The 1,153,433-nt window shown below is 43.6% G+C and overlaps 2 protein-coding genes, 5 long non-coding RNA genes and 1 pseudogene across 15 annotated transcripts; 2 read left to right on the top strand and 6 right to left on the bottom strand.

Moving 5' to 3' along the window:
* Window positions 1-9,281: 9,281 nt before the first annotated feature.
* KLHL25 (kelch like family member 25) lies at window positions 9,282-102,904 on the bottom strand. Of its 3 annotated transcripts, none has more exons than XM_047737872.1 (4): window positions 102,848-102,904; window positions 88,171-88,315; window positions 18,310-20,113; window positions 9,282-11,067 (listed from the first exon to the last, which is right to left on the bottom strand). In XM_047737872.1, the coding sequence occupies exons 2-3, from the start codon at window positions 88,214-88,216 to the stop codon at window positions 18,333-18,335; spliced, it is 1,827 nt and encodes a 608-aa protein (XP_047593828.1). In that variant the 5' UTR covers window positions 88,217-88,315; window positions 102,848-102,904; the 3' UTR covers window positions 9,282-11,067; window positions 18,310-18,332. The 3 variants fall into 3 exon arrangements, with proteins under 3 accessions (XP_047593828.1, XP_047593827.1, XP_047593829.1); XM_047737871.1 differs by having other exon boundaries at window positions 88,171-88,319; window positions 102,848-102,901; XM_047737873.1 differs by lacking the exons at window positions 88,171-88,315; window positions 102,848-102,904 and adding an exon at window positions 43,491-43,631.
* A 36,473-nt stretch (window positions 102,905-139,377) lies between these two features.
* On the top strand, window positions 139,378-146,190 carry LOC125105425 (uncharacterized). Its single transcript, XR_007128895.1, has 3 exons — window positions 139,378-139,463; window positions 144,000-144,134; window positions 145,942-146,190. It is a non-coding gene; the product is annotated as an uncharacterized LOC125105425 (long non-coding RNA).
* Window positions 145,484-150,199, bottom strand: LOC125105424 (uncharacterized). Its single transcript, XR_007128894.1, has 3 exons — window positions 150,065-150,199; window positions 147,580-147,609; window positions 145,484-145,772 (listed from the first exon to the last, which is right to left on the bottom strand). It is a non-coding gene; the product is annotated as an uncharacterized LOC125105424 (long non-coding RNA).
* Window positions 150,200-310,414: 160,215 nt separating this feature from the next.
* On the top strand, window positions 310,415-1,044,370 carry AGBL1 (AGBL carboxypeptidase 1). Of its 6 annotated transcripts, none has more exons than XM_047736649.1 (23): window positions 310,415-310,533; window positions 370,546-370,609; window positions 372,233-372,379; window positions 375,040-375,171; window positions 378,817-378,910; window positions 431,960-431,997; window positions 452,017-452,225; window positions 459,291-459,456; window positions 460,612-460,679; window positions 464,598-464,714; window positions 465,732-466,312; window positions 467,840-467,923; window positions 468,168-468,254; window positions 470,898-471,046; window positions 472,576-472,663; window positions 480,968-481,112; window positions 494,607-494,760; window positions 598,716-598,896; window positions 693,871-694,000; window positions 710,524-710,655; window positions 718,981-719,157; window positions 823,176-823,339; window positions 1,035,818-1,044,370. In XM_047736649.1, the coding sequence occupies exons 3-23, from the start codon at window positions 372,256-372,258 to the stop codon at window positions 1,036,026-1,036,028; spliced, it is 3,231 nt and encodes a 1,076-aa protein (XP_047592605.1). In that variant the 5' UTR covers window positions 310,415-310,533; window positions 370,546-370,609; window positions 372,233-372,255; the 3' UTR covers window positions 1,036,029-1,044,370. The 6 variants fall into 6 exon arrangements, with proteins under 6 accessions (XP_047592605.1, XP_047592606.1, XP_047592603.1 ...); XM_047736650.1 differs by lacking the exon at window positions 310,415-310,533 and adding an exon at window positions 310,907-310,947; XM_047736647.1 differs by lacking the exon at window positions 310,415-310,533 and adding an exon at window positions 310,956-311,288.
* Window positions 353,010-355,027, bottom strand: LOC125104185 (uncharacterized). Its single transcript, XR_007128606.1, has 3 exons — window positions 354,991-355,027; window positions 354,293-354,327; window positions 353,010-353,389 (listed from the first exon to the last, which is right to left on the bottom strand). It is a non-coding gene; the product is annotated as an uncharacterized LOC125104185 (long non-coding RNA).
* On the bottom strand, window positions 672,746-672,984 carry LOC125105728 (uncharacterized; annotated as a pseudogene).
* A 43,238-nt stretch (window positions 1,044,371-1,087,608) lies between the features above and the next one.
* Window positions 1,087,609-1,089,998, bottom strand: LOC125104183 (uncharacterized). Of its 2 annotated transcripts, none has more exons than XR_007128604.1 (2): window positions 1,088,686-1,089,998; window positions 1,087,609-1,087,915 (listed from the first exon to the last, which is right to left on the bottom strand). It is a non-coding gene; the product is annotated as an uncharacterized LOC125104183 (long non-coding RNA). The 2 variants fall into 2 exon arrangements; XR_007128603.1 differs by having other exon boundaries at window positions 1,088,701-1,089,998.
* A 205-nt stretch (window positions 1,089,999-1,090,203) lies between these two features.
* LOC125104184 (uncharacterized) lies at window positions 1,090,204-1,141,898 on the bottom strand. The gene is made up of 3 exons (XR_007128605.1): window positions 1,141,847-1,141,898; window positions 1,128,360-1,128,425; window positions 1,090,204-1,091,719 (listed from the first exon to the last, which is right to left on the bottom strand). It is a non-coding gene; the product is annotated as an uncharacterized LOC125104184 (long non-coding RNA).
* Between the last annotated feature and the right edge of the window lie 11,535 nt (window positions 1,141,899-1,153,433).

Below are 1,153,433 nucleotides of genomic sequence, written 5' to 3'. Positions count from 1 at the left end.
GGAGACATGAATCAGCATTTCTCCAAAGAAGACACGCAGACGGCCAGCGGACACACGAAAAGATGCTTGCTTAGCGTCACTGTCATCAAGGAAATGCAAGTCGAAACCAGAGTGAGGTATCACCTCCCACCTGTCAGAATGTCTAGAATCAAAAAGACTAAAAATAACAAGATTTGGCAAGGATGGAGAGAAAGGAAACTTCATACACTGTTGGTGGGGACATAAATCAGTTCAACCACCATAGAAAACAGTATGAAGTTTCCTCAGAAAGTTAAAAATACAACTACCGTATGACCCGGTAATCTCACTCTGGGTATTTACCCACAAAATACAAAGATGCTAATTCAAAGGGATACCTGCCCCCTGGTGTTTACAGCAGCACTACTGCCGATAGCCAAATTTCGACAGCAGCCAAGTGTCTATCAACAGATATATGGATAGGGAAAATGTGTGTGTGTGTGTGTGTGTGTGTGTGTGTGTGTGTGTGTGTGCATGTGTGTGTGTGTCTGTTTGTCTGAATATATATATATGCAGGTGTATATGCCTTCCACTGTTTATGGCTGTAATGCACTGCATATACAATGGAATATTACTCAACCATAAAAAAGAATGAAATCTTGCTGTTTGCAACATCGATGGAGCTAGAGAGTATAATGCTAATCAAAATAAGCCGAAGAAAGACAAATACCATATGATTTCACTCATATGGTAAATTTAAGAAACAAAAGAAATGCGCAAAGAGAAGAGGCGGGGGTGGGGGGGTGTCTGGCTGGCTCAGTCAGGAGACCATGTGATTCTTGAGCTGGGGACTGTGAGCTTGAGCCCCACGTTAGGGATAGAGTCTATATAAAATAGATAAAATGAAATCAAACATGAAATTAAATGAAAAATAAAATAACACAAAATAGACAAGCCAAGAAACAGACTCTTAACTATAGAGAACAAGCTGATGGTTACCAGAGGGGAGGCACGTGGCGGGGGATGGGGGAAACAGGAGGTGTGGGAATTAAGCAGTGCACTTAAAAGGTGGGGAAAACAAGAAAAAAAAATATATAAAACTGTACATTCTAAATACGTGCAGTTTAGGGGCGCCTGGGTGGCTCAGCTGGTTGAGCGTCTGACTTGGCTTCAGCTCAGGTCACGATCTCGGGGTCATGGAATCAGGCCCACATTGGGCTCTACGCTCAGCAGGGAGTCTGAGATTCTGTCTCTCCCTCTTCCCCTGCCCCTCTCCTCTCTGTCTCATAAATAAATAAATAAATCTTTTAAATAATAAAAATAAATATATATGGGCAGCTTATTATACATCTAGTATGTCTCCATATAGCTGTTTTTAAAAATCACCTATGGCGAGCGTCTGGAAAGGTGCACCGTTCACGTTATATGACCTTCTAATCTCTTTATGAACACACGCACTTTATTTTACAAAACGGGATGACCCTTCCTTTTCTCCACAGGGTGGTAGATCGTAAGCAACTTTCCAAGTCATTAAATAACGATGCTCCGTGGCCACACAGAAGTTTATGTTCGGTAATGTAGGTAACATGTTCCATTCAGGGATATCTAAGGTGAGATCACTGGGCCTTGGGGTGCTGGGCCCCCCCTTCTACCAGAAGTGGTATAGACTTCCAGGCCCGTCCCTCTCCGGTCTGACCTCCTCTTCAAGGAGCCTGGCAGGCAGCCCGAGGGAATCAGCCCCTGGCCAGCTGCTCATTCCTGGCATTCCTGCCTCCTCTCACTGGCCCTGGCTGGCACCCGGGGGCGAGTAGGTCTCGGGCAGCGGTGTTCCCTCCGAACAGGGCAGTATGGTCCTCACATAAGCCCAAAGCAACAGCCTAGTCCCAGCCCAGGGTCGGCCAGGCCCCCAGTGGTGGTCATCAAACTTCTTGGTCATGTGTCCCCTAAAGTAATTTTACATGCTCAGCTCTTCTGTTTTTAAGTAAGCTCTACACCCAACACGGGGCTCGAACTCATGACCCCGAGATCAAGAATCTCATACTGCACTGACGAGCCAGCCAGGTGCCGTCCCCCACACCGCCCCCCCCCCCCCCGCCAAGAATGATTTTGAACACTCACGACCTCTTGCATTTTTTTTAAAGGTTGCACTTTTAAGTCATCTCTGCACCCAACGTGGGGCTCAAACTCACAACCCTGAGATCAAGAGTCGTGTGCCCCTCCGACGGAGGCGGCCAGGAGCCCCCAACCTCTTGCATTTTTAACTGATCTTTAAAACGGTATCACAAACTTAATAGGTACGAAGTATAGGATTTGGGACATACTATTTACAGGCCGTACATCGATTCAGGGATGAAGATTTAAGTTGTTCAATGTACAGGAAACGTCTACCGGAACCTACTCAACCAAGCCAGCCCTTGTCGGCAAACCCACCAATCCAGAATTCATTTCCAACAGGAAAACAAAAACAAAAACAAATTTGTTTTTTAAATTTCAAGCCAGGGACAACTCTTGTTTTTGAATTATGATTCAAGCTATGAGGCGGACAGATAGGTAGGCAGGGAGGTATGTAGGATGGATGGACAGATGGACAGGCAGACACACAGACGCGGGGCCCTGCTGGGCGTGTGAGTGGGATTCTGCTTTGGTGACCTTATGCTTTGCTCTCAACCTCTCCCTCAGTGCCACCTGTTAGAGCACATCCCTTTGGCTGCCTGGAAGTTTCTACGCTGTTGGCGGTATGACAGAATGGGTCTCAAGACGGGACAGGGGTCTCTCTTGTGCCGTGCAGGGGCGACCCATGACGGAGGGTGGGAAAGGAGAGCCAGCAAGGTGGCATCCCGGGGAGAGAGCAGATGCACGGGAGCCTGGTGACTGTCCCAGCCCCCGGCCACTGCACGGCCTCCCCGGGGTCTGGAGCCAGTGCAGCGGGTACTTGCTCCCAGGGAAGATTTGCGTCCTTTCTCCATCACTGCCAGGCTGCAGGGACAAAAACCGCTCCTCGGTGGCCAGCCCTGACTTCGGCTCAGACAGGCCTGGAGAGCGCTGCTCACACCGGGGACAGCCTCGCTCTCCTGGGGGAAGACCTGCCTTGACCCGCACCGCCAGCCCCTCGATGTTTGGTGTGCCCTGTGCCAAGCGGTGTCAGACCAGAACACACCTCTTCCAGCCACAGACCCAGGCCGGGACCTGGCGGGGGCCATCCCCGCCAGCAGCTCAGGAATCACTCTTCCTGGAGGCAGTCAGCTGCCCAGAGAGGTTAAGTCTGAAAATCGGGAAGCCCAAGCAAGTCTCTCCAGACTGCACTTTCCAATGGGAGGCCAAGGTCCTGTGATGTGCTAATGATTTTTGCAGGGGGCTCGTGAACTGGACCTCCGGGGGGAAGGAGGAGGAAGCGAGGGGCGCGGAGAGAAATCTAGCCTCAGTGCTGGAATGGGCCGTGGGCCTGGGTTTCCTGGCAGCCGGGGCTAGAAGGGAAATGTGTCTTTCTAATGGGGTTTCCGGTGACCCTCCAGGAACTCTGACTTTGTCTTTCCTAGCTGATTTTTCTTCTAACAGGCACGTGCTACTCCGCTGCAACCGTATGAGCAGAGGAAATGACCATTGTGCAAGGAAGCCGAGCTACCTCTTTGTCTACCGGATTTAGTTTAAACCTTACAACAGCCAGTATGATCTGCCCCCACCCCCCTTTCATTGCAGATGAGGAATTGAACTACAGAAGCCCCCCTACAGGGAGCCCCCACCCCTGCCAGGGTTCAAGGAGGGCTGGAATCCGGGCCCCAGCTGGCCTGACCCCCCGTGCATGGGCACCACCCTGCCCTGGGCAGCCGGCAGCCTCAGCTTGTGGGGACATGACATGCTGTCCGAGGCCCACCCTGACCCGACCTGCCCCTGAGCATGGCTCAGACCCCCTGGGCTGGGACGGTGCTGGCCCATGGGGAGCCACAGTGCGGTTCACGCCACCGCCCAGCATGGTGAGCAGAGCTGAAGCCCCGAGCAGGTCCCCACGACAGGGGCCTCATAGCCCAATTCAGCAGCTTGGGCTTGGAGGTTGTCTCACTGCTCATGTTAAAATCTCATTTCTTGGGTGCCTGGGGCGCTCGATCGGTTGAGTGTCCGACTCTTAGTTTTGGCTCAGATCATGATCTTGGGGTTGTGGGATTAAGCCCCTCATCGGGCTCCGTGCTGAGGATAGAGTCTGCTTGTCCCTCTTCCTCTGCTCCTCCCCCTGCTGGCTCTCTCTCAAATTAAAACAAGGAGAGGAAAATAAAAAAACAACCCAAAACAAACAAAAAAACCCTCTTTTCTCCCCCTGAGAAGCGGGCAGGTGGAGAGCAGGGAAACCGGGCCTAGTGTCCCTTGTGTGTGACAAGGCCGGGCAGAAGCTCAGAGATGTGACACAGAGCACCAGGGTCCACTCTACGAAGCGAATGTTCTCCCGCAGTGGAAAGGAGCTCGGGCAGAGCAGGAAATCCCAGCGTGTGTTTTGTTCTGAGAGCTGCCAGCCGCCTGGGGCTCAGCTGTCACCCCAGGGGACGGGGCAGCACAGTGCCTCCCGCTCCCCTCTCTTGGCCCAGGGGGCTTGGGAGGCCACTGCTGGTGTCCACGGGGCAGCAGAGAGGGCAGATGAGAGCACGTGGGACCTCAGCACCTACTGGGGGGGAACGGCGGCCACTAGCACGGAGCCCAGTGCTTGGCACGAGGTTGGTGCTCCAGAAATTAGAGGAAGTAATTGCCCAGGAATGCAGTCCAGTCCGACCCAATTCGACCCAGTGAACCAGTTACTGAGTCTCCTCCTGCAGGGGACCGCCACCCCGGGAGCACCTACAGACAGCCTTTGTGATGAACCCCACAAGGGGATGACCAGCTTTCCCGACAGATGGGAGACCTGAAAGGTCTGGGGTTTGCCCGTGACATGCTGCTGGCAGGGAGTGGGCCCCGCCTGGGGAGAAGCTGGCCCCTGCTCCCTCCCCTGGGGCACACCTCCAGCTCAGCACCCTGCCCGACCCAACACAAGTCCCCTGGGCTCCGGGCGCCAGCAGAGGGGACATGGGTGGAGCAAGCCCCCCGTCCTGGTCAGCATGACATTCTCCTGCCTCCCGGGAACTACTCGGTCCTGGGCAAACTGGGATGCCTGGTCCCCAGACTCTCTGAACCAACCCCCAGGACTCCCTGGGGGCACGTGCGCCCGGCTCCTCCCTTGGCGCAGAGGCTCTCCATCCCACCTAGGCGGCTCACCACCGTTGCGCTCCACTCAGCTTCCCTCTGAAGGCCACCCTGGCCTCTGCGGGCCACAGTCCCAGGCCTACACAGGAAACAACACATGTTCCCCAGCAGAGAGGGCACAGATGCCTGGCTGGGCCCAGGGGCCAAGGATGCTGCCTGACGGCTGGGTGTTCGGGGCTTCCCAAGGGCCCCTGACCTCAAAAACCACTTTGGCGTGTAACGTGGCTCAAAGCATTGACCCAAGAAGGAAAACACCACCAACTAGGATGTTCTCGGAGATGGCCGGGAAGGTAGCGATGGGCGTGGGCCCACCGCTTCGGCCTGGGGCAGCTGGCCAGGGCTGCGGCCTCGGCACCAGGAAGGCTGGCCCAGAGCCACCAAGGAGAACTACACAGCGATGATGTTTGCCAGGCGTTTCCTGAGAGCCAGGTCTGCTCAGCACCTCGTGCATCAGACACTCGTGAGTCCCTAACTTGCCCAGAATGGCCCCTGCCACGGCCATACTCACCGTGTGTCCCCTTTACACACGCGGCCGATGAAGCTCCGTGCTGAAGTATGGAGACCCGAGGGACCTGGCGTCCGATGGACGGGCAGCTGGAGGGGTGAGCAGTGACCTGGGTGTGCACTAGCTTTCTCTCCTCTGCCTACAGATTCTACACCCATTTCTCACAAAGGCAGCCAGAAGTCCCGGCTTGGACGGGCACCTGGCAGTCAGGTGTGTGACTACAGAAGGATGAGGCAGAACGATGCCACCCACTGCTCTGTACCTGTCGGGGTGGGGGGGGCAGGACTCATAGCCCTAGTGTCCCCATTGTCTGGATCCGGGAACTGGGATCCTGGTCTCTGGGGACGTGCATCACAAATGTGTTCCTGGCGTTCAGGGCTCTGCCAGGTTCCGGCAGCTCTTCTCTGCCCAGGGCCCTTGGCTGGTCTCCTATCATCAGGGAGGAGGAGGAGGAGGTCGGAAATGATCCCCAGGAGCAGCTCCGCGGTCATCTGGGGGCTCTGCGGGGCCTCCGCTAGGGAAGACTCCGTGGGTGAGTGTGGCTCTCAGAGGCCTGGCCAGAGTGGCTGGCATCGGGCACCTGAACCTGTGTGTGGCTGGTGTCCTGGAGTCATGTGACCCAGGCTGGGGGGCTAGACGGCAAGCCTCCTGCCAGTGAGTCCGGACCACGAGCTTCCCCAGGGGAGCACGCGTTCCCGTGTGCAGGTGACACTTCCCCTCTAAGGACGCGGGCCAGGTTGGGTGAGGGGCCCAGCCTGCTGTGCTATGACCTCATCTTCACTGATTACATCTGCAAAGGGCCCATTTCCCAAAAGGCCACATTCTGAGGCACAGGGGATTGGTCAGGATTCCAACCTAAGAGGTAGGGACACAGTTCCCGTATATCTTAGAAACCGAATTTATAACGTTAGGTCCATGGTTCTCTTTTACTACCGTGATCCGGTGGCCAGTCTGAGAATGACTGTAATTTGGACACGATCGTGAGTTCATGATATTCCAAGATATTGACGACTGTAACGCGAAGACATCCAGTCGGTCATGGAGGCTGATCATACCAGTGAGGCGGCCGGCTCTGTTCCCAGCTGAAGAAAATGCTGCTGGTTAGAGGTTCGTGAAAATAAGGGCAGAATTCTTTCCTACTGAAGGGCATAGGCCCCTGAAATCGATCCCAAAGCCCAGGGGATTCTGGGACTCCGGATCCCAAGCCCAGACCCAGGCCTACGGTGCAACAAAGCAGGTGAGGATCCAGGACAGCCGTGCGTCCCTGCTGGAAGTGGACCCCAACCACACCTGCCTCCGGACGGGGCCCGATGCTGGCAGGGGCCTCGAGCCCAGAGGCCAGGAGGTCAGGTGGGGCCCGTTCTGGCACCGCAGCCGGAGGGGCAGGGAAGGCGGGGGGAGGCTGGCCACCTCTAAGTTGAGAAGAATGTTCCCCCCTCCCACGGGGAGAGGCTGGTGGAACGACCGTGGCTGGGACGATGCAGTTCATTTCTTACCACACGGAATACCCACCTACAGATGACCCAGAAGAACCAAAGGCTCTTTCTGAGCCCCTCGTTAAAGACGATTAATCGCTGCTTACAAGCTCCTTCTCTCCCCGCCAGAATTTATATAGCCTTGGGTGCTGAGCAGGGATGGTGGCCACAGGCCATTGGGGTCGATGATCTGGGCTGGCCCCTCACTGGCTCCTGTACCCGGGAAGGGCCTTTGGACACAGGCAGACCTGGCTAAGGAGCAGTGAGGAGGGACCACCGGACCTCCTTACTGGCCTTGGGAAATGCAGCCCCCTAGGGGGTAGCTAGCTCGTGGGGTGCTGATGGCTCTACGAGGCCCGACCACGGGAGCTCTGTGGGCCAGCTTGGGACAAGGTTCCCAGGATTTCTCACCCCATCGCTGCTGGGGCTCCCTTCCCAAAGCCCCATCCCAGACACGGTCTGGCAGCAGGGCGGGTCCAAGGAACGTGGAATTGGGTGTGCTGGCCAGTGACTGGGTGCACACCCCACCCTGGCACTGGGATGGTGGCGGCCCTTCTCTGGGCGCGTGGTGTGGTGTTTAGCGCTCCCCAGAACCTGACCTCACTTCCTCATTAACCCTGCCGCCCCCAAATCAGACGCACACAGGGGAGCACTGACCCGGCCCCTGACTCCTTCTGGCCACTGTGGCCTCCTGCCTCCCACCACCAGTGTGAGCCCTTGCACGGGGCGAGGGAGGCTTTAACCTCTAGGCCTGTTTCCTCACCAGCAGGAGGAGGACGGGAATGCCCAGCTCCTGGGGTCACGGTGCAGACCACAGGGGCAAGCAGGCAAAGCGCTGGTGAGCGGCAGCACGGGCGGGCCTCCCCGACGCAGGCACACACAGGGCCAGGTTCTTGAAGAGGCCGGAGGCTCTCTGCGTGCCCCACTTGACGAGCTCCAGAGAAGGAGGAGCAAGCCAGTGCGGACAGGCTCCTTTCAACCCCAGGACAGACGGGCAGGGGCAGAGGCTGCTCCCTGTCCTTCGGTACCCACCTCCCCTCTAGTCAGTGACCACCTGGAGTTGTGGCTGGCATGTCCAGCCTCACACGGAAGTGTGCACAACTTACATGTGCAAGTTTGGGGGCACACCCTTTAAGAGGTTTGCTGGTCCTGTCCCCTCCCCTTCCCAATGGCTGGAATGCAGATGAGACGGCAGGAACAGGGTGGCCACGTTGGGCCAGGAGATGAAGCCTTGCACGGAAGTGGCCAGGGTAAGATAGGGGGCTTGGGCCCGATCCCACGGAGCGATTCTGGCCTGGGCTCGCTCAGTCACACCGGGGCTGCATAATGAGAAATACTCCTCTGCTTACCACCTGCACCGCTGTCTACCGCAGCCTAACAGGAGGCCGCGCCCACTTCTGGTGGCCTGCGTCCAGGCCTGTGAGGGGGGCGTGCTTGCGGTCATTCCCAGGACCTGGGCAGGGGCGGGCAGCATGAGGGGCTGTGCCTGGGGGTTTGTGGAGGGGCGGGGAGGGCGTCTGCTTGGAGCTTCTCAGTGCAGCACACTTAATCACACATACAAGATCGACTCACACGTTCAAGGCCAGTTTGGGTTCTGGGGGCCTGCGTACTGCGGAGGTTCAGAGCGCGTTGGGGGTGGGGGCCACGCTGGGCTGCCCGCTCTGAGGGGTGCCCAGAGCCCACGATCCCGAAGTGGGAGTTACACTGGCTCTGGAGGGCGTGAAGGGACAGCAGGGGACACAAGCGTCAGAGGCCCCTGGGGGCAACTGTGCCGCCTCCCCCTGCCTCCCCCTGCTCACACAGAGTGCTGGCCGGGGCTCCCGCACAGACAAGCCCATTTCACTTCAAGTTCCCCGCACAGCCTTTTTCAGGAAAGCAATCTGGATTCTACGAGGGTCAAAGGCCAATTCAAAGACTTCACAGCTGGGACAGTCTGAGGAAAGGAAGCCATCTCCTCTGGGCGCCAGGGGTCCTTGGGGAGCCAGCCTCCCCCACCCCCCCCAACTCTTCAGTGGGGCAGATGCCAGGGGCAGACTTCCAGCCCTGACTGGTAGGGTGAAAGCCAAGTGTGCTGGTGCCTTCTGTCGCAACACGGGTCCCAGCCCCCAGGGAAGCACAGGTTTTCTCAGCTCTTTTATTAAGTTAGAAACAGAAGGAACACAACTCTTGGGGGAAGCACCACCACGAGGTTCGCAGTGCTGCGTGACAAGTGTGCTTGTCCCACCTCAGCCTTCCAGAAGCCGGGCCGCCCGGCAACAGCCTCCTCCACCCCCAGTTGCCCCCGCCGCGCCCTCTCCCGGGTCCAGCGCCCTGGGCTTCGCGCGGCCGAGGCTGCGCACTGGACCCGCAGAGGCCAGCCTCTGGGCCGGCAGCGTCTGCGGCCCCCGACGGACCTGGAGATGACTCGCTGCTTCCAGCGTTTCCCAAGCGGCAGCCGACGGGCCGTGGCGGGGGCTCACGGGCGGGTGAATCCAGCACCAAGAGCCCTCCCCAAGGGACGCCCGCAGGGCCAGCAGCAGCACGGAGTTCCCGCGAGGCGGCAGGGCAGGGTTCCAGACGGCGGCTGGTTTCTGATGCGGCCCTATCCACGGCGCAGCTCGCTTGGGCGCCCCAGTCCCGACCCAGCCGAGCAGCACCGAGCAAACGGCAGGCAGCTGGCAGGCGGCCGGGTCGGCCCCGGTTTGGCCCAGGCCCCATTCCGCCCCCCAAACAGTGATGCCCACGGGTGGCAAGGCTGGGCTGCAAACCCTAATACTAGGTGTGAGCTGCCCCTCCGGAACCCCAGATACTGGGGATACACGGATGAGGGACCCACTGACTTGAGACGTGGAGAAAATGACTGAAGACCTGGCAGTTCTCCTCGGGACCATTCTTGCTTTTGGGGCCCAGTGAGCAAATGGGCCAGTTGGAAGGCCCAGGTGCCAGAGGACAGCTGGTGCTGGCTGGGGGCCCGGGGTCACAGGCCCTGCTGCTATCCTGCAGGCCTGGAGGGATCTAGAGTGGGTGCCCTGGAGTAACCCTGGGGGTGCCATCTCCTATTTGCTCCCAGGCTCGGGGGCCCCGCCACATCCTGAGGGCCAGCACGGTCCTGTCAGGAGATGGGGTCACTGCCACCTCTTGGGGTGGGCTCTGAGGACAGGCAGGCTCTGAGGAGACGGGCATCCCCCAAGTCCGGTGACAGGGCCCGAGTGTCTCTGCACCAGGGCAAGGCTGGCCTGACTTGGGGGAGGGGCCCAAAACAGCTTCCTCTTTAACCCTGGGGGTCTTGGTGTCGTTCGCTAATGAAGTCTCGTGGGCACCACCGAGGTCACCCGATGGGTTTCTGCCCATTACACGTGTCCTTGATTTCCTCCTGGGCAACCTGTATTCTCAGTCCAGGTGGACCCCGTCTCCCCGAGGTGCAGGACATCCTCTGCTGGGTGACGTTACAATGACAACAGGGAGGTGGTGAGGCCAAGGCTGTGCTGTGGGCGCTGTGTGAAGGCCTCCCAGTACCGCCCATCCCAACACACCCAGGGCTCCCCCCTGCCCAGCCTCCCGTGCCCCTGAACAGGACTTGCTGAGACCAGCAACCTCAATGCTCTGCACACATGGCTTGTCCCCAAGGCTGAGGGAGTCCTGGGGTCGGTCGACGTGCCTGCGGAAGGTCCTCTCCCCTACAAACCACTGCAAAGTGGAAAAGGCCTCGGGCAGACACACGGGGCACTCGAGATGGCTTCTCTCCTCCTGTCTGAAGCTCAGGACAGCCCCCGAGACTGCTGCTCCCAGAGCTGGTGGGACCGGCTTCCGGCCACCTCAAGTGCTGCTCCGGGGCCGGGCTGAGCTTCCCACGGTGGCGGACGGGGTGAGGGCCACTCTGGGACATTGAGGGCTGCAGCCGCAGGGGTGGGGAGAGACACGCAGAGTCTGCAGAGGAGACAGAGGGAGGGAGAGAGCATGAGTCATGTGCACATGGCTCTGTCCTAACCTGGAACAAAGTGAGAACGGGGAGGCCCCACATAAGGGGCTGGAAGTGAGGCCCCAGGAGAAGGCCGGGGCGTGAGAACGCAGCTCTTCCGTTTACCAGCAGTGCAGCCCTGGGCAGTTCAGCGTCTCCCTGGGCCCTGGTTACCTCACCTGGAACGTGGCAACCATCCCCTGTCCCTCAGCCCCTCAGCTCCGTGCCCTGAGCCCCCACAACCCAGAGGCACCACACTCGGCACTGGGGAGACAGGAGGGCAAAAAGACACCAGCGACTCTATCCCGATCGTCACTGGGTGGGAGACACTGTACGCTGGTACCAGGAACTGCAGACAGCAATCACAGGCTGACAGAGGTGCCATATGTGAAAAACAAAAAAGTAGAACCAGGACTTTTTATTTTGGTGGAGGATGTGGGTGGGTGGTAATGCTTAACCTGAGACCTGAAGGAGGGACAGGAGTTTGCTAGAGGGGGTAACAGCAGTGCAGGCAGGGGGAATGGCACATGCAAAGGCCCGGGGGTGGGAAGCTGAGGTGTCTGAAAATCGACAATGAGGCCAGGAGGTGGAAACAGGGCAGGTGTAGACACGGCCAGAGAGTAGGGAGGCAGGCGCGGACGCCAGCCAGCACACTGGTCTCCACAGGTATTTACTGCGCCCTGACACGGGTGCTGGGGGCCGACGGTGGTGAAGGAGGGAGCACCTGTGGTCACCGAGCTCACACCCCAGCCTGGCTTCTCCCTCAGTGCAGCGTCTGCTCTCTCTGAGCCTCCTGTTGTCCTCTGGAAGACGAGGGATGGCTCTCAGCCTCCTGGAGAGGACGGAGTGGTCTACTGCACGAGAGAGGTTTCGTGGAGGATGTCCTTGAAGCGTATGCGATAGCCCACCTGGGCCAGCGTGGTCCATTTTAATGCCTGTCCCACCACGACAGCTCAGCATAGCGTGTGGAGATGTGGCTGTGGACATGTGTCCGGGTCAGGCGGTGACACTCGAGGTTGGAGCTGAAGGAGCAAAGGGCCAGGTGGGCTCAGAGGGGGCTCAGCTGGGTGGGGAGGAGGATGTGCTCAGGACAGCATGGCAGGGACTGCCCACTTGTCCTCCATAGGGAGCCGAACCCCTGGGGTGGGGGAGGTTCTGTACGAGGAGGTTCTCTGGAGCGTTCTCAGAGATTTCCAGGCACCCGCTTGTCCGCATACCCATTCAGCGCCGGACAGCACACTTAGTCTGGACAGCACTGGAAGTGCCACAGGATCAGGGATGGCCCTAACCAAGGAGACACGTGTGTGCCAGGGGACACGGAGGATGTCCTTCCAGCATGCTGAACTGCCCAGAGGAGTCTCTCGGGGACAGGCAGGCGGAGCGCTCCAGGAAACCTGCGCGTCCGCCAAAAGGCAAAGAGGCAAGACCATCTCTGCAGGACAATTAATGATGCTGCTCTTGATGTGACAGCTTCGGTGAGACCGAGCCTCCGCATTTGTGTCCGCTGGACAAGATCTCTGCACGTAAGGGGCTTGGAGCTACCTGCAGGTCTGCATGTACTCAGGTAACATTTAAAAATTCACACCAGCACTGGAACCTGTGGGACTTTCTTCCTTGCTCCATCACTGCCAAGGCTTCTGAAAGGTTGGCTTGAACACGGCAGGTAGTCCCCAGGGGGTCAGCAGCCCCCAGATGCCAGACAGGGCAGCCACTTTTTCCTCAGGGTGGCGGCTGGTGAAGGCCCCTCACAAGTGAGAAGCTCGGTCACAGGGCCTCTAACATCCCCAGATGCTCCAAGGTGGCCAACCCACACCTCTGGGGCCCGTCTCTGCTCCACACCCTCACGCCGCACTAGGCAGACAAGAGATTCCTCCCAAAGCAAGGCCCCACTGCTTCCCCAAGCCAAATCTCAAAGCCCCTCATGGCAAGGATGAGGGGCTGTGGGACCCTGAGCTGGGACCCTGAGTGGCCCCTCTGGACTGGCCGGGTCGCTGAAGAGGAGACAGCACCCAGACGCACTCTTGCGGCAGAGGAACTGGGGAGCCCGCCTCCTGGCTCCTGAACTCCCTCCCAGCTCACACAGCCACCCTTGGACTCGGCCACAGCTGCTCTGGTCTGAGCCACCCCAACTTGGGGCAGGTGCTTCTCCAAGGCCTAGGCACCCCCCATCTGTCTGATGGGACATGCCTTCACCTTGCAGAGTGGCGTGGTGTCTGCGGTCACCCCCACTGCCTACGCACGGCTAGCCCTGGGAAACCCCTTACGGCTCTCACGGTCCTGTGGGTCGTGGGTGAGGGGTCTGCCCCACAGGACTGCAGTGAGGGAAGGCAGCCGGCATCCTGATCCAAGGCCTGGCACACGGCCAACCCCAGTGAACCCCAGCAAGCACGGGACTGTGGGTGTGTGGACGGATGCACGGAGCTGGGGTGTTTCAAGAGGCCTCAACTCCCGCCCAGGCACCTTTCTCACGACACCAGCCCCATCTGTGTGGATCTGGGCTCTGGGATTTCCTCTCAGTGGCAATTTCTTTTAAGGCAGGACAGAATGTGCTAAGTCGCCCCTCCAGTGGCAGTGACTGAGCCCCTCGCAGGGCCTCACAGGGCCCCGCAGGGGAATGACAGGTTCAGCCTTTCCCAGAGCTGGGACTGGAGGCCCCTCCACCCCCACACCCCAAGTGGCTGGGTCCCAACAATGACCGTGGAGAGATGAGCTCCTGGTGGCCTGGACGCTTGCCCGGCATGCTGGGTGGGGGTCAGGGGAGGAAAGACGAGGGCGTTGTGCCTTTAAAGGGCTTGATGGGGGAAGGGGGACTCAGTGGGAGAGAGAAAGAGAAAAGAACATTCATGGCTAGTCTACACTTCACGGGTAACCCAGGGTAACCCAGACCCAGCTCCGGGGGCCTCCCAGCGGCCGCTGGCTGCGGTCACCCAGATACGTGGGTCTGGCTACGACTTGGGGGCTGGGGCTCGGGGCCTGGTCCTGGAGCTCCTGCAGGCATCAGGCTTCCGACACAGCCATCAGCCCTACCGCTCGGTGGTTGCCCGTGCTGGTCCCCTGCTCGGTGCCAGGGTGCGGATGGGAACAGACCAGTGTCTGGCTCTCCAGATGCCTGCAGGAGTGGGGCATGTCGGGGGCCCAAACCCCGCTCCAACCCTTCCTAACACCGTTCACCAGATGCCAACAACCTACCCTGTGTCTCAGCTGCCACCTTTGCAACAGCAGCACCTGGGACGGCTCGTTCTGAGGGGTCAATAGCACCGAGTGCGCTCACTGTAGACGGAGGCACCCACCAGGAACTCAAGGCCGGTGGCCGAGACAGGGAAAGGGCAAGGAGGAGCTGGGCGTGACTGCGGGGACGTCAGCTGGGGGCATGCTGAGGGATGCCGAGTGCAGGCGACCTCTGGTTGCTGGTTCCTGAAGTCGGAGTCGCGCAGGCTGGACAGGGGGTCAGGGACGGAGGGGCACTCCAGGCACAGAGGCAGAAAGGTCCCTGCGGGAGGGCCTGGGACAGCGGGACAGGGAGGTGGGCGCGGAGATACGGGACCCATGCTCTGGCACTGGGCCGGGGGATTCCCAGCTGGCAGTCAGGCTCAGTGGAAAGTGCCGCGGTCCACTGCGGGTGCCCACGGCAGGCAGACGGGGAGGCGCCCAGCCCGCACATCTCTGCTCTTCCGGCCCTCCATCCCCACGGACGGTGCTCGGCCTGGGCTCCTCTTGTGCCTCGTTCGGGTGCCACAGCTCAGCAGTCCCCACCCCCACACTGCTGCTGTCCCAGGCCCCGGCCTGGCCTCTGCCTCCATCTGCCGTCCGGACTCAGGGCGCCCCCTCCAGCCCCAGCCTGCAGCACTGCGGCGGCGGCCGAGCAGCCACACTGGAGGGCTACCAACCTGCCGCTGCAGCCCTACCTCCTGGGGAGAGAAGGGAGGGCCCGGCACCCCCCGGGCATCAGCTTCCTGCCCCATGCCTTGTCACAGGCGCCTCCCCAGAGAGCCCCGTTTAGGCCCCGGCCTTTGAAGAGATCTGGAGAACTCCCAGCTGTCCAAGACAGACAAGGCTGAAGGGAAGCAGGGCTAGGTGGAGCATGGGAACCCCGGGTCAACCTGCTGGACAGAATACGAGAGCGGTGGTTCCCAGGCGGACGAGGGACTGCAGGAAGGGGGCTGCTTGGCTGCAGGGCCCTCGAGGAGGAAATGGCACAGATACGGGGCAAGAGCTAAAGGACCTTCTGCTGGCGCAGGAGCTCGAGCTAAAGGACCTTCTGCTGGCGCAGGAGCTCGGGAAACCTGTGCCTAGGACACTCACACACTGTTGTGCAATCACGGCCCTGGGACGGCAGGGCCCAGGCACAGCTTCCCACGGGGATGCGGGACGGGCTCCATCTTGTGCCATGAGCCCCTCTGCACCCTGCTTCCTCCTCCCTGAAATGGGGCTGACAGTGGCACCCCCACTATGGACTGGGCCCGACTGAGGGACAAGGCAGCACTCGAACAGGCACACCCCACGTGCCTCCTAGACCCTTCCAGAAGGAGGGGCTGGCCCAGGGATGCAGAGAGACCTCCACTGCCCAACACATCCCGAAGCCGTTATTACCACCATCACCATCCTTCTGCTTCATCACCTCGTATAAAAACCGACTCTGGGGACGCCTGGGTGGCTCAGTTGGTTGGACGACTGCCTTTGGCTCAGGTCATGATCCTGGAGTCCCGGGATCGAGTCCCGCATCGGCCTCCCAGCTCCACGGGGAGTCTGCTTCTCCCTCTGACCTTCTTCTCGCTCATGATCTCTCTCACTGCCTCTCTTTCAATAAATAAATAAAAATCTTTAAAAAAAAAAAAAAAAACCAACTCTGAACAGCCCCTCACTTGACCTACACAAGTATCAGGGGTCACACAATTTCTACTCTCTACTCCAGGTGGCAACGCTGGGCTCAGGGGAGGGTCAAGCAGCCAGTGAGAGCCAGAACCAAAGAGAGATGCGTGCTTGCGTCCCCATCCCTGGGATGGGGGAAAACTCCTGGAGAAGCACAGGGCTCACGAGGTCTGCTGGCCTGCCCCCACCCCTCCCATGTGGGGTTGAACTGCTGTCCAGGGTCATGGGGAGGGCCGAGCACCAACGGGAGGAGCCCTCAGGCCCCACAGGGGACCACCCCCAAGTGCAGGAACAGGGAGGCCATGAGGAGTTGCCGCTATTCTCCTGAAGTTTATACCCAGGAGACCAACAACTGGAGCTACTTAGATTTTTCTCCCAAAGAGGGAGAGAGCAGATTAAAACAAAACAGGGCAACTGCAGAAGGGGACAAAGCTTTGGCCTTTAGGGGCCCGAAGACCCTGGACATAGGAGGGGACGTAACCTGGATGGCTTCACAGGCCAGCGCATCCCCATCAGGGCCTCGAGGCCCAGCCGACCTATCTCCGGGCCAGAGCACGTGCTTGTTGGGAGGGGCAGTCTCAGTAGCCACCACGTCAGGGAGGAAATCAGGTTTTCGGCCCAGGCTGGCTCCTGAGGGGGCTTCTGTGACCTGAACTGAAGGGGGCCGAGTCCGGGCCTGGCCTGAGGGCTGGTTTCTGGAACTGTGGCTGGTCACCAGCCCTCCCCGGTGGGAAGGGTAGCCTGCCAGGCCTCTTCTCGCGCTGCACACTGAGCCTGGGATCTCTTGCCCTGTGCCCCTGCTTCTCGTGGCCCCTGGGACCGAGGCCTCCCTGCCTCCCACCCACCCCGGGGGCCCCAGAACTCAGTCCTAAGGGCTGGGACTAAGAGCCTAGCTTCCCCAGGGCCTGACCAAGGAGGGTGGGATCAGAACATAATCCCTTCCCCGGTGCCTCCAACTCCAGTGCGCTTTCAGCTCCTACTCCTGAGCTCCCAGCTGGAGCTCATGGTGCCCTAATCCAACCTCGGTTCTGAAGCTGTCCCCGCCCCAGAGGGGCTGCAGGAGAGACCCCCTCCACCCTCAGAAGACACCTGTCTGGATAAGCTGGTCCTTCCCTCCAGCTGACTCTGTACCTGCCCTCAGGCCTTGGGTAAGTCCCTCCTGTGTCCCTCCATCCCTCCAAAGAGCCCCTGACGGTGCCCCTTAGCTCCCTGCATCTCCTGTCACCTTCCCCTTTTGGGTAAGGACCTCACATCACTAACAGCCCCAAGAACAAAGAGCAGGAGCAGAAACTTGGGCAGTCCTCTGTCGCAGTCCCTGCCCGGCCCAGGGGCCCACGGTTCACCACGATGCCCGCTCAGAGGAAGGACTGCTCGCCACCGCACGGGACGGGAGCAGCACCCTGCTGCCTCCACAGGGTGCCTGCCCCACAGCTCCAGCACGCCCCCCAGCCCTTGAACGCTCCTGTCCACCGTCCCTGTTTCTCATGGGCCCCTGGGGTGCCTTCTGCACGCCGGATGCACACGGGACTCACCTGGTCTGGGGCGTGGCGTGGGCTTTAGCACTTGTATCATGAAGAAGCCTGGCCTTTGCTCTTGGCTTCTGGGTACAGCTGTACCCAACAGACTCCTTGTTTAGGGCAGGGGTGCGGTGGGCACATCACGTGACTTTGGGTAGGGGCTTTGGGTCATGCTGTACCAGCTGGCCTGGAGTGGGAGAGGAACCCTACGGACAACCCATCGAGCCTTGTGATGGGGCCCCGAGAAGAAGTCTGGAGCTTGTGTGAGCATCCCCGGTGGGCAAAATTCTGTGTGTCCACTCGCCGATGGCGGCACAGTGACCCTGTCCGGACTGCACGGGTGGAGGGCTCTGCCCCGGTCATCTGTACTTGGCCAACCCTTCCTATAGCAGGCTGTGACCGTGACCACAACTGCCTGCAGTGCACTCTGTGAGTCCTTCCCGTGAATGCTCGCATCGGAGAGGGATCTGGGGAGGCCCTAACTCGCCGCTGTGTCAGACGTGAGGATGCCCTTGCGTGCGGGCTGCTCCTGGACTTGGCCGGCGGCCCAACCTCCATGTGGTGCTGTCAAAGACCCCCAGGGAGTCTGACGTGCAGCCGTGTCTGGGACGCACTGCACCCATCAGGTGGTGGTTCCCATTTGGCAGAGGCCTTACGCGCTCTGCTCAAGGTCAGCAGCAAGTAAGGGGCAGAGCTAGGCTTTAGCTCCGGATCTGGAACAGGCTCCCAGAGCACCCAGCTGCCTGCTGCCCCATTCAGCCCTCCCTAGCGGACACAGTATCCCTGCCCGGGAGTGGGAACAGGCCCCAGGCTGTGGGGACTCACCTGGCGGGCTCCGCAGGTGCTCCTCACGATGGCAGGTGCTTCCAGGTGCTGACAAAGGCCGTGGGGATGAGCGAGTAGGGCACGGTGGTGATGCAGTTCCACGTGTCCGAAGTGGGGTCATAGCAGTCCAGGGTCTTACACCTCTGGGTCCCGAAGTAGCCCCCCACCACATAGAGCTTGTTGCCCGAGGCCAGGGCATGGCACGACATGCGTTTGGCGGTCATGTCCCCGATCCGCGTCCACTGGTTGGTCTCGCAGTCGAAGCGGTAGGCTGAGGCGGCCGTGAACTCCGTGTCACCTCCCATGATGAAGATCTGGCTGCCCAGCACGGCGGCTGCTGTGTACCGCCAAGGCTGGGGGCACTCGGCCTTGATGGTCCACCGGTTCTCCGAGGGGTCATAGCACTGGACCTTGGACACCATGTCTCGGTGGATGCTGGTCCCCCCGAAAACGAAGAGCTTCAGCTTGGCGCTCACCACGGCGGCGTTGCTGACTCCATCCCTCAACGGGGCCACCATCGTCCACTTGTTAGCCCCGGGGTCATACTTCTCCACCTGCTTCAGGGAGACCGAAGGGGAGGCGGGGAAGACGCCTGCCAGGGAAGTGTGTCCCCCGACCACGTAGAGGCAGTTCTCCAGCTCTGCTGAGCCGTGACCGAAGCGGGCGATCAGCATGGGTGCCGCCTTGGACCACTCCTCGTGGACAGTGTCATACACCCACACGTCCTTAGAGACCCCATTCTCGGAGCCCCGGCCCCCGGTCACGTAGACCTTGCAGCCGATGGCTGAGGCGCTGAATTCCTTCCGGGGGCTGGGCAGGTCGGCCTTGGGGATGATCTCCTTGGCCTTGTGGTCCACCTGGTAGATCTTGTCGCACATGAAGGTCTGGCCCCCCAGGATCAGCAGCGTGTGGCCTGCCTTGCGCGGCCGGGCGCAGGGGCTGGTGACCACCCCGTCGTTCTGCAGGATCTTGGTCTTGCAACGGAGCGCCTCGTCTATGATGAGCCTGGTGCGCTCGTCGGCCATGAGGAGGGCCTCGCCGGAGACGGCCTCCTTCAGGCAGTCCGCCGGCAGCAGGGCCAGCCGCACGCTCCGGAGCAGCTCGGGCAGGTGGGCCTGCCTCTGCTGCAGGTCGTGCTTCACCCATTGGAGGATGGCCTCGAAGACCACGCGCTCGTCCTCCGTCTCCAGCTCGTCGCTGGAGATGAGGTCCAGCAGGGTGTCCTTGGACAGGCTGTTGAAGTCCTCGCTCTGCCGCACAGTCTCGAAGTGCAGCAGGCACATGCGCCAGGAGAACTCGTACAGCCTGCGGCACTGGTGCGCGTCCGAGAGCAGCATCATGCCCAGGCAGTTGGAGGGGAACAGGTTCTTCTCCAGGAACTCGGCGGCGGCGTCGCGCACGTCGTGGAACTGCAGCATGTCGCCGGCCTCCAGCAGCGACTCGGCGTTCTCCTCGTTGATGACGATGCGGGACGAGTAGGCGAAGTCCAGCAGCAGCTCCAGCACCTCAGGGTGCAGGTTGTCCTGGAAGTTGACCGTGTCGTCCCGGCTCTCCCGCAGGCCGTGGCTGAACATGGCCTCGAAGTAGCGGCTGGACGCGGCCAGCACGGCGCGGTGGCAGGGGAAGGCGCGGTCGCCGGCCCAGAGCGTGACATCCGTGAACATGCAGTGCTTGCGCAGCGTGTTGAGGTGGGCCAGCACGCAGTCGGGGTGGGAGGCTTTGTGGAAGAGGGTGATGTTCATGGAGCCCGTGCTGCTCCGCGACTTCCGGGTCTCGTGGACGCTGACCGACATGCTGAGCCGACCTGCCGGGGGACAAGGCCACAGGTGAGAAGGGCCAGGCCCTGGCTCCCGGCCAGACGGCCCAGGTTGCCCACCCTTCAGCCCCAGTCCTCCTCGCTCGGCTCTGTCCCTCCCCTCAGCCAGTGCTGGTGTGGGGGGTAGTGGCTGGTGTCTACCTCTCCCTTCAGAAACTGATCTTTTGGATTTCAGACCAGCTTCGGAACCAAATATCTTTGGCCTCGAAATGAACCACCTCAGGTCAGTCTGAGCTGCAGCTGCCTCCCGTGGTCAAGGGAAGAGTGGCCTTGGGCCATTCAGCAGACTTCAGGTCAGAGCAGGGCTAACTAAGTAGCATGGGCCCTGGGCCATATCCCATTCTCCAGCTGTCCTCTGGGGACACGGCTCAGCTGGGGGAGCCAGGGCTCCGAGAAGCAAGTTCGCTGCCCCACAGTGCTGGAGCCACACATCCCATGTCGGCTGTCCAGTTCCAATCCCAATTTCTACTCTCCGTGGGCCCAAGGAGACAGATTCCATCAGGGTTTTCTGTGGCAGGCTGGACACACTATGAGCCCAACGAGCCACAGACCACATGCAGAGTCTTATGTCCTCCCCCATTCCCCCAGAGAAACCTGTCCTGAGCTGGGCTCCCAGCAGCACTGGCTGAAGTCCCTCAACTCTCTTGCCCTTGGAAAATTCCCAAGAGCTGCCACTACAGCCCAAGGGCTCAGTGTAGACATGTTCTCCGGATCCAGGGTTGTCCAAGGCCTCCTGACCCAGCAAGGGTTGGGAGGCAGAGCTGGCTGACCAGTGAGTAGCTTCACCTACAAGACACCCGCTCGATTCTGAGGTCCCCAACAAGAGAGGCACAGGAAGCACCTGGGTGACAATAAGACATGCAGACTAGGAACGCTGTCCAGATTTGCCTCAGCTGAAGCCTCTGGAAAACCCGGAAGGAAAGGAGCCTCCTTAGTCCCTACAGGCAACTCCAAGGATCTTGGGCCACAGCGAGCACCTCACCTGCCCCCAACCGCCGTGCCCTCCAATGCCAGGCCAGGATTTGGGGCTCAGCGGGCTGCTCCGCATTAGCATCCTGAACCCCCCAAAGCCTGTGTTACATTCTTCCTGCTGGTAATGAGCCCCCCTCAAAAAAACCCAAACCTCTTCTTTTTCCTTTTTAATTTTCAAAAGTATATAACCCCCAACCCCCACTCAAAGTCAATTTTCTGCTTAAGTAATAATCTGGTAAAGGAAGGAAGCGATTTCATGCTTCGCTGAGACTGTAAATTAGCGTCCAAGAGCTCTGCTGTCTCCCTCACTCACTCCTCCCCCGGCAAAGAACCAGAGAAACCACAACCTGACGGGATGAGCCGCCTGGGCAAGGCCCCTGCTCCCGGGCCCAGGCAGGAAAGGGGCAGAGGCTGGGGCTGGCGGTGCTGTTCCTAGCCCCCAAGCTCCAGGCAGGTGACCTGCCAGGGACACTGCTGTGCACAGCTGCCACTGCAGGCCACCAGGCTCGAAGTTACGAGGTTAGCCCACGGGGTGGGAGGTGCAGCCAGCACAAGGGAAAGAGAGTTGGGCCCAGGTCCAGGCTGGACCAGAGGGTTCCCGTTCAGCCACCGCCCTCTCTCCCAAACCCCCATTTTCTCTTCTGTGAAACAAAGTCCCTGCTGGGACCTTGGAGTTACTCAGTTGTTGGCAGTTTTTTACAGAACATGACCTCTGAGCCTGGCCCAGGGACTGGGAGGCGCGGAGATCGAGAAGCTCCAGTGGCCCGGCCCCCCCCCCCAGAGGCCTTACTGGCAGCTCCGTACTTGGCCCAGATCCGAATTCCAGACACTGCAACACGTTTCCCCAAATCTTGCTCCCACTTTCCCAGATGCGGTCATTCATCAAGTGACTCCATCCACCCTGTCCCCACTGTGCCTGGGCGGAAGCGAAGCTATGGCCTTTGACCTGTGCACCAAGCTGGGGGGATCCTCCAAGGACCCCGATTCAGGGAATCAGGTGGAGACTCCTTATGGGTGGCTAAGTGCAGGGCGAACCAGGACTCAAAGAATGAGAAAGTGTCAAAAAGAAGGGCGAGCCCAAGTGGAGCAGCCGCGCCTGCCCCGAGGAGGAGGTCAAGTGGCAGGCTCTCCCAGGCCAATGCTGACTGAGCAGCCCAGGGCTCCAGAGCTGACTGACGTCTTGCTCAGCACCAGGAGGCCTGCCCACTGACGCAAATCCCCTGCACAGGCGGAGAGCCAGACCTGGGCGCACACACCCAAGCAGGTTCCCACCCCCAGAGAGCGGCCTGTCTGGGCACCTCTGTGCCGAGAGCAGAGGCACCTGCCTGGCTGTGGCCCCAGATTGTCCCACCTCCTTTTGGGCAGTGCCTGTTCTGAGCCAATCTTGCGGTGACAGCAGCCATCAGGCATGCACTGACGTGCCCCAGACCCTGAGGTGAGGTGATCGCATCCCAGAAGCATCATGATTCCCGGAGGTGGAGGGTCTCATTGCCCCAGTTCACAGATGAGGATGCTGAGACCCAAACGCAGGAAGGGAATCGCAGGAGCTGCAAGTCTCCGGCCGGGCCCACAGGTCCCCAGGGCTGTGCTTCAGCTCCGGGCTAGCCGGCACGGAGGACAGGCTCAGAGCTGGGGGCCCTGGGAACTACCTGCCCTGCAGAGGGCTCCTCACCTCACCCACAAAGCATCTGGAAGCCGGTCACCTCCACCATCACATGTCCGGGAGTGCACTCTGAATTTCCTCCGAACCTGCTGCCCACCCTGCCCAGGGAAATGGGCAATGGCAGCAACATGCTCCTTCTTATTCGGGCCCAACCTCCAGGGTCACCCCATCCCTCCCACCAGCAACACGTAGCCCTCAGCAAGCCCTGTGGCTCTGCCTCCTGAGTCTCAAATCTGAACCTTCTGCTCTGGACTACTGGAAACCCTCCACCTGGTTCTGCTTCTGTCCTCTATGATCTGGGTTCCCTCCAGACACCAGAGGGATCCTCACCTGGATTCCATCATGCCAAGTCACAACCCAACAAGCGGTGTCCCAACACCCTCAGAGAAGTCTCAAGTTGTCACCGTGGCTGCCAGGCCCTACATGAGTTGACCCTTCCCCACTGGCTGTCTTCTCTCCTCATATTCTGCCACTTCCCACCCTGCTCTCCCTCTCAGGCCACCCTGGACTTCTTACTGGGCCTCAGGACCTTTTCACATGCTGCTCCTTTGGCTGGAAGTCTCCCCGTTGTCACTTCTTTTCTGCATGGCTCGCTCTGTCACCTCCTCAGAGGGTAACCTGACCTCCTCATGGAGGTCACCTCCTCTCCACCCCCATCCACTTCTGCCCTCCTCACAGCACCCACCACTATGTAACATTATGCGTTTATCTGTCTCCTGTCTCCCCAGCCTGCTGCAGGTGGGGGCCATGTGTGGGGCTAACTGATGTGACCCCAATATGCAGTGCAACCTGGCACAGAGCAGCCACTCGATCTGACTGAATGAACCCCCTGCCTTTGCTCATGATGAAGTCCGGAGACATGTACAAGGCATGAAACTCACTCCAGTGGGCGTCTACTGGAGTTCAGCCGCTCTGCAGTCACAGAGAGGGAGGCTGGGATGGTGAAGGCTGTCCTGGGGGCGGGGGGCGGGGCACAACAATGGATGTGCGGGGCGGACACTCACTGGCTCCCGTCAGCACCGATGCCCTGACTGCTGTCAGAACCAGCCTCCTCTGCTCCAGGTGGTTGGGCCAGAGCACTCGGGCCTGGCTGTCCGAAGCAGCCCATCCCTGAGCCCTGGGGCTGCCTGAATGGGACCCTGGCCAGGCCGATCAGTGTGCCGTCCTCCTAGCCACCACGATGGGTCAAGGAGACTCTAGTCTATGACATTTACTGGAACTACAGGGAATGAAGCAGGTACAGACAGGACTGGAGCAGGGCAGGGGACTGGATGGTGGCCACGCTGCCCAAGACAGGCACTGCATAGAGAAGGCACAGTAGGGCCTCTTGTCCCTGCAGAGCCTGCCTCTCCCCTTCCTTTTGTCTGATGGGGGTTTCTGTCACTGGCCACTTAGAGTGCCCACCAGGACAAGGGCTCACTGAACATCAGTTTCCTGGGGCTGCGCTCCTTGCTCAGTCAGGGGTCTCTGCTGTGTGGGTCCCTCCACCCTGACCTGCAGGGGGGCCACCCCAGACATCGAGCATGGGTTTTAGGAGCTGGTTTTTCTGTGTTCACTAGCAGTTACACACACAGCCCTATGCGGGGCAGGGGATACACAGAGTACGCACGGGCTCCCGTCCAGTGGCAGGAGGGGCGGGCACTGAAGAGCGTGTGTTCAGGGCCATTTCCTTGGCTCCCTGCCTTGGGGGCCATGATAAATCAGATGATCTCACACTGTGTGCATGAGAACTCTTCTGATTACCTAAGCATCCCCCTGGGCTTTGATGGATTTAAGGCACGTGAAGTAACAGCCGTGCTCCAGCCAGCAATCCGTCACCCTGCTGAGGGGCACTGATCTCCCTCAGACAGCACCTCCGCTCCCCGCACCGAAATCCTCACCTGCACAAACGCAGTTAAAATGCACCAGATAACCACGTACCTAGCTCACTTCTCCCATCGCCCTTGGAAAGTTAACTAAATGCACAAGGAAACAGAGTAGCCAAGGGGGTGAGACCTCCAGAAGCAACTCGCCATGCTCTCCAAAGATCCCAGCCCCAGAAAGCCGAAGGCCTCCATTCTCAGGGGAAAAAATGCATCACAGATGATCAAAACTGCTGTGGGGGTGGGCACCTGGGTGGCTCAGTCGGTTGAGTGGGACTCTTGATTTTGGCTCAGGGCCTGATCTCAGGGTCCTGAGATGGAGCTCTGTGTTGGGCTCTGTGCTCAGCATGGGATCTGCTGGAGAGTCTCTCTTCCTCTGCCTCTCCCCGTCCCCCCATGCTCTCTTTAAAATATGTAAGTAAATCTTTAAAAAAAAAACAAAAACAAAAACAAAAATCCTACTGTTGGTGCCACTGTCCAGAAGGCCTGACTGCATTTGGCTGTAGCATGAACCCCCTCCCCTCCTCCCTCCACCAGCTGGGAGTGCGCAGTCCCCAAGACGAGGATGAATTCTACTGCTGTTCCCCGGAGGCCAGAGGGAGTGGGGAAGCCCAGGGCCCGGGCGGTGGGTTGTGGGTAATGTGGCTCCGACTCACTCATCAACCTTAAGCTTCCCGAGCAATTCCCATGTGCCTCGCACGTACGGGGCGTGGGAGGAGGTGACGGACAGAGACAGGCTCCTGCCCCCACGGGGCTGTGCTCTGCGGTCGGCAGTTGGGGTGGTGGAGAGGCCAGCAGTGAGGGAACAGGTCAGTGAGGAAAACAAAACAGCAGTGGGCCACAGTGACAAGACAGAGGGGTCACTTAGGCCCCTGTGAAGAGGGGACATGTGAGCTGAAGCTTCAGTGATGAGTCAGAGTCAGGGTGTGACGACAGGGAAAGGAAGGCTCTGGGTGCGGGAAAGGCGAACACAAAGGCCAGGCAGAAACAAGGCTGGTCCGCACTGAGGGAAGAGAAAAGGCCGGGACACAGTCAGCGGCAGAGCCACGCGAGGCTGGGGCAGGACCAGAGACACCCACAAACTGTGACACAGCTCCCACTGATGGGCAGGGTCCACGTCCCCTCCCTCTGCATTTGAGCGGGTTCTGTGGTGGCACTGAGGCTGACCAAATGGAGCCAAAGGGACCCTGGGCCAACCAGTGGCCCCAGACCTTCAGAGCCTGGCGGCTTCCACTCCCTGTCTCTCGCGGTGCTCACTTGAGGGGAAGCCAGACGACGTGAGCCCACCACACCACGATGCGGCGCTGGCCTACCCTGCGGGGTGGAGAGTGGCCCAGCTTCTCCCCCTCCATCTGGCCACCTGAGCCCACGTGCCAGACACACGTGCGAGGAACTCGCCTCACGCAGCCCAGCGGCAGCAGGTGGGCCCAGCCAGCTAGTCCGAACCGGGGCACCAGACACAGGACCCCCGGTGACCACAAAGGTCACCCATCACCCAACTTCAAAGCCCAAGACAAATCCTGACTGAGCACCTGCTGGATACCGGGCGAAGCTGAAGGCCATAAAACAAGATGGTGAGCTCCTACGACCTCTCCTGCCCACAGAGCACACGCCTCACACCAAGGCTAACGTGTGAGCAGGACGGGAGAGCGCCCGGGGAGAGGCAGCGGTTTCTCTGCAGACGCTTATGGTGGGATTCTGCCCCCTCTGTACAGACAACTGTGACAGAGCGGAGGGTGGAGAGGTCACAGTTCCTCAAGGCCACTGCTTAGAACGGGGCCGCTGAAGACCAGGCAGCCATTACTGTGCACTGTTGGGAAAGTTAATTCATCTCTCTGGGTCTGTTTTTTTCAACCACAGAGGGACACGGAGAACAAGTGAGAGACAATGGAGACAGTAAATGATGTGCATTTCAAGTGGCCTGGTCACGCTCCCTCCGTGGCCTGTTTCAGTAGTGCCACTTGTTACCACTGTCACTGAGCAAAGGACACAGAAGACACCCCTAAGCCTTACTCTATCCCTACCCTCTGGTCTGGCTTTTCTTTTCTTTCTTTTTTTTTTCTCTTTTTTTAAAGTATTTCAACGCCCACCATGAGACTTGAACTCATGACCCTGAGATCAAGAGTACAGAGCCAGCGTAGCGTCCTACAGAGCCAGCCAGCGTCCCTGCCCTCTGCTTTAAGGCAATTTGCACTATTATTCATTTATAAGTTGTTCGATTTTTTTAAATTATTATGTAATATTTTTACAATCAGAAAAAAACACCAAAGGTGTATGTCAAGCCGGCTAGATCTCGGTGTCTCCGGGAGCTATAAAAACGAAGGAGTTAATAAATGCTATGAAACACGGCACGGGCGCTGGGCTGTGTGATGCAACACGCTTCCCAGGCGGGGATCTCGGGGTGGCCACGTGACCCGGCAGCTCAAGTGCCCGCCTGCCCCACCCCCACGTCTGGGGACCCAAGCACCTCAGGGAGCACCCAGGGTGCAGGGGTATCCATTCTTCCATTTTTCAAGTGGAAAGCAAACTAAGCACCCTTGCAAAGCACACAGATCTAATTGTTAATTGAAAGCAAAATCACTATGACCACGGTAACTGAATTAGAGGCGAGATCATTCGAGATACAAGTGCATCATCAGACAAAGGATCCTTTCCCTAAATGCCTCTACCTCTCAAGAGTCCTTTCTTTAAAAAAATAAAACTTTATACACATTCAAAAACTTATACGTACCCTGTTTTTAATTTAAACCACAAAGGATTAGAACTATTTGTATTTTTTGCTGTGTCTCTATTTCGATTTTGTTTTCCATTTCTATTGTGAAAGATCTCAAACCTGCAGCAAAGTGGGGAGAATTGTGTAACACACACCTTCTGCTCAATGTGGTTAGTTGGCTGGATGAAACTTTGCCCCACCCCAGCCCACAGCCTCACCCCCGTTCCCCCTGCAGGGGAATGGCTTGGCCACAGGGACAGTTCTAGAACAGAGCATGGCTCAGGGAAGGGGTAAGGGTTTTGTTTCATCCAGCACTGGGTTACAACCAGGTTCCTCTTTCAGCAGTACCAACATGACCCTGCTTCAGATGGCCCACACGAAAGGGAGACGGCAGGTCAGCCTGCCCCAGAGCTCACCTCCCCACAGGGCAGAATCTCAGCCATCTCGGAGATCTCTGGCAGACCACACTGTGGGACAACCTGGTTCTCTCGCCTGCGGTTCTGAGGTCAGGACATCCAGTGCCACTGTACCCTCTCAAACATGCCAAGCTCCCCGTACGGTGTATCCCCGGTGGGTTAGTGAGTCCTAAGGCTTCCCTACACATGGTCCACCTGTCCACCTGCAGCCAAAGCCTGGAAGGGGAAGGGAGGTCCTGGGAGACCCAGAGGGTGGGCAAAGGCTTCCGTGCCTTTTCCACGTGTTTTACAGCCTTTTCACTTAATGCCCCCAAATGTTAGGCACACTTGAGGAAGGCCAGCTTCTTCGGCATCCATGACTGATAGCCAGGCTCCAGCCTACTACAGCCTCTGCTGGCCGGGAAGCCGGGGGGCTACTACTACAGTTGACAGATGCATTTGAGATGGCTGCCAACTCCACTGGTGTGGAAACGCTGCTCAGGGGAAGGGCTTGGGGCTCTTGGGGCTGCGCTGCGCTGGCTTACCCGGGGCACCAGGCTCTGCCTTCCCAGAACAGGCACAGGACAGGAGGTAAGGGGTCAAGGCTGTGCAACCCTGCTGGGAGATGAAGCAACACTTGTTGCAAAGCCTCAGCAGGGAACTCCGGCCAGGAGGGGAGCCAGACCAAATGCACGACCGGTGGGCCTCTGCTGTGCTGGGCCTCTTCCCCAGAAGCTGCGATCCCCATAACCAAGCCTGACGCGATCGGGACCGTCCACTCTAATCAGGGTGGGCTGAGTTACACTGCATCAACAAACACCCCCAAACCTCAGCGGCTTCAGAGCACGGAGGTTTGTCCCTTGCTCATGCCACACACATCACAGCTCGGTGGTGGCGGGTAGGGGAGTGTGGGAGTGTTCTTGTCATCACCGCCAGCCCCAGGGACCCCGAGGACAGAGCAGCATCATGTCATCAGTTGGTATGCCAATGGGAAAAGGGAGAGCACTGAGCACTGACAACCCCGTTCTTGGCCTGAAGACATGTAGCCCTTCTGCTCCCATCTCATCGGCCAAAACCAGGCCCGCGGCTTCACTCACTCACCCGAAGCACACTCCTGCCATCTGCCCCACCATTTCTGTCATCTGTCCACAAGCACAGGAGCTCTGGGATTCAGGGCCAGAACGGTACATCGCAGTTCTCAAGTACTTGCTACACAGCAGGCAGTGTTCTGCGCGCCTTCTGCGCTAACTCGTCCTCCTCCCTGCAGCCCACGGTACACGCACCACCTGGACCTCCCTGGCTGGACCTGGGGCAATGAGCTCCTGCCACCCTACTCTGTGCGCCCAATGTCACGAGGCTGCTTAGGGTGCAGCTCCCTCTCACTTTTTCCCAGGCACCAACAGACAGAGATCTAGGGGCCACAGCCTGGGGTTCCAGCCACCAGACACTCTCTTCTCTGTCTACCCCCTTGGAGCCACACCCTGTTAACCCGCTTCCGTGTGCCCGGGGCAGTGCCAACTTGCAGAGAATGAAGCCTCCGTGCTCCAGGATATCCAATGTGGGTAACGGACTAACTTTTCTCCTGTGCACTGCAAAGGGGCCTCCAGCCTCTAGGGTCATTTTGTGGGTCCTGTTCAGGAGAGGACACCCAGCTGAGCAAGGCCGCCTCAGGGAAAGGATCTGACAGTCTCCCATGTCTTGCCCAGCTGCTCTAAGACAATTGAAGGATTTTGCCAGCTCCGCAACCGCAAGGCTTTGTGTTTTAGGAGAAGCTATCTTCTTGCTCAGGAGAGAAGCAGACCCTCAGGAGGGACCGTCTGGGCAGCCTTATCTCTGGGCAGTCAGCACCCCGTTCTCTGCCCAGAGCCCTGTCTTCCCACAGCATGAGTTCCACAGATCAAGTGAGACAGGCCAAGAGGCACACCCAGGAGCTCAGTCATTTTTACTGAAAAGACGATCTAAGAGTGAAGCCAAAGATACAAAAGACGCAAATCCCCCAGAATTACAACCCTGAACACAGGCATTTTCCTGAGGGTTTTTCTGAGGGTGAGGGGATAGGGCAGTTATGGCTGAGGACACTGCCCTAAGGGGTGAAAATTAGTTCTTGGGGGATGAAAATCCTGGGTGTGCACTTTTTTCTTTTCTTTTCTTTTTTTTTTTTTTTAATAATTTTATTTATTTGAGAAAGAGGAAGAGAGCATGAGCAGGGGGAGGGTCAGTGGGAGAAGCAAATTCCCGCTGAGCAGGGAGCCCAATGTGGGGCTCAATTTCAGCACCCCAGGATCATGAACTGAGCCGAAGTCAGACACTCAAACAACTAAGCCACCAGGCGCCCCGCCTGTTCTTTTTATGTACAAAGCACAGATACACACACAGCACATTGACTTACAGTATATCTGGTATTAACATTTATAGGAGAAGTAAGCACAGTTGGGGAAAAAAGGCCTAAAACGGTTTTGGGGGATGATGATAAGGTTAAGAAACACTGCGGAATTGTTTTCACTTTGGCTTGTTTTTCCCTTTTATCCCCAAACAGTTTACACTGTTGCAGTTATGGAACCCTATTTTACATTGTTTTTACCTATTTACATAGTTTCCAAATTCCTATCCTTCATTCACTATTGAACAAGGCTAATTAAATGCCTGCTACTTACAGGCAATAGGATCCACAGCCTCTGGCTCCCTTATCAAACAGCCCAGTGTCTCTGTGGTTGCCAAATATAACTTTCAAGGTCTGTGAAATATACAACGACCATCCGGGTCATTCATCCAGTTTTAAAACTTTTTACCTGAAGAGTAACATTTTCGCTTATATTGAACTGCTGTATCCTCTAGGGATAAAATCTATGGAGAAGAATCACAGATGCTTGGTGTCCTTTTATCCTAAAGGTTCTGTTTACACAGGCTTAAAGTGCCCCTGCAACAAAGTGCCTTCTTACAGCTAAAGGGGATGGTGGTGTAGATAGCACCAAATTCATCAGGGCGGGACAGACAGAAGGTACCACATCCCGTTCCCCCTCAGCTCAGTGGGGGCCACCTGGACTCTCTCTGGCCCCCAAAGCTGGGAGTCTGCAAGCCCAGCTGTTTCTCCAGCTGGGAGCAATGCCAATGAAATGGACACCGCTGCTCTAATCAGAGAGGGGACAGAGAACTCCGCACTCAAGCTTACCCATCTGTTGAAATAACTTGTCTCCTCTTACTTATCCACAGTGAGACGGAGAGAAACAAAGAAGGACAGAGAGAACAGCCCGCTCCAAAGCGAACACTGCACCATGGTCTTGGGTTCCTCCCTCCTCAGAAAGACTGGCCCAGCCCTTGGCAAATGACCAGGGGTTGGGTGGGTGGGTGGGGGGGACCCGGAGGGAGATGGTCTCTTTTCCTGTCTGGTCCCTTAAAAGATTCTCAGAGCCCCACAGATGGAGCCATTAAAAGCACTCTGGCCTAGATATCATTTTCAATGAGCCACCTGCAACAACAGTTTTGGAGGGAAATGAATATGCAGACTAGAACTGGGGAAAAAAAACAACCAAAGCACCAAGAGTAAAGCACTGGCTATTTGCTCATGGTGGGTCCTTCTCCTGGTTCATTCCTCTCTAGGCTGTCAGCGTGAATGCCAAAAAGCTATCAGAATGCTCAATTCCTAATGCCCAATATATAGCTCTATCTTTCTCTTCCCACTGAGGGCCAGGAGCAGGGGAGGGTAGCTGGAGAGCAATTGAGTATGTTTCAAAATGACAAATGCTGGTGACCTCTGCCCCAGCATTTCCACACCTGGGAACCTTGCCCTCAGTCCCACTTGCACATGAACTTTTGGCTGCGAGCAAAAGGCTGGAAAATAACCGCCATATTCATAACTAAGGGTCTAGTCAAATAACACTTGGTTCGTTCATAGAGTCTAACACTACGCAGCCCTACATATATATATATATATACATATATATATATATATATATATATATGTATATATAGCAGGTGGCTTTCCACGCTACCATGAAAAGCACTGCAGATGGGAGGCTTTTACGGCTGCTAGAAACCAGACGACCTCTGTACACATGCAGACACGACACATAGCCGTGGGCATATGCAGAGACTACCTCTGGGAGGCTGTGTAAGAAACCAGTGGACAGTAGTGTCGCTGGTGGCAACGGGGGAGACGCCCACCCCTCTACACTGAATTCTGTGCCAGGTACAGTATCACTTTTTCAAAACCCTGCATGAAACTTTGTGGCAGCTGCTTTTAAATGCATTCTCTCGCTCAATCCTTAAGCCACTTCTTCAAGGTCCCAGCCATACAGATGGGCCAACGGAGGCCCAGAGAAGATTAAGAAACTGTGCACACATCTTCAGTGTTTAAAGCTATTCCGCTCCCAAGTCCCTGCTCAAAGAGCACAATGAGGGCTACTGATGAAGACAAAGAACGCTCCCGGCCACAAATGCCACAAATGCTGTGTCCAGCTGAATGGGACCTTTAAATGAAAACCCTTGATTTCTCGAGCACCCCGGTCCCATGGAGCAAACCTGCATCTTCCCTCCTGGGCTTCAGGCAAGAAGGAAGCGTGTGCAGGGGTGTCTCCCCGACAGGCTTAGTACCGCCGGAAGGGTGCCCACTGCCAAGGACAGCGGATGACCTGGAGGCAGACAAGGGCTTGCTGTCAGGCATCTCCTCCCCCACCCTACCCCCCCCACCCCACCTGGAGAATGGTCACTGTCAGTCTGGGCCTCCCTCTTGCTGCTACTGACTCATCCGTGATGTGGGACCTAATTCAGAGGCTCAGTCAGTGCCCTTGCTTCCACATTTGTCAAATGGGTGTGAACATCACCACACCCACCACAGCAGACTGAGGGGAAATTAAGGCAGAGAGCTGGGCTCAGGGCCTGGTACCCAGCTCCCAGTTCCCAGGTGCTCTGGGCAGCACCGTGCACTCAAAATGTTTGTGGTAAAATGTTTTCACTGAAGAATGCGAAGAAATCTAGCCTCACAGAAATGGGCTGTCGGAAAAGGAAGGAAACTGTAAGAGCCTTTTCAGATAATATAGGATATTCTTCTCACCAAGGCCTGCGCAGCAGTAGCCTCCTGCAGATTAGGCGGCGTAGAACCTGAGCCTGAAGCCGTGAACTTTTGTGCTCTGGGACATTCCGGTCTCCTGGCCTATCTTGCACTCTGAATGGATTTTCACCCGTGCATGCTTTGGTAACACCGTGCAATGGTCGCTCGGAACACATCAGCTCACTAAGCCATGCGCTCGGAGAGATTAGTGAAAGAGGCAAATAATACCTTGGTGTTGCCATGAAAACAGTTTTGACCTTGGGGACCCCTAGAAGAAACTCTGGGATCCTCCTAACCACACTCTGACATCACCAGGTTAGCAGAACTCCCTGACCCTCCACATTAGCCATGTTTTTGTTAAGAACTCAGAGGAAAACTATGCAAGCATGGAGAGGGTGACGGCGAGATGACCTGCCCCCGTGGGTCTCGGCATGGAGGTGTGGTCACAAGGGCCAGCACTTTCTACCCTGTGGCTGGCCGGCCTCCCCACACACCCTGGGGCCTCCCTTATTCCAGCCTGCCCTGATCCTCCTCTCATTACCAGCCACTTTCTTGCCACAGGACCCCCTCATTCTCCCCCAAAATAACAGATCTGGGTACTTTGTTCTGGGCAGGGCCTCAGACAGCAAACTACAGGGGCCACGCACGGGCGGCTGCCTTTGGGCTTTGCAGCTGATAATTCTTGGTCGCTTGAAATTACATATATGTGTATATTTATAGCCAAATACATGGTTGCCCAGAAATCGCAACTCATTCATATATACACTTTTAGCACATTGCTTGGCTACCAAGTTCCATTAAATCTTCCTTCCTGGGTTCCTTGTGTCACCAGTCCTACGCTGGAGACAAGGTAAGGCCTTCCCCACTGCACACTTGGCTGTGAGGGGCCCCTGTCCCCAATGTGTCCCCCTTCCCCCCCAGCAATCTGAGGCCAAATGCTTTGCTCCTGACCACCAGTCTCTCCTGCCCAAAAGCCTTCTGTGAGGCTTGGACATCAAGCTTTGTTTGGTCTGTCACCCACTCCAGCTTCATTGCCCACCACGGCCCGTCTCCCTGCCACCAAGCACCCAGGCACAGGCTGGCCTTTCCAGCTCTCCCTGCTGACCTTTCTGCCCTCAAGTCTCAACTCCTCCACGAGACCTCACCTCACCATCACAGCCCCTCTGGACTTGGCAGCTGGCGTGCAGACGGCCCTGCACACACGAGATGCTCAAAAAATTACCCCGATAAGAAATCTGAGCACCTACTATGTGCAGGGCTCCGTGATATGTACCGGGGACATGGCGGTGAGTAAATAGACACTTTTGTCTTGTTTCCTGCAGTTAGCGTTCTCATACCCGTTGATTCTTTGCTATAGCACTGTGGTGTTTCTTGTCTGGCACTCTTTATTCCTTCAGGTCATTGTACACTGTGCCCTTATTTTAATTTCCAACTCCTAGAGGACAGGATTCGGTGTCATTTTTGTTGCCTAGAGTATATGCAAAGCTAGTCAATGGCTGAAGGGGATGTGGATTAACCACAACATCCATTGGACTAAGACTCAGAAAGATCCAGACATCTGTCAGACCCATGGAAGAGGTTCCTGGCGTCTGCTGTATTATCTGCAACATGACTGACAGGTTTCATATTTGAATATTTTAAGTGCTAGACAGGAAAGAGCAACCCCCAACCCTCCTGTACGGTGTTCCAGAAATCACAGGAATCACACAGGAGAGGCCGACTAACGAGGCAGCAGGCTCTAAGCTCCAAATCCCAGTTCTGCTGTTTGTACCTGTATGACTGGCCCCACATACGTACACTCCCTGAGCCTCAGTCTTCTCATCTGGAAAATGGGGGCGAAAATAACGGTCCCTATGTCAAAGTACTGTCGTGGGAATTAAAGGTGAGAATCCAGGGGAAGAACTTAGTACAATGGGGCACACCAGTCACTGCATTCATGAGAGCTGCTGCTCCTCATACTGTTGTCACAGCCCCTGGTGGCATAAGCCCCGTGGTGGGAACATGCAAAGACGGCCAGTCCCCCAACCTCCAGCCTGGCCTTACTCCTGTGACCTACATGGCACGCTTGCCACATCACCCACGTGGAACCTGCAGATATAATTAATGATGGTGCTAACTGATCAGGTGACCTAGAAACAAAGAGGTTACCTGGGTGGGCCTGGCCTAATCACAGGAGCCCTTTACAAGCAGGTCACAGAAGTGGATGCCACAGATTTGCAGTAGGAGAGGATCTGATATCCCCGCTTTGGGTCTGGAGATGGAGGGGGCCATGTGGCACCAAATGTGGCAGCTTCGAGGAGCCGAGATCAGCATCCAGATGACAGCCAGAGTGGACGGGGGACCTGAGTCCTACAACCACCGGGAACTCAACTGCACCAACAACCTGAATGGCCAGGAAGCAGACTCTCCCCCAGGGCCTCAGGGTAAGAGCTCAGTCAATACCTTGACCTTGGACTTCTGGCCCAAGACCCTAAGCAGAGAACCCAGTGCAGCCAGCTCAGGCTTCTGCCCTCCAGCACTATGAGCTAATAAGCACGCACAACTGAACCACTACATTGGTGGTGATTTGTTACGCAGCAACAGGATCTAACAGAAGCCCTGCTTGGTGGCAAACCACCATGCATATGGGGAAAAGCATGCCAAGTGCTTGTTCAAAGGGCCTGGGGAACATTCACACCTTCTGTATCTTTAATCACTTCACAGGTGCTGCTTGAGAGCTGGGACTGTCTGACTCGCGTCTACTCTACCACTTAGCAGTGCAGGCATCATACAGAAGGCTCTCGATAATTTCACTGAACAAAGTGTCAGCTTCCGGGGCGCTCGGGAACGGGATGGCTTAGCTGGTTGGCTTCAGTCCCATGACAGCCGGTTAGAAGGTATTCAGGTGCAATTATCTGGGCAAAACCCGGCATGGGCCGCTTTTTGGCCTAGAGGAGAACTGCAGACACTGCCAGCGGTCAGGAGAAGCCAACTCGGCGACCAGGGGAGGTACGTGTCCACGTGCAAAGTGTCTTCCTTTTTACACACCACCCGACCACACCGTGGCCCCTGCCTCAGCCTGCGGCAGCCTCCCAGGACTCGGCTGGCCAACCAAACCCTGACATTTTGCTTGTAATTGTACCTTCCAGTAAAAAGTCCTAGTTGGAGCAGTAAAAATAGCAGCTGCGACGTCCCGCAGCACAGCTACACCAGCCCGTGTCAGGGCCTGAAAGGAAACCTGGCGATCGGGTCTCACGCTAGCTCCAGGAAACGCCTGCGAGCTGAGCTCAGGCTGGCAGCACGTGGCACCCAGCAAAGGTAGCCCCCTCAAGCCTCTCCCTGGTGAACCACCTTCAAATCAGCTCCCAAGATGCTCCTCTCGCCCCTTTCCTGAAAATCCCAACCTTCGGCATTAGGAGATGTCTGAGAAATGCACAAACCTGCCCCCACCGCCCTCTCCTCCTGCTCACTAACTGCAGAACTACAGAGAGGAGAGGCCCCCTACCAAGGCTCTTTGGGGGTCCCGTGGCCCCCTTGTGCATCTGCTCTTTATTACGCTCTCCCATGTCTGTCTACCTCCCTCTCTGTAGCCCTCTGTCCCTGGCAGCCGTCCTCACCAGGTTGGGCTGGGGGGATGACAGAAGTCTCCAGTAGGGCTTAGGTCTGAGTCATCCCCAGGGTGACAGGGCTCAGGCCAGCTAGATGCCACCCATGGAGTAGAGGGGGTGAGCTGTTAGAGTCCACTTGGGGAATGACAGGAGAGTCTGGCTAAAGTTTCCCCAGGCACCGGATTCCCGGCAGTCATGAATTCCTCCAGTGGCCCAGGATACGGGCTTCCAGCCCCCGCGTCCCCTATTGTAGGGCCTGATGCCACCCAGGAATCACATGGGAGTGGTTTTCTGAGGCCCCAGACTCCTCCTTTCCTTCTCTACCAATCTCTGGACCTTCGCCATCCTTCTGTCTCCACATCAAATACATGGGCCCTTTTGTCCATCTTTTATTTGTTATAAAGCCTCCTCTTACAAGAAAACAAACAAGAACCCCCAAAGTAATTAATATGGGAATCTGTAAAGTTCTAAGAGCCTGGCCAGCAGGTAAATAGGGGGATCAGCCTGTGATGACCAATCCCCTTTCAGAGCCTTTTTATGGGAGGGCTACAGATCTTTCTCTACCCTTCTGGCTCCTTCCTTCATTCCTGCAGGTCAGACAGGGAGAAACCTACCCACTCGGCTAGCCCTCTGACGTCTCTCTCAGGACACGTGAGGGATGCCAGGCAGATGTCCCACCTAAAGCCACCCCCGTCCCTCCCCTAGACACACCGGCTGTTCAGAAACACTCGGGTTCACTCACATGTTCTGGGCTTCAAATATCTAGCTCTCGCTAGTAAAACCCATGATGTTTGCAGAACTTTTCAGCATAAAATGAACTTTCAGGAATGTTTCCCATGTTTCACAAGCAACGCACAGTAGCCTGACAGGGGGCAGGGCAGGGACTGAAAGGGCCTCATTTCACAGATGAAGCTGCGCTGGAGGTCAGGAGACCAGTCAGAGGCAGAGCCAGCAACGGCTAAACCTCGACATTCTGGAAAAAACAAAGGTGGATGAAAACAAAGAGGAAGCCTGGATGAACTGGAATTTTTTTGTTTGTTTGTTTGCTTGTTTTAAAGGAATGATGAGATCTTTACCTACCCGCACCTGCACCCCCCATCACAGGAACTAAAAGTGAAAACGTGGATAATATCAAGAATTATCGAGTGTGGGTGAGGATGTGGGCAAATGGGCCTCCAGACACCACCGGTGGCTGAGTGGCCTGCCTGAGTCTTGGGAAAGGCATTCAGCTTTGACAATAAACATTTTAAAATCAGAAAGATGCACAATCCAGGACACACAGGACTTCATGGACTGTACGAAGGGGCGGAGGGGGAGGCGGTCAGACAGGACCTAATGTTCGGATGGAAGCCAGTGACTGGCCCACGTGGAGTGTTGTGCAGCTATAAGATGCACAGGAGTGTCACCATACACGGGGCCACAGAAGCTGTGGACAGAAACACAGAAGAAGGGTGGCCAGAAGGGGGTGCGCCAAACCGCTGACAGATACCAAGGACACGGGGGACTTTCCAGGCCATGCTGCATTTTCTCTCTCGTGCATTTATAAAGGGAATCTACTGAAGTGTTACCCAAGTTAAAGCAAACAATTAATCAGCTTAAAGGGACGCGTTTTCCTTGGCCTCCCTAGGAATCAGAAGATTATAGCGGGTACTGGCTGCCGCTATCTCTAGCCAGGTCCCCGCCTCGGCCCACGCTGTTCCCAGTCTGTACACTCACTTGTTCCCTGCCCCGAATGCCCTTCCTCAGATCTTCCCAGGGGTGCCTCCGTCCAGTCTTACAGGTCTCCGCTCAAAGGTCACCAGCCCAGAGAAGCCTTCCTTAGGCCCCCTCGGTCACCCACCTTGACCTTTTCTTCCTTATCCATGTCCAGGAGCCCTAACGGCAGCTCTATTTAGTCTACCTGGCCCCAGTTGAATAGGGGCTCCAGGATGGTGGGGACCTGGCCTTTCTTCTGCTGCATCCCAGAGCCTGGTAGAGAACAGATGGCAAAAAATATTCATTGGACCCATCTGGAATGGAGATGCAAGGGACAGTCTACTTCTTCACCTCTCCAATGGGGAGACTGAGGCACACTCTTGCCATGCCACTCACTCTTTAGCAGTACGCCACAACAACTACCTGTCTGCCTCACACAGCAGAGACTGAACTTCCAAGAAAGGACTCTCTTTGAACCTGACTTCTTTTTTCCTGGTTTCTAGTCCAGGATGGGCCATTCAGAAGGTGCCAAATGAAGGCTTGCTGCATGAATGGAACTGTATGGTTTCCCCCCCTTTTCAAAGCTGTGAACAACAGAGGCTGCACAGGTTAAAGGACTTGTTACCCAGGGTCTCACAAATCTGGTAGCACACAGCAGAACTCGAACTCTGGATGCTGGATGTAATGGCTTTCTAGAAAAAGAGCTCCTGTGTCTCTTGGCCCTCGCTCCTGGCCTGGCCACCTGTAAACCGGGCAGGCAGCTCATCCTAGAATTGAGTGAGCAAGGCTCCTCTTAGCGTAATTAGGAAATTAATTCCATTCAGCCTAGATTGATCTGTGGTCAGCCTCTCCTTAGGGGCCCAACAAGAACAGGTAGAAAATAAACAAGGCTTTTTGTTTCTATCCTATCCCTGCATCCTACTCCGACGGATCGGCTGACGGCGGAAGGTATCTTCTGGGCAGGCAGGAGTGGGTGGGAAATGACGCCCAAGGCGAACGTGGTCCTCCCTCTGGCAACAGAGATGCGGTTCTCCCGCGGCCCGGCTCAGCCCCACCTTCTTGCGGGAAGAGCAATCCAGCAGGCCTTGCAGGTGCCTCCTTGGCAAAGTCTGATGTGTAGGAGCCTCGCGTCCTCCTCCTGTCCCCTAGGCTCACTCACGATCCCTACCAATCTTGGGAGATCTGTGCCCATCTCTTCCTGGAAGTGGCCCCAGGGACACCTGTGGCCTAGATCCCAACCCATCCATTTTGGGATTGGGACAGAGGTGTCAGCCTAAGTGCTCCCACACCTGTTGTCCAGGTCCCTGCCTGGGACCAGACAGAGCAACGTTGGGAAGTAAGCCATGCATCTGCCACCTTCCTTTGGGCCCAGATTTTTTTCTTCTTTGACCCAGTCCTCTGGCGTCACTAGCCCCTCACCCATGGGCACCAGTACCTTTACACCTAGGCCCTGGACTCCAAGGCAGAGGGCAGAGGCAGGGAGCCAAGGGAGGCCTGGGAAACTGGGAAAGTCTGACTCAGTTTCCACTCACCAAGAAAGGAAAAAAAAGTGGGAGCTTGCCTACTGTATACCCTTCTAGTTCTCCAGGAGGAAAAATTAGGGCCCAGAGAGGGAAAGCAACCTGCCCAGAGCCCCACAGCACACATCGGAGGCAGAGCAGGAAGTCTAGACTTCTGATTTCTAATCTGTCCCACCACACTCCACTGGCTGCTCTCTATCTCTTCCTGCCCCAGACGGCTAGGCAAATAACTCAAGCCTATAAAATTACATGACATCAGAGGCTGTAAGGACTTCTGGGATTTTACAGCAAAACACCTAACAGAAGCATTGCACCGAAGAGCATCCACACATGTTCGAGAAGACAAGCTGGGGCCCATAGAGGTAAGGGGACCTACATGAAATCACACACACAGAGGCACAGGAGGACTCTCAGATCCCCACTTAAGCATTCGTTTTGCCAATAGGCTCCAGGAGTTCCAACTGTTGTAGGATGGGGAAGAGGTGGAGTTGGTCTTGAACCTCAGTCCCATTACAACAGTGTGGCCGGGACAGCCTGGTCCAGACTCATATACACCCCAGGGGTGCCAGAGATCACTGTGAGGAAACAGGGTGAGATTTCCCAATGAAACTGGGTTTCTCACTACTGACCCAGTGCTTTGAAGAACAGATCAATGAACCACATATGCCTACCTTTGTTCCTCCAAAGGGCATGGCCAGGGCTCAGAAGGAAAGGCTCAGCAGTGAGAAAGAACAGTGTCTCCCGGCACCAGAGGGAGGGGGAAAGGGTGGGTGGAGGTGGCTGGGGCCCAAGAGATCACAGATACATGGGCAGCATCTGAATCCAAGTCTGGTTCTTGAGCCCGAGCTGTTTTCCCCAGTCTTACGCAGAAGAGACTTAACAGGAAGCCTGCCCATCTCTGAGCTATCTTTCTGCTCCCACCATCCCCATCCCCACAGCCCGGGGACCTGGAGTCAGGCTTGCCTGCAGGTGACAGGTACCAGCTTTCGCGACCTTTTGACTGGGACAGGGGCATTGATGCTCAGAGGCCAGGTGGTCCAGGAACAAGGCTGGGACCTGCTGTGAAGGCTGCAGTGGGGTGTGGGGTTGCGGGGGAGGGGCAGGCAGACCCAGATTACGGAGGGGAAGGCCCTACTGGGATGAGGTGAGTAAAGGCTGTGGATGCATACATACTGCCCCCACCCCCTGCCCCCCCACCCCCAAGCTGTCCCAACTAAGTGCTTTCTGGCTGGGAAAATGCTTCAATAGCTCTGGCTGCCTGAGGCAATTCAATTATGAAATTTACCACATTAGATGAAAACCAGCATCTCAACCAGCCAATTCATTTGCGTCTGGCCACTCTGTTTCCTCCTGCAGGCTCTGTCCGCCCCTCCCTGGCCAGGCCACATTCACGCTGCAGGCTGGTCCGGATGGATGCGGGCTCAGACGACGGGCTGGTCTTCGGGGCCGGTGGGGTGGCTTTTCCCAGGACCCCCTGAGCAGAGAGGCTGAGCCAGAAGGCATCCATCTCCCGGAGACTCCTGGGGCTGCTGACTCCACAGTCTCAGATGAACCCCTCTCTCACCTCCCATTTGCATTCTCCCGGACCTCAACCTCCACCTGCCTTGAACTTGCAAGGCACTAGCTTCTGGGAGAAGTGCAGGTGGGTGGTGGGAGAAGGCCGCCGCCTCAGGGCTCTGCCATGCCCTTCTCACCTTCACTTTGCCAAGGCATCATCGCTTCAAAAAGCCTTTGCCACCCGTTCCCCTCAGCTCCCCTTGCTGCCTCTATCACGGGGGTACTGTACACACACCTGTGTGTCCATGAGCCAGGGCCCCACTCCACGGGCCAGCACACCCTTGTCTAGGAGCTCCCAGAGTACAGGGCCCTGATCAAGGCCCTTCCAACATAGACTCAATTAGTCAACTAACAAATGAATAAACAAATCGCTCACTGAGAAATACTCCCTCCCCAGCCCCCTGGAGCATCAGTGTGGTAGAAGGGAAGAAGCCAGCCTGATTTTGCTGCAGACCTCCAAGTCCCAGGCCTGGGTCATCTTCCTCCACCTCCTGCTCTCCTCCGCCCACACTGGGTGCCCAGAGGTTTGAGTGGCTTTTAGGGAGGAAGGGGCTGCAGAGGCTGCCTCAGATGCTGAGTGTGCAGCTCCCCCGCAGCCCCTCTCTCTGCACCACAAACATAAATCCAGCTGCAGCCCGAGCCCCAGGATGAAGGTTTCTACCATTTCTCTCTACCTCCTTCTAGCAACCTCCCTGGAGTCACTTCCTGGCAAACAGAATGACTCAAGACCAAGAGGGCTGCCAGACCCAGAAGACTGACTGACTCCATCACCCTCCTCAGGTACAGCTTGGGGACCCCAGGACCCCTGGTCTCAGAAGGATACCAAATCTGTCCGGGGTGGGATGGACCTTGTGTCCTACTCCCCACTTGCCCCCAGCCCCCAAATGCGAGTCTTTAACAACAGTCCCTAGGAATCCTAACAGCACACCCGGGCCCACTGAGCATTAGTCCCACCTATGAAGGGGGAGACGGAAGTCAGGGCATAGACTCAATTAGTCAACTGAAGTCAAGGGTCCCAAAGGACCTGATGCCACATCACTGTCACCATAGTCTGGTGTATGATAAGAATGGGGGTGAGGGGGTTGGTTGGTTCCTGCCTCCCCCCCTCTGCCCCCCCACACCCCGTTGCTCGGCAACTTCACTCTTCACATGGCCAAAGTGGAAACCAGAAGGCCCAGACACCTGGTGTTCTCCCTCCTGGCTCACCAGGGACGGCCAAAGCTCTGGGAGCCTTTCTCCTGCTCAAAGCAAGTCAGAAGGACCCAAGAGTGCCCAGCTAAAAACTGCAGGGACCTGGGTCGCCCTCCACCCCAATCCCTTTGATCGGGTTTTATAAAGACTTTTCTTTGCACAAAGAGAGTGAAAACGCACCTTGGGGACTTCGAAGCGGCGGCACAAAAAAACGTCCGCTGCCCCTAGGGGTACAGTCTATGAAAGGAAAAGCTTCTCAAGCAACTAGAGGAGGAAAAGAAGGAACCGGGGGGCGTGCCCAAATGCGGTCCAGGAGCCGGGGCAGGATGTGGGGAAGAGGACTGCCAGGCCGGAGAAGGCTCGCTCCGGACCTGCCAGGGGGGCGCCGCCTCGGTGGGCAGGTGGGTGGGACTTAGCAGCGTGTGACCACTGCCCCGCTGCTCCACAGCTCTCCACGCGGAGACGAGGGGTCCCGTCAGGCAGGGCGTGGGCGGCCGGGGGCACGGGGACGGGGGACACTGCCCTGGTTAACTCCCCCACCCGGCCCTCGCCCCCACGAGGCAGGCGGCCATCTGGCCCTCGGCGTCCAGGGCGCGGGGACTTCGCCCAGCCCGAGCGCGGAGCCCAGCCGCTCACATCCTCACACACAAGCAGCCTCCTCTTTCCAGGATCGATAGTAATTTTTTAAAAAGAGAGTCTGCGGACTCAATGAATCAACCACTCCCAAGGGAAAGAGTTGCAGCTCCCGCGCGCAACATCCATTTGCAAAACAATTCATTCCCTCGCCGGGAACTCTCGGCAGATCCCCTCGCGGATCCGCAGGCACGCGCGGGGCGGGAGCAGGCGCGGGGACTGGAGGGGAGGTGGCCGACGCCAGCCCCCTCCCACCCACCATTGTCCCCGACTCCAGCCCCCGAGACCCCGCGGCGGTCGGGGCGGTCCGGGGCCCCGAGGACGGCGCCGCGGCTGCCGGGGCACGCGGCCCCCCGGGGGCTCCCTCAGCCGGGGGTTCCCACGGCGCGGCGCGCAGGGCCCCGCACCCCCGGTCCCCACCCGGGGGAGAGGGTGACGGTGACAAGTGCCAGCCCGGAGAATGGGGCGCGCGGCTAGACCCGCCCGAGGCCGGCGTCCCCCTCCCAGCCCGGCCCGGCCCCGCCACTCACCGATGGGGGCGCCGCCGCCCGCCGCGCTCGTCACCCCGGGTCCGCCGCCGCGCTCAGAGGCCCCGCGCGAGGCTCCACAGCCCGGGCCGCCGCCGCCGCCGCCGCCGCCGCTCCCCTCCCCCGGCTCGCCACAGCCGGAGCGCGCCGCCGCTGCGGTTCAGCCCGGGCGCCGCCAACAAACTAGTTTCTCAGGCCTTCCCGCCCCGCCTTCCCGGAGAGAAGCCAATCAGAAGCGGCGCCTCTGTGACGGATGGTCGGCCGAACCCGTAGTTCAGCCCGCAGGGGGAGAAGGGGGTGGGGCGCCCGGGCCGCTCCGGCACCGCGAGGGGGCGGGGCGGGGAGAGGAAAAAGACTTTGACCAGATTCTTAAAGGGACAGGCGCCCGCCCGCCCCCGCGGCCGAAGTTTAGGAACAAAAACCCGCCGGTGTTCTAGAGCTTTCCGAAGGAGAGAACTGTGTAGATTGCAAATGCCTCTTCTGTACCGGGTGCGCGGAACCACGCGTCTACTTGTGAAAGTGTTAGGGAAGCCCTTTTGTTTTATTCTGGGTTTGTTTCAATGTTTGGGGTTTTCTGCAGCCACTAAACCCTATTAAGTACTTGGAATATGTATTTTTCAGGGTTCTTCAGCTCTCCGATCCATACCATTTCTCACTAAGTTCTTTATGTAAGCCATTCTTCAAATATTCATTCATTCGTTCATTCATTTGTCCATTCGCTAATTCACTCCACAAACGTTTGATTGACGCCTGTGCCATATGCTAATATCCCAACGGGAGCAATGGCCAATAATTTCAACTTCTTGTCTTTTAGTTTTGCATTTCATTCCAGGACCTCAGGTTACTGTGTGCCCCGCTTCTTCATCGGTAACACGGCGGGCTTAGAGGACAAGAACTCCTACGACAAGGTTAAGTGTGCAATCAATGTCTTTTTTCTCTTCGACTGAAAATCGAAAATAAGATAGGTTACTTAAGGATACGAAAAGCCCCAGTAAAGTATAGAAAGTCCCAAGTGCTATGGGGCGGGGAGAATTCCCAGGAAGCAGAGGTCACACTGATAGGAGGTCTGAGGTTTATGGAGGGGTAGGGGAGCACCCAGAAGGTTTGGAAGAGGGGGTGGGATTTTGTCTGGTGGAAGCTGGGAAGGAGAACCCCTGCCTAAAGACCTGTCTGGACAAAAGAGACTTCAGGGCGCGAGGTGACAGCAGGGAAGACATCTGGGGGAAACTGTATGGTGCAGAGAGAGAGGACAGCAGAGGAAACCAGATCTGGATTTGAATCCTGCCTCTACCCTCAGGAGCTGGAGAGGGCTGGAGGCAGATTGCTCAGGCGGCGTGTCAGATTCTTCCTGGTGAAAGGAGGATTCTAGAACTTATGGCAGGGTTACTGTAAAGATTAAATAAGAGAGCATATGGGCCTGGCACCTAGGAAGTGCTCAATATAGGTTTATGTCTCTGGAGATCTGGAGAGAGTTAAGGCAGGAGGGTTCTGGTATTTAAGAGCAGTGTTGGCCAGAAGTAAGAAGTTGGCCAAGTGTGCTGTTAAGATGCCTCCAAGGGGAAAAGGAGGCATCAAAATAATTGGCCCATTAGGGAAATGACACAGATCACATTTGTAGTTTTAGCATCCCACCAATTTTCTAGAGCTAGAGTATTTATATAATTGTTGGTTGGATGAAACTCCGCATACAAAATGGATTCCTAGCAAGCTCATAACCATTGTTTATTATTCCATTCAGGTTCTCTGAGATTATAAGTGCCAAGCATCTAAAATCGAGTCTGCATTATCATTTCCCCCCTCCTCAACTCCACGGCTTAAATTAGGTACTGGAATATATTAAAATCAAATGCCGGCAGTGGAACAAATTCAGACCAAGAACACGTGTTGAGTTATTGAATTTAGATATGATTTGTGAGGAAAAGAGGAGATGAAGCTTGCTTTGCCATCTGTCTCAGTCTTCACTCTAGACCCAGGAGCATAACCACCATCACAGTCCCTACCCCCGTGTTGTAATGACCCGCTTATGACCTGTTAGTCAACCCCACTGCACAGGAAGCTCTGGGAGAGTGGGGATTATGACATACTGAATCCTTGCTTCCTCTCACGAGTTGTCTACACAGTTTTGAAATCCTATGAACAAATCTCCTATCAGTTAGAATTAGCTTTTGCTACATGTGACAGAAAACCTAAAATAACTATGAATTTTTAAAAGACAGAAGTTTGTTTCTTGCTCATGCAAAATAAATCTGAAGTTAAGTCATCCAGAACACGGCTGGTGACTCCACAGTTATCAAGCAGTAGAAATACCCCAACCTTAATGCTTCATTTTCCAGTTGCCTCATGGTCCAAGGTGGCTGCTGGAACTCCAGCCATAACATCCACATTTCAGGGGCAGGAAGGGATAGAGCAGAAGAGCAGATGTGTTCCTCCTAACCATGTTAGCTCCATTTAAGCAGAGTGTACTGCCTCTCTAAACAGAGTCAGGGCTCTTTTACCAAGAAAGAAAAGAGGGAATAGGTTCTTCATGTCAATGGACAGTTCAGCCGACACCTTTTTCTTTTGCTCCTATTGCTGTCATCTGTCCAGTCTTCTGGTGGCTCAGAATCTAAAGTCTTAGAAATTCTGAGATACAACACAGAATGAAATGCAAACTTGTTAATAGATGATTGAACTCTTGGTTCTTCTGCCCTTGGGATGTTCCTTTTTCAGTTTCCTCTGCTGAACTCCCCCTCACTTCCCAAATGACCCCGTATTGGAGTCACCTCCAGAAGTTAAGACCTCTTCTCTACATGCATTCACACTCCAGGCGATTTCATATAGGACCCTGCCTTATGTTTGTTTAAACTCTGGCAAATTCCAAATTCATACTCCCACCCCAACTTCTCTATAACTCCTGACCCACAGGTACAGCTGCTTATTCCATGTCTCAGCTTGGATGTCTAGGAGCACCTCACCCTAACATGCCCCCACTGAGCTCCTGCTACACTACCCTGCAAAACATACCCTGCTCCTCCTGTCAATTTCCAGTGTTATGGCTGGAATGGCCCTTGTGGCTCTTATGATCGCAAGATACCCTTCAGCCACAACCATCAGGAAACTTTGAAAATGTAAATGTATTACTTGCAGAACATGGATCTTACATAGCACCTTTGGGGCCACATAGCGAGTTTCCAGGTAGAGAAAGAGAGTGCAAGCAAACATATGCCTGCAGCTCTGTGTTTATTGGGATTTAGGATGGGGGGGGGACGGCTAGGGTTTCATGGGCTCACTTTTTATTGGTAAATTCCAAACATAAAAGCTGGAATTTAAAGAGCAGGAAGAGAAAAAAGAAGTGGCCCAAATGGTCAGTTACTGAAACCAACCAAGATCTCCAAAACAAAGGAGCTTCAGTGTTGGGGGGGAGGGGGCGGCGGTGGGGAGGGGCAGCGCTGGGGGAGCGGGGTGGCCTGGCTCATATCTCCAGCTGGGATGTGGCTGCGGGTGTATTTATTCCGGATAGCCATCTTTGAAGTGGATGCCCCTGCCTTCGAAGCGGAAAAAAGAGAAAACCTGTCAGGGCTGACTCTACAGCAACTCAATCTTTTGCTCCTATAAAAAGTCTAGGTAAGACGCTCCCTTACCTACCTACAGTCCTTGACCAGTTTGAGCCAGCCAGTCACATCACATTCACGGCTGCCAGCAGGCTGCTCCAAACTACTGTCATCTCTTCCCTGGGTCATCAGAGCCTCTGTCTGGCTCATGTCTCTCCTTCTCCTCTGGCCACCCAGAGTCCGTTCTCAACACAGCAGCCAGAGGGAGCTTAAGGACAGAATGTGCTGTGGCTGTCCTCCCCTCGCAATCCTCGGATCTCAGAGTGAAGGCCGGACCCCTTATGTTGTCCTGACCTGATCTGGCCCGGACCACCTCTCCCACATCATCTCCCACCTCTCTGTCCTCCCTTGCTCTGCTCTGGAACCCCTGACCCCATTGCCAGGCCTCAGTCAGACAAGCCAAACCCATTCCCACTGCAGGGCCCCTGCCTTTGCTGGCTCTACCGGGAAAGCTCTCCCCAACCCGATGGTCACACAGTTCACCCCCCTGCTTCTTTAAGTTTCTGTTCAGATTAGTTACCTGACCACACAGGCCTACCTGACCATCTCTATAACATCCCCATATTCCCCACCCTGGGGATCCCTGGCCTTACTCCCTAGTACTTACTTCTAATGGAAATCTTATTTATATATTTATATATTGGGGAAGGTAGGGGAAAAGCAGGAAATAGCCCCAACATCTAGAAGCTGACCCTGCAGGTAGAGTTAGGCCTTGGCGTTCTCCCATTGAACACAAAGAATTTCACAGAACATTGGCATCAGACAAGGCCACTCTTGGGTCAAAACAAAAGCAAGACCACTCCATAATCATGTCTCAACACAGCAAGTAATAAGCATGTCGCAAGTCACAAAATACCAACCATCCACCTTTTCTAGTTACTATGAGTGCTGTTTATTAATTACAGCTTGGACCTTGATCTGGTCTCCTTTTTTTCAGATACGATGTATGGGGATTCCCTATCCTAATATACTCAACTCTGCTTTCTCCAGCACCCAATCTAGAGCAAAACCCTACTTCCTTGGGCCCTTCCCCAAACCACCTGCCCAATGCCTAAATCCTATGGAGGTTCTTCTAACACCCCTGTACCATGGTGAGTGGTCTGTGCCCTTATGACAAATGATGAACCCAGCTTGGTGTCTCCAGGTGTTCCCGGTTGGCAATACAAACCCACACACAGTGACGGTACACATACACACACCTGTACATTTTATCTGGCCTGGCGATTAGCTGTCTGCTTTCCCAGAGTGGAAGTTCCAGGCGGGCAGGGACCCTGGCTAGCCATTCCATTTAGAGACCTAGAACGGTGTCTGGCATGTGGTAGGCTCACAATGAATATTATTCCATGAACTCGGGGTGAATTCCCAGTACCTTCGGGTGCAGTGTCGGTCACCATTCAGCCGGTGGTTTCTGATCTCACAGTTGGATCTTCAATTTTGGGTCCAGCTCCCTAAAGACGGAACTCCTGGTCTGACGGGGCTGCCCAGGGCAGGGCTGTGGCAAGAGATGGCTCTGTCAGCTTCGGCCCCCAAGGGAGGGGCCGGGTGTCAGTGATTGCCCTTCTCAGGGAGCAGCTGGGATCAAGGTCACTAATGAGTCACTGCTTCGGCTCTGGGTGCACAAGGGAGCAGGGCAGGGCTGGGTCTGGCCAGGACGGAGGCTGCGGAGGGTGGAGGGTGTCCTGCCTTCACCTGGTGGGGAACTCTATGAGGAAGAAGTCCTTCTGAGCTGGCTGCTCCTTCCAGCCCAAGTGGTGGTGGCCGCCCTTTAGTGGTCCCCATGAAGCCCCTTCCCCAAAATGTGCTCTCCGAGTTCAATCAGAAAGTCCAACATTTAGACGCTTACTTGCTATCAAAAGCATCGTTGTGCTTCTGTGCCTTACAGGGCATACTGGCGCTATGGGAAGGCCAAGGGGTGGCCGTGGCCGTCTGTGGGTCGGGGGCTCCCACAGACACACCACGGAGGAGACTTTGAGGTCCGGGGCCCAGCTTGTGATGGCAGCCGCAGCGGAGGAGGGGACAGAACAGTGGGAGTGAGCCGCAGGAAGGAAGATAAGAGAACATCACAGAACAAACGCCTCCTTTTAGAAATGTGGGCTGTGGCCTGTCCCACTCCCTTCCTTCCCAGAAACCAGAAGGCAAAACACAGTATGGAACAATGGTTAATAAACAACCCTTGAAACGCAAAGCCGTGGGTATCGTGGGCTATCTTGGGCTATCTTTGGAGCCCCAAGTGAGAAAAAATCAGAAAGTACGCTTGTAAAAGCATGCATGTAGATGAAGACACTGTGTGAGGACATTCAGAAAAGGGACCCAGTGGTTTCCCCCGCAGGCGGCGGTGGGGAGAGGACAGGTGGTGGGGCCCGTGAGGGACAGACGTGGAGACGGTGCTGGATAGTTGGACGGTTTGATTTTTTTTTTTTTAAAGATTTTATTTATTTATTTGACAGAGAGAGAGATCACAAGTAGGCAGAGAGGCAGGCAGAGAGACGGGGGAGGCTGGTTCCCTGTTGAGCAGAGAGCCCGATGCGGGGCTCGATCCCACGACCCTGAGATCATGACCTGAGCCAAAGGCAGAAGCTTAACCCATGGAGTCACCCGGGTGCCCCGGAACGGTTTGATTTCTGAACTGTGCCATCTATTGCTTCACCAAAAAAGAATTTAAAAGCAAAGTCAGAAGCTTAAAAAATGAAATCCCATGCAGATTAGGGTGGGAAAAAGGGAAGGTTAAAGGAGGTTTGAACTCCATGTGGCCTGGAGTTTTAAAACATATAATCAGGTTTTCTCTGTATAATTAAAAATCATGCAACCTTTAATAAAGGAAGGGAGTCGGGGAGGGAGGAGAGAATGGCATTCGGAGCCAGCCAGGACTACCTGGGTTTGCTTTCTGCCTCTGCCACTTTTTGTGTGACCATGACCAGGTTATTCTGCTCTCTGAGCCTCAGTTTCTCCATCGGTAAAATAGGAATGATAATAAAAGTAATATATAGTTTCTACTTTATAGGATTCTTGAGAAGGTTAAAATAAGAAAAAACAACTTGTATAGAGCTCTTGGCCCAGAGTCTTGGACCAAATAAACCCCAAAGATATTAGCAGCAGCAGCAGCTACAACTAGATGTCTGGAGGGGCGCCTGGGGGGCTCAGTTGGTTAAGCGACTGCCTTCAGCTCAGGTCATGATCCTGGAGTCCAGGGATCAAGTCCTGCGTCAGGCTCCCTGCTAGGCAGGGAATCTGCTTCTCCCTCTGACCTTCCCCCTTCTTTCTCTCTCTCTCACATTCTCTCTCTCTCTCAAATACATAAATAAAATCTTTGAAAACAAAAACAAAACAAAAACAACTACGTGTCTGCAAAGTGCCAGGGAATGTCCCTGAGTTACTTAGCGTAAGTGTTCAATTAATTATAGTCATTATTTGGGAATATCATCCTAACTTTGGAGGTGGGCTTTGATAACTCTCTAGCTGGGGTGGGGGGGACAGGAGTCATGTACCTCTCGCTTGCCACCCCTGAAAATCTGTCCCACCCAGTTGGTTGTGGTAGTGGGGGGTGGCCTCCAGCCCCGAGGCTTTCTCCCTGGCATCCATGAAAGCTGTGAGGAAGGAGAAATATAGCCAGGACAGGACTGCAGGATGCCTGGACCTGGCTCCAGAAGAACTTCTCCAGGGAAAACGACAGTGTGCGCCTGCAATTCTGTAGCGTGCTCAAATGGGTCCATGCATAGCCGAGTAGGCATGACACCTAGGAGTTGTTTAAAGGCCAGAGGCTTTGTTCATGGATGGGTTGATTTCAAAATGTTTATCAAATGCTCAGCATGTTCTAGGCACAATGCTGGGAGATGAGCAGTTCCCGAGGGAGACAGGGCTCAGAGGTGAATAAATTATCATCTTATCCTTTAAAAGAAAACAAATCATGCCCAATGAGGCAGAAGATTCTTGAACTGCAAAATAAGACTAAGAATGTTGTAGAGATTCGGATATAATGTGGTGACAGCGCGGGGAAAGATGAGTTTGGGAGGCGTTTGCGCTGGGCCCTGCTGGGTGAGTCAAGTTTAACAGGGGCAGAGAAAGCATTCCAAGGCGAAAACAAAGAACTGGCATGGGGGGAAATCGCAGGGATAGCTTCCAGAAAAGAAGTCCTCCCCAAGGAGGACCATGGGGATCTGGGGGCATGGGGAGTGGGTGTTGCTGGGAGAGGTGAGAAGACTAAAAGGAAAAGAAATGACTGGTTCCTGGTTGTTGTCCTGCTACAGACCCTACCCAGGTCTATCCCATAATAGGCCTTCCCATCACATAAAGAACCACTTGAGCAGAGAAACTGTTAATGTTTATTCACACAAAAGGTTACAACACAGCAATGAGGTATCTTTATGTGTTAACATGGACACATCTTGAAAACAGCGGTGTTGAGTGAGAAAACCAACTTGTAAATGGATACAAAGAGTCCCATCGCATTTATGTACATTATAAAATCTTACAAAGCAATGCTCTGAACCACATGCTGTTTGCAGATCGTTGTTTATGTTGTATGCCTGTAAAAACACAATGTATGCATACATACAGGATATGCTGCAGTGTAACAAAATACTTGGGGAGCCTCCGTGATCTGGAGGGAAAATTTAGGTTGTCAAAGCTACCTCAAAGGTATGTGAAAAGCAGGGAGGGCTCGACAACAATAGAAGGGATTTTACAAGTTATTGATAAAAGGGTCAATCCTCCAGGAACAGCCTCAAAATACATGATGGAAAAACCCAAGGGCTCTGAAAGGAGAAACAGAGAAATCGGCTGTCTTGGTTAGGGACCTCAACACTCCCCTCTCTGATAGAGCAACCTACTAGGACTACCAAACACGACGTCGGCAAAGATGGAGAAGATTGGACAGCACAATGCACCAACAGGCTCTCATTCACATTCATGAAACACTCCATCTGACAACAGAGTAGATATTCTCTTTCAGGTGCCCATGAGACATTCACTAGCGCCGATAATATCTTGGACCGTGAAAGAAACGTCAACTAAAAAGAGACACTGAAATCGCACAGAGTGTGTTCTCTGACCATAATGGAAGCAAAGTAGAAATCAATAGCAGAAAGACAAATAAAATCGCTAAACATGTAGGAATTAAACAACACACTTTTAAATAATCCACGGGTCAAGAGGGAAGTCTCAAAAGAAATTTTATAAAAACAACACAACACATCACAACACAATCAACCTCAACAAGACATCTGCTAAGCCGATACAGTGTTAAAAGCCACAGAAGTTCAATGCCCTGTAAAACCTGTTGTAAACAGAGAAACCAAGGTCTTCGCAAGATGCCGTTCGGCATACATAAAAGAGGACTGATTGGTGCTGCGCCAGCGAGAAAGTGACCCAAATTTTCTCCCTTATAGAAGAAAAGCAGGAAACTTACACGCACAGCTGGCCAACAACGTTCCCTACACCCCGTTCTTCCAACATAATTTCTTCCTGACTTTCCTCCACAGTTGGCAGGCTGTCTGAGCACGATGTCTCAGATGTACACCTGAGTTTGGAAGCATTTCTCTGTGTTTTCTTTTTTCCTTTTTTAGATGCAGGACGTGGTTGAAAACCATATGCCACTGAAGCTGTTCATCACTTGGATGAGAGTGGGTCATGGGCAATGAATCATGTACACTTCTGCTATTGAAAAAGACACAGAACTGAATGTCCACAAAAGGACAACATATCCCAGCATGAGGGACGCAGTGAGAGCAGAGGAGAGAGGGGGAGATTCGTAGCACTATCTGCTGACGTTGGACATGAGAAAGAGTCTCAAGTTAATAACCCAAGTTCCTCCCTGAACAGACCAAGAGAAGAAGAGGAGAAAAAATCCACAGTAAGGAGGAGGAGGGAAGGAATACAGACAAGAGAAGAAACCAGTGCAATAGAAAATAGGGAAACTCTCTCTCTGTCAAATAAATAAATAAAATCTTAAAAAAAAAATCTGGTCCTTGGAACAAAATGAAAAAAAAAAAATTGATAAGCCGCTAGTAAGATTCACGAACAAAAAGGGAGAAGATGAAAACTACTAATAGCAAGAATGAAACAGGGGACATCACCACAGATTCTATTGATCCTTTAACATATAAGAGAGTAAAAAACTCATTTTTTTAAGTAACAAAGATCAGTGTGGCATGTTCCAGAAATAATTGAAGGAAGGAAATAGTAATCACAGAATTACAGTGCTTTTTTGAGGCTCCAGAATGATAATTTTTTAAAAAAAAAATCACAGAATCCGTGCTTATAGGGTACAGACCTGGAGTGTCCTGTGAACACAAATTAAAAAACATTTTTTTTAAAGATTTTATTTATTTATTTGACAGACAGAGATCACAAGTAGGCAGAGAGGCAGGCAGAGAGAGAGAGGTGGGCGGGGGGAAGCAAGCTTCCCGCTGAGCAGAGAGCCTGATGTGGGGCTCGATCCCAGGACCCTGGGATCATGACCCGAGCCGAAGGCAGAGGCTTTAACCCACTGAGCCACCCAGGTGCCTCTAAAAAACATTTTTAAAAAGATACTATTTTTGAGTAATATCTACACCTAATGTGGGACTTGAACTTGATACCCTGAGGTCAAGAGTCACATGCACCTCTGACTGACCCAGCCAGGCACCCTTACAAATTTTAATTAAAAAAAAAAAAAAAGGTTTTATTTATTTATTTATTTTAGAGAGAGAGCAGAGGGAGAGGGAGAATCTTTTTTTTTTTTAAGATTTTATTTATTTATTTGACAGACAGAGATCACAAGTAGGCAGAGAGGAAGGCAGAGAGAGAGGAGGAAGCAGGCTCCCCGCTGAGCAGAGAGCCCGATGCGGGACTCGATCCCAGGACACTGGGATCATGACCTGAGCTGAAGGCAGAGGCTTTAACCCGCTGAGCCACCCAGGCGCCCAAGAGGGAGAATCTTAAACAGACTCCCAGTTGAGCATGGAGCCTGATGTAGGGCTTGATCCTAAGACCCTGAGATTAGGACCTGAGCTGAAACCAAGACTTGGACACCTAACTGACCGAGCCACCCAGGCGCCCCTACAAGTTCTAATCTTTAATATTAAACAACTTCAAAATAAAAACAAATCTGAATATGGCGGTGCCATATAATACAAGGCATTGGTTAGCTGCATTCAAACTGCTTTCCATGGGGCACCTGGGTGACTCAGTCAGTTGGGCGTCTGCCTTCAGCTCAGGTCATGATCCCGGGTCTGGGATTGAGCCCCTTTTTGGGCTTCCTGCTCAGCGGGGAGTCTGCTTCTCTCCCTCCCTCCGCTGCCTCCCCGCTTATGCATGCACGGTCTCTAACAAGTCAATAAAATCTTTAAAAAAAAAAAAAAAAACCCTGCATTCCAGTCTCTGGTTCTTTTGTAACATACAATAGAGTAACAAAATCTTTCTCTTTCTTAAAATTAAGGGGACTGTAGATGTTTCACTACAAAGATAATAAGGGTATACTCTGGGCAATTATGCAGTGGTAAATTTGACAACTTAAGACAAAATGGACCATTTTCTCAAACACCACAGACTACCAAACACAACGAAGATGAAATAGACAATCTGACTCATCCTATAACCATGAGAGAAACTGAATTAATTATTTTAAAACTCCCAGAAAAAAATCTCCGGGCTCAGATAGTTTCACTGGAGAATTCTACCAAACATTTAAAGAAGAATTAATGCCAATTCCACATAATTTCTTCAGAAAATAGAAGAGAGGGGACCACCTCCCAATTTAATTTATGGGATTATTATTATTAGCCTGATGCCAAAAGCAGTACAAAACAAATAAGGACACTGCAGACCAATATCTCTCATGAACTCAGAAAAAAACTCTCCAACAAAATATTAGCAACATATACAAAGAACTAATTACACACCATGACCAAGTGGGATTTATTCCAGGTATGCAAGGTTTGTTTGACATTCAAAAATCAAACAGCGAAATTTACCATATGAACAAGCTAATAAAACAAAAATCATATTATGATATCAATTGATACATAAAAAGTATTTGACAAAATCGAACACCTATTCATAATTATTTGGAATCAAGGAGAATCACTACAACTTGACAAAGAGCACCTACAAAAATCCTACACTTCACATTAAACTTAATGGTGAAAGACTACTTTTCCTCTTAAGCTGGGAAAGAGGCAAAGATGTCTGTTCTCATCACTCTTACTCAGCACAGTACTGGAAGGTCTAGCCATTGCACACATGTAAGAAAAAATAAATTGAAGGTATACGGATTAAGGAGAAAGAAATAAAACTAGCTTTATCTATGGGTGACATGATTGTTTACATAGAAAATTCCAAAGAATCCACACAAAAGCCCTCCAAGACAAATAAATATATTTTACAAGGTTACAGGATACAAGATCAATACAGAATAATCAATTGTATATCTATACAATAACAATGAACATGCAAAAAGGGAAAATAGAAGCACGATGTCATTCATAGCCCCTCTAGTGAAGATGAACTAGCTGCCTTCTACACGTAACAAAACAGGTACTGGGTCTGCATGTTGAAAACTGCAAAATGCTGATGAAAGATATCAAAGAAGAACTATGAAAATGGAGAGATATATTATGTTTTTAGATTGTAAGACTCAATGTAGTGAAGATGTCATTTCTCTCCATATTGATGGATAGGTTTAATACAATTCTTATCAACGCACCAGCAAGGTTTTTAAAGACATTAACAAGCTTAGACTAAAATTCATATGGAAAGTCAAAGGAAGTGGATAGCCAAGACAATTTTGAAGGAGAAGGATACAAAAACTCAGTCTACCTGAGTAGACTACCTGAAAGTCTACCTTTCAAAACTTATGTAGCTACAGTATTCAAGACTGTGTGTTGAGGCTCCTGGGTGGCTCAGTCAGTTAGGTGTCTGCCTTGGGCTCGGATCCTGATTCCAGGGTCCTGGGATGGAGCCCCGCGTCAGGCTCTGAGGAGCCTGCTTCTCCCTCTCCTCCCTGCTCGTGTTCTCTCTCGCTATCTCTGTCGCTATCTCCATCTCTCTCAAATAAATACATAAAATCTTAAAAAAGAAAAGACTAAAAAAAGGCACAGGGATAGACTTACAGATTGTAGGGAATTTAGATATAGACTCACCCAAGTATGATCAACTGTTTTTTTTTTTTTAAGATTTTATTTATTTATTTGACAGAGAGAGATCACAAGTAGGCAGAGAGGCAGGCAGAGAGAGATAGGCGGGAGCAGACTCCCCGCTGAGCAGAAAGCCCGATGTGGGGTTCAATTCCAGGACCCTGGGATCATGACCTGAGCCAAAGGCAGAGGCTTTAAACCACTGAGCCACCCAGGCGCCCCTCAATCGTTTTTTGACAGAGCTGTAAAAACAATTCAATGAAGGGAGGACAGACAGGCTTTTTAACAAATGGTGTTGGAGCAATTGGACGTCCATAGGCACAAAAAAAAAAAAAAAAAAAGGAGAGAGAATCTCAATCTTTTTTTTTTTTTTTAAAGATTTATTTATTTATTTATTTGACAGAGAGAAATCACAAGTAGGCAGAGAGGCAGGCAGAGAGAGAGGAGGAAGCAGGCTCCCTGCTGAGCAGAAAGCCCGACGTGGGGCTCGAACCCAGGACCTGGGATCATGACCCGAGCCGAAGGCAGCGGCTCAACCCACTGAGCCACCCAGGCGCCCCGAGAATCTCAATCTTAATCTCACACCTTTTATAAACGTTAGCTCAAAATGCATTATAGATTTAAATGTAAGCATAAACCTGTAATCTTTTATTTTTTAAGATTTTACATATTTATTTAATTTATTTTTTAAGATTTTATTTTATTTATTTATTTTTTATTTTTTTTTAAAGATTTTATTTATTTATTTGACAGATAGAGATCACAGGCAGGCAGAGAGGCAGGCAGAGAGAGAGAGAGAGAGAGGAGGAAGCAGGCTCCCCGCTGAGCAGAGAGCCTGATACGGGGCTTGATCCCAGGACCCTGGGATCATGACCTGAGCCGAAGGCAGAGGCTTTAACCCACTGAGCCACCCAGGCGCCCCAAGATTTTATTTTTTAAGTCATCTCTACACCCAACATGAGGCTCAAACTCATGATCCTGAGATCAAGAGTCACATGCACCAACCAAAGGCTCCACCTTTGGAGCCTGTAATGTTTTTTTTTGAAAACCTGTAATGTTTTTTTTTGAAAAAATAGGCAAAAATCTGCAAAATTTAGGGCGATGCAAAGTGTTCTTAGCCTTGACACTTTCAAGCAGGATCCATGAAAGGAAAAAGTGACAAATTGGGTTTCATCAAAACCAAAAGCTTTGGTTCTGTGAAAGTCCATATGAAGAGAATGCGAAGACAAGTTGTGCACAGGGGACAACGTACTTGCAAACCCACATCCAACAAAGTACTAGTTTCTGGAATATATAAAGACGTCTCCACACTTAGCAGTCAAAGCAATGGCAAATAATCCAATTAGAAAACATGCAAAAGGGGCACCTGGGTGGCTCAGTTGGTTCAGTGGCTGCCTTCGGCTCAGGTCATGATCTCAGGGTCCTGGGATCAAGCCCCACATTGGGCTCCCTGTTCAGCAGAGAGCCTGCTTCCCTCTCTCCCTCACTATCTGCTGCTCTGCTAACTGCTCTGCTAACTCTCTCTCTCTCTGTCAAATAAATAAATAAAATCTTAAAAAAGAAAACATGCAAAAGACATGAATATTGGATTTTATGGAAGAGTATGAGATGACAAACAGGCATATGGAAAGATGTTCAACATTATTAGCCATCAGGGAAATGTAAATTAAAACCACAGTGAACTCCTGAAATTTAACATAATGTCATACGTCCACTATATCTCCAAAAATAATTTTAAAAAAGCCCACCCCCCAGTGAGCTATTACTACCCACCTATCAGAATGGCTAAAATCAAAAATAGGGTTAACACCAAATGCTGGTGAGGAAATAAAGAAACTAAAACAATCATACATTCGCTCGTGAGCTTGTGCAATGGTATCCCCACTCTGGAAAAGAGTTTGGCGTTTTTTTATAAAATTGAATATGCACTTATATAACCCAGCAATTGAGCACTTAGCCCAGCGAAATGAGAACTGATGTTCTTACAAAAACCTATATGCAGGGGCGCCTGGGTGGCTCAGTGGGTTAAGCCTCTGCTTTTGGCTCAGGTCATGGTCTCAGGGTCCTGAGATGGAGCCCTGCTTCCCTTCCTCTCTCTCTGCCTGCCTCTCTGCCTCCTTGTGATCTCTGTCTGTCAAATAAATAAATAAAAAACAAAACAAAGCAAAACAAAACAAAAAACCTATATGCAAATGTTCATAGCCATTTCATTTGTCATAGCCCCAAACTGAAAGTCACGCAGATGTCGTTCGGCAGACGAGTGGTTAGACAAACCGTGCATTATGAACAGATACCACAGACGGTACTCAGCAGTGAAAAGGAGCAAACTGTTGGTTCGTGAAACAACTTAGATGAGTAGCCAGGGATGACTTCTTCTTCTTCTTCTTTTTTTTTTTTTTTAAGATTCTCTTTTCTTTCTTAAAGATTTTTTTTTTTAAATTTTATTTATTTATTTATTTTACAGAGAGATAGAGAGAGCCAGAGGACACAAGCGGAGGGAATGGCAGAGGGAGAGGGAGAAGCAGGCTCCCTGCTGAGCAGGGAGCCCAATGAGGGACCCGATCCCAGGACCCTGGGATTATGACCTGAGTCAAAGACAGACGCCTAACCATCTGAGCCACCCAGGTGTCCTCTTTTTTTTTTTTTTTTTTTTTTTTGAGAGAGAGAGGGGGTTGGGGAGCAGAGGGAGAGAATCTTAAGCGGGATCCCCGCCCAGCACAGAGCCTGGTGTGAGGCTGATCTCACAACCCTGAGATCATGACCTGAGCTGAAACCAAGAGTTAGAGGCTTAACTGACTAAGCCACCCAGGTGCCCACGATTTTATTTTTTTTGAAAGTAATCTCTGTGGGGTGCCTAGGTAACTCAGTGGATTGGGCTTTTGTCTTTGGCTCAGGTCGTAGTCTTGGGGTCCTGTGATCAAGCCCCATATCAGGCTCTCTGCACAGCGTGGAGCCTGCTTCCCCCCTCTCTCTGCCTGCCTCTCTGCCTACTTGTGATCTCTGTCCGTCGAATAAATAAAGAAAAATCTTAAAAAAAAAAAAGTTATCTCTGCACCCAACATGGGGCTCGAACTTATAACCCCAAGATCAAGAGCTTTATGTCCCACTAACTGAGTCAGCCAGGCGCACTGCTAGGGACTTAGGCCGAGTAAAGAAAAGCCAATTCCTAAAGGTCGCACACTGTATGAAAAATGTTATTCATATAACACTTTTGAAATGAAAAAAATTTAGAAATGGAGGACATAGTCGTGATTTTTAAGGATGAGAAATGGGGAAGGGGAAGGGGTGCCAGAGGAGTGTGGGTCTGACTGTAAAAGGGCAGTGTGAAGGATTCCAGTGGTTTAGGGACTGAGTGTTGAGTAGCTTGACTGTGCTCATCAAAACCGGAACCCACACCAGTGCTAAAACTGTATAGCCTAACACACACACACACACACACACACACGCAAGTACAAGTTGAACTGGGGAAATCTGAAAAAGACTGATAAGTTATACCAAAGTCAATATCCCGGTTATGGTCTTATACCATAGTTTTGAGAATGTTAGCGTTGGAGAAAATTGGGCAAAGTAATAAAGAAGCTCTCTGTATTATTTCTTACAACTGTATGGGCATCTACAATTATCTCAGATCAACTTCAGTTTGAAGGGTCTTTAAAGTTACTGACCCTCTTACTACACCCCTCCCCCCATTAAAAGGATCCAAGTCGAAATGATTTTAGGGAACATATCATTTTCCATGCTATTTAAAGTGTTTCAGCATATATGATGAGATGGAAAACCACCCAATTCATTTTGACTCAGAGGATGTGAATAAATACTAAAGCTCCGTGTGGAAGCCCCATGTATAAAAGAGGTTTTAAAACACAAAGCGTCTTTGGTTTGGAGAATGGAGAGAGTGAGAGTGGCGTGACCTACTGGCTCTCACTACCCTCCCCCACCGCCTCCTCCCGCCCCCAGCTACACTTAGGGCCTCCATGGAAACGAAGGGCCGTGCAGCTCACTGTTGGAAAATCACTGCCTTGCAAACCCCTAATTATTGAAAATCATAGCTGTGAAAATCCCAAACAAAACACTAGCAAACTGAATTCAATTGAAAACAATTATCTGCTATCACAAGGAAGTAGCGTTTATCTCGGGAGGGTTAAAATGGCATAAAAATAGAAAATACATTAATATGATACAGCATATCGCTAAAATCAGCACGAATTCACGTGCTGAGTTTAAGAGGTTAAAAAAAAAAGAAATTCGGTAAAATTAATACTTCTCGTTAAAAAAAAAAAAAGTTGCTAATCATAGAAGGAAATTTCCTTAACCGGATAGACTATCAGGTAGGAAGCCTCAACTTTTGGAGTGTATGTGGGTAGAGGCTCCCGGTAGGGAGACCAAGTGACTTGCAACAGGGTAGTCCGGGCTTGAGACAGTTCACGGATAGGGCATCTGACTTTGGCTGGAGCAATGAAGGTAAGAAAGAAATCTGAAGTGACTCCAAGGTTCAGAGAGTGAATCAAGGAGCAATGTCAGACTCAGAAATGGAGCAGAAGAGAAGGAGCAGTTTTGGGGAGCAGCATATAAAATCCCTATTTCTTTCTGTACTTCCGTAACTCCACAGAAGGGGGCGGGAAGTGTGAGGGAAACGCTGCCTCCCTCAAGGGCATCTGTTGCTTTCTTCCTGACTCAAGGTCTTCTAACACTCCAGGGAAAGAATTTTTTTTTATCATAAGCAAAACTTTGATTAATCACATTATTCTCTAATAACTGCTAGAGATTAGGAATATGGATTCCTAAGTCCAATATGGAGTCTAAACCACTGGAAAAATCCCATGTAGAGAGTGTGGTCTTGTGTTGCTTCTCAAACAGCTTTGCCACTCTTGGCTGCCCCATCAGCAGACCGGAGTAAGTTCCATCAATAATTAGTGTTGTGATTGTCATTACCACCCTCCTCCCAGGAGTTAACAGTAATGAGAGAGTATCCAGCTTTGGGCAAAAGGAGCTTTCAAATGAAAAAGACAGAAGAAGACAGAAAGAAAAGCCCTCTTTCATTAGTCATGGAGAACACTGAGAGCTAAATATTCCAGGAAAATTTGAGGGAGTTTGGGAGGGGGAGGGTTCCAGTGGGACAGATGACAATGGACAGAAGGGCACTGATTCTTTTTTTTTTTTAAGATCTTATTTATTTATTTGACAGAGAGATCACAGGTAGGCAGAGAGGCAGGCAGAGAGAGAGGAGGAAGCAGGCTCCCCTGCCGAGCAGAGAGCCCGATGTGGGGCTCGATCCCAGGACCCTGAGATCATGACCTGAGCCGAAGGCAGAGGCTTTAACCCACTGAGCCACCCAGGCGCCCCAAGGGCACTGATTCTTAATCAGTTGCTCCTAGTCTTGGCAAGTAGAGTGTAACACCGCGTGGGAACCTTGGAAAAATCAAGTTTCCACGGAGCACGAGAAATGCCAGAAAATTTTCCCTTGCTTGAGTTTTGTTTGGACGCAGGTGGCAGATTTCGAGTGGGACTGGTGAGCAGAGAAACCGGAGTGGGAGGTGGGGGAGGATGTGTCTCCAAGGAACCGTGCCTTGTTCTCTGATATTAAAAAAAGAGGGGATAAAGAATGACAGAAGGGGTCCTCAAAGAACCTTAAAAAATATGTATTGGCATTTTTGCAGATATTTCTTGTTCTTTCCAAGGGCTTTAATTTCTGACGGGTCTCATTTAATCAACACCCTGTGAAACTCAGAAGGTGTCCTAATCTGCAGGCCCACGCTGGGAGTTCTGGAAGGCCACAGAAGACTTCAGAAGGGCACGAGTGTTCCTCATTTGAGAGAACGCACCGCCCCAAAACACACATTGAAATGCGCCCACGAGCCATGCTGACTGTAATTCATACCAAACCAAGGACGAGCTGACTACAGTTCCAATTGATTAGCTGACTAGTGTTATGTTTTATGGACGTTTAAATATGTATTTATATTGATTTTTTTTTTTTAATATTTAGAGTCCATGTGTTTCTTCTGGTTTGTAACATCCCAGTAGGTCCCTTAAAAGCTTGTCAGCTTTAGTCACTGAAACCAAAGTGCCCTGTGGGTTAAAGGCCCTGGAGTCCAACAAGCCAACCAAGACAGGCTTCTGAAGTCCCAAAGAACGTTCTGGCCGAGCGTGAGAAGTGTGCAATGTATGGGAGCAACACCACACTGAGAAGACTTATTTTCTTTTTTTAAAGATTTTATTTATGTATTTGAGAGAGAGAGCATGAGTCGGTGGGGGGTGGTGGGTAGTGGGAGAAGGAGAGGTAGACTCTCGGCTGAGCAGGGACCCCAACTTGGGGCTTGATCCCAGGACCCCGGGATCATGACCTGAGCTGAAGGCAGATGCTTAACCAACCGAGCCACCCAGGTGCCCAGAGAAGACTTATTTTAGACAAACAAAATGGGGCAGTTGACAAAGCGAGTGAAGGGTGGGAGGCAAGGTCCCGGGGCTCTGGGTATGAGGGTGGGTGATGGTACTCAAGTAGCTTCCAGCCCCCCCGCCCCAAGGAAGTTCTCCCAGATTCGTTGGAAGCCTTCTTTTCCTCAAAGTGAGCAAAAGTCTTCTCCCCTTTGACTTTGAAGTTGGAGAGCAGATTTGATTACCACCAAGTCGACATCGAAGGAAAGGGGAACCCGAGACTTTGAGTCTCCAGATCCACATTTTACAAGAGTTTGTAAAATCTCTTAACTCTTCCATTGGATTGCGGCTTCTACCTGCATGGTATCCATTTCCACTCACGGAACGCGCCTGGCTTTTCCCCAGGAGGCCTTCAGAAGCAGTCTCGTGGCATTATTTCTACCATTAATTAGTGTTCTTTGGATGGATGGGACAGGTCTTAACCACCTTTGTGATCATACCTCCCAGGGAGAGACACTAAAGTAGACAGGATCTATACCTGGAGGGGGAGAAGTGAACAACATGAACAAAGTGAAAAGGAAATGGAAAGTCACAGCTCCAGAGCCTTGAGTATTTCTGTTTTGTTTTGTTTTGTTTTGCCTTTTAAAGTAATCATCCTTGAGGTGTTTATCATACATCCATGGGCTTCAGAGCCAGACAGTGTTGGATGATTTTGATGCTGTCATAAATGGCATGTAAGATTTCATTTTTTGTCAGTGTGTTGCTCCTATCTAGAAATACAACTGATTTTTTTTTTTAAGATTTTATTTATTTATTTGACAGAGAGCAAGAGATCACAAGTAGGCAGAGAGGAAGGCCGAGAGAGAGGAAGGGAAGCAGGCTCCCTGCTGAGCAGAGAGCCCGATTCCCGGCTCAATCCCAGGATCCTGGGATCATGACCTGAGCCGAAGGCAGAGGCTTTAACCCACTGAGCCACCCAGGTGCCCCCAAACTGATTTTTAAACTGAACTTTTTCTCATGGTTCCCAATAAATTAATTTATTAATTCTAATGGTTAGTGTACAGATTCTTTTGCATTTGTAAGCATTCAATTGTATTCTCCATGAATAATAACAGCTTTATTTCTTCCTTTCCAATCCTTGTAGCTCCTTTTTCCTTCTCTTCCTTTCCTGAACTCCCTTTGACTCCAGGTACATTGTTAATAGAAATGGTGTTCATAGGCAACTTTGTTTTCTTTCCAACTTGAGGGGAAAGCATTTGAAATTTCATATTTAAATGTACTGTTTGGTGTAGGTTTTGTACATATTCTGGATCAGATCCCTCCTATGTACCATCTGGATTCTTTCTCTCAGATGTCCTGTTCTAACTGTTGCTGCTAGAAGCATCTTTTCATGGACTCTGACCACCACCACCACCACACACGCCTCGACAGCGTCTCCCTTTGTGTTCTGCTCTGTGATTCTTCTTCCCCCATGCCCGGGGGGCTTCCTGCTGATGCTGAAGGGGCAGACATCATGGGTCCCCGCTGGATGCAACCTCCAGGGCCAAGCTTTGACCGTGGACATGAGAGCCAGCGGATCAAATGTTCCCCCTTTCTCCCCTCCTGGACAGACTTTGGGGAGGAACGGATGGTCCCACAGGACAGTACACATTAAGGCGACGGCCAGCTGGCACTGGACCCTCCCTAATGGCTCTCCCCCCTTCCCTGTGTCACTCCCTCTTCCCCTCCTCCCAATCCCCCCCACCCCACCCCGGAAAAACCCTTCAGCTCCTTGGGATTGCCTCAGGTTTGGCTGTCTGGGAGGTTCAGACCGAGATAGTTGAGAACAGGTGTGACCCCTGAAAGCAGAAAGAATTTCAGAGCTACGGGGAGAGGGGAAAGCCAGGCATTTATTGCTGCAGTGGCTGGGGGACTTGGGTGCTAGGGGACAGTGATAAGTCCACCACTGTGGATGGCACTGGCTATTGGTAATGGCATGAGGGGCCTTAAAAAAGTAACTCAGGGTGGCCGGTTGTCAACTGTAGGCACGCTCTGAAGGTGACAAAGTGAGAGATGTAGCCTCCTCTAACTGCAACAGATGCTTCGGAAAATCACTTCTGTCAAATTTCGTTTGTGTCTCTGGGGCACGCGAGGTTGCTATGTTTTCTTGATGAATTGATGCTCTTACTGGAAGGAAATGTCCTGCTTGATCTCCTGTAACATTCTGTCTCTTGAAGTTCCCTTGGCCTGTTATGTTTAGGGTCACACCAGCTGGCTTATGCTTTGCTTGTGTATTATAGGTGTCTCCTCAACCTTCTTTCAACTTCTCTTCCTCTTGATGTTTATGGAGTGTTTTTTGTAAAGAACATATCGGTAGGTCTTGCTTTTTCATTGAATCTGCAGATCTCTGTTTTTTTAAGTGAGCTTTTTAAAGATTTGGTTTTAGGTAAGCATTTAGGCACAGGTGTTTTTTTTTGGCAAAGGTTTTTTTTTTTTTTTAAAGATTTTATTTATTTATTTGACAGAGATCACAAGTAGGCAGAGAGGCAGGCTGGGGTGGGGGGAGCAGGCTCCCTGCTGAGCAGAGAGCCGATGTGGGGCTCAATCCCAGGACCTTGGGATCATGACCTGAGCCAAAGGTAGAGGCTTAACCCACTAAGCCACCCAGGTGACCCTTGGCAAAAGTTTTTAAAGATTGATTTTGTTTTGGGGCATCTGGTTGGCTCAGTTGGTTAAGGATCTGAGTTAGGTTCAGGCCATGATCTCAGTGTGCTAGGATCAAGCCCCATGCCAGGGTATAGAGTCCGCTTCTCCCTCTCTCTCTCTCTGCCTCTGCCCTTGCTCCTGCTCTCTCTCTCTCTTGCCAATAAATAAATAAAATCTTCTAAAAAATTGGTTTTGTCTTATTCTTCTATTATGTAAAAAGTATAAATATATGCATTTATATTTATATTTCCTCCCTCCTTATACAAAATGTAACATACTCTAAGCACGGTTCTGTGCTTTGCTTTTTCCTCCCCTGTTAACAATGTATCATGGAGATAGACTTAGCCATCTGTAGGTGCACTTTCGTGTTTCTGCAAAGTTGCCGAGCTTTGCTTTGTTTTGAGGTCCCAATGTTTATTCAACCCATTCCTACTGATGACGTTTGGGTCCTGTCTCTCACTATTACAAATACAGTTGCAAAAACGTGAAAGACTATACCAAGAAACTGCTAGAACTGATAAATTCAGGGAAGTTGTCGGTTATAAAATCCAGCATATAGAAATCTGTTACATTTTGACACTCCAATCACGAAGCAGCAGGAAGGGAAATTAAGGAATCATTCTCATTTACAATTGCGTACAAGATGATACCTAGGAATCGACCTAAACTAAGAGGTGAAAGTCCTGTACTCCGAAAACTATAGAACTCTGATGAAAGAAATTGAAGATGACACAAACAAATGGAAAGACATTCCATGCTATACATTGGAAGAGCAAATATTGCCAAAATGTCCAGACCACCCAAACCAATCTACACATTTAATACAATCTTTATCCAAACACCAACAGCTTTTTCCACAGAACTAGAAACAAACAGTCCTAAAATTTGTATGGAACCCCAAAAGGCCCTGAATAGCTAAAGCAATTTTGAAAAAGAAAAGCAAAGCTGGACTTCAAGCTGTATTACAAAGCTGTAGTCATCAGGACAGTGTGTTACTGGCACAAGGACAGACCCACAGGCCAAAAGAACAGAAGAGAAAACTCAGAAATAAATGCACTATTATGGTATAATCTTTGACAAGACAGGAAAGAATGTCCAATGGGAAAATACAGTCTCTTCAACAAATGGTGTTGGGAAAACTACACAGCAGCAGGCAGAAGAAAGAAACTGGACCACTTTCTTACACCACACACAAAAATAAATTAAAAATGGATTAAAGACCTAAATGTGAGAACTGAAACCATAGTTTCTCCAGAAGAGAACACAGGCAGTAACTTCTTTGACATTGGCCGTAGCAACTTCCTTCTAATTATTTCTCCTGAGGCAAGGGAAACAAAAGCAAACAAAACAAAACAAAACAAAACAAACCCCAAAAAACAAAAACAAAAAAAACTATTGGGACTTCATCAAAATAAAAAACTTCTGCACAGTAAGGAAACAATCAACAAAACTAAAAGGCAACCTACTGAATAGGAGAAGATATTTGCACATGACATTTCCAGTAAAGGGTTAGTATTCAAAATAAATAAAGAACTGATACAACTTATCACCCCCAAAATGAATAATTCAGTTAAAAATGGGCAGAAGACAGGAATAGACATTTTTTTCAAAGAAGACATCCAGATGGCCGACGGACACATGGAAAGATGCTCAACATCACTTATCATCAGGGAAATACAGATCAAAACAACAATGGCCTCTCACTCACACCTGTCAGAATGGCTAAAATCAACAACACGAGAAAAACAGGTGTTGGCGAGGATGCACAGAAAGGGGAATACTCCTGCACTGTTGGTGGGAATGCAGACTGGTGCAGCCACTGTGGAAAACTGTATGGAGCTTCCTCAAAATTTTAAAAATAGAACTACCTTATGATACAGCAATTGGACTACTAGGTATTTATCCAAAGAATACAAAAATACCAATTTAAGGGGCTACATGCACCCTGATGTTTATAGCAGGATTATCGACAACAGCCAAATTATAGAAACAGCCTAAGTGCCCACCAATTGATGAATGGATAAAGATGCAGTGTGTGTGTGTGTGTGTGTGTGTGTGTGTGTGTGTGTATTATATATATTATATATATTGCATATTATATATATAAATATATATAGTATTCCATTATATACATATAATGGAATATTACTCAGCCATAAAAAGAATGAAATCTTGCCATTTGCAGCAACACTGATGGAGGCAGAGAGTATTAAGCTAAACAAAACCATCAGTCGGAGAAGAATAAATACCATATGATTTTGCGCTTATGTGGAATTTAAGAAACAAAACAAATGAGCAAAAGGGTAAAAGACACGAGAGAGGCAAACCAAGAAACAGATTCTTAACTACGGAGAACACACTGATGGTTTCCAGAGGGGAGAGGGTGGGGGGGGGATGTGAGAAAGAGTGATGGGCATTAAGGAGTGCACTTGGGATGAGCTCAGGCTGATGTGTGAGTGTGGACTCTCTATGGTATACCTAAAACTGGTATTACACTCCACGTTAAATATCTAGAGTTGAAATAAAAACTAAATACAGTTGCAGTTGCAAATAAACCAAATAGCCTTATGCTTATTTTTGCGTATGTGTCATGTGACCAGATTCGTGGAAGAGGACTTGCCCGTCAGAGGGTAGGAGCATATGCGATTCTGCTCTGTGTTGCCGAATTCCCCTTCATAGAGATGACACCCTTTTGTGTCTCATAGGTGGGGCTTCTCGAATGGAAGGCTCTGCCTCAGGGGGATCAGGAGGGCTGCTGTCTATTATCTTGGGCCCCTCAATGCCAGAACACAGAGTTCTTTCCCCTAGAACATTCAATTGCTTTAAGTTGTCTGATTGTTCGCCTGGGGGGAGTCTGTATTGCTTCCAGGCGTCTGTGTTTCCACATGTGTGTGTGTGTGTGTGAGACGTATGGTGCCCAGGGGATAGAGGCTGTGGGTCTCCTTGCTCCATCTGTAGGTCTTCTACAGTTTTCCATTCCAGCCTCACATTTCACTTCCGCCAGGCGTTTCTGAATCCCGAGTCTCTGCATGTGTCCGAAAGGCAGGCTGAGGTCCTCGTGGAGTGTGACGGCGACTGCGTCACTGCTGGGCAGGACTTCCGCTCACCCACAGGTAGTTCTGGAGTCTCCCTCCATGGGCTCACCATCTTGCAGAACCCTGCTGAAATCTTTTGTCTGCTTGCGTCCCACCTCTAATTCTCTTTCCTTTCCTTATAAGGATTTTATTTATTTGTATATGTGTGTGGGAGAGTGCACAAGCAGGGGGAGCAGCAGGCAGAGGGAGAAGCAGGCTCCTCGCTGAGCAGGGAGCCCAGCGTGGGGCTCCATCCCAGGACCCCGGGATCATGACCTGAGCAGAAGGTAGACGCTTAACCGACTGAACCACCTGGGTGCCCCTCATATTCTTTTTTCTATTGAGGGCTTCTACCTTTCAAATTAATTTGGGCCATTTTCTGGGGTTGAGGTTGGAGAGGAGATAAAGATGTCGTGTTATTCTACCTTTTTGACCCAGAAGGATGCTGGAAGGGAGTGCTAAAGCAATGGCAGGAAAGTGAGGGGAATGGTCAGGGAAGGTCAGACCTTTCTAATCATGGCTCCTCTGAGTATGTATTAAGCTCTACCTCATGGTTTTTGAGAAACATAAGTGAAAGAGTTAGCTTATTCTGAAATTGCTTTTTGCCAGATGGCATATCTTTGGCTGGGTCAGCCAGGTTCTCGATTTGTGAAGGATTAATGAACCCACTGACTTGGGGTGCCTGGTGGCTCAGTGGGTTAAGCCTCTGCCTTTGGCTCAGGTCATGATCTCAGGGTCCTGGGATCAAGCCCCGCATTGGGCTCTCTGCTCAGTGGGGAGCCTGCTTCCTCCCTCTCTCTCTGCCTGCTTCTCTGCCTACATGTGATCTCTGTCAAGTAAAAAAAAAAAAAGATGAACGAATGACTTAATTCTAGAAATAGAGCAGATCAGATGCTTAAAATTTGCAACATGCTAAAATATTGGATTCGGCCATCCTGCTTCCTGACACACATATGAGGCTTTAATTTTATTACAAAGCCATAGGACAAAAACCCCTGCAAGGCATCTACAGAATTTTCTTAGACTCTGACAATTCACTGGGACCCTTGCACAGGCCATCAGTTTTCTCAGACGCCTTGCTTCTTCTAAGACTAAGGTATGAAATGAATATTCATTATTATAGATGGGACATACCTCCCTGGCGCCATCAGTGGCCTGCCTACCATCTCTCCAGGGTCAGACTTGCATCAGGGGCTGTGCTAGGTGCTGGGAACAAGACACTTGTCATTGTCAGGGGGATCTGCAGTATGGTAGGGAAGGAAGGGGAGGTGGGCCAGCAAAGAGACAGCTTTAAAATGATGTGATGCGTGTCGTTACAGCAGAATATAGCATTGAGTCCGGGATTTAATTACCATCGCTAACAATGTTCATCTTTATATATGCTCCCTTTGACAGTGCATATATTAAAACTGAAGCAATACGGAGAAAATTGGCTGGGTTTCTGAGCAGAGATGACTTGGACACTCACGAGGCACTTGTATTTTCATGAGGCAGCCTGTGATAGCTGAAATAGGTCTGTGCTTGGTCTCCAGAGGCTGGGGTTTGACACGTTTTTCTCCCATCCAAGTACTAACCAGGTCTGACCCTGCTTAGCTTCCCAGATCAGATGAGATCGGGTGCGTTCAGGGTGATATGGCCGTAGACTTGATGTCTTTTTCTATCAAACCAGTCCATGAAGCCTCTGTGGGCCTCAGTTTCCCCCATGTTTTAAAGCAAGGGGGATGTTTGCTGCTGATGACCTTTCACGTTGAACGTCTCGTGGGGTGAATTCCAGCTTTGCTGGGTGTTGGCGTCAGCTACATGACGTACCTTTTTGGAGAACAGAGTCAGCAAGTTTAATGACAATGGGGTCATGTCGCTCTTCATTTCTGAAACCAGATAGGATGCCTTCTTTGTGGAATGCCGTCTGAAATACACATGCAGAGCAGAGAGAACACACAGCCCCAAATATTCATGGACCCGTTCAGATTACCAAGTCCGGTGTGGGCTGGGGGACCCATTCCGGGGCTGTCAAAACAGCCTGACTACTGCAAATGTGTGGATAGAGCCCCAAAGAAGTCTTTAGGAAACCTGGCGTCCAATAAGATGTAGTCACTTGAAAGGTAAAACGTACGTTTTGGTTTAAGAACATTTTTGAGGGTTGTTCAAGTTCATGCTCAGGTCTACTGGAAACTCAGAGGTGAAGCCAGGCATCTCCTACTTCAAAGTGTATGCTCTCTCTCTCTCTTTTTTTTTTTTTTAAGATTTTATTTATTTTTTTGACAGAGAAAGAGACAATGAGAGAGGGAACACAAGCAGGGGGAGTGGGAGAGGGAGAAGCAGATTTTCCACTGAGCAGGAAGCCCAGTGATGGGGCTGGATCCCAGAACCCTGGGATCATGACCTGAGCCTAAGGCAGATGCTTAACAACTGAGTCACCCAGGTGCCCCATTTTTTTTAAGATTTTATTTATTTATTTGAAAGAGAAAGAGGGAGCATATGAGTTGGGGGGAAGGGCAGAGGTAGAGGGAGAAGCAGGCTCCCCACTGAGCAGGGAGCCCAATGCAGGGCTCAATCCCAGGACCCTGAGATCATGACCTGAGCTAAAGGTAGACGCTTAACCGACTGAGCCACCCAGGCGCCCCTCAAGTTGTATGCTCTTAACTACTCCTTCAGTAGTAGTAACAATGCCTTCAGTAACAATGCCTTCAGTGGGGCTCTATTTCTTTGCTTAGTACTTTTTAAATTTTAGTAAAATACGCATAATATAAACTTTGCCACCTTAACCATTTTTAAATGTACAGTTCAGCTGTGTTGAGTGTGTTCACATTGTTGGGCAACCAATCTCCAAAACTCCTTTCATCTTGTAAGACTGAGACTTTGTATCCATTAAATAACTCCTATTCCTTTCTTCTCCTAACCCCCAGCCCCTGGCAACCATCATTCTACTTTTTGTCTCTATGAGCTTAACCACCAGTTACCTCCTGGAAGTGGTACTAGACTCTGTCTTTGGGACTGGCTTACTTCACTCAGCATAATGTCCTCAAGATTCATCCATATTGTTGCCTGCACTAGAATTTCCTTCCTTTTAAAAGATTAATAATTGTTAAAGACTGAGTGTGTCCCCTCAAAATTCGTATGTCGTTCCCCAACCCCAAGTGGGGCTGTATTCGGAGTAAGGACGTAATTAAGGTTAAATGAGGTCATGAGGGTAAGACTATGATCTCATTGGATTAGTGTCCTTTAAAAAAAATATTTATTTATTTCAGAAGACAGAGAGTGTGCATGAGCTGGGAGAAGAGTAGAGGGAGAGAAAGAGAGAAGCAGCTGCTGAATGTGGAGCCTGACGTGGGGCTTGATCTCATGACCCTGAGGTCACGATCTGAGCCCAAATCAAGAGTTGGAAGCTTAACCAGCTCAGGCTCCATGCGTGTTCGTGTACCCCACCCGCTCACGAGCACCAAGGAAAGGCCATATGAGGACATAGTGAGAAGGTAGCCTTCTGCAAGCCAGGGAGAGAGCTCTCACCAGAAACCTGTGGCTCCAGGACCATAAGAAAATAAATTAGTGTTGTGGAAGCCACCCATTCTCTGGTATTTTGTGATGGCAGCCTGAGCAGACCAGTAGAATGATACTACACTGTTTGCATCGTTTTGTTAATCTCCTCATCCACTGATGGACAGTGGGTTTCTTCCATATTGTGGCTATTGTGAATAGTGTTGCTATGAGCCTGGGCTACAGATATCTTTTTGAGGCCTTGCTTTCAGTTCTTTCTCGGGATATGCACTCAGAAGTGGCATTGCTGGGTCAGATGGTAATTCTGTGATCATGTTTTGAGGAACTGTCATAGTGTTTTCCAGAAAGCCACGCCATTTTCCATCACCACCACCACGAGAGATCCAATCCCTCCCCATTGTTGACGTTTGCTGTTTTCTGTTTGTTTGTTGGGTTTGTGTTTTTTTGTTTATTTAAAGATTTTATTTGTCAGAGACAGAGAGGGCCCAAGCAAGGAGAGTGGCAGACAGAGGGAGAAGCAGACTCCCCGCTGAGCAAGGAGCCTGGCCTGGGACTTGATCCCAGGACCCCAGGATCATGACCTGAGATGAAGGCAGACACTTAGCCAACTGAGCCACCCAGGCATCCCATGGGTTTGTGTTTTTTGATAGCAGCTATCCTACTGGGTGAGATAAGGGGCTTTCTTTTTAAGACAAAGAAACTACAGTGGTTCATAACCTTTTCCAGAGCAGAGAATCTGAGAATATGGTGAAAGCCTGCGACTTCTCCCAGGAAAATGCCCATAAACATATAATTTTGCATAAAATTTAAGTAAGTTATTCTAAGGAGCCAGGAACTTCAGCTTACAAATCCTTGACCTATCCCTAAAGTGTCTACGAAGTACCTAACAGTCTACAATACTTGCACTAGTAGTTGTCTTTTCCATTTCTTCTACATACAGGTCTCCCCTGCTCTCTGAAAGTAGGGCGTTCCTATGAAAGCTTTCGTAAGTCAAAATTTACGCCATTGCAAAGAAGCAATTACTATTAATGTATATGAAAAAAGTCTTGAGGGTTCCCAGACACAAAAAGTGACCTCTCTTAGGCTTTTCTGATACCTTAGGACACATCTTGCTAACGGATGCACAAAATCGGTCGAGATTAAGAAGAGCTGCTCACCGGCACAGTTCAAAGCTCAGGACGTTTATTTTGACATGCTGAGTGTAGTTCCGAGGGAAAGGGCTTGGGGGCGCCACTCTCCTGCTCGGTGCACACTGCCTGCATCGAGGCTCCCTACCAAACAAACACAGAACATGGTTTTTGCTTTTCACCTTTTTTTTTTTTTTAAGAGAAAATCTTGGGTTTCTTTTGGTTAGCAAAAACTGGTATCAAGGGAGATTTTTCTTAAAAATAAAGTGGCATAATGCAAACTTTTAAAAAGCAGGGGACACCTCTGTTGGGCATTTAGCACCTGCTTGGTGCTGTGCTAAATGTTTAACACATATTTTCCACCTCACAACAACCTTATGGAGCGGATAAATTATTATTCCCATTTTACAGATGAAGAAACTGAGGCTGCTCAAGTTTCCCACAGAGAGTCTGCAGAGGAGCTGGGATTCTTTGAGCTTGAAGATTCTGGGGTTATTGGGTTATTGGGGGAAATCTACAAGATCTGGATAAAGGTAGCACCCACATCAGATGCCTGGGGCTTAGCGAGCACCCTCTTGTCTTTGCCAGGAGGAGACAGATATTGCAATACTTGACCTTGCCCAAGCTTATCTACAGATGCCCAATCACGGGTCTTTGGAGACTTTCAGGAATCCCTGCCGGTCCTAAATTTTCCTGATGCCTTAACTATCCTCCTCCTAGATTCCAAGGCTGTAACCTTGTGATTCAAGGATGAGGTCAACAGAGGAAGACCTCCCAGAACTAATTCAGGATGCCAGGTATCACTGAGATATGTCAGACACAGAAGTGGAGAATAAGAGGAAAAAAACAAACAATCCGTGGGACTTCCTGTTTTACTTCTGCTGCCATGACTACCGTTCAAGGGCTCCCAGTCCTTAAGGGAAATCATGCACAGTCTATGCTGAACCCACTAAAACTTAAAGCAAAGTGCCTGAAGCCTTCCCAGGGCGACTCATTTTCTTGTGTTACTTTTTCTATACAAGTGGTAGCCATTGCTGAATCATGTTATGTTTAATCAAAAGGGGCGCTCCTTGGCCTTGGACTCGAGCGTCCGGGGTGGGGGAGGGGTGGTGGGGGGTGTCAACAAGCTTTCGGCTTCCCTGGACAGGCCAGTAGATTTCCACGAAGGCAACCTCTATGCATTGCTGTGGTTGCCCCATCTAATGGGTCTGGAGCTGTGTTTGGCCACAGAATGCCTGATGGTGTTAGGTACCAGGTGGTTTCCCCCAAGATCACTGTCCTCTGGAGATTAGACTGCACACAACCTAACACGGCAGCCCGAGTAGTTATCATGGATGTTAAAAAAAGAAGTTCCCTCACCATTTCTGATCATTAAGAACAGTGACTATCGAATGCCTCTCAGCACGTCACATGGGTTATTTGTATCCTAAATCCTTCCAACATGCTATCTTTTTGCTTTCTGGGGGCTCTTCGAAGAGCAAACCCATACAATGAACTCTGGCACTGTCTTAGGGATGGTGGGACTCTTCCCTTCTGTCCCAATGAGGATACTTGGTTTGAAAATCCTTGAAGGACAGGACACCTGGGTGGCTCAGTGGGTTAAGCCTCTGCCTTCAGCTCAGGTCATGACTCAGGGTCCTGGGATCAAGCCCCGCATCAGGCTCTCTGCTCAGGGAGCCTGCTTCCTCCCTCTCTCTCTGCCTGCCTCTCTGCCTACTTGTGATCTCTGTCTGTCAAATAAATAAATAAAATCTTAAAAGAAAATCGTTGAAGGGCAATGGTGAATGTTGATCCCAGTCCCTGTCCCTCTACACTGCCTTTTTCCCCCTCAGAGCGAGCTCCCCTTACTCCATGGGATGCTGGCATCCAGGGAGGTTTACCTCCTTCTCTTTTGAAGAGAAAAGGGAATTTCACAGTTTCTGCCTGTGTGGTTCAAGATCAGATTGTGTCTTCAACTTGGTGTGGAGGGGGTGACCAAGAGACAAATGGCCCAAGGGATGTAAATTATTCACTAATGAATATGAATTATCTGCTCACAAAGGAGGCATTTTATGGGAGGAAACTGTTGTCATTTCAGTAGGTTTTTACCACATTATCTTGACCACGTTGTAGCAGGATATTGGGGCAATTCTTGATGGAAAGGCGTCTATATTCGCTCTCAGAATTGGTCTGCGTGGAAAAGGCTGAAATTGATGATTCCTGGAGCCTGCTTGAGAAACTCCACGAAAGGAGCCTACTGGGCCACAGGAAGTGACCTAGAGTATCTTTTAAAAACGACACTGATTATGCAGGACTATACCTAGGGAATAACTTGACTTTTCTCAAAGGGCTGAAGGTGGTTCTCATTCCCATCTCAAAACGTCCCTTCAGTAACCAAAGCCCTGCACTGTTATTTATAAGCAATGTGGTTGCCAGACAGGAAAGTCTGTGGTAATGGTTCTATAGCAGAAATCGTGAAATTTGTGTATAGGGAATTTGATGAGCCGTCATCAGCTTGGGCTATTACCAACGATCCAGGAAGATGGCCAAGAAGTTGCTAAAAGTCTCTTACCTCTCAGCACATCACACAAGTTCTCCTTGTAGGAATATTAACCAGCCAGTGTCTCAAGACTTGCTTCAGCCATTTCTATGCAGATGTAGCTGAGTATTTCTAAGATCAACGTGGGTGTCTTTTGGGTGTTTCTCTACCTGTATCTATTCAGTTTTTATCGTGGGATTTTTGTCTTTGCCAGAAACAATGAAACTGGACAAAGTTGATTCACCCCTCCACTCCGATAACCTGTCTCAGGTTCCCCCCCCCGCCCCGCCCCGGGAAATGTCTGCAGAGACAAAGATGGAAGCGAGAGCACAATTTCATTTGGCCACTTCTTATATACCCCCTTTGCACAGAGCCGAATGCCATCTAATCACTATTCTAGGCTAAGGACAACAAAATTACGTACTTAAAATTGGGCAATTAGAACTTTCAGAACACTGGTGTCTATCTTCTTTGTCTTTGCTCACTCTTTCACTGGCCTTTTTTCTTTCTTTTTTTTTTTTTTTAAATTTCTGGCCTTTTTTCTTTTTTTTTTTTTTAAAGGATTTTATTTATTTATTTGGCAGACAGAGATCACAAGTAGGCAGAGAGGCAGGCAGAGAGACAGAGGGGGAAGCAGGCTCCCCGCTGAGCAGAGAGCCCGAAGCGGGGCTCGATTCCAGGACCCTGAGTCATGACCTGAGCTGAAGGCAGAGGCTTTAACCCACTGAGCCACCTAGGCGCCCCAGATTTCTAGCTTTTGAAGACTCCTTTTTGTGTTCTCCTTTTTTACCCCGTTGTTTATTGATAGATATGCATGACAACACAAAAGGACAGATTCATGTGGTCCAGGGAGGCCAGTATTTATGGAATAAGGACTTAGAGTATCTGCAGTGGACACTCATTACCCTAGAAATTCCCCTTTTATCACCCTGTCCCCCTCGACATGGCTACTTTGGGACCCGCCATCCTGGTGCAATGTCACTTTCCCTGTGGCCACCAGTGCTTGGTCTCCCAGATTTATCTCCCAAGATCAGCTGGGCCAATTAGAGTTCTTTCTCAGAGAATTCAATCTTGAAGGCAGACAGTACTACCCCTCCTTCTGGAAGTCTGATCGACAGGTGTCAAATCTGCAAGGGGTTGTCAGTTAATGTGGTATGTCGCTGTGTGGTAGCTACATTAGGGAGGACATGGGTCGTCTGTAGCCACAGGGAAAAGAGATGCCCACATCGGAAAGACAAGTAGAAGGCATCCATAGTAGTTTCCTGGGGCAGCCCTAACAAATGACCACAAACTTGGTAGCTTAAAACAACAGAAATGTATCCTCTCACAGTTGTGGAGGTGAGAAGCCTGAAACCCAGATGTTGGCAGGGCCATACTTGCCCTGAAGGCTCAAAGGGAGCATCCTTCCTTCCTTCTTGTCTAGCTTCTGGTGGCTGTTGGCCATCCTTGGCATTTCTTGCTTTGGGGACGTACCACATCAGTATTTCCACCTCTCTTGTTATGTGGCATTCTCTCCTGTGTACTTCATATCACATCTATGTCTTTCTGCATGTCTTCTTCTTTTTTTAAACGCTTATTTATTTATTTTTAGAGAGAGAGAGTGCCTGTGAGGAGGGGGAGGGGCAGAGGGAGAGAGAGAATCTTAAGCAGACTCCCTCCTGAGCGCAGAGCCTGGCTTGATCTCACCACCCAGAAGATTATGACTTGAGCCTAAACCAAGAGTTGGAGGCTTAGCTGACTGAGCCACCCAGGCGTCCCTCTCCATGTCTTCATTGAAAGCCTGCCCTGTCCAGTATGATATTGAAAGCCCACCCTGTCCAGTATGACTCCATCTCAATTTAACCAATCACATCTGCAAAGACCCTATTTCCAGATAAGGTCCCCTGAAGTTCCAGGTAGACACAAAGTTCTGGGGATACCATTAGACGCAGTACGGAGGGGGTGGTCTGGTGGCATCTGGAACCTGGATTTGAATGTGTTCAGAGGACCACATCACACTCCAGGCTTTGAGTGTTGGGAGACAGACCCATATTCTTACAATCAGTTCTCATTTGTGTGTAAGTCTGGTTCAAGTCGGGTGACTTGCAAATGCAACCAAAGGATTTTTTTAATATGTATAAAATAATACAGAATCCTGTTGTTATAATTCTATTAGTCGCCACCATAAGTGATCTTCTTCTACATGTCCCGGTGTGGGTGGGTGCCATATTTACTAACCATGGAAGCATTCTCTCTGGGGTAGCTTGAGGAAAGAAAACTACTTTTATACATTATAGAAAATGAAGCCCAGAGAGACAGGACCAAGCATATGTGGTAAAACAGGAGGGGGCCTATATGGCCAACCTCAGCTCAACTTCATAAGAAGGCCATAGGCAGGACAAGCCCAGGGGGACACCAGGCTCCAGTTCTCTTATCTAAATCTTATCTAAATTGGAAACCCATGATCGACTGACACTTATCAGGACTCAGCCCTCAGCCTGGGCTGACATGAACCCCTCTAGAAGCACAAGGCGGAGTGAAGGAGGGCAGATGCCTGTTCTGAATTAAGAGGAAAGGAGGGTGGGCGAGAAATTCATGCTGAGTGGGCAACCATCAGCGTCAGCTACACTTGGCAAACTTATGTTTCCAAAATCCCAACTGACTCGGGGGCTCTTTCCACCAGACTTTTTAGATCACTCCTAAACACCCGTCCATGTGTGGTAGGCAAAGTCTGGCAGGAAGTGCCAGAATACAGCATCCCACCCATGTTCTGATCTGCCCACTGTGGCTCTGACGTCAGTAGTGCAAAGGGCAAAAATCACCTCAGTCTTCCTGATGCTCCGTAACCCGGGAAGAGGCTTTCTGGCAGGTGGTTGGAAGAGACTCATCAAAGAACAGACATGTTCTCCTGCTCCGAGCCCGCGGACCAGGCTCCAAGACGATGCTGGCTAGTTTTCTTGGCTAGGGCCCCCTCCTCTCATGCCCTATCCCTGTAGGTCCCATAGCAAAAAATCCCGTTCGCTATCTTTTCAGCTGGGAGAAGAGTGTGAGAGGAGGTTCTGAGCAGGGCAGTTGGTTTAACCCCATAAAATCATGTATTAACAGCTAAATGCAAAAACCTGTCAAAACCGGGACGCCTGGGTGGCTCAGTCGGTTGGACGACTGCCTTCGGCTCAGGTCATGATCCCGGGGTCCCGGGATCGAGTCCCACATCGGGCTCCCAGCTCCATGGGGAGTCTGCTTCTCCCTCTGACCTTCTCCTCGCTCATGCTCTCTCTCACTGTCTCTCTCTCAAATAAATAAATAAAATCTTTAAAAAAAATTAAAAAAAAAAACAAAAAAAACCTGTCAAATCTTTGAGGTCTCCGTCTGGGTGCTATGACGACTAAATGAGCCACCAACATACCCCAAGCCTTGGTAGGTCAACTTGTGGAAAGCCATCGGGTCCTGACAGCAGGAAGTGATTCTCCATCAAACCCAGTCCTTAGAGCAGGGGGATCTCTGCTCACTTCTTCTGTGATCTGCAGGGTTGGGGCAGGAGAGTTCCTTGGTGGTGGAGGGGAGGGGGCAAGAGCAGGAAACTTGTCCCAAGCCTAGTCCCATCCTGGAGCTTTCCTGCCACCCAGAGAAGGGGAAGGAGATTTTTCCCTTTGTTAGCTCATGGAATTCGCCTAGCGGCCCACAGTGTGGGTGTTAGCACCATCAACGTACCTTTAAGGAGACTGGGGTTCAGACAGGGTGAGTTGAATATTCGGGTCACACAGCTAGTGAATGGATTCAGAACCCAACCGGGGACTCCGAGATAATCCTGTGATAGAAAACAAAGCTCAGGGGGCACCTGCAATGCTCTTTGGGTGGGCGGTTCAGTCCCTGATTCAGGGCACAGCCTGGGGGCACAACAGTGATTGGTAGCTCCTAGGGAGGGAGGAATTGCAGGGAACAGGAGGGGAACAGTCGCCCTCCCATGGCCACTGCTGGAAAAACACAAAAGGCGCACCCAAGGCTCCGTTCTCACCGGGCAAGCCCGGCGGCGGGCTGGCCTGGCAGTTGGGGGGACGGTTCTTGGGAAGTAAGAAAGCACGGGGACTGCCAGGAGGCAGACAAAGTGTTGCTTGTGGTTATCTGCAGATGCAGGCTTCCCCAGGTGGGATTCCTCGTGCAGAGATGAGACTGCACCGTGGGGTTCGGAGCACAGACCATATCCCTCCCGGAATGAGAACGTTAGGTAGAGCTGGCAGGGACTTTGGGCCAGAGAGGGTTGGCTTCCCTCCTGTCTGAGACAAACAAAGGGACTCTGGGGGCCAAATGGAAACTCAGTTCTTTTCTGGCAGGGGCCAAGGGACACCTTTAATTATGAAATTCAAGTCCAGCCCTTGATGGAAATTGCAACAAGGCCAAGCCATATGGGAATGTTTCCCAATGGAAGTGAGCATCTGCTTTCTATAAGAAATGCAAATGATGCTTAATTGCGCCTTCAGAGGGATCTGTTTCTGTCCCCAGCAGGGGTAATCCGACCTTGGTTCAGAGTCCCCAGGCCTCTACCCTCTAGACAGAAGGAGCCAAGAAAGCATATTGACTCCCAAATAGAGTGACCCCAGACCAAACAGTGCCCCCTGTTGACGGTCCATCCAGGAACCTCAGGGTACAGAAGGGCCCAAATTCCCACGGAGTTCCAGGTGTCATTTAATGTGGGCACCCCTCCCCCCACCCACACTACGGGATGCCCTCCTTTGTCGATAAGGAAACCAAAGCTCAGAAAATTCCTGTTGTTTGTCTGACATGTCAGATAGCATATGATGGCACAGAGTCCCAGCCAGAACCGGCAGTTTGAAAAGCCCCACTGTGTCCTGCTACCACTTGCTGAGTGCCTAGGTCATGTCTTTAGCGAACCTTTTCTTAGGCTGTCTGTGGCTCACGCTCCTCGGAATGCCTGAATAAAGGGGGTCTGCACGGGAAAGGGTTAATGGCTTTGTTATTCACACGTTTCCTTCCAAAAACCTGAGAGATGTCTTGCAACCGAAAGCGCTTCTGATGGGGACTGGTAAAATGAAAGGAAGGCAGACAGTTGCTTGGAGGACACAGCCATTGGCTGCAGGACGTGGAGGGACTAAGCTTCTCCACCATCATCGTCACCATCATCGTCACCAGATACAATGGTGCCTTCTTGGGTGGACTGACCTCGTTCTTCTCCGCTTCTGAGCAGCTCCGTGAGGCACCTCAGCACAGGTGCTGGGCTCCAGGGAAGTGACTTTCTCCTCTGTGCTCCCCTTCTCATCTGTGAAGCGGGTGGATAGCTCCTCATCAGTTGTCAGGAGAGTGAACGCAATCTTGCGTTTAGAATAAATAGCATCTGGTCTGTGCTAAATGCTTAAGAAACACTCCTTTTCAAAGGTCTCACCGTTAACCCCGTGCAGAGTCTGAGAACTGCCTGGAGGTGCCGGGAGGAGGGGTGGCTCCTGACCTCGCTTCTGCACCCTGAGCCACCAGACCTCACACCTTTTCTGTACATCCGGGTTCCTGCGAGATGCTGGAAAAACTGCCCGAGGTTATAGGGCCATTTCAGCCCTCTATGTGCTGCTAGGGGATCAGGGAGTGTTTCTTGCTTGTTGGATGGTAGGGGCTGAATTGTATCACCCCCAAATTCCTGTGTTGACGAGCTAATCCCCAGTGCTCAGAATGCAGCCGTGTTTGAGAAGTTGGTCTTTAAAGAGGTGGTAAAGTTACAATGAGGCCATGAAGGGTGTCCATATATGAAGAGGAAGGGACACAAGGGACCGTCCTGCAAAGGAGGACATGGCCGTCTCCAAGCCGAGGATAAGGGCCTTGGAGGAAACCGGCCCTCTGGCACTTTGATTTTGATTCTAGCCCTCAGAACCATGAGAATTAAATGTCGGTTCAAGCCACGTGGGCTGTGGTATGTCATTCTGGCAGCCCGAGCTAGGACAGACTGTGTTCCCAGTGCCTAGCGTGGAGCAGACGTTCAATAACCATGCGGAATTGGATGCATTTTCCTTTTCCACGAAGTGAAGAAGAATGCGGGGGTCCCAGGGTTTGTGACTTGTTTAAGAGAGATGTCCTTCCAGGGAGGTCTCCTGCAAACGCTCTGCAAGCTATGCTGAAGGTCCGTCCAGTGCTCCTTACACCGCAAGGGGACAGAGGAACCGAAGTCTTTCAGGAAAGGTGAGCCCGTGTGGTGGCGATGAGGCCAGATGGAGAGGAGGTAGAGAGAGGGGAAGGGGGCCAGTGTCCTCAGAGAGGGAGGCGGGAGCAGAGGCTGGGAGGATGCGTGCTCATAGCCTCCAGCTGGCTCCCAGGATGACAGGCAGAGCTGCCTGGCCAAGGTGCTCGGGGAAGCGGGGTGGTCCTTGCATGCCCCAGGTGGTGGGGGCTGGAGTGGCTAATGGCAAAGCTGGTCCTTTCCTGAGGCTTCGCTTCTCGGGCTGGAAAGGAGAGGGGCTGGCAGGCATGGGGAAGCTGTTGGCCAGATGCCCGAATGAGAATATGCTGGAAGAAGGGCCTCAGGGGCGGCTGCTCCCCACCTCACCAGCCCCATCCCACTGGCCACAGTTTGTGGGAGGAGGAATCATGGCAATGAGGTTACTCCTCCCAGAGCTGTGAAGGCTGGGCCCTCAGAATAGCATTCTCCAGAGAAAGGTTTTGGAGGTATTGGAAACCAAGGAGGGGTCGGCTAAACAGACCTCTCCCCTTGTTTGCCCTGAGGAAGAGAATATTCCCATCTTACAGATGGAACAACTGAGACTCAGAGACACTGTGACTTGTCCAGGGTCACACAGATAGGCGTGTCCACCAGGTGTGCTGGAAGTCAGGGTCTGGGCCGTGTTTTCTGAACACAAGCCAACACCGCAAGCTCTCAGAGCTGCTGGTCTGTGTTCTGATTCTCAGACCCCACCCACCTTCAGGGACTAAAACCTCCCTCAGGGTCAGGGCACACCCACCCATTCCCTACCTCCTCTGAGGTCCACTCTGGAGATCCCCTGGACTCTCTCATCACATGGGTTCTAAGCACCAAACTCCCTCCACTCCTAAAGCAGAGATTCTGTGAGCTATGGAACTCACATGCCATGGGGGCTCCTGTCCCTTGGTCTGTGACTGAAAAATAAGACCCCACTTACACTTATGCCAAAATGACAGACGTTCTAAACCACTCATCTCCCTGGGCAGGGACGTTAGCCGCCCCCGCCCTCCCCCCATCACAGTGTTTCTAGGCATCCTGGGGACCTCTCAGAGGGAGCCTCACATGTGCTCAGTGCGTCCATGGCAAGTCCACTATTTGTCCACTATTCACAGCTTTCCTGCCATTGTAACCACGAAAGGGGACCGACCGTCCCAACAATGATACATGTGCCAGTGTCTGCTGGAGCCCATACCTGAAGGGCTCCTCTGCTGATGTCCGTGTCTGGAGGACCACGGTGGTTGGCAGCATCTCACAAAGGCCCTCCCGGAGACCGCTCAAGCCCCATCTCACGGGTCTCCACACGTGCCCAGAAGGCCGGCACGGGCACAGGGGCTCTGCCGTCCTCCCATGAACCTCCAACCTCCCAGTGGCATCTGACAGTAATGGCGTTCCTCTTCCCCCTGGGTCCTAAATGCTGCCTTCTGACCCTGGCCATCAAAGCGTGTGAAGAAATATTGCTGGAATATTCTCATGTTCCACATGGGTCTTCAAGGATTTTTTTTTTTTTTTTTTGCTTGCACATTCCTATCAGTGCATTTTTAAAAAATCAACTACTCTAGTCGTCCCCCGTCCACAGTTTCGCTTTCTGTAGACTCAGCTGCTTGCAATCCACTGGAAAGAGGTGACCCTTCTTTGGACCTAGCGTCAGAAGGTCAGTGGTGGCTTCATGCTACGTCATGGCGCCTACATCACCCACCTCACTTTGTCTTGTCGGGTAGGCATTTTGTCATCTCACAGCATCACAAGAAGGGCAAAACAGTGCAATAGGGTATTTTGAGAGAGATAGAGACCACATTCACATAACTTTTATCACAATATATTGTTAAAATTATTCTATTTGATTATTAATCATTGTTCTTAATCTCTTGCTGTGCTTAATTTATAAATTACACTTTATCGTGGGTATGGGTGTATAGGGAAATCGGGATATATAGGGTTTGGTACTATCTGGGGTTTTGGACATTCCCTGGGGGTCTTGGAACGTCTCCCTGAAGATAAGGGAAGGAGTATTCTACCCCTGGATGTGCAAATCTGTTTATTCATGTATTGTATACATATAGCTCTGCACTGATGTAGGATAGATATTAAAACCAGGTACAAAGTGGAAATGTACAAGGATGATCTTTTTCATAATATAAACGCTTATGTACTTATGAGTTACGTTCATGAAAACCACATATAAAAACAGAAATGTAAGAAGAATGGATAGGATAAATGCAAAGAAGTGTTCTTATTCTCTCTGCCTCTACCCCACCTCTTGTCTTTTAAAAAAATCTTTATTTTTCACTGAGGTATAACTGACATACAACATTGTATTATTTTTAAATGTGCAACATACAGGCATTTCCTGTGGAATGATTATACATGAAGTCTAGTTAGTATCTGTTATCAGGCATAATTCTTACAATGAGAATTTTTAAGAACTATTCTCTTAGCAACTTTCAAATCCACAATGCAGTATTGTTGACAGTGGCCCTCGTTCTGGTCTTTTCTCCCCTGCTCACTCCCAGGGGCAGGCACCTCATTCCGGAAATGATACTCTTCTTCAACGTCTGTGTGTGATCCCAGGCGTCCATTCCACACACAGAATTTCACTTCCGTGTGGCTGCTATGTTGGGTGGAATGTGTCTTTCCCTTTGTTTTCACATCAGATCAGGAGACAGGCCAGAGAGGCTGAGGGACTACTTTGGGACACAGGGAGGAGGTCTGGAAGGCTGTCCATCCTAATGTTTGTCAGCCCAGCCTGCCAGGACACAAATACCTTAAACTGGGTGCTTTATTTTTTATTTTTTTTTAAAGATTTTATTTATTTATTTGACAGACAGAGATCACAAGCAGGCAGAGAGGCAGGCAGAGAGAGAGAGAGGAGGAAGCAGGCTCCCTGCGGAGCAGAGAGCCCGATGTGGGGCTCGATCCCAGGACCCTGGGATCATGACCTGAGCCGAAGGCAGAGGCTTTAACCCACTGAGCCACCCAGGTGCCCCAAACTGGGTGCTTTAAATACAGAAAGTTCTTTCCCAGAGTTCTGGAGGCTGAAGTCCAAGATCAAGGTGTGGGCGGGGCTGGTTTCCTCTTTGGCCTGCAGATGGCTTCCTTCTTGCTGTGTCCCCATGAAGTTTGCTTTTCCTCTGTGCACACACACCCCAGCTGTCTCTCATTCCCGGAAGGGGCCCACCCTATGGCCACACTTAACCTTCTTACCTCTTTAAAGGCTTTGTCTCCAAATATAAGCACGGTCAGGTACTAAGATTAGGTTTTCAACATGTGAAATCTGGGGGGAACTTAATTCAGTCGATAATCACTCTCAAACATGAGCTCTTCAAGTTGCTAGTCTGTCTGATGGCTGACCTGGAGGTGTGACCTGGGAGTGCTCCCCCAGAGGGTGCTGGTGGTGTGACCTCCCATGGGATGGCCCAGCAGAATCTCCATCCTTCCAGTGGGGGCTCCTCCATCCCTGACCCCAGGATGCTGTTCCACCAACCCCTCTGCCTGGATTATCCCACCCTCTGCTCTCAACAGCCCCCTTGCCACACACCTCCCCCCTCCACCTGCCCAAATCCTGCCTGTCCTTTCTGCAGACTCAAATGCCACCTCCTCCATGAAGCCCTCCATGAGAAGCAGGCTGAATCTGACACTAGGGTGACCAGAGGGGTTGAGGGCCCTTCAATGAGGAGGGAGTGGTGTTAAAAGCCAGTTTGCTCTTCGTTTGCCAAGCCCTGGGCCCAGGGAGCTGGGTTTGTGAAGGCAAACTCTTTCTTCTGATTTGTACCAAGGCTCTCTGGGGCTAGGAGGGTGTCACAGCCCTGCCAGAAATGACTTGTCTTTTTTTGTGTTAAGATTTTATTTATTTATTAGAGAGAGAGAGAGAGAGAGAGAGTGAGAGAGAGCATGAGGCGGGGTGGGGGTGGGTTGCAGATGGAGAAGCAGGGTCCCCGCTGAGCAGCCAGCCAGACTCAGGGCTCTATCCCAGAGCCCTGGGATCATGACCTGAGCTGAAAGCAGATGCTTAACTGACTGAGCCACCCAGGCGCCCAGAAATGACTTGTCTTTTTTCCTCATTTCCACAGAACGTCATGGCACTTCTCATGCACAATCCTGTATTATACATATTTTTACATTGAATCTTCGCCTTCCTAGAGATGAGTTCTGAGTGTGCCAGATTCTATCTTCCCTTCTTTCAGTTTCTTCCTGGTGTCCACTCAGTCCTTTGTCATTCCTTCGTTCCATATAAATACCCCTGACACTCAGCAGAGTAAATTCAACTGCAGTTTGTTGACTGAAATGTGTGAGTGAGACGTCCCCTCTGCCTCCACATCCTCCGTATCTTCCCGTGTCCTGTCCCCTCAGTCCTTCCTGCTCTTTTGGTCTGTTTCCAGAATTAGACCCCCCTTTGGAGCTAGCCTCAGCTGTGGGTGGCCAGGCGGCCTCTGGTGTGAGCACAGGGCGCCATACCCAAGGTCTCAGCCTTTTTATGACCCGCAAGTGCCTTCTTTGCTGAAGGCCACCCACCCTCATTCTCCAGGGGCTTTCTCTGCGCCGCTCCACACTCCTCTCCCACTGGAGGACAATCAGTTTGACCAGGCAACGTAGACAGAGCCCCCACATCCCAATGCTCCCTCAAAGTAGTGGGCAGAAACTTCTGGCAACCAGGGCCGTGCTTTGAAGAAAGGAAGTGGGCAGAGAGGTAGGCACTGGGCATGGATCAGACCCCAGCTTTTCCAGTGTGGGAGAGGGGTGCTAGGAATGCCTCAGCTGATAGCTCCTGGGAGAACAACACTATTGTGCTCTGATGGAGAGGTGGGTCAAAGCCAGAAAATCCCCACAAAACCAAGCAAGTAAGTGCATTGACTTTCTTCAGGCTGCGGCAACGGGAGAATACCCCAGATCCGAAGATTTGAGTATCTCATGAGGCGAGGTAGTTTTGCCTTCAACTTTTCTAGGGAGGAGCAGGTAAGTTACGGATGGAGTGATTTTAGAGTCGGGCTGTTTCTGTGATCAGGGCTGGTCTCAGTCATCAGGACAGGGAGTGTTTCCTCTCCCTGTCTAGCTAGTTTTGGGGGACAGTAGTTCTGCCAGTCACTGATGGCACAAAGAACAGAAGGCTGGAGGGACAGGGTCCAGCCGGGTCACAGGGAATGTGGGGTTCGTCTGTGAGTCCATGGGAGTCATGAGGAAGAGGGAACAGCCTGTCTTCTCTGTCATATGGGAAAGGCCCGTTCTTTGGGGCAAGCTGTTTTCCAGAACACAAATGAATGGGAAGATTTCAGGATATGCCAGCTTGGGAGAATTTCTTCACTGTGTCTGTTTGCTGGGAGAACGCGGCTCAAGGAAAGTTCAGTGTTGTCCAGTTCTCCCCATGATCTTGTCTGATAAGTATTACCAAGAGTCAAGATCTTGGTAAGATGGAGAGTCTTATGCTGTACCGACTGAGCCAGCCAGGCGCCCCAGCCAGGCCCATTTTGTAACAGGCCTGGCAGGTCTCTGGACACTGAGGCCCTGAGGACCTCTTTTCTCTGCTTCTGCAGACAGCAGCTTCGTGGGGGGGGGGGGGATCTAGACACAGGGAGGGGAGTGGGTTATTTGGAGTCAGCTAGGAAGGAGGAAATTGCAGAAACAAAAGATTGTTTATGTTGAATTATCTGTCCATTTGTTTGAATTCTCCATTGACTTCACACGCTGTGGTCTTGATCTTCATTAGAGAATAAAGTTACAGAGAAGTGGATTGAAATTTTGGTGCCAAGAATGATTTCTTGTCCAAAGAGCGTAAAACCTCTGAGTCTTAAATCGGACTTGAGGGCTTGGATTTGAGGTAGAACTCAACGTTTAGAAAGAAGATCACAGAGGCCATTTGCCAACACGTATCCAACCTTGAACACGGGGACATCCTTCCACCCAGGACTTTTTTTTTTTTTTTAAAGATTTTATTTATTTATTTGACAGAGATCACAAGCAGGCAGAGAGGCAGGCAGAGAGAGAGGGAAGCAGACTCCCTGCTGAGCAGAGAGCCCGATGCGGGGCTCGATCCCAGGACCCTGCGATCATGACCTAAGCTGAAGGCAGAGGCTTTAACCCACTGAGCCACCCAGGTGCACCCCCCACCAGGACTTTCATTCCTAGGAACTAATCTGAAGGAATTAATCAAGTAATGCGCAAAGATGCTCACAGTGAGGGGATTCTCCCTGCGTTGTTTACACTGATAAAGGGTCAAAAACAACTATAAGCCTAATGATAGTTTGCTACATGAATTATAGAAACATGACATAATAAAAAGCCATAACCATTAAAAAGAGAGCATAGAGGTATATTTGTTTGCACAGTGTAGGGGAAAAAAAAAACAACAAACATGTGTTTCAGTTGAAAAGCAGACACTGCTTTTCAGGGTCTGCTGGTTCTGATTCTGGGGGAATTCCCAATCTTTCGTGGTCTTTGAGCTATTTCTTAAATCTATAGATTATAGACAACTAACAACAACACAAATTATTCTTTATGGATGTGTAACATAAATTCTGTCGAGTGTACATTCGTTTGACTCACCTGTCCCCGGGGAGGAAGCCACATCTGTGTCCACCTGCAAATCCATCTCAGTATTCTGGAAACTTCTTCAAGGTTACCTCATCAGTAACAAGTTAAATAAAATTGTTCACATGCGTTCATTTGGTATCAGCAGGAGAGTCATGATCTTGCTTAAAAAAAAAAAAGAGATTCCTTAACCATTGAAAGGTACTTGGGATTATTGTTAAATGATAAAAAACAAACTGCAAATAGAGCGTTTGACATCACGTTTCAGGAAAGGTAGTGTGTGTACCCACAGATGCATGGAAGTAACGGTTAAGTGGAGAATTCATCACCATGTTAGGGTGTATACCTCGGGATGGGTGCGTGGGTGAATCCAATTGTCTTTATGCTTGTTTCATTTCTTCGGCCTGACATGTATGACTCACAGAGTAACGATATGTAAACACCAAAGGAACACTCATCAAAATCTGGGAGATGACACCCTTTCTAACCAGATTCCCAGAGGATTCATTCAGATCCCTCTTTCTTCCAATCTGACAGGTTGAAAGCCAGAAAGTGGCTTTTCCAGCTTCCTTATAAGGGGAGATGAGGTGTCTAACCTTCAGGCAGCTCTGAGGAGTCCTGGCGGCTGGGCTTCCTGCTGGGCTGGCCTGTTGGAGCCATGGAGGCAGGAGGTCTCTAAGTACCATAGTTGAGACGTGATTATGATTTTGAAAGATGGAATGATTGAGTAGTTTTGCCTGGATCTCTCGTGGCTAAGGTGCCAGATGGTCTTTGGAAATACTTGGATCAACGGGAGCAGTGGATGGTTTGAGCTGAGGAAGGGTGCAAAGTTAACCTACTCTTCTAACCTTACGTGAAGAAGCTGGTGGGCAGGCATAGGAGGGGTGGGTAGCCTCCTTGAGGATGCTGGGTGAGGTCATAGGAAGTCACTAGAGATGCTTTCTCAGCCCTGGAGAACAAGCTACTCTGAGCCTCTTGAGTCTTGGAGCAAGGGGTGGGCAGTACATTACTGCCCAGAAAAGTTGCTCTGCCCTGGGAGCCCCTAATGGGGCCATGTCTGCCAAGAATGAAATGGACGTCCTTTGCCCTACAAGAGCTGTTCTATTTTCAGACTGATTCATAACTAAAACAAGAAATAAGTGATGTGAAAGCATTTAGCACTGACTGACACTTGCTCAGTGCACGTTACTGTCTTTCCTCCCTTCCTCCGTCCCTCCCTCCCTATCTTCTTCATCAGAATCTCTGGGGGGCCAGACTGCAGGCCCTGACTCTCAGACTGTTCTGTTTGAAGAGCTGTTTTCCTCAGGTAGTTGCAGAGGCGGTGAGTGGGTCCCAAGCCCTGATGAGGGGGAGGGAACCTGGCTCTCGGTCAAAGCGCCCTCAGCCTCGGAGCTCAGGACGCCGCGGGAGCGCCCTCTAGCGTCAGAGGCTCTGCCGTCGTCAGAGCTTAATTGCCAAGTTTCCTGGTCCAAGCCCTGTCACCTTCTGGTCACTGCAGAGATGACCCACGTCAGTTTAGGTGGCCTGTGCCCCACCCCTTTAGACCCAGTCACTGGGAAGGACTGCAAGGGAACCTACTAAAGCAGCCAGACAAGAAGGGAGGGCGTGTGGAGCTGGAGAGGGAGAGCAGTTTGGAATTTCTTAAAATACAAGTGTCACCTCTTTTCCCCATTCCTCCATGTTTTACTGTGAAAACTTTCAGACACCTGAAAGTTCAAAGAATTTTACAGTGAACACACATCAGGATGACCCATCCCCTTGTGCCATGACGGGCTCCGTGACAAGCGAGCCTGAGCCAGGCTGTGCCTGGTCTTGTTCTGGGCTCGGCTTCTTTCAGGAAATGGATGTGCCCTGGCTCAACATAGACAAGGAAGAGGCACATGTTGGGTGTTCCCGAGAAAGAAGCTTCCAACTCTTCTGAGACCTTCTGGAAGTTGCCTTTTCTCTTCCCCAGGGACATTGGAGTACACAGCTATCAGGACAACAAATGCTGCCGCCATCTTGTTTCCTGTCTGAGAAAGAGCCAGCCCAGAGAAGGGCAGAGGCAAGCAGATTCTCTGGCTGGATCTCCTGGCCCCCACCCTCCCTCAGGACTTGGAGTTCTGTGAACCAAGGAATATTTTCTTGCATCGACCAAGTTGAAAATTTTTTGTTATTGGCAGCCAAAGACATCCTTCCCTGTTAACTGACCACTTACTATGTACCCCCTACTTTGCTTGGCAGTGTAGAAATAGCATTTCTAGTTTTTATAATGTTTGAGGCAGCTCTAGCACCTACGGTGGCTTTGTAGGAATTAGTAGAGGTTGCCCATCTGGGCAGTTTCAGCCTCGCGGGCCCCCCTCACCTCTTGCTGGGATATCTTTGGTGAGGGCATAGCCTGGAAGTTGCCACTGTTCCCATTTTGCATTTCTGGAGACCCAGGCCCAGACTGGAGAGTGGAAGACAACATGCCCAAGGGCACGTGGTTTGGCCACAGCAGGGTTGGGGATCAAACCCATGTCTTTCAAAAGATCATACCAGGTTTCAAAAATAATGTGTAGTTCTGACTGTAATTGAAGGACTAAAATTAACATGAAAACAAAAAAAAAACATTTCTATTTACTTAAAAATATTTTATTTATTTATTTGAGAGAGAGAGAGCATGAGTAGGGGGAGGGAGAGGGAGAAGCAGAGTCCCCGCTGAGCAGGGAGCCCAAAGCAGGACTTGATCCCAGGACCCTGAGATCACAACTCAAGTCGAAGGCAGACACTTAACTGACTGAGCCATCCAGGCATCTCTTTCATGTACAGTCTTTAGTAAATCTCAGTTCCAATAGGCCAAATTGGAGTAGGATGCTCCAAGGCTCACTAAGACTGTGGAGGAATGCTTTCTGGCCGTGTGATCATGGGTATGTCCCTTATCTTTTCTGAGCTTCAGTATTTGGTCCATTTCATAGGCTAATACTTTCAGTCTTGATCTGTGATGTCACATAATAATGAAACTGCTCCATGTGATTGATACCATGGAAATTAACCATGAAAGTTACTGGAAATTCACAGGACCAGCTCCTGGGAGTAACTGGAGAGAATAATTTTGTTCCAACACTCTGGTGTCATATTCTGTCTTCCTTTTGCTTCAAGCTGGTCTTTCTCCATCTCTGCCTCCCCCCTCCACCACCTCCAGATGCAGACTCCTCTGTTATTGTGAGAACGTGGGAAAGTGACAGCAGTGCAAAGAGAAGGCTCAAAGGAAATCTCCCACACGGGAGTCAGACTGTCGAGCACTGGAGAGCTTAAACAGGAGAGTCCAGGCGTCTGATACTTTTTTGAGAAAGCTTTGAAATTTCCCCATGGTGGGTACAGAATAACCCCAGAATGTCAGCTTGGCTGTTCAGTCTTGCTCTTCTTTTAAAGATGCATTCCCCATAGAGTGACTCCGTAGATGACCTGTGTTTGAATCTTTATCATCTTCTCTCCCATGATCTTCTGCAGGACCTTATTCCAAGTCATCTATAGCAGCTATAATATGATCTAAGTAATATTTCCAAATATGAACCAATTGATATTTTGGTTGTCAAAGAATGATCTGGGTAACCTCTTTAATTATTCCTTTTCTACCCAGACCCTTTAGTATGGTCTAGACCTTACCATTATTGACACGTTAAGCCAGGCTTTGAGAATAGTTCCCCTTTGTTGAGCTCAGGGCCCGGTGCTTGAACTCATATGGATAAGTGGCGTTATCCTTGTTTTACAGATGAGAAGATGGAGACTTGGTGAATTTAAGTGATTTGCCAAAACTCAGCTGGTAAGTCTTCAAGTTACCCAGACCTTTTTTTTCCTTCCTTCTCCCCCCAACCTTTTTTTTTTTTTTTTTTAAAGTAGGCTCCACGCCCAGCAAGGAGCCCAATGCCGGGCTTGAACTCATGACTGTGAGATCAAGACCAGAGCTGAGATCAAGAGTTGGATGCTTAATCGACTGAGCTATCCACATGCCCCAAGTTATCTGACTTCTTGCTCTTTCTACCATACTGTGCTATTTCAGAGTGGTAAAGTCAGTGTTGGTTAGTCTATTGATTATACAAGCCCGTTGATCTGGCTTTTGATGAATTATGGACCATTAGCTTTCACCCGGGCCATTCAAGCCATAACATGTTCCAAGATAAGATAAGAGTTTGTGGGCTCCTGACTTTGCAGTATTTGTGCCTTTGATCTTTGTAGATGTGCCAAGTCTTGTTCCTCTTTTTGTTACAGATACAATGTATCCTATTCAGTCTCTGAACTCAGGCTGCCCTGAACAGCTGTTTGGATAGTTATTTGTAGTTGTGGTTTCCTAAGGGGAACAGTGCAGACGCTGAAGACGGTGCTATCTGAATCAGCGACGAGCCCACCCCATTAAAGGTACAGAGTGGTGCCTCTAAAAAGTCATGGTGTCCAATCTAATGGTGGTTCTTCTATTCCTTTTACCACCTGCTTCAAAGCTTCATTGCCTTGATTGTGCTTTTGCATGATCTTTGGTCTTTCTTCATAAAGACGATGCAAGCCAACAGTGTGACCCCGCCTTGCCACCTATTTCATTCTTACCTAAAACACATCTGTATCTCCATGCTTTCTTGCCTTGTTCTCTATAGCCAATGTGGAAGAGGTATCCATTACCTGGATGTATCATTTGGGGTCCAGATGGGAAGTGGAGTTTATTCAAATGGCTTAAATGGGAGAGACTTTTAACAAAGGGTCTAATCATAACAGGTGTTTGTGGGTTGGGCTTGTAAGTATGAACAAAAGATGTTGGAACTCCCAGAACTAGCAATAATGAAAGACATCACCACCCTTGGACTGATGACACCGGGATTAGAAAACTTGTTCCTAGAGCCTCTGAGATCTGGAGCTGTGGGAGAGATTTTGGTCATGGAGGGACAGGGATGCTGTCAGAGGCGTGGGGGGAGGGCAGGTCTTGGCTGCCCTTGGCAGAGCCCAATTGGAAGGCAGCTGTGCTAGGGAGGGTTCTGCAGAGAAACAGGACCTCTCATTCTCAGTCGCTTTGTCTCTCTCTGTTTCTGTTTCTCTATCTCTACACACACACACACACACACACACACACACAAACACACACACACACTTATTGTAAGGAATTGGTTCACACAACTATGGAGGCTAAGAAGTCTGAAGACATGTAGTTGGCAAGCTGGAGACTCAAGAAAGCTTATGGTGTAAGTTCCAGTCTGAATGCAGGAGACTGACGTCCTAGCTCAAACAGTCAGGCTGGAGAATTTCCCTTGTAACTCAACCTGTTTGTTCTAGTCAGTCCTTCAAGTGATTGGATGAGACCCACCATACTGGGAGGGTGATGTGCTTTACTCAGTCTATCAGTTCAAATGTTAATTTCATCCTCCAAACACCCTGGCAGACACACCCAGGATAATGCTTGTCCAGCTGTCTGGTCACCTCCTGGCCCAACCAAGCTGATACATGAAATTAACCACTGCAGTGGCCGTCTTGGGAGCCCATCTGCTGCACTCTGCAGGGATGGGTCTCCGAGATCCCCAAGGGCAGGGAAGGATAGAGAGAGGACTGGAGAGGAGAATGAATGGAGAATAACCAGGATAATTATTTTATTAAGTGAATTGAACTCCATAGGAAGCAATTAGGAGATTGCTTTATTTTTTCCTCATCGCTACCTTCAATTATACTCCAACTGATCTTGGGCAAAGCCTGTTCTTTTTTAACCACTTTAGGGCCTAATTAGCCTCCTTTTCAGGTATTGAAAAGTCCAATCCGATGTGAAACAAGACACGAATTTCTCAGGCCGTTCAAATAGTTTTCCCTCCCCTCCTCACTCGGTCTGCCTCAGCCACCAGGAGGAAGAGGGCACCTGCCTATCCTTTCTGTGTCCTTGTTCCATGTCACACCCTCTGCCTTACTGTTGGCTTTTCCAGGGCAGGTGCTGGAGGGATGGGTGGGACTCTGGTCAAAGGTCTTTTGACTTAGCTGGAGCTTTTGTTCCTACGTTTCTGTGGGGCTGTTGGAAGCGGTGAGCCACGTGGCTTCTCTAGGGCATATCATTAGGTTCCTCTGAGACATCCCACGGGCACCTTCACTTCTTAATACAGGTGATTCACCCTCTGAGCATTTTCTGACTCTCCCTTGACAGTCACCCCCACGGGGCTCCCCTCTAATGGGGTCCCCTCTCTGCAGCATTCAGTTAATCTGAGCAAAGTCCCCTCAGTGCTGCTCTGACTCAAGTCCTCTCTCCAGCCTACACCTGGTCTGGGGCATCATCCCTGGACCCCCTCTCCCATATGAATCCTTCTGGAGGGAAAATGGACCTGTCTGCGGTCCTTTATCTGTGGTCCTTTCCTTGGTGCCTTGTTATGGCCAGGAGAGCAGGAAGCTTTTGCCTCTGTATGCCCAAATACCAGGGAGCACACACTAGACTCGCCCTTCTATTTCTTTGAATTTCTTTTCTTTTCTTTTTTTTTTAAGATTTTATTTATTTATTTGACAGACAGAGATCACAAGCAGGCAGAGAGGCAGGCAGAGAGAGAGGAGGAAGCAGGGTCCCCGCGAAGCAGAGAGCCCAATGCGGGGCTCGATCTCAGAACCCTGGGATCATGACCTGAGCCAAAGGCAGAGGCTTTAACCCACTGAGCCACCCAGGTGCCCCTCTTTGAATTCCTTAAAAAACATTCCTGTCCCCAAGAAATCCCCTTTGAATCTCCGGCCTCTCTCACACGGGTTGTGGAGGGGGATATCAGCCAACAGGCTTGTGCTCTCTTTACAGTGTAGGGATGAGGCCAGGACTAGGGTAAGGTAAGTGAGGCACTGGCCCAGGTGTGGGATTAAAGAAATGCCAAAACCTCAGTGATCGAGGTAATTAACATCTTTCTGCAATGTTCAAAGCAATCAAAATTAATGTAAATGATGCACGAGGAGCAGAATATAAAAAAATGTAAGGATAGGATCAGAATGGCTGATTTCCCCATTTGCCTCAGGCTCAATTGTGCTTCAGTGAGAGGAATTGTACCTGATCCTGTCTTTATTTAAAACTTTGAGATTTCTCCCCCGTCCATCACTCTATGGTCTTAAATTTGGATTTTTAAATATTGCATTGTCTTGATTCCTGAGCGTTTTGGCCCCTCCTCCCCCTTCAATTTTGCTTCTCAGCCAAGTGCCGCACACATCTCTACCTTGTGTAGGGGCACCTATCACACTGCCCTGGGCTTTGAGGTTTAGTCAAATTCCTGAGAAAATGGCTCATTTTCCACTCCATTGCCTGGTTCATGAAGCCATCCCTGCCTTAAGACTTGGTCTGCAAATTCATCTTTCCAGACCTCTTGTTCAGCTCCTTAGAACATTCTAGAACATTCTTTCTATTGCATGAACATGCTGTGCACTTCCTGTGTCTGTGCCTTTACTCATGCCTTGCCAACAGCCAGGAATGCTTCCTAAATTCCCTGGCTTTGGAACTTCTCCTCTGTCTGTCTCTGGGAGTGGTTCCATCACCCCCTCCGTGAAGCCTTCCATGGCCTCTCTGGAAGGACTGACCCTCGTCTTGTTTCTCCCTCATCAAGTGACCCACACATACCTCTATTACAGCAATGCTGACACTGGGAAGAATGTGTTGATAGGTGGATTAATTTTCCACAGCTGCTGCAACAAATTATCACAAACCTAGTGCCTTAAGACCGTCCATATTTATACTCTCTTACTGTCTGGAGTTCAGAGGTCTACAGTCAAGGTGCTGGTGGGGTTACATTCCTTCTGGAGGCTTTGGGGGAAATCTGGTGCTTTGCCTTTCCCAGCTTCTAGAAGCCACCTGCCTTCCTTGGCTCGTGGTTCCTTCCTCACATCCCTCTAACCTCCCACTTCACATCCCCTATGATTGACTCTGAACCTCCTGCCTGCTTTTATAAGGACCCTGGTGATGACACAGGGTCCACCCCAATAACCCAAGACGTTCTCCCATCTCAGGATGCTTAGCCTAATCACACCTGCAAATTTCCTGAGCCGTGTCGGAGAGTGTGGTCGCGTGTTCTGGGGGTTAGCCTGCAGACATCTTTGGGGGCCATAGTTCTGTCTACCCTATCTATCTATCCTGCCACGAAGGCCAAGTCAGAGCTGTATTCATGGTTTCATCCTCACTGCTGAGCACAAGGCTGAGCATGAAGCCCATCCTTCAAGCGGTCTTGCTGAATGGAAGGGGATTCTCATAGCTTGAGCCTTTTCTCTCTCTTAAGCTCTGTTGTTAGTTCTAGACAGTAGCCCTTGGAACCCTCTGCAGGGTCCAGTCTCTCTGAATTTGAGGAGGTGTCATTACAGATTTCTTCCTAGTCAGGCTGGAGGGGAGGAAAGTGTGGCAGACCGACCGACCCCCTCCAGTTTATCCCAATTTTTTCTTCTAGCTTTAATTCCTTGCTTTATTATTATTAACATTTTTATTTTATTTTATTTTATTTATTTGAGAGAGCAAGAGAAGGTTTTATTTTATTTATTTATTTATTTATTTAGCAGGCTCCCCGCTGAGCAGGGAGCCTGGGACCCTGGGATCACGACTTGAACCGAAGGCAGACATTTAACCAACTGAGCCATCCAGGCGTCCCTAATCCCTTGCTTTAAAACCCACCTCACATTTCCAGTGTATTAAAAATATATTTGGTTTTATGCCATGCGTGCCTTTGAAAGCTGAGAACCACACCGGTCAACTCGGTAGCAGTAATCTGGTTTCATGTTCCCACAGTCTGTAGGAAACAGAGTTCTGAGGAGTTCAGGCTGATTTACGCAGCCCCAGAGAATAGACCTATTCCAGAAATATCCCCATTCTGCTCCCCCCTCCCCACCCCGGCTCTCTGAATTGCCTCAGCGTCTGTTTACAACACAGGAGTCAGCTTTGCCCACCGATTTCCAGGCAGGTTGGGAAGGCAGGAGGAGGGTTGGGTCTGCAGCTTGGGCCCAGGTAGGGGAGGACTGCACCTGTCCCTTAGTTCAGGCCGGGCCCTTCTGGGTCTTGTATTCCGAGTTTTGGGTCCAGTCCTCTGGCAAGTGCTGAAGACTTGCGGAAATGGAAGCCACATTAAGTAATTGAGGGGCGATTAGCGTTCATGGTAATGTTTGCAGGCAGTGCCAAATTAATGTGTGCTAAAAGATTTATGTATCAGCTAAATATTTTGACAGAGAAGTGAAAATAACTGTGAAGACCACTCCATCTGGCTCCCCTTGTTTATTGCCTGAATTATTTACACCACTGCTTTGGAAGTTTCATGGATTCAAGAATTAACGTACAGAAAAATATTCTATCTTTTGACCAGGGTACGAGAGACAAGTTTTTGTTCTGTAAATGGAGGGTAAGGAGGGAAAACAGACGGGATTCCTGAAGGAGTCCATCCTCTCTCCCTTTTCACGTTCAGGACAAATGCCATCCCTTCCCCTCCCCCCAAATCCCTTAAGAATGTGTTGCCCTTATTGCTGGTTGCTGGTGTGGTTGAACTTGCAAGAGAATGAAAGGCTGCTGTTGAAAAACCCTGAACAGTGCCAAACTTAAGGAATTTCAGATCGATTGTGATCTGAGAGGGAACAGAACTTTCTTGGAACCTCAATGCAATATGCAAGGCGGGGGGCGGTGGCGGTGGTGTAGGCATGGGATAGCACAGACGAATATTCAGAAAATGAGATGGAACACTAGTGCCAAATCTGACTTTGAGCACTAGTTCTGCACGTGGGAGGCGAAGAGGCCCCAAAAACTTGGTTAAAGAGATATTAGTGGGCAGATCCCTAGAAATATTGAGGGGAAACACCAGATAGCTTAAAAAAAAAAAAAAAAAAGGCATCCCCTTGCATCCAACATTGAGCGGTTCAGGGAATGCAGTGTACCAATATCCCACTAGGTGGCACTGCTGATCCGCACTTGGAGCATCCGGAGCCTGTCTCCATGGCAACAAGCGTACAAATTTATAGGGAGAATTGGCCTTGTCCTGTGGCATGTGTGAGTGAGTGTGTGTGTGTGTGTGTGTGTGTGTGTGTGTGTGTAGCAGTTTTGAGTGTTCAGAAAAGTCAGCTCTGTGCAGCAGGGACTGTTGATACGCAGCCGTCAAAGACAGAGAATCAAGGAAACATTATCACACTGTGCGAGGCCGTAAGAACACGGGAGTGAAGTGGTTCCTTCTAACACAGTTACAAACTACCTGCACCGGCGGCTGGGGCTTTAATGTTCTTGAATGCAGGTGGATAGGAAGAGAGGGTCTGAGGCATGCTGGGAACCTGGGGGTGGGCTGCGGGCTGCACTGGCTTTGTGCAAGATACTGCAGCGGGACTTCAGCCTGGGGGTGCAGGGGGGAGCCTGGGTTGCTTGAATTGTGGGTGTTCTAGGGATACTGGGATGGAAAATATTACATAAGCCCAGACACCCAGCTCTACGTGTTACTATGTGTCTAGACATTGACGAGCGCTCTCTCGTATGTGGGTATCCCACGCTCTGTGTATAGAATGTGTTTCCAGAATGTGGTTCTTCGAGCCCTTGATAGCTCTCTGATTTGATCAAAAGCCCAGTCCCTGATCCTTCTCTGCTTCCCACTTTATCACAGCAGGGAGCTGGGTGCTCCGTATTCACTATGCACTGCCTGTGGGGACTTCCTGGATTCTCGCTGCAGGTGGGGGGCGGCTCTTAGACCTGCAGGGGACCCACGTGCCACATCCTGCAGAGGGCTAGTAAATGCTGCTCTGGAAGGAAGCCAGCTACTCTGAGTCCTATTTCTGGGCTGCCAGGGAGCCTTTGGGAAATGCCTTGTTTTTGGTCCTAGCTGGTGTCCTGCAGGTCAACAGGTTACACCAGCGGAGGGCTTGTCTCAGTGTAGAGTTCGTGTTTGCTTTTCAGGAATTCTAGCCAATTGTTCTTTAATTTTAGTTTTCATGGACAGAAGGAAAAAAGAGAAAAAATGGAAAAAGGGACTTAGGCAATATTTTTGCAAAGCTTCCTTCCTCCCTTCTTTCTTTCCTCCCTCCCTCCCTCCCTCCCTCTTTCCTTCCTTCCTCTTTCTCCCTCCCTCCCCCTCTTCCTTCCTCTTCTCTCTCTCTCTTTCTAAGATTTTATTTGGCTCAAACCCACAACTCTGTGACCAAGATTTGCATGCTCCAGTGACAAAGCCAGCCAGGAGCCCCAACGAGATTTTTTTTCTAGGAACCTTTTTCACAGTACAGATCAGAAGTTCTACCATTTTATTATTTTCAAATAATGAGATAATTAAAAATTAAAGCAATTCTCAAGAAATGGTATTGTTAAAATGTTAAAATTTTCCAACAGTTGGTGAGGATTCATTCTGGAGTGGCATCTCTAACAATAATGAGAGGTTGTGCAAACTTTTTCTCAAAATTCCCGATCCTGGGGTGCCTGGGTGGCTCAGTGGGTTAAGCCGCTGCCTTCGGCTCAGGTCATGATCCCAGGTCCTGGGTTCAAGCCCCACATCGGGCTGTCTGCTCAGTGGGGAGCCTGCTTCCTCCTCTCTCTCTGCCTGCCTCTCTGCCTACTTGTGATTTCTCTCTGTCAAATAAAAAAAAAAAATTGTATTTAAAAAAAAAAATTCCCGATCCTGTAAAATTAAGAAAAACACAACCAGGAAGAATTGTCTGGCAAATTCCATAGGTCTGTCTTAGGTTTTGCATTTTTTTTGCACCTTGCATTTCCTTCAGTTAGAGCATCAAGATTTAAGACAGGCACCATCCATCCCGAGTATAAGTGGCCATAAAGGATGCTGTGATTGGCAGATGAATGTGGGGCCATGAAGGAACTATGGCCCAGTTTTAGACTTATTATAATAATACATGGTGTAAAAAGTTGTGCCTCTGTAAAACATTTAGCACTGAAGTTAATAAATGAAATATTTATAAGTAGACATTTGACTCTTCCTTCCACATTCCTAGAAAGTTTGCATATTTGAATGGACCACCAAATTTTTTTTAATAACATTTTCTCATTAGGAAAATAAGAGATCTCTATATTTGGCTGACTCCCCTTCTCTGCTTTGGGATAAGAATTTAAATACTTCCTCTATGGCCATACATCTTCCAACACAGCAGAGGAAATGTATAGCAGAAATAAATGTAGAAAGAAGACAGCAGGGTGGGGGCAGTTTTGCATTAGAACTTCCCTCAACACCTGGAGTTTGCAATTTTTAGGATGTCCTCAGTTGATCTGCATGAAGGTAATTTGACTTTAGTTTCCTACACATTCAAACTTCAGGCATATGTAGCTATACTTTTTTTCCCCCCTCATTAGGATTCTAGTAATGGAATTTATTTTCTTTGTTAATATTTACTCCTGAATGCTAGTTCCGACGCTGTCTGCCGCACCCAGAGAGACTGAAGTCACCGACGGACAGCATGGACTTTGGCTTTGTCCCTAATTAAATCAGTGGCCCTGGGAAACTGACAGTCTTTCTCATCACAGAATTTTCTCATCTGTAAGAATGAAGGTAGTAGAATCCCCCTCTGGTGGATAGGTGGCAGGTGTGTCCTGGGCTTGGGCAGAGTTGGCAGGGGCTGTTCACCTGTCCTCTGCCCGCTGACCACTGGGCTCTACCCTGAGCTTCTGTCCAGCCCTCCTTCCTCTTGAAGCGTGCTTACTGGCAGGTGGAGAAAGGGTTTGCATTTTTCACTCAGTTTTTCCCAGAGTTCCCAGCAGTGTGTGTGAGCGTGTGCACACACACCTAGTGGCCAAATTCTTTCCTTAGAGCCCAGCCCTCTTAATCCGAGGGTGAAGGCAGGGATAGTGATGGTCTGGCCAGCCTCATGCTGTCCCTGTCCGCTCCAGCTCCCTGGCCCTGCTCTCAGACAGGAGCACCTGGGCTGATTTTTCCTTTGGGCTTCAAGGTCAGGCCCCACCCAGGGGAATCCCCAGCCCAGCAAATGATCCGTACACGTCTAACTGTGAGACGGCTCAAATGTTTTTTCACAGAGGACCAGAACTCCAGTCCATCAAGGTAGTGGCTGCGCATTGGCTGGGTCTCCAATATTCAGGGACGTTTCTCACTTGGCCTCTGGGGGGCAGTATTGTCCAGCTCCTCCTGCTGACCCAGGCACCCAGGGCTGAAGGCACTCTGCCAAGCATGTGGCCTGCAGCAAAATGCGGTTGCTACAGGATGACGAGCCTGATCACAGGGCCTCAAGCTGCTGCGATGAACTGTTTTCCTTCTTTCCTTCTATTGCAACCACAGGTCAGCAATGCCTTCCTCTGTCAGAGCCCGGGAACCTCTCTCTCAGAGGCCTACTCAGCACTTAGTATCCTGGCCACTTGGCATATTCTGCCATTTTATTGTGGTTTTCGTGTGGGATATCCCTTATCCCTACACTTAGCTTTATGTCGCTGGAGAGAAGGGATGTGTTTTTAGTTTTGCTTGATTCATCACTATCTCTGCTAGCCAACAGCCCCCCACCCCTCGAACACTGGGTCTGGAACAGGGTCTCTGTGTGTGTTTGCTGATGATGGGGTGATGGCGGCAGGGGCAGTGATGTAGAAGCCGAAAGCGAGACCCAGGGGCTGTAGGCACCTGGTGATTCCTGGGTGTTCCTCCCTCCACAGCAGGGCCCTCCATCCTGACCCACTCCCCACCTTTATTCCTCATCCTTCTGTTTCCTTCTGTGTCACATGGGGATGGTACTAACTTGTATTCACTTCACTGCCCACAATTTGAGAAGGACACACTTTCCCTACAACCTCCTTAGGGGCTGATGGCTTAAAAAAACAGGCAAACATAGCCCTTAGGGTTTGAATACCTAAGAGGTGGTCTGACATTCCTTTGGAAAGCCTCTTGCTTTGGGGATAACCATGCTGATGGGGACCCAGGCTGTGCAACCAGGGAGGCACTGAGAAGAGCCTATGGGACTTCTCTGAATTGTTAATGGTGCCTGACACTGTAAGGGACCCGTACAGCTGCTCATGAGAATGGGGTCCGGGGTGCATCACATTGCTATAAACCTTGAGCTTTTGTTCATGGTCCTTTTTTTTTTTAAAGGTTTTATTTTATTTTATTTTTAAAATATTTATTTATTTATTTGACAGAGAGTGCAAACCTGAGTGGAGGGGAGCAGAGGGAGAGAGAGAATCTCTACCAGATTCCCCGATGAGCACAGAGCCCAATGTGGGGCTTGATCGCATGACCTTGAGGCCGGGAGGTCAGATGCCTAAAGGAGCAAGCTGGTGGAGGAGTATGAGACCCAAATTGTCGGGTCCCAGGGATTCAGCTAGAGAGTTATCAGACCATTCTGAACACCTACAAACCCAACAGGAGTTTGAAGGGAAGAAGAGCAGCAATTCTAGGAACAGAAAAGCGACCACTTTCTGGAAGGTAGGACTTGCGGAGAAGTGAATCCGAGACAACGGGAAGATAGACTGCAGGGGGAGGGGCTGGCTCCTGGCAAGCGGTGGAGCAACGGAGCACAAAAGTGAACTTTTAGAAGTCTGTGCCACTGAGGGACGTTGCTCCAGAGGCTAAGCGGGGGTGGAGCCCTTGCGGGGACAGTGTGGTCTCAGGACCTGTGGGGTCACAGAAGGATCGGGGGTGTTTGAATGTGGCAGAGCTCGCAGGTATCGGAGCGGGTAAGCCGACTACAGAGATGGAGCCCAGGAGTGAGCTCTCAGCTCGGGGTCACCTTAAACTGACCTGTGGCTCAGTCGGACCACTGGTCTTTGAGCAGGGACCCCGCAATTGGCAGATCCGGGGAGACTCACCTTCCTCCTTCGGGAGTCTGCGGCAGGAATCTGCTGGGTTTGGAGACTCCAAACGGGGCCGAGCGCCAGAGACAGAAATGCCTGGTCACAGGCCGGGTGATCTCGGAGCGCGGCCCGAGACCAGGGAGATGGGAGGGATTGAGCGCTTTTCTCTGAGGCTGCACTGAGGAGTGGTGCCCCGAGCTCTCTCGGCTCCTCTGGGCGGAGACTGGGCGGCCGCCATCTTCATTCCCGTCCTCCAAGCTCTACGGAAAGTGCTCAGGGAACAAAAGCTCCGAGAGCAAAGCAAGCAGATGACTTAGCCTGGCCCTAGGCAAGGGCGTCGCAATTCCGGTCCCCGCAAAGAGATTTGAGAATCACAGCAACAGACCCCTCCCGCAGATCAGCAAGAACATCCCGCCAAGACCGAGTTCAAGTGTCAATGAGAACTATAGAAATTCAGAGCTAGGGGAAAGCAGCACGTAGAATTCATGGCTTTTTCTTTCATAGTTAAAATTTTTTAATTTTATTTTTTTCTTATTACTCTTTTAAAAAAAATTTTTTTCCTCTTTCCTGTTTTAACCTTTTTAAACTATTGTATCTTATCAATACCCTTTTAAAAATGTTTTTAAGTTTTCATTGTTATAATCATATTCTATCCCCTCATTGTATTTAACCTTGTTTTTTGTATACATATACATTTTTCTTTCTTTAAAATTTTGAGATACAGTTTCTTCTAAAAGATCAAAATATACCCAAAATCTAGCATATGGCTTTGTTCTAGTCTCCAGCCTATTACATTCTCTCCTCTTTTTTTTCAACCAATTTCTTATCTTATCAATTCCTTTTCAAAAATCTTTTTTAATTTTTATATTTATAGTCATATTCCATCCCTCCATCATGTTCACCCTTATTTTTGTGTGTATATATATATATATATATGTTTTTCTTTCTTTAAAATTTTGGGAGGCAGTTTCTTCTAACAGAACAAAATACACCCAAAATCAAGTGTGTGGCTCTGTTCTATTCACCAGTCTAATCATATATGTGTGTGTATACACACACACACACACACACACACACACATATGTATATGGATTATATAAATCAATTAATAACAAAATCAAGGAAACACATAGAGAATAATACAATAATAGTAGGGGACTTTAACACCCATTTCACTAAAATGGACAGATCACCTAAACAAAAGAACAAGGAAATAAATGCTTTAAATGACACACTGGACAAGGTGGACATTACAGATACAGTCAGAAAATTCCATCCCAAAGCAACAGCATACACATTCTTCTCTAGTGCACATGGAACATTCTCCAAAATAGGTCACATCCTGGGTCACAAATCAGGTCTCAACTGGTACCAAAAGATTGGGATCGTTCCCTACATATTTTCAGACCACAATGCTCTAAAGCTTGAACTCAATCACAAGAGGAAAGTTGGAAAGAACTCAAATACATGGAGACTAAAGAGCATCTTACTTAAGAATGAATGGGCTAACCAGGAAATTAAAGAAAAATTAAAAAATTCATGGAAACAGGGGTGCCTGGGTGGCTCAGTGGGTTAAGTCTCTGCCTTCAGCTCAGGTCATGATCCCAGAGTCCTGGGATCGAGCCCCACATTGAGCTCTCTGCTCAGCAGGGAGCCTGGTTCCTCCTCTCTCTCTGCCTGCCTCTCTGCCTACTTGTGATCTCTGTCTGTCAAATAAATAAATAAAATCTTAAAAAAAAACCTCATGGAAACAGATGAAAATGAAAACACAACTGTTCAAAATCTTTGGGATACAGCTAAGGCAGTCCTGAGAGGAAAGTATTTAGCAATACAAGCTTTTCTCAAGAAACAAGAAAGTTCTCAAATACACAACCCAACCCTACACCTAAAGGAGCTGGAGGGAGAACAGCAAATAAAGCCTAAACCCAGCAAGAAAAGAGAAATAATAAAGATCAGAGCAGAAATCAGTGAAACAGAAACCAAAAGAACACTAGAACAGATCAATGAAACTAGGAGCGCTTCTTTGAAAGAATTAATATGATTGATAAACCCCTGGCCAGACTTATCAAAAAGAAAAGAGAAAGGACCCAAATTAATAAAATGAATAAAAATGAATGAAAGAGGAGAGATCACAACCAGCACCAAAGAAATACAAACAATTATAAGAATATATCATGAGCCACTGTACACCAGCAAACTTCACAGTCTGAAAGAAATGGATATTCCTAGAGATCTATAATCTACCAAAACTGAACCAGGAAGAAAGAAAACCTGAACAGACCCCTAACCAGTAAGGAGATTGAAGCAGTCATCAAAAATCTCCAGCAAACTTCACAGTCTGAAAGAAATGGATATTCCTAGAGATCTATAATCTACCAAAACTGAACCAGGAAGAAAGAAAACCTGAACAGACCCCTAACCAGTAAGGAGATTGAAGCAGTCATCAAAAATCTCCCAACAAACAAGAGCCCAGGGCTAGGAAGCTTCCCAGGAGAATTCTACCAAACATTTAAAGAAGAATGAATAGCTATTCTCCTGAAACTGTTCCAAAAAATAGAAATGGAAGGAAAACTTCCAAACTCATCTGATGAGGCCAGCATTACCTTGATCCCAAAACCAGACAAAGACCCCATCAAAAAGGAGAATTACAGACCAATATCCCTGATGAATTTGGATGCAAAATTCTCACCAAAATACTAGCCAATAGGACTCAACAGTACATTAAGAGGATTATCCACCACAACCAAGTGGGATTTATTTCTGGGTTGCAGGGTTGGTTCAACATCTGTAAATCAATCAATGTGATACAACACATTAATAAAAGAAAGAACAAGAACCATATGATAGTCTCGATAGAAGATGAAAAGTATTTGACAAAGTACAGCATCCTTTCTTGATCAAAACTCTTCACAGTGTAGGGATAGAGGATACATACCTCAGTATCATCAAACCCATCTATGAAAAACCCATTCAGCGAATATCATTCTCAATGGGGAAAAACTGAGAGCTTTTCCCCTAAGGTCAGAAACACAGCAAGGATGTCCACTGTCACCACTGCTATTCAACATAGTACTAGAAGTCCTAGCCTCAGCAATCAGACAACAAAAAGAAATAAAAGCCATCCAAATCAGCAAAGAAGAAGTCAAACTCTCACTCATTGCAGATGATATGACACTTTATGTGAAAAACCCAAAAGACTGCACTGCATAACTGCTAGAACTCATACAGGAATTCAGTAAAGTGTCAAGATATAAAATCAATGCACAGAAATCAGTTGATTTCTATATACCAACAGCAAGACAGAAAAAAGAGAAATTAAGAAGTCAATCCCACTTACCATTGCACCCAAGAGCATAAGATACCTAGGAATGAATCTCACCAAAGAGGCAAAAAATCTGTACTCAGAAAACTGTAAAGTACTCATGAAAGAAATTGAGGAAGACACAAAGAAATGGAAAAATGTTCCATGCTCATAGACTGGAAGAACAAATGTTATGAAAATGTCTATGCTACCTAGAGGAATCTACACACTCAACGCAATCCCTACCAAAATATCATCAATTTTTTCAAAGAAATGGAAAAAATAATCCTAAAATTTATATGGTATTAGAAAAGACCCCAAATAGCCAGAGGAATGTTGAAAAAGAAAACCAAAGTTGGAGGCATCACAATTCCGGACTTCAAGCTCTATTACAAAGCTGTCATCATCAAGACAGCATGGTACTGGCACAAAAACAGACACATAGATCAATGGAACAGAATAGAGAGCCCAGAAATGGACCCTCAACTCTATGGTCAATTAATCTTTGGCAAAGCAGGAAAGCATGTCCAAAGGAAAAAAGACAGCCTCTTCAACAAATGGTGTTGGGAAAATTGGACAGCCACATGCAGAAGAATGAAACTGGACCATTTCTGTATACCACACACACAAATAGACTCAAAATGGATGAAAGACCTCAATGTGAGACAGGAATCCATCCAAATCATTGAGGAGAACACAGGCAGCAACCTCTTCGACCTCAGCTGCAGCAACTTCTTCCCAGAAACATTGCTAAAGGCAAGGGAAGCAAGGGCAAAAATGAGCTATTGGGACTTCATCAAGAGAAAAAGCTTTTGCACAGCAAAGGAAACCATCAACCAAACCAAAGACAACCAACAGATGGTAGAAGATATTCACAAATAACATATCAGATAAAGAGCTAGTATCCAAAATCTATGAAATACTTATCAAACTCAACACCCAAAGAACAAATAATCCAATCAAGAAATGGGCAGAAGACATGAACAGATATTTCTGCAAAGAAGACATCCAGATGGCCAACAGACACATGAAAAAGTGCTCCACATCACTTGGAATCAGGGAATTACAAATCAAAACCACAGTGAGATACCACCTCACACCAGTCAGAATGGCCAAAATTAACCAGTTGGGAAACAACAGGTGTTGGCGAGGATGTGGAGAAAGGGGAACCTTCCTACATTGTTGATGGGAATGCAAGCTGGTGCAGCCACTCTGGAAAATAGTATGGAGGTTCCCCCACACTTCAAAAAGTTGAAAATAGAGCAACCCTATGACCCAGCAATCACAGTACTGAGTATCTACCCTAAAGATACAAAGGTAGTGATCCGAAGGGGCTTGTGCACCTGAATGTTTATAGCAGCAATGTCCATAATATCTAAACTATGGGAAGAGCCTGGATGTCCATCAACAGAAGAATGGATAAAGAAAATGTGGTGTGTGTGTGTGTGTGTGTGTGTGTGTATGTATATATATATATATATATATATATATATATATATATATATATATAAAATGGAATACTATACAGCCATAAAAATGAAATCTTGACATTTGCAACAACGTGGATGGAATTAGAGGGTATTTTTAAAAAATGATTATTTATTTATTTATTTATTTGACTGAGAGAGAGATCACAAGTAGGCAGAGCAGCAGGCAGAGAGAGAGAGGAAAGCAGGCTCCCCATTGAGCAGAGAGCCCGATGTGGGGCTTGATCCCAGGATCCCAGGATCACGACCCAAGCTGAAGGCAGATGCTTAACCGACTGAGCCACCCAGGTGCCCCTTGAGGGTATTATGTTAAGCAAAATAAGTCAATCACAGAAAGAGAGCTATCATATGATCTCTCTGATATGAGAAATTTAAGAGGCAGCGCGGGGGCTTGGGAGTTAGGGAAGGAAAAAATGAAACAAGATGGGATCAGGAAGGGAGACAAAGCATAAGACTCTTAATTTCAGGAAACAAACTAAAAGTTGCTGGAGGGGAGGGTGGTGGGAGGGATGGAGTGGCTGGGTGATGGACACTGGGGAGGGTATGTGCTATGTTGAGTGCTGTGAGTTGCGTAGGACAGATGAATCACAGACCTGAACTGCTGAAACAAATAATACATTATGTGTTAACGAAAAAAAGAGTCAGATGCCTAACCAAATGAGCCACCCAGGTGCTCCCTAAAGATTTTATTTTTAAGTCATTCTACACCCAGTGTGGGGCTTGAATTCACAGCCCTGAGATTAAGAAGTTGCATGCTCCACTGACCGAGCCAGCCAGGTGCCCCAAGGTCATGATTCTTTGACCTTGTGCTTATGTCCTCTTTTGTGATTTTCAGAATGCTCTCAGATCTCTTTGTCTTTGAGATGCTTGGCGTGCTGTGGTAGTTGGGGCATTTGACCGGGAGACTTGCCGGGAGTCAAAGAACGGGCTGATAGAGGAACCAGGACAAGAATGAGAGCCTTTTTCTGTACTCCTTCTCAGTTTCACTGCCTGCTTAGAAATGTACACTTAGGGCAGGAGGGCAGAGTGAGTGAGTGCCCAACCCTCGTAGTACCTTGCCGTGTCCTTGTCATTTCGTGCCTTCCGAGCTGCCTTCTGTTACTTAAAGTGTGGTCCACAGACCAGCACCGGCAGCGTCCCCTGCGGTGGCCTGGAGAGGCAGAAGCCTGGCCCCATCCCACATTGGCATCAGACCACAGTATACCGGTTCTTAGCATGCTCACTCTTCTCAGAAGACCTGTGGGGACAGAGGTGGCCCATGGAGTGAACAGTCATTCGGGTGTGCCGTTGACAGCCAATGCCATCGAGGAGTTCCCCCTTCCCAGGCACTCAGTGATAAACATGGGGATGCCTACGTGGGCAACCTCCTGCTTTGAGCTCAGGAGTTAGATTCCCTGCATGATAAACCTCACAAGGGGCTCATTTGGGAGCTATGGGGCTGACTTTATATCCATGTGGAGGGCACTGAAACCCAGTGGGACCCACAGCCCTGAGGGCACTGTGCATGTGGCCTCTTCCTCCATTCACAAGACCACTCTCAACCCTGTCCTCTAGGCACACAGCCTTCCATGGTGCTGAACCACGCCAGACACTCAGCTGAAAGTCTGTCTAGTCATTCGCCCTCACGCAAAGAGAAAGCCTGCTTTATTAATAACATAAATCTAAAAGAGGTTTCATTTTCAGATTTAACTCCCAAGCACTGAAGGCTTGAGTGTGCATAAAAACACTCTCAAGATGTGCCAGGAGCCCCTGGACCCTTGGGGACCCCTCCTATAAGCACACGCATGCCAGTGAGTGGAGAGCATTGTCTTGGAGGGAACGACGTAAGCTTGAATCTAATGGGATTCAGCTTAATGCAAAATTCATGCCAAGGGATGGCAAATGAAAGATAGCTTCTTCGTCCAACTTCTTCAAGATGGCAAGGAAGTGCTCGGGAGACCGGGGCAGCTGGTAAATATTCTTCATGCTGATTGGAACTGTGTCTTAGGGCTCTGCTGGGCAGGGGCAGGACCAGATGGAAAGTTCAAAATCCCCTTTGGAGTCAAAAGAGTTGTGCATGGCCAGGAGCTACAGGATTTGGTGTTGGCCACGTCCTGGCTGGGGCCCAGGGAAGTGAGGCATGTCCTTGCCCTTGTCCCCCATCCTGACAATGGGACTGTAGCCCTTTACATTTGCACCAGTGAGTCTGTCCCCAGTGCTCTTTCCAACAGCTGGTTGTAGGAGGCTGTCTGCTCACAAATGGGCAGAAGCAGGATCTATGCAGACAAGTGTCTTGCTGAGCAATCAGTAGCAATGGTGGGGGCTGGGGGAGGGAGTAACATTGTGCCTTCTGGCCACCTGGCTTCAAAGACATTATTCCCTCCCCCACCCCCGCCCCATTCCCCATCAGCTGTAATCTTTTGATTCTTTCCTTTTTTCCTTTCTCCTTTCTCCTTTCTCTCTCTCTCTCTTCCTTCTTTCTTTTTCTCCCCCAACCCTTCTTCCTAGAGATAGACTGCACATGAGCAGGGTGGGGAGGGGCAGACCGAGAGGGAGAGAGAGAGAGAATATTTTTTTAAATTAATCTATTATTTGAGAGAGAGAGAGAGATTGAGAGAATCAGTAGGAGGAGGGGCAGAGGGAGAAGCAGACTCTCTGTGGAGCAGGGACCCTGACATGGGGCTCGATCCCAGGACTCTGGGATCATGACCTGAGACGCTTAACTGACTGAGCCATCCCGAGAGAGAATCTTAAGCAGGCTCCATGCTCAGTGCAGAGGTCCACCAGGGGCTGGATCTCATGACCCTGAGATCATGACCAAGAGTTGGACACTTCACTGACTGAGCCACTCAGGCACCCCTCTTTCTTTCTTTCTTTCTTTCTTGCTTTTTTTTTTTTTTAAGATTTTATTTATTTGTTTGACAGAGAGCGAGATCACAAGTAGGCAGAGAGGCAGGCAGAGAGAGGGAGGGGGAAGCAGCCTCCCTGCTGAGCAGAGAGCCCGATGTGGGGTGCGATCCCAGGACCCTGAGATCATGACCTGAGCTGAAGGCAGAGGCTTAACCCACTGAGCCCCCCAGGTGCCCCCTCTTTTTTTAATTACAAAATTTCCCAGGTGTACTGAGATATAATTGACCTACAACACTGTGTAAATTTAGGGTGTACAATGTGTTGATTCTCTATGCTTACATGTTGCAATGTGATTACCATTAGAGCATTACTCAACCTCCATCATGTCACATAATTACCATTTTTGTGTGTGGTGAGCACATTTAAGATCAACTCTCTTAGCAACCTTCAGGTAAATAATAGAGTATTATTCACCATAATTGCCATGCTGTACCTTCAATCCCCAGAACTCACTCATCTTCTGACTGAATGTTTGTTGCCCTTTGACTAACATCTCCGCATTCCCCCACCTCCCCAGGCCCATGTAACCACCATCCCACTTCCTGTTTCTGTGAGTTCAGCTTTTTTAGATTCCACCTGTAAGTGAGATCATACAGTATTTGTTTTTCTCTCTCTGACTGCTTTCGCTTAACCTAATGCCCACAAGTTCTGTCCAAGATGGGGCGAGTGGCAGGATTTTCCTTTCTCATGGTTGAAGAACATCGCATCGTGTGTATCTATATCGAGATATGTATCTCCTATCACACCGTCTTCATCCGTTCATCTGTTGTCTGATACGTAGGTGGTTTCCTTACCTTGGCTATGGTGAGTCATGCTGCAAAGAGCATGGGAATGCAGATTATTTCTTTGAGACCCTGACTTCATTTCCTTTGGATAAATACCCAGAAGTGGGACCGCTGGATCATAGGGTAGTTCTATTTCTAAATTGTTGGAATTTTTAATTCTTCACAAGATTGTTCTAAGGACTCCATGAATTAGTGAGTATAGAATTCCTAGACAGGTGTTGGGAGAGTGCTTAAAGCATGGGAGCTGTGGGAGGCCAACTTCTAAGATGGTCCCCAGTGATCCCCACCCTTGGTGTTCATACCCGTGTAAAATCCCCTCTCTTTGAGTATGGTCTAGGCTAGTGACTATTTATTTATATTTTATTTTATTATTATTTTTCTTCTCTATCAAACCATCTTTAAAAAAAATTTTTTTTTGCTAGTGGCTTAATTACAAAAATCATTCAAAGACATTTTTAAGAGCAATTTTATTTATTTATTTTTTAAAGATTTTATTTATTAATTTGACAGAGAGAGAGATCACAAGTAGGCAGAGAGGCAGGCAGAGAGAGGAGGAAGCAGGCTCCCCGTCGAGCAGAGAGCCTGACACGGGGCTCTATCCCAGGACCCCGAGACCATGACCTGAGCCAAAGGCAGAGGTTTAATCCACTGAGCCACCCAGGCGCCCCTAGAGCAATTTTAAGTTCATCGCAGAATTGAGGGGAAGCTACAGAGATTTTTGTAGGTTTCCTGTCCTTACACATGCACAGAATTCCCGTCAACATCCCCCACTAAGTAGTACATTGGTTGCAATTAATGACACGGACACATCAGAATCACCCCGAGTTTCTAGTTTACACTAGGGTTCACTCCTGGTGTTGGACATTCTACGGATTTGAACAAATGTGTGATAGTATTTATCAATCATTACAGTATCACACAGGGTGTTTCCACTAAAAATCCCCCAGGCTCTGCCTACTCATTCCCCCACTCCTCTAACTCCTGGCAACCAGTGATCTTTCTACTGTCTCCATAGTTTTGCTTTTTTCCAGATGTCATGTAACTAAAATCTACAGCATGTAGACTTTCAAACTGACTTCTTTCACTTCCTAAGAGGCACTTAAGTTTCCTTCTTGTCTTTGCATGGTTTGATAGCCCCCTTTTTTCTTTCTTTCATTCTTTATTCCTCCCTCTCTCTCTCTCATCCTTCCTTCTTTCCTTTCTTCCTTAATATTTTATTTATTTATTTGAGAGAAAGAGAGCACAAAGTGAGGGGCAAAGGGTCGAGGGAGAGGGAGAAGCAGAATCCCTGCTGAGCAGGAAGCCCAACATGGGGCTCCATCCCAGGACCCCGAGGTTATAATCTGAGCTGAAGGCAGACGCCTAATTGACTGAGCCACCCAGGCGCCCCACCTGATAGCCCACATCTTTTTAGTGCCAAATAATATTCACATTGTCTGGATGTATCACAGTATTCATTCTTTCATCCATTCATTCATTCATTCCCATTGATCTACCGAAGGACATCTTGGTTGCTTCCATGTTTTGGCAATCGTGAATAAAGCTGCCGTAAACAGCCATGTGCAGGGTTTTATGTAGACATACTTTTCAACTCCTTTGGGTAAATACCAGAAAGCATGATTACTGGATCATAGGGTGAGAGTATGTGTAGTTTTGTAAGAAACCATCAAATTGTCTTCCATTGTGGATGCATCATTTTGCGTTCCCACCAGCAATGAATGAGAGCTCCTGCTGCTCCACATCCTGGTCAGCACTGGTGTTGTCAGCATGTTGAATGTTGGCTGTGTTAATAGGTGTGTAGTAGTATCTCTTGTTTCAGTGGCTGGTTTTCATAAACAGAATACCACACAAGGGATGGGATGCCCTTTCTGTGACTAGGTCACGGAAGACAGTGACTTCCATCTTGGTTAGCATTTTCTCTCAGGCTCACCCCAATGAAGCCAGCTGCCATGTTGTGAGCTGCCCTACAGAGAGGTCCCCATGGCAAGGAACAGAAGAAGGTCTCCAGGTGACTACCAGTGAGGAACTGAGGACTTCAGTCCAACAGCGAGAGAGCAGTGAATCCCGCCAAAAATCACTTGAGTGAGGTCTACCTCACTCAAGCCCAGACACCTTCACTGCAGCCAGGGAGAGATCTAGACTCTAAGGACCCATCTAAGCCACACTTGGATTCCTGACCCATAGAAACTATGAGATAACATTTTTTTGTTAAGACTGGAATAATTTGTTATGCAGTAGTGGATAGCTAACACAGTAGCCATTAAAATATGTTTATGGTTTTAATTGTTCTTCCCCAGGTTAGTGATAGAGGCTGGGTACATAACAGAATCACAGGGAAGGGGAACTTCAAAAATACTGATCCTCAGCCCCATAGTGGTTTTATCCCCCTGGGCCGAATCCCAGATGAAGCCAATATGTCTCCCTAACAGAAGAATGTTATTATAGGTCACTAGCTGATTACTGAAATGAAGCAGGTGGGGTGCCTGTGTGGCATAGTCAGTTAAGCATCCAACTCTTGGATTTGGCTCAAGTCATGATCTCAGGGTCGTGAGATCGAGCCCCAAGTTGGGCTCCAAGGTTAGTGCAGAGTCTGCTTGAGTTTCTCTCTCTCCCTCTCCCTCTGCCCCTACTGCTTGTGCTCTTTCTTTCTCTAAAATAAATAGATAAATAAATATTAAAAAAAAAAGAAATTAAGCAGGCAACTTTGAAAAAATCCCTAGTTCTGGGCTTCAGTGAAGAAGATTCTGATTCAGTTGATTAAGGTTCAGGTCAGGAACCTGAATTAAAAACACACACACAACACACACACACAAAACTGCCTCAATGTTTCTGCTGATCCTTCTGGGGTGGAAACTACTGCTTTAGGTGATGTTTGTACTGTTTAGTGAACATGTACATTTCCTGAAGTGTTTGCCTAATATGAAAGCCGTGGTTTTTATTCCTGGCTGCACATTATGATCACCAAGGGAGCTTTTAAATAAATACTGTTACCTGAACTGGCCCCTCCCACCCCGCACCGCCTTCCCCAGACCAATTAAGTCAGAATTTCAGGGGGGAGGGATGGGCCCTGACACTAATATTTTTTAAAATCTCCCCAGTTGACTCTAACATGCAGCTAAGGTTGAGAACCTTTATGTTAAATCTTTAAAGAACAAATAGAATTTTCTCATGAACTGCATTTGGAGGCTGCATTTGATTATTGTCTGTTTTTTAGTCTTTCATAGAGCAAATGTGTTAAAAATGTAAGTTTTCCAATGTGGTCTGACCAATGCAAACCTATTAGATCTGTAGCTTCCTTTGATCTGAGTGCCAGACTTCTCTAAGTGTGGTTGAGGGCAGCTCCAAGCTTTAAAAAAAATAATTTAATTATTATTTTTTTTTTTTGGCAGCTTCATCAAGGTGCTGTTCCATTGGGCTTTGAAAGAACTCAAACTCCAGGCCTTCTTCACGTTCGCTGCTGCTGCTGAAATGGTCTCCTCCATCAGGTACTTTTGCTGGTGATCATTTCGGTGCCTGTGGCCAGGGGTAGAGTGGGCCTGGTCCCTGGAGAGGTGGGGGTGACCTTTCAGTGCATGTTCATTACAAGGGGCCCGATCCATTGGCCTGAAGCCGCACACGCTTGGCCCAGCGGAATTTCAGCCCCTCTCATTCCTCAGCCACACACCCCTGTGTGGGGCATGAACTGCACAGCCCCAAGTGGTAAGGGTGAGACCCACGGGCACCACATGGACTGGAAGAGTGGAGAATGGTTCCCAAAGGAAAATTGAAGAGCTGTTCTCCAAAGATGGGACACGGATGTTGGGCAGGCAAAACCTAGTGTTGCCCTTAGACCCATCCACTAGGTCTTGTGCTGTAGAAGGCCCTTCTCAGGTCCTACTGGAGAATGAGGCCCTACAGCACTGGGGTAAGAGACTGTGCCACATCACTCTACGCCTGATGTCACCTATCTGGTGGCCTGGGGTCACTTTCAGGGCCTATGTGTATCTCTTCCCTGGGCCCAATCCCTAAGGGCAGACTGTGGTTCTGGTGTGCATACCCTAGATCTGTGGGGTGACCTAGGGGTGATGGGGGGTAGATGGTGCAGATGGAGCCTGGACATGAGGGCTGCGGTATCCACATGCATTGCATGTGTGTAGGGCCCTTGGTGGTGTGGGGCAGAGCTGGGCTGTGAAGTGCAGGGATGGGCTGGGTGCTGAGGGCCAGGGGGCCCTCCCCAGGCTGCCATATTCCAGGAAAGAATACTAATGAGCCCAGGAGTTTGAGTCACACCTCATCTTGCAGGTCAAAGTGAAGGGGTAAGGCAGGAGGCCAGAGCACGTCATCTGGTGGTTTGATGGTTTGATTTCTAAGATCTAGACATAGATATGTGGTAGGTAGGCCCTCATTTGGACCCTTGACCCAGGTACCACACACATGAGGGATGAGCTTATGCCAAACCAGCAAATGGATCCAAAAGATGTCCATGCAGAAAGAACCCAAAACTGGAGGTCAAGGTGAGGAAAAGAAGTCATGGAGATGATGGGTAAGTTTTTGGATAATTTGAGGCCCTTTCTCTGTCTATTAAAATCTCCTGGAAGGACCCTTGGCAACTGATCCAGAACCTTACAGTTTCCTTGGATTGTTGTTGTTAGACTGTGCTCCAAAGGATCTCAGAGATGGCCAAACATTTCCATCCTTGCTTTATGGCAGTATCATGCCTATGTTCACTTTTGTCTTCATATGGCTATCTTCCCTTGATGTGTCTCTTTGTGTGTCCCTTTCCCTCCTGAGGACACTCTCATGGGACTTGGTGCTTACTCTAACCCAGTATTATCTCAGTCCTCACCTGCACCACATCGGTGAGGACCTTATTACCAAACGAGGTCACCTTCCAAGATTCCACATGGATGAGCATTTGAGGGGAGGAGTGCTGGTCTACTTGCTATGGGCTGCAAAGTGTCGTTAGGAAGGACTTTTCTGCTTGTTCTTAGAGATGGTCTTAGTCTCAGAAACGTTTGTCAGCTCCAAGGTTGGTGCGCGGATGTGTAGGATGGAGTAGGGGGGATGTCAGATAGACATTGTATTGACTGACAGTGACCTGCTAGGTGCTCATCGGATATTTATGGTGTTAATTTAATTCTTAAAACAACGGTACTCAAAGTAAGACCAAGACCAGTAGTACCAGCATTCCCTGAGAACTTGTTAGAAATCAGAAATACACATTCCAGGACACCTGAGGCTCCGTGAATCAGAAATCATGGGGGTGGAGCCCAGCAATCTGTGTTTTAACTCTCAGGTCTTCTGGTGCTTGCTCAAGTTTGAGGAGCAATGCCCGAAAACATCCTTAATCGTTAACACAACCTTATGTGTTATTACTGTGTTGACGAAGAACCCTCAGGAAGGTGACATGTCTGAGCTGCCCCAAGTGGGAAGTGGCCCTACAGAGCCAAAAATGCTCACCCAAGTAAGCCCATTTTTGAAGTTCGAGAGCTTGTACCCCATCTATTCTGCGTGCAAAGAAAATGCAGGATCTGTTTTGACTTCCAGCTGCTTCGAACATTCTCTTTACTCTGGCAGGGCAGTCGGCCCCCTTCTGATAGCCTCGAAGTCCAGGCGAGCCTTCCCACCCCTTCTCGTAAGCTTTGTCTGTGAATTAGATAGAGTTTTGAAAGGGCAGAATCAAAAGTGTCCAGTTGCATTTTTTAAAAGATTTTTTTATTTATTCATTTGACAGACAGATCACAAGCAGGCAGAGAGGCAGGCAGAGAGAGAGGAGGAACCAGACTTCCTGCTGAGCAGAGAACCTGATGTGGGGCTCTATCCCAGGACCCCAGGATCACGACCTGAGCCGATGGCAGAGGCTTTAACCCACTGAGCCACCCAGGCGCCCCCAGTCGCAATTTTAGTAGTGTTCGTGAATAAGGAAACAATGCCAACAAATCCATATTGTGTGCAAACGGCAGTAACATTCCCCTAAATGGCTCTCTGGTTCCAGTTTGGTGAATAAAATCAGTGGAAAGTCCTGTTGGGCCAAAGATGCTGTGCGTCCAGGACCCGTTCCCGCTCCCCTCCTCCCTCCCTCCCCCGCTGCCCTCCTCTCCCCATCCATGGAGGATGGAGGCTGGGCTTCTCCATCACTCACTGTGGAGGGAAGTTAACAAAAGCGCTTAAACTTTGACCTCCTGCGTGTTAACCATTAGGCGGTGGAGGGCAGCTCATTAGCATCTGGTGACCCTGAATGTGTGACTTCCACCCTCTCCAAGACTCAGAGATCCACGAGATGGCAGTAGCCACCAGAGCATCACACACATGGTCTCTGCTGCTTCTGGAATTTCCAAAAAAAAAAAAAAAAAAAAAAAAAAAAAAAAATCTGCAATCTGGAGGAGACCACGAAGGATCATTCCTCTTAGTCCTGCCCCCATCCTTCCAGAACCGTGCATGTCAGAAGCAACGTGAGCCAACTGTTCATGAAGCACTTAGGGAAAAGGGCTCCTCAAATCCCGTGCCTTTCATCAGTGGATTAATCACAGTATTTACCTATTTCCCATCCTCCCCCACTTTTTAAAAAAATTATTTATTTATTTATTTTTAAAGATTTTATTTATTTATTTGACAGAGATCACAAGTAGGCAGGGAGGCAGGCAGAGAGAGAGGAGGAACCAGGCTCCCCGCTGAGCAGAACCCCGCCCCCCCCATGTAGGGCTCCATCCCAGGACCCTGGGATCATGACCTGAGCCGAAGGCAGAGGCTTAACCCACTGAGCCACCCAGGCGCCCCTCCCCACCTTTTATTCTAAAAATTCAAGCCTGTAGGCAAGCTAGAAGGTGAGCACACCTGCCTGCCCTGCCCTTGGACCCACTGGTTGATACCATTTTGCCGTGTTCACTTTCTCTCTTTCTCCCTTTTTTGGGGAGGAAATGCTTGAAAGCAGGTTACAGACATCCCGATGCTTCACCCCTCAGTCACTCAGCACGAGTGAGAATGAAGACCTTTTTCTACATGAGCGCAACTTCTTCATCACACTCCCGAAGTTTAACATTGGTGCGTTAATTTGTGACTTGAAATCCATACCGAAACCGCCGCAGTAGTCCCGGATGTTCCTTACAGGGATTTCCAGTCCCCCCTCCGCAATCCATGTGAGAACCACACGCGGCTTGCAGTGGTTGTGTCTCTTTAGCCACTTTTCCTTTTTCCTCCCCGTCCTTCCTCTTTCCCTCCCCTTCCCCTTCTTTCTTCGCCTCCTTCTCTGTCTTGTTCTTTTTCTCCTTCTCCTTCTCTGTCTTCTCCTTTTCTGTCTCTTTCTCCTTCTCCTCCTTCTCCTTCTCTCCTCCTCCTCCCCCTTCTCCTCCTCCTCCTTCTTCTAGAGCTGCCTTTCTTTTTGGGCAGGATTTTCTCTCAGTTTACTTGTTGCATAGAATGCCCAGCACTCGGGATTTGTCTTATGGTTTCTGTACCATTCAACCGAAGTTAAGTCTGGGCCAGAATTCTGCCTGGAGGGTCTGGTGTCCTTCCTCGTGCATTAATCAGCTCAGGTGGTACATGGTGTCATGTAGTCACGATGCTGGTGGCACTACGTTGGAACTCTGGCTAAGGTACCGAATCCCATGCAGAGCACTCTTTCTGAGACGACGGCCATCCTGAACTGGGAACTGACTTTTCCCAGTCTGTTCCCTCTCTACCATGCTTCGGAGGGTGATTCAATGGCATCAAGACATTGCTTTGCCTGAACTCTATCTGTTGCTTCCCATCATGCCCGAGCAAATTCCAGACGCCCCGCCATGGCCTTCTTGTCCTGTACCATCTGGCCTCTGCCTTCCTTTCTGACCTCATCTGGTACCACTCTCCCTTGCTCACTGTCCCTCCTTCTGTGTTTCCCAGACACTACGCTATGGTCCAGTTCCCTGTCCCTCTTTCTGTGTTTCCCAGACACCACGCTATGGACTTCCGGTTCCCTCAGCTCTCTGTGCTCTGGCATGGCTGGCTCCTTCTAATCACTCAGGTTTCTGTTCAGGTTTTACATCTCCACCCCGTCTTACTTTTCTTGTTTGTTTTGTCTGTGAAGCTGTGGTCACCAGCTGAAATGATCTGTTTACTTATTCCTTCACTTCTAGTTTATTGGTTGCCCCATTCCATGGGCCACGAGCTCTATGAAGGCCAACCCCTGGGTTGTTTTGCTCACCGTTGCGTTGGCACCCCAGAATAAAACCTAGCACATAGTAAGTGCTCAGTAAATGTTTGCCAGTGAACGAGCGAATGAATGGAGATCATTCGATGCCATACTGGGGCATTGCTTTCATTTTTGAGATGGAAAAACAAGGAAGCTATGGCTCCTGCCCACAGGCAGCTCCTGGTTTGGTGGGGATGACTTCCATATACAAAGATGGCTGCGGTCTAATACGTGTGCTCTGGGCATACAGCAGAGAGGGTGGCTGACTAACCTTTCAGGAAGGGGAGTGACTACAGAACTCTCGCCCTCATAAGCTGTGGCACAGACTTCTCCTTAAAATGCTGTGCTGGCAGTGTTGGAGCAAGTCCTGTGAGCCAGAAGGCCTCTGAGCTGTGTGACCTCGGAGCAGATACTTACCCTCTCTGGGCCTCATTTCTTTCCCTTGTCAATGAGTCTAAGTTCTACTGTTTGTGCACAGGAGACCCTGGACAAACCTCTTCCCTTTCTGCCTCACTCACCTCATCTGTGAAATGGAACTAATAACTCCCATCTCACGTGGTTGCTGTAAGGAGCTTGGTGACGGCAGCATGACCAAACTCGGCCAACTGTACAACACGGTCTCCAACAGTAAGGGGCAGATCTACGCCAGGGGCAGTTCTCAGGAAACAGATATATCAGATTGTCTGTGTCTTCAGAACTTTCTGCAGCTGTTCCAGCAAGAAAAACTAGCCCTCTTTGCCCAAAATCCTTCCCTGGAAGTCCTGGCACTTGGAGCTGAAGGGTCATTAAAACACCAGATGACCAAGAAACATTTTAGGTTATGGTTTCCAGAAGCTCTGTGATTCAGTTAGAAGCCCCGGTGCCCCAGGAGTGCCCCACAGAAATGAAGATCAATAATGCCACTGGTAATCAATACATCTGGCCCTCTTTACCCCTGCAGCCCCTGCTGGCTCCTGGCACGGCCACCTGCCTGCTGCTCTGGAGACAGAGAAGCAGAAGCAAGGCTTGGACCTGTCACACGTCACCATGACAACTGCTGCACGTGCGTCCCCTTGCTACTCACCAACCAGCTGTGGGGCAGGGGTGTGCCAGGGGCCCAAGGAGGGGTCAAGGGGGTTGGCAGGGGAGTGGGGGGTCTGCGCAAGTGTGGGAGGGCCTGGGTGGGGAACAGAGTGGCGGTTTCTCCTTTCTCCCTCCCTTCCTCTTTCCTCCCCTCCTCTTTTTATGGAGACATAACTTACATTGCATAAAATTCACCCTTTAAAGGTGTACAATTCAATGGTTTTTAGTAATTCACAGGTGGTGCAACTGTTTCCTGTATCTAATGTCACAGAAGGAGGCCCTGCGGCCATTCATTCGTGGCCCCTCTCCATCCCCAGCCACCCCTCCGTGGGTTTGCTATCCTGGACATTGCATCTCAGCAGAATCGTGTGACGTTTGCCCTTTGGTGCCTGGCTTCTTTCCCTCAGCGTCATGTCCTCGAGGCTTGTCTATACAGCAGCATGTGCTAGAGTCACCTTCCTCTTTCAGGCTGGATGACATTGCCTGATATGGACGCACCACATTCTGTTTGTCCGTTCCTCGCCTGACGGACATTTGCTGCGCCTCTTGGCTACTGTGACTAGAGCTGCTACGAGCATTCAGGGGCGACTTTTAGCGAGGATTCGTGCCTTCGTTTCTCTTGGGTGTATACCCGGGACTGGAGTTGCCGGCTTCCCTTCCTTTATTCTTCTGCTGCCCCACAGGATTCTCGTGTTGTCGCCTTATAAAGGGTGGGTGGGATAAGGGAGCATTTGGACTTTCTGACTCATGAGTTCTGCAGACAAAAGTGAGCTAGATATTCAACAAACAGCCTATTTCCTGTTCTGATTTGGCACACAGCTGCGTTTTCCTGCCCACCTGAAGTTAGATCCCGCCCTGTGACTTTGTTCCAGCCGGTCATGAACCCTGTCTCCAGGCACTCTTGGCTTCTCTCCTCCTGGGTCTGATTGAGCACAGAGGATCCAGCAAATCCACGAAAAGGCCCCCATGCCTGAACGAGGAGCAGGGCCCCTCTGCCAGCCCACATGAATTTGTTGTCATCATCTAAGCAACAAACAAACATTAGAACCTTAAGACACGGAGCTTTGGGGTCTGTTTTTGAGCCCAGGCCTCTCCTGCCTCATATGGGTTCTTTATGCAAGACGGGACCGTTCAGTTTTTAGAACCGTCTGTGGACCTTCTGGCCTGGCCTCCAGCTTCCTACCACCTCCGCCCTCTGCTCATTCTATAGGGGGCAGGTTTTGTCCTGGCTTCCCCTTGGATGTGGTGTCATCTACTTAGGTGACCAGCCGTCCTGGTATACCTGGAATTGTGGGGTTTCCTGGAATCAAGGACTTTTGATTTTGTTTATTATTTTATTTTGGGGTGGGGGCTCTGGGTTTTGAAACTGGGACACTCTGAGGCAAATTGATGCTCTTACCCATCTCTGATCTGGAACGTAGGCTGAACCCCACTCTCTTTGGCACAGCAGGATGCCGTGTGTGTCACAGGGAAAGTTTCAGGGAGCTGAGGCATACCTGATGTGATTGTCCTCCCTGGACGAGAGTTGGGTTTCTGTGTGCACTCCTCTGGGGGTGGAATCAGCCCTTCCCAGGCCATGCTGGGAGAACGGGGCAGTGCCTGTTTGGAACCTCAGCTGGGCTGCTCATGGGGCATTGCTGTCCAATGCTGACCCCTGCCATGTGCCAAGTGAGGTTTGCTCTGAGGAGGGAGGAGGCCAACTGACGCGGGCAGACGAGTTAGGAAATCCAGGATGGGGAAGACTAGGGCAGCCAGCATGTCAGGCTGGAGGGATCGGGAGAAGGAGGGAAGGCAGACATGGATGGAGGATGGGAAACAGGGTGGACGGGAAGGGAGTGAGTTCGGATCTATGTCTGTGAACATGCCCCACCTGCCTGGGTGTTGCTCTTGGCATACTGGTGGGGGGCCATGCTCTCATTCAGGCCACGCAAGCCGTTGGAGACTTCTGCTGTGTCCCTGAGGTCGCTTTTGTTTCTCATGCTTGTTGTCTTCCAACGATTACTCGCCTGCAAGACTCAGAGGACACCTGTGCTGGTTCTTTGAGCAAGTGGACTCCTACCTGTCATCATGTGCTTAGGGCTCCGTGAGGATGCGCCATGATGGCAGATAAATATTTTATTTATTTGAGAGAGAGAGAGAGAGAGAGAATATGAGTTGGGGGAGGAGTACAGGGAGAAGCAGGCTCCCTGCTGAGCAGGGAGCCCAATGTGGGGCTCTATCCGGGGTCTCTGGGATCATGACCTGAGGCCAAGGCAGACGCTTTACCAACGGAGCCCCCCAGGCGCCCTGCAGGCTTGATATCTGCAGGCGAGGTGTGCAGTGCTGCATCCCAGACCTCAGCTTCCATCCCAAGCTCAGGCTGCCTTCTCATTAGTCTCTGCCTCTGGTCATGGTGAGAGCCTGCAGAGGGGGTGGACCCCTACCATTCAGCAACATCTTCAGAAAACAAACTCAGGCTTCTCTGTTCCCGAGCCGTTGGCACCGTCTTGAGGAATGAAAGATAGCTTCTCATTTGGCTCTACTGTAAGCTAGAAAATGAGCGAATTAAAGCACTCATTAAGGTCCTCTAGTGATAGAATCAGGTTCTCCCCTGGTCATTCACCATTACAAGTGAATACATCTATCAATAGAGTCAGGTATTAGACTTGAGTTCCTTTCTCTAAGTGCAAAAGGTCCCCCCCGCCCCGATCATGAAAAATAAATGCCCATTTCTCTCCAGTCTAGTCAGTATAAGGCACCCACGGAGAGAGACTCAGTGTTCTCATGATGGAGGGTTTTCTGTAGCTGAATCTGTTTTCACACAACTGGCAGGAAGAGGCATTGTGTCCTTGACACGAGCCGGGGTTGTGCTGGGAGGCAGGTCTCCTTCTCAGTGGGACAGGCCCCTGGGGACGGGGAGCTGCCCTGTGCAGACCCATTTCTGTCTGGCCCCAAATCCCAGCTGTGGAATTCTCAACTGCTGATCCCAGTCTGCCTCCCAGCTGTGGGGTGCTGGGTGGCTGGAAGGGATGCTTTGGAGAAGCAGACCAGAGGGGAAGCATAAAGCTGGGATTCGTTTGGGAAGAGGATAGAGATAAGAGGAACAGCCCAGACTGAGGGGCCATTCCCAGGGACAGACACAGGGAGAAAATTTCTGCTCTGAGCATTCACTGTTTGGGAGCTCCGGCTGATGACAGGGTGCAGGAAACAGTGGAGAACAGTGCAGTGGGTAAGGCAGGGTCCCCGAGCACCAGCTGACAGTGGGGGCGGGGAACGCTAGCCAGGAAACCAGGGCAGAAGCTTGCTTGAATGGACTTCTCAACAGGACATGCATATCAAAGCTGAGAACCAAGGCTCCATGAGCTTCCAGGGGTTCAACTTGGCTCCCCAGACACCATGTTTGTGACTGTGTGATTTGTTCCAGACAATATCCAGTTATCCTCCCTACCCTGATAGGCAGGACTAAGTGACTGAAGACAGTGTTGGTTTTCCTCCCAAGGTATCAAGAGCCAGAATTTCTGACCTTTGGCAGGCTCTGCAGGACCTGCCTCAGCTTTTTGCCATAATGATGTTCTCCTTTATTCTATTGTGTGGAGCCCATGGCCGCATCATGAACTTGGATCCACAAACACAATTGGAGACTGAGCTGAGAAAGGACATCAGTTGTGTGACCTTGGGTAAGTCACTCTCTGATCAGGCGTAGTTACAGAAATGGATGTGCTGATTCTAAAATGTATATGGAAAAGGAAGGGACTAGAAGACCCGAAACAATTTTGGGAAACGAAACAACAGCAATCCAAAAACAAAGTTGGAGGACTCCCACCAGCTGATTTTTGAGACATACTATAAAGCCACAAGTCAAGACCATATGGTATTAGAAAAAGTCATCAAGACCATATGGTATTGGAAAAAGGATAGACACATAGATCAATGGGCTAGAATAGAGTCCAGAAATAGACTGCCCATGGATGGTCAATTGTTTTCGACCAAGATGTCAACGCTGTTCGATGGAGAAAGGATGATCTTTTCAACAAATGATGCGGGAACGATCGGATACCTCAATGCAAAAAAAAAAAAAAAAACAAAAAAAAAAAACAAAAAAAAACCAAAAACAAACAAACAAAAAAAACCCCACAGAACAAAAAAACCCCCAAAAACCTTGAACCATGCTTTGCATCCTATACAAAAATTAACTCAAAATGGATCGTAGCTTAATATTATAAAACTTCTAGAAGAAAACGTCAGAGAAAATGTTTGTGACCTTGGGTTAGGCAAAGACTTCTTCTAGAGGACACGAAAAGCATGAGCTATGAAAGGAGAAAAATGAAAAATTGGACTCCATTAAAATTAAAAACTTACGGTCTTCAAAAGACACTGTATAAGGAAATGAAAATGCAAGATGGTCTTGGAGGAAATATTTGCAAAACACATATCTGATAAAAGACTGGGATTTTGATATTAGATATTAACTTTCTGAACAAAGAACTGGAATAAAGAACTTTCATAATTCGATAATGAGGAAGCAAATAACCCAATTTAAAAAATGGGTAAAAGACTTGAGCAGACACTTCATCAAAGAGGATACATGGATAGAAAGTAAGCTAGGGAGAGGTCCATCTTATACTACTCCATACCTATTAGAGGGGCTACCCAGCCCCAGTCCCTGCCAGCTGGCAGTACCCATGTGGGCAAGCAGTGCGGAGCTGGAGCTGGACTTTTCAAGCGCTGCTGTTGGGAATGCAAAAGTGCAGCAATCACTCTGGAAAATAGCTTGGCAGTTTTTTTTTTTAATAAAAGTTAAATACATTTATTTTACAACCCAGCGATCCCACCTGGAGGCTTTTACCCAAGGGAAATGGAAGTATTCATCCACACAAAAACCTGTATGCAAGTGTTTGGAGTGACTTTATTCTCATCCCCAAATGGGAACCACCTAATTTTCTATCTACTGGAATGGAAGAAAGAAAGAAAGGAAGAAAGAAAGAAAGAAAGAGAGAGAGAGAGAGAGAGAGAAAGAAAGAAAGAAAGAAAGAAAGAAAGAAAGAAAGAAAATCCATACCGTAGAATCTTGTTCATCAATAAATAGGAAGAAAATACTAATACACGTAACTATAAGGATGAATCCAAGTGTATGATGCTCCATGTGATTTTAGCCAAAAGGTGGAGAAGTGGTCCAAGTGTATGATGCTAGATGAAAGAAGCCAGACTCCAAAGGATTCCTACTGGATGACTCCATCCTGTGGCATCCTAGAGAAGGGGAATGCTTAGATATGGTTTCGAGGGGCTGGGTGTGGGGGATGGGAACGGACTACAAAGCCAGCATGAGGGCACTCCTGGGGATCGAGGCAACGTTCTCTATCTCGACTGTGGTGGTGGTTCCATGACGGAGCATTTACCAAAATTTATAGAACTATACAGATATGTATAAAAGAAGTCTGACTTTTACTGTGTCTAATAAACCTGACTCAGAAAAATTAATACTTTTCTTGAAATTGCAGTTTTTGTATGCCAAAATGTAGTCCATTTCCAGTGGTCTATTGTATACCGTGATGTGTCCCACTAGACTGGTGGTCCCACTAGCGGTGAGGTTCACGTGAGCTCATGTAGATGAGAGTGCTTGGTAGCCCGTAGTCTAAGGAAGACTCTGGAACCATCCAGCCACCAGGAAGGAAGGGAGTTCCTTGTTCACCAGAGTCAGAGGGAAATGCTGCTCAGGGCTCTGACCACCCCCGGAACTGGGTCTGGTCATGTAAACACATCTTCTAGCCCTTTTTCCTAAACCAGGTCCCTCTGCCGGAGGAGACCAGCCCTCTCTGGAGCCGAGGCATGACTGAATCCTGGATAACACTATTCCCTCTGGACTCCAAGCCTCCACATCTTGGTGCCCTTATGTCTGCGGGGCGCCTTGGCTGCCAGCGCATCACCCAGACGTTTTTTCTGAGCTGACAAGTAAAAAGCCAATAATTCTCTGTCAGGCTGAGGCTCCTCTCATAGCAAATCATCGAACGGTCATTTCAAAAGGGTAAAGAATAGAAAGCATCCTTAAAACTCCCCTGACAGGAGAGATTTAAGCACATGGAAGGGTATTATTGGACCGTACCATTATTGGATGAACATTCAGTGACAGGCATTACATGGCTGGTGATAAAATTGCTAATATCTTCACGCTTTACCTCCTAGTGGATCTGATTCTTCCATTGCAGACAAAGTCCCCACTGAGAACTGTTTCCTTTCATGAGGGAAGGCAGCTGCAGAAAGCACACTTTTGCCTTCACAAAAATAGGTCCACTTTTGAACCACTTTCTTCAACACTGATAAAGAGAGAAGTCCTTTTATGTCCCTTGAAGTCCTTCTGCTTCGAGCTCAAGTCAGCTAGATTCTCTGACCCCACTGAAACCAGGCTGGTTGCTGATGTCTCAAACGGAAACCTGATATAAGGCAAAGATCAGGCATGGCTCTCAAAACTCTCCCCCCCCTCCTTTTTTAAAGGATTTTATTTATTTATTTGACACAGAGAGAGATCACAAGTAGGCAGAGAGGCAGGCAGAGACAGAGGGAAGCAGGCTCCCTGCTGAGCAGAGAGCCCGATGCGGGGCTCGATCCCAGGACCCTGAGATCATGACCTGAGCTGAAGGCAGAGGCTTAACCTACTGAGCCACCCAGATGCCCCAACTCTCCCCATCTTTAAGGAGTCCTTCTTTCTAGACACTCATGAGAGGGTCTGGAGGCATGTAGTCTCAGGAAATAGGAAAGACATCTGTGTTTGAGGAGAGCATCCGTTTAATCATATTTTAGCGAAAAAATGAGGAAAAGAAGGCCTTTGCTCATTGCTTTTCCTTTCTATAGCTTCCATTAATTTTCTGTGAGGGATCCAGGACGTGAACTGAGAGATTACGGTTCTTACTCCACCAAACTAAAAATTTCCCGAGGGTCTTATTTATCTCCGTACTTCCAGAATGTATCGCAGTACATGGAATGTAATAGGGAGAGGGGAGGAAATTAGTATTTATCGGGCACCTACTGTCGACTAGGTCCCGTGGGAGATACTTTATACACGTGGGCATGTAAATATATGTGTATCAGTTCGCTGTTGCAACGGTGATGCCGCATAACAAACCGTTCCAAAATTCAGTCACTTAAAAAGCCTTAATTATTTTGTCTTGTTCATGTTATGTGGAGTTTGACTGACCCAAGCTGAGCAGAGCTGGATTTGGTTGGGTGGTTCTTTTGATCGTAGGTCTGCAGGTCTGCCAGGGTGGCTCTGTTTGGGGGCTCTAGTCATTGGGGTGGCTCTAATTCATTGGTCCCACCCTTCTGGGATCAGTTGTGGGACCAAGGTATGCTCTTTTCTTGCCTATGGAAGAGGCACAAGAGAACAAGTGGAAAAACACAAGGCCTCTCACGGCTCACGCTAGGAACTGATACGCAGTCATGTCCACCTCGTTTAATGCATCAAGGCAAATGACATGGCCAAACCCCAAATCAAAGGGTGGGAAAGAAACGGTGCGTAGGGAGAGGACAGTGCAAAAGCCAGAGGGCAGAGTCTGAGGGAAGGATAACAACCCATAATGCAACCTCCACCATACGTTTAATCCTGACAGCAAACCCTGTGCTAGATCTGCTGTTGCTCCCGTTTTCCTGATGAGGGGACAGAGGTGGAGGGACACCAGACCTGGGTGCCAAAGCTTGTTTTCTTTCTGGCATATCATGTTCTCTCTGCCTGGTGTTTCCTGGCACTCAATGAACACATGGGTTAATGAATTAAAAAAAACACAAGTCTGGATGAAAGTCCATACAGCCAAGGATCTCTTTTACTGAAATAAATTCCAGTTTGTCTGTGGTTTTCCTCATGCAGTTATCCTAGTTCTGCATCATTCCCACATTCTGGTGTCGTTCAGACTTTAACCAGCTGGGATGTATTAGATGTGGGGTCACACTTTGCTCTGTCTGGAGCCATCGGACAAGAAGGCACACAGACAGGAGTAAATGTCATATACATACTCTTTTTGCCCCAACAACTCTGTTTGCTGGAGGATCTTGGTATGGCAATTTCAAGTCTGCCCTGGATGGATTTCTTAATCAAATTTGATTATGTCCAACATTTCCTTCTAGCTTAGCTGCCAAATTCCCCCATCATTTCACTGACCCAGGACTGTCCTATAGCCATGGAAATACTACTCCGTGTCTGTCAATGCCAACTCGTTTTGTGTACAGGCGATGAAGTGTGAAGAAAGAAGGTCAAAACATCTCCTGGTGGCCTCTGGTTGCATTCTCACTGAAGAGCTTATCAAGATCTGAGGAGGAGATTTTGAAGAGAAGCAGAGCCAGCTGGCCAGAGTCGTGTTGGTGATTCAGGAGGTGACATTCTCCTCTCTGAGTCACTGGGAGTTCCTTGAGACCCCGTGGGAGTCTGTGCTGGCCAAATGCAGACAGTGTGCTTTCCTGTCAGTGAAGTTGTTTCTCTGCCTTCATAGGGGTCACCAGAAGGCTCTCCTCAGCGTAGGTGCCACAGGATAAAGCCAGTGGAGGCTCACGGTCTACATGGCAGCTCTTAAGGCTCCAATCACAACACAAACCTGTGGGATAGAAGCTTCTGGAAGGTGGGGGATGGAGGTACCTCACAGAGGACTGTTTGTCTGGCAACTCCTAGCGTGTCCCATGACAGCCGTGGCCAAATTTTTGAACAAGCTTCTGACATGCTGACTAGACCCCAAGCAAATCATCGTGTCCTCTCTTCTGTCCCTGTGTGAATTCCTGTGAACTTAGTGGCCCATAGGGTTTCTGAGGCCATTAAATGGATGCCATGTGTCTTACGAGGAGGTGGTGGTGGCACCATCATTTCAGACGAGCAAGATGTTTGTTTTGGGTGAGAGATGAAATGTGGTTTTGAAAAAAAATCCTGAGCATCTTTGAAAACATTGTTTGGTGCGGGGCCTGGGTGGCTCCGTTGGTGAAGCAGCTGCCTTCAGCTCAGGTCATGATGTCAGGGTCCTGGGATCAAGCCCCGAATCTGGCTCTCGGCACAGTGGGGAATCTCCTTCTCCCTCTGCCCCTCCCCCACCACTTCTGCTCTCTCTCTCTCTCTCAAATAAGTAAAAATAAAATCTTTTTAAAAAATGTTGTTGGATGAGCATCAGGCTTCTTTATATCCCTCCGAAGCTAGGGGTGACATTGGCCTTCTAGTGATATCTTTCACCGTGGTATAGTTCCTATAGTTTTATCTGCAAGTGCTCACATCTTTATTGGAGTTCGTGGGAGACACCCTTCTGGGGGAGAATGAATGTGGTTCTATTTCATCTCTAGAGCTGGTTTGCTGGGATGAAGGAAGGAAATGAGGAAGGCAGGAGGGAAGGCTGAAAGGAAACAGGACTTCATAAGCATGGATCAGATGTCGGACCCCTGTATGTCTATTATCCCATTTTATTCTTTTAATAAACCTTTGGGGTGGGGTGCTTTGATCCCCATTTTGCCGATGTGGAAACAGCTGTAAACTGAGCTAGCCAGTCATCTGGTGAGTAACAGGAATGAGGATTCAAATCCTGGTCTCTCTGAATCCAGAGCTGGTCCCTGCTTAGTCCTCCCCGTGGAACCTCTTTGCTACTCACCAGCCTCCCCAGAAAACGTTCCTCTCCATTTCATCACAGAAACAACCATGGCATGGCCACCTTACCTTTGAGTCAAATGGCTATGACTTTCTCTCTGCCTCATCTATGCTTTTCAATATTCCACTCCTCCTTTGCATGTTTCCCCCGGAGTTAGCTCTGGCCTTTAAATACAGGAAAATCATGATTTCTCACTGTAGGTGGCCGGGGATGTTCTTAACAAGCATCTTCCGAGTCCCTGAGATGGTTCCCTAGGCTGCTCCCAGCCCTCTATTAGCAAAATTAAAATGATACTCTATAGCTCATGGGCCGTCATGGGGCCATACATGGCGATTTAGCTCATAAGGCAGAGCACCTGACCTTCCAGAGCTTTCTGTCTGAGGCAGCACAGATCCTGAAGCATGGGCCACCCGACAAGACTGCACAAAAACACTTGATCCATGAACCTTTCTGCCAAGTTCAGGAGAAGGGAACCGAATGGAGCTTATTCTGGAAATAAGATCCTGATGCTGGCATACACACAGCCCTTTATCTCAGGGGAGGATAACATGAAAAACAAAAACATTTCTTAGCACATATTTAATTCCCTTTGCAAACTGGCCTTTGATCTGGGTTATTATTTTTTTTTTAAGATTTTTATTTATTTGAAACAGAGTGAGAGAATGGGAGAGAGGGCACACAAGTGGGGAGGAGGGTCAGAGGGAGAGGGAGAAGCAGACGTCCCACTGAGCAGGGAGCCCGATGTGGGGCTCGATCCCAGGACCCTGAGATCGTCACTTAGGGTGAAGGCAGAAGCTGGACTGATGGAGCCACCCAGGCACCCCTGATCTGGATTACTTTTCTGCATGCCCAATGTCCAGCATCTACCCCTATTTGTTCTCTTATTCCAGCTTTTTCCATAATAATTGCGTCTGGCGGTGTGAGCCCCAAGCCAACTTTCAATGAGTGACATGGTGGCCTCGGGTATGTCTTACCCTTCTCCCATGGGTCAGCTTTATGGCTTGCACTGCGTGTCCTCCTGTCTTGCATGGACACTACCTCTGTCCCTCTGTCCATCCATCTTCCTTCCACTATTCCTTTTGTGATCTTAGCAGGAAAATGAGCTGGGGTGGGGGGGGAGATGGCTCTTCTGTTTTCATCCGGGGTTGAGCTTTCTTGATAGGGTACGCTAGTCTGAGATGATCATTACTAAACGCACTGACCCCTGAGCAGCTCAGATTGGAAGCTTGGGAATCACTGGGCCAGGATTCTGGAACGGGTCGTTGTGCATAACTGTGCTGGGAGGCTGGAATGGCGATGGATCCTGTTGGCTAGAGTCGACCTTCTGGGTCCTCCTTCCAAGCTGTAATCTGAACGCCTTTTCTGAGATCCCTCCAGATTACCTCCTTCCGAAAGGCACAAGCTGTGTCCTCAGCCAGTGCTGCTCAAACTCCATTGTGCTTTGGAATCCCCTGGATTCCTCCTTAAAGCCATTTGCCAAGACCCATCCCCAGAAGGTCTGGGAAGGGGCCTGCCAGTGCACACGTCTAACAGATTCTCAGGCTTATACAGGTGGGAGCCATCAAAGACATGAGGGAACCAGGTTGCCTCTATCAGTGGGGAACCGGAGCACCTGGGGTGGTCGGGTGGGGTGGCGGACAGCGAGGGACCGAATGGCAGACATCATTCACAGCATTGTTGTGACAATCGAGGCAAGGAGAGTGAGCGTCCTCTGCTGGGGTGGGGGTGGAAAGCAGAGCAGAGTTACAGAGCTCCTCTTTTTCTGGGATCCCTAAGTCCCCCGATATGGGAGGGGACACCAGCCTTTACAGTAAGGACAGCTAGATTTCAGGTTTGTATAAAGCCGCCAGCTGCCTTGGAAAGGTCCTACAGATGAGAGGTGCGTAATTCCGGGCTGTGCTGTGGGGAATGGTTACCCTTGGATGACACAGAAGTCCCAGGAAGGAGGTTTCAGTCTCAGATGCAGGAAGGAGAGAAAATAACCTGAATGATTATACATGAAAGAAGAGATCTCAGGGTTAGATTAAGAAAATGGGACAAGGAGGCATGAGCAAGACTCTTCAAAGGATGGCATGGACAGGAGGGGTGGGCCGCGTGCTTCAGTGGAGCAGAACTCCATCCCATTTCTCTGTTTGAGTTGACCCTGGAGTTACCATGAGGAAAGAAGACATTTTGCATAGAAAAATATCCTGCTTGGTATAGAAGATGAGACGCTCCCCTCCCCTCCCCTCCCCCTCTTCCTTCCCCCCATTCCCCCCCATTCCCACTCTTCCCTCCCCTTCCTTCCCCTCCCCTCCCTTTCCCTCCCCTCCCCTCCCCTCTCCTCTCCTTCCCCTTCCCTCTCCTTCCCTTCCCTTCCCCATGAAAGCCCACTGTGCTGGATCTCTCACCCACACTGCTGTTATGGGGTAGCAGGACTGCAAGCAAGGGTGAGTGAGGTTATCCAACTGCTGACCTGATTCACCTACAGGAACCTGAACCTGGAAGAAATCCTGAGATTTCTAGAACGCCTAGGAATACCTAGAAATCTCAGGAGAGGATCCTGGGAATTCCACAGGTCAGGGAATAAAGTTCTAGCTAGTCAGGCCTGCTCCTTAAGGGCAGAGAGACCCCAGCTGCAGGATGGATTCTATATCTTGGCTCTTCTGTTTTCATCCGGGGTCGAACTTTCTTGATAGGGTACACTAATCTGAGATGATCATTACTAAACGCACTGACCCCTGAGCAGCTCAGATTGGAAGCTTGGGAATCCCCGGGCCAGGATTCTGGAACGGGTCGTTGTGCATAACTGTGCTGGGAGGCTGGAATGGCGATGGATCCTGCTGGCTAGAGTCGACCTTCTGGGTCCTCCCTCCAAGCTGTAATCAGAACGCCTTTTCTGAGATCCCTCCAGATTACCTCCTTCCGAAAGGCACAAGCTGTGTCCTCAGCCAGTGCTGCTCAAACTCCACTGTGCTTTGGAATCCCCTGGATTCCTCCTTAAAGCCATTTGCCAAGACCCATCCCCAGAAGGTCTGGGAAGGGGCCTGCCAGTGCACACGTCTAACAGATTCTCAGGGGACGCTGCTGCTGGTGTGGGACCCACACTTGGAGAACGGTTACCCTAATCCAGCATTTCTCAAACTTTCGTGTGCACGGAGTCATCTGGGGATCTTGTTAAAATGCAGCTTCTGATTCAGGGGGCCTGGGGGGAGGCCCGAGAACCAGCATACTGGAGGACGCTGAACCTTCCTGTGAGGACTGCTCTATGGCTGGGGTTGCCCTACACCATGCTGCCTTTAGCCTTCGAAGGGCTGAAGGTTCCGTGTTTCTGACCTGCTGGGAATAAGCACCACCGTCCCAGCCTGCTACTCTCGACTGCTTTGCAAGGGTCCGGGTGTCTCCTCTTCCTTCAATTTCTGCAGTCCCCGGGTCCATGTGCCTCACCCCATGTCCCCGCTAGGAGCCGAGCTGCCTAGTCAGCTGTGGGAACACCTGTTCATCCCAACCCCAGCCCTGTGGGGACAGTTAAGCCTTGTCAGGCTCCGGCTCTCGCTGGCAGCTGGAGATGAGGGCCTGTTTTGCCCTCACCGGGCTGGCAGTGGCCTTCTCAAGGGCCAGCTGTTCCTTCGCCCTTGAGACCAGCTCCCCTCGGCTGTCCCCTGGCCTCCCCGCTGTCCCTGGCCGCTCTTGAATGACTCCATACTCCCAACGCGGACCTGCCGTCACCTGCTCAGGCAGCGGCTCTGGGCGAAAGGGCGGAAGGATCTGGGAGGAGGTTCAAGACGAGGGGCCACTGGAAAGATGGACACGCTGGGGAGAAGGAAGGAGGGATGGGAGTTAATATTTGCAGGATTGCAATTAAAAAAGAAAAAAGCACATCGACTTAATCTGCGGCATGACGGATTTAGGGAGGGCTTCTTGTAGGGTGGGAGAGTGGGAAGAGAAATGGTCTGGGATTCAGGAGACCTGGAGATCTAGTCCTTATTCTGACGTTGGTCAAGAACGATCACCCTGCCCTGGATCTTAGTGTCCTCCTTTCCAGAAAGAGAGCATTGGATTAAACTCCCTTGGTGGTACCACAAGTCTCAAAGAATCACTAATTATTAGATTGATTATAAGGGAGGCCGAGGAAAGCCCTAGGCTTTGGAACAGGAAAGACCTGACTTTAATTCCTCGCTTCTCCTCCTCCTCGACAGCTGGGAGGCATTGGACACATCTCAGTCACCCTGAGCTCTTTCTTCACCAGTGAGGATTACTTGATACAACAAATTAAAACAACCTAAAATAGTGGCAGGTTCATAGTGAGCAGGCGCTCAGGAAACCGATGCTAATATTATGACAATCACTAAAACCAGGACCTTTTCACTGAAGTCTGTTTATTTGGGCTAGACACAAATGCTCAAAACCGTATTATTATTATTATTATTATTAATTATTACTTTCATTATTATTTAACTAGAAATCACTTCAATTCTGTGCCTCCCACACCAGCCCCTGAGGCAGTCTGTGTCTGCTCCTCTCAGCCTCCCAGAAAACATGTTCTACACCCTGGAACAACAGGGCAACAATCAGAACAGCACGTTGCCATACTTAGTTTCGGAGAATTAATTAATACTAAATTGCAACAAGACAGACTGCAACATAACCTGTGCCAGCAGCCCCCGTGGGCGCTCTAAACCCAAGGAAATGTTTGAGAGCAGGGTACACGGCACGGGACAAAACGATTTTCTGTTCTCTTTCTTTGAAAATGGCTGTTTTGGGATGTTGCTCTGATGGGTGCCCACTCTGTGGTCCTTGACGGAAAGAAGGATGTTCTAGAGGCTTACCCGTGCCACTCCCTCGAAGACTGTAGTACATCCAGAATGTGACTGGTAATGTCTCTTGATAGCCTGGGGGTTGGTTCTCGATGTTCTTCTTTGCAGCCTCTAGGAGGCGGGGTGTTTGGGTCTCAGCAACAGCAACAGCAACAGAGCCCAGCTCATTTGCACCTGAGCTTACAGGTGCAAGTTGGAAGGCTGAGAGTCCGAGCTACAGGAATCCATGTGCTTCTGCCTGGATGAATCTGTTCAGAGGAGCCCACACGCTTTGGATTTCTTATCTCTTAAGGAAACAGGCCTGGTGCTTCCAATGTCCAGATCTCAACCTCAGCCCCCAGATATGACATCATCTCCGTCCCCTTCCCACCTCTCCCACCCAGGGACTCTGAGGACAGCCCCTGGCAAGAGGCATAGCAGCGCATCTGAGTCCAGCCCCTAGATGACCCCCATCCCCTCAGTTACTTTTAGCAGTTATCACTGATAGAAGGACATCCCTGCGACTCCTATGTTTAATATTCAGCCCCGTGAACGATGTTGCCGTCCGTGTCAGTCTTTGGCGATTGGGTAGTTAATTTCCCGTTACACCTGGTGGTACTGTACAGTCATTCCACACTCAGTATGCTTGGTTTTTATGAATACATGCTTATTAGCACAGTCTAAAATAATCCCTTCTAGGCTGTATGATAGGCCGGGGGTCTGCGTTAGCCCAATGACTGCCTCTACTTGTGAATCACTTCCGTGGTGGGCTAGATGTTTCCGAATGCAACTAGGGAGGGACGGCACCGCTGTCTCCTGTGCTTTCCTTCCCAATTATACGCTGAAATGGGCATGATAACAGCTACATGGTGAGTTCGCTGCATTCAATCGTATAATATATACATAGAGCCTGACACGTAGGGAAGTATAAATGGCAAGAAGTATAACTAATTTTTCTTCCATGTCTTTCCCTACCCCCATATGCTAACCAGCGACTAAGCCTTTGTTGGTTCATATCAAAAGTTTAAAGGCGGGAGGAGGGTGGAAGAAGGCAAGGGGCAGTTGTGGGGCGTTCCTTAGCTCTCTCCATGGCAAAGCACTGAGTTATAGTAAGCATCTCCCCCATCTACTCCCCCCACAGTGTGGCTGTCTGCATAGTCTTAATTCTGATTCAGGAGTGATGTGAAATTATTATTTTTTTATGATGATGCATTATTTCGTGTGAAAATAATAAAGTAGATGTTATTTATAACAAAGCTCTAATAATCTCTTTCTTTCCATGTATCACTGCTCAAGACACAAAATCCCAGAAAAGAGTGGGAGAAAGAGAGAGAGAGAGAGGGAGAGAGACAGTTTAATGTGTCTGGCTTTGATGATGTGCTCAACCCTTCAGCTAGGGGAGAGAATGTCGCTCTGGTTTACAGCTCTACCCGGCAAATTAGGGCAAGTTGACTTCATAAAAGGAAACTGGGTCACAGTTGCAGGAAGTACAGGGTAGAGGGAGGGGGGGGTGGAGAAAAGCCCCCATCTCCACTCCAAGGTTCTGAGCAATTACACCCATAAAAAATGTAAAGCCCAATAAACAAACTACTTTATAGTGGCAGCTATTCAATTTGAACAAAAAGGGAAATAAATGGTATAATTTAATCATTTTGTCACACACACACACACACACACACACACACACACACATAACTAGGTTTATTTTACAAGGATGTGGTTCCTCATTGTTACCCGTTATTGACTGACATCCCACCATCAATGTACTTCAAGGCTCTCACCCTCCCGCCCCTTCCCTCCTGCTCACCATCTGAGTCACCCAAGTCTGTCTGTCTCCTGCTGTATTAGGAAAGTGGTCCTGTGCTCCAAGAAGGAATCCAGGGATAAGTCTGAGTGGCTCTCGTCCTCAGGGAGTCCCAAATCGAGGAAGAGAGACCGACAGGTGAGTGGGTCAATTCCAGATGGCCCGTGGCCTGGAGGCCACCAGACTCTGGATTTTCAGGTTCAGCCTGAGCCCAAACACCAGGGGCTCTGCCTCCAGGGTTTGTGCCTGGGGCACTGACCGCGCTCAGCTCTGCAGGATTCCTAGGGCGTTTCTCAGGCCCTATACTCATGTCCTCCCTTAGGAATCCTGTGTGTCACTTGCCCGAACCCAGTGTCAATGGGCTGGGACCCATTCAACACCCTGAGGCTGCTGTGAGCGGTGGTAAAGTGCTTCTTGGCCCCCTGGGCACCTGTTTGCTGGTTAGCTCCTTCCCGAGATGGAGCTGGGTTTGCCAAGAGCAAGACAGTGCATTCCTCAGCCCCATTCCCTCTCTCCTCCTCCAAGTCCCTTTTGCAAGAAGACTCCAGATGGGCAGCTTCCTGCCCCAGCTTCCCCAGAAAGCTCAGGGCTGGTCATTGGGCACCCCTGGTGCTCATCAGTTGATCCAAGACCCACACAGGAAGCTCCAAATGGCAGCTTGATCACTGTTCAGTGTCAGAAGGCAAACATGAGCCGTGCCTACCTCTTTCCATCTGTGCTTTTTGGACAGGGGCCAGTCAAGGGAATATGGAAGGGATTTTATTCAATTTCATTTTTGTTCATTTTCAAGTCTCCCAGGTAGTGGAATTGACTCCTCTGGTCTTGGATTAGGTGCAGGAAGATGATATAAGTCTGAAAAAATTAAAGAAGTATCTTCTAGAACTATGCTTTGATCTTGTCACCCTCCAGGTCATTAACCCTTGCTCTTTCCCTTTGCCCTCGGGGACAATCCAAACCCTTCCTCTGGCATTGCAGACACTATGTGGGAAGTGGGCCATCCAGCCAGTCACACCTCCTGCTGTCCCATCCCCTCCCACCATCTGTTTTCGTCACACTGGGTCACCTCCGTTCCCCCAGACACTCCTTTGCTTTGTCCATGTTGGGTTCTCGCTCAGAATGCCTCATTCCCCTGTTTTCACCTCTTCAAATCCCCCTCAGTTCCAACATCACTTCTGTCAGGAAGCCTTCCCGGTTTCTCCAGGTGGGAGGCAACCAGTCCGTCCCCTCTCAGAGCACTCGTGTGTGATTCTCTCTTGCTTTTTCCATTCTAACGTGCATTCTGGATAATTTGCACATTTCCTTACCACATCCCTTTTTTTTTAAAAATTTTAGTTCCCAGTCACTCAAGACAAAAAAAAAATCTGGGGGGCACTGAGAACTCCCCTCTGCATTACTGCTTGCGTCCCAGCCATCAGCTAGAATTGCTGCCAATTTTCTCTGCTTAAATATTTCCTGAACCCATCCCTTCTTCCCTCCAGTAGTTATCAGCTCAGTGGTTGCCCCTGTCCCTGGTTTTAGAGGTCATCGCAACATTGCAACAGCCTTCGCCTTGGGTTCCTTGCTGGGGTCTGCTGGGCAAAACTCCCTCCTCCTCATGGGGCTGGCAGATTTGTCTCTCTCCCCATTAGTCCGGCAACTTCTCAGTAACAATCGCATCATGATTACGAGGCCTGGTGCAAACTGAGGCTTACTAAACACGAGTGAATGAGGGATGAACAAGTGATGTCATGGGAGGGCACCAAATCACCTTTGTTGGGAGGTTGTTATATAATCATGGATCCTTGACTTGCATAAAATTCTGTCTTCCCTCTCCAAACCCACTTGACTCATCTTACGATGACAGTGAGGCTTTTTATTTCTAAGGTCCAATCAACTCAACTTCCCTGCCAATTCTCTTATATTTGTCTCATAATTAAGCAAACACCTTAATTGTGGTGAAGGGAGGGGGCACTTTGCAAGAGATAACTCTTCCCTCATTAAAAAATGTTTTTCTGTTTATTTCAGCTTGCTCCCCAGGCCAGCCAAACATTCATTTTCTTTTGAAACACACACAGGCTTCTGCCAACTGGGCAGAAACCAGAAAGCTTTCTAATCTGGTGCGTGACTCTCTCCTCCTTCATCACCTGCTTGCGTCTCCCAGACTCCATGATTCAGAATCAAGTTAAAGATTGTCTGGAAAATCTGCTTTGACATAAAAATCAATAAAAGAAAAGGAAGGAGGAATGATTTCAAGCTACAAATGATATAATTCAGGGGTGAACACATATGGCTTCCTCCTTTAAAGACGATGGAAGGTGGGGGTCTGAAGTGTTAATTCAATGAAATTACAATAATGATTGTGCCAGGAAATTTCTGCCTGGGTAACGTTTGGGAAAATGTGCTCGGACAACAGATGAAATAGCCATAAACGTCTCCCCCTCCCCAACTCTTCCTGGATTCGGATAGTCTCTCTCTTGTTCCCAGGTCAGCTCAATGAGCATAACGTGGTCAGTGCCTCATCAAAGGACCTTGTAAAGCCTTGTAAATTTATACCAGGTTTCTATTGTCTACCAGAGTAAAGTAGATATAACATTAATAATGGCAGGGACTTCTCAAATTCCCCCTGCTTGTGTAGTTCTAATTTCCTTATGGAAAATCTCTACTTGAAGGCCATCAAATTCCAAGTCACTAAGCCATAATTTTCCTGGAAAATGGACCCTCTTACACGGGGCCCCATTTCATTCTGTGGTGCTTCTCAGTGAAGCAGGGCCTGGTCGGGGGGTAAGCAGCGCTGTGGTGAGCAGAATGGTCTGCTGGTTAAGGTAAAGCCTTGCGGAAGTAGTTGAAGGGTGTTTGGACAAAAGGAGCTGAGCTGTGTGAGCTGTGTGACCACAGCTGTGTGGAACAGAATAACATGCCAGACCAGGGCCAGATGATAAGTTGTTACTGGGAAACGCGTGAGTGTGATACATGAGGATAAGCCTCAAGAAGGTGAATGTCAAGATGTGTATTCTTTTGTAAGCACTAGTGTTTACCCGCTGTCACCTTTGGTCGCCCTAGCTTCTCTGTTCCTGTGCCTTTCACCATTTTAGGAATGACTATGTCATGGTGGATATTGGGAAATCAATATGATCCCATCCAATCCTTGTCCCAGGTGGACTGATTGGAGAAAGCCAGTGATTTTGGCCAGGAATGTGGATCCGTGGAGCCAGAATGTTGGGGGTTGGAGGTAAGGACAGTGTCAGGGATCTATTTTCCAAGAGGGGGTCAGAAATTGACTGAGGTCAGGGTGGCACCCAGGTTTGGAAAGTGCCTGAGCATCTGGCCCCTAGTGGTCAGGAGGTCAGAGTGTGGCCAGGGAGTTAGGGATTCCCACAGGAACTTGCCTACCCAGAGACATGGTGTCTTAGCAGGGGTCTCCCGAGCATGTCATTAAAACAATAGCAAAAGACCCAATGCCGGTAATTTTCTTAAGAAGTTGAAGTAGATTCAAGATGATGTCTTTTTTTTTTCCTTCCAAGATGATTCCTTCACAAGAGCTTATTGACTTTGCATTTTGGTGTAAGGGAAAAAAGATCAGGGGTACAGATAGCCCACCAGGATTCACAGGGACTATCCCCCCATACGCCGCTTTCCACAAGGGAAAACCTTCTGTTAATACCTGCAAAATAAAACATTGTGCAGTGTTTAACTTCCACGCATTTTTTTTTACAGGTTTTCATCAACATTTGAGGAGCATATTATACATGTAAATAACAAGTGTCAGGTGCATTGCTGAATGGAAAAGATTGAGAATTGCCAATTTAGTGTCAGAAGCTGCAGCCATGGATGTTGAACGGGAAGGGCTGGGGAGCAGGTGATTCTTTCTGCTTTTGGGTTTCACGATCTTGGTGCTCAGCCCTGGCGGATGTCTGGGTCATAGACCAGTCAGGAAGGTTATCTGCTGCACCATGGTCTTCTCTTCCAGAACATAAATCTCTCCTGCTTTAACTCTTTCCTTCATTACGGTCTAAAATGGCTTCTGCTGCTTCTGACTGCTCAGCGTCCTGGTTGAGGTGAAGTCTGGAGCCTGGACACCCCTTCTCTGGTGACATCTTTCCCTGCCGCAACTCTACCTGCCACCCCACCAATCTTCCTCTACTGTTCCTGGCATCCCCGTGCCTCCTGTGCTGGAAAACTTGAGCAGAGCACAGGAAGGGAGAGCACACACCAGGCACATACCTGGTTTCTCGCCCCCTTTGCTCCCTCTCCCTGGGTCCCTGAGGCTTACAATTCTGACGTCTCTGTTCCCTCCTCAGTAACAGTAAGTGACGCCATTATCAGAATGTCAGGAACTCTGATTCCTCTGACTCAATGCTCCCCAGCTATGCCCCACCCACAATTCTAATAAATACTGATTGCTATTTATGACACACATTTATAGGTTCATGGGAGAAATTTTGGAAATGCAGATGAGCACAGGGAAAAAAAATGGAAAGCCACTACCGGTAGGAAGGAAACTCGCTTTTGAAAGGGGATGGGATAGCATCTGTTTGAGCATTTCTCCCTGCTTCTACCTTTACCACTTGGGTTAGCCTGGTCTCTGTCCCCTTCGGCCTGCCTCTCTCCGTGCCCCGTGGAAGCTGTTGACACAGCAGGAAGCTGAGTAATAATAATGCTGGGGTTGGAAAAACTAGCATTGGAATCAGACCAGCTGGTGCATAATTTCAGGGTGGCCTACCCGATCCTTGACGACGAGCTTTCTTTCTTTTTTCTTTCTTATTTTTTAAATATTTTATTTATTTATTTGAGAGAAAGAGAGCACGCAGAGAGAGAAGGAGAAACAGACTCCCCACTGAGCAGGGATCCTGATGTGGGGCTCGATCCCAGGACCCCAGGATCATGACCTGAGCCAAAGGCAGAGGCTTAACTGATTGAGCCACTCAGGTGCCCCAACGATGATGCTTCTGAGTGTCTTTTACTCATTTGTAGAAGGAAGAGGTGAAGAGCTTCCTTGAAGCTTGGTGGGGAAGTCATTGTATGCCCTGTCACCCAGTAATAACCAACTGCATGTCTGGTCTGCATAAGGTCCAGCTCAAGCCTTCTCTTCCTGCGGGTAGGGGGGATGGGGTAACTGGGGGCCGGGCATTATGGAGGACATGTGATGTGATGAGCACTGGGTGTTATATGCAACTGATGAATTACTGAACTCCACATCTGAAACTAATAATGTACTACATTTGGCTAATTGTATTAAAAAAAAAGCCTTCTCTTCTTTAGGTAGCTTTTTCTAATCTGGTCCACAGTGACCTCCAATGACCTCACAGAATTATTACATGATTTGTATTTGGCTTTTTACCTAATCCTGCCTCCTTTCTCCTGGCCAGCCCAACGGGTACAAACTCACTCGGCTGTGGACTCTGCTTCTGTTTCTTCTCTTTTCTCCTGGGCAACCACACAAAATGCTTGCCAACAACATTTTTGGAACAACGCAATGTTAACACTGATTAGGTGTTATGGAATCTGTCCTAGAGCTTGTCAAAACTTGGTGAAATTGTCCTTCGCAGGCCATACCCCTGTGCCGGCCATGATGCAGACACTTTGGGGACACCCCGGAGTGTCTGAGGTTTGGGATTTGGTGACTGCTCAGATCAGCTGCCCGCACCAGCTCAGTCACCCAGGGCTCTTTCCCTCCCAGCCAGGTGGTGTGTGCATCCTTCTGATTCATTGTGAGTTTGGGCATGGCCATGCAGGGGCTCGGGAGTCGAGATGCTGATCAGAGAGGCCTGGAGGGGGAGTGCCTTTGAGTGAAGTCTGTGTGTCTGTGTGCTGTCCATCCCTCCCCATGGCCGTGGGAGGGAATGGCAGTGGGTACTTTCCTTCATTGTCCCCTAGCATTGTGATCATAGTGGTACCAGGGGCTGGAGGCATCTTTTCCCATGAGCTTTTGTCTTTGGACAATCACCTTAAAAACACATGCAAGGAGAGAAAGGTCCATTCGTTATCCTTGCCATGATAAAAATTCTAACTACCATTTGTACATAGAGTGTCTCTTTTGGGACTGATGCAGGAAGATAGCACACTCTTGCCCTCCTGGGGTGTGGGGGCAACAGGGAAGAGGTCACAGCAGGAGCAACCACAGAACTCCTTTGTCACAAACTCTGCCAGCCATCGCTCTCATCCCAAAGTGAGGCTGGCGCGGTGAGTGCTCGGGTGTCTGGGCAGGAGTTAACCCCAAGCTTGTCCAAGCAGAAGGCTGCCTCCCTCTCTGATCTTGTTCTCTGACAGCTGGGTTCTGTCCCAGCAACCCACCCCCCCTTCCCCAGGAGGCCAGGGTGTGCAGTAGGGTTGCTGGCCTCTCGTTCCTGCTCATCAGATGGGCTCTGTCTGCAGGGTCCGCCCATCGCCCCCCGTTGCCGTATGGAACCTGGAGTTCTCCAGATGCCCGCCATGCAGCTGTCATCAAAGTATTTTCAACCCTGTTCAGTGTGTACCCAAAATCCAGGGAGAGAAGCTACACAGAAACATTTGGAGGAACCAGAATGCAAATGGAATTATTAACATTTGTGGTGGGGGTGGTGGTATCTTGGCTCAGGATCTGAGCCGAACAGAACCCTGGGACACGAATGGATTATTTGGTCTCTTAGAGACCCCTCCGGTTTTGCAATGTTCTAAGTCAAATGTGAATGAGAATGGGAAGGGGTAGGCCAAGTGGGTAGAAATTTGCTCCTGGTTATTAGAAGGAAATTCAGAGTCATAAGAGTGAAAGGAGCGTTCTCAGATCACCGTGGCCTGGCTCCCTCAGGCGTTCTGAGGAAGGTGGATGGTGAAACCGGAAGGCTGTATAGTGCCAAGGAGTGTAGGAGAAGAGGGTGGCCTGTGGGTGGGCAGACCAGAGCGGACTCGAGACTCACTAACAGAGGTAGGCTCTAATGCCCTGATGCTAATTCTAGATCTGTACTCTGGCAGGTCTGAGGCCACCTGCCTACATTATGTACTGTTAGGGCTTGGCTTGGAAAGATGAATTTTCCAGGGACATGATTAGCGGTGGTTCCTGGCCCCCGTGTTAGCTCAGGGCTGCAGGACAGGTGCCATTCATCCTCATACAACGTTCTGTTCATACTTAACAACCCTACAGTTCTCCTAGGGGTCACTTCCAAGGTTTTAATGGTCCCATTAGATAAGACAGTCATTTCTTTCTCCCCTTGCTTTTTATCTGGATCACTGGGTTTCCTTATCCAGGGAGAATGGTCATGGTGTGAATGTTTGTGCCCGTTGCTGGAATGCACTATGATCGTATTCTTTTTTTTTTCTTTTTTATGATCGTATTCTTGGTGAGGGATGTGATGGGTGGATTTTGTTCCATTGATCTTTTCCAGGAGCTATGTTAGTGTTCCAGAGCAAAGGAAATCCTGGAGAAGTGCTCTCAAGGGGAACTTATGAAAAGACATCCCCGAGGATTCTGACCTGTCCTGCTGAGCGAGGTGGTCTCCTCATTGAGTTACAGAACTGTGGTGAGTAACTGTCACTGGTCAATGAGCTGAAGGATAGAGCTGGGAAATATTGTTTAACCACCTTTGGGGCTAATAGGGGCTAAGGTCATCTCTGCATCACTCCAGGAAATAGGGGCTAAGGTCATCTCTGCATCACTCCAGGTGACTTGAGGACATCCTGTCACTGTATCCACACCTCACTGTGTTTTAGAGGTTCAAGAGTGAATGGGCTCTAGCACCCAATTGAACATGAAAGCCCAGGTGAGGATTTCTGTGAAGACGTGCTTTTGCCCTAAGAAGAGTAGCAAGTCTTGAACCCAGGTCACAGATGCCTTAAGGTGTCAGTTTCTGCCTCTCAAGTTATTAAACGTTATTTTCCACCACATGTCTTGTACATTATTTTTTGCATAATCCCTATAATATAGGGACAGGTGTAATTTTGTATATTCTCTATAAAATGTGTGAAGATACAATTAGCCTTACTTCCTATATGGGGAGATGGAGACTCAGAGCAGAAAACTTACTCTTTTAAGTCACACATTTCATCGCTGGTGGAGTCTGGGGCACGAGTTCCTATCTCCTGATTCTCAGGTACACGCTGTTTTTGTTAGACTCAAAGTATTAAAGAACCCAGACTCTTTGGAAGTAATGAGGGATTCCAGAAATAACCTTAGCAGTGCTTAACGATTTGAAAGACCAAAGGATCTGAGGCCAAAGAAGATTGAGATAGGTGACCTATTTCATTGTATAAATTTCCATTAACTTGGCTAATAATAATTGATGTCACATTGGTCCATTTCTATATATTAATTAAAAACACTTGAGATTTGATACAGGGTCAAAATGACACTTTGAATTGTCTTTTACATTGTGCTAATCCCCAAAGGAGAATCCCATTGTGACCATGTTTTTGTAGAATTGATTAGATGAAGAGAAATGTATTCAGGTGTCAAAGGCTACATTAGGAATGGTTGCTAATGAGCTAGACCTCTCAGAGCTGCCTGGCTGGGTACACAGTAGGTGCCCAATGAGTGCTGATGGTTGGCTGGATTGATCACGTTTTCAGTTAGCCTTCCATCCCAGGGAGCATGGTGCTTTCATGTGTCAGCTAAAATAACATTCCAAACATATACATAAAGCCTATAAACTTTAAGACGCATTTGGAAAATTTTCAAACCTACAATAGGTAAAGAGAATAGTATAATAAACTCCAAGGTATTATTTTCCAGATTCAATGCTTATCGATATTATGCTATTTTTGTTTACTGATTCCCCTTACACACACAGACACACACACACACACACAAGCAAGTTGGGCGGGGGAGACAGAAAGAGAGGGGGGAAGAGAGAATTTCTTTTTGACTGGGGTACTCTAAAGGAAATTCCAAACACCATATCATTCACCTGTGAATACACCTGTATATATCTCTAATACACAGTGATTTAAAAAATATATAACCATAATATCACCATCACAACAAATAAAGTCACAATCCTTCCTTCATATCATAGGATATCTCTTTTATGTTTAGTGTTCCATGATTGTCTCCAAATTCTGTTCTTTTTGTTATGTTCTTCAAATTAGGCTTCATACGACGTCCACACTGCATTGAGTCAATCCGGCTTTTTTTGGTATCTCCTTCCATCTACGATATCCGTCTACGATAGTAGTTAGATAGATAGAAAAGATAGATAGGTCAAGAGACTTAACCAGATTCAGGTATTTTTTTTTTCTTTTTGAAAAATACTTCATAGATAAAATTGTGCTCTTTCTTGAACCTGCAACATTTGGAAAGAATTCTGTTTCTTGTGTATGTATTTATTCCAGGTCCTGGTCCTTGGACAAAACTGATCACGTGAACAATGTTTGGGGGAAAGGACATGGAGCTGTGGTCCTTCAAAACACATCAGCAGTCGGGTTCCTGCAAATCACAGCCACCCAGGACACTACCACTGGGTAATGATAGAGGCTTCCGGAGGCCGGGCATCGCTGTCACAAACTCCCTCAGGGAGGATTTGAGGGCAGAGCAAGCCCCCAGTTCAGGACCCATTTTCTCTTTACACACAACTCTAAGAAGCTTCATTTTATTCTGGGGACTCGCAGGGAATAGGAAATAAAATTGGGAGGAGTGGGTGGTCTGGAAACAAGGTAAGAGATGGATGACAATGGGCATGAAGGAGGGCATGTGATATGATGAGCACTGGGAGTTATATACAACTGAGGAATCATTGAATACTCCATCTGAAACTAACGATGTACTCTAGGTTGGCTAATTGAATTTAAATTAAAAAAAAAAGAGAGAGAGATGGATGACAGCCATGTGATCTGGAAGAGCACAGAAGAAACATGAAAAGCAAAAACAAGAACAAGAGAAGGGACAGAGTCCAGGATACACTGATAGAGAGTCCAAGAAACTTCCTCTTCCTCCAAGAGATACATCATGTCTGCTTGTCTACCTGTACTCTTACTACATCAACCTTAGGGCAGAGGTACTGTTATAGTCTTTGTTTTGTTTAAAGATTTATTTATTTACTTTAGACAGAGAGAGAAAGAGTAAGCCCATGAGTGGAGGAGGGGCAGAGGGAGAGAGAGAGAGAACCCTCAAGCCAACTCCCCCCTGGGCTCAGACTCCCTACACGGGGCTTGATCCCAGGACCCTGAGATCATGACCTGAGCCACAACCAAGTCAGACACCCAATGGACTGAACCACCCAGGTACCCTTGTACTATCATGTTCTGTATGTTACAGATAAAAAACAACATTAAGAAATGTTCCTAACATCACCCAGTTGGGAAGGAAATCCCCAGGAAAACTGTCCCATTACTCCACCATCTAGTACTGGCTCTGTCTAGGTGTGCGTGTGACACTGTGCATTTTGGAAATTTACTGGCTTCCGCACGGAATGGGAAAAATAAAAAGTTTGTAATTGCCTTAAACAGTTTCAAGTTCCTAGAAAATTTATATACAGTGAAGTACAGGTATAAATGTTTGGAACTCCAAGAAATTTTACAAACCAGAAACACAGAGATGTTACAGCAGTAGTTAAATTAATGGATTGATTTATCTTGAAGCATTATATGGTAACTTCGCGATGATGTTGATGTTGCCTATTCTCTTCATTGGCCTGGATTTTTTTTCTGTGGTTTTCAAGAATTTTCAGTGAGGTGTTGGACTACCAGAGCCAGCAAGGTCTACTCAAGAATCCAATTTTCTGTCCTTTCTCATCCATAATTCAAGATTGGACCCGCTAGGGCTGGGCTCCCCATCACATCCTATTGAAGACAGTAACTAATAAAGAAATGATGTGTGCATTTGTCTCTTCCTGCAAAAAAAGAACTGATGGGAGCCCTTAGAGTGGATAAATTCTCCATGATGAATGTCTTACCCAATTCTTTCTGAGGGTTAGGGATTTGGGGAAGGTAAATGCTTCGTCATCGGAAATGACGCTTTGGAAGTCACGTTACCTGTCTGAGAGTCTGTCTTCTGGAGCCCATCTGAGGGACAGAAAATAGAGAATCCAAGTTAGAAGTCACTGTCAGGCACATCCAGTATAATCTGGGGCAATTTATGGGGAAGAAATAACCCTGTGTTCAATTCATCAAGTCCTCAGGCCTTTGATAAATAACCTTTTTTTTTTTTTTTTAAGAGAGAATGGGAAAGGGAGAGTGAGCAGGTCGGCAGAGACAGAGAGAGAGAGAGAGAGAGAGAGATCTTAAGTAGGCTCCATGCTCCGCACACAGCCAGATGCAGGGCTCGATCTCATGACCCTGAGATCACGACCTGAGCTGAAACCAAGGGCAGATGCTTAACCGACTAAGCCACCCAGGCACCCCGGTAAATAATGTTTGGTCCTCATAGTACTCACTCTGAATGAATGAGTGATTTTATAAATATGGTAACAGTTCAGATAAAGAAAATCTTTTGCTGCTCAAAGAACGTACCTTCAGCTCTCCAGAAAACGTAGCCGTCTAGCAATGATTCATATCCTGACCGTTCCCACTAACCAAAGTTTTATTCTATTGTGCTTTTGGAAGAAAGCACCTTTTGTTCCGCTGGCAGAGAGAAGTCTAGATCACATGAAGTAGTCTCACCTGGCATGACATTTCTTCTGTGCCTTCAACAATTTCACAGTATATTGATTCTTCATTTCAGCCTCAGACACAACAGTTAATTAGCTAATCTGGGTTTTGATTCACACATATTAAACACCATCTTTTTTGAGCACCCAGAAAAACCCCCATTATGTGAAAAAAAAAATGGCATTATGGCCAAAAGAATGGTGTGAGATTGTCTTTTACTTTGGAAGAAAAGGAGGTAATTAGTTTGATATATATTTTTTCATTGGTGAATGTTAATGCCATTTTCACTGCTGAGGGAAAGGTGAATGGCTGTGTCCAGTCACTGTTCCTGGTTTTTGTGGCTCTGACATTATATGAAAGGAGTTTGGGGAAATGAAATGGAAGAGAAAGGCCTCAGTTGAATATGTGGATAAGTAGTGTTCTTAATACTTCAACAGAATCTAAAAGACTTTGCAATTCATATAGCTTTTCTGAAAGGCTGCCAAGAGGGATATTTTCAATAGATTGGTGGAATGAGGAATTAAATGTAGATTATTCTGGAAAAGATTGGAATTTAATATAACATTTGAACAGGTTAAATTTATATCAATAAAATACCAGGCAGAGAATGGGACCGTTTAATTTCCAGCACACAGAAGACCTATAATGTTTCTAGAAAGGATGAACGTAGCCGAGGCTGCTGCTTACGTGGCTTCTGTGTTCATTTTCAAAAGCAGCCTGGGAATTTCTGCCATTCTTTGGGATTCAAGGCACTGGCAATGCTGTGGTCAGATGTGATGGATTACACAGCCAAATTTGCTTGAAGTTTGTGGTTCATTAATCCAGCTCTTTGAAATTCAAAGAACTGAAGTGATGTCATTTGGAATGTATATCACAGAAAATTAATGGGGTTCCTTGGTCAGAAGTGAGAATGCAGACAATGTGACAGGGTGCGGGTGGGGGAAGGGATTGGTGTTACTAATGGCTGAGGAGTGGAAAGCCTGGTTTCCAAAGGGAAAGCCTGCCTAGCCATTCAGAGCCCCTCCCAGCCCTACCACATAGGCTCTGAGGGGGGACCCTTTTTGTGGGGCAGCCTTGCCAGGAATAAGAATACACAAAGTGTTGCTTATTCAGATGGTTCCCCAGAATTCAGGAGCAGTAGAAGCAGTTAAAAGTCTTAGTCCATCTAATTCAAATCAGCAGATTTGACTGAATCATTTCCCCCACCCTCACCCCCCAATCTCTAATCCCTCAGGGCCACCGTTCCACCTGGGTCTTAATGGCAGGGCTGGGATGGGCTGGACTGAGACTGGTGGGAGCCCTGCCTATTAGGGTGGCGTGCTGACACTGAATGCTTCCCCGATGGACTGGGCTTCGAGGCCTGAGGCCTAGTGGCAGAAGGGAGACTGATTCACTGCCAAAGAGGTGGGCTGGGAAAGTGGGCTAAGAGGAGGTCTCTGGAAAGATCCAGTGAAATAAGTGAATGGGAAAGGAATGGCCATTTAAGGAGCTTGCACTCTGCCAAGCTGGATGCTAGGAGCTGTCACAGTTCATTGAATCATTATAGCAGCTGTCTGTGCTATCAATAGAAATACAGCCCTGGTGCAAAGTGGTTGCTTGACAATTTTTTTTTTTTTTAATAAAAGCAAACAAAGACAAGAACAAAAACAAAAGAAAACAAAAACAAAAACCAGAAAAAACACTCCAAAACCAAAGAATAACAAACAAACAAACAAAAAAACTCCAAACAAACCCTAAAAACCACAACCCCTAAGACAAAAATGAAAAACCCCAAACCTAAACCCAAACCCCTCAAAAACCCCAAAACTGTTCAGCTGGATAATCATATTGTCCTTCCTTTTCAAAGGAGGATACAGACTCAGAGACTTACTTGGATAGCAAGAGAGTTCAGTTCTTTGTATTTTGCAAGCTGCAAAAATGCTCTTCAGATGTTATCTTTCATTACTGTATAATGGAATAAGCCCATTTCCTTAAAGCCTTTGCTTCTGGAAGTGCCTGGGACATTGTAGCAACTCAATACCTATTTTTGATTGAATGACTCATTGACCATTGGGCAACAAGGGCTGATGGCTACTTAATGGGACTGCTATTTCACAGGAAGGGAAATGAAGATTTATACACGTAGACACCATCCACTGTGTGGGGTGAGTTTCCAACAGCATGTAAGAAAGTTGAAGTTAGTTGTTTATTAAAAGAGGCAACATGAAATTTTTCAGAATTACTTTCCCCTTGGAAATCTTAACTTTGGCCTAGACCCCTTGAAAACTCCCTAAGGACTAAAATGTACTAGTATTTTTATTGGGTAACAATATAATCTGGAAGAGTGAAAAATTTTCTGTTTGACAGTGCAGATGATGGTTCTATTTCATATTAATAGTCAAATCTAATGTGGATAGTAGTTTCTGTTGCCTACATGTTTATTAACATTTGAGTGCGATTTGAAATTGATAGCATGTTTTATTGCTTCCTCGAATAGTAACGACTCTTTCGCTTTAAATACATTTATGATATTACACATATATTTCAAGACATAATAAAAGTAAATTTATAAATAAAATTCCAAACAGCTTTATGCATTCTTATTTCTAACCCTCACTTCGACTTAGAGTCTGAGAGTCTTGGAGGTAGCCACTAAATGTTAGTCAATGAATTGCAGCTTTTAGAATCCAGAAAGAGTGAGCTTTGAAAGAGAATCCCAGGACTCTGGGATGTTCATTCTCTCCTGGCACCATCTTTCTCCAGGTAGAGAAAGTGCAAGATTTTCTCAGTCCATGTTGGGCTCCCATTTACTGACTGGAGCTGAGCTAAGGTAGAATTTACTTTTTTTTTTTTATCTTTTTTTAAAAATTTTTATTATTATTTTTTTTTAAATTTATTTTCAGCATAACAGTATTCATTGTTTTTGTACCACACCCAGCACTCCATGCAGTCTGTGTCCTCTCTAATACCCACGACCTGGTTCCCCCAACCTCCCACCCCCTCACCTCTTCAAACCCTTCAGATTGTTTTTCAGAGTCCATAGTCTCTTATTGTTCACCTCCCCTTCCAATTTCCCCTAACTCTCTTCTCCTAACTCCCCATGTCCTCCATGGTATTTGTTGTGCTCCACAAATAAATGAAACCATATGATAATTGACTCTCGCTGTTTGACTTATTTCACTCAGCATAATCTCTTCCAGTCCCGTCCATGTTGCTACAAAAGTTGGGTATTCATCCTTTCTGATGGAGGCATAATACTCCATAGTGTATATGGACCACATCTTCCTTATCCATTCGTCCGTTGAAGGGCATCTTGGTTCTTTCCACATCCTCTCCAACACATGCTGTTTCCTGTTTTGCTAATTTTGGCCATTCTAACTGGTGTAAGGTGATATCTCAATGTGGTTTTAATTTGAATCTCCCTGATGGCTAGTGATGATGAACACTTTTTCAAGTGTCTGATAGCCATTTGTATCTTCATTGGAGAAGTGTCTGTTCATATCTTCTGCCCATTTTTGATATGATTATCTGTTTTGTGTGTGTTGAGTTTGAGGAGTTCTTTATAGATCCTGGATATCAATCTTTTGTCTGTACTGTCATTTGCAAATATCTTCTCCCATTCCGTGGGTTGCCTCTTTGTTTTCTTGACTGTTTCCTTTGCTGTGCAGAAGCTTTTGATTTTGATGAAGTCCCAAAAGTTTATTTTGGCTTTTGTTTCCTTTGCCTTTGGAGACATATCTTGAAAGAAGTTGCTGTGGCTGATATCGAACAGATTACTGCCTATGTTCTCCTCTAGGATTCTGATGGATTCCTGTCTCATGTTGAGGTCTTTTATCCATTTTGAGTTTATCTTTGTGTACGGTGTAAGAGAATGTGGAGAAAGGGGAACCCTCTTACACTGTTGGTGGGAATGCAAGTTGGTGCAGCCTCTTTGGAGAACAGTGTGGAGATTCCTCAAGAAATTAAAAATAGAACTTCCCTATGACCCTGCAATTGCACTACTCGCTATTTACCCCAAGGATACAGATGTATTGAAAAGAAGGGCCATCTGTACCCCAATGTTTATAGAATTTACTTTTAGGTAAAAAGTCTCTGTATGTTTTTCACAGGCTAAAACCAACCAACCAACCAACCAACCAACCAACCAGCTAACCAACCAACCAACCTTTATTCATGGAAAATTTTGATCAATTTTGATCAATACAAAATGGAGAGAGGATAGATTTATGGACCTCCCCCTCCACCCCAGATCTGACAATTATCATCATTTTGTTCATCTCATTTTACTTCTTTCTCCCATTTATTTATTTTGCATTATTTTAAGACAAATCCCATATTATTTCACCTATAAAAAGGTTCAGAGTAAATCTCCATTAGGGACTTTTTAAAAACCACCTTGCAATTATCACACCCAAAACAATTAACAGTGGTTCCCTTAATACCATCCACTACGATGCTCATATTAAAATTTCCCTGATTGTTTTAAAGGTGTCCTTTGTGGTTGGTTTGTTTGAATCGGGATCCAATTCCTGAATGGTTTTCCTAAAGCGTAACTATCTCCCTGGAGCTCCTTCAGGTGTCTTTAGAAGTAAGGTATTAAGGCAAATTTGGCCTCTAAAGCAGTAGGTCAGGGTTAGTCAGGGCTGAGGGGAGCAAGAGGTAGCAAAGGAGGGCTAACCTGGCTTCTTAGGCTGGATTGGGTGGGAAAGGGCACCCACATGGACTGGCTACAATTCTAAAGGGGCAGACAAGTCTCATTCTTAATTCTAGAAGTGGCCCATGCCAGGTCATTTTATCGTGTGGCCCCAAAGACAGCAGTGGAATTCTTCGGAACCCGGTGGGAAATATCAGTCTTTCTAGGAGATTTGGTTTAAGAAGGCGGCAAAACATCAGGTCTTGTGGGTTGGGAAGGGTGGTCCCAGCACCCCAGTCCATTAGAATTTGTAGGGAGTAGGACAGAAGGCAGAGAATGAAGCAGAAGGAACTAAAACGGAGACAGTGGATTTATTACCCATGTTAGAGAGAAGAAAGAGTGAGTATGACTGGTTCTATAGCTCTTCTAGGGTGCTAGGTATCAAGTGTGTTTGGAAAACAAGATTATTTGGCTCATATGGTAGGAGACCAACAGTGGGATCTGGCCATCAGATCCCAGTTCTGGAAACATAACTTCCTTTCAAATCCCACTGGGTGGGAGAAGTAGGAAAGAAGTAATCCGTGCATACCCCGAGATTGGCCTGGGACCATGTGCAAGCTTTCAGTGGATGGCATTTTGGTTGACCAGTGTAGGTAGAGGAGAGCACTCAGGTAGTATCAACATAAGGTGTTATTCGGTACAGAAATAGGTATCTCAAACGATATATTCCTAATCTGAAAGACTTAGATCTTGTCTCCTCAGATTCATTGACATTCTTTGTCCCTATTTCTGATGGTATAAATAATATCATTGAGTATGGAAAGAATGAAAACCACATTTGGATAGTATTTCATAGATCTCAACACATTTGAACATTCTTCCATTATTTCTTTCCTCTTCACCAAAGCTTTGTCCATTCAAAATTGGCTGATGTTTACTGAGCTCCTACTATATGCCAGAATCTGGGCTAGGTGTTTTGTTTTGCTTTTTTAATATTTTATTTTTAATTCATTTCTACACCCAGAGTGGGGCTCAAACCCACCACCTTGAGATCAAGAGTCTTATGCTCTACTGACTGAGCCAGCTGGGCGCCCGTATGCTGGTTGCTTTTATATCTTGTGTGGTCCTCTCCATCTATTCCTTCCTTAAGAGATTTTTTTTCTCTAGAATCCCTTACTTATTGCATTGAGCAGTGTTCACTTAAAGAATCAGAATAAATATATAATTTATTTTCTACTGGGAACTGGCTTCTGCAGTTACGGGCATAGGCTAAACAGCCTCCACCTGCCATTAGTCTCATGCTAGAGCTTGAAGCCCCCCAGCAGGTGGTCAGAAAGGAAAGATCGCAAGCTGCCTGGACCCCATGAGCGTAAGCTGGAATGCCATAAAGACAGCCTGAACCTTAAGTCTGTCCTTGTTGCCACTAACCTTGGGATGAGGGTATCATCCAGGAGCCAGAGTGCTTTTGCACATGGAGCCGAATACACCATCCCCACTCCCCACCCCCGGACCCAGCAGTCAGAGAAATGTAAGAAAAATTCAGGGAGAGAAGAGAGCAGTTGTAAGACCAGCCACTACTTCAGGTCCAAGGGGCTAGTCAGTAGATTAGCAACAAGGTAAGTGCCACAAAAGAGCTATAAAATACAAGGGCTACAAAATCCCACCTCTGTAGTGAAACAGACAGTGAAGGGAATTCTGGGAAATGTAGTTCAGCCTAGCACAGAGCTGTCCCACCTGTTCTCCATAAAGCAGGGCAGGTAGTGGGGTTTGAACTGCAGTAGGGAGGGTTGGTCCGGAGCGAGAAGATAAGCTAAGCAGACCTCAGTGACTGCACTAAACCTTCCACTACTGCAATAGGAGCTCCATTGTTGTAGGGCTCGCTTTCCCGATACATTCTGCTGAATTTGGAATGGAATGAGGTAGCATGTCCTCGACGTGAATAATTAGCGGGGAAACATGGAGTACTGGCCTACTTACGCTGATGGGTCATTTATTCATTCAGCTGTGTGGTGGTGTGACTCTGTTGTTCTGCTTCTCAGGGGACCATCCAGCATTACATGGAGGAACAGCTGAATCCTTTGGCATCCCAGTTGTAAGCAGCTAATTGTCACATACCCCTTCTCCCAGCAGGCCTGTACCTGGCAGACTGCATGCCTCACGCAGGTTGGGCACCTTGCCTGTCGAGGCCCGTGGAAAATATCTTCCTTAGCCAACGTGGTCTCGGGTAAAACACAGAGGGACCTGCTTAACTCTTCCCTATTTAGAATCCAACCGCAGCAGCTTGGACTTTAGGCGATGTGATCTGGGGAAACTATTACTATGTACCTTGCAAGGGGAGCGGGAGGAGGTCTGGCTTGGCTGGTCCAAAAGTATGTGGGATTAACACTTTCTGACAGTCTCTCATCTGTGCGGGTGGGGATAGGCGACATGGAGCCACCTTGGAAATTAAGAACAGAGACCAAATGTCCTGGTGGGCGACCAATCCTGAGGACAAGTGCAAGGACATTGGAATCAGCAGAACCTATTACCTGGTCTGGGAAGCTAATCCGTTGAGCCATACCTTTGGGCCAATGGCAGCTCTGAGCACCTGGGATTACAGACCTTGCCCCATGCCTGTGCGTGGGGCTCTGACAGTGCCTCCCTGGGAATTTCTTGCCAATAATAAGCTCTATTCTTTGATCTTTGCTTAATGGAAAAGAAAGCTTTGTGTGTTCACTGGAGAGGCCACAATCCCAGGCTAAGAAGCTGAGCTCAGGCAGGCAGACCCCAAAGACAGCGCTGAACCTGCCTTGAGCTGCTAATGAGCCTACTCCCCTCTGCCGGCAGACCTTCTACTCCAGCCAAGGGCAGATGAGATTTTCTAGGCTTTTCCCATAAGTCAATCTGGATAATTCTATTTCATGTCTCTTTGTCACAGAGGAAGGCAGGGGTGACTTTAAGAAGTTCAGATTTGTGGTTCAGTCCCTGACAAATAGGCTGAATCTTGGTGCCCAGGACGCAGAAGCTCCACGCCACCTGTGTGGCTCTGGGGAGGACAGAGGTTTTATCTTAAAAAAAAAAGAAAAAGAAAAAGAAAAAAGAAAAATGGATTTCCTTCCCTGAGAGGACTTAGTAAGTTATTCTATGCATTATCTCTGAACTAATCAGCTATGGCTCTGGACCCCTAGAATTGCACTGAGAACCAGTGGGGACATCTGAGACAATGAGTTCTTTTTGGATCATTTTGGAAGTTGAGCTCTTCCATTTCACTGCAATCAGCTTCTGTGAAGTCAAAGACAGATGACTCAGCTTGAGGATTTCCTGATTATTGATTGATTGATTGTGTCTTTAATAGTTTAATACTGTTTTCTAGTTGGGTTTTTATTTTATTTATTTACTTTTCTTTTATTAACATATGATGTACTATTTGTTTCAGGGGTACAGGTCTGTGAATCATCAGTCTTACACAACTCTCAGCACTCACCATAGCACATACCCTCCCCAGTGTCCATCACCCAACCACTCCATCCCTCCCACCCCTTCCCCTCTAGCAACTTTCAGTTTGTTTCCTGAGATTGAATGTTTTGTCTCCCTCCCCCATCCCATCTTGTTTCATTTTCCCCTCCCTTACCCCCACGACCCCCTGCCCTGCCTCTCAAATTCATCATATCAGAGAGATCATATGATAGCTCTTTCTCTGATGGGCTTACTTAGCTTAGCAAAATATACTGTAGTTCCATCCACGTCGTTGAAAATGGCAAGTTTTTTTTAATGGCTGCATAGTATTCATATATATATATACATATATATATGAATTCATATATATATTCAGATATATATGAATATACATACATACATATACATACATACATATACATACATACATACATACATATACATACATACATACGTACATACGACATCTTTATTCATTCATCTGTTGATGGACATCTAGGTTCTTTCTACAGTTTGGCTACTGTGGACATTGCTGCTATAAACATTTGGGTGCACATGTCCCTTTGGTTAACTACATTTGTGCCTTTAGGGTAAATACCCAGTAGTGCAATTGCTGGGTTATAGAGTAGCTCTATTTTCAAATTTTTGAGGACGCTCCATACTGTTTTCCAGAGTGGCTGTACTAGCTTGCATTCCCATCAACAATGTAGGAGGGTTCCCCTTTCTCTGTATCCTTACCAACACCTGTCATTTCCTGACTGGTTAATTTTAGCCATTCTGACTGGTGTGAGGTGGTATCTCACTGTGGTTTTGATTTGTAATACCCTGATTCCAAGTGATGTTGAGCACTTTTCCATGTGTCTGTTGGCCATCTGGATGTCTTCTTTGCAGAAATGTCTGTTCATGTCTTCTGCCCATTTCTTGATTGGATTATTTGTTCTTTGGTGTTGAGTTTGATAAGTTCTTCATAGATTTTGGATACTAGTCCTTTATCTGATATGTCATTGGTGAATATCTTCTCCCATTCTGTCTGTTGTCTTTTGGTTTGGTTGATGGTTTCCTTTGCTGTGCAAAAGCTTTTGATTTTGATGAAGTCCCAATAGCTCATTTTTGCCCTTGCTTCCTTTGCCTTTGGCGATGTTTCTAGGAAGAAGTTGCTGCGGCTGAGGTCGAAGAGGTTGCTGCCTGTGTTCTCCTCAATGATTTGGATGGATTCCTGTCTCACATTGAGGTATTTCATCCATTTTGAGTCTATTTGTGTGTGTGGTGTAAGGAAATGGTCCAGTTTCATTCTTCTGCATATGGCTGTCCAATTTTCCCAACACCGTTTGTTGAAAAGGCTGTCTTTTTTCCTTTGGACATTCTTTCCTGTTTTGTCAAAGATTAGTTGACCATAGAGTTGAGGGTCAATTTCTGGGCTCTCTATTCAGTTCCATTGATCTATGTGTCTGTTTTTGTGCCAGTACCATGCTGTCTTGATGATGACAGCTTTGTAATAGAGCTTGAAGTCTGGAATTGAGTTGCCACCAACTTTGGTTTTCTTTCTCAACATTCCTCTGGCTATTTGGGATCTTTTCTAATACCATATAAATTTTAGGATCATTTGTTCCATTTCTTTGAAAAAATTGATGATATTTTGATAGGGGTTACATTGAATGTGTAGATTGCTCTAGGTAGCATAGACATTTTCACAGTATTTGCTCTTCCAATCCACGAGCATGGAACATTTTTCCATTTCTTTGTGTCCTCCTCAATTCTTTTCATGAGTACTTTATAGTTTTCTGAGTACAGATTCTTTGTCTCTTTAAATTTATTCCTAGGTATTTTATGGTTTTGGGTGCATTTGTAAATGGGATTGATTCCTTAACTTCTCTTTTCTCTGTCTTGCTGTTGGTGTATAGAAATGCAACTGATTTCTGTGCATTGATTTTATATTCTGACACTTTATTGAATTCTATGAGTTCTAGCAGTTTTGGAGAGGAGTCTTTTGGGTTTTCCACATAAAGTATCATATCATCTGCAAGGAGTGAGAGTTTGACTTCTTTGCAGGTTCAGATGTCTTTTATTTTTTTTTTTAATTGTCTGCTGAGGCTAGGACTTCTAGTACTATGTTGAATAGCAGTGGTGACAGTGGACATCCTTGCTGTGTTCCTGACCTTAGGGGAAAAGCTCTCAGTTTTTCTCCATTGAGAATGATATTCGCTGTGGGTTTTTCATAGATGGCTTTGATCTTATTGAGGTATGTACCCTCTATGCCTATACTGTGAAGAGTTTTTTTTTTAATTTAAAAAAATTTTTTATAAACATATAATGTATTATTAGCCCCAGGGATACAGGACTGTGAATCACCAGGTTTATACACTTACTGTGAAGAGTTTTGATCAAGAAAGGATGCTGTACTTTGTCAAATTCTTTTTCAGCATCTATTGAGAGTATCATATGGTTCTTCTTCTTTCTTTTATTAATGTATTGTATCACACTGGTTGGTTTGCGGATGTTGAACCAACCTTGCAACCCAGGAATAAATCTCACTTGGTTGTGGTGGAAAATCTTCTTAATGTACTGTTGGATCCTATTGGCCAGTATTTTGGTGAGAATTTTCACATCTATGTTCATCAGGGATATTGGTCTGTAATTCTCCTTTTTAATGGGGTCTTTGTCTGGTTTTGGGATCAAGGTAATGCTGGCCTCATCAGATGAGTTTGGAAGTTTTCCTTCCATTTCTATTTTTTGGAACAGTTTCAGAAGAATAACTATTCATTCTTCTTTAAATGTTTGGTAGAATTTCCCTGGGAAGCCATCTGGCCCTGGGCTCTTGTTTGTTTGGAGATTTTTGATGACTGCTTCAATCTCCTTACTGGGTATGGGTCTGTTCAGGTTTCTTTCTTCCTGATTCAGTTTTGGTAGATTATAGACCTCTAGGAATGTATCCATTTCTTTCAGACTGTGAAATTTGCTAGTGTATAGTGGCTCATAATATGTTCTTATAATTGTATTTCTTTGGTGTTGTTTGTGATCTCTCCTCTTTCATTCATGATTTTATTAATTTGGGTCTTTTCTCTTTTCTTTTCGATAAGTCTGGCCAGGAGTTTGTCAATCTTTTTAATCTTTCAAAGAAGCGCTCCTAGTTTCATTGATCTGTTTAGTGTTCTTTTGGCTTCTATTTCATTGATTTCTGCTCTGATCTTTATTATTTCTCTTTTCTTGCTGGGTTTAGGCTTTATTTGCTGTTCTCTCTCCAGCTCCTTTAGGTGTAGGGTTGGGTTGTGTATTTGAGACCTTTCTTATTTCTTGAGAAAAGCTTGTATTGCTATATACTTTCCTCTCAGGACTGCCTTAGCTGTATCCCAAAGATTTTGAACAGTTGTGTTTTCATTTTCATTTGTTCTTTAATTTTCTTTAATTTCCTGGTTGACCCATTCATTCTTTAGTAGGATGTTCTTTAGCCTCCATGTATTTGAGTTCTTTCCAACTTCCCTCTTGTGATTGAGTTCTAGTCTTAAAGCATTGTGGTCTGAAAATATGCAGGGAATGTTCGCAATCTTTGGTACCAGTTGAGACCTGATTTGTGACCCAGGATGTGATATTTTCTGGGAATGCTCCATGTGCACTAGAGAAGAATGTGTATTCTGTTGCTTTGGCATAGAATATTCTGACTGTATCTGTGATGTCCATCTGGTCCAGGATGACATTTAAAGCCTTTATTTTCTTGTTGTTCTTTTGCTTAGATGACCTGTCCATTTCAGTGAGGTGGGTGTTAAAGTCCCCTACTGTTATTGTATAATTCTTTTTTTTTTTTAATTTTTTATTTTTTTTCAGCATAACAGTATTCATTATTTTTGCACCACACCCAGTGCTCCATGCAATCCGTGCCCTCTACAATACCCACCACCTGGTGCCCCCAACCTCCCACCCCCCACCCCTTCAAAATTCTCAGATCGTTTTTCAGAGTCCATAGTCTCTCATGGTTCACCTCCCCTTCCAATTTCCCTCAACTCCCTTCTCCTCTCCATCTCCCCTTGTCCTCCATGCTATTTGTTATGCTCCACAAATAAGTGAAACCATATGATAATTGACTCTCTCTGCTTGAGTTATTTCACTCAGCATAATCTCTTCCAGTCCCGTCCATGTTGCTACAAAACTTGGGTATTCATCCTTACTTTCTTTTTTTTTTTCTTTTTACAGCTTTATAAACATATATTTTTATCCCCAGGGGTACAGGTCTGCGAATCGCCAGGTTTACACACTTCACAACACTCACCATAGCACATACCCTCCCCAATATCCATAACCCCACCCCCTCTCCCAACCCCCTCCCCCCATCAACCCTCAGTTTGTTTTGTGAGATTAAGAGTCACTTATGGTTTGTCTCCCTCCCAATCCCATCTTGTTTCATTTATTCTTCTCCTACCCCCTCAACCCCCCATGTTGCATCTCCTCTCCCTCATATCAGGGAGATCATATGATAGTTGTCTTTCTCCGATTGACTTATTTCGCTAAGCATGATACCCTCTAGTTCCATCCACGTCGTCGCAAATGGCAAGATTTCATTTCTTTTGATGGCTGCATAGTATTCCATTGTGTATATATACCACATCTTCTTTATCCATTCGTCTGTAGATGGACATCTAGGTTCTTTCCATAGTTTGGCTATTGTAGACATTGCTGCTATAAACATTCGGGTGCACGTGCCCCTTCGGATCACTATGTTTGTATCTTTAGGGTAAATACCCAGCAGTGCAATTGCAGGGTCATAGGGTAGTTCTATTTTCAACATTTTGAGGAACCTCCATGCTGTTTTCCAGAGTGGTTGCACCAGCTTGCATTCCCACCAACAGTGTAGGAGGGTTCCCCTTTCTCCGCATCCTCGCCAGCATCTGTCATTTCCTGACTTGTTAATTTTAGCCATTCTGACTGGTGTGAGGTGATATCTCATGGTGGTTTTGATTTGTATTTCCCTGATGCCGAGTGATATGGAGCACTTTTTCATGTGTCTGTTGGCCATCTGGATGTCTTCTTTGCAGAAATGTCTGTTCATGTCCTCTGCCCATTTCTTGATTGGATTATTTGTTCTTTGGGTGTTGAGTTTGCTAAGTTCTTTATAGATTTTGGACACTAGCCCTTTATCTGATATGTCATTTGCAAATATCTTCTCCCATTCTGTCAGTTGTCTTTTGGTTTTGTTCACTGTTTCCTTTGCTGTGCAAAAGCTTTTGATCTTGATAAAATCCCAAAAGTTCATTTTTGCCCTTGCTTCCCTTGCCTTTGGTGATGTTCCTAGGAAGATGTTGCTGCGGCTGAGGTCGAAGAGGTTGCTGCCTGTGTTCTCGTCGAGGATTTGGATGGATTCCTTTCTCACATTGAGATCCTTCATCCATTTTGAGTCTATTTTCGTGTGTGGTGTAAGGAAATGATCCAATTTCATTTTTCTGCATGTGGCTGTCCAATTTTCCCAACACCATTTATTGAAGAGGCTGTCTTTGTTCCATTGGACATTCTTTCCTGCTTTGTCGAAGATGAGTTGACCATAGAGTTGAGGGTCCATTTCTGGGCTCTCTATTCTGTTCCATTGATCTATGTGTCTGTTTTTGTGCCAGTACCATGCTGTCTTGATGATGACAGCTTTGTAATAGAGCTTGAAGTCCGGAATTGTGATGCCACCGACTTTGGCTTTCTTTTTCAATATTCCTTTGGCTATTCGAGGTCTTTTCTGGTTCCATATGAATTTTAGGATTATTTGTTCCATTTCTTTGAAAAAAATGGATGGTACTTTGATAGGAATTGCATTAAATGTGTAGATTGCTTTAGGTAGCATAGACATTTTCACAATATTTATTCTTCCAATCCAGGAGCATGGAACATTTTTCCATTTCTTTGTGTCTTCCTCAATTTCTTTCATGAGTACTTTATAGTTTTCTGAGAATAGATTCTTAGTCTCTTTGGTTAGGTTTATTCCTAGGTATCTTATAGTTTTGGGTGCAATTGTAAATGGGATGGACTCCTTAATTTCTCTTTCTTCTGTCTTGTTGTTGGTGTAGAGAAATGCAACTGATTTCTGTGCATTGATTTTATATCCTGACACTTGACTGAATTCCTGTACAAGTTCTAGCAGTTTTGGAGTGGAGTCTTTTGGGTTTTCCACATAGAGTATCATATCATCTGCGAAGAGTGATAGTTTGACTTCTTCTTTGCCGATTTGGATGCCTTTAATTTCCTTTTGTTGTCTGATTGCTGAGGCTAGGACTTCTAGTACTATGTTGAATAGCAGTGGTGATAACGGACATCCCTGCCGTGTTCCTGACCTTAGCGGAAAAGCTTTCAGTTTTTCTCCATTGAGAATGATATTTGCGGTGGGTTTTTCATAGATGGCTTTGATAATATTGAGGTATGTGCCCTCTATCCCTACACTTTGAAGAGTTTTGATCAGGAAGGGATGCTGTACTTTGTCAAATGCTTTTTCAGCATCTATGGAGAGTATCATATGGTTCTTGTTCTTTCTTTTATTAATGTGTTGTATCACATTGATTGATTTGCGGATGTTGAACCAGCCTTGCAGCCCTGGAATAAATCCCACTTGGTCGTGGTGAATAATCCTTTTAATGTACTGTTGAATCCTATTGGCTAGTATTTTGGCGAGAATTTTTGCATCTGTGTTCATCAAGGATATTGGTCGGTAGTTCTCTTTTTTGTTGGGATCCTTGTCTGGTTTTGGGATCAAGGTGATGCTGGCCTCATAAAATGAGTTTGGAAGTTTTCCTTCTATTGCTATTTTTTGGAACAGTTTCAGGAGAATAGGAATGAGTTCTTTAAATGTTTGGTAGAATTCCCCCGGGAAGCCGTCTGGCCCTGGGCTTTTGTTTGTTTGGAGATTTTTGATGACTGTTTCAATCTCCTTACTGGTTATGGGTCTGTTCAGGCTTTCTATTTCTTCCTGGTTCAGTTGTGGTAGTTTATATGTCTCTAGGAATGCATCCATTTCTTCCAGATTGTCAAATTTGTTGGCGTAGAGTTGCTCATAGTATGTTCTCATAATTGTCTGTATTTCTTTGGTGTTCGTTGTGATCTCTCCTCTTTCATTCATGATTTTATTGATTTGGGTCCTCTCTCTTTTCTTTTTGAGAAGTCTGGCCAGGGGTTTATCAATCTTATTAATTCTTTCAAAGAACCAGCTCCTAGTTTCGTTGATTTGTTCTATTGTTTTTTTGGTTTCTATTTCATTGATTTCTGCTCTGATCTTTATGATTTCTCTTCTCCTGCTGGGTTTAGGCTTTCTTTCTTGTTCTTTCTCCAGCTCCTTTAGGTGTAGGGTTAAGTTGTGTACCTGAGACCTTTCTTGTTTCTTGAGAAAGGCTTGTACCGCTATATATTTTCCTCTCAGGACTGCCTTTGTTGTGTCCCACAGATTCTGAACTGTTGTGTTTTCATTATCATTTGTTTCCATAAATTTTTTCAATTCTTCTTTAATTTCCTGGTTGACCCATTCATTCTTTAGAAGGATGCTGTTTAGTCTCCATGTATTTGGGTTCTTTCCAAATTTCCTCTTGTGATTGAGTTCTAGCTTTAGAGCATTGTTTTCTGAAAATATGCAGGGAATGATCCCAATCTTTTGATACCGGTTGAGACTTGATTTAGGACCAAGAATGTGATCTATTCTGGAGAATGTTCCATGTGCACTAGAGAAGAATGTGTATTCTGTTGCTTTGGGATGAAATGTTCTGAATATATCTGTGATGTCCATCTGGTCCAGTGTGTCATTTAAGGCCTTGATTTCCTTGTTGATCTTTGGCTTGGATGATCTGTCCATTTCAGTGAGGGGAGTGTTAAAATCCCCTACTATGATTGTATTCTTGTCGATGTGTTTCTTTGATTTTGTTATTAATTGGTTTATATAGTTGGCTGCTCCCACGTTAGGGGCATAGATATTTAAAATTGTTAGATCTTCTTGTTGGACAGTTCCTTTGAGTATGATATAGTGTCCTTCCTCATCTCTTAGTATAGTCTTTGGCTTAAAATCTAATTGATCTGATATAAGGATTGCCACTCCAGCTTTCTTCTGATGTCCATTAGCATGGTAAATTCTTTTCCACCCCCTCACTTTAAACCTGGAGGTGTCTTCGGGTTTAAGATGAGTTTCTTGTAGGCAACATATAGATGGGTTTTGTTTTTTTATCCATTCTGATACCCTGTGTCTTTTGATTGGAGCATTTAGCCCATTAACATTCAGGGTAAGTATTGAGAGATATGAATTTAGTGCCATTGTATTGCCTGTAAGGTGACTGTTATTGTATATTGTCTCTGTTTCTTTCTGATCTACTACTTTGAGGGTCTCTCTTTGCTTAGAGGACCCCTTTCAATATTTCCTGTAGAGCTGGTTTGGTATTTGCAAATTCTTTCAGTTTTTGTTTGTCCTGGAAGCTTTTAATCTCTCCTTCTATTTTCAATGATAGCCTAGCTGGATATAGTATTCTTGGCTGCATGTTTTTCTCATTTAGTACTCTGAATATATCATGCCAGCTCTTTATGGCCTGCCAGGTCTCTGTGGATAAGTCTGCTGCCAATCTAATATTTTTACCATTGTACGTTACAGACTTCTTTTCCCGGGCTGCTTTCAGGATCTTTTCTTTGTCACTAAGACTTGTCAATTTTACTATTAGGTGACGGGGTGTGGACCTATTCTTATTGATTTTGAGGGGGGTTCTCTGAACCTCCTGGATTTTGATGCTTGTTCCCTTTGCCATATTGGGGAAATTCTCTCCAATAATTCTCTCCAATATACCTTCTGCTCCCCTCTCTGTTTCCTCTTCTTCTGGAATCCCAATTATTCTAATGTTGTTTCGTCTTATGGTGTCACTTATCTCTCGAATTCTCCCCTCGTGGTCCAGTAGCTGTTTGTCCCTCTTTTGCTCAGCTTCTTTATTCTCTGTCATTTGGTCTTCTATATCGCTCATTCTTTCTTCTGCCTCATTTATCCTAGCAGTGAGAGCCTCCATTTTTGATTGCACCTCATTAATAGCTTTTTTGATTTCAACTTGGTTAGATTTTAGTTCTTTTATTTCTCCAGAAAGGGCTTTTATATCTCCCGAGAGGGTTGCTTTAATATCTTCCATGCCTTTTTCAAGCCCAGCTAGAACCTTGAGAATCATCATTCTGAACTCTATATCTGACATATTACTAATGTCTGTATTGATTAGGTCCCTAGCCTTTGGTACTGCCTCTTGTTCTTTTTTTTGTTGTGAATTTTTCCGCCTTGTCATTTTGTCCAGATAAGAGTTTATGAAGGAGCAAGTAAAATACTAAAAGGGTGTCAACAACCCCAGGAAAATATGCTTTAGCCAAATCAGAAGAGATCCCAAATCGTGAGGGGGGAGAAAGGGGATAAAAAGGGGTTCAGAAAGAAAGAAAAAAAAAACTATTAAAAAAAAGAAAGCCGATAAAGAAAAAATATAAAAAGAGGAAAAAAATATATATATTAGATAAACTATTTAAAAAACGTTAAAAAAAGAAAACGGTAAAAGTTAAAAAAAAATTAGCAGAAGAAGAGAAAAAAAAATTGAAAAAGAAAAAAAAATTAAATTAACTGCAAGGCTAAAAAATCATGGGGAGAAAGCCATGAGTTCCGTGCTTTGCTTTCTTCTCCTCTGGAATTCCGCCGCTCTCCTTGGTAGGTGAACTTGGTCCTGGCTGGGTTTCCCGTTGATCTTCGGGGGAGGGGCCTGTTGTAGTGATTCTCAAGCGTCTTTGCCCCAGGCGGAGTTGCACCGCCCTTACCCGGGGCCGCGCTGAGTCATCCGCTCGGGTTCGCTTTCGGGAGCTTTTGTTCCCTGGGCGCTTTCCGTAGAGTTCCGGAGGACGGGAATAAAGATGGCGGCCTCCCGGTGTCCGGCCCAGAGGAGCCGAGAGCTTGGGGCCCCACTCCTCAGTGTGCCCTCAGAGAACAGCGCCCAGTGACTCCCGCCACCCTGGCCTCCAGCCGCGCTCCGAGCTGACCGAGCCTGCGACCGGTTCCAGGCAACCCCGAGCTGAGAGTCACTACTCGGCTCTGTCTCTGCAACCGGCTTCCCCGCTCTAATACCGGTAAGCTCTGCGACACTCAGACACCCCCGATCCTTCTGCGACCCTGCGGGACCTGAGGCCGCGCTGACCCCGCCTGGGCTTCACCCCAGTTAAGCCTCTGGAGCGATGTCCCTCAGCAGAACAGACTTTTAAAAGTCCCGATTTTGTGCTCCGTTGCTCCGCCGCTCGCCAGGAGCCGGCCCCTCCCCCCGCGGTCTATCTTCCCGTCGCTTTGGATTCACTTCTCTGCCAGTCCTACCTTGCAGAAAGTGGTTGATTTTCTGTTTCTGGAATTGCTGTTCTTCTTCTCTTCAATCTCCCGTTGGATTTGTAGGTGTTTGCAATCTTTAGATAAGCTATTTAGCTGATATCCCGCTACCCGAAGTAGTCTCAGCCTGCTACTTCTCCGCCATCTTGACTCCTCCTCTATTGTATAATTCTTGATGTGTTTCTTTGATTTTGTTATTAATTGATTTATATAATTGGCTGATCCCATGTTAGGGGCATAGGTATTTAAAATTTCTAGATCTTATTGTTGGATGGACCCTTTAAGTATGATATAGTGTCCTTCCTCATCTCTTATTGTAGTCTTTGGCTTAAAATCTAATTTGTCTGGTATAAGGATTGCCACCCTACGTTCCTTTTGATGTCCATTAGCATGGTAAATTGTTTTCCACCCCCTCACTTTAAATCTGGAAGTGTCTTTGGGTCTAAAATGCGTTGATGAGACATCATATCGATTGGATATATATATATATATATATATATAGTTATATAATATATAATATTCATATATATATATGCACACACACACACATATATATATGTATATATGTAAATAGAACAGAGCCACACACTTGATTTTGGGTGTTTTTTGGTCTGTTAGAAGAAAATGCCTCCCAAAATTTTAAAAAAAGAAAAACTTACATATACACCAAAATAAGGGTAAACACAATGAAGTGATAGAATAGGACTGTAAAGATGAAAATTTAAAAAGATTTTAAAAAAGGAATTGATAAGATAAAAAGTTGGTTAAAAAGGGAAAAAAAAAGGAGAGAATGTGTTCAGGCTGGACACTGGAATAAAGGCATATGCTAGATTTAGAGTATATTTTGATCTGTTAGAAGAAACTGTTTCCCAAATTTTTAAAGAAAATTTAAAGAGACAAAAACTTGTATGTATATAAGGTTGAAATACAGTGAAGGTATATAATATGACTAGAACAATGAAAATTATAAAAGATTTTTAAAAAGGTATTGATAAGATAAAATAGTTAAAGAGGTTAAAATAGGAAAGGGGAAAATTTAAAAAAGAATAGAATAAGAAAAAAAAATAAAAAAAAAATTAACTTTGAAAGACTAAAGAATCATGGGAAAAGAGCCATGAATTCTATGTGCTGCTTTCCCCTAGCTCTGAATTTCCGAAGTTCTCATTGGTACTTGAACTTGGTCTTGGCTGGATGTTCTTGCTGATCTTCTGGAGGAGGGGTGTGTTGTCGTGATTCACAAAGGTCTTTGCTGGAGGCCGAATTGCACCGCCCTTGCCTGGGGCCAGGCTAAGTCATTTGCTCGGGTTTGCTCTTGGAAATTTTGTTCCCTCAGTGCTTTCCGTAGAGCTCGGAGGACAGGAATGAAGATGGCGGCCGCCCAGTCTCCTGCCTGGAGGAGCCGAGATCTCGGGGGCCCCACTCCTCAGTGCAGCCTCAGAGAAAAGTGCTCAATCCCTCCCATCTCCCTGGTTGCCGGCTGCGCACCTAGCTCTCCCGGCCTGTGAAAGAGCATTTCTGTCTCTGGCACACGGCCCCGTTTGGAGTCTCCAAACCCAGCAGATTCTGCCGCAGGGTCCCAGAGAAGGAAGGTGAGTCTCCCCAGATCTGCCACTTGTGGGGTCCCTGCTCAAAGAGCCGTGGCCTGATGGTGCTGCAGATCATGGTTTAAGGTGACCTCGAGCTGAGAGCTCACTCCTGGGCTCCATCTCTGACACAGGCTCCCCCACTCCGATACCTGTGAGCTCTGCCACACTCAAGACACGCCCGATCCTTCTGTGACCCCGCGGGACCTGAGACCACACTGTCCCCGCAAGGTCTCCACCCCCATCTTAGCCACTGGAGCAATGTCCCTCAGTGGAGCAGACTTCTAAAAGTTCTGATTTTGTGCTCAGCTGCTCTATCGCTTGCCAGGAGCCGGCCCTCCCCTCCGTGTTCTATTTTACCTTTGCCTCGGATTCACTTCTCCGGACGTCCTGCCTTCCAGAAAGTGGTCGATTTTCTGTTCCTAGAATTGCTGCTCTTCTTCTCTTTGATCTCTTTTTGGATTTGCAGGTGTTTGGAATGGTTTGATAACTGTCTAGCTGAATCCCTGGGATCCGACAAAATTTATGTCTCCTGCTGCTCTGCCATCTTGCTCCTATCCCTTTCCTGACCTTTCAGATGCTTTATTGCTTGTGAGCAATCCCACCTCCCCATCATTCAAAGATATCCCAACCCATCAAGATCCAATAAGATCTCTCTAAAAAAGTGTGTGTGTGTGTGTGCACACATGTGTGGGTGTGTGGTAAATTAATCTTTCCTTTCCTTTTCCCTGGTGAGGGCAGTTAGGACCTGGGGTGTGTGGCACAGTGATTTTAAGACCTATAGAAGCACGCTCAAAAAGGAACATAATGGAATATTCTCCGAGAAAAGCATCCGGGTGCATTTGCCTTTTCATCCTGTCAGTCCTGGAAATTCTGATATGGAATGTGCTTTCAAAATGTATTTTATAAGTCCATTCCAGCAGGGGGCTTTGGCAGAAGAACTCTTGATTATAAATCAGGAATGCATTTCCCTCCTGCTCCTTAATATAGACGGTGTGTCCTTCATTTTATCTCTAGGGTCTAGACTTGATCTGTTCTTTCTGACATCTGTCCTGTGCATTTCTTCTTTTTCTGGATTTGCTACTCCTGTCCCCACTCTGATGATTCTGAGTCCTGTTGTTTTTCTCTGAGGCCAAGATAGAGCAGTGGCTCTTATTTTGGGGGAACCAATTCCTTCCTTCCTTCTTCCCTTCTTCCTTTCCTTCCCCTCCATCCTCCCCTCCTTCCCCTCAACCTTCCCTTCCTTCCTTCTTTCCTTCCCACCTTCCTTCCTTCCCCTCCACAAACCTCTTCTGAATGCTAAGAACAGTGCCAACCAAGGGATTCAAAGTCAAATATGACATGCTCTGTACTATGAGGACCTCATAATGTTCTAGGGTTGATAGTCATTTATATTCAGTTTAACAGCTTGTTATAGGCATCCAGTCTCATGATTCTCTACCTGCATCAGTAACAAGATTGCTAAATCCCCATGAGCAGAGACTCCAAAGTTGCGTGGCTCACAGTGCCTTTCTCAGTGGTACAGATGAGCTTCCCCATCTATAAAATGGAGATCAAACTACCTACTTCTTAGTCCTGTGGTGAACTTTTAAGTTACATGATGTCTCTAAGTGCACAGCCTGGTACTTGGCCCCGAGTAGGTCTTGATAAATGGTAGCAATTACGGTCTGTGGTTAGAGCAGCTTGGTAAATACTACTGCAACTCATTTGAAATGTGTTGACTTGACAGATGGGCAGAGACAGGAGGTGAAATTCAACTTTGTTGACTTATTAGCAGAGTAGATCCCAAACTGGATAACAGACCGAGCCAAGAGATCCTAATGCTGCCTTTGTTCTGCGATCAGTTGGAGCGCTTACGCCAAGTTGATTTCTCAGGAAAGTGCTCAGAACTATGGGATTTGCTGCCTGTCAACAGCAGGCTTAACCTGAAGCCAGATTTACTGCGATGACCACATACACGATGATGCACGTATGACTTGCATTGCCATTGGAGCATTAGCAGTGTTGGAGTAACAGGTAGACAAGGCAAATCTTACTTACATGCACACTATGTTAGTTTTCCAGGGCTGCCATAATGAGGGACCATGGATGAGTTGGTTTCCACAACAGAGATGTGTTATCCCACAGTTTTGGATTTGCAAGTCCAAAATCAAGGTGTCATCAGGTTGCTTCCCTCCAAAGCTGTGGCAAAATGATCTGTACCCAGTCTCTCTTCTTGGCCTGTTGATGGCCATGTTCTCACACTGTTTCTTCCTTTCGTCTTGCTTTTGTGCATGTCTCCATGTCCAAATTTCCCCTTGTTATAAAGGATACCTACGAGTCAAATTTGAACATGATTACCTCCGTCAAGTTCCTATGACCAAATAAGGCCCTATTTTGAGATAAGGAAGGTTAGGATCTCAGCAAATGAATTTTGGAGATGGGGGAGAGGGGAGTTACAATTCAGCTTTAATACAGACTGTGATTAGTTATTACTTCCTATCTTTTAGAGAAAGGGAGTAGGGGTCCAGAGAGCTTTGGGGTGACCTGATGAGTCAGGACTGGGAACAGACCTTAGATTCCCGCTACATTTGCAGGTCAGTGGGCTCCAGCAAAACCAAGTTGTGTGAAGTAGTTCCAAGGGCTTGTGTTGGTTAGTGTCCCCCAAATGGACACAGAGTTGGTGTCAGGACTTACCCTGCACAGGTGGTGTGCTTGGCTCACAGGTAACATCTCAAGTGGTCATGTTCTTCAGATTGAAATAAGGCTTTTCCTTTCTTACTTAACCCACTTTTAGGGCGATGATGGCGCTGATGGTCATGGTTACAACCACCACCATCACCACCATCTACATCTGGCTGGGGGTTTGTAATTCTCCAAACCTGCTCATGTACATTGCCACTTTTTATCCTTTCAGCAACGCTTTGGGGTAGGTTTGGGTTTATACCCTTCATGGAAGTCCTTGGGGCCAGATGTATTCCTGAATTTTGAGCTTGGCAGACTTGAGAAAAGCAACCACGGTGCATGTCCTGTGTACAACGGAATAGTCCTTGTGGGGTCTGGGGCACTGCTTGAAATCAGACAGCAAAATGTATAAATATTCACACCAAATTAGGTCAATAAAGATAACCAAGAGTTCTGTGGTTGACGAGTTTTGGAAAACTTTCAGTTTTCAGAGCTTCATGAGTTTCAGTCAATTTCAGGAGATCACAGACCTGTTGTTATTATGGTCCCTTTCCAGATGGGCAGGTAAAATCCCAGGCTTCCCTGTAGACATGAGCCAAGCTGGTCCTTGAGGAGGAAGCCTGAAGATCACTGACAGAGCGCTTTGGAAGGATGGCTGTGATGGCTGTGGTGTGTGCAGTGTTTGTAGTGGGGATGGAACCAACCAAGGAGGTGGCAGGACCAGAAGGATTGTTCTGGGCTCCATGGGATTTGGAGCTTGTGAGATTTTGAAGTTGTTCTTGAGAAGAGTACAGAATGACAAACATAAAATTAGCTACAAAAAGAATTTTTCTTTCTTTTCTTTTCTTCCTTGAGAGAGAGTCTGGGCAGAGGGCAGAGGAGAGAAAGAATCCTTAGCAGGCTCCACGCTAAGCTCGCAGCCTGACATGGGGCTCGATCTCACCACCCTGAGATCAAGATCTGAACCTAAATCAAGAGTAGGATGCTTAACTGACTGAGCTACCTAGGTGTCCCTAAAATGAATTTTTCTTTAGGTTGAGGAGTGATAACAGATTATAAACTTTAAAAGGTTGCCAAACCAGCTGGAGGTGGGAGTGTGTGTGTGAGGGGGTTTATGGGAACTTTGTGTGCTTTCTGTTTGATTTTTCTGTAGACCTAAAATTGGAAAAAAAAAAGTCTATTAATTAAAAAAAAAGCTGTTGAAGAGCTTAGACATCACACAATCTAGAAAGAGAACATGATGTGTGTGTGTGTGTGTGTGTGTGTGTGTGTGTGTGTATTTATTAATTACCCACCCTCACACCTCTATAATGTTTTTCTTCCCTACCAGTCTTGGCTGTGTATTCTTTGTTTTCCTTTTCACAGGACAGTGATTTTGGAATCCTTTTAAAGAGAGGCCATAAAATCATATAGAAAGATGATTCGGTCTTCCTTGCAGCAAGCTCGATCAAATTGGCTTTTCATTATTGAGAGCTTAGGAACACTCCTTTCAACCTGGCAATTCTTTATTGGTAGTATCATGCCAATTTTGAAGATTGTTGACAAATCTGAGATCCTCTGCCAAGTTTCTTCCAAATATGTGCCTTTCTTTAGCCACAGGGACAGTCTCAGTAGGGAGAGAAGATCCGGGGTTGTGCTGGACATAGGAACTGGTAATGCCATGTCTGCTTCTCACCATAATGGTGATACTGTTTATCTCCCCACCCTAGGGCCAGCCCTGCCCAGGCCCCCACACCAATCCTTAGCTGGGAGGCATTTTCCCAGTCCTGTCTTCCCAAAGCACTGGCTCTCATTTGGGTTCTAGGCTTGTGTTTTGGATACTGTGCCTGGCATCCCAGCTCTGCCTGACTCCTAAGCCTTCCCTCTCCCTGGCCTCCTCCTGGATGACATCTTTATGGAGGATGCTCTGAGCTGCCTGCCTAAATTTCTGAGCAGGCTTCTCCCTCTCAAATGTGAGCTCCCTGAGGGCAGAGGTATTTTGTGACTCCATGTTTGTGATCCCAGCAACCAGAATAGCATCTGGAGTATAATCGGTACTTGGAAAATTTAGGGAAATGAAGGCATGAATGAGACACAGAGGGCTGGGCTAGCTTGACAGTCAAAGGGCATCTAGGAGCCCTCTGAGCAATAGGTCTAAATGTTTCTGAGTGTGGCAGAGAGAGATTTGAGGGTAGAGGGTGCAGTGTGGGAGCATCTCTGTATTATCTGGTTGTGTTATCTGGTTGTATTATCTTATCTGCCATAAGGATGGGCCACAAACTGGACAGCTTACATAGTGGAAAATTATAGTTTCAGAGTTCTGGAGGCTAGAGGTCTGAAATCAAGGTTTCAGTAGGGTCATGTTCCTTCCGAAACTTAGGGAACCCTTCTTTGTCTCCTCCTACTTCCAGTGGTTTTCTGGTTATCTTTGGTCTTCCTTGGCCTATAAATGATTCACACCAATCCTCTGTCTTCCCCTGGCCTTTCTCCCTGAGCCACTTCACACGATCATCCCTCTGTGTGTGTCTGTGTCCAAATTTCTCCTTCTTATAAGGACTTCAGGCGTAGTGGATCAGGACTTACTCTATGGATCTCATCTTAACGTGACTAAATCTTCAAAGAATTTATCTCCAAATAAGATCACATCCTGAGTTACTAGGGGTTAGGTTGTTTTTTTAAACCCATAACAACCCCCCACCTCCGCCAAAACATTTACCTGGATGTTTTGGACATTGCCATGGCTTTCATAGGATGGAGTGGGGTTAGGATGTCCTCATGGGCAGAAGAGTAGGAATCATGGGAGAAGTTTCTCAGCATCAGCTGGGATATGGGCTAGTGCTTGTTCAATGAAGGGAAGAAAGAAAGAAAGAAAAAAAGAGAATGGACATCTGAATGAACACGTTCTGTAGTGGGCCCTCTGGGCCCTCCTGTGGAGGTATCCTTATGGCTTCATCTTGGACACACAGGCTGATGATGAACTTCCTGGACAGATTGTTTCTGGATGCTTTGGAGATGTTGCTGGCAGAATGAACTCTCCTGATGCGTGCGACAGGGAAGCCAGACAGATCTGGCTCCACTATGGTCTCATTATAGGATGTAGGTCAACTTACTCAATCTCCAAGAACCTTGGATTTCCCATGTTAGAACGAGCATGGTCATAATAATCTTAGAGGCTTGTTAAGCGTAAATATGGTCATGGACATGGGGCAAGCAGCTCTGAGCAGGCAGAAAGTCAATGCCCAATAACGATGAGCAGTGTGTTGTTGTCACCCAGGCTTTGTCTCTTCTGTGGCTCCCCTCCCCTCGCTTGTCACTCTGGTTCTGGTTCCTTCCCCTTTCTTCCAGCTATGGTTTACCAGGCTGTTGTTGGCCACTCTCAGAAATAGGGTGATCAGATACACAGCCCCAAGTGAGGCAGGAAGCCTCGCTCCTGGGCCCGATCTTGAATTAAGTGGCTTGTGGACTAAACCATGCATCTTCTTTGTCCCCTGAGTGTCCTCCTTTGCGAAATGAGAAGGTCATTGGTCTCGTCCTCTATATGACGTGTCACCTATATTTTGTGTCCCTATGAATGCACATGGTATACATTATTAGGGAGTATTATTCTGGTGTAGGACAGTATTTTTATTTTTTGTCACACTGGTGCTGATGTGGAGTTAAGACCCGTAGAACAAAGAGCAATGTAGGGAATCCTGGGAGATAGCATAGCCCAGAGGAATAGGAACGAAGTGACTGAGACTCTGGTGTGTTCCATGCACTTCGCTTTATGCTTTGCGTACAACCTCCTATCACATATACACCCGACCCTCAAAGGGAGGGGCTAAGATGCCCATTTACAGGGCAGGAGACTGAGGTCTACAGAAGTTACACAACTCCCTGGAGGTCTCTGTAAGTGTGAGAGCCAGAATTGGAACGGAGGATGGCTGACATTGAAGTCCCTCTGGAAAGGCAGCTGGACCCCAGAAGGACAGTCCCAGCCACGTGCTCACCACCTGCAAGGGCGGGAGCTGCCTTGGGCTTGAGCAGTGGTCGGTGGGAGTGAGTTCTTGTGAAAGCAACAGTCGGTGTGCAGGGAAGCTTAGATGCTCTGGCCTGTGGAGCTCCGCTGCATGAGAAAACAAGCTTTTAAGAGGATAATGAACTTGGCCTCCAAGGGAAGTTAGCAGGGAGCTGGTGGGAAATGTTCCTGTGCTGATTTAGGATGATCTTCTGTGCCCTCTGGCAGCGGGTTTCTGCTGGCAAGGAAATGGCCTCACACCAAGGAAGAGCTATCTGTCGCCCTCTAGCCCTGACCCCTGGGAGTCATTATGGCCATCCGGGGAGCTTCCTGGGCTCTTTTCTGTCAAGTATTTATACGAAACAGGTGCTTTTTGCTTATGAACTCATTCTCTCCAAAGGGTATTAAAATGGAACGCGGCATCTCACTTGGTGTTCTAAGACAACCCAGGCCAACTCTTGCCATATTGCAAAGTCAGATGCTATAGGACTTAGGAAAGAGATGGTTGAAAACTGGTTTTGGAACCTTAAACCCTTACTCCTGGGGGGTCTGAAAAGGGGTATAAAGACAGGACATAAAAACTTGGAAAGGAGGAGAGGGGTAATTAGAATTTCTTTGGAGAACTGTGCATTGATTTTCTTTTCTTTTCTTTTTTTTTTTTACCCTTGATGGCAGAGGCCCGGGGACACTTTCTTTCTGATCCCAAACCTATTGAGAGGGATGTTAATGGGAATTCTCAAAGATCTGGGCAAGCATCCCCTGGTCCTTGAGAGCCATAGGGGTCTGCTATCTACCTCAAATTGAGGAATTCATGCAGAGCAAAAGCCTGTGGCTGAAGCTGTCCATGGGTGACTCAGTGAACAGGATGCCTTTGGAAAGTCATCCCACCCCCACCGACTGAGGTCAAACGGGAGTATTTCCTGTGGGCCCAAGAAAGAGAGAAAACTAGTAAGCGGTTGTTACCCTGAGTGGGGAGAGCATAGCTCAGAAGCAAAAGGCTGAACCTGTACAATGTCGTGCTCACAAGTCAATAGAGAAGTTATCAGTGCTCAGCCAGGAGAGATGCACTTGCTCCCATCAAGGGCGCCGAAGCAATGTAAGCAGGACCTTTGTTTATAATAATAATTCAGACTTGGCTAGAGCTTAACAAGGGCCAAGAGTTGAAGCACTCATTTAGCTCCCAACCACTCTACGAAACAGATACAATTATCATCTCCATTTTACGGATGATGAAATGAAGGCACAGAGACATCCCGAGACTTGCCCAAGGTTGCACAGGTAGAAAGTGGCAGAGCTGGGATTCAAATTCAGGCTGTCTGGCTCAGGTGTTGACCCTTGAAATCAATGCATGGAGGCTGAATCTTCTGGTAGCAATGAAGCTGTGACACAGTTCTGTAAGGGAAAGTGTTCAAGCCTGTGGAGAAGGCTGGAATCCTGAGTAAACCCGTCCAGGCCCCATCTGTCTCTCAGAGGAAGTGCACGGAGCCCCTGACTTGCATCCACTTGCCAACCCTCCCCGCATTCTCTCAGTGTGTTTTCCTCATGGCCTGCTCCAGGAACACTGTCTTCCCTCCTCCCAGCCAGCCTTAAAAGCAGGTGTCTGCAGAAGCTGGCACCAGCCACAGATGCTTCTTGTAGGCTCCCCGGCCCACTGGCTACAGGAGCATCTCTGCAAGTCCAGTTTCAGAGAGAGCCTCCGGGAATGCTCTAGTCTGCTAAGGGAGAAGCTCCAGGTTCAAGTGTAATGCTTGCTTGCTTGCTTGCTTGCTTGCTTGCTTGCTTTCTTTCTTTCTTTTTCTTTTCTTTTCTTTCTACAGAAAGTGTAATACTTTCTGTTGCCAAAGTCAGCTGGGGAGGCTCTTAGGCTCTTTTTAAAAAACTCTTTTTCCTCTTCTATTGGCTTTGAGCCCTCTGTCGCCTGAGCTAGGAGACAGTTCTGGAAGAGGGGGAATGCTGTACCTGGACTGGGATGATCTGGAGGCATCCTGAGCTCTGGGCTTGGGAGGACAAACTGCTTAAGTTCAGGCAGAAATGCCTCCCCTTCCCACCCCCCACTATGTGATGCCTGCCAGAGGTCCTTTGACAAGGGAAGCCCTAATGAAAACATTTTTAAGAAGATATAAACATTTAAAGAAGTGTATATATTTTTTACACTCACGTATATACATATGTACACAAATATTTGCATTTATATAAAATTTATATTTGTACACATGTATACATATATATGGTGTATATGTGTGTATACATATCTATCTACTATCTATCTTAGACTTTGCAAGATGCCTAGCAGAGAAACAGAGAATTTAAAGTCACCTTTAAATTGTAATCCAACAGGTTGGATTCTAACCTCCTGATTAATTAGGTAGAGAACTGAGACCCAGAGATGCCTAGTGATTTGCCCAGTATCTCCCAGCCAGACAATGGAATGGGGGCCGGCCCTGCCTCCTGCCTTGTTCAAGTGTGCTGCTCCTCCACACTCAGCCCAGGATTTGTTTCTCACGGATGCCGCCTACGTGCTTGGGGAGGTCCTAGGCCCTTTGAGGTTGCTTCTATCAGCCTCCATTTTAAGGGTAGGAGACTGAGGGGCAGGATGGTTGAGGGACCCGGACATCCCACGGGCACTTACAGATCTTCCTAACTCCGGGGTCCGAGCTCTTCCCAGGGCACACAAGCCTCCACTGGCGTACCAGCTCTGAGTGTTCACTAGCGGCTGCGTGGAGGGCCTGGGGTCTCGGCTCCCTTGGAAGGTGGGCTTCAGTTTCGTGATGCTGGTCTGCACCCTGGTCACCCACCTCCCAGCGGGAGGCCCGTTAGAGTTCTCAGCAGCGAGTCTGGACTGTTTTCTGGAGACTTTGCTGCTTGGTGGGCTCTGGACTCCTGCTTTATTCCTTCGAAGCTCTTTCGACACCTAGCTGTGTTCAGCTTTTTGGCCACTAGTCATTATATTGGAAATGGCAGATGTCCCAAGGGGAGAATCAGCGTCCCATGATGGCTCACCCATCCCCGCTTCACTCGGCACTCTTGTATCAAGTCCTTGCCTCCTTGGTAGTGCTCTGATGTCTTCACGCAGGTAGTTTAAGTATTTTGTTTTTTTGTTTTGTTTTGTTTTGTTTTGTTTTTTTAAAGATTTTATTTATTTGACAGAGAGAGATCACAAGTAGGCACAGGCAGGCAGAGAGAGAGAGAGGAGGAAGCAGACTCCCTACTGAGCAGAAAGCCCGAGGCGGGGCTCGATCCCAGGACCCTGAGATCATGACCTGAGTCGAAGGCAGAGGCTTAACCCACTGAGCCACCCAGGCGCCCCAGTATCTTGTTTTTCTAGTTGCTTCAGCCGGAGGGACCATCTGCCACAGGCGAACCCACCCTTCCCTGAAGAGGAACCTCCCTACAGTAGACTGGAAAGAAACCCAACCTGGACGTTCAATGCTAATTGCGTTATTTGAGAAACTGGCCTCCTTCCAGCAGCTCTTCCCTGAACTAGGCTAAACCTCCAGCTGTGTCATACTGGCTGTTCGGTGACAGGGCTGGGACAGCTAGTATTTTTCCCGGAGGACGATGGGCTCCATTGCTCTGGCATTGGGCTTGCTAGCCCAGCAAAGCTGGACGACTTGTACAAGGCAGCCTCCAAGCGGAGCTGGCTGGCTAAGGGAGTAATTGCCTCTCCGATCATGACTCTACAGACCCTCAGCTTGTAGCAAGGAGCTTAACGGCCACAGGGAGGCTCCAGTAAAGCCCGTTAGGTCACACTTGGGTGCAGGTTGATCAGGCGGGCTGGACGCTGAGGGGAGCGGAGGATGATAAATGTCTGCTCCCGTCCTTCCTCCATCACCCTGCCCGATCTCCCGAGAATAATCTCAGAGGGGCTACGGCTAGCTGTGGGCTGTGCTTCTGTTTCTCAGACAGTTTGCTCTAAATGGTCAGAATAGGTAATGATGTATAAAAGGAATGAAATGCTGACAAAAACGGACCCGTTTGCAAAGTGCTTATACAGTATTTATGACCCAGATACATCATTTAGCACTGTATTTGGAAATCGATGGCTGCTTTAGCAATACCCAGTGCTTCCCTTGTACGAGCAGGTGACAAGTAGAAAGGCACAGACTTGCACTCAAGGGGTAAGGGTAGCTCGCCTCTCAGAGCCGCCAAGGGCAAAGGCCGGCCCAGCTGTAGCCCTTGCTTGTCCTTCTCGTGACCTTGTGTCTTTGTCATTCTGCAGCTTCTCCTCCTTCCCTTTCAGCTCCTGAGGCATCCTTAGTGTAGCCACTGCAGCAGAGCATCAGAGGAAGGCAGGCATCAGGTATCACGTGGGCACAGTGGAGTTCGCCAGGTACTGATCCCAGCTCCTGCTACAGACAGCAGGAGGGAAGCCACTGTCATCGTTAAAGTCAGACCTCCCTGGGTGGAAGCCCCGCTCTATGTGACTCTCCTGTCCTTGGCCTCTCATGTAACCTCTGAGGCTCTTCTTCGACATCTGTGAAAGGACAGTCATGCGGACACAGCCGCTTTGCTTCCAGGAGGAAGTAAGACACTGCTCATGAAGGGTAACGCACTCACATGCTGGCTTCTCCGTTTCTCCACCTTCTCGTTGTTAAAGAACTTAACCAAGATCACGCAGCTGGTGTGTGACGGCACTGGAAGTCAAACCAGGCAGTCAGCGTGGGGCTGTGGCTTAGCACCCCCACATTCCTGTGAGTCCAGTGCCATCATGCAGAATAAACGTCGTGGTGTAGCACAGGGCATTTCGACCTTGAAGGCATCCTGCCCCCAACACGGCTCCTTTGCAGAAAATCTTAGGCTGCTTCCCCGGCAAAAACCTGTTTTCTGTATTCTCTCACTGTCTGGTCTCTTGCCGGGACCCTCACTACCAGGCTTCTGGTTTATAGCCTTCCTTTCTCCTCCCCACCAACAATTCTGGGTCCAGCAGCCCTGAGACATAGATGAGATCTTCCTAGCATCTCCATTAGCCTGGGAGAGTTTCATTTACTTGCTCACGCCCAGTGAGAAGTAGAACAAGGATTTGATCTGAGAACCTTGGCTTGAAACACTCCATTCCCTGTTGCCATGTCATCATGGTCATTCCTGCCTGGATTCTGCAGCAGGAAGGTCCTGCAGGCCTCCTTGAGGGTGACGCTGGCCATTTTTAGCAGTTTTTTTTTTTTTTTTGGAGCTCTGTGTTAAGAATGGCTCTGAGGCTGCATTTAGACCCAATTGGATGAGCATCTTGAGTGAGTAGGGATGTGTGCGAAGTGGGGAGGGGGGGCCATACATTGGCCGTTTCTGAATTTCTAAATCATCTGGTAGGAAACATAATGCGGAAGCATCTAGTACAATGCTTGGGATGTGGTAGAAGCTCAGAAAATGTTTCTGAAATGTAAGTGGATACACAGGATATTTTCTAAGGGGAAGAGGAGTGCAACACATGGATTCCTTTAAAATACCCACCTCCTCTCTTGCGCCAGATGAGTTCAGAGATGATTTTGGAAATAGACACACTGGACTTGGGTGGGGGAGTTGTCTAACATTCTAGGTCGGTGGGTGTCACGTGAAGAATTGAGACCTTGGAGCCTGCATCTTTGGGTTTATTTTTATTTATTTATTAAAAGATTTTATTTATTTGACAGAGCAAGATCACAAGTAGGCAGAGAGAGAGAGAGAGAGAGGAGGAAGCAGGCTCCCCTGCCGAGCAGAGAGCCCGATGTGGGGCTCGATCCCAGGACCCTGAGATCATGACCTGAGCCGAAGGCAGAGGCTCAACCCACTGAGCCACCCAGGTGCTCCTCTTTGGGTTTAAGATCCCTCTTTGTCCCATGGTGGCCATGGGACCCAAAGCAAGTTGGATCATCATAAACCCCAATTTTGGCATCTGTAAAGTGAAGATAGTAGTGGTACTTATCAACTCGGGTCGTCAAGTGGATTAAATGAGATAATGTATATAAACATGTCACAGAGAAAGTGTTTCATAGATACGCTGTCATATAGAAAGCTTTCTTGTCGGGCGCCTGGGTGGCTCAGTGGGTTAAGCCTCTGCCTTCGGCTCAGGTCATGATCTCAGGGTCCTGGGATCGAGTCCCGCATTGGGCTCTCTGCTCTGCAGGGAGCCTGCTTCCTCCTCCTCTCTCTCTCTCTCTGCCTGCCTGCCTCTCTGCCTACTTGTGATCTCTCTCTGTCAAATAAATAAAATATTAAAAAAAAGAGAAAGCTTTCTTGCCACGCAGAAAGTGCTCTCTAGATGTCAACTATTACTAGCATGCTGTAAGGCACCCAGCGAGATATTCTCCCTCTCCTGTCCCAGATCCTCCGTCGGCAGAGGGGAATCTGCTGGCAACATGTTTGGATCTGTGAAGGGGGATGCCATGAAGTCATCTGTAAAGCTTGCAGCTGCCCAGAGGACAAGGGCAAAGGAAAGAGCTGTTCTCTTCTCAAGTCATGGCCTTCCTCTTCCAGTGAAAAGGCATTTGCAGACGTGCCCATGAGAGGGGCAGCGAGAGGCTGCGCCCCTGCCCTAGGGCTTATCTGAAACAGGGGTAGAAGAGCCGCCAGTGTCCCCTGTGCCATCGCTAAGACCTCTTGATCTCGCTCGGCAGTCTCCCCTTTTGCCGACCCACTTGTAGGCAGCGCAGGACTGGGCTTTGGGCAGAATGGAAAGTCTAGGAGAGGTGGATGGGGCATCGAGAAGGGCGACTAACTTGCTGAATGTGGAGTCTTTCAGGAATTGTCTGGAGGGTTTGAAAAATTTTAAAGGCTAATGAATTAGAAGAATCCCCGGAAGACAGGAGAGCATTGTCTGGTTAGCCTTCCCTACTTAAAGGGGCTCATAGTTATTTTATTTCCCTGTGATTCTTTTAGACTTTTGTTTTTTGGGTTCTTATTTGGAACTAGATTGGTTTAGAGAAGTGTGGGGGTTGGTGTTGGAAAACATGGGTTTATTTAACCTTTTAGACGTGGGTGGGTTCAAATCCTGATGCTCTTACTCCTGCAATCTGACCTTAGGCCAATTAGTTAACCCTTCTCTGTTCTAATCTGTAAGGTGGGGCAATGATCCTTCCCTTAGAGCTGATTAGTGAGAAGAGAATGAAAGAATGAATGGAAAGCCTGTATCACAGAGTGCAGTGCAGAGCAGGGGAGAGGGCCGTGATTGACATTCCTGCCCAAGCAGAGTTTCCAGGCAGAGAGGGAAGAGGTCTCACTTAGGACTCAGAAGATAGGATCTCCTTCAGGCTGAATGAGCTCAGAAGTCACCAAACTGCCATTGCCTTATTTCCTATAAAGGTAATTACACCACTCTGCCAACAAAATAATGGAGGAGGAAGGGCATGGTTAACTATAGGGCATTATCCAATTGGAAGATGATGTTTTGGGGTGCCTGGGTGGCTCAGTCAATTGAGTGTCTGCCTTTGGCTTGGGTCATGATCTTGGGGTCCTGGGATCAAGCCCTGTGTTGAGCTTTCTGCTTGGTGCAGGGGGAGGGTGTCCGCTTCTCTGTCTGCTCATCCCCTCTGCTTGTACTCTCTCTCTTTCAAATAAATAAAATAAATTAAAGAAAAAAGGAAGATGATTTTTTAGGGGGGTCAGGTGTATTAAGGAATAAATCACATGCAATAAAGGTCACCTTTTTAAGTGTGCACCTAGATAAAGTTTGATCAACACCTTCACTGGTGTAACCATGGCCATGGTGAAAATATGAAACAATTCCATCCGTTGCTCCAAAAAATTCCTTTGTGCTGGTTTGTAGTAAATTTCCTCCCCTACCACCAAGAGCCTAGTAGGTACTGATTGGCTCTCTGGCCCTATAGTTTTGCATTTTGTAGAATGCTGTGCACATGAAAATAGATACTTTTGTACCTGGTTTAGTGTTATGCTTTCAAGATTCACCCACAGGATTGCGTGTATCAGTAGCTTTTTTTTGTTGTTTGTTTGTTTGTTATTGAGTGGTTTCCCACTGTACAATGCAGGAAACAGAATCGTGCCCCCCCCAAATTTATAATTGGAAGCTCTAAGCCCCCATATGATAGTATGTGGGGATGTGTCACTGGAAGATAATCAGGTTCACATGAGGCCTTGAGGGTGGGGTCCTCATGATAGGATTAGTGCCCTTATCAAAAGGGACCCCTGAGAGTGCTCTCTCTCTGCCTTGCCTCTGGGTGGAGATAGGAGAAGGCAGCCACCTGCAAGGCAGGAAGAGAGCTCTCACCAGAACCCAAGCATGCTAGTGCCCTGATCTTGGATTTCCAGCCCTCGGCGCTGTGAGAAAACAAATTCCTGCCATTGAAGCCATCCGGTCTGTGGTATTTTGCTCCAGCAGCCTGAGCTGACTGAGATATATGGGTAGACATTTAAAAAAAAATTAATTATGATATATTTCAAATGTTTACATTTCTCATTAATTCCTTTAACACATACTAAAATATTTCCTTACAAATGTGCCATTCACAAGATAATCACAACATGTAAAAAGAGGGATTTGGAGTTCTGCATGGCAAGACATTTCGAGTGTTGCTGCTGCCTTGACAAGTGGGAACCTCACAGGGCCCCAAAGCCTTCACCATGTACGTCCTTTTGAGCAGCTGGGTAAGGGTCTCCCCTAGGCCCTGCCCCTACCGTCCCAGTCAGTGGCTTCCTGCACCATCCCAAGCCTGATGGTCTCATGTTCCTGCCCACCCAGGGAGTTGTCCAAACAAAGCATTCCCATTCTCACACAAGAGCCAATGGTCACGTCACTCTTTGTCACCGCAGAGCCTGCCGCTCACATATGTGGTCATTCACTCTGTTCCTGAAGGCCACCCCCATGTGGCCCCACCATGGTGCAGAGTCCTCCTCCCCTTTGCTGTGAGTGTGTGTGGCTCGGAAGCTGCTGTCGATCTCCAATGTTGGGTGTTGTGTGTCTGGCCATCTTGGATTACGGAGTGCTGGGGATCCCTCTTGACCAGTGAGGCAAGTCAGACGACGTAGCAGATTTTGTGATTTGGTGGCAGGATTGTAAGGTGAACATTCTCGCTGGTCACCTTTCTTCAATGTTTTTCTGTGGCTCTGCTCTGCTGTGCATGGTCCCACCTGCAAAGAAGGTTAAAAGGGCTTACTTTATGGACTTCTTGAATAGGGGACCTGTAGAAATGATCCTGAGAAGGGCTTGTTTTGAACCATTTGGTATCCCTGCCTTTTCCTGAGATCCACAAAAGCTCTGGTTCAGGATTAGCCAGAGGCTGGGAAGATCTTTCCTGAAGGAAGAGGAGGAAGGTCTTCATGGTGAAAGGAACATCACAAATGGAGAGAAATGGGCCCATCTCCACTCAGTACCAGGATGTGATTCCAACCCAGCTTTTGCTCTTTCCAGTCCAGTAGTCTCCTTAGCAAATCAAGGTCCTTGTGAATCTAGAGAGGGCCTCCCATGAATAAGGGGGTGTTTACTCTAACCACCTGCTTGAAATTCTCCTCACCTCTCTGTCCCTCCTTTCCAGCTCTGGATTGGCCTCCACGAGCAACTTGGTTCCTGTATTCGTCAGGGTTCTCCAGAGAAATACAATCAATAGCAGGCGTATATATAAAGAGAGAGCAAGAGAGAAGGGGGGAGAGAGAGAGTGATGGAGAGAGGGAGAGATTGAGAGAGAGATTTTAAGGAACTGGTTGCCATGGTTATAGAAGCTGCCAACCCCACAATCTAGAGGCCTTGCCATCACACTGGAGACCTGTGGAGGACCCAGTGCTGCACTTCATTCCAAAGTCAGTCTGCTGCAGAATACCTTCTTGTTCAGGGGATGTCAGGCTTGTCCTGTTCAGGCCTTCAGCTGATTGGATCAGGCCCACACGTGTTATGGAGGATAATTTGCTTTACTCAAAGGCCACTGATTTAAAAGTTAATCTCATCCAGGGGTGCCTGGGTGGCTCAGTGGGTTAAAGCCTCTGCCTTCAGCTCAGGTCATGATCCCGGGGTCCTGGGATCGAGCTCGAGCCCCACATCCCCACATCAGGCTCTCTGCTCAGCAAGGAGCCTGCTTCCCTTGCTCTCTCTCTGCCTGCCTCTCTGCCTACTTGTGATCTCTGTCAAATAAATAAATAAAATCTTTTTAAAAAAGTCGATAAGTATTTTTTTTAATTTTTATTTTTTCAGCATAACAATATTCATTATTTTTGCACCACACCCAGTGCTCTATGCAATCCGTGCCCTCTACAATACCCACCACCTGGTGCCCCCAACCTCCCACCCCCCACCCCTTCAAAATTCTCAGATCGTTTTTCAGAGTCCATAGTCTCTCATGGTTCACCTCCCCTTCCAATTTCCCTCAACTCCCTTCTCCTCTCCATCTCCCCTTGTCCTCCATGCTATTTGTTATGCTCCACAAATAAGTGAAACCATATGATAATTGACTCTCTCTGCTTGACTTATTTCACTCAGCATAATCTCTTCCAGTCCCGTCCATGTTGCTACAAAACTTGGGTATTCATCCTTTCTTTTTTTTTTTTTTTTTTTTTTTTACAGCTTTATAAACATATATTTTTATCCCCAGGGGTACAGGTCTGCGAATCGCCAGGTTTACACACTTCACAACACTCACCATAGCACATACCCTCCCCAATATCCATAACCCCACCCCCTCTCCCAACCCCCTCCCCCCATCAACCCTCAGTTTGTTTTGTGAGATTAAGAGTCACTTATGGTTTGTCTCCCTCCCAATCCGATCTTGTTTCATTTACTCTTCTCCTACCCCCTCGACCCCCCATGTTGCATCTCCTCTCCCTCATATCAGGGAGATCATATGATAGTTGTCTTTCTCCGATTGACTTATTTCGCTAAGCATGATACCCTCTAGTTCCATCCACGTCGTCGCAAATGGCAAGATTTCATTTCTTTTGATGGCTGCATAGTATTCCATTGTGTATATATACCACATCTTCTTTATCCATTCGTCTGTAGATGGACATCTAGGTTCTTTCCATAGTTTGGCTATTGTAGACATTGCTGCTATAAACATTCGGGTGCACATGCCCCTTCGGATCACTCCGTTTGTATCTTTAGGGTAAATACCCAGCAGTGCAATTGCAGGGTCATAGGGTAGTTCTATTTTCAACATTTTGAGGAACCTCCATGCTGTTTTCCAGAGTGGTTGCACCAGCTTGCATTCCCACCAACAGTGTAGGAGGGTTCCCCTTTCTCCGCATCCTCGCCAGCATCTGTCATTTCCTGACTTGTTCATTTTAGCCATTCTGACTGGTGTGAGATGATATCTCACGGTGGTTTTGATTTGTATTTCCCTGATGCCGAGTGATATGGAGCACTTTTTCATGTGTCTGTTGGCCATCTGGATGTCTTCTTTGCAGAAATGTCTCTTCATGTCCTCTGCCCATTTCTTGATTGGATTATTTGTTCTTTGGGTGTTGAGTTTGCTAAGTTCTTTATAGATTTTGGACACTAGCCCTTTATCTGATATGTCATTTGCAAATATCTTCTCCCATTCTGTCAGTTGTCTTTTGGTTTTGTTCACTGTTTCCTTTGCTGTGCAAAAGCTTTTGATCTTGATAAAATCCCAAAAGTTCATTTTTGCCCTTGCTTCCCTTGCCTTTGGTGATGTTCCTAGGAAGATGTTGCTGTGGCTGAGGTCGAAGAGGTTGCTGCCTGTGTTCTCCTCGAGGATTTTGATGGATTCCTTTCTCACATTGAGATCCTTCATCCATTTTGAGTCTATTTTCGTGTGTGGTGTAAGGAAATGATCCAATTTCATTTTTCTGCATGTGGCTGTCCAATTTTCCCAACACCATTTATTGAAGAGGCTGTCTTTGTTCCATTGGACATTCTTTCCTGCTTTGTCGAAGATGAGTTGACCATAGAGTTGAGGGTCCATTTCTGGGCTCTCTATTCTGTTCCATTGATTTATGTGTCTGTTTTTGTGCCAGTACCATGCTGTCTTGATGATGACAGCTTTGTAATAGAGCTTGAAGTCCGGAATTGTGATGCCACCAACTTTGGCTTTCTTTTTCAATATTCCTTTGGCTATTCGAGGTCTTTTCTGGTTCCATATGAATTTTAGGATTATTTGTTCCATTTCTTTGAAAAAAATGGATGGTACTTTGATAGGAATTGCATTAAATGTGTAGATTGCTTTAGGTAGCATAGACATTTTCACAATATTTATTCTTCCAATCCAGGAGCATGGAACATTTTTCCATTTCTTTGTGTCTTCCTCAATTTCTTTCATGAGTACTTTATAGTTTTCTGAGTATAGATGCTTAGTCTCTTTGGTTAGGTTTATTCCTAGGTATCTTATAGTTTTGGGTGCAATTGTAAATGGGATGGACTCTTTAATTTCTCTTTCTTCTGTCTTGTTGTTGGTGTAGAGAAATGCAACTGATTTCTGTGCATTGATTTTATATCCTGATACTTTACTGAATTCCTGTACAAGTTCTAGCAGTTTTGGAGTGGAGTCTTTTGGGTTTTCCACATATAGTATCATATCATCTGCAAAGAGTGATAGTTTGACTTCTTCTTTGCCGATTTGGATGCCTTTAATTTCCTTTTGTTGTCTGATTGCTGAGGCTAGGACTTCTAGTACTATGTTGAATAGCAGTGGTGATAACGGACATCCCTGCTGTGTTCCTGACCTTAGCGGAAAAGCTTTCAGTTTTTCTCCATTGAGAATGATATTTGCGGTGGGTTTTTCATAGATGGCTTTGATAATATTGAGGTATGTGCCGTCTATCCCTACACTTTGAAGAGTTTTGATCAGGAAGGGATGCTGTAAAAAAAGTCGATAAGTATTTAAAAAAAAAGTTAATCTCATTAAAAAAAAAAAAAAACCCTCATAGAAACATCTAGAATAATATTAGACCAAATACCTGGGCACCATGGCCCAGCCAGGATGGTTTATAGGATGACCCATCACTGTCCCCGCACTGAGCTGCTGGACATGGCCAGACGAGGTCACACCACAGTGCTGCCCAGATTCACATTAATTTATTAACTAATTAATTAATTAAGGATTGACTTTAAATACAAAATCTTCAAATGGCCCCTCTGCGTCTTGAGAGGAATGCAGACTCTCTTCTTGGGTCGTCTGTGCTCCCTCCTCCAAGGCCATTCTCTCCCGATGTGTGCACTTTGCACGTCCCTGAGGACACACAGGCTCAGACGTGAATCGTGCCCACCTGAGCGCCCACCTGTGTTTGGACCCACCCTCCTTCTGGCAGCCCCTCTGTCTCCTCCATCATGAACCCCTCTTTGCACACTCATTCTTGCCCAAGGATTCCCTGTCTTCCAGTAGCCTCCCTGGACACCTGTCCTCCAGCTGTGCTCCTTTTCTTTGCTCCCAGCATAACCAACCTTCTTGAGAAGCTTCCCCACTCATGCGGTCCTCACTTGTCAACAGCTCCACTCTGGTTTCTGCCTTCGCCCCCCTAAGACTCTGTGAGAATCTCTGGTCACCCCATTTCCTCCCATGTGAGCCACATGGCTCACACTCACTCTCCCCTCCTTGATTCTCATTCTCCTAGATTCTGGACTGTTTTGATTTTCCTCCTGCTTCACTGGCTACTTCTCCTCTGTCACCCTTACTGTCTTCTCTACCTGACCTCCAAATTTGGGGATTTCTTGAGGCTGGAAGCCACAGCTTTTGTTTCTTCCCTTCATTCTTTCCTTGGGGAGTATCATCTCATCCTCAAAATTTAAACATCACCATTCAAACCCAGATTCCCAAAAGTGTATCTCCAGCCAGACCTCTGCCCTTAGCTCCAGACCCATATCCCAAACTGACCCCTTGCTATTTTCACCCAAAGGTCTTGTTTCTCACATCGCAGGCCTGCTATAGCCACATCATGGTTTCCATAGAGCCTGTCCCTATGCCATCTTGCCCCAACTCTCAGTGGCACCACCAGCCACGCAGTAATCTGAGCACAGATAGGTGGGATTGTGTGATTTGTCTTTTTGTCCTCATTACAGTTCACCCCCAAGTTTGTCACATGGCTCAATTCCATCCATTTCACCCTGATTTCTATATCCCATTGACCTAGTCAAGAAAACCTTCCTGGGAGGAGTCCTGCAAAGCTCTTGGCTCTGTTCTTCTCCACTCATACCTGCCGTCCTACAGTCCTATGTTTAACACCCCAAGAATAGATCTTTGGTTATCTATATAGATCATGTCACTCTTGGGCTAAGACTTTTCAATGACTTCCTATTGTGTTTATAATGAAATTTGAAATCACTGAACACAGCCCAAAGGCTGGTCCCAGTCTGCCCCTCCCTGTCCTCCTGGCCTTTGCTCCCCATGTTCTACCCATACTGGCCTTGTTTCCAACTTGGGAACCCAACTCCCAAGCCCTTTCCTAACTCGGGTTTTCTCCTGCTCTCCCTTCTCCCCTCTTTCTGGAAGGTTTCATCTTCCATTCTTAAATGGGTGGTTCCTCACGCTGCAAGCCCCAGCTTTAAATTTTCACCTCTGCCCCTGTCTGTCCAAAAACAGCCCCACCTCTAACTTTCCTCCTTCTAAACCCTGAGATTGTTTCTATCCTATCACCACAGTTTATAATTCTTTATCTAATTCCTTGGATCCAAGTCCTCCATGGTGACAGATCTGAGAGAGCAAGACTCAGTCCGTGCTGCTTCTCCGTCTGTTCCTAGCATCCAGCACAGTGTCTGCTCACAGGTCCTGTCCCCAGGAAGCTTGCCATCCATGGCAGTGCTGGGACAGGGGAGGATTTGGTGAGAGGTACTTGTATTTTCTTCCAGGCTCTGTCCTGGTGGCCTGTGCAATCTTGGACAAACGACCTCCTCTTTCTCAGCCTCACATTCCAAGTGTATGGCAGACTCATCACAGCTAACATCTTACAGAACTGAGCAGATCACAAGGCAGAGATGAATTGTTCAATGGGGAGAGGCCTGACTTTTTAATCTCGTTGAGGCTCCTGGGAAAATTGCGTCTGCAAAGAGGACGGTCGTGTTCATTCCCTGCTCAGAGGCTGCAGATCTTCTCAGACACCATATCGATGGGATCCATGTGTCCTCAGCACAGTCACCTGTCTCCCAACTGTGTGCACAGAGAACCCTCTCTTACTATTGTCATTGTAGGGGCCTATTTAGCCAGAGTGACTCCATCTTGGTTAAACAGCCATTTTGTTGTTTGTGCAGTAAAACTTAAACTGACCCTGCCCCCCCCACCCCCGAGGAACTTACTTAAAAGCAAGTCTGGGAAACCAGTAAAATATGGTCGACCAGTCCCTGATAACAGAGGATGGGTCAGGTCAGGTGGAGATAACAGAGCCCAGAATGCAAGGACGAGTCAGGCCAGGTGGAGACATCCAATTAGTAAACCACCTAACCACCAAAGAATGTAAACCCTGCCTTTTGGGTGCCAAACTAGGGTGCCAATTCTGACCAGAGTGATAGGCTAGTTCAAAGAGCTACTATAAGGTAAATTGTAATTCGACTGGCCACCTGTGTGTGACCTAACATGACTATGCAACTTTCTCCATGTGTTACAGTCTCATTGGCCAGGCTCAACCACAGGGCCTTTGCTCTATAAAAGCTAGTCTGTGAGGCTGGGGGTGGTCGCTCTCTCCATAAGAGACGGCCCTGGCCGGTTGGTTTGATTCTCGGTGCTGGCGCGAAATAAAGCTTTGCTTGTGAAGTTCGCTTTGTATCAGTTTTGCTCCTTTGATCACGGACCCCATCAGTCATAAAATACCAGGATGATCTCTGGAATTTCCTGGGACTGGCAGAAGCCACAAAGTTTAGTGGTCGTCTATGTTATCCCTGGGGGTAATCAGTAGGAAACCCTTCCCAGGATTTGGGGCCTCAAATCCAAGTGGACCAGGCTGCTCCCATTTGTGAAAACCCCCCTCTTATATCATCATTAATCACAAGGCAAACAAAGCTGATGGGAAGTTTTAGGGACAAGAGACAGGAAAAGCTAGAAGGACAGCAGATGATACCGTTGCTTAGAGAAAGGGAAGGATAATCTCCAGAAGTCTGTATGAGTGAGAATTAAGAATCAGGGAGAAAAGAATTTTGAATGTGAGAGCAAATGATTTTAATTGAACCCTTTTACTTTAGATATTCTTATTTTGGCTAGAGCTTATCATGCTCAAGCAAGTTGTTAAGCACAGTCTTTAAAGTTTATGTAAGAGCTAAGCTTCCTTTTTGATTTTTCTTGGGGAGTGCCATTCAGGATGAATGGGGTTAAGGAGAGGGGGGGTTGAAGGAGTGAGGAGGAGAGGTGTGCTTGCTGGAAAAGAACATATCAGCCACAAACATTTGCCAGAGAACTTTAGCCTGGAGTTAAGAGCGGGGGACATCAGGATGTTTCATAACAGGATTCCCCTATATCTGCCTTCCTCTGCTAGATGGGAGAGTCGGTCCTTCTCGGATTCCTGTCAAGGGGCCTAAAGGAGTACCTGTGTGGACACCTGTGCCCCAGAAATATTTTGCTTGGCTCCTCTCCTGTGCATGTGCTCTGTGGGAAGCGACCTGTCACCTCTCACACCAAAAGAGGCTTCTCTGCTGCAGATTCTCACAGAGGGAGCAAAGAAACCAGCTCCCTCGCATGCTGGGACTCGGGCCTCCACGAGGCGGCTGGGCCCTGGGGTCTTGAGAGTAGCCATGTCCGGAGAACATTTCCCATCTTTTCTCTTTCTTTGTCCCTTCCTTGGCAATGAACCTTGGCAATGACTCTCTTCCCTAAGAGGTTTTCCAGCCCCTGATGTAGGTCTGGAGATGCTTCCTCCATGGCTGTCAAGACCTGTCAGCTTCTCTTGGAAGCCCCAACAAACGCAGCTTTGGGTCAAGCTCTGCCCCCTCTTCCCGTCACTCTTGTGTTCTATCCCATCCTTGCTCAGCCTCTCCAAGCTTGGCAATATTTGGATCACCTCTCTGCTTCCAGATTCTTCTCTGGACACTCACTGCATACACAGTTTCTGCAAAGTGTCCTTGCCCCCCACCTTGATTCCCTTTATAATTACCCTGCCTTTATAATTACCATGACTTCCTCCCACCCCTGCCAAAGTCCCCGTCATTCCAAGGGCTGTCCAACATCAGAGCTTCTGCCGTCGAAGCATGTCTCTGCACAGCCCAAAGTAGCATCTCCTCCTGCATCCGTGTCTTCCCATAGCAACCCAACCTCTTGCCAGGGAACCTGTTTCCCCTATGGTCGTAGTTGTCAGTAAACGCCTCCTCTTATCTTCTATCTATAAAGTCCTTGGAGTGACGATTGATCTCACTCAGATTTTTGCAGAATGCCTAGTACCTTGTTCTGCTCCTAGTAGGACCTTAAAATGTGCCTATTAGGTTGAAGATGCCCTGGACCCTGCGGCTATACTGAATAATGAACAGGCAGGCTGGACCATGGAGCGCCCCTGAATGTGCCTCGTCTTTAGTGGTGGCCATGTAGGGTGGAGATTTCGATTCTGGGAGCAATTCGGACAGTGTCACAAAATAAGTCTGTTTTGTCATAGTCACACGGAGTTAAGCTTTGATCCAATCCTTAAAAAACAAAACAAAACACAGAGAAGGAGGTAAAAGAAACCTTTGAGAAATATTTCGATTGTTGATAAGAGTCTCTGGGTAGTGAGCAGGGAGGTCCCAAATGCGATTGAATGCACATCGTTTGTGCATTTGTAAGGATGCTTTGGACAAATTTAGGTGAGCACCTACTATGTACTGTGCCTTCCACGTGAGGTATGCGGGGGTGACTGAAGTATAGACCTTGACCTCACAGGGCACTCGTACCAGGGTTTACAATGCCCTACGTAGTTGTTAGCTTTGGGCACATGAGGATGGTCAAAACAAGTCCCAGCCCCCTTGGACCCTTATGACTAGGGGAAGGGGGTGCTGCAGGAGAGAGAGAGAGAGAGAGACGAGTTAACCTATCATTTCAAATACCACAGTGTGGTAAGGGCTGGGAGGAGCCTAAGCTCGGCTCAAGAAATGTTGCCAAGGAGCAGAAGCGTGCCCAGATTGTGCAGGGTCGGGGTCTTGCTCCTGGATATTGAAGGAGGAGCGGGCCTTCCTGGAGCGAAGCCCGCAGCCTGAGCAATGGGGCAAGGAAACTCCCATGCCGCTCATCAGTCAGATGGGCCTGGGTCCGAATCCCAGCCCTGGGGCCACAGCTAGCCACGGTTATCATTTTGATCAACCACAGTGTTCTTGGGAGTAGGAGTGAGCAGGGCACGTCTGGGGATCCAGCTCAGGGTGGTCAGGGTGAAGGTTCGGAAGGCCTGGAACTGCAAGTGTTGCTGGAGAAATCCGGGGCAGCCAGCCTTAACATTCTGCTTTCCTCACATTTCACAGCATCAGTGTTTTCAGCTACATTGTTTTCTGTAGCATCAACAGCAATGCTGGACAAAGCAGAAGCACCCCTTTAAGGATCCAGACCTGAGACCTCCCCTGAACCCCCAGTAGCAGGGACGTCCCAGGCCTTGATGGAGGTGGAGGCATCTTTGAAAACACACCTCACACCCTTCCCCCTTGTTCTGGGTTCTACATGGGGGGCAGAAGGGATCTTCTTGTGTGTCATGATTACCTTTTGGAACCAGGTCTTGAACGCCACACTCGGGGGGCGCCCTGAGCTCAATGCATTGCTCTTCAGCTGTTTTGTCTTGGTTGTCTCCTGGCTTTTGTTCCAAATTAATTTTGAGAGCGCCCAGGCCAGTATTGCTGCAACCAACCCGCCTGAAATCTCTTGGGGCTGTTTGTGTCCTGGGGAGTGGCATGGAGGCATTAGTGGGGGGGGGTCACTGACAGCCCAGGAATAGTCAAACCCCAAATGAGGGTGAGTTTGGCCTGAGATGAGACCTTTGAGAGTTCAGGGAGGGGGTGGGGGAAGGAGAAGGCATCTGGTAATGTCACAAAGATTTTCACATTCATGACTGGATGATTTCTTTGTGATTAAAGCATAATGGATGTGTTGACTCACGTCGTGTTTATTTTTCTGTTGCCTCGCTCTGCCCCTTCTCCCTTCTGAATGGAAGTGACCCAAATCTCCCCAGCCAGTGCCTGGTTCCTTTAGGCTCTCAGGTGCCCCTGCTGGGTCTAGGGCATGGCTGGGTGAGCGATGACATCAGTACACAGGTGAAACACCTAGAGGTCCCTCAAGTCAGGGTTGAAAAGTTATTGGAGAGCAACGAGGGTGGATGAGAAATGAAGAGGAAATGGCTCAGGCCAGTTTTTCCTACTTCTTTCTGCCTGAAGACGCCCAGGCCATCCATCATGGCTCTCAGCCTCTCCTGTTCCTGAAGGGTGACTCTTGGGGTATCTGGTCTTCAAGGAGACCTGCTCAAGCCTAACAGAGCATTTGGCCATTCGCTAGATGTTGGGGATGGAAATCAGGGCATCTCCTGACCCTGCCCATTGTCATGGTTCAGCCTTGACCGTTTATATTTAAAGCTGAATATTTGAAATGGGCACAAGGGCAACGCCTCTACCAGCCCAGAAAGAAAGAGCAGGCTTGTCTTACTTTGACGAGCCCAGCATGCAGGTCACTGATTTTATTTTATTTTTTTAAGGTTTTATTTATTTATTTGACAGAGAGATCACAACTAGGCAGAGAGGCAGGCAGAGAGAGAGGAAGGGAAGCAGCCTCCCTGCCGAGCAGAGAGCCCGATTCGGGGCTCGATCCCAGGACCCTGAGATCATGACCTGAGCCGAAGGCAGAGGCTTAACCCACTGAGCCACCCAGGTGCCCCTAGGTCACTGATTTTAAAGCCGTCAGTCTTAGTACCCAGAAAGCTAAGGGAAATTTTGGCTTCCTCACTTGCCCATCCATGGGGGCCACAGCTGGGAATGAGGACGAGGAGCCCAGTCCTGATGAGAAGCCTCTCACAATTGGGCAGAACTGACACCCAGCCGAGGAAGGGGCAGAATGAGTAACTGTCCCTCGTTGCCCACGCCTGAGGGGTTCATGGTAGATAAGACTTTAGACATAGACGAGACTATCACCAGGGGAGTCCCAGGCAAACTGGGATTAGGTGGTCACCCTGAGGGTCACCCTGAGCTGGCCTCGTCCGCTCCAGGGTGATGGGACACATCACGTGTCTGAATGGGAGGCTTCCCTCTGAGCGTGTGGGGAGCCCTTTGCCACAGCGTATGGGGGACTCAACCCAGTTTTCCAGAGCAAGTCATTTATATCTCATTGTTAAGATAGTTTTGGTTTGTTTATGGCATCAAATGTCCTGGAATGCGTCTATGGGCCTCCTTTGTGATTTCTTCCTCTGATAGTATTTTCTACTGCCAAGATATATCACTGGGCACTTCTAGACAAGATTCCTCATGACTTTCCCCATTTGAACAGATGGTGGCCCACTGTGTCCCACTCTCTGTAAGCCAGAATGTTTCTCATTTTATTGCCACTGACCTCCAGGCCTCCACTGAGAAGAACATCTATTTAAATCTTAAACATAAAAAGATTTCCTTAATTTATTTTCCTTGCCTTCCAGAGGGAAAGGGGGTGTAGAGAGAAAAACAGCTGGGGGGGGTGGGCAGTGAGGAAGAAAAGTGAGACCAAGATCTGAGGAGTGTGCACAGGGCACCCACCCGCAGACAGGAAACACACATGGGAGCAGTAGGCTTTTGGGAGACAGAGACCAAATTCATAGCATCAGGCTGTTCTGACATCCTTTCTTTGCCCTAATTCCCTCCCTCCCCTCTCTCCTTCCTTTTCTTTCCTTCTTTCCTTCCTTCTTTCCTCCCTCCCTTCCTTCCTTCCTTCGCCTTTAACTTCAGCATACTTCCTCTGTCTTCCTTTCCTTCCGTTTGTCAGTTGTGAGTATTTTGGTTTGACTCAAGAGAAACAGACAGCTGGTGCAGCCTTCATTGCTTCAGTAACACCAGGGTGTTTATGCTCACACTTTCCATCTGATGAGTGGAGTGGGCGTGTAGGAAAGCAGCTCGGTGTTCTGAGCCTTTGTGAGTGGATGGGGGATGGACCGTGGTGGGAATGGCCAGGTTCAACTCCAGGGTCATATTGCTGAGCCCTAGGGAGGTGAGAGTGGTGCATGGGGTGTATAAAGGAGGGGAGGGCATGGAAATCATTTGATATCTGGCATTATGCCAGGTGGCTACTTTGGAGGGAGCCCTGCCGCCATGATTTTGTAGGTGGTAATGGGTTAACAAGGAGGGTAATGATTTTGGGGGGAACTTCCAACAAGGATGAAATGAATTATGAAATTCACCCACCTCAGCTGCAAATGGAGACCCAGCTTCCCCCTCTAACTATTCTGAGGACTTCTTAGGGCTCCAGAACAGTATTTTCAGCTTTGGCTGCACATTGGAATTGCATGGGAGCTCTAACAACTCCTGATACCCGCGCCCACTCCTGGAGATTTTTATTTATTTGGTAGGGGCCCATGCGTCGGGATATTTAATAGCTCCAGGGGACTGCAATGTGTGGTAACATTTGAAAACTACTGTCTCAAAGTGCTGCTGGGGGTGGCCAGCATCTAGCATCGCCTGGAAACTTGTTAGAAATGCAAAAGCTCAGACCCCACCCCAGACAAATCAGAATCTGCATTTTATTAAGATCCCCAGGTAGTTCACTGAGCCCAGAAAAGATTGAGAAGCTTTCGTCAGATACTGTGCCCCTAGGCAGGTGGGATTGGCCAGCAGCTTTGCCGAGCTCTTATACTAGGTATGCAACAGCTTTGCTGAGCTGTGCTATTAGTCAGCAGCCATGGAGTGGTTGAAAGCATGGTGTTTAAGGTGAGCTACCCCTGAATTCAAACCCTGGTTCTTCTGCTGATTAGTTGTGAGGAACTGGGCAAGGCAGTAACCACTCGGGACTTTGGTCTTCTCATCTGTAAAATGGGGACAGTATGCACACCCGTCTGGCAGGGTGGCTGTGAAGGGAACTCCCCATGGCGTGTTCTCCCCGGCATCTGGATCATAGCAAGGGTCATGTGTTAGCCGCCAGCACTACTGCGATGTGCTGATTTCATCGTTAGGACTGAAGGATTTTTATCAAACTTGAGCTCCTTATTCAGTAAGGTGGATGGGAGAAGAGGTTGACTTGAGTTAGACGGCAACAATATTTTGTTTTGATTTTCTGATCAACCCTCCAGGAGAATTTCTAACATACTAATGTATGTATCTGAGACCAGCAGTTACTAAAAAGGCAACCTTTTTTTCTTCCTGATAGTTTCAGAGACGGGTTCTGGGAACCGGGTGTTGGGACATCAGGGATTCTGGGAACTGGGTGTTGGGACATCAGAGACAAATCACCCCCTTTGAGCTCTCCAGGTTATAGCCTCTCATTGAACCCATTCCCCCATCCCCAGGGCCGGCCGGTCTGCTTCTGGGAAGCTGCAGACATGCTTCTACTATATGGGAGCAGGCCCAGAGCCAGCCTGGAGGTTCTTGGCCCAATAAAAAAATGCAATCCTCAGCAGAGCCTGGCCTCAATGACTCACTGCTCTAAAGAATATAATTCATATATCTAGATGAGAAGCTCATATATTTGCTGGACCCTGTTGCAATGGTGGAGTGGTACTGACAGCCAATCAGGACCATTAGTCAAAAGTATGACCTCAATTCCACCCAATCAGGCAATTCCCAGAAGAGCTGGACCTTCTACAGATTTCCTGCTATTTGTAACTCACTCGGAAGCCACAGGTCAGGGACTCAGAACAACCTGCTGGGGACTCTAGTTTCCTTTGCTTTGTAAACTTAGGGCCATGCATGTTTGGAGAAGGGTTTTGTGATGGGGAGCCAGGAGATACTACGAAAAAAAAAAAAGAGGTTTGTTGGTTGCCTAAGTTGAGGACGGCTGCCTCTGCCATCCTTCTCGTGGAGACGGAGCCCACAACTAGCATCTTACCAATTTGGAGCCAACGTGCTCTCATGAAAACTCTGCTACTTTGTTTTACCCACGTTTTTATGAGGATATGTGCTATGGATTCATATTTTTAAATAATGTCCATGGAACATCTGGCTACACTCATGTTTCACAGAACAAATTTTGGGAGCTGCATAAGAGAATTCTGATCCTGTGGCAGCTTTCTGCTCTTTATATCGCCTTCAATCAATCCAGCCAATCAGTGAATTTAACGCTGGGTTCTGGGGCTACTTTGCAGGGCATCAGTGAGGAAGGCTGCTCAGAGGGCACCTTGAAGGGCGAGGGGAAGCCAGCCTTCTGAGGAGCTAGGGAGGGAGCCCTGCAGCTGGAGGGAGGGGGTGAGCAAGACAAAGGCAGATACGTAGAGCCAGAATATGCAGGCCCTTCTGGGCTGTGATAAAATGCCTTTTTGGCACCCCCCCCCCCCAGTGTGATGGGAAGCCACTGAAGCATTTCCAGCAAGGATGTGACAGAATCTGGTTAATTTTAGAAATATATAACTTTACTGGATGGAAGATGATCCATTGAGCAACAAAACTAAAAGGGAGTGGGGCAGATTATAGTCTCTAAATATGGCTGCCAACAATAACGCTCTTCTCCCATATTCTTCCAGAACATGGAAACTTGTTAGAAATGCATCCTGGGTGGCTCAGTGGGTTAAGCCTCTGCCTTCAGCTCAGGTCATGATCCCAGGGTCCTGGGATCGAGCCCCACATCAGGCTCTCTGCTCTCTACTCTCGGGGAGTCTGCTTCCCCTCTCTCTCTGCCTGCCTCTCTGCCTACTTGTGATCTCTCTCTGTCAAATAAATAAATAAAATCTTTTTTTTTTAAATTTGACAGAGAGAGAGATCACAAGCAGGCAGAGAGGCAGGCAGAGAGAGAGGAGGAAGCAGGTTCTCTGCTGAGCAGAGAGCCCGATGTGGGGCTCGATCCCAGGACCCTGAGATCATGACCCGAGCCGAAGGCAGCGGCTTAACCCACTGAGCCACCCAGGCGCCCCTAAAGATTTTTCTTTTTTTTTTTTTAATAAATAAAATCTTAAAAAAAAAAAAAGAAATGCATCAAGATTCCATCAAGAGAAGAAGTCTGAAAAGGGAGAGAGAGAGAGAGAGAAGAAGCCTGATCGCATTTCTCTGGAAACTGAGCAGGTTGTGACTGGCTCATAACTGATAGAATCCAGTGGAAGAGGTTGGACTCCCTTCCCCGCAAGGCTGCCATGCTGGACAGAGGGTGATTTGTCTCTGATGTCCCAACACCCAGTTCCCAGAATCCCTGATGTCCCAATACCTGGTTCCCAGAATCCGTCTCTGAAACTATCAGGAAGAAAAAAGGGTTGCCTTTTTAGTAACCACTGGCCTTGTATACAAACATTAGCATGCTAGAAATTCTCCTGGAGGGTTGATCAGAAAATCGAAACAAAGTATTGTTACTGTCTAACTCAAGTCATCCTCTTCTCTCATCCACCTTACAGAATAAGGAGCTCAAGTTTGATAAAACTTGGGGACGCCAAACACGTGGAGAAGCCCCATGGAGGTGATGCACTTGGCAACCTCAGTTTCTGAGTTCTCCCAGCTCATGTGCCAGACATGGGAATGAACAAACTTTTAGATACTTTTAGCTTCCGGATGTCAAGACACCCCTTAGCCTTTGCATCTTCCCCCTGGAGCCCCAGACAGCAGGGAACAGAGACAAGTGTCCCTGCTGTGCCCTTTTCACAATCCTGATTGACAGAATCATGAGCAAGTTAAAGGGGTTAAGTGGCTGGGTGTTGGGATAATTTGTTACGCGGCAGAATAGAGAACATAGGTAGGGAACTGTTGCAGTGGTTTGGGCAAGAGAAGGTAATGTCTTGGATTTAGGATGGTCAGATCCCATCAGCTGTAGATCACACAAGGAACACATCTGTATTACAAAAAAGCTAGATTTATTACTTGCTGCAGCAAGGAAGCCTGCACACCATGGGGAACCATAGAGTACTCAAAGTACCCCACAGGGAAAAGGTAATTAGAAAGTTTTGGGGACTAAAGTTAATCATGGGTGTCATTAACAGGAATTGACCAGAATTTTGTTATTTTGGAAGCTGCTCCCACAGTGAGAGATCTTATCTTTATTTGCTTTTAATTTTATTTATTTTTTTTTTAAGTAAACTCTACGCCCAACATAGGGCTTGAACTAAAAACCTCAAGATCAAGAGTCACATGCTCTACTGACAGAGCCAGCCAGGTGTCCTAAGAGGTCTTATCTTTAGAACTCATGAGTCTGTATGCAGATTAGTCTGTCTCCAAGATCAGTGTGCCTGGTCTTAACTGGAAGATAGGAGTCTGAAGGACCTGGTGTTGAAAGACTTTGTGCTTTAGGTAGTCTGGGACACACACTGTGGCCTGGTGTAGCACAGAGTATCTGCTGGTGAGTCAGGGTATATTTTGCAAGTTGTGGTTTCTGTTTTAATTCTAAATTCTCCTTGACAGCTTGGCTGCCAGCTGTTCATTTGAAGAGTGAGATTGTGATTCTGTTAAAAAAAAAAAAAAGACTCCTGATCTTTAAGAGATCCAAACAGAAATATTGACAGTACCAATTAGCAGTTTTTCAAATGTTTTGGTCTCAGAACATGGATCTACTTAAAAATTATTGAAGACCCCCAGAGGACATTTTTAAGGTGAGTTTAGTCATTGATGTTTACTATGCTGGAAAGTAAACCTTAAAAAAATGCAAAATATTTAATTAATAATGTTTGCTTATGTGTATTTATTTGTAACACAAGTGACATTTTTGTGAAAAATCACTGCATTTCAAAAGTTAGCAAGAGGAGTGCCATTGTTTTACATTTCTGCAACTCTCTGATATTCTGGTTTATCAGAAGATGGTTGGGTTCTCATTTCTGTTTCTGAATTTAGTCTGTTGGCAATATGTTGTTCTGGTTGGAGCATATGAAAAAAATTTGACCTCACACAAGTGCCTAGTTGGTAAAGGGAAGAGAATTTTAAAGATTGATTGATTGATTGATTGATTAGAGAGAGAGAGATAACATACGGTGGGGATGGGTGGAGGGAGAGAATCTTCAAGCAGACCCCCTGCTGAGCATGGAGCCAGACTCAGAGCTCAATCTCAGGACTCTGAGATCAGGACCTGAGTTGAAACCAAGAGTTGGTTACTTAACCGATGGTGACGTTGGTGCCCCCCAGGTGCCCCAAGGCAGTATTTTAATAGACTTTTTCAGATCATTGTGGATATTCTTTGATAAAATATCAAAGGTGGTAGCTTCTATTTGTAATCATCTCAATGAACTTTTAGTACTCTGCTGTATCACAATCCACCAGTGTGTCTTAGAGTTTAAAATAGGTCTCTGACCATGTGCAATTATATATTTTCGTTCATTGGTCATTTACTAGCACTGGTTTATTGGACATGCAGATCTTCCAAATGTTAGCCCATCTCACTGTACGGTATCTAAAAATCATATACATTAATATCACCACTGATCTGGAAGCTGTCAAACTCAGGGTGCCAGATACAATTTTTCCAAAATTCTAATGTTTGTGTTAAAGGTTGAATTTTATCATTGACAACAAAGGTTGTCAGTTGCTTTCCTTGAAAGGACAAGCTCCCTTTATTCACTTTTGAGAAAATTTGTGTCAAATACCCACATCTGTCTAACCAGAGTTTGTCTCTTAGTCACACTTTCGGGTGGTAATGGTATTCCATGAACAAGTGGCTAGTTTAGCTAGTCATGGAAACATCAGTGTAAGCTCTTCTCCTTGAGAATTATTACACAATTATTATACTTTGGTGTGTTGAAGAAGTGTGTATGGGTACACACTTCCATTCTGTAGCACACCATAGGAAGCAGATGTAAACCCAAAAGTTGAGGTTTAATACAATTATGAGTACTTCTTCGTATCATACTACTTCTTCAAGGACCTCTTCAGCACCACTGGTGTTCATTTTAACGTGAGTGGGTGGCAGTCAAGGAAGCAATGTCTCCATGCTGCCTGGATTCATGTTTGGGCACCAGCTGGTTACCTACCATGGCTTTTGCACCATCAGCGCAAGTGTCAGCCCAGCAAAAAAGGTAAACAATGTCTTAGCATGAAAATAAAAACAGACTTGATATCGAAGTTTCTCTAAAATGGTCTTAGAGACTCCCAGGAGTCCATGGACCACCAAGACCATGGACCACAAAGACAAAAATTTTGATAGGGAGGAAGGGAATGGAACTATCAATGAAACGGGGGCCATGAGTTGGTAATCACTGAAGTTGGGTCATGGGTACAAGGGGGTTTGTTATACTATTCTTTCACTTTTATGTATTTGAACTTTTTCATAATGAGAAGTTGAGTTGGGAAGATTGAATCCTAGGACTCTAGCTTTAGTATCTGGGTGAACAGGAGTGTTATTACTGATGGGGGAGAGCAGGGACAGGTTTGGATGGGGGAATTTCATAATTCTGTTGAGGACACATTACATTTGAGGTGCCAGTGGTGGGACATCCACTTTGGGTATGTGTGTCTGGAGCCTAGAATCTCCAGCATGTAGCCAGTATTTTAAGCCGTGGAACCAGCTCTTAGGGTGAGAGTGTGGAGAGAAGGGAAGGCCCAGTTGGGCAACCTCCTTCATGCTTTGATTTTGCTCATTGGGCTTTGGCTGATTCCCTCCAGCTCTGAAAACCTGCATTAAGACTTTCTCAGCCCTGGGAACTGGGCACTTCCCCATTGGAATTCAGCCTCATCCTCTGGTGTTCTGATTATCTCTGGGATTAGGGGGCATTAGGAGAGTGGAGGCAGAGAAGGTGGCTTTTGGATTTCCTGGGAAAGCCAAGCAGATCTTACCCCCTCCCCATCTGTTATGATGGGAGCTAGTGGGAGGGGTGGAGATTCCAAGAGAGTTAATTCATAGACTCTTTCAGTCTAATTTGGACTAATGTCTGTAAACTCCTCCCACCAGAATATTTGCTGGATTGTTGAGAGTTTAGATATTGTGTTTGCAGCTAGTCTGATGGTGAAGAATTTAACCTCTGGAATGCAGTCAACCTGGATTCAAGTCCTCCTTCCTGGTCGTGTGACCTAGGGCGAATTGCTGAAGTCCTCCAAGTCCAAATTCCCTCAGGTCTACAATAGAGAGTGAAAAAAAGCACCACTTCATTGGTTTGGAGGGAGGAATAATGAGGCAATGCAAAGGGTTTCACACTCAGCAAGTTTTCAGCTAACATAGGTTTTTTTTTCCCCCCGCCTTTACTCTATCCTTGCTCCTCCCTTGGGTGGACTTGATGTCAAGCCACCGCTTACATCTTGCTGTCGGAGGGAATGAAAGAGGGGAAACAGTGACTCACGCAGGTGACCAGATGGCTTTAGGAATGGCTGTTCTTATTGGTCTTGGATCTTCTTTTCCACTGTTTCAGCCAAGAGTTCCCAGATCCAGCTCTCAATGACTTATCAAAGACAAAAACCAGATCCATTGGGAGTCAATGAGGTCTTTCTATCTAGAACATTCAGGAAGCCCTGGTGCCCCATAGAGCCTCACTGCTGTCCAGGGACAGGATGAATGGGGCCATGCAGTGCCTGTTGCTCCCCACCTGCCCCCACCTGACTGCAGTCCTGCCATGTCCCAGCTCCCATACTATGTTGGAACCGACTTCACAGGGGCTGCCTCAGGCTCCATGGGTACTCCTCATTTGGTCCCTATCATTAAAAATTTGCCCTTGAGGACAATTAGGCATTTGTCTGGTAGCTGTCAGAGACACTAGTCCCAACTGGTGTCTCTGTGGTCTCTCATCCTGGCATCGTTCGATCACCTGCTGTGCTTGGTGGGATCTGTCTGATGTAAAGTCGGTTACTCCACATCTCCTGCCGACTGCTGCTCAGCAGCAGGGATATCCTCAAGGTTTATTTTCGAGACGTAAGTCCTGGGGCAGGCCTGATCCCAGGAGGCACAACATGGGGTATCCTGATACTCAAGGAAGGCATCAAAGAAATAACTGTTTTGGCAACTGTTTTTGGTCAGATGGGGGAAGGTGTCAAGGCAAATCCCGTTCAAGCTCACCCGGGGTCACTTTCACCTAATTGAACCAAGATCCCCTAAGCGGTCTCCAAGTAATTCTTTTAATGTGTTTGATTTCACCAAAGCTTAGTGTCTATCTTCCCATGTCTGTATTTCTATTGGCTAAGAATCTTCTTTATCTCAGATGCTGACATAAACACCGAGAATACAAAAATAAATTAAGGAAATATTTTTATTAAAAAGAAGATTTTATTTACTTATTTGAAAGAGAGAGAGAGAGAGAATATGAACTGGTTGGGGGGCAGAGGGAGAGGGAGAAGCAGACTCCATGCTGGGCAGGGAGCCCCATGGGGGGCTTAATCCCAGGATCCTGAGATCATAACCTGAGTTGAAGGCAGACACTTAACCAATTGAGCCACCCAGGTACCCCCATGGAAGAGGTCCTTAGAGATGGTGTCTGCGGGGCTGAGAGGGCAGGAACAAAACCATCAAAATGCAAGTTGGCTCTGCTTCCCAGAGCCCTTTGAATACTGAGGCTGGAGTGGTGGACCAGCTCCAAGGAGTGAAACCAAGTAGTGTGTGAAGAACAGGAATGCTGGTGGGCATGGTTCCAGCTGGCCGCCCCGAGGAGCTATATTTACACCAGTACTCCCAGGGAGGGCTCTGCAGTGTCATGGGACAAGACAACTGTGCGGCTCCGTGGGGAGTGTCTGAGGTTGCTGATCCTTGGCTGGGTTCACACGCAGGAGAATTTGTACACTGCCCTGCCCAGCCACCAATCCATTTGCAGGAAAGGTAGACTTGGAGTGTGTGCCCGGCCTCCAGGCCCCAGGATGGCAGTGCGTGCATTTGCCAGGATTCTGTGTCTGGGAAGACTGATGAAGATGCTGGAATTTTCCCGAACACCATGCTGTGTTAATTTCACACCTCCTGTGGCTTAGAATTGCACAGCCCAGGGATGAGAGAGGTGATCAAACTTGTCTTCTCTCACTGCCTACAGGCAGACAGCAAGCACGGGGTAGAGGCTATCTTTGTCCTCCTGAGGTCCGCCCGTGGTGGTCAGGCAGGCTGGGGGTGGGGGGATGGGGGAGCGGGGACACTAGGGCTGGCTCCTCTGACTGGCCAGCACTGTTAGTGAGGATGATCTGTTCAGCAGCTGGAGCTAGTTCAACACTAGCCAGCAGGCAAGACCCTGGCATTGGTTCTCATCTCTGTTACAACTTATTGGGGAGTAATCCCAAAGGCTCAATTACTCCCAGCCTTGTCTGCCTCAGTGCAGAAAAGCATCTGCAAGCTGTTTTTCATTCCTATGGTGCTGAGCATGGTGTTTGACACATTGGATATGCAACATTAAAAAAAATAAATAATATTCAACGCTCACCATGCACCAGGACCTGTGAGTGACACATTGTATCCTTTGTCTCATTTAGCTGACAAGCCTTCCTGGAAAGTAACTGTTACTACCCCATTCTACAGAGGAGGAAGCAGAGGCTCCCAGATGTTAAATACGTTTTCACCATTGCGACAATGTTGAATTTTACTGGAGCCCTGTGTTCCTGGAAAATAGTGAGGATTCTTATCTCTAATTTACTGTCAGATCAGGACACCTCTACGCATTCCTCCTGTTCATCCTTTTTCCCCACACTTGGTTTCTCTTAGTCTGGTTCATTCCATTTTTTTAAAGAGATTTTATTTATTCATTTGAGGTTTTTTTTTTAAGATTTTATTTATTTATCAGAGAGAGAGAGGGAGAGAGAGCGAGCACAGGCAGACAGAGGCAGAGGGAGAAGCAGGCTCCCTGATGAGCAAGGAGCCCGATGTGGGACTCGATCCCAGGAAGCTGGGATCATGACCGGAGCCGAAGGCAGCGGCTTAACCAACTGAGCCACCCAGGCGTCCCTATTTATTCATTTGAAAGAAAGACAGAGAGAGAGCAAGTGCTTGCAGGAACAAGAGGGAGGGGTAGAGGCAGAGGGAGAAGCATGGTCCACAATGAGCAGGGAGCCCAGCCAGAGGCTCGATCATGGGATCCTGGGATCATGAACTGAGCCAAAGGCAGATATTTCCCCAACTGAGCCACCCAGGTGCCCCTCATTCCATCTGATAAAAGCTTCTTTTCTCCCCAACCCTTGAGATATTTGTAGATTGGAATGTTCTCTCAATTGCAATAGTGTCTTTTCTGTCTTACGATAATGCTTTCAAATAAATTCTTCCCTTACCTAAGTCCAGAGTTGTTTTTCATTTGGCAGTAGCTAACATTTATGGACTACTTATTTAGGGCCAACCTTGTCCTAAACCCTTAGTAGGTCATATCTCATTTAATTCTTAAAAGAAAGCTCTGTGCTAGTCCCCTGCTGCACATTAGAAACGGAAGCTAGAGCCCATGGTGCTTAGAGCCAAAGCAGTCTGGCTTTTCAATTTTACTCATCGTACCTGATGACCACCCACAGTGCATTCCTGGTCTGAAGAGCAAATGATGGTAATGATCTTAACTCACTGATTTTGATAATTATATCATGGCTATGGGGGAGAGTATCCTTTTGCAGAGGAAACTCAACACAAAAGAATCTGGAGGTAGGGCCCCTGGGTGGCTCAGCTGTTAAGCATCTGCCTTCAGCTCAGATCATGATCCCAGAATCTTGGGATCAAGTCCCACATCGGGCTCCCTGCTCTGCAGGAAGCCTGCTTCTCCCTCTCGCACTGCCCTGCTTGTGTTCCCTCTCTCAGCATCTCTCTCTCTGTCAAATAAATAAATGAAATCTTAAAAAAAAAAAAAAGAATCTGGAGGTGATGGGATTTCCAGTCAAATGGTTCAGGAAAAAAAAAACAAACAAACTGTACTTGTAACTTTTCTGTAAGTGTGTGGTTGTTTCCAAATAAAAAATTATTTTAAAAACACAAGGTCCTGTATATGGGACATCTCGCACAGGGTGGGGTGTGAGAACACAGGACTCCCTTTGCTTTTACCTTCCTTCATCTCTCGCACAGAGCTCTTCCTCATGCACCGCGTCCATCATTTCCTTTTCTTGCTCAGACTCCTGCCACGGCTCCATGTGAACGGACCAAGCCCAGACTCCCCGGGCTGCTCTGGAAGCTGCCCCATCATCATTCCTCAATCTGTCCTGCTCCTCTTCTCTCACCTGTGTGACTTGGATATCCTTGCTCATCTCCATCTTGCTACTTTTGTTTTTTTTTTTCAATCTTGATGCTTCCAGGTGGTCTCGTGGTGAGGATTGCGCGTGCTCAGTTTGCCTTCCTGGCAAGCCCTCTGCACTCATCCTCCTTGGTCAAAAGTTTCTATCCTCTAAGACTCTGTTTCGCTTCCACCCACTTCCGAAAGTCTTCCACACCTGGGTGATCGCACCATGGGTGGGTGCTACTGCTTTTACTGCCTGAACCTTTGGGCAGACATTTAATCGTTTGCTCTGGTCTCTGGGGATTTCACCCTTCGTGTCAATTATTATCCTTTCCATGACCCAAGCTACGAGACTGTGGACCCGAGGGCCCAGAGCTACTAGAAAATAAACTCTACAAAGGCTGGGATTTTTGTTTGTCTTGTTCACGGATGAAACTCAGAGCCTAAAATATTGGCATCTTGTAGCTTTCCACGCATGTGTACGAATGTTTCATGAACGTCCTATACCTCATTGCATATCCTACGGTGTGGAGCATAGTGATCTGCAGGTGTGGGCTCAGGAAATGTGTGTTGAACATATTAATGGATGGATTTGATTGGCCAGTATGAGCATCAGCAGCTATCACAGATGGTTTAGTGTCTCTGCTGCAGGAAAGGGGGATGAATGATCAGTACCCACATTTGTTTGTAGCACTAGGACACGACTCTAAAGTCCTTATAGGAGGGACAGTAGAGTCTGCGGCTGAGGATGACAGCCCTCACTGCAGTATTTATGGGTCTCTCACACATACGCCCTGGCAGGGCTCTTTCCAAGTCGTTTGTACACGATTAATTTCCTCGCCTTGGATAAGGCGTCATCTGGCCTTGGCTGTGGCCGGCCTGATGAGACACCTGTCCGACAGGGGCTATAGGAGGTGAACGGATGTGCCGGCAAGACTTGCAGGTCTAGGGGCACCTGGGTGGCTCAGTGGGTTAAAGCCTCTGCCTTCGGCTCAGGTCATGGTCCCAGGGTCCTGGGATCGAGCCCCGCATCGGGCTCTCTGCTCCGCAGGGAGCCTGCTTCCTCCTCTCTCTCTGCCTGCCTCTTTGCTTACTTGTGATCTCTCTCTCTCTGTCAAATAAATAAATAATCTTAAAAAAAAAAAAAAGACTTGCAGGTCTATCAGTCTCCCACAGGGCCAAGGTCAAGGACTTTAATACTAGAATCTGATAGGGAGCCCGGACAAGTGGTCAGAAAGGCATCTTTGTGGAAATTGGCAGACGTTAAATGCAGGTGGATTAAGGAGGTGGCAATTTGTAGCACCTCCTAGATCAAGTGCTAAGAAAGACCCTTCACCTATATTCTCTCACAAACGTTATGAGCTAACAATGAGTTTTGGGTCATGTGTCCCTTGAAGCCAGGCATTGTGTCCATACTTGCTGTCCGCACCTCCCCATCTCCAAGTACCTCATCTGTCCACTCCAATCAGGCTTTGTCCCCATTGCTCCATTAAACAGTTTTTTTTTAAAGATTTTTTATTTATTTATTTGACAGAGAGAGATCACAAGTAGGCAGAGAGGCAGGCCGAGAGAGAGGAAGGGAAGCAGGCTCCCTGTTGAGCAGAGAGCCCGATGCGGGGCTCGATCCCAGGACCCCGGGATCATGACCTGAGCCGAAGACAGAGGCTTTAACCCACTGAGTCACCCAGGCGCCCCTAAACTGTTTTTTTTTTTTTAAAATCAAGGTCACTAATGACGTAACTTGCCAAGGCGGATTCTCCTCCTGCATGTGACTCTTTCTCAGCGGCAATGGACCAGCTGACAGCTGCCTCCTCGAAACCCTTTCTTCCTGTGCTTCTGTGAGAGTAATGGGCTTCTCTCCCTACCTCACTGGCCATTCCTTCTCAGTCTATGTAGAATCCTCCTTTTTTCCCCCGCATAAAGTCTAAATGTGGGAATACCCTCTGCCCTTCTCTAGCTACATTCTCTCCTCAGGAAAACCTTACCAGGTCTCATCTTTTACTGAGGACGCCCATATTTATTTCTTCTACCCAGACATATGCCTTGGGTGTTGGACTTACATATCAGCAGCCTACCGGATATTTCTATCTGGGTCTTGAATTGATTTCAAACCCTCAACTTGGCCAAAATGGAAGTATCAGTTTCTACCCTGTATCTGATACCCACTAGTAGAGAGTTTAAAGAGTGTTTGATCAGCTTTTACCCACTTCTCTCCTTCCCTTCTTTTCCCTCAATTTAGTGCAAAGCATGGTAGACTTCAGAATCCTGAACTTAGGCGTGGTTTGGAGATTAGCTACACAAATACCTTTAGAGACCCAGATGGGGTCAATGATGGGGTCAGAGTCTTACAGTCAATTAACCACAGAGCTGAGTCAGTTTCCTGACTAGTGTTCATTTCACTGAGAATTTTCACTTTCCCCTTTGAGTATCTGAATTTGAGGAGAACAATGTCACTGGCTGCTTACTTTGTTCATTGGTCTTCTAGCCTCGTGCCCTGGCTTCTCTCTGGCCCCAACAGTTGCCAAGCCCGAACTTATTTTATAGAATCCAGGAGTCTAGATCACAGATGGTGAACACTTGGCCCATGCGTGGCCACTCCTGAATTAGTGTCCGCTGCAGACATCATTAATCGATCACGATGCTTCATCCTGCTGAACTCTAATGTGACCTCAGAAGGCTTCACAAGCTTCACGCAACTACGATCAATTGACCAGAGTTGACTTTCAAGGTAAGACTCACTTGTTACTGACTGCCTGATTCTTTTCCTCCTTATAACTTCAAATTCTATCCATTCCGGTCTCGTCTCATTTTCCCCACTGAACCGCTCTTTGGAGGTGACGTAATTTGATCTAGGGTGTGAGACAGTGCTAGTGAGATACCACATTTTAGCAGTAACACCTGGAAGCAGTGCTGACCCAAAGATATCGCATTTTAGTGGTAAAAACATGAGGGCTTCAGGCAAGCTGTCTGTATCTCTCCAGTTACACCAGGAGGACAAAAGACTTTGGTTTCCAAGTTCAAGGCCAAGCAACTTACCAGCAGTGTGACTTTGGACGAGTTGCTTAACCTCTCTGAGCCTTACTTTCTCTACTGAATATAAGAAACAATTGACATAAACTATTGTGGTTGCTTGGTGTAATTGTTCTGCATAAATCCCTTAGACCCCAAAGCAATTTATCCTAGGAAAGCCGTTACCTTCTCCAAGTTCTCCTGAGTTTTGAGGATTGTTTGAGGCTTGTGTAATGACCTTGGGCAAGTGACTTGGTCTCGCTGAGTGTCCATGAGAGCTCAGGGTCTGTTTTAGTGCATGGTGGTTGGTGTGTAGTGAATCCACACCAATGAATAAAAATACATCAAGCCAACTAGTATTAAATATTGAGCACCTACTATGTGCCAGGGCTGGTGTTGTGATAAGGCAATAAATGCAGCAGGTAGAGAGAGATCCTGTCTCCATGGAGTTTAGGAGCCAGCTCATGCTGATAATGATGATTTAAGGACTCCTCCCAGGCTGACACAGAACTCTTGCCTTACTCAGGACTTCAAGCTCTCCAGGTGCGTGACATCCCTGGGTAGGTACCGCACCAGGAGAGAAAGAACATGATGTCTAGCATGGCTCTGCAGCATGGTTTTGGAGAAGGATGGCGAAATTCTCCCAGATGTCCTCGTGCTAGACTGGAGTCGGGCTATAGAGGTCCTGCCCCGATCTGGCAAAGGATGCATGCCTGGGAGGCTATGTTCCATCTGTGCCCAGCTCTGGCCATGTCCTGGCTCCCTCGGAGGCATACAGCCCTGGGAATTGCTGCCAACTTGAAAGCCATCCAAGCAAAAAAGCAGAACTTCCCAGGAATGGCTGTAATTTCTTGATGGGGAGTTTAATTCTGTGGCGACAGTTCAAGCTTCTGTGGAACGAATATCATGTCAATGCTATTTAATAATATGGTAACCACTGACCATTTAATTACACGGTAATTGTCACTTAGTGGCTGGATAATTGCATAGTAAGTACCATCTAATTTCAGGGTAAAGGGTAAATACATGATTATTTCAGGCTCCTTAGGCACAGTATAGGTCACTCAGGAATTAGGTTTGGATTGACTAAGTATAAATTACCTAGAAATCTGTTTTCGGGTGATTACTCCTGTCATCCTTTCCTGACAAAGCCCCTAATGATTACCATACAATTAAAGAGAGATTTCAAGGTTTGGGGCCTCAGGAACTTAAAGGGACATGGCTTCATTTACAGTCAGTCATTGCCTACCGTGGAAGAGACATTGCTCGCTTTGGGAGACACAGGCTTACTGTTCTCCTTTTTCAACTGACAGCAGACTTTTCTTCATTTGAAGGAGGCGATTCAACCCTTGGTGCCAAAACTTGGGACAAGTGATGCTGTGAGATGTGACTCTAACGTCTGTCTCCATTGTCTCTTGTCATGAGCCCTGGGCTAGAAAGAGGGATGTCTCTATGGTGGGTTAAACGATTAACACCCCTCGAAGCTATGTGAACATCTGAACTCCCTGCATGTGACCTCACTTGGAAAAGGGCCTTAGAGATGTCGTTCAATTAAGGGTCCAAAGACAAGATTGTTCTGGATTACCCAGGTGGGGCCTAAATCCAGTGACAAGTGTCCTTCGAAGAGACACACAGAGGAGAGAGAGAGATGAGAGGAGGCAGAGGCAGACGCCAGGGTCATGAGACATCGGTGTCACCAGGGGCTGGAAGAGGCAAAAAATGAAATGTCCCTTAGAGCCCTGGAGGGAGCAGGGCCCTGCTGATGCCTTGATTTCAGAAAGGATCAATTTCTGTTGTTTTCAGCCACCCGGTTTGTGTTAATTTCTTATGGCAGGACACAAATATGGTCTCCAAGGGGCTGTGGGGCAGCAGGAGCTCCTGGCTTTGCTTCCCTCGGTGCTTGTCTGGCTGGAGCTGGTGAAAAGCCTGAGAGGGATGAAGAGATACTTGAACAACTAGGGTCTCGTTTCTTGTGGGGGGTAAGCAGCCCACCTCATGCGGAACACAGAGTACAGACACTTCGGCTCTCAGCCCGCAGCCCCAGATGGGAATCAGGGTCTGCCATGAGGTCTGTGAGAGGCTGCCTGTTTGCTGGGATGTCCTGTGGGAAGGGACTTTATAAGAGTAGGGTTAATGTTGTTCATTAGGAAAGAAATGTACAATCCTGGACAGATACCAAACACCTTTTACAAATGCCCAACTGCCCCAAATGCAGATGCAATCCCAGGGATCTGTTTCCTTCTGTCCATTTGTGCTGGCCATCGCTGGTTGCACTGTACTGTAGCAAAAATGAAAACACCAGCTTTGGAGTCAGACGGGTCAGCCTCTAAACCTTTGGTTCTACGCTTAAGTCGTTGGACCAATGACTTAGCTTCTCTGAATCTCGGTATCTCCAACTTCCCAGCTGGAATAATAAAAAAAACTTGGGCTGTTGGTTTAATGAGATTAATACACATAAAATAAGGAGTGGGGGGGTTTGTACTCAGTCAAGTGGGGCTATTATTTCTGTATTGAGTGTACACAGTGGTGTGCGGTAGTGTTTCCCATGTTATTGTGAGTTCTCTGTGGACGTTTGTAGATGGCTGCGTCCCACACACCATCACAGAGACGCAGCAGAGACAAAAGTGATGTTGTCAGTCACGCTGCCTTCCCAGAGACCCTTAATAAGCTTGCTGTGAATTGCCCAGTCCTCCACCCCACCTCTGAGGGTCCCTGACCGCCTCTCCTCTCTCCTTCTCCTCCCTTCTCCCCCTGCACCCCTGCTCCTGGGTTTGGGGAGGCATAGAAATCCGCTATCTAGAATACACACTTTAGGTACTTTGAGCATTCAGGTTTAGACAAACAAGCACTTGGAGGTGGAGAATAAGGCCCCAAATAGCCCATCTGAGATTGCACCTAGCTTTATGATCCTACAAGAAGGAGCTATCCAGACAATAGGAGGATTAACCAATAAAGGATTTAAAAGACCCTCACTAAATAAAAATAACACGAACCATTCTCCAAGAGGCCTCCTGAGTCTTCATTGCCTTTAAGTGCTGCAAGCAAAGTCGGGTTTATTTTTATAGGTTTTTGAGTCATTTGCTTCCATATCTGTCCTCATTCTTGTAAGACTATGCTCTGCTCAGTTACATGTGACATCTCGCACACTTGCCCCTCCATCTCCCCAGTGGGCCATGGGAAAGACGTCATTACCAAGGGCTGGTCGTAGCCTGGGGGGTGCCCACTGTGGTCCAGCATCCCTCTGTTTACCTTGCAATCAGGGAGAGTGCCTTGGGGTAGAGTCACGGGAAAAGGGTATTTCCTAAAAGAAAATTAAGCAGCAAATTTTCCTTTATTTGATTTTTCTACTGCACATGCACTTGGCTAAGACTTGCACATAGCTTGTCTTATTTAATCATTGCAATGTATTTATGCGGCTGTTTTTGGCATCCACATCTCTCTGGGCTATGCGAAGCCAGGAGAGGTCCCCTGACCCAGCAAAGGGCCACGTAGATGATAAATGGAGGGGTGGGGATTCAAACCAAGTCCTGAGCCCCACTGGGCATGTGGAGGGGTAGGTGAGAAGCCACTCCAGCCCCAAGATGCAACTGTTTTGGAGTGATGTGTTAAGTGGTCTACACTGACACACGGAGGAAACTCATATAATTGGCTGGGGTGGGGTGTGTCTCACCTTGACTTCTCTTTTGTCCAAGAGTTATCAAAGTCAGGACAGAGAGAAATATGCCTAAAGATCAGGAGGCTTGCCTGAGGCCATGCACTTGATCCTCCAAAGATGACTTGACTGGGTACCAGAATTGTCCAGTGAATCGTCTTCCCAGGGACAGGGTCCAGACAGCTGTATCTTTTTAAAGGTGCTCCCCAGGTGACCTTGATCTAGTATGTGGGCTAGCATTTGGGAACCACAGCCTAAAATATTATAGATTTTGTCTCTGGATTAAATCTCATCGTTCGAGAACTATAAACCAGTTGCAATCCTTTTAACTTTGAAAAATCATAGCTTTTGCCAGACTGTGTGGTCATTGGTTAAAAATGAAGGATATTATAAGATATAGCCCTATATGAGTCAGGACTAAAGAGTGTGTTTATGGGATGAAGGATATTGCTGAGGATATAATTCAGTAATCAGACAAGTCTCTTAATTAACTTTCTCTTAGGCTTCAGTACCAGAAATAGCTTTGCTTCTCCTGATAACTGTTCTTCCTCCATGTGGAAATTGTGTTATGTAACTGATTTGGTTTCCTTCTTTCTCCCTTTCTCTCTCTCTTTCTCCTTTCCTCCCTTCTTCCTCCTTCCCTCTTTCTTTCTTTCTTTCTTTCTTTCTTTCTTTCTTTCTTCCTTTCTTTCTTTCTTTCTTTCTTTTTCTTTCCTTCTTTCTCCCTTCTTCCTTCCTTCCTCCCTCCCTTTCTCTCTCTTTCTTTCTTTCTTTCTTTCTCTCTCTCCCTCTTTCTCCCTTCTCCCTTCCTCCCTCCCTCCCTCCTTCCTTCCTTCTTTCCTCCCTTCCTCCCTTCCTTCTTTCCTTCCCTCCCCTTCCTACTTTCCTTCCCTCCCTCTCTCCCTTCCTTTCCTCCTTCCTTCCCTCCCTCCCTCCATCCCTCGCTTCCAGAAAGGCAGACTGTGACATGCAGTGCCTCATCTGGATGTGTCTGGAGTCTTAGAAGTTTGATTACCCTACATTCTTCTACAAATGGACCTTGAGAGTTTGTTTGAAAGTTCTGGCAGGGGAGCACAGCTACCCTTGATCAAAGAATGGTCCTCCTGTATCAGGGAAGACCGTTCGCTTCTACTGAGTGCACAGCTTCAGGAGGGATGCATATGTAGCGGTAAGGGAGGAAGGGGACACCAACCTAGCCAGCCAGATCAGTCAAATCAACCCTGACGATCAATGGGGTGACAGATGTCACAGCCACATGGCCCTAAACTCTTGGTTTCTTTCTTTAAACTGGTCACTAGGAAGCCTGGAACAAAATTTACCTCCATGTAGCAAACTATGAGGAATCTTAGATATTGTGTTTCCAACTTTTCTTCTGGGTTTTTTTCTTCTTTCTTTCTGTTCTTAACATTCCCACATTTGCTTTACCAGACATACCACTTAAAAAAATCTGTATGATGTGGTTATTCAGTCATAAGATGGAGACTTCTTTCATACTTAAGTTTTTCAGAAATTGGGATAAGACCTACAAACCATGTATGCATTGGATATGATAGTGTGTTAGTTTCCCAGGGCCGCCAGTAAGAAAGACCCCATGCTGGGTGGCTTAAAACAACAGAAATTTATTGTCTCACAGTTTGGCAGTCTGGAAGTCTGAAATTGAAATGTTGGTAGGGCCATTCTCTCTCCAATGGCTTTGGGGAGAATCTTTCCTTGTCTCTAGCATGTGGCCATTTGCTGGAAATCTTCCGCATTTCTGGGCATGTAGGTAGGTGCCTCCCTCCAGTCATAAGGCTGGCTGTCTTCTCCCCGGGTCTTCACATTGTCTTCCCTCTGCCTGTATCTGTCTTTGTCTTTTAATTTCCCTTTATTTTAGAAGCACACCAGTCCCATGGGATTAGGACCCACCCTGATGACCTCAATACTGCTGTAAAAACCCCTTTCTTCCCCAATCATGTCACATTCTGAGATACTGGGGACTAGGACTTCAGCATGTCTTCTTTGAAGGGACACAATTGGGCCCATGACAGTATTGCTTTTCCTCTTCATTTTTTCCCCTTAATCTATTGTTGAACATTTTCCTCATGGTCACTTGATAGGGAGAGACTGTTGAATGTCAGTATCATTTTTTTTTTAAATGAGTCTAATTGCCCTGACTTTTCCTGGTCCCAATAGCCTGAATAATTAGTTAGTAATTGACTGTACATAATGCTCTTTTTAACTCTGCCATTAGCATCAGATCAATTCATGAATCTTACCGCCCCCCCAAGGGCAAGAACCATCCCTTTCCTGTCTCCCTTTTATCTCCAGGGGTCATTTTTATTTCCAGAGGAGAAGATTGAATCTGTATCATCTCTGTTCCGTATTTCCCCCACAAACCTATGCCCCTTCCACAATGCCTTAGAGCGATGGAGACTATAGCAAGAAAACTTGTTTGAAAGAGCAAGTTCCCATTACCCAGTGTCTCAAGGGTCTTAGAGTAATGGGGAAGGAGTACCAGGTAACAAGAGTACTCAAGACTTCTTTATCCCATGAACACCAGGGAAGTCAGAACTACCCACCCACCATAGCTAGAGATGATATCTGTAGGACTGTCTCATGGGATTTTCTGCAGAGTGTTGGCAAGAGCCTCCCCCTTTGGTTGCTTCAGCATTTGCATGGGACAAGACAGAGCAAGGCCCAACTCTTACTTAGATGTTAGAGCAGTATAGAAATAGAACCCTCAGAAAATGCCAGTCTGACTCTGGTATGAGTAAGTGGCTGGTCCATCACAGATGGTCATGGGTCAGCAATGATCTCGGATTGGCATGGGGCATGGAGATGGTGTAGGGATGATGAAACCAAGAGGCTACAAAGCAGTAGTAAAGCCAGCGCAGAGGGCCAGCCCAGAGAAGCTCCTCTAGCTACTGCTGGTAGAATTTCATCCCTACCTGAGAGAGGGGGAGGGGCAGTTAACACCAAACCCACACCCATAAGGTTACACTGGTTTTTATGTGAATCAATGTCTAAGTTACCAGTTTAATGAATGCTCATCCTGAAGAGACGACATTATAGCATGAGAAGCACCCTTGGGAATATTGCTAAGAGGAGGTACTTAGGTAATCACAGCCTTGGTCTCTGGGCGTGCAGAGCAGGCGAGTGTCCCTCCGCACACTGATAACTCTTCATTCTTCTGGACCCCTCATGTGGACTCCCATCTCTGTCACTCTACCAAAAGAGTGATCACTGAGGTCACCTGAGTGTCCCCTGATGTTGGAAATCATCCTGTCCACCTTCCCTAGGATCCTCTTCTTTCCTTGTCTCCTAGCAGCAGTGGATGTCCTTGAAACCTTTCCCTTCCAGGACACTCTTGTCTTCTACCCTTCTCTCCTTCATGCCTATTGCAGACTCATCCTCCTTTACTGGGCTGTTAAGTGTTGGGATAATTCAAAAACCAGGCACTATTTTCTGCTGCTGCTATTTATGTGCCAGTCATCATGTGGTGAGTGGCTGGGGACACTGTATTTAAGGAGCTGGGGATGGGGCAGCCTGCGATATTTCTGAGTTTTCAGAGGAAGTGATCAGTGACTGCGGATACTGCTCTGATTCTAGGATGCCCTCCTGAGACGTCAACTCTTGTCAACCACCATCTTGCCTGTTCTTGGAGGAAGCAGGATCCTGAGATCGATGATGAGTTGGGATGCAATAGGAAAAGGAGAGAGAGTGCATCTGTATCAGGGACTGGAAAGAAACTGAGTGGGTCAAGCGCTTGGAGATCACCCAGAAAGGAAGATGCAACAAAACCATCAATTTTTCTTGCTGCTCTTCTAGCCATTATCTGTGTTAGTCTGCTTGGGCTGATAGAACCAAACACCAAAGACTGGGCAGCGTCAGTCTTTACTTTCTTATAGTTCTGGAGGCTGGGATGTTCAAGGTCAAGGTGGTAGGAGGTTTTGTTCTGGAGAGGGCTTGTAGACAGCTACCTTTTTCCTGTGTGCTCCAATGGCCTTTCCTCAGTGTGTATGTGTGGAGAGAAGCATCTCTCTTCCTCTTCTTATAAGGGCACTAATCCCATCATGAGGGTCCCATCCCCATGGCCTCCTCTGATCTTAATCACCTCGCAAAGGCCCCACCTCCCAACACCATCACTCTGGGGGTTAGGGCTTCACAATGAGAACTTCAGTGGGGTGACACAGACATTCATTCCATATCATTATGCCTCTGATGTTGTTTGCTTGGTGACATCGTTAGATCATCACCATAAAGCACCGATTATTACTCGGACCATTTTTACAATGGATGGGTGTGTCCTTTGTTTTTTTTAACTAGGCTGAAGAGCCAGGCAAGAAACTGAGTTGCTTGAAATTTCGAGCTCCCCATCCTGTATGTTTTATGATGCTAAATAAACGTTGTCTTCATTGCTCGATGCAGTATATAAACACGTGTCAGCCATCTTAGTGAAGAGGCGTCATTCGATTTAATTGCAAATTAAAAAGCATAAACCACCTTAAATGTGGAGCTAATGCTGCATCAAATCAATACAATAATTGCACCAGGGCAACTGAGAGGCACACAGGGTTTGTGCACCTTGCATACTAAAAGAAGCTGGTCATTAGGGGAGTTGTTTCGTCCTAGTGAATGGTGGGTGGTTGTGGCAAATTGCCCTGATTGGCTTTATCTTTAAGGGTTGACTAGACAGGCTGAGTTCTTCATTGTCTGTGCCAACACAAAGGAAGAGGCTTTGTCCTTGAAAAGTAATTAATAGTTCTCTTAGTGGGTTGGGTTGGGTTGGACAAGTTCTCGCAGTTTCATGGGTGGGGGAAGAAAGGGATGTTCCCAGGCCCTTGCAATGCCTTGTGCTGAGCTTTGATTGTCTTGGGATTCAGCAATTATTTCTTTATAGACCTGACATATTGTGGCAGCTAAATTATGCCAGCGGAAAATGTCTGATTGACAGACCCCAAGTCCGTTGTGTTTTGTGAGCCACTCAGGTGACACTGGAGCTTTGTCAAGCCCTGAAGCAGACAGCAGGCCCTGGTAGGCCCCACTCTAAGTGGCTTTGGTCCCCTTAAAGTGGTCCCCAGCCTTTTTCCAGGGATGACCTAGGATGAAAGGTGGGTGAATCGGGTCACCCCCTTTGCCATGGGGCTTGAAGTGTACAAGAGAAGGCCTCCTGTTCCAAATAGCTCTCTTCTATCATCCTGCCACAGTCTTGAGGTAACTTTCCATAGACACACATTCCTCTGAGTGTCTGAAGTGCCAGTGAAAATGCAATTGCCCCTGGAAAAGAAGAACAAATTAAACAATTGACAGCTATTAATACGGCAATGTCAAGTTGATTCAAGAGGAAACATCTTCTGTGCCCCCGTGAGGTATTCATGAAATAATGTCTGATAATGTGTCTCGATTAGTTTACCAAATTAGCCAGGCCCCTAGCAAGAAGTTGAGGGAATGAGACATTGCATGAACACAGACGGATGGTTTCTCCGTCGTCCGGTCCCTGGCCTTCTGGTCTGATCTTGCTGGCCTTGTTGGAGGATGCGTCCTCTCCACAGGTGCTAAGGTGTGTGTGTCTGTGGAGGCTGGCTGGGCCTCTGTGCCCCAGAGCCTTCAGCATCTTCCTTGGGTCCCCTGTACTCCCATGTGACCCCCACGCAGGCTAGGCCTGCGATCCTATATGTCTCCCCCTGTTCCTTCCTGGAGCCTTGCTTCAGCTCTCGCGCACATAGCAACATCAACCACCACCTAAACAGCGTTTGCCATTCTCCTTTTGTGAGGGCCAGCTCCTGCTCCTGTATTCCCAGCTGTGGTTAGCAGCTGAACCCCAAATGAAGAGATCTCTGCCTGGGTACACACCATCAGCTCCTGACACGCTCCCTTCCCTGCACCAGATGGAAACCTTCCCTTGAGCTCCTCCTTAATCTAGTGGAGCCAAACTGGTCAGAAGCCTTTGAAATCTATTATTAGTATTTAACATTTTGATTTGTTTTTTATAATTTGTTTATATGGTACATGATTCAAAAGGCACAGAGAGATAAACAGTGGGAAGTATGTCTCCTTTTGTCTTCTGCCCCGGTTGCCTGATTTCTGTTTTTGAGGCAAGCACTGTTACTACTTTTTCATATATCCTTCTGAAAATATTACATGTATGTATATGTGTGTACATGCATGTGTGTGGGTATACATATGTGTGTGTGTATGCAGTTTCCTTCTTTCCCACTATGAGTTATAAAAGAACATTATTCTGATCTTGCTTTTTCTAGACTCTTTTACTTATTCATTTATTCATTTTTAAATATACTTTATGTTTCAAAGTAGTTTTGGGTTCACAACAAAATTGAGAGGAAGATGCAAAGATTTCTATCTATCCTCCCAGCGCCTACCTCCCACGCATACACAGCCTCCCCCAGGATCAACACTTCCCACCAGAGGGGTGCATTTGATTTTTTTTTTAAAGATCTGATTCATTTAATTATTTGAGACAGGAAAGGGCAGAGGAGGAGTGGGAGGAAGAGGGAAAGAATCCCTAGCAGACTCTGTGCTGAGTAGAAAGCCTGATGTGGGGCTCGATCTTATGACCCTGAGATCAATGACCTGAGCCAAAACCAAGAGTCGGGCACTTCACTGACTGAGGCACTCAGGCACCCCAAGGAGTACATTTGTTATGACTGATGAGCCTGCAGTGATGTCATAAACACCCAAAGACCGTAGTTCAGATGGTTCACTTTTGGTGTTGTACATTCTGTGGGTTCAGACAAATATATGATGGCCTGGGTCCATTGTTAGAGGATCATACAGAGTATTTCCATTGCCCTAAAAATTCTCTGTGCCCCGCTTGTTCATTCTTCCTTTCCTGACCATTGTTTTTTCACTTAAATTTTTTTTTCACTTAAAATTGTATCTTAGAGATCATTCCATATTGGCATACAAAGAGCTGCCTCATTATTTTTACTGGCTGTGTAGTATTTCATGACTTGGATGTACCATGAAGCGCAGGCTGTTTTTAATCTGTTACTTTAGTCAACAAAGCTGGATGAACATCCTTTCATGCATCATTTGGCACGTAGACCAGATCTTTGGGATAAACATCTAGAAGTAGAATTATTGTCCAAGGAGCATAGACATTTTTAACCTTCAATTGAAATATTACCAAATTGTCCCCTGAACCTTAAAGTTTTTAATGCTTTCCACACCAAGCCCATTTGAATATTTCCCAGGCCAGATTCATATCCTAGTCACCTCCCCAATGTATTCCCTGCCTCTTTTCCATTTGGGCTCTGATTGCATTATGCCTCTGGTGAGATCTTGGGTTCAGCAGGCAGAGAATTGCTATCAGGGTAGGGGCAAACGTTTCCCCACAGTGGGAATGAAACAGGTCAAAGGGGAAGGCAGGAAGTCATGGAGGGAGAAGAGGCAAGTAGTGGGCCCTCGGTATTCTCGGGGGATCTGACCCGTACTTCCCATCTGCCACGCGAAGCAGGCCACAGCACTGTTCCCTTCAGCCGAGACTCAGAGAGGCTGAGTAAGTTTGCCAAAGTAACTCAGCTAGTGTTATGGGTTGAATCAGGTCTCCTCGAAAACATCCACTGAGGCTCTAACCTCCCTCTCCAGTGTCTCAGCATGTGACCCTCTTTAAAAATAGGGCTGCTGCAGATATAATTAGTTAAGATGAGGTCATCCTGGAGTGAAGAGGGCCATAAATCCAACAGGACTGGTGTCCCTATGAGGAGAGAGAGACTTGGACACAGGCACAGACCCAGAGGGAAGACAGCCGTGTGGAGCCGGAGGCAGAGATGGGAGTCGGGCTGCTGCCCGCCATGGGACTCCTGGGGGCTACCAGCAGTTTTGAGGGCACGGAAGGATCCTCCCCTAGAGTCTTTGGAGGGAGCACGGCTCTGCCAACAACTTGATTTCAGCACTCCAGCCTCTGGAACTGTGAGAGAATGAGTATCTGTTGTTTAAGCCACCCAGCCTGTGCTGCTTTGTTAGGACAGCCCTAGGAGACGAACACAACTAGTAACTGGCAAAGGCAGAAGTCCAGCCTGAGACCTTCTGAACGTAACTCCCAAGGTCACTCAACTCTGTTACCGGATGACTCTTGCCCACGAATCTTCAGTGGGCTCTTAGGTCAAGGACTTCCTTACAACCGTGTCTGTCCATCCTCCATGCCTCCCATGTGGGAGATGGGATTTGGAAGCCACGGTCCCATTCTGGCCATTTGGTGGCTCCTCAGCCTCGTGGCAGCCGTAGTTCATGTGAGCTTCCGAACAGTGGGAAGCTACCCTGTTTCAGATTCCCTTGTGGTCAGGACAGGACTCCCAATAAACAAATCCACCTGCCATGGGGTGGCGTCAGGATCATCAAACAATCCAGGCATCACTAATGTGATATGAGAGGAACAAATGGGCCCCCATTCCTACCGCCTGTCCGTCAAGGGTAGATTATGCCCTTTAGGGACGGGGCCTTGGGACTGGTGAGGCTGTTTTGTTACTGTTTACAGCGTTGCCAGTGGAAGAAAACAATCCTTGACTTCCACGTTTCCGCGGCAACGGGAGGATGTGGTCTGACTTCTGCCAGCATGCCTCTCTGTCCCCTGGCCTCAGAACAGTGTGGGGCTTTTGCAGGGCAAAGGTGGGACTCAGCCCAACAAGGGGTCCCAGAGGAAGGAAGGACAGAACCAGACAGAGAAGGTTAGAGACACCGACTTCCAAAGCCCCGGCTCCTGATTTCAACTGGCATGGAGTTTATCAGCCTTGCAGAGATCGCCTCCAGCTTTTGAAGGGAGGGAACATGATGCGTCTCAGAGGGCAGGATCTGGGTTGGAGGCTCTTGGAGCGGTGTTTGTAAGACAGTCCATCAGAGTGCAAGAAGAAAATAATAGAGTTTTGAATTGGATTTCTGTCTTCTCTCTTTAAAATTTTTACTTTTTGTATTTGGTTTATAAAGTTCGTAATATATTAACAAATTCAGACATGCAGAAAATAAATGAGTGATGTATTGGAGGGCATATGCCGGTTTTGAAAACAGAGAAAGGTGTATGATCAGAGAAATTTGGAGACATTGTTTTAGAAGGTCACATCTGACAGTCAGGGCCCTTCCCCTCTCTTTGACACCAGTCCAAGTTCTCTCTCCATTGATCCTGAAATTTAGCCTTTGAGTTTTGATTCATGGGGTGTCCATCTCTGCATCTCGGAATGAATGCATCCCTCTGAAAATGAATGGAAACAATTCTGTTAGGTGGGACCTATAGCCTCTACTTTCTCAAGTCCCCACCAAACCCCCTTATTTTTTAAATTTTTTTAGAGAGAGAGGGGAGGAGGAGGGAGGAAGGGCAGAGGAGAGAGAGAGAGAGAGAGAGAGAGACTTAAGTACATTCCACACCGAGCATGGGCCCTGATGGGGGGCCTGGATCTCCCAACTCTGATATCATGACCGGAACCAAAATCAAGAGTCTGATGCTTAACCAACTGAGCCACCCAGGTGTCCCATATTTGTATTTCAAACTCTGTTTTAAGGGATAGTTTGAAGATGGAAATCAAGAACTTGTTTAGAAGTTAATGAGTCCCTCATCCCTCAAATAAGGTTGGATAGGGACAGTGGGGCTATCTTCATCAGCTTGGGCTCCTGTAACAAAAATAACAGAGATGTGGGGCTTATAAATAGTAGGAATTTATTTCTCATGGTGCTAGAGTTTGGAAGTTTAGGATCAGGATGCCAGCATGGTTGAGTTCTGGTGAAGGCCCTCTTCTTCTTTTTTTTTTTTTTTTTAAAGATTTTATTTATTTGACAGAGAGATCACAAGTGGGCAGAGAGGCAAGCAGAGAGAGAGAGAGAGGAGGAAGCAGGCTCCCTGCAGAGCAGAGAGCCCGATGTGGGACTCGATCCCAGGACCCTGAGATCATGACCTGAGCTGAAGGTAGAGGCTTAACCCACTGAGCCACCCAGGTGCCCCGAAGGCCCTCTTCTGAGTTGAAGACTGCTGACTTCTGGTTATATCCTTCCCTTACTAGGAAGCAAGCACTCTCACTCATCTCGTTCAGAAAGGCTCCACATCCATGACTTCATCCCAAAGGCCCTACCTCCTCACACCATCATGCTGGGGATAAGGGTTTCAGTATAAGAATTTGGGGGTGACACAACAGGGAACATGGGAACGTCGGAGAAGATGCAGGGTAGTTGAAGCAGGACAGGGGTGGGGCATTCCTTCAAGCGAAGCTCCTGGCAACTTACCCTGCTTTAGATCAGGGAGGGGGATTTTTGCCTGGACACGTCTTCTGATGTGAGTGGTGAATGAGAAGGCTGACCCCTGAGGGCAGTTTTGGACTGGAGACATTCAGGGCTTGAGGCATGGAGTCTAGTTAGGAGGAGTTGATGTGGACTTCCCAGTTGGGAGAGAAACACGATTCTGCTCTTGGATGTTGAAAAGGGCCCAGAGGGTGACCCCTTCACCCTACCCCTCCCTAGGGCTCGGTACTGCCTCTCTTCAGCAAGCTGAAAGAGAGGACCTGCCTCTTCTGCCTGGCTTCTTTGAAGCCATGAGGGCTTGAAGCCATGAGACATCACAGGTTCTTTTCCCCTCAGAACTGTCGCCTGACCAGCAAGTCACAGCAGCCCGAGCACATCAAGAGCCATATTTACGATCATAGCCAGGAGCTCCTTCAGGATACTTAACGGGGTTCCACCCTGGAAGCTGGTGTTCAACGTAGCCATAGTAACAGAATAAACAATGGGCCATCTTGTTTTAGAGATTAGATGAAGTCTTTTCAAATAGGATTTTGCCAGTAGAAAATTATGTCTTGGCTCAGGCCAGTGGTCCTTTTGGAACCTGACCGAATCAGGCTACCATCCAGCTTCACGTCGCATCCCTTTATTAGTACATTTTTCATGACTCCTTGCTATAGAACCTTTGTGTTTCATTGGCATTTTGTAATTTGTGGGTGAAATGGTGGTTTCTGGCATCATATCCCAGCTGCAAGGTCTTTTGCTTAAATCCACAGGAGTGGGACATTCATTACTCTGAAATGTGTAAGGGAGGACTTGCACCATCCGGCTTCGGTGTCTCTGAGCAAGCAATGTCATTCACTCTGCCTACAGTTTCCTCCTCCGTTCGGCATCAGGATGACTTCTATTTGTCTTTCAAAAGTCAGCCTTGGTGTCCCGTGGTCTACAAACCTTCCTGGCCCTCCAGGGCTCCCCCCTCCACTCCCATGTTCCTCTAGGACCAAGTGCTTCTTTCTAATTTTGCATTGATTAATCTAATTGTCTAAGTGCCTCCCCAACACCTGTAGGTCCCCGAGGGTGGGCGGGACCTGCCTTGTCCTTTCATGAAGCATTTTCCAGATGAAATTCCCTCCCTTTCCCCACAGCCCCTGCCTGGGTCAGATGCCTCTTCTTGTCTTCCCTCAATTCTGCTGACCCTGATCAGAATTGTCGGTTTAAGTGCCTCCATCCAGAAGCACCTCTCTTGTTCCTCTTTGTATCTGAGCACCGCGTGGTGGGGTCCTAATGTTTGACACATTGAAGGTAGGTGACAGTCTCATCCTAGTTTGCCTGAGCCTTTCTGGGTTTTAAAATGGAAAGCCTCACAATGTATGTACCTAAAAAAATCTAAAGCTAATACTCAAACAAATACATGTACACCTCTGTTAGTAGTAGAATTATTCACGACAGTCAAAAACTGGAAACAGGGGCACCTGGGTGGCTCAGTGGGTTAAAGCCTCTGCCTTTGGCTCAGGTCATGGTCCCAGGGTCCTGGGATTGAGCCCTGCATTGGGCTCTCTGCTCAGCAGGAAGCCTGCTTCCCTCCCCTCACCTCTCTGCCTGCCTCTCTGCCTACTTGTGATCTGTCTGTCAAATAAGTAAATAAAATCTTTAAAACAAAACAAAACAAAACAAAAACTGGAAACAGCCCAACTGTCCACCAACTGGTGGCTGGCTGAACAAAATGGTAGAGCTATTGGATGGACTATGATTCAGCCAGAAAAAGGAACAGAGTACTGATGCTTGCTGCAGTGTGGACGGAACTCAGAAATGCTACGCTAAGATCCAAGAGGCCATATATAAGGCGTCACATTCTATATGATTGCATTTATATGAAGTGTCCAGAGCTGGCAAATCCAGAGCCAGAACACAGGTGGGTAGTTGTGGGGGGCTGGGAGGAAGGGGGAGAATGGAGAGTCGACAGCTTAATGGGTACAGAGTTCCCTTTGGAGGTAGTGAGAATGTTTTGGAACTGAATGGAGGTGATGGTTGCACAACATTGGGACTATAACAGAGGCCCCCCGAAGTGTTCCCTTTAAAATGGTTGCCTTTATGTTGGTTGAATGTCATCTCAGGAGACAGACACCCAAAAGTCTTGCAAACTGGCATGGTCCTGGGCCCGTCTCTCAAAAAAAAAATTAAGAGAAGAAGGGAATGCTGCTTCCATAATGAAGTCAAATCTGAATTTTCAAAGGTTTTTTTGTTTTGTTTTGTTTTGTTTTTTTTTTAATAGGCAGAGAGGTGGGGGGAGGGAAGCAGACTCCCTGCTGAGCAGAGAGTCTGATGCAGGACTCAATCCCAGGACCCTGAGATCATGACCTGAGCTGAAGGCAGAGGCTTAACCCACTGAACCACCCTGAATTTTCAAAGGTTTTAAAGTAGAATGTGCGGACGGGGGTGGAGGGTCGGGCTGCCCCGGTTTCCCCTGTGGGGTGCCCTCCCTGACAGTTGCTGTCCTGGATCCTGAGGGGCCTCAAGCCTCCTTTCACATGTGGGCCCAGCGTGGACCAAAGCTCCCTCTGGTTTCCCACAGCCCAGACTAGAAGCTTGGCTCTTTAAAGGCAGGCTTTAGAGGACAATGAAAGGGAAACATAGTCCATGAGTACAAGAGTGCTTCAGAGGGCACAGACTTCTGCTCTTGCCATACTCATGGTCCTGGGGCAGGTTTGAAGGCTCATGTTGGCTCCAGGTTATCCTGGAGAAATAAGAATATGCCCCAGAAACTTCTAACACTTAATCCTATCATATCAGAATAAGTGCATTCGAAAGGTTTCCTTTTTCTTCTTTTGGACTGGGTGCCTCCCACCTCTAAGGAAGCAAGACCCTGATGAAAACCCCTAAGGCATGTGTGTGGGGACATGGGGGGGTGGCTCTTCTAATCTCTTTGAGACCCCCAGGAAGTCCTGGGGGAAGAGCCCCAGGCTCCTTTGTGGAGATTTTTCTTTATAGGATTTTACTTTCCAGGTTGGTGGATTGGTTGGGGATGGTGGGTGAGGACCTAGGAGTGAGTGAGTGTGATGGATTCTGGAGGGAAACTGGTCTATGACGTCTGGGGCCTTGGGGAGTGGGAGGACCCCTGCTTGCGTGGAGGACCGGCTGGGCTGCCCACTCCTGGTAAGGTCGCAGGAATGGAGGCTTCTCTGCCCTTGAGGCTGAGTGAGTACTGGCCCCTGTCTGCCTCATCAGACACCCGCCGGCCCAGCCATGCACACCGGAGGCTGGGCTGTGTCCTTGTCACTCACAGCAGCTCCAACTCAGCCCCTGTGAGCAGAGGAGGGAAAGCCAACAGCATATGCCCAGGAGGAATTTGTAAAATCCCCAGAAGAGGTGCCTAGCACACGGGCTGGAAAAGATCTCAGCAGGAATTATGACCATGTGTCTTAGTGTTCGATGGCCAAAGCAACAAATCACTGAGAAGTTGGTGGCTTAAAACAACAGACGTTTATTCTCTTAGTCTGGAGGCCAGAAGTGCAAAAGCAAGGTGTCGGCAGGGCCATGCTCTCCCTGAAGGGTTTGGGGAGGATCTGTTTCTGTGGCTTCAGCTTCTGGTGGCTCCCGGGACTCTCTGGTGTTCCTTGTAATTCCAGTCTCTTCCCCCACTCTCACGTGGACTTCTACTCTGGGTGTCCTTTCTTTTTATTTGTTATTTTTTTTTCCTTTAAATCAGGACACCCGTCCTCGGATTGGGGCCCATCCTAATCCAGTATGACCTCATCTAAATTAATTATCTCTTCAGAGACTCTATTTTCAAACCAGGTCACATTCCAAGGTTCTGGGTGGGGATAAATTCTGGAGAGAGCCTACTCAACCCACTATCCCATGAAAGGAGATTTAGGTATCATAGAAAAATACTTTCTGGTACTAAAAAATGTATAGTTTGCCAGCTAAGAATTCGATAGATAAATGGAACAGAAAGATGCAGACCTGAATTAATGGCCAGGGAGACCAAGAGGAAGAAACCACTGGAACGGAGCAAAAAAGTGCAGGGAAATTCTCCCGGGACAAGATAAGCAGCTCGAAGGATGGATCCTGGGGCCCAAGGTCAGGTCCACAAGGCGGAAAAGAAACAAAAGGAAGCAAGTTAGAAATGAAACAGATAACAGAAAATGAAAACATTTCTTAAGCGGAAGCAAATTCTTTGAATCTTCAAATTGAGAGATTATGCCGGCTCCAACTGGGATTATGTAGAATTGAGACAGACTCATGCATAATCTGGGAAAATCCAGGTAAACTTCAAGGATAAAGAAAATCCCATCAGCTAACAGACATAAGCATTCGGCCTGAAGACTATTTTCTCATACATTTTCAATTTCTCTATTGACTGGTTTGCTAAGCCTTTTGTTATTATTTAACTTTCTGTGTTTCCCTGACATGTTTGCAAGTTCTTGATAGTCGGGATGATGTTTTATTCATATTTCTGTCTGTCTTAACATCTGGCCATCCAAAAAACAGATGCATAAGACCAGAGAACTAAGACACCCTAAAATTCAATTTACAATAGTCCAAGGGGCTCATGGGGAGCTTTGCAGAACCACCTGGGGTACAGATGAGACTGGTGGTTTTGCGCTTTTGCAGTGGCCTCAGAGAAGCCTCAGCTTTGGTCCGGGAAGTCCTGAGGCTCGGTGAGAATCTTAGAGTCTGAATGGTGATGGAAGGGAAGAAAGTCCTATAGATCTGAACAGGGCCAGGGAAAACGACCTGCCATCCCCCAGTCTCCTCAAGACTGACTTGGGGGTGAACATCACTGTGAGATAATGGTGTCCATCTCAGGCTTCACTCCCAAGGTCAAGACTTGAAAGACTGGGTCCAGCATCCTAGGAAGAGGGATTCACAAGTGCTAGGCAGGAATGGTCAGCTTTCTAGCCTCTGAGGTATGACCCAGGTCATGGTGTAGGTAGGAGCTAGTCAGGAAATGGGCACAAGCCTGGGCACAGGTTGGGGTAGAAAGGGTAAAAAGGCAGGGAAGGGAGAGACTGTAATTTGGTTGGCAAGCAGGTGCCAAAGTTCACGCCAGTTTGGGCCAGGGCTTTGGGAGTCAGGCAGGCCTGTGTTTGACCCCTAGCTTCTCTACCCACTGGCTGTGCAACACTGGACAAGTGCTGACACTCTCTAAGAACTGTCGTGAGGATAAAAAGACTCTTGAATAAATAAAATATAAAAATAAATCAGAGTGTTGGTGCAGTTACAAGTACACGGCAAGGACTCAGGAAGCAGTATTGGTTCATCATTAGTGTTTGTTTCTCTTCTTTACTTTTTTTTTTTTTAAGATTTTATTTATTTGAAAGAGAGAGAGTGAGTGAGAGGAGGAACAGAGGGGGAGGGAGAGAGAGGAGAAAGAAACTCAAGCAGATTCTGCCCTGAGCATGGAGCCCAATTCGGGGCTCGATCTGGCGACCCTGAGATTGTGACCTGAGCTGGAACTAAGAGGCTGATGCTTAACCGACTGAACCCCACCCAGGCACCCTTTTCTCTCTCTCTCTTTTTTTTTTAAATAGTGACAATCCCATTTCTAGATCTCATATCTGCTGGGCTGGGAAGGCTCGTGTATCCTCCGTCCAGGTTGGGTTGACACAGGTCATCTGAGATTTACTGACTTCTGTCGCGTGGCAGGGAATGGGGTGTTGGCAGAGTCCTGCAAACTACACATTGCTCTGAAGGCCCCCTTGTTGGGCTACACCTCAGGGCAGGTAGAAAAGCTGGAATCCCCACTCTTCTTTTTTGGCTCTTTATTTTGCAATCACAACACTAGTCACCATTGTCTCCTAAGTTTGTTCCTTGGAGGGCTTTGCAAACTATTCCTTCATCATCTCTCCTTTTAGAGAAAATAAAGTCCAAGCTCACAAGGGATGTGCATATCCTTTCCCCATGCAAACATGAAGGCTACCAGTGTCAGCTTCCTTCCTCTCTCCCTCCATCGCTCCCTCCTTCTTCCTTCCCTTCCTTCCCTCCTTCTTTTCTCCTTTCTGCTTTCCTCCCTCCTTCCCTCTTTTCCTTCCTTCTCTTAATTCCATGTACTTATTTAATAAATACTGAATTTTTGCCCAGTGAATTACACCGTAATCAGTTTTGTGTGAGACCCTGAAATGAGTAAGATGTAATCTTTACTCTCAAGGTAGTCACGGATTGCTAGGGGAAGATTAAAAACATGCAGAAAGAGAGAAAGTGATGATTGATGATGACGATAGATAGATGGATGGATAGATAGGTAGAAAGGCTATGAGATGTACAAGACGTTGCCAAGAGATGTCAGAGGCAGGAGACATCCCTTCTCCCTAAGGAGAATCCAGGAGCTGTAACTTTAATGTCACACCTGCCATGTGCTTGCTGGCCTAGAGATTGGGTTCCTGCTCTGCTATACTGTATGTTTTCCTTTTGTTTATTGGAGAGCTCAAGGAAGTAGCTCCTAAATGTAAGGCTTTGTGAGGTCAAGGACTTGCCCAAGGACACAGCACTTGCAAGGGGCTGAGGAAGGATTCTCACCCAGGGTCATGTCACTTCTCTTCTAAAAACCCTCCAACGGTGTCACTTCACATTCCAAGTAAAAGTGAAATTCTTCTCCCTGGTCTGCAAGTTTCTACCTGGCCAGGCCCCTCTCAAAACCTCATGTGCTCCAGATTCCCCCATGTTCCTGCATTTTCTCAGACCCCCGAGCTTATCTGTGCTGGTAGCCTTTGCTCCCTGGGTTCCCTCTCCTTGAAATGCTTTTCCTCCTTGTAGGTTTCCGCTTAGAGCCCCCTTTCCGAGAGGACTTTGTGGACCATCTGAACTTCCTGGTTATACTCTTTGGTCTAGACCATATTTTATTTTCTTCCTAGCCCCCATCACTTCTGGATATCTTGCACCAGTCATAGGATAGTCCCAGCTCACGGGACTCTCAATAAAGAGATGTCACTTGGGGGAAAAAAGAAATGTGTCATGTCCTAGAATTGGATGTGGAGGGCACTTAAGGATGGACAGAGACAGAGAGACAGAGACAGGGAGAGACTGAGACAAAGAGAAAGAGAACTCATAAAGAAGATCCAGTCTGACCAGAGAAGAAGATGGATATGCTAGCGACAAGAGCTTGAAAGGCACATTTGGGAGAAGGGCCCATGGCTACTTCTCGGTGAGCCTGATCCTCAAATGTCAGGTTAGAGTTTACACTTGATTTGCTAAAGTGCAGTTTTGGCAGGGGAATTAAGCCTGCGAGAATGAGCTTTATATCATTTTGGCATGGGGGTAATTGCTACCAGTGTTTTAAAAATACTTATGAATCTTGAGCGGAAGGGCCGTTTTGCTTTTTTTAGACATTTTCATGGGTCATGCACGATTCCCTTCTCTTGATGGAAGAGGTGGGGCAAAGGGAAGGCCAGGCATGTGTGGTCCCACGGGACAGACCACATGGGAGGGGATAATATGGCCAGAATTCAAAGTAGGGAAAACCATCCTTCAGAGAGGGCAGTTTGACCTAGTTTGACCTGATTCTCCAAACCAGGGAGGGGAAGAGACCAGATTACTCCTGGGGGTCATGACACAACGGGGACATTATATTGACTCTGGGGCACCGGCCAGTCATGCCAAAGAAAGCCACACAATTTCCTGGGAGGGGAGAAGGGCTTTCCTAGAAGCACAGTTGACACTACCTCTAGAAAGAGTCTTTTTTCTCACTCTGATGTGCCTATAATTCCCCCAGGCTGCGGGAGAATGATGACAGCCTTGGCCTTGGAGTTATTTCCCAGGAACCAGCGTTTCACAGACATTTCCATCAAAAGCGCTATCCCCTTGGATACAGTGAAAGTTCTGTGGATATTTTTATGTTTTTTGTTTATTTTTTAAATTTTTGTTTTATTTGAAAACTATATGGATTTTGCATTTTATATTCATGCCTAATATAAAATAATGCTTTAAATTATCATCGGGTGAAAAATACATAATTTTCCTTTTTTCCCCCCTCTAACCAAATCCTTGAGTAAAATGGATTTTCCCAGAAGACAGTCTCTGCATACACAGGGTTTGTATGAGTCCACGTTCCATGAGAAGAGGTGGGGTGGGCAGCCAGAACCACTCCGAGCAGCTATTGGCTCTGGAGGTCCACAGAGCTGCGGGATTTCATGTTGCCAGGCCTTGGCCGTTGTGTCCACTAACCAACCAGAACTCTTCCCAGATGGAGACGGCTCATTTCCTGGGAGTTGAGAGGCGTGAAATGGCAGTGGGAGAAACTGTGGACTAGGTCGACTCTTGTCAGCGTCTTTGTTTATGAGCCTACTTGGCGCTGGCAGATGCCTCGCATTAGCATTATTTAGACATTAAGAGATTCTAATTGGAGAGTAACATGTGTCCTCATCACAGTTGACCTTATTCACGGAGTGGGTGACATCTGACTGTCAAATTTGCATCAGTGAATTCTCTCCTCTAATAACCACTTTAATATGTAAATAACTGATTTGCAGCAGGGAAAAATGTACGTGATATTCTGATGATTGCTTGAAAGACGCAGCTTCCTTCCGTATACAGAGACAGAAGGGCTGGTAGGTTCCTCCCTCTAATTGAGAGACGTTGGCCAAAGGACTGAGCTAGAAAGAAACACCCTTTACCCCAAATCCAGCAGATATGTAGAGAGTTCCCACTTTGTGGACAACCTTGGTGAAGTGCTTAGGGAGATCAAGGTGAGGAAGATAGGGTCTACCCCCAGAACACATGAAGCCGTTAGAGGGTGGGATATGAAAGGTGCACAAATCAGTTCCTTTCACGGCGTCATAGGAGAAATCATAAGGGAGAAACACGAGTGACACTACTTCACCACTCTCTCATTTGGGGGTGGGAGGGCAGGCGTCTGAAAAGGTGTCATATTAGCTTCCAAACCCAGCAAGCGCTATGGTTCTGACTTCAGTGGACAAGTTGGAGTCATCTCATATGAAGAGATGTCTTGGGTAGGTAGTTCAGGGCAGGCACAGTGACTCAGAAGGGCCTCAGTCTCTTTCTAGATTTTCCACTTCACCAGCCCTAGTGTGAAGGCCTTGGTATTATGCTGGACACCTCATGGTTACAAAATGGCTGCTTCATCTCTTAGGTCTCAGGTCCACATTCTAGGCAATAAGAAGAAAGTGGGAAGCGCAAAGGGGAAAAAGAGCTTCTCTTCAAGAAGGTTTTTTTCTTCTTTTTAAAAAAATCCTGGAAGGGGGCGCCTGGGTGGCTCAGTGGGTTAAAGCCTCTGCCTTTGGCTCAGGTCATGATCTCAGTGTCCTGGGATCGAGCCCCGTATCTGGCTCTCTGCTCAGTGAGGAGTCTGCTTCCCCCCTCTCTCTGCCCGCCTCTCTGCCTACTTGTGATCTCTGTCTGTCAAATAAATAAAATCTTTAGAAAAAAAAAATTAAAAAAGTTAAAAAATCCTGGAAGAGAAGCCTTTCTCAGCACACTTATGACTATGTCCTAACTGGCCATCTGTGGTTGGAAGGCACTCAAGGAGGAGAGGATTTTGGATGAGGGTTGGGACAAAGAGTAGTGTCCACCATGGGTATGTTGGAGAAAACAATGATGCTTTGGTACAGGTAGAGATTTTGACAGATGTATATGTGTGCATAAGTGGAAGGATTAGCATGAGGGAAGCTAGAACAACACCATGGATAATTAATAAAGAAGCTGGGAGAGCAGGGGTTAGAACAGACACCAGAGCAGGAGCTGTGACTTTGCAGTGCCTTTGGGGAAGAAGAGGAAGCAGGATTGTTCTCCAGTATGTGTTGGTGGGAGGGAGAGGGGATGGAGGCAGATAGGCTATAGAGCTGGGTCAGAGCGCCCTGATGCAGCCTGACCTGACCCCACGACAGGCAGAGATGGGGATCTAGAATCCCTTTATTTGAAGACATGGATGGGTATTGTCTAGCCTGTGTGCCCAAGAGCTAGGTTCCCACCGAACTGTCACATCGAGTAGAGGGATACATTTCTCACCGATTTCCATCTTGTTCATCTCCATTACTAAAGGAATGGGGCAGAGCTGAACAAACAGCATTAAGAGAATTACTCATAGAGATCGTGCTGTTGACCAGGGCAGGCTGACTGCTAGCGTGTTCAGTTATTTGTTTAGCAAGGCTTCCTGTTGCCTACTACATGCCCAGCGCTGGGCTTCGTGCTGAATTAGTACCACTGAGGCAGGTTGCTGCCTGCCAAGGGCCGTCATTCTGAAAGGGAAGACAGGATAGAATTAGAGAGTTCTCTAGACAGCACAGGATGATATCCCCAGATGGGTGGTTCAGACACGATGTGCACGTAAGGGAGTTCAGAAAACTGGGTCACCGTGTCAGTTGGCACAGTAAGAAAGGCCTCACAAGGGAGGCGATGTTTAATGTGGATTATGAAAAGATGGTAGAATGTCAATGGAGAGTGGGGAGAAGGGGAGCATTCTGGGGCAGCAAAGAGGCTGAGGAAGGAGGTTCTGCAGGGCAGGGCTGTCACTCACGTAGGAGAGGGAGAGGGACTGGGACCGGGACTAGTCCCACCCAGTGCTGGGGAGGGATGGGTGAGATCATGTGGGCGCGGAGCATGGAGTCAGCTGTTGAAGGAAAGAGGAACGTGTTGAAGGAATGGCCCTGCCTCTGAACACTGACTCCACTAACCACCAACCTCTGTGTGCCCTTGACAAGATAGCCGACCTTCTCAGAAGCTCAGAAGTATCAGTAAAACAGAAGCAGTAACCCTGACCTTGGGGGAGTGTGGCATGGTCAACTGCAGCATTGTTTTAAAGTAAGAGCTGGTGTTCTGGGGTCAAGGAGGTCAAGGTTAAATCCTGATAAGTATGTGACCTTGGGCAAATCATTTCTCTGAGCCTTTGAGTCCTCATTTATAAAATGGGGTTATCAGTAGCATGTTTCTACATTGCAGTCATTTCACGTGTCAGAGTTCTGACAGTTTTGGAAATCACAGAAACACAGTCTGGAGGTTAAGCCTAAGAGGAGTTTGGTAAAGAGTAGTACCTGGCTTTCTCAGAAGGACCAGAGAACCGGGGTTGGGAGGCATGCAGGCTGCAGTAAGGCCTGGAAGACATGCTCCAGGACAGACACCCCTATGACCGCTGCCAGTCTGGGCACTGCACCTGCCCAGCCGGGCTGGCCCTGGACTCCATCACCCGTGCCCCTGCTCCTAGAGAAGGATGCCTCTGACATGCCTGTGATCTAGTTGCCTTGGAGGCTGGGAAGATGAGTTCCAGTGCTCCAGCCTGGGGAGGAGAGTTCTCAGAAATGGGGGAAGTCCCTGAACATAGAAAAGAAAGCTGTTTCGAGGTGTTGGGCATCAGAACCATGACTTCGTACCCTCCAAGGTGCTCGCCAGGGTCCTGTGAGGATGGAATGATTCAGTGCAAGTTAAGCACTTAGCATAGTCCCTGCACAGTGGGTAAGCAGCAGATGCTAGCTGCTAACATTGTTGGTCATTGCTAGTGAGTGTGGAGATGCTGAGGAGAGGCACGCAGGACGTGTGGCTTTAAGAGTAGAGACTGGGGGTCCTTGGGTGGCTCAGTCTTTTAAATGTCTGCCTTCTGCCCAGGCCACGATCTTGGGGTCCTGGGATCGAGCCCCTCCTCTGGCTCCCTGCTCAGTGGGAAGCCTGCTTCTCTCTCTCCCTCTGCCCCTCCCACCTGCTTGTGCACACTCTCTTTCTCTCTCTCAAATGAATTAATAAAAAAAATTTAAAAACAAAAGAGCAGAGGCTAAGTGGTCAACCAGGAAGCTAGGGATCCAGCACAGCCCATGGACTAACCTTTGCATTGTAAGCTTTGAAAGTTGACTCAACAGCATGTGGAAATGGAACTTGTCTCAGGAGCGCCCTCCCCCCATTTAGTAATTTTAATTTATTGAATTATAGTGAGAAATGTGACTCCCCTGTCTGTCTCTCCCCTGATGGGCAGGTTCATCACACAGACCTGTCCCTTTGGGGAAGATCCACGTGAAGCTGTGCGAATCAGAAGTTTGCGTGGTGGGCACGAACTCAGAGCCTGCAACTGAGGCACGGCCCATTCGGGGGGACGACGGGGGATTCACCGATACCCTGAGCCCGGACCTGTTTGGTACCTGACCAGCAGAACCCCTGGACCAGTGGTGCACTGGTAAGTGATTCAGAAAGGAAGACCGTGATTTGGGACATCTGTCCATTTCCATGGTATAAATGCTGCGGCCACAGGTAATTTCAAGCTACGATCTTGAAGTGATGTCATTGAACACGGTGGGTCTTGTGAGCCAGCAGATGCTGCTGCTAGCAAATGCTTCTCCTGGACGGAGCTCTGCAAGGGGTAGCTTCCTGAACCTTCACTTTTCCTCCTTTTTATTTATTTATTTTTTTCTTCTTTTTAAATTACACTTTTCTCACCCTCTAATTGGAAACGGCCTTTTGCAAGACCCTGGGATAAAGAGAGACGAAAAGAAAAGAAAAGAAAGAAAAGAAAAGAAAAGAAAAGAGAAAAGTCGATAGGAAACCACAACTTACAATTTAAATTTTTTCGTTTACAGTAATTTTTCTCCTCTGACTCGCATCATATAAAATTGATGACATTCAACCGTTTTGACCTATAAAAAACAGAAATTTTATATATGGTTCAACATAATGCATTTCATATTGTATCTAAAGTTTTATGGCCTACTCTGCATATACTGTTAGATCATAAACATTTCTCCATGTCATTAAATTTTCTTTGAAGGCATGGTTTTTAATGGTTGTCTTCTGATAAACTGGATATGTGGCCATAATTTATTTAACCATTTATATCATTGGAGGATATTTGATTTTTTTCCCTCCTCTTTCTCTTTCTCTTTTTCTTTCCCTTCCTTTCACCCCCCCCTTTTTTTTGCTATTATAAATAATGCTGATATAAACATTCTTGTAACATGAATTTTTGTACTTCTCTCTAATTGTACCCTTAGGATACAAACTTGGGAGGGGAATTATTTAGAAGAGGGTCAAAGGGTTTGAGCAATTACAAAAATTTGGATACTTTCATTAATGCCAGAACGCTTTCCCCCAAACGTAGTAATTTATCATCTAAGTAGCTGTATACAAAAGCGCAGGTTCCATTGCAAAGGTGTCACCAACAAATATTGTCTTTTATTTTATTTTTATCTTTCCCAAGCGCCTTGGAGAAACCTGGTAGCTAGAATATTTTGCAATGCGATGATTTGCAGCCATGAGGAGAGAGAAGGAATGAAGGGAGATTTTCGTCTGAACCTCTGTTCTGACCACCTGCCTTCAACTTATGGGCTTATTTCAAAAAGACAGGACAGAGGCCAAGTCGTAGACCCGTGGCCTAAAGCCACTTAGCGCCATCTCTCCACCCACCCACCTTCCATGACCTTGCCTGCCAACAGTGTGTCAAAGGGGTGTCTCTAATAGGTGAGTAAGCCTGTGGCCAGATGGCTGCTCATTTTTTATTTTTGTCATGATTGAGCTGAATTACTATCATTTGCTGTAGGTGACTCAGCTACCCAATCATAACACATTGTCAGAAGCAGGAAGAAGCGCTGTGGGTGGCTTGTCGGTCCTTGGGCACGGGGCCCTGTTGAGTTGCTGGCGTTTGCTTGTTTCCATTTGTTTCCATTTATTTCCAACTTCGATCCATGACTTCCAGCATTGCCAGACCTGGCCTTTCCCCACCCCACGGTGTGTCAGCATGGGGGTGGCGAGGGGCGGGAAGAAAGGCAGGCCGAACAGGAGGAATGGGACGGGAATGTCATTACCTCGGCTTGGCAGGAAGAGAGTGAGAATATGGTTGGGGGGCAGAGGGAGGCATGAGCGGGGAGATACTGATTTCTTCTGTTCGGTAGCCCTGGTCAAAGCTGGAGGGTCCGAGTGAACACATGGGAGCGCCGTGTTGTGTTTGTTCCCCCACCGCCGAGGAATCCCAACAGCTGATGGTGCATGCAAGCCCCAGAGGGGTAGGACTGTGAGCTTGTAGGGAAGAAGGGGGTCATCCAAACCAGATTTCCCAACTGCTGAGTGGTCCATGAACCCATGAGAGGAATTTTTCTTGGTTTGTAATGGCCACCTTGCCTTGTGTCTTCTGCTCTCTGGCCTCTGGTAGAGAATGCCAGATGCTTATGGTTCCTTGTCATAATCTGGATGAGGAGCGTCGGGCTGAACCTTGCTGGGGTGCGATGTTGGAGATGTGGGGTGACTGTCAGCATCAGTCCCATCTGGTGACGCAAGAGGTGCTAGCCGGGAAGGATAGCTGGTGTTTCCATATACCGAGTATGATAGTCTCCTTCTATGGCTTCGGTGAGGATTAAGACATCATGTTTCTTTAAAGCCTTTTGGAAATAAGACGTAAATACATATGTTTTTCACGTTTATTTTTTCATTGTGGAGATACATAAAATTTACCAGCTTCATCACCGTTGAGCGTGCAGTTCTGTGGTGTGACGCACATTCACAGTAGTGTCCGTGCATCCCCGCCGTCCACCTCCAGAAATTTCTCATCTTCCCAGACTGAATCTCTGTCCCCATTAAACACTGACTCTCCATTCCCCACTGCCCCCGCATCCCCTGGTAAATACTGTTTTACCTTCTGTCTCCATGGATTTGACCATTCAAGGTAGTTCATATAAATGGAATCATATACATTTTGCCCTTTTGTGCCTGGTTTATTTCATTTAGTGGGATGTTTTTAAGGTCATACATGCGGTAGCAGGTATTGGAATTTCTCTCCTTTTAAGGGTCGAATAATATTCCTCTGTATGTATATACCACATTCTGTTGAACGAGTCATCCGTCCATGAACATTTGGATTGTTTCCATCTTTTTTTTTTTAAGATTTTATTTATGGATTAATTTATGAATTTATTATTTTTTTATTTATCAGAGAGAGAGAGAGTGTGTTCAAGCAGGGGGAGTGGCAGGCAGAGGGAGAAACAGGCTCCCTCCTGAGCAAGAGCTCTATCCTAGGACCCTGGGATCATGACCTGAGCCAAAGACAGACACTTAACTGAGGCACCCAGGTGTCCCTGGATGGCTTCCATCTTTTAACTGTTGTGAATAATGCCGCAGTGAACATGTGTGTACAAATATCTATTTGAGTCTCTGCTTTCAACTCTGTTGGGTATATACCTAGATGTTGAATTGATGAATCATATGGCAATTTCATGTTTAGAAATACATATTTTTTTTCCATTTTATTTTATTTTTATTTTATTTTTTTTATCATTTTTTAAAATTTATTTTCAACATAACAGTATTCATTGTTTTTGTACCACACCCAGTGCTCCAGGCAATCCGTGCCCTCTCTAATACCCACCACCTGATTCCCCCAACCTCCCACCCCCCCACCTCATGTTTTAAAGATGAAATTATAGGACAGTGTCTTGGTCTGCTCAAGCTGCTGTAACCAGAATACCATAGACTGGGTGGCTTACAAATGGCAGAAATTCATTTCTCACGGTTGTGGAAGCTGGGAAGCCCAAGGTCAAGGCACCAGCAAATTCAGTGTCTGTTAAGAGCCTGCTCCCTGGTTTATAGACGGTTGTCTTCTTGTTCTGTTGCCACATGGTGGCAAGGGCACGGAGGCTTTCTGGGGTCTCTTTTGTAAAGACACTAAGCTCATCCATAGGGGCTCCCCTCTCATGACCTAATCACCTCCTGAAGGCCTGATCTTCTAATATTGTTACACTGGGGATTAGGTTTCAATGTGTGAACGGCGGGGAGGCACAAACATTCAGTCTATGGCGGGAAGTGAAACTATTCTGTATGATACCATAATGCTGGATACGTGACGTTAAACCTTTGTCCAAACCAACAGAATGTACAACATAAAGAATGAGCTCTCATGTCAACTGTGGACTTTAGTTAATAACAATGTCTACTGGGTGAGGTCAAGAAGATGTCACTGCTCATTGACCCAGGAGTTGGACCCAGACGATCAGAGGCTTCTCACTCCTCCCTGTCCCTGGAATGTGTTCTTTGCTTGCCTTCCCCTCTCCCTGTAGCTGCCCAAGAATGTAGCCTTGAGAGAGTGATGTGGTGTTGAGATCATCTGGATGGTATATGTGACTGAACACAGTTAAGGTCTTACCAGAAACTTTTAAGATTTGGTGGGTAGGTGCAAAGGTGTCATCTTGATGTCACCCAAGCCAAGCCTTGTATGCAAGTCCCCTTGCTTATTAAACCTGCCACCTTCCAATATGGAGTGACTGCTTATTCTTCTGAAGAATAGAGAATAGGTATATTCCCTATACCTGATTTCCAAGTATAGGGACCTGTTTCAGATGTCACTTGGAAACTCCCTCGTAGCTTGCAAACCAACAACATTTTAATATTGTCTCATTAATTGTGACAGTTGTGAGAAACCATAGCAAGACGTTGACATTAGGGGAGACCATGGAGGGGGTTATGTGGGAGCTGGGGTATATGGGAATTCTTTGTGCTTTGGGATCAACTTTTCTATAAACATAAAACTGCTGTAAAAATAAAGTTCACCAATGAGAGAGAGAGGGAGAGCACATGCAAGAGTGAGCACATCATGGAACACTTCACTGAGTAGATTCCACATGTATAAATGGTTGCTTCTCTTCCTTCACTTTCTCTGGCAATCACCCTGCCTTGTCTGGCTATTAAACATCGTGGGCATCATCCTCTTCTAGGAGCCTGGGAAGGCACGCCAGGGACAGGATGGCACTCTCACTCGTCATCTTGTTCCCTAGGGGTCTGCTCTCTGGTACCCAATGCCTTGTCTTTGTCTGTCGCTCCTAGTATCTGACCTTTCTCCTTATTTCTGGAGACTTCTGCGAACTCTCTCACCCTTGCTTGTGTCACACAGAAGAGGAGCTTTGCTCACTAGGGAGACGGACATGGATCTCTAGAGAAATCTAGTGACCCCATCAGGGTCCCAGCGTGTGACCAGAGCACACGTAGGACTGGCTGCTGCCTCTAGGGCCCCTGATGGGTGCCTGTTTTGCGGCGTTTTCTAGAGAGCAATATTGTCAGTGAAAGAGGTCACTGTGGAACCTTTTAGGTCTCCGGTTTTTCCTCAGGAAGATATAAAAATGACTTATTATGGTTTCTAAGTCTCCATTTGGGGCTTCCGGCCACACAGTGCCAGTGTGTCTGCTCCAAGACACAGATACTCTGTACAAAATAAAATAAAATAAAATAAATAAAAAGAAAGAGAAGGGAAACCTGTAGGTGTTATAAAGATGAAAGGTAGCTGGAGTCAGAATGGTAAGATTTTACTGCTGGTGGCTGGCTGGGATTTTTGACTGGATAGAGGTTTTTGTGTCCTCGAGACTGAGATTCTGTTATTTATTCAGTGATAACAGATCTGGTTGAGGGCAAGTGAAAGCAGGAAGGGAAGGGAATAGCGAGAAGCCACCTACCCTTCATAGAGCCTCAAAGATCCCATGAGTCCTGGGGATGAGGGAAGCTCTTCTCACCTGAATAAAGGTTCTTGAAGGAAAATCTGCATCCAAACTGGGTGTGGGGTCCAAGTTCACTGAAAGGCAAGGGATTCATGTAAAAGTGGTTCAGACTGTCGAAGGTCCGGGAGCCTGACAAAAACAACCCCAAGCTATTCTGTGATGATGTTTTACAACCCAGAGCACATCAAAATCCTATAGGGCATACGATACTTGCTGAGAATGAGCTAACACAATGGTAATAAAAAAAAAAGACCCCCAAAAACCATATAAGCAAACTAACCACCAAGAGGAAATGGTCTGCTGAAAAAACAAATGCAAATTAGTACCTCAAGACACAAAAATGATAGAATAAGCTGGGGGAAAAAAAAACCCAACTCGGTAAAATAAGTATGTTCAAAAAAATAAGCAACAAAAAATAAGGAGAATCATAGTAAAATAACAAGACTAACTATTTTCCTCACACATTGAACACTTGGAGACAAGGGATCACCTTATTTCATTCCCCCGGTGCCCCCAGAGCCTAGGATCCAGTAAGACTCCGTGGATGTTAGAGAGGCTGAGCATAGGTGATACGCATGTAGCGCCTTCCCCTATCTATTCTCTGTGTGCCAAGCTAGGACTGGCAAGTGGTCTCCAGGGAGTAACTCCAGGATCTCCTCTCTGGAGACCTGGTCTTCCTTTTCCTTCAGTGGTGTAAGGGTATTAACTACAGAATCCAGTATATGCCCATTTCGTAAGCTGGCACAGGGTGAACGAAACAGAGTAAAAGTAACTTTCTGTTCAGAATGACCATTGGTACCAGAAGGTCTGATTTCTCCCCGCAAAGGCTATGACAGAGAACCCTGTAGGACTCACGTCCCTATGCCCACAGAGCTCCCCACTGTCCAGCTAATCCTGTGGGAGTCTGGTGAGGTTGGAAGACCTTGGACTTGTACCAGAAGCCTTGGGTTCAAGCTATATCCCAAGAAACGTTAGCCTAGTTCTTACGTGAATCTCACAACGTTTCTGAGCTTCAGCTTGTACCATTGAATGGGGTGGATAGGACATGGCCACTTGACCTCTCAAGACTGCTGGGAAGCTGAAATAACAGAGTGAGAACACTTTATAAAAGTTGAAGGGCAAAATAATATGAAGGAGGCTGACCTCTGACATAGAGCAAAATGCTTCATGTGGTAGCATACTGTATGTAAGTGTCAGATTGGAGATGAGGGTGCTGTGGTTTCTAGGGATGGATCCTTGGAGGAGGTAACATACGATAAGACTAGCAGGAAGACTAGAAGTGGCCAAGAAAATGGGGAACGGGGAGAAAAAAGCCATTGCTGGCAAAGAGAAGAGCATGCACAAAGATTTAGAGAAAAAAAGCTCCTGGCATTTTGGAAAGAAAACCAGTGGGGCTGGATCATGTTTGGTTCATCCTGGCTGCTTCCATGGAGTCTGTGCCATGGAACTTTCTAGGTTTTGTCCCCGTAAGCCGTTGATCAATGACAGCGGTCCTCATATCCCACCCCACAGTCTGCTCCATACCGTGCGCCCTGACTACTCAAGCTTTTTGGTACTAAGCTCTCCTTGACCTCACATCAACCCTTGCTCTGTCGCCTTCTGCCATTAAATTCAGATATCCACAGTGCCAGGGGCTACGTCTCTTCTTTCATCACTCTCTCCTCTCTCCCCAAACCTTCTATACCTAGCTCTTTTGTGATCCTCTTCCCTATTCATTTCCTTTTTCTCAGCTACCAGTTTATTTTAAATGAGAGGTGAGCTGATATTAAACAAGGTTAATTTCACAGCCAATCAGCACAACACACATGACAAGTATCTGTGAAAACAAGCATCTCAGGAAGGTTAAATCAGGCTAGAAAAGGACTTTCTAACGTTGGGCTTGGAAACATTGAATCTGGAAGGAGTCAGATAAGGGAATCCAACCAACCCAAGAACAAGATCCTAAGTGAGTCAGCCATTCAACATGTTTTCTTACTCATTAGGCATAGTGTTGGAGGTAGAGGGACACACTGAAATGTCTAAAATATGGTCCTTGCCAGAAGGATGTTCTAATTTATTTTAGAGAGATAAGAGGAAATTAGAAAGAAAATAGAAAGAGCAAACAACCAACATTTTAGAGAGAGTTTATTAACTTCCCATTCACACGCTTGACTCCGAGCTAAAGAGAGATTATTTTCTTCAAACTTGTTGTTGAGCTATGTTCAGGAGATGGAGTTGGTTGAGTATGTCATGGGCTGTGTTGAGAGTGTGGAGTCAAAAGAGGACATTGCTTATGGTGTTCAGAATGTCTGGACAAAGAGGGGCACTGGGCTTGCTGTGACAGCAGGATCTGGCTTCTTTAGAGTTTGGTGGGTAGATCCTCTGTGGGGAGATACCTACAGTGATGAAACTTGGAACTTCAAGAGCCTATAGCTTCCCACTTAAGGATGGAATCCCTTCCATGGGAACCCTCTCAGGAACACAGAACAGCTCAGGAGATAACACATGGGGTTTTTGGAGTCACATGGATCTGATCTAGCTCCAGTTCTGTCACTTACGACCATGGAGGAGTTGGTAAATTTTCTAAGCCTGGAATTCTTGAGGCTGGTTGCAAGTCACAGAAAATCCCATTGGAACGGGTTCACATGGTGTTTTCTTCTGACAGCAAATGTGTGGCTTTTTTTACCCATCCCAACAACCAATTCCCTAATTCTCAGACACCAACTGGGTGCCCAACAATTCAGGTCAACTCTGATAGTGTGGGGAATTAGTACAGACGCCACAGGATAGGAGTTCAGTTCCATAAGACCATCCTGCTTCATTTCCCAGTCAGAGGTCCTGGAGGCAATCTGAGCTTCTGATGGACCAGGTATAAATTCAAAGGACCACAGCTTCCCTTCACAGGGTCAATAATTTGCTAGAATGATTTGTAGAATTTCGGAAAGTGCTTTATTCATACTGCCTGTTTATTATAAAGGAAACAACATGTGTACTACCTTGGAAGCTCTCCAAACCTAGGTATTCAGGTCCCCTGCCCCTCCCCCCTGCCCCAGGGGGTGAGCAGCCCCATCCTGAGGCTATTGGGGCACCCCATCCTAAATCATTCATTAGCATAAACTCAGTTGAGACCCAAAGGGGCTGGTATAAATAACAAAAGACACTCCTACCACTTAAGAAATGCCAAGGGTTTTAGGGACTCTGTGCCAGCAGCCAGGGACAAAGACCAAATACAGGCACTTTATTATATCACAGAGTTTAATTATGACCAGGGTTTTGGGAGTGTTTGTCCTGTGTCATGGACATTCACAGCACGTGTTCTAGCTGTAGACACAGCTGGTTTGGGAATTACTTCCCTCCCTTGTTCAGCCTCATCCTCCCTTGGTGGTGGCTACATTCTTGGTCAGGATCTTTGCAAGAGAAGGAAAACAGATGGCTAGCAGCCTGTGACTTTTCTTCTCAGAGCTTAGCAACCTCTACTACAGAAAATGTCTCTTTCCCGATGACTTCAACAGAAGAGTCTCCGGGTTTCTATCTTTTGTCTGGCACAGGCCACATGTTGGGCCATGATCTCACCATGTGGCCAGGTGGGCTCCCCTCCAAGTACAAGAACCAAGAGTGGGGAATGAGAGGCTCTGCAGAAGAAAGGGGGAGCCTGTACCACCAGAAGGAAGGAACACGGTGGACGGCAGGAGTTAGCTCTCGGGTTCCTTTCCTTATCTGTAAAATCGGGCAATCACCTCTTCCCCGTGGGTCAGAGGTTTGCTCTGATGCCTCTTCTGCCATAGTCTACACCCGTAGGGCTCCCTCCAGCACTCAGGGTGTGTGCGCTCCGAGTATTTGTCCAGCTGCCTGTGACAGAGCCTCCTGCGGTCCCTTCGGGGAGATGAAACCAGAGTTTAATCATGGTTCCCACTGGACAAAGTTTCTCCACCATTTTTTCTAGACTTAAATGTATCCATTCCTCATCCTGGTTATACCCGGAGCATTTACAGAATGCAATATTCTTCGTTGGCCTGTATCATCTCACCACTTTATGTGTTTTTTACTCGAGCCCGTATTTCATCTGAAAATGTCAAAACAGTGCCCACACACGGCCAGCACCCAGCCAAGAAGACAGAGTCACTCGATAAGGCCTGCCAAATGGGGTTCAGTGCTTATCTGATCATGAATCACGAAAGCTTTTTGGACAGATGGTGTAATCATATCTGAGAATAATGACCTTTCAAGAGTGATGCTAATTGGATCACATGGTACGAGAGTTTCACATCTGTCACAAGAGCGCTCACACATGGCAGAGACTAAGTTTCCTTAAACTTTGGTTTGTTTTTGTGAGTGAGTAGAGCTTACTTTGCCGTGTTCTGTAAATATTCGCTGCATGCTAACGACATCGATTCACTCTCCCTATCCCTCCCTCATTCATCCATCCGTCCGTCAGGCACAAATCTTCTCACTTCCTCTTACACGCCAGACACTGTTCAACATGTTTTCACTCCGTGAAGCTTTCTTTCCAGTTAGGGGAAGGTGAGGAACAACCAGCAGACCAATAAATAAATAATAAGAATTCATTAACGAGAATCACTGTGAGCATGGCCAATAGGGGAATCATGAGTGAGTGTGCGTGTGTGTGTGTGTGTGTGCGTGTGCAGGCAACGGACTTGGGGAAGCTGATGGGGCCTAGGCAGTGACATTTCTGCTCATGTCTGAATGAGGGGATGGACCTTGCGGTGACCTGTGGACAAGGGTGCCTGGAAGAGAGAACAGAGAACAGTAAATCCAAAAGTCCTGAGCTCCAAGTGAACTTGGTTTGTTTAAAGATCAAGAAGGGTATTGTAGCCTTGACCTAGGGAGGGAGGGGCAGAGTAGATCAGAATGAGGTCAGACAAAGAGGGAGGCACCTGGTAAGGAATTGGGTTTTATTTGCTTAAAACCTAATATTGGTGAATGCTGACGTTATGCAACCTAACATACGATAACTCATGTAACTGTCTCGAAAATTATGTGGGGCGAGTACAGTTATTAACCTCATTGACAGAGCCGGACACGGAGGCACAGGGCTATTAAGGTTTGAACTGAGATCCAAAGCCAGCACTTGAGTCCAGAATGGAAGCCTCTGTGTGCTTTGAAGCTGGGATAACATATCCATCTCACATTTTGCACGTCTCTCTGGCTGGGATGGATGACAGAGGAGCAAGAGGCTAGCAAGGACAAGAGTTAGGAGGCAGCCATACGGACGCAGGCGACAACTCACTTTGTTGAGGGCTGTGGCCCTAGAGAGAGAAGCGGCGGGATTTGGGGCGTGTTTTGGCATCATGACTTCAGCTGGACCAGCTGTGCCTCATGACCGAGAGCAAGCATGACACAGATTTCAGAGGGGGCAGTTCCATCTCTGCTCTCACAATGTTACTGTCCAATGGTGCAGACAAATGCATGCTTGTTATTTACATTGAGGGACTCATTTGGCAGTGATCTTGGCTTCTTCACCCATGCAATCATGGGAATAAGTTTATGCCACGGAGAGAGGGGAACGTCATCATCAAGGAGGGCTTGGGCTAGAAACACACATGTTTATTTTCCTTGATCCTCCTCCCCCTTGGATTCTGGATGTACAAATGTAGAGTGAAGTCATCGTTTATTTCCTCTTCCTCCAGCCCCAATGACCCAGGGAAAGTGCTGGGGGCTCCGTTAGAGTCATTAGCCACGGCCCAAGCTGACAAAAGCCTTTGTTCTCTGATGTCCTGAGCTCACGGTGTCCTGAACATGCGAGGCTGCTGGCCCCTCCAGCCGTCCTGCCCCTGTGTTTCCTTTCACCAAAGCCCTCCCTCCTCTGCTGTCTGCCCTCCTCCTCACCCTTCAGATTTCCACGCAGCATCTCACTGCCTAGAAGGGCCGTCCCTGACACTTCCCAGCAAACCAGCCCCAAGCTCTGCTCCCCTCCTGCATTTCCCCTTTACTTCGGGTGTAACTCCACGCTAGCAATCATTTGGGTGAATGCTAACAGTCCCACTGCTCTGCCTGCTTCTCAAGAGCTGGCTATGTGTGTGTATGTGATTGTGTTTGCGTAGGTACACATGCCAGTGTGTGGATTTGTGTGTGTGTTTGTGTGGCTGTGTTTTTATGTGTGTGTCCGTGCTAGTGTATATGAGTGTGACTGTGTGAGTGTATATGTGTGTGTTTGTGGGAATGTATATGTGTGTGACTGTGTGAGTGTATATGTGTGTGTCTGTGTGAGTGTGTATGTGTGTCTGTATGTGCTAGTGTATATGTGTGGTCTGTGTGAGTACATATGTGTGTGAGTGTGTTTGGGTGTGTGTCTGTGAGTGTGTGTCTGTACTGGTGTATATACATGGTCCGTGTGAGGATATATGTGTGTGTGAGTGTATGTGGGTGTGTCTGTGTGAGTGGGTCTGTGTGTCTATGTGATTATATGTCTATGTGAGTGTGTGTCTGTGCTAGTGTATACTGTGGTCTGTGTGAGTATATGTGTATGTGAGTGTATTTGGGTGTGTCCGTGTGAATGTGTGTCTGTGTGAGGATATATGTGTGTGTGTGTTTGGGTGGGTGTCTATGTGAGTGTGTATATGTGAGTGTGTATGTCTGTGCTGATATATATGTGTGGTCTGTGTATGAGTATATATGTGTGTGTGAGTGTGTTTGGGTGTGTGTGAGTGTGTGTCTGTACTGGTGTATATACATGGTCTGTGTGAGGATATATATGTGTGTGAGTGTATGTGGGTGTGTCTGTGTGAGTATATGTGTGTGTGTATGTGTTTGGGTGGGTGTCTATGTGAGTGTGTGTGTGTATGTCTGTGCTAGTATATATGTGTGGTATTTGTGAGTATATATATGTGTGTGTGTGTGTGTGTGTGTTTGGGTGTGTGTCTGTGAGTGTATGTCTGTACTGGTGTATACACATGGTCCATGTGAGGATATATGTGTGTGTGAGTGTATGTGGGTGGGTCTGTATGAGTGGGTCTGTGTGTCTGTGTGACTGTATGTCTATGTGGGTGTGTGCCTATGCTAGTGTATATTGTGGTCTGTGTGAGTATATGTGTATGTGAGTATATTTGGTTGTGTCTGTGTGAGTATATGTGTGTGTGAGTATATGTGGGTGTGTCTGTGCTAGTGTACATGTGCGTGTCTGTGTGCATCGGTGTATTTGCTCTTGGTATCCCCGTGTCTGGCCGAACACCTGTCATACATGGACAAGAAATGCAAAGAGAGGTTTTAGGCTTTAAACAAAGAAGTCAAGGATGAATCGTGACGACGCAGAGAGAGCAGGAGCCGCCGAGACACAATCATGCATCAGCCCCTGTAGTCAGAGCTAGGACGGCTTCCTCGCCCTCTTGGCTCCCCGAGTAGGAATGGCCTGTGGGAAGTTGGAGTAAAGACATTAACCCTGCTGAATCTGGCTCTTCCTCGCAGCAAAATCCCTTGGCACGCTGGCTGGTCAGGCTGTAGCTCACAGTGAGCAGCTTTTCCAGTTGAAATGTTCAATCATTTTTCTTCCGTTATTTTTCCTCCCCTGGGCAAATTTACCTCCGCACAATAATTACCTTATTCAGATTCTTTGAAAATGTCATTGGGTTTGATAGCTTCTCTGGTTGGATTTGCCCTCGTAGGCAGATGGGAGGGCTTTGACAGTATTTATGTCCCATTATGCAGAGTGGGCAGAACAGAGAAAAATGGGGAAGAAACACCTAGGTTTGGAGAGATGGTTACTTGGAAAAAAGCAAGTTTTGAAGAACAGGATAAACAAGAAAGCCATCGATTACTCTATCAAATATATCTTAAAATTTTGTGTTTTCAAATATATTCTTCTTTTTAGCCATCATTCATTCATTCATTCATCATTTTCCCCACTAGACTTTCACAGTATATACCCCATATGCTGTAGGAGAAAGGACCACAGACCTAGAATTCGGAAACAAGACTTCACCGTGCACAAGATCTGCATTGCTGGGAAGGAGGGGGAGTGTGCCCACCAGCAGCTCCCTCACACGTTAAAAAGTCAAGGTTTTCCTTTACGCCTGAGTAAAACCCAAGACCCTTCCAAGGTTTGCCTTGTAATTCCTGGGGAAGAGGAGTCCCGTGACTCTCAGGCAGGGAAGGTGGAACTTGAAGACACAACCCAGAGGAGAAGGAGGAGGACCTTGGGGTTGGGAGTCAAACTCTTTGCAAGAGTTTTGGAAGGGTTACAAATGACATATATCTGTAAGGGGACACCATATTTATCCCACAAAATATTTAGGATCATAGCAGGTCACAGTATTTATGCAGGGGAGTAAAACAAACAAAGTCTACCTAGGAGTTACAGCATCTGTCCAGGAGAATAAAATATTACGACATCCAGATTCCATTTGCTGGGCAAGATCCTTTTCATTTCCAGAATAGGTGACCTAAAGGTCTGGAGTTCCAGAGGGACTGATTTCCTGGCCATATGTGCCTTCACTGTATGGGAGTCGAAGGTGATTTAAGTCTGGTCTCTGTCCTCTGGGTGTTCCTTGACTGGTGGGACAGAACATTGGAGACAGCCCAGACTTGAGAGTGACAGTGTTTGCATCCCTTAACCTAGGTTACTTCCAGGAGGAAACAGAGAGACATCTAAAAGTGAGCCCCAAAGCATTTCACTTCTCCAAGCACCCCAGTTGCAAAAATCTCATTCTGAGCGCCCATCATGAGCTCACAACCAGACATTCAAGGAAGCATGGGGAGACAGACTTGGAGGCCCAGCAGAGCCTCTTACCTGGGGCCGAGTGACTGTCACCACTCACCTGGTGTCCTCGAATCTGTAGAGTGGATTTCAGAGCTACATTGAAACCCTCTCACCGCTCGGATGCTGCCGGCTTATGGGACTTCAGCGCTAAAGTGTGCAGGGTCAGGAACGCAGGACTGGTTATTAGTGGTCGCTGTGGGGTCTGGATTTCAGAGACTGGACGGTCAAGTTCCTGGCTCAGAGGTGGCCTGGCTGCTCACGACATGGCGGGGCGGGGAATGGCGGTGCGTGGGCCAACGACATTAGGTTCTCGGCATTTCACTCGACTCAGCACTCGGTGGCCATAGTGGAGGCTGTTTTCACATCAGGCTGGAACTACGGCTCATTATTCTGAGTTTTACCTTTGAACGCTTAGCTTCTGATCTGTTTATCTCCTTGTGAGCTAACTGACCTCCTTTAATAATTCCCGTTTCTGCTCAAACTAGCCAAAGTGGACTCTGTTGACAACTAAAAACCGTGACTGGGCCGCTATGTGTTTGAGGGAACTTGTCCTAAAAGTATGATCAAAAGGGAGGTTGGAAGGGAGGGAGCAAGGGAGGAGAGAAACGTTGACCAATGTATTGAGAATCCGAAGGCTCTGGTTATAGAACTGAGCAGTGACTCTGGGCAAGTTTTTTCTTATTTCTTAGCTCTAGAGAATTCATAGTATTCTGGGTAAGGTGTTTAAAAATTATTATTATTTTTTTTTTTATGAGTAAGTTTTAAAGGTCCCTTCTGGTTTAAACATCCTTTGAAACAATGTGATAGTTCAATGTTTTATATGATATTTGCTTTTTGAGTCTTTATTTTTTGCCATCAAATGAGTAGAATAAAGTAAGATTTAGATGGGACCAGAGTCACTGAATTAGATCAATCTAAGAAAAAAAAAAACAAAACCCTTTACACTCTCTTCAGGAAACTGCAGGCCGCAGCCTCCCTCTTTCCCCGACTACAGGGCTGGGGCTCAGGGAAAAAGGCAGAGCTCCCCATACCTGGAAAAGGCTTCTCCTTGGCTGGCAAGCTTTGCATCATGAAGCAGCCCATTCCTGTCTTTCATGGTGTGATATAAAAATCCATGAAATGAAAATATAAAGGAGACATTTATCAAAATCCTCAGTGTGGTTAAATCGGCGAACTGTGCACCAGCACATTTATTCTTATTAAGCATTAAAATGGCAGAAACAAGGGATTGTCCCTGTATCCCCCAGCGGGCCCACCTCCAATAAAGTGGGAAGACAACCTAGCAAAGTTTCCTTCTGGAAGACCACGTGGCCTGGCCAGCTTCGTGGTGTGGGGTGTGTATGAAGATGGTGGGGTCTGAGCTTTGTTTCCCTCTCTCTGAATGAAGGCACTGTCTCTCCGGCTGTGGATACAACACCCTGTTTCAGGGACAGAGGAGGCCAGAGCAGGGGACAGCCTTGTCTGTCATGAGAAAAGTCTCAACATTTCCAAATTCTCCTCCAACCAGAAAGAGAAGTGGTGGTAAGACTACAGCTGGGATTCCAGCTGTCGGGGTTGGTTTTCTGTGTCAGCTTGGCTGATGCTTCCCAGTTGTTTGGTCAGACACTAGTCTGATGTTGTGTGAGGGTATTTTTAAGATGTGAGTGACATTCAAATCAGTAGACTTTGAATAAGGCAGATTACCCTTCCTAAAGTGGAGAGGCCTCATCCAATCACTTGAAGTCCGGAAGAGCCAAGACTGAAGTTTCCTGAATAGGAAGGAAATCGCAAAACGGCAGCATAGAAACCTGGCCTGAGTTTCCAGCCCATTGCCCTGTGGAGTTTGGACCCAAGATCACAACATCAACTCTGACCTGAATGTCCAGGCTGCCTTACAGTTTTCAGACCTGCCAGCCGCCACAGTCTTCTGAGCTGGTTCCTTAAAATCTCTCTCTCTCTATATATATCCAATCTATGTCTATCTATATCTGATCTATATTTATCTAGCTCCTCTTGGTTCTGTTTCTTCGGAGAACCCTTCTGATTACTCTATTAGTCCTGTTTTTTTTCCCCATTCATGGTGTTTCCTCCATATTGTCAATTTCTTCACCTGTAGAATGGGGATGAGACAACATCCCTATGAAGTCCACTAAGAGTTTTTTGGAAATACACTCCCATCACCTTCCGTGTTAAGATCTCTTCCTGGGCTGTAGTCTTTTGGTTATACGAATGCCCGGGCCCCCTCTGAGAGTCTGGGTCAGTGGACTCAGGGTGGGCATTGGGCATTCAGTCTTTAAAATGTGCTTCCAGATAGGATGTGTGGGGGGCGCGGTTGGTTAAGCATCTGACTCTTGGTTTTGATTCAGGTCACGATCTCAGGGTTGTGGGACTGAGCCCTGCGTTGAGGTCTGTGCTCAGTATCGAGTCCTTGGGATTCTCTCTCTCCCTCTCCCACTGCTGGTTCCCTCCACTCACACGTGCTCTCTCTCTCTCAGAAATAAATAAATAAGGAAGCAAATAAAAACGTACCCTAGATGAGTTTGGTGTGAGGGAAGTTGAAGACCATCGGCTTGGTAATAACACTGGGCTTTCTTCCCATCCCAGGAGTGTGATGATCTGTTCACTTTCACCATCTCGCACACCAGCCGAGATGTGTGGAACCTTCACACCTTCCTCTCTGACGGTTCCCGCACACACTTTCATCTGACTGAAGTTCACCCCAGCAGACACATGCTCCCCGGCTCTGCAAACTCCTATTAATCTTTAAAGGCTCTGCAAAGAGGTCATGTTGGCCGGGTCTCCAGGGCACTTGCCTATATGTCCAAAGCCTCTGCGACGACATTGATGGCATCTCACATTACCGTGTTACCGTCTACCTGCTCTTCTCTGGTGGGCTGCAAGCTCTCAGAGTTGAGCCTCACATCTTGGTGTCCTCATGACCTGACGTGGTGCCTGACATATAAAGTTCATTAAATTTTTGCTGAATTTAAATTGCAAAGCAAGCTTCTCTTGTATGGATGCCACGCTCACCAAGCAACCTTTTGATAATTTGACTTCCCCGGTGGCTGCCAGGGATGGAGCAAATGCGTGTTCCGACAGATGTGACTGTCTGGGCCACATGACAGGGCATTCATTTTTAGCAGGGAATTAATAAATTGGAGTCTTGGTTTACACATACAAAGTTGGCTGAATAAATGGCTTGCTTGTGGTCATAGCTCAATTACCCAAATACAGATGATCCTCGTAGCCTGTTATTTGCAGACTGATTTTTATTTATTTTCTTGAATTGGCTCTTGTTTTCAGCCCTGACTTGTTTTCTCTCTCCTCCCTTCTTTATAAGTACCGATGTCATGTCACCACTAATGTCCCCGATGGTTGGGCTCAAATCTAAGGCAGGATCCACCAGATATGGGTACGGTGGGTCCCAGCCCCATTCCTGATCTACTTAGATTGCTGTAGCAAAATGTAGCTCGGGACAGTGTCTGCGTGCATGCCGTGAGGAAGACAGGGCCCTCACTTCTTGGTTGGAAGGTGGATGGTGAGCGCTGAGTCAGGCTGACTGGTGTAAATAGACTCTGATCTTCCCCTGCTTTAGGTTTGAGACAGATGGGCCATCTCATGTACTGTGCTCTTTGGAGCTGCTCTGACTGCAGACATTGGAATTCTAGCTTGGTTGCATAAAGCAGGCTCTCTTTGGTGGCTGTTGAAGGCTGTAAGCCCCTGGACAGAGGAGTTTTCCCTGGATGAACCCTGGAGTCAGTGCAGGATAGCCGGAGCCCCCCAGCTAGGGATCAGTGGGTGTGGGTCCCAGCTCTGCCTGCTTCGGTCCCTGTGCCTCCCTCCTGCCATGGTCTTACCACCTGCATGTACATTGTGGGGCTGCTGCAGGAATGAGACCCCCTCCCAGCCTACCATCCTGAGGAGCTACTGATCTTATGCTGAAGAGGGGAGGGTGACAGGGGCCGGAACAACCAGCTCCCGTGGCTTGTGCAAAGACATGTGATGAAACCGTAACACAGTTGCCCAGGAGACTTGAGTGGCTGCGCCGATCCTCTGCGTTCTCTCTCTGAAAGTCTGATTTGGGGAGGCAGGGTGGGGGTCCTGATGCCTGGAGCAGCCTGGGGTGGGTCCTTCAGCCACTGACCGGGTGCTCTGTGTCCTGTGGGAGTCTGAGAAGGCAGTGAGGGCTGAGAGGAATCAGGGAGAGCAGGTACAAAGGAGAGCCCAGAGGTGGGAGCTGGGCTGTGGATGTGGGCAGAGACCAGGCTGGAGCATGGAGAGGCCCCAAGCTGAGTGGTGGCAGGACTGGTTCCAGGACACAGCAGGGCGAGTGTCATGGAGGAGAAGAGCCCGCCGGGGAGCCGTCTGTACACTGTGCTGGGCAGTGACTCTACCTGTCCACGATGAAGACTACAGGTGGCTCTCCTAGCCCCTCATTCCTCTGACCCCAGCCAGGCCCCCCAACCAAGAAGCTCTCTGTTTCTTCCTGGGCCAATAGCAACAGACAAGAATTAACCATGAGGAACCCCGGATCACCGATTCTCCCTCAAATTGCTTCATAATACGCCTGGGCCCCATCCACAATTCTTAAATTATGTTTTTCAGGGAAGGGGCCCAGGAATACGTATTTTTAAAAAAGCTTTCTAGGGTATGCTCATCTGTCTCTCCAAAGGGGCTTTGCTATGATACGTCCTAGTACTTTTTACAGCTTACCCAGAAGTCGACAGACATGCTGTCACTTTTTCTGGGACCACTTTGGTTTGTGCCGACAGCCAGGCTCAGTCCCTGGTTTACCTTTTATGGCTTCTAGTCCTCTTTCACAGACAGCGCTAGGGAAAGGGCAGGAACTCTGGACATATTTAATAATGCGTGCAAGGCCCAGGAATTAAAGGCCACAGTAAGCACACACACCCAAGCACACAGGCGTTCACAAATGTTTGCATGTGATTCATTCCACGGGAGAGAAGCGTCTGCTGCAGAAAAATGACAAAGGGCCAAAGAGAATGAAAAAGAAACCGGAAACCACCTACATTCTCCGTGCACTCTTAGAGACGGCCAATCCCAGGTGCTCGTGCGTGGTGTGTGGCTTTGGATCGACACGGGGTCATGCGATGTACACTCTTTTATGACTGTGCCCAAGCAGGGATTTCATTAGGAAATCATTATCAAAAATATCTCAAGGACGGGATATGGAATCCAAAATTAAAAATTTGGGATCCCTCCACCCCAATATGTATCTGACATGTACGTCCATCCACACACATCCTCAAACCATAGCATGACAAATTAAATATTTAATTTGAACACAGATGATATGAACCTTACTATTTTCACTGTATTACTTTTCTGCTCCCTCTTTCCAATAATTTGGTGATCTGTGAATAATCATAACAAACTCCCCTCAAAAGTGGTGCCTTAAAACGACAATTCATCGTTTCTCATGGTTCTTTGGGTGAGCGATTGGGGCTGGGATCAGCCGGACACTCTTCCTGCTGAACTCACCTGTAGGATTCTCAGATTTAGCGAACGAGGATATCCCGTTAAATGGGAACCTCAGATGAGCTGGAGCTAATTTTTAAGGTAAGCATGTCCATGTGATATTTGGGAGAGAATAATGGCAACAATTACAACTTCTATCATTTCAGCGGGTCACCCTCCTCACCTGGGGTCACTCATTCTGGTTGGAGGGCCCTGGTTCCCCTCCAGGTGGCCGCTCACCTTGCTTTAAGCTGGATGGGAGTTTATCACAAGGTGGGCTCAGAGCAGTGTTTCGAAAGGGCAAAGGTGGAAGCATTGGAGGTCATGCAGTGTCCCTTCGTCCTCCTTCTAGAGGTCCAACAAGTCACAGGCCAGTCCAGTTCAACAGATGGGAACAAGGCTCTCACTTTTTTTTTTTTAGGATTTTTAAAATGTATTTGACAGAAAGAGAGAGAGAGAGATCGCAAGTAGGCAGAGAGGCAGACAGGGAGATAGGGGGAAGCAGGCTCCCTGCTGAGCAGAAAGCCTGATGTGGGGCTTGATCCCAGGACCCTGCGATTGTGACCTGAGCGGAAGGCAAAGGCTTACCCCACTGAGCCACTCAGGCGCCCCACAGACTCTCACTTCTGATGTGAGGAACAGCAAGGGGACACTGTGAAGGCCCTGGATCTGGGGTGGGAGGCATTCTTACAGCCCTCTGTGCAGGCAGAGAGTCAGCATCCTTCTCTAGCATCGACAACATGGCCTTTTATTCTACGGTGCCGTGATTGTTTCCCATGGTCCATATTTGATATTTAGATTTGATACCAAGAACAGGATTTTTTTGTGTATTTGTCCGATTTTCTTGTATACTTTTTTTTTCCTTTAAGAGTTAAAAACCACTGCCTGGGTTCAGAGCCCAGCTTCAGCACTTACTGGCTGTGTGTCCAGGGGGAAAATCACTTGACATCTTTGAGACTCAGTTTTCTCATCTGCAAAATGGACACACCACTGTGACTCACCTCATCTCTTACTGGGATGCCTAGATAGATACTGAATCTAAAATGATCAGTAACTATTGGTCCTTATTAAAGGTAAATTCCTAGAAGTGGAATTTTTAGGTTAAGAGATGTAGAGATAGTTAAGACATTTGCTATCTATAAATTAAAGGAATCGTGTTTTGAGTTAAGGAGAAGAAAGCTGAACTCTATAGCCTAGGGGTTAAGAATAAGACTTTAGAGCAGGAGTCAGTCAAATATTACTATGACTTGGCATGTATGTATGTAGGTGGGCTATACTCAGTGTGGAGCCCAGTGCGGGGCTCAAACTCATAACCCTGAGATCAAGACATGAGCTGAAACTAAGAGTTGGTTGCCTAACTGACTGAGCCACCCAGCTACCCCTGGCTTTTTTTTTGGGGGGGGGGGTTTGGCTTTATTGGAACACAGTTATGTCCTTCTACTAATGTATCATCTCACAGTGCTTTTGCCCTATGAAGGCAGAGTTGAGTGGTTGCTGCAGAGACCTATTGGCCCACAAAACTGAAAATATTTACCATCTGGCCCTTTCCAGAAAGTTCTTCCACTACCAGTTTGGAGTAGGAGAAGACTGCACTCTGCCAGGCACCCTCTGTGTGGTGGCAGGTGTGTGTGTGTGTGTAACGTGTATGTAGCCAGAGTATAGGGCGTGACCATCCACCTTTGAGCTGTTTAGAAAATTTTCTGTACTCTTAATACTATTATTGACAGAACGTGCTGAGCAATGCTAGAAGGTGCTAGAGGAAGATGTGTGGAAGTCTGGCTGTGGGAAATATTTAAGGAAGTTTTCCGTCGGCAGGAGCCTTTCCAGTGTGCCTGCTCGCCCAACAACCAGTGGCACTGGCCTTGCCTGCATGGCCTGACTTCTCCTAGCACATAGCTCTGGCCCCGCCCACTCCCAATTCTAGAACCTTCTGAGCTCCTCACACTGCATCTGTGAAACCGGGTATCTGTCCTGCCTTCTGTTGACCAGAGGGCCATCGTGTGCCCTTCAGTCCATGGACCAGGTCAAGGGTACCTGTTAGGTCCTGAGCACTACACTCTAAGCTGGACATTGGTTACCTTGGAAGCTCTGTTTCCATCTTTACACCAATGCTCTGAGGTGGGTCTTGTTCTCTTGACTTTATAGACTCAGAAACTGAGGTTCAGAAAGGTCACATAACTTTCTCAAAGCCACACAGCCATGAAAGGACTGGAGCTGGCCTTTGAGCTATGTGACTCCAAAAACTTGTTCTTACTACCGCACCAGAGATCTGATAGTCTAGCAGAAAAGAGGCCATGGTACAAACATTTTAATGGAAGTCCCAAGGAGATCTCTTCCATATAAAGGTAGATAAACACTAGGAGAGTCCAGAAGAATAAAGGGTAATCTTATTAGATAGAAAAATTTGATCTTGATTGGAATTCCAGATGGCTAGGATAAGAATATATGTTTTTACAAATCTGAGGTCTGTGGTAAAATTAAGGGGACAAAAACAGTGGAACCAGATATGTTGGGTCAAAAACTGGGAGGTAAATGATCATTTCTCTGAAGAAAGATGTTGACTCTGGGTGATGTCATGGGGAGGCCCTCCTGCGTGGGACCCACAGGCTGTTGTGGTGACTCCAGGGGGAGGTCCATCATGGGCCCCAGAAAATGTTTAAGGCAGGCACACCATCACTTGTGTCGGGCTCTGTCTCTTGGCTCCCGAAGCCACCCCACCTGGTCTCCACTGCATTTGCTGCCAGTGCTGCCAGTTGAGATGCTAAGATTAGGTTCTGGGCGCCCCCTCTGCCCAGTCCAATCCTGGAAGGGAATAATTGTCACTCTGCACTCTCTTCACAAGTCTTGAGAAACAGGAAACAGTCAGTCAACAGCACTGATAGGTGTTAACCGTGTGTCTGTGGACAGCAGTTCCCAACCTGTGCACCTGCCAGCCAAGTCTCCAAGAACCTCGTCTCCGGTCTAGGTGAGAACCGGCGAGGCATGTCCTGCAGAAGCATTGTGAAGGGGCGATGAGACACACATGCTCACGTTCCCACCCACGATGTGTTAGGTAGAGGAGCTCAGGAAGAGCCCATGGAGGGAAAGAAAGACAGAACACCACTGAATGTCTCCATCTTGAATTGTTGAACCCACTGCTGTGCAGACATGACGCATTTCATTTTCAAAATATGATTCTCTGCATAGATGTTTAAGCTGGAACTAGAGGAGATCAAAGACCACTGAGTTCAGCTTCAGGTAGTCTGATTTCATTGGTCTGGGAAGGAACCTGGGATGATGTTCTTAGAATGCTCTCCTGGTGATTCTGACATGCTGTCAGGACTGAGAAGTGCCGGGATGTAATTTGGAACCTGAGTTCCAAACTTTGCAGGGAAAGAAACTGAGGCCAAGAGAAAGGCTATTGCTGGGAAGCCACCTGCCATGAAACAAGATGCAGAAAATCTGCTATAGGCTAACTCTTGGGGCTTCTTTCATTTTGTGTTCCTTGTTTCTCTTTCCTCTTCAAGAGAAGTTGAACTTGGACCTGTGGTCAAGATCAGACATCGGTCCCTTCCCCGGACCCTCTATGACCCTGTGACTCCCTCCTGTCCACTTTCTGTTTCCCAAGTGACTTGGTTTCCACTTTTGTTTTAATTGATAAAATGTCCCTTCTGGAATGTCATGTCTGTTTTTCCTGCTCATTCTCCTGGAAGCAAATGGGAAAGATTTATGGCTCCTTGTAAAACCCTAGCCTTGTTTAGAAATTGCTTGTGATTGATTAAGTAATAAAAATGCTTTTAAGACAGGGAGGTAAATCTCTCTGCTAATTGCCCTGTGCTTTACATTAGAACCTTGTTACACTGCCTGATGCTTTCCCAGGCTGGACAACTTTGTAATTTCCATCACCCTGAAAAGTCACATTGGAATCATTGTCTGCAACTTTTTTGCCAGGACTGAGACTGTTAAAAGACACAGACAGATAATTAATGGGCCAATAAACACAACCAGCAAAGCATTTGAAACAAGAGAGCAAATCCCTTCTTCCCTCTGAGTGTGAGTTCCGGTGTTCATCTGGGTGTGTGAATGGGAGCCAAGCCCCCATGGAAGGGTAGTCCAGATGGGAGATGGAAGGAGTTTCTCAGCCTCCACCTGCCCTTCCCCTCTTTCTGTGGTCTGCGGACCCTAAAAGATGAATTGATGATGAGTCAGGATCACTGGCTTCCAGCCAGAAAGGATGAAACTTGCATCCCGGGGGGGGGACACATTCCTGGATAGGGGGACAGGGCCCAGGGAGCATCTGGTATGGGGTTTAGTGTGCCTGGATTAGATGGTTGGCTCTCTGAGCCCTGAAGGGATACAGTGATGCAGCCATCACCAAATTCACTCTCACTCTCCATCAACAGAGTCATTGTACTCTTATACAACCCTCTGCAGTTTTCAAAACTTTTGAAGCCCACAAGAATGGCATGAGATACTGAAACAGCTCTTTGTGCCCCTCTTCTGACATCTGTCTCTGGACACGGGCAGTTTCTAATCAGTATGGGAAGCCAGGGAAATGTTTCCACTATGGAAACAGGAAACAGGTCCCCAGGGAAGGTGTGGTATAATAAGAGTGATATTTGGTCTTTGTCCCCAGTTCCTGGCACCGAGCTCCTAAGTCCTGGGAAGGTTTTGAGTGATAAGTGTGACAGAAATCCTTTTTGTTCCAAAGAGATTGTGGGTCCCTAGACAGCTTCAGGATGGGGACTGGTAGTCAGAAATATTAAGCTTTGATTAGAAGCCTGGAACTTTCAGCCTCACCTCCCAACCTCCTAGAAGGGGAAAGGGGCTGGAGATTAAGCTAATCAATAATAGCCAATAATTTATTCCATCATGCATATATAAAGAAACTTTAATAAAATTCCCTAAACAATAGGTTCAAAGAGCTTCCAAGTTGGAGAACAAATCCACATGCTGGGAGGATAACACACCCTAACTCCAGGAAGGGAGAAGCTCCTGTGGTCAGGACCCTTCTGGACCTCATCCTATGTACCTCTTCATCTGGCCGTTAACTCATATGCTTTATAATAAACAGGCCACAATAAGTGTTTTCCAGAGTTTTGTGAACTATTCAAGCAAATGTGAAAGGGAGGTTTTGGGAACCCCCAGATTTTGTAGCCAAGTCGGAAAGATGTGTGGTAATCCAGGGATCTGATATTTGTGGCTGGCATCTGACGTGGGTGCAGGCTTGTGGGACTGAGCCCTCAGACCTGTGGAGTCTTTACTAACTCCAGGTAGTTAGGTTGGAATTGAATGGAATTGTAGGATACTAACCAATTCTGGTTTGGTGGGGGAAGTGTCAGAATTCTGGCACATTTGGTGTCAGAAGTGTGAGTATAAACACCTAACAAGGGTTTCTGAGTGTGCAGGGAGAACTACCTAAGTGGCATCTGACGTTTCTTGTCTCACCATGGCCAGCTGTCTGATTACCTCTACTTACCACTTTTTAACAGTAGCAGCTTTGGTAGGCATATTTGCCTTGGGGCAGATACGATTACCCAGCATATTCTGCCTGGTGCAGATGTTAGTGATAGCAAGTGCCTGAAAAAATAAGGCAAATTTGTAATTGGCCCAATGAACTCAGGAGATCCCTAAGTAAAATTACTTAGAGAATGATTTATGGTTTTGAGCATTTTTCTGAGGAGGGTCCACTTCCTTTATCAAAGTTTTAAGGGATTTACAAATCAAAGACAATTTAAAAAAATCCTAGGGGCACCTGGGTGGCTCAATGGGTTAAGCCTCTGCCTTTGGCTCAGGTCATGATCTTAGAGTCCTGGGATCGAGCCCCGCAACAGGCTCTCTGCTCAGCAGGGAGCCTGCTTCCCCCTCTCTCTGCCTGCCTCTCTGCCTACTTGTGATGTCTCTCTGTCAGATAAATAAATAAAATCTTCTTTAAAAAATCCTAAAGTTGGGTTAAGACTATAAGAAAGGTGGCAGGAGCATTAATTCTGACTCAGAGGGTCACAGTAGGGCTTTACAGAGGAAAGGGCATTTGGACTAGGACTTGAGGGAGAATAGGTTGTCCAGGAGACAAATAAGGGGATTGCAGCAGAGGTATCTTATGTGCAAAAGTTCAGAGTTCTGGAAAATCATTACTTAACTGCAGACCACAGGGAAAGGAGGTTGGAAAAGAGGGCACCAAGGAGAATGCACCTGGAAAAGCAACACTGCAGGATAGGGTTTAGGCTTGACCCTTAAGTCCCCAGACACTAACTCTCCCTTGTGTCTACTGCATGATTGTTCTGTTTGGAACAGGATTGTGACCAGTTCAGAGAAGGGAAGTGAGGCAACAGTTAAGTTCAACTGTCAGGGAGCAAAGCAACTTGGGGGACACTGACATCCAGAGGACTGAGTAGGATAAAGAGAATACCCTACCTCAAATATATGACTTGGCCAGCTATTCTCAAACTTACTTAGGACTTCCCTAGGACTTTCTGTCCTTCCGAGTCCCAGCATTTCTGGACTGGCTTCCATGGAAAGTCATTCTGCTCTAACAAGTCACTGTGGAAAGACTGTTTCCCCGGGGGAGTTTCAAGTTTTGACCATGGCCAACTGGGAGCTTTTCACCTGTCTTAAGGATAATATGTAGGTCAAATGACAGAGACAGACCATGAGTGTAAATATGTCATTATGCTTTTGTCACAGTATTAATTTAGCTATTCCTTTCTTGTAATGCATTGGAGACACCCAAGCTTCAAGTTACAAAAGAGAGATGTTAGCTTTGGAGAGATGACTTCACTCAACTCCTGGAATCCTCAGCATCCCCGAGAAGAGGAGATCCATGGAGGAACAGGAAAATGATGAGAATGCACAGTGAAGGCAGGGTCTTGGGTGTAGAACTGCTTCTCTTTGGGTTATGCCTCTGGTCCTGCCATGAAGAAACTGCTCAGATTTGGTCTCAGATGAGCGAGAGCCTTTAGGCTCATGTGATAATAGCAAACAGATGATGGGAAGCTCCCTAGCAGCTCTGCCCACTCCTTCTGACCATCCTGCTGGCCAGGCTCTCCTGAAGTATTAAGCAGGGCTTGCAGTTCTCTCCTGGCAGTGGGCCAACTTGTCACTGCTATGTCCCCTATGAAAGGTAGAAACTGGGAAACTTGGACAGACAGAAGGTCCCTGCCCTCCAAGGCCTGGCTGTCTATATTGCCGAGTCTAACAGAGGAACAAATTCTGATCCAATAAAAGAAGTAGTGAACCATTACTGAGTACATCCCAGGAGTTATGGTGCTTTGTGTCTGATTATTAGTGGGGTTATCTCATTGAGTCCTCCCAACTGTCCTGAGGACTAAGCATATGTACCCCCACTTTACTGATGAGAAAATCAAAGATTGGAGGAGAATTAACTTGCCCAGATCCCCACAGCCAGTTAATAGCGGACTCATGATCCAGACCCAAGCCACCTGGCTTGAGAGGCACACACTTAACCACTATTCAGTCCTGCTGTTGAGGTCCATGGTCAGCTGACCTCAGTCCCCTAGGCATCCTATACACAGGGGAGGGTGGAGAAAAGGGCTTCTGGGTGGCTCTTATTCTAGAAATAAAGTGGAAAAAGAAGAGGTGTCTCTCAGAGATCTGAGTTGATGCGAGTACACAGGAAGCATGTCATAACTTATGGAGGGATGGTCTGGATGGCAACCAGGCAAGGTGCCAGGCTGTCCAGGGGGCTTGAGGCATAGAGACTGCCCAGCAGGTTACTTCCATATCTTTCTCCTGGGTGGAGAGAAAGCAGTCAACTGGTTGACCCTTCTGGGGTGGATAGTCCTGTAGATCACTGAGTGAGGCTGGGAGCAACAGAGCCTGGCTTTGCTGAGGTTGTTCTCATGTGGAGGGCATTACTTCCTCTCTTTGTCCATCTTTCCAAAATGCCGAGGAGAAGCAAGGGCAACCATATATCTCACCAGACGCACATAACAGTTACAACAGCCATCGCCATATTGAGGAACTTAGAAAAGTCTCATTTGTTGGCCTGAGTTGGCTCGGGGAACTCCTCCGTCCTCCAGAAGTGGTCTGTGGCAGTGACTAATGGTGGCCTAATGGGGTGTAAACTAACAGGAGAACCTTTGACTAATGGTGGCCTAATGGGGTGTAAACTAACAGGAGAACCTCAGCATCCTGAGGAGCCATTGACTCAAACCACCTTTGGGGCTGGCCCGACCATGAGCCTTCCCCACTGTCCCTGAGCCCTCCCTGGGAAAAACCTCATGCCTCTTCCTTCCAAGCTATGTCTTATGGTGTCCAGTCATTCATCAGGAGGAAAATATATTTCTCAAACATGTTGGCTTATCAGAGTTGAAAAGAAACATCATTCCTAATGGAAAGTGAAGTAGGTCAGCTCCTTTCTATTCCTTTTACAACGTGCAAAAGCTTAGTCTTGGGAAGTGTGTATGCAGGTTGGATAATTGCAGCAAATATTTTAACCATGGTGATCTCTTGAAGGTGTTTGAGCAGGGAAATACCACAATCAGATTTGTGAGTTCTTGTTCAACAACTGAGGGTCCAGAGGTTAATACTCTGCTTGGTTGTGATGCTCTTGAGGATAAGGAATGAAACCTTCTTTCTGCACCCCTGGCACCTGGCAAACAAGTGCCCTGTACTTACTTGCTACTCAGCAAATCTTGAATACATGAAAGAATGTGCAAGAAAGTCTGCAAGCGCAGGCAGGAATGAGGCCAGAGGTGGAGGTTGTGAATTGGAAGCTGGAAGGGACTAGAACCAGGGGAAGAGGCCAGAGAACTCAGACATAAGGCCAGGGAGGCAGACCCATTATAGAAATGGGTTCTGGAAAGGGAAAAAATATGGGCGGATGCAGGACATGTCATGCAAGCAAGATGGTCACTTATTTCTATGATGTAGAGCTGCACTGTCCAATAGAACTTTCTGTAATGATAGAACCGCTCTGTATTTACATTGTCCAATATGGTAGCCATTAGCCATATGTGGCTCTTCGGCACTTGAAATGTGGTTAACGTGACTGAGGAACTGAATTTTTAATTTAGGAAATTCGTAATTAAATTTAAATAGCCACATGAGGCGAGTAGCTACCATATTGGGTAGTATACTCTATTATCTCCGAATCACAGAAACGGTTTTGTGGGTCCGGGAAAAAGATGGCGGAGAAATTTCTGAAGACAAGTGTAGCAGCAGGAAATTCTACAGTGAAATCTCAGGCTTGGGCTGTTCATTGTAGGTGCAAAGTTGGGAAATAGATAAAATGACAGCATCCCGAAGATGGTCAATCTCATATCCTTGACATATTAGCTGACTTGCAGCTGGAGTCATTTCACCATTAGTTTTATGGTAAAAAATGATACAAAGTGTCTCCCTGCTTCTTTGGCATCCGTTCTGGTCCAGGTGAGGATGCTATCTGTTTCCCTTTCTGTGCTTCATGCGGAGGTGTGTGGATGAGTTTTCACTGGGAGGTATAATCCAATCCAGCCAAGTCTAGCCGGGCCTTTCATGAGCACTTACAGCAAAATAACCCAAACTTGCTCTGGCAGAATATGGGGGGGGGCAGGTTTTCATTTTGCTGGCATCATGTGCATGTAATGAAAGTGTCCTTTTTAATAAAAATCAATGACAACTCTAAATACACAGTAAATGTTGCAACATTAATAAAACACACTATGCATTAAATCCAACTTTATTATGCAATGTGAACTATTTACAGTTTTCTCTTCAGGCCCGATCATGCTTCCGGTGGTGAGTGAAATGGCCTCAAACAGCTGTCAGATGGTGTGAAATGAACACAGACACAGGGTAAATAAAACTCACGTGAACCCGGATATTCTTTCTCAGCAGCTAGAACAGCCCTGGGTGACTAAGGGTGGCTGTGTGGTCTGCAGCCATCTGCATCATGTCATACAGCTTTCCTCCCTCTGTCTCTTTCTTCTTCTCTTCCTCCCTGACTCTCTCTTCTTCCTTCTTATGCATACAACTTGAGCAACACAAAGGAGATTAAAGGCATCTCCTGTTATCTAGAGGCTTAACAGATGATTATGGAGATTAAACATGAACTATATACATGACACAGTTCTTCATGGATTCCCTGATGTTTAAAGGATATAGGTTTCTGATTCATTGTATGTGCTATTTCCTCCCACTGAATTGCCCGCCTTTCCTTCCCCACCTAGAAAACTCTTACTTATCCTTCAAAACCCGAATCAAATGTCATCTCCTCTGTGAAGACTTCCTTGAGCTCCCAGGCAGAGTCCATAACTACATTGTTTGTGTTCTCATACTATTTTTTCTATTTCCCAATTATAGAGATTATCACACACACACACACACACACACACACACACACACACACACACACATTCTATAGTGAAATTCCTTGTCTTCATATTTTGTGACTCTTACCCTGAGACCTCCAAGGACAGGAATTTTGATATGCACATTTCTGCATCTTCGGTGTCTCTTGCCTTGCCTAGCACATGGAAAGTTGTATGACCAACACTTCTTTCAAGTGAATTTGGTGACATATGTAAGGCTGTGTTAATGTAGATTCACTAAGCACTGCAGAATTTGAAGGAAGTGTGTGGGTCAACTCTGTTCACCTAACTATAATGTCTTCATCACTCAGAGTGGTGGGCCTCCATCAGCCATGCTCCTTCTGTCTTGTGGCTCCATCGTCTTTAACACCTGTCTTCCAAGGTCCCTGGGCTTGACTTCCTCTAGCCAGCAGAAGGGAAAGAACCTGAAAGGTGTTAGGTGGTGATGGGGACCAGGCAGATGGAAGGGAGACGCATATACCACACTGTCTACAGCTCAGGCCATGGCCATGCTGAACTGCAAGAAAGGCTGGGAAACAATTCAGTGAGCTGCCCAGAGGAATAAGTCTGCTGCTCACATAGCCAGTTTGAAGAGGTAGGCAGGGCCCCAAACTTCTCCCCTTTATTCATGATGTCCTGACACATTGGCTTTCCTGATTTTCTTTGTGCCAAGCACATTCCCCCTCTAGGTGTGCTGTTTCCTCTGCCCAGATCTTTTTTCCCAGGTATCCCTGATCAATCTCAAGCAGTTTACACTATTCTCCCATCCAGCTCCCCTCTTGCATGTTTTATAGCGCTCAGTACTCACTACGGTCAAATTGTCACTCACCTCCACTGGGTTGCAAGTTCACAAGAGCATGGTCCCTTCTAGCAATAGACAACTGGCTGCTCCTGATTGCATCTCAAGGACCAACATCTGGGCCAGAAGCTCAGGTTCCTCCAGGGACCAATCTGACAATCTCATTCTCTTTCACATTGACGAGTCCCAAAGAAGATTCTTCCATATCTTCTACTGGTTCTAAAGAACCAGTTGGCATGGAGGATGCCTGGATGACTCAGTCAGTTGAGCATCCGACTCTTGATTTTGGCTCAGGTCATGATCTCAGGGTCCTGGGATCGAGCCCCATGATGGGCTCTGGGCTTAGCAAGGAGTCTATTTGAGGATTATCTCTCTCCTTCTCCCTGTGCCCCCCCCCCCCCCGCTCATGCTCTCTCCCTTTCTCTCTCTAAATAAAACCCCACAAACCAATCAAAAATACCCAATTGGCACAGGATGTGGGATAAGACAGTTGAGATGTCTTAGGATCAGCCCCATCTTATAGGCAAATGCAAGATATGATATGTTCTATAAAAATGAACTTTAGGAGGCTCTGTCTCTGAATGGTCAAACTGAAAATTAAGGAGATGACTCGAGACCAGCTACTTTCTGTTTTACGTGACCTTGGGAAACAACTTAAATTCCATGGAGTCAGTTTTCTGTAAAAGGGTCTGACAGTACAGAGCAGAGCACAAGTGGAAAGCATTGGGAACTCAGTATGTACCTCTCCCATTTCTCTTCTACTTTATCCTTTATTTTCCTCCCCGCACCCCCCCCTTTTCCTTCCTCTTCCATGTTTGTTTGTTTGTTTGTTTTTTAAATAGCATGGGTTTTATATGAAGATCTAGCAGTGTGTCTCCATTTGCCTCTCTCTCCCCATCCGTCAGAGCTTGCAAACCCTTCTCTGCCTACAGGACTCTTCCTAGGGCCTTGTTGACCTCCCTTGTCCCCCCAGTTTCCAGCACAGACCGACTTTCCTGAGAGACCATGTGACGGTAAATTTCTAGTACATGTAGTTAATAGGTTAATCGGTTTCAGGAGACCCAACTTGGCCCATATTCAGAATGTAATAATGACTTGTGCTTTAATTGGTTTTCCCTCATTTGGGGGCCATGGGAACACAATTTCCTCAAATTCTCAGTAGGATTGATGGTTGGAGTAACCACTGACATCTGCTTCATTCAGACCGAATGTGAAAAGGTCCTTCTAGGACATAACACAGATCTCTGTTCTTTTCCACAAATGGGGGCACCAAGGAAGGCACCCACATGCCTGCTAAGGGACCAAATCCAATCCCTAGAGAGACTCTTTCAACCAAGTCATTCACAACTGCATCTGCTCCATTCGCTAGGCAGCCATGACAGTGTGGCTCTTCTGGAAATGCAAGTACCATATGGACAGGAGAGCCCAAAAAATACTCTAAATTTTTTTAATTGGCTTGCTTTCAATGAAGAGTGAGAAAGGTGATCATATAAAAAATTCTGGGGAAGGACATGAAGGTTTTGACACTCCCTGGGTTCCATCAAGTGATTGAAACGGACAGAAGAATGAGTACTGGTTCTTGGGTGAGCCCTTTGAGGGGATGTCTTTGTTTGCCTTTTTGTCCCAGGGCCTATCCCATTAAAAATGCCTCATGTTTGATTTCATGAAATAAAATGAAAAATTCCCTGGACTTTTAACTAAGGTTGGAAAAGGTTGCACTGTACAAGAATACAGCTGGCTAGCATGTTAACTACATACTCTTTTCTCCACCCTATGGCTTGGTTTGTGTTGAAATCTCTCCTGTCCTTTTCTGGCTGATTGAACCTAGATTTTTATTATCTGAGTGAGACAGAGAGGCAGACGGAGAGAGGGAGGAGAGGACTCATGCTTTCTTCTGGTTTCGTCTTGTTTTTGAGTGTGTACTAGAAGGGATCCCCCGTTCCTGGGCACTTTCACAAATGTGCTCTTGTTACTCTCATTTATGGATGTGAAAAACTCAGCCCAGAGAGGTTGAGGAATACGTCAAGTTCCCACGTCTGAGCTAGCATCGAAACCATGGCTACCCACTCTAAGACAGATGCTTCCCCCACTGCCCCCCACTAAGTCCAGAATAGGTCCAGGTGAGGTCAGCAGGAAACGAGGGAGGAAATGGGGTGCCCACAGCATGATATTGCATGCCCGTTGGCCCAAGGAGTTACAGAAACCCTTCTGGGGCTGTTATCTCTCTATTCTCTGCCTTCCTCTGACAGCCTCAGTGGCTTACATTGTAGGTTATGTGATGGAAAGTGCAGGTGACCTTGAAATCCCCAAGGAGAGACGTGATCACACAGTAAGGGATGGACCTGGTGGTTGTTTCCCTCACACTTAGAGACGGGGTCTTGGGAGGCCGGCACTTTTCTTAATCCCAGGGAGAATGTAATTCTGTTGTGACGAAGGAGGTGAGAGGTTTAGACTCCTCTCTCTCTCTCCGACAGTTGCTCAGAGGTGGTGATGGTGATACACAGAAGATGAATTATAGACTTTTACAGCCTCTGGCTTTAGTTTCTGGGGACAGCTAGAGAAGAGAGTTCCCCCTTCTGTGCTCATGAGTTCCTCCAAACCTCTCTGCCAGACCTCCGGCAGTGCTTGGCCACCACACTTCAGGCCACCTTCGTGATCTTTTCTGCTACTCCCTCAACCCTCTTGGGGCCATGAAAGCAACATCAGACTTGCACCATATGTAGCTTTCTGAAATTCAATCTTTTTGGGACAATAAATCTTGTAGAAGAGCCAATGTGTTTCATGGGACAGTCTGTGGTGGCCTGGAGCCAGACCAACCTGGGTTGGAATCCAACCTGGAGCCTGTTTGATGATGACCCGAGACTTCTGAGCATCAGTCTTCTCATCTGGGAAACAGGGAGCATGAGTCCCACCCAAGGGGGTAGGGCCATCGGATATCTTCCGTGTAAAACTTAACAGGAACTTGCTAGGCCCTGGAGCAATATTACCGTTTCTGATGGATGACAAGCCCAGGCTCTGGGGTCTGAGGGTGCTGTGTCAGATTCTGCATGTTACTGACCAGTGTGCACTCTTGCTTGCGTGACTGTTTGAACCTCTCTGATGCTGTAATTTGGTACTAACTAGTGGTCCATCCAGTATAACTACCTTTTAGGGTCAGTGCGAAGATGAAAAAATGTATGAGAGGGGGTAGCATAGGTCTTGTTACAAAGAGGGCAATTAATAAATGTTAATTTACTATATTGTTAAATATCGCATATCAATTGATATTGATATGCAAGTATTAAGTACTATAGTAATAATGCTGTAACACAGTAATGATGCTGGGCTGTGCTGCCCAGACTCTTCATTCAGGATCCAGGTTCTTATTCCCCAGCTGCTGGGACTATTGGCTACTGATGGCTCATAGCTAAGTGGGGGGGGGTCCTTTGCTGAGGGGAGCGGCCTCACCCAATGACTGCCCCCCTTGCTCCATTGGGAAAACTCTGCAGGACCCTCCTTGCTCCAGACTCCCTAAGGCTAAGGCCCCTGTTGTAACTGCAGTGTGACCAATCCTTTTTCCCTTCCCAGGGACTGACAAAAGTTCTAGGCAAGATTTCTGAATTCCTCTTCCCTACCAAGCCTTGACTTCTGGGCTGCCATGTTTGTTTCTACATTGCCTGGTTTCGGCAAGGATCCTGGGAAGTCAGGTTAGCTAGAATTCCCCATCCCTGATATCTGATCATCTGGTCTCCCTGGATATCTGAGCAGGCTCCTTACTCCTCACTTTCCCTTGGCGATGTCTGGTCACCCTGACCTGCCTTCAGTAAGAACCCTGTGTAGTTGGCTTGGCCGGAATGCCCTTTATCCCTCATGCCCCTCATGCTTCCTCTGAGAAATTTCCCCCATTCTACTCCTTGGCTATAAATTCCCACTTTGCCCTGTTGACTGAGGAGCTGAGCCCGCTCTCCCTCCCCTGTTATAAAACCCCAGTGGGGCAGCCCCTCGCCTCTTACATAATCTGTTTTGTGGTTCGTTAATGAATAATTTTTTGTTTTTTAAAGAAGGACTGTTCTCTAGCACTTGCAATAGGTCTCCTACATGAAAATCTCACCATCTCAGAATCTCCGTGTTTCTAGGATTTACTCCATTCAATATCAGAATCTTCTTTACAATAGAGTAAATCAGCACCAAGTCCCTACCCATGCCCCCCCCAGCCCTCGTGAGACAGGGAGCTTTCCCAAGCTACTCTGCAGACAGTTCTAATAAGAAAATTTCTAAAAATAACATCCAACAATTATGTAGCTCTTTACTCTTACCAAGTATTTCTATATATCTTATTTCTCCTGAGTCCCACACAATCTTGGTAAGGCAGATCTTATTAATAGACCCATTTTACAGAAGAACAATTCCAGAAAAATCAACAAAATTAACTAATGTGCCCAAGATTACTTAAGGGATGACAACTAGAGACATATACAATCAAATTGGTTCCAGGATTTTTTTTTTAATTAAAAACATTGTTTTTATTTTACTGTTACTATTTTTTGGCTAATGCTGGTTTAAAAAACCTGGGTTGGAAGGACTCTAGTCTTTTTGCCACCACTCTCCTTATCTTTTTAGTGGATCACTTTACACATTTAAGTCACCCGTCTGGCCTCAGGAGAGAATGTGAATTCAGGGAATCTTACTTAGAAATGAAAGAAACTGGATTCAACCTCTGGTCTCTTACCTTCGGAGCTGTCGGGCACTTACACCACGCCATCTGTTTTTCAATTTCCATGCATGTCCTCTGTTGGGGGTCCTCCCACAAGCAGAAAATCCACCTGGCATATGACAATCCTTTAGCGAATTCAAGACCCCCTGTGCCTTCTTTACCTCCATGTTGAGCTCCCCGCCCCCCCGCCCCCGCTCTTCTTCGTGAACCATATGTGATATTGTGATTTATAACCAAAAAATATGTATTTGATCTGCATCTCTGTTTCCAGGACAGAATTCCTAAAATCCTCGGAATTTCCTAAGTGATGAGAGTCATAAAGGTGTCTTGTTTTGTTGATGAGGTGACTTTGGGAGGGCACAGGAGGTTGGGGGCTAGCTGCCAGGAGGAAGAACCAGGTGACTGAGGGTTGGAAATTCCAGTCCCACCCCATGACTTCCAGGGAGGCTGGAGATCAGATCGATAGCCAAGGGCTGATGATTTATTTAATCAACCGTGCCTATGTAATACAGCCTCTATAAAGACCCCGAAAGGACAGGGTTTGGATAATTTCCAGGTTGGTGAACATGTGGGGATTCAGGAAGAAGGGGCACGTTCAAAGACCATGGAAGCACTGTTCTCTTTCCAACGCTTCCCTTTGCCCTGTGCCTCTCTCCCATCTGGCCGTTTCTGTGTTATATCCTTTTCTAATAAATTGGTGATCTAGTACGTACAATGTTTCTCTGAGGCTTGAGGGCCACTCCAGCAAATAAATCAAACCCAGACAGGTGGTCTTTGGAACCTCTGATTTAGAAGCCATTGGTCAGATGCACAGGTAACCACCAGGACTTACAGTTGGCATCTGATAGGGGCTCAGTCCGTGGGACTAAGTCCCTAATCTGTGGGATCTGACACTCTCTCTGAGTAGATGGTGTCAGACTTGAGTTGAATCGTGGGACACACAGCAGGTGTTGGAGACTTCCTGATGGTGTACGGAACCCACCCCACCCCACAATGGAATTAGAATCAGAATCATATTATGGTTATGTGTTCACATGTTATACTGGGTCCATTTAACTGGATGGGCTCCGGTTCGGTAATAGTGCTCTTAAAAATGGCCCTAGAACTTAAGATGGTCCAGATGTGACCTGACCAGGCATTGCTGTTTAACGGAAGCTCAGTGACCTCCAGATCACCACAATCCTGGTTTAACGGCTGGTCACATAACTTCACAGATCTCTTAAGTGTTTAAGTATTCCGCTCAACCAGGAGAAACAAGGCTCATGCAAGAGTGTGTCGCTTTCTTTATTATCTCTCTTAAAGTTTATGTGTTCAAATATGGTCTGGTTATGAGTTAACAACACAAGAACAGTCAATACCAGACTCTGAAAAGGAGAACTCACAACATGTCTATAAAAGTGAAATTAGCATTGTAAAACAATTATGGATTCAAGTCTTATTTATTTATTTATTTGTTTGTTTATTTTTGCCTTGGCGAGGGGTAGGATTATCTCTGTGCTCCTAAATTAAAATTGGGATTTTTTTCAAAATCCATGTTACCTTTTTTGGAGGGGCGTGTACAGGATTTTACCATTATTTGGACCTGGCTGTGTGGTGTTCTAGCTGGTTCCATTTGTGAGAAAATGATAACGAGCGCGAACATGAATTCAGGACTTACCGTGTGCCTACAATTGTGCAAAGCAGGTCAGAGATATTTTCTTATTTTAACCTCACAACAGCCTGGAGGAGGAAGGTTCCCTTACTGAGTAGCTTGCCCCGGATCACACAGTTGTAAGGAGGGTCTGCAAGGATGTGAGCTCCAAGAGCAGACTTTCTCCATGATAAGGTCGAAGCTTGCTTTCCCTCTGCCTATTGGCTGAGCCTATGACCCATGACCCAGTTGGTTGTGAACATGAGCAGCAAACATAGATACCCTTTTTAGTTCCCTGAACAAAATCACACTCTCTGCAGAAAAGCCAGGAGGAGATTTCTGTCTCAGGGATCTAATTCTGTCCCCCCTTGCCACCCCGGACCTGCACCCTTTTCTGCTTCCTGTCTGAGATACGTTCTAAACTCCAAACAATTATGACTCTCCACCTTCCACTAATGTCCCAGAATAAACATTATTAGAGGTTTTAAAAATCATAGGAAAAGAAGAAGGAGGCAAACTGAGGAAAATGCAGTCTAATTTTACAAGAACTATTTGGCACTTCATTCAAAAATTCCCTTTCGAGGCACAAGTTCAAGAAACCTAGTTGGAGGTTCAATCTTTTACAAAGGAAAATGGCAGGGCCATTGGTTTTTAATATCCTATATAAAGTAATGACCTTATTCTATATAAGGTAATTACCCAAACAAGGTAATGACCAGTTTTGTAAGCTGCCTTTGGGGATGTGGCCGGGCAGACTGAATGAGACATGAGGTGATTCCTTGTGAAGTACATTTCCAAACACCTTTTATAAATGCCTGTTGTGGCTTCAATGGGCTTGTCAATTGTTAAGTGTTTCCAATGTCATCCTTGTGGGAGATGCCTTTTTACTATCCCATGGCACTAATGGAGAGCCATTTTGAGGGCGTCTTTCCCACACATTGACAACTTGGCTTGAGGAGGAAAGGCCAGAAACTATTTAAAGTTGTTGACATAGCTCTATTTATGGAAGCAATAATACTTGTTCTTGAAATGTCATTGCATATGGTTTCCTTTACGCAATGATTATACATTTAGTACCTTCATAGTTGATGTGATCTAGGGCTGATGTCTCTACAGTACCTCCTTCTCTTGGCCACAATTATGTCTTCAGAAAGTTAGATATCTGTCTCCCTCCTCCTCATTGGTTACTTTTCTGTGATGGGTGAGTAGGTGGGTGAGAGTTTGCCTTTTAAAGGCAGAAAAGCACATTGTCCCTTTGGGTTATTGATGTCCCTTGTTCCCCTTGATCTTTGGTGACTCCTTGTAAGAAAGCAGAATATGTCTTTGTTTCCCAAGAAGATTTGGGATGAGAGGTGAAGGCAGAGAGCCCAGGATAAAGTTTGGGTGGTGGATAGAAATGGAACTTGTTCTTAAAATTCTGATGGGTCTTGGTCTGATTGTGGGAAAATTGTGATACGACCAAGAGACTGATGTCTCCCACTCCATCTGCTTATTTCTATGGTGACAACGACTGGAAACATATGGCCCTCTGGTCCCCTCTCCAGCCATGTGGATAGGACGTAACTACTTGATGTCCTGCCCTAAACTTAGCGCAGTGGGCACGTACACGGACTGTGGGTCATGACAATTTGGATTCCAACACCATCTTTTACTTCCTTGTGTGACACTTGGGGCTGGTTAAACTCTCTGTGCTTTAACTTGCTCATTTGCAAAATAATCATGATAGCGATGAAAGGTTGAGTGTTAGAAAGTCCTAAGCAAGCAGTATGTGAGGCCACACAGACCAGAATTTGAATTTTATCTGTGCCAGTTTCCAGTTTTCTGATCTTGAACATAGCTGACCTGTAAAATGGACGTGTTAACCATGATAATCCTCATCTCCTCCCCAGGACTTGGGGTGAGAACTGATAAAGGTGATTAATATACGCTCTATACTAAGGAGAGTGCCTGGCATATAAATACTCAATAATTATCAGTTTTATTTAACAATTAATATCATGGTTGTTTCAGTAAAAAAAAAAAAATTCTTTTTTTAATTTAAGAGCATGTCGGTAGAGTGCAATTTGACCCCAGGTAATCGTTGTCAGACTCTGGGAACTCAGGGGAGGCACCAAATACAGGAGCTATGGCAGGTCCCTAGAGGCAAAGGCACTGGGAGCAAGGAAGGGGACAGGCAGCTGGCAGGGAGAAGGGCAGTCTGTGGGGAGGGTACAGCCTGTCTGCAAATAGGCTGCCTTTGTGTGTGCCTCAGGCGGGCTTCTGAGAACCCTAGGCATTGCCCACCCCCCCGACATGGTTCCACCTTGACACTGGTCCTGTGATCCTGAGGGCTCGCTCACAAGTTCCATTGGCTCCCCGTGCGGGCTTGAGGCCGGAGTCAACACCCATTATACCACCCGGAGTACCCACCCAATGGGAGGTAAAGAAAGACAGCTTTAGCTTCCCATCCCAGAGCTACTGTTGCCACTAAAGAGCCTTACTAAGGTCTAGGGAGAGAGAGAGAAGAGAGAGAAAGAGGAAAAAGGGTGGCAGGGGAGGAAGAGACACTGCCTTGTCTCACGTTCATAATATGGCACTCTCTTTCCAGGAGGAATGGATTAATAATTTACATAAGGCATTTAATTAAAAATGTGTCATCACCTCATTAATGTCTTCTCTGAGGATGCATCATTATTCTCTTTTGTTAATAGATTGGAGTGTGTGTGTGTGCCCATGCTGCTGGCCCGCCTGCCGGAGGACCCAGCAGGTGCAGAAAGATGGGTGTGCGTGTGCCTTCGTGGTGGCCTTACAGGTACTGCTCCAAGGATCAAGGAGGACAACCTTTCCCTCCCCACTCCTTGTGTCTCTTTCTGGGGCCCTGCCCTCTGGGGAGGTCTGCTCCTGCCAGGTGGTGGGGAGTCGGGGTCTAGGTGCTTGGTCCTTGGGGCAGCTCCTCTCTCCCGGAAGATCAAGGGAGTGCGACAGTCCCCAGCCCTACGTTTCCTTTCAAATATAAGTACAAGGAAGCAGAAAGGAGCACAGAGGGGCCCCAGAAGAAGGACAATGAATTATTCATCTCCTCGTTGGCTCGCAGAGCCTCCTCTTCCCGTCCCGAAAGGCAGCCAATGAGAAAGGCACCTTATTCACTGGTTGGATTACCGCGGATGAATGGCTGGAGGATCCGTTTCAGAGCCGCACGTAGAATCGGCCTATTAAAAAGGCAGCCGGGATTTGTTTCAGAAGCTACCCTGGCAATGAATGAGGGCGCTTCCATCTCTGCTGCCTGTTAGAAAAGCTTCGCTTCTCACAGAGCAACTCTTTTAATTAAATCAATAATTATGTTTTATTGAATTCAATGCTCTTCAGCAAAAACCAGCACAGAGCCTCTCTGCCTTTTGAAAACTTAATTTAGGCCAACAGCGGGGTGGGGGAGGGAGGGGGCAGAGAATAGCGGAGGGAATTGGGTATTTTTAATGGCACCTGTTAGAATGTCGCCCTCCCCACTCCCCCAACCCCTGCCCTGAGAGGGGCGCTGGTGGGAGTCCAGCTTCATTTTGAAACAGGTAGATTTTCCTTTTGGGTCGGGGTAGAGTGGAGAGATGCTGTTTAAACCCAAGCTTTCCGATGTCCATTTTTGTTCTGGTTCCATGATGCCTTCATTGTTCCTAGGCAACGGGAGGGGGTGTCCTGTTGGCTCTTGCTGGCTGCTCCACAGATATGATCGTGGATAGATTTTATTTTATTTTATTTATTTTTTAAGCCACAGGTTTAGGCTAGATTACTGATAATTGCAGTGACTTCCTAACTGGTCTTCTTGGCTCTGCTCTGGGGTCTCCCTCAACTTCAGAGTCTCAAACTGAACCTGTCTGGTCCAGTCACTTTCCTCCTTCGGAAAGGAGGCTGCCTCTTGCTGGTGTGCGCCATCCGGGCCAGGCAGGGAACCTGAGCAAATGAGTGAGCAGGAGGTGGTAGGGACTGGGTCCAACTGGTGAGAGACACTCTTTGGTCTGGTTAGAGCTCATGCTTAGAGCTCAGCTCCAGCCAGTTGCTGGCACAGAGAAACAGAGCCCCACCATCGCCAGGTATTTTGACTTTTTTTTTCTCAATAAAACCTGGCAGTCCTGCCTTTTCTGTGCCATCTGTCAAGTTTTAAATATTGGCTACAGTGGTAACTAAAATAATTTGTTCAAAATACTCATTATGCCCTTTTACTAGGCTCAGCTTGCAGGAGAACTTATAATAACCAGCCTATGGGGGGAGAGGGCTTTGTTTACAAGGCAGGTTTTGCCAATGAAATACAGGTGGGATCAATGTGTAGGACCGAGGAGCAGAAGCTTTAAGAACCATAGTGTGGCTGTGAATTGTGAAAGACTGATGATTCACAGACCTGTACCCCTGAAGCAAATAATACATTATATGTTAATTTTTAAAAAAGAAAGAAAAAAAAACCATTGCATGGTTCTGCATTCTTTTTCCTCCTCTCCAAGAATGCACCTCCCAGACAGGGGCTGCCTCCTCAGCCTCTGTGTCAGCATACACAAACTGTGGGGCAGGGCTGGGGTCACTCCTCAGCTGACCCGAACATGTGAAGAAAGAAAGTGCAATTTATTAAAAGCCACTAAGATTATGGGTTATTTGTTACTGTGTTGAAGCTGACTGATACACTTACTAATTAAAATATTCTTGGGGCACCTGGGTGGCTCAGTTGGTTAAGCGACTGCTCAGGTCATGATCCTGGAGTCCCGGGATAGAGTCCCGCATCAGGCTCCCTGCTTGGCAGGGAGTCTGCTTCTCCCTCTGACCCTTCTCCCTCTGGCCCTTCTCATGCTCTCTCTCTCTCAAATAAATAAATAAAATCTTTAAAAAATATATTCTTTTGGAAACATGATGGAAACCATAAATCAATGGGTTGTCATTTTCTAACCTGGTTTCTACAGAATAGAGTCTTTCTTTTCCTGACATGTGGGGCCCTTTCCTAGTTATGCAGGTGCTCTTGCCTTGACCTTGGCTCTGCACTAGTCATATGACAGTCCTTGTAAGTCACTGAGTACAAGGGACGCTTTGCCTATGCCTGAACGTATTCTAGCCTCAGTCTGGAATACCTGCCTTCTTTTCTTCATCTAAATCTTTGCCCATAAGATGCAGCTTGAGATCGACCCTCTTTGAGTCAGCTTCCTTGCCCTTATATCTCCCTACTCTCGTGCAGGATTAAGTTCCCTTCCACATACCTGCAGAGCACACCATTCAGATTTTGCTCTTCCATAACCCTTATGATTTTTTTATTGTAATTATTTGTAATGACTTTATATACAATACAATAATTACAACAATGTAATTATTGTAATGATTTTTATTGTAAGTATTGTTTTATTTGTCTGTTTGTCCCCACTGGAACAATGAGTTCTTGATGGCAGGATCTGCGCTGGTCTTGTTTACTGCAAGACCAAATGTCACGTAGCAAATTTTAAATGGATGAATGAATGTTTTCTCACAAAGCTGTAAATGGACCACTGTACTTCTCAGGGCTCTAACAATAACTGTATAATTTCTGAATATTAGAATACAAAATCCTCAAAAGAAATCTGAACTGGTCATAAGCATTTCAAGAATAAAACTTTATGTCAACCTCAGTCATGCTTTAGGAGGATGGACAATGTTTAACTGAAATGGGGTGTAGAAGTATACTAAGAGTTTGCAATACACAGATCAAGATAACATGACCCTATGCCCCTTCAGAAGTTCACATAAAGAATCGTGATAAAAAAAAAAAAAAGAGTCGTGATGAACAGGGGTGCCTGGGCGGCTCAGTTGGTTAAGCCTCTGCCTTTGGCTCAGGTCATGATCTCAGGGTCCTGGGATTGAGCCCTGCACCAGGCTCCCTGCTCAGCACAGAGTCTGCTTGGGATTCTATCTCTTTCTCTCCCTCTGCCTCTACCCCTGCTTACACATGTGCTTTCTCTCATTCTCTCTCAAATAAACAAATAAGTCTTAACAAAAAATAAAAAGAATTGTGATGAGTAGATCTCACAGATGGGAAATATCTTAACTCCATAAATAATGCATTACTTTTCAGGAAAAAAAATAAGGATAGCTAGCAACTGGTGGGGCGGAAAGACAAATAATTTAAATTTAAGAAACATATCCTATAGGAAGAGTTTGAGCCACTTCTCAAGTTAAGTGGTCCTCCTTGGCATCCAACCTCAATGACTGAGTAGCTCTTAGGCAGGTAGGTGGGCTCATTCATGGTGTGATAAAGGCTACCCTTTCTAATTCCTTCAATAGGCAGAGCTTGTCCTGGAGAGAGATGGGCAGATGGGTGTAGGAACCATGGGTCCCCTAGGGAGAAAAGGGAATACAATGTATGACTCTATTTGAAGGTTCTAAAATCCTAAAATATCTATGTTGCCTTAAGAAAGTTTCTACAGAGGTAATTGGAAGAAAAAGACACAGGGTCTCCTTAGTGTAACTTATCATGAGGGGTAGGGTTCTGGGCTGGTGGTTCTCAGCACCAGGGCCTCGACATTTATTCCAGAAGGAAGGGTCACTTAAGGGTGACCACTGGTGATATCTGGATCTACTCACTGTGATGGAAGGATCTCATTCTGAGCTCAAGGGCTGAACACATAATTTAAAAAGCTGTGAATTGAGAAAGCTGTGATCTTGGATATACAAGTCTGGGACTTGTACGGGAGTCTTTGGAAGGACCCAAGGACATCATGGCAACAGTGGATAAGAGCACATCTTCCTGGAAGGAACTAGTTTTCAAAAGAGGCACTGTTCAGAAACCATAGAAAAAATGGCCACCCAAAGTTGACAGCTAGTGGACTGACCATTGACTACCTACTTCCCTCCACCTGGCATTTGCAATGAGGACTGAGTAAACTCTGTACTGACAAAATTACCTAGCATAGACAGCGGCATCAGTGTATCTTAAGAGACTGATTTTCTTGTTAATATTATTGGCTAGACACGATTCCAGATAATTTATATGTAATGCTTATCACAGTTCTTTAAGGGAAGTGCCCTCATCACTCCTATTTAACATGAGGGACTGGAGGCACAGAGAGGTTAAGTGACTTGCCCAAGGTCACATAGCTGCTAAGTTTTTGAACCAGCCTTCAGATCTGTGCAGACTGGAGTCAGAAAGGAAAGCATTAACTGAGAAAATAGAAGCCTCCAGGTCTGTCCCTGAAGCTGATGAAAAGGGTGATGTGGGTTACGTTAGGTGTGAAATGCAATTTAATAATTCATCTCGATTCAGTGCAATTCAGCAAACCTCTACTGAGCAACATCTCCTTTTCAGTTGTTCTACTAACTCGAGGGATTCACAGAACAAACTGTATCTTTTCCCAAGGAGCTTTTGACCAAAAACCATTCTGTGCTCTGTCTCTGTTCAGACAGCAGCCTAAAACTAGTAGGGAAAATGCTCCATTTAAAGGAAAATTGCACCCAAAAAAACCCACACACAAAAAACCCCCAACAACAACAAAAACCAGCTCTCCTGGTGTGTAGGAAGACAAAAAGACAAATCACAAGCCTGCTGCTCTGGCGCTTCTGAAGGAGAGGAAGGAAGGAAGTGATAGGGTGTCACCAGCGCGTCCCCCCACCCCCACACCCAGCTCCCGCCAGGAAGCACTCCACAGGGGCATGTTTAAAAGCTCCTTTCATTAAGGTGTTTTCAAACCGTGACCACTGATGAGAGCTCTTCTATGGCTCAGAAACCTCCTTTGATGCTGAGTGGGTGCTCTGGAAAATCAAAGTGATTTGCTGTCTTTATAGAGTACTGTGCATGTGGGTGTCACCGTTCCTTTGGGCGGCTAGAACAGAGCACCAGACCTGATGGTTTATAAATGATAGAAATGTATTTCTCCCAGTTGTGCAGGCTGGGAGGCCCAAGATTGAGGAAGCAGCTGATTCAGTGTCTGGGGAAGACCCTTCCTGGTTCATAGATGGATGTCTTCTTGCCGTGTCCCCACATGACTGGGGGAGGCACGGGGCTCTGTGACATGGGCACTAATTCTAGTTATGAAGGTGTTATCGTCATGACCTATTCATCTCCCAAAGACCCCACCTCCTAGTACTATGGGTTAGGTCTCAACGTATGAATTCTGTGGGGGACACAAACATTCAGTCTATAGCAATGTGTGTTGATGTATGAGAGAAATTGAGACATATCTTCTTCAGGCAGCACTCTCATGGGCAGCCAGAAACCATAGAGCTTAGATTCCTAGAGTAATGCCTGTTTGGGGAGGGAGAGTTCAACTTTATAGAGCAGAGGTTTGCAATTTTTTTCTTTAAAGGACGAGATAGCAAATATTTTAGGCTTTATAGACTATATAGTCTCTGTAACAACGACTCAGCTCTGCCTTCATAGTATGGAAGCAGCTATAGGCAATAATTAAATGAGTGACCATGGTTGTGTTCCGATAAAACTTTATTAACAAACACTGACTGTAGACTGGATTTTTGCCCTCAGGCCCTAGTTTGGGGATTCCCTACTTTAGATCCTTCAGTGCCAGGCCCATCTGGACTATGGGAAGGGAAAGAAGGATGTAAAACTTTATGCAGTCGTGACTCCTGGAGAGTGACATGGAAAGTCTGTGTGATGTAGAGGGTTGAGATGGATTTTTTGAATGCCTGGAATTTGCCAGATTCTGGAAAGTGAAGGTATCATTTGCTTTGAGCCATGGGCTTTGGACAGAGTTAGCACAGGTATGGTTATATAAACACCTTTTCATTTTGGAATAATTTTAGATATACAGAGACATTGCAAAGATAATAGAGTTCCCACATACCTCTCATCCCCTTTCCCTTAGTGTTAATATATTTTTTCATTTTATTTTTTTATTTGGTAAATTTGACATGTTACATTTTATAAATTTAAGGTATATAGGGTATTACTTTGATATATTTACATTCTGTAGTATGATTGCATGGAAGCACTATTTGCCACATCACATTATTATAGTACAATATTTTTGTCTTTGTTTATTATGGTGTCCATTAGATCTCTCAAGCTGATTTAGTACTCATTTGTACCACTAAACACCATCCTCTATCTCCTAGCAACCACTGATTTTACTGTTTGTTTTTTTCTTACAGGTTTGACTTTTTTAGATTGCATATGAAAGTGATGTAGTACTTGTTTTTCTCTGTTTGACTTACTTCAATTAACATAATGGGCTCGGGTCCGTTCATGTTGTAAACGGTAGGATATTCTCCTTTCTCCAGGGTGAGTAATGTTCCATTGTGTATACCTATCACATCTCAAAAGAATTTTTTTTTTTTTTAGTTTAGTAGACACACAATGTTACCTTAGTTTCAAGTGTACAACCCAAGTGATTCCATTTCTCTGCATGTTTTGTGGTGCTTACCACAAGCCACCATCCGTCACCATACAATGCTGTTACAATAGCATTGACTATGTTCCCTGTGCTGTGTCTTTTATCCCCATGACTTATTTATACCCACAAATTGAATTGCTGCACCATATGGTAATTCTGTTTTTTAACTTTGGAAACCTCCATATTATTTTCCATAGTGGTTGGACTAATTTACATTCTCACCATCAGTGTAAACAGATCCCCTTTTTACCACATCCTTGCCAACACCTGTTGTCTCTTGTCTTGTTGATGATAGCCATTCTGACAGGTATGTGGTGATATCTCATTGTGGTTTTGATTTACATTTCCTTGATGATGAGTGATTTTGAGCATCTTTTCATGTGTCTGTTAGACATTTTGATATCCTCTTTGCAAAATGTCTATTTAGTTCTTTTGCCTATTTCTCAAATCAGAATTTTTTGTTGGTATTAAGTTGTGTTCTTTATATATTTTGGATATTAATCCCTTATCCCATAATGGTTTGCAAAGCTTCCATTCTGTAGGCTGCTGTTTCACTTTGTTACCTGTTTATTTGTTGTGCAGAAGCTTTTGAGTCTGATGTTGATTATTGATTTTTGCTTTTGTGGTTGGTGCGTTTGGTGTCATATTTTTAAAAAAATCATTGCCAACATGTATTTTTGTTCTGTTTTGTTTGAGAGAGAGAGAGAGAGCAGGAGCATGAGTGCAGGGGGGCACAGAGGGAGAGAGAGAATCTCAAACAGGCTCCATGCTCCTTACAGAGCCTGACATGAGGCTTGATCCCACAACCCCGAGATCATGACCTGAGTTGAAATCAAGAGTCAGATGCTCCATTAACTGAACCACCCAGGCACCCCCACACAGCCAAGACAAATACTGATTAACTTCTCCTCTATGTTTTCTTCTAGGATTTTTATGGTTTCTCCTCTTATGGTTAAGTCTTTGATCCAGATTGAGTTAATTTTTGTGAGTGGTATGAGATAGGGGTCCAATTTCACTGTTCTTTCTGTGTTTCTTCACTTTTCTCTTAATGTTAGTTTTTTCCATTACCATGGTGCATTTGTTAAATCAAAGAAACCTATATTTGTGCTTTACTATGATATAATACAAGATACATGTTTGGTTTTTGTCTCTGGTTTCTGGCACAGAGCCCCTAAACCCCTTAGAATTTCTTATATGATAGCAATGTCTTTTGTAGTTCATAACAAGCCCCCTTAGGCCACAACCGAGTTAATGCTAATGAGATGGTTCTTGGTGGTGGTTTAATAACATCAAGGCTTAATAGCTTCAGGATGGGGGCTGGTTGCCAGAGGAACCAAGCTCTTTCAGCCCCTGTCAACCCCTGGAGAAGGAGGGACTAGAGATTGAGTTCAATCATCAATGGCCAATGACTTAATCAATCATGCTTAATGTTACACAGCTTTGATAAAAACTGAACAACAAGATTAGGAGAGCTTCTGGATTGTCAAAAACCATCAATGTGCTGGGAGAGTGGATCACTTGGAGAGGGCATGGAAGCTCTGTGCCATGCTCCCCCTTCCCTAATACATTGCCCTGTTCCTCTCTTCCATATGGTCATTCCTGAGTTGTATCCTTAATGATAAACTGGTTATTGTAAGTAAAGTCCTTTCCTACATTCTGTGAGTCATTTAGTGAATTATGAAACCCGAGGGGGGGGTGGCTGTGGAAACCTCACATTTGTAGCTATCCGGCGGAATCTTATGAGGCTGCCAGAATGGGTAGGCTGGGCACCTCATATGCAGCTGACATCTGAAGTGGGAGCAGTCTTGTAGGACAGAATCATGAACCTGTGAGGGAGGTCTGTCCTAATTCTGGGTAGTTAGTATTGGAATTGAGTTAATTTGCAGGGCACCCAGTTGGTACTGGGGAATTGGCTGTCATTTAGAAAAAGCACACACAGGGACGCCTGGGTGGCTCAGTTGGTTAAGCATCTGCCTTCGGCTCAGGTCATGATCTCAGCGTCCTGGGATCGAGTCCCACATCGGGCTCCTTGCTTGGCGGGGAGCCTGCTTCTCCCTCTGCCTCTGCCTGCCATTCTGTCTGCCTGTGCTCTCTCGCTCTCCTCTCTCTCTCTGACAAATAAATAAAATCTTAAAAAAAAAAAAAAGAAAAAAAAGAAAAAGCACACACAATTGCTATTAACAAAATCCCAGATTTCATGTGGGACTGCATTTCCCAGAATGACTTGCAGCCAGGACTTGTCACTTCAGAACCCATGGTGAGGGGCAGACGTGATTTGTGCATGCCTTCCTTTGGGAAGCTCTGTTGTCTTCTCTCATCTGCAGACGGGCTGCAGAGGATTCTAAGGCTGGTAGCACTTGGGTTTCTGCGTCATATATGTCAAGGAAAGGCACCTGTCATTTGGGAAATACAGCACTGGATTATTACATTGAGCAAGAAATAACCTTCTACTGTGTTAAGCACGACTCATTTGTAGCAGCTGCTAGCAATCCTTTAATGAATAATTCCTCCAGCAGAGGCTGGGGGCATCTTGACAACCAGAATTGGGGTCCTCCTGGAGCAGGGTACTGGGAAGAAACCAGTGGTGCTGAAACACATCCTCCTTACAATTCATTCATCACCTACGATGCCTAGAGCACTGCACTCTGTATTAAAAAGCAAAACAAAACATAACAAGATAACAAGCAACTCCTTATATGGCTACTTATGTAGCCTTCTCTTGTTTACAGAATGCTTTCTTATTCATCTTTCTCATCTGACCTTGAAAAAAATCTTGTGAGGCTGCCAGAGTTAGGAAAACTCATCTCTGATGATGAAGCATTTGGAAGACCAATTGGATGGGCTGATAATAAAACAACACAGGATTTGGCCCTTTTATTTGAACTCACATCCTTTCACCAATATTTTGATGTGGTCTTTTATGTGAGTGTGGATCTACTGATTGGGGATATACATTGTTTTTCATACACAAGCCTCATGCATAATGCATCAGCTACAATCTCTAGGGTTAGTTTCTTTAAAGTGAAATCAAAACGTAAAATACTTTCAAGGCATTAGGAGCTTAGAATTCTTCTAGATGTTATAAACTACCCCAATCATTTATGATTGTTTCCCTCATACCTAATTACATGACAATAAAAAAAACCCACTTCATGGAGGTATGATTGACGTGGCAAAAGCAGTGCTGTAAGTTTGGCAAATGTACTAAGTAGGTTTGGGGATAAGTGTGCACCTGCGAAACCATCACCACGATCGAGGCCATACACATCCATCATTGTCCCAAGTCTCCTTCAACATCATTATTATTATTACTTATTTTTTTTGTGGCAAGAGCACTTAATATAAGACCCACCTTCTCGGGGCGCCTGGGTGGCTCAGTGGGTTAAGCCTCTGCCTTCGGCTCAGGTCATGATCCCAGGTCCTGGGTTCGAGCCCCACATCGGGCTTTCTGCTCAGCAGGGAGCCTGCTTCCTCCTCTCTCTCTGCCTGCCTCTCTGCTTACTTGTGATTTCTCTCTGTCAAATAAATAAAATCTTAAAAAAAAAAAAAAAGACCCACCTTCTCAGCAAATTTTAAGTAAACAGTGCGGTATTATTAGCTATAGGCACTATGTGGTATAATAGATCTCCAGCTCTTACTTACCTTGTATCACTGAAATTTTATACCCATAACCAGAACCTCCCTATTTCCCCCCTCTCTCCAGACTTTGGCAACCACTGTTTGTTCTCTGCTTCCATAAGTTTGATTATTTTAGATTGCACATGTAAGTGGGATTATCAAGTATATTCTTTATGTGGTTGGCTTATTTCACTTAGCATAATATCTTTAAGATTCATCCATGTTGTTGCAAATGGCAGGATTTCCTTCTTTTTAAAGGCTAAGTAATATTCCATTATATATATATATATCAAATATATATAATATATATAATGTTCCATTATATATATATATATACCATACATATAACATATATCATATATATATTATATATATACACATATATATATGTATATATATATAAAAAACATTTTCTTTATGCATTCATCCATTGATGGACATTTAGGTTGCTTCCATATTTGGCTATTGTAGATAATGCTGCAGTGATCATGGGAGCACAGGGTTTTTTGTTTTTTTGGTGGTTTTTATTTGTTTGTTTGTTAAGATCCTGATTCTGTTCCTTTGGATAAATACTCAGAAGTAGGATTGCTGGATCACATGATATTTCTGTTTTTAATCTTTTGAGAAACATCCATTGTTTTCCGTGATGGCTATACCATTTTACATTCTGGACACAATTTTTTTTTTATTTTTTTTATTTTTTATTTTTTAAAGATTTTATTTATTTATTTGACAGAGAGAGATCACAAGTAGACGGAGAGGCAGGCAGAGAGAGAGGGAAGCAGGCTCCCCGCTGAGCAGAGAGCCCGATGCGGGCCTCGATCCCAGGACCCTGAGATCATGACCTGAGCCGAAGGCAGCGGCCTAACTCACTGAGCCACCCAGGCGCCCTGGACACAATTTTTAAGGTCTATTGCCTCTGCTGTGATTTTCCCAAGTATTCAACTTAGTTTCCATAGAAACAAAATCTTTTTGCACTCATATTTCATTGGTCTAGATAATATTTAATAAAACCACACAGTTGTAATAATTGGCAAATCAGGTTTGTGAACAAATGCGCTGGCATTTGGTGAAAACAACAGCATGAGGACATCCTATTTGAGTCAGTGCACTGTGGGCTCAGTCTGGGTGTTTAGCCGAAGAAACAGAGAACATCAGTTAGTTCAGTAAGTGATTATTAGACCCCCCACCCATCAGATACCTTTTCCTGGGCCAAACAGCACCTTACCATGTGCCTTGATGAGTGAGTCCCAGGCAGGATTTCAGTCCCCACACCCACCATGAGTTAAAAAAAAAAATCCTTATGTAGAGCACAGTCTGAATGTCCTTCTGTGGTGGTCCAGTCTATTACAACAGTAAAACTTAGACATGGCTCTGGATGACAACAAATTAAGTGACTATCCCAAATCACCAAGTTACCAACTGGGGGAACTCAACTGGGGGAACTGGGACCTAGTTCTAAGCCTTCAACATCTGATCCAGAGTGGACTGAACGAGCTGGTCCAGGTATCTGGATAAGACATCTCGTTTTGTTTTGGTCATAATCTTTCCAGTCTTACCCAGCATTTAACATACCCGATCCAGCTCTGTACATGGCTGCTTCCAGGACTCTGCCCAAGTGATTTGGTTTTCTCACCAAGTAGAACCTCAACCTCTGTACTTATTCTTCAAACACCTGCTCTATCTCTCCTGTCCATTAAACTCCCTGACTTTTCAGGTGTCCTACTGTTGCTATGGTTCTCGACTCTGTACTTTTGTGCTGAAATTTTAAAAATTCCCATGCAGGGCACCTGGCTGGCTCAGTCAGTTAAGGGGCTGACTCTGGATTTCAGCTCAGGTCATGATCTCAGGATCCTGGGATCGAATCCTCAATAGGGCTCCCTGCTCAGCAGGGAATCTGCTTATTAAACTGCCTCTGCCCTGCAACTCACTTCTGCTCTCTTCAATCAATCAATCAATCAATCAATCAAATCTTAGAAAAGAATTCCCATGCTGAGGTCCATGCACAACAAACTTAATCAGAATTTCTATGTATAGGACCCAGCCATCATCCAGGTGATTCAAATACACAGCCAGGATTGAAGACCGCTGACTTAGAATTATACAATCCACCTCCTGATTGTGTTCTCTTGTGAACAGGTAATTAATTATTCCATCTTTGTATACCTTATCATACCAACAACGCAACTCAGAGACCGGAGCCAGGAGTTTACTTTTCCTGCACATGAGGGAGTCTTAATTTCTATTTGTTGGATGATGTTTAATTGGATTTAGGGAGAAGCTCTGTTCTCAGGAGGAGCTCTGTTGCATACTTTCTAGTGACAGAGGCATTGGCACAGCCAAGAGATGGCATGGGTAAATCTGGGAAGTGGAGTCCAGCTCTCTGGCTCCAAATGATATGAATGTCCAGCTTTGTAACATGGTTGTAGAAGTCTGTGAGTGGTCAGCGTGTTTGGAGGAGAGTGACCGAACACTCCACCATTATTCACTCCTATGACCACAATGGCAACTTGAGGTCTACAGAATGAGCTTCAGACTTCTTCTTCTGGCCTTTGTCATCTGGCCTCAACCTACGTAATTGTTCCAGCCTTCTGTATCCAAAGTCTTATCCTACAACTAGGTTAGTGTTATAAATACATAATGGTTCTCTTGCTCCAGACCCTTCCTGCTGCCCTTTCTAGAATTCTCTAGTTTCTTCAGAATTCTGTTAATCTCTTCTGTTGACTTCTTTGCCAAGTTCTTTATGGGTCGCTTCTGTGTCAGGGAGACTTCCCATTTTCTCCCCAGCACATCCTCTACCCAAGGAATCGCAACATAGTATGATTTTGTTAGGAACAAAGGCAGGCTACCTGCCCCAGAAATGAACATTGAGGTTAGTATGATTTGCTCCTTTGAGAGAGACAAAGTTGGGGAGCAAGAATGGATGTACAGACCAAAAGATAGAACAATTGTCTTGGTTCCTGAGAGCTTTCAGATTTTCAGTTCTAGCATCCACCCACCCATCTATCCCTTGAACAAACACATACTGAGGGTTTACTCTAGGCCAGGCCCTGTTGAAGTCATTGGTCATAGAACAAATGCAAGTGATTATTTTTGTCTTCATGGATGATCTTACATTCTAATGGGATAGGCAGTCCATAACTGAACTGGCCAGGTGTTGAGAAGCGCTATGGAGAAGGTTTAAGCTGAGTAACAGTGATAAGGAGTCTTGGAACAGGTGCTGTTTTTTTAGAGGGTGGTCAAGGGAGGCCTCTCTAGCAGGATATTTGAGCAGAGACCTAAATAAAACAAGGGAGCAAATGATGAGGATATCTGGGCAGGGAATGGTGCTCCAGGCAGCTGGAACACCAAGTGCAAGATCCCCAAGGTGGGATGGTTGGTGGGATTTTCACGGAACGCCAAGAGGCCCTTTGGGGCTAGTGCAGAGTGGGTAGCGGGGAGGTTGATGGAACTGATGACGGACAGGGGAGCAGCAGGCGGCTGGGAGGCGACTGCAGAGGCTTCAGGTTTTACTTGGAGTATCATGGCGAGCCACAGAAAGAGAGCATCTTCTGATTTTGGCTTAAAAGGATCCCTTAACGAAATAAGTCCATCAGAGAAAGGCAATGACACGATCTCACTCATACGTGGTATAAGAAATAAGAAATAAAACAAGAGGATCACTAGGAGAAGGGAGGGAAAAATAAAACAGGATGAGATCAGAGAGGGGGACAAACCATAGGAGACCCTTAATCATAGGAAACAAACTGAAGGTGGCTGGAGGGGAGAGGGGCATGGGGGTGACTGGGAGATGGACTCTGGGGAGGGCATGTGATGTAATGAGCACTGGGTATTCTAGAAGACGGATGAATCCCAGACCCATACCCCTGAAACCAATAATACATGATATGTTAATCAATTGAATTTAAATTAAAAAAATTTTAGAACCCCAAAAAGTGCTATATGGAAGATCCCAATAAAGGAAAGGATCTGATTTAAAAAAAAAAAAAAAAAGATGACTTGAGCTGTTGTGTGGAGGCTGAACCACACAGGGGAGGGGCAGGAGCAGGGATGCCCACGAGGCCGCTGCGATTTGGGCCAAGGTGGTAGCCGGAGATGAGGACAGAGAGAGTTAGATTCTGTATCTTTCCAGGTGGAGAAGACAGACTTGCCGGTGGGTTTGGCTGAAATGTGTATGTGAGAGGAAGGACAAAGTCTTTGGAAAAGACCGTGGTGAGCTGAGGCTTCGGGTGAGAATCGGGAATCTTGCCTCGTCCATATAAGCGAGCGTTGCCTGTTTGAGATCAATGGAGGGGTAGGAGATGCGAAGGGGGTCAGACCAGCTGGATATGTAGGTCTGGAGCCCCCTTGGTGCTTCCCTTTCCCTCACGTGCATGTCTAGTTCACAGGAAGCCTGCTTTCGCCCTTCTGGTGGAGTTTCACTTCCCCCAGAGTAAAAACCGAAGTCCGTGGAGGCCCCCGTGCTCTGGCCTCCAAGCCTCGGACCTCATCTGCTGGGACTCTCCCCCTGCTCATTGTTCAGGGCCACGCCGGTCTGGCCCTGCTGCTGGCCTCTGCTCCCGCCGGTCCTTGGCCTGGAATGCTCCTTCCCCCTGGATCAGTAAGGCTTACTCTCATCTCCTTCAAGACCTTGTTGAAATAGGGCCTGCTGGGTGAGGCAGGCGTAAGAGTACCACGCGGCCCCCCTCCTTCCTCTCACTGTTCCTTCTTGGCTGCCGGGTCTCCTCTTGTTCTGTGCATTTCATTTATTGTCTGTTTTCACCCACCGGAATATCAGTTCCAAGAGGGCGGGCCTTTTGTCCCAACAGCTTCCCTGCTCTATCCCCAGTACCTGGCACACCATAGACCCCGAGCAGACGTTTGTTGAATGAATAAACACACGTAATGTTCTTCTCATCTTTGTTGTAATGCTTACAACCTACTTCCTTATTTTCATGACAAATTCCTCTTTACTTAGAGTAAGTGGATTTCTGTTTCTTGCAACAGAATGATGCTCGTCTTATAAAAAGTCCTCCTTCCTCCCTGGGTGCTGTCCAAAGCCCTTTGCAGCTCTGCTAGAACACCTGGTATATAACATAGCAGAGGAGACTGCTCCTTCGCCTGCCTCCCCACAAGACCGCAAATGCACCAAGCTTGAGGACTCTGTGTGAGAGACCGGCAGAGTGCCTAAGCCATACCGGGAGCAATAACCACTTGTAGAATGAAATAATTTGTAAAAAAAATTTTAAAGAGATTTACTTATTTTATTTTGAGAGAGAGAAAGAACATGTGTATGCCAGTGGGGAGGAGCAGAGATGGACAACCAGGCTTCCCGCTGAATGTGGAGCAGGTCATGGGGCTCGATCCCAGGACCCCGAGATCATGACCTGAGCCGAAGGCAGATGCTCAACTGACTGAGCCGCCCAGGCGCCCCTAGAATAATTTAAAGCAAAATATATATCCCTTTCAGGCTCAAAGGTGAGACAAATTATAAGAGAAAAATAACTACCAAAACATTCACCAAAGGTAAATCACTCAGTTGTATCTTCGGACACATTTGCTTGGCAGACAGGAAGCTGAATTTCTTCTCCATGGGGACACCTCACAGGAGGGGACGCTCAGCTACTTGGGAGGAACATTTTGCTAAAACTGAACAAAAAGAAAACCTGTAAGGAACCATTCTGAGGACTTCAAATGTATTAGCTCCCTTATTCCTCACGAACTTCAGTCATTCTACAGATGAGAAAACCAAGTCTCAGAGAAGGGAAGCAACCGACCTCAGGCTGCACAGTGCATCGGGCCAGTAAACAGGGAATTGGGATTGAACTGAGATTATCTGGTTCCAAGACCCCCCAACTAAGGAAACCAATGACTAGATGGGGGACAGTGAATGGAACGAATGTTCCCTGAGGGCTGGAGTCCTACAGTTGGCAGAATGGAGAAAGGAAGGAAACAGCCTTGATCCCTCATGGCATGGGGCATGGCTCTTGCTCACACAGAAGCAGCCTCCGACCCCCCTACTGCTCCGGAAGAACTTGCCTCCTGTACCGGGGATGGCCCAGCAGGTGGACGGTGTTTTCAGAGTTAACTGTTGAACCAGTTTTCAACCACGTGACACAGATCTGGAAGTGCCTTCAGCAGCTCAGCTTCCGACTCCCCTTTCCTGCTGCTCCAGGAACCTTCTGCCTTGCTTCCTGGGTGCTGGCTGGCCTGCCCTCTGAGTCCCATCTGTCTGGATACCAGGCATAGCACTCACCCCCCAGACACCTGGGTACCTGCTTTCCTTGTGGGGCCTAGCCCGGTTTCTCTTCTGAGCGGATTCTGGGATGGCTAACTGGATTTATTTATTTATTTATTTTTTCTCTTCTGGATGCCTTGTTCTTCTGTCCTGCCAGGTGGGGGGGGGGGGCGTACCATGGAGGCAAGACCATTCTGGAAGCAACCCGTTAATCCACAGATGTCTTCTGAGCGCCTCATGCTTCTTAATCATCATGTGACGTGCTACACAGAAGTCAGAAATGTTAGCCTCAGGTCTCCCCTCGAAGCAGTCACACCTTTCTTAGGAAGATGAGACTGTATGGAAAGTGATTATGGGTTGAGGGGACTGTGTGTCATGAATTACTAAATTGCACAGCGATGCTATAGGGGGCTGGGGGTCGGAGAGTGAATTCATCCGAGGCGCTTGGAATAAATCACAGAATGTCACAGTTGAAGGAGGCCTTGAATAGCATCCTTGTTGTCCCAAGGGGAAAACAGAAGTGCAAAGAACCCAGGCCACTCACTCAAGATATGGCAGCAAAGGGCTCCCAGAGCTGGTGTGGGGCTCTGAGTCTTCTAACGCTGGGTCGAATACTCTTGTCACTCGCCTGAGCTCGGTCTTTCAGGACCACGGGCAAGCGAGGACATTGGCGAGGGCTGCTGGTTACAAGGAGTTGATAGGCAGTGGGTGTGGGCTGGGGAGAGTACCCAGCCAAGGAGGGAGGAGCAAGGATAAAGGTAAGGAGGAGAGAAAAGGAAAATCCATCCAGGAGAGAGGTAGAAGCCCAGCAACGCTCTCTTGGTCAAGCCCAGTAACTTGGATGCTGTGTTGGTGGGTCCTGCCTGGCCGTTAAAGTCTCGTTGCTAACTAAGCAGGCATCTCAATGTTTCAGAGTGTCCTTATGGGCAGTAAAGCTACTGAGGTGTGAAGAGATGCACATCAGAGCCTTTGGATGAATCATTTCAGAAGGAAGGCAATGAAAGTCTCGTCATGGGCATCATTTAGTCCCTCCATCTGGAGAGCAAGTTTTGACAGTCTTCCTAGAAGCTCTCCCAAGGGTTTCCGCTCCTGCAGGGGATGTGAGGAGCATCTGGGGGTCCACAGAGCTGGCTGCCTCCTTCGTGTGGTTCCTGAACATGTTTATACACAGTTTACGCAGCTGCTCTGGGAAAGCAGAGTGTGCTGGCCTTGTTCCTTGGATATTTTGCTCTGTTTCTTACTGACTTGATTTGATAGGATAACATCACACACAGGGCTCTTCTGAGAGGCTGGGGAGATGCTAAAGACATTGGGATGGGAGTTAGGGAAATGGGTTCTTGACTCTACCACGAACTGGCTGGGTGACCCATGGCCAGTAACTCAACCTCTCTGGGCCTCAGGCAGTTCAGACTAGATTATCTATAAGGTCCATTTTGGTTCTAATATTTTATGACCCTGAGAAGATAGTATTACAAAAGAAAAAGAGGGCACACACCACAGTCGGATGGGCTAGATTCAGAATTAGGGCTCTGAACCTTATTCATTGTGTACCCTTGGGAGTGTTGCTTAATTGCTCTGAGCCTTAGTTTTTCATATATAAAATACAGTGGGGGGGGGGAATAAAATAATGTATTTAGAATAAAGCCAGATTCATATATGCATGTAATAAAGGGTGATCTCCTCTATTTCTAGCAATGTGAGGAAGCCAGCTAACCTTCATGTAAAAGTAAGTGTTCCCGCCTCCCTCTATTTCTACCTCTCTTCTACACACCTTTCCTGAGCATCTCTCTTCCGTTTCCCGAGTTAGGGCTGCAGATGCACAGGTGAGTGTGAGAGAGTGTGATACGTTGTGGCATACCTCGAAGATACCGTGGGTTCTGTTCCATACCACAGTAGAGCGAGCCAAATGGATTTTTGGTTTCTCAGTGCATCTAAAAGTTACAGTTGCCCTGTATTGTAGTTTATTAAGTGTGCAATAGCAGTATATCTGGAAAAAAAAAACACAACAGATATACCTTCATTTAAAAAACACTAAAAAGTGCTAATGATCATCCGAGCTTTCAGTGAGTTGTAATCACTGGTCACAGATCACCGTAACAAATACAATAATAAAGAAAAAGTTTGAAATATTGCAAGAAGTACCAAAATGGGATATAGAGACCCAGAGTGAACAAATGCTGTTGGAAAAATGGTGTTGACAGACTTGTTTCATGCAGGGTTGCCACAAACCTTCCATTTGTATTAAAAAATATAACATCTGTGAAGCACGATAAGGCTAAACAAAATAAAACAACGGCCTCCTGTTCCCAGGAGGTCCCTGGGAATTCTTTACGCAGGAGTCAGATTTGTGGCTGGTTTCTGGATGGAACCTTGTGGAAGCAGGAGAGAAGGAGGGTCTGCAAGTGGGCGTGGGGGCACTTGTGATGTGGTTTGGGGCAAAGGACTGGGGAGTGGGCACAGGCATGCTTTGCTGGGGCCAGAGTCTTTGCAGGCAGAGCAGGTGGGGGTTAGGGCCGTTACCTTCTTCAGGCTCCATTAAACTGTGCGTCTTTCTCAGGGGGGACAACGGGGCTCCAGGAGCACAGATTAATTGATCAGCCTGGCCAGCCCAGACGGGGCTACGTGGGTCTCTGGAATGCCCAATGGGACTGTGGCAGGGGGGCCATGTCTGGTTTGGGAAATGCCTGTCATTCTCCCGCAGGAAGTTTCAGGGGCTTGCAGAACGCGTCTCTAGACTTCCCGGCCTTGAGTCTGTCTGGCCCTGGCCTCCCAGCGTCGCCTTGAGCTCTTGGAGACGCGAATGGGTGTGTGTCCTGACCGAAGGTCAGCGGGCATCGCAATAAACTTGTAACCCTACTCAGGTCAAAGTGACAGAACCTGAGCCGCAGGCTGAGCCAGCCCTTTCCCTTCGGGGTGACATCCGAGCCACGGGCTCACCACTAAGTAGTAGTAACCTAAGAAACCCCAGGGCTTCCCGGTCCAAGCTCCGGAGTGTTTACTTTCTCCTGGTGGCAGCCTGGGCCTTCGTTGACAGCCTGCCTCGGTTCGGTCCTGGGAGCTGCTCTCTTCCTCCGGGTTAACCCCTTCCTCAGTGACTCACACTGCATTCTTGGGGGGAGGGGCGGGGGCATTAAGTGGGAGGGTTCATGGGTTGGGCTGTCCCCCTTACAAATACGCTTTGTCACCTATTTGTGTACCAAACGGAAGTTGAAAGGAAGGTGACGTCATTGCCTTAAAGCAGACCCCACTCTGCTCATCTGCCTCTCAGGGCTTGCCATTTTAAACCAGGAAAATAATTTTATTTCATCTATGGGACGCATTCCTCCTCCTCCTCCTCTTTCCCCCCACCCCCTACCCCCCGTCGTCATAAGAGGAGGTTTTCCCCCAGGATGGCGTGCATTCACTACATCTGTCCTTAGTGGTGGCAGCTCTCGTGTCCCCATGTTCCAGAGCAGAAGGTCAGTGGGAGGGGTGGGGAGGCATCCCCGGGAGCTGGCAGCCATTGCCGACTCGAAGGTTCCCATCTTGGCAGTGGGGATTTGCGCTCTGGAAGGGGACGGCCCATCTCTCCCAGGGAAGCGTTTCTTATTTTCCTCTGAAAATTCACACTGCAGGAATGGATCCTTTCTCACAGCCTTCCTGACAGGTACAATTGTCGCCAGAAAGAGAATAAAGAGACAATGCAAAATAGCTCCTCTAAGTTGCCTTTAATTGGCTCTTAAAGTCATTTTCCCGAGATGGATTAATCGCAGCAAGACACAGTGTGCTAGCACAGCTCATAAAACCTGTTTTTCCCCCTGATCATCTTCCAAGGTGAGGGGATATTCTGGGCTGCTCTTGGTCCTCACCTAAGGTCCTGTTACTAGATTTTGATAAGGGTCCGCTGAGGGGACACGCCAGCACAGGTTTTCCCACTCAGTGCCTAGTGGACAGGTGTGGCCCCTAAGCTCAGAGGTGGGTTTTCTTCCTGTCTTAAGGTGCATATTAAATTCTTTCTGCCTGTGGAAGACAAGAGACTCCCAAGCCACCATTCTGCCAACCCTGGCAGGGGGTTAGAGGATTATGCAAAGTCTTATTCTGGGCTTGGCAGAGCTAACCATTAAAATTCTATTTCTTATTCAAAGAAGCATCTATGCCGGTATTGATCTCAGTGCTGGCTTCCATATTCCTGTTGAGGGAGCATCCCAAGTGTAACTGATCCCCCCCTCCCCAAAGTTAGTGAATTTGAAGAAATCCATCGGATGTGGCAGGTCTTTCAATTTTTGTTTTAAAGCTCGGTTACTTGGGAGAGAAAACCATGAAGGCTCAGCTTCCATGAAGAATTTAAGGCTGAAATCAAATAAAAACTTGCACAAGTTAATCTTAAACACTTAATGGTATGCAAATTTGAGTTCCTATTCATGTAAATCACTGTAATGAGAATTGGTTTCAACCAGCCAGATCAGATTTTACAGTTTCTCTCTTCTTGTTTCTTTATTTTTCTGTAAGAGTGATGCGCAGGCATGCGAGCAGTTTCCCTGGGATTTCTGGGTGGAGGGAGCAGATTGCTGGGGTGTCGGGGGTCGGGGGAGGGTACAGAGAGAGGGAAGGGAAGCAAGAAGGGCAGATGGAAGACCAGCTGGGCTAGGTGGTCTGTTCATGGCCTTGGCTTCCTCCACCAGCCTTCAGTTTAATCCTCTTTAGGTGCTCAACATAATGGCGAAGGGGACCGGGGTTGGAGTCAGAGTCACAGGGTCTGGCTTCTTGCTGGCTGGCTGTTGGATGCTGTCCACCATTCCTGGCCACGTGGGCTTTTCCAGCTTGTTGACTTACTTTATCACCCCAGCACAGGGTTCCTCTACAACTAGTCTGTTAGCCAAGGGGAATCATATAGTGCAATGTAATTGTGAGAGTGACATCTTATGACTTTTGCCTTTTTTTTTTAAAGATTTTATTTATTTATTTGACAGAGAAAGATCACAAGTAGACAGAGAGGCAGGCAGAGAGAGAGAGAGAGGGAAGCAGGCTCCCTGCTGAGCAGAGAGCCCGATGCGGGCCTCGATCCCAGGACCCTGAGATCATGACCTGAGCCGAAGGCAGCGGCTTAACCCACTGAGCCACCCAGGCGACCCAACCTTTTTTTTTTTTTTTTATTGGCTAGAAGCAGGTCCTAGATCCCATCCACACTCAAGGGGAGGGGATTCCACAAAGATGTGAATACCAGGAGGTAGGAATTACTGGCAGGGAGTTCAGGGGACACCTTAGAGATTGTCCATCAGGTCATTTCTGGTGAACTCCATTACCGAGTGTCCTAAAAGTGTTAAATAATGTCATCTTTCGAGTTACCTTGGAAGGATATCCAGAGTAATTCCCAGGTTATGAGGTGGTGGTCCTCCTTACCTTTCAAATATTCCTACCCGTTTCAGATGTTTATTTTTTATTTTTATTTTTTTAAAGATTTTATTTAGTTATTTGACAGACAGAAATCACAAGTAGGCAGAGAGGCAGGCAGAGAGAGAGAGGAAGGGAAGCAGGCACCCTGCTGAGCAGAGAGCCCGACGCGGGGCTCTATCCCAGGACCCTGAGACCATGACCTGAGCTGAAGGCAGAGGCTTAACCCACTGAGCCACCCAGGCGCCCCTCAGATGTTTAATATCTCTCTAAAATGAGCTGATTTTGTTGTTGTTGTTGTTGTTGCTATAAATTGGTAGAAGAGAGAAGTCTTAAATGTCAAATGCTTCTCTGAGGTTAGTCATGATTGAATTTAGTTACCCCAACTTGGTCACCACAGTTCATGGCAAATGTCAGACCATTAATTATTTGCATGGGAAAGGAGATCTGTTAGGAAAAAGCAAAGGTCCCCCTGGATAAAGGAGGGATAAAAACTAAGAAGGGAGATAAGGGGCTTTGTCATTTCCATGGATCTTGCCTCCTTACGTGATACAAATCAAACCTATTGCCTGTACAGATGGCTCAGCAGACGCAGTGGTCAAAATGTCCCAGAAGGGAAATCCAGAGTCTCCCGTATGTTCACAAAATCCTGGGTATTCCAAAAACAGTCCATCAAAAGTTGTTAATCTGAATTATGAACTGTACAGTGGCTAATTGAACATAGGGAAAAAAAAGAAGTTGTTAATCAATTGTTTAACTGATAAAGAGAGCCTCCTATTGTGATGAACTTATTAGACCCTGACCTGGAAAGATGAGAAAAGGAAATAGGGAGGAGTCCCCTGAATCATAAAAGACTTCCTCCAACCCCTGGATGATGTCTCAGATTTCAGTTGTCCCTTGTAAACTGTAAGTTCTGGTGAAGCATTCTATCATGCTTTGTTAGTCATTCACAGTCTAGTATGAATGAGGGAAGAGGGAAATTAATTTGCCATATCTTTCACTGCCTCTGGAGTGAGAGAAACCTCACATTTCCATGGAGAAGACATTAAAACATGAAAATGAACTTTATCTATGTCCCTTCTCTGCTTCAGAATTTCAGTGGGCTCCCATTCCACACTATGGAAAATAAAACAATTTTACTTGGCCTGAGTTAACTCAATAGCTTTATTATGAATGCTCTATCACTTGTACATTAACCTCTTGTCACATAAAATACCCCAAACTCCCTTACATAGGATTACTTTTCACTCTTATTTCCTCCTACAGTGCCTCTCTGTTGTCTACAGCCTGGATGCCTGCTGAGGTCCAGTGCCAGGATCATACTGTTGGGGGAAGTTTCCCCAACTTCTCCAAGCAGGAGAAGTTGCTTTCTTCTGAGCACTCCCATCCTGCAGCTGCCCAGGTCAGTTCACACCAGAAAAGGTTATATACAGGTTGATCTCTCCCACTATTTGAGGGCAGGAACTGTATTTTTTTTTTTCCACCTTCATCTCTGTGATACCATCCCAGGTGCTGACAATAACAATTACCAATTTCTATTAAACATTTATTATAGGGGCGCCTGGGTGGCTCAGTGGGTTAAGCCGCTGCCTTCGGCTCAGGTCATGATCTCAGGGTCCTGGGATCGAGCCCCGCATCGGGCTCTCTGCTCAGCAGGGAGCCTGCTTCCTCCTCTCTCTCTGACTGCCTCTCTGCCTGCTTGTGATCTCTCTCTGTCAAATAAATAAATAAAATCTTTAAAAAAAAACAAAACAAAAACAAACATTTATTATATACCAGACACTGGCTACACATTATGAATGTGCCACACATTCGAGTAAAAATAATCCTTTGTGTTATTATCCCTGTTTTAGTGAGGGGGAGACTGAGGTATAGAGAATTTATACCTTGTTAAAAGTCATTCAATTATAATTGACAGAATGTAGATAGGAATCAGAGTTGTCCAATTCCAGAGATTTTGCTCTTAGCTATCTATGGTATTATGCATTCTACACAGCATAGAGCTCTGATGAATACATATTTGTGACATGAATGACTGAATGGATACGTCACAAGCTGGAGCATGGCCTTGTCCTCATAGCCCCTCCCCAGTGAAGCCATACCCCTGTCCAGTTTGGCATTTGGTTCCTGTAGTCCTGGCTTGCAGTCCTCGCCTTCACTGAAGCAGAAGGAAGCATCTGGACGGGTGGCCTGATGGCTGATATCTCTATTTCTCCCCTGCCCCACTCTAGGCAGCCTGACCTTAGGAGCCCTTGGTTCCAGCTTGTTTGTGACCTGATACTTTAGCTTTGGGGCCCAGGAGCCATGAGCCTCTGGGCTGGCCCAGCTGCAAGGGCCTGATGTACATTCCACACCTGTCAGCACTCCAGGTCTGGCCACTGATGGGACAAGGCTGGAGGGGAGGGTGCAGATTTTCTTGGCTCTTCCTGAAGAACTTTATCAGGTGTCCATAGCAACAAAGCCCCAAGTAGATGCTGAGCAGAGAGTTGGCCCTCTGCCTCATGGGGCCAAGGATACAGTGACCTTTGAGCTGCCACTTGCTGACAAGCCTGGGAATACTGGCATGTAGCTATCCCAAAGATGAGCTTTCCCCTTTCACTGGAGGCTACTGGAACTCAGTGTTTTCTGCCAACTACTATATGCCTGGCATTGTTTTGGGTGTTATAAACATAGAGGGCTCCCTTGGCCCTTGAAAGACTTTGAAACTAATGGCAATGGTGTCCACATAAACTAATTATTGTAAAATATTATTATCAGGACTACATTAGACATACAGGTGCTTTGGAGAGATTGAAAAGGGAGTTTTTTTTTTTTTAAAGATTTTATTTATTTATTTGACAGAGAGATCACAAGCAGGCAGAGAGGCAGTCAGAGAGAGAGGAGGAAGCAGGCTCCCTGCTGAGCAGAGAGCCTGATTCGGGGCTCGATCCCAGGACCCTGAGATCATGACCTGAGCCAAAGGCAGCGGCTTAACCCACTGAGCCACCCAGGCGCCCCTGAAAAGGGAGTTCTTAATTCTGCCGTGCAACAGAGTGGTGTTAGGGTAAGCTGCCAAAAGAAGACATGGTTTAGGGTAAAATAAAGTGAGTACAACTCCTGCAGAGTGACGGGCACACGATAGTGTAAGCACAAACAGTGTCAGTGATATCAGATCATATTATCAATAGCAACAGCAGTAGAACTCCTAGATCTAGAAGAATGGGTGAGTGATCTTAAGGGACAGATATCAAGAAAGGGCTTAAGAAGAGAAAATATTATTCCTAAAGAATCCATTTAGAAAAGGTATTTTAAAAAGCAGTTAAGTTTTCAATTTGGGAAATTGGGAAGACACCCAACTTTAGCTCAGGATTATACTTTCAGTTGGATACAACTGTGTGCTTTGGGCATATTCTTGCTCCCCACTTTTATAATTAGTAAATGCAGAAAAATGGACTACATGTTATTTAAGTGTCCTTCTAATAGCAGATCTACAATCTTCACAATGTCTCAATCAAAATGTCTTGGAATCAATAAAATATTAGTAGACATACATGTTTAGTAATAGAGGAGGAAAAATGTATTTCATAGTCAAGAGAAAAATACAATAGAGAATGACTCTGAGATATTGTAATGAACAGATTAGGACGTTAAAACATCTATTTTAAATGTGCTTGAGAACTTGTAAAAATATGGTCACAATGAATAAACAGATGGGTAATATTAACAGAGACATGTGAAGTACAAAAAAGAATCCAATGGGTATTGTATAATTAAATATTAAAATGAAATTACCCAAAGTTAAAAAATAATATTAGGGGAGTGAACTTGGAAAATTAATAAGAACCTTTCATTCTGAAGAACAGGGGGGAAAAAAGCCTTGGAGAAAACCCAGTTGAGCCTAAGAAACCAGTGTTACCGCATCAAGTGATCTAACATATATTAGTTGTAGTCCAAGAAGAAGAGAGTAGAAAGAATGGGGAAGAAACAATATTTGAAAATATTGGAAATGCTAAAAATGTCTGAAATTTTGTGGAAGACAACAAACTTAACAGATCCAAAGAACGCATTGAACTCAAGAAAGATACATACAAAATAGGCCACATTTAGGTATTACATAGTAGATCTGCTAAAAGTCAAAGAAAGAGAAAAAAAAAAACCTTGAAAGCAGACAAACATGACACAATATATACTGAGAACATTTATATGTGTGATCACCAGCTTCTCTGCAAAAAGAGTGGAGGCAAGAAGACAGTAGAAAATATCTCTTAAAAAACTGTCAACCCAGAATCCAGGAATTCCATATCCTTCAAAAACAATGGCAAAATGAATAATTTCCCAATAAATACATATTGAGGAAATTTGGTGTCAGAAGGTCACAATTTGAAAAATGCTGAAGAATTTTGTTATTGTTGTTGTTGTTCAAGCTGAAGGAAAGTGATTCCTGATAGAATATCATGTCTACGGAATAAATGACCAGCACTGGGAAAGGTAAATGAGTAAGTATAAAAGACTATATATCTTTTCTTCTTATAATTTCTTTAATAGATATATGACTATGTTAAGCAAAATTAATATTGTGTGGGGTTTATAACACACATTGATATACTATATATTACAGTGATAGCAAAAATAGAGGAAGGCAAATGGAGTTACTCTGTTGTGTGGTTATAGTATCTTACAAGAGGTGGATCTACGTAAACTCTAGACTGTGATAAGTCAAGGATACATTATGCAATCTTTGGGCAAGTACTAAAATATAGTGCATAGAGGTAGAGCTGAAAAGCCAATAGAAGACTTAAAATGGAAAAAAAAAATATGATTAAGCCTAGAGAAGGCAGAAGGGGAGGAAAGGAGGAACTAAAAGCAAATGAGACAAATAGAAAAATAATGGTAGATCTAAATAGAAAAAATACATGGTAGATCTAAAACCAATCATATTAGTAATTACATTAAATGTAAATGAATGGCACATGCCAGTTAAAAGGCAGAGATTGTCAGGCTGAATAAGAATTGCAAGACCCCACTATATTCTTTGTATAAGAAATGACATTAAAGTAAAATACAGATGGTTTGAAAGTAAAGGATGAAAAAAGATACACCATTCTTTATCAGGTAGACTACTTCTCTCCATTTTATTGAAGTCTTTTTCTGAGGCTTTGTCCTATTCTTTTGTTTGGAACATGTCTCTCTGCTTCCTCATTTTGCTTGGCTCTCTCTGTTTGTTTCTATGTGTTAGGCAAAACAGCTGTCTATCTCAGTCTCGAAGGACTAGCCTTGCATAGGTGGCGAAATTCATTGCTCAACCTTGCCTTAGCTCCTGGTTGTCCATTGAACCTTTGAGATTGTCTAAGCAGCCTGACTTATTCTTGATAGGTCCTTGTGCCAAGACTACTGTTCCAAGGGCAGGAGTATGAGTTAGCGCCTAGTTTCAGGTTGATTAGAAGCTAAACCCTCATGCAGCACCTTTTAAAGTATGCAAATATAGGGTGGCTCAGTGGGTTAAAGCCTCTGCATTCAGTTCAGGTCATGATCCCAGGGCCCTGGGATCAAGCCCTGCATCAGGCTCTCTGCATAGCAGGGAGCCTGCTTCTCCCCCCCCTCTCTCTGCTTGTCTCTCAGCCTACTTGTGATCTCTGTCAAATAAATAAATAAAATCTTTTAAAAAAAGTATGCAAAAAAAAAAAATATATATATATATATATATATATAAAATCCCATGGGATTGCAGTTGTAAACTCTGCCAGCCTCCAGACCTGGAGAACTGATGGTATCCCCTGAGTAACAGTTGCAAAGATCAGGGCTCCAGATGGGTGTCTAAGCTTTTTCCTGGGTGGAGGGGGGGGTGCGGTTACCAGCAAGTTGTAGACAGGTCAGGGGAGAGTGTAAGGAGGGTGTTTCCTGAGAGCTCTTCTGTAATTTCTAGATTTGTGGCCAACCCGACTCCTGGCCCTCAGTCTGGGGATGCAGTAAATAGGGCTTTTTTCACAGAAAGACTGAAGACGTGTTTCAGTTGACTGTCTGTGCTATGCTTTGACCATGGCAGCCTGCCAAGAATTGTCCTTCCTTTTGTTACAGTCCCATGGAGTCCAAGAATGCCAGGATCCCTGGCAACCAGGGCCAGGAAATCAAGGCGGCATTTCCTGTGTGGACCGCGAGTGCCTTCCAGCTTTAGTGGCAGAGTGGGAGGGCACGGTGGGCCGGGCATGCCCCCTGACTTGAGCAAGGTGTCAGGAGAATGCCTCGGCTATGCGTGCCCCCTGGCTTCCGGGAAGCAGCGAGAAAAGACTGTGTCTGTACATGCCCACCAGCTCCAGCAAGGCAGGGGGAGAATGCCGCGGTTGTTCAGACCCTCCGGCCCCAGCAAGGCAGCAGGAATGTGTGGTTGAACTGCACATGCCTACCCGTTTCAGCAAAGTGGTGGGCGCGCACCATGTCCATACCTGCCTGCCTATGCTAGCAGGGTAAAGAGAGAATACAGAGAGGGTCCTCGCCGGGGTGTCTATCTCTGTAGACAGTCCCAGTTGTCCCCTGCCCTCTGGAAGATGCCTTAATATTAGCAAATGAAGGTCTGTCTCAGATATTTTAGGTGCTTTCCAAACTACTGCTTTGGCACTGGGTGAGACTTAGTGAGACCACATGTGAATCCTTTAAAAGGAGGATCTCAGTTCCCTATGGCCCTTTGGGTCCTTTGAACCCCAGTCCTGTTGGTTTTGTAAGCCAGACATTTTGGGGGCCTGTCTCTCCAAGGCAGGTCACCAAGATTGGGGTACCTGGTGAGGGGCACAAACCCTTTGCTCCTCCAGGAGAGAGTGCCAACTTGTGAGATCCTCCCTATGGTGTCACCTCACTGCGGGGTAGGGGTGGGGGTTTGGTAAGACCACATCTTCCTCTCCAACGCATCTCGATGTGGTCCTTTTATCCTTTGTTGTGGTGGAACAGTTCAGTTGGTTTCTAGTTCTTTATCAGAGGGAACTGTCCCACGTGTAGCCGCAGACCCGGTGTGTCTGTGGGAGGAGGTGAGCTCAGGATCTTCCTGTGACTGACCCAAGGACAGTCTTGATTTTAGTGTTGCCTAAAGACGCTCTCCCTGCCCAACTCTCTTGTATCTCATCACCAAGTCTGGTGGTAGCTGGGATGGCTATGCTGCTTCAGACTGCTTGCCTTTTTTCTTTTTTTTAAAAGATTTTATTTATTTATTTGAGAGAGAGAAAGAAAGCATGAGCAGGGGCAGAGGCAGAGGGAGAGGGAGAAGCAGACTCCCCCTGAGCAGGGAGCAGGACATGGGGCTTGATCCCAGGACCCTGGGATCATGACCTGAGCCAAAGTCAGATACTTAACCAACTGAGCCGCTCAGGTGTCCCCAAACCCTTCACCTTTAAAGTGCCAAGTTAACCCTTGTTCCAAGGGCAAAGCAGCCGTGGTGGCGCAGCCACATCTCCCGCAGGTTTGGCTCACATGGGCCCCCATCCATGGCTTATGGTGCTGTGGCTCCTGTCCCTTCAGCCAGGACGGGGCTGCTCTTTGCTTTGTCTGTTGTCTCAGCTCGGGCAGCTGGGCAGCAGTCATGCAGGTGGCTCACGGTTAGGGGAGTTCATTTCAGAGTCACTTTGGATGGACAAGACCTCACCACCTCCTCACTGGGCTGAAATATGGCTGTCAAGTCCCTTCCTCTAGCCAGCACCCTTTAATTTGCAGGGGGCCAGGACACCACTGCCCAGTAATTTCCCATCTATTCCCTACCTTACATTCATCACTTCCACGTGTAATTGCTCATTTCATCCTCCCACCAGGTGTTGGAGGTAGGTATTACTGAATCCATAACAACAGTGATACTAATCAGAAGAACATCCATAACGATGGCATCTATCGCATGCGCCTGGGTGGGTCACGGTGCTGAGAACCTTGTGTTACTCCAGTCAGTTCTCCTGGTCGCCCTGGAAGGTGGCATTCTCACCCCACCATTTAACAGAGGACAAACCTGAGGCACAGAGAGTTTAGGTAACTTTCCCGAAGTCATGTAGCTCAGAAGTAAGGGGACAGAAGTTTGATCTCAGGTGGTCAGTGTCAAAAGTGGAAAGAGGCTTGTCAGAAGGGCTGGTCTCAGGTACAGTGGAAAAGGAAGTCTCTGTTGTCATCCTTCCTCTTCTGCTGGAGACACCTGCCTTCCTGAGCTTCTAAGTCACTGTGTCACTTGCAGACCTGCTAAAGGTTCTGGAGGCTGCTCTCCTATCCTCACTGCGGGACCTGCACTCACTCCTGCCCCCTGCACTCTCCTCTGTTTCCAGGGAAAAGTCTGCATTTCTCCCTAGTGAATGTAAATCCACTGAAAATCCTTCCAGGGCTTTTGTACTTTCAGCCTCTCCTCTTGAAGAGCACAGGACACGGGGCTGATAGATCCTGGAGTAAATCCCTGGGCAACTTCCTTATGTAATGAAACCCTAGTTTTCTCATCTGGAAATAGAAATGATGCCGCAGAGGGTTAGTACAGATTAAATTTGGATAATGTACCCCAAACAGCAGCTCCTGTCCCCAGATTTCCTTTTCTTCTACTCTGTTCCCCTCCTCCCTTAGGAATTTCATACATTCAGAGAAGTGAAGGAAATCTTTGGAGAGACGGGGATAGGCTACCAACTCTGATATCGTGTTATCAAGGCAGGCTTCTTCTGACTGGCAGAAGGCTATGGTGCATGTGTGTATCTGTGTGTGCGTGTGCTAGTGTGTACGCACACATGTGTGCTGGAGATAGGGCAGGAGGAAAAAACCCCAGGAAAGTAAAAATCAGGGAAACCAGAGCAGGAAATGGGAAGCTCAAGGACAGTAACAGTATATGTAAGTCACCGTTATAGATAGACTGGGCACATGCTTGTACTCGGGAAAATCGTTATACTAATCAGCTTACAATGCATCTGAGGGGAGGGGGAGTTAGCTATTATTTGAGTGAGATTTGGTTTCACTATCAGATTAGGGAGAAGATTACCTGAACTAAGTATTAGCAAGCATGTAGAAACATGGTCCTTCCAGTACTTTGAGCTATTATCCTCCATCCCTCCAGACTTTTGTCTTGTCCGGGTGCCATGTGTACTACTCAACATTGACTCGTTTTTAAACTTTAAACTTCATCACAAGCATTAATACCTGAGAAAACATAGTTTTATTATGCTAATTAGGTTTTTTTGGGTAATATAGGTTGAAATATAAACTGTAGAATTGCCTTTTGAAATTTAAACTGGCACCAAAATCATCCCAGGTGCCACTGGGGAGAGTGGGACACATTGCAGAGAGCCTGTGATCTGGGGCCAGTGAGTCCCTATTTTTCTCTTCATCTCAGCAACGTTGCTGAATGTACGGTCTAAGACACCCCAGCCCTGGAATTCCTCTCTGCAACCTTTAGACCAAATTTCTTTCAGTCCCTGCTGGGCACCCCCAGGGTTGTGGAATAGCCCCGTGGGGCAGCCCTACAAGCCCAGGGCTGTTCTGTGCCTGTCCCAGCTGGGACTCCTTGAAGCTCCACCCTTTGCTTCTGGTTCTCCCTTTTGGAATGCATTCCTCCTCCACATCCTTGCCAGCCTTGGGGACAGCTGTCACGTGCCTCTCGGAGGCTGAGCAGCAATGAGCAGCATGGGCTCTCATCTGTTGCGCTTATGACACATCTGTTGGTGATGTTTGTAAAAATAATGCCAGGCGCTCATTGATGGACACATCTCTGTGCAAGACACCATGCTGAGCCCTGCACAGGGGGGGACCTCTGCTCAGCCTCACTGTCATCCCTCCTATGGATGGGATGTTTGTCCCCACTTTGAGGACAATGACATTAGATCGAAAAGACACTTTAGGATATGGGCCATGCTGAAAACTTGTATTGGTCTTACCTCTGTCTAAACCCTCAAGCTGTTCTTCTATCAACACTATTTAGCCAGGTCTCCGTACCTTATTTTTGCACGGTTGGTGTTGGGGATCCTGGGCAAGGAGCTTCCACTTGGCTCTGTTGTGTTTCATTCTGTAGGATCTGCTCCAACACGCAGGACTGGCTGAAGTCTTTTTGAATCCCAGCTGTGTCCTATGACATATATCTATCTTTCTCAACTGAGTGTCATCAGAAAATTTGATGAGCATGCAGCCTTTATTTTCATCCTAGTCATTGATAAAAATGTTGACTAGGAAAGAGCCAGGGGACTGAATTCTCTGGGTGATGTTACACACCGGTAACAATTTATTACCAGTCTTTGCATACTAGCGTTGTAGTGGCTATTAAGTCATCCTAATTGTCCAGGCCTGCACTCATTTCTCCATCTTATCCATGAGACACTAGGAGAATCTTGGGTCTCGGATTATGGGGATGAGAGGGAAGGTGTGCGGTAGAGTTAACTTTGTCCAAAGAAACGTCTGGCTCTTGCCCAGCTCTTGAAAGGTAACCTCTAAGTCCTTGGAATGTCCAAGCTTGATAAGAGTGTTTTTGTTTGCCTGGAGGCCTTGGGCCATGGTAGATAGTCTTTACCAACAATATGATTTAGGGGGACCTCAGGCCACATGGTAGCTTGACCTCTGGGGGAGCTAAAGTCAGCCATGTCTACATGACCAATCCCCAGTAAAAATCCTGGACAGCAAGGCTTGGGTGAGCTTCCCTGGTTTGCAATGTAGTTGCTGGGACAAGTAGGCAGCATCTGCATGACTCCTCTGGGGGATGGACAACCGGAAGCTCATGCCTGGTCGCTCTTGAAACCAGCCCTATATGCCTCTTCCCTTTGCTGATTTTAATCTGTATCCTTCCATGATAATAAACAATAACTGAGTATAATGGCTTTTCTGAATTCTGTAAGTCCTTCTAGGGAATCGCTGAACCTGAGGGTGGTCTTGGGGACCCCTGAATTGCAACAGGAATCTCTGGACCATATTAAATGTGTTGTTCTTTGAAGCCAGAGGACTGAGTTCTAGCTAAGCTTCTGCTTGGGTCTCCCTGTGGCTTCCCTAAATGCGTCCTTTGTAACATACAAAGAGAAGCAAGTAGGAGGACCTTTTTCTGGGTCTGCCCCAGGTCCTTACCTTCCATTGTTGGCTGCCCCATGTGGTTTAATGCATGCTCATTTCAGCTTACTGTTGGTGAGATATTACACTATCCAAGCTTGGGTCTTGGCTCCTGTCTTTTAGAAAATTCCTTGCTGGGGCACCTGGGTGACTCGGTGGGTTAAAGCCTCTGCCTTTGGCTCAGGTCGTGGTCCCAGGGTCCTGGGATGGAGCCCTGCATCGAGCTCTCTGCTCAGCGGGGAGCCTGCTTCCTCCTCTCTCTGTCTCTGCCTGCCTCTCTGCCTACTTGTCTGTCAAAAAAGTAAATAAAATCTTAAAAAAAAAAAGAAAATTCCTTGCTAAAATTCAAATACTAATGGGAAAGCACACACTAAGCTGCAGTCACCCACTCATATTCAGATTACATTAATCAGTCCACAAATAGAACCGGACTCTAATTAAGATGGATTCTAGAAATGGGAGGTTTGGATGCAGGCACTGGGGGGGGGGGGGGCTTTCCCATTCAGTTTGTGAGTGAAGAAGCTTCTGCTGTTGGGAGGGTGGCGGGAGTAAGTGTTGTTCACGTCCCCACAGGGCAAGGTTGAGGTGTGAGTGTTGGGGGAACCAAAGGAGGAGTGTGTTGAAGCAGACTGATGGAAAGCTGAAAAAAGTTAGAGGAGACCCTAATTTTGTTAGAAAATCAGAAGACACAAACCAGAACTTCCTTCCTAGTCTGCCATCTGTTGTGTCTCCTTGTGGGCCAATGGGCGATGATCGTCTAGAGCGTGGAGCTTTGTTGGGGTGATGGGGAAGTGGATCCAAGCTGGACACGTGGCACAGGTGTGTCTGCAGAGAAAGACGGAATACACTCCTTGCCTTACTTCTCAGGGGTCTTATTGAAAACAAGGTTCATGGTGCTGCAGGGGAAAGTTGTCATTAAGTAGAAGAGGGTGATTCCTTTCTGTATAGGGTTTTTACCTCGCTCTGTGCTGCACCATTCTGGGAAGGTGAACCAAGAAAGGCTTCCAAATGGGGACAATTTTACTTGAGTGCTAACAGAAGGGATTATGACCACAATCCCTTTAGTTTTGTCATCAGAGGTCATTTTGATGAATTCTCACTATGAGGGTGGTTTTTATTTAAACTGTTCTTTAGGTATATGTTGGGAGGTTTTATTCCCCTCACCCCTCCCTTTCTTTCTTCTGCAGTCAAGGAGCATGGAGTAGTTTGCCCTTAAGATAATCACTAGGGGGCACCTGGGTAGCTCAGTGGGTTAAAGCCTCTGACTTCCGCTCAGGTCATGATCTCAGGGTCGTGGGATCGAGTCCCGCTTCAGGCTCTCCACTCAGCAGGGAGCCTGCTTCCTCCCTCTCTCCCTTTGCCTGCCTCTCTGCCTACTTGTGATCTCTGTCTGTCAAATAAATACATAAAATATTAAAAAAAAAAAGATAATCACTAGGGACCTACGAGGATCTTAGATCCTGTGCCCTGAAAAGCTCTACCCCTCACAGAAAAGGGAAATCCTCAGGAGTCTTTATTGCTTCCCTCCTGTCATTGCAAGGAGTAGGAAGTGCAAGGAGACAAGAGGGGCTCAACCAAAACCCCTCCCCAAGTAAACATGAGATGTTATAATCAGTTCCTGGTCTGACCAGTCTTCACATTTAAAGCCATTAAGAGTGGAAGTTTCTGGAAGACAGGGACCACATGAATTTGTCCTTGAATAGGAGGGCTCAGCCAGGCCTGGCATTGAGGAGGGAATGACTTAGTTGCTACCTGACTCCTGACTCAGGACCTTGGGACATGCAGGGCAAGGGGGATCAAGAAATGCAAATTCTCGTTCCTCTGTCACCCCAACGTGCTCGGGCAGCTGCCAACCGGATGCCTTGATGCTCACGAGCATTCCCCCAAACTCTGCACGGGGGTGTTGGTCACGAGCCAAGGACTTTCTGTGTAGCCGTGCTTTTGGGCGGTCATGAACCTCAGTGAGCTCACTCTCCAATTTCACACACTGAAGTTGTGCTGTGAGTCTGCTGGGCCCCCACTGTGGGATTAAAAATGGTCAGACATCACACACACAGGCTGCTCCTAGCGATGTAATCAATTCAGTTAAAACAGGGGCCTCCCAGACTTTAGTCCCCCAGTAATTTTGTTCATCAGCTGTGCATCCTCTGGGGGATCTTGTGAAAATGCAGATTCTGATCCCAGAGCTCTGTTGGGGGCTGGGGGTTATCCACCAAGCTCCCGGGGGATGCCCCCCAACTATGCTCCAAAAGCCGGCCCCTAAAGGACACCTCGGTGCTGATATGGAGATGAGGATTAGGTGACCAGTTAGCCAGTCAAACTCTTCTGACACGTGCAAGTGGAAGGCCCAGAAAGAGGTCATGGATCCTGCCCTGGTCTCGAGGAGACTCAGCCCAGGCCACCTCAAGGAGCTCCATGACCTGGATCACGTGCTTGCAGCAGCAAGAGGCTGGGTGGTGTCACGGTGAGTGCCCAGCTTCAGGGCCAGCTTGCCTCTCTGCAAGCTGTTCCCCACACCTCGCTTTGGTCATTTGTGAAACGAAGATGCAGTGCTAACAGTACGGACCCCCTAGGGAGCCGGTGAAATTTAGCAGGTTATGCAAGGGACCCTGCTGGGAGAAGATGTCCTGTGCTTATTTGCTTCTCGGCCAGCATTGCAGTCCCTGAGCCTGGGACCTCAGGGGGCCTGGGCTTCAGTGCCCTGCCCGCACAGTTGTGCAAGCACTCTTGGGTCTCCTGTTACCCGGGAGCCGGCAACAGACCAAAATAAAGGGAGGGGACGAGCGGGGAGGGCCGAGCGAGCCTCTGCAGGGAGTCTGACCAGGTCAGCTGGGAATGCCTGTCAGCCGTCCAGGGTGGCTCCTGCGTGGGCCTGGAGGTGGGTGAGTGACTCACGCTAGTGCCCTCTCCACCCCCCGCGCCCAAATGCTCAGCCCTCCCCTGCCCGGGGCTCACCTAATCCCCACAGTGGGAGTCTGGGGGCCTTTGCACCCGAGCCGAGGTCTAGGGTTGCACCACGGTGACTTCACACGCAGCACCATGTGCAGCTGAGCGACTGTGCAGCCTTCTCCCAAGAGGTGGGCAGCGAGGTCAGCCTGGCAGCCGCTGCCTCGGGACCCAGCGCCGATCTGGCCACAGGCAGCCGCTGCCCCGGGACCCAGCGAGGGGATGGCCGACCAGGAAGCCAGCGGGCTGCAGGTCCTGCTGCGCACGCTTCAGGTAGGAAGAGGTGGAGGGGAGTGCGGCCCAGCAGGCTGGGGCTCTGCTGGCCAGCCTGCCTCGGGGCTGTGCTCCCGCCGTCCCCTCTGGCACCGGTGGCCAGTTTGCTAACCAGGGACAGCAGAGCCCGGGAGCCAGCAGCAGCTCTCACCTTGAGGCTGACCTAAGTGATGCTGTGGTCTTTAAATATTAACAACGACCGTGTCAATGAGTGTGTCTGCTTAAATTATTGAACCTGGGGGTGCCTGGGTGGCTCAGTGGGTTAAAGCCTCTGCCTTCGGCTCAGGTCATGATCCCAGGGTCCTGGGATGGAGCCCCGCATCGGGCTCTCTGCTCAGCAAGGAGTCTGCTTCCCCCCTCTCTCTCTCTGCCTGCCTCTCTGCCTACTTGCGATCTGTCAAATGAATAAATAAAATCTTTAAAAAAAAATTATTGAACCTGGTGGGATGAGAGGCTTGGGCTGAAGGATCTGGGTTTGCTAGAGATGGGAAAGATGGAAAAAATGTCTGTATGGCAAATGAAGACCCAGCAGGAGCCCTGCCAGCAACACCTAGAACAGCCTAGAACAAAAGGGGAGCAGGGGAGAGGACTCTTGTGGGCTTCTCCTGTTCCATGGCTATTACAGGGGCCCCAGAGGGGGGTCTGCAGCAGGACTGCCTAGGATGCATGCAAAGCCTGCGTCTTCCCAGGTGGGATGTGGCCAGAAGGGATCGGAATCACCGGGGACAGGGGCCTGGGAATCTGTCTCCTTCTGGGGGATCCTGTTCATTCCTGATTTGGAGAATTCTTGTCCTAGAATAGTAGTCTGCAAACTTGTCTGTGTGCTAGAATCACCTGCAGGGTGTTAAAAAATGGTGGCGTCTGGTACCCACGTGGCCAAATTTGGATTTGATTAGTCTGGAGAGCGACCTGAGCCCCGGAAGCTTGAAAACTCCCTCAGGGGACTCCACACGCAGCTAAGGCCCAGAACCTTTGCTTTAAGGCTCCGGTAGATGCTCGCACTTAACCCGGGGCAGGGGATGCTCCACGGGGGCTGAAGAGGTCTTTTGCTACAGCATTCTAGACCTGAAGTCTGTGGACAGACTTCACAAGGGGACAGGCTTCAGGGGCCCTGGGATCCCATTCCCTGATTCAGAAGGTAAATGTTTTGTACTGACGTTCCTCTTACCCTCCTATGAAAAACTGTCTTAGTTTTCCTCTGATCCTTAAGGAAATCTGTATCCTTAAAATTTTATGTACCAATACGGGGCGCCTGGGTGGCTCAGTGGGTTAAACCTCTGCCTTGGGCTCGGGTCATGATCCCAGGGTCCTGGGATCTGAGAGACCCCCCCACATCGGGCTCTCTGCTCAGCGGGGAGCCTGCTTCCCTGCTTTCTCTGCCTGCCTCTTTGCCTACTTGTGATCTGTCTCTCTGTGTCAAATAAATAAATAAAATCTTTAAAAAAAATTTAAGTACCAATAAATTCCGCTTTCCAGGGAACAAAGAAACCGAGTCTGGGAAGTAAAACAGCTTCCCTAAAGGTTATGAAACTACTTGATAGAGAAACTGGGACGCCCACCAAAGAATTCCCATATCCGGTAGACTTAGTGTCTCTTGACCCCTTCTCTCTGACGTATAAAAGGCAAGAATGCGTCTGGGCTAGAAGGGTTGGGGGTGGGAGTGGACCTCAAAATAAATTTGCATTTGGGCAGGTTCAATCTCCTGTATTCCCACCAGTGGGGATTTGTAATTGATATTTAGAATGATTGCTCCAGGGCAACGCAAGATTCTCAATCATCAAAGAAAGATTTAATTATGTTCAATATACCCTACTTAGTTCCCAATTAACCAGAACATTAAAATAACCGGAACATGCTTCCCCTGCGTGCCTCACTGATCAAGAATCTAGCGGCTGAATTGATTTGGGTTCCTGGCCCAGCCCTCTCCAAGTGCCTCCACCAGCCCCGTTCCCATCTTGCCAGCGGATGTCAGAGGTCTGACATACTTTAAAAAAAGAGAACCGGGAGCAGATACTCTGTGGAATGACATTTCGCTATGGGTTTGACGCTCAGGAGATGCTGGGTTCCTAAGAAATGTTTTGCCAAAATTCTTTCCACCGGGGAATCCCAAAGCTCTTACTAACTCAAGGCCGTCCCTCCTTCCTTGTGCACAAACGTGATAGAAGGCTTTGTATTGCTTCTCAGACCTCTGAGGAAGACAGTGGTTACACGTGCGCAGAATGTGAATGGTGAGTTCCTTGTGTCTTTCAGGAGCACCGCAGAACATTGTCAAGGGAAAGGATTGAGAGAGAGAAGGCGAACAGACAGACAAGGCCAGCACAAGGCTGACAGATGTCCCCATGGTAGGAGAGTAGAAATCCTCACCCAAGAATATCACCACTTCTGCCTCTTTGGGACACAATAACAAAATAAAAGGGGTCATGAAGAAATAATCCATTTCCGCATATTACCTTTCATTGTGCAAACAGGAAAGGGGGAAATGATTTTTCCCACCTCAGTTGAAATGCAGGTTTACCTCTGTCCTGAAAGTATGAGAATCAGATTTTCACCCAGATGTTTTTCAAGTCCCCGACTCACAGCTTGGGTTTGAGGAAGAAAATCAGATTGTGTCTCGGAGGCCTGGGTGAGGGAGAGGCAGTCCACAGAGCAGGTGTGAGAGACAGAGAGAACAGGATCCCGTCCCCATTTCTGGCACTTACCAGCTGTATGTCCTTCGGCAATTCCCTCAACCTCTCAGCCTTCGTTTCTGTGTCTGTAAAAGGGGGACAATAATAACGTTCCTCAGGGCCTTGTGCGAGGATTAAGAGAATCCATTTGACAAGGGTTTATAAACTATAAATGGGAATGACTGTTGAACAGTCAACTGTTCGAACGACTGTACTTTTTATGATTTCCCTGGTCGAGCGCACACTGGAGAAGCTGGGAACACTTGCCTGCCCTGTTCATCAACTTGCCCTGCTCTGCTTCCTGGGTGAACTCCAACATACTTGGAAAAAAAGGAAGGTGTCTCAGTCTGTCCTGCTCTCATCTCTCCGTGGGGTTTGAGCTAATGGGGAAGATGGGGAGCTGCCAGGGTAGCAGGAAGTGGGCTCCACGCCAGCTCCGATGCCACGAGTCCTCACCCACCCGCGTCCCACAACGTGCCAATTAACTCCCTTATCAACACATGAAAAATGTATAATTATTAGGTCAGCTTTGGCACGCTCTGAGCCGCGATGGGGACACAGTTTTCTGTTTGCATTCGTACTTTATTATTTTATGTTCTAGCTGCTCACGCTGAATCCTAAGTCTGTGTCTTTGCCAAAATGTGCATCGTGAACTCCTTTTTTTCTCAACCTGGGCTCCAGGAACCTTATCTATTATGGATTGAGAGTCAGACTGTAGGATGTGAAGCTTCCTGCCTTGATTTAGCATTAAGCTTAGATAGTAGAAAACCCAGACGGGACAACAACTTCTCTTTCTCCCTTGGCCTTCTTCCTCCAAGGATTTGCAAGATAGTAACAGGTGATTTCAGCCCCTGGGCTGAGAAGAGGGGATGAGTGAAAAAAATGGTGATTGATATGTTTCATTCACAATGCTTAGAGGTTTTGTTTCTAAAACATCTGCTTGAAAATTTCCTTTCTAGAATTCTCCTTGGAGGATGTGGGAATATCCATGTATTGTACATCCATAGGACCAGGTGGAGTGGAAACTGAGCCTTCCGCCTGGACGTAAACAGAAAGGTTTGGACAAATCAAGAGGACTTTAGGTAGAAAGCACCGTGTAGACTTCTAGAGATCACAGAAATTCTCTCTTGGGGAGTCTGAGATGGAGGGATTTGCAGAGCCCTATTTCAGCCTCAACGCAAACGGGAAAAGAAACTGAAGTCTGTTTTAATTTCAAGCATCAGTAGAAGCAAAGAAAAAGAAAATCCCATAAGGACAAGTGCCAAATGAGAAAGGGACAGAGTTGGCAAGAGTTAGCCCCTGTCAGTGTCTGAGGAGTGAGTTGGTGCCATTCAAACCGGAGAATGAAGGGGATGGAGGCCTGGAGGCGGATGCTGAACTAGAAGTGGGGAGAAGCCTTTATTTTGTGCTTTGTTTTTCCAGGACCTGTTGCTGTCACTGTTCCTTAAGTTCTTCGGAATTAGAGATTGGAACAAAACGAACATCTATTAAGGGTCCTCTCTATGCCAAGTTTTTCGCTCGTGACTTCACACCTTTCTCTGCCACCTGTGAGGGAGGTGTGGTTTTTCTATCTTATAGATGAGACCACTGACCCCCAAGGGTTCATGACAGAAACCTAGAAGATCCCTAGAGGAAGGATAGGAAGTGGATCTTGTCAATCCGAAGTCCTTCCAGTGGTCTGTGGTTCTTACATGACCTAGGGAATGCCCACTCATTCTTTATTTTGAGGGTACTACCTTGGCCTGATAGAACCTGAAGATTGAGGGGATGTGGGTTCTGAATGAAAGAGGGAAGCTTATTTAGAACTAAAACCTTCCATATCTTATTTGTTATGTGGATAAATAACTCTTGATAAGGGAAGGTAACACTTTTGATTTGGATCAATTAGATATTTTCAACATCCATCCCTCTGTCCATCTCTCGACCCATCTATCCATCCATCCATCCTTCCATATGTTCATCCCTCCATCCCTCCCTTCATCCATCCATCCATCCATCATCCATCCATCCATCCAGCCATCCATCCATCCATCCATCCATCCACCCATCCACCCATCCATCCATCCATGGCTTCTATGTGCTCAAAGAGATCAGAGGAGACTATTTGGTAGGATGATGTATTGAGAAGGTCTTTGCCTGTTGGCTCAGCCATTCAAAACTTTCATGACCCAGGACAAACTACTAAACTTTTCTTTACTGAATTTTTTTTTATCTGTGAAACGAGAATTATAGTACTGACTCATGGGCTTATTATAGGTTTAGATAAAAATGCATGTAAAATATGAGCATGGTGGTATGCACCCAATAACTAACAATTACTGTAATTAAGCACAGTCCCTGCTCTCATGAAAATGTAGTGTTCCCGTGTAAAGGTAGGGGGATGAGAAGGTTTGTAGAGCAAGTCTGCATGTGACGAATGCGATGGTAAATGCAAATATCAAAAGCAAATTCTACGGAAGTTGGGAGAAGAAACTCCTCCTGGCTGGAGGTTCAGAGAAGGCCTCAGAAAATGGGTCAGATTTCAGCAGGGAAAGGGGTGGTTCCCACATTAGGGAGAGTACACAGTGATCTTCCTCATGTCAGGAGAGTGTGGAGAGGTTTCAGGACTTGCCATGGCACTAAGTTTGAGTAAAACTGGAAGTTTATGAAGGGGAAGAAAGGAAATAGAAATGGAAGTTTGCCTAAATGTTGGAAAATCTTGAGTGCAAGCTTCAGATCTAACCAGGTCCTTGGAAATGGCTTCCTATCCCTAAATCCAGGTGGTAGGGGCCACAGGCGAGTCAGCCAAGGCAACAGTTCTAAAGAAATTTGGACAGGGGGTCTTTTGACATGATCGCATCCCTGTTTTTCTTGTCAGGTAATGTGACGTGTTCCCCATAACCGCCCCATCTCTGACCTGCCTTCTGTTCCTCGTCTTATTCCTACCCCTGCCCCTAGCCTCCAGCCCTAACCTGCAGACCTTTCCTTTTGCTTTATTCAACCCTACACCTCACCCCAAACTGAGTCTCTCCCCATTCCGAATCCCGCCTCAGGGGGAAAGTCTGGGATAAACGGAGGCTCAGGGATTGGGGGAGGAACACTGTTTTAAACATTTTCTCTTTTTCTTTCCTTTTTTTTTTTTTAATTTGGAAGAAACAAATTATTTGAGAAGCAGCATTCAAATGTTCCTGTGTCAAAGTGGCTCTGATAACATGGCTATACTCAAAGACCAGCGTTGAGTTGAAAAGTCCTATCCTCTATGCAATACTGATTGGAAGGGGCACCTGCACCCAGATGTTCATAGCGGCATTATCCACAATAGTCAAATTATGGAAAGAGCCCCAAAGTCCATCAACTGATGAATGGATAGAGAAGATGTGGTGTATATAACTGCAGTGGAATATTATGCAGCCTTCAAAAGAAGGAAATGTTGCCGTTCGCAAGGACATGGATAGAGCTGTAGTGTATTATGCCAAGTGAAAGAAGTCAGTCAGAGAAACACAAATACCATATGATTTCACTCATATGTGGAATTTAAGTAACAAAACAGATGAGCATAGGGGAAGGAAAAAGAAAAGAAAGGGAAGCAAACCATAAGAGACTCTTAACTATAGAGGACAAGCTGAGGGTTGATGGAGGGAGGCAGGTGGGGCGTGGGCTAGATGGGCGATGGGGACAAAGGAGGGCACTTGGTGTAATGAACACTGCATGTATGAAGTGTTGAATCACTAAATTCTACTCCTGAAACCAATATTCCATGATATGTTAACTAACTAGAATTTAAATAAAAACTCGAAACTAACAAACAAAACAAGTGGGGTAGTTTAAAATAAGGTCACACAGAAACGAAATGTTTCTGATTAAAAAAAAAAATTCGCATTACTGGTAACATGTTGAAGCAAATGGCCAACTTAGAGACCCATGCCTACGGTAGGAATCTGTAACCTGGCAACATTTACTCCACAATTTACTGTTACTAAAACTGGAACCGCTTTAAAAAAAAAAATTGTGGTAAAGTATTTGTTGTGTGAAATTCACCATTTTAATAATTTCTAAGTGTAGAGATCAGTGGCGTTAAACAATTTCACATTGTCGAGCGACCATCACCACCATCCATCTCTAGAACTTTTTCAAGTCCCCAAACTGAAACTTGGTGCCCATTAAACACTGATTTCCCTCTCCCCCTCCCCCTGTCCTTGGCCATCACCCTTCTACTTTCTGTCTCTGAATTCGACTGTTCCAGGTTCTTCATTTGAATGGAAATCGCACAGTACTTGTCCTTTGTGTCTGGCTTACTTCACCTAGCGTGATGTTTCCACATGGACGCATTCTTACAAAAGCTGAACGGTCTCAGTCTGAGCCCTGGGAACTGGGGAAGTATGGAACCCAGGAGGGGAATCTGGTCTGTGTTACCAATTACTGAGTCTGTGAGAGTGGCACGGGCAGCTCTGAGTCAGGCTGGGGGTTGGGGGGGGGGTCTCTTCATCTTTCAGAAATGGGCACAGAGAAATGCATCTTCTTGGGGGTGACCTCCAGATCCTTTTTGCTAAACCTGAAATGAAGGAAGTTGAGGGTCTGTGGGATCTGTACTTTTCCACTGAGCAAATATTACTTCAAAGTGATAGATCTCCAAACCAGGCAGTCATGGGTGTGTAGGATGAGGCAGAGATTAATAATAGAAGAGCTTCTGGGAACGAAAGAATAAGGGGAACGAAGGACATGGAAACAAACAGCATCATGGGGAGTATGTACTCAATACATATTTTTTCTTTCCTTCCCTGCCCCCTCCCTCTCCCTCCCTTCTTTCTTCCCTCCCCACTTTCTTTCCTTTTTTAAATAAATTTTTGCAAACTGAATCCATCCCTATTACTAGGACCCAGATGGAGTATCGGAGAACTCTCAGTATCCCAGAACACCCCCTTCCCTCCCTTCAGTCACTGTTCTCGCAGTGTAGTGTAGATGCTAGCTAGCAGCTAACCAGGTAGCCTGGTTTCTACACCACACATGAGCCCTGCACACTCGGTACTTATATCAGTGGAACCCTGCTGCCAGTCTGCTTTGTGTCTCGCTCATCTGACTCAGCCCTGTGAGCTTCCTCTATGCCTGTAGTTGGAGATCATTCCCGTTCTCTCTGCTGCAGACCATTACTTGTTGTAGGAATATACCACAATTCATTTGTCCTTTCTAGAGTCGATGGTATTGGGGATAGTTTCCTTTTTTGGGTTCTAACAAACATTGCTGCTGGGAACATTCTAGTACGTGTTTTTGTGAGCATTGGTGCGCATGTTGGGGGTGACTTGAGATGTTTTGTGGGGAGGGACCTTGTCAGCTTCATGTTCTGTGGGTTTGGCTCCCCCTGTGTGATCCCTCTCACAGTACTAGTTCAAATAATAACTAACTTCTATTGAACAGTTGGGAGCCATGCAAATGCATCCTTCAAATGCATTTTCTCATTTAATCCTTGCAGCAACCCCAAGAGGCAGGCAGTATCCTTATCCTCATTTTAAAGCACTGAAAGATTGGAGAGCTTGACAAGTTTCCCTCTGTCACAAAGTGAGAAGGTGGCATCGCTGGGATTTGAGTGAGGGACTCTGACATCAGTCGTCTTGCTTGGTGTCAATCACCAGCTATATTGACTCTCTGAGGGCAAGGAAGGGCATCAAGAAGATTCTGAACAGGTGTGCCTGCTGGGAAAATGAAAGACCTCCTCCCCTCGCCTGGCACTGGGCATCCCTGGGGAGTATAGCGACAGTCCCCACAAGGCTGGAAAGACTGGGCAAGAGGATGAAGAACGAGTGCCTAGAGCTGAGGTCAGCAAACTCGGTCAAGGGCCAGGGAGCAAATTTTTGAGGCTTTGTGGGCCACAGGGTCTCTGTCACAACTTCTTAATCTTGCCGCTGCTGCAGCTGTAGATGGTATGGAAGTGAATGGGCACGACTGTGTTCTAGGAAATCTTTATGTGCAAAAGCAGGTGGGGGCCTGGGTTTGGCCGGTGGACAGTGGTTTGCCGACCCCTGGTCTGGAGGCCCTTCCGTCACAAACCTGGTATGTCAGTAGCCGCAAAATGCCGCAAAATGCCGCAAAATGCCACGGGGGACCTCCCCTCCTCTTCCCTGGGTGTCCCGCTCCGCCCCCAGGCTGCCATTCTGCCAAGGCTGCAGATGGAACGATGCTCTGGATGTCAGGGTCCCTCTGGGGGTGAGTCTTACAGAACCTGACGTGCCCAGTTCAGAAGCCGTGTCTCGAGTCCTTTCTGCTGCTGTCGCCTTCTCTGCTCTAGGGATCGGTGGAGGCAGTGACTGTGTCCGTCAACCCTCTGGGCGTGGGCTTCCAAGGTCATTTCCGCAGCATTCGTCAGCCTCACAGGTGGCTGTTCTGTCGGTGTTGCTCGCATCCCACAGCCCTACCGGCTCAGGATATGGTCAAGCCTGCACTTCTCAAACTAGGTTCTATCAAACACCAATTTCCCAGTTTCCCAGGATCCCAACAGGCGTTCCCCTTGCAGAGGGTCTTAGGGACAGATGGTTTTGAAATGTCGTGATCAATTTACTAGAGGTCTTTACTTAAAGATCATTAATCTTAAAATCTTTTCAAGTCTTTGTGTCTTTACGTTCTCAGTTTAAATGTCTGTTTTTCAAAGAGCTGTCAGGCCACAAAGTCCCCTCTCTGTGGTTTGACTCTCTACATGGAACTTCTATTCTCTGGGGTGCCTGGGTGGCTCAGTTGGTTAAGCGTCTGCCTTCAGCTGGGGTTATGGTCCCAGGGTTTTGGGATCGAGTCCCGCATTGGGCTCTCTGTTCAGAGAGGAGCCTGCTTCACCTTCTGCCTGCCCCTCCCTCTGCTTGGGCTCTCTCTCTCTGACAAATAAATAAAATCTTTAGGGGGAAAAAAGAGCTTATATTCCCTTGATAATAATATTCTTTGTGTCTTCCCTTCCTTCTTCCATCAGGGTAGGAATCTCATGTGTCTTGTTCACTCCTTGTCTCTACTATCTAAAGCACTGTCTAAATCATAGTAGGTGCTCAATAAATATTTGTTAATCAAATAATAAATGGTACATGGTATGTTAAGTTGGGGATTTGATATATAACATTTTCAAACTGTCTTGGGGACGGGATAATTTTTATGGCAAAATCTCACTCGTATCTCACAGAACATTAGAGAGACATGGAACACATTTGGGAAATGACAGTCATAGGCCAATGCTATGTTAAATCACTGTGAGTCTGTGAAGGTCGAATTTCCTCTGGTCTGGAAACAACCTCTGGCATGCTGAAACTATTCTGATCTGAGTGGCTGCAAAGGTCACTTATTGGGAGACCTAGAGTCATTCCTCTGTTCAGTGAATTCTACTAGCTGATGACTCCACCGCTTGTCTGCTGGTCTGGAGTAGATATGAATTCTGGTCCTTAATAAGGAGAAAGAATATAAGAAGCAGACATGGAGGTTTAGTAGAAGTTTCTTCTGGAGGTCAAGAGAGCCATTCTGCTTCTGATCAGGATGCCAGGTAGTGATAAGGGCGGCATTAGTCTCAGGTTACAGATGAAAGGCAAGGTCAGATTTCACAGTTGGGGTATCTGATGAAACTTTCCCTCAGGGACTTGGGGAGAGGCAGCATCTGCAATAAATATCAGTAATGAATTCTCTCCCTATCCTGCCGGAAAAAAAAAAAACAAACAAACAAACCCAAGTGGTGTTAACATCTCTAATCTCTGGATCCCACCGATCAGTACAGTTCAATGCCCTGCATTTCTGAATACTAATTATCCTTATCCCGTCCCTCTAAAGACTCAAATTAATGCAAGTAGTTCCTATGATAATGCGGATATCTTTCACTTTTCATAATAGAAAGAGGTTATGAGCAAATCCCCTTTTCTCCTTGACTTTCACTATTAAATCATAAAATATATATTATACGTCCTCATATATACTGGTATATATCATACACACATATCTATCTATCTATATATCTATATCTATATATCTATACATAAATATGTAATGTTCTAAAGAAAAAAGATTCCCCAGGGGCGCCTGGGTGGCTCAGTTGGTTAAGCAACAGCCTTTGGCTCAGGTCATGATCCCAGAGTCCTGGAATCGAGTCCCGTCTCAGGCTCCCAGCTCCACAGGAAGTCTGCTTCTCCTGCCGACCTTCTCCCCTCTCATGCTCTCTCTCACTGTCTCTCCTTCAAATAAATAAAATCTTAAAAAACAAAAAGATTCTCAAATGACAAGCTAAAATTTTGGACTGAGGAAGAAATACAGATGATGATAATATTTGAAGAAAAATGGGTATGAAAATTGAAGGAGTGTTTTTTGCTGCGAGCCGCTCCCACATTTGCTGAGCTCTTACTATAGGCCAGGAATTATTCTAAGCACTTTACATGTATTTTTTCAGGAAACCTCACAAGACTCCTAGTGGGGTACAATTATTATCCTCATTTTACAGACGAGGAACACAAAGTGCTTGCTCCCTGTAAGTGGCAGAATCAGGATTCGAACCCAGGCACAGCCGGGCTCCAGACTGCTATTAATTAACCACTGTTACTTAATCAGGTACAGCATCTCTTCTCCTTTGATCTGTCCTTGTTACCACTAAACATTTTTTTCCTGATTGAAGAGGTATTACAAGAGGGATGGAGTTGAAGGGTATTAAGAGGTATAAACTTCCAGTTATAAAATAAGCTTAAGTCATGGAGATGAAAGGTACAGCATAGGGAATAGATCCATGATAGTGTAATAATGTTGTATGGTGACAGATGGTCACTACACTGAATGTCGAGAGCATTGGGTAATGTATAGAATGGCTGAATCACTATGTTTTAGACCTGAAACTTATGTAACACTGTGTATCAACCGTACTTAAATAATAACAAATGAAAAAAGTAATGTAGGCTCATTCTTTTTTTTTTAAGATTTTATTTATTTATTTGACACACACAGAGAGAGATCACAAGTAGGCAGAGAGAGAGAGAGAGAGAAGCAGGCTCCCCGCTGAGCAGAGAGCCTGATGCAGGGCTCCATCCCAGGACCCTGAGATCATGACCTGAGCCGAAGGCAGCAGCTTAACCCACTGAGCCACCCAGGTGCCCGTTAGGCTCATTCTTATAAACATTTAATGAACACATAGATATAAATTATAGGGAGTAGCCCCCCCATCAAGTCCTGCTCCAAAAGATAACCCTGCAAGGGTCTGCCCTCTATTTTTTTAGATGGTTATATACATGCGGCAATATGTATGTTTCTACAACTATGTAACTATGTCTGTATCATTTTAACACACTGTTGTTCAGTTTGCTTTTCCTACACGTCAGTATAGCTGAGCATCTTTTAAGCCAACCCATGATAGACCCAGCTCAATATTTTGTGGTAATTATATAGTAGTTTAGTATATGGATGTGCCATAATATAAATAAATAGAAGTGCATTTTCTTCTAGGGTTTCACTTGAATTTGACTCTATGGTTTTTTTCTTTTTTGATATTAGATATGTTACATTTCAGTAGTCAACTTCACCAAACTCTTCTTTCATGGGTGATTATTATTACCGTTTTTACAGGCACTGTTATATTGGTTTCAGGTGTACGATAGAGTGATTCAACACATCATGACAAGTGCTCTTGTTAATTTTCATGGATTATTTTTGTCCACGAGACATTTCTCCCCCATGGTCTCACTTTTATTACACCTAATGATGTTTCAATTTAACCCTGTTCCCTTCTCTTTTTCTTAAGTGTTCCTGCTTTCAAAGAGCTGCCCTTCCAATACTTCACCAGTATGTGGCAAAACAGTTAAATTTATGTGTTTCACATTTCTTTCCTGGAAGATCCCAGTTCTGTAGCATCCAATAGAGTTCTGCTTCATAATATTTGGAAGCTTTACATTTGACATAAATGTTTCTTTAAAATGAATGCAAAAAGGTTTCTTGGCTGGGTTTCAGGAGGCCAGAGTTGATTTTGGATGCTGCCACTGATTTTCTGTTTGACTTGAATCCCCTGGGCCAGTATCCTCTATGTTCTGATGGTTTTCAGACTTCAGTGCTAGGAGATTTTCCCAGCAATATCATCTGCTTCCTTGCTATATTATGACTCTCTTGTTATGGTTCATTCATTTATTAAACAACTCTCTTGTGCCAGAGCCTGTACTAGGTAATGGGTGGCAAGATTCTCAGAATATTATCAACCAGGCACTATCCTGTTGAAAGTCTTCCAAATGCTAACGACTAATGTCAGGAAGAATGAGATCCAGAATGCTGTGGTCACACCTGTCCCCCTCTGCTCCATGGACCATTCTATCCTGTGGTGACTGGCAGAGAACACATTATTAGCATCACTCCAAGTCTCTGGAGGGAGATCAGAAGACTCAGCAGCTGTAATATATTCAGCTATGCCTATGCACCTTTGTTAATTCATATGTAGCCTTTTTTTAAAAACTAAAGGGCAGTGATTCTCAATCTTTCTTTCTTTCTTTTTTTTTTTTTTTTTAATTCCTGGAAGCAGAATATCACAGTTCACTTTTTTATGGCATTGAGATCTAAAAACACTTTCCCCAGATAAATGCATGAACAAACTTTTGCAAATAATTTCAGGTTTCACTTTTTGCAAGTCTTTATTTGGGTCTGTTTCATGGCATGGAGCTCTCCAAAGTAGGAACAGTAGAGGCAAGTTCTGGTTGCACAAGGGAAACCCCACAACTCTGTCCAATTAAGTCATTTCCCACGTGTCTCCAAACTGGGCATAATATTCCTTTTTTTTTTTAAGATTTTTATTCATTTATTTGAGAGAGAAATAGAGCACAAGCAGGGGGAGGGACAGAGACAGAGGGAGAGAGAGAGAGAGAGGCAGACTCTTCAAGTGGAGAGCTCATTATGGGGCTTGATTCCAGGACCCTGAGATCATGACCTGAGCCAAAGTCACACACTCAACCAACTGAGCCACCCAGGAACACCTGGGCACAATGTCCTTACTTCCAAATCATGACTTAGTCCTACATCTTTCATTCCTGATCTATACTTGTGAAAATCATAAATAGCTTTGCTGGATCAACTGAAATGTTACTTTCCCTCCAAAAAAAAAAAAAAAAAACAAAAAAACACCAAAAAATCCCCCAAACCAAAAACCAAAAAAAGCACCCTTCTCTGATAACCCAAATAGATAGCTCTCCCTCCTCTGAACCTGCAAGGCTCTGTACTTGTCAAATCATCTGTTCTTTGCTTTTTTATAAATATTGGTATTCTCGATGTTCTTTGTCTATTCAATAAACTTTTATTAGGCATTGGGAATCCCAAAATAAATATGACCTGGTCGTTGTCCTCCCAGAACATACAGCATGAAGAGGAATCAGATATACATTTGAGAATCTCCTGAAAGTTGCAGACCCTCTCCCTAGACAAGCCTGTGTCTACACTTTAACCAAGCATGTAAATCTTAGAGGATTTGCCTACGGTTTGAATAAGAATCTATGCCATGTGATTGCTCGGGTCGACATAGGAACAAGTGATTATAAGGCATTATTAAAAGTGAAGAGATAACAACATAGCCCGTGTATTTCTGGAAGAAGGGGAATCTCAAACAATCTCTAACCTTCCATGAACTTCTCCTCCTAAGGAATAGATTAGATAATTCAGAACAACCCTTGCACTGGACCCAGTTAAAAAGTGTGGATAAAATGGGAATACTTTTTCTTTTCTTTTTTTTTTAAGATTTTATTTATTTATTTGACAGAGAGAGAGAGAGAGAGAGATCACAAGTAGGCAGAGAGGCAGGCAGAGAGAGGGGGAAGCAGGCTCACTGCTGAGCAGAGAGCCCGATGCGGGTCTCGATCCCAGGACCCTGAGATCATGACCTGAGCCGAAGGCAGAGGCTTAACCCACTGAGCCACCCAGGCGCCCCGGGAATACTTTTTCTAAAGAGCATTAATATTCTAATAAGGTAATGAACACTTAATGTATTGAGGTCTGGAGAGGTGGGCAACTCAGAGAGATGAGCAAAATTGTGGCTCTTCTGTCTTGGGAGTCATTTACTGTTTTGGAAGGTGTGGTTGGAAAGACTGAGTTGTGTGTATATTCTGCAGCTCTGCACACCTAGAACAACAAGAGTTAAGACATAGGACTTGCCGAGAATGGGGACCCTGGCCAACTACTCCTTGCTTTTGAGCTAATACCCAAAGGCCTGCTTCCTAAAAGTAAAAGTTAACTAGACACAATCTAATTTTCACGTTGAGCCATTCTTCACCTTATCTTGGTGACCCAGAAATATCTTCAGAATTGAACAGGTGGTCTCAGATTTCTAGAGCCTCTGTATGGCTGGAAGTACCAATTAAAATCTCATTAGTGGAAGAAAGTGTCACACGAGGTCTTGCTTCAGTTCTACCAATAATTTGAAAACTAGGCACAAGGGAAATAAATCAGTATAAGTAAATACCAGCAGAAATAACGCGGCAGAGTTAGACCCACCAGGGCTCCAGAAACTGGAATTACCAGACCCAGAATGTAAGGGAGCTTTGGTTACTATATCCAGAGAGAGTAAGGGCAAGTGTAAAAAATTTGGCAGTGAACTATAATCCATCGAAAGTGATATGGAAGATTTGAAAAGGAACTAAGTGGAAATTCTTGAACTGAAAAATAATAATTTCGATTACAAAATGAAGAACTCAATGGGGAAGGGGGGTTCAACTACAGATGAGACTTGGGTAAAGAAAGAAGTGAAAATCAGGTCATCAGCAATTATCCAGAACGTAGCACAAAAGGTCGAAAGAATTGAACATGCAGAAGGGCAGGTAGGAGCCAAAGAAGACAGAGTGAGAAGGTCTAGCTTACATTTAGTTGAAGTCCTGGCAGGGTAGGACAGAATGGGGCAGTGGTCTTTAAAGGGAGCGTGATAGAGAGTCCCCAACCGTCAAGATGCTCTCCATCCTTGAAAACAGACACAGTGCCTGACTCAAGTCTGTGTTCCCCAAAAAACTAGAAGTATTTGATTGTTTGTTGAGTTTGTCAGGTGAGGAAACTTCCTTATGTTCTATTTCATTTTATATTTTCAGAATTACGTCGGAAGTTCTTTTAAAATAGTATATCTTTAAAACAATATTAGGAAATCACTGTCTGATGTAGATAAACATTCAAATAACCAAATCTCTGTATATGCAATTGCCACTTCAAAATGTAGAGCTTAATCTACAGTTGACGTTGTGTTTGAAGTTGCAGTTCTCGTTTGCGGTCCGATGATTCATTTCTGATCAAAAAATCCCCTCAAACTCGTCTATGTTATCTATTATACTCCATTTGGTTTCTTTGCTATTTAAGCTTTATAGCAGACTTTGGCAATGAGTTATAAATTCTAATCTGGTCTCAAGTAATTCAAGTATCCTATTTACTTGCCTTTGCACTATTCCCTTTAATGATACGGTATTCTGATAAGTAACTTTATGTTTTCCTTTAAAATAGGAAACATGATGTTTTATAAGCTCCCTGGGAAATAGATTTGAAGACAGAGATCTTGCATGAGGTTTCCTGGAGCGTGCCTGTGGTCCACACATTGGGGGAAACAAGGAAGCAGGATCAGACAGAGGGACAAGTTCAATCCCCAGTGTAGTCACAGCAAAAGTTCCAGCTGATCTCACAGGGAGTTCTGGAACTCGGAAGGTCCTTTAAAAGTTGTCCTGTTGTTTAGTGGGTGGGTGAGCCTTTATGCTTCTGCCCCAGCACTGGGGACCCATTGTTGGACACAGGCTGTTTCCAGATATGGGACATGTCCTTAGAGACTCTCTATCTCATCTCCGTTCCCAGAGGGGGGATGCAGTGAGAGGGGCCAATGAGTAAGGTTCCCTCTAGCTGTTGGGGGAGGGGATGCCTCAGTCCTGACGGGGAGAGCCAGGAGGCCCACCAGCAGCATCCACAATACATGATGACTGATAAAACAGGGCATCTGGAGACCTAAGTTTGAATCCTACCTTTGTTGCTCATCAACTGTGTGATCTGGATAAAGCATAGAATGCTCTGGGTCACAGTTCCTCATCTTTAAAATAAGGAGTAGATGGGGCACCTGGGTGGCTCAGTCATAGGGTGTCTGCCTTCGGCTCAGGTCATGATCCCAGGGTCCTGGGATCGAGCTCCGCATCAGGCTGTCTGCTCAGCAGGAAGCCTACTTCTCCCGCTCCCACTCCCCCTGCTTGTGTTCTCTCTTTCACTGCATCTCTCCTTGTCAAACAAATAAATAAAATCTTTAAAAAAAATAAAATAAGGAATAGGAACGAGGTCAGTTTTTCCTCCACTCTGGTTATTTGCGTCTGCCGGATCCATGCTTATTTTTTTCATACACTTAGATCTGCAGTACTGCTACTCAACACTATTGTTTACGTAACATGGTTTCTTTCCAGTAAATATATTCATTTAGCCTTCACTGCAGGTGGTACTTTACATGCAACCATAAATATAGCAGTAGCTCTTAGCACAAATAGGAAGTGGTCGCAAAAATAAATTTAATTATAAATAACACAATGCCATCGAAGACAACGAAACACGGTCACCTGTGGACTCTCTCAGCCTGAGACCTGTCTTTTCCAAAAAGACCAGCAGCTGTTGGAGAGGGATTGGAAATACATTAACAACTAAGACTTTAACAGACATTTCCCAAAATAAGAATATACACTTTATGGAGAAGAAACATTTTTCTCCATGTGATTCAGTGATATTTAATGCTATGTTTCCTGTGGCACCAAATCCAGGTCATATCGTCTCAGTAGGGGGTTTCTGACCTTTCCAGAGGATCCTGGATTAGGTAGTCTGTCGGGTAAAAGCATCTTATCCCATGACTCTTTGCATGACAGGAGTGTTGGGGAGAAGACGTGTATGAGTTATCATTTTTTTTTTAAGGTCATACATTTATTAGACTGAGTACTGGCTTCAAGATGGAGGAATTAAATTTATCTGTTAGGGTGCCTAATATTATGAAAACACCTTATCTGAGACGTAGCCATGGTGACAAGCAATAAGAATCTAGTGCTTTAGTCCTTCCAGTCTTCCTGGAAAAAGGAGCCTTTCATAGAAGGTAGACACCCTCTCCTTGAGCAGCCCAGCACAGCCCTACCTTGTGCTACAGTGTCTCCTCCTCAAGAGGGGTCAAGCCCAAGTAGCAGCTGTAGGATGATCTTATCCTGAGAACATGAATTTCTTGTTCAAATACCTTTTCCCCACTGACCAAGGGCTCGCCAATTTATCCTGGGACATTGAGGCTTTCACAGGAGGAGCCTAGAAAATTCTCTTTCCCGTGATCTTTCTAGAAGATATCAGAGCCCGCACTGAGCTGCCCCAACCTGCCGTCCTACTTTCAGACTTCTCTCACCTCTGCACATGTTGGTCACACTCAGGAGTGGAGCTTTGAGTTTCCTCTAGAATTTCAGCTATTGGGGCATTGGGGGGCTCTGTCAGCTAAGCCTCTGCCTTCAGCTCAGGTCATGATCCCAGGGTCCTGGGATCAAGTGCCTCTTCAGGCTTCCTGCCCGGAGATCCTGCTTCTCCCTCTCCCTCTGCTCCTCCCACTGCTCATGCTCTCTCTCTCATATAAATAAATAAATAAATAAATAAATAAATAAATAAAATCTAGGGACACCTGGGTGGCTTAGTCATTAAGCAGCTGCCTTCGGCTCAGGTCATGATCCCAGGGTCCAGGGATCGAGTCCCGCATCGGGCTCCCTGCTCAGCGGGAAGCCTGCTTCTCCCTCTCCCACTCCCCCTGCTTGTGTTCCCTCTCTCACTGTGTGTCTCTCTGTCCAATAAATAAATAAAATCTTCAAAAGAAATATAGAATTTCAGCTGTATTCTAAGTTTCATTAGGGTCACTCTTCCTGATTCTTTGTTCAGCTGCTGGTAACAGATATTTTATCCCAGTCTTGGCTTCCTTTAATTCCTGAATGTTAGGATTTGGCATCTCCTACTGAATTCACCTAAACTAGTCAACCCCAGGGTGCCTAGAATTTGAGGTCGGTAAGTGCTGTCAGTAATTTCTCCCATAAGTAAATTAGGAAAATTGTCATCCTTGAGGCTCGTGAAGGCACACCCCTCCTTCAGTTAAACGGACATTCTGAAAATTCCTGAGGAATTGGGACCATGGGGCTCTTCGCTTCTAGCATAAAACCAATTTATGTCCACGTATAAATAACGATGATAACGGCAATCATCATCCTAATAGTAGAGGAGGAAGAAGGTGAGGCTGAGGAGGAGGTGGTACAAGAGGAGGAGACCAGGAGAGACGGAGAGAAGGGGGAGAGCTTTACTGAGCATGTACTAGCTCCAGTGTGATCCTTTGCCTTTCCCAGGGGTAGGCCTGATAGTCTCTGTTTCTTGTTGTTTTGTTTTTTAAAATATTTTATTTTTTTAAAGTCATCTCTACACCCAACAATGAGGCTCACTCCTATAATCCCAAGAACAAGGGTTGTGTGCTCTGCTGACTGAGCCCACCAGGTGCCCTGACTTTCTTTGAATACAGACGCCTCTGCCTGATGAAATGATTCCCCAAGATCTAGAGAGAGTGCAGGTGCGCCCGAGCATCTGGTGTCTCTTATTCCCTTCTAGACCAGCCAATCTCAGTAATTTTTATGGCTCTGTCTCTTGGAATATAGTCAGTCCTCAGGCCTGATTCAACAAGTTTGTGAAAGTGAGTTAGTTTTATAGATATGGTTTTATTTGGTGTGACTTACACATCACATGGAATATGTGGTCTTTACAGAATGACCTGCCAAGTCAGCCCTCGAGTTTCTTCCGTCTCATCTGAGAATCATTTTTCTCTTTACCTCCAAATGTCTTGCTCCCCATGCTGTCATTTAATTCTGAGAATGGCACAGAGACAAAATGTATATGAGTAATAATGTGCAAATAAATGTGTGTTCAGTCTGATGCATGGGTAACTTCTCCGGTGTATCGTGAGCTAGTGTTCTGTTTTATTTGTCAAGCGCTTGGATATGCAGAGAACAAGATTGTTCGATATTCATGAATGTGGTGCTTACATTACAAGTGCTTGATCTTTGTAAGATTTGGTTCATTGAATTGTTTTTAGGAGAGCTACATTCGCCATTGCTCAGAACAAAAATGCATTTGGATATACTCAAAGTACCCACGGGCAAAGCAATTTTCATGCATGGTATGCTGGGGATCATGAAGATGGAAGGCTGATACAATGCAGAAGATCTCTGGACCTATCTAGGGCCCTAATCAGAGCCAGGAAGCCTCCATTTGGGGGAAACACATGTCTTTTCACTGGATTCCAGTGGTCGTCCACCAGGAAAATTCTGTGCCCGCCCCCCCCCGCCGGGACAATTGGCAATGTCTGGAGGCTATATTGGTTGTCACAATGGCGGGGATGCCACTGGCTCTACATCCTATAATGCTTAGCATCCCAATGCTGATAAATGCTAAGTGTCCTACGATACACAGACTCCTGCCCCCTGCCACCCCAATAAAGAATTACTCAGCTTAACATGTCGATAGCACCGAGCGTCAAGTCCTGCTCTATTCGATCAACACTTTATTCGTTTTACTAATCTAGGCTGAAATTTAACATGGCACCATACCAGAGAGCACAGTGTAATTTCGTCCACATAACACTTTCTCTGAGAAAGATGGTGATGCTGTCCTCGCTAATTCTTGGAGTTGCTCATAGAAGAATCAGGCCAGTGAATCTCAGGACATTTTCTCTCCTGGCCATCTGCTCCTCGCTCCCCTCTGGCAATGTGCTGCAGAGCCCTGAGAACCAATTGGCAGTAATCAATGTGATTTGCTTTGATGCGTTCCTGGGGCTGGAGGAGTTGTTGAACCCTTGAATGACACATGCCTGGAGGCGAAGAGTAATATAAGTCGCAAAGGGAAGAAGGAGACCAATTAGAGTTGATTAGAAACAGAACACTCTGTGGGAAATATGTGAAGCCCAAAATCATTCAGGAAGATCCTGGCTTTTCAAAAAGCAGAGATGGACACGGTGTCCTCTGGTTTACAAGCGCACAGGAGACCACAGGACGAGGTGAACCAGGAGAACTTTATAAACACTTTGGTCCTCCATGATTTCTTTCCTGTTCTTCTGTTGTCTGCAGCATGATGGAAGACTGTAGAGCTTAATTTTGATCTGTCATGACCAGACAGTGGAATTAGCTTCAGAGAGAGCTGAATTTCAATCTTAGTTCTACACATAGAAACTATGGGCTCTTGGGCAAGTGACCTAACTTCTTCAAATCTTGGTTTCCTCACCTACCAGATGGGGAACATGATACTTACCTGTCGTGAAGAAGGAAGGAGAGTGTTTGGGAACATGCTGGGGCTGTCTGGGCACACATAAGATGCTTCTTTCTCCCCCTGCAGCTGGAGTGGGGCCAACTCTCGCCATCCCACCAAAATGTTGAGCTTCTCAGAGCGCTTATTTGGAAATCTTTTGGCTGTGCAAGCCATGTTCTAGAATTCTCAGTCGGGACAGGAGGATGGCTTACTATCCTTGCTTTGCTGCTCATCTTTAACCAGCATTCTCTCTCATCCATCATTAGTAGTGGGGCAAGAGGGGGCGAGATGGAAGGAAGGAGGATGGCCAACCCTCGCTTCCAGTCTCTTCCCTGGTCTAGAAAACAGGAGTCTCTGAAACAGGCTAGCAGCTGTTTTGTCCTCTCAAGCATTTCTCGGACATTTGGGCATCCATTTGAATGGATGGAATTCCAGTTGGAATAGTAACACCCTTGAATAGTAACACCCTGCTTTTCGTGACTCAGTTCTCTGGGAAGAGCAGTTCTCTCAAACCACAACTGAGAACCAAGACCATAACCAATTAACACATGCGAAGGGCCCAAACCGGTATCATGGCATAAAACTCAGAACCGGCTTTAGGAGAGCCCTATGCTACCATAATCAGAGCTGCCTTACTCTTTAAAAAATTTTTTTTTTAATTTTTTCTATTTATTTGAGAGAGAGAGTGAAAGATAGCATGAGCAGGGTGAAAGGCAGAGGGAGAAGCAGAGTCCCCGCTGAGCAGGGAGCCCGATATGGGGCTCGATCCCAGAACCCTGAGATCATGACCTGAGCTGAAGGCAGAGGCTTAACCGACTGAGCCACCCAGGTGCCCCAGGGCTGCCTTACTCTTATATTACATGTAATTAAACAGACTTTTGGTCTAATTTTCAAGCCAATTATGTCACTGGGAACAACGGATTAAAGGTTAAAAGGGAAGAACACTAAAGGTAACTCTTTTAACAAAAGCCAAAAATGGCAACTCTATGTCCCAGCAGATACTTAACTTCATACATTGATTATAGTATTGTAATAAGTCTGTATGCTCATCAAGAAAGCGGAAATGATTTTGGATGTCTCCTGCTTAAAAGAGAATGGGACATTTCAAAATGTTTATCATATTAATCTATGTATCAGTATAGCTACATATATTTCTCTCCATATGTATCGAATATATGTGATAAAATAAAATAAAATAGGGATGAAATAAAGTGAAAAGGAATTATATATGCATTTTAGCTCCTTGCTGTACTTACTAGGTACTTGGTAAATATTGCTATTAATATAAAACATTGTAATACAATAATAAGGGGTAGACCCAGGTTTTCTGGGCCTGAAGCTTATACATCTTTAGGATCCCCCTTTAAGAAAAAGAATATGAGGGGTGCCTGGGTGGCTCAGGGGTTTAAAGCCTCTGCCTTCAGCTCAGGTCATGATCCCAGGGTCCTAGGATCAAGTCCCACATCGGGCTCTCTGCTCAGCAGGGAGCCTGCTTCCCTTCCTCTCTCTCTGCCTGCCTCTCTGCCTACTTGTGATCTCTGTCTGTCAAATAAGCAAAAAAAAATCTTTTTAAAAAAAGAAAAAGTATACGAAATTACAAATACAAAATTAAATATGAATGGGAATATATATTTAGAATAATAAATCTTTACAAAGTAATGATTTTTAAAAAGCTGACAAATAACACAAGCATCACAAAATCCAGAAAAATAACATATTTTTTATTTACTTTTTTATTTTTTTTAAGACCATATTTCAGGCTTTGTACAATTGCCTGCCTTGTTTCTCCTGCATTTGTGCTCTCATCATGACAGGACCTTCGGGTCATGATGCTGGCTGGTGAGTCTGCTTGGGTAGGAACACTTCCAGAAGCCAGGATAGCTTGCCGTGACTTCACTAGACACAAAGGTTGCTACTGTAAATCATAGAAATAAATCTGGCTGAACCTGGCTAACTGGGTCCTTAACTCCTAGGTCACTCAGTATGTGGACAAAGTGCTCTTGGGAGGTCAAAGAGGAAAGAAACAGGGGTCTTAATGGTGGTTAAAATACCTTCCTTCTGCCAATGATACAAAAATAGCCAGGACCTCCGGTCTCAGAAGGGTCCCATGCACATGGAGGGGGTTCTTGGGCTCAGGCTCCATTTGATTCACGGTCCGTCTACTCTGATAATAGTAAATAGCCCTGAGAAGAGAAGAGAATTAGTGGATGTGGGCCCTCAGTTTGTCAGGGATCTGGCTGGGTGACGTTGTCATCTCACTTTTTATGGACCTTGCTCTCCCGTTTCCAAAGTGAAAAGCGTGAACGCCGTGATGTGCTAGGTTCCTGATACCCCGCAGCAGTGAGGGACCCCTAGAAGGCTTTTTGAGTGAGCCGGGCAGGGTCAGGGGGATGGGGCCTAGTGAGAAGAAAGAGTTATTGCCTTAAGGACCGTCCCTCCTTCCCTCTCCAGAAGGAGAGCAGCAGAAGTTCGCAGAGCAAACAAGCCCCGTGTTTCCCAGCACAGCACAGCTATGAAAACTCTGCCCCACTGAGTATTTCTACAATTACTGGCTGTGACAGGCCTATCTTTTAATTTCCCGGGAGCGAGTTGGAAGGAGTGAGCTTTCTGAGTGACTGACCCCAGAGTTCCTCTCTGAAAACCATCAGGGCTGAAGAATTGTCCTAGAGGCAGCAGGGCTCAGGCCAATCTCCCTGGCTGCTCCCAGCCGGGCTTGTTTCTGATGGTACCTAGAAGACGGGTCAGCCTAATTCTGGGGAAGGCTCCAGCACTTTCTCTCTTCACCTCTTGGCTTTTTAATTCCTCTCCTTTGATGGGTGGACCGGGAATGGGAGACAGGTGAGTGGTAACTGGTCTCTCCTGGGCATTGATTACTTTGCACTTTTGATATGAGAACTCATTCTTTAAAAACTGAAATTCATTCCGATCTTTGCCAGCTTGACCATGCACAGAATTCCTTTTCTGAGATTCCTTTTTGACAAACCACCTACAAATGTTTTTATATCCATTCAGTTTTTGTCCTTTTTTCTTTTCTCATTCTGGAACAACCAGACATTTTACTCTCCTAACCTATTTTGCTTAGGTAGCTGTTTCCTTTTACCCTTATTATTTCTAAGGAGTTTTAATGACATATACTGATTAGAATTCTTTTTTTTTTTTAAGATTTTATTTATTTATTTGACAGAGAGAGACACAGCGAGAGAGGGAACACAAGCAGGAGGAGTGGGAGAGGGAAAAGTAGGCTTCCTGCCAAACAGGGAACCTGATGTGGGGTTTGATCTCAGGACCTTCAGATCATGACCTGAAGCAAAGGCAGACACTTAACCACTGAGCCACCCAGGTGCCTCTAGAATTTTTCATCCTTGGTCCCCTTTGTGGATCTGTTACATTAGGGTCCTGTGGATTGGCAAAGGTGTAACTATGTTTCATAACTTCTAGAAGTGTATTCTTCCTCACAGTAAAATTTCCAGTGGGGCACAAAACCTGTTTACTGACAGACCCAAATATGTGTAGTTCCTCTATAAAAGGAAATCCATAGTGGACAATCCTCTGTTCAGTTATTAATGTTCCAGTATTTTATCTTAATTGGAGACGATCTAGATATTCCATAACTATCCATTGTTTAACTCATCTCACCAAAACTTGAAGGTTTCAAGTGACCAAAAAGATTTTGGAAACTATTTTTTTTAAGATTTTATTTATTTATTTGAGAGAGATCACAAGTAAGCAGAGAGGTAGGCAGAGAGAGAGGAATGGAAACAGGCTCTCCGCTGAGCAGAGAGCCTGATGTGGGGCTCAATCCCAGGACCCTGGGATCACGACCTGAGCTGAAGGCAGAGGCTTTAACCCACTGAGCCACCCAGATGCCCCTGGAAACTATTTTTTAAGTAGATATCCCATAAGGCATAATTATTGTTGAAAAGCTCATTTATAAACTTTTTATCTTATTTGTATTTATTTGATTTACTCATTTTTTTTAAAGATTTTATTTATTTGACAGACAGATAACAAGTAGGCAGAGAGATAGGCAGAGAGAGAGGAGGAAGCAGGCTCCCCGCTGAGCAGAGAGCCTGATGTGGGGCTCGATCCCAGGATCCTGGGATCATGACCTGGGCGGAAGGCAGAGGCTTAACCCACTGAGCCACCCAGGCGCCCCTGATTTACTCATTTTTAACAGTTGTATTTAGATCCTTCATAAAAATCCCATGAGATATTAAAGAGCAGAACATCATTTTGTTATCTTTTTTTTTAAAGTTTATTTTATTTTTTTTAGTAATCTCTACACCCAATGTAGGGCTCGAACTCATGACCCCTGAGATTAAGACTTGCATGCTCCTCTGACCGACCCAGCCAGGCGTATCTTAAGTTATCTGTCTTGCTGGAACATTCTGTTACAGAGACATCTTTTTTTGGCTTTTAATTAACCTAGATAGAATAAAAGTATTATGTTTCATGCTGATAGCTGATGCCTGTTTTAATTGAGCAGACAAACTTAAGCTACCTTTTATTTACTAAAGATTATCCCTGATCACACGAATTTATAAAACATTAGGGCTAGTTTCTATATTTCTGAGAGTATACTTGATATATATATATAATGCTTGTTTGTCTTTAAGCCAATAAAATTGAGCTCTTTCCAAACTAATTTTGGCAATACCATCCGGAGGTAGAAAAAGAATCACATGTCTATAACATACACACAAAGACGCAGAAAACTTAGAGCTTTCATTAAACAATTTTAGCCATGAGACAGGTACAATAATGCAAAAATTACCAGTTTATAAAAGAACAGTTGGATCCAGATTGTGTTTTTGGCAGATGGAATAAGTTAAGGTTATCTGCTTATATGCGTAAAGCTTTTTACTGGTATTTGTGAAAGAGACTTTTACGATTTTTCATGGACCTCGTTTTCAAAACAGACTTTCCTTTTTTTCCCTTCCTCCTTCTGATCAGAATTACCTAAGTTCCCAGAGAGGAGTAGGTGGGGTATTTGCATCGCAAAAGGCACAGAGAAAGAAGGCAACTCCATGAGGATGAACTTTTGTTTACTAAATCCAGATCTTTTATAATATCTGCAAGCTTTTAGAGATGAATAGGAAGGTTTTGAGATGGGTAAAAAGGATAGGTGGCCTTTGTATTGTTTCTAGAGCCTCATTTATGTTCTTGTAAAAACTCAACTCATAAGACAAAGACAGTTTTCTTAATTCCTCTAAGTACTGGTTGGAAACTTGAATGATATCAAGAAGCTGACCCACCCATCTAACTATATTTTCTTCGACATGCTTGAAAATTGGGAGAATTGCTTGAATCAGGGAGAACATCTTCAACTAAGACAGAAATCAGAAGATTCCTATGTTCTAGATCTAGGACTGTGTGTTTTGGGAATGTTTTAGTAAACCCTCCAACATGGCTTCAGAGTGTTTTTCCTTCCCTTCAAGTACATACCTTCATTTTAGCTTAGGGAAGAAGGCCAAAAATAAGCTTCTGTCTAGCTCTGGATATCAGCTTCCCATTTGGCCAACTTCTGACCATAGAAGCTACCTAGAACAAAACAAAACAAAACAAAACAATCCACAAATCTTTTTGAATGTCTCGTCAGGTTTCGGCTGGGACAACCAGTAAATATTCCTGGCAGTACTGAACACCTCCTAGGTGTTCAAGGATGCGAGAGGCACTGGAGTCACTCCCAAAGATAACCAAAAGAAAGACAGACTCACGCAGTTCTTCTGAGAGTGGGCAGCAGTGGGTAAGACCCTAGCCACATGAGGGATACAACCCATATTTCTGTGCAGACATATTTTGGGGGCCCGCAACCTAATGGTTTCCAAGTCAAGTTCTGAGGACACAAAAGGAGACAGAAGGCAATAGTTTTTTCCTGGGAAGAGAAGGGGTTAACCACCAGTGGGTATCCAAAATCAAATCCGTAAGTCACAATTAAAGATCTAAATCTTACAAATGTTTTTTGTCTGCCAATTTATACTTGGACGAGGAAGGGACATGAAATTTTATCTTCTTCTTTCAACCAGACACCCCAGACAGAGACCTGGGACAGCTGACCCTCGTAAGAATTGTCACCCGTTTCTAGCTTCTCTTGGGTTTCCCAGGATCCCGTCTGCAGACTCTAGAGGAAGATCGGTGTCCCACCAGTTCTCATTCTGGTCACCAGAAACTGTAGAGGAAGGAAAATAATTTTCCCTCTGTCCTTTAGGGTGAGTGCTCGGCTGAGACCACTTTTTTTCCCAGGACACTTCATAGATGAATAAGCTTATCTAGGTTGAAAGTTCTCCACTGAGGCCAGTGGAGTTCAATATTATCTTTGGTAAGAGTAACCTGCTTGTTCAACCGTAAAATTGTAACTAGCTGAGGTCTTATAGTCAACCTCGTATAGCTTAAGTCAGACCTGGTCATTCCCCAGACCCAGTCTGGTTTCTCAGTCGGACTCGGTCCAGCTTTGAGGTGGAACCAGTGTTTCTCTAGCCAGTTTCTGGACCCAGTCCAGAAAAAGAAATGCTCCAGTGAAGTCTGAAAGCACATAATGCAAAAGATGCAGAGTGAAGGTGGGAGAGGGACCCACCCACCATCTCCAGAGATAGCCAGAAAACAGTGAACTCAAAGAAAGGCTCAAGAGGTACCTACTTCCGGTTGCTCATTGCTCCTGGGGGCCACTGGGGGCTTCCTCCAGTTCCCTCTTCTGATAGGCAGAACCACTAAAACATAAACTGAGGCATATGAAACATTTTAAGAGTTCACCTGAGCAAGACCTGATCTGAATCTGTCAGTTACCAATTTAGCAGGCAGAAAGGAGCCCCGAGGAGCTGGACAAAATGGAGGCCTTGTATGGAGAAGGGAGCAGGGACAAAGAACTCATATGAGGCCCCAAGGGGGCTGGTTCTTGCAAGGTTTCTTTCCTTTAGGGGATGGCAAGGGTCTGTCAGGCATATTACCTCACTAGTGCTGATCAATCAGGCTACTCCTGACTCACTGGTTTAGGGTTCCGTTTCCGGGAGAGGGGACGCTGTAACAAAGTTGAGGCTTGTTTGGTGATGAGGAGCTTAGCGTGAGTGACTCCGATTTGGGGCTGTTTTTTGTTTTTAATTGAAATATACTTGACATACAATGTTACGTCAGTTTCAGGTGTCAACATATCGATTTGAGAATCCTATACATTACACAGGGCTCACCATGATAAATGTCATCCCTGTCAGACACCCTACAACATTGCTACAATACCATTGACTATATTCTCTGTGCTGTATTTTCATCTCTGTGACTTGCTTGTTTTATAAATGGAGGTTTGTGCCTCTCCATCCCCTTCACCTGTCTTGCCTCTACTCCGCCTTCTCTCTGGCAACCCCCAGCTTGTTCTCTGTATTCAAGACAACCACTTGTTTGTTTTTCAGTTAGTTAGTTTTTGTTTTTATTTTTTTTAGATCCCACCTATAATCAAAAATCATGACATTTGTCTTGCTCAGTCTGATTTCTTTCATGGAACATAATACCCTCTAGGTCTGTCGATGCTGTTGAAAATGGCAAGATTTCATTCTTTTTGATGGCTGAGTAATAGCCCATTGTGTGTGTGTGTGTATACCTTTATCCATTCATCTATTGGGCTGCTTCCACAGTTTGACTATTGTAAATAATGCTGCTATTATCTTTTTTTTTTTTTTTTTTAACAAGTTACATTTTAAAGACTCAGGAAAAGTTTCTTAGAAAATCAAGTACAAGGGGCGCCTGGGTGGCTCAGTGGGTTAAGCATCTGCCCTCGGCTCAGGTCATGATCCCAGGGTCCTGGGATGGAGCCCCACATCAGGCTCTATGCTTATTGGGGAGTCTGCTTCCTCCTCTCTCTCTGCCTGATTCTCTGCCTACTTGTGATCTCCGTCTGTCAAATAAATAAATAAAATCTTAAAAAAAAAAAAGAAAATCAAGTACAAGGCATTTGTGGGAGAGCAAAAGGCATGCATTGAATTGTCCCACCGTCCCAGGCAAACAGAGACTGCCAATGGACAGAAAGGCTGTGGGTAATGGGTGTTTATATCACTCCAAATTTTGTTCTGTGCATTTCTCCATATAAATGCATGTTTAAGCAAAACAAACCAGACGCACTATAAATGTATTTTGTACATTTAATAATATAACATGAATATATTTTTGCATTAGCAAAAATGTTTTACGACAGTATTGTTACTGATGATTGAATATCATTCCATTGTATTATGGCAGTTTATTTAATGTTAGACATTTAGAGTGTTTTCAATTTTTAACTGAAATGTTTGTCTCCATCTCCTGGGAATAATTGCAGTGGAATTGTTGGGTCAAAGGGTCTGTAAATTTTAAAGGCTTTTGATTAAGTATCTCTAAATTGCCCATCCAGAAAAGCTGAAGCAATTGAAGCTTTTCTTAGCAGTGTAGAAGAATGCCCATTTCCTTTCACCCTTACTCAGGCTAGATTTTATCATGCTTTTAAATTTTTGCCCGTTTGAGCGGGGAAGATGGTAATTTGTTTTAATTTGCATTTTTTGATTACTAATGTGATTGAGCATTTTTTATAAGCCTAATAGCCATTTGCATTTCTGCTTTTGTAAATTGCTGGTTTATTTCTTTCAAGCAAGAGGATCTTTTGCTTCAGGAAACTCTCCCCTTGATTCTAAGATCAGATTGATAAAACGCTGTCTTTTGTTCTCACACTTAAATGCCTCCCATTGGTAAAATGAAGAGACAGTCTAAAGGGAGGACATGGTGTGGCTATAGCAACTGTTGAGTTCATCAACAATGGGAAAGGGCAGAATTTAGGCTTCTTGCCTCAACTGCTAGTTCTCAATTCAGAGTTGCCTCTGATGACCAGTGTTCATGACCATATAGGAATTTTACATTTCTTGGGGTGCCTGGGTGACTCAGTGGGTTAAGCCTCTGCCTTCGGTTCTGGTCATAATCCCAGGGTCCTAGGATCAAGCCCTGCACTGGGTTCCCTGCTCAGCAGGGAATCTGCTTCTCCCTTTCCCTCTGCTGATCCCCTGTTTGTGCCCTCTCTCTCTCCCTCAAATAAATAAAATAATGAATTCTACACTTCTACAGGAGTAACTTAAAGCTACCTTGTAGTCTAGATATTTGAGTATCTATGTCAAGTTGATGTAATATAGTTTATGTTATGCAGTTTCTCTTATTATCAAATAGACGGGGCATTGCCCTGCCCTATCCCTGGTTTTAAGCTCCTGAAAGGCAAGAAGATGTCTTCCTCACCTTTCAAAGTCCTGCCACACCTAAGCCAGTGGCTTACTCATAGCAGGTGCTCTCTAATCAGTGTGAATGAATGGGTAATGACACTTCCCAATAGTGCCATCTTTATTAGCCATTTTCTTTTATTATTTTTTTACAAGCTGTTCTTTTGGATGTCTTCAGCCACTAAAATTGACTCGCTAGGGCGCCTGGGTGGCTCAGTGGGTTAAGCCGCTGCCTTCGGCACAGGTCATGATCTCAGGGTCCTGGGATCGAGTCCCACATCGGGCTCTCTGCTCGGCAAGAAGCCTGCTTCCCTCTCTCTCTCACTCTCTGCCTTCCTCTCCGTCTACTTGTTATCTCTGTCAAATAAATAAATAAAATCTTTAAAAAAAAAATTGACTCGCTAAAGTCTGTATCCTAACCTACATCTATAATAATGAGGTTTTTAAAGAGTGAAACCCAGACAAGACCGATAGTACCATTTCCATTCCAGGAGATCTTGAGTTTTGTAGTCCTGCAGCTTGCTATGTGGTCTTAGAAAAATGGCTTGACTTCATGGTGCTTCTCATTCTCCATGCCCAAAAGGAAAAGAGGTAATATTTGTTTGTAAGGTGCTGTGTGTTACACTGGTTCTTTGAAAATGATGAGAATTACTGTATTGCTAAAAAAAAACAAAACCAAAAACCAATTAAGAGTATTCTATGCAGAGATCATTAACTACATTTGAAATAAAATGTGTGAGTTACCACTGACATTTCAAGGACTATATTTGCTAATAACTGAGCCTTGACAAATTGAAATTATTTATAAACTTGGCTGAAATGGGAATCCAATACTGTTTCTAGTCTTGTTGAACAATTCAATTAAGGAATTCTTTATACATAACATGTATGCCATTTTTCCACTTGAAATAGTACAATGATGTTACATTTGAAATCTGAAACTGGTTATTTTGACGTCGGTTCTGTCTGTTCAGCCTTGGACTAGGTGGGGTGGGGGTGGGAAGTACATGTACACTCTGCCGCAGCAGGGTTCCAGAAAAAAAGAGCTCAGAGGGGCCATTTGCAGTGGAACTTGGGGGACATGACCTCTGTCCTCTATCCCAGTCTCCTTGTGTGGGCAAGTCTGCTTGTTGATGATCCAATGGGATTCCTGGAGCCCTGCTTTTGTGAAAAGCAGCAGGAACTTAATTCTTTATGGTCTGAATGTTGATTTGACCCCTGATATGGCAAGATACCTAAATTCCAGGACCAGAGTTCCTTTGCATCAGCTTGACCTCTAACATAAAGAGAAGATTGGGTGGGGCGGGGGGAGGAGAGGCCCGGGGAGTTCCAGGAAGGGCCTTTTCTTTTCGCTGATATTGTGGTCAGCTTCATGTAACTGAATCTTGTCTACGCTTCCGACTCTGTGACTTAGGGATCCTAGATATCGGAGTAAGGCCAGTAAGATAACTGTGTGCTAGCCAGGTTTGGTGCAAATGACAATTCATCTCATCCTTGCCCACTTCAGAATCATTTAAGTGTGTGCCAGTTTATTCTGGCATTATTCACACCAATGCTGGGGTCCTTCAAGGGGTCCCTTTCTCAGTTGAATTCACTTGGAATCCAGTAAGTGTGGCCCGAGTGTTCAATGAGTTTGCTTCATTTATTGAGCTCCATGATACTCCGTAATGGGGAAAGGTAGGAAAAATTGCTGCAGACTTTTGCTCACTGTTTACCCTTTGGTTATGAGTAAATACCTGGTGGGAGCAGGGGCTGAAGGGAATGCAGAGGACCTGAGCCAATGTCTTGGCTACTGCTACCTTAGAATGGCAAACGAGGCTTCTTTTGTTTTCCTGAAAATATCTTCCCTGAAGGAAGCTACAGGCATTCTCTAGCTGGTTTGGGACATCCATCTTTCTGCACATCCCGTGATCCAGATGAGTACGGTGAGGTCACAGAGGTGGGCTGAGTCGGTGAAGGTGGAATGTCCACACGGGCGTGCACTCATCCCGGTGGAGATGTGCCTGTCGAACACACTGCCACTAGGTTGCGCTAGTGGATGAACGGAGCGCTGTTGTGCATTTGCTGGTAAATCTTCCCTCTCTTGGCTATTTCCTTCATTCTTTCGTATAGACACGAAATTTCTTCTGTTCTCTGGGGCTTGGAAGGACATATTAGGAAAATCATTGTGATCACTGTTCTTTAAGATATAGGACCTTTGAGTGACTCTGTTGTGATTTCGTGAAGACCCGAGGGAGTATATGCTCAGAATTACTTGCGCTCATGCCTGGATACTGTTTAGTTGTGTCCCAGCACGTGGTGCTCTGGGGTGAGGACTACTGCTTCTCCTCTACTTTCTTACCAGCTCCTCATTTTTTGCCCGTCTTACAACACCAAAAGCTCAAAACTCTCTTGGGTTCCTCTGTCTTTTTTTGTGTCTGTATACTCTCCTTAGACCACCTTAATCCCACACCGTCTTTATATCACTGATGCCCCCCACGCTATCTCTAGGCTTGACCTTTTCCAGAAAACTCCAGACTCAATCTAGGATGACCAAACATTCCAGCTCCTGGGAGCAAACAGTCCCAATTTGTACTCGTTATCCCATTCTAATTATTAGTAGCTCCCTATTTCTCTCTCAGCAGGTCCTGGTTATGTCATGCTACACATAGGTCTCTGCCAGTCTGGCATCTTCACTTCAATATCACATATACATCCCAATGACTGGGTCTGAAACCAAGTCCTTAATTCTTTAATCCAATTCCCTTCTTTCTTCTCAGTTAATGACATCCACATCCACCAGTGGCTTCAGCCAGTTATCTAGTACTTTTCCTTGATTATTTGATTTCTGTGATCCAATCAGTCAATAAACGCTACAGACTCTGCTTTCAAAAATACATCTTGGATCCATTCAGTTCTCTCTCTTCCTCTAACAATTCCAGTCCAAGACGCAATCATCTCCTACTTGGATAGATCTTAAAATCCATTCTCCATATGGTAATCAGGCTGGCATTTAAATCAGATCATGTTACTTCTTGCCTGAAATCCTCTTACAAGAAAGAAGGTAAATAAATACTTGGGGACAATAATAGAACTTACCGTGCCACTAAAACAAGCAGAGGACCTAGAATTACTGAGTGTCATTGTGCTAAGTTGTTTGCATCTGTTCTCTCATCTAATTTAAGCTTCATCTCATCTCTGTTTTGTAGGCATTATTCCAGCTTATTCCAGCTGAAACAAAGCAACACAAACATGCTAACCAACAAACAAGAAAAATGAATCTCAGAAAGAATGAAAATGTCACACAGCTAATAGGTGTTAAAACTGGATTTGAATCTTAGTTCTCTTAAGGGCTAAAGCTCAAGGGTTATCTGTTTTTTTCCAACCACTTTGTTGGCAAACAGTCATCTTTCTTCATTTGGCCTCAAGAATATTTTCACTGAGGTTTTTGTGTTACTTGGGCATTTTGCCTAATGATGTATCAATTGTCGTCACCATAATCTTGTTGAAGGTTTTCTCTGGGGGGACTGTATTGATTAAGATTAGATTTGACTATGGATAATGAAAACAAACAAACAAAAATCATTGCTTTATTTTTATTCTTTATCACATAAAGAAATCTGGAGGTGAGGAGTCCTGAGCTGTTACGGGGCCCCATACCCATGGTTCTGGTTCTTTTCTGCTTTGACAGTGCAGTGCATGGTTGCCTCCCTTAAAATCACCCTATGTTCCAAGATGGCTGCTGGAAAGTTCTACAAAAATTGGTTCGGGTTCTAGGGAAGGTGGAGAGAAATGAGCAGTTTGGTGATTGACTTTGTTTTCCTTTATTTCTCATTATTTCAGTGTTTTTCTCTCCTAGTGAGAGTATGAGTGTATAAAAAATACTCTCCCTCTCTCTAAATAAATAAATATATATATATATATATATATATATATATATATAAAATAATAAAGCATGGGACACCTGGGTGGTGTAGTCATTTAAATGTCCAACTCTTGGTTTCAGCTCAGGTCCTGATGTCAGGGTCGTGAGATTGAGCCCTGCGCTGGGCTCTGTGCTCCGTGTGGAGTTTGCTTGAGACTGTCTCTCTCTCTTTTCCTTCACCCCTACCCCCCCACAAGCACACATACTCTCTCTCTTTAAAATAAATACATAAATCTTCTTTTTTTTTTTTAAAGATTTTATTTATTTATTTGACAGAGAGAAATCACAAGTAGGCAGAGAGGCAGGCAGAGAGAGAGGAGGAAGCAGGCTCCCTGCCTAGCAGAAAGCCCGATGCGGGCTTGAACCCAGGACCTGGGATCATGACCTGAGCTGAAGGCAGTGGCTTAACCCACTGAGCCACCCAGGCGCCCCAAATACATAAATCTTAAAAAAGAAAAAGAATAAAGCATGGAATGAGATTGATTTGCCATCTGATTGACCTGGCTATAATTCCCAGCTTTCTCAGTGATGAACTTGGTTGTGTTGGACAAGTTGTGCAGCAACTGTAAGCAAGGTACTTTACACGGTCCTCTCAGTTGAACTCTTACTGAAGCACCCAAAGTGGACGTTATCTCTGTTTCACAGATGAGAAAACGAAGGCTCAGAATGTGTTCCTGAATGTCAAATAACGTACAATACACAATAATTAACATTTCACGTGGCACCCGGGATGATCAAAACTCTTATTTACCTTGTTTTAATTCACAGTTTTCCTCCTGACTATCATATAGGGCCTTTCATCCTTCATTGTTTCCTCTTTGTTGAAGTGTTTGCAGAAAAAACAAAACAATACAAGCTTAATGTTATCAGAGATGATTGAAGAATGTCACAGGACTTTGAAAAAAATGCGTCTGTCTGAGATGTAACCCTATGGGCTTCTGATTTTGTAGGTCTGGATGTTCTTGAAGATCTGTAGACTAAAAAATTGATGTATATCTCCACGAGGGAGACTCTGGCTGAAGAGAGTAGCTTTCCACAAATGCTCTGCTAGTCTTAATTTGGTATCTTCCTGGGTAGAAAAGGCTTTGCCTCTTCCAGAGTTTGTGCTATTATATTAAGCAGCCATCCCTAAGGTTCTGGTCTCATTGACATTGTTACCACTCTCCTGGGAAGTGTCAATGTAGTCTATCTTCTCAGATTCATCCTCAGGAATTCACCCTTTCAAGAGACGTTGCTCACCTTTTCTTGGGTGGGCTCGGTTTCATTTTTATAGGTACTGCCTAGGTTCTGGAAGAGAAGCTCTCATTCAAGGTCACTGGGGACCCTTGGTTCATCTTGCCCTTTTGCCTTTGCTTTTCTCTGGCTGGCAGGGGAGAATGAGAAGAAAAGTACCAAGGTTCCAAATAGGCAGACTGGATTTCAGAGAACAAAAGTAATATTCAAGGCATCTCTCCCCTCTGTTTATGCTGACAAAAGGCTGTCTTTACAGGAACTCTATGGCACCACGTACACTGTTGGCCCCCTGCAAATCAACACCAAGGACAACATTATAATTATGCTTCTAAACAAAGGGAGCAAGAAGTTGCATCTCAAATACCCTTTATTTGGTTGCTCTGGGGGTGCCTGTGTAAGGTCAGTGTTGGTGAGCAGATGCAGCGGTTAAAAATACACCCAACAAAATCTAGAACCTGGTACCTTGCTTTCTGTCCTATCTGTCAGGAATGTGAATACTTTCCTGGAGGCTTGGGTGTGAAGGGAGGTGAAGGGCCAGGGTATAGGGTTCCTCTTCCTCTGGATTCTGTTCACAGTGTAGTAAAGCAAAGATAAGGAGGACTATCTAAAGCTTTGGGGGGTGGGCGGAGCTAGAAAGCAAATTTGTACTAATAAACAGTCATTGAGCCTTTTTTTTTTTTTTTAATCATGAGCCTTTTAATTTCTCATATATTCTGAGTGTTAAGCTTCTGTGGCAGGAAGGGTCTCCTGGTGCACACACAATGCTAGTAACTCCCATCTTAGCTTCTACCATTTACCACACAGACCACCAGGTACTTTGTAGTCATGATTCTAGTTTCCACAATGAGATGATGGGGAAAGTATTGTAAAACTCTGAGTGTCTCTCTGAAGGCACACAAAGGAGCATGTAGCTATGAAGTGGTAGAACCAATATCCAAACCCAGAGGGTCTGAAATCTTTCCTGTCCTCTCTAAGTGATACCTCACTGTTGGCTTGGTTAGGGCTCATTTGGTTGCAAGTCATTTAAGTCTACTTTTGGATCCCTTCAAACCCCACTTAAAACACACTTGGAGTTTAATAAAATCCATTTAAACTCAATTCCAGTATCCATGTAAGTGGGGATTAAGCGTGGAGATACAGAGGCTCCTCACCAGACCCTTGAGCGGGTCTGCATGTCCCGAATGAGCTGGAACCAGTACTTAGCTCCCGGCAGTCCTCATGATGTTGTCTGTTTTGGCTTTTCCATACACCTCAGCTCACTCTTCTTTCCTGCTGTCGATGGGCGTCTCCTGGCTCTTCCTGTGAATTCTCTCCACGTGCTGCAGCTTCCAGCCAGCAGTCGTTGAGGTTAACGTGAGACAGTCAAGGCCCCAGAGCGAGATACCACCTGCCACAGTCCTGATAAATAGATTAATTGGCCAAGTTTGACAGAAACTCCCCACCCCAGGACCTGTCATTTGGGACCAGCGGGGATACTAAAGCTGTATACATCCGGCTTGTGCCCACAGTAGCCAGGAAGGAAAAAGGAAGAGAAGTTCTCAGACAAGTTGGGAATGTGTGTGCGTGTATGTGTGTGCACGTTTGCGTGTGTGTCTGCACATGGAAACCCAGCAGGCAAATGTTGTCCTGTAGGTCTGTGCAGATTACAGGTGTCTCCTGTTTGTGGTGATTCTGGTGGGGGCATAGTTTCCCACACTATCCCATTGAATTCTATCCCTGGTGATGGCTTGCCACAAGGGATAAGATGGAGGGCGCTGGGTGGTGGCTGAAGGAAAGCCAGGGAAGAGAAGAATGTGCCTATCACCTTCTCAGCATCAATTCCAGGCATCTGTGAGCTGCAAATAAGCCAACTAGGCTGGCTCGTTTATTTACTCATTCATTCCTTCACTCATCTGTTCATTCATTCACTCCATAACCCATTTTCCATTCAACCCACTTAACAGGAGGAACAGCCCTAAATACAAAGGCTCCCCATTGCCTGTAGGATAACCATCTGAACGCCTCACCAAGGCTACTTTTGCAGATCATCTGTCGCTTTTCCTTGCACATCCTTGCAGCTCTAGTCCAGGTCACAGGGCTCTTTTGCCTTCTTTATTCAATAAATGAGCATCAGTTGGCTTTAAAGCAAAGTCCCAGCATTCTCTTCCTAACTTCTCAGCAACCGTCCCCTCCTACCGCCAGAGCTAAGAGATGTTGTACCCGCCACATTCCGTGGGCCTGTTTTCAGTACTCCACTAACTTGTGGGAATCCAAACCCCTCCCGGAGATCCCTTATCATCAGATGTTGGAAGGTTGTCGCAGTTAAGTATGCACACCTGACCTGACTGTGATGGGAGACAGGGCCCTGAGACCTGGAGCACACGACGGAGCAAAGTCGTACGACAGGATGCAGTGGCCATAAGCCGCCGTCACTATGCCACAGGCTGGATCAATCTGTTCGCATGTCTGTCTCCACCACGGTGCCACGGGCACAATTTTTATCTCGCTAATTGTGTATGCCTTGTCCCTCGCAGAACGGTTGGCACGTAGTGGGCTCCCCATAAATTTCTGCTGAATTGATGCAAAATAAATGAGTAAAGTATAAGCATGAATGGCTATAAGGCAAGAATATTAAGTGCTGTAAAGGTATCTCTTCAATATAGGTGTCAGCCCTGGCCCAAGGATGTTGGAAGTCTTGGTCCCATGCATCTCTCATGGCACCCTTCCCTGGCTGATGTCCTACTTTACTGCTGGCATTTTTCAATTACAGAAGAAATCTACGGTTATTTCAGAAAAAATAGAAAATTGGATAAGCAAAAGTAATTTCTAATCCCACTCCTCAGGAATAACAACTGTTTACATCTGCTTCCCCAGATATTTTTCTATGCAAAACATATACATTGGTGTGGGTGATTATCTTAGACAAAGTTAATCGTGCCCCTTAGAGATTAGGCAAATATGGAAATTTGTAAACCGCAAAGAAATAGCCTAGCCTAACGATAACCTTCTTTATAATTAGAGTTTCAAACAGTAGGGTAAGCTGCTTTGGGACATGCTGGAGTCCCTGGATATATATATTTTTTTAAATGAGAAAATTCCTTGTTTGCATTTCGTAGGGGTGATTCATGCCTCTGATGATGGCTGGATTAGAGAATTTCTAGAGTCCGAGATTCTGATCCATTAGGAGAATTCTCCTGGATTCCACAGGGGACACATTTTTCTAAAAGTGTGTGCTGTGTTGAGAGCCAGGATGGGTAGTATTCTGCTGTATTCTGCAGCCTTGTCTTAACCAGCCTAAAGCCCCAAAGCAGCCTCTCCGAGGTTAATCTTTGAACACTCTTAGGCTTACTTACACTTTTCAGGTCGACGGAGGAGTTTTTGTCCCACGATGTGTCCAGTAATGCCTAATGTAGTCATTGTGCAATCAGCATTAAATTAGTTATAGGATAAAATGAAACAAATCTGGCGTTTTGAAAAGGGGGACTTTCCTACAAGGCCGACTTGAGGGAAAGAAAGCCAAAGAAGATTTCAACTCAAAAAGCAATTTGCTTTGCAAAAGGAAGTTGGAAAATTACAGCCCATCATACCTAATTACTGCACACATTTGCGTTTGAATGCAAGCTCTCCCTCCAAGGAGCTGTCTCCACAATCCTTCCACTTCACCTCTCAGCAGCCAGAATCCACTGCTGATGGCAAAACAGTCATCGGAACAACGTGATATTGTCCATTTCCTGACAGGGTCGCAGGAGGTACTGACAGATTGAGTGCTGTAGAAAGTCCTGTTCCAAGCAAAGTAATGGGCATGTGATTATGAAAAATAGGATGGAGGAGAATGTAGATATTCCCATGAAAGATAAATGAACTAAGTGTTTCTCCCTCAAATATTAAGGATTTGAAGGATATAGGTAGATATTCCCTCCTCCAAGAGATGGAGCTTAATCCCACCCCTTCTGCTCTAGCGTAGGCTACCCTTAGTGATTTTCTGCCCAAAAAAATAGAGTATGGCAAACAATCAATAGTAGCTTCACAGTGGGAGAAACTAGCAAATGCCACTTTACCCAAGTGAACCCAGTGATGACCTCATTGGTGATGTCATCATCTGTGATGTCATCTGGATATCATGCACTCTGATGGAGGATAGGAAGGGCACTCCTCTGAAGACCCATAACCCTAGTCTGATAATGAGAAAAAAGTTGGACTCACCCAAATGGGGAGTCATTTTAGAGGATACCTTTTTGGTACTCCTCACAACTGTCAAGGTCATGGGAAAAAAAGAAAGGCTGGGAAACTGTCAGAGACCAGAGCAGATTGGGGAGACTTGACAACTAAATGCAACGTAGTATCTGGGATGGGAACTTGGAACAGAATGAGGACATGAGTGGAAAAACTGGTGAAATCCAAGGAAGTATAGAGTTTAGTTAATAATAACGTACCAATCAATGTCAGTGTCTTTGTTTTGACAAATGTGCCATGCTATTGTAAGATGTTAACAATGGGAAACCAGGATGACGAGTATCTTTGCAACTTTTCTGTCAATCCAAAATTACTCTAAATTTAAAAGTTTACCTAAGATTCTCAAAGATTTTCTTTTTTTCTGTGAAAATTTTTCTGCTATCCATTAATGGACCCAGTTTCTGCCTCTGATTCTGACCTGTCAGGTGGTTTTAGAGAAATTAGTATGTTCCTCATGAAAGGTGTCTATGCTCCCAATTATATGGCTCAAACACCAGACTTGTGAGTTGTGTTTCGGGAAAGTAAAAGCTTAGTGGGAGCATTCATCATTAACTGCTTGACAGCTGACCATATAGAGGCTCTGAAAACCAGAAGAGGGTCATAATGCTTACCCTAATTGTGTACAAAGTCACTCGTAACAGCCTGTGTAGTGGCAAGACACAATGATAATCACCCTAGGTAAAATGGGCATACATGCGGTGATGTTAAAACAGTAGACTTTATTTTGTCCAAGAATGAGGAAAGGGGGCTTTAGAACGAATTGGGTCAAACACCACTCCCAAGTACGGTCATGCCTCTGCAGCATCTCTGAGTGAAGAAAGAGAACTTTGATTCTTAGTTATGGTGAATCTTGCGCTTAATTTATGTGATTGGTTGACCTCCAAGAAGACAGGAGCCAAAACTTAAGATAGAATCAGTCATGGGGTGCCTGGTCAGTTAAATTAATCAGTCAGTTAAGCGGCTGACTCTTGATTTCAGTTCAGGTCATGATCTCAGGGTGTGAGATGGAGCCCTGGGTGGGGCTCTGTACTCAGCAGGGAGTCTGCTTGAGGGTTCTTGCTCCCTCCCTCTTCCTCTACCCTCCCCCATGAATAAATAAATAAATCTTAAAAAAAAAAAAAAAGGACAGAGTAGGTCAGAAACAATTCAAAAGGTTTTTAGAAGAGGTTTCCACCCTGGAATGGGGAGAGCCATGGCTAACCAAAAGAACCTGTTGCCCCTTTGGAAAGAACTTCCTGCTTCCTCATTGTCCATCTCTATTAACTTTGTTTCCAAAATGAAGCTTCTCCTGAGTAGACATTCCATCTCCTCTCATACCTCTCCCTGATCTCCCATTCACTACTCTTATGTATTAAATTCAGTTTGGATTTTATCATGATAACACACCAATAATTTTTTTCTCTTTTGTCTTGTTTTGCAGCTGGATTGAGAACTTCCATAATGGTGGCACCCTCTGAGCCCCCCTCATCCAGGGTTTAATGTATTAATGAGTATCACATAAGCTTAATAAACAATTGATTGAATGGATGGGTAGAATGACAGATAAATAGACATTCTGTCAAGTTATTGCCTATGGAGGAAGTCATGACTCTTTGTAACTGTACTTCTTGGGGATTTTCAAACAGTAATTTTCAGTTCCTCCTCTTCAAACGAGATAGGGAGGCGTCCCTGGATCTCTGTGTTGGTGTCCCAGCCATGTCCCTAAGTTTCATCCAAAGGATCACAGTCCAAAGCAACTTTCATCACTATGACATTTATCTGAATTCCAGAAAGGAAAATCGAAACAAATTTGCACTCCTTAAGTGGGAGCATTGAATGGAGAGCTTGTAGAGTATCTCTTTAGTTTTTGGAATTCAGCCCTGGCAATTAGAGGAGAGTAGCCCGATGTCCTCTTTGTGGGTTATATGATCCCACACAGCTGCAGGCAATTTTCTAGGCTATTAAAATTGTGACTTAACTGGCTAATTGCCAAACATTCAGGGTTTGGTTGCTGAATCTTTTAATAGACTATTTTTCCTCCCACTGTCCCATTGTAATCTCTGACCCTTGAAGACTTGATCCATAATGAAACTACCATCTCCACCCTGAGAAATTCTTTTTTTCTGTTACCTTTCCCATTTATTTAACCTCTCAACCCTCATTGATTTTATTCCAGCCTGCTGACATTGATTTTCTGGAATCTTCTTGTTTCTTGGGCATGAACTATGAAAAGGACAAAATACCATCCATTTGTATTCAGTGTGGTCTTCAACTAAAAACTGTTTACCTTCTTTTACTCTCCCTCTGCTTCATGAAATACAGTCTGGGTTCTTAAAGAACCTGGACGGAAGTCATGAACAAGAGGAATTCACATTAAGTAGGCACAGTGTCCTTGGTGGGGTTATGGGGTGACATCTGTACGTCTTTATGGCTCAGGTATGGGATGCTCACATTCTAAAGAGATATCCAGGATACTCATAAATAGAGGGTAGAGTCTGGATGAATTTAAGAATGCATTATACAGAAGTTCCTGTTGGTGAGGGATGAGCCTTTTCTGGGAGAATGGTTTACAGAATGCCGTCACATGTTACATGTTACCTAATGATGATTAATTTTTGAACACCTTCATTTACTAAAGGAGATCAACAGAACCTGTAGTAGAGATACAGATGAAAAAATCATGTTATTAACCAAGTCTTTGGTCTTTGGATGATCTGGTTATGAATGTATAGGATATCTGGAAAGATTAATAAGATGACAAACTTATTTCCAAACTCCTTTCTGTTTAGCAGTTGCATTACGGTTATAATTAATATTACAAATTTTGCAAGGAATTCTCATTGCAGCTGGCCAATAACACTGAGGTTCTTGGATGTATTTGGTTGGAAATACTTTCCTTTGAAGATGAGAATTACTGGAATGGAAATCATGGTTGAGTTTTCTCAGAGGTGCTTGGTATGGACCAGCTGGTCTCAGTGTCATGACAAGGGTTGAAATGCTTCTGATTTATGCTTCATGAGATAAAGGCATACTATCTAGAGGGGATGAGTAATTTCTTTTCATAGTAACTTAAAGCTAAGCATTTGCAAGGTTTGTTCTGAGATGCTCACCACCAATTTGGTCTTCAAACAAGGAAATTACAATAGAGATTCTTCGACCTTAACTACAGACCTTAGCTGCTGATGACTATGTTTACATGAGATAAGTTACCCAGAAGCATAAGGTCTCTTTGTGTTTTCAACCTCGGCCATAGGTTGTATGATACACTGACTCCCTCTTGTTACTGTTTGAATTTTTTCATATATAATATTGTGCTTGAGGTTAAAGCCTTGGTTTCTCCTGAAAGGTTTAATCAATGCCAGCATAAATCTTTCATGAATGGGGTGGGTTCTCATATGGGAAAGAAGAATTTGGAAAATATCCTTAGATTGAAGGATAGTAAATCCAATGTCTCCTGATTTTACTGACTTTGGCCTATAGTTTGGTGACTGTAGACATAATTTAGGGTAACCCCAGGTAGCATGGAAAGGTGGCATATACTAGAAGGAGACCTACCAAAGGAAGGTGGGATATCATACCTCTTGGGAAACCTTAGTGGGAGAGAAAGAAACTATAGTATGTTAGAGCCAAACTAGCCATCTACCAAACCCATTTTCTCTTCTTGTAACACAAAAGCTGGAGTCATGGTAAAGTTTGTGTCCTAGTTCTATAATTTACTATGTCAGTAGTTTTGGTAGGAAGGTGAATCCCCAGGAGCAGACCATCTCTGAGTTGCACTGGCTGTTCTTGGTAAAGTGCTCTCTCAACTTCTCCCCCTAACCTAACCTTAAAATATTTGGGCCTATTTTATTAACGGAGGCAAGAAGTTCCATATAGGTTATGCTAACTCATCCATATGACCAAAATCTACTAATCTTACCATAACCATATGTTAGTCAAGAAAACACTTCTTAGGGGCACCTGGGTGGCTCAGTGGGTTAAAGCCTCTGCCTTCGGCTCAGGTCATGATCCCAGGGTCCTGGGATCGAGCCCCGCATCGGGCTCTCCACTCAGCAGGGAGCCTGCTTCCTCCTCTCTCTCTGACTACTTGTGACCTCTCTCTCTCTCTGTGTCAAATAAATAAAAAAATCTTAAAAAAAAAAAAGAAAACACTTCTTAGACTGAGAGGTCTGTGACAATCAAGACTTTACTGACTTGTTTACAATGCAACCCCAGTTCCTTTACTACCCACCCAATACATACCCTCCACTTACATCAACTCCGTGTTTTCAATAACCGAGTCTATCATGGGTAACTCATGAAGAATGTTGGAAATAAAACAAAGGAGAATCCTAGTCTGTACCTTCTAGAATGTGCTGGATGTTCTTTAGTGAAACAGAACCAATCACTATAGAGGGTGGATGAACTAATAATCCTCCCAAAATAAATAGATGTAATGTCTCATGCTAACCAAAGTCACACCCTTAATTAATTCTTGGTTGTTGATTTTTTTTCAAGTAGTTGAGTAGATGGTAGACATCACCGTAGAATGAGATATGCTAAATTCAACAAGTTGTTACGTAACCCTGTGTGTGTGTCTGATTGACCATATGTCTGATCTAAATATCTATGGCTGGTTCTGAGTGAAAGTAGAAACCAGGAAACTGTCTGGGAGAAGTAGTTTATGGGATGATTGAAAGGATCCAGTTGCAAGAATATCTCTCTGACTTGGCTTTCACTGATCCATGAAACAAAGAGAACTTTATTCTTTTGATTTATGTCATTATCCTCATTAGGTATCCTGGGAGGGTTACCATGTAACATAGGAATTAGTCATTAATGTATTAGTCTGGTTCTTGTCCAGGGCCAGTTTTGCATTTGGTAGTGTCTATAGACATTTTTGGTTGTCACAGGTCAGGGTAGGGTGGGCTAGACACTGGCATCCATTGGGGAGAAACCAGGGATACTGCTAAACAGCTTACAATTCATGGGATAGCACATCCCCCAACCACGCAAATAATTATCTGGCCCCAAATATCAATAGTGCTGAGGTACAGATGTTGGTCAGAAGCCCGAGTACAAACTAAGTCATTGACAGATCCTCCCGAAGAGATAGCAGACTGGAGGTTTTAAGAGAGGGTGGGCAAGGTAGACAGAAAGGCATTAATAGAAAATTTGGAAAGCTGGAAGCTGAATGCTGGAATATGCCTTAGAGGCTACTGGCCAACATCTGTGAACTGAAAGGAAAATAATTACTCCTTTCTGGGAAATGTGCCAAATGTAGGCTCTAATTTTAGAATGTCAGAGTGTTACCTTAACTTGAGAAAGGTCAGGAGAGGTCTCTTGGTGGGGGTAAGAAGAGGGCTCATTGACCTGAAGTCAACACTGACCTCTTTAATGTGTCTCTCACTCTACCTATTCTGGATCCCAGGGGATACATTTAGGAGAGCTTTATGCTCTACCTTGGATCGCTGAGGGCACACCTGTCCCCAGAGACTCTTGGAGAACTTTCAAGCAGATGAACACACATCACATTCTCTCTCTCATTCCTCTTTTCAGAGTCTGACCCATTAAATAACCACCACTGAACCCACAATACCCAAAGTAGAAAGTTGGTGTCCTACCATGAGGTCCTTCTACTGACCCCAGTCTGACATCACTGAATGCCACAGGATCCTGGAGCTGGAAGGGGCTCGAGAGGTCATTACTTTTGATTCTCTTAGTTGAATAATGAGGAAAGCAAGTAGGGGTCAGAGAAGGGAGGTTATTTGCTTAAAGTCATAAGGGAAAAGTCATAAAGTCTTGCATCAGATTCACCGAATCCAAGTCTCATGTTTTCTCTACTCAGTTATGTTGTCTTTTGCAAAAAAGCATTAAGAGAGAAGCTCAATAAAATGTTTGTGATATTTTGTAGTTTAAATGGTTGGTTTAGATCCTTTGTTTTTTCTTTGCTGTCATGCATTTCAAATTCAGTTTTTAAAAATCAAGTTTTCAATGTTTTTTATTGAATTGATAGTTGTTTTTTTTTTTTTTAAAGATTTATTTATTTATTCTAGAGAAGGAGAGAAAGTGTGGGAACTGGGGCAGAAGGAGAGGGAGAGAGTCTCAAGCAGACTCTGATGAGCATGGAGCCTGATTAGGAACTCAATTTCATGACCCTGAGATCATAACCTGAACCAAAACCAAGACCCAACTGACTGCCACCCAGCTCCCTGTTGACAGGTTTTTGAGATTGGTGTGTATTTGTAGTTACTATTGATGTGTCAAAAATTATCCCAACTTCAGTGGCTCAAAATAACCATTTCGTTTTTCTCACCATTTTGAAAGGACTCAGCAGGGCAACTCTTACTTTGTGTCTCTTGTGTGATGGCCTTGGAAGTTGACGGGGGCTGCAATGATCTGAACGTTCAACCCATCCAGACATCCAAAATTGCTCCTTCTCATAGTTCACAGCTGATGCCATGTGATCCCAGCTTTGTTGAGAGCTTAACTGGGGCTCTCTACCCACCACACCGTATGGGTTTTCCCGTATCGCCTGGGCTTCCTTATAGCATGGCTGCCTTAGAGAAGTCAGTGCTCTCACATCGGTGGCTCAGGACTCCAGAGGTCACTGTGCCAGGGGCCTGGGCATGAACTGTTTTTGGTTTTTATGGTTCCACCTTGGTAGTTAGTCCCTGTCTACATTCTATTTGGTGTTAAAAGAGTCCCTTGGCCAAGATTCAAGGCTGTCATTCCATGTCTTGGTGGTGGGTTGTGACAAAGCATTTGCAGACATGTTTTAAAATTGTCACAGTTTGGTTTCTAGAATTGAAGAGTTTTTCACTAAAGAAACATTAATTTAGTTACTTCAGCATGTCCTAATTTTTTTTTTTTTTTGGCAAACTTACTAGCTTTTGAAACTCAATTCAGAAAACGTGAGGAAAAGTTACTCTTGTACAAATTGTTCAGTGTCTTTCAGCCTCAGTCTCTTCCTCAGTGCAGTAGGGAGAGGGGTACCTAAATTGTAAGATGGTTTTGAGGATTAAGCAGCAAGTGGTGTCTGAAACATAGTGGACACTTAACAGTTATAATCATAGTATTGTTGGCTCTATGGGTTGCCAATTCATACCCTGATGCCTATGTCTTACACTTAAACAGTCTAGACTATCTCTGAAAATCTGCTCTCCCAGAGTGGGTTGGGGAAGGCCATTACCTGCTGGGTTAGGGAACACTCAAGTGTTGGAGCAAGGCTGTGAGGTAACAGGGCTTCCTGAAAATGGGAGACACCGTAAGAGACCAGAGCCAACTTTTTTTTTGCTTCATAGTTGTGCTTTAGACTACATTGCTTGGAAAATGCCATCTTCTTGGTGTTTTTGGAAACTGGTGGTCTGGTGTCCATGCAGAAGCAGGGCTGAGCCAGCCCGTCCTGGGTGCTCTTAATCTTTCATGTGTGTTTCGGAGGTGGATGGGTTCAGGGATTAAGGCAGTGAGTGGCAGCTGCTGGCTGAACAAGAAGGCAGCAACTCACCTCCTCCACATTGGTGCCAAGCCTTGGGTGGGCTGGGACCTGCAAGTGCTATTTGCTTGCTGTGTTTAGATGCATTCAGAAGAGCCAAACACTATTTGGCACTTCTTTTTAGTAACCCTGAATTCTAATTTGCAAGTTTCATGCTGTAATTTGTCATCTGTGTTTGGAGAGACCTCACAGGCTTCCTAGATGTAGAGATGGAACCTGCTTTCCAGTGAGTGTCATTTAAAAGAAATCAGAGACCATTTCAGGGCTGCGAGGCTGCTGATTGCTGTCATTATTACTATGACTCGAAGTCTTCACCATTTACCGGTGGCGGCAAGTGTGCCTGGTGTTGACAAAGCACAGGATTCCAAACTAGGTCTTCCCAGAGGACACACCCTCAGCCTCTTTGAGTGTTTTGTTTATCATCGCCCTCCCGCCAGTTAAGAGTGTTCCGCTGCCTTGAGACCATGGTGAAGAAGGTGGAAGATTGATCCAAGAAGATGCATCTCAAAGGTTCTTCAGATCTATTTTTAGGTTCTTCACTTTTTTTGGGCAGCGTCATGGCGCATATTTATTTACCAGTGGTTTATTGAGCATGCGTTGTGACCAATACAAAGAGCTAAACATTTTACACCCACTTTGGTACTTGTAACCCAACTGTACCCATGAGCGAGGTACAAGGATTAGTCCTGGGGCTCCTGGGTGGCTCAGTTGTTAAGTGTCTGCCTTCGGGTCTTGGGATTGCATCCCACATCAGGCTCCCTGCTCTGCTGGAAGCCCGCTTCTCCCTCTCCCACTCCCACTGCTTCGTTGCTTCTCTTGCTGTGTCTCTCTCTGTCAAATAAAAAAAATCTTTAAAAAGAAAAAAAAGGGACATTAGTCCCATAATGAAAGTGAGAAAATGAAATCTTCAAGTGATTATGGTCACATAGGTTTATCTCAATTAAATGTACATGCTTTTGGGATGCTTGGGTGGCTCAGTTGGTTAAGCATCTGCCTGTGGCTCAGGTCATGATCCCAGGGTTCTGAGATCAAGTCCTGCACTGGGCTCCTTGCTTAGCAAGGAGCCTGCTTCTCCCTCTGCCTGCTACTCTGTCAGCTTACGCTCTCTCTCTCTCTGACAAATAAATAAATAAAATCTTTAAAAAAAAGGACATGCTTTTATAATAGGTACGAAGTCTGCCCACCTGGAGCTGTCAGAGAAAGGGAAAAGACTTATAGGCTTTGGGTGCCCATGGGAACACAGGGCATGAGTGTGTGTGAATGTGTGCAGGGACTAGCCAGGGTTAAGAGGTGAAGGCTGAAACAGGCTTCTTTGGTCACAATGCTTATCTTAAGGTGATGGAAAAAAAAGTACATCCTTTTCAACTCCTCTCCCTTTTCCCTACTCCAGCCTCATGGGCTGTCTTCATGTCCCCTACCTTTGCCATGTTTCTTCCAGCCACTGGACTCTGTATGCCACTCTCCTTTAGCTCTATTTCACCCTGAGCTTCCTTCCCTCCCATCTTCACCTAGTTAATTCCTGCTTATTCTTTAGTTCTTGGCCTTATTGTGACTTCTTAAGGGAATCATTTTCTGACTCATGTCAAATAAGCTTATTTTACATGACAATACAAAACCTAGACACTTATCCCTAGTCTCCATTGTACACCCCTTTGGGTGACTACTTAGGTAATACCTGGGGCTCTAACTAGCTTGAGAGCCTCAGGAGGACAGGGATTGTGCATTTTTATGCTACCTGTGGTGTTCTGGTGCCTCATACAGTGTTTGATACACAGTAAGTTCTCAACAACGTCTGCCAACTGAATGAAAAATGGACCACATTCTATCCTACCCCACACTGGACTCTGGATATCCTCTTACCTGGGAGGAAGATCAGTGATTTCCTTAATAATTAATTACATAAGACTCAATTTCTAATTGGGGTGTTTGTCAAATTCTGGGGCCTGAGAACTATGAGAAAAGAATGAGAACTGTGGGATTGTTCATTCTCAAGGTTCCATCTAAGACACTCTAGCCAGAAAACATTACCCACCATTTTATTTTATTTTGTTTTACTTTATTTTGTAACACTGTGTTATAAAACCATGTCACCCATCATCCAGCTTCCGTAATTATGACAAACTTTTCTTTTTATATGACAAACTTTTTATATGCCCCACTATTTCTACCAATACCCCCATAATATTGAAACAAATCTCATTTCATCTCATTCATAGATATTTTGGCTCATACTCCTAAAACACCTCTCTCTTTTGAACCCATTTCAGACTCAACAGGAAGTTTTACCTTCTACCTAAACTATATTTCTAATGATGCAGCTTCTGCCCATTTCCTTCGGGTTAAAAACAGAGAACCACCTGTCACCACTTTTGGTCTTACAACTGCTTTTGGTAATTGAAGTTTGTGATTAGTGCTCCCTTCCATCATTCATTACCAACTCTAAATTTAATAATGTCTTTTAGTTAACCAATGGACCATCACTAGTGAGTGTTCACACCACATGACTGGAAGAACAAATTTATTTTCGGCAATATGGTTTTCTTGGGCTATGAGCTGTGTCCTGTGCTCCTGGCTCATGAGTTTGGAAGAGATTTTTGTCTTATTCTTTAGAGATCAAGAATTTTAGAATTCAAAGGTTCTTCCAACCTGTGGGAAGAGAGTAGCAGAGTGCTAGCACCCTACTTCTGTGATATCGGGGTGCTGTGCAAAATGGGATGGGGATGGATGGTTTTTCCACTGTCAGTAAAATTGGACTTGAACTTGAGAAAATTGGGGAGAGGGGCATGGGCTACTTCTTTTCTTCCTTCACTTTAAGCCTGTGATGGTATTGATGTTCCCTATTTATTGGCATCCTACAGTAGTCTCCTCTTTTTTTTTATTTTTCATTTTTTTAGATTTTATTATTTATTTATTTGCCAGAAAGAGAGAGACAGAGAACACAAGCAGGGTGAGTGGCAGGCAGAGGGAAAAGCAGGTTCCTCACTGAGCAAGGAACTCGATGCGGAGCTCCATCCCAGGACACTGGGATCATGACCTGAGCAGAAGACAGATGCTTAACTGACTGAGCCACCCAGGCGCCCCCAGTAGTCTCTTCTTATCTGTGGTTTTGCTTTCCGTGTTTTCAGTTACCTATGGCCAGCTGTGGTCTGGCAGGAGACGACCCTCCCTCTGACTGTCACAATGCCTACCTGATTCACCTCACTTCATCCCATCACATAGGCATTTTACCCCCTGACCTCATCCCCAGAGGAGAGATGAGTGCAGAACAATAAGGTATTTTGTGTGTGTATGTGAGAGAAAGAGACCACAGTCACATACGTTCTATGACAAAATATCGATATAATTGTTCTGTTTTATTATCAGTTATTGCTGTTAATCTCTTCCCGTGTTTAATTTATAACTGAAGCTTTCTCAGAGGTGTGTAGGTGTAGGAAAGCACATAGGATAGATAGGATTCGCATATAGAGGATTCCTACTATCAGTGGTTTCAGGCACCCACTGGGGATCCTATAAAGTGGGGACCGCTATGTTCGATCATTTGTTCAGTCGTTGATAGAAACATTGAACTGCGTACCTTGTTAACTTCTGTAACTTCTCACTGGAGTATACTTTGAGGTGAGTCGTTCATTGACAAGAAAAGGACAGCAAGACTCTGGCAGATCGTGCACTAAGCTTCCATTCCAAAATTTACCGTCGACTCTCTGCAAGATTCCATGCTAGGATCTGAGGATACCAAGGGGAACAAGACAAAATACTTGCTCTAGAGGAGCTCTCAGTCTAAAGGGAGTGTAGTGTGTAAGATTAAAAAATGGTTTTCAATTCTCTACTACGCCTCCAGCTCAGAGGGTGGAGCCTAACTCTGTCTCCTCGAATCTGGGCTTTGAACGGTGACTTGACAGACCAAGAGAATGCAGCAGAGATGGTGGTTGGACTTTTGAGGCTTCCCCCCAGCCTCAAAAGCCCCAGGATTCCAAGCCTGGAATCCTTGCTCTGGGTGGAAGCTAGTTGCCACGTAAAAAGTCCAATTACCTGTCATGCTGGAAAGGACACACGTAGGTACTCTGGTCAATAGTCCATGGTGAGCCCAGTTCTCCAGCCTGCCAAGGGGACACCATCCCTGCCAAGGTGTCACCATCATAGAACTTTCAGACCAGCCAGCCCATCTACCCGCTGAGGGTCACCAGGGACTTTGGTTGACACCATGGACAATAAAAGAATCCCCTAGGCAAGTTCTGCCCAAATCCCCCACCCACAAAATCCAGAGACAAATAAAAAGGCTTTTGTTTTGAGCCATTACATTTTGGCTCAGCTTGTCACCCCACAATAGACCATCAGGACAAGGAGGTAAGAAAATGAGCAAGGTCTAGTAAGAATTCTCTCATAGGGGCACCTGGGTGGCTCAGTGGGTTAAAGCCTCTGCCTTCAGCTCAGGTCATGATCCCAGGGTCCTGGGATCGAGCCCCATGTTGGGCTCTCTGCTCAGCAGGGAACCTGCTTCCCCATCTTTCTCTCTCTCTGCCTGCCTCTCTGCCTGCTTGTGATCTCTCTCTGTCAAATAAATAAATAAAATCTTAAAAAAAAAAAGAATTCTCTCATAAAGGTAGGTACAACATGGGTTGTGGGAAAACAAACATAGAGCAAACAGTTCAGAGAAGCCAGGACACCACACTGCACCACTTAAGGGAGCACCAATCATGTTGTAGTATTTATGAATGGCACCCCCTGGAGTTGTGCAGTGCCCAACATGAGCAGACGTGTGGCGGTTTTGGGTAATGGGTGCTGGGAAGGCAGCTTAGCTGGGAAAACTGTATAGGAAGGGCAGTGGAGCTTGGAACTGAGCTCCGAGTAGGTTTCATGGGCTAAGGCCGAGGGGAACGAGCTAGTCCTCCAGCAGGGGGCAGCAACATGAGCAAAGTTATGCAGTCACTGGTACCCATGATGGACTTGGGGCATGGCCCCTGGTCTTGTGTGGTCGGCAGGCTCAGTGCTGGGGGGGTACGGAGTGGCTGCAGGTGAGCCTCAAAGGCTGTGTGATGTGAAGGGTCTTAATTACATATTATCATGAGGAGTCAGCAGGAGGAAAGCAATGGGAGCCGCAGATGATTTCAAAGCAAGGGAGCAACAAATGCGAAACAGTATTTGAGAAAATTGCAGTTCAAAACCCCACAGACTGTGAGAGACACTGTTTGTTCTTCCAACTGCCTGCCTCTCCATGAAAGCTTGGCAGAACCAATTTTCATAGGAAAGTCTTAAACAACAGGGGATTACTCAATGATTCATTTAAAAGGATCATTAAAGGAAAATTGAGGCACATCACATCCTGCCTTCTTTAATTGCTCATTTATTATTACAGTGGGTGAGATAATGGCTTTGTATTATTCTTCTAAACAGTGTAAAATATTTATTGGTAAATATAGTAGTGCATAAATTAATGCCAGTTGGGATTTGGTATTGCATTTTTTTTCTCCACCGATAGCCATAATTTTTATTTAAAGAAAAACAGTATTGTGCTGATTCCTTCTGGCTCAGAGCTGAGTGAGAACTTAACGGTGTTAAGGGCTTCCAACATCTATAGGATGCAACATCTATAGGATGCATCATCTAGGAATGCAACATCTATAGGATGATACTGTCTCTTTGTTTCCATGGGGGTGGCCGGCCTTCCAGTGGTTTGTGAAATTAATTTCTCTCCTGTTTATTAAGACCATAATGTTTGCTAAGAGGGCACATGGAGGTGTGAAATTTTCTTTTTTGCTCCATCACATCAGAAGTCGGTAACGAACTACTTAACTAACAGTGGCTTTTACAAGGGTGGGTATTTATTATTTCACGTATCTGAAAGTGCCCAGATAGGGGGTTCCATAAAATTGATTCAAGTGGTTTCACAATGTCAACAATGACCCAGGATCATGTCCTTATATGACAGCACCCAAAAACAGGAAAGAGAATTTTTTTTTGCCTTTTTATTTCTTTTAAAGATTTTATTTATTTATTTGACAGACAGAGATCACAAGTAGGCAGAGAGAGAGAGAGAGGGGAGCAGGCTCCCTGCCAAGCAGAGAGCCTGATGCGGGGCTGGATCCCAGAACCCTGGGATCATGACCTGAGCTGAAGGAAGAGGCTTAACCCACTGAGCCACCCAGGTGCCCCCTGCCTCCTTTGTTTTTAAAGGTCTCTCTCTTTTTGGGGGGCGCCTGGGTGGCTCAGTGGGTTAAGCAACTGCCTTTGGCTTGGGTCATGATCCTGGAGTCCTAGGATCAAGTCCCACATCTCGGCAGGGAGTCTGCTTTTCCCTATGACCTCTCCTCTCTCATGCTCTCTCTCTCTCAAATAAATGAATAAAATCTTAAAAAAAAAAAAAAGGAAAAGAAAAAGGTCTCTCTCTCTCTTTTTAAATCCTAGGGGAAAAAAAAATCTTTTTGGAATCTCAGCAGATGTTTATTTAGGTTTCCTTATCCAGATCTGCGGTTAGACTCACCTCTAAATCAATCGCACGAAATGAAGAAAGGCTCAGAGGAGAGGCTCTGGGGCCCCTTCCTGGGGCAGGGGAGAGTATGACGTGCGTGCTCCATCAGCACACTGCTACAAATGGGGTTTTCTTGGAAGCAATTACAGAGGGATGTCTCAGGCATCTGTAGCCAAGTGTGTTGGCCACAGGTCAAACTAATTTAGGGGTGGTGATTTAGGATATTCTGCGTGCCCAGCTCTATATCCCTGCTGGCAGATACAATAGAAGCATATAGAACAATGCTTGTTCTCAGAGAGTTTTAGTGGGCATTGTAATAAGGCAGGCAATTCTTAGGCTTGAGATATTAATTCAACACAATGTATGGATGATCTATCACACCTTTGGAGATGGGGAATCAGAGATGAATAAGACCTAGTTCTTGCCCACAGGAATTCACAATTCCCTTCACCATCTGCCTCCTTCAATCTGGTCATATGGAAGCAGTTTTATCCCCGGATGTCATCACACTCTGTCACGCTTCCCTCTGAGCTCACAGGGCTACAACATAGTTGGAACCCTCCCCTCCCACCCCCTTTCCGCCTGGCTTCTCTGAGTAGTCTCTCACGGACCTGGCTAGGTTAGAGCTCCTTCCCTGGATCCTGTAGCCTCTTCTTTTTGTCGTGGTCTTTACCATCCCAGGTCCTGATCATGCGCCAGGCCTGGAACCCCACGAAGGCAGATTGCATTTTGATCCATTTGCATCTTTAGCCTGGTGCCTGGAACGTAGATGGTTTTCAGTGAACATTTGTGGGATGAGTGCATGAATAATTGAATGAAAGGAAATTAAATCTGGATCTTTTATTCCTCTTCAATAAGTTTCTACTGTATTAGTTTTTCTCTTTTCCTCTTTTTCTCATCTCCCCGTTTCCTCTCTTATGTTCCATTTCTTGGCTCCTGATTCTAACACATGAATCCAGCATTTTACAAGTTACACAATATGCTAGAGGCTGGCTTTTACCGTTTATCCCCTTGCCTCTCCTTAGAAAGGAGAGCAATTTTGGGGGTGCTGGAGGTGGATCCAAAACCATTAGGGACTATCAGGAAGCATTCAGGGACTTAGTTTTTTACCCTGAACCACCTTTGGGTCCACTTTCGAAGGGCCGCAGTCCTGCTGTGATCATGTGATTTATAACAAGAAAGAGAAATATATATACACATTTTTAAGATTTTATTTTTAAGTAATCTCTATACACAATGTGGGGCTTCAACTCACAACCCTGAGATCAAGAATCTCATGCTCTACTCTTTCTTTTAAAAGGAACCCCCTTTTAAAAAAAAAATTAATACAAGTAAAACGCCAAAACGACAGTGTTCAGAAAACTCCTAGCTCGGTGGAGTAAAAATTAACAAAAGTAAGCCCTGTTTAGAATGCAGTGGAGGGGCGAGCCCGGGAAGCTCCCTTGCCCGACCAGTTGTCAATTGCAGACCCAACAGGAAGAAACTTGCCTCCCAAGTAGATACATTTTACTTTACTATCCCAGCAGGAGGAAGAAAATTTTCCTTCTACCCCTGGCAACAGCCCAGCCAATGAGGGACCGCCACAACTCAGCCAATGAAAAGCCCCTATATTTTGAACTCCCAGTTTACTCCAATGGCTCTTTCGTTTGTAGCGGCCCCGCCCACCTTCCCTCTATAAAGGAGCCCCGCGCGGCTTCGTTCCCAGGACCTGGTTGTACTTTTGAAGAAAACTGCGTGTGTCTTACTCCCAAACAAACCCAATTTTGCTGGTAAAATAACTGGCAGTTTTATTTTTAAGGCTAAATGTGAACAGGCGGAGATGCTCTGGGAGAATGCGGACGCTCCCAGCTGTTCCTGAGTTAAAACCTTTTTATAACAAACTGGTAACCTAGTAAGTAAAATGTTTCTCTGAGTTCTGGGAGAATGCGGACGCTCCCAGCTGTTCCTGAGTTAAAACCTTTTTATAACAAACTGGTAACCTAGTAAGTAAAATGTTTCTCTGAGTTCTGTGAGCTGCTCTAGCGAGTTAGTGGCACCTGAGGAGGGAATCTTTATAGCCGGCGGCTCAGAAGTACAGTTGACCCTGAACAACGTGGGCACTGACTCCCCACGCAGTCAAAAATCCTCGTATAACTTTTGTCTCCCCCAAAACTTTAACTAATAAATAGACTAGGGTTGACTAGAAACGGTATTGATGACGTAAACAGTCGATTAACACATATTCCGTGTGTTACCTGTATGAGGTGCTGTATTCTTAAAGTCAGGTAGAGAAAGTTCCTTTAAAATAAGGGAAAATACATTTTTAGCACATTACTGTATTTATGGGAAAAAAATCCCCATGCGAGTGGGCCTGTGCACTCAAACTCGTGTTGTTCAAGGACCAGCTGTACAGTAACAACCTGGAGGTTGAGGCTAGAGTCTAAAGCAGCGAGCAGGGTTGTGGGACTGAACCCTTAGCCTGTGGAATCTATGCTGTCTCCGAGTACATAGTGTCTGAATTGAGTTTAATCCTAGGACACACACTGGCATCCGAAGCATGGTTTTTTGGTGTAGGGACACCTGTCCCCAAGCAAACACACATTGGAATTTGTACTAGAATCAAAGACCAGCAAACTCCCCAGAATGATGGCTCTGTTGCTTCTTGGTTTGTGTTCCCAGGCCTGGGTAGACTCTGGAGGGGCAGGGAGCACTGACACTGTGGCATGTATGGATGATACTTGCTGGAGGGTGGCACTCCCATGATGGGAGATGTCAGCCCAGTGCCCGCTGAGACTGCCCTCCTTAAGCTACAGCGCTCAGTGGAGATGTCAGAGCAAACCCGAGTCTTTTTCTGGGGACGTGTAGCTACCAAGTCCCTAAGGGTCCCCAGATGTCTCATCACACCTGGAAAAGGAGTTAAAGAGTTAATTTTTGCTATTTTAAGCTCATTACAGATTTTTTAAAAATAAGATTTTACTTATTTGAGAGAGAGCACTTGAGCAGTAGGGGGAGAGGCAGAGGGAGAAGCACATTCCCTGCTGATCAGGGAGCCCAAACCCGGGGATCCTGGGATCATAAGCTGAAGGCAGACACACAACCAACTAAGTCACCCAGGCTGCTCTTTGATCATTATGAAATTTTTTTGCATTGATTTTGATTTGTAAAAAATAGAGCATTAAAATATCATTTATCCTGATTACTGCATTTTAAAATTAGAATTTTGCACCCAAGCTGGGGCCTCATTTGACACATCCCAGTCCTTGTCCTGGCTGAGCCATTGAAGTGTGGGTTCCTGGAAGGTGTTAAGCCCGGGATTAGAGAAAGTGTAAGCACTGCTCTTGGGGTGTGGTATTGGACTTGATGGCTCCTTTATGGTTCAGTTTGTTTGCAGTCTGAAAAACATTGCACACTTGCCCTGCAACAGCCTCAGTTGCAGGTGCTGGGAATACAGATATGCACAAACTTTGGTCCCTTCTCTAGAGATTAATATAGAGTGGGGGTAGAGTGGGAAGCATGCCTAAGTACCATGTGGTGAATGCACTGTCAGAAGTAGCCCAGAGTGATGTGGGGAGCAGAGAGACCCAGACCCAGCTTGCAGGGAGTGGGGTTGGAATCCTATAGGAGACATTGGTATACATGGGGGATAACTGGCACTGGGCAGGCAGGCTTCAGGAAGAGGGAACAGCGTGATCATGGGTACAGGGACAAGACCTATGTGGCTGAGCAGGAAATGAGTAGTTCCACATTGTCAAAGCATATGCTTTGGGCAGGGGTGTAGTACTGAATAATAAAGCTGGAGAGGTAAGTGGGACAGGACCATGAGGAGCTTTGGGAACCCTATTAAGGAGCTCTGAGTTTATCCTACATGTAAAGGGGAGTTATTAAGGTCTTTGAAGTAGATGGGGAACCTGAGACTTAACTAATGTGAAGATTAAAGCTTTGCCTTAAATAACCTACCTAAAAAAAATAGCATATAGGGCTCCTTTTTCTCCACATTCTTGCCAACATTTGTTATCTCCAGTCTTTTGATAAAAACCATTGTTGTAGGTCTGAGGTGATTTCTCACTGTGTTTTGATTTGTATTTTCCTGATGATGAGTGATGTTGAGCATTTTTTCATGTACATATCAGCCATCTGTACGTCTTCTTTGGAAAAATGTCTGTTTGGGTCTTTTGCCCATTTTAATATTGGATTATTTGTTTTTCTGCTATTGAGTTGTATTAATTTTTTAATATATATTTTGGATATCCGTCCCTTATCAGATATTTGCTTTGTGAGTATTTTCTCCCATGTTGCCTTTTCAATTTATTGATTGTTTCTTTTGCTGTGCAGAAGCTCTTTCTTTAGTGTAATATGGTCCCAATTGTTTATTTTAGGTTTTGTTCTGGTTTCTTACCCCAGAATCATTGCCAAAACCCACGTCAGGGCTTTTTTCCCCCGTGTGTGTGTGTGTGTGTGTGTGTGTGTTTTCCCTAGGAGTTTTGTGGATTCAGGTCTTACATTTGAATCTTTGAGCCATTTCAAGTTAATATTTTTGAGTAGTATAAAAGATAGGATTCCTAGGTATGTATAAAAAAGAATTGAAATCAGACTCTTGGTGAGATACCTGTGCACACCCATGTTCACTGCAGCAGGCTTAATGGTAGCCAAGACATGGAAGCAACCGAAGTGTCCATCAACAGAAGAATGGATAGCGATACCAGTCTTTAGAGAAGGGACAAAGTTTTGTGTACATCTGTGATCCTAGCACCTGGAACACAGTTCGTTCTAGGGAAAGTGTGCAATACATGTTTCGCAGAATGCTACCATACTGAACCATAAAGGAGCCATGAAGTCCAATACACACACACACACACACACACACACATACACACCTCCATACACACACATTTCAGAATATTATTCAGCCATGAGAAAGAAAGTCCTCCCATTTGCAACAGCATGGATGGACCTTGAGGACATCATGCTGTGTGAGATAAGTCACCCAGGGGAAGACGAATACTATAGGATATCACTTAAGTGTGCAGTGTAGAAAAAACAGAGTAGAATGATGGTTACCAGGGTGTGGGAGTGGTGGGATTTGGTCCTACCTTAGGTTTCTCTTGAGAAAATGAGTATTCATCCTTCCCACTCAGGGATGCCTTTCCTCAGAACATTTTTGTGGATTTCTGTTCCTGCTCTCTGCCCTGTACTTCAAAACAATCTGAGCCTGCTTAGCCATTTTGGCGGGCAAAACCCCTTCTCATTTGCTGTCTCTGCCTAAAGTATTGATACTTCTTTTTTTTTTCCATTAATTTTTTTTTGTTGTTTAAGAAACACATTCTTTTTTTTTCTTTTTACAAATTTTAATTCTAGTATAGCTAACATACAGTGTTCTCTTAGTTTCAGGTGTACCCTGTAGGGATTCAGCAATTCTCTACGTCACTCAGGGCTCATCAGAATAAGCGTGTCTTCATCCCCTTCACCTGTTTCCCCCTTCCCCCTACCCACCTCCCCTCCAGTCATCAGTTTGTTCTTTGTAGTCGAAAGTCTGTTTTTTGGTTGGTCTCCTTTTCCCCTTTCTTCCTTGGTTTTGTTTCTTAAATGCCATATACGAGCGATGTCTGTTGCTTCTTCTCTCGCCCATCGTGCTGATGTTACTACAAAATGGGTCCCCCAAAAAGGGGTCCTGCAGGCTAAATACGGAGGCAGAGCCCCTGGGACTCTTGTCTCTGTGAGTCCCCTCATGGCCACCACTGAAGGAACATCCCTTCAGCTGTTTCTCACTGCCGCTAAGTCTCTCTCAACGGGAGGGAGCACAGTCCTGCCAGGTCCAGGGGCGTCTGTGACCACACCGCGTCTCTCCTTGTGCATTCCTTCATGACGATGGTGCATGTGTTTTCATTGCAGAGGTCCTCTGACAAGGAGTCCATCCTGACCATCCTCCAGGTCCTCGGAGATCTGCTTTCTGTTGGTGAGTGGGAGGAGGTGGGGGGGTGCTGTGGCTGTGGTGTCTACTGGATTCTGTGTGGTCTGCGGGTGGTGGTGCTCCAGGTCACGTTTTCTGTCAGAGACAATCGGGCTCTTTAATCTTGTCACCCACCCCATGGTGACCCAAACGTAGGAGGAAGTTTGGCTCTGGGTGGTTATTCTATGGTGTCTCATCTGTGGTTAACCCAAGGTCCTCCAGGGGCCTGTGGCTGTCCTTGGAGAGAGCCAGCCCTCGTGACTCTGCCCCTCCCCTTCCTCTACTCCACTCCCTCCGCCCATTTAGAGTCAGGTATTGGCAGCTTCCTAACATATGTCAAGTGCAGATCGGAATATGAGGCAGGAGCTCGACTTAGCGGTGTGGTGAGCTATTAAGTTTTCAGAGAAACGATGACATAGTTCACCACACTGGAATCAGCTGGTTAACTGGGGCATGCCTCTGCTAGCTCACTTCAGTGTGAGGGTTCTGGAAAATAGACCCTCTCGGACATTTCAGCACTCATTCAGTTTTTGTTGCTACGGATGCCAGCCACATTGCATTAGGAAGAAATCTGCACACCAAACAGGCAGGACCAAAGGGAACGTCCCTCCCCTGTCCAGGTGCATCTGGCTTCAGTTCCAGGAGGGAGGGCCCCGTCCCGGTGAGGTTTTCCCATAGGCTGTGCTGCCCTCCGATGGTGGGGTGACTTCCCTACAGCCTTCTGAGTGTGGTACCCTGTGTAGATGAAGCTTTTGACTTGTGGGATGGTGCCTCCTTCACTTTGCCCAGGTGCCTGGAACCCATGCACTGAAACCTTGTAGTTGACCTTCTGCTATAGGAGCTGATCACCGCTTCTTTCGTAGACAATGTTCCTTTTTGTCGGCTGAAACACCGGAGGGTCTTCTTTGCTGATAACGTCCCACCGTGTTGGCCACCTCGCTGGGTCAACCATGCACGGCGCATGGACAACCACGGGGGTCCCCTTCCAAGTTGAAATGTAATCCCTGCTTTTGAGCTTGTCCTGGGGCAAGGTGGGGGAGATCCATGTTCACGACTATTCTTCGGTAGAAAGACCAATGTACCTGATCCTAGCTCAAGGCCCTTTTCAAAACTCCCGACATGGATGACTGGCTGTCTGTTTCTTAAAGAAGCACTCTAGCTGTTTCCCTATATTCCTCTTGTCAGTTGCTGGAGACCAGCACCATAAAGCTGTTACATCACCAATTAAATTATTTCAGGCAAACTGTCATCCGGATCCTCATTACAGAGGACTCAAGCCTATACCAGAGGGATACTGATATTCCCTTTTCTATTAAAGATATGATTCCACGGAAGCCACACACACAAGAACTTATACGACACTGAGACTCCGTTGGTTTTCAGGAAAGTGGTTTATGCAGGTGGACACACTTAGGTGCTTAACTATTCCGTTCTTTCTCCGTGTCTCACCCCCACCCCAATCCCTTCCCTAAAAGTACAGCTTAAATGAGTGCCTTCAGAAACCACCCTGTTTTGGTTTCTGGGGCAAACCGATCCTTGCTCCGTCTCTGTCTGAGGGGTCTGCTTTCTGCGCCAAGAAAATGAGGGTGATTATTTGGGGGCCTCGCTGTCCTCTGCTTTCTCCCTCAGGCACCGACCGAAGGATCCGCTACATGATCAGTAAAGGGGGCAGCGAGGCGCTTCTGCAGACCCTGGTGGACACAGCCAGGTCAGCTTCTCCAGACTACGATGTCCTGCTGCCCCTCTTCCGACTGCTGGCCAAAGTGGGCCTACGAGGTATCCACACCCCCCGGATCTAAAGATGGCTGAAAAGGCACTTGTGGGGTTGTTCTCATGACAGCAATTTAGGAAACTCTAGTGGGGAAGTGCAGGGAAGTCCTAGACACTTTGGAGCTGGGACCAGCCCCACAGGAGACGTCATTTAGTTGTCCAGTGCCAGGGCAGGGCCCCGAGCGGACAGGGACTACATGGGGCATGGAGCAGATGGGGGACAGAGGGGAGGTGCTCCCAGGCAGTTTTTCAATCACTTTAAGAATAAACAGAACATTTCTACGAGCAGACTCTTACACAGAAGTTCATTATATGAGTGTATGAGTTTTCTGGGGCTCCTGTAACAAATTCTCACAAACTGGGTGGCTCCAAACAGCAGAAATATATTCCCTCACAGTTCTGGAGACCAGAAAGCCTGAAATGAGGGTGTTGGCAAGGTTGGTTCCTTCTGGAGGCTCCGAGGGAGAATCTGCTCCATGCCCCTCTGCTAACTTCTGTGTTTCCAGCCAGCCTTGGCGTTTCTTGGCTTGTACACATGTCACTTCAGTTTCTACCTGTGTCTTCACTTGGTGTCCTACTCTGTGTCCTTCTGTGTGTCCTCTTCTTACAAGGACATTGGTCACTGGATTCAGGGCCCACGTAAACCTGTGACCTCACTTTAAATAATTAAATCTGCAAAGACCCCGTTTCCAAAGAAGATAACATTCTGAGGTTCCAGGTGGACACAAATTCTGGGGGGTGAATTTTCAGCCTATTACTAGAAGCCACATGGAACCAGAGCTTCCCTAGTAGAAGATGGGGGCCTTGAACTCTTTCTCCTTAGGCTCCATACCCATTTCTTTTTGCTCAGAGAAGACCCTGAAGCACCTCCCTAAAGCCGTAAAACCTCTCAGCACACAGTTTAAAAAGCCGGGGTACTCAGGAGGCACGCAGCCCTTGCGACCTAGTCATTAACAGTCAAGCTCCAGTTGCGTGAGGTCTTACGTAAGTCACAGTGGGGGAGCTCTGGTGCTGCGGAAGGTGGACCTGTGTTGTCCAGTGCAGGCAGCGGTGGCCACAAGTGAGTAGGGGCTCAGGGGCACCCTGACCTTGCACTGTCTGGATCTCTGCTTTGAGTCCATTCCACACTCTGCAGGTCACGACGAAGACCCAGGCCTCGGCCAGCACCTGCGCGAGCATGTTCTCGACAAAACAATCCAGTCCGTTCATTGAATATTTAGCCCGGAATGTCTGGGCACTGTGCCAGGTATTGGGAACACTGGTGACCAAGGCAGATAAGGGGCCCACTCTTAGGGAATTTACATTCAAGTGGGGAAGGGCTGAAAGTGAATAATTTGCTAGCCAGAGTATGATAATTAGCTAGTAGCTGTGAGGGAAGGAAAAAAAGGGGAGATGTTCCTCTAAGATGGTGTGTTCAGAGAGAGGAACAGGTGAGCCAACACTTGAAGGAGGAGAAGTCAGCAAAGCAAAGAGTAGCCACGTGAACTATAGAGAAAGATGGGAGAGACACTATCTCTACCCTGGTTGTGAGTAGTGTTAACTGAGAAGTCAAATCTGGGTTTCAGGCCTCACCCCAGCACTAATTAGCTGTGCTGCCTTGGGTAAGTTACGTACCCTTTCTGAGCCATTGGTCCCTCATCTACAAAATAGAGGTATGAGTCCTTAATTTTAGGGTTTGCTGTAAGGATTAAGTGAGGTTGGATGTCACCTGCTTAGTGTGGGGGCCTGACAAACTAGAGTCATGTAGGTTTCATAGAAGAGAGAGAGACGCAGGATGGACCAAGGCTATCAGAGCCCTGATTCCCAAGCTCTGCTCCTGGGTCATCCTACTGGCATCATTGTGTCACTGCAGCCTCTGCCATCGCCAGATTGTAGCCCTCACCACTGCCGTGCAGGCTGCCGGGGGCTGACCTAACAGAGCCCGAGAGACGCCTCTGTGCTGGTGAAGGGCTCGGTTGTATTAGTTTGGTTGCCGTCTCTTCGCTGGTGTCCTTTGGTCTAGAGGTGGATATTGGCAAACCGGGTTTAGGATATTGTCTGTTTTACTCATTTCTACCTTCAATGAGTCTGAGAGCAATTCAGGAAAATTACAGATAGAATTTTGCCCTTTAATACGTTCGAGTGCGTTTCTTTGAAAAGACATTTTCCTACATAATCCTGATACCACGATTACAAATCTAACAAAATTGAGAATACATGTATAATTTATACTCATTTCAGTTTCTCCAAATGTTTCCCAATGGGGCAATTACAGATGTGTTCAAAGAAGGAGCCAATCAAGTTCCACACGTTGCATTTGGACGTTCTGTATTTTAAGTGTCCTATATTCCAGAATTATCTTAAAGGAAGAAATTTATACCCTACTAAACTGTAGTTCACATTTGAGGTCAGCCAGAAGCACGCGGACATACAGGTTGCGTGTCATACAACCCACAAGGCCTCGTGTAAATATTACTTGAAGAATGAATGGACTTTATGTATACCCTGCCTTGGCTCTTCTGGACCCCCACCTGGTTCCAGTGGGGACGTACTTAGTAGCATTTTCCGCCAGATGGGAAAAGTCACATTAGCTACGATCATTCTCTTGCCTTCCTGTGCTCCATGCATTGTGCAGCCCTCTGAATTAGTGTGGAACATAACTAAGATGGATTGATTTATGTTCCTAGATAAAAAGTTTGGACAGAAGGCCCTGGAATTGGAAGCACTTGATGTGACATTGATTCTGGCCAGGAAAAACCTGTCCCACAGCCAGAACCTCCTTCACTGTCTCTGGGCTCTGCGTGTGTTCGCCTCTAGTGGTAAGTGACTCAAATTATGGCTTTCTGGGGTGGCTTCCAGACCTGGGCCAGGACACCTAGCAACCATTTAGGGGCTGGGGTTGGAAGGAGGGTCTGGGTGTAGGATATATATTGTCCCAGCAAGATAAATAGGTCACGAGTAGCGTCATGTTCTGGAGGTTATAGAGGTAAAAAGTTCTTTCTTTGTCTCTTCCTCATCCAGTTAGAACTCTTGAGCTCATTACTGAGGTTGGATGCCAGTATTGTTTGCCCTTGGGAAGCACACATCATGTATTCTAGGCTTCTCGATTAGTACTACAAGGTGAAAAAGACTTATGACAGGAGAGAGTGTAGGGTTTTATTCAGGCCTTGTCATATTCACGGCATAAGGCGATGTTAAGAATGACTTTCACATCACAGATCTCCGTACTGTGTCCCCGAAGTTGCCTGTTGATCACAGCATTCTTTAACGAAACATCTTTACCTCATTTTACCTCTGTGCTTCTCAACATAGTCCTCCAGGTAACTAGATGCATCGTGACACATGGGTTCATACTTACTTGCTATCTCCTGCCTGGGATTATTTTAGATTATCATAACAGTCCTGTGTCTAAATTTACCATTTTATAGCCAAGAAGAGGGAAATGAAGCTGGGAAGAGAGAAGAAATTGCTTAAGTTTATACGGACACGTTTGGGGGCTGCGTTTCTAACTCCAAATCTCATGTTTACTCTCCATGTGGGGACACTTGCTATGAACAGAGTAGATTCTGTACCTCCCTTCTCACATAGAATGAGCACAGACTTTATTTCTAGTTTCTGAGCCCCTTTCCTGTACAGTGGAAGTGTTGTCATGCTCTCTAGTGGGAAGAACATGTCTTAGAACCAGGAAGACCTGGGTTTGACATTGATTTCATTCCTTGGGAATCCTACGGCATGGGCACTTAACCTGTTTACCTCCGTTTCTTCCATTGTAAAATTATAGTGGTTATAAGAGCTCCCTGACCTGGAAGATGGATAAGTGAGATGACTTCCACGGGTATGTCTGTCACATTGTAGCTGCTCAGTTAGTTTCCCTTCCCTGTTCTACTTTTTTCCTGTAGTCCTTTGAAATGATAGGAAAAGCACACCTAAGGGGAATGAGGAAGTGACTTTTCCCCCTAACTATCCTCAGAACTACTAAGATTAGTTATCTATCTACTAAGTAAGTGGGGGTCCTATTTTATTTTTTAATTCCATTAATATCCATGGAGGACCCATAATGATAGAGTACTTTCAGGAAAAAACAAGATGGGTCCTTCACTCCATGTTCATGGAAGGAACCTCCTGCCACACTCATATATGTTGACCAGAAAATCAGAATGGGAGAGGCTGAAAAGATCTGTACAAACCCATCTTTAATTAAGGAAAGCCCAAGTGTAGAGCTGTGGCTTTGTGTAGAGGACAACTGTCATTAATAAGCAGCCTGAGGGTGGCTCACCCCCACTGGGAGTTTGCAATAGTAGAAGATTCAGAGTATCTCATTTTAGTTTCCTAAAGAATAATTAGGTTGAATAACTTAGCTTTCTTATTAAGTCTGTTGCTTGTAGATGTCTTGAAGAATTCCTTTTAGCAAGGGGCTCTAAAAATGTTGAGTTAACTGCAGGTATGAGGAGGTGGCCATCTGTCTCATATTCTAAGACCACATTTTTCGTACTAGTGAATTTTTCTATAAAGGTTATTTTAAAATTCATACCGTGACTCTTTATACAATGACATGAGACGCAAGCAGAGTTCACGAAGTCTGTGGACTGATCGCTGTCTCTTTGGTGAATTGTTATCCACTGTTGAATGTCCCAGAAAGCTTTCTAAAAAGCTCCTACCTGTGGAAAGAGTTGGCTGGAACCGTAATGGGGCTGCCACAGCCAGTGAAGCCTTTGGCATCTCTCTACTGGTCAGTGGGGATGTTGAAGGAGCTGCTGGAGGCAGCTGACCTTGGGCAGGCAGCCAGCAAGGAAGAACTTGGCGGTGGGGGGGTGGGGTTCTTATTGTCCCCATCTTTCAATTCCAAGTCTAAAGTCTTCCATATTAGAACCTGTGCTCCTAAAACTATTTCATCTCTAACGCTACTTAATACTAGAATTTCGCTGAATGATTTGCCAAGAGATGGCTCCAGCATGTTTTCCCAGTTTAGAAATAAATGACTGAGTTGGTAGCCATGAGAATGGAAGATTGATGGGCAGGACTAGGATGCCAAATCTCTGAATTTGGATCCAGGCAGTTACTGCCTGTACCAGCCTCAGGAGGGACATATGCATAGAGGGTGTTCCAGGAACACACAGTCTCTGTAATCACGAAGACATCAGCCTCAGTCTCTCTCTGGTGGACTGTACTGGGATGAACTATATTAGAGCCCCCAGATTTCCATCTATCCTTTTTTCCCGAGGCTTGGAGCAAGCCAGGATAAGCCTCCCTTGTTTTTCTCTTTGTTTCTCCATGACCTCCTTGCTCCCACTCATATTTCCTGGAACAAGACTGGTCCAACACACAAGGCATTCCTGAACCTTGGTTTCAGCACCTCCATTGCGGTAGAGGAAAGAGACAAGAGAGTCACACCATGCAAAATCCCTTCTTTCCTTCTTACGTGGGAACTTCTTCCCCTTGCCAAACTGATTCCGTTTTGTCTCTGGGAGGCTCTCCTTATTTTTTTGACACAACCAGAGCTCCTCCTAAAGTGAGCTGAGTGCAGCGAGGAACTGGGGATGCCGCTGAGAGGCCACGGTGTCACTGGAGAGATAAGTGTGACGTCCAGAGGTTTTGGGTCCAAAACACGTATCTGAAGCCCCTGGTCAGCCTGGGCTGACCAGATACCATTGTCAGTTATTTTCTCTCACTCAGATCTATGGATTTTTTAAAAAAATAACTATTCAATTGGGTGAAAATTTCCCAGGCTAGTGACCTTTGAGGAGGAAGAATTGATTCTTCCCTTGATGTGCTAGTAGATGGGGACACAGTCAAGTCTGAGACTCAGTCATGGGAGATCCAGCTACGAAAGCTGTTGGGGAACTTGGAACCAAGGTGCAAAAGAAAGGGGGCTGCCTTCTTCACTAGCTTGCCCCTCAAAGTTAAAGGAGCCAATCCAAGTTGGATTGAACCTTAACCCACCCACCCATGACTTTTCTTTATGGTGAAATTTCCCAATGGCAGAATGAGTCTAAGGAACGGTTTGGTCAGATACTGGCAGTGTGTGTGTGTGTGTGTGTGTGCGCACTTGTGTGTGCCCGAGTGTACGTGTGCTCGTGTGTTTGCATCACAGGGCAAGTTGATGATGGGTGAAAGCACTTGAACAGAAAGCCAAAGATCTACTTTCTGAAAAATCTTCTGTTTGACATTGGCTTTGATATTTTGAGTAAGAACACAATGAAGAGGTACACTGGGTCATCAGGAATGAAAAAACATAATTTTCATGGCTTGGGCCCCCTTTGAGAAAATAGTATGAAAAGGCAATGTGTGCTTTACAGGTGATCTTTGCTTCTAGACCAAGGATGCAAAGAACATCAAGTGTCTTTGCTTTTGAGTGGCCTTTGGCAAGAGATGGAGCTCCCCTATCTCTCAGGCCTACTCTGTAATGCCAAAAAGAATTCTTGGTTTAGGTGGTTTAGTAACTACTGTGATTTGTTCTTTCACAGTCACCACGGGAGCCATGCTGGGAATTAATGGAGCCATGGAACTGCTTTTCAAGGTCATCACCCCTTATACCCAGAAGCGCACCCGAATAATCAGGTAGGGGCACTTGCGTAGTGCTTTTTCCCTCTATGTAGCAGATGCAGAGCTGGAGAAGGCCTCGTTTACTCGCGCGGTGGCTTGCAGCTGAGTTGAGTGAGTTGAGTGAAACACTATCGTGTTTCAACAGGTATCCCTCCCCACCCATGCCTCATTTCCTCTAATCCACACGGTGCCCCTGAAGGGCTATATTATTATCATCCTTGTTTTCAGATGAGGAAACCATGGGGAGAGAGCCTCATCCAAAGGTCACAATACTAAGAAATGGCAGAGCTGGGATTTGAACCTAGATCTTTCTGACTCAAAAGCCCATGTTTCTTATCTGAAGCCTCCAGATATCCTTTTTTTTGCTCATAGTAACTCTACAGAGTTTGCTTAGCCCTTAAAAGAGGCAGTATAGAGGAGACAGGCAGAGGTGACGCCCCTCAGCGCATCTCTAGAATTGGCCAGTTCAATTTTGGTATGAGATCCGGGCCTTAGCACCGTCCATCATGGCTGCGTGCTAGTTTTGAGATGTACTTTTATGACTGGAAAATGAAACTCAGCCCCTTCTCTCTGGCGCTGCTTGCTGGAGTGGCGTGAATCACAAACCTAAAAAGGGAGAGATGGTTAGACACGAGGAGATATTTGGAACCATTAAGATCCATCATTTATGAGGGTGACTCAGCAAGGACCTTGAAAGAATATTAGAAAGAATTCAGCCAATTTCTGAGATATATGGGGTCATTTAGCGGAGTAGCATTTCCATGCCCGGCCATGAGATTTTTCAGCATCTCAGCATCTATCTTAGGCTGTTGTTCCTCCTGACGGTTTTTCTCTTGGGTGTCCCCCAGAATGCCATTAGCATCTATCCTCACCTGTGGCTCTCCACACCAGCATTTCCTAGAGTGAAATACATTCTATTTCAGTAAAAATATGTCCTCATCAGATACATCGAGAACTGTGGGGTTAGACCAAGTTACGCAGGTTCCTTTACAGTGAGACCTCTCTCAACCTTTGTGAAGCCCTAACACATCTGGAATATCCAAGATGGGTCCATGATTCACCCTGTCCTAAACCCGGTTTGGCCAGGAAATGGGTCTTGTTTGAAGACCACCGTCTGGGGGGAGTCACCATTTCTGGGGGGAGAAACTTCTGGAGATCAAGTATTCTGCCAGGTGGAAGTTGGTTGAATTCTACCAGGGAATCCTCAGTTAGTAATAGAGAACTTCAGGGTCACCAGCTCAGTGACCAATAAAGAGGAGCTTTCCTGAATTTCTGTAGTGGTACATTAGTTCCTCTTAAAATTCCATTTAGATCTATTCAGATTTGTATGATGTAGGTACATGTAGTGTTTCTCGTCCTGCGTGGGCCTTTGCTGCTGACATCTGCAGTCTCAACATGTCCTGTGGTCACCAGTCCGTGAACTTGTACTTTTTCCTCTATCGACAAGACCGCCTGTAATCTCTCAGTGTGTCCATTCATCTGTTTGGCAGCTCAGGAGCATGTGGTTGCCTCCCGGACACTGTGTGACAATCGGTGTGATGTCCCCCGGGCCCATCCGTGTAGGAGTGTCACCCAGTTATGTCTTCTTGCCATGCACATGCCATGCTGTTTGGAAGGCTTCTCTAGGACGCTTTCCCAGCCAGCCTTGGCACTAGACTCCTCCCTTCTGGGGCACTGACAGCTTTTATTGTCTTCCTTGTTCAGGCCAAGCTGAGGCAGAGTAAGCCAGAAGGCACAGAAGTCCCCTTCTCAGAGACTCAGGTCAGGTTGCTGTGTCTCTTGCTCTTTTGCTGCAAAGTGAGTTGAATTCAGGCACAGATCCGATCAGGGGGCCGTGGGAGAAACCAGGGACTCAGAGGGGTGGGTGTTGACAAAACGAAACTTTCAGGGACCTCGGGCTGATTTCTGCATTTTTGGTCTGTTCTATAAAATGGGGACAAGATGATTTCCTCTTCCTGAGCCCAAGGCCTGATTAAAACCAAGCCTCCACAGAGAAGGTGTTTCTTCCAACCACTACCATGTGGCTCTCATGGCCATGGCCTTCATGCTGTGCCCTGCCCTGTCCTGAGCTCTTAGCAGGCGTTATCCCGTCTGAGTCTTCTCAGCGAGGCAGGTGCTATTATTGTCCCCAATATGGGGAAAAAAAATGGAAGCCGAAAGAAGTTAAGTGATTTGCTGGGATTTAAGTGCAAGAGCTGGGATTTAAACCCAGTCTGATACACGAGGTTTAGCTCTTTAAGCACCACTGGAGTGTCTTACACGGGTTGTTTCCAGCGTTTTATTTCTAAACCACCACATGTAAGACGATCATAAGCACTTAGAGTTTGTTTAAATTTTTGTTGCCATCTAAATGGCTCCTACTTGTGGAACAGTTTCCTTAATGATAGGAGTCTTTCTCCTCGGTAGAATGGCTATTTCCTCTCAAAGGCTAAATAATTGTCTTCTCCCTCCACGTTTGGACTCTTTCCCACAGCTGCCTTGTTTTCGATCTTACTCCCAGCACCCCCATAGCCAGGTAAGGACAAAGGCACTGAAATCTGAAGACCAGCATTGTAGCCCTCTTTCTAGTAGATTCTGCGGCGAGTCATTTAACCTTTCTTCACTGAGCTTTCACATTCGTCGAAGTGTGGATGTCAAGTCCTGCTTCCTTGTGGTGGTCATTAAGAAATAATGCATAAAAATCTCGTGAGCTTGGAGGTGTCCTAATACTGTTAACCGTTATTAATACAAATACCGCTGGATACTGGGCTGGCTGCTTCAGATCAGAGAGCAGAGCCAGTGGAGAGCGTGCAGATGGGAAGTTTCTGCCACTACTCACCTTCTCCCACGAACTCCTATCCCCCCAAATAATAACTAAGATGTACCCGGTGAATTCTCAACTCCACTTGGATGCTAGAATCTGGGTTTGAAGGGGTCTTCCGGGAAGGAGATGAAGTACCACGTCAGAGGACATGAATAGCCCTACTGAGTGTCATCCTCGAAATGCTAGCGAGCTATGGGTGAGTTGTTCTCAGATGCCTTTGTGGGAGCAGATGCCCAGGGCCATCACTTTGACTCCTCCCTGCCCTGCCTGACTTCTCCAGCGCAAACCTAAAATTAGTGGTGCAGCTGTCCTCCAGCGAAGCCCTGTCTCCATATAGTACTCAGGGGGAGATTTATGGCAGAAGCACTAACCACACACCTTCTAGAGAGAAGGGACGTGCAGAGCAGTGCTCCAAGCCCTCTGGGGCCCTGTGCCTGTTCTCACTCCCAGGGGAGGTGGCTCTTCCTGGCCTGGCTTTCCTCACTTCCCAAATAACCCACCATGCTGGCCTGCTTGCCCTGCCCTGTGTTTGTTTTGGCTTGTACCAGTTCCCTCATGACCATCAGCCCAGCAGGAGCAGCGTTTGCTCCTACAGCCCTCTAACCTGGTCTTCCCTGACTTCCAAGCCATGAAGCCCCTGTCCCAGTCTCCATTCCATCCTTGGGTTCATCTACTGGTCTCTCTTCCCAGCCTACTCTCCCCACATGCGGCCCATGCTGTCCGGCCCCAGCTCTCCCCTCAGTGCTACCCCTGCCCTGGAATGGCATTGCTGCCTTATTGAGTGGTAGAAATTCTCCCCGTTCTCCAGGCCCCACCTGCTCCAGCTCACCAGACAGGAGGAATCGTCTCCCACAGTGCTGCTCTCGCATTTTGTTCATATTTTCATGACCTATTCAGATTTAACGCTGTGCTCTCTTGGCCTTCTTTTGTCTCTGAATTCTATACTTCGTAAAGGTAGAAATCAAATTATATTTACCTTGCTGCTCTCCACAGGACCTATCTAAATGCCTGGATGATGGGAGACTGTTAATTCAATTAAAAAATGTTTTTTTGTGGGCGCCTGGGTGGCTCAGCGGGTTAAAGCCTCTGCCTTCAGCTCAGGTCATGATCCCAGTGTCCTGGGATCGAGTCCCGCATCGGGCTCTCTGCTCAGCGGGGAGCCTGCTTCCTCCTCTCTCTCTGCCTTCCTCTCTGCCTACTTGTGATCTCTGTCTGTCAAATAAATAAAATCTTTAAAAAAAAATGTCTTTTTGAATAACTTATCTAACTATGAGTAAAAGCCAACATTTGGTGAGTGTACATTATAGCAGACATTTCAGATTTGTGAACCCATTCTTCCTTGACTTCAAGCTGGCTCCACATGCATAGTTCCATCATGTCCAAACATGCCTGGGACATGGTGCGGCTGGTCTCCATGAGTGCCGTCATGTGAGGGACTGAGGTGCCTTCTGGGAAATAACTCATTCTAGGAGAATGAGAAGCGGAGTCCATCAGCTTGAAAGACAACACACCATCACTCACTACAGGGAAGGGAAAACTTGGGAGTCTTCTCTGTCTTCCTTACAGTTGTCTGGGGAACTGACCTCTCCTGGTGGAAGGGAAAGATCTGAGTTTGGGGGGACGCCAGGGGGCGGCATTCATATTAAAACTTTGCTTAGTTTTTGAGATAGGCTTCCAGGATTTGGTTTGATGATTGATTCAGCTGGGGCTTTAGAATTTATGGGGGAGCTTTTTATAGCAATAGGGAGGGAGAAATGACACTGGGCCAGGGTGAGCTGGCTCTTGCTAACTTGTTCTGCTGTGGACAAGTTTGTTTATCTGCACCAGAGCTGTCTTTGCACCGTCCAAATTCACTAAGTGGGAAAATTTATTGAGTTGAAGAAGGATTGCTTGTCTGTGACCGAATCATACTGTGACCTTAGAGAAGATTATATTTGTCCCAGAAGCAGACACCTTTTGCTAGGAGCTGTGCCTCTTTCACTCCTTTATTTCCTGAATGGACTTGAGGGTTTGGGTAATAATAATGGCCGTTTTCACTGCTTATCCACCTGACCATTTCCAGAGCATGGCCACATCCCCTCTGATCCTACTGGATTGTCACACTGTAATATCTAACCCAAGCTTTGAAGCTGAGTTACCAGCTGCTGTCATCAGTATACCACCCAGGTCTCTAAACTCTACTGGCTTGTCTTCCCGCAAGAACATCAGTGTCGATTAGAGATGGGTTGAGTCTTCCAGCAGAGAAGCTGGTTCTTAAACTCCATCGTAGTCTCTGACCATTGTGCCACACTTTGGAAAAGAGGACTCAGGGCTGTCCTCAGGCTGAGCGAGTTCCTTCATCCCTCACCTTCATTTTCTCTATAGAGTGTTTCAAAGAATACAGGAGGTCAGGAAGTGTGTCGTTTAGGACCATGCTGGTCTCACTCACACAGACACCAGAATCTCCAATATCCACCCCCCCCTCCCCCCACACACAATGTCTTCTCAGATTATCAGCAGGGTTCTCATGCTATGATTTATACTCTTTAGGTTCAGGGGTTCCTGGGGGCCTGGGTTTCAGTGGGGCTAAGGGGTTTAGAGTCTGTGTGTTCTCCCTGTGCTCAGACACCTTGGTGACAGAAGGAGATGGATGTGTCCGTCTTCAGCAAGCCCTACAAGCGAATTCTTTTGCTTACCCTCCTGTTGTAGTTCCCTGGGCTCAGAATACTTCTCGGTGATCTTCTTCCATCAAAGGCCTGATCTCAAGGCATCTCTGGCATTTGAGCTTTGCCCGAGTGCAGGATTACTGGGCATTGCTTCATTGGCAGTCCTTTATGGTGATTTCATCTTCAATTTATGACCTATAAAAAATGTCCTGCTCCTCTTTTTCCTCCCCTGCAAATCACTGTGTTTTCCCAGAGCCAGGCCTTCTGGGCTTTCTCCAACCATCGCACCATTCCACTTTATCTGACAGATGAGTGGGGACTCAACCAAAGCTAATGGGTTCCCTGAGATTATGAGCGATTGGGTGACTCAGCTACTTTGTCACCAAGACAAAGAGGCAAATTTTCCTGTTTCTCAAAATAGCTTCTGAATTTCTCCCTGGGTGTTCATTTCCTCCTACCTCCCCATTAATGGCTTTGTGACTTTTGCTGCTCTCCACTCAATATAATTAGACTCTGTGGTCTCTGGGGCATGGGCTCACATTAGGGGTTCCGAAGCTGTGTGCTCCAGATCACTTGGACTCAAATACCTTGGAACAGGGACAAAAAAAATTCCATCCCAGCCTCACAAGTGCTGATATTGGGAGTGTGCAACATGGTCTCAACTTACTGACAGAGTGATTAGTGCATTTGCCACCTGACTCCAAGCCTGTAGCTGACGGTGGAATGAATAGTTTCCTACATGTATTAAGCCTTGGCAACTAGGTTGGTTGGTTTAAATCCTGTTCAGCTTCTTGGGAAGCCAGCGATCTCTCCCTGATTAGAGCCCATCATAGATATTCAAGTCATGGGATCTAAAGTTGGAAGGTCTTTAAGGATCTGCTGGTCTAACTCTTTGATTTTAAGATGAGGTCACTGAGACCCAGAGAGGTTGAACTAAGTCTTCTATCCTAGTGTCAGGACATTATTCACTTTCCTGAGATGCTCCGCTGCACAATGCAAATTAAACATGCCCCAAAGTAGGATTTTTAACATTTATTCAACAGTATTCTATGGTCTGTCTTAGTGCTAGGCATGGGGATTTGAAAACAACAGAAGGTGCACCCTGTTCTCAAGTTGCTGATCGTATAGCTACAAGAAACATGCAGTGTTGTAGCAATTTTCTGACCCAGTATTGGCTTGTGCAATGGCTCAGCTTCCTGTTGTGTGGAAATGATTTCTCGTAATGTCTTTATCCCGAAGTGCCCTTATAGCTACGCCCTGTGCCTCAGGAAGCGCTATACCCTGGAGAGCCTTCCTTGAAATGTATAAAGTACTCCCCTGGTGCCTGACATGGGCTGGGGTTGGCATGGCATCAGGCAGGGCTCTTAGTCTCTGCTCTCCCACTCTGACCCCCTGCCACCTGAGTGAGGTGAGCCAGACACCTTGAGGAGCAGAAGTTCTGGAACATGCCCATGGGGTTTCCCTGAGTGTCCATGGCCAGTCCTTGATTAAAGTAGGATGGCTTGGTATGGTATTTCTTCCTTAGCATGATGTGAGATGGGGCAGACAGAAGGTTATTGACTTGCTGATTTGGGGTACATCAAATTGTATAGACAGAGGCTCAGGAAAAAACAAACAAAAACCTTCTTGGACCCCGCATATCCTGGGATGATGCTTCATGGGCCACTTCGCCATGGTGAGGTTCTCGATAGAAACTCCATTTCCATCTTTATCTGCTGAAGCCTGTACTGTCTGGACCTCTCCTTTGATTTCCCCCCTTTATTCCCCTGGAGACTGGAGGCGGGCTGTTGAGGAAATTCCATAGAAGTTAATCTTCTAGCCCAGCCTGACTCAGCAAGGAGCTTTTGCAGAGAAGGTTGTATCTTCCTGTAAATCGTACCCTCCCCGCAGTACTGCAGCTGCCTACAAATATGTGGGAGAGGAGATTTGAAAAACAGGAGAGAGGTATGAAAAGATACGATAGATCAATAGAGCCTCTTTTGACTTTCACCCTCCACTTTGAGGAAAGTGATATTTCTTTTTTTTTTTTTTAAGATTTTATTTATTTATTTGACAGAGAGAAATCACAAGTAGGCAGAGAGGCAGGCAGAGAGAGAGGAGGAAGCAGGCTCCCTGCTGAACAGAAAGCCCGATGTGGGGCTCGAACCCAGGACCTGGGATCATGACCTGAGCCGAAGGCAGCGGCTTAACCCACTGAGCCACCCAGGCGCCCCGAGGAAAGTGATATTTCTAATAGGCCATTTCCAAAATCAGGGATTGATTCCACACTCAGACATCACAAATGATAAAGCACATCGGGGGAGGAAACATACTCTGCTTTTCCTGTGGGGCTATGAGTGGGTGCCTTGCCTGGAGATGTGCTTACTTAGCAGTGACAAGCCAGCTCAATTAAGTGGAAAGGAAAGGGTCAAAAGGAAGCCATTATGCAGATGTACAGTCATCTAAAGCTAGCTGCTTTTAAGAATTTAGGCAGAGGTTGCAGGATGGGAACAGATCGGAGGCTTTCTCAGTTCATTTGTATTGCTATTTTAGTATTAGAGCTCACGTGATCATTAATTACATTCAATAGAGCCAATGAGAAAGGTGGCTAGACTACCATTTAAAAGAAGTGAATTACTAGAAGTTAGGTTTGAATTTCTCTCAGGTGGTACATAGTAGGTATTTAGTAAATGCTAGCTGAATGAATGAACGCTGTTATTTTAGTTTGAGTTGCCCTCTTTTAACCATTTATTCAGTAAGTGTTTTGGGGCATTTGCTATCAGCAGAGATGTGTGAGCTTTGAGATTAAAATAAATATTCCTTGCCCTCAGGGAGCTCAAAGATAGATGTACACATCAGCATGTAAACCAACACAAAAAAAATACTGTAATAGCAGAGTGTTTGAAGAAGGAAGACTTTAGTCTACCCAGGAACTGGCAAAGAGGAATTGACTGAGAAGGCAGCTTTTGCTTTGAAATAGGGAAAGAGTTTCCAGGATGTTAAGATTATAAAATGGACAGAAGCAAGATAGGGACAGAAGCAAGTTCAAAGACTTTAAAAAAAGGAGAGAGAGAGAGAAACCTGTGAAGAAAATGGTGGGTTCTTATGAGGCTGGAGTATTTTGCAAGAAAGTAAGGTCCAGGACCTCACCCAAATTGATTTGGAACACTAGTATCTCACTAGACAATAAAAGAATGGGAATATATAATTCACAAAGAGGAAATAGAAAAACTGATAAACTCAAAAAATATTCAACTTGCCAATAAACAGAAAACACAATTTAGATCAAGACACCAATTTCATAAATCAGAGCAGCAGACATTTTGAGAAATGAAAGTGGTGAGGATTCAATAAGATCGGCACTCACATACGCTGCTAGGAATGCAGGCTGGGAAAACCTTCATGAGAATGATGGGGTGATGTACATAATGTTTTTTTTTTTTTTTTTGAAGTTTCCATTCCTACTCAATTTTTTCACTTCTTAAAATCTACCAAAAAGAATCACTGAAAAAGGTAGATGAAGACTTGTGCACAAAAATATCAAACATAGTATCATTTATAATTGGAATTATTATAGCCAGAAAAAATCTGATAACAGGGGATGAGGTATAGTAATAGTGATATAGTTATACATCATAATATTATGTATTATGGCAACACACAAAAATAGATTAGGAATGATGTATGCTAATGGTAATAGCTTATGATAAAATACTGACTAGAAAAAGTAGGGTTCAAAATGCAGTATGATCCTGGTTACACACATACCTTCTGCTTTAGGCAGATATGAAAGAACTGGAGACAGATTCATCTTCCCACCTGAAAAAAATGAAATCATAGATAAAATATATAAAACAATGTTTTTAAGGATACTGGGCATCAGGGAATGAGGGACAGTGATCCCTGAAAGGTGAACCTTGAATTACCATAGTTGATGACTTAGAGAGTTTCCAGGTTGCAGTAAAGAACAGGGGACCCAAGATATAGCCTAGCAGATGCCCTGACATTGATAGGACAGAGCTGAGGAGAGGACTCAGAGTCTGGAGATAGCAAGCTGCCCAGAATTCACAGAACAGGATGCTGGAAGGAAGAGAGGGAGAGAGGGAGAGAGAGAGAGAGAGAGAGAGAGAACTCTGATGAACTTCAGAGGTTCTCCTTTAAAGATTTTTTATTTATTTATTTGACAGAGAGAGATCACAAGTAGATGGAGAGGCAGGCAGAGAGAGAGAGGGAAGCAGGATCTCCGCTGAGCAGAGAACCCGATGTGGGACTCGATCCCAGGACCCTGAGATCATGACCTGAGCCGAAGGCAGCAGCTTAACCCACTGAGCCACCCAGGTGCCCAGAGGTTCTCCTTTAAGAATTCATCTGGATATTTATCAGTGCATACTTATGGGGAGACCACGCAAAGCTAGGGAAAGACCACCTAAAAGGAATGGAGGGAAAAATGCCTGGTGCTCACATAGGGCTAGATATAATGCTCAGTTCTACAAGGCAGACTGGAAAAACCTTATGATTTGTGGGATATTAGGTAGAATACACAGAAGAGTCTTGCCTCAGTAGTGGGAAGTAATTACCTCTAAACTGAACATTGCTCTGGTCCTGCCTATTACATTTTAAAAGAAAGACATGAAGAAATAAAACTGTTTCTAAGAAACTTACCTGCTTCAGAGTATTTGTAGGAACACAAAAATATTCAGCATTTAACAAAGTAAAAGTCACAGTGTCCAGAACCCAATAAAAATTATCAGACTTTAAAAAGTTATTCTAACCATATAACTAATATATATATATATATATACATATACATATATATATATATATGTAAAAGATAATTTAAAAAGATACAAATTGAACTAGAGATGAAAGCTATGGTCTGCAAGATGTAAATACACTGGATTGAATTAAGTCAAATTAGATCTGGCAGAAGAAAAGATGAGTGAACTTGAAGACATAATGACAGAAAGTACCCAAAATGAAACACAGAGAAAAAAAAAAGTAAGAAAAAAATACACGAAGAGAACACCAGTGAATCATGGGACAACTGCAAGTAGCCTAATAGTACATGTATAATGGGAATCTCTGGAAAGAGCGGGCACAGAAAAAAAAATATTTGAAGAAACAATGGCTTAAATTTCCTAAATATGATGGAAACTCTAAATTTGGAGATCCAAGAAGCTTAATACACCACAAGTACAAGAAACATGAAGACTACTCTAATACAAAACAATCAGATCACTCAAAGGTAATGGTAAAGAAAAAAAAAATCTTAAAAAGCAGCTGGAAAAAAAAAGAGACATGCATGTAGGAAGAAAGAATCAACAGATTTTTCTTTGGAAATAATACAAGTGAAAAAAGAGTGGAGCTTCATATTTAATGTATGGAATTATATATGCCACTAACATATCTTTTAAAAATGCAGATGGAATAAAAACTTTTCAAACATACAAAAAAAGTAAAAGAATTCATTGGTAGTTGACAGGAAATTTCCCCATGACAGGAAGTGTGAAAAGAAAACCTCATGCAGAAAGAAAATAATATTGGGTGAAAAGATACTTACTCAGAAGACTGAAACACTGGAAGTAGTAACCACATGAGTAAATATATTTGATTCTTAGTTTATTATTTTAATCTCTTTAAAAGATATGTAAGGGGCACCTGTAGCTAAGTCGGTTAAATCACCGAGTCTTGGTTTCAGTTTAGGTCATGATCTCAGGGTCATGGGATCAAGCCTTGTGTTAGGCTCCTCACTCAGCATGGAGTCTTCTTGAGATTCTCTCTCTCCCTTTCCCTCTGCCCTACCCTCCCCCACTCACACACTCTCTTTCTGAAATAAATAAAATCTTAAACAGAAGAAAGTATTTCAGTAAAAATAATCACAATGTAGACTGGAGTTTATATTTCATGTAAAGTTAAAATGTGTAACTACAAGAGCACAAAGGTCAGGCTGAGAGAAGTTCAAGTATTTTATTGCAGTGGTCTTATTGTGAACTGGAACAGTAACACTTAAGAGTAGACCGTGATCTCTTAAGGCAAACACTAAAATAATAAAACAAAGCATTATAGCTAAGACAATAAAGATGATAATATGGAATAAAAATATTCAATTTAATCCAAAAGAAGGTGGAAAAAGAAGAAGAAAGGATGATCAAGGAACAAGTGTTGCATGCAGACAATGAATAGGAAGATGGTAGATTCATACTTAAGTACATCAAAAAGGTATAAATGGTCTAAACATCCCAGTTGAAGAATAAAGGCAATCGTATTGGTAGCTAAGCAAGACTCAAATATATGCTGCGTACAAGAAACACACTTTAATATAAAGACACAAGTAAGTTTAAAGTAAAGGGATGACAAACATACACCAAGCTAATACTAACCAAAATAATGCTGGATTATATTTACTAATAATCAGATACAGTAGATTTCAGAGCAAAGAATATTACCACGGATCATATAATGATAATGAAAAAGGGTCAATTTATCAAGAGGACTTGAAAACCTTAAGTATGTATGGACCTAATGACAGCACTTCAAAATCAAGGAGGTAAACATCAGTACAACTGAGGGGAAAAGTAGACACATCCATAATTAGAGTTAGAGAGTTTAATAACTCTCTCAAAAATTGACAGAATGAGTAGAGGAGAAATCAGTAAGAATATGGAAAATTTGAATAACACTATCAACCAATGTAACATAATTGATATTCATAGAATACCTACAAACAGCAGAATATAGATTCTTCTCAAGTGCCAATGGACCTTTTACAAAGGTAGAGAATATTAGGGGCCATAATACCAGTTACAATAATTTTCTAAGAGTTCAAGTGGTATAAAATATAAAGTGTGTTCCTCACCATTATGCTATTAAATTAGAAATCAATAAGAGAAGAGTGTCTTGAGGAGCCCCCAAATGTTGGAAATTAAGTAACATATTCTAGAGAAATCAGTGAGTTAAAGGAGAAATCCAAAGAGAAGATAGAAAATATTTTGAGTTGAATGAAAATGAAATATAGCATATTAAAATCTCTGGGATGCCACATTCTTGGAAATTTATATATCACAGGTACATCTTGGAAAAGAAAGGCCATTCTAATTAATGGCCTCAGATTCCACCTTTAGAAACCTTTAGAAAAAGGTTAATATCTGAAGTAAGTAAAAAGAAGGAAATAAGAAAGGTAAGAATAGAAATCTGTGAAATGATAAACGAAAAACAGTAGGGAAAAATTAATTTCATCGAAAGCTGATTCCTTGGGATCAAGAAAATTGCTAAAATCCGCATTCCAGCTGACCAGGAAAAAGTGAGAGAAGACACTAATTACGATTATCAGGCATGAGAGATGAGATTGCCACAAGTTACATAGTGATGAAAAGAATAATAAGGGAATATTACAAATAACTTAATGCCAGTAAATGTGACAACTTAACATGAAATGGAAAAGTTCCTTGACACACTACCAGAGCTCACTCAGGAAGAAACAGATGACTTAAATAGCTCTATATTTACAAAAAGAATTGAAGGTATAGTTAAAATCATCCTCAGAAAGAAAATTCCAGGTTCAGATGTCTTCATTAGTGAAATTTACCAAACAGTTAAAGAATAATATTAGCAATTGCGTATAAACTGTTCAAGAAAAGTAAAGAAAATGCTGTGAGGCCAGCATTACCCTGATGCCAAAAGGAGGCAAAGACATTACAAGGAAGGAAAACCACCAGCCAGTATCATATGACTAGAGATTCAAATATCCTTAACCTAAGTTTATAAAATTGATAGCAACAGTGTATAAAAAGATCAAAACAAATTAAGATTTATCCCAGGAATGCAAGGCTGATTTAACATGAAGAAATCATTGTATATAATTTCCCTGGTAAAAAAACTAGAAAAGCAACAACATATGATTATCTTGATAGACACGGAAAAAACATTTGACAAAATTCAACACCATTTCCTCATAAAAATTCAACAAATAAGTAGAAAGGAACTTTCTCAATCGCAACTGGGAAAACCATCAAGTGATGTCATACTTAAATGGCAAAAGATAATACTTTCCTCCTGAGGTCAGAGGCAAGACTAGAATGTCCACTTTCTCCACTTCTGTTCTACACTGTATTGGAGATTCTATTAGGGCAAGGAGACAAGGTAAAAAATAAATAGGGACATCCATATGGGTAAGGAATAAGTACAGTTCTCTATTAGCAGATGATATGATTCTCTATACAGAAATTCTGATGGAATTTACACCCATACACAAGCTACCAGAACTATTAATTGAGTTTACCAAAGTTCTAGAATGTAAAATCAATACGCAAAAATAAATTATATTTCTATATAATGCAGCAAAGCATTGGAAACTAAAATTTTTAGAATACAGTTTACAGCAGCATCAAAAAATATGAAATACTTAAGAATAAATCTGACAAAAGATATTAAAGATCTATACACTGCAAACTATAAAACATTTCTGGAACAAATTTATGAAGACCTAAATAAAAAGAGTTAATGGCTTGGAAGACTCAATATTGTTAAGATGTCAATTTTCTTTAATTGATTTGTAGATTGGATGCATTCCCAGTCAAAATTCTGAGGAATTTTTTATTTGTAGAAACTGATAAATTGATTCAGGAATTCATATGGAAATGCAAAGGATCTAGAATAGGCAACATGGTTTATATTTATTCTTATATTTCAAGATTGATTATAAAGCTACAGTAATCAAAGCAATGTAGTATTGATATCAAGATTTGCAAATAGATTAATGAAACAGAATAGTTCAGAAATAAACCTGCATGTATAGAAACAATTGATGTTTGTCATATGCGAATTCCACACAGAAACAATGGTCTCTTCAATGTATGGTCCTTGAAAAACTTGATGTCCATATGCAAAAGATGAATTTCAGCTTACACCTCACACTATAAAGATAAAATGGATAATAGCTCTAAGCTTGCAACCTACAGCTATAAAATTTCTAGGAGAAGTCATTGGGGAAAACCTTTGTGATCTTTGGGCAAAAATTCTTTAGCTGCAATATAAAAAACACAATCTATGAAGTAACAAATGATAAAATGGACATCATCAATATTAACAACTTTTATACTCTGAAAGTACTATTAAGAGAATGAAGACAGAGGTCCCAGACTGGGAAACGATATTTGTCAGTCATATATATCATAAAGAAGTTTTATCCTGTATATATAAAGAAAACTCAAAATTCAATAATAATAAAATGAGCTATCTAATTTAAAAGGGGGCAAAAGATTTGAACAGATACACATTAAAAAATCATGCACCGTGATTGAGAGGATTTATTCCTGGGGTGCAAGGGTGGTTTCATATTTGCATATCAATCGACATGATATATCACGTCAATAAGAGAAAGGATAAGAACCATATGGTCATTTCAATGGATGCAAAAAAAGTATTTGACAAAGTACAACATCCATTCATGATAAAAACCCTCAACAAAGTAGGTTTAGAGGAAACATATCTCAACATAATAAAGGCTGTTTATGAAAAACCCATCGCTAATGTCATACTCAGTGGGGAAAAACTGAGAGCTTTCCCCCTAAGCTCAGTAACAAGACAAAGACGTCCACTCTCACCACTTTTATTCAACATAGCAGTGCAAGTCCTAGCCATAGCAATGAGATCACACAAGGAAATAAAAGGCATCTGACTTGGTGAGGAAGAAGTAAAACTCATTAATTGCAGATGGCATGCTATTCTATATAGAAAACATGAAATATTTTACCATAAAACTGGTAGAATTGATAAATTCAGTAAAGTCATAGGATACAGAATCAACATATAGAAATACCGAAATCGGTTACATTACGATACACCAATAATGAAGCAGAAGGAAGAAAAATTAAGGATTTACAATTGCACCACAAACAAGAGGATACCTAGGAATAAACTTAACTAAAGAGGTGAAAGACCTGTACTCTGAAGACTTATAAAACTCTTATGAAAGAAATTAAGACGATGCAAAGGAATGGAAAGGCGTTCCTCGCTCATGGATTGGAAGAACAAATATTGCCAAAATGTCCAGACCACCCAAACCAATCTACACATTTAGTACAATCCTTATCCAAATAACAATAGCCTTTTTCACAGAGCTAGAGCAAACAATCCTAAAATTTGTATAGAACCCCAGAAGACCCTAGATAGTTAAAGCAATTTTGTAAAAGAACAGCAAAGCTGAATGATCATGGTTCCAGACTTAGGTTATATTACAAAGCTGTAGACCTACTGGCACAAAAACAGACTCATGGATCAATAGAACAGAAGAGAAAACCCAGAAATAAATGCACAATTATATGGTCAATTAATTTTGGCCAAGGCAGGAAAGAATATCCAATGGGAAAAGACAAGTCTCTTCAACAAATGGTGTTGGGAAAACTGGACAGCAGCAGGCAGAAGAATGAAACTGGACCACTTTCTTGGACCACACAAAAATAATTTCAGGATGGATTAAAGACCTAAATGTGAGACCTGAAACCATAAAAATCCTAAGAGAGAACATAGGCAGTAACTTCTTTGACATTGGCCATAACAACTTCTTTCTAGTTATGTCTTCTGAGGCAAGGGAAACAAAAGCAAAAATAAACTGTTGGAACTCCATCAAAATAAAAGGTCCTGCATTGCAAAGGAAATAATCAACAAATCTTAAAGTCAGCCCACTGAATGAGAGAAGATATTTGCACATGACACATCTGATGAATGGTTAGTATCCAAAATGCATACAACTCAACACCCCCAAAATGAATAATCCAATTAAAAAATGGGCAGAAGATACAAACAGATGTTTCTTCAAAGAAGACATGCAGATGGCCAACAGACCCATGAAAAGATGCTCAACATCACTCCTCATCAGGAAAGTGTCAATCAGACTTACAATGAGATACCACCTCACACCTGTCATAATGGCTAAAATCAACAACATAAACAAACAAGTGTTGGAAAGAATGCAGAGAAAAAGAAACCTCCTTGCATTGTTGGTGGGAATGCAGACTGGTGCAGCCACTGTGGAAAACAGTATGGAGGTTATTCAGAAAGTTAAAAATAGACCTACCTTATGATCTAGCAATCACACTACTGGGGCATTACTCAAAGAATACAAAAATACTAAATCAAAGGGATTATTGCAGCATTATTTACAATAGCTAAATTATGGAAGCAGCCCAAGAGTCAGTCGGTCAGTAGATGGATAAAGAAATTGTGGTATACATATACAATGGAATATTATTCAGCCATAAAAAATGAGATATTGCCATTTGCAATGACAAAGGTAGAACTAGAGAATATAATGCTAAGTGAAATAAGAAAGACAAACACAATATGATTTCAATCAAATAAAGGATTTAAGGAAAAAAAAAACAAATGGGCAAAGGGGAAGAGAAGAGAAAGAGACACTAAGAAACAGACTCTCAACTATAGAGAACAAAATGATGATGACCAGAGGGGAGGGACGTGGGAGGATGGGGTAGATAGGTGATGGGGATAAAGGAGACCACTTGTCCTGGGAACACCAGTTGTTGTATGGAAGTGTTGAATCACTGTATTGTACTCCTGAAACTAATATCACACTGTATGTCAAGTAACTGGAATTAAAATAAAACAGTAAAAAAAAGTTTGAATAGATATATCACCAAAGAAGATATACAGAAGAATATGTGCACATAAAACATGAGCGACATTAAAATTCATTACAGAAATACATATTAAAACCACCCTATGATTCCACTATGTACCTGTTTATTACAGTTAAAATAAAAAGATTGATGATCACAAAGGTTGGCAAAGATGTGGAAGAAGTAGAACTCACACATTCTGCTGGTGGAAGGATAACACCCCCTTGGAAAACAGTCTGGCAGTTTCTGAAAATTGAGCGCATAACCACTAAAAAGAGGACTACTCTTTTTCTGGGTATTTACCCAATAGAAATGATAGCATATATCCTTACAAAAATTTGTACAAATGTGTGTGGTAGCCCAAATCCAGAAACAGTAATAATTTCCACCAACTGGTGAGTAGATAAACTGTGATATTTCCTTACAGTGGAATATTACTCAGCAATAAAAAGGGATGAACTCTTTTTAAAAAAAAAAGATTTGATTTTATGTATGTATGTATGTATGTAGTATTTATGCAGGAGCAGGGGAGGGGCAAAGGGAGAGGAAAAGAGAGATTCTCAAGCAGATTCCATGCTTAGCATGGGGCCTGATGCGGGCTCGATCTCACAACCCTGAGATCATGATGTGAGCCGAAACCAGGAGTTGGATGGTTAACCGACTGAACCACCCAGGTGCCCAAGGAATGACCTCTTGATATGTACAATAACATGAATAAATCTCAAAGTAAGTACACTGAGTGGAAGAAGCCAGATTAAAAAAAAATGTGCGCTACATGATTCCATTTATTTCAAATTCTAGCAAATGCAGAATAAACCATAGTGACAGAAAGGAGATGAGTGGCTTTAGGGAGACAGGGATTGGGACTAAAGGAAAGGTGGGAGGGGAAGGATTACCAAAAAGCACGAGGAAACTTTTGGGGGTTATGACTTTGTTATGTTCTTGATGGCGATGAGGTTTCCAAGGTATATACATACGTAAAATCTTCTCAAATTGTATACTTTATATGTGTATAATTTATTGTATGCCAATTATATCTCAATATATCAGTCATAAAATCCCCACCAAAAGTGTTCTCTTTACATGGAAAATAGATTCAGTAAAATATTTAAAGAACACCAATAACTAGTTATAATCTTGGGACTCTAAATTTATTTTGAATTGCTTTCTATAATTATTAGATATTAATTTTATAATTATGAAAACTAAAGCTAAATGAAAATAGTGGCAGTAATGTCTAGTCCACCAAATATTTTATTTGATCGTCTGGTACATGGACTGAAACTAACACCACCATTACTGAGCATTAGATCAGTCACTTCCTCGATTCATTCACAAAGGAATCAAAGTGGAGTTTTGAACCGTGGGGAAGATTCAGCTTCCCTGTGTCATGCATGGAAAATGGAGGATGAAAACCAGAGGTTGGTTTTCTGGGCACAGAGAAAAGCACTAGAAAATGCGGAGAAGCACAAAACAGACTGGTTTGGGTGGGTGAACAGGTGGTTGGTTATTTAGGTAAAGTTTGAGATGAGTGGTAATAGGAGAGAAAGATGAACCAATCTGGGATCTTTTTCTCTATCTTTTCTTCTCTTTCACTTTGGCTTCCTCTCTTTTCCCCTTTCTTTTCTCCTCTTTGTTTTTGTTTTGTTTTTGTCTTGTTTTTTGTTTTTGCATTCTAGGGAAATTCTTTGTTTTCAATTTGAATAATTCAGTCTTTTGCTATATGCTCTCTACTATTCATTGCTTCCAACAAAGTTTCAAATTTGTGTATTTTTTTTTAAAAAGATTTTATTCATTTGACAGAGAGTGTAAGCAGGGGGAGCGGCAGGCAGAGGCAGGCTCCTTGCTGAGCAGGGAGCCCGACACAGAGCTAGATTCCAGGACCCTGGGATCATGACTTGAGCCGAAGGCAGACACCTAACCAACTGAGCCACCCAGGTGCCCCAAATTTCAAATTTATAATCATGTATTTCACATATATATTCAGTTCTTCACATTCTTAAACTTACATGGCTTTGTGACAGTTTGCTCTAAGGTTATAGGCACAGATGCCATTTACAGTATTCTTAAGAACAGACATCGGGCATTTTATTTTATTTTTTTTATTTTTTTTAAAGATTTTATTTATTTATTTGACAGAGATCACAAGCAGATGGAGAGGCAGGCAGAGAGAGAGAGAGAGGGAAGCAGGATCTCTGCCGAGCAGAGAACCCGATGCGGGACTCGATCCCAGGACCCTGAGATCATGACCTGAGCCGAAGGCAGCGGCTTAACCCACTGAGCCACCCAGGCGCCCACATCGGGCATTTTAGAATTCATTTCCCTTTTCTGACTGAATGCATGGTGCAACACAGGGGGGTAACCCTTGAGTATTAAGAAAACTAAGGACCTTCTCCTTTGGAAATGAACAACAGTTTTCTTTGTTGGTTCAGCTTTACAGAGACAGTTGTGTTCTCTCCCATGTTGGTTTGTCATCAGTAACAATTGAGCTGGATTATGTTGGAGTTTGGTAAAGGTTTCTGGTGAAATATTCCATAACAGGATCTTTAGGGTCAGATTAAGGGTGGCGGGGAGAAAAAGCAACCCTAGCTGTTAGTATTTTGCCAGTTTCAAAATCTGGCAACCTAAAGAAACATCGTAGTGGAAGAGACCCATAGCCATAGCAACAGATTCTGCTTTTTTACTTCGGTATTGCTGAGATGGTGTGCCCCATCATGGCCCACTCTCCAGTGTGTGGTCAGGAGCTGACGCTGGGGGTTCTCAGATGCGGGCGTGCTAAGAGGAGGGTGACCACACTTGTGCTTTCCAAAAGATTTGCATGCTGCATTCATAGTGAGTTCTCATTTCTCTGGGATAGAGGTGTTCTCCAGGAGTCGACAAGTCTCCCTGTCTGTTGTCTTCTGGTGCTTCGTGGGTTAGTCTCATTCCTGATTCTCAGCAGTGCTAACATTTTTTGCAATTTAAATATTTCCACCGTACTTTTTAAGGGTGAAGCCATTATAGACTCCATGACCTAGCAAAAAGTTTTTAATTTCCACTGAATCTTTAAATATTTTATGTGGGAGGGAAATTAGAGGGTACTCCTTCCCATACCCTCACTTGATAAATGCTCTGAGCCAGAAATAGGCGAGTTCCTGCAATTTACACAGGCAGCAGGTAGAAGAGGTAAGATAAGATTTCAGTTCTCCTGGTATGAATATCCAAGTCTGTTTTCACCACACCGTGCTGCAGTGTGATGACGGCCTTTTCCTCAATATTGAAAAGCAGGAATGATTAAATAACTAGAATACATAAATAAAATATGTGCAGGGGACAGTATTACTGGGGCCGGAGGGCTCTAAAAACGAAAGAGGCAGCCTCAGGCCTTGGTTTCCTTGAGGTTGAAATAATTTGTCTTTGAAAATGGCCCACCCTAATCATAGTAATCATCATCACATATAATAAAATCCCATTTTATGTGGCACGCTTCAGGCCAAATAAATCCCCCCAGCATGCTTTTCAGAGTTAATATCCAGGTCTGCCAATTATATGATGCTGTTATGGAATTAAATAATACAGTGGCAGAGTTATAATAATAATAATGGGTAAGAGGTAAAGTGGGGAGTGATCAGGCAATAGCAAAGGAGGAAAGGAATGTTTCTGAAACAGGATCGAGAATCTATGACACGGAGAAACCGGAAAGGCACTAATCCTGAGCACATGGATAGCCCACTGCCATCTCTCGGTAGCCCTGGGTATTACAGCTCCAAATTGCCTCGTCCACAAGCTGCCATACATTTCTTAAGATATTAGGAACATGTAACATGTTAATATGATGAGAAGGCTTCATATTTATAGAGATGTTATTTCCAAGATACTCAATATAGGTTTTAAAGAAACTCATAATTTTATTTTCTTATGTTGTTTGGAGAACCCATATACTGCCTTTCTGAATTTTGTTTGTGATGGGAATACAGATTCACCCCAAGTAGTATCCTATTAGTATTCTTTTCTGATCAGAGTTGCTGGCGAAGGCTGAAATGAGTTCATTGAACCATTAGTCACTGGGTCAATATGATTCTGTTGTTCAGAGCAGAAGTTTAACATTGTATTTTGGAAGCCAACTGTTGAATGGCTTTTGATTTTCCATGGAATTTTATACATATTCTATTGTTTGTTTGTTTCAAAGGGAAAACAACTTTAAAAAGGAGTTCTAAGATAACTTCTGGTTTCTTAAGAGGGGGGGATTTAAAACAATTTTTTTTCCTCTTGATGCAGCTTCTGTCCCTGAAAATTACCCTAGAAGGAGTTCCTAGAGGGTGGGACTTCATGGCTAGAACCGGTTTATGGGGGTCCAGGCCTTAGACAATTAAATTTACTCAGAAGCTGGTATGGTTGACATGCCTCAAGATGGGGTTGAAAGTACCATGTATTGTTGCAACAGAAATCTCAAACTCACATCATGATCAGTAAAAGGAAAAATGGGGAAATTAATGACAGTGTAAGGATCGCTCTGTTTTGCGTGAGGCTCCAGGCCTCGTAGCCCACCATGTCGAGTGTGGGGCTCAATTTGACAACAACCCTCTTGGACTTGTCAAAATTTTTGCTGTGGGAGTGACATTTTAACCTTAAGAGCCAGTCTGATGGGGACCCCTGTGGCCTCCCCAGAGGTCTCTCCCAAATAAATCCCACAGAGGGTACCATTACCATAGGCTTTCAAGAATCTGATTCAGCTACATTAATAAAAATGGAACATTAACTAGGAGCCTAAGATGTGCCAGACATTTTGATGTACACATCTTATTTGGCTTCCACAGAATCACTGTGAAGTTGGCTTTTGTGCCCCCATATGACAAAAGAGGAAACAGAGTCTCAGAATTGTTTGGCAACATGTCATACCAGAGTGATATTCAACTTAGAGTATTTGAGTCGAATTTCCAATTTTTTTTCTCTTCAGACAGTACATACCGGTTTTTCAGTCCATTGAACCCCAGGCTACACTTATTTCCATCTACATTGAGGATCTCCAGTCTATCATTGATAGAACGCTATATCAATGAAAGCTAAAGAACTTACATCTACACGTCCCTTTTTGGTTGTAAGCAAAAACATCCCAACTCCTGTCCACTCACATATCCCCATGAAAACCAGCACACACCCATATCTACGGATCAATTATCAAAATCCTATAAGAGATTAGTGATAAGAAAGGATGTGGGGGAAGGAAATACATTGTTTTCCACTTTAAAAGTCTGACTTCTTTACAAAATATATATATATATATATGTATTATATATATATATATATTTTTTTTTTTTTAAGTGGAAGTTTCTGGTTCCTCTTTCCAAATAAAATCTCACATGGGGATTCACAGTACAGCCCAGATAAGAGCAGCCTGTTGGAGGTGCTTGGAAATCTAGAGTTCTGCCTTCACTTTGCACCCTAAACTTCTCTTCCCCATCACATTCCCCAGGACTCCAGGACTTGGAGAACGTGTGTTCTAAAAGCCCTCCAAACTATTGAAAATAACACTGGGTCAGTAGTCGTGGATTTGGATTCAAGAGTGTGCTTCCCTTGTTTCAGTCACCTTAAGCAAGTTTCATAACTTTGTTGAATCTCAGTTTGTAAACTTTAAGAATGGGTACAATAGTGCTTTATTCCGTGCAGCTGCTGAGAGATTCAAATGGGTTGATGTACATAAAGGATATTGAATAGAACGTAACAAGCCTCAGTAAAGGATAGTAACGGTTACCGCTCATTCTCAGTCCCTCCCAAGTCCTTCTCTAAAACTACCAAGGTCAGAGGTAGGGCAGGGGATTAAACCTGTTACTGTTCAAGTGCACTACCCCCAAGGTGTATGCAGCCCTGTCCCTTGGTTTACAGTGCACCTGTCTGTATTGCTATTGGACTCACCATCTTGTATTAGCATTTGTTCGAGGAGCTACTTTGTTTCAGATTGTTTCCTTACCCTGTGACTTCAAGCATTCCTTCCTTTAAAGAGGAGTTGTGCGTGATGCTGGGTTTTTCGGCAAGAGAGCGGTTGGAGCCAGGCTGTGTAACCCTGCTGCTCCAGAATCATTACTGACACGATAAAGAAGTAGATGATTAAGGGAAAATGTTGCATCAGGATTGGAAATGAAGTAAGGTTGTCATCCATTGTTAGAAACTTCAAGGGCTTCCTAGTAGATCTAGTACAGAAGGGTCCAGACTGAGGAAAGGAGTCAGGGACCCTCTTACCACCCCCATTCTCAGCAAAACTACCTTCATCCACTGATGTGGGAGGAGAGCTGCCAAAATGAAAGGCAGATAAAAGTGAAGGTAAAATGTTTAAAAAAATTAATGGCAAAATTTTAAAATCATACACCACAGAAAGAGAGAACTAGAATGGATTGGCAATATGTAAATTTATGTCAATTTACTCATTTTTCTATGTGAAGGGGTCAGTGATTTTTTAAGAGTCTGTTACAAGTTTCCAATTTTCTTTCAAAAAGTAGTATTTAATAAATATCTCCTGTAACTTAACTCTCTCGAGATGATTTCCTTGAACAATTCCATGCAAATCCTTTTAAATCATTTTATGGGTACATTAACATGCATGTATTTGTATTATATATCATGACTTATTATTTTACAAAAACACGGTTGTCCTGAAACAGTTGCTCTTCTGTTAAAGTTTTTATTTATTGACACACCGTGAATGCTTTCTGAGCTCGGCCATAAAATTTCTTGCCATCCTTTCTTCTTCTTTCTTTTTTTGAAGGTAAAATTCCTAGAACATAAAATTAACCATTTTAAAGTTTATAATTTATTGGCGTTTAGTCATTCATAATGTTTTGTAACCACCATCTCTATGTCGTCCTAAAACATTTTCATCACCCCAGAGGAAGCCTCACACCCGTGAAGCAGTTACTGTCCATTTTGTCCTATCTCCTCCTCCCCCAGCCCCTGGCCACCACTAATCTGCTTTCTCTCACTAGGGATTTACCTATTCTGGGTGTTTTATATAAATGGAATCATATGATATGTGACCTTTTATGTCTTTTTTTTTACTAAGCAGAATGTTTTTAAGGTTCATGTATTGGTACTTCCTTCCTTTTTATGGACAAATAATATAGCACATTCTGTGTATCCTTTCACCAGTTGGTGGACATTTGGGTTGTTTTTACCTTTTGGCTGTTGTGAATAGTGCTGCTATGACCACATGTGTTCGTATGTATCTGTCTTCAGTTCTTTTGAGTATCTACCTAGCAGTGGAATTGCTAGATTGTAAAATAATTCCATGCTTAAGGAGCCACTGAACTCTTTTCCACAGCAGAATTTTATATTCCCGTAAGTAATGTATGATGGTTCCCAAATTTCACTTTTAAAAGTTATTGTTTTTTTTTTAAAGATTTTATTTATTTATTTATTTATTTGATAGACATAGATCACAAGTAGACAGAGAGGCAGAGAGAGAGAGAGGAAGGGAAGCAGGCTCCCTGTCGAGCAGAGAGCCCGATGAGGGGCTCGATCCCAGGACCCTGGGATCATGACCTGAGCCGAAGGCAGAGGCTTTAACCCACTGAGTCACCCAGGCGCCCCTAAAAGTTATTGTTATAGCCATCTTCTCTGGATGAAGTGGTATGTCTTTGTGATTTTTATTTGCATTTCCCTAATGACAGATGACACGAGCATCTTGTCATGTGCTTACTGACCGTCTTCTTTGGACAAAGATCTACTCAAGTCCTTTACCTGTTCTTTAATTGGGTTGTTTATCCTTTTGTTGTTGATCTAGCCAGCTTTTAAAAATGTGTGCACACTATTCGGTGATGGACTCTACCCCACCTTTATGTCAGTTGTACCAGCAAGGCATTATTTCCATGGAAAGGGGAAGTAGACACTGGGCAGAAAAAGCAATGGTTGTCCACCATATTAGGGAAGTACATAAGGCAAGATTCTCTGAGGACTCCCTAGAGGAAGTTTCCCATTAACCTTGCAAAGCAATAACTCTCTACCTCAAACTCATCAGTTTTACCAAATATTTTTCTTTCCCTGGCTGGGAAGTCATTATAAATGGCTGTCAGGGTGGTAGATGGAGTGGGAAAAATAAACTAGATTTCATGATTTCTGTTGGCTTCACCGTCTATCCAAGGGATGATTAGAAGCTCATTATTCTTACTGTGTTCTACTATATTTTCACCCATGTGAAAGCCGTCACCAGATTTTTTTAAAAAAGATTTTATTTATTGTAGGGAGAGAGAAAGAGAATATGAGCAGAGAATATGAGCAGGACAGAGGGAAAGGGAGAAAATCCCAAGCAGACTCCATGCCAAGCATGGAGCTCACCATAGGCTCTAGCAATACCAAGATCATGACCCCATCCGAAACCAAGAGTCAGATGCCCAACTGACTGAGCCACCCAGATGCTCCTGTCACCAGATTTTTAACAAATTCCAAAAGAAAGAGTGACCAGCAGCCATTCTAGTTAGACTGGGCCAGTGTCAGTTTTGCTTTGCCTTGTGTTCTGGGAACCCCCCCATGAGATGTGAAAGGTCTTAATTCTGGGGATAGGTGTGGAAAGTTGAAGGGAAAGTACAAAACTCATAGGGCAACCCCAAAATAGGGGCTGAAAGTAATAGTGTCTTTAATGTCAACTGGATTTGGCATAGACAGATAAATGGATAAATATATACCTTCTGTGGTCACCATTATTGCCCCTGACCATTGATGCTAATGCCAGCATGGCCTAGATACTATTGAAAAAGAAAGCTAGGGGCACCTGGGTGACTGAGTCGGTTAAGTGTCTGACTCTTGATTTTATCTCAGGTTATGATCTCATTGGTCTGAGATAGAGCCTCATATCACGCTTCATGCTAGCTGTGGAGCCTGATTGAGTCTCTCCCTCTCCTTCTGCCCCCTCCTCTTCCTCTCTCTAAAAAAAAAAAGAGAAGAAGAAGAAGAAACAAGGTAAATGGCTGTGTAAATTTAATGACGGACAGAAGAACACATACAACTGGACTAGGGAAGTAAATAACCAAAACCAAGCATATTGCACAATATACAGAGAAGAATTTGGGATTGTGCATGCTGGAGAAGAGGATGAGAAATCACATACGGACAATGAATCTCAGAAGCCTGGAAGGAGACAGTAAGGTACTTCTAAAACTTAAAGGTTTTCATCTCCCAAAAGACACTAAAGCTTAGTTGAAAATAGCAGCCTCTGAATTGGCTTAAGCATACTGCATGAATAAATATACATTATTATATTATTTTCTGGAATGTTCTGTGAAACTGGGTAAAGTTGCATTTTTTGATTCTGATGTCGCAGTTAAAGTATTCTGTGGTTGAACAAGAAGGGAAATTTGGTAATTAATCTGTTGGCCTTCCCACGCAAAACGCGCGGAAGCGATTAATACAATTTTTGGCTTTATAGAGATGAGATAGCATTCTATAGGATGGCACATCTTGACACATTGTTGCTGGCTATGAAAAAGGTTTTAAAATGTCAGCCAGCTATAAAATATTTTCAAATGTGAGATAAGAAGAATCTCCTTCTCTAATTTGGAAATACCTTCAGTATGAGAATGGAGAAAAGGATTACTTTAAAACAGATTTATATACCGTTTCTCCAAAGCTGTTTGGCGATCCTGGAAGAGATATTAAGAAGCTTAGAAAAGGATGAACTGACTGCACTTGAATTGTTTTAGGTTGTGACAGATACTTATGGAAAAAAACAAGAGACACATTTCTTTTAGAAATAAGACTGCTTCAGAATTAAAATGTCAACAGAAAGGGCAGCCAAATTAAACAGGTTTTCTCAGTTTCTTTAGAAAAACTAACTTACTTGGAATCGACCTTTGATTTCACAACTTCAGAATACTTCTGTGCTTTAAAACCATTTTCCTTGAGAGGGTTTTAAGTTCGGAGTACTTCAAGATTATGGATTATTTTAGATGTGGGCATCTATTTGGTGAATTTAAAGACACAAAGACCTGATGGAGGGACAACTGGTCTACCAAAGCAAGCCAGTAGATATGATGTGGATAAACATTTTTAAAAAATATTTATTTATTTTGGAGAGAGAGTGAGAGAGAGAGCCAATGGGGGAAGGGGCAAGGGGAGAGAATCTTCAAGCAGATTCCCTGCTGAGTGCAGAGCCTGAGGCAGGGCTTGGTTTCAGGACTCATGAGATCATGACCTAAGCTGAAACCAAGAGTTGGATGCTTAACTGCTGAGCCAGCCAGGCACCCCATGGGTAGACTGGAACTGGAAATAAATTCCTACAAGTCTAAATACCTGGTGTTGCTAATGAATAAGATCTTAAGTACGCCATGTTCACATGCTTTTGTGGAGATGATATTAGCTTGACATCTTCAAAACCAGAAGCCAGTGTAGTGTGGGTTTGATGAGACCAGAGCTACCAGACAAAATGAATTGCATATTGGACTGTATTCAGGTTCACTGCTACATAAAAGAAAAGAGGGATGTCTTAAAGGCTGCAGGCAGTTCAGAGAAATATTATTAGAGAAGGATTTAGAAGGATTACAGCTATTCTATTGTATCATGGGGCCAAAAGAAACATGTTGTTATTATTTTTTATTGAATATGGATAATAAGCTTAATTAGTCCTATTACATATATCTTCTCTCTTTAAAAATATGTATTTTAAGAACACAGATTAAAATAGCATAATGTATATATAGCATAACTGTAACATAAAATAGAGTTTTTCTTTTTTAAAGATTTTATTTATTTATTTGAGAGAGAGAGAGGATGAGAGGTCAGTGGGAGAGGCAGACTCCCCACCCAGCAGGGATCCCAATGTGGGACTCAATCTCAGAACCCCAGGATCATGACCCAAGCCAAAGGCAGTCGCTTAACCAACTGAGCCACCCAGGTGCCCTACAATAGAGTTTTAAAAGATGTAAGTACTCTATCAGAAGGCAGAAAGAAATATTCTAAAAATATTATTATACTTTCCTTATACATGTTATTTGTTTAGACCTATTAATTACTGCTAATTGCCACTTTAAGGCTTATTTTTATTTAAGTATTTGCATTATGTAAATGTAGAATAATTATAATTTCAAATAACATCTACTCTCCATATTTTTATATTAAAGTAATAACACATGTATATTTATTGTGTATTATGTTATTATGATTTTGTGTATTTGGTATGGGTTTGGTTTTCTAAAAAAGTTGGTGATTCTACCTAGATAAATGCATTACAATTACCTCTAGCCCCTCCTGGATGCCCTCTGCCTCTTCCCATTGGATGCATGAAAGCAAATATGACCTACTCAGGCCTATAAAAGCCGAGATAGCTTACACCAGTCTGGCTTACTGCAGTCTGTCTTCCAACCGAAACTCTGAAGGGAAGCTAATCAGATACCAAATAATGTGGGAATGGACTAATGGAGAATTCAACCGCATCTATATAGAGCAAATATACAAAAAAGGCCATTTGAGTCAATGTGGAAAGTAATAGCATGGGGGAACACCGTGTAAAAGAAGCAAGAAGTCAGGCACTTAAAAAAAAAAAATCCAGAAGAATCTAAGCTCAAGAAAACATGACCCAAGAAGCAAATGAAAATTTCTAACAGCTGCTTTGCAATGTAGAACAATTTAAAGAGAATATGAATTCAATGACTCAAGAGCTCCAAGTTGATAAAACAAGAGAATGAGCTGAAAAAGAATATTGCAGAGGAAGAAAAAAATGAGTACAAATTCATTTTCCAATGAAACGAGCAGAATAGGAATGGAAAAGAAACAGTGGAAAAGTGAATTCATGACTTAGAGCAAAGCCTTGAAATGATAACCCTGAATGCACAAAGAAGATCAAAGAGATTAATGTAATCATTAATTACAATAATGGGTACAAAAGGGAGAGGTGATGTTTTTAACTAAGAATAGTTGGTGTTCCTGAAGTACAGAGTGAAAAGAACACAACAGTGGTGAACGACAGAAAACCCCACTGTAGTGAGCCTCAGAAACCCCGGGTCCGGCATCCTGGGACTGGCAGAATGACACCCACATGCCATCAGGAATTAGGCTCTTTCCAACCTTTTCTCTTCCACCATGTTTAGTGTGTGGTTATCGTGCCCTCGTGTACTAGGAGGGGAGATGGATGAGGACATAAGGCACATTGCTTTCCACTGGTGAGACTTTCTCTCTTCACTTAAGATGAATTAAGCTCTCCCAGGGATATCGGTCTATACTCATTGGCCAAAAGTTATCATAAGACCACATCTAGCTTCAAGGGAACCTAGAAATGTGTTTTAATTTTCCTCCATAGTTGGGGAAGGCAAGACAAGAGGTTATCTGTGACTTTTGGGAGCCCAGTCTGAGCCATCTACCAAAATAGCTGTCCTTGGGCATTGTCTAAACTTAAGGTCATTAAGTAGCATTATCAGCGTATTTGCAAGATAGATGGTAAACACTAGAATAAATAGCAAAAATATCCTTTATCAGGCATATGGTTTGCAAATATTTTCTCCCATCCTATCGATTGCCTTTTCACTCTGTTGATTGTTTCCTTTGCTGTACAGGAGCTTCTTAGTTTGACGTAATCCCATTTGTCTATTTTTGTTTTTGTTTTTCATGCTTTTGGTATCATGACCAAAAAATTGTTGTCAAGACCAACGTCAAGAAGCTTTTCTCTAGGTTTCCTTCTAGTTGTTTCACGTTTTTAGGTCTTATAGTTAAGTCTTTAATCCATCTTGAGTTGAATGTGTAAATGGTGTGAGATAAAGGTCCAGTTTCATTCTTCTGCATGTTGATATCCAGTTTTTCCAATACAAATTATTGAAGAGACTTCTCTTTCCTTATTATGTGTTCTTGGCACCCTGGTAGAGGATTAGTTGACTAAAAATGGCCAATAAGTTTGTGTAAAGGTGCTTAGTATCACTAATCATCAGGGAAATGCAGAGCAAAACCACAATGAGAATCACTGCACATCTTTTAGAATGGATATTACCAAAAAGACAGAAGTTAACAAGTGTTGGTGAGGATGTGGAAAAAAGGAAGCCCTTGTACATTGTTGGTGGGAATGTAGACTGGTGCAGCCATTATGGAAAACAGTATGGAGGTTCCTCAAAAAATTAGAAAACAGAAGTACTTTATGACCCAGCAGTCAGACTTTTGGGTTTGTATCCAAAGGAAACAAAATCAGTGCCCCAAATAGATGTATGCACTCTGACATTCATTGATGCATTAGTCATAATAGTCAAGAAATGGAAATAACTTAAGAGCCCACTGAGGGATGAATGTATAAAGAAAATGTGGAATACACACTCAGTGGAATATTATTCAGCCTTAAAAAATAAAGAAATCTTTTCATTTACAACATTATTGGTGAAAATAGAGGATATTATGCTAAGTGAAATAAGCCAGACAGAGAGACAAAGATACTGCATAAGCTCACTTATATGTGGAATCTAAAAAAGTGGAACTCAAAGAAACAGAGAGTAGAAAGGTGGTTGCTGGGGACCAGAGGAAGGGAGATGAGATGTTGGTCAAAGGGTCCAAAACTTCAATTACACAAGATGAATGAAATTTGGAGGTCTAATGTACAGCATGGGCATGATTATTAATAGTACTATATTATGCATCTGGTTACAAAATAGTATATGTAGTATGATCAGTAGTACATATACATCTTGTTTAGCAGTCTGTTGGTTCACCCATTCATTTCATCTTTTGTCTTTATTTAATTTTTTATGGTGAAAATATCCATCTTTAGAATTAGTCAGCTGGACTCAGTTTAGATGCTTTCAATTTTGTTGGCAACATCTAAAGCCTCGTGGTCAGGAGACTGATCACGGTGTTGACCTTGGCCCCATCAATGTCATAAATTTCTTCATAGCCTGTTTGATCTGGTGCGTTTTCCTTGATATCCACAATGGACACAAGTTGTGTTGTTTGTTATCTTCTATTTCTTCATGGTTGGGGGAACTTGATGACATGGTGGTCAGACTTGTTCCTCCTGGGGGCGCCCTTCTGAGGATATTTGGCCTGTGGTCAGGGTTGTAGTGCCTTAGGCTGTTGGAAAGGCAGGTGACCTGCAGATCTTTTTTCTCTGGCTGTGCATGCCTTTCTGACCACCTTCTTGGCTTCAAAGACTTTGCTTTGACCTTGTCTTTGGGAAGGGCAGGGGCTTCCTTCGGTTTTGGTGCTACCTTTATTAAAAGCTCACCTCTCTATTGAGAGCAGGCATGATAAATACCAAAAATAGATTTATTTTATAGTTGATTGCTCGACATTTTCTTTTGCTTGAGAGTACTTAAAAATTATTTTTAAAAAACCTAATTTGGGGGCGCCTGGGTGGCTCAATGGGTTAAGCCGCTGCCTTCGGCTCAGGTCATGATCTCAGGGTCCTGGGATCGAGGCCCGCATCGGGCTCTCTGCTCAGGGGGGAGCCTGCTTCCCTCTCTCTCTCTCTCTCTGCCTGCCTCTCTGTCTACTCGTGATCTCTCTCTGTCAAATAAATAAATAAGATCTTTAAAAAAAAACAAACCTAATTTGGCTTTTTTGAAAGATAAATAAATATGAGCACGTAACATCACCTTGATTTATTTGTAAATTTGATCACACAAGTTATTGTGATGGCTGTCGAAGGAAATTTTGGGAGTCCCTTTCGTCCCAGACAGGAATGCTGTCCCTGGCTCTCTTTTGAGATGTCACTGAGAGGCAGGTGAATCGGTCCCTTACTATTGCCCCGTTTCCCCAAACCATTCCTTTCCCGGCAGAGGAGGTGACCATATGAAGGCTAGAGGATTTGGCAGAGCTTAAGTCCAGAACCCAGGGCCAAGGAACACCATCATAGGAATGGGAGGTTGATCCATCAAGAAAAGACTGCTTCATTGCACTGGAACTCAGAACGGTTCCACAGAGCCATGTAACCATTTGTTTCAAATGAGAAGGTGGCAGATGGGAAGTGTCATTCTGGCTCTTCATGGTTCTTTCTGGTCTTGACTCCATAGTTCCCTTGAGATGGATCCACCCCTTCATTCTGAGTAATTTTTGCTTAATGGGTAAACCTAAGTGCTCAAGACTTGCACTCAGGCACAGAGCAGGGGGCTGGCTCCACGAGTCTCATTTGGGTGCTGGAAAGCCTTGACAGGACGGAGAAGTAGTTAGACCTTGGAATAAGGGGCTGTGCTTCTTCAGACCGTGGAGAAATCCAGCCCGTGAAGAGCAGTTCCTGGGGTTCCCTCTCAGGGTAGGTCAACATTTTAGCCAGAGCTCGAAGGTTGTTCAGAATCTATTAATTTAGGAATATTGTCCATATTTATTCTAACCACCTGCCATCATAAACGCAGAGCTGTTGGCAATAAACAATCACACTAATTGGAAGTGACAGGACTCTTCTGGCTAGCCCGTCAGGCCAAGAGAGGGACATCACAGAGAGAAACTGAGGTCTGCTCACTGTCCTCTGTCTGGAGAGGAGACAGCCTTGGGGGAGGATCTTTACAGAGTAACACATTCTCCTGTGAGGACTTTTGTCCTGACGCTGGGTCTTGACATTCCCATTTTTTATTTCTTCCTTTCCCTCCTCCTCACATCCTGTTGGAACAAGTCCTTGGGTTCCTAACCTGCTCTGGAGTTTGCTGCTAAGTGCCAAGTTGAAGTACATCTGCACTTTCTCAGCAAACTCATCATTTGGGTTGCTTCATAATTAGATTTTCCAAAAACCTCTCTCCTCATATATCAATTACTCCACTCCCTTAATCATCTTCCTCAATGTTCTCCATGATCCTACTCATTTGTCAAAATGTGTCTGCGCTGCGGCATTTTCAAAAAAAAAAAAAAAGGAAAAGAAAGGAAGAAAGAGTGATCCTTACTAATAGTGTGTCGTGTGCAGTGTCTACTTAGCTGCAGTCTTGAGATCTCCCTCCCACGTTTTTTCCCTCTGTTCCCCATGTGCCCTGCCAGAGGGGAGCATTGCTTTCTGAATCTGAAAAAGAGGCTTGTTCAGTTTAATGGACTTGTGGATTTCCGTGATGGTGGTTTTAGAAGGAAAGCGTTCTGGAAGTCAATACGCTCTGTGTCTATATCCCTGTGTACGTAGATCTAACTTCCTGAAACATGAACCAGTTTTACAGCTAATTAACCTATGGTGACCTTGGTGATCACTCAAGAGACAAGATGATTTATGGGATGGATTCCTGATCCCTTGTTGGGTAGTCAGCATGAGAGGAGGATGTGCCCGTACTCGGACACAGAACAGGAAGCCCTTCATTCCAAAGGGAGTGCCGGCACTGCCCCCCACGCCCCCCCCAGTTCTGCCATGTGATTTTAATCTTGGTCCCACCTCCACCAAAATATGCATAAAAGGAACAAGCGACCAAGTTTTAGGCAACAAACACATATAAGGAAATATAGATATTTCCATAATTTGTCATGTAGGTCTTTCTGCAGAACCTGATAAAAATATACTGTCTTTGACATGTTCTCTTCAACTTGTAGACATTATTTTATAATGGACATATATTTATTCTTTATTGCAGTCACTAAACATGAGTGATTCACTTCTTCAGTTGATCTATGAGAGTTTTTAAATGCCTTATTCACTGATGGATTCATTCTTTTATCACACATTTATTAAGAGTTTACAATAAGCTGGGTCCTGTGTAAGGCACTGGGGACGGGATGGTGAGTAGAAATAGATACAGTCTCTGTCCTGATGGGTTTTCTAAATTCATAGAGAAAGACATGTGAATCATAACATTCCATAAATACTTATAAAATCATAGTAATGATGACGTGTCTGCAAGGTACCTCGATGAATGTCTTGTGGCTGGGTGTTTCGGATTTCTGATTAACTGAATTTGCCTGTGATCATCCTGGACCAAATGAGACACCATGTATAGAAGTGCCTTTCTCTGTGATGGCTGCGAAGGTGAGGTCATGTTGCATTGTCTATTTTTCTTAGGATTTGGTAGTTTTAATTAGTATTTACTACTTACTTAACATTGTTTAGCTTATGAGATTCATCAGATGAGCCTCAAATGTAATATCCCCATATTTCTAGGCATCCCCATGATGCCTAGAAAATTAATATATATATGTGTATATGTACATATATATATAAAAATATATATCTTAATAAAATATATATGCATAGCATTTGTATGTAGTATTAGTAGACAGATCCTTGAAAGTCTGAAAATCATCTGGCTTGCTGGGATTCTATGTCCTTTGGATCAAAGTGGAATTTGACTCCAAACCTGGTAGAAAATTAAGTTTCTTTTTACCCCTGGTGTTCACTGATAAATGTCTGCATGGTAGATTTTACTGAAGACTTGGGACCGAAGACAGTTGTGATGGTCATTAAACTTCAGGGCAGTATAGCAAAACCCCACAAACAAAAACGGACATCCCAGATTTTAAAAGTCCCTCAAGCATTTCTTTTCCTCTTTAGGGAATTTTTGCTTCTAGTCCCTTCAGTGCAGACTTTCATTTTCCCACATTGCTCTGTCTACCCCTGCTATGACCTGGGGGGGGGGGTCCTTCAACAATTATTTTCTTTTGTTGAAGATAATAAGACTTACTGAAGAGAACTAAAAGGGTCCCATAAGCAAATAAACTTAGGGAGCTCTGGTTCAAATGCAAAAGGATTTTGAAAACAGATTTGGCGGTCTTTAGTACACTGACATATGTTGTAAATTCCTAAGAAAGTGATTTTTTTTTTAAAGAAAGTGGCTTTTAAAAATCTTTAAAAAGATCCATCCTAAGTATTTCTTAGCCCTTATATCATTTATGGTGACTCTGGCTGCGCATGGCACAAATCTGGCTTATAATCATCTGAGCAAGAAGAAATTTTATTGTTTCACATGTCTGGAAGGTCAGCCATAAGTAGTTGATCTGTGGCTCAGTGACAAAATGAAGGGGTTAAGTTTTTCCCTTCTTTGCCTCTGCCATATTCAGTGTTGACTTTATACCTCGGTCACAGGATGGCTGAAGCATGTGCAGATCTCAAATCTAAAATGACAGTATCCTTAAGAAAAGGAGTGACTGTTTCTTCCTGGGGCATTTTCTTAGGCGATAAGAAGCTTGTTCCAGAATCCCCCAGTAGACTATCTCTCACATGTCTTTGACTAGAATTGGGTTTCAACCTTACTGCTGAACTAATCCGTAGCAAGGAGGATGGATGAGCCCTCCCTGAAGCACCTGGCTACACGGGGGATAAGTCGATACCTGCGCAAATTGAGGTTCCATTTGGAAGGAGATGAATGCTGGGCAGGCTGCTAATCACGGCCTTTAAAGAAACATTGACTGAATCGTGTCCTTCCCAATTTTTATATGTTGAAGTCTTAACTGTATTGCAGCTGACCGTATTCGGAGATAGGGTCTTCAGGAAGTAATTAAGGTTAAATGAGGTCATAACGGTAGGGCTCTAATCTGATAAGACCAGTAGCCTTAGAAGAAGAAAAGAGAGAAAGATCACAGGGGTGCACACACCCGAGAAAAGCCAGGTGAAGGTGGTACAGGAAAGCAGCCATCTGCAAGTGAGGAAGAGTGCTCTCCCCAGAAACCAACCCTGTGAACCTTGATCTCCCAACTCCTGGTCTCCAGACCTGTAAGAAAATTAATTTCTGCTCTTTAGGCGGTGCAGTCTATATGGTGTTTTGTTACGGCAGCCCAGGCCGACTGATATACACAGCAGTATGATAGGAAATTAAAATAGTATAATTTCTAGAAAAATTATGAAATGCTCCTTTTTAAATACCAGTGCCATGCCCTCGAGCTCCTCAATAGAATTTGTGGTGTATTTTCCTCATCTTTTTAATGCTTACCAAAGGTCCCGTATGTTCACGTGTACATACGTGTGTATACCATTATACACACTTGCTTTTTTGTTGTTTACCTTTTATTTTTTAAGGTTGAATTTTACCTGCTGTTCTTCCAGTTGTTTATTCTCACTCAACAAAAACACAGAGCGCTACCCTGTTCCTTGGACAAATTGCGTAGATATGTCATGGAGACGTATTACCATTTCTTCAGCCCATCTCAGTACGGGAGGACGTTGTGCGAAGGGGCTCCCACGCTTTGGTGAACGCGCAGCATCTGCTGGGATTGGTGTTCAGCACAATAGTCTCTTGGACCTGCTGATTGTAGCATGACAGCTTCCCTCTCTCTCCTGTAGGTTGTCCTAAAGAAGACGTAACTTCTTTGAGGCTCTCACGACCTTTGACCATAGCCACATGTAGTTGGCTGTTGGTACCCAAAGGGCAAGATGACTCAGGGCACTAATGAATGACCATGTGCTGGATAGTCCTCATCTGATGCATGTGTATCAGGAGTGCTAACATCCCAGTCTTTAGGAGACCAAACACTTGGTTCTTTCCTGCATGACATTGTACTGTTTGGAAACTGTGACATTACTCAGCTGCTGACTTAGTCTGTCTTGGGTGAACTTTTCTACAAGCTACATAGCTTGAATAGAGTAAATCTGACTAATGAATTTATAAGCAAGGTTTTGGCAACATAAAAAATTCTGGCCTCCCTAGAAAAGGTTTAAACATTTTCCTGTTGTTACAAGGAAAATTATTTCTCATGATTTATGTTATTTGAATTTGATTCTGTTCATCAACAAATACTGCAAATGTGGGAAACCCACCCTAGAAAGGCATTTAATCTTTAAGCCCACTTAATCCTACCAATTGGGGTTGTTAAAATAAACACAGGAGATTCTAACATGCCTGGGAGTTGACAAAACCACCCAGTTTGCAAAACCAAAATGTTGTTGTATTTATCATAGACAAAGATGACCTTCACTTGGGGACTGGATTGATTTCCAACAGAAAGATTATTCTGTAAATCCAGTTCCCATATGAATGCACTGTTCATTGTTTCACACACATCTCCGTTTGTTGACTCTGTTGTTGGAAGGTCCACATACCCTCCAACTAGGTATTTTGAAAGGTTTGTCTAACAATTTAAGTTTTCATTTCTTCATTTTTAAAGCCTTACTTGGGTTGGGTTTATTTTAGGGGATAGCACGTAGAAGTCGAGGCAAAGAAAAAGAAGCTGAGTCCTTAAACCGATGGATCGGAGAGTTAATTTTTTTTTAAATGAATCTTCTCTCGGGCACCTGGTTGGCGTAGTCCATTAAGTATCTGACTCTTGGTTTTGGCTCGGGTCCTGAACTCAGGGTCGTGAGATGGAGCCCTGCATCAGGCTCTGTGCTCTGTGGAGCTGGCTTGGGATTCTCTCTGCCTTTCTCTCTGCCCCTCTCTTGGTCTCTCTTTCAAATAAATAAGTCTTTTTAAAAAATGAACTTCTCTCTTGATTTAAAAAAGTTAGATGGAAAAATATCTTTCCCAAGTCTACTCAATCCTTTGCACTTCTTTTATACCATCTATCCTGTCTTTTTAGGCAAGGGGACTTAGCATTTACCCAGATTACAGACCCTGGAGGGGGAGCTCCTCCCCAAGCTTCATTGCTTAAAGGTGTTAACTTTATAGTACTTCTTAGTTCCATCATATTCTGCAAGAGTAATAGCCACCCATATTTTCATTCATTTCCATCATGGTGTTGCCGCCAAGAGTCGAGACTTCTTTAAATTGGGAAAGAGGATATAGTCTTCTTTAACCCACTGAGCCACCCAGGTGCCCCGAGGATATAGTCTTCTTATTCAAATTCCCACCCAAACACTTTCATGTATTACAAGGGTATGGCATATATTAATGAGGTAATAAGTACAATTATATACCTACTAATATACTGATAATCAAAAGTATATTAAGCATGTATTCAGTTATATAACCTGTGTGAATAAATTATATATGATTAAAATGCGTATCTACTATTACCATCACAGTCAGCTAATGCAATTTAATTTTATTTATTTTTTATTATTTTTTAAAAGATTTTATTTATTCAAGAGGGAGAGGGAGATAGAATGAGCAGGAGGGAGGGGCAGAGGGACAAGCAGACTTCCTGCTGTGCCTGGAACCCGACATGGGCTCCATCCCAGGACCTGAACTGAGCTGAAGTCAGACACTTAACTGACTGAGCCACCCAGGTTCCCCTTGGCTAATGCAATTTTAATAATACGTAGGGATAGTCTGGTCTACAGGTGACCTAGAGCCAGTGTTGACTTGTCTATGGGTCCACTAACACCTAGGAAAGATACTGAGTGATTCTGTGTATATAGTTTCCAGATCTTTTCCTCTCCTCTCTAGAGAGAAGGGTCACCCATAAAATGTCACCCTCAGGTAGAGGGAGAGTTTCTTGTGCTCTCATGTCCAGGAAGGCCATCTTGGGCAGGGTGTTGATTAAAGATGTCATTTGACTGTCATCTTCCTGGTCTTTTAAACCGGTTTAACTAACAAGCATATGCAGCTTCCTGCTGCCCACGTCTGAGAGGTTTGACCACAGAGTAGGAGCTGCTTTAAATAGAACCTGACTTTTAGAAATCTGTCAGTCCACAAAGTTGATGGTGTCACATGACTCTGTGACTCAGTGGCTTGACAGACCTTTTTTTTCTCAGCATGCAGAGACTGCTTGTTGACCAGCTTCACGGAGCAAGCTTTGTCCAGGGATCGGGTGATGGCATATGGTCTTCGTCTCCACCCCCATGGCATGCATTAGGCACCACCTGAGACACCTCATGGCTGGAGGGCGGGGCGGGAAGAGCAGTGGGGAGGTGCAGGGTTACAGATTGCTGAAGGATATCAAGATGCTTATCTGGAAATGTAGAAAGTGTCCAACTCTCAGGCCACCTTGGGAATTTTGGGCCACCTTTTTATTGTTGAAATGCATTTATGTGGAGGTTTAGAAGCTTTGACTTTGTCCTCTCAGCCACTTTAGATGCTGCATGGGTCTAAGAGGGCTGGAAGCTCCTTCTCTCCTAAGGGCCTTTGTTAGAGCAGGTGGTTCTGAACACATGGGGGGAGGTGCCAGCAGACAAAGAAGGCCAGTTTGAGACCATCCATTTAACTTGCTCACAAAAGTTCCATGAAGACTAAACTCTGTGTTGGTCAGGGGAGGAAGGGGCACTTACATGTGACCCTGTTTCCTCACCTCTTCCTTTTCTTGGCTTGCCTGCCTACCTGTCTTCCTTTGTTTTTCTTTAAGTAGGCTCCATGCCCAGTGTGGAACCCAGTGTGGGTCTTGAACTTACGATCCTGAGGTCAAGACCTGAGCTGACATCCAGAGCTACTTAGGTGTCCCTCTGCTTTTCTTTCTTTCTTTCTTTCTTTTTTTTTTTTTTTAAGGTTTTATTTATTTGACACAGAGATAGAGAGTACAAGTAGGCAGAGAAGCAGGCAGAGGGATAGGGAGAAGCAGGCTCCCCGCTGAGCAGAGAGCCTGATGCGGGGCTCGATCCCAGGACCCTGAGATCATGACCTGAAGTGAAGGCAGAGGCTTAACCCACTGAGCCACCCAGGCGCCCCTCTGCTTTTCTTTCTTAATCAATTTCTTGGAAGAAAGTCATTGTGCTGTAGAACCAGCACCATACTTGGAATCAGAAAACCTGATTTTAGGGACACTAGGTGGCTCTGTTGGTTAAGCATCTGCCTTCGACTCAGGTCATGATCCCAAGGTCCTGGGATCGAGTCCCACATCAGGCTCCTTGCTCAGTGGGGAGCCTGCTTCTCCCTCAGCCTGACACTCCCCCTGCTTGTGATCTCTGTTTTTCTCTCTGACAGATAAATAAATAAAATCTCAAAAAAGCCCCCCTGGTTTTAAATATCTGCTCTGAGAAAGTTTGTTCATCTCCCCAATTTCAGTTTCTTCATAGTAAAATGGGACAACCTCAGATCTGTTGTAGAAGATTTGAAATAAGGAAGTAAGGGCTTGGCATGGAGCTTGCCACATGGTGACTGCTCAGTGGATTCAGTGACTACCAATCCACTTTCAAAACCAGGAAGAACCTTCTGTTATGTTGAGGGCAACATATTAGTATCCTTAACATAGCAAAGCCTCAGTGTCCTTATTCCCTATGGTGTTTTTGAGATCCCAGGTAAAGAGGCCAGCCCATTGTACTGGCAAAATTGTTCTCTACCCCACGATTTGGAAGCTGGTAAACTTTCATTCAGACAACATCCCTGGAGACCTACCCCATGCAAAAGCCTTGGTGTCGGGTGTTACAAGACTTACCAGGGTACATTCTTTCCCTAGAGAAGATTAGGTTGCGTAATGGGTCTGAGGCGAGGGCATAAATGACTATCCAACAATCCCCTCAGAAGGCTCTGAGAGGGGCGCCTGGGTGGCTCAGTGGGTTAAGCCCCTGCCTTTGGCTGAGGTCATGATCCCTGGGTCCTGGGATCCGAGTCCCGCATCGGGCTCTCTGCTCAGCGGGGAGCCTACTTCCCCCCCTCCCTCTGCCTGCTGCTCTGCCTACTTGTGATCTCTCTCTCTCTCTGTCAAATAAATGAATGAAATACTGAAAAAAAAAAAAAAAGAAGAAAAAGGGCTCCAAGAGGCTAAGGGGAATGCAAAATGTGTGGAAATGTTTTGTGGTGTAGTCTGTGTTTGCCAGTCTAGACAGAACACGTTCTCAGCAGTTGGAGAGCATCACATCATCAAAAAATGCTGTGCTTGTATTTGAAAGTCGCTGTGTACCATCTCACCTGAGATAGATACAACACTTGTCTTTTAAATGATAACTCAGTGTTGAAAGTATTGTTGTAAGGCTCATTCCTTAGGATATTGATTCCAGAAACAGCAGTCTGAATTTGTACTTCCCTTATAAGGTTTCTGTCTATCACTCAGGAGTAAGAAACCATTGCTGGGGCTCAGGGGTGGCTCAGTCAGTTGAGCATCTGACTCTTGGTTTGGGCTCAGGTCATGATCTGAGATCGGGCCCTGCGTTGGGCTCCGTGCTCAGCAGGGAGTCTGCTTGAGAGTCTCTCTCCCTCTGCCTCGGCCCCTTCCCACTCTCTCACACTCCCTCTGTCTCTCAGAATAAATAAATCTTAAAAAAAAAAAAAAAAGGAAACTGTTGTTTCAGATGAGAGTAGATAGTTAGATAGAATTTTGGTCCCCAGCTTTTCTGGCTTTCTGATTGAGAGATGGAACCCTATGTGTGCTCTGGCTTTCTCTGCTGTCCCATCATAGCTGTGGTTTCCTTCCCAGGCTCATTCATCAGTAGACTTTCTAGTTCTTGTCTTCCGAAATTTGTTAAAACCTTTAGTTGCCTGATGACTTCCCCCTCCCACTACCTCCACAGTTAATGGAATTATTTGTCTTTGTATTTCCCCAATGAAATTAATGGAGTTTTGGGAGGAGGGCACGTGAATTCATGTTACAAGTTTGCTTTGAATGAGAAGCCCGTATCTGTTGTGCTGTCTTTTCAGGCATCCCTCTGTCCATCCACTCACCATTCCATCCTTTTGGTCAAGACTTGCTCAGGGTACAATACATGAAAATAACTTAGTAATTCCAAGTGAAATAGAATAACAGCTAAACGTAGAAGAAAAATTTCTTCCCCTGCAGTTTAGGCAAGCCATCAAACTTTCCACGGCACTTCTGGGTGAAGATTGACAGCTGAGGCTTATAGTGGTGGGGGGTCTGGGAAGATATCCAGGATCTCTAGAGAGAGTCTGAAACAAAGCAGGGGGCCTCCACTGGTAGCTTTACTGTAGGCTTCACTACAAGCTTCTCACCTGCCCTGGAGGAATCGTTAGGCCATGTCCCTGTTCTCAGCAGAGCTGAGCAACCTGCCTAGCAGCACCCTGTACCCACTGCCCACCCAGTAACTTCTTTGTTCCCTTGCCCTCCTTTCACCACTCCAACTCACTCCTGGTATCCTTAAAAACAAAAACAAAAACCTTCTTTGTGATACTTACTTTATGTGGTTTCTGGAAATAATATGGGGTTACAATTAAGGCACATTTAAGTTTCGCTGAAGACTTTTACAGCCTATTGTCTTATTATTTACACACCAAACGTATATTTAAAAAATGACTATGGAGCAGGAGCTATGGTAAGTGTTCAGACTAAAAGATCATAACATAGTTTGTGTCCTCCAAGAGCTTCGAGCTGAATGTGGACCTAAATATACAAATAGATCATGTCTGTGTTATTGTACAAAGGCTGTGTGAAGATAAAGTTCTTCAGAGGAAGACCTTTATGGAGGCTGGAACTTGAGCTGGGTGTGGGGAGATGGGTAGGAGTTAGCTAGATGGGAAAAGATACAGAGGGAAGGAAGGCTTTCTAGAGAGTGGAAAGTCTGTGTCAAACCTGTGGAAAAACAGGAAAATACCAGACCGTGATGTGTGGAGGGGAATTTCAAGAGCATCACATGTCTCGTGTTCTCTGAGAGGCTGTTGGATTTGTTGGCAATAAACCCAAATCCTTTAAAGAAGTGGGATTGCCGCTATCATCTGAGTTTATTTTTTTTTTAATTTTATTTTTAAAATGTTTATTTTAGAGAGACAGAGAGCTGGGGGGGTGCTTATGGGCAGAGGGAGAGAGAGAATCCTCAAGCAGACTCCCCACTGAATGTGGAGCCTGACGGGGGGCTGGATGCCATGACCCTGAGATCATGACCTGAGCTGAAATCGAGAGCCAGCCGCCCAACCAACTGAACCACCCAGGCGCCCCCATCATCTGAGTTTAGTGAAGACTGCGATTTCTAGAAGAGAGAACTACTCTAAGGATGTTGGGATTCACAGGCATTAATCCCATCAAGAACTGCGCCCCCAGTCACAGTGGGGCTTTGAGACAGATGTAAGTGAATAAGGGCCTCTACCGTCTGAACCTCGGGCTCTAGTTTGGAAAGAGCCTCTGAAAACTCTTGGATCTGCTTTTAAGCCCTTAGTTTTAGTTCAGAGAGAAGGATGTTCATGAATCTTTGCTTGGAGGTCCAGCAATTGTGGCACCTGCAGGAGGCATCACTGAGGGTCCTGAGCATTTGGCCTGAAAGGAAGATGGCCCCGGGCGTGTTCCCCTCAGCCAGGTCTACTGAGCACCGGCGGCTTGGATCTGTGGTGTGCAAGAGTGATTCAGAGACCAGCAGCAGCAGCTCCTGAGAAGTCGAAGTGTGATTTCTGAGGCCCCCACCCTGGACCTCCTGAGTGAGAAATTCTGGGGATGTGGCCCCCCACCCTGTGTTAACGAGCCCTTCAGAGGATCCTGATGCTCGCTCGGCTGGGGAATCCCCAGCCAGGGTGGAAGGGTGAACGTTTCTGGTGCAATTCCCATGTCCTGCCAAGAGAGGGAGCACTTTGCAGGCCTTTGCATCCTCTTTACCCCTTCTTTCCCAAAAGACCCAAGTGGTTTTTTGAAGAGAGATGACTCACCATTAGATCCAATGACAACTTTTTTTTTTCTAGTAAAATGCACATAACATATAATTTACCATTTTAACCATTTTTGAGTGTACGACTCAGTGGCCTTAATTATATTCCCAGTGTTGTGCAAGCATTATCACTGCCTATTGCTAAAACTTTTTCATTACCCTAGACGGAACTCTGTAATTATTAAGGAATAGCTCCCATCCCCCTCCCTCCAGCCCTAGATTGCCTTGAATCTGCTTATGAATTTGCCCATAATAGGTGGCTCATGTAAGTGGACAGAATCCTAACAATATTTCTCTTTCTGGGAATGGCCATCTTTTGCAGTGCTGGTTGTGTTGGTGCTGGGGGGTGCTAAGTCGTGGTACCGAGCATGGGGCCCCTGTTATACCTCAGCCAGACAGACCGTAATGGTCAGGCCAGTCTTTGTTCTGTCCTTCAGCTGGAGCAAAATCAGGTGCATTTTGATGCATTCATGAACTATTCCGAAACTCTCTGTTGGGTTCCTGCTCTGTGCTCTGCAGTGAACTAGGGATCCTATCTCCCCTTTTGTGCACCCAGACATTCTCGAGTGGATTGTATCACATGGGTTTGACTAAGTGTGTGCTAGAGCAACAGTTGTACTGTAGCAATATAGCAAACACTCTGTCACATTTTATTTTGCATATATGTGCATAATTACATACTGTACTCATTATACATTTATATATGTGTTACAGTAGAGGATTATAGTCACACATCCCTGTATATTTTACTTTATGAATAATTTAAGAAAGCTCAAGGGTAATATTTGCTTTAAGTGCTAACGTGAGACTTACACCCCCATGTAGAGAAAGACTCCCCGGAATGTGCAAGAGCTTATTGGAATCCCCACCCTTCTTCCCCCTCAAGCATTCATCTTCCCCTTCCTGGCCTTGGGGAGTCTCCAAAGCTTTTGCCTGAGTCCTTGATCCTCATGCTGTTGCCCCTGGATCTGAAAGTACTTCAATACCGTTTCTGCTTCGCAGAGCTGCTGCTTCTGACCAGGCGGGCGGGGTCCTCCCAGCCTCGCTCGAAACCTCTTGTCACACTCCCTGCTGACCGTTACTCAACAAGCCAGGCTGAGGTCTGGGTTTCGCTTTCTCTTATAAAAATTTTTGGTGTTGGAGGCGCCTGGGTGGCTCAGTCGATGAAGCCTCTGCCTTCAGCTCAGGTCATGATCCCTGGGATTGAGCCCTGCAGTGGGGGTGGAGGGGTGTCCCTCCTCTGCGGGGAGTCTGCTTCTCCCTCTCCTCCCAGCTTGTGCTCTCTGTCACTGTCTCTGTTGCTATCTCTGTCTCTCTCTTAAATAATAAAATCTTTCAAAAAATTTTCAGGGATGGATGATGGCTCCCTCGAGCTGTCTTCGGTAGCATCTGGGTAGAGCTGGAGAGCGGGGATCATTTTTCTTCCTCCCTGTCCCCCCCCCCCCCTCAAGAGAAAGAGGGACTTATTCCGTGCTGGGCACAAGATGGGCTCAACCTTTGCACTGTGCACTATGCATTCATGGTTTTTACTTTTCTTTCATGATGCAGGGGCCATCTTGGTTTGCATTTCTGTTTTGTCGTCTCCCCCTTGAAAATGGTGATTGGCAAAATCCATGTGGCATTCATTTTCCTTGGTAACCCAGCCCCCTGTGTGTGTGTGTGTGTGTGTGTGCGTGCGCGCGTGTGCATGCCTGCTTTTATCCATCCTGCTACTCTCTCTCAAGCCGGGCAGGAGGCCGGGCTGTGACAGATGGCGTTCTGGGCGCCTGTGCTCTGCAGGCAACGTGTTCTATCCCTTGTCAGCGTCCTCCTGCTCTATGCACCTGTTATTAACCAGCTTCCCCACCCCCCACCACTTTCTGTCTCTGCTGCTACACCCCGGTATCCTAGGCAGCCAGCTCTCGAGAGACCTTAGGGTTAAGTTATTAGGACTGCTCCCTTCCTTCTTTCTGACCACTTTTCTCTTTCTCTCTGAAAGCTCTGTGGGCCCAGTGGTGGGGTTAAGTGCCCAGAGGTTGGGGTCAGACGGACTCAAGGCCAAATTCCATCTCCGCTGCTTCCTAACATTTCTTCGGGCAGGTTCATGTACCATGATTAGTTCCTTCATCTTTAAAATGGGGATCATTAGAGAAATAACTGAGCTAATGTTATTCTCATACTAAGCTGTCAGGAAGTCCTGTTAGCTCTAAATTCAAAATAAATCGACACTCCTCTTGAGAGGATCACTCTAGCTGTATCCGAAGAACAGTTTGAAGGAGGCCGAGAGTGTGTCTGGGTGCACTGGTTTGGGGTTGATAACAGTAGTTTGGTGACAGCTGAAATTTAGGTAATTTCTGTTTATTTTAACGTTGAAAAATTTTTTCAACAATGTTTTCTGTTGTTCAGTGTAAAAGCCTTTGGTCTCTTTTGTTCAGTTTATTACTGAGAATTTTATTCTTTCTGCTGCCATTACAAGTGAGATTGCTTTTTTAAAATTTTCATTTCTGAACTACTCATTGCTAGTATACAAGCTACAATTGACTTTTGAAAAACTTTTTTTTTTTTTAAAGATTTTATTTATTTATTTGTCATAGAGAGAGAAGCGAGAGCGAGCACAGGCAGACAGAGTGGCAGGCAGAGGCAGAGGGAGAAGCAGGCTCCCTGCCAAGCAAAGAGCCCGATGTGGGACTCGATCCCAGGACGCCGGGATCATGACCTGAGCCGAAGGCAGCTGCTTAACCAACTGAGCCACCCAGGCGTCCCTGAAAAACTTTTTTTTACTGAAATTCAGTTTAGTTCAATTCAATTTAGTGTATTATGGGTTTCAGGGGTAGAAACTAGCGATGTATCAGTTGCATATAACATCCAGTGCTCATCCCATCACCTGCCTTCCTTAATGCACATCACCCAGTGACCTCATCCCCCCACGTCCACTCCTCCCCTCCAGCAACCCTCAGTTTGTTTCCTAGGGTTAAGAGTCTCTTATGATTTCCCTCCCTCTCTGCTCTTATTTATTTTTCCTCCCCTTGCCCTATATTCATGTGTTTTGTTTCTTCAGTTCCACATATGAGCGAAATCATATGGTATTTGTCTTCCTCTGACTGACTTATTTTGCTTATCATAATACCGTCTAGTTCCGTCCATGTCATTGCAAATGACAAGATTTCATTCTTTTTTTTTTTAAAGATTTTATTTATTTATTTGACAGAGAGAGATCACAAGTAGATGGAGAGGCAGGCAGAGAGAGAGAGAGGGAAGCAGGATCTCTGCCGAGCAGAGAACCCGATGCGGGACTCGATCCCAGGACCCTGAGATCATGACCTGAGCCGAAGGCAGCGGCTTAACCCACTGAGCCACCCAGGTGCCCGATTTCATTCTTTTTGATGGCTGAGTAATATTCCACACAATTCACCTTTTTTTTTTTTTTTTTTTTGGTGGCACATGGCAGAACTTATTCTGATAGTTTTTTGGTGGATTCTTTTAGACCTTGTATATACAAAACCAAGCCATCTGTAAGTAGAGAACACTCTGCTTCCTCTTTCCCAGTCTGTATGCTAGTCACTCATTCATTCCTAAATGCCCTGGCTACGGCCTCTAGTACAACGTTGAACAGAGGTGGTGAGTGAGGATGGATGGCTATCCTTAGCTTGCTTCTGATCGTGGGGGAAAAAGCATTCGGTCTTTCTCTATGTGTATCACGTTAGCTGTGAGTTTCAGGTGGATCCCTTTATCAGGTGCAGAAGGTTCTCTTCTGTCCCTAATGTGGTGAGCGTTTTTTTTTTTTTTTAAGATTTTATTTATTTATTTGACAGACAGAGATCACAGGTAGACAGAGAGGCAGGCAGAGAGAGAGAGGGAAGCAGGCTCCCTGCTGAGCAGAGAGCCCGATGTGGGACTCGATCCCAGGACCCTGAGATCATGACCTGAGCCGAAGGCAGCGGCTTAACCCACTGAGCCACCCAGGCGCCCGTGGTGAGCGTTTTTATCATGAAACTGTGATGGGTTTCATCAGATGCCTTTCCTGTGTTGGTTGAGACAATAATGTGGTTTTTATCCCATATTCTGTTATTATGGTGGATGATTACATTGGTTGATTTTCAGGTGTTAAACCAATCTTGCATTCCTGGGATAAATGCCCCTTCACCATGGTATGTAACACTTCTTGTTTGTTGCTGTATTTGGTTTGCTTCTTGTAGCTTTCTACTGGTTTCTCTTCTAGTCTGTTTCTGGCTTCTACTCTTGCTTCCCTGGAGTCCTTTTTCATTTACTTTTCGAAAAATAGAGTAGCCAGAGAAACCCTAAAACATGTTAGCTCATTTGCTCAAAATCCTATAGGGAATGCTCTGCTTGCAGAGAAGTGAAAGCCTTTGCCATGCTTTCCAGGTGCTGCGTGAATGGTCCCCATTACTCCCCTCAGCTAACGCTCCCCTCCCTCACCCTCTTTGGCTCAGGAAGTCCCGTGCAGCTTGCTTTTCCTCGAACAAATCAGCCTGTTGTCATTCAGAGGGTCTGTATAGGCTGCTTCTGATATTTGTATGACAACTTTGTTTCCTCCTTCACATCTCTGTTCAGAGACGTTACCTTCACTAGGAGGCCCATTTTAGACAATCTCTTAGATCTTAACCCATCCTGGTACATCTGATGTCTTTACCCTGTTTTTACTTTTTCTGTTTTTCCCTTAGCATTTATCACATTTTAGAATACAACTTTAATGTACTATTCAAAAATATATGGTCTATTAACTACTTTTTTTTTCATGCTGACTCAACCCTTTCGAGTACAAAAATCTTTGCTTTATCCATTTATCTCAGCACATAGCATAGGTGATCAATAAATATTTGTTCAATGAATGAATAGCACATTTAAAGTGCCTGGGCCAGAGCCTAATTTTTGGAGAAAGTTCCATGAATATTTGATGATGCTCTGTATTCAAATACTATTAAATGGTGGGGGTAGAATAATGCAAAATGAAAGTTTCCTGTTTTCTGGAGTTTGCAGACTGGAAGAGGAGTCAGACATTAATAGACACAACTGAGTGAATAATTACAAATTGAATTGTGCAATGAGAAGAGGGGAAAGAAAGGATAAACACACCAATAAAGGACCTGGGCCTAGACTGGCAGTCAGGGAAGGCTTCCCAGAGGAGGTGACAGCTAAATTAGGATTTGAAGGATGAGGTATGAGCTACAGGTGAAGGAAAAGGGAAGGCCTAGAGAGCATTTTAGGCTGTGGCGTTAGCAAGGAGAGAGGATAAGTGATGGGAACATGTTCCAAAGCTTGGCAAAAGGCTGAAGGGGCGGAAATACAGACTGTATGAGAGGGTGATGTGGGACAAGGCTAGGTGGAGGGATGGCAGCACGTGGACTTGGTAGATCCTCCTGGACCACGTTTCGGATTTGGGTTTTTATCCAAGAGCAAGATTGGGTGTGGGGTAGCAATGGGAGGGTGCCCTAACCGGGTGTTCTTGAGAAGATCCCCTTAGTTGCAACTTGAAGAACAATTTGAAGGGGGCCTAGAGTGCATAGGGGTGGATTTGTTCTGGGGTTATGGCAATAGTTAGGGGAGTGATAGTCAGGTGATTTTCATTTATTCCCTTTCTTTATGCTTAACTGTATTTTCTGATTTTTCTAAAATGATCATGTAGCTCATTTGCATTTCTTATGCAGGAAATTAAACTGTAAATTTCAACCAAGGGCTAATAACTCTAGAAACTCTAGAAATCACATTTCTCATTGAGGTTGCAGACCCCCATGCACTTGGACTAGGGCAGAAACAACAGAAATCAAAAGGAGTGGACAACTTAAGAGCAGTCTAGACGTCAAAATGGAGGAGTTTGAGCGTGTGCCCAGACATAGGTGGTGAGGTCAGGTGGCTAAGGAAGATGCAAGCTCAGTTTCTCAAAAAGTAGTATTCCATTCTCTGGGAAGGGGAGGACTGGGGAGGGTCCTGGCTTGGTGTGGAGAACATTAGGATCCTGGTACCTGAATGCTAACGACTGCGAGAAGCTTTGTGTGGTGCATGTAACTGAAGACACCCTCCACCTCACGATCCCATCTCCTGGTATTCTGCTCCCCTGGAGTGCGGGGGGGGGGGGGGGTCCTGGGACTTGCTTCTAACCCAAAGAATATGAGAAAAGTGAGGACATGTTTGTGCTGTGATGATGTTGTGTTGTTCAAGACTCTGTCTTGTTGACACATGCACTGTGATAACTCTCCCTATTGGTGAAGAAAGTTTTCGTGTTGGGGAAGCCCACATTGCAGATAGCCTCTAGAAGCCGAGAATGGTCTTCAGCCAACAGACAGCAAGACACCAGGGGCCTCAGCACCAATGCTGCAATGAAATGACACTGCCAACCTCAGAGAGGGGGTTGAGGGGGGATGCAGACCCTTCCCCAGCGGAGCCTTCAGATGGAGACTCAGCCCTAGCCGAGTCCCCATCTGCTTACAGCCCATAAGACTGTAAACAGAGAATTTAACTAAGCCATGGATTCCTGCCCCATGGAAACTGTAAGATAAATGAGTACTGTTTGAAACTGCTAAGTTTGTGGTAATTTATTAAACAACAATATCGATAAACTCTGTAGGTGGCAATTTCTAGATCAAAGCCATCTGAGTTACAGAATATTTCAGTTCCAAGAGAGGATTTGGTCATTCTGTTTCTTCATGTTTTGGGGGTGGGGACTCGTTTATCTCCAGGGACCTCTCCTGACTGGTAAACTTTTTTGTTTCAAAACAGAACCCCCTCATCCCCTCTCCTCCTACCTCCTTGACTGCACATTCTCTGAGACTTTTAACATAGATGCTTTGGGGGCCAACCCTGTACTGCATTTCTTCACAGATATTGTCTGTTCCCTTGGCTTCAAGGGTCATTGCTACTAGAGTGACTCCTGCATCTTATCCCCAGTACCAGATCTCCTGAGAATTCTGTATTTGAGCTTCTAGCATGATTCTGAGAAGTTCCATGTAGCTCTGTGCCCATCATCCTGAGCCAAGGATGTCCCAGATTGAAATGATTATCTTCTCTCAACACCTCTGTTTCTCTCCTTAGCTGATTAATGTCTTTCTTCTTCTCCCATTTACGTGGACTAAGCATTTCGGGCCGTCACCAGCTGTTCCCTTGACTTTGCTCTCCACAACTAGCCTGTCCTCAAGTCCTACGAATTCTTTGCTTACAACCTTCACCTTACTTTTCCATCCTTGCCGCCACCCTTTGATTAAAAAAAAAAAAAAGAAAGAAAAGGAAAAAAAAAGAAAGAATCCAGTGGCTTATTACCTGTGGACTTACACCTGATCTCTTTAGGATACTGGGTTATGGTCTCAAACCTTATGTCCATCACTGCCCTAATGGCGCCCCGCACTGCATTATGTATTGATCCCCAATTAGGAGCTGAGAAGAAGGAAATCTTTTCTTGTTACTCAGGAATCAGCCTTGCCTCTTTGACTACTACGGATTACTACTACGGATTACTACGGACTACTACTACTACTACATGGATTTCCTGCCATATAATGTGACTGTCTGGATTCGTAGTTATTTGCTAGGTTGTCATGCTACTAGGTATTCTCTAGAGGGTTTGGATCTGGGAGTCACCTCGAATCTTCTGGTCAGCATCAGAGGGTAACCAAGCTGTAGTGATACTGTCCACTCCACCAGTCACTCTCCGACATTCATGTGCACGTAACTTACCTGCTGGCATGAAAGTTGTGACTCAGCCCGCCAAGCGTGGCACTCGGGAGCCTCCCGCTTCCAGCATCCAGGCTCCAAGCTTCCCTTCAACCCTTCTTTCTCCATTCTCCCTCCACGCCACCCTTTTGTCTGTTGGCCTTGTCCCCTCACGTTGTCCTGACTGGTCTGCCTGCTGCCCACTCCTCCCCACCTCTCGTGTGTCCCTCATAAAACTATGATCTAACGGATCATTACTTCTGCAGCAAACTCCCCAAAACGAAAGTGCTGTGCAAGTCAGAAACGCAGGGTCACCTCACAGACCGGGCCTGTGATCCGGGATGGGGCTGGGTATTTTCTTTCCATGCTTCCTTCTCTGCTGATCCCCTTGATGTGGCCACTTTACTACCCACCAGACCCCCAGGACTGATTTCCCTCTTGCACTAGCCCAACCCCGGCCTTGTATACTGTGGCTCCTAGATTTGCACATTGTCTTGGGCCTCGCAGTTACTCTTTCTATGTGTTAATTTTTTACGATTTTTATTTATTTATTTATTTGAGAGAGAGAGAGAGAGAGAAAGAGCACAAGCCAGGGGAAGGGGTAGAGGGAAAGGGAGAAGCAGACTTCCTGCTGAGCAGGGAGCCCAGTGTTGGGCTCGATTCCAAGATCCTGAGCTCATGACCTGAGCCGAAGGCAGACACTTAATCAACTGAGCCATCCAGGGGTCCTTCAGTATGTTTCTTTTTAAATTTCATGGTTGCCAGATCATGTGGGGTTATAAAGAGAGGGGCTGAAGAAGCCGAAAGGTGATTAGAAGAAAACATGATCGGGAAGGATAAATGAAATGGCCCATCGGTGACAACTAGCCTCACCTCCTTGCCGAGTGCTGTGTGGTTGTGCTGCTCTCTCGGAGCTGGGGGTCAGCCCTGCTATGGGTTTGCACTGGGGCTGGTGAGTCCAGGCGCCGGTACCATCGGATTCTTCTGTCAGTTGTGGGTAGCCCTGACGTCTAACTGCTAGATTTTTACTTCAGTTTGGTTTAGTTTAAACTCATTATTTTTATTTTTACCGCCTCTCTGTTGCTCAGTATTAGATAATACATTGCAAAGAGGAGTGTCGCTCGTCAAGTGGGCAGAGATCAGGGCAGGGCCAGTGTGGGAGACTCAGGAGAATACAGGTGTGCAGGGAACAGGGGTGGGAAGTGCGAGTCCTGGGTGGGGGGTCCCACTCTGTCCGCATGTCTATAATCTTGGAAGGGTGATCCAGCCTTGTTGACCTGTTCCCCCAGTACTCAGGGTTGGGGGTGCTGGTGAGGAAACAGATCACTCTTTAACAGGCCTTAAGGATGAGTTCCTAGAACTGTGCAGAATACTCCTTTTCTTAAAAAAGAAAAAAAAAAACAAGCAATAAACTTTCCCTTCCAGAATCACACCATCGTGTCCTTAACCTTGAAGTTTTCTTCTGTCCAGGGAGTGGGTCTTTGTACGACCTTCTCAGGCTCAGGGTACAAACTGAAAAGTCACGAAGACATGGGCCAAAGGATTTTCATTCTCATCTGTCTCCCATTGCTGCAAAGGTTGTGAAATTCTTCCATGGAATGAAACAGAAAAATCATGACATAACTGTCCACCCCCCCCTGCCCCCCACGTAAGGAACCAGCACTGCTTTCCAACCTGTGAATGTTTTCCTGTGGGCCCCCAGGGCCGCGAGTGTTTGAAGCAGTTCTCACTGCAGCGCTTTCACTCAGCCCACGTCCCAGCCCCTCCCAGCCCACCCTCCAGAGTCGCCAGGGTTCCCAAGTAGAAACCAAGAGACTAACAAGAGCCCTGGCAGGGATGTACAACAGAAATACAAGAAGCGTAGGGTAAGGAAGGTGGTGGAAGGTGGGAGGCAGGATGGGGAGGGGAAGGTATTTTCAGCAGCAGCCGGGACTCCTGAGACCCATTTTCAAGACAGACACTTTGCTTGGAGCAATTTCTGCCTTTGTGCCTCTTTAATGGTCAGTGGTGCAATCAATAGCATGCCTGCTCCCGGGTTAAAAATGCGGCTGTTAGGTGGCAGCAATGAGCCTGCTGGCTTTGGGATCCATGGGCTGACAAAAAGACCATTGAACATTGACTTTTTCACTTTTCTTTCTCTTTCCCCAGGGCAGCCGCCGAAGTCCTGGCAGCATTGCTGGAATCCAGTAAGCACCTCTTCTGGAAAGGGGTCATTTCTTTCCCCTCCGAGTTCAGTGAGAGATGCTCTCTGTATCTCCATGGCTCATTTTCAACCTGGAAGGCAATAGCGCCATTCCTGGGTCTTCGGGGGTGAGATGGAGAGGGTTATGGCTGTTCCAAGTGCCAGGCTGCAACGCGAGAGTGAGTATCTGTCCGTAGGGGTGTGCGTGAGTGCAGTGCCATCAAGGCGGTTTGCTCTAAAGGGAGTGTGTTGTCCTCTGCAGACCCGAGGAACTCTCCAGTTCCTTCTGACAGGAGCACTGTTGGAATAAGGTCCCGTTCCAGCAGGATTGTCCTGTAGAAGAAAAGGTGATGACCCTGGGCGTGTGGGAAGCAGGACTCTTGCTTTTGCTTCTGATCCCAGTTCATGACTCTGTATTCTCGGGCAGGTGGGGTGTTGGGAATCGTTTGGACAGTGTACATTCTAATAACAAATTTATATTAAAAAGTTGGCTCTCTTCTCAGTCACTTGAGTGATTGCAAAAGAATAGCTCTGGGGGTCTGAATAATTTGAAGATTTTTTTTTTTTTTTTTTGCCTGGTAGCCCTGGTCTAATTACATTGGGAGTCAATTTCACGTGTGCAGTATAATAGAAGGCACCATGCGTTTGGGAGCAAAGAAGTCTTAGTGTAATGTTTTTATTTTTTCTCCCCTCCTTACCTTTTCATCTATTTTAATTTGGAGCCTTGGAAACCTGTTCCTTCAATTGTGATATTTGTTTCTCTATAGGGAGCCCGAGGCCTGTGGGTAATAGGTGAACTTTAATAAAACTTATAAATAAATAAATAAAAATAACACCTTCTCCCCCAACCATAGATCTTTGTCAACTCTCAGCACAGAGAAAGAGCCCTGTCATGTAGCACTTCCTTTTGTAGGCTGAAGAAAAAGAAGAAATTAAAGCTTGAATTCATGTGGTCATTTGGAACGTGATACAGTACACAGGCTGTTCACGGCTCTGGGGCCTGCAGGTGCAACGGAGGGTTTCATACAGCTTGGAGGAGGGCAGAGTGAGAGGTCTCAGCCCTTGAGATAGGAAGGAAGAGGAGGTGTTACCTGTGGGTTACGGGCAGGTTAGGAAGGAGCCTGCCTCAGGCTGGCATCTTGGTTCTTGTTAGTTATCTGTCCTGCCATTCCTGGTGATGATACCAAGTGTTTGGTGCTGGAAGAGTTCTGGGATTGCAGGAAGGAAGGGAGCTGAGAGGGGACTAGGGAGCCAGCGCAATCTAGGTGGTGGAGGCCTTCATGTCTCATAGGAAGAGAGCCCCGAGACTGGAGAAAAGCTGACTCCTTTTCTACACGCACACACACACACACACACACACACTTCTCAGCATACAGTGTCCTGAGACACAATGTACCTACCATGTGTGGAAATCTGAAAGCAGGCACATGCCTGTTATTAACTATTTCCATATGAGGCACCAGGCATGGACTCAAGGAAACCAAAAAGCAGTGACAACATAACAACTAATTCAGGCTTAGAACACGTAGCCGGGTTTCCAGCATACCGGCTGCCCACAGCAAACTGAGCACGCTGTACTAGGGACCAGCTTTAAAAGTTTCTGACTTCTACTTTGCCTTCAGAGCTCAGTCAGTCCAGACCTTTCCTCTAAAAAACTTTCTCTGGGGCGCCCAGGAGGCTCAGTCACTTGAGCGACTGACTGTAGACTTTGGCTCAGGTCATGATCTTGGGGTCCTGAGATGGAGCCTTGGGTCATGGTCTGCGTTCATTGGGGAGTCTGCTTGAGGACTTCTCTCCCTACCTCTTTGCCCCTCCCCTTGCTATCACTGTCTCTCTCTCAAATCAATAAATGAATCTTAAAACAACTTTTGTAGGCAAAGGCCATCTTTGTAGGTCGCTGAATTATTTGTGTCAGCACAGTGAAAAGCTAGAAAAAAAGGTGTGGACTAAACATTAAAATGAATGAATGATTTCTGAAGGAATATATATGAATGGATAAAATGAATGAATGATACTTACATGTGTGAAAATGGCAGTACTCCCCTGTACTACCTGAACCCAACAACCCACACGTAGAACCAATGATCTTAACATTTGTTGTTCTGATGTCTACTTAACTATACTAATAGACTCTTGGGGACCTGATAGCCTGCTGTCCTCCACATATAAAACGGGTTTTATCATCCCATCAGAAGGGTGTATGGAGTTATTTGCTAATTCTGCTTAGTCGTCTGCACAGACTTTCTCTGGATCTTAGGTTCTTTATAATGTGAGAGAATTGGATGAGAGGTCCTCTAACATTCTTTCAATCTCTGAGTACTCTGCCATCATATATATCAGGGTCTCCAAACCTTGACACTCTTGCAGATTGGACTGGTTAATTCTTGGTTGTTGAGGCCTGTCCTATGCACTGGGAATGGTTTAGCGGCATCCCTCACCTTGACTCACCAGATGTCAGTAGCACTCTCAATTAGAAAGAACAAAATTGTCTCCAGACACCGCCAAATGTGCCCTGGGAGGTCAGAATTGCCTCCCATTGAAAATCACAGATGTAGATGGGACCAAACCCGTGAATTGAAGGCGTTTTCAAGGTTTCAGATAATCTCTCCTCAGATACTTTATTGGTATCTCATAGAAATGTTCTTCTTGCATAACTAATCTTGAATTCCCCAGCTTTGGTCTCATTCCTGTGGGTTTAAAAGAGGTTAAAAAAACTGATGGCAGAAAGTCACTTGTGGAAGTGCAGAAATTACTTGGGAAGGAATAGGTTCTAAAGATCTAGAAGATCTTAGAACAAGGAGGGCAAATAGTTTCCATTACACGTGCCAGCTCCCACATGTGGGTGGAAGGATTCTGAGATCATATTTGAGCTCAGCAGGAAAGGTGTTTAAATAGCAAAGTTTCTTATGGATTGGGGAGGAGCAGTGACAGAACACCAGGTAGTCGCCATCTTGGTTCTACCAGCGTAAGCCAAGTGTCGTGTGGCGTGGAGGGTCTGGGCAAGGATGGTGCTGCTCCACGTTGGCTGGGACTGCTGTGTGGCAGGGGAATGTCATGGAATTCTCTAGTTGCTTTGTATGGTCTTCATGCACAGTTAAGACCTGACATGGAGTGTCTGTCAGTTTGGATCCCAGGCGAGTTTGTTTTCAGCTGGACCTAATTTCAGGAAGTCAGTTTCTGCCTAAAATTCAAACCCTTACCATCTGGCAATGGATATCTGGGAATGTTTATGTGACCCTTTAGTTTTGTTTTTGTTTTTTTTTCAAAGATTTTATTTATTTATTTGACAGACAGAGATCACAAGTAGGCAGAGAGGCAGGCAGAGAGAGAGAGGAAGGGAAGCAGGCTCCCCGCTGAGCAGAGAGCCCAATGCGGGGCTCGATCCCAGGACCCTGAGACCATGACCTGAGCTGAAGGCAGAGGCCCAACCCACTGAGCCATCCAGGCGCCCCATGACCCTTTAGTTTTAAATGCATAATCCTTTCAGCTAATGATTAGTCTGGTTTTTGTTTTGTTTTGTTTTTGTTTTTTTGCTTAGTCTGGTCTTAATGCTTGCTTGTTGTATAAAAGTTGGCCCTGTAATGTATCTCTGTGATTGCTTCACAAAGAAGGCGCATTCCTCAGTCAAAATAAAGCCAGAAGGATGTATCTTTCTACCTTGGGGTTAGTCAGTGCTTCTGTGGCAATAAACTTGGGTGGGCTTGGGCATCTGAGGCCAGTAGGGTCCTTTCTATTCCTAATGGGTATAGAGAGTGGCTGGAGGCAATGCCCACCAGTATCAGGGAAAGCAGGACCTAGGATCTGGGCGACTTGGAGTTTGCCCACCTTAGCCACAAAGAGAGAGGGAGGGAGCACCTGGGTTGCATAGGACACTTGTTCAGTTGCCTCCGCTGTCTTCCCTCCCATAGCTACTGCACGAGAAGCCAGTGTAGGGTCTGTGGGTGGCGAGAAGAGGGAAACAGTCCAGGAGACATCTTTGTCTCTTCCCCTTCCTGAGCGATAGCAGGCGGAATAAGCTTGGGCGTCCCACACTGCTATTCCAGTTGTCTCCGCAATTTAGGACTCCCAACAATGAAAAGTCATTGCCCATTCAAGGGAACTTTCTGTACGTGCAGGGGCTAGAATGGTCGAATCCAAATCCCACACCGTTCGTGGCATCCATTTCCCCCTCTACTCACAGGAGCACGAGCCCTACTTCAGTTTCCCTGTGAGGAAAGTGTTACCCTTTGATGCGTTAGCCTACGCAAAAACACTTAGCTTTTCATTACCAAAACTTAATAAAGGCTTTGATTAAGAAATAGTGCTTCTAGTGCAGGCAATTTTTTTCCCTCTAATAAACCCAAGCAACATATTGTCCTTTGTCTCTCTCCATCTTGTGCATTGCCTCCTGTCTGCCTTTCCCTCTGCCTGTACCCCATCTGTGTTCCTTTTTCCCCTCATCCTCTTTTCCTTTTCTCACTGTCTGCTCTAAACCCCCCCCCACCGCCTCACCTCTTCTTCTCTCTTTTCTCTCCTTAACACCCCTCCCATGAGCATTAGGTATAAACACAGGGTTGAAAACTTGCGGCCCTCGGAAATGGCACTTGAATGAGCGTGTGGCAGTGGTCTCCTGCTTCCTGACTTGCACTGGCTCCAGCCATGAACCTTTAGGTCACGCCTCAGTGTTAACTTTGCTGCTCAGATTTAAAGGTCACATTCCCACAACAAGGAATCACCTGCTACACCTCCTGGTCCAGGCTCTAAGTCTCAAGAAGAAGAGAATGGTTTTACTTCAGACTACTCCCTAACTTAAGAATTAGCCTCTAGAGGAGTCTGGAAGTTGGCAGAAGCGAGGGTGTGGGGAAGAAATAGGAAAGTAAGTTAATAAAGGAAGGGGGATGAGGTGGAGGGAGGGAGAGATAGGAGGGCACTAATGGGAGGTTTTGCAGGGAGGTGACACTTGTCAAGCGTCTTCCTAGTTAATGTTCTGGCCGGCTGGCTCCTGGAGCGGGCTGTCCACCTGTTGTGCTGGGAGTGTGGGAAGGGAGGGCCTTCCAGTGCCCAGAGCCCTGACCCTGTAGATTATACCCTCATGTTCTCAGTGGCCACGTCTGCCAAGGCCTGGCTGTCAGCAGGGCAGTGATGGGAGGGCATGAGGGCCAGACAGTTGCTTTGCTCCAAAATGTCAAAGAATGAGCCATTTTTGAGATGGACCCACCTGAGGATTTTGTAGGACTTCTAGGAGCTCCAAGGAGTTCTCAGAATGACGGTCTGTGTTGTAGGATGGTTGGCACTGTGATTCCTGTGATCCTGTGATGACACGTAAGTAGCAGTGGGTCAGCACAGCCTTTGGGGGACTCACATGTACCGTCTGTGTCCCATGCGGCCTGTCCTCCTGTAATTTCCTCTTCTGTTACTGGGCAAGGGCCATGGGGTCAGACAGTAAGAGCTGGAAAAAACCTTTGAGGTTGCTTAGTGCAGTGGTATTCAATTTTTTTTTTTTTTTTTTTTTTGTAGAGAGCTCAGAGCCCTGTCTGTCCATTTTCACTGCTTTTCCCCCAAGATGGCCTCACAGACACATTGACAAAAATACAAGGCCCTTGAGAACACAGGCAAAGATTGATCTTTTTTTTTTTAAATTAAAATATACTTGGCATCATAAAACGTGGTATAAATGTAATAATGCACATTGACTTGATACCTTTATGTATTGTAATATAATTGTCATTATAGCAATAATTTGCACCTCTATCCTGTCACATAATTATCAATTCTTTTTAGTGGTTGGAATAATTAAGATAAAATCTTCTAGCAAGTTTGGTGATTATCATACAGTGTTGTCTCTATCCCAGAAAACTATTGGCATCATCCACTCCCGCCCGCCCATCTCATTTTCACACGGGGAAACTGAAGAACAGAGAGAGGGGGTGACCCCACCCCCTGCCCCCAGATCTCTGAGACTTTGAAAGGTTCCTGTCCTGGATGACACTGGCTCCTTCTTCAGATCTCAGCACAAATACCTCTGTCTGGGGTTTTTCCCCAAATACTACCCCCCCACCCCACCTCTGCCCAGCGTTAGATGCCCTGTTAAACCTTTTTATAGAACCTTGTATTTACTCTCCTAAGAACGAACCATACTGTAATGAATGATTCCTGTATCTTTGCCTATGTGTATGTGTGTATGCATTTTTCCTACCGGGTATAGCTCCATGAGGGTTGGGAGTTCCTCCTCTATTCTCCATATTTTGCACTGGGCTGTGCCCAGAGCTGCTGCAAACACATTAATGTTGCTGGAGAAAGGATTCCAGCTTCTTGATTTTTTTTTTTTTCCATACCTTTGTGAAGAGGCCAGCCCATTTCCTGTTCCTGGAAAGAATCAAATCGTGGTGTGATTATAGACTCGATGTCTCTTCTTCCGCCATATCTTTTGGAGAAGTGTGCAGTATATTTCTGTGATGAACCAAAAATCTGCTTCAAATGATATTGATAGATCTTTGCATTTGTCACACCGGGATGGACTGCTGCAATCGACTTGGTATGAATGCAGAATAACAAGCTACATCCATCACAGGGCCCGATTGAAATGACAACGCAGATGTCTACAGTTTATTGAGTTCTTAGTGTGTCAACGATTCTATACATTTAGCCTGTGAGGCAGGCATTATCATCCCCATTTTACAGGCATAAGACCTAGGGTTTGGGAAGCTTGTGTAACACACACTGCGTGTGGGCTGGACTGCCATGCCAGTCTTGATGCCTGGGGCCTGAGCCCTGTGCCTTCCAAGAAGAGAATAACAAGGATAGGCTTATTGAGACCAGCAGCTGAAAGGCAGCTACATAAATACTTTCTAAGTATCTGAAGGATTTTGGGGGGGGGGGCGGGAGAATTTGCCATTTAGTTGAGAAAAGAGCAGTGCATGGACCCATCCCATATAAGCATCGGAATGGGACCAGCTAAGAGTGGCCCAACACAGCAGCATGGCTGTGCCAAGGGCCAGAGTCTCTGCTGTGAGGCAGAGCATCAGGGCGAACCTGATGAATGATGGGGTGAGGGAGAGGAAGGGAACCGGACAGGAAGAATCAGACTCCCATTATGTCATGCTACGTTCAACTTGGCACATTGTTCCTCCCCCACCTTGGCTCAAAGTTCAGACCTCCCTGCCAAATATTTCTGTCGTTTGCCCAAGTACATAAAATATTGTTGAGGTTTAAGCTGAAAGGATACTGCCTCTCCCCCGTGCTCCCCTTCACTGCCCCCTTGGTCAGACTCCTCTGGAGCTGGGTGGGCAGACCTGGACTGGCCAGACGGCAGCATGTGTAGTTCCACTTCTTGCCATGTGGTGGTGCTGTTCTTTTAGTTATCTTGGCCGCCGCAGTGGAATATTTATTTTCAGTGAGTAATTTGTTTATCAGGAGGTTATTTTAATCTAATTTTGGCCATATTTGCTATTCCACACTATCTGTACTTCCCAGTGTTAGCAGCTTGCATGTCTTGAAGGAAATTAGCTGAAGATGGTCTCAGAGGCATTTGCTCAGCCATTATTTAAGGGAGCTGGGAGGAGGCAGGGTGAGTGGAGCCCTGGGTTGGAAAAGCCGCTGGAATTTGTTGCATCCCCAGTGATGTGAGCATGATTGAGCAGGACTTATGGAGGGCAGGGAGCAGCCCCAGCAGCTTTTTTGAGGGCTGCCTCTGGAGAGCAGCAGCGAATCTTGCTGTTACCTTTCCCCATCTCCCTCACACCCTCACACCCTCCTGACAACCTCTATCTTCCTCACTTTTGCCGCCAAAGCCAAGGGCACCACTTAAGGGAAATGCCTGTCTGCCTTCCCACGGCCGGCAAGCATCCCTTATCCACTTAATAATCTGCTTCTTTAAGTGTTCACTACTGCCCCTGCAGGACGTAGGAAGCAGGGTGGGGTGTGGAAAGAGAATGGACTGGGATCTGCTGAGAGTTGCCCAACACGGCAGTGTGTCAGTGCAAAGGGCCAGAGTACTTTCAAGGAACAGTGATCATGAGTATTGATTACAGAGCTCCGGCACTTACTAGGCACCTTCCATGCCCATTTTACATACAAGGGGGGTCTAGTGAGAAAGGTTCATGAATTTTCCCAAGGTCCCCAACAAGGTCAGCAGAGAGCTAGGATTTGAACTCAGTTACGACTGTCTCTAAAACAGAAAACCTTGGGGTGCCTGGGTGGCCTAGTCAGTTAAATGTCTGCCTTCGGCTCAGGTCATGATCCCAGGGTCCTGGGATCGAGCCCCGCATCAGGCTCCCATGCTTGTGTTCCTCTCTCGCTGTCTCTCTCTCTGTTTCAAATAAATAAATAGAATCTTTAAAAGAATAAAACAGAAAACCTTTATCTTTCAAAGCTGATCTGTGCCCTCCACATGAAACTGGGGAAACCTAGACTCTGCTTTTTTGACGCCCTGTGTGCTCTTAAATTACTTCTTCATCGTTGCACTTGATTTCAGCTCAGCTCTGCAAAAATGGGAGGGCTCCACAAGATGAGTAGTTTGAGAATGACTTAGAAGAAGATCCCTCCCCACCAGAAAAGGATTGAGGAAATGACACATCTTCAGCAGATAAAATAGAAGCAGAAAGGGGAGGTCCTGATGAATGATGGCCTGTCTCTCCCTTGCTACCCCCTCTTTCCCTGGCTTGCTTTATTTATTTATTTGTTTGTTTATTATTGGAGTGTAGTTGCCATACACTCTTCTGTTGGTTTCTGATGTACAACATAGTGATTCCACAATTCTGTACATCATGCAGTACTCACCGTGATGAGGGCAGTCACCATCTGTCACCATCCAACGTCATTACTATATTATTGGTCATATTCCCTATGCTCTACTTTTTATCCCCTTGACTTACTTATTGTATAACTCCCTTCCGTGGCTCTTGATTGCCTCCGAGAAACTTCCGTGGAAGGTCCTCGGGGCTTAAAGGAATCAAGTTTGAAAACTTCTGAAATAATTATTCACAGGACACTCTCAGAGCTCAGTCTGTTGTCTGAGATTATGGTTTTAAGATGTGTGGACATGCCCTTCAGGGAGTTTGAAGAGTCTGCTCCTTTTTACTATGTGGTGGTCTTAAGGAAGGGCTGATGTGACTCGGAAAGATCCAAAATGTTGTGTTCATTATGGAGCCCTAGTGGAGGAACTTTGAAGGCTCTTGGGATTAAGAGACTTAATTAAACAGCTGAACCCGGTCTCATTAAATGGGGGAGTTTGAGCATCTGGTGGAGATTATCATGGTTGGTAGTTCGGGCAGGATGGTGAACCACTCTCCCAAGACAGCCAGGCTGTTCAGGGTACCAGCACTGCATCCAATGGATGTGCACGTGGTGTTGAATTTTTCCTGCTGGACACGAAAGTGTTGGCTACATAAAATATTGGAACTGGTCCCTGTTCTTACACCATGCAGGATACTGTCTTATAAGAGGTGGTCTTGGACTCAGGCGGTCATGTAAGACTAGTTCTGTATCCAGAGCCTTCTCTCTGGCTTGATGATCTGCCTGTAGGTTTGGGCCACGATGTTCCTTTGCCAACAGTGTGAAGGCCTCCTCGGGAAGGCTCAGGGTCATGTATGAAGGGTGTGTATTTATTAAAAGCTCAAACCTCTTACCGTCTGAGGGGATAAGACCTGGTGGAGAACAGTGTTTGCCCTGTGGTCTCAAAGCTGGCTCTCAGGAGACTGTGGATTCCAGTGTGAGCCTCTCGAAGTGCATTGCTTAGTGACTGTGCTGGACCCATCTCATCCTTTTGGCAGGGAACGCGATACCCTCCAAGGAGACCTGGTAAGATTTTAAAAAGGTGCTGGACATGGAGTGGGGGGAATATAACACTAGACCTTAGTAAATCTCTGTAAAGATCATTTCTCACTTTCCTATCACCACCATTTTGGAAAATCCTGGGAGTTTCAGGAATTGGTCCCATAAAAACATAAAGCTTGTTGCAATGTAAATTCATCTTACATCTGCCTGAGTGTCCGAATGACGCATAGCTGTTTTCAGCCTCTGTTCCCTCTAGAAGCTGTTTGTTGAATGCAGCATCATTGAATGAACTGGCCTGTTCAGTTGACCCACATACCCTCATTTCCTTTCCAGTCTAGGGAATCAGGGGTTAACATTCAGGATTGCTGAGCTCTCAGTGTTTCAGATTTTAGAACTTGTATCATCCTGGCGTAATGAATGACTGGCTATGGATCGACAAAGATAGAGTATCACAGAGATTTAAAGAGATAGACAAAAAGATAAACATTTCCCCGCTCTGAAGGGGCACAGGGGCTCCTTCACCACATTCAGGATTGACTGTACAATTATTCATTTATGCCGAGGTGTGAGTCAGGTGCTTCCTACAGACATCTGGTATTAGCAGTTTACAAAGCACCTTTTCATGTATGATCCCATTTAATCTTCACGGTCTTGCAAGACAGGTAAATATTTAACTGTAGTATAGCAGTGGTTCTCAACGGGAGTTTTGTCCCAGAGGGGCCATTTAGCGAGGTCTGAAGATGGTTTTGGTGGCCACATCTGCAGGGTTGGGGCTCTTGGGGCACCTCTGGGAGGCGGAGGCCAGGTATTGTTGAACCTTCTCCAGTGCACGGAACAGCTCCCCCTCGCCAGGGAAGAATGCTGTCCAGCCCCAGAAGGCAGTAGTGCAAGGTTGAGAAACTGTTCCGTAGGGAAAACATTGCGGCCCAATGGGTTTGACTTACTTGCCCAAGATTTCGTATCTTTTTTTTTTTTAATTAAGAAATAAAAGTTGGCCTAATTGAAATCCTGTGCAGAAGCACTGTGCAAACACGGATGACAATGAGGCTGCTCTGGTGGCAACGGGAGTTAAAGACCCCGTTTACCCTCTCCCTTAGCCCCTCCCCCAGTCTTAGGGGCACACATGGTGGCAACCACTGCCCCTCCCCCCACCATGCGACCCAGAGAGCACCAGACCCCATCCTGGCATCCCAAGACTTTCGGGTTTCCCTGCAGCCTTTTTTTGTTTTTTGTTTTTTTTTTTTTTTAATAGGGGGTGATGGCAGCCTCCTTGTGGTGCTTCAAAAAGATGTTGGGCCGTGGAGGCAGCTGGAGGCGTAGAGGCCACTTAGGAGGCTACTGTAGACACAGTCTGGGTGGTAGGAGAGAGGACCAGATTGGATCACGGGGGACGGGAGTCAGGTTGGATCCAGGGAGCACAAGGTTCTGGTCCTGTGATTTTGTAGTGATGTGCTGCTCAGGCTCCCCGCCTTCCTCCAGCGCCCCCTCCTGGCCCGGAGGCGTACTGCAGCATAAGCCTGTCGCACGCGATGTTTGCAGGGCTTGGCCGGTGCGTTTTTCCCCACAGTCTGTTCCCAGCCAGAAGCAGGGGATGCCACCGACAGACTGATATCTCTCGTATCAGTCCACGGGGAAAGGCAGTGGGGAAGGCCTCAGCTTTCTCCTAACTGGTGTTAATCCTGGTTTTCTTTGTCAGGTGTCAACAGATAAGTTGACAGTGGAAAGACAGTCAAACCTGGAAGGTTTTCTGCAGGACCCAGAGGGGACAGTGGCTTGTCTTGGACCTCACAAGTACTTCTTTCCCTATTGAAGTGTAGACTCAAAACTCTGGATGGACAGGAAAACTGGAAACATTTAGGTTTAGGCAAAGATGATCATTCCTAAGGGCTTTCTTGCAGAGATGCCATAAACAAGTAACCAAAAGGAGAGTGAGGGAAAACATCAGCGTGATGTACCCCCTTCCACTTTTGCAGAACCTGCCACGATGAATGTCCAAGTGGTGGAGGTCAGGCATTCTGATCCCTGCCCTCCTTTTCAGTAATCCCCTATTGTTCTCCCTCAATTCACCTGGCTTTAGCTACAGACTCTTTATTTGTACTCACCAACTTTGGGCTTTTCCACTTGCTGGTGCTCTCAGGATTTCTGGAATTTGCTGCCACCAGAGCTCTGTTTCTTGATTTCTTCCTATCTTTCAGGTTTAGTACTAATATCCTCTCCTCAAAGGGTCTTCCCTGGCCACTCAGTCTGGAGTAGCTGTCCCCTGGTCACTCTACCATTGCCATTTGAAAATTATTTTTAAGATTTATTTATTTATTTTAGAGAGCAGAGAGACAGAGACAGAGAATGAGGAAGAGCGTGTGTGTGAGCTGGGGAGGGGCAGAGGGAGAGAGACTCTCAAGTGATTTGCCACTGAGCGTAGAGCCCAACGTGGGGCTCAATCCTGGGGCCCTGAGATTTAAGATCTGAGCCAAAACCAAGAGTCAGATGCTTTACTGACTGAGACCCCAAGCGCCACATCTACCATTACTGTTTTATTAGCAACGTAGCACTTGTCCACTTTCTGAAATTACCTATATTTTCTTTGCACTACTTGGATCTGTGGCTCTCCAGCTCTGCCCCTGTCCCCCACCACTCCCTGCCATGGGAAACAAGCCCCTTAATAGCAGAGACATGGTCTGTCTCATCCCTTGCTGTAGGACTCCTGTGCCTATAATAGTGCGTGGCCCATGCTGGCACACAATACTTGCCAAGTGTTTGTTGAACGAATGAATGGTGGTGCCTTGGGTTTTGGGTGAATGAGCCTGGTTTTAGTTGACAGTTTACCGAGTGCCTCACCACCGCAGGATCTGGCTTTCAGGACAAAATGCCTCTACACATTTGCCGATGCACAGCAAACCTCTCAAGTGATAACCCCTTGCGGAGAACAAATTTCAGATAGTTTTCAAACTAATAATGTTGAAAAATCAATCCTAGTTCCTCACATCTAAGCTGTCGTTGACTGTAAGATGCACCACTTTTTATGTGCCGCAGAGTGAAAAAACGCCGCCAGTTGTAATTGCAACACCGTTTTTGGTAAGAGGCACTTAATTTTGGAAATGCTAACCTGGGAAAAAAACACAAGCCTCGGAATGGATAAAGCGCAGGATGTGATTGATCCTTCTCGTGGGATGCCAAGTACTGAACTGGAGGAGTTTGGTGTCCGGAGTGTGTCTGCGATGGTGGTGGTGTCCCCTCCTCTAGCATCACAGCCCGACGCCCTTCCTTAGACTTGGTTCCCGCCGAGGGCCCGTGGGAGAGTCAGGTGTGGAATCTGAGGATTTCCTCAGAGTGGAGGAATGCCTATGGTTTGGGAATGTCTCTGTGGAGAGGTATTAGAAGGAACTGGTGATTAATGCACAAAAGCAGTAGAAGACTCTAGATTTAAAACTGCTGCGAAGGACATTCTCTAACGCTTTCTATTTCTGGGGCTCATGAAAAGCCTCTTTCCTTTTTTTAAAGGCAGTCAACAGGCAAACAAGATTTGCCTGAAACTAAAATTTACTGACAGTCAAGTTTCCTGATACACAGCTCTTCTACAAAGAGGAAAAAAAAAATGTATATACCTGTAAGTTAATTCAGTGTCATTATTCTTATTTGGTCTAATGATAATCAAGTAGAACTTCCAGGATCAGTGACATTAAGATTAGTTATGCCTCAGTACATGGATGGCGGCTCCTCCCTTGTGAGCGAGCCATGGGCCGCAGCTGTCTGGGGGAGGAGCCAGGAAGAGCTGCCTCAGTCTCTCCTTCCCAGCAGCACCACATTCATGTCCAGTCCTGACTTCCGGGCTGGCCTTTTTGAGTCAAGGACTGAGTGACAGGAAGACTCCAAACTTCTCCTCCCGTGACCTGAGGAACTATGTACCACATCCTGGGACCTTTAAAATCTTGTCAAATCTCCAATTAAAAATAACTCTTTCCCTAATTTGGGGGCTGGTGGGGGGGGGGACAGAGAAAATGGAGGGGAGGGTTGGGTGGAGAGGCTGAGCCAAGGTGACATCAACAGAAAGCCACTCCCCTCAGACACCTCAAGCTTCAGGTGTTCAAATGGCTTTATCTCCAGTAACCTTTCAGAAACCTTCCTCAGGAAGTTGGTTATTCTGGTAATAGGTAAAGGGCTGCTTCTGGGTACAAAAAAAAGTGTAAACTGTCATCGCTTCATCATCAAAAGCTTTGGGAGTAACAGTCTGGATGTAAGCTTTGGAGGCAGATGGGGAGTCCCATTGGAATCTGGAGAGGTCATTTGTAAGTTCTAAGGGCTTCGGAAAGTTGTCTGACTCCTCTCAGCCTCTACACCTTCATCTGTAAAAGGAGGAAAATAGTGCTTATCTCAAAGCATTTTCATGAAATAAATGAGATAATCATTTAAAATGATTAGCCCAGTACTGAGCACATAGAAAACATTCAGTAAATAAATACTCCGTAATTGTAACTGGTGTTATTATGGCAAAGTAGGCAGCCTGTTGTTCATATAATATGATTTATAAGTCTTGGTAAAAGCCTGCTTTGTCCAGAAATATCTTCTAAATTGACTCCCTGAAAAGACTACAGAAGTAATGTGTTGCAAAGGCAAGCGTATTAGCTGTCAGTACCTCGAGTTTTAATAATGTCTCAAAGGTGGCGTTCTCAGGTGGTTATTACAGAATAGGAGTGCCACGTCCAAAGTGGTCTCTCAGTGTGGATTCCTGACAGAGATCAGGCAGTGTTTGTGATGGAATTGCTCCGGGTTGAGGGACACAGTGCAGAGAGGGTTTGGAAGCAAACCTTGATGAGTAAATGGGAGTTTGATCAGCCCAGCAGAGTGGTCTTTTGCTCTGAGAAGGGGCTACTATCCTGAAAAGGATGAGCTGAATTGTTAGTAGTTTGTACGAAGGAGATTTTCCTGAAGTTCCTGAAAGAAGTGGTAAGGCTATTTAATTTCCCCAGGCAAGAATTCCTTGAGATGGTAATGTCAGAGTCCGCTGTGTGACCAAAGATGATTTTTGCTCTCAAGAGTGATGGGAACCTGGAATCCTTGTGTTTATTCCTGGTCATCTCTGCCTTATCCAAGGCAAGGGTGGGATAGTCACCTCTAGAACATTATCAGTTAAGAGGATCTTAGGACACTAACCTGCCTGCTAGAAAAGCGTTGGTGTAATGGGACCCAACTGAGGTAACTTTTGCCAGAGAGGGGAACAATAAGAGTCTACAGTATGGGCTTTTCTGCATGCACCCCTGGGATTAAGTGAGGTGTGACCCTCAGGGTGTCTGCATGGGGGTGTCTAAGGACAGATGGGCAGCAAAGTAAAGCTGGTGGTATATTCTTGGGCGGAGAAGTCATTACGTAGAGATTGAAGAAACTTGATATATTTTATTTATTTAGGAATTTTCCCTTGGGCGGTTGTCACTGGTCAAAACTATGTGACGTTTGATGTCATCCTTATGGGGGAGGGGATTATCATTCACGGAGCACCTGTCCTATGCCCGGTGTTATGCTATGCATTCATCCCCTATAATAGACTTGGGAGGCTGATGTAATTAATCTTTTTTTTTTCATTTTGCTTTAGTCTTTTCAGGTGATGGCAATCTAGTTCAGGCTGGCTGATCAGCTTAAGGAGGGTTACACAGCTAGGAACTGGTAGGACTCAAATTCACAGCAACAGCTCTGTGACTCTGGAGCTCCTGTTCTTGATGAGGCTGCCACAAAGAATATGTTCACACCTTTGAGCCTTTGGCACTTTGTTGTCTAACAATAGAGGAGATGTTGGAATAATAAATGGATTTTGCTTCTGTTGTTAATGACAGTCCCAGCAGGCAACAGGATTTGAACGCTGATTATGTGCCCGGCATTGAGCTATCAATGTTATATGTATTATCTCATTTAATGTTCTCAACAGCTCCCGAGGAAGGGATATTTTTGGTTTGTCGTTCAGATAAAGACTTAGTGATAGGACCGTGAACCCATATGTCCCAGGCCACATGGCTAGAAAGCAGTGGAGCTCCCAGCCAGGTACGAGGAGTCCCAGAAGTCCCAGTTGACAGCAGGCCCAGCAAGGCCATGCAGGGTGTGTGTGGGACTACGGGAAGGATGAGTTTAGAGTCTACACTAACTTGTCTGTCTTGTTGGAGAGCCGTTGCTGTTCATTTGTTTGGCTCATTGCTCTGCTGCACATGCCTACTCGGCCTCTGTGAAGCCATCGCTTCACCCTCAACGGGCTGATGATATCCCCAGATATGGGAAACGAGGAGCAGAGAGGAAATTTCCTTTGGTTTTGCCAAGGGGCAGTGGCAGAGGAGTGGGCCACTGGCAGGTGTTATAATCTGGGCCACAGAGCATTTCTCCACTAGCCCGTTGTGGGGCAGAATATGCCCCAGGAGAAATTCCATCTTTGAGTCTTGAAGGTGTCTAAACTTTTCTCTTTAAAAGACAAACATCTTTGTAGAGATGATCCGGATCTCAAATGCCTTTGGGGATAGTAGGCAGGTGATTCACTTTGGAAGGGGCGGGGGTAAGGCTGAAAAAGGTGAGCTGGTTGCTATGGCAACCTGGGGACCATTGGCCCTGCCCACAGGCATTTACAACATGGAACGACCAACAGTCTACAAACCTGTCAAAAGGTAACATTTTTTTTTTACCACTCCTGATTAGTAGAGTTCATCGTAGAGAACATGGGGAATAAGGACTACAGAAAAGCCTAAATCAAATCTAAAAAGTCTAAAGCAAATAGAGTCTTCACTGTCTTCCTGCCCTTTAAGTCCTAGTGCCATCTGGGCAGAGTCCCCTCTAGTTATTTATTATTTTCTTTTTATCTGAGTGTGAAAATCTGCTGCATCAGTGGGGTCTGCACTAAAGAAAAACAAAGAGAAACAAAACCACATTTGAACCTCAGAGAAGAAATACCTGGGGTGAAAATAAGGATTTCAGTAGGTCAAATTTCAGACTGATAATTAGCTACAAGGAAGACCTCATTCAGGAGGATACGATCTGGAGAGGCAGCAGCAGGAGGATATGAAAGGATGGATGGGAGGGAAGGTCAAGGTTGCGTCTGTGGATTTGCCAAAGGAAAACTGGCCAGAGAGGATCGTCAGCAGGATGGAGAGCGGGCACTGAGGGTAGCCTTGAGAGGAGATGGGAGTGTGGAGTGAGATGTTAAACTCAGCGCCTCTGTCCCTCCGATCCACATCCACCTACTAGTTAAGATAAACCATCCTACTGGGAAATTAAAAAAAAAAAAATATGGAGCAGGAAATTCTTTCCAAGAAAACCTTAGCAAGAATCCCTTTATATATAAACAGACTTAAGGGTAGCTGATCGGGCTTTGAAGAGGGTCGGGGACCGGGAGCCCTCCTGCTCCAGATCTGCGCTCACCCAAAACCTTTTCTCCTGGCTCTTCGACCACTTTGGAGAAGTGTCATTTCTCTCTCAAATCGTCTAGAACTCCTGCACGTCGCCGATCTCGGTGACCCTCATTTCCTTCTTTGGCTCTCCTCCACATTTACTTCCCCTCAGTTTGCTGAATCTCCTCTTGTAGGGTTTCGGTTGCATACCGACTTGTGCAAAATTTGGTGAGCCATTCTGAGAGAAAGACTGAGGGACATAGGGATGGCGGGGGAAAGCGGTGTAGCCCTTTTAGATGTTAGCAAACCTGGCTGCTTGCGGAGGATTAACAGGAAATCATGAGTAAAATCATTAGGATTTGATAACGGCTTTTTCTCTGAGACAATTAAAGATTTTTTGGTCATTATCCACCCCCCCCCAAAAGAGTGGGGGATGAAGGTAACACGTTATTAGTCTCCTACTCTTAAAACAGGTAAAAGACAAACGTTCTTAACCTCTCCCTCCCTTCAGGACCTCTGTGCACTTTTTTTTTTTGTTTTGTTTTGTTTTTTTTTGCCATTCTGGCATTTTTCCAGCAGGCAATACTCTAATTCCTCCTACTTAATCCCCAATTTTCTTTTAAACATCAGATATTGGATAGGCTGGAACCTCATTTAAGCAGTGAAGGACTCTGGCGCTCTGTGGCTGGGACTAGCCAAGGAGAGAAATATTTTTGATGCAAAAGAATAATTCAGTAAAGGAGGTAATGAAGGAGATTTAAACCTTTCACAAACACATCAGTGGGCAAATAAAGCCCATTACTCTCAGTTCAGGGTCATGGCTGAATGAAATGTTGTAAAATTGGGGGAAAAAAACACCCAACTGTACAAATGGGTCAAAAATCTCCGTGGGGCTCAGCCAAGCCTGTCAATTTAGAATTTGACAAACCTGCAGAAAAAAAATTTTTTTCCTTTAATATGAGAAAACCCCTCTGGAATAAAGCACTGAATTTTTATGTTATTTTTTCACTTATGTGCACTTACATGGTCTTAGGGAAAAATCTGACTTTGAGCTGAAATTTTGCTTCTCCAATTACAGCTCAGGAGATCTCTTTCACACACATTCTCGGCCAGAGGCCTTATGTTGTCTCATAAGCCGGCGTGAAGGGTTTGGGTAATGGAGAAACGCAGTAGTGAGAGCAGAGCTGTAAGATTTGGGCATTCATGGTGATAGTCCGTCTGTTACATTCCTGCGATGTATGATGCCTGGCCCACAGGCGCAGAGGTGACCAGCCCCCTGCTGGAGAGATCCCTGCTCTGACACGTTTGTCCACTGAGCCTGTAGCCCGGCTGAGGAGGTTATGCTGGAAAGGAGCGTGTGTTAAGTGCTGAGAGAGGTCTCTTGGACCATTCTTCCCTCTGTGTGTCCTCAAAGAGCATTTAAAGCATGTCTTGGGAAAATCAGGGTATCGCGCACTTATCCCACAGGATGTGTGTCTCATGGGAGGTCTCCACCAGGAGCCTTCAGTAAAAAGAAAAACTTTGGTAGTGAAGATGTGAAGAGAACCAGGAAAGCCCTCTGTTACGTTTCCCCATCAGATGGAGGAAAGCCCCATATCACATCCCCACCAGGTGGACTTCCAAGCACCGTCCTAACATTGCCAGGGCCCGTTTTCCAGTACCACAAGGAATCCGCCTTCTCATTGGGTAGCCTCGACTACGAGGAATTCCTCCCGGGTCGGAGCCAGACCTTGAGTCTCCAGAAGCTGACTTCCACGCTCTCTAGGAAAACACGCAGCACATCTGTGACACGCAACAGCCTTTCAGCCGTGGTGTCTCATTCAGTGACTTCTTCCCAAGCGAAGTCTGGTGATTTACTCAGCCCAGTGACTGCACCCTAAGTCTGCTGAGATTTAGTAAGGAGGAATGGAAATCTGGTAGAAATGTCTCTCTGAGTCTCTCTCTCTTGCTCATTCTTTGAACCTTGCCTCCCAACACTATTATAATTTATTTCTGAACTTTCAAAGGATAAGTTACAGGCATTCATATGCTCCAATTATGAATTTCCTAAACATAAGGATTTTCTTTTTTTTTTTTTTTTAAAGATTTTATTTATTTATTTATTTGACAGAGAGAGATCACAAGTAGATGGAGAGAGAGAGAGAGGGAAGCAGGATCCCTGCCGAGCAGAGAGCCCGATTCGGGGCTCGATCCCAGGACCCTGAGATCATGACCTGAGCCGAAGGCAGCGGCTTAACCCACTGAGCCACCCAGGCGCCCACCATAAGGATTTTCTTTTCCATAAGCACAGTTTACCAGAACTTAATATATGTTGATATAATACTATTAGTTTATTTACAGACTTTATTCAAATTTTACCGACTGTTTCACTAATGACTTTTGTAGCCGAGGACAAAACTGTTTTCTGGCCCAGGATCTAAATTGCAGTTTTGTATTGTACTTACATGTTATATAAATCCTTTAGCTCCCCCTCCTCTCCCCTCCCACCCCTCCCCTTTCCTTCAGTTCCCTCCTTTCCCCTGTTCTTCCTTCCCCTCCTCTCCTCTCTTCTCCCCTCTCTCCTTCTCCTCCCCCCCTTTTTTTTCCTTACCTTGACATCTTTGAAGTGTATCAGTCAGATGACTGGTAGCATGCCCCTCATTTTGGGTTTGCTGATTTTCCTCATGGTCAAATTCCGGCTGTGCATTTTGGCCATGAAGACCATAGAAGTGACGCTGTGTGCTTCTCAGTGCGATGCACAAGGTGATGTTCACTTTGATCACTTGAGTAAGGTGGCGTCTGCCAGTTTTCTCCAGTGGAAAGTTATTCGTATCCGTTTACGCCGATAAGTGTCTCACTGGAGGTGCGCCGGACATGCCCAGACAGGTGCGGCCGGGGGAGCCCATGATTTGACATCCCTTTTCCACTGGTTTCAGAGTCCAACAGCCGCAGGGCCGTGAACAGAGGCTACGTCGCCAGCTTGCTCAGGCTGCATCTGGACTGGCACCACCGGGACACCGCCAATGCCTACGTGCGGATCCGCCGGGCGCTGCTGCTCTGCCTCAGGCACATTGCCAACCTCCGGTCTGGCAGGGAGGCCTTCCTGGCAGCCCGGGGCATGGAGATCCTCTTCAGCTCCACCCAGGTAATTAGCCCTGGGGTCACCTCTGCAGGTGGGTGACACCTAGATGGTTCCTGAGGAACACAGCTGCGAGACCCTCAGTACCTCTCTTGCTGCCTGCTGTGGGCAGAGGCTCTGGATTCAGTCCCTCATCCGCTCGTTCACTCCTGCACCGGTGGATTCATTCATTCCATTACGTGTGTATTGGCTGCGCTGGGCAGTGCGGGGGTCAGGACAGTTCCCGGCCCTCGTGCTTGTCACTTGTGCAACTTTGAGACCTTCTGGGTCTCAGCTTTCTTCTTTGAAAAGAGGGAAATACTCAAGCCTGGCTTGCGGCACGGCCTGAGTATGTTAACATAGAGATGTGTTGGAGTTAATGGAGTGCTGGCCGCGACTTGGCTGGTTTAGGAGCGTGAGCGGTTGCTGGAATTACTAGCACTGTGGAATCTGGAGGTGAATGCGACAAGCAAGACCCCAGATCTTGTGGAGTAAACATTCTAGCAGGAGAGCCAGACACTAAGGAGGCAACGAATTCAACGAGGAGGGTCATTTCGTATTGCTCCCTGATATCAATTAAGTCAGGCCATCGGAGGTGACTCCCTGAGGTGGAGGGAGCACGTGTTCTGCGGGAGGGGCCGAGTCTTCTCTGAGCAGGTGCCACCTAAGCTGAGACCTGAATTACTGGAAAAGCCGGTCCTGCCAGGTTCAAGAGGAACAGCATCCCAGGCAAAGGGGAGCACCTGCGCTGGCTGGGACTGCTCGGTACCCCAGTGGGATATGTAGTCTCTGGTTTCCTAGCTTTCAGCCCTTACAACAAAGTCCTTAAATGCACTTGCTTAGGACTAGTTTAAACATCAGAGTGCGAGGCTACATGCTCCCTCTCTATGGAGGAGGAGAAGGCTTCCCGAATATCCCTCATCTGCTCACTCCCCTTCCCTGGGGCTAGGGGCCAGCAGCCCTGCTTGACGCACATTGAGGCATGGAGCTCCCTGCTGTCTTCCCATTAGCTCCTCTTCTCTGCACCCTCTTCCTTGGTCTCCTCACTCCTCTCAGAACACCCTCCCCTTTTTCTGTACCTGCACATGTCCGAGGCAGGGAAGCACTCGGGAGTGCTGTCTTCCAACCGTGGCATCTGCAGACTTTTCTATTAAAACAGCATCCCCCGGGACGCCTCGGTGGCTCAGTGGGTTAAAGCCTCTGCTCTTTCTCTGCTCTGGGTTAGGAGGAATTAAAAGGGCAGGAAAGGAAGAAGACAGCCCCGAAGTACATGTCTGTGAGAGGGAGGGGTGCAGAGCGTAGCAAGAGAAGCACAGACACGAAAGGGCCCATGAGCCTGGAAACAGGGTGTATGTAAGATCTGTCTACCCGTCTCAGGCTTGCTCTTTCTCCTGGTGCCGTAGACTACTGTCTGGGTCCCCCAAACCCATGTGCCGAATCCCTACTGCCCAAAGCGATGGCATGGGGGAGGTTGGGCCTTTGGGAGGGGTGAGGTCAATGAGGGTGCAGCCCCCAGGAATGGGATGTGTGCCCTTACTAAGAGAGGCCCCTGACAGCTCCCTGGTCCTCACTGCCTGTGAGAACTCGGCCATCTCCACCAGAAGGCAGGTTCTCCCCAGGCAGGGAAACTGCTGGTGCCTGAACCTAGACCTCAGCCTCCAGAGCCGCGAGAAACAAGTGTGGGCTGTTTCCAGCCCCGGGTCTGTGGTGTCCTTCCAGGGCAGAGCGGGCTGAGACAGCCACACCCCACCCCGCAGGCCTCGCTCTTTGGCTGATCTGAATCCGTCTTGTCCATCCCTGGAAACCATGACTGCATCTCCAGCAGTTCTGAGTGAGCTCTGAGCATTTCTAGGCAATCGTCACAGCCAAGGGTGGCTGGAGGAACCTGGGAGTCTCCCGGGGCTGCCAGAACGGAGCACCACAAACCAGAGATTCATTCTCTCCCAGGCCTGGGGGCCGGAGTCCCAAAGCAAGGTGGCGGCAGGACTGGTTCCTTCTGGGGCCACGGAGCGGGGGATCCTGCCCCAGGCTCTCTGGTAGGTCCCGGCTCGCAGATTCTGCTGGTGCCTCTCAGCCTGTGGGAGCGGCCCCTCATCTCTGCCTCCAGCTTCACAGGACGTTCTCCTTGGGTGCAAGTCTGTGTCCAAATGCCCCCTTTTTCTTTTTTTTTTTTTTTTTAAAGATTTTATTTATTTATTTGACAGAGAGAAATCACAAGTAGGCAGAGAGGCAGGCAGAGAGAGAGAGGAGGAAGCAGGCTTCCCGCTGAGCAGAAAGCCCGATGCGGGGCTCGAACCCAGGACCTGGGATCATGACCTGAGCCGAAGGCAGCGGTTTAACCCACTGAGCCACCCAGGCGCCCAAATGCCCCCTTTTTCAAGGACCCCAGTCCTATGGGAGTAGAGTCCACCCTAATGGCCTCACTTTAATTTTTTTCCTTTCATCTTTTTTTTTTTTAAATTTTATTTTTTTATGTGACAGAGAGATCACAAGTAGGCAGAGGGGCAGGCAGAGAGAGAGAGGGGAAAGCAGGCTCCCTGCTGAGCAGAGAGCCCGATGTGGGGCTCGATCCCAGGACCTTGAGATCATGACCTGAGCCGAAGGCAGTGGCTTAACCCACCGAGCCACCCAGGTGCCCCTCCTTTCATCTTTTGTTTTAAGCTTTTATTTCAATTCCAGTTAGTTAACATACAGTGTAATACTGGTTTCAGGTGCACATATAGTGATTCCACATTTCTACACGTCACCTGGTGCTCGTCACACATTCACTCCTTAATCCCCATCACCTGTTTCCCCTGCCTCACCCACTTCTCCTCTGGTGACAAGCAGTGTATCCTCTACAGTTAGGAGTCTGGTTCTGTAAACAGAATTGTATTTTATTTTAATATTTTTATTTTGTTTTATTTTATTTTAATATTTTTATTTTGTTTTATTTTAATATTTTTATTTTATTTTGTTTTATTTTATTTATTTTAAAAGATTTTATTTATTTAGAAAGAGAGAGAGAGAATCTCAAGCCAACTCCACCCTGAGTATAGAGCCCAATGTGGAGCTCAGTGCAGGGGCTCGATCTCAGGACCCTGAGATCATGACCTGAGTGGAAATCAAGAGTCAGACCCTTAACCGACTGAGCCACCCCTGTACCCAGGCGAGCAGGATTTTACAAGCAGTTCTCGGCAGGTCAGCGAAGACCTGGGCTGTTCAGTAAATGAATTCACAGCAAGCTCCCAGCCTCCAGTTTCTTATGGGAGTGGACACAGGATATAAACGGAGGCCGAACCAGGCCTATGTGCCAGGCTGCTCTAGCCTGTGGGGACTCTGCACCCGGGCTGGGCGCCGTAAGCCCAGCACTGCTACAGCTGTACTGATTTGAACTGCCCATCAGTCCTCCCCCTTCTGCCAGGGAAGGGACTGCCGTCCTTGGATGGCCAACAAGGGAACCTGGGATCTAGTCTATGTCATTGTGGTGGCTGTTTGCAAATTACAATGATGATGATGCTGGTGTGCCCGTAATAGCAAAAGACGAGGAAGAGACAGAATCAGAGGGACGAGGAGGAGAGGGAAGGGGAGGGGGGAGGAGAGAGGGGAACAAGAAGAGGTGGGCAGAACTTCCTAGACCATGAAAAGAAATTCTGATTTCATTTCTATCAGGTTTGAAGCAGGGGAGTGACATGATACGATGTATGCTTTTTGTTTTTTTTTAATTGTGATGAAATCTGTACGACATAAAGTTGGCCATCTTGGCCATTTTCAAGTGTACAGTTTGGTTGTATTAAGTGCACCCACAGTGTTGTATAACCGATCTCCAGATCTCTTTTCATCTTGCAAAACCGAAACTCTATACCCATTAAACCGATTTATGACCTTGAAGGACCATTCAGGCTGCCATTTGGACAGGAGGGCGTCCGAGGGCACAGAAAGGAGGGGGAGGGAGGTTAGCTCAGGCAGAGACGCGGATGGCTTTGGCTAGTTGGGAGGAGAACTGGAACTTAAATCAAGGCTTTCTGGATTTTTCCACTAAAGTGTCTCATTTTCTTTTCTTTTTTTTTTTTTTTAATATTTTATTTATTTATTTGACAGATAGAGATCACCGGTAGGCAGAGAGAGAGAGAGGAGGAAGCAGGCTCCCTGCTGAGCAGAGAGCCCGATGCGGGGCTCGATCCCAGGACCCTGGGATCATGACCCGAGCCTAAGGCAGAGGCTTTAACCCACTGAGCCACCCAGGCGCCCCAAAAGTGTCTCATTTTCTTATGGTGAAAGTTATTACTAGGGCTCTGTGCTGAGTAGCAGTGGCCTTCTGGGATCTCCTTTTGCATTCTTAGGAGATTTTATGAGCTTCGTGCTGCCTGTTGACATCTTGCTAGCAACCACTTACTGTGCAGTTTTGGACAGGCACTTTGCCTATTTTAACTCTAATTCACACACCTCCTTATGACAGAAGTTCTGTTAGTATCTCTGCTCTACAGACGAGGGAAGTATAGCACAGAGGGGGTGTAGCAGCTTGCCAGGGTGAAGCTGTTCGTGTTCATGGGCTGGGACTTGAATCCGGGTGGTCTTGCTCCAGGATTTGAACCGAGTGCTGTACAGCAACCCCCCACCCCCTGCCTGCCAAGACCCCCAGTGGATGCCTGAAACTCTGGAGAGTACCAAACCCATATCCACTCTGTTTTTTTCCTGTGCAGTCATGCCCGTGATAAAATTAATTTATAAATTAAGCACAGCAAGAGATTAGCACCAGCAACAATTATAAAATAGAACAATTAACAGCAATATGCTATTGTAAAAATTGTGAGGATATGGTCCCTCCCTCTTGAGATACCTTTCTATGCTGTCCTCACCCTTCTTGGGATGATATGAGATGATAAACTGCCCACGTGGTGAGATGAAGTGAGGCACTGGGACGTAGCGTTAGGCGGTTGACCTTCTGACGATACTGCAGAAAGAGCGTCGTCTGCTTCCAGACTGGGTTTGACCATGGCCACCTCAGATCTGGGAATCACAGAACCGCGATAAGGAGATAAGGAGCTACTTTCCTCTCGCTTGCCCGCATCTCGCAGAAGTAGTGTATTTATTATTCCAAAGCTAATTCAGAGACGTTAAGTGTGAATTGAATATGGTGAGCGCTGTCATATTTCATCATCTTTTCCAAGTAGCAGGTGTATTATTGGAAGTGATGGGGAAAGTGAGCGAGAAATTTTCACCTTTGCCCCCAATTCTGAGACAGTTGTTCCCAGGGATCCTGTTTCTTGGGGTCTCGTCATCTTTGATGCAGAGCCGCCCAAGTGCCAACCCTGGGATAGCAGGAGGCTGAGAGCGAGGCCCCCTTAAATTTTGCATCCAGAGCGCCTCCCGTGGGCCACCTCTCACCCTGCCCTGGGGGCCGGAAGTACCTGTCCCTTAACACTAGGGAAACCTTGGCAGGTGACTTTGGAAGCAAGGATGATTTTAAAATTCATAAAGGTTTTCTGCAGACTGTGTTTACTACACTGTTTCCCACCAACCTGATTTAGGCAGTCATTCACTAAAATCCTAATACCTTGGTTCTGTTGATTTTATGGTGTGGCCCCACCTATCAGGACAGGTGAACTTGCCTCCATCCTTCCTCTCACTGGCCACCTGCACCATCCCATACAAAGTAAAACACAGCATTATTGCCACATTCATCAATAACAGTACCAGTGACAATCAGAGACACAACTGGCTTCCAAAATGCTGGTAATTTTGACAGTTCCCTGGCTTGTTCCTGGCTCCATGCTTCCTAAGAATAAAGCTCAGAACTTGACCCGTGATGCGCCACCTACCCTCCCTCTTTCCCTCCCCCAGACTCAGTTCTCGCTTTTTCCAATTAACAGTACTTTTCACAAAGCACTAGAAATCATTTGACCAGTCTCAGGGATGAGGTAGCCTTGACTGATTCCTTTTCCATGGAGAGTGTTTCCTGCTGTGGGTTCAGGACACCTGATGGGAACCATTTGAGCACACCGAAGGGGGAATAGCATTCTTGATTGTGTTAAAACATTCCTGGTTTGAACGTTGGGCTAACTGGTTTTTGCTTTTGTCCTTGTTTTTTAATCATTTGGATAGTTTGAAATCATGGCTAAAAGTTTGTTAAATTTTTTTCTCCCTTTTTTTTTTTTTTTTTTTTTTTTAATGTGGAGCTGCTTATAATGTGGGCCTGGAGATGCCATAGTATGGCGTCATCAGAGCCCCTCTCCCCTGGGACAAGTGCTCAGCATCCTCCCTGTCTCCTACTATGACTTGTTGGCCTTAGAGCTCACTTGGAACCCCTGGGAATATCAGATTAGAAGCTCACACTTGGCAACTTTCTGCACAAAGTCAGTAGACAAAGCATTTACTAAGAGCCTGAAGAAAATGGCCTAGTTTTGCCAAAGAGTTACCGACTTACTCCCAACCCTCTCTCTCAATTTAGTAAACTTGTTTTTGCATTTCTCAAAGTGTCTGAAAAGAAGGATCTTGTCAGGTTCCATCAGTATCAAAACGTTACATCTGCAAACCCAATTTTCCTTTGCTTTGGGTAGCTACCAAGAGGGATCAACACTGTGGGCTCTGAGAACAGGCATGTTATTTAATTTAGGTGCTTGGGATTTACTTAGTCTTTTTTTCCGATTTCATATTTTATCTTTTTCCTTTATGGTTTTCTATTCAGGTAATAGCTGAAAGAGAAGAGTAAGCCTTCCATCAATTTGGCTACTCATTCTCTAATTTAGGCAGTAATTCACAATGACACCATGATGGCTGAAGGAAGTTCCTCCCCCACCCTTTCCTGGGCTATCCTGGACAATGTCTTCCCTTAGCCACAGCATCCCCTGAAAGACTTTTGAGTCTATTTTCGGACTTAATTCCTTCCAATCACATATGAGCTGTGAGAAAGAAAGAAAAATGTTTCAGATGATGCCCTGGGCCAAAGCAGATTCTACATTAGACGGAATTCTCCGTTAGAACGTTCCACGTAGACCTTCTCTGTTAAGGGCGTTTGCTGTCCACATGTGTAAGCCATGACCGGATCTACCAATCTAACAAGGGCACCCTGGGTAAGGTGTCGGCATCTGACAGGGTCTTCTCTTTGTTCAGAACCGCCTGGACGACAAACGCTTGGAGCCCGTCATCTCCGTCGTGATTCAGACCCTGAGGCAGTGTTACCCAAGGAGCCCGCTTCCCTTGGTCACATCCAGCAGCGTGTATGCCTTCCCCGTCCCGGGGAGCATCCCCCCTGAGCCTCCGTGTGCTCTAACTGAAGGTAAAGCCAGTGGGCGACGATGAGCTTTCCGGCCAGTCTTGCAGGTTGGCAATATTTCAGAGCGACGTAGATGAAAGTAGCATCAGTGCTTTTGCAGGCTAACCACAAATGTCCAAGAAGCTAATTAGAGAAATGTATGAAAAAAGGAAGCTTTCCATAGACGGAGTGAACAGATACTAAGCTCACTTATTTTGTTCTTAATTATTAACTGTAGCCACTTTGCCCGGTAGCTGTTGAATGCCTGTACAGTCATCTCAGCTAATTAAAAAAAAAAAAAGTATATTCTTGGTCCCATGATTGAGGCTCTCTACTGTACTGACTCGCTCTGGAATTAATTTGCCTTAAGGATGAACTTGAAATAAAGCTTTGGCTAGTTATAAGCCCATGCTAGTCACATTACATGCTTGAAAGTATGATTATTTAATCTCCGTGAAGAATTTGGTGTCGAAAGATTCTAATGCCTTTCAACCCTGCCCTCCTTTCACGGAACAGAGTTCCTTGGCATCATCTTGCCACAATGGCCCTGGACGCTTTCTATGGTCTTTTGTTGTAACTAAGTCCCTTCTTATCAAAATTAGGGCATCAGTCAAGGTGCTGAATTATAGTAAATTTTGCCTGTATGTGATCTCTAAACTTTGGTGATGTTGTTTGCATAAATAGTTGTAAGTTGGGCAGGGCAACCCAGAATGGTGTTCATGTGTCTTTTTTTTTGTTTTCTGTTTTTTTTTCTTTTAAAGATTTTATTTATTTATTTGAGAGAGAGAGTGAGAGAGAGCATGAGAGCTGAGAAGGTCAGAGGGAGAAGTGGGCTCCCCAAGGAGCCAGGAGCCCAATGTGGGACTTGATCCTGGGACTCCAGGATCATGACCCAAGCCGAAGGCAGTTGCCCAGCGAACTGAGCCACCCAGGTGCCCTGTTCATGTGTCCTTTTATTCTGCGCTCACTCTGCCTTCGACGTGGGGCAGTTTAGACTTCATGGGATGGTGCTTCCCCTTGCCTCTGTGTGTATAATTTGCACGTGCCAATAAGTGTCAGGGTGTTGGGGGACAGTGCACTTGATAATGAGAAAAAGGAAGACTAGCCACTGTGTGGTGAGAACCCAGATCCGAGGCACAGGGGAAGCCGCAACCATTTTCTCCCTCTTTCTCCATGCAGAGGATTTTGAAGATGATGCTGATGAAGAAGTGGATAAAGATTCAGACTCCGAAGATACGAAAGAGCAAGTAGGTACAGCAGCCCTCACTTCCAGGGCTCTCCATATTCATGTGGTCCAGAGGGAAACATGCCTCTCTGTGTCCAGCTAAGACCAGTGTAACTTGTAAGGAGACACTTCTGTACTTCCACGCCAATGCCTGGCACACAGTGGTGCTCAATAAATGACAGCTACGATTGTCGACTTCCACCCTGGTAGGTCCCGAGCAACGTCTCCTTGTAAAGTTGGAGGCCCTCCATTACCGAGGCACTAATGTCTTGTCAGGATGAGCCTCTCGATAGACCCTTCTGGTTGGTATATGTAATCAGTGCGAATGGCATCCAGGCAGAGACCATGGAAACATTTCCTAGGAAATTCTCTCTGGTCGCTCTGTGCTTGGATCTCCTGTGGTGTTCACTTCCATTCACCTCCCAGTCTGTGCGAACTGTGCTCACTCAGGTATGTGATGTGTACGCGGGCCAGCAGGGAGGGGTGCTCTTTGGTCTCTGTCCCATGATGACCCATGATATGTAGAGCAGAGGTTAGCAAACTTTCTGTAAAAGATCAGACAAGGTTAGTCTAGGCTTTGTGGACCTACAGTCTCGGCCATAATTGCTCAGCATCACTATGATCAACAGAAGCAACTGCAGACAGTGGGTAAGTGGCTGGGCACAGCTGGATTCCAGTAAAACTTTTCTTGATGAGAAACGGGTAATGGGACATAGACTACTGACTGCACTTCTAGAAAAGGACTTTTGTAATTTCTCTGGATAATTCTTTGCTATGGGCGATTATCCTGTGCATCGTGGGATGGTTGGCAAAGCCTTTGGTTTCTCCTCACCAGATACTGGGAGCACCTACCCTTGGCCCCTCCCTCCCCTGAAAGTCATGAGTCAAAAATGTCTCCAGGAATTGCTGAGTGTCCTTTGGTGGGGGGGAGCAATGTCACTGTCCCAGAATAATGACAATGTATCTCTGAGTTAGAATTCTGCTTCTGTTTCTGTTGGTGGAGATGGATGTGGACCAGCTCTTTCAAATTAGAGCCCCTTAAATTTGTCATCTGCAAAATAAGATGGAGAAGTAGATGCTACTTTTTATAACACTCCTAGAGATGAAACCCGAATTAAAAAAAAAAAAGTCTATCGTCTGTTTATTTGCCTGTCATCATCTATCCATCCATCCATCCACCAACCCACCTCCTCTTTTTCCTTCCCTTCCCTCCTACCTCCCTACCTATCTGGAGAGTTCTCTGGAGTTGAGAGTTCTCTATCATAAGATGGTAGCTGCAGGCTCGTAGAGGCTATGGCTCAGTCTCTAGGTTAAGACTGTTGGTTAAGAGCGCTCAGTCTCTAGGTTAAGAGCGCTATTGACCCTTCAGTGTTCTCAGGGTTTTGTTGATAAATGGAATCATTTCCGAAGTCATCAGTAGTAAATTGGGTCTTTGCTGTGGCCTGGCAGCACAGGCCTATGTGTACCCTGAGTTATTTGAATAATACAGTGCTGTGGCGATCATTCATCAATGACACTTCCCCCTACCATCTTCCTTGCTCTTTGATGACTGGTTGTCTGATGCAGAGTGCCGGTCGCCTCCTGTATCTAATGTGCAGGGACAAGCGGCATGCCTGTGCCTGACTCAGGCCATTTGGGATGGAGTACTCAGGACGGTCTCCTTTTTCCCCACCGTGCTGCACATGATGGTGGGTTGGGGAGGAGAGAAACCCAAACAAATCAACAAATCCAGCTGGGAAAGCAGCACAGGACAAATCGGTGAGGGCCTGGAAACTATTCATCAAAGTCTTCGGGCCAAAAGGAGAGGATGAGAAGTCAGTGTGTGAGCATGAGTTGTAGAGAAATGGGGCACATCAGAATCAGGGCTTGGTTCTGGGGTGTTGCAAAAGAGCAAGGGAACTGGCGCTCCAGCAAACTGATTTTCCTTCGTGAACCCAGAAGCATTTGCTGCAAGAAATGTGGGCAAGAAGCCAGGAATATTTGTTTCTGGTCATAGATCTGACCCAGGCTGTTAACTGATGGCCTTTTCATTTGAAAATTCTTAGTTAATAATTGGGCTCAGCTGTTTAGAAAGAATGATTAAAAGGAACTTTTGTAAGGGTCTTGAGAATGGAAAGTTGGGTGCTTTTCTCTGAAAACTCAATGTCAACATAAGAAAAGAGAAACTTATAAGAAGTACAGACCAGATGTTGGCTATGTTTTTTTTTTTTTCTTTTAATATATATTTTTTATTCTTCGCAAACACAACTGTTAGACTTGGACAAGCTCTGAGGAAGAGGAGGATAAACAGAGTGACCTCAAGCTCTCCTCTTCTTTGCTTCCTCTTTCCTTCCTTTTTAGTTTTTTGTTTCTTGCAGGTACTTCCTTGGCCGTGATCCATGTGAGAGGCTACAGGCTAAATTCCTGGGGATGGTAATATGATACAAAAGCAAACGAGACATAGATTTTTATCTTCAAAGAGTTTGCAGTCTAGTGAACTTGGAGATTGTCCCTACCAGAGTTCAAGTAACTATCTTTGAAAGGGTGGTGAGCTCAAGTGTAAGGCTGGGGAAAGTCAATCATATTGGAAGGGTCCAATCTGAGGAAGAAGGACCAGAAAGCATGATCTGGATTATTTGGGTCCCAGAATCCTAAATGATGAACCCTGTCAGGGGTTGCTGTGAGAACACGGAGGCAGGCCCATCACTGAATAAGTATAAGTGGCCTTTACAAAATACAGAAGGAGGGGAGAACTCACCTGAGTGCCTGGATACTCAGAGACTGAGATACAAAGCTTTGGGGGACCATAGATGGTCTCTGTTACCACTACTCTACTTCGCTGTTATACTGAGAAACCAACCATGGAAGGATGTGGCTGTGTTCCAATAAAACTTTATTTACAAAAAACCAACAGTAGCTTATAGTTAGTTACCTCCTGCTCTCAAGCTAGGTAGGTCTCCCAACTCCATGTAGAATGCATTAGGCAGCACCTCAAGGGCTACACGACACTCCTTACTCCAGACATCCCAGCCTTACTCGCTAGTGGTGCCAGATTGGGTTTCCATTGGTACCACTTCCCACAACTTCCCACAACCCATTGCCCCTTTCAATATATCCATGGCATTTATCACCATCGGAAATGACCTTCTTCATTTGTTTGCTGTCTTCCTTCTCTCCCCAGAAGGCAGATTCCACAGGAACATCGACTTTTGTCTGTTCCATTACCACTAACTCTTCAGTACCCAGAATGGTACCTGTTCATAGTAGGTGCTCATCAAATGTTTTTGAGAAGACCGAGGGACATAAATGGCAAGAGGGATAGAAGAATAGGTGCAGTGATTGTCATTCTGTGGATGCTGGCGGTGGCAAGACACAGAATTCTTTCATATAGCACTTTACTAATTTTTATATAAATTCGTTATTTACGGTGAGGACTGATAAATCCTGAACTGGATGCTGAGGAAATTTGTATACATTCTTTCTTTTCTTTTTTTTTAAGATTTTATTTATTTATTTGATAGATCACAAGTAGGCAGAGAGGCGGGCAGAGAGAGAGAGAGAGAGAGAGAGAGAGAGGAGGAGGAGGAGGCAGGCTCCCCGCTGAGCAGAGAACCCGATGCGGGGCTTGGTCCCAGGACCCTGAGATCATGACCTGAGCCGAAAGCAGAAGCTTAACCCACTGAGCCACCCAGGTGCCCCTACATTCTTTCTTTTCATTAAGAAGTATACAACCTGACATCTTGAATTCTCCTTAGCATAGGCTAGCACTATAATTTGGAATCAAGGAAACCATGTCCCAAGATTCTGAAAATTTGCACATGTAGTAGCTTGACTTGATGCTTCTCAGGGTGGCTGTCTTGAGTGTAATATATATATGTCTATATCTATAAATACAGATATAGATATAGACACATAGATATATATTTAGATATTATATATATATTTCTATATTCCATTATAGGATGATGACTTGGAAACAGATGTGAACAAGCTGAGTTCCAGACCTGGTCTTGACCGACCCGAAGAGGAGCTGAGGCAGTATGAGGCCATGTGTCTGGAGCTCTCGTGCAGCTTCGAGGTAGGGCATATGCCGTGGTTCTGCTCCCTGGTGATGCATGGTGGGTTCTTTGCAGAACCTGAGAGGCCAAGCAGGAGGTCTCCAGATGGAGAGCATTGCTTATCCTTAGCAATCTGCTTCTGGGGTCTTTCTGAGAGTGAAGCAGAAGGCTAAGCAAAATGTGAAAAAGGGGGCCGAGCTGGATGTAGGCAAGGCACCTGGCACCGAGATGGGCATAGGATGACCATACGCATCACCACCTATTGTCCGGAGGACAAAGTGCCTTGTCCTCACGTCCTGAAAGTGCACTGAAAATTCTCGGTGATTTCTTGTTCCCCTGCACGGTGGGAAAGTTGTCCTAGATGGCTTTCTGAAGATGGCCAGTCCGATTCCAGGGTTTTTTGAGTAGAAACAAATTGAGAACCTTCCACCTGGTAAGGTAGTGGCTAGTTGCTGCTCCCACTAGGGTTGCTGTTGTCAAGATTTTAGACCTGCCTTTGGATCTCTATTTTTTTCTTATGGCTCTTAGTATATCATGAATTTGCCCACCTCTAAGCATACCAGCTAAATCCCATGGAGAAGGGAAGCAGCATATTCTATTTTAAACCAGAAAGCCAAAGGAGATCAGTAGGTAAAAATTTCAGCAAAGAAAATTTCAGTCCAGTGTAAGGAATACTTAAAAAAAAAAAACCAATCAGAATGGTCTTCAAGTGAAAGGTGCTGCCTTGGGGTGTAATGAAAATAATGTAAATAAGTTTGTAACCAGGCTGTAAGTTTTGGGGATGTTCCAGAGGGCATTTGTGTGCTGTATAGAATTACACTAGACCCACCCAATGCCCCTTCCAAACATGAGTTTCTGTGATTCTCCCATTTCTTTGATTCTTGAAGCTAGCCTTTTCTTGTCTGACCTTGGGAAAAGCTTCTTAATTCACAGGATTTAAGCTTAACTCTGTGCTCAGAGAGTGAGGACAGGGTTCACGCTGTATTTTCTATCAGGAAGGAAACACTGACATATTCTTTTTCATTTTAAACCCGAAGGAACTTGAGTCTAAACCTGGAGATAATTTGAACTTTGAAGAGACTCAGGATGCTGAGCACTACCACATTCCGCCTCTGACCTCCCCAAAGCAGCGTTATTTGACTAAGGACCAAAGCTCCTGGGGACAAGAAAGAGAAGACATGGTCCAGACATCTCTTCTGAGCATGGTGAAGATGGGAAGGTCCACCATGCATCCAGCCTCCAAAAGAGGCCCTGGGATGAATGCATACCAAAATATGCAGTCAAATGGTCTTGGGATAGATTCTTCTGGAACAGAAGTCCCTGACATTCAAGCTTCCCTCAAACAGGATGCTTGGGACATAGACATGATTTCCTGCCCAATGATGAGTGTCTCCCTCTCCAATTCTGCTAGGCCTACAGAAACTGCTGAAGTAATAGATAAGCTTCTGCAGACACATCCCAAGCATATTCCCTTCCATGACCCCCATCTTTATATGGCCAAAGCCAGAAGAACCAGATCTGTGGCTGACTTCAAGAGGATGGCATTTCCTGACCTCTGGGGTCACTGTCCACCTCCCTCTGCTCAGTCCATGCTGGAACGCAAATGTGGAGTCCAGAGGTGATGCTGATTTGGATTTGGTGCTGATTTGGAAGCTGTATTTTTCTCTTTAATATTTTAATCGGCAGAATGGTTTGTGTAGAGTTCTGCTATCTTTGGAAAAATGAGAATCAGTCAGGAGCATGTTCAAATCCTTTGGGAAGCTTTTGCCAAACGCAGAAGCTTGCCTTCCTCCCTGGACATATCAGAACCATGTGTGGGATAGTGGCAGGCAGGTGTTGACAGAAAAAGAATCCCTTTGATGATTCTAATGCAACCCTGTATCCCAGAATGCTCTGCGGATCATAACAGGGAAAGACAACCCAGTTTGTCCAAATACTGGGATTATTCCTCAAAGGAAGGTTCTCAGAAGCAAACAAACAAACAACCCCCCCCCCCAAAAAAAAAAAACAAGACCAGTGTGGATTATTTGGGATCTCTCTCTCTCTTTTTAAAATTCACTGTAAATTGGTATTGGATCTCTTGTTGAAGAAAGTTGGTGGCGTACCCCTATCTCACAGTCTCAACCTTACAAAACCTGGCTGGGCTGGGAGAGTAATTCTGCTATAGCACTGAGGACTGGAAGGAAAATATGCATTCTCTAGGACAGAAACTTTAGTGGGAGGTTACTCCCAGAATGATGGAAAGGGAGCTTTGCCTTTGGATCAACATCGTGAGATTAAAATGTAAATGGCTAAAGCCAAGGAAAAATGATTTTCCCTGGAAAACAGACGGACAGACATCGACTATGCATATGTTAAGTCAATGGGGCCGAGTGTGTGCACCAGAAAGTTTCAGGAATTTATTTCATCAGCAAGTAACTGCTCGGGCTTAGGCTCCTGCTGACATTTCTGACCTTACCCTTTGCCAGGCTCAGTTCCTGAGAGCCACAGCACAGGGGCTGGCCCAGCAACACCTCCCCTCTTGAGAGAACATCTTCCCCTTGAGCCCAGGCCTCATGTCTACGTCCTCTCTCCTCCTCTCACTCCACCCAAAAAGCACGGATTAGAGATTCAGGCCCATGATCCCTTGGGCTTCCTTCTGTCCTCTTACTTAAACTTCCTGACATGGGTATTTTTCAGACAGAAGATTGACCTTAATTTTCTGGGGATGACAGAACCCAAGGACTATAAATGACCCAAGAGTTCAGAGGCTTCCTGAAGCCTCGCAGGCCTTGAGGATGTTAACAGTCAACAATCCTAAAGTTTCCCTCAAAAATCGTCTCTGTGCAAAAGATGCTGTTATTCTCACAGCCAAGACCTTTGGAGCCCATTAGTGCAAATGCTCTTGAAAAAAATTCCCCCTTAAGTCACCAATCTTCCAACTAAAACTCTGGAATCAGTCCATTCTCCATTCCTGCTGTAGTTTCAGTTTTTGATAAAGGAGGAAAGGAGGGCGAGGCAGTGCTTTACCCCTGGGTTGGGGCATTATTAATTTTTTCGTTCATAATTCTCTGATGACTCTCAAGGCCCTTCCCGGATGGCTGTAGGATGGACGGGGTAAGGTGTGAGAGCCAACCCTTCATATGTTTCCAATTTTCCTTTCCAGGATCAAGATATTTGAGGATGTCCGGAGGCTCATCCAGCCAAGTGATGTTATAAATAAAGTTGTCTTCAGCTTAGATGAGCCTTGGTAGGTGGTCTTGAGTGTTGGTGGAATGTGAAAGATGTGGTTGTGTGGGGGGGTAGTATAGAATACCCTCTTAACGACACGAGAACAAGAGTGTTTGATGTTAGCAATCCATCCCTTCTCCCCGATACACGGTCAGAATTCATGTTGGAGAAGCTGTGAGAAAAAGCTTATCTCTCAGAAATGTCAGGCTATGCCCAAGAATAGCAGTAACGCATGTGTTCACATGTTTCCTATTTCATTACAGGCCTTTGCAAGACACCGCTTCCGACTGCTTGCGGTTCTCCTCCAAGTTCGAGTCAGGAAATCTGCGCAAAGCCATCCGAGTGCGCGAGTGAGTACGGAAACCCACAAAGGTAGCTCCTGGCAGCTTAAGGGAGCGGGTTGTGCCTCCGTCCTCCCTGTTCTCTGTACAGCGGTCTCGCATGGGTCCTTTGAAAACAGTCCTGGAGGGAGTGTTTATACCCGGGAGAGCTGGCAAACAGGGCACAGGAAAGTTTGCCCCTCAGTCCGTTGCTAAACGTCTGCGGGCTCACCACTAGGGGGCTCACTGGCTGATGTCGCTGCCAGGAGTCTACTAGAGGTGAAGGTTATGAATACACCTGTGTTCCAGATAACGGCTCCATCCGTGGGTGTGGGAGTCCTTTGACTGGGATGTTGGTACCTACGTTGATGCCGGGGCTTGTTCTGTTCACACAGCAGGGTACGTGGGGTCCCCTGGTCCTGTATGTTTTCACGTCCATTGCTCCCATAGCTGTGGACGTATGTGTCAGGAACGTTGGGCTCCCTGTGGAGAGGCGTGTTAATCTTCGTTCAAGGGCATGTGTAGTGCCATGCCTCTCTGCCACGATCTCTCAATCAGCTCCTATTACTAGACCAGTGTTTCACAGGCAAGGGGAGTCTAGGGCTGTACAAACTACACAGAGGGAGAGGACACAAAGCAAAAACTTCCGGCGCAGAAGAGAGGATATGGTATCATTCTTCCCTTGATACCAGTGTGAACTCTATTTGTTGTATGCCAGAAGTCAGGATTTGTCTCCATCTTCTATGGGTGAACTCCTGAAGACAGCAGTCCGGGACAGTTAATGGTGTGGGGGGTCACAGACTCTGGAATCAGAATGCCAGGGCCACCCCACCCCTATCCACCAGGAGACTTCGAGCAATTCCCTGACTCTACTCCCTGCCTTTTCTTCCTCACCCAGAAAAAGGGGGCAGTGATGGCACCCACATCATAGGGATTTTTTTTTTTTTTTAATGTGAGTTAGCTAAAAATACGTCACGCTCTCAGAATAGTGCCCGGCACTCAGTCAGCATGAGCCTGTCCTCAGGGCTGCATATTGGCCGTATGCAGTGCAGATACTCAGCTAGGTCAGCCTGTTTTGTAGCTATCTGAGGAGTCATTTTTGAAATTCTTTTTTTTTGGTGGGGGAGGGCAGGTGAGCAGTGTTCCTTTTCTGTTGTTTGTAAATGAACTATTTCAAGGAAGCCCGACATAATAAACAAATACAGGTTGAGGTACGCGAGCTGAAGAGAGAAAGGCAGTTCTGTTAACATTCCTTCTCAGCCTTCTTCTCTTTCTCTTGCCAGCTCAGCTTCTACATCCTGTGGTAGTGCCTGCTTTCATTACTCCGTTTCTCTCTACATCATGCTTAAGGGATCCGGGAGAGAACACCTAAGCTGGAGTCTCCCGGGGTTAGGGGACAGTGGTCAGTCCATGATGTGTCTGCCCTGCTGGTCTTGCTCTGGTCTCTCTTCAGATATCCACCTTTGCCAGAGTGTAGAACCGTAAGCCAATTAGTTATGGTCTGGGTGATGGAGTCAGAGGATGGAAAACAAACCTACGTATAGGCAAGGAGTTTTGATGATCAGTTTTTGGAGAGGATGGTGGGCGTAGCAGACCATTTGAGGGCTGTAGTCTTTGTGGATTTGTTCTTATGAGTGTCGCTTCCTGGATTTTGCTTCATTTGTCATATGTTGGGCTTGATGGTTTTAGGGAGATGCTTAGAGTGACGGTCTGAGCAGTGGGTCTCCATCGGGGAGCTCTGTTCTGCTCTGATATGCCTTCTGCAAAGCTCCCCTCTTCCAGAAATCTCACTGTACCACTTCTCAGGGGTCCAGAGTGGCAGAGTGGCAGAGTGTGAACGGATTGGGGCAAACACATTACCCTTTCTAGAGGAGCAGCTCAGAGAACATGGCATGGGATGGAGCAAGCAATCATATTTTTGAACGAAGTCAAAACTGTATTGTTAATTTTGTTGCTACAGCTCAAAAAATGATTAGCTTTGCAGATAGTAACTGAGAGGGGACATGCAGGAGTCTCCTGGGGCACTGGAACTGTTCTGTATCTTGATCTGGGTAATTGCCAAACAGGAGTGTCCAGATGAATTTATTGAAAGTCATTGAGTTGTGCACTTAAATTTTGTGCACTTTATTGCATGTAAGTTAAATCAATTAAAAAGGGACACAATGCACACATAACTCCTGCACTACTAGCCTAATTCATGTTTGCTGCGTTGCTGGGGGCTTACCTGTATGATACCACTTCATCTTTTCAAACAGCGCTGCAAGTTTAGGCACTGTTTCTATTTTCCATATGAGGAGACCCAACCTCAAAAGAAAGTGCAGCATCAAATAGGAATGACCTACGCAACCAGATGTGATTGAATTTTCTCTGGGATAGAGCGCAGTTGCATTTTTCCTGCTAGAGAGTTTCATTATTAATTTATTAAATCACAGTTTAATAAAAAGATATGCTGTGATTGTGCAACTGATTCTCCTAATTCCAAGAACCTGCTCCCCTCTCCCCACATTTCTACAGCCCCCAGTTTTGTGAGATGAGAACAATCACTGTAACTTACCAACCCGCTGAGATTCCAGGTCTTAGATCTGTCCGCTGGAAACTGATATGTGTGACTTCTCAATGCTGGATGTTTCCTTAAAGACTCATAGCCCTCCAACCTTGCTTCTGACTTTGCAGGTGGGAGTATGACTTGCTGGTCAACACTGATGTGAACAGCAGCCAGCACCAGCAGTGGTTCTACTTCCAGGTGAGCGGCATGAGGGCGGCCGTCCCTTACCGCTTCAACGTCATCAACTGTGAGAAGCCCAACAGCCAGTTTAATTACGGTATGAGATCTTGGGCTAATGCCCTAAATCTTCTAGACCTTCCAGAAGGTCTAGAAGCTAGACCTTCTGGCTAACACCAGAAATGGCGCCCCTCTGTGATTGATTAATCGGCTTACTACTGGAAGCCCTTTTCGGGTTCCCAAAGAGTTTGATGTTGGGCAGAATGTTTCTTGTCACCATGTGTGGCAAGATGGTGGCCAACCTGTGGCAGACTGCCACCAGGGAAGGGAAGCTGGAAGTCCTCACTCTGCGATGGAATGTTAACACCATGCCTGCCATTCCACTGCTTCCTGACTGCCTTGCCCCCACCTTGAACTTTTGGAGGTCCATGAGAACCTCTCATTTATTCCTTCTCTTCATCCCCTAAATCCCAAAGCAGCAAATATATTGACCTGTTTGTCCGAGAAAGGAAAACAGCACAATCCAATTGGATGACACTGATTTGCACTCTCAGAAAATAAGGGGGAAGTTCAAATTCTCCTGGATACTTTTCAGCCATTTTGCAGGAGAAATTCCAGGGACAAAGTGACTGGCAGCCCACATGTACTTTGAGTGTTTCCAGGAATGGGGAATTCTGCATCGCATATGATTCAGCAAATTACTGCTGGATCGTATACTAATTCATTGAGTGGCTTTGAGTAAGGAACGAATATTCTGGTGTTTTTAGGTCTCTATTTTGTAGCGACTAAATAGATTCTTCCTGGTGTAGAAAGAGAAGGTATGAACCCTGAGTCTTGTATTTGCTCCATGTGGCTGCTGTAACAAATTGTCACAAACTTGGTGACTTAAAACATGACAGATTTACTCTCTTACAATTCTAGTGTCTACAAGTCCAAAATCAGTTTCAGTTTCACTGGGTTATAGTGAAGGTGCCAGAAAGGCCATGCCCACTGGAGCATCTGTGGGGTTTTCTGTTTGTTTGGTATTTTTTTCCCAGTGTTTAGAGTTAATGCTCCTTGGATCCCTTGGCTTTTGGCCCCTTCCTCCATCTTCAAAGCCAGCCATGAAGCATCTCCCAGTCTCCTTCTGCCCCAGTCACATAGTTTCTCCTGTGCAGTCAAACTTCCCTCTGTCTCCCTCCCAAAAGGACATAAGGGATTGCATTTAGGGCCCACCAGGATAATCTCTTCCTCTCAGAATCCTTAATTTAATTACATCTATGAAATCCCTTCTGCCATATAAGGCACCAGTCACAGGTTCTAGGGGTTAGGACCTGGATATCTTGAGGGCCGTGATTCAGCCCATCACAGCTCTCTTTCCATTTTCTCTTTCCTCAGAGATTAATACTTTATTTTATTTTGTTGTTTTTTTTTTTAATTTATTTTTTGTGATGTGGGGTGTAGGGGCAGAGAGAGAGGGAGAAGGAAAGAGCAATCTTAAGCAGGCTCCACGCTGGGCTTGGAGCCTGACACTTGATCTCATGACCCTGAGATTATGACCTGAGCTGAAATCAAGAGTCTGGGTGCTTAGCTGCTTGAGCCCCCCAGGTGCCCCTCCCCGGAGATTAATCCTGCCTTTGTTCTGTGCAGGGATGCAGCCGACTGTGTATTCTGTGAAGGAGGCTCTTCTGGGCAGACCCACCTGGATACGGATGGGCTATGAAATCTGTTATTACAAGTAAGTTAGAGTGTTGCTAGCTTCCTTTTGTCCGCTCTTTCATTCTTTCTCAATTTCCTGCTCTTCTCTGTTGACCGGAGAAACCTCAGACCTCTTTCCATGTCCCAGTGGTGGGTGCCCTGCCCTAGTATGTTACATGGCGCCCACCTTGGAGCCCAAGAAAAGAAGTCACCTGTCCTCAGTTCGACACACTGAAACCCTTAGGCCCTGTTGTTGGATGTCAGGACTTGTATGGACTCAGCCTCTGACTAGTTGGTCAAGCCTTCATTCTTGACTTCTTTTGGTGCAGTCCAGTGAACAAAAAATTCTGAGATGTTCTGGTCTACCCTTATTTATCCAGTGCTTCAGTTTTCCAAAGTAGGTGGGAGTGGACTTGTGACAGGTGCACGTAAGTGACTGTTCCTCCACAGCAAGGTGATTTTTTGGGAAAAAAATGAAAGAGGGAGCATTTCTGGAGTTCATCTTCATCCCTTGATCAGCAGCCGGTTTCATCAATTTATTCTGTAAAGTTGTGAGTGAAATCTAAATTATCCAGATCTTTTGATAAAAGAAGTGGATTCCCAACCCGTGAATTGCCCATTTGTGCATTTTCTCTTGATGGAAAATAAAATACAAATTCATAAGGAAGAAAAAGGACAGGAACTGTTAGGACGGGCAGGAAATATGTAATTAATTATTAGCTCGTTGCTAGTTTCTTATAAAAACTGATAGGCTAGCACTTGTTTTATTGGATAAAGCAAGTTGTATCTCTTTCTGATATTACAAGAGGACCGTGAGAAAAGTATTATCAGACATTCTAAAGTTTAGGATTGTTATTAATATCAAAAAGAAAGGGAATATATACTCCATGCTTTTTGGCTGTCAAGACTGAGGACAGGAACACTGATAGAGCAACACAATTCCTGACCTTTCCTATCTGTCAGACACAAAGGCAAAAATCACTATAGAGATAAATACTGTCTACAAAACACAGAGCTGGGCTTTCTTACAGTTTGTAATAAAAGAGTTGGCAGTCTTCAGTCCTTGATGTATTAGGATATGGACCTGGGCAGTATTTTCATTATATTCTTTAGAACGATAGCAAAATATTACGATTTTGTTGGTTTTTCATTCACCTATATGGCAATTTCTCTCCACCCTCCATGTCTAGAAACTGTCAGGATCATTTCATGTTCCAAAGAGATTTAGATTAAAACCCATCCAAAGTGGTAGAAGCCAACAATTGCAGGGAAAAACAGCGAAAGTCTGAATTTTGCACCTTGGGGTGTCCTGTGAAAATAGTAACCCTGAATAAACGTGAAAGACCCAGCTGGCTTCCTGCTTGGATCTGGAGCTTAGTAAGAGATGGGACAAGCATGACATTCAGTATTTTCTCCCAGGGGAGTAGAACTCCCCCTGGAGGCTGTTCCTCTGGGAGGTGGGGAGCAAGGAGCAGGCTTGAGGGGACTAAGCCCCTGCCAAAAAGAGAAGGAGGAAGGAAGCCCCACTTCCAAAAGCACAACCTTGGCCTCAGGAAAGCCAAAGTTAATGTTAATAGCTGTTAGATTCATTAGCAAGACAATTGTTATATGATTAAAGAGCAACAGAGGGGTAACATGAAAACCATGAATGTGTAATGTAATTCATTTTTCATATTGCAGTCATGAATACAACAGAGATGAATGGATAAGATTGCTACATTGTAACGTAGTTTGTTTTACAATTATTCACCACGTTATGTTAACATATTTCTAATAACGTGATTTAACAACAGGGTAGATGTTTGTATCTCTATTCAACCACAGCTCCCTACTGTCGAATGCCTTAGATTGGAGAACATATTTCTCCCTTTTTACCCATCACAGTCTTTGAGTTGATTTGCTCTAGAAGATCTGTTTGCTTTACCCCTGCCTTTGTTCTCTCCAGTGTATTAATTTGAGAGAAGTTTATATTCTTATTTCTCTGTCTCCAGCACATCATCAGAAGCTTGGAAGTTCTATTTCTATTGTGCTGTTAATCCCAGATTTCATGCCACATTCTAAAGGGGGCGCCAGGGTGCTCATTGTGCCTGAGTACATATACGGAACCACAAATGAGAAAAGGACAGAGGGATGGGATATTCATTTCCTTCAAAAAGAGACAGCATTGGTGATCAGTTAAGGATGTGGGCTGACAGCTTTGTGGGTCTCATCGTTATCAGTTAGAAAGTGGTCTCCTGGGCGCCTGGGTGGCTCAGTGGGTTAAGCCGCTGCCTTCGGCTCAGGTCATGATCCCAGAGTCCTGGGATCGAGTCCCGCATCGGGCTCGCTGCTCAGCAGGAAGCCTGCTTCCCTTCCTCTCTCTCTGCCTGCCTCTCTGCCTACTTGTGATCTCTCTCTGTCAGATAAATAAATAAAATCTTTAAAAAAAAAAAAAGAAAGTGGTCTCCTGTCTGTTTTGATAAGATAGTCATGCGTGTCCTTCTAATACAGATTTGTTTATAAGTAATTTTAATCAGTTACATATGCATTATTATACTAATATATGCATCAGAAGACATGCAAAGAGTAAAAATTATAAGTGCTAAGAAAAAGATGGAACAATGAAAAATTACAAGTGTCTACCCAGTTGTTACATCTTTATTCTATTGATAACCAGGGCATACTGTACCCTTGGGGGTTCCCATGAAAAATACAGTTGTCAGTAGCCTTTTGCATAGTTTTGAAAGATCTCATTAGCCAGATCGACTTTGCCAGAATCTTTGAGAACTAGTGTGAAGAGTAGAAAATAGGCCATGTCCATTTTTGAGGGGTCCTTAGTGCTTGAAATTTAATGTTACCATCAATCTGGCCTCTAAGCAGAATAAACAACAACAAAACAACTAATGGTCTATATTGTGAGGTTTAGTTTAATTTAGGAAAATAGTCAGTCTATCAGTCTACTAAAGTAGGCTTCTGCAAACCACCTTGCCAGAAGTTAAAAGCAAAAGATTGAGGGAGGCGCGGAGCTCTTCCCGTCCAGCAATCGATACTCAGCTTCCTGACGCATGAAAACCAGAGATGTATAATGCAATGCATTGTTCGTATTCCGGCTCTGGAACCCAGCAGAGAAGACCAGATAAGATCGCTCTTACTCCAGTTTGCTCTATAATTGGGCATCACATCAGGTTGACTTGGACGGCATAAGGATAGCAGTGTCAACCCCCCCCCCCCCCCCGCCATTAAACCTAGAGGCAGCTGAATTTCCTCCTTAGTGCCTAGATCATACTCGGTTTGAGGAAAAATTCTAATATTTTCTCCTGTGCGCAGTTGACCATCTTGCCTGTCCCCCGGAATCCCCTCTCCTTCTCTGTCCCCTCCCCCTCTCCCACCCACCTTGCAGACGGGTAGGCCAGAAAGTAAAAGGGATCCTAGGAGGGAGGGACCTAAATGAGCAGACTCCTTTATCCATACCTCTCATGAAAGTAAGCAAGGACACTTTCAGTTTCTGCTTTATTTACTTCCCCGCGCCTGCTTCTCCCTGCTATGTACACAGCCTCACACCTTTCCGAATCCTTTCCCAGCTCCGTTCTAAAGTAATCTGGCTGCCTAAGGGCAGAGGGAGGGAAGCCACAGGCTCAGAGTGGCCATGTAATACACAACGGCTGATCTCTTCTGACATTTATCTCCGCTCGCGAGAGGAGATGGAACAGCTCACTCATGAAGATGAATGTCGTACACGAGGTCTGCCGTCATGCATCCTTCTGAGGGATCTCGGGGGGGAGGTTTGGCGTTGTGTGGAGTATTAGTAACGCTGCAGACACAGGGAAGCCCGGTGGCATGGCTGCTCTGCCTTATTAGACCCTGTTAAGTGAAATAATGCGCCCTTGTTCAACAGAGCCGGCTCATTATAACATTATCTACTTCACTTTCTCTCTTGGCATTCACTTATTTCATGCACCCGGAGGGGGGAAAAATGACTTCCCAGCATATTTTTAAGTGCAAATGGAAATAGATTGAGTTCATAACTATGCATTTGTGTACTTTGCTCCTTGCTTCATTGAAGGCTTTATGATTATAAAAGTGTAGATTGGTCCTAAGACAAATGGTTCAGGGAGTGGAAAAGCAAAGGGGGAGCCTTTTAATGGGAAGAGCTGGTTCTGCCCGACCCTGGGTCATTTTTGACCCAACATGACCTATTTAGGGTCCGGCAAATCTGAGAAAGCCCTTGATTTTCGCCAGGCTCCTTCTCCATCTCAAAGAGCAGATCAAGGGGAGAAGGCTCTTGGAATCAGACTTCCACCACTTCTCATCAGTTGTGTGACTGTGGGAAGATTATCCCAGCCTCACCGTCTGATTCCTTATCTGTAAAATGGAGACAATAATGGAATGAGGAAAAGCAGGTGGAAAGTTGAGCACAGTGTCTGGGGCACAGTAGGTGTTCAGTGAACGTCAGCAGTCATCGGTAGCTGGTAGAAACTTCTTAGTGGCACCAGGGACATAAAGATTCAGTGAAATGTTTCATTTTCACGCGTTCTCATCTGTTCTGAGTTATATTCCTTCTGTTACTTTAGACTTTAAGCTTATAAGCAGCCCTGATTTGTGAAGGCCAGAACTTCACATTCTTACTGGCTCAACTGGGCCAAAAGACTTCTTTTTGTCTTACCCATTTCCAAGAGACAAGTGATATAATAAAAGAGATCTTGGTCTTGGAGCCCATTCGTGGGGTTGAAATCCCTCTTGTTATGCTTTCTGTGTGGAGTTGCTCGAGATGCTTCACGTCCATAACCCTTGATTTCCCCATCTGTGGAGTGTGCAGTAACGCTTATCCTTAAAAAGATACCAGTAGGATTAGAGGTTGGAATATTCTAGGTGTTCTAGTTACTACTCCTGGAGTCCATTTGTTCTACAGACTGTAACTGGACAGGTGCTAAGTCCAGCTCCCATGTGGAGCATGAAAATACGCAAGCAAAGAAGCAGAATAGCCATAATAAAGGGTTAGTCTTGAGGGAGAGACAGAGTGTGCTAAGAACTGTGGAAAAGAGCAGGTATCCGGGAAAGCTTCCAGGAGGAGGAAACCCTTGGGTTGAGACTTGAAGGCAAAAGGAGTTGTCTGAATGAGGTAGAAGGAAAGGGTTGTCTGTGTAAAGAAAGAACACGGGACCCCCTGAAAATAGAAAGGATGAATGTTAACTTCTTTCCAGACATCCCTCAGGATGTTCACATCATAGTTGGGAAAACAAAAGTAACTTGACCGTGCACAAACGGAATTGTTGCAAGAGAAGGGTTTCACTTTAGAGATTTATTGAACTTTCACTTTGAAGAAGGTGATCTTGGGGGACTGTCGAGGTCCCCGAAGAGGAGAGTTTTTGCTACTGGTAGAATCATCTGGATTCTCCTGCTCCCCGTGCACGGCCGCCAGGAGACTCCGGTGGGAAAACCTGACATTTGCTTTAGCCTCTGCTAGAGTTTCGATCCCAGACTAGGGGGGGTCATGGAATCTCCTTCAGCAGAATCTCATCATAAATGAGGGGATACCCATTTTTAAATCCCAGCATTCTGCAGTCACTGTGGGGAGGGCTGGCTTACCAGTGAGGAGCATGTATGTATGTATGTATGTATTTATTGATTTAAAAGATTTTGTTTAATTTGTGAGAGAGAGAGTAAGCATGAGTGGGGCAGGGGGAGAAGCAGACTTTCCAGGGATCAGGGAGCCTGATGTGGAACTCAGTTCCAGGACCCTGGGATCATGACCTGAGCCCAAGGCAGACGCTTAGGTGACTGAGCCACCCAGGTGCCCCAGTGAGGAGCTTCTAGTCTTGCCCTCCAAGCTTTAGATAGTGTGTGTGTGTGTGTGTGTGTGTGTGTGTGTGTGTGTGTGTGTGTGTGTTGGGGCTGTAATAAGGTGGATTTCATACGACCAAAATGGCTGTTCGAATTCCTTATACTTCCCTTAAATCAGGAGAATGTAGGTCCACAGAAGTTCAAAAACGAAGAATCCTTTTATTTTATTTCTCTTTCTGTTTCACAGTAGCTCTTCCCCCCCGCTGGAGTCCAGGTTTGCTTTGAATGGTGGAAAGAGCCTAAGGGTGGGGATTTCACATCCTTGCTTTCTCTTCGTTTCATGCTCACTCTGATGGCTGGTGGGGTGAGGTTGAGTTTGCCTACAGCCAATGTCCCTGTGGTGTGACTTCAGTGTATCTAAGGGTAGAGTGGGAAGTAGACCAGGAAGCATGCCTCGTGTCAAAGGACACCACCCCCAGGGAAATCTTCTATACCCGAGCAAGATGCAGGCTCTGTGTCCACTCTTCGTGGGTGAAGAACTTGGGGATGGAGAGGCACTAGGTGTTCTGTTTCCACCTGCGTTTACCTGCATGAATATGCTATATGGGGCGTATGCACAGGTGTGTGCTCATGTGCGTGTGCGGACAGGTGACGGGCTCTTCCACATTTTGGTCAGCAACCAACATCTCGATCATTTGACTGGCTTGTTTCCTATCCCATGGGTTGGCAGCATAGAGAGGCGTAATTGACCAGTTCCTGTCGTTCAGGTAAGTGTCAGCTGGGTGAGCATTTGCAGGGGAGCCTTTTATGGGTGGAATCGGAGAGTAAAGGTAGAGCATATGTGCCTGGCACGCTTTCTGAGCTGCCATCTGCTTCTTGACATACTTTCTAATAACCAGAGCCTGAGCTTGGAAGGAAGTCCAGAACTTTGGGGAAATGTGGAGAAAGGAGACCCAATTAGGTATTAAGATCCAGATGGCACCATGGTTGAAGTTGCCTTCTTGAAGTTGCTGGCGCTGGACTCACAAAGGAAATGGGTCCTCTTCATGTGATCCAAACAGTGACCGGGAGGATCACTTGGGGCTTGCATTGTTAGGGGGTGTCCTCTCCCAAAATGAGCAGGGCCCCAGGGTGCTGTGTTGGGAGAAGCTGAGGCAAGAGAAATGTGTCAGGCCATCATCTGTGGGATTGCCATTCCTAGTTGTATCAGTATCAAAAACCCACAAAACCGTAAGAAACAAGACAGTTTGTTTTTTGTCTCTTCCTTTATTGCTTGCCTGATTTTGTTTGTTTGTTTGGTTGGTTTTTGTTTTTGGGGGGGGGCGGTTCGTGGTGGCCCATAGGTAGCAAAAAGGCAGGAAAAAGGGCAGAAAAAAAATTTTTTTTTCCATTTTGCAAGAACAGAAATTCATTACCTGCTATTTCTTCCCTCTCCCCACCCTTTCCCCCAATAAAACCCCAAAGCACTATGGACAAGTAAGCGAATACTGTGAATGTTCAAAGGTGGAATTAATCTTTGGGTGTCCGGGCGTACTTTGCATCATAAAGCAGTCTTGATGGTAACATTTCTCAGGGAAGCCTGCACAGCTGCCTCTTCATCAACAGGCAAGGCGCGGGCATAACAGGCAGCGTGTGGGGAAAATATTGCTCGGAATGTACTTCTGGGTGCAATTTACTTTGATACTGTTCTCTGAAGTATCAAAATTGGTTCTTCATCTTTGACAAAGGAAAATGTGTACTCTGAAGCTCTAAGACGCTGAACCACATTTAGGGTGACAAATGTATTCCTTTGGGAAGCAAGTATTGTACAGTGGAATGAACAAAGCCTTTCTAGACGGACAGATCTGGGTTCGAGTCCCATCCCGACCACGTTTGAGTCTTGCAACCTTTGACAGATTAATTTTCCTAAGCTTTTGTTTCTTCATGCACAGGATGTGTTGTTGCAGTGATAACATAAGGTGACGTGGGTTAAGTGTCACGTGGGAACTCAGTATGTAGTAGCCATGATTATTAAAACCACTTGGCCAGCAGAAGGGAAAGAAAGAGCTGAACTTGGGGCTGGGGTAAGGCAAGGGCTGGGGGAACCCCCATTTGGGTAATAAAGTTTATCTCTGCCATTGTGTCTTGAGATACACAGAATTATTCACATACCTGTCTGTTTTCTTGCTCAGTGACTCTGTAGGCTTCGTGGTATGTGTGGTATATGTGCCACAAATAGGAGACAGATTAGACCTGGGGTGCCCCAGTGGCTCAGTCACTTAAGTCTGACTCTTGATTTTGGTTTAGGTCTTGATCTCAGGGTTATGGGATCTAGCCCTGTGTCAGGCTCTGTGCTGACTGTGGAGCCTCCTTGAGATTCTCTCTCCCCTTCTCCCTCTGCTCCTCCACCCCTGCCTGAGTGTGCCCTCCCTCTCCCTAAAAAGAGAGAGAGAGACAGGTGGACCCGCCTACACATTGCTGGTTTGGCTCATGACCTGTCAGTTTCCCTCTTTTCTAAATTTTACCCAAATAGAGTTTCGAGTGAGGAACGTTTGCCACTATATATCAGGGCAGGTTTATGGCATCTGCCTTCTTTCTCTTTCAGGAATCATTATCGCCAGCGCGCAGCTGTCACGGGAGGAGCATCTGAGAAGTGTTTTTACACCCTCACCTTTGTGGTCACCTTCCCGCACAATGAGGATGCCTGCTACCTGGCCTACCATTATCCCTACACCTACACAGCCCTCCTGGTAATGTGCTCTTGGTGGCATCACCCCAGATGGGCTGAAGGGGCTCGTTGGGGTTTCCCTGAAAATATTTAGTTAGGAGGCCCTGGCATCCTGGTGGGAAACTAGAGTTGCCTTCCTAAGGGAGCCAGGCTTTGCTGTCACTGATCTGGTGACTTTCCGTGGGGGCCACCTTCTTCTGTGGGCTGAGTGGGAGGCTGGGGTCATGACAGGGATGTTCTGAGGCCCCAAGGAGCACCAAGGGTTCTACATTGGCAGGTCGAGTATATGAGGAGGTGGGCCCGTGTTGTAGGGGCTCTGTCTTTAAGAAACCCTCAAGTTGAAACATGAAGTCATGAGATTGGAGTGAGATGATCTAGTCGAAATGGGGGTTAAAAAAAAAAAGGGAAGAAAGAAATGGGGGCAAAAACCATAAGGTCAGCCAAGAGGCAGATTTGAAGCCCATCGCTCCACTGAGAGGAGTGAAGCAGAAGGTAAACACGTGGAGAAGAAGCTGGAGGAAAGCGCCTGAGCCCGTGAGCAAGCAGCCCCTTCAGCTTTTCTTGGTGGTGGTTCCCATGGCCTTGGACAGGAGGTGCTAGAGGAATCCAGGGTAAGCAAGAGGCGTGGAAGAAGCCAACACAGAGTCACTGCAGATGAGGGCCTCATTCTGGCTACAAGAGGGGTGTGGAGTTCAAACCCAAAGTTAGCATTCCTGGGTTGGGTCCATCCGGCCCCTGAAGAAGCCTTACTGGATGGATCTGAGAAAACTGCTTAAACCGTGCAGTTGCCTGTCTTTGGGAAAAGTTGGCCAACTCTCCCTCCCCCTACCCCCCAGCTATTTCATGGCAATCCCAAGGATTAATGAGCTAGAAGTATCTTCTGTAAAGCACTCTCATCCTCTGTGTTAATGCAGAATGTTATTAGCATATTTGTAGTAATATGTGCTGTGTGTGTGTGTGAGTGTATCTGTCACTTAGCCTGAAGGACGAGCGTTCTCATTGTAAGTCTGTGATAAGGAGTGGGAAAAGATAATAACCAAGAACGTCCCTTGCCTTCAAAAGGAGTGTACAGGTATACGTGAACGTTTTCCTCCATCGAGAAGGCCTATCTGACACCACTTGGCTAACTGCTTCAGGAGAGTGTCTCCGCCCTGCGCCCCATATGTTGTCTGGCCTAAAGAGATATTTTTTTTTATTGTTTTCCCAGATTGCAAAAGATAGACAACTAGTATTATTTGTGTTTCACACTCAGAGATCTCCAAAAGTTAATCCAAATGTGCGTCACAGGTGATGCCGTAACAAGCTATGTTTATTATCAAACGTGCTTTTCGCCTCTGGGGACGTAGAGCAGGCGAGATTCATGATCACCTTCAACAGCTGCTTTTATTGTCTTGCCTGAGAAGCGCCATATGTAGAAAGTCGATTGGGGAAGGGGACTCCTCTGGGTGTGTATGTTTTGCCTTTTCTGTTGGGGGAAGGATCCGGGCGTCCTAGACCCTGTTCTTTGCCCTTGTTGGAATATCTAGACACTGATGTGATTCTCAGTGGCAGTTAATATACAACTTTAGAGCTTGAAAGGGGTTTGGGAAATCATCTGATTCACCCTTAACATTTGCAGTTGCGAACACTGAGGCCTAGACACCTTGCACCTAGCTAGTGGCCAAGCAGGGAATGGAACCCCAGCCTTTGATGGCTAGTCCTGTCCCTTTCTGCTGTTCTGTAGAAAAAGTGTAGAAGAAATTCAGCAAAGTTCTGCTCTGGGATCAAGATCAGTGTCCTTGCCTCCTCTGATGGACAGTAGCTACTGTAACAGTAGTTTACCTTTAGAGGTACATGTAGTATCAAGTTATGTGATTGTATAATGTCTGATGGTTTGTTCAAGTCATCAACCCATGGTTTTTATCTGTAACACTGAGTGCCTGGAATGTGGTTCAGCAGGATCATGTTGTTCCTCAAACACAATGCAGTTCTTACCCCCAGAAGCTCTGACAGGTTCTGCTGAGGTGCCTGCTGTTTCAAAGTCTAGAACTTAAGGGAAGAAGCCACATGCAGTCAGGCTCTGCCTGAAAAGGTTTCAGATTTTGAATCAACTTGCAGGCACCTACCTCGCAAGAACCCATTAGACCATCTTAGGGTTCAAATGGGACCCTGTTTGGTTCCCTCTCTGTTTTTATCTTATTTTTCCTTGCTTTCCCCTACACTCATCTATTTTGTTTCTTAAATTCCACATTTGAATGAAATCATATGGTATTTGTCCTTCTCTGACTTGGCTTATTTCACTAAGCATAATACCCTGTAGCTCCATCTACATCGTCGCAAGTGGCAAGATTGCATTCTTTTTGATGGCCAAGTAATATTCCATTATATAGACTTAACTGTAGGAAACACACTGAGGGGGGCTGGAGGAGATGGGTCAGGTGGATAGGGTAACTGGATGATGGGCATTAAGGAGGGCCCTTGATGGAATGAGCTCTGGGTGCTCATTTACATTTACATTTGCATTACATTAACTGAGGAATCACTAAACTCTACCCCTGAAACTAATAGTAGGCTATATGTGAACTAAATTGAATTTAAATAACAAATTAAAAAAAAAAATGGGACCGTGTTAGGGGAACAGCACTATCCAGATGAACCACGTCCATGGCTCTCAGTGTTACGGATGAAACCATGGGGTGATGACTTGACCCCACCATCAGAGGTTGTACAACACGCCCAGCTCGGTGGCTGCGTGGACCTACAGCAGTGGGCTCCAGTTGGAGGAGCTACTGTCCGTCACACCTTAAGCCTCTGGGATCCACTTACCTATTGTGCTCTTGTCAGACCACAGGGTCTGGAATTTACAATCAACAAATAGCTTGGGAACCAGTAGAGTCAGTGGGGGGATGATTTTGTCTTGAGGGGGGACAAGAACACAAGAAAAGAAGAGCCCCCTCCCCTCCTAGTTCCTCGGTCTCCACGAGAGGAAGAGAGATCTTGTCAGAATCGGAGCTCACTGGCTTGTTCCTTAGCCCGTTGACTGGAACCTCTTCCCACTGGGGAAGTTTGAAGAGAGTTAATGAAGAAGAGACAAGGGAGAAAGGATATGTTTTCGTTTCTCTTAAATGAACAGAGCAGAGTAAGAAAGGCATTTGTTACTTGAAGGTGAAAAATGATATATGATCAGTTTTGGGTTTTACATTTCCAGTAACACACGGTCTTTGTTCTCTCCAGGTTTAAGACTGTAATGAACTCTAAGTCTTCTCTTCAAAATCTCTTCCTCCCATCCTGCGCACAAGGAGTACATTCCATAGTGCACACTACCCATTTTTATTTTTGGACATGTCCTAAGGAGAAACAGTTTTCCTTCCAGCAGATCAGTGATAAATTAAATGTGAATGATACCCCGAGGGCAGAATTAACTGCATGTTACTTGGGGTTGATGCTGAGGGGATGGAGAATACATTTCTATGTGGAGTTTATAATTTGTAAATCTCCTCTAATGTGGATTATGTTTAATAATCACAACATTTTTTTTTAAAGATTTTATTTATTTATTTGACAGACAGAGATCACAGATAGGCAGAGAGGCAGGCAGAGAGAAACAGAGGGGGAAGCAGACTCCCTGTGAGCAGAGAGCCCGATGTGGGGCTCGATCCCAGGACCCCGAGATCATGACCTGAGCTGAAGGCAGAAGCTGGGTTACACTGAGCCATCCAGGTGCCCCTAATCACAACATTTTTGAAGTGGAGGACATGCGTATTGGATGTTTTTCAACATGAATACAATTTTGCAACTTAAAAAAATTTTTATTATTCTCTTATAATATGAGAATTAGCATTTGGTCCTTTCCAACTAATGTCTTCCAGATGCTTGCCAGGAACTCTGTGAGATAATTGTCCAAATTATAGTATTAAAATAAAGCAAAAAGAAAGAAATATAATATTATTATAGTTAGGAAGCAAGCAAATGGAATTCTATTTTAACCATCCATATCAAGCTGTCAGTAATTGCAATGATGGTTCAAGTGTTAGCAATACTCATTAAAGTATTTGGATTATGTTGTAGATTGTCCCAAGGTAGCCAGTAGTGTTGGTTGAAAATGGGGCCCCAAGAGAGTTTCTGATGGGCATTTTAGAGGGCAGGAAGGTAGGATCTCACTGGGCACTTAAAACAGTACAAGTTGGCAGGAGTTAAGAAAAGTGATCATAAGTAGGGTCCATATGTTGGCAGAGCTTAAGGCTTTGAAAGTTGGAGCAGGATTTTTCAGTGGACATATATATGTATGTATGGTGGCAGGTGTTCCCACTATTATCTTTAGAGACAAAATGGAGTATAGTGTAGGGAAAGAGAGAGTGGGAGAAGGAAAGAAAAGAGAAAATTAGAACGTCATCTGCACAGTCTTTTAGAAGGGCTCAGCATATAAAAGCAATTACCACACGCGTTGTTATGAAGGGTAAATGACTTGCTACGTGGAAAGCGTTGGCCAAGCGTGTGCGTGTAGTGAGTGATACTAGATGGTAGGCATCAGAGCATTTATTCTCTTTTTTATAATGATGTGTAATCATTTTCTCCATTGGGCTGATGGGTAGATAACCATTCTGTAAATCACAATAAAACTAAAACTCTGTAAAAAAAAAACCAAATATAGGACCACTAGGAAATAAATACAAAGGCTACTGATGGCTGTCTTAGGGATGTTGATTAAAATAATTTTTAAAGTCTCTTTTCTAAATCATCAGTGATATGACTTCATTTATTTTTAATGGAGAAAGGACATTAACATCATCTTTTCTTTCCAGTTGGCAAATCTGTGACCAGACACTTCTTAAATTAAGTCCGTTTAGGGAGCGCCTGGGTGGCTCAGTGGGTTAAGCCGCTGCCTTCGGCTCAGGTCATGATCTCAGGGTCCTGGGATCGAGCCCCACATCGGGCTCTCTGCTCAGCAGGGAGCCTGCTTCCCCCTCTCTCTCTGCCTGCCTCTCTGCCTACTTGTGATCTCTGTCAAATAAATAAATAAAATCTTAAAAAAAAAAATTAAGTCCGTTTAATGTAGGGACAGTGGTACTGGCAGACAGGCGGTCCAAGAAAGCCTGATAGAGCCCCGGGCGGGACACTCTGTGGCTTCTGTTTAGCTTACCTATGGTATTTGTTCTTGCCTTGTGATGAGACGCCTTCCAGTCTCCAACAAGTATATTTAAGTGACAAGTGAGGACTAGTCTGTATATGAATAAAATCGGCCATCTCCTTAGGAGTGAGCTTTCTTCTGCATTAGGGGGACAGAGAGCAGAGTAGTTTAAGGGCTAACAATGAAAAATGAGTGATTTTGAGCGCGGGTGCTTCTCATTTTATCAGTAGCCATCGGTGGAGGTAACCTGCTGTGGTCAAGTGAAACCTTTTCTGGAAGTTTTAAGAGAGCAGCTGTTAGGGAAGAAGGGGGCAGAAGGCTCCTGTGGAGAGGAGCCCAGGACGCTGTGGCCTACCTTGTCATTCCGGCATCTTTCAGGGAGAGGTAGGATTTGCTCCTACCTCTGGGGCTCCCATCATTGCCTTGAACTCATTCCCATTTTTGTAAAGAAACTTGCCCCTGTGGCTCCCACAGAGCCACGATTGTATCTGGTTGTTGGCATGTGCTTTGAGAAGCCCTGCTCCTCTCCTCGTTGATCCCAGCAAAGCCCGATTACACATGGCCTTGCCGGACCCGAGATGGAGCGTTCACCTCCAAACCGTTTTCTGGAGAATGCTGCAGAGCCATTTCTGTAAAAGGAAACCCCGCAGAAGTTGCTGGCTGGTTTGCTTCTGGAAGTCTTCTGTATGACTGGAGTCAGGATAACGCCCTAAGGATGGAGGTGTTCCATATTTGGTGGCAGGTGGAACGGGGCAGAGATTCCCTTGAGGCGTGTGGGGAGATGGTTGCACGAACAAGTACCGTGTACAGAAAATGAACTTGGTCTGAAAGATGATAGGTAGCTGTTGAGTTGTGATAGTGTTAATCATAAAAAAATAATAATCGAAAATTTCACAGAGAATTCACGGGAGAAGAAAACTGAAACCATGCTTGCTCCCAGATTTGCTGCTAGGTGGCATGAAATGGTGATATCTTTGTTCTTGTTTATTTGAGTAGAGTGGGTGCACGATGTTCCGATGTTAGTTTCAGGGGTATGACAAGTGATCGGACATCTCTGTCATGCCGTTATGAAGGGCAGTGTTCACAGTGATGGTTTCTCTCTCTCTCTCTCTTTTTTTTTTTTTTTTACTTTTTTCTCTCATACGTAATTGTGTTGGATGACTTCTGTCGTAGACACACTGCTTCCAAACCTGCTTCCTATATATGATTTATAAAATCTGGATTTGTTATTATTTTTTTAGATTTAACATCAGACTCCAAAGAGCTGTGGACTCTGTGTAACTTTGTGACATCACAGAGAGATGACCAGTACTTCTGTTGAGAAGCCACCCCCTCCCCACCCCGCCCTGGTCCCGTAAGGGCCCTTGCAGCCATAAGGAAATGATAAATGAATAATTTTGATGGCAAAAAAAAAAAAAAACCCTCATAGAAACAGTTCAGCAAAGACTGCATTTTACAAAGCACATTCTGTAGCATTCCTGTATCCTGAGATCTTTAAAGAAAAAGAGTATAGTGGTCGTATAAATTCATGAAACACTGTGGGCTAGTTTTTCTTCTAGGTTCATAGTGCCTATTGGTGAATTGAAGAATCTGAAAAGTTCTGGGCCCATGAAAATGTTTTCATTTTCTTTAACTCACCATGTTCCCAGTGCTTTGGCTGTGAATTTCCCACGTCTCCACCTCCCTGTCCACACCCCAGCCCTTGTAACATCCTGCAGAATATATTTGGGGAAGATTCTGCAGAAAAGAATATTGCTTTCCCAGTTTGGGAATCTGGAATCTTGAGAGTAATCAGGAAGCAGGTGCCATGAAGTCTGGATTTCAGTAATAACCAATACTGGGAGCAGCTTTCACCCAGAAACTGACAAAAGCGATTAAAATAATTCGTTTATGATCTCAGAGAGTTTCATCCAAATTCACGACTGTCTTTATTCTCTTAACTAATTTTCTGGAATCCCCTTTTACTGGGATGGATGAGACATGGCTGACAGCCTAAAGGGACATTTCCTTTCTTGTCCTGGACCATCTCTCCCAGGAGACCAGATGGCCCACTCCTTCTACCAGGACTTTAATTACACCGATTTAACTGATTTTTCCTTTTCATACATGAATTTCTTCCATGAGCTGCTTTCATGCTTCCATGAGCTTCATTTTTCTGTTCTCTAATGTTTTGATGTTTGCTCTATTTCAAGCCATTTTTACATATGCCTAATTTCATTTAACTATTGTCAGGTAATGTGGTTTGTACAGCCTCTACTTTTGGGGGGAAAATTTAGGGAATTTTTAAAAAGCCCTGTATATGATTAGTTTTTATTACAGTTCCATGGATGTTTGAGGGAAAAAATGTTCCATGCAGAGACAAAGTTTGACATTTATCCATAAAAACAATATTGTTCAAACACTCATATCATTATTTTTGTGCAGCTGATTTATTTAACACTTCCTTAAAGAGTCTCCTATTCCTCATATCATTTCCCCCCTTCTGCTGTTTTTGCGATGTATATTTCAATCTATGTTATTTGATTCTGAAGATTTATGAGTTTTATATGTTCATCGTGAATCGTGCCCTTTATCAAAATAAGATTTTTAAATCCCATTTAAGGTACTTGGTCTTAAACATGACTTTGTCATATATTACGATTGCCAGGTCTGCTTTTAATTTATATTTGCTTATCCTTTAAGTTTCAATACTTCTTTCCTAAAATATTTTAGTGGAGGCAAACAAAATAGATCATTTAGGAGTGCTTTTCATATGCATTATGTATTTTTCCTTTCTCTCAGAGTACTTCTTATATACAGTATACGGTGGGATTTAAAAAAAATGAATCTGAAAGTTTTTGTCATTTAATAAGGCTGTTTAATCTATTTATAGTTATAACAATTTTCAGTGTTCTTTCATTATGATTTTATAGCATTTTCCATGCATCTTTGCTTTTCTTTCTGTCTCCCTCCCTTCCTTTCCTTCCTCCCTCTTTCTGTCTCCCTCCTCCTTCCTGCTTTTCTTCTTCCGTTCTCCCTCCTTCTCTCTCTCTCTCTTATGAAACATGGGCTGACCATATTTTCTTTCACTTTTTCCCCTTATTGCTTATAATTCTACTAGTGTTTCCCTTTTTGTTCTTAAAAATCATATTTGAGCCTATATTTCTCTATCAATAATAACAGCTAACGCTGAGTGTTTCCTATATGACAGGCACTTTTCACACATTAAATTATAGCAACCACTGAATGAGGTGGGTATTTTTATATCCCTTTGAAAGATAAGAAAACTGAGTCACAAAGAGTCTAAGTATAGAATTTACATACCTTTTCCAGCTTCCACAGCTCAAATTTGAATCAAAGCAGTTTGATGCAAGAGCCTACCCTCTTAGTCATCTCGCTATATTGCCTCTCTGTTTTCAAGGATGATACACTGTCACTATGTCTGTGTAAGTTAAGAAAGTTCATATTTTGCTTTAATTTACTCTTCCCTCGCATATCACTTTCTTAAGATTTGAGAGAGAGAGAGAGAGAGAGAGAGAGCAAGTGAGCGCACAGTGGGGAAGGGTGGAGGGAAAAGGAGAGAGAAACTTAAGAAGACTCTGTACTGACCACGGAGTCCAATACAAACATAACTGAGCCCATGACTGTGAGATCCCAGTCAGAGCAGAAACCAAGAGTTGGGTGCTTAGCAGACTGTACCCAGGTGCCCCTGCACATCGCTCTTAAATTTTTTTAAATTTAAATTCAAGTTAGTTAACATACAGTGTATTATTAGTTTTAGTGATTCATCAGTTGGATGTAACACCCTGGGCTCATTATGTCAAGTGCTCTCTTGTTTAATGCCCATCACGCAGTTACCCCATCTCCCCACCCGCTTCCCCTCCAGCAACATTTAGTTTGTTTCCTAGAGTTAAGAGTTTGTTATGGGGCATCTGGGTGGCTCAGTGGGTTAAAGCCTCTGCCTTCAGCTTGGGTTGTGATCCCGGGATCCTGGGATCGAGCCCCACATCAGGCTCTCTGCTCGGCAGGGAGCCTGCTTCCCTTCCTCTCTCTCTCTGCCTGCCTCCTCTCTGCCTACTGTGATCTCTGTCTGTCAAATAAATAAAATCTTTAAAAATAAAAAGAGTTTGTTATAGTTTGCCTCCCTGTTTTCGTCTTATTTTATTTTTCCTTCCCTTCCTCTGCATTCATCTGTTTTATTTCTTAAATGCCACATATGAGTGAAATCGTATGGTATTTGTCTTTCTCTGACTGACTGACTTTGTTTAACATAAAACCCTCTAGTTCCATCCACGTCATTGCAAATGGCAAGATTTCATTCTTTTTGATGGCTGAGTAACACACCACATTTTCTTTATCCATTCATCTATCGATGGACATTTGGGCTCTGTTCCTATTTTGGCTATGGTGGATGTTGCTGCTATAAACATTAGGGAGCAGGTGCCCTTTCAAATGACTACGTTTGTATCCTTTGGTTATATACCTAGTAGTGTAACTGCTGCGTTATAGTGTAGCTGTTTTTACCTTTTTGAAGGACCTCCATACTGTTTTCCAGAGTGGCTATACCAGTTTGCATTCCCACCGAGGGTGTAAGAAAGTTCCCCTTTCTCCGCATTCTCACCAACATCTTTTTTTTCCTTAGTTGTTAATTTTAACCATTCTGACAGGTGACTGCACGTCTCTTTTTAATTTCATTTTAAAACTGGATGATGATACTAAGATTTGATAATCTTTATTTTCTCCCTACCTAATTATTTTTATAGTGGCATTATTATATTTCGATATATTTACATTTGTACTATATTTGCATTGTGTACTTATATTATTAGATTATATTTGTGTATTTGTATTTTATGTTTGTATTATGTAGTGACCCTGCTTTCAGTAGTCATGTAAACTCACACCTTGTTTAACTGGACTGTCCTATTATATTATATTTTAGCTTTATTTGGGGGCAGACGAAGTATGTCTTCAAGTTACTATTTTCAGTAAAGATAAGGATATGTTTTCTGAGCTCTTGCCCGTTTGAGCATATACGCCACATGTGGTCATGCACGAACACTTGGCTGGTTATAGGTTTACCAGATAACAGTCCTTTCTCCTTTCAAACACAACGTAAAACTCTTTTTCCTTTGGTATCTGGTGTTGCAGAAGGAAGTATAACCCAAGTATGATTTTTTTGTGTGTACATATATGTACCTGTGTAGGTTTACCTACACATGAAACACACATACCTACTTTTTAAAAAATAATCTTAATTGTAGGGTGCATCCTCCCATTCTGCCCGATAAGGAGTAGGGGTGTTGATTTTAGGTAGATTGGCAAATACACAAGACGAGGCTCTAGAAGTGTGTGGTCATGAGAGATGAAGCTGACCCTCGGCCGCAGGGTTTCTGCAACTTTCATGCCTAGTTAGCTTCCTAGGCCTTTTGGTTATGTGTGTTTGTGTACACGTACTTAGTCACCTTGTCTTCTCAGGGGTGTGAGACTACCTCCCAGTCTCCAGCCAGGGCATCTCAGCAATATCTGGTGCTTACTACTCAATGAACAATCCCAAGAATGGAATGCAGAGGCTTGGCTGGATACATGGGCCTCAGCTGAATTCTCCTCTTGAATCTGGGATAGATTGGCTCCTTCCAGTTCCATTACTTAGTATTGTGTCAAATGCTCATCCCAGAAATATCACCAGAGCAACCTGTTTCTAAGACAGACGTGAGTTTATCGTTTACCATGGTGTGTTGGGCTGAATAACGCCCTTCCCCCCAAAAGACGTTCACATCTTCATTTCTGGAACTTGTGAAGATGTTACTTTCTCTGGTACAAGAGATTTTGCAGATGTGATCGAGATGGGGAGATTGTCTTTAAATTATCAGGTTGGGTCCAGTGTCATCACAAGGGTCCTTAGACACGAAAGAATGAGGCAGAAGAGTCAGGGTCAGAGGAGGAGATGTGAGCGTGGAAGCAGAGGTGGGAACGATGGGATTGCTGGGGTTGGAGATGGAAGAAGGCACCATGAGGTAAGGCACCTGTGTGACCTCTAGATGCTGGTAAAGGCAAGGGAATGAATTACCCTCTAGAGCCTCCAGGGAGAGTGTAGTTCTCCCAACACCTTGACTTTTGCCAAGTAAGGCCCATTTTGGACTTTGGACCTCCAGGACCATAAGGTAATTAATTTGTGTTACCTCTGCCCACTAAATTTATGGTAATTTGTTATAGTAGCAAGAGGAAACCAATATACTTGCAAGGAAGAACGTAACAGAGTCTTGGCAACACCTCAAAAGGGGAAGGGAGAAGGGGGGCTGTTTATTATGTCTTTAAAGTCTTGTTTAAGAGGTTTTTTTTTTTTTTAAAGATTTTATTTATTTATTTGACAGAGAGAAATCACAAGTAGGCAGAGAGGCAGGCAGAGAGAGAGGAGGAAGCAGGCTCCCTGCTGAGCAGAAAGTCCGATGAAGGTTTTTTTTTTTAATGTGGGGGCTTGATTAGCATTGGGTAAAGATCATGATGCAGTGATTTAAGATTGGGGGACACAGTAAGGCAAGAATTTTGAGGAGAGGGGCTGTAAGGGTCTTGGATCAACGAGTCAGTTGTTGCTTTCTGATGAGATGTTCGTGGAATGAACAATAAATTTATCTGTGATTTATATTTTCCCAGGCAAGAGTTTCCTAAACCAGTAGTTGTGTTGAGGCAGACAGGGAATAATAGTGTCAGAAGGCTATGTTGGGGTAGATGATTTGGGATCTCACATGCAAAGAGTATATGACTCAGGATCAGATCTTCAGATATCCCCGAGGCTTGTAGAAAGGTTACACAGAGGCATCTGGTAATCTCCTTCCTTGGGACTTTTTCTTTCTCCTTGCAACTCAGGTATTTTAATAGAGTACAAGTAAGTCTTAGTTTACATTTACCCAAATGCTAGGATTTTTACTTAGTTTAGAAAATTCTTTTTCTTGTTTTTTTGTGAATTGATTTTTTGTTGCAGCTGTAACAAATTATCAAAACTTAGTTGCTCAAACAATAAGCATTTGTTTTGTTTTGTTTTTTAGCTCTTTAGAAGTTCGACATGGGACTCACTGGGGCAAAGTCAAGGTTTTGGGGCCACGTTCCTTCTAGAGGCTATTGGAGAAGAATTCATTTCCTTGCCCTTTCCAGCTTTTAGAGGACACCATGTTCCATGGCTTTTGGCTTGCTTCCCCCATCTTCTAAGCCAGCAATGGTGGCCTAGTCCTTCTCATGCTGCCATCTCTGGTTTTCTGCAGATAGTACAAGTTCTCTGCTTTTCAGCACTTGTAATTAGATTGGTCCCAGCTGAATGATGTGGTATAACCTCCCCATTTCAAGTAGACCTTTATCCTAAATATATATGCAAAGTCCCTTTTGCCATGGAGGGTAAACTATTTACAGGTTCAGAAGATTAGGGTGTGGATCTTTGGGGGAGCTGTTAGTTTGCTTGCCACTTCCAAAGTAAGTCCTTTTTACACAAGCACATCATTTACTTTTTGAGGGCACTGCTTCCCTTTTCACAACACATTTTATGAATATTTTATATATATTTTCATAGGATTCATGTTTGTTTCATTTACCTAACAGGCTTGTCATTTGTCAAAAAAACAAGGTGGACAGTTACCCCTTGGCTCTCATAACTTCTCGATTATGGTGAAAACGTCAGCTCTTCAGCTGGAAGGATACGTTTTGTACAGTGACATTCTTGGGCAAGAGGGGGCAGCTTCTCCCTCTGCTTACTGAGGTTACTATGTCGCTGTGCTCAGAGTGTGCAATGTGGGTGGGAGGAAATCTCCTAACCTCTTCCTGATCAATCCCACTGTTTGAACAAGTGAAAATATAGTCAGAGGTCTTAAAGATTGTTGAGCTCTTAGTTTCAATGGCTAGCCCATTTCTATAGCTTTCTTTGTTTTAAATGAGTGTGTGAATGGGAAGGTAGAGGAAGGAAATGAATCACTACCAGCTCATTGTTCTCCTCACCCAGTATTCCACGTGGATCGATGGTTTGTACTGTCCTTGGATGTGCTCACAACACTCTTTATATCTCTTGGTTCTAAAGTACCCCACGCTTCTGAAGTTTTCTGTCTCATGTTCCCAAGTGTCCTGTCTTCGTGGCCACATTCTCTCCATACTGGGAAGCACGCTGTATGCCTTGCCCTCTTGCTTTCAGCGTGACTCGAAAACAGATATTCTATTGTGCAGACAGGTGTGAAAACTACGTTTCCTGTTCAGCCTCCCTGAACGTCTAGCCAGTAGGAACAGCCCCCTTGTTAATCACTTAATGCCTAATATTGGGCACACCAGATGAGCAAAAGGATGTCTAACCGAAGGGAGATAGATGATTATAAACTCTGTTGCTGTTTTCTGTCGTTAATGGTCAAAAATATTTCATGAACCATAATCGCTTCTGTTTCATCTCTGCTCCAGACTCACCTTGACACCCTGGAAAGAAGTGTGAACCCCAAGCAAGTCTACTTCCGCCAGGACATTCTCTGCCAGACGCTGGGAGGGAATTCATGTCCACTGGTGACCATCACGGCCATGCCCGAGTCCAATAGCGCTGACCACCTGGAGCAGTTCCGTGAGTAAAAGATAACCCTCTTTGAAGATGTGGCGGTTATGGGGTGTCCTCACAGCCTTGGATGCTCCCTGTCCTGTTGGGATCAGAGGCTTCATAAAGGGCTAGGGACTGGTCTGTCTTATAGAAATGCACTCGCCACTCTTGGGACAACAGGAAGGCTAAATATTAACGTTGTGCTATTGTTAAAGGGAGAAAAAAATTGATTGCAAACTGTCAGGGAGAGGTACTGGCATCACATTTTCCAGCCAGGCCCTCTTCTGCCCATAACTCACTGCTATTATACCGCTTCCAAGGCCAGACAAGGGCTGGCAAGGAAGGAAGTTGAGTTTGGAGCCCTGGCTGAAGAAGCCCCATCGTGGCTTGAACTGTCCAACCAAACCAGCGCAAGGGCAGGTGCACGCATGCGTGCGCACACACACACACACGCGCGCGGCCCTGAAATGTTCCAGCCCTGTGTGCCAGTGTGACCTCCCAGTAACCAATTAGCTTTAAAAGGTGGCCTCTGGCATATCTTAGACCTTAGGTAGGCAAGAAAAACCTATCAGAATGAGGACTGCTTTGGAATACAGAAACATTTGCGTGATGGAAGAAAAGACGGGGGAGTAAAAACTCCAGCTGGTTTATCCCCAGGAGATGCAGCCTTACCCGCTGACGTGCTAACGGCCTTCAGGTGACTGTTGGGTGGATCCGGAATGTAATTTCTCGCATCCCATCAGCATCTGACAATCGCTGCTTAACAGCCTGGGTAATCAACAACTCATGATCCCACCTGAATTAATGCGGCCCTAAAATGCTTTAATGAGTAGTCAGGGATTTTCCAAAAATTCTCTTACCTGTTTTACGAATTTAAGAGCAATTTCTGTAACAGCCGCGGAGCCCTCTGCTCGCACATGAGTAGTTTTTGGACGTTAGCGACAGCAGTCCTTCCGGCGCAGCCTTTGCTGGACGGTGTTGGTGTGAGACGGCGGGTCTGGGGCACCCTGTGTTCCTCAGTGTCAGTTTCTGAGCCAGAGCCAGGAGAGAACCCAGCGTGGGGTCATGGCGTGGAGCTGCCTCCGCTTTGGCATTTTCGGGTACGCTGACCCTGGTGCACATGCTGGTGTCAGAACTAGAGAGATCCTTTCCCATGTTAAGGAGAGGACTTGCCACGTGGTGAAGATCCCTAAATAATTTGTCACTCTGACATAGATCCGTTAATGAAAGAAAAGACATCTCAGCACACCCTTCTAGGAGTCAGAGGAGGCTGGTTTCTGTCTGCTGCGTAAGATTAGTAATCCTAAGTGCATTCTCCTCTGTGTCTCTATAGTTTCTGCTCTTAAACGTGTGCCAAGGGGCATTGGGATGGCTCAGCTGGTTGAGCATCTGCCTCTTGGTTTCGGCTCAGATCGTGGTCTCAGGGTCCTGGGATCGAGTCCTGCATTGGGCTCTGCTCAGCAGGGGATCCAAGTTGGGGATTCTCTCTCTCCCTCTTCCCTACTCCCTGCTTCTCTCTCTCTCAAATGGGTAGATAAATCTTTAAAAAAAAAAAAAAGTGCTGGTAGGTCCAGCTGTTGTTCATCTTCAGAGGTATCTAGGGGCACCTGGGTGGCTCAGTGGTGAAGCATCTGCCTTCGACTCAGGTCATGATCTCGGGGTCTTGGGATCATCGAGTCCTGTGCCTGGCTTCCCATTTAGCAGGGAGTCTGCTTCTCCCTCTCCCTGCTTGTGTTCTCTTCTTTTATAAAAAACGGGAATATCCCGCATAGGAGTGGGGAGGGCCCAGATGATGGTGCCATGAATGCTGTTCATTCTCCTTGGGGCACAATAGACTTGCAAGTGGTGGTCATCAAGCTGAAACCAGGGCTCTGCTCCACAAGAGAGGACGGATGAGAGCCATTCTTCGTAGGTGTGCCAAATGCACAGTGGCCCAGGTCCCATGCTTAGAAGAAGGGCCGGGCACCTTGTTTCAGTTCTTAAAAAGGTTTTCCACAAGGGGCCCTGCATTTTCATGTTGCAGTGGGTCCTGCAAATTGTGTAGCCAATCCTGGGACTAAGTTGAGGTTACACAGCTAAAATGTGACAAAGCCTGGTGCCCTGCCTGTGCTACCATCCTTATCCTTTACTGCCGAGTCATGGAAGGCTAGTGGCAGCCTACCTTGCTAGTACACTGAAAGTCGTCTTTGTATGCACTGTGCAGCAGCTTGGTATCTTTTGTAATGATGGTTGAAGTCATCCATTTTACAGATGAGGTAAGTGGAGGCTCAGGGAGGTTCGATGGTGGTGCCCCGTTAGTTTCTGATTTTGTTATTCTGATTCCAGAGTCCAAACACACAACGGATGTCCTAACACAGCCATTTGAAGAGGTGCTCCAGTTCCACTCTGAACCAGAACTTTCCCTCCTGCCAGTTTCGTGTCCTCACATGAGACGCTAGCGTAGCTGTTAAAGTAACTCACACTAGGTTGAGCACAAATAAGTGTATTACCCTCTTCCTGCTCACAGTGAATTTTATTTTCCCTTCCTAACCCAGTGGAAACCTTTGTGTGGTGGGCCTTTCACATACTCTGGCGGGAAGGCAGGGCAGAGAGAGGATTCAGAGCCCACAGGTCCTGGTGCAGAGCTGCGATGGCGTGGCTGGGCCGTCTTGCTGGGAACAGAGTCTCGGACCATGGGCTACAGATCCTGGGCTACAGAATAAACTGCTTCCTTGGCAGGGTAATGTGTGTGTGTGTGTGTGTGTGTGTGTGTACGTATGTCATATGAATATATGCCACTGCTGTGTTTCTGAGAGAGAAAAAAATCCAGCACAATATAAACACCACCTACCCTCCAAATTGCAATTAACCATGCCTGTAAATCAGTAATAAAACTACTTAACTCCCTTTGAACCAAAAATGGGATGCCTTGCTTTAGGGCAGGAAACTTACTTAGCAAATGAGCCAGCACCTCAAGCCTCCCTCCAGGAGAGCTCCCGTTATCTCACCGGCTTTCCCCCTCCCAGAGACGAGGCCGCTTTCAGATCACAGGAGTATTTAGCTGTGCTTTGGCTAGTTTCTGGTGCGGTGGCTGCCACTCACCAGAGGTGTTCCTGCACTGAAAGACTTTCTTTCCACTGTGTAGGATTATCGCTTCAGTATTTTATTTTATTTTATCTTAAGATGTTATTTATTTGACAAAGAGAGAGAGAGCACAACCAGGGGGAGCAGCAGGCAGAGAGAGAAGCGGGCGCCTGCTGAGCAGGGAGCCCGATGCGGGACTCGATCCCAGGACCCCGGGGCCATGCCCCGAACCGAAGGCAGATGGAAGGCAGATGGCTAACTGACTGCCACCCAGGCATCCCCAGGCTTATTTTAGAAACCCAAGAAATAAAAGTGTGGCTCTGGGGCTCTTGAGGCTGTATCCCCTGATGGTCGGGCTAAAAGTCCTGGACCTAGAGATGATCAGGACAATTTATTGATTACTTTTACTCCTTCCTGGGGTCTGGGCTCCAGGGAGTCTCCTTGAAGGATTAATTTGGCTTGATTTATTTTCAAAAGAAATTTTTTTTTTTTTTAAGATATTTTCCTGGAAACATTTCGCCTTATTTTCTTGATAAATATATTTTCAGCTCAGTGGTAGGCCAGCTTCCCTCGTGCATCTTTGCTTGCTGTCTGGAGAATCGAGGGGGCCGGTGCCTCCTCTCGGTGCTCCCAAGAGAGGAAACTCACTTCACACCTCAGAGCCAAAATGCTGGCAGAGCTCCAAGAGCAAAGTCACTCTCTGACCTTTTCAGTGCGACAGCGAACAGTGAAGTTGTCTGAGAAATTGCCCCTGTAATCATTACGGAGGAGACAGGCTTGAAGAGAAATTCAGGATGAAAGGAACCGTTACAAAAGGACAAACAGTTCATCCTAGCTTCGGGCTCTCAGTGGATGAGGCAGGGGGGAATTAGCAGGTCCAGGCCCTTGCTGCCTGGGAGGGTTCCAGATGTTGGAGGAACCCTGGGCCTTTGGGATTTGTAGAGCAGAGTGAGTGCAGAGTGAACAGCATCCAAAAGAAAGGGGCAGAGGCCCTGCCGGGTTGGAGCAGAAGGCCTCCCCCGAGCACGTCTGGGGGACAGGTGTGGCAGATGAGACCGATCCCGGAAGCTGCTGCTAGTGTTTTCGGAGACTAGGTTCCCTCGACTAGCGGTTATCTGGCATATTTACCCTTAGCATGGTAAGATCTTTCTTACATTAAAGTACAGTAAGTACTTCCATGAGCAGATGCTTTGAATATGCAGCATAGAAGTAGAGAGTTGAGAGGTCATATTTTCTTAAGTTTATGTACTTTTCACAGATGGTGTGTGTGTGGTGTGTGCTTTTGGATTTGTACTGAAGGTCACTGTTTACTAAAACCCTAGTGAAAGTGAGTGAGAAACCCAGAGAGGAGAATGGTCCTGTGTCTCCGAGGCTGGGCCGCCCCAGCCAGGCCTGCAGAAGGGCTGTCTCCGCGGTCACAGACCTTCCTCCGCTTGCTGTTAGTATCTGTATTTTGCAGGTGGCAAAGTTAAGGCTCACTTTGGTGAAAGTGCCAGCTGGAGGCCACCAGGGTGGCAGGTGGGGGCTCAGGGAAGAGACCCCAGGCTCTAGCCCACAGTTCCAGGGCGGACCCCTCCTTAAGGATCTGCCTCACTGGGAGAGTCCTGGGAAAGGTGCACGAGGAGGACGCACTGCTTAGGAACAACCGCCGTCATTTTGTTGACTTTTCCATTTCCTCCACATTTCCCCCACAAACTCAATTCTAAATTACCATTTCAACCCAGAGGAGGTTGGGTCCCTTTTTAGTTTGGGGAGCTAGGTTTCTGTGATGGATGCTTCCTTTTTTTCAGGAGCTTTATTGCCAAATTTCCCCCCTTTGGACAATGATGCATTCAGATGCTTCGGCAATATTGTCTTGGGTGCCTGGGGGCTCCGCGTCAGGTCCGTGACCGCTCAGGTCATGATCTCAGGGCTGTGAGATCGAGCCCTGCGCTGGGCCCCACATTAAGCCGGGAGCCGCTTGAGGTTCTCTCCACCCGCCTCTTGTGCTTCCTCCCTCTCTCTCTTTCTCAAATCTCTCTCCTTGCCCCTACCGCCCTCATGCTCTCTCTCTCTCTCTCTAAAATAAAGTAAAACAAAGTAAAACAAAACAAAGAAAAAAACAGTGTTGTCTTCACTGGTCTCATGAGTTAACCAGAGTGGAGGGACGAATCTAGGGGAATTTTCCAAGGGAAGACACCACTCTCTTATTAGAAACTCTCATCTTGAAGTGACTTGTCACTGACTGACTCAGTGATTCCCGAGGAGCCAGGAAACAGCAAAGGTAGATGGGAGGGGGCGGACCTGCTATTTTTTGCCACCGCAGACACCTCCAGCCTGCGGTCGTCACCGAGAAGAGCAGAGCATAACCTTTGTGTGTCTCCGGAGGTGAGATGAGGTCACTGCACCACCAGGGTCTCCTGTGGGTACGCGCTGTTCTTTCCAGGGGGCCTGAGGTGGGGGAGGCGGGAAGCTGCATTTGTGGTCGTTCAACAACACCTTTCTTTTCTTTTCTTAAAAATATTCTCACAAAAAGCAGTGTTCTATTCAACCTGCCATTATGCTAAAAGCTTTTCCTTGGAAGACAATAGCTGTTCTCAGAAAAAAGATTTACACGGGGTCCCGAGGGTATAATGAGCTACCACACGGCACCTGCCTCGGGTTGGGAGTTGTCACTTGTAAGTGGTTTTAAATTAGAACGGAGTGGAAAAATACACAGTTACAGAGTTCCCCTCTTGGCTTCTTTGCAAATCATTTTGCATCCTCTCTGGCCTTTATTTCTTTCAAGACTCCTGATCAGGTATGAAGAACAGAACTTGCTGCTGGGGAGGGTGAGAAGGGACAGAGCAGTCCAAGGAAAACAGAAACTTGACTGAAGTGAAAACCTCTTCCTCAGAGAGCTTTTTTTTTTTTTTTCCGCCTCACCCTCCTAGCCCCCACCAGACATGTAGGGCCAAGGATTATTAAGGGATCACTAAATGTTAGAGCTTAGAAATCTGTAAAGACCACCGAGTTCAGATTTCTTACTTCCCAGGGGAGGGACTGAAGCCAGGGCTTGGCCTGACCTGTGTAGGGCACCTCGCTGGCTGATGGCAGAAGTGGCCCAAGGCCTTAGATCTCTCATCTCCTGGTGGGATCCTCTTCTTTTCCTTCTCTGTAAAGCACTGCTTCTGACAAATATTAGAACTAACAAATGAGCTCTAAGAACATAAAGACTTCTCTCTGTGGACGTCTTTAGAATAGAAGGAGTTAGAAGGGAGACACTGAACTGTGCCCTTTCCTTGTCAGGGGATTTCTGTCTCTTCAGGCAACCAGGGCTAGAACCCATAGAAGGTATTAGGAATATGAAGGTAAATACCATTTAATCCTTGTCATTGGGCACTCAGAACCTATGTGTGAGGTAGGGAAGCGGTGTGTGTGTGTAAGTCTTGCTAACAGGACATCATGATACAGCAGGTTAGCCCAGACCCGGGGGATAAACACAGGTCATTGCAAGCAGACAGAAGACAGCATTTACCTGCATGGTAGAATGTGATTCTGTTGGGGGCTTATACCCATGCGGGCGAGCTGTATAAATCCCGTGTGTGTGTGTGTGGTAGTCTTCTACTGACACAGCTGTTAAAGAAACCTCTGTCAGAAACACTCAGAACCATCTGAAGACCTATTTGTATCTCTCTTGAGAAGACATGACAGGGGGAATGCATAGAACACATCCAAACCATCTTAAATTTGTCCTCGTCTTTTTTCCTGTTATGGGTCTGTACATACTTAAGTAGGGGGTCACAGTAACCCCCTCCTTTTTTCAGTACAAACCCTCAAACCTATGACATTTTGACTGGTCGACTGTCTCCTTTCTGCTTCCCATTTTCACCTCACCAGTCCAAGAAAAAGAAGGCTACGAATCCTCTCTCCTTCCAAGGCTGGTTGCAGGGAGTGGGGAAGATTGTAAAACCTTTCAGTTGAAGAGCTTTGCTTATTCCCCACCATGTATGTATTTGGGTCTCACAAAGTTTTTACATAATACCATTTGGCCCTCAGAGTTCCCTTGTGAGCTGAGGAAGAGAATAATTATGATGCCCGTTGTATAATGATAAAACCGAGGCTCGGTGTCATTTCATCTGTATCTAGAAGTCAGACTGCCACATGCGGAGAAATGGGGGAGTGTCTTATTTATTCATTTCTTTCTTTATTTGAGAGAGGGTGTGCGTACAGTGGGGAAGGAAGACAGTCTTAAGCAGACTCCACGCTGAGCACAGATCTCATGACCCTGAGATCAAGATGTGAGCGAAACCAAGAGTCAGAACTTAACCAACTGCACCGCCCAGGCACCCCTGGGGAGTGTCTTTTCAAGTAGGAAAAATAGCATTTGCAGAGGCAGGGAAGTCTGGACACGACGCTGTGAAAATCTCAGGGAACCAAGACTGGTGGATAGATTATGGGATCAGATGATAGACGAGAAAGGTCATTAGGGCTGAGGGGTAAAGGCAGTTATTTTTCCTGTTAGGAAGTGTCTCCTGTAGGCAATGATGGGCAAATAGGGTGTTATTAAGATCAGATTCGTTTGGGAGGAAAATTCTATAAGGCAGTAACGTGGAGGGAAGTCCAGAGTGAGGGGGAAGTCAGGTGACATGGGCCCTGGCACAGAGAAGTTTTTACGCATTTAGACCCTAGATTGAGACTCACTGGGTGTGGGGGAGGGGTTCCCTAATCTTGGCTCTGCCATTTATCGGCTTGGTGGTCTAGAAAAGGGTGCTCAGACACTCTGTGCCTTGGTTTCCCCGTTTATAAACTATGAATAATAACTAGTACCTTCTTCCTGGGGCAAACTGAAGATTGTAAAGGGCTTGGAGCAGGGCCTGGCCCACAGTGAGTGCCCCAGAAGTAACAGAAGTGATTAGTCATCCAGATGGGCAAGGAGGTCTCCAGGGAGGATACGGAATGGGAGGGAAGGGTCCAGATGTATAAGAGATGTCTCAGAAGTGAGAGGTCTCGGTGATTGGTCGGGAGTGGGGATAAAGGGCACAGCGTGGGCACAGAGTGGAAGTATTTTGACTCTGGGTATGGGTGCACAGTGTAATGCCAACCAAAGCCTATGCGAGAACCGGGGCTTCCGTGGGGGCTGAAGGAATCAGTTTGGAATGTTCATTTTCAGAGGCCTGCAAATACGTAAGAAGTCGGCTAAACATAATTATAAAGTCAGTATGCTATAAAATAGCCTCTATTTCAGAAGGAAATAAAACAAAATTTGTATTACCTGAACAATTTTCTCAATTAGCTGGGGTACTAAAAGTTGACTCTATGTGATTACTGTGGCAGGAACATGTACTCTGTTCTTTTGACTCAATCAGAATTTTCTTTTGTGTAAGGATGCTCGTGAGCTAGAATTAATACCTTTTAAGGGAATTAACTCCTTACACAGTATGTACACATGATTCATTGTTCACATAACAGCTCTGCGAGATAAAGAAAAAAAAAAGAATTGTATTTATTATCTTCGTTTTTTGGTGGCAGAAATTGAGGCCCTGGAGAGTCATATGAGGAGGAAGGGCTGGAGTTCTAGTTGCTCCCAAAACCGTCTGGAACGTAAGCCCTGTATTCTGCCACCTGTTTCAGCCGTCCAATAATCTCTGCCTTCAAGATGCAATTCCTTCTACATAGGGAAGAGTTGTTTATACTGCAAGTCACGTGTGTTAGATTTCTCCAGATCTGTGGTCATGTGAACATTAATAACCTTGTGATGTTCCTACGATCTCAGTTTTATCTCCTCTGCAAGGGTCTGCATGCCTTTCTAACCTTCACTTACCATTTGTCACTCAGAACCTTCACCCATACTAATCTTCTTTTTGTTCGTTGAACACAGCATCCTAGCTGCATCCCCTGGGCCTCTGCATTTGCTGTTTCCTCTGAATAGAACCCTTTTTCTCCATAGCTTGACATGGTTGCTTTCTTCTTGTGATGGACTCTCTGCCTTGCTGGATCATCATATTGAAAGTGACTCGTCCTTCCAGAGCCCCTGATCACGGGACCCTGCTCTGTTTCCTTCATGGCCCTGTTGCATCCACGAGAACACAGACTGTATGCCATAGTTTGTCACCACTGTTTCTCTAGGGCCTTAGAGACCCTGAACACAACAGGTGCACACTCAGTGTTTACTAAACAAATACATGAAATCCAGGTGTCTGTTCTTGTTAGCACCCACAGTGTAGGGCCTCTAACCTCCCTTGAGAAGTTACCTTTTTCCTAACTATTTCTTGGGGTACCCAAGGGGAGCCTCAGATTGGCTCCTAAAGCAGCCATGGGCTATAGTCGACACTTACAGGCCACTCCGTTCTCCCTGATGGTTGGCCTTGGTTGCCTGCTGTCCTTGCTGTCGTGAAGGGACCCTCGCAGTGTCATGGCTGGGTTTCCAGAGAGCTGGATCCAGACCTCTGTGCCACACCTTGACATCACTTGTCACAAAGTCTCCCCGAGTTTCCTTTGACAATAGCTCCTTCTTCACTGGCTAAGCAGGGACCAGATAGCAGCCATGGCCCATTATCCGGGTACTCTTCTCTCTCAGGGTCCTTGTGCCTAAGGAACAAACACTAATCCAAACTTCTTTGTCCTCCAGACCTCCATGCAAAGGTTTTCGTGTCTGTCAACACATGCTCTGAAAGGAGGCTCATCATCAACCCACCAGCTTCCAAAACAGTCAAACCCACGCTGTCAGACTGTGTTAACCGGATGATACTTTGACACATATGTTTCAGGGAAGTCTCTCAACATGACCATGAAAGTGTTATTAAATTTCGCATTAATCTCTTCCAGTCCCGTCCATGTTGCTACAAAACTTGGGTATTCATCCTTCTTTCTTTTTTTTTTTTTACAGCTTTATAAACATATATTTTTATCCCCAGGGGTACAGGTCTGCGAATCGCCAGGTTTACACACTTCACAACACTCACCATAGCACATACCCTCCCCGATATCCATAACCCCACCCCCCTCTCCCAACCCCCTCCCCCCATCAACCCTCAGTTTGTTTTGTGAGATTAAGAGTCACTTATGGTTTGTCTCCCCTCCCAATCCCATCTTGTTTCATTTACTCTTCTCCTACCCCCTCGACCCCCCATGTTGCATCTCCTCTCCCTCATATCAGGGAGATCATATGATAGTTGTCTTTCTCCGATTGACTTATTTCGCTAAGCATGATACCCTCTAGTTCCATCCACGTCGTCGCAAATGGCAAGATTTCATTTCTTTTGATGGCTGCATAGTATTCCATTGTGTATATATACCACATCTTCTTTATCCATTCGTCTGTAGATGGACATCTAGGTTCTTTCCATAGTTTGGCTATTGTAGACATTGCTGCTATAAACATTCGGGTGCATGTGCCCCTTCGGATCACTATGTTTGTATTATGCTGAGTGAAATAAGTCAAGCAGAGAGAGTCAATTATCATATGGTTTCACTTATTTGTGGAGTATAACAAATAGCATGGAGGACAAGGGGGATGGAGAGGAGAAGGGAGTTGAGGGAAATTGGAAGGGGAGGTGAACCATGAGAGACTATGGACTCTGAAAAACGATCTGAGAATTTTGAAGGGGTGGGGGGTGGGAGGTTGGGGGCACCAGGTGGTGGGTATTGTAGAGGGCACGGATTGCATGGAGCACTGGGTGTGGTGCAAAAATAATGAATACTGTTATGCTGAAAAAAAAAAAAAAGAAAAAAAAATTTCGCATTAAAATGCATGGTTTTTAATATAACAAAAACAGTGCAATTTATTTTTATGGATATTTACATATGTAGAAAAAGTATAGAACCATGATGAAAAAAGATCTGGGTTCAAGACAGTGACACTGTCTGAGGATAGAGAGAGCAGAAGGAGAAAGAGAAATGTCTCTTAAATCTGTTTGGAAGTTTGTATTTTTCTTGTGGGGGGGGTTAGTTTTTTTTTTTTAAGATTTATTTGTTTTATTTTTATTTTTTATTTTTCTAAAGATTCTATTTATTTTAGAGAGAGAGAGTGTGACCAGGGAGGGGGCAGAGGAGGAGGGAGAGGGAGAGACTCTGAAGCAGACTGTGTTGAGCGTGGAGCCCGATGAGGGGCTCGATTTCATCACCCTGAGATCATGGCCTGAGCAGAAACAGAGTCAGTCGCGTAACCGACGGAGCCACTCAGGTGCCCCGGAAATTTGTATTTCTCAAAAGAAAAGAGTTGTAAGGAAAATCTGCCAAACTGTCAACTTTTCTATCTGTTTGGGTAGGTACCTGGATTTCTGTCATATGAATTTCGTAGTGTCTCCAACTATATTTATATTTCCTTTTTAAAATTTAAAAGTTAAATGAGAAAGTGCCAACATGTCATCCTTGTTGAAGAAGTTTGGTAAATTAGAGTAAAATGTGAAAATAGCCTCGTATTTCTCCTGTTACTTCTCCCGAAGCAACGGCTGCTAACAGTCTCGTGTTTATTTTTCACAACACACGCGTGCACACACATACACGCTCACACACAGACACAGAAACTCATAATACTAAGTCTTGAAATTTAGATAAAATGGACTTACCTTCATTAGCCTCCTGACAGTTCTGTCCTATGGAGGGCCTGAATCACTTCCCCAGGAATTCTGAGAATTCCTCACCAGTTCTATGCCATCAGTTTAAACTCCCTCCAAGGAGGGGTGCCTGGGTGGCTCAGTGGGTTAAAGCCTCTGCCTTCGGCTCAGGTCATGAGCCCAATGTGGGGCTCGATCCCAGGACCCTGAGATCATGACCTGAGCCAAAGGCAGAGGCTTAACCCACTGAGCCACTCAGGTGCCCCTGTATTTTTATTTTAAAAATTTTACCATTTCTAGTAGGTGTGAAATAGTTATTTCACTGTTCTTGACTTTGTATTTCCTTAGCAATTAATGATTTACTGGAGTATCTGTTAAAATTTTTTGCCCATTTTCTTTTTTTTTTTTTTAAAGATTTTATTTATTTGACAGAGAGATCAGAAGTGGGCAGAGAGGCAAGCAGAGAGAGAGAGAGAGAGGAGGAAGCAGGCTCCCTGCAGAGCAGAGAGCCCAATGTGGGACTCGATCCCAGGACCCTGAGATCATGACCTGAGCTGAAGGCAGAGGCTTAACCCACTGAGCCACCCAGGCGCCCCTGCCCATTTTCTTAATAGGGTTGTTTGCCTTATGATTGAGTCAGAAGATTTCTTTATTCTGGATACAGATTCTTCATCAGATATGTGTTTTGCAAATACCTTTTCCTAATCTGTGAGTTGATTTTCATTTTCTTAAGAGTCTCCTAAGAAGTGGAAATTTTAAAATGATGACATTCTATGGCCATTTGTCATTTTTTTTAAAGTTTAGGGTTAGTGCTTTCTGTGTTGTAGATAAGAAATACTTACTTGACCGAGTGGTTCTTGACAGGATATTTTTACCCTTCAGGAGAAAATTGGCCATGTCTGTAGACATTTCTGATTGTCGCACTGGAGAGGTTACTGTCATCTAGAGTGAAGAGTCCAGAGGTGCTACTAAATGTCCTATAATACACAGGACAGTCCCCCACAACCCACCCCAAAGTGTTAATAGTGCTGAGTCAAAGAAACCTGTGCCTACACCAAGGTCACAGAATTTTTATTCTAAAGTTTTACTTTATTTTTTTAAAGATTTTATTTATTTGAGAGAAAATGAGAGAGAACATGAGAGTGGGGTGAGGGGCAGAGGGAGAAGCAGACTCCCCACTGAGCAGGGAGCCCGATGCAGGGCTTGATGCCAGGACCCTGGGACCATGACTAGAGCTGAAGGCAGACGCTTAACGGACTGAGCCCCCAGGCGTCCCTGTTCTAAAGTTTTAAAATAGTCTTAAGTTTTGCATTTAAGTATATCTATCAAGTTGATTTTAGTTTATACTATGAGACATGGATGAAGAACTGAGGTTCTTCTCTTTTTTTTTCCTCTTTAAGAAAGCCTCCTGAGATTTTGAAATTTGAGAGGAATTGAAATCTTAACAATATTGTTTTTTTCCTACTCATGAACATCGCATATCTCTCCATTTACTTAGGCCTTCTTTAATTTCTTTCTTTAATGTTAATGTAGTGTTTAGTATAAACTTCTTACATATATTTTTTTAGATGTATTTAGATGTATTTCACCTTTGATGCTATGGTAAATGGCAAACATTTTCATTTTTTATTGGTAGTATATGAAACTGCAATTGGTTTTTGTGTATCAACTTTGATTCATGTGACTTTGCTATCATTTTTCTTCCAGTAGTTTTTCGGGTAGTTTTTTTTTTTTTTTTTCTTTTTAATTTTTAGCATACAGCATGTGCATGTTGATTGTGAACAAAGAATTTTATTTCTTTATGTTCATTTTCTATTTTTTTTTAAGATTTTATTTATTTATTTGACAGACAGAGATCACAAGCAGGCAGAGAGGCAGGCAGAGAGAGAGAGAGGAGGAAGCAGGCTCCCTGCGGAGCAGAGAGCCCGATGTGGGGCTCGATCCCAGGACCCTGGGATCATGACCTGAGCCGAAGGCAGAGGCTTTAACCCACTGAGCCACCCAGGCGCCCCTCATTTTCTATTTTTAAATTTTTTTCTTGCCTTACAATGCTGCCTACAAACTCCAATATAATATTTAATAAGGTAGTGAGAGGAGATACTATTTCTTGTTACTGATTCGAGAGGGAAATTAGTCATTTACCATTAATGGTATTATTAGTAGCTCTTTCATAGATACCCTTGAAAAAGTTGAGTTGTATTTTTAGTTTGCAGAGAATTTATGTAAACCTATGATTTTTTTTCCTTTTTAACCTGTTCATTTGGTGCATTATATTGTTTGATTTTCACTTGTTGACCCCACCTTGTTTTTTATTTTATTTTCAATTTTAATTTCAGTATGGTTAACATACAGTGTTATATTAGCTTCAAAGGTATAGCGTAGTGATTCTGCAGTTCTGGGTATTACTCAGTGCTCATCAAGATGAGTGGACTCGGGGCGCCTGGGTGGCTCAGTGGGTTAAGCCTTTGCCTTCAGCTCAGGTCATGATCCCGAGGTCCTGGAATGGATCTCCACATCGGCTCTCTGCTCAGCAGGGACCCTGCTTCCCTCTCTCTCTTTGCCTGCCTTCTGCCTACTTGTGATCTCTGTCTGTCAAATAAGTAAATAAAATCTTAAAAAAAAAAGATGAGTGGACTCTTCTGAGAAAAACTCCATTTAGTTGGAATATATTTGCACCATGTTTATGAGGAATATTGATTTGTGGTTTCTTTTTTTTTGCAATATATCTATTTTTAAAGGTTTGTTTATTTGAGAAAGAGGAACAGACGTAGCAGGAGAGAGAAACTTAAGCAGACCCTGCACTGGGTGCGGTGCCTGATGCAGGGCTCCATCTCACCACTCTTGAGATCACGACCTGAGCTGAAACCAAGAGTCAGACTATTACGCCACGGCACCAGCCAGGCGCCCCTTCTTGCAATATCTTTATATGGTTTTGGTATCAGCGTAATGCTAGCTTCAGAAAATGAACTGGGAAGTGTTTTTATATCGTGGTAGTCTGGCTAAGGCCCTTCCTCTTCCCAAGACATTCATATCCTAATGAATCCTAATCCATATTTGTGTCTTGGAACTTGTGAACAATACCTTATATGGCAAAGACTTTGTAGATATGATTGATTAGGTTAGGGGTCTCTAGATGAGGAGACTGTACTGGATTATCTGGGTGGGGCCTCAGTGCCATCACAAGCAGGTTTGTAAGTGAGGGGGAGGATGAGATTGCAGAGAGAGAGGTCATGGGGCAGAAGCAGAGGCACAAAGAGAAGATGCTGCAGTAGTGTCTTTGAAGACAGAGGAAAGGGTCATGGTGTCAGGAATGAAAGGAATGGAGCTCTAGATGCTAGAAAAGGCCAGGAAACGGATTCCTTCCTAGAGCCTCCTGTAGGGGCATCATCCTGGCAACCCATTGGGTTTTGGCTCACTGAAACTGGTTTCATTCTTCTTCAACTTCAGAACTACATAAAAGAATTAATTTGTGTGGTTGTTTTAAGCCACCTAATTTGTGGTAATTTGGTATAGCAGTCGTAAGGAATTAATGCATATTATCTCTTATATTCTTACCCTATATTGTTTCTTTATTTTAGATCCAATTTTTCACCTGAAAATTTTCCTTCTTTCTGAAGATCTTTAATATTTCTTGTATTTTGGCAGATCCATAAGTAATAACTTTTGAGTTTTTATTTTTATGAAAAAAAAAGTTTTTCTATTTTCTTTTATTTTGGAAACGTTTTTTGTTTTGTTGTTTTGTTTGTTTTTGTTTGTTTGTTATTTTAATCCCCTGAGTTTGGAATTCTAGGTTGGCAGTCTTTTTTTTCCTTTTAGTATGTTAAATATAATGTCTTCTGGCTGCATAATTGCTGGTAAGAACTATGCTATAATTCTTATCTTTGCTTCTCCCTCTTCATTATTTTACTTTTTCTCTGGTTGTCCTCAGTTTTTATCAGTTTGACTATGATCTCTGTAGGTGTGATGTAATTATGTGTATGTATCTGTCATTTCCGTATCGCTTCAAAGTTCTCTGAGCTACTTATACCAGTGACTCATTTTTCATTAATTTTTGAAAAATCCCAGCCATTCTCTCTTCTGAATATGTATTCTGCCTCATTCTGTCTTTCTGTGCTGGGACCCTGATTATATATGTGTTAGACCCTTTTGTATTATCCCACAGTTCTTGAATACTTTGTTCTGTTTTTTTTTCTTCATCGCTCCCCCTCCCCCGCTTGTTTGGTTTTGTAGAATTTTATTGGCCTTCCTTTAAATTCACTGATTATTTCATTGTCTGCCCAGTTTCCCAACATGCCCGCCCAGAACATTCATATCTGACACAATTTTTAAAAATTTATAGGATTTCCACTTGGCTCTTTTTAAAAAAATATTTTAAAAAAAATTTATTTTAGAGGGGCAGAGCATGCATGTAAATGGGGGAGAAGGGAAGAGGGAAGGAGGGAGAGAAAGAGAATCTTTTTTTTTTTTTCTTTTATAAATTTTTTTATTTTTTTCAGCATAACAGTATTCATTATTTTTGCACCACACCCAGTGCTCCATGCAATCCGTGCCCTCTACAATACCCACCACCTGGTGCCCCCAACCTCCCACCCCCCACCCCTTCAAAATTCTCAGATCGTTTTTCAGAGTCCATAGTCTCTCATGGTTCACCTCCCCTTCCAATTTCCCTCAACTCCCTTCTCCTCTCCATCTCCCCTTGTCCTCCATGCTATTTGTTATACTCCACAAATAAGTGAAACCATATGATAAATGACTCTCTCTGCTTGACTTATTTCACTCAGCATAATCTCTTCCAGTCCCGTCCATGTTGCTACAAAACTTGGGTATTCATCCTTTCTTTTTTTCTTTTTTTTTTTTTTTATAGCTTTATAAACATATATTTTTATCCCCAGGGGTACAGGTCTGCGAATCGCCAGGTTTACACACTTCACAACACTCACCATAGCACATACCCTCCCCGATATCCATAACCCCACCCCCCTCTCCCAACCCCCTCCCCCCATCAACCCTCAGTTTGTTTTGTGAGATTAAGAGTCACTTATGGTTTGTCTCCCTCCCAATCCCATCTTGTTTCATTTACTCTTCTCCTACCCCCTCAACCCCCCATGTTGCATCTCCTCTCCCTCATATCAGGGAGATCATATGATAGTTGTCTTTCTCCGATTGACTTATTTTGCTAAGCATGATACCCTCTAGTTCCATCCACGTCGTCGCAAATGGCAAGATTTCATTTCTTTTGATGGCTGCATAGTATTCCATTGTGTATATATACCACATCTTCTTTATCCATTCGTCTGTAGATGGACATCTAGGTTCTTTCCATAGTTTGGCTATTGTAGACATTGCTGCTATAAACATTCAGGTGCATGTGCCCCTTCGGATCACTACGTTTGTATCTTTAGGGTAAATACCCAGCAGTGCAATTGCAGGGTCATAGGGTAGTTCTATTTTCAACATTTTGAGGAACCTCCTTGCTGTTTTCCAGAGTGGTTGCACCAGCTTACATTCCACCAACAGTGTAGGAGGGTTCCTCTTTCTCCGCATCCTCGCCAGCATCTGTCATTTCCTGACTTGTTAATTTTAGCCATTCTGACTGGTGTGAGGTGATATCTCATGGTGGTTTTGATTTGTATTTCCCTGATGCCGAGTGATATGGAGCACTTTTTCATGTGTCTGTTGGCCATCTGGATGTCTTCTTTGCAGAAATGTCTGTTCATGTCCTCTGCCCATTTCTTGATTGGATTATTTGTTCTTTGGGTGCTGAGTTTGCTAAGTTCTTTATAGATTTTGGACACTAGCCCTTTATCTGATATGTCATTTGCAAATATCTTCTCCCATTCTGTCAGTTGTCTTTTGGTTTTGTTCACTGTTTCCTTTGCTGTGCAAAAGTTTTTGATCTTGATAAAATCCCAAAAGTTCATTTTTGCCCTTGCTTCCCTTGCCTTTGGTGATGTTCCTAGGAAGATGTTGCTGCGGCTAAGGTCGAAGAGGTTGCTGCCTGTGTTCTCCTCGAGGATTTTGATGGATTCCTTTCTCACATTGAGATCCTTCATCCATTTTGAGTCTATTTTCGTGTGTGGTGTAAGGAAATGATCCAATTTCATTTTTCTGCATGTGGCTGTCCAATTTTCCCAACACCATTTATTGAAGAGGCTGTCTTTGTTCCATTGGACATTCTTTCCTGCTTTGTCGAAGATGAGTTGACCATAGAGTCGAGGGTCCATTTCTGGGCTCTCTATTCTGTTCCATTGATCTATGTGTCTGTTTTTGTGCCAGTACCATGCTGTCTTGATGATGACAGCTTTGTAATAGAGCTTGAAGTCCGGAATTGTGATGCCACCGACTTTGGCTTTCTTTTTCAATATTCCTTTGGCTATTCGAGGTCTTTTCTGGTTCCATATAAATTTTAGGATTATTTGTTCCATTTCTTTGAAAAAAATGGATGGTACTTTGATAGGAATTGCATTAAATGTGTAGATTGCTTTAGGTAGCATAGACATTTTCACAATATTTATTCTTCCAATCCAGGAGCATGGAACATTTTTCCATTTCTTTGTGTCTTCCTCAATTTCTTTCATGAGTACTTTATAGTTTTCTGAGAATAGATTCTTAGTCTCTTTGGTTAGGTTTATTCCTAGGTATCTTATAGTTTTGGGTGCAATTGTAAATGGGATGGACTCCTTAATTTCTCTTTCTTCTGTCTTGTTGTTGGTGTAGAGAAGTGCAACTGATTTCTGTGCATTGATTTTATATCCTGACACTTTACTGAATTCCTGTACAAGTTCTAGCAGTTTTGGAGTGGAGTCTTTTGGGTTTTCCACATAGAGTATCATATCATCTGCGAAGAGTGATAGTTTGACTTCTTCTTTGCCGATTTGGATGCCTTTAATTTCCTTTTGTTGTCTGATTGCTGAGGCTAGGACTTCTAGTACTATGTTGAATAGCAGTGGTGATAACGGACATCCCTGCCGTGTTCCTGACCTTAGCGGAAAAGATTTCAGTTTTTCTCCATTGAGAATGATATTTGCGGTGGGTTGTTCATAGATGGCTCTGATGATATTGAGGTATGTGCCGTCTATCCCTACACTTTGTAGAGTTTTGATCAGGAAGGGTTGCTGTACTTTGTCAAATGCTTTTTCAGCATCTATGGAGAGTATCATATGGTTCTTGTTCTTTCTTTTATTAATGTGTTGTATCACATTGATTGATTTGCGGATGTTGAACCAACCTTGCAGCCCTGGAATAAATCCCACTTGGTCGTGGTGAATAATCCTTTTAACGTACTGTTGAATCCTATTGGCTAGTATTTTGGCGAGAATTTTTGCATCTGTGTTCATCAAGGATATTGGTCTGTAGTTCTCTTTTTTGTTGGGATCCTTGTCTGGTTTTGGGATCAAGGTGATGCTGGCCTCATAAAATGAGTTTGGAAGTTTTCCTTCTATTTTTATTTTTTGGAACAGTTTCAGGAGAATAGGAATTAGTTCTTCTTTAAATGTTTGGTAGAATTCCCCCGGGAAGCCATCTGGCCCTGGGCTTTTGTTTGTTTGGAGATTTTTGATGACTGTTTCAATCTCCTTACTGGTTATGGGTCTGTTGAGGCTTTCTATTTCTTCCTGGTTCAGTTGTAGTAGTTTATATGTCTCTAGGAATGCATCCATTTCTTCCAGATTGTCAAATTTGTTGGCGTAGAGTTGCTCATAGTATGTTCTTATAATTGTCTGTATTTCTTTGGTGTTCGTTGTGATCTCTCCTCTTCCATTCATGATTTTATTTATTTGGGTCCTTTCTCTTTTCTTTTTGATAAGTCTGGCCAGGGGTTTATCAATCTTATTAATTCTTTCCAAGAACCAGCTCCTAGTTTCGTTGATTTGTTCTATTGTTTTTTTGGTTTCTATTTCATTGATTTCTGCTCTGATCTTTATGATTTGTCTTCTCCTGCTGGGTTTAGGGTTTCTTTCTTGTTCTTTCTCCAGCTCCTTTAGGTGTAGGGTTAGGTTGTGTACCTGAGACCTTTCTTGTTTCTTGAGAAAGGCTTGTACCGCTATATATTTTCCTCTCAGGACTGCCTTTGTTGTGTCCCACAGATTCTGAACCGTTGTGTTTTCATTATCATTTGTTTCCATGAATTTTTTCAATTCTTCTTTAATTTCCTGGTTGACCCATTCATTCTTTAGAAGGATGCTGTTTAGTCTCCATGTATTTGGGTTCTTTCCAAATTTCCTCTTGTGATTGAGTTCTAGCTTTAGAGCATTGTGGTCTGAAAATATGCAGGGAATGATCCCAATCTTTTGATACCGGTTGAGACTTGATTTAGGACCAAGAATGTGATCTATTCTGGAGAATGTTCCATGTGCACTAGAGAAGAATGTGTATTCTGTTGCTTTGGGATGAAATGTTCTGAATATATCTGTGATGTCCATCTGGTCCAGTGTGTCATTTAAGACCTTGATTTCCTTGTTGATCTTTTGCTTGGATGATCTGTCCATTTCAGTGAGGGGAGTGTTAAAATCCCCTACTATGATTGTATTCTTGTCGATGTGTTTCTTTGATTTTGTTATTAATTGGTTTATATAGTTGGCTGCTCCCACGTTAGGGGCATAGATATTTAAAATTGTTAGATCTTCTTGTTGGACAGTTCCTTTGAGTATGATATAGTGTCCTTCCTCATCTCTTAGTATAGTCTTTGGCTTAAAATCTAATTGATCTGATATAAGGATTGCCACTCCTGCTTTCTTCTGATGTCCATTAGCATGGTAAATTCTTTTCCACCCCCTCACTTTAAACCTGGAGGTGTCTTCGGGTTTAAGATGAGTTTCTTGTAGGCAACATATAGATGGGTTTTGTTTTTTGATCCATTCTGATACCCTGTGTCTTTTGATTGGGGCATTTAGCCCATTAACATTCAGGGTAAGTATTGAGAGATATGAATTTAGTGCCATTGTATTGCCTGTAAGGTGACTGTTATTGTATATTGTCTCTGTTTCTTTCTGATCTACTACTTTGAGGGTCTCTCTTTGCTTAGAGGACCCCTTTCAATATTTCCTGTAGAGCTGGTTTGGTATTTGCAAATTCTTTCAGTTTTTGTTTGTCCTGGAAGCTTTTAATCTCTCCTTCGATTTTCAATGATAGCCTAGCTGGATATAGTATTCTTGGCTGCATGTTTTTCTCATTTAGTACTCTGAATATATCATGCCAGCTCTTTCTGGCCTGCCAGGTCTCTGTGGATAAGTCTGCTGCCAATCTAATATTTTTACCATTGTATGTTACAGACTTCTTTTCCCGGGCTGCCTTCAGGATCTTTTCTTTGTCACTAAGACTTGTCAATTTTACTATTAGGTGACGGGGTGTGGACCTATTCTTATTGATTTTGAGGGGGGTTCTCTGAACCTCCTGAATTTTGATGCTTGTTCCCTTTGCCATATTGGGGAAATTCTCTCCAATAATTCTCTCCAATATACCTTCTGCTCCCCTCTCTGTTTCCTCTTCTTCTGGAATCCCAATTATTCTAATGTTGTTTCTTCTTATGGTGTCACTTATCTCTCGAATTCTCCCCTCGTGGTCCAGTAGCTGTTTGTCCCTCTTTTGCTCAGCTTCTTTATTCTCTGTCATTTGGTCTTCTATATCGCTAATTCTTTCTTCTGCCTCATTTATCCTAGCAGTGAGAGCCTCCATTTTTGATTGCACCTCATTAATAGCTTTTTTGATTTCAACTTGGTTAGATTTTAGTTCTTTTATTTCTCCAGAAAGGGCTTTTATATCTCCCGAGAGGGTTGCTTTAATATCTTCCATGCCTTTTTCCAGCCCGGCTAGAACCTTGAGAATCATCATTCTGAACTCTATATCTGACATATTACCAATGTCTGTATTGATTAGGTCCCTTGCCTTTGGTACTGCCTCTTGTTCTTTTTTTTGTTGTGAATTTTTCCGCCTTGTCATTTTGTCCAGATAAGAGTTTATGAAGGAGCAAGTAAAATACTAAAAGGGTGGCAACAACCCCAGGAAAATATGCTTTAGCCAAATCAGAAGAGATCCTGAATTGTGAGGGGGGAGAAAGGGGATAAAAAGGGGTTCAGAAAGAAAGAAAGAAAGAAAAAAAAAGAAACTATTGAAAAAAAGAAAGCTGATAAAGAAAAAATATAAAAAGAGGAAAAAATATATATATATTAGATAAACTATTTAAAAAACGTTAAAAAAAGAAAACGGTAAAATTAAAAAAAATTAGCAGAAGAAGAGAAAAAGAAAAAAAAATAAAAAAATTAAATTAACTGCAAGGCTAAAAAATCATGGGGAGAAAGCCATGAGTTCCATGCTTTGCTTTCTTCTCTGGAATTCCGCCACTCTCCTTGGTAGGTGAACTTGGTCCTGGCTGAGTTTCCCGTTGATCTTCTGGGGGAGGGGCCTGTTGTAGTGATTCTCAAGCATCTTTGCCCCAGGCGGAGTTGCACTGCCCTTACCCGGGGCCGCGCTGAGTAATCCGCTAATCCGCTCGGGTTTGCTTTCGGGAGCTTTTGTTCCCTGAGCGCTTTCCGTAGAGTCCGGAGGATGGGAATGAAGATGGCGGCCTCCCGGTCTCCGGCCCGGAGGAGCCGAGAGCCCGGGGCCCCACTCCTCAGCGCGCCCCCAGAGAACAGCGCCCAATGACTCCCGTCACCCTGGCCTCCGGCAGTGCTCCAACCTGACCAAGCCTGCGACCGGTTCAAGGCAACCCCGAGCTGAGAGTCACTCCTCGGCTCTGTCTCTGTAGCCGGCTTCCCCGTTCTAATACCGGTAAGCTCTGCGACACTCAGACACCCCCGATTCTTCTGCGACCCTGCGGGACCTGAGGCCGCGCTGACCCCGCCTGGGCTTCACCCCAGTTAAGCCTCTGGAGCGATGTCCCTCAGCGGAACAGACTTTTAAAAGTCCTGATTTTGCTCCGTTGCCCCGCCGCTCACCGGGAGCCGGCCCCTCCCCCCGCGGTCTATCCTCCCGTCGCTTTGGATTCACTTCTCCGCCAGTCCTACCTTGCAGAAAGTGGTTGATTTTCTGTTTCTGGAATTGCTGTTCTTCTTCTCTTCAATCTCCCGTTGGATTTGTAGGTGTTTGCAATCTTTAGATGAGCTATTTAGCTGATCTCCCACTACCCGAAGTAGTCTCAGCCTGCTACTTCTCCGCCATCTTGACTCCTCCCCCCGAGAAAGAGAATCTTCAGATTCCCCACTGATCACAGAGCCTGACATGGGCCTTGAACTTAGGACCCTGAGCTCATGACCTGAGATGAAACCAAGAGGTGAACCACCCAGGTGCCCCTTGACTCTCTTTTTATAGTTTCCTTCTCCTTGTTAAAATTCCCAATCTGGTCATTTACATTTTCCTTCTTTTGCATGTGATCCTTAACATAGTAATCATATTTCTTCCAAAGTCTCTATTTAATAATTTTAGCATTAAACTCTTCTCTGAGCTTGTTTCTGCTTTATATCTTGGTAGTGTTTTGTTTGTTTGTTTTTAATTGAATGGTATTCAGCAGGTGTGGGAGAACAGCAGAGAATGAGACCAACACTGTGTACATTCAGTAATGGATCTGCCTCTTTTCTGTCCATGTGGAGTGCAGTGGATCTGGTCAGGAGAGGGTTTTGATCTCCTCATTACTGTTAGCATGCAGCAGGCTTCCATTTCCTCCAGTGGTGGTTGCTATTGTCATGCAGGTGGCTGAGAGTCTACTAGGAAGGGCTGCGGGGGTGGGGGGTGAGGGGAGCTCAGTGTTCCTGCCCCTCCACCCGGAGCCCTCTCCAGCATGTCTGCCTTACAGAGGACCTAAGGCTCCGCACACTGTTTCCCTCCCCGGGGATAGACAATTTTTGCATCTACCCCTATCTCAGAAGCACAGGTACTATCCAGGGTTCCGAGGGAGAGAGGGGCTGCTCCTCCCACAGCAGTGGAAGGTTTTACTTTGTAGGAGAGAATCCTAAGAAGCTGGCGGTATTTTTCTTGTCCATCAGCAACAACTGACCTTCCACCTGCCTGTGCCACTGCGTGTGCCTGTAGGGGGAGCTCTTCTCACTCTCCTGCTCTACAAAGGATCCAAACAGAAGAGGACACAAGTTAGCGGGAGCTCCCCTAGTGTTCCATGGATTCTAGTTTACACACTATCCCACACATGGCTTTCAGGAATCTCATAAAATTTTACTTTCTAATGAAGCAGCCCCCTCTTTCCTTCTGTACTCCAAGAAAGGGGAAAAAGTTTGTGTGTCTGTCCTTATAGGGACTTACCACTATGGAGTTCAGTTCATTTGTCTGCTTTCTCATTTTAACCTCTGATAGGTTCAAGGAAAGTTACAATGAATGGATTATTTAGCTTTCTGTTAAGGGTAGGATGGGAGCAGTATTCTCCAGTGGCTTTCTGCATGTTTTCTTGAGAAGGTTTTTTTTTTTTTTTTAAAAGATTTTATTTATTTATTTGAGAGAGAGACAGTGAAAGAGAGCATGAGCGAGAAGGTCAGAGAGAGAAGCAGACTCCCCGTGGAGGTGGGAGCCCAATGCGGGACCCGATCCAGGGACTCCAGGATCATGACCTGAGCCGAAGGCAGTCGTCCAACCAACTGAGCCACCCAGGCGTCCCTTGAGAAGGTTTTTAAAGTAATTTATTATTTTTCTACTGGTGGGTCTCCTCACCCTTGGGCTCTGCTCTGAACATCTTTCTCTCTATTGACTTTTTAGTTTCAATTATTAGACTTTTCACTTCTAGAAATTTATTTCTACATCCGTGTTTCTGCTTTTATAGCCTTATTCTTTGCTCATATCTCAAATTTATTTTATTTCTTGATGTTCTGGGTAGTTATTTTATGTGGTCTCTGTAATTTTAGTATCTCAAGTCTCCCTTAGTCTCCTTTCTGTTGCCTCTCACTCGTGGGGCTTTGTTTCCTGGTTTGTTCTGTGATTTTTGACAGTAAGTCACTCACGATACTTGGAATTTTTTCGGTGGAAAATCTTCAAGGCTTGAATTGATGTTGCTTAATTTAAGAAAGCATTTGTATTGACTTCTGCTAGTCAGGTGAGGATACCAGCAAATTGAGATGACTGCATTACTTGCCTCAGATTTGGGGCCCACATATGGATATAGATTATGAATTCAAATGTATGGGAAAATTTGCTTATAGGTGTGTATCCATGGGGAAGACTTGAGATAACACATTGTTCATGCTCTCCTTTTCTGTGAATTGAGAGTGAAGACCTTTGGAGTCTCAGCTTTATCCAAGAATTTCCTATTGGATGCCCTGCCGTGGGGCAGACCTATGCTTCACTTCCCCCCGGTCTCCTGCAGTCTTCAAAGCAGAAGCTCAAGGTCTCCAAAGCTTGGTAGAAACCCTCTGGGAGAAGGTTTGCTTTGATGTTTGCTTATGTTACAAAGTTTTTGTTTTTGTTTTTGTTTTTTTGTCTTACTCTGTTTTTGGCAGCACGGATTTCTCCTTTTCAGAGCGGTTCAGCAATGCGTTAAAAATGACTTTTGAAACAAATATTTTATTTTAGCATTTGGTGGTTTTGTTCAGAGGATTGTTCAGAATATTTAGTCTATTATTCGGCTGGGAATGGAGGTTCTCACTCCTTGAACTTTTCACTTTATGTGCTACTTCTTTCTATTACAAAGGAAAATGAAAGTCTGTTTTTTTTTTGTTTACTATAATGGATAAGATGAATTTGAACGTCCGTTTGTGAATCTGAAATAACATGTCTGCTCTCCTATATTTAGAATTGACATTACTCCTGCTGAAAGTATGTTCTTTCTTTTCCAACTCTTGGAATACTTTTTTTTTTTTTCCTAGCAGAAAGAAAGAATTTTAATGAAGTATTTTGGAATTTCTGAATTTAGAATACGATGAAGGGACTGGGTTTTCTCCATTGCTTTTTCTTTTCTTTCTTTTCTTTGACATCATGACTATCATCAGAAGAGTATTTGTTTTTTGCCTTTAAGATGACTGATTTGCTCAGAGGCACCTCCTGGGTCTGATTTCAGCCATCCACATCCAACGTCAACACCAGAAACCTCAGAAAGATATGTTATTTAATCTCTCCCTGTTGTTCTGCCCTGGGAGGCTTGCTTGAGGGAACTCCAGCTGTGGGAGGAGCTCTTTGTTCCATTCCAGCTGGTAGAGATTCTTCTGGTCCCCACAGTGAAGTGTCTAAATTGTAACTTGTAGGGCAGGTGTATTTAGTGTGACTGGGACAGTGAATGATTCTCAGCATAGCTGGTCAGTGTTCCCCATGCTCTCAAAGCCAGGACAGAGAGAGGCGTAGAGCCTGGAGATGGATCTTAGCTGTTCTTCTGTAATTAATGTTCAAGAACCTACTGGGACCCTTGATTCCACTTGGGCAGAGGTGAGTGGTGAGTTTGCTGATAGCAGGAACTCCCTCTCGCTCCAAAACAAAACATGCAGAGTCACACTGCAAGGCTGACTTACAGAATGCTGACACTATTAGAAGACTCTTTCTTAGAAGTAGGGAGGGGCTGGATTAAGGTGGAGGCAAGTCAATGCCGTTGGTACATTTTCCAGTTTGTTTGCTGTGGTTTTCTATATCTCTATCCTCCCAAACAAAGCTGTAAAAAAAGGAAGTAGTTTGGCCAGACAGGCTTGTGTAAGCACGAGTGTCTTGAGGTCAGAGCTGAGAGATCACTCCACCGTTTCCAGTCACGGGAGACATCCAGGAGCATGGCTGAGTCACTGGGCATAACTGCCCAAAATGTGATAATTAAAACGTACACCCGTAGCCACCTTGGTAATGATCTTGCGATGGAGTTCTCGCCTCAAGCTGGTGTGTGCAGTGTTGCCTTTCCCCAGCAACAGATGAGAGCATTAGGAGCTCGCACACCACAACTCAGAGGCAATCAGCAGTGCCCCAGTGTTCTCTGTGTACCTTCCCTGCAGCTGATTTTCTGTGGCTCATTGAACGTTGAGTCCAGGTGGCAGCTGTGGATTCCGACATCCCAGATTTTTACAGCGCAAGGCCGTCCTCAGCACGTAGCGATGCGCATCTGGGTTGGTAGAGGCTATTCACGAAACTGACAGGGTAAAACCCTAATTAGAAAGACCAGCAGGGCTCCCTGCACCCCAGGATGCTCCGACAGAGCTGTCACCGTCTCCCCTCGGGCAGGATCACTGGAGTGGAACACGGAGCAAAAAACATTTTGTCCAATGTCCAATATAAAGAACTGTCATCATTAGCAGTGTGACGAGTGAGAGGAGGACCCGCACGTTGACAAGACGACGTAGGCATGGTGTTCGTGATGAGTGATGCTGAGAACTTCCAGCTGCTGGGGAAGTAGCTCTCAGCTTCTGGAAGATGCTCATGGAGACTCGTCCTGTCAAATGGCTAGGCCCTTTGGTTTTCAGCTGACTGAAGCTTAATTTGAGGTGTTGGAACCACTTTTCGATAGGAAAGGGATTGAAGGGCATGGGAACTCAAATCACAATTCATTTCAATATTTTTGCAGGGGCTTTTCATTTTTTGGAAGCTAAGTGATTTGGTTTTTTAAAATGGAGCATTGTGGACAACTACCTATGCTTAGGTATGAAGTGCAACACTGTTTATTAAGAATCTGAGTTCTCTCAAGGATTCACATATGCGGAATTGTACTCCGAGTACACTTGTGCAAACAGCATTTATTTTTATAATCAGAAAGAAATACAGCCTGATTATACGGTTGTTTCTAAAGTTGTTATGAAAACCAAGAGTCCTTATCTTAATTTCTTTTTGGTCCATAACAATTCCTAATTCACAAGGAAAGAAAGTAGAATAGAAACTGCCCTTCTTTGAAGGAAGCTGTGATGTAATGATTTGGTGGGCAAATTACATAGTTTAATTAAGCACTCTGATTGAATCAATATGTATCCAAGAGTTCAGCCTGACAATCAGCTTAATCTCATTAAATGTTGTTCAGGCCCCAATAATTGATTAATAATACATTATCATTTATGAATTATTGACTTCAAGTTATTATAATTGTGTCTGCTTTGTTCACAGCACCTGCTGCCACATGTCAATTATGAAATGCTCCAGCACTTTTCTTGGAATAACTTTAGAGATAAAGCTGATGGGGTTTTTAATGAAGTAAGATGATCTTTAGTTCAGAGCTGGTCAGAATGAGCTAGGCTTTTTCAACCCTGTATTATTTAATAAAAGGGGACAGGCATTTGACTTTTTAAGAGCCAGGGCTGTAAGAATTAAAAGGCAGAGCTGGAGGGCCCCATGCCAGAGTTGGATGTTAAGCTTTTCTAATGAGATAGGTGACGTCACAGCCGTAAGCGGGGGGTGGGGGGGGGGCGCGTGGATTCTGCTTACTGAGCGGGACGGTGCCAAACCAGTAGGGAATGGGGTAGGCCCTGAAAGAGATGCATGCTCCCATTGTCACTTGCCTGGGGGAAAGGTAGGTCCTCAGAGAGGGAAATAAAACGGGCAACCTGCAAGATGAGCCTTCTGCCTTGAGGGAGGAACAACTCTTTGGAACTTCTGACATCAAGGAAATGTACCAGTCACCACTGGGATTGACTTTGGAGAAGACCTTCTCATTTCACTGAGATCATGCCAAAAAGTTAGTCTAAGGACACCTATTTTGTGCCACTAACTGGGTCAGACAGTGGATATGTAGGTATCATTCCTGTCCCTCTGGAGTTTAGTGCATATGTCTTTGAGGTTTGGATATGCCCAAAGGTATTTGATGATTCTGGTGGAATCATTGTAGTGCTGTTGGTTAGGGATGGGAAGCATGGGGACTATTCAGGAAAATGTCCTTTAGAGGGGCCTTGGTTTGAGAAAGAGGAATTATCCCACCTAAACCAGGTTAGTTTTCGTGTGTTACTTCCCATTCTAGCTCCATTTGGTTATTTTTGCTGGGTAGTAAAATCTTGCTTCAGAGACCCTGCCTGGTGTCAGCTGCACCACAGAGGTCAAAACAGGAGTAGCTGGGAATGAGTCCATACTTGAGGTCAGGCACACGGATCCCAAGGCCAACCCGGTGATGGTAGCACAGTGGATTCACATTTCGTGCCGAAGGGGAGGGTGAAATCTGGGGCCAGTTTGGAGAAGTCCCATTGTCCCTTCCTACATTGTGAGTCTCTTTCCAAAGACTTTGTGGAAGGACCGGACTGGATTTGGTTGGAGACTCCCTGGGATGTGTCATTATCACCACTCTGGTTCTTCACACGGTGGGAGCTTTTCACTCCTGGATGAATGAGGGCTCCCACTAGAAGAGTGACTGGCTCCCCGAGAGACTGCTTCCCCACTAGGACCCCTCTTTGATCTCCAGCACCTGGCCTGGAGACCAGCAGAGTGAGAAATAAGGTCTAATCTCTGTGTGTGTGTGTGTGTGAGAATTCCATAAAAACTGCACGTTGTCAAGTGTGTATCTCCAGGAGAGAAGACATTTTGACAGAGTTAGAGATAAAGCCTAGGTTTGTCATCAGTCTTGGGTTAGGATCTTGGACTCTCTTCGTGGATTTTGGAAAGTGACTTACACTCTCTCTGAGCTTCCGCTTCCTCTTCTGTAAAATGGGGGTATTATCATCCTCATAACGTTGTGCTGAGGATTAGCATGGTGGGTCAATTTTCTGAACAGGGTGTCAGAGAGAAGGTCCTTGTTAAACGGCTCACATAAACATTCTCTCCCTCTGTCCTCCTTGTTTATTGGAAGCTGGTGTAATTGTCCATTTTTGGTGCCATTTTCACACCCCACTTAACCCACAGATTTCTGAATTGAGGGGTACAGGGTGAGACGCAAGTGGAGATAAGCTGTCCGAGGGTAATGCCAAGAGCTATATAGCTCAAGCACAGGTGTTTGAGTCATTTTGACCAGCATGCAGGTTTGGACTTCCCCTCACGGTAGCTGGGTAGGCTGCTGTGAAAACACTGGTCACTGGGCAACCTCTGGTCTGAACCAGCCTCAGTTTCTTCATCTGTGACATGACATCAGGAATATTTTTTCTTGTGACTGTGGCGAAGCTTAAAATAGTCCACGCATATAAAGCACCATGCCAGATACATAGTAGGTGCTCAGTAAAAATTAGTACTCAACCCCCCCCTTACTCATCTTGTATGGGTGTACTACAGCTAGTATTTATCTCCAAAATGGCATTGGGTAAAGAGGAGAACATAACATTTCCTGTTTGTAAGCTCAGAACAGTACCTGTGGGCAGGAAGTAGCAAGAATTACACAACATCCTATCTCGAACAGCCTGAAGCTCCCCAAGGTGAGGGGGAGTCTCCCTTCCATACACCTAGTAAAGAAACACCTTTGGGCAGAGACTGAAGAATTTTCTCTTATTCTTGTTGTCCAAATGAACCCAAATGTATCTTATCTTAGCATAAATGATGGATTTCCTTGTATCCCTTACCCCTTTCCTTATACCTAGCTTGTCTACCATGGGTGTACCCATGGTGAGTGCCTGAGAGGGTCCCTTTATGGCAGCGGAGAGAGTTGAGACAGAACTGCAGGGAGATGTGTCCTGATAACACTGTGTGAAAGCAGTCTCTCAGTAGAGTCAACTGCTGTTTCCTGACAGAAGAGAATCTCAGTTCATCTTTGGTGTGAGGAGATCCTCCAGAGACCTCACATAGTTCCCTAGAACTTTGATTTTCTGAGTTGTGCTTGGTTCATTTTTGCTAGGATTCTCTCTCTCACAATTATGCTAAGTAAGTACATGCATCCATGGTGTGAGTGAACGGTGCACACAGTAAACACAGGAATGAAGAGAGTGGGCTCTGAAGCCTGACTGCCCTGGTTCTCATACCAGGTCGGCCATTTTGTGATTGGAGCGTTTACCTTAGAGGAAGTGATCCTGCTTTGAAAGATTTGGCAGTTGGCGGGTCCTTGACTTTCTGCAGGCTGATAACGCTATTCTTGTCTGACTGGATTGTATCTGTAAATAGAGAGCATGTTCCTGGAGAGGAGGTAACGGGTTGGAGGATGTAGTGATGGCACCATCACATTTTCTGTCTCATCCTGATTCGTATCTTCCTTTACCATGTTGTTAGCACCAGTCTGAGCTCTACTTTGTGAATCTCAAAATTTGGTCAAGTCATTGCTTGTCCTTCTCCCCCATCTTAGGTGGGTATGAGTCCTGATCTCTGGCTTCCCTTTCTTCCCTCCGAGGGATGAAGATCCTTGCCAGAACAATGCAATCTTGAGAGAAGAAGGTTTCTCAGGTACAACGGTGGTGGACGCTTACAGTGGGGCTTTCAGGGCTGCAAGCTGTCCTGTGGACAGACAGACGACGTCGGCCTCCCCAGCCGCCAATCTGCAAACTTCCCTGTTGCCATATTCAGTCACAACACATATAAACATGCACTTTGGTGCCTCCTGCCTCTCACCTGTTTCCCACTTCCCCTTCCTCTCAGGTCTTTCTATCCAAGAAGATGCGCATGAATTCAGGCTCTCAGTACTTTTCTTAAAGGAAGTCTCCACAAAAACCTTAAATCGACCTAATCTCTAGCTCATGTGTTTCCATAGCAGCTGGTCATGATGTCAAAAAAAGTGCTGACCTGAGGTGGGAATTAGGTAGCAAGGGAGGTGGGCTTTTGGGGAAAAAAAAAAAAAAAGAAGGAAAACAATACCCTTTCCACACAGACTTCCTGGTAATAAAGAACAAGGGGAAGAAATAAACAAAGAAGCAATGAAAAAGAAGAATCATTTCCAGACCACATCAGAGAAATTAGGGGTGGAAATCAGCAGTCCTTGTGAGCAGTATTTGTTTCCTTCTGGGCATTACTAGTGACGAATCTGAACAACTCTCTCAGGGTGATGAACTATGAGTAAGATGAGGAAATTAAACCCCTACTGGTTGAGGAACTTGCCAGGCCCGTGGAGCACAACAAGGGCTAGCTTTGAGAGAATGGTTGAGTTAGTATTCACAGTGAAATAGGGCAGGACAGACACACTTTTTCCATAAAGGGTCAGATAGTAAATTTTGTAGGCTTTGTGGGCCAGATGGTCTCTGCCTCAGCTACTCAACTTTGACATTGTGAAACAAAAGCAGCTATAGCGAATACATACACAAATGGCCATAGTTGTGTCCAATAAAACTTTATAAAATTGGAGGTGGGCTGGATTTGTGCCAGGAAGTTCTTGAAATAGGTTGTAGAATATAAACACATTTGAGTGGAAAGATCCTTGATGGTAGTGTTGACAGCAGACTTCCTCCTGGGACTTTCTGGTTTAGGCATTATGGTATCATGAGTGAATAGATGGGTTCTAGCATCTCCATGTAGTCAGACAAACATTTGTTGTGGGTCTGCTTCATGAACTATTCTGTTCTGGGCATTTGGAATCCAGCAGTGTGCACATCTCTATCATCAAAGGTTTCATGTTATCATTAGCTGTGCTAGCTTGGGCAAACCATTGAACCAACATTACCCCGGTTTTCTCATTTGGAAATATAAGTTTTTAAAAATCATGAGCCATATTATATATACAATCCAATCTATAATATGTGTATGTTGAGTATTAATAAAATAACCACCCATTTGCCCACCACCTGTGTTAAAAGAATATAGAAAGATACCAGTATCTATGAAGTCCTCGTGTGTCTTTCCCAAGTCTTATCCTTCTCTTCCCTCAGAATCTAGTGTTAATTATTTCTTTGCCTTATTTATAGTTTAACTGCATATATTTCATTAAAAATATATAGCCTCATTTTGCCTCTTTGATGTTTTAATTATTGGAGTGCTCTTCTTGGACATTTATCTTTTACTTAAGTGTTTGGCCTTTCATCCACGTAGATATGTGTAGTTCTTTTTTTTTTTTTTTTTTAAGGATTTTATTTATTTATTTGACAGAGAGAGATCACAAGCAGATGGAGAGGCAGGCAGAGAGAGAGAGAGGGAGAGAGAGAGAAGCAGGCTCCCCGCTGAGCAGAGAGCCCGATGCGGGACTCGATCCCAGGACCCTGAGATCATGACCTGAGCCGAAGGCAGTGGCTTAACCCACTGAGCCACCCAGGTGCCCCGATATGTGTAGTTCTTGATAAAACCTGGGGCCCAAAGACCACTGGGGCCAGACCTGTAGTTACCCAGTGCTAGATGGAGAAACTTGCTGTAGCGGGAGAGAATGGAGAATCAGTTTGAAAGGGAAGTAGTAGGAAGGTATTTTTAGGGTTTGGAGGCTGGCTTTGGTCATAGATTATCTTGGCAGGGGTTGGTCAGAATTGTTAAACCACGTTGCTGGAATAGTCAGAGATTGGAGCTTTAGAGCACACTGAGTTCATGTAGAGATTCTGTTAGATCATTTTGTATGTGGTTTTATCTTGGAGTATATAGATCCAGATAAAATGGTATGAAAAAGAGTTTGAGCTAGTATGATCTATGATGCGCATTGTGGCTCAGTTGCCCACAGCTTATCTCTCTTGTGAGTGAGGGTGCCTTCTGCAAGTTGTGGTTTCCTTCTTTGTTTCATTTTTTTCTTGGTGAAGTCACAATTTATTTATTTCTGTGTTTTAGCTTTTATTATCTCATGTTTTTAATACATTGACTTGGACTTTCAGAACAATGTTTAGTAGAAATGGCGATGGTGAGCATTTTTTTATTGTTCTTGATCTTAAAAGAAATGCTTTCAACATTTCATCATTAAGTATGACATTTACTGAAGAGTGTGTGTGTTTCATTTATGAAGTTAAGAAATTGCTTTTCTGTTCCTCATTTGCTAAAGGATTTTTAATATGAATAGATGTTGAATTGTATTTGATGCTTCGTTCCACATCTATTGTAATTATCAGATTGTTTTTCCCTTTTAATATGTTATTGAGATAAATCGCATTAATTGATTTTCTAATATTAAACTAAACTTGCAATCCTGGGATAAACCCATTTGTCATAACGTATTATCTTTCTTATACATTGCTTGATTAAATTTGCTCTTATTTTATTTAGGGTTTCCGTATACGTCCATGGTTGCAAGAGGCTTGTAATTTTCCTCTCTTTTGCTGTCCTTGTTTTTGTTATCAAGGCTGTGTTTGTCCCTTAAAGTGAGATGAGGGCATATTCTTTTTTGTTTACTTGTTTTTTCTGTTCTCTGGAAGAATTCATATAACATTAGAATGATATCTTTCCTATACATTTGGGGAGATTTTTTTCTCTGGATTTCCCCTAGATTATGGTGCTTTCTTGTTAGGAGTTTGTAACTTACTGATTCAGTTCTTTTAATGATTCAATAATTTGTTTTGGCTTCCCTATTTCTTTTTGATACAAGTTGGGGAAGTTATCTTTTGTTTCCCTGTAATGTACCTATTTAATCTAAAATTTTTTAAATTGCCGGCATAACTGTGATTATATGTCCCTTTGTTTAATCTGTTTAAAAGTTTCAGTTTTTCTAGTTATGACTTTATTTTTTTAATTTTATTTATTTATTTTTTTAAAGATTTTGTTTATTTATTTGACAGATCACAAGTAGGCAGAGAGGCAGGCAGAGAGAGAGGAGGAAGCAGGCTCCCTGCTGAACAGAGAGCCGGATGCGGGGCTCGATCCCAGGACCCTGGGATCATGACTTGAGCCGAAAGCAGAGGCTTTAACCTACTGAGCCACCCAGGTGCCCCTAGTTATGACTTTATTTTTATTGTTAACATTGTTTATATCATAGTCTTTTATGCTTTTTCAAATACCAGATGCTTTTACAAGCATTTAAAGCAATCCATTTCCTTTTAAGGACCACTTAAGCTCTATACTACTGGCATTTCTATGTGGTATTTTCATTTCCTGTTAGTACTAAACTTTTTCTAATATCCGTTATTATTCATTTTCTTACTCACGGGTTGCTTAGTAGTTTGTTGTAAATTTTCATATAGATGGTGTTTGTCTAGTTATTTATTTGACACTAATATTAAATTAACTTTATTATGAATATAGAATGTCATCTGCCCACACTCAACATTTAAGGATTGTTGGGACTGTCTTTATGGCTTGGTATATTGGGTGAGTTTTGTAAATATCTACATGAAAGTAATATGTGTATTTCAACTATTAGAAACACCATTATATATATATATATATATATACACACACACACACATATATATATATAAATAATATGTATATATAAACACATTCTATACATTATATATAATACATATATACTATTATATATATAATACACATATATATTTCAAACATATATTTATGTATTTGAATCTCCTATATCTTGAATAACTTCTTTTTTGATTGATTGACCCATAATATTTAAGAGAAGTGTGCTAAGATTTCCCATTACAGTGACTGAGTTGTTAATCTTCCCTTGTTTAGTTAACAAATTTTGCTTTACCTATTTTTTCTTTCTTTTTTTTTTAATTTCTTTTCAGCGTAACAGTATTCATTGTTTTTGCACCACACCCAGTGCTCCATGCAATCCGTGCCTTCCCTAATACCCACCACCTTGTTCCCCCAACCTCCCACCCTCCTCCCCTTCAAAACCCTCAGATTGTTTTTCAGAGTCCATAGTCTTTACCTATTTTTGAGGCTATGTTGTTAGTTGCATATAAATTTATAATTGTATTGTAGTTTCCTAATTAACTGAAACATTAGTCATTACGTTAATCTTATTTATCTTGAGTGCCTCAAAAAGAATTTTGTCTGTGGACTCCTGGGTGGCTCAGGTGGTTAAATATCTGCCTTCGGCTCAGGGCATGATCCCAGGGTCCTGGGATCGAGCCCCACATTGCGCTCCTTGCTCAGCGGGAAGCCTGATTCTTCCTCTGCCTTCTGCTCCCCTTGCTTGTGCATGCGCTCTCTCTCTCTCTCTCTCTCTCTCTGTCAAATAAATAAATTAAAAAAAATAATTTTGTCTGATATTAATAACTTTACTTTAAATTTTTTTCAGGTTTGTATTTGATTGGTTTACCTATTTTCAATAGTATATGTATCTGAGAGCTAATTTTTTGTCAGTTGCTTCTGCTGGTTTTCATAGGTAGTACCCCATGTCTAGTATGCTTTATGACTATTGATTGTAAGATGCCCATTTACTTGGAACTGCATCTGAGGGACACGTTGTAGTTTGAGTTGAGGTTCCTCCTGAGAGCATCTGCCCGTCACCCGTAGCACCCGTCTCACCACGGAAACACCCTAAGTTAAATTCTTTCCTTGAGGGCTTTCAAACCACATAGGTATGGTTTGGGACTGAAAAAATCCTAATACATGGATACTTTTTCAGAGTAGTTATACATGGATAGTTTTTCAAAGTAGCTCCAGAGTCAAGTAATGTTTCTTGTTCTCCCCTTTGAGAAAGCGTTTTGCTTTTGGTTCACTTCTGTATGATATGAGTAGCTCTTCGAAGTACCAGCTTTTTGTAGTGGTGTCCTGAATTCCACACATGGGCCAGACATTGGCTTCTGTCTCTTGGGCCATGTGTGTTGTCAGAGAAGAAATTCAGGTTTTTTTAGGGGTTTGCAGGAAACTCTCTGGGTCAGAGATGGCCTCAACATTCACTTATTCCCAAGGTTTTCCGGTTTCATTTCATTCTGGAGCAGAGCACATTTCCTTTCTCGGTCCAGCGTGGCGATGCTTTGCATTTTATCCACCATTTCACTTGCTTCTGTGGGGAGGTAGAATGAAACTGTCTTAGCTACCACATTGCCAGAAATGGAAGCCTGACAAATATTGGTCATGTCTTCTTATCAGAGTGGTTGTGGGAATCAATAAAGTAATGTGTGCCAAATAGCTTTAGAAGCAATCAAGTATTTGGCTTTTCCATAGTGACATAGACACCTGAATAACATCAGTAATTGATGTAAAACATGTCAAGCAGGCTCCATGCTTGGGAAAAAAAAAAATCAGATCAATTCACTGTATTGTAAACTGACGGTATGAGCCTTGATATTGTCTATCATTATGTTGAAAAATCATCCGATAAAGCTCCATCCATTTTTAGGAAAGGGGATCAGTTTTTTTGGCAGATGATGCTAAGGATACTCTGACTAGAGACAAGGGCATTTAGAAATGAAGTAACTGTGAGTGCAAAGCCCTGCTCAGACCTTTGTGCTAAATGTGTTAGGATGACTGAATTTAATAGTGATACCTCTCATCCAGGTGTAAAAAATTAATCTCCAAAAGGTCAGTGCCCTGCCCCCACCTTGCGTGGCAGCCTCTATGTTCCACACTGGCAGAGTGACCTCTGAATCTATTCCTTTTGCTTGACTGAGGTCACGGACCATGGGTGCTCAGTTTTACGTAGTATTTTGCAAACTTAATGGACTTACTACTGGCCTCTCTTCATGGTGTTTCTCCTTTTGTCTTTTCAGTCTGACATGTCTTGCTTTTGGAACGGATGTAACTTACTAGGTATTAACCTCTATTTTGCATTGTTGTACATCTTAGCACCCCAAGGAATGGGTGGCAGTGTGGGTAGAGAAGATTTTGTGATAATTTCTACAGTGAGATGTTTCATGCATTATTAAAAAAAAAATAGAGTCACAGCATGTTTCGTTCAGTCATTCGTTTGCTAATTCAGAAACCATTAGAAGAGGGCTTATTTAATTTCCAGCACAGGGCTAGGTATTATGGATATAGTGATGATGAGGACATAGTCCTTTCTTTCAGCAATAATGTTTCCTTAAGAGGGAATGCATAAATAGTATGTTTCAGTATTGCAGGCATTATGATAGAAGCTTATGCAAATTAGAGGCATTGTACATTGGGAGGAGTTGAGAATGGCACATGGGAGGTAAGGGAAGAAATCAGGGGACATTTGGAAGAGGTATTGATGCTATCATTAAGGTGTGGAATCAGCATAGCCATTCCCCAGTAGAGTGGACTAGACAGAGGGCCGTCTCTAAGCTAAAGGACAATAATGAGCAAAAGTCCACTGGTGTGAAGCAGCCATGTACATCTCACAGCCTGCATTCATTCATTCATTCATTCACCATTCATTCAACCAATTTATACTGGGTGTCTGTTAGGTGCCAGGGACTATATCAGGTATTAAATATATGGATATAATCTCTGACCTTTTGGAGATTTCAGACTAAAGGGGAGCAGTCATAAACCAGTAATCAAATAAATAGTCACAGGATATAGTAATAGTCCTAAAGAAAATAAAGAGATTGAAGTGATAAAAAGGTGGGGTGGTACTGGTGATTCCATTAGACAACAATGCCTCTTCGAAGAGACATTTAGGCCAACCTCCCAATGATAAAGACAATAAAGATGTGCTATATGAGAAGGGGAGTGAGCTAGGATGGAGTGTTGGGAAGAGGGTTAGAGGTTACAGGCAAATGGGGCCAGCCTGTGAGAAGCCATGTAGCAGGAATGAATTTAGTGTGTTCCAGGAATGAAAAGGAAGCCAGGGTGAATGGAGCCAAGTGGCCAAGGGGGAGGGTGGCTGTCCATGACATTGGCGAGCAGGCAGGTGACAGGCCTTGGAGGCACAGTAGACCAGGCTAAGCAGTAGTTTTGATTTTATCCTGCAGTCAGTCTGGGGCCTTTAAAGAGTTTGGATTAAAAAAAGAAAAGTTATTGACAACTAGAATCTTAGGAACATTACCCTGCCATTAGTAGGCAGGATAAATGGAAAGGCTAGACCAGTGAGAGAGGCAAGCACATAAATAGGAAATAACTAGTATGAGTGGGAGGTAGAGAGGAAGAAACATGTGAGAAATGTTTGCATTCAGAAAGAGGAGGTATTGCAGATGACATCCATGGATAGGTGGTGGTACCATTTTTCAAATCTCTAATTCCGCAGGAGGAGCTAGTTTTTAGGGGAGGGCAGGTGAATTATTCTCAGATGGATAACCTCTGAAGTCCTGGGAGCGAAAGGGAGGAGACTAGCATTACATCGACATGCAGATCTATTTGGACCTTCGGAGAGCAGTGAGGGGTTGAATTAGGGATGAACACAGGTTTGGCAGGGCCCCTCTTTCCTGTGACTTGCTCACTTACCTGGTGGGGAATCAGACCCCACACCTGAGGAGTGGTCGCCTCTGCCGCCAGCCCGGCGTGATTGTGCTATTGAGTCTGTCAGTTCCCTGGCCCCATCTCAGCCTGCACAGCCATTTCTCAACCCCCTGGGCGAGATGAGTATAGATGAGTTAATGTCTCTTTTCTTTGTACTTCCTGGTTTGTTTTGTCAGGTGAAACACTGGACAAAATGGAAATGTAGGCTGGTATTTTTTTTTTTTTCAACTTTCTTATAGAACTCACAGAGTGGGGCATTGTGAGGGATGGAGGGCATGGGGATGTTAGTGTTTTATCTGGCTTAGATGCTCTCTTGCATCTAGGTGGAAACATCTGATAGACATTGAAAAGGTGGTGTCTCATAGGACTGATCCTACTTCAAATATTACTTCTTAATTACTTTTCAATTTTCTGTTGGATCTCCTACAGTCAGGCCCCAAAAGGCAGTACCCCACTTTCTCCCTGAGAAAATTCTAGCCGTTCCCGCATGAACAGGAAGTTCAGTTCCCTCTCATTCTCTTGAGCCTTCCGAATGTGATCACATACAGCTTCAGATAGGTGCTAAAGAGCTTTCCTTTAGTGAAAATGGAGGGATGCTCTGATTGTTGACTGGTTCTCTCTTTCAACAAGTGCTATAGTTGATTTCCTCACCATTACTGGAGAAGCTAACAGACTTTATCAAGGTGAGCACTTTTCTTTTCTTCTATCAAAGCAACATAGATCAATCTCATATGAACCATGGATATTCCTTCCCTTAAAAAGAAGATATTTTCCTCTCTCCTTGTGTAACAGGAAATGCAGAATTGTCAGGTTACACTAGCTGTGGGTACCTCTTTCTTAGCTATCTGGGCTGGGTCAAAACCAGTTCCATTGAATTCTTTTTTATTTATATGTTTTCTTTCAAGTAGGAGAGGGATATAGAGAATGGTTTTTGGTTTATTTTTCAACGTAAATAAAGTTGTCAAATACTACAGTGAGACCACATAACTTGAGCATGCAGAAGAATTTTGTTTCCATACTTGGGAAGGTTGGCTGGTGGGAAAGAAGACAGTAGATATAGTCTTCTTTTGAGAAATTTGATTGTAAAGAGGAAAAGAACATTAGGGCAATAATTAGAGAAGTTTTGGGATTGAGAGAGATATATATTGGTTTTTGCCTTTTTGGGTATTTTTGCTTGTTTTATTTAAAGATGGAAACATTTGGGAAAGCTTCTAAAAACTTTTGGCCAGAATGGAAGCCAGTTTTGAAATAAAAGAGATTGAATACACAGCCCAAACTGGGAATGACTGATGATGAAATGTTCCAAAGAAGCTAGAAGGAAATTAGATTAGGTTAATCATGAAAAATTCATGAACAATTGAATAGGAACCTCTGCCTTGAGACTGGAAAGAAGAAAGTAGGTTTTAGACAAAAACAAAGACACGTTTGTGGATATGGGAATCAGCAAGTAGAAGGAGGTCACTCCCGTCAGCCTCAACTTTCTTCCTGGAGTAATATGAGGTCATCCACTGATGGTGGGTTGGGTGGGAGAATAATTTGAGGATGGTCAAAGTAGAAAGTGTCATCAAAGGGAATAGGAGAAATAAGTGACCAGTGACAGAGATGGGTGATGGAGATGAGCTTAAGGACCAATGATAAGGGAGATCATGGGTTGGTTCCAGTCTATGTGGATGGGGGCTTTTCCCCAGCAGTGCCCAGCAGGGCTGTTGGAAGTGAGAAAGTCAAGGGGTGGACTGACCCAATGTTGAAGGTGTGTAGGACAAGGAAGTGGAAAGACTGGGGATTAAAAGCAGACTTAGTTCATAAACTTCTGTTGAATAGAGTTAGAGTCAACTAAGTTCTTATCTGATAAATTTGTGATGTTCCATACCCCAGATAACAGTTTTTCTCTGAATGTGTGAGAGCTAGACATGTTGTCCTTTACCGAGGAAGCTGAAGGTCGTAACACCTCTGACTCACTCTCTGACAATAAATTTTATTTTTTTGGATGCAGACATTCTGGTCCTAATGCAAATGCCACCGGAAATTAGTTTAGTTTTGCTTATTTATTTCGAGGAATGATGGAAGCCACCTAGGAGAAGATAAATTGTAGGCATATATGCCAGCAGAAGTGTTTGTATACTTAGTGTTTGGTTATGTTTTTCCTTTAGGCATCAGCTGCTTTTTCTGTACATGTACCTCTGTGAGCATATGGCATTTTGAGGTGAGTCATAGAAAAAATTCAGCTGAGTCTGTTAATTGCCCAAAGAGACAGTTAAGAAAGCAGCCAGAATGTATCTACAAATGAACCTGAGGCAGGTGTGACTTGCCTAATTACTTGCTGATAGAAAAAGCACACCTATTCTAATTTATTTACACTCCAGTCGTGATAGGAGGAGTTGCAGCAACTGTCGGAGGTGGTCTCTTTGAGTAGCTTCAGGCAATGTGTTTTAAAGGAAGGAGAGCTATGACTTAGAATCCTGGCTTTGAAGTGACGTGGACTTCATACTGACATGAACTTGAGCTAGTCTTTGTTCTGAAGCCTTAGTTTTTCTCTTACTTAAAAATGAGACCTATAGTCCTCATTTCCTCCTTTTTGACTCCCACCTGTAGTAACTTCTGGTGCCTAAATATGGGAGATCAAGTTGATGCTTATCGTGGTTCTTTCCCCACAAGAACAAAAAGTATGGGCTCGTAATATCACAACTTAGGGGCACCTGGGTGGCTCAATCAGTTAAACATCTGTCTTCAGCTCAGGTCTTAATCCAGGGTCCTGGAATTGAGCCCTGCTTCGGGCTCCTTGCTCAGTCTGCTTCTCCATCTGCCTGCTGTTCCTCTTGCTTGTGCTTTCTCTCTCTGACAAACAAATAGATAAAAAAATCACAATGTAACCATTATAACTATATGGAACAAGAGGGAAGGATAAAGCAAGTGTGGTAACATGTTAAGGTTTTGGGGAACCTAAGTGAAGTCCGGAAGAATGCTTTGAACTATGTTTTCCAGCTCTTCTGTAAATCTGACATTATTTCAAAGTAAAACTTAAAAAAAAAAATCACAATTTGAAAACAAAGCACATCTAAGCCTAAAAGAAGGAAAAAATGCCTGGGTGCCGGAGGTGAAGAAGAAATAGCCTGTCTGGTGAGGCTGGAGGAGATGTATGGATGTGAGCCCAGAAGCATGTTCCACATGCAGACTCATGAAAACAGGCGATGTGCCACTGTATACACAGGATGTGAGGCTGGTAGGTAATGTCCCCCTATTGATGGCTCAAGTGAAAGGACCTCTCCTCCCAGCCTAGAGAAGCAAAGAGGAAGATTCTCCCTGCCCGGAGCTTAGATTGGGAAGAAAAAATGTCTTCTGAGAGACAATGAAGCCCAGATTTCTGCCACAGATGCATAACACTAACTTGGCAGGAAGGGAATGGGTAAATCGAAGAAAGGCCCTGCTGGAACTGATTTTGTGCCCAGGAAAAGGTATGCAGAACCACTCTTGAGGAAACTTTTATAGCCAGGCACACCTGACTTCTATTGCTAAAGGCTCGCTGATGATAAAAGAGTGTACCCCATGCCACGAAATGATGCACCATGGAGGAAAACCAAAAATCACAGTAATCGGAATATTAGCCCCTAAAGAATTTGAGAAGATAGAATAATCTGAAAGAGGCTTCAAATTATTCACATTTAAGATGATCAACAAGGTGGAAGAAGGAACCGCGATCATAAAGGTAGAACAGGAAGTTACAATGTAGGCATATATAAGAAAATAAAACAAGTAGACCTTTTAAAGATTTTTTTTTATTCATTTGACAGACAGAGATCACCAGTAGGCAGAGAGGCAGGCAGAGAGAGAGGAAGGGAAGCAGGCTCCCTGCTGAGCAGAGAGCCAGATGCGGGGCTTGATCCCAGGACCCTGAAATCATGATCTGAGCCGAAGGCAGAGGCTTTTTTTTTTTTTTTTTTTAAGATTTTATTTATTTATTTGACAGAGAGAAATCACAAGTAGGCAGAGAGGCAGGCAGAGAGAGAGGAGGAAGCAGGCTCCCTGCTGAACAGAAAGCCCGACGTGGGGCTCGAACCCAGGACCTGGGATCATGACCTGAGCCGAAGGCAGCGGCTTAACCCACTGAGCCACCCAGGCGCCCCGAAGGCAGAGGCTTTAACCCACTGAGACACCCAGACTACCCTATACCTTTTAGAAATAAAGAAATTATATCGAAATTAAAACCACAATAGACAAATGAAGTAGCAGTTTAGACACAGTGAAAGAATTTAAGAAAACTGAAAACACAATTTGAGGTCATAACCTGGGATCCAGAGGGAGGCAGACACCAAGAAAGAGGCTGAGACCCATGAACAATGGCAGGTGAGGATCTAAGTCGATGCAGAAAAAGAATGGAGGGTAGGAAGAGGCAATGTTCTATAAATATTGGTGGATAATCTTCCAGAAGGATGGAAGAGAGAAATCCTTATGCCGAGGATAAAGAATAATTTTGCACTTGGACACACTGAGATGAAATGTCAGGGCATTAAATACCAAGGGAAATTCTTAAAAGCAACCAAAGGGGAAAATACCTGAAATGATACAGCACTTGATACATGTTTTTCAAAATTCAAAAGTAAGATGACATGTTGTTATGAGAAATTTAAAGAAAACTGTAGAGGAAAAGGGCAAGAAAAAAAAAGAGAGAGAGAGACATTGAGAGGCAAATGTAAGAAATAAAAGAAAGTGCACCAGGGTGGCCCAGTCCATTGAGTGACAGGCTCTTGATTTTGGCTTTGGTCATGATACTGGGGTCGTGGGATCGAGCCCCACATCGGGCTCTGTGCTTGGCACAGAGTCTGCTTGTCCCTCTACCTCTGCTTTTCCCACTGCTCTCAAATAAATAAATAAAATCTTAAAAAAAAAAAGTAAAAGAACAGTTGTAAGGGTACTGAAAAGAGGGAGAGTCACAGAACTCAGATCTGGGAGTTGGCAGCCCTGGGTCTGTCACCGTGGGAATTTAACTAAGTTACTTGTCTGATTGTGAACGTGGGCAGAAGGGGCGCCTGGGTGCCTGAGTCAGTTAACTCATGGACTCTTGATTATGATCTCAGGGGTCATGAGATGGAGCCCAGATTCGATTCTCTCTCTCTCTCTCTCTGTGTGTCCCACTCCAACTCCTTTCCCCCTCTCTAAAACAAAACAAAGCAAGTGCGCAGGATATTTTCTATTTTGTCTTTTTCTCAGTAAGCCTCAACCCTAAGCTGTCAACTCCTAGCACACAGTGCTCGTTCTTTTCCCCTGCAGAGCTGAGTGTGCTCGAGTTGTGACGTTGACACAGAGGTGGGAAGTGTGTGCTCAGCCTGCCAAGTGGTGGGGAGAAAGGGTGGGGAAATCCAGGAGGCTCCAGGAGAATCTAGGAAGAGGCTGGAACCAGCCTCCACCTGCGGCTTCAGAGCGTCCCGGCTGTTCGGGCCCTACTGGAGCTTTGAGAGCCTTGCACAGAGTGGAAGGGCCCAGGTGATCTCCCCAAACCAAAGACTCTTGCTCCATCTGCCCCAGGCTCTTTGCTCAAGAGCCGCATTTTGCCCCGTCGAAGATGGGCTCTATCTCTGGAAGTCTGGGCTGTGCTTCCGTTTCGAGCTGCTGATCGTTAGTCTCAGTAACTGCAAGAGATGCCCCTGAGATTTCGCCGACTCAGGTAGAACAGAATATAAACTTACTATGGAGCATAAAACATGAGAGAATCAAACTGAAACAAGTTCAGAAAATAAATTGCATTTGGAGCTAAATGAATAATCTTCCCCACTTCTTGGGCTGGCTGGAGGAAGGCGCCTGTCAGGAATACCAACCATGGCGTGCAAGTGGGCATTCGATGGTGCTATCGACACCCCGTGGTCTGGCTTCGGCCCAAAGAGAAGCAAGGGGAGTGTAGTTAGTGCAGACTTGCTGGGTGGGCTGGATACCCTCCAATTCTGATTTGTACCAAGATGGCGACTGCAGGCAAGACTCTGCCCATTAACAGGGCCCTTGTGGGTGGATGAAGACCTGTCCCCTTACAGCCCCTCTAGGGGCACAGACTTATCGGGTGCTTCTTGGGGTTCTGAAAGCGAACAACAGACAGGCTACTGCCCCAAGAGAGAGACAGATGAAAGAGGCCCAAGGCAGGCTCCTGTTTTGAACACGTAATCTTGGAAAGCCTAGGCAAGAATTACCCTGTCATCCACCACTCCAGTAGGAATAGTCTTGGAGTGCCGAGGAATTATCTGCTTTCCAGGGCATGTCTTCTGTGTCTAGGATGTTGGGAGGCACTCTCAAGGACTGGCTGTCAGGGAACGAGGCCAAGAATTATCATTATTAGCATTACTCTCAATAGTGAAGCATTTGATGGACATGTGAAATAATTAATTTAGAAAACCTGGGAGCTCTTGTGTTCCCGAGGCCTCTCTGGTCCTTTTCTCTGCTCGTTTCTATAGTAACTTGCACAGATTTACACTAGTGAAACTTTCATAAGCTGGGTTGCTGTCTGCCTCTCATGTGGTGTTTTGTGTGCATGCCTGGATGTTTGCAGAGAACAGACGGACCTATTCACCCATGTTTTGTAAGAATCTAGTGCTGCCTTGCACTCCCAGGAGACATTTGTATGTTTGTTTAAGGAAGGAAAGAAAGAAAGGAGAGGGAAGCCTCTCCTTTATAGGTTTATTTATTTTTTTTAAAAGATTTTTTAAATTTATTTATTTGACAGACAGGGATGACAAGCAGGCAGAGAGAGTGGGGGGAGCAGGCTCCCCACTGAGCAGAGAGCCCGATGCGGGGCTCGATCCCATGACCCTGGGACCATGACTTGAGCTGAAGGCAGAGGCTTTAACCCACCGAGCCACCCAGGTGCCCCATATAGGTTTATTTTTAAGATTTTTTTTTTTCCCCTACAGTTTTCAGAAGTTTGGCTATAAAGTGTTTTGCTGTAGATTTTCTTGGGTTTGTCATGTTTGGAGTTAGTTGGAATCTGTAGGTCATAGTTTATGGTCGAAGTCAAGAAGTTTTCAGCCGTTATTATAATGCTTCTGTTATTTCTTTCTGCACTGTATTCTCTTTCCTCTAACTCGGCAACTCCAATTATAGGATTGTTAGATCTTTTATTATTGTCCCAAGGTCTTTGAAGATCTGTTCTTTTTTCAGTCTATTTTCTCTGGCTGATCAAATTTGGACATTTTTTTTGAAGATTTTATTTATTTATTTGAAAGGAAGAGAGAGCTTGAGCAGGGGGTGGGACAGAGGGAGAGAGACTAGCAGGCTCCCCACTGAGGAGGGAGCCTGACGTGGGGCTCGATTCCAGGACCCCGAGATCATGACCTGAGCCGAAGGCAGATCCTTAACCAACTAAGCCTCCCAAGTGCCCCAAATTTGGCAATTGCTGTCATTCTTTGACTCAGTTCACGCATTCTTTCTCATGTCTCCCCTCACCCCCATTCTGCTGTTTAGCCCATCTATTAATTATTTTTAATTTGTTAATGGTATTTTTCTTTTTTTTTTTTGTAGTTTCAGATAATTGTATTTTCAGTTCTAAAATTTCTATTTGGTTCTTCTTTATGTCTTTTTCTTTGCTGAAACTTTTTTTTTTTGGTTCAAGTGTGTTCATAATTGCTCACTGAACATGGTGGTGGCTGCTCTAACATTTTTTTTTAAAGATTTTATTTATTTATTTGACAGACAGAGATCACAAGTAGGCAGAGAGGCAGGCAGAGAGAGAGAGAGAAGGGGAAGCAGGCTCCCTGCTGCCCAGAGAGCCCGATGTGGGGCTCAATCCTAGGACCCTGGGATCATGACCTGAGCTGAAGGCAGAGGCTTTAACCCACTGAGCCACCCAGGCGCCCCTCTAACATCTTTTTTTAAAAAGTTCTCATATCTCTGTTTCTTTGGTGTTACATTCTATTTCTGGACCACTTTCTAGACAGTCTTTTTATTTTATTTTTGTATGGTGAGTGATTTAAAAAAAAAAGATTTTATTTATTTATTTGATGGAGAGAGAGATCACAAGTGGGCAGAGCAGCAGAGAGAGAGGGGGAAGCAGGCTCCTCTCTGAGCAGGGAGCCTGATGCGGGACTTGATTCCAGGACCCTGGGATCATGGCCAGAGCAGAAGGCAGAGGCTTAACCAATTGTGCCACCCAGGTGCCCCCTGCTGAGTTATTTTTTTGACTGAAAGCTAGGCATTTCGGGGTATTATAAGACTGTGGATCTTATTTAAAATTTGTTATAGCAGGTGTAGTGGGTTGAGTAATGTGTACACCGGGAATAGTCCTGTTTGCCTGGAAGCTCAGGTGGTGACCTTCTTTGGGAATAAGATCTTTGCAGATGTCATTAATTAAGAGTCTTGAGATGAAATCATCCTGGATTTGGGATGGCCCCTAAATCCAATGACTGATGTCCTTATCAATAGAGGATAGGATACAAAGAAATACACAGAAGAAAGCCATGGGAAGACAGAGCCAGGCATTAGAGTTACGTTGTCATAAGCCATAGAACACCTGCCGCCACCAGAGCCTGGAGGACGTGAGAAAGGGTTATCTCCTAGAGCCTTCACAGTGAGCGTGACCCTGCAGCAGCTTAGTTGGACATTTCTTTCTTTCTTTTTTCTTTTTCTTTTTTTTAGTTCTATTTTTGTTTTGTTTTACCAGCAAAATAGGTTTATTTAGGAATAGTAGAGGAATTGCAGTTAGGGATATTCAAGCAATGGAAAAGCATAGGCAAGTCAGGGGAGGAACGTTACTTTATGGAGAAAAGGAGGAAGTTGGAGGGGCTGCTTTGTATGAAAGTCCATTGGAGGAAATGGAGAGTTTAGGGTGATGACAGTTCCTTATTGGCTGAGTTGTGGTATTTTCTTATTGGCTGAGCTTGTTGTTGGGCAAGGAGAAATTCTTCCTCCTGGAGGAGTAGCATAGCCTTCTTCCTGTTGGGAATCAAGGTAAGTCTCTTCCTCTTGGGGTCTGCAGTTAATAAGTGGTGGGGTGCAAAGCCTCTCCTACAGGTCTCTCCCCCCATTTTAAAATCATTTAAGTAATTTTTTAATGATTTATTTATTTATTTTAGAGAGAGAGTGAGCACGGGGGGCACTGGTGTTATATGTAACTAACTGAACATAAGTTCTGTTTTTTTTTTTTAAATTCTAACTCCAGTGTAGTTAACATAGAGTTTTATAATATTTTCAGGTATACAATATAGTGACTCGACACTTCCATACGTCACCAGTGCTCATCACAACAAATGTACCTTAGTGCCATCACCTGTTTCCTCATCCCCCACCTACCTCCCTGCCAGTAATCATCTGTTAATTTTAGAGTCTGTTTCTTGGTTTGTCTCTCTCTTTTTCTTTTCTTTGCTCACTTGTTTTGTTTCTTAAATTCCACATAGGAGTGAGATCATATGGTATTGTCTTTCTCTAACTTGTTTTGCTTAGTGTTATACTCTCTGGATCCATCCATGGTCCTGCAAATGGCAAGATTTCATTCTTTTTTTTTTATGGCTGAGTGATATTCCATGGTTTCACATTTCTGGTCCTAGAAGTGTGAGAGAATAAATCCCTGTTGTTGTTTTTTTTTAAATTTAAGATTTATTTTATTTTTTTTAAAAGGATTTTATTTATTTATTTGACAGGCAGAGATCACAAGTAGGCAGAGAGGCAGGCAGAGAGAGAGGTAGAAGCAGGCTCCCTGCTGAGCAGAGAGCCCGATGCGGGGCTGGATCCCAGGACCCTGGGATTATGATCTGAGCCGAAGGCAGAGGCTTTAACCCACTGAGCCACCCAGGTGCCCCTTATTTATTTTAGATGAGAGAGAAAGCACACAAGCAAGAGGGGTAGGGAGAGAAGCCAGACATGGGGCTTGATCTCATGACCCTGAGATCATGACCTCAGCTGAAACCAAGAGTCAGATGCTTATCCAACTGTGTCACTCAGGTGCCCTAAATTCCTGTTTGTTTGTTTGTTTTGTTTTGTTTTGTTTTTGTTTGTTTTTTTAAAGCCATCACATTTGTGGTAATTTTCTATGGTTGTTCTAGGAAACAAGGTAGAATGCCTTCCTCTGGCACTGCTCTGGCAGGGGAAGGGGTGGGTGTCCTTGTGTAACTGCCAGATGAGTGTAGGCATCCTGGATCCCTGCTTAGCCTTTGTTAGCCCCCAAGGGGAGAAATCTTTCATATTATTACAGATTGGGGGTGGGGGTTGTATACTAAGCTTCCACTGATTTCATCTGGCAGGGAGGGTCCAGGGTCCCTCATGACTACTCCCCGTGCGACCTCTTCTGATAGCACGCAGAAGATGGCCTCATTACCGGGCAGTGGCAGGAGTCCTATGCTTATCAAGTGTCCTGTGACACCATCCTGGCAGAGGCCGGTGCCTCATTGCTTTGGGGGTAGGAGTAGAGGTCCAGTGTGATCTCCCCAGCACCACGTGTTCTCTCATCTATGGCTTCTGGCCTTCTCTCACACGCCACTGCAGGAAGAAGGGGCAGAGGGTTGGGGTGTGTCCTTAAAGTCTATCCAGGGGATTTACTGGTGTGGATGGAGCCTCAGTTTTTCTGTGGTGTTTGGCTGGAGTACAGTGGTTACTACCTAAATTTTCTGATCTGCGAGGCTGTCCTTTTCCTGATCCTGTGACTAGATAAAGCAGGCCTTTGTAGGGCCTTTTTGTTCATGCCCATTGGGACTCTGGGTTGCTGACTTGCTGGGCTCCAAATTGGGGAAGCAGAAAGCAAAACAAAACCCAGGGACTTTCCTCCTATGTCATTCTTTGGGTCCTGCGGTCCCTAGATAGTATACGTTCTTGTCTCCCTTTGTCATCATCGCCTTCTGTTTGTTTCATCTATTGCGACCAGAGATTTTAGTTGCATTTTGTGTGAGGAATGGGCAAAGATAAATCTACTGTATATTCCTCAAAGTCTTTTGGTGCCTTTTTAAGATTCCTTGTACCTTTACTCTTGCTAGGTTGTAAAATTTATATTCTCAGCCCTTTCTTGGTGAGTATCATCCTCCGGCCCTACAGAGATCTAGGGAATCCTGTTAGGTCGCCCTTTAATTATGAGCCCATAGACTAATCAAGTCTCCCACATTTAAAAGGGCCATGAACGTTAATGCAATTTTGGTCAGAAATTTCCTTTGTCCTTTGCCTTTACTTGTGAATTAGCCACTTGAGTCATTGCTTTAAGGAGTAAGGAAAATGGATAGTAATTCACTTTTCTTTTCTTTCTTTTCTTTTTTTTTAAAAAGAGCCTTCATTTTAGAATTTTCTGAACCATAGAATTTAAAAAAAAAAACAACTAGTCCTTTCAGTGTGAATAAAATGCTTTTCAGCTTACATGAATGTTTTCATGAATACAGATTTTAAAATCAACAGTTACTTATTGAAATCCTGGTTTGTGAAAGGCAGTGGGCCTGGGCCCTCCTTCTCCATGCTTTTCTCCTACCAAGAAAGGCTGCTACTGTAAGATCTCTCCTTTCCTAGTTTTGTTCTCACCTTGTTATCTAATATCCTTGCTTTATTGCCGCTTTTCTGTCTTCCAAGTTCCTCCTCTTCTCTTGAGCATGATTTAAGCTTTCCTAGGATGAACATTTGGGAAATAGCTGAATTCCAGTCATCCTTTATGCACCATACTTTGTGTTTGATTAGGAATTCGGTTATGCTCCTTGACTTGGAAACATTGCTTTTAGACCCAGGACTATGTTTTCTGTTTCTTTTCTGACTTTGGGGATGATTAAAAAAAAAGTACAGTCCCAATAATTGATTGTGTAATGAGTTAATGAAGGACATGAAGAGAATCTGGCCTAGGGGATAGTAATGAAGACTGAGAATGTTGGTTTCTTTCCATTAGAATGTGTCCATTTACCCACCCAGTGAACAGAAGGAGGCCTGTCGTGTGTTAGGCTGCTTACTAAGCATTGTAGAGATTTCGAAAGTGATTAAGAGACAGAGTGACATGGTGGTTAGAAGCTTGAACTTGAGAGTCAGGAAGAGTTGAGTTTAGATCTCTGACCTGTTCTGCTCTGGCCGTGTCACTTTGTGAAATTTAGTTTTGCTGAGCTTTGATTTCTTCATCTCTATGTTCATTATGATGAGCCAATGACATATAACAGATGTATGGATACCGGCATAAGGAGGTACTCAATTTATGTAGGTACTAACAAATCATGCTGCCTGCCTTGAAGGAGTTTTTATTATGGTAGAGAAGAAAATATCCTTCTGTTCAAAGTAATTAGAACATTTTTAGAATTTACCCCATGAGCCACATTTTGTGAATTCATAGGAGAACAGTCACTTCAAACCGGCAACGGGCTGTGTAGCTTAGACTTAGTGCACTGCTATGCCCCAGTCTGGGGGTGCACAGGAAAATGGTCTTCACGAAATTGGAAGGGGAATTGGGGGGTCAAGCATAAAAGGTGGGCTTTAAGAGTTTTCTTGGTGTGCTGGACATTTTTAAGTTACCCCCTCCAGCATCCCAGATCTCGTTTCCAGCCCTGGAGAGTGACTTTATGAATTGGCAGTGAGCTTTAGGGTTCATACCAATGGGTTCCTTAGCTGGAATGGCTGTGGTTTGACTGGGCCAATGGAAGACAGTCCAAGAGAATGGAGAAGGGAAGAGAGTGAGAGCAAAATATTCATTCTCCCAGCTTCCTCCTTGGCTGCATGCCTCCACTGAAGGGAGCCACTCTTGCCGGACTCCCCTGTCCAGACCACTGTCCTTTCTAGCTACCAGTAATGGCTCCTTCCCTTGCATGCCCCAGCCTGCGGCTGGTCACAGCTGTCTCCAAGATCCTGTACTCTTCCTTGCTGTTTCCCTCAGTTTCTTGTGCTCTTTCCTCCCAGTGCTCTAAGTGACGCCCTGGTCTTCGTAGAAATTATTCTCGCTTCTGCATCTCCTCACAGGATAGCTGCCTCATGGTGGATTAATCCAAACATCATTCAGGCCCTCATTGAGCTCAGAAAAGCACGGATTAAAGGGGCCTTGGTGGATTTTCATGGATGAACAGAAGATGAGAAGGGGAAGGGAAAGTTGGAGAACTTTTTTTTTTTTTTTTTCCCTCTGCATTCACCAGGGAAATTCGTGCCAACTTTTTCAGTGCCAGTGGGTTCTCAAGCTTCTTGTTCAGAGAAATTCATCTCTTTCTCTAGAATGTGACCAGGAGGCCCTGCAGTTGCTGCTGCTTGCGGAGCTTTTAATGACCTGTGTGAGTGTTTGATAGGGCTGTGAAATATGGGCCCTGAAGGCCTCTGAACTGCCTTTTCCCTTCCTCAAATGGTGAATAATCATTGAACCGCTCCACAGTTTCTGATACGAAGTTCAAATCAAGCCATGAAAAAACCCATATTTCACAAGGTAGCATATTTTTGGTTCTTGGCAGTAAATTTTCCTCACTCTCCCCATGCCGTGGGACACATTTGGAAAGGTCAGTTTGGCTCTGTGTAAATTAACCAGAGGACCAGTGGAGTTGAATGAAATCTGTTGTAAATGTGTATTGATGGGCAGAGCAACGGGGCGGGGGGCCTGGCTTGTAAGGCAGCGTGATTTGGGCTAAAAAGCAGAATTGTACCGGGGGCCTTGGAGTCACTGTTGTGGCCATGCTGAGTAATCGCTGGAGTGGCATGATGAGGCAGTGGAAGGAAGACTTTTTCCAAAGCTTCCCTGGGGAGGGGAGTATTGTACTTCCGCCAAGGATCGAGCTGATAGCTCGGTGTCACGTGACCATATCACCTCTAGCGTGAGCTTTGCCGCCAGGTCGCGTAAAGCCAGAGGGCGCCTTTCCCATCATCCTCCACGGGAAGGGAGCTCCCGGGTGTGGTGCAGCGGTTGGGCTGTGCGTCTGTTGGAGGGTGGGCCTGGGTCTGTAACCCTGTGGGTCTAGAAGGGGCAGCTTAGTCCAGTGGCCAAGAGTGAGAGCTCTGAGGGCCAACAGGTGGATGGAAACCAAATCTTGTACTTGGTAGCTGTGTGACCTGGAGCATGTCTTTTACATTTTTCTGAACCCCGGGATCTTCACTTTAAGAATAATGTTAACAACACCTCCGTTTGTGGTCTTGATGAAATCAGATAATGTAAGAGGCTCTTTGCTCAGCACGATAAGCAATCCCAGACTGTTAGCTATTACTGCTCTTATTATTGAAAATGTAGGCCCTTCCTGGGATCCCTGACCCCAAAATGGCCAGAAATGACAATGATTAATGGGAGAGCACAGAAAGGAACCCTGCTCTGAGTCCTTAGTCCATGCCTGAATCCTTTTCCTCCCTCAGTCATGAGACGTCATCAGTGAGCACAGAGGAGCAGATCTTTTCTACAATTAATAACTTAATCAACCCATTTATTCATTTCTTCAAAGTCTTAATCGAGCACCTCCTCCTTCTCAGTACCCTCTCAGGTTCTGGAGAGCAGCAGTGAACAGAGAAGAGAATCAACTCATCACATCCGAAGCTCTTTACAGTCCCTACTTCTTGCTTGAGCGATGTATTTCTTCACTGTCTTCCCCGTCCCTGCTCTCATTCTGCCTGCAGGGAGCCCACTGATTAAGAGGGAGAGAGGGAGAGAGAGGAAGAGAGGGAGGGGGGGAAGGGGAACAGGGAGGGAGTAGATGAGGTGGGAGGGAGAGAGAAATGAAGGGAGGGGGACGGGAACACTTACTGAAGATTTCTTATGGGTAGTAAAGCTAGAACTGTTAGTCAAGGCCTTGATTGCTCCCTGGAGGGACTGCTGTCCGCAAGCAGTCCCATCAGCAGTGGCCTCCTGCAGTCTGTGACACCAGCAGTCAGTCAATCAGCACCAATTAATTGCATATCTACTATATGCCAGGCACTGTGCTAGGCACAGGGAGTCCTGTGGTGAACACATCAGAAATGTAGTTTAGCAATGCACACAGACATCGAAGAGGGTTTGAAAGCAGCTTCTTTAGAAATAGCGAATGTGCCAAGAAGTACAGAATGCCACGGTGCTTACACTAGGAAGGAACAATCAGGGGAGGCTTTCCTGAGGAAGTGATCTTGTAACCTGACACTTGAAGGATGCCTGGGAGTAGCAGGTGAAGGGCAGGTAGAGGGAGGGAAGCTTCTGAGATTTCTAACTGTTCCTAAAAGAATAAAGATGCATGGCTGTTTTTTCAAAGCAGTCCTTTCCCATTCAAGGGTCTGGCATGAATCCTGATGATTGGTTGGCTCAGTAATTATTTGTCAGACGACAGAATGAATGGATGGATGAATCATTGAATGAATGAATGCATGAGTGAATAAAATCCCCGAGTAGAGAAAACCCTAGAAGATTCTTGGATTAGGATAATTGGGATCTCAGTATGTTGAGGGGGGCAAGTTACTCAGTATCTTTACTCCATGGTCCTCTTCTTGCTGCTTTTTGACTTCTGTAATATCTCTCTCCAATGCTTCCTCCCCTTGTTGCTGGACATGAATACCTCCTCCTTGCACAGGGCACTCACCTGCCACAGTATGGGATCTCATTCTTTTTTTTTTTTTTTTAAAGATTTTATTTTATTTTATTTTTTTTGGGATTTTATTTATTTATTTGACAGAGAGAGACAGTGAGAAAGGGAGCACAAACAGGGGAAGCAGGAGAGGGAGAAGCAGGCTTCCCGCCAAGCAGGGAGCCCAGTGTGGGGCTCGATCCCAGGACGCTGGGATCCCGACCTGAGCCAAAGGCAGACACTCAATGACTGAGCCACCCAGACACCCTGTGATCTCATTCTTTAGCAGCATCTCCATTCATTCTTGTATGTTGAAGAGGAGGAAGCAGGAACTTCTGAAAAAATGGGCTTCTTGAAGTTAGTCCTGGATCACCAGCCCATAGGAAAAAGCTTGTGTACACGACAGCACTATTGGAAGCTTTGAAAATCAATGTCAGTGATGGGCCATATAGTGAGACTCTGCCTTTGGGTCCAAGCACCGGCTGGTTTGTGTTAATCTACTTATTGTAGGCCAAGTTGGAAGACAATGAAAAATCACCCCATTTGGTACCTCGTTTATACAATATGGATCCTGGTGGAGCTTTGAGGGAGGTATTAATAATAGCATCTGATGGCTTATTGGCCATGTGGTGCCCAATTACAGGGCTTGACAGTACAAGGTATATATTAATGACTTCCTAGGGCAGATCTGGCTGGTAATTGATCACTAATGAGGCAGACTTCCTTACATCCAGGCAAAGTAAGATTTTGAACTCTTTTAGCCAGCCCTACGTGAATGCCTTAGATGACGTGATCTGCTAAATGGGTGGGAAATAGTTCATGGAGAATATTTTACAGCACCCATTTGACTAATTTTTTTTTCTTTTTCTTTCTTTCTTTTTTTTTTTTTTTTTTTTTTTTTTAGAAAGTCTCAGTTGGCAGTTGCCTTTGGTGTTCCAAAGTCTTGAGTTTAGGATTGCCCCAGAGTAGTTGCAGACATTACTGGCTTTATCCTGCCGTCCATGGAAACAGAGCTATGTCCAAATGACTGAGAATGTTTTCCTGGGACAGTTGAGTGACTGGCAAGCTTCGTACTGGGTTCATGGAGACAAAACATAGTTTACAAATATTTCCCAAATGTCACAAAAAAAAAAACTATTTCAAGCACCTGTGACACCACTGATGTGTCAGTGAAATGTTTTCCTTCCTTTTAGACCCTAAATTAAATCAACGTGGGCTTTACGAAAGATGTTGTGGGTAGGTTTTCTAGAAAAGTGCTCTGAAACTGTTTTACAAATTTCGAATTTCCATTTAACCCTTTTCCTTTTTTATATTAATGAATTTCACCTAATTGAATCAGATGTTACAGATGTCACGTGTTCATTCTGAATTTGAACTTCACATCCCCTAGAAGGCATTTTCTCGGTAATGCTTAGCAAAATGATACCTATCAAATCGCTGGTGCAGTTAGAATTTAATTCACTCTATCAGCTGCCATTGTCATGCGACTTAACTTTAAAAATGATTTTCTTCAAGACTTTATAATTCCTTTCACATTTTTTTTCTATTGAATGAATTTCACAAACTCTTGAAAGAGAAAAGACTGGGTGAGAGCCATTCTTCACGAGGTGACAGGAAAGAGAGCCTGTTGTGTACCCCCTCCTTTCCCAGCCGTCCCTGCCTGCCTGTCACCTGCCAGCCGACATCGGCCATGTTCCATGGCACCTGCCCAGCTGAGGCTAGCCTGCAGAGTACCCGGAAGGAAGGAGAATGAAAGGTACTGGCAGGAGGTAGGAGAAGGGGAGGGAAATAGAGACAAAGAAAGAGAAGATAAAATAAGAGGAGAAAAAAAAAAACATTTAGAGGAAAGAAATAGCAATGAAGGTGGAAGAGAAATTAAGAGTGGGGAGCAACTGGGAGAAGCCAGAGAAGCCAGGCTCCCTTGAACCCTATCTGCTCCGTCAAAGCCTTGACCGACTGCTCAGCTTGCATTTGTTTTTCCCTTTTCTGATCTCTGTAGAGCAGTGGTCCTTAACAACTGGTGATGCTTTCTTCCACCTGAGGACATTTGGCAATGCCTGGAGATATTTTTGATTGCCAAATTTTGTGTGTGTGTGTGCATATACACACACACACACACACACACACATATGGTGGGATGGGTGTTATAGTGGTAGAAAACAGGTGTGTTGGGTTAATCATGTTTGCAAAATCCATGTCCATCTGGAACCTGTGAATGTGATCTTACAGGAAATAACGTAGGTTTCCAGATGTAATTGACTTAAGATGAGCTCATGCTGGATTAGAGCGGGCCCTGATTTGGTAGCTGGTATCCTTATAAGAAGAGGGAATTAGGGATGTAGAGACAGACACAGAGAAAAGAGAGCCATGTGAAGTCAGAGGCGCAGACTGAAGATAAGGCTGCCACAAGCCTGGTGAGGGCAGATTGCTGGGAACCACCAGAAGCTGGAAGACATTAGGAAGAATTCTGCACTAGAAACTTTGCAGGTAGCATGGCCTCCTGATACCTTGATTTCAGACTTCTGGCATTGAAATCTGTGAGAGAATCCATTCCTATTGCTCTAAGCCACGCAGTCCGTCGTGCTCTGTGATGATAGTAGCTCTAGGGATGTTGCTGAATACCCCACAGTCTACAAGCCATCCCACCGCGGCAATGAATTCTGTGGCCCCACTGTTGATGGCGTCAAGACTGAGAAACCACTGGAGAGCTTAGGATGTAGGTTATAAAATTTAACACTTTATTATATATGTTTTGAGTCAGTCTCTGTGCTTGCGAATTTATCTGATTCCTATGTGCTAACTTTTTGCTCCTTTGTGTGTCCACACAACACCTAAGTTGTGAACTCTTAGATGGTAGGGGGCATGCATTTGGTTCTTTGATTACTTTACAGCTAATTGATATGCATTTAGTAGGAGCTTAATAAATGCTTCTTGGATGAATGAACGATGACTGTCAGCACATGATCCACTTACGGTGGCACTTGTGCCCATTTATGTCAGTAGCATACATTGTGAGGACTGAGGCTGTACTTTCCCAAGTTGTGATCAACGTCCCTTAAGTCTGACAATCCCGGCAGAACCTGCTGACCCAGCAAGGGTTGATGTGGATGAGACGTAGGGTGTGGTCTCATGGGGAGAGCTCTGGAGTGGACTCTTTGGGAATCTCGTATTCTCTCTCAGCTTAAATTTTCCCATCTGCAAATGAGAAGAATGATACCTCATATGTAGTGTTGTTACGGTCAAACAGGCTACAACATAAGAAGTGCGACAAAGGTACTAAGGAAATATTTTTTATCCGTGGAAAAACTGGGATGAACCCCAGGGGGTGTAAATATATGCATGGTGAGGCTGTTGAGTTTTGCCTGGGGAGAAGGAAACGTGGAAGAGGAAGTAATACATAGTGTCGAGTACTTCCTGTGTGCCAGGCACTTTCTCCATTTTCTCATTTAATTGTCAGGACAAAACAATGAGGTAGCATTTGCTATTCTCACTTTGGAACAAGGGAACGAAGATCGCAAAACAGTGACAGACTCAGGTTTGAATTTTCGGCCTGTGATACTTCAGCTGTGCCTACTGCCTGCCAAGCTTCTGTGAGAGGTTCTGAGTGGTTGTTTGTTAAGTCAAGGGAAAGCGATGGGCCCAGAGAGTACAGAAACAGAAGATAGCATACAGAGATAGCATCATGTGAGCCTGTGCTTGTGAGGTGTTTTCTCTTTAGGAAGACAACATTCCTAGCCTGTTCTTGCCAGACCATATATCTGGGCCCTTTTTTCCCTAAGAGTAGAAGTAAGTCGGTGCTGACCGCTGTTTGGTCTCCAGCACAAAACAGCAGTATGTTAGGTGAAGGGTAAGAGCATCGTCTATCGCTGTGGGATAGAGACGATGACAGGCCGTGATCTCAGGAGTTCCAGAGGGCACTGTACTGGGTTGGTGGTCATGGAAGAATAGTTCTCAGAGTGAAGGCATGACAAGGGCAAGGTCTAGGGAAAAGATACAGGGTATTAAGAGGCAATCCAGAAGAAGATTCCTAAACCATCTAGTTATGCTCATATTAGGGATTTATACCCTGGTAACTTCTCTGTAAAATGTCCATGTCTCAGTGGGCCATGTCCCAATAGAAAAAAATTATGTGGATCCCTGGGCAAGTTTTTAACAGAACATTTCGTAGAAAAAATAAATAGGTGCATTTAAGTGATACCCAAGTGAATAATGTTTGTATATTAGTCAACTTGCACTGTCATAAGAAAATACCAATGATCATGGGGCGCCTGGGTGGCTCAGTGGGTTAAGCCTCTGCCTTCGGCTCAGGTCATGATCTCAGAGTTCTGGGATCGAGTCCCGCATCGGGCTCTCTGCTCACAGGGAGCCTGCTTCCCCCTCTCTCTCTGCCTGCCTCTCTGCCTACTTGTGATCTCTCTCTGTCAAATAAATAAATAAAATCTAAAAAAAAAAAAAAAAAAAGAAAATACCAATGATCGTGTGGCTTAAACAACAGATATTTATTTTATCACTCTTCTGGAGGCCAGAAGTCCCTGATCAAGGTGCCCACACAAATTCACTCTTTGATGAGAGCGCTCTTCCTGGCTTGTAGGATGCCCACCCCCACTCCTGTGTCCACACATGGCCTTTCCTCATGCTCATGCTGTCTCTTCCTCTTCTTCGAAGGACACCAGTCCTATTGGATTAGTGCCCTATCCTAGTGACCTCATTTAATGTGAATTATCTCCCTAAAGGTCCTGTCTCCAAATACAGTCACACTGGTGGTTAGGACTTCCAGATATGAATGACGAGGGGTGGGGGGCAATTTAGTTGATAGCAATGACATTGACTTCCAGCCCTCCATGAATAGATGGAACATGTCTCTCAGTGTGTGGGTTGTCTACAGACAACTGCCACAAGAAACTGCATGTCCAAATAGATGGTAAAAGATAGGAATGGGAGATAATTTGTCTCACCATCTCCCTTCTGCCTCCTTTCTCCAGTCTGTGAGAGTTCACTTCAAAGGGTATGACATGCTTCTCCATGTCTCAGTTGCTCTTGTGGCTCTGAGATGCCACCTCCCACTCCTTCATTGTGGGGCTTCATCCCAGTCCAGAAATGCCTGGAAGAACCAGAAACCTAGGTTTGTTGCTGGTTAGCCCAGCTGCTCAGAGGCCATCTGACAGGGAGGGACTTCTAGAGCAAATGACTGGTCCGCGCCCTGCAGCTGCCATGTTGTCCAGGAGGTGGTTGGTGCCTCCCACAGGAAGAGGGGGATGACTGAGGAGATCCATAAGCCATGTGTCTGATACCATGGAATTTACTTCTCACGTGAGTGAAAGACTCAAAGAACACCCTTCATGTGTGTTTCGTCAAAACTAGATGAGCCAGAAATGGATGCATTCCTAGAGACATATAAACTACCACAACTGAACCAGGAAGAAATAGAAAGCCTCAACAGACCCATAACCAGTAAGGAGATTGAAACAGTCATCAAAAATCTCCAAACAAACAAAAGCCCAGGGCCAGACGGCTTCCCGGGGGAATTCTACCAAACATTTAAAGAAGAACTAATTCCTATTCTCCTGAAACTGTTCCAAAAAATAGAAATAGAAGGAAAACTTCCAAACTCATTTTATGAGGCCAGCATCACCTTGATCCCAAAACCAGACAAGGATCCCAACAAAAAAGAGAACTACAGACCAATATCCTTGATGAACACAGATGCAAAAATTCTCGCCAAAATACTAGCCAATAGGATTCAACAGTACATTAAAAGGATTATTCACCACGACCAAGTGGGATTTATTCCAGGGCTGCAAGGTTGGTTCAACATCCGCAAATCAATCAATGTGATACAACACATTAATAAAAGAAAGAACAAGAACCATATGATATTCTCCATAGATGCTGAAAAAGCATTTGACAAAGTACAGCATCCCTTCCTGATCAAAACTCTTCAAAGTGTAGGGATAGACGGCACATACCTCAATATTATCAAAGCCATCTATGAAAAACCCACCGCAAATATCATTCTCAATGGAGAAAAACTGAAAGCTTTTCCGCTAAGGTCAGGAACACGGCAGGGATGTCCGTTATCACCACTGCTATTCAACATAGTACTAGAAGTCCTAGCCTCAGCAATCAGACAACAAAAGGAAATTAAAGGCATCCAAATCGGCAAAGAAGAAGTCAAACTATCACTCTTCGCAGATGATATGATACTCTATGTGGAAAACCCAAAAGACTCCACTCCAAAACTGCTAGAACTTGTTCAGGAATTCAGTAAAGTGTCAGGATATAAAATCAATGCACAGAAATCAGTTGCATTTCTCTACACCAACAACAAGACAGAAGAAAGAGAAATTAAGGAGTCCATCCCATTTACAATTGCACCCAAAACTATAAGATACCTAGGAATAAACCTAACCAAAGAGACTAAGAATCTATACTCAGAAAACTATAAAGTACTCCTGAAAGAAATTGAGGAAGACACAAAGAAATGGAAAAATGTTCCATGCTCCTGGATTGGAAGAATAAATATTGTGAAAATGTCTATGCTACCTAAAGCAATCTACACATTTAATGCAATTCCTATCAAAGTAACATCCATTTTTTTCAAAGAAATGGAACAAATAATCCTAAAATTTATATGGAACCAGAAAAGACCTCGAATAGCCAAGGGAATATTGAAAAAGAAAGCCAAAGTTGGTGGCATCACAATTCCGGACTTCAAGCTCTATTACAAAGCTGTCATCATCAAGACAGCATGGTACTGGCACAAAAACAGACACATAGATCAATGGAACAGAATAGAGAGCCCAGAAATGGACCCTCAACTCTATGGTCAACTCATCTTCGACAAAGCAGGAAAGAATGTCCAATGGAACAAAGACAGCCTCTTCAATAAATGGTGTTGGGAAAATTGGACAGCCACATGCAGAAAAATGAAATTGGATCATTTCCTTACACCACACACGAAAATAGACTCAAAATGGATGAAGGATCTCAATGTGAGAAAGGAATCCATCAAAATCCTCGAGGAGAACCCAGGCAGCAACCTCTTCGACCTCAGCCGCAGCAACATCTTCCTAGGAACATCACCAAAGGCAAGGGAAGCAAGGGCAAAAATGAACTTTTGGGATTTTATCAAGATCAAAAGCTTTTGCACAGCAAAGGAAACAGTGAACAAAACCAAAAGACAACTGACAGAATGGGAGAAGATATTTGCAAATGACATATCAGATAAAGGGCTAGTGTCCAAAATCTATAAAGAACTTAGCAAACTCAGCACCCAAAGAACAAAGAATCCAATCAAGAAATGGGCAGAGGACATGAACAGACATTTCTGCAAAGAAGACATCCAGATGGCCAACAGACACATGAAAAAGTGCTCCATATCACTCGGCATCAGGGAAATACAAATCAAAACCACCATGAGATATCACCTCACACCAGTCAGAATGGCTAAAATGAACAAGTCAGGAAATGACAGATGCTGGCGAGGATGCGGAGAAAGGGGAACCCTCCTACACTGTTGGTGGGAATGCAAGCTGGTGCAACCACTCTGGAAAACAGCATGGAGGTTCCTCAAAATGTTGAAAATAGAACTACCCTATGACCCTGCAATTGCACTGCTGGGTATTTACCCTAAAGATACAAACATAGTGATCCGAAGGGGCACATGCACCTGAATGTTTATAGCAGCAATGTCTACAATAGCCAAACTATGGAAAGAACCTAGATGTCCATCTACAGACGAATGGATAAAGAAGATGTGGTATATATACACAATGGAATACTATGCAGCCATCAAAAGAAATGAAATCTTGCCATTTGCGACGACGTGGATGGAACTAGAGGGTATCATGCTTAGCGAAATAAGTCAATCGGAGAAAGACAACTATCATATGATCTCCCTGATATGAGGGAGAGGAGATGCAACATGGGGGGTTGAGGGGGTAGGAGAAGAGTAAATGAAACAAGATGGGATTGGGAGGGAGACAAACCATAAGTGACTCTTTATCTCACAAAACAAACTGAGGGTTGATGGGGGGAGGGGGTTGGGAGAGGGCGTGGGGTTATGGATATTGGGGAGGGTATGTGCTATGGTTGTGAAGTGTGTAAACCTGGCGATTCGCATACCTGTACCCCTGGGGATAAAAATATATGTTTATAAAGCTGTTAAAAAAAAAAAGAAAGAAAGAAAGAAAGAAAGAAAGGATGAATACCCAAGTTTTGTAGCAACATGGACGGGACTGGAAGAGAATATGCTGAGTGAAATAAGTCAAGCAGAGAGAGTCAATTATCATATGGTTTCACTTATTTGTGGAGCATAACAAATAGCATGGAGGACAAGGGGAGATGGAGAGGGGAGTTGAGGGAAATTGGAAGGGGAGGTGAACCATGAGAGACTATGGACTCTGAAAAACGATCTGAGAATTTTGAAGGGGTGGGGGGTGGGAGGTTGGGGCACCAGGTGGTGGGTATTGTGGAGGGCACAGATTGCATGGAGCACTGGGTGTGGTGCAAAAATAATGAATACTGTTATGCTGAAAAAATAAAAAAATTAAAAAAAAAAAAAAAACTAGATGAGCCGAAGAATGAAAGTGTAAAAATCTTTCTGATGTCACCATTCATACAGAAATAAGTAGTTTCAGCTCAGGGAGAAAGCAGAAGATGGAACAAAGGAGTGGTGAATCCCAAAGCTGTCTGTCCCCATTGGAGATGTGTGTAGAAATACACGTTTCGCATCTGACCCTTTTGGATATAAACTTATAAAAATCCAGAAATGTGAAAGTTTTAGTGTAAGATATCAATGGCAAATGCATTTGAATACAGGATAGTAGTAGTAAGTTGACCTTTTTCCTCTAGGGATCAAATATCTGCTCTTATAGAAACTTTGTGAAAGGAAATTACTTTTTTTCAAAAGATTTATTCATTTATTTGAGAGAGAGAGAGCGCACGCTGTGTGCGTGTGTGTGTGTGTGTGTGTGTGTGTGTGTGTGTGAGAGAGAGAGAGAGAGAGCACGTGAGTACAGAGAGAGGCAAAGGGAGAGGAAGAGGGGAAGTAGACTCCCTGCTGAGCATGGAGCCTGACTCAGGGCTAGATCACCCAACCTGGAGATCATGACCTGAGCTGAACCTGCTCAGATGCTTAACTGACTGAGCCACCCAGGCACCCCGAAGGGAAATCACCTTCAAAAATCTTTGATGATGATCACTATAGAGAGACCCATCCCTCACCAGCCCTTTAAAAAAAGCATGCAAGGGTAAACCTCAGTATTCACACATGATCAGATTGACAGATGTCACATGAACCAAGTGATAAAAGCTGGGGCCTTCCAAAGGTAAGGTCTAGAGCACATATGTTAGGAGTGACCTTGACCGTTCAGTGGCACCATGGGTACTACTGGTACCCAATCCATGGTCAGGGAAGACTGTGCTTCTCTGCACACGGGCTTCCAACGTAAAGTTCCAGGGTAGCAGATCTGGTGTAACTATGCAGAATAGACTTAAGTCAGTTATGTAAATATAAGAATGATTTTCCCTTGCCTTAATTCAGTTCTCATATACTAAAATTGTCCACTGGAATATCACTTAAATGCACTTAATTTATTTTTTCTAGGAAATGTTCTGCTGAAAAGTTGCCCATGCATCCACGTATTTCTTTCCATCAGGACATGGCCCACCAGGGCATGGATATTTTCACAGAGCCATAGTCTCATTGTTTCATGTCTTCTCTTGTGTTAAGCTCTCTAATTCTTCCCTACCAGTCTATTTTCTAGATCTCAGGATAAGACAAACCTCTTCAGTTAGAAAGAAAATGGCATAGTAGTCCTAAGAGATCATGCATTCCTCTGAGTTCTATAAATATGGTAGAAAGCATGCCAAGCCGTTGTTTTAATTATAAAAAAGAGATGTTAACAATCTTCTCTTAGGGAATATGTCATTTTTTTTATGAAGCATCTGTTTTCAGTGGTGCCAGTTGAAAGAAATTCAGGAAGGTGGACAGAGAGTTGCCCGCAAAGGGTCAGATGAGATTTTTAATTATGCCAAACTAACGGTCTGTTTTCTATTGTAGTTTTTCCTCCATGCTTTTGCAGAAGAGCTTTGGGGGAGGGATGTCAGTTGGTTTGGTAGTGGGCTATTTGAAAATATTTAGGCTGTTGCCAGGAAAAAGAGTTAAGACAAGAGTTTTATGGAACTCTATTTGTGAAATTAAATTGGCCAGGATCAAGACAGTCTTTCAGCTTCAGTCTGGTTGTGCGCCTGTAAACAAAGGCCATCAATACAAAGTGATGTTGTTCACTGTGAGGCCGTAGCTAATGGGCTGCCACTGAGGCCAGCTCCAGGTCAAGCTTCATTTACTAATGAAAGAATAGTGGACTGGGGAGAACATTAATGAAACCCATCATGATTACAAAGTGGAAGGCCTTGCCTTGCTAGGAGAACGAAATAAATGTCATTCGTCTTTCTTCACATTTAGAAAGCCTTGCCAAAAATTTTGCAATGCATCTGATTTTATGATAAAATAATTTGAAGGATAAAGGAAAGTAATGAATGTGCCAGGGAAACGCAGGTATAAGAGAGGTTTATTTTATTTTATTTTATTATTTATTTATTTATTTATTTTTTTTAAGAGAGGTTTATTTTAGAAACTACAGGACATATCCTTTGGATGCAAGCCACTGGAATTCAATTTTTGAGTGGGAGGGAGAATGCATAAATGGCCACAGAGGAGAGATTTCATAGCAAAAATATCCAATAACCAAGTCCAGATTTTTAGGGCACCATGGAAGTAAAATTAGAGAAAAGGGACCAGATGCCCCAACAAACACCTGACAGATGAGACTCACAGGAGAACCAGGCCATGGAAGTTGTGTTGGGCAATGAGAAGTCTACCGTAGCGGTGGCTGTTCACGACAAAATTGATCTGAGCTACCTTAGACAAAGCAGCTGCTTTTTTCTCTCATGCATGTGTCAAGACAGAGTATACTGACTATACACAGGATGATCTAGTCACTTTAATTCCAGAGAGTGTGGCTCTGTGGGGGACATTGATGAGCCATGTGGTTTGCACTTAACCTCCCCAAGAAGGCAGACTCAACATGGCTGCTGCCTTCCATAGGCTCGAGCAGGGGGCGTGCCCAGACCTGGCATATGAAACAACAGAATTTGCTTCTTACTCCAAAAGCTGGTCCCTGAGAGACCACAAAGTAGATGGAAAGTTAATGTAAAATTACTTGAAGATATGGGTCAGGTAGGCGGAAATAAGAAAGGGGTTCATTTGGTGCTTTGGAAAAATATCAGGAGAGCCCAGGGAGGGCTGATACAGTCATCTGAGCAGCGATATGAGGATGCTGAGGTATTATATGGTTCATGATCGGATCTGTGATAGTAGACAAAATGCAAGGACAAGTTTTTAGCCTCTGTGTGAGATGGACCAGTGGTCACAGCGCACTCTTGTTGACTCAGTTGCATCATGGGCCTTTGGTCTTCACCCTGTATAGAACGGTTCAGGAACTGAAGGGGGCTGGAGGGGGAGTTATCAGTGGGATAATCAAGGCTAGATAAGCTTGAATGGATTTACAAAAATGTGTGATAACAAAGAGGAGGGACATCTTGAAGTGATGTGCGTGGTTCTGGATCATCAGCTAATATTCCTGAAATGTCCGTTGGAAGTTTAGTATAAAAAGGAACTCAGATGATACATTCAGTGTGGTAAGCCAGATAATGGACCCTCTTAGATGTCCTTGCCTTAATCCCTTGATCCTGCCAATAGGTTACTTTACGTGTCAAAAGAGTCCTGCAGATATAATTAAAGTTATGGACCTTAACACAGGGAGATTATCCTGGATTATAAAATGGGCCCAATCTATTCGCATCAGCCCTTGAAAACAGAGAACTTGCTGCGGCTGCAGTCAGACGCAGTGGAGAAGGGTTCAGAAGCCACGTGGTAGAAGGCGAAGCTGGAAAGACTGGAATCATGGAAGGAAACTTGATATTCTGTTGCTGACTCCGAAGACGGAGGAAGGAAGCTAAGAGGGGCCCCACAATGATGGCCAGCAAAGAGATGAGGCCCTAAGCCCTGAAACAGCAAGGAATGGAATTCTGCAAGCAACTTGTATGAGCTGGAACCAGAGCCTCCACTAAGACCTCTGGACAGGTGACACCTTGAGTTCTGCCCGGTGATGACTTTGTTGGGTTTCAAGCCTATGGAACCGTGTGAGAGATACTGCTTTTGTTTTAGGCCTCTAAGTTTGTGGTAACTTTATGGCAGCAACAGAGAGAGAATTCATTCTCATATCTCTGTTTATATAGACAAATGCATCATTTTTTAAAAATGCGTGTGCACACAGTATCTCAGGAAAAGTGCCACACACTCCATTAACAAGCTGGGATAAATAGAGTGCATGGATGTATACAGTCTTGCTGTCAGGTGCTTCTGGTCCTCCCTGCGGAGGTTGGACTGAGAGCATGATGCACTCTGACCTTTTTAAAGGTCTTCAGTGATTAATTAAGGAAAGAGGCTCCATCTGTGAGATTATCCTACTGTCTGCTTTTGAGAGCTGATGGCTCACAAAAATTTTCAGAAATTCAAACCCAGCTTCAGCCTTCATCTATACCTTTGTGAAATTTGATAAACCTTCCAGCCAGTATGTATGTGTGTGTAGTGTAAATGTATGCAGGTACAGAACTCTTCTTTCCAGAAGGGTTTTCTAATGTGTTAAATATAGAACTGGAAATTAGCCCTTTGGAAACACTGAGATCTTGACTTCCTGTGGATTGGGGCATAGCGGGTGAAAAGAGGGTACGAGAATTTGGTTTCTATCACCATGTTCTTTTCCCATGGTGACATCTCTTGCAGGTTTTCCTTATGCGTGATTTTCTGTGTTTTGAAAGCTCACTCATGAGTTTATGCAGAGAAGCAGCTTCTGCTTCTTTCTTCTCGAACATTCCGATCATAAGAATTTAATGAAATGCTCCTGGGAGGTACCCCGGTGTTTGCCGGTTTCGTTTTCAGTACCAGCAGGGATGGACAGCCCCCCTAGGCTGCAGGGCAGCTTGTGTGTGCTGCTTCTGTCATCAACAGAGCTGTCTTTGTGTTACAAATCTCAGAGTGGATACTGAAAAATGCTAATTTATGATAAGCACGAGCTAGATTGACAGGAAGCACAACAGCAGAGGGAGAGGTTGTTTGGTGAGTCTGGGAAGGGGAGAAAGAGAATGGAAGTGAGAAATACAGAGACTAATTGGGAATCAAACCAGAGAGGTTAAAATAGAATTTTTTGGAGTTAACCCAGAGAGAGTCATGGGTAGAAAAAACTTGGGGGGGAAAAACATGTAGATTTACATGTAGGAAAACAGAAAATACATGTTTCTCTTTGATAATAGAGAAATGGTGGACGGGGGTGGGAATAGGTGTTCAGGGAGTCAAACACCTTTCTGGAAGATCAATTAATGTCCAAATCTTGATGTAGCCCTTGTTTTTCTGAAGATGAGGGATAATAATAAGCCAGCATGCTGGGTCCAGTTTAGAATCTAGTTAGAATTAGAAGCTATCCCAAGTTATCTCTTAGGGTAAACCAGATGACTTAGCACAGGTCCTTGGCGGTGTCTCCTATTTTGATGATATGCAGAGGATTTCCACCCTGAGAGTTGCAAGGGAAGCATATGAGAACCAAGGGCTACAGTTCCCATGACCCAGGCTTTTGTTTGGAGCAAGAGTTAGGGTTTTACCCAAAGGCAAATGAGGAGGTGTTCCTTCGGGCAGCATCTCTGGCATTTTGTCTCGTAGCCTCTTTTGTAGAGCACGATGGAGAAGTAAGGTGCGAGAGATTCTCACCTTACATTTGAGGCCACCAAGTCCCAGATGAGTGCCGTGAATGTCCAGCATCACACAGCAGCGTCACGCCAACTGATCCAAACACTGCATTTATTTGAGTCCTAAAATCTAATGCTATGCTTGTATCTCCTAAAGAGAACCTTGTTTCCTGTTTTTCTGTGACCAAACATTGAGAGCCTCAGTGAGCTTTTCCATGGATAAGAGAACATTGAAGACTCAGGGAATCTTCTCTTTTCTTTTTCTCAACATCAAAACTTTATTTTTTATTTTATTTTATTTTATTTTTTATTTCAAGTTTTTATTTAAATTCTAGCTAGTTAACATATAGTGTTATAATGGTTTCAGAGTAGTGGAATTTAGTGATTCATCACTTCCATCTAATACCCAGTGCTCATCACAAGTGCCCTCCTTAATACCCATTACCCATTTAGCCCATCTTCCCAACCCCCCTCCCTTGAGCAACCCTCTTCTGTATAGTTAAAGAGTCTTATGCTTTACCTCCCTTTCTTTTTTCCTTTCTTCTCCTATGTTCATCTGTTTTGTTTCTTAAATTCCACAAATAAGTGAGATCATTTGATACTTGTCTTTCTCTATTTTGCTCAGCATAATCCACTCTAGCTCCATCCACCTTGTTGCAAATGGCAAGATTTCATTCTTTTTGATGGCTGAGTAATATTCTGTGTGTGTGTGTGTATGTACTGCATTTTCTTTATCTGTTCATCTGTCAGTGGACATTTAGGTTCTTTCCATTTAGGTTCTTGGCTATTGTTGATAATGCTGCTATAAACACTGGGATGCAGGTGTGAGGAAGAATTATTTTAGCCAGAACCAGGCAACTCAGCTGGGACATGATTGTTATCTGGAAATATTTGTTAGGGAGTCATGTAAAAGGGAGATTTACGGAAATTCTTGTGGTCTCAGTAGGCAGATACACGATTGAGGTGTAATAGTTACAGGAAAGTAGATTACAGTTCAGGATAAAGATAAGAACTTCCTTCCGACCTGAAAAGTCTAGAAATGAAATTCACTAATTTATGTGATAGTGAGTTCTTCTCTCCTAAAGTAAGTCAAGACTGACTGTTTGTTTGCCAGGGATGCTGTAGAGAATTCTAGAACTGGCATGAGAGTGAAGTGCGCTTGTGCTTGGTAATTCAGATCTTGAAATTCATTCATTGCTTCCCTCAAAATTAAAACTCTTCCACCCGAACGTCCTTCCCTCCCCCCTTTTTTTTTCAAATTTACTTTTGATATCTCTTCTCCATCTAAGCTTTTGTTCCTATATAAGATTAAAAAAAAAAAAAAGGACCTTTTGGATAGCAAAGTTCATCTTCCCTTTCTGGGCTTAGTTCTCTATTTTCCCACTTCCTTTTTGATGTGCTCATTGATTTATGTAAATGTCTCCTTCAATTTTCTGTATTCTTCTCCAGTGACACATTCTTTACACTAACATCCCATGGCTTCTTTACCCTAAAACGATATTCCTGTAGTAGTTCTGCCACCTCTCATATTTCCATTCTGAACCTTTCATGAAACAATAATTTGTTTACATTATTACACATTACACTTATTTAATACACTTCCCGACTCATGCTTCCTCCTCAAACTCTTGTTATATGCCTCTTACCTAGTCATTCTGCTCAGCACTGGGTACGTAGGTATTTGTTCCAATATTTTTTTTTTTAAGATTTTATTTATTTATTTAACAGACAGAGATCACAAGTAGGCAGAGAGGCAGGCAGAGAGAGAGGGGGAAGCAGGCTCCCTGCAGAGCAGAGAGCCTGATGCGGGGCTCGATCCCAGGACGCTGAGATCATGACCTGAGCTGAAGGCAGAGGCTGAACCCACTGAGCCACCCAGGCGCTCCTCCAATATTCTTATTCAATATTCTGTTTTTTTTTAAATTTATCAAAATAATAAAAAAAAAGTTTCTTTAGGATGTTCTAATTGTCAGATCCAGCAATATCTTCTCTATCTTTGTCCTCTTAATAAACTGCAGGATCCTTTGGTACAAGTGATGCATTCTTTCACCTTCTGGAAGCCCTCTCTGCCCTTGATGTCTGTGGCAGTGATGCTGATTCCTTTTCTATTCCCCCTTCCCGTTTGCTAATTGCAGACTTCCCAGACCACAGCGTTCACCCATTCTCTCTCTCCCTCTCTGTGTTTTACCCCTCAGCTATGTGATGTGTTAGCTCAGGTTCGGCCACAGACTTCTATGCAAATGGCTCTCAAATTCATTAACTTAAGCCCCGACCTCTCTTCCAAATTACTGACGCATATTTCTAAATGCCTGCTAGAGTGTTCTCCCTGGTTCCCGTAAGAATCTCAGAACCGGCATGGCAAAACCAAATTTATGCCACTTCCTCCACCCCCTTAACTGGCTTCTGATGCTCATTCTTTAAGTGCTGTCTGTGAAACCACCGTTATTCAAGCGATCAGCCCCCAGATGCAGCAGTCAGACTTGATTCTTCCTTCTTCTCACCCCATGACTCATGCCCAGACCTTCCTGTCTTACCTATGGTTCCTTTCAAGTGAGTATCCTCCTTTTGTATTCCCACCCCGTCTGCTTTAGTGTGGATCTGGTTATCTCTCTGTCACCTAACCTCTGCAGTATCTTCACCCATAATCTGCACACCTTCAGTCTCTGTCCTCTCCAGTCACAACCTACATCCTCTAGAATGAGCATGGCCCTCTTCAGACACAAGCGCTGGTTTCTTCTCACTGGCAAAATTCACTGCTCTCTGAAATTCCAATATCGGACGTCCACAGTATAGGGCCCCGCTCCATGTAGCTTCACCACTGCTACTAACAGCTGCTTATAATAACTGACATATATGGGTGCCTGCTCTGGGCTAAGCATTGTGTTAAGTAATTGCAATACACCCATTAGGTGCTATTAATATAATTTAAGGAACTTGCCATTGGTCACAGAGTTAGCAGTCATTTGATCCCAGGTGAAGGGATTCCAGAACCTTCAGCCGTTCTGGTGTCCTTTGGCTTATTCCCTACTTCTACCATAGGCAGCTTTAATCTGAAATTTTACCACATCTGCCATTAACTCTGCCCCACCTCCCTCTGATTGGATTACTCTTCTATGGATTTTGTGTTAGAAAATCTCTCTTCTCCCAAGGACTCCTCACTGATTCTTGCTCCCATTGGAAATTCCATGTTTACTTTGTGGTTTTTTTTTTTTTTTAATTTATAGTAATGTGTATCCTTTAGCTTCTTTTTTAAAAACTTATTTAAATTCAATTAGTTAATGTGTAGTTTATCATTAGTTTCAGTAGAGTTTAGATATTCATCAGTTGCGTACAATACACAGTGCTCATTACGTCACGGGCCCTCCTAATGCCCATCAGCCAGTTCCCCCCTCCCCTCCCCCACCTCCCCTCCAGCAACCTCAGTTTGTTTTCTAGAGTTAGAAGTCTCTTATGGTTTGTTTCCCTTTCTATTATGTCTTATTTTATTTTCCCCTCCCTTCCCCTATGATCTGTTTTGTTTCTTAATTTCTACATATGAGTGAAAACATGTAATTGTCTTTCACTAGTTGACTTATTTCGTTTAGCATGATGCCCTCCAGTTCCATCCAAATCGTTGTAAATGGTAAGATTTCTTAGCTTCTTAACAATGATATTTATCATCTCTGTAAAGGCATGGACTGTGTCATTCACCATTTTTTAATTCTTTGTTACTTTAATAGAGCACCTTCCCTAGGACATAGTAGAATCTTCATTTAAATTGAATTGACAGGGTGCATTAACTAGATAACAGATCAAATCTTGTCCTAATTTAGTACAGTGCCCCCCTTTCATGCACTTATGATTATTACCTCTAGCACTAGTGTTTAGACAACCTGAAGTAGGCTCATTAATTTATGTCACATGTGTGTGTGTTTGTGTGTGTGTGATTTCTTTACATATACAATAGTATTTGTATACATATCATATGTTTACATATATAATCATAATTATATATATGTGTATAAATTTTTTTCACTTCAAGAACTGCCCTTCCAAATGAGGGAAAGAAAAGTCCCATTTCTGTAATGGACAAATGATAATACCTGGAACAAGGGTAATACCAATGTCCAAATGGATGGCAACATTTGAAAAAAATGGGTTAATTATAACCTTATTTGGGTCTCCTATATCAGACATTGAAGCTAGAGATTCATCATAACTATTCAAGTTGACATGAACTTTTTGATATATTAGGAACTCTTTTTTTTTTTTTTTAAAGATTTTTATTTATTTTCACGGAGAAAGACACAGCGAGAGAGGGAACACAAACAGGGAAAGTGGGAGAGAGAGAAGCAGGCTTCCCGCCAAGCAGGGAGTCTGACATGGGGCTTGATCCCAGAACCCTGGAATCATGACCTGAGCTGAAGGCAGACACTTCACTGAGCCAGCCAGGTGCCTCTAGAGGAGCTCCTTTTGAAAAGCTAATTTTGAGTCCTCTGACTCCTTCTGATCCCAGAGGTATGAATAGTGAAAGGTGAGCAACATGGATGTGATTGGCACTTGGCTCCATGCTGTAGATCCGTGTCCCAGGTGCCCAGGGTGGAGGCATGTGGTGGTCTCAGCAACCGTCTGCAAGAATGAATTGAAATCAACCACTCAGCAGCCTGTTTCCGAGAACGGATAATGGAATTTTGCCTCTCATGTAAAGCTCATGCTTGCAATCTCTCTCTACACCCCTTTCCCTCTTCGCTGAGCTGCCTGAAATTATTCATATTTCTGATTTTTTTCCTTATTCCTTTTTCTCACTCATCCCTTTGATTTTCTATCACACCTGTTATTTGTCAGTTCTGCTTTCTAGGAGACTTTAAGTTTGTTTGGTGTGTGATGAATAAGTTTTTTTTTTTTAATGTTTTGTGACAGAACATTTCTGGAGTAAAGGAGTGATAAATATCAAATCAAGTGGAGGCTAGAAATTTAATTTTCCCTATCAGGGCCAATCTGTGCTTCATTTTATCCTGACAAAAATTGATATTTTATCCCTGTGATAATGGAAGCCACTGATTGCAGTGCCTTTTCATAATTAAAAAAAAAAAAAGAGAGAGAGAGAGAAACACCTTTCTCTTCCCCCAGAGAAGTTCAAATCAAAGCAGAGCAGATTCTGTGCACATTGTGAAGGAAGTTACCTTATATTCCTTCAGCCCTTTGTGTCCCCCAGCCCAGCGGCAAGTATTTCCATAAAGTTGCTCATGTTCTTGATTTAATGTGTTGCTTTCCGGTTTTATCTCTGGTTCTCCTCCAGAAATTTATCTAGCCATGGCAGAGACACAGCCTCCCCTGCTCTCTCCATCCAGCCCCATTTCATAAATTAGGGAGGACTTGGGGAGTCCAAGATTATGTCTCAGAACTGGCCTTTTCCGTTTACTCATTAGAACTTGGCTAAGGATGGAGTGCGACCAGTCGTGGTTATTTATCAAACACTCACCTGCCTGAGTCACATGGTGTTCCCAGGGCTCTTTAAATATAAACCCATTTAAAGATTATAATAATCCTATGGTGTCCATCCCATTAAAAAAAAAAAAGTTTTATTCATTTTAGAGGGGGGGTGGATGGCATGAGTCAGAGGGACAGAGGGAGAGGGAGGGAGGGAGAGAGAGAGAGAGAGAGACTCTCCAGCCAACACCCTGCTGAGCATGGAGCCCAATGTGGGGCTGGATCCCCAAACCTTGAGATCATGGCCTGAGCCAAAACCAAGAGTCGGTTGCTTAAGTGACTGCCACCCAGGTGCCCCGTCCATCTCATTTTTATAGCCATTTTGCAGAAGAGGAAATTGAGGCACAGGAAGGTTAATTAACATGAGTAAAGTTGCCATCAGGTGATGAAGCCAGGGTTCAAATGCAGCAGGGTGCCAGGATCCGTGCTCTGAAGCATGTGACAGTGCTCCCTCCACATTCTGTTGTCCTGCTTGCTTTGCCTCTATGTTGGTATCATCTGCCTCTCCCAGATGCCTTTCTGGCTCCTCTTTGTTGAGTTTCTGGACTCCAGTAGAAGAATGTTGCAAACCACATTCCTTCACATCATCCAAACTAGTTATTCTAGAAGTATTAGGATATGTTCAGATTCCCAAATCCTAGAATGACTTCTGCCTGAGAGATGCAGTCTCAGCTCTCTCAGGAAGTAGCCCTATGGTTTTGGGAAAAACAGCTACTCAGCTGTTGTGTTCATCTGTGAAATGTGGTGAGGCTGGGCTAAGAGATTGTGTCTCTTCTCGCAGGAAGGTGTTAGGTTCCCACACTTGTCTGTGTATTCTTTGGGACACCTAGGCTGTGTGCACTATGCTTAGAAATCTACCTCAGATGCAGCATCTATGTTCCCAGGCGGCTGGAGTCAGATTAAGCACCCTCCCCCCAAGTCTGCTTTGTAGAACCTGCTAGTACTTTGACTGTCCTAGTTCTGTAGCATATTAGGGTATTCCTCTTGCCCTTTTGACAGACTCTTTTATGATGTCAAGGTATATGGGATAAAAATATTCCATGAGAACAAAGAGATGAAGGCCTTATGCAATCATCTGAGACTAAATTAGTGGGAGGCATAGAAGTCCTTTGAGGGAAGCCATTAATAAGTTGGTTTTTAATTCCCTATCTTGGACAAAATGCCTGATATGAAGCATGGTCTTAAATGAGGTACTTGGTTGGCATAGTGCTTGTTGTGTGGTAACCATACAGGCCTATAGCTGATGCTGTGCCTCCAGGGGCATTTTCCAAGGATTTCCACCCAGATTAATCATGTATTTATAGGTTTTATCATCTTGAGTGGATCTATTAAGAGAAAATGTGTTCTTAAGTCTAAGGGCTTCTTATTTCTGATTATTATGTCATATTCTCATAGATCTAAGTGTCCTTGTGCTAGAAATTATAGACCAGTGTGGCTCATCTTTGAGTGCCTTGAAAATATATTCATTTAATGTGTATATATGTATGAATATGTGCCTTTTAAATTTCACCTCATTCTATGAAAATCTGAGCATTAGTTATGAATGCTTTTGGAACCAAAGGACAAAACTCAATTCAAACTGGCTTTAGCAGGAGAGAAAATATATGGGCCCCTGTAATTCAGAAGTTCAGGGAATGGAAATCTTTAGGTATGATTTTTTTTTAAGATATTTTTTATTTATTTGACAGAGAGAGAGAGGTCACAAGTAGTCAGAGAGGCAGGCAGAGAGAGAGGAGGAAGCAGGCTCCCTGCTGAGAGGAGAGCCCTATGCGGGGCTCGATCCCAGAACCCCGGGATCATGACCTGAGCCAAAGGCAGAGGCTTTTAACCCACTGAGCCACCCAGGCGCCCCTTTAGGTATGATTTTATCCAAGGACTAAACAATGTCATCAGGACTTGGTCTGTTGCCTTAGTCCTTCAGCCATACTCCTCTCTCTCTGGGATTCATTTTAGGTAGGCTGTTTCTGCTAGTCAACTTCTTTCAGCCCCGGATTTGCATGGTATTAATTAGCCAGTCCAGAGTCAGAAGAAAACATCTTTCCCTGTTGGGCAAGCACAAGTCCTGGAACCACTTCTTGGTGGACTGATTTCAATGCCAGTTTTTATCCAGATGCACAGTGATGATAGAACATGAGCAAGTTTCCATGCCTGCAACCCTGGGGAGAAGTCATACTCACCTGAATTGTGTGGGTTGAAAGTAGAGAAGCAATAATTCACCCAGGAAAATTGAGTTTCTATTCTATTAGCAGAAGAAAGACGATGGATGGGGAGGGGCAGGCAAAACCAAAGTGAATCATCCAGAGGTGGTGATGTCGGGCCCCTTCCTTCCACATTCACAAGCCACATCTAAGAAAAAGGCACTTATGATACTTTCTCATGCTCTAAATATTCAGCATAGATTGATTAAAATATAAAAATGAAAAAGAAAAGAATATAAGCTCAAAAATAAGAAGCATGGACCAGAATTGGATCAGAAATTCAAAATACCAAATAGTTAGTTGGCCACTGGGCTCTGAGGAGGGAAGGAGACAATAGGCTGTTTCTGCTAAAATTGCTCCATGTGAGCTAGGGACCCAGAGTAAGGCTCATATTTGAAGTCAGAGGCTGGAGCTGGGCTCTGTCCACCTACAAAGGAAAGTACACTGAAAAGAAAATTCCTGCTGACCCAGTGTTTGGGGATTTGAATTTTTAGGATTCTGCTGGTCTAGGGAGCCAGGATCAATATGCAAGCAGAAATAGCACTGGGATGTGATAGTTCTAATATCACATCGGTTGAAGAATCCCCAAATGCTGGGGATCTCAGGGGAGGGGAAAGAAACACAGAACCACTAGATACGTATCTAGTGAGCACAGAAGGAAGGGGAAAGAGAAAAAAAACAAACAAGGGCAACAAAACACTCTAAAAATGAACCTCTGAGTCAAAATCCGAAAATATGTGAAAAAAAGATAGCCAAAAAAGAAAAAAAAAAGTCAATAATAAGACTACAAATTCAATCCAGGTGATTTCAAATATATGAAAATTTCATATTGATTTTAAAGGTACTGCATTTAGGTTGTATAAAGTGATAAACAGAGGAATAAGACTAGTTAAGACGGATGGAATACATGAAACAGGAACAGGCAGAAATTAAACAAGAACAGGCAGGTGTAAGAAATAACCAGTTAGAAATCTTATAAATAAAAAAAAGATTATATATAGCTCATTAAAAAAAGTTAATAGGATCAGTTTAATTCTGGACACAGATGAAGAGAGAGTTAATGAATTGGAAGAAATTTACTCAGATAGTAGCACAGAGAGAGAAGGAGCTAAAGTATGCCTTGTAAAGAACAGAGAAATGGAGGATGTATTGAGGGGCCCCACATACATCTAGTAGGACTTCAGGAATGTAATGAGAGAGTGATGGTGAAATAATATTTGAAGAAATAGTAACTTTGGATAGTATCGAATAGAAGGACCCAAGTCTTTCAAAAGCACGTTCTCCATACCAAACTGAAGAAATAAAGATAAACCCACACCAGAAACATCGTGTTTAAACAGAACACCAGGATAAGACAAAATTTTTTGAAAAAACCATCCAAGGGTAAAAAGACAGATGGCTTTCAAAAAGCAAGTAGATTGAAAGAAACTGATTGGCAACAAGATGCAATGTTTTAAAAGAGAATGAAGTGAAAGACAAATACCATATGATCGCACTCATATGTGGAATTTAAGAAAGAAAACAGATGAACATATGGAAGGGGGAAAAGAAAAAAAGAGAGAGGGAAACGAGCCATAAGTGGCTGTAAGTGATCGAGAACAAACTGAGGGTTGCTGGAGGGAGGTGGGTGGGGGATGGGCTGGATGGGGGATGGGCTGGATGGGGATGGGCTGGATAGGGGATGGGTGTTGAGGAGGACACCTGTTGTGATGAGCACTGGGTATTATTACATGTAAGTGATGAATCACTGAATTCTCCTCCTAAAACCAATATTATACTGTATGTTCATTAACAAAATTTAAATTAAAAACACAAGAAAACAAAAGACAACAAAAACATAAAAGAGAATGAAGTAAATACAAATATTTTAAATCATAAAAGATGAAGGGAGTTTGGCAGAGGACCTTCAGTCAGAGGGCAGTTAACAAATGTACTTTAGAAAGAACAGTGAACAAGAGACAGAAGATGTGGTACCTGAGAGATAATGGTGACATTGATACATTTTAGAAGAAAACTACAGTAAGGATTGGCTTCAAAAACTAATTTATTGTTTAATATGTAAACTCTAGACAGTAATATTGAGATGGAAGACAGTATTTAATGGGTACTTAAGATATGTTAAAATTCCTGTCATTTAGTGGGGGAGGGATTATATTGTGAATAACTTTAAATTTTGCCTAGAAGATTTATAGTATAACCTAGTATAAAGATAATCACTAAAACCACAGACCTAAAAATCCATAATTTTGAAACTATTAGAGAAAGAAAAGAGAGCAGAATAATTAAAATCCATTAACCTAAACCTCACCTGGAAAGGAGAGGGAAAAAGCAGAAAAGGAAAAAAAAAAGATGCAAATACAAAATTGGATGAAAGTTAGCTATTTTTGACTGCAGTTATCAGATTGATAAAAATGGAATTTCTTTCCATCTTGCTAACAAGAGGCCTACCTGAGATGAAACTCAGGAAGTTTGAAACTATAAACCAAAAGCAAACTTGCAGAATAACATCAGTATCAGATCAGAGAGAATTTAGGGGAAAAAATAATAATAGGGATACAGGGGGCTACTATATAAAAATATAACTTTATATTTTTATACTGATATACTGTGTTCCTACCAACAGAACACAACCAGACAGCTTTACAAAAAGACATACACCAATCTAGGCAGTGGATAATTTCAACAAACATGTCTCATTGGTATACATTTAATTCCACCCCCAACAAGTAGATTTACAAATCTAACCATATTCTAGGTCACAAAAATAGAATTCTCAGGCAGTTGTAATGAACCTAGAACAAACAGACCAGGTTTTATGAGCAGAAGGCGATTTAATTCCCTATCAATCATAAAAATATTTAGAAACTTCATTCTTCAAGAAGATCACCCTGGAATTTGAAAATGTCTTGAACTGAAGAATAGTGAAAGTACTATATGTCAAAATGTGTGGGGTAGAGCTAAAGTGATAATGAGAATAATTTTTTGCCCATTAAGCTGGCATTGAACACCCTGTGTGATGAAGAGGCAGTTCGGGCCTGCGTGTCTGGGGGCTTGGTAAGAGGATAGGGGCACAGAGACTCTTTGTCAAGAGTGGCTCCTATCAACACACGTGGCCATGGCTCCTTCCATCTGGGAGAAGGGTCCCAAGTATCCTTCAGACATTACTTACATTTTTCTGCCACCCACCCCCCAACATCTCCCAGGAAAGTATAGCGCTGTAAGATCAGGAGATGGTGGGATTTTTCAACTCACCGGGCTTTTCATCTTGATCTGATGTGCTTGGGGTCAGGGTGGGGCTGGCTGGTGCGACACGTCCTTGTCTTTAGCTCTCAGCTGGGCATTAGTGAACGTGGGTTCTGGGCACGCTCCAGGTTGTGCTTTCTCAGAGTTTGAAATGACAAGGTCTCAGTTGATTCAGCTAAGAGTGGTGCCTGCTCTCCATCTCCCTGCTTCTTGGCCTCAAATATAACATAAGCTAAGGTCAAATGTAGATTTTCTTTCTTCTCTCCCTCCCTTTCTCTCACCCTCTTTCACTCTCTCCATGTGTCTCTTTCTCTGTGTCTTCTCTTCCTTTGAGTATCCGCCCCTCTTTCCATCTGTTTTCCCACCTCTTCCTGTCTTTCCTTCATGTTCTATTCATTTCTCCCCGTTCACACAGACACACATGTTTACACAAATGCAAATATGCACGTATATAGTTCATTCCAGTTTGGAAGTGCAGACTTCTGGCTCTTTTTCTCCTAACAGTAATGTCCCTGGGTGCCTCTGCATGCCAGTGGGGACCATCTCTGAGAACCTGTGTCCACAGGGGCGGCTGCTCTCTGGGGCCCACCCCCCAGCCAGGCCGGCTGGGTTCTAGATGCTGGGAAGCCTTCTCTGGAGAAATTACAAACCCAAGGACTCGAAGCCTACAGGGTTCTGATCAGAAGGTAGCAAACTAGTCATGGTGAGAGAGAGGTCCCTCCTGTTGCTGCTGCCCCCACAGACTGCAGCATCCAGCTGCTGTTGGGTGATGAGAGAGGGACTTAGATCCCACTGTTGGGTGATGAGAGAGGGACTTAAATCTCACAGGAGTAGATTTTGGTCAAAGCACTGGTGTAACGGATCCAATCATTCTAATCCCTCCTTTCCTTCTTTCATTATTCTTATTATTTGTTGTTCAGAGTTTCATACATGTAATGAAATAATCCAACCAACATGAAATTTTGAAACTAGTCCCACATCCCTTTCAAATGGTCTGCAGCCTAAAGGACCATTACCTTTATAAATATACCTCCTCAGCTCTCACTGGATTAACTCACTGTGGTTTAGTCCTTGCATCCCGGGGGAAACTTCGGTGTTACTCTGCTTGAAATTTTCCCGGTTGAATTTTTGTATGCAATGTGCCTTAACAGTGTGTGCCTCTTAAAATGTGATTAATTAGTTCCCCCAAATAGGCCTTGGCACCCTTCCAACATTTGGGAGTTCTGCTCCCACGGGCAGAGAAAATAACCTTGACATGCTGGTGCATGAGCAGTGACAGATCAGGAATGGCCCAGAATGGGGTGGGGATGGCAAGGGGGATGGTAGTGGGCTTGTTCTGGAAGGCTGGGATCAGTGGTTTGGCTGTATGGATGGTGTCAGGAAGTTCTCTATGTCAGAGATGAGATCTAGGACACACAGTAGAAGGAGTGGGGCTGCAGACGGACAGGTGGACAGTAGCCCAGGGATTGTAATCCACAGAACCGGACAGAGTTTGGGCCAGAAGAACAGACACAGAAATTCAAGACCCAAGTGGAGATTCTGCATATCACGAGGTCAGGAGCCTTTTGTCAATGATGTTGGTTAATGGAGGAGAAACCATCGGCCAGGCACAGCATAACATGGGAAGACCAGAAGCTGCTAGGTCTCGTACGCAGGTCTAGGCTTAAGTTCTTCTTGCCTTGTTTACCAGAAGTCTGTCCACGAGCATAATTAACATCTGTCAGGCATTTATCTTTCTTCAAGTAGAGCCAGTAAACTCCCTTCATTTTGTTATGGTGAGAATTAAGTGGAATTTGGTGTGCAAAGTGCTTAGTAATGGGCTTGCCGCATAGAAACTCTGAATAACTATTAGTTACCCCCCTCCCGCCCTGGGCAAGATGCTCTGGCCTGAGCTTCAAGAATGGAATTTGACTCACCATCAGAGCTTTACGTGGGAGCTCCTACGGGTCTCCTACCTGAGCCTGACTTGCTTTCAGGTTTGGATGGGAACTAGAGCCCAGGGTGGCCACTCAGCTTGGTGAAGGTCCTAGCGGTTGTTAGAAGCAAAGCCAGAAATATTGCTGAGATTTTTCTCAATTCTAACCCACAGGCATCTCCAATTAAGCGTGTAAATACTTACTGATTTCAGTTGGAATTTGGGGTGAAATAAGATTTGTATCTTGGTGAGGAGACTTCTGGTGATTTATTACAGAGCTATGAAGATAAGTGTAATTTTGTGTTTCATGCATACGTTTTTATGGCTGCCCTAGGGGTCTGCATGTTTGACTTTAATGCTTGCATTTATCTAAATATCGTAAAAGTAGTAGTAAGAACATATGAGAAGATGATGTGATCTTCTTCAGGGCAGGCAACTCATCTTGCTTACACACTGGTGGTGATAGATTGCTCTTCTGTAGCCGTTTTCCATCCTGGTCCCTATGGCAAGGACAGCCACGAGCTGACTATGGAATGGAGTGAGCCAGTCTGTCTGTCTTTAACCTGTAAGCTGGGATCTCCATTCACAGCCTTGCTTCACTCATCTGTCTGGTCAGAGGAGACCCTCAGAGTCCTTGCATTTCCCTCCAGTCGCTGCCTAGCTCCTCTGTCAGTATACTGGCAATTGTATTGGTTTGCAAACCACCTCCCTTACCCAGTGGGCAGGGAGAGACAGAAGGAAGAAGCAGACCACTCTGGATGAGTGGGTGGGTAATTTTAATAAGCAAGAGAACTTATTTATGCGGTTTGTCTTGGGCATCTGGAAGATGAGTAGATCTCCATACCTGCCTTCCAGAATCTTAAGTCTTTGCCATAGAGGCTGTAATGGGGTTCAGTCACATGCGCCAAGTTGATGGTCTTAACAACACCTTTCTCTCAAGGCTATATCCTTGAAAGATGTGGGAATGGCGGGTAGAGTATATATTCCAAGGACAGGAGATGGGGGTAAGGAGCTTCTGTTTGTTTGGGTTCAGCTCAAGAATTAACTGATGGCCATATCCTGTTGATTTTCTCCCTCAACATGGGGTATACCTCCCACGAGACTATCCATTTGAAGCTGACTTAAACCTAGTATGTAGCAAAGCATAGTTAAGGATGTAGGCTTAGGAGCAAGACTGCTTTAGTTGGAATCCAGCCTCTATCACTTGCTTTCTGTATGACCTTGAGCTAGTCATGTAACAATTCTGAGCCTCAGTTTTCTAATCTGTGAAATGGTGAGTATAATAGCACCCTCGTCATGAGGTGTTTTGAGGATTACCATGTGTTCAAACAAAGCGCTTAGTCAAGGATGGACACGTAGTGAATTCTCCTTAATTTGTTATTATTATCTGGTCCTCAAGCTACTGGTTCTTGGCTTCTCTTCATGGAATCTTCATGGAATCTTCTCTTCATGGAATCCCCCCATTCCCTACCCAACCATTTGGGACTCAACTCTTGATCTTGCCTTTGGGCTAAGTCCAAGGCAGCCTGTCTAAGCTGTGGCAAGATCAGAGCTGGGCATGGATCTTCCTTGAGAGCTGCAGGACTTTTGATGATGATTTATAGCATGATCTTGAGCTCCCTGGACTCTACTGTCCCTTAGACCCCGTTGACCTTCTTACAGATACATCTGTAGTGCCTTGCACAGTGCCTGATGCAGAGAGGGCACTCAGTAAGCTATGTGCTGACCATATGAATGAGTACATATATGTCGTTATTCAGGGAAGAACTACAGTCTCTTATGTACCTTTGAGTTGGTCCTATGACAGTGTACGTACCATTCTGGTTTCTTCTGTGTGTTACTTTCCTACTTTATAGTTTACCATGTGACAGGAAAAGGTAGAAGACCTAAGTAGGTGGGCCATGGATAAGGAAGAAGTGGAAGAATACCGTAATCAACAAGGAAATGTGCTAATTTGGACCCAGGTCAATGTCAAGGTGAGCCACATGTTGGAAACAGAAGAGTGAAGTCCTGTCTGACTCATTCCTCTTCTCAGAGTCTGAGGAAGGCAGGTGGTCACACCGTTTGGGACAAGGTGGTAGGCCCCACATCAGGCTGAATCTGGGCAGATGTTTATTGAAGGAGACCTGTGGCTGTGTGTGCAGATAGAGAACAAAATTTTGCCAGAGAGATACCAGTGTGCCTTAGCCAGGGATAATGGATGTGTTTTAAGCACGAGTGGTAAGCAAGGAACTCAGTGAGACAAAGGAGAAGGAGGGCTGGTGTTAGAATCAGGGAGGATTATAAGCAGGATGAGAAGTGGGTCAGTACTAGGTGAAAGTTACTACCCAGGGTTGATGAAGCTTTCAAGTCTGAGGGAACAAGCCCCACAAATCTGTCCTCACTTCTGACACCAACTGCTACTTTGGGGGCTTTCCGAAACCACCCCCAGTTTGGATAGTTTGTTGGAGGACTCAAAGAACTCACTGAAACTCTGCCTTTAGTTATACTTTGTTACAGGGAAAGGATATAAGATGGAATCAGCCAAAGGAAGAGAGGCACAGGGGGCAGAGTCCAGGAGAGGGCCAAATGCAGAGACTCTGCTTATCTTCTCCCTGTGGAGTCATGGACAGTATTTCCTGCCCATCATGGTGTGTGACTGTGCCAACGAAGTATTGCCACCTGGGGAAGCTTCCCAGTGCCTTTGGCGTCCTGAGTTTTAATGGGGCTTGGTCACGTACTGCCCTTGTGGGTGACCTGTAATTTCCAGTTCCCCTGAAGGTCAGAAGTGATACTGCCTGGTCCAGAGCCCCATCAGAAATCACACTGCTAACCTGTCAGGTCAGCAAAGTTCCCAGGCGAACAAAGACACTCCCATCAGGAAGGACATTCCTGGAGCCTCAGGCTCACCTCCAGGTAGCCCAGTGAGAAGGCTGGACTTTGCTTTGGGTACAGTTAATTCTTCTAGTTGCTAAGTGTTGGGTTGTCCTTCTCTGAAATTAATCTGTGGCTAGTGATGCAAGAGGAGAGGCAGATTATAAGAACTACACACCTAGATCATATTCACTTGTGACCTTCTCTCCATGGAAAAGACAGACGGGGTGGTTAGGTCTTTATGAGTAAGAGCTATGTTGGCTGAGCCCAACCGGGAGAGCCCACCATGAGTCGAGCTGTAACCTTTGCTTTGCTTTCCGAGAAACCTGACTGTATCTGTTCATCCAGATGGATTGAACTCTGTGGACTGAAGTCACAAGAAACAGGTTTTAAAAATCATAGTCCTGTGTATTAATTTGTAACGAAGTACACACACTCACATACGTGTGCATGCCTTTACTAAGAACCAGGGGAGGTCACCCCCACTTGGGGCCCCCGTGCCAGTGGTTCATCCACTCAGGACACCGGAATTCCCCAGCAGGCTGCTTGGTCAGCACAGAACCCAACCAAAGCGAGCTGGGTATCAGAGATAGTGGTTTCCATAGTCTGATGGGCTGGACTTCTCCCGTGTAGCAGCATTTTTGGTCTAAACAACTGTACCAGACTCCTAAAACGAGAGCACGGTTTCTCCTGGTCAGTGCTGACAAGTCCTGATTTTCCAGCTGTCCGTTTTCATTATTTCTTATCAGGTCCCAAAGGCTTCTCTCATTACCTTATTTTATATTATAATTTACAAGCTTATTTTATAGAAGTGACATTTCAGACTAACGGGTTCCCGGCATGTTAATCTCACTGATGAACCAGCTCTAAATCACCGCGTGGAGTGGGTTAATAATACTGCTTTCATCCGGCGGGGGCCGCCGTGCTCGTGCGTTCTGGGGAGCTAGACTTCCCGCAGATTCCAGGACATGGCGGTGATCATTTGGAGACCAACTTTGAACCCTCTGTTCTCCTCCTCCGTAGGGACCCAGCAAGTGAGTTCTTTGTATAATTGCCCAGGGGAAAGAAATAGTCAGGCTCAGGAGATGGATCTCCTCAAAACTGCTTCCCCACGGGAGATTAGAGACCATGAAAAAAATAATGGTGGGACAAAAATAGATGGTTGTTTCGGGGTGGGCATTTTAAGTTCTCATGCAGCATCCCGGCATTACATACCTAGGCTTTATGCTTCACTTTGCCTGTGGGCAGACTTTGCTTCTCAATGGGGCTCCCACCAGAGTGTGTACATATGTATGTACAATATAAATCCAAAGCGCTCTACATAATACAGCAAGGAAACAGTGGGGCAAATTTCATAGTTTAAAATACAGCGTCGTCATCTTTCTAGAGCCAGAGTCACCTTAATGTGCTGTCTGCCTCACTCAGGCAAACTTTAAAATAATATCATATTTCATAAAACCCTATTAAACTGTCACATAAATTCCCCTTATTTCCTTTTCCCGTCAATGCTGATTACCATGGAAGATATTTCTGTGTCAGTGGAAATTCTCTCCCTTCCCATCAGCCTCCCCCTCTTGCCTTGTGCTTTTGGGGGTCTGTCTCCAGAGAGCAGTCTCCTAGGATCTCTTTGCATCTCAGAACAGAGGGAAAGGCAGCCACCCTGCCCACCCCATTGACCCATGCTGGGGTTTGTGTAAGCTCTGAGCAGCTTAAGCTTCCAGCTTTAATTATCACAATAACACAATGAGGTGAGGTTATTATGTTCCTTTGACAACCAGAAAAATTGAGGCTGAGTATAAGTAGCTTACATGGGTTCAAGTTACTGTGACTTGATGGTAATAGGGGATGGGGTGACTAGTTGTCCTGTTTTGCCCAGGGCTGAGGTGGGGGTTCCACTGGACATGGGACTTTCAATGATGGAACTGGGACAGTCCTGGGCAATTAGGGAGAGTTGGTCACCTGGGTTTAGATCACATTCCATTTGATTGGCTGGAAGCCCTTGATCTTAGCCATTATGGACACAGCCTCACCGTCACAGAGTGGAATATGACATCATAACATCATGAATTCATACGGCAATACTTTCTATTCCCATCTGTCTATATTGGATTGTAAACGAAAGTTTTTAAAGTCAAATTTGAATGATTCTCCTTCAAAGTAGATGTTGTCACTCTAATAATTCACTCACTCATTGATTCATTCGTTCAACTTACTATAGCCTGAATAATAATATAAATCTCCTTAATTGATCAGTATACAAATTACTTAATTACATTATTGAGTAATTAGCATATACCTTATCCTTTGCAAAATGCGCTATCATTGAATTTGGACAACAATGCTGTGAGATGGGTACTATTTTTTTCCAACTTTATTGGGATACGATTGACATCTAACATGGTGTGAAATTTAAGATGTACAGAGTTGTGATTTGTTACACACACATATTGTGAAATGATCACCATGTTAAGGTCAGCGAACACATCCATTGTATGGTACAGTTTTTTCCCCCAGTTTTGCAAATGGGGGACTGATGCTCAGAGAACTTAAGTGACTGGACACGAAGAGCATGTTGAGCTGGGCTTCTAAGCCAAGTCCAAGGCCGGATTGCTGGCCAGCTCAGGGCATACAGGAGCACAGCTTACCTGCTCACTGTGCAGAGCTTTAGGGCTGCGTTTGAGTCTTTTTGTGTCCTTGTTTCTCACTTCAAAATATAAATGCAAGAATTCTAACTTTCTGAAAAGATTCAAAATTGAGAGCTGGCTAAGTTTAAATGATGACTTGATATTTAAAATATCCATTGACATGCAATCTGCAAGACCCACCTCTGATGCAATCCCGTGGCATGGTCTGGGGGATTATTTTAAACCATGGCACTAGTGGGATGTCGTTTGGCTTGTATTAAATGGCTTTCTGGGGACCTTTAAATCTATATACTGTGCAGGAAGAACTGATGACCAAAGATCTCGTCTGATAGAATCGTTACACTTCGGGCCCACAGTCCCCGCCTTCTCATCCATCTGTCTGTGTCTTTCTCTCTGTTTCTCTGAGCATTTGTTCTTCTCTCTCTCTGAGCCCAGAAAGAAGAAAAGAAGCATTTCTTGCTTCTTTCTTTGCTCTTAACGTATAAGGCCATCCATACAGATGCATGGTTCAGAAACCTTTTTTGATCAAGCTCCATCTCTCCAGCTGTGCTCTTTTAAGGCTAACCGTCCCCATAGGGATCCACTTCCCCGGCCACGGCTCGGAGGCTGCACAGTCCAACTTTACAAAGTCTTGCTTTCAGTGCCTGCCTGAGTCTCAGATAGGGTGACATTCCTCTCACTTGTCTTTGCTTCTCTAATCCATATTTTAATGAAATTTGTGTATATAAGTATGCATGTGTGTGTGCGCGCGCGTGTGAGCGTGCAGGTGACAAGTGTGTACCAGTCACCGAGTTAATTCTTAGTTCCTGGGAAAAGAAAATTGAATTAAATATACATCCTCAGGGCCTTTTTTAAGATCTTTTTAGGCCCAAGGCACTTTTTTTTTTTTTTTAAAGATTTTATTTATTTATTTGACAGAGCGAGATCACAAGTAGGCAGAGAGGCAGGCAGAGAGAGAGAGGAGGAAGCAGGCTCCCTGCCAAGCAGAGAGCCCGATGCGGGACTCGATCCCAGGACCCTGGGATCATGACCTGAGCTGAAGGCAGAGGCTTAACCCACTGAGCCACCCAGGCGCCCCCCAAGGCACTTTTAAGAGGTGGAGGCCCCATCCTGTGTCACACTGAACATAATAAAATGTGCTCACATCCCACATCAAGTACTTTTTTTTTTACTGAAGTTGAAACAATTTCGTATGCTTTCACAATTATTTGGCTATGGCTGATAATTTATAGTTGGCTATGATTCCTTAGCCATCAAGGTCTGTAATCAGTAATTCCTGCAAGGTACAAAAATCTAACCCTACAAATTATTTTCAAAGATAATAACATTTGTATGAATACTGAATTTAATAATTAAGGCAGTTGACATCATATTCTGTTTGGACAATCAAACACTTGTTTTAATTTCGTAGTTTCTTCTTATTTTTGAGGGCCAGTATACATGCTTTTTCAGATCTCAGATACTTTATTGAACTTTGCAAAGCAGGCTTGCTCTGAGCACTGTAGCCCACCTTGAGTTATGCTCCAGAGAGAGGCAGGTAAGTAAAGTGCAAAGCACAAGGCATAGTGGGCTCAAAGGACTCATGCTATGGTAGGTATGTGCCAGATGGCTGAAGAGACAGGTTCAGGAGTATTTAAATCAGACTCTGAAGGCAGGAAGAGGGAAATTACCCTGAAATGAGTGACATTTGAACTGAACTTAAAGTCCAGTGGAGCTGTCCAGCAGAGAGGGCACAGGAGGGCGGGCATTACGTAGAAAGAAGAGCCTGTACAAAGAGCAGAGTAGGACACAGGGAAACAGGAGGGTGCTGGCTGTGCTCTGTGTGTGCAGGGGGTTGCTGAGGCAGGGGTGGCCAGGGGTGAGGCTCCTTGCCCTGGGAAGGAAGATCATGAAGGACCTTTGCCCCAGTAAGAATTGTGCCCTTAATTTGATCCTGAGGGCAGTGGGAGAGGTGTCACTGAGTATTTGGAATCAACAGGGATGCAGAAGATGGAAAATATCTGAAAGTTACTTTGGAGGCAGAAATGAGAGGCTGGGTCATTCTTTGCACGTGGAATCTGGTGAGACCTTCCCATTTCTAGTGGAGTTATCCAGAAGGACGGTGATGGCTCACTGTCACCACATCAGGCCACACAGGGCGGCGATGAGACCCAGAGACAGCTGGGTTCGAGGCCACATGCAGGGGCCATGTGCCAGCTGCTGCCCCCGCCACGAGGACCTGCGGGAGGGTTTCGGAAAGGCAGAAGGAAACACTGATGTGGCAGAGGGGCAGAAATATATCTGTGATGCTGACGGAAGCCTGGTTTGGAAGCAGCAAAAGACTTTGTATGCTGATCTCAATTTCTCATTTTCAGGCCTAAATGTGTCACTAATATCCTCTGTCAGGATCTCTGACCAGACCAATTTTGCACACACTCTGTTGATTCTACACATCCTAAGAGCTCTTGGCCTGCCAGGGACTCTTTCTTCTTGCCCAGTCATCTGTGAATATACCTAATTCAGAAGGTGAATACATTTAAATGGCTTAAACATAAAAGGCACGTTGCTGAGCAACTGTGAGTCTGGAATAGGCTTGTCGGGTTACATAAGCGAAGACCCGGCGGGTCACCACTCTAGGCATTTGGATTGGAACAGCAGCGATGATGACCCTCTTTCCCTTTCTTTTTCTCTTACTTCTTCCCTCGCTTCCTCCATTCGTCTCTTACTGCAAACTGGCAGCTCAGCCTGAATTTTAAAATGCATTTCAAAATGTCATAACTCCATTCCGTTCCATGTACCCACAACAGCTCTCGGTTCTGTCTGTGGAGTAACTAGGCATCTAGGTTACCTGCCTATGCCAGCGTCCCCCCACCCACCACCCGGCTTTCTTAAACACCTCCAGCTCCCCTCCCCAACCCCACAACCTAAAACACCTTTACTCAATTGCAAGAGTAAAAATTTGCACGCCGCAGAGCGAGTAACACAGCTATTGAAATTTCCTGGCACGGTTTCAGTTCTAAAATGCTCTGCTCCACTGTCAGGTGGTGACATGTGTTTGGGGCTTAAAACTCTTAAATTTTCTCCTCCTTCCTTATTGGTCCTTATGACTCGGGCCCATAATTTATTCGTCGTGCAGTTTTTGCGTGGTGGCTTTTCTGCTGTCTTAAATCGCCGGGCCTGGAAAGAGTTTGGGGGAAGCTGAGATTCCTGAAGGACGGAACGCTGACGAGGGCATGCTCTTGGTTTGTCATTTCTAACCGAAAGAGAACCGTGCTGTTCGGCTGTTTAAAGACGTCCATCACACACGAGAGCATGTTTTTGCCCTTCGCTTGGTTCATCCTCTCCTTCCCTCCCTCACGGGGGCGTGTTAGCCTCCCACAGTAAGGTGGCCCCAGCAGCCCGTGGTAACCCCGCAGGGGCAGAGACTCTGCTTCTGGAAGAAACTCCGTCTGTCTCTGGAACCTCGAATCTGCTCCCTTGGGCACTTTGGATTCTACTCCCGTCCAGATACGTTCAGGCAAATACTGTAGGGAAGAGCAAAGCAGGAGACCCGTTGTATGTGACCTGGGAGCAGAACGATTCATTAGAATATTTCAAAGTTTTCTGAGCAAAGCCTACGGCTCTTTAATTTCTTTCTTGGAGATTCATAGCTTTTGGTGCCTTCTATTACACCTAAACCTAGTGAAACGTAATGTAGCTAGCATAACCCGGTGGGGTGTGTGGGATGAGTCTTCGTGGAGCATGAAAAGGTCTCCTTCCCTCTCGTTTCGGTTATCGGTGTTTCTGGAAGATACTGTGATGCACAGTTCTGTTGAGATAGCGGTCAGGCCACGGGTTCTGGCCAGAGACTGCATGAGCCTTGGCTGTGTCTTCACAAGGCCTCCATTCAGAAATAGTCCGTACTGATTTGGCCCCACTCTGAGTGGTGTGTAGGTGACAGAGTCCTCCTGGGACCTCCTGGAGCTTGAGGGAGTTAGTCAGTGCTCTCCTCTGGGCAGCGTTCATTCTACTGCGGAGATCGGGGGCAGAGGCCCCAGTGCCCTGGGGTACCAGTGAGCCTGCAGATCCCAAGGCAGAATTATAGACATCCCTAACTGAGATCAGCTGATGGATTGGGGGCGGCGGGGGTGGGGTGGGGAGTGCAGCAGCATCTGTCTGCAATTTTCCTGATGCGATTACACACTTCTCCCGAGCGACTGTCGTTTGTGTGTGTAGTAAATTCCTCAAACCCAATCCAAATACTCTATTATCGTACTGGATATATTATGTATCATTATAGCACAGATGTATTATTTTTTATTTCCAGCATATTATAATATAACAAAATCTCCTGAAAAATCTGTAGAGTTTGATGCAGATGAGGGAATGCAGATGAATTTTCTCACGTTTGTGCAGAGTCGAAAATTATTATCTCAGCCTCGATTATGCCACTTCCTCTTGGTTATCTGAAAATTGCTCAGGAATAGATTTCCTGATTTTCTCTTCATTTATACCCATTATCCAAGCCCAGTTTATATATATATATATATATATATATATATATATATATATATATATTTCAGAGACAGAATGGTACAAAGTAGGATGGCAAGATTGCCCTTTGCAAAGAAATATGAGTTTGTAATATTTCAAAATTGGATTGTTTTACAAGAAAGAAGACAGTGGAACAGAATGTTTTGTTTGGGGAGGAAAAGCCTTATTCTTTTATTCATTTCCTTGGTGCCTTAGCTATATTCCATTGGAGTGTAATAAACTTCTACCATTAAGTGTGGTGAAGGGGTTCAGTTAAGACAGTCGATAGAGGATCGAGGGCTGTGGTTAGGGTTAGCAGTCATGAGCCTCCTGAGGCTATTGAGAAGTTACGTGTGATTAGTCTGAATTGAGGTGTGCTGAAATTGTAAAATACACACCAGACTTTCGATGACTCAGGACCCTAGAATGTAAAAGATCCCATTAATCATTTTCATAAATTACACATTGAAATGGTAATATTTTTGATCTGTTGGGTTAAATACAATTTATGAGAATTAATTTAGTATTTTTAAAAAGATTTTATTTACTTACTTGAGATGGGTAGAGGGAGAAGGAGCACAAACGGGGGGAGTGGGAGAGGGAGAAGCAGGCTCCCCGCTGAGCAGGGAGCCTGATGCGGGACTCGATCCCAGGACCCAGGATCATGAACTGAGCCGAAGGCAGAGGCTTAACTGACTGAGCCACCCAGGCGCCCCTTCATATTTTTTTGTATTTTAGAAAACTGTAGCTGCTAGAAAACACGGAATTTTGTACAATGTTTCTGTGGCTTGCATTATGTTTCTGTTGGATGGGGAGAGCTTTGCTGCTCTGAGTGTGATCTTTGGACCAACCATGTTGGCACCCTCCCAGGAGCTTGGTAGAAACGCAGGATCTCAGGCCCCCCCTCCACAGTCACTGAAACAGAATTTTCTTTTTAGCAAGATTTCTGGAGGATTCACGTGCACAGTCCAGTTGGAGAAACACTGCCCTAGTGGAGAGAAGTTTCCAAAAGGCCAGAAGTCTTTCACTCCCAATAAATAATTATTTCCCTTTGGGATAGGTGGTAGTTCCTTGAAGAGAGGTACTTGGTCTAGAACCCCTTGGCATCCCCAGAGTTTGATAAACAGAAGATACTCAATAAATGTTGAATAAAAGAATGGGTGCATCATCCTGCCTATTACTTGACAGGTGGGAACTTTCAGAGCAGTCGCAGAAAGTGGAAGAAGCAGATGGTGGCCCCTACTGAGGGCTAGTCATTTACAGTGATCTGGGCTCTTATAGCATCGTTTTGGTATGTGAAACGCAGAACAGCATGTGATTGTTACCTGTGAGGAACCCAGCTGGCCTCCCTGTCTGTTCTTCACAGATGTCATTTTGACTGTGGTGAGGGCGGGTGTCTTCAGGGGAGCAAAAATACAGATTGGATCCTGGTATTGCCCTCTTGAAGCCTCCATGATTTCCCGTGACAAGCACAGCCTTTCTCTGTAAGGCATGCATTGTGGGTTTCTCTTCCACTTCGCATTCTCTGTTCCAGCCCTGCTTAAGGCTTTGTTGGGAACTGGCTGAGTTTCCTCCTTCCGGGGGGACTGTTCTTGGGTGTCAGCCCCTCAGAGAGCCTTCTCTGGATCATCCTTTCTAAAATGATGACTCTGCCCCTCTTCTGGATCCTCTGTTGCTTCCCCTCTGCTGTTTCTTTATTTTTTCCATAGAACTCAACATGCCATTATTGTTTGCCTTCCCCACAGGAAGGCAAGCTGCTGACAGCTAGGACTTCGACTCTCCCTGGTGCGGCGCCAGTCCCCATTACAGTGCCTCCTGAGGCACTCTTAAGAGCTCAATAAATCCTTGTTGAATGAATGAAGGAATGAATTTGGGGGGGAACCCAGTGAATTAATATGTTGTGGCACAGTTGGACACAGAAGGGTTAATTATAGGAGATAATTACAGTGAATTATTGCCATCTAGTCAGCAAATGTCTTCTGGAAAGCCCCAATGTACACAGCTTTAGGAAGAGAGAAACGAGGCTCAGGAACTAGAAGGAAGAGCTCGGGCAGCAATGCAGGGCCGTGGGTGGGACAAGACATGCTGGTTCAGGAAACAGCACACAGCAGAGGGAGGACTGTTTGATTCAGGAGTGACGGGAAGCAAGACCAGACAGTCCAGCTGAGGCCAGCGGCTGGGGGCTTTCTCTCAGGGCTCTGGGAGGAGTGTAAACTCTAGCTCCGTTCATTATATGGGAGGTGATGCTGTCAGATTTGGGTTTTCTGTGTATGTAGATCACTGGGGCTTCTGTGGGGCTAGAGCGGTTGCTAAGGCGGAGGTGGCCTGTTTGTGGCGAAGAAGCGAGAGGGACGGATGATGGAGAGAGGAGGAATGAGAGAGGGTGAGGCCTCAGAGGTCCCGGCATGAGGGGGGGACTCCTTGTCCTTAACACTTCCCAGCTCTGCTGTATGTCGTTTTTAGAATTTGTGAAGAAGTTTAAGAAAGTCCAGGAAAAGATTCACGGGCTGCCAGTGGCAAGATGGCGACCTTCCGGTCAGTTTCTGTAGCTCATCAGTGTGAAGAGCCTATGGTCCATGGCTTCCTTTACTTCCCTGAGACTCCTCCATGGGGCACACTCCCCGACCCCGGTCAGTGCATGCGCCCCACGTCTCCTTGGTGATAATGAAGAAATATCCAAACAGAAGCCAGAGCTTTTAGGGCTCTGTGTCAGGCATTTGAGGGTATGAAGGTCACACCTCAGGCTTTGAAGGCAAGAGAAGGGGCAACATCTGAGGCCACTTCTTCCCTCTGGAGGAAACTGCAGCCTGGTCTGATGGGCTGTGGGCCGGAAGACCGCAGCTGGAGAGTTTGTACAGGAGGCCTCATGAGTAGGCAGACCCCGCTCCTCTGGGAAGGATCGTGCCCCGTGCTTGGGGGCAGCAAGAGAGATCCAGCCCAACTTGCCCGTTCTGAAGCAGATTGTTAGCAGTGATTACCTTCCCTCTTTTCTTGTGCTGCCGTCTGACTTCTGACCACTTCGCCACTTATCAGCGCTTGCATCTGAATATTGGAAAAAGTGAGAAAAGAGATGAAGCTTCATGTAATTTTGTTTCTTGTTAGGAGCTCTATTAACATGATACAGGAGAACATAATAGAACCAAAGGGGATTGAAACCCTTGGCTAAAACGTTTTATTTTTATCTACCATATTTCAGTTGCCATTGATAATCACTGAATTCAGTGCTGCGAAGACCTAAGAAAGCCTTGCTTTATAGGTCAGGAACTGTGATTTCAAAAGGGTTTAATTTTCCCAAATCCATTTAATCAGTCCGAGCCAGAAGCTGGTTGCCGGTTTCATAATTTGCGTGATACTTGATTGCCCCTCAGTGTATCATCACGCATTGTCTCAATAAGATTCATTTCAGCCTTCCTCTGGAGTACACACACGGAATAATACATGGTCAAATTAAAAGAACATTGGATCTTGATTCAAAGCACCCCAGGTTTGTTTGTTGTTGTGGTTGTTTTTTTTTTCCCCCGGCTTTCTCTCCTTCTTGGCTTTATAAACAAGAAGAGAATAATACCTATCTTTGCTTCCCAGATTTACTGTGAGGACCTAAGAAATAATGGAGGGGAAAGTAACTTCCCAACTGCAGGGTTCTATAACAATGCCATCTGTGTGTTTCCCTATAATCTCACACTTTAAAAAAGTCCCAGTTGTGTATTAATCTGTCAGAGAGCCAGCAGTTATGGTAACATCAAATGAAATGAAAGGGTTCTTCTGGTTCATATTGTTGAAGAAATTCAAAGAAATTAGAACTGTATGAGGAATAAGTGATACAACCTTTGGCGAGAAGGAAATGTTTCATTACTTGCAGAGGTTAGGATAGGCCATCTGCTAGTTTCAGCACGATCAACCGAAATGTGCCCACCCCCCCCAAAAAAGAATATAACACAGTTCAAGAACCTGAAAATTCCAATGAAAACATTCCCCTTTCTTTTGGAAACCATGTAAAGAGAGTGTATGTAGCAGAAAACAAAAACAGGCATTCCTACTTCTGCAAAACGAGGAGACAAACTTCTCAGTACTTGCAGGACTGCAGGATGTTGGTGGAAGGAACATGGAAAGCAATAGAAAACAGAGTTCAGCATCTGGAGTGTCACATTCCTACACTCAGCAAAAATACTTTTCAGAACTGAAGACGAGGTGGTTTCGTTTTCAGGCAAGGGAAGAAACCACAAAAAGGGAGAATACTCAATTCCAGCAGACCCAAACTTCTTAGAAGCAACACTAACAGATGATTTTTCAAGCAGAAGAAGAATGAAACCTCGATGTCAGAAAGAGTGAAGAGTAATTAAAAAGGGCAAATATATCATTTGATTGAAATTAGCACCATGTAAATGTTTTATGACTCCTAAGACTTATAGTGGAAATTAAAATAGATTATATTGTATTGTGATAAAGCAAAGATGCATATTATAATCTCTAAGGTAACTAATTAAAGAATAAAAGACATATAAGTACCACACTAATAGTGAAGAAAAAAGGACCAATGTGAAAAAACTATGCAGTTAATCCAACTGAAGACAAGATAGGACAGAAAATAGATAATACAATAGTTAAGGTGAATGGAGAAATAATAAAATGATAGTGTTAAACCCACATATATCATTCATTTCATCAAGTGTAAAAAGAGTAAATACTCCACTTAAAAATAAAATAATGTTACAGTGAATAAAATACAAATATCCAATTATACTGTACTCCCAAGAAATAAATACCTAATGAAAAATTACAGAAAGTCTGAAGGTAAAGGGATGAGAAAAGATGCACATTGTACATACTAGCCAGAAGAAGTCTAGTCTGTATGAATACTTTGACAAATATGAAGCTAAGGCAAAATGTTTTAACAGAAATAGAAGGACACCTTATAACAATGAAAATAATCCAGTTAGGGCAACAAAGCAACTCTAAATCTAGGTTCAGTTAATAGCATAGCTTTAAAATAATTAACAACATTTGGGGCACCTGGTTGGCTTAATGGGTTAAAGCTTCTGCCTTTGGCTCAGGTCATGATCCCAGGGTTCTGGGATGGAGCCCCACATCGGGCTCTCTGCTCAGCGGGGAGCCTGCTCCCCACCCCCCCAACTCTGGCTGCCTCTCTGCCTACTTGTGATCTCTGCCTGTCAAATAAATAGATAAATCTTTGAAAAAAATAATTAACAACATTCCAAGGAAAAATGGATAATCTGAAGTATCTTTGGAGACTTGTTACATACCTGTTTCAGGACCTCATAGAATTAGGAGACATAGTATCAAGCAAGAATAAAGGAAATAGGAACTAATACTACTAACAAAGTTGATATAATTGGGGTATATGGAACATGGCACTCAACATTCTTTTAAACATAAAGATATTTATAAAACCTTATCATATGCTGAGCTAATGATCTAGGTATCATTTCAAGTTCTTTATAAATGAACAAAAATATGAAAGGCAAAGAAAGTGGAAGGATAAATAAAAATTAGAGGGCAAAATTAATGAAAGAGAAAATGATTGTAAAATAGTTTTTGGGAAAAAACTAAAATGTTATGCCCTTCATGAGAATGATTAAGGGAAAAAAACCCCTCTGTATCAGAAATAAAGATAAGAGACCATCACTAGAGATTCTTATATATAAGAAGAGGTATTTAAAAAAATTTATGTTGACAAATTTGAAAATACAGTTTTCCATGCAAAATTACAGAAAAGTATAATTACCAAATGGGCATAAGAAGAAATAGAAAATCTGAACAGTTGGATTTTTATTACACAATTTGAATATGTTTTAAAATAATTTGGAGGGGGTGCCTGGGTGGCTCAGTGGGTTTCTGCCTTTGGCTCAGGTCATGATCCTGGGGTCCTGGGATCGAGCCCCGCATTGGGCTCTCTGTTCAGCAGGGAGCCTGCTTCCTCCCTCTCTCTCTTTCTCTGCCTGCCTCTCTGCCTACTTGTGATCTCTATCTGTCAAATAAATAAAATAAAATAAAACAAAATAATTTGGAGGTCTGGGTGGCTCAGTCGGTTGAGCATCTGATTCTTGATTTTGGCTCAGGTTGTGAGTTCAGGGTCCTGAGATTGAGCCTCGAGTCTGGCTCTAAGCTGACTAGGAGTCTGCTTCTCTCCTTCCACCCCTCCCTTCATGTGTGAGCTCTGTCTCTCTAAAATAACTAAATAAATCTTTAAAAACAAAATAAAATAAGTTGGATTTGTGATTATACAAATCGGGTCATTATTAAACTCTTCTGAGAAAGAAAATTCTAGGCTTAGCTGACTTCCCTAAGAAATTTTACCATAAAATTTAAAGAAGTAGTATTTCCAATCTTTAAAAATCTTACACAGAAAAGAAAAAGAGGCAATGATTTCCAACTCATCATAAGCTTGATAACTAAGCCTGACAAGGACATTACAAGAAAAGAAAGTCCTTACAGGTCATCTCTCTCATGGGACATAGATGCAAAAATTCTAAGGAAATAACCAAGCCAGAATCACATTAAAGGATAATATAATAAAATTGATTATATTTCAGGAATGTCAGGTTGATAACACCACCCAGTTGAAAAAAAATGCCTTTAAGGTTTGGAGAGGAAAAATGAAACTGTTGTTTTTTGCAAAAGATAAGCTTGAATATGTAGGAAATGCTAAAGGATCTTATGGGAGGGAAAATGTGAATCTCAACCTTTACATCATATCATAATCCAAAATTAACTTGAAACACCTTATGTAAATTGATCTGAATGTTAAACTTAGACTAACTCTTGCAGAAGAAAATTATTGTCACGTTGCGTTCGGCAAAGATTCCTTCATGAAACACAAAATATCCAAATTACAAAAGAAAAAGAGTGCATACATTGGCTTTATCAAATAAGAAACTTTTGTGCCTCAAAATACATAATCTAGAAAACAAAAAGGTAAATCAAAGACTTGGAGAAGTATTGACTGAACATATATCTGCCAGAGGATTACATTTAGAAGATCTCAAGAACCTGTCCCACTCAATAATAAGACAACCTGATTTTAAAATGGGCAAAAGATCTGAACAGGTACTTAACTTAAGAAGGTATGGAAGTGACCAAAAACAACACAAAGTTCTAACATCATTAGTCATCAGGGAAATGCAAATTGAAAAAACAATTAGACGCTACTGTCTCCCCATGAGAATGGCTAAATTAAAAAGCCTGACAGTGTTCAGGGTTGATCGACCTGAGGATCAACTGGAACTCTCAGACATTGCTGGTGGGCATGCAGAATGGTCTGCGTTCTTTGCAAAACAGTTTGGCAGCCCCTTGTAATAACCTACTCTCCTATTATCCTTACTGTAAGATGCACAAATTCTATAGTCAGGAGTTCACTCCAAAGAAAGATGTGTATGCAAATTATAACAGCTTTGTTCATAATAGCCTTAAACTGGAAATAACTCAAATATTAAACCAATGTTTGATTGATTATATTGAGCTGATAAACCAGTGGTGGCATATCTATTGCTTTGTGGCGCACGGGAATATGAGTCAGTGGCCAAAAGGAACAGATTATTGATACATTCATACAACAACGTGGATGATTCTCACAAACATTATGCTAAGTGAAAGAAGCCAGACAGGAAGCTTATACGCTGTATGAATCAATTCTTATGAAATTCCAGAGAAGACAACGCTATTGAGACGAAAAGCAGATCACTGGTTGCTGTAGGCTAGGGATGGGGAGGGAGTTGCCAGCAAAACAGAATGAGGGGGATTTTTGTGATGGTAATAATGCTCTATATTATGATCGTAGTGGTTTTACAGCACTGGATCCATTTGTCAAAATTCACTGAATTGTAAAATTAAAATTGGTGAAATTTATTGAATATAAATTACACTATAAATAACGCTAATTTAAAAAGAGATGGAACACATGGTGCAGAAAATGTACATAGTAGGCCACCTTTGGTGGGAAACATTAGTATATTCTATAATGTATAAAAATTTTTCCCCATACCTATTTTCAGATTTTCTTTTTTCAGAATCTTCTTTCATTGACAGTTTTTCCCATATCTGTTTCCTTGCTCCTTCCTTACTCCCTTGGCCTTAAATAAATTTTTCTTAAAGATGTTACTTATTTATTTGAGAGAGAGAGAGAGAGAGTACAAGTGAGCATGAGCATGGGGAGGGGCAGAGGCAGAGGGAAAGAGAGAGAAGCAGGACTCCCCCTGCCTCCAAGCATGGACCCACTCAGGACTCCATTCCAGGACACTGAGATCATGACCTGAGCCAAAGTCCAACACCTAACTGACCTAGCCACTCAGGCACCCCAAACAAGATGTTTTTATCCACTCTCCCCAAGTGAAGGCAAAGGTAGTCTTCCTTAACTTTGGAAAATCAGTCTCCTCTTTTGGCCATTTCTCCCACCACTTACCCCCAATGTCTGAGTCTTTAGCTCCAGTGAGACTTGCTGTTTGGTCATACCCCTGCATGAAGATTTTCCGTGGGGCCTTCACAACTTGTAAGATGGTTTTCAGTCTCCTTAGCATTGGTTCCAAAGGTCTGCAGACACAGGTGCAAACCACTTCGTGGCTTTACTCCCATTTTACCTTCCGTATAGCTTAGGACTGCAGCCACATCAAATCACTTTGCTCTTCTTTAGGCATTAGGTGTTCTATGATGTTATTTTGCAAATGCATCTACTTAGCCTTTTTCTGTCACCTTCCTTTCTTTACTTCATCTGGAAAACGCCCACTCAATCTGGACAAACCAGATCCAATGTTACCTCTTCTGTGAAAATCCATTTCTTTCCTCTTTCTCCTCTGCGGTTTACTATTTGAAAATACTTTGCCTTTGGGAAAATTGACATTTGCTTATTATTTTCTGAAGAGGAGAACATTCTAGATAGGGATATAGAGGACATAAAAATTACTTAAATGACCTCCACCCACAATGTGTCCTATGTATAGATAGATACCTTTAAGAGAATGTGACAGATACATAAAAATGGGATCCACTATGATGTAGCTCTCTTGCCTGTATTTTGTCACTCATCATAGTGTCACAGATATCTTCTGTGACATAGTGTCAACAGAAATATCCAGGTGCCATTTTAACACTTGCCTTGCACTCTGTTTATGAATCCTTCCCTTAGCTAGTTCTTACGGGTGCACATTTAAGTCATTTCCAGTTGCTCACTTCTTTATAAATGATGTTGTAATGAGCATTCCACGATGCTTTGAAAATGTCTTGACAAATGTCCCTGATCCCACTGGATCATAATTATCCGTGTTCCTGTCTTTCCCACCAGACTATTATTAGTTCCCTGAGGGCAGAAACTGCTATTTCCTTCCAACCTCCACAATCTTCCAGAGTGCCAGTAGGAATTTAATATATATTGTTGAAAGAAAAAAGGAAAAACTGGATGGATGTTTATGGAGTTGGGTACACACGTGTATCATCACATATGTCTTCAATTCTGACTCAGTTTTTCACTGGCCATGAGCCTGCTGTCTCTTAGGCATTATATAATTCCCTCCTTGTTTCTAACCTCTTTTTACAGATGTTATTACCACTGACATAAATTCAATACTGAGCTTTAAGAATTAGCATATTGCCAAACCATGACTCCCCCATAGATTTTGGTGACCTCCAGAATAGATTTTATAAATTGCAGAGAAAAAAAAATGCAGATACCTGATCCTCTTTGCCCTACCCTAAGCAGAAATGAGTATTTAAAACCAAAATTGTCAATAACAAGAAAAAAACACATGTATGTGTGTTGCATACTATTTGCAGCTGTTGTCTCTTCTCTAGAACACCATTTGTGGCCGCAACTGAATGGTCTCATAAGTTTAACTCACCAGTACAACTGTAAAATTGTCTTAAATCACAGAAGAAAGAGAGGAAAATCAACTGGAAATGGCTAACATGCTGCTTATGTCTTCATGAGAACCCACAGTTTTCCCCATTTGCTTCATTATGATGCTCAGAGCAGTCTGCTAGGTCTTGTGGTATATTACAATACAGCACATTATCAACCTGATTCTTGGAAGGAAAGGCACACTGTGGGCATCTCTTTGCAAGGGCTGCATTCACTTTATGGACTGATGCATTGAATTGTACTGGGTAACAGGCAGTGGGAGCCAAGTGGCCCAGACAATAAGGGTGTTCAGTTGGTATTGGAAATTTACAAGAGCTTAAGCTATTTTTTATTTCTTCTTGCTGGGCTGGGAGTACTTACCATTGTTGTTCCATATGCTGTAAATGAACTTGGTTCAAACACCACAAAGAGAGTGGTATGGAATTATAGAACTGAAAATAGTCTGCTGATTGGGTACAAATTCATCAAGCCTCTTTCTCAATAAGCTTTTTATCGGAGTGCCAATACGACTTGCTTTGGAGAGAGTGAGATGTGATTGTGAGCAAATGATGGAGGGGGCACATTGGCCTTCAGTTAGGTTCTGCTCTGCTCAGCTAGCTAACTGTATATCTCTCTTCCTCCTCAATATTCTTATTTAGTAAGCTTCAGTTAGCAAATCATTAGTCTTACCTGCAGGATGACCAATCTAATACTCGATTTCATCAGAAACTTCCGTGACTTGTTCTGTAGAAAATGGTGGGGCTGGAATGTGACCTCTGGAATTATGGCTCCAAAAGTCGTTCTTTACTCAATAGGCCATACTGTCTCTGATTCAGCAAATACATGGCCTGCAATAATGTCAAAATGATTTTATGAAACGTAGCCTTTCACATGTCTTTCTCCTGCTGAAAAACCATCATGGACTCTCTCCTTCTTCTTTTTTTTTTTTTTTTTAAGATTTTATTTATTTATTTGACAGAAAGAGATTGCAAGTGGACAGAGAGAGAGGAGGAAGCAGGCTTCCTGCTGAGCAGAGAGCCCTCTGTGGGGCTCGATCCCAGGACCCTGAGATGATGACCTGAGCCGAAGGCAGAGGCTTTTTGACCCACTGAGCCACCCAGGAACCCAACCTTCTTTTTATTTTCTTTTAAAGATTTTATTTACCTATTTGTTTGAGAGAGACAAAGAGAGCGAGCAAGCACACACCTGTGAGTTGGGGGAGGGGCTGAGGAAGAGAAAGGATCTCAGGTAGACTCCGTGCCGAGACCATCTCAGCTTGATCTCATGTCCTGAGATCATGACCTGAATTGAAACCAAGAGTTGGACACTTAACCAACTGAGCCACCTAGGTGCTCCTGGACTCTCTACTTAAACTAGTAGCTCTCAACTCTCTTCCTTGCTGGGACATGCATATCAAATATTCTCATGAAGGCTCTCACTTTTTCCTCCCAAATCCAGAAAGCACACGAGACTGCATGCCGTTCAAAGTAACATTATTAGGAGCACTTGGGTGGCTCAGTCAGTTAAGCATCTGAATTTGGGTCAGGTCATGATCTCAGGGTCCTGGGATTAAGCCTCGCATCAGGCTCTGCTCAATGAGGAGTCTCCTTGTCCCTCTATCTCTTCCCTGGCTTGTGCTCTCTCTTACATAAATAAGTAACATCTTAAAACAACCAAAAACCCAAAGTAACAATGTTATCAGGATGACTTCAAACCTGATCTTATGTAAGTCAGACTTTGGTACTTTGTATACACTTCCGTTAGCTCCCTTGTGGTGATTTGCTTGTGTGTTTGTCACTGTTGGCAAAGGCTATGGCCTCTTACAGAACAAGGACTATAATTTATTCAGCTTTTATATCCCAAGGCTTCTGTAGTTCCTGGAATATGCTCAAGACACCTGCTTAGGGAAAAACAACCAAATATTGTCTCCAATATATAAATGATCTATAAGGGGCTGACGTGACCTGCTCCCACCATAGTCAGTAAAAATGTACCCATCTCTGCTCCTCAAACTGAGATCTCAGAGGTTGTCGACAGATAGTGTTTTCTTGCCTAAATGGATGATAATAGTAATTCACTATTACCTGTTCTTTAGCTCTGTTATTGAAGGTTGTTCAATTTTTTTTTTTTTGCACAGAATTAGAGACACAGTTTATTTCCTCAAAAAAGCTACTGTTTAAGGAAGAAAAGACATATTTAGCTCACAGTGATTTGAGTGAGTGGAAAGAAATGACTAGTTTATTTTATTTATTTATTTATTTTAAAGGTTTTATTTATTTATTTGACAGAGATCACAAGTAGGCAGAGAGACAGGCAGAGAGAGAGAGGGCGGGGGGAAGCAGGTTCCCTGCCAAGCAGAGAACCCGATTCAGAGCTTGATCCCAGCACCCTGGGATCATGACCTGAGCCAAAGGCAGAGGTTGTAACCCACTGAGCCACCCAGGTGCCCCAAGAAATGACTAGTTTAACTTTTAGGCTGCTTGATGGCTGGGGTATTTATATTTGGCAAATGCTTAGTTCTTGTCCCTCAGGTGGGTTTAGGAGCCGTAAGAAATTGGGTGAAAGGATACAAAAGGAAAAGAGTGTCAGAAAACACACACACACACACACACACACACACACACACACACACACACACACACACAATATCAGACAAGGAGTTAGAGCAGATGTGGTTAACTTCTGGTGTGATGCCACATCTTCCCCCCCCTCCTTCCCCAAGTGTATGGAGGACAGACACTATTAATCAATCAAAACACACTTTTCACCTGAGCCAGGATGTGGTCTTAGAATACATCTCAACATTACAATGGTCCAGATGTTTTCTATCAACAAGAAAGAAAGACAAGTCCATCTTTGGGCTTTTTGTCTATGCTGTCTCCATAAGGTCTCTTCAGATCGGTATGCTCGCTGTGATTGGGCAAAGAGTGTTTTCCCGATTCTTTTTACATGATTGAGATGCCAGGTGCTTCACTGTTTTCAAATCTTTTTCAGTGTTTGAGTTCAGTGTCCTACAGACGTAAAGTTCCCAGCACAAGTTCTGCCCTTGAATCCCATTTCTACTGGGGAATGAGAAGGGCCATCTTACCCCCAGACCTCATAATCGAGATGGGAGAAACTAACCTGTAGTGAATGCCAAGCAATTTGCCGAGTGCCTTATTGACATCTTTTTGTTTCTGTAACACCCACACAAGATCAGTATCATTGTCCCCATTTTACAGATGAGATACTAACCTTGCAGAAATCAAATTACTCACTTAAGATCTTACAGCTGCTAAGTATGAAGATAAGATTCGATTTCAGATTTGTGACATACAGCATCATGCTATTGGATTCTGGAGAGTTAATTGTTCCTTTGGTAGTCTTGATAAAATCGGCTTCTTGGCTTCTTTTCATGCTGCTAAGTACTTATGCTTTTGATAAAGTCTTGAGCTTTCACTTTATACTTTCTTGAGTCTTGCAGACTATAGAGGCAAATGGAAAATGGATCAGTGTAGATCAGATATGTATGGGAAACGGTCAGCCTATTTTGGACTTCATGCCGGTCAGGAGTCATTCTGGCCCCTGGGAGATGATCTTGTTGGGAGTGGAAAGTGGACTTAGGTTTAAGTTTCTCCCGTTCCTCTCTCCGCAGGGCAGCGTCCGTACCAGGTGATCACTGCCCGAGTGCACCCAGGAGAGAGCAACGCCAGCTGGGTGATGAAGGGGGCCTTGGAGTTCCTGGTCAGCAGTGACCCTGTGGCTAGACTCCTAAGGGAAAACTTCATTTTCAAGATCATTCCCATGCTCAATCCAGACGGTGTCATCAATGGCAAGTATGTCAGGTGCCCAGCTCAACTGGGTCCTCATTTATGTCACCATTGGAATGCATTGTGTCACTCAGTGGGTGTGGCTGAAGAGACCTTGGTACTGTGGCAGGAATAAATTCTTTCGGGCTTCTGTTAATGGGTACAAATAACAACGTGCTCTCCAAACACCCTGAGGTCATGTCAGGTTTTTGTTTTTGTATTGCTTTGTTTTGTTTTGCTTTGAATTCAAGGGCATAAATTCATAGGCCATTTAACTCCAGAGGGGTCCTTAGAAATAATCTGGTGTAATAGTCTTTTCCTTTTTTTAGAGGAGAATATCAGTGTCCATCGTAATCAAGTGATTTGCCCAGGTCATATGGTGGGTTAGTGACAAAGTCAGAGCTCAAATTCTGATTTCTTTACAGTTAAGACCAGTGCTTTTATTTCCTTACTAATATTTACTGCAGGGGCTTCTTTATTCTGAGTTGTATTTTATTGGGTTCTGGATACAGTGCTAAGAAGGGTGTCATCGTATCCAAATGGGATGGCTGACATGGAATGGCTGGAGGGTCAGGGCTGGTTGAGGGAGAGGTGGAAGGGGGGGGTGTGCTTCTCCCAACTGCGTTCCCACACGCCTTTAGAACACAGAAGGGAATGAGGAAGTCCAATGTCTGAGGAGGTCTGTTGGAAGAAGTCAGCATTTCTAGAAGCTATGAGCCAAAGCGCAGAACCAGAGCAGGTCCCCGAGGTGATGTGGCTGGTGGATGGAGCTGGTAGGATTAACTTTCACAAATTCTCAAACCCTGTGGAAAGAGACTCGAGCCTCTTCCTGTGGTCCTCGAGGAGTCTTCTCACTAGGGGAATAGACGTGGTATCAAAATAGAACGTAAGATGCATTAAAAAATGAAAGAAAAATTTCAGAGGCTATTCATGGGAAAGAATTTACAATTTAAAATGTCAGTATTAAAGAAGCAAAGCACAAGTTTAGAAGATGAAGAAATGAGGGCAATAGCAAAAGGTGAAACGAGATAAAATGAGAACTGCTAAAAAATATAAAAAAGAAAACAAAAATTTCAGAGATAAAATTTAAAATGGCTCCAACTGAACAAGAGACCCTTTTAAGAAAGATAAAATAGTAATTAATTTCTTTAAGGAAAAAAACGAAATACACGTCAAACAGCTGAGAATAGACTTGCTTCAAAGGATAAGCACAAAAAAGAATCCTGATCAGTTAAAAAATTTAGAAATGTAAAGTATCATGATAAAATAGAAAAAGAGGAGCCGGGTACATTCCAAATGATAAAATATGCTAAACTATGCCAACATGCAAGCAAGTCAAAGCTATAGACTTTAAAAATAAAATTTCAGTATATACAGCAAAAGAATAAAAAAGGCAAAGAAGTAAAGGATTCGTGTGTTCTAGCAAGTCTCCTCGTTTTTGGTAGAGGTTCTTGATGGGTAGAGAGTAGGGTACTTTGTCTTTGCCAGTGGCCACTGGTTGGTCTTTAAGCACATGGGAGGAGTAGGGGGCCAGGCCCCTCAGTCAGGAGCATTAATTAAGCCTCTGGCAGCATATTAGCCCTCTGAGACGTCCAGTTGGACAAGGCTCTAGAGCGGTGTTCCCTCCCCTCCTGGTCCAGTGGAACTCGGTGGGCCCCCGCCATGTGCTGTTGGCTCTGGAGATCAGGTCTAGGACATTAACCAGTGACTCCTGCCTGCTTGAGGTGCCCAGGATTTCACTAGCAAGCTCTGTCAGCCTAAATGGATGGAAAACAGCTCTGCAACCATCTTGAGGGACAGGATCCCGTTTCAGATTGTTCTCATCCAAGTTGGCTGTTTTCTGAAGTCTTTCTTTCCATTGAATTGTCCGGGGACTGGTAGAAAATGGAAAGCGTACTAGGTTTAGAGTCATAACTCCTGTGTGTAATCTGGCTCTTCCCCCGATCGACTCAGTTTTCTCTTCTGTTGGAAGAGTAAGGGAACATGCTCCCTATTGACCTGTCTGGGAAAATGTCTCTTAAGCCCACGGCAAATTCAGGCTCAAGGATAAATATTGTAGTTTTTTCCATTACAACTGGTCACACCTAGATATCAGGGGCTTGGTCCGGGTCTTTGGTTGAAAGGTTAATGTGGTCTCAGTCACAGAGCATCCTCCTGGCCTGGACACAGTCATTTTCAGCTCACAGCTGGTTGTTTTGGACTCCCTAGTGGCAGGCCAGCTCCTTCTCCATGACACTGCCATTCATCATCATTACCATTATTTATTATGACTAAAATTACCCTTTTTTTTTAATATTGCATCTTTCATCATGGAGCTCAAGGCACATCATAGATTATTTGGATCACTCAAACAATTTTGGCTGAAAGGGACTTGGAAACCATAGTGTTATTGTACTGATCAGAAATCCACAGGTCACAGCACACCAATTTCAAAAGACACGAGACTACAATGGACACACAGCAGCTCACAGTTAAAGCCTTAAAAGTCTCAGCTCATGAACCCTTCTTAGAGTCTACCAGATGTGTGGCTCATCTAACTTGTACTTGAACTTTCTCTCTGACTGACATTCCATTTCAGGGCATGACCATTCCGTTGTACGTAACTGGATGGATTTGTTTTTCTCTGTGCTCTGATCTTTGCCCTGTGAACTTCAAACATTTTATGTAGTCTTACCTTGGGGTGCCCCACAGAGAAAATCGAATCCCCCTTTTACATGCCTTAACTTCCCCACGGGAAGTCCACTCTGAGTTTAATGTAGTTTACCTAAATGTTGCTTATGTGATACTGTTTCTGATGAAGATCAGTTCGCTGATTTTCTTCGGATGCATTTTTACTACTAGGCTTCTTAAAGGTAACTGAACTGCCTTGTGTGTGGTCTGAATGGCAGAGAAGCAAACTTTGCATAAGGACTGGAGAGCCTAAACCCAAGCATGGTACTTAACTTACTAGACTGTACTCTTCTTTCAAAAAACTTCATGGGCCCCCATGGGGTTTGCAAGAATGTGTAAAAGTAGAATAGTTTCCTTTTGTGGTGATGGTAATAGAGCCTCTGAGGATGGTTGAGAGGTTTTGATAATAGTGGTCAGAGAAACAAAGCCAGGATTTTCTAGCAAAAATTTAGTGGGTCTTGCCAAGCCAAGATCTCTTAGCAACACATGTCTATAACAGGAAAACAAACTATAAAGATGGGTTCCCAAAGAAACAATCTACCATCTTGCTGGCCTGGTCGTTTATATGGAATTGGGCTGAGTTCTAAGGAATCCAGGAGGATCATTGACTCTTGTCATTCTTTGCTGCCTGGGATAAGAACCAAGGGGTCAACAAACTGGGTCAGGGTGGAAGTGACAATGGTGGCTTGTTCAGGGTGTGAAGTGGGGAGAAAGGTGATTGCAGAACATGCGAAAGGTTGGCATGGCATGTAAGGGAAGGGGTTGAAGAGATCTAGCATGGCTTCCAATTTTTAGACTTTTGTTGTTTGGTAGAATGTAGTGACAAAATAATTTTTATGAAGTCAACACACGCCCAACGTTTTATTCACAGGAGAATCGGGGTATATTGATTCTTAGGATACATACGACTCTACAAACTTGATTTTCTTCTTCCAAGGCCATCGTGGAGCGAAGCAACAATAAAGAGCAGAGGACATACTCTGAGTAAACACACCAAGGTATTAAGAAGTAATAGCTGAATGCTCTAGGGGAAACAAATGAAACTGTAAAAATCAGATAAAAAATCTTGACAATTTAAACTATCTGGGACCATTTAAAGTTAGTGCCAATATTCCTTTACTCCACTGTGGGTTGTAAAGGCTTTATTTTACTACAATAAGAGAACTCACAGACTTTATCTAAAAAAAAAAAAAAAAAAAAAAAAAAAAATTCAGCACCTTTTATTGGCCAAGAGAGAAAACCTGTTTGTTAGTTTGTTTTTATATAGATTTTCTTATGTAATTGTACCTATGGCCCCAAAATGCAGGTCTTCTATCTAATACCTAGATACAAAATCTTGAGGACACAGGGGTGAAATCGTGGGTCCAATTTAAAAAGCTCATGTTACAGAAGCAGACCAGAACTTCTGTCTGTGCTATACCACTTTTCTGTAAGGATTTAAGGGCATTAGAATTTTAAAAAAAAAATGTTCTAGCTAGGAGGGTTCATGTGTATCAGTTAGTCCCGGTCCTTCAAATGTTAAGGAAACTGAAATCAGAGAGGTAAAAATGAGTTACTCAGATTAGAAAGTTAGTTCGAAGCAGAAATGGCATGAGAAATTGTCTGGATAATTGAACTACATGCACATAAACACACCTGTGCCCAAGGTTATGTGGCTGGCTTGTGACAGAGCTGGGATTTGAACCCACTCTGTCTAGCTCCAAAGCCCATGTGCATTTTGGTCTACCAGCCCTTCCCACCCTTGGCTGGAGATGCAAATAGAGCTTCAGCGCTGCTCACAGCCACCATCAGGTGATCTCTGAAATTAGTCTTGTAGGCTTGGACCTTCTTATCCAGCGTGCCTGGGACAAACCAACACACAGCTCTGTAATTTGGGCCTGGGATGAATGAATCGGTTCATTCTCAGTTTTCCTTCATGGGATCTGAATTTCCAGCTTGGCTTTGGCCTTGATGCTGCCTTGTCCTGCCAGCCTTCTCCATTGGAGAATATGCCCTTTCCTGTTGCTGCCAGTTTTTGGCTATAGGCAACACCCAGCTAATTTTGAGTTTTTTTTTTGTTTTTTGTTTTTTTGTCATGGAACTTGCATTCCCCTGCCCACTCCATAGTATATTTTAATTCAGCTGAGTCTTCAGGATCCCAAGCTGATGATTATCCTTCTTGGGGGGACTTCAGCTTGGGCAGGGCCATGTCCATTCCCTCCTGTTCTGATATGCTTAGGGCTTCCCTCTGATATGACCTCAACTCTCACTTTTTTTTTTTTTTAAAGATTTTATTTATTTATTTGACAGACAGAGATCACAGGCAGGCAGAGAGGCAGGCAGAGAGAGGAAGGGAAGCAGGCTCCCTACTGAGCAGAGAGCCTGATGTGGGGCTTGATCCCAGGACCCTGAGATCATGACCCGAGCCAAAGGCAGAGGCTTTAACCCGCTGAGCCACCCAGGCGCCCCACAACTCTCACTTTTTAATGTATTTCACCTTTTCAATGTAATAGCATAGAGCAGTGGTTGCTTCTCAGACTTTGGATCTCATGGAGCAGTTACATTTGAAAAAACAAATGGGCCATAGGAAGTACGTAATTTTATTATTATTATCTTTTTCAATTTGCACAAGTAAGAATGGAAGATATGCTCTGAGCTCCCTGATAACAGACTGGTAAGAAATCCCACATGGGATGTTGCTTGGGTTACCTCCCCATCTGCAGGTGATCACATGAGTGGCCTCGAGGTTTGTGTGCCGGGTCTTCAGATCACGGTGTATCAAGGCAACCTTGCTCTTTGTGCTGTGATACATTGTGTTAGTGTGTCCGTGAACGTCCCTGTCAGAGGGAGCAGTACCGTCATTGACTGCCTTGCTTTTCCCTGTTGTCAAGCATCCCCAAAAGAAGCAGGTCCTGGAGCAAGAAAAGATGCCTGAAAAATGGGTCTTTAAGAAAAATAGATAATTCCCCTGGGCTTGCAATTGGAGAAACTCTGGTCTCAACCAGAGGTCATAGAGGAAAGATGGCATGTACCATTTGGAGGAAGCCAGAAGAAGCAATCAATCCCTTAAGTGGCTACTTAAGAATGAAAACAGCTACACCAATAATCAGTTCCAAATTTCCTGTGAGTAGTCTCTTCTGTTCCATGATTTAGTAAAGTGTTAATCAGCCTTTCCGTCTTGTTTCAGCTGCACTACGGAGACTGAAAGAAAGTACCTATGCCCAAGACTGGGGGTGGGGATAAGTGGCCATCATGCTTAGAGAAGAAATTCCTAAGGGAACAGTGAAGAAGAAATATAATAGTTATGTTTTCAGAGTTACGCTCAGAAAAATTAGAACATCAAAAAAGATAGCTTAATTTTTTTTAATTATAAAAATGATCCACAATGCAGCAAGAGGGCAGATGTTTCTAAAGATGAGATTTGGTTCACACTGGTGGCAGATGTCTAAAAGTTCAAAAAGGGATGCCAAAGAAGCCAAGAGACTGATAATTACAGAGGCAGGTCCCACCTACCAGGGTGAGGGAAGGAGGGGGAAGTGATGGAGGGACCGGAACCCAGGGGCCAGGGGTACGCTATGTAGAGTTTGGTATTTCAAACGCTGAGAAAGGGGTCTGACCTGGCCAGGGCCTCAGTGGCCCAGGGGACACAGATGAGAGGGTGGAAGAGTGTGGAGTGACCTGTATCTGAATGCCAAGGTGACGTATCTGCCCCCTGCTGTCACTTGTGAGGGCGTCTCACAGCCTAAGAGGCAGGGCTTGAACCAGATGCCCACTGCTGCTCTGGTCTCATTAACTGGAACTGGAAAGCAGAAACGGTGTCCTTTGCTTTCTTTCTCTGCCTTCTTCCCTCCCTCAAGTTGCCTGCTGTTGGCAGAACCTACCAGGCGGCCGACTGGCAAGGGAGTCTGAGCAATTTAATTTGCAGTTTTAGCTACCCTGTGACAGGCCAGAGAGCTCAGAGGTGGTTGGTGAGAAGCGAGCACAAAGCACCCATTAGCTGAGCTCCCGACATGCCCTAGCCTCGGGCTGATTACTGTCTACATGTGACTTCTTTGTTTTCAAAAAATAAAATGGTTTCATTTATGGTTTCCAATGGGGGGGGGGGAGGCATCATTACTGTAGAAAATTCCAGCCTAGAGAAGAAGCTGAGGGAAGAAATTAAAAAGCACCCAAACTCAGGGCTGCTGCATTGCATGACTCCAAGGAACATTGTTCACATTATAATCTATGGTAATTACATAGCGCTTCTAGGGTTTGGTAACATGGAGACCCTTCCCGAATCAGGCTGTCCAGACGTAAATGCTATTGTCAAGTTGGAGAACATTCATTAGCCATTTTTTTGTAAGCTGACAACTCCGGGAACGTCAGCTATTTCTTTAAATATATTTCTATCTGTCTTAAGTAAGATCATATATTTTCTAGTAGAGTTTATAAACGAACAACATCTTCCTGTGGCAAAGAATACAAATAGCATTATTAGTTTTTAAAATGGCCATGTCATAGTATTGACATAATTAATTTAAACAATTCTCCATTATAAACAGGAGACGGGAATATTCTTGTTATTCTCTTGGTGAATTCCTCTGGCTGTTTTCTTAAGATAAATTCTCAAAGAAGTCTGTTGAGTTGATGCTATGCATATTTTATATCTGAGACAGTATTACCAGATTATTTAGAAGAATGTGTAGATACAGATTCCTACCACCAATGGGTGAAAGTGCCTGGTCCCCATACCCTTGTCAATACTGCATTGTATCAATCCTTTTAATTTGGGGGGGTCAATCTGATAAGATTAAAATATGATTTTAATTTTTATACTTATGAAAAAAATTACTCCCACTTTGCAGGTGAAGAGAACACTGAGGCAAAAGATGAGATGACATACACAAGGTCAACAATGTATCTGATGTTTCAGAGTCCGGGATTAAATTCAGGTTGGCCTGGTTGCAAAGTTTGTGTTCTTCCCACTTGGCTGTGAGCTCCGCTCATGACCATGGTTCCAGGCAGTCATCTGGGCAATTTACCTCTTGAGTGTTTTTAGCATAGAGTCTGGGAGGTAGAAGTGCCTCAGAGATGTTTGTTAAATCTAACCTGGGGTGCACCTCACCTTGCTAAAGTGTTTTAAAGTGTGGACTTCACATAGCTCATTGTAGACCAGAGCAAGGGCTCTAAAAAGTTTTGAGCCAGTTCTGTGAGAAATGAACTGTTGGATATATATTTAGTTAGATATTAGTACTGAAGTACTGGTGTACTGCCCATAATGTTTTATTATAGGCTAGATTTCAAGGGGGGATTTGTATCCTACCCCTTTGAGGGGTGGTTCCTGTTGAAGCTGTGGGCGCCAAAATTACTTGGTCTTCTTTTCTTCTCTTTGTCTTAATCATCATTCAGTGTCTTGAACAACAACTGAGCACACATTGGGGAGCCTGGTTGATTGTCCAGGCAGTCTCCAAAAGCCTAGGATTTAATAAATATGGGGCCTCTGGACCCTCCCAAGCTGGGAGGGTTTATACCCTTAGGGGGGAGTGACTCATTCCTTTATGGACTCACTGTTCATATTTGGGTTCCAAAACATTGATTTTTCCATGTGCCTGTGGCTGAGTTCTGCAGTGTTTCCTGCAAAGCGAGGGCAGTAGAGCAGGGATCCTTGGTCCAGGAGAGAAGTAAGGGTGGAGAAAAGCAGGGGGACCAGTAAAGGCAGACGGACACTAGCTGTCCCATGGGCACCCTCACAGTAGGTCTGACTGTCTCTCTTCCTCAGCACCTGTGTCCCCTTCTCTGAGGGCTTGGATGGCCACAAGCTAAAGAGGGTGTCAGGACAAAGTTCTCCATGTTGTGTGGTGTCTGGGAAGCTGAGTGACGGAGTCCCTGTGGTCTGTCCAAATGATGCTGGTGGTCATGATGACATGCCAGGAGGGGATGTGAGCGTATTACTCTCCTTAAAACTCTGATTCGAGAGTTTCAGCTCCAAATTCTCCCTCCAGCTAGGCCAGGGGAATGTGAAGTTTCTGCCGTGGAATCTCCCGTGGTGGAATGTTTGCTAGCCAGAGATCATATTTCTGAGCAAGTAAAGCTTAGCCTGTGCTAGTCATCCACTGTCTTACTGTGGAGCCCCACGGCCCTTCCTGGGAGCTGACAGAGGAACGAAAACTTGCAGTCATGTACTTTTCAAATTTAGACCATTTTGCCAGTTTGCGCTGCTTGTAACAGAGCAGAATTACCAGTGGTTGGCTATTTTGGCTCTATTTGTGTTTAGGAAAATTAAAATGTTCTGGACATGGTTGGCAGTTGGGATGGAAATATCAGTGTGGGTCTGGTTCTAGCAGGTTTGTATGTCTCTGTGTAAAGGATCTCTGGGGAGAGATGGGCAAAGGGCATTTAATCTCTTTCTCTTTGCTTTACTTTCCTTATATTTGAAAACAGGGGAAAATGTTATTTTGATCTGGAGGGGATTATTTGGTCTGAGGAACTATAATTTTTGCCGTTTACTTCCTGACTTCACTAGAAACAGGGAGGTCTCAGTCCATTTTGGATGCTAAGATATTCTCCTGGAGGGGCACCTGGGTGGTTCAGTGATTAACTGTCTTCAGCTCAGATCATGACCCCCGGGGTCCTGGGATCTAGCCCTGCATTGGGCTCCCTACTCAACAGGAAGCCTGTTTCTCCCTCCCTCACTCCCCCGGCTTACCTTCCCTTTCTCACTATCTCTGTCAAATAAATAAATAAAATCTTTAAAAAAATAAAAAAAGATATTCTCCTAGATACAGAAAGGAACATTTATAGGAATATTTTAATCTCACCAATTTATTTTACAACTTTATAAAATGAAGTTACACATTTAAGGTTTTTTTTTTTTTTTTTTGAAGTTGCAGAATTCTTTCCTTGCAAATCTGTCAGTAATTCTGAAATCATGGTCTACTGGGATTTTGTGCGACATCCAAGATTTTCCTTCTAGGATGTGGAAGGGGGTAGAGGGATCCATGAAGAGCATGGCATTTGGCACAGTTGTCCAGAGCTCTGGACATACAGCACAGAGCAGTGCGGGCCTAGAGATCGCTGAGGGTCCTGGTTCTAGAGGGAAATGTGGCATCCAAAATCTTGCAGATGAACTTGTTCATAGAGATCAACATGAAAGTTATTTGCTCTGGGAATGCTTAAGGTCCTGCTGCTAAGTCATTTGCATAGTGTTCAATGATGCATGGCCCTAGGGCCAGGGCGTTGTGGGAGAGCTTTCCCAAGGGCTTCCTTGCCCACACCCATTCCTACATACAGAGGGGAGTCAGGAGCTTGAGTGCTCCATTTGCCTTTCTCAGACATTGCAGTTCTGAACAAATATTACTATTTATTATTCCTAAATTTAGGGTTATTAATTATATCAGCATAAACCTAATTTATGCCATCATAAACAGCAATAATAAATGTTACCAAATGCTAATACCCAGCCCTTGCCAACTGTGCCTGTAGTTGATGGGTTTCCACCCCCCTCACTTCCCAGAAGCATTAAATTAAAAATGATTCAATGTTACAGAATCATTGATCAAGTTGGGGCTGAGGCTCTTGGGGGAATGTGCTTGTTTGTTAAATGCTGTGCTCCCTCATTGGCTGGGCAGCTTCGGATCTCTGTCTGCCCTCTGGTGTTTCTATATTCCTTCGCTGGAGGAAGAAATGGGACCGGGATGCAGGCAGGAGGGGAGATAGACAAACATCCATTCTTCCTTCTCGATTTCCCCTTCAGACTTCTCTCTTCCCAGTGTCCCTTGCCTAACACTTTCTTTCAACATACACTTAGAAGTCTTTATAAAGCAATCCCTTGGGTATAATACAGGTGTATTATTTCTCAATTCCCATCACATCTACTGTGTACTTAGTGATGTATGTTCCATGCTCCCTGAAACACATGAGAGTCTCTATCTGGAGAATAGGAGACACAGCTCTGACCAGCCCCCCGCCGCCGCCTCTAATACTGTGGGTACTGTTCCTTCTGCCATTTACTCTTGGGGTGCTCTGCTTTGGGGAAGCAAGAGGAGATCCAGTCCCCTTGTTATCAGAGTCATAATGAGATCTCACTGCCTTTCTCAAAGGAAACAATTTGTGCTTTTCCTGGTTTTTCTGACTCTTTCTTTTATTTTGCTTCATCTGGGATGATTGTGATCATGATTCAGTATAAGGATTCCTCCTGGGCAATCAGAAGGCCCAGGCTTTGGTCAGGGTTAGCTTCTTTCCACCCACGTGGCTTTGGAAAAAATCACTTAACCTCTGCACTCTTATTTCTTCAACTTACTAAGAGGTTAGTAAGCCCTAACCATGGCACCTCCCTTGATTAGTGTCATGATCAAATATGTAGTACTTGAAACTGAAAGTACAAAAGTAAAAGTCCCTCCGGTTGTATTCTGATGCTTGAATTTCAATGTGAGCCATGCAAAGCTCTTCTCAGTAGTCAAGACAAACAGATTTAATGATCTCCTACTTCCATTTCTCAGTTTCTCAAAGAGTCCAAGATAAGGTATGGCAGTGGGATAGAAATTCTGCAGAGGGAGGGACAAAGTCAAAGATGAAAAAGTTGAAAAAGACTTCTTTATTTTATACATAATATATATAATTTATTGAACTATGTAGTATATATAATATTTATCTTAATATAATATATATATTTTAAATATATAATATTTTACTAAAGCTTTGCTTGTCCTTGTGATTGTGATTTTAAAATTATGGAGGTGTAGGACCGAATAAATTTTATAAAATATATAGAGGTAGAGAAAGCTTGGAATTGGAAGAATTCAGCCAGTGCCTTTTTCCCTCCTCATGCTTACTCTTTTTTTAAGATTTATATATTTATTCCAGAGAGAGAAAGAGTGGGTATGAGTCCGGGGAAGGGCAGAGGGGGTGAATCCTCAAACAGACTCCCCAGATGATCTCAGAATCCTGTGTGCCTGGATGGGGGGCTCAGACTCACTACCCATGAGATCATGACCTGATCTGAAACCAAGAGTAGGCTGCGTAAGCTGTTGAACCACCCAGGCACCCCTCATGCTTGCCCTTAAAACAGATCTAGTTGTCCCCTTGGAATGGATGAAAGCCTGGCTTCTTGCCTTTTCAAAGCCAGCCTACAGTCAGCTTCAGGACATCTCACATAGTGTTTCAGGGTATCTGTCATGAGCAGTGTTTTTGGTTGGTGGAACCGGTCTTCTCAGCCCGCAGACAGTCACCGGGGTGTACCCAGCCTGGGCATCACAGCCTTATGGCCCCCCGCTCCCATCTATCCCTGGGAGCCCTGGTTTTTAGGAAAGTGCGCCCCATCAGGAACCAGAAGGAATTGCACCTGTCAGGCTGCGCTGGGGAACCCTCTGGGGCCACAGGCTCTCCAATTCTGGGTCCTCTGCCTGCAGGCCCTAGTTTATAAACAGGAAAGTCGAACGCATCGCATTAGCCTTGGCAATGTGGAACCACCCTCCCTGGCCCGACTTCCATGGTGTCTTTTCCTCAGTTATTTATCTCTCTGAGCCACCTAGCCCTTCTGAATTATTAGCCTTCTTCCTTCATTGCCCTGCTTCCTTCTTGCAAATATGCTCCCATACATCTTCACTCTGTAGGAAACACTTTCTTTTCTATTTACAGCTTCTCCCTGCTCCCCACCCCTCCCCCTGGCCCAATAACGGCCAAGGAGATAAATAAGAAACATAACTCTTTTTGGCTATTGTTTTTTTTCTTACTCTGCACGGTAATATATATAATAACAAGAAAACAAATCTTATTACTAAAGTAATTACAATAAATAAAAAATAACTGAGAGTGAGGCCTAAGGAAGGGACGTGTCAGGGGAGTGATTGTGACAGGATTTTAAAAATTTAATTTACTAGTGCCAGTCTCACTGTTCTGTGGATGCCTCCCTTAGGAGATTGTGTCTAATTAGAGAGGGTTATTATTGCTCTTTGAATACCTACCCGCCCCTGGTTGACTTATAGTTGGGCCTTTAAAGGCAAATTCTGGCCCGAGGAGTCCCTTGAGAAATTCCCTTGTCAGCAGCCCCATGCTGGGAACAGCACCATTTAGCATGTTATGGTTGTATCATCATCAAAGCTTGGGATTGCAAAGAATTGTTTGGCTTGCTTCCCCGTGACTGTAGATAATCTTCCCCTTAACCATCCAAACAGATGGGTATCCCCCCTGACATTTGTGAATCTGAGTAGAGGTCACTGTGAATCCCTTTGTCAAACAGGCTGGTGCTGACCAGTTCTTAGAGCTCAAATGCTTCTCTGTGTAGTCAATCTAATTTTATCTGCAAGTGATTTCTGTTCATTTGTTCTTGCGTGGTTCGCAGTAGAAATGGGAACGGTTATTTTTCTTCATTAAGTCTGACTATCTTTCTATTTATGAGAGCCATCTTTCTGAGTCCTTTTGAAAAGCTCCTTATTTGAGTTTCACTTCTCCTCTTTAACCTGAAGCATGTATGGTTCGCAGTTAGTCTCAACATGTGGCATTTTTTTAACGATAATGTAATCATCCCTGTGTGGTTTTCAAGTCAGGCTTGAGTGTGGAAGGCAGACTGGGCAGGGGTATGACAGCCTAGCCAGGCTTCTGGGCAACATGTCTGCATCCTCCCAAGCCCAGGCACACTTACTAATGCATTATGGGCGGCTGTGCTCTCCTCGCTTACTTTGGCTGATTGGTCTTAGTCATCCACACACCTGAAATCTGGGACAAATGCACAGTGTACTTATTCTTATTTATTTTTTTATGTCATGCCACCTCCTCTCCTGACCATCACCATCACCACCATGTCCCATGTCCATGATCACAATCAGGATCAATGACAAGAAAATGGCCGGTATTGCTGAGTGTGTAACATGTGCTTGAAAAGGTGTAACATTTCACACCCACCGCCTCTGTCAGTCCTCACGACAACTCTGTGGTATGTACTAATGTGACTTAACTCAGGAGGAAACTAATATTTTCAGGGCCAAATAAATGTCTCAGTGATGTAGGAAAGACATTAGCGTTCAAAGCCAATGCCCAAGAAAGAATTCTTAAGATGTCTTTGGTGCAAAAATGTGGTTTTATTAAAACACAGGGATGGGACCCCTGGACAGAAAGAGCTGCACTGGGGTCATGAGGAGTGGCCCATTATATACTTCCAAGTTGGGAGCAGTTAGGGAGAGCCTAAGTCTCTAAGGAATTTTGGAAACAAGGGACATGGAGGGGACTAGCTATTGTTGAGGAAAAGGTCTTTTATTACCATCTAATAAAATCTTAGTCATGAGACCCTTCAGATGTATATCAGTGGGCCATATGCTTGGGGGATGATGGACAACACTTATCTTGAGGGTTTAGAGAATAAGGAAATTTCCAAAGGAATTTTTTTATGTTAGAGTAGGTTTACGGGATCCTGGGGTGGGGAGGGTGGGGCTGTCAAGCTAGGACTAGGATTGCCTTTTGCCCTTAGCAAAGTGTCAACATTGAGGCAGTTGAGTCCCTAGAGGTATGTCATTCTGCCTATTTCAAAGACTTGTTAATAGGCTGTAGGTAGTAAGGAAATGTAATAATTTCTCTTCTGCCTTTGTTTCCCACATCATAAGGGCATATAGAACACAGACAGAGATCTGGTGAAGAGGGTAATGAATCTGTGTGTGTGTGTGTGTGTGTGTGTGTGTGTGTGTGTGTGTATGATTTTAGAACCCACCGACTCAACCACTACAGTATGCAGGAAATCAGAAGGTAGTAGAATCCTATAAAATTAACATTGGAAGGGCTCCTGCATTTCAAAAATCTAGACCTGTCCCCTCTCCAGAGAAGAGACAAAAAAGATGCCCAGTAAGCTTCAGTTAGGTTTTTAAATTCTCAGTGTTAGAGCTGAATTGAGAAGCCAGCCCTCTCCCACTGAATGGCCACTGAGTAGAAGGATAACATATTTGCAAACTGTGCAGATGTTGCTCATAATCTTATGCATGTAAAGTAAAGGGCTTTCTTAAGACAGAATGGAAAGTTCTGCACAGAAAAGGATAAAGTTGTTAGAAACACTTCAGTCCAGTCTGTCTAAGATGGCTTCTCAGAAGCGGTCAGACATCAAAGTGTTTTAAAAGGGGAGGGAGAAGGCCTTGGAAGTATGGTGAAGGTTTCTCCAGGCTAGCATTTCCCAAACCAGTTTTGAGGGACACTAGCAGATTGGTACTAATAGATGTTTCACAAAAAAGAAAATAAAAAAGGTGCTTGGGTTGGAAACCACATTTCAAATTTCATATAAATAGATTTCTTTATTGCATAACTTACCAGTTGTGTTGAAATATTAACATGCCTGGAGACTATCTCATCGGGGATGGAATTTGTGACATTTACTGAATTTACTTGAACAGGGTCACATTTGTTGATGCGTATCTAGAATAGCTGGAGGATTATTAGTGATCCTTCAACTTGGGAAGTACTGCTCCAGGCTGTTAAGTGAGATGCAGACATTAACTGAAGCCTCCTTGTAAAGAAGTGCATTAGCTTTGTGGCTAAGGACATGGATTCTGAAGCCGGATTGCCTGGGTTTACCGCTGATTAGCTGTGTGACCTTGGACAAGCACCTGGCATGGGTTGGGTTATCTCTGAAATGAGGGTTTGCTGTAGGATGTTTACTGTAGCATGTCCTTGGGGATGGGGGAAGCCGAATCAGGCACAGGGTAGAGTTGAATGTGACACGGTTATCACAGAGGTCGCAGCTGGCCAGTGAGGAACTCTGCAGCTGGGAAGGCCTTTCAGTGTCCTGGATTAGTCAAGTAGACTCAGTCTGTCTTCTGTACGTCCCACCAGTTGCACAGTCACTGAATGTGTACTGCCTCTAGAGAAGGGGCACCGACTTGCACAAGAAAGTCCTTTTGTCTGAGGACAACTCTTTTTCTTTTTAAGATTTTATTTGTTTGAGAGAGAGAGAGAGAGAGAGAGAGAGAGAGAGAGAATGAGCACAAGGAGGGAGGAAGGAGCTGAGGGAGCGGGAGACAGACACCCTGTTGCACAGGGAGCCCAAAGTGGGGCTCCATCTCAGGACCCGGGGCTCGTCACCTGAGTCAAAGGCAGACAGTTAACCAACTGAGCCAGCCAGGCGCCCCTGAGGACAGTTCTTCAGGGAGGTACTCAGCTGTGAGCCTTAGCATCTACGGAATGAGTTATTTGGTCCTAAAGGGGTACTCAGAGGGACACAGCACAGCATCCACTTTGCTTTCCTTTCCTCGTCTGTGAAATGGGAACGGCAGTAGTATCTTAATAAGGTCATTGTGAATGAAATGAGTTCTTACCCAATGTGCCTGATACTTACTCATGTCATATGTGTTCCAAAAAGATCAAAAATCAGATAAATACCTAAGATAGATGCGAGCTGTTTACCCTGGAGTTCGCGATTATAGTTGAGCCAGTGAAAACTGGAAGAACATAGATAATATATTTTTTACTTGCAGTGAGTTAAAAACTATTTTAGTGCCTGTATGCAACCACAGACTCACACCAGTGGGCCCTTTCATAGCTTTTGTAGGCTGTGATGGAGAGGCCTCTACTGTGTCTTCTGCTGCGTTCTCTCCCTAATATTGTAATTATCTGATGAGAGCAGACCAGGCCATCAGAAGGCACTTCCTCAGACAGCCCATATGTTTGGTTAAAAAAAAAAATTCAATCCAGGCCAAGATGTGCATTGAGTAGAGATTGCTAAATATTGATCAGTGCTGACAAAGTTGATTGTGATGTTGCCCTGATCTGAAAGGAACTGTGTCCATGGACAAGATGGCCCCTCCTACAATTGATGTCAGAAGATTTGATGCTAGAGATGAGCTGAGATCTTTTTCCTAAGTGCAGTGTTAAGTGAAAACATCCAAAGCCTGGTCTGTACTTTCCAATGTCAAGGCAAAAAATTCCAGTGTTTATGAGTCCTGATTGGGGTGGGCCTCTCTCCAGAAGGAGACTGCAGCACGTTAATGCCCATCATTTGTAGTAGTAATTCTGGAAATTCAGACAGCAGGACTCCCTTCAACAGTAATCAAGGCCATAGAAGTCCATCTGATCTAATGTGGGGAAGAATTTTTTTTTTAATCTAATTCAATATCTAGCTATTAATCTAGTCATCTTGACACTGAATTACTGGATGTTCTAACTCAGTGGATTTGGCCACTGAGAGAGTTAGTTTATAATGCATGTAGTGCAATGGATATCCTCTGAAAAACAGCTTCTTCTCCTAGGGTAGGTCATTAAAGGTATTGCACAGTATAAAATAGATTATATATCTAGAAGAGTATTCAGAATCATTTGATTCAGCCTAGTATTTCATTGCACAGAGAAAGAAATAGGCTTGGAGTTTTGATCCTCCTTATAAAAGTTTACCCAGTTTCCTAGCATAGATGACATCAAAGCAAAAGACAATTGAATTTCCAATTTACTGATATTTCCAAGAATGCAATTTCTTTTGGATGGACTTTTTACCCCTAATGGATGATTCCACAAAAGAAGATAGTCTGACTTATTGATGAATGTATTTCTGTGACTTGATCATAGAACCATGGGATCGTAGGGAATCTTAGCATTTAGTTCCAACTCCCATCCTGTGCTTGAATCCCTTTATGGCATTTCTGTCACGTATCCAGACAGTCTGTGCCACCATGTGCCAATAGCTTGTGAACTTGTTTTCTGTCTTGGGGACTTAAGCCATTAATGGTAGTCCCATTGGGAAGTCATTTCCTGAACTATGGTAAAATAGCTCTCCTTGGAACTTCCACCCTTGATGCCATAAAGAATAAGTTGAGGCACTCCCCTTTGGACCTATGCATAATTGAAGACTGTCTCCATGTTCCTCCCATGTGTCTTCTTTTCTCCCAGGTAAGTAAGCATCTAGTTTCTTCCACTTCGTTTGTGATATGTTTTTGGGTTCTTCTACTGCCCTGATTACTCTCTGAACTATCTTACTCATTCATTCAATAAAAGTTTATGGAACATCTGGTAAGAGACGTTTGTGAACCTGTGGATATAATGATGAAAACAGCAAGCTGTTCACAGACTAGAGGCAGAAATAGTTTAAAAACAGAACAAGATAGTGTCAGAAGTGATTTGATGGCTGTTAACTCCACAGATGCCCAGAGAAAGGGTGCCTCACTTAACCCTGGGGTCAGGAACAACTTCCTGTGCCATCTGCATTGAGAGCTGAAGGAAGAGTTAGCCAGGAGCAAAGCATATGTGAGTTGGTAGAGGTAAGCAGTATGAGAGCTTTCTATAAAAGAAAGTAGCATCCACATCCCTTTGAAGATGGGATTCCCGGATGACCGCCATTATCATTCTGAAAACCCAAATGCCATTCATGAAGCTTGTAGCATGAAGCATGAAGCTCTTTTGATGGCCTAATCACATTGGTAACTCATTTTCCATTTGGTGTCCAGCAAAGTCCCCAAGTCCCTTTTCATACTAATTGCCATCAGAATGAATGTTTCCTGCTGATTTGCTGCATGGCTGATCCAGTAGGACCAACTGCTGGAACTACACTTAACCCCAATTTCATCCAGTTGGATTTCATTCTTATGAGACCACTTTGGATCTTGACTCTGCCATTCATCTCACTTGGCTACCTCCTTATGTAATGCAGCCTTCAGTGCTGACAAGAATTTCTATAGTCTTTTTACCATGTCATTGATACATTTGTTGAACTTGAGTGAACCAAGGACCATATCCTAGAGTACATGTAACCAAAGACATAGATGCATTTAGTTATGATCATTCAACCATTTTCCAATCTATTTTACTACTGCCATTGAACCTATATCTCTTTATGTAACATGCAAGGATATTTTGGGAGATTCTCGCAAATTCCTGCTGAAGGTGTGTAAAACTCTGTCTCCTTATCTAATAACCTATCAAAGTGTGAAATGAGGTTGGGCTGGCACAGCTGGAAGGATTCACAAAGTTCTTCTTGGTGATCAGGGCTGGTTTCTATGATTTCCGCTTCCTTTTCCAGGCAACCCCAAACTACCCCCCCCCACCCCAGTATGTACAAGAATTTTACTACAGATCAGAGTCAAGCTCACGATTTCTTTGCCTTTTCTCGTTTTCAAAAATGGAGGGGTATCTGCCAAAAAATTCTCCAATCTGATTATTCGGAGTTGTCAGTAGATCACTGATCTTGCCTCAGGCTAACGGTGGGCTCAGCCAGAGTCTTAGCAAAGGGAGGAGGAGACCCGAGCTCCTGATTTTGGGTGACTCAGACTTCCTGGGGGCACCTCTCCCACTCGGGAGCTTACAGTTCTTCATCTTCCCTGTCCCAGAACAGACTGTTCGTCATGCTTGTCAGGATGATTTAGTCTGGAGGCGTGAGAACTGCAGTGTTGTTGACCTTACCTCACGGAACTGATGTGATACTCATGGGTCAAAATCATTGTGGCTTCAGGTGTTTTAATCTAGAAACTTCTTTATTTTACTTCTGTTGACTTCATGCTCTTTTGTACCAACAGAGTTCCCTCCTGGATATGGTTAGATCATAGATTATAAAGATTGTCTGATTCTTTTTTTGATAGTATGACACATTATGAAAAATATGTCCAGTGTATTTTAGGCACTTTTTAATGTGAAAATGTTTTCCACATGTGGTAGGCTTGATAGAGTAGATAGCAAAATTCCCATTAATGTAACTTGGGAAGTGACTTTAAGTCAGTGATTCCTGCATAGTGTGAGAGACTTTTTCTACAAAAGTGTTAACTTCTTCAATGAAAATTCTGGTATTTTATAGCTGATTTTCAAATACAGTTGATCATCAGAATGCCCCAAGGAGCTTGGTAAAAGCTAGAATCCAGGGTCACCTCTGTGGAATTTCTGATTCAGGAGGGAGATAGGGGGCCTACAAATTTTTTGTTTTTGTTTTTGTTTTTAAGATTTTATTTATTTATTTGAGAGAGAAAGAGAGAGAGAGAGAGAGTGAGAGAGCATGAGAGGGGAGGTCAGAGAGAAAGCAGACTCCCGCTGGAGCTGGGAGCCTGACGTGGGACTTGATCCCAGGACTCCGGGATCATGACCTGAGCCGAAGGCAGTTGCTGAACCAACTGAGCCACCCTGGTGCCCCACAAGTTTGTATTTTTAATACACTAGGTCATTCTGAAAATAGGCCAGTTGTATGCTACTTGTCTGTAGAATCTTTCTGACTATCACGCTGTCAGATGATTATGGAGAAAGGCTGCTGCCAGGGGGGTATGTGTGTGTGCACGTGCATGCTTGTGAGGGAGAGAGAGAAAAAAACACAAAAAAATAGTACACACAAAGAGAACTCACCAAGAGAAACTGGAAGGAGCCTCCTCCAGAGGAGAGGCAGTAAATGCCTTTTTAAAGCATCCCATAGAGAGTTCCACCACATCTCTGTTCTGCCGTAGAACATTGTAGCAGAACACACGTGGTAGAAAATAGGAACCAATAAAGAAATAAAACCAGCTAAGACTCTGTACTCAGAGCTTGAACATTAAAGCTTTGTAAATAGAAGGACCCAGAATCCTCTGAGATTGATGTCAGAGCCCTTATATGAGGGCCTATCTGTTTTGTCCCAGGCAGAGGCCAGGCAAATCAGCATCAGTTACAAGAAAGGTGAGTGGATCACCTAGAACCAACTTCAGTTTCACCAAAGAAGGCGTTCTAACAGATCCGGGACAAAGAAGATCTCCTCCTCCAGCTTTCACCTGTTCTTTTGTAAAGCAGGATGGCAGGTCATCCTAACTGGAGAATTGTATCATTGTTTGTAAGTGTCCACTTAAGGAAATGGTTGGCCTGTAAAATATCTCCTGTGCATCAGCCATTTGCTGAGGTGAACCCAAAAGTGAGTTGCACATGGTCTCACAGTATGGGTTCATTCACATACGCACAGCATTGCCTACAGTGCTTTGGTCCTGATTTGGTCCCCACCTGAGCCAGCTAGAACCAGCTGACACCTGAGGGCTCCAAGATGGTGGGCAGAGTGGCCAGTGGAAAGGAGCTCTGTGTCCACTGAATGCACCCAAAGGAGGGGGGCTCCGCTCTTGAGAACACAATGCAATAGAAAAGCACACACCAGTTGAAATCCTGCCTGAAGCCTGTACTAAGGGCCCACGTGAGGCTTCGCAGGTCTTTATGTTCTCTGTTTTGTTGTATACTTTGTCTTTATTTTGTTTGGGTCCAACGGTGATCATTTAAAGAAGGAAATTAATTCATGTTTTCTTTGTCACCGCATTACTTTGTTTTTGACCAAGTATGGGGATAGACACTGCATAGAAATATTTTTCATGGGGAAAAGGAAGAAGAGGAACATTTCATGGAATGAAATTATAAAAGCTTCATTTTGTAAGGGAGATGACAAATGTGCTAGACCTTTTTGTAACATCCATAACCAAGAAACAGAAATTGCATAGGGATGAATATTAGTGTCTTTCATAAGATATTTTAGTACATACTGGATGCCATTAATTAGGCAATATTTCTAGGAGTTTGAAACTAGGACATCTCCAGAGTCCTAAATGACATTTCCAACTTTATGCTGCCATTCTTTGTCTTTTATGTTGTTTTATTTTTTTCTTTCAGTCTATTGTAAGCATTTAGACCTATAATTTATCATAAAGCAGTGCAATTTGATACATAGTTAGCGAGAGTGACCATTTCATATGGTTTGGATAATTTATGCCAGTTTTCACGGAGCAGTTTATATCTGGTTTCCCAGTGTAATCGTTCAGTATATATCCTTTTATTCTCAAAAGTGTGGATGATAGGTCATGTGACCATATTAAAAGGCAGTACCAGAGACACCAACTTATGAGAATTTAACTATGGCATTCGCAGTTTCTTTGCTTGGTTGGATTTACTCTTCAAGAAGCTGTGTCTTCTCCAAGAATTGAAACTCCTGCTCCAGAACTTTTCCTGGGACCCAAACCTGGTGAACATAACAGTACTAGTTGGCCAAGCATATAGACGTAGACCTCCTCCATTTTCCTTTCTTATTCTTGACCTTATAGACAGAAGTAATACAAAATAGAGGCAGGGGGCTATCTGAAACCCTTTCTTGCCTCGTGACTAAATAACTCTGCCCTTTTGGGGGCTTATGCTCTCAGCTATTACTGAAAGGAAAAAATGCATTGAAAGGCTCATCTTTAGGGTGCCTTGGTGGCTCAGTCAGTTAAGCATCTGCCTTCGGCTCAGGTCATGATCCCAGAGTGCTGAGATCGAGCCCTGCATCAGGCTCCTTGCTGAGTGGGAATCCTGCTTCTCCCTCTGCCTGCCACCCCCGCTGCTTGTGCGCTCTCTCTCCCAGTCAAAGAAATAAATAAAAATCTTTATTTAAAAGAGAAGGCTCATCTTCCAGGCGTTCCTGATTGTTCCATGTGTTCCAGAGGAGGTAGTCTTTTTGGGAGCAATGAGGTGGAGCGAGAAACAGAGTGGACCTAGGAGGGCAGGTATGGCTGCTGACTTCAGAGAAGGTTCTGGAAACAGTGTTCTTCTGCTTCACAAAACCATTGTAAACAGTACCCACTCCCTGGGTGACTAGATCATGAGAACTTTGGGTCTGGAATAAAAAGCAGGGTGGTCTCTCTATTGGGAAGTTTCTGTCTTCCTGGGAAAACAGACAGGCAGGTCCATCTCCAAGGAGCAGCTTAAAATATGTCAAATGTAGCAGCTTCACCTATGCCTTCCTCCTGGGCCAGCCTTGTGGCCAAGCTATATGGGGTGGGTCCATTCTACCCCACTGAAATTGGAAAAAAACAAACAAACTCTAAAACTCCACATTTGCAACATAGATATGATGAATAGAAAAGAAGAAGAAGGCTTTTTCTTTGAAAGTTAAAGTTTAAAAAAAAATGCATTGAGCATAATAGACTGTCAGCCACACTATCAAACTTAAAATTATAGTGGGCACGGCAGACTCACGATGGAAATTTGACAGATAGGGCAACAGCCAAGTGTTGCACAAATGCTTACTGGGATCATAACTTCAATTCATCTCCGAGGAATCAGCATGAAAGGTCTCCTCTCCTGGATACTCATGGCCCTATAATTTCAGGCTCTGTTCTCACCATGTGGGTGACTACAACCTTGAACCGTGTCGACATTTTTCATTTTATTTCAGGCAAATGAATTCCTCACTGGACATGTTGATTGTGCAATCAGGCATCCTTCTTATCCTGGCCTCTGAGCTTTGCTGCTTATAATGCCAAGATAGCCAGAGACATAAATAAAAAGGAATGAAAGAAAAACCCATGTTGCAACCAACAGCAATAATATATTGACTATGATGAATCTTTGCTCTTGTCCACATACTGGCGTGTGGTTTGGTTAGCTCTTTAGCTTTCAATAGTCAGGGTTGGGGCTGCTCTTCTGGGAGATCCTTGCAACGAAATTTCAATTCCAGCATTTTGTATTTGGAAATAGTGTGTCAGCTTTGACTTATCCAGTCTTCGAGCTTCCAAGACACTGCAAACTAAAACACAGTATTGTTATTGTATATTGGGAGAATACTTACAAAATGCAAGACATTATTTCAGTATATAGGTTTTAGCTGGGATATATAGGATGTTTTTGATATAGGGTTTGCTTAGCACCCCAAGAGGCAGAATTCAGTGATTGGAGATGTGTGTGTGTGTGTGTGTGTGTGTGTGTGTGTTGTGCGTGTGTGTGTGTTTTCCAAGTGCTAGACACTGTTCTATGTCTCAGGGAAGCAGAGACATAATGTTGTCCTAAAAAGCACACAGTCAAGCTGGAGAGGCAGACCCAGAAGAGGAATCGCCACATGTTTTAATGGATGCATCAGTCAACTTGTGGAAGCAAAGAGGCACACAGAGAATTAATTTTGCTTCAGAGGCACACCGGAAGTACCCCTGATTATAGGTGGTAATTAGGGTTTTAAGCTGGACTTTCAAAGAAAATGGACTTTATAGGATTTATGAGGAAGTGAGATTGGGTTATAGGTTAGCTCTGTGTTACGTATCTTCTAAAAAAAGAATCTTAGTGCCGGTGTTTACAATGTGACAGGAACAGTGTCAGGCACTTAATATTACAAGAGCCAATTTAATTCTCATGACAGTTCTATGGGGAGGTAATATTGAAATCCCTTTGTATAGGTGAGGAAAGGGACACTCAGAGAGGTTAAGTAACTTACTCAAGGTCACACAGCTTTTGAGTGGTGGAGCTGGGAATTGAACCTGGTCTGTCTGACCGCAGAGTCCAGCGCATAATGACCGCTCTGCTGTGATGGGATTTTTCACTCACCACGCTCATATTACCAGTATTTGAACAGCACCTTTTTGCTTATAAACAGTAGTCTTATTAATTAGCTCACTGTATTTGAACTCGCCCCTAGGAACCTGCTTTCTAGAACTGAGGCTCCACAAGTGGAGTGTAGTGCCTGACTCGGAACATGGGACTCTCCATTTCTGTGACTGTTTCCCTACTAGAGCAATCTTGGAAAAGTGGCTTTTCACTGCTAGAGCGATCTTGGCAAAGTCAGATGGTTCTATTTCCTCATCTGTAAAATGAATGTAAGGATAGAGTCTTTAGGAAAGTTAAAGGAAAGGACATTCACTGGGTGGCTTTGCATGGTGCCTGGCACCTAGTGAGCGACTCAGGGAGGCAGTGGTTACTGTATAAATTTCTAGGTAATTTGTACTCCAGCAGCTCACATGATTCCCACCTCGTCAGGAAAGCCGTCCTCAGAGTCCGCTCTGGTCTCACTCAGTACTAGAGAGGGGAAGAACGGCATGTGAGACCTCTCCATAACCAGACTGACCTTCATCCTAATTAGCCTTAGTTAATATGATTCTCTATCACTTTATTACTAATTCTGGGTGTTTATGCAGCGTCTGCCAAGCCGTAGGGTTCCGCATGCATTTTAAAATGTTAATGCTCACCTAATAGACTGTATCGGTGTGGGGGCTGAACAGGGGTAATTATATTAGAGCCCTACTCTGGGGCTGGCAAGTGTGACCTCCCTCGTTGTCTTCCTAGGATCTGCCTTCCATGACACCCCCCCCCCCTCAGCTGAGACTCCTGGTTGCCTTGACTTGGGACAGGCAGTTGTATTTTTTGTTGTTTTTGTTACTTATTTTAGAGAGTGAGCAAGTGGTGGGGTGGGGAGGGGGCAGAGGGGAAGAATTTCAAGCAGAGTCCCTGCCTAGCGCAGAGCCCCTGCCTAGCGCAGAGCCCTATGCCAGCTTGATTTTACATCCCTGAGATCATGACCTGAGCCGAAATCAAGAGCCGGATGCTAAACTGACTGAGTCACCCAGGCGCCCCCTGCTCCAGACATTTTTAAATAACCTCAAAATGCTTCCCATCCCTCCAGCAGATCTGAACGTGCCAGGGCCGATCCATGAAAGTCCTGAATCTCCTTTCCAGCCAGCCAATGTGGGACTCAGGGACTCCCTTCTTATCCTCCCCTCCTTCTCCTGAGTTGGGGTCCTCAGTGCTTCTTGGCCACCCCACCCCCCGACCCCTGCAGCTTCCAGAACAGGGCTTTTTAACTTCGTGGCTCAGGATTTCATTTGTCCAGGACCCAACTCAGGGGCTTTCCCAGGCATTCAACCTCCCAACAAAAGACTGTGTACTTGCCAAATCGCAGTTAATATAAACTGATGTTCATACATGATGAGCTGAAGTCCACACTTTATTCAGATGCCCTTAGCTTTTACCGAGTGCTTTCTTTTCTTTTCTTTTCTTTTTTTTTTTTTTTTTTTGTCCTAGGATCCCATCCCTGATACCACGTGATATTTCATTATCGTGCCTCCCTAGGCTCCACTCGGCTCTCAGTTTCTTGGGCTTTCTTTGTTTCGGGTGATCTTGACGGTTGTGCCGAGCACTGGTCTCTTTCTTAGAATGCCTTTTCGTTGGGATTTGCCTGATGTTTCTCTTGTGATTAGACTGGGGTTATGGGTTTTAGAGAAGAAGGCCACGGGGTCCAGGGCCCTTTCTGTTGCACTGTACTAAAGGCACATGCTATCAACATGATCTGTCACTATTGCCATGGACCCGGCTGAGCTGGATTTGTCACATGTCTCCACTATAGGGTTACTGCCCCCACCCCACCCTTCCCGTCCTTACCATTTCTATACTGTACTTTTTTTGACCAGCCTTTTTCACTTAAATACCATCAGGAACCACAAAGGATGGCAGAGATAAAGAGGAGCTTTAGATGAAAGCCTGAAGGTGTTGGGAGATCAAAAGCCCGAGGCTATTCTGTTTTCAGTTTAATTTTTTTCTGGGTCCAGGGGCAGTAAAAATGGACAGTTTTTCTTTGAGAATAATGAGGAGCTGACCCCAGGCAGGTGATTGTAAGCTGGTGTGTCGGCCCAGGGACAGGCCACCCTGATGGCAGTGACCTCTGTCTCCGTACTCCTGGGTGCTGGGATGGGGGACAGGCTGCATACCGGAGGGTTGCTGGGGACCGTGCTGGAGGGCAGTGCTGCGGGCACCAGCTGAAGCTGATGGTTAGCAGCCTAGTAGGGATGGGGAGGAGTGACCCAGCTGGCCTTGGAGAGATGATTGTGAGTGAATTCCTTGTAAGAGATGAATCTCCTTTCACTTTGTTTTTGGCCAGTGGCCACATATATAATGGATGGTTGCAGGACCTGTAACAAGGTCGGGATGGACGGCATCATTCTAAGCAGGCTTGCTTCACTCCTTGCGGAAGGGGAAGCTGACAGCTCCTGTTTAGGGCTGTGCCATAGAAATTAGTCCGTGTATACAGTGAGAGGGAGTCTCAGAGACATTAAGTGGACTGCAGCCAGCCAACGAGACCATTCCCTCCAAAACCCTCCCCTTGACACACAGATCAGCAGCTCTGAGTGTGACTGGGGAGAGAAGTTGCACTGTTGGAGCATCTGCGTCTGTGGCTGGGTGGGGTCATGTCCTGGAGAACTCTGGCTTAGGCTGTGCTCACTGGCAGCCCCACGGAGGGCGCCCCTTGCCCGAACCTGCCAGTGACAACATCCACCCAGACTCCAAACGTCAGCCTTTCTCTGTTGTAGAATGAATTCCTTAATGTGTGCACTAGGACAATCCAGAAATCAATGTTGAGTCAAGAAGGTAGGGATAGACACGGTATCTTTCTCAGGCCGCTCTCTTCCTTCTTCCTCTGCCATCTAGAATGTATCCCTACGGCCCTTTTCCCCTGGGAGCCATGGTTTACCAAAGCATTCACTATGGGCCTCACTTTGTAAGGTTTTCCCGCCTGTGTCCCCATCCAGAGTGGGGCAGGTGCAAGGAGCTCTGGCTGAGCCGGACCACGGGGGAATCGCTAGGCCTCTTGAGACAGACATTCACGCACCCCACAATCCGGCTGAAATACTTGATCACGCTTGCCCAGCCACGTCCGCTTTTCAACAAAACAGAATCCAGGTAGTTACTCGACCAAATCCACCTTTCTGATGGCTGCTCGGACCACCTGGGCTAATCACCACCGTGTAACGGTTGTTCCCATAGGCAGGATTTTATGAGTCTCACTTTCTTTGACCTTTACTCTCCCTGCCCCGTTACCGGACCACACGGGTCTGAAAAGTGAAAAGGGCCCACTTGCTTTACGCTGAACTCCGTGATACCTGACCTTGCTGCTCGGCTGTAGCATGTACTGTTTACATCGAGAAACTGATGAGGCGAGGAGAAGGGATGCTAGGAGGGAAATAACCGGAGTGAGCAGGAGCCGTGGAAAGGCCTCGCTGTGCAGTTTGCTTACATTTAAATTAACTGATGCTAATTTATTTACTTATTATATTTATGGGATGCGCCCGTTGCTTATTAGCCCCTGGGCACATTTTAAGAGGATCATAAAAAGAGACACTCCTTGTCATTATGGCTAATTAACATTCAAATTGACTAACTAACTAACATTTAAGCGCTAAGAATAAAATCGGTCATGGGCCAGTCACCATTTTCATCAAATGTCCTTAAATAGAATCCAGGAGTTGGTCCCCCACCACTTTCCTACCCGCTCCCCAAAAGATCTGGCCCCAGAGAGGGAAGGAGTTGGTCAGGGGAGCTGTGTTGTTACTCTGGTGGCATCGGGTAGCCGCTGTGTTTCTGGGCTCCTACAAGGTAGTGGGCACAGCTCCATTGAACGGCCGCCACCGCCTTCCCAGAGCGGCTTATAGTCTGGCCGTAATTGATCCAGAGCAAGCGGACACATAACATTCTGGGCTTATATGTCCTATTGTTTTGGATTCATTTTGCTCACAGCCACAGCAATTACTGAAGCTTATAAATTAGGATGTGCAGCCAATAGTAAGTTTTCTTGATTGAATATATCTGCCGAAAGATCCTTGAGCTACTGTAAATCCATTCAGTTGAAACAGAAGCTGGGCAGGGAGAAAACCCGATTGGCCACCTCAGATAGTTCTTGTCGTAATTTCCAGGAGGAGGGGAGGAGACAGGACAGGAAACGCATTTTGCAGTCATTTACCTACCCAAATAATTCTCTCCATAAATACAGAGGAGTCCCGCATTACAAACTTGTCCGTATTAAATTTTTTATCCCTTCTCCCATTTATGGTCTTGATTTTTCTCCTCCGCACCCTCCCCCTGCCCCATTTCAGCTCTGAGTTGAGGTTGTGCTGAACATGCTGAAGGAAATCGGGGAAGTCTGAGACCAGGCAGGAGGAACATAAACTGTGGGCGAGGAAGGTTTTGCACTCAGTGTGGTGGGAAGGCCTCTTCTTGCTAGGGGAGGCCTGGGCTGGGTTTGGACCTCTGTTTCCCCTCTGTATGAAGGGAGGTCCGACTGAGCAGATGCTGAGTGCTCATCAGTGGCTCTCCAGCGACCTCCGATCTCTGCACGCATCTGCTTCTCAGCACCCCAAAGCTGTGGCTCCAGCCGGGGGTGCCCGAAACCCTTGGGTCTTTGTGGGGATGCAGATGTGTAGTGAGGACCCTCTGAAGACTGAGGGTCTGACCCGCTGAAACCACCTGGTGCCGTAGGTTCCCTTTGATCAGACTTGGGATAAATGCCCGTTTCTAAAGAATTTGAAGCTTTAAGCCTTTTAAAAAGGTGTTCCACGTAGGCTAATTTTTCCTTTTCTTTTTTTAAAAGATTTTATTTATTTGATAGAGAGCATGAGAGAGCGAGAGAGCATGCGTGAAGGGGAGGGGCAGAGGCAGAGGGAGAAGCAGGCTCCTCGATGAGCAAGGACCCTGTCCTGGGGCTCAAATCCATGACCCCAAGTCAAAGGCAGGTGCTTAACTGATTGAACTGACTGAGCCACCCAGGCACTCCAGGCTAATTTTTCAAGAATCATTTCCATGTGAATTACCTTGAACTGCATGACAGATTTACAGCACTGAAGACACAGTGGACTGATTTCTTTAGAATTTGGGACATCTGTGGTTAATTTTCAAGTAGGTCATGAGCTTAGGGTGCACTAGCAATGTAGCAAATGGGCTCTGCAGCCAGAACTCTGGGTTCCCCAGACTGGCTGGTCACCTGGGGCTTGTTAGTTAACTCCCCGAGCGCCACATTCCTCACCAGTGGAGTAGGGAGTAGAACCTGTCAGTTGAATGAGGTAATCCAATAAACTGGCTTAACTCTCTGCCTGGCATATAATAAATGCTCAATAAATTGTATGTTAATATCAATATCCTAACAATACAAAAATAATTACTGACAACTGTATTGGCTTCTTATTTTAGCTAAAATTTATTGTCACTGTGAGTCATCAGAAGCTCAAGAGACATTTTTTATTTTTTTAACTTTCAAAAGTATTTATTATGTGTGTATATATACATATATGTATATATAGAGAGATCGTGCGCGTGAGCGCGCACAGACAAGAGGAGGGGAAAATAGAGGAAGAAGCAGACTCTGTGCTGAGTGGGGGCCCCACACAGAGTTTGATCCCAGGACCCTGAGATCATGACCTGAACTGAAATCAAGAGGGAGAAACTAAACCGACTGAGCCACCCAGGTGCCCCTCAAGAGACATTTGAATTCAGTTTTTTCCCCTTCAGTACTTTCAGGGCCTCCTTGGGTTGACTACAGTGAAGACCTCTTAGCTTTTTCTTTTTCTTTTTTTTTTTTTTAAAGATTTTACCTATCTACTTGACAGAGAGATCACAAGCAGGCAGAGAGGCAGGCAGAGAGAGAGGAGGAAGCAGGCTCCCCGCTGAGCAGAGAGCCCGACGCAGGGCTCGATCCCAGGACTCCGAGATCACGACCCGAGCCGAAGGCAGCGGCTCAACCCACTGAGCCACCCAGGCGCCCCCTCTTAGCTTTTTCTTATGGGCTTTTCTCCTTCTTCTTCTTCTTCTTTTAAGATTTTATTTATTCATTTGACAGAGAGAGATCAGAAGCAGGCAGAGAGGCAGGCAGAGAGAGGGGGAAGCAGGCTCCCTGCTGAGCAGAGAGCCCGATATGAGGCTCGATCCCAGGACCCTGAGATCATGACCTGAGCCGAAGGCAGAGGCTTAACCCACTGAGCCACCCAGGCATCCTTACGGGCTTTTCTTCTCTCCTTTTTCATCTCTTACTGAACTCCCTAATTCTGAGCCTTGCATGCATATAGACACTTGCTGACTTACCCGTCCGTGTGGTGGTAGGAAGAGTGTGTTGGGGGGTGTCTAGTAGCATCCCACTGAGATTGAGGTCATGGAAGGTCCATATCCTGCTATGAGCTGTGCATCACTGGAGGCAGATGGGATGGAGGAGAAAGGCAAGGTCTGCATCAGGCGATAAACTGAGGAGAGTCAAACGAAGTAGCTAAAAATGGCTGACTATAGAGAGGAGTAACATTAAGTGAAGGAACAAAATAGACCTTAAGTGGTACAAGTGTGTCCATTGGGTGTGTGGGAGCAAGTTTGTTCTTGAGAAGGATGCTCTTGTCTAGGATGGGCTTCATGTTCAAGGAGAGTTCAGAGGCCAGGAAACTCTAGCTAGTTTCTCTCCATTCAGTGGAGAGTTGACATGTTCCCTCTGACCGACCAGCGCCATGCTAAGCATTGTTTAAGAGTAACAGATCCCAGAGGCATGGCCTTTGCTGTAATGGCAGATACACGAGGTGCATGGGAAGCATTGTATTAGTAATAATATTGGTTGACAACCACGATCTCAGAATTACTATTTTGTAAACAGAACAGGGCAGCAGCTGTTAATGAGTCGGTACCCAAAGTTGATGACTTTTAACGACTCGGTTAGGGAAAGATTGAGGAAGGAATGTATGAACAGTGTTCAGAGAGAGAGCCCGAGGACCTGCTTATGGTTCTGGAACGTAAGTGTTGGGGAATAAAGAATAAATAAGCACTGAAGTTAGCACTGCTCATGTTTTCAAGATTCCACCGGAGTGAAACAAATCTGCCTTGAAGAATCTGGAAATAGCATCTAGCATGTGGTCTGAGTGAGGTTTTCACATGTTTGCGTCCATCCCATGGGTGTGAACTCCTCAGTTTTTCCATGAAACCATCTTAAGACAGCCTTGCCCCTAGTTACTATCACTAGAGACATTGCCCCTCAACACATTCTGGTTTTCATGATTTTATATATTAACTCAATTGGAGGACACTGAGACTGTGTATTAAGGTTCTTTCAGAAAGGTTCAATGAGAAACATTCATAATAAATATTGCTATCGAGTAAAGAATTCTAAGGATCTTGAGGCTTTGACCTAAACTCTCCTCCTCGAGGCCTGATATTGATAGAAATAATGTTGGGATATGCTTCTTTTTGAATTTTATGTAGTTACCAAATTTAAAATTCACGTTTGAAGGAGACTCTGTATTTTATCTGGCAACTTCTTCCCTCTCTCCCTTTTGCCTACCAAACCCTGTGTGTTATAGAAAGCCTTGTTCGGGAGTGGCAGAGTCCTATGTCTGTAGTGGCCAGGGAGGGGATGCAGAGGGTTCAAAAGGAGGCTGTGGAGGCTGTTGTAACCCAGAAATGCACACAGCACAGAAGCATCTCACCTCCAGCTGGTTGTTTCAATGTGTGAATGGATGTGGGACTCACAGTGCTCATTTTCAAATGTATTTGGAAACTTAAAAAAATAAATGTGCCGTCTGCCACCATTCAAACGTTAGAACTAGTGAAGTCTTTAAAAAGGTATTCATGGGTCACCAATGCCAAAACTCTGGCTGGGTACATTTCTTTCTTCCCATGCAGACTTTCTGTGATAGCTCATACTAGAGATGCTGTCTCTTTCAGGTGACCTCCATGAGTGGCTCCATTCTGATTGCCCAGTTCTTATGGCCTTGAATGGTAGATCTTGATGTTTTCCAAGAAGACTATCAACTTCAAGCTAGGGGGAACACTGTTCATCTCTGATTCTCTAGGGCTTCCTGTTTAATGTATTACTGGTTGAAAAGATGAATGAATGAATGAATACATACATACATACATACATACATGAATAAATAAATTCTAGCTTAGCTGGGTTCAACTAAGATGATCAACAGAGCCAAGAATAAAAGTAAGAAAAGGGCACTGTTGAACAAAGCACAGAAATCTACTTGTAAACTATAACTGGGCAGGGACAACTTGATTCCATTCTGATGTGGCCCTGTGTCATCTACTTTCTCTTCAGACATTGTGAAATGAGTGAATGCCTCCTCTCTACAACAGCTGCACTCCACAGGCCTCATTCACTCAAGCAGCCCATGGCAGAGAGGTTATATAAACAGAAGCATGCCCAATTTACTTGGGGAGGATCTAATGTCAGTGCACACAGTCCAGGTGAGAATACCACTGAGGCACCGAAGGGCCCTCTAACAGGTGTCCTAGCTAGCTTTCTCTGTGGAAGTTCAGCAGTAAATCTTGCTCTGGAAAGAAATTAATTTTAAGTTCCTCAATATTAATAGAAGCATTATGGACTGGTATAATAAAAGTTTATTGACTAATTTTCCACTGTAATTTGTCTGTGATTCCTGTGCAGCCATATTATATTTTTATGAAATGGAAACACTGTGTTCGTAGGCTGCATAATAATGAAAATAAAAGAGCAAAAGATACTTTGAAAATCATTCACTGGGATCTGAGGCATTTTGGGTGAGAAAATTTAATGTCATTTTCATGGGGGATGCATAGAGTAATTTACAAAAAAATCATAAGGGAAACTGTCCAACCGGGGAAATGCTAAAAAGCCCATAATCCACTCATGATTGGTTCATCTATTATTTGGTTAGAGTCAAATGTAGACATCTTTGTAAAAGTCTTCTAGTTCTTCAAGAAAGGAGAGGTTGAAGTTTGATCAAGAATCTGTCATCATGGGGAACACGTGAGTGGCTCAGTTAAGTGTCCAACTCATTATTTCAGCTCAGGTCATGACCTCAGGGTTGTGGGATGGAGCCCCATGTCAGGGTCTACATTCAGCAGGGAGCCTACTCCCCCTTTCCTCTGCCCCTCCTCCACTCTCACTCTCTCTCTCAAATAAATAAATCTTAAAAGAAGGGAATCTGTCATCATGCGCTATATTGACATGTGTGATTGCTTCACTCTGCTGTACACTGGAGAAGATAATATTAACGATAATAGGACTCTTACTAGTGAATGAAAGTTAACCACTTATTTTATTTCAGTCACCACGTACAGTATTTTATAAATAAGTATCTCACTTATTCCTGACAACCAACTTCTAAGTTCAGTTTTCTTACTGGACGAGGAAGCAGGGCCAGTATTTTGCCCCGACTCACATAGCTATGAATGACATCACTGACACTCTCACCCAAGATGAAGCATGCATGACCGTGCATGTAGAGTGACCACCTGGGAATGTGACACAATGGGAATACAGCCAGGGAGCAGCAATCGCACTGCAGAACAGTCTCGTAAGCAAGTGGAACCAAGGGGCACAGTCAAAGTAAAGGACCTTTCCTAAAGACAAGAGATGCCAAGAGTTAAGTGGAACAGGCGTCTGAGTCAGCGTCAGGTGTGGGAAGCGACGTCGGGAAGCATCATGACCAAACGCGGTGGTGAGCATGGGCGGTACAGAGTTTCACATCAGCGTGGGGCTCAGAAATGGATGGAGTGAAGCCCTAACCTATACGGTTAGAGACGTAGTTGATGAACAAGGCCAGAAACCACCGGGCCACAAGGACTCTGCTTAGATGGAGCAGATGAAGGCTTACTGGAACAGACCTGCTTTGTAAAGGGCTGTCTGTGTCGTCATTGTGCTATGTGACTGCATGAAATAGTTCAAGGACTAATGGCTGCTCATACAGCAAATTGGATTGGTGGATATGATTGCCGTTGATCACAGAAGAATCCTTTAAACTAGTAAAGTCTAAATTTGACTTTTTAAATTTCATATTGACTCAGTATTTTGCTTTGGAGCTCAAACCTTCATCTCCTGCTATGGAAAGGAAAAGAAAAATCCAGCAGCTCTCTCTGATTCCTGCTCAAACAAGGTTTATGGCCTTTGCGGAGAGATGAGCACATAGAGTGGATTGCTTCTAATGGCTACTTCCTTTATTTAAAAGATTTTATTTATTTGAGAGAGAGAGTGCATGAGAATAGGTGCCAGGGCAGAGGGAGAGGGAGAAGAAGGTTCTCCACTGAGCAGGGAGCCCAACCTCGGCTCTGCCCTGGGATCATGACCTGAGCTGAAGGCAGACACCATCTGAGCCATTGACTGAGCCACCCAGGTGCCCTTCTAATGTCCAGTTCTGTTTAATTCATGACTTTGAGAACTGTAGAAGATGATATGACAGTGGGTGTGGCTGGACTATAGTTATGTTTCTAGGAGACTGTCCAGGTATCTGTGCCAACAGGCCCATGTCATATCACCATAACCCATAAAGGGACTAAATGACTGAATGACAGTGTTCACCCTTATATTACAGGGACCTTGTGTCTGTGTCATTGGAAGAAGTTAGGCAGCTTCCCTTCCCCAGGATCTAACCATGGCAATTGTCTAACCAAAGGGTCAGTTCACTGGGTTGAATGTAATCACGGTGGAATTGGTACGGGGAGCTAAGCCAGCCTCTTCCACCTGTGGTGATCGCATGAACCCGTGGTGAGATGAGCCTGGCAGGACACCAGCCCAATAGCACAGTGTCCAGTTGAGTGCTCAGGGACTGGGGTGGGATCAGTTCTTGGAGAAGGTTCAGGTCATGCTCTGGAGAGCTCTGAACATCAAAAGGCATCCAAAGGAGAAGAGTCCATAGAAGCAGGGCAGATCATATGGTGAGACTACCGATGGAGTTTGGGATATCAGGAGCCCAGGAGCCTCAGGAACTGAGAAGGAAACAATACCTGGTAGGAGCAAAGCCTGATTTAAGATGCATTTGCATGGATCCAGAAGGCTGTGCTGGGTTTTCACTGGGGGCCTGCCATGTGGTGTGCAGTGCCCAGCTGCATTTCAAAAGCCCATAGCCAGGTCATTAAAAAACACACTGTCTCTTTGAATCTGTAGGAGCAAAGTGAGAATGGAATAGATGATATTTCCCCCTACCCTGAAGTATACCTAGGGCCACATTGTCCTGTAAAGAGCTGTGGGGGTATAGTGTCATGGAATGAGCTTGAATTTCAGAATCAGACAGAGCTTCTATGATATGCTGGTTTCATTTCTCGCCACCTGTATCAACTTAGTAGCCTGACTAGCCCCCACTTCCTCATTTGCAAAAGGAATAGAATCCTATTGACTTCATGGTGGTTTCTAAAAAAATCATTGAGAATTTCAAGCACAGACCCTGACCCAAAGTACGTTTTTAATATTGCAATTAATAATAATAATAATCAGAAGAAGAAGAAGAAGAGGATCATTTTAGATCTTTCCTTGTTGGTAAACCACTTTCTCTTCTTTTCTTCACTGTTAATGACAGTAGAAAATGGGCCCTGCTGAATGTCACTTTGGGAAAGAAAAAGGTATAACGGAGTGAACCAATGATAGAAAAGAAGCAAAGTAAGGAGCCCATCTCTTATAGCTCTGGTGGGTTATGGGGAGGGAAAGAAAGGGGGCAAGGAGGCAGGTGGTTAGTCATATGCATCCTGACTTCCACACATAGGGCTAATGATTTTGGCGGGGGTGGGGAGTGGTGGTGGTGTTAGAGAGTGGTAAAGAGGGAGCAGGAGAGATTGATTTCTCTGCTCAGCAATCTGGAAGACAGAGCAGAAAGGTGAGATAGGAAGGGTCCCCCAGCAGGGCAAGATGGCTGCAGCAAAATAAAAGTGGTGGGCTAGTATAGGGGTGTATTGCCATCCTCTCCAGATACCCCCTTGACTAGACTGTGCACTGCTCCCCAGATGCCGTGTTGGCTTTAACAAGAAACTGTTGTTTCTTTCTCCCGAAAGTTGCCCTCGGGCAGTGAGGTCACCAAGCCCGGGAGGCTTAGTAGTTCCCTCTCTGCATTCTTCCTCTGTGGCCCTTGGCTAACGAATGGCTGGACGAGTGTGCAGGCCCCCAGCTGGGATTCATGACCATCACCAGGTGCGGTCCGTGGACTCCAGCCCTGCTGTGTGGTCACATGGGTCTGAATCTCCCGATGAGACCACATTTTAGCTAGTTCTTTATTTTGCTCTCTGCGGCTTCCTTCTCTCCCCTGTTCTCCAGAGAATTCCCCACCCCAATAAATTAGCTGGCTAAGAATCCTTGCTTCAGGCTCTGCTTTTTGGAAAACCTTAGCAAAGATAAGCAGTGGTTAGTGAGAGAGAGAGAGAGAGGGAACTGGGATTTACCTTCCCTGATCTTGCTGAGCTTCTGTGTGGTAGGGTGGGAAAAGATCTGGAAATTTCCACATGACTCTCAGGGAATGGAAAGTTCTTGGATATCTAGCTGGGGAGTTTGCCAGAAGAGTTCATTACAATAAGGATACAGTGAGCTTAGGGCAAAAGTCTACCTGGGGACAGGCCATGTGGCTCAGCGCCTGCATAGGAGCTCCAGGCACTGAGAACCAAAATGGCAATTAGGATCTTTGGGAACATTGTCTGTGAGCAAAAAGAGAGGGCAGGAGGACCACCTGGCATGCCAAGCATTAGGAAAGAGAAGGGTGTCTAGGCCAGCACCAGTGCCCCATGCTTTATAGATGCCATCAGCCCACATCTGTGGGTCAGTCCAGTCCTCTGTAGTCCAAGGACTAGATCAAGGCCAGAGGGCTCCTACTCCCTGTGCTTTCATGGTCTAACAAGACATCTTGGAAAAATGGAAGGAGATGGAGAGAGCTCTAATAGAGAATTAAACTGGCTTCTCTCCACCCCCCAGCAGAGTAGTTTTAAACCTAAAAAGACAATTTAAATCAGAAGATAACTGAGATATCCCAATTTGCAAATATAAGATTTTCTGTATGTGGTGGGCTGGAATGGTGTCTTCTTGGGAGAAAAGAAAGAAGCCACACAGCCTTCGCATGTCTGAGCTGGAGTGGAGCACACTGGCGGCTCTGCTCCGCGGGTGGTGTTATTGCTGTGGGTGTCATCCTGTCTGCTTCCCACGGAGTGAGTGTGCACTGAGTCAGAGCCCTGGGAGGTTAAGAACGACTGCTACTCTGCCTGACTCGAAGCCCCTCCCTCCGGGGAGATGGGACCTCCCGGTAAGCTGAGAGCAGTCGCCAAGTTCTCCACGGGAGCTGGAGAGAAAGGAGGCATAAAGCGTGTGCACTTGTGATAGCCTTTGGTGTTTATAGAGATGTGACTTGTTGCTATGGTGATAGTTCTGGGACAAATGGGTTGTAACGGGAAATACCTCAGAACGCTTCTGCTTTAGCCAAAGCAGGAGCAGCTGCTGGGGAAGGCTCGGTGGTCGGGGGAACCTCCTTTCTGGCAGATGCGGTGACCTCCCTCCTTTGGGGACACAGCAGGGCACTCCCGGATCAGTGTGGATCTGTAGATCTCCACCATTGAGCTCTCCTTGTCCTCAAGCGCGGCGGATGCCAGACTCCATGGGAAACGAGCAGGGACCAGTGTGGTGATATACCGCAGTCTGCGTTTATCGAGCCCTTTGTAGACCCAGCTTCCTGTTCTCTTCCGTGCCGGACCATGGCTCTGTGTGCTCCGTCTTCCCCTCCGCGCTGGCTCCAGCGAGCTCACGCATCCACTCCTCGGGAGGAGGAGCCCACTGAAACAAATCAAGAAGGTGGAAAGGAAAGAGAACTCGGCATCCCCAAGCCCTCCATTGAGCTGTGACTCAGGAATTACAGCACACTGTATTAAACCATTTCTTCTTGATGCATTGGGGCTGCGGAAAAGCCGACAGTGACATATGGGGAAGGGCCTGTTAGCAGGATTGGGGCTGTCGTGTGATAAATGACACAATATGTCAAAGAACATCTGTTATCCATCATGCCTCCTTCCTCGGAACACTTGGAACGAAGGGAGTGAGACAGAAAGAAGTGATGGGGGGGTTGCAAATTAAGAGAAAGCGAGACAAGACAGCTGAGAGAAGAACCTGCTGACCCTTGGAGACCCCAAGTGATGGCAGAAGACGAGTTCGCCCGAGGGAGTCTCTCCAGCGAACCACCATTCTCCCTGCTCCTTGCATCTCTCTCTTTCTCTTTATTTTTTAAAAATTGAACTGGTCGAGGGTTGAGTGTATGAAACCGTCACGCCAGCAAGTGAGGGCTCGGGCCTGGCGGCAGTGTTGTACTGGTCCATTCCTTCTCCAGACGCACCACTCTGGAGCCGCTCTGGATCTCTCCAGGGCCAGACAGTCAAGCATTCTTCAGCTTCAAGGGCCCAACAAGCTAGATTAGAATCGTCCGAGTGACGCTCTGAAGCCCGGGTTCCCAACGGGCTTTGTGCTGGGAGGGACCTTGCATTGTGGATGTCTTAGCCTTTTCCCTTTCTAACTGTCTTCCCTAGCTGGGTGCAGAGTTTCTGGTACTGGGGTGGCCTCCAAGGAAACTTGCATTTGTTTTAGATTTTTCCTTTGTGGAATTATTTATGTAACTTTTCCACGATGAGTCTGAGGCACCTGGGAAGATAAATGGATTCCTTACTCCCTTCGAAGATGCAACCGCTCATCATGTTATCGGAGAGAATAAATCTGTATTAGTGAGTCCAGTAGATGAGAACCAGACATCCCTGGAGCTTCTGTGCTTTTATTTCAGATGAGAAGCAGGAATCATATTGAAAATAATTACACTTTCATATTTACAGAGTCACTTTCCTTGGGGCTCATATTTCTTTCTAAGTATCACTTTATATCTTTTTAATATATGTCTGAATTACTTTCCTGTGTTATAGATGTCAAGAAAGGCACTGGCAGTAGGTAGCAAGACACTTTGATGCCCTCATCTGGGATCACCTGGGGGCTCTCTCCAAAACACAGATCCCAGACTGCGCAACAAGACTCTGATTCAGAAGTATTGAGAGAAGCCCATAAATCGGGATGTGGGAGGGTTTATCCAGTTGATTCTGATTATCAGTAGAGTAAAGGTATTTGTTGTGTCCTGAACATCAGTTGTTTCCCTTCTCCTGCTACGAGGACCCAGATTTCCCTCTGTGTCTTTAGCCTGCCCGTTTCTCCACTGCATGGTTGCATTGTGAGCTAGACCCACCCTGGCTCAGGCCAGTGTGAAAGATTGAGTCCCAAGTCCTGGAGCTGTTACCAAAGACTCCTCCTCTGAAGGTGACAGATGAAGACGTGAGCCTTGGAATTGCAATGGGGGAAAGCCTTGGAATTTGCTGTAGCCGGGGAAAGCCTTGTGCTCCTGGGGGCCACTGTGTGCAGACCAAGGAGGAAGCCGCCCCTGTGGGAAGCACAGTGGAGAGAGGGAGAAAGAAACTTAATGAATCAAATGAGGCTTAGGTCAGGTTTATCTGGCTTGAAATCTATGTCTAGATGTTTCGGTAGCATCAGCCAAAATGTTTAAGCCAGTACGAGTTGGGTTTTCAATCACTCACAATCAAAAGAGTTCTACCTGATACAAACTGCCAAAGGTAGGAGACTCTGCTCTGACTTTCCTTCTAAAAGGTAGAGAATCCAAAATTAGCATCAACTACATACTTGACTCTAGGAATACCCATTGAGTATGTGCTGGGGCCCAGCACTGTTTAAGGAACAGTGTGGTTTATCAGGAGTTGTGAACCCCAATTCTTTTTTTTTTTAAAGATTTTATTTATTTATTTGACAGAGATCACAAGTAGGCAGGGAGGCAGGCAGAGAGAGAGGAGGAAGCAGGCTCCCTGCCAAGCAGAGAGCCCGATTCGGGACTCGATCCCAAGACCCTGAGATCATGATCTGAGCTGAAGGTAGAAGCTTAACCCACTGAACCTCCCAGGCACTCCAGTGAACCCTAATTCTTATCTTCGAGGAGTTGACTGAGGGAAGAGAGGGACCTGTGCCTTTAAAAAGAGCTAATGATTTAAGACAACACAAAGGTGTCAAGAGAGATGTACAATCCCTAAGTACAAGGGTGTCTGAGGAAGAAGAGGTCTCTGTGAGCCAGTGAGATCAAAGCTGTACTTGAACTTGGTTCTCTTCGCTGACTCCCGAGAACCCCCCCCCCCCCCCCCCCCCCCCAGCCAGCCTTGTTTACTAAAATATGCTTCTGTCTCCTTCCTGGACTATTTGTGGGTAACTACTCTGACCAAAGAGGAACATTCTCTACAAGGAGACCCCTCATACATTTCTGGCCTCATCTTCTCAAACTTTCTCTGACCTTCCTTTCTGCTTCCGCTCCGCTGGCCTCTTCGCTCTCTTTTGGGGACTCATCAAGTACGGCCCAGACTCATCCCCTTTGCACTGGCTGTTCCCTCTGGTCAGAACACTCTTCCCGCCGATATCTACATGGCTTGCTCTGCTCAGATGTCACCTTCGTAGCGAGGTGTTCCCAATCACCTCATATCACACAGCACTGCCCCACACAGTACACTCTCTCTGCTTCATTGTTCCCACAGTGCCCAGCACCGTCCAACATCACAGACGTTCCTCGATGTATGTACAGTGGGTTCTCCCTCTCTCTGTGGCAGGGGGTTCCATGAGGATAAGGACATTGTCTGGTCTGCTGACCCATCTCCAGCTTCTAGAATGGTGCCCAACACAGTGCCTAGATACTCAGGTACTCTCTGTTCAGTGAATGAGTACATGTTAAAGGAATGGGAGATGTAAGAGTGCTCATAGCACACAAAGTGACTGTGTTGGGTGTTCTGTTCCCCCCCACCCCCGCCCTCAGCCGCCCATACTTCCCTTTCCATAGACACCTGCATTAAATATAGATACATGTTCCTGAATCTTCAAGTCCGATACAGGCACAGTGGTATTAATCATACAAAATGCCAGCATGTCTGGCATCACTTGGTGAAGGAGATTGGGAATGGAGAGGAGAAGGCCTGAGCACTTCTCCCTACAACAATCCCATACCCTTCGTAATAATATTTTGGTAGTTCGATAGAGGCATTTTATCCCAGAAACCGTCCTGACATTTATCCAGGATTTCCTGAATTTACTACTGCAGTTACCAGCAGAAAGCCATCAGGTTTTAGAGTTTTCTCATCCATAGGAAGGTGGTCAATTTATTTTATTAGAGCCTTTTCCAGTGTCTGACCCTAAAATAACTGATTTCAGTGTTTATATTCTTAGTGGCAAGCTAATGAAGGTCTTGTCAGCTCTCGGTATCTAAGCAAAACCTGATACCAGAAACTGAAACCTGGAAAAAGAATTTTTGTCTAGTATCTTTAAAAACATCATACTGGTTTCATGAAACAAAATTATTTACATTGTTAAATTAATGGTGAGACAGTTAATTAAAATAATTCTATACTTTTTGTGGAGCTTATCTTTCTACCCTCTGCTCTGTGTTGGTAGCTGATGGATGTGACTTGTCTTTTTTAGGATAGTCTATGTTTTACTCTTTGTTATTTTCCTCAGTTTCTCTCACCCATCTATGTGTTTTTTTTTAAATTTTGTTTTGCTGGCTTTCTTTACTCAGTGCTAAAGGCTTGTTGGGATTGTAAGTCTATGGGGGAAACACCTTAGAAAGTTCCCTTACAGGTTCATTTAGAAGATCCTTAAGGCTTCTGAGAGTTCTTTGTTTGTCTGCATGAGAATTGCTTCAGCCTTGTCACTGACAGTTCTACCCGTTAAATTAGCCACCCGAGTGCTGGAAAGAATGGAGAGCAATTGAAACCCTCCAGTGCTGCTGGTGGGAGTTTTAACAAGGTACAGCCCGCTTGGGAGACAATTTTGATGTTTCTTTAAATTAAAAAATACACTTATCATATAATTCAGTGATCTCCACTTCTAGGTATTTACCCAGGAGAAATAAAAACACATGTCCATGTGATTGTTGATAGCAACTCTACTCATAATCACCCCAAACTAGAAACAACTCAGATGTCTATCTGCAGATGAATGGATAACCAACTGAGGCACAGGTGGGCAGTGAATTAGTATTCGGGGACAACGTGTTGATATGTACATGGCTGAGCCTCTAAAAGTGAGGGAAGCCAGGCACACTGGGCTACTCTGTGATTCTGTTATGAAATTATTGACAAGGCAAAGCTAATTGAAAGTGATAGAAAGTAGATTGATGGTTGCCTAGGGGCAGGGCGGCGGGGAGGGGGCTGGCTATTGAATAGGAAAGAGAAGAGGAAACTTTTTAAGGCATTGAAAGTGCTCTCTATCTGATTGTGGTGGTGACTGCATGGATGTATACACTTGGGAAAACTCACCCAACCCTACCCGACAGATGACTGCGTATCAGCGTATGTATGTACATCCATCCTCAAAACATTATTTATTTTTATTTTTTTAAAGATTTTATTTATTTATTTGACACAGAGAGAGAGACAGAGGGAGAGAGGGAACACAAACAGGAGGAGTGGGAGAGGGAGAAGCAGGCTTCCCGCGGAGCAGGGAGCCCCACAGGGGTGGCTCAATCCCAGGACCCCGGGATCATGACTTGAGCCGAAGTCAGACGCTTAACGACCGAGCCACCCAGGCTTCCCAACAGCATTAGTTTAAAATAAAAACAAAATGAAAACAAAACAAATGTAGGTTAAAGTTGAAGAATTCATCCAAGTTCTTCATCGGCCAAGCCCTTTGTCCAAAAAGGTACTCCTGCCTCTTCAAAACTCTGATGGCCATTTACCCATCAGGAGAGTCTTAGAACACTTCATTAAATTACTAGAAAGAAGCAGGCTCTGAATTCCAGATCTGGTTCTGCTGACCTCTCCCTGTGGGATCTCAGGAATAGTAACTAATGATAAAGGCAGTGAAAATGATGGGTGTTAGGGATTGCTTGAAATGCCTCTCATTTGTAGGGCTTCTCTTCATTGCATCAAGTACTTAGCCTAGTGCCTGGTGCATAACAGACCCACCATAAGTACTTAGTGAATGACAGAACAGACCTCCTAACAGTGTTGTAAGCATCTCATCATTTTATCATTTTATAGATAAGGAAACTGAGGTCAGAGAGGTTAAGTAACTTTTCTAAAATCTCTGAGCTAATAGTTGGCAAAGCCAGATGCAAAGCCAGGCCTCTAGCATTTTCCATTAAATTAAAATTTGATTTAATACAAGGTATGCTACTTCCAAATTGTTTTTGTGTAAAATTGTTATTATATCTAAGTCATATTCCTGTGTTGATGGTGAAACAATTGAAAGTATGTGAACAATCCTTGTAAACTCTAAAGTTTTGTTAAAATGCAAGAAATAAGTAGTATGGTTAGGTGTAGAATTTGGCTTTCTTTTTAATCTGTCACGAGCTAACTAATGTTTGTGGAGTGCTTACAATATAGCACACACGGTTTCAAGGGCTGTATAGCAGATGGAACCACTCAGTTCCTAAGAAGTGTCATCATCATCATTATTTTATAGGGGAGAAAACCACAGTTCACGTAGGTTTTTCCAGCCAGAGAAGCAGTAAGTGGCAGAGCCAGAATTTGAATCCAGATAGTCTATGTTCAGATACCTCATGATTATTAGTGTATACTCGGCCATCCATCCATCCATCCATCCGTCTGTCTGTCCATCCATTCATCCACCCATCTGTCATCAGTCCGTCCATCCATCCGTCCATCCATCTGTCTACCCATCCATCCATCCATCCATTTGTCTGTCCATCCATCCATCCATCCAGCCAGCCAGCCAACCGTCTATCCATCTGTCCATCCACCCATCCATCCTTTAGTCTATCCACCTGTTCCTCTATCCATTCATCCCTCTATCCATCCGTTTTTAGAGTAACAGTTCTCAGGATCTTCCCTTTCTACACATCTGACAAACAATGTTCATTCAGTGATACTGTCACATTATTGCTGCTCATGCCGGTTGACTGTATAGATTAGCAGGCTGAAAGTTTTGCAGGTTTATGTGTGTCCGTTGAAATTTCGACCTTTTTCCTATTCAGAATGGAAACTGCTGTTCTAGGTTAGATCAACAACAACAAAAACGAATGAACAAACAAATAAAATGATGGCCCAGCTTGACTTTTATTATTGCCAACCCAGGTAGGGTAAATTTAACATTAGTAATTCACGTCACATTTATCTGGACAATGCCTTCTTAAGTGGAAGAAACACGAAGAGCTAATTCCTGCAGAAAGCAATGCTGCCTATTCTATCCACGGTGAGTTTTTTCTCCTTCTATTGAAAATCTGTCTATTGGCCAGATCCATCCTGGAATGACCACATTTTGATTCTTCAGCTGAATGGTTAAAGGGTTCGTGCACAGCAGCTAATTAACATTCTTCCTGAGGACCGTACAGTGCTGGGCACAGCAGGTGATGGTGCTTTCCAGAGAAACTGAGAAGAACCTCTGACCTCAGAGAAGTAGACCTCAAAGGGCCCAAGTAGTTTATTCTTCAGATAGGCATCCATGTCTGAAGGGCTCTCATACTTGGGGTAAGAATCCCAGAGGAGAATAAGTTTTTGGAGGGGGTCTGGTCAAAGCCACAGCTTGATTAGGATGTTTTAGTGAGGAATCCATGATTAAGCATGCCTCCAGAGCAAATAAAGTTTAATCCAGTTCATGACAGTTTGGGCTTCAGCCTAAGAAAAGAATAGTTGCATTTTTTATGCATGTCGGTGTTACCTGATTGGTTTTATAAAACAGCATTTCTATTAATGCCTTCATGTTCAGTCTCTGTTACCTGTGCTGTTGTGTCGATTGAGGAAGAATGGCCAACATTTGAACATCTCAAGAAAGGACTGCGTGAACTCTGCAGATGGATATATTTCTAAGCTATTCACTTAGAAATACACATATACAGAGAGGGGGAGAGCATACACTATGTTTTGTCTAGATAGTAAACTAAATGGGAAAAAAAATTCCTTTCATCATGGAGCCTAGCCAAAGTTACATTTTTCCCCCGTGGAAAACTGTGCAAAGAGGCAGAATAAAATGTCTCTCTTTCCCTAGCTCTGTTGTTATTTTTACATTTATTTTTACCTAAATAAATAAATATTATTTTTTTCCTTTACGAAAGTATCTCTGTCCTTAAAGGCTGAACTCTAGGATGATGACTTGGTCTGCTAGGTATGCAACGTACTTTGGTCTTTTGTGGGCATGCACAGAGGGTTTTTTATTTGTAATTGGGCTATCAGTGACACATTATAATTTTTGACCCTAGCAAATGAAGGGGAGGGTTACTCAACAGGTTTGTGGCAGCTTTCTTATGATCCCACTGGGGACAATTCTAACATCTGAAACCTCTGCTTTCTGAAGGGGGCAAGAGACCCAAGGAATACTTAACACAAAGGAGGTCATCATAAAATTTTATCTTAACTCATTCAGGAGGATTCTAGATCTAGGAAAGTATGATTAGAGTATCTTACGTCCAAGGACAGGTATCCCTAATATGCTTCAAACTTCCTATCTTGTAGGAAGATTTAAGACCCATCTGGAAGCCAAACAAGATTAGCAGCATTCCAGGGAACACTTGTAGGATATGTCTGCCTAATAGTTATATTATGCAGGATTATACAGGTTTGTTGGCTTAAAGAGCATCAGGGGATTATATAAATTACCCACTTTTGAAAAATTCAAAATAAAGGTTTACTTTCTGCCAGTAGCAGAAAGGATGTTAGAAACCCATATTACAGCCATCAGTTCTCCTCATTCCTCTGAGATTTCTCTGTGCCTGAGATGATGGAGGACCCTAGATTCTTCCAAGTGAGGGGTTCTGCCTCTTTGCTCTATCAGTGCCTTCAGTCACAGGATCACAGTAGTTTCCTCTTATTTGTGATTTTACTTCCAGTATCAGTGACCCACAGCCACCCGTGGCCTGGAAGCAGATCATCCCCCTGACCTCTCCTCAGAGCATCAGTAGAAGCCTGATGCTCCATCCCTTAGCTACTTCATTCACCTCACTCCATCTCCTCACGTAGGCATTTTACCATCTCAGTCCTCACAAGAAGAAGGGCGAATACAGAACAGTAAGATATTTGGGAGAGAGAGAGAGACCCCGTTCACATTACTTTTATTATAGTGTGTTGTTATAATTGTTGCTGAATAAAAGTGGCAAGAATGAGGGGCACCTGGGTGGTTTAGCCAGTTGAGTGGTCAGCTCTGGATTTTGTCTCGGGTCATGATCTCATGGTCGTGGGATCAAGCCCGAGTCAGACTCTGTGCTCAGCAGGGAGTTCTGCTTGAGGGTTCTCTCTCTCCCCCTTTTCCTCCCCCTGCTTGTGTTCTCTTATACACACACACTCTCTCTCAAATAAATAAATCTTTAAAAAAAATGGTGGCAAAAGGAGAAAAGATCATCCTCCTTTCCTTGTTGGAAGGCAAATGGACTATCCCCTTGTATTGCTGCTTTTATAAATGACGTAAACCCAATAACAAGGCTCAGAAGACCACATGCGATGAGGCCAACTAACATGATTAGTTAGCAATCTGAAGAAATGTGAAAGTCAACCCAGTTTTCCGCAACAGTCAGAGAATGGATTTCTTTAAAAAAAATGATGATTTTGAGATGTGGACTATAAAATCAAAATCATAATCATAATTAATGTCATTCAATGAAACATAATATTATAATTAATATAGTCCGTATAGCATAATTTATACTATGCTGTATTATAATGATTTGCATGTATGTGCCAGGCACTGAACTCTCCATTTGCACCAGTTTCCTAATTCCTGCTTCTCCCAATAATTGTGTGTGAGCGATAGTCTTATCGTCCTAATTATGAGATGAGAACATTGAGGTGGAGAGAGGTTACATTCTCACCCAAGGGTACACCACCACTACGGCTGGTGTGGGTTGATTATCTTAGATTGTGGGTTGTTTAGAGAATTTTTACATTTATCATAAGCTGTTACTTGCAGTTCAGTATTATGAGGAAGGTGAAGTTGGGAGGAAAACAGATGGGAAATGGCAGCTGATTTGTACTAGAGTCAAATAGACATAGCAAGGTCCCACTGAGTGCTGCTCAGACGAGGGCTTTATGAATTAATTATATTTTACAGAATTAGTTAATCATGAACTTATAACTCTTCTCACCTTTTTTGCCTTAAAAGCTTAGTAAAATTTCACAGATATCTTCAAGTGAACTATTCCTCCTCAGTATGGTTGCTCACAAATTATCATTTGACCTGAGAAAATTGGGATTTTCTGCTTCTCTCTCTGGCTTGTACAGCAGTCTACCACCCCCACTCCCTGCCCATCTGCAGTTTTGCTTCCCATGGTTTCCATTACCCATGGCCAACTGCATTCCAAAAATATTAAATGGAAAGTTCCAGAAATAAACAGTTCATAAGTTTTAAGTTAGGTGCCATTCTGAGTAGTGTGATGAAATCTTGGGCTGTCCTCCCCTGTCCTGCCTGGGACGTGAATCATCCCTTTGTCCAGCATATCCGCACTGTGTATACTACCTGCCTACTAGTTACGTATCATAGGTCTGCATGTCTAGGGGAAAACATAGTATAATAGGGTTTGGTACTATCTACAGTTTCAGGCATCCAGTGGGGGTCTTGGAATGTATTCCCTGCGGATAAGGGCAGGAACTATTGCATTCATTTCTTTTGGCACATAGCTTTTGCCTTCTTAGCCTCTGAATGTGCAATAATCATGGGACCCTCTCTATATAATAGGCACCCTCTAACTGTGTCCACCTCAAGGACGTATTCTCAAGGAGAACAGATGTATTGTTACTTTCACAGAAGGTTCACATTTTTGAGCTTGGAAAGATGCCAGTTTGGAAAGATGAGTAAGAATCTCAGTATTCCTGGTCTCCTGAGAGTTCTCTGGGCTCATTTCACTTTGACCATGGAGTGCATACTCAAATACACGAGGGAGATAGAAGGTAAGGTCAGTGGAGACGTTCATTTGTCCCCAAGAGCTATTCTCCATAGTCTAGCTTGCCTAAAAATATGTAGCAATGAAATCTTCATTCCCTATTTTTATATAAAAACACTAAAAACAAATTTTCAGTTCTCATTGTCATACCTAGTTAAGGGAAGAAGAAGGATGTGGGGATATAAATTTGAGATTCTATGAAATTTTGCCCAATTTAAGCCTTAAATCTTTTATATAATGTTAACTTGCTTCCTTAGGAAACAACCCTTATATTAGAATCAGCTTGCATAGCTGTAATGCCTATTGACTTGCTACCTGTGAAACCCTAGAGCATTTCAAAATGAGGAAACAATTTTGAGTCAAGCTTTGAGCATAGTTTTATGACAAAAGCTTACTGCTCCTGGGGAAGATAGAGGAAAGAGCTCAAAAGTTGGACCAGTTTTGAATCAAGGCTGGAGAGACTCAGAGAGGAGTATTTTCTGGACACTCAGTTCAAGTTGGTCTCCCGGCCTTGGGTCTTATCAGCAGCTGCATAGACATGAAGAGGCCAATCGTATATTAAAAATTGTAAATAGGTGTTTGTTGAATGTAGAGCTTCCCAGGGTCCTCCCCATGAAGACTGGGATTCAGAGGGTCTGGGATATCATTATTAGCCTGTTTAACAAATACCCTAGGAGATCTTATTCTCAGAGAATTTTGAGATACTCTGCCAAGGGAAGGAAGACGTAGCCTGGCAGAATTCATTGAACTTCTCCTGCTACTTTTCCTTGGAACTTCTTTTAGGTTTCCTGAGCCTTTACTGCTAGTTCTAATGACATTTCAGCTCAGCACTGCTTTCGCGGGGCCCCCAGAATCTTCTTGAGCTTTTGCCTGTCTCCACCACCCTCCCTCTTGGGTCACAGTCACTTCCTATTTTTGCTGTTAACCTTGAGTTTATTTTTGTCATTTTGACCCACATGTGAGAGCTGACAGATTTGTGCCTAAACCTTTTCCAGTCTGAGAGGTTAAAGAATGAAATGATCCTTTTCTCTCATTAGTTTGGTTCTAGATAAATATGCCAGGCAAGCATATTTTAGGTTGATGGACCTCAACCTTGAATGGGCTCTCCTGGGGATCTTTCCCCATGTTCTTTTCCCACCATGATTCTGATGTGGGGTGTGGCTTGGGTGTCACAGTCATCAAAGGCCATAGGTGCCTCTAAGGTGCCCTCTGGCTTAGACCCACTGCTTTAGGACGTACTTCAACCACTGAACTTGTCCATCGGGAAGTGAAACTAGATTTGTAACAAATTTAGCTTCAACCATAGAAACCACTGAGCCATCTTTGAAGGGCTCGGCCAAGGTACCATATTGCTACCCAAACTCTCTTTTTGAGGAGAGAAGAAATTCCAGCGAACCCCTTTTATGCCTAGCCACTATTTTCCCCCAACCCCTATCTGAGAAGAACATGTTAAAATATCTGGTATTTACATAGCGCTTATCTCCCTGGAGCGTGCACATACCATGTAGATTTTTTAAAGATCTCATTAATCCTCACAGATTTTTTTATTTAAGATTTCACAGGAGTATCACACCAATATATAAATGTTGAAAACACTATTTTAAAAATATGTATAAGTGCCATGATTTTCTAACTTAATATTTACATCCCATAACCATTCACGTATATATATGTGTACATTATATAGAAAACATATAAAATTATATAACATGTATAAAACAAATGCCCCAATTGTGCCTGCATTTGTCAGTAGTTCTTTCCAGAGCCTTCTTTTACTCTTTAGTGCCCTGTTTTTTCTTTCTCTTTCCCTTTGCAAGAACGTTCATCTCTCTTTATGGCTGGAATTCCCATGGCTACACTTTTAGGTGGATCATTCACTGTATTGGCTGATTTCTCCTACACTCAGGTTGGGAGTTGTCCCCACAGTCAGACTCTGGGAGTGTCCATTGCTTGAGATCCTTCCATATCATCCTTCCTACCCTACTGGGTTCGTACAAAGCTTTGCTGTCTGGTACTGGTTTCCTTTGGGTAGTTGCTCATGAACTTTGAGTTGCTCCATGCGTTGAGCCATAAATAATGGTCACCCTAATTACCAGCATCTATTTCATTTTATTCCAAGATTCATTTCCTTCCTTTCTTCCTTCCTCCCTCCCTCCCTCCTTTCTTCCTCCTTCCCTCCCTCCTTCCTTCCTTGCCTCCTTTCTCCCTTCCCTCTTTTCTCCTTCCTTCCTCCCTCCTTCCTTCCTTGCCTCCTTTCTCCCTTCCCTCTTTTCTCCTTCCTTCCTCCCTCCTTCCTTCCTTGCCTCCTTTCTCCCTTCCCTCTTTTCTCCTTCCTTCCTCCCTCCTTCCTTCCTTGCCTCCTTTCTCCCTTCCCTCTTTTCTCCTTCCTTCCTCCCTCCTTCCTTCCTTGCCTCCTTTCTCCCTTCCCTCTTTTCTCCTTCCTTCCTCCCTCCTTCCTTCCTCCCTTCCTTCCTATCTATCAACCATGAGTAAGGGAAAGGGCAGAGGGAGAGGGAGAGCGGGAATCTTAAGCAGACTCCGTGCTGAGCATGGGGCCCAATGCAGGCTTGATCTCATGACTCTGAGATCATGACCCGAGACAAAGTCAAGAGTCAGATGCTTAATTGAGCCCCCCAAGCACCCCACCAGCCTCTGTTTCAAGGCCCAGTCATGTAGGCATTGGGAATATACACTTAAGGGGTCAGACAGATCTGGATTCAGATTCTACCATTTTTATTTTTATTTTTATTTTATTTTTTATAAACATATATTTTTATCCCCAGGGGTACAGGTCTGCGAATCGCCAGGTCTACACACTTCACAGCACTCACCATAGCACACACCCTCCCCAATATCCATAACCCCACGCCCCCTCTCCCAACCCCCCTCCCCCCATCAACCCTCAGTTTGTTTTGTGAGATTAAGAGTCACTTATGGTTTGTCTCCCTCCCAGTCCCATCTTGTTTCATTTATTCTTCTCCTACCCCCTCAACCCCCCATGTTGCATCTCCTCTCCCTCATATCAGGGAGATCATATGATAGTTGTCTTTCTCTGATTGACTTATTTCGCTAGCATGATACCCTCTAGTTCCATCCACGTCGTCGCAAATGGCAAGATTTCATTTCTTTTGATGGCTGCATAGTATTCCATTGTGTATATATACCACATCATCATCAAGACAGCATGGTACTGGCACAAAAACAGACACATAGATCAATGGAACAGAATAGAGAGCCCAGAAATGGACCCTCAACTCTATGGTCAACTCATCTTCGACAAAGCAGGAAAGAATGTCCAATGGAACAAAGACAGCCTCTTCAATAAATGGTGTTGGGAAAATTGGACAGCCACATGCAGAAAAATGAAATTGGATCATTTCCTTACACCACACACGAAAATAGACTCAAAATGGATGAAGGATCTCAATGTGAGAAAGGAATCCATTAAAATCCTCGAGGAGAACACAGGCAGCAACCTCTTCGACGTCAGCCGCAGCAACATCTTCCTAGGAACATCACCAAAGGCAAGGGAAGCAAGGGCAAAAAAAGATTCTACCATTTTAAAGTATATGACTGTTCTTGCCTGTTCTCTTGGGGTGTTGCGAGGATTGACTGAGACAGTCATGCGCTGTGTGGAGTGGAGTGCATCCATGCACGGTCTGGTAAGCCATCAGTATAGTGATGTTCTTATGGGCACTGCCAAACCTCCAGCTTTCAGCCCCTTTACTCATTTTTAAGATCTTTTCTGACTCCTACAGGGAGATTCCATGACTTGTGTCCCTGTTGCCTCATTCCCACTATTTATACCCCCTTTACAGACGCTCCTTTATGTCTTCTGGTAGCATTTCTCTGTCCCCTAGGCTATACATTCTAGAGGGAAAGGATGTGACTGAAACCTTGTACTCCCACTGCCAGGTACACGAGCATATCATGAACGCACAGAGCTGGGCGGGGAGCTCGCTACCTACATACACTTGGGTGATTCACACTGAAGCCTTGACTGGAAACTGCCTGTGAGTTTCCTCACTGGTTAGATCAGAAGAAAGCACTAGATAAGGCCTTCAGGGCCCTTTTCTAACTGGTCTTCGAGTAGACCTTGGCATACATTTTGCAAGGTCTGGTGTTCAGAATGGAACTAGGGCAGCTCCGTTCTTTGCGAGGTTGTGGTGCACTTACACTCAGATGACTTGGTGTGTCCAGAGGCTAAGCAGCTGAGCATGGAGTCTCTTAGACACCCCTCCCAGTATCTGCACCTCAGACACTTGGCTGTTGTGCCTTGGTTCCAGTGAATTCTAGGGGCAGGCCACGTTCCCCACAGAGGGGCTTGCAATCCTCCGTGATGGGCTCCGCTATAGGCTTACATGTCCTTACTCTTCTGGGGAGAGAATCATTTCGTGCATCTGGTCAAGAGTCAAGCAATCTTATCATCAGCTCTTGCTGGCCCATTAGGAGCAGAGCGTCTGTTCTGTTGGGATCTTAGTTGCACTGAATCTGTCACTTGTAAGATTCCGCTCCTTGTTTCCTCCGAATTGCAGCGTTCGTGTTTATGGCACTTCCCTTCCTCACCGAGGGACAATGAGCAAGGTTTGTGACCTCCTTAGCTACGACGCAGGTGATCATGGCGTTAAGACTGTTGTGCGTCGTGGGCATTGGAGGAGAATGGAGGACTTAGGAGATTATTATTTCAAATAATCTTGAAACTCAGTGGGAACAGACTTTTCTTCCATCTCCACCTGGTGAATCTCATTTGGCTTAAATGAAGTGGAGAAGGCAGAGGAGGTTGTGATTGATACTTTATGATCATGTTTTCAGTAGTTGGTGAGGACAGAAGGTTCTGGTGGTGGTGGCTTCTCCTTGCAAATGGTTTCCTCTTCAAGGCCTCCCCTCACTTCCATTTTCAAAGGGCGATGCGCCTAAGAGTGGAGTATGGAGGAAATCAGGGACCATTTCAAGGGTGATATAATGAAGAGTCACCCCCCCCCCCAAAAAAAAAAGGTGTCTTTATAAGAGACAATAAGAGAAGATACACAGAAATGAAGGCCACAGGAAATGGGGGCAGAGATTGCAAGAAGGAGCCACATGCCAATGTCTGGAGTCACCAGAAGCAGGAAGAGGCAAGGAGTCTCCCCGAGAGCCACCCCTAGAGCACACCGCTCTGCCCATACCTTGATCATGGACTTGCGGCATCGACAACTGGGACTGAATAAATTTCCATTGTTTTAAGTCACCAGGTTTGGGATGATTTGTTCTGGTGGCTCCAGGAAGTGAATATAGATAACTAGAGTGTATATCTAGGGTGGCAAAGCGGCAAAGTTCATGGATTTTGGTGAATAAAAACCTTAGTTGAGGTGTAGTTTCTCACAGTATATAGCTTACACAGCCTTAGGCAAAAATATTCTCTCTGTTATCTGCTTGGTTGGTCCTCTCATCGGTTCATTCATGAATTCATCATGAACCCAGTAATTTATTCAGTAAATACATAATGATTTCTGTGCTTCTGTGCTAGACATTGGGGGAGGTAGATGCATCTCGTAACATTAAACAATTTTACATCTAGTGAAAAGAGACCAGCTATCATAGTGTTTGTTAAATTTTCTTATATCTGATTGTAAATATTCTAGTCGAGAAAACACTAATTGGAGAACGCTTAGAAAATATAGGAAGACAAAAATAAAGTAAACATAGACCATTATTCTAACCCCAAGGGATTAATCACAGTAAACATTTTGACAGATTTCCTTCCACCCATTCTCTTTAAAGATTTTATTTATTTCAGAGAGTGAGATAAAGAGGGAGAGGGAGCATGCACACACAGGTGGGGGGAGGGGCAACAATGTCCCCACTGAGCAGGGAGTCTGACATGGGGCTGGATCCCAGGACTCTGGGATCAACCTGAGCGGAAGGCAGACACTTAACTGACTGAGCCACCCAGGCAGACCACCTTCCTCTTATTTTATATACTGCTGTACTTTTATGCACTTCTGAATAGTCTGTCCTACTTTAACATGCCATTAAGTATCTCCCCATAAGGTGAAATGCTACTTTGAAATAACATTCCAATGGCTTTACAAAGTCCTTTGCAGAGAAAACTCTTCTCTGATTGAATAGCATTTAGATTTCATCCAAATGTCTTATGTACACAAATACTCATTTGTGCTCTGGGCATTTGCTCTAGAATCCCAAAGAAGGGGTGTCTGACCCAGCTTAGGAGGCGTCAAGGAAAAATTGGATGTGATGATGACAGTGAGGTCCAGTTCACAAGACCATTCCAAGTGTGCTTAGGAGGATTTCTCTCTCTCTCTCTCTCTCTCCTCACCCTCCACTCTGTCTCTGTCTCTCTCTTCATCATCTGCTTTGATTTTTCAATAAATAAAAAATTAAAGTTAAAGAAAAGCACAAAATCCAAAATTGCTTGTAGTTTAATTTCTGTGAGATAACCACGGTTAACGTTCTGATGTATAAATTTTCATCATTTTGCATATGTATAGTTTTGCTTGCCATTTTTTTCCTTTTTTATTTAAGATTTTTTAAAAATTTATTTATTGGATAGACAGAGATCACAAGTAGGCAGAGAGGCAGGCAGAGAGAGAGAGGGGGGAAGCAGACTCCCCACCAAGCCAAGAGCCTGATGTGGGGCTCAATCCCAGGATCCCAGGATCATGACCTGAGCCGAAGGCAGAGGCTTTAACCCACTGAGCCTCCCAGGTGCCCCATCCTTTTTTATTTCAAAGAAAAGATCATGTAACCCACTTTGTATTAATCCATTTTTCTCCTCGTATCAAAACTCTCTTGAGATGCCATTTTTAATGCCCATATTATAAGTATTTTGTCACAGGAATGGAAAAGAATTTATCTGCCGCTGTGCTGTCATTAGACTTTTAGTTACTTCTGTGAACACTGTTGTTGTCAGTCTTTGCCCACACTGATGATTATAAGCTCAGAATTAATTCCCATAATGGAAATGCAGGATTGAGTCTCTTAACATTTTTATTGCTTTTAAAAAGTTGTACCAAAATGCCTTTGGAGGGTTGTCCTGACTTGCAACCTTTCCTTGAATTGTGTGAGTGCCCATGTTCAGAATGTCTATCCTGAAGGCCATAAGGAGTAGTACTAAGGCTAGAGAGAGTTACGTAATGGTGAGCAGTCAAGTTAAAACCTAGAAAGAATGTGAAAGGCTTTGATCAAAGTGCTAAGAATTTTGAACCCTATTCTAATGGCAAAGTACTATTTGGGTGCTTTTGGTGGCGTTTTCTTTTGTGTCTGCCATTAAATGCTGGTGACTGTTTCCAATGGGTAGGATTCATCAGTCCAAAGGGAGGCAGTATTATACAAGGAGAGGAAGGAAAAAAAAAGAGTGAAATATTTTCAGTGAAATGGAAATTAAACATAACAGATGAAGGACAGAGAAAGAGCAGAGAAAAAGTCATTCTCCTGTCTTGGTCTTTTGAAAGACAGGACTGCTGCTTCTCCTTCTTTCTTCTCCTTCTTTCTTCTCCTCCTTCTCCTGCTCCTCCTCCTTTCTTCTGATTTTATTTATTTGAGAGATAGAGAGAGCGCAAGCACAAGAGGGGGAAGGTGTCGAGGGAGAGGGAGAAGCAGACTCCCCGCTGAGCAGGGAGCCCGACCCAAGGCTCCATCCCAGGACCACAAGACCATGCCCTGAGCCGAAGGTAGTTGCTTAACTGACTGAGTCACCCAGGAGTCCCTAACATACAGGACTTCTTGATGGTTTTGTGGCAATAATGATAACCACCATGTATTGAGTAACTATTATGTGCTAGATGGTTTTTTAACCTTTTACTGAACGTCCATAACAATTCGGGTGTTAAACTACATTTTATGGATAAGGAAGCCAAAGACTAGTCAGTTCGTGTACCTTGTTCAAGATCATACAGTTTGTAAATTATAGGAAATAAAACTTAATATCAGTTGCTTCAAGAATGCTTCCATTATGTTTCCACACTGTCCTACACTGGACATACAGGTTTCATGAGCAGGACTTTCTGGTTTTTTTTTTTTTTTTTTTTTTTTTAAAGATTTTATTTATTTATCTGACAGACAGAGATCACAAGCAGACAGAGAGGCAGGCAGAGAGAGAGAGGGAAGCGGGTTCCCTGCCGAGCAGAGAGACCGATGCGGGACTGGATCCCAGGACCCTGAGATCATGACCTGAGCCGAAGGCAGCGGCTTAACCCACTGAGCCACCCAGGTGCCCCTGGTTTTGTTATTAAATTACACATCTGAGCCCAGGGGCATAGTGGGCTTGGGTTGACAAATGCAATGAATGCCCAGTAGAGCTACCTGCCTTGCATGTTATTTTCTGCAGATTCTGCCAGACTAGAGGGAACTTCAGTGGTCATCTTGTTCAGCATCTGCTGTACTCGAGTCCTCATTCACAGCTAAGATGGGTAATTTCTGCTTCAAAACCTTACTGTATTACACTGGAAGGACTCACTTCATATAGTCGAGGAGTGGAATGAAAGAGAACAAGTCATGTTTGCTTCTAGAGAGGTTAACCATTGAATAGAAAACATGATGTATAGATAGTGCTAGAAGTAAGTCCAAGAGTCTGCTGTGTTGTTTTCAGCCTTATCCACCTTTCACAGCTAAGATGGGTAATTTCTGCTTCAAAACCTTACTGTATTACACTGGAAAGACTCACTTCATATAGTCGAGGAGTGGAATGAAAGAGAACAAGTCATGTTTGCTTCTAGAGAGGTTAACCATTGAATAGAAAACATGATGTATAGATAGTGCTAGAAGTAAGTCCAAGAGTCTGCTGTGTTGTTTTCAGCCTTATCCACCTTTCACAGCTAAGATGGGTAATTTCTGCTTCAAAACCTTATGTATTACACTGGAAAGACTCACTTCATATAGTCGAGGAGTGGAATGAAAGAGAACAAGTCATGTTTGCTTCTAGAGAGGTTAACCATTGAATAGAAAACATGATGTATAGATAGTGCTAGAAGTAAGTCCAAGAGTCTGCTGTGTTGTTTTCAGCCTTATCCATCTTTCACAGCTTAGGCACTCTTGTGCTAAGGAGAGAAAAGAAATGTATTCCTGACCCATAACTGTGATGAGTGAACCTACTTTGGTAATATATTTATAATCCCTTTGAGGTCCTTGGAGGAAAGATGCAATATAAATATAAAATAATAACAGAGGTAACCTTCAAGCATTTTCTGAATGCCCAGGTGTGGTTTGAGGCTTAATGAATTTGTGTTAGTAAAATATTCTGAGATCCTGGTTGATGGGACCTGGAGAACACAAACAGCTATTAATTATTATTATTGTTGACGCCTGCTCAGAGTCATGGGGAAGGATGGTCTCTACCACTTCTTTATCCCCACGAGTGTAGCTCCAGGTGCCAGTCCAGTGCCCTAAATGCCTAATCCCTTAGAAGGATTAACTCTACGTTGGTTTAAAAAAAAATAACAATTTCCCGTAATCTATTCTGAATAAACAGTTCCGTTCCCCTCCTGTTCCATCTGGTGACTCTAGGCATCTCTAATGAAAATATAGTCCTCTAAAACCCTGCCCAGACCCTTCCTGTTTCACACTGGCTAGCCCTGCAAAGAAATTTCACAGATTCGCATATTTATATAGTATCAGAAGACCACCAAGTGGGGAAGTGGTTTTGCTTCATCTGTGGCTTTTGCCTACTTTGTGTGATACTGGCTGGCTCTTGCCACCCAGAACATCTATCCCAGGTCTGTCTACAGTCAACCTCTACCGGGATTTTTGTCAATTACTGTATTTTAAGTGTTCTTAACTATTCCAGCAGAAGCTTCAAGAGCCACGCCAAAGCATGCTCCCTCTGTTCCACGCTCGTCCCAAGGAGGCAAGGGGGGAAGTTGGTGGTTGTTTAACTCTGCCCCCAATCATGGTCTTTTGTCATCGGATGAGAAACACAATGGAAAGATTTGGGCAGATGGAATGGTTCAAGTACATCTCAAAAGTGATTACAGGAAAGTTTCATTGGTTTTTGAGATACAAACATTTAGCTGTTAAAATAAACAAACTTCTACATCTCTACAATTACTGCTTGCCAGTGCAGATGCAGCCCAAATGAAGCCCGGCTCATCCTGAATGCGCCGTTGATGTCTCCAAATGAAGCTTTTTTGCTATTTTAGCCAGAGAGAGGGAGCCGCTGGTATTCAGCTGAATGATCTTGTGACAATGTCCTCCCTGTTTCCCAGTGGAGTTTGAAGGACATTTCCAATCAGGTTAATGAGGACCTGCTGATTCAGGCCTGAAATGGTTTGTTTACAACCCTCCACTTGTCTGTCCGTGAAGAGCCGTTCTCTTTTCTCTGCCAGCCAATCCCAGCCCGCCAGTGGCCACATCTGGCCTGAGCAGCTGCCAAGAGAGGAAGCACACTTTCTGTCCCCTCCAGCTAGTAGCAAGTGTGGGTAATTGAGAACCTGTAATTGCAAGAATGCACAGACCTAGGCAGAAACCAGCAGGAGGAGCTGAGACTGGAGACCGGGAAGCGGGATGGGGCGGGGGCGGGGGGGTAGGCTTTGTGGGACTTTGAAGGGTGTAAGAATCACACAGCGATTCCATTTCATCCGTGCTTCTGCAAGAGAGGTTCTTGTAACACGTGTCCGATGACGGCACTGCCGCTTTTTAATTAAACGAAAGTAACAAACACACAAGGAAGAAACAAGACAGAAAACAAAAGAAAGAGCACAAGCAGGAAAACTTGCTGTTTTCTCAAACCGAAAATGTAAGGGATCGTTTATGCATCTGGGAGGTGTTGCTCTGATTCTGTGACTAAGTCTGCCCTGAGCCCAGATTTATCCTTACAGAGGCACGTGGCTGGCGAAGATAGAAACTGGTTTGTCGCTTCCATCTTTCCATGCAGGCTCGCTCCCCTGGGCACACTGAAATGCTACTGCCCGCGTGCAGATGATTCATTTCAAGAGGACGGTCTATTAGCCATTTATTCCGTGTCTTCTCAAGAAATTCCCAAGTTCCCCCCTCTCTTGGGGTCTGTTTCCTTTCTACGACTCTGCTCCTCGCCCAGGGTAGTTGCTCTAAAGCTTCTCTGAGAACATTTTCAAAGCTATGGCTGGAGCTAGGTAAGGAACACTGAAGGTGATGGAAAAAGTCTGAAAAGTCCCCTAGATTTTTCCAGTTGGCCTGACCTTCTCTACGACCCCCACCTCACTTAGGACGTGTGTCTTTGTGAATTTCCACCTGCTACTGGCTTGTGCAGCAGTAAAGCAAGTAACTTTGAACCTCAGTGATCTCTGCAACCCCCTCGCAAACAGAAGAACAGAGCACATGGGGGGGCCAAGTACAAGGCAGTAGGCAAAGTGGACTGTGCCAGGAGTTATGATCAAAGCATCCTGAGCAAGGTGTTGGCTGACATATTGATGATTCAGTCACACTTTTGACTGGACCTGCCGACAGCATGCTCAGGACAAGTGCAAGAGCGTAATGTTGATCTAGAAAACTGACATTGCAGCTTAGCATTTCATAATACATTGCTTTTCATCTGGTGGTTAGGGGAGGTGTTAGGTCTGGTTATCCAGCAAAGGTTTACTGAATGCCAGGGGCTTGGATCAAGAATATAATGGGAGCAAGATAGATGTAGTTTCCATGCAAGCTACAGTAAGTTTTCTGAGTAATGATTTCTGTTGGAAAAAACTTCTCTACCAGGAGGAGACATATAAACTGATGACATAGAGGCAGTGATGGTGCAGGTGCAGTCCAGTCCAATAGAACTGCATGTTCAAAGGCCCTGTGGTGGGAAGAGAATGTGGTATGTTTGAAGGACTCAAGAAGACAAGCATGGCTCTCAAGAAACAAGTGCCTTAAGTTGAGTTCTCTGGTGTATGTAGCAGCCTCTGAGTGAGAGAGAGAGAGAGAGAGAGAGAGATCTGTGGGCAGGAAGTTTACTGACGAGTGTGTTCAAGATCAACACCCAAGGAATGGGCAGAGGGCAGAATGGGCTGCAAGGCAGTAGCAACAGAGGCCTCTTTTATTTCCATAGATCCATAGATTGTTCTGCAGCTGAGACGCTCTTCAGAGCCCTGAGGCTAGGGGGCCAAACCTTTCTGTTCCCACATAGAAGATCTTGTAGGGTATCCCCAAGGAAAGGATGTGACCAAGGCTAGGGCAGATTTGGGGTTGAAAGAAGTCATTCTCAGAGGAAAACTCAGCTTTGAGCTATGCAGGCTTTTTTTGGGAGAGGTTTACTGATCCGTGCATGCTGGGTAAAGGCATCTCTCTGCAGTCCTCTGCCCACGTCTTTGGTGCTCTTGTAAAACTACCTTGGGTGGTTATTGAGTTCTCTACTATAAATGCAGAAGAAGAATTAATTTTGAAGGGATACATCTGTACCTGGAATGAAAATTAAATACAGTTTAATATGTATCAAGAGTTGGGAAATGGTGGCCCTTGGGCTAAATCTGACCTGCTTCCTATGTCTTCAAGTCAGTCCTTTTGTAAAATCTTCCCGAACTTACCCCACTTCTTCCGTCTCCCACTGAGGTGAGAGTCATCCTTCCCTGCTTGATGCTTTGTTAATCACGTTGTCATCCTTGTCACATTTTATTATGCTCCTGTGTAAGTTGGCCTCGTTGGCAGGTGATGAGATATTGCAGACACGGACTCTGGCCGTGCAGCCCGGAGCCCGAGCACCCAGCACGGTCCATTTTGCACGGAAGTCACAAGACAGCTGTTTGCGTGTGAATGAATGAGATGTATGTAGCAGGTATACTTGGTACGAGCACGGAGCCGGAGGAGAGCTGTGAGAACACCGTTAACATGATCGAGAGCCTTTTATCATTAACTGTGTTTTCTCAGTGTTATTCCTGTCGCTAAGACATCGGTCAGTGCAATGAATATCCATGTATCCTTCTCCCTCCTCGTGCCCCCCTGCTTGTAGAGACCTGGATCCCAGCTACACCTGTCTCTGTTTCCCCTAGTCCTGCCAATGCTTTTATTCACCTCGGATCTCTGCATGCTGGTTCCTGGTGATCTTTGGCAATATCTTTACCTAGTGGCCTACTTCCCAGCTAGAGTCTTAAATGACAGTCCTCCCTGCACAGTTTTCCATATTCTTGTCTTTGCGTATCCTGCTAGAAGTTTATCTTCATGTCATGTTAAGCCACAGGACTCCAATCGTACTGCTCACCTCTTTCATGGAATTGGCCGGGATCAGTAGTCACTCAGTGCTCTGTGGTTTCAACCATTCTGCTAGCCCTTGCGCCTGCTAGCTCTGCCTTGCTCTGATCTGCAGTCTTCCCTGACCTTCTAAAACAGGCACCAGAAGGCATTCTGTAATCAGAAACGAGAGAGTGGAAAGGTCCCATTGCTAGGGGTTGGCTACCCAGTACAACATTTTTCCAGACGCAAGTTCAGTCTGCCCGAAATCTTCTTCCTCCCTATTGCATCTCTTTGCATGAGAAAGAAGTTTTCTTCCTCCAAAGGCAGGTTCTCCTGTCAGCCCTGTGACAGCTGAAGTGATGCCCAGCCCTGCGTGCTGACAGCACGGTTGACTCCAGTACTAGGGAGTACTGATGGCGGACATCATAATTAACAGTGATGTGGCATTCTGGGTGCATCACAAACATTTTGTACCGTGCTGGGTCAGTGCAGGATCTGCATCTCCTAAAGACACTTCTTAGAAACCCAGGTGTCTTTAGCGACGAAATGAACTCAAACTTGGCAAAGAAAAGGCCCCTGGTTTTTTAAAACTGTACCAACCCAAGGGGAGCTGAAGGCTCAGTTGGCAAGGAGACACTGTACCCGCTAAGCAAGGCTAACACGTTTGGGCAGCCCCTCGACCTCAGCTAGAAAGGTCCGAACCACAGGATTAATGTTGTTCCTGCAGTTGTCCAAGGACTCATCCAGCAGCACTGCCCCCGACACTGGATGTTGTGTTCATTCCTTCTCTAAACAGCCCAACTTACTTATTTGGAATCGAGTCCCTGACCTGGCGACCCCTGGGAAGTGGAGAAAGCCAGAAGCCAGCCTGATGGCATGGCGCGTGTTGGACCTGAGTAATCCTTGAGAGAACACTGGCCTGCAGGGCGTGGCTCTTTCACATAAAGAGTTCTCGAGAAAGTGTCTGGATAGGTTTCCAGTCCCCTCCTTTGCCTTCTTGCACACGAGTGTCGGTTTCACCTGGTTGAAGCAAAGGATGAGAACGCGAAACATCTTTAACTAATCCTGAGTTTTTTTGTTCACTCCCCAATCTGGTTTCCGGTCATATTGGCCCACAAGTTTAGTTGTGGTCTTTCAGCTAAACAACAGCTGGGGGTTGACAGCCAGCCAGCTGCAGCCTGCTAGAGCAAACACTTGAGCTCCTAAATGTATAAAAATGATAAAATGACTAGACATATAGGTTTCTAATTGCAGCCAGGATTCTGCAGCTGGGAAGTCACCAGAAGATATATATTCTGTGTTGTAATCCAGCAATCATGCGCTCCACCCCGACCGAAAAGCACTTCCCTTTCCCCCACCCCCAAGATCGCTGCCAAAACGCAAAGTCCATTTCCAGCCTGCAAATGATGTTCACTTCTTATTAAGGAGCTGACCCAGCTCCAGACTTGTAAATCCAGCCAAAGATTGAGCCAAGGAGACAGATCAGCTGGAGCTGGAGGGGGACATGATGCTAAGGTAATGTCAGAAATGAGACTCCGAGGCGGGCCTCAGGTGAGATGTGTGGGGGTCACAAAGGCAGCCCCCCAATCCAGCACCGCCTGCAACACCTTCCACAAGATGCAGAGCAGGGCCTCTTGCTTCTTCTCTTCAACCTTCCCACACTCCTCCTCCCTCCTCTCTTTCCCCCTGTTTCTCTTATCTCTAGATGCATGCCCTCCTTCTTTCCTCCAACCAGACAACTCATCATCCTTCTCTGCTGGGCCTGTTCCAACCCCGGGCGGACGTTCGTCTTACTTACGCTCAACCCAAGCGTTGAGAGGACTCTCTTCTTCTTCTGTAGCAGGAATTTCCCTGACATCGAATATTCATCCTTCTGTCTTTATACAGTTAATCTTCCAAGCATTTGTTCTTGATCTACGAGGGAAAGACACAACCAAACTTTTGTAGTTTGTTTTCTTCTGCTTGAAATTTGGCTTGCAAGATGGTCATGTCATGGTGGATTTAAAAAGCTGAGCACTTTCTTTGTTCTCTCCCTCCCTGGAGTACTGATCGTCAGCCTGTTGGACTAACTAGTCTTAATAGCAGAAGGACTGGCAGGGCGAGGGAAGGAGAATGTGTGACAAAGGAGACCAAGAGTGGAAAACATTATCTGGTCATTTCATTGGGCCTATAGTACTATGCTGCCTAGGTTTTTTACTCTTTTGTGCTAGAACAAAAATCCTTAATGGAAGGGGCCTTTCTTCTGTTCTTCAGGGTTAAGCCCAGATCCTGACATCTGACATACACTTAAAAGTGATGCTACCAATGAACAGTGAATGAATGAATGAACTCCAGTCAAATCTGTTTGGATCTGTTTGTGCTTATAGTAATAGCCATACATTTGCAAGATTTTCCAGAGTGTTTCCACATATATCATCTTACTTGATGTGACTATTAGTGAGTTGTCACTTTTTTTTTTCCTACTCTTTCATGAATGAGCCAGAAAGCATAAAAATAAGCAAGTACGCTGAAGCAGAGAATTGAACCAGGGAGGAACAGTGGCATTTATAATCCAGGTCTGTTACGTACCTGGCCTGTTGTGGCTTAGATCAGAGTCAGCAAATCAATAGCCTGTGAGCCAAATCTGGCCCGCAGGTCATTTTTATAAATAAAGTTTTATCAGAACCCAGCCATGCTCCTTCATTCCGTAATGTCTGTGGCTGTTTTCTCCCTACGGTGGCTGAGTTGAATAGTTGTAAGTGATGGTCAGGCCCACAAGGCCTAAGATACTGACTGCTTGGTCCTTGAAAGAGAAGATGTGTTGACCTCTGGTCTAGATTTTGCTAACAGCAGGTGCACTTGTCATGTGTTGGGATGTCAAAGAAGGTAGGGAAATCTGCGTTTAGAGCACCTCTTGGTTGTTGGGTGTGTTTTCTTTTCCTTTTTTAAGAAAAATTTTATTCATTCATTCATTCATTCATTCATGGGAGAGAGTGTGAGAGAGAGTATGCACTCTCTCTCTTGAGTTCATGCATGAACTCAAGCATGAGCGGTGGAGGGAGGGGCAGAGGGAGAAGCAGGCTCCCCGCTGAGCAGGGAGACTGAGGCTGGACTGGATCCCAGGACCCTGAGATCATGACCCGAGCCAAAAACAAATGCTTAACCAACTGAGCCACCCAGGTGCCCTGATAGGCATTTTCTGACCAATAATGTACAGAATACATTTAAAGAGAAAGTCTAGGGAGTAAGCCTGGGAAGATAAATTTAAAAAGAACAAGATAACAACCCCTTCCATCAACACGTGGGGGAATGTACTCTAGAGCACCCAGAGCTTTCTACTCCAGTTTGTTGGGAGATCGCAAAAGTCTCAGAGGGAGGCAGTCCTGAGGACCCGCGGTTCCATAGGGCCTCTGTGACATTCTGTAGCCTTGCTCCTTCTCTCGTACTTTCTGTTATCTTCGCACTTGAGAAGTCGCTCCAGATGTAGTAATTAGGTCTGGGTGCCTTTGATCATCCACGGAGTGGGTGCAGACTGCCTTCGCTCAGAGAACTTAATTTTTTTCCCCAAAGGATTCCTGAGTTGAGTGAACATATGGGACCTCACACACCTGTAGGCATTTTAGCGATTTCCTCTGATGAATCCATTTGTAACCCTCTGCTCAGTTATACCAGCAGCTTCCTCTTCTTTTATTTATTTATTTTTTCTTGCAGCCTCTGAAAGATATTACCTTTCTCAGAGCCAGCGAGTCAGGAGACACCAAGAGATATGTGGTTAGCTGTGGGGAGATTTTCACATCCGGGTGACTTTGAGGCTTTGACAAGTTGGGGTGGGTCTTTCCACAGGCTCATGCTTTTTATTTATCTGCACGACCACACCAGCATCCCTAGAACAAGTCGAATTCCAGGATTTGCAGTCTGTCTCTTTATCTTGGTGACTGTCACTTAGCCTTACTGGTTTTACCAGTGGGTTATAGATTAAAGATGAATTGCAAATTAGTTAAGTGACTTCAAGATTAGACTGAAATCCTGCAAGTAAAAAGAATATTGAAATATCCTGTTTGGGGGAGTCATCGGCTGTGCTAAAAATAGCGTAGTCTTTGGGATAAGAGGATCTTACCAGAACCCAGTTCAAGCCACATCTCCATGACTCGACAAGCTCCAGGACTGTGCCTGATTTGCTCTGTAATTGCTCAGAGCCTCAGTTTCCTCTTCTGTGAGATCTGGATGATCACAAGGTCACCACCCTCACTGAACTCAACTCCATTCTCTTCATTTTGACAGAATTCTCTTGAGCATATACTTTTTCTAGGCTCTTTGTCTAGCACTGTGATTATACAAAAATATATATATTTTTTCTCCTTCAGAGCTTACACTGTGCAGAGGAGTCAGATACACAGAAAGATGGTTTCATTATGACTTGATATGATCCGATGGAATATGATCTGGGTTGTATAGGGATATAGGAGAAGAATAGTTTGCTTACTCTGAGTGCCCAGGGAAACATCCTCTGAGACAGGATGCCTAAACAGTGGTTGGATTAGTGTCATCGAGCTAAGAAGAGGAGTATTTGCGGAGGAAAGAGATTGGGGGTAGGACACTGAGAGGTGTTTAGAGGACGCATGGAAGAAGATGGACTGGCAGAGTGTGAGAGGTGAGGGAGAGTGAGAAACCTGGGGTGACTCGAAAAGCCCAAAGGACGATGGCATCAATTATAGAGCCCGGTGATCTCTCATCAGGGGGAGTCTTGTGGGCCCTTGAGAAACAGAAAAGAGTCCCTTGAGCCCACCTTCCTTACTTGTGGAAGTTTTAAAGCCTTCTGATATTTCCAAGATTTCATGAGGCTTAAGTTCTCATGATCTCCTGAGTCTATACACTTTCTTCTGTAATGCTGTGGGTTTCTACACAATATTTATGCACGTGCGAAACTGTCCACTTCACTTGTTGCTACAGATCACTCAGAGAAACCTTCCTGAACATTGCAGACTCCATCCAAGGTCTTGTGGACAGATGGTGATCACCATGGGTACCAGGAAAGAAAGCTTTCCAAATTATTTCCTTTACAAGCCTGAGCTCAAAAACCCCCTTGGCCTTTGTGCCCTCCTGCATTTGACCTCCTAGGAACACTTGACTCCCCTCTTCACCCCTTTTTTCACACTCTGTTGTTCTCTCCTCCTCTTCCCTCTTTCTCTGGAGCCACAAACCACTTCCCAAACCTCCCCACTCTCAGGCAGAGTGGTTGCTCCTTATTCTCTGAACATTTGGTCTTCATTGGCATCCTGGCTCTTGTGACCTGGAGATAGAAGGAATCGGGGAAGCATCACCTTTTATTCTGTTTATTAAGGTTTTCCTTTAGGATGGAGTTCAGGTTCAGGGTTAGTACTTGTCTCCTGGACATCAAGTTTACTCTCTGGTTTTACTCCTTTTTGGAGATGCTTCTTAGAAGCAATAGTTTTGTGGGTCATCCTGTCCTTTTCCTAAGGTTCATATTTAAAGAAAGGTGATTGTTGTGTATTATCTTCCCTTTTAAATGGCTGTTTCCATGTTGATTTTATAGGTTCTATAGGATCCTGTCTCAGGTTTGGGCAGAGGACCTCAGTTTGTTCTGGTGGGCTGCCCTGGAGAGGATGAGACGGTGCGTCTAATCCTCAGGCTAGGCAGTCATACAATTAAAAAATCCCAGTTCCATTGCTACAGGCTGCACCTTCATTCTTCTAGCTGCCTCAGAGGTCTATGCCATTGATCACAAAGTTAAACGGGTATGAATGACCTGGAAAAATCGATCACCGCCATGGGACTGTCAGCCTACTCTTACATCCACACATTCATTGGCTATGAAACTCTTTCTTTAGCAAGCACTAGGGTTTTTGCCTGGCTTTTATGCCTAGGATAAATGGACCAGGACCCTTTTACTTGTGACGAAAACTAGCTTAAGTCAAAAAGAGAATCAGTGCTCATTTATCAGAAAAATCAAGGGGACAATGGGCTTCCTTTCCTTTCCTCATTCCTCCCTCTAAACCCATCCCCTCTCTCTTTCCTGGTTAGGCCCCCCGATGATAGCAAAGATGATACCAGAAGTTTCAACTACTCACACCCTTTCAGCACTCATGGTTTCTAGATAGGGTTCCTCTTCCTTGACAATTTTAGCAGCAGTCCTAGGGGAGCCTTCCCTCAGCACACGTTAGTTATCCACATATCCAAGAACCATGGAGTGGGTGTGAAGGAATGTGGCACTCTGATTGGCCAGATCTGGGTCATGTGTTCAGCCCTGGAACTGAATATGAAACGAGCCTCTCCTGAAGCACTGGGATTGAGCATGAAGAGGACTGACTCATCCAATACACGCTGGGTTTATGCTTCCTGTCCTGATGAACGGGAACAGTCCTGGTAGAGTGGGGTCCAGTCCTCACACCCTGCTCACCCTGCTTAGCACAAAATACGATGAAAATAATTAATCCAAATAGGTCAGTGCTTCGGGTAAACATAAAATTAAGTAATCTTTTAAAAGATGATACTGTGGGCGCCTGGGTGGCTCAGTGGGTTAAACCGCTGCCTTCGGCTCAGGTCATGATCTCAGGGTCCTGGGATCGAGGCCCGCATCGGGCTCTCTGCTCAGCAGGGAGCCTGCTTCCCTCTCTCTCTCTCTCTGCCTGCCTCTCCGTCTACTTGTGATCTCTCTCTGTCGAATAAATGAATAAAATCTTTAAAAAAAAAAAAAAGGTGATACTGTGTATTGGATTTTCTAAAAACAAACATCTCGGCTACATAGAATTTAGTAGAAGAATACTTAAATTAACAGAGAAAGGTCAAAAATGCATCTTTGGGGGAAAAAAGATTCACTAGATATTTTTCTATCTGACTTAGCTGTACTAGTATTGGGGGGAAATTAAATTTAGGATAAAAACATGAGACAAGATAAAATAGTTCTAAGGACAAATAATACTGGGATTTTTAAATAAACTTCCTTTAGAAACTGATAAATAAAAAAAAAGAAAAGAGGGGCGCCTGTGTGGCTCAGTGGGTTAAAGCCTCTGCCTTCGGCTCAGGTCATGATCTCAGGGTCCTGGGATCGAGCCCCGCATTGGGCTCTCTGCTCAAGCAGGGAGCCTGCTTCCTCCTCCTCCTCTCTCTCTGCCTGCCTCTCTGCCTGCTTGTGATCTCTGTCAAATAAATAAATAAATAAATAAATAAAAATCTTAAAAAAAAAAGTAAGATAAAAATATAAGTACTATAATCGAAGCTTGATCTTAAATAATTCTGCTCCCAACAGAAAATATGTCCATATTTATACCATGTATTAAGCATTCATAAAAATTTGTCAGGTACTATATATGTCATAAGGGAGATTCAATACATATCGAAGAACTATTCCCATTTAGTCCAGGTTCCCTGATCACAGTGGGGCTGAATTAGAAATCAAGCATTACCTCAAAGTTTATAAGAACACTTATTTTAACATTAATAGCCACCTCTCCACCATCAGATACCTAAGACAGAATTTAATCAATCCATAGATTTAAAGAAATAATGTTGAAAATTACAAACTAGGTAACAATATAAGAAAATAATACTTATCAAATTTATATTATAAGTGATAAATATTATAAAATGAATTTCTTCAAATCAAGGATCAAAAAGGAAAAAAAATGGAGTAAATCCAAAGAAAGAAGGTGAATGGAATACACACACACACACACACACAGAGAATAAAAAAAGAATAAAATAGGAAAAGAGAGATGTTCAGCAAACACAAAATAAGAGAGAAAATGGAGTAACAAACCTCTGACAATTACTATTACATGGAAAAAATATTCAAGCAAAATTATTAATCAGAACAAAGGGAGAAAAATATAACCCCCAAAGGAACAATGCACTAAGAAACTCTCAAAAACCATGAATATGTATATCCCTAGCAACATCACTTCATAACACAGAAGCAGAAATAATTACAAGCAGAAATTGACAAGATCACAATCATAGTGGGAATTTTTTGTTTTCTTTCTTTCTTTCTTTCTTTTTTGACAAATAACTCACAAAAGCTGGTAGATCAACCTGGGAAAAGTTACATTTGAGGATTTTTTGTTGTTAATTTTAGGGTATTTTTCTGGGTGCTGATGGTGGTGGTATGTATGTGTGTTTACTTTTAATTAATGGAGAACTTAAACTAACATTTTCTTTTTTTTTAAGATAGTATTTATTTATCTGACACAGAGAGAGACACAGTGAGAGAGGGAATATAAGCAGGGGGAGTGGGAGAGGGGGAAGCAGCTCCCTGTGGAGCAGGGAGCCTGACTCGGGTCTGGATCCCAGCATCCTGTGATCATGATCCAAGCCAAAGGCAGATGCCTAACAACTGAGCCACCCAGGTGCCCCTTAAATTAACATTTTCTACAAAAACATTGTAAGTTAGTCATATACAGGCATAGAAAAATTGACCAAAAAAAGCAAAGAGAACATTCAAAATCAGAAGCAGAGAGAGAGATGAATAGATGGAGAGATATGAATGACTAACACCAGCTCAGTATATTTGTAATCTTGGAGAGGAAAGGATGAAAATTGGATTTTGAATGGATACAAGGAGGCTTCAGCCCTTATCTTCAATATTTTCTGTTTAAAAATAAACCTGAAGCAAATATGTAAAAGCATCACCATTTGTCACATATTAGCATTAGTTTTAAGTGTATTCTTCACATTATTCTCTGCATTACAGTATGTGCAAATTATTTTATAAACAATACAAACACAGGAATAATAATGGCCCCTGGTATACCTGTTATGAAATGGGAATTATTGAAATTTATTTTTCAAAGATCAATGCTCCCAAGTAAAAGACTATATATGTGTATATATACTTTTATGAACTACATATTTTATATATATAAACTACATTGTGTATAAAAGATTATGTCTGTGTGTTAATACTTTTATTTAGAACTACCCTTCTTTCCATATGTACGAGGACAGTGAGGTACTGTGGCAGCAAACATGCAGTGTTGATGTCTGCCCTCAGGTGGTTATGGCACTACACTAACTCTAGACAGTCTCATGACGGGATCCCAATCAACAAGTTGGGCATGGGATCAGGATCCAGTGTTTTCGACCTTTCTCTGGTAATTTAAATATTGTTCTTCTAAATTTTATGTAGCCCAGATGTTTGTTTGTTTTTAGAAAATCCAGTGAATAGTAGCATCTTTTAAAAGATTACTTAATTTTATGTTTACTGGAAGCACTGATCTATTTGGATTTATTTCTTTTATCGTATTTTATGCTATTTGCTTAACAATTTTTTTCTTTGCTTACTTTTTTTATGCCTACCATTTCTACCTCAGTTGGCTTATGGATTTCTAAAAATTCCATTGTTTCTCCCCTCTGCCAGATTGGAAGTTACTCATTTTTAAAATTATTTTAAAAAATTTTTTCCTTAACTAAAAAAATATTGAAGTATAATATACGTACAGAAAATTGCACACAACGAAAGTGAATTTAACACTTATTGAGCTTCCACGTAACTCACATACAAGAAATAAAACATTGTTGGGGTTCTGGGTGGCTCAGTCGATTAAGCTTCGGACTCTGTTTTTTTTTTTTTTTTAAAGATTTAATTAATTTATTTATTTGACAGAGAAAGAGAGAGAGATCACAAGTAGGCAGAGCAGCAGGCAGAGAGAGGGGAGAGGCAAGCTCCCCACTGAGCAGACAGCCCGATGCGGGGCTCAATCCCAGGACCCCGCGATTGTGACCTGAGCTGAAGGCAAAGGCTCCACCCACTGAGCCACCCAAATGCCCCAAGCTTTGGACTCTTGATTTCAATTCAGGTCATGTTCTCAGGGTCCTCCAGGTGAAGCCCCTGGTGAGTTTGTGACCTCAGAGTGGAGTATGCTTGATATTCTCTCTCTTCCTCTGCCCTCCCCCCGCAATAAATAAATAAATAAATAAATAAATCTCTTTAAAAAAGCAATAAAACATTGTTAATATTTCAGGAGCACAAAGCATTAATGCACTTTAAAAATAAACCTTTAAAGTTAATTAAATTCCACTCTCAGAAACTTCCTGCTCCTCTGTTGAAACCTTCAGCCTCTGGGACATGTCCCATCCTTCTAGCCTGCAGCTGGCAGCATAGAAAAAAAGAATCACATATCATTTTCTTGCCCTATATACACCTTGAGGTGAACAGAGAGATTAAAATAAATTTTAACCATGAGGGAAATCTTGCTCTTCCAGGCTGGTCAGTGGGGCAAGCAGATCAGTGCAGACTTCTGGGAGGTGATCACTGATGAGCCTGGGATCAGCCCCACTGGGGAACCTGCCTGTAATGACCTGCAGCTGGACCACATCTCTGTGTGTCATGATGAAGCCACAGGTGGCAGATACAGTCCTCTTGCTGCCTTGGTGGATCTAGAACCCAGCGTGATGGACTCTGTTCGTTCAGGTCCTTTTAGCCAGATAGGGAGACCAGACAACCTGGTTTTTGGTAAGTCTGGGGCAGGCCAAGGACTGCTCTGTAGAGCTGTCAAGGTGATTGACTTGGTCCTGAATGTGGTACAGAAGGCGGTAGACGGCTCTGACTGTCTGCAGGGCTCCCAGTGGAGCCACTTGCTAGGCAAGGGGTCTGCCACACACTGTCAAGTAGGACCCTTCCCTTTCCTACTTTACCTCCTTCACATGTTAGATTCCTTCCTTCTCTCCTGGTCAGAGAAGGGGGCCAAGAGAGAGAAGAGAGACTGGCCTTGGTCCCAAAATCCCTGGAATGCCCATCCCCACCTTTTCTTAACAAAGCCCAGTCCTGCTGTATATATATGGAAAGCTGTGTACTGCCACCTAAATATTTGAGTCATTCCTTCAGAGAGCGGACAAGGAGATCCTTCGTCTTTTGGCAATATCTCCCTTCCTTTTGCTATTCCCTTCCTTTCCCCACCCTTGATTTTGTCTCATCCTATACTTCAAATTTCTATTTTGTGTTGAGCTAGCTTTTTTTTTTCCATATTGAAGTGATGACATTGCCCTAAGAGCCAAAACTACATGAGAATTGAAAAAGAAATAAAGTTAATTAAGTTCCATAAATTAGCTAAAGTTATACAGTATCTCTGTACTTTCCCACCTGAGATGAGGACTTGAACAAACCTAACTAGTCATTAAACACTGTTTCTCACCTTCTTTAATGTTGTTTTTACTTTAATTCCACTTACCTGAGGCAAAGAAAGTCAATTATTTTAAATTCTGCAGTTACATAAGTTTACCCACTTGCCTCTCACTTCCTCTGTGTGCTGTTTTTGCTTCTTCCTAAAGTACATCCTTTAGTAGTTCTTTCAGTACTGATTTATGGGAAGGAAACTCTAAGCTCATTTCATGTCTGAAAATATCTTTATTTCATCTCACTTGAATGAATTTTCATCCTGACAATTAAGAATTGTCAAACTGGAAAGTTAACACTTCGAATTGTTTTTTCTCTGTTGTTTTCAGGTGTTTATCATTAATAATGTTAAATCTACATGCAAATTAATTGACATGTATTTGAAAGAAATTTGTCTTTTCTGTTTGACAGCTTTTAAGAACGTTTCTTTCAATTTTCACTGTAGTGTGTCCTCCTGTTTTCAGTGTGGCATTTCACCCTTCTCCCATCTGTGCTTGATGACCCCATGTGTGGGTTCTGTATGGTTATGAGAATAAGTCTTCAGTATTCTGACATGGAAGGGAAAGAAAGTTTGCTTAGTCATATAACATGGGGGATGGGATCTGAGGGTCTGAATGCCTTTTATACAGACTTTCAACCAATACTGTGTTTGGAAGTTTTCTGTATTTCTTTGTGTCAGAGAGATCATTTGCACCCATTTTCTGATCTCTTTCTCTTGTAAATTGGCTTGCTTCCTTTTGGTGTATCAATTTGAGGGATCTCTGATCTGCTAATTCACATAGCACTAGACCATCTGCTTTCAGTCTCTCAATATTTAGATATTTCTTGTCTGTTGTCATGTCTTCTATTTTCTGTGTGTTTGGAGATTTATGAATATTATTAAAATCCTTTACAGTAATTTTGGAGGGGGGTTCCTGGAGATATAATGGATGAGTGCATATATTCAGTCTTCAGGATTTAAATAAAAATCCCTTCCATTAAGATTTTACAGACATTGGAAATTCTATTAACAGAAGATAGAGTCCTTCATTTCATAATTAGAAATATCCCAGGGAGACATAGCACATTAACTTATAATTATAAATGGCTGTTATGCTTCCCTCTTTATAATTGACCCCCGATTCAGAATTAATTGCTTCCATATCCCTGTTATATCTCCTTCACATATTTACAGTTTCTGGTTGGCAGGCCTCGATAACTAGAGTGTGAACTAGTTGGGATTATGTTCAAGGAACTTCTGCACTTGACTATCTTCGGTCTTGATCATAGCGCTTGGTGCAGAGGATGCTTCGTAAATGCTTCTTCAATAAAATTGAATAATTTAGAATCAGAATGAGCACAGAAACTTCCAGCTATGACGAGTGTTTCTCACCCATTGGCGAGAATTTTCAACCAGATGTTCACTGTGTTCCCAGATTTTTCTCCCAGATTTGCCACACGATTTGATTGATCATTGGGTTTGGCAACTGGCATTATGAGGAGATAAAAACCTCAAGTAATGCTACATTAACAATATTACTTTATGTTTGTATAATTCTTTTATTGTCTTAAGATGTTTCTGTACTCGTATTTTTTTTAACCTCCCATATCCCTTTAATATCAGAGAATTACAAGGTGTATTTTATTTTGGTTTTGTGTATTCTTTCAAAGAATACAAGATACTGGTAGGGATAATTATCATCAACTTGGGAAAATAAAAGAGTATTTTGTCTTTAATGTGATTTTCTGTAAGACTAGGAGAAGCAAAGGGTAAAGAGACCTCTGTTTATTCTTTTTATACGTACAAATTAAGTTTCTATTTAGTGCAAATGGCTAGACACAATTTTAACTACCCAGATATTCTTACCCACACAACAGCTGACTAACAACAAAAGTCAGCAAGAGGATTAATGACTACTTCTGCCTAGAGTAGAAAGAGTCGCCCTTGTTAATTCTGAATATTGTCTGTTCTATCCTGAAAGAACCAGGAGGCCTGGGGATTGTGGCAGGAAAGAGGAGGGGTATGGGTTTGGCAAAGGTGAGAGTCTGTGACGGGACACTTGGAACCAAGTGAAATAGAAGCATGAAGCTCTGATTACACAAAGGGATATTTTCAATTAGCAGTAATTGCACCTCGGATAAACCTCATTGGCTACGATACTGCCACTGTGCAAAGCTACAAAGGGGTATTTCAAAATCGAGGGAAAGATCCCAGAGCAAGTCTGCCCGTAAGAGCTTTACAGGGTGCTAATTCAGACTAAAAAGAAGGAATGCACATTGAATAGGTTTATTTATTGTAGAATAAACAAAGAATGCAACCTCCAACTTCCACTAATTGGTACTTACAGTTTAGTTCTCAACTAGGTTTATAGAATGAAGTGTGTGTGTATGTTTTAAAGTAAACTCTGTGGCCAACATGGGGCTCGAACGCATGACCCCAAGATCAAGAGTTCCCTGCTCTACCTACTGAGCCAGCCAGGCGCCCCATGGAATGAGGTTTTGAGCTTCGGTTTAGCTCATAGGTAGTTGTGCATTTTTTAAATGCATTAAAGGAAGCTAAAGTGGTAAATAAATCATTCTACCATCTTAAACTGTCCACAAGGTGTTCAGTGAAAGTAGTGACCTGGTTAGCAGCCAGGAGACCCAAGTTTCACGTGCGCATCTGAAACATTGAATTGTTATGTAAATGGTGGGGAATAGGGGAATACTCCTTCCCCTTCAGAAAGATCAAATTAATTAACATTGTATTATAGCATCAAGGATGTCCTCTGCTAATACCTAGCAGCTTTTCAGGTGTGACTCCCTTGGTTATCTAAAGAGCTTGTCAGTTTTCACTCTGAGCTATTTTTATGCGAGAAAGCCAAGTAACCGCAGGGTGGGAAGCCATTGCTGACTGGTCAGACACAATGGACAGCTAGTACTACTGTTTTCTTCTCTTGAAGAACAGACAAATATCCATCCTATAGGTAGGACTTCAGAGCTTTATGGTGCCAGCTGATGGAAGTGCCTTTCATGCCACATTTGTGGAAGGAGGTTTTGTCTTTGTCTCAGGGCTTGCTGATGTCCATTACCTTGCAGAGAATTTACTTACATCTTATGCTTGACCTCAAAATGAAAGCTGGAAATTCATGCTGTGGGCAAGAAAGTTGAGGACACGGATGCTAGGTGGCTCAGTGGGTTAAGCCTCTGCCTTCAGCTCAGGTCATGATCTCAGAGTCCTGGGATCGAGCCCCGTGCCAACCTCCCTGCTCCAGAGAAGTGTGCTTGTCCCTCTACTTCTGCCTCTGCCCCCATGCTCATGGTCTGTCTCTGTTTCTCTTTCTCTCTCTCCCTCAAATAAATAAATAAAATCTTTAAAAAAGTTGAGGACAAGTCAAAACACCTGATATAATTTAAGCAAGACCCTTAATAAGCAAGTGATATCAAGATACACAAAATTATTGTAGTTTCTAACATAAGTATATTTAGTAGGTTAGATGTATGTTAATATATCATTGCTGTGATTTGGTATATGTGAACGATTTTGGAAAGCAAGCTGTGTAGCTTCAGAATTTCTAACATTATTTGTAAGGCTGTTCTACACTTTATTTCGAGATAGATGATTAATAAATAGGAAAGTTGAGGTATAAAAAAAATTGAAGACAGGTTATTCCACGTTTCAGTATGTAAAACTGATATATGTATATATATACATATATCATATATCAGTATATATGCTGATAGAGTAAAACCTCAGTAGTTAGAGGGCTAATTGATGGAGTCTCTGTAATATGTAATGCGTTTTTTTTTCCTACAAGTTTTAGGGATTACATTTAAAAATTGGGGTATAATTCACATACTATGCAGTTCAGCCATTTCAAGTGTGTAACTAAGTGGTTTTTAATATATTCACCAAGTGGGGGTGCCTCAGTCCATTGAGCATCTGACAACAGCTCAGGTCATCGCTTCCAGGTCCCGGGATTGAGTCCTGTGTTAGGCTCTGGGCTCAGGAGGGAGCCTGCTTCTCCTTCTCCCTCTGCCCCTCCCCGTGCTTCCGCTTGCTCTGTCTCTCAAATAAATAAAAAAAAATTTAAAAAATATATATTCACAAAGTGATAAAATCATCACCACTATCTTATCTCAGTACATTTTCATTACCCCAGTGGAAGTGCTATGCCTGTTAGTAGCCATTCCCAATTCTCCCATCCTCACAGTCCCTGGAAATCACTAATGTATTTTGTCTCTATGAATTTGCCTGTTCTGGACATTTCATAAAAATAGTGTATATAATATATTGTTCTTTATATCTGGCATCTTTGACTTAGCGTAGTGTTTTCAGAGTTCATCCAAGTTGCATGTTTGACTTAATGATGACTTAATAATATTCATTGAATGGGCATACCACATTTGTTTATTCATCAGTTGATAGACATTTGGCTTGTTCCTACTTTTTTGGTTGCTGTGAGTAATGCTGCTATGAACATCCATGTATAAGACTTTATGTGAACGTATGTTTTTCACTTTTCTCGGGTCTCTAGGAGAGGCTCCTGGGTCATAGGGGTACTCTATCCTTGACATTTTAAGGGACTGCAAAACTACTCCAAAATAGCCGAACCATTTTGTATTCCACTAGAATGTACAAGATTTTCAATTTATCCACATTCTCTATTATTTTCTGTTTTGTGTTAGCCATTCTAGTGGGTGTGAAGTGGTATCTTATTATGGTTTTGATTTGTGTTTACCTAATGATGTTGACCATATTATCATGTGCTTATTGCTCATCTGTATGTCTTTTTTGGAGAAATGTCTATTCAAATAATTTGCCTAGTTTTTAATTGGGTTGTCTTATCAGGTATGTGATTTGTAAATGTATTCTTCCATTCTGTGGGATGTCTTTCACTTTCTTAATGGTGTCCTTTGATGCCCAAGAGTTTTTAATTTTGATGGAATCCAATTATCTGCTTTTTTTTCTTTTGTCACTTTTGCTCTTGGTGCCATATCTGAGGAACCATTGCTTAATCCAAGGTCACAAAGATGTGATTTTGTGTTTCTTTCCAGGAATTTAATAATTTTACTCTTAATATTTAGGCTGAGGATCCACTCAGACTTAATTATTATGTACTATTTGAGGTGAGGATCCAAATTCATTCCTTTACATGTGGATATTAAGTTTTCCTAGCACCATGTATTGAAAAGACTATTCATTCCTCCTTGAATTGTCTTGGCACCTTTGTAGTAAATCAACTGACCAAAAAATGTGATGGTTATTTCTTGATGCTCAGTTCCATATCCCTTGAGCTATATGTCTATCCTTATACCAGTTCCATGCTATCTTAATAACTATCTTTGTAGTAGACTTTAAAATTTGGAAATAGGAATTCTTCAACTTTGTTCTTCTTTTTCAAGATTGTTTGTCTAGTCTGTGTCCCGTGTATGGCCATAAGAATTTTAAGTTCAGGTCATCGAGTTCTCGGCGGGGGCGGGGGGGGGGAGTCGCCTAAAGTTTTGATAGAGATTGTGTTGAATTTTTGGGTCAATGTGGGAAGAATTGCCATTTTAACTTTATTAAGTCTTCACATTTATGAAGAGGAGATGTTCCCATTATTTAGGTGTCCTTTAATTTCAATAATTTTTTGTAGTTTTTAGTATACAATTCTTGCATTTCCTAGATTAAATTGATTCCAAAGTATTTTATTCTTTTTGATGCTATTATAAGTTGAATTATTTTTATTTTTTTAAAGATTTTATTTATTTATTTGACAGGCAGAGATCACAAGTAGGCAGAGAGGCAGGCAGAGAGAGAGGTGGAAGCAGGCTCCCTGTTGAGCAGAGAGCCCAATGTGGGGCTTGATCCCAGGACCCTGAGATCATGACCTGAGCTGAAGGCAGAGGCTTTAACCCACTGAACCACCCAGGTGCCCCATAAGTTGAATTATTTTTAAATTTTATTTTCAGGTTTATTGCTTAATATACAGAAATATAGTTCATGTTTGCACTTTGATCTTGTATCCTGCATTATTTCTGAATATATTTATCAGCTCTAGTTTTTTTTTTTTTTTATAGGTTCTTGAGAATTTTCTATATACAGCATTATTCATCTGCCAGTAAGGATAGATTATTTCTCACTTTCTACTCTGGATGCTTTTTATTTCATTTCGTACCCGATTTTTCTGACTAACATACCCAATATGATGTTGAGGACATGTGGTGAGAGCAGTCACTCTTGGTTCATTCTAGGTCTTAGGGGAAAACTTTCAACCTTTCACCATTAAGTCTCGTGACAACTGTGGGTTTTTCATAGATATCCTTTGTTAGGTTGAAGAATTTCTCTTCTCTTCATAGTTTATTTTTTCATGTTTTCTACCATGAAAGTGTATTACCCTTTGTAAAATGGTTTCCTGCATGTACTGAGATGATAATGTGTGTTTTTGTCCTTTATTCTATTAATACAGTATATTACATTGATTGATTTTCAGCATGCATTGATTTTCACATTGAACAGACTTTCCAATTCTAGAACAAATCCCACTTGCTTGTGAACAACATGTATAATCATTTTCATACATTGTTGAATTTGGTTTGACAGTTATGTTGTGGAGGATATTAAGATCTACATTTCTAGAGAATATTGATCTTCGGTTTTCTTTTCTGTATTATCTTTGGTTTTGGTACCAATGTTAGTACTAGACTTACAGAATGAGTTGGAAAGTGTTTTTCTCCTTTTATATTTTGGAAGAGTTTGTGAAAAATTGATTTTAATTCTTAAAAGTTGAGTAGCATTTACCAATGAAGTCTTATGTTCCTGCACTCTCTTTTGTGAAAACATTAAAAAAAAACACATTTTTTACTATTAATTCAGTTTCTTTATTATAGTTATGTTCCAATTCCCTGTTTCTCTGTGAATCTAATGTAGTAGTTTGTGTCTTTTTTATATAATCTACTTCCTTTAGCTTTTCTTTTTTTAAAAGATTTTTATTTATTTATTTATTTGAGAGAGCAAGAGAGAGAGAGAGAGGACAAGTGAGCAGAGATAGGTGCAGAGGGAATCCCAAGGTGCCTTTGTGCTGAAGACAGAGCACCACACAGGGCTTGATCTCACCACCCCAAGATCATGACCTGAGCCAAAATGATGAGTTGACACTTAACTGACTGAGCCACCCAGGGGCCCTGACTTCTTTAGATTTTCTAATTTGTTCTTTTACAATTATTTGTGGTATTTTCTTTTCTTTTTTTTTAAAATATTTTATTTATTTATTTGACAGACACAGATCACAGGTAGACAGAGAGGCAGGCAGAGAGAGAGGAGGAAGCAGGCTCCCCACTGAGCAGAGAGCCTGATGCGGGGCTCGATCCCAGGACCCTGGGACCATGACCTGAGCCGAAGGCAGAGGCTTAACCCACTGAGCCACCCAGCTGCCCCTGTTTGTGGTATTTTCTTTTGAACCTTTTAGCTTCTGTAATATTCATGTTCTCTCTTTCGTCCTTATTTTTTTTTTAATTGAGATTTCTTTATTTTTCTCCTGCTGTTTTTTTTTTAATTTTTTTATTTTTTCAGCATAACAGTATTCATTATTTTTGCACCACACCCAGTGCTCCATGCAATCCGTGCCCTCTACAATACCCACCACCTGGTGCCCTCAACCTCCCACCCCCCACCCCTTCAAAATTCTCAGATCGTTTTTCAGAGTCCATAGTCTCTCATGGTTCACCTCCCCTTCCAATTTCCCTCAACTCCCTTCTCCTTTCCATCTCCCCTTGTCCTCCATGCTATTTGTTATGCTCCACAAATAAGTGAAACCATATGATAATTGACTCTCTCTGCTTGACTTATTTCACTCAGCATAATCTCTTCCAGTCTTTCGTCCTTATTTTAACCATCTATATCTTTTCTCTTATTTTGTCAGTTTAGTTGAAAGTTTATAAATTTTCCAAGACCCAGTTTTTACTTCATTGAGTTGTCTCTTGTTTTTCTATTCTTTATTTCATTGATTTCTGTTTAGATTTTTATTTTTCCTCCCTTCTACTTGCTTTGTGTTTAATTTCCTCTTTATTCCCCCAGCTTCTTTCTTTCTTTTTTTTTTTTTAAAGATTTTATTTATTTATTTGACAGAGATCACAAGTAGGCAGAGAGGCAGGCAGAGAGAGGGGGGGGAAGCAGGCTCCCCGCTGAGCAGAGAGCCCGATGCGGGACTCGATCTCAGGACCCTGAGATCATGACGTGAGCCGCAGGCAGAGGCTTAACCCACTGAGCCACCCAGGTGGTCCTTCCCCCTAGTTTCTTAAGGTGGAAGTTGGGTTGTTGCTTTGAGGTCTTTTGTAATACAGGTACTTGTAACTATATATTTTCCTCTAAGCACTGCTTTTGCTGTGTCCCATACTTTTGATACATTGTGCTGTCTTTGCAATGCTCTCAAAAAGTTTCCTAATTTCCCTTGTGATTTCTGCTTTGGCCCATTGATTATTTAGTGATACACTGTTTATTTTCCACATATTTGTGAATTTCTTAAGGTTCTCTTTGTTATTGATTTCTAATTTCATTTGCTTTGGATCACAGAAATTACCTTGTGTGATTTTAAATCTTTTACATTTATTGAGACTTTTTTTTTTCTGGTGCAAAAGGTGCTTTTTCTATACAGCACAGGGACAGGATTGGGCACTGGGATTTTAAGGAGTGACTGATTATATCCTTTCAGTTAGTGGGGGTTAGGAATAATGTAAGTCTCTAAGGAATCTGAAAGTGAAGTTTTCAGGACCTTGAGGGTCTAGCCATTGTTCAGATATGGTTATTTTCTTGGAGTATACTCTGTGTGCACTAGAGAAGAATGTACATTTTTCTGTTTTTGGACTAAGTGTTCAGTAGTTGTGTTAGTCTAAATGGTTTACAGTGCTAGGCAAGTCTTATCTTTTCTTGTTTATCTTCTACATAGTTGTCCTTTAATTACCGAAAGTGAGGAATTGAAGTCTGCAACTATTATCCTTGAATTGTCTATTTCTCACTTTGGTTCTGTCAGTTTCGATTTCATATATTATGGCTGTCATTGCCAGTACATATGTTGATGGTTGTTATAACTCCTTAATGAACTGATTCTTTACTGTTTTATAATATTGCCTCTTGCAAAACTTTTTGGCTTAAAGTCTATTTTCTCTGATACTAGTATAGCCCTCAATCTCTTATAATTGCTGTTTGTATGGTATATTTTTTTCCATCCTTTTACTTTTAATCTATTGTATCTTTGAATACAAAATATACTTGTTGACAGCTTATAGCTGTAACACTTATTTTTTAAAAATCCATTCTTGGGGCACGTGGGAGACTCAGTCATTAAGAGTCTGCCTTTGGTTCACGTCATGATCCCAGGGTCCTGGGATTGAGCCCCCCATTGGGCTCTCCACGAGGCAGGAAGCCCTTTCCCACTCCTCCGGCTTGTGTTTCCTCTCTTGCTGTGTCTCTCTCTGTCAAATAAATAAAATCTTTAAAAAATTATTGAAAAAATCCATTCTGTACATCTCTATCTTTAGATTGAATGGTTTAATTAATTTATATTTAATGTAATTATTGATCAGGGAAGATTTATAGCTGCCATTTTGTTATTTGTTTCCTATATTTCTTTTTTGTTTTTTTGTTTCCTATATTTCTATTCCCTTTTTTTGTGTTATTCTTCTATACTTCAGTCAGGCAGTTTATATATATTCTGCTTTAGTTTTCACTTCCTGCTTGTGCAGAGCTTCATGTTTAATCACAGGTGAGAGCCCAGGGCCTTCTCAGGTCCTTCTTGAGCATGGGCATGCACATAGGCCAGGTGTGCACGTAATCCAGTGCATTTTTACTCCCAGGAATAGGTGAGAACATTTCACATCCCCTTACAAACTTTTCTTTCCCAACTTTCCGTTTCATTTTTTGTGGTTAGTTCAATGTTGGCCAACCGCTCTCCACTGCCTCAGGTATCTGTGATGTTCAACAATTGCCTCTGATTGTTTTTGACAAATGCTCCTGGGAAAAAGGCTCTTTCCACTTGGCAAGCTCTGAACTAGGTATAATAAAGACCAGTGCTTCTGATTCCTTTTGCTTATAATCAGGGGGCAGAGCTAACACTCATGCAGTGTCTTCTCAACAAAACAACCTTATTGAAGAGTCTTGACACAACTTGTAAGATACCACTAATTAGATTTCATTTGCCATCTGCTGCACTATCCTTGTCAGAGACCAGTGAAATGCAAATTTAGAACAGATGACAGAGTGAAAGGAGAAAACAACACCTTCCTGTAATTGTGGATACCCAATCTATATCTTGGGGAAGGAAGGGGGCAATGGTGTCTAAAGGATTGCTTCTGGCTTTAGGATAAAGGGATTGGCACTGAATGAATAAATGTGTACATTTCATTACCTAATTTTTTGGGGGGGAATGATTTTCTTACTTTAAAGGAGGAGCAAGGAAGAGGAAAGCAGATATCTTATAGAGGAGAATTTTCCTGTGAACTATAACTTCGACAATTACTCTCTTTGATAGAGAGATGTAAAAGTTATATTAAATATGTTTAGATTGAAGTGTATATTTTAGTTGAAAATACACAGGAGATCAAAGATAATTTTTTTTCTGGTCTGTAAGACCTAGCTAGAAGGATGTTTTGATTTCCCATATTGATGAGATGATTCCCTGAATAAAATAATGGAACCAAGCTGCTAATGATAAATCTGTCTGATTTTATTTGGGTCTTAGTGAAGATAAGCTAAAGCACCCAGTATTTCTGAGGGAGCTACGCCATTGGAAAGGATTGAGCTTACTTCTTCATCAGTAAAAAGATAGGGATCTGACCATGTCAGGAAGGAGCCATTCATACTATATCCATACTCAGTCATACCTTTTCTGAAAGTTAAATGTGCTCTGACCATACACATATGCTTCCCAGGAACTAGAGATAGGAGAATTCATTCCTTTTATTAATTCATTCGTTCATTCATTCACTCATTCTTTTATTCATTCACTATCAATTATGTGCCTGCCATGTTCCAGCAATTGTTCTTAGTGCTGAGGATACAGTAGTTGTAAGTTCCATGTCATCACCGAACCTATCCTCCAGTGGGAAGATTGAACACAAACTCAACTAGAGGGGGCTACAGACTAGAATAGCAGAGAGTGGTAAATGCAGTGATGAAAATGAAATAAATGAGAACAGAGGGTGGAGGGGCATTGTGGGGGTGGGGAGAAAGATGATCTCTGATAGCATGATATTTGTGCACAAATCTGAGAAAAAAAGCCATGCATATCTGGGAAAAGAGACTATCAGGTAGCTGGAACAGTAAATGCAAACACCCTGAGGGTGAAGTGTGCCATAAGCACAGAGAAGCTAGTGTGCGTTGAGTGAAGGGAGCCCCTGAGCCCCAGGAGGGGAAAACACAGTGAAAGATGAGAGTAGGCCTTCTGGGGCAGGTGCCCTTCAGAATGAGTTTGGAAGCCACTGGAGGGTTTAGAGCAGAGAAATAACAAGGGGGGGCACCTGGGTGGCTCAGTGGGTTAAGCCTCTGTCTTCGGCTCAGGTCATGATCCCAGAGTCGTGGGATCGAGCCCTGCATCCGGCTCGCTGCTCAGCAGGGAGCCTGCTTCTGCCTCTCTCTCTGCCTGACTCTCTGCCTACTTGTGATCTCTCTCTCTCTCTGTGTCAGATAAATAAACAAAATCCTTAAAAAAAAAAAAAAAAGAAATCACAAGGGTCTCAGGCAGTTGTATGCAGACTAGATGATGAGGAAGGGGGGGTGGCATGATCAAAAACAGAAACAGTTGGGCTTTTGTAGTGGTATAGGTAAGAGACGATTGTGGCAGGGCAGTGACAGCGAAGGTGGTGAGCTGTACTTGGTTTCTGTATATATTTTGAAGCCAGAGCATGTGAGGTTGGCTGGCAAATGGGATTAGGGTCTGAAATAAGGAGGCATTGAATATGGAAGGTCACTAGAAGATATTTGGTTTTGGTCAGAGCGACCAAAGGAACGGGGGAGCTTGTTTCTAGAACAGAGAGAAGGTAGTCCTACTCCCTCTTTGGTTATGAAACCTAGTAAGCAGTTCCTTTGCTTTTTTTCTTTTTTAGCATCCGGGAATTGTGTGTGTGTGTGTGTTTGTGTGTGTGTATGTGTCTGTGTGTGTGAGAGAGAAAGAGAGAGAGAGAGAGAGAGAGAGAGAGAAGTTCAGTTGAAGAATCCAAATGGGCTGCAAGGAATCGATAAGATTAAAGCCAACACAAGACCTTTCCTGCAAGAAGTGGTTTGGAGGGACTCCTGGGTGGCTCAGTTGGTTAGGCATCTGTGTCTGCCTTCAGGTCATGATCCCAGGGTTCTGGGATCCAGCCCCACATCAGGCTCCTTGCTCAGTGGGGAGCCTGCTTTTCCCTCTGCCTGCTGCTCCCTCCTGCTTGTACTTTTGCACTCTTTCTCTCCCGCACTCTCTTTCTGGCAAATAAATAAATAAATAAGTCTTAAAAAAAAAAAAAGAAAGAAAAAGAAAGGAAAATGGTACAGAGTATGTCAACAGAGAATGAAAATAGCAAATGAGACAAAAAGAAGATATTAGAAGATTGTGTTTTGGGTAAAGAAATTTCCAGACTTCTAAACCACCTATGTTCAATTTGGTGAAAGACCAGGGGTCAAGTTCTTGCTGGTAATAATGTGACATAGGATAGTTATGTACACCTACACTGTCTCTTCAGGTATGAAACGGAAGCTTTTTGAGGATGAAGTGATAAATACAGCTTTTTTGTCCTCTTTTATTTTAATTTTCCTTGTATGCTACACTGAAAGTCTCAAAAAAGAAAAAAAAAAGTCCTCTGTTGATGGTCTAATTTGTCTCTCAGCTTTTATATAACAAGTAGTTATAGAGAGTCATTAAACGTCGGGCGTGATGTTAAGGACTGCAGCACATTCAGTAAACATACAAATTGGTTTTTCCTCCAGCGATTTATAATGTAAATACGTACTTGACTTAAGTGAAAGCTTAGGACAGTATTTGATAATGATGCAAATATGAATGCTATGAAAAGTTGCTCTTAAAAATCCAAATATTTATTGATCAGGAACTGTGTACTAACCATTTTGTGCTAAGTGTCTTCCATGTGTCACATCACTTAATTCTGAGGAAAAAAGGAAATAAAACCCTGTGAGTTATCTACTAATTTTATCCTCAGGTAAAGATTGAGAGTCAGGGTCATTTCTTACCTGACGTTGAGGAGTCTTACACTTAGTGAAGTAAGTTATTTGGCCAACTTTACATAGTAAGGGGTAAGAACCAGACTTGAATGAACAGTCCTACTTCCAGGACTAGACCCATAAACTTTTCACCATTTTGTTTTCCTAAGGGATTTCAGAAGTTAGAGTAAGTGCTATGGAGTGAAGTAGTCAAATTAAGACTCATGGAAGAGGCAGGGCTTGGGAAGTTCTCTGAAAGAGGGTTAGACTAAGAAAAAGAGAAAAAAATAATCATATTTCAGACATGGTTCCATGAGCAGTTGAGAGGATTTAATGGGTTGGCGAGCACAAAGTGTTGTGGGAACAACCAGGAAATCTGGCTTGCCTGTCACCGTGGATTTCGGTTGGGTGGTAATAAGAGGTTAAGTTGGATTAGTGAGCTGAGACCAGTTTGTAGATCTTGAATGCCAGCCAAAGTGGTTTACACATCCTCTTTGAGGTAATGGGAAGCCATTGAAAGAATTTGGATATCATTTTGGAATTATGTCAAATTGGGAGAAAAACATGATGAGAGATAGGAGAGGAGAAAGCCAGTGGGGAGGCCATGGCTGCAATTCAGGTATGAGGTGATAAATCTTGGACAATTTCTCTTCTTATGAATCTGTGTTTCAAAAAATAAAACTGTATAGCCCACCTCCCTCTTCTCCTCCCCCCTTGTGTATCTCCCTCTTTCTTTCTCTTTTCTTCTGAAAGTTTTTTTTCTAGAATTATGGGTTTTTAAAGGAGAAAATCACCTTGGATAGAGATCATGTGTCCTGATCTTTTTTTTTTTTTTTCTTTTAACATGACTGAGCCAAGCAAAATTAAGAAACTTGCCTAAGATCGCATGGTAACAAGTGTCAAAGCCAAGACTAAAATAAAATTTGTTTTCTGACTTTCTCTTCAGCACTGTAAGTGTTATCATTCCTTTCTCCACTTTCTCTTGCCAGGACTTCAAGGAAAAGGAACTCCAGTGTTCCCAGATAGTTCTCTCGCATTTCTTTTAACCCAGGATGGTCTTGGTGATCCTATTGCTTTTAGGAGATAAAGTTAATGTTTCCCATCTACTGAAACTGACTTATAAGAAGTCATGATTTATAAGAAATACATGTTTGGTCATTCAGTTCATCAGAATATGTTTCTCATATGTATTTGGTTTTTGTCCAGAGTTCCTGGCTCCGACAGCCCTGATAATTTCCTGTGATATGGGCTATATCTTGTTATAGCGTATCTTGTTATGTTAATGGACGTGACTTTTGGACCCCACTCAGTGGCCGAGACTGGTTGCCAGGAGAACCAATCATGTGATTAGAGGATTGTGACTTAGAGTCTTATCCCCAGACCTCAGTGGAGGGAAAAGGGGCTGAAGGTTGAATCAGGCAATGGGCAAAGACTTAGTTAATTATGACCCTGCCTTGAAGCTTCCGTAGAGACTTCCGGGGATTGTTGGCCGACTGGCCTCAGAACTGTTAGCTGACCCTCCAGGTTAGTGAGCCTGTGGAGACTAGAGAGGGCGGTGCCTTGGAGAAGGCCAGGAAGCTCTGTGCCCTTTCTCTACACCTTACTCTCTACATCTCTTCATCTGGGTCTTATTTGTATCCTTTATCATATCCTTAATAAACTGGTAAACGCAAGTGTTTCTCTGAGTTCTGTGAGCCCCTGTAGCAAATTAATCAAGCCTAAGGAGGAAGTCAGTGGAACCTCCAGTCTGTAGCTGGTAGGTCAGAAACACAGGGAAGCCTGGGGCATGGGGGGTGGGGGGTATCTTGTAGGACTGTGGAATCTGATGCTATCTCTAGGTAGTGTCAGAATTGAGGTGAATTCTCAGATACCTTCTGGTCTTCTGAGAATTGCTTGGTGTTTTGTCTGGAGGAAACACTCCCATCTCTCCAGGTCAGAATTAGGTCCAGGAACCCATAAAGACCAATCAGCAGAAATAATTTTTTTACATCTGTTTTCCTTGCCTCAAGAGACTCATCTGGATTTTATTATACACCAGAGTTAAACACACTGACATCCTCTGGAGAAAACAGAGAATCACCTTTCTGGCTACTTCTCCTAGCTAGCAGGGAAGGGAGGAGTTGTTATTCCCTGGAGATAACTTTTGGCTTGATGAACTCATCAGGGAGATGTAAATGCATGGTCTGTTTTCTGGTCCATAAGGAAAAATGACCTTAAAATGAAATAAGTCTCTGAGGCGTAGAAAAAGAGAAAAAGTAAAGAGCTATGAATTCTTTCCATGCCGGAAGAGAAACATGGGGTGTTATTTAATCTCCTGGCTCACTAAAGAACCCTAATTTCTGAGCTTCCTTGGGAGGTCTCAGCTATAAACTTCTTCATCAACTCTTGCATTTAGGAAAAGAGAATAGAACTCCCACAGCCATTTTATTTAAAAAAAAATTATTTTTCTCAGTGGTAATGGTTTTGAGCTTTACATGGAATTTTTTCATCAAAGGTTTCTCCCGAACAAGGAAAGTACAGTGACTTTTAATCCAAAGCAGACAGCAGCAGTACAGAGGCCCCTGCCAAGACAAAGATGATAGGAAAAATCAATATCCCATAATTAAATCTGTTGAATTGACAGTGAAAAAAAAAGTCACAGTTTTAATTTAGATATTGGCTGCCCAGAGAAGAAAGATTCTGACGGCAGTAAAATGGGGAGTTGGGTTTCATTTATTCCTTAGATGATGGTGACGAGTTCGCTACCACATGCTGATCGGCATGCTGAGTTGGGGCTAAGACATTAACAGAACAAGATGTACCCGATGTCTGCCTTGGGCTGCCCCTCGATGATAACCCCTAGACTACATTCTTAGTAGGGCATGTTCACTGCCGTATTCCTCAGGAGAAGAGTAGTATCTGACATGTAGAAGATGTTGTGATAATAAATATTTGATGAATTAATGAGTATGTTTTGATACAATACTTTTCTCTTTTGAATATAACTTTATACCTTATCCTAACTTGTCAAGTAGGCAGTGTCCATCAATCCTTTTCTTTTTTTTTTTAATTTTTTTTTTTAAAGGTGTTATTTATCTATTTGACAGAGAAACACAGCGAGAGAGGAAACACAAGCAGAGGGAGTGGGAGAGGGAGAAGCAGGCTTCCTGCTGAGCAGGGAGCCCAGTGAGGGGCTTGATCCCAGACCCCGGGATCATGACCTGAGCCAAAGGCAGATGCTTAACAACTGAGCCACCCAGGCACCCCAATCCTTATTTTCTTGATTATCTTTGTCGGGAAATGAGTGTCAATTTTTTTTCAAAGGATTTTTTTTTTCTATTTTAACATGAGGGAGATAATCATTAGTTCTTGTTTTTTAAAATTTTTTCTTTTATAATTTCCCACTCTGACAGCTTTTGGCAAAGACTGTTAATGGATTTTAAATCTCAGAAATTAAAGAAATCCTTCTTACTCACCTCTGTTAAGTAATGTGATGGGGTCCAAAAGGCAAGCCAGTTTTAATAGGTGAATTCCGGGGATTGTTGGTCCGCTGGTCTCACAACTGTTGGCAGAGGCTAAGGTTTGCTGTTGATGTGCATGTGTTTGACAAATGCTTCCCAGATACTTGATATCAAGACACAGCTTTAGAAACCTCAACCTTGGTATTCACTGTTTCAGTGGGAGTGATACCTATTTTTATGGAATCACTTATATATGGGATCAAATGCTGTGTAGGTAAGTGAATTAACTGGTTATCTTTTCTTGATTTAGACAAATGCTATTATGGGGCTCACTCTGTTTGCCAGTCTGGTCCACCCCTTAATTTGGTATGATTTCATATTTTTTTAAATTTTTTTTTTTAAAGATTTTATTTATTTATTTGAGAGAGAGACAGTGAGAGAGAGCATGAGCTAGGAGAAGGTCAGAGGGAGAAGCAGACTCCCCATGGAGCTGGGAGCCTGATGTGGGACTCGATCCCAGGATTCCGGGATCATGACCTGAGCCGAAGGCAGTCGTCCAACCAACTGAGCCACCCAGGCGTCCCATATTTTTTTAAATTTTTAAAAAAGATTATTTATCTATCTATTTATGTATTTAGAGAGCATGCTTGCATGTGCAGTAAGTGGGGGGAGGCACAGAAGGAGAGAGGGAGAGAGAATCTCAAGCAGACTCTGCTTTGTGCGACAATTATCAAGAGTTGGAAGCTTAACCAACTGAGCCACATAGGTGCCCCTCCCCTGGTCTGATTTCAGCTGAACTTGTCCTTACCTTGTTATCTTTTAAATTGTTCCATTGGGTGTTTGAATGGTATTATGAAACCAGACTTGTCAAAATAAGCTAGAGAAAACACATTTTCATTTTAATTCTGTATTGGTTTGCAAATGAAATCATGTGAGAGTAATACAACACCCGGGAAAATGGAGTGGTGGGGGGAGGCGCATCCAGACTTTTGGGGCTGGGGCTGCTCCTGGTGAGATGCTAGCATGTGTTCCAGGTTCCTGAAATTGTGGGCATTGTAGACCTTTATAACATACCTGAGTTCCTCGTGAGTGTTAATTTTCTTTCTTCCTCAAGGTATGGTAGAAAACACTGCTTCTCACACTGAGTATGCATACAGATTCCTTGGTGTGGGGGTGGGTGAGGGGGTCTTGTTAAAAACGCAGATTCTGGGGTGGGACCCGAATTTCTGCATCTCTAACAAGCTCCCAGGTCGGTGACCATACTTGGAGAAACAAGGACATAAAGACCCAACTGGTTTGGATTCGGACTGACGTAGGTTCAAGGGTCGACTGTGCGTAACTTTCTTCTTGAAGAAGTTGACATTTGAACCCAGGTCAGTTCACCTGGCCCATCTTTTAGAGACTTCAGGTTCTCCTTTGCCTTGGCTCTGGGATGGTCAGACCTTTAGGGATGCACTGCTGGGTGTCGGAGGTGTTGAGGCACACCTGGGTTTAGTCTTTTCTGTTCCCCTGCTCTCTGGATTGTTGACTCTGAGCATTTCGCATGACAAAAAAAACACCCTATGCTAACATGTCCTTGGCAACTCTGATTGTCTACAGCTTCACAGCAACCATGTTCTTCAGATGAAGCTGCCATTGGTTTTCCCTTTTTCTCTAGCCAAGCAGCGTTTATTTAGAAAGCTCTGGGTGCAGTGTCTGGCTGATAGTGCCCCATGCTGTTCTGCCTTATTCCTGAAGCTTCCATGCGTCTCTTTACATTTATAAATATTCTCCTCTTGCACCCATGCTGCCTCCCATTACTTGGATGTGCAGTGAATGGTGAAGATGTTTGCTAAGTCTCAAACACGTGGCTTCTCTTCAGACTTCGGAGCTGGCTCTGCTGGGGGCCACGGAGATGATCATTCATTCAGTCTGATGGGCCCCGTCTCTCCATTTATCAGTCACGGATGGTTGAGGGATTTTTGAATCATTCTGTGTCTGAGTGAAGTTTGATAGATTCTCATTCAAGAAGAGAATTGCTTTTCCTCCTTCTCTCTCTGACTTGTGGTCCTTTCTTTGTATTAGGGGTCCTGGTTGTTCAGGATCTGCTTGTCCAGACCCTTAGCTAAATATAGCTTGTTTCCCTGTCTCTGGCCAGGGTGATCCCTATTCTTAGCAGATAGGAAAATATGTAATTAATGTTAAAAGAATGAATTCTAGTGACATCATTTGCCTTTCGGTTGTTTGACTTTTGAGACCATTCTTTATCTGGGGTACCATGCTCCCAATCAGTGACCTCTTAGGACTGCTGCCACTGATTCCCTGTTTATTTATTTTTTTTTTAGTTATTTTTTTAAAGATTTTATTTATTTATTTGACAGAGAGAGATCACAAGGAGGCAGAGAGGCAGGCAGAGAGAGACAGAGAAACAGGCTTCCCGCTGAGCAGTGAGCCTGTTGCAGGGCTCAATTCCAGGACCCTGAGACCATGACCTGAGCCGATGGCAGAGGCTTTAACCCACTGAGCCACCCAGGCACCCTGATTCCCTATTGAATAGCTTCAGCTGAGATGCTTGTGTTTGACCATATTTTCAGGAGATCGGAGGCCTTTCTTGTATCTTTTTTTCCCCCATAGGAAGAAGTATGGCCTACCAAACACCACAGGTTTAAGACTTCCTGGACACAGGATGTTAATGCCTGAGAAGAGTAGGTGCCCAACATGTATATAAAAGCAGTCAGTGGTAGAAACACGCAGGCTGGTGGGAAGGTACATGTCTCACCTAAAACATTCAAAGTCAGCGTGAAACGGCAAATTTTGGCCCACATCCTACCTTGGAAATACCTTTCAGAATTTGAGATCTGACTTTGAGGGGACCAACTGCTCCAGTTTTCCGGGAACTGAGGGGTTCTCTGGGAGGTAGCATTTTCAGGGCTAAAACTGCAACATTCCTGGACAAACCAGATGGTTTTTCACCCAAGCTCTAGCATGTTCAGTGCATATAAGCATTGTCTTAAACTAGACTGTAGCTAAACTAAAGCTTTTAAAATAGGGAAGACTTGTTGGATCAGTTAGCTTCACCTGTTAAAACCAGAAAGAAGTATTTCTTCTTCTTTTTTTTTTCTTTTTCCTCTGTAAGTTTGCAGTTTTCAATGGAGAAAAAAGTAGCAATGCTCACTCTTTTATTCTTATAAGCAAAGCAGGACTTTAAACTCTATTTGAGGGATGACCCCTTTTCAGAAATTAGAGGCACTGAATTTATTGCCAGCCAGTCATAGCTGCCCATCTGCTAATTCTCTCCACATAGTGGGAGCAGCTGTCATTTCAGAAATGCTACAGTAGATAATAAGATTGGGTACGTTTCATCTTCAAATGCTTAAAACAAATCTCTAGGAAGAACAGCGGCAGTTTCTCTGACTGCATGAATCTCAGATATTATTAACACAAAATGCCAAATGGATTTGGAAATTGGAAGCAAATGGATTTGCTTTAAAAGGAGAAGCACTCAAGTTACGTGTAGTACATATTGTGATAATCTGCACTTGCGTAGATACACGGACTGCTGTAGCAATAGGCAGACCCAGAGATACTCTCCCAATCATAGCCACGCAGAGAGCCCTGAGTACAAATACATATGGGCTTCTAAGTCCACACAACCTATGGGTACAAAGGGAATGGATGCATCACTCTCTCCATACCCTGCACAACAAAATTTACCCAAAGCTAATGGCTTTCCTCTGTCTTACATGGGTCATTTCTCCAAATCCACATAATTAGATAATCTCAGATGCCATCCACCAGCCCCCTCTGCGCTATTTAACAGCCTGAAGTCCAATTGAAAATTTACATTGTTACTCCCTCAGAATTTTTTTTCTTAGATGAATTCTTTTCTTTTTAGTCTCATAGCTTCCACCTCTAAGTCTGCTCAAGTGAGCTGGTCATTGGACCACAGCCTCTTGTTTGGGTTTCCTAGCCAAGAGGATCCTTTTCAATCAACCTGTATAGAGCTCCTTCATTATTCTTCATAATGAAAAAAAAATTAGGGCGAGGTGAGGAACCAATGAACGTTGTCCACGTGCTGCTGTGCATCCCTGAGCCTTCTAGATGGGGATGAAGATGTAAATTTAGATAGAGATGGGGATGTGCACATGGATATAGGTATGGATATGACCTAAAGAGAGACACGGGTAGAGATAGAGTTCTGTAGATATTTCCCCATGGAGATATCATTTCATTTGATCTTCAGCATAATTCAGGGAAGCGAGTTACATTTATTTCTATATTTTTTGCCTATGGGGCTGTTGACTCTCAAAGAGAATCCCAAATCCCATATCCAGCGATAGGACTGTGAGTTGGGAGTCGTCCTCTTAACGCCAACCCAGGGCTTATTCTGACTGCAACACAAGCTTTACTTTTTTCTACTTTTGCTATGAGCATTTTCTCATGTAGACATTGTCCCCACACTTGTTCTCCAAGGAGCACATGGAAAGAGAGAGTTGACATGGAATTGATGGCTACTGGGTATATACATTGCCTGCATTTTCATTTATACAGATGGAAGTGCTTTTAAAGGGTCTTACTGATTTCATCACTTTTGATGTTACCAAGAAAAAACACAAATCCCCAGTGTTGATGAGAAACCAGGTCAAGGCAAGGAGAATCACAGAGCGGTCCGTGTCCCGGGGCTCAGGGATGTTGTGCCTGCGAGTACCTTGATTTGAGAAAAGAAATTCATTTAAACACAGCAAATACTCTCAGGACCAAGTCTGGGACGTCTGCTTCTCTCTGCTGCTATCACTGTTCAAGATCTCCTTTGTGTTTTACCTCCATCCCTGGTCGCCAGGCGGAACAGATAAACCCTATTTCTCGATGTCATTGCTATTAAAAAGAGGAAGGGAGAAAAAAATAGAAAGAAAAGGACAAAAAAATCACAGAGGAAGTTGAAAAAACCTACTATTTCTCAAGTCAAAATATTTTAATGGTGAGATCGGGATAAATGATTAATCTAAAGATTCTTAGTTTCTAGCGATCTGTAAGGGGAGGCTGACAAGCACCAAGAAACTAATATTTAAAGATAATTTCAGAAACATGAAGATGAGAAAGTGGTGAAAGAAGGAGGCTGAACCTTTTTCCTTCCACCTCCAAGATTTATTGAAAATAGTGATTAAAAAAAAAAAAACACAGAAAATGTATCTGGTTCTATACTTAAATGCTAGTACATTTATTCCTTCGAAATTATTTACTGAATACTGATTCTGGTAGTTACTATATTAGGGTTTTGATGGTAATAAAGCACTGTTCCGGCCCCCAGGAGGCTCCCAGTCCAAGGAAAGAGAGGTAAAAATAACTAAATAACAGTAAAACCCCACCCAAAGTGGTTTATGAGAATCTCTGATTAAGGGGAACTCTGGCAGCTCGTGTAACTAACAGGACCAGAACAGGGTGGCCTGGCAAAGGGACAGCGGACAGGGTTGCTCTGAGGGATCTGTGACTGTCTGAAGGACCTGATGTGTGGAAGGACTAGGGCTGCAGGAGATGTGGCCTGGCATGGGGGAAGGAGGAGGGGGATGCTGGGCTGCCTCCCCTCCATTCGTGGCCTCTCTCCTGTTAGCTCTCCTGAGTAAATAGCATCGTAGCAGGCCTGCTGGGGGCCTCCCCCGAGCTTGGGCTGGCTGCACTTGGTCATCTTGGAGCATCTCTTTTTTTCGGATGACCTGATCTGACAGCTCAGCATCTTGGCTTCCCCCTGAATCGCAGGCCACGCTCTCCTAACCAGCTGCGTCAACTTTGTAAAGTAACTTGATGCTTTCCAGTGTGAACGTCTCCGTTTCCCAAATGAGGGGATGGATGACTCCGCTCATGTGTCATGATGTCTTCGCAAAAGATACTCGGGCTCTCTGGGTAAATGTCAAGTGTGCTGTGTCACCTGTATGGATAAGATGGGAGAAGGAGCCATATGCTTTCTCAGAGGCAAAGAGCCCTGGATGTGAAGCCTAGCTATTAGTTATGTGATCTTGAGTCATTTATGTAGTCATTTTGAAGCTCCAGTCTCTTCACTGGGATGCAGAACTATCCACCTGGCAGAGTTATTGGGCCAGCTGGAAAGAGTGTATATAAGGCACCCGGCATGACAGTTTGAGCTCAACTTAATTATTTGTAGAATTGAAGGTCCCAGAGCCCAGAAAAATTTATGGAATTCATTTTGTGTAGATGCATATAACAGGGAACTATCATTTCCCAAACTTTGTCCTGAAACAGCGATGACCCAGTAGCAAGTCAAATATGGTTTCCATTTCTTTTGGGGGCCTGAGAATAATCCCAACACTTCGGGAGCTTGAATGACAGATCCGCAGCTTTCTGGACATCTGCAATGGATGCCAATCGGGCAGAAGTCAGAGGGACGCGGGATTCATTAGTTCGTTTGTCTTGTCGAGCTCTATTTTCACGAGTTATTTTCTTCTCAACGAGTATTTATTTGCTCTTTGTTTGTTCCCGCAGCCACAGATGCTCACTGAAAGGGGAGGATTTGAACAGACAGTGGCTCTCTCCCAGCGCTCGTCTCCAGCCAACGATCTACCACGCCAAAGGGCTCCTGTACTACCTGAGCAGTGTTGGCCGAAGTCCCAGGGTGAGTCACTTCTTTCTGCCTCCACACTCTGGGCTGGTTCCTTCCATCTTTCACGAGGAAGCTTACTTTCTGTCAAGGAAAGAAACCCAGATACAAGCCAAAGACCTATGTGTGACAGGCTTTAATGGGGGATGTATTCATTTCCTAGGGCTGCCATAATAAAGCACCACAGACTGAGTACCTTGAAGCAGAACAGAAACACATTCTCTCACTTTTCTGGAAGCTAGACATCTAAGATCAGGACATCAGCCAGCAATGATATCTCCAAAGGCTCTAGGAAAAACCCTCCATTGCCTATTCCTGGCTTCAGCTGATTCCTGGGAGTCCCGAGTATCCCTTGGCTTGTGGCAGCCAGTCTCAACCCTCTGCCATCGTGTGTGTGTGTGTGTGTGTGTGTGTGTCTGCGTGTCTATGTATAGACTTCCCTCTTCTCGTAAGGAAAGCAGTCACTGGATTGGGGTGACTTCATTAGGGCCCACCACAATGAGTACAGCCTCATCTGAACTCGATTTCCTCTTCAAAGACTTGTCTCTAAATAAGGTCCCATTCACAGGAACTAAGAATAGAGCTTCAACATGCTTTTTATTTTTTGGAGGGGGTAGACACAGTTTAATACACAATAGTGGAAAACATTGGTTCAACACCCATTGGTAAGAGGTGTACAAAAATTGCATTTTAACCCATTTTCTACGTCTTTATTTTTCTGGGTTTTAAGTTATTGGTCAACAAAGAATATGTTTCTAATAAGTAGTGTTTCGAAGAAATGCTCTCTATGTTCATATTCATGTTCAAGTAGTACTTACTCCGTTCCAGAGATGATTCTGACACTGTCCCAGGTACTTTTATGTGCCGGGTTTAGCAACTGTACAATTGAGAGAAAACATGTCCACCCCCCCCGACTTACTGATGGTTCCTACATAGGATTTTCTTTTTCTTTTCTTTTTTTTTTCTTTCTTTTTTTTTTTTTTTACTTTACTATCGAGTGAAGCTGAGTCACGTTCAGTAGGAACCATATTTCATATTTTGAACTTTGGTCTTTTCCCAGGCAAGAGACACGTGGTTCGATCCTCCCTTGTGCTGCTGGGCAGTGGCAGCAAGCCAGAGCTCCCAGCCAGCCACATAATCAGGAGGATGAGCAACCTCTACCGGTACCACAGTTTGGTACCCGTACAGCCATTCTGTTGTTCAGTTTCAGTTTAGTGTTCAATAAATAGATGAGATAATCAGCACTTTATTATAAAATAGGCCTTATGTTAGATGATTTCACCCAACTGCGTGCTAATGTAAGTGTCCTGAGCACATGAGGGTAGGGGAGGCTAAGCTGTGTTTGGTAGGTTAGGTGTATTAAATACATTTTCAATGTATGATATTTTCAATTTATGATGGACTTAACAGGTTGTAATTTCATCATCAATTGATGAAGGTCTGTATTTGGAACCAGAGGCCTAAGCTTGGGATAAGGAAGGAAGGAATGGCAGCCAAGTTAACTGTCTAAGAACAATAATTTGTCGGCTATAAACTGTGAACGTATTCTCTGCAAAAGTATCGAGGGGGCATCTGTCCAGACTTAGAGTGCTTACCTAACCAAGGAACATAAAATAGTGTGGGGAAGCCCACTGATGGGCCAAACAATCACCTCTCCCATTAACCACTGTTTGAACGTATATTATGTGATTAAAATGGTGACACGTTCAGTGACTATCTATTGAAATATTAGGTGAATATCTAGTATAGAATCTTACTACAGTCTCAGAAAGACTAAGGGGTCAAGTGATTTTCCTGAGGTCATCAGGAGGTATATGGCAGAGTTGGCATTCAGTTCTGACCTGTTTTCCACCCTGGAACCCAGTCTGTCTTTATCACGTACTCTCTGAGAGAGGGTATTGTGGTCCCCAAACTGTCCTCTGGTTCACCGATTCCATAGGACAAACAGAACTCAGAATAGCTGCTGTCCTTATAATTATAGTTTATTATGGTGAAGGGATACAGATTAAAAGCAGCAAAGGTAATGAGTGCATAGCACAGAATCCAGGAGAGACAAAGGTAGGTTTCTAGGCATCTGCTCCCCGTGGAGCTGTATGGACAGAGCTTAACTCAGTAGTGATGTGTGGTGACATGGAGAGTATTGCCAACCAGGGAAGTTCGTCTGAGCTTTGATGTCCAGGGTTTTTATTGGGGCTCAGTTATAGTAATAACCCCACATGGCTGATCTTAGTTACTCCGTCTCCAGCCCCTTTAGAGGTCAAACTGACACATTATGGCCCAAGACCTTCACCATAGATTATACTGTCAGCATCAACCATTGGCATGACCCAACTTCCTGGTAAAGAAAGACAGTCTTGGGGCGCCTGGGTGGCTCAGTGGGTTAAGCCGCTGCCTTCGGCTCAGGTCATGATCTCAGGGTCCTGGGATCGAGCCCTGCATCGGGCTCTCTGCTCAGCAGGGAGGCTGCTTCCTCCTCTCTCTCTGCCTGCCTCTCTGCCTGCTTGTGATCTCTCTCTGTCAAATAAATAAATAAAATCTTTAAAAAAAAAAAAAAAAAGAAAGACAGTCTTGTCTAGAAGACTATTCTAAGAGTGTTCGAGTGATCTCTCAGGAGCCAGACCTTTCTTAGCAATGTGCAAGGTTTGAGGCAATACTTGACTACAAAGAGAACAAACAATGTAACAATATCCTTTCTCTTTTAAAATCCTTGTTCTACACTGTGCAGTGTGCAGTATTTTCATGCTAATCCTCGCCACCCCATCTAAGGAGACACTATAATCTATGTTGTCTACCCTCTAGAGGCAAGGTCATGGCCTGTATAGCAGAACACCAATCTTACAATCAAGGCCTGGGAAGGATGTGTTCTCTGAGAAAAGAAAACTTAGCCTCTGTGAGAAGAGAGATTACAGGGAAAGAGGTCCTTACCTGATACACATTTAAATATACAAGCATTCAACCCATAACAAACAGGATTCTTCTCTACTCTGACAACCTCTAATTGAAGAGCAGAACATTTATTTTAAAGTACGACAGGTGAATGCCTTGTTTAAAAAATATAAATAAACATTAATTAACTGTAAACATGACAGCTACAGACTTGTTTCCTGCTGGGAGCATCTGAGAGGTGGGTGAGAAACAGCTGAGTACTAAATGCTATCACAGTGTTACAAAACTCTCTAATGGGCTCAGCATCACCTTTTAGTTCCCTGTGAGGCTGTACTTAACCAGCCACCTGCTGACAGCAGAAGCAGCGCCACTCTTACTAGAGCCAGACCTGTCCTGGACACAGAAACTTAACCATGGTGTCCAGATTGGCTCTTGGACTGCGTGGTTATAGATTAACTGACTCTGTCTAACCTCTAGCTCATAGGAACTAAAGTATCAGGAAGCTACTTCTGGTGGCTAGGAGATATAACCTATAGGTGGTAGTCGGACATTTGCCTGTTGGTGAATAGAATAATTTGAACTCCCAGAACCAATGAGAATGTGAGATAGTGAGAGAAAGAAGTATCCTGATACTGCCAGGGGTTGCTGAAGACCGGACAGATCATTGAGTTTGTAGATAGTATGGCAATATTTGCATATTGTTTCATCTATCCATCCATCCGCCCATCCACCCATCCGTCTATCCATCCATCCATTCATGCATCTACTTATCCACCCATCCACTCATTCATCCAATCATCCATCCGTCCATCCATCAGTCTACCCATCTACCCATCTATCCACCCATCCACTTATTCATCCACTCATCCATCTATCCATCTATATACCCATTCACCCATCCATCCACCCATCCAGCCATTGATCTACTCATCCACCCATCCATCCACCCATCCATTCATTCATTCATCCACTCATCCATACACCCATTCACCCATCCATCCACCCATCCATCTGGGCAGTCATCCATGTGTCCATTCTTGTACAGCAAGTGTGTATAATCACCAGAAAGGAAAAAGATGGTCCTTTTTTGCACACAATGGGGGGGGTGGTTTCTATAGTTACTTTGTTAGAAAGTTGAGTCGGGTCTGCAAAGAAACAAGAAGTACAAAATGGTAAAAACTGCAACAAAAGTCCATGTGAGTTTTGTAGGAACACAAATAAGGGGTTGAGTCATCTTCCCTCAAGGTTATGGAAAAACCAGAGAGGAGAGATGCCACTGAAGCTGCACTTGAAGGATTAATAAGAGTTTTTGTTTGTTTGTTTGTTTGTTTTTATTACAGTAAAGTAGAGAAAAATAATAGTCTTTTCCCAGAGGGTCAACAGGACTGCCTGTGATCTCTTAGATGTTCTTCCTTGTGAAACTGGCATTCTGGCAAGTTTTCTGCAGTTGGGGTGATTGCAAGGGGCAAAGGAAGGAAAGCTTCTTATTACCTGCTGGCATAGATTCATTTGATATGACACTGACGTTATAGTCTCTTTCCCATTTTGTTGAGCCCTGATTTTCTGTCTCTAATTTATGAGAGAAGGTCAAAAATCTGTTCCAGGTGTTGGATCCAAAACCCAGAAGCATAGTGAATAATGGTACACTCATACATTGGAGTACTATTCAGGAAGAAATAAACAAGACAGAACCCAGCAGTGATGAGCTGCTGGTACACGCAATAACAGACGGACTTCAGAAGCATGTTGAGTGACATAGGATAGACACTGTTTCTACGTATGTAAAGTTCAAGATGGAAGAATCAGAACGTTGGTTGCCTCTAGCAAGGGATCCAATAATGGAGGCCAGGGGGACTTTTGAGGTTAGTAGAAATGTTCTACATCTCAATTAAAGAGTCACTTATACCCAAACTCATTGACTGAAAAGTCACTTGAGGTCTGTGCATGTCACTGTAGGTACATATTTACATAAATACAGAAAATTAAAGACAAACAAATCAAAGCATAGTCACAGGGATTTGAAGCACAGCTAGGAGACAAAGGGACCTGCCCAAAATGAGACAGACCAACATGCAGGCATGCACACAGCAGAGTGGAAAGGCTGTAGGAGAAAGATCTGTTTATGAGTCAGAAAGGTCCAGCCAAGACAAGGCATGCCAGCAGAGAAGCCCAGAGAACAGACTCCACCACTATCGGCTAGTAGGAGGCACTGAATCTGTTCCTCTTTGGGGAGGTCCCTGCGAGGGCCAGGAGGTGTGGACATGGCTAAGGGGAATGGAAGAAAGCTGTGAGTCTCCCTCAGGCTCCCAAGAAGGCAGGCCAACAGCCTCTTCTAGGCTTCTGTGTTGCAGCTGGCCTGGCCCCTGTGTCCCTATGAAGAATCTGGGCTTTGGAATTAGGAGCAGTATTGATTCTTTCCTCCTGGCTCTCACTATAGGAGTGCGTGCTGGTAAAGGGATTTCAGTGCTCTTTGAAGAGCTCATTGATTTCCATTTACAACTTATATAAACTAGGCCGCCTTCTGCCAAGGGACAGGGTGGGCATATTTTGGTTTTATCTTTCTCTGGGGCCCAGTGGAACAGAATTTTTAGCTACTTAAATGATTTTCCTGGTCTTATTCTGTCCCTCCGGCATATGTTTTTAGTTAATCAGCTTCTTCTAAGAGACACAAAAGGAGACTGCAGAAATGTATGGTATGTCTCTTCCTGAAACCTGAGTTCCCCAAGGCCTCAAGATACACTAGACACACTATTTATTTTCACTTTATACCTCAGAAGTGGCAGAAGGACAAGTGTTATTTTTGCTCATTTTTGTTTATTCATGCTAAGGTACTACATCTAGAATTCCCCTCTTTTCATGTGTAAGGATATGGTTGAGGGGGAGCAGAATGTTCTTGGAGGTCCTGGGTGAGAAAAAATTAAATATGATTCCATATTCTTTTATTTAAAATTGTTCCCACTGTATCAGAATACAGATTAAACAGTGCTTCTCTAAATACCAGAAACCATGTTCTGTAGGTATTTTTATAGACACCAGTACTTCCACATTTAAGTGAATTGCTAAAGTTTCTTGAATAAATTTATGTTGACAAGCAGAGAAGTTTTCTTCTTTCTCCCTTGCTGGTATCTCTAATGTATCTTTTGTGTGTATCACAGGGGTGGAAATCTTGGGTTTTCTATGTGCCACAGGGAGGGCCAGTCATATTTTTCAAAGAACTTTGAGCCAGTTCCCTCTTTGTCATTTTTTGGTGAGGCGGAGCAAAGCTAGGAGGTTGAATGGAGGGGAAAGTAGGAGGGTAGTTGCCTGAATTAATGTGATGGTGCCTCTGCCTAGAGCTTGTGGAATGGGGAGGAGGCAAGAAATGTGTGGAGACAGGACCAGATGGGCTAATTTTGCCATAAGACTGCTGTCTATGAGGGAGGGCCACAGGTAAAAACAGACATCAGATGAAGAAACAGGGGACTTGTGCTGCATCTGTTCAGTACACATGTTCGAGGAGGACTGGTTGGTGAGTGGAGCAAGGCAGCATTGATCACGGCAAATGGCACTGGACATAGACCTCAAAGTTCTAGTCCCAGAAAGTGGGAGTTGCCAACCATAAAGCCCAACCCAGCCTCGGGGGCCAAGACTACGGACAGCCCTTGAAGATAGGAATGCAAATTAGGAAACTGAGGTAAGCCTTCTTACTTGGAGGAAGTAAGCATGGTAGTGGGTCAGCATTGTATCCCACCCTCTGGGTTTATCCAGACAACGTGGACATCTGCAATGGGTCAAAAAGATTAGTCTAGGCCTCACGTCTTTGGGAATACAGGGGTCCCAATAACCCATCTACCCTGATTGGGAGTGGTGCACAAAATGGGTAGATCAATGCTTCTACATTGAGAGCCTCAGTACCTATAACTGAGTGAAACAGAAGGCAGTGGCCTCACTCAGGCTGACAGATCACTGGGACTACGTCCGAACGTGACATCTGGGCTGGTGCTTCTCTCCCTCCCACCTCTAAAAGTGGGGAAAAGGAATAGTTCTAACTCCTGAGGAACCTTCTGAATGCCCTCTCAGGGTATCCCCCTCACTCCTCACAGAGGTCCAGTCAGCCAGAGATAGGGAGTGGAAATGAACCAAGGTAGGAGCTCAGAGTAAGCCCGGTAGTTCCATCTGAATATTGGTAATTGACAATCTTGTTATACTTCTCTTCATCACTGGCATGTCCAATGATTTAAAATATTTTATTGTGGAAAACCAGACTGATTGTGGAAAAGCCAGACTGATCAAAGTCTGAGGTGAAACATTGCTTTGTAATGAGTGGCCATGGGCAAGCGGTTAACCTCTTTTAACTTTAGCAGAAGTGGGAACATCATCTGAAAATTTGGATGATACCGTCCTTGCAGGATGTCAATACTGAGTGTAGATGTGTGTAAAATCTTACCAGTGTGACTGATACCTATCAGGAAGTCTAGTAAATAGCAGATATTAAACTTAACATTAGTTACCAGAGACTGTTATGTCCGAGACAGAGCCATGTATTAGATTGTATGTTTCATGTTAATTTTCATGGGCATGTTCAGTGTAATTAAATTATCTTGGAAAGAAGGACAATGTAATACATAGCAATGGGATGTCAGAAAATGTCCTCCAGCATTTTATAACATGTAATAAAGGGTCCCACTCTGGGCAGTCTCATTGCTGTTTAGTTATTAAAGCTTCTGCTGAGTTCAATGTGAAATAATCGCCCCACGCTCGCCATTGGAGGGGGCCCAAGTGATCTGTAAGCAAAGGCTGCTTTTTCTAAGGCCATGTTGGAACCTGAGCCCATAGTGGCCCAATTTTAGTAAAAGTCTCCCCCTTTAGGAAAGGGAATGGAGCGTGAAATCTCCTCTCAGGTAGTTTTAGGAATAAATTCTGCCCAGGCCCCCTGTGTTTCGCCTCAGCCATGATTGGATGTTGCTCTCAGTCAGATGAAATACTAAGGAGAGAGCATGACTGTCCGTAGAAGGTCTGGAAAATTTGGTCTTGCAGATGGGGCTCTTGGAAGACAGTTGGCTATGCCACCAATATCATTTCCCTCATAGAGATGTTCCACTCAGGAGCTTGGGCTGAATGCCACCCGCAAAGTATTGTGCACACGTTGGAGTCTCCAGGGCTTTTGTGAGCCTTGCTTGGCTTAATTGGAAGCATTGCTGTTCTGGGTTTCCATCACATACACCAGAATGTGCCTTCTCACAGTTCAGCCTCACCTTCATTTTCCTGTGGCAGTGGCATAAATAATGCAGAAGTCTCACTGCTGGGAAGCGGGAATAAGACCCAGATGTCAGGAATGGAAAACACAACAACTTAAAGCTGGCAGAGCAGTGAACACAATCAGGGATAGGTATGTTGTGGGGAGCAGGAGAATGCCTGGGCAGGGGGGGTGCATTTGAGCTGGGGGTTAACCTCTTGCATAAGGGGCCCAATTAGCTTACAGAGGACCAGGAATGGGACCAAGGAATGGAGGCAAAAGGTGGGGAAGGCGTGTGAGGAGCATAGCAATGTGGTCCTGAACGATCTCTTTGTTGAGCAAGAAATGTTGGAACTCACGTTTGCATGAATTAAATTAACCTTGCAATTTAGCTCAGACAAGAATTCATTGGCAAAGGTACCGGGGAGATGCAGAAGAGCCTGATTTCAAAATCGTAATCCAATCAACACCATATAGTTTGCTGATGGAGAAAGCCAGACGCAGGGGAATCCATTTAGCCCAGGGCACGCAAGTTCAAAACTAACCACTCCAGCTCAAGCAAAACACACCTTAATGAAATGAAACCTCCAGATCATCATCCCTGCCTATATTATTTGCCTTGGGGAAAAGCACAATCATGTTGCCTGTTCACTTAAGCCAGAAATCTAGGGAGTATCCTTAACCACTTCCTCACTTGGCCGCTAGATCCATTTTGTCTCCAACTCCTGTAGATTTTACTTCCTTCCCCTCTCACTCAACTTCCTTTCTCTCCATGCTTAAGTTTCCTTAAGCGCCATACTTCTGCTGCATTAGCTAGGCCTTTGTCAACTCTTGGGCCCTGGTGTCCATCCCTCTAGTCCACTCTTCGAACTCCTGTCCCGGTGGCCTGACCATACTGCTTCTCCTGTGCAAACACTTAATGGCTCCTTCACCACCTTCGGAGAAATGTCCAGACATCCCAGAGTGGTGTGCAGGGGTATCACTGATCTGTCCACTGCCCACTTGTAGGCCCTGGGGTCCATTCTCCTTCCCTTTCACTCTGCAGTCTTATTCTCAATGGGTGAAACTCCTCAGATCCATGATGCCTTCTTCCTCATTCCCTTGGCTTGGATGGCTCTCACCCAGTGGGACTCAAATTAGGAACACCCTCCCCTCTGCCTCGAGAATCCTAGGACTCCTACATCGCACACCCTCATGAGTACCATCATTATGGAGCACAGTGTGAGTGATGCCCCTGGACTCGTGCACATACCCCCTTATCTGGGTTCCCATAGACCTGTTCCTACCTCTACTTCCATCCTCCTCTCACGGCAATATGATTTCCTCTTTACTCATGAGATCATCCGAACACAACAGTTCCTGGAAAAGGCAATACAGAAATTTTAAAAGTGTTTTGAAGCATTGGGGCACCTGGGTGGCTCAGTGGGTTAAACCTCTGCCTTCGGCTCAGGTCATGATCTCAGGGTCCTGGAATTGAGCCCTGCATCAGTCTCTGTTTGGCGGGGATCCTGCTTCCTCCTCTCTCTCTGCCTGTCTCTCTGCCTACTTGTGATCTCTCCATCAAATAAATAAATAAAATCTTTTTAAAAAAAAGTGTTTTGAAGCATGGATTCTGGGTTAGAACATACTGGGGTTCAAATATTTATTCACATACTTAAGAGAAGTGCAGACTTGGGTGTGCCTGGAAAAGATAAGTTACTTATTTGATCTGAATTCAGTTTTCTCAGCTACAAAATGGGGATAATGGTAGCACCTGCTTCATCATGAGATAATGTGTATTAAGTTTTTAGCTCATTATCTGAGCATCATAAGTCTTCAATAAAGTAACTATTGTTCTATTAAGAATAGCACTGTATTATATTAACATTTTAATTCTCCTGCCACAAAGCAAGCATCCGGTAAATATTTGCTGAATCAATTGATAAATAAACAAGATAAGACCATAGGTTAGCCCATGAATGTTCGAGTGCCACCACTGGGCACACTTCCTACCCACCTGGCACAGAACTTTACCAAAAGGAAGAATAAGCACTACATCTTCCACTGGAAAGAAAAAGCTCCCTCAACAGAAATAACTTGATAATTTGTCTTATAATTACTGCTTATAGTATAGAGGCATACATGTTTCTTATAATTAACAAGCATTTATTTTTAGAGATGTCATTTGAGCAAAAGCAGGACAATGTCAGCGTCTCCTCTATTTTGAGTCTCCAGAGGCCCCTAGAAGTCCCAGGGCTAAGCAGGGCTCAGTCCCACAGGTGACTAGGTCTTTACTCCATCATTTACCTCAGCTTCCAGAGTCTGTCAGGATCAGAAAAAAAAAAAAAAAAAGAAAACTCTTTTCTTCAATTGACTTGAGCATTTAAGGGGTACCCTGTCACCACGAAGGCAAAGCTTCTGGCTTTATTGAGAAATCTGTTGCTAAGACACAGCTTTGACTTTTTTTTTTTTGCACACTTTTCATAAGAATGGTGGGTGTTTAATTCACATAGAGACACTGAGATGCAAAGGTTGGTGGCAAATTTGTGGTGGCAGAGGATTAAAGCTCCAACAGTTCTTTTGGTTCCGTTAGCCTAGAGACTTCCAAAACATGGGCTTAGGTCCAAAGTCTCAGCATCACCAAGGACTTGCTAGAAATGCAAACTCCCAGGGCCCACCCCAGACTTACTTGAATCGCAGAATTGCTGGGGAGTGGTTTACAGACTATACTTTGGAAACTCTTCCAGGCGATTCTAACACTCATGACACGTGAGATCCACTGCTCTCAACTCTCGATGGGACTAGAGTGGTTTTCAACCCCAGCTGCTCATTAGAATCACTTGGAAAACTTAAAAAAATCCCACAGTTCTGGTGTCACTGCAGACCAATTAACTAAAACTTTCTGGAGGTGGGCTCCAGGCATCGGTATTTTTATAATCTCGGGAGACTTTAGTACAGAGACAGGATGGAGAAACACTGGCCTAGGGGATCTATTGGTTGGAAGTAACAGAGTCTTGGTCAAAGTAACCCAAGTAGTAAGATAGAGAGTTTTGAAGGAAAGAAGTCCTATATTCTTAGAGCAATGGAAAGCACCAGGCACCCGGACCGTTCTTCCCATCTCTCATGTTTCTCTTTCGACCCCCACATTTTCTGTGTTCTGCTTTTCTCTGTGCCTTTGCTTGATTACCCCACTTTTTAGGGAACGACTTTCTCTGCTCATTCACTGTTTCTGTGCTTTTGTTTTGTGTCCCATGTGTGGTGTGTGACTTGTCATTGGACTGACTCCCTCCTCCCAAATCTGCTGATCATTTCGGCTCTGGCACCCAGAGCTCAGTGATCTCTAGAAGCTGGGGAGATTTATTTTCTTATCAGACTTCAACCTAAACCAAGAATAAAAGATCCCACTTAAGAAAGATAAAACTATTTTCTTGTTTTGTTGGAGAGAAAAAAATACTTAAATACTTTTCTGCTAACAGGAAATTTAAAATGTAATTTAACGATCCCCCCAATGTAGTAGTAGCTGTCTGTTACTGACAATTAGGAGAAAGAGAAGGACAGGAAGGTGAACATACAGAACAATTTAGAATCCATTAGTCCTTAAAACCCTCATCTCATACATACTTGGTCTGTCCAAAAACCCATCTTCTGGCTCCCAAGCAAGTCAGCCCCCCTTGTTCTTCAACAAACTTGTTTCCAGAAAATCAGTCCTGATATCTCTGATGCTTCCCTACTCCCATGGCCCACCAGCAGAGCAACACAGCTTCTCAGTTCTAAGCTGCCATCAGAGAGTTGGTGTTCCTCTTCGACCGTGGCTGGGCAGACCATTAACTTACTTGGCCCTTTAGTGTTCTTTGACGTGTGTGTGTGTTTATGGCTTTATTCATGCACCCTGGTCATCCTGGGCTGCCCTCCCGCTGTCAACAAATTCCTGTTCATGCAATGAACTTCAGGACTTTAATCACACACCAAAAAATCATCATCCAGTCTAACTTCTCCACCAACAACATCACTGATAACCATTTGTCTGGCTTCTGCTGAAACATTTCCAGAGAATGGAAGTTTTTAAAAGTGGGACACAGCATATCAAGACAGCTATAACCGTGGAGAGTTATTTCTTGCCAGCAATAGATACTCAACAACTGTTGAATTTAATATAGAGCTGGAATCTGGGTGCACATGATCCTTCCTTTTGCCTTCCCCTGCTTTCTGAAATGACAGCAAGTACATTTATTCATGTTCCCACTGGGAGAATTCGGAAATCTGTGGGTCTCCTATCAAGACCCCTTTGAGCCTTTTTTACTTCTGGGATAAACATCTCCCATATCTTTAGTTGTCCTTTGTTTACAAACATTCCCATTTCTCCTGGCTTTCTGGTTCCTCCTTCTTGAGGTGTCCTGGTGTTTTCTAAAATGCCATACTCAGGCATGAGAAACACTCTATTAGACATAAATTGGCCAGTAGGAGGTACATTGGACTGATTGTTCTCTTAATATATGGCCTCTTTACTTCTCCAGAGGCAATTTGTGATTAATTTTTGACATCTGTGGCCTCTGATTTATTCTGAACGAATTGCCATCAAAAACCTCTGGATCTCTCATTCAAAATCTACTTCTTAGCTAAACGTGTCTATACTTCACTTGGGCCCTTGTTTGAAACTAATTGTAGGACATTACATTTATTCCACTTTTAAGTATTTCTATTTTTGCTAATCCTGTTCTTTTTGCCACTTAACAATTTCCACTCTTACTTGTTTACTCTGCTATTACTTACCCTCAATTCTGCATCATTATTAAATTTGACAGACACCTTCAGGTACCTACTCTGTGTCCTTAACTTAATATGCAAAGGCTGGATTTCTAGAGACTAAGGAACCAACATGAGGAAATAACTCTTTAAAATATGAGGATTTCTGGGGTGCCTGGGTGGCTCAGTGGGTTAAAGCCTCTGCCTTCGGCTCGGGTCATGATCCCAGGGTCCTGGGATCGAGCTCCGGATTGGGCTCTCTGCTCAGTAGGGAACCTGCTTCCTCCTCTCTCTGCCTGCCTCTCTGCCTACTTGTGATCTCTGTCTGTCAAATAAATAAATAAAAATCTTTAAAAAAATAAAATATTAGGATTTCTGTCTCTTTTGGAACACACAATGCATAGGGATCATCTGTTAATTTTAAGAACACAGATTACAACTGCACAGCTTGATAAACTGTCTCAAAATGTACTCACCATGTAACCACCACCAAATCAAGAAAAAGAACTTGACCAGCAATCCAGACACATCAGACAATAATACCCTGTTCCCCAAAATAAACACAACCCTAATTTCTACCACCATATTAGTTTTGCCTGTTTCTGAGCATCATATAAAAGAAATCCTTGATCATGATCCCGGGGCCCTGTGACTGAGTCTTGCATCAGGCTCCCTGCTCAGCCGCTCCCCCTGCTCCTCCCTCTCCACCCCCTCTCAAATAAATAAATAAAATCTTAAAAAAAAAAAAAGAGCGAGAAACCCTTGGATATACTCTTTTGTGTCTAGCTTGCTTTTTTTCCTCTCTTGTGTTCAACAATATTCTGTCAAATGATTTTACCACAATTAATTAATCCATTATAGTGGTTACAGTTTTAAGCTAATAAAAATAGTGCTGCTGTTTACATTCTTGATATCTTCTGGTGCTCAGTGTATGCATTTCTGCGGGGAGGTTTCTAGAATATCTGCATATTCAGCTTTAGAAGAAAATCCCTAATTATTTTCTAAAGGAGTGTCATCAATTTATTGTCCACAAATTGGATTCAAGGGTTTGTTTTCTTCTGTCTTATGGTCACCACTTGGTGTTGTCTGTCTTCAGGATGTTAACATCCTTATAACCCCTGAGAGACAGTGGCATCTCGTTGTGGTATGCAAATTAGAGTTTCTTGATATTGATGATTAATAGCCCTTTGGACATTCTCTTTTGTGAAGTGTCAATGGAAGATATTTCCCATTTAAAAAAAAATGGGTTGTCTTTCTTTTCCTTGTTGATATATAAAATATATATATATAATATATATTATTTGTGAGATATATATATATATTTATTTGTAAGATATATATATATATCTATATATATATATTACAAATAGGTCTTTTTCACTCTTTGGTTTGCCTTTTCACATTCTTAATAGCTCTTTGAACATTCTCTTTTGTGAAATGTCAGTGGAAGATTTTTACCCATTTAAAAAAAAATGGGTTTTCTTTCTTTTCCTTATTGATGTATAGAAATATATTATTTATTTGTGGGATATATATAGTATACATGGGTCTTTTCACTCTTTGGTTTGCCTTTTTACATTCTTCGTAATGTCTTTGTAACATACAAAATCACAGGTTAGAATGTCAATATCTAAATGTCAAGTCCACCTGTATACCCTATCAATGTACAAATGAAAATCTAAATTAAAAAATTGGATTTAAAATAGTAGAAAAGCAGGATACCTGGCTAGCTCAGTCAGCCAAGCAACTGCCTTTGGACTATATCTAATGTTTTTAAAAGATCTCTTTATTTATTTGAGAGAGAGAGAGTATCAGAGGGGAGAGGGAGAGATAGACTCTCAAATAGACTCCATGCTGAACTTGGAGACCAACATGGGTCTCGTTCTCACAACCCTGAGATCATGGCCTGAGCCAAAACCAAGAGTCAGATGCTTAGCCAATGGAACCACCCTGGCACCCCTGACTATATCTAATTGTTAAGTATTTTTCATTTATATGTATTTCTTGTTTGTTTCCTCCAAAAACTGTATTCCAACTCCAGGGTCATACAGAGTAGCCTATTTTGTTACCCCAAGTAGCTGTTTTACTTTATCTCTCCTATTAGGATTTACATCTGTGTGGAATTTATTTTTTTTTAATATATTGTAAAGTAGAGATGCACATTTATTTTTATTTTCTACCTTTTTTACATGGGACCGTAAGTCTTCTAAGACCACCTTTTCCCCGATGTATCAGGAGTATCAAATTTGTCATAAATCAAGTGACTATATTTGAGAGTCCCTTTCTGGAATATCTGTTTTCCTCCATTGATTGATTTATGTATTGTTTTATCAATAATACTGTGTTTGAAATACTGTAACTTCAAAACAAGTTTTGATATTTCTACATAATTTGTCCAGTTTTCTCATTCTTTGTCAAGATTGGCTCAGTCTTCTTGGTTCCTTGCATTTTCAGTTTGGTTTGAAATCAGCTTGTAAGTTTCCAGAAGGTAAAAAAATGACAAAACACCCTCTGTGGGTTTTGACTGAAATTGCATTGAACCCAGGTAGGTAAATTTGCTAAGAATTGCAAATTTTCATTTTTCTCAAATAATGTGTCTTACACATCTTTAAAATTATGAGATTAATGCTTTCTGCTATTTTTAAAAAGATTTTACTTATCTGTCAGAGAGAGAGAGTGAGTGCACATGCAGGGGGAGTGGCAGACAGAGGGAGACTCCCCATGTGGCAGGGAGCCTGATGTGGGGCTTAATTCCAGGACTCCAGGATCATGACCTGAGCCAAAGGCAGATGCTTAACTGACTGAGCCACCCAGCCATCCCACTTTCCAGCTATTTAAATCCCATTTTTAAATTTAGGCTTTTATTTGTACATTGATAGGATATATAAGTGGACTTGACTTTTAGATATTGACATTCTAACCTGTGATTTCATATGTACATACAGATTTTTGATATTCTACGTTTTACAGTCTTTAAGAAAATAAAGACATTGCTATTTACGCTTTTCAAATCTTATGCCTTTTATTTTTTCTCTTTTCTCAATTGTATCACCAAATGCCATTGGTAGCACCAGCTCTTTTTCTGATTTCAGGGAGGAAACATAATATTTAATTAAATTATACTCCATATATAGGAACCTCCCAGTGCCTGCCCCCTATTATTTCAGAATCATTATGGACAAGTGACTGCTGTGTCCATCCTACTCCTCCTCTTTGAAACATAGTGTTTATTGGGAATAATGTTTCTTCATTCCACCATTGTATGTAGGTGGTTGGAAGGCAGGTGACTGCCTTTTCAGTTCATGGATCAGGAGGAGGCACATATGGGGTCTGGAAACCATCATGCGAATTTGGACTGAGGGTCTGATACTTTGACAGGATGGGTTGACACTTCAGACTATTAAGAAACCAATAGACTTGGGGCGCCTGGGTGGCTCCTTGGTTAACTTTCTGCCTTTGGCTCAGGTCTTGATCTGAGGGTCCTGGGATTAAATCCCACATCCTACTCCCTGCTCAGCGGGGAGCCTGTTTCTCCCTTGCCCTCTTCCCCTCCTCCCTGCCTATATTCTTTCTCTCTTCCTTTCTTTCACTCTCTCTCTCTCAAATAAATAAATAAAATCTTAAAGGAGGAGGAGAAGAAGAAGAAGAAGAAGAAGCAGCAGCAGCCGCTGCCGCCAATAGACCTTTTGTTTTCTCCTTTGTTTGGCCATTGTAGGTCTTCTGTGATTTCCATGGCCACTCTCAAAAGAAGAATGTATTCCTTTATGGCTGTAGCATCAAGGAGACCTTGTGGCAAGCAGAGTCCAGTGTGGGCACATCGAATCTCTTGGAAGACATCGGCTACAGGGTAAGTCCCTGGGGACAATGACAAAAGACACTTTATGTCCATATTCTTGCCTTTGAGACACATGCCCCACCCATTTTTCCCCCTAAATGAGCATTTTCATTATTTCGACTGTAGGATTATAATACAAACAGGTTGGAGGCGTGTACAACCTCTCTCTATTTTTGATGAATAATAGCTTTCCTACCTGGTTGCTGTGTTTTGTTTTCTAGATGATATGATGTAGTGCAAAGGGCATAAAAATTGGAAACAGGGAGCTTCTGTTTAATGCCTGGCTTTATAATTATTAACTGTGCACCTAGGAGTTATTACTAATGCCACCTCTCTGAACCACCATTCGTCCCCTGTGAAATGAGGAGAGCACAAATACTGCTTCTGTTTCATGTTTATGAAAGCAACAAAATGATACTGTATATGAAAGGATCTTAAATAACTAGGAAGGGTTGAAAGAAAATCAGACCCTCTGCACCCCTCTGTGTGAGCACGCTCTGAAAAGCAGAGCAGTGATCCACTGAAGCTAATTCTGTTTTTTCTGGGTCCCAGTGGTTAGAGCTCCATGATTCCCCCACTGAACCAATGGGGAAGATAAGGAGGGGTAAAGAAGGAGGGACTTCTTACTGTTAGGATAAAGGGAAGAGACGTTGATGAGGCAGCATTGTCCAAACACAAAATAAAAGCTGGCCTTTATTTCAAATGTATATAGAAAGCGAAGAAAAATTACTGAGTTGGAAAACCCTCCAGTTCTCCTGCGTCTTTCTCCTTTACTTTCACACAGAACTTCCGACACTTGCCACCAGATCTTTGGGGGTTTTACCCCACCAGGGACTTCTGAGACACCAGCTGGGTGTCCTACAATGTAACTCAATCCTGACGCTATCCACCTAGAGACAGCAGTAGATCCCGCAGCTTAAGGATTCAGTCCCACAAGACTGCCTCTTCCTTCAGGTGCCTGTCACCAGTAGTCAGGTCCCAGGTTCCCCATGACTTCTGTCTGACTTAGCTCTCAGTTGGAGGGTCCCATGACCTCCCCTCCTGCTGTGGATTCAGTAATTTGCTGGAGTGGCTCACAGAGCTCAGGGAAGCACTTACTGACCGTTTCTTAAAATGGTTTAATAAACAGTCAGTTTCTTACTGACTCTTTATTAAAGGGTATGATGAAGGATGCAGGTGAGCAGCCAGATAAGAAACATAAGGGCAGGGACTGGCAGGGTCTCAGTACAGGAGCTTCTGTCCTGTGGGGTCGGGGGTGGGTATCATCCTCCAGGCATGTGGATGTGCTCACCAACTTAGAAGCTTTCCGAACGCCATTTATTGGGATTTTATGGAGGCTTCTTCATGTAGCTGTGGTCAGTTATTAAGTTGTCCCCAGCTCCTCTTCCCACTCCCATCCCTAGTGAGGATAGTCTGATCCAGGAGCCCTCCCAGAATCACCTCATTAGAACAAAAGATGCTCCAAATGCTCTTATCACTTAGGAATTTACAAGGGTTTTAGGAGCCACATGTCAGGGACTCATCCTCCCTGGGGATGAAGGACAAATACATATTTCCTACTATAAATCCCAATATCACAATTATCATGGTACCTACCTCTTCCAAGTTCTTTATTATTCTGGATATATGAATTTACTGGGTATACAATAGCTTCATTCCCTGGGTTAATGAGTATAAAAGAGATAAATATCCACCGAACTGCTATTTCACCTAGAAATACCTCCCCTGCTCCCTCAGTCTTTCTTCACTCTCTCCTTCATGTCCTCCAGAAATTGGACTCCTGGTGATCAGTAGAGTGTCCCTCAAGGTAATTAGAGCAGAACCAACAAGTTATCTTCAATGTCCTATTTACTCTAAGCCCCAACCACAGTCATGGGGATTTTGATACACAATTAGAATCTGAAAGAGAAGGAAGGAAGGAAGGAAGGAGGGAAGGAAAGAAGGAAGGAAGGAAACCAACGAAGGAAGTAAAGGAAGGAAGGATGGAAAGAAGGAGGAAGACAGGAAGGGAAGAGAGAGGGAGAGAGGGATGGAGGAAGGAAGCAAGGAAATTAATTCTTGCACCGAAAAGTACCACAACCAAAGTGAAAGTTTCCCTAGATAGGATCATGAGCAGATCTGCAATGGCAGGAGAATCAGTCATTAAACTTGAAGGTCAATCCAAAATTACTAATCTTAAATAATAGAGAAACAAATGTTGAAAAAAAGTCAACAGCCTTACAGATCTAAGATAGCATCCAGTGTAATACAGAAGAGAATAATTAATCAGAAAGGTATAATGAATGTAAGTGAATGTTTATACCCCAAAATATATAAGCAGAAATTGGCAGAATTGAAGGAAGAAATTTAAAAATTCAGTAATAGTAGTTGGTTATTTTAATACTCCTCTCAGTAAGCAATAGAACAACCAAACAGAAAATTAGTAACTAGAGAAGACATGACCTGATTGATACATATGATTGATATATATGTAACAATTCTCAAAACAGAAGAATATACATTTGTCTTTGAGTCCACATCAGAATTATCCTAGGTAGACCTTATACTAGACTATACAAGTATGTTCATTTGCCATGACAGAATTAAATTATAGATCAATTTTTGTAAGATTCTGGGAGATGTCTGAATATTTGGAAATTAAGCAACGTACTCAAAAATAACTCCTGGGCCAAAGAAGAAATCAGAAGGAAATTAGAAAATGTCCTAAAATGAATAAAAGTAAAAATACAATATATCAAAATGTATGGTGTATAGTTAAAATAGTGCTTAGAGAAAAGTTGTAGCTTTGAATGCTTCTATTAGAAAGGTGGAAAGATCTAGGGCACCTTGGTGGCTCAGATAGTTAAGTGTCTGCCTTCGGCTCAGGTCATGATCCCAGGTCCTGGGATCGAGTCCCATGTCGGGCTCCTGGCTCAGTGGGGAGTCTGCCTCTCCCTCTCCCTCTACCTCTTCCCCAATAAAGAGAGATAAACTATCGGTATGTGCAAAAACATAAACTTAAAAATAAGTCAGAGGCAGACAAAAAAATGTAGGGTTCGATTTAAATGACATTTCCAAAAAAGTCAAAAATTACAGAGTAAAGAAGCAGATCAGGGGTTGCTTTGGGCAGGATTGACTGGAGTGAGCAAAAAAGACAAGTTTTTATGGTGACAAAAGTGTTCGAAAACTGGATTATTGATAATGACTGCAAAACTCTATACATTTCCTAAAAATCATTGCATTGTTCACGTGCCTCAATAAAGCTGATACACGTATTTTTAAAAGTAAACATTCATTGATTATATACTGTGTGCCCGGCACTGTGCTAGGTATTTATGTAATGAAGCTGAGCAGAGCAAGGATTTCTAAGAAATAACAGTTGGGGAAAGAGGTGGAATATCAGAAACTTAAAAGGACAGAAAAATACGTTCAAGAATGGAAATATTAGGAGGTAATACAGAGAAGACTGATTAACTCTCTATTGGTGCAGAGTTGAGTAGATGATCCCAATGGACAAATGTCTGAGGGGCAGATAGGAGCGGTGTTAGGATGTTCCCTGAAAAAAAAAAATTATGAATGATTTTTAACTAAGTTTGATTTTAAGAGAAATCTGAAGAAATGGAGTGACGTGAATTTTGTGATAATTAAAACTTGAGCCTTAAAGAATTTTAACCGCTAGCTGCGGATCACAGTGGATTGAGGGGAGGTGGATTGAGATGAGTTGTTCAGCACCTCTGCCTGGGAAGCGTCTCTTGTTCCTGACCTTTCCCAGCGTTGATCTTTCTCCTAAGCTTCCAGTTGGGAACATCTGCAAGGAGACCACCGGGGCACCCCGCGTGCACTCACTCTTTTAATCTTCCCAACTACTGTGTATTCTCAAATAGGGTATGCTTAAGCAGTGTTTATGGAGTGAGTAGGGACTTTGAATAGCACCGCATTTGACACGTGAGGGAGGGGAGGTGCAGAGATGAGCTGAAATGTCTAACGGTCCCACAGGTAGCAAGAGCTGGGATGGGGACCCAGGTGACTCAACACCAGGGCTCACCTCCGGGCTGACCTCAGTGGTCTTCTAGAGCATGTGGTCAGTGAGACAGAAGCTAAACTGAGAGTCTGCTGCTCTGTAGTTCAGGATGAAAGAGGGGGTCAAAACGGGAAGGAATCCTTCTTGGGTGCTTAGTAAACAGGAGATTATCTCAGTGAGGAGAAGGGAAATCTACAAAGCAAAGAGAGGTTTTCAGAGCTGTTTTTTCCATCTTGGAAGTTTGACATTTTGAGCAGAGCGACTCCCCTCTCTTCTAAACCTTCACCCATCAGCAAAGTCTGCTCTTAAGAGTGCAATAAACACTGCACATTTACTGAAGGTGCCCATGGCTTTGCCCCCTCGCTCAAGGTCGGGTCTAGTCCTACCCCTCCCCCTTCGATGATGACAAAAATGAGGGTTAGCAGAGTTAAACGACTGCTCCAACTCAAACCATGGAGTGTGAACCCAGATTTCATACTTTTGACCCCTAGTCCCAGCCAGGTCCTTGCCCCATGCTTAATTCAGAGGAGAGAGAAGACATTTGAGTTCTGTAGGGTTGACCACAGGGAACTGGAGCCCCAGAGATGGCCTCTCCCTGGAAATGAGCCCTGAGCTGGGAGCTGTCTGGGGAGTTCGTAGTCAGCACATCTTTGAGAGTTATATTTTCTGTGAATTTGGGAAACCAGACAGGGCTTGGAAGAGTCCACAGAAAGCAGATGAATTGCAATGCAATTCGGGCTTCTATGGTATGCCTCAAAACCGGAATTAATGAATCAGGATCCTCCCCTCCCCCATCAGCTGAGGCTGCTGTTGACCCAGATGCTCCTGGAAAGATGGGAGTCAGTGTCTATGGGGATGCAGGTGACTCTCAGTGCTGCTTCGTGTCTAGTCTTTTGATCCTTGCTGGGTCTGTGTTGAGACCACACTGAAGGCCACCTCCTGGGCCACGCCCTGTGTGTCCATTCTGTCATTCATTCCTTGTATCCCTTTACATGTCTATGGGATTATAATACTTACTGAAGAAGTAGTTCTTGGCAGTGGTTAGACCAAGCTCATGTGATCTATGTCAGAACATCTGGGTTGACATTCTGGATTTGTCCTTACTATCTCTGTCACCATTGAAAAAGAGACTTGACAGGTCTCTATATTATGAGATAATAACAGAACTTACTCTGAAGACTTGCGATGATTAAAAGAGCTAATGCATGTGAAATACATAGTAAGTGTTCAATGAAAATGTATCTATTATAATTTTCAAGCTTTGGAAACCCAGATTAAGTTTAAGGGCACAGAGCAAGCAGGAGGGAAAAGAGTTGAGCATCCCGAGTCTTTTCCCACCCAAGATGGGAGATCCCTGGGAGCACTGAAACAAGGCCTCAGTGGGTCAGTTCATACATAGAGTTCATCTATGCCTCGTTCATTTACAAAACAGAGCAAGACAATCTCCAGCTGTTAGAGCTGTCATTATCTTCCTTTCTCGCTCTGCCATAGATCAATTTGTGTGAAATCAAGAGATACAGAATCAGGAGTTTACTATCCATGCTGTAGTAGTTTTGGAATCCATTATTTAATGAATGGATAAAGGATTGCCGTGGGTGTATAGGAGGGGTACTCCAACTGCACCTTGTAAATGAGGGGGATCACAGCTTGTAGAGCTTTCCGAGAGACACGCCATTAAATTGAACGTGTGGTCATTTGCACAGGGGATATATGAATTAAGAAAATCAGGGTTGCTTAAGAAAGAAAGGAGAGATCATTTAAATAATGTCCAATTAGAATTTTTATAGCAAGGTAAAACATTGATAAGTTAAAACTATTTTCAAGTTTTTAAAATTACTTTAGTTGAGATATATATATACACACACACACTCTATGTGTTTCATATATGTATGTATGTATGTATGTATGTATGTATGTATGTATGTATATGGTGTATTTATGTCTAAGCAGTCCCCTAAGGGTCTGGGCGAGCAGATTCTATTTATTTATGTATGTATGTATATGGTGTATTGATGTCTAAGCAGTCCCCTAAGGGTCTGGGCGAGCAGATTCTATTTATTTCAGCAGCTAATTACGGAGTGCCCTCAAGGGCTGCACATCTGTGTGTAGAGATTTTCCTGTGAAGGAGACACAGACCTGCCCTATGGAACTTCTGGACTGCAGAGAAGATAGAAAATAAACAGCTAATAACATGAACATCAATTTTACTGTAATTGTGGTAAACACTTTGAAGGAGAAAAGCGGGGAGAAGGAATCATAGGGAGAGGGGACAAGGGTGGATAGATGAAACCAGTTGTGGGGGCAATTGTGGAAACTCAAGTGAGGACATTAGCAGCTCAGTTTCCTTGCTCAGATGATGCTGCAGGTCTGCAAGCTGTGTGGGAACATAAAGATCATACTAAATTATATGAATAACTGTGCTACATTACACATATATCATAGGTAATTTATAATATAATTAATAATTGTGTTAATTGTTATATTAATGTAATTAAGTTATATTAAATATGGGGACAGGAAGAACCCAGGGATATTAAGAGATCTGTTCGATGTCCTAGAAATTCACAAAATTGCATTTCTTTTTTTTTAAGATTTTAAAAATGTATTTGTGAGAGAGAGAGTGGGAGAAAGAGAAAGCACAAGCAGGGGCAGTGGCAGGTAGAGACCACCCAGGCATCCCACAAAATTGCATCTCTTTAAAAATCATTTCTTAATTCATATTCTCATCCTGCTGCTCCGCCTTCTCCCCACAATTTGTCCAAAAGCCTGAAGTTTCACTGTTATCGAATGTACATAATTTTATATTATGTGCTAGTATGTGGATATTCTGTGAACAGTGAAGTAGAGAAACCTTCTTGCTAATATCGCAGAAATTTGAGACTATCTAGGTCCAGCATTTCCACTAACCCAGGGACCTGATGTGCTATCATATCTTGAGTCATCGTCCTTGGATGGTGGAGATCTGGTGACTAGGAGCATCAGAGAGTAGCAAGGATCTACAGATGCTGTCTAAAATAGATTAAGTGGTCTCACATAAAACTTTTCGACTCTAGGAAATGGTGGGTTAGAAGAACCCAGAGAAGAGGGGTGCCTGGGTGGCTCAGTCAGTTAAGCATCCAGCTCTCGGTTTCGGCTCAGGTCGTGATCAGGCCCCACGTTATGGGCTCTGCACTCAGCACAGAGTCTGCTGAAAATTATCAGCAGACTGATAATTCCTCCCCCTCTGCCTCTCCCTCTGCTCCTCGTCCTGCTTTCTGTTGTGTGTGCTCTCTCTTTCTCAAATAAATAAAGTCATATATATATATATGAACCCAGAGAGGGCATACATTAGAACCCAGAGAGGGCATACATTTTTAATGATTTTATTTATTTATTTGACAGAGAGAGAGACACAGTGAGAGAGGGAACAGAAGTAGGGGGAGTGGGAGAGGGAGAAGCAGGCTTCCCACGGAGCAGGGAGCTCGATGTGGGACTTGATCCCAGGACGGTGGGACCATGATCTGGGCTAAAGGCAGATGCTTAACAACTGAGTAGTCCAGATGCCTCCAGAAAAGACATATTTTTTAGACTTTTGTAACTGGCCCAGCCTCAGATTTATGGATCATAAGATAAAACTGGATGGACACCTGGGTGGCTTAGGTAAGCATCTTCCTTTGGCTGGTGTGATGATCCCAGGGTCCTGGTCTCCCTGCTCAGTGGGGATCCTGCTTCTCCCTCTGCCTCTGCCCCTCCCTCTGCTTGTTCTCTCTCTCTGTGTGTCATGAATAAAATCTTTAACAAACAAACAAGGTGGGACTAGAAAGTTCATTTTGGCAGTCATACTCTTTTAGGAAACTTTATATGCGACCCCCAGAGGTTATCGGTGACTTGTACACCTGGGATAAACGAACAGTCCCTAGTTCGACTTAGAGCTGGGAAACCGTGAGATCGGGTGGAGTCACTCTGAATCTCAGTTCCTGTGGCATCTGTGGCTTTCCATGGAGTTCAGAGCAGTGATGCATGAGCCTGAGTGTCCATGCGACACCGGTCCACGGGGATGCCGAAACACGGACCTGAAAGACTGTGGTCTTTGGGGTTGGCCCGTGTGGCATTTGGCTCCCATGCCAGCCTCTTTGTAGTTGGACTCATGCTATTTCTTTCTTGCTTTTCTAAGTCTCAATTTCCTCATTTAAGAGCAAAAAGCGACAAACCCTTGGCGTCTCTTTCTTCGGGATGATGTAAGAGTCACAGCTGCATGTATTAAGTGATTGATAGACTGAGATGCATAATAAATGTTGAGATGTTAATTTTTATGATGCTCTTCCCCAACTCATCACGGCTTTATTTTTTTATCGTAGACTCTTCCCAAAATCCTTGATAAGCTCGCCCCAGCATTCACGATGAGTAGCTGCAGCTTCCTCGTGGAGAAATCCCGAGCCTCCACAGCCCGGGTGGTGGTGTGGAGAGAGATGGGGGTGTCCAAAAGCTACACCATGGAGAGCAGCTACTGTGGTTGCAACCAGGGACCCTATCAGGTATGTGAGGCTCTGGCATCCCTACGCTTTCTGGCAGCAATATACCGTAAGGGTGGGGAGAGGCTGTCAAAAACCACTCATTTCTTCCTTCTCTCCTGGGAGTGGAAGAAGTCTCCAGGTAGTCTGGCCCAGTGACCTGATCTTGCAGAACTAGCCCAACAATTGCCTTCCCTGGTAGCACTGTCTGTGTTGATCCTGCCAACAGTTTGTCCGTGCCTGCTGATTTGCTTTCTCAATCATCTGCCCTTGCCAGCAAGTCGCAGGGAGCCTCCCTCAGACATGTGTCCCCAGCTTTCCTGGAACCTCTGCCTGGCCCTGTTTGATGCACAGGGCTCCCTTGTTACCCCCTGCACCAGTCAACCAAGCTCCCCTTGCATCACCAAGGCCGTGGTTTGGTGCCTAGAGAGTGAGCTTTCCATCCAGGTATTTTATGCCTCTAGCCTCCGTGCTTATCTAAATCAGCAGCTCGCTATTACCCTGCTGTCATCAGAGTGCACAGAAGTGACTACCTGACATGTGTCTCCCCAACATGAGTGGATCTGGGACTCAGGCTCTGGTGTCAAGGGAAAGGCTCGTATAAATCACATTCTTTCTACAGCTATATTAACTGCATGAGCAGCTGGAGAGCTGCTGTAGCAGGCTGTTCTAGCTGTTCTTCCCACTCCCCCACTAGAGGAGCATAAATAAGGGACACTGTGACAGTGCCATGGTAATAGATTCTTTAAATTTGTTAGGCGAGCTGACAGCCTTCCATTCAACCCCAAGGATACCTGGACCTTATGAGCATTAAGGCTCATTGTGTTGGCTTTGATATTCTCCTAGAACAGCCAGAAAGCACTTGGCATCTACATGGTCCTGTGCTTGTGAAAATCTTGTTAGCTATCAAAGGGAGTATAGGGAGTGACAGGTGAGGAATATTACCTAACTTCCCACCTGGTCAAGGTTTTTTATTTTTCTGATACACAGGGCTACTGAGCCACCAGCTTTGACCTATTAATTCTGTTAAATAACCTGTTTGTTTAAGCAGTTGCTAAAAATAAATGTTGTGTTATTGAATTAACAAATTATTAGATTGAATCAGTCCACTTTACCCACATGAATGTCAATGCAGAATAAGAAGAGAGTATTGGAGGGGCATGGGGGTCAGGCACCAACAGACCTCACTTTTCCATTTATCAGCAATGCCACAAGCCACATACCGCTATGAACCTGTGTGTCATGTATCAGATATTGATAATCTTAAGGATTCCTTTCCTCCCCGCTGCACAAGAGTTTTGTAAAGGCCAAAAGAAAATTCAGATAGGAATGCACTTGGAGGTTATATCATCACTAATAGGTTCAGTCTCTTGGCATTCAAAACCTGTAGGATTGGGAAAAATAAGCTTGGGGTATTGTGACTCGAAGACATTATGGATATAGACTTGTTTCCCTCTAGCTGTGTGCCTCTTAATGGATAAGGGCCAGTCACTTGTTTAAAGGACAAATGCGTGCATCATTAACAGATCTATTGGATTGGTGACTTTCATTGACCTTGTTTCTCCAAGCCCCCATTCAGACTAAGAGCTTCCGGTCAGTTATGCATCAATGCCATTCACCATAAGTCAACTAGAAACTCAAAGTCCTCTGGAGTTGTTGTTTGTAAACTAAATGACTCGGGTTCAGGCCCCTACCACACACCACCCCCCCAAATCGGCCATGTAACAAACACAGGGGCTGCCAGAAATGACAAAGAATGGAAGAAGCTTGCCCAGTGGGTTGGCTTTCACATATCAGCCCAGCTTGCCCTGGGAAATTGTCCATGTGGCTTTTGCACGAGTCTTTGTAAGAAAGGATAGAGAACGAATTGGCTAAAGAAAAGCGCTAATGGTGCCAGACCTGGTTTTGGTTTAACAGTCCCGTTCTCTATATGAAACACCTCTCCGAGTGGATTGGTTTTCTCTTTCCCTTTGTTTCTCTATCCTTACAAACATTGTTGAGTCACTGAGCAGAGTCGCAGACAGTGAGTAAGAGGATGGTAAATAATTTTACATATCGGGGGGCACCCAAGGGGAAGGAAGGCGGCCCAGAGTTGGGTGTTTTGGTGATTTTGTTTGAGGTATATAATGAAGTCTATGAGCTATAAAGCAGCATAGAAATTTCCATCCTGAACATATTGCAAATGATTTTTGTACATTGAGAAGCTTAGTCCCAATTGAGTCCTGAGGTTATTATTCTAAGGTCATCTTTCCATTTTTTGTTCCGCATTACCATTTATCCAAAAGATGGAGGACACTTAAATACACCCATGAGGGGCATTCCTTCCTTCCATCATAAGAATATAAATATTTTTGCAGTTTCTCTGGTTAACACAGCTTTAAAGTAGTTCCAATCATTTCTCCCCCAGCACACTAAGTACCTGATTTGTTAGTATTGAAATGAAATATCATTTCTTACAGTGACATTTTTGTTGGAACTGCATTAAAGAACATAAACTATTGCCTTCAAATAATTATTATTAATATGATATTTTCTCTTCTATTTTCCAGTCCATAGTTGGCTAATCTTAAAAAAACAACAACAAAAAAAACAAAAAATCCCAACAACTCCCTTTTGTTTCTTTGGAATATGGTCTCTACTACCAGGTTATACACTTAGATCCATAATTTGTGTTTAATGTGGAAGTCCCACCCACTGAGAGATGGGCCCAAAGCTATTGAGGCTGTTGAGGGGAAAAGCCAAAATGGAATCATCCATCCCCTTGGGGCTCATTTTTTTTAGAGGTGCCCAGTCTACATAAATAGCCGTGTGCTTCCCACTGAGTGTTTGTGACCTGGGGTCACATCCATGGTGTGTGGGCACATATGAAGGCATGTGACCGGGCCCCATGGGCTGCTTGTGGCCTAGGAGGACAGTGTGAGTATTCCCACCCAAGCAGGCTCTCCATGTGCTCATAGGCAATGTGGCTGACTTGTGGGCAGAGTGGGTCTGAGAGGAAGGACAGAAGCTGGGAGACTCAGGGAGGTCTGAAGGTCTCAGCTAATATATAAAGCCCCCACCTGCACACTGCCTCCCGTGATCCCTTCAGCAACCCATCTGCTCCATCACTGACAGAGGGGCTTTTCAGTAACCCAGACCTGTTCAAGTCACAGTATTGCCCATAATCCTTCAGGGTGTCTAGAGAAATTCTAACTCCTTGTTTTGACAGGTAAGGCCTTTTACAATCTCATTCATCATGTGAATGCTCAATACCTTATTTAGCGTAGAAGACGTGTTGAATCTGTGTGATGACTGACGAATGAATGAATAAACGAATGGACAAGTGGGTGGTGATTTCCATGCAGAGTCAGAGGAATATCCTCTCTGTCCAGAGATCACTAGAAAAAGGAGGAACTTCCATGGTCCAGATGTGATTAGAAGCCACTCTCAAGTAGAGATCCTTAGTCACTGTGGTGGGTGGTCACGGAAGAGGTGTGAGCGAGAGAGGGAAGTGTGTAGGAATGCAAGGCAGAGACCTCTCCGATCGTCGCTGTCTGCATGATGTGAGAGCCCCTCAGACGCGATACCTGGCATGGGTTCTTTCCCAGAGTAAGGAGATGCTAGTCAGGTGGACTCTCACTTGGCCGCCTTCTCATAACAAATGATGGTTCAACAAAAGGAAGGCCACTTGTACAAGGTGCGGGGAATGCTTCGATGCACCTGCCAGACCCAGGACCCAGCTGCGCACTCCCAGCTGCTTACAGCTGGATACATCACCGGAATCTGTTTGTCGCCGACAGAAGTAGCCTTGACCAAAGCTGTGGCTCTTCTGGGTGAGCCTCGTGCATCTAAGAGTAGGTCTAAGGAGGGGCGGGCCTCCTAGCCCAGTCTGGGAACAGTCCACAGGGCCGTTGCAGCTCCAGAAACTCCCTGCAGGACTGCCAGGGCCTCTGTCACAGTTGTACTGGGCTTCCGCTTCCTCCTCGCCCCACCTCTGCTTTTTTGCCCCACTGACAGGTGCTGTTCTGATGAGTGTGCCCCCGAAACCCTTCCACGGGGCAGCTCACACCTGTATTCCAGAACGGCCAGGATTAGGAAACAGACACAGGGACTCAGTGCTCAGCTAGGGAAGATGGGTTGGTGGGGATGACGTTCACGTAGGGAACTGAGTCATCTCACGTGGCTTTCAGGGCTCCCAGTGTCCTTTTATTCACACTCTGTATCCTTAGCTGGTTAGGGAAGCCAGGCCTCCTGCTCCCTCCAGAAGGCAGGCTGCGTGTATTAGTGTTCTTCGGCTGCCATCCCAAATCGCCATAAATTTGGTGACTTACACCTACATAAGTGCATTCTTTCACAGCGCTGGAGGCCAGAGCCTGAAATCGGTGCCGACTACACTGTGTTCTTTCTGAAGGTTCCAGGGGAGACCGTCCTGGGCCTTTCTCTTAGCTTCTGGTGTTTCTTGGCTCATAGATGTATCACCTCTTTCTCTGTCTTCGTCCTTGCATGGCCTTCTCCACTGTGTATCCCACTGTCTTTGTGACGTCTTTCCCCCACTTAAGAAGGTTATTATTGTTTTTCTTTTATTTTTTATTGAAGTATCGTCGACACATAATGTTACATTAGTCTCAGGTATGGACTATAGTGATTCAATAACTAGACATTATTGGTCTTTCCTCTTCTTATAAGGACACCAGACATCATGGGTGTAGGGCCCACCGTACCCCACTGTGGCCTCATCTTAACTAATGACACCCGCAACATCCCTGTTTCCAGATCAGGTCACATCCTGCGGTTCTGAGAAGGACATGGATTTGGGGCGGGGGGAGACACCATTCCGCCTAGTACACTGGGTCAGACAGGGAGGTACAGAATATACAGATCCAAGAACCAAAAAGAAGTTGTGTGTATGTGTGTGTGTGTGTTTTAAAGATTAATCATTTGAGAGAAAGAGATTGGAGAGTAGGGGCAGACAGACACAGAAAGAGTCTTCAAGCAGACACTCTGAGCCCAACATGAGGCTCAACACGGACTTCAATCCCAGGGTCCTGAGATCATGACCTGAGCCGAAACCAAGAGTCAGACACTCAACCAATTGAACCACCCAGGCGCCCCCCCAAAAAGTTATTTCTGTCTTCCCGTTGCCAGGCTGTGCTCCATGTCACACAGGATGTTTTAGAACCAAGATTTGAACCCAGGAGGATTGGTCCTGGAATCTTGGCTCTTAGCCCTATGCTTTCTGCCTAGTAGGATGTCAACTGGTGAAACTAACCCTGGGCTTTGGAAGCAGGAGACCTGGCTTCCGCTTTAGGCTGTCACTAAGTAGACCCACAGCAACGTGTTTCTTTTTCTTTTTTTTTTTTTCCCACTGTTTATTTTTATTTATTTATTTTTAAAGATTTCATTTATTCATTTGACAGGCAGAGATCACAAGTAAGCAGAGAGGCAGGCAGAGAGAGAGAGAGAGAGAGGTGGAAGCAGGCTCCCTGCTGAGCAGAGAGCCTGATGCTGGGCTCGATCCCAGGACCCTGGGACCATGACCTGAGCCGAAGGCAGAGGCTTTAACCCACTGAGCCACCCAGGTGCCCATGCCCACTGTTTAATCCAATAACCTTACTAGACTCTAAGGAAAATCTTTTTCAAATCAGCATCCTTTTTAGGAGGACTAGATGAAGAATTTTTTTCCCCTAGTCTTCAATCTCACAGAAGATCAGGTCTTATAAGAAAGAAGAAAGAAAAACATACAACTAAAATCCATATGACAGCACACTATTCCTCTTTTCCAGAGCTTTATGCTGGCCATTTAAAATAGGTTCCTTTCTGTAGTCAGTTTCAGAATACTCCTTTTGTCCTCAGCAGATGTGAAGAATAGCTTGATACCATCTTCTGTAAAGCAATTCTTCACAAAACTGAAGACTGTTATGAAATGTGTGGGTCTTCCATCAGATAATCTTTCTCATAACAGCAACGTGTTTCTTAGTTATAATCGAAAAACGTAATTAGAACGAAGCAATGGTCAGGGGCTCTGCTGAAATCATACTTGGGCAAGGTTGCCTTTGCTGGGTATCTGAGGAGTTATAGATCCCGTAGACCAGGTGACCAGGTTTGATTCTGAAACACCAAAGAATCTTCTCTGGCACGTTCTGGGTACATTTTTCTAGGGAGAAAGTATTGTGCTTTTAGCACAAATTAGCTAATTGTCAGAAGACTTTGTTCTTTTACATCCCTCCACCTACCTTTATCCTATCATGTGTTTTCTTTTCTTTCCTTTTCTCTCTTCTTTTCTTTCTTCTCTTCTCTCTCTCCTTTTTTAATTTTTTTTTTTAACCTTAGCAGAGTAAACGAAGAGGAATTGGAAGGATGCGATATGTAGTGTGGTTTCCCTCAGCAGGGAAGGTGGAGGAAGTGGAGCTAGTCTTCAGCAAAATGTCAACTTAAGTTTACATTAGTCAACTTCCTAGTTACTTTCTGTGCTCACTTCACTCCGTGGTGACTTCCCTCCTTGGCCCATGAGCAAATGATCACTCTCAACCGCTCCTTGGGCTGGCACAGCCTTTATTTGAGGACACCTCTCTGCACCAAGTGTCCTAAGCCCCAGAATTGCCTCTTTCCCAAGGTATACACATACATTTTTTCTCTCTCCACCACACACACATGTGTGTATATCACACATATGTACGTGGTCATACATATATACCAGTGGTTCTGAATGATGGCTTCATGGGGGCATAACTTACTGCTTAGTGTGGGCACTTGTGTCAGAGTTCCAAGGAGGGCTCTGCATTTAGCAGAGACAGTTATCTGTCCTCTGGGACTTTGGTTGTAAAAGTGGTATTCCTCACAGTTCCTACTTATGGAAATGTTAGAAAGACTGTATGAGCTACTGCTTATAAAACATTTAGCACTTTTTTCATATTAAACACTCAATACCTTTTTTTTTTTAAAAGATTTTATTTACTTATTTGACAGACAGAGATCACAAGTAGGTAGAGAGGCAGGCAGATAGAGAGGAAGGGAAGCAGGCTCCCTGCTGAGCAGAGAGCCCGATGCGGGACTCGATCCCAGGACCCTGAGATCATGACCTGAGCCGAAGGCAGTGGCTTAACCCACTGAGCCACCCAGGCGCCCCCACTCAATACCTTTTATTGTTGGTCTTATTATTGATTGTATGTGAGAATATTTAATGGTGATTTTCTTTTTTATTTTAAACACAGATGATTAGAACCCCAACCCTTAACCATAATTGTCTTATTCATACCTTCTTGATTAGAACCATTGAGGTTGGAGATTAGGTCTCTGTGATTTTATTCAATTTAATAGGAAGCCAGGGTTGAGAACCATAGATTTTGGCTTTTATAGAGACTCATATCCATATACCAATATTTATAGATTTAGTTATATCAAAGCCATTTCTGTGTGTATTACCTTGACATTTCCTCTACTGCCTACTCTTTATTCTACAAACTTCCTACATAATCTATCCCGCATTATAGCCAATTCATATGTGAGGCTCTAGAAAAGGGAAGGGGATTTGTGAGCCTGAGTATGGGGGAAGAGAGGAAGGCAGGAACAAAGAGTGGAGCTCAGGACAGGAAACAGATTTGAATTCCTCCAAAGGTTGCTGAATTTAAAAGCCTGTTCTAATCATGAGCATAACTCAAGAATGTATTTTGGATCACTGTTCTCTTGGAATCCATTTCTTTGTTCTAAGGGCTGCCTCATACAGCATCTGACTCTTTCTGAGCTCTGAATGGGAGTGGGGGTAGGGGATCGCTTAATTTCATTAATGTAATCTGAGGCGTAGTATTTATCAAACTTTAATGTGCATAGGAATTACCTAGGGGTCTTATACAATGCCAATTTCTGAACCATGTCTCCATGTGATCTGGGGTATGGCCCAGAAGTCCGCATTTTATCAAGCACCCTTGAAGTTTCAGATTCTGGTGACCCAGGGACCATTTGCTGAGAAATGGGGTCAGTTGCTAATTTTTGCAATTTCTCATTTTGTTTGCTTGCCCCTGATCTCCTTTGGGCTATTGATAATTTTCTATGGCTTTTGTCATTAAGTCATAAAGTCTCAAATTCTCTGGTTCCCCCCCCGCCCGTGTGTGTGTGTGTGTGTGTGTGTGTGTGTGTGTGTGCGTTTCATCTGTGCATTTCGGTTGTTGGCTTAGCCCTCCCACAAGAGTTGCATTTAAAAACTGTTTATATCCCAATAAGAGTTTAAAAATGTTTTCATTTGTTTGTTTTTCTAGCTCCTGGGATGTCCCCAGGTCAAGATTTCTTAAATTGCTTATGGAACAAGAGTGTAGGAACAGATACAGTTACATACAAACTTGTCTGTTGGCCTATGTGTACATTTCTCTGGGGGAGAGAATTCATAGTTTCTCAGACATACTTGAAAGGGTGGATGACCCCAAAATGATTAAGACCTCATGCCATAGTGTCCTGAACCCAAGATCTCCAGGAGGCCCTTCACAGCTTCCTGATCTCTGCTTTTGTTCAGCTCTAGAAGTGCTTGGCTTGGCTTTGTGAGAGTCAGACAGAGTCTGTCACTCACTCACTACGTACGTCTCCTACTTATCAAGGAGCACAAGAGCAATGATGCATCTCATTAAGTGTGCATTGAGCTCCTTCCTTCTGAATTTTGTGTGATTACATGGGACACCAGTCTCTCCAGGATGATGCTGCTCAGAGGTGCCAGTTCTGAGCGGCCGTAGCCTCAGCTTCTGCTGGGCCTTGTGAGAGATGCAGAATCCCGGGCTGCACAGACTGCCTCGAGATCTACATTTTAACAAGATCCTCAGGTGACCCATGTCCCTAGGAAAGGCTGAGAAGCACCGAGTTAGACCACCCATTGTCCACAGGGAGGTGAGACAGGGTTAGGGCTCCAGAAAGGGAAGTTTGGGAGTTCTACCTTTTTTTACTGGGGCGAGGACATTGTTTCCAGAGTTTTTGTGAGCTAGAATGAGATGCTGTGTGAATGGGATTTAAAAATTACAAGCGACCCTCAGTAAGAGACGTTCTGTTATCTTTGCCAACACTTGAATGCTAGATGAGTGTTGTGTTTTTTCCCTCTACCATTCCCCCTACATCTCTCATCTCTCTGCTCTGACCTCCTCTGCTCTAGGGCTTTGAAAAGAGAAGGACAATTTCCCAAAAGCCTGTTTGGCCCTCAGAATGCCACTCAATCCTTTGTAAATACAAATAGGAAACACAGACCTAATCCGTCATTTTAGTGTGACCCACTATCTCAAACATTCACCTCAATACCCTTTTCTCTCTTATTAACTGTGATTCAACAAGTGTTGCCTTGGTGTTCTGTTTTTTTAAACCTCTTTGTATATGATCTCAAAGCACGTTCTGAGCCATTTATTAACTCACTGCAGGCTTAATGATGTAGTGAAATAATTGTCTCATTCTGTAGCCCTCAATTCCATAATGTATGTCAGCATTATGGTAGAATATTAAAAGGAATTAAATAAAAATCAAGAGGCAGAGATGCTAATAAGATTGCCAGCAGGGGCCTTTCCTGGGATTACTAAGGCCCTGGGAGGTATAAATTTTAAATGCCCATTGAAGAAAATGGTTCACTGTATCAAAAAAATAAGGACAGAATCTGGCCCTTGGGATAGTCCCATGAGCCTCAAATGACCTCTGATCCTTTAAAAATAATTTGGCTTCAAAGGACCAAGAGGAAGAAAAGATGGTTTATCTCTGTAAATCTCACTTTCCCCCTGTGATCAATGTAAGTGCAATCAACAAAATACCCTAAAGGAAAGGATTTAAACCAAAGAAAGGATTACTTTAATCCAGGGTTTTATGTAGCATGTATCATAGGGGAAAAGGACCAGCCAAACCTGGGATACGTTTCTTCGGTTGCGGGGCTCAATCCCAGGATCCTGAGACTGTGACCTGAGCCAAAGGCAGAGGCTTTAACCCACTGAGCCACCCAGGTGCCCCAAAGATTTCTGTTATTTAACACTAAGCAGTCATTCTCTTTGGCCCATATTCCTTGAATGTAAATGAGAAGAGAACATTTTAGAATACTTTGAGCCATTAGCTAGTTTTATATAAACTTATACCTGTTTTATTGATTCATCAACGCACATTTATTAGGTATCGACTTTGCTTTAAGCTGAAGGTTGCAACTGGGGATAGTTACAGAAAACTAAGAATACTTAGCGAAGGCCAGACACATGGTCAATTCATCTTCATTTTTTCTTTCTTTCATTCATCATTCCGTAAACATTAAAAAAAAAAATCCAGACAATATGTTAGGTGCCAAGAACATGACAGAGTGGAATTGACAGCTTCCTCCTCTCTCAGGTTTATAGTCCAGCCAGAAAGCAGTTAATTAAGTCGGTAATAACAGCAGAGAGTAATCTGGAAACAACTGGGTGCTGTAACAGCACACGGAAGGAGATAATTTAGGGCTTTGCTAACTGTGGGGTGAGTTGAATATGAATTATCCACAAGGTGTGTGTGTGTGTGTGTGTGTGTGTGTGTGTGTGTGAGAGAGAGAGAGAGATTGGAAAAGGGAACTCACCTGGCAAAACTGAAAGGTCCTTGTCTCAAAGTGGGTAAGGTCAAGGAGTTCTTGATTTTCTCTTTCACCCTCCTTCGCTTTCGTGCTACTTCTGGCTCATATTGTATTTCTCAATCTCACCTTGGAACTCCACACCGGGGGTGCACATGCTGCCACATCTGAATGCACAAGAGCGTGCTAGAGTGTTCTACTCCTTCCTCCAGCACGCTCTCCTTAGGGACAGGTGGAAGGTGTCCCTTCCATGTCAGTGTTCCTAGGGTACCTTCTTACAGTTCACCACCGCGCCCGGAAGGCAAACACAGAACTGCAAACATCAGAAATGTTGCAAAATCCTTCTTAGACCTGCACTGAGTGATGACATTTAAATAACAGTAATCTTGATTATCTTAATGAATGAATGTCTCTCTGAATGCCTCCAAGCATTCCTGAACGTAACAGAAAACACAGTAATAAAATACCCTTTGCTTCGTGGTTTATAACTCATAAGACACTTGCATAAACTTCAGTATCTCGGGTGAGCCAGAAAACCAGCATGGACGGAGTGAGAGCGGCAATGGGAGTGAGAGGTAAGGACAGCGAGCCTGGGATGACCCGGAAAGTGGCACAGGGTGTTGCATTCCTGGGCGTGTTGAAATGGTCCTATGTGGGTTGGCTTGGCTATGTGGCATGCGTCCGGTTAAGGCGGTCTGCAGAACCGTTTCCCGGAGGAGGTGTTGAGAAGGAAGAAGGACTTACCTGCCTGCTACACTCGCTCCTGTTTCCTGTTAGTCTAAGTGTGTCCCTAGAGAGGAAAGCTGACATGTTCCATCACTGGGTCCCTACTGCAGCTGCTCATCTAGGTCCAGAAATGGTGGGAGGGGCCAGCAGCTCAGGATGGGAGGTTGGTTGACCTGGTTCTAGAAGAGCAGCAATGAAGGAAGTCCTCCTGAGGATGCAGCTGGTCAGCCCCAGGGTGTGGAGTGTGGGGCCCAAGCAGGATTGGTAGCACCAGAGGCAAAGCTCACCACAGGGGGTCCAGAGTTGATGCCACCCAGGGACTAATATCAGTCCTTGCCAATTACCCCCCAAAATTTATGTTTTTAGTCATAAAAGTTAGAGCACAAAAATGACAATGTTCAACAAAAATAGTCATAACCATTTATCCTAAAATTTCCACTTCTAGAAATTTAACTTCAGAAGGGTGCAAAGATACATGAACAGGCATGCCATTGCTTGTTAATGGGGAAAAATGAGAAATGACCTTAATTCCCATCAGCCGAGGATCAGTGAAACAGTTGTTTGTCTGAACGGTGGGTGACGCTCGCACAAGATATGTGCGCTCATGTGGGCTTCAGCATTTCTGTCTACTGGCGCCATCATTTGTTGACCGTGTACAGGGCAGGTTATTTATTCTTTTTAACCTTTAGCGTGGTCATCAGAGAGATGGGGCTCCTGACTGTACGTACCCTCCTCAGCATGTTTGTGGGTAAAGCGCTCAGGACAGCATCTGACACAAAATGCTTAGCTAATCGTCATCTTCCCCGCATCGTCACACTAAGGCTCATCTCCCTCAATCTCTCCACCCAACGGGGGGCTCAGACTCACAACCCCAAGATCAAGAGGCACGCATTCCACCAAGTGAGCCAGCCAAGGCCCCTTAAGGGGCATTACTTACTGCTTGACAACTTGTCTGTGATGGGGTTAGAATTTAAACCATTCTAATTAAAATGGAACCACGAAATCCCGTGTTCCTCAGTTACAGCATGTCCCCTCATGTTAACGAAACGTTGGGATGACCCAAGGCTGGGGCAAGCAAGCAGTTCTGGTATTATGTGGCAGAATTCGGGTCCAAAAAGATCTTGGCAAAGTGGAATCTTACACGACGTATCAAAAGAGAAACTTCATACGGTTAAATGAGAAGTCCTACCTTTGGTTAAAACAAAAAGAAATCACTCAAGTGCAAGGAAGTTTATAAAAAACAAGTATTTAGAGGTTTTACTTACTGATAATGTAATATGATTAAATATGAAGTACATTACAATTGTGCATATAATATTGGGCCACATTAAAATCATCAGAATTGGTTAGAACGAAAAGGCTGATATTTTGCTTCTGTGGAATTGCACAGAGAAGAATGTGTTCTGTCAGCAACAGGGCTTGACTTTTGAGAATTGTGGTAGAAATATGCAGTCATTGGGTAAAAAGTGCCTTTTGAGCCATCCTAAGGAGGATGGAGTTTATTTTCAAGGATAATCGATGTTCATCAGTGTAACTGAAGGAGAGACATAATGGGATCCTATCTGTCTCTTAACAGCTATGTGCTGAAAGGGACCGGGGACAGAGACCAGTCAGGGGGCTGCGGTAGGTCCGAGGCTGAAGGAGGTTGGAGGAGAGAGACAGATGCATCCAAGAGAGATTCAGGATGTGGGGCAGACCAGTGCGGGTCCAGGGCTGGATGGGGTGGGGAGGGATGGAGAAGTGGGAACAACTCTGGTGACTCCCAGGTGTCAGGACTGGGTTCAAGGTGCGAAGCATCAGGGAAATATTCTTATGGGCAGGTGTGAGAGAGGAAGGCTGGTCCTATGTATCAGGACTTGAAGCACCAGCGGGGAAACTCACTACTTCCTTGCATGTCACAGAAGACTCTAAAGCAGAGTTTGACTTGATACATAAATCTATGCAGTTTGCTCTGTGGAATTCTTGATTCTGTGATCAGGACATTAATGCGGAGAAGATGAAGTTGCTGTGTTATCTTTATGAGGACTTTTTAACATACACTCATGACTGCTTCAGTCCAACTGACCTTATCTTCCATGCAGCTCAGTTTAAATTCTCAAGCTTATTCCATCTACACACTCCAGAATGCTTGTTACAGGTTTCCTCATTGCTACTAGCTTCCTGATGCTGTCTTGACTGAAGAAGGGCTCTGGGTCAAACTTGACTCTATATATATATATATATATATAAAGAGAGAGAGAGAGTGCATGTGTCTTAGAAGTCTTGGAGGTATATATATGTCCAAGACTATATATGTGTGTGTGTATATATTATGTATATATATATAATATATAGACACTATATATAATATATATATACACAATATACATAATATATATAATATATATAATATATATTTTAAGTATATGTTTTTTCTAACCATAACGTAGGAAAATCAAAGGAAAAAAAAACAGCATGCCCCAGAAATATGTACACATATGTGCACCATTGATTTTGTGGTTTTGGTGAATTACTCTAGACTTTGACCATATGCTCATCTTCTATAGAATTGTCATCAATCAGTACCTGTATTTCTGGATTATTCATTTAAAAATTTTTTTTTGGATTATTCATTTTTTGAAAGATTTTATTTATTTATTTGACAGAGGAAGAGATCACAAGCAGGCAGAGAGGCAGGCAGAGAGAGGGGGCAAAGCTGGCTCCCTGCTTGATCCCAGGACCCTGAGATCATGACCTGAGCCGAAGGCAGAGGCTCAACCCACTGAGCCACCCAGGCGCCCCAAGTATTATTCATTTTTTAACTAACATTACATCGTAAGAGAGTGATGACATTTAAGGCTCTGAAGACTCCATGCTTTTAACAGCTGCATCCCCCTCCCCAACACTGCATTTATCCCACAGCAGTTTATTTAAAATTGTTAGACAGGTTGCTTCCAAACTTTTGGGTTTTTTATGCAAATTCTAGGAAGGAGTTCTTTATGTATAATTTTTCCCCACTCACCACCAATATTTTTAACTATTATAGGTTAGAGTTCCGAAGGGAAATTGTTAGGTTAAAGTGTTTTAGAAAACACTGTGGAACTTGATCTTACAAAATATCATTCAGCAGTTGAGATTGGACTTGGCCTTGACCTCTTGCTCATCGTCACTGTTGAGAAGTTGAATTTCACTTGGGTTTTTTAGTTTAACGGTATACATAACACACTTCAGCTAAAAGAGTGAGTGGGCAACTCAGCATAGATAGGAAGGAAGACAGGATAGAAATGGAATGGCTGCTTTTATTTTAAATATTTTTCTCAAATTCTGGCATCTCTGGATTTTGATAGCTTTCTTCTTTTCCCTTAGATCAGCTAACGGCAAGATATGGTGCCATGTTCTATACTTTTTTTTTTTTAATGTGATACATTGTAATTGAAAGGAATTCATAGGTTTGTTTGTCAATTTATTTTTTAGCTTTTGTGAAATGATATCCTAAAAGAAACCATTGAAAACAGCCATCAGGTTGACTTCCAAATTGGATGGTCATTTTATCATTCATTTAGGATGTCATTTACCACTGACAGTCATTGCAAATTACCATAACAAATCAGTTTTTGTGTCCTAACATTCTTTTATGCATTCCTCAGTCACCCATGAACTGGTTGAGTACAGCTGTTCACAATCGACCCCATAATATAACCTGGAACTAAAACCTTCCTCTCCCACAAATGGCTCTGGTAGAGGTACTCCCTCACTGAATCAACATTGGTGCAGAGATAAGACTTATAATTTTAGTTGCTAAACATTAAAGAGATTACCAAGGAAGGTTTTTTTCTAGGAAATGGAACCCAAACGACTTCCCTTCTTTAAGGATTCAGGATACAAGTTTAATTTGGATTACCAGGATGATAGGCAATGATTATGGATATATGTTGGCATGAGACAGTGAAAGGATACTGAAGCAAGGCTGATCTCTCTAGTTCAGAGTTTCTCAAACTTGGTATGGCTATCATTTGGGGCTGAGCAATTCTTGGTTGTGGTGACTGTCCTGTATATTATAGAATGTTTGGAGGCATCCCTGGCCTTCACCCATCAGATGCCAGTAATCCCTCCCTGGTCATGATAACCAAAATGTATCCAAACATTGTCAGTTGTCCCTTGTGTGTTAGAACCACCATCATTGAGAACCATGATTTGCTATGTGTTTCATTTCCCAGTCCCCTCTTTGAGTCTTGGTCTTCCCATCTGAAAAATCAGGAAATTGAATTGGTTGATATCCATGTTACTCTCATGCCTGCGCCAGAGAAATGGACTTCATGTCTAAATAATCTTCTAAACCTTAGACTTTTGTGATTTTTCAAGTTAAACAATGACAACAATGTTTTGAAAATATTTTCAAAGAAACACCATGGCATGATCATTGGGGAATATAAACAAAATGGACTACTGTTTTCCATAAGGGGAGAGAAATCTTTATAGACCAATATGGAAATTTTATTTGTGCTAATGCCCTAAAGTTTTAAGATTGGAAACAGGCTGGAATATGATGGAGTCAGAAGACAGAAAAGTGACCAAAACTAAGAATAAAATAGGAGTGAAGGAAAAGCCAATAGGCTTCAAGTCTGAAAATACACACCTCACTTTTTTTTTTTTTAATTATAACGTAAACAAATGGGAAGGGGAAAAAGCTCAAGAAGTCCAAGAACTGGTTTCCTAACAGCACATGTTTGCACTGGGAGGCTTGTTCTTTCATCATTTGACTGCTTACATTTCACAAAGACTGGAGACTAAGTGTGAAATCGTCAGTTGGTAGATGGGAAGGAGTGATTGATGAATTCCAAACCCTGGTGAGAAGCAGAGGCTCTGAAGTTCTACCATAGCTGTGAGGGTGGGTGGGACTGGGTAGAGGGTGACTAAGGACAGCAGAGTCGTATTCCACACTCCATGGCCATCATCAGTGTCTGTGGACACAGGCTTGTCAGCACACCCCGTGCACCCCTCCCTCCCTTCCTCTCTCTCTCTCTCTCCTAACCCTTTACCTCCGAATTATCCCAGGCAGGACAACTTCTAAGAGTCATACAGTAAGCATTTGGGACTATGAATGACAAGAAATGTTATTTAAGCGCTTGACCTTATAATAACTCATCATTCTTGTTAGAGCTCTTATCTTTGCATGTGTTAGATTAACTGCCAATATAAACCCATAAGGTAATCGCTGCCTCTTAGGATAAGAGAATTAGGGTAGAGAATAGTTAGGTAACACGGAGAGGAAGTTGAAAGAGCTGGGCTCTGGACCCAATCAGACTCACTCCTGGAGTCTTTGCCTTTGACTGCTCTCTCATACCACTCCACTGAGCATGCGCCATCATGGCCTTGTGTCAGCCTAACCACCTCCCTAGGACTAGGGATTATTTTTATCTTCTTCCCACAGATTAGGAAACCTAGATGCACAGAGGTTGAATCTCTTGTCAAGGTCACATAGGAACAAAGTAAGGAAATTTTACGTGGTTTGGACAACCCTCAGCCTTTGCTCTGACCTCCTTTGGAAGAGCTATAGGGCTTGTCTGAAGCAACTTGGCGGGATGGCAGATATCACTGGAGTCACAGAGTATATAGGGTAGTGTACTCTCCTTTTCCAGAAAAGATGTGATACTTGGTTGCCTGGAAGGGTACATCCAAAAAGGCTTCATGGAGGGGTGGTATTGGCTAGGTCTTGGGAAAATGGGTTTAATTTTATGGGCAGAGATTGGGGGAGAGCCTCCTAGAAGGAAAAACAAGCATTTGCAAAGACATTGAGGTTGAATGGTGTAGGGTGTCCTTTTGGAAATGTCATCCAGCTGGTCAAGGGGAGGTTTAGGGCAGTCAGAGGGGTGTACCCTGTCCTGAAGATATTCTGGAAAGGACAGCAATTCAGGGAAACTCAGAACTCAGAAAATAAGGTTTGAGTTACCAAGAGATAAGGACACACTGACCAAAGCCAGTACGGATGGACGGCCTCAGAAACTGACCAGGCACAGCAAACATGCTGCCCAGTGGACCTGTGCAGTGATCACCCAGCAGTGCCTGGGCCGGGGAACCTTCCAAAGTGGGGGCCATTGGAGTAAAAATCCTGAAATGAGAGTCACAGCCTGATAGGAAGCTTCTGACTCTTCTACAGGCCCTGGAGACTCACTAGAAGGCCAGAGTTATCTTTAGCCACGATCTTTTTTCTGAAACACGCTACTGGTATATTCTGGTAGATCCATGGAAAGTGTTACTAATCACTGACCTATATGTTCTGGGCACTTTTGTCAGTGATTCTGAAGATTAACTCATATGAAGACATCAATAATGTTGATGTTTGATTGCCACAATTAGCAAGTTACATTAAGGGATAAGAATAAAGTTTATAAAGAGAATTTTAGAAGTACTCATTAATAGAATATCATGATATCTGAAATCAGAGTGAGCCTGGGGTGACAATTTACTTGACAGGAATATAATCCATCCCTTCAGTGAAGGTGAGTGAAGAATCAAAGCTTTAGGGGACGGTGTCCCTTCCGGGTATTATCAAAGACTCTGACAAAGTTGGTCTTCTCAAGTGACCACCATCTGCGGACGATTCAGTCAGTAGGATTCCTGCCCACCCACACAAAGGGACATGCCTTAGGGGAAGAAAAGTGACTGTGGTAGCTGTAGAGGACAAGTCTGGCTTTTGTGCCCTGCTTGAGGGAAGTTACTTCAGGCAGTGTGTTGGGATCTGTTGTTTTTGTCTTTTCAACATGTTTAATAAGTCTGAAGCACGCATATACATATAACTTGTTTGCCTGGGATCAGGCACCATGGCAACCACCATGGCAACCATTTGCCAACCCAGATCAATTAGGTTTCTCATTTCTAGCATTTCTATAACCTCTGCACTGCTGTCTCTGCCTCCTTTGCTCAGTACAATGCTTCTGAAATTCTTCCTCTTGTGCAACATTGCTTTTTTTCAGTGATAAACCAACCTTGCATCCCTGGGATAAAGCCATATTTGCTCATGATTAATTTTCATTTTATATGTTTTTTAGAGTCCGTTTGAAAATACTTTATTACAGATGTTTGCATTTATGCTTTGGAGGTGTATTTGTTTTTAATTTTATTTTTGTATTTTCTTAAGTTTTTTTTATACAGTATAATGGTAGTCTCATAAAATGTGGTAGAAAACGTTTTTCCCCCTATTTCATTAAGTAGGTTGGAGAATATTAGTATTATTAATTCTTTAAATATTGGATAGAATTCACCAGTGAAATAATCTAAACCTGTATTTTCTTTGTGGAAATGCTTTTCTTTTTTTTTTAAATGTTAGGTTAGTCACTATACAGGACATCATTAGTTTTTGGAAGTGCTTTTTTTTATAATGAGATTTTTTATAATGAGATTAGGTTTTGGTCACTTTGTAGTACCTTCAAAAAATATAGATATAGATATAGATATATAGATATATGTATACACACACACATATATATATTTAAATAAATAATATTATATATATGATTTTTTCCAGTATTGAGAGTTGTAACCTGGAGGCCAGTTAGTATGGTACACATTGCTCCTTCATCATCAGAAGTATAACAAAGTAGAATCTAATTTTTAAAACTCAACAGTATATTGCAGCATATTTCTACATTAATAAATACACATGAGTACTCTAGAGTATTTCATTCTGTGCCTGTATGGCAATTTATTTACCTGATTTCTCCACTGGTATACTCACACTTATTTTCTTTTTTTTTTTTTTTTTTAAGATTTTATTTATTTATTTGACAGACAGAGGTCACAAGTAGGCAGAGAGGCAGGCAGAGAGAGAGAGAGGAGGAAGCAGGCTCCCTGCAGAGCAGAGAGACCAATGTGGGGCTCGATCCCAGAACCCTGGGATCATGACCTGAGCCAAAGGCAGCGGCTTAACCCACTGAGCCACCCAGGCGCCCCCTCACACTTATTTTCTTAAAACCCACTCTGCTGAGGCCTTCTTTACTGCAGTGATACCAGTGGCATGGCTAATGTCAAGCTCAGTCATTTCCTTTCAAAATATGCTTAGAAGGATCCTTTTAAAGCCTGACTCCAGTTACGGCATTCCTCTACTCAAAACACTGCAGTGTTTCTCAAATGTACTCAGAAAAATATCCCACTCTTAGCACAGTTTATAACGCCCTACATGATCTGGTCCCTGGTGCATCTCCTCCTTCTTCACTGCTCCAGACATTGGTTTTCTTAAAATTCCTGAAGGGCAGCCTGGGTGGGTCAGTTGGTTAAACATTTGATGGTTGATCTCAGCTCAGGTCTTGATCTCAGAGTCATGAGTTTGAGCTCTGTGTTGGGCTTCATGTTGGCCTTCATGTTGGGTGGGAGCCTACTTAAACAAACAAACAAACAAACAAATAAATAAATAAATTCCTGGTGCCCTCCTGCCTTAGAGGTTTGCACTGTCACTCCCTCTTTTTGTAGAGGTCTTCATGGTGGTTGACCAACACCTTCAAGTCCTCACTCAGCTCTCCCTCCCATGACAGCCTTGCCTGACCACCCTGCTGAAATCTGTAAATGCCTAGCTCCTTACCCTCAGGGTTCCCAGTTCCCATTGCTCCGCTTTTCCTTTTCCCCATATCACTCAATACCTAATATTACACAGTTTACTTATTTGTTAAGATGTATTATTTATTGCTGGTACTCCTGTTAAAATTTAATCCTCTCAAAGGCAAAGATCTTTGTTTGGTTCACTAATATATCATGCCTTTAACCAATACATAGCAGACATTCTACTAATTCACATTGAGTGAGTGATTTAGACAGGTTGTTCCCATTTTCTAAAATAAGGTAAATCTATTTATCACACGTCTCCCTCTCCATCCATTCAACCATGCATCCATCCATCATATAGCTATAATTATTGTCATATCTATACCTATATCTCCATATCTACCATTTGCTATTTGACTCTGAACATTTACTTTTTGTTAGGCACAATGGTGAGCCTGGTGAAAAAATAAAGAAATGTCAGTGGTGCACTAAAGCTACTCTAATCAGCTTGTTGGAAGTGATTGTTAAATATCCAGGAATTTTACCAGCTGAATGGATGTTAAACCAACAATTGCTTGAAATTTGTCACAGTAAGAGCATTTGCATCGTAGAAATCGGGAAACTCTATAAAGCAAAGTCTTTCTCATCACACCCAACCACAAGCCAGTTTACCAGTGTCCCTGGAAGCACAAGACCTGTATCTTTGCCATCAAGCCATTAAACTCCTAAGCATAGAGTTCCCATATAAAATAACTCAATGTGATCCTTAAAACAGACTCTTGCAGTATTTATGTTTTGTGGAAATAAATGCAGAAATCCTAGTTTAATTATTCACAGCTTACTATAGCAAGGGAGTAAGCGACTATCATCTATGGTTACCATAGACTCAAAAGCAGTCAGGTAGTTGGAAAACTTAAGGGTGAGAAAAGGGGAAGACTGCAGATTGGGGGTTGTAGGCATGGAGAAAATGGATAACCAGAAGTAGGGAAACTTATATGATTGGTTTGGGGAGAATATTCATCTTTCTCTAGTTGGATGAGAGAGAGGGGCAACAATGAGGCATTGGCCATTGTTGATCCAGTTTTGACCATTTTGTCTGATTGCTGTAGAATTTACAGTTTGGCTTTCTGGGCTTCTTTGGTAGATCAGAATTCAATTGTCATAAATTGTCTTGCCATTGTCTGTATATTCAGTCTCTTGGGCCTCTGGTTTAGTCATTCTTTTGCTTATGAGAGATTGACTAATTCAGAGAAGGCCCAAATTCCGTATCTTCACTACTCAGTTGTCACCATCATCAGCTGTTTTTGTGAGGTCTTCTTGACCTTTTTTTACTGTGTCATCATGGTAATGAGCTGTCGATAGAGTGTGCAGAAGCATTTAAAACTCTGGGTGGAATGTAATGGATGAGTGTTATTGCCTCTCTAACAAAAACAACAATAAATAGTTCCTGTAAGATGCTTTGGGCCGAGAGTCCCAGTTGCCAAGGGTCCAAATCCCAGAAGCTCTGAGCATCAACCATATAAAACTAAGTAGACTTTAACTTAATCCGAGGTGCAGCCTGTTCTACCTTGCCTGTTTGAGCCAAGTGCAAAAAGGGGATTGGCAATGATACGGATGCCACCATAACTAGCCCACAAGCAATACGGAGCAATGTGATTGTACCTTACTCTTCATGTCAACAAGTGAGGCTGATCTGTATTCCATCTAGGGCAGAGGCTGTATCCTTAATGACTTCTGCCACAGTTAATGTTAAGTTTTTCTAGTTTTTTTTTTGTTTTTATGCGTATGCCTCTCACTCTATGGAATACTGCTCTGACTGTTCCCATAAACCCTGGGTCATTTTAAAACATGGAAGCATCTACACTAAGATATTATATGGAGGTGACTTAGACATGTTAATGGCATTTAAATATAAGAATTCAACTTAGATGTTACTGTCCTTTAGGCAGTAAAACTATGGCTCATTGTCAACTGTCAGTATATGGAAGAATTTGGTGTTGACGAGAACCGTGCCGATAAAGCAGACGACCTTGGGAATGTGTTGGGCAGCTTGCTATGGATGCTTTCAGGCAATGCTTAGCCATTGCAGGGGCGTCTTTGGGATAGTGTACAACATTCTGGCTTTAAATGGGAGGTTGAAATGGGTTAACTTTAATGTCTCTTTCAATTTTAAGAGTCCATGTCTCAGAACGATTCTTGAAAGGTGCTGATTAATGACTGACTGCTGTAAGAAAAAGGGAAATGACGTACTTTAGGGTGATCATATAGAGGGAACAGAGAGTGGTTTTGCACTGGATTGACTTACGCTAGTTTTTTGAGCCAAAGTTTTAAAGGGACATTTACTAGCCTTGTGTTGTTTCATCTGCCACACACAGTATTCCATAGTCCTATGTTCTTCCCCTAATAATTTGGTGTATTGTCTCTTTAATGACTATGTGAATCGTGTAACTGGGGAATGTTCCCATTTTAGCTGGCATGAAACCCAGGGGCAAGTTTTCAGTTAAACTTTCTAACTGTGTAGGTTCAGGTTGTCTCTATGCTTTTTCTTTGTGGTCTTGGTCTTCTCTTCTAAATGACATTGTCTTAGCCCTTTATTTTTATGTTTGGAGTTTACTTATATTACGCATTCTTCTAAGGACTTCAAATCCTTTGTGAAATGAGATGGAAAATAGACCAATGGCTGAATAAGTGGATACATGCATAATGATGGCAAATTAGTGTTCTTTTTGGGAAGTGTCAGGAAGTAGTGATGTCATCCTACTTCATGATGATCTGGTAAGCTAGATCTATAAATGCCAGCAATTTCCTCCATTACCCAATATCCACGTGTTTTCTCCCCCATTGTGTTCCCATTGCGATAACCACCAGCCTGAATTCAATCCTGATTCTGAATAATGGTGATAAAAAATGGAATCTAAATGGTTAATGGCAACTTGGTTGACAGTGTCCGAGGCTTTGTTTTGCATATCATTATTAGGGTTCAGTAGATGCTAGACATATGCAAAAAAGGTGCTTCTCACACTATAGGACCCAGGTTGAAAGTAAAACTTTGGAAAATACCTGCTGAATTATGTATATATGAGCTATTTACAGTGACTCATCCCAAAATTATAGTATACTTGCACTACCATTGTTGCTAGATTTAACATTAAATTACTCATAGTACTAAAAAATGATTGCTTCTCTGCAATTATTACTGACCTGAGAATGTCTAGAATGCCGTGTTCAGTTCTGGGCCCCAACTTTGGGGAAGGACGCTATGAAACATTTTGAAATGGATTCAGAGGCAGCTAACAAATTGGTAGGGAGTTTTAAAAGCTTGTCCCATCTCCTGCTGGAACCCTGAATCCTCAACCTGGGAAAGCAAATGTTCTGAGTTGATACGTTTACTTCTTTCAAATACCGGACTTGAATTGGTCCACTGTCCACTAAGCACTGTACGTAATGAAGTCTTCCAGAAATGCAGATACACCTCTGCATGGGCTTACGTTCCCGGTACCAAAATGGACTTCATGAAATGCCCAGAGATTCTAAAAGGTCTCGTGAAAGGTCTGTATGGTGTGGTTTTCAGATTACTGCCGTGTGACCACCTATCTGTCAAGACCCCTCTGTACACATCTCCGAGACTGTGTTCTGGCAAAAATCATCTCCTGGCAGTCCTGGGCTGGATTCCATCTGTCCCTCAGTCTGCTCTTTGTTTTCCTGCTGAAGGCATTTCAGATGGATAGATTGGGAGGGATGCCTGCAACCTGGGGACTGGTTCCTAGGACAGGAAGCTGGATTGAAAAGAACCTGGGTAAGGAGCACTGCTTCTCCTCTTCTTTCTTTCACCCCCAAAGTGACTCTGGAATCTACTTTCATTGCTAACCAGTGTGAAAACGAGAGAATGTGAAAGGGAGACAAAATTGAGCTGACTTGTTCTTTCGGTGGCAGAATCCCAAGGAGTTTTACATCTTCAACATTCTGGACACCCCTGAAGTAGACCAGGAAAAGCTGATGCTTATTTAATCAGGACAAAGGCGGAAGTCTCCAGCAGGATTCCCTGGGCTCTGACACTCTCCAAGGGTCCAGAGCCTGCTGGATTTCATTGGTAATTTCTGTAGACTTCTCCTTTGGTGAAACTCTACTGAATGTTAAAATACCTTGATTGGTGGTAACTGAACCCATTTCTTCCCATCTGCTTATTTGCATTAACTTTCTGGCAGACCCCATGGTGCAAACAACCTAGAAGGAAGGCCCATTGTCAAGGGAGATGGCGGGGGGATAATACGGGGAGCAGGTCTTCTCATGGACAGGCATTCGGTTAAAGGAGGGAGTTATATAGATTCTTCTGCAGACAGCCAACACTCAGCAGAGAGTTATCAAATCTTTAAGCCAGATGTTGTGAAAATAGCTGTGCAATATACTGACTTATTTTTAGTATATTTACCTTTCTAATTATGCATTGCTTATGCTGATAATACAAGCAGTTTGCATTTCTTGAATTAGAATTGAGGGCTTCAGAACATGAGGTACATCGAACAAAAATTTGGCCATGAAGTTAGGCATCGATCATGCACTAGTTGGGTACAGGTGGGTTAATCAAGTCAGTAAATGAATAAATTAATGATCACATTAATGATTTTTTAAAATATATCTAAGGTGCTTTCTGTCTTTGGAAGGACAGGCAACTTTCTACCCAACTATTTAAGAAGAAGCCAGGAATGGTGTGCTGTGGGAAGAAAAGGAAGGAAAGGGAAGCATTCTAACTGGGGTTTTAAGTAGAATCCGTCCATAACAACGTACTCCATTTAATATCAGTTTTAATTTCCCAATGCCCTCTACATGCAGCATATCATTTTATTTTGAGGGAATTTAGGCAAGTTATCATTATTATCCCATTCAATAGATAAGGAAGTAGAGGCAGGCAGGGTCAATAATGTGCTTAGAGTCACACAGCTGGTTAAAAATGGATTGAACCAGATAAACTTTCCACTCGCTTGCCTTACACTCGAGCCTATGGTCTCCACCCACTTTAAGCCAACAACAGCTGACCATATCTTGAATCTTTCTTCCCTCCTTCCCGAGGTCCTTCTTTCTTTTCTTTTTTTTCCCCCTTCCTCTCTCTGTCTCTCCCTTCCTTGCTTTCTGGTTTCTTTTTTGTTGAAATACCATGACATTAGCAGACGTTAGTCACGTCCTTCTCTGAGGAATCCTTGGAAACCCTCGTCACCACTCCTTTCTCATTCTGTATGGCAGCATGGCTACTTACAGTGGACTTTACATCCTAAATATAACTAGTCGGTGTTGAATACTGAATTCTCAAGCACACGCTAACTGCAAACCCTGAGCTTTACATTTTTGATTTATCGTATGAGGTCTGGTGGGAGCTGGGTTTGTATAAAAACAACTCTTCCTAGAATTCTTCTGAGCATCAAACTTGATTATTATGAGAAGTGCTTAGCACAAGTCCTAGCACATTTGGAGATGTGAGGACTCCATACATGGTAACTGTTGCTACCAAGTTGTTGTTATGCTCACCAAGCAGCAATGACGTTGAAATTTTAACAAAGAAATATCCATCCTCATTTCGAAGAATGGAGATAGAGTCACAGAATGGACAACACTGATTTGAGATCAAGCTCAGGTATTGTATCATTTGGTTTAGGGCCACTTCTTGCCAAATCCCAGTCGATGTTAACATCTTCTTTGCATATGAAAACCTTTGTAATGGGATGAAAAAATGCACAGCTAGAAGGGAACGCGTGAGCGATCTAGTTAACCAATATGTTTGTGGAATCATAATCGGGATTTACTGGACTGGCTAGCCACTGTTTTATCAACAAGATGGGAAATTATTTAAAGATCGTGACTTGACTGGAGAAATGTCTTCAGAATTTGAAAGTGAGAATGCTAAAGTTAAATGTGTTAGTAGGAAAAAGAAATAAGGTCCTGAAGGGGAGGGAGACTTTAGTCATGGTTTTGTTCTCTTGGAGTCAGTTTCAAAAGCATTCCCTTTAAGTGGAATTCTAAGGTCTCAGCTCCTCCAGCAGTGGACCAGGAAAGCCCCTATTCACAGCCGTGACACATCTTAAATCAGGCATCCTACTCTGCCTGTTGACACATTTTTGGGTGTGGACCGGCCTTGTAATTGGAGACGAAGCCCATGGCACATGGTTCAATACAGTTCAGTAAAAAGCAATGACAGGATGAAGGCAGGGTTGGTCAACATCCATTTGGAAGGTGGGGCCATTTCTAGCATCACTCAAGCAGGAGAAGCTGGTTTCAGCTTCTTCTCAGAACTGGAAGCTGTCTTACTCCTCCAAAGTCAACCGTTCCTGCTACACACATTTCTTTGCATTGCTCTCTAGACTTCCAAGTACAGGTTTCCTAAGTTACAGCATTAACCCTCCCTTCTTCACTTTTTAGATTTATTTATTTATTTGAGTGAGAGAGAGAGAGAGCCCGGTGGAAGGCCAGAGGGAGAGACTCTCCAGCAGAGTCCCCACCAAGCAGGGAGCCTGATAGCGGGCTCAGTCTCATGAACCTGAGATCAAGACCTGAGCAGAAACCAAGGCTTTGGATGCTCAACCAACTGAGGCACCCAGGCCTCTTTAAACCCTTCTTTCTAAAAGACTCAAGCATAGTGTCTTCAAGCAATAGAGCATCCCACTATTTATATGTTAATTATCTTCTTTAACAAATAATTAGAAGCTGACTTAGGAATAGGACCTAAAATCCATTTCAGTTTCCTCTAAATGACATTCTTATTTCCCCCACTGCCTCCAGAATCTGGGCACTTGGCTGAAGGCTTAGTGTAATGTTGCAATGATGTATGCTTCCTCTCTTCCGTAGCCCCAACTTTCTCATACCCATCCATTTTGCTTCCAAGATGGGCATTCTGCCTAAGAATGGGATCAAGCTGGCATATTATCTACCAGAAAAGGAATAATTTTCAGAGGGGAACATTGAATCAACTCTCTCAGAAGAGGAGCCTGACCCCTTCCCTCTCTTCCCACCCCTCCATCTGGAAGAAAAGAGAAACAGAGAGATTCGGGAGTTGCCAAAGTTTAATTACTTCTCCTAAAGGTGCCAAAAAAATGTGAAAGCTTATCCTTCAGTGGAAGGAACCCAGAGGGCCCTACGGACATTTGTAGCAGTCTGTTTGCCATTTGTTTTTTCTCTTTTCTTCTTTAGCCCCCAACTAGCAAATTTCCACTTTTCCTTTCCAAGAAGAATGAGGACAGATTGTCCCTTAGAGACTTCCAAAGAGTGTTTCAGATTCTGCCATCAGAGACAGAACTGTTGAGCTATCCTCAAATACTTCTGCATTAAGAGTCCTACAACCTAGGGTACCTGGGTGGCTCAGTGGGTTAAGCCTCTGCCTTCTGCTCAGGTCATGATCTCACGGTCCTGGGATGGAGCCCGCATCGGGCTCCCTGCTTAGCGGGGAGTCAGCTTCTCGCTCTCCCTCTGCTCCTCCCTGCTGCTCCTGCTTGCTCTCTGTCTCTGTCCCTATCTCTCTCTCTCAAATAAACAAATAAATAATCTAAAAAAAAAAGACATACAACCTGACCCTTCAGGAGAGCATTTATTACACCTTTAGCTCATCATGTCAACCATATACCTATAGACATTGCATGAAAATTATATCCATCTTTAACTAACCCATCGGGGTCTAACTCAGCAGATATTAAAGTAGGTGATTTTTAATTTTTGTGTGGAAGGGGGTAGCAGAAGCTTAACAAACAAGCAAATAAACAACAGATTTAAAAAATTGTCCTATGAAAGTGCAGGCAATTAGATGGCAATTAGCATTATCATTAAGCAACAGTTACTGAGTATTTACCGTATGTCAAGTCCACACATTTTATTTGTCTTATAATTATTTCTCACAACAACCTCATTTAATAGATTCAGAGAAAGCCAAGTTTTCAGTGAAGTTAAGACTTGGCCAGTGTTACCCAGCCAGTGAAGAGCAGTGTCCAAATTTCAATCAGTGTTTTCTGATTCCAAGGCCAGGTAATACCATTGGTGTTTTCACTAACACAGTGGCACAGAGCTTGTGGGTTTCTTATACTTCATTTATATGCCTTTTCTCTCCCTGTGGTTTATTTCCTACATGTTTAATCTTTTGGCAATTCCTGTATATTTGGGTTATGACATTACCATCCAAAAGAAAGAGGAAACAAAATTATCTCTGTTCCTTGTTAGTTGGGAGAGTAAGTGATTGAACCCATTAATTGAAATTATGTTGTAAATAATCAGTAAATTGCAATGATCAGTGTTTTCTACCTTTCATATCAAGCAGTCAAAACTGATAGCATATAGATAATAAGTTTCTTTGAAAGAACAAATCGGGATCTTGAAGATGGTAATCAGCAATACTCGAACGAAATGAAGCTAATGTTCTTTCAGCTTTTACCTACAAACCTTTTGTTGCAAAGTAAAGTCCTTTACGTTACAAATGAAATATTGTAGGATTTCTGTCTTGTAGGTGATACTTTAAAGAGCTTAGGAGAATCCTACATCTTTCTTTAAGTTTTCTGTGCAGTCAGCATGATTTGCTTTTTGATTTCTTATGTCTCTTTCTATACATCTTGTTCTAAGCACAGATCTGTACATAAGTTAAAAAATCATCCTTTGATTCAACACATGCATGAAGCCCTAACTTCTTCCGTGGGGGAAATGTTTATGGAGGTGGATGCCACAACTGGGGACTGGAAGCTAGTGGGCTTTCTATTCTAAATCCTTTTTTCTTTTCAAATCTTTGATGTGCCTGGTTTCTTCTTAACATCACATGGAATATAGAAATTGCCCTTCGGAGTTAAGAGCTTAATTTGGATAGTCCAGAGTTAGTCTGTAGTTGAAAGCGGGTTTTAATTTGTAGAATGTGTCAAAAGGTGGATATTGTAGTGAGCTGAATTCAGGAATTTGTGCATGCACATGTGTGTGTGTGTGTGTGTGTGTGTGTGTGTGTGTGTGTGTTGGCTGGGACTGGGGAGATAACATGAATAGGAAGACAAAAGAGGAAAGAAGTCTGGTCTGGGTGGCAGAAGTTTTTTAATTAGTGAATTAGTCACCTGGTGTTTTAAAGACAAAGTTACAAGGTTTGATTTCCTTGGTTCTGCTGGAGCACAAATGCACATTGGGAGAAGTGGTATTAGCCCTTCTAGTAACTCCTGAGAAACAGCTTCTTAATAAATTAGTCAATGAGACTTGGCAATGTTGTAGTTTCTGTGAATGAGTTTGGGTAAAATATTCAGTAAAGACAGAGATGGCCACCATTCTCTTCATCTAAGTAAGATTTGGGGGAAGGTATATGAAGAGTGTTTTTTTAGTGTCTGACATGTGTTAGATACCTACTGATTGCTGAATGATTCTCTTTTACCTGGTTTTGTCTTTAAATCTTGTTAAGAATAAAGTGAGAGTAAAATGGTGTTTCTAGACACAACTCAGAAGCAGCCCTTCCTTTCTGATCTCTGTGAAATTAGCATGCTTTGTATTTTTTAAAATTAATATCTTTTTTAGTTTACAAAAAGTTGGGCAGAAAGTAGTGAGTTCCCATACACCCTCTCCTCTTGTCTCCTTATAATGATTATTATTAACTATTACTGCTGGTAACTAATTATTTTTAATATTAACACCATTATTAACTGAAGTCCAGAGTTTATGCTAGAGTTCATTCTTCTCTTAAAAAAATATTTATTATAGGGGCGCCTGGGTGGCTCAGTGGGTTAAAGCCTCCGGCTTTAGGTCACGATCTCAGGGTCCTGGGATCGAGCCCTGCATCGGGCTCTCTGCTCAGTGGTTCCCCCTGCCTCTCTGCCTGCCCCTCTGCCTACTTGTGATCTCTCTCTCTGTCAAATAAATAAATAAAATCTTAAAAAAATATATTTATTCATTTATTTATTTGAGAGAGAGAGGGAGAGAATCTCAGATAGACTCCAGCCAATGCAAGTCAGTCCCATCACCCTTAAGATCACTACCCAAGTCCGAAAACCGAGAGCGGATCATGCAAAGGACTGAGCCCCCCAGGAGCTCCTCGAGTTCATTCTTTATGTTGTATGTGCTATGGGTTTGGACTCATTGCAACGATGTAATGCAACATTGCAGTATCATATACAATCGTTTCACTGCCCTGAGAACTGTTTGTGCTTTGCCTCTTCATCCCTCCTTCCCCCTCAACCCTTGGAGACCACTGGTCTTTTTACTCTCTCCATAGTTTCACCGTTTCCAGGATGTCCTGTAGTTGGACCCATACCATGTGTAGCCTTTTCAGATTGACTTCTTTCAATTAGAGATGTACATTGAAGTTTTCTCCATGTCTTTTCATAGCTTGGATTGCTCATTTCTTTTTATCACTGAATGATACTTCATCGTCTGGATGTACAGTTTATTTATCTATTCCCTACTGAAGGACATCTTGTTTGCTTCCAAGTGTTTTCGCAGTTATGGGGAAAGCTGCTATATGCATCCATAGGCAGGTTTTTGTGTGGACACACGTTTTCTACTCCTTTGGGTAAACACCAGGGAGTATGATGTCTGGATTGAATGGAAAAAGTATGTTCAGTTTTATAAGACAATGCAAAACTGCCTTTAAGAGTCGTAGTGCCATTTTTCATTCCCAGCAGCAATGAATGAGAGTTCTTATTGCTCCATATTCTCACCAGTAGTTTGGGTGGTCAGTGCTTGGACCATTCTTGAAGGTATGGAGCGGAATCTTGCTGATCGCCTTCTAAGGCCATAGGATGTGGAGCATCTTTTCATCTCCCTATTTGCCGTCTGTACATCTTCTTTGGTGAGGTATACGTTCAGGTCTTTTGCCCTTTTTAAAACTGGGTTGTTTATTTACTTACTGTTGAGTTTGAAGTTGTGCTTTGCTTTCGACTTCTCATATATCACTGCTATTATACAGAGTTCATGTTTCGCAAAACCTAGGAGGTACATGGGTATACTGTCAGAGGTTTACAGATCGTTATGTTATTTGAGATTCTGTCTGAAAACCTTAAGGGAATCATGTACTGGAGAGCCAGGAGCGATCTTCCACATTCTGTACCTGTTTTTCCATTAGTATTGACAATTTAACGCCAATGACACAACAGTGACATCATGTATGTTTAATGCAGTACTTTTAAAACCGAAGTCAGTAGATTCCTGCTAATTTGTGGGTGTATTATTTGGGATCCAGGAGAATTTCATCCCTTTTCTCACTGGTGAGAAACACCAGAAATATCACTGCATGTCTTTGATCCCAAACTGCAATAATTTCCACTCTGTGAGGGGAAGATTTTCTTTGCCTTAGCCAGAGACAGGCTTGGGCTAGAACCAAAGCCGGCAAGAGGGCCAGCTGCCTTTCCCACTGATTCACTTCTCAATCTAGAGTTTTAAATCAGGAGCATATAGGAGCAAGGAAAATGTTTTCCCAAGTATAGCCTTGTCTTTTTCCCTATTCGCAAGATTCTATCCCTAGATGTGGAACTCAAACTGTATAGTTTTGTAACTTCTCATGGAGAAGTAAAATGCTTGGATCTTGAGATATATAAAGGAGGTAGTGGGAGAACAAGGAGGACCTCGAACTGCCTTCCCTGAGAGTCCACTATAGCTGACAGGAGGCTGAACGGCAGGATTCACAGCCAGGACCCAGCAGGTGCCCGAGTGGGAGCTGGTGGCGAGCTGCTCTGCCCATCAGAAAGGGCAATGGCCTTGGAGCTCAGTTCGTTGTTACAGGCTGAAATGGGGGCTCAAGTCGGATCTGACTTTTCAGAGGAAGCTGATAATCTGATTTTAATGTGGCATCTCCTGAATTCCAAATATTAGCCATGGATTTGTATCTTCTTGAAAACTTTGTGAGCTTAATAAAGTGTATCAGTGCGTAAGATCGGGCCGACTGCTGCAAGACCTTGGGTCGGTGACTTCTGCTTTGTGTGGGTTCACTTTGGCGGTGATTTGCTGATGGGAAATTGCCCTTTGACAGACACAAGGTGTCTGTGCAGAAAATGACACATGGAGCACCCAGCATTTAATTTTGTAAGCGCATACTTTCTCTCTCTCTCTCTCTTTTTTTCTTTTGAGAGAGAGAGAGAGAGAAAGAGTGTGTGTGTGTGTGTGTTCAAGTGGTGGTGGAGGGACAGAGGGACAGAGAGAATCTTAAGCAGGATCCACACTAAGTGTGGGTCTCAGTCTCAAAACCCTGAGATCATGACCGGAGCCAAAATGAAGAGTCAGACACTTGACTGAGGCACCCACATGCCCCATAAGCTCCTTATTTTTTTTTTAAAGAAGGATTTTATTTATTCATTTAAGAGAGAGAGAGGTAGTGAGAGAGGGCATGAGCAGGGAGGAGAGGGAGAAGCAGGCTCCCCACCAAGCAACGAGCCCAATGTCGGGCTTGACCCCAGGACCTTGAGATCATGACCCAAGCCAAAGACAGACACTCAACCAGCTGAGCCACCCAGATTCCCCAAACTCCTTACTTTTTTGTGGTCAAAGACATTTATGCCCAAACATGTTGGTCGACTTTTTGAGAATATGCAAGGTCACACTCCCTTTCTGTATGCCACCAGGTCCAACCCATGCACCCCACTCAGAGAGATACATTTGTGAAGGAGTTGCTGTCTTTATCCAGGTAAAAATCCCTAGAACCGGTCTTGATCTCATGCATACCTAGACCCAAGGCTCTGCAAAGCAGGCACTGGTGCAAGGGGCGTGGCTGTAGGGAGGGCAGGATGAGGGAGGGACTCAGAGCAGAAATCCCAGGAAACAGAGGTTGTTGGGTTCCGGAGACCTGAGGGTCAGCCGTCCAGTGATGCTGATTTCTGAAAACACTGCCTTGGCCAGAGAGGTCTGGTCCCTGGGCTGACTCATACTTCATTCATATGTAAGTCGCTGTGTCAAGGAGTGTGAGTATCCTGGGGTAGGCCCTGAGAACTTCTAGAAGTCGATTCGGGTTGGTTTACTCTTGGGCTTAATACTGCCTTCAGCATAAAGCTCATTTCCACGAAAAGCTTCTTGTTTAAAAAATTCCATTTATTCTAATAAATGATTTGGTAAAGTAAATGAGGATCATGTGAGAATCAGCACCATAACAGCCACATGAACAAAGCATTCTCTCAAAAAGACAGCAAAAAGAAGGGTATTTAAGGGACTTACTATTGTAGAAAAAAAAAATAGCAAAGCAAAAGAAAATAACTACCGGGACCTCTAGTGGAGATCAAAATGTCTCATCTCCTTTTCCCCCAACTGCTTACTTATGCCAACAATATGCCAGTGTTTGCATTTCGCAAAGTCTATCTGAGATTTCCATCACCAAATTTATAGATGAGATCAAGCATCGGGGAAAATGTCACGTGCACAAGGTCACACAGCATATGGATGACAGAGCTATAAATCGACAAAGACCACGTGTGCCCCCTCCCTCCTCCGACGGCACCCAGGAACTTTAATTTCCCTTTGGGCACAACCATTAACATTAGGAACTCAATTAGACTTCCCGTTTAATAAGCAGATGATCTCTCCTCTCCACCGCATAGCGCGTTCAGCTAAAGACAGTTACTGCATCTCTGTGGCCAAGAGAGAGGGACAAAGAGATGTGTGGGTGTGAAAATTGCAGGTCTCTGGGTTTCCCCAGCACCCTGCCGTTGGGTGACCGCTCTGTACAAACCAGCCCAGCACAGCCACTGGGAAAGAAGACGCCGTCGTCAGCCCACTGGTTCTTTGGTCTGCATGGCCATGCACCAGAATTTCAGATGAAGCAACATGGAAGGCTTGAAGAAAAATGGAAATGTTTCACAGGTAGCAGATGGGCTGAAATGTCTACCTTGGCCCTCAGTTGTGAAGAGACATTTTCTTGGACGGGAACGACACACGTGCCATTGGTGATGGCTCAGAAAATGTGCCCGTTCTGCCCCAGAGAGGAGGAGATAAACTGATGGAAGTCTCTGGATGTGCACAATAATGGAGTTCTTTTAAACTCCTCTCTCTTCACGTGGAACCCTGGACTTTTTCCTCCTGCTGTCAGTCGGTGTTTAAAATAGGAAACGCACAAATCTGGTTCCTAAACCATTTCCAGCAAATCTGTGAGGTGGGGGAGAAAGAAAGGATCTCTGATTTAGACTTTGAATGTAAAGCTCTACTTCACAGTCAATTTTGAGATATTCCAAGAGGGCTCCAAACTCAGGCCTAACCTTACTTCTTTAAGCACATTTAATTTTTCCTCCTTCTCCCTCCATTTTTTTGCTTTTTGCCTTTCAATTAATGTTTGCAGAGGTCGTTATATAAACAGACAACTGTCCGGTGCTCTAGACCGCTGGTTCTCGAGGTGTGATCCCTGGACCCAGTGCTTCAGCATCACTTGGGAATTGGTTGGAAATGCAGGTTCTTAGGCGCAGTCTATACCTACAGAATCCTAAATGGAGGGGTGGGGCCCCATGTGTCCTGAGAAGCCCCCCCACCGCCCCTGCCTTGTTGAGAACAGCTACTGGTCTAGACTACAAGATCAAACAGATATCTGCCCTTGGTAGCTTACAATTTGGTCCTGGAAACACCATGAAGGCTACTGGTCTATGATAAATGATAGGATCCAGGCAGGCACAGAGTGTGTGGGACGAAAGAAGGAACAACAAAATCAAAATGTGTGTGTCAGAAGAGCTCCTCATGACACTTTATATTCACTCTCCCATTCTCTCTACATTTACCTATTGCCATACTGGGTCCCTCCTAAACTAGCAGACACCTCAGCTGTTGCCTCTTTCTAACGCCAAACCAGGAGAAAATCCTAACGCCCTTTTGAGGCTTTTTTTTAACACAGAGGGTATGAAACATGCCTTCAATGCTTTTATGGATTTGGAAGCCATAAAATAAGCCTTAATTTTTTGAGGGTATAGGATTTAAACCCAACCAAAACCAAAAGGGGGTTAGAAAGAAGACTATTTACCAATATGGGGTGGGGGGGTCAAAGAGTTCATCTCAGATGCTATAAGGTACCAGTGCAATGTAGATGGGGTGTGGTGATCTTTACTGATTTGTTGAAGCATTTTCTGCCAAGGTTTCTCCCCACCCGCTGCCCTATAATCTAATCAGAAAGTCAGTTTACATTTATGTGGGATTTTTATTATCATTCTATTATTTTTAAAGCCTGGTATTCATTCCGCAGGTTACAGAGGGCAGGGAAGTGGTTCTCATTTAAGAGAGCAAGCCCATTTGCAAGATAATCCAGAAAGCAGCAGCTCTGTGACAGAAGGCTCAGAGGCCCATGTTTACTGTAAATGGAGAGTGAGTCAACAGAATGAGAGATGCCAGGGAAGTTAATGCGATCTTGTGCTGCATCCCTAAGTGTCTGGTATTTAAAATAAGGGGCAGGCTGGCCGGGTCAGAACACACCTGGAGGACTGCGTTCTGTCTGGAGCCTTGTTACTGAGAGTAATTTAACAAATAAACCCCAAATTTAAAATCCAAAGCAGGCTCTTGCTGCCCTGCCTGTTACAGGTGAGGGAAAAGGAAAACAGTTACCATCAGTTAGGAGTCCACTCTTCATCTTGGTCTTTCTTGGAAAGTGGTGTGTGTTGGGAGGAGAGAGGAAGGGATTGTGCCTCTTTCCAGAAGGACAGCGCATCTCTGGCTTGGGTACCCAAGAACAGGATCCCAAGAACTGAGTCTGAGAGAAGGAGCTGAAATTGTCCTTGCTCAAGTCCCTCTCCTGGAGATCTTCCCTCATTTTCTGCTTTTAAAGATCATCTCCCTCCCTCTTGCCACCTCTCTACTCGCTTTATTTTTCTTCCTAACTTGCAGCAGTAATTGACAACATGGTGTGTATCTGTTTGTTTCCTCTTGGTCTCCTCCAGGGGGCGGGGACGTTCTTGTTGCACTCTGTGCCTGTTTCCTCCTAGAGCCGCACCTGACAGCCTCCCTTCTCCCTGGTTATTGAAAAAAGAATGAAAAGCAGAAGGGAACCATGTGTTTTTTCTCCCTGCGAACAGGAGAGAGGCGAGAAGAAGATGAGAGTGATGAGGTAAAGAGCACAAAGGACCGTGTGAGTTTCTCTCTGTAAATCAAGGAAACGTGATGCGCACCATGCTTGTGCTATTGTCAGGAGGAGGACTGAAGAACAGCCTTAATGTGAACAGCCAAGTACAAGGACGTAGGAAAAGCAGGGATCAGAATCAGAGGTCACTGGAGATTAAAACCTCCGAGAACAGCAGCATGGGGGCAGTGGTGTTGTCTGGATTTGGAGGCAATGGTAGATGGATCTCACAGGGCAGTGGCTCTGGTTGGCATCTGGACGGCTGGAGGGTGTGTGAAGACGGAGCCTGGCCTGTTAAGAAGATTCAGAACAGCATTGTTGGAATGAGTGCAGGAAGAAGGGGACATTTAGTGCAGAGTAGACTTGCTATTAGTTACTTCAAGGCTGTTGTGTGAAAGAGAGATTAGCATTGTCCTCTTGTTGGCAAGAGTTAGGACAAGGAAATAGGGGACCATATTACTGGGAGCCAGCCTTCAAAGGAAAGGAAGTAAGAACTTCTCAAGAGGACACAGCTACCCAATGAAGGAGTGACATTTTTCAGGAGTAAGCTTCCTATTGAATGAAGTGAACAAACCTTGGTTAGAGTCCTGCTACTAAAAGTAGGGTTCATAAGTCAATAGGGTTCATAAGTCAAAAGTAGGGTTCATAAGTCAATGGACGTCAATGTGTCATGTGGGGGACTGAATAGACATGCTGAATTGTAGGTCTCTCCACGGACATACTATGTCATAATAATGCGTCCTAGGGAAGTCTCCAGGTGATTCCATTACATATTAAAGTTTGAGAGGCCCTGAGCGAAATAATCTAATGTTGGGGTGTTATTAAAGGCAGTTCAGGTCGGATGCGGATTCCCATTGGTCTCCTGGGGTAAAGGGGAGCTAATGTGTCCTTGTAAATGGGAGAAGGGAAGCACTGATCATTCCCAGTTGTTGATTTCAAGCAGAATACAACTTAAGGACATAAGCAAGTGCACGTCAGAACTAGTTACTGGGCTCCTGTTAGAAGATTCTCTCTTTACCTTGATTAAGAACTTACCGTGCTCCATCAGGCACTAAGAATAAATGAAAATGGGTAATATGTGCATTGAGCTCTATGCACTAGCATATAGTACAGTCTACCCCCAGTGGCTAAAATCGTCCACTGACCCTGAGGCCCTGCCCTTGACTTGTGCATGAATTTAGCTCCTCCTCACTGTCAGTGTCCCTTAACACTGCTCCTTTCTTAGTTGGTAATATCGTAATATTACTGTGCACATTAGTGGTGATGCCGCTAATATCCTGGATTCCTCTACTTTGCTGTTTTTTATTTTCCATAGTACTTAGCACCTTTGGACATCTTAAGAACCATTTTCTTGTTCGGCATGTGTACCATCTGCCTTTCTTTCATTAGAATATTTGTTTCACTAGGACACAGATTTTTGTCTGTGTGTACTCTCATGGAGTTCTGGTAGAACAGTTCCCAGGGTAGGTTGGGTGGCGTGGGAGTGGACAGGAGGCTTGATTTGTTGTGTTGGCTGATTTCTGGGATGCAAATACTCCAATGCTGGCCAATTTCAAACTACCTCTCTGGCATCACTGAATGTGGCATTGGGAAAGGCCATGCACCCTCAACCCTGGTGAGCTGGTCTGGGCAGGCTCCACAACACAGCAGGTACCTGGCACATAGAAGAATGCCAACACCAAGCAGGCACTCAAAAAATACCTAACTTTAATTAATGAAGGGATGGAGTGGGGAAACAGATGTCCTCTCTTCTTCTAAAAGTGAGATGAAAGTGCTTTGTGAGCAAATCATTAATTATGCCTACAAATACCTACTGGGGTTTCTTTCTGGAGGTGACAGCCCAGCTGCATGCAGAGTTGACCAGGCTATGAAGGTAGATCAAAGGGAGTGGGTGAGGTGGTTCTGGGATGAGAGAAAATTGGAGCTGTGAGATGTGATGGCGTGGTGGTGTGGAGGAAATAATTATGACATCAAGAGTAGGGCTTTCAGGAGAGTTTAGGATTATAATGTCAAATGTCTTGACTGATTTGAGAAGCAGTCATGGGGAGCCATTGAAGAAATATAAAAATTTGTATGACAGTAGCAGGTTTACCTTCTAGAAAGTTCCCTCTGCCAAAAATGTGGGAGACTAACTCTCGCATTAAAGGTAGAACAGAGGACCAGGGAGATGAAAAACAGGAGTTATGGACTAAAAATCAGTTTAGAAAAATAAGTGACGAGGGGCTGTATAAGACCATAGTGGTAGGAATCAAGATTTGGGAGCACATTTGAGAGCTACTTAGGGGTAGATCTGACACAGGAGGTGGCCACTGAGATGTGGGGTATGAGAGAAGAAGGCAAAAGGATTACAAAGTTGGCAATTTAGCATGATTCGATGGTTACTGTAGCTTTCACTGAAATAGACAACACAAATTGCATGAACAGACATAGGAGATACAAGGAGAGCACTATTGGTAACACACTGAGCATGAGAAGGCCACACACCGTCCAGGTGGTAGAGATGACAGAATGCTGACCCAGAAGGAAGACAGCAAACCTTCCATGGCCTTTGAAACAATCCTGTCTGGATCCGAGAGGGCAGCCAGGACTCTGGTTGACATCTGGACGCTGGACCGGGCACCCTGAGAAGATCCAGACCAGAGGTAGAAATGTGAGCTCGTGTTAAGAGGTCAAAGAAAGGAAACAGTCATCAACATAGAGATTAAAGTCACAGGAGCAGGTGGACACCTAAGGAGAGATATTTGTTAAATGAAAGATGAAGAAGGATTAACATTTCTGGGAAATAACGTGGAAAGGGGGTAGGTTTCAGCAAAGGAAAATATTTCGACAAGAAAGAGAAAATACTCCCAGGGATGTGGAAGATCATCCGCAGAAGAGTTTCAGGAGGTGGGAATAGGGAGAGCAAGTCGATGAGCGTGTCAGTCACTACACTGGAGCAGATGATGATGGAAAACGAGGCTGGAGGCAGTTGTGAGAGAAGCTTCTAGAGCGGTAAGGACCACAGAAACTGCATAGGATTGAGTGACACATGGGAGGTGACACAAAGGTGAGCAGGCAGAGGACACTTTCAACAATGCCCGACCACTGGACAAATACAGAATTCAGTAGCCCTTGTCTCCTCTTGTTATCGATTGGATCTGATAGTGACCCGGGCGAGGCTATATTCAGTGTTTATATATCAAATGATTTAATGTTTCCCCACATTCACAGAATTGGGAATATTATTGTGCTTGTCTCTATATTCAGAAAAATATTCAAATTATCGGGGCACCCGGGTGGCTCAGTTGGTTGAGCGGCTGCCTTCGGCTCGGGTCGTGATTCCAGGGTCCTGGGATCAGGCCCCGCATCGGGCTCCCTGCTCAGCGGAGAGCCTGCTTCTCTCTCTCCCTCTCTCCCTGCCGCTCTGCTTACTTGTGCTCTCTCTCTAGCTCTCTGTCAAATAGACAAATAAAATAAAAAAAAATATTCAAATTATCAATGAGTTTTTATCATTCTCTTGTCAATTTGTCACATGTTTGGCATTTGCATTGCCCATCTCTATCCCATTTCCCTATCCTTTTGTGAATTCTACTTAAAGTTTTAAGAATTAAAAAGGAATCTAAGAGCTAGTAGCATATCTTCGACTCAAAGTAAGTATTGTGAAAAAGGATCTGTGCCACATGGTCTGTCTCTTCTGCCTCCTTGGTCACCAGGAACAATTGCTCCCTTGTAGGAAAGAGTTTATGTTCTGATCTTTTACTGTTAATAAAGGCTAGGATCACCTTTCCACATAAGCACTGCTTCCCTTACTCTCTGCCCAAATGTGAGAATCATCTCTGTGCCTTCTTCCCTTTGACCTGCCCTAACCTTTGATCTGTGATTTCTAATTGCATTCCATAAGGGTTTCTGTTTTTACACAATTTATTGACCCCTTGATGGGAATTCGGGCTAGATTCATTTGACAAAACTGATGTTTCCTGAGGTCTGACTGTTTGGATTTCCGGGTCGATAGTCGAGAACAATCTCCCTGTGACCTCTGAGAGCCACGGTTTTCTTTTGCTTTAAGGGCTAGACACAAGAGGTTCAAAAGAACTATCCAAACTGGCTTTAACCATAGGAGAAATGATACCTCTGACTGAAGATAAGAAAGGCTTTATATTAATAGTATAAAATTTTCTCGAAGAGGGTCGAGAATGAGAAACACATCTACTAATGAGTTGTACATGTGTTGATATCCCGTAATTCACACGGAAGACCGACAACTGGAGCTACAAGTAGAACCTTTGATTTTGGTGCAGTGAATGTGGATATGGGGTCATCAAAATCGATCAAAACTGTACAAAATTGCTGTTCTCATAGATTGAAAATTGTTGATGACCCAACTGAATGCAGTTCCACTTTATGTGGAGAGAGAGACAGAGACCGAGACCGAGGCAGAGACCTAGCTTATTGTCTCAAAATGCAAGTCCTTGGCAATGGAACTTTGATAGCAAAGTGTTGATTGGCCTTTTTATTTTTTATTTTATTTTTTAAAAGATTTTATTTATTTGACAGAGAGAGAGAAATCACAAGTAGGCAGAGAGGCAGACAGAGAGAGGGGGAAGCAGGCTCCCCACTGAGCAGAGAGTCAGAGGTGGGGCTCGACCCCAGGATCCTGAGATCATGACCTGGGCCAAAGGCAGAGGCTTAACCCACTGAGCCACCCAGGTGCCCCTTGATTGGCCTTTTCAAAAACAAAAATCTGTTACTGCTCTTGGATCAATGATTGTATGCTATTAGTGGAACTAATGTTCATTGAGGAATTCCTATGAGCCAGAAGTTTTAAGTATTTTATTTAATCATAATATTTCTGCACAGGAGGCTTTTTTATTCCCATTCTGAAGATAAAGCTCAAAGAGAGGGAACAAGTATCATAAAGCAAAAAATAGAATGGAACTTTTCACTGCAGTATGCTTCCACCAAAGCCTACAATTTCTCATGCATATTTTGGAAACGGAAGTCTGGATGGGATATTCAATGAGGGGGAAAAGTATGGACCACAAAATTACTCTTAAATTCTGAATGGTGCAGGGTGCTAATTTTGATGCCAGAGAAGAGAATTTAATATAAACAGAGGAAAAAAGAATAATGTTAGCATAGTCTTGCCTTTAAGAAACTGCAGTTTTGGTTAAGAACAGGAAACTTTCTTGTACCATGGTTTTCTCATTTGTAAACCATTAGGACTAGGCTGGGATGATTTAAAAGATCCTTCCCATCCCGATATGGCTCATTAAACGCATGATGACACAGACAGGTCTATTACGGTAATAAAGCAAGTAGAGATAGAACATCTTTCTCCGGGTTTAGTGCCAGGACCACCCTCATCAGACTCAATTGGGGCTTTCATTAAAAATAAGGAGTTTTGGGCTCCAACTTCAGACCTGCTGAATTTGTGGGCATAGAGTCAGGGAATCTGTATTTTAACTAACTTTTCCAAAAGGCCTGGGGTTTTAGTAAGACTGTACGACTGACCATTCATATTGTAATATGAACACTACTGATCGCTCTTAGCTCTTGGACTCCTCACAAGGGAATATCACTAAACCACAGGTGTGGCATGAAGAAGACACACGTGTGTGTTTGTCATTGAACTCCCATCCTTCACTCCATCAGACAGTGGGGAGTGGCTCGTATCTTGATCTATTGCAGTATATGGTAGAGAGTTACGAGTCTAATCTCAGGGCCCCTTATTTTGCTCTTCATGGACCCTGCTGCTTGCCAGGGACCCTGCTGCATCTGGCCTGGCCTTATTTCCCTGGACCTCTGACATTAACCCTTTCCTTGGGCTACAAGTCCTGCCCTTATTTTATAATCGCTCCTTCCCTCAGAACGGAGAACAAACATGGGCAGTAAATGTCATTAGAGACCATTTAGGTCTTGAAGGATTAAAAAAAAAAAAATCTGACTTTCAGTGCCAGAAAACTTTGTGGACCCTTCTGTAAGTAGGGCCCCCAGGAATCTGTGGCCAGGAGAAGCGGCGGTCTAGTTCAACCCTCTTCATTCATTCATTGATTCATTCATTCACAAGCTAAACTATTATGCATTGAATGCCTGCTAGGAGCAGAGCACTATGCTAGACCCGAGAGGAACACCAGTTATCGTGTCAAGCACATCATAAGTAATACATCTTTTTATTTTTACTGTTTCCAAAATTTGATTTATTTATTTATGGACTGACTTACTTGTTATTGGACACACAATGTTGACACACAATGTTAACATTAGTTTCAGGTGTACAACACAGTGACTCACGAAGTCCCTGTGCTATGCTCACCCCTGGGGGACGTCCAACCTGCCACCTGACAGCGCTGTTACAACATGATGCACTGTCTTCCCGGGGCTGTACGTCTCATCCCTGTAACTTCTTCATTCTGTAACTGGGAGCCTGGACTTCCCACTCCCCTTTGCCCATTTTCCCCACTCCTCACCCCTTCCCTTAATATATCTTTTCCAACAGACCTAACGCCTCTCTTTACCAAGTCTGCAATGTCCTGTTTATCAACGACACGACTGTTCTTGGTGTTGGGCCCAATAATGGCAGAGCCTCTGAAGATCTAACTCCTGACTTCTACTTTTTCCCTTATTCTTTGCTTCTCTCTCTCTCCCCCTCAATATCCTAAAATGAAATGAAAAGTTCAGTGGAAAATGGTAAAGTTCAGATTTCATTAGCTTTTGATATCACTGTTCCTTGGGGAAAAAAAAAAGTCACATTTTAGGGTGACCTTTTTAGTTAATTCACAGCCGGGAGAAAATCACCCTGAGTGTCTTTTCCATCTATAGGTAATTAGATTCTGCTGCTAAGCGTGGCCCTGTGGGGTGGGCCATGCGATGGGGGTGAAGAGAGGCGGAACCTGGCTCTCCTCCTTCTGACCTGTGGTTCTCAGATCCTGGACTACAGTAGACGGTGGAAGGAAGTGGGACAAGCACTGAAATAGGGATATGACACCCAGGTGAGGCCTTATAGGGTACATGACCAGGCTTTGGCTCAGTAGGGCCCAGAAGAAGGCCATTTCAGACAGTGGACACCACATACACAGAGGGCCCAAGATATGTATGCACATGGCGGACAGATGGGCCAACTCAATCTGTACAAGGCTCTGCTTCTGGAGAGTTCTGTCGGGAGTCAGCCACATTTCTCCCATCAGATCCCAGTCTCTACTGCTCAAGGCCTTCCCAGACTCCCGGGTATTAGGTGTGTTACATTTCTTCCAGACAGGCTGGGTCACAACTGACCTCACAGTATTTTCATCAAAACCAGTGCTATCACTTACTCGTGAGTCTCCCAGGTGGAGAAGGTACAAAAATTGCTGGTGTCAGGTACAGTTCCCACAAATAGAAGGTGAAGACAACGATCTGGGAGGTCACGTCCGGCCTGTCTTTTGCGGACCCCGGTGGGAGGATTCTGGGATGTGTTTATTTGCTGGCATTCTACCTGGAGCCAACTTACATGTCTACCTTTATACAGCACCTTTCCTCAGAGGAAATGACTTCAGTCGTGCCATGACAAAAGGTCACTGGAAATTTGAGTTACACGGAGATGGAATAAAGTTCAGCCTGTCAGGAAGTTTGCACTGGGACTTAGTGAATATTCCTCTGTGGTCTCTTCCTGACCCTCCCACTCCCCCGCCTGCTCCCGTGCGATGCTCCAGCCTCTCCCCCACTTACCTCCATGATGGCCTTGCTCTCCTCCTCCCAGGCAGCTCCCAGAGTTTCCCCAGTAACCTCGACTATCACCTTGTCAAGGGTACATGCGCAGAAATCAAACCATCTTCTCCATGCATGGCTTTCCTTTACCCCCTTCCTCGGGTTCCTGCCTTGTCCTGGTGCATTTCCACTTTTGGCTTTGAAAGCTCTCGGAAATAACCCATCGTCTCATTAGAACCTCGTAAAAAGGGACTTGGCAGATGTGTGTGTTTCCCCCTCTGTGAAAATGAAATTGGAAATGATCTTCGTGCTCTCTCTCTCTCTCTCTTTTCTCCAGGCTTGCATGGCCGTCTAAATCTGACTCCCCTCTTGCATGTCTCTTTTCACGCCTCCTTTTCAAGTTTGCTCTGTGCTTTGAATATTTCCCTTGAAAGGGAGCCGCTGCTCTTTCCCTCCAGTGAAATCTCTCTTTATTATTTTCCTCTCTCTTCGCTTGTGCTGCTGAGTTCCTCGGCAAGCCTCTTCTTTCTTTCCTGGCATTTGCAACCCTTTTCATTTTGGAATCACCGGAGAGTTTCCTTAGTGTGAGGTCGTCTTTTGCATGTTGGGCATGAATATAGATGATAATGTGACCAAAGGTAACAAGCATGCTTGCAGATTTCATTTGGTTAGGGGGCTCTGCTTTTAAACCTTTCTGCATTGTTATAACACGTCAAGCAAGCATGGCCTCCCTGCTGTAGAATTCATAGGAGTTGCCTGGGATGGTGGGGTGAGTGCAGGATTTGAATGCAACAGATCCAAGTTCAAGTCCTTGCTGTGCCACTTACCAGCCAAGGTTTTGTACTAGCTGAGTAGGTTACAAATGGTTACAGATTGGATAGCTTAAAACAGAAGAGTATCCTCTCGCAGTTCTCAAGGCTATCGGTCCGTGCCTCTTTCCTTGTTTCTGGGTGTTGTGAGCCACTCTCAGCTTTCCCTGACTTGTAGATACATCTCTCCAAGCTCTACCTTCAGCTTCCCATGGCTGTCTTCTCTGTGTCTTTGTGTCCTTTCCTCCTCTTACAAAGACACTGGTCATTGGACTTAGGGCCCATCCCACATCCAGTACAATATCATCTTGAGATCTTTAATTTAATTACATCGAAAAACATCCTATTTCCAAATAAGTTTACATTTGCAGGTACCGGAGGTCAGGACTTGGGCATATCTTTTTAGGGGCCACATTCAACCCATTGCAATCTTAGGCAGACTATTCTATCTCCGCCTGTTTCCTCAAAATAGAAGTGATATTGCCAACCAGCATAGCTGTTGAGGGAAATAAATCACAAAATATTTGGAAAGCCTTTGTCCTCCTGCTGGGCAGATAGGAAGTGATGAGTAAATATTCATCCCTTTTAAAAAATTCCAGTTAGAGAGGGCCCCTGACTTAATATGGTTTGACTTAAGATGTTCTAACATTGAGATGTGTGAAAGTGATATGCATTCAGTAGAATCTGTACTTAGAATTTTGGAGTTTGATCTTCTAGTGGTATGCGGGAAGATCCTCTCTCCTGATGTGGGGCAGTGACATCGTAAGCATGATAAGCACAACTGATATGTCCCCATGCAACTGTTCTGTTTTTCACTTTTGGTAGCCCTCAGTAAATCACATGTGGCATCCAACACTATCATAAAACAGGCTTTGTGTTAAATAATGTTGCCCAGCTATCGGCTAATGTGAGTGCTCTAAGCACATGAAGGTAGACAAGGCTAAACTATGATGTTCACTAGGCTTGGTGTATTAAATACATTTTGAACTTATATTTTCAACCTACGATGGGTTTGTTGGTACGTGACCCCATTGTAACTTGAGGAATATCTGTATGCCTTTGATACGCCACTTAAGAAAATGGATGCAGTCTTATTTTACAGACTGGAAAATTAATTTTCACAGATAGAGTGCTGTATTACTATATAAAATGGGTAAATAAGTTTTCCTTGTAAAAATTCATTTACAAGACAAAGTTGGAAATTTGGACAGGAAGGGATCCAGACAAAAAGCCAAGCAGGCCAAATCTGTTCAGTCAATAAATGTTTATTGAGCACTTACCATGTAGCTAAACCCTGACTAAAAGAGACAAGGGCCCAGGCCTCATAGAAAGTTAATAAATAATAACAGAGGAAATACATAATATAATTCCAGGTAAGTATCAATGAAATAGAGAAAAATACAACAGGACAGAGTTGGAGCATGATTGAAAAGCAGGGGGAAAAGTGAGCTTTGAAAAAGTAATATTTAAGGCAAGTTCTGAATGAAGTGAAAGGTCATCCTATGCAAGAGGCTGGGGGATGTACATTCTCAGCAGAGAGAACAAGTGCAGAGGTCCTGTGGCAGATGGAGGAAAAGCAGGACAGTCAGGATTGCTAAAACATTGGGATATGAGGTAGAATTTGGAGGCGACAGGAGATGGATCATGTAGAGGTAAACCAGGGTCGAGATTGGACCTGCCATACGTGCTGGGTAAGATCTAGTAACCAGCAGAGCACTGTTTCCAAGAGTGACAGCTACCATAAGCGACAGTGTGGAAAGGTAGCCAGCCTGGACTGAGTTGTCTAGGTGACACCAAACTTGGCCCTTCTTTTCCAACTCTGGTCTCACTGCTGGCATACTTTCTGCCTACTCTCCAAACTGTTCTCAAACCATGGGAATATCATCATCTCCTGATGCTGGTTCTTGCTCTCTTTTTAGTTTATTCTGTTTTATTTTATATTTTCATTATCTGATAGAAGTAGATGGTAACATTCCAAGACACTTCTGGAAATCAGCACATGCCAAAGGAAGCATTCAGTCTGTCAGTTCCTCCAGAGCAAGTGACATGATTGTCCTTTTATAAATAATTTCATAAAATTACAAATCCTGTTAAGTGAGTTTACTTCTGCTGACAGCTGTTGCTGTCTTGTTCACCTGAAAGCTCAACTCTGTTGTGGGCTTTATCTAGAAGAGGCCCTGGTTAGATTGAATCTCATTTCAGTCTCGTGCAACAGTGCTCAATTTTATAATAACAATAACAATGACAATAGTAATAATAACAATAAAATTCTCATGGGATAAAGGCAAGCACAAAAAGATAAAACTGGAATTAAGGGCCTTTCCAGAGGGGAAGGAAAATAGATTGTGACTACTTGGGGGAAGGAGCTAGAGTGAAAAATACCGCTGAACAGAAACATGGCCGCTCACAGGAAGCCCAGACTTCCGTGAATGGCGCTGTCTTGCTGTGGTGGAAAGAATTTCGTTATATCCACACTCAGGCAGAATCCTGTCTTCTAAATTTCTCTGGTAAGGCTCCTCGTTCCTGCTGTTGGAGACTCAGTATAGATCACACGGGAATTTTACAAGGATGAGATTGACTTGTATTGATTTAATGTGACACAAAGCATATGACAACTATATGCCCTTGATCAAGCTGTGGGACATGGGACGCCTTCCGCCTTCAGTAACATTTGTTGAGCACCTACAGTATACGGCTCACTTGATGTGTTGAGGAGGGCGCCGTGGCAAGGAAGACAGGGCTGTCTGGAGGAATTTGGTGTTGATTCTGGGTCTTGTGCTCTTCACCTCTGGTCCTTTTTACTTCCTCTCTCGGGGATATTCTAGAGTCACGGAGGCCGGAAAGGGTGCATATGAATCTAATGGAGGTGGAAGTGGGGTGGGCTGGGCTGCGGAGGGGTGGTGAGCATGAGGGGAAGCCAGGAGGCCTGATGCTCCACAAAGTTTGGGGACCGGCTCTCCCTTTCCTGCACCTCCCTCCTGCAATCTTTGTTTTACTAAGGGACACTCTGCTGTGATGAGCCAACCTGGCCACAGGGTGTCACAACTGCCCCAGAGACTCCCGGAGGCACTCAGGAGCCCTCTGAGGAGAGGTCAGACCCCAGCAGACTTCTGCCTCCATTGCTGAGGGAGTCGGCCCGGCTGCTACAGGAATCACCTGGGAACTCGCTGCTGCCAGAGACTTGCCAAAATGCCTCCAAAATGGCTCCTCTGGCTTTTTGAGGCTCCTTGTGTTACAGGAGGGGATGTAAGCGCTGGCTGGCCCCCTGAGAGGCGGAGGGCTGGGGACAGCCTGGGCCTGCTCCGGACTGGCTCCCTTTTAGGCCCTCAGCCACGCAGGCCCAGTTTGCCACTGGAGGAATGGGTCTCATTTATCTGGAGAGGGACCCGGCAGAGAGTCAAGCGAGAGTGATTTTAACAACCGACTCTGCTTCCTTCAAGCTGGTGACCGAAGAAGTGGGCCTTGGTGTCTTTATCTGTGAGATGAAAGCAAATCTTCAACTCTGGTTTTGTGACCTGCTGTTTTGCTAGACATTTCAGTTTTATAGTCTTATTTGGCTTTGACACCTTCCAAAGCAGGAAGAATTCATCCCTTTTTATAGGCACAGAAACCGAGTTTCTGAAAGACTGACAAAGGTCACACAGTATAGACATTTTAACCCAGCTCTGCCTGGTTTATTTGCATCATAATCAAAATGATAATTTACAAACCACACACCAATAGCCCCTGAGTCCTGGGAAACTGGATTTAAGACCTGATGAGAGAAAAGGCACTGAGGATATATTTGAATTAGAGTCCGTGAAAGGGAAATTCTAGATCGTTGCGGTGGAAGCTAAATCTGATTCGTGAATCAGTTATTGAGAACAAAACAGGATCATACGTTGGTGGTATGTAAGGGAGAAACAGAAGAAGGAAAACAAATCTCAGTTACGTTTAACCAATATCTAATGAGTTTCTCCCTTGAGAAAGTTACCAGTTAGGGCAACAAAAGACATCCAGCTCTCCGGGCTGGTGATAATCTGGCCTCACCAATATCCAAACACAAAAGAGAATAACCAAGAGCAGGGAAAGACCAGCAAAGAACTCTTGGAAGACTTTGGAAAGGCAACCAACCACATCCTGTTGGTGGAACTAGGGCAGAGCTGTGGAGAAGGTGTTATTTCAGTTAGATCTCAAAGAAAAATAGGTTGTCAACAGGTAATAATGCGAAAGATGAACTAACACATAAACGAAACACATAAAAGTTAAACAAAAAATGGTTGCATTTGGAAACGTTTTATTGGTGGTCTCTCCTATGGAAATGATGGAGCACATAGGGAAGAAATACCTGGAGAAGTTCATTTGGAGGGAAAGAGAGAGCACAGCAGGAGGGGCAGAGGGAGAAGGATAGAGAATTCCAAGCAGACCTGGCACTCAGTGTGGAGCCCAGCACGGGGCTTGATCTCGCAACCCTGAGATCAAGACCTGAGCCAAAATCAAGAGTCCGACGCTTAACCACTTGTGCCCCCGGGTGGCCCTCAATGAGAGTTTTGAAGCAAGCTAGTGACACAGTTTTTATAAAGATGTCTTTGTCTATTCTGTTGGATGGGTTCTGGAGAGAGATGGGGAAGGCCAGATGCATGGTTGGCGAAACAGCCTTTGTAAGAGGTGACGAAGGCGCAGCCTCACCTGGTGGCAGGGGCGTGAAAGCGAGGAGATGCTAGAAACATGCAGCATGAACATGAGGACTTGGCCTCTGATTACTTTAGGGTCTGGGGTATTGGAGAAAGGGTGAAGGACTAGCTGGGGTTGTGAGCCTCAGTGGAAAATGATGGTGCCATTAAGAGGCAGAAAATCAGGAGTTTGGAAGCTCTGAGAAGACGAACAGGAGGAGGTACGTAAGAGAAAAGGAGATGGAGGCAAGCGAGGTACTAAGGAGGGCTCATCCTGTGGTGGAATGAGTGGGGGAAGGTTAAGCTAAGGGAAGCACAGAGGAACCACCTGTCAAGGGGCAGAGATACAGAAGGAGAGCGTCCTGGCCAGGAGCAAGGTTAGTAGTGCCAGATGCCTCCCAGACTAGCAGGACAAGGTGTGCTCATGACAAAATCACCAATGACCATTGGAGTGTTGTTCAGCGTCGCTGTTCCCTCTGAACACGGGACTGTGTCGGTGCCTTTGGACGGGGAGTGCCCAGTGCTGCATCCCAACCCTCGAATGCGTCCAGTGCACAGTTGCTGAATGGAGAAAGGAGAACATGCAAGCAGGGCTGTTCAGAAAGCTGTAGGCATGGAAACAAAGTTGTTAAAGAGGGAGTGGCTTCTGGGTAAAGCTGACGATGAGCATCCTCTGTCTTTCCAAATAGTTCTGAAAGGGGATGCCAGGGTGGCTCAGTTGGTTCAGTGTCCGCCTTCGGCTCAGGTCATGATCCTAGGGTCCTGGGGGTAGAGTCCCGTATCAGGCTTCTTGCACAGTGGGGAGTCTGCTTCTCCCTCTGCCTGCTGCTCCCCCTGCTTGTGCTCTCTTTCTCTCTGACAAATAAATAACTAAAATCTCAAAAAAAAAAAAAAGTTCTGAAGGGTGAGACAGAAGACAGCTCTGCAGTGGGACGGTCCTTCGCAAACTTGACAACGAATCACCTGTAGGCGTGTCATGTGGACTGCTGGGTTTCTGGTTCAGTAGGTCTGGGATGAGTTCCCCCCTCCTGATTTTTGCTCTAACAAGTTCTTAGAGGACCTCCAGTCTGTTGCTCTGGTGGCCACACTTTGAGAAGCACTGAGCTAATAAAAAGATCCCTGGATATTCAGTTTGAAATCCTAGATGGAACCCCAACCCGTTCTCTTCTTGGCTGTTTGACTTCTTTCTGTGCATATTTGCTCCTATGCACGATGAGGACCATGGGGTATAGACCGGAGCATTAAAGTGAGTCCTACCTCACAGTATGTAGTTAAAACACATTGGCTGAAGCAAATTAAAAAACAAAAATTAGTAAGACAGAGACCGGTTGAGCTTGAGGAGGTAGCATACAGGAAGGAAATATTTTAATGTTGCTTATTTAAGAAATGGGGAGATCTGTGCATGTTTGCGGACAGCAGATTTGGTCTGAATCAACTGATTTCTGTGAAATAGCATGTGATTTCAGAGCTGGCTGGGTGAGCAGGACATGGGAGCTTGAAGGCAAGCTTTATCCTCTCCCCTGGACAGCGTTAAGCAGAGCACCCAAACCACACACATTTAGAAGGGAAAGAATAAAATGAAGCACCCTTTGAATCATCCATAGATGCAAAATTTGCTTTCAATAAAAATGGAGATGAGGCTGCAGCCAGATAACCATCAGCTTGGTCCAAGGTACAAAGGTTTAATTTTTTATGTTCGCATTTAGTCATTTTTATGATACCGGCTTCCCAGCTCATTTCTGAATAAATCCATGCAGCACTGAAACAAATGCCAAAGAAAGAGAAAAACCCCTCTCAGAATTTCCCGTCCATATTTATAGTAAGTTGACAGATACTGCATTTTCTTCATTCCAGGCTCTAATCAATTCATGGCTAAAAGGGGGGAAAAAAGAGGGAGAGAGAGAGAGAAAAGAAAACAGATGATGAACAATTTGTACGGGGCTTCTGGTCATTACCCTCCTGTTATAACTCTTATTAGCGGAACAAATTAGCATTACATTAATAAATACAAAGTAGAGAAAATGCCCCAGCCAATCTAGAGGGTTTATATAGCGGCAGATACATTGCTCCCATTTGCTTGCTAAATCCAACATCTTTAATTTTTCACTTTAGCGCTTTGAAGATCCTAGAAGTTTCTCTTTATATAGGATCTCCTCTGTGGTCAGGAGGTGGGTCATGGGGTGAGGGGCAGTAGGTCTATGTCTGTCCAGCTGCCTTTATGTCTAAGGAATACACTATGCCTTGCTTGTGAGCCTTGGGCATTGTGAATCCACAACCTTTGCACCCTCCTGGCTGTTGGTGGGACTCTGGCCCGAGCCCTGACAAAGAGAACCAGCTTGTTCTAGCACAGTCTATGGAACTCAGCTCTGACGGGTCTTGTCACTGAACTACCAGGGACTTCTGAATGACACTGCCCTCAGCAGTGGATTAAAATGGGGACCGAGCAGAGCAAGGGCCTTCTGGACTCCACCCCAGACTTAGAAGAAGGGGATTAGGGCCAGTGGTGCCCAGGCAAAGGGAGGGTAGTGCATACTGTGCTTCTCAAACGTTAATCTGGGTGCAAACCACCTAGGATTTACTAAGAAACACAGCTGATTCTACAAGCTGCCACGGATGCAGACACCGGTGGTCTATGAACCAGACTTCGAGTCACCCTGAAATTTCCTGCTCTTGCCCTGGGATAAGCCTCAGCGTCCTTGGTGTAACTCTGTCATCCACAATAAGAACAACTGGACCTTTGCTTAGATTGCCACATAGCTTTTCTTTCAAAGCGGATGAAAATTAATCAGCAGGATTGAAATCTTGTATACAAGGAAAACCTCTTGATTTTTTAATTTAATTTTTTTTTTAATATACAGAAGCAAGAGAGAGCAAGAAGCAGTAACATTGTACAGTGAGAACAGTGGAGCTGGCTTGTTCCAACTCTAGTTATTAATTTTCAGGAATGGCTTCCTTGTGTCACAGGTTCTTAGGAAGAAGTGGGGGGAGACCTGGATATGGGGAGAAGAAGTCACGTTTATTGGGCACTCTTTGTGCTCTGCTTAACAAATATTTCAGGCTTTAATGTTAGCAACAGCCTTGACAGGTCAAGTAATATCATATATCGAAGATAAAGGAATTCAGGGGGACTTAGAGAGATCTGGAGAGAGTGAGTGACGTGCCCAGAGCCAAGTTTGCTAGGAAGACCTATAGCCCGTGTTCCTTTATAAAGAATGCTGTTTCTGACTTAACTCATTCTTTGAGACCTATAGTTTAATTTGAGCCCTGCTAAATTTTTTATTTATCCCTTTTGTCATTTCCCATGAGCCGTGTGTAGTTGCCTGAGTACTAGAACCTTCTGTACAGATAAACACATTTCCTTCACGAGAGGACAAAATGTTTTGCGGTCTCTCAAGAGTCCCCAGGGAGATGTACAAAAATGCTATTAGGGAAGCGAGAGGGTCTGCTGGCCTCTTCCAGCCACCCTCAAGTCCTAGATCTCTTTCTGTCTGAGCTGCTGTCTTTCCACAGAACTGGTAGCCTCCTTTTCCTGCCTCTGCCTCCACCCCAGGTTGGCCCTTCTTTTGTTGAGGATTTTCAGAAACTAATTGTCCTCCCTTGTTGCCATTGGGTTCCCTGCTTTTCTTGGTTTTGAAGGTTAATTGGGTTTTGAACTACATGTGGTTATTCCTGACTAAGGGAGGAAGTTAGGTGGACCCCACAATCCATTCAAATCAAGCAGATCTTGCTCCTGGATGTCAAGATTCCTGACATCCATCCTCACAACCACAGTAGTCACCAAAGCTCATCATATCTGTTGGCTCAAAGGCTGCTTCAACTCACCTGTGATATTCTTTAGTTGAGGTCACCTAGCAGTAAAGGAATTTGAACAAGTGTATGACTTACTACTGCTTTTCAGAGGCAGGTGCCACATATTTTAAGAGTGTCTTCCACAGCCTCATATTGTTTTCACAGTTGATTTGCAAAAAGATTTTGCTAATTCTATTACTGATTTCTTTTTTATCTTTCTATTACCTTGTTCTGTTATCTTGGAGATTGTCTTGCTCCAAACTAACTATCGTTTGCTCACTTGCACTGCTCAATTATTAACCAGTAAGCCCACAAAACAAAATAAAACAAAACCCAAAAAGCCCTATTTGAAGACAAAATGGATGAGAACTTTCTAGATTTGCTGAACATTATGAAACTTACCAGTAGGTAGATATAATCAAGTCTTCATATGACAAGTAAAAATAAGTCTACACAGACACATTATAGTAGAAAAACAGAACAATGAAAATAAAGAAAATATCTTGAAGGCAACTGGAGAGAAAAAAGTGGATTATGCAAACACCATTTAGTACTTATAAAGAAGAGGAACAAATATAAGAAAGAAAAGCTGGTTTCTGTAACAATGAGTTGGTGGAACTTGGATGAATTATTACTTTCTGTGGCTTGTCACACACATACGAATTACTGTCTATAATTTAAGATATGTCAGTTTAGTTTTGTGTGTTTGACTGTTCCATGAATTACTATTTATGTAATATGGTCACATGCTCCCAATTTAAAAGGAAAAGGGTCTTGGTTATGGAACACGGTAGACTGTGACATCTGACGCCATGGACCATCTTTTATGAAATTTATATACTGGAATGTGTTTAGCAAAATGCAGAGCACATAGTGAGCTCCCAACACATAAATAGGGCTGAAAGAAAATTAGAATCCTTGACTGTCAGCTGAATTCTTATTTAAAAATTTCCAGGTCTTTTATTTTTGATTATTTATTTTTTTTAAAGATTTTATTTATTTATTTGACAGAGAGAGATCACAGTAGACAGAGAGGCAGGCAGAGAGAGAGAGGGAAGCAGGCTCCCTGCTGAGCAGAGAGCCCCATGCGGGACTCGATCCCAGGACCCTGAGATCATGACCTGAGCCAAAGGCAGCAGCCTAACCCACTGAGCCACCCAGGCGCCCTCCAGGTCTTTTAGATAGATATTCCATTCCAAGTGGGACAAATTACTCCAGGAGAGTAAAAAGGACCATTCTGTGACATCTTGGAGAAAAATCTTAAAACTTCTTTCTTGTATTTAGAACATATTTTTACTCAGTGTTTTATACAGTATACTGTATGCTACATTTGTACTGTACTATATGTGTATGAGTTTATAAATAACCCAGCACACATAACATGGGGTGCATACTCAAATGCTAATAGGTATGCAAAACGAAAAGTATTTGGAATGCAAATCAGTACCACTATGAGATATTACTTCACACTCATTAAGTTGACTAAAATAAAAGAGACAGACAATAGCAAATGTTGACATGCATGTGGAGAAATTGGAGCCCTTATCTGCTACTGGTGAGGATGAAAAATGGTGCAGCCACTTTGGAAAACAATCTGGCAATCCTCTAAATTGTTAAAAATAGAGTTACCATATGGCCCAACAATTCCACCCCTGTGTATATATGCAAAGGAAATGAAAACATATGTCCACACAAAAACTTGTACATAGATATCCATAGCAGCATTATTCATAAGAGCCAAGAAGTAGAAATAACCCAAAAGCCCAACAACCAATTTGGGGGGATGAGAGTATTCCAAACTTAGAGAGTGGTGAGGGTTGTATGACTCTGTGAATAAACTAAAAACACTTGATTGCACACTTTAAAGGGTGCATGTTATGATATTTGAACTACATCTCAATAGAGCTGTTATTGAAAAAAGGAAAAAAAGAGAAGTAAACTCATCTGAATGCCACTGCTTTAGAGAAACTCACCCAAACTGGCTGAAGCCAGTGTCCCTGAGAAGACCATGAGAATAAAAATTGTTCAACTCCATTTACGTTAAGTGGCCACATTTCCACCTGCGCTCCCCCCTTTTAAATAGCGCAATCTCTACATGATATGTGTCTTTAAATTATCGTCATAAGCACTGGTTTCACAAGCGATGGCATGTTCCATTTTGTGCATCTTCATGGTGGTCTAAAAGGGAGCCCACTGGATATATATTGAAGAATTCGAACATGCTGTGTAAACTAAAAGAAAAATATTCTCTGAATTAGAAGAAAAGCCATTTTATCAAGGTTGTAATGTCTTTTTCTTTAAGGACTGTGAAGAGAGATTCTGTTTTCTTCAGTTTAAGCCTGAAAACTCAGAGTTTACGCATAATCTCATTTCTTGCCCTATTTTTGGATGATGGGGGGGTATTTTTCATTGTTGTTGTTGTTCTCATTTCAAAGGCAAAATACTACTGCCTGAATTGTTACTCAGGTTCCCATGGGGGTAACTTAGAGGAATAGCAGGTAGATGGCATTGTCATCCGTGGAAGTCTAAGGTAAGAGATCCAGCCTGCTCTTGGGTGTTCTTGCCAAGAGTGGTCATTTAAGGATTCAGTTGTGTTTGACAGTTACCCTGAGCTCTTATTAGAGAAGTAGCCCAATAGGGGTGAAGATGCTGGGAGTAAATCCAGCTTTTGTGGGGACTTCCGCTGAATTTGGGGGAATCCTTTTAAAAATTAAAAAATAGTTACTAAGGTGAATATTTAGAGAAAAGAGGTAACAAATTGCACAGGCAGAAATCTTGCCAAATCTCACCAACACAAAATCTAGAAAATAGTAATTCATTTCGTAACCCCCCTCCTTCCCTCCTGTTAGTGCCACAAGCCCTCAGATGTATGTGGAACACAAGAGAATTACTCCTGGTCCTGACCTTTGTGTTGCATCACTAGGTACATTGGCATAGTCGGTAGTGGGGGAATTCCTGGAAGCTCTTTCTACCCTGGGATGATGGCAATGACTTATCTACATGTGGTATTCACTGTGAACCTCATACATGGGTACCACGAACCAGGACCTAGGTATACCTCAGCATTTCTCCTGAGTGTGATAGCCCGAATGCCATGGCACCACTTACCATACGTGACAGGAAATGTGATGGAGGACATGGCAAAGTAGCAATGTCAGAGAGGAGGGAGTTAATAATAGTATTAACTCATCGCCATTAAAATACTTAGGCAAATTTCATGATAATAGAGCGCTGGAAGGAGACTGTGAGAGATATCTAAGCTTCTTTGTCTTTGGCTCCATGGTAAATGCACCTCTACTGACCCCCTTTCTTCAGAGACATTTTATAGCTGTCCATTCAAATAAATCCGTTTTCCCCATTATTTCATGTGGCATAATGAGTCCATGGGACATTGTGAAACAGTCCAATTTAAGACAGAGGGAATATAGTAGAAGAGGCAACATGAGAAAAATACTCTTTATCAGCATGTGTTTTCCTAGTATATCCCTCACATTAAAGAAAAATCCTTATCACTAGGACAGAGATGAAATTTCTCTTCCATTCATAAATAAGCTACATTAAAACCAAAACCCAAATAAATCCTCTGTAATGTCCTCCCTGTGGGAGTCTGTTAGATTGCTGAGTCATTGTGAGTTAGAAATTTTAAATCTTAACATACAGGCTTACATCCCACGGAACCATCACTGATATATATCTAGAAAGTCAGAAAAAGATCACATTCTTTAATATATTTAACCAAAACACCATGAAACCATCTCTAAAGACTCACAAGACACAATTAAGTTGTCTTATCCATTCAATTCATATTTATTAGTGCCAATTACATGTAGGGCTGTGTGTTGGACCTAAGGTAGACCTGGAGATTTAGAAGGCACAGACTCTGTCCTCAAGGAGCTCATAAATTTTTTAGACAAAATGAGGCATGTACACAAGTAACTATAATAAAAATGCTGGATAACAGGTAGATAAAAAAAAAACTGTAAAAATTCAGAAGAGGGAGAGTATCATCCAGTCATTTATTGAAAGAGTCGAACAAAATATATTTGGTCCTGACCTGCCAGAATTTGCAACCTAGTGAGGAGGATATGCATAACTAACTCAACACACTCATGAATATATAATCATAAATTGTGAAGTATTATAAGAAAGAAATTTTTATAGGCAACAAAAGAGCACACTGATTAAGATTGGAAGTTTGTAAGTCCTGAGAAGGTGAGAGGTCAGGGACAGCCACGTACTGAGTGTGGGTGACTTAGGTGGATGGGCTAGAATGTTCTAGGCAGAGAGATACAGAGGGGTGAAAGGTTTTAAGGCTGGTTCTAATGGTTCTAAGCTTGGTGAGTTTAAGGAGCTGAAAGAAGGTGAATGTGGTGCGTTACAGGGAGGGGTGAGTGTGGCATGAAGGGGTTCGTAGAGGAGGGGCAGAAACTCATCCCTGAAGGAACTTACGGACATGTTAATTCTGCGCTCTGGGAATCCCTTGGAGATACATCTTGGGTGATGTAGAGTATGTCTTGGAAGCAGCTACTGATAAGAGGTTGCTGGAGTCATCCAGCGGAGAGGCTCTGGTGACATGGACTAGGGCAGAAGCCACGTGGGAGAAAAGCGATCCAGTTGTGCAGGTGGAACCAACAAGACCTGGATATGCACTGGGTGGGGAGAGTGGAAGAGAAGAACCATTCCAGACATTTCTGGTTCTAGTATAAGCTTACCTCTGTGAGAAGCCCTCAAGCTCTTGGAGGCAGTGGACATGTTTTCTCCTTGATTCGTTCTCCCGACAGCATTAAGACTATAGAAAGCAGTTAAGAGGTATTGATTTGGAGTTCATTGTACTGGGTAGAAAAATCTCGTTTCCTTAGCCTTAGCTCTTTAGAATTCTCTTGTTCTCTTTCCATTACTGTGTATATGCTTCCTCTTCAGAACCTTGGAGGAAGAACAGGGGTAAAAAAATAACGTTCACACCTTGCACCGCAGGGCTGCTTAATGACCTCTTTCAGCTTAGCATGGGCTGGAGACCCCTAACTCTGCCTGCTCTTTTGGTGGCCACCCTGAAAGGACTGTCACCAGGGTAGCAGTTGATAGCCCTTCTGAGATATAGCAGGGCAGTGTGGCAGTCGGGATGTATTCTGGTGGGCAGAGTGACCAGAGGAACCTGACCTGGGAAGTGTCTTGAAATGCACCTTGCGCATTTCCATGCATATGTCCCAGAAAATGGTGTGGGATCTGGCGCTCTTCAGTGACCTTCAAAGGAGGCAGTGCTCTGGGTTTTCCCCACTGTCTGCACCTCCTGGTCCATCTCAGGATTGGGAGGGCTGCCATCAAGCTACCATCGATTTGTTTCTCCGTTGTGTGGGGAAGCGCCTGTGGGTCGTGAGCTCTGAGGGCAAAGGGGTTGCTCTGGGGGGTACAGAGAACTTAGCCGAAGCAGTATTTTCCTCCCCCTTTAGATGCAGTGTTCTTCACGCCCTGCTTCAGTGTCTACACCATCTGAACACAACACTTGAATTAGGGAGAGGGTTGGGTTTTTGGAGGAATAATGAGAAGCTTCTGGGAGAAAAAGCAAAAGGAAAGACAAAGTAAATATACGACTGGATTAGCCATCCTGCTGAGTAACAAAGTACCATGAAACGTAGAGGCCTTAAAAACACCGGTCTGTTACCTCAGTGTCAGCATCAGAGTCTGGGCATGGTGTCCCTGGGTCCTCAGCTTCAGGGGACTGTCCTCAGCTGCAGTCAGTTTGCCAGCCGGTCTGTAGTCATCGCAAATGAAGCTTGGTGAGGGGACACTTCCAAGTGCCCTCAGCGGTCGGCAGGACTCAGCTCCTCGCTGGCTGTTTCGTGAAGGCTGCCTCACGCTCCTCATCATGTGGGCATCTTGCTTTAATCCATCTGTGTAAGTGAGAAGGTTCTAGAGACAGAGTAAGGTCGGAGTCCCAGCCTCGTATAACCTCTAATCACAGAATTGTCATCTCGCTGCCTTCGGCGGCTGTACCCCATGGACTAGAAGCACGTCATTGTTTCCAGCTCAAACTGAAGAAGAAGGTATTGCACCAAGAGGCGCATACAGGAGATGGAGGTCACTGAAGGTCATTGTAGAAGCTGGCTTGCCCCAATGACCTTGAAGTAGATCTAGTCACAGATAATGAAACTGTCATGGCCCAGGGAGGGAAGAGAAGTTTCTTTGCTAAGTACCTTCCCTGCTACTGTGACTCCAGTATTGAGCCCTGATTTAGGCTCAGATTAATGTGGTGGTCAGAGAAACAGTCTGGTGGCCAAAAGTGGTTTCTCACTGATTCAGGTTGTTTACTGCTCTTTCTCAGACGTCATGGAAGATGTGCAAATCCCACAGGATGCTGTTTCTTCTAAAAAACCCTTTTATCCCCTACCCACCCACTTAACTCACCCGCTACTCTCAAATTGCCCCCAAACATCTCCCCCAATCTTTTGTCCTTTCCCCCCCGCTCTGGATTACAAAAGTCCAGAGAAGAGGCCCAGGGGCAACCGAGAAATGGTTCACAGTTGCTGAACCCTCTTGGGGGCATGAAGGAGGGGAATGATCAGTGGGCAAAGCAAGTTCTCTTTAGCAGGCAGGAGAGGACGAAGGCTGGAAACCCACATTTATGATTATTTCTCATCACATAACCCTTATTTTGGGTGCAGGTTTTATCTCTCTAACCAGATTTGCAAGCTCCTTGAAGACATCCTCTTATTGTCTGCTTTCTTGTGTTCCCGCCATAGCAAGCATTGGGCTGAGTTGAGGGGAGTGGGGGCTTTTGTGCTGCGCTGTAACATTTCTTCCATGGGACTGAGTGATTAAAAGACATTATGGGTCTGAAAGTGCTGTGTAAATTGTAACGCTCTGTATACATGTCACGGGGACTATTGTTGCTGTCATCACAAGCCGCCTCCTCCTCTAGCACATCTTTTAGGCACTATCTGAAAAATAAGTCCTTTCTGAGATAGATGTTCTGTCTAGACCTTTAGAATTTAAGCTCAGCAAAAGAAACAAATCCCTTCTAAAGATCCATGCATGGGTGCATCAATCTTCTGCTTTGAAATTCAGGACTATAAATATTATAGAGTGGGACTATCACATAGTATGTCATTCATGTTTCCAAATATATTTTTTTTCTGATTATGAAAGCCATCAGGTTTATTGTATAGAATTCAGAAATAGAGTGAGGACATAGGGTAAACCACTGTTAACAGTTCAGAATTTATCTTTCCAGCCTTTATATATGTGAGTGTATATACATGTATGTACACATAAGTACATATATAGGTATATACACATACATACACATGTATACATATATACACTCAAACGGAATGTATGTACATGCTGAGATATCTGTGTGCATAGGTATTTATATAGATTTTTTGCCTTGTTGATTAGTAGGTTATCATAAGCAATTTTCTATATTACTAAATATGCTTAAAAATACTGTTTTACATGGACTGCATGGAGCACTGGGTGTGGTACAAAAACAATGAATACTGTTATGCTGAAAATAAATTAAAAAATGATTAAAAATTTAAAAAATTTAATAAAAAATTTGGCAAAAAGGAAAAAAAAATACTGTTTTATTGGTGACATAATATTCCATTTAAATATAAGTGATTACATGTTTCACCATTTTTTCTACTTTTTGGAGATTTAAGTTTCTACCTCTTCCCTACTTATGAATAATACTCCAGTTAATGTTTAGTAAGAAGCCTTTGCCCGCCAACTTTAGTTCTTTCCTGTGCGGTCTTAAGAGTTGAATTACTTACTCGATGATAGGAATTTTTACCACATTAAAAAAAAAAAATTTGGCAAAGCGTACTTCTGGAAAGAACTGGCCAGGGTATATTCTTCCAGGAATCTAGAACATTGCCCCTCTTCTCACCCTCAAATGCATCAATAACATCATTTTTAAATTACTGCTGATTTCATAGAAGTATACTTGCATTTTAATTGTATTTTTTAATTATTGAGGTTGACTTTTTTTCCCACCATATATATATATATATATATATATATATATATATATATATATATATATTTAGCTATTTATATTTATTTTCCTGTGAATGGTTTGTTCAGAACTTTTGCTTATTTGACCGTGGATGGATCTTAATATTTTCTTTCTTAACTGATTAAGTTTCTTTAATAGCTTATTTTAACCTTTTGGGTATCATTTTGCAATCACTTTTAAGCTGTTGTTTGCCTTCAGGATTCTGTATCTGATGTTCTTGGCATCTAAATAAATTAATTTCTTCTGTAGAGCTAGTGTACCATATTCAGCTATTTTCCCAAAATTATTTAGTGCCATCACTTATTCACTTTAGCTTTAAAATATTTTTGTGCACATAGAATGTATAAAATATATACAGAAGGAATGTGTAAAATATATATGTACTATCTGAAGAGTAATGATGAAATGAACACTTTTCTTTCTGCCGCTCAAATTAAGAAAAGGAAGCATGCCATCCCTTGCCTTCCCACCATCTGCCCTACCTAATCACACCACTGTCCCCCACTCCCCACGGTAACCACTCTTCTGACTCTTGTGAACATTTCCTTCTATTTCTTTGTAACTTTGCAAGTATGTGTGTGTTCCCAATCAATGCATTGTTTCATTTTTCTCATATTTGAGCTTTCTATAAATGTAACCACACTGATTTTCTTTCTGGCATTTACTCCTTTCATTCAGCAATACACAGTTCTAAATTGCTCATGTTGATACATGTCACTGTAATTCTTGCTCTCTGCAGTATAGTGAATATGCCACCATTTATCTATTCATTATATTCTTAATGGATATTTGAGTTGTTTTCAAGGGTTTTGTTGTTGTTTTGCAATTACAGACAATATTGGTTTAAACATTCTTGTACATGACATGTCTCCTGTTGCAAATTTGCAAAAATGTCTCAAGAGAATATAATGAGGAGCCAACTCGTTGAGTTCCAGGATGTGAATATGTTCAGTTTCGCTGGGTAAACACCAAAGTATATCCTAAAGTGGTTATTCTAGCTTTCTTTTCCCTCAGCCATGGAAGAAGTGCTTATGTCTTTTCTTGGACAATATTAGGATTTGTACTTTTGAAGTTCGACTTTAGGGTAGATATGAAATACGTGATTCTAATTATAATTTTCCTGATTAGTAAATGGGCTAGAGCACATTCCACATCTTTAGGGGTTGCTCATGTTTCTTTTCCTGAGAAGTGGTCAATTTTTTTGCTCATTTTTCTTTTCTTTTAATCTTTTACTAATTGAATCATTTCTAATTGAATCATGAATCATGAGTGTTCTTTGTTTTTATTCTAATTTTTTTTGTCATTATGTGTTGCAAATATATGCTGCTTATTTATGGCTTGACTTTTTACTCCTTATGATGTATTTTGATTGATGAAATGAAATTCTTAATTTTACATAGATGGGTGTATCACTCTTTGCCTTTAGGATCTATTCTTTCTGGCCTTATTTTTAAATGTCTTTTGTTACCTTCTGAAGGGAAAAGCTCCATTTCCTCTACACACTAGGTACTACACTTTGATACATCAGGTATCAAAGTGTTCTCCCCACATGGACCAATTCTCTGATGCCAACAGCTGAGTGTCTTACGTTCATTTCAGTTCTGAGCTATCTGCCTAGAGTTAATGTCAGACCCTACAGGTTAAGGGTTCAGTCCCACAAAGTTCCCCTACATCAAATGCCAATCACATGTTAGGACCTCCAGCATTTCTGACTGACAGGATATAAATCAGTGGTTCCCATAACTCCCCTCTTCTACTCTTTTGTTATGAAGGCTCATAGAACTCAGGGGAATACTTACATCTGTTGGTAATAAAGCATTTGGTAAGAGATACAGATGAAGAGGTACATAGAGCAAGGTCCAGAATTGTCCTGTCCCCATTGATTTGGAGTGTGTCCTCTTCTGATGTGTTCACCAACTAAGATATTTAACCAGCATTCACTTTTTGTCTTTACAATTATCATGGTATTATTTTTGAGCATTTTACTTATTGTCATGAAATATTATATTAATGTGTTACTAAAATTAAACCACCTTTGTAGTCTTAGCATAAATCTTGTTTGGCCATAGTGAATTATTCTTAACATCATATTGAATTCTGTTTGCTTATAGTCTATTTAGGATTTTGTGTACTCTGTTAGCAATTGCCTTTTCTTTTCTTCATTCAGTTTGATAATCATGATTGTACTACCTTCACCAGAAGTGCTGAGAGAGTACCATCTTTTTCTGTGCTTTAGGTGAATGACTTGACTTTTTATATTACAATAGGAGAACTAACTCACACTGTTTATAAAACAACAACAACACTGACAACAAAATGTGTTCATATGCTTATCTACCCCGGTAGTAAGGAGATTGGGCAGGTTAGGTGGTTGATTTAGTGATCATCTGACACCAGTAAATTCTACCTTTTGGGGTGGCTGACTTTTCAGGCTGGCTCAGGGGCAAAATGACTGTAGCATTTTCAGACATCACATCTCTGTTCAGGAGAAAGAGGGCTGGTTTCTATAAGGTCTTGAGATGGGGCAAAATGGCTGTAGCATTTTCAGACATCACATCTTTGTTCAGGAGAAAGAGGGCTGGTTTCTATAAGGTCTCATGAGATGGAGGTATCTTCTTTTGAGAAATCCAAAGACAATCTGCTCTTGTGTTTCATTCTGTTGAATTGAGTCATCTGTACTCTCTGGCCTTGCAAATGCCATGAATTGATGGGTTTATGGATGAGTCACCTGATCCAATTATGATAATAAAGGAATTGTTGCCTGGATTTCTTAAAACAGTGGGAGCCCCAGCCTGGAAGTACTGGTGGGGACACTTCCCAGGACTTTTGACAGTGAGGGAAGGATAGATAGGTTATTGGAGACATAACCTCAATGTTCACTAAAAAGAGTCCTTTAATAATTGAAGGCATCTACCTTTAAAACCATTTACGTTTTCAGTATGTTTTGGATTTGTTCTGCTTATTAATTTATTTAGGTTTCCTATGACTTATGAGTTTATTTTGTAATTTAAATCTATTCCAAGGGTATCATCCATTTTGTCCTGATTTTAAATGTTAGCCAACGTTTTGTATGGTGTTCTTATATTTTTTATTTCCTATTTCCCTTTATCTGTTCCTGTATCCTTGATTTTCTTTGTGAATAATAGAATTGAGAGCTTAATTTGGGTTAGGTACTGTGGAAAGAGCTTTACATATCTTATTTCTAATTCATCTCTTTTTCTTAATTAGATTGTTAAGCCTTTTTACAATTTCTGTTTTTTACCTTTTTTAAAAGAATCAGTTCTTTGATTTACTTATTTCTACTGGCTCTCACATTGTTTAGTAATTATTCTTTTGCTGCATTTCATCGTTTTCTCCTTGAGGCTGCTTTTCTATTTTTTTCTCAATTCTTGATAATTAAAAAAATTATTTAATAACAAGGTATTAAGAACTTGAATTTATGTATGCTTATATTTATTACATAGACTTATGATATTCTTATTTAAGATGGTTTCTAAGTACTTTACTACTTATTATGCTTTTAGTCTGTGACTCAATAGACTCATAGAGTAGTAGCTTTCGATTTCTATGGTTAGGGCTTTGTAAACTTATTTTTGAGATTTTTATTCTCGCTGAATTTTAAACAAATAATGTTGAACTATACGTTTAATTTGGGGAACTCACTGCAGGCTTGTGTCCCAATAAACATTTTTTTTTTTTTTAAAGACCATTCCTTTCAAGCTTAAAAAGAAAGAATAATGTTTTAGTTTCTGCTATATAAAATTCCAATAATGTCTATTCACACACTTTTATTAATTATGTTAGTATAATCATTGATATCCATCTATATTTTTGACTACTTTATCCATTATATACTGAAAATAAAGAATTAAAGCAACTCCAATTATATTTATTTCAATTTCTCAATTAATTTTATTTTGACAAATAATCACTTAATTTTAAATCATTGATTTCCTAAGTAATATCTGAACACACGTTTACATAATCAGTACTGGGTCAAGGATTAGACTATTGATAGTTCAGCCTCATGTTTCTTCTAGTTAGTAACCCCTACACATCCCTAAGATTCCTAATTCTAACAGCAGAGATAAGTTGGGTCTGTTTTTGTATTGTCTAATGTCTGGCATCTTTCACTCACACTACATTTGTGAGATTTGTTCATATGTTTTGTGTGGAATATTTTAAAAAAACCATTGGCCTGAATACTAAAAAAAAAAAAAAAAATCAGTATCATGAGACATCAGAAGCAAATAAGCAAATGAAAAACTAAAGGACTATTCTAGATTAAAGGTGAAAAAGAAGCCATGGCAACCTAAAATGTGATTGAATTGGAGAAATTTCATTACAAATTGTTTATTAGTTAAGATTATTTTATCAGTGTTAAAGTTTTTGAGTGTGAAATGTTTTTGTTACATAGAATGTCTATTCTTTGGTGATGACATGATGATGTATTTAGGAGTCAAATACAAATGCTGTAACGTCTGCAAGGTACTTTAAAATAGTTCAGTAAAAGTAATACATATGTGTGTGTGTGTATGAGTGTGTGTGTAGGAAAATAGCAAGGAAATATGCTATGATGTTAAACACTGATAAAAGATATATGGGTGTCCGTGGACATTATTCTTTCAACTTTTCTGTGGATTTGAATTTATGAAAACTAAAAAAAAAAAAAATGAAAAATAAACATACATTGTGAGTTACTCCTAACTTTCAAAATCTGAGAAGTAGATTTTCTGTTGTGATTCCATTTAACATGTGGGGAAAGTGAGGCTCTTTGGAGTTGGTTAAACTGCTCAGAGCCCATGATGGGACTGTGGCTCAGGTCCTCTGTCTTCTATGCTCCTTCCACAGAAGCCACAAGGATAGTATAGACTGACAGCTCAGGAAGGTGAGAGCTAAACGACATCCTGGAATTTGGTAGGAGTTAGGGATTATAGTAGTCAGCTAATCAGGTACTCTAATCTTAGCAATGATGTCAAGAGGAGTTAAGTGTTTGGTCCAAGTTCGCACAGTGAGTAAGGGATGTTAAAGCCTGCATTACAGTCTCGGTTTTTGGATTTTTAGGTCAAAATTATTTTCACTACACCATAAAAACTCTGAAAATTTTTGCAGGAAGAATTCTGGGCCAGGAAACATTAGGACAACAAAGTTAAAAGAAAAACAAACAAACAAACAACACCTCCGATTCCTCAGCTTCCTTTTCAGGTTATGTCTGATCTCTGATCACATATCAGAGAGGCACTATTTATTGGTTGAATTGGGAACATTTTGTATTTTTCCTCTGAACATGTGATATCCTTTCTTTCTTAACCTGGCTAGGTCGGGAGTGAATCTTCGCATGTAGTGGAATTTCTGGATGTTCGTTTCCCTGTCTTACATCCACACTTTGCTGAATCATTTACTTTTTCCTTTTGACAGAGTTTCCATGCTGTCAGTCGAATATGCATCAGGGCAGAAGGGAATGATCGCGGTGTCAAGCATTATGGGTAATTCCGTGTAAATAGTTCTGCCAAGAGCCATGCTGACTTGCCTGGTGGGAGTAAAAACTCCAAACAGAAGGCTTCCTTATGTCTGGTTTTGTTCATTTCAGTTTAGTGGCTATTAGAGGGATTTTTGGAAATAGGTATGCTGGACCCTTGACAGTCCTCTTGAACTTGAGAGCACTATCCAGTCTTATTTATCCTCTTCTCGTAGAGAAGGTTTTCTTTTCAATTTCCTTGTTTCCATTATCCACATCTTTCTGTTTGCTTTTCCTTGGCCCCCAGCCTTCCCTGAGAGGAAAGAGATGTTTCTGGTGTTCCCTTCCCACACTTAGACTCTGAGTCCTGAGTTTGGGTTAGTTGGTGGGTTTTTTTTTTTTTTTTTTTTTTTTTTTTAAGATAATGAAAGACCTTCTACAATATTATACTCTACCTCACTGAAGAGAGATTTCCTGTAGAATCCCATGTGAGATGATGGGAAAAGTTCTGGACTGGGAATCAGGGGCTCACTTCTCAGTTTGCCTTTGGTCAGTACTATGACCTAAAATATATCATTTTGCATCCTTAATGCGTGTGTGTGATAGATGGTGAGAAATCAGGTTTTATTTATTCTTAAGTTAAAATATAAAATACATGATGTGATGTGATGAGTACTGGTTGTTATGTGCAACTGATAAATCAATGAACACTATATCAAAAACTAGCGATGTACTCTATGTTGGTTAATTGAATTTAAATAAAAAAATAATAAAATACATTCCAAAAGATGTATTTAAAAAATCAGTGCTTCCTTATCCAGGAGGAGTTGGATTTTTTTGCTGCTTCATTTAAAAACAAAGCATCATCACAATCCTGTATGCTAGTATGACTTTACATATTGGAACATGCTTTGGTGCTGCCCTTGCTGGGATCTTCTTCAGCTCAGCCTAAACTAGCATGTTTTTTAAATTTTTATTTTATTTATTTTTCTAAACTAGCACATTAAAAAGATAACGGCTAAAGTGCAATAAGGTAATTGATTTATCTAATATTAAGTCTAGTACTTGATTGAACTAGAAGTAAAACTAAGAGTTTAAGAATCTTAATCTTAATAGGTCATTTTTTACCATATAGTTAACAAAATGATGCATTAAAGATAATTTGTAAAATAAAAATATTTAAAACATGAAAAAATTACGAAAATATTACCCATGTCTCATATTTGTTAATTTCCTAAATATGTTGATCACCTGTTGGTGATCAACCATTGTTTTAAGGGCCAAGACCTATTGGTGATCAGCCATTGTTTTAAGGGCCAAGACCACATCTATGAACAAAACAAACATTAATTCTTATTCCTGTGTAGCCCACATTGTAATTTGTACAATTTTCAATATACATTTTGTATTATATACACAAACAGATGAATACGTGTAATACTGGAATCAGTCAGATTTTAGAAAGTGGGAAATTAAAATAACTGAGGAAAAGTGGCTTTGGGATTATCCAAGGTGAAGTGTAGGGGGTTATCATTGAGAAGGTGATGTTCGAGTGATGATTTGATATGTAAAAGACTGAGCCATGCAGGTAAGTTGTAGAAGAATATTTCAAAAAGAAGAGTCAGCGTGATGTGTGGGCATGTCTGACATTTCTGAGGAACAATAAGATGGCCAGTGTGACTTGAACATTCTAAACAATGAGTAAAGTAGTAGGAAATAGGAGGTTGGCCAAGAGCTGTATCATGTCATATACGTTAGGCTATGATAAAGACTTTGGTTTTTTTCTGAGAACAATGAAAAGCCAGTGACATGATTTGACTTACTGTCTTGCTACACTTTTGAGAAAAATGTTTGGGATGTTGGAGGGAGGGTAGGAGGGAAGGGGCAAGCAGAGAGACTAGACAGAGACTATATCCAGTAAAAGCTAATGATGTCTTGTTCAGGGTGCTAGAAATGAAAGTGGTCAGTCAGATTCTACATATATACTGCAAGTAGAACCAGCAGGACTTTGTGATGGATTGGATGTGGCAGGTGAGGAAAAGAACAAGAATTATGAAAGACTACTAGAGGTTGGTTGGTTGGTTTGTTTTTGCCTGAACCATTGGAAGGATGGAGGGATGGAATTGCCATCAGTTTAGATGAGGAAAACTTAACAGATCTATAGCAGGTAAGGTCATTATAGACAATTCAGTTTTGTAAATATTTAGAGATTCCTATTAGATATCTAAGAAGCAATGCCAACTAGGTAGTTGGATCATGAGCCAGGAGAGAAGTCTGGACTGTACATATATATTTGACGTAGTCCTAGGTGCTCTGTCATTGAGAATTTGAAGTAGAAAGACCTACAGATGAGACTGAGGAATGAGGTTGGAAGAAAACCAGAAGGTGGACCAGAAGCATAGTGTTCCGTAGCCCAGTGAGGAGTGTTTTCTCTGGGATCATGACCTGAGCCAAAGGCAGATACTTAGTGACTGAGCCACCCAGGCGCCCCTCCCATTATTTAATAGTAATAGAATCCCTTTCCCCATTTTTTAGTTTGGTACATAACCACTGAAATAAAGACTTCTCACCAGCTTCTTGTAGTTAAGTATGGTCATGTGACCATCTTTGGCCTATTTGAGGAAAATGCAAGACATATCCCTCATCTGGGACCCTAACCTTGACACTAGAAGCTACATCAACCTCTGTTATCAGGAAACTTGGTCTTTGATACCATCAGGGTAATACCAAAATAAGTATGAGAGAAAATTGGCATCTTTTATAAACCAGTGTCATTGTGGGATTCTGGGGGAACTCACAGCTAAATTGCCCCCATCCCAAAGTACAAAAGTTTAGTCTGCCTTTTTCTCATGGGCTGAACATCTTCGTGCTTGCTTCTCTTTAGCCCACATGAGATTATCTGAAAATAAGAGCAAAACAAAAAGGCATTACTTTGAAAAGAGAAAAGAAGAAAATAACTGAAAAATAACTGAATTTAAAAACCATAAGAGAAGATGCCCATGAAGGGAAGATTTGTGGCCCTCCAATAAATAATACTGAATCACAGATGGGCCGGCATTCAGCATCAGCACAGTATCTAGAGTCTCCTTTCCCAAACTCCCTCATCCCTCAGATCTATGGGAGCTGAATATAGGTGCTTGTATAATTTCCTGTAGCCTACAGCTGGTCTTAACCATGCTGCTCTCTGCCAAGGACAAATCCCAGATAGCACGGGTTTGGGGATTTCATTGATTTCGCAGTTCATTGACAGAGTAGTGATTCTTGAAAAACCCTGTAGTTAGTGAATCCCGCTAGCACTTCTTGGTTCAAATCCCCAAATTGGCTTGATTCTGAGACTGAAATTCTAATAATACTCTCTCATGTGTCTTCAAGAATTCCTTTCTTGTGTTTTCTCTATTGCTCCAACCTACAACTCAAGTAAGTGGTTCCCAACTTTTAATGGGCCTAAAATCATCTGGATAAAAAATGCATCTTACCAGACCACCGTCTCACAGTTCCTTTTTTGGTGGATCTGGTGGTAAGGCCGAAAATTATTCGCTTTTTTATATTTTACTTTATAATGTTATGTTTGTCATTATACAGGACATCATTAGTTTTTGATGTAGTGTCATTCATTTTTAGCCATTGTCACCCCATGGCTTTGATGTAGGCATGGAAAGCGTCCCATTTTGAGAAATGGCACCGAAGCTTTCATAGGTTTTGACAGTCTCCAGTTCAGCGGGACTCTCATTGCTCGGAACAGTGTCATTGTGTGACATAGTTTAACCACTGAATGGTTGTCACTATCTTTCTCCAGTATGGTAAAAGAGAAACCTCTGCCAGAATAGGAACCCGGACACCTGTGCTTAAACCCAAGTGCATTTTCGATTTAAATGTTATCTGGGAATCAAAAGATTGGTGGGTAATACTTAGAGGCAACCCTTCCCCTCATCTCTTGTTCAACTCGAGCAACATAGGTGGTTTTAAGCAGCTATGACATGACTTCCTCTTAGTGAAAAAGGGAACAAAATTGGTGCTTCCTTCTGTGGTTTCTTACAGAGAAGCACACAGATATGTGTCTCTTAATTTCTTTGTTGTTGTTGTTGAAGATCTAAAGATAAGAACCAGGCTTTAATGTTGGAAGGTGGGGGGTTGGGGAACACAACACATTTCTTTTTTTTTGCTGGCTATTAGAGGTTTTTCTCCTTTGTGACTTAAAACTTCTAGAAAGATGTCCCAGGATTCAATATAAATACACAGAGATGTGGTTTAAGTACTTCGTATGTTACAGCTATGTGTGTCCCCCCCTCGGGCTGTAGATGGATGCATCTGTTGGGGTAAGACCTCCCTGAAACTAATACTCAACTGACTGATTTTTTGCTTTTCTTTCTTAAAAAAAAAAAAAATCTGCCCATTTCGATTGCTGGGAACTCATTCAGAGACTCATTTTGTTGGAGTTAAATGATTTATAATCATCATGCTTGAAGTTTTCTTGTTGCGTTTTATGAATAACTTCATTACATTGTCCCAATATGTATGTGTGCATGCACACTCCCCCCCCACACACACACTTCAGTTTGCGTAAAGCAGTGATCTAAACAGGGGGAGATATGTGCCCCCCCGCCACTTTGCCAAGGACACATGGCCATGTCTGGAGACATCTGGGGCTGTTATAACCCGGTGGGGGTATTACTGGCTTTGTGAGGGTCGAGATGAGAGATGTTGCTGAACATCTTGTGATGTGTGGGACAGTCCCCACAACACAGATTTTATTTTTTTTTTTAGATTTTTATTTATTTATGAGACAGAGATCACAAGTAGGCAGAGAGGCAGGCAGAGAGAGAGGAGGAAGCAGGCTCCCTGCCAAGCAGAGAGCCCGATGAGGGGCTCGATCCCAGGACCCTGGAACCATGACCTGAGCTGAATGCAGAGGCTTTAACCCACTGAGCCACCCAGGTGCCCCCCCCACCATAACACAGATTTTTTGCTGCCCAAATGCTACTAGTGCTGAGCTTGAGAATTCTTGGTGTAGAGCTTTACAATGAGTTTATCCCTGAGAATGTATATTCCTTTTATTTTCATGAAAAGCTAATTCACCCATCAACCAATTGGGATATTGCCAAGTAGCCTTTTTGCTTTGTCCTCTCATAATCCCCTCAATTGAAAAGCAAGATGGGTTAAATCAGCACAAATATCCCAGGGGATCATGATTTACAAATAAGGAACAGCTCTGGCTTGGCGGGCTCCCTCCACATCCATTCAGTGACCTCATCGTAAATGATGGTCCATACACTGTGATTTTTAGTGTCTGCTCATTTCCCCCTTCCCTGCCACCCGGGTGTCGGGAGTAGACTTCTGCTCAAATCCTGTAATATTGCAAATCTCCCCCTTCCCTCTGTGTTCTTCTCAAGGCCTAGCAGGACTTTTTGTGTTCGGGCAAATAAACACGCTACCAATAATCCAATAAAACCTTTACAGACATCGGATATAAACCATAGCAAAGAGCAGTGCAGAATCTATAACTGCTTGCTTCTTTTTTTTTTTTTTATCATAAACCCCACACTTGAGTCCTGAAAGCAATACAAATCAAGGCTAATAAAAGCCCCCAGGTTTTACCCTTATTGCTCCTAATGGGTTGACTCACCCTCCCTGTGCCGTCCCCTCTGGTGACCACAGGCTGTCTCGGTCCCAGCTGGGAGAGACACAAGCCAACATATGGAATGAAGGAGAGGAGGAACGCATTTCATACACATCTTTAATCATGATGCCTTTCCCCTTTGTGTTCAGGAGCTGCAGGCAAAGAAGTGCCATTACCTTGGGCTGTAACTAGCCCATGTCTCATGCTCTCAGACACAGAGCACGAAATAAAACTAAATTGTGGAGTTCATTTTTTTTTCCCAACTGTGTTTCCCCAGTCTTACTTTATGAGGGAGCTGCAGGTAGTCTCTGCTGTAAATGGAAACAGATCAGAACTGATGAATTTCAGTTAAATAAGTAGTTTGCCCCAAAGCAGAGGTAAGAGGAAACCAAGTTCTAATGTTGGTCCTTTCATGGAGGAAAACTCCATCGTCAGCAGAATGATGACAAGGGTTTGCTGGTAGTCAACATACTAGTCTGTATTTCTTCACCCGAGAGTCAGGTGTGTCTAGGGGCCAAGCAGGTGACATAAAGGATTAAAACCCAGGGGGTAAGAGGACAGTGGGGTTAGGGGTCTTCCGTCATCTAGACAAATGCCTCCTTTACTGCCCCTACCCTTCTCCCAACTGCTCTGCCTAGTTGTTGGCAATAGAAATGTATTTTAGGATCTTCTCATTTTTCAAAGATATGTGATAAATACTTATTTTAATGAAAAATCTTCCAATTTATGTAACATGGTTGTGTAATTTTGTTTAGGAAAAAAATAGCCTGTGGGTTGGGGGTACTTGGGTGGCTTGTTGGTTGAGCGTCTGACTCTTGATTTCTGCTCAGGTCTTGGTCTCAGGGTCCTGGGATTGAGTTGTGTTGGGCTCTGCACTGGGCTTGGAGCCTGCATGAGATTCTCTCTCCCTTTCTTTCTGCTCCTTCCCATCCCCACCCCGCCCCCAATAAATAAATACATACATAAAAATCTCAAAAGAAAGAAAGAAAGATAGATTGCAAGCCAAAAAACAAACTAAAATGTACCTGTGGGCTTGATCCAGCTGTGGGCCTCCAGACTGGGGCCTTCTCTTCCCCATGATCTTGTATTCAGTTGAAAAGAACTAGTTTATGATGTTCATTAGTCCCAGGGCCCTGATCAAGGTTGTAAGGAACACATCCTAGTGTTTTTTAACTTTCACAGTAGGACCCACATGCATTCGCAGAAGGTGACCTGTGGCAGGGTATCAGGATAGCCTGTTGGCATCATCTTTCATTCCAAGCCTTTTCCTCCAGGTGTCACTAACGCTCTCCTTTGGGGAGGGCCATGGCTATTGACCTCCCAGTCCCCTTCACAGTAAGTCTTTCCTGATGACCTGGCTCTGCCAAGTCAGCCAGCCATGGAGAACAAAGATTACACACCGCCTTCCCTTGACTAAAGATGCCAGTAACCATCAAAATCAGATAAAAGCTTCATAGAGCCAGGGGCACCAAGAGATTGCCTCCCTGGAATCTCTCTTGATCTGGTTTCGCTCTGTTGGAATGAAACGTCTTCTTAACAGCTCCTTTTCAGAGCAGCATTACACTAAAGCAGTTGAGGATGGCTTGTTTTGACCAAAATTCATGCCACAGCCTGCTGGGAAAGGTGATGCATTCATTCATAAGGGAAGGTCCAAGAAGGGGGGCAAGGGAAGGGCTTATTGGACCAACTGGCATTGTCATTCCAGATACATCCAATGGGACAGATCAGGAGCTGCTGTCAATCTCCGGAAAGGCATTCTTCCCTGGAAGGATTATTAGCAAGGAGGTACAGGTGTTTAGGGAATGCAAACAAGTCTTCCTCTTATTTCTCTTTGAATTGTGAACACTTATGAACAACCTATTCTCCTACTGTTGGAGCATAACTGAGTGCAGAGTTGGAAGATAGAAATTGGATTAGCTGATTATCTACCAATACATGCAACGATGTCTTCACTAATACTTGGTGGAAATATATAAACATACAAAGAATGTTTAAGTTTCTCCAAACTGACACTCAGAAGTAGATAATCAATATTTTCCCTCTCGTTTTTCTCTCTTTCCACTGCTCCCCCCATCTCTCCTAAATATTTGTTAAAAATCTTCTATCATGCACAATGTTGGGGCTGTCTAACTTCTAGGAGAGGATTCCCTTACCATCAAGTTCATAGGTGTTGACAGGACACACACCATTGAGGAAGTTAGAAATGGCACTTGGGTGTTGTTAGATGTTCAGGGCTGCTGTTGCTGCTGCCATCTTTGTCATTACTGTTCTTTGGGAGATGGGAAGTCATTGTTAGCTTGTAGAGGTCAGGAAATTCGTCAAGAAGGTATACAATTTGGATAGTTGGGAGGAGAGGTAGTTGGTAGAGAGTTGGGGCTGGGTTGAAGTAAACATGATGAGAGGACTATCTGGCTGTGGGCTTAGGAATGGTGTGGCCACTGTAGGAGGTCCTTACAATATAGTGTGATACAGTAGGAAGACTGGTGGACACCTGAAATATTGGGCAAGTTCTTTCACTTTCCTGAGCACGTGTAAAATGAGGATAATAATGACTACTTCCACTGAGATATTATATATTATACAATATATTATAAATTATATATCATATAATATATCTTATATTTAATTATGTTATAATGTTATATATTACAAGTGTAATTAAGTACAATAAATGGGATAATGTACAGAGTGTGAAACGTGGTACCTGGCCCTTTTTTTACACTCTTAAGTTAATAGATGAAATCATGGCGGTCTTTGATGAGTTTGGGTATTTTTCTGCCAGCCGTTGGCAATGGAAGTGTGATTTCTAGGAAGCCCCCATTCTATATTAAACACTCATCACTTGCTCTCAGCCATTAGAATTAGGAGAGGGTAAAGAACTGTGTAGGACATTAAATTTTACTTTAATAATTTGAAATTTCTAATAATTTGAGTATGATCAGCATTTCTAGAAAGAAAGAGTGGGCTAACAAAATTAATAGTGTTTAAAAAATGCACAGATACCATCGTGGAGGTTTAGGGGGTATTGTTTACATTGTTTATTTAGGAGAACAACTTTACCACTAATGCGAGGTTATACAGTCCTAAAGGAAATGCTTCCTTGCCACTCACTGAGATCTAATTATGAATCACACTTGGCTCTTCATTGAAGGGAGCATCTAGTGGACCTCTGCACTGCCAGACTTTGATGGTACAACCTTTATGCACCAAAAAGTAATTATATATATATATATATATCTTAAAACATGACGTGGTTCTGATTTGACTGACCATTGATCTCTGTAGCCTGGTTTTCCTATTACTCTCTTCATAAACCTGCAGACTTTCAAATTCATTACAAAGAAGTGCATGTTGTTTGGGACTTCCTTGGGTGCCTCTGTCCTGAGGCACAGGACCCTGATCTTGTCACTCCACTTTGATATGAATTTTACAACCCCTGGGCACTCCTTGACCTTCTCCATCCTCTTCCTTACTGAAGCTCCCGGTGGAGCCCTTTCCCTACCTTGAACCTGGAGCCCTGTGTTCTCCGCTGTTTATTCTCTAGTAGAGAATGCTGGAAACAGGAAGTGAAGTGGGAAACTCAAGTGAGCTTTTGTAATGTAAGCCTGAGGCTCCTGCCTTTGTATATCTAGTGATAAAATGTTTTCTGGCTCTTTTGCCTCCTTAGTGAGTATCAGAAAGGTCCTTTCTATCACAAAAGCCCTATTTCCCAGACAGGGTAGGACAGAGGTGGGCAGATGCCTCCTCTCCATGTGAGGTTAGAAACACAGGTCAACGGAGATTAGTTTTTATGTCACAGACTCTGTTTTTGTTTTATAAAAGAATTTATTTATTTAGGAAGAGAGAGCGAGCGGGAGGGAGAAAATCTCCAGCAGACTCCCCACTGAGCAGGGCGCCCAGTGTGGGACTCAATCCCCTGAGCCTGAGATCATGACCTGAGCCGAAATCAAGAGTCGGTGCTCAACCAAATGAGTCACCAAGGTACCCCATGTGACAGACTTTTGTTTTCCCCTCTCCCTCCCTCTGTGAAATCTTATTTTCTTTGCCCTTGCTTCCACCTGCTTTCCCAGCTCTCTAACCCATCTAGCCATGTTGGTTTCCTGCCCTTGAACTTACCTCTCTTGAAGATCGACTGATTCCTTTCCTACCAACTATTGCTGCATTGGAGACCCTCACCCTCCTCATTGATCCGTTTGATTTCTTTTTGATGATAGGCTCAACGCTTCCTCCTAGTCATTTTGCCAAGCCCTAAGCAGTCTTTTCTCTGGTCCCTGAAGCCAACTCCACGTGCCCTGAAGTCCCAGAGTCCCTCTGACCAATTGATTTTTGGCCCCAGTAAGTGCTTCCTGCTTCTTGACACAAGGTTTTCTCACTTCATGAGAGTTTCTGATTAGTATTCTGAAACCGCTTTCTCTGATGGCATTAGTGGGAAACCAGACTGTCAATTTATTTATACCCAGCCTCGGGGCAGAACTACCCTGCGTGTGGAAAGCTATTGAGATGCAGAAAACAGTGTGTGTGTGTATATATATACATATCGACTAGAAGTGACGTTTAGAGTGGAAATCCATTGCCCCACGGGTTGGAGAAGTGACTAACATAGGATATAAAAATGCCAGGGAAAGACTGGGTGTTATTGCTAAATGCAGGTCACTTTTTCAAAGTTGTGGTTAATAATTTTCTCAAGGAATGCTATATGTGCTATATGGGTGATTACAGTGTCCTCCGTCTGGACTCATTCTTCCCAATCTTGTTCTGTCTGAACTGAAGGGGGCCTGGTCTCACATCATGGGCAAGGATACATCTTTGTTAAGTCTCCTATGTCTGGGATGGATAAAATGGGCCAGTGGCCTGGGGCATACCAGAAGGGAGAACAGGGAGTAAGGGCTTCCAGCAGGCAAGGAGCTATGATGTCCTGACGGAAAGCATCCTGGGCGTAAGATCAGGGGTCCTGCTCAATGAGGGTTCAAAGATCATCTTACTTTAACCTCCTCTCAACCTCCTCTTTAGGATTTTTTTGGGATTAAACTATGTCTATATATCTGTATCTGTCATCTATCCAACTGTAGGGGAGTAGGACAGGCTATCCCAAGATGGGCCACTTGGACATAAAGATTATTTTGAGTTAAAAATAATCAAAACCCAGCAGAGGAAGCTCTCTGTATTCCTCAAAACTGCCTAAATTCGCACTGGAAAGGGGAGCCTGGAATAACAAAGAGTCCCTTTACCTCCAGAATTTACCTGCATAATAGGGGAACTTTGTTTTTCCAAATATCCCTTTTCAACTTCTTGCAAATGAGCTTTCTCCCCTCAGTATTCTCAGACCCTGCCCCTCTCTTTAGCTCATAAAATCTTCCTGTTGCCTCACCGTCTTTGGAATTTCCATGTCCATGTGGATTCCCCTTACGTATGCCTATTAAATTTGTCTCATGTCTATTTGTTCCTTAAATCCAGCTAAAAGGACCATAGGGAAGAGGAAGGTCTTCCTCTGGGACAAACGCATCTATGCTTCCATCCATCTATGTATTTATGTGTCTATGTGCCTAGTTTGTAAATGTCTATGGTATATATGTCTAGAGTATATTTATTTATAAAGTGACAGGACCTGATCAGCATAATTATCTGGGCTCTGTTAGATTCCTTTTTATGTGTTCTCACAGTATCTGCATTTTTTGACCACAGTATTTTTTTTTAATTTTTTAAAAGATTTTATTTATTTATTTGACAGAGAGAGATCACAAGTAGGCAGAGAGGCAGGAAGAGATAGAGAGAGGGGAAGCTGGCTCCCCGCTGAGCAGAAAGCCGGATGCGGGGTTTGATCCCAGGACCCTGGGATCATGACCTGAGCCGAAGGCAGAGGCTTAACCCACTGAGCCACCCAGGTGCCCCCACAGTATTTTTTTTTTTAAAGATTTTATTTATTTATTTGACAGAGAGAGATCACAAGTAGGCAGAGAGGCAGGCAGAGAGAAAGGGGGAAGCAGGCTCCCCGCTGAGCAGAGAACCTGATGTGGGGCTCGATCCCAGGGCCCTGAGATCATGACCCAAACCAAAGGCAGAGGCCCAACTCCCTGAGCCACCCAGGAGCCCCTGACCACAGCATTTTAAAAACTATAATAAAACAATTATTAAGTAGCTGTTCTATACGAAGTTTCATGAGGGAGCGGGGGTTGTATCCTCAGCCTGAGAACTATGTAACAGTGTTTGTCACTTGGAAGGAATTTATTGTATTTTTTTTAATTGTATTTTTTTAAAGAATGACTGGACAATTTTGCTGTTTGTTAGGTCTGAGTATGAGGGTTTTTTGTTTTGTTTTGTTTCTGTGACTAATGGGCACTGATATCCCTATTGGTCTCTCATGATTCTGGACTAAATATGATTCTGTGTTACCCCAGATGTTTATACTACTAATAATTGTTATCTCATTTGTTTTTTTTTTTTTAATAACTGCCTCACAAAATGAGAGCAGGAACCCCGTTTTAACTCTTGAGGCCTCCTTAGACTTTAAGTTCAGCCACTGTCCCTCATTTGTAGACTGACTCTTGCCTGGAACCATAGGTCTTGACCTTTCCCAGGATTGCTGACCCAAAGCTGATGCAAGGATATAGATACAGAAACTCCACACTCAGAATCCTAGGCTGGTGTGCATTCCTGATGTCTGCCCCAAGACCCCCACTAATAATCTAGGACTCACTTGGCTCTGTGTTTGGGGTTTGATTTTTTTTTTTAAGATTTATTTATTTATTTGAGAGAAAGAGCATGACTGGGCAGATGGACAGAAGGAGAGGGAGAAGTGGACTCCCCACTGAGTGTGGGGCCCAACATGGGGCCAGATCCCAGGACCCTGAGATCGTGACTGAGCCAAAGGCAGAGGCTTACCCAACTAAGCTGCCCAGGTGTCCCTGGAGTTGGATTTTAAAAACATGGTCACAGAAGCGCTAAGGAGGGCAGCTCTCCTTGTGAGCAGGATGAGGTGAGTCATGAAGGGTTAGAACTGGGAGGAGCATAGGGACGCCTGCGTGGCTTATTTGGTTAAGGGTCTGCCTTTGACTCAGGTCTTGATCCCAGGTCCTGGGATAGAGTCCTGCATTAGATTCCTTGCTCAGCAGGGACCCTACATCTTCCTCTGCCTGCTGCTCCCCCTGCTTGAGCTCTCCCATTCTCTCTCTCTCTCTCTCTCTCTCTCTCTCTCTCTCACACACACACACACACACACACAGAACTGGGAGAAGCATTGGAGTTGGCCTTTGGAGTTTGGACCTCACTTCCAACTGTATCTTACAGGTGAAGTGTGGAGACATCATAGAAATACTCAAAACTGCACACAAAATTGTCCCCCCACTGACGAAATTTTTGATGAGGGCAGAATTATAATCCAGGTTGCTAGTGTAGGAGAATTTTAATCGAGACTTACCCTAGTTTTGGAATTTGCAGCTAGTAGATTGCAGTAAAAGTCATGAAAACAAAACCAAACAAAAGTACAAAAACCAAAGAACAAACAAGCAAAAAACTCATTGGGCAGATCCCTTCCCAGAACTTACTAAGAAGAGTCCGATTTAAGCCTACTTCTCCTGGCGCCACACCCCACTCCAAAATACAGGAAGGGAGACTGGTGGGGCAGGGTTGGGGGAATTGTCATCAACAGCCTCATGCAAGACCAGACTCAAGTGAGAATGCTTCCTGTTTCCTCTGTCCTCAGAAGCCGAGTTAGCTAAGAGTTCCAGAGTAGTTGGTGGGAGAAATTGGAGGTGGCTGCAAGAAAGAAAGATTGGCCTTTCCTTTCTGGCTGGCTGGATGCTTGCTGAGATGCAGGTCCTATAGATCTAACGTACACTGAGAAAGCTGGGAGGCTAGAGCTGGACAGCTGTTGGATGCTGGGCAGGCAGAGGAATTATACCACGATCGCCATCCTCCTTGACACCTCTTTCCAAAGAGAAGACAGATGTCTGATGCCTCTATCTTGACCTCTAATACTTTGTTAGAAATTTCATATCTGGGTTCAGAGTTGCATGTTCTGTAGTTAGCATCATTTCCTAGAAGATTGCTATTGGTTTACTGCCTATTTTAAGCATTTTTTAAATTATTATTTTTGCAGTATCTAGCTGGGGAGGGGATACTTTAGGGTCACAGACTTTCCAAGAAAAGAGATCCTATGGCTGTGCCTAAACTGACAATTAATGTCTCACGGTGTGGGATTGGATGCTAAGTAATCTGCCAGAGTCCTCACTCGCAGTATGTGGAAACCTAGAAGAATAAACAAGTAATTGAATGAATGAATGAATGAACGAACGAACCCTAACAGAAACACACTAGAGTGTTTGCATCAGTGAAGGACCTGATACTTAAACTGACCACGAAGGTCTATGTATTACTGTTGTACAACCACATGGATTCAGAGCCAGACAATTTGGGGTTCACATCCCCAATCTGGAAATTAGCAGCTGGATGGTCCTTGACCAGATACGTAATTTCTCTGTGCTCTGGTCTTCTCAACAATGAAATGGAGATGTCAACATCACCCTTTACAGGGTCGAGATGAGAACTGAGATAATGCCTGGAAGATTCTCAGCAGAAGGCCTGATAGGAGATGTTCAATAGAAAAGATTCTCAGCAGAAGGCCTGATAGGAGATGTTCAATAGAAGCCTCCCTATTCAGCAAACACCGGTCAATGTCTAATCAATGCAAGGTCTGAGTAAGGGGAAACAGACATAGACACATTCATGAGGCAAAACCTGTTTCCTCAAGGAGGGCACAGTTTATCTGAGTGAAGAAAGAAAAAACAAAGGCCCTACCTAGGGAACTTAGTTTGCAAAACTAAGGGAATGATTAAAAAGTCTTCCTTTTTGGAGTGATGAAAATATGTTATTATTGTGTGCATGCTTAAAAATGTGACGTTTAGGTTGATGGGGGGAGGGGGTTGGGAGAGGGGGGTGGGGTTATGGATATTGGGGAGGGTATGTGCTATGGTGAGTGCTGTGAAGTGTGTAAACCTGGCGATTCGCAGACCTGTACCCCTGGGGATAAAAATATATGTTTATAAAAAATAAAAAAAAATTATAAAAAAATAAAAAACAAATGTGACGTTTAACATGGATTTGTCCACACAATTACCATAAAATAAAGGAAATCAACCCTTTATTATATGAAATAAAGGGGGTAAAAAGAGAATTAAAACAAGCTACATCTTCAAGGGCCTCCATGGGTCCTGGGTATTTAGCACAAGGGTTTTCTCCATGGCTGGAGGCATGGTTGTTGGAGATGAACAGTTGTTCACCCTGAACTGCATTAGAATCTTGCTTCCATTTGATCAGAGACTGTGGTCCTCCCTGCGATCAGTGAGCCTATTTTTCATAAATAAGTTTGTATAAGAGACTGGGGAAATCAGTGCAAAGCCCTCAACTCTTATATAGAAAATCCAGAATGTTAGAGTGGACTCAGAATGTAATCCGGTGTTAAAATTACCACTGAAGTTCCCAAGCATGTATGCTGCCCAATACTAAAGAGTTGTGTGTTGGAGGTGGGGGGGGGGGTTCAAAGGAAATATGTGCCATCAAATGCCGTAACCTTTGGAACTGGTAGCCAAACCAGGAATGTAGAAAGAGGCCAATGTAGAAAGAAGGTTGGTAAGGATAAGATTGTGTTATGGACTCCATCCCACCTCCCCTGCTCTGCCTTAAGCCTGGAGGAGCAGCTTCAGTGAGAACACAGAAAGAGCCCCAATATGTGACCCTGAAATCTGGGTGCCATTGTGGATTGGGGTTGAATTCCCACCCAGGTAATCTAGAGGATAAGCAATAGGTTGAATAAGACATCGATAGTGGGTCAGATGCAAGAGAGTTAGCAAAGGACCGCCTCAGACTCCACCCACCGAGCCATCTAGAATGGTAGAGAACCACCAACCATGATTCGGGAGAGGGAAGGCTCTGTAGGGCCCGCACAGCAGGGTCTCCAGTGACCCTCTGGGATAGAGATCTGCGTAATCAGGACCTTCCAGAGAATAGCAGCTGTACATCTCTCTTCGGCCACCAGGTGGCCCCCGCGTCAGAGGGTAACCGCACCCACCCAATGAGACTGGACCTTTCTTATGCCCTCTTCTTGGGTCTAACAGGAGGCACCAAAACAGCAATAAAGGAGTTGGAAGGAAGCAACCTTGACCAGGAGAACCCTTGCCTTTGAATAAGGATTAAATTACCCATCTACCTACTTCACAGGATGTTTCTAACTTGAACTTTTGTCACATAAGAGCTAGAAGTCATGCTCTGCCTGCACATTCATTCCAGAGTGGGAGGAAGATGACATCCAATGAAGCAATCTGGCAGGACGTAATGCCAAGCACCATGCGGGTTTGGTGGCTGGGTCATGGTCACGTCCCTCCTGTACATGCAGAGTCCGTACTGGTTGGTTGTACTGCACAGAAAACAAAAGGGGGTGTTTATGAAAACAAGGAAGGTGGGGTTTTTTAATTAAGGAAATTCCCTGCCTCCTTTGTTACTTATCTGTCCTTCCCTGGTCCGCACCCTCAAGAAGGGCATAGAAAACCTGGAAATTTCCAGATTCCTGATACTTTTTCCAGAATTTACCTGTTCTCTATCTCATTTCTTCCAGTCCCAAACCTCCAGTGAATGGCCAGGTGGCAGGAGTGCATTATAAGCTGTAACAGGACTCGGTGCGATTTTATTCATGGATATTGTTTTGAAGGGTTACTAACAGGAGGCATCTGAGCATTGTCACATTGGCAGAGGGGATGATTTGGAGCACGGAGATCTTTGGTTTTGTTAAAGTCAGACCTTGCTGATGTCCGGGCATCAGAAGGTCAAGGTGCTGAGCTCTGGGTCTGCAGGTGCACCTGGTATGTCTTCAGCCCCGTGCCCAGGGCCTGGGTTCTTCCTCCCTGGGAAGCATCGGCTGTCCCCTCTGGGGGACTTCAGCAGCCTGCTCCTGTTTTCTCTACCCTGCCGCTGCACCTTGAACTTCGAAGTCTCTTTCCCTGACGGGACATCCCTGTTCTTTAGCCAACAACAGGCTCTAACCTGAACACTCCCCCTTCCTGTAAGAAATGAGACAGCCGAAGGAGGCTGCAGGCAGGAAGGGAAGACAGGACTGATTGGGAAGAGTTCCATTACGAAATAAAACATTCTCCCCTTTTGAAGTGAACACAGCCTGCTAATATGTCTCCCGCTTGCTGGGGTTTCCAGCTGTTTCCTCCTGAGCACTTGGGTATCAAAGCTGCACGGGCTGACCGTAGGACTGTTTGCTCTGTTGCCAGAGCGATTATAGCCTGACAGTGCTCAGCTCTGCTCTTGTGTTTATTACTATTATTATTACTTCTCTGCTCATGGATTCTGAAGGCCTCCCTACACGGAAGCAAACCCTGGGGACTCACAAAGCCACAGGTGTGTGGTTGGCAGTCATGGTGCGACTGTTCCTGGATTGATAGGGGTTTAGCACGTTCCCTTTATCTGGGAAGCAGAGCCAGGGGTGTTTAGACCTACATGCACAGGAAAGAGAGGGTTCCCTGCAGAAAATGTCAGCCTGCCACTCTAGGCAGCGAGCAGGTAGAAGGAGAGTAGCCTTTTCATTTTCATCTGAATGTGTTGCTAGACCAGGGGCCTCCTGCCTACATCTGGGCTGAGTGGCACAGTCAAGGCCTCACGGTTTGGAGCCTAGACTTGCAGCTGGGGAATCTGTCAATGCTTTGCACATAGCAAAAATTATTTTATTTTATTTTATTTTAGAGAGAGTGAGAGCAAGAGCAAGCGAGAGAGAGAGAGAGAGCACGAGCAGTGGGGAAGGGCAGAGCGAGAGGCAGAAGCAGACTCCCCGCTGAGCAGGGAGCCTGACATGGGGCTCCGTCCCAGGACCCCGGGATCATGACCTGAGCCAAAGGCAGACACTTAACCGACTGAGCCACCCAGGCGTCTGCAAAAATAATTTTCTTAAATAAATTTATGAATCACATTGCTTCTTGCACTGTCACTGTGCATAGATTTTAAAATGCAACATGTATGCCTATGGTCTCACACATCAGCGTCCCAAATCTATTTGCAATTTGGGAGGCGTGATTTGCTGAAAAACAGCAAAGTTTTAGAAGGATTCAGACATAATCTTTTTTCCCCTCCCGAATGTTAATTGTATTAATCAGTGCTGTCAATAAAATTTTCTTCCTGATTCCTCTAGTTCAAACACTTTAACCCTTATTTCTTAATTTACTTATCAACTCAATGTGGAAATTTTATGCAGCCATCTCATTGCTTTTAAGTCCTGAATGATGATTTTTCTCTGCATTTGGTCAGGCCTCATTTGCCGACTGAATATAAAGTTGTTACATTCCTTTTGGTCAGATACTGTCTTTCGGATCGTAACGTTCAACTCCTAGCCACACATAAATCTGTGCGCCCGAATGGATCTTAGCCCCTCTTTCTGTTCGTATTTGTTTTCTTCCCTCTCCGTCCCTCTCCAAAGTATTCAGTCAAGCGAAGCTTGAAGAGAAATAACCAAAGTATCAAAGGGGCAGTGTTAGTGACTAGAAATGCTCAGCACTTGAATGTCTGAAGGGGCTAGGCAGATAAAATGCAGAGGTTAGAAAGGTGTAAAATGGTTATGTGTTCAGGGGCTTGCTGCTTCCATCGCTATACCTGCTCTGTTAGACCACCTTGATAACACTGCGCAGGAGCAGGAAAAGTGGTCGAACAAAATATATCTGCGGGTCCTTAAGCTTCCAAGTCCAGCTAATGCCAGGGCCGTTATTCTTCCTCTCAATATCCAGAATGTTTTCCATTGTAGTGTATGTCCTGTATTGCCTAATAGATGGTAGGATCCATGAGGACTGGTGTCTTCTTCTGTCTCTTTCCGTGATCTCTAAATGCCCACCCTGTACTCCGAAATCACACCCTGTGCTGTATATACTGGGAGATACAGAGATAGAGAAATGAAGGTGGTCCCCTGCAGGGGACAGACACAGAAGTGCCCTCTGAGCACTGGGGCCATGCTTTCCCCTTCCGTAACGCCTAGCACAAGGTCATGTATGTACAGAGAGCTATAAATGTCTAATGAATGAGTGAGCAGAGAGTAGACTCTCATAATTGTTTGCTGAAACTGAGCCTGCTCACCAACCTTCAGAAAACTCTCGAATTCTTCATGAAGCCGAGGATGCTCCTAGAAGACCCCATGCATAAATGCACATGTGATTGGAGAGCAGCTATCAGCTACTTATGGGTCCCTGTTGGTTGGTTAAACCTCGTTAGAAGCCTCATGGCTGCAACAGGCAAACAGTCCCCAGACAAGCTGGTCTAGGGTTTTGGGAAGTGGTGGTAGCAATGACGACATTGCTAAGATATTATCAGGGTGCAGGGCTCCCCACGAAGTCACTCTGGTCCCCTTGGACTGTCAAGTGGCTCCGTCTCACTCTTTGACCAACTTGCTTGATTTATCAAATGAAGCTTTCTTTTGGGGGTGATTTCTCTCTTTTCTGCTCAAGCTCAGTATTTTCTTTAATTCAGCTTTTCTTTTCCATAAAAATGTCATATGCTAGGAATATAATTCTCCTATCTCACCCTGTTCAGTAACCTGATGCCCATTGGTGGATGAAAGCTCTAGCTTCCCTGAATGTCAAGGTCCATAGTTTGCCCCTCTGTGTCTTATCCACATCATCTGACCAGGTTATATTGGAGGAAAACAGAGGTTTAAATTGGAAGAAAGGACATGAAAGCCAAGCAAAACTGAGGGCCTATTCACACATGCACGCATATATGTATTTATAGGTATATGTGTGTATATTTGTAATCTGTAGCGATTCTGCTGTGCCCTGGTGTGTAAGTGCATGTGGGAAAAAGTGCTAGAAATGCACGTTGATAGGGCATCTACCCTGCACTTCTGCCCAGGGCAGGTGCATATTATACTCCATTTAATCTGCACGAGAACATTTAAGCGATAGGTTCTGTTTTCCCATTTTAAGGATGAAGACATTGGGCTTGGTGAGGTTGTGCAATTTGAACGTGGTCATTTGGCTAGGAAGTGGCAGAGCTGAGATTCCTATTCCAGACAACTGACTACCAGAATATTCCCTTTGCAGGAGTCCAAGCAGAGGCCTTCTCGGGGATGATGTTTTGAAGTATTGCTGTACAAAGTAACTGGGCCATGAGCTGTTGATCCCTTTGTTGCTGCAAAGAGATTAGGAACTTGTACCGGAATGCAGAGGGACATAATCATGGTGCTTCCTTCCTTGCAAGAAGATCTGAACTAGAAACATGTTCTATATAATGTGATTGACTCACATGTAGGCTGAGGCCCCCTGTTTGATCACAGATCAGTGTTTGTGAACAGGCCGACACCAATCTGGAGATCATGCATCGAGAGGTGCTGATCTGAGTATCATCACTGAGCGCATACCTTTTGCAAAAGCTGTTGGCCTTCCAGTGTGATCCGTGAGGACATGTGTGGTGGACCACTCGCTGAGGACCCACCATACATATGGGAAAGCTGGGAGCTGAGGCTTCACCTTAATGTCATCCTACCTTTTCGTGAAGGTACTTTGGTTTGTGTCTTGCCGCCTCATCTGACAAGGAGGCTGGTTGTACTTGGATAGGCTGGTGTAGAGTGTTCAGGCCTGGGTCAGGGTCAGGGATGGTATTCCAGTATGGCCATGTCGATTATCACTGTATTAAAATGCTTGCACACCTTTGGACTCCGAGGCACTGCCCGTGCCCACCAAGCGAAGCTTCCCATTGCCCCCTCACTATCCTAGCCTCCCTCGCTCCTCTTCCATGCCCCTCAGGACCAGGCTGGGCTTCAGAAACTGAACTGGATTGAAACCTGGCAAAGCAGAACTCTGCTCTGTTGATGTGACCAGCATCTACTTTCTGGAGTCTTGGCCCTTTGCAGATGAGTTTCATACCATATGTCTAACATTCATATGGGCCTCGGCAGGAGGACCTTCTCTCTTTTCTCTCCAGTCTGGGGCACTAGAAGGGAAGCTTAAGAGTGGGTCTGAGAGAACCCATAGTGACCCCAGCTAGAGAGATTGTTCCTGGTAGTCACCTTACAAGATGGCCTAGGGCAGGTTTCAGAAGCCAGTGACAGAGCTGCAGGTCAAAGAGAAGGGGCCTATGAGGACGAGGGACAGTGGGTGGCAAATAGTGGAAGAGGGGGATGACCTCCTTTTGTCCACAGCTGGAGCTGTGCGTGCCCTTGGTGCCATATTGGGTGAGCCTTCTGATAGGAAAGGGAATATGGGGAATTTTATTTTATTTTATTTATTTATTTTTTAAAGATTTATTTATTTATTTGTTTGTTTGTTTGTTTGTTTGACAGACAGAGATCACAAGTAGGCAGAGAGGCAGGTAGAGAGAGGGAGGAGGAAACAGGCTCCCTGCTGAGCAGAGAGCCCTATGTGGGACTCGATCCGAGGACCCTGAGATCATGACCTGAGTGGAAGGCAGAGGCTTAACCCACTGAACCACCCAGGCGCCCAGGGAATGGGGAATTTTAAAAACGCAGGACTTACAGTGTCATATAACCTCTAAGAACACATGACCTCAAAACCACCAAAAGCTTTTTTTAAACAAACATGTGAAGTTTAAAGCCTGTGTATTGACATGGACGTTTGACTTGTGCCGGGGGAACATTTCTTACATCCTCAGTGTGCTCAGCTACATAAACTCGTGTAAGCTGTGGCCCGTTTGTGCATCTGTAGAAGAGGGTTGGGCTCGCTTAGACTGCTCTCTCCGCTCAAATCCTAGGCTGCCTGGGTTCAGGCTCTGTTCCTACTTACCCTCACATGCATGGTCCAGGAGTTCACTGTCCGCTGCGTCATTCATGGCTTGCGCATGAATTCACCAATAAAAGGTGCAGGGAAGGTCCAGCACTGAAATAAAGGACACATTGGAAGTCCAGCCCACACCTTCAGGCCTGCTGTTCCAGTGAATGTAGGGCCTTTTTGCAGTTACTACAGAAACAGTTGTCAGCAATGGGTCAGGAAGCTGGGGCTGGAAGGATGGACACAGAGGGGCTTCTTTGTGTGCAGTGGAACCCGTCAGATGGCGGAGGCACCAACATGCCTGGGGAAGGGTTCTGAAGCTTTAGAGTCCGTTTGATGGGTTTGGGGAGCCGAGGAGCCCTCTACCGGCCCTCTGGCTCGCCTGCCTGCTGGACTTCCCAGATCTGAGGGGCTGGATTGGCTTGAATTTCCCTGCTCTGTGCACATCAAGGCAGAGCGTGTGCAAAGTTAATTTTTTTGCAGACTCTCCAAACTTGGTTAAAACTCTAAAAGTCACTGCCTCTAACTCACGCTGACACTTTGGGAAGAATCTGAGAATGTTTCCGGGAATAGATTTCTTATTGCAGACTGTTTACCCCAAAAGAAAAACAGGCACAGGCCAGTGACCCGGAGAAATGGAGAGACCCTAGAGGATGCCAGGTAGCATGTGAAGGAAGAAGCGGACCCTCGAGAAACAGACTACGCCCAACCAGTGTTCCTCTGCCTTTTGTTATTATTAAATATTTAATTTATTTTATTGAAATATTTAATTACACTAACAATATAGAAGATTGAATTTTGAATTAAATTTTACTTTTAAATTTTAAATCACACAGTATCTAAAATAAGGTATTAATTCAGATACATTACTATTTCCAGGCTCCCAAGCATTGTTTAAGGAAGTATGAATGGTAAAAGCAATGTTGTAGTTTTCATGATTAAAAATAAAATAAGGAAAACAAAGAATACATGCACCCCTCTCATCATGTATTTCCAACCGCTGTGAATGTTTTAGCACACATCAATCATTTTAACAATTTTAAATAAAATTGTGATCGTAACGGACATGTCACAGTCTAGTCAACTATACTGTACTGTACTTCGGTGCTATCCCATGAGTCTGTCCCCATGGTGTTGGGGACAAAACACACCACAGTCTTAATATTCCATGTTGTGAATACATTCAAATTTGACTAGAAATATATTGCCACACATTTAGGATTTTTTTTTTCTATTTTTCCTCTTACGATTATTTTCTTAAGATAAATTTCTGGAATTTGAATTGTGAGCTCCAAGAGGTAAACATTCTTAAGGCTTTTGAAATGGATTTCCAAATTACCCTATGGAAATAGCACAGTGATAAGACCTTCCATCAGCAACAGGTTATGATTGGTCTGTTTATAGCCCTTTACCAGCAGAGTGTGATGATTTGGAGAGTGAGAGCTAAACGTGAATCGAAAAGCAAATTATGGCATTTCATTGCTCTATTAATTTGCTTTTTATATCACGTTATTTTTTTTTCCTTTATTGCAATTACATTTGTTATTTTTTTAAAGCATGGTTTCTGATATTTCAGGCTAATGAGATACATTTAAATTTTATTTATTCAATCATTACTATTTTCCTTTATGGTTTCTTCTTTGAGGCTATGCATAGGAAGACCTTCTCCTGGTCTGGAGATGATAGAACATTGGAATATATGTTTTATTCCTCCTCTAATCATTCAAGTTTTTTTTTAAACATTTAATTCTTTCATCAAAATGGAATAATTTTGTGTTTGAGTTAAGATTTTCCCCTGGAGTATTAACTAGTGATTTTTATTTTAGCCCCATCACAATCCATCTGCTGGTGACTTGGAAGGCACCTTTACTGTATGCAAACCTGTACACATTCCACAGGCTTTGGTGCTCTCCTTATTCTTCTCTTGATCTGCCATGTCTTGCCATGTCTTGTGTTAATGCCGTAGCATTGAATTATTGTAAGTGCATAAGATCTTCCCATTGTTATTTTTTTTCCACTCCTCATTCCAAAATTATTCTTGGATACTTCCGCTATTTATTCTTCTAAAATGGAATTAATTTGCCAAGTTTGAAAATCTCCATTGGTGTTTTACTGATATGAGGAGAATTGATACGGCATGGTATTGCTTTCCCAGAATTCAGCATATTGCTTTATTCTTTTTTTTTTTAAAAGATTTTATTTATTATTTATTTTGACAGAGAGAGATCACAAGTAGACAGAGAGGCAGGCAGGCGGAGAGAGAGAGAGAGAGAGAGAGGGAAGCAGGCTCCCTGTCGAGCAGAGAGCCCGATGCGGGACTTGATCCCAGGACCCTGAGATCATGACCTGAGCCGAAGGCAGCGGCTTAACCCACTGAGCCACCCAGGCGCCCCATATTGCTTTATTCTTTTAAATTTTCCTTGTTATCTCTTGGTGAGGTCCTGGGATTTATCATATAACCCTTGGGGTATTTATTATTAATTCTATTCCTAGATATTTTATAGTTGTGTTCCTATTGTGAATGGGGTTTTTATTATACTTAATAATTTATTTTGCTGGTTTATAGAAAGAAAATTGATTTCTGGATGTTTAATTTGTAACCTGTCTACTTACTCGAGTCTTGCCTTATATCTAATAGATTTTCTGTTTTAGTTGATTCCTTTGGTTTGTTTTAGTACATAATCAGTCTTCAAATAATGATAATGTGATTCCTTCCTTTCTAATATGTATGACTCATTTTTTCTTATCTTATTGAATTGTTTGGAACCTGTCAAAAATGATAAATAGCAGTAGTGAGAGCAGGCCCTAGTTTTGGTCATAGTTTTAATAAGGACTGTTCATGTCAAGTCTGGCTTGGAATATTGGTTTATCTAAGCATTTGCTATTATTAGTGGTAATATAAATACTTGTATAACCTGCAAGGGGCTAAGTGCCAATGTAAATTTGTATATATAAAACTCATTGAATTATCTCCATACCTCCATGAGGTATTATTATTTTCCCCATTACACAGATGGGAAAATTGAGACACTAATAGGTCAAATGACTGCCCCAAGACCATACAGTTAGCACGTAGCGGCACTGGAATTGGGATGCCAGCAACCTGGGCCTCAGGGCCTGTGTTGACACCCACCCCGCCATGCTGCCTCCTCAGGTCTAGAAAGAGCTCAGATACTAAGACTTGTATCGGAAATGGATGCATCCATCCAGAAGTTCTTGTTTTTCACTCTTCCGGCTTTTGATTTATTTATGCACTGATATTTATGTTAGTAGATTTCCTAGTGATATCATCCCCCTGCCTTTCTTAGAAAAATACTCTCTAGATCATGCTGCATAATTATTTTTATATATTGCTATTTCTGAACACAAACAACATTTTCTTTAATTGGGTTATGTCTGTATGTGGATATATGTATTATCTGTAGGTTTACGTAGGCATATGTAGATATAATTGGCAGATAGCATTATATTAGTTTCAGGTGTATGACACAGTGATTCAACATATGTCTATATTGTGAAATGAGCACAATAAATCTTGGTAGCCTGAATCACCACACATAGTTACAACATTTTTTTTTCTTGTGAGGGAAACTCTTTAAGTTCAACTCTCTTCGTAACTTTCAAATAAACAATACAGTGTATTAACTATGGTTACCATGCTGTGCATTACATTACATGACATACTTATTTCATAACTAGAAGCTTGTGCCTTTTTCCTACCCCCTACCCTTCCTTCTATCTCTAACAACCATCAATCTGTTCTCCTAATCTATGAGTTCACCTTTTTTTCTTTTTTTAGATTCCACAAATAAGTGAGAAAATACGGTACTTATTTCTCTATGCCTCACTTATTTCACTTGTCATGATGCCCTTCAGGTCCATCCACGTGGTAACAGATGGCAGGATTTCCTTCCTTTTTATAGCTGAGTAATATTCCACAACACACACACAGAGACGCACGCGTGCGCACGCACACACACGCATCTTTATTATCCATTCACCTACTGATGGACAGTTAGGTTGTTTCCATGTGTTGGATGTTGTAAATGTAAATGTAAATATTTTAAGAGACATTTTGACACTTTATCTATGTGTGGTTTACATTTTTTAAATTTTTAAAAATTTTATTTAATTTTATTTATTTTTAGTGTTCCAAAATTTGTGCACCACACCCAGTGCTCCATGCAGTATGGTTTACATTTAATGCCTTCTCTTCTTTGGGTTTCTCTCCTTGAGGCCATCACACATAAACAACATTATATTTATATATATATGTGTGTGTGTGTGTGTGTGTGTGAATAATACACACACATACACATATATATGTGTATATATATTTCACACACATACACATATATATACACTTATATGCCATATATATATATATATATATATATATATATATATATATATATATAATATGTATATATATGTCATCATTTTAACCTATTTTTTTCCTTGAAATACTGGGAAATTTCTTGAGGCTGTCTGCTACATAATGGATTTTATTTTCTGTATTGAACAGTCTGTTAACTCTTTCCATTTGTTCTTTAATATAAAAATTATATTTTCCATCTCAACATATAGTTACTTCTGAGCTCCTATCACATCTTTAACTGTACTTTTATCGATGCAATCTACTCTCAATCCTTTATGAGACTATAAACAAGAAATGTCTCAAATTTTTCTCATTTCTGGCAGTAAATCTTTTTCATAAAAAAAGATATTTGTTTGGTGTTTCAGAGTGTCATCCTCTTAACTGCAGTATTTGTGCATAGGTGTGACATTTTCCCCTCTGTGTGTGCTTTAGAGGGTGTTGAATCAAAAGAGCTACCAAAAGAGATAGGCTTTGCCAGAAGGTGTTGTAGATCTTTGGATCTATAAGACTGTTGGATCTATAGGATACTAATTCCTCTCCACTTACAACTTGGGTTTAGGGATGGAAACAGAGGCCCGTGCAAACTTTGAGGACCAAGTGAAGAGCACCACATAAAGGCAGGATCTCCAAAGATGAGGACATCTTGCTGAATCAGTGACATCACAGTGTGTGAAGGGAGAACGTGAGGATGCTTGACTGTCTTGGCCATGGCTTTGGGTATAGCAGACAGAAAAGGAAAAGTCCTCATTCATAATTTCTAAACACAAATCCTCTTTTAAGCAGATTAGGGGTCAAAGCTAAAGTGTAAGCTGTGGCCCTAAAGGCTTCAAGCTGAGGCTTTAGCTGGTAGTGGTCCCCGATGTGTAGTCCCCAAGTACCTCGTAGAAGGAAACACAAACTCTGGAGCAAAGAGCCTTGAGGCCTATCCACAGAGACTTTCTTCAAGTTCAAAAAATGTGAATTTAGAGTCTCAAAATATCATAAAGTATTTGAGCAGGCAAGCCTACAGTATTGACATTAAACAGGAAGTCAGACAAATGATGGATGCCCACAAAGACCATATATACAGGACTAATCGGGAAGGAGAATATAAAATAACCATGTTTATAGTGTTCCAGAGACAGTTTTTGAGATGAATGAGTCAAAGAGCAGATTCAGTGAAGCTGGAGAGCAAATTGTTAAAATGGAACATTGATATGAAAAGATACTCCGAATTTATTGTATTGATAGAGAGAAATTTAAAAAATATTAAAGTAAAGGTAAGAGATATGGACAACAGAGTAAAAATAAATAAGTTTAATAGGAGTGTTATGCTTGTCTTTGCTTTCTTTCGGGGGAAAGGGGGGAGGCAACACCCAGAGAGACAGTGGCTTACAGTTTTCTGGAACTGATGAGAGACACCAGTCTGTAGTGTCAATAAATTACACGTAAAAGAAATAAAATTAAATCTAAATGTAATTCAGGAGTGTACTGTGGAAGGGAAGTCCCCTTTTTTTAGCATGCTAAACTTTTTTTAAAAGTTTCTGGTATGCAGATGTTCTCTTGATAAGATCTCTCCTCCAAATTTTTCTGTTTTATCAGCAAATCACACCAAAAATGTCCAAAGGGTGTATGTGGTATTGGTGGTGGTCACCTCCGTCTTCATTGTGAGATGGTCACCAGAAATCACATCATTATGTGCTTTGTACTTTGCTTTTTTGAAACCCACCTATGGTTAAATCATAAGCGTTTTCCATATTGTTAAATGGCTGTTATAATTATCGCTTTAATGGCTTTATTGTAACTCATCAAATTTATTCCATTATAATTTCCTTAGCCATTTCTTCCTTACTAGATATTTAGTATTTTATTTCCTTCAAATTTTGAGTATTATATATAACTTTCACACAGTATATATATTTTATGCATATAGCTTCACTTTTATTTTGAATCAGTCCCTCAGGAAAAATTTTCAGAAGTGGCATTACCATGTCAGATGTCATTGCATTTTGATATGTGCCAGCTTTTATCATAAGAGTCAGCACTAGGTATCATAAATTTGAATATATTTCTACCCATTTGCTGGGTGTAAGAGGCATTTTTATTTAAATAATAAAATAAAATATTTTTTCCATGCTTGGTTATTAATTGCTTTTCTCCTTTTGCTCACCAATTATCAATATATATACTTTTTAAACATGTTTGTGGACCCTGTGTTTATCTTACCAATATGTAATTTTCTTAATTAACACAAATATTCCTCCCATATTCCTCACATAAAAATTGTGTGATGGTGAGGGTAGTAGCCAATTATGGAGACAAATGTACATGTGAATCAACCGTCTGGCTCCCCTAACACTCATTTCTAAGACTGTTCTCACTTTCCTTTCTCTTTTAAAGTAGTTGAACAAGGTGCCTCGTTAGCACAGTAGGTAGCACGTCAGTATCATAAAGTAGTTGAACAAGCAAAAATTCTGATTTCAGCTCCCAGACCATTGTAAAGCTGGAGTTGGCTCTATTACACAGTTCTGGCCAATAAAATATAAGCAAGAGTGTGCTGGTACCTCCATTCTCCATTTTCTCTTTCTCCTTCCTTGAATGATGTGCTGGCTGGAGCTACAGCAGCCTCCTTGCAATTGTGAGAAAACCTGGAGAATGACAGATATGGTAGTCCTGATTTTCCAAGGGCACTGAAATAATGCCATGAACTTTCTACCTGAAAACTTATCATGGAAAATAAAACTCCATTCATGTTAAAGTCACTATAGTCAGTCTTTCTGTTACTGGCTATGGAGAAAAAAATCGTAATTAACACATATAGGCTGAGAGGAGAGGAGAGTTGGGTCTCTGTTTTAATAAGACTCACTTTTTTTTTAAATTTTATTTTATTTTATTTATTTTTTAATTTTTTAATTTTTTCAGCATAACAGTATTCATTATTTTTGCACCACACCCAGTGCTCCATGCAATCCGTGCCCTCTACAATACCCACCACCTGGTGCCCCCAACCTCCCACCCCCCACCCCTTCAAAATTCTCAGATCGTTTTTCAGAGTCCATAGTCTCTCATGGTTCACCTCCCCTCCCAATTTCCCTCAACTCCCTTCTCCTCTCCATCTCCCCTTGTCCTCCATGCTATTTGTTATGCTCCACAAATAAGTGAAACCATATGATAATTGACTCTCTCTGCTTGACTTATTTCACTCAGCATAATCTCTTCCAGTCCCGTCCATGTTGCTACAAAACTTGGGTATTCATCCTTTCTTTTTTTTTTTTTTTTACAGCTTTATACACATATATTTTTATCCCCAGGGGTACAGGTCTGCGAATCGCCAGGTTTACACACTTCACAGCACTCACCATAGCACATACCCTCCCCAATATCCATAACCCCACCCCCCTCTCCCAACGCCCTCCCCCCATCAACCCTCAGTTTGTTTTGTGAGATTAAGAGTCACTTATGGTTTGTCTCCCTCCCAATCCCATCTTGTTTCATTTACTCTTCTCCTACCCTCCTACTCCTATGTTGCATCTCCTCTCCCTCATATCAGGGAGATCATATGAGAGTTGTCTTTCTCCAATTGACTTATTTCGCTAAGCATGATACCCTCTAGTTCCATCCACGTCGTCGCAAATGGCAAGATTTCATTTCTTTTGATGGCTGCATAGTATTCCATTGTGTATATATACCACATCTTCTTTATCCATTCGTCTGTAGATGGACATCTAGGTTCTTTCCATAGTTTGGCTATTGTAGACATTGCTGCTATAAACATTCGGGTGCACGTGCCCCTTCGGATCACTACGTTTGTATCTTTAGGGTAAATACCCAGCAGTGCAATTGCAGGGTCATAGGGTAGTTCTATTTTCAACATTTTGAGGAACCTCCATGCTGTTTTCCAGAGTGGTTGCACCAGCTTGCATTCCCACCAACAGTGTAGGAGGGTTCCCCTTTCTCCGCATCCTCGCCAGCATCTGTCATTTCCTGACTTGTTCATTTTAGCCATTCTGACTGGTGTGAGGTGATATCTCATGGTGGTTTTGATTTGTATTTCCCTGATGCCGAGGGATATGGAGCACTTTTTCATGTGTCTGTTGGCCATCTGGATGTCTTCTTTGCAGAAATGTCTGTTCATGTCCTCTGCCCATTTCTTGATTGGATTCTTTGTTCTTTGGGTGTTGAGTTTGCTAAGTTCTTTATAGATTTTGGACACTAGCCCTTTATCTGATATGTCATTTGCAAATATCTTCTCCCATTCTGTCAGTTGTCTTTTGGTTTTGTTCACTGTTTCCTTTGCTGTGCAAAAGCTTTTGATCTTGATAAAATCCCAAAAGTTCATTTTTGCCCTTGCTTCCCTTGCCTTTGGTGATGTTCCTAGGAAGATGTTGCTGCGGCTGAGGTCGAAGAGGTTGATGCCTGTGTTCTCCTCGAGGATTTTGATGGATTCCTTTCTCACATTGAGATCCTTCATCCATTTTGAGTCTATTTTCGTGTGTGGTGTAAGGAAATGATCCAATTTCATTTTTCTGCATGTGGCTGTCCAATTTTCCCAACACCATTTATTGAAGAGGCTGTCTTTGTTCCATTGGACATTCTTTCCTGCTTTGTCGAAGATGAGTTGACCATAGAGTCGAGGGTCCATTTCTGGGCTCTCTATTCTGTTCCATTGATCTATGTGTCTGTTTTTGTGCCAATACCATGATGTCTTGATGATGACAGCTTTGTAATAGAGCTTGAAGTCCGGAATTGTGATGCCACCAACTTTGGCTTTCTTTTTCAATACTCCTTTGGCTATTCGAGGTCTTTTCTGGTTCCATATAAATTTTAGGATTATTTGTTCCATTTCTTTGAAAAAAATGGATGTTACTTTGATAGGAATTGCATTAAATGTGTAGATTGCTTTAGGTAGCATAGACATTTTCACAATATTTATTCTTCCAATCCAGGAGCATGGAACATTTTTCCATTTCTTTGTGTCTTCCTCAATTTCTTTCATGAGTACTTTATAGTTTTCTGAGTATAGATTCCTAGTCTCTTTGGTTAGGTTTATTCCTAGGTATCTTATAGTTTTGGGTGCAATTGTAAATGGGATGGACTCCGTAATTTCTCTTGCTTCTGTCTTGTTGTTGGTGTAGAGAAATGCAACTGATTTCTGTGCATTGATTTTATATCCTGACACTTGACTGAATTCCTGTACAAGTTCTAGCAGTTTTGGAGTGGAGTCTTTTGGGTTTTCCACATATAGTATCATATCATCTGCAAAGAGTGATAGTTTGACTTCTTCTTTGCCGATTTGGATGCCTTTAATTTCCTTTTGTTGTCTGATTGCTGAGGCTAGGACTTCTAGTACTATGTTGAATAGCAGTGGTGATAACGGACATCCCTGCCGTGTTCCTGACCTTAGTGGAAAAGCTTTCAGTTTTTCTCCATTGAGAATGATATTTGCGGTGGGTTTTTCATAGATGGCTTTGATGATATTGAGGTATGTGCCGTCTATCCCTACACTTTGAAGAGTTTTGATCAGGAAGGGATGCTGTCCTTTGTCAAATGCTTTTTCAGCATCTATGGAGAGTATCATATGATTCTTGTTCTTTCTTTTATTAATGTGTTGTATCACATTGATTGATTTGCGGATGTTGAACCAACCTTGCAGCCCTGGAATAAATCCCACTTGGTCGTGGTGAATAATCCTTTTAATGTACTGTTGAATCCTATTGGCTAGTATTTTGGCGAGAATTTTTGCATCTGTGTTCATCAAGGATATTGGTCTGTAGTTCTCTTTTTTGATGGGATCCTTGTCTGGTTTTGGGATCAAGGTGATGCTGGCCTCATAAAATGAGTTTGGAAGTTTTCCTTCTATTTCTATTTTTTGGAACAGTTTCAGGAGAATAGGAATTAGTTCTTCTTTAAATGTTTGGTAGAATTCCCCCGGGTAGCCATCTGGCCCTGGGCTTTTGTTTGTTTGGAGATTTTTGATGACTGTTTCAATATCCTTACTGGTTATGGGTCTGTTCAGGCTTTCCATTTCTTCCTGGTTCAGTTGTGGTAGTTTATATGTCTCTAGGAATGCATCCATTTCTTCCAGATTGTCAAATTTGTTGGCGTAGAGTTGCTCATAGTATGTTCTTATAATTGTATTTCTTTGGTGTTCGTTGTGATCTCTCCTCTTCCATTCATGATTTTATTTATTTGGGTCCTTTCTCTTTTCTTTTTGATAAGTCTGGCCAGGGGTTTATCAATCTTATTAATTCTTTCAAAGAACCAGCTCCTAGTTTCATTGATTTGTTCTATTGTTTTTTTGGTTTCTATTTCATTGATTTCTGGTCTGATCTTTATGATTTGTCTTCTCCTGCTGGGTTTAGGGTTTCTTTCTTGTTCTTTCTCCAGCTCCTTTAGGTGTAGGGTTAGGTTGTGTACCTGAGACCTTTTTTGTTTCTTGAGAAAGGCTTGTACCGCTATATATTTTCCTCTCAGGACTGCCTTTGTTGTGTCCCACAGATTCTGAACCATTGTGTTTTCATTATCATTTGTTTCCATGAATTTTTTCAATTCTCCTTTAATTTCCTGGTTGACCCATTCATTCTTTAGAAGGATGCTGTTTAGTCTCCATGTATTTGGGTTCTTTCCAAATTTCCTCTTGTGATTGAGTTCTAGCTTTAGAGCATTGTGGTCTGAAAATATGCAGGGAATGATCCCAATCTTTTGATACCGGTTGAGACTTGATTTAGGACCAAGAATGTGATCTATTCTGGAGAATGTTCCATGTGCACTAGAGAAGAATGTGTATTCTGTTGCTTTGGGATGAAATGTTCTGAATATATCTGTGATGTCCATCTGGTCCAGTGTGTCATTTAAGGCCTTGATTTCCTTGTTGATCTTCTGCTTGGATGATCTGTCCATTTCAGTGAGGGGAGTGTTAAAATCCCCTACTATTATTGTATTCTTGTCGATATGTTTCTTTGATTTTGTTATTAATTGGTTTATATAGTTGGCCGCTCCCACGTTAGGGGCATAGATATTTAAAATTGTTAGATCTTCTTGTTGGACAGTTCCTTTGAGTATGATATAGTGTCCTTCCTCATCTCTTATTATAGTCTTTGGCTTAAAATCTAATTGATCTGATATAAGGATTGCCACTCCTGCTTTCTTCTGATGTCCATTAGCATGGTAAATTCCTTTCCAACCCCTCACTTTAAACCTGGAGGTGTCTTTGGGTTTAAGATGAGTTTCTTGTAGGCAACATATAGATGGTTTTTGTTTTTTTATCCATTCTGATACCCTGTGTCTTTTGATTGGGGCATTTAGCCCATTAACATTCAGGGTAAGTATTGAGAGATATGAATTTAGTGCCATTGTATTGCCTGTAAGGTGACTGTTATTGTATATTGTCTCTGTTTCTTTCTGATCTACTACTTTGAGGGTCTCTCTTTGCTTAGAGGACCCCTTTCAATATTTCCTGTAGAGCTGGTTTGGTATTTGCAAATTCTTTCAGTTTTTGTTTGTCCTGGAAGCTTTTAATCTCTCCTTCGATTTTCAATGATAGCCTAGCTGGATATAGTATTCTTGGCTGCATGTTTTTCTCATTTAGTACTCTGAATATATCATGCCAGCTCTTTCTGGCCTGCCAGGTCTCTGTGGATAAGTCTGTTGCCAATCTAATATTTTTACCATTGTATGTTACAGACTTCTTTTCCCGGGCTGCTTTCAGGATCTTCTCTTTGTCACTAAGACTTGTCAATTTTACTGTTAGGTGATGGGGTGTGGACCTATTCTTATTGATTTTGAGGGGGGTTCTCTGAACCTCCTGGATTTTGATGCTTGTTCCCTTTGCCATATTGGGGAAATTCTCTCCAATAATTCTCTCCAACATACCTTCTGCTCCCCTCTCTGTTTCCTCTTCTTCTGGAATCCCAATTATTCTAATGTTGTTTTGTCTTATGGTGTCACTTATCTCTCGAATTCTCCCCTCGTGGTCCAGTAGCTGTTTGTCCCTCTTTTGCTCAGCTTCTTTATTCTCTGTCATTTGGTCTTCTATATCGCTAATTCTTTCTTCTGCCTCATTTATCCTAGCAGTGAGAGCCTCCATTTTTTATTGCACCTCATTAATAGCTTTTTTGATTTCAACTTGGTTAGATTTTAGTTCTTTTATTTCTCCAGAAAGGGCTTTTATATCTCCCAAGAGGGTTGCTTTAATATCTTCCATGCCTTTTTCAAGCCCGGCTAGAACCTTGAGAATCATCATTTTGAACTCTATATCTGACATATTACCAATGTCTGTATTGATTAGGTCCCTAGCATTTGGTACTGCTTCTTGTTCTTTTTTTTGTTGTGGATTTTTCCGCCTTGTCATTTTGTCCAGATAAGAGTATATGAAGGAGCAAGTAAAATACTAAAAGGGTGGTAACAACCCCAGGAAAATATGCTTTAGCCAAATCAGAAGAGATCCCAAATCGTGAGGGGGGAGAAAGGGGATAAAAAGGGGTTCAGAAAGAAAAAAAAAACTATTAAAAAAAGAAAGCCGATAAAAAATATGAAAAGGAAAAAATATATATATATATATTAGATAAACTATTTAAAAAACGTTAAAAAAAGAAAACGGTAAAAGTTAAAAAAATTAGCAGAAGAGGAGAAAAAAAAATTGAAAAGGAAAAAAAAATTAAATTAACTGCAAGGCTAAAGAATCATGGGGAGAAAGGCATGAGTTCCGTGCTTTGCTTTCTCCTCCTCTGGAATTCTGCCGCTCTCCTTGGTATTGAAACTACACTCCTCGGTAGGTGAACTTGGTCCTGGCTGGGTTTCCCGGTTGATCTTCTGGGGGAGGGGCCCGTTGTAGTGATTCTCAAGCGTCTTTGCCCCAGGCGGAGTTGCACCGCCCTTACCCGGGGCCGCGCTGAGTAATCCGCTCGGGTTCGCTTTCGGGAGCTTTTGTTCCCTGAGCGCTTTCCGTAGAGTCCGGAGGATGGGAATGAAGATGGCGGCCTCCCGGTCTCCGGCCCGGAGGAGCCGAGAGCCCGGGGCCCCACTCCTCAGTGCGCCCCCAGAGAACAGCGCCCAGTGACTCCCGCCACCCTGGCCTCCGGCCGCGCTCCGAGCTGACCGAGCCTGCGACCGGTTCAAGGCAACCCCGAGCTGAGAGTCACTCCTCGGCTCTGTCTCTGCAGCCGGCTTCCCCGTTCTAATACCGGTAAGCTCTGCGACACTCAGACACCCCCGATCCTTCTGTGACCCTGTGGGACCTGAGGCCGCGCTGACCCTGCCTGGGCTTCACCCCAGTTAAGCCTCTGGAGTGATGTCCCTCCGCGGAACAGACTTTTAAAAGTCCTGATTTTGCTCCGTTGCTCCGCCGCTCGCCGGGAGCCGGCCCCTCCCCCCGCGGTCTATCTTCCCGTTGCTTTGGATTCACTTCTCCGCCAGTCCTACCTTTCAGATAGTGGTTGATTTTCTGTTTCTAGAATTGCTGTTCTTCTTCTCTTTAATCTCCGGTTGGATTTGTAGGTGTTTGCAATCTTTAGATAAGCTATTTAGCTGATCTCCCGCTACCTGAAGTAGTCTCAGCTGCTACTTCTCCGCCATCTTGACTCCTCCATAAGACTCACTTTTAAAGTAGCCCAAAGCCAGCTTCATTTATGAACTTGTGACTGTAGACCCATGATAACTGATGCAAGCAGATCTCCGGCTTTCTAAATTTTGTCTACCTGTTTTCTGGATCATATCTAGAGATGTGAATGCATCCCTGAAGCAAAAATAAAGTATTTCACTCTTCGTGACATTTGGCAGTGGTGGAACATAATTAAAGGCATTCATACACTTGCTACCCAAAAAAGCGAAGTTCCACTTGACAAATAGGATGTGTATCCAAGAGACTGTATGTTCATGCTGCTCCATAGCCATCCATGTAAGGCCATTGCTTATCCATTTCTCATATTTTGAAGATAAGCTATATAATAGGCTATTGGCTCCATGCCAGGAATCATGCTTGGTCCTTGCCTTTGAGGATTTCACTTCTAGATTGTGTATGGCGTTAGAAGGAGACTATCCATATCAATAAATTTTTTGGATACTGGGTGAGAGTAAAAAGAGTGTATTAAAGAAAGATTCATAATGGAGATCAAAATGGACTAGGTGATTTACTCAAGACCACAAAGCCAGTAAGTGGTACAGTTCCTTTAATACAGGTCTTCTCAACAAGTCTTTTTTAGAATACCAACCATTGCTTGAAATAAATGGACTGATATTTGGGATATGGAAATATTTTTTGTTATAAAATTGCTATCGTTTTGGCTGTTTTTTATAGAAGCTGACTTATACCATGGTGTTGCCCCTGACCTATCAAGATGGCTCATGCAATGAGATTTGTTTCTACCAAGGACTTGTCCTTCTTTTGACCTGTATGTTCTCTGCTATATGCTGGGGTTACACATATGTATCAGGCATCCTGCCTGCCTTGAGGGGCCGGATTTAGTTCATATTCTCCTTGTTTACTCTTTCTTGCCACCAGCGAGGTGGCTGATTGAGGAGGAGGGCATGGCCTTCGCTTGGTAACTCCCCACTCAGCTGGTCATTCTAGAGGGAAGAAGAAAAGCCAGGAAAATAAGGTGTAAGAACAAGGTTGGAACTTTAGCTCATGGAAAGAGACTGAGATGTTTCTCTCTTTAAACAGTGATCTTTTCTACCGACTTAAGAAAACTTGTTAAACATCTGTCTTCCCCTCCCATTTCTGTTGTTTACAGAAGAACAGACTTCCCTTAACTCTGAAGCAGTGTCTCCTTTCTTTAGGAAAACAGGTGTCCAAACATGCAGCAAATCAAATTTTCAAACAACTTTGAAATAAGCTGAAATAGACCTATTTTCCTTTATCCTTTTACCTAGAAATTCTTTCGTGAGGCTGATAAATTCCCAGTTTGGAATTTTGTTTTCCATTGTGATGCTTATGACCAATCTTTTTGGATTTTTACTATTACATCTGTGTTTCCTGTATCACTGCTATTTGGATATGAAAATCTCTTTAAAAAATAATATTCAACTATTAATAATTTTTCATTGAAATGAAATGTATTTATAGAGATAGAGAACTCAGGACCACATTGAATTTTGTCATATTAGATATATTTGCTAGGCCTAAGGAAGGAGAAATCGAGCTGATATTGACCAGCATTTTGTAGACCCTGACATATCACCACATGCCCAAGCGTGTGGAGGGAAGGATTTTAATCTCATTTTTCAGATGAGAAAATTAGAGCTAATAGTGTTCATTAAGTCCAAGATCACACAATCAGAAAATGGTGAAGTCAGGATTCAAACCCAATTCCTATCTAATTTCAAAAACCATGCAGTTTGTACTTCATTATGTAATGGGGTCCTTCCTAGTCTTTGTATAACACTTTGTTGAAGAGTCAACTCATGATTCACTTACTAGTCCCTATCATTGTGCACTCATGGATAAACTATCATCTACATGGGTCTAACTCTCCTTTCCCTGTGTAATGGATGAAATAGCAACACCTACCTCATATAACTTTAATAAGTATTCATTGAATTAAATGCATGTGAAGGGGCTCAGAACAGCATGTGGCACCTAGTAAATGCTCAATAAAATTGTTTATTATTATAGGTTGCTTCATGGGTAATAGCATAGAGTGAATATCATGGCTTTGCTCTCATGTACTATCACAGTACAGATTAAATAAATGCTGGTGTTGTTGTCCTTAAGTTTTGGTATTTATATATAAAGGATCTCCCTCATTCTTGTCCACTGACAGATTTATGGAAAGGAAAGGGCATCTCTTAATACAGTCATTTACAATCTTTTGTTTCAACAGTGGAACCCTTTTTAAAAATACAGATGGAAGCACTGTTGTTTTGATTAAAGAGGGGGAAGTGACTCCTGGAACCCCACATACCTCTCTGCCCTTCAGGACCCCTGCCAGCGCATTATTGTCCCTGGGGGGGGGGGGTTCCTTCTGGGAAACCCTGGATGACACATAACGCAGACTGAGAACTACCAATCCAGAAAGCACCCAGCAAAGCCCATTAGACAGGGGCTGATAAATGCTATTAATTCTCAATTTCTGTGATAGTCATGTGTCCAGGAGTTCTCCCTCTCTATTCCAAATTGTCTTCACTCCATTCCCATTATATAGTCTCTTCTGATGGTTTTATTTACCTGGCAGGGTCTCCAGTTTGGCACCAGTGAGCTGGAGGAGATGGGAGCCATGTACTGCTTGAGTTTACTCATCTTGGAACTCAAGTCCGTAAGCTGCAGCCGTCAGCTCCTGACCCGGGCCGCAACTCTCCTGAATGCGGTTGAAGAAGCCCTGGACCAACACATCCAACGGTAAGTCGCTCACAGCGGTGGGAGGGAGATTTGGACCTTGGTGTTCCGATCAGAGCCCATCTTGGAGATGAAAGCCAAGTGGTCCTACAGGTCTTTGACGAGGAGACCATATGGAGGAGCCGCCAACTGAAGGTAAGGACAACGGTGGTCTACTGGAGCCATACCCGGGGCATCCTCACTTCTTGCTGAACACAGGGAGGATGGTGCCTACTTGTACACATAAAAGCATATATAAAGCTACGTGTATCTATAAGCATGCATTATTCATACATTTTGCTTATGGTAGAGAAGATGCAGCTCAGTGAACACACACACATCGTCCTATGTGTCTCTTGCCAGTAGTGTGTTTGTATGTATACAGGCATCATTTCGGAGCTATTACTCAGCAAAAAAAAGGCAATCTCATGGCCAACATCTAGGAACTTGGGGACAAGAAATATTTGACTCTCCCTGTTCTTAAAAAGCACTGTTCCTTGTCAGATCATGAGAAGAACCACCTGATGGTGATTTATATATTGGCCTGGAGACCCTGACTCAGGGCCACTGCAGGGGAATGAGGGATCTCCAAGAACTGTGAGAATCATTCATGGTGTTGAGTCAAGAGAGGGAGAACCATTATCCAAATGAGCTCTTTCGATGCCCTTTAATATAGACAGATATTTTAGACTTGATCAAAACAGAAGCAGGGGGCAAAAAAGAAAGATAGAATGGCCGTGTGGGAGAAGAGAGGACCAAGAAAAAAGGAGTCAAAAAAGACTAAGTCATTGGCCATGCTTTGAGGCAGGGAATGGATGGGGCCTTGAGCTGCTGGGGGAGGAAGTGGCTGCTGGTAAACCAGGAAGCATCTCCTCATGCCCTTCCGGTCCAAAGGCAGAGAGCAAGCCATTGATACTGGGGCTGTTTTATTTCTAGCGTATTTTCATTAATCTTCTTCCTGCCTCTGTGAGGCTGTGGTTCCAACGTGACTTCTCACCAAATGGCCAGTCAAGCCTGGAAAGATCTAGCAGCGTAAATTAATTTTGCTTTGGAAGGTCCTGGTTTCTCTGAGACTTAATTACCTAAATGCAGTAATTAACTTGCTCATCACACTGTATGTAGATCACAGACCATGGAGACCTAAGTAAATCTGGACCTCTTTCCTCCCTCGAGACACTGGCCCTGATTTCTTTTGTTTTGACATCATCCCGACTGCTGTCCGCCCCTGCTACCTTCAGTCCCGCTCAGTACCCCCAGGCGTGGCGCGTTGGGCATCACTGTGGCGGGTCAGCGTCTTCCCTCTGACAGCAAGTGCTTCCACCTGCCAGGATACATATTTCAACTTATCTTTTCATCTTTTCCTTTGCTAAGCTATGTTGGGTGCAGGCATGCCTGAATTTTCTTTCTTTCTCCACCCCCCACCCCACCTTCTTCTCTGCGGCTCATTGAGGGAAGATTGAGCAGACCTGGCATTGCTTGCTTTCCCTGAATTGATTGCTCCCGTCTGTTTGATCCAGGGCAGTGAGGATTAGTTGCCTGCAAACTGGAACAAGAGGAAATCTATCAAACAAGTGCCTCTTCTAATTCAAGTCTAAAGAATTTGGTGTCGAGCTTCAAATACAATGGCTGCTGTGTGGGTTGTCATAAGAAGATGGTATTTCCCGCTCCTCCCTGCCACCCCACACTCCTGTTAATGTTTCAGTTGTAAGCAGCACCTGCGTCCTGAAGCTTGAAATCCTCCATGACCTCTGGCCCTCCTTAGGCTGGTGCAGCTTCTTAAGGGCAGGATACCTACATGCAGGATGTGATTCATGTGTGTGTTTTTATTTTATTTTATTTTTTTCATGTGTGTGTTTGTTTTTAAGATTTTTTTTTAAGTTATTTTGTTGTTGTTGTTGTTTTAATTTGACAGATCACAAGTAGGCAGAGAGGCAGACAGAGAGAGACAGATAGCCTGACGCGGGACTCAATCCCAGGACCCTGAGATCATGACCTGAGCCGAAGGCAGAGGCTTTAACCACTGAGCCACCCAGGCATCCCTCATGTGTGTGTTTTAATTAGATTTGAATTCAGTTTAAGAGGCACTGAGTTTGGGTGCCGACGGCAGGATGGAATTTGCCCATTTCACCCAAATGTGTGTCTCTCAATCCGTCTTTCTGTTCATCCAGGCAGTTGATCAAAATAGATGTGGTTCCTGCCCAAAGGACCCAAAACTACCTGAGAGGAAAATCACCGTGAACCTATCTTGACCCAGTAAATATTCTAGCCAGTAAGGGTATATCCATTAAAGGATAGCAGAGGGGAACTTAAATCTGTTGGTTTGCAATCAACAGCAGGCTGTTCGAGTACCCTTTGATTAGTTTCTGATGAATAGGGCTCCATCACAAGATATAATAATCAGGAAAGCCAAGCAAATCCTAGGGATTCAGTTAGCAACAGGGCTCTCCCTCTAATACGAAGGGTGTAACTAATGTTTATCAACACTGCACTCCATATGGTTTCAAGAGGAGAGGTCTGCCACCCACCTACGCACCTGACCTTTCCTTGGGCATGCTCTGTAGGACAGGCTTGCAGACTTCAGGAGGATTCTTTTTTAGTTGCACAGAAGGAAATACTAGGGAAGGTAAAGGGCAGGTTTTTACCTAAAACTCTGTCTTTTTTTTTTTAAGATTTTTTTAAATTTATTTATTTGACAGAGAGAGAGAGATTACAAGTAGGCAGAGAGCCAGGCAGAGAGAGAGAGGGAGAAACAGGCTCCCCGCTGAGCAGAGAGCCCGATGCGGGGCTCGATCCCAGGACCCTGAGATCATGACCTGAGCCGAAGGCAGAGGCTTAACCCACTGAGCCACCCAGGCGCCCCTAAAACTCTGTCTTTAAAGAAACGCGAGGACATGGTATTTTGAATCTCTTCGGCCCCATAGAAAGTGTTTACCCCTGGGGAGTGATGTGCTGGGGAGATAAAATATGGCTCTGCATCCCGAACAACGTGTTTTTTGACAATAGGTTTCATACCTCATTTACCATCAAAACAATTAGAGTGTAGTCAACATCCACGGAGCAACTTCACCATTTTTCATGAGCGGAAAAAGAGCAGAAATTGTGGATGTCTGCCCAGGGACTGAAGCTTAGAATGAAGTACGGTGCGGCCCTTCTTTGTTTTGGTTTGTCTTTTTCAGGTCTCTTCTTCCCAGTTGCTCGTTTAAGAAAAATGCCTGCAGACTCCCTCCTCTCCTCTTCCCTCCTCTTTTTTTCTCGGTCTTATCCCCGGAAATAATTGCGCACGTGCTGCAGGAATGCTCGGCCATGTCTTCCCGAGGTGTCGTGTATCTGTTGTGACAGGTCTTTTGCAAAGTCATTTCACAGGTTTGCCACATCAGCCCCTGCGCTTCTCCATCTGTATCCCTTCACTGCCTCTAGCTCTTCTCCGCTGAGCTCCCCCATCTCCGCTTCTCCCTCCATTAATAACAGATACGCTCAGAGTTTCCGAGCTATGCCTGGCTGATGGCTCAGTATCTGGTTTATTTTCCCAAACTGTAGTCTCCGGGGCGTGAACCTGGGCTTCTCTGAGCGTCAGGGTCAGGACTTTATTCAGTCCTCTCTTGAGTTTGATGAGGCAAGACTGAAAAAGTAAAAAAGTGCCCTAGACTTGAGAAAACATAATTAGATTTTATTAATTAAAAGACACTTGATTTTTTTTTTTAAAAGATTTTATTTATTTATTTGAAAGAGATCAAAGTAGGCAGAGAGGCAGGCAGAGAGAGAGAGGGAAGCAGGCTCCCCACTGAGTGGAGAGCCCGATGCGGGGCTCGATCCCAGGACCCTGGGATCATGACCTGAGCCGAAGGCAGAGGCTTTAACCCACTGAGCCACCCAGGCGTCCCCACAAGGGCAAAACTATTTTCAAATAAAAATCAAGTATCTTTTAGGGCCACCTGAGTGGCCTTTTAAAAATAGATTTTATTTCTAAGAGCTGTTTTAGCTTCACAGTAAAATTGGGAGGAAAGTATGGATGTCTCATGTATATTTTGTCCCCAATATACACAGCCTCTCCTGTTATCAACATCCACCACTGGAATGGAGGCATTTGTGACAGTTGATGTAGTGACATTGACACATCATTATCATCCAAAGTCCATAGTTTACCTTAGGTTTCACTCTTGCTGTTGTATATTCTGTGGGTTTGGACAAGTGTATAATGACATGTGTTATCATTATGGTTTCATACAGCGTAAGTTTCAATGCCCTAAAAATCCTCTGTACTCTGCCTATTCAACCCTCCCTCCCCACGAACCCCTTGAAGCCACTGATCTTTTTACTGTGCCCATAGTTTTACCTTTTCCAGAAAGTCATATAATTGGAACCATATAGTATGCAGGCTTTTCAGATTGGCCTTTTTCTCATAGAAATATGCATTCATGTTTCCTCCATCTCTTTTCGTGACTCGATAGCTCATTTAGTGTTAGCACTGAAAAATATTCCATTGTCTGGATGATTCACAGTTTATTTATCCATTTGGCCACTGAAGGACATCTTGGCTGCCTCTAAGTTTTGGCAATTATGAATAAAGCTGCTATAAACATCCGTGTACAGGTTTTGTGTGGACAGAAGTTTTCAGCTCCTTTGGGTAAACACCAAAGAGTGTGATTGCTGGATCGTATGGTAAAAGCATGTTTCATTTTGTGAGAAATCACCAAACTGTCTTCCAGAGTGGCTGTACTGTTTTGCATTCCCAGCAGCCAAAAGTGAGAGTTCATACTGCTCCACATCCTCACCAACATTTGTCTTTGTCCATGTTCTGGATTTTGGCCATTCTTACAGGTGTCTAATGGCATCATTTCAATTTGCATTTTCCTGATGGCATACCATGTGGAACGTCTTTTCATATGCTTAGTTTACCAGATGTATGTCTATCTTCTTTAGTGAGGAGTCTTTAAGGTCATTGGCCCATTTTTCAATCAGGTTGTTTCCTTATTGTTGAATTTTAAGAGCTCTTTGTATATTTTGGGTAACAGTCCTTTCTCAGATGTGTCTTTTGCAAATATTTTCTCCCAGTCTATGGCTTGTCTTCTCCTTCTCTTCACAGTATCTTTCCCAGAGCAGAAATCTTTCATTTTAATGAAGTCAAGCTCATCAGTTACTCCTTTCATTCATCCTGCCTTTGTTTGGTGTTATATCTGAAGAGTCATTGCCAAACCCAAGCTCAACTGGATTTTCTCTAACATGTCTTCTAGACACACCCATTGCTTTTGCATTACAGTCTTTGCCATTTTTAGGTGAAAAGAGGATGTGGTTTTAATTTAAAGTGTTACCTTTTCTGATATAGATAAAATGTTTCTGTATCATTTCTTTTTAAAATAAATTTCCTGGGTATGTCTTTTGGTTTTTATTCCTTTCAGCATCATGTTTTTTCCTTTCTTAAATTTATATTTAAATTTAATTGAAATTTCTGTGTTAAAGATGTTCAACACCTCTTTGTCATGGATATTGCAAATAGTTTTCCTATTTACCTTTCGCATTTTTTTTAATGTCGTTTATTGACTTTAGATGTTTTTGTTTTTACATGGACAGGTGTACCAGTTTTTTTCTTTGTCTCTTTTAGCTTTGACAGCATACCTACTTCATTTGAATAACAAATAATTCATAACTAATTATACAAATAATAATTCATTGTAAAACTGTGTCAATTGATATAATTATACTGAGGTAGATGCTTTTATAATGAGTCTATTTACATATTATAATTTCTTTTCCAGTTATAATTAAATAATTCTGTATTTCTAAATTATTCACCATTTGCCTTAGTAATTACTAAATAATCCATCATTAATTAGTAATGTTAGTCTCTTTACAGTATCTACATGTGAATATACCTAGGTATATTTTTTGATGTTCTGTTCTCTTCAGTTTTTAATACTGTAGCTGTACAACTTAAATATGTAATGTTACAAGCACCACCTCATTAATATTTGTTTTAAAAATGTGCTTTGCTATTTTCCCTTGTTTTTTTTTCACTGGTGAGCCCTATAATGAGTTGTTAACTGCCAAGAATGAAACCACTGGGATTTTAACACAAATTACATTAAAATTATAGATTTTTTGGTCTGTTGACTGTTTGCCCATATTGCTTTTTCAAAATCTGAAATTTTGTCCCACTTATTTAGCTCTTCTTCAGTGTTCATAAAGGAAGTATTGTAGGGGTTCCTTTTGTACCCTTTTGTGCAATTCTTAGATATATCATCAAAAGCTTTTAATCTTCATATTTTAAATTTTCTCGTTACTCTTAAAAGTCTTTTCTCCATATTTTTCTAAATGGCTGTCATCATGATATAGGAAAATGCTGAATATATATATTTGTCTATTTATAATTTATAATTTATAATTTCTTTTTTTTAATTTATTTTATTTTTTTTTAATTTTTATTTATTTGACAGAGAGATCACAAGCAGGCAGAGAGGCAGGCAGAGAGAGGAGGAAGCAGGCTCCCTGCTGAGCAGAGAGCCCGATGCGGGGCTCGATCCCAGGACTCTGAGATCATGACCTGAGCCGAAGGCAGCGGCTTAACCCACTGAGCCACCCAGGCGCCCCTGTCTATTTATAATTTCATTAAACTCTGTAGTTATACCTAAAAGTGTTTACATGGATTTTTCTGTTTTTTTTTTTTTTTTTTAGAGAGGTTGTCATGACATTTATAAATTTTGATAATTAGCTTTACTCATTTTTGTGTTTTTTTAAGATTTTATTTATTTATTTGACACAGAGAGAGAGAGTACAAGCAGGAGGAGCTGCAGAGGGAGAGGGAGAAGCAGGCTCCCCGCTGAGCAGGGAGCCCAGTGTGGGGCTTGATCCCAAGACCCTGAGATCATGACCTGACCTGAAGGCAGACGCTTAACCCACTGAGCCACCCAGGCAGGCCTATAGCCTTACTCAGTTTTTATTCTTTTTTATAGTATTGGCTAGAGTTTGAGAATATTGTTTAAGGCTGGTTCTATTCAGATCCTATATTCTATTCAGATCCTTGCTGTGAACCTAACTTCAAAATGGGAATGACTCTAAGCATTTGAACATTAAGTAAAATGTCTGTTTTTGTTTTTTAATTTACTTGAGAGAGAGAGCATGAGAGAACAGGAGGTGGGGGAGGGGCAGATGGAGAGGGAGAAGCAGATGCCCCATTGAGCAGGGAGCCCAGTGTGGGGCTGAATCCCAGGACCCTGAGATCATGACTGGAGCCCAAAGCAAATGCTAACTGACTGATCCACCTGGGCACCCCCATCTGTTGTTTTGATATTAATGTTTGATGTCTTCTTTATAAATTTGCTTTTTAGCATATTAATTTTAAAAAGCAGGATTGGATGATGAATTTTTATTTTTTTATTTTTTTTATTTTCTGTTTTTTTTTTAATTTTTTAATTTTTTCAGCATAACAGTATTCATTATTTTTGCACCACACCCAGTGCTCCATGCAATCCGTGCCCTCTACAATACCCACCACCTGGTGCCCCCAACCTCCCACCCCCACCCCTTCAAAATTCTCAGATCATTTTTCAGAGTCCATAGTCTCTCATGGTTCACCTCCCCTTCCAATTTCCCTCAACTCCCTTCTCCTCTCCATCTCCCCTTGTCCTCCATGCTATTTGTTATGCTCCACAAATAAGTGAAACCATATGATAATTGACTCTCTCTGCTTGACTTATTTCACTCAGCATAATCTCTTCCAGTCCCGTCCATGTTGCTACAAAACTTGGGTATTCATCCTTTCTTTTTTCTACTGCTGGGTATTTACCCTAAAGATACAAACGTAGTGATCCGAAGGGGCACGTGCACCCGAATGTTTATAGCAGCAATGTCTACAATAGCCAAACTATGGAAAGAACCTAGATGTCCATCTACAGACGAATGGATAAAGAAGATGTGGTATATATACACAATGGAATACTATGCAGCCATCAAAAGAAATGAAATCTTGCCATTTGCGACGACATGGATGGAACTAGAGGGTATCATGCTTAGCGAAATAAGTCAATCGGAGAAAGACAACTATCATATGATCTCCCTGATATGAGGGAGAGGAGATGCAACATGGGGGGTTGAGGGGGTAGGAGAAGAGTAAATGAAACAAGATGGGATTGGGAGGGAGACAAACCATAAGTGACTCTTAATCTTACAAAACAAACTGAGGGTTGATGGGGGGAGGGGGTTGGGAGAGGGGGGTGGGGTTATGGATATTGGGGAGGGTATGTGCTATGGTGAGTGCTGTGAAGTGTGTAAACCTGGCGATTCGCAGACCTGTACCCCTGGGGATAAAAATATATGTTTATAAAGCTGTAAAAAAAAAATGGATGATGAATTTTATCCATTTTTTTGGTATCTAGAAAAATGATTATTACTTTGAATTAATAAAGTCTTATATTATGTTAGTAGAGTCTCTAATACTCATCCATCCTTGAAAATCTAAGATACCATATTATCATAGATATTGGTATTATTTACTGTGAATTAAGGAGGTTTGTGCCTGTATTTGTGAATGAGTAAAATCTGTGTGTAGTGTGTATTGTTCTATGATGTGGAACACTTTCCATTTCCTAGGATTTATCCTTGAACGTACACATCTTGAACATACACAGATTGCCTGTAAAACCCATTTGTTTCCCATTTGTTTGAAACAAAGATACTATTTTTCCACTTCTCTTTTCCCATATAAGGAGTATCTGTGACATTTAGATTGCCTTATAGTCATAGTCAAATCACTTTAAAATTCAGTTTTGTTTAATTACTCACATTGCTCTTTTCTATCCATTATATACAATCATGTCCCCATTATTTTTTCTGGGTTGATTCATGTCACATTTTTTGCTAGAGCATACCTTAAAAAAACAACAAAAAATTTTTTTAATGAATTTTTTTTGGTAAAATAAATCAAAGGTATATTCTCTTTTTTTATAAAAAGATTTTATTTATTTATTTGAAAAAGAATGAGCGAGAGAGAGAGAGCATATGAGAGGGGTGAGGGTTAGAAGGAAAAACAGACTCCCCGCTGGGCAGGGAGCCTGATGTGGAACTCGATCCTGGGACTCCAGGATTATGACCTGAGCTGAAGGGAGTCGCTTAACCAACTGAGCCACGCAGACGCCCTCAAAGTTATATTCTTGTCACATTCATATACGTGTGACTCTTTCTTCCCCTTACACAGGAATTCCACTGAGCCTCCCTGGAGAGTTCATTCACTGTAACAGTGTGGACATACTCTGCTGTTTAATCCTGCCACTCTCAGCCTAGTTGGGCAGCCTCAGCACGCACCCTGATTTTGTTGCCTTGATAGTTGTCCTGGTTTTTCTTGTTCATTAACGTCAACTTCTTTTTCTACCACATCAAAAATATTTCTTCTTTGGCATTTAGGTACTTCTGGTTGATTTCAATTCAAACCTTTCTTCCCCTCTGACATGGCTTTCAATTACCAGAAAGCAGTGATTCCATCCCCCGTCTTCATCTTTGTTTCTCTGGAGTGTTTGGTATCTGCTTCCCAACCTCTGCCTCTGTCTCTTCTTCCCCCTTCATCACTTTTCTTCTTCAGTCCCATTCACCAAGTTCTGGAGGCTGTTTGTCCTCACAGAGTCTCTCCTCTTTGTTAACAATGTGTTTTGATTTCTGTTACTTTACATTGAGATTTGTTGCTCCTGTTTCATTATTTCTCATCAGCATCTCTTTTATTCCTTTTGTAATATGGCCTGTTTTTGTTCCATTTCAATCTGTACTTTTTTCATATAATGTTTCATAAATGCCATTTAAAAAAAATTTTCCTGATACCTTCCCAGGACGTCAGACTGGCTTCTGTTTCTGGTGGCCGGTCATTCCCCAAAGCATGCATCTCTCTGTTGCTTGATGGAGGCATCCATCTCTTTGTACGTCACACAACATTTCACCTTCTGGATTGTTCCGATTCGTCCCTCCTCATCTTTCAGCTTCTATTTCCTCATTTCTTGTTTACTCATCTTTAAATCATGAGAACTCTGTCAAGACTCACAATTGCATGATAATCCAGACTTTGGATGTTCTTTGAACTCTGGTGCAGTCTCACCGAATGTAGATTGTCCCATGTGAAGTGACTTGAGTTAGATGGTGCTTTTTCTTTGAGACTTCGTGGTACTTTGGCTTTTATCTGAGAGTATAGATTTTAGGATGACTGCATTGGGGAAGTTAAGGAGGAAGGAAGAGTTCTATGCATCCCTGGACATGCTCTGACTTTCTCAGGATGACCACTTAATATTTTCTGAGAGAATATGTGAATTAATTGAGATTTACTGCTATCAGTGAACTAGTATTAGAAGTGAGTTCATATTTTAGATTCCTTTTGGAGGAAATTAATGACAGTTGTGATGGTGATGATGTACTCTCTGAAGTCATTTGCCGGATCATCTCATTGAAGCATTTCAATAACCCTACAAAGTAGGCAATATTATGTCCATGTACTGATAAACCCATTGTGACTTAGAAAGACCCTGAGGCTTGCCTAAAATGGCAGAGTTGGTAAGTTGTAGAGCTGAACCGGGCCAAAGAATCAGTGCTCTTAATCACAAAGACATCCTGTCTTCCGATAGATAGTAATAGTGAGCACATAAGAAACATTTACTCTTTTCACTACCAGGCTGTGCATTTTGCGTGCATCACTCTTTCCTTGTTTTATCTTTTAAACTGGGGGTTGGCAGACTTTTTCTGGAAAGAGACAGAAGACATTTTAAGTTTTGTGGACCATATGGTCTCTTTGCGACTGCTCAGCTCTGCTGTGTTAGCGTGGAAGTAGCCATGGACAGTATGTAAATATATGGACATGGCTATATTTCACGAAAACGTTATTTACAAAAATAAGCAATGAACTGGATTTGTCCGACTAAGCCGTAGTTCGCCAACTCTTGCTTTCAACACTTCTTTGAGGTGTGTACGATTATTATCTGCCCTGTGCAGATGAAGAAACTGGAAGTCGGAGAAGCCATGTGACTTGCCTTTCCCCGAAGCTGGTAAAAAGTTTAGGGGTAGAACCAGTTAATATGGCTAGGCATCCTTGATGCTTAATGACTACAAATACTAAGCCTTACCGGCCTTTAGGATGGTCAGTGAATGGCACCTATCTTATCTCTCCTGAGTTCCAAATCAAATAAGAAACAGGATACAGGAGCTGATCAGATTGAAATAAGACATAACTGCTTTATTACTGATAATGAGTTAGTGAGCATGTCCCCACCAGAATTGAACTTCCTCACCCCGAACTATAGGGTTAGAGTCTGCCTTGCTAAGCCGATCATGCATGGGAGCAGTGGGTGTGTCCTGAGTCAGGTCCTACAGGAAGAGAAGGAACACTGAGGCCACAGGATCCTCAAGTTCTACCCCCAAACCACCAGTTCCATGTTATTCTTCCTTCATTAGAGAGAATGAATGGGGACAGAAAGTGGAGTACGAATGTCTATGGGCCAAAATGGGAACTCTAGAAATGGGCAGAATCCCTCCCCAAAAGGTACCATTATATCAAAACAATCATAGAGGCTCAGTTGATCTATTTCCATCAATTCCCATTCTTATTACCTTGAAATTCTGATAATATCATTCTTCGTCTTCTGTCACCCTTACTACATTAAGATTATTTTTAAAAAGTAGCCCATGGTATCCAAATAGGAGAATATTTTTTAGTTTCATTCTATAGTTGTAGGCAAAGAAATGCCCAGTGATTACAAGAAGGGAAATGCTGGAATGGGACCTAGGCTGGGGGTCTCTTGAGACCGAATATCACATGTTCCTTTAAAACAGTAAATGGTTCCCTAATGGGTCAAAATAAATGAACTAACCAGGAAGAAATGCTAATCTCAGCTTGGAAAAATAGCAACAGAAAACCCAATTCCATTTGTAAAGAAAGGCAAAGTCAAGTATTTTTGTTATTTAAAATAATCTATTAAATAAAATAATTAAAATACAAATCTTAGTGTGTCTATGAGGAAGGATATTTAATAATATCATACAGCTGTCTGTAAACTGGTTTACTTTCCTCTGGAGAGGAATCTAGCAACTTGTAAAATGGTCCATCAAACCTCTCATTTAATCCTGTATTTCCAGCTCGAATATCCCTTCAGAAAATAAACTTAACAGAAAACAATATTTAATATGTAGGTATTTATAGCAATGACACTTATATCCCCCAATAAATTTAAACAACCCAAATTCTTAGCAGTGTAAGAAGAAAAGAAAACCATTGTTGACTAATTTTGTAGAATAGTATGAAACTGTAAAAATAATTTGTATGTATATATATATATATATACACATACACATACAAATACAAATATACACATACAAATACACACACATATATATATGTGTGTATATATATATATATAACAATAATAACAAACATTCATTAGAGCTTAACTATGAATCAGTTGCCGGGCTAAGCATTTTAAAATTATTATGTCAATCAGATATATAATCCTTTGTGACAGATGCTATTATTAGCCTCCCTTTTTGCAAACAAAGAAATTAAGTTTTATGGAGGTTAAGAGTTTTGCCAAATGTCATGAATCTTAAGAGACCGCTGGCTTTTGAAGCTGATCTGTATAACTCCTAGAGTTGGGGGCCATTAAGGTTATAATATAAATTGAAGGTAACGTTATTAGTTTCCTGAATCATACAGTCCCTCAACAATATATCTTGGGTGCACGTACGTCTGTGTGTGTTTGTTAAGTTTTAAAATCTGAATGATTTGGGTCATTTTGGCCCAGAAATATCCCTTGATTGTTTTAATACCATTCAGGGAAGTCGGCGCATGTCCTCTTCGGTGGAATGTCTATCACTGTAGGTGGGATGCGTCGCAAACCATGGCGAGAAGATTCAAAAGAGAAAGGTGAAAGAGATTGCAGACAGAGAGGAGTCAAAGTGCATTTTTTTTCATATTGCATTTGCTGTTTGCAAAATGTTCACACTTAATAACAACCATGGAAGCTAACCTAAAAGAAAACCCATTTCACGAGTGATTCCATGAGAGCCCAGGGAGGCTAAGTGACTTGCTAGGTGTAGTTAAGTGATTTACCTACTGCCAGTCAACACTGGGGATATCGTTCGCCTATGCCTCAGGCTCAACCAAATGAACAGCTGGTCTCTTGCCTATGAATCTATAAATACCTCAAAGTAAAATAGGCTACCAGACCCTAGAGAAGGATTTCCGTCAGGAAACTTGCTCCTCCTACTCTTTGTCAGCTTCAGCCTATGCTGTCCTTGTCTTTGTTGTTAATTCTAAAAATGGAAGGCAAATAAAACCTGTGAAGTTTTCCTAAATAGGAGAGCCTGTTTTTACTTAAGAAGGTTGCAAATAGCCTGGCATGGGTAGCTAAGTTAATTCAGTAGCTTTTCATTAATTTTTAGAGTACTTCCTTGTTCTATTTATTCTCCATGTTGACTCTCTGTTATGTAACCCCATGGTCTCCCTGTGACCTTTGCAAGGACCTGGCCCTTTAGTGTTGGGGTTCAAGTCCACTTCACCTGTAGGAGTTAGTTTACCAGTTGTAACTGGTAGGGGAAAATCAAACTATGGATTTGATAAAGGTGAAGGAAGGAAGGAGTGAAGAAAGGGAAAGAGGAAGAGAAGAAGGAAGGGGAAAAGGGAAGGAGGAAGAAAAGGAGGGAGGGAGGATAAGGAAAGGAGGAAGAAAGGAAGGGAAGGAGGGAAAAGGGAAGAAAGAGGGAGGAAGAGAAGAGCATTCCAGGGATGGATAAGGAAGGGAAGGAGGGAGAGAGGAAGGGAAACAATCTCAGGAGAAGAAATCAAGGGCATGATATTCAAACCAGGATATCCTTAATAGGATAAAAAGACTCACAGAAAGCTTACATTTTTGGTTCGTAAGATCCTGAACTTAGATGATTCTGATGCAGAAGGAAGAAGGCTGCTTTTAAATTTCTAAGAACATTTCCATCTTTTGCCTGATTTCTTGATCCTGGCCAGGTGTCCAGTTCCCCTGTCTTAGGAGGGGACCAAATGAAGAAGCCTGGGCACATCCACTGCACCTAAGAGGAAAGAGTCTGTCATGGGTTTTGCTCTCACACAAGTTTCCATGAAGCCCCACTTTAATGCCCAGCTTGGTTTTCCTTAAGGACACATGGCTTTGATTCCAGGAAGCCAGGTCCTGGGTTAGAGTATTGCAGCAGACAGCCGGCTCTGTGACTATGGAGAGGTTTATCCTCAGGTTTCTTAGCTTCCAACTTAAAGATCTTTGAATTTCTTTCAGCTCTAATATCCTATGTTCATTTTCAAGGCTGCTGCCATTGACACCCTCCCATTCCAACTTGGGTAGTAAGGTTGCAACCCTGAATTCAAGACATGAAAGGAAAGGGAATTGAATTATGCTAAATGGCACAAAGCTGGTATTTGATGGCATGAAAATTGAATTTTATCTTGATGCCTACTGGATATATAATAATGGGACATGCATGCATGGACATATTAACCATGCATGGACAAATTAAAGGAGATATAAATAATGATGAAGAAAAAGAGGCAGGAAAATTAAGACACAAGAGGTAAATGCAGAAGACGATGTCACAAATTTGGGGTGAAATTATGTAGTAGGGAGGGATGTCCAATTAGCCATCCAATATTAAGGTAGAATCAGGTACAAGATGACCCTTTAAAAGGGGGCCTTAAATAATCTTAACAGGAATCAGAACATGTACTGTTTTCTATTCCTAGAGGTAGATGGTTCAGGAGAAAGGAGTCCTGACTCATTTCTGCTTGGCCACTTAATTTTTTTAAAGATTTTATTTATTTATTTGAGAGAGAGAGAGAGAGAAAACACAGACAGGGGGAAGGGCAGAGGAAGATGGAGAAGCAGACTCCCTGCTGAGCAAGGAGCCCAATGTGGGACTTGATCCCAGAACCCTGGGGTCATGACCTGAGCTGAAGGCAGATGCTTAACTGACTGAGCCACCCTGGCATCCTCTGCTTGGTCACTTTTATCCCTTTAGACAAGTTTGTCCAACCCAGACCTCAGGTATGTCCTAGGAAGGCAAAAAGTCTCTTCAGTCATGTGATAGGTCATCACAGACTTACTGATTCTGTTTGTGGTAAGAGACGAGTCTACTAGAAAACAGAGATAACATAGCAGGAATCAATATGGCCCCAGGACAGTGGGAATGGAAACTAAATAAGAGCCAGTGTGTGTATGATGACTTGGTATGCATCATTTTGTTATGTGGCTTTGAAACCAGGAGGGTGACTGGTTCCCTATGCTTTGCCAGTGTGTGACAAAATATATACCAAGAAGAGCAGAATAGTGCTAATAGAATAGCATGTGCCGGGGAGTATGATAAGGATTTGATATGCCGTATCTTAAAGAAGGCAAGCCCTAGGAAACCATTAGTAGTAGTAGTAGTAGTAGTAATAGTAGCCATAGTACTTATCTCATAGATGAATGGATGGAGTCTTAAGATATCGCACATCTGATAAAGGCCAACCCTCTACTATGTAACTGATCCACAATTCAAACACAGATAACTGAATCCAAACTTCTTCTTTTTCTTTCTGAAATGTGTTGCCTGTTATTCCCCCCCAAAACCCATAAAGCAGTCTTCAGTACAAATGGGGAAAACTTAGGCTATGAAATTTGATCTATGTAAATCAACATTCTTAACCAAACAGCTGGCTCCTTTAGGTTCATTGCCAACATCACAGCATCTTCCATGGTAGGGAAACATACATCCCCATAAATCTCATCTTGTCAGTCTTTCACCCACTTAATGTTCAAAGGCCATGAGGCAAAACCAGCTAACCCATCTTTGTTGGTGTTCTTGTTGTTTGTGTATTTAATCACATGGGGATGACCTAGAGAGAGTCACGGAACTTCTCATTCTAAACAAAGGACGTGCAATTAGCTTCCGGGTCTACCTACATCAGTGATTGAAGGTGTACTTTAGAAAGGATTGATCTAACTTTTGGAAAGAGAGCTTGGAGAGGTTGAATGGTCTCTGCTTCTTATCAGTGAAGCCCGCAGGACCTGGGGGTGATTGGCAATCCAGCCTCAGCTGTAGCTGAAGCACTCAGGCATTAGTACAGTGGGAAAATAGACACCAGGGAATTGGATATACTCATCTGAAAAACCATGCATGGAACCACTGATAATAATAAATAATGTTTACTGATTGCCCAGCATATGCCAGACACTATTTTAAGTTTTATCCATACAAGATTTTTGATCCTCATAGATAGTCCTAAGAGGTAAATGTTATTTTATATTATATATATTATATTATTTTGCCCTCATTTTGTAGAGATGAACCTGAGGCACAGGAAGTCAAATAACTTGCCTATAGTGACTTGTGAGTGATGGTGCTAAGACCAGCATGTTTAACCGCGCTACCAGTGGTTACTATTGTTACCAGTTTTAACAATAGCAGTGGTTTTGTGAAATCTAATCTCTGGTTTCTAACTGATTCCTACCTGTATCTGTACTTGTTTACCTTATCAGGAAAACAGGATGCATGTTATAAATTCTAAATCTGAGTGTTGCATAAAGGGAATGAGATGCTTATTAAAAAATTGGAAAGGGGCTGCCTCGGTGGCTCAGTGGGTTAAGCCTCTGCCTTCAGCTCAGGTCCTGATCTCAGGGTTCTGGGATCGAGTCCCACATCGGGCTCTCTGCTAGGCAGGGAGCCTACTTCCTCCTCTCTCTCTCTCTCTGCTTGTGATCTCTCTCTCTGTCAAATAAATAAAATCTTTAAAAAAAAATTGGAAAGGCTAGGGGTAAAGGCAAGGACTCTGTGGCCGGATAACGTTCAGTAGCAAAGCGAGGGGTTTTCGAGAACCTGCCCAGAAGCTGCTGAGAATCTCAAGAACTTCCAGGACATGCCGTCCATCTGTAGGGTCTGCTGGGGTGCTTCCAGCGAAACTCCCTCACCTATCTCTGTGGCCTTTGGCTGTCTAAGGCTTGTCTGAATGCTGACACAAGACGCTGGCCTCCACTGTCTCCACATCCAACCACTGCAAATGCCCACCCCCTTCCCTAGGATGAATGACCTCTCCTCTTCTCCTAATAAATCTGATAAATAGATTGGTAGAATCTAACCCCAAACCTTGAAAAATCAGACAGAAATGATAGGATTACTATATGGCTGTACTAGGTGATAATTTTTAGTACATTTTTAGTATATTTTTTAGAGGTGATTCCAAAAACTCATGGCTTGCAAATGGAGGGATGTATGGGTTCAGAGCAGAGATGTAACTGTTGTCAGAATAAAACATGATGCTATGTTCGTTCCACAAGTTCCCACAGAGTAGAATGATGGTAATTCTTAAATATGCATGTTTTTGTTGCGTTCCCAACATGTGCGTAATGATTACAGTCACTTTAATTTGTGTAATTCTTCACTCTTTACGAGTGTTTCAACTTCTGTTTATAACAACTGTGTGTGAGCCCATCAGTGGGAACCGGAATGGTGAGAGGGTAACATTAAGTGTTCACTCGGGCAGCCAGGGCTGCAGAATTACCTCTCGGGATTTGTGACAGTTGTCTCAGATGTCCCTATTCATCCCAGAAGGTGGTTGTTACTAACGCTATTGGCAGCTCAGAGTTTGTGTCTTCCCCAAGTCCTTCTCCACATCCTTCTTCTAACTTTTGTTAGTAGCAGAAGTAAGAATAAGGTCAGGGACACTTAGGGACACTAACCCTAAAGGGGTTAGAATTTATAAAACCAATGCAAGCGGGAACAAAACCTTCTAGTTATAAGTTATTCCTAAATGCAGCTAAGGGAAGGCGCACCTCTTGGTGTTGTAAGTAATTGATGCTTAAGGGGGGGTCTTCTGTGACCCATGGCATGCTCCTTTCTTCACTTCATAAAGAATGGTGTTTAGAAGGAGAAAAAAAAGTGATATTTAGACCAAGGAAGAAGAAGAGGAAGAGGAGGAGAAGTAGGAGAAGAGAATCAAACTTGCCAAGAAGGAACAGATGTCCAAGGTGGGAGAGGGAATTTAAATATGTATATATTTATATTTAAATAATATCATATTATGTTTATATATATAAATTCCCAAACCCTGGACTCATTTAGGGTAATATATAATTATACATTATATATCCCATAATACACATATTTCTTAATATACATTTATATGTGTGTATATATACTCCTCTAAATGAGTTCAGGGTTTCTAGATTAGCCGAATTAAAATGCAATTCTGAAATTATATGCAAAGTAGATCCTCTAACTCCTGCCAAGATCTTCAAGGAGACCTGTTTGCAAACTGAAGTTGGACAAACACCCTTTCACTGTTCAAACTGGGAAGGAGATACAGTCTTTTTGATATTGGCAAATGAGTGTGATGGAGATAGCAGGAAAGCACGGGTTGTATTATCGAGGGAGGCTTATTACATCTTAGGAAATAAACTGGGCATGTCTGGGAACTATCACGTACTGCTTATGAAAGAAAATGCTTGAACATTTGATTTTATTATGGTTTTATAAAGGTATAATTGGCGTACAAGAAACTGCACATATTTAAAATTTATAATTTGACGAGTTTGAGCATATAAAAATGTGCTCATGAGACCATCGCCACAACAAAGATTATAGTCATTCCCATAATTTCCCATGCTATCCTTGAATCCCATGATAATCCAGCCGTCACTAAAATGACCACTGATTTGCTTTCTGTTTCTAAAGATTGGTCTGTATTTTTAGAACATCCTATAAATGGGATTATGCAGTATTTACTCTTTTCCCCCTTTGCCTTTCTTTTTTCAATTAGCATAATGATTTTCAGATTTATACAGGTTCTATTCTGATTTTATTTTTAAATTTTTACTAGCCAGTAGGTCAAGGAAATCTTTTACCTGGGCTTCCGAGTAGATGTTCTGTTTCTTTAACAGCCTGAGATGGATCAGTCCTAACTTAGAGTTTTTTTCATTTGTCCTCTGCCTGGTGTCCGCTTCCTACAGATCTTGCATTGCTGGCTTCTCCTTGACATTCAAACCTCAGTTTAAATGTCATAATCTCAGCTTAAATTTCACCATCTCAGCAATACTTTTCACGACCACCTTGCCTAAAGTAGCATTCCCAGTCACTACTATATGCCATGACACCATTAATTTAGTATCATCTGTGTCTCCCCCCCCAGAATGTACAATCTGTGAGCAAAGGAACTTTATTTGTCTTGTTTAAAACTATATTCTTAGCACCTAGAACAATGCCTGATGCATTGGAGGTAATCAATAACGTGAACAAATAAATCTTTGCCAAGCCTTTCATCTTATGTTTGTGGGAAAATATGGAGACCTATGGGCTAAATAATAGCATAATTCAAGGAAGTTTTTATTAGTTGAAGGAATATATTCAGAGGATGCTGATTAATGGGTACTTTTCAACCTGGATAGGAATTTATATTCATGGCTTTACCTTAAACCCTGTCCAATTCCATAATTTTATTCATTTAAAAAATAGAGCACTTAGCTCTATTTATAGAAATAAGGATTACTCCTTTCTGAATGATATTCATACTGAGAAGGAGGATGAGGAAGAGGAGGAGGAGGAGGAAAAGGAGGAAGGGGAGGAGGAGAAGGAGAATAAAATCACACTTGCCAAGAAGGAAGAGATGTCAAAGGTGGGAAAGGGAATTTAAAAGGATATGTATTATTTTAAATACATATTGTGAATGGGTTGCACATAATGATTAATAATGGATATTCCACATATATTTACAGATTGAAATGATGGATGGCACTCAAATGATGAAACTAGATAAAGATAAATGCTGCTCAGAGAACCCCCAACCGAAGACACACCCCCTTGGAAGAGCAGACAGTTGTCTATGTGGGGGTTGTTACGGTGAGCTTAGTAAGGCTCAGGGTGCTAAACGCGCTGAGGCAAAAACTCAGTGGCTTTGGTAGAAGTATAAAGTCCAGAATTAGATAGAGAAATGTTTCCTTTTGCTTCGCCCTTGTCAGCACAAAACCTATTATCATTCATTCTGGAGCCTCAAAAATGGAAATGGGTTCAATGGATGCATATACAATGATGTGAAGACTGATGTAAAAGAGTAGTGCATATAAATGGTAGAAGGAAGGTTAACTGTCTTCAAACAATTTCCTAACAAAAAGAAATTAAAGCTAGTCCTGGTTTGACACGAAGCAGGGAACTAATATCTATTAATATCTGACACTACCTAGTTTGCTCAGGAGAGCTATCTGATGGTCAAAGATGCCCAAAGATAGAATGAACTCTTACTGACTTTGGGCATGTATAGTATTTTGAAAAGGCTTTGTAGGATAGACTTAAGAATATGAATTGCTCCTTGGATCACAGCATAGTTAGAATCTGTATCAACTCTGAGATATAAATTAAAATGTATCATTGTATTAATAAAGAAAGCCACTCATTTTTATTTCATTCATTTGGAGTGAGATTTAGCCTGTTCACCTTTTTAAATAGCTGAAACCCTGAATTCTTGCCTAAATTCCTTATTGATACAGGCACCTCACTGTAGAGCCAAGTTTGAAGTGTGGCTACTGGGCAGGGTAGACAAAGTGTTTGTGTGTTTGTTGTTTTAAGCCAGAGAAGAGTAGTTTGTAGCACAGTTTAGGGAGGGTACATGGAAGACTCTGGTATATGGAGATCTTAATCACCACGGAAAATCGTTCTTTGTTCCTCAGTTTTCATTCGGTGGGGTGGTTTTGCTGAAACGGTACTGTCCACCGGCATGGGTGCTGAATTGTAGGGCTCTGAAGGGAAGTTTTCTTAGCAATCTCATTAGTAAAATGAAACTGCAGGCGATAAGGTAAGCTTGCTCAATTTATTTACTTAGGCATTCTATTTTTGAAAATTGTCTTATTATCCAGGGAAAAACATTATCTATTGCTGTATCTTTCTTTTATACAGACATTTATTGCAAATTGTAAGACATACAAAACATAGTAATCCATATTAAGTTGTAGGTTGCATTTTTTTCTAGACGATTTTCTTTATTAACAAGAAATGGAGACAAAGGAAGAACAAAGACATATTTGTTACGTGATGTGGAAGCAAAACTGTTTCTAAATAATACTGTTGTGTGGTGTATTCCTGGAGGTACTGACAGCTCCTTGTAAGGCAAATGAAATTTCAGCTAAAGTTTGCAAGCAAAACACAAGGCTAATTACAAAACACTCCTTTGTCCCTCAGCAGACTGCAGGGGGCAAGAGTGAGCTTGTGTACGCGCTAAGAGCCTAGATTTCCCTGGGTGCTATCTTCTCACATGTGTTTTTAAATCTTCCAAGTTGTGATTATTATTTTTCAGCACTGAATTAGTGAATCATTTTACATAGTGCCATTATGTAAAATAAAATGATACTTTGTTTCTCTGCATTGACCAATTACTGGGAGGAGAAAATTAGGCTTCTAAAAGACACATGTGTGCATAGTTTGGCAGATTACAGGAAAGCCTTATAAAATGCTCCCAGATGTTTGATGCAAAAGAGGGAAAATGCCAGCAACAAGGAGCAAATTGAGGTGGGTTTTAGGCATTATATAATCTACTGAAGTAAAAGCTAAGGAAACATAAGATCATAGACATGAAATCCCTTTAAAAGGTCGATAATCATAGAGTTTTACTATATAAAACCTATTTCATCCTTTCCTTCCCCCACCTTTTGCCTGGGGCTATTGTAGAACATATTAAGGAACATTATTACTAATCCTTAATAAATAGTACATTAAGTATGAACACAAGAATAAAAAATTTTGTTATTTAAGAGTTGAAGTATCCTAACAAATCTCCTTCTAATGTCAAAAAGCAATTGGAGAGCCTTCTCCTCCCTTGGTATGAGGTCTCTTACACTTGACTACAGCCCAGGCAGAAGTAGTAAGGGTTGTGAAACAGACCTCCTTTGAGTGCCAATATCATTCTTGAACCAGTCTGTATGCTAGTAGCAAAGAGCTGGCACATGGCATAGGCATAAGTGAGGAGATTTCAATAAAGAGACTATTCACAAAGGCAAGACTAAGGCAAGCAATAAAGGATGGGGATATGATCTGGGAAGAGCAGTAGTGGGAAGATAGTATCCTGTTCATGAAGTAGAGTGGTAGAGCCAGGGAAGAGTTGCCCTAACCTGTGAGAGCTATATCTGCAGAAGAAAGGCTGTCCATCAGGAACTGCTCAGACAGAATCATGTGGCCACTGTCAGAGAGTGGGGAAATGGAGGAATCAGTACCACACCTTTTTCTCTTACGAACTCCCAACCTCTAGATAATGCCTCTAGATAATGTCTCAACCCAACCAGTAGCCCAACATAAGGAGTCTCAGTTGACACAGTTCTTGAAGTCAGCTTTCTAGGACACAAAGTAGGATGGAGAAAAATGAAGAACTGGGAGGTGTTCTGGGTGGTGGTGGGAGGGGAGATGGAGAATATATAGCACATTCCACATTTCAGCTTATTTATTCTTTGAAATATCCCATCCTTAAACCAATTAGTTTTCATGATTTTATAGATAAGTATATTGGGGTTCAATGTGGTTAAAAATTTTCCCAACATTTAAAGCGTGTGTGACCTCACACTTCATGTTCTTTCCCCTGTAACATGCTACTTCCCCCCCAATTCCCCAGGGTTTCCAATGATGATCTTTAGGGAAGATAATCTATAGAAGGAGAAAAATATATTGTTATATTGCCTCTCCTCCTTACTGAGATTTATATCATACATAGTACTTATCATAGTTTTCAAAAAGAGACTGACAGGAGTAACTCATCAGAACTTATTAGGCAAGGAAGCTCAGTCCTATTGTTCTACAGCATGCCCTTTATCCATTGCTGTTAGTTTCTATGGGATGTCTAAAATAAGCAAGAGGAAATTGAGCCAAGGATTCTGGGCAAGCCCTGAAATGCCATTCTGGGAACTTGTGCCATTAGTGAAATGGACCTTGAAGGCACATTGTGAAGGTTATAGACAGATCAGTGCTGGACAAATTATAGATTTATTGAATATGTTTGTGTTGTTGTATATATAATTTAGACTTCTTTGGACTCCTTTTAGTAAGATGAGACAGAATCTTGGTTTTTAAAACTTTTTTTTAAAATAATAAAGTTGAGGTAAAAAAAAATAGAATCTTTAAGACCAGGATGATTAAGTATTGTCAATCTGAGGTAACATACCTATCTTTTTTTTTTAACTTTTTTATGTATTAAACTTTTATCTTTAAGTAATTTTAGCCTTACAAACAAGAAGTTGTGCAGGTATCCATATATCTTCATTGAGAGTCTTCAAATGTTATTATTTTATCATATTTTCTTTCTCTCTTCACCCTCTCACCACACACACACACACACACACCCAGACATACACTATTATGTTTTTTCTGAGGTATTGGAAAATAAATTGTAGACATAATACAGCCTCACCCTTACGTATGTAAATATGCATTTCCTAAAAACAAGGGTATTCCTATATATAATCACAGTATAATTATAAAGATCAATGGTATTCAGTACTATAAAAAATAATCTATAGATCTTAGGCAAAATTTTAATTTCTTCAGTAGTGCCCTTTATAGCAGAAGAACAAACAAACAAACAAACAAAAAAAACCAAAAAACTTGGGCATAGGATCCAAGTCAGAATCACAACTTTCATTTAGTTGTCAAATCTCCTGGGTCTTCTTTAATCTAGAATAGTTCCTTGATGTTACTTTACATTTTATGACTTTTACATTTTTTAAAAATTTTATATATTTTTCAGTGTTCCAAAATTCTTTGTTTATGCACTACACCCAGTTCTCCATACAATACGTGCCCTCCATAATACCCACCACCAGGCTCACCCAACCCTCCACCCCCCCTCCCCTCCAAAACCCTCAGTTTGTTTCTCAAAGTCCATAGTCTCTCATGGTTTGTCTCCCCCTCCAATTTCCCCTAATTCACTTCTCTCCATCTCCCAATGTCCTCTTTGTTGTTCCTTATGGTCCACAAATAAGCAAAACCATATGATAATTGAATCTCTCTGCTTGGCTTATTTCACTCAGCATAATGTCTTCCAGTCCTGTCCATATTGATACAAAAGTTGGGTATTCGTCTTTCTGATGGGGGCATAATAATCCATTATTTATATGGACCATATCTTCTTTATCCATTTGTCCGTTGAAGGGCATCTTGGTTTTTTCCATAGTTTGGTGACTATGGCCATTGCTGCTATGAACATTGGGGTAGAGATGGCCCTTCTTTTCACCACAGTTGTATTTTTGGGGTAAATACCCAATAGTGCAATCGCAGGGTCATTGGATAACTCTATTATTAATTTCTTAAGGAATCTCCACACTGTTTTCCAAAGTGGCTACATCAATTTGCATTCCCACCAACAGTGTAAGTAGGTTCCCCTTTCTCCACATCCTCTCCAACACTTGTTGTTTACTGTCTTGTTGATTTTGGCCTTTTAACTGGTGTAAGGTGGTATCTCAATGTGGTTCCGATTTGAATCTCCCTGAGGGCTAATAATGATGAACATTTTTTTATGTGTCTGTTAGCCATTTGTATGTCTTCTTTGGAGAAGTTTCTGTTCATGTCTTCTGCCCATTTTTTTGATGTGATTATCTGTTTTGTGTATGTTGAGTTTGAGGAGTTCTTGATAGATCTTGGATATCAGCCCTTTGTCTGTATAGTCATTTGCGAATATCTTCTCCCATTCCGTGGGTTGCCTCTTGGTTTTGTTGACTGTCTCCTTTGCTGTGCAGAAGCTTTTGATCTTGATGAAGTCCCAAAAGTTCATTTTCACTTGTGTTTCCTTTGAATTTGGAGACATATCTCGAAAGAAGTTGGTGTGGCTGATGTCAAAGAGATTACTGCCTATGTTCTCCTCTAGGATTTTGATAGATTCTTGCCTCACATTGAGGTCTTTTATTCATTTCAAGTTTATCCTTGTGTTCGGTATAAGAGAACGGTCGAGTTTCATTCTTCTACACACAGCTGTCCATTTTCCCCAGCACTATTTATTGAAGAGACTGTCTTTTTTTTCCACTGTGTTTTTTTTCCCTGCTTTGTCAAAGATTATTTGACCATAGAGTTGAGGGTGCATATCTGAGCTCTCTACTCTGTTCCACTGGTCTATGTATCTGTTTTTGTGCCAGTACCGTGCTGTCTTGGTGATCACAGCTTTGTAGTAAAGCTTGAAATCAGGCAATGTGCTGCCCCCAGTTTTGTTTTTCTTTTTCAACATTTCCTTAGTAATTCGGGGTCTCTTCTTATTCCATACAAATTTTAGGATTTGGTCCAGCTCTTTGAGAAATGCTGGTGGAATTTTGATCGGGATGGCATTGAAAGTATAAATTGCTCTAGGCAATATAGACATTGTAACAATGTTTATTCTTCCAATCCATGAGCATGGAATGCTTTTCCATCTTTTTGTGTCTTCTTCAATTTTTTTTTATGAGTGTTCTGTAGTTCCTCGAGTACAGATCCTTTACCTCTTTGGTTGGGTTTATTCCCAGGTATCTTATGGTTCTTGGTGCTGTAGTAAATGAAATCGATTCTCTAATTTCCCTTTTCATATTTTCATAGTTAGTGTATAAGAAAGCAACTGATTTCTGTACATTGATTTTGTATCCTGCCACATTCCTAAATTGCTGTATGAGTTCCGGTAGTTTGGGGTGGAGCCTTTGGGTTTTCCATATAAATTATCATGTCATCTGTGAAGAGAGAGAGTTTGACTTCTTTGCCAATTTGAATACCTTTTATTTCTTTTTGTTGTCTGATTGTTGTTGCTAGGACTTCTAGTACTATGTTGAACAATAGTGGTGAGAGTGGGCATCCTTGTTGTGTTCCTGATCTCAAAGGGAAGGCTGACAGCTTTTCCCCATTGAGGTTGATGTTCGCTGTAAAGATTCTCAACAAGATCCTAGCTGATAGGATCCAACAGTACATTAGAAAGATTATCTGCCATGACCGGGCGGGATTTATCCATGGGATGCAAGGGTGATTCAACATTTGCAAATCAATCAATGTGATAAAACAAATCAGTAGGAGAAGAGAGAAGAACTGCATGGTCCTTTCAATTGATGAAGAAAAAGCATTTGACAAGATACAGTGTCCATTCTTGATTAAAATGATTCAAAGTATAGGGATAGAGGGAACATTCCTCAACTAAATAAAATCTATCTATGACCTTTACATTTTTAAAAAAGATTTCAGGCCAGTTATTTTGGAAAATGTCTCTCAATCTGGGTTTGCCTGATGTCTTCACATGATTAAATTTAGGCTATGTGCTTTTGGCAAGAATACCACAGAAATGGTTTCGTCTTTCTCAGTGCTTCCGATCAAGAGGGAGGTGATGCGTATTTGTCCCATTACTGGCGGTGTTAACTTTGATCACTGGTTTAAGGTGATATCTGCCAAGTTTCTACAAAGTTACTATTTTCCCTTTTCAATTCAAGGTATCTTGTGGGAAGATTCCCTGAGACCAAGAAAGTTCCACTTTTCATCAAACATTCACCCACCAGTTTTAGCATCTATTAATGTATTTCTGACTGAAATAATTATTATGGCAGAAGCCAAATGGTTATTTGCCAATTCCATTATTCCCTCCACATTTATTAGTTGGCATTCTGCTGTAAGGAAGAGCTATTCCTTCCCGTTTACTCATTCATTCCTTCTGTTCATTCATTCATTCATCTACCTCTCTGGATTCATGGATTACTATTTCCTTCAATGAGTTCTAATCAATTACTATCATCATTTATTTATTTATTTTTATTTTTTATTATTATGTTCAGTTAGCTAACATATAGTATTTATTTATTTTTAAAGATTTATTTATTTATTTGAGAGAGAGATAGAGAGACAGAGAGAGGGCTAGTCGGGAGAGGGAGAGGATCTTCAAGCAGACTTCCCATTGAGTGTGATCTTACCACCCATGAGATCGTGACCTGAGCCAAAACCAAGAGTTGGATGCATATCCAACTAAGCCACTCAGCTGCCCCTCATTATTTATTTTGATGCTCAAATTGTCCCAAATTAGATAGTGGGGGATTCCTTCACATTGACTCCTGTATCCTTTTGACATATACCATCACTGTTTGAACCTGTCTTTATGTTAGGGCACAGCAGTATGTTCTAAGTTTGTCTTATACTTTCCATGATTCATCTCTGGAATCACCCATTTTCCCAAGGATTCCTGGTCCTTTTTATGGAAATGGTATTTAAAAACCAAGATCTAGGTGTTAGGTGTGCATATTACTTTTTTAGCAATTTGGACCAATACACATCTACATATCTTGAAGTGGTCTTTATGTTGACGAGGAATAATTTAAGCAACCTATAGAGCCTTCCTTTAGGAAAGATGTAAGCATTTGGCATTAACACTCTTGAAGTTATAATCAGAAACTGCAGTTTTCAGCTGGGGGAAATGAGGACAAAGATAAAACAAATGACATGCCAAGGGTATAGGCAAGGCTTTTTGTTGCCTAGACATTCCATTCTTTTGCCTCAAGTACTCCAACTTTTCCTTCTCTCATGCCGCATTGTTTCCAGAGAAATTTCTGTATGAGGTTTAGTTTATTACCAAGAAACATGATGTCACCAAACTTCAGATTCAAGTTTATGTTAAATCAGTGTAGCCAACTGAAAACATTGGTGTTTGAGATGGTGTGTATCAGCCTTCACATATAGTCCCAAGAGACAAACAGAGTCTGCAGGTTAGGAATCACATGGAAGCTGTGAATCTAAGGGACCACCCTTCCTCCCCAATAGGGCAATAAGGTGCTGGAAGGGCTCCTCCACAACTGACCCCATACTCACTCCCCCAAAAATTCCAGGTGCGTATTAACACTTTAACTTTGTTAAGGAGGTGTCAGCCTCGCATGATTTGCATTCCATTACCCACAATGCTTTTTAATTTTCTGTCTGCCTTGAAAAGCAAATGATGACATTCTGCTGGGAGGATTTCAGCCTGCACACACTTTATGAAGTAAAGAAGTGGAGTAGTTATTGCTGAGAAGGGGAAAAGAGAAGATACATTTTTCATATTTGGCGCTTAAAGAGCAAAATATGTGCGTGGGTGTGTATGCACGTGTGTGTGCGTGTGCATGTGTGTGTATGTGTGTTGAGAGGTTGTATTGGGAAGAAGTGACGGGTAGGGAAATAAATCATGATACTGATTGTGTGCTCATACAATCAGAGTATGTGAACCACGAGTTGTGGAATTTCTGAAAGTCCTTCTAAATAGGGTGGGAATCCTCTCTGTTGTTACAAATGACCAAGAGGAATTGTGTTGAGTGTGTGCTAGTAAGTAAGACACATGTTGTTGGGACCCTGGGTAAACTGAGATTAGGCTGTGAAAACAGCAAGAGCCTTAGACTCAAGGGTTGAAACTGATCTTGTCTCATGAGTGGTCCAAAGAAGAGAGAGGGAAGGAGAGCAGATTAGGAGAACAAAGTAGCATGTTACAATACATGTGTCCTCTTCTCTCCTTCCCACTCTCCTCATTCTGTTTTGGTCTGCCACAAAAATGATCACCAAATGATCCTACCATACCTTCTTGCAATCCATAGCTTATATTAAATTCAAATATCAAAGGGTACAGGCAGGAGATATAGAAGTGAAAAAAGTGAGGATTTTTTTTTAAAGATTTATTTTTATTTATTTGACAGACAGAAATCACAAGTAGGCAGAGGCAGGCAGAGAGTGGGGGGAAGCAGGCTCCCCGCCGAGCAGAGAGCCCGATGCGGGGCTCGATCCCAGGACCCTGAGATCACGACCCGAGCCGAAGGCAGAGGCATCAACCCACTGAGCCACCCAGGCGTCCCAAAAGTGAGGATTTTTTGTTTTTATTTTGGAAACTGTAATTATAGGGGCACCTGGGTGGCTCAGTCAGTTAAGCTCTTGTCTTTGGCTCAGGTCATGATTTCAGGGTCCTGAGGGAGTCTGCTTTTCCCTCTGCTCCTCCCCCCTCCCCAACTTGTGCTCTCTCTTTAACTCTTTCTCTCACAAATAAATAACTAAAGTCTTAAAAAAAGAAAACATAAATTGTAGTAAATAAGGGAGGATGGATATGAAATTAGTATGATAAAGGTACTAAGAGGCCATATGTATTACACATATAATCATCCCCCATAGGTTAAAAAAATGTATTTACCTCTGTCAAGTCCATCAGAATGGAACTGTAGGTGGACAGGGTTTGTCTTCCTGTTTTGTTCAATGTCATGCATTTGATTTCTTAAATAATATTTACACAAATAATAGGTGCTCAATAAATACTGAATGGATGAGATGAATGAAGGTGTCTACATGTTTTAATTGCCATTTATTTCCCTCTCCTCCTCTTTATCATGAACTCCACTTTCTCCTTTGCCATAAACCTCTTACCTCATGCTACCATCACTCCGCTGAAATGGTTTTCAGCAGGGAGAGTGCACCGCACCAAATCCATTTTCCCCTTTTATACCCTCAGTATACTTTCCTCTTCGTATCAAATACAGCAGCTCAGGGCTTCCTCTGCTTTCAAACTCTCTTATCCCTTTATTTTCTCCCACATTTTACTCTTCTTTCCTCCCCTCTGGCTCTCCTCCTAACAGTCTGAATATTCCCTAGTATCACTCATTTGCTCTTACTTTATTTTTAAAATAAAAATGGTCTATATTTCAGGTGTACGACATGATGATTTGATGGATATTTACATAGGGAAATGATTACTATAGTCAAGCTAATGAACGTATCTGCTCACATAGATGTCAGGTGCATTCATACCCAAACACACACATGCTCACGCGAAACAATTATTTGCTCTCCTTCATTGCTGGTGTTTCAAGGAGTTCCTTAGCTCCCTTTTCTTTTCTCTTTTTTCTTTCTTTCTTTCTTTCTTTCTTTCTTTCTTTCTTTCTTTCTTTCTTTCTTTCACTTTTTTCTGCCTATTCTGCTGGGGTGATCACATCAACCTCCAGGATCTGGACTATGATCTCTGTGATTAAAAATATGCATTCAAAGAAGCAAGTATAGATGGGGCGGGGGAGTTGTCCAAGGACTGAGTCCTGGGGACTCCAGCCTTTAAGGGGCTGAGCGATAAGAAGAAATTACCAAAGTAGAGTGAGAATTTATGGCCAGGCCTTTGGAGGAAGAGCAGGTTGATTGTAGTGTCCTAAGAGCCAACAGAAGGAGGTGTTTCAAGGAGAAACGTCAGATGGCTCTTGTAACCTGGGTAAAGTGGTGACAGGGTGATCCTGATCACATTTCCAACCACAGATATAGTATGCTGATAAGGTGACCCTATGACAAGTGGTTGTAGCACTTTTGTTTCTTTTCTTGTATTTTTTTTATTATGTTCAGTTAGCCAGCATATAGTACATCATTAGTTTTTGATGTAGTGTTCAGTGATATATTAGTTGTGTGTAACACTCAGTGCTCATCAGAACATGTGAGATAGATAGATAGATAGATAGATAGATAAACAGGACTGGATAAACTTGGTTTGAATACTGGTTCTGCCTCCAGTGAGCATAGCATGGTGGCAAGAACTTGAACCCTGAAGTCAGGTGACCTGAGTTTAACTCTGGCTCTATTTATCAGCATATCGTTTGATTTTAGATGAGCTTTTTATGCTGAATCTCAATTTCCTTATCCATACAATGGGAATGATAGTAGCATCTCATTCATAAAGCTGCTCAAGGGATTAGCTGACGAAATGTATTTAAAGAGCTTAGAAGAGTGCCATACAGTAAGCACTCAGTGACAAGTACTTTATGAGTTTCCTCACATGCTGGATGTGAGTAATCAAGGTTCCAGACTCATTGAGTAGTTGTGAAAAATCAAACTAGATTGTCCATGTAAAATGTTCTGTGCATGGTAAGCTCTCCATACACAGGGACTGAAATACTGTTCGATGTGTTCATCATTTGTTTCGGTTTACATGACCCAGCCATTCAGTTTATCCCTGAGTTGAACACTGCTAGTCGTTATGGGGATGGAAGCATTGCACGGCTTTAAGTTGTTTTATTCTGAGTCCGATATTGTTTGATTTACATTCACAACATGCTGCTGGTTGAAGACAGGAGGCATAAGGCACACTGATGTGCATGCATTTTCACTGATCTTTAAGATGCATTTATCTGATCAAAATTCTCATAGAGCACATCAAGGTGTCTCTAGTGCTTTGAAAACCAATGTTAAAAAGAAAAAATTTAGTGGTGATTATATCCAATTTGATTTTCATTTGGGGGGAATAAACACTCTCCTCACAAATAACGTGTTATATGTGAAGTGTTTGCAGGTAAAATGCTGGACGCATCTCTCCTATCTCATCTTCTAGAAACAAATTTAAAAATAAACAAAATGTTTTCTAAATAGGAAATGCAGTAATTCCACACATTAGGTCTGCAAAGCAATGTTTAATTTCATGGTTTAATTTCAGCCTAAAATTAAGTATTAAATAATGCACATCAGTTATTAAATGGAAAAAGTAAAATTTGTCTATATTGTATGAATATTCTTAAAGGTAGGATAAATTAACTTTCTATTATGGTGTATCATACTTCACTGAGCAAATATAAAATACTGCTTTTACCTCAGTCCACTTTTTATTGTCATAATAACAAATTGCAAAATATTTTGGGAAATCTTGAGAATTTTACAAAACTGTGTATGATTGATTATGAAATGAGTTCATAAAGGAAAAAAAAGGCTGGGAAGTGCCTTATTTAATAATCAGAGAGGAAGAACTTAGATTCTTATGACTGGGCTGTTAATTTTGGGAGGGTAGAATATAAACCTTTAGATTCATATTTATGATAATCACTGCTTATGATAATCATTGTTAATTCCCTCCCTTCACCCCATGCTCATCTCCTAGAGAACATCCTCTTCAGGAAAGCTTTAAGTTTGTTCTGTGAAACTTACTATAATGCGATTAATCACAATTTATTAAGATTCATAATTTATTCTATAATCAAGGGTCATAACAACTTCAACATATGGTCCACATTGGTAGTTAACATTCTTGCCAAACCTCCCCCTGCCCAACCTGGCATCCCAACACCAGACTTTTCTCCTCGTGAGATGAACTCATCTCATTGCTCCAAATTTTTCTAGTATATTTCATTATAATCTGTGAGGATTTCACATAATAAGTCTATTCAATAGAAGCATTCCAAAAAGCCCCAGTGCAAATCTAGGCACTGGCACTAATTTGTTGTGGGACATTGGAAAAATCTGTTTAGTTTACTTAACTTTTCTTAACCTCAGTTAGTTGATCTGTAAAATTACGTATTTTCCCATGGAGAATTAAAAAAAAAAAAGGATAGGAGTGAAGAAGGTATTCAAAGGGATAAATGAGTAGACACAAAATAGAGAGAGTTTGCATGCACCAGTGATGACAACAGGGCAGGAACCGAGGACTGTGACTACAGCCTTCTCTCCCTGAGCTGTAAATCTCTACGTGTCCATCTGGTCTACCTGCTGTAGCCTAACAGAGCGCTTCATGTACCAGGTACCTGACATACAGAGGTTCCTTTTTCTCCTTCCCCACTCCATGTTTCTGCTGGCAACACCATATCACCTTTATATCGGTGCACAAAACCATAATGGGGAATAAAGATCCACTCCAACCAGTGAATTGAAATACAGAAATAAAAACAAATACAAATACACAGTAAGTTCCTTTTCTCTCAGTAGTCATGTGGGCATGACTCCTGCTTAATCAGTTGGCAGCATCTCCAGAAGTATCACTTTCCAATCCAGCAAAGAGGAAAGAATACGTTTCCATGGAACACATAGTTCTATTCTCCATCTTCTACCTGTTCTGCGTAGAGGAATCATTAAACAAAGCACATGCGCGCGTGCGCGCGCGCACACACACACACACACACACACACACACACACACCCCCCACACCTTTGTGGGCTCTAAACATGATTCACTGTAGAAATGCAACATGCCCTTTTCCCATAATTTGGTAAAGAGACAAAACCAAATGGATGGAATTTACAGCAACCTCATTAATAAAAAGAAACTCCCCAGAGTTTGATGAAAAACTCTTTTCTAGACTTTCTATATAAAATATTGGGCCAACATTGAATAAGGCCATGTTGAACTTCTTCCATGACAGATAACACCAGAAAGAATATCATGAAATCCTCTGAAAATTTTTCTCGAAATAGAAGCAAAATTGAAGGTGTTTTTTTTTTTTTCCTTAAATGCAGATGAGGAGCTAGGTATGGTTTTGAAGAGCCATCCTTGATTAGACCATGAATGACTCTTCCTTTGGAATTTGAAGTTGGGGAAGGAATAAATGGATGAAGATGGAAGGCATTAGTGGAACATTGGCCACAATTCCTGGAACCACTCAGGCTCAAAACTTTGACCTTCCATTTAATTTGTCCTTTGTCTTCGTTTTCTTTTTCCCAATTAGTAGCTATGTATTGCCAGTTCCCTTCTTAATATTCTCCATGATAATCCTCTTAATGGAATGGCCATTAACACGTGTAGACCAGCATGGACTGAATTGTGTCCTTCTATGCTGAATTTGTATATTGAAATCATAACCCCTCTTGTGATTGTATTTGGAAATGGGGCCTTTAAGGAACTTATTAAGGTTGAATAGGTCATAAGGGTAGGGTCCCAATCCAATAGGATTAGTGTTCCTCTACAAAGGAACACCAGAGAGCTTGTTCTCTTTCCATGTGCAAACACCTAGGAAAGGCCATGTGAGAACACAATGGAAAGGCAGCTATCTGCAAACCAGAAAGGGAGCCTGCATTAGAAGTGAAGCCCTGGTAGACTTTGATCTTGAGCTTTCAGACCTCTAGAACTGTGAGAAAATAAATTTCTGGTGTTTAAACCATCTGGTGTATGATACTTGTTATGGTAGTTGGAGCTAAGGCATAGATTAATTATAATATTCCAAAATCAGAGCTGTTATATATGGTGCCAGACTTAAATAAATCCTCAAAAAAAAAAAAAAAAGCCTATGATGAGGTTTTATTACAGATGAGGGCTTTAATTTTCTAAGAAGTTAAATTATTTTCTCCAAGCACTCAGAAGTAAATAGGAAAGAAATAGGTAGTAAGGAAGTAAATAGAAAGATATAGGATTTGAGACCTGCTCTATTGAAGACTATGTTTCTTCCATGCTAGCACCAACATTTTCACCCAAGGCCAGGCCCTCTTTGTTTAGGTTCCCAGCATCTTCCTACAGTTCTCCAGCACTCTTGTTAATTTTGTAAACTTATCAAGTCCTAGAGTATACATTTTGTTACTTGGCCTTCACCACTTAAGCTCATTTGATGCACCTCTAAGTGTTGGTAGGAAAAGCCCCAAATCTTTAACCCGTCTTTAAAGATATGCTCAAAAACTGAGCCCACTTAATTAAAATATGTTACTGCTTGGAAACGCATATGCACGTTCCCCATTTAGCACACTCTACCAAGAACATACCACATTCAATATCGTCTTTGTGATCTTATCTGTGGCATTTCCTCTCTTGGAAAACACTTTCCTCTCCTATCTACACACAAAAAATTCTTCTTATCATCTAAGGCTAAACTCAGTCCAACAATTGGTATTAATTTTTTCCTATGTCCATCTATATTGATCCTCTTCTTGGAACTCTTCCCGTTTTAAGGGTTTTTTGTTTGTTTGTTTGCTTGTCTGTGTGCAGGGGGTGGGGGGTTTGCAATGTATTACTTTTTTACTATCTGGTTACATATTCTCCCATAGTTTACAAGGACCTCCCCCCCAGGCCCCGCCCCCTCAAAAAAAAGAAAAAGAGAAAGAAAACAGAAAACTCCTTGAATGCATGGTTCAAATATCTAATAGCTACAAATCTACCAAACAAGTAGTAGTTCCTTATCACTTACTATAATCTAGGCTTTGTGGAAACTGAAATGGCATTGGATAAGAATGGACAGTAGACCACCTTATCCATGGTTTTGCTTTCCATGGTTTCAGTTACCCTCAGTCAACCTCAGGCTGAAAGCAGATGATCCTCCTTCTGACATATCAACAGAAGGTCCATGGTAAGTAGCCTAATGATAGATCATAATGATTCTGTTATTCACCTCAACTTTATCTCATCACAAAGACATCTTATCATCTCACATGGTCATAAGAAGGATGATTGCATCACAGTAAGATATTTTGTTATATTTTAAAATATAATTTATAATTATAAATTTATAATTTATAATATAATTTTGTTATATTTTGCATCACAGTGAGATATTTGTTAATGTCTTACTGTGCCCAAGTTTTAAGTTATACTATATCATAGGTATGTACATATAGGGCAAAAATATAGGGTTCGGTACTCTCCCCAGTTTCAGACATCACTGGGGATCCCCTGCAGATAAAGGAGGACTATTTCTCCATTCTTCTTCTTTAGTGGATTTCATAACTAAGTCTAATGCTTCAAAGGTACAAAGCACTCGATAAATGGTAGACCATTTTATTGAATGCATGATGATACTACTTCCATGCGCTCAGAAAAACAAAGAATATCCAGCACAGTCTCATTTTTGTTCACCACCCATACCGTCCAGGGACTATGAACAGGCTGGCTGTCTAATGCAGAGGAAACAGTGTGGTGGGACAGAAGCCATATGGACTGAGCTTGAATCTTATCTTCATCCACTTCCTCATTTTATTTCCGTAGGAAGTTACTTGACTTTCTCAGGAATAGTCTCCTTATGTAAAGCCACCACAGAACCTAGCACACAGCGAATGCCAAAAAAGTCTCCTAATTGCCATTTGTGGCCATTGGAAGTCACTGTGTAGAGAACCTGGTTCTCTGGTTACTACTTTCACTCATACTCTACGTCTCTGATTTCTCCAACTTTTCCCTGATTCGCAGATGACAAATACTCATAACTGGTTCTAAAACATCGCCAGATTACTATCCGGCTTTGCATGGGGGAAAAATAAAAAACAAGCAAACAAGCAAAAAACCTGGAGGCAGGGTCCTACAGCGAAGGTATTCGTGAATAGAAATGCTGTGTACAGTCGCCTTTCATCATACTCATCTTCCCTTACAGGAGCAATGCATTTGCTCAACGTAAAGAGAAAATAGGAACCAGCCAATCCTACAGATGCATTACTGTTTGGAAAGGATCACCCCATATTGACGGGTTTCATCTCGGGGTGACACACCTGATTAGAGAAGCCATTGTTTGACTTTGTAACACTCATTACATCTGGTTTAGGCGTGAGTTGGAAGACATAATGAATGAATGAAAAACTGAAAATAACATCCTGTTATTTCTTTAAGTAAAGAATGAAGGACTGTGGACCAAGGTAGTTCTATTATTTCCGATGGGAGGATAATTTTAGCTGATACTTAAGGCTCCGCTCAGCATTACGTTTGGAAGAGTGCAATTTAATTGGTGCGAGACAGCACAGATTTATGAAAATAAATCATGTCAAACACATTTGATTACTTTTTAAAATTAAATTGCCATTGCAATAGATAGAAGAAGAAACAAGTAAATTCAGTGCAACTGACTTTTTTTTTTTTTTTTAAAGCCACCTGGCAACATTCCTTATCAGTGTTAAGCATAGGGAAGCATAGACATTACTTTCAGGTGTGTTTATGAGCAAATAGTCCAGAGGCAACAGACAATGTGTACTAAGGGTTTGAAGTTCTAGAAAGAAACAGCAGTTTTTTGGAGTGGCTAGAAGAGCACCACATGCCGGAAGTGGAGAGCTTTAGAGACAAATTTGAGGTCACATATTGGCACCGTCAATTACTGGCTTTGTGATAAGTCACAACCTTCCTGAACTTCAATTTTCTCATCTCTAAAATAAAGATCATAATAGTTACCTTCCGGGACTCTTGAGAAGAGCAAATCAGATGGTTTTTACAGAGTGCAGCTCAGGGCCCGATGTGGACCTGGCATCCATGTGATATTTCTCACTTAGTTCCAGACCCCTTATGACCACATGGCTTCTCCTAATCACACGGGACCCGAGCGAGTTTGAGGAGGGCGCCACTTCAATATCCAGTCAAGACTCTGGGCAATATTGAGGTCTAAGCTCTACTGTGTCCTTGAGCCATTGGTGCCTTATATTATGTTTCAAGTATTTTCACCTCTCTGTAAACACCTGTTCAGGAGGTCAGCCCTGAAGAGCCCAGCTTGGTTCTTTGGAAACAAGAAACTCGAAAACTTGAAAATCTTTGCCAGAGCCCTAAGATAAAAGCCCCAACAGGATCAATGAAAGCTTTTTAGGAAATGGCTTCTGGAGGACTCTAGGTACTGAGTACTGAGACAGAGCTGGCATAGGGCAAGAACCCTTCTGTAGCCATCTGCCCCTCCCCCGTTAATAATTCCTGTGTAGTCTTCACTGTCGAACACTTTTCTCATTTACCTCCTCGTGTGTTTGCTTGTTCTCTGCCTCCTGTCCCAAGAAGGTCGGTCGACCCCATACAAACCAGATTTTTTCCCTCTCTTCCTTATTGCTCTCTTCCCTGAGTTTTAAGCCCTTAGCATTCCTAGTCCAGTTCCGGTTGCTCGTCCATCACAAGCACTCAGATAAAGACTTTCTGAATGAATGAATAGCTGGTAGCATACAGAAGCCAGCAAACTATGGCCCACCAGTCAGTCCTGCAGGCTATTTGCTTTGAACAGCCTACAGGCTGTCCTCATTCACTTGTCTGTTCCCGAGGGCTGCTTTCCTGCTACGGTGGCAGAATGTGTGGCCTGGTAACCCACCAAGTCTAACTATTTATTATCTGGGGCTTTAAAGAAAAACATTGTCCTCGCCTGGTTTAGAAGATAGAGAACAATAATGTGATGCCCAAAACATCATTGTCCTTGTCAACAGTGACATCAACATAGCAGCGCTCTAGGGGCTGGATGTCTTAGATGCTTTTGTTTGGTCCCTTTACAGCCTTTGCAAGGCCAATCTTACTTCCTCTGTCTTGCACATGAGGGAGCGGACCCTCAAGAGAAACCACTTCTGCAAGGATCTAGCAGGAGCTCAACAGTGTCTGAGCTCAGATCCACCGTCCTTCCCCTCAACCTGTCTCCAAAGCCTCTGGTCTTTATACTGTTCTGAGCTACTAACTTTTTTTTTTTTAAGATTTTATTTATTTATTTGACACAGAGAGATCACAAGTAGGCAGAGAAGCAGGCAGAGAGAGTGGGGGAAGCAGGCTCCCGGCTGAGCAGAGAGCCCGATGTGGGACTCGATTCCAGAACCCTGGGATCACGACCAGAGCCGAAGGCTACCCAGGCGCCCCAGCTACTAACATTTTTATCATGGGCATTTTAAGAATTCTCAGTGTCTCCATTTCCTTTTCCTTTACGGGCCAAAATAATTTAAAAACAGGATGCCAAACAAAACAAACAAAAATAAACACGAGCACCCCGGACTGGTTTTGTGAAGTTTTGTTGCCCCAAATAATGACTTTCTCTTTATTATGCTTTTTTCTTGCTTTGCTTGTTTTTAATAGAAGCGGTTACGTAAGTTATATGCACATATTTTTACACTTACCTCTGACATTAAAATAGAGGGAATGTGAAGAAACCCAGATAGAACCATTTCACAGGATAAACTCTGAAAGATTAGGCAAATGGGCTTCAACGTGGATTATGAAATGTAATGTGGCTAAGTGATGCACTTGGGTAGAAACAATGCCCAGGCTAAGTACAATTTAAGTGGTGCTTAATTAGTTAATATGACAGAAGAAAGTTCCGCATGCACTCAGAGAATGAACATTTACATCTGGGGTTCCGTGTGCAGCAGTGATGGGCCTAGCTAATGTGCTGTCAGCTCGTGCTCACAGGGCTGTGCTGTCAGTCCTGGGATGCCAGGCCTTTTGGAAGGTGCTGATTAGAACACACCAAGGCATCTGGTCCAATTGCGGACTCATTAGGTAACAAAAGAGAAGAGAAGTGTGTTTCCAGGAACTAGAAATGATTGCCAAGGGTTCGAAGACTGCTTGATAGTGAAGCTGGCAGAGAGAGCCGGGGCTGCTCAGCCTCCCGAACAAAAGCCCTAAAGGACCAGGTGGGATGGGTCTGCAGCCGCAAGCATGCATCGTGTGAGCTGGGTCACTTCTGTGCGACCAGGTTCTGACAGATGCGGGTCTCCCGCTGCGCAGAGGGTGTGTATTACAGCCCAGCGGGCGGAAGGTACGACGACGCCCAAGTGTCCATCTCTCCACTAGAGTCCGCCTGTTGACGTCAAGGTCTTTATCGTATTTCCATGTGCAAAACGGGCGCCTGCACTTCCCTTCCTGCTACAGCATCTTGGTTTTGCCCTTTGCTTTCTCCTTTTCTTCCTCCTAAGGAGGGAGGGAGGCTAAGTATAGCTGCATCATTAATTATGAAAGAGACTGGGGAAGGACAAAGATAGAAAATTCAGGCAGCATGTTTGTAGAGTTCTGCTGGGGAGAGGATGTGGGCATTCTGGAGGGGCAGAGGGCCCTGGAACCAGAGGAACGTATTATGAAGCATTGACTGGTTTATGAGTGGGGCCTTCTTAATTTCTCAAACACATAAATGCCTGTGTTAAGTTGCCGTTTGCTTCATTATGGCTATTGAACTGCATTTCTTTAAACACGATCCCACTCTTGCTCTGGACTGCACGGATTACTAGAACAGGAAGCATTACGTGGTCTGTATCCCCAGAGTCCAGGACAGCACTAGACATGGTGTGGAGATTAAAGGATGTGTCGAATAAATGAATGAGTAAGAGGGAGAGCAGGGTGCTGCTAACTGCAGGGAGCTGACAGCAGATAGAACTGGGCTCTAGAACTCTCCCGGCTCTGAGACCTGGCTTTGAGATCAGCTGGGGGAAGCCTAGACCTGCTCCTTCAGGGTACATAACTCACTAGGCCCTGATTCGGGAGCTCATTCAGCCCTATAAGAAGAGACAAAGCTAAGGTGAATGGGGTAGAAAATGAACTTTCTTTTCTTTTTTAAGTATGGAACTATTAAAAGAAATCCACTAGAATTGAATTAATCATGGCAGAGCTATAAAGTCGGCACAGAGGAGTCGAGTGTCTACTAATTAGTTAGCTTGTGCCCCGGTTCAGCACACCTTGTCAGAGCACGTTAGGCCACGTATGGGGACATGGGCAACAGAAAAGAATAACTTACATCAGTTGCTAAATTCTTACTCTTTCTGGTCAAAGAATTTATATTGGACACTGGTGAGGAGGCACAGGAGTTATAAATATTACTATGACCTAGAGGCTCATATAGTATCGGTAGAGGGTGTGTGTGTAAACACAGAATTAATTATGAGACAGTGGTCAGGGGCCCAAGAAATACAACCCATGTGCCACTGAGTTTCGGACGAGGGTGAAAGCATCGTTCAATGGCGACAGGGATAAAGGAGTTCAAGGCTTAGGTGATACTGGAACCAGACCCCGAAGTGTAGTTGAATGCTGGTGGCCTAAGATTAGGGGGAGAAGCAGTGGAAGCAGAAAATACAGCACAGATTCAAAGCCATAAACGCAGGTGTGCTATCTGTCGGGGGTAAGACTGGAAGAGAAGAGTTAAAGGAGGTTAAGCTCTGGGGAATTTGGGGGCAGTGCTGCCGTAGGAAGGCACCTGTGTGCGTAGATAACCAGGAGTCTTGGAGTGAACATGAATGGTGGATCTGTATTGGTGTGAGCAGCAGAGAATGGTAGAGTCTATAAAAAAACAGCAACTACGAGGATTCCAATGTTTGAAAAAAAAAAAAAAAAAGGCAGTTGCAGATCCTGGATGCCTATTTTGGTCATTTGGAGCTCTCACAGTGGTTCAGCTCGCAGAGTCTTCTGCTGTGGACCAAGGTCAAGACTGCAAGTCAGCAACTTTCTAAAAGTCAATATTGCACAAAAGAGAAAAAGCCATTTCCTGACAGTTCTGAGGTCCCTTGCATCTACAGTCCACTAAGACATAAAGGCTTCTGTCCAGGGAAACTGGCAGGAACCTCTGAGTGGGGGACCCCTTATCCGCCCCTGCCTGAGCTTCCTCGGCCGACTTTCCCCGGCAGGCGTGCCATCAGCCTGCACTCCAAGTGTGTTGAGCTGTGTTCTCACCGCCTGAAACTTGGGGATTATTGAAATTTAGGGTCACTCAAATAAAGTTAAAGTACTTTAATGGAATTCCCTATGGCTTCACTTCCACAGGGGTCCCCTGTGTTCCCCCCAGGCATCTGTACTCCCTGCAGCACTTCTGCTGATCCAGACTTGTGAACTTCATCTGCATTTAGGAAAAGACATGTGCTAAATTGACCTGACCCAGCAAGTTGACTTGATTTAAGCCTATAAGGCCAAATGCTCAGAATGGAGTTTTCCCACCAGTTCTGGAGTCAGACATGGGGAGGAAAGTCATCTAAATCCCACGCAGGGAATTAGTGGCAGAGACCTATGTACTTGTTATTTGTTGCTGCTCATTATTTCTGTAATGGCAATTACCCTTATCACACACAGCACAGAGGAGCCACAAGGAGAACGACTCTGATGAACTACCATCACAGCCTGCTCTGCTCTCACAGAAACAATCTGGGGTCTCCTCATAGAAGAAGAGTTTAAACCTGAGTATTTAATGCTGAGAAATGGGAATGTGCAGTTCTGTAACTCATGATTGAATGGATTGTGTTTTCTTCGTGATTGATTTTTGCTTCTCTTCTTTGGATCTCCAGCAACCAGAATAGTTACTGGTTGGTGTGGAACTGATCGTTAGGAATGAAAACTGTATTAATATTATTTTCTGAATTCTTTTGGGAGAAAGGATAGGATGGTGGATCTGTTTTATTTGCAAGGTTGTACGACTAAGAACAAAGGTGGCAGTTGGAATTTCAGAGAATAGTAAGGGAGAGGAGAGGAAAGCACAGTAAAAGGTATATTTGATGAGTGTTCAATGATCAGCCTGTGTTTGTTTAAATAGGAAAGAAATCAGTTATTTTTCCCTCTAGCATCTTTGTTGGCTAGCCTGTTGGTAACAATAGTAACCTAAGCTTTGAAGCATCTACTACTTAATGTACAATTTAAGAGCAATTTTTATTTTTCCCCTAGCCTTCTGAAATGCATGCTTTTAAAATATTTTCTACAATGGTGATGTCCCCAATCCATGAGAGCTCCTCTACACCTGCCATGGTATAAATGGGACAGACAATGACATCTTCTCTCTATGGATCCATCAGGGAGTTCCCCCCATTCCTAGAGCCTCTCTGCCATTCCCAGGTCTCTCTCAGGAGTCTTGCACTGAAATTACTATAACAATTACCAAACACACAGACCAGTCCATTTCTCTCGTTGGCATTATTGCACAGCAAAAACCTTAAGGGCTATTCTTATGCAGTGGGGTCCCACGGAGGACTTCATTTTACAGTTGTAGAAGAACATCTGTGCCAGAACCCGGTAGGGTTCATGACACCTCCATTTCGTGTGACATTCTGCCCAGTTTGAGTCACAGCTGCATTGAATATGTCATTGAAAATCATTGTTTATATTTTCTGTAGCTTAGAAGATCCCAGGGAGATTAAAAATAAATAAACAACCAATCAAGACTTGGAAAATTTTCAATTATGCAAGGATCAGTAAGTTCTTGACATCTGCTCTACAACGTAGGGGCCTATAGTCAACAGTACTGTATTATGCACTTCTAAAAATTTGTTAAGATGTAGCTCTCATGTTAAGTGCAAAGCAGAAACAAAAGGGCATGAAGAAACTTCTGGAAGTGATGAATATGTTTATTACCATGATTATGTTAACAGTTTCATAGGTGTGTGGCTAAGTCCAAACTCATGGAATTGTATAAATTAAATATAAGCAGTTTTTTATGTGTCAGTTACACCTCAATAAAGCTGTAAAAGAAAGAAAGAAAGAGGCAAGCAGATGGAAAAGATGGCAGAAATAAACGTCCATGAATATCCCCAGAAAATACACAGATTTCAGATGTGAGTAGGAAGGACTCCCAGACCTGAAGCAATCAACAAATTTGATCCACGAGCTCTTAACCTGGATCTCAGTCATCTTAAAGCCAGTATGGCGTTATTCAGAGTAGATACATAAACCAAACTCATTTTCACCTACAAATTGTTAGGTTTCACTTAAAGCATTAAGACCTCATGGACTGAATGGGAATCCAGTTGAACTAGGTAGGTTAAGGGGTCAGGCTCTGGTCAGAGAGCCTGGATTGGAATTCTAGTTTTACTCTCTACTAGGTATGTGATTTGGGATGAGTTTTGTTTTTGTTTTTGTTTTTGTTTTCTGTGCTTCAGGGTGTTTCGTTTTGTTTTGTGATTCTCTACAAGAGATAATAATATAACCTAACTCAAAGACTGTTTTGTGAAATAAGCAATGCAAAGTGCTTTAGACAATTTCCTGACATATAACAGGGGCTCAAATATTAATTACTAGTTAAGGCATGAGAAAAAGGTGTCCAAAGTGACAAAATGGTTCGGAGGGGAAGATTGAAGAAATCACAAGGAAAGAGCCAGGTAAATTTCAAGACAAAACAGAATAGAGGAGCAATGGGAAGGTGTGGGGTAGCATTTAATAATGAGAAATATTAGTTTCTATTCCATTACCTCTGTTTCTGCAGATGAAGTTAATATGTCAAGGACAAAACAGTGAGCTAATATGGGCATTGTGGATCTTGACAAATTCTTCTGCATAATATGCTAAACCCAGGGGAGATTGTGTTATCCAAGGGATTTATATATAGGCTAAGCAAAAAAGCACCATTGGGTCCAACAAAAAAGGACTCTAAGACCAAATGCTATGATTATATGGTGATTGTAAACATAACAAACACATGTGTTTCCTCAATAATAATCCTTATGCATCTCCTCATTTTGAGGTTCTCAACCTGTTTTGTAGCATTTTCCCAGAACCTTTCCATTTCACTAACTGACCAGTTGCCCCAGAGAGCAGACGTGGCCTCAGCCAGTGCTGGAGAACAAAGGCCTGGCTCCTTGAGAAGCATGTCTGAACTTCATCCAGTCAGTCTGTGCTTCAGGGATCTTATTCCATTTCCAAAATGCCCCCCCACCTATCCTCAGAGAAATGGGGTTGCAGCATCACAATCACCTTGAAGACCACAGATTTGGGAAAATTGAAAGCCCTAGTCATTGTAGGAACCCAAGAAGACATTCAGCTCTCTGTGTGTCAGCAGCTTAGCTGGGACCATATCATTGAAGTAAGGCAGTTCATTGATCAGCCTCTGGTTCTTTAAATAGGAAAGAAATCAGCTACTTTCCTCATTGCATCTTGGTTGGCTAGCACGGACATTGAAGAGAACAGTTGAGCTACAAAACATCCTGTGATCACGCAGGACAAGCGAATAGTATAGCTTCATGGAGGCTTAGTCAGGAGAACAAACAAACTGTGCCCCAAACCAAGGAAAGATGAGGGAAAAGACGAGAAAGCGCTTGGCTAAAGTTGTGGAGAAAAAATAGTGCTTGGAAAATTGGAGGTAAAGTTAATGGTTAGAAAAGGGACATGGAGCCAGGGGACCACAGGAGGCCGAAAATGAAGGAGTTTTTTTTTTTTTTTTTTCTTTTTAAATTGTATTTTGTAAATCTGTCTTTTGAACAGGAAAAACAAATGAAAGAAGACTTAGGCGGGCAAAGCAAGGGGCCAATCATGATCTCATTGAAATAACCATTAACCTTGACCCCCTTGAAGCTAAGCATTTCTGAATAAAGAAAACTAGGATCCCTGCACCTGGCACTTCTAAAAGATTATTTCTAGGCTAATGGCTCAGTGGCATAAAGTATATGTCCCCCAAAGCTTCCCACTAGCAGTTCCCATCTACTCTCCAAAGAGGGTGGGGGGAAAGTTGATGAGAATGGACTTGCAGGAAAACCTAACTGATAATTACTTGGCAATGAAACAAATAAAATGAGAAAAATCATTAAGCATTTGACAATAGAGCAGTAATGACCCAGAAGCCAAACGTCTAGTCTGTGAGGGAGAAATTGTGTCCCACTCACTTGATAGCCTTTTCTTTGCCCAACCAAATGACAAGAACAGTGACATGGGGAAGGCCTCATGTTATGTAGTGTAGTGATTATGTAGGAAAAAACTCTTTTTTTTTTTAGACATGTATAGTCCCAGTTCTCTGCTACCCTCCAAGCACTTGACAGATATTAAGTTAGTTATTATCAACCCCTGAATAGGCATCCATGCTAAAGATGAGGTAGGGGGAAGTCTACCAATCTTTAAGAAAAAAAAAAAAAAAAGAAGAAAAAAAGAAAAGAAGAGCATCCCTATCATGGTGGTTGGCATTCTTCATGGCGAGTGAAGACCCCTCTGCGTTTCTGTATAAGCTTATAGAGCTTGATAAATTTCCCAGTCGTGAACCTTTTCTGACTGTTAGGATTCTTTCACTCATTCATTCATCCCTCCCTTTGCCTCTCTTTCCCTTCCTGCCTTCATTCCTTTTTATTCTCACTGGAGATAATAAGATGTGATGGGAGGTATAGGAGTTCTGAGGTTAGCAGACATCAGTTTGATTACTAGTGCTGAAGTACATTCCTTGAGTGAACTTGGATGTGGTCATCATTCTTTCTAGTTCTTGGTGGACTCCCCCATTAAATGGTGGCAGGAACACCCAGCAAGGCAAGAGGATCAGGATGCTGTGTATGAAGTCTTTGACACAAACCAGTGCCCTCCTGGTTTCCATAATACCACTTTCCAGTCTCTCTGGTCACTGATTCTCAAGTTTCTTTGCTGACTTAGTCACTAACTTTCTCATTCGACCTGTAAATGTTGGTGTGCCATGATGCCTTGATGATCTTAGCCCTTGGCTTCTGCTTATCTACATTCCATCCTTAAAGGAACCTATTATGTTCAAATGCCAAATATGTGCAGATTGTGCTCAAATTAATATCTCTAACCCTGACTTCTCCCCAGAACCCCAAACTTGTATGTCCAGTCACCTCTCTGAACACTTCCCTTGGATGACTCAGACAGCCTGACCAGTGGAGATAAAGACCTTTCTGTCCACATCCCAATCCTGTACTTCTTCCTCCTTAGTTTTTTTTTTTTTTTTAAGTTGGATAACTAACCAGTATCTACCCAATTATCAGACTCAAAACCTGAGAGTCATTTTTTATTTCTTTTTCTTTATGTTACATTTCTTTTGTTTTCTACCTTCAAAATAGATCTTTTTTTTTTAAGATTTTATTTATTTGACAAAGAGAGAGATCACAAGTAGAGAGAGAGAGAGAGGAGGAAGCAGGCTCCCTGCCTAGCAGAGAGCCCGATGTGGGACTCGATCCCAGAACCCTGAGACCAGGTCCTGAGCCGAAGGCAGAGGCTTAACCCACTGAGCCACCCAGGCAGCCCCAAAATAGATCTTTAATAGACATGTTTATTTTTATTTTTATTGCTACCTCTCTAGATTGTATTAATGTTCCCAGGTATTTATTCTCTCCTTCTTCTGTAAAGGAATGACGCATCTGCTCTTTGCCCTGGAACTTACAGGACCTCCTGTGAGGGGACATCCCCTCCCTGCTCGAGGGGCCAAGTATAATATGTGGTCATGAACGTTAAGTACAGCTGGTTCCCCAGCTGGCTGTTGTTGCTCTGGTCAGACCTGCAGTGGACAATAGTTATTTATAGCCCTGGGCTTTGCCATACAAGCATGATGGGGGGAAAGACAGCAACAGTGTTGAAAGCAAATGTCAGGAGTGATTGTAATGATGGTGCATGGAATGTAGTCTTGGCAAGAAAGGAAGTGAGAATGTGGAAGAGATGAGAGGCATGGAAAGTGTCAGGACCAATGGAATGGAGTTAGTTCATTAGATAGCTAGTTAGTTGCGGCTACACCAAAGACGGGGGCAAGTGGTTTTTCTCATTGGTCAGAAGCACATGGGGATGCTCCTCTCTGTGCCTTGGCAGGTTAAGAACATATGTGGAGAAAAAGGAGATGAAAGCGTAGACCCCATTTTATCTTCCTTCTGGACTGTGTTGAGTCAGAGGGAAGGAAGAGGAAGAGTCAGGCAGGACTGGGAGTGATGAGGATGCCCATATTAATGGCAGTAAGTCAGCAGGTAGGGCAGTGATGAACCAGTGGCCTCAGAGTGGGGAGGGTTTGCTCCATCCAAATGTTTACCAAGTGGAAAATGAGAAACATGGGAAGGTATGAGACATCTTGCCATGCTCAAGGATCTTCCACACCACAAAGGTGACACAGAAATTAAGACTAAGGAAGACTCTAATGACCCTGAGGCTGGCTGAATGTGGGAATTCTTCTAAAAGTCAGCTGAAGTACCCAGCAGTAACATGTGGGCGAGCAAAGACTGTGTTGCTTTGGACGAGTGGCTTGGGAAGGAGACATCATTGTAAAAAGTGTTTAACCTTCAGATTAGCTCCCGGGTCTTATGGCTCTGAAAATAGACTCTCTATGAGGGAGAAAGGTCTTTATTGGATAAGAGAGAAGCATGGGGATAGTACTTGTCCAAAATCTCATTTTCATTCCCCATGACAAAGAAATGAATCATTCTTAGATTCATTATCTCTGCAGATGTAAAGAAAGATCAGCAGGGCCAAATGTAACTGAACCTAGAAAATAAAAAAAAAAAATTATCTAATAATAATGGGGTATTTTCCATGGGGCAGCAGTTTGTTTCTGATTTCCTGGCTTAGAGACACTATATTTGATCAGTAAGCTCGGAGAATCACTGGCTGTCAAGCTGTGACACCACAGATCATCGAGTCTATCTCCTGTTTTCTAAATTAAAGAACTGAGGTCCAGAGAAGTTCAGTGGCTTGCCCACGGTTATCTGGTGAGTTTACTGGGTCACATCAGCACAGGTGCCCTCAGGATGAGGATTCCTGGATATATAATTAGTTCCTATGGAGGCTTACTTTGTACCCATATGCAAACATTTCATAATAGGCAAGTTCCCCAGTTTCCCTACATGAAAATAAAATATATCAAGGGGTTTTTTTTTGGTTTGTTTGTTTTTGTTTTTGTTTTGGACTTGACCTCAAAATGTACCCCGAAGCTGGACAAAATGGACTATGTTTTTGGTTCCAAAAGCATCACGTAAAGGCAAGTAGATATCGCCGTCCTCACTGTGAAGCCACATTTGGGCCAGCTGGTGAGGGTCTGCTGGAGCCACTGAGCTGGAAAGGATGTGCCTATTTTATAGATGTCATAAGTGAGGCCCAGAAAAGCTAGGGAGCTGCACGCAGTGACCTCGGAAGTAAATGGTGCTGGAAACACGGGCCCTTGGGCTTTCTACTTTCGAGTTCTTTTCCTTCTATCCTGGGGCATCATTAACTACAAGCACATTGGAACTGACAAAAGCAGTGTTGTGCTCCATTTGCAGGAGTCGCTACACTTCTAAGACAGTTGCATTTGCAAGTTGACAGGTGCCAGGGGTTGGGTTAGGAAGGTACCCTCAGGGCTCACGACTGGACAGGTGCCCCCACAAGCATTAATAGAGCTTCCCTTCTTGCCCTCAGCCTCTACCTACTCACTCAGAGCCCCGTGGAGCCAGACTAAAGAGAAAAGCTTGCCTTTATTTAGAATTTTGGTATTATGCTCATTATTGAGTTTTTGCATTAATTTTGATTTTTAAGATTATTGCATTAAGGTATTGCTTCTTTTGGGGAGCCTGGGTGGCTCAGTTGCTTAATTGGGCTACTCTTGATTCATCTCAGGTCAGTGGGGAGTCTGATGGAGACTCTCTCTCCTTCTTCCTCTGCTCCTCCCCCCTGCCCTCTCCATCTGTCTAAATTACATACATAAATCTTTAAATGAAAAATATATTGGGACGCCTGGGTGGCTCAGTTGGTTAAGCGGCTGCCTTCGGCTCAGGTCATGATCCCAGTGTCCTGGGATCGAGTCCCACATCGGGCTCCTTGCTCGGCAGGGAACCTGCTTCTCCCTCTGCCTCTGCTTGCCTCTCAGCCTACTTGTGATCTCTCTCTCTTTCTCTCTCTCTCTGACAAATAAATAAAATCTTAAAAAAAAAAAAAGAAAAGAAAAATATATTGTTTGTCTTGATTACTGAGTTTCTTTGTATCCTCTAAAATTCTATGCCTGGGATTCTAGATTGTCTAGAATTCCACGCTTCTCTTGACTTGCTGTAGACCTAGGGCTCACTGCCAACATTCAGATAGAAACTGCATACATCCCACCCATTTTCCATAAAAATCTAACTTACCCATTCAGATGTAGTTTGCTTTAGGAAATGGATTTGTGCAGCCACAGAACGTAAGTTCCATGGGGGCAGGGAATTTGTGTATTTTGTTCTCTGATGTATCCGCAGAGCAGAGTATAAATGCACAGCTGTTTGTTGATCAAATAAAGAAATGCAGCAAAACTCTACAGTTCTTAGTGTCTATGATCTGCTATTTAACTTGTACTTGTTTCTTCCAACATAGTCTCCTGGTAGTTCTTTGTGAATTGGGCTCTCTGTCTTGGTTGACTACTAGAATACTCTAAGAGAAGAGAGAACAATGATGATTCTCAATCCAATACTAATATTAATTAGATTGTTAACTGCAGAGTAGCTCAAATGGTTTTATAACTGTTCTCTGAAATCTTCACTTTCTAATTGTCCTTAAACATTAGAACATTTTATTTTTGGTCCACAGATTTTTTTTTTTTTAATCATCCCCGCCTCATTTCAGATACAGTTCAGGATCTCTTGCTATTAGTATTCCTATAGTTAAATTTGTATGCCACCATTTACTTGTATGGTAGCTTTGGCCATATTTTTTCATATTTCTGGACATATAATTATTCACGTGTCATCTGGCAGTAATACAAGTTATCACAAATGGTTTAGTAAGGATTAAATAGGAATGCATCAGAGCAGACATTATAAGTGGTAAAGAATGCAAATTTAAGAGTGTACATATTACTAATTCCATGCAGAAGCAAAAATCAGATTTGTACTTTTATTTTTTGAATTTTTTATTTTCTTTAAAGATTTATTCTAAAGATTGTATCTATTTATTTGACACACACAGAGAGAGAACATAAGCAGAGGAAGTGAGAGGGAGAGAGAGAGAGAAACAGTTCCTCTGCAGAACAGGGAACCTGACTCGGGCCTCATCCCAGGACCCTGGGATCCTGACCTGAGCCGAAGGCAGATGCTTAACCGACTGAGCCACGCAGATGCCCCTTTATTTATTGATTTGAGAGAGAGCGAGAGCATGAGCAGGAGGGACAGAGGAGGGGAAAGAATCTTGAGCAGATGCTACGCTGAGCAGGGAGCCAAATGTGGGCCTTAATCCCAGGACCCTGAGATCATGACCCAAACCAGGAGTCAGAGACTTAACCGACTGAACCACCCAGGCACACCCCCTGTACTTTTATATAAACAAACTGGGAGTCAAAAAGAAAAAAAAAAAAAAGATATGATTGGATGCCCCACATTATTGAATTATGTTTGTGGCCTTTCTGGGTTGGCCCTGGGCTCAGCTGGGCTTTTCCTACACAGACTGACCTCGAATGAAATTCATGTGCCTGAAGCCCTCTCTCTGGAGTAACTGTAGGGGTGAGGGGTGGGGAGACTGCCTCAGTCTCTTACTCTGACATCCACATCAAGCTTTCTCCTCAGGAAGCAGATTTCCTCCCCTGTCAAAAGCAGCGGATACCAAGGGGGATCCCCAAATCACACTGTGATCTTTCTGCCTATTTTTTTTTTAAGATTTTATTTATTTATGTGACAGACAGAGATTACAAGTAGGCAGAAAGACAAGCAGAGAGAGGAAGGGAAGCAGGCTCCCCGCTGAGCAGAGAGCCCGACACGGGGCTCGACCCCAGGACCCTGAGATCATGACCTGAGCCGAAGGCAGAGGCTTTAACCCACTGAGCCACCCAGGTGCCCCTCTTTCTGCCTCTTTACATTATCACCGGCGATAAATATTCTGTGGTAAGATTATAGCTGAAGGCTTAGGCGATGATTTGCCAAGGAGCTAGTTTTGTTTTCCTGGGTTCTGTCAGAAATCCTGCAGGGCTAACAAAAAGGGAATCTTGTTGGTTTCCTTTTCCCCTTCTGAAAGGCTAATAGATAAAAATTGGTCATGAGCAGAAGACTAAGACCGAGGAAGAAGGTATTATTTTCACACAGGAATTTTCTCCCACCAGGCTGACTTTTGAGTTTCAAGGGAAGTCACTGGCCTGAGGCAACTCAGAGTAAGCTGTGTTTTCTGGACGCCTTTGAAGTAGAGACTGCTTGCTTATGGGCAAGGCAGTAGATTTGGAAGCCAGAGATTTGGAATTTAGATGTTAGTAGGCTCCAGTACACCAATTTAGCCATTGGGTGTGGATAAAGAGAAATCCCAGCCCTTGATGGTCTGATTTCTAGTCCATTTTTCCTCCCCACACTTCCTCAACAGGCGTTCCTCAAGGACATTGGCCGGTGGCTGCTCTGTTTGATTGGCTGTCACAGGAAGATTGAGAGAAAAATTTGCTGGACAGTCACAGGAGACAGGTCTTATTATCCCCATTTTGCAGATGTGACTACTGAGGCACAGCAAGGTTGACTGCCATGCCCAAGACCATGCAGTAGGTAAATGGTAGGGTCAAGCTTTGAATGCAGGCATGGGGCTCCAGGGTCTATGCGTTTCATGTAGTTTGTAGTTTCTTCCAACAGATGTTAGGGGTGTGTGCGTGCATGTGTGTGTGATTTTATCCAGGTTTACCATTCTCAGTAAGAGGGAGTCTGATACAGTCTCTTCCACTGGAGCTGAGGTTAGACATTTCCGGCGATACGATATGTTAGGTCTATTTAACTGCAGGCATCGTTGCCGGGACATTCTCTCTGATCCTGGTTCTTCAGCATTCTGGTTCATGCTGTGAATCCCCCTGTATTTCTTCTATGTGCTCCTTAATCAGACAAATTTGGCTTCAGTCCCTTGCATTTAGAAACCGTGACTGAGGGGCGCCTGGGTGGCTCAGTCGGTTGAGCATCTGACTTGATTTTGGCTCAGATCATGATCTCAGGTGGTGGGATTGAGCCCCATGATGGGCTCCACGCTGAGTGTGGAGTCTGCTTGAGATTCTCTCTCCCTCTCCCTTACCCGCCACCTCATGTGCTCGGTCTCTCTCTAAAAGAAAGAAAAGAAAAAGAAAAGAAACCATGATTGATAATGAATTATTACAGAGATTAAGAAGAAAGGTTTTACTCTTGAAGTTCTCAAATACAGGGTATTTTGACAAGGAGTTCATTTTTCTGAATTTTGGAGGCAGAGTAGTGGGGTGCTTAATAAGAAAGATTCTGGGGGCACCTGAGTAGCCCAGCTCTTGGTTTCAGCTCAGGTCATGATCTCAGGCAGTGAGATCGAGCCTGCATCAGGCTCCATGCTGAGTGGGGAGTCTGCTTGACATTCTCTCTCCTTCTCCTGCCCGCCACCCTCACCCCACTCATGCTCATTCTCACCTTTTCTGTAAAATAAAATAAAGAAAATCTTAAAAACAAAACAAAAACAGATTCTGAAGCCTGACTGCTTGGAATACAGGTGTTGACTTCAGGCTCTGCCACGTACTAGCCATGTGCCTTAGGCAAGTCAGGTGATGCCCCTGAGATCTGTTTCCATTTCCCCCTCTTACCACAGGGAAATGATAGTGTCTATGTCGTAGGTTTCCTGTGAGTGCTGAAATTCAGTGAATACTTCTGTGAGAAAAATCAGTCACTGTTTAGGATAATGCCCAATGTTCAGTAACCACAGTGTTAGCATTGATGACTATTATTGAAAACCCAGGAATTCTCTTGGAAATCTAACTAACATGTATTGACTGTTTACCATGGGAGAGGCATGGTGCTAATCATTCTATGTGAACTCACAACAATCTTGCCGGGGGCTGTCTTTAGCCAATTTTATAAATGAAGAAACCAATACCAAAAAGGTCAGAGATCTTTCCTGGAATCTCACAAGCAGAAATGGGCAAGGCTGGTATTTTTACCTGGTTTACGTGTATCTGTTTGCAAGTCTCTCCCCACTCCACATCGGTGAGATCTCTTTTGGGAAAGGGGCAAAGTCATCTGCACACGACATAAGTATCTAGACGATTCCCCATTCATATGCTGAATTGCGGACAAGATGGACGGTTCTTCTCATTCTGTACGAAACTTCTTCTACCTCTGCTAGGTCTGTGACATTTTCAGTGACCCCTGGCATGGATTTGATTCCCTCTGATATCTTGGTAAGAAGGGAGGTGACGTTTATTGAAGCCGTACTTTGTCCTGGACACTGATTTTAGTAGCTGACATTTGTTTTTCAAGCGCTCAGGCTGTCCGCAACCTTGGAACAGACAGACAGCTAGATTCATGTTGGACCCAAGAAACTTAGGTTCTCAGAGGCTATGAAACTTGCTCAAGGACACACAGCGATCTAGAGGTATAGTCAAGATTGAAAACTAGGCCGTGCGACTCTAAAGTATGTATTTCTAATGTAATATGACCATGAGCAAGCTTCACCAATAAGAAGGATGGCCAGTGCAGTAATGAAATCATAATTCACGCTGTAGGGAGGAGTATGGCATAATGGGTTTCACGAAGTTTATAGCAGGGAGTGACAAGGAGATCTGCAGTCAGGAAAGATGCAGAGATGGGCAGCTGTTGAGGGATAGCCGTGGTGAGTAAGATGATTTAGGTCAAGGCATGAGAGCCATGGACCATGCCTCCATCTACAAGGGGAGGAGGCTGAGAGATGGGAGGACTAGACACCATTGGTTTGCACAAGTGATCTCCTGATGCTGGCTTTCCCACATGCCCAGAGCCACAGCCGGCCACTTCCCGTGCTATGGGGACAGTGTCCCTTATGGTCCCTTGGCTTCCCTGTTGCCACAAAGCAGTGAAGTCACTTTAGGAAACACATCAGCTCCCTCCCTGATGGGGCCTGACAACTCTCTCCCACTGCTTCCGTAGCTCTCTGTTGTTTTCAGATTGATCCTTTGCAGACAGGCAGCAAAGAAAATGGAAAAGCAAGACTTTTCTCCTGTTTCTGCCATTATTCCCTGAGTGGGCTGATGAGGAACACGTTCTGGAATGGATGAGAAAAACCTCAGGGGACCGAAGAGAAAGCCTCCCAGGCTCACCATGTGTTTTTCCCAGGTTTGCTTTTTCTTTTGTGCTCACCCTTCCAGAGGTTTACAGGCGCCCCATTCAAGGTGAAATAAGGATGTTGTTCCTTGGCGTATAATTATATCAAAGCTGTTTCACGTGACTTACACACACACACACACACACGTATATTTGTAATCCCCTTTCCTGCTCCTACCATACTTTTACTTTTACTACTGTTAATACCTTTTAGTTCTAGCCGTTTAGAAGTGGAGATAAGTTTTGAAGGAATGTGCACATATATACATGGGTAAATATTTCTTTCTTTTTACAAAGCATCTGTGTGTGCACTTTTTGTCTGTATGCTTGCTCTTGGGGTCTCTCTGGAGGGCCTTCTTCTGTCAAGTGAGATTAAACTTATAAAAATGTGTAAACATGCTTGGCACGAGTATGCTCCATTGTATAAATAGGGAGGGGCTTGGCCCAGAGCCTGGCGGGTAGTCATACCTCCATGGATGAGAGCAGAACCACCCTGTCTCACAGGTACAGAAGCTAGAATTTCAACAGCATCAGGGTGTTTGGTGACTCAGAGCCTTCTCATTGCTCCTGATGTCGTTTTTCTTTTTTTTTTTTTTTTTAAAGATTTTATTTATTTGACAGAGAGAGAGGTCACAAGTAGGCAGAGAATCACGCATAGAGAGAGAGAGAGAAGCAGGCTCCTGGCTGAGCAAAGAGCCTGATGCGGGGCTCGATCCCAGGACACTGAGATCATGACCTGAGCCGAAGGCAGCGGCTTAATCCACTGAGCCACCCAGGCGCCCCACTGATGTCGTTTTTCATCGTGCGGCAAGGATTTGTGGAGTTGCTGGTGGTGTGTGTTTGGTGCGGTGCTTGGGGATGGATTTGGGGATTTCTGTGGTGAGATCCCTGACATCGAAGAGCTCAGTCCAGTGGGCGAGATAGGTAGTAATTCTCCGCAGATAAAACATATTGAATACTAATGTCGTGCTACTCTGCTTGGTGTATTCATACCGTCTCCAAGTTAATCCCCTTAACAACTTTCTGAATGGACTCTCTTACCCAATCTTTATAGGGAGGGAAACTGAGACTTTAGCCGTAGCTTTCCCAGTGCCCAGTATCTAACTGGAATTCAAAGCCATGTCCACGTGAGGTCAGCTACTGCCCTTCTTCATATTGTTAAGCCATTTGGTTCTTCCAATGACTTCATCCATTATTTCTCAATATTCATGTAAAATTGTTCACTGTTTCCATGGGGCACAAGTACGTAGTGTGTGTGCATGTTGGTGAGTGTGAACAGACCTGTAATACTTACGTGTGGCTACTACACTGATTCATGGATATCCTTAAACTCCCTCCAACCACTTAGTTCTTTATGATTTCTAAACTCTTAGCTCAAGGAGGCACTGTTTGATGATTGGTCATTTCTGGTATATGTATATTTGAGTCTCAGAAGGCCAAGTCTCTGGAGTCAAAGATGATAGTTTACAATACCTTCCTCTTTTTTTTTTTTTTTTAACAGATTTCATTTATTTGTTTGAGAAAGAGAGTAACAAGTAAGGGGGAGGGACAGAAGGAGAGGCAGAGTCCCTTCTGAGCAGGGAGCCCAATGTAGGGCTCAATGCCAGGACCCTGGGGCCATGACCTGAGCCAAAGACAGACACTTAAACTACTGAGCCACCCAGGCACCCCTATAATACCTTCCTCTTTTATCTCCTTCTGGATGGTATTTATTGGGCATATGTACGCCCTCTTCTACGCTGCACGCTCTGTGTAGAAGACTCTGTGCTTACAACACATGCCTTGCTTTCAAAGAGCTGATAGTGTCCTGGAGAAGACAGACACATACAGAATAAGACTGAAACCACAGGGTGAGTGATGTGGGAGCGGCAAACATTGGGTTCTGTGAGCACCTGGGGAATGGAGGTGAGAAGGTCAATGGGAAAGTAACAGGGCCTTGCAAAGTTTTGCGGAGGAGGTGACCTTTGATCTGGGCCCGATCAAGTGAACAGGACTTTGCCAAGTAGAGAAACAGCAGGTGCAATTTCCAGACAAAGGGAACATCACTTTTGTCAAACTCAACTGAGAGCCGTGGTAATCGGTGACTTGTTGAAGGTGCTTCAGATGCATTATTTCTAGCTATACAACACCCTTGCAGAGTAAAGATTTTTTTTTAATCACTGTTTTACATCAGGAAACTGAGGTTTCAAAAGGGTAGCAAAGTGTCTGTGATACCTTAGCTTCTGCTGAGAGAATGAAGCAGACTCAGGAGCCTGGCTGTTCCCACTACAACCACACTAACCACACTGCAACCACACTGGCAAAACTAGGCTTTCTGGTTTTTCCTTTCTTTTTTCTTTTCCCTTTCCTTTCCTTTTCTTTCCCTTCCCTTCCCTGCCCTGTCCTTCTCTACCATTCCCTTCCCTTCCCTTCCCTTCCTGTTTCCTCTCCCCTTTCCTCTCCCCTCCCCCCCTCCCCCTTTTCCCTGCCCTTTCCTTTCCTTCCCCTCCCCGTGTCCTTCCCTTCCTCTTCCCCTCCCCTTCCCTTTCCTTCCAGTATAGTTGACGCACCAGGTTACTTTAGTTTCAGGTGTACAACATAGTGATTCAGGAAGTCTGTATGTTATGCTCTGCTCCCCGCAAGTGTAGCTCTCATCTGCCACCACACAAGGCTATTACAATACCACTGATTATATTATATTCCCTATAATTGTATTATATTCCCACCTTTTATCCTTGTAACTTGGTCATCCTGTAACTGGAAGACTGAACCTCCCACTCCCCTTCACCCATGTTGCCCAGAACCTCCCCCACCCCAGAGCTGCAGCAGGCTCCCTTTTCAAAATAAACCTGGGAGAATGAGCACAACTGAGCATGGTTACTATCCTGCTGACTCCTGCTCTGCTGCTCTTACACTTCTCCATAAGGGAAAATATTATTCCATTTTTAACTAGGTAAGGTTCTGCTTGCCAAGCCTGTATTTGGCATGCATCCTTATCCAAGATGTATCCCTGGCAATAGACTGTTGTCTCATGTGATAGGAAATGGAATTCTAATGACTTTGGGAAACTTGCATTGTATAAGAAAAGCGTGCATCTGTATTGCGGATCTTCTCAGAGCCTTTAATATACTAGTGTGCCTCATGAAACCCCCAAATTTAGAAGTTGTGGGTGGATAATTTGACTATTAAGTCCTTCCTCCTTAACTTTTAAAGAAGTTTCCCACGAGATCAATCAGATTAGTGTTCCTTGGAGAGAAGAGATTAGAAATGTCAGAGTACCAGGTTAGCAGTCTCCCAAAGACTCAGGTTCAAATTCCAGCTCTGCCACTAACTTGCTATATCATTTCCTATAAGTAACCTACTGACCCTTAGGAAAATAGATTCACCCTTGCACTTGGAAAGTGGCAGGAAATGGTGATTCTTATCATTGTCATTATCATTATCACTTGGAAAACCCTAATGCCATCAGGTTAAGGGAGGACAAATAGATCATTTTTACTTCCCTTGAACTGTTCACCTAGAAAGTAGGATGGCAGCGAGGGCTGGACACCTCAAGGGTTGTGTGACACTAAGTTTCAAAGACCCTTTCCCTGCAGCAGGGTGGCAGAATGAGTAACCGAGCCCTGCTATGGAGGGAAAGGTTTATGGTCTTTTTTTTTTTTTTTAATTTTATTTCTTTTCAGTGTTCCGATACTGTATGTGTTTGCAGCTGGCTAGTTCTGATAACACTCTTAAATAACCCCTTTCACCTTTAAAGCCTAATACATTCACCTCCTGTTTACTGTTCTAGGAATTCTATTGCTGTAAAAATAACCTGGCTTTAAAAAGGCAATACAATGAAAAAACAAAACAAAACAAAACAAAACGAATAGACGTGCCCTGATTAGAGCTTCAGTAACTCAAAGAATAGACGGACGTCCTGTCAGTATGTTTCACGATGGCCTCGCTGGTCTTCTATCAATGAAAAGCTGGGTGGTTTTGTCTCTTTCATTTTCAAATACAAAGAGTAAAATTCTGTCTCTCTCTTCCATAGTTGCCTTGCTCGAGAGCTGATGCTGAGTCTTCTCAGCCAACTGACCATTAGCGGCTCCACGCTTTCCTATATGTAAATTCAAGGGTTCCTGTATATATCCCTGCAGCCTGCCCACCCAGAAGGTTCTATGACTTGGCATAAACGTGTTGCTAGGCATAAACCACATGGTTGGCTTCTTTGCCTCTGAGGATCTGATAGAAGGGATTAGATTAGAGGTTCTGCTGGGATTCAGGCCGATGCAAGTTGATCCCAAATTGTCCTTGATCTTAAGGAGATGGCTGTCTATTGGGGGACATAAGACGGACAGAGAAAACAGTCAGTCAATGAGAAGAGGAGGGGTGACTCCAGCACACCCATAACAAGTGCCTGCAGGGGACTCGTAGGCAGGGAGAGATCACTTTCCTTCAGGAACAGCTTCCTGGGGAGATGGGTAGACAGAGCGGTAGATCAAAAGAAAGAAGTCACTCCTTCATTTGTGAGAAATTGTCTTTTCATTTGCGAGAAAGATGAGGTGACTTAAGGTGTCCCAAGTGGAAAAAAATCAAGTTTTAGAACAAGGATAAAGTAATTTTGCTAATTCCAGATAGGAAAGGAAATTCAACCCAGTTTTAGGTGGCTAGAAATTGAGAAATGAAAGGTCAGGGTCTAGAGATGTCACCGTCTGCAGACCTCAGAAGACAGGCAGATGCCTGGAGATCTCAAGAATGCTTGCAGGACCTCTTTTCTCTAGAAAAACATACTGCATATTCATTCTCTTGCCTGGAGCTCCGCCCCTCCGTGGGGACAGAACCCTACACATCAGCTTGCCAGGAAACATCCTGTTGGTCCCTTCCTCCTGTGTTAGGGGCCCATGGTGGGCTAGTCAGCCATTCCTAGGGTTAAGGAGGGCCACACAGTATAGAGTATGGAACTTTTTTCTCCAGGGTCTGGAAGCAGGAAAGGGTCCCCTGACAAGGAAGGGGAACTAGTGCAAAATGGCATGCCATGCTAGGGGAAAGTAGGGGCCAAGACCAAGATTGTGAGCAGACTGCTGGCTGGAGTGGTCAGTGGTTTAGAGCCAAACTCAGAAGAGAGAATTCAGCCAGATCAGGCATGGTTTTGAAATTCAAGAAAATGATGAATGACTAGAAAGAGAATAAACACTGACAAGGTAAATAAATAGCATCGTGAATTGTTGACTGTGAAGATGGGGATGACTATGTTCAAGCCTTGAAGGGTGATAAGATAACAAGTGGCATGTCTGCGGAGCCTTTCAAATTTCACATCATCAGGTGATCAAACAGGAATGGGAAAGAAACTTTATATGCTGTTCTAATTGACCTTAGAGAAAAGAGTTTGGTTCTTTATTGGATTTTTGAAACACCACAGCTTGATGGAAAAGAAGCCAAACTCAAGTTTTAAATCTGGCTTCAGTGTTCACTAGTAAGCATTTTACTTAACTTTCCCCTGCTTTATTCAATCAATGAAACAGGGAGGCAATGATTACGTCGGAGAGTTGTTTTAAGGGTTAAGGCAGTGTGCCTGGCATAGTGCCCAGATATATGGTAGATGTTTGTAAAGGGTAATTCCCTTCCTGCCTAACTTTCTTTAGATCTAGGTCTGTATTAATTCTCCTTGTCTACTGGGGATTTTTATTTTAAGATTTATTTATGTATTTGAGAAAGAGAACAGAGTGGGAGAGGAAGAGGGAGAGAGAGAATCTCCAGCAGACTCCCAGTTGAGTGCGGAGCCTGACACGGGACTTGATCTCATGACCTTGGGATCGTGACTTGAGCCAAAACCAGGAGTTGGATGCTTAACCGACTGAGCCATCCAGGCACCCCTGGGATTCTTTTCTTTCTTTTTTTAAAATTTTTAAAAAATTTTAACTATGGGTGGTTTAAATCCTGTGTTATGTGGAATGTGAGGAAAGGGAAAGTGAAGGCCCTTCGAGTGCAGAGGAAGCGCAGAGAGGCTGGCGCCGAGACACTGAGCCATCCGTGCTCACTGACAACATGGGCATCCCTCTGATCCGGTAGAAATTAAGAGAAGTAACCCAGACAGCAAAGTACCAACTGTGTCAGAACTCTGTTCCTCCAGGATTTCCATTTTACCCTCCTTATGAGCCCTGGCAAATGAGATCAGACTGCGTGGTTTCCCAGGTGCCTCAAAAGGGAAGATGGATTAGAATTAGTTACAGATGGAACAATGCTCTCTGGTTTCCGGAGTCTCTCTGTAACAAAATACATGACACGATGACTAGACCTTTCTGTCCCTACACTTCTGCAACAGCCCGAAGTCCTGACTCTGGTCATCTGACCTTACACTTGTTTACCAATGATGTATTCTTTAGCTCGTTGTTCCCATGGGCTTGGAGTCTCATGAGATCCAATTCTGGGATGCAGGCAAGGAAAAGGGAGCACCTGCCCCTCATCTTTGGCTCTCTCGAGGTTCTGCTGAGGTCCCCTGCCTGTCCAAGTCCCATCCCTGTATGCCACTCCCCGAGCTGTATCGTTCCTAGCATTTGCCTAGATTGTCACAGAGAGGTTGCTGGACCTGATGTCTGAGGCATTAAGTGGTGTCAGAGAAAAGAAACCCTTCCCTGCAGTGCTCGTGCTCCTTTGGTAGATAGAATCACAGTAAACACGAGTCTCCTTATGCAGATTAAATGGTCCCCGCCGCTTTCTCTGCTTTGGTCTGTTAGTCACCAAATTAAATTCTGCATTGGAAAGAGTCAGAAGCCTACAGGTAGCTTTATACAGCAAATAATGAAGGAACCAAACTAAAAAATCAGCATACCTCAATGCTTGTTATATGGACAAATTCTCCGGTAATGGTAGTGTATACAGTTTATTGGAAGATTTTTCCCCCACCTTCATATCATAGAAGCTAGTCTTAAACCGTGGCTAGATCAGGACTCAATAATTACTCTCTGGGTGAATGGGTGCATTTTGGAGAGGCCCAGAGAAGTTAACCGTGGAGCTATTAAAGGTGTGAATACATCAGCAATGGAAGATACTCACACTCCAATTATATTCACTTTAAAAAAATTTTTTTTCTTTACATTTTATTTATTTTAACAACTTTATTGACCCTGACATTGCATTATTCTTGACTCAACTCTTGTTCTAATGAAAGGGAGAGTGACTCTCTGAATCTTTTGGGGAACCTAGGGAGGTTAAAGGTTACCATCAAAGCTGTAACTGTGCTAGGATCCCAGAAAACATTGCTTTCTTGCAAACCCACTTGGTGGTCTCAGAACCCTCTGGGCTGTCTGTCCCCAGAGAAGGCTGAGCTCCTGGCGGGAGAGCTTTCCCCACTGTCAGATTATGAGACAAAGGAACGGCTGGGGCCACAGTGCTCCTGGGCTCTACACCTGTGTTCCCACTAGAGATTTCTTACGTGAATAGCCCAGTGGATCCCAGTCAGGATCATGTTCAATGTGCCGATTCCTGAGTTCTGCCTCCCCAAAATGCTTGGTTCAGGAGGGGACAGAATGCCCAAGGGCGTTCTGATGTAGAGTCCCTGAAGCTATTCTGAGAGATGCTGGACAGACCCACAGCAACATCGGCACGGCTGTGGGCTGGAAATGTTGGCGTCATTGCTCTAAGCATTTCTAGTGCTATCCTGGCCCTTCTGGTGCATCTAATGAAACACACACACGTACACGTTTCTCTTTGGCCAGAATAAAGGGCAATCTAATATGGATAAGTCAGAAAAAGTAGCATAGACCTTAAATACCTATCATTTCCCCGCAACAATAATTTTTAGAACAATGTCACATCTTGTTTAAATATAGATATCCACCCTCGAAAATGTTAGCTGAGCCGGGATCCCTGCTGGGAAATGAATGGAATGGGGGAATTAAAGCCTCCTCTGAAACACAAGAACATTTCTGATGACTCATGGTCTCCAGCCACCTTAGTTAAGGCGGGACTTCCTATTGACAGAAATAATTAGCTTTGGAAATAAAAGTTGAAATAGAAACCGCGGACACTCGCTGAGGAGCCTGCTTTGCATATTACATAATCTGCCAGGTCCTTGCATTGTGCTTTCTGCTTAGGAATAAACTGGCTTTTGTTGTTCGTCCCTGCCTCCCCCATTCTCACAGAGCCCCTGCCGTGCCAAGAGAGATGTGAAAAAAAGCCAAGTGATCTGCTATTGAAGCTGGAAGAAATATCTCTCTTCCAGTGACCTTCCTAGATAATGAGAAGATATGGTTTTCTAATATAAAGGGAATAAATCAAGAGATCTTTCAGAGAGCTGGGGCAGTAACAGTAGAGTCCAAGACCATCAATTCCAGAGGCAAAGGGCAGAGGTGCTTTCCTCTGTAGATCAACATTAGACTAAGACAAGATGGGAGACATTCACCGGCATAGGGGGAGGGGTGAACACAAGTCCCTTCCCCACTTCTCCCCTCCCTCTCCACCCCCCACCCCCCAACCCCACACCAACCACACTCTGTGTCCTGTAATTCAGCTGCAAGAAACTCTCACCTTCACAGGGTTTACTGTCTATTTTTTTGTTGATTGTGTTAATGCAGTTTTGAGAGATGGGGTTGTTTGTTTTTATCTTTAGTTCTTTTTAATTTTTCGCTGAGAATGCGGTGCTAGATACAGGTGTGGGATCGGTGTCATTTCGAAGCCTTCTGTTGCTCCATAATGCAGCTCTGCCCTGCTCCTGGTGTGCATCAGCAACCACTGGTCTCTCTGCAGAGGCACCTGTTAGGGATGGGGCTAGAAGTGGGACCACCAAGTCCCAAGGGCCACCAGGTAGCCACTGGGTCAAGATGAGTTCATGGGGGCATCTCCACACTAGACTTGTTGCTTCTCACTTGACCCATTTGTTATTTATGTAACATCATAATCTACCAAGGAGAACAAAGAGGGGGAGTATGTTTAATTCAGGGAACGACATCAATATGTGGTATATGAAAAATAATCAATTATATAGATAATGGTGAGAACAGTGGCTGCTGTTTGCTGAGATCTAGGTGCCGGCATTGTGCCGCGTCTTTCTTAAACATGTCAGCCCTTAAGGGGGGGCTATCATTAGCCCCATTTAACAGATGGGGATACAGAGGCTCTGAAAGTTTAAGTGATTTGTTCTGGGTCACACGTGTGGAAAATATTAAATGAAGCATATCTTGCTTGGGCTGTTTTCTGACCCCAAAGCCCATACTTCCAAGCACACTTCCGTGCCACAAGAAAGGGTATGCATGTGGCACTGTAGGAAGGAGCTGTGAAGAATTGGGAGCTGCCCTTGAAGGCCGTTCGGTCTTTTCTGGACCTTGGCTAGGAACCAACCATTCGGACTAAAACCTTGGTCTACGCAAGACTCATAGAGAACTTACCTTATTAAAATGTCACGTGGTGCCCATCAGATTTCAGAAATCACAGTAGGACACGCCCCCTCCCGCCTTTTATCCCTGAGGAAATAGACAAAAGAAGGACATGGCGAGTCCGCCGCTGATACAAAGCTGTCACTCAGGTCCGTGGGGTTGATAAGTCTTTTCCTTCCCCTGGTAACTAATCCTTTCCTACTCGGGGCAGTTAAAGTGTCTCGTTTAAGGTCCATTCGGGCCGTCTCTCCTGGACCACCTGCAGAACTCCAGGTGACTTTGTCTCATCAAGCCAGCTGCCAGCAAGAGTCTGGGGACAGGAGCCCATGGGGACCAGATCACGTCTCCTTATTTCGTCTCTCCCAGATGCTCTGATATTTCTTTCCTGATTAGAGTGGGGGCAGGGGGTCTTCCATTCCTTGCTGTGTGTTCAGAAGCCAGGGTAGCGGAGAGCAGTGACCATTTTGGTGCCTGGTGGCGTCTCACTCAGTACTTTGCCCCAGTTAAGGCCTTTTCTCTGCTTCTTTTCTCTCTTCCCTAAAGTCTGTCCCCTACACTGTAGCCAAAGAGACCTTTCCAAAATGCACCTGCCCACAACCCACCCCACTGAAAAGATGGACTTAAATCCTCTTGCATGTCCTTCCTTTAAAAAATAATTTTTTGAAGTTTTTACTTAAATTCTGGTAACTCTGTTTTTTAATTTTTAAATTTCATTATTATTTTTTAAATTCCAGTTACTCTTGATGTAACATTAGTTGCAGGTGTGCAATACAGTGATTCAACACTTCCATACAACACCCAGGGCTCATCATGACAGGTGCCCTCCTTCATCCCCATCACCGGTTTTCCATCCCCTACCCACCTCCCGTCTGGTCACCGGCAATTCGCTCTCTAGAGTTAAGAGTCTCTTCCTTGGTTTCCTCTGTCTTTCTTTTTCCCCCCTTTGCTCATTTGCTTTGTTTCTTAAATTCCACATCTGAGGGAAATCATAATGGTATTTGGCTTCCTCTGACCAGCTGATTTCACGTAGCATAACCCTCTCCAGCTCTATCCCTGTCATTGCAAATGGCCAGAGTTCATTCTTTTTTAATGACTGAGTAATATTCCACAGTATATGTATACCATCTCTTTTTTATCCATTCATCAGTCAATGGACTTGGGGCTCTTTCCATAACTTGGCTATTGTGGATTTTTAAAGATTTTATTTACATAATTTGGCTATTGTTGATCATTGCATGTCCTTCTTAATGTGATTCCCACAACATCCTGCAAGATAAGGTCCTTGTTCTAGAATCGCCATCCATATTGAAATGGTTTTATTCTCTCAAACAAGACGTCGTTTCTTTTGCTGTAGAGTCTTTAAACTTGCTGTCCCCAAGGCCTAAATCCTCTTTATCAGGCTGGTGAAGTCCTCCTCACTCACTTCTCTCAAGAAACTCATTCTGGATCCCTTACGATGTGCTCAGAACACACCCTGCATGTACTCCGTCCCTCACACTTACCACCCTGTATTGTAGTGCCCTGAATGTGCACAACGGTCTCCACCTGTGGGCCGTGAGCCCCATGGAGCTGGAAACCTTATCTGTCTCATACATCATGATGGCCTCAGCATTTAGCACCAGGCTGGCCCCAAAACAGGTATCAATTAAATATTTGTTAAATGAGGAAATGCTTCATGGATGTTTGGTAAACAGCTCTTCCCTTCTCTGCAGCATACTTGATTCCAGCCACGAGCCTAGTGCTGGTGATAATAATGGAGAGGAAAGCTAGTGTGAACACTGACCTCATGGAGCTTGCAGTCTATCGGTAGAAATGCATAACTACACAACTACATAAACTCATACACTACCGTGGCAAATTCTGACTGAGTTCCATGCCAAAATATTGCAACAGACCCTATTACATGGTGACCTAAACTTTTCCAATCATAGATTGACATTGTTTAGCAGTCATGGAGTAGATGAGGTCACATGAAAATTTAGTGCTCAGTATCTCAGCCATTAAGTGGTGTGCCTCATTAGCATAATGGAAATAGAAAATGAGCAGCCAGGGCACAGCTCCGTGTGTCAGCCTTCACGCCTTCCCAGGCATTTCCAGCCTAGGACTCTAGAGGGCGCGCTTTCCCCCTTTCCCCTTCTTAGGAGTGAGGGGGCCAACTATGCGTCATGCTTTCCTGCTGTTCTCTCCTGGAATTCACAGTCAGACATGGAAGCATTTTCCAGCTTAAGATAATTTTTTTTAGATACATTATAAAAAATATTTAAAAGAAAACAATAGTGGTCCATGTCCCCATTTTCCAGAAAGTTTGCTGATGACATTTTGTAAATTAAAACATTACATATGCTTAGTTAGAAAATGGAAATGATATAAAAAAATTCAGCATATAAAAATTTTAACATGTATAAAACTGCAAAATAGGGGCACCTGAGTGGCTCAGTTGGTGAAGCGTCTGACTCTTGATTTCAGCTCAGGTCTCTATCTCAGAGTTGTGAGCTTAAGCCCTGTGTTGGGCTCAGCACTGGGCGCGGAGCCTACTAAAAAAAAAAAAAAAAAAAAAAAAAAAAAGTGAAATATATAAAAGGTGTAAAAGCATAAAAAACATGAAACAATTCTTCCTGCTAAAGGTAATGATTCTTAATATTCTCTTAAGATTTCCTACAGAGGGACGCCTGGGTGGCTCAGTTGGTTAAGCAGCTGCCTTCGGCTCAGGTCATGATCCCAGCGTCCTGGGATCGAGTCCCACATCGGGCTCCTTGCTCAGCAGGGTGCCTGCTTCTCCCTCTGCCTCTGCCTGCCATTCTGTCTGCCTGTGCTCGCTCTCTCTCCCTCTCTCTCTCTGACAAATAAATAAAATCTTTAAAAAAAAAAAAAGATTTCCTACAGAAAAAAATTTGTCAACTCTGTGTGTGTAATTACTCTTAATAGAAAAAGGAACCACACTATGCATGTGGTCTGTAGTTACTTGTTTGTTGAAAAATATATCCTGGTACCTCCTCTATGATAACACACAGGGGATGACCTTTTCTCTTTTTGTCAGCCATGTAATATTCTTTTTTGTGGCTATCACATCATTTATTTAGCTAGCCTCCACTGTTATACCTTTGGGTTGTTGTCCAGTCGTGTTTGTTGTTGCTGTGTTGTTTTTGCTTTGAAAACAATGTTGGCGGGAACATTCATTGACATTTTCCTTCTAGCATAACTTCAAAATAAATATTAAGCAGTGGGCTTGCTGGTAAGGCAAATGATCGTTTTATATTTTATAAGATTTTTCTCGCTTACCCTCCACATCACATTGATCAGTGTAGGGGCAGAACGATTTCTAGCAGACACCCCAGCAATAGCAAATGCTCGTTAATCTGATCGATGAAAAATTCTATCTCATGTTTTTATTTAAATATCTTCTTTATAAATGAGATTGCACATCTTTTCTTGTTTATTACTATGCATTTATCTTGGATGCTGTACTGAAATCAGCTAAAAAAAAATAAAAACAAAAAACCCAATAGCTTTTTTGCAAAAGCAAGTCATAAATTGAGACAGGATTACACAGACAATGGCAAGACCCTTTTAGAGAAAAATGTATTTTAATCACAGGTCCCAGAATTTTAGAAATGCTCATTCAACATTAAAGGAGTGATATTCTCTTTATAAACTACCCTAACATATTTATCTAAGTTGTTCTGTAACGATCTTTCTTAGGCAGCCCTTTATTACCTTGGTTTACTTTGTTACATATGGGGAATAAATTAACTTTCACCTTAGGCTGTTCTGCGAATCACATTCCTATCCCGGTGGCCTGTCTTGGTGGGGAGTTAATGTTCTGTAGGTGGATGTTCTGGAACCTCCACAAATCTCTCTGTGTGTGGTGTCACCATCTATGGAGACCAAAAGGCAAAGTGAAACCTTCAGATCACATAGCAGTAATTCCATTCGTGCAGACCTCTGCCCTCCCCCACCCGTTACAGTTTTCCTGGTTTAATGCTTATCCATCTTTCCATTTTCATTGGAACCAGCGTTTGTAGCCTATGGGTTTGGGGCGTGTTGAGTGCTGAAGCAAAACAGATATGTTTCTGAAATAAGTCTTAATCCATCCAGGTTTAGGGGACAAAGACATTTCATCTTTTATCTGGTGTAGAGGGATTTCTAGGTGCTTCCCCAGGTAATGAGTTTGATTCAGATGATGTGGCGACAGCAGAAGGAGGCAGGTTATTTCCCTGTTGTCACCACCTTGCAGGGTCTCCCGCCCTAACGACAACCCTCAAGCTTAGGACCCCAGCCCTGTTCCTCCTCACCGCCCCTATACCATTCCCAGGGGTCAGAGACCAGGCAGAAAGGGTTCCCCTACGCTCTTTATTGTTACAGATGTATTTTTAAGGCTGACATGAGGGGTGACAACCTTACCCTACCTTCCACAAAATAGATACATTAGGAACTATATTTTTGAGGAAGGAAACGGGGTGAAGCAGACTCTGTGACCCAACCCTTTTATGTTCCTGAAGACTAGTTATTTGTGCTGTTCTTCCATTTTCCGAGCCAAACATCAAGGACATACGATTAGATAAGGGGACAGCAAATTAGCAGAATTAATGGACCAGAGTATTGCAATATTTACACACAAAATTCTGCGATATTCACAAATAAAATCTCCTGAGGACAGAATAACCAATCTGCATCTCCTTCCTTCCTCCCTCCTTCTCCCCCTCTCTTCCCCTGTCTTTGGTCCTTTCAAAAATCAAGGCACTGTTTATAAGAGACTATATTCTACCTGCTCGTCCCTGACAACTTCTTCCTTTTAAACTCACTCTGTTTCATGACCTCATGGCCTGTCTGTATAAATCAGTGAAGAGCAGAGACTAAATGCACTTAGAGAATGTGTGTCTCTGTTATATGGATAATATGTATATTATCCTATGGTGTGGTCACAGCGTGGCTCTGGGAAGCCCCGGGACAGGACTTCTCCTGCTCCATCTCCATTCTGGCTGTGCTGGCCAAGGAGTCTGGCCGGTGATGAGGCACCAGTGATTGTTTAGGTCAGCTCCAAGGAGCCACATTTTACACAGATTTGCTCTAAGATGTATAAGAGTCCTCCAAGGCAGCAATCAAGGCTGACATTCTAACTGTCCACTAACTGTCCATCCTAACTACTACACCAAGACCATACTAAGGAGAGAGGGGAAAGGTCCCCTTTGTCTCTCCAGCAATATTTGTCCATGGGGATCTCTGAATGTCCGGACACTGAGTCAATACACTGTAAGTCTGTCCCTCCTTAGACACAGGTCTCCCGTGTTCTGATGTCTCTCCAGGGCCCGCGGAGCCTCTGTAGCAAGGCCTGAACAACTTGACAGCAGGGTAGTGAGCCTTCCATGCCTCCCGTGCCCTAAGGAACCAAGACTAAGTAAAGTCATATTGAGAGCCTTCCCGGTCTCCCTAGGCTATGACTGTAGCTGCTTGGGTCCCACACCAGGGAAGCCGAAATCATGGAATCTATGTCACCCGTTTCGTGTTAGCGGAAGAACAATGCCTATCCCACTAAATTATAACGATGCACTGAAATTTCATTAGTGTTGTGGTGTGAGAGCTCTAAATATAGTGTCATGTTTCATGTTGGTGCAGGTTGCAATGCTATCATTTAAAACATTAAGAGTTTGAAGGGAACATTTATCTTTAAAAGGGGATTTGTGCTTACTCCAAGTTTGAGAAACACGGCCTTCATTAATAAGGCCATCCGTGTTTTTGTTGTTGTTGTTTGTTTGTTTTGTTTTGTTTTGTCCCTCTCCCCCCCACATATGTATGTCTTGCTTACCCAGCTAGACGGCGAGATTCCTAAGGGCAGAAGGCAGGACTCACATGAGTTCTGAAGTCCCCAGCCAGCAAAGAATGTTCATGATGTTCAAACAACATCGTCTGGGTTTTTCCTTTGCTCTATGGTTATTCAAAGATTGAGGGACTTTTGCCCAGAAGTGGGCACACATACCAACTCTGTCGTGTTTTGTTGTTGGGGTCATTGGGATCCGACCCCCGCCAATTCTTGGCGATGCTTTGGTGCTCACGCTTCCGCCACGGGATGTGTGCTCTGCGCAGCCGCAAAGCGCCAGCCAGCCCCTGCCCAGTGTCATCTTCCATTCGATGCTCTTCGATCCTGGCCCTGCTTCTTTATTGCTGCTGATAGCACTAAAATCCCCACGTAAAGTGCTCTCTTTGTTTCCATCCTTTTATCCTTTTGTATTTCTCTACAGCAGTGCTGACCTTTTAGCTTGCATGCTTTGCCAAGCTCCAGAGGAAACCCAATCTGTCCTTCCTTTGCCTGGCAATCGCTGCTCTCTGCCATTTCTCTCTCCCCCTCCTTCCTTCTCCCTTGCACCCCTCCCTTCCTCCTCTAGCATTTTGACTTCATTTTCTCCCCTAGAGCACCTTTGGAGTCTCACTAGCCAAAGAGAATAGGGGACGTGTGACACCAAGTTTGAGATTTATCAGAAAGCTTTCAGTGCAAAGTGATGGGACATGCATACATTTGTCTGAGGAAGAGAGGCCAGATGGAGAAGATGTGTATATAAAAAAGACAAAAGAGGAGGAAGAATGGAGGGAGAAAGATACACAAAGACAAATGGAAGTGGGGATGGATGACCTCAGGCTTTTGGCTGCTTCCCTCGAAGACTGAGAAGAAACGGATTCATCTTGACTCAGTTCAAAATTAGAATGAAAACACCGAGTGCCCTGTGGAGTGGGGAGTGCAGAAAATTCAATCCTGTGTTTCACTTCAGATACAGTTATGTTATCGTGGAGTAGCAGGCCAGCCAGAACCGCGAGAGTCTGTGAGAGGGCAAGCCTTTGCTTTTGGGTTTGGAGTGAGCAAAAAATATAGGAGAGTGGCTCCCAAAATGTCAAAATCCCATAACAAGTCCAGCGGCCTGTCTTCTCCAAGGGACAATGGGCACTGATGCCATTTCTTAAAGACCTCTTGTATTGTTATAGATGAAGTATCATTGGTTTTAGGTTGACCTCAAAATCCCCCTCTGCCAGGAACAGGTATCTTCACTTTTCCCAAGGTCACATACCCCAACTTGCTTTTATCAAAGACCTACATTAGTACCTGTTTTCACTTACTGAAAGAAATCCAAACAGGATTTTTGCTTTTATATAAAATATATATATATTATATATATATATATAATATATATATATAGCAAAAAGTGAAAATAAGGTTCAGGCTTGGTTTTCCAGTGAGCTGTTTTAGAAGCAGCATGCTCCCTGAGCAGTGAGGGGGTGCCCCCCCCCCCCGCCTGTCCCTTCCCCAGAGCTACCCTCAGCATCTCAGCATCAAGCTTAGAGATCTTTGAACTGTGTCTGTGAGCATCCGGGCTCACTTTATCTTGTGCATCCCTTAGCCAGATGTGTCTTAAGGTATCAGGAAAGCCTAAGAGTGAGGCTATTGGGGGATCTGGGAATGCTCAAGTATTTTTCTGTGTAAATTAATGGTAACTGCTTCTTGGCTTTTCACCATTTGGGTTTATGAAAGATTTTATGGGAACACACTACTTCTGGAGTAGTGGGGGAAACCTGTTTTCTTCCTTGATTGACTACCTACCCCTCTGTACACTTCTGTGCTTCTGTCTTACTTTGGTGTGCACGTCAGCTTCTTTTGTGCCTCTCCTTCTGTGCCTTCCTGCCTGGCTGTTGAAGGTAGACACGGAATTGCCTTGATTTTAGCTTTTATTTATCTCTCGTCTCTTGACTCATAGAGTCAAGACTTGCTTGCGCTTGACTTGCGCTCATATACGTGGGCTTTCTCGCCACGAAGGGATTTCTCTCCAGCACAGAACTTCTTGCTTCACCTTTACTAAGGGAGGGAGACGGAGCATGGGAGGAAGGACCCATGGTGGGTAGTCGGCAGGCTGTGACGCACATGGGTTTATTCCCTGAGAGGTGGACCCTAAAAAAGGACATCCATTAAAATGACAAGGAAAGAAAGTGGCTAGAGGTTGAGATTTAATTACACTAGTTATGAAGGACCCAGAGGTCTTGAATGGGCTGCCATCTTTCTAAGCTGGGAAGAGCACATCCCCCAGGGGTATCTGAGAATATATATATAGTGACGGTGTTGGGGTCACTTGTAAGTTTCATGATGACTTGAGGGTGGGAGGGGTAAGAGTAGCATTGAATACCTGGAGCCAAGAATGAGTGATAAATACCCTAACATATGCAGAAAAGGCCCACACCATGAGATATGTCCCACAAATTTCCCTTTAGTGCCCCCATTTAAAACAAACAAAACAAAACAAGACCACAGAGCCCTTTTCTCACAGATTTCTTGGGCTCTGGGTCAGGTTTGCTCTGAAGACTTCAAATCCCTTTTCTGGAATTCATTTATTCATGTGTGGGACTTCTAGAGGAAGCACTGTGTGTTGGGCACTGGGGATATGGTCGTTTGTAAGACGGAGAAGACCCCCTGCCCTTCGAGGCTTGTGGCCAGGTGAGAGCTGTGAGCCAAGGAACAGCATGTGTGCCGACCTGGTGGTGACATCCTGAGTTTGCGGGAAAGGAGAGCCGTTCAATATGGCTGCTTCTGGGAGGGTAGAAGGTAAGAGGGTTGTTGACACTGGGGAGGTAGGCTGAGCCCATCTTATAAATAATAGTAAGGAGTTTGGCTTTTATTAATAGGCTGATTGGAAGCCACTTTGGTGTTTTAAGCAAGAAAATTGGCTATTCACATACCTCTGGCCATAGGTTGATATTCGAATCCAGTTCGCACATTTTTATCCCTTCCATCCTCCAATCATTCAAGTTGTAAGTAATTATGCAGCAACCACATCCCAGAGAGTGACATATCTTGGGTTTCACAAATTGTTCATTGAGAATCTATTGACAACTGATAACAGTATAAGATTTGTCCTGCCTTTTAAATTCCTGTCATCTCTGGACATCTAGGCGAGCTTATTCATGATTGATGTCCAATGTGGCAGCATAGAGAGAGCCCCACCCTCCTGGCATGCTTCTTGTATAAGCTGGATGCTGCTTTTCTTGCCCAATCTAGGCAGTCAGGGAGTTCTTCCACATTGTCCCATTTTAATCTTGTGGCATGACTTCAGGTGGGATGAGTGGGTAGTATTGGTGTTCTGCTCCTCCCAGATGAGGAAACAGATCACTTCCTTAGCTATCAACTTTAATGTTCTGCTGTGAACTAGAAGAGTGACCTAATTTTTAGTGAGCAGCCACCCAAGTGAAAAATACTTGCCACTGCCATTCCTTTTGATCCCTTCTATGACACTTTGGGGAAGGATTTATTAACTCTGATTTTACAAAGGAGAAAACCAAGGCTCGGTGGGGCTAAGTGACTTGACCAAGGGTCACAGAGCTCTGGAATATTCCGTGGAAAACAGAAAAAGAAATGGGTATGTTTGGTTTAAATGCCAAATGGTCTTGCCTTGGCTCCGTCTCTGAATCTCTCAGGATTTCCTTTTTATTTTTCTCCCTCTGGTCCCCTTATCTGGCCTGTTATGACTCTAAGCTGATTTAGAGCTTCTAGTCTTGAATCATATATGCTTCTGCCACCTAGGACTCTGCTCTTTGACCAGAGGGTAGGAGGGTATAAATGCAGATGTGAATCGCAGAAACCCAGATTCTCTTTCTGATTCTGATCTTGAAAAGTGGGACGAGAAAGATTTGGGGCACTTCATTCCACCTGATGGAGCTGGCACCGTCTCATCTCTGACGTAGAGATTGGCATTCTTTCTCTTAAAGTGTGGGAAGATCTTAAAACAAGCAATCATTAAGGCTTCTAAAATACTGTCTATTTATTTTGACACCAAATCAGGGTCCCCATGGCCTCCCACTGCTTTTATACTTAAAACCAAGAGCTTTACCATGGCCTCCAAAGCTGACTCTTGTCTGTACTCGTGCCCCCCCCCACATTACCCCCCACCCTGGCCACTGACACATATATCTCATCTGGTATCCTAAGACCTTTTATTTTTCATGCTCCATCGCTATTGGTATTCTTTTTGTTTCTCAAATACCCAACTCCCAACTGCTCTAACAACTTTACCTAGTCACTTTTTGCCTGGAAACCTCTTACCGACCCTCTAGTTAACATCTTCTCATTTTCTTCTTCTCTCACTCAAGGAAGTGTTTCCTAGCTGCTAGAATAGTTCAGACTCTTGCTCCCAGGGTACCATGTATCATTCCTTTAGAACGGTGGTTCTGGTTACTTGTGTTCTGTGTTGCAATTAACTGATTAACGACTGTCCCCTGCACTGGGTGAGAAGCCTGGTGATTGAGACCGTGAGGTCTACTCATGCACACCCTGCCATCTCTGTCCCTGGTGCTGACGTGCTTGGTGAGCCAGTTACGAGTTTGACTCCCTGCTCTGGGTTACATTATGGGTGACTCAGTTGCCCTTGGAATGGTTCTGATCCATTTCCATTAGAATTTAACTAACACTGGGGGACCTCAGTGGTTTAGTTGGCAAAGCATCCAACTCTTGATTTCAGCCCAGGTCATGATCTCAGGGTCATGAGATCGAGTTCCCAGGGTTGGGCTTCACACTCAGCGGGGAGTCTGCTTGAAGATTCTCTCTCTCTCTTTCCCTCTGCCCCTGCCCCTGCTTGTGCATGTGCTCTCTCTAAAACCAATCTATCAATCTTTGAAACAAAAAGAATTTAAACTACTACTCTGTGAGGCTAGATAAAGAGGATGACCAGGTTTGATACAGATTTCTGTAGCTTGAAGGAGTTCTGAGTTGTATCTCCATAGAGAACCGTGTTCCTCTGCAGATCAGTTCCAAACTCTGCATTTCATGCAAAATGTTATAGGACTCATGGTTAGTTTGGAACTCCTAAATACTCTGGGATCGACTTATGCTGATTACCATCCATTGGCCTGTGGAAGGTGAATGTCACAGAGGGAGGCAGGCAGGGAGGGGATTGTGGTACTACGAGGCTAGAAGCTAGGTTCTAGCATCAGACTTCTTCACATCAAATACTGCTTAGTGGTACGTGACCTTGTGTCAATTGTTTAATTTCCCTTTGTTTCCTCACTTGTAAAATAGAAACAATATTAGCAACTTCCAGCTAAGATTGATAAGGCTAAAACAAAATAATCTTTACAAAGTACATAAATAATATAGTGCTAGGCATTAATTAAGTGCCCAATAAATGTTAGATCTTATGTAATTAAGGGATTCATACATATTATTAAATTACTAGGGAATTAATAAATATGAATTTATTTCATTTGGCTTTCTTCCAAAAACCACAGACCACACCTCCTTTTGCAACACTTGCATTAGAAAGTCATGACTTTAGATGCCATCAAGACACTCTTTCGGGGTGCGTGGGTGGCTCAGTGGGTTAAAGCCTCTGCATTCAGCTCAGGTCGTGATCCTAGGGTCCTGGGATCCAGCCCCACATCAGGCTCTGTGCTCAGCAAGGAGCCTGCTTCCTCCTCTCTCTCTGCCTGCTTCTCTGCCTACTTATCATCTCTCTCTGTCAAATGAATAAATAAAATCCTAAAAAAAAAAAAAAAAAAGACACTCTGTGAAAATACTGATATAGCACCTCGGAAGATAGTAAAATCTTTGATAGAAAACCAGTAAGTAGATTCCGTTAGGGAGGGAAAGATCCTGATGACTCCACATTCTTTTGGATGATCTTCATATGATCCTATTTTCTCTTGGCCCACAATGGGAACTTTTTTTTTTGTCATCACTTTTAAAAACCACAGCACCCACATTGTGTCTGAGTGAGTACTTACGGTAACCTTATAACCTTTCCTAAAGGAGTAAAGGCAGGCACTCTGACATTTGGAAAAATGAGGTGTGCAGTTTATTTTTAGATGGACTGAAATAGCAACAGCAGGTTTCCATTTATAGGAACTGTAGGGACCTTCCCCTCTGTCTGGCACAAGGTAATGACTTCTATGAAGTGATGACTTTGCCATCATAAACTTTATCCCGCTGATGATTACCTGCCTCTTTAGTGGTCTCTATATTATGCTATTTTATCTTTTTAGTATTAAGAGAATGAGGCTTCCTGTTGTTCTTTACACTTTATCATTTCTTTCTTCTTGGGCTGGAAGAAAATGAGAAGCAGGGGCAGACTACCTCTCATGACTAAATTGTTCCTGGCTAATAAAACTGCAGGAACTGTACGTTAGGGTGTCTCCCATAAATCAGCCTTGGGGAGAATTAGGTGCTGAGAGATGGAGGAACGATGTTTAATCATCACTTGTAGGAAATCATTAGCTGCAAACCCTCATTCCGCTACTCACCCATTTGTCATTCCCCAATCGCTAGTCTTCCCCTAGACCATTAACATTTCTCAATGACTTTCTAAATGTGGAGAAAAACCACAGAAGGGGTGAAGGATGGGGGGACATTATGGAAACACACAACTGAGAGATGTCTCTGCTGCTTGCCTCCTGCTCCTGTGAATGTAAATGGACCAATGTAAGAACAAAATGATGGATAACTCAGCCAGCCAGATGCTGCTGGGAGAGCTACAGAAGCTTTTGCCTCCCGTTCTCCTCTTCCCCCTGCAAAAATAAATAACTTGGTCTCCACCCAGATAGCTTTCCTCCTGCGATGTGGAAGACAGCTCTGTTTTTACTTGGTTATCATATCTTGATGGGCAAGGAAAGTGGTGAGGTTGAGTGTTTTGTGGAGGAATGTCAGCTTTGGGAAATTAATTGGATCTTCCCAAATTTGCTCCCCTCATCCTTGAGCGGAACACCACAACTGAAGATGCTCTAGAAGTCTTCAAATGAGAGAAGTGGGAAGTTCAGTAAAACTGAGCTAGTTCATAGACTGATTAGGTTGTTGGACACCTTTATAAAAGTTGATCCCATAGGGATGTGTGGACAGATAGCTCCATTCAGTAATTTTCGGGAGGAAACAGTATTCTAGCCTCATATCCTACTTTTGGAACAGACTTTTTGGTGCTGATGCACGTACACAAAGTGATTTGGGGGCCTTTTTCTTAGGCAGGTATCCCAGGTTTTTGCCTCTGATTGCATACCCAATTGATTATGATGATGGAACTTAGAAGCTCATAGCTCCCATTTACTGGGGTCTTCCAGGCAAGACTAGAAAGTCAGTCATAACAAGAATATGTTCACTGGGGGCTGACTATACGTCAGACACTGGGATGAGTTAACTGGACATACACTAAAAGAACTGATCTGCACAACCGTACTGCAAAGAAAGGATTATTATCCTATTTTTGTGGTGAAAAACTGATGTTAGTGATGATCTTCCTAGGTTCATGCAGCTTAGACAGGAAAGATCGGTTCTTTGGTGCCCAAGAATTATACTATTTGAAGAACCTCTGAGGAAAGAAATGAATACAAATTTTGGTATAGGCCTGCAGGAGGAGTCTCTGCGGGGGGAAGGGGGAATGCTCTAGGTAGAGCTTTACCTGCTCCAATGGTACATGGGCTTCCATTCAGCTTGTCCTGGGAGAGGCCAGTCTGATGCAGGCCCATCTGAGGTGTTTGTTTGTTTGTTTTTATGTTGTGTGGTTTTTGTTTTGGTTTGGTTTGGTTTTTTTGTTTGTTTGTTTGTTTGTTTGCTTTTAATAGGCTCCATATCCAGCAGAGAGCCCAACATGGGGCTTAAACTCAGGACCCGGAGCTCAAGACCTGAGCTGAGATCAAGAGTCAGATGCCCAACTGAGCGAGCCACCCAGGTGCTCTCCCCTCCCCCATCTGAGGTCTTAACTACATTGATTTTCTGCATCTAGAAAAGAGGACTGTCCTACCAACTCAAACCCAAGTGTGGGATAGTAGAGTGATGTCAATATCCCAGTAGCTGGGAGGAGATTTTGGAAAGTTCAGGGGAGAGAGGAAACTAATCCTGGAGATGTCTCCCTAGCTGGGGAATCTTTCCCAGTCATCATGAAACTCACGGAGCAAGCCATGACTGGCAGGCCCTGGACAGCTCCACAAGGACACAAAGTCTATTGAGATGGGACAGAAATGGGATTCAAGGGACCTGGGTTCTAGCTCTGGAACTGTCACTCCTGAGCCCCGTGACTTTAGGGAAGTTAAATTTGGTTTCCTCAGCTGTGAAACCAGAGTTTTTACTACAGCTTTGGAATTCTGTGATTCTGACTCAAAGAATGTACTCACTTCCACATATATTTGGTGTTCTTTCTTGCTGAATATTTGTGGGAGAGTGGAGTATGTTTTGAGTGAATGCATTCAGGTGAAGAGCAGAAGTGGAGAGAGGGGAAAGGTGATTTTGGTTAGGATGGGTAGAGACAGAAACAGAGTGCAACACCAACAAAACACACACATACACCACGGGGCTAAAATTAGAGTCCAGTACCTAATCACATAAAATCCAGGGTTGCATAATAGTGTGTATAAGTGAAATGCTAGGTTGTTGAGCAGTGGAAGGCAGGAGCAGTAATGGGCCACATCATGGTTGAATTTCATTGGTGTGGTGCATTTTTGTTTTGTATCACACTCTCTTGCCTGCATTCCATTGATAATAGCAGCAACGGTTAACTCTACCAGTCATAACTCTACAGATATTTATTGACTGTGAGTTTTGTGTTTTATGTGTACGGACACCTAGAAGGTGGTTCACTCAGGCACTCTCCCAAATATTTTCCCATAAGAAAAATTTTCTGAATTATTTGCAGATTCTCAAGAAACATCATTAAAGAACTATTTGACTCACAAAGTGTCTGGGAATTTCTTATCCTATAAATAGCATCAGGAAATATTACTAATGTTGATAATTTATGCTCAGCAACTTAGAAAAATATGTATGTATGTCAGTTAGTCTTGTTTTAATGAAAAAAAAGCATCTGCATTTAAGGAAGATGGGGAAATGACTGAAATTCTAAGATCCATTTCTGGGCAGTGTCTAGGACTTGAGAGATGGCCACCTTGCTTCTTTATCATTATTTTACTTCTAAGTCTATAACGTTTCTTTGTTGCCAGTGGAGGTGCATGGCTAATGCAACTCTCACCTTTGTTCCCCAGGACTATTGTCACTTGTCAGGAGATAAATCAAAAATGGAAAGAAGTGATGGTTGGATATTTTTCCATGAGTAGGAAACGAACAGACAGAAAGGTTGGATGCGTATGTGTGAAGAGCTCGTTTGATGAGAAGAGGGAGAGGGAAAAGAGAAGATGCCTTGCTTGTATGATCTCTGAGGAGCAAGAAAGCAAATTGGCTTGGGAAGCTGGCCCAGTTGCCACTTCTTGGGACTACTGAGCCTTATAAGACCCTTGCTTCCAGAAATCAGCAAGGGGTTGGCAGGGAGGGAGATAAAAAAGGAAAGTAGTGCAATAATATAGACTGTTAGATGGGTAAATGCAGGATGATGAGGTATGAGCTGTTTAAATACAACCATATGTAGTAGAAGTTTAAAAACATTGACAAGACAGAAACATGCTGTTGTCAGGTAGGGTTACCAGGGAGGCAAGACAGGGATAGGGTGTGGGCACGGGCTGAAGTATTTAACTGAAGTTGTTCTAATGATGTGTGTGTGTGTATTTAGGAAGGATGTGAAACAAATACGTAAAATGTTAACATAGGTTAGATCTATAAAATGGGTGTATAATAATATATAATAATATATTATATATTAATATATAATAATAATATATTAATATATAATAATATAATAATATATAATAATAATATAATAATGTATATAAAATATACAAAAGCATAATCTTTCTTATGCTTTTGTATATTTAAGTTCTATTTTATGATAAAAATTTCAAAACATGAAATTAGTACATTGTTTATAATCCTTAGCAGTTCTGATAATAGTGTTATAAATCTGATAATCTCCTCCATAAAGACTTTACTTTTTTTTTTAAGACTTTGTTACATAAATTTCTTATGGTTGCTTTGCTTTAGTGCCTGAGGTCATTAGGAGGTCATAAATGTCTAAGCCATTTCTGGCCACGAAGTTTTTTTTAAGATCTTGCAGGTGAACCTTAAATGACTTGTTAATGTTAATTTGGGCCATTTTGGGGCTGGGTGGATGTAGATTATACAGAAAACATCTGATTAATCTCTACTCTAATGAACCTATTTCCAGACAATGATAAAGAGCACCAAACCTCTGTAATCAGTTACATCAGGATGCCTTTGATTCCCCAAGAGAGGTGTTTCCATTGCAGGTGGGAAGATGGGAAGGTGGCGGGCTGGTGTTCTTGGGAGAAAACAGGAGGATAAGAAACATGGAAAAGCAGCCAGGGTCTCTCTTGTGACTGGAATGAACTTTAACTCGTTCTACCCCATATCATGATGCCGGTCTACATCAGGATCGCACATGTGATTTTCCATGTCCGAAGATGATTCAGATCTAGACGCAGGAACATACTTGTCTTGGATTTTTCCAATAGTTGAGATTCTCTGTATCCAGTTCCCTCGCTTTATTCCCGTTGTGATAAATCATTTTTTAAGACAAATAATCATTTTCCAAATAAGTACCATGCACTGTCACAGGCCCGGGAGACACAGAGATACACAGACATACTTTCATCAAGGCTCTCACGGATCAGTGAGAAAGAGAAGTGGGCTGTAGACAACAGCAATCCCAACGGGCAAGCTCTACTGGTAGAGACACTCAGTGTAGTAGGGCGGGGGCAGGTTGGGGACCTGGCAGGAGACAAACCTGGAAAAAGTACCACTTGGTGAGAAGAAACTTTTGGCTAACTGCAAAAGAGAAGAGCGTGTGTCAGAGTTCTCCAAATATTCTGAACTAATAAGATATATAGAAATATATGTAAGAAGAGATTTGTAAAAAATATTTTATTTATTCATTTATTTGAGAGAGAGAGAGGATGAGCAAGGAGAAGGGACAGAGGGAGAGGGAGAAGCAGGCTCCCCACTGAGCAGGGAGCCCAGCTCTAGGCTGAATCCCAGGACCCGGAGATCGTGAGATGAGCCAAATGCAGACACTTAACTGACTGAGCCACCCAGGTGCCCCAAGATTTTTTAAAAGATTTTATTTATTTATTTGGAGAGGGAGTAAATGGGAGGGAGAAGGAGAGAGAATATGAAGCAGACCCCCACCCACTGAGTGCAGAGCCCAACATGGGGCTAGATCTCAGGACTGTGAGATCATGACCTGAGCTGAAACCAAGAGCCGGACGCTCAACTGACCGAGCCACCCAGATGCATGAAGAAATGTATTATAGGAGTTGGCTCATATGGGTATGGAGATTGAAGAGTCCCACCACCTAAGTCTATAAGCTAGAGACCCAGGAAAGCTGCTGGTATGATATTCAGTCCAAAGGCCTGAGAATCAGGAATGCCAGTGTCTGAGGCAGGAGAAGATGGACATCCACGCTCAATCAGAAAGCACAGATTCCTCCCCTTCCTCTGCCTTTTTGTTCTATTCAAGCCCGTAAAGAATGAGATGTTGACCACTTGAATTGGTGTGGGAGCTCTGCTGATAGTAACGCTAGTCTCTTCCAGAAACCCTCTCACAGACGCACCCAGAAATGATGTTTTACAGGTTTTCAGGCTATCCCTTAGCCCAGTCCCTTTCACTTATAAAATTAACCAACAAGGACAGCCCATTCCACATGGTAGGGGCAGTACTTTCAAATCCCTGGAGCCTCAGGGGCTGAGGTCTGACAGGAACTACGTAACAACAGACCATACTCATGGCATGCTGTGGAAATTCTGAGGCGGTGACTAGACTTCTGTCACCCTCCATAGCAGGGTACGTGCTGCCTTCTTGGGAGAATGAGTCTGAAGACAGAAAGCTCTCTTTGGCTGGGAAATAATTTATAGCAAGGGAGAGAGAAAAAGTAACCAAAATTATAGGGATCTGATTCGACACTCTGGTTCCTTGATGTTTTCAGTAGACTGAGCTAGAAGGAGTCACTAGGCTGTTGGTAACAAAGGAGGAGCAAATTCCAACTTAGACACAGTTATTTGCTGTAAAGTACCTTTAGTTCTTTAATACCATGTTTGTTGTATTATCTCACAATTATAAAACAACAACAACCAACACTTACTGAACTTTTTTCTGGTGCCAGGTATTTATCTAGAAGTTCATGTATGTTCCCTGAACGCTCATACCAACCCAATAAGATAAGCGGCAGTTATCCTCTCATTTTATAGATAAAGCACAGAGAGGTTAAGTAATTTTCTCAGGGTCACACAGCCAGTGAGTACATCCAGGAGTCAAACCCTGGTCTTCTGGCCCTAGAGTCCATACTCTCACTCCCATGCTATACCACCTTCTAGAGTAAAACCATTTCCTATTTCCATTAATAAAGCCATTCCACTCTTTGGCTTGTTTGACTGTCTGCATGTTATTTAGAATTTATTTTCTTTAGACCAGATGCTGGTCTTTTTATAAAGATGGTGTAACATGAGGATTCTGTAACTCAGTGTCCTAGACAAGTTAATAATTGATGTTGTCATGAAGCTCATTGATAATGAAATTATTTCATTCAACATTTTTATTTCATCCTAGACCCATCAATTATAAGAGATTCAAAATTTATATGAAAAGATAGATGGTCATATAAAATTGTTTCTAATATAGGGGAAAAAGTCATAGTGATTTATATATCAGTGCAAATTCCCTTATTCATCCATCCATCCATTCATTTGTCAAATATTTATTGAGTGTTAATTATATCCTGGATGCTGTTCATGTACAAGGGACATAAAGTCCAAAAGACACGGTCCTAACTCTCAAAATCTCTCAATTGGGCCTAATCAAATTCCTATTTCTGCTGCTGTCTCTAATGGGAGAAACAGGACAATGGGAATCAGGAAGCCTGGAGAGCAGAGGCTCTCTTTCATTTAGTTAAACCAAAATTATGGAATCAAATGATCAGAGAAATTTTTTTAGGAAAAAAATATTTTTTTAAGGAAAAATCTTGGCAAAAGAATCTCAACATACACACCTCTGCTCTGAGAGTCTACAAGACAATCGATCCCAGGACCCCGAGATCATGACCTGAGCCGAAGGCAGCGGCTTAACCCGCTGAGCCACCCAGGCGCCCCTACCTAGCCCCTTTGTGAAATCTGTCTGGGCGCCGTAGAGGGAGGAGCTGTAGCTCTCACAGAAGGATTCTGGGTAAGTGAGTAAAAAGGGTTATACTAAAATTTAGGTAAGACATTTATCTTGTATTAAATAGTAAGGCCTAGTAATGTTTAAGAATTCATGAGGAAGCATCCTGTTGTGTCTAATGCTTGCTTACTTTGAGCTATTATTTAAAGAAGTATCACAATTTTAAAAACATAATTAACAGTACAAGTGAAGTTCAGATTTTGAAATATTGTTTGGAGAATGAAATCCTGCATAGAGATTGATCATAGATCATCATAGAGATGAATCCTCAAAGTCCGGGGAAAGAGTTAACCACCCCCCACCGGGAATTAATCTGTGGCCCTTCAGGGTAGCTGCGGTAGAGGCATTCTGGTGACGCCTCTAGCGACACAGAACAATCAGCCTTGGTCTTGTGCCATTAGAAATTCGTCTGAAATAAATAAAGCTAAGCTCGGGAATGAGAGTTCTTTTTCTCTCTTTGCTTGTTCGTCTTCCTTTTCCTTTAAGAACTTAACTATGCTTTTTATTGTTATTAGATCCCCTTGTAAGAAATGCAGAGGAGATTTGTTTACTCAAAGCCTGGTTTTAATTTTAGGAGATAACAATGATTCCAGAGGCAAACAGACATGGAAGCCCGTGTCTTAAACTGAAGGAAAGGATATAGGATTTACTGGGCCCCAGATAATTTGTTTGTTTTAGGAGTAGAGTTCAGTGGTTCATCACTTACATACAACACCCAGTGCTCATCACCACAAGTGCCCTCCTTAATACCCATCACCCATTTAGCACCCCTCACCTCTGTCTGTAACCCTCAGTTTGTTCTCTGTCTTTAGGAGTCTTTTGTGGTTTGCCTCCCTCTCTCCAGTTTTTTTATTTGTTATGTTACTTGACTTATATTTCTCAATGACTCGTCATGGATTTATTAATATTCCCATTTTGTAGTTGAGAAAATTGAGCCTTGCTTCTGAAGTTTTTCCCATGGGAGTAAGAATAGAGGTTTTAATATCAGAATTTCTCTCTTTCTCTCTCTCTCTCTCTTTTTAAGATTTTATTTATTTATTTGAGAGAGAGAGGGATAGCCTGAGTAGGGAGAGGGGCAGAGGGAGAGGCAGACTCCTTGATGAGCAGGGAGCCCAACACGAGGCTCCACCCCAGGACCCTGAGGTCATGACCTGAGCTGAAGTCAAATGCTTAAAGGACTGAGTCACCCTGGTGCCCCTAACGTCAGATTTTCTGATGCCATGGACAGTGCTGTTCCTTATTCTTGATATTCTTACTGTAACACATGCCACTGTCCCTCTGGTGACATCAGATGCGAAGCTGAGAAATCAGACAAACTTGCATTCTCTTCGAATGTGAGATTTTGCAAAACTCACCCCAAGAGTAGGAACGATACAGACCTCTCCTTGCCCTCACCAGAGAATATTTGCTTATACTCGAGAGTGAAAATGCGATTTATTCCTCCCTCTCCCAACCTCTCCCCCAACCAGTCCGATTCCCTCTCTCTCTTTCTCGGTCTCCCTGCCTCTCCCGATGGGCAGCCCACCAGCAGCTCTCCTTCCAGGTCCCTCCCTTGTTAATATACCCGGGACATGTGCAGGAGCCCTCGCTGTATCCGGGGAATGGGCCCTGGGAACTGATGAAACAGGCTGCTTTGACAGCTGCTTCTGTTGTGAGTAATACCCTGTCTTTATCTCTGACCAGGAGGTCTCGTGTTATCTGGCAAGTAGGTTACAATCTCATACCCTTCACAGTGGCTGACAGAACACCATGTTTTAAATGTTTAATCTCTGCAGCCATTCATTCATCCAGGAGCTTTCTTCTTCTTCTTTTTTTAATTCTTCTTCTTCTTTTTAAGATTTTATTTATTTATTTGACACGGAGAGAGAGCACAAGCCGGGGGAGCAGTAGGCGGAGGGAGAGGGAGAAGCAGGCTCCCCAATGAGCAAGGAACCAGATGCGGGGCTCGATCCTGGGACTCTGGGATCGTGACCTGAGCTGAAGGGCAGCTTAACCGACTGAACCACCCCGGCGCCACCTTCACCCAGCAGCTTTCTTAAAGAGCACTTCTTGCTCAAGAGGGACTCCTCTAAGCCCTTGGGACACAATAGTAAATTGCATAGAAGAGCCCCCTGACTTGATGGGCCTTAACGTTGCAGGGGATGAAAAAAAACAAGGAAACAAGTCAAGAAGCTAATCTGGGGGCGCCTGGGTGGCTCAGTGGGTTAAGCCTCTGCCTTCGGCTCAGGCCATGGTCTCAGGGTCCTGGGATCGAGCCCGGCATCGGGCCCTCTGCTCAGCGGGGAGCCTGCTTCCTCCTCTCTCTCTGCCTGCCTCTCTGCCTACTTGTGATCTCTGTCTGTCAAATAAATAAATAAAATCTTTTAAAAAAAAAAAAAAAAGGCTAATCTGTAGCTGGTGATAACTTCCGTGAAGGAAATCTTAGGAGTGCAGTATGAGAGAGAGTGACTCGATGTGAAGCAGAGTCCAGTTTGGAGAGGCGGCCAGACATGACCTCTCGGGATGGGTAATATAATGAAAACAGGGCCATGGTTCCTAAATGGGGTTGATTTTGTCCCCCACCCCCATCCCAGCAGGCCTTTGCAATATCTGGACACATTTGATTGTCGTGACTGGGGGAAGGTGGGATTACTACCGGCATGTACTGGGCAGAGGCCCATGATGGGGCTAGACATCCTACAATTCACAATCCTCTTCTCCCACAACAGGGAATTATCTGATCCAAAATGTCAACAGCACTGAGATTTAGGAACTCTGTGATAGGGTAATAGGGCTGCATCCAAAGTAAGAAATGCACAGAGCGGCACAGGGGGAGGGGCTGATAACTCACTGGAGGGTGGCAGGGACAGTCCCAGAGGCCGGAACTGAAGAATCGAGCCTTGAGCTAACCTTACAGGGTACGAGCGGTTTTCTGAGTAGATGGTGTGGACGGGTGCAGGTGGGCTCTCTCCCCGGCTGGGACACACGGCATTTGTGTCCTACCAGAGCATGTCCTGACCACCAAGAATACAAGGAACCTTTAGAGGCAGGACATAGGAATAATTGGAGTGAGCGTAGGATCTGCTCTCTCTTGAAACTTTTGAAATCACTTGATCTGACGTGTGCTGTGGGCATACGCTTACGCAGAGCAATGACATCATGACCACATTCAAACTCCCTGTGTCAGAAACAGGGGCCCTGGGGCGCTTGGGGGGCTCAGTCCATTAAGCATCTGCCTTTGGCTCAGGTCATGATCCCAGGATTCCGGGATTGAGTTCCCCATCGGGCTCCCTGCTCAGTGGGGAAGTCTGCTTCTCTTTCTGTCCCTCCCCCATTCATGCTCTCTCTCTCTCTGACTTTCACTCTTTCTAATAAATAATCTTAAAAAAAAGAAGAAGAAGAAGAGCAGGGGGGCAGACTGGCCAGCTCTGCTCAGACCTGTCTTCTGTTCCACTTGGCCAAGCAGCTAAATGACCTGTTCAGCCATTCTCTGGTAGAGGCAGCCATGTGACTGCGTGCAGCCACAGACTGCGGGCAAGCGTGGGCTGTCCACCTCCAGGCTCCCAAAGCCTCCCGTGTGTGGCCCTCGCTGTCTTTCCCCCACACCGGCTGGGAGCCAAAGATGATAAGATCCTGGGGATGAAGGTGCCACAGGCGGAAAGAGGCTGGACTTTGAATCACTGTGTGAAAGCCCATGCACTGGGTTTTCCTGCAGCAAACACTAAATTTTCATGGTATTAAGTCCCTAGGATTTCAGGGCTTATGTGTTCTAGTAGAAGAGCTGCCGTAATTAAACCAATAGGGCCAGGTCCTTGAGGCACATTACCCCTAATCCTTTCAGGGACTTTGCAAGACGGGTGTTATTTTCAGTATTTAAACATCCAGAGAAAGGGCCGGGTGTGCCGAAGTAACCTAAGTTACTAAGTGGAGAGAATCTGGAGCCAAATGCATGGTCTTTTCACTGTGCTGACTTAGCTCTGCTCCTTTCCTCTGTCAGAACTAGTTTGGAATGACTCCGGATAACTTTTTTGAGGGAGAGCTTCTCTCCAGAGATTTGCATCCTTCTCTTCTCTTCTAGTTTAGAGGAAGAACCACCAGCTTTCTTCCCGGTCTCCATGGCTGGTTTATATCAACACAGCATTCCCATAGCTTCGGATATTTAACCCAGGATAAGAGGTGACATGGTCATTAAATAGGAACTACTCTGGCAGGAGCTGAACATTGCTGTCAAACACTCCCAGATGGATGAAAACAAAACCTTTACCAATGGGGTTGCTTACAATTTTCCTTTATTTTTTTTTTTCTTCAATGAACTGAGAATATACATGAAGCAAAGAACCTTCTGCCTCTCTCAGTGGCTGGAAGTTGCATTTTCCTTCCCCGTCAGAGACTATATTGGTCCCCAGGGCTCCTGGAAGGGGAAGTCAGCAGTAGCCAAACAGCCATTAAAGGAAATGGATGGTCACCTCTACCAGCTGTGGGAGATCTGGGCAGCTCTTGTGTAGACGGGGCTGAGATGGGCAGCGTGGCTGTCTTCGAGGGGCTCCCTCTAGGGCTGGTGTGGGTGGGTCTCCCACGTGTGAGAAATGAGGCTGGGGAGACACTGAGATGGGCGTGGGTTTTTAACTCTGTCCAGCACCTCTTTGGGAAACCACTCTCCTCCATGTTTAGGCTTTGGAATGAAGTTGTGGCTGAGCACTTCTACTCCCAGGATGGAGAATCTGATCCAGACTTGACCCATCACTTCTTTCTGTCCCCATCTCCCACCACAACCCCAATCCCAGTGACTGCTTTAGGCCTGGGCATATTACCTTCTCAGCACCAATAGGAGTTATCCCGAGGATGTCTCTGCTCCTGGGAACCGTCTCTCTGATTACAGACATATTTAACTGCCTTGGCCAGTGGGGTGTTAGGAATAGTTCTTGAGAAGAACCTGTTTAAGAATGCAGCCTCACAGAAGAAAGCAATTTTAGAGGATTGGGGGAGGAAAAAGAAAAAAAGAAGAAAAACTCATCCAGATAATATTGTTTAGCCCTAGATATAGTCATAAATAAAGTCAACCAAATGCTTTAAGATTTCAGTTTTAGGGGGCACCTGGGTGGCTCCATTGGTTAAGTATCTGACTCTTGATTTTGGCTCAGGTCATGATCTCAGGGTCGTGAGTTCAAGTTCTCTGTTGCTCTGGGCTCAGCTGGGCATCTTCTTGAGATTTTCTTCTTCCCCCTTCTGCTCCTCTGGCTCATACTCTCTCTCTCTCAAATAAATAAATCTTAAAAAAAAAAAAAACAGTTTTCAGTTTTCAGAGCTATACTTTCCTGTGTTCTTTCTAAATTAGTTTTAGTCGGGATGTTCTCATTTGCAACCTAAAGGAACACATATACTACAGGTTCTTGTAGATCAGGATAAGCACTTGGACCTATTCCCCAGCAGCAGTGAGAAGTTATTGAAGGATTGAAGCAAGAGAAAGACATGCTCACAGGTGTGCTTCAATGACATGACACCGGCTGTCCCGTGGAGGACAGTTGAGAGAGCCAGAAAGGATGTGGGTGGACTGGCTAGGAGGGGATTATGGTAATGGAGATGAGAGAGGTGAGTAGCGTGGATTTGAGTAGTGGAGCTGAGTGGAGAAAATAACACAGATAATTTAGGGGATAAAGTATAATACATGTATTAATGAATCAAGTATGGAAAGGAAAGGGAATTGTTAAGGATCACTCCTACGTTTCCGGCTTAGGAGAGGGGTTGAACTGGGGAGGTTGTTCAAGGAAAAACAGAGCAATCTGGAAGACTAACAAATTTAGAGAGGGTGTAGAGATCATGAGTTTCACTTTGAATCTATTACATTTTTGCTGTTCTTGTTGCACTCATATGGAAATTTCAATCAGGCGGCTGGAAAGTTGGACCTGAGTTTCAGGGAAGAACTCTGGCCAGGAGTAAACACTTGCAAGTCATCCGTGTGTTGATGGCAATTTAATCTATGGGCTTGCATAAGATCATGGCGTGAAAGGTTAAGAGTGAGTGGGGCATATGCTTGGGGCTGTGCCTCGGCTATTCATTGGGCCCAATATTTAATGGCTAAGCAGAAAAGAGTGAGTCCACAATTGAAGACAGAGGAAGGGCAACCAGAGAGGTAGGAAGAAATCAAGGGGGCCACTGTGTCAGCCAAGGCAGGAGAAATGTGCTTGCGGATGTTGTGGTTGGCATTGCTGATTGCTGCTGCCAGGTCTGATAAGCTGAGAACTGAAAAATGCTAATCAAATTTAGCCACACGCACGCCACTGGTGACCTTGCTTCAATATTGTGATCAGAGCACAGGTCAGATGGAGTGAGTGGAGGAGGGAGTGAGGAGGGATGAAATGCAGATGGGTTCTCATAAACCATACTTTCAAGGCAGTAAAACTTGCACGTGCAAAAAGGAACCAGCAGCAGCTAGATGCATGCCTGACCAATTGAAGTGGGGTAAGATCTGCCTGGATTTCTCAGAGCACATTTATGTTAGGCTCTTTGTCCATCGTTCAGTTATGTTCATGCAAATTATTTGATATACACCCTTTGTTAATTTCTGCGTTATATAGAGAGTTGAACAAGACTTGGTACTTGGCTTTGAGGAACTGATCATCTAGTTGGGGAGACAGACTTGTAAAAACAGTGTTCTAACTCAACATGGTAGTGCAGTGAAGGAATGCAGAGGAAATGTTTCTGAGAGGAGCAGCCAAGGCCCCTTGGTGGAGGGGACAGCTGAACCAAGTCTTGAAGGATACCAAGTCTTGTAGGATTTGTGTCTCTCTCTGTAGAATTAGAACACTTCCGTACATGGAGCCAATCCATAGGAAAAAAATGGGCATCAATACAATTAGCCTTCATGCACCTAATGGAATAAAGTACAGAAAGCCAGAAGTCAGTTTACTTCTACTGGTGATGTAGTCTAACCAGCACTAGTTCGCTCTGTACCCTCTGAAAAGGGAAAAAGTAGCGCTGTTAGGTGTGAATCGAAAAGAACCTCTCCTGAACTTCTTATCTCCATGGGGTTTCAGAATGAAATACATCAGCTCCACAGGGACGCCTCTGACAGATGGGAACCTATTTAACAAGCCATGGAAAATGAATAGGTTGGCTCTAAGAGGGACCACACAGTTGCAGAAATCTATTCCCAGAGATGTGGGTGTTGGTGGGGCCCAATGACCCACATTCAGGAATATTTGTCTATTAATTAGGGCAGGTGGTTCCATCCCAGAAGGCTTTGCCTAGCAACTGTAACCAAGATCATCCACAACTTCAGTCTTGTCAAAGAACTCCAAGAGTGAGAAATCAGGTGGTGTGCACAGAAGAAAGAGGACTCTGAACCTGAGCCAAATGCTCTATCTCTTCCCCTGTTTTCCTCACCTAGGTGAGTCATTTTGACAGCCCAATAGATCCCCAAAACAGAATCACTCTCCCCCCAGAAACTTAAACTCTCTACGACCTTTTCATCTGGCACCAGAATGCCAACGATGGATGGTTTCAAATAAGGATATGAACACGATGTTTGAATGTCATTACAGGATGGATGGGACATGTTTTGCATACACTATTGGCTTGCCTTTTGTTTCATTCAGCTCATTCACTGAGCAAATATTTATTTAGCATTTTTCATAGACTGGGAGCACAATATTGTTTAAGACAAATGACATCGACCAGGTCATTTCAGTGCAGTGAGATAATTGCCACAGTAGGGAGGCTTAGGTTCGGGAGCTGTAAGTTTAGGGAGCCTGAAGAAGAGGTGGGTAATCCAATCTTTGAGTGGTCATGGAAGGCTGACAGGGGGAGGTAAAATGTAAGAAACCTTAGGATTTATGTTGAGGAAGGAGGAAGGGATGGAGTTGTATGAAGTAAGGATAGGTATCAAGACCAGGAGACATGACTGAGGCATATTTGCTGAATGACTCATGGCGTGGGATTTGCAAGACAAAGAGAGAAGTGTAAGAAATGAGGTGCAGAGGTCAGCCAGGGCTAGATGACGTAGAGTCTCAGATGGCACGCTCAGGAGTTCTGATGTTATCCTTTAGGTAACCATAGAACAGGTTTCACTGGAAAGGAGGTATCCTTATGTTTGTACTTCGGAAACTATTCATTAATTCACTCATGTTCAGAAAATATTTCTTAGTCTCTGTTCTATGCCAGACACTCTACTGACCACTGGAAATACTGTGATGTTCCAAGCAGGCAGCGTCCCTGCCCTTGAAGAGCTTATAAGTGACACAGACATTATGCAGGTGATTTAATGGGTCATTGGGATAGCATTGTGGAATGCAGAGAGTGGGGCTTGGGGGCAGGTGGTCAGGGTCATCTTAAAGTCCTGTGGCAGTGAACCAGACAGAAGATGGAGTGGCTTTCACCAGGGCAGAGAGCTGGCATGAATGGATTGATCCCATGGATGGAATAGAAGTAGAGGCCATAGGACACTGGCATCAAATATATGAAGGAAGGAAGGTACAAAAGGCAACTGGGATCTTCTGGTGACAATAAATGTCTCTTGATGAAATGACATGATAGGGTTCAGCCTTCTCTATGAAGAAAAAGGAGGCCACCCAAACTTTGCAGTTCAGTTGGTGCATCCCTGAAATGAATGCTGAGGTGGTGAAAGGTAGCATGCAAGTCCAAGGCTGTGATCTCAATACCTCACACCCTCAGGAGAAGAACGCTTGGCATAGCCAGTTTCTGGGCAGCTAACATGAGAAAGGCTTAGTACAAGGTAATACGCAAGAAAGGCCCATTCAGAGTTCCTATCTAGGACTTTTCATGGGCCAGAGCTCTGCAGTTGCAGATTCTTATATTTGTAACTCAGGCCAGGAGATTTTTTCCCCCAAGATATAGCTGTATTTTATGTTAAAATTTTAATTAGGAATATTTCAAACAAAAATGTGCAGAAAATAATACGACACCTATGTAGCCATCACTGATATTTTATTTTTTTTAATATTTTATTTATTTATTTGACAGACAGAGATCACAAGTAGGCAGAGAGGCAGGCAGCGGTGGGGGGGGGGGGCAGGCCCCCTGCTGAGCAGAGAGCTGGATGCAGGGCCTTGATCCCAGGACTCTGAGACCATGACCTGAGCTGAAGGCAGATGCTTAATCCACTGAGCCACCCAGGCGCCCCAATCACTGATACTTTTAAGAGTGACATCACATTCTGTTTGTTTCAGAGATCTTACTTGGGCAGTTAAAGTGTAATCAAATCATTGTTGCTCTCTCTTCATCATCCTGAACATCTCAGAGGAAACTGTCACTGTAAGTCGGTGAATGTCATTGCCTATCCTTCCAGGTTTGGTGGATATACACTTATCCACAAACAACTCATCGTTTGTGTTAAAAACTTACAGAAACTGAATCACACCTGATCATTTCCCATCTCGTCTTCATTCAAAATGTTGCCCTTGAGATTTCCCCATATTGGTAAAAGTGGATTCAGTTCATTCATTCGGTCTTTGTGTGTAGCCCCTTGCAAAGATAGTTACCATTTATAGATCCATTTCCCTTGTTGAGAGATTGTAACTTTCTCTCCACTTTTTCCCTTAGGTAAAAATTTCTCTGTGTTCACTATTGTAGCTGTCTGTGTCCTCATCAAAACCTGGTGATATCCTTATAGTTGCTTTTTGACAGTCTGGAAGTGAATTTGTATCTCATTAATTGTTTAAGTATTTACTTTTCTGATTATGAGTGAGGTTGAGGGTTTTTTCCTCACATGTTATCAGCTCTTTGAGGTTCTTCCGCCATCAGTCACCCATTGACAGGCTTTGTCCATTTGTTGCTTCTCTTTCTATTATATTAATTTTCTGACTGACTTGTAGAAATGTGTTCTACATCATGTGTGCTTGGTTCTTTTTTGGTCCAGGGGTTGCAATTGTCTTCACCTAGTCTGTGATTTTCTTGGTTTTCATTTTTTGGTATTTTTTTTTTTCTTTATGGCAAAAAAAAAATTGTTTTGTTATTTATTTGTTCATTTAATTAATATGCATTGTAATTATGAATTTTCTCCCTTAGAATTTATGTTTCTTTTATAACTGCTTGAGAAAGTTTTGCCTAATTCAACACAATCAAGCTTTTTTTCCTCTATTTTTTTCTTCTTCTAAATGTTTTATGGGACTTCCTCCCATAATTGGGTATTTGATCAATCTGAAATTTATTTTTACACATAGGAAGGGCTGGGTTCTCATTTTATCTTTTAATCTTTTTTTTTTCATTTTATCTTTTTATCTTTTTATCTTTTTCATTATGGACAGTCAATTCACAGTCTCCACACCATTATTGAAGTTGTCTCTGGAACACCACCTTTGTCATGCAAACTCCCATATACATAAGGGTCTGTTTCTTTGTTCTGTTCCCTGGATTATTTTTTCCTGTACATGTGCTACCTGATTAAAATATTAACATTTTAATTAATATTACTATTGTTAATATGACTTATAATCATATTAATAATCTATATGCAAATATATGCAGATTAAGCATATTACATGTTTACATTAAAATAAAATATTCCTAATACCAACCCATACTCATCCTGTGTCTCCCCCTTCTCCCTCCTTCTCATCAAAGGTGCCTTTTCCATGTACATGTTTTTTCCTTTTTCAAGACTATCTTAGCCTATTTGATTTTCAGTTTCCAAAGGAATTTTACAATTTTTTTGCCCAGGTTCACAAAAAGTCCTGTTGGAAATCTGACTGCAATCACACTGAATTTCCAGATTAACTTTGGAGCAGTTGGAGTCTTTGTTATATTGGTAATGGCCATCCGTGTTAGATTTATCTGTTTCATTCATAGGATTTCTTTTTCGTCTTTTTGTAAAATCCTACATTCTGGGCAGAAGGGTTTTTTGTACATTAAAATTTTTATTTGGAATATACTTTGTCTGGAAAATAAGTCCCCATTTGCATTTGACAACAAATGTATACCTCTTCTCTGCTTTTCTTTTAATTTTTATCGACATACCACGTAGATACAGATAAGGGGACAAATCATAACTGGAAGGGTTGGTTACAAAGAGGTTGTGGTCAAGAAAGTGTCACCCAGATCATGAAAGAGAATGTGCACTTTCCAGAAGCCCCGTCATGCCTGCTTTGAGTCATTGCCCTTTCTAGAGATCTTTCGCTATCCTTTTTAATCAAATACCATAAAACAGTTTGCCTTTTAAAAAATGTTATGTAAATTGGATCATATACTATGCATTCTTTTGGATTTGACTTTTTTGTTGTTCTTATTCAACATGGGGTTTTAGAATTCATATTTTTGCATAAAGTTGTCATTTATTTATTTTCACTGCTGTATAATGTTCTATTGTGTGAATTTTACTTATCTATTGAAACTTTGATGGACATTTGGGTTGCTCCTAGTGGGGGGCCATTATGAATACTGTTGCTATGAACTTATTGTGTCTTTCAATAAATATATGCATACAATTATTTGGGTATACACTTAGGTGTGGGATCACTGGATCACAGGTAAATGGGTATTCAGTGTGTAACAAGTCCTTCCAAAAAATTTTTAGGCACTATATGGAGAATTCTGGGGCTCTACAATATCAATCGTTGGTTTTGTCTTTCTTTTTCATTGATTATTTATAATGAGAGAATAGTGATATCTCATTATGGTTTAATTTGCATTTTTTCAGAAGACTAATGAAATACAGTATTTCATTTTTCTATTTTGTTAGCCTCTTGAGTGTCCTCATTTGTGAAGAGCCTGTTCAGATTTTTCATTATTCTTCTGTTGAATTGGTTGTATTTCTCTGATTGATTTGGACAAGTGTGTATTTGGGCGCTTGCGCGTGCACGTGCACACACACACACACGCACACACACACACACTGCTATTCATTGCCTTCCCAGTATATTTTGATAAACAGTCATTCTTAATCTAATGTAGTATCACTTATCACTGTTTTCTTATATGGCTAGTGCTGTTTGTGTCCTATTTAAGAAATTCTTACCTACCCCAATGTCATGAAACCATCCTCTCCTGTGCTCTTTAAAAGCTTTGTTATCTTGCTTTCATATGTAGGTCTATGATCTATGTCTAGTTACCTTTTGTAAATAGTATGATGGGGGAGTCAAGATGTGTCTTCTTTCCTTTGGGATATCCAGCTGACACTTGCCATTGATTGACAAGAACATTCTTGCACTTATTACAATGAAGTGTCACTTTTATCATAAATCAGATGACCACATATGTTAGAAACTATTGTTGGACTCTATTCTGTTCCAGTGACCTATTTGTTTATCATTAGGCCAATATCACACTGTCTTAATTATCATAGTTTTATAACAGGCCTTGGCATCTTATTGGGTGTGTCCTTCGATTTGGTTTTTCTTCTTCCATATTTCTTTGCCTATTCTTGGACGTTTGCATTGTCATAGGAAGATTTAGAATGAACTAATACATTTCCACAAAAATTACATTCTGGGGGAGAATTTGCAACCTGACAACATGAAATCTCTCATTCTATGAGTAGAGAGTAACTTTCTAATTAATTGGTTCTCTTAACTTCTCTCAATAATTATTAAAATTTCTCATTTCAGAAGTCTTGTAGAACTTTCATTAACTTAATTTATTCACAGATATTTGACATCTTATGATAAATAGCATCTCTTAAAAGTCACATCTTTGTTAAGGCTATATTATGTGTTATATCTCTTTTAAATAACATGAAGCTGATTTTTTTTTCAAGCTGACCATTTCTGTCTTTTCTGACAAGTTTAGTCCATTTACATCGCTGATGGGTGTTAATTTTTTTCTTTCACCTATTTTGAATTGTCTACATATCATGTTTTTTCTTTACTTTTATTTCCATATTTTCTGTCTTCTATGGGATTGATCGATTTTATTTATTCCAGTCTCCTTACCGTTTTGGAAGGTGCACATTATGCTTTTATTCTTTTATTGGTTTCCCTTAATATTTCAACATAACACCTCCTTTGTGGGAGTCGATATGAGAATTTAGTAGCAATAATGAGGCAGTGTATTCTGAGTGCACAGCCCATGATATGTGCTCAAAAAATGGTAATTATCGTTATGAGTATTCCTGCCTGACTTTTAGAAATATTATCAAAATCCAAAATTCATCATCTTCCCTCACTTCCTCTCATTGTGTATCTCTCTGGATCACTCCCTAGATCTTTGTAAGGCTGGATATCAAACCTATCAAAAGGACTTTGATATCTGAGTTTTCTCATCATAAGAACAAAATTGAGTTACTAAAAGCACCAAGGATGACTGTACACAGAATAGCTTCCAAAGATAGTCCGAGGCCAGGATAGTGGAGTCTCCCCTTGAAGCTTTTGAGCCTAGAAGCTGATTTGTGCTTTTTCCAGCTGGCCTAAATGTGACTCGTAAAAGGTTGATTGTGATCCACAGTAAATGATCAGAGTGTCACTGTATTGATCTTTGGGGATTTCTGCCCCACCCCTGAAGTATTTAATTGGGGTGCTTTCATTTATTAACAGAATTGTGCCTTTTCATTTCCATGAAAGAGTTTCTCCTGGCTGTTCATAATCTCTTTCTTCTTCTTTTTTAAGAATTTTTTTATTTGAGAGAGAGCATGAGTTGGGGGGTGGTGGGCAGAGGGAAAAGCAGACTCCCTGCTGAGCGGGGAGCCCAGCTTGGGGCTTGATCCCAGGACCCCAACATCATAACCTGAACCAACCTCAGATGTTTCACCAACTGAGCCACCCCGTGCCCCTGTGCATAATCCCTTCCAGTCATATTTCATGGGTCTCTGGGTCTGAGGAACAATTATGGATTCTGGGTTCATGGTCTTTTCAATCTGCAAAATTTCTGACTGTAATGTCATCATCTTACAACACTGTTCATGGTTCATGCAAATATCAGCCCTGATGTAATCTGGAAACACATCTAATAAAGGGCCTTAACTCATTTCAAAATCTTTATGATTTTTTTTTGTTCTTGTTATTTGAGGATTATGTAACACTAATACTTGTATATCTTTCAGATGTAATGTCTGACTCATTATTACACTCAGTGCTACCTGGTAGATTTGATTTCTCATTCCAAGATCCTACTTTCCCCTGCAAAAGCAGACAGGATGATTTGGATGTAAATTCTATAGGGGAAGCAGTAAGATTTTACTCCTTCCCACTTTAAAAAAAAAAAAAGTTCCTGAAATATTACCTAGTCCATTCTGATCTTACTTGGGGAATTAGAAACAAGATCCAGAAACAACAATTTCCTTCTTTGGTGTGGGCCTCCAAAAGGCGTCTAGAAACTAATTTGTGAGTGAAGCTGATCTTTGATCATAACTCCAACACTTGCATTAATTTCTGCTTCAAGTTGACATTACAGTTTGAGTATATCAAACAAATTCAAGATTGACCAAGAGGGGGACAGGTGATAGTGGAGAAGAAAGGAAAAACAACCATTTAGCCCTAGAAAGCATTTTTATAATTGTGGAGATCATCTGGAACTTTGCTTCGCAGTGGTAAAGCAGATATCTCATTCTCAGGACGGTCAGCCATGAAATGTTTTAAGATTTAAAGACAGTGGGGATATCGTTACTAAATTTGCCAGAAGCCCCAGAGCTAACTGCTTTCCATGGGAGCTTTTGATTGAAGTTAAATTAGTTCCCACTTGCAGTAACCAAACTCTTTGGCCACTTTTTGCTTGTTTGTTTCTTTTAAGTGATGCTCCATCTCTCCAGTGGTATGCATAATTAGTTAAAAGGCTGAGAAAAACAGCTGGATCTCCGGGGAATCCATATCCATGAAATTGCTTCATTCTTTCCAAATTGCTTATGTTTTCCAGTTGTTGTAAGGAAGTTCTTCCACTAAATGAAATTGTTATTTTAATCCTTACCCCCTTGTCCCCCCACCCCCGCCACGCCCCCACTGCCACCTTCCTTCCTGTTAATCCATTTGAAGGCATGTACATTCCCCTACCAGGAGTCCTAAGACTAAGCTTGTGTCTTCTATTCAGTCTTCTTTCTCATCTTCTTCAAAGGCATGCACCTGCTTTGTGTTCAGGGCGATCAGCTACTATGGAGTTTTCTAATGTCTGAAGCTCTCTAGAAATAAATTACATCCTTTGAAACAAACTTTCCTATTTATTTTTACCTTATCTTTCACTTTTGGGATAGAAACAGTCTTGCTTTCCTTCACAGCATTGCAAACAGGAGAAGTATGTTATCTGTGTGCTCAAGACTGTCTTGCATCCACACCAACCTGGCTCCGTCTCCAAGCTGTGAGACTCTCGGCCGCCAGTCTTCTCCACATTTTTCAGTCTTCCCCACTGTTTTTCAGTCTCATTAGAAGGGATATGGGGAAATGTTGGTCCAAAGGTACGGAGCTGCAGTTACACAGGCTGAATAAGTTCTGGACACCTAATGTACAGCACAGTGACGATCATGAATAATACTACACATATACTTGAAATTTCCCGAGAGAATAGATTTGAAGTGTCCTCACCATGCACAAATGATGGTAACTATGGGAGATGATAAGTACACACATTAATTAGCTGGATTGTAGTGATCGCTCCATGACATATACATGTGTGAAACATCACATTGTATATTTTCACAACATGCAATTTTTATTTATCAGTTATATCTCAATTAAGCTGTTTTTTTCTTTAATTAAAAAAAGGTGAAAATACATTAGAAGAAACTACTGTGAATTTCTGTGGGGCTCTGACCCATTCACTGAGAAAATTACATTCCTGGGCTACAGCAGGGACAGCATTGGAGGAGAGATGAGAGCACAGATTTTGAGGTCTGAGCGACATGACTTTAGGTCCCTGATCCAATATTTACTTGCTGTGCACCTTTACACAATCTCTTAACCTCAGCTCCCCATCTGTAACTTGTGAATAATAGTAATAACACTTGCCATAAAGGAGTGTTAATTTTAAATGAGATAACTTATATAAAGCATTTAGGACAGAGCTGGCACATTATAAGCTCCTAATGCCATGTTAAATATTAATAATGATATTAATAATGTTGGGGCATAGAGAGTACTGTTCCCCACAGAGGCAACCTACTGATGGAATTCAGGAAAAAATATAGCCAGAAAGTTAATTTGCTTTGTGAACTGGTCGACTGCAAACAGGAGATGTGGTTATGCAAATTTCAGAAATAATAGCTAACATTTATTTCAGGTTGCCAGAGTATATTCACTGCCCCAATGGTTTTCAAATCTTACTGTGAATAAAAATCCCCAGGAAGCTTGTTACAAATGCAGAAGCCCAGGTTCCGTCCTTATAGGTTTTATTTTGGTCCCCCTGGAAGTAAGGATTCTGCTTTTTAGGAAGTAACCTACATTTTTCCATTAACTCTACATAACAAACCACCCAAGTCTAGTTCCAAAGGTAACTGTGACTCCTGGTGCTTTAGAGAATTGTCCTTGAAGTCAGGTCAGTCAGCCTGCCTTGGCCTCTAGAATATTCTAGAACAATGGTCTTCAATAGATCTTGCCTGAGTCCCTTCAAAGGTACTAGAACCCTTCCGGTGTTAAGCTCATTGGTCAAAATAAAGTCTGGCATCATTAGAACAAGAAGTCTTTGTACTCTCTTTTCAACTTTTCTGTAGACCTAAAGTTATCCCCAAAGAAAAAGGTTATTTTAAAAAATTAGGTTATAAATTCTTCTTATTATCCCAAGTGCCTTTTCAACTCCTGGTATTCCATGTAATAGTTATAATCATCATCCTAGATTCAGGAAGTCTGCATTTTTTCATGCTTGGACCCTTAATGTGATTTGGTGTTTTTGCAGGGGACCATCCATTAATAAGGGACTCTGTCAGCCCTTTCATGTCTCTGAGGCCCGAGGACAAGGAGAATGGAGAACCAGGTTCTGACTGTAGAGAAGCACGCTCAGGCAGCTCAGGGGATGCCCCACTGGACGGGAGGTGGGGCAAGAGAATCAGGAAGAAGCATGGTCCAGCTCAGTGTTTTGCAGACAAGCAGAATCCCTTAGGTGTCTTGCTGATTCGAAAGCCCTGCAGTAAGTAGTCAGTAGTGATTATGATGACTGGCCAAGTTTGGGAACCACAGATATCAGTAAAGAATTAGAAGCTAGAAGAAAATCACAAGTTGTGTATTCAGATAATTGGACCCCAGGAGAACGAGGAGCACAGCTCTGAGAGTTCTTCCCAATGGAGCACAGAGGGTAGGAGCTAGTATATCATTGCAGAAAATTGGATAGGAGGGCTGGGGCTGTAGCACAGACAGATGCTGTATCTGAGACCCAAGATGGGAAATTATTTTGGTGTTCTGGGCTAGCACCGATGCTGCAGGATCAAAGCTCTAGGAGAATTATCAGGCGAGTTGTACACAGACACCACTGGGTAAATAGTAGTGACAGGGTTTGCTTTCTCTTCAGAGGCTTTGCACTTTTCTGGATTTTTCTCGGAGGGTTATTACTGGTTTCCAAGACTTACCTTTGTGCGACAGCCTTGGTTCTGAAGGCTCATGACTGCCAGAGCCTGTGAGTTATAGGAAGAGCGTAGGACCAGATGTGGCCTGTGCCAAGCCATCCCGCAGACTTGTCCTCTTCTGGGCACATTTTCCTGAAGGATACAGTGTGCCTGTGTTGGTCCTGGGAAAAGGGCAGAGCCAGGCAGATGTCAGAGACCTCTGGTCCTTGTCCAGAGCCATGGTACTAGAGAATAACAGGTGCAAAGGACAGCAGGTACAGTGATTTTTTAATAAAATATTTAAGGCATATAAAACATATATAGACAAATATAAAAGACACACTAGTACTTACTCGCAAGCTTAGACAATAAAACACCACAAATAAAATGGATGCACTCTTTATACTTGTGTCATAATGCATTTTCCTCTTTACAACCTCAGGTGGCCACTATTTTGAATTTAGCTTGTACCAGTCCAAGGCCTCTCTTCTATCTTTACTATTTCTGCATGTATCTATAAACCACATTTATATGATTTTTAATCATGTTTTAACTTTTATATAATTGTTGCCATGCTTTATGTATTCTTCTGCTACTTTCTTCTTTAATTCAATGTGTATTTTTGAGAATTATGCATGTTAATATATGTAAGTCCAGGCCTTTTATTGAATTCTCTTGTAGTATATATACATCACAATTTATTCACTTGTTACTAAATATTGTGCTGCACTGAACTCTCTTGCATATATTTCCTATGCCCTGTGTAATTGTTCCTGCAGCAACGTGGATGGAACTAGAGGCTATTATGCTAAGCTAAATAAGTCAATCTGAGAAAGACAATTATCATATGATCTCCCTGATACAGGAATTTGAGAGGCAGGGCAGGGGGCCATAGGGGATAGGGAGGAAAAGATGAAAATTGATGGGATTGGGAGGGAGACAAACCATAAGAGACTCTTAATCTCAGAAAATAAACTGAGGGTTGCTTGGGGGGGCGGAGGGGGCTGGGAGGGATGGGGTGGCTGGATTATGGACTTTGGGGAGGGTATGTGCTATGGTGAGTGCTGTGAATTGTGTAAGACTGATGACTCACAGACCTGTACTCCTGAAACAAATAATACATTATATGTTAAAAAAAAAAAAAAAAGAATAGAGCTTTCTGGGCTGTCCTGTGTGCACATCTTCTAGATATTTCCATATTGCTCTCCGTGGTGTGGAGACCAGCAGTGTATGACCTCTCCACGCTCCACGTCATTGTCAATAGCTGGTATTTGTTGGCTTTTCATTTCTACTAGTCAAATATTTGATTGGTCATCTGATTGTGGTTTTACTTTACATTTTCTTGCTTATTATTGAGGTGGGACATTTAGGTTTTTTTCTTCCAAGGATTTCCTATTAATATCTTATACCTCTTTGACCTCTGATTATTGTTTCTTTTTTTAAATGTTGATTTCAAGGAGTACTTTACATATTCTGGAAAGTAATTCTAGTTGTTAAATTGTATTAAAAAATATCTCCCAGGCTGTGGGGTATCTTTGGGGGGAGAGACATCTTCTTGAACATAAAGGATCAAGTAAGAGAAGGAAGAAGCATGCACTTAACATGAAAAACAGGAGGTGTGAGAATGGAAAATAACAATGGATTGCTTGGGTGAGAGGGATGGGATCAAGAGCCAGAAGTTAGAGTCTGAGGCTGAGCCCTTGGAAAAATCTTCATGCTTTCTTTGGTCTCTCACCTGTGGGCTCAGGCAGCACCATCGTCACAGAACCAAATATGAATCAAGGGAAGAATAAGGAACTTAGTTGTTATTTTTGTCAGCACTCAGTGAACGCACACTACACACCAGTCATGTGCACCGGCTCACTCATGTTATACACACTACATATGGTATGTGCAGATGACATAGACCTTGACCTTCAGGAGCTCTCACTATAGCCAGAGGGACCCACCTCTAAAGAGGCCATTGTGTGATGATGTGACAAGAGCCTTAAGAAAGCTGAGGACAGGGTAATATTGGAGTCATTGATTTCTTCATTCATGTGTGAAGTATTTTTTGAACATCTACTATGGGGACAAGGGACATGGCAGTGAACAAGAGAGACAAGAACTCCATGAGCCCATGTTTTAAAGATGCAAGATGACTAATAAACTCTCAGCAAATAAAGCTGCTGCCATGAATAAATAATTATTAGAAAGTTCCTCAGCAAGCTAATTCACATAATGATGAATTGCATGCTGGACATATTTTAAAAAGGATAACGCAGTGGCAAGTGTAGAGGGGTGGCCTATACAGATGGCGTGGCCAAAGAAGACCTGTCTGAGGAGCCACTGTTTGAGATGTATCCAATGGGAAAGACTTGGCCATATGACTTCTGGAAGAACAATATTCCATGTACAGAAAGAGTCAAGTGCAGGTCTGTAAGGGAAGAATGAGCTTAGGCTTCAGGGATAAACAAAAACCACAGAAAAAGAGAGAGATGGGATCTGTTGTTGGGGGGGCTTTGAGATTGAGGGTAGGTTGTGAAGCAGAGCTCGTATTAGGCAAACTCTGGAAGGATGGAAACTAAAGAACATTCTAACTACAGGAAATAACACGAACAGAGATTAGGAGAGTAAAAACACTGGGCAAAGTCAAAGTTTCAGCATCTAAGTGCATTAATCTGTGTAACTACAGAGTCAGATACAAGGTCCAGCAGGCCACGGCATGTGGTTCTTCCTGATGGCGCGGGCTCAGCCCAATTGCCGGCCACTTGTGTCTCCTAATTTAGAGTCCCGAAACCTCTATAGGTTCCATCTTCAGACAGAAGCCATCAAGTAATCCAGCCAGGGGAGTTCCCCCCACCCCCCAGGGATGTGACTGGGAAAGAATTCAGATTCTGATTTTTTAGCAAAGGGTAAGAGGATTAGTTAGTTTCAACCAAATTCCCATCACTGAAGCTTCTACTTTGGCTTTGGTAGTAGCTGTCGGGTGACATTTTCTTTGCCAGATGTATCCTATAGGTTTCTAGATGATCTCATTACCGGGGATAAACAGCTGAATACAAATGGACCAGGCTTCATCAGAATGCTGAACAAGGGCAAGCCATGAAACTTTAAATCATACCTCCTGGTCAATGACCCGGGTCTACGCAGTACTGCAGTCCAGCCCCAACCCCCGAATCTCCAGAGTGCCCCTCTTAGCTCTCAACATCACTCACTCTAAGGGGTAGTTTTAAACACGTGCATGTTTTAGCAGTCTTCCTAAGCCCTAGAGAAACCCCCCCTTTGCTTTTGAGAGAATAGAAATGTTCACTTGATCTGCTGAATGCTGCTTGATGATAGGGGGCACAGGATAGCTCTTCCTTCCCAGGAGCTAGCTCTGGAAAGTCTTTTCAAATCACTTTATTGCTCTTAGTTCTGCTTAAATGCCTCCAATCATTTGAATAGTCTCTGGTGATGAAAATAGTTACCAAGAGACTCAGAGACACCACTCCCCTTAATCAGAAACATACCATCATTCCTGATTTTCACTCTCTTCCCTTCTTCTTTTATCATATTTCTTAAAGTTAGGCATTATTTAAAAAGAGTGTTTTGTTTTCATGATTTTCTGAACATAGCAATGCACTTTCATTCCTTAATTCTCTTCCCAAGGAATGCACGGTCTTCTCAAGAAGGTACCCACAGCTGCATTTTGCTCTTGGCAATCATTTCCTAATCATAAAGCTCACCTACATTTCATGGGGGACAGCACTGTATTTCTCCAGAAGAAAGATACTAGAGATGTTATCCCATGAAGACATTTGTGTGACTCTGGCAACCTTGGGAAAGGAGCTTCTGTGCTGTATTGATTTCACCAGCAGAATAGAAAGGGAGACAAACATACACGCGCCGATTGCGAGCTTTATTTTGCAAAGACTGCATTTCTGCCGTCTCTGTCCTCTAAGGCTGTCTCAGGGCTTGGTGGACCGCTGCAGGGCCAGCAAGCCAGTGCCCTGGGGCACACTTGCAACTTGAGCCTTATTTCTAGAATATTGTGTCATAAGAGATGATCATTTGGACTCTTATTTTGTATTTTATTATTATTATTTTGGGGGGATCCTGTTATTTCTTATTGTATGGCTGTGGGAAATGGTTTCCATTGAAATAGCAATAAGGGAGGGGCAGGATGAAATCAGCAGAGCCTTGGAATTTATAGTCTGCTCCCATGATTGCTCCCTCTTCATCTGATGTGGTGGAAAGTCTCTCCCGTTAGAAAGATCTACCGTGCCTTCAATTTAATTCAGCGAGCACTTGTGAATTGTGTAACCGTTCCATGAAGTAGCAACTCCCTTCACATACTGCCTGGTGTCCGTAACCCATAGGAAGTCATTTCGTGAGAGAACGGTAGTGAGTCCCAAAGCCTAAACAGAGATGGAATAGGTTAAGCTGCAAAATCCATCGATAAAATAACCAAATAATCCATGCTGCAGGGGGGTAAGAAGGAGGAAGGTCAGTCCTTATCAGAATTTTCAGACGATCAGTAGCCATCAGGGGGACTATTTGGCCTATGGGGACTATTTGGAACTCTATAAAGACCCAGCCTTCAGTCTGAGATCTTAATCGTGGTCTGGAAAACGCATGAACGTGAAATTACCTTCTGCTGAGGGTGAACCTCTCCAGTCTTCTGCCATTTGACGATGTCACTTTAGTGAGCCGCTGAGGTCTGAAGATGGGATCCTGACAAGGCTAAGGCTAGAATTTCTGAATGGGTTAGCGCCAAATGAATCTCAGTCCTTCCCTTTGTTATTTTTTTATCACTTTGTGTAAATATTTAAACTCCCTAACTTTCACTTTTATTAAAGTTAGGGATGTTCTTAGTTCATGTAATTACTTGGAGAAGTAAGTAATTTGTGCTAAACACCTCACCCATAGCGGTTAGTAAAGGCTTAGTACAGGCTAGCCTGTGTTCTTGGGGTAGGAAAGCTGAAAGCTGAAAACAATGGTTGGCCTTTTCCAAGGCAGTATTCTTTAGAAGAGTAAAGCCAGATGGAACTTTGAATGAGAAATGTTTCCTTCCTTCAAATTGCTTTCTCACCAAACTACTGTCACATATCTCCTGGGTACCTCTGTTTCTCACCTAGGTCTTTAATCAAGACAACAGTCATTATGTTTTCCCTCTGACTTAAAAAAAATATATTTATTTATATGACAGAGAGAGAACACAAGCAGGGAGAGTGAGAGAAACAGGCTTCCTGTTTGAGCCTGAAGCGGGACTTGATCCCAGGACCCTAGGATCATGACCTGAGCCGAAGGCAGAAGCTTAACTGACTGAGCCACCCAGGGTCCCTTTCCTTTGATTTTTGCCATATTAGCTGGATTCCAAAACCATCTTTACTAGTTTCATACAGACTTAACACAATTCTTTGCCCCAATCCATACCTGATTTTATCTGGCTAACATTCTGTGACTCGACCTCTAACTCCAGTGCCCACACCTATTCTGAAACAGTCTTGCTCTAAATTTGAGTAATAGCTACATTTATCACCTGCCCCCTGCCCCAAGCAGGACACCAGAAGGGCTTTTACCTTTGCTCTAACATCAGAATTACAGAGGGTTTTGTTTATTTCTTTTCCTCTCCAGTCCCCTTCCCCCTTTCATATTCCGATTTGATTGATCTGAGTAGATTTTGGAATTCTGTTTACTATCCATCAGTGCCCAGGTGGTTCTTTTATAACCTGTCCATTGGCTAAAATTTGGGAAGCATTATTATGGATTGAAAATTGTCCAGAGGGTTGGGGATGTAATATGAATGAGGATGCCAAGCCAGGTATGAACATGGTTTATTCAGTGTTGGGGGGGTTGGGGGGCTATCAAGGGGTGGTTGATGTTTGTTGGGAATATCCAGAATTATGTGTACAGTATGGATCCAGATTATGAAGAAATTTATTGGAGAGAATAAAGCAGTTAAACAGGCTTTATAATCATTACCTACTGTGCCTATATTTATTTGTCAGGGCTAGGTCTTTGCAATACTTCTCATAAAATGTAACAACATCCAGAGATTGTAAGACAGAAATTTAGAAAGTCAAAGATGTATTTCCATGATTCTTGGTGTATTAATTTTAATTCCAGTATAATTAACATACAGTGTTATATTAGTTTAGGTATACATTCTAGTGATTCAGCAATTCTTTATGTTATGATTCTTAGTAATATTATCAAAAAAATGTGGATATTCATCCCTTCTGTTGCCAGAGCAGCCCTATGTCTTGTGTATCTTAAAACTACAGAGCTATTTTCACTTTTGTGGTCACTTAATGCCTCACAAATACTGACAGTATCCATACTTAAAATTTTTTATTAAACTCTATATACAAAGGATTAAAAAGAGTCTATAGAATTTACCATTCTTTATATGATTTTAATAGTAATAAAAGGTTCATAAGAAAACATTTGTTCTGGGAATTAGAGAAGCACTGTAGAATATTATTCTTGCATCTGCCTCCTTGCCACATATATACTTTGAATATGAGAAATTTGAGATGCAGAATGGATTAAGTTGACTAAAAGAGCATTGGAGGGACTGGCGTAAATGTAGACCTATGAATCAGTGGGATAGAATTGAAAGTCCAGATATAAACCCCAACTATCTAGAGTCAGTTGCAACAAGGGTGTCAAGCCCATTCAGTGGGCAAAGAATAATTTTTTAAGGAAATGATGTTGGGACAAGCAGATACCCACATGCAAAAAAAAAAAAAAAAAAAATGAAGCTGGATCCCTACTTCACATCATAAAAAAATTGGCATGAAATGGATTATAGGCCTAAATGCAAGGGCTAAACTTATAAAAGTCCTAGAAGAAAGCATAGATGTAAACTCCATGATTTTAGATTTGGCAGTGGTTTCTTAAATATTACACCAAAAGTAGAAATGATGAAAGGAAAAATAGATAAGTTAGACTTTATCAAAATCAAAAGCTTTTCTGCATTAAAGGATGATAAAAAGTAAAAGAAACAACCTGCAGAATGGGAGAAAATATTTTCCTATCCTGTATCTGATGATGGACTAGTATCCAGAATATATAAAAACAGAACAACAAAAAGACAACTCAATTTAAACAATGGGCAAAGGACATGAATAGACATATCTCCAAAGATATACACATGACCAACAAGTAAAGAAAAAGATGCTCAGAGTCATTAGTCATCAGAGAAATGCAAAAAAAAATGCACATAAATGTGCATTTAAAATGCAAATAAAACCCACAATGAGATACCATTTTATACCCAGGAGGGTACTTATAATCAAAAACACTGAAAGTCACAAGTATTGGTGAAGTTATGTAGAAATTGTTGGTAAGCATATAAAATGGTGTACTATAAGTTACTATAGAAAGAAGTTTGTTGTTTCCTCAAAACCATTAAACATAAAATCACCATATGACACAGCAGTTGTACTAGACGTATAACTAGAAAATGAAAGACACATGTCCGAACAAAAACTTGTACATGAACGCTCACAGCAGTACTATTCACAATAGCCAAACGGAGGAAACAACCTAATTGCCCATCAACTGATGAATGGATAAACAAACCATGGTATATTCACACAATGGAATATTATTCCACCATAATGATCAGTAAAAGACTGATACGCGCTACAACAACAGGGTAAACCTTAAACACATTATAATAAGTGAAAGAAGACAGCTTGTCTCCCGAAGGTTATTCAACCAGAAAATTCATTAAATTCATTTGTTATAACAATCACACAAATTTATAAAATCTCATTGTTCTGGGGCGCCTGGGTGGCTCAGTGGGTTAAGCCTCTGCCGTCGGCTCAGGTCATGATCTCAGGCACCTGGGATCCAGCCCCGCATTGGGCTCTCTGCTCAGCAGGAGGCCTGCTTCTCTCTCTCTCTCTCTCTCTCTCTCTCTCTGCCTACTTGTGATCTCTCTCCCTCTCTCTGTCAAATAAATAAATAAAATCTTAAAATAAAAACACTCATTGTTCTGCCTAAAAAGAGATTTGCAACTTCATCTGTGTATTTTTTTTTTAGTTACTAGGCAGCCTATTTAGAAATACCAATTATAATAAACTGTGAATTCTTCACTCAAAGAAAAAAAAAGGGAAAGAAAAGAAAGAAGTCAGTTGCACAAGACCACATCTTGTATGATTCCGTTCTTACTAAGTGACCGAAATAGGCAAGTCGATAGAGACAGAAAGCAAATGATAGAGTAGTTGCCAGATTGCCATGAGGAAGAGGGGATGGGGCAGGGGTGACTACTTAGTGGGGTTTCTTTTTGGGTGATGTCCTGGAATTAGATGGTGGTCATGATTGCACAACATTGTGAATGTACTAAAAGCCACTTAATTGTATACTTTGAAGAGGTTAAAATGGGGGATTTTGTGTTATGTGAATTTTATCTCAGTGGAGAAAAATGATAACAACAAAAAGCATGTGGGGTCTCAAGTTTACTACTTCCACATTGGTGCTCTTTCCCCCAGTACTGTGTTCCATGAATTTCTGAAACTGGACAGCCTTCGGATATATTCCTGGGTATTTTCCATGTAATGGAAAATATTTCGCTCATCCTCAGTGAAGCCGAGAGTGGATAGCACTAGTCTTTCAGTCCTGAACACAGAGCTGTGCACAGACAGTTGAACAGCTAGTTTTGTAGAGAAGGTCCCAAAGTGGACATGGTGATCTGAGGCATCACATCACAGAAACTTCCTAATTAGAGGGCCACCTAGGGGCCAGTATCTGCCAAAAAGCAAGGAAATTGCTTAAGGAGGAAAAGTGGTAGACTCTACACCCCAGGGACAATCAGTTAATCAGCTTCAGAACGTAGTGCTGAGGGCCATCTGTTAAAGGTCATCTGAAGAAGATGGCTATCAGAATTTGAAATTTTGTCTCCGTAGCTCTAACAGCGACAGGGTCCAGCTCAGGCACTTCAGCCACAATTGGAATCCTCAGCTTTAATTGTCAGATCATCAATTCCCATTGACTACCTGCTCTTGCCAGGATCCCCTGGTAGTAAGAAGGAGAAATCGGGGAAAAGAATAATCGTTCTGTGGAAGGAGGTTGATTGGCTGAGCCCTGTTGTGATTATCTGACAGCCAATCTTTTATGAAAGCTTCTGGGCTTTAGGACCAGGACTGGAATTGTGTGGAGCATTCAGAAATGCTCATCCTTGAAATAAAAGCTTCCTGAACATTCTCCGGGGGCTCCAATTACCTGGGCCGGGGAGCAGGACTCTGCAAGTGCTTGTTGGAGATTTAGTTCCATTGTGATGTTCAGAAGCTCAAACTTCCTTCCCATCAGAAGGGCACTGTCTCCCTCCACACACCCCCAACACAGGCATCAGGCTGGTAAGCAGACTGCTTGCTTCTTGGTCTTGTAGTCCAAAGGGAAGCTCACTGGTACACAGGAAAGCAGCTATAGAGGACTTTCCTGAAGATAATGGCCTTTAGTTTCACATTCTTATGGAAGTGTCATGTGTCTGCTTTGTGCCCAGGGCCTGTTCGGTAGCCCTCTGATATGTGCTCAACAACTAAATTTTCACCTCAAGCCTGTGAGGCACCCATTGGTTTTCTTACCTTAAAGTCAGGATACACATACATACTCAGGCTCAGAAGAATAAAATGATTTGCCCAAGGTCATACAAAAAAGCAGCTGCTGCAACCAGCATTCTCTCCTTCTTTCTGATCCAAAGGCCACATTCATTCCACCTCACATTGGGGCAAGTGAAGAGACAGGTTGCCTGACTGGACATTTGGTCTGTCAGAAAAGTAAATGTCATCAGACTTTGAACGTGATGCACTCTGTCCTTTCATGTCTGTCATAAAGGATCTGAGCCCGACAAGCTCACTAGTGAACTCTCCGAAACCCAAAGTAGTTGGTCTCAGTCTATCCGTTGACATCAACTAGGGCAGGGGTTGAAGATGAAAATAGTATTGCTTGCCTCTCATGTGTCACTGGTCAAAGTGACTCTGACCACCTGCAACTCATACCTCAGACATGACGAGAATCTTTAAAAATGACCAAAAATTTAGCTATGGCTTCAGAACTTTAAAGTCATTCTGGTTCATACCACTTAGCAGCTCGTGGAACACCAAAAGGCTTTGGTTTTAGAGCTCAAGGGCAAAATCTAGTCCTCTAACTGTTTTTGGTTTTGTGTTTGGTTTTGTTTGTAAATAAAGTTTTATTGGAACTTAGCCACACACACTCATTTACAAGTTGTTTAAGGCTGCTTCTGTGCTACAAGGCTAAGTTGGGTGGTTGCATCAGAGTCTGTAAGACCCACAAAGCTTAAAATTTTTACTACTTGGCCCCGTACAGAGGAAGGTTTTAGAGCCCTGTTGGATGGCTCAGGAGGGAGGGTCCTCTGGTGCTTTCTCATGCTGAAGTGTAACTCCCAGTGTCAATGAAAGTGGATTGTGCAGGGCTGAGTGGGCTGAGATGCTCCCTGAGAAGCAATGATAGAGAACACGGACTCCGGAAATCAGAAAATCCCAAATTCTTCTAGTTGTGCACTCATAGGGAAGTCACTCGGCTACTCTGAATTTCTTCATCTGGGAAGTACACATAATAATCTTACCTTGCAGGATTATTTAAAGATTAAATTGGGTACCGAAGTGCCTGATACATAGCAGGTCTTACTAACTGATATTTTCTTTATGACCCTCCAAAGACTGCATTGCCACATGGTGAAGGCCTCAATGATGCTGGCACGTTGGAGGTCCGCACACACCAGCTCTTACCATTGGTGGGCTGGCAGATTGTTTTATACATCCCATAATGCACAGCCTGCAGGAGGCTGGGTGCCTTGAAGCCCTATGAATGGAATGGAAAAGCAGAGCCATTTCAAACAAGTAGCAAAACTGTCTCTTCTTTCCTTTCCCTCATTTGTCTTTCTTAGGTCAGAGGCCTGTTACCCTGGTGGTATCTCAACCTGCCCGCTCTGATGAATCAAAAATGTATCAGGCAGTTGCCAACTGCTGATAGCTCCCTCCCTATGATCTCCTCTTTGGCTCCACCATCTCATGTTACAGAGCAAGCCTTCCAACTAATCACAACTGAGATGGGTCAGGACATAGAGGCCCCATTTAAATATTTCAGTGGCAGAGTGTCTGCAGGGAATGCAGACACACAGACACACACACACACACAGAGTACAGATGCATTTTAAGAGACATGACAAGCTTCCCATCACATTTAAGTAGAGGGATGGGAAAGATCATCAACAAGAAGGATCAGGACAAAATCTGGACCAACATGCAATGGGAAGAAGGTGGCCTGTTGGATGTGAAGCAAAGCTTTTTTGGATATGACCTTGTTATCAGATTATAGTCTGCTAATGTGTCAAAGTTTTAGTTTAAGCAGGAAAAGATTTATTAAGGGCAATGATTATTACACAGAATTTCTTGGAGGTTCATGTAACTAAGCTTGGGTGCTACCCAGCCATAAGCAATGCAGCCAGGAGAAATGCCCAGCCGCTCAGCGCGAATGTCCCAACCGAAATCCTGAGGCTATCACTGCGGTCCTTCAGTAGCCATAAGACGGCCAACCACAAAATCAAACTGCTGCTATTTCCGCAGGAAAAAAAACAACAGCAACGTCCCCAATCACACGCTCGCTTAAAGAGCCAGGAAGCCACTGGTCACCGTATCAGCTTCTGCCTTCAAAGTCTTGAGTAAGAGTGTCAGCTTGGTGGCAGCCAGGATACCCTTGGAATCCTGGCTGCAAGGGAGACTGGGAAATTTAGACTCTAGCTTGCCAACATTTAGGTACACTGTAATGTGTGCCATGAGTGTGTTGGAATAGAGTTCAGTGAATCTGTCTATAATGTCTGTAAAACCGGAATTACATTTTAAAGACTGCATAAACAAATCACCTGGGTTGCTGAAACAGCCTTTTTCTTCATCCCAGGAGTATTTTCAATCCCTGGACATTCTTAGAAATTTGAATGAAGACAATCCTACTTTCCTTTGTGACTAGGATTAGTTACCAACTAACTGGACCATGGAATGGGCCATTACTCTCCAATAGCAAAAAAGTTAGACTCTTGCACACTACACTTTAGTCCCATAACAACCATATGAGATACATGTTATTTATCCCATTTAGCCTTTGGACAACTGTAGGATAGATGACTTAACTTGTCCTGTTTACACCACATATATGGTAGGTAGTATGTCTGGATATCCAAGGTGTGCCCTTAGATCACCCGGTTAGGGAGCTTAGGATCTTCTACTTATTGGAGAGTTGGATGAAACAACAGGTAGGAGATATTTGGTGGTTGTTGGTGGTTCTTGCTTGTTGTTTGTCCTTTTTTTTTTTTAATTGTTGTTTTAAGTGAAACTCCTTGAATGGGGAGACTGAGGACTTATGAGGTGTTGGGGAAGAAGCTCGTTTGCTTGGCAATCTTTGTTTGGAACCCTGAGCATAAGTTAAATACCTATCTATCCAAGGAAAGTCTTCCTTTTAGAAACATGTTTCTTTTATACTGCAGTGTTTTACTAGCACTCAGGATCTGGATAGTAGCCAGTCTGTTGATTCAGAGTCCTATCTGGTTTGAATGTCATCCCTGATTCCTTTTGTTTGCATCTGAATGTAATTATGACTTTCAAGGGCCTCTTACTGTGGGCAGAAGTCCTTAGACAGTTCCCCCCCCCATATTAAATAAACCTATCTCTGATATCTTCAAAAATGCATAAGCGCTGGGGCTCCTGGGTGCCTCAGTCAGTTAAGTATCTGCCTTTGACTCAGGTATGATCCTGGGGTCCTGGGATCAAGACCCATGTTGGGATGTTGGGCTCTCTGCTCAGTGGGTAGTCTACTGCTCCCTCTGTCCCTCCCCCTGCTCATTCTCTCTCTCTCTCTCTCTCGCTCTCAAATACTTAAATAAAATTTTTTAAAAAATGTATTAACACATAGAAATGAGCAGTCTGAAGGGTAGGCAAAAAGGGGTGGGTATTAAGAGATAAATCTGGCACAAAAGGTAACACTGTCTTCTCCAGATCAAGATAATTCATGTACTCAGTCATCCATAAACACTGATTTCTTAATACTCTTTCTTTTTTTCGGAGTAGCGCATCAGATTAAAAAAAATGGCCTCCAACAAGGGGAGATGGAGAGGAGAAGGGAGTTGAGGGAAATTGGAAGGGGAGGTGAACCATGAGAGACTATGGACTCTGAAAAACGATCTGAGAATTTTGAAGGGGTGGGGGGTGGGAGGTTGGGGGCACCAGGTGGTGGGTGTTGTAGAGGGTACGGATTGCATGGAGCACTGGGTGTGGTGCAAAAATAATGAATACTGTTATGCTGAAAAAAATAAAAAAAATAAAAAATAAAAGAATACCCAAAAAAAAAAAAAAAAAAAAATGGCCTCCAATGTTGTGAATCAATTAGCTAAATTCTAGAATTCTTCCTTTAGGGGAATCCTGCATGCTCCAGGCGGTTGGGGAGATGGAATAAGTACTCTGACCTTCACTTCTATTTTTTGTTGACTTTGGACAAGAAAATGAAAAACCCCAACATCTTCATCTTGAATCTATAAGCCATTTTGAAATTCTTAGCTGAAAAGTGCTAGAGAATTGCATATAAAACTAATTATTACCTTGTAATGAAATGGTTCTGCAAATTACTGCTTAATAATACTTGAAGTCATCAGAAAGTTCAAAGATTAATTACCATGTAACTGGCAGTGTTTAGATCAGAAAATTAAGGTTCCAGTGAAGAACAGAAAAATATCCACATAATTACCCAGGTATAATGCAGCTTAATACATTCAGGAATATAGTCTTCTCAAAATAGCAAATTTCTTTTGAGAACATCAAGTAATTTTTCATTATTCTCACTTCTCTTAATGTCGGAGCCAATATCATGCTTGTTTACTAATTTATGTCTAATGGACACTTTCTCTTCAGCTAACACCTGCACCATCATAAAATAATTGAAGTGATATCACTTCATAGGATATTATTGTTTTTGTCATGGATCCTGGCAATTAATAGGCACATATTCTTTGGGGACATTCTTACGGACCTTAGGTAGCAAAAGAGTATACCGCAGAACTACAAAATGTCTGAAAGTAGGGAAAGAGACTTTTAAGTTTACCGATGTACCATTCGAATCAAGGAGTTTTAAGTTTATTTTATCTTTCTGTCCTTTCTATATTCTTGCAAAGAGACACTCTTGAGGACAAGCAATTAGATGGGGTCAGCCTGTCCCTGCAGAGTTTCTAGGACAGAGAGAAAGCTGCAATCTGGAGCCCAAGTACATTCCTTCCATAAGCATATTTGGTATTCGACACCCCACCTCTTGTTATTTCCAACGACACCATCCTCACTCTACGTACTTCGTTCAAAAGTCTGGCTGAGGAAACTGGCCTCTTATGTTTTTAGGGGATTTTTTTTTTAAAGTGAGGCATAATTTAAAAATTGAATTTGGCAAGCCGTGCCAGGTTCAGGCAGGAGCCATATGCTAGCAACCACCATCTGGCAAGTTCGTTTCAGAACACTCTTGGCATGCCGTCTGCCCCATCTGAAAATGTTTGCTCTACAGTTACCTGGCGGATTGTAAAAAAGGTCACTTACAAAGAGAGAAGTGGAATGTAAGGAGAGGGTGGAAGGCGGACCACAAGGAGAGAACTGAATCGCCTAATTTGAGGACGATACATTTTTAAAATTTTTTTTTTCATCTGAAGCAGCAGTGGCTGAATTAGGTCGTAGCAGGTGGCATTTCATGAGGTCAGATGAGTAAAATACCAACTAAAGATGAGCATTGAGGAAATTTTTTTAAAGCCAATTTCCCCAGCCAAGGGTTATTGAGTATGGAATCGAGGTCTCTTGGTAGACACTTGCCTTCAGACAAAAAACAAAACAAAACAAACCAAAACAAAACCAAAGGAACCTGTAACTTCCATGTGTGATGCCTCTTTGGGACCCAACCTCAAAGTGCCCCTCACATTCACCATCACTCAGCCTCAAAGACCACTTCCTCTTGGGGCAACCATCATGGCTCCCTTGGTTCTCTTGAGTTCATTTTCTAAATTCTATCTGGGGGCAAAACTCTTGCTTGGAAAAATGTGGGGAAGAAGCAGAAAAGAACTAAGTGTGTTTTTTTCTTAGCTTCCACCCATTCAGCCTATCCTCTTGTTTATGTAACTGTATACAAAAGCCTGTTACAACCCTCACACATTAACTCACGTCCTGCTCTTCTGAATCTGCCATCATATTGCTGCCCGATGAGCCACTTTGAGTTTATTTGACCTGCCTACGGACGCTAGTCCCCCTGTACATTATGTCATGCTTTATTTTCCTTTGTAAGGTAGTCCCCTCTTCAAACAATGGAATATGTTCTCATAATGGAAGATGTTGCATCACTGAGGACATCTTCTGACCTCCAGCTATCTCTGTACCTATCTCTCTGTAGGTACAGATATAGATTATTACTATAATAATATAGATTATAATAATAATAATATAGATTATTTTCAGCCTGCATCATGAAGGTCTCCCTATCACAGCAGGGACTTAAAGTCTCCACCAATACTGTTACATGAAGATCTGATGGATTTGTGATTAAAGCCCTGGAAGTATGTGGGTGGTGATAGGGGAGCGGGAAGGGGAGCAAGAACCAATAAGCTCAAAGACCGCTGCTATTATTATTACATGTACCCTCTGGAGAAAGCCGAGAGGAACCTGGAGTCCTAGACTCTTGAAGGGAATGAAATTCGAAATCTGGTCAGCTTACATTAAGGAAGAGAAATGTTTAAGCTCAGCCAACAATTCATGGATGCTGTTAAGGTTTGGAAGAATTAAACTTTATTTCCTTTGGAGATTAAACAACTCTCTAGACAGTGGGAATAAATCCCAAAAACATTTTTGATGATAGTAGAGGGATTTAAATTTGTCCAGCACTTTTTTGTGGTTATGGAGGGATCCTGAGTTTATCAGTCTCCACGAATGGTTCTACTGACAGAACCAGGGGGCAGCACTTGTTTCTTCATATTAAACTCACCAGCTCTATTTTTTTTAGACTTGGGACTGCTATTCCCACTCTCAAATGAATCAGTATCTTCTCTAACGAGTTTTTCAAATCTTTTAATGTTCAATAAAAAGAAACTTGTGGTGACGGAGTTGTGTCTACTAATTCACCAATGTATCCCAGTTCTTAGCATAGAGCCTGGCACTTGGCAGGGCCTAAAACACATATCTCTTGCTTAATGTGCTTGTGATAGGCAAATGTCCAATCTCAGACACACCTCTATTGCATCTCTCCCTTATATCATAAAGTAGAACCATGTTTCTTAAGCCTAACATAAACTCAGCACTAAATATGTCAACGTAGCACATGAAAGCAAATCAAACAATTTAGTTGTTTTTTTTTTTTAAGATTTTATTTATTTGACAGAGACATCACAAGTAGGCAGAGAGGCAGGCAGAGAGAGGGGGGAAGCAGGCTCCCTGCTGAGCAGAGAGCCCAATGTGGGGCTCGATCTCAGGACCCTGAGATCATGACCTGAGCTGAAGGCAGAAGCTTAACCCACTGAGCCACCCAGGCACACCTTGTATTTGTTTTATAGGAAACTCCAGGACAATACCATGGGGAGGAATTTAGATTTGTTTAACATAAGAAGCATCATATGCAGCACTGATATATATATGTGTGTGTGTGTGTGTGTGTGTATGTAGAGAGAGATGTGTATAATTTTATATATACATGTATACACATGCACGTGTGTGTGTGTGTGTGTGTGTGTGTGTGTCTCAATTAATATTCACCCTGCTTCATTTTGGGAAAGATTAGATGCAACTCTGGTGTGTCATGCGTGATCCATGTGAATCATGTCGGTCATTGGCCTCTCTCCTTTGAGTTTTCCCTGATCTTTTGGCTATTTGGACTTTTCTGACCAATATGGCAAATTACTTATGTTTTTTGGTAAGGAGCAAGTTTATCCCAAGAGTCTTGAGGGAAAGAGACTGGGAAGAGCATCGGGCAGTGGTTCTTAACCAGGGGTGATTTTGACAATACGAAGGAGACTTTGGGGTTGTCACACTCAGGGAGGGTGATGCTACTGGCATTTAATGAGGACAGGCCAACGGTGATTGCTAAGCATCTGACAATGCACAGGACAGTCCCCACAACAAACGTATCTGTCCCAACATGTCAGTGGTGCCAAGGTTGAGGAATACTGTCATAGGGGAACAAGAATGGTCTAGTGTTCATAACAAGTCTGCCACTCAATGGTTTCTTGAGGACATCTCAAGGAAAGAGATATTATAGAAACCTTCTTTGAAGAAAGCAATACTAACTGTGGTTTGGAAGACAAAGGGGTTTAGACAAAGGGAAGGGAGCGAAAATCCAGCACCACGAATTTTTATGTAATTGTATAATTTAAAATTAATAAGGAATATTAAGAGATTGAAAAGAATCAACATAATTTCCAAAGGGAGTCATTCACTAGTCATATTAGTGAACATGAAACAGCGCAAGAAGACAGGCATCTGTTGAGGAAATGTTTTGTGACAAGCTTTATGTATATCTCATGTTAATTATCATAAAAAACAAGCTCAGGTAAGCAGCTTCATTTACGGTTGTAAAGATGAGCTCACAAACACGGAACTGGTTATTGACAGGACCAGAATTTAACACAGAACTTTCTGACCCATTTCTAACTCATCATATTTCTCCCTTTGCTGGTTTTCTGCGTCATGTCAATGGTGAAGGCAGGAAAAAAGCAAAAGCCGAAATGAAAAATAATAACAACTACAGGAACAACAAATCTGGCCTCAGGAAAGATACAAAACTGAAGGAAGGAAAGCCAAGGGTACACGCCGTGCATGGGTCCTGATTGCAATTTGATGTGCTTCTCAACTGGAAGGCAAGCTAGGCCAGTTCTCTAGGCTCTGGCCCAAGACACACCTCCAACAGCTTGGGCCATGCTGTTCTCTCTCACATAGAAATAGCTGGATCACTGTTTCTGGGGAAGGCATCACAGAGGTCCTGAAGGGAAACACGGCAGAGTGGGTTCTGAGGGCAGGGGTCCTGAGTTCTTACCTCTACGTGAAAGGGAAGTTCTAGAAGATCTTAGTATCTCAATGCCAAAAACATTTTGGAAGAATTCTTTTCCAAGCATTCATAGAGAAAAGAGGTATCAGCAGCCAGAAATCAAGGAATATGAGCCAGAGTTTCAGAGTTGAAGTAGGAAAAGTGTAAATTAGCCAGTAAGGGAAATGTTGAGACAGAACCATCGGGGAGTGAGCAGGGTCCCATGGGAAGGGGCTTAGGGACTCCCAGGGCCAAGCTTCTAGAGCACATTAGATAGTGATTGCAAAGGACTTCAGTGGTCTTTTTTTTTTTTAAAGATTTTATTTATTTATTTATTTGACAGAGAGAGATCACAAGTAGACAGAGAGGCAGGCAGAGAGAGAGAGAGAGAGAGGGAAGCAGGCTCCCTGCTGAGCAGAGAGCCCAATGCGGGACTCGATCCCAGGACCCTGAGATCATGACCTGAGCCGAAGGCAGCGGCTTAACCCACTGAGCCACCCAGGTGCCCCAGGACTTCAGTGGTCTTTTCTGGCCCCAGGAGATAATTGGCTAGCTGAGCAGAGCAGTCTCACCCATGGGCCAATGATAAATTATAACAACCCATTATTTTTATTAAAAAAAAAAAAAAGGAAAAAGAAGGTGGTTTTTCTTTTCCCCTCGTTCTCAAAATGAATTTTATGTCTGTAAGGAGCTCCCGGCAAATAGACCCTAGAGACTGAGGTTTTCTATTAGCTCACATAATAGTGACTTCACTGAGCAAAAACAGTGCATCTCCTCTGTAAATTCTCCCAGCATCCCTCAAAACTTACCTCAGGAGCTCAGTTTTTCTGCCCACCCTACCACCTACACAACACCCCTACTTGGTATGAGAGAGTTCCTTGGTACTGAGGGCCACTCAGCATCTGATCCCCTCTGCTGAGCCTGCCAACAAAGGAGCTAGTTGAAATGTGTAGGACTCTGTTATGTGGCCATGTGCTCATTAGGATGTTGGCTGGCAACGTGTAGCATAAAAGACAAGATCAGGGATAGCTCCGAATAATTTTTAGCTGTTAGGAAGACATAAAAGGACCATGATATGGTCCCTTGCAGTTGGTGGGACATGCCTGTTGATTTTCTCAGTATTCTCTGAAATGCCTATCCTTCTCCAATTTTCGATGGAAAGAAGCATGTCCCTCTAAATGAAATACTGGTTTTTCTCTAAAAGCACAAAAAAAGGTATTGAAAGCTGAGTTTCCATAACCAATGACAGCACACAGCTATTTATAACCCAGTTACAATCACTGAAAGCCCATTTGCACTATACTGGTCCTAATGAGTTCTTGGTAGGTGTGTAGCAGCAGGAAAAACCAAGACAATCTGTAACACTGGAGTTAGGGCTCAGCAGCATCTCTGTCTCTGGCAAACACCACTACAGTCTACACTGACCTCAACACTCGCCTTCCCCAGAGAATTCTTCCTGCCAAGTTCTCATCAGAGCTCAAGGCCCAACATACTCACATCTTGGCTCTCCTGACTGGGGGCCCTTCGGGGATTAGGTATTGTAAAGAAGGTTGGAGTGCTTCTAGAAACATGAAGATACATTCCAGAGACTTGGAACAAGCTGTGGGATTTGGTACTCGATGATTGAGATGATGAGAAGGTGCTCATAGTCTAGATCAATGCTGTCAAACTGAAAGCTAGAGACATCTCCACCACTCCAGAGGGACCCTGTCAGATCAGTCTGAAGCAGACCAGGAAGGCACAAAACTCTAATAAACAAGAAGAGGAAACATGACCTGGGAAAGAAACACTGGGGAAGATTTCACTTGCGTGGCTAAGCAGAACTGAAGCTCCCCAAAGAAGAACAAGTTGTTCATGCCTTATAGAATGCATGTTCCTGGTCTGGGTGTCCCAAGAGGTGTACCTTGTTACTTTCACATGTTGTGATGGTCAGTAATTAAAGACAGGGACTCTGGAGCTGGCGGTGTCCACATTCTGGTTTTAGCATTAGTTATGCAAACTTAGGCAAGTTACATAACGTCTCTGCACCTTCCTTTCCTTATTTCTAAAATGGGAATAACAGCACTTACCCTAGAGCATTGTTGTGAGGATGAATTGAGTTAATTTATATACAAAAGCACTTGTGACAGTGCTGATGCATAGAAAATGATGTATAAGTGCTCATTGTTGTATTGCTGTTCTACATTTATTATATTATACATAATGTATACAACATAGAATGATGTAATACATATTGCATTTAATTATGTAACATATAAAATATTATAATTAATAACTATTATAATATATATAACCATGGATTGTATTCTATCATATTGTGATATGGTGTATACTGTATGTTATATATCATATCATGTATCATATATTCTTCTTTATTGGTGACTACATCTGTGTTGAAGCTTTGAGGATAAACTGATATCCACTCTTTTCTCAAAATTTGTAATTGCTTTCTAAGTTTTATGAAAAATAGTCTGCATAAGCTGACTCAAGACTAACTCTGACATGTACTAGCTGTAGGCGCTTGACAGACCTGCTTCACATCCCAGTTTATGGAACTGGGAAAGGAGGTCGAGTGGAGATTTGACTAAGAGAGAGCAAAGTGGCCCAGCCAGTGTGCTCTGCGTGAGTTACAACGGGGCCACACAGGGAGCACTTTCGCCTCACAAATGGGCAGCAGGATCTAGGAAAATAGGAACATTTGGCTGGTTGTCTCTGACAACAACTGTTCTCTTATCTTAGTGTGGCCTACAAATATTATCACTTTCTCTGAGTTCAAAACAGAAGGTCTGAGAAGGACATTGCATGAGAGGCATTGAGTACCAGGCCTGGTACATAGTTAGTGCACCAAAAGCATTGTCTTGTGGGCAGGGTGATGGCAGCGGTGAAGGAGGAGGACAGAAGGAACAACTCTCTTTGCTGTAGTTACTTGTTTCTGGTAAAGGAGAGTTGGAACCTCCCATAATCTCCCTGCTTCAAGCCAGGAGGCCACAGAGGCCACCAGGGTTGTCCATGTACCTTGGAAGTCCTGGGTATTATGAAAAGTATATCGACCGTGAAACCATGAATGGTTAAGGTGGTGGTCTGTTGCAGTTTGGCTGGAAGAAGGATTCCAGGGTGTGGGACTTGCAGTGCTTTCAAGTGAATCCTCACTTTGAATATGGGAGTTAGACTTTCTGAATCACATTTTCCAATTGTCACCTGTGGAAAATAAAGCCTGACTTACAGAATTTTTTTTTAAAGAAAAGATTATATATTTTTTTATTTTGTAGAGAAAGAGAGAGAGAGAGAGAGTGCAGAGGGGGCAAGGGGCAGAGGGAAAGAGTGTCCAAGCAGACTCCCTGCTGAGCTCAGAGCCCTACAAGGGGCTCGATCTCAGACCTTGAGATCACAGCTGGAGCTGAAACCAACAGTCACTTCACTGACTGTGCCACCCAGGTGCCCTTAGAATTCTCATTATCAAATAAGAAAGTCTATATCAAGTACATGAGACAGAGTAGAAGTAGAACAAATGTTACACATGTTCTTTCCCCACCCCAGGTAGTGACATCAGAGTGTGAATAGAGGCTCCACAACTTGGTGGCTGTGTAAAATCCGGCAAACCATGGAAATTTTCAGGGTCTGAATTTTATCATCTGTGAAGTGCTCATAATAATGTTGACCTCAGTGGGTTAGAATGGGATTGAACGGAAAAAGAGAATTACTCCAAGGGAGAAATTAATAGATCCATTCTTCCAATGGATTTTTAGTCCATGACTTTTATACAAAAATGATCCTTCTGAGAAATAAGGCTTCCAAACACTGATTGACCCATGGTAACCTCTGCGTTTCTCAGTCAAGAGATTCCGAAAGTGGTACTTCTCCATGTTACGCATGCCCTTCCCCTGGAGGAGATGGTGTTCTGTGGAGACCTTTACAAGGCTTTATAAAACGACCTTGAGGAACACTGAGGAGCTGGCCAAGATTGGAATAGCATGGCACTAACCTGACACAGCTGATGAGTTCTGGTTTCTAACTCCCACTGGTCTTCCTTCATCTTTAAAATGCCCCATGGGAACTGAGTGAGGAATATAAAAATGGGTATAAACCTCTCCCACATCTGCTAGAATGAAAAACTGATGGTTCTGCTCAATTTTATGGTGTTTCTCTTCCTCCCTGCCTCCCCTCCCTCCATTTTTCCTTCCCCTTCTTCCTTCTTTTCAACTTTTCCATTGTTTCTTTAGTTGCTTCCATTCTCATCGGAATCATCTTTTCTTTACCCCTCTTAATTCTTCTTTGACTTCATTTTAGTTAGCTCTATCCTTTATGAGCAGTAATCATGGATAGATTTTGTTTTCCTTTGGATAATTCATTCAATCGTATACTTTATGAATATTTATTGGTCACTTTCAATTGGTCCAGACACTGTGTGAGATGCTGATGAAGAGAACAAAGGTACAATCTCATAGTTTCTTTAATGAATCACTCTTCTGTATTCAAAAAATTATATATGAATACATAAAAAAAAGAGAGGCTTGTCACATACATTGTCTCATTTTATTCTCACTCATGTAAGGATTAGGGAAAATAATTAACTTGCCTAAGGTCACTAGCTAGAAAGTGATAAGATTCATGATTCAATCCAAGATATTTCACTGAAGCACAATGGTTCATTCTAATTTGGGTGAGCAGTGAAATAATTCATGTTGGTCTTCTAATTTTTCTTCTTTTAGAATGGTTACTAGAACGTTTTTACTACTAAGGTCTTCCTTGGACAAAATATGATCTCAAGAGAGTTTTACTTTAAAGACTGCTTCTACCCAAAACAGTCCCTATCCTCAGCATGTCAAGTTTAACACCTTTATTTTTTTTAAAGATTTTATTTATTTATTTGAGAGAGAGAGAGGAGGAGTGAGAGGGAGAAGCAGACGCCCTGCTGAGCAGGGAGCCCTGTGTGGGACTCAATCCCTGGACACTGGGACCATGACCTGAGCCAAAGGCAGATGCTTAACCAACTGAGCCACCCAGGCACCCAAGTTTAATATCTTTAAAATCCACCCGCCCCTACACACAACCACATAATCTGATCCATCCCATAACCAGGATTCTTTCTCCCCCCACCCCATTATGTCTGGTAGTTAGTTCTCTGATTCCCTTATTCTCTGAAACCAGCTAAATTGATACACTAATGTTAACTTGTGTGCTAACTTGTGAGTAGCTGTTAGTGTCAATGCTACTTCATTTTGGCTGGAATGTTCTGGAGATACTGCCTTAACCCACAAAAGTAGTGGCTGAGAGAGTCAGGCAGTGCCTGGACATTACGGAAAGATCATGTGGACTTGGGGAACTTCTAGTCATACTGGATCATTTTGTGAAGACATTAAGATCTAGTTGACTTAAAGGAACAGTATTTAGCAGTGTCAGTAATCTATAGCCATTGGGTAGACCACAATGTTTTGATGTAATATTGAAATTCAGGCTATCCAGGGAAGACTGGAAATTTCTAAGAGGACAAATAGCTAAGAATCTGGCTTTTGTCTTCTTTCTGTGTGTGTGTGCATGTGTGTATGTGCGTGTGTGTGTGCGTGTGTGTGTGTGTGTGTGTGTGTGTGTGTGTGTATTACGTGTTGTTTGGTCAATTCTTTTTCGGATTATTAGACTTTTAACAAGGTAAATGAATGATTACCTCTATACTTGTAATGGAAACATTGGGTTTCAGGTTTTGATTTTTTTTTTCAAGTCCATTAAAACAGCACATTAGTTTGGCCCTAGGTTCCTGCCATCTTGACGTAAGAGATTTGGCAGCCCTGCTGGGTATGTGTCAAATGAGTTCAAAAGCAGGAAGGTTTGGTGGAAAATATCAGTTCTCCTTCCCTCAGGACTAAGTAGATTTTCAGTTCTGCCACAATGGGTGGTAAGAAAGAGAGAGAAGCACGTGCCATTGCCATGCAGTCCTATGAGCTTCTTGGGCATTTGACCCATCACTGTCCCTCGTGAGTGAGAAGGGGCTATTTCAACTGGCATTTAGCTCCAACACAACCAAAGGTTTTCTTGCCTGTTTCCAACACACACAGCCTATGGAGAATGATCATTTCACCTTCTAGACTCAAAGACATGAGATTGCCCATCTCTCTCCCTGTGTACCTTATCATACGCCTTCCATCTTGCAGTCTTTCTTTAAACCCTATTAATCAGTACCTCTGAAAGGCCCCATTACTGAGAATATTTGAAGAGTGACAGGATAATACACTGGGAAATATACTGTGGGGAATATTATAGTCCTGGCAGGGCTAGATGACCTGAAGTCATCTCAGTCTCCTGTGTTGCTTTGATTAATTAGCCCCATTTCTCAAAATCCTTTAGAGTCCAGATCTCTCTCTGTGCTGAAGCTTCTGAGGGACCCGTTTAGAGAAGTTTTTCACTCACTGATGCCCTTTCTTTGCTGTAGGAGTGTCCTTACCCTTAAACTCTGGCTCTTATCTCTAAACAGTCATTTGACCAACAAATACGATTACAATTTGGTATATGTTAGGCACAGTGCACGGGGCTGCTGAGGACCCAGCTGTGATCCCCAAATAACACTGAGACAGCTCTCAGTCTGGAAGGGGAAGCTGATCAGAAAGAGTTTCTTGGGATACACAGAGGAGGAAGTGCTGAACTTTGCCTACAGTACAGAGGGGGCAACACATGAACCGAATCTCAAGGACTTGGTTATTATTTGCCAAGCAGATGGGCCACAGAAGGTTATTTTAAGCAGGGGGCTATGATGATGTGCAAATATATGGATAATGGTTGGAGTGAAATAATTCAGTATATCCAAAGTTTGAGGGTCAGGTGGAGTAGTGGCAAAAGATAAGCATCAAAATCAGCTAAATAAAGAGATGTTATATAGAATAAGCCAAGGAGCCTGGTCTTTGTCCTATAGGTAGTGGGGAACCATCAAACATGTTTTAGCAGAGGTGAGTGTTGAAAAGATCAGTCTGGTAGAATAAAGGATAGAACCCGAGGGGGGACAAAAGGTAGGAGGGAACAGTCAAGAGGCTATTAGAAAAATTGAGATATGAGAAAATTATAGAGTCATGGGATTTTGGGCTGCCGACGTGACTGTGCTTCTTTCTGCTGATACATTTCTCTCTCATGGCCCTAACGTTTTCCTTCACTTGAAAGAAAATAGGTAAATCAACTCTCTGTGATGGACCAGTACATTCTAATGTGTTCTAACAGGCTTTCTGTGCCCTTCCAGGCCCTGAATAAAAATTAAAAAGAAAAATCTCCAAAGTTCCCTTCTAAGTATAATTGAATATTCAAATCTGTAGCACTGCTATCAATCAATGATCATGGAATATTCTTAGTCTTCTATGATTTGGAGGGGTCAGTCCCAAATCTCAAGATTTTGGGGGGTGTCTGGGTAACACAGAGTGTTAAGTATCTGCCTTTGGCTCAGGTCATGATCTCAGGGTCCTGGCATCGAGTCTCACACTGGGCTCCTGCTCAGTGGAGGTAGGGGGCTCTGCTTCTCCCTCTGCCCCTTGCCCTCCACTTCTGCTCTCTCTCTCCCTCTCTTCCTTGTGCACACACACAAAAATAAATAAATCTTAAGAAAATATTCAAGATGTTGGAAATAACTTTTGGAAGCACAATAGTAAAATATAAGATGTGACAACAGTTTTGAGTGAGTTTTTTTTTTTAAGCTTTTATTTATTTATTTGACAGAGATCACAAGTAGGCAGAGAGGCAGGCAGAGAGAGAGGAAGGGAAGCAGGCTCCCTGCTGAGCAGAGAGCCCCATGCGGGGCTGGATCCCAGGACCCTGAGATCATGACCTGAGCTGAAAGCTGAGGCTTTAACCCACTAAGCCACCTGGGCGCCCCTGAGTGAGTCTTTTTTAAACTGACAGAATAACACCTGCCATTGAGTTTGGAAGGAATTATAAAACACATACAGTTTAAGTTGCTGATTTAGAGTCATTTCCATTGCTAACATGTCTATGAATTCATATTAATTAGCTTTACCAATGTTCAAGCTGCTTATCCACTCCAGGACTCATTTCTTCAACTTGGAAAACCAGGGGGAAATAGCTGTGTTTGCCCCCTTTTCAGATCAGTCAACATGTGGAAAAACAGTTTGTGAACTTTAATGTACTCTCAGAATAGATGACTTTAATTAGAATGTCTAAGGGCAAGTAACTAATTAATGACAGAGCCAGGATTAAAGCCCAGATCTTCTGACTTCTAGCCTAACCATATGATGATTTGTTTACTTTTTATTTTATATATGTGTGTGTGTGTGTGTGTGTGTGTGTATACACCTCACTCTGTTTCCAAGAGAATTTAGCCCACAGTTTGTTTTTTTTTCCACACAGCAAACTGACTTTGTCATTTCTCTCTCTCTCTCTCTCTCTCTCATACACACACACACACACACACTCTGACCCCATGTTCTCTTCCTAATTCTGACCACTCTGGTACTTAGAGCAAAAATCTTAGAAGAATCTACAAAGAAAAGAAGGATTTGTTAAACTTCTATTTTTGTTTGTTTGTTTGTTTGTTTCAATGACCAATAGAATTCTCAGCTCTGCTTTGGTGTTAGAATCCCCTGTAGAGTTCTCTTAAAAAGTTTTGGTGTCAAAGCTCCGCCAAGGACCTCTGAAATTAGGATGTCCTGAATTGCACAGAGTGGTTAAATCCCAGCACATGGATTTAGCTAAACAGAGCTAAGAAGAGCCGAATGTGATTCGTGTATGTGTGTGCACCAGTCCATACCCATGGTCTGAGGCATATAAATCCATGCAACACAACTAGTCTGGTGTGTTGCTCTATCCCCTGACTTACCCCGTAGCCTCTCCTCCCCGTACTGTGGACAAAAGACAAGCCCACTGAGATCTATGGTTATTTTACAAGGTCCAAACACGATGCTAGATACACAGCTAAATAAACACAGTTGCTACCCATGGGGCACTCTGGGGGTGAATGGGGCACTTAAAGATGTAAACCTAATAGGAATGTGATACTTGCGGTGATATTCATATGTAAAGTCCATTAGGTATTCAAGAACAGGGAGTACTTTGTTAGAGAAGAGGGCAGGAAGGAAGGAGCTCTACAGGAAGTAAAGAGCTCTACAGCTCTACAGACTATCCCTGGGCAAGATTTGAGGGGTGAATGAGAATTTTCCAGTCAGAGAAAAGTGGGTCAAGCCAGGGCAGACAGAGAACAGGGAGCTGGTAGAAGAAGGTAGAAAGAAGATATTCTTGGAGGAGGATGGAGCATGTGTAAGGAGTCACAAACAGCCTTGAGCTGTTCTTGGGAACAGCTATTGGTGGGAACTTTGGATAGGCATGATCAGTAACGAATAATGTGTGAGGAGATGGGAGGCTTCCGTGGATGACAAGGGAGAGACCAGCAGGGGCCAATGAAAAAGATTTAGAATTCGATGCCATGCTTGACACTGTGCTGTTCTCAAGACATAGCATGGCTTTCCATTCTCATTGTTCTAATAAGATTATGTAGTATATGTGTGTGTATAGTAGTATTGTTCTAATAAGATTATGTAGTATATGTAGTATATATGTAGTATATGTGTAGTATATATATGTAATATATATGTGTATGTGTATGTGACTGAGAAACTGCCTCATACTTTAATCTTCCTGCAGTAATGATCTAAGTAGCTTGCGCTCAGCAACGATTCAAGAAATTTTTATTGATTGGATAGTTTAAGAGATATTTGCAACTTTTACCTTTAAATGTTAGACTTGGGAATACTCAAGTCAATGAGGTTACAAGTATGAGGTGAGCTGGGCTAGATCAGTGAGCAGGAGTTAATAGTTAATAGTATCCACTCCCAATTTCTAACATGGCTGTTGGTATTCTTTTTGGTAAAACATTCTAAGATTTTCCTTCCACCTGCAAGGATTTGGGGGCAGGGGGGCAGAATCTGTGTGTGAGAGAGATTAAAGAGATGGATCATTCTGGTAAAATGTTCATGTTTAGAAAGTCATGAATATTTAAGGAGTCAGCCAGGCTCACAATTGCAAGTTACTAGGAGTTGTCGAAGAAAGGGAGGCACCTAATTGTACTTTTGTACACAATTGTACTTTTAGGGAGACTTGTTTTAGAAAAGAGGAAAGACCCACGAGGAATGTAGTGAGGATGCTTTGGTGAATCAAGGACTGAGGAAGGAAAAAAGCACACACTTGTTGGTAGCCGGAATCACGGGCATATATTTCAAGTGCTGGTGAGTACTTTCCAACTTCAGCCAGGCATAAAAGATAGGTACACAGTAAGAAGGTAGGGCTGGATGATGAGTATAAGGTGTCTGTCAAAGCCATAGAAAACATGACTTCTTCCAGAGGAATTAAAGAAAGGACACATTATGAAAGCCTGAGAATTGGGCAACACCCACCAGGAGGACACAGAAGAAAACTCTCTGTGTAGTCAGGCAGGATTGAGAGGTCTTATTCACAAAGGTGAAAGGACCAAGAGAGCCTTCGGCCGTATCACAGAAGTCAAGACAAAGAGAAGGTCAAGAAGGAGGGGTGGCCGGCTGGGATACACAGCAGAATTGTCAAGAGCATGGAGACCAAGGAGAAACATATTTGCACCCAGCCAGTTGCTTTCAATGCCAAGATCCTTTAATGCCATTGTGACTTTCATAAAGGCAGCTCAGTTGACAAGTGACACCGATGTCAAAGAAATATCAGGGAGATTGGTTAAAAGGAAATGAAAGCACAAGTATAGAGCATTCATCTGGAAGTTGGCCGTGAAGGGAAGGAGACAAACGGAAGCAGTGAGTAGAGCCCTTTAAAAATCATTTCAAGATTTAGGGTAAAAAAAACAATGTATTTGAAGCTGATTCAATTAATGGAGAAAATCTGGAGATACCAAGATAGAGAACTATAGTAAGGAAGGAAAAAATCCCTCAGCAGGCAGAGAGGAGCTCAAGGCAACTAGAAAACTGGCCCCTCCCTGAGATCAATGCCAGAGGAAAAGAGGTAAATGCGTATAAATGAAGATCATGTTATTTTACCTTTGAAAATACCTCATGGCTTACAGGATCTATCAGCCCAATTTCTCATTTATACCATTTTCCTTAGATCATTAAACCTTCACACTGACTCTGTTAAGAAAAAACATTATTATTCCCATCTTACATTGTGTTAATGAAGTCTTAGATCAGGCAAGTGAATTCATCAATATATATATTGGAGAGTTGTGGAATTTATTTATATATATATATATATATATATATATATATATATATATATAAAATGAGTGGTGGCATTAGGCCAACAATTCACATGTCCTAGTCTTAGGATAGTAGGCAAGGGCCTAGCCTTCGCCATGCTCTTCACACATCTGCACTTATGCTGGAGTATAAATCAAAAATGGCAGTGATGCTGTTGGGTGGCCTTAAGCTGTTAAATAAGGTGTTTGTGTCTGTGTGTGCGTGTGTGAGTGCCGTGCGCACGCGCACATGTGCACACTCATTGGGGAATGTTATGGATTGAATTATGTCCCCCAAAAGATATGTTGAAGCCCTAACCCTTGCCACCTGGGAATATAAATTTATTTGGAAATAGGCTATTTGCAGATGCAATTAAGATGTAAGTTAAATGAGGTCATAGTAGAGTAGAGTAGGCCCTTAATCTTATGTAACTGGTGTTCTTCTAAGAGGAGATGCACAGAGAAGAACACACAGAGAGATGACAGATGATGATGGAGGCAGAGACTGGAACAAGCCAAGGATTGCCAACAAACACCAGATTCTAGAAGGTGCAAGGAAGGATTTGCAAGGAAGGATTCTTTCCTGTAGCTTTCTGAGGAAGCATGGCCCTGCTGGCACCTTGATTTCAGACTTGTGGTCTCCAGAACTGTAAGACAATAAATTTACATGGTTTTAAGCTGCTAGTTTATGATACTTTATTATGGCAGCCTTAGAAAACTGCACAGAGGGATATCATTTAAGTGGTTCGTGAAAATCTGAACAGAAAAGAGAAGGTGTGAATGACCAAAATGGAGGGTAAGTGTAGGAGCCCACAAAGGAGTAAAGAAAGCCCCGGGGTGTTTGCAGTGGACCAAGACTGGTAAGATATTACTGTGGCTAAACAGTATTTTTGGAACCAGACACAAATAGTTTCAAATTGTTGCCTGCCTCTGTTTAGCTGGGAGGCACTGAGGATCTTATTTAAGGATTTTAAGACCACTTACTTATTTGCAGAATAAATATAATAATTCTGACACCATGGAATTATTTTGAAGATTAAATGGCATGGACATGTAAAAGGTGAACCACTGTACCTTTTAGTGCTTGATAAATTTGAGTTGGTAATGGTTGTAATAGAGTTGTTGTTTATGTCATTCCCATATATGCCTTTTTCTAGCAGCATTTTTGTCCAGAGCTACAGACAGTAGAAGCTGAGAATGATGAGGACAGAATGTAACACTAAAATAACTTGTTTTATATTAAAGATACCATAATGCTGTAGGTAGTGGTATTATTCATAGTAGAGGTTGTGGTAAGAAGAAACGTAAAGAGGAAAGGGAACTGTGATTTTTGATTATTATGCTCCAAACATCTTCCAGGTGATTTGCATGTATTAGAATGTGAGATGTAGTGGAGAGGACAACATTCACATTCCAAATCCAAGACTGAGAATGAATTATTGATACAAGGGACATGGTTTTGGTCTCAGGTAGGAAAACTGAAAGTAATTCCAGGTAACAGAGAGGAGATGGAGGACAAGACCAAGTATTTACAAAAAAAAAAAAAGAAAAAATGGATTAAAAAAGATAGTTGGCGAAGACAGGGAACTCAAAATGAATCGTTTGGGTAACAGAACAGTATGTTATATTGACGGATCTTTTCCCTGTTATGTGATGGCTATAGAAGCCAATAGGTGGTATAAACGTTACTGGTATTCATGATTTTATTGAGCATTTACTATTTTCCTCTTACAGTGTTAAGGAGATTATGAGCATGAGGTCATACAATTCTTTTTTTATAATTTTTTATTACATTATGTTAGTCACCATACAGTACATTAGTTTTGAGGTAGTGTTCCATGATTCATTGTTTGTGTATAACACCCAGTGCTCCTTACAATATATGCCCTTCTTAATACTTATCACCAGGATCACCCATTCCACCCCCCCCCCCAAAACCCTCAGTTTGATTCTTGGAGTCCATAGTCTCTCATGGTTTGTCTCCCTCTCTGACTTCTCCCCCCTTCATTTTCTCCTTCCTTCTCTTAATGTCCTCCATGCTATTCCTTATCTTCCACAAATAAGTGAAACTGTATGATGATTGACTTTCTCTGCTTGACTTCTTTCACTCAGCATAATCTCCTCCAGTCCCGTCCATGTTGATGCAAAAGTTGGGTATTCATCCTTTCTGTTGGCTGAGTAATATTCTATTGTATATAGGGACTACATCTTTTTTATCCATTCATCTGTTGAAGGGCATCTCAGCTCCTTCCACAGTTTGGCTATTGTGGACATTGCTGCTGTGAACAGTGGGGTGCAATGTGGCCCTTCCTTTCACTACATCTGTATCTTTGGGGTAAATACCCACTAGTGCAATTGCTGGTTCATAGGGTTGCTCTATTTTTAACTTTCTGAGGAATCTCCACACTGTTTTCCAAACTGACTGCACCAGCTTGCATTCCCACCAGCAGTGTAAGAGGGTTCTCCTTTCCCCACAACCTCTCCAACATTTGTTGTTTCTTTTCTTGTCAATTTTTTTTCCATTCTAACTGGTGTAAGGTGGTATCTCAATGTCATTTTTTCATGTGTCTGTTAGCCATTTAGGTCATATAATTCTTAACTCTTTGAGCTAGCATTTCACGCTTCCAACACGCTGCCTCCGATCTGCCCAGCCTCGCTCATTTCCAGAGCTTTTGGCTTCTTGTTCCATTCCAGATGCCCCTGCAGTAACTAACTTTGCATGGGTTTCAACCACCGTCATTGGGCACAACCCAACAGCACTTTAGCACCCTTCTCTGCTGCTCACCTTTTCCCTCTCACCCCAGAGCTTCCTAATAATCCTTGAGATATGCAGTGGCACAGTCTATGTGTGCAGCCTCCTAAAGTGTAGGAGATTTAATGCCTTGGATGAAACAATAACCAATGAGTAACGGGCATCAGTGAATGTGTTTGTCTCCCTTCCTCTCTCTGTATTGACTTTCCTATGATGCAATAACACAGAGATAAGAATCTCCCAAGGTAGAGAAATCCCTTGTTCCTGATCACAAGGAGTGTGTACCACAGTGATTCAGCCTCATTTGTTGTCACTGTTTTTCTCTGTCCCATTAAATTTTCCCTCACTCTACTCCTGCTCTTCTGGTATTTCTCTTCCAAAAGAACAACTAGGCCATGAACATTGACCTTTCTGAGAACCCAGGCTAAGACAATGGCAGCAGGATTGGATGGTTATCCATGTCCGCTGTGCAGTGGCATCACTATCTCTGTGACTTTCACTTGTGGATGATTGGGGTGAGAGACAGGCAGAAGGTGAAGCATTGGCTATATGGAGGCTATATGGTGATGGTGCCCAATGGACACAGTGACCATTGTAAGGATTATAGAATAGAATGGCTTCTGTTAACAGCGCTGGTGGCCTTGACAACAGAAGATGATAGGCTCAGGACAGTCTACTGTGAGCTTAAGTCATGCTATGAAGCCCGGAATACCTTTGAAACAGACTCTCATCTTCTGTATCCATAAAGCTCATAGTACTGAAAGTCAGGGACAGAGTCCACTCTAAGGATAACAGAACTGTAAATGAACCTGACTATTGGCATTCAATAAATCACCTCTGAAAACTTTGAAAACCTGAATGGAAGACAAATGGACACAGAAATCTGGGATGTGGACATTTGGCTGGACATGCCTGACAATCTTTAAGCCTCATATTCCCCCTGGAATTCTTCAAGCCAGCAGAAATAACCCTCTCATTGCACTTATTGCAGGAGAGCAGTCTCTTTGGGCCTAGAAACTTTCAATCTCTTTACTAGAAGAAAAAACCTTGCAAGGTAATGCTTATACTTCTCAAGGTCTTCCCTCTTACCCTCTGATGCCCCCAGGCCAATAGTCTGGGTTAGGTTATAGCACAGCTCAATTAAGAAAGTGTAGTTTGCTCGAGGATGCTATAGCCTCATGTGAAAGGAAAGCATTTGTAGGTCCTTGCTAATGCGTTTAAGTAAGAACTGGGAGAGTCTGTACAGGCATGCCTCTTGAGGAAGGGCGATTGGGGTAGGGATAGACAACTTTGAGACTGGGGAGGGGAGAGTGTATGGACAGAGGAGCGCTCACCTGAGACTCTGAGTTTAATGTTCTGTCACAGACGCCTAGAAGAGATTCTAAATGTCTGCTATATTCACCATATCAATAGGCTAAAGAAGAAAAATCATATAATCAGACACAATTGATGCAGAAAAAAGCATCTGGCACAATCCAACATCCATTCATGATAAAAACTTTCAGAAAGTGAGGAATGCAAAAGAATTATTTTAACTGGATCTATGAAAACCTCACAGCTAATATATCTACTAGTAAAAAGTCTTTTCCCCTAAGATTGGGAACAGAGCTAGGATGTCTGCTCTTAACATTGCTATCTCATGTAGGACTGGAAGCTCTGGAAAGTATAATAAGGCAAGAAAAGGAAATAAAAGACATAGAGATTAGAAGGAAAGAAAGAAAATTGTCCAGATTTTTAGACGACATGATTATCTATATAGAAATTCATTATCCAAACATACACTACCCTCCAGGATAAAACCCTGCAAGAACTCATAAGTGGGATGATCAAGACTGCGGGACATAAGATCACCACACAAAAGTCAGGCACATTTCTATGTACTAAAACTGGATATGCTGAAGCAGAAATTAAAAATACAGCACAGTTTATAATTGCTGCAAAGAAATTAAAACACCTGGGCAGACACTTAACAAAACAGAGGCAAGATCTGTATGGTAAAAATTACAAAATGCTGTGGCAGACATCAAAGAGGCAAGTAAATGGAGAGACATACCGTGTTCATGAATGGAAAGACAATTTCAATGGTAAAGATGAAAATACTCCCCAAATTGATCTACACACTTAATGAAACCTCTATCAAAATACCAGCAAAGTTTTTTGGTAGAAAAGCTTATAGTAAAATTTGTTTGGAAAGACACAGCTGAAGTAATCTTGATGAAAAGAATAAAATGGGAGGAATCACCCTCCACATTAAGGCTCCCAGCTACAGTAATCAAGACAGTTCGATCTTAGCAGATGGGTGGATGCATAGATCAATGCAGAAATAGACCCAGAACCCAGAAATAGACCCACATAAATATGTTTAACTGACTTTGACAAGATGCAAAAGCAATTCAGTGGAGGAACCCTTTTCCGTAAGCGGTGCTGGAACAACGGGCCATCCATAGGCAGTAAAATGAAACCTAACCTATACTGTACACCCTATTCAAAAATTAACTGGACTTTTAGAATTGATGCCAAAAGCATGATCCACTAAAGAAAAAAATGATGAACTAGACTTCATAGAAATTACAAATTTTGTTCTGGTACAGACGATGCAAAGGCCATGAAAGTCCAAGCTACAAGTTTGAATAAAATATGTGCAAACCGCAGAGCTGACAAAGGGCTTATATATAGACTATATGGTGAATGCTCACAGCTCATCAGTAAAAAACTAATAATGTGATTAGAAAACAGATGCAAAAGCCAACTTTATTGAAGGGGATAGGTAGATGGCAGGGAAATGCAAAAGAAAAAAACAACTGACCAAGCAAACAAAAACCCACAGTGGGATAGTTACAACACCAAATGCTGAGGAGGATGCAGCGAAAATGGGTTACTCGTTCTTTGCTAGTAGGAATGTAAAATACTGATAGATGATAGATGATAGATAGGTAGATGCTTAGATACATAGATACATGAGATTAATAAATACATGATAGATTGATAGGTGATCGGTGATAGATATATAGATAGATGTTAGATGATAGGTGATAGTTGCTAGATAGATTGAGGTAGGTTCATATGCAGCTATAAGAAATTATATAGAGATCCCATGTACACTTTACTCAGTTTCCCCCAGTGGTAACTTCCTACACAACAATAGTCCAGTATCACAGAATATTCACATTGATGCAATTCTTTGATTTCTTCAGCTTTCTTTTGTTTTCCTTGTATTAGCAAAAATCTGCAGAGTAGCTCCCTAGAGCTTCTACACATCCAAGTCCTCCATGAATAAGACAGAGATGCCTTTGCAGAATATTGAGGATGGAATCTGAGAACTCAGAGCAGTGGAAATATTAGAATGAGTATCTTAGTATTTAGAGGATACTCCTCTCTTTAAGTCAGTGGTTCTCAAACTTGACCTGCTATCAGCATCTCTAGGAGGGCTTGTGAAACATCACTTTCTGGGCCCCACCTCCCAAGTCTGATGAAGTATGCCCTGAAATTTGGGGTTATACATTTGGCATTTCTAAAAAGCTCCTTGGTGATGCCTACCTATGTTAGTTCTGAGGGCCACACTTTGAGAGAACTCGCCACTAAGGGAATGGGAAAAGTGCTGGATGGGGGGCGGGAAGCACCAGCATCTTTGAGAAGTTCAGTGGTGGCTGTCCTCTGCAGGCCAGGTTTGACAAGCGGGAGAGATGAACATAAGGTAAGCTGTCTGACATCAGTGGCCAGATGCCAGAACGACTGAAGCTAGGTGGCAGCACCTGACCATCAGAGACGAAGACAGTGTGGGGCACCTGCTGTCATCACTCTGATGGGTAGGAAGGCTGCAGTGCCCAATAGGGTGCCTGGGCCTGCAGTGGTTTGTAGCAGTGGTGGAAAGATCAGGACTTAAAAAACAGTTTCTGACTTAAAAAACAGCTCCACCTCATGAGTCAGGGCTCTTCGATTCTTTTGCAAGTAGATGTCATGAGAATCAGTGTGATCCTTTCAGAGGGACCTGTGCGAGGGTTGCTGTGCATACATGGACTACGGAATGCTCCAAATTTTTGAGGATTATTAGAGGGGCCTTCTAACATGAATTCCAGGAGACCTGCTATGCTTTCACAATCCTCCAGTGGAGTTGAGGTATAGGAAAGCCAGATAATACATGGAATTTAACCCAAGTCAGAGTACATATCTGATGGGTGCCTGAACCTGGCTTGTAGTTATTTCCCTGGATCCTGCATGTATAATTGATGTGGACTTACTAAATAGCAGCCCCGGTTGGTTACCTGCTGGAGTGCAAGCGATGTTACATTAGGAAGGGCTAAGTGCCAACTCCTAAAGCTACCTTTGATTACCATGCGGGGCTGCATTTGCTCCAGCACAATGTGGAGCAATGCCTGGTCCTAAGGGATTCACCGGAACATCTCAGTGCTTCCTTCCCAGATAGACGCAAACAAGTGTCTGTATAACCACAGCACCCCAGCAATGGCAAGACAGCCGAGAGTTCACACCCTTTAGGGATGAAGATCTGGGTTGCTCCATCAGGCAAACAACACAGACTGGCTCATGTCCTGGTCAGGTGTGGGAAGTCATGAAAGGAAGGTAGAGAAGAGAGATCATGAGTGTCATGGTCTTCGTATCAGCTGTGGTTCCAGGGGATTTCATCTGTTTCATGAACACCCTCGCCTTAATTCTTCACAGGGATGAGCTGCCACCAGCTGAGTGGAACTCTAGGAATGGTTGACTCTTTACCTGCCCTCTCAGGGATGTGATTAGTATCTGCTCCTAAAGATGGATGTACGCCCTGGGTGTTGAGAGGTTGGTATGATAAAAGGGCGCGCACGGATCCAAGTGTTTCAAGTGGGGGACAAATCAGACAGTCCTTACGCACCACTCAGGTCATTTCAGCCTCTTCTTTCTGGAGGCTTCTTGTTTTGCCTGGCTGCCAGGAGGCAGCCAGCTCTGTGTGGCCTGTGACTCGCCTCACAAGGATACAAACCAATACCCTTTGCCCCATGCCCATGCCAGGCTACTCTTGCCCTCTACCCTGGAGCTACCCTCTTGATACTAGGTATGAGATGCCATGAACCTGGGTACCAGCCAGGTATACACAAGTCAGAATTGTGGGACAGTTAATTCCCTTTGGGGAAAACCTATGGAATATGGGATCCAGAGGACCAATTCTTCTTTCCTGCTCCACGGACTTTCTTGACAAGTGCTACTTCTTATGAACACCCAGAAGATGTCCCATTACATTGAGCAATCATGGGAGCTTGTGACCAAGCAGTGAGGTGGCCTCTTATTGGCTCTTCTCTTCCCTGACTCACTCCCCTTTTTCATGACTCTTGGTTCCCTGGGGCTGCACTTCCTGGTTAGTTAGTAGCCTCAGTCACTTCCTTCTGGGTAGTACAGGCTAAGACAGTGTATACCAGTTTATCCCCATTTTATAGATGAGAAACTGAGGCACAAAGAAGTTACCCAACTTGCTAAAGTTCACATATCTAGCTTCTTTAAACGTAGGTCCACCTGACTCACAATCCAGCTCTTAATTAAAAGGCTTAATAGAAGACAAACATGACCTAATTGTTGAAGACATCTAGAATGATGGAAAAACAACAACAACAACAAAATAGTTTTGTAGATTCAGCAGTCCCAGTTTGCATGGGATGGTGCATAATGAAAGTCCTGGACTATAAATGATCAGAAGTGAAATGATGGTTAATCAGTGAGATTGAACGCAAGGCCAGTGCCTTCCCATGTGGAGTAGACCAGTGTAGCGAAAGTATTCTGTGATATGGACATACTAAGGCAAAAGCATCCTGCTGGAGAAAGGGAGGGTGTCTTTGGTAAGCAGCTTAAAAAAAAAAAAAAGTGAGGAGAGAGAAGCGTAGGAGGAAGGAAAGGGAGGAAAATAATTTAGAAATAGTTACAGGGCAAGGGGATTTCTCTAATGTATTGGCACATGAAGTATATAGCAGGGGTGTGAACTGGAAGTTGATACGCCCTGGGGTGTGAAGGACTAAGCTGAGAAGCCTGGACAGGGTTCAGAGATGCGCGGTGTTAACTCACAAGGAGGCCCATGTAGAGGAGATATCAGAGAGGGACCTGACTCCGTACTCAGGCATATACAGTATCCAGTTGTTTCTGAATCATGTCAAGAGAAGTCCACCCTTTCTCACACAGGCATGTGAGCCAGACTATATTTCTTAATTTTTAAAAATTATTTTGGCAGGGGGCAGAGGGAAAAGGAGACAGAGAATCTGAAGCAGACTCCAGTGGGGAGCCTGGTGCAGGGTTTGATGTTAAGACCCTGAGATTGTGACCTAAGCCAAAATCAAGAGTCAGTCACTTCACTGACTGAGTCACCCAGGTGCCCATCTCCTTTTATTCTGCTGATTAAGGGAGAAACTACTTGTATACCCTTAGAGAATGCTTAGAGACTGAGAGGTAGGAGTTCAATTTTGCACTGCTTAACAAAGATTGACTGTTTAAGAAAACTAGAAAGTAGTGCCAGATTAGAAGCATAGTCACTGACAAAAATACTGAAGACTGTGTTCTGAAACCCAGTAGTTAGTCTGTCCAATAGGCCATGTTGGTTTGCGCTTAATATAGAATCTGATGAAATCAGGAGGGTTAGTATAGAAGGTTAGTGATTTAAGAGTTAAGACAACAAGGGATCCATTCCCAGCAGACCCAGACATTGGTCCTTTTTGTAGAATTAACTTGTCAAAGGTAATAGGGCTTAAAATGCCAATTTCCACCAGGGTCTACATTTGAAATAGATTGATACAGTGGGGACAGATGAAAGAAGCTCTCCAGGCCAAGCCACCATCATGCAAGAGTCTCCTAACTTGTCCCCCAGTCAATAATGTCCCTCAACCCCTCCAAGAATTTGTGCTCACATCCCAATAAGAACTGTCCTTTAAAGAATCTAGTGAGATAACATCATCTTTCCTATCAAACCATGAAATGCATTCTCTTCCTGTTAAAAATACAATCAAACATCAGCACGCAGTCCCAAGGCATAGCCTGGCTCTGGCTTACCTCTGTCACCTTGTGTCTAGTGTTCTCCACCACATTCCAGCTTCAACCGTACCAGTGTTATTTTTTCTTTTCTGAAGTCTTTTTGCAGGAGATTTGCCATCTTCTGTCTCAGCTGAAAGGGTCCATGTCAGAGGGGCCTTCTTCAACTTCCCAAACTATGGCAGCAGCTAATTACCTACACATGTTCCATACCACATCATTTTATTTCCATTCTAGTAATTTCCATTACCGCAGTCATCTTGCTTGTATCTTCATCTGTTCACTATCATGGTCTCCAAAAGAGCAGGAACCATTTCTGTCTTATTCACCGTTACATCCTTAGAACCTAGAAGAGTGCTTGGAACCGATAGCAACACGCACCCCAGTGTCTATACAAATACTGCTGAGCCAATGAAGAAGAACCAATGAACGAGGCTAAGTATCCCTGATGCATTTTTCCCATTTGTCTACTACCAGGATTCCTGCATTGATTACTGCTTGTATTCCAAGCTGGTCTTAAAGTCTTAGCTCTCAGAGGAAAATGCCATTTTGTATAAAACGACCGCCATGTCTTTGAAGAAATTAAGAAAGCTATTTTACGTCAGTCATTTATTTCATTTATTATTTTGCTTTGCATGTTATCTTGGTTACGACTGTGTATATGGAGCAAACTACAGCACTCTGGCATATGCGACCTCCCATCTATCTTTGTAGAAAAAGCTATATTGGAGCACAGCCCATAGTCATTTGTTTATATGTTTCCTATGGCTGCTTTTGGACCATAACAGCAGGGTCAAGAGTATTTCCTAACTGGTCCTCTACAGAAAAAGTTGGCCGATCCTGATACAAAGCAATGTATGTTCAAAGATAGGAAGATGGGTGAGAAAAAGACCTCAGAACATCAGGGAAAAATCAAGAGCATTGACTAGTATTGGCTTTGGGTAAAATCCAGGAACATTGATAGTGATCAAATTAGAAGTGCATCCTCAAAATGGTCTGGGTTAAAGCCTGAGGGAGACACCTACATTTCAGTGGTTAGGTCAGAAATCCAGTTTACAGGATGAAGACCAAGCTCCCCTTTCAGGCTAGTGCTGCATTCTCCTATGGAGAAGTGTGTTGTTCTTCTCCTTTGATTCATACCAGCTCCCCATGCCTGCCTTTGTCAGTGTCTCCTCTCCATGCAATCTGGAATGTAGGGAACGCTGCCATCTTCATGATGAATGGTTTCCTCCATTGAATTGCAATTACAGGTTTTAATCAGTTCATTATTCCACCTAGTTTTTGGGTCCTGACAGTTATGCTGCAAAAACTAATTGAATTGGCTTTACCTCAAGGCATTCCCACAAGATCTTACCTTGCTATTTGGGGATTTTTTTTTTTTTTTGTCTGATAGACCAACTTAGCCTCAATTTCCTGTTCCAGCCTTAAAAAAAAAAAAAAAAAAGGTTTTATTTTCATATTTCCCCTTTGAAACATTTCGCACTCTTTTCCTACTTTGAAAAGGTATACTTTATTAAAAAAATCAGTAACCTACAATATATTGTAGTATACTTTGAGCTTCTTATATAAGAAGTGGATACACTTCTTTATACACTTTATACACACTTTAGAGTGGATACAAAGTAAACCCTTACTCTTTTCCATAAACTCCCTTTAGATCACTTAGAGCGGGGAAAAAAAAAAAAGTATGGAAGGGCTGGATTAGTTCTTTTTAAATCTTTGTTCTTCCACGTGCCATAAATTTTAGGCTATGAAAGAGATATTGCCCAGAGATAATGTTTAGCTGGCTGTCAACAGTGGAATTATCTTAGTAAGAACCCTGATTGGGTCCTCAGGTTTTTGGGTGCCTCTCACAGGACTGACCCCCACAAAATTCCCAAGGCTTCATCTGGTAAAGAAATCAAAATGCCAGTTTATCAAATCACTACAAGAGATAGAACAGCCAAGGAGATCAGAATAATTTTCTTTCTTTGGTCAGCACGTTATGTTCTTCTAGGACATGCTACATGAGAAGCCAAACTATAACCCAGAAGGTTGTTTGGTGAGTACAGGATTCAAGCAGATGGTGGTGAGATTAGACAGTTGGCAATAGGTCACAGCTGTTTCTAGACTATTTAAGAGCTGCACCTTCAGAAGACAACAAAACCCCATTGTGGGTCGAAGTAATTTATCCTCTGAACAGTCTTGGATGAATATCTCTAGCATTGGCCTCTACAGAGCCGATTTTCTACATGCATTTTATTGAGACATTCTTGCTTTATATATTGTCAGATAATCAATTACTCCATTAAAGCCTACTCTTTCTGCCATAGGAATGCTCATCCTCTGAAGGCGATGTCATTATTTCTCATTTGATCTGTTGCATGTTAAATATATCAGTTCGGCTCACAAAGTTCTAGAGTATCTCGCTGTGGTCTCTAGGTACTGTCAATATATAGCAAACTTCCTCACCCTTAGCACTACTGACAGTTTGGTTTGGGTAATATTTAGTTGTGAGAACCAAAAATGTTCCCAGACATTGCTAAATCTCTTTCAGGACCCAAATCCTTCCTGGTTGAAAAACACTTTGATAGAGGATAGAAGGGTACAAGGGAGAAAGTCTTTTCAAGAATGTCGGGGAAGAGCCTTCAAACCCGTCAGGCCAGATTCTAGCTTCACACTACTAACTGTCCTAACTTTTATTTCTCTGAGGTTCCCCTTACCATAATCAAAGTATGAGAAGCAAATCTCAACTCAGACTTCTTTCCATGAAATTACTATGTTTAAGTATCTTTCCAGGAAGCTCACAATTTTCTCATATCTTGTTGGGCAGGAACTTTATAGTGCCTAAGGAGAGAAATTTGCTCAGTTATACAGAGCATATTTTTATGGGGAGAGAAAAAATATTTCCTAATATGAGAGAGGTACAGTATCTATGAGAGCCCACAACTGACTGAACCCTGAAACCTAACTAATGTGCCTTTCAATTCCCTTTCATTAGAAAACTGACTCATGGAGCTTGAGATAGAAGAGATCTTCTGGTTCAACAACTTCATTTTCAAAAAGGAAAATGAATCTTAGAGGAGTGAATTGACATGCTTCAAAACAGTACTAAAAAGAGGGATTTGAACTTGGGTTTTTTGACACCAAGTGGTGTGGTTGTATACTATGTAACTCCACACTGCTTCATACGTGGGTAGGTGATATATTGGGGGGCCTTCTTCAAGCAAATAGAAATGATTGTTCATACATTACTTATAAGTCTTCTATTCCCCACCATGTAACCATACCTGGTAATGCTTTTGCAATATACTCCTGTATATTGCTTTTGCGCATGGCCAGTGATATGTCTGCATCTATTATGAATGTGGAGTACATCATGTTTGGATCAGGACATTAAAGGTTTCTGGCCCAAATGCCAAGTGGTATCATCTTAGAGCATGAAGAATTCCTCACCTATCCACTTACAGAATTTCACCCCCACCATTAAATAACTATTTCTTTGGCTTCTTTTAACTTGTTAAAATGAGAACTATTTCTTACTAATATCCCTCATCCACAAACCTTAAGTTCCTAAAAGCTACATCCCAAGATTTTCCACCCAAATGCATGGTCTATTCTTAGAAATAGTAAGCCATGCTCATTTCTATCCTCTATCTTCCTGTCCTTCCCTCCGTCACATTTGAATCACCTATGTCCCTGTCTTTTGTTTCTTTAGGTCATACCCGACCCTGCTAGTTCTCCAGAACTACAAACCAAAGTATCCCCAACAGAAGATGTACTACATCATTTTCACTGCAATTCACAAACAGCAGCCCATGTCCTTTACCATCCCCATCCAAAAAAGGGTGCTCTTTGAAAATAAAACTACAAGGTCACTTTTTCCCCAAAATCATTTAAAATGTTTCTTTTCTATTAATCAGAAGGTCCTAGGACAAGCCCAGTGCTGCTTATACTTGGGGAGAAGGAAGCAACCTGGATGAGGGGCAGCATTTACCAGCCCTAGGCAGATACCCTGCATTTCTGTGGCTGCCCCCTTTTGACAAGAAGGAAGAGTGGTAGGGCAGTTGATCAGACAAAATGTAGTTATTGCTAAAAGGATTCAAAGGTGCACCATTCAGTACTAGCTAACTTCCAGATTCTTTCCAGAAATAGTTTTCTTTCAACGAAAGTGAGAGAACAGAGGAGCTATAAGGAGTGAGGGCAGAAGAGGAAACTAATGCGGTAGGTAGAGAATTCTGTGTGGAAAAATGCAAGCCCCGTAGGCACATGCTGAATGAAGATAAGAATTCCAGAGAAGGCTTTGATGTGATATTAGTGTCTTCAAGGGTCTATGACAGATTTTTTTTTAGATCCATTTTTAATTTATTATTTTAAATTTTATGTTTAACCACTCTGTCTCTGAAACTTAGCATTTCCAGCATACATATCAGGATTTGGGCTCTCAAGCCAGACAAATCAGGATTAAATACCAGCTCCGGTCCTGGTTAGATATGGAAGTTGATTAAGTTCAATTATCGCGAGACTCTGTTTTCTCATCTGTAAAGCAGAATAAATCAATTAAAAGAGCCAGACTCATATTTAATGGTCAAGAAGGGCAAGGAAGGTAGATGAATGGGTATGTGTGTGGGTGGGTAGAAGAACCTGAAACTCTGGGTCCATCAGGAGTCTAAATATAATCTGAATTCTTACCTGAAGGAAACAGCTTCGTTTTGGTAGCCTTCATTGACAGTGCGAAAGAATTAAGTGTTCATTCTTCAGGAAGGACAGGAGACCTCAGCCATCGATGTCGAGGAAAGTAAAACTTCATCTGCCTTGAGTGTTTTTGCTTTCAGGAAGTGGAAGGCTTTTATTGAAGTGGTGACGTAAGAATTGCCTCAGAACTTTGTTCTGGACTCCGAGCTCCTCAGATAAATCGATTTTTCTCTAATGAACCAAACCTCTGAAACTTGCTCTGTGATATCGCAGGCACCTCTGCCCGAGCTCTGTGGCCGGGCAGAGCCCAGCCTAGCCACGGGGCTGGTCTTCCATTTCCATCTCAATGTAATGAGAAGGTTTCCTTCCTCTGAGTGGGAGAGCGGCTGGCGGAAGAAATGGTACAGGCACGTCCCACAGAGTACTGTGGAGGAACAGCCAATCTAACTGTTGATGAAGGGGCCGTGGGGGCCCATTATTATGTAGGGAAATGCTCCTCTCTGCGGCAGAAAGGTAAGGGGTTATGCTTCATGCTGATGAGCTGATTATTTGGCTCATTCCAATTAGTACTGGATCTGAATGGAATCATGTATTTTTCCTTAATTCTTCCAATTATCCAAAGACTCTCTGGGAGAGACATGCTTTCCTTCCAACTGGAAGCACAGAATAACTCTCGACTAGAGGCTTGGTGATTAGCACAGCAGATCTGTCCGAGCAGCAGCCTCCTTCGCCAGCATGCAGTTGTCCATCAGGCTAGATGATTACAGAGGGACGGTGCTGGCTCTCCCTTGCTTCCTTAATGACCTTACTCGACAGTGAATCCCATCTGGAAAGTGCTTGCAAGCCTCTCAACGTGTGTAATTGCCCCCACGATAGGGTTTAGGTCTCCTGCAGACCAGGTCAGAAGTCACACCTTGGGGCAAAGAGGGCGCCATGGTTGGAAGGGACTTAGGGAGAGTGGATGTGGGGACAGTTCTCTAAGCAAAGAACAGCAAGTGTTGACTATGTGCCTCTGACTCAAAGACACAGACTCAAAGACACAACAAACAATAATAGCATTCTTAATGGGCAACAACAACAAAGAAGCCAGTTGCCTAAAGAGAATACATCTGGATCCACCACAGCCCGATGCTTCCGACCAGGCTCTCCCGAGGGGCACAAGGGATCAACAAAGCTTCCCTCAGCCCTGCCAGCTTGATGGTCCTGCTGTGGAGAGAATGACAGATATTGTAACAGCAAGAACAGTATAGATTGAATGCAATCACCATGGGGCCATTTATTTATTTATTTATACATACATACATACATACAATGATTTACAAATGGTGAAGGGTCAGAATTTTAAGGCAAAAGGAACAAGGCAGGTGTGAGAAAAAGAAGTAGAGGTTGGATTCAAAGAGTTTCCATGGTAAGGATATTTGATGAGCATTTAGCCCTGGAAAATTAACCAAACCAGAAAACCAGCCAATCAACCAACAGACCAATGACCTAGGCTTTTTGTTTGTTTGTCCTTTTTCTTTTTTTAAATTCCTTTTCTTCTTTCTTTTTTCTTTTCTTTTCTTTTTTCTTTCCTTTTCTTTTCTCTTGTTTTTTAAAGTTATCTATGGATGAACTTAGCTGGGATGGAAGTACCTAGAACATTATTCCCCAGGCAAGGGAATAAGGCCACCTAGAATGAATAAATGCTTGCCTTCCTCTTTTCAACCCTAATCACTTGATTGAAATTAAAGTGTTCAAACTGAACTCTGTGGTGGGAACTCTGACCTCAAGAATCTTATACTCAAGATTTTTTTTTTTTTTACAGCTTCATTGAGGTATAAATTACATGCCATAAATTTCATCCACAGTGAGTGTAAGAGTCAATAATTTTTAGTTACTTACAGTCGTGCAATCACCACCACAATCCAGGTTAGAATATTACCATCATCCTGAATTTCCTTGTGCCCACCTGGAATCAATCCTAGTACCTCTCCTCTCAGACTCAGCCCAGCAAACCATCAATCCTTTTTCTAGAGATAATTTCTTCCTCTGGACATTTCATACACATAGTTATCATATAATATGTAATCTTCTACATCTGGCTTTTCTCATGTAGCAGTGTCTTTGAGACTCCTCTGCTTGTAGCATATATCAAGAGTCTGTTTCTTTTCTGTGGATGAATAGTGTTCTTTTGTATGGGTATAGCTACCACCTCCGGTTTTTTTTTTTTTTAAAGATTTTATTTTTATTTATTTATTTGACAGACAGAGATCACAAGTAGGCATAGAGGCAGGTGGAGAGAGAGAGAGAGGAGGAAGCAGGCTCCCTGCTAAGCAGAGAGCCTGTTGCAGGGCTCGATCCCAGGACCTGGGATCATGACCTGAGCCGAAGGCAGAGGCTTTAACCCACTGAGCCACCCAGGCGCCCCACCACCTCCGGTTTTTCATGCATCAGTTGATAGACACTGAGATTGTTTCCAGTTTGGGGTTATTACATATAATGCTGCTATGAACATCCATGCGCCATCTTTGTGTGGATGCATGTTTCAATTCCATTAGGGGTGGAATTGCTTCATTATGATGATAAGAGTGTATTTAATTTTTAAGTCACTGGTAAAGTTTTTAAAGTAGCTATATCATTTTAACAATTCCATAAGCAGTGTGTGAAGTTTCCAATTTCCCCCCATCCTTGCCAACAGTTGTTAGTGTCCATCTTTATTGTGGGTGTTCTTTACTATGGGTGTTCTAGTGACTGTGTAGTTACATCTCACTGTGGTTCTGATTTACATTTCCCTAATGACTAGTGATATGAACATTTTTTCTTATGCCTTTTAGCCCTTTGAACATCTTCTTGCTGAAATGTTTATTCAGATATTTAGCCCATTTTATAATTATGCTTTTTTGTCTATTTATTAGTCATTAGAATTCTTTATATATTCTAATAGAAATCCTTTATCAGATGAATAATTTGCAAATATTATTTCTCAGTCTGTAGCTTGTATTTTTTTGTTTTTCTCACTGTATTTTCTGAAATACAAATATTTTTTAATTTTAATTTTATTTATTTTATTTTTATATCACTTTAATTTTAATTTTTTATTATTTAATTTTAATTTTTATTATTTTATTTTTATATCACTTTATATATTTGAATACATACTCAAATATATATTTTTATATCATTATGTAAGTTAATTTAATATTTTAGAATCAATCTTGTTTGATCTGTATCATTATGGACGTACCCACTGTCTTGATGACTATAGATTTAAAAGTGAAGTCCTCCAGCTTTGTTCTTTATTATAAGTTTTGGTTATTCTGGGTGCTATACATTTTAAAATCAGTTTGTCAATTTCCACAAAAAGTCCATTGGGATTTTGTTACAGATGACTTTGAATCTATAAATCAATTTGGGGAGAATTTCATCTTGCTAATATTGAATCTTCTACTCTATGAACAGGAATGTCTTTCCATTTATTTAAACTTTAATCGCAGTGATTTTTGTAGTTTTTAGTATATGAATTTGCACTATATTTGTTGAATATATTTATATCGTTATACATTCCTATAACCTTGCTAAACTCATTTATTAGTTCTAGAAAGGGGTGTGTGTGTGTGTGTGTGTGTGTGTCCACGCGCGCGCACACGTGCGTTGCATCTTCCTTTCCAATCTGGCTATCTTTTTAAAATCCCTTATTGTACTAGTTAGAATTTCCAGTATAGTGCTGAATAGAATACAGAGTTCAGGCATCCTTGCTTTGTTCATGATCTTTAAGGGACATTGACTCTTTCACTATTAAATATGATGTTAGTTGTGGGAATTTTCATAAATGCCCATTATCAGATTAATGGGGTTTTCTTCTCTTCCTAGTTTAAGAGTCTTATAATTAATGAGTATTAGATTTTGTCAAATCCTTTTGTATGCAGCAGTTGAGATGACTATGCTGTCTCTGTCTATTGCAATATACACCATACACAATACATTGTACACTGTAACGCAATGCACTATATATACTGTTCATTATATTAATTGGGATGTGAATATTCAGTCAGCCTTACATTGTTAAGATCAATCTCAGTCATGGAGTACAATCTTTCTTTATATTTTGCTGGATTTTGTTTCTGTTACTGTGTTAAATTTTTTTTTTAAAGATTTTATTTATTTATTTGACAGACAGAGATCACAAGTAGGCAGAGAGGCAGGCAGAGAGAGAGAGAGGAGGAAGCAGGCTCCCCACGGAGCAGAGAGCCCAATGTGGGGCTCGATCCCAGGACCCTGGGATCATGACCTGAGCCGAAGGCAGAGGTTTTAACCCACTGAGCCACCCAGGCGCCCGACTGTGTTAAATTTTTATATTGATGTTAATGAATAATATTGATCTGTAGTTATTATATTCTTTTCCTTTGTATTGTTTTTCTCTGGTTTTGATATCATAGTAATACCAACCTCATACAATGTGTTGGGAAATGTTTCCCCCTCCTCTATTATCTGAAAGATTTTGTGAAAGATCAATATTATTTTATTTTATTTTTGATAGAACACCAGTGAAGCCATCTGGGCCTCAGTTTTTCTTGGTAGGAAGTTTTATAAACACTGATTTAATTCCCTTACTTGTTATGGGTCTATTTAGATTTTTCATTTCTTCTTGAGTCAGTTTTAGTAAATTGTGTCTGTAAGAATCTGCCCATTTCATCTAAATTGTTGTGGTATCTCTGTTGCCTTAAATAATACCTTTCCATTTTTTAAGGCTCCTTTATTCCGGATTTTATTAATTTGTTTGATTTCTTGTCAGTATAAATAGTTGTCAATATTGTGAATCTTTACAAAGAACAAACTTTTGGGACTATTGAGGGAGGTCATTGAGAGCATGTGACCACTAAATTGACCCATGAGCTGGACCCTGGTGATTGGAGACTCCTCACCCCATTTCCAGTCCTTGGAATGTGCATTCTGCTCCCAGAAGCTGCTGCAAGGACATAGACTTGAGATAGTGTTTTAGTGTTGAGACCATCTGGATGGTAGTAATGGCTGAGCCCAGTGAAGGTCTCTGTATAAACTTTTGATTATGGCATGCAGTTCCAGACGTCTACTCATTTTGCAGCTGCCCACAACAAGCCTCTTAAGTAAGTTCCCTTGCTCATTAAACCTGTCATCTACTAATCTGGAGTGGCCTGCCTCTTTGTTTGGTCTTTCCCTGCTCTCTCTGTATGAGAGCTGGTTTTAAATCACACCCAGGGAGCTTCTGAGGAAGTTGCAAACTAACACCATCACTGATTATTGTTTTTTTCTGTTTTCTGTTTTATTAACTTCCACCAGAATATTTATTATTTGCTTTCTTATGCTTAGTTACACTTTAGTCTGTTTGCATTTTTCTAATCTGTTATGGTTTAAGGCACTGATTTTAAGACCCACGTGATTTTCAAATATAGTTATTTAAAGCTATAAATTCCCTCTAATCACTGATTTAGTTGCATCCTATATATTTGGATATATTGTGTTTTATATTTCAAGCAGTTCAAAATGTTTTTTAATTTTTTTGTAATTTGTTTACCATGATTTATTTAGATATGAGTTTCTTTTCTTTTTTTTTTTTTTTTTTTACAATTTATTTATTTATTTTAGAAGGGGAGAGCATGAGCAGGAGGGGCAGAGGCAAAGGGAGAGAGAATCTGAAGCAGACTCTGCACTGAGTGGGGAGCCTAATGAGTGGCTAGATCTCACGACCCTGAGATCACAACCTGAGCTGAAACCAAGAGTCAGCAACTTAACTGCACCACTCAGGTACCCCTAGATAGGAGTTTTTTAAATTTACAAATAGGTAGGGCATTCTCTCCCTCTTTTTTAAATCTCTGATTTAATTTTTGCTTTGGTTAGAGAACATATTTTGAACGATTTAAACTCTTTTTTACATGTACTGAAACTTACTCAGTAGTTTAGCGTATGATCTTCCCTGAGAAATGCACCCTTAAAATGAATATGTATTTTGCAGTATTAGGTGAAAGGTGCTACATATGTTGATCACATCAAGTTAGAGAATAGTACTAATCAAGTATCTATAGTGTTTCTCATTGTCTTGGGAATGGGGTACTTATGTCTTCAAATATTGTTGTACTCTATATTTTTACCTCTGTCCTATTTTTCATGTGTTTTGGGGCTTTGTTGTTAAGTGTGGATAGATTTGTAATTATTGTATCTTCCCAGTGAATTGATCATGTTATCATCATTTAATATCCTTCATTGTTCATAGTGAACTTTTTTTTTTAAGGAATACAGAATGATGGCTTAATTTATGTATATAGCAAAATTATTGCCACAGTAGGTTCAGCTCACATCCATATTTTCAAATAGAGGAAAAAAGAAAGAAAGGAAAAAAATTTTTTCTTCTCCTGATGAGAACTCTTAGGATTTTACTCTCTTTAATAGCTTTCCTGTATATCATACAGTGGTGTTAGCTAAATTCTCCTATTATACATTACATCTCTTATTTATCCTCTTTACCCTGTAACTGGAAGTCTGTATCTTTTTTGTAAATTTATTTTTTATTTTTTTATTAATATATAATGTATTATTTGCCCCAGAGGTGATCATAAGGCTTACAAACTTCATAGCACTAACCATAGAACATACCTACCCCAATGTCCATAACCCAGCCACCCTCTCCATACCCTACTTCCCTGGACAACCCTGTTTGTTTTGTGAGATTAAGAGTCTCTTATGGTTTGTCTCCCTCCCAATCCCATCTTGTTTCATTTTTTCCTTCCCTACCCCTCAAACCCCGCATTCTGTCTCTCAATTTCCTCATATCAGGGAGATCATATGATAATTGTCTTTGTCTGATTGACTTAGTTCGCTCAGCATAATACCTTCTAGTTCCATCCATGTCATTGCAAATGGCAAGATTTTGTTTCTTTTTATGGCTTTTGATGGCTTCATAGTATTCCATTGTATGTGTGTGTGTGTGTGTATGTATGTATGTATGTGTGTGTGTGTGTATACGTATAAATGTATATACGTATACATATATACACATATGTTATATGTATATACATACATACATACATATAACATGTGTGTGTGTGTGTGTGTGTGTGTGTGTGTACCACTTCTTCTTTATCCATTCATCTGTTGATGGACATCTAGGTTCTTTCCATAGTTTGGCTATTATGGACATTGCTGCTATAAACATTTGGGTGCACGTGTCCCTTTGGATCCCTACCTTTGTATCTTTAGGGTAAATACCCAGTAGTGTGATTTCTGATTCATAGGGTAGCTCTATTTTCAACTTTTTGAGGAACCTCCATGCTGTTTTCCAGAGTGGCTGCACCAGCTTACATTCTGACCAACAGTGGAAGAGGGTTCCCCTTTCTCCGTATCCTTGCCAGCATCTGTTGTTTCCTGACTTGTTAATTTTAGCCATTCTGACTGGTGTGAGGTAGTACCTCATTGTGGTTTTGATTTGTATTTCCCTGATGCCGAGTGATGTGGAGCACTTTTTCATGTGTCTGTTGGCCGTCTGGATGTCTTTTTTGGAGAAATGTCTGTTCATGTCCTCTGCCCATTTCATGATTGGATTATTTGTTCTTTGGGTGTTGAGTTTGATAAGTTCTTTATAGATTTTGGATACTAGTTCTTTGTCTGATATGTCATTTGTGAATATCTTCTCCCATTCTGTCAGTTGTCTTTTGGTTCTATTGACTGTTTCCTTTGCTGTGCAAAGCTTTTGATCCTGATGAAGTCCCAGTAGTTCATTTTTGCCCTTGCTTCCCTTGCCTTTGGCAATTTTTCTAGGAAGAAGTTGCTGTGGCTGAGGTTGAAGAGGTTGCTGCCCGTGTTCTCCTCAAGGATTAGGATGGATTCCTTTCTCACATTGAGGTCTTGCATCCATTTTGAGTCTGTTGAGTTGGTGGTATAGTGGCGAGCATAACTGCTTTCCATTTTGAGTCTATTTTTGTGTGGTGTAAGGAAATGATCCAGTTTCATTTTTTTGCATGTGGCTATCCAATTTTCCCAACACCATTTGTTGAAGAGACTGTCTTTTTTCCATTGGTCATTCTTTCCTGCTTTGTCAAAGATTAGTTGACCATAGAGTTGAGGGTCTATTTCTGGGCTCTCTATTCTGTTCCATTGATCTATGTGTTTGTTTTTTTGCCAGTACCATACTGTCTTGATGATGACAGATTTGTAATAGAGCTTGAAGTCTGGAATTGTGATGCCACCAACTTTGGCTTTTACAACATTCCTCTGGCTATTTGGGGTCTTTTCTGGTTCCATATGAATTTTAGGATTATTTGTTTCATTTCTTTGAACAAAATTGATGGGATTTTGATATGAATTCCATTAAACATGTAGATTGCTTTAGGTAGCATAGAGATTTTAACAATATTTGTTCTTCCAATCCATGAGCATAGACCATTTTTCCATTTCTTTGTGTCTTCCTCAGTTTCTTTCATGAGTACTTTGTAGTTTCTGAGTATAGATTCTTTGCCTCTTTGGTTAGGTTTATTCCTAGGTATCTTATGGTTTTGGGTGCAGTTGTAAATGGGATCAACTCCTTAATTTCTCTTTCTTCTGTCTTGCTGTTGGGGTATAGAAATGCAATGATTTCTGTGCTTTGATCTTATATCCTCACACTTTACTGAATTCCTTTATGAGTTCTAGCAGTTTTGGAGTGGAGTCTTTTGGGTTTTCCACATAAAGTATCATATCATCTGCGAAGAGTGATAGTTTGACTTCTTTGCCGATTTGGATGCCTTTAATTTCTTTTTGTTGTCTGATTCCTGAGGCTACGATTTCTAGTACTATGTTGAATAGCAGTGTTGATAATGGACATCCCTGCCATGTTCCTGACATTAGCGGAAAAGCTCTCAGTTTTTCCCCATTGATAATGTTATTTGCTGTGGGTTTTTCATAGATGGCTTTGATGATATTGAGGTATGTACCCTCTGTCTCTACACTTTGAAGAGTTTTGATGAAGAAAGGATGCTGTACTTTGTGAAATGCTTTTCAGCATCTATTGAGAATATCACATGGTTATTGTTTTTTCTTTTATTAATGTATTGTATCACATTGATTTGTGGATGTTGAACCAACCTTGCAACCCTGGAATAAATCCCACTTGGTCGCAGTGAATAATCCTTTTAATGTAGTGTTGAGTCCTATTGGCTAGTATTTTGGTGAGAATTCTGCGTCCGTGTTCATCAAGGATATTAGTCTACAATTCTCTTTTTTGGTGGGGTCTTTGTCTGGTTTGGGGATCAGTGTAATGCTGGCCTCATAAAATGACTTTGGAAGTTTTCCTTCCATTTCTATTTTTTGGAGCAGTTTCAGGAGAATAGGTATTAATTCTTCTTTAAATGTTTGGTAGAATTCCCCTGGGAAGCCATCTGGCCCTGGGCTCTTCTTTGTAGGGAGATTTTTGATGACTGCTTCAATCTCCTTACTAGTTATGGGTCTGTTCAGGTTTTCTATTTCTTCCCAGTTCAGTTTTGGTAGTTTATATGTCTGTAAGAATGCATTCATTTCTTCCAGTTTGTCAAATTTGCTGGCGTATAATTGCTCATAGTATGTTCTTATAATTGTTTGTATTTCTTTGGTGTTGGTTGTGATCTGTCGTCTTTCATTCATTACTTTATTAATTTGGAGCCTTTGTCTTTTCTTTTGATAAGTCTGGCCAGGTGTTTATCAATCTTAGTAATTCTTTCAAAGAACCAACTCCTAGTTTCGTGGATTTGTTCTCCTGTTCTTTTGGTTTCTATTTCATTGATTTCTGCTCTGTTCTTTATGATTTCTCTTCTCCTACTGGGTTTAGGCATTCTTTGCTATTCTTTCTCCAGCTCCTTTAGGGGTAGGGTTAGGTTGTGTACTTGAGACTTTTCTTGTTTCTTGAGAAAGGCTTGTATCGCTATATAGTTTCCTCTCAGGACTGCCTTTGCTGTGTCTCAGAGATTTCGAACAGCTGTGTTTTCATTTTCATTTGTTTCCATGCATTTTTTTGGTGGGGGGAAATCCATAATTTTATTTAACTGACTATGTATTTAAATATTAAATGCATTTTTTTCAATTCTTCTTTAGTTTCCTGGTTGACCCATTCGACCTTTAGTAGGATGCTCTTTAGCCTCCATGTCTTTGAGTTCTTTCCAGCTTTCCTCTTGTGATTGAGTTCTAGCTTCAGAGCATTGTTGTCTGAAAATATGCAGGGAATGATCCCAATCTTTTGGTACTGGTTGAGACCTGATTTGTGACCCAGGATATGATCTATTCTTGAGAATGTTCCATGTGCACTAGAGAAGAATATGTATTCTATTGCTTTGGGATGGAATGTTCTGAATATATCTGTGATGTCCATCTGGTCCAGTGTGTCATTTAAGGCTTTTATTTCCTTGTTGATCTTTTGCTTGGATGATCTGTCCATTTCAGTGAGGGGGTGTTAAAGATCCCTACTGTTATTGTATTATTGTCTCTGTGTTTCTTTGATTTTATTAATTCATTTATATAGTTGGCTGCTTCCATGTTAGGGGCATAGATATTTAAAATTGTTAGATCTTGTTGGACAGACCGTTTGAGTATGATACAGCGTCCTTCCTCATCTTAGTATAGTCTTTGGCTTTAATTCTAATTGATCTGATATAACGATTGGCACCCAGCTTTCTTTTGATGTCCATTAGCATGGTAAATTGTTTTCCACCCCCTCACTTTAAGTCTGGAGGTGTCTTTGGGTCTAAAATGAGTTTCTTGTAGACAGCATATTGATGGGTCTTGTTTTTTTTTAATCCATTCTGATACCCTGTGTCTTTTGATTGGGGCATTTAGCCCATTTACATTCAGGGTAACTATTGAAAGATATGAATTCAGTGCCATTGTATTGCCTGTAAGGTGACTGTTACTATATATTGTCTCTGTTCCCTTCTGGTCTACTACTTTTAGGCTCACTCTTTGCTTAGAGGACCCCTTTTAATATTTCCTGTAGGGCTGGTTTGGTGTTTACAAATTCTTTCAGTTTCTGTTTGTCCTGGAAGCTTTTTATCTCTCCTTCTATTTTCAATGATAGCCTAGCTGGATATAGTATTCTTGGCTGCATGTTTTTCTCGTTTAGTGCTCTGAATATATCATGCAACTCTTTCTGGCCTGCCAGGTCTCTGTGGATAAGTCTGCTGCCAATCTAATATTTTTACCATTGTATGTTACAGACTTCTTGTCCAGAGCTGCTTTTAGGATTTTCTCTTTGTTGCTAAGACTTGTAAGTTTTACTATTAGATGACAGGATGTGGACCTATTTTTATTGATTTTCATGGGGGTTCTCCATGCCTCCTGGATTTTGATGCTTGTTCCCTTTGCCATATTTGGGAAATTCTCTACTATAATTCTCTTTAATATACCTTCTGTCTCCCTCTCTCTTTCTTCTTCTTCTGGAATCCCAATTATTCTAATATTGTTCATCTTATAGTATCACTTATCTCTTAAATCCTCCCTTTGTGGTCCAGTAGTTGTTTGTCCCTCTTTTGCTCAGCTTCTTTATTCTTCTTCATTTGGTCTTCTATATTACTAATTCTCTCTTCTGCCTCATTTATCCTAGCAGTAAGAGGCTCCATTTTTGTATTGTACTTCATTAAAAGCTTTTTTGTTAACAGCTTGGTTAGATTTTAGTTCTTTTATTTCTCCAGAAAGGCCTTTTATTTCTCCAGATATGGTTTCTCTAATATCTTCCATGTCTTTTTCGAGCCCAGCTAGCACCTTGAGAATCATCATTCTGAACTATAGATCTGACATATTCCTAATGTCTGTATTGATTAGGGCCCTGGCCTTCAGTACTGCTTCTTGTTCTTTTGTGTGTGTGTGTGTGTGTGTGTGTGTGTGTGTGTGGTGACTTTTTCTGCCTTGTCATTTTATCCAGATAAGAATATATGAAAGAGAGAATTAAATACTAAAAGGGTGGGAAAGACCCTAGGAAAAGGTACACTAACCAAATCAGAAGAGACCCCAAATTAGGGGAGAAGAAAGGAAGTAAAAAGAAATTTTAAAAAATTTACATATATATTAGACTGGTGAATATATATTAGACAGAACGACCTTTTTGATTTGGGTGTATTTTGGTCTCTTAGAAGAAACTACCTCTCACAATTTTAAAGAAGGAAAAAGTCATATATATTCAAAAACAAGGGTAAACACGATGAAGGGATGGACTATGACTGTAAAGGTGAAAATTAAAAAAAACTAAAAAAGAAATTGATAAGTTGGTTGGAAAAGGAAAGAAAAAGAAAGTGGAGAGAATTTGCTCAGACTGAAGACTAGAACAAAGCCCTGTGCTAGATTTAAGGTATATTTTGATCTATTAAAAGAAATTGTATCCCAAAATTTTTTAGAAGAAAAAATCCTATATGTGTGCAAAAATAAAGTTAGATACAATGCAGAATAAAATATGACTATAATAATGAAGGTTTAGAAAGATTTTTTTTAGAAAGGTATTATTAAGATAAACTAGTTAAAAAATGTTAAAAGAGGAAAGAGGAAAAGTTAAAAAATATATAATCAGGAAAAAAATAAAAAAAATTTAACTAAATTGTAAAACTAAAGAATCATGGGGAGAAAGCCATGAATTCCGTGCTTTGCTTTCCCCCTCTCTGGAATTCCGCTGTTCTCCTTGATCAGTGAGTTTGGTCTTGGCTGGATTTCTTGCTGATCTTCTGCAGGAGAGGCCTGTTGCTGTGATTCTCAAGTGTCTCTGCCTGAGGTAATTGCACCGCCCTTGCCAGGGGCCAGGCTAAGTCATCTGCTCGGTTTGCTCTCAGAGCTTTTGTTCCCTGAGCGCTTTCCGTAGAGCTTGGAGGACGGGAATGAAGATGGCGCCTCCCAATCTCCGCCCAGAGGAGCTGAGTGCTCAGGGCCCCACTCCTCAGTGCAGCCTCAGAGAAAAGCTGTCAATTCCTCCCGTCTCCCTGGTCTCCTGCCGCACTCCGGAGCTCACCCAGTCTGTGACCAAGTATTTCTGTCTTTGGTGCACAGCCCGTTTGGAGTCTCCAAACCCAGCAGGTTCCTGCAGCCCTGCTCCTCCCAGAGGACCGTAAGTCTCCCCAAATCTTCCACTTTTGGGATCCGTGCTCAAAGAGCAGTGACCTGACTGTGCCTTGGATCACAATTTAAGGTGACCCTGAGCTGATAGCCCAGCCCCCCCCATCTCTGCAGTCGACTTCTCCGCTCTGACACCTGGCAGCTCTGCCACATTCAGAGACCCCAGGTCTTTCTGTGACCCCGCAGGTCCTGAGACCACACTGTCCCCACAACCCCACCCCCCCCAAGCCCCCCACCCCTGCATAGCTTCTAGAGCGATGTCCCTTAGTGCAGCAGACTTCTAAAAGTTTGATTTTGTGCTCCGCTGCTCCACCGCTTGCCAGGAGCCAGCCCCACCCCACCCCCCGTCGCCTTGGATTCACTTCTCCACACGTTGTACCTTTCAGAAAGCGGTCAATTTTCTGTTTCTGGAATGCTGCTCTTCTTCTCTTCGATGTCCCATTGGGTTTATAGGTGTTCAGAATGGTTTAATAACTATCTAGCTAAACTCCCGCGACCTGAAGTCATCTCAGTCTGCTACTCCGCCATCTTGTCTCCCCCCTGTAGTGATCTTTTTTAAACAGTGTACTTGATATTAATATAATCATTCCAGCTCTCTTATGGTTATGTTTGCATGGTATATCGTTTGACAGTTTTTTAATTTCACCCCATTAGTATCTTTGAATTTAAGTGTGTCTCCTATAGAGAAGATATATTTGGACTGTGATCCTTAAATCCCGTCTAACAATTTCTGTCATTTGATGGCAATTCCATAGTCTATTCACATTTAATGTAATTATTGTCAGGTTAGAATTACATCTACCATTTTGGTCTTTGTGTTCTATACGTTTCTGGTCTTTTTTGCTCCTTTATTGCTCCTATGATTTTTGTTAAATAGAATTTTTAATTATATCATTTTAATTCCTTCACTGGTTTTCTTACTATTTTATTTTTCTAGTGGTTGTTCTAAGGACTATAATATGTACTTTAACTTATGACAATCTTCTTTAGACTGATAGTAAACTCCTACTTTTCTTGTCCTCTTTATTTTTTTATGTGGATTTGAGTTACCATCTGGTGTCATTTTATTTCAACTTAATATGAACTTAAATGAAATGAAATATTTTTAAGTATTTTTCTTATGACATGTCAGCTAAAAAATAACTCAGCCTTTGCCTGGCAATCTCTTTATTTTGTCTTCATTTTGAAGAATAGCTTTTCAGGATACAGAATTATGGTTGACAACTTTTGTTTTGATTTGTTTTTGGCTTTCATCACTCTGAATATGTCATACCATTGCATTCTGACTTCAATTGTTTCTGATAGTAAGTCAACTGTTGGTTTCATTTTCGGTGTCCTTTGTATTAAGAGCATATTTTCCTTGCTTTTGGCTATGAATAGCTTGGGTACAATGTGTCTAATGAATCTTACTTGGAACTTTTTGAGCTTCTTTGTTTCAGAGGTTATATTGTTCATTGGATTTAGGAAGTGTTTGTCCACTAATCTTTCACAAATTTTTTTCTGGCATTTCTCTGTCCTCTCTTATTCTGGGACTGCATTGATATGTGTTTTGGTATCCTCCGAGTTTGAGGTCTTTATTCCTCATAACCTTTTCTTCTATGTTCTTCAGAGTGGATAATTTCTATTGATCTATCTTTAAGTTTACTGATTCCTTCTTCTGACATCTCAATTCTGCTATTGTTTTCCTCTAATGAAATTTTCATTCTAGTATTATATTTTTTGACAGGCAAAACAATTTATTTATGTGGACAAAGTGGTTTACAATGATTTGTAAACAGTCAACAATGATTAATGAAGTTACATTAGATAAAATGAATTTTTTCTGTATCTTACTGTGTTGCTCTAGCCCGTGTGCATCTCTGGTTAATAGAAACTTTTGCCAATACTACAAAATGAAGTGGTCCTTCTTTGCTTTCTATGTCAAAAGCTTGAGTCCTTAACAAAGCTTACATGCTTCTGTGGCAAAGCCTGTAGTGTGCTGTGAAAAGAAAATTGACACTGTAGCTATAGTCATTTTCTATGTCGTGGTGCAAATTACTACAAGATTAGTAACTTGAAATAACACTAATTTCTGGAGTTCCTATCACGCACATGTAAAGACAGAGTCACACAATGATATGTGGATAACTTAGATTCTGTTTGGTTTATTTTGCTTGTGTGCACAGCTTTCCAGTCAGCTGGAAAAGTTAGCAAGGCCCCTTATCAGTATATCATTTCCCAGATTTTCCTGCTAAATTTCTGAGTACTGTGCCACTTCATTGCTTAACCCAATGAGGTCTACATCTTAGACTAACTGAGCTGTTGGTCTCTGATTCACTTGTGGCAGAGCTAGCTATGATTACCAGCAATGCTGTTAGGTACGGTATTGTTTTTCCCTCTTGTTGCAAATACAGTCAGCCCTCTCCATCAGTGAAACTTCTAGTTTTCACAGACTCGCCCACTCTGGTAGAACTATCGTGTCAATGATTGAGGAGGAGGGGATGGAAGTACCCCAAAACAAGGATGCCACAGACTTCCAGTTGTCTATTCTTTCGTTGGTAACTGCTTCCCAACTTGATGTATACATATGGTTGACTTCCAAAGCCCCCAAATTTATCTTTTTAAATTTTTTTTCTGGTTTTATAGCTGGTTTGGGGGGAGAGGATTTGCTGGGCAAAAACTGCCATGTTGGAAGTTCTGTCTCAAAAAATTATTCTTGAAAGAAGGAATAAATGAATCAATAAGAATGCAGCTATCATCATTCCCCCTTTAAAACAAAAATTCAGACATGGTATCCCATGCTCATCCTTTTTATTATATATCAAGCCCCCTCGTGATCTTAATCTAGATCTTTGATTACTAACACCCCTTTTAATTTGCGGTCCCTGGACTGGATGCAATTTTGCAGACATTCTCCCTCATTTAAGTAGTACAATTTACTTCTGGAGGACAGATTTCCTGGGACTCTCTCTTCTTGTGTTCAGTAGTCAACGATAAAGGTTTATCTTTTCAGTAGACTTTGTTTAGGCTTAGACTGAAGGTCCATGTTAGGAAAGTAGTGAGAAAAACCACTAGAATAAATTGCCATGGGAGAATTTGGGGTTGATACCATAACTGTTTATCAATCTGGTTTTGATGGTGGCTATAGAAATAACAATAGAAATAAAAGCCAACTGTAGTAGTATCAATAAAAACCAACACTTCTTGAAGGATTTTCCTATTTCAGGCACCTTTTTGGGTGCTTTACAGGTTACTTATTATCCCTTTAATCTTCACAATGCCACTGATGACAAAACCGAAATCAGCTGGAGTAAGCAACCTGCTTAAAATCGCTGAACTGGCAAACGCCTGAGCTGGAGTTTGAGCGCGGATACTGTGGGTCCAGGGCTGGTCACTTACTGACCAGGCAGTGCTGCTCATTATCCAGTGAGGGGAGTTTTCTCATTCAGGAGTGCCTTGCCTTACTGTTGCCAGTTCTGGGGCAGACTGAGGGAAGATGACGGGTGTACAATTTTAAAACAAGTTCAATTTGCAGCACATTTTAGCATTGCATGGTCCCAGTTCATGCAGATGTCTCTGCTTTACCTCAAAAACTTGCAAGTCCCTAGGAAAATTCCCTAAGAAGCAGGTCCTCTGGTTGCTGAAGCAGCCACACTGCTCTGCAGGGCGGAAATACCTCCAGCATGATAAGTAGCCCCATCGCCTCCACTAGAACAATGGTACACAAATCATGATGGGGCTGGGGAATTGAGATCACAATTGCTGGCAGTCTCTGAATCAGAGGGCATTGGATAAGTAGAACAAGAGGTTGTGAAAATAAGGTGATAGTTTCCAATGTTTTTTTGTTTTCTTTTTTTTTTTTTTTTGACCAATCTTATGCAAACCACACAGAAAGAACCAGAATACCAAGTTGCTTGAGAATAATGTTGCTGAAATCCAGATAGATCTTATAACAGAAAAAAAAATGGAATCATGTCTGGAATGGAGAAAGCTCTATCCAATTTCATCCCCGAGTTCTGGAAGTGACAGAAAAGGCACAGGTTATGCCAGCTCAGCCTCTACGACCCCCTGAGCACATTTCTATTAGCCTGTGAGCCCAAATCCTCATCCTAGGAGAACAAAGCTTCTCCTGTCTCAGCAGCATTCTGCTTCCCTTGGAAACGGAGTGGGTAGGGCCTCTGTCCATAATATGCTTTAGTTTTAATAGGAGGTTCATAGAAGGAGCTGTTCTTTTCAATTTTATTATGGTTTTGAAAATAAAGAAGGATTTGTTGCTCTTCCCATTGGTACTCCACCAATCGTTTTGGCCAAGGAGACCTCAACCCTATTGCTTTGTGGTTTCCATAGCATAAGCGTACCCACCTAAGTGGTGGTATGATACTCTGTCTCTCTCAACTCGATTGTGTGCAATGGGAATGATAAAAAGATGTTGTTTGGCTATTTCCCAATTATAAAACACCTATTTAGTACTGGTTAAAATGTACTGATAACTGGATTCCAAAGGACAGTCATGTTCAGGGCTTGGGAAATAGAAAGATGTTACTGTGCTTGCTGCCTTAGGCTATGGACATTACTTATTCATTCCATCATTCATTATTTTATTAAATAGTGTCTGCACATGGCATGGAGTAAATGCAGAGGAATTACCAATATGCAGAGGGCACGTGAATTGCCTGACTTGACTTCTCCATCTTTTCTCTGTCACTCCCGTTCCCTCCTCCATCCTATTGTTCACTCACGTCTGCATCTATCACATGTCCTTTTTGTGAATACAAGTTCACTGTTTTTTCACCAAAGAACCAAGCATTCAGTTGCCTCCTACCCCAATTTGCCTCCTACCTGCCTCACATTAGCTCTTCCTTTTTCGTTTGCACCTGTTTCAGATTATTTCTCCATCAAACCCCCCCCTTTTCTCTCTCTCTCTCATTTCCCTTGGAATCTACCACGTTTTTGTTAATGCAGAGCAAGAATAATTATTGGTATGCCTACTTAAATTCTCTGTCATTTCCCTCAACTCTAAAATGAGAGTGATAACAGTAGCTATCTGATATGTTGTTGTCAGACTTCAATGAGATCATATTAGAGAAGTGCTTAAAATAATACATGCCACATGGGAAGCACTCATTCATTACTCTTCACATCATCAGGTCATTCCAAACCCTTCTAAGAAAGTACACAACAATTTTCTCCTGGTAACCAACAACATCAGTAATAATAGCATTGGTATTAATTAGATTCCATGTGATGTACCTTATCTCATTAATTATTACCATGTCTGTTTTACTGATAAGGAAACGGGGATATAGAAAATTAAAAATCATTCTCTGACTTCACCTCTGAAATGTGTTTGGATGGGATTTTTGATCAACTGCTGAATGGACTAGATTTATAAGGTACTTTAGACCGTCTGATTAAGGGTGAGTGATGTCACAAATCACAGTAGTGAAGGGATTACCCACTCTTATCCCTTCTAAGTGCTTTCCCGACAGTATCACCCTCATCAACTATTTTGGGAAAGAGGGCAATAAGTGTGAGAAAGGAGTGCAGGTATAAAGCCACAGAGAGGAAATTGGCAGCTGGACCTGTGGGTTCTCTTGTTCCTGAGAATACAAATCACCAGGATCTGGGGCAGGTGGTGACGCTTTCTCACAGCTAAGTCTACCAGAACTGGTTAATTCTGCCAACCCGACCCTGTAGGAAGGGTCCACGAATGACAGATGGGATGAACAATAAAGACAGAAAGGCTCATCTCACAATCAAGGACAAGACATTGCTGCCCTGCTCTAGCCATCAAGAACTAGAAATGTAGTTGAAGTGGTAAGACACATACTGAACCTGTTCAGTGAGTTAAACTTTCTGTCTTCCTAGAGTTTTATGAAAACTTTAAAAGAGCATGCTTTTCAGACCCAATCAGCAAGGCTTAGCTCCAGGTGATTCATGGATTACCCCCCAAGTTCTTCCATTCTCTTGGTCTCTTAAGTGGTAATTGGCTTGATTAAAATAAATAAATAGGTAGATGGATGGATGGATGGATGGATGGATGGAGTCTGGATCTGGGTAGGGCAGGATCAGGGAAGGAAGGGAGGGCATCATCTCGAGCTTGGGTTGGGAAGGCATGGGGATGATGAGCAGTGGGGTCTGTGACAAGCATTCATATATGGGACATGCTAGAGCCTTTCTTGAAGAGCAGCAGGGATGACCAACAGAGATTGGGGTTTAACATAAGAAGAAAGAGTTGGTGGTGAGCTCAGGCTCCTTTTATTGAATGGCTTGCCTACAGCAGAGGTCAGTTTTTATTTTTTACGTCTACCTTGCTCAAAATGGCGCTGCACCTATGACAGTGGCGCAACTCCATAGACCTTCGTTGAATGGATGGTCTGATGGCCAGTCCCTTTCCTGAGAGTCTCTCGAAGCACCTCCTGAATTCTTCCACTACTTGGAAGCTCTATTCTGATGCATGTTCGGTTTCCATGCACGATGCAGACCCTGTGACTTGAAAAAACTTAGCTACTTCGCTTATGCCCCTGTTGCGTCGGCATTGGTTATAATCCCCTTCCTTCATTCCTGAGAATTTGAAATGCCCAGGGCTTGTGTAGCTACAGCTGGCCTATCCTCTGAGATCAACACCTGGTGGGTTCTAGGAAGTGCCCGTCCTACTATCCTGTAAGCCCTTTTTATGGATGGAGGGAAGAGGAGTGAGGTGGGGAGCTAGGGAGTAGATCCCTTATCCATAAGGCATCTTCCTGAGAAGGTTTGAAGCTGTAGTTCTCTGCTGGAGCTGCACATTAGAGTCACCTGGGTGAACTTCTAACGTGCCCAGCTGCCCACATTCCACCCAGGACCAATGAAATCAGAACCTCTTGATGTGAGGCTCAGGCTTGGTCTTTTTTAAGCTCCCCAGATAGATCATATTGTACTCAGAGTTAAAAGCCCATGAGTTATGGTTCTCTAACTGTGCTGCAATCAGAATCCAAAATCGCATGGGGTGGTTGCAAAACTCTCAAAGCCCAGGCCCACACTCCATACCATTTAAATAAAATTCTCTGGGGTGGGGCCCAGGTATCAGCATTTTTACAAGTCTCCCAATCATCCCAGTGAACAGTTAGGTTTGAGAGTACACAGTTTAGGAGAAGGTGAGGACGTGTATGTCCTTGGTATGCTGAACCACTGTTATTTGCTAGTTGAATGCCAATTAAATGCACTGATTTGGGGTTTCGACTAAAACTACATTATATGCCTTCTGCTCATACAAGGTTCAGCCTTGACACAAATAAGCATTAGTGGTTAAGGAAGCAGCAGAGAGCTAATTACTTTATTTTTTATATCATGATTCTTAGGCATCAGAAATAACAGAAATAAAATTAGCTGTTATTGCTTCAGTTCCGATCATCATAGCAATCTTGAGAAGTAGATAGTATTATTGCAGTTTTTAAAGATGAGGAAATTTATATGTAAAGAAATTAAGGCACCTATCCAAGGTTACCTAGGGCATAAAGTGCTAGGATCAGGATCTGGACCATAATATAATGACAGCAGATCCCACGCTCTGCTGAGTACACTTGGCTGCCTTTATTTTTAAGGGTGGCTTGAAATATAATTTACATACCATAAAGTTCACCTGTTTTAAGTGCACGGTGATTTCTAGAAAATTTACAGAGTTGTGCAACTATCACCACCTCCAGATTTGAAACATGTCCATCATCCCTAAAACATCCCTTGTGCCCATTTACTTGACTGGCTTTTAAAGAACATTGGGCTAGAAATCAGAAGAGTTGGGTTTTACTCCCAAGCCCATCATTCACCTAATCCTCTGACCTTGAAGAGTCCCTTAAACCCCTTAAACATTCTGGATCTCCTTTTTTTTTTTTTTTTTTTTTTTTTTTTTAATGAGTCACTTAGAGATGGTAATTCCTGCCATAGGATCAAGGTCAAATAAAACATTACTTAGAGAAGTGCTTGGTAGCTAAGAAGAGCTCAGAAGAGTAGAAAGGCTGCATTTTTTTCTTTAATATGCTGAAAACCATTTTGTACCTTCCAAGTGCTTTTGATCTGAAACTGAACTCAGAAAGTTGCAATAACACAAGGCGAGCTGTTTCTCCCTCCTCCTTGTTTTTCTCTTCCACCCAACACCTTCAACCCCTTGAGGCCTGTTTCACAACACTCCTTTGGGTGTCAGAAACCTACAGCAGTCATCGGATCTCATGACAGTGTGCGTCCCTTTTGAGCACCAGGGTAGCCCAGAGCTCTGCTTGGGTTCTTACGGGCCTTAGCTGTCCCTGGCAGGAGCCTGCGGTGCCCATATGCTCCTGTAATGACTAGCTGTCAGGGAGATGCATGGCTTCCTTTAGCTGGAGAATAAAAACAGATGAGGTGGGTGGTGGCATTTCTCTGGCCCTGTGATTAGCACTCTGATGGGTGAAGAGGGGCCCATCTGAGAGGTGTTACATCATGGCAGCTGGGGAATGAGGCCAAAGGTTTACGACATTCATCTAGGTCCCAAAGCAACAGTCAACTCTGTTTGAGCTCAGCATTTCACCTTTTATTTCCATTTTTTAAACCCTTTGCCTGAGCTGGTTCTCTACCTTCACACAGCTTGGACTGTGAACATCCTGAGAGCGTGTTTAGCCTTATGATTTATTCTAGATGCTAGCATTAGTAAGTATCACTGAAATAATAATGGAGCTTCAGTCTTCATGCAGTATTTGGGTCTTGCCTTCCTGATAGCAGCAACACATAGAAATTCACAGACTTGCCACTTAGCCTCTCAGAGATCTTCATCACGGCTTTTTGATGACTTCAGTGATGCTTTACCTGATTGTGATTTGTCATCCCCTTTCAAGCCAGGTCCATGTTTAATGGCCTGTCCAGCACACAGAGAAGATAAGAACCTTCTGTGGGCAGAGGGAGAGATAATTGGGATGCTCAGCCCTCTAACTCTTCTGGAAAGGTCAGTCGAGAAGACTTGAATTTATCATTCAGGCCCCAGAATGCTGTGGCATTTCTGACGGTGCCCAGAGCTCCTGCTACAGCCCTGGGACCAGGCACCCACATGAGACAAGTGGGGCTTCCTCCTCCTGAGCTGCAGACGGATTTCAGTATCTCCAGCCACAATGAGAAGCAGAATAGACAGCTGCACAGAGAAGGGCAATGGTGATATAAATACATGTTTAATTGCACATCAATTACAATTACTTACTAGGCTGCATTTATTTAAAGGGAGTGTAATTAGAGCAAAAACCTTGATTTAATCATAACCTTATCAAACACAGACCCCGTCATCTTCCTGTGCTTGCGCAGTCTGTGTTTCCCTCTGTGCCACTTGCCAAGGGGAGGGGGGGCATGGCACTGCCCGTTTGGGACAGGAAGGAGGCCCTTGCCAAGAATTCTCATCTCATCTGGGACGCCTGCTCAGAAGCTGCTGAGCGGCTCATCCTGTCTCTTCTTCAGCAGCTCATGATGAGAAAGCCTGATTAGCTAGAATGACTTATTGGAAACATAACTCATCCCTGACGGCAGGCTTCATAGCCCAGGAGCCCGAGATTAGTAAGGACATTACATAGGTTCAGCCTCCGGAGATAAATTACTCCTTGGAATATACCTTCTCACAGCCCCTAGATCTGATTTCTCATCAACAGTGATGGGCCCTGACTTGACATTGCCGCATAGGGGTGGACAGCAGGCAGGCCGACTGTCTCTCACGGTTAGCTCCAGGCTATGTCTTTGTCCACCTACCTCTCTCTTTCTCTTGGCTTTTCTGTCCATGGCTCCCTGGAAGCTGAGATGCTATCTCAGACTTTCCTGAAGAAGACCCCGCTCTTTCCATGAGTGTGTTGAGAAACAGTGATCTGTTGTTCCCCAGGTACCCGGGGTCCTTTCTTCCATGACCTTCTCCACGGTTCCTGGGAGATAAACTGGAAACAGACTCTACCTCCATTTCACAGTTTGGAAAGTGGTGGTCCAGACTTAGCAGACAGCTCTGTCAAAGGCAGGCAGTAACGAAAACAGGCAAATGTCTGACGTTTTGCTCTTGGCTGATTTGCCCCTTCGTGCAGTTGTTTCCTACTCTTTCAGCTAAACAGAAAACACACAGTTGTTTCCTACTCTTTCAGCTAACCAGAAAACAGGTACATTTCTGGAATGTTGGTGTTAGTAAGTCACGTGTGCTGAGCAAGTGCAGCAAGTGCTTCCTCTGTGCTATTCTCCTCAGCAGAGTGCACGGTGGCCGCCATTGTTCTTCCATCCCATGGATGAGAGAGAGGTGAGTTGCCTGGCTTGAGATCATGGCGTTAGAGATGCAGTGACTGTTACTGTCTGTGGAACGCGGGCTTCCAGCCGGGTGCTGCATCGCACCCTTTTTGTATCTTGTCTCATCTTATTTTTACAACTCTGGGCTGGGAGTTGTTATCCTCACTTTGCAAATGAAGAAAATAAGCTTTGAAAAGTGAAGCTCATGGCATACATGTTTCATGACTAGAAAGTCAGATAAAGCCAACTTTTGGATCCAAACTCCCAAAGGCTTTCCTCTAGACCCACCCGTCCTCACCCACGTAGCTCCCCTAGCCATCCAGTGGCACAATCCGAAAACCCAGGCACCGTGCTGGAAACTGCCATCACCTGGCATATTGTGTCTGTGGCATATTCTGGCCGTTTCATATTCTGTACCTCTTGAATATATCCCCATTCTTCTGCTCATTGCCAGCACGCTGGTCCGAACCATCATAACCTCCTGTTTGGACTCCTGCAGTTACCATCCAGCGGGTTCTCCTGTTTCTTCACTCTATTCCATCCATGACATTTCCTATATATTAACCAGAATGAACTTTAGAAAATGCAAATGGTGACATATCACTCTTCTGCTAAAATCACTCCTGTAGTTTCCCACCCTTCTTATGGTAGAGGCCATAATCCCTTCTGTGGTCTTCGTTTCTCTCCAGGGTGGGATCCCTACCTATCTCTCTGGTCTCTTCTCAAACTGATCTCCGTATCTCCTTGCTCCAGCCCTTTGGTCTCCTTTCATTTCCTCTTAACATGTTCTCTCCCCAGATACAAACTCCGTGGCTGTGATCTCCTCTACTTGGACTCCCTGCCAACTCTCCTCACCTTCCTCTGCCTCCTTAACTGTTCCCCATATTTGAATCTCAACTTAACGGTGGCCTCTCTGAGGAGGCCCTTCCTGACCCTTCTGGGTAGATCAGAACCTCCCGTCACACACACACAACACACACACGCATCCACTCTTTATTATGTACTCACGTGACCAGTCCATTTGTGCTTGGCTCCCCGCTGGGCTCCAAGATGTAGCGCTGTGGGAACTGTGTCCATCTCATCGGGGTCTCCTTGGCACCCAGTACAGCAGCTGACACCTAGAAGGTACTCAACAAGTATTAATTGAAATAATGACTGAATAGGCTCAAATCAGTCTAGAATCCATAATCCATTCCTTCATTTCTTTCTATCTGGCGTCCTCCTTATTCCACAACTTCTTTACTGTATCCCACAGCCAGGGCTCTTCTTTCACAAATGTTTTTTTGGCACACTCGTCTTGGGCTCCTGCCTTTAATACAAGCCCTAGCCAGAACTTTCCTTTCCTTCCAGAATAGTCTTTCCAGCTCCCTTTCTTCGTTCTGCCCAAGTAACACCTTGTAGCCCCTCTACACAGGCTGGGCTCCCCAGATACCACTTTGGCAAAGATTATATCAGCCGGTGCTGCTGATATAATATCTATAGCACAGACTTCAACATAGTCGCCCAGGAGGGAGACATGTCGTTCAGCGGTAGATGACGGTATTGCAAGGGGGAAAAAAAAATGCAAAAACTCAGAATGAAAAATGGAGAAATAATTGCTCAGAAGGAAATATTGAAGAAAACTATGGGAAAAAAGTGAAGAAAAGAATTGAAAAATGAGACTTAATAGAGCCTATTAAAACTGATGGAATGGGGCTTTGGAGGACATTTTGGGGAGAAGCTTTACCAGCCAGAACCATTGGTCCTTGAAGGCTGGGCCAGGCACTGTGCTGAATCCTGGGACCAGAATCAATGCAAAACCGGTGCTGACCTCAAGGAGTTTCCAGTACCAAACCAGGTGTGCCAGGCGTGCACGTGTGTGTGTATGTGTGTGTGTGTGTGTGTGTATTTGCATGTTAGGGAAGGAGAGATGAGCTTCAAAATGGTAAGTAATCACCCTTTCATCCGTTCACTAAACATTCACTGAGAGCCTGCTCTGCACAGGACACTGTTCCAGGCACCGTGTCTCTTGAGACACGACAGTAAATAAGGAGACGTAGCCTCCTGCTCTGAGAGTTTGTGTTCTCGGATGGGAGTGGGGACGGCAGCAGGGAGAGAGTAAATAACAAAGGTGAGTAAGACTTATGGCATATAGGAAGGTGGGGAGTGCATTGGAGAACAGGAATTTGGGAGGGTTGGGGGGATTCTGAGTGCCTGGGGATGGAGTGTGCGTATGCGTGTGTGTGTGTACGCGCGCGTGCACACGTGCATGTACGCGTGTGAAATAAAGTAGTCACGATCTGTCAGAAAGATACCTCGTGCCCGACGTCGGACCTGTGTGTCTCCCTGCTTAGCACATAATGAGTTCTCAACATACTGTAGCCATAATTGTCTTAGTATCACAGCTACAATGAACTCCCTTCATTCCTCTTTTGCAAGGGAAATTAATTAGGAATATGATTTCCTTCTTTCCCTCCTGGTATATTTTTTTATTTCTTCCATTTCCTACCAGCTGAGAAGTGAGAAAGTTAAATGCAGTCCTAAAGCACAAAGGCTGTTCATTAGGGTCTGATTTATAAACGTTTTACACGGCCGCCCAGGCATGTTGGCATGCACTACATGCTTACAAATTAGGCCTTGATACCTGGTTCTGCAGCAGGGGGTTCCTGTTCAACAACCAAGCCCAGGGAGCTGTATTTCGGGTAGGCTCCACCATCCCTGACGTTTCTTTTCCTCTGAGTGTCTGCTTATGTATGCATATGTAGACATATGGCGTCTGGATGAACATAGTCTTCTGTGCTTTGGAACGTGTGGCTGGGCCTGCCACCTGCTCCAGGTAAATCTATGCTCTGAGTGTGTCCCTTGTGGTTAGGAGGCAATGATGAGGTGAAGGGAGTCGATCATAGCCATTTGATTCCTCTTTCTTGGCATTTGGCTGTTCTGTGGCTCCGGCCAGCCCATTCAGAAGGGGACAGTAGGAGATAGGAATTTGCATCAGTCTCATTCCTGTGGTTAGGGAAGTCAGTGGAATTCCAAAGAGATGGGGCTTTTTAAGATTAGATTTTATTGCATGGATGGAAGGGGACTTATCAAGCAACCACACCCTTCTCCAAGCCCCCAGGCATTCCTGAAATCCGCTCACCTAAATCCTTCCTGAGGGATTCTGATCCCCATTGCCTGAACCCCATTTTCTGTTCAGTTTCATTCAAAAGCATTTATTATGTGCCAACCCTAGGCAACAGCACACTTCCTGGGGTCCTGGGGGCAAGATATAAAAGGACACTAAAGACATGATAATCTGCACTCAGAGAGCTTGAACTCTAGCAGCTGTGAACACTAATGATTAATATGGATTGAGCTCACCCTTCGACATGCCAAGAGCTATGTCAAGAATGTAGTATCTCATTAATTCCCATAACACTGTGAGTTAGGTAATATCATTAACTCTGTTAAATTTATACCTGAAATGAAGCTCAACCATAAGGGGGTTTTGGAGACTGAGTATCAGTGTTCATACTCTGGCTTAAATTGTTATTATCAATGTTACTTAAGTAACAATCAAGTTACTTAAACTTCTGTTACTGAGTTTCCCCATCCATTGAGCTGGAGTAACAATGTTATCTACCTCATAGGGTTGTTGTAAGGCTCAAAGAAGATAGAAGATTGAGTTGTTGGTTTTGGGTGTTGGCATGTAGCAAGCATACCAGAAATGTTAGGTGTTTTTTAACAGTAGTTTGATCAGTGTCCTCAATCTGTCATCAGTATTGCCCAGAAGAGACCAACGTGTTTAAAATGGCCTACTCTAGACCCTCTGTATTCATTTGCATTTGTGACCTACCTGCCCAGTTTAGTCACATTCTCAAGCCAACTGGATGGTCATGAAGTATCACAACACAATAATATAAGTGCACTCTGGAGATAGCAGTGACTCAGCATCAAGTCAAATCTACAGAGCCAAACACACTCTTTTAGGCGCCGAGGAGTCAACAGTAAATAGTTTATTTGGCACTTTGTGTCTAGAAAGATGAGGACTGGAATCTTGCTTGCCTGCCCCTAGTAGTTGTGTGTTCTTATGCAAGTTACCAACCTCTATGACAATCCGTGTTCTCATCTTATGAAACTGGAATAACAAGAGTATCTACCTCTTAGAGGTATTTGGAGCTTAAGTGAGTTGAAAAGTGAGTCCCTGCACAAAGAAAAAAATTTTTTTTAAGATTTTATTTATTTTTTTGACAGAAAGAGACACAGTGAGAGAAAGAAAACAAGCAGGGGGAGTGGGAGAGGGAGAAGCAGGCTTCCCACCAAGCAGGGAGCCCAAAGTGGGGCTCGATCCCAGGACCCTGGGATCATGACCTGAGTTGATGGCAGATGCTTAATGACTGAGCCACCCAGGTGCCTCCACAGAGAAAGTTCTAGCAAATATTTATGTAAAGGTCTTGAGAAAGTTTATTTCACAAAGAACCAGCATTTATAGGCAGAGTAGGTAATTTATAGGTAATTTATAGTGGTAAGTAATTTATAGCATCCCCTCCACAAAAATGGTAAGATTAGTGTTATTAATCAGATCCTACAGATGAGGAGACTTAAATAGTTTATATTAACCCAAAGTGGCATAGCGATAAAATTGGGTTTGAACTCACATCTCCGTAATCTAAAACAAATGTGTTTCCCCACCATGTCGGCCACGAGCATTAGGGAACAGTTACTCGTTGTGCGGAGGACACGCATACATGGGAACATTCACGGGAGGGTCTGAAGAGGAAGGGAGTGGGAAAGGCAGATGCGGGAAATGCACTGAATAAGGAAAGAACCCCGCATTGGTTAGGACAGACGTGCTCAATAGAAACGAACATAGTGGCTGATTGATGTGGGGAGAAACTATGAACGGACAGACACATGACTTGCCAATAGGTTTTCTGTGGGGAGACACTGACGTCGAGGAACTCAGGCTTCCACCTGGCAGGAGGGGAATTGCTGTGGGTGCTACTTAGGGACGTGGAAACAATTAGGGCGCTGGGTTCCGTGCACATAAATAGAAAGAGCGTGCGGCTGTGTGGGTGCCGTGTGGTGAGCAGTAATGTGACAGCTGAATGCGGGAGCTGGAAAGGCACACAGAGACGCGGGATAAATGCTTCCTATAAATAAGTATCACTCGTAGGTATTTCGGAGGCTTCTCTGTTTGTGAACATTTGATATTCACCCCTAAGGGATTGCATATTTCCTCATCAAAAGGAAAAGCAACCGTGAAGCTGGTGACTGGATGTCTGATTAGAGCTTTAAACATTTACATCGTGTTAGCTGCTGTAGCCGCCGCTCTGGCTCTAGCTCTGAGCGCTTGGGGTCTAATGAATGCCTCACGTGTGACGTGTTGGGGAAGCCTTAGCCATCAGTGCTGGTGAAAGCTTACCACCAACTTCAGAGGTCAGTTTTCTTTAAAAAAAAAAAAAAAATCCTCGTTTTTCTTTCCTGTGATTAGTAAAAGGAGTCAATGTCCCCTACTCAAGGCAAAGGTATTCATGGTGCTTATTAGACATGATGCCCAGTATGGGTGGCAAGCTTTTGGCATTTATTTATTTATTTATTTATTTATTTGAGAGAGAGAGAGAGAGAGAGAGAGAGAGAGAACGAGTTGGTGAGGGGCAGAGGGAGAACCTGAAGCCGACTCCATGCTCACTGCAGAGCCCATCGCGGGGCTCAATTCCCATGACCCCGAGATCACAACCTGAGCTGAAATCAAGAGTTGGATGTTCAACCGACTGAGCCACCCAGGCTCCCCACTTTTTGCATGTTAAATTTCAGAAAGCCGTCTATGAATCATGGGCACGGTGCCGTGATAATTTTAGGAACATGATTATCTCTATGCAGTACTTTGTAGTGGAAGCCTCGCAGGCTGGAAATCAGATGGACCAGAAACTCCCTGTGTGATACCAAATGAGTTCCATGCCTGCCTTCTCTCAATGTTAAAAGTAGGATAATAACAACTATTCTGAAAAAATTAAATGTTATATATAAACTATGCAGCCTAGAGTCTGGTATAGTTCAGGGTTTCCACAAAAGGTAATTATGATTATGCCCTAGAGTCAGAGCGGCAAAGGACTGCCTGTTTGTCCCCACGGCAGGCATCCTGGTGTTCGGAGCTGGTCTCACTGCTTCGGTGCCACAGCTTTGCATGAGGACAGAAGGCAAAGAATCCACGCAGAGCTGCTGTACGTTCTTTCCTCCTGAGGGGTATAGAGGAAAGAAAGTCTACTTGCTCTGTAGCCTGATCCCTTTGAAAAAATAGCCCAAGCCCAGAGGGACAGCTGAACCTACGGTTATGAGTCCTAGTAGATGTAAATACTGAACAGTACATTGATTTTTAGATGCTTTTCCACTAACTTGACTTTGACTCATGGGAAAATAACTTGAGGTCTTCAGTTTTCTCATCTATGAAGGGAAAGGAAGAATGGAGGAAGGACGGAGGGAGGGATGGTCAGAGGGTTGGAAGAAGAGAGGAAACCTGTATTAGTCAACATGTATTGAAAGTGTACCATACTCGGGAACCATTCTAAGTACTTTCTACAATAGTGTAGGTCATACAATCAACAATCCCATGAGTAGTTACTTTTACTACCCGGCTTTGTAGATGAGAAATACAGTGTTTAAGTAACTTAGCCTGGTAATTGGATTAAGCTAAGGGTAATTCCTGGGCTTGCCTTTATACTATCCTAGTAGAGTGTGCTACTCTACGATGTGCATTTATTCTAAACTACCTCCACCAAAGTCACGATATTGAGCTCATTAAAGCCCTAAGTTACCTTTTAACTCTACATGCCATAACCCTTTTATGAATCCTTCATGGCAAGGGGACATCAGGAAATCACCAGTCACTGACATGCACTTACTGGAGCATTGACAAGCATGTGTTCGATGTGTTTACTGGGTGGCAGGTGGCAAAAGTTACAGCAGGCTCTCAATAGCGCAGCAAATCACTCTGGATTTCACACCACCGTGGTATGAATGCCTAGAAGATACATTTATGTGAGTATTCTGCAATCCGTCATTGCTAGTGGTTGGAATATGGTATAGCACGAAACAGCCAAAAATCTCTCCACAGTTTGATTTTTCATAGTACTTAGCATCTGAAATGATTACATTTGTTTACTGGCTTATTGCCTTTCTCCCCTTGCCCACCCCGTGGACATATTTGTTTCCCCCCGAAGTAGGTGTCTTGTTTACTTGTTCATTCTAGAATCCCCAGCACCCACAACAGAGCTCACACACTGTGGGAATTACGTACATAGCTGTTGAGTGAACAGTGAGTGAACACGACAATGATGAACCCTCGTATAACACTTTACATCATCTCCCTGAAGCTTAGAAAATGCTGGCAAATGTAATGTTCCATTTGATATTCATCAACAGCCCCATGAGAGAGCTAAAATTACTCTCCTCACTCTACAGAAGAGGAATCAGAGCATCAAAGAGGTTATTTGAATTATCCAAAGGCATACAGCATGGAAGACTCCAATCCCTTTGACTCAAAGCCTCACACTTTTTATTTTGCCTCATTGCAAATCAAACTATGAAAACATTTTGGAGGTACCACATCACTGAGCATTTCACAAACCCAGGTCCTTGACATAATTGGATCAGTAAGCAAGGTGAGGCAAACAAACAATTTCTACCTTCCCAGTTCCACAATGACTCTGAAGAAAAGAGAGTACATGACTGAGGTAGATGACCAACGTTAGATGAACTCCATTTAATTTTCTTTACTGGGTAGAACTAAGAGGAAAAGCCCGTCTCCTAAAGCCAGTCCCTGCACTTGCTGTCCAAAGCAAAACCTTAGCTTCATTTGTAAGAATCTCAACCAGGGCAAGCCATGCTCAGCAGATGTTGTACTGCTTCCGTTTCTACCTCTCCTTCTTCCATGCCCCATCTGAAGGAACTGGCGTCCGCAGTTAGCCTGCCCAGGTTCAACCCCTAGGTCTGCCTCTTTCCTTCTGTGCAGCTTTGGGACAAGATAGGTAACCTCCTGGTGCTTCACACCTTCACAGAATTGTGAGAAGATTAACTATGTGACCATATATGAAGTCCTTAGCTCTAGATAAGGCATGTGATCAAGGGCTTGTTCACTCGTGGCTGTTACCATCATGATTTTCATTGTTGTTAGTGTTCTCACATCCAGATGACCTTGCCTCAGCCATCTTCTCCTCCCCCAGGGTCACACTGGAAGAAACAGCTCATCCTTCTCTGCCGTTCTCTTTACCTCCCTTCTAAATTCTCAAACCACAGTTTCCTTTCATTATAGTCCTAAATACAAGAACAAGACCATTTGTTTTCTCACATCTGGGATATGACTCAAAATTAACATTCCATTGGAAGAATTGGAAGTCATCTTGTCAAATGAAGGACAATAGATTTTATTTATTTATTTGTTTGCTTGTTTGTTTATTTATTTATTTTTAGAGCATGAGACAGAGCCACACGTGTGTGTGTAGAAGTGGGTGGTGGAGAGGGACAGAGGGAGAGAGAGAGGACAATCTTGAGCAGGTGCCACACCCAGCACAGAGCCTGATGTGGGGCTCAGTCTCATGACCTGTGATCATGACCTGACCTGAAATCCAGAGTCAGATGCTTATTAACTGACTGAGGCACACAGGCGCCCCTCTATTTCTTTTTTTTTTTTTTTAAATAGTGACCAAGATCACTATCTATCGCTTCCTCATTGTGCTACTCCTGACTAGTCTGTTGAACTCCAGTCCCAAACACCACCCCCGATGGCCTGAGCGATACTTACTTCGTATCAATCTGGCATTGATCACATTTGTGAGGGCAGCATGTGAGTTGGGCTCCTGTTTCTGCAGACAAACCAGGTGGCAAGGGGTGGGGGGGTGGTGATTAATTTAATTCCTCTTTCAAGGGTCTTTGAGGAAATAATCTTTGAGCACTTACTATTTGCCAGAGAAGGCACTGTGCTAAACTCTGGTGAATCAACAACAAACAGAATGCCCTGTCTGATCTCAAACAATGGACTCACTGGAGAAAAGGTTATATTGTAGAGAAATACCACATGTCCTGTAACAGAACTGTGCTTGGTCTGCTATGCCCCCACCAAACATGGGCTGCAGAAATTAGGAAAGTTTCTTAGAGAAGAGACTATCATAAGAGAATTTGGAAGGATGGATAGAAGTCACACAGAGTGGGTATCAGAATTCCTGTCTGATGAAGGCATGAGGTGCAAAGGCATGGGGTGAGGGTATAGACTCTCCCCCCTTGATGGATATGGACCATATCAGCATGGCTATGGCATGGGGAGGTGGGGGGCAGTTAGGGGAGAGAAAAGTAATCTCATCAAAACACTCACATCTCATGCTTCAGGGGTTTAGGTTTTATCCATGTCTTAGGGGTGGGTAAATTCTGTCACAGAATCATAAATGGTTATGATAATGATAGAATTAACTGGGGTTTTACTCCGCCCTCAATTTTCCTTTGCCCATACTGGTCACAGTCTGGATGATAGCAGTATGACACTTCCTTCAAAACCATGCTGGAAGTGCTGGCACTTCAATTTCCCTCTCGCCCAGAGCTGGCAGGATGCTAACTCTACATTTTACAAATCAACTCTCCCACTCGGTAGGTGAGAATAACTTTCTGAATTTTGCGGTATGTATTTCAACTTACTGGCCCCCTCAGGAATGTGGGATTCTGTATGTGGCAACAGTAAAAACAGTCGTTAACAAAATAAATGTAAGTGCCAAATTATATTTGGTACTTTTAATTTTTATTTGCAGTAATGGGTTTTGGGTGTTTTAGTAAACGGACATAGTGTGGTACTTGAGATGGGACCATCCCCTGTGAGCAGAGCTATGAGGGGAGGCCATCCTCTTTACCTCTGAAACCCAAGAGAACAACAAGAAAATGGCAAAATGTAGGTTGGCCATGTACAGCTTTGGTGCTAGTTATTTGGGGTTCCATTGTATTCTTCTCGGCATCGTATAAAAATAGATGGGCATTTGGTAGAAACACAATCTACGTTGGTGTAAAGGCTGAGGAAAATAAATCAGTAGATAGAATTTAAAGCTGAGGAGATAGGTAAGGTTGAGTTTAAAGACTGAGACATGAATATGTCCCTTAGAGGCAAATTTCTCAGCTTTGTTGTGAATGCCAAAAATACAGTGAATCCAGAGGCTTTTGTGACAGGGACAAAGGGAAATCATAACCACCACAGAAGGGTGAGCGCATATTGGTGTTTCATTCATGTCTGGATCTGGATCAGGCTTCCGGGGCAGTGTCCAAGAGATAGATGTACGGTGGTGTGTCTTCTACAGTTTGTCAGAAGGATGAATTGTCAGTGTGGCTCATCCACTATATGATCAAAAATGGAAGTCAGAATGTGACACCAGATGAAATGAAAGAATACCAGGCATCAGGGGAGCTTGAAAAAATAATCCCCTCTCCATGCACACAGGCACACACACATAGGCAGGAAGCAAAGGAATAGGTCGAGAAATGGAGTGTAGAAGCTTTTGTTCAATGGGCCAGAAGAGAAGCTTCCAGCACTGTGAGGTCACCAGAGAGTACTTATATGTGGTGCCGATTTCATGGTACAAGATTCTCCTGTAACTAACCAAGCCACACAAGACTGCAGCCTCTTGAGTCTTTTCCAGATGAGAAGTCTTATTTGCACAGAAACTAAGCAAGCCTTTTATGACCTTTCTTCCTAGCCCTGAGCCCAGGGAATTCTTACAGATTAAGTAGCTAAAAACCATGGAAGAAGAATCCAGTTCCCCCGAAAGGATGTTACATATGGCTCAGGTTCAGCTCTCTCACAGAATTCTGAGTATTTTAAAATCTGGTAGGCAGGCATGCTGAAGAAATAGAGAGGTGTGAGGAAATCATGAAGACGTTGTCAGGAAAGATGACTACCTAGAACCATATTAAATCAATTCCCACTCACCCTGGGAGTTCATTAAAAAGAGGAGAGCTTCCTTCTGTGGCTTCACACTGCTTGGGTTGTATCTGGGCTTATATCCAACAAAAGTGCTAAAAGTAGGGCCCATGAACCATTAGCAGGTATGAGTGGGGGTGAACAAATTAATGGAATGGTGACAGAAAGCAGATGTTGAGAAAATGAAAAGCCGTCTCAAAGTAGGAAGAAGAATAGGAAAAAAAAAAACTTATTAATGAAAGAACCATGCTTTCAATTGAGGGTAATGAAAGAAAGTGGCATGCCCACCTTGGCCCACAGCTTAGGATATTGCAAATGCAAAGCCTTTAAATCACACAGTTTCAAGGACCAAGCAAAGGCATCATTTTGAAATAATTTTTAGAGCATTTGTATCCTAGCTGTCAGCTGACTTGGTGGCAGGGTGATAAGTTGCCTTTGAAATTGAGTTAAGCAGACTAAAGTCTATGAATCTCTACTTGAATGACTGCTGTACTCTCTCATGGTCTATCCCCACACTCCTCACTGGAGAGGTCACTGGAGGGTGCCAGTGGAAAAACTGGGAGGGGGCTGGGGGATCGGGGAACAACTGTGCAAAAGCTACCCACTACGTCTTCCCAGTGGTCAGTGGGATGGGTGCCCCTAACGCCGTGGTAGAGTTGAACCTGCTCATCATGGAGACCCCCAGCATTTGTCTCTCCTCCCTGCCCTGAGCCCCTGACCATCCTTGGACTAGTAATCATGGCCATTTTCTGGGCCTTAGTTTCCTTCTTTAGAAATTAATCTGTAGACATTTTAGTCCCAAGATGTGATAAAGCTGAACAAGGTGCTATGGGGTGTTAACAATCCTGGAGAAGAACCTAGAGCAGAGTCCCAAAATCCCAAGACGTGGGATATCCATTTAGAACCTGTAAGTCCAATACATAGGTAGAGCATACACATGCAAAATAGGGTGCTATCAGACTTTGCCTTGATTTGATTCCAGAAAAACACTTCCAGGTAACAACAAAAACAGCCTTTAAAACCCCAACTTTCACAAGGATTGATGAGCATTGCTCTGTACCAAGTGTTTTGCCCACATTAGCTCAGTTGGCCAACACCTCAACTCAAGCATCTCTTGCTATCCTTCTCATGTCTAGAGCCATCATTAAATGGATTCCCTACTTTCTCAGGGAGTTCATGAAGGAGAGACCAGCATCATTTTTTTGACTTGACAGTTTCTGGCTCCTTATCTGGGCTTGTATCCAGCAGAGCTGGAAAACAGGCCATCCCATGGCCCACAGGCTTATGCCGTGGAACAAATTCAGCAAAGCCGTGGCCCCCTTCCTCCTCCTGGGCTCATCCACTCCCATTCTGACTGCAGTGCCTTTGCAACCCCCCATTCTATCACACAGATAACTTTGATGTCTTTAAGCCATTCATGTTTATAATTGAACGTCATCATCTTGAATTGTCTTAAGAGAGTCTAATCAGAAAAGGAAAGGAAAGGGAATCAACTTATGGCCATTTATATCCAGTCTCTTTTTAAGAACCAAGTGCAATCCTCTTAGGGTGCTTTATTTTCCACTCCCAGTTTACTAGGAAGAAATCTGAGGCTTAGGGAATTTAAGTCACATGTTGAAGGTTAAATAGGTAGTGAGTCACAGAGCTGGGATTTAAGCTGTTCCATGGCCTCTTTCTGCCTCAGAAAGGACATTTAAAAGGACCCAGAGCCTGTATCTGATGGTGGTAAGAAGGAAGTAGAGCATACCTGCCAAAACAAAAAACCACAAAACAAAAGAAAAACATGCAGACACATAATCCCTTTGACACTTAAACATTGTTATATGAAAACACAAGGAGGGAAGTTGTACACGTGCTTACACGAGCAGGAATATTCTTGGGAGTCCTGGGATTTATTTCAGACATATTTCAAGTAGATATATGGAAAGCGAGAAAGGCGAGGAGGCAAAAAAAAAAAAAAAGTATCTGATGAAGAAGCGAGTGGGAGAGGCCATGAGAAATACAGCTGCAGTATAATTGTAGCCTCGATGCCTTCTGGGATGCGCTGGGATGCCGATGCTGTCTGTACTGCAGGGAATACATCGGATGGACTGAGATTACTGTTTCATCAAAGTTGATATTGGATCTGATCTTTCAATTTGGCCGGTTGGCTGTAGAAATGACATTGGAAGTTTCCAAACAAAGTTTGTAGCTGGAATGAATATCTAAAATATGGATCCCTTAGTTGCCTTGACAGAGGGACTGGGTAAATTGCTTTTGGAACCCAGTAGCTAATTGGCTAGGTCTTGTGATTTATAGCTTGCCATACCTAGCAACCCATGCTGTGCTTTGTTGTTAGAATCATTCCATTAATCGGCTAGACTTCCTTGACTGGCTTAACCAGGAAGCCTTCTCCAGGCTTCAAACCAGGGAAAGCCAGTGTCATGTTGCTTTTGTGTCTTTTCCAACGAGCTGTGGATAGGAGCCTGGGATGGAGAGTAAGTGGCCCCTGTGTCCATGACCGCTAGAGACATCTGTCTCTCACAAGTGGGGCCATCCTTCAAAGGGAATATCCAGGGGTGCCTGGGTGGCTCAGTGGGTTAAAGCCTCTGCCTTCGGCTCAGGTCTTGATCCCAGGGGCCTGGGATTGAGTTCCGAATCAGGCTCTCTGCTCAGCGGGGAACCTGCTTCCTCCTCTCTCTGCCTGCCTCTCTGCCTACTTGTGATTTCTGCCTGTCATATAAATAAAATCTTAAAAAAAAATGTTTAAAAAAAAAGGGACTATCCATTGGCTGAGACACTCAGAAGGGTCAGGCTCAGGCTCAGCCTGTCAACGTTGACACCTGTTCTGTCAGGAAGTGCAACTACTAGAATGTTCTTCACTTATCAAACAAGCCCACATGGATTCCTCGGCTCGCCATAACTAGTGGTATTATTCAATCTGTAGACTAAACAGACTCACCACACTTCTTTCTTCCTTCCCACAGGCTCCTTGGGAAGAGGCTACCATGCCTGTGGTGTAGCTCTTCAGGGACTCCTATCTTTCTATCTGCTCTCTTCCTTCCTCACCTGTTGACTAAACTTGGAGGTATCTAACTGCCTCAGTGCCTTGCACTTAGGGCAGCTCAGGGATGCTTTGCTCCACCTTCAGATTTTTTTCTCTGATACTACACTTGGACTCTTGGATACTCTTTGCCTTTGTGCTTTTCCCAGTAACCTCTGGCTCTGACCTTTCTCCATACTTAATGGCCCACCTCCCACAAGCCTTCCCTCAATATGAAGTCCAGAACCACCCCTTGTGTCAAGAGAGTCTAAACACATACACTTTGTCTTTCCACATCATTCCTCAAATGGAAGAACGACTGGCCAGATTGTTTATTGGAATGATTGCCACCTGATACAGCGAACTTTAAAATACTCAGCAACTACAATTATGAAGCCCTTTGGTGCATATTTTTTCATGGCTTCTCCTGCTAATCAACCTGAGATTTTCATATCCCCATTTCCTCATTCAGATGAGAAAATAGTTGATGTGATGTCGAAATGGATTTCTCACATTCATATTGATCAACAGAGGCATATCTAGCATGCGAACAAAGAGGGGATTTCAGAGCTCACATGCAGTCCCAAGCACACTCAGACACTCTATCAAGGCAACCACCATAATTAGATTGTGGAGACAGAAGAGTTGCTTGCTTGAATCACAAAGCATCCTGTGGATTCCCACCACATCCCCTTGCCCATCTCTTCTTGGTAGATTTTTTTTTGAAGTCAAGAAGGGAAGCATTCCATTCCCCATATTTTCAGAAGCGGGAAACTGAGACTACAAACTGGCCTGACCTGACTATACCTGGGCAACTGGAAGACTGAGATTAGCAGCTCCAAGTTCGGAATCCTCAGCCAACTGTAACCACTAGGTCAAATTTTCCTCATTTAAGATCAGTGTATTGGACTCTGCTGCTCATGGTAGGGTAAGCCTGGTAATTATTATTGCAGACAGAATAACAAAAATATGGGGGTGCCTGGGTAGGTTAAGCATCTACCTTCAGTTCAGGTTGTGATCCCAGGGTCCTGGGATCGAACCCTGCATTGGGCTCCCTGCTCAGTGGGGAGCCTGCTTCTCCCTCTCCTGCTCCCCCTGCTTGTGCTCGCTCGCTCTCTCTCTCTCTGCAAAAAATAAATAAAATCTTCAAAAAAAAAAAAAGATAAAAATACGGAGAAAGTGCTTCCTAGGTCAGCTGCAAATCTACAATGATATGATTAGCAAATCTTATTTATTTAATTTTCAATACTCACTCAGGATTCAATAGGCAGACCTAGTTCTATATACACAACCAGTGTGATATGTTCACTCTCAAACATGCAAATATTATACACCTCATTTCATTTCCCTCTACGGACAGTCAGCCTCTGGCTGCAGTGTCTACCAGACGGTCGGCTTCCTAATTAGGGAGGGATGTGGCATTTGTCTTTGTGACTGCACTTTGTAAGCTCCAATCGTTGCCAAACCTTGGGTCTGCATAGGTGGGAACACAAGAAAAAAGAATTTTGCCCTGGTTTCCTTTCAAACATGAAGTCTTCATCTCTGCAGGAGCAATTAATTTTCCATGTTTAAAATGGCAGAGAAAACGCTTATCTCTTGGTTTTCATTCTCAGAATGCAGTGGGAGCAGAGGCCTGTTGGTCCATCCTGTCTCCCTGCTGAGCCAGATGAGTTGATTTCTAAACAAAATTCTCAAGATTCTATAAAGGAGTTCGTGATCTGGCTAATTACCATGAAGTGCCAGATGATATTAATAATGAGAATGGAAATTTTAGGAATCCATTTTTATTCAGTGGTTTTGAAGATGTTTGAAAATCTCTACTCCATAGTCTTCATAATGTCTGCTTTTCCTCCTTTTCTTTTTATGCTATTTTTTTTTTGCATCCAGTAGTAAGAACTGTAGAATACTACTCAAGGCATAGTCTTTATACCCTCATAAAAATGGTAGAAATACACCAAACAGCAGTGGACTTGGAAGCAGAGCCGTGGGTTCAAGGTCTGTTAAGCGTGGGAGTAACTGGCCCTCTCGAATGTCAGTTTTTCAATCTGTACAATGGGGACAATACTTCCCCTAACTAATTGACAGACAGGTGGTGAAGGTCAAGTCAGATAAGACTATGGGAGTGGTTTGTTAATTGTGAAACCTGATATGTAAAGTGCTTTTATGGAGGGCCACTGTTTTTTCAGTACTTCCCAATTCTTTCTAGAGAGAATGGTAACGGTCTTAGGAGTCACTTATGTGTAAGAAAAAATGATTTTAAAAAATGTTAGGGGCTGCCTGGGTGGCTCAGTGGGTTAAGCCTCTGCCTTCAGCTCAGGTCATGATCTCAGGGTCCTGGGATTGAGTCCTGCATCGGGCTCTCTGCTAGGCAGGGAGCGTGCTTCCTCCTCCCTCTCTCTCTCTCTCCCTCTCTGTCTACTTGTGATCTCTCTCTGTCAAATAATAAATAAATACATATTTTATACATCTATATAGTATACATATAATACAATATACATATATATTAATATGTGCATGTATATATTATATTATGTTTATATATATGCATATATAGGTAATATGCATATTGTAAATACATTAATATCTAATATACACATATAATATACAATACTATAGTATAATATAACATATATAATATACAATATCTATTAATATATACATTAACGCTTTGGGTCAAGTACCCAACACATAGTAAGTACCAAATTAAGGTTAGTTCCTCTGACTGTCCATTCAGTCTGGTTTGCTCCTGGTTTGAGGAAAGCCCTGAGTCCTTTTTGAGGGAGTACCAGAGCGGATGCGTGGGGTCTCTATTATAGGAGCCCAGAGACACTAGCTGCCTCTTGAGCACCAGACGGTACAGTAATGAAAGTTTTATCCCCTACGTGGGATAAACCACATGAAGGAGAAGTGGTGGTATTCTTTGCCCCTCTAACTGATCTGGGGTTATACATTAGAACATAGTTTTTCAAAATAATTTCTAATGCAACCCACGTTATGAAGTACATTTTATACAGAGACTCTTTATACTTCAACATACACAGATACAACCAAAGATAAAATTTTTGATTTTCCTGTTCTTATTATATGCTAGTTCCTGGTATATTCATCCTATGATCTTTAAATATAAGATTTTGTGACACCCTAATTGGCAGCAATCCAACAGTTTAAAAATGCTTCTTGAGAGGGTCTCCAAGCATGGCATCCAACACCACGACTTCATTTGTCCCTGCCTAAGATATCCCTATATGAGAAGTAACAGAGCCAACTGTTAACTATGTCGCAAATATGAAAACAGAGAGGTCATAACCAGGACTGTGAGTTTAGAGGAGATAAAAAATACAGAACAGGGGAAAAAAAAAAATATATATATATATACATACATACATACATACATACATACATACATATATACACCTTGTTCTTTCTTGGACTTTTTGTTAATGAGTCCCAGAGAAAAAGTCCCACAATTTCCTTCAACTTAAATGCTAAGAATCTTTTAATAGCAGTATAAGTGTGAAATCAATCTTGGGCCTCCCTGCACTCCACTCAGGGCACCCGCTTCAGCAGGCTTTGCCACTGCCGCTGTAAGTAACATGTAGGTCTCACACGCAAGCCTGCTGCATGGGACGAGGCCAGAGCCACATCATAGCCCGGTATCCAGATTGTGGGTGACAAACGTGCCCACTTCCCTTAGACACACAGCATGTTCTTTGCCACAATTTAATTGAAGATTTCCCATTAAAAAAATAATTTAATGGAAGTTTCCATAGAAGAAGAGGGGATGAGTTAGCAATTGGGGTTAGTATTGAGCCTCATGGCTTTCTCTTTAGTGTCTGAGTCACATCTGTTCAAATCAGTTTGTTTTATTAATGCTCACTGGCCTAAAGCTATTGCCATGATGTTAGAGATGCAATGTTAGCATAGCACTGACATACAGATTTGTTTCCTATGAGAAAGAAATTAACGACTGCATAGGATATTGAACCCCTGGCTTTTCTCCAACTTTCTGGCCTCTCTGTTCAAAGGCTGGATTAAAGATAGAGGTTAGCAAGGGACCCTTAAGGGGGTGATCATTAAGAATGGGGTGGAGGTCAGGAAAACCTAGCCTGGAAGATCCAGGCTAAAATATCTCCTTACCTCAACATGAGACATGATTTCCTGCCTATCGCTCATCCTCCATGAACAGGCAATTCGTATGGACCATGAGGCAATTTGTAAAGAAAGAAACAAAGTGGTCCCTTGACTCCTGAATCATCCTAGCAGCTTTGTCAAACAGAATACAGGATCTTATTTACCATAAGTATTGGGGGCCCTTTTGTCACCAAGTATAAAACAGAGTATACCAACTCTAGTTTGATCCAGGCCAGTCAAAACTGTGAAAGATGGAACCCTCAGATTCAGTTTCTAGGGAGCTGCCATCTTGGATTCAAGTCACACAACCAGGAGGTCCATCTAAGCAGAAGGGAACAATGAGGGAGGGAGGCCTCAACCACAAAAGAAGGCACCATGGGGGACATGAGGAAAGATCCCATCCCAGTAACCTGGTCCATGGTTCAAGGCAGGAGGACCCCAGGCCCAACAAGGAATCAAGTAGATCTAAAAGCCAGGGGTAGTCAGGAGCCTGGAAGTGATGCTCCTGTGGGCTCCCAGAGTGATGTTCAGGTCGGATGGTCTGGATGAAAGAAAAGGACTTCTCCCAGATCCTCCTTTGTGGGAGAGAGTCCCTGTGGAATGATTGCCACTGGTTCAGGGTCAGGGAGAGATTAAGTGTGTAGCTGACCAGCCGATGTATGTCTTGGGCTCCCTAAGCCTTGGTTTCCTCATTTATAAAATGAATAAGGACACCTACCTCTAGGGTTATTGAAAGGTTGAGAGAGTAGCTGTAGGGTAATCATGTGGTCTAGTGCCTTGGCACAGTGGTAACAATCCCAAGACCGATACAATGTTCATTGTCATTATTGATACTAATTTTCTATTCCTTGGCTATGAAGGAGTGTGTATGGACCAATTCTCCTCACTTATCTCACTCCCTGGGCTTAAGAAAATCTTCCCAGGTCCCCATGATACAGCGTACATGGGTCATCTACCAAATATCAAACTTTTATCTGTTCAGATGTATAAAAAAACCCATAACCAATGCCCATCCCATCCTCCGTGTGTTTACCAAAGGCTCATCTAGCTTAGTGGGCTTCAGTCATCCTAGTTGCCACTCAGCAGTGGACTAGCTAAGGAAACCTGAGTTATAATCCCTGGATGGGAAGAAGGTGGCAGGTGCCTAGCCATTGTCTAAATAGATAGCACAAATGTGTTTATACTTAACCGAATGGATTACTAAAACTTATATCCCCAGACCGGCTAGAGTGCTCTTCTTTGAAGAAGAGATTGGGCAGAAAACCACCCCTTCTGTAGAAAATTAAGTAGTATTCTTCTTGGAGGGAGGGGGAAACCAGTGACCACTGAAGACAGACCTTGTCAAAGATACTTGGAAGCTATTCTTCCTGTGAGCATGGTGGGGTTGGGGGAGACAAGCAGAAAGTAAAGAGGCATGAGCCCCACACACAGGGGGAAAACTCCAGTCTGGGCATCTCCAATTTCAATTAGACGTTTGCCATCCTTACTGAGCAGACTTACTCTCTGAATCCTGAAGATACTAAGCACTTATCTGCATTTTGTATTTGTCAGCTATCAGAAATACATCCAGTAAAAAGACCTGGGGGCCACTTGTTGCTCCGTAGTTTAGCAACATTTTCCTGGCCATTGTTTTGGATTAAACATTGTTCCTTCCAGTTCTACACCTCTGCCTCACATGCAGTGTGGTTACTGACCTGCTTCTCTCTTCTCACTTTCTTTCTTTCTCCCCAAGATCAAAACTAACAATGGTGATATTTCTAACAACACACATCTGTATTTTATTTTATTTTTAAATTTTATTTTATTATTTTATTTTATCTTAAAGATTTTATTTTATTTTTTTAAAAGACTTTATTATTTATTTGACAGAGAGAGAGAGAGAACACAAACAGGGGGAGTAGCAGGCAGAGGGAGAGGGAGAAGTAGACTCCCGACTGAGCAGGGAGCCCCACAATGGACTCGATCCCAGGACCTTGGGATCATAACCTGAGCCAAAGGCGAAACTTCAACCCCCAAAGATTTATTTTTAAGTAATGCACCCGACTCGAACTTACAAAGGGGGAAATCAAGAGTCTCATGCTTTTCCAACTGAGCCAGCGAGGTGCCCCCATCTGTATTTTAAAATGGAATCATCCCCATCCTGGTGAGACCTACTTCCTCCTCACACCATGTTGACAGGGGGAAAGATGAGTAACACTGGCGAATGTGAGTTCTCTCTCTCCTGGAGCAGAACATATCCCCCAGCAGGGCTGATTTCTACCTGGATCTCGAAAGCAGACCCCTGTCAGTCAATCCTGGAGAGAGAATGGACATGTGCTCTCGTTTGTGGAGCAGGCTTCTGTGATTAGGGTTTTATTCTAGAACAGGGCTTAGCAAATTTCTTCCATAAAGAGTAGGTAAATATTTCTGGCTTTGCATATCTCTCTCATGCAAGTATTCAACTCTGCCGTTGTAGGACACAAACAACCACCAACAATATGTGAATGAACAGGCATGTCTGTGTCCCAATAAAACTTTATTTACAAAAACAGGCAGTGGGCTATAGTTTGAAGAAGTCTGTTACAGAGAAAATCACTCTTTTCTCTGTGAGGATTTCCCTCCTTTTTGTTGGGCCTCTTGCTCGTGGCCCAGTGTGGGTGTCTCTCTCCACTTCTCTTTCCCTCCCTTATCTTTTGATCTCCCTTCTGTACTCCTCCCTTTGATTTCCTTTTCTAGGTCCTCAATCTCTTTTATCCATATCTCTTCTAAAGCCTTTGCTCACCATATTGTCATATAACCCTCCCCACCTGCCCACTACTAGACTTCCCTGAAGCTCTGTGGTTGAGAGTTTCTAAGTTTTCCTGCAGTGCTTTTTTTTTTTTTTGAGGGGGAGGGTGGGTGGGGGATTTTATTTATTTATTAGTAAGAGAGCGAGCATAAGCAGGGGGAGCAGCAGACTGAGGGAGAGGGAGAAGCAGACTCCTACTGAGCAGGAAGCCCTATGTGGGGCTCGATCCCAGGACCCTGGGATTATGACCTGAGCCGAAGGCAGACATTTAGCCGACTGAGGCACCCAGGCACTCCCCTGCAGTACTTTGCACATAGCAAGCATTCCATGAGTCTTAGCTAACATGCCCACTAAGTTGAGACAGCTTAATCATTCTTCTCTTGAATCTCTGTACTTGGTCTTCCACCCACAACTCCACAGCATCCATCTTCCAGGAGCACCTCGTCACCTCTATGCTAAGACTTGTCAGCATCAGGGGTGAGGGTGCAGCCTTTCAGATGGGATGCTCTGAGTCCCAGCCCTTGCCCGAAGAGTGGGGCGCTGGTCTGGTTCACAACAGCATGACTGTTGGTGACAGATGCATGAAAGACTCCTGGCAGGAGCTCGAGTAAGACAGACAGGGAGCAAGAGTCTTTCTAGAAGGGTCCCAGAGGACAGGAAGCCATCCACAGGGCTTAGGAGAGAGGCATTCAGCCCCAGAGTTTGTCTTGCGGGGAACAGCTCCCTCTTGACATCCCTGCCCCCTTCCTCCTGGCCTAGCTCCTCCTCCCTGCCAGGAGAAGGGCTCCTTTCTTCTGTTGTGCGGAATGATTGAGATTCAGTTATGCCCATCTTGTTGGCCTGACCACTATCAAGGTGGAACTGAAGGAGGTGTCTGACTTTCTAAGGCTCTGGGGAAAGCTCTCCTCGAGGACAGTTGTTAAAAGAGCTGCTCAGGAGACATCTGGTCACCTACCCATAGGTAGACCCACCCATGGGGTCTTTTTGGGGAAAGATCTCTCCTGCTGAGTGTAGAGTCTTGGATGTCTGCTGGGATTTTAGCTCCAGAGAAGGTATCTATCGTCTGGAGCTTGGCCTGAGGCCCACTTGTTCCTCATCTCATAGGTAAGACATTTCCTCCTCCCACTTCTTGGCTCCTTGCTAATTTCACGGATGTACCAAAGCATCCATTTTTAATCTAGCCAAATCAATTACAAATGTTACAGATTGTAATTACCCAAGGAACTCCTGAAAACTAATTAATACGCAATCCACACAATAAATTACCCCTTTCCTTTGGCTTTATATTCCAGAAAACTCTTCTGAGGAGGCAGATTAAGCGTGCCTCTCAGCCCTGCCAGGGGTGACCGTGAGTCTGCTCTTGATTTGGCTGTGCTGTGTGTTTTTGGGTGTCTATCAGCGCTGGCCTAGGGTTCCCTCTGGGAAGCAGCCATGCCTCCAATAACTTTGCTGGAATGGAAGTTAGAAGGTGATCCCTGAGCCTCTGTGCTGTCATCCCACCACAGGGAGGAGCTTCGGTTTACCTGGGGTGGGGGGCAATGGGAAAGCAAAGGGGCAGGGGGATTTTAGAAGGGAAAGCAAAGCACCATGTTTTCTCTTGACCCTAGCAGTAATCAGAGCCTCCTTCAGTGAGAAGGCCTGTCAGGGAAGAAACTCAGAAGCAGACTTTGGAAATCTGTATTTCTCTTTTTCTTTTTTTTTTTTTTTCCAGTAACAACAGAGCCTAGAATCTTAAAGTTTGCTGAATCTCAACATTAGGTACCATTAAAGGCTTTCCTTGACTGAAGGGAAGTAGGAAAGCAGATTCTAGAATTGTATCAATAATAAAGAATACACAATGAGCCCATTGCTTAGGACCTTAAAATAGCCTTAAAGTAGAAGACAGCTTTGCCTGGGACTGCCATCCATGGGAGGGGTTATCTGGAACTGTTAATATAATTATCAGGACAAAAGAAGAAAGGAAACAGGGAAGCAAAGTTGTAAGCATTCCAGGCAGGGAATCAGAGGATGGAGAAATTTAGAAGCAATTGTATGTGTCAGGAGAGCCAAGGATGGCTGAGAAAAGGAAAAATGTTCTTTGTATCTGAACCGTAATGAGGATGTTCCTATTCAGGATATCCTGGGGGTGGTGACGGTTGTGTGTCTTTCCGCGTGCACAGTTGTGGTACGTGTGTGGTTGAATATGGGCATGTGTGTGCATGGGTATAGATTTGAATTGTGGGCGAGTATGTGTGCAAGTATGTATGTGTGGGTGTAGGCGTGAGTGTGTGCACGTGAACGTGTGCCGATGTGCATATTCACGTGTGCACGTGTGGGTGCAGAGGTAAGTGTGTGAGCATGAGTGTGCAGATGTGGTTGTGTGTGTGCCCAGTATATATATGTGGGTATGAATATAGGTAGGAATGTGGGTATGAGTTTGTGCAAATGTGTGTGTGTGTGTGTTCATATGTGCACACGTATGGGTGTGAGTGCATGGATGTATGTGTGCATGTATGAATTTGCATGTGTGTGTGTGCATGTAGGAAGCACTGATACACACTAGATCAGCTAAGACCCTCATTACTGCTCCACCCACCCGTCCCCGCCAGCTGCCTGCACAGCTGGTGTCGCAAATGCACATCTCATTGACCCCTACTAGGCAGGGCAGAGCAGGGGAAAGCCTGTATTCTTCACCCCACGCCCAGCAGCTGACTCTGAGCCTGGCTCCTGGTAGGTTGCCAAGTGGAGAAACCACACCATGCTGACAGGAGTCAGAGATGTGGGGCATGCCTGACGGGCACTTACTTCCTCCTTCCTCATCAGAAGGGCTAAGTTCAGTTTTGCAGTTTTGGGAGTCTGGGATTCATTGCCTTTTTTTTTTTTTTTAAAGATTTTATTTATTTATTTGACAGAGAGATTGCAAGTAGGCAGAGAGGCAGGCAGAAAGAGAGAAGGGGGAAGCAGGCTCCCTGCTGAGCAGAGAGCCAGATGTAGGACTCGATCCTAGGACCCTGAAATCATGACCTGAGCTGAAGGCAGAGGCTTTAACCCACTGAGCCACCCAGGTGCCCTGGCATGTTTGTTTTTTAAAACAGAAATATATTTCTCGAATTAGCATGGAATCCAACATGAAATAGACAAGAACTCCTGTAGGCACAAGAAGAAAATATTTTTATTTTTTTATTTTTTTTTTTAAAGATTTTATTTATTTATTTATTTGACAGAGATAAATCACAAGCAGGCAGAGAGGCAGGCAGAGAGAGAGGAGGAAGCAGGCTCCCTGCTGAGCAGAAAGCCCGATGCGGGGCTTGAACCCAGGACTTGGGATTATGACCCGAGCCAAAGGCAGCGGCTTAACCCACTGAGCCACCCAGGCGCCCCGAAGAAAATATTTTTAAAAATAATTCTTCAAGTTGGAAGAAACCTTATCTCATTTAAACACTCTCAGTTTCTTTTCCCCCAAAAGTCTCCGTGTCATCCTGTTATCTCTCTCTATCTCCCTCCTCATGTCCACCTGGTTATGTGTTAGTCTGGCTTGCAGATGATTCGGGAACCTATCAGCCTCTTCGTTAGTTGCTTTTCTGAACACAGTCATTCTTTCTCATGGGTATCACGGCAAGAACATTCCAACTTCTCTTCCTGTTCCATTTCCCCTTCTCCATTGCCAAGGTGACCTTCCCATAGAAAGTGATCGTCCCATAGAAAGATCTCATTGTTTAAGTTCAAACGTTGGCAGTGTTTGCACCTCTCTTGACCTCAAAAAGCACCATTTAATAGAGTTTAACTAGATACCAGCATGTTGCTTGCGAGTCTTTGGTGACATCCAATGACAGCAGGTTTTTGAGGGGACATCACTGTACTCTGTTTCCTGGTCACTTACTCAGAATTACATATGAGCCTTATTTCTCATAGATGCTATTTGCTAGAAAACAGACAGCAAAGAGCAGATATATACCATTAAAAAAATGCAATGTTCAAATCAAATAATAAAACATGTCAATGCCTACATTTAATGCTTGCCTATATTATCAATGGAACTGTATCCTTTCTGAGATCAGTGCATGATTTCTCTCACTATGGAATAGTCACAACCTCAGTGCCAGGCTTGATGCTACTAATTATTAGCTGAATGACCTTGGACAAGTCACCTAACCTCTTTGAGCTTCATTTTCCTTATATAAGAATTAGGCATATAAATAGCACTTCTCCCTCTCCCTCTGCCTCTCCCCTGCTTGTGCTCTCTCTGTCTCTGTCTGTCTTTCTCTCTCTCAAATGAGTAAATAAAATCTTCCAAAAATAAATAAATAAATAAATAAATGGCAAATCTCTGGGGCGGGGGGCAATTTCTCCAAGTCCCCTGAAGTCTGAGAGGAGAGATGAGACATTTTTATAAATTCACATATACTTAATGGGAGTCTTACTCTCTTCTTTTTTTCTTTAACCTATTCCTTATGAAAATATTACTACATTTTTCTTATACTTATGTGACTTGATGTGGAGAGATTTTATTTTTTTTTTATTTTTTTTTTTAAGATTTTATTTATTTGTCAGAGAGAGAGGAGAGCGAGCGAGCACAGGCAGACAGAATGGCAGGCAGAGGCAGAGGGAGAAGCAGGCTCCCCGCCAAGCAAGGAGCCCGATGTGGGACTCAATACCAGGACGCTGGGATCATGACCTGAGCCGAAGGCAGCTGCTTAACCAACTGAGCCACCCAGGTGTCCCAATGTGGAGAGATTTTAGATAGATTTTCTAAATTAGAGTGGTTACTGCCAGGGATGTGAATTCCAAAATGAGCTCAGTCTAGTTGCTAAGTTGCTTTGTGGATAATAATTCTTGCTTCATTTTATGAGAAAATATTGGTATTGCACTAAGTTTTTAAATAGCACATATAATTATACCCTCATTAATGATGTCAAATATTATTATTTAATACATTGCTCCAATTAATTATGTTTTTTAAATTAAACAGCTAATCTCTAACATGTTATATTTAAATAATTATGTCTAATGCTAATGGGATAAAGAGTGTGCTCCAGCATTTTCTTTATAAATACAAAATAAGATGACCTGTAAAATTAAGTCTGACTTCTTTTCCTTGGCTAACCAGCCCCTTAGCTTCTGCCCTTAGACCCCCAGCCTGTGTCCCCACCAACCACAAGAAGCTTATGCTTCCAGCACCCTGAAGGGTTTACCGTCACTGTGGATCATGATGCTGGAACTGCACACACATTACTCTTCACCCTGGGGAGTCCTGTCCTCCCTTGGCCTGGATGGAACTCATGTGTTCAGCCCCCAGAGAAAGCTTTCATGCCTCCCTCTGACAGACTGACTTGTACCATACACTGAGCTCCCAGGGTGCATTGCCTGCTTCTCTACTAGAACATTCACTGAACATACCCTAGCTGACATCTGAGGGCATCTGACCCCCCCCATTCCCACTCCTAACTCCACTCCTAGGCTCTTTTGTGTTCACTTCCCAAGCAACAGCCCCCAGTACATGGGAGGTGGATTAAGGGTTGTTCCGCTTCCCCTTTTTATTCCTCAATTAGTGAATACATACATGAATAAAAGAAAATCTCTAGACAATCAATAAATGTTTATTGCATGAGTGAGTAGATTAAGTTTGTAACTCTAAGATACTAGATATCTAGCATTGAAGCACATAGATTTGCTTCATTGTGCTCTTATCATTATTGCTATGTTAATCAGTAATTAGTAAAAATACTGCCTCATATAACATGCTACCAGATGAAGGTAAAACATCTATGTAATAGTGCTATTTTCCCTTAAAGAGGCTTTTGAAGTATAATAATAAGAAAACGTAGTTTATATATAATGTGTGAAGTAATTTTACATATGTAGAATCTGTTGTTAGAATTGTGTTACTACGTTATCATGGATTTGTTAAGGGCTATTTATTTATTCCTGCTCTAGGCCAACTTGCTATGACATATGCATCAATTAAATTTTATCATAATAAATTACATAATGCATTTTATTATGATGTTTATAACGAATTATCACAGCCCCTCTACAGCGATTTTATTTTATTTTATTTTTTTTTAAAGATTTTATTTATTTATTTGACAGAGAGAAATCATAAGTAGGCAGAGAGGCAGGCAGAGAGAGAGGAGGAAGCAGGCTCCCTGCTGAGCAGAAAGCCCAATGCGGGGCTCGAACCCAGGACCTGGGATCATGACCCGAGCCGAAGGCAGCGGCTTAACCCACTGAACCACCCAGGTGCCCCTCCTACAGCGATTTTATTTTGTGACTCCCTGTGACCAGCTTTTGCTGGCTTGCTTCTGATCATCACCTCTGTCCTGTCATGATCGTGATCATCAGAGGCTGTCTTCTAACGAGTTAATCATTCGATATTCCAAAATAGGCCATATTTGTCACTTAAAATTATAACTTTTTTTCATCAACCCAATGCAAGCTGTGCCTAGTTAACTGCTCAAATCCAACTACTTCCTTCAAGGTCAACAGTCACGTTTAGAGTAAAATTGATTCAGTTAATGCCCTATTAGTTAAATTCCCTTAGAATTGCATGTGATGTAAATTAAAATGGACTTATTAGGGCTAGGGCAACACCCCTCTGAAGGTACTGATTGCTTTCTCTCACACACACCTTGTGAAGACACTCGATTTTTCTGTACTCTGCTTGTACAACAGGGGAGTCGATCAGAAACAATTCACATCTTTCAAAATTTCTGTGAGGCAGAAGGTCGCAATCCTTTTTGCCATCAAGAAGATAAATAACCAACGTCATATAATCTCTGATAATATATCGACTCCATTCTTGTCCCACTTATCCTGTGATTCCTCCCACTGATGCTTATGGCACTGGTTGGTACCCATGACTCTGCCTGACCATCATGTAACTTCATTATCAGGAGAAAGATGTGTGGTCACAGTGATGACCATCAGATAACTGTAAATGGGTTACTTTTAGCCAAAATAGAATCCGGTGTCCACAAAATGGTGGTTTTCACCCTAGGCTTGATGGTAGGTGGTACATATAGGGCTCTCTGCTCAGAAACCAGTAGCTCTCTGGTTTTGGTTTTGGGGTATGTGTGTGTGTGTGTATTTTTCCTTACAACTGAGATCAGAATTCATTGCTCTGTAAACTCCTTGGAATCCCTGGGTGTTTCAGAAGGCAGGGAGATTTTATTGTGTTCTTACTACAAAAAGACCTGTGTAAAGAATTCTTTTAGGCTGTAACAATAGCAACACAAAATCCTTTTATCTGAAACCTGAGAGCCTGATAGAAACATAGAACTTGGGAGACAGCTCCCAAGGTAACAAAACAGAGCCTTCAAATAGCAGTGCGGAGTTTGTTTTTCCACGGAGAATCTCCACCTTCCACCCCATCCTGCAAATCTGGAACTTCTGTCCATGTCTGCCCTTTTCATTTTATCTGGAAACACCTGATTCTAGTCCTTCCATTCCTAGAGCAGAAAACACAGATACTTGCCTAGGGCAAGCAAACTGGGATCTCATGTAAAAACCCCAATTACATTGAATTTTAGCAAATGATCTTGTAAAGAAGGGGCCAGTCTAGCACTGTCACTTACGCAGTTTCAAAATTCTAAGTATGAATTCTCTTACACACCCCACCTCTTCGATTTCTGTGGCTGGCCAGTAGAAATCACGAGAGAGATAGGTCTATCCCTCATCTGGGAGTGGAGTGCATTTTTCTTATATTAGGAAAGGGTGTTTTTTTTTTTTTCCCCTGCCATTCCTTAATTGGTATTTTATTTTGAGCGTTTTCTGTGTATAAGGCAAGGAGGAAGAACTAGGAAAGTTGCACATTAATCTGAAACACATCTTTGACCCCCAAGGGATGGTAGTGCAATGAATAAGTGCACTAAAGTCAGATGAGTAATTATTTCTAGCCCGTGGAGTCACGAGCTCTTTATCAGGGAAGTAACATTTGGGCTTGATCTTCAGGCATATGAGGGTTTCTGTTGCCAGTGGTGAGAAGGGCAGCACTGCAGGTAGTGTCCACGTGAGCCAAGTCAGAGCAGTAGCAAAGCCCCTCACGGATTTGAGGAGAGGCGAAACCAGCTTTAATGGAGGGATTATGTGGGAGAATATAGTTTGAAAAGTGGGATAAAGAAATAAGTAGAGATCAGATTGCAGGAGCTCCTTTTTCTCCCAGGTTTGTAATATCAAGTCTCTATAATAGAAGTATTGATATAAACGAAAACTCTATTAACTTAAGGGGTAGAGAAATCAACCAGGATTTTCTGAGAGCTCACAGAGTACCCACTGTGAAGGGTCTTTGGTTATAATATGTGTTTAAGATGCGGGTACTAACTAAAAAAATGTTTAAACTGTTTATATAAAGACTGCTTCATAAAAGTCATTTACTAAAACAAATAGAAATGATAGGATACATATATGGAAAGATACATATGTCTATCGATCTATCCATCTTGGTTCTTACTTTAAAACTTTTCCATCTTTTGAACCATAAATCTCAGCTTTTTTTATTGAAATATATTTGGCATATAACATCCTTGTAACTTTAAGGTGTGCAGCATGTGAATTTGATACATTTATATATTGTAATATTATTGAAACACTTTCTCTGCTGCTCACCCACCTAATCACTTAAGCCACCTGTCTGAGCTCAGACTACATACTCACCAGGGCTTTTGTTCGCTAAGACTCATTCCTCCAGTATTGCTTAAGCTTCCCCCTCAAGCTGTATCTCGTTGTGCTCTCCTATGAATCTTTCGGTTTCTAATATGTACGGCCATTCTGACTTGAGAGGGGAGAAGGTATTTGTGGAAAGGGGAATTCCACCTGAATCAAATCCTTGCAAGTCCTGTGACACAAAGTCCCTTTGCAGAGGAGTTTCTGACGTTGTACTGTAGAACTGCTGTTCTCCTTTACTTGTAATTCCCTGACATTTTTCCAGCACCTACCACAGATTCTTCTGGCTACAGATGTCACAATTTGAGGTTAGGGATCTCACAGGATACAGTGGGGTTTATGAAGCTCTTAATAATGTCAAAGGACTTCTATGAGTTTGTATGATTGGGAGAATAAAAACAAAACAAAGCAAAACAAAAAAAGAAAACATGGTCCCCTGCCCCCGGATAAAGGGATCTCGGCACAGAACCACAGATGCACAATGATGTGCGTAAACCCTGGCGAGCTGTTAATTTCCCATCAGTTACTCTCAGCACTCTGGGAAGAATGGGGAGGAAGTGTAGCAAAAAGAGGAGTTTAGGTTACAGTCACTCATCATTCCTGCCACCCGTACGTGCCAAGGGTAGGAAAGAGAAGCTGCATCCTGGTGAGAGTCTCAGGGTTTTGGAAAGCTGGATTCTTTTTCTTTGGGCTCAAGAGTACATAACTTCAGTCCTGGAACCAGTAAGGGGGAAAGGAGCAACATGAACCATGACCCATTTTGTCACCTTAGACTTTATCGGAGGGTCATCCTCATTACTCATGCTAACCAGCCACATGCATATGTCTGGGTGTGTCAGAAGTCCTCTCAGTCAGCATTGTATCTGGGCTGATAGGTGTCAACAATTCCAGGAGAGAGGATGGTAAACCAAAGAAGATCCAAATATAAAATGGAATTTTCTGGAGATAGAAGAAATCAGGGTGATTCTAAACCCTGGTAAAAATGGGCTTTCCTCCGTGACTTCCATGGAGACCTCAGTTGGCCCTGGACATTACCATCAGTTCCCTTACCCTTAATTTCCTTAAATATGCTCATGGCCTCCAACCACTTTAAAACCAGTGTTCACCGTCTGTACCACCAGCACTATTACCCGCATGTCTTTTGTGAGCCATTATGAGTCAAAACTGTCCACCAGAACATAAAATCATGTCAGAAAGAGAAAAATGTGGAGGAGTTAAAAAATGAGCACTTTCTAAAATAAAAAGAGGGCAGAATGGCATACTGCTTTCATTGGCTGAGTGCAGTAGCTGGTGTGGCTTCCACTGTGAGACCAACAATACATAAACATTTATAACATTAAGAGTTATAAAGAGCAAGTAAGTGTGGGGTGGCACTTAAGGAGATATGCCTATAAAATTGTGAGTCAGAACATCAATGCACAGATTACCTTTTAACTTTTCAAAGGATCAAAACCTATGTCCGCCTTTTTAAATTTCTTTTTTTTTTTTTTAAAGATTTTATTTATTTATTTGACAGAGAGATCACAAGCAGGCAGAGAGGCAGGCAGAGAGAGGAGGAAGCAGGCTCCCTGCTGAGCAGAGAGCCCGATGCGGGGCTCGATCCCAGGACTCCAAGATCATGACCTGAGCCGAAGGCAGTGGCTTAACCCACTGAGCCACCCAGGTGCCCCATAAATTTCTTTTTTTTTTAAAGATTTTATTTATTTATTTGACAGAGAGAGATCACAAGTAGACAGAGAGGCAGGCAGAGAGAGGGAGGGAAGCAGGCTCCCTGCTGAGCAGAGAGCCCGATGCGGGACTAGATCCCAGGACCCTGAGATCATGACCTGAGCCGAAGGCAGCGGCTTAACCCACTGAGCCACCCAGGCGCCCCTTTTTAAATTTCTTAATTTGACTTGTTTTTGCCGAGAAATAACCCCTGACCTTTCCCATTGCATAATTTATCCTTGAAAAGTTGTTTATTTTATTTCTGGTAACCAGGTTTCTTTCTCTGTGGTTTCGAAGCACATAAGAAAAAAAGAAAGTCCTTCTCTCTTAATGCTGGAATGGCTATACCTCTCAGCAGAGAAAAGTTGGACCAAAAATTGCACAGAAATCTAAGTGCTTTCTGCAAATGTGTACTTCTCTCAGATGTTCTGTTTTCCAATGAGAAAATGTTCTCTTGCAAGGTTTTGAAGTGATGAGCGTGACCATGTCACTGAGTGAGACACAACCACAGTTCTATTGTTTGGTGCCACTGTAAAACGGTTTTGGGGCTTTTGTTTTGTTTTGATCTATTGAAACTGACATTGCACCATGTGTCCCACTGCTCAGGGGAATGTTGCAGACGGCAACGTATTTCAGCTTGCCCTACTCTGTTGTGGCTCTTGGGCAGTTACCCGCAAATATTCAATAGGATGTATTTGGAACTGTTCAATGAGAAAACACAGTGAGAATGGTGGAAAACAGGTGGGAAGGTGGGTGTCTTTGGAACACGGCAACGTGAGAGAGACTGAGCTCTACCATCGTCGTTCATTTCTGAAGCGATGAGCTGACTTGCTCACAGACACTTTCTCTAGTCAGTTGACATCAGACATCCTGCTCGTGCACTGGATACCTATATGGGCTAGTTCCCTTCTCTAGATCCCTTAGCGACAGAGTATGGCCAACCACACACCCCAGATGCCAACTCTGTTTTACCACCGGATATGTTTCTGAAACGAAAGACTGAGCCAGAGACTGTGATTTGGCTCAGCGGTTACTTCATCGACTGTTCTAGATGAATAATGTAAAGTGAATGTCTGAAACCTCCGTGGATCCCTCAGAAATCTTCTGTCATACAACTTTTTCAGCTCTTCATTATCCTCCACAGTAATCCAGCATCTTAGCATATCTTTTTTTTTCCCCCTCTTTCCCCCCAGGCCACTTAGGTCAACTCACTTATCACAGAAGTAAAGCTCTTGTTGACCAACTAGTTTCCTAAATACCTCATACACCATCTCCATCTCTCTTTGTCTGTCTTGTCTCTCTCTCTCTCTCTCTCTCTCTCATCCTGCTTTTGTTTTCATTCTTTTCTCTTTAACCCACTCTCATCCTTTTTTATTCTGTATTTCTATTTTTGTGAAGAATTGGGACCACATGGATTCACTTGTTCATTAAGAAGCATGACATTGAGGGATGCCTGGGGTGCTCAGTCAGTTGATCATCTGCCTCTTGCTTTCAGCTCAGCTCATGAGCTCAGGGTCATGAGATCAAGCCCCACATCAGGCTCTGCACTCAGCATGGAATCTGCTTGGGATTCTCTCTCCCTCTCACTCTCTGCCCCTTTCCTGGCTCATGCTCTCTCTCTCTCTCTCTCTCTCTTTCTCTTTCTAAAATAAATAAATAGTAAATCTTTAAAAAAACAAACAAAAAAAGAAGCGAGACATTTATTGCCATGCCTTTTTGGTGAGAATGGCATTGGACTTTTTCCAGACTACTTTACAGAGCCCATGGCTTTGATTTTGGCTGAATTAATATCTCCTCCCATTTCTCCCTCAGGCAAAGTAGATTTCATACCTCAGTATTTGTTGATTGAATTGAGGGACACAGAAACCCTCAGTCTTATCTGATTATCATACATCTTCTGTGCCATGTGTAGCTTTAAGATACTGCGAACATTTTCTAAATGCCCAAGATCTCTCTTTTCCCAGCTATAAAATCATAATATCACCCCATAGATATGCATATTGGTTTGCATTTTGAGTGAAATGAAACAAATGCAAAACATCTGACATACAGTAGGTGATGAGCAGTGCTATTTTTGCCTCCATTTACCAATGGTGCCTGGTGCTTTTCTCTGTATACAGGAAATTCTCCATTACTGGGTTATTTTCATAAACAAAACCAAAAGGAAAAAAAAAACAAATCCCAGGGAAATAATAAATTATATCCTTCCTCGTGGAAGTGTCAAAACAGTGACAGACTTCATGATGGTATGAAGAACTCGGCAAATGGGAAACTCTAGGGAATCGTGCTAATTGTTCTGGGTGAGGATGGATGGAGATACTCGTGGTGGGCAAGATCCGTATATCTTCACGTGTTTATGTGTTATCCGCTGGGCTGCTGCTGCCTCTCGGATGGAGCACAGAATTCACCCACAGCTCTGCTCCTGTAGAAAATAAATAGAAGGTCCAGGATGAAAAGCCCAGTGTGAACAGCATGTCCAGATACTCCCCTGGGATGCATCCACCGAGGAAATTCGGATGCATTTTCTCCTCTCCAAAAGCCAAGAAGCAAGAGAGGCATTTCGAAGCTGCATTTGATAGGGCTTAGCTTTTTCAGGAGGGAGATGGGTGATAGGTAGTCTAGGGAGAACACGTAGGATGAGTACAAGTGTCTGGAATTTTAAAAGAGTTGTCTTGCTTCTCAGTAGGTGGCTGCCTCTTGAGGTCTGGCATTCACCCAAGTCTTTAGCATTACCTCAGCATTTAAAGAGAAAACAAGTGAAAAGAGACTCCACAAAGCTGCATTTTAAACAGCATCAACATCAAGGAGTGCCACAGGCTGGGTTTGGCTCACCCTGTTAGCATGCAGAATTATTTTGCACTATAGAAAGCTGTCTTTTCCCAACCAAGAAGACAAACAAAACAAAAAAGGCAGAACTAATTAAGATCGTCATATCTCAATAAATATGCAAATGCAAAATCAAAACAAAGAAATTCTATCTATCACATCATAAATTTGCAAATTGCTGTACTGGGCTGGCTTGGAAGGATTGCAAGGGACGGAGACTTCTTAATGGCTTTGCTTAGAAACTGTTCGCCAGCCGCATTTATTGGGTTTATATGGGATGATGAAGACGATGGACTTGCCAGGATAAAAAATATTTTCATGCCTTGTCTGCAAATGCTATGGAGAGGGAAGAGGAATCAAAATTCAGTCAAGGTTTTGTGCTGCGAAATTTGCTTCCCCTACAGCATTTCAAGAAGAAAGCTAGTAGGATGCCCATTATATAAATGAAGACAGTGCAGCCCAGAGAAAGTAAGTTTACCATTTTTCGCTTGGGCTTTGGAGCCAGGTTTCAAACCTTCAATTACTTGTCTCAGTCCAAGTTTACATTCTGTTCCTGATTTGCATTTTTTCCTACTGTACCACATGACTTTCCAACACCATCCAGTGTTGAGAGCTGAATGTGTATCTCCAAGCTTTCGAAGCATCCAGGTGAGAAGGAAGAAATGAAATCACTTTTCGGGTGTTTACTCCATATACTTCCCACATCTGGGTATTAAGGAGCTGGAAGGACCGTTTGATTTCTGCATAAAGTTCGTTCCTTTTATTTCTATTAAGTGCAAGTTGTAGAGGATGATTCCTTCTTACCCAATTCATCAGTCTGGGAAAATAAGAGAAAGAGAGAAAGAGCTAGTAAGTAGCTGAATCTGTAAGCTACAGTGAGAGCAACCACAGCTTCATTTTAGAAATTCAAGCCTGCTCTCTGTCACGTGGAACACTGTCCCTAGAAGGTTCTCCCTGGATGCCGGGGCTCTGTTTACTCTTCTGGTGTGCTGGGCTAACATGAGGGTGAGGCTCTTTAGGAGGGTGGGGAATTGCAGAGAGCAAGCAAACCGCTCAGGAGCTCGGGCCAGTCCGGCTCCGATGTACTCGTCACTGCCTTGGGCATAGGACAGTGCAACGAGTAGTCTGGCCCCTAACCAGAGATCAGCCTACAGGGAATCGCTTATTAACACGGACGGTAATGTTAGACAGTAGCATGTGCCGCAGACAGTGGACCCACTATGTGCTTGAACCAGTGAAAGAAAGGAGAGTGGCCACTGTTCTTGGCCAGGATTTCAAAGGTGAGGCAGGATGCAAGCTTTGCCTTCAAGATGGGCTAGACAGTCAGGAGTGTCAGGGACAATTTCACTGCATTTTACTGGATGTGAGCAATTCCGTTCAAAGGAAATAAGATAATGGGTGGCGTGGTGGCAGGACCTTGCCAGGGACACCGGCCACCAACAGCTTATCTTCCCTATCCCTTTCTTTTCCACCCTCTGCCCCCCCTTTGGCTCCTTCCTTTCCTTCCTTGTTCCTTCCTTCCCTCCTTCTCCCTTCCTTCCCTCTTTTTCTCTTTACTTTTTTTTTAAATTTATGTTTTTATTTAAATTCCATTAGCCAGCATGTAGTAGTATATCATTAGTATTTGATGTAGTTTCTTTCCCATTTTTTTCTTTACATTTCCCCTCCTCCCCCTCACCTTTCTTTTATCTTTTGTATTAAAATTATTTTAGTATCAATTTTTCTCACTAAACTAATCATTTTATGGCATGTGTATATATACTATAATATTAGAAAACATAGAATCATGGAGGATTGCTTGCTCAGGGCACCCCAAGGCCAGGCTGGAAAGTGTCAAACATCACATCTGCCCACACACTGTTGGTGACTGTTTTTTTTAAGTTACTCTAGTCTGACTATCCAAGTGCAACCAACCAAGTGCAATATACTGTAGCAGTATATTTTTCCTAGTATCCCATGTTTAGCAGGGTTTTTTCTACAAAATTATTTCTCGAGATCTTATCTCTTCTTTCTGAGGTCAGTTCCCTTCTTATAGAAGTATACATGGTAGTGGTTCTTTCAGTAACAGTCCATGTGTGGGAAAGTGTATTTTTTCCTCTTTCACAAAAAATAAAGTCATGTTTGTTTGTTTCAGTATGTAATTGCAACTTGGGGTTTGTTTTCCTCAGCATTTCCAAGACATTCATTTATTGTTTTTGTTTTGTTTTGTTTTTCTGGCTATGTGTAACATTTCTATTGCTTTTCAAGCTTCTAAAAATTAACTTTTTAGAGTTTTAGGTTTTTTAGTTTTGGGGTTTTTTTGTTTTGTTTTTGTTTTAGGTTTATAGGAAAGTTGCCAAGATAGAGAGTTCCCTTTATCTGGTTCCCCCATTTATATGTTTGTTTGTGTTTTAATGGGAAATCTGTTGCTCTAAATGTCATTCATTTAAGGATAATCTGTTTTTTCTTTCCTAGTTTCTCTGATTCACCCTTTTTTAAATTGATATTCATCCTGATATGTATAATCATGGACTTTGTTTTGTTGCTTAAATTTTCCTGGGTTCCAGAGTACCTTTTTTTTTTTTTTTAAGATTTTATTTATTTGTCAGAGAGAGAGAGAGCACAATCAGGGGGAGCAGCAGACCGAGGGAGAAGCAGGCTCCCCGCTGAGCAGAGAGCCCAATGTGGGGCTGGATCCCAGGACCCTGAGTTCATGACTTGACTGAGCCATCCAGGCGTCCCCCAAAGTATTTCTTCAATTTGAGAACTTACCACTTCCCACTATTATCTTTTTGAAGATTGCCCGTTACCAGTTTAACCTACAACCCCCTATATACCTCTATCTTCTTATTTATGAATTCTGTTTAACTGTGTCTTTTGTACTGTCAAACTGCCCATTGATCTTATAATTGCATCTTTTTTTCTTCCAGAGGAATCTGTTCAATTTCTAAATTCTCCTATTTTTTCTTCAAAAGGATCTTATTCTTTCATGTTGATGGAATTTATTCTAATCCCCTGATCATTTTAAATGTCCTTATTCTATTCTGTTTTCCAGATTGTCATATTGTTTCGGGTTTGTGGATGTCTGAGTAATTTCCTCACCTAATCCATAACTTGTTTTTGTGGGTGTACCTTCAACAAGCCGTATCCTTCACCTCCATCCTGGGATTTGGAAGAATACCTCCATGGTAGTTTCATGCTGGTTTCTGAGGCGGACCTTAGGATTTTGCCAACCGGAATCGCGCTGGTTATACTCACAGTGAAATTTTTGGGTCCTGAATCTTCTGTATCATTCGTGTTTTCTTTAGTTTGTCAAGTTCTTTCCCCTTTCCGCAATTAAATTTTCAAATTATTACATTGTTAACATTACTTTATTTTTGAACTAACTATGTTATCTCTTGACTCATGTGGTAAATGATCAAACGATTCCAATTTGCAGTTCCTTTCGACTCATACATTATTTGTATCAGTTACAACATTGTATTCACATTGACAAGATTTGTAACTTTATATTATATTCTCTAAACGTCATCTCCAGATTAGCCTTACTTATTTAACATGGTTCTATGCTCATCAACGTTTTTCTAACTATGGCTTTTCTGATTCTGAAATCTTTATTCTGTCTCATCTTTGAGTCACTTAGACTTTTTCACATGAAGTCTTCCCCAGCCTCAACTTCACCTCCCTGAGGAAAACAAATTGCTTTATATTTCTTGAAGTCTTGCACATTTGCTAATGTCTTTATTTTGTAAAATCTCTTGGCTTTGTGTAAATATAAAATTAAAAACTTCCATCATGGTCGAGTTTGCTTTTGGTTAAAAATCAGTTGGTCTTACCTATGTAGATAGATTTCTGGGTTCTCTGTCCAATTTTGTTGACCTATGTGTCTATCACTTTGCCAGAACTCTACAGTCTTGGTAACTGTAGATACAGAACACATCATGAAATTTGAGCAGAGGGATCGCTCCCTCCTGCTTAATTTTTGTTTTCAAAGGTGTTTTAGCTATTTGTAAACTTTAGCCTTTCCACATGAATGTTAGTATAACGTCATCCAGATCAACAAAAGTATTTTTGGAATTTTGTTATGAGTCCTGTTAAAGTTGTATACCAGTTCAGGGAAAATTACCAGCTTTACCATGTTGAGCCTTCTGGGCCATATACGTTTCTCCATTTATTTAAATTTTCTTGGACTTCTGTCATCAGCTTTTTTTTCATTTTTTTAGTATACCAGGCTGGTATCTCTCACATCTAGGTGTTTCATTTTTGTCTAGTGATTATAAAAGTTTTGTGATGTTTACATTACCCTTTTTACTAACTGAAGTAGAATTGATTTTTGTATGTTGATCTTGTTTCTATGACCTGGTGGACCTCAGTTATAGCTCTAGGAGTCATTTTTTGTTTACTTGGTTTTTGTTTTTGTACATCCCCAAAATAGAGATGGTTTTATTTCTTGCTTTCCCGTCTATATGCTTTTATATTCTTTCCCTGTCTCACTGTGCTGGCTAGAGCTTCTAATACTATGCTGAATCGCAGTGATGACAATAGACATACATTTTTTTTTAACTTTATGTTAGTCACCATACAGTACATCATTAGTTTTTGATGCAGTGTTCCATGATTCGTTGTTTATATATAATACCCAGTGCTCCATGCAATTCGTGACTTCCTTAATACCCATCAATCATTGGGCTAACCCATCCCCAACTCCTTCCCCTCTAAAACCCTCAGTTTGCTTCCCAAAGTCCATGGTTTGTCTCTCATGATTTGTCTCTGCTTCCAAATTCCCCCTCTTCATTTTTCCCTTCCTTCTCCTAATGTCCTCCACACTACTGTTTATGTTGCACAAATGAGTGAAACCACACGATAATTGTCTTTCTCTGCTTGATTTATTTCACATAGCATAATTTCCTCCAGACCTGTCTATGTTGATACAAAAGTTGAGTATTCATCCTTTCTGGTGACTGAGTAATAGTCCATTGTATATATGGATCACATCTTCTTTAGACATTCATTTGCTGAAGGGCATCTCAGCTCCTTCCACAGTTTGGCTATTGTGGACATTGATGCTATCAACATTGGGGTGCATGTGGCCCTTCTTTTCACTACATCTGTATCTTTGGGATAAATACCCAGTAGTGCAATTGTCCGGTCAAGGGTAGCCAGTTTTTAATTTTTTGAGGAATCTCAACACTGGTTTCCAAAGTGGCTATACCAGCTTGCATTCCCACCAACAGTGTAAGAGGGTTCCTCTTTTTTCACAGTCTGTCCAACACTTGTTGTTTGTTGTCAACTTTTGTCATTCTAACTGGTGTAAGGAGGTATCTCAATGTGCTTTTGATTTGAATTTCCCTGATGGCTAATGATGAACATTTTTTCATGTGTCTGTTAGCCATTTGTATATCTTCTTTTGAGAAGTGTCTGTTCATGTCTTCTGCCCATTTTTAAACTTGATTATTTGTTTTTTGAGTGTTGACTTTAACAGTAGACATCTTTGATTTTTTTCCTGATCACAGGGAAAAGCATTCAGTCTTTCACCATTAAGTATAATAGTAATTGTAAGTTTTCATACATGTTCTTTATCAAGGCCTTCTTTATAATATCTTTTCTGATGATTTTTCTCTTTTATGGACGTTGAATTTTGTCAAATGCATTTTCTGCATAAATTTATATGATTGTTTGATTTTTCTTCATTAGTCTGCTGGTATATGGCTTCTGCTGATTGCTTTTTGAATATTGAACCAGTTTTGAATCCCTGGAAGTAACTCAACTTGGTCAGGGTGGATAATTCTTTTTTATATAATGCTGAACTCAATTTGCTAATAGTTTATTAAGGATTTATATTCATGGGGTATATTAGTAGTTTTCTTTCCTCCTTCTTACTGTCTTTGTCTAGTTTTAGTCTCAGGGTAATACTTGACTCATGAAATGAATAGGAATTTGTTTTCATTTTCTGGAAAAGATTATGTAGAACTGGTGTTAATCCTTTTTAAATCATGTTGTAGAATTCTCCAGTGAAAATATCTGACCCTAGAGATTTCTTCTTCAAGAGTTTAAATTATAAATTTAAATTTCTTAAGAGTTATAGAACTATTCAAACAATCTATTCCATATTACATGAATTGTTGTAGTTTATACTTTTTGAGGAATTGGTCCATACTATCTAACTTGTCAAATTTATGTGCATAGAGTTTTTTGTGGTATTTCCTTCTCCTCTAAATGCCCACAGAGTCTATAGTGATAGTCCTGTTTCATTCCTGATGTGGTATTTAATGCCTTCCTTCTTTTTTTCTTTGTTATTCTTGTTAGAGGCAAGTCAATTTTATAGATTTTTTTTTTCAAACAGCTCTTTTTTTCATTGATTTTTCTCCATTGTTTTTCTGTTTCAATTACATTAGTTTCTGTTTCTTTATTATTTCCTTCCCTTTTTTCTACTTGCTTTGGGTTTATTTTGCTCTTAGGTTTCTTCTTCTTAAGGTAATACCTTAGATTTTTGGTTTTAGACTTTTTCTAAGGTAAGCATTTACTGCTATAAATCTCCATCCCACTATGGCTCTATCTGTGTCCCACAGAGTTTGATAGGTTATATTTGCAATTTCATTTAATTAAATGTATTTTTTTTTCCTTTCCCTTGAAATATCCTATTTGACCTCCTGAATTATTTAAAAGTGTATTTACTTACTTTCCAAGTGCTTGGGAACTTTCCTTTTGTCTTTCCATTTTCGATTTCTGGCTTGATTCCGCTGTGGTCAGAGAATACAGTCAGTACAATTTTGCTCCTTTTAAATTTATTGAACTTTATATATGGTGGAGCATATGGTCTTTCTCATGTATTCCATGCACATGTACATGTACATTCCATGTACATTGAAAACGAATATGTATTATGTTGTTTAGGGCTGAAGTATTTTATTAATGTCAATTATATTCAGTTAGTTGATAGTGTTGTCGTTGATGTTCTGTCTAGTTGTTTAATCAACTATTGAGAAAGGAATGTTGAAGTCTTGAGCTATATTTATAGATTTGTTTAATTCTCCTTTCAGTTCTATCAGGTTTTGCTTCACATATTTATGCAGTTTTGTTTGGTGCATTCACATACAGGAGTGCTACGATTCTTGATGTGTAGGCATTTTTATCATCATATACCTCTATGTCCCTGGACATTTCCATTACCTGATGGTTAACTTACCTGATTAATGTTTGAATGGAATATCTTTTCCATCCTTTCACTTTCTACCTACCTTTTTCATTATATTTTCAGTGAGTAATTATAGACAGCATACAATTTGATCATGTTTTTTATTCCATTCTGACAATCTCTGTTAATTGGTGTATTTAGACAACTTACATTTAATGTTATTGGTATGTTAAAGCTAAGCCTTTCATTCGTTGTTTTTCCATTTGTTCTTTCTCCATTTTCTCCTAGCCTATATGGTTTCTGAGGAGAACATTGCTGCCATTAAAGTTATGTTTTCCCTAGAGTGTTGTTCCCCAGAAGTTTCTCTCTCACTGTTTATAAGATTTTTAATGTGTTTTCAGAAGATTGTCAGCAGTCTGTCTTGGTGTGGATTCCTTTAGGTTTATCTCTTTGGGGTTTGCTCAGCTTCTTGTACTTGTAGGTTTATGTCTTTGACAAGTTCAAGAAGTTTTCAAGCATTGCTTTGAAAAGTTTTTCCGATTTTCTTCTTTTTAGACTCTGATGGGATGAATGATAGATCTTTTGTTATAGTGCCACAAGTCTTGATGTCCTGCTCATTAGCTTAGTCTATTTTCACTCTGTTGAGATTGAGTAATTTCTATTGTTCTATTTTCAAATCCACTGAATCTCTCCACAGTCTCTTCCATGCTGCTGCTGAATTTTTTATTCATTCATTTATTTTTATTTTTAGTTTTCAACTTTCTACCTGATTTTTTTTATATCTTACATTTCTCTGCAAGACCTTCTATTCTTTGTCACATTTTACATTTCTGTTATTGTACACTTCTCACTTCTAAAATTTCATTTGTTTTTTCCTTATACTCTCTATATAAAAATATATATGTAAATAACATGTACCCCATATACATAAATAATATATAAAAATTATTTTTTCTTTGCTGAGATTTTCTATTTCTTTACTGAGGCATTCTATTTCTTTTTATGTGTGTCCATAATTCTCAGTAGAGCACTTGCAAGATACTTGTTTTAAAATCCTCATTAGATAATTCTAACTTCTCTGTCATGTTGATGCTAGTATCTGTTAGTTGTCCTGATTCTTGGTGTGGTGAATACTTTTACAATGAAACCTGGACATTTTGGGTATTACCCTATGAGACTAAGATCTTATTTGAATCTTTTGTTTGAACTTGTCCCCTCCAACACTACTCAGATAGGAGAAGAAGGGGCCCGTTATGGACAGGTGGAGGTGAAAGTCTAGGTTCCCTGTTTAGCCGCACTGACACTCTGGGTGTGAGGGTTCTTTGTTGCTGCTGGGCAGTGGGGAGAGTTTCAGAGTTTCAGGTCCGCCCCCCACCCCAGACCTTCACTAATACCACTCTGAGTTCAAGGGGCAGGAGGGCCTTGCTGCTGCTCTCCATTGACACTGGTAGGGGTCAGTCTTGTTACCAACAGTTGTGTGTGGAAGTTCAGGCTCCCCCATGGCCTCCAGTGGTATTGAGAGGTCAGGGACCTCACTACTGTACACTAGGAATGAAAGTTCCAGCTTCCTAGGTTGGGGGAAAGAAAGGGATTGTGAGCACCTTGTTATAGTCTAGGAGAGTAGAAGTCTAGGCTCCCTGCTTCTCTTGGTAGGGTAAGGTTGGGGCCACTGGTTTTTCTGTGGTTTTTGGCTAGAGTAGAGCTAGTATAGCTTAAACTCATCTTTCTTGCTAGGCTGCCTCTTTCCTAACCATTTGGCTAGAGAGAACTAGCTCCATTTGGGGCTGTTTTTGTCCACACCTGTTAGAATTTCCAGGTTGTCAGCTTGTCTAGTTCCAAGTCTGGGATGTAAGAGGCCAAGAGAAATGTCAGGGAGCTCACCACCATATTGTCCTTTAGTCCCAAGACCTCATCTCATCTGCTTCCTTCCCTCCATATGTCATCCTCATTTCAGAATCTTCTTATGTTTGTTTTATATAAAATATCCAGAATAATTTTTGAGGAAGAAAAAAGAGAAGTACTTCTCTCTATATACAGAAGTGGAAGTCCCTCAACACATAATTTGATTTTCTAAGTTATAAGAATAATTGTACTTTATTTGGAGAAATAAGTGAAAGACGTAATTCAACTTTTTTAGGCCTTTACATATATAAATTAAATATAAATGTAAATATATGTTTACAAATATAATTTAAATGTAAATCTACATATTTAAATATCTCTATATAAGTAAATATAATATATGGTTTAATACTGTATTATACATTGAATATTATACAATATATATTATATCAATTACAAAGGAAACTATTTGTTGAAATCAATAATGTGATAATTATGGCTTAATTCACATATAAAACTTTTGAAAAAAATCAAGACAAAAGTAATTCCCCCCAAACATGGTCCAAAATGGTATGTATGTATTTTTCTACATACATACTTGTTATATGTTCAATTTGGGAACTGTTTATTGTATGCCTACTGTATTCTTAGCACATTTTAGACTTCCTGTAGAATAATATATAATTAGGCAGAGGCTTGGGCTTTATTCACAAATGTTATTAAGGATCAAAACAAATTAAGTGAATCTGTGAAGATCAAAATTTAAAGGGAGAATATTTCAAAGAGATAGAGCTATCAAGATAGTCATTTGGTGGAAATTAAGATGAGCTTTTTTTAAAAAATGGTGTATCTTATTTGGTTGGGTGCTGAGGAATTGGAAGATCATTTTAGAGATGAGAAATCTTTACCTGAATAAAAGCTTAGAAAAACATGCAGTCGGATATGTTTGGATGATCACAACCAGAACAGCTTGATGACTTGACTGTGGTGGGAAAGGTCCATGTCCATGAATGATTGGAGCAGATTCCAGTGGAGGAAAGACAGGCCCTCATTAGAGGAAGACTGACTGTGGTGTTTATTTATAGACTTCCACCAACGGGACCCCATAGGGAGCGTCCCATCCATCAATACCCACACTGCATTAATAAGCAAGGAAAAGTCATTGCAAATTCCAAATTTGGAAGTGGCATAATAAAAATTATGCTTTAGAGAAGCTATTAGCCATGTAAATTTGAATGGTTTTGCTATAGCTACAACCCAGGTGTGAAGCAACAGAGCTCAGTGCTTTCCTCCTTCAAGACCCACGATTCACCCTCTTCTTCCATATCCACACTAGAGCACTGGAATGAAAATTTGTTGATGGCCTTTACTCTGCCAGACACTCTTCTAGATAGCATCTGTGTGCTTTCTCATTTAGTCTGCACAATAGCTCTTAAGGTATTATTCTTCCTATCCTATGGGGCTGGGGGTTTTCTAAGGTCTCATGGCCAGGATTGAAGCTCAGGCTCTTGACACTGTACAGCATGTCATCTTGGTCCCTAGTATGGTGATGGCTGAGTCACAAGCCATCAGTTCTTCCTGACTTGAGCTCGTGTTACACTTGGGCAGCTCTTACCTTCCTTTACTCAACTGCTTTATCACCTACAATTCAGCTTGTAAAATATGATAACAATTTAATGCTGTGCTACTGTGGGAACAAGATCCATATTTCTTCCCCTTCCCCTGCATTCAGGCAGTGTCCCACCAGACCTTTGGTTTAGGGTACTGAGGGCCTGGAGAGCATAGAGGCTGCTCCCATCAGTCGGTGGACAATTAGGAAACTAGACTCTGATTCATTTCCCAAGCTAACATGTAACCATGCTGCTGATTACCCATTTTCATTGTTTATGGCGAGGCAGGTGGATGAACAGCTCTGCCTGATTTATGAAGTGCTTGCCTTCTATAAATCACAGAGTAGAAACCCAGCACGCTGTTAATCCTAATTGGTTAAGTCCTAAGTAGGGAGTGATTAGAAAGTCTTCAGGAAAGAAGGTACCTCATGCAAATGAGATAGATATACAGTTCGTTGGGAAGAAATATCCCCTGCTCTCAATATGTGGTCAAGGTTTGTTGTCCATTCCTGCTGTACCCTTCTACCTCTTGCTGGTCTGCCCCTGCTGATCTTCCATTTGTAAATAAACTAACATAAACGGCAGAGAAGGAAGATGATGGTATTTACAAATTTTGCAGAAAGAGAATGCTGTTTGCCTGCTTACTCTCTCCTGTATTAATTTCAACCTGGATTAATTGTCTAATTCTAACAAACCATCCATCATAATGAATGAGAGCTATGCAATGAGTCATAGCGCTGTGAGTTGCCATGGAACACATTAGGGCTTTTGGTCTTAGCTACCCAAATTCCAACCCCACCCTTCCCTGGACACAGTTGACGTGACATTCTCCAATACTCAGTGACAGTGACACCCTTCTCTGATGTTTCACTTTGAGCCAAAAAGAACTTGAAGACCTTAAATGCATGAGGTTGTCCACTTCTTCTGACTGGAAATCTTCTGATCAGACTTAGAAATGCAGACTCTTCTGACAAAGGACAAAGGAATCCCAAAGATTTTATGTGATTTCTTCTGCCATCTCAAAATAATGATTGAGGACACAGGGACTGTGTATGGGACATGTTTAAAGGAGCAGGGGCTGTTGAGATGCAGACTCAGGGAAGACAACTTTCCTTCTCCCTTTCCAATCTACTATAACTGCTCCTTCCTTTGAGTAACTTCTCTTTTCGTTTCCTTCTCCTTTCTCCCCACCCCCCCCCACTCTCTGTTTCCCTCCCCTTCTGTATTTTTCATCCCTTTCCCTTCCTTCCCTCTCTTCCTCTGTTTCCTGGGAACCCACGGCAGACGTAGCAGCAGCAGCAGCGTGACCTCAGAACTGGATGATGAGCCCCCCTGCATGGAGGAAATTGATTACAGTACAGACAGCACCTCAGACCTAGAAGGGAGCTTCTCTGAGCTGGACCGGCAGATCCAAGAGTGCGCTTTCAACAGGGACGAGGAAGGGGAAGAAGAAGAGGGGCCAGGCCAGGGAAGAAAAGCCATCCCTTCGCCCTGAGGCTCAGAATGAGCTCAATGTCTCTAACCGTGGGACTAGCAGCTTTGTTGTTTCTTCACCATCAGACTTGTACAGCGTCGGTGGCAAAAGCCAGCCCGTGTGAGCCCAGCAACCGAATGCCAGATTTTGTTTTCGTTTCACTAGGCATAGAGACTGGCTACATTACAATTCTACCTTTTACATACATAGTTAGATGGCCTTTGGAGCCCATGCAAGCTGCCATTATTCTAGAAAGGGCTACTCTCAGGATTATCATGGATCTTCTCATCACTATTTTGAGCTCTTCTCCCTTTCTGTGCTGGAAACTGGAGCTGACTGCAAGTAGGAGCTGGGCTTCTTTTTGACTTCTCAGCCAGATTTCTCTATGGTTGTCTAAGCTGTTCTACATATGAGTGTTCTCTCTGATAGTTGTATTCCTACTATGGCATCTGAACTCCTCAGCACAAATTATGAGCCCCACTGAGAACTTCTGAGGGTCCTAGCAGGGTCTTCAGTTGCTGAATTACTGAGCCTGAATGGCCACACAACAGAGGGGAATTTGCAAGCGTCATGCTTAGTCTGTTTTAACAATATATATTTTTACAGATCCAGTATACCCAGAAACTGTCCTAGATTCTAAGGGAAAAGGCACAGCACCGAATAAGACATGGCCATTGGTCTTTACAAACTTTAAAATCCTATGAATTCCGGTCACTAACCATGATGCTGGAAGGCAGCAAGTCATGGTGGAAAAATCATTCATTTCAGACGGAGACAGATGGGGCTCATATCCTGGATTTGACAGTCAGTTGTTATGAGAACTAAGGCAACTAATTAGATTTTCCCAAACCTCAGTTTTCTTGTATGTACAATGGAGATGAACATTATCTATATGATAAAGTTATTGTGAAGATGAAATGAGATAATATATAAAAGTATACAGATTGGCCCATGGTAGGTACCCAATAATGTTGGCTGGTAGAACAGAAGTAGAACATTCTGCATAGGCATTCTCACAGTTACAGAAGACATCACCTGCAGTCACATGGTTAGAAGGTACTCCCTCTTCCTGGAAAGAATCTGGGAAGGAGGTTACAGAGGAGCGGAGTGTAGGAGGTTGAAATGTCATAAAGTAAGTGAATGGAGTAAGGCCCTTTGGCACGCAGAGGCAAATAGCTTAGAGACTGAGGTGATCTTTAACTGGACAGGACCCAAGCAGAAAGGATGAGAAGGCGGATACTGAAATGAGAGATAATGTGGAGAAAATACGGTAGGTGGAATTGATGTTTGTCCGGATGCCATCTATATTTAGTTATGATTAGGTTTAGCTATAAGAAAAGGAGAATCCAAAATTGCAGTACCTTTGTAAAACAAAATCTGTTTATCTTCTATGTGGATTCCAGATAGAGGCAGGCCAGAGCTGGTATCGTGAGTAGCTGGTGTCCAGCACCCAGTTTCTTTTTTTTTTTAAGATTTTTATTTATTTATTTGACAGACAGAGATCACAAGCAGGCAGAGAGGCAGGCAGAGCGAGAGAGGAGGAAGCAGGCTCCCCGCCGAGCAGAGAGCCCAATGCGGGGCTCCATCCCAGGACCCTGGGATCGTGACCCGAGCCAAAGGCAGAGGCTTTAACCCACTGAGCCACCCAGGCGCCCCCAGCACCCAGTTCCTGTGGCTTTTTAGCTTTGCTGCTTGTTGCTTCTGTCTAGCCAAAGACGGCTACCAGAGCATCAGCCTTTGCATCTACGTCCCAGTCAGCAATAAGAAGGATAGAGAAAGAAGAACTCATTCTCCATATTTCAAAAAAGTTATACATTGCACTTCTCCACAATTCTACCATCTAACAAGTGGTCCTGTGGCCGCAGGTACCTGGAAGAGAGGTTGGAAAATAGAATCTGTGTTTGAGTTGGGCATAGGGAAAAGAGGATAATGCACACTGGGGATCAAATATTGCCCAATACTTCTCTTGATAAACCAATCACCACCATGAGATTTTGGAAACAATAATTTCAGAAAAAACTCTCAGCAGCCCTCTAGACCAGCAGAAAGCCACACTGTAAGACTTTGCCATAACTTACCCCTGAGGCATAGGAGAAAGGCAGGTGTGTTATGATTTGAAGAGCTGATAATATTATTCTATGATTATTATTATTACTTTTACTGCTACTACTACTATGACTGATAATCCCTTCTTTTTCCAACTCCTTTCCAAATTTCCTTGCTATAGTTCAGAAACCACATATCCATTCTTGGTGTTAAGACATTCAAATGTCTGAAACATACATAAGAGGTTTAAGGGAAATAGCAAAGACACCACATTCAAATCCCAGATAACAGGAGGGTTTAACTGCTCTTATAAACCTTTCCACTCTTAAATAGAGGATAGCAAAATGTTTCTGTTCTCCCCTTGCTTGGAGGAGTCAGGAAGACAGTTGTGTTGAAAACGTAAACGTTGGGAGGGATGGAAATAATAGTGACTCATCATCGCCACTTTATGCCTCAGCTGGCATTCATTTATGGGGTGAGCTTCCAGTCACCTGACATTGTTTCTGAGAGCAAGTGACCCAGACATGAAAACTTCTAAGTAGCAGGTTTAGGAAAAGCTGGGGACATGGAACATGTGATTGGTTCGTGTAACAAACATACATTAAATACCTACTGTATGTCATGTATTTCACTAAGCCCCAAGGATGCAGGGGAAAGGAACTATTCTGTTTGCAAGTGGGAAAGATGAGCAGTAAACATCTTAATACAGTGGCTCATGCCTTTGTAGAACTCTGGAGAAGATCATCTAATGGGGCAGTGGTGGTGGGAAACGTCTACCGAGAGATGATAATTGAGGTGATGCTTGAAGGACTCGCAAGAGTTGTCAGGTAAAAAGGAGAAGGAACATGCTAAGGAGTAGAATGACTTTGTGCAAAAGCCCTGTGGTGGGGTTAGAGCTTGGAACAAAATCATGATTGTGACTGGTTTAAAAGATGTGTTTGTATGTGGGGATGGGAGGGGAGTGACAAGAGATGAACGTGAGAACATTGGCCTCAACCTGATCAAGGAACATTGGACATGGAAAGGCCTGGATGGGAAGGTTGCTCTTTGTTCTGAATGTGCTGGTGGAGACAAAGAATCTTCAGCAGAAGCATGCCCAGGAATGATGTCTGCGGGCATCATCAGGACTGCTGTCCCACTTGCTTATGACCGACTGACTGGATACTCTGCTATGGTGGTAGCTTGGTAGTATGAGAGCCCTCAGTGTGACATGACCCTCTTTGTAGATAGCAGGTTTTCAGTAAGAGGAGAGATCATGAGGGCAGTTTGGGGTCATGTTCAATATTGGGCGCTGATGACAGGTCCATCAGGAAAGGGCTCCTAGAAGTGCATCAGCAGAAGAAGAGGCATAAACAGTGAGATGGGGACTGGTGGGAGTCTTTAGTAACTAAGCCCAGGTGCCAGTCAGCTGAGGAGGAGTTTGCTCGGAGGGAACAAAAGAGTTAGAGAGCTGACTTCTGTCCTTTCTCACTGGGACTGAAGACCACTGATGGCTACACCTCACTGATTTTCAGTCTGTGGGGAGAGAGGGCTCACTGGCAAGTCAACTCCAGATAGTGATAGGAGTGACTTTTCCAGCCCAGCCAGACATGTGTCTTGCTGGCCAAACCACTATAGTGTATTGTTCTGAAAACCCTCTTCCACCAAACTCAGAGCCAAACAAGATTACTCAAGGATTCCAGGCAGTGATGGGCTCTAATGGGAAGCAGATGTGGTTCAAAGTGTGCAGGGGGGATGCAAGTCTGGAGCACTGATGCTGGAGCCAGACCATGGGCACAGGTGTGCCAGACCAGCTGGTCCACAGTGCCCTGCCTGGCAGGGCTAGGACAGGAGGGGGGTGAGCAGTGGGGCTGCAGTTTCCTGGGGGTAGCCTTTCTCAGATGGGCAAATGTGGGTAGCTAGCCTTTTACACCTCTAGAACATCCCATTTGGGGTAGAGAAGTATAAGGCTTCTTGTGATCCCCTAAGGATCATACTTTCAGGATCCTCTTAGGGTGGAATCTGCTGGCTGCTCTTGACACTTCCCCATGGCAAAGGACTTTTTAGCTCCATAGTTCCCACAGAAGAAAGAGCCCTGCACAACCCAGCCCCCAGTCTTCTCTGCTGACTCAGTTTCTGCTTATCTGCAGTCTCTTCCATTTGCCATGGGACATAGCTTTATTTTATCTCACTGCACATATGTGTGTGTGAACACGCATAGACACACACACAGATGCACGTACACACACACACACACACACACACACACACAATCATTTCTCGAGCCACAAAGCTCCCTAAATACCTTCTTTGATTTTTCACACATTTTCACATTTTTCCTCTGTCTCTGATGAGCATCTTCTGTAATGCGATTTGGGCATTTCAAGACCCAGTTCAAATAACACCTTCCTTCTATTAGACCTTTCCTAATCAGCCCAGCCAAGTTCTAGAATCTCTCATCTAGGTCTCTGCTGCACTATTTCTATGTCCCTCCTGAAGGGTGCTCTTTATTTACAATTTTATTCATGGGGTTTGCATAGCCTCACCCCCACCGGCCAATGTGTGGAGAACTCTTAAGACACCTGGGCCTGATGCTATCTTACCATCTCTTCCTGCAGCCGGCATTTGTCTTGATACATTGGCGGCAGTCAAAATATATCTTTCCCCAACCTCAAACTTGAACGTCCAATGTTTCAGTGAAATCCCATATATTTCCCTTCAATCCTTCCTCTCCCATCTCAAATCAGAGTTTATGTTACAGAAAAGGTAACTGATTTCACTAACAGGGCATCGAGCACAGGCACACTTCAGCCTCTCAAGCTGATGGCTTCCGTAGAAGACTGGTTCCCGTGTGAGGCAAGCCTGAGAAGGAGCAGAGTGGCCTTGCCCTTGCCTGTATTGTGCAAATGTTTAGCTAGAGCAGAGAGAATGGGGGAGCAGAATCCCCAGGCGTTGCCAATGACTGCAGGATTCAGCCAGGTGCTCTGCACCGAGGACTGCCTTTGGTGGGAACGGGCATGGGGCTCTGTGTGCTTCGTGCCAACTTGGCCGCCTGGGGCCTTCTTACAGTCCTGTCTGTGAGACTCCAAGCATTCCAGCCATTGGCTCCCATTTCTGCCAGGCCTCCAGAAAAACAAAGGGTTCAGAGCCACAAAGCACATTTGAAAATAACCAGATTCTTGAGTTATGGGCTCACATTGAGGGATGCCAGCGCTCGTCGGGTCACATGACACCCCTAAGAGGAGAAGTTCTGATTGCCGGCTTTTATTTCTCAGCCTGGACAGCTGAGCTGCTGAAATAATTTCATATTCCAAGGGGAGCCTCTGCTCTCTGCCAAGGGAAGGAGCTTCCATGGAACGCCTAACATAAGTCATCCTTGTTAGGGACTCAGGACAGTGGCCTGTGTGGTGGGTGTGAACATTTGCATTTGCATTAGAGTGATCAATTCCTTTTGCCCTGCTCCAATCCGCTCCAGCCCCCTAAAGGCTCCAGGCTTGGAAAGGCACAGAGACAGTAGCCTGGGTCCTCACCACGAGAGCTTTTTTTGGGCAAAAAATAATTCATTAGGTCTGGGGCCTGCTGCTGTCTTCCCAACAGATGTCCTCTTTTGTTCCTGTTGTGGTTTGGCTTCCTGAGTGCCCAACTGGTTCTTGATTAAAAAAGAAAAGTGTTGCTTAGAAAAAAGAAAGTAGTAAAAAGACATTTTTGGATAAAAACAGATTGTATTACAGCCTCTCCGTGCCTAGTAATGAAAAGAATACAATTGTGTGTAACTTAACATCATCTACTGCACACATTCCAACCCAATGGAGATGGGATTGAGTTCGAGTTCCCTTACACACACACACACGCACGCACACACTCAAAATATAAGTGCAGGGCTTTAAGCAAGAAAACAGCGAGTGAGGGGAAGTTTATGATCAGACACATGATCATAAAAGTGGGGAGCAGCAAACAGTGCTTTTACCCCACACTGCCAGACACAATTGAGATGGAAGACTTTTCACGAAGAAGGTAAAGCCTTCACATCAGCATAAAGTAGTCTTCTAGCATGTGTTTATTTTGAGCCTGCTTAGGTCATGAGGAAAAAATGGATCCAGTCCTCTCTGGAAGAGAAGGCATCCTTGTGGGAGAATTACCAGATAAACCACATTTGGGTCTTATGACAAGACAGCAATAGAGCAACGGATGACTGTCTGGAACAAACTGGTTATTCTGGTTAGGAGCTTCTGATCTTTTCTAGGGCTGATGACTTCTTAGCAGTGGACAAATGTTATCACTACTACCCCCTCACCCCCGACAAAATACTACTACTAATAATTAAGTGCCATTGTTGGAGCAGTTCAGTTGGGGTGTCTGAGTGTGGCTTTGTGCTTTGAGGGTCAGGATGAGAAGTGGCATTGAGGTTGGTTCCATGTGCTAGCTGGGGGACAGAGAGGGAGCAAGACATGGACAGCCCTGTCAGCCAGAATATGGAGCTTAATGAATGGATGTTCTCAGACAGAATCCTATCAACTGGTCCCCACCTACACTTCCATCTGAAGAATCAGTGATTTTAGAAGGTATTGGGGAGGAAAAAAACCTGTCTGTGATTCCCTCTCTGCTCCTACTCATTTAAGCTCTCACTACCACTCCGTGTGATAGACGGGCATCATTACTGCCATTTTCAAAGTGAGGACCAGCTGCACTTTCAGTAGGTGTCGGGGCTGGAGTCTGCTCCCGGGAAAGTTCTGATCCCCGCCCCCCAACATCATGGTAACATTCACCTGTGCCGAACATGAAGGCACATGTCCAAGACCATGTGCTGTCATGTCATGATTCACAACTGAACCCAGAGGTAAGGCCTCTGGTTATCCCTACTGTGGCAGGTGGGATGCTCCGGCATAAGAAGGGAAGTACTCGCCTACGATTATGCAGCCACTAAGTAGTAGGCTCATGGTCTCAAGCAGTCTGACACCTCAGTCTGTCCTCCAAGGACAAGCGGTCACTTCAGAGACCCCTGAGGGCATTTTAGAAGCCACAGAGTAATTCCCTGTCTCCATGGAGGGCAGAATTGTTGTTTTCCATCCGTGATTCAGACACCATAACTCTTCTGGACATCCCTGCAGAGCACCCAACTCCACCTCAAACTCACAGGTTCAAAGTCACATCCTCGGAATTTCCTCCCACCAAGCCTACCTCCAAGTTCCTTACTTGATCACCTTGACAGAAATCTATGTTGTCTTGTTTTTTGTGTACCCGATGCACAGCCCAAAGTCTGAGCAAGTCAGGCATGAAGCACTCAGTAAACCCAAGGACCCACCAGTCTTGCCAAGTCTTGCTCTTCTTACCTTCAGTTTAAATGCCTCTGTCCCTTACTCACTCTTCTTGGTTCATTTCTTGCCTGGGTTTCAGTGATGGTTTCCCCATGGCGCTCCTCACCTGTGATTTTGCCTCCTTTCTAGTCCATTCTTCCTTGTGCAGCCAGATGATGTTTGGAATGAGTTTCTGTTTTCTGTTTCTGCTGCTTACCACCTTTCAGTGGCCTCCCCTGGTCCCAAGGATAAAATGCAAATAGCCCCTGGCCCTTGAGGCCTTGGGGATCCAGCCACTGGCTAACTTTTTGGTATCCTGCCTTAACACAAGCCTCTACTGAAGCCATAAAAAATCACTTTCAGTTTCCAGAAAGCACTTTCCTCTTTTGCTGACTGTTTCCACCTCTGCATCTAATTCTGTTCACAATAGCCTAAATGTATCCTCCTCCCTTACCTAACTCCAAGCTCTCCTTTGGGCCTGTAGAAACCCCATCATAGCTTCTGTTGGACACTGTGGCCTCTGGGTTTTCTACCCACCCAACCCCGCCCCCGAGACTTTGCATTTTTGTTGAAGAGAGACGTGGTTCACTGCTATATCCTGAGGGCCCAGCATCGTGCCCAAGACTTGGAGGGCCTTCATTAAATATGTGTTGAGTGACTGAGATCTTAATTTCCATTCTGAAGGTCTCCTGAGAATGACCTCGTCCTCGTTGCCTCAGTAACCTAGTAAACATGAAAAGCAGAGCTGCAGAAAAGTAGGACACGCCTGTGTCCAGCACACTCAGAGCAGCCAGGAAGCCTCCAGGAAAAAATCTCCCTCAGCCCGTGCTCTGTGATGCCTTCCGCTGTTATTTTCCCGAAGCAGCTTCCTTTTTTCCTCCAAATGGCCTGTAGAGGTCAGAAAAGGGCCTTGGTTTCAGATCGCAGGCTGCCCTCCGCTCCATTAGCATTCACCCCGGGTGTCTACAATTAAGCAAACCTAGGCGCTGCACATAGGAACGGAAATGCATTGACTTTAATAAAACAGAGTGTAAAACAACTTTAGATTGACTCCGGCCTTGTTTATTCTTGCACACTTGTAATTCTGGTTCGGTATATTCCCAGTCAAAGAGCCCATTGTCCAGGGAACTGAAGCTTGTCCCTTCTTCATCGCTGCAGCAGCCCCTCGGAGGAGGCCAGCCGCACCAGCTCACTGGTCCTGACTCACAGCAAAAAATGGTTTCGTATCTCTTAAAGAAAAACAGCAAAAAATAGAAGGGCCTATGGGCACGATGAGAGGTGCTCCCACTGTTGTTCTAGCCTTTTATTTTTTCCCCCATGAATGGGAGTACATTCAGAGTTCAGGGAATGAGGGCGATGATACAATAAAGACAGAGCAGGCAGCCTGGTGGCCTCCCATCATGAAATTTAGGAACTGATGACTCTGTTCCAGAAATTATTTTCTCATGCATGGGAAAGAGCCTTGGACCAGAACATGAGAGTCCATGATTTGAGGTCTGGCTCTGCAACCTCAATGTGTGATTTGTGGGAAGGACGCTTCATTTCTAGGGGTCTCAGTTTCTCCACTCGAGAGCCGGACCTGGTGAAATGTGTGGTCGCTTCTCTCTGTGCCCATCACTGTGGCTGTGCCAGCAGGCCCGTGGAGAGGGCCTCCAAGCCTTGGGCTGGCCCAGCGCACACAGGGGCAGTGCGAGCTGGCTCACACTAGCGCTCTGTCCGTCCGGGGCCCGAGGCCAGGCGCGCACAATGATCTTTTCAGAGCCCAGGCCGATGCCGTTGAGACACTGCCAATGCCCAGCAGAATCAAAGCTTCCGAAATCGAGCTAAAAATAAATAATGAAACAAAGGGACATCAACAGGAAGACCTAAAAGTGGGGGAGGGGAACAAATTGAGTCAGCAGAGTCAGGGGGCATTGTGGGGCGCAATGAAATTCTCATCGGAGCTCATAGCCCTGCTGGGTGACTGTGGGGTGGCAAGTGCTCTGGGAACGGGTGGTGTGATGCTGGGAGAGGATGCTCCCGGAGCAGAGGTGTGACTGGCTCTTGGGCTCATTTCCTCTCTCCGCACAGCTGACCCGCCCACTCGTAGCCCCGCTCTTTGTTGGCAGCTCAGAGAGTTCTTTAACAGTCAAGTCCTGTCCTGGGCCCTCTACTGGGGCCTGGGCCAGCTGCCCTCATTGACCTTGCTCCCCAACCCCCTCCCTGGATTTGGGGCCAGCTTCCTCTTTGCACACACTCAGGATTTCAGTGCAAATGACTTTAGGATCTGGTGAGTTGGGCTGGAGGTTGCAAGAGGCTTAGGCAGGGAAAGGGAGCTAATAGACCCAAAGCGTGTTCCACGTGCTGCCCCTGGAGCTCGGTACTTCCTGCCATAGTGGGGTCAGAGGAACAGCTGTGGGGGAAGTCGCGGGTGAACTCCACTCCTGCGCCAGTGCCACCCTTGCATGCCTGCAGGCCCTTCTTGGTTCTCCCTCCACCTTGCCCAGGGTGGAGAGCCAGAGCAGGTGGAGGTGTTGTTTAGCAAGTCAGCTCAGTGAAGTTGGGGCTATGCAGTGTGGGTGTCATTGGGGTGAAGGTCCAGGAGCTGCTGGCTGTCATTAGATGGTGACAGAGATCGGGGTCCCACATGCTGACTGAAAAGGAGAGGGAAGAATTGGAAAGGAGAGGGCTTCCCTGGGAGGTTGGAGGCCAGAATCCAAGGAGAATTCAGGCCTTGTGAGAAACCCTAACTCATAAAATTATAAACAATGCATAGAGTTTAAGTTGATTCCTGATCTGTGGGGTCTAATTTCAGTCCTCTACTACACCCTCAAAACTTCTGTAAAAACCAGGGTGCCTGGGTGGCTCAGTCAGTTAAACACCAGAGTCTTGGTTTTAGCTCAGGTCATGATCTCAGGCTCGGGGGAGTCTGCTTCAGTTTCCCACCCTCTGTCCCTTCCCCCTGTGTTTATGCTCTCTCTCTCTCTTCCTCTCTCTTTCTCTCTCTCTCTCTCTCGCTCACTCGCTCTCTGTCTCTCCCAAATAAATAAATAAAATCTTTAAAGTCAGTAAAGTTGACTTCCCCCAAGAGTGGGGTTCTGATGATATTTTGAGTAAATGGAAGATGAGCTTATGCATTTTGGATAAAAAGACTACAGGCAGAGGCTGTCAGATTAATCAGCGGAAGCAAGGAATCTGAAAATTCATACCCAGGGCATGTACAGTTCCCACACTATTGCTTGGAAGCTTCAACCATTTTATTCAGATATGAAAATGATGAAAATAATAATGATGGTAATAGTCACCAAGTTACCAGGAACACTGACTATGTACCCATTCTTAGGCTGAGGGTTTATTATTCACAAAATCCCTGTGAGGTAAGTGACTATCACTGTCCCCATTTTGTAAAGGTGCTCAGTAGTGTGTGCTAAGTAAGTAGCTAAGAGAGAGGCCTTGTTAGGCTCTGAGCTAAGCTCATTTTCTCCATGGTATAATAGTCCCTAAAAAGAAATTATCTTTAGTGAATCATTTGCTGGAAGTTCCTGGTATCCCTTCCCTTCCCTTCCCTTCCCTTCTTTTCTCTGCCCTTTCCTTCCTTTCCCTTCCCCTCTTCTTTCTTTCCTGAATATCCTTCTCTTCCCTTCCTTCCCTCCCTCCTTCCTTCCTTCCTTTTATTCTTTTTCTTGAAGCAAACTAGCCTTCATGCTTCCTTCCTCAGATTTAACTAGAAATGAATCTGTAATTTTCAGCATCTTATTTTCAAACTTCGTCAGGAACTATCCTTTCCCCATACACCTATTAATCTTAATTTTACTCAGCCTTCTTTCCATATTTCTAGCTGAAAATGCTGCATGACCTTTTAAAGGGATCTCCCAATGGGTTGGTGGTGGGGGATGGCACCGTGCATGTGAAATTCACGAAGCACACTGTAAGTCTCCTGAAGCAAATGCCAAGAGCAACATTTTAAAAGATAAATAACATGAATTTCACATGGGTTAAGTGAACATCATGGAGGAATGTGGCCCTATCCCAACAAAGTCAGGGTTGGGTTAGGATAAGGAAAGATTTTCCTTATGATGTTTGCCGTGGGTCAGGAGATAGATTTTCAGATCTCCATCTGTCATGCCATGAGTGTTCTGGACAATATGAGATGTTCCCAGTGGCCGTATTTTTGTTAGAGTTTTATCTTGCAGCCACCTTAGGGTGAGGGCAATTAGGATTCCCTTCAACATTACATACGGAAATCTATGAGCATCATGTAGCCATTACCCAGTTTCAAGTGATTCTCAACTGATTCGTCCAGGATTTCTGATCTCTGAAACCTAATCTATCACTACCTCTCAGCTTCACTTAATTTCTGTTTACCAGTGCTCAAGGGAGCCAGCCATGTCAACAAGGCCATTCAGCAAGGAGCAATAGGATGAACTTGCCCTCTTCTGTTGGAAGATGATTTCCATGTCATGTGGCATTAAGTCAATGATATTCCACAAAGACAGTTTACCTGAGTCATGTTGCTCTTCTTCTGAACATCTTTGTTCTTTTTGATTCATTTGTTTTATTCTCATCTGCTGTGGCTCTATGATAACAGGACCAGAGACATTTAACTAAAAAAAAAAAAAAAAAAAAAAGGAAAGTCAGAACCCAGAAAATTAGAGAGAAATCAAATCTCAGGATCATCAACAATTAGCTGCTCACTGTTGCCATGCGTGCGCGCACACACACACACACACACACACACAACTTTCTTAAGGATTCTTACGGATCAAGAGCAAAATGGAGCATTCGAGAACACTGATTTGGTGACCACTGCAGAGAACAGGATTTTTGTGGCAAGAGGAAGAAGATTATAAATAGAAGATACTGAAGCAGCCTTTCTCATGATGCATTATAATTGGTGTCACGAGATCTTATGCAAGGAAATATGGCAAATATGGTGTCATGGGGATGTCTCCAGCTGAGGACGCACCCTCACTGGTGGAAGAACTATAGGATCAGAGTGGGACAAGGGAGAAGGAGTGGGTTGGGGCTGCCTCACCCACTCTGCCATGGACCTCAGGAGTCAAGGGCCATCCCATAGGTAATATTAGTTATTATGCCTTAGCCATATATTGCTGCAAAGACAACTGCCACAAATTTAGCAGTATAAGTCAACATCTACTTACTACCTCACAGTTCTGCCCTCAGAAGTATGGGAAAACTCCACCAGGTTCTCTGCTCCAGGTGCCTCCAAGCCAAGGAACCCGAGTGTCAACCAGCCTGGGATCTGACATGGAGGCTCAGGAAAAGAATCTGCTTCTGGGCTTGGTCATAAGGTTGGCTGAATTCAGTTTGTGTGGTTATAGGACTGAACTTCCTGTGTCCATGCTGGTTGTCACCTGGAGGGCTGTTTTGTGCTCAGCCCTCATTCCGTAGAAGGTGGCACCTAAAAGCCACAAATAGTATGTTGAACCCCCTTCATGCTTCTACTCTGATTTCTTCTGCTACCAGCTGGAGGAAACGCTCTGCTTATAAAAGGCTGGTGCATTTAAATTAGGCTCACCCTGTTCCTTATGATACAACATAATCACAATAGTAAAATCTCACCATCTTCACAGGTTCCACCTCTGATTAAAAGGGAATGGGAGGGGTGAGACTGAGTGGCTCAGTTGGTTAATCATAGGACTTGATTTTAGCTTAGCTCATGATCTCTGGGTCAGGGGATTGAACCCCAAGTTGGGCTCTGCACTCAGCAGGGAATCTGCTTGAAGAGTCTCTCTCCCCCTCTCCCTCTACCCCTCCCCTGCACACATGCACTCATGCAAGCTCTCTCTCTCTCTAAAAGCAGCAAATAAATCTTAAAAAATATAAAAGGGGATGGGAATTATGTAAGGACAAGATTCACTGGGGTTCATTTGTGTAATTCTTCTTACCCAAATTGTAAATATTAGCAAATATGATACAACATTTTTCACATGCCAGGAACAGTATAAATATTTTATACACATTAACTCATTGAATTCCACAGCAACCTTATGAGGTAGGTACTCTTATTGCCTCCACTTTACAATAGAGGAAACTGAGGCACAGTGTGTTGGTGTAGTATATACAACTAGCATGGGGTTGAGCTGAGACTTGAACACAAGTTTGTGCCAGATTTCTTAACCACAGCTCCATGGATCTATTGGAAAAGTGTGCTCTCTTAGGTGTGTTTTTTCTTTCTTTTATCCAAGCTTGAGTGTGAATGTGAGATCCAGAATTCTGTAGTGGGGCAGGACAGGATACATATGGAAGGTGGCATAGCATTTGTGGCTCAGATAGCCCATGGCCTGGACTTTAGTCAAGGCTTACATGTAGCAGGCCTACCTCTCCTGGGCTTCCCATCTTGTAGTTAAAGTCTTAGCTAATTATAGAGTCTGTATTTTCCTAGAGGGCTCCTTCCTCATGTATCCTTCAGGAACAGTGGATCTAGGTGTTTGAGGTACAGTGAGGTCTTCCTGAAACAGACTTACCACTCCCATGCCCCTGGGGCTCTTCCCACCCAAATTATAGGCTGTGCTTTGCAGGTCCTAAGGTCTGTACTGAAAAGTTACTTAATAAACTGATGCTTACTCTATATGGTCTTATTTGAAAGTGGTGATGCTCAGTTACAAAGGAGAAACTGAGGTAATATTATATTTTTTCAATCTTCCACTGACTGGGTGACACTATCTTGGCCTAGACTCCAGTTGATGAAAAATCCTTCAGGAATGCAACTAGTTTAGAATCAGAATTTAGCAAGGAAAAAGGCTAATAAATATGAAACAAAGTTGACTTTCATAATAGCATTTTATTTCAAAATGCCTTAATACATAAGTAATAAGTAGCATTGGGAATTCACCAGTAATATCACAGTGAAATAATATAGTTCACATAACAAAAGGCAGAACAGGAAAGAAAAGCCAAGAAATGTTTAAAAATTGGAAAAAACAAACAGAAGGCGGAAAACTGACAGCCTTGAATAATTGCAGTTATAAATGTAAATGCTATAAATTATACCCCTAATTGACATAGAATATCAACGATGACCAGAAAGGGAATCTGGAACTCTTTTTCATTCATTATACCCAAAGATTCTGTAAACAGATTCATAGTGAAATAATGCAGAGAGGACAAGAGGTCAAGGATAAAGATGTCCAGGGAGCCATTGCCAATGGGAAGAGTTGCAAACACAGAAACTGAAGTCTAGAATGGACCATAGAGATGCAGGACTAGTTTAGGTAACTGAGTGACACATGAATCAGTTTATTAGCGGAGCCTCGAGAGAAGGCCTTGATCACGAGGGGGAGTCGTTTTTAGTACCATAGCACATGAAATAAAACAAGATAGAAAGTTCAGAAGGATTCCCACCAGAGCTCTGCTGCCAGAAGAGAGCCATGGGCTTAAGGCCAGAGGGTGGCGGTCCAAGTGATGCGGTCACAGAGCTGAATGTCAGTAGTGAAACAGGGTGCCCATCTCTTACTTCCCCACTGCCTCACGTGTACACCAGGTAACTCAGAAAACATAATGGATACGTGGAAGGGGTGTTGAGTTGCTTGGGTTTAGGGCAGATCAAAGTGAATTGGAAAGACAGTCTCCTTCAGTTGTCCATATAATGCATTAGCTTGACATTCAAGGACCTCTTCAGCATAGCCTGCCCCCATCTGCTTTTGTAGGTTATCTTCAAATACATGTGACCCCAGAGCCAGCTTCTCAGCATGAGGGCCCTATCCCCTGCTCACCTTCTCTTGTTCTTCATCCTTCCCTTCAAGGACTACTTCAGATCCAAATCTCCCATAACTCTTGCTTTCTCTGTTCCTCCATCTATGACCTCTTATGGCATTTATTATGCAATTAACTATATCCTTTCATGCTCTGCTAATTGGCCATTGATCTCTTTTACTGTGGTTTGATGTTCCACATGTGTCTGTCATTTCTTAGCAAGTACACTATTTGCTCCTTGGGAGCAGGGCCATGTCTTTTTATAACACCATTCATTATTTAGCACCTTCTAATTTCAGTTTGCTTACCAGCATACTGTCACACAAAATGCTCCCTGTAAAGCGTCAGGTTAAATTTTCTTTCTTTCTTTGTACAGACTAGGTCACTGAGGCTTAGAGATGTTCAGAAACCTACCCTATAGCTTATAAGTGGCATAACAAAAATTTGAAACCATGTGAGTGGAACACAAAGTGCTCTCCCCCACTAGGTCATGATGTCATTACACCTATCTGGAGCCATCAATCCAGGTGATGTACCAAAATAAAACATTCATAAGATATGCACATACAAAAGAGAATCTCCATTAATATATTTTAGTTATTTTATTTCATTTGCACACATTTTTTTAATAATTGTAGCAGGGGGATAGAATCCCCAAATTAAATCTAATGCCTAGACAGAATGAATCCCCAAATTAAATCTAATGCCTAGACAGAATAATTATTCATACATGCACATACACATACATGTGCGTACACATGCATAGATGCACACATACACATCCAGAAATGTTTGCACCATGATAGCTAAGCTGGTAAATGCTGCATATAGGTCTGCCTGAAAGGACATTTCTATACCAATGGAGGATGGATGGTCTTCATCGGCAAGGACATGGAGAATTTATAATCCCATTTAGAGTAGAAAAGTGTATAATCTCAGCAGGATGTTTAACATTTCAATTTGACTGCAAGGGTACCCAGAGATTACTGATTGGGTTTTTGGCCAGCACATTACTTTGAAATAGAGCCCTGTTAGTTGTGATATTTGCTTTGAAGGGGCTCCTCTACTGAAAAGCTCTGCATCAATTCATCTGCTAATTGTGATCCCAATAAACATAATGAGTGGGAAGGTTGCTCAGTAGTCCTGTAGTTTTTACAGGTTCTAGGTTTGTTCCCTTCCGGATGGAGAGGCATAACAATTCTGACACCTATTAGCTTTCGCAAGTGGGGAGAAACCTGACAATTAGGGAACTATGGAGGAGAAGAAATCGGACCCAGATGATTCATAGGTTTCCTAGATAACTTGACTTCACCTCCTGGCACCAGGTACTCTTCCTGTGCCTGATGTGAATCATGGCATTTCCTTACATTGTGGCTCTTAAACTTCAGCCACACAGAAATCAACTGGATAGCTTGTTAAAACACAGGGTCCAGGACCACAATCCTGGAAGTTCTGATTCAACAAGTATATGGTGGGGCTCAATCACTTGTATTTCTGGTAAGTTCCCAGGTCATTCATGCTGATGCTGTTTGCTTAGGGAGCATATTTTAAGAACCACTGTCCCAATAGACATGGGTGTTTAGGACATAGGGACATCAGGTCCCCTCAAGAAAATGTAGTGTCATACTAATGGTTAGGAAACTTTTCCTAAGACCAGTCCTAAATAATTTCTTCTATTCAGTGCCAAAGCTCTGTCTTGCATTATGGAGCATGTGAAGAACTTTGCAGTTCTACACACATAGATACTTATGCCATTTCGAGCCTTGTTCTTATATTAGCTAAGTTGCTGTCCACCAAATAGGTGCTGACAGGCTCCATATCATTGATGGGAGCTTTTCTTCTTTTATTTAGAGGAGAGTTAACTGTCACTGGGCCAGGCAGAATAGAAGAACTCTAACCTATAACGAAGAAAAACATTAATACTTGTTTCTTCTACCCACTTTTCCTTCCACTTTCCTTCTCTTCTACTTTCTTTTTACCCTTACTCTCCTTTCAGGCCTCTCTCCTCTTGCCTTGTCCTCTCTCATTTTCTTCTCTGTAGAAAGGTTTGTCTGTCTTTCCTCCATCTTCTCATTTTTTTTTTTCCGGAAGAAGTTAGTGTGGACGAGTTCACCATGGTCTGCCTTGCCAACATCCATCTCCTTGACTTTCCTTCCTCTTACTTTGTCCTACACATGTAAATGTTTTCTGAACAAAAGGACAAAATGAGTATCATTAGTTCGGATCCTAGAAACTTGTCTAGCTGCCAAGCCTTTCAGACTATGGAAGATGTTTGCCAGGTATAATGACCTTTTCTGAATAGCTTAGGCACCTGCCATGTATTAAACCTCTTACTAAGACAATCAGTATGCATGGATTGCTGTAGCTGTGCCCAGTGACATCATGATGACCCTAAAAACAATGGGTTTGACTCATTCTGTTAGTTTAGAGGCATTCCTTGGATTTATGGAATTACTTGATATGAAGGCTCCATCTAACACCAGCAAGAGTGTGTTTTACTGCATAGTGACTTTCCAAGCCAATCAAATTTTTGTTTGTTGAAGAGTTTGACTTGAAGACACATGCAGAATTGGGCACCTGGGTGGCTCAGTGGGTTAAGCCTCTACCTTCTGCTCAGGTCATGATCTCAGGGTCCTGGGATGGAGTCCCACATTGGGCTCTCTGCTTGGAGGGGAGCCTGCTTCCTCCTCTCTCTCTCTCTGCCTACTTGTGATCTCACTCTCTGTCACATAAATAAACAAAATCTTTAAAAAAACAAAACACACACACACAAAAAAGACACATGCAGAATAATTATACGGAAGCTTACTAACAATACAAATAGGGGTAAAGACCGAGTCACTAAAGCAATAGTTTGAAGGATTGGATGCCATGGGACGGCCACCAGAATTTGAGTGCGTCATTGTGGCAGCAAACTGCTGTCATGATCTGAATAAGGTTTTGAGCTCTGGGTAACCTGGTTGTATGTTACTATAACAGACTGTGTAAGATAAACTAAGAATCTCTCTTCCTTATGACTCAATGGGCTTAATGTATAAATAATAAGAAAGTTATTTTAGACAAGTCCAGGAAGAAGGCTGTAATAAATAGATGAAAGATCAATATTATAATCCAGGGTTGATAATCAATTCGTATCAGCTACTTAAAAAAAAAAATTCCCACGTACAGAGGTACTAGAAATTTTAATCATGTGTCTACCTGCCAATTAGAGACCTTTAGGGCAGTCATACCTCTCAAAGAAACTGGTGGAGAATATGAACCTAGATTACAATATTGGGAGTTGCATGACCCCACCCTTCTCATTGACATCATTAGACCAAAGATGTGTTACTAATTCGAGGACAGCAAAAACAGCCACACAAAACACACGCACGTGTGCATGCACACACACGTGCATGGCAGTTAAAGAGTGTGTGTTTTATTTTATGTAAGTTATATCTCGGGAAATAAGAATAAATCTAAAAAGCAAAAAATGGATGAGCTCCATCTGTCAGATCCCTGCATGAGCCTTTTAACTAAGAGTAATGAGGTGATAATTTCATTAGCTCAGGGAATAGAGATTTCAAAAAGTCACAAGGCAAAATTGAGACCACAAAGAATGATATGCAAACTGGAGGTATAAAGATGGTGAGCCCTCATGTTGGCAGAGGGAGAGAGACGGAGACCGGAGGGATAGGGAGAAGCTAAGACAGAGAAAGGACATGGCTCACTCGGGAGGATGAGGGAGGACCTGGTTCGAGACACGTTTTATTTGTACAAAGATTTTTCCCAGCCCAGTTTCAGTCTGTTTCAATCCTGACTATAAATCTGGTTTGCCTGGAGGATCAGAGATGTAAAGCCACTTACCTGAGATTATTCAGCTCAGATGTTTGCTCCAACGCTTCCACTCTCTCTATGACATGGTTCTGTGCTATGGAACCCTAACAAACGTGGACGAGGGTTTCAGTCTTAACGACGAGTGTGTTCTATCTCTCAGTGTTTTATGTGTGGCTGTGAGAATTACAGCCTTCTTTTGACAATTTAGAGTGCCTTTCTATCTCTTTCATTCAGCCTCCTCTAACCATGTTTTTTTTCAGCAATAGAGTATGTCAATGGAATGACTGAAATTAAATAACAAAGCTTCACTTATATTTTACCTGTTTATTTTTTTTTAATTTTTTTTAAGATTTTATTTATTTATTTGACAGAGGGAGAGAGGTCACAAGTAGACAGAGAGGCAGACAAAGAGAGAGGGAGAAGCAGGCTCCCTGCTGAGCAGAGAGCCCATTGCGGGGCTCAATCCGAGGACCCTGAGACCATGACCAGAGCCGAAGGCAGAGGCTTAATTCATTGAGCCACCCAGGCACCCCTCCCTGTGTTAATTTTTGAGTCATTTACAATTTTTTTTTTCCTCAATGTCTGCCATTCCCTCCTGCCCCTTCCACCACCATTCACTTGTGTTCTTTCATATGTAAGTTTTATTTACTTCTCTTCAGTCTCCTCAGAGCAGGTATTGAGCCATTTTCTTAATAAAAAAATAGCTGATATAGATAGTGGTAGTAGGGAAACATGGTCTAGCCTCTTTTGAGTGGGGAAGACCCTATGCTGAGATAGTCCTTTAAGGTTTAGTCTTTGTGGCTCTGGACAAAAAGAGTATAAATGTGATCAAAGAAGGACTTTTACACTACCTTTTCCTGAGTTTCTAGACAATACACAAATTGGGAAAGTTGAATGTCATAATCCTGGCAACTGATCATATTCCTCAAATACCAGCCCAGAGGATTACTCCATCAATGAATTTTTATCACCTCAGCCTGCATGGCCCCCGGCTTAGGGAGAGGCATCTAAGTAACATCAATACCCAGGAGTGAAAAGCTTCCCAGTGTAAAAAGTCACAAATTATATGAAAGCAGTGTCCAGAGATTCCTTTCAGATAACCAGCCCCACACCCAGGAGTTCCTAAAATCTCAGGACTGCTTGGCATTGTCAGCCAGCCCTCTGATCTTCAGGGGAGTCAGGCTTTCCAGAAAGCCAGCATTCAGCTTTGAGTAAAACTGCCAAACTCCCAGTAATAGTCCTCTTTACGGTCATTGGCATTTATCCTTGGTGTACAACTGAAGTCCTATATCCCATATTCATAGATAAACAGAACATGACCTCTGGGCTGTGTAAGCCAGGAGGTGCCTTTCCTTGGAGATCACCCACATGCCTTCCCCTAATTTTATTAACACTCTTTAGCTTGCTAATACTTTGGTAAGGATTTGGCTATCTTGAATCCGAATGATCTCCCCCCCATCCTTTCTTCTTCTCTATCAGGCCTGTGTTTCCAAGGACCCATGCATTAAAACTTGTAACTGTCTTGCCCCAAATTCTGATAAAAAGGGCACAAATAAATAAAAAAGAAGAATATAGCCAATGGCTCCCTTCTCCTCATCCCACAGAGTATAGTGCAGACATTACTGGGAAGGAAGTTAAGAGATCTGGATTCTTGTCTCAGTTAATTGCTGATAGTGTGACAGCAGGTAAGTAGTTAAGTCTCTGCAAAACCCTCTAGAATGAAAATGAAAGCACTGCCCTGCCTCCACTTGGGGCAACTATGAAACAGATGAAATGATGCATGAGGCAACTTATTTACACTCTTATGTAAGCACCAGGGGTCAGTCTAAGAAGGGAGGAGGAGAGGAGCATGCCAGGGAGAGGAGAAGGTCCGTTGTGTTGGGGACGCTGTTTTAAGAGCTTTGTTTATTTTCTAATTACCAGAAAGCAAGGGAGGCCTTTAAAATGCTTTGTTAGAGGTGAGCTTAGTGTGACCCCGTTATTTAATACTTTCACTTGTTGTCGATAGATCTCTTCAATAAATAAAACAATGATTATGGTACCGTTTTGGGCATATGAGTGAAAGGGAACACATGTATCTGCCATGATGTCAAAATAGTATTAGGTTTCTATTTCAAGATTTTGGGATCTAGGAAATAAAATGATAACGAAGGAAGTACCCAACAATGATTTGGACAACCATCCACATAAAAAGTCTTGAATTGAAAAATAGAGCAGGAACAAGGGTGCCAGGGAGCCCCAGGTGGCTCAGTTGGTTAAGTGTCAGACTCTTGGCTTCAGCTCAGGTCATGATCTCAGGGTTGTGGCATCGAGCCCTGGTTCAGGGTCCATGCTCTTGTCGGAGTCTGCTCAAGATTCTTTCCCCTCTCTCTTCCCATCTGCTCATCCCCCTGCTCACTGTGCCCAAGCAGGATCTCTCTAAAATACGTAAATAAATAAAATCTTTTTTTTTTTTTAAAGAAAAATAGAGCAACAAAAAATGGTGTTTTTGATGTCATTTTGTCATATTCTCTCCATGCTGACATGCCTTCCTTTTTCATTTTATGCATTTTGAAACTTTCAAGTATTTGTGTGTGGTCAGGGTTGGGGAGGACTTTGGGTGGGAACACATTGAATTCTGTTGAAAGACATTTTCCTGGAGTTATTTGCTTCTTAAGACAAGCCAATACCATCATTTATAACCATAACCCTGAAGGCACCATAGTTGCCTAAATACATAAACAAAATGAAACGTGCAATTTGCAGGATCTTTAGCTGAGTACTTTAAAAATCTGGAATGGTTTGGGGGAAGACATACAAGCAGTTAAAAAAAAAATCATATGTGATGCTACCCAGCAACGTTTATTAAATGCCTATTTGCGGTTTCTGTTTGGCATTCTAAAGGACAAGATAAATGTAATTGTGTAATCATAGAATTAATAGAGCTGGAAGGGACTTCGAATGTGTCTTCTGTAGCTCGACAACTTCACTGATGGAGGAAGTGAGGCTGAAATCAGTTGAGTTCTAAGGCCGATCAGCAGAGAAAGAGGACTCACGAATTTTCCCAGGCCTGGTTCACAGTTCCTTCCACCACAGTCCCCTTAAACGTGCTTTTATGTCAATGTCAGCTGCCGCTCCCTAACCCTAACAACTTAGCGATTTTCTAAACGTGGCCTTACAACAAAAATCCACCTGACAGTTCACTTTAGGCTCCGTCAATGCAGGTGAATGTGGGGAGGGGACGTTCAGCCATGATTCAAGTCGCTTGATTAACACCAACAGCCCAGATCTTTCAGGATCTAAAATGCATCGCCTTGTGGATGGGGAACCGATTGGATAGCCCAGAGGGCAGATGTGCAAAGGGTGCATGGGAGCTCCCTTTGGTTGCATAGACTTGCCTGGGAGTGGGGAGGCCAAGCAATTGTTAGGAAAGAGAATTGCTGAGAATAAATCAAATCACCAGTCTTCAGAGGAAAATAATCAATTAGGTCACATGTAGTCAAGCCCAGGAGACAAGGGCAGGATTGCTCCTCATGGGCTGGACCTGAGCATCGTATTTTCTTCCAGAATTGCTTTGCGATGACATCAACTATGGCACGCTCCCCATTCTCCTGCTCCACTGTTTACCATAGAATGGCCCATTAGGAAGGTTTTGCTGAAGGCAGAAATTAACCTTTTGGAGAAATTTCATCCTATTAAGTCTAGTTACATGAATCCAGGCTGATTTTCTTTCTGATGGGAAGATTTTCCTAGCCAGTATTTAAGGGCTCAGAAAAGCGTTCCGGGCTTGACTGTCTGCGAGAGCCTTCCTGGTGGAGACAGAATTGTTAGTCAGTTACGGTCTCCATGGTGATTTTTTTTTTTTAAGGGAAAGTTTGATTCAATCTTCTAAACATTGAGGCATAATTTGTGAATGCAATTGAATGAATAATAGCAGAAGTATCAGCAAGAGGGCATTACCTTTAATTTTAGTAGTTGAGACTTTCCATAGTCTAGTTTACAACTAGCCTTCAAATTGGTCCTGAACATGACCTTAGGAGCCTCCCTGCTTCTGGCATAACATTCTAGCTGCCTGCCTACACTTTCCTTCATTCTGTCCACTTTCCACGTATCAGGTCCTGAGCCTTTTCCTCAGACTGTCTCCTTGTAATCCCTAGTATTTTATGCAATCCAGGTAATGTAGGCTCTCTTGCTCTAGGACCTGCTGCATTGAAAAAGACACCTGGTTTGGATGTCAGGAGACCCTAGTTAGAGCCCTAACTGTCAAAAGCAAAGTTCTGTGGCTTTATTTCAGTTTCCTGATCTCCCTGTTTTCCCAGCTAAAAATGGAGCAAGTTGGGCAAGGTATTTCCAATGTTTACAGATTCCATGATGAATCTCAGTTACAGAAAACAAAATCAGATAGTCATTAGACAGCACTGTTTTCCTGCTCTATATTTTTAATAGAGTGTTTTCTGTCCATTATCTGTTCCAATTTGTGTTCAAAGGTCAGAATTATGAAATGCAGCTAAAAGCTGCTGTCAGCTAGTGAGAGGAAGTGAATTCACCTCTCCAAGGACACTCATATTCTGATAAACCTTCAGAATGTGTCCGCAGGCGGGGCGTGCTGTGAACCCAAAGTTTTCCATGGCAAAATAGAGGCATCAAATGATTTCTTCTTTATTATCTGTCTTTAAGTGTCTAGAAAACTGTTCCAACAAGGAAAAGGCCTAATAGCTCTTTGTTGGCCAAGACTAAGTCAGTCTTTGGGGGTCATCCATTTAGGACAATAGAGCATTTGAGGAAATGAACCAAGGAGAGGGAAAATGAAACTTCTAGTGTTTCCTGTGTTTTCATGCAGTTTCTGCCCTTCTGTGACTTTTCTCCCCTATTTTTAACAATGCATAAGTAACAGGGACATAACAGAAGAAGCAAACCACCGCAAAAGCTCTTGGAATGTGCTCCTTCCAGTGCCTACTATGTTATATTTACAACATACGACATATAATGTTGGGGGTGGTCAGTATAGTATAGTGGTTCAGATTATGGCCCCCGGAATCAGTTAATACAGTGGCTAAGGCAGCACTTGCTTGTCTGTTGTTAGCACACGGTAGCTGTTAGCTTTAATAGCATTACTAGTGGTTTCTGCTGGTGTATGCTGGGGACCAGATACAAAGTGAGGGAAATAATGAGGTTTCTGCCTTCCTGGACAACCAAAAGAAACCCTACATACATTAATAAATATTTTTAAAACACTGAGCTTGAGATGATTATGGCTAGGAGAATCACGTGTACTCCAATATTCTGGACTGTTCTTCTCTTAGATACATCCCAGCACATTTCCCAAACTCATGTTATAATAAATTGGACAAACATAGGGTTTAACTTAAAATGTACAAGGCACAGAATAAATTTACACTGCAACTCGGGTCACATTGGTCTTGCCCTATTTTATAATCCCCCAGGCAGGAAGAATTTTCTTGTTATTATAGGCATGAAAATGAGCTCAGCTGATTTTCTCCCAGGCTCCTCTCCCTTCCCACACTTCCAGACCCCTCCATCCTATCCGTTGGTCCACCGAGCCCCCTCCTCATGTCTAGTGTGACAGCTGATATCCATCGGAGGCCCATTCAGTGTTGTACCAGTTGCTTGGTGTAGACGGTTATGTGGACGCCGTGTGTGGCCCTGGGGGAGGATGCCGTTGTGCACGTGACACCTAATTAAATTAATTGTACACTTGAATCTGTTGGCTGTGCTGTGAGAAGATCCACTGAGATAAAGGGATGGTTCAGGAGAAGGCAGAGAGGGCAGGGCAAATTCTAGCCAATGGGACATCTTTCCTGGCCACCACCATAACGGTGACAGCCAGCAGAGAGGCTGATCTCCTCCAGGGCTGAGCTGGGACGCAGTTCCTCATGCCTGCAGGGGTCTCTAGTCTCTGAAACCACCATGGCCACACCACCCACCAGCACAGCACGGCGTTCTTTGACTGGCACGCGTGTCTCGGTTTCCTCAGCTCCCTCGACAGCTCCGTGAGGAGACAGTTTATGGAAATGTCAAGAGTCCGTATTAGTGTGTATCCGGTGTCAAGTCTGACTAAACATGAAATCTTGTCCCTGTTGTGCTGTGGGACTGCAGAGAGCCACACGGAGACTGGAAAGGGGAGGAACTTAAGGCGATGATTTTATGTGGGGTTTTAAAGGGCACTTATGATTAGAAATGTGACTGTAAAAAGCACATTTTAATGTTCCAGATTCACTCCCTCTGGTGACTTGCATGTCACATTCACTTAGTTTACAAATATAAATAGAAGAGGCCCCGTGGCAGCTGTGGGAGGCTCAGAAGGAGACTTGAACAAGAGAGCATCGAGTCCTGTCCCTTGAGCGTTTGAAGGGCCCTGACCACTGGCTCGGAGGCGTTGGGGGAGGTGACAGATGGGTCCGACAGCCCTCAGGTGTCTGCCCTGCTGATTTCCTCCAAGCATCTTGGCCACCCTCACTGCAGCCCGACTCTGTGAATAGGTGCTTCTCAAAGGACAACAAAGTAATTTCCAAATGGTAAACAGAGCAAGTGGCTTTAAAAAAAAAAGAGAGAGAGAGAAAAGAAATGGAATGAAAGAATAAAAGGAATGAAAGAAAAAAAAGAAATGATTAAAAAAAAAAAAAGAATGCTCTCACAAGCTCTCAGTGTGTGCCAGCCATCCATCAGGCTGCGGAAATTGCAGACCTGTGTCTTCTCGGGGCAAACTGGCCATCACCTGGTGCGTTCTGACACGTCCCCTCAACTAGATGTCCGAGAAGCCCAGACTCCACGCCGTACCTCGTGCTGGGCCTTGTGACACTGCTTTCACCTCAGTATGGGAGGAATGCTCGCAAGACTCTTCACCTTTTTAGTTCAACGTTATTGCATGCCAGCTGCCATCTGTTGCAAAACTCCGTGGGGACCCATTCCTTCTAGAGCCCGGATCCTGGACAGAAAGCCAAAGCTTGCAGGGACCTCAGGATGAATGATGACATGCAGAACAATAGAGCTGGGGCACCTGGGTGGCTCAGTGGGTTAAAGCCTCTGCCTTCAGCTCAGATCATGATCCCAGGGTCCTAGGATGGAGCCCCGCATCGGGCTCTCTGCTTTGCAGGGAACCTGCTTCCTCCTCTCTCTCTCTCTGCCTGCCTCTCTGCCTACCTGTGATCTCTGTCTGTCAAATAAATAAAAACAAAACAAAACAAAAAAACTTAAAAAAAAAAACCTGAAAAAAAAGAAAACCCAAAAACAATAGAGCTAAGAGCAGAGAAGGGTCCTATCCATTAAAGTAATCCAGAGGTGTGGCCAAGATAGTCAATTACCCGCCGAGTATTTAGTCTCCCAGGATTCCTTGCTCTGAGAAACACACCTTTTGGGGGATGGAGCAGTGTGCCCATCTAAGGCATAGTTGCTCAGAGACAGTCCTGATTCTCAGTTTTCCAGCATCTATGAGAAGACTTGCAACCAGCACCCAGCCAATAGAATCCAAATGGAAATCCATCGGGAAAGGGGTAGAAAGAGGTGAACCATGAAAATGTTTGCTTTTCTGATTACAGAAAATAGATGTGGCTGCCAACACCTCTTCCCCCTTCCATCGTTTTCCTGTCTTGTGCATGTAGATATGATGGTTGGAGCTGCAGCAGCCTTTCTGTGACCAGCGGAGTAAGGCCACAGGAATGGCAGAGATGCTGGCCCTAACACAGCTGCGTCATTAACAGGACAGTAGTCCTTGCCTCCCTCTGTTGTTATTGTGGGAGAAAAACAAAGCTTTGTCCTTCAAAGCCTCTATCATCAGAGTTTCTATTACAAACAGCTACACTTGCTCCTAACGTGGTGGAAAGGGAGGGATTGCTCCCTTTCTCTGGAGGGAGACTCCTCAATTGCAAGCACCTAGTCCTAGGTACATGACAGAACTGAGACTGACCCAAGTGACTATTACCGTGCATGTGTGTGGGCTAAACAAGAGGTGGCAGGTGGAATTCTCAGCATGGCTGGAGACCAATGTTGAAATACCAAAAGGCCTTTTGAGGGTACGTTGACCCCCTACGTCAGGGCATATGAAAGGACTCTGGTCCTGGTAGAGGTGAACAGACCCAAGCAGGAAGCCGGGACTTCTCCCCCAACTGGTTTTATTTTTCTGGGGAATGGCATTAACACAACACAAACAAGAAAACACCTGTCTTCCCGCGGGGCTCTATAGCATGCATCATTTCCATGCCTAAGGGGAGCTCCAGCGACATCTTGCTGTAAATAGCCACGTCTCCAGTGCCACCCTCTAGGCCTCTCTCGCCATTCTGCCCCTACTTCTTGACAGTTCTGATGCATACCTTGTCTCTGAACTTCTCTCTCCCCTCCAGCTTCACATGGTGTCTCCCCCAGTGCTTTGGGTAAGCATGTATCCTTTCCATCCATGGCTACATTCCCTGAGCTTTCACTGATCCCCTGAGTGGAAAACAACCAAAACCCAGAATAAAGAAGAAAGCCAGACAGAGGCATTGGTCATTGTGAAGGAATCCCGATGGTGATGGGGAGAAGGTGTCATAGAGCATTTCTAGTGGAGGGCTTTGGATTTGATCTTTCTTGCTTTGAAATGCATCTTCTTTTAGAGGAAGGTACTTAACCTTTCAGCTCCTTACTTTGTTCATCTGCACGGGGATAATGATAGTGTAGAACTGGCAGGCTTATTGTCTTAGGGGAGATGATTTCTCAAAGCAGTGGCCATAGTGCCTTATGCATAGTAAGTCCCCAAGAAGACTCACCTATGTGAGTGATGAGGACATCATTTTATCAACAAATATTTATGAAGTATTGTTTTATTGCTGGAATCCTGAAATACAGGGCTGACCATTAAGCTTTGGTCCCTACCTTCAGGGGTCTTACAATTTACCATAATTTGAAGTCAGTAGCTAATCCCCTCTCTTTGGTGTTATAAGTGCTATAATACATAAAAAAAACCAAGGTGCTGAAAACATGTAACCTACTTGCAGAGAAGACTAGGAAACCTGTAGAATCCCAAAATCCCACAAATTCTCCCAAGAGAATTTGTGCTCCCTTTGCCGCAGTTAAGTCCATCTGGTCACTAAATGTCCTGATTTCCTCTTCTCCTGGGTGTGAAATATATTTACCTTCCCAAGGGACACAACCTTAATTCAACCCAGTTGATGTGCTTTATTTTCTGATACAATCGGAAGAAAGAAACCACATGGTGATTTGGCCAGGGAAACATGAATATCAAGAACTACTAACTATAATAGTTGTTTGGAGTGATCAGGGATTAGCTAGTGAGAAGTCAGGAGAACTATAGAGAATAGAGGGAGAGCAGAGATAAGGAGCAGTCCCATCTGTGGGGCTGAGATAGCATCCCCAAGGAAGAGTCTTAGGCAGTGTCCAGTCCCCCTCCCCAGCCTCCAGATCTGAGACCCAACCTGATTGGGAAGGCCATTGTGTCTCAGGATGACAGAGAAGGCACTGTAATATCATGCTGGGAGGACTTGCTGGGAATATACCCCCTGGAATTTGCTGGAAAGTTCCCTCTAGGAAAGCTGTCTGCAAAGAGGCATCTCATGGGCGGTGCCCTGCTAGGAAACAGGCACAGAGAGGATGACAAGCAAGCTGTTGGGTGCCAGGAGTGATTGGCCTCCAGGCACTGCAGAAGCCTGACCTCGAGGAAGCCTCACGCCCCCGCAGGAACACACCCAGGGAGCACAGCACAGGCAGGGAGCAAACCCTTTCCCTCCTGGAATCTCTCTCCAGCACCGTGTACTGAATCAGCACAAGCTGGCCAAGGGAAAATACTTAAGAGTCCACATTCATTATGATAGAAGAGTCACAAAGTCTGAATTAGCCTCAAAGCCAAACCAGACGTGCGGAATTCTCTCCATTCGGCAGAAGGGTCACCTCTGAGTCCAGGGACTGGAGAACTAAAGTGTTACCTTCCTTATGCCAGTAAACAGGCCTGGCTATCTTAAAAGCCATGGATTTTAGAGCCATTATTTTACCTTTATAGTTTGTCCTCAACCCTCCCTCTCGACTTGATTAAAATGAACTCTCAGACTCAATCTGGCCTCTACACTGAATCACTTTCTCTTACTGAGAGGTTATTCTGGACATTTGTCATTCAAAGCTTTTTCTAGTGCCTTCTCTTACACTTTGGGCTTCAGAAACATTTCGGTTTTCCAGCCCTGCAAAGGTCCCAGATTTCCAGACTCCTCCTATTTCATTCCAATTCGTGTTTTCTTGCAAACGGGCTGATTCTTCATCGAGCCCACCTCTTTCTTGTGAAACCTTCCTAAATCCACAGTAGCTAATATATCACTAATAATAACTGTTCTCACTGTTTTCATTGTTAAACATGAATCAAGTTTTTATCCTTCTGGGTTCTTCCTAGCTTACTGGTCAACCCTTACCTAACGCCATATACACTAGGTTGTTGTAATGTCAGCGCCCCTTTTTTGGGACCAGTATTCATGTTAGTCGGGATAACAAATGTTTGCTGTGGCAGCCCACCCACCCTAAAATCTCAGTGGCTTGACAAGATAAAGGATTATTTCTCATTTAATCCAAGTCCGACATAGATAGAAGAGCCCTCTTGTATCTTCAAGCTACACTCCTGGAACATACCACAGGAGGAGAGAAGAAAAAGGATGTGTCAAAAAGTGCTTCTCAAAATAAAGCAGGGGGGGGCAAGGATGTTTTAGCATGAGGAATTAGCATGTGCAGAGAAAGCATGGTGTCACTTTGGAAATATACAAGGGACTAACTCAAAATCATTCTTGATGATGGAGAGATATATCCCAAGATATCATTAGATTAGAATTCTCTTTGCTCAGGGCTTTGGAAATGTTGAGGTCACATGGAAATCATGTTAGGACTGAAATATGAAGGCACGGAGGTACATTATTTGGAAGCTTCCAAGAATATATAGTACCTATGTATGTAATCAAAATATTTTTTTAAGATTTCGTTTATTCATTTGACAGAGAGATCACAAGTAGGCAGAGAGGCAGGCGGAAAGGGAAAGCAGGGTCCCCGCTGAGCAGTCATCCCAATGTGGGTCTTAATCCCGGGACCCTGAGACCATGACCTGAGCCAAAGGCAGAGGCTTAACCCACTGAGCCACCAGGCACCCCTGTAATCAAAATATTTTTAATGTCTTTAATGAATGTATGTTTCCCATTATTTAGGAAACAGGTATAATTCCTCTTTCACTCAACAATTCTGCTTTTAGGATTTGTTCTAAGGGCAATCATGAATTACTAGATAGAGTGATGTATAAGGTACTGACCAACTCCCACTTTTGTGAGTGAAAGGTGCTATAAATGATTACATCGGGACAAGAGTGTGAATTAGTTCTATCCTGGACCAACTGAGATTATGGTATCATGAAATTTCTATGTAAGCATCATGAAATGTGTCACATCACCATTTACAGTGTAAAAATGAATAATAGTAATAAACAGGTATAATTCTCATATAAAATGATGTTATAAGCAGCTGATAAAGTGATGTTATAAATAAAATATGTAACACCATGGAAAGAGTTCATGACATATCAAGATGTAAAAAAAATAGTTTAAAAATTTATTTCCAGGGGCACCTGGGTGGCTCAGTTGGTTAAGTGCCTGCCTTCGGCTCAGGTCATGATCCCAGGGTCCTGGGATCAAGCCCCACATCGGGCTCCCTGCTCAGCTTGGAGCCTGATTCTTCCTTTCCCTCTGCAGCCCCGCTGCTTATGCTCTCTTGCATCCTCAAATTAGTAAACAAAATCTTTTGAAAAATTATCTCCCTTCATAGTGTGGGGGAAAAAAAGAGTGAAAAACTGCCGCGGTTTATTAAAACTGTTTAATTCAAATGGATGAGTGATAGAATGATACATGTTTGTAAAAATACATTTATAGATATTTAAAATATATTTTTCTTATATATATATTAAATACATATACTTTTTTTTTTTTTAGATTATCATACTTTTTAGCTTGATTCATTCTTACTAGTCAGCATTCAAGGGAGTCTGCACTTTAAAAAGTTGTGTTTGGATCTCACCAAGGTTTTTACAAGTGGATTCAGCTGAAGGGCAGTGCAGAGTCAAAGAATAATAATTCTTCCCAAATGTATAGCACTTTCACGTTAAAGTGCTTTCATGTGCATTATCTGATTTGATCTACTCACCAAGAGACAGGCATTATAATTCTCATTTTATAGTTTCAGAACCAGAATTTCTGTAAGATTAACTTAATTGCCCAAAGTCAAACAGATATTTTGAGGCAAAAATTGGAATTATAATTCACATTGCCCAACTTACTCTGAGCTTGATTTCTTTCGAAGGGAGCTTCTTCTGAGTAGCTAGTTGTGATCCCAAATTTTATTATGGACAGTGCTAAGGGGCCACTGTTTATTTGGTGGGAAGGGACCTCTGGAAAATTTGTCTTGAAACAAGTGGTGTGCTTAGCAGTCTTGTTCTTGCCTAATGAACAGAAAGTTAAAATGCTGAAATTGATAAAAATTCAAATGCCGGGCGCCTGGGTGGCTCAGTGGATTAAGCCGCTGCCTTCGGCTCAGGTCATGATCTCAGGGTCCTGGGATCGAGTCCTGCATCGGGCTCTCTGCTCAGCAGGGAGCCTGCTTCCCTTCTCTCTCTGCCTGCCTCTCTGCCTACTTGTGATCTCTCTCTCTCAAATAAATAAATAAAATCTTTAAAAAAAAATTCAAATGCCATTCTCATGATCGAAGATTTCACTGAGTTTTAGGGATATGTCATTTAGGATTTTGGGGGTGCCTAGGTGGCTTAGTTGGTTAAACTTCTGCGTGCTCAGGTCATGATCCCGGGGTCCTGAGGTCAAGCCCCACATTGGCTCCCCCTCAGCAGGGGGTCTGCTTTTCCCTCTGCCCTCTACAGTTGCCCTGCTTCCTCCCCTCCTGCGCTCTCTCTCTCTCTCTCTCTCTGTCAAATAGATAAATAAAATCTTTAAAATTTTTTAAAAAATAACATTTTGGATTTTATTTTTCTTCACTGAATTTATTATTTATTATTCAGTCCTCAGGAACTTCTTGAGGATATGAACAATATTCTTTGCCAGGCTCAAATTTAGCCAGGGGATACTGAATTAATCAGCTAGAAACATCTTCCATTGCAGTTTCTTTGGAAATTAAATCCTGAATTTGGGAAAGGTGATGGGGTGAAGTTATGGGGTAAATCCCTGCTCCATGTTTTCCTTTGCTTATTCTAATGAACAGAAGCTGCCTTGTTTCTGTTGACCATGCAGATTGTTGAGTTTGCACAACCACATAACTTTCATATATTTTTTAAAGATTTTATTTATTTGACAGAGAGAGAGAGAGAGATCACGAGTAGGCAGAGAGGCAGGCAGAGAGAGAAAGGAGGAAGCAGGCTCACTGCTGAGCAGAGAGCCCAATGCGGGGCTCGATCCCAGGACACTGAGATCATGACCTGAGCTGAAGGCAGAGGCTTAACCCACTGAGCCACCCAGGCACCCCCATAACTTTCATATTTTAATAGTTGCTTTAAGTGATCAGAGAACTGAAGGATGACCACTGACACCTGCATGGTTTCTAGTCCTGTAACCTGACAACATCATCTTACAGACTTCACCTCAGTTTCTATTGTTAATGTTTAATATTTACTATGCCTTAAAAACTGACATCAGATATTTAACCTATATTTTCAGTAGATTTTATGTCAGGTAATTCAGTTTTATGTTGTTCTGAGATTCAGTCATTTGTAGATAAGTTGTGGAATTGGACATGGTTGTCTGGCTAGGTGTTCAGGTAGGAAGGAAGAGGACTTGGGGAGCTAATTCTAGGGAACATGTTTTTATTGATTTATTCTAATTTTTTGGACATTTTCTTGTAACTTTATTTGCAGGTAGTAAACAAATAAAATTAGATTTTGTTTTACAATCTCAAAGGAAGGACCCGTGACTGCAGTGGTCAGAAGAGTGTCCACACTGAGTGGGACCCACGGTTCAAATCCCAGCCTCACCATTTAGCAGCGGAATGACTTAGGTCAAGTCAGTCTTCACATTTCTCCTTTCATTTCCTCATCTAGAAAACACCTAACTCATGGTGTGGTGAGGATTATGTGAATAATGTTTATAGAATGTCTGACAAAGTGTAGGTATGTTTTTCTCCCCACCCCTTTAGGTTTTATGTTACAAAAATAGTATTGGATTTGCTATGTCTGATGATGAAGGGATGTTAGGGGAAACATGTGATTATCTGGTTTAGCTTAAATTTTCCTCTTTATGAGCCACTTACATGATTTTCCCCATTAACATGATGTTAATTTTGACATTGCCTCAAAAGATGAATTAAGTTCTTTTGATTCTGTAACATGGTGGAATACACTAGTTGAAAATACCCAGAGTGACATTGACCAGGAGAGAATTCAGAGCCACGAGAATGAGCATGTGTCATGACACCATAGCACACTGCCAAGGTGGCAAAACAGGAGGTTGATTAAGATCAAATAACACAAAATAGATACCCATGGGATATGCTGTAAACTATTAAAAAGGTTAAATAAATGAATAAAAATGTAGAAGACACGAACCTAAGTAGATAATATTTTTAAGAGGCATATTTGAAAAATAACCATATAGAGTTTTTAAAACTCAAAAGGAGTCATTCAAATTCAAACTTAAGTGGACATTTAAAAGAAAAGATGTAGACATATCTGAGTCAAGAGATAGTAAACAAGAAAATAGATCTAAGGCCAATAATATCAGAAGGAAAAATACATCAAAACTATGAAAGACAGTTTAAAACCCCCCAAAGTTGGCATTAATATCACTCAAGAAATGTGTCTGTTCCTTTATTACTATATTGGCACATAGAGGATTGCATTTCTTGGCCACATTATGCAGAGTCTGGATTGAATGATGGGCTCTGGCCAATGAATAACAAATGGGTTTCATAAGTAGTTCTTCTCAAGCAACCGTATCATTCCTGGAGTATTATTTTCTCTTTATTTGTTATTTTTAAAAATTTTTTATATATTTGACAGAGACATAGTGAGAGGGGGAAGACAAGCAGGGGGAGTGGGAGAGGGAGAAGCAGGTTTCCTGCTGAGCAGGGAGCCTGATGCCAGGCTCGATTCCAGGATCTCCGGATCACGACCCGAGCCAAAGGCAGATGCTTAACTACTGAGCCACCCAGGTGCCCCTTATTTTCTCTTTAAATGGAGACAAGGTCACTAGGGACTTGACACCCGGAGTGACTACAATGAGCAGAATATCTCTGATGAATCCAAAATTAACATATAACATGAGCAAGAAATAAGATCCAAGATACACCTTGGATGATTTGGACCACTGAGATTTGGGGAACATTTGTTACATCAGTATAATTTAGCCCAGGGATTAATAAATTAAGATCTAGGGCCCTGCCACCTCTTTTTGTAAATAAAATGTCAGTGAAAGACAGCCACACTCATTTACTTAGGTGATATCCGTGACTTCTCTTGTGCTGGAGCAGCAGAGTTGAAAAGTTGTGACAGGTGTCCAATTATATGGTCCACAAAGCCTAAAAAATCTGTCCCTTTAACAAGGTGTTGCTAGTCTCTGACTTAGCCTAAAATCTCCGGTAAAGGTATGGAGAGAACAAAAACTAGTAAATGTCTTGTAAAAGTCTCAACTAGTGATAATTTAGAAGAAAAGGCAAAGCAATATCAGATATATAATATCAGAGAATTGTCATTAATTCATAAATTAAAACATAAAAATATAATAATACATTGAGATTTATGTTTTCCTTTATGATAGAGTACTTCACAGCAGACCATTGTTCCTTGCTGAAAAACTTTAGAAAGTCAAGATAAAATTTAAATATATAAATATGTATATATTTGAAAGCATTAGACACCTGCCAAGGAAACTAGACTGACTCAGCTAAAAAAGCTAGACTCACAGAAAGAACAGAATTGGAGAGAGGTATGCCCAGTTCTGTAACAGCTTCATCTTTCAAGGAGTTTGCAAATTTCTGGTGACAAATCAGGCAGAAGACCACTGTTAAAACATAAAGAAACTGGAGAACATTTTAGAACTTATGGGAGAAGAGAGAGCAAATGAGTTTTAAACTGTCAAATAACCTAGGATCTGGGGTACCATAATTCTGTTGAGGTGGTAGACTCTGGGTAGTGACACCAACATTTTGCTGGGGTCCCAGGAGGAATTTGGACTGTAAAAATGTATGATGATAAGTAGCTAGGTAGGAAAAAAAAAAAAGGCAGAGGAAAAGTCTTATAACCATCTCTAAGACCTGGTAGAGTGGACACCACGGGTGGGTGAGACCAACAGTATCAGTCATGATACTTGCAAACCAGAATTAAATAACTTCCCTCTCTGGTTGGAGTAATTTTATCTGTTGCTACTCAAGCTGCCTTATAAAGGAGAAGCCTGTGCTGGAGAAAGACCATGCAAACTCTTTCAAATTTATCATGCATGAAATAAATTATCATACATAACATCTAGCATTCAACAACAACAAAAGTACAAGAAAAAGAAAGGGAAAAAAAGTATAAAACAGGAGAAACAAAAATGAAAGAAATAATATAGTAGCTGTACAACAAAGTGTAAGTGCTGATTATAGTGCTTTAAATGATCCAAATTAAATTAAATTAAAATCCAAATTAAAATGTGAGAGTACCAAAATTTGCAACTTAATGGATAAAAAAACAACATGCCAGGCAAATACTAATGAAAGGAAAGTTGGTTTAAATATATTAATAAGCTGGACTCTAAGGGGTGCCTTGGTGGCTCAGTCCATTAAGCATCCAACTCTTGATTCTGGTTCAGGTCATGTTCTCAGGGTTGTGAGATGGAGCCCAGCATTTGCTTTACCCTCTCCCTCTGCTTCTACCCCCGCTTGCTCACTCTCTCTTTCTTCCCCCACCAAATAAATAAATAAATAAATAAAATCTTGAAAAAATAAGTCACATTCTAAGACAAAAGTATTGTAAGAGAAAATGAGCGAGATGATATAACCAAAGGGTTAATCTACAAGCATCATATACAAATAATCAATTTCTATGTGTTTAATAATATTATTTTGAAATATATGTAATAAAAATAGAAAGACTAAAGTGGGAAATAGAAACCTATCCAGTGGTAGTGGGAGATACTAAAATATCTTAATAACTGACAGAACAAGTCAACAAAAATACCTAGCAATCATATGGCTCATCAAAACAGCAACATTTACAAAACTAAGTTAATAGACACACACAGATCTCTACCCCCAATGATAACAAAATGCATGTTTTTTCAGTTGTACATAGGACATTTATCAAAAGTACTCACATGCTGGGCTTTAAAGCAAGCTTAGCAAATTTCAAAGGAATGTTGTACTTAGAGTAAGTTTTCTGTTCACTTTGGAATCAAGTTATAAATCAATAACAAAAAGCAAATTCTCAGCTCTTTAGGAAATTAGACTATTTCCAAATAAGCTAGGGATCAAAGGAACCATATTGAAAATTAGAAAATATTTTTAACTAAATAATAATAAAAATCCACATTATTAAAACATGTGTGATAAACTTAAATCTCTGTTTAGAGGAGAAATAACCTTAATTAAATACACTTAAAAAAGAAATCCTAGGGGCGCCTGGGTGGCTCAGTGGGTTAAGCCGCTGCCTTCGGCTCAGGTCATGATCCCAGGTCCTGGGTTCGAGCCCCACATCGGGCTTTCTGCTCAGCAGGGAGCTTGCTTCCTCCTCTCTCTCTGCCTGCCTCTCTGCCTACTTGTGATTTCTCTCTGTCAAATAAATAAATAAAATCTTTAAAAAAAAAAAAAAAGAAATCCTAAAAAAAAAACCACACACACAAAAAACTATGTTTCTATCTCAAGAAGACAGGGCAAGAAGAGTAAGTTAACCCCAAATTAACTTAAGATAAGGAATTAATAGAAATAAGATGTATTAGTGGAATCAAAAACAAATATACAACAGAGAAAATGAATAAAATCAAATTTAATTTTCTGAAAAGACTAATTAAATTTATAGAATTGTACTAAGACTTTCTTTTCTTTTTAAAGATTTTATTTGAGAGAGAGCGAGTGAGAGAGAAAGAGCATGAGATGGGTGGGGGAGGGGCAGAGGGAGAGGGAGAAGCAGACTCCCTGCTGAGCAGTGAGCTCCACATGGGGCTCCATCTTAGGACCCCAGGATTTTGACCTGACTCTAAGGCAGATACTCAACTGACTGAGCCACCCAGGTGCCCCTCTACTAAGACTTTCAATAGAGAATGCTAGGATCAGGAATAGTAAAAGAGATTCATCATAGATTTTACAAATACAGAGGGGAAAAGGAGGAGGAGGCAAAGGAAGAGGGGAAAGGCAGGGAAAAGTTACAATCAAATTTAGAAAATAAATTTGAGGGGCACCTGGATGGCTCAGTGGGTTAAACCTCTGCCTTTAGCTCAGGTCATGGTGTCAGGGTCCTGGGATTGGGCCCCAGGCCCTGCTTCAGGCTCTCTGCTCAGTGGGGAGCCTGCTTCCTCCTCTCCCTCTCTGCCTACCTCTCCACCTACTTGAGATCTCTGTCTGTCAAATAAATAATATCTTTAAAAATTTTTTTGAAAATTAAATTGGTAAATTTTTAGAAAAGAAAAACAATTTACCCAAGTTAATACCAAGAGAAATTTTTAAATTGCAAACCATGTGACTATTAAAAAGTTGAATGTGAATGCCATAAGTTCTTCATAAGAAATTTCTAAAACAAGTAGTTTCTCTGGTGAATTTTTACAAATATATAAGAAAGGACATGAGACTTACTGAATACTCTATTTCAGAGAATATTAAATAAAAAGAATGATTTCTCAAATAGCTTCATGAGGCCAGCATAATTTGGTTCAAAAATCTTACAAAGGTGTCACAATAATGAAAATTATACATGCACACATGCACACAGTAATGCATCATGCAAGTCTGAGTTTATTCCAAGAGTGTATATGTTGTTTAACCTTTGAAAATCAATTAAATGTTGTACCATACTGAGTGAGGAGAAAAATGACAGAATATTCTCAATAGAAACATTTGAGAAAATTCAACACCTACTAATGATGGTAGCAAAAAAAAAATCCTCTTACTAATCTATGACTACCACAGTAAATGCCATCATCTGATAAGCAGTATCTAAAAAAGAACCAGTAGCAAATATACTGAATGTAAAATCCTAAAAGCTTGCTCCAGAAACTGAGAGTCAGAAAAGAAGGCCTACTACCATCACTCCTGAAGCTACTTGAGTATATTAAGACAAAAAGCAATTCAGGGGTGCCTGAGTGGCTCAGTGGGTTAATTAAGCCTCTGCCTTCAGCTCAGGTCGTGATCTCAGGATCCAGGGATCGAGCCCAGGATCGAGCCCGGGATCGAGCCCCAGATGAGGCTCTCTGCTCAGCAGGGAGCCTGCTTCCCCCCCACCACCTCGGCCTACCTCTCTGCCTACTTATGATCTCTCTCTGTGTCAAATAAATAAATAAATCTTTAAAAAAGAGAGACAAAAGACAGCAATTCAAAGCATAAGGAATAGAAGGTGGTAACACAACTTTTATTTATGGTTGACACAATTGTTTATGTAACTATTAAAACTAATAAGTAAAGTTAGTAGGGTTGCTTGACATAAGGCCATTATAAAACATCTGTTGTATTTCTATATACTCATAACAAATAAAAAGAAAACAAAATAACGCATTTTATATTAGAATAAAATATCGAATACTTAGTAATAATTCTAACATTCCAACAAAAAAAAAAAATCTCAAGAGACCTACTCTGAAAATCTATAAAACATACTGAAAAACTTGAAGAAGGATTAAATAAATGGAATCATATATTATGTTCATGGGTTGGAAGGATTGATACTGCATAGATATCAACTTGCCCCACATTGGTCTATAGATTCCATGCATTTCCAATGAGGATATTGAGGGGGTTTTTTGGTGGGGGGTGGGTAGCGGGGAGTTTACATACTGATTCTAAAGTTTGTATGGAAATGAAAAGGGATAAGAATATCCAAAACTGTCTTGAGGAAGAACAGAGCTAGAGAATTTGCAAAACCAGAAAGCAAGACTAATTACAAAGTTATGGAAATTAAGAGTTTTTAGAAATAGGGGCGCCTGGGTGGCTCAGTGGGTTAAGCCGCTGCCTTCGGCTCAGGTCATGATCTCAGGGTCCTGGGATCGAGTTCCGCATCGGGCTCTCTGCTCAGCAGGGAGCCTGCTTCCCTCTCTCTCTCTGCCTGCCTCTCTGTCTACTTGTGATCTCTGTCAAATAAATAAATAAAATCTTAAAAAAAAAAAAAAGAGATTTTAGAAATAGAACAAAGGAACAGAATAAAGAGATCGTATTCTTAGGTTCATTCGATATGAGCCAAGATGACACTACAGTAGACTAGGGAGAAGATGATAATTTTAAGGTGGTATCTCAATGTGGTTTTAATAAATGATGCTGAGTTAACTGATACACATGTGTTAAAAAAATCTTGACCTTGATCTCACATTAAGCACTAACATTAATTCCAAGTATACTGTACATCTCATTGCAAAAGGCAAAACAATAAAGCTCTTAAAAGAAAACATAGTAGAATAAATTAGTGGCCTTGGGGTAGGACAGAAAAGCAGTAACCAAAAGGGAAAAAAACATTAATAAATTAAACTCAATTAAAACTAAGGAATTGTATTTATTAGAAGAAAGCATTCAAGAGTAAAAAGGAAAAGCAGAGTAGGAGAAGATATTTGCAATAGAAAAATCAAATAAAGGATGCCTGCAGAATACTCAAAAAGAACTTCAAATAATTAATAACAGGAAACATAGCTAATCCAATTAAAATTGGACAAAAGACTTGAACAGATAATTCACAAAAGAGGACATCAAAGTGATCAGTAAACATATGAAAATGTACTGTGTACTCAACATCATTAATTACCAAAGAAATGTAAATTAAAACCACAGTGTAATAGTACCACACTGAAGTACTGAAGTACTGAAGAAATAGAAAGGAATGACTATCTCAAATAGGGGTGAGAGTGGAGTGCGGAGAGTGAAGCATCTCAGGTGCAAAATTTAAGAAGGTGCTTACTCTTAAATTTGATCAAGTGCAGAGTCCTGCACAAATCTGAAAGTAAGTGCCTCCATAAATTCTGTGCTTTAGGCATCTAATTCTTAAGGAGAGACCCTCTTAGGTTCATGCAGGTGGCCAAAGTTCAGAACTCAATGAGAGTGAGCACTGTCTTCAATTTTCTGCCCTAGTTGCTCCACCTGACTCATGGCCCCCATGTTGAATATTGGCAAAGACAGAAGCTGAGTATTAATTGGTACAACCACCGTGATAAGCTTTTTGGCATATTTACTAAAGATGCATATCCACATGCCCTATGATACAGCTACCCTTTATTATTAGACTCAAGAGAAATAAATGCATACGTTTGTCAAAAGTTAAGTATGGCAATGCTTGTGATGGCAACATTCCTAAATAACCCCCAAAGAACACAATTCTAATGTCAGTCAAAAGAAGAATCTGTAAATACAGTTAGGTATAATAATTCAGTGGCATAGCATAAAACAATAAGGGTGAACAATGTGGACTTATACAGAAAATGGATCATCTCACAAATATAATTCTGAATTGAAAGCAGGTGGACAAAAAGGATCATATTAATGGTTTTATAGTAATTTTATTTTAAAGACATATTTATTTATTTTAAGGAGAGAGAGAGAGCATGGGGGAGAAGGGCAGTGAGAGAGGGAGAGAGAAACCCAAGCAGACTGCATGCTGAACCCAATGTGGGGCTTGATCCCATGACCCATGAGATCACTACCCATGAGATCATAACTCATGAGATCATGAGCTGAGCTGAAACTAAGCATCAGATGCTTAACTGACTGCATCACAGATTTATAGTGATTTTAAAAGAAGGTAAAACTTATCTATGGGATTAAAAGGTAGAAAAATGGACTTGGCAAAAAGGAGTTACAGAGAAGAGGAACTTCTGGAATGCCAGTGATGTCACACTTCTTGATTTGAAACTTCTGAAAATTGTGGAAGTAGATTCACCTATGCCCTTACTATGTGGGCAGATTTTGTCTGTTGCTCCTTGCAAGTCTGCTGATTTTGTCTTCCTATATTTTGAAACTCTGTTATGAGGTGCATAGATGTTTAGGATTGGCATATCCTTCTTATGCCCCTTTTATCATTATGAAATGACCCCATATATTTATGGAACTATTTCTTGCTCTGAAATTAAAATAGACACTCCTGTTTTCTTTTTGATTAGTGTTAGTTTGGTATGTCTTTTCCCATCCTTTTACTTGTAACCTATCTGCTTCTTTATGTTTAAAGTCTGTTTTTTTTGCAGGCAGCATGTATGAGGGTTTTGATGTTATCCAACCTAGCAATCTCTGCTTTTTAAGTCAGTGAATGTTTAGATTATTTACATTTAATGTAGTTATTGATATGGTTGTGTTTTTTTAATATTTTATTTATTTGAGAGAGAATAATATTTTATTTATTTGAGAGTGGGGAGAGGGACAGAAAGAGAGGAAGAAGCAGGTTCCCCAGTAAGCAGGGAGCCTGATGCAGGGCTGGATCCCAGGACCCTGGGATCATGACCTGAGCTGAAGGCAGTCACTTAACCAACTGAGCCACCCAGGCTCCCTGGTTGAGTTTGAAACTACCATCTTGCTTTTTTTTCTTTTTAAACTTACTTTTTTGTTGCTTATTCCACTTTTACTGTTTTTCTTCTTTCTTTGGATTAATTAAAGGCTATTTTCTGTTTTTATTCTATCTCCTTCTTTGCTTGTGAATTACATCTAATATCAACTTATTACTTATTAGCTTTATTATTTTAGTAATCCTTTGGGTTTATACATCTTAACTTATCATAGTCTAAACTCTACTCTGTAAGTTCCCATATGGTATAAGAATGTTACAAAATGTACTTCCATTTCTCTTCTCTTGGTCTCTCTGCCATTGCTGTCACATTTTCTGCTAAATGTGTTATAAATCCTTCAATCCTGGGACTCCTGGGTGGCTCAGTTGGTTAAGCAGCTGCCTTCGGCTCAGGTCATGATTCCGGCGTCCTGGGATCGAGTCCCACATCGGGCTCCTTGCTTGGCAGGGAGCCTGCTTCTCCTTCTGCCTCTGCCTGCCACTCTGTCTGCCTGTGCTCACTCTCGCTTCTCTCTCTATGACAAATAAATAAATAAAAAATCTTAAAAAAAAAATTAAAATAAATCCTTCAGTCCTGTTGTTATTTTTGCTTGCAGATTTATACACATTTTGCAGAAAATTTTTACTCCAGTAAAAAGCTCACTAAAAATGAGAGTTTTCAGTATCACAACTCAATGTCTAAACTTAAAATAATTTTGTTAAATATCCATTGTGCTTATATTAAAAAAAAAAATACCCTAAACACAATTAGCAAATACTTACAAATGAATCACACAATCACAGTGAATATCCTACAGGTTTAAGCGAGTGGATTGTTTAAAAAAAAAAAAAAAAAGCCTATAAAAGGAAAATCTATATTTCTAACTACCCTTAGCAGAAAACAAATAAGTTCAGAATCAAAGAAACTAATGCTTCAGTTCAAATAGTGAGAAGTAGGAATGAGTAAACCCAAATCAAGAAGCAGAAATGAGGGGCGCCTGGGTGGCTCAGTGGGTTAAAGCCTCTGCCTTCGGCTCAGGTCATGAGGCTCAGGTCATGATCCCAGCATTCTGGGATGGAGCCCCACATCAGGATTTCTGCTCTGCAGGGAGCCTGCTTCCCCTCCTCTCTCTGCCTGTCTCTCTGCCTACTTGTGATCTCTGTCAAATAAATAAATAAAATCTTAAAAAAAAAAAAAAAGAAATGAATGGAAAACATGATAGGAAAAAAATTAAAAAAGAAGGAAAGAAGAAAAGTGTGAAAACAAAACTACATGTCTGTTTCTAAAAGAACAAGATAGACAAACCTCTAAGAAGCATGATTTTAACAAGAGAGATGAAAAATAAATACTGACTGAATCTAGATATAATGTCAAAGTTAACAGATTTTACAATGTTGAAAGGGTACTATGAAATATACATAATTGAGTGCATAAAATTATAGAAAGTTTAATTTCTCAAAATATATGAACTAGACTTGACAAAAAACTAAAAAATCAATTAGACTACATTTTTAATGTATTAAAATGGAATTCCAAACCTTTGCTCCACACACAGAAAAAAAGAAAATTTGAAATTCAAAAAGCTATATGTTTTCATGAGCATGGAGAAACAAATGCCCCAGTATTGGTGGGGAAGTGAGTCCTGGAGCCATGGTTTTAGAAAATAGTCAGAGACACAGATTTTGCAGAATTACCTCACATGATTTGGCAGGTAGCAAGGCCTATATCCTTAGGGCAAGTCCAATAGGCTAGATATTCAAATAAGAGTTAATCCAAAGGCTGGAGACTCAGGCAGAATTTCTATAAGGCTGTCTGAAGGTATAATTCTTTCTTTTCTTTCTTCTTTGGGAATACTCAATCTTTGCTCTTCAGTTGATTAAATGAAGCCTACCTATATCCACATTTGGAAGGCTAATGTGCTTTACTTAAAATAATCTGATTTTATTTTACTTTATTGAAATACAGTTGACACACAGTGGTATATCAGCTTCAGGTGTATCACGTAATGATTCAACAAGTCTCTATGTTCTGCAGTGCTCAGCACAAGTGTAGTCACCACCTGTCACTGTTCAATACTATCACAATACCACTGACTATATTCCCTGTACTGTACTTTTTATTCCCTGGACGTATTCATGCCATAACTTGAAGCCTGTACCTCCCATTCCCCTTCATCCCTTTTGCCCACTGCTTACTCCCCTGTCCTTTGGCAACAGCAGTTTGTTCTTTGTATATATGGGTCTGTTTCTGCTTTTTGTTTGTTTATTCACTTTGTTTTAGATTCCACACATTCATCAAATTATTTAGAGTTTGACTTATTTCACTTGGAATAATACCCTAGAGGTCCATCCATTTTGTCACAAATGGCAATATCTCTTTCTTTTTTATGGCCAAGTGGTAGTCCGTTGCTCATACATATATGCCACATACTCTCTATCCATTCATCTATGGATGGACACTTGGGTTGCATCCATATCTTGGCGATTGTAAATGATGCTGCAATAAACATAGAGGTATATATGTCTTTTCAAATTACTGGTTTTGTTTTCTTTGGGTAAATATCTGGCAGTGGAATTAACTAGGTTGTATGGTATTTCCATTTAAAAAATTTTTTAAGGAACCTCCATACTGTTTTCCACAGTGACTGTACCAATTTACATTCCCACTACCTGTGTACAAGAATTCCTTTTTCTCCACATCTTTACCAACACTTATCTTTTGTCTTTTTGATACTAGCTGTTTTGAGAGGTGTGAGGTGACACCTTATTATAGTTTTGATTTACATTTCCCTGATAATCAGTAATAATGAGCACCTTTTCAAGTATCTATTGGCCATCTGTATGTCTTATTTGGAGAAAGGTGGCTTTTTTTTTTTCATGTTGGATTGTTTAAGTCCTTTATATATTTTGGCTCTTAACCTTTTTTAAAAAATTGATTTAAATTCTAGTTAGTTAACATATAGTGTAATATTTGTTTCAAGAGTACAATTCATTGATTCATCAGTTACATCTTAGACCCATTGCTCAACACAGGTGCCCTCCTCAATACCCATCACCATTTAGTATTTTGTCTATTAACCTCATACTGCACATATCATTTGCAAATATCCCGCCTCATTTAGTAGGTTGCCTTTTCATTGTATTGATGGTCTCCTTTACTGTGCAAAAGTTTTTTTTATTTTGCTGTAGTCCCAATAGTTTATTTTTGCTTTTGTCTCCCTTGCCTGAGGAGATCTATCTAAAATATGTTGCCGAAGCCACTGCCAAAGAGATTGCTGCCTATGCTTTCCTCAAGGAGTTCTATGATTTCAGGTCTCACATTTAGGTTCTCAGAGCATTTTTTAAGTTTTTTGTGTATGGTGTAACAAAGTGCTTCAGTTTCATTTTGCATGGAGCTATCCAGTTTTCCCAGCACCATTTTTTGAAGTGTCTTTTCCCCATTGTATATTCTTACCTCCTTTGTCATAGATAAAGCCAATTGCTTTTAAATGTTAGTCACACCTAAAAAACACCTTTGTAGCAAGGATTTACACTCATATTTGACCAAACAACGGTTCACCATTGTCTATCCAAGTTGACACATAAAATTAACCATCACGTACGTCAAAGATGAATTACTATTTGACAGTCGTAAGTAATGAGCTACATTTTAAAATGCAATGATAACTCAAAATTATTAGCAAAATAAATAAGAACTGAATGAGATGACTATTTAGGTAAGTGCAACACATGTACCCTAAAACACCATGCCCACGTAAACGCGTACATGTACATAACGGAGTAGCATAGTGTGTTCAAAATGAAGTGAAAGTCTCTGTGGGAATGTGCAAAGGTAATGAAGCACAAAAAGAAACAAAATGACATGAAACATTAGCGGTGCCTTGCATAATGTGATGATAAGAGCCTCCATTCATTAGGGACTGAGGAGTATGATTAACTCAGTTCTGCGCAAATGACATGAGATTCAAGTGTACTGTCTTAATGCAGTGCAGTAACAAGTTAAACTATTTTTTTTAAAAGATTTTATTTATTTATTTGTGAGAGAGAGAGAGAAAGAGACATTACAAGCATGGGGAGAGGCAAGCAGAGGGAGAGGGAAAAACAGACTTCCCACTAAGTAGGGAGCCTGATTCAGGGCTTGATCCCAGGACCCTGGGATCATGACCTGAGCCAAAGGCAGATGCTTAACCAATTGAGCCACCCAGGCATCCCAGGTTAAACTATTTTTAAAGTTCATGTTAAATATTCTATGGCAACTTGAGATTAAAAGACATTTACTGAACCTGCTAAGTATACCTACTAAAATCCTATGAAAAATGTCATTCTTTAGGGTTGAGATAAGCCATCACCTCTGTCATCACACAGGTAGTGAGGCGCACAGAACTACGACAGAACAAGAAAAGAAATACAACGTATGGGGGCACCTGGGTGGCTCAGTGGGTTAAAGCCTCTGCCTTCGGCTCAGGTCATGGTCCCAGTGTCCTGGGATCGAGCTCCAAATCGGGCTCTGTGCTCTGCAGGGAGCCTGCTTCCCCCTCTCTCTCTGTCTGCCTCTCTGCCTACTTGTGATCTCTGTCTGTCAAATAAATAAATAAAATCTTTGAAAAAAAAAAATCCCAGAAATACAACGTATGGTGATTGAAAGAAAGTTAAAATCTCCTCATTATGCTCAGATGATAGAAATGTCTACAAAGAAAAACGTAGGAGAATGTACGGAAAAATATTTAGATAGACTGGAAGAGTTTAACAAGGTTGCTGAATTAATTTTTTTTTTAAAGTAATCTCTATGCCCAACATGGGGCTTGAACTCAGGACTCCGAGATCAAGAACTACCAGCTCCACTAATGAGCCAGCCAGGCATCCTGTGAATATATGATGTAATATAAAATGCAATATATAAAACTAATCACATGCCTGTCAACAGACAATAATATATAATTTAAACAACTGCAGCAAAAAGAAATCAGGTATTAATCCTGTATCTAACAAAAATATAAATGTTTTTCAGAGTAAAAATATGTATTTTTACATTAAAGGACCTTTCAAAAGACCAAAATAAACATAGATTTATATCATACTAAATAGGAAGAATCAATATAATAAAACCGTCAATTGCTTCCATATTAACCAATTAACTGAATGCAAATTAATTAAAATCCTAAAAGTGTTTCTCTTGAGAAACTAATCCTAAAATCCATACAGAAGAATAAAAAGCCAAGCACATCCAGTGTGGTGGGGGGGAGGTCACAAAAGGCAGTGGGGTGGAGGATACTTAAAATTCCAAAAAAAAGTATGATGCTGAATCTCTCGACTTACCACATAGTCACATCAGTTTCCCAACGTTGGTACTATTGACATTTGGACCAGAGCATTCTCTGTTGTGAGGAACTGCTCTGTGCATTGTAGAATGTTTTGCAACGTCCTTGGCTTCTACTTCTGCAGTTGTGGCAATCAAAAATGTCTGCAGACATTGCCAGATGTCCCCTTCTGGGAAAATTGCCCTGGTTGAGCACCACAGAGTTAAAATAATTAAAATCATTTGATATTGGCATAGGTATAAACAAATAGGCTCATTACAAAGAGGAAAGAAACAGGAATCAGATATACATGAAAATCTGGCACATATAGAAGTGCTATTACAAATTGGAGGGGAAAGCTTCAACAGAGGATTTTATAATAATTAGCTCTTTATGGAAAATGATAAGCTGAATAGATCTCTTATAGCATACACAAAATAAATCTCTGGTTAATTAACAAACTAAGGGTGAAGATCTGAATGCAAAATTAATGTAGTATACAATGTTTTACCAGCATTTTCCTTTATATCCATCAACCCTAGAAAAACTACACACACATATATTCAAGGAGATATTTAAGAAGACGTTTATTGTGGCATAGTTTGTATTAGCAAAATCATGCAATGCAAACAATTTTATTCTCCCTCACTTTATTTTTTAATTTGATCGAATGCTATGTATCTGTTTAAATGAACATTTCTCCAAAGAAGACACACAAATAGCCAACAGACACAAGAAAAAAATGTTCAGCATCACTCAGGATCAGGGAAATAAGGATGAAAACCACAATGAGATGTCACCTCACACCCAGTCAGAATGGATAGAACGAACAACTCAGGAAACAACAGATGTGGCAAGGTTGCAGAGAAAGGGGAAGCCTCTTACACTGCTGGTGGGAATAGCAAACTGTTGTAGCCACTCTGGAAAACAGTATGGAGGTTCCTCAGGGAGTTAAAAATAGAGCAACCCTACAACCCAGCAAATGCACTACTGGGTATTTATTGAAAGGATACAAACATAGTGATTCAAAGGGCTACCTGCACCCCCATGTTTCTGGCAACAATGTCCACAATAGCCAAACTGTGGAAAAAGCCAAGATGTCCACTGACAGATGAATGGATGAAGAGTGGTATATATACACAATGGAATATTACTCAGCCATGAACAAAAGTAAAATCTTGCCATTTGTAACAATGAGGGTACAACTAGAGGATATTATGCTAAGCGAAATAAGTCAGAAAAAAAAAACAAATGCCGTATGATTCAATCATAAGCAGATGAATATAGGGGAAGGGAGGGAAAAATAAAATAAGATGAAAATAGAGTGGCTGGCAAACCATAAGAGACCCTTAACTCTAGAAAACAAACTGAGGGCTGCTGGATGGGAAGTAGGTGGGGGGATTGGGTAACTGGGTGATGGGAATTAAAGAGGACATTTCATGTAATGAGCATCGGATGCCATATGCAACTGATGAATCACTAAATTCTACTCCTGAAACTAATAATACACTGTGTTAACTAAATTGATCTGAAATAAAGAATTTAAAAGGATTTTTTAAACAAATTTAAATAAATAAGTAAATAAATAATCTGGATCTAAAACTATCAGCATGAGCAAACCTCCAGAAATACAATACCAAGAGAAGAAAACAAGTTGCAAAGCGATACTTACGTAAGATAGCATATGTTTAAAAAGTGAAAACACTAAAAACAATAGTATATATTTCACAGTAGCCAACAAAGGGATTAAATAGATAGAAGCCCACGAGGAAAAATTTTATCTTTCTGAGCAGGAGAGGAGAAATAATGTGAGATTTTAATTACAGATCTACTTAAATCTCTAATTTATAAAAATGTTCTGAAGTCAATGTGGCATAATTTTAATTTTTTTTAAAGATTTTATTTATTTATTTGACAGAGAGAGAGATCACAAGCAGGCAGAGAGGCAGGCAGAGAGAGAGGGGGAAGCAGGCTCACTGCTGAGCAGCGAGCCTGATGTGGGGCTCAATCCCAGGACCCTGAGATCATGACCTGAGCCGAAGGCAGAGGCTTAGCCTAGAGCCACCCAGGCGCCCCAATTTTAAAATTTGTTAATGTTTGAGGATCAAACATAAAAATATGTTTTTATATATTTCTATGTGTGGAAAATGTGTTCCTAATAAAAATATAAGGCATTCTTGGTTATGTCTGTGCCATTGATTGAAGATATTTTTATTGTCTAGAAATAAAATTAAATCTACCCATAAATATGAAAATGCAATTAACATGAATGGTTCACAGGCCAACGGCGACCTCCAATGCAGGCTTTCTATTTGCATTCCTCCCCTATAAAAGTATCCTTGCATGAGAGAGAGGGTGCTCCCTGGTTTTCCCAGCAAAAGTTGCACATTCTCACATGTAGACCAGCTGAACAGACAGATGACCTCCTGCTCAGGATGTCATCATTACAACATACAGTCTCAAAGCCGTCTTCTGTTTTGTTTCATGGCTTTCCAGCAGGAAAGAATTAAAATTTAAGTTCTACAGGGACACCTGGGTAGCTCAGTCAGTTCAGCCTTCAACTCTTGATCTCCGCTCCAGTCATGATCTCAGGGTCATGGAATCGAGCCCTCCTGGAGCTGGCTTGAGATTCTCTCTTACCTTCTGGGCCTCCCTCACCCCTCTCTCTCCCTCTCTAAAAAAACAGAAAGAAAAGAAAAATTCAAGTTCTGTATTACAGATAACCGATGAGTCAACATGATTTTTCTTCCCTGTTTATTAATGAGCTCTCTCTCTCTCCTTCTCCCACCTTCACGCCTTCCTTCTTTTACTTACCTCAACACATTTGTCTCTGTTCTCATTTGCTTGGACGTCCTTTCACCAGGCTTATCTTTTTCTTCCAAAGCCAAAATAACAATGCACATTATTCTTATCTGGGTCTCTCCTTACTTCTCTATTTCCAGAACAGATCTGGCCTAACCAGAGGATCATTGATTAGATGTTTACACAGCACACTGGATCTTTATTGCCCAGTTCATTTGTCTTATTCAGGGGAAATAAGATTAGGTCTACCTTAATTGTGTCATCTCTAATGATACACAAGAACTCTTTTAAAGTTTGGGACAAACCAGAGTGGATAATGTTTCAAAATATCCTTTTTAAATGATTCAATAAAAAGCCTCCTACCTCTTTAACCTTTCTATGTTGAATTGAAAACAAAACAAAATAAAAGCCCAGGGTATGATTTATCTTGCTCTCCACGTGGCCTGACTCTATATCTTCTTGGTTGGTAAGGAGATGCAGGACCAGGACTCGAGCGGATGTCTCCTCTCTGTGTCTGTTTGGGCACCTCTTCCAAATCTCACATCCACTCAAGCCTTTGCCACTCTGATAACTTCTCTTTCCATATATCACTCACCCACTCAGATCTATAAACTCTAGGCACTCCCTTCGCAGTGACAAGTGTGAATTATCTGATTGAGGTGAATGAGGTGAACCCAATGCACCACTCCCTTTGGAAAAATAAGAGGTACTTTATTTCCAACAGGTGCAGAGCAGATTGGAATTTGGTTTGACATAAGAGACCATCATTGTCATGACCTCTGGGAGAGGACTGATTGTCTACCCAGGGTTCAAGCTCCTTTCTCACTCGCAGAAGCAAAAAGCAGCTCAAGAAGGTCCACACCACAGCACTACCGTGGGATTCCTGAAAAATCAGTCAGTATAAAGTCAGCTCTGTCACCATGGTGATCAAGGTAGCCCGAACCCAGCTTTCCTGGGGACTGCAGCAGAGGTAGTGGAATGATGGTGGCCATTCAGAAGCACCTGACGCCAGCCAGGTTGTGCGGTGGCCAGAAAAGCCGGGAAGTCAGGGTAACTCATTATTTGCTCCATTTCTCCCCATAAAACCCTAAACAATCCTGTGGTGATGTGTCAGAAGGTCCTTATTTGCAGTCATCTGATGATACCATTTTCTATTACAAATTGCAAATTCAATTCTCAAATTCAATTATCCCGGAGACAGCCAACCAATAAGCTCGGCAGTGTTTGAAAAGAAGAACAAGTAGTACACAGGTTTCTAAACACAGAGATAAATACAAAACTGTTCAGTATAAGCCCCAACAAAATAAAAAATGGGCACTTCACAGCCCCGGACTGGGACAGGAAAGGAGGAATGGAGTTTTGGTGGTTGCACAGAAGACAGAATCTTAATTTGTGTTTTCTGAATTCCAAATTAGCTTGAAGAACACTTCTTTTTTTTTTAAATGGCCACGGAAGGGATGCCTGGGTGGCTCAGTTGGTTAAGCAGCTGCCTTCGGCTCAGGTCATGATCCCGGCGTCCTGGGATCGAGTCCCACATCGGGCTCCTTGCTTGGCGGGGAGCCTGCTTCTCCCTCTGCCTCTGCCTGCCATTCTGTCCGCCTGTGCTCGCTCTCTCTCCCTCTCTCTCTGACAAATAAATAAAATCTTAAATGGCCACTGAAGCTTGGGAAACTATCATCCAACTTCTAGAATTCATAAAAGGTATTGACATATCTAAGATCCTAAAAATCCTTAACGAAATCTCTCTTTCCTTTGTTTACTTAGCATTCCTCATATTTGTCCAACCATAAAACATTTTTTCATAGGAAGCCTTTTCGAGGGACATCTGGATGGCTTAGTCAGTTAAGCATCTGCCTTCGGCTCAGGTCATGATCTCTGGGTCCTGGGATTGAGTCCCACATCTGGCTCCCTGCTCATCGGGGAACCTGCTTCTCCCTCTGCCCCTCTCCTTGCTCTCTCTCTCTCTCTCAAATAAATAAATAAAATCTTGAAAAGAAGAAGAAGAAAAAGAAGAAGCAGTTGCTGCCATCTTTTTGCCAGTTGTCAGAACTTGTTTTCCCACACAGCTCACTTTGGGAAACAATGATGTAAAGAGATTTCAAATTATGGACGACATCCCATGAAAGATTAAGACTCACGTTTCAAGATACTGTCTTCCTATGAAAAGTCACAGACATTTACGAGACATGTTTGAGGCAGGCCTGTTTAGGACTTTGCTATTCAATATGTGGTTCTTGGAACAGCAACATTGGCATCACCACTGAGCCTGTTAGAAATGCAGAACTCTGGTCCTGCCCCAGAGCTGTGGAATCAGAATCTTAGAGCATGCGTAATATGATCCTTCTGCACAAAAATGGAGGAAGACTATTTTAGGAGACTCATATTGTCTAAAGTATATCCATTTCATGCTTTTCTGCATGCAAACTGGAAAATACGAACTAGAATTATATAATTGAGGTTAATGGCTTCTGTCTTTTAATATTTGAACACTGAAACAATTTTATGAGACAGAAAAAATTATAGTAAGATATAAGGTAATAAGCCTGGGTGCCTGGGTGGCTCAGTGGGTTAAGCCTCTGCCTTCGGCTCAGGTCATGATCTCAAGGTCCTTGGATCGAGCCCCACATTGGGCTCTCTGCTCAGCAGGGAGCCTGCTTCCTTCTCTGTCTCTGCCTGCCTCTCTGCCTACTTGTGATCACTTTCTCTCTGTCAAATAAATAAATAAAAATCTAAAAAAAGAATTTATAAAGAAAAAGATACAAGGTAAGCCTTGAGAAGATGACCAGTTTGAATGAACACCTATGAGCACAGGATCTGGATCAAAATAACTGGGTCAGCCTGTAGAATGAAATCAGGAGAATGGCAGAACACACAGACAAAACCGAAGCAGAGGGGCGCCTGGGTGGCTCAGTGGGTTGAGCTGCTGCCTTCGGCTCAGGTCATGATCCCAGGCCCTGGGTTCAAGCCCCACATCGGGCTTTCTGCTCAGCAGGGAGCCTGCTTCCTCCTCTCTCTCTGCCTGCCTCTCTGCCTACTTGTGATTTCTCTCTGTCAAATAAATAAATAAAATCTTAAAAAAAAAAAAAAACCCGAAGCAGAACTAGAGCTCCCACCCGATTAGGACTTACAACAATTTTCTTGTGAGAAGGAGAAAGCATTTGGTCACATACAAGGTCATATTGACACATTATATGCAGAATCCTCATTTCATTCATGTTTTTTAAAAGAAGCAGGACACCTGGGTGGCTCAGATGTTAAGTGTCTGCCTTCGGCTCAGGTCATGATCCCAGGCTTCTGGCATCGAGTCCCACATCGGGCTAAAAAAAAAAAAAAAAAAAAAAAAAAAAAAAAAAAAAAAGAGGCACGTGTCAGGTTTTGAAATATTGCCATTGTTTGAAAATATCTATCTTAACATGTATTTTTTACTCATTCACTGGTTTATTAATTCATTTCACAAGTATTTTCCTTGGATTTAGCACTGTCCTCAGAGCAGTAAGACATAAAGTTTCCCATGAGTGGGCACATAATCTTGTTTATTAGGTGGATTATAATTAATCCGCCATGTTGAAAGCTTGCACATTGCATGGTTATAGCAAAGTGTTCCATAAATAGAAGACATACATGACAAATGCTAGGTACATACTAGAGTGTGATTAAGGATCTGGAAAAATCCCCATGTCATTATTTATCTGTGTATTCTCATATTACTCAAAAGTGGTAGGGAGTTAGTATAGTATATAGGTAGAAGGTAGAGTAAGATTCTCTTTCTCTCAAGTCTCTGTGTTAGTCCTTTTTTACTTCCTCCCTTCCTTACTGTACTACTGTTCAATGATTTTTCTGAACAATGGTTCTTTGAAGATAGTAGCTGCCCAGTGGATGACTGATTCTTCCCCGCACTACCTAGTACAAGGCTGATCTCAGAGTTCATACTTGTAAAGCTCGGGATAAGAGATCTTGGAGAAAGAACTATGAGTGATTCAGGGGTAAAACACTGGCATAATTTAAGAAGAAAAAGCCAGATTTGCATGAAATCAAGATAATGGACTATTTGAGTCCAGAAATTTACTGATCTACTGTGTGTTCATGCATGTGTGTGTGTGTGTGTGTGTCCTGGCTTTTGGCTTAGCAGCTATTCCCTAAACTAAAGGTCACCAAAATATAAGAAGATAATTTAATAAAGTTTAATTGGGGACATCTGTGTTAAATAAGGCAAGGTATTCTTACTTATGAAAAGAAGAATGATCATATTTGTTAGAATTTAGAAAAAGATAAGACATAAGTCTATCAAGAATGGCCCCAGGATGCCTGGGTGGCTCAGTTGGTTAAGCATCTGCCTTCAGCTCAGGTCATGATCCCAGCATCCTGGGATCGAGTCCCATATCGGGCTCCTTGCTCGGCAGGGATCCTGCTTCTCCCTCTGCCTGTGCCTGCCACTCTGCCTGCCTGTGTGCTCTCTCTCTCTCTCTCTCTCTCTCTGACAAATAAATAAATTAAAAAAAAAAAAAAAAAGAATGGCCCCAAATTGGGGCATCTGACTGGCTCAGTCAGGGAAGCGTGGGACTCTTGATCTTGGGGTTATAAGTTTGAGCCCCACATTAAGTGTAGAGATTACTGAAGAATAAAATATTAAAAAAAAAAAGAATGGCCCAAAATATGCATAAAATGGTATTAGGAACAGAGAAGAGACTGTGTCAGTAACTTCACTGAGCGATGATAAGGATACGAAACAAGACATGGTCCATGGAGATAAAGCAGCAAGTAGATAAGGACACTACTTGTAGCTACACTGGAGCTAAATGGCCTCACAGACAGCATGAGTAACCTTTGCCAGAGCAGATGTACAGGGAAGTATTTACAAATATCAGGTGGCTATAATGGTGTATTAGAGAAATTTCATAAGACTTTGGGAATAGAGCAAACTATTATGTCACATTCATTTTAAGCACTTGGCATGACCTCCTTACTTCTGGAAAACCGAGAGATATTCTGACATAACCCAAAGAAAAGGAGATGGAAGGCCAACTGTTTTACCTTCTTGAGCTAAGCTGAAGCTCATGATAAAGAAGTACGAGGCTTCTCAGTTTTTCTTGTCCATGTTGCGACTTATTTTGCTGGAACAGGCAGGAAATCAACAGTCAGGATGGCCAGGAATAAAGATTACATCTTTGGTATAAGAAATGCTGCCATTACATCTCCACAGAACCATGGCACGGTTGATAGGATAGATGGAGGGGGGAAACACAAAGAAGATCGAGTGGAGTAGAAAGAATGAGGAGAAGGACAAGTGAGAAAAGAGAAGAAGAGGAGGGATAAGCAATGAGCAAGGAACTCCCATTATCTCAGAAGACACCTCCTTGGTATGGACCCTGTTCTTCTAATGGGACCTACCATTGGGAACCTATGAATATCAAAGAAGGAGAACTGCTCTTCCATACAAAGTGTCAATGATAATAATGAAAAGATTTTCATAGGCAAATTGTTTACAAGGTCATCTGCAACCAGGTGAAAACCTTGTAATAAGAGAGGTCATGTCTATAAAATTTGACATAAATGCCAAATCCTATTACTATTCTATTGACCCAGGGAGTCAATGAGGGCTACACTTTTTAGCTGAATAGGATAAAGCAGAAGATACTGACTGACTCCATGAGAAAGGTAAAGGGAAAAAAAAAATAGAAGTTGCTGGTATCTCAGAATCTAGGGTGTTACTAAGAAAGTAAAATGTGTGGTCTTTCCTCTTAACTGCCTAGATTACTTACGTTATTAGGCTCCTGTCTTTGTTCAGAGATAACAAATATCTGGAAACATGTCAGCCCCCTCCCTTTGCACTCCTTGGCTGATTAAACTAACTGATTGTGATAGTTTTCCATTTACCCCGCATAATACCTCAGAATCTTTCTTAACACAGTATGTCATAAAGTCACTACCAATAGATGATTATTACTCTATAAACCCTACTTACCAACTCTGTCATAAATTACTTATCTGAGGAAAGAAGGAGAACAAAGTTTCACAGGTGGCATCCTTGAAATAGGCTGAGTTGGTCCAACATGCAACAAAGAGTAGAAGCTCTGGCAACTTCCATGAGATGATGGTGTGGCTCAAGACTAAGACTTTGACTTCATCCAGGCTTAGGTGATGAATGGTCTATTGGAAATAAAAAATATATATTTCATTTAAAGCAATTTGTTTACTAACATTATTAAATGCATAATCTCTGATTTAAAATAGGGAGTCTTGTCCATTGGACATTTACCATATAGATATAATTGTCAAGGCTACCCTCACATAACGGATGCATTGAATTTTTGGCTGCATGCCATTAAGTATCTGAATTATAAAACTCATTTGTGTTTGTCTTATTCGATGGCCATCACACATTTGTATATTTGTTTGCTTCCCCTTTTCCTACAGGGAAAGAATGCGCTGATCATGCTAATGTAAATATTCTGTTTTACAAAAGCTAGACTTCTCCCATGTATTCTACATGAATGTAGTGCAATTCTTATTCTTTTAATTCCCTAAACCTTAGTTTTGCATAGCACTACAATTGATTTCCCTGGTCCTTCCTCCTTTTCTACTTCCTCTGCTTCTTCTCTGTCCCCTCCCCCTCCTCCCTCTTGGGACTATGTTTAGATCCAGGGTCTTAATAAACCCCATCCAAAACCAACTTTCTCGACCAGCCATCTGCTCTTTTCATCATAAATCTGGGCATAAGCAGTATAGCTCAGTGGTTGAGAGCAAGACATTTGTATCAGACAAACTAGATTTTTCAACTTTCTGGCTCTGTGACCTTTGGTGAACTTCAAAAATCTCTCTCCCATTCAGCTTCGGTGCTTGGGAAATGGTAATAACAGTGTACTACCGAAGCTGTAAGCTTTAGTAAGATCAAATGAAATGATGAAGAGATGTGCTTAGCAGTCCCATTAGTTAGCACTCAGTGAGTATTAGCTTTTGTTATTATTATTTCTTTGTATCTCCCATGGCATTAAATTACCTCATGGAAAACCCAGTGACCTGTGAGCAGCCTTAGGTCCATAACGATTTTATGCCCATGATACCTAAACTTACTTTTGTGACTTAATCTAACTGTTGCTGGTTGCTATACCATTAATAGCTGAAGCTTCTGGATGGTGAGAAATCTATTTTACATATAATTACTTAAAAGGACATTTTAACGACGGTAGCAATTTCGTCTGACTTCATGCCATTTCGAAGTCACTCAGTGTCAGAAAGCCTACGTACTCTTCAGGGAACTAGTTCTTCCCAAGATTCCCCATGTCAAGTTGTCCTAGCGCCATCAGGAAAAATAACAGGTAGGCTATCAATCATCCAAAAGCATTTCTCAGGCTCCTAAAAGAGCATAATGCTATGCTAACTCCAGTGTGCGATGGGAATTACACAGATAGAGCCCCAGAATCTAGTACCTTATCTTAAAACAAAGCACTTCTCCAGGGAGAAGGAGAGAGTGTCTTTGCATAGAATGAGAAGGGGAGTGTCGAGGTGAAAAGAGGATTCACTCAAGTGTCAAGAGACTCAACTTCCCCAGGTTGATCTTTCAGTGTTTCACTTTATATCTCTGAATCTTTTTCTTCACTGAAAAGTAGAATTATAAAATCCGTGTACTTGCCACGGATGCTTTGAGAACATCTGTCATTTGCCATAAATATGAATAAGTCACTTTCCCACAAAATAATAATAATAATGATAATAATAATAATAATAATATCAGAACAGAGAAGACATGAGCAATAATAGATAATTATAAGTTTTCTTTTTTTATGAATTTCAAATGTGAGCCAGATAGAAAACAATCTCGGGCAAGTCAGTTGGGGATACCAACAAGTCGGTTAGTGGTAACAATCTAGTGAGCTGAAAACAGAGAAATCCTAATTCTAGGTAGTGTTTTTCTATTACTTAAGCAGAGATCTGAAAGGTTTTTTTTTTTTTGGGTTTTTTTGTTTTTTAGGGTTTTTTTTTGTTTTGTTTTTGAGCAAAAAGGCCATTTTTCATGGTGTGAGGGAGTACTGGCCAAGGAATAAGAGGTCTTGAGAACTTGTTCTTGGACAAGGAGCAGTATTTCTTACCAGGTCTGGGCTCTGGAGACAGGACCAGACCCACCCTCCCAAAGCGCTTTTGACAGAAGCGGTGGAGTAAAGGTTCCCAATGACTTCCCGCCGCTCCTAAGATACAAACTCAGTCTATCTTGTTTTACAACTTGAAACTATCTCCATGCGTCCCCATTGTTCTCCGTCCTCAACAGCCCCTCTTCTGCCATTTTTCTAATGCATCAGACTCTCTCCTGCCACCAAAAAGGAGTATTGCAAGTGATGCCCCTCTGTCTCAGACCTTCTTTCTTGACCTCTCTGCTTAGTCAACTCACCCTCAGGCTGTAGCCTTCAGTTAAATGTCCCTTCCTCGGGAAACCATCCTCTGAGTCTCCACACCAAGTCAGACCCTGTGATAAGTTCTCGAGAGCACCGGATTCGTTCTACTCCTCTATGGCCAAAGTCTTCGAAATCAGGGAAATCTCTGCGTGGCTGTTTGGCCGGCTACTCAATAGCCTGCAAGCCCCCATGGCAGAGACAGTGTTAAGTGGCACCTTTAGTACCTAATGAAAGTTCTGCACAATTGCTAAGTGTGTTAATGAATAGCTTCACGAACAACAAAGGAACCAGACACTTTAAAATTATAAAAGTACATCTTACTATATTAGTTACATGTATTCACTGTAGAAAATTTCAAAAACCACAAAACTATAAATAGAACAAAATAGGTATTCCTATCATAAGATTAATAATTTATTTTAATTTTATTCATTTATTATTTACTTATTACTCAATATATTGATAAAAGTTTACTTTTCATTCAGTATATCACTCAGAATATTATTTAAGTCATTACAGTCCTCCCAGTCATATATGAATGCAGATGTTTTATACATTTGCACACACACACATAAATATATAATTGGATTATTGGGCATTCCTTGCTCATAAGTCTTTTTTAATAACTTAGTGGTACCATGAAAATTTTTCAGAATTATCAAATGCTCTTTACCAGAATGAGAATCAATTAAGTCATCTCCTGGCTTTTTGTTAAGTATCTTGGTTTGTTTAATAACTTGCTGTTGGCATTTAGATTATTTTAAATATCTTATAGTAAACAATAGTGGAATAATTAGTTGTTTTGCTAATGTCCTCATGCCCTTCTCTTAGGATAATTTTTTTTAAGATTTTATTTATTTGACAGAGATCACAAGTAGGCAGAGAGGCAGGCAGAGGTGGGTGGGGAAGCAGGCTCCCCAGTGAGCAGGGAGCCTGTTACTGGGCTCGATCCCAGGACCCTGAGATCATGACATGCTACTTTGTATCTCTTGATTATAAAGAAGGTTGAATTTATACATAACCATCTACATGCAAGTGTATGTAGATTTATACACAAAGCATATTTACCATGTACAAACATCTTATTTTGTTCATGTTGTATTTCTTGGATTTTGTGTATATATTACACATACTGATCATTTTCTGAATATCATACTGTGTTCATATTTTACATATATCTGTTGCTTTTCTTACCTGAGATGTTTATCTTTTTTTTTTTTCTTGAAGATGCCTAAATATCTGTATTTACCTTAATGATCTTATACTACTTTTAGAGCATATTATATTTTCTCAACTGGTTGATCCCTTTTAATTTGGATTCACTGATTTGCTATATAGTGGTACACATTTTAATTCATTGACAGTTACATCTTCTTTCATTGTTTCCTTCTATTATTTATAGGGTATGTGTGTACATCTTAATAAAGATTTCATATTTCTGTTGCTATAAATGACAAAGTAACATTTTCCCATATTTTTCCAAATAAATTTCCGATTATTCCATCAATTATTGATGCCATCAGTCTGGGTCCAAGGACCCAGAGGTGGTCACAGGACCAGATAAGAGGGTCCCTGGCTGAAGGTGCCATGGTGGCTTAGTCATTAAGTTTGTCTGCCTTCGGCTCAGGTCATGATTATGGGGCCCTGGGATCGAGCCCTGCATCAGGCTCCCTGCTCAGCAGAAAGCCTGCTTCTCCCTCTCCCACTCCCCCTGCTTGTGTTCCTTCTATCGCTCTCTCTCTCTCTGTCAAATATATAAATAAAATATTTATTAAAAAAAAAAAAGAGCACCGCTGGCTGCACACAGAAATCAAATGCACGCCAGCAGGAGTGAAAGCAGAGGTTACTAAAGGTACAGAGAGAGCAGGGGCAGACAGGGTGTCCGGGAGTCCATTCTTTGCAGTCTGGGGTACACATCCTCTCAGGCATCCAAGAACCAGTAAGACCAAAAACAAGGGCCCAGGCGTTATTCCTTGGACCCAGGGGATCTTGGCGTCTAGATGTCTAGTGCTGGTCTCATGGGATTCACACAAGTGTGGATACACCTATTATCCTGTTAGAAGTAAGGCCCCCTGTATTTATGTTTGCATTTTGAACACTGCCCTGAGTTTTCCATATTGCCCCAAAATGGGTTTTCTTAAAGAAAAGCCACCCATGGTGGCCTCTTCCAGCCATTCTCACCTGGTCCTTCCTTAAATGGTATCTATTGTAGAGAAATCATGGTCTCCTTGTCCCTTACAAGGAGGACATACACTATTTGCGTTCTGGGGCATGCGTAAAGTGGGGTGCAGGTCCCAGCCAGAATAGCAGCAAGAAAAGGAGCAGAAAGCAGATTTTTATGGAGCCCTTTAGTTTCCCTATCTTAATAGTACTTATACAAAAATTCACTTTTTCCCTTAACATTCCACTCTTTATGCATAATTTTTCAAATTTTTATTATTTAAGTAGAATTGATAATGTTATGCTAGTTTCAGGGACACAACATGTGATTTGACAATTTTATACATTATGCAATGTTCACAATGATTCTTATATGCATTTGATCAGTCCTAAAAGTAGAAGACAGGCCAAACTTAACAATGAGGCATTGGGACAAGATTCTGAGAGGTGGCTATGAGCTATAGAGCCTGATTTTCTAGGTTGAGAGGTTAAGGACCAAGCCAAGTCCTTAGAGCAAGGCAATACTAGAAGTATTCCCTTTCAGGAATAGTGGTAACTCAGGAAAGTTACCCACTTAGATCCAAAATATGGATTAGCACAGAAACCAAGATCCAAGAATGGACCCCAGCTGGAGGAGCAGACTTGCGATTCCGGAAGCTCCCGTATCACAACAGCATCCTTAAGGTCAAGCTCAGGTTCAGTCAACAGGGAGAGGATCAGCGATAGTTTGGATTACTGTTTGCTGGGTGCCTAAAGTAACGAATACCAAAAGGCCTCCCAGGCGGGCAGGGGCACCATGCCTCTTCATGCTTCCCGTCTTCAACCTGTCTTCCTCTTAGAGATAAATCTGAACTTGCGTAGACCAATGGGTCCAGTAAGGGGGACCCCACAAAAGGTAGAGAATTGAGGCAGAAGGCTGACAGATATAATCTAATGAACTCTCATGTTCACATTCACATAAAAATTGAGGGAAAGTATTAATGTGTCTGTGTGAGCATTGAATTGATGCTGGCAGAAAAACTTGATCCTCTTCATTGGCGTGCAGCACTGAGTAGTAAAATCCTACTGGTAATGTTTGGTGTCACTTTTATCTCAGTTGCTATTAAAACCAAACAAATCCTGTAAATTTTGCCCATTTGTCCTTGAACTACTTAAAGACTAAGACAGGGATGCCTGTGGCTCAGTCGGTTAAGTGGCTGCCTTTGGCTCAGGTCATGATCCTAGCGTCCTGGGATCGAGTCCCACATCGGGCTCCTTGCTCCGCAGGGAGCCTGCTTCTCCCTCTGCCTCTACCTGCCACTCTGCCTGCCTGTGCTCTCTGTCCCTCTGACAAATAAATAAATAAAATCTTTAAAATAAAATAAAAGACTGAGGCGCCTGGGTGGCTCAGAGGGTTAAAGCCTCTGCCTTCAGCTCAGGTCATGATCCCAGGGCCCTGGGATCGAGCCCTGCATCGGGCTTTCTGCTTAGCAGGGAACCTGCTTCCCCCCTCTCTCTCTGCCTGCCTCTCTGCATGCTTGTTTTTTTTTTTTTTTTTAAAGATTTTATTTATTTATTTGACAGAAAGAGATCACAAGCAGGCAGAGAGGCAGGTAGAGAGAGAGGAGGAAGCAGGCTCCCTGCTGAGCAGAGAGCCTGATGCGGGGCTCGATCCTAGGACCCTGAGATCATGACCTGAGCCGAAGGCAGCGGCTTAACCCACTGAGCCACCCAGGCGCCCCTCTCTGCATGCTTGTGATCTCTGTCTGTCAAATAAATAAAATCTTTAAAAAATAAATAAAATAAAATAAAATAAAAGACTAAGACATATCCATCTGAACAATTAAAATATAAACCATAAAAAAAACATTTTCCTTAAGAAAACCCATTTTGGGGCCATATGGAAAACTCAGGGCAGTGTTCAAAATGCAAACATAAATACAGGATTTGGGGGGCTCACTTCTAACAGGGTAATAGGTGTATCCACACTTGTGAAGCAAATACATTTCCCCCAAGTATCCTCAAATTACAAAGTCATTTTACTGTATTAATACACGAGGCGATCTGGGAGTAATCCTGCATTTGGAATTATTTGCAAACACACAGGTAAGTGAGCCAATAATTAAAAGCAACATAGAGGCAGCTTGTCCGGAGAACTTGAAACAATCTTGCAGTGAAGGATCCCCCACTTCCCTCCTACCCTCCCCCCACATCCCCTCCACCTCCCATCCCATGCCATCAGAGATTGCCACTGACGGATTTTTGCTGGGATCCATTAAGAGATTTTTTTTTTTTAATGTCTGAGAGTAATTTCTCCCTTATTTCCCTCTTTGTCTCCCCTAATGCACATACCCTCAAATACTGCTTGAGAAGTTGTTGGGATCAAAGACCTGAAAGAGGTTTGTTAAAAGTAAGAAACTTTTATACCATGTTAACTGTCTCTACCTTACATCTTGAATTTTTATACCTTCCTGGAGCTGCTCAACACAATAATAAGATCCTAGTCTCAAACCAGAAGTGGTATTTTAACCACTATCCTTTGAGGAATTGTTTGATCCAAGAATTTAACCACCTGTTTCTAGGGGGGCAGCCAGGAGTTCCAGAGAGCTTCATGCTGATTGTTGTTTTTCTGTGCTGTGATTTTAAACTGTATTTAATGGGCCATTTGAAGGGGGAGTTTTACCACCTGGGGGAACGTTCCTGAAAACAGCATCGGTTGCTGGGCATATGAATAGCAAAGTCAGTTTTACACTGCAAAGAGGCTGCAAAAATGGTGAGGGGAAATGATCCAGAAAATCCAGGAAAGCAGCTCCCCCCACTCGCCCCCCTCCCCTCGAAATCTAACCCGCTGACACTGTTTACAAAGCAACTTCCCTGCCTCCTCTAGGGTCACAAACTTCTCTCCTAAACTGTGAGATGAGAAAGATATCAGAGGGACTTGTTTAGGAAACCTGCCTTTTCTTTCTTTTTCTGCAAACGGGGATGGCTAGCCCACCACCCACATGTAATAGAATACTGACACCAGAAAAGACGCAGTGTCCTGCAATGAGTTCTTGTTGTTGTTAAATATTTTGTGTCCTGACTCATCCCCCTTGCTTTTAATATTATTTTAAAATGCAAAATTAGGAGGGCGCCTAGGTGCCTCTGTCCCTTGGGCATCTGACTCTTGATTTCAGCTGAGGTCAATGATCCCAGGGTCCTGAAATAGAGCTTTGCAGGCCAGGTAGGCTCTGCACTCATCAGGGAGTTGGCCTGTCCCTCTCCCTTAGCTCCCCCCATCCCTTCCCCGGCTCTCTCCCTCTCTCTCAAGGAAATAAATAAATAAAATATTTTTTTAAAAATCCAAAATTATGTAGCATACTATTCTTAAAACACAACTCTATAAAGATAATTATTTTTTCCTGAAGAACTTTTAAGCTTTATCTAATTATTAAATATTATAAATAGGGGCGCCTGGGTGGCTCAGTGGGTTAAAGCCTCTGCCTTCGGCTCAGGTCATGGTCCCAGGGTCCTGGGATCGAGCCCCCATCGCATCGGGCTGTCTGCTCGGCAGGGAGCCTGCTTCCATCCTCTGTCTCTGCCTGCCTCTCTGCCTACTTGTGATCTCTGTCAAAAAAAATGAATAAAAAATCTAAAAAAAAAAATTAAAAATAAATAAATATTATAAATAATGCTTCAAGAAAACCTCTTCCATAGGTATATGTTCTCCATTTCTTTTGGAATATTTACCTGAGAAGGGGAACCCTTTTTAAATTTCTTTCTCCATTCCCACCTAGCTTTCTTCAGCATTTCCCTTCAATATTTCCCTTAAATATATCCACAATTTCAGAGCATGTAACATGTAAATTAGAATCCAAAGCAAATAAACCTTTGTCTGAACATCTTACTATCTCCTTTTAATATATTCCGCAATATTAATTACTTGGCCAGAACACATGAATATTTTAAAACCATTAATGTATTTTGACAATGTACTTTCCAGAAAAAATTTACCCATTTTCATTCTCCAAAGCTGCATTGGAAAATGTCATTCTTACTGTACTCAGTACAACAATATGATCTTTGCTTTTTCACATCTGCCTGCCTGACAAACAGAAAAGCTGCCTTTTTGCTTAATTTGCAGCTTATTAGCTACTCATAGGAAATGTTTGTATGTATTTTAGCTCTGTGTATCTGTTTTTGGAGTATTTTGTTCATGAGCTTTGTCCAGGTATCTTATTGGTATAGGTTTTCTTTCTATGACTTATAGTTGTGGTATAAACTTTAGTCATGGATTTTTTTTTTAAGATTTTATTTATTTATTTGAGAGACAGAGATCACAACTAGGCAGAGAAGCAGGCAGAGAGAGAGAGAGGAGGAAGCAGGCTCCCTGCTGAGCAGAGAGCCCAATTCGGGGCTCAATCCCAGGACCCTGGAACCATGACCTGAGCCAAAGGCAGAGGCTTTCACCCACTGAGCCACCCAGGTGCCCCTGGTCATGGATTTTGATCCTCTGTTACTAGGCACACAAATATGGGATATTTATGAAACTGTCTATGTAGATGCCCTTTTGTGAACTTGAAAAGCTTGTCTCTACTTGATCACAGCTTTTTACTTTGAATCCCCATATGTTATACCTGCATCTTAAGAAGACCAGTTTCTGCACCCAGGAAAACTGAAATTATCTTGGGACAAAACAGGATCCATTACCATTCCAAATCATTAGCCCTGTAGACCTGTCAGAACTGAGTTGTGTCTGGAGAAACAGAGTTTAATCCTATCTTGTCCACCAGAAGGTTGCTTCCTGGGGCCAGACAACTCCCGTTACCTTCTGTTTCCTTCATGATAAACACTTGTGTACTAAATGCTCAGCTTAAGAAGTAATGATCATGAAGATTGAAGGCATCTCTGTACCTCATGCTGATTGTAGTCTTTTTTTTTTTTTAAGATTTTATTTATTTATTTAACAGAGAGAGAGCGCACAAGCAGAGGAACAGCAGGCAGAGGAGGCAGAGGGAGAATCAGGCTCCCTGCTGAGCGAGGAGCTCAATGTGGGACTCAGTCCTAGTACCCTGGGATCATGACCTGAGCTGAAGGCAACCACTTAACAGACTGAGCCACCCAGGGGGTTCCATGATTGCAGTCTTCTTAATTCCCTCCCCAACTAGGAAAAGCCGCTGTCCTCATATTATTGCTGTGTTTATCATTGATAAGAATTTCTTCATAATTACATAGCTATAGAATCCTAAACAATATTTAGGATGGTTTTAGATTTCTGATATATATAAATATAATATATATTCATATGTACTAATATATTAAGAGCTATGGTATAGATTCCTAAGTATAGAATAATGTTTTCACCCAACACTGTGGTTTGAAATTTGCCCAACACTATGGTTTGAAATTTGCCCGTATTAATATTTGTTCTCCTGTATTACAGTATTCCACTGTAAGTATAATGTTGATGGCTATTTCTTTTGTCTTTCTCCTCCTCCTCCTTCACCACTGTTATGAATATTACTGATAGGAAATTTTATACATATCTTTGAGCACCTGTGGGAGAGTTCCTCTAGACCAGAATATGCTGCTTTTTCAGCTTGACTCGAAATTTGCTTTTCAAGGTGGTTTTACCAATTTAAATTCACATGCCTCTGCAGAATGTACCATTATCAAACCTTTTTATTAATGATGTTCTGGCTGTGATCATAGGTGTCTTATGGTTTTAATTTGCATTTCCATGACTCATTGAGTGAAGCTTCTTTTTATATGTATATTGACCTTCATATTTCCTCCTCGTTGAATTGCCTTCTCATAGATCTTGCCCAATTTTTATTGGCTTGTTTATCTTTTCTTATTGATTTGCAGGAATTTTTAATATTGTCAGTATATTAATATTTGTCAGTTACATGCATAGCACTATCATCTCCCAGACCACAGCTAATTTATTTTTTATTATGAAGTATTTCATCCATACAAAGTACAGATATGATGTACATATAGAAAGCTTAAAATACAACAAAAACCCTTCTACTCTGGCACCAAACACACCTCATATCACCTGATAATAAAAATATCACCAATGCCTTTGAAGCCCTCTGGATGTCCTTTACTCTATCCTATGTTAACCACACTTCTGAAATTTTTTTTTAGTCCAACTTCATTAAGATTTAATTACATACAATAAAATGCACACAAATTAAAGTGTACAGTTGGATATTCTTTTTTTTTTTTTTTAAGATTTTATTTATTTGTCAGAGAGACAGGAGAGCGAGCGAGCACAGGCAGACAGAATGGCAGGCAGAGGCAGAGGGAGAAGCAGGCTCCCTGATGAGCAAGGAGCCCGATGTGGGACTCGATCCCAGGACGCTGGGATCATGACCTGAGCGGAAGGCAGCTGCTTAACCAACTGAGCCACCCAGGCATCCCGGATATTCTTGACATGCCCATAATCAAGAGCTAGAGCGTGCTTATTACCCCCCAGTGCTCCCATGTGCTCTTTTGCAAGTAATAGCCCCTCTCCTAACCCTATGCCCCAAATAACCAAAACAAACTGACATAGATTATCTTGACTGTTCTAGAATTTCATATAAATATAATCTTAGTTTATATTTATATACTCGGTGTCTCTGGCTTCTTTAGCTCAGCATGATGTTTTTGAGATTTATCCATGTTGCTTTATGTATAAGTAGGCAGTTCCTTTTTAGTTCAGAGTTGCATTTCATCACAGACCACAATTGGCATACCCACTCTCCTGCTGATGGGCAGCTGAGTTGTTTCCATTGTTTTTAGCTATTATTAATATAGCTACTGTAAATATTTATGTACAAGCCTGGGCATATCCTTTGGGCAGGCTTATGATTTTATTTCTCTTGGATATATAGAGGAGAAATTGCTGGATTATATATAAAACTTACTATGTGTAACTGTATGTAAGCTTATGTTTAACTTAACATTCTTAAAGTGTTTATAGTATGTTACATTCACAGCAGAGACGCATGAATGCTCCCGTTAAATCGATATCCACTAGGTAGGTATAGTATCTTTCTTTCTCCCTTTCTTTCTTTCTTTCTTTCTTTCTTTCTTTCTTTCTTTCTTTCTTTCTTAAATTGTAGCTACTGTGACTTTAATTTGCATTCCTTGAGGAGTGTGCTGTTGAGCATCTTTCCTTGCATTTATATATCCATTCATATATCTTCTTTGTAATGTGTCTATTGACATTTTTTTTTTCAAATTAGGTTGTGTTTTTATTACTGAGTTAAAAATGTTCTTCAAAAATTCTGGATACAAGAGTTTTGTGCATATATATATGTATATATACATATATATCTTATCTATAAGACGCATCGATTTCTAATGCATATTCTTATATAAGTAGATATATTTTTATCAGTCAGTGCATGCCTTTTCATTTTCTTAATGAATCATTTTTATCAAACATATTGAAGTAAAATTTATGTACGATTACAGCATCCACTTCAAATCACATTGTGATGAATTTTGACAGACGAAGACACCTGTTAAACCACCACCACCATAAATATATGGACCATTTCCATCACCCTAAGAAGTTTTCTTTTCCCTTGCCCATCCATCCTTGCCTCCAATCCAGGCTGATCGCAAGAAATTGCCGATCTGCCTTCTGTCAAAATAGATTAGTTGGCATTTTTCAGATTTTATGTAAGTGGAAACATGCAGTTTTTATATCTGATCCTTTCAATCAGTGTTATGATTCATCCATGGAGAATCATCTAATTGTTACTGGTTTTAGTAGTTTACTGCTTTAATTTGCTACTTATTTATTATATTCCTCTGTATACATTATGCCACAGTTCATCCATTCTCTGTTAGATGGGCGTGTGGATCACATCTTGTTTTATGCTTATGGTCAATAAAGCCATTAGGAACATTCATGCACGAGTTTTTGTGCAGGTGTCGATTTTCATTCCTTTTGGGTAAATATCTAGGAATGGAATGACAGGTTCTTATGGTAGATTGATTTAATTCAACATGTCTTCGGTTGTCTGTGTCCTTATTTGGGTTTGTAAGAATTTTTCTATTTATTTTGGATGCAATTCTTTTTTTTTTTTTTTTTTTTTTGATTGCTTCCAATGTCATCATTTTTATTTTTTTTTAATTTTTTTTAATTTTTTTATTTTTTCAGCATAACAGTATTCATTATTTTTGCACCACACCCAGTGCTCCATGCAATCCGTGCCCTCTACAATACCCACCACCTGGTGCTCCCAACCTCCCACCCCCCACCCCTTCAAAATTCTCAGATCGTTTTTCAGAGTCCATAGTCTCTCATGGTTCACCTCCACTTCCAATTTCCCTCAACTCCCTTCTCCTCTCCATCTCCCCTTGTCCTCCATGCTATTTGTTATTCTCCACAAATAAGTGAAACCATATGATAATTGACTCTCTCTGCTTGACTTATTTCACTCAGCATAATCTCTTCCAGTCCCGTCCATGTTGCTACAAAACTTGGGTATTCATCCTTTCTTTCTTTTTTTTTCTTTCTTTTTTTTTTTTTTTTTTTTACAGCTTTATAAACATATATTTTTATCCCCAGGGGTACAGGTCTGCGAATCGCCAGGTTTACACACTTCACAACACTCACCATAGCACATACCCTCCCCAATATCCATAACCCCACACCCTCTCCCAACCCCCTCCCCCCATCAACCCTCAGTTTGTTTTGTGAGATGAAGAGTCACTTATGGTTTGTCTCCCTCCCAATCCCATCTTGTTTCATTTACTCTTCTCCTACCCCCTCAACCCCCCATGTTGCATCTCCTCTCCCTCATATCAGGGAGATCATATGAGAGTTGTCTTTCTCCGATTGACTTATTTCGCTAAGCATGATACCCTCTAGTTCCATCCACGTCGTCGCAAATGGCAAGATTTCATTTCTTTTGATGGCTGCATAGTATTCCATTGTGTATATATACCACATCTTCTTTATCCATTCGTCTGTTGATGGACATCTAGGTTCTTTCCATAGTTTGGCTATTGTAGACATTGCTGCTATAAACATTCGGGTGCACGTGCCCCTTCGGATCACTACGTTTGTATCTTTAGGGTAAATACCCAGCAGTGCAATTGCTGGGTCATAGGGTAGTTCTATTTTCAACATTTTGAGGAACCTCCATGCTGTTTTCCAGAGTGGTTGCACCAGCTTGCATTCCCACCAACAGTGTAGGAGGGTTCCCCTTTCTCCGCATCCTCGCCAGCATCTGTCATTTCCTGACTTGTTAATTTTAGCCATTCTGACTGGTGTGAGGTGATATCTCATGGTGGTTTTGATTTGTATTTCCCTGATGCCGAGGGATATGGAGCACTTTTTCATGTGTCTGTTGGCCATCTGGATGTCTTCTTTGCAGAAATGTCTGTTCATGTCCTCTGCCCATTTCTTGATTGGATTCTTTGTTCTTTGGGTGTTGAGTTTGCTAAGTTCTTTATAGATTTTGGACACTAGCCCTTTATCTGATATGTCATTTGCAAATATCTTCTCCCATTCTGTCAGTTGTCTTTTGGTTTTGTTCACTGTTTCCTTTGCTGTGCAAAAGCTTTTGATCTTGATGAAATCCCAAAAGTTCATTTTTGCCCTTGCTTCCCTTGCCTTTGGTGATGTTCCTAGGAAGATGTTGCTGCGGCTGAGGTCGAAGAGGTTGCTGCCTGTGTTCTCCTCGAGGATTTTGATGGATTCCTTTCTCACATTGAGATCCAGATCTCAGGTACACAACCTAACCCTACACCTAAAGGAGCTGGAGAAAGAACAAGAAAGAAACCCTAAACCCAGCAGGAGAAGAGAAATCATAAAGATCAGAGCAGAAATCAATGAAATAGAAACCAAAAAAACAATAGAACAAATCAACGAAACTAGGAGCTGCTTCTTTGAAAGAATTAATAAGATTGATAAACCCCTGGCCAGACTTATCAAAAAGAAAAGAGAAAGGACCCAAATAAATAAAATCATGAATGAAAGAGGAGAGATCACAACAAACACCAAAGAAATACAGACAATTATAAGAACATACTATGAGCAACTCTACGCCAACAAATTTGACAATCTGGAAGAAATGGATGCATTCCTAGAGACATATAAACTACCACAACTGAACCAGGAAGAAATGGAAAGCCTGAACAGACCCATAACCAGTAAGGAGATTGAAACAGTCATCAAAAATCTCCAAACAAACAAAAGCCCAGGGCCAGACGGCTTCCCGGGGGAATTCTACCAAACATTTAAAGAAGAACTAATTCCTATTCTCCTGAAACTGTTCCAAAAAATAGCAATAGAAGGAAAACTTCCAAACTCATTTTATGAGGCCAGCATCACCTTGATCCCAAAACCAGACAAGGATCCCAACAAAAAAGAGAACTACAGACCAATATCCTTGATGAACACAGATGCAAAAATTCTCGCCAAAATACTAGCCAATAGGATTCAACAGTACATTAAAAGGATTATTCACCACGACCAAGTGGGATTTATTCCAGGGCTGCAAGGCTGGTTCAACATCCGCAAATCAATCAATGTGATACAACACATTAATAAAAGAAAGAACAAGAACCATATGATACTCTCCATAGATGCTGAAAAAGCATTTGACAAAGTACAGCATCCCTTCCTGATCAAAACTCTTCAAAGGGTAGGGATAGACGGCACATACCTCAATATTATCAAAGCCATCTATGAAAAACCCACCGCAAATATCATTCTCAATGGAGAAAAACTGAAAGCTTTTCCGCTAAGGTCAGGAACACGGCAGGGATGTCCGTTATCACCACTGCTATTCAACATAGTACTAGAAGTCCTAGCCTCAGCAATCAGACAACAAATGGATGCAATTCTTTATCAGATACGAGCTTTGCCAATATTTTCTCCCATTCTATGGCTCACCTTTAGTTTTTCTGGAGGTATCTTTCAAAGAGGAAAAGTTTTTAATCTAAAGGTAGTCCAACTTAACTCCTTGTTTTATAGTTAATGCTGTGTCATATAAAAGTTTCTTCCGGGGGTGCCTGGGTGGCTCAGTGGGTTAAAGCCTCTGCCTTCGGCTCAGGTCACAATCCCAGGGTTCTGGGATCGAGCCCCGCATCGGGCTCTCTCCTCAGCAGGGAGCCTGCATCCTCCACTCTCTCTCTACCTGCCTCTCTGCCTACTTGTGATCTCTGTCAAGTAAATAAATAAAATCTTAAAAAAAAAAAAAAGTTTCTTCCGAAGTTTCTATCTAGAAGTTTTGTAATTTTAGCTTTGGCATTTAGTCCTGTGTTTCATTGTGAGTTCATCCGTGCATGCAGTATGAGGTAACTGTTCAGGCTCACTTATGAATATCAACTATTTCAGCACTGTTTGCATAAAAACAAAAACAAAACTGCTTTTATTTCCTCTATTGCTAAGTACATTTTATGAGACTCGATTGACCATATGTGTTTGAACCTATTTCTGAAGTTCCCATTCAGTTCTGTTGATCTCTATATACTTTTATAAAATACCATACACTGGGACTGGACAAAGAGAAAATAAATGGGAAGCCCAACAACAAACACCAACAGAGTCTTTGGCTTTACAAGAAGATGCCTATTTTTTTCCAAAGTGGTTGCACCAATTTACATTCACACAGGATGACCTGATTAATGTTTCATATGCGTACAAACTCTTAGTAGCTTCTGCCTTTTATTTTTATTATATATACATATATATATGTATATAAAATATATATACATATATTATATATATATAAATACACAGAGAGAAAGAGAGAGAGAGCAGGAGTGTGGGAAGGGACAGAGGGAGAGGGTGAGAAAACCTCAAGCAGACTCCTGAGCCTAAATCAAGCATCAGATGGTCAACTGACTGAGCTATCCAGAAGCCCTATGTCTGCCTTTTAAAGTTGTTTTATTTTCAACATAGTTCATGCAAACTGATACCCCTTTATAGATTTACTTGTTGGTATAAAACATCAGGACTTATCTGGCATTTTTTTTCTTTTTTTTGCTTATTTTGGAATCTTATTTGTCTTTGAGATACCTGCTTATATCTGATCTAGGCTGCAGTGACATTAAATTATACAGAGTAATTGGGAGAGAATTAAGTTTTTATGATATTGAATAAACCTATTAAAAATCATTTACTTTTGCCTTCCTTAATGCCATTAAATAAAGATATATTATTTTCTCGGGACGCCAAAAATATTTCTCGGGACTGAGCCTGCGTGGCTCAGTCGGTTAAGTGTCTGCCTTCAGCTCAGGTCATGATCCCAGGATCCTGGGATCCACCCCTGCATCAGGCTCCCTGCTCAGCAGGGAGCCTGCTTCTCCCTCTTCTCCCTATTTGTGCTCTCTCTCACTATCACTGTCTCTCTTTCTCTCTCAAATAAATAAATAAAATCTTAACAAAAAAGATATATCATTTTCTCCATATCTTTGTTGTTAGAGTTATCCCAAGATTATTAAGTTTCTAACACTTTGGGAATGTAAAGGGTGTGTTAAAATTATACTTATACCTGGGTGTCTCAGTCAGTTAAGAATCTGCCTTAGTGGGGGCACCTGGGTGGCTCAGTGGGTTAAAGCCTCTGCCTTCGGCTCAGGTCATGATCCCAGGATCCTGGGATCGAGCCCCGCATCAGGCTCTCTGCTCAGCAGGGAGCCTGCTTCCCTCTCTCTCTCTCTGCCTGCCTCTCTGCCTACTTGTGATCTCTCTGTCAAATAAATAAATAAAATATTAAAAAAAAAAAAAAAAAAGAATCTGCCTTAGCTCAGGTCATGATCTCAGGGTCCTGGGATGGAGCCCTGTGTTGGGCTCCCTGCTCAGTAAGGAGTCTGCTTCTCCCTCTTCCTCTGCTGATCTCCCCTGGCCCACCCCCACACATGCTAATGCTAATCTGTCTCTGTCTCTAACTCAATAAATAAATGAATAAATATCCAAATTATCTAAATTTATCTAAATAAATAAAATCTTTTAAAATTTTAGAAAAATTACACTTTGGACTGTGTATTGAGGGTGTATAAGACTTCACCTTATTTTTATTTTGGTCTTATGTCCAGAAACCTTGGTATACTTTTTAAATTATTTTATTTTATACTTTTAAAATCTTTAATTTTAGTAAATTAACTGTCAATTCCCATGCTTATTTTATGCCTATATTAATATTCTCCCTTACAATCAGTATTTATTTGCTTAATATTTTTCTTATTTTACTGGTAAAGACTTCTTTTTTTTTTTTTAAAGATTTTATTTATTTATTCGACAGATAGAGATCACAAGTAGGCAGAGAGGCAGGCAGAGAGAAAGGAGGAAGCAGGCTCCCTGCTGAGCAGAGAGCCTGATGTGGGGCTCAATCCCAGGACCCCGGGATCATGACCTGAGCCAAAGGCAGAGACTTAACCCACTGAGTCACCCAGACACCCCTTACTGGCAAAGACTTCTAATAGAATACTGAATAAAAGTGTGATTGCTATTGTTTTTGTTTCTGATTTAAAAGTAGTGCTTCTAAGTGTTTATTGTAAAGTCTAATGAGTTTTTGATAGATAATCTTTATTAGGATGGAGACTTCCCTTCTACTCCAAGTGTGAGGAGAATTTTACTATTATTATAAATAGATGCTTAATTTTATCAATTTTCCCCTTTCCATTGAAGAGATCATAAGGATTTTCCCCTTCGATCTATTAGCATGAGCACCTACTAAAAGGTTTTCTAAAATTAAATCAATTGAATTTGCTTCTCCACTCAGCAGCTATTCATTAAGTGTCTTCATTGTGCCAGGTATTTTGCTGGGATCTGGAAATAAGTCTATAGCAATGAGGAAAGAAAGAATGATGATTAAAGCCTTCACTGTTAAAAGAAAGCAAAACAAGCAAATAGATATAGAGGATGGCATGTGGCACTAAGAGTTTTAAATACAAATGAAACAAGGTAGAGATTGGTAGGTGCTTGTCTTAGTCCGTCCAGGCTGGTGTAACCAAATGCCAGACTGGTAGCTTAGAAACAACAGAAATGATATTTTTCACAGTTCTGGAATTTGGGAACTACAAGCTCAAAGCACCAGTGGTCTCATTCCGGTGAAGGCCCTCTTCCTGGTTCATTGCAGGGCCTTCTTGAGAGAATAGAAGAAGGTAAGAAAATGAACTATGTGGATCTATGCAGGAAGAGATTTCCAGGCAAAGGGAATGGCAAGTACAAAGGCCCTGCAGCAGAAACACAGAGAACTGATTGGTCATTGTGAGTAGCAAGGAGTAAGCAACAGCATGAATGATAGTGGATCATGTCAAGGAGACAGAAGAATATCAAATTATACAGGTTCTAAACCATAAGATGCTTTCCCAAAGGGCCTTAACCATGGTCAGAACTTAGGCTGTTTTTCGGAAGCCGATAAAACACTACAGACTTTAAGCATGACTTAATCTTTAATAGGATATTCCAGGGGCACCTGGGTGGCTCAGTCATTAAGCATCTGCCTTCAGCTCAGGTCATGATCCCTGGGTCCTGGGATCAAGCGCCACATCAGGCTCCCCACTCAGTGGGAAGCCTGTTTCTCCCTCTCATACTCCCCCTGCTTGTACTTTCTCATTTGCTGTCTCTATCTCTCTCTCTCTGTCAATTAAATAAATAAATAAAATCTTTTTAAAAAGGATAATAGGATACTCTAACTGCTTTGTGCAAGAAAGAGAGAATCCAAGAGGTCAGAGGTACACGCAAGCAGGCTGATGGAAACATACAGTTAGGAGGCTGATGGAAAACTCCAGGTGAGAGAAGAAGGTAACTTGGGTGTGCAAGAAAGGGTTGGCTTCTGTGCACATACTGAATATCCATGATAATAGCAAACACTTTTATGACACTATTTGCTGGGTCCTCTTCTATGGGGTTTGTGAATACATACTCATTTTATTTACTCATAACATCCTCAGAAGGTAACTAGTAAATTGCTTTCATTACATGTTAAGAATTTGAGATACAGAGAGGTAAAATATCTATACGTGTTTTAAAAGGGTCAAGGAATAGCTTGGAGACCCAGAAAAAACAAGCAAAGTCTACCTGTAAAGATGGCACTAGGAAAGTGTCCAATGCCATAAGGAGCAAGGGCAGGGATATTCCTTGACTTCTGAGAACTCGCAGGGAGGGGGTGGTGCTTATAGGCTGCTCCCTGGGGAGAGCCAAAGAGGCTTTAATTGTTTATGATTCTAGGATGTGTGGCTTAGGATGTAAATCTACACTCTTGGAAAGGATATAAGAAGATTCTCTATTGGAGCACCTGTGTGGCTCAGTTGGTTAAGCATCTGCCTTCAGCTCAGGGTCCTGGAATTGAACCCTGCCTTAGGGTCCCTGCTCAGCGTGGAGTCTGCTTCTCCTTCTCCCTTTGCCCCTCCCCCAGCTTATGCTCTATTTTTCCCAAATAAATACATATGTTTTTAAGCAGATTCCCTACTGAAGCTAATGGAAGAGGAGTAGGGTTACATAATATATTCTTTTGCTACTATTAGTCACTATTACATTTTAAAAGGGATACTTAGTTTCCTTGAGTCTGAAGGGCCACAGTGAACATTTCTATAATAGGCACAAGGTAGACAAAGAGGTAGAGTCTGGATTCTTGCTGTATTCGCCTGCCATGTTGACAATGAATGATCATTATTTAAAATGAAAGCTGAATCTGAATGTTCTTGGCAAAATGAGGAAAAAGTCTTTCTTCCTCCTCCTACTCCTTCCTCTTCTTCAAACAAAGCTCTGTGTGTTTTCAGTGTGATGGCACAGAAGACCGAGCTTTCTTCCTTGCAGAAAACTGTCAATCACAAGGCTCTGAAAATCCCTCAGCATCTTAGCTGCTTACACATGCTTGGTCATTTCTACCATTTCCCCAAGAGGGAAGTCTTCCAGATCCCTTAGGTACTCTGTGTTCATCTCAGATTTATCTTTAGTTTTTTAAAAAAAATGGTTTTCTTAAGTAATCTCCAGAGCTAAAGATGTAGTGAAAAGAAGGGCCATCTGGACCCCAGTGTTCATAGCAGCAATGGCCACAGTGGAAAGAACCAAGATGCCCTTCAACCGACAAATGGATAAAGAAGATGTGGTCCATATATACAATGGAGTATTTTGCCTCCATCAGAAAGATGAACACCCAACTTCTGTATCAACATGGACAGGACTGGAAGAGATTGTGCTGAGTGAAATAAGTCAAGCAGAGAGAGTCAATTATCATATGGTTTCACTGACTTGTGGAGCATAAGGAATAACACGGAGGACATTGGGAGATGGAAAGGAGAAGTGGGTTGGGGGAAATTGGAGGGGGAGACAAACCATGAAAGACTATGTTCTCTGAGAAATAAACTGAGGGTTTTGGAGGGGAGGGGGGTGGGGGGTTGGGTGAGCCTGGTGGTGGGTATTATAGAGGGCATATATTGCATGGAGCACTGGGTGTGGTGCATAAACAATGAATTTTGGAACACTGAAAAAAAATAATTTAAACTTAAAAAAAAAAGACCAGTAAGTGATCTGAAGGGGCACATGCACCCAAATGTTTATAGCAGCATTGTCCACAATAGCCAAACTATGGAAAGAACCTAGATGTCCATCAACAGATGAATGGATAAAGAAGATGTGGTATACACACACACACACACACACACACACAATGGAATACTATGCAGCCATCAAAAGAAATGAAATTGCCATTTGCAAAGACACAGATGGAACTAGAGGGTATTATACTGAGCGAAATAAGTCAATCAGAGAAAGACAATTATCATATGATCTCCCTGATATGAGGAATTTGAGAGGCATATGGGGGGGTTTGGGGGGGTAGGGAAGAAAAAAATGAAACAAGCTGGGATCAGGAAGGAGACAAACCTTAAGGGACTCTTAATCTCACAAAACAAACTGAGGGTTGCCGGGGGGTGGGGGTATGGAGAGGGTGGTGTTATGGACATTGGGGAGGGCATGTGCTATGGTGAGTGCAGTGAAGTGTGTAAACCTGGCAATTCACAGACCTGTACCTCTGGGGCAAATAATACATTATATGTTAATAAAAAATAAAAACATTTTAAAAAAAGAAGAACAAAAACAAAAAAAGAAAGTGTAGTTCAGATAAAGCCAAGTCAAAGGAAAGGGAGGAGAGAATTCTGCTAGTTTTCTGTATGCACCCTTGCCCATGTGAAATTAAATTCTTTTGCATCCTAAAAACAAAACAAAACAAAAAAAAACCAAAAAAACAATAATTACACAATCATTAAAAAAATCAATTTCAACTTTTCAAGTCTAAAAAATATAAAATAAAAAAAAATAAAAAATGGTTTTCAAAATGCTTAGGAAACCATATGAGAAAATAAAAGGACAGGAAGTACAGAAGAAAATATTTTATGTAAACATCTAGAGTGTACCACAGTTAATGGCCGCACTGTTAAATACTGTGTATGAAATGAATGTACAGGTTTATGAAAAAATATATATATACACATTTTGCATACATGTATGCCTATAATATACATGTGTTATAGTCAACATAACAAATATGTACATGTGTTATAGTCAACATAACAAATATGTACACACATACACACATGTAGATACGTTCATATTATATATTTGTATTATGTATATTTATAATGCATATAATTCTATGCAATACTATGTGCTTTATGTAGTTATAGGTAATCCAGTATATAATGCAATCTATAATGTATATAAAGTTTGAGAATTTTTCAAATTCCCCAAGAGCACATATCAGGTAGTCGCCTCTCTGATGTTGGTATATATTTATGATTTGTGAAACTTGGAGAGATTGGTTAGTAGGCTGAGAAATCAAGTCTAAATGGTCTCCAAGGACTGGGTCAGGATTTGGGATAGACAAACCCAGGCATTTGTGCTCCAGCTAAATAAATGTACAAATATATATGGTAATGAGTTATGGGTAGAGAACTCTATTAGGGGTTTTGGAGGTAAATAATATTGTAATAAATGGCCTCTGATTTGTTGATCACAGATATTGGCAAGAGGAGACACAGACATGTAATGACAGACAAAGGCAATGTAGGGCATATTCCATAATATGTGTATATACATAAAATGTTTTCATACACATGTACATTAATTTCATGCACAGTATTTAGTAGTGTGCCCATTCACAAAGATACAGCCTAGATGTATATGTAAAATGATCTAGTCAAAAAGACATAATTTCAGAGGAAGAAAAAAATGACCTTTCACTGAGAAACCAGGGAGGACTTGGGGAAGGACTAAGATTTGAATTTGATGGACAGTGTTGCATATACTTTGTCCAGACAGAGGGATGGGGATGCCTGCCTGTTCAGATCTGCATCGATTCTTCTCTTCTAACTCACAAATTTTGTCTACTTATGGTTTCCCCATGCATTCTGGTCAGTTTCAATCTTTCAGTAATCATCAAGGACGTCCAGAATCCCAATCTCACCTTTACTTGCTCCAGAGTCTTGGAATTAATTTTTTTTCTTTTTTGAAGATTTTTTTTTTTATTTGAGAGAGCAGTTAAGAGAGAGATAGTGAGAGAGTGCACAAGCAGGGGGGAGAGGGAGAAGCAGGTTCCCCACCGAGCAGGAAGCCTGACATGGGGCTCAATTTCAAGACACCGGGATCATGACCTGAGCCGAAGGTAGTTGCTTAATCCACTGAGCCACCCAGGCGCCCCTTGGAATTCACTTGAAATTAAATCATAACTGAAAAGATCCTATAAGTTGGGTAGAAGCCAAAACTGTCAACTTTGTTCTTCCCTGCATCTTCCCTATACCAGGTTCATACTGGACGCTTAGCAACTGGTTAATTCAAGAATAGATTCCCATTCAGTTTGAAATCTTCTGAATTTCACTCCACACCCCCCAGCAAACCACAGAGTTTACTGTGCTGAACACAGAACTGGATGTATTATGAGATCTATTTCCCGGTGACCAGCGATCTGCTATAACTAGTGTCCCTTAGAAATTCCAGCATATTGGGCAGGTGTTGCCACTGCACTTTGCTTGTCACTTCCTTCATTTAGGGTGTGCCACTGTGAATGGCCGCATCACCATGGGGACAGGGCTGCTGCCTGCCTGAGCTTGAACATTCCTTACCAGCCAGGCTTGCCTTCTTTTGTGCTCTATGTAGTGATTTTCACCGTCCTCCCTAATTCGAAGCCTGTCCAATAACAACAGCCTGAACCGTGTCTAAACTGTTAAATACTGTACAATGGCTGTCTGACACATTTCAGGACAACGTCTGTTCCTGGCTCGGTTTTTCAAATCTGTTATTATCAAGTCATGGTTTCCTTCCAGGTGATCATTCCAAATGGAAGGAATGGCTTGAGCAGTGCAAAGAGGCATGAACATGCCAAAAGTGTTCCAAACACAGCGGGCGGGTGCAACAATTTAAATAGAGCAGTTGTTCTCAACCCAGTAAGGATAAACACCCTTTTAAGTGACAAATATTTATAACTTTGTTATTATTCTGAAATGAAAAGGAAAGGTGATGTAACATTCTGCACAGCTTCCAAATGTCAGCATTATGCCTTAACCATAATGTAAGGGTCTTAATGAGAAATGTAAATAAAGGGGGGGGGCGGGAGGCTAGGTGGCTCAGGCAGTTAAGCATTGACTCTTGATCTCAGCTTAGGTCTTGATCTCAGGGTCATGAGATTGAGCCCCCACATTGGGCTCCATGCTGGGAATGGAGCCTACTTAGAAGAGGGAGGGGAGGGGAGGGGAGGGGAGGGGAGGGGAGGGGAGGGGAGGGGAGGGGAGAAAAAAAGAAAGGAAGAAAAGAAAAGAAAAAAAAAATAGAAAAAAATGTGGATGATCACAATTCACTGGATACAAATGTTCCTAAGTGGTCAGGTCCCTATTTTCTCTCCTTTGAGTTACAGGTTATTCCCAAGATGTTTTGTAAAGCAACTCCTATATTCCCTTTAGATCTACATTCCAAATCTTTATTGAGCATCAACCATGTGCTAGGCTGTGACATTGGTATGAAACTCCTCCACCTGGCAGATGAGGAAAGCAACAGGTTAACCAAATTCTCCTAAGTCTTATTGTTGGGAGGCAATGGAACCAAATTTCAAAAGCAAAGCTTCCGTAGCCTACAGGAGAGCTGCTACATGACTTAAGTGTAGTCCCTTGAAGGATCCATGGCTGGGGGAGGGGGGATTTGGTGGAAAAAGCTGGTATTCTTTCTTTTTAATCTGGGTGCTAATGACATGGGTGTGCTTAATTTGTGAAAGTTCGGGGAGATTTCCACTTGCGATATGCGTTATGTGTACTTTACGTATGATATTCATCAGTGAAATTTGGGGAAGAAAAAAAAATTACTATCTGAATCCAAAACTATGTCTTTTGCCTGAAGTCAGACTCTTTAAAAACAAAACAAAACAAAACAATTTCATTTATTTGCCAGGAAGAGAGCGAGCGAGAGAGAACATGTGAGCACAAGCAGAGGGAGCGGCAGGCAGATGGAGAGGGAGAAGCAGGCTCCCCACTGAGCAAGGACCCCCCCCACACACACACACCCCATGAAGGACTTGATCCCAGGACCCTGGGATCATGACCTGAGCTGAAGGCAGAGGCTTTAACCCACTGAGCTACCCAGGCACCCCCTGAAGCCAGACTCTTAATGAATCTCCACTCCAAATACCAGATTGTCTTCTCGGTACGCCTTTCATCATTTTATTAACACTGTTCTGCCTTTGAAAGATGGCTCTTTACACCCTCCTTTACTGAGCAACATTATGAAAAACCGATTTCTCTAGGCAGGTGGATGTGAGAGGAGATTTCTGAGACACTGATTCTAGCATAAGCTCTACATGAGCTCCTTTCCAATCTAGCAAAACACAACCTGCCATTGCCATCCAGGTTCTAAAACTATAGTTGGAGCCAATGGGGACCTCCAAAGGAGGAGACTTACTGCATCAAAGAAAGTAGACAAATGTGAGTTTTGTGTGGAAAACTGGAACTTGTTCCCCACATGCACAATGGTGGATTCAATTACTTATCAATGACCTAGATTTAGAATGAGCATGACACTCAGGCAGTGCGGCACTGCCCTTTACTTGAACAGTGTTGAAAAACTGAAAGAGTTGATAAATATGCATTTATGCATTTACTTTAATTCAATTATAAATAGTCTAAAAAGTGGGGGAAGAGAAAGAAAAGAACCAAATGCTGTCTGCCATACTGCTCTAACTCAAGCCATGGAAAGAGTTCAGTCTGAGATGGTGAGTGGTCGTGGAAGCCACGGAAGAAGGGAAGTTATTTCTAGGCGAGTGGATCCGTTTACATCTTCGTCATAGAAGAATTTGACAAGTTAAATGATGATCGAAAATAAAAGTGATCAAAGAAGAGCTGCTTACAAAGTTGTTTTCAGTTAACACGTATACCCTTTTATATCGGATGTCGTCAAAAGGTTTTCCAAGAATAAATTTAAATATTCCAATCAGTCACCTTACAAGCGGTGTTAGAACATAATGTCCACGTAAAATTTAACATTGTTTTATTACTTAGCCTTATAATGCCCCAGAGCAACTGATACTATCAGATGAAATAAAAATCTGTGACCAGATGAAAAGGAATGTAGAAAATAATATACAATAAAGTTTCTTTCTCTCTTTTTTTTTTAACCTGGTGTTTACCGAGCACAAAGCTAAATATTTTGGTGGCAAAACCGTATTATACTTGTTGTTGGGCTAGGCACTAGGATGAGGACTTTATGATATATTTCCTTTAATCAGTACTATAATCCCATGAAGTAGATATTATATTTTGCTTTAAAAATAAAGATCCTGAAGCATATAGAGGCTACCCTGCCTGCTCCTGTTGGTGAACCCACAATTCGCAAGCAAACAGACCCAACCTTGTCCCAGGGACACTCCTCAGGTAGAAGCTTTGTAGGAGACACAGACATGTTTAAAACAAAACACGAAACTTCAAAATGTTCTAAATATGATTTCCCCAAGGACAGAACAGAAAGGAGAAAATACACGAAGAACATAATAGAACCATGTCCCCTGAACTGAAAGACTGCGTGCTGCCGGTGATGTCTCTGGCGATATTAATCATACTTTGCCAGTCAGTTTTCCTTTTCACATGTTAACTATTTTTCCTCCTGGGCTTGAATTGGATGTGTTTGGTGCCGTGCTTTCTCTCACAGCGGCGGGTTGTCTCCCGTGTTTAGGGATGCTAAATCATCCACATATATTTGGGAATAAGAATCTGCCTTGATTGGTCTTGGAAGCAGGACGTTTTCTCCAGCCCCCAGGATCCGTTTATATGACACCACGGCCTGTCATCTTGAGATTTCTTTGAACTTTAAGGGGAAAAAAAAAAATCACCTTGTAAAGGTTCTCTTCTTCACCTGCATGTGCTAGCAATTTTCTCAGCCTCTGTGTATTTCATCGTCTCTTATACTCTTTCCATCAGCTTTCCATCTTTTACCATCACTAAGATGGTCATGTGGGCTGATGGCCCAGCCTCTCCCAGCTTTCCAGCCCTGCTCCTGATTCCATATTTATTCATTTAGTAACATAGCCAATTTGTCAGTAAAACACATACATACAGAAGAATTCACATGAGTATAACTCGGAGACTCTTCAGAAAGAGCACGCTTGTATAACCAGCTCACGGGTTAAGAAAAGACCCTTACCAGAGATGTCAGAAACCTGCCTTTTCTGCCCGAATCATCACCAGCCCTCGCCTTGCCCAATGGCTCCACTTCCTAACACCATATCCGCTTTGTCTATTTTATGTATTTTTTATAGATTATTTATTTATTTATTTGAGAGAGAATGAGTAGGAGAGGGGGAGGGGGCAGTGGGGAGGCAGAGGCAGGAGGAGAGAGAAGCAGACTCCCCACTGAGCAGGGAACCAGATGGACCCCGCTGGACACCGAGGCAGGTCTTGATCCCAGAACCCTGAGATCATGACCTCAGCCGAAGGCAGATGCTTCGGTGCCCCAGATTTGTTTGCTATAATGCTTCATATAAGTGGGTGCCTATACTATATATTTTTGCGTCTGACTTCTTTCATTCAGCCTCATGTTTGGAGATTCACTCGTGATGCTGCTTGCATTTACTTCCTCGGTTCTCATTGTTGCATCTAATATAGACATGAGACGATTCCCCATTTGCCTATCCTTTCTCTTCTTGCTGGGGTTCAGCTAGTGTTCAGTTGGCGATTATTATGAATAGGGCTGCTATGAACTTACTATTGCGTGTCTTTCTGCAAACATATATATGAGCTTCTTTTAGGCATGTACCTAGGAGTGGAATTGCTGGTTTTCATTTCTTTTATTAAATATGTGCTGTCATTTCAGTAGTTTTTAGAATAGAAGGAAAATAACTACATTGCCTCAATCTGCCATCTTTTCCTTGAAAGTCTAATGTATGATTTTGACTGATAAGAATCATTTAAAATCCAATACTAATGATACTGCTGATACTTTTTTGACTGTAACGTAAACCAGAATGAGGAAACTTTGAGTTCAATATTATTAAAGAAAAAGAAAGACCCCAAAACAACCTATAAACACCGAATATTTCTTTTTATTCCCTCTTACTACTCCAGTGATATATAACTTTCAGCATTATTTAAGAAAGGCATGTACAGGAAATATCCATTATTAAACTTGTTTTTCTAAAATCCCGATCTTATCATCTCTATAGAGCTATAGAGCTGCAGTTGAAAACAAAAATAAAAAGAAAGAAAAAAAGAATTCCATAGCTGATTTTTTTTTCTTGCTTGCTGTTTTGATTCGTATTTGTTCAATTATGCATCTCTGAATGAACCTAGCCCCTCATCCTCTAACCTTCTTCTGAACTTAAATGATTTGTATGTGGTATAATCATATTTCTTGGTCCCACAGCACTCCAGAGTCTAACTGTGCATGCCTGCGTCTCATTTCCATACATTGTATCTCGGAGAAAACCAAATGCATGGCCAACTTCCCTAATTAGAGTCGCTGGGTCCCTGTGGCCTCCTGATAGTACCCTCTCTTCCCTGCATTCTTTCAGTATTGTGCTTTTTTTCCCCCCATCTCTCCCTGAAGTATCTCCTCTCCTTCAATTTCCCCTGCCCCTAAGGAATCGGCTTCCACATTTGTTTATATATCAAAAATAATTGAGGGCTAAATTAATTCTCAGTTTCAATGTATCAAGCTCCTTTTCAATTGTTGTAGCACCCCCCCCCCCAAATCCCTGCTTCAGACTCCAGACTTTGGCAACTGGCAAAGGTTTTGAAAACAGAAAGTACACAATAGATATTGATTGACTGGTTGATAGACTGTGTCCTCCAGGCCTGGAGTCTCTGATTTTATGACTGATTGATTTGCTGGATTTCCTCTTCTGTGGATTCCCTGTACCTGATTATTAAATTATGCACAGAGCCTCTGAGCATGTCTGTGAAGTCCACTCTCTTAATATCTCTGCTCCTTTTGTAAAAGAGGCTTAATGGAAGAACGTATATAAGCCCATTTACTGTGAGTCACTTAAATGACAGGGAAACATATTTCATGTCTTTTTATATACTAAACACCAATATATTGGGCAAGACATAGCAGAAGCTAAAGCGTAGGGGACTATATGATGGAGAAGTATGCTGGGGCAGTTTCAAGATGATCCCTAATGGTTTCCACCTCCTGATATGTATGCCCCCGGTGATCCCCTCTCCTCGAGCGTAGGCCAGCCTAGTGACTGGCTTTTAAGTAATAGAATATAGCAAAGGGGGTAGGACCTCACCTTAGTGACTGCTTACAAGAGATCGTAAGTTCCATATTGCTAGCAGATTCTCTTGACTGACTGCCTCCCATGCTACCTTTAATAAAGCAAGTTGCAAGGAATCAAGGACAACCTTTGCCAAACAGCCATGTGGGAACTGAGGCCATCAGTCCAACAGCCCTTGAAGAACTGAGTTCTGGCAACAACGATATCAGCCTGGAAATGAATTCTTCCCCTGTCGTGCGTTTAGATGAGATTCTAGATCAGACCAGTACTTTAACTGTAGCCTCCGGGAGACTCTGAAATGGAGGACCCTAGTAAGTCATGCCCGGACTCTGATTCACAGCAAGTATGGGATAATAATTGGGCATTGTTTTAAGGCACCAAGTTTGTTATGATATGTTACATAGCAATAGAAAATTAATAGAGAAAAGTCACTTTTGTGGAGTGCCATTTCTCTACTGGACCCTGAAAGAGAGTTGTCAGAGCTGCACAGCAACTCATTTTGTCTTAACAACCATCCCTCAAAATATGGCTTCGGCTGGCATATAGGCATGACTCTAAATTGCAAAGATACAGGAAAAAGAAATAGTTCAGAGAAATCAGCCCAACCTGCCCAAAACTGCGCAGAGCTAAAATTCTAAAACCTGGACTGGTCCTGCGAAAAGTAGGAATAGGAAAAAAGAAAGGAGCCAGCTCTGAGTCCTGGTTCCGTGTGTCAAGAATGAAGTAGGGCTGGAGCACCTGGGTGGCTCAGTCAGTTAAGCATCTGCTTTCAGCTCTGGTCATGATCCCAGGGTCCTGGGATCGAGCCTCACATCGGGCTCCCTGCTGGGCAGGAAGCCTGTTTCTCCCTCTCCCCCTCTGCCTGCCTGTGTTCCTTCTCTTGTTGTGTCTCTCTCTGTCAAATAAATAAATAAAATCTTAAAAAAAAAAAAAAGGAATGAGGTAGAGAATTGAGCTTGAGATTAATGTGGATGATGGTGCCCTCCCCCACCCAATACAAGAAAAGATAAAGTAAAAAGGGCCTAAGTTATGATCTATGGAAATGATACTCTAGGGAAAGTAGAAAATCAGTTTGAACTCTCCAGTATTGGATAAGAATCACTTGACAAAAAAAGTTACAAAAAGAATTCAAAAAAGAGCCACAGAGATGGTATCCGTTTTTTCTATAAAACTAGTGCAGAGAAATTTTTTTTTTTTTTGGTAGTCATTTAAAATGTGTAGCAGATTTTCTCCAGGTAGGCAATGTGTTACATTGCTACAAGGTTTTTAGGGTAGCTAGAAATATATATAACAAGAAGGCAGCTGAAATCCTACACATTTGTAATGACTGTAGAAATGAAACATATTAGACAACAACAACAGAATAAACCCCAATAAGATAGAAAAAATAAATTGCCTAACTAAATTATTTCCTCCAGAAAGTCAGTTTTAATGGAAAATTTGTGGGGATGCTGGGATTTTGTAAGAGCTTTAAAATTGCTACCACTAGCTCTATATTGTTACTTCTAATTTCTTTACAAAGCAACATACTTTTTCTTGATAAAAATATATTGCTAGAACTCTTCTCTTTCATGACAGGCATGAGTAGGGATACAGCGATTGAGGTGTTTTGTGAAGAGATAACTAGATAAGAAGCTGGAAGGGAGAGTACAAACGAGAAAGGAATCAAGAAAATAACTGGGTACCAAAAATAGATAAATAAAATAAAATGTTTGCTGATAAGAGAATTGGCTCAGTTAGATGTCTTAGTGAATCCATCACAGGAACGAATGGGGAGGCTGACCTGACCGGTGACATCCTGTATATGCTTCGTCAATTCTGGGTCTCGATTTCTCATCTTAAAACTCAGATTCTAATGTTTGTTTCTACATTAGATGGCCTAAGACAGATGGCGATTCCTCGTCGTGTGCCCACCGTGTAGCGGACTTGGAATGAAGTTCGTGGAATCTGAAACGGAGTCTGTGTTACCTCCAAAAAGGGAATGAATGGAAGTCATAAAGAAAAACATTTTGATTATCACCTTCCCATGACAGATTTCTTTGGTAACACTGAAGGAAGAGAACTAGGAAAGGAGTTAGAAAAGATCAAACAGAGGCAAAGCCTAGAAAATATGACAGAGGCTAGCCGGATGCCTTCAGGCACATTTCTTCTCCTCTGAATGCAGATGAGCTATGGGACCCCCTTGCAGGTAAGAGAGACCTTGGGAGTAGGTCTGGCCAATAATTTTTTATTATAGTTAAGTGACTGTACCTAAGTGTGTCTTCCCGGTGTGCTCTGTCCCTCCTATCTGCCAGTTATGCCAGGGAAACCCTAAACCGTGTTTTGAAGAAGACCTATTGCATAATAGGAGTCCCCGTCACCGAATGGTTGCCTGGAGTGCAGGTCCATTCCCATCCTGTCTTCAGTGGGCCACCTGGGAATGAAAAGGAAACCTTCAGTGTGTTGATCCATTCAGGATATGAAATTGTAAATGCATTTCCTATTATTTACAAATAGAGCATGAATGGGAAAGAGACAGGGAGCATTATGTACTGACAGCTGAATTTATGTATACATTTAGGAAGCAAATGTCTAGATTCAGAGAACACAAATTCCTTGGCAATTTCTTATGTCAGAGAAATAGTCCCCTTGGATTCCTATCAGTGGTCAATTCCTCCTGTCCATTTAAAATTATTGTATTTACAGCATAATTCTGCATGTGTAGCCACTGGATATGAGGGGGGTACCAGCGTGCTGCCAACCTGATTGCACTCTAATGGACTCCCAAAGAGGATGAGGCACCTCTCTCCTGGAGAGATGTTTATTTTGTAGCAAGCAAAGTCCAAGAATGTATTTTTTGAAGATATTTGCTTAGGAGCTCAGAATTTAAACTTGCAACATTGGCTCAGCCACTCATTTAAGGTAATAAAAGTTGCTTCCATCGGAGATAAAATATTCAGGATACCCATTGTGTATATTTTCCCAATTAATTGGACTTTAATTACCTTGCAGAAAATCTATAAAAAAGTCATCAAAGTTTTCAAGATGAGAGCAAGCTGGTACATATTCCATTTACCTTCCACAGAGCTATCTTACTATGAAACTTAAAAAAAAAAAAACAATAGCCAATTTAATTTTCTTCTGTTGAGGCTTATAAAAGACCCAATAGAGGCTACTATCTCTAATTTTTAATAGAGATAGCTCTATTTAGAAGTATAAATGCTGAGAAGGAGAACAGGCTTAGGAATGCTGTTTTAAATCAAGGTGACCCATTATATTAATTTCTTACAGTGCCTTTGTACGTGTGTGTATACAAATGTACACACACAGACACACACACAGTTGTATGACTGTATCAATATTCAGCCCAAGTGAGGCAAAAAAAAAAAAAATCCAATAAGGGGGAAGTAATATAAAACTAATTCCTTCATTTTTCTCATGTCCATATCAATTATTTTTTGGAATACTTTCTTCCCATTGGAGGGGGCAATAAAAATGATGTTTAATAAAATGATGTTTAATAAAATGATGTTTAATAAAATGATGTTTAATAAAAATGTTTAATAAATTATTTATATATAAAAAATATAAAAATATAAAAATGTATTTAACTTCCATTGCAAAATGCATATGTTCAGTGAGGCAGACAGTAGAGATACACCATCAAATTAGACATGATGGCTTGACTTGAAGGAAATTATTTACAGTCAGCTGATGAGAGCGGCTTAGGTAACTTGATGCCCAAAGGAAAGATGGGGGATTTAGATGAGAGGGAAGCAGTGCTGAGTGGGAGCTGGGTTGTATCCTGCCATTTCCTCTGTTACAATATTGGTGTTAAAATAGGGAGGAGCCGGGGCACCTGGGTGGCTCAGTGGGTTAAAGCCTCTGCCTTCGGTTCAGGTCATGATCCCAGGGTCCTGGGATCGAGCCCCGTATCGGGCTCTCTGCTCGGCGGGGAGCCTGCTTCCCCCTCTCTCTCTGCCTACCTCTCTGCCTACTTGTGATCTCTGTCTAATAAATAAAATCTTTAAAAAAATAAATAAAATAAAATAGGGAAGAGCCACTTTTAAATCCCATCCTAAACATGTCCAGTGTGGTCAATGAAAAATATTATTTTTGGCATTTGCAGCAGAAAAGCCGACCAGATGGGGAGCCAGAAGCTAAATAAAACGTGAAACCTGAAATTAAAAACATGTCAGAATCCATCAGTTTGGTGTGGCTGAAATATATTCTTACCTAGAGGGAACCGATTGCCCTTGAGGGCATCTCAAATCTCTTTCTAGCCCTGCACTTTGAGGCTTTAAGATTCGGAGCTGGGAGATAATTGGCTGAATATTTTGCCTTTGATTAGGAATTTCTAATCTCCTACCACAGCCCTGGATGCTCTGGCTACAATGTTTATTTTCTGATCGGACCCCTTGCACCAACTTCATGATCCTGTAGCCTGACTTAGTTTAATAGTCCGGACAATGAATTTCCAAGTAATTGCAATGGCTTCACTCCACGATATGTCTCACAGGGCACTCTTGGAAATTAAATGTTACTTCTCAACAGTTATTTGCTTACTTCATCCTCATTTTATTAAATAATCATAAAAGCCCTTTTGAATTTAATTATGCATGCTCTGTTATCTGAAAGGTTTGGCAAGATGAAGAGGATGGAGGAAACGAAGCCAATGTCACCCTCTCTTTGCTCTCTCTCCCTGGATGTTCCGCTGACACTGTGTGCTCCCAAAGTCTTAGGCTTTCTGGACTCTCTGCCCTGGACCCATTGGGGTCCTGCTTTCTTTACCACAATTATAGCAGAAATCCCTGCTGTTTAGAAGTGGCTTGAACCTTTCTTCAACATTGAAAACCCTTTAGCCAAGTTACAGTGAAGGAATGAGTTGAATATTCTTCCCTGTTGCACGAATTTTCAACCAGATTTCTGAGGATTTGTTTTGATGGAAAAATGGGCAGTGTCCTGAGACACATGCAGGTGATCTTGTGGTGACGATGACACACTTTCTCTGGGTCCACTTGAGAAGAGAGGCTTGCCCCTCCTTCTTAGACCACTTCCCTTCTAGAGGACTGTATGAGGTTGTCCACTTGCAGAATTTGGAGGGGAAGGTGTTGCTTTCATTTGAAGAATTTCACTCAATGAGATAGTAAGTGACTTGTTCAAATTCAGCAGAGTTCTGCCATATTCCTATTTCAAATATTCTAGAGAAGCATGGGGTTAGTAGAGAGGGCCCCAACTTTGGACATAGTCACACTTGATTTGAGTTCTGGGGATACCCCTTACTATCTGTATGACTGTTCACATAATAGCCTCCAAGCTTCAGCTCTTAAAGAAAGAATAGTCTATCTTTCCAGGGTTGTTGTCAGTCTTATAAAAATGCCTTTAATCTACCTAAAGTATAATAGATACTAATAAATAATAAATACTATAATTATCAGTTCTGTCATTATGGTTTCCAACAGTCGGCTTGGTTGAAGACTGGCACTCATGATATGAGTCATGATAGAGCTCAGAAATTATGCTTAGAAAATGGTAAGTTGTATTCCTTTTATGTGAAATTTACCTGACCACTTGGCATGGTAGTTTCTTGTTCATCAAAAGCACAATATACAGATCTGATGATTTCATAAAGGAAGGCTACATGTATTAGCTAATGGAAAAGACAGAATTTGCATTTTCATCCCCATTTCCCCTGTCTGGCTCTATTGTGTGATCGTAGGCAAGCAAGTACATTTTTCCATCTCTTTGGGGAGGAAGAGCAGAGGGCTTTATCTGCAACATCAAGGCTATATTTGTGTAAATTATTTCCAAGAGACGAGTGAGAGTGACTGCAATATTGTCCCTCAGGTACTTGGCATTCCTTGGAAGAAAACATGATGTAATTGGACTTTAATAACTTGGATGAAAATGTATCTTAGGGCCATAAAATGTTTCCCGACAACATTAGATCTAGGCGAGTTATTATGATTACTTCCTAAGAAGTGTTCAGATTAACGGATATGTGATTATAAAGTTCATTACAAAGGCAGAATCAGAAGAAGGAAGAGGTAAAGCAAAGTACTCTGATATTTCAATGCTTCACACTCCTGGACATTTTAGGCAGAGACATTATTTTATCGCTTGTACTGCCAGACTCAGTGGGGGAATAGCTGAATGAGGAGGACTGTTCTGAATACCATTTCCACTTTCCTCCTTCCTCTGCATCACAGGCTGCTTCTGGGAACCTCCTTCTGTCATGGTGTGTCGGTAAGAGCAATGATAGGAGAAGCAACACACTTGGGTCTACCAGTTCTTCCCTCAGCAGGGGAAGCATTCCTACAACATCCATTCAGCAATCTCAGAGCACCTTCTGTGGGAGGTGTTACACGTGCAAAAACATAAATCCATGACTCTTGACCTTGGTTAAAAACAGTCTAGTGGAAGAGGCCAGGTGTTGTGTGCAAATACACCTCTTTGCAGATTCCTAAAGCATTTTATGGCTGATTCCCACTGATGATTATTCCTAGTTGGTTATGTTGATCTCATTCTCACCACCCCGTTATTATTGATGGATTCAGGGATGGATATGGGTCTAAGCCAGTTGATGGGTATTGAAACACTAGAAGTGACTTTCTAGAGATTTCTGGTGGTGGAGGGAAAACCTTTCCCCAGTGTTTGGTTGGTCTTAAAAGATCACTTAATCACCATAAGTGAAACAGCAGAGAGAGACAGAGAAGAAAAAAAGAAGAAAAAAAAAATTCTGTCCTGGAAAACATAATTAAGCAACTAGTTAAATCTTGTTCTGCATTTGGACTTCATGTTATATGAGGTAATGAGTGACTTTATTGCTTACGTCAGCCCAAACTAAATGTTCACTTACTTGCAGCCAGAAACACTGCAACTGAATACTCGTTTAATTTAATGCTTTCCATGTCCCCCGTCACATCAGTCCCCTCAGATTCTTATTTAAGAGATAGACTCTGGGGGACCTGGGTAGCTCTGTTGGTGGGATATCTGAGTCTTGATTTCTGCTCAGGTTGTGATCTCAGTGTCATGAGATCAAGCCCCACTTCGGGATCCACGCTCAGTGGGGACGGGAGTCTGCTTGACACATTCCCTCTCCATCTGCCCCTCCCCATCACGCTCTCTCCCTCTCTCTCAAATAAATAAATAAATCTTAAAAAAAAAAAGACACAGGCTCCAGGTGATGTATATGGGGACTCAGAACCTCTGATCCACATGTACTAAAATGGGGCCCCAGGTGATTCTTATGATCAGGAAAATCTCAGATGATTCTTCTGATTACTATAGAATTAAGGCAAGAATTAAGTGCAGGTTAAGCAATCAACTCAGCCTGGAAGAGTTACAAATGATTTCTCTAAGGGACATTTGATCTGTGCCTTGAACAATGAATGGGGCTTGCTAGGCTGAAAAGAGAAGGAAAGATGGTACCCACAAAGGGGAGCTCAAAAAAAAAAAAAAAATCTTCATCTCTGTGGTCTTGGTTGCCTCATTTATAAAATCAACACATTAAAAAATCCTGCCCCCCTTCTTCTCTAATGTCCTCTGTTTTGATGATAACTTTAGAAACTAGGCAATTTCAATGTTATTTACCTCTTGATCCACCTCGAAAATGTTCACCGTAGTAACTTGTGGAATTTTCTTTATGAGAACTTCTCTCTATTGGAAAAACAGAAATATTTGGTAAGCTTCATTATAATGTAGCTGTCATACAGGTGGAGACTATCTTTCTTGTCCACTTTTGTATCCACGTGGACTTTCAGAGGATGTGGCCCATATGCACTCAATTGTGGTTATTGCATAACTGAATTGAATTAATTATATTCAAGTGCTCAATTTCATATAGACCCTTTAAAGATTAATTGCACATGTAAAGTGAATAATACTTTAATTATAGTGATGATGCTATCAATAACATAAATATTTGGAATTTGCCTACCCACCTTATTTTTTTTTAAAGCCATCCAATCATTGAGCTTGTATTTATAGAACATTTTCTAGGTGTCAGGTACTATTCTGGGCACTGGGAATAAAGCCATAAACAAAACACAAAAATACAAGCCTGTATAGTCTTATATTCTGGTGGAAGAGTGACGATATCATTTTTGTTTATAACCTGAATTCAGGCATAGTTATCTATAATTCATAGATGAGGAAAATTTCAAAGAATTTCATGTCTTTATGAGGTCACTCATTTTGTCAAACTCGTGACAGAAACCAGAAGTTAGGTGACTTCCAGCACAATGATGAGCACACCATTCCTTCACAGGGACTGTGTGACACTTAATGAGACTCTCTTCAAATGAGCAAGTAGTTAAGTTCTTGCATGTGTCAAGTTCCTCCTCTGTCAGTGAGAATATATTTAAAGCCCATAAGATGCACTATCTGTCTTAAAGAAACTGTTGCTTTCTTGTCTCTGTGCCCTTCACCTACTATGCCTCCTTGGATAAGAAAATATAAGCACACACAAACTTCATAAAAATAGATTCCACTTATCTGGGTCATAGTTCCCAGACGTCAGAGCAACGGGAGGGCAGACCAACACTCAGAAAGTTGTATTAACTTAATAAAGGAAATGTTGTAAAAGCACTTGATTTAGGCCATTTTCAACTCACACCTTAAAATTATATTTTTTCTAGGACTGCATTATCTTAGAGACAGTGCTTCTCTTGGTTTAAAGAACCACAAGTGATTTTCACAACATCAGGATCTAATATCCTTTACACAGTACAGAAACAACTCCTTTATCCAGAGATTACTTTCCAGGAGCAACTCCTAAGTGAAACATAGACTGAAACTAAGATGAATCGGAGCAGCCAGGAGAGACTCATGCATGGTTCTGATGTGCTACTGCTTCACTCTGTGCACTGTTCTTCCATCCTCTTCACAGGAGGTTCACAACAGTGATGAAACGGCAACAATAATGAGAATCGTGAGGACACCTGCCTCTCTGGAAGTACTTACACACAACACCTTATTTCATCTTTCCACCAACCCTGTAAAGTGAGTGTCATTATTATGCCCACCTTTTAATGAAGAAACTGAAATTTTAGAGAGTTTATTTTTCAGTGTCAAAAAGGTAATCAGCAGGGAAATGAGAATTTTAATGTCTTTATATATCTGTCTGTCTCTAAAATATAATCTCTGCCTTCAATGATCGGATTTCCTAACCTGCAGTAGCTAATAAATGGAGAGAGGTGGAAACAAGACAGAGAAAGAATTCATAAAACAAAAATGCACGGGAGCTCTAAGCATGTTAGTCTAGTGGCTTACAACCCTCTACCCCTCCCTGGCTTCTAGGATAGATAGCACATTAACTAAGATATATAAAGATAATTCTGAATCAGGAAGTAAAAGTGAAATTCCACTGAATCCTTTGGCCTAAGTGTAAATGGAAAAGATATCTGCATTTTCAAAACATGTCTACATAAATTGTAAAAATTGAAAGTTTAGGTACTTAAAATGCACTAAACTTTAGGTCTGTGAACTATTTGCTTATATTGAACAGCCCATTTATAGCTGCAGTTGGTGTTAATCTTGCCAATATTACCTTCATGCATCTACTGGATATCTCTACCATTTTTAGCACAAAACAAGGATTTAGAAATCTTACGGTGGACACAAGGTCAACCAGCTGAATAGATACAAATGAGAAAGAACTGATTCTATCATTAAGACTATATCAAACTCAATGTTGGGTATCAGTGTCCAGATACTCATTGGTTTGAAGAACCAAATTCCTGGATTTTATTTTTATTTCCACTGAGGCAACTTGAACATAGAAGTATTTCTTTTTACTTTTTTTTTTTTTTAAGATTTTATTTTTTTGACAGGTAGAGAGAGAGGGTACAACCAGGGGGAGCAGTGTGCAGAGGGAGAGGAAGAGGCAGGCTTCCCGCTGAGCAGAGAATGAGACATGGGACTCTGAGATCATGATCTGAGTGGAAATCAGATGCTTAACCAACTGGGCCACCTATGCGCCCCCAGAGAAGTGTTTCTTACTGAGTGTTCGTAATAAAGGTAGATGTTCTTCCTTATCCTTCACTGTATTTATAACTTTTTTTTTTTAGTTATTTTATTTATAATTTTTTATTTTTTTAGCATAACAGTATTCATTATTTTTGCACCACACCCAGTGCTCCATGCAATCTGTGCCCTCCACAATACCCACCACCTGGTGCCCCCAACCTCCCACCCCTTCAAAATTCTCAGATCGTTTTTCAGAGTCCATAGTCTCTCATGGTTCACCTCCCCTTCCAATTTCCCTCAACTCCCTTCTCCTCTCCATCTCCCCTTGTCCTCCATGCTATTTGTTATGCTCCACAAATAAGTGAAACCATATGATAATTGACTCTCTCTGCTTGACTTATTTCACTCAGCATAATCTCTTCCAGTCCCGTCCATGTTGCTACAAAACTTGGGTATTCATCCTTTCTTTCTTTTTTTTTCTTTCTTTTTTTTTTTTTTTTTTTTACAGCTTTATAAACATATATTTTTATCCCCAGGGGTACAGGTCTGCGAATCGCCAGGTTTACACACTTCACAACACTCACCATAGCACATACCCTCCCCAATATCCATAACCCCACACCCTCTCCCAACCCCCTCCCCCCATCAACCCTCAGTTTGTTTTGTGAGATGAAGAGTCACTTATGGTTTGTCTCCCTCCCAATCCCATCTTGTTTCATTTACTCTTCTCCTACCCCCTCAACCCCCCATGTTGCATCTCCTCTCCCTCATATCAGGGAGATCATATGAGAGTTGTCTTTCTCCGATTGACTTATTTCGCTAAGCATGATACCCTCTAGTTCCATCCACGTCGTCGCAAATGGCAAGATTTCATTTCTTTTGATGGCTGCATAGTATTCCATTGTGTATATATACCACATCTTCTTTATCCATTCGTCTGTTGATGGACATCTAGGTTCTTTCCATAGTTTGGCTATTGTAGACATTGCTGCTATAAACATTCGGGTGCACGTGCCCCTTCGGATCACTACGTTTGTATCTTTAGGGTAAATACCCAGCAGTGCAATTGCTGGGTCATAGGGTAGTTCTATTTTCAACATTTTGAGGAACCTCCATGCTGTTTTCCAGAGTGGTTGCACCAGCTTGCATTCCCACCAACAGTGTAGGAGGGTTCCCCTTTCTCCGCATCCTCGCCAGCATCTGTCATTTCCTGACTTGTTAATTTTAGCCATTCTGACTGGTGTGAGGTGATATCTCATGGTGGTTTTGATTTGTATTTCCCTGATGCCGAGGGATATGGAGCACTTTTTCATGTGTCTGTTGGCCATCTGGATGTCTTCTTTGCAGAAATGTCTGTTCATGTCCTCTGCCCATTTCTTGATTGGATTATTTGTTCTTTGGGTGTTGAGTTTGCTAAGTTCTTTATAGATTTTGGACACTAGCCCTTTATCTGATATGTCATTTGCAAATATCTTCTCCCATTCTGTCAGTTGTCTTTTGGTTTTGTTCACTGTTTCCTTTGCTGTGCAAAAGCTTTTGATCTTGATGAAATCCCAAAAGTTCATTTTTGCCCTTGCTTCCCTTGCCTTTGGTGATGTTCCTAGGAAGATGTTGCTGCGGCTGACGTTGAAGAGGTTGCTGCCTGTGTTCTCCTCGAGGATTTTGATGGATTCCTTTCTCACATTGAGATCCTTCATCCATTTTGAGTCTATTTTCGTGTGTGGTGTAAGGAAATGATCCAATTTCATTTTTCTGCATGTGGCTGTCCAATTTTCCCAACACCATTTATTGAAGAGGCTGTCTTTGTTCCATTGGACATTCTTTCCTGCTTTGTCGAAGATGAGTTGACCATAGAGTTGAGGGTCCATTTCTGGGCTCTCTATTCTGTTCCATTGATCTATGTGTCTGTTTTTGTGCCAGTACCATGCTGTCTTGATGATGACAGCTTTGTAATAGAGCTTGAAGTCCGGAATTGTGATGCCACCGACTTTGGCTTTCTTTTTCAATATTCCTTTGGCTATTCGAGGTCTTTTCTGGTTCCATATAAATTTTAGGATTATTTGTTCCATTTCTTTGAAAAAAATGGATGGTACTTTGATAGGAATTGCATTAAATGTGTAGATTGCTTTAGGTAGCATAGACATTTTCACAATATTTATTCTTCCAATCCAGGAGCATGGAACATTTTTCCATTTCTTTGTGTCTTCCTCAATTTCTTTCATGAGTACTTTATAGTTTTCTGAGTATAGATTCTTAGTCTCTTTGGTTAGGTTTATTCCTAGGTATCTTATAGTTTTGGGTGCAATTGTAAATGGGATTGACGCCTTAATTTCTCTTTCTTCTGTCTTGTTGTTGGTGTAGAGAAATGCAACTGATTTCTGTGCATTGATTTTATATCCTGACACTTTACTGAATTCCTGTACAAGTTCTAGCAGTTTTGGAGTGGAGTCTTTTGGGTTTTCCACATAGAGTATCATATCATCTGCGAAGAGTGATAGTTTGACTTCTTCTTTGCCGATTTGGATGCCTTTAATTTCCTTTTGTTGTCTGATTGCTGAGGCTAGGACTTCTAATACTATGTTGAATAGCAGTGGTGATAACGGACATCCCTGCCGTGTTCCTGACCTTAGCGGAAAAGCTTTCAGTTTTTCTCCATTGAGAATGATATTTGCGGTGGGTTTTTCATAGATGGCTTTGATAATATTGAGGTATGTGCCGTCTATCCCTACACTTTGAAGAGTTTTGATCAGGAAGGGATGCTGTACTTTGTCAAATGCTTTTTCAGCATCTATGGAGAGGATCATATGGTTCTTGTTCTTTCTTTTATTAATGTGTTGTATCACATTGATTGATTTGCGGATGTTGAACCAACCTTGCAGCCCTGGAATAAATCCCACTTGGTCGTGGTGAATAATCCTTTTAATGTACTGTTGAATCCTATTGGCTAGTATTTTGGCGAGAATTTTTGCATCTGTGTTCATCAAGGATATTGGTCTGTAGTTCTCTTTTTTGTTGGGATCCTTGTCTGGTTTTGGGATCAAGGTGATGCTGGCCTCATAAAATGAGTTTGGAAGTTTTCCTTCTATTTCTATTCTTTGGAACAGTTTCAGGAGAATAGGAATTAGTTCTTCTTTAAATGTTTGGTAGAATTCCCCCGGATAGCCATCTGGCCCTGGGCTTTTGTTTGTTTGGAGATTTTGGATGACTCTTTCAATCTCCTTACTGGTTATGGGTCTGTTCAGGCTTTCTATTTCTTCCTGGTTCAGTTGTGGTAGTTTATATGTCTCTAGGAATGCATCCATTTCTTCCAGATTGTCAAATTTGTTGGCGTAGAGTTGCTCATAGTATGTTCTTATAATTGTCTGTATTTCTTTGGTGTTCGTTGTGATCTCTCCTCTTTCATTCATGATTTTATTTATTTTGGTCCTTTCTCTTTTCTTTTTGATAAGTCTGGCCAGGGGTTTATCAATCTTATTAATTCTTTCAAAGAACCAGCTCCCAGTTTCGTTAATTTGTTCTATTGTTTTTTTGGTTTCTATTTCATTGATTTCTGCTCTGATCTTTATGATTTCTCTTCTCCTGCTGGGTTTAGGGTTTCTTTCTTGTTCTTTCTCCAGCTCCTTTAGGTGTAGGGTTAGGTTGTGTACCTGAGACCTTTCTTGTTTCTTGAGAAAGGCTTGTACCGCTATATATTTTCCTCTCAGGACTGCCGTTGTTGTGTCCCACAGATTCTGAACCGTTGTGTTTTCATTATCATTTGTTTCCATAAATTTTTTCAATTCTTCTTTAATTCCCTGGTTGACCCATTCATTCTTTAGAAGGATGCTGTTTAGTCTCCATGTATTTGGGTTCTTTCCAAATTTCCTCTTGTGATTGAGTTCTAGCTTTAGAGCATTGTGGTCTGAAAATATGCAGGGAATGATCCCAATCTTTTGATACCGGTTGAGACTTGATTTAGGACCAAGAATGTGATCTATTCTGGAGAACGTTCCATGTGCACTAGAGAAGAATGTGTATTCTGTTGCTTTGGGATGAAATGTTCTGAATATATCTGTGATGTCCATCTGGTCCAGTGTGTCATTTAAGGCCTTGATTTCCTTGTTGATCTTTTGCTTCGATGATCTGTCCATTTCTGTGAGGGGAGTGTTAAAATCCCCTACTATTATTGTATTCTTGTCGATGTGTTTCTTTGATTTTGTTATTAATTGGTTTGTATAGTTGGCTGCTCCCACGTTAGGGGCATAGATATTTAAAATTGTTAGATCTTCTTGTTGGACAGTTCCTTTGAGTATGATATAGTGTCCTTCCTCATCTCTTATTATAGTCTTTGGCTTAAAATCTAATTGATCTGATATAAGGATTGCCACTCCTGCTTTCTTCTGATGTCCATTAGCATGGTAAATTCTTTTCCACCTCCTCACTTTCAACCTGGAGGTGTCTTCGGGTTTAAGATGAGTTTCTTGTAGGCAACATATAGATGGTTTTTGTTTTTTTATCCATTCTGATACCCTGTGTCTTTTGATTGGGGCATTTAGCCCATTAACATTCAGGGTAAGTATTGAGAGATATGAATTTAGTGCCATTGTATTGCCTGTAAGGTGACTGTTATTGTATATTGTCTCTGTTTCTTTCTGATCTACTACTTTTAGGGTCTCTCTTTGCTTAGAGGACCCCTTTCAATATTTCCTGTAGAGCTGGTTTGGTATTTGCAAATTCTTTCAGTTTTTGTTTGTCCTGGAAGCTTTTAATCTCTCCTTCTATTTTCAATGATAGCCTAGCTGGATATAGTATTCTTGGCTGCATGTTTTTCTCATTTAGTACTCTGAATATATCATGCCAGCTCTTTCTGGCCTGCCAGGTCTCTGTGGATAAGTCTGCTGCCAATCTAATATTTTTACCATTGTACGTTACAGACTTCTTTTCCCGGGCTGCTTTCAGGATCTTTTCTTTGTCACTAAGACTTGTCAATTTGACTATTAGGTGACAGGGTGTGGACCTATTCTTATTGATTTTGAGAGGGGTTCTCTGAACCTCCTGGATTTTGATGCTTGTTCTCTTTGCCATATTGGGGAAATTCTCTCCAATAATTCTCTCCAATATACCTTCTGCTCCCCTCTCTGTTTCCTCTTCTTCTGGAATCCCAATTATTCTAATGTTGTTTCGTCTTATGGTGTCACTTATCTCTCGAATTCTCCCCTCGTGGTCCAGTAGCTGTTTGTCCCTCTTTTGCTCAGCTTCTTTATTCTCTGTCATTTGGTCTTCTATATCGCTAATTCTTTCTTCTGCCTCATTTATCCTAGCAGTGAGAGCCTCCATTTTTTATTGCACCTCATTAATAGCTTTTTTGATTTCAACTTGGTTAGATTTTGGTTCTTTTATTTCTCCAGAAAGGGCTTTTATATCTCCCGAGAGGGTTGCTTTAATATCTTCCATGCCTTTTTCAAGCCCGGCTAGAACCTTGAGAATCATCATTCTGAACTCTATATCTGACATATTACCGATGTCTGTATTGATTAGGTCCCTAGCCTTTGGTACTGCTTCTTGTTCTTTTTTTTGTTGTGAATTTTTCCGCCTTGTCATTTTGTCCAGATAAGAGTTTATGAAGGAGCAAGTAAAATACTAAAAGGGTGGCAACAACCCCAGGAAAATATGCTTTAGCCAAATCAGAAGAGATCCCGAATTGTGAGGGGGGAGAAAGGGGATAAAAAGGGGTTCAGAAAGAAAGAAAGAAAAAAAAAAAGAAACTATTAAAAAAAAGAAAGCCAATAAAGAAAAAATATAAAAAGAGGAAAAAAATATATATATTAGATAAGCTATTTAAAAAACGGTAAAAGTTAAAAAAAATTCAGCAGAAGAAGAGAAAAAGAAAAAAAAATTGAAAAAGAAAAAAAAATTAAATTAACTGCAAGGCTAAAAAATCATGGGGAGAAAGCCATGAGTTCCGTGCTTTGCTTTCTTCTCCTCTGGAATTCCGCCGCTCTCCTTGGTAGGTGAACTTGGTCCTGGCTGGGTTTCCCATAGATCTTCTGGGGGAGGGGCCCGTTGTAGTGATTCTCAAGCGTCTTTGCCCCAGGCGGAGTTGCACCGCCCTTACCCGGGGCCCCGCTGAGTCATCCGCTCGGGTTCGCTTTCGGGAGCTTTTGTTCTCTGAGCGCTTTCCGTAGAGTCCGGAGGACGGGAATGAAGATGGCGGCCTCCCGGTCTCTGGCCCAGAGGAGCCGAGAGCCCGGGGCCCCACTCCTCACTGCGCCCTCAGCGAACAGCGCCCAATGACTCCCGCCACCCTGGCCTCCGGCCGCGCTCCGAGCTGACCGAGCCTGCGACCGGTTCAAGGCAACACCGAGCTGAGAGTCACTCCTCGGCTCTGTCTCTGCAGCCGGCTTCCCCGTTCTAATACCGGTAAGCTCTGCGACACTCAGACACCCCCGATCCTTCTGCGACCCTGCGGGACCTGAGGCCGCGCTGACCCCGCCTGGGCTTCCAGTTAAGCCTCTGGAGCGATGTCCCTCAGCGGAACAGACTTTTAAAAGTCCTGATTTTGCTCCATTGCTCCGCCGCTCGCCGGGAGCCGGCCCCTCCCCCCGCGGTCTATCTTCCCGTCGCTTTAGATTCACTTCTCTGCCAGTCCTACCTTGCAGAAAGTGGTTGATTTTCTGTTTCTGGAATTGCTGTTCTTCTTCTCTTCTCTTCTCTTCTTCTCTTCTCTCCCATTGGATTTGTAGGTGTTTGCAATCTTTAGATAAGCTATTTAGCTGATCTCCCGCTACCCGAAGTAGTCTCAGCCTGCTACTTCTCCGCCATCTTGACTCCTCCCTCCTATAACTTTTTTTTTTTAAGATTTTATTTATTCACTTGACAGAAAGAGATCACAAGTAGGCAGAGAGGCAGGCAGAGAGAGAGAGGAGGAAGCAGGCTCCCTGTTGAGCAGAGAGCCCGATGTGGAGCTCAATCCCAGGACCCTGGGATCATGACCCGAGCCAAAGGCAGAGGCCTTAACCCACTGAGCCACCCAGGTGCCCCCATCCTTCACTGTATTTAAAAGTCTGTGTGTGGATAGAGATTATATTACTAACAAGACCACTGATATTAATTAAGCACATAAGAATAATCCAAGTCTGGGGCGCCTTGTTGGTTCAGTCCATTAAGCCTTTGACTCTTGATTTCAGCTCAGGTCACGATCTGCTGGTGGTGAGATTGAGCCCAGCATCAGGCTCTGTGCTCATTGGGGAACCTGCTTAAGATTCTCTCCCTCTCCCTCTGTCCTGCCCCTGATTATGTGCACTCTCAAAACAAACAAACAAATAAATATTGAAAAAATAGTCCAAGTCAGCTTGCCATTATGGCAAATACCCAAGAAAAGAATGGAGAGAGCAGTGCTGTTGTCCGTAAGCCCAGCAAAACTATCCCTTGTATTTTGCAAATATGAATGAAGCTGCTTTGAGCCTCTTATTTTTTCCCTTATTTTAAATCATTTGTGTAATGGTATTATTAACCATATTTGGTAAATTGACGAATTTCCTACCTTCTCATAAAAAAATATATTTTTCCCCCTTGGAAAAACCTTCCCAACATCTTCACTGGGTGGGTGTATTTTTTCCAGGTACCAGTGTACTCAATCTCTTTCACTATGCTTGCCTCCACCCCGCCCCCTGGGCCTGGCATAGCCAGGTTAGAAATGGCCACTGGTTAGAAACCTCCCTTCCCATGGGGCTCCTGGGTGGTTTAGTGGGTTAAAGCCTCTGCCTTTGGCTCAGGTCATGATCCCAGGGTCCTGGGATCGAGCCAGGCATCAGACTCTCTGCTCAGCAGGAAGCCTGCTTTCCTTCTTCCCTCTCTGCCTACTTGTGATCTCTGTCTGTCAAATAAATAAATAAAATCTTAAAAAAAAAAAAAGAAAGAAACCTTCCTTCCCTATGAGATGCTACTGCCAAGATGAGGAAGGGTAGAGGACAGAGTCATGGGGTCTTGTTTTTCAATGTAACCAACACTACTTCCAAGAAGAGTAACACTGATTTGCTCTCAACTGATGGCAAATATTTGCTATTAAAAAAAAGGATTTTTTCATTTTCAAGCAAACATATTTGCCTACTTCTTTGATTCCCACTACAACACCTTGGGCTTTCTATAAGCCAGAAAAAATTCAACGTTCTCTTATATTTTTATGTGTCAGCTCTGTGTATTAAAGGAAGAAACTTTCCAAACATTTCCTGATATTTTGCCTCATTAGCCTCTCAGTGTATTTTTTAACCAACATCTGTGATCCTCTGATGTAACCATAATTGTAAAGTGGGGGATTAGTCAGTGAGAAGGTTGGAAAAAGGAGATGTATTAATAGGCTAGAGAGATCTTTTTTATAGAAAAATATACATTTATACCAAACAGGAATACATTACTTACCTCGTACTAAGACAACAGAACAGATATAACAACAAATAAAAACTTCTATATTTATTTCAAACCACATTATGTTCTTAACATGGGCAAATAAAGGGATTGTTATTATTTGCTGTATTTTTTAAAAAATATTTATTTATTTATTTGTGAGCACCTGGGTGACTCAGTCACGAAGCATCTGCCTTTGTCTCAGGTTGTGATCCCAGGGTCGTGGGATTGAGCTCCATATCAGGCTCTCTGCTTGGTGAGAATCCTGCTTCTCCCTCTCCCACTCCCCCTGCTTGTATTCCTTCTCTTGCCATGTATCTGTTAAATAAATAAATAAAATCTTTAAAAAATAAAATAAAAAATAAATAAAAGATTTATTGATTAATTTATTTATTTGAGAGAAAGTGTGTGTGTGTGTGAATGATGGAGGGGGAGGGCAGAAGGGGAGGGAGAGAGAGAGTATCTTAAGCAGACTCCCCACTGAGCACGGAGCCTGACTCAGGGTTTAAGCTCAGGACACATGAGATCATGACCTGAGCCAAAACCAATAGTCTGACATTCAAATGACTGAGCCATCCAGGTGCCCCTTATTTATTGTATATTTTCTTCTCAGTTTCTTTACTAACATTCTACTCTTTTTCAGTATGTTCAATTTTTATTGAACCGACTTTAGCACATTTTGTTACATCCTTCTGATTTAATTTGTTATTGTTGTTTTGTTGCTTTGCTTTGTTTGGCCAGTGTGGAAGTTGGGAATTCACTCGTATTTCATCTGACAAATAGTCCTGGCAGGTCCTGGGGACACTTAAAATTAGCCAGCGATGTCCCATCACGTGCCACACATGCCCTGCACATGTGTACACATGACATTTGAGAAAGAACAACCAAAAACATTTTTCTCTAAGTCAGAAGATGATTTTTCAAATCAAGTTGGTCTTCTTTGGGAGAAAATTACTTTTCCCTGTAGCCGAACACAAAAGACTTCTCGTAATTTGACATCATCCTACACAATACTTGTCTCTCAATTAAAAACAGAAATATAGATTAAGACCCTGCTGTTGTAGATTTCTGTACCTTCCATGACTCTAAGCAAAATATCTGAAGCATAGGAGAGAATTTGGCTTACTAGAAATCATAGCCTTATTACTCAAATTGACCCAACTGCTACTTAAAGGAAATCACTGCCTGTCTTTGGTTGGGCTCCCCAGAAGCAGAGTCTGAGATGAGGATTCACAAGGCAGTGATTTTTTTAAGGTAGTGTGCCCAAGATATACTGGGAAAAGATTGTGGAGGAAGGACAGGGAATGGAGGAGTTTATAAAGTGTGTGATTTCAGGTTGATCTTGCAGTACTCTCTGGAATGGAGTTCACACTTCACAGTTTGTCAAAACTCAAGGCACAGGGGCTGGGTTTTCTTAATCATGGAACAGTCAACCATTTGGCTGTAAACTGTTCAAGAGGCATGGAAGCCCCTGGGCATGCAGAGGGAGGTGGCTTTGGTAGCCAAAAGGAATTTATAGAATGAGGTAGTGGCCATTAGAAGCAAAGAATATAGAAGGTGGAGATACATGCACAGATATGACAAAGGAAATCCAAGAGGAGCTTGGAGGTGCACTGATAGTGTTTGCTATGCTGTGTCTACTTCCAGAAATATTGGCACATGTTTTGTGTGCTGTTCATTCAGTGTCAAAATGTACTATTTTGTACATTGACATTGACAATCCAGTTGAGCAATGTCCCATAGAAATAGAATGTGAGCTAAGATGACCAACACATAAATGAAAAGTGCTCAACATCACTAATTATGAAGGAAATGCAAATCATCACCACAATGGGATATTACCCCACACATGTTAGAATAGCTATTAACATAAAGACCAGAAATAACAAGCGTTGGCAAGCACGTGAAGAAAAGGGACCCCTTGTGCACTGCTGTTGGGAATGTAAATTGGTGCAGTCACTATGGAAAATGGATGCTGTTTCCTCAAAAAATTAAAAATAAAATTACTTTAAGATCCAGCAATTCCACTTTTAGGTATTTACCCAAAGAAAACAGAAACACTAATTCAGAAAGATATGTGCACCCCCACGTTCATTACAGCCTTATTTACAATAGCCAAGATAGGAAAAAAACAAAGTGTCTGTTGATAGACGAATGGGTAAAGAAAATGTGGTGTTTAGAGCAAGATGGCGGAGGAGTAGCTGACTGAAACAGCATCAGGTCCCAGAAGTTCAGGTAAATAGTTATCAAATCATTCCGAACACCTACAAACTCAACAGGAGATCAAAGAGAAAAAGAGCAGCAATTCTAGGAACAGAAAATCAACCAGTTTCTGGAAGGTAGGACCTGCAGAGAAGTGAATCAAAAGCCACGGGAAGATAGACGACGGGGCAGGGTGGGGGTGGGGGGAGCCGGCTCCTGGCAAGCGGAGGAGCAACGGAGCACAAAATCCAAACTTTTAAAAGTCTGAAGGGACGTGCTCCAGAGGCTAACTGAGGGTGGAGCCTCGTGGACACAGTGTTGTCTCGGGTCCCTTGAGGTCACAGAAGGATCAGGGGTGTCTGAGTGTGGCAGTGCTGCCAGATATCAGAGCAGGGAAGCCGACTACAGAGACAGAGCTGAGGAGGGAGCTTTCACCTCAGGGTCACCTTAAATTGTGATCCAAGGCACAGTCGGGTCACTGCTCTTTGAGGAGGGACCCCAAAAGTGGCAGGTCCAGGGAGACTTACCGTCCTCTGGGAGGAGCAGGGCTGCAGGAATCTGCTAAGTTTGGAAACTCCGAATGGGCCGTGCGCCAGAGACAGAAACACTTGGTCACAGGCTGGGTGAACTCGGAGCACGGCCAGAGAGTAGGGAGACGGGAGGGATTGAGTGCTTTTCTCCGAGGGCGCACTGAGGAGCGGCCCGAGCTCTCAGCAACTCCAGACCAGAGATTGGGCGGCCGCCATCTTCATTCCCGTCCTCCGAGCTCTACAGAAAGCGCTCAGGGAACAAAAGCTCTGAGAGCGAACAGAACAGATGACTTAGCCCAACCCCTGGCAAGGGCGGTGCAATTGCCCCTCATGCAAAGACAATTGAGAATCACGGCAACAGGCCCCTCCCGCAGAAGATCACCAAGAAATCCAGCCAAGACCAAGCTTACTGATCAAGGAGAACAGCGGAATTCCAGAGGGGGGGAAAGCAAAGCATGGAATTCATGACTTTCTCCCCATGATTCTTTAATTTTGCAAAGTTAATTTTTTTTAATTCTATTTTTTTCTTACCCTAGTTTTTTTTTTAACTTTTTCTCTTTCCTCTTTTAATGTTTTTTAACTAGTTTATCTTAACAATACCTTTCTTTAAAAAATCTTTTGAAACCTTCATTATTATAGTCATATTTTATCCTTCATTGTATCTAACTTTATTTTTGCATACATATAGGGTTTTTTTCTTCTAAAAATTTTTGGGATATAATTTCTTCTAATAGATCAAAATATACCCTAAATCTAGCACAGGGCTTTGTTCTAATCTCCAGCCTGAGCAAATTCTCTCCACTTTCTATTTCTTTCTTTTCCAACCAAGTTATTTTATCAATTTCTTTTTTAGAATTTATTTCAAATTTTCATCTTTACAGTCATATTCCATCCCTTCATCGTGTTTACCCTTGTTTTTGAATATATATGAGTTTTTCCTTCTTTAAAATTTTGAGAGGTAGTTTCTTCTAAGAGACCAAAATACACCCAAAATCCAGTGGGTCATTCTGTCTAATATATATTCACCTAATATATATATTAGGTGAATAATAATATATATTCAGCCTAATATATATATATATTTTTTTTATCAGTCTAATATATATATGTATAATTTTTTTTTAATTTCTTTTTCTCCCTTTCTTCTCCCCTGATTTGGGGTCTCTTCTGATTGGGTTAGTGTTCATTTTTCTGGGGTCTTTGCCACCTTTTTAGTATTTTATTCTCTCAGTCATATATTCTTAACAGGATAAAGTGACAAGGTGGAAAAACTCACTGCAAAAGAACAAGATGCAGTACCAAAGGCTAGGGACCTAATCGATATGGACATTGGGAATAGGTCAGATCTAAAGTTCAGAATGACAACTCTCAAGGTGCTAGCTGGGTTCAAAAAAGGCATGGAGGACATTAGATAAATGCTGTCTGGAGAAATAAAAGCCCTTTCTGGAGAAATAAAAGAACTAAAATCTAATGAAGCTGAAATTAAAAAAGCTATTAATAAGGTGAAATTAAATATGGAGGCTCTTACTGTTAGGATAAATGAGGCAGAAGAGGGACTTAGTGATATAGAAGACAAATGACAGAGAATAAAGAAGCTGAGTAAAAGAGAGACAAACAACTACTGGACCATGAGGGGAGAATTCAAGAGATAAGTGATGCCATAAGATGAAACAATATTAGAATAATTGGGATTCCAGAAGAAGAAGAAAGAGAGAGGGGGGGCAGAAGGCATATTGGAGTGAATTATAGTAGAGAATTTCTCTAATATGGCAAAGGGAACAAGCATCAAAATCCAGAAGGCACAGAGAACCCCCATCAAAATCAATAAAAATAGGACCACACCCTGTCATCTAATTGTAAAACTTACAAGCCTTAGTGACAGAGAAAATCCTGAAAGCAGCTCAGGACAAGAAGTCTGTAATGCACAATGGTAAAAATATTAGATTGGCAGCAGACTTATCCACAGAGACCTGGCAGGCCAGAAAGAGCCGGCATGAAATATTCAGAGCACTAAACGAGAAAAACATGCAGCCAAGAATACTATATCCAGCTAGGCTATCATTGAAAATAGAAGGAGAGATTAAAAGCTTCCAGGACAAACAAAAACTAAAACAATTTGTAGACACCAAACCCGCCCTACAGGAAATATTAAAAGGGGTCCTCTAAGCAAAGAGAGTCATAGACCAGAAAGGAAGAGAGACAATATACAGTTAACAGTTACCTTACGGGCAATACAATGGCACTAAATTCATATCTTTTAATAGTTACCCTGAATGTAAATGGGCTAAATGCCCCAATCAAAAGACACAGGGTATCAGAATGGATAAAAAAACAAGACCCATCAATATGCTGTCTACAAGAAACTAATTTTAGACTGAAAGACACCTCCAGATTTAAAATGAGGGGGTGGAAAATAATTTACCATGCTAATGGGCATCGAAAGAAAGGTGGGGTGGCAATCCTTATATCAGATCAATTAGATTTAAAGCCAAAGACTATAGTAAGAGTTAAGGAGGGACACTATATCATACTTAAAGGGTCTGTCCAACAAGAAGTTCTAACAATTTTAAATATCTATGCCCCTAACATGGGAGCAGCCAATTATATAAAACAATTAATAACAAAATCAAAGAAATGCAGCAACAATAATATGTTAATAATAGGGGAGTTTAACACCCTCCCCCACTGAAATGAACAGATCATCCAAGCAAAAGATCAACAAGGAAATCAAGGCTTTAAATGACACACTGGACCAGATGGACATCACAGATATATTCAGAACATTCCATCCCAAAGCAACAGAATACACATTCTTCTCTAGTGCACATGGAACATTCTCCAGAATAGATCACATTCTTGGTCCTAAATCAAGTCTCAACCGGTATCAAAAGATTGGGGTCATTCCCTGCATATTTTCAGACCACAATGCTCTAAAGCTAGAACTCAATAACAAGAGGAAATTTGGAAAGAACCCAAATACATGGAGACTAAACAGCATCCTTCTAAAGAATGAATGGGTCAACCAGGGAATTAAAGAAGAATTGAAAAAATTCATGGAAACAAATGAACATCAACACACAAGTGCTCAAAATCTGTGGGACACAGCAAAAGCAGTCCTCAGAGGAAAGTATATAGTGATACAAGCCTTTCTCAAGAAACAAGAAAGGTCTCAAGTACACCACCTAACCCTACACCTAAAGTGGCTGGAGAAAGAACAGCAAAGAAAGCCCAAGCCCAGCTGGAGAAGAGAAATCATAAAGATCAGAGCAGAAATCAATGAAATAGAAACCAAAAGAACAGGAGAACAAATCAATGAAACTAGGAGCTGGTTCTTTGAAAGAATTAATAAGATTGATAATGCCCGGGGCGCCTGGGTGGCTCAGTGGGTTGGGCCACTGCCTTCGGCTCGGGTCGTGGTCTCGGGGTCCTGGGATCGAGTCCCGCATCGGGTTCTCTGCTCGGCGGAGATCCTGCTTCCCCCTCTCTCTCTCTGCCTGCCTCTCCGTCTGCTTGTGATTTCTCTCTGTCAAATGGATAAATAAAATCTTTTAAAAAAAAAAAAGATTGATAATGCCCTGGCTAGACTTATCAAAAAGAAAAGAAAAAGGACCCAAATAAATAAAATCATTTATGAAAGAGGAGAGATCACAACCAACACCAAGGAAATACCCACAAGTATAAGAACATATTATGAGCAACTATATGCCAGCAAATTTGACAATCTGGAAGAAATGGATGCATTCCTAGAGACATATAAACTAACAAAATTCAACCAGGAAGAAATGGAAAACCTGAACCCATAACCAGTAAAGAGATTGAAGCAGTCATAAAAAATCCCCCAACAAGAGCCCAGGGCCACATGGCTTCCCAGGGGAATTCTACCAAACAGTTAATGATGAATTGATACCTATTCTCCTGAAACTCTTCCCAAAAAATGGAAAAGGAAGGAAAATGTCCAAACTCATTTTATGAAGCCAGCATTACCTTGATCCCAAAACCAGACAAAGACCCCACCAAAAAGAATTACAGACCAATATCCTTGATGAACACAGATGCAAAAATTCTCACCAAAATACTAGTCAATAAGATCCAACAGTACATTAAAAGAATTATTCACCACGACCAAGTGGGATTTATTCCAGGGCTGCAAGGTTGGTTCAACATCCGCAAATCAATCAATGTGATACAACACATTAATAAAAGAAAGAACAAGAACCATATGATACTCTCCATAGATGCTGAAAAGGCATGTGACAAAGTACAACACCCTTTCTTGATCAAAAGTTTTCACAGCATAGGCATAGAGGGCACATACCTCAATATTATCAAGGCCATCTATGAAAAACTCACAGCGAATATCATCCTCAATGGGGAAAAACTGAAAGCTTTTCCCCTAAGGTCAGGAACATGGCAGGGATGTCCATTATCACCACTGCTATTCAACATAGTACTAGAAGTCCTAGCCTCGGCAATCAGACAACAGAAAGAAATTAAAGGCATCCAAATCAGCAAAAAAGAAGTCAAACTCTCACACTCTGCAGATGATATGCTACTTAATGTGGAAAACCCAAAAGGCTCCACTCCAAAACTGCTAGAACTTGTACAGGAATTCAGTAAAATGTCAGGATATAAAATCAATGCACAGAAATCAGTTGCATTTCTGTACACCAACAGCAAGACAGAATAAAGAGAAAGAGTCAATCCCATTTACAATTGCACCCGAAACCATAAGATACCTAGGAATAAACCTAACCAAAGAGGCAAAGAATCTATATTCAGAAAACTATAAAGTACTCATGAAAGAAATTGAGGAAGACACAAAGAAATGGAAAAATGTTCCATGCTCATGGATTGGAAGAACAAATATTGTGAAAATGTCTATGCTACCTAAAGCAATCTACATGTTTAATGCAATCCCTATCAAAATACCATCAATTTTTTTCAAAGAAATGGAACAAATAATCCTAAAATTTATATGGAACCAGAAAAGACCTTGAATAGTCAGAGGAAAGTTGAATAAGAAAGCTAAAGTTGGTGGCATCACAATGCCAGACTTCAAGCTCTATTACAAAGCTGTCATCATCAAGACAGTATGGTAGTGTCACAAAAACAGACATGTAGATCAATGGAACAGAATAGAGATCCCAGAAATGGACCTTCAACTCTATGGTCAACTCATCTTCAACAAAGCAGGAAATAACGTCTAATGGAAAAAAGACAGTCTCTTCAACAAATGGTGTTGGGAAAATTGGACAGCCACATGCAGAAGAATGAAACTGGACCATTTCCTTATACCACACACAAAAATAGACTCAAAATGGATGAACAACCTCAATTTCAGACAGGAATCCATCAAAATCCTTGAGGAGAACACTGGCAGCAACCTCTTTGACCTCAGTCACAGCAACTTCTTCCTAGAAACATTGCCAAAGGGAAGGGATGGCAAGGGAAGCAAGGGCATAAATGAACTATTGGGACTTCCTCAAGATCAAAAGCTTTTGCACAGCAAAGGAAACAGTCAACAAAACCAAAGACAACTGACAGAATGGGAGAAGATATTCGCAAATGACATATTAGATAAAGGGCTAATATCTAAAATCTATAAAGAACTTATTAAACTCAACACCCAAATAACAAAAAATCCAATCAAGAAATGAGCAGAAGACATGAACAGACATTTCTCCAAGGAAGACATCCAGACGGCCAACAGACACATGAAAAAGTTCTCCACATCTCTCAGCATCAGGGAAATATGAATCAAAACCACAATGAGATATAACCTCACACCAGTCAGAATGGCTAAAATCAACAAGTTAGGAAATGACAGATGCTGAAGAGGATGCAGAGAAAGGGAACCCTTGTACACTGTTGGTGGGAATGCAAGCTGGTGCAGCCACTCTAGAAAATAGCATGGAGGTTCCTCAAAAAGTTGAAAATAGAGCTACCCTATGACCCAGCAATCACACTACTGGGTATTCACACTAAAGATACAAATGTAGGGATCCGAAGGAGGGTGTGCACCCGAATGTTTATAGCCATGTCCACAATATCTAAACTATGGAAAGAACGTAGATGTCCATCAACAGATGAATGGATAAAGAATAAAGAAGAAGTGGTATATATAAATAAATATATATATATATATATATGAATTTATATATATATAGGAATACTATGCAGCCATAAAAAGAAATGAAACCTTGCCATTTGCAATTACGTGAATGGAACTAGAGAGTATTATGCTGAGCGAAGTAAGTCAATCAGAGAACAAAAATTATCATATGATCTCTCTGATATGAGGAATTTGAGAGACAGGGCAGGGAGTTTGGGGGATAGGGAAGGAAAAAAAAAGATGGGATAGGGAGGGAGACAAACCATATGAGACTCAATCTCTTAAAACAAACAGGGTTGCTGGGGTGGTGGGGGGTAGGGAGAGGGTGGTTGGGTTATGGACATTAGGGATGGTATGTGCTATGGAGAGTGCTGTGATATGTGTAAGCCTGATGATTCACAGACCTGTACCCCTGGAGCTAATAATACATTATATATTAATAAAAATGATTATATAAAAAAGACAATGTGGCATGTACACACACACACACACATGCATGCATGCACACAGAGGAATATTATTCAGCCATAAAAAAGGAAATCTTGCTATTTGTGACAACATGGAGGGATCTTGAGGACATTATGCTAAGTAGGATAAGTCAGAGAGAGAAAAGCAAATGCTATGGGACTTCATTAATGTGTGGAATCTAAAAAAAAGAAAGAGAATAAGATAGACTAGATACAGAGAACAGATTGGTGGTTGCCAGGGGTGGGGATTAGGAGGTGGATGAAATGGGTGAAGGGAATCAAAAGGTACAAGCTTCCAGTTATAATATAAGTAAGTCACAGGAAGTAATGTATAGCATGGTGACTTAGTGAATAATAATGTACTGCACATTAGAAAGTTTCTAAGAGGGACACCTGGGTGGCTCTGTTGGTAAAACGTCTGTCTTCAGCTCAGGTCATGATCAAGCTCTGCATCAGGTTCCCTGCTCGGTAGGGAGCCTGCTTATCCCTCTCCCTGCACCCCTCCCCCTGCTCATATGTGTTCTCTTTCTCTCTCTCTCTCTCAAATAAATAAATAAAATGCTTTTAAAAAATAAAATTTCTGAGAGTAGACTTTCACAAGTTCTCATCACAAGGAAAAGAAAATTGTTAACCGTACCCGCTTACTGATGTTAGCTAGACTTACTGTGGTGATCATTCTTCAATATATACAAATATCAAAAAATTTTTAAAGATGCTATTTATTTATTTGACAGAGAGAGACACAGTGAGAGAGGGAACACAAATAGGGGAAGCGGGAGAGGGAGAATCAGGCTTCTCACTGAGCAGGAAGCCTGATGCAGGGCTTGATACCAGGACCCCAGGATCATGACCTGAGCCCAAGGCAGACGCTTAATGACTGAGCCATTCAGGTGCCCCACAAATATCAAATTGTTACATTGCACACCTGAAACTAATATAATGTTACATGTCAGTTATGACTTAATTAAGAAAACAATTAGACTGAGAAAAAAATTTAAAGAAATACAATGTGAGCTAAATAGGTAGCCTAAAATTTTCAAGTAGCCTTAGTGAAGAAAATAAAAATAAATAGATACAATGAATTTCAGCAATATATTTTATTTTATGCAATATATCAACATGTCATTGATAAATATTAATGAGATGGTTTACATTATGTTTGAGCAATTGGCCTTCAAAATCAAATATGCATTTTGTGCTTGCTGTACATCTTACTTTGGACCAGTTTCATTTAAAGTGTTCAATAGCCACATATGACTAGGGGCTAATAGTTTTCTTGAGCTAATCTACTAGGCTTTTACTGAGGTACAATCAGAAAAAAAATATGTTAAATAACTTAATAACTTATGTTAAATAACTTAAATAACTTAATATCTTATATTAAATAACTTAAATAACTTAAATAAGTTGCTCTACAATATACTACATATAATATAATCTATACTACAAGGGAAACAACACAATTCTTGAAAGATCTTTAAAAAAAAAAGTACCCCACCTCCTTCTACAAGGGGGCCTCCTATGGCTACCTTTGTACAAGACTGTCCAACTGGACTTCATACTGATAATTTGACCTAAGCTGGCCCAACTCTTCACTTTCCTGAGCATAACCTGCTTCCCAATGGCTAGCCAAATCTTGACTCCAGCACTTCCTGAGGCGTGTCTTCTTTTTTGCCCTTGGGTTTCTTGAAATATGATGAGAACCTTTAAAAAATAAATCTTTTATTTGTACTAAGTTGCTTGCAACCCAGGTAATCATAACTAGTAATAAAAAGTGGTACCCAAGTGCAGAGACACTGTGACTCTCACAGACTCAAGGCAAAGGGCATTGCATCTTGCCCATACTGGATTGGGAAGCAATAGACCATGAAATGATGTTGATGTTCACTGTCTTGAGACAAAGACCAATAGATCTCATTAATAAGCTTTAGAGGACGTGGTTACAAAATGTAAGTGTGTCATATCATTGTGTATAATTCTTCTTGGAAACCCCAGATAGGTGCAGCAGGACAAGGAAACAGGGTTAACCCAGCTGGAAAGAGATAAAGAAAATACCTTTATACCTGTTACCTTAGAGTTTATTGTCAACGTAACACTGGAAGGATTATTTTAAAATCTACATCAGATCATGTCACTTCCTTCCTAAAAATATTCAGATGGTTTCCTATACCTCTCAGAGCAAGAGCCAAAATCCTTAAAATGGTCCATAATATCCTACAGGAGCTGACTTTTATGAACATCTCTGACCCATTTCCCATTACTCATTCCACACTGGACCCTTCATTATGGCTCAAATATGCCATGTTCACTTCTACATTGGGCCCTTTGCACTGAGCCCTCTTCCTGAGCCAGTCTTACTTCTTCTCTCACCCTTTTCAACACAGCCTCAAATGTCACCTTCTCAATTAGGCTGACCCTGACCATTTTCTTAAATTATCACCCTTTGTCATTGGAAGTGCTACCCAACTCTCCTCAGCCTACTCTACTATTTTTTTGTAAATATACCACATAATACATACATTTATTTTGTTTATTGTGTATTTGGGTATTCACCAGAAAAACTCTGACCCTGACCTTCATGAGGTCAGGAATTTCTTCTTCATAGATCTATAGCAATGAGTATAAATTGATATATACTTGAACCTTGCAATATATGTTTTAGGAGCTTATTATATATTCGTTGAATGAATAAATAATGAACACACGCTAAAATACAGACAAAAAAATTAATTGGGCACATTGCCACATTTCAGGGTCAAATTATTGTTTAGTCTCCTTTTCTGTTACTAAGATCCACACACTGTGAAAATGTAGAATTATTTAAATTGGACTGGAGATCTCCCTCAGGAGCTGGAGACACTCAAGACAACATGGTCACAACTCCCTTCAGACACCTCCACCCGACTGACCACTGAGTTGGTGGAAGTTCATGTTGACTTATATTTCAAAGTCAATTCTAGGAGTAGAACAGAAATGGAGCAAAGGTTTCCTCCCCTATTTTGTCTGTTTCTTTCTTGGTGTCTACAGTCACACTGTAGAAAAAAAGAAACAAACAAATATGTAAAAACAGAGATGAGGTCAGCAAACATGGGGGAGTAGGCAACTCCAACAGCCCATTTTCCCAACAGAAACAGAAAATTCAACCAGAATTGTCAGAATCAACTTTATCAGACATCTGGGGAAAAAAAGTTTAAAGAAGTTTACAGCAACCAAGTGGTGGGAAGCTATGTTGCATATTTACTTGCCTTTGCTTTATGCACGCCACAGCTTGATGGTAGTCCTAAAGACAGTCGCTCATTTTCTCAGTGTGGGGCCCGAGTCCCTGATTCTGGGGGGAGCAGAACAGACCTTGTTGGCAAAGGATTGTATTTGTCTGTTCTCATCTACCTTGGGGCTGCTTAAAGGGCCAACACAAGCCTTTAGTCTTTGTTTCTCCTCTCTAGGAACTCACTTGGAGTGGAAAAGCACCAGGAATTCCTCAAAAACATCATAAAGCAAACAAACACCCTATAGTCCCTCAGGTCAAAGATTATGGTTGAGGCATCCGATAGGGCAACAGGGACTCTGGGAACAAAAGCTTGGAAGAAGATTCTTTCACAAATCAGGTCAATAAAAAGCAAGCACATGTGTTTACTGGGGAATTGAGAGGGCTAGGCATAGGGACAGGGCAGGATCCATGCTGCAGAAAGACTTGAGAGAACCATCAGCTCTCACCTCTGGCCGATCTCAAAATTCAGAGCAAGCAGGACGTGAAGGCCAAGGCAGAGCTGTAAATGGTCAGGCTAAGTGTTGGAGGAGGTCCCCAGCATATAGCAAAGTGAAAAGACTAGAATAAATTTGTTATCATTGTTACTGTTACCATCATCATCATTATCATCCATGTTTCTTCTTTGTTTTCCCATTCTTTTTTTTTTTTTTGCCCCTTTTAATGGGGGCAAGAGCTTGGCATTTAAGAACATATCTGTCAAAAACTGGCTGAATATTAGCTGTTCCTTTAACAGAGACTTCAGAGACCGTACATGATAAAGAAAATATACTTTATAAAATGAGTCTGCAAAGTCCAGACCTGTACCCCTGGGGATAAAAATATATGTTTATAAAGCTGTAAAAAAAAAAAAAAAAAAAAAGAAAGGATGAATCCCCAAGTTTTGTAGCAACATGGAGGGGACTAGAAGAGATTATGCTGAGTGAAATAAGTCAAGCAGAGAGAGTCAAGTATCATATGGTTTCACTTATTTGTGGAGCATAACAAATAGCATGGAGGACAAGGGGAGATGGAGAGGAGAAGGGAGTTGAGGGCAATTGGAAGGGGAGGTGAACCATGAGAGACTATGGACTCTGAAAAACGATCTGAGAATTTTGAAGGGGTGGGGGGTGGGAGGTTGGGGGCACAGGTGGTGGGTATTGTAGAGGGCACGGATTGCATGGAGCACTGGGTGTGGTGCAAAAATAATGAATACTGTTATGCTGAAAAAAAATAAAAAAATTTAATAAAAAAAAAAATGAGTCTGCAAAGTCCCTAGAAAAGCAGCTAGAGTCTACAGCAAGTGATGAAAATGAACCAGAGGCAGATGAGAGAATCTCCTTACCAGGGCTATACCACATTATAATATTTAAAATGTTCACTTTTTCACTAAAAAATGTATACAGCACACAAAGAAACAAGAACGTATGTCTCTTCACAGAAGAATTTTATAAAAAATGCCCCTGAGAAAGCACAGCCATTTGACTTGTTAGAGGAAGATTTTAGATCAACTGCCTCAAATATGCTCAAATTGCTTAAGGAAATCATGGACAAAGAGGTCAAGAAAACCAGAGGATCATGTGTAAACAAATAGAAAATATCAATAAAGGGATAGGAATTATAAAAAGAAACCAAACAGGAATCCTAGAGCTGAAGATTTTAAAACTGAAATGAAAAACTCACTAGGGGCATTTGGGATGGTTAATTTCTATGTATCAGTTTGGGCTGAGGGATACCCAGAGAGCTGGTGAAAGATTGTTT

The sequence above is a fragment of the Lutra lutra genome, chromosome 7 (genome assembly GCF_902655055.1).
Source record: "Lutra lutra chromosome 7, mLutLut1.2, whole genome shotgun sequence".
Taxonomy (NCBI): domain Eukaryota; kingdom Metazoa; phylum Chordata; class Mammalia; order Carnivora; family Mustelidae; genus Lutra; species Lutra lutra.
The sequence above is the reverse complement of the archived record's forward strand: the minus strand, read 5'-3'. Positions and strand labels throughout refer to the sequence as shown.

What these genes read in the sequence shown, in the direction of transcription:
- KLHL25 (XM_047737872.1), bottom strand. Translation starts at nt 88,216, where the DNA reads ATGGATTTGCAGGTGGACACAGATGTGGCTTCCTCCCCGGGGACAG. An exon ending in GGCTTCCTCCCCGGGGACAG is followed by an intron (nt 20,114 to 88,170) that starts GTGAGTCAAACG and finishes GTCCCCCGGCAG; the next exon opens with GTCGGCTCAGCATGTCGGTC.
- AGBL1 (XM_047736647.1), top strand. Translation starts at nt 311,238, where the DNA reads ATGGCCGACCAGGAAGCCAGCGGGCTGCAGGTCCTGCTGCGCACGCTT. An exon ending in AAGCGCACCCGAATAATCAG is followed by an intron (nt 378,911 to 431,959) that starts GTAGGGGCACTT and finishes CTCTTTCCCCAG; the next exon opens with GGCAGCCGCCGAAGTCCTGG. An exon ending in CGCAAATGTGGAGTCCAGAG is followed by an intron (nt 466,313 to 467,839) that starts GTGATGCTGATT and finishes TTTCCTTTCCAG; the next exon opens with GATCAAGATATTTGAGGATG.